The sequence below is a fragment of the Lepisma saccharinum genome, chromosome 28, assembly GCF_977018435.1.
Source record: "Lepisma saccharinum chromosome 28, izLepSacc3.1, whole genome shotgun sequence".
In the NCBI taxonomy this organism is placed as follows: domain Eukaryota; kingdom Metazoa; phylum Arthropoda; class Insecta; order Zygentoma; family Lepismatidae; genus Lepisma; species Lepisma saccharinum.
In genome coordinates, this window is record NC_139256.1 from 15603242 (window position 1) to 16756674 (window position 1153433).

Genomic DNA, 1153433 nt, shown 5'->3' on the forward strand with positions numbered 1-1153433 from the left:
ATATAAAATGCAAATGTATACACACTTACTACTGAGTACTGATAATGTAGAACTAAATTCGAACATTTTTAGAATGTTTAGTGATGTTTATATTTGCTTTTTTGCAACAGGCAGCTACAAGTTGGCAGTGGCAAGAGATTGTAGAATTTCCATTTCCTAGGCCAGAGTCAGGAATTGCATCAAGCAAGACTTTCTCCCAAGAAGAATACAGTGGAGAGGGTGAGTGTCTTTTTAAACACATTTATTCATGATTTCCAAAATTTAAGAAATGTTATTTTTGAAAAAGAAATGTAGAAAAAAATTATTTACCACACATATGTAGGCATTCTATTTTTCATTGATATGTGGTAAAATTTACATTTAGAGGTGTTCCACTAATTTATAACCATTGGTCCAATACTGACAATTTCAGAGGCCAACAAAATTAAAAATTAATATATACACATCAGTAATGTAAGTACTAATATAATCTGCATTTTTAAAAATATGTAGCAAACAAAACATTGGAACGTCAACTTATTCCTCTGTGTCTGACACATATACCTTGTATTAACAAAACCTTCCATGTCATCATCACTAAAACCCATAGCAGCCTCCCCGATGGCATAGCGGTAATGCAGTCACCTTGTAATGAAAGCATCCCAGGCTCGATACCTGGTTGGAGGCATATAGTGTTCCAGATTCCACTTTAAACTGTAGGTCCAGTCCCAATTAGTCTATCTGTGCATAAAAGTGGACTTAAAACAAAACTCAATCTCAAACTAAAGACCTCTAACAGTTACAATTGAATGTATTACATAAATCATGACACCAGTATTCACTAGACTTTAAAAACTGAAACAAAATAAACAAGAGATAAGGTAACGTCAATGTCTGAACTTATTCTAAGCAGTTAAGAACATGGTTGACTGGAAGATAATGAGAATCCTCTCTTCTATGACTATGAGACTGAAGTAACTAGTGTTGCCCGCGGGACAGGCTTTTAAAAATTCGAGACGAGACGAGATTGATCATGTGTCCCGAGACAAATGAATATTTTTGAGACGAGACAGGCCAAAGTCTCGTCTCGTGGGCAACACTAGAACTAACATGAAAGTTGGATGGTTAATGTAGCTACATAGCAAGTTAGTGAATAACCACTGATTGAGATTTTCTGTGTTTATAACTGACAATACTCACAATACTTTGCTGCTAAAAAAAAAATCTGCTTCTAAATAACAAATTTCTTGCTGATTTACAATATCGGAGATGAAATGCATGACATTATTTTAGAAAGTATTTAGAAAATGGCTCTGTGGAAGTAACTTCCCTTTTGAGGTCCTTAAGTTATATTCGATCTTAAGATTTTATGTTCATATGAACTTGATGCACACATAAATTCCCCTTGCCTTAACAATATCATCCAATTTGTAGTTACTGCGCATGTAACCACAGTTAATATATATTTTATAATGTCAAGTTTCATGGATTTAGAAGGCCACAATTCTTGTTCTAGTACATAATGACACACTTATGCCATAAATGATTCCAGTAAATGTTTGAAAAAATCAATTTTTTAACACGGTTGTGGGGATTACGGTAGTGATCCACTCGTTTATTTTCACATGCTTCTGTAGTTTGGCAACACTAATCACTTTGACTCCCAGTGTACAGTGGGATCCATGAGTATTACCGTCAAAATTGTCCATGACTATTTTAATGAATTTTTCTTACATCCTACGTGTTTTTAAGCGATGGATTTTTATGTATGCTGGTGCAGAAGTTGTCAACAGCTTGTTTTGACTTTTCTTTTAATTCTTGAAGCTCTCATTGGGTCAAAGAAAGTGAACGAACATGGCGATGGACAATTTGCACAGTAATACTCATGGATCCCACTGTACCTTCGTGGAAGAGTGCAGAAAGTCTGTTCATCCATTATGTGAAATATATCCATTGTTGACTTGTTATAAAGCTCACATTTCAGTGGAGCACAATAGGGATCCATGCAACCATTAACGGGAGTGTTTTCAGACACAGTATTTCTACATATACTAGTAATAGTTTCTAATATCCGTTATAAATGTATGAAATCCAAACTACGAAAACCATGTATGAATTTTGTAGGGAAAAGTAACAATAAATGTAACAAACTAAGTTGTTATTTTCATCATATTGAAATGTAATTCATTAGATTTAGAATTTCCTTACCTCTGTTGAGTGAAATGACTTTTTTGCTAATGAAACCAGAATACTACTCATAGGACATTATTGCTGTAAAACCATGCTGCTGTTATCAAGCTATAACCGATTATTGTAATACTCTTCCTCCGGAACGAATGAGGAGAAAGAACACTTCACTCCTCTCTTAAGTAATAGACTGTTCTGGACTTTTGGCGCACAAAGAGGGCAGTCGGCGAAAGAGAGTTACAGCGTCTGGTCTTTGTGGTTGAAGTCCGCGCGTGCGTTGCTGGAAAAACGCGAAAAAAGTTTGCAGTCGTTCGAGCTGTAGACATTTTTTAGTTTTCATCACCGCGAGACCCAAAAGTGCTTAGATAGTTCGAGCCCAAAGGAGAACACGAATGGTGAACTTGTAGTTTGAAAGACGAAAAGACTTGTAGTGTGATGAATCGGCGAGAGGTGACTTCTACCGGACTTTTTAAGGATACAGACAGGAGGAATGAAGTGGAAGTGCTAACCAGAAGTTGAAGAATACTAGTGCTCAGTGATTTGATAGTGAATATTCTTTAAGTGTTGAGAGCTCTCAAATATATGGCCTTTTTAGCGTCGATCGTTACAAAGTTAAAAGTACAGCGCTGAACTATACAACCGTGAGTAATAATTTTCAATGCGTTATATTAGCTTCTATCTTGTGTTAGTTTTTAAGTATGGTTACATTTTTGAATCTTCGCCGATACAATCGGGGCATTCTCTGTATATCCCTGTATCTGGATTTTCAGTATAAATCAGGTGAAGGAGACTTACCAAGGACCTCCTCATAATTGTTTAATGTTAATTAGAACTTCAGAAATAAAAGTTTGTAAAAGGTTATTTTCTTTTCTGCTTTATACAGCAAGTCAGGTTTTGTAAAAAACTGAAAACCCTATTTAGCTTGAACGAAAGCAGTAAGCTCATTCTTAAGCTAAATACAACTTTTAATGTTATATGGTGTCCGAAACTTCCGGGAGTTGCCTTAGATTGTCTTGGTGAAAGAAAAAAAAATGAAAGAGGTAACAGGCATTGTGTTGTGTCGTTGTCGGCGATGTTTATGTAAACATTGAGTGTTGCGACCTTCATTCGTGTTTGTCGGCAGCATGGCTCGTACAATACGGAAAGCTCCTTGTTGCGGCAGATTGTTGATTTCAGACGCTGCTGTACAATGTTCAGACTGTAAACAATGGGTGCATAAAGACTGCGTTGAGAAAGATTTTTCCTGCAAGCAGTGCAAGAACGGAGCTGAAAATGAAGTTCATGATAATGAAAAAATAACTGAAAAAGAACAGGGTGTTTCTAAAGAAAGTGACAAAAATGTATCTCACGTTGATGTTGGTCAGGAAAAGAAAAATGAAATTTTAAATAAAGTTTTGTCGCTTATGGAACAGAGTAGGCTAGCGCAGGAGAACTTTTGCCTAAAATGGGAAGAAAATAAGGAACAAGATAAGCTAAAATGGGAGAGATTATACGAGAAAATGGAACAAGATAGGTTAGAACGAAGACAGGAAGAGGAAAAAGATAGGCTCCTGCAGGAAGACTTATACAGAAAATTGGGGCAGAAAGAGAAACAGAATAAATTGGAACTCAAGGAAATAATAAATGCTTCCATGCAAAAAATAAATGACAAGATGGAGGGAAGACTAGGCGTTTTGAAAGCGGAAGACACTAGGATAAAAAAAATGGAGGACGTTATTCAGGATAATAATGCATCATGTCATTCCGTGATAGATGAAGTGAAATATGATTGTAATGAGGTCCGTGAGAAAAGCGAAATGATAGAAGATAATTCTGATCAAGTACAAGTGGCTATAGAAAATAAACAAAGAGAGACAGATTGGAAAGTGCAGGTTCTAGAGAAACGAGTGCGCGTGTTGGAAATGAAAAAGCAACAAGTTGAAGATGAGTCACTCGGAATACAGCAATCTCAGGAAGTTATAAGTAATGAAGGAAGTTTTCACGAAAAACCTGAGAAAAATGATATGTTTCCTGAACTGAAAGAATGTGTAACTTTAGACGTGACCGTACCAGAAATGACTCTGATCAGTAAAAGGAAGAAAATTAGAATGAGACCTAGATATAGTTCAGTAAAGAAATTGAAGAAAATGAAGAGAAAGAAATTGAAAGCTGCAAAGAAAGTTGAGAAAGCGTCAGTGAAAGTGAAGAAGAAAATTCGTAAAGGATCGAAGAATGTCAGCGCAGAAAGATCAGACCCAAGTATGAAAAGGATGAAACAAGAAAAGAGAGCAATGCATTCATCTGATGAGGGTGAAAGAAAGTCCCAAAAGAAACGAGACAGGATAGAATGGAAGAAAGTTGCTAGTGATGATTCTCATAGTGAGGAAAATATACTAACGGACAACCGAAAACGAAAAGAAAAGACTTTGGAAATAAGAGAAAATACAAATAGTTTTGGCAAACTAATAGTTTCCCTACTTGAAGAAAGTTGGAAGAAGAGGAAGAAAAATGAAAAGCAGAGAAAAAGGAAAAATAAGAAGAAAAGGAAGAAGAGGCATGATCGTGACGACGAATAGGAATCTTTAGAAATGGAAGTAATAACCAAGACGGATAATTCAAGAAGAAGATATATTTTGAGTTGTCGATTGATAATGATGTGTTTCTAAAGTTGCTATATTTTAGTAAATATCACAAAGTTTCCATTTAGCTTGATAGAAATGTTGATACTGATTTGTGTATTTTTTATGTAAAAGAGTGGAAATTGTTAAATGTATGTAAGCATTTTTAGTTTTGTATACTACGAAATGCTGAGTATATTGTAATCAGAGTATTTGAAAAAAAAAATTAATGTCAGTTGTTTTATGTACAGGGTATGTGAAACTTGTTATGCTTCAATTTAAAAGGTTTAATGATGGTTTTGATAAAAGAGCTGGTAACTATTATTGTCAATGAGCAGGTAGATAATGAAAATTTGAATTTGAAAATAACTTTGAAGTAATAGAAAAATGCCAAAGAGTAAGAGAAAAATGGAAATAATAAGATAGAAAATATGGAAGTAAGCCTCAAAATCGTTAAGAATAATGAAGAACAAATGAGAAAGAAGGTAGAACAGTCATGCTCAGAAGAAAGTTATTTGAGGAAATTCTTTGGAAAGCAAGGTTAAATAGCATTAATAGAATGATGAAGTGATGAGAGTTCTTGGACATAGCTATATGAGGTAAAAGTCAGTATGTATTAAGATATAGTGCGAGAGAGGCACATAAAGATAAGGTCGAAGGCGGACCGGAAATGTTGAAAAATATAAGGTCGAAGGCGGACCAAAAAATGAAAAATAGTAGGTCGAAGGCGAACCGAAAATCATTGTTGTTATGTAATAAAGAACATGCTGATATTTAAGTGAAAGATTATGTCCAGAATTCTGTTGAAAGTTAAGAAATAGTTTGTTAAAGAGATAAGCGACGTATTGTACGATGTAATTTCCTGAAATTAGTAATTTGAGCATGCTGGTACGCTAAAGAAGAAAGAAGAAATGACAGGTAAAGATCATTGCAAGAAAAAGGAGGTTTACTGTTAGATTAATTTCATGAGTATGATGATATTTTGTAAAGATAGAAATCAAAATATTTTTATAATGTTCTACACTTACCCGCCTGTACCGGCTCTAGTAAATAATTGAATCACAACATGAAGAAAATTTAAAATTATGGAATTGCAGAAACAGTAAGAGGAGAATTTATGTAAGTCAGTTGAAACAATTTAAAAACCTGCAAGACAATATGTAAATGATTGAAGATACTTGTAGTATATTGATAAATTATGTAGTAAAGATTCGAAGTTGATTTTATGTAATCTATGAAGGTATATATGTAATTAAAGAAATTGAGTAATGTGTTTATTATGCCTCAATGTTTACAAATTGTAATTTTATGGAGATTATTCTTACTATGTGGTTGTAAGAAACGATTGAACAGAATTAATATGTGAAATTGAAGGAAAATCTATGTGTGTTTACTTTGTTATAAGATATTTTAAATTGTAACCTAATTTTTTTTTAAATGTATGTACGAGGGCTGGTCAAATATTTAAGGAGATAAAGAGACTTGGAAAGACATTAGCTCTCCTTGATCAGTCCATCTAATGCCTTTTTTGGGGAAGGGGCATCTATAACCGATTATTGTAATACTCTTCCTCCGGAACGAATGAGGAGAAAGAACACTTCACTCCTCTCTTAAGTAATAGACTGTTCTGGACTTTTGGCGCACAAAGAGGGCAGTCGGCGAAAGAGAGTTACAGCGTCTGGTCTTTGTGGTTGAAGTCCGCGCGTGCGTTGCTGGAAAAACGCGAAAAAAGTTTGCAGTCGTTCGAGCTGTAGACATTTTTTAGTTTTCATCACCGCGAGACCCAAAAGTGCTTAGATAGTTCGAGCCCAAAGGAGAACACGAATGGTGAACTTGTAGTTTGAAAGACGAAAAGACTTGTAGTGTGATGAATCGGCGAGAGGTGACTTCTACCGGACTTTTTAAGGATACAGACAGGAGGAATGAAGTGGAAGTGCTAACCAGAAGTTGAAGAATACTAGTGCTCAGTGATTTGATAGTGAATATTCTTTAAGTGTTGAGAGCTCTCAAATATATGGCCTTTTTAGCGTCGATCGTTACAAAGTTAAAAGTACAGCGCTGAACTATACAACCGTGAGTAATAATTTTCAATGCGTTATATTAGCTTCTATCTTGTGTTAGTTTTTAAGTATGGTTACATTTTTGAATCTTCGCCGATACAATCGGGGCATTCTCTGTATATCCCTGTATCTGGATTTTCAGTATAAATCAGGTGAAGGAGACTTACCAAGGACCTCCTCATAATTGTTTAATGTTAATTAGAACTTCAGAAATAAAAGTTTGTAAAAGGTTATTTTCTTTTCTGCTTTATACAGCAAGTCAGGTTTTGTAAAAAACTGAAAACCCTATTTAGCTTGAACGAAAGCAGTAAGCTCATTCTTAAGCTAAATACAACTTTTAATGTTATAAAGCTGGTGTGTGTGTTTCTTTTTTTTAATAATCCTGTGTAAACAAAAATGAAAAATCCAGAGATAAGTGGGAAAGTTTCTTTTTCCCATGGCATGACTGGTCGTGACGAACCCCTGATCATTGTCGTGGGTTTCCATGACCAGGTTACGCTACTCTTTCTTAGCTCCCCAATTTCCTCACGATGGCTGGTGGCCATGGGTTCCATACACAGGCTGAAATCTTGGGAAAATTTGTTATGCTTCCCCCAGGAGACCCAAACCTATGCATATCCCATTGTCAGAGCCAAATGCATGACACAGTGCAGATTAAACTTTTTTCCATTTATGTGTACGATATATATTTTTATAATCACAGTTTGTTATGAATGGGACAGCCCTAATGGTTAAGCATTAGCAGCAGCCAACGTGAGCATATCACATTGGTCCACCCCAACCATATATATTTTTTTCCATTTTTCTCTTTGTGATACATGTACTATTTATACTCTTTTATTTTTTAGGATTTGAATATACTGCATGGCAGACAGACATGACCCTGGAACATATTGACACTGTGATGTCAGATTACAGGAACTTGCGAAGTATTTCAAGTGTCAAAAAGCAAATTTTACTGAAGACTTTCAATGAGAGTGCAGTTTTATAGTGGTCCCAGCAAGTTAACCATTTTAATGGTGGTTTCCCTGTGTTGAGTGTACATGGGAGTTGTTCAGCATCCTGAATAGTAGACAAGTGGTCAAATGTCGTGTATATACGACTTTCTATCTGCAATACACTAGGAAACTGGCAAATTTCAGAAAACAAGTCGAACAGGTGATTGGATATGTTTGTTTGATTACAGAAAATATAGTATCCTGATATCAACAATACCTGCCCAATTTGTCAGTGCTAAACCAGGTGATGTAACACAAACAAAATTTTTCAAGTGTGTTGTGCTTTAACAATTTTTTGTTTGTCAATGAATAGCTACGAATGTTGTTTTGACAACAGTGGAATTGCTAAACCCATGCAATAAATTCAAACTAATCTATTCTCTAAATATACTATTGTGTATGGTGCAGTTTGGTTATTCACAGATCAACCCATATGCATAAATATTTCTAATAATTGTAATTTTTTTTTCTCTGAAAAGTGTGTATGTCTCTCCATATGAAATATTTGTGGATACAAATAAAGTACTATTATAGAAAAGTAGGATTTATTAATTTATATAAAAATAATAATCCTGTGCATAACAGCCCATGAAGGGCCTTGGCTTACCTACCGGCCTCCCTCATATGCTTTCCTTCATCACCACTAAGTGTGGAGATCTTCAACCAGGATTGGAATAGTCGGGGGGGTCAGCATGACGTATCTCCAACCGTTGTAGTAGGTCTTCGTGACCAGATTACGCTTACTCATTCGGAGCTCCCCAATTTCCTCATGATGGTGGATTGCCACCGGCCGAAAATTCCTGGAGACTGAACTTGGGATCGAACCCATACCGTCCCGCAGCTGCCATCCAAAGCAAGGTGCCTTAGAAGGCACGGGCACAGAGGACTTAATTTATATAGGTTCACAAAATTAATATAATTGCAGTAAATTACAGACTATTTAGAGAAATATTGGATTGGTAAAAATATCTAATTTTACTTGAGAGTATAACTGCTCTAATGAAAGTTGAGGTTGGCAGTGTGATTGGTATCTTCTGCACACTAATGTAAATTATTTTTTTCTGTAAAATATATTTAAATATGTCCCCAGCATGGCAGTCAATGTCAAGGTTTAGTTGTGTGTGACCAAGAGCGGCTCTGCTGTAGTGCTTGTTAAAATATTGACCAAAGTGCTGCCTACAATGAAAAAAAGGTACAGCAGGTTTAGCTTAATTGCTTGTCAGTTTTGATTTGGTGAATCCTGCAATAACTGAACCGGTTACACGAATGCTCCCTTCATCAGACATTTATTTTTGAATAAATGTAAATAAAACTAAAAATAACTGTCTGATTAAGGGAGCATATGATCTGCTGAAACGTCACAATGAAAAACTGTGTTTTTATGCTTGTAATGACTGTAGACTACAAGAGAAATAATTCTACAATGCAAGCAATGCGTACATACAAGAAAAAATATTTTCCAGAATATAGTAGTGGCACATTTTATGAACAGATGGAAAGTTTTCGGAACCATGGAACTTCCTGTTTGAGGTAAAATGTATAACATAAAACAACATGGGTGATAATTGGTTTTCTTGGGATATCAACATGGGTGATTGTTGTGCTGTTTCTGTGGCATTGGGTTTTTGCTGAATACAGCATTCATTGTGTGACCAATTCACCTCATGCAATTAAATTTCAAGTACATATACTCAAGAACCTTCATTTCCTCTCAGCAGACAAAATGAATATGTTACGTTTAGTTGTTCACAACCAAATAAGAGCCCTTCAGCTTCTATGGTGCTTTCCACAACCATTAAGACTGAAGGGTGGCTGTGTAAACAACGCTAACTGATAAAGTATCAGGGGGGGGGAATGGTGACAGAATTAACTTTTGCTAGCAAAGTTAGGATGAAATTTCATTTCACATAGACGATGGTTCACCAAGTAAAATTTTAAGCAAAAAATACAGGCACGACCAGGACTCGATCAGAGCTACCGAAAGAAAGGTTCACCATGTATGTCAACCTCATCTATGATAAATGTCAGCACCTTAATTGTAAAGTACATTTCCTTCCTTTTGATGCACACAACAATCACCACCAGAGATCTTTCAGAAAAGCCATTCACGAATGTCTCGCTTCTCATGCCAGCAGCACAAAGACATCCAAGCAGATTTTCATCCGCACCCATAGGATGTCAGCCAAAGGGTTGCAGGAAGCTTTGAAATATATTTTGCTTGTGAATTATTGTATGTTTGAAAAGAAATTGAGAACACTTTCAAGCACAAATAGAAACATTTCTTATAATTGAAAGGAACAGTCCACGTAATTTTTCCTTTCAAGTTCCAACAAATGAATGAAGGTAGCTTTGTTACAGAAACCACTGTCACCAGAAAATAAGAAGAAATGTACTTTTAACCATTGTACCCCTTCGAGAGTTAATGTTTTCCTTTTTAATCAACCAATTTTGATGCTTTACGAAATATATAATTGATTATTGCATGCAGAAAACACAAATAACAGATATTTTAACGCAAATTATGGCCAGCACAAGTAGAAACCTGCCATCTCCGAATACATTTGCTGCTTTTTATTAGTAAAAAAATGCTTGTATGCACACTAAAATAATGAAAAACATGGAACTTTCTATAAGCTCCAAACCTAAGGCCCCCAACATAGTTGTGGAATGTCTTGTTGGGTGCTATATTCACTGCCGGGAAGTCTTTGGGCTGTGCTCCTTCACAGTAAAGTAACCGTTAAGGTATCAAATGTACTTTACTTCACAAAAACATGTTTCCGAGAGCTAAAAACAACTGAAAATGTTCACAGCAAAACATTTCACAGGTACAGAGGGTTAAGGGTACCAAACATGCTTCAAATGAAGGATGAAAATACCCAAACAAAATTTCTACTTTAGCAAACACTTTTATTGTACGTAATAAACTAAGTAGAAAAGAAATTTTTTTGAAAAATTTACTGTATTAGTTATGCAAGTTTCTGCACTTTAGTTTATTTTTGTGGGTAGACAGGTATCAATTGTATTTATTTTATTTTGTTTCAATGAATGTGATGGTCACATAAAAAACCTTATGTATCAATAGCACTGTTGAAAATTTGATTGAATGGTTGCAGCAACAAACTTAATTTTAAAACCAGTTTTCATTTTTAAAACATCATCAGCTAAAGTGAACATGTTAACAGCTCAAGAACATTCTTGTGATAAACAAAGCAACTGAATAAATTCACATCATTCCACTTGAAATCCCAGAACAAAACTGGTGCACATGCTGCATTAAGTAGATGCTCTAATTTTCTACATTACCGAAAACTATGTAAATTCACATGTATAACAGCCAGTCTCAGTGGCGGAGTGGTTAGCACACCAAGCTACAATGCTAGGGTTGTCGGGTTTGAATCCCAGTCAAGGCATTGGTGCTCTTTTTTGAAAGTCCCTTCATCAATTTTATCTCATTACCATTCATCCTCACCTTTGCAATTAGCCAAAAGTGACAGAAAAGCGAAGTAATATAAACCAAACCAATCAATCACATATATAACGAAAACGAGCACTATACTTATTAATGGTAGTGTCACAGCACCCTTGCTGACAAGACAATATCTATGCATGTTTGATTTGGAATGCCTGGTCTTTTAGTACAGTACACATTTCAACATCCCCCAGAATCCTACATATGAACATTTTCTTCTCTGTAAATTTGTCTTTGTACCTGAAAGTAATAGGGATAATCTAGTTTCAACTTCATGAGATCATTGTCTTTAGTTCAGCAAGATGATTTCACAGAGCAAATCTCATTCACAGTAAAGTTTCTCAAACTATGGGCACTTTATTCCATATACTCCCTTCCCACAGTATCAGCAAATACTATTAACCATTCCATCTAGTATTGCGCCCATGCAAGGACAATTTTTGTTTAGGAATAACAGACATGTAGACATTAGTAGTAAGACCTTTGACTGTGTTCATACTCTCTCATGGGTTATACCTTAGTTACAAACTTCAGGAGAAAGGAAGAACTTGGTCTCAGTAGCTTAAAAAAATAGCGAAACAGATGGTGAAACTACCAGTTGTTTGATACAGTGTTCATCCCTGATTTGTACTGAAATCACTTTGAACTTCCTGCTTGACCACAAAATATAACTACATTTATTTTCCAACTCTGAGCACAAATACAGGTAGTTTGAGTGCAACCTGGCATATTAAAGCACTTTTGATCACTAAATTTTGGCCAGGTGGCTAAATTGAATAACATAATTTTGAAGAAATACATCTCACTAGTCTTTTGTAGGTTTCGGAATGTTTACAAGAGACTGATATTTCATCGGTGATTTCGGTATCACTTGTCATGTCCAACCTTCTTTTCTTCTGCACGGAAGCAACGAAGTCCATGATACTTATTGAAATGGTTAGTAGTGTTTACATATGAGGAAGCAGCCATGCATTTTCTTTTTCAATGCATGATAAATTATCCCTTTATTGTACACCAGGTTCAAGCATGAAGATGATTGCAGCAAGATGAGACCTCTCCAATACCAGCCATACACAAACGCAAGCCATATGTTACTTCCCCATCCTCTTTCAATTGGAGTTCTGGGAATGCTTAATCTGAAACGCTGAAAGAAAAATGAAACGAATTAGAATGAAAAATATATACATAACTATCTGAAGTAATACACTAGCCAACATGGTAATGAAATTTGCAAGTTCTACAGAAAGATAAGAAATACATTTAGAATACTGAAAGTAAATTTAGAGAAACTGGTAACAGTTTAGTATATCGGAGACACATTTCTTCAATTTTACAGAAGAAACTACTTACGGAAATGAGTTTTTCCAAGGTTTACAATGTTCGTCAAGGTATTTTCTTTCATCGTGGAATATATTTGAGCAAGAAATCATGTATTTTTAAGAGAGATATCTCACCGACGCACAATTGCCATTGCTTTCATTTGCTTGCCCTACGACAACCGGATGCTGCGTACGTTTGATAACGTAAGCCCCTGTCAGTGTTTCCAATCCCCTTTTTTTTAAATATGCTTGCCAAACCTAACCTTATAGGAAATGGTTCGTGTGCCTATCCGTCAGCTACCCGTGCATAATGTACAATTTGCACAAGTGACAAACATGACAGTAGGTATTTTTGGTGAAGAAGGTTGGAAACACTGTATACCCACTACGGTAGTCAACCTCACCCTGCCATATTGTGTGTTACGAAAGCGAAGAAATGAATCAAAAGAAGTACTCTGTATGTGAAAATATATTTTTTTTCTTTTCGTGTAAAAAGCATAATGGCACCTTGAACTATGTTCCGCAATACACAATTGGTAAGTACGAACCATATGTCTCCGATATACTAAACTCTTACCGAGAAACTAATTTGTACATTTTAAATATGAAGAATGCATTAATTCATGAGGAATTGTTGTGAAAAGTAGGTTGTGCAGGCTACTCTGCCACAAATCACTGATGTATGAAAAATGTTATATATTTGTGTAGCACATCAAGGAACATGTGGAAATGTTAAAGTATCCAAACCCACTTAAAATGTAAAATTACCTGTATGTGTATGCACATAGGAGTATAATTATAACGCTAAGGGCACCAACCCTAACCTACTGATGTAAGCCTACAGAAACATGTTGAAAAATCGATCTGCACATAAAAACGAGTTAAATAATAATGAAACATGTTCAACATGTGCTTATAGTGATGTACGGAATTCGATTCAAGTAGAAAATAATGTGTATCATTATAACAATGGAATTGGAAAATTGGTAAAACACAGTAACAATAATGAAAATCATTCTTAAATACAGGTGGAGATTCAAAGTACGTAATACAAGTTTTCACAGTAGAATAACAAAATTAGGCTAAAAATGAAGAAAAGTGGCTTAAAATAGAAAAGAAGCAAAATACAGACACACATAAGCACAAGTTGTATTTTTTTGTGGTTACTTTCTACTTGGAGTATTTTTGTGTCGAGCAATAATAGAAATGAGGTCTGTGAGTAACACAACATCCAGACCTGATTAACTTTTGTGTACCAAACTAAACTTTTTCACCACTAGGCACCGTTTTATTAGATTGTGCGTCTTCGCACAATTTCGCATGTTCGCAACAATTTAAATTAGATTAGATCGAAGACATCCTTGCTTATGAATGGTGCATACGGTTTTAATAAACTCATAACTGTGATTTCCATTCAACAAATACAATAATTATTTTTATATTAAAATAGAATGGATACTTGCCTTTACGCAGCAACAGAACTTCACTTATTCTTCATATCTTTGTCAACCGTGGAAGAGTTTTACTGCTATTTCCAGATAGCACAGCACGGTCATTAATTGTAAGCGATGTCACCCACATTTTACACTTAACACATCCGTGCATTAAGATCATACGTGAAAAATAGTATCGATACATTTCATTCTGTATTTCATTGCAGACGAAACAAAATTGTCCGCGATCAGCTGTGCATGACCGAGATGGAAAAAGTCGCAACGCCATTGGCTGATGGTACAGTAGCCTCTCTTGCCAGCCAACATTTCACTCCCATGCAACTCGAGACCCCGAATCCGTTAGCTGCTCAACTCGTTTACTTTCAATAATTCGCTTTTCGGCTGGCGACCGACTTGGCTACCGAACGAGAAAACTCACTCGTGAGCTAGGTGTTGACTTTCAATAATAAGCTCCCATCCGGTTTTTGAACCCAATCGCCGCCATCGAGTCTCTCTTATCGCACAACGCTAGAATAAACTGGCATCTCTGATCAGTGGCGTGCCCAAGGTGGTTGGTGGGGTTTTTATCCACCCCTTTGCCCCAGGATTCCTAAGAAAGAAAATGTTGAAGGCAACCCTTTTGAAAATCATGGGCACGCCACTGTCTCTGATGTCCCCGCGGAATGCTGTCATTGTTACGCTAAATGCCTAAGTTGTTGGGTTAAGCTTGTTAGGTTTAGTTCTCGTAGCAAAATAATATGTTTTATGTGTATTTATGCTATGGGAACCAGACCTAACCTAACAACGTAAGCACATATCGATATCATATGACGTCAAAACACGAATTTGGTCTAGCGTAGTGCAATAAAAGAGACCCCCCCTTCTTTTGTTTGCTGGGATCCTTGATGCATAAGTATTACGAAGCAAATTGTCAATCACTGTGTTCATTCTCCTTGTTTTATAATGACACTTCCAAGCGGCGCTGGCGTCGTATAAAGAGCGTACTTGGAAGAAACTCTGGGGTGTTAAGGCGGCCAGGGGCGTGGTACAGATCACATAACACCACCTTCGCCCATGCTTCGGCCGTGCCCGTGATCAAGAAAGTTCATGGCGTGGTGCAAAGCACAGTGGGGGAGCACTTTTCCTTTACTTTTACACTTCCAAGAATTGATATTGCAGACAGCTTCTGCAGCATCACACGTAAAATATATATTCCTTATGCAAAAAGAATAAGAATAAGCGTCAAATTTGCTCCTGCCACGTAATTAGTCTGCTAAAAGGATGTTACAAATCTTAAGAACAGATTGAGACGAGAGAAATGCAAGTTTATGATTAGTGGGAATGAATGTACAGGTAATTTAGAACCTTTTTCTTTAGAAAGCATTTAGCGATATTATTTTAATGCTAACAGAACCTAACCTAACTACGAGAGCATTTAGGTTTATTATTAGAAATTGCTAAGGGGGACATAATCTTAAAACATTTTTGTTTAAGTAATCGCAACAACTTCACAGTATGTGTTACAGACGTAATTGCATACATAGCAGATGAAATCACGATAAGACAAAGACCGAGTCTGCTGCCACGCGCATCTTTTTTGAGGTTCCAGCAGAAAAATAACGTGGCAGTAGACACTATACCAAAAAATAAACCTAGTGAAAAACACTCATGGACAATTTGCCGAGTAATACTTAGCAATGGACTTCTTGTTCCGAAACGATCCAATTTGTAATCTGTGGATCGGAGACGAAGAAATGGGAGATTGGGGTGGTGCAGCTGTACGTGGAATTCTTGTATTTGTACTTGGTGTTTTGGTTGGATATAAAGCAAAAGAATTAAGGATAGAATGGGCGAAGAGAAGAAGAGATCGTCTAGCGAGGAAATTGGTAGAAGCACAAAAACAATTGGACGTACTTTCGAATCAACCTTAAGTACAGCTAGAAGCCGATATTCTGCAAGTAGTATGGACAGTTAATTAAAAACGTGAAAGAGGAGTTGTGAATAGTAGTTGACATGTAAGTACTAATGTTATTAGTCCAAGTTGGTGTATTCTCTTCTCTCTTTTTTAGCTTCTAGCCTGCCATTCATTCCCATTTCAAATATTTATTAAATTTTAATAATATTAGTAAGAAGAAAGCAATGGTACACTAAATTCCATAATTTACATTCCTTTTGGTAGACCAGCCAGATAATGGTAAAAGTCAGTGTTAGTGCACGATGCAAGGTGTGCAGGATATGGTAGGTAAAAATTTCGGTAAAATTTCAGCACATTTTTCAGGAAGTCGTTAACAACTCCCTACAGTGATATAATTATGGTAGTGAAACTATGTTTTAAGAGCAAATTTGAGTACCCTCGACCCTCTGTACCCCCTGGAGAAAGTGAAATATTTTGCATGGTTTATGAAGATTTTGTTGTTTATGAACGTTTTCAGTTGTTTTTAGGGTACTAATTTACGATTCCACAAACAGATTTCTTCATTTTTACACAAAAAAACTACTTACGGTAATAAGTTCCTGTAGCATTGTCTAACATCTGGAAGGTGTTTTCTGGGCCCAAGTTCCTTTTGTTTTATTGAGATTTCATCATGCTATGAATGCAATTTTTATATGGTTCGATTTTGATGTACGTCTGTTAACACATACTGCGGAGTTTTAGCGATTACTTAAGGTTTTGTTAAATATATGCTTTCGTGGTAAGGTTTGGTTCCCTTAGCATTAAAATAAAGTCCCTAAATGCATTCTACTAAGGTTCCGATTTACTTCTACATTCATTCCCATGCTTCTACTATATTTACTGTGGCTTGTCGACGGAGAATATCTTGTCCATGAGAAAACAATGTGTGTAAGGTAATTTTGGTAAGAGTTTACTATCCTTCGGACATCTATAACTTCTTAGTTTTGTCAATTTTTGACATTCGTACTTACCTATCTGCTTCGAGGAACATTCCGTGAATGGGTTTTGAGGCTATCCATCCCAGAATTGGTGGGAAACACCTTCCCGATGTTAGACAATACTACAGGAACTTATTATGCGAAGTAGTTTCTTCGGTACTAGTTTATTATCCTTCGGACAGATTTCTTCATTTCTACAGAAGAAACTACTTACCGTAATAAGTTCCTGTAGTATTGTCTAACATCGGGAAAGTGTTTTTTGTGAAATTCAGGTAAGTTTTCCGTATCCTGGAAACGGATTTCTTCAAATTTAAAAGTTTGGGGCTTAATTGGGGGCAGGTGACCAATTTCTAACATGCCTTTAACAGGGAGTCTATAGAAAAAGCCGGGGAGCCGGAGCGGAGTGGAGGCGGGGCCACGTTAGTGGTTGGGGGCAGTAGGTCAATTACCCCAGGGGCGGAGCCTGGAATCGGTGGGAAATTTGAGTCAAGAATTTCAAACGAAAATATTTTTTTTTGTTTAAATTTCGTACCGATTCCGGATGGATAGTCCCAAAAACCATTCACGGAATGTTCCTTGAAGCAGATAGGTAAGTACGAATGTCAAAAATTGACGAAACTCCGAAGTTGTAGGTGTCCGAAGGATAGTAAACAATTACCGATAGTTAAAATTTTGTTCGTAAAATAATGTGAAGAAGCTTATTTTTTTGGGGCTACGAAGCTTGGAAACACTGCATCAACAAAACACAAGCATGATGTGCAATGATCTACGAAGATGTACGTGCCATACTGTTTTTTATGCAAACGAAACAATGCAAATAAAGAAGTACTCGTATGTGAAAAATTGAAATTACTTTGATCAAAAAAACATGAATACACCTTCAAGAATGTTTCGCGAAGCAGATACATAAGTACGAATGTTAAAAGTGATGAAACTAAGAAGTGACATGTGTTTGTGAAATAGTACATTTTTACCGCAGAATATCCCGGAGGCTTCGTGCAAGTGAATATAGCACCCAAAACGACTTTCCACAACAGCAGCTATAATTTTACGTAGTTAGGTTAGAGTTGGTACTGATAGTTATTTTCGATGTGTTCTTTCGCTATTTTAGTGTGCATATAAACAGTATTTACATAGAAAAAGCTGCGAAAATACTCTGAAACTGCAGGTTTTAATTTATGAGGGACATTCTTTGGGATCAAATATCTCCGCAGCTGGACCCATTTTTACATTACGTAAAACATTGAAATCTGTCGAGTAAAAAAAAACTGGTGTAATTCTCGAGGGGGTACAGTGGGTAAACTGCCCCCAAATTTGCATGAACTTAAAAAAAAAAAGGAATTTGTTAAGATAAGAGTTTTCCTTTTTATCCTATTATTTACAAATGACTTTAGAAATGGATCCTGTAATAATTGTACATGGAGGTGCTTGGGCAATTCCTGATGAAGTGAGGGATGAAACACTACGTGGAGTTAAATTTGCTGCTCAGTTGGGGTTCCATGTGCTACAGAATGGAAAGAGTGCTCTGGATGCTGTAGAAAAGGCAGTTGTTGCTCTGGAGGACAATCCTGTTTTTGATGCTGGTTAGTTATGTTAGTTTGTTTTTCGTATTTGATCTTTTAACTGCCGTACGTGGCTTTTCGGTGCAAGTGCATCCATCCATTTCATGTACCATTCCCGAAGCTCCAAACATACTTGTTATCTCATTGTTATTATTATTATATTTCAACACATTTCCAGGCTGGTGAACACGCTTGTCCTTGCTTGATGGCTATGTTCAATGAACAGCTGAATGTTTAAAAAGAATAGGATTTCAGATTCAAGACCTGCTTTGAATATAGATATATGATCCTGTGTGAGTTTCTCTGCATAAGTTTAATGAAGCTGCCATATCACCTGCATTGTTGTGATATCCAGAATTGGAAGAAAAACTATGAAAACTACAAAAATGCAGCGAATGAACACGGAGGTATAAAATTGCAAATATGTGTGTGTATTTGCAATCACACGGCAGTTAATGTTATCATATTTTGGCAGAGCATGACAGAAATTAACTCAGTTTCTAAAATTAATTTGAAACACTGAGATGAGAATGGTAATGTGAATTCAGGTTGTTTCTCTGTGAAAGTTATGTAGCCTATATGTAAACAGTACATGATTGTATATTTTTACAGGTACAGGCTCAGTGCTAAATTCAGCTGGAGAAATTGAAATGGATGCTATGATTATGGATGGTTCTCTGAAAACAGGTACTAGCATTTTTCCTGTTTTAGAAAACATTTTTTTCAAAATTGCCTTTTACCAAGTTGTCTAATTTTTTTAATTTGAAAATTAAGATGTGTGTTGAACTACTCCAAGAAACGCCAAGGAATTTTTTTTGTGCACTTTATGTAATATTGTCATGGACGTCTGGAATGTTTGTGGGGGTAATGAGTGATCCTTGCTCCCCCCTCCCCAAAGGAAAGTCAACCAAGAATTATATATCTCACACATATGCATAATGAAAGGTCCTGGGTTCGATACCTGGTTGAGGCACATAGTAGTTCAGATCCCACTTTAAGCTGTAGATCCAGTCCTAATTAGCCTTACTGTGCATAAAGTTGACTTAAATCACCAAGTCAATCAATATGCCTATGGCAAATTTTCAGAATTTTAATAATTATCCAGTTTTTTTTTTAAAAAAAATGTCTCTCTCTTCCGCATGGCTTGTCTGGAAATCCTAACAAATTTCTGGAAATGTCACAAAAATTTAATCTTCATCTGGAAACTTCAACATGTTTGTAGGTGCCGAAATAAAAGTTGATTTTTGAATAAAAGTAAAATAAGACAAAGAAGAAATTTTAAATTTGTTGTAGACAAACTATAAGTACTTCAGTTTGATGTGCTGGGATAAATAGATTAGAAATCTAAATACTTAAGGAAAAGAGGCCATGTTTTGAAATCTTCTACCACCAGCAGTTTTTAATATATAGTTATCTGGATAATTCTTGATGTTATGTTTCAGGAGAACACATACTCCCTTCATCAAACATTAACATAATATAACTAAAAAATATCTGATGAAGGAAGTGTGTTCTCCAAAAATGTAACATCAAAAAAATTGTTTTTATATACTTATAAGAACCATAAAGTACAAAATAAATAATTCTGCAATGCATGCAATATGTACATCCAAGGAAAAAAAACTGGAATATTAGTAAATATGACTATAAATATCTATTATTTATCCTACAATTTCTATTAATCAATGCATTTCAAGTATTACATACAGGGAGGTTATTTCAGTCGTTCACCGCCAGCGTGTCGGCCGTTCGGCGGACTCTTCATGCAACAGGTCCCGGCAAATTGCGTTCAGGAAATCCGTAACAGAAACCGCTTGTTTTGTAATGTTTCCACTTTTCACAATTACAGTTACAATTACAATTGAAATAAGCACGTACCTTGTCGCAAGGATGCTGGAAAAGGTGTCCTCCCAAATACAAATATTTCTGGCACCTTATTTCTGACAGAAAATCTTAGATTAGACATCGTTACTTTATCGTCATTTGTCAGAAAGGGAAGACAGCATCCCGGCGCATAAAGCAAACCGAAAGCGTAAAATGATATTTAAAAGTAATAATAATGATGATCACTAACCTCCTGTGTTATAAGAGATGTTGAAAATGACCTCCTTTAACAGCAATACAACACGTTTCTTAGGTTCAAGAGATCCTGTCTATCGTAATTCCCTGACCACTTCTCTGCAAGAATTCGTTTTCACGTAATTATCGTACATAAAAACTCTCTGTTCAAGACTATATTTGTTTAACGACATAACTAATGAATGAATAACAATTAACACACAATAAAGCACTGGCCATGAGTAGCACATTACAATAACACAGTATAAGCAACACGTGTACTGATAAACGCAAACAGAAGTGAACATGAACGTACACTGACTTCTGGTAGCCGACAGTGTTGCTAACCATTTTTCGGCAATGTCCCTACAGACGTAGTCAAAAATGTCCCTACAACTGACCAAATGTCCCTACGCCAAGTAAAGCGACTAAAAAAATTATCACCACATGAGCAATGCAAAACAGAAGATAAAATATACACGTTTACTTACCAAATCTTTCTGCTCGGTGCTTCCACAATTAATGAAGGAGCGAATTTACATTTGCCTATCCTAACTTAACCTAACCGTACCTGGAAGCGGCCCCGGCGCCTACCCAGCGTCGAATAACATGGGTACCTGGGGGAAACCCTGGGGGGTAAAGGTGGTCAGGGGCATGATGCTGATCACATCACCCCCACTCACGACTGGATCAAGAAAGTGTGGGGCGTTACCCTCACACCCCCTATACGCCTTCATGGCGTGGTGCTAGGCACAGGGGAACACTTTACCTTTTTTGTACCTGAATAATTCGTGGGGCTATCCGTCAATGGTTTGTTGGGCTACCCGTTTTTCGAGCCCAAATTTTAACTATGTTTGCCTTGCCTAACCTAACTTAACTTAACCTAACCTTACCGAGAATGCTCAGTGGGGCTATTCCTGAATGGTTTTGCGGTAATTGTGATTACGAACCGATAAAAAATATTTTTTTCGTAGCACTTTAACATCATCGAAGACGCCATTTTAGTATCCTGCAATTTTATGATTGATGTAATGTTGCCAAATTTACCTGTAATCAAATCAGTTCTTCTACATCGTGATTGTCGCTGTCACATGTAAGCACGTTCTTTGGGCAATATACTGAAATGAATAAGTTTATTAATTAGCCCTCCTGCACACTCCACCTAACTAATTGTAATTTGTTCATATCAACAAATATGGCTACCATACTTGTATACGGAGAATCATTGCGAGAATTGAAATGCTTATTTTACAACTTCTACACGTTAATTAACATTTTTTCCCCCTCACCCCAACATGTTAACTTGAGATAAATCATCACGAATAATTATTTCGTGAGTATAAGACGTAGCATAGAAATTACAGAAGGGTCCGGTATTGTAAATTCTTGCCTTAATGAATAATAGGGGTGTGCGGGACTGAATTTTTTGGGTCGGGATGGGATCGTGACGGTAATATTTTTAAATCCCGACATTCGGGACTGAAAAATTTGCAATTTCCCGACCAAGTCGGAAAATTTTCGGGACGGGAAATGTTCGAAATTTCCCGAAGCACTGGAAATCTCGAATTTTACAAGTCATTTTCACTTTAAGTGATTGTTTTTGCATTTCTAGAATAAAAACTTGCAATTTTCGATAAGTTCCAGAAACTTACAAGGCAGAAAACGTCGAGAATTAACGACTTTTTAAAGTAAAGGATCCCGCACACCCCTAATGAATAACGTTGAGTCGTTTACTGTTGATTATGTTATTTGAAGTCATACATGCTGCTGCTGTGCAGAGATAGATGTTGGTTGGTGATGCTGTATTTCCTGCAGTCTTGAACAATTCTGGTCCCATTTTATTTCCCTTTTTTGTTTTTGTATCACTTAACATTGAAAATATTCTTTCCGTTTCCGCTTTAGAATGTGGCAATGTTAGCACTATTTTCGCGAGAGTGGAAATGTTTTCAAAAAGGAACTTGCCTTGAAAGTTTTTGGTAACCGATAACATGTTCCAAAATTCTGATGGAGATTTGTTAGTTACTTCTTTTTTCTCCTCTTCGCTAAAGTATCCAGATAAACTAATTCATAAAATGTCATTTACCAAGATTGAAAAAAGTACCTACGTTTTCCCTCATTTGGCAAAATCTGTCCCTACGTTCCTACGCGGGCGAAATTTAGTGAAAAGTCCCTATGCTTAGGGACATGTCCCTACGGTTGGCATCACTGCCGACACGTGCAGTATGAAGCGCCCTCTCGCGGCTGACAACTCACCCAACCCCCGATAAGCTGCCGGCGCTGTCGCGACAACTGAGGATAAAGTAGCGATGACTAATCTAAGATTAGATGTCAGAAATAAGGTGCCAGAAATATTTGTATTTGGGACAAGGTACGTGCTTATTTCAATTGTAATTGTAACTGTAATTGTGAAAAGTGGAAACATTAGAAAACAAGCGGTTTCTGTTACGATAATTACGTGAAAACGAATTCTTGCAGAAAAGTGGTCAGGGAATTACGATAGACAGGATCTCTTGAACCTAAGAAACGTGTTGTATTGCTGTTAAAGGAGGTCATTTTCAACATCTCTTATAACACAGGAGGTTAGTGATCATCATTATTATTACTTTCAAATATCATTTTACGCTTTCGGTTTGCTTTATGCGCCGGGATGCTGTCTTCCCTTTCTGACAAATGACGATAAAGTAACGATGTCTAATCTAAGATTTTCTGTCAGAAATAAGGTGCCAGAAATATTTGTATTTGGGAGGACACCTTTTCCAGCATCCTTGCGACAAGGTACGTGCTTATTTCAATTGTAATTGTAACTGTAATTGTGAAAAGTGGAAACATTACAAAACAAGCGGTTTCTGTTACGGACTTCCTGAACGCAATTTGCCGGGACCTGTTGCATGAAGAGTCCGCCGAACGGCCGACACGCTGGCGGTGAACGACTGAAATAACCTCCCTGTAGAAACTCACCCCTAATACTGACTTCCTTCCCTCTCCTACCCAATAATCAATTATGTTTCAGTGTTGCTAATTTCTGTGTATATTTAAAAGTAATCTCTTGTAAAACTTATCAAAATTTAAATTACATATGTCACAGAATTTTGTACAAAAGGTATTAACTATAAAAGCCACTGAAATTTGATTTTTTTTAATGTGTTTCGTTTGGCAGTGTGAATAAAATTGGGAAAGATGCATGAATTTGCAATTTGCTGAATCATCAGTCATGTTTATTTATTTACATTTTTCTGGTGGTAAGGGGGGGGTTAAGTTTTACAGAATGATGTGTAACATTCATTTCTGTGTATTTGCATAGGTGTGAAAAGGTGTTGTGGGTCATATATAGGAGACGTAAAATACTAATCTTAGGGCAAACACTCTGTGTAATAACAAAAGCTGCATTACTATGTGAATTTTTAGCTGTCGTTGTGTGACAAACTTGATTTTCATGGATTTAAATTATTTCAGGAGGTGTATCGTGCATAAGGAATCTGAGAAATCCTATAAAAGTTGCACGGGCGGTGATGGAGAAGTCTGACCACTGCCTGCTCACTAGCTCCGGAGCCAACGAATTTGCCAGAGAAAATGGATTTTGTGAGGAAGACCCCAGGACACTAGTCACCGATCAAGCTAGGAGAGAATGGGAGACATTCTGTAAATACAGCACCACTGTGAAAACAGTTTTCAACAATAGGTGATTAACATATTATTTATTCCGGGATTGCTAATTTTGCTTTTTTTTTAAATATCAGCCAGCTGGGCTTCTTCAGTTTTTTTGAAAGATAAAATGCAAAAATTGGGTTTCATTAGATTGTTTCACAAAATCCAAGTATAAAATTATTTTAACAAAATAACATCTTTCTGCTTTACCATAACCTATCAGTACATTGCACTGGCGTACCCACTTTTTTGAACGGACGTTTGTGCAACTGCTGCTTATGTCTAGCTGTGAATTCCACGTTGAAAGTTGTATTTTAAATTTAGATATGAGTGTCTTTTACAATAGAGGGAAATGAAAGCTGTGGAACAAGGAAAATGCGATAAAGTAATGTATTTCCAAAAGATTTGAAACACTTTGGTTTAAAAAGCTGAGGAAAAAACTTTTCTTTTCGACCACTTCCAACTCTAGTCAGCCCTCATTTTGTCATATTTTCCTGCCTTTGACGTTCCTTTTTTTTAGGAGTAGTGTGACAAAAAAGGGGGGGGGGGTTGTGATTTATTTTTTTCTTGAAATATTTCACCTTTTAATGCTGTTTTTCACAATTGTGGCTTACAAATATATGGACTTGTACTTTGTGTTATTCGGTTGAAATGAAATTAGGCTTTTCTTGGGAACTTAACAAAAATTGCCACTGCCCAAAGAGTCAGCGTTTCACTTGTTCGCTTTTTTCAGTACAATTCAAAATATAACCATAACATTTCCTGGCCTAACTTTACTGCATCTGTTCCAGAGAATTCCTCATCAAATTGAGAACTGAAGAAATAAACAAACATAATCACATGACACAGTTTTCAAAAGCAGTCTTTCTTTCCATCACTACCCAGATTTGCAGTAAGCATTGCCATTCTGAGGTTCCACACATAATGAAAATGACAGGTTAAAAGAAAAAGGGAGGTAGATGTATTTTTAAGGAGGCTGGAGGCACATTCATTATACCCCTAAATAACCTCAAAAAATGTTATTTTTTTACCTTGCTGCTAATGTTTTTAAACTAAAACTGCATGCAAGAGCACAAGGCCTGTAAAGCAGAGGACAAGATTATTCAGGGTGTCGACCAGTCAAGAAAAAGTCAAATGGTCAAGAATTTTTTTATATTTTTTTACAGTATAGTGAATTTACATTGTTATATTCCTTTACTGGGATTTGATAACATTGAATATTGGGAAGTCTAAAATTGTATTAAGTTCTGTTGGAGATTTCTTCACTTTTTTTCTTAAGAAAATACATTCTTCTGTGCAGGAAGTTTTGTAAAAATATTAAATTAAGTAATGTGCTCATTCCCACTCAGGATAAAATCTGAAATTTTTACATAAAGCAAGTCTAAATCTCTTGTTAAAGTACATCTTCAGTTGTAATTTTAACCGGCCTTGCATTTCTCATTGAATAAAAATATGTATTTTCTTAATTTCCAACTAGGTAGGGGACGATTAAATAAATGTTAAGGAAAAGGAAAAAGAGGTCAAGAAAAAGTCAATTTTGGATTTGTTATTTTGGTAGTAAAGTAAAAAAAAAGTAAAGTGCTCCCCTGTCCCTTGCACCATGTCATGAATGCATATAGGGGGTGTGGGGTTGGGGCCCCACACTTTCTTCATCTTGGCCAAGCTGGGGGTGATGTGATCAGCACCATGCCCCTGGCCACCTTAACCCCCTAGAGTTTCCTCCAGGGGGTGTAAAGGGTGCTCCTTCCACGTATTGCACCCAATAGTCAACCTCACTTCCACATAGTACACCCTGGACTGCAGACTAACAAGGCTCTGGCAACTGGCCCCGTGGCCAGTATAATTTTGTTTGTGTTGTCCTTATTTGTGCTGAGTGCTCCATTACAGCCTCAGCTTTTAACGAAAGTCAGAAGATTTTAATATTTTATGATTTTAGTTATGCAACGTTAGAGTTATTATGTGTAACGATAAGGGGCTGGACCCCGTATAATGTGACGGGTGCAAAATAGCCTTAGTGCTGATGCACCCAAAATTTTAAATTCAAATTAAAAAGTTTCCTCCAGGTACCCACTTTATACGACGCTCGGTGTGTGCCGGAGCCACTTGAACAGCTGGAAAAAGTCCCGGTTTTGCTCCGTCGGGGATCGAACCCAGGTCTCTCGCATGGTCGCATGGTAGTCAGATGCCCTAACGACTGAGCTGCTGCGGTTATTTTGGTAGACACCCTGTTATTCTAAAACATATAAAGAAATTGAGACTTGTACCAGGAACATAAATAAAACACATGTAAGTCTTCAGATATTTATTTTATTGCATTAAATGATCACTGATTGTGTGTAATTTGTTTGTACAGCAGATACCAGTAATTGTAACTGAGACACCTTTTAAAGGAGTAACTAACGAAGTTACTGTAACTGTTACTTCTAACAAGTAACTTTCCAAACATGAATTTATGTATACTTGTTTTCCTTATTTTTTACTGTGTGTTTGCCCCTTCTTGTACAGGATCCCATGTGGTAATGAAACTGTGGGTGCAGTTGCCCTTGACTCCATGGGAAACGTTGCATGTGCCACGTCTACTGGAGGGATCACAGCGAAGAGGGTTGGACGAGTGGGTGACAGCCCCATAGTAGGTAAGGTTGGTTGATTAAGTGTTTTAAGTCCTCTTTATGCACAGTAAGGCTAATTGGGACTGGACCTACAGTTTAAAGTGGAATCCGAACCACTACGTGCCTCCACCGGGTATCGAACCCGGGACCCCTTGATTACAAGGCGACGACGCTACCACTGTGCCATCGGGGAAGCCCATAGTAGGTAAAAAATTCAGTTAGCATGCTTACTGAAAAGTTGGTGAAAACGTGTTGACCTTGCTTTGTAATAAGTGCGCATAACATGAAGTTATACCTGCCTCAGTCTTCTGTGAAATATTTCTAAATTTTCTAAAACCTTTTAGCACTAATAATGTCTTAAAAGGTTCACATAACCACAGCTTGTAAATATTAAACAAAGCTTAAGTCACTACTTACATGTGGTTTATAAGTCCTTACTAATACCGATGTTTCCGACCTGTTGCCAGATTCTTCCTCAGGATATCCCAAAATCACATGGATATAAAACTTGAGATTTTAAAAAAATGTACCTTCATTGTTGATGAGAGAGCCATAGTGGTCTCTAGTCGGTAGGGTGTGCAACTTCCACGTGAGAGACCCAGGTTTGATTCCCGGAATGGCTGATCTAAGGTTGGAATTTTTCTGGCCTTGTCCCTGCTGAAAGTGGTTCTGGTGCTACCCAGCCTCAATTCAATAAATACTTGGGGGGTAAATATGTGATGCTGATCACATCACCTCCAATATGGGCGACGGCCCTATCCCCACATCCTCTAAATGTGCCTTCATGGTACGGGAAACTTGACTTTTTTACCTTGTTGACGTGAGCTGTCTCGCATAAAAGACACCAGTCTTTTATCGTCATTTCAAAAATGGAAGTTTTAGGCAAATGTGCAATCTTGAAATGTGTAGTTGCAAATTCAATTAAATTGTAAAAAGCTGTTTATACTTGAATTTGAACTCCAATTAAATATTAACCAGTAGACCTTAGAACCTAGAATCCGATTCTAAGAAATATATGGGGCATACAGGGTGATTGGGGAAGGAAGCTGCTTTGATTTCATGGGGAAACCAAATTTCTATGAAGTTTGTTTCTGTTTTTGGAATAAGCTTCCAAAGTTGTAATGATTTGATTCCTTTTTGCTAAGTCTTGAGAAATTTAATATCAAAAAATGTTCATTTACTTGTAATTTCCTGAACAAAAATATGTTTTTATGCTTATAAGAAAATATTAATTAATGTGTATTAACACAAAAAATGGAAATATTTATAATAAAATCTGTATTTAGGCTCCAATTACAAATGATCAAAATAATTTGAGAGCTCACTTATTCAAAAATAATTGACACGACAAGCCACACATGTTGCTTTTTGCCTGTGTGTGTGTAAGAATGAGCAGTTCTCAATATCGTGCAATTTTGTCTTTGTCTGTTCGTTGTACATGCACAGTAGATGAGTTTTTACAAATTGAATGTTGGAGTGAAACCCACATGACTTTGTTCTGAGAATCCCTGAGAGCATTAGTATTGATAAAGTGATATTGATAAAAAAAGAAAGTTAGGTTAGTTTTTGTATGATAAATGTCAAATACTTTCTTTCATCTGGGTATTGATTGAATAACATAACCAGATGTCGGGCACACCTGGTACTGCCCTCCGACACAACCAATGTTGCCAGTTAAATTTGAAAAACACGTTTTTATGAATATGCCGTAATTAATCTTGAAAATTGTATGCAATGTGTAAACATTTATCGTTCTTTTATCAATTTGGTAAATACATACACAGAGGCATGCATTATTTCGTTTTTGACAAAAACATGAAATGTGAATAGCACATTGTAATGTTAATTTTCGTGTTTCTGATAGGTGTGAGGTGCATGCATTTTCCAACCCTGTTTTGTCATGAAATGATGCGAAATGAACTTGAAAATGCAAAATAGACTGTTAAACACGAAATTTATAGTTTATTTACTGAAGTTTGAATGATCCTGTGAGTTTTTTATTTACCAAAAATATATGCCTCTATCGATACACATAAATTTGTTGCAAGCGACTGTTTTTTTTGTTTGTTTTTACTTCGTACAAACACTTTTTTTACACTTTGGCCTCCCCGATGGTGCATGGTAGCATCGTCGCCTTGTAATCAAAGGGTCCCGGGTTCGATTCCCGGTGGAGGCATATAGTGGTTCGGATCCCACTTGAAACTGTAGGTCCAATCCCGATTAGCCTTAGTGTGCATAAAGTGGACTTAAACCCCAACTCAATCAATAATCGTTTTTTACATCTTCGTAACTTTGTCTGCACATTTAACATTCATGTAGAGCATGATTTACTTGTTAAATGTTTAAAAAGATATTCACATAGATAAAGTTAACACCCAGTGTAAGTTTCATGTCCCTATACCTTTTTGTACAAAAGTTACGTACGTTCGAAGTCTCGGTTGCGTGACTTTTTGGACATCCTGTAGAAATACTCTATTTTCACTTTCAATTCAACCAGACTTTACTTAAGTTATTGCAAGGATTAATCTCTAAGGATGAGTTGAAATGCCAACATTATGCATAAAATAATCACCAAGTTACCTGATGTACTGCTCCTTGCAGGGTGTGGAGGGTATGCTGACAATGAAGTTGGAGCTGTCTCTTGCACAGGGCATGGAGAGTCCATCACTCGCGTCTGTTTAGCTCATAAAATCACAAGATTAATGTCTGAAGGTAAGTTTTTTCCATGCCAAAAGAACTAGGTTTTTTTACCTTGTCGTCTCAGGTTTAAATGATTTTTGGTTAATGAACTGTTGCCATAGACACTATGAAAAGTGCAGTTTTTCAGAATTTGAACGAGCTGTTTCCCTGGAATTTATTTTTGAACTTTAAAAAAAAGAAACTTATTTTTTACGCAGTCCTGATTCACATTAATGCAAATATCCAGTACCTATTTCAGCTAGAAGTTCATCTTGGTTCATTTTAAAGCTCTTTTAAAGGGCTTTCATATGATACGCAATACCAACATTTCAATTTTTGAAAACCTCAAAGACACCATTCATGATGGGATAATCATGGGATCATAGTTTTTCACAGAATATGAGTAAAATATGGCAAAATTTACAAGAAATCCCAAAAATTAGGTATAATCAGTGGTGGCAATTTAGGGGGGGGGGGTAGTTTCCCCCCCCCCAGTTTTGGGACCCAATCGCCGCTACTGGGTATTATATTAATTTTCAGGATGTCTACCAGTCTGGAAAACATGGAAAAATCAGGTAATTAATTTTTTCTGGAAAAGTCAATATTTTTGCAGTAGTGCACTAAGAGTAGGGTTTTGAACAAAGAAAGAAAGAACAATTCATGAAATTTAAAACTTCAGTTTGATGTACTGAGTATTACCAATAGTTACAGTAAAATTTGAACTATTGTCATGTTGTACCCAATAGACCATACTGATATAAAATTTTCCTATATTTTAAGGTTTTCTAGCTTGGCTCCCTGAAAAATATAAAATCGAGGTTTCACTGTACGTATTTGTTTTGTCATTCCTGCTTTCTACAGAGCATTCCCTGACATTCGCTACGAGACTTGGCGGCAAGCGGCCCGACATCAGCACTTGTCTTTCCGGCGAACGGGTCCGAAACAGTCGGTAGAGTCGGCTATTAAAATTACAGTTTTCATATTGTGTACTAACCTTGACTACAGAAGGTGTTGAAAATGATGTCCCTCTGCTGCAACACATTCCTGGCATCTCCGAAGGAAATTGGCATTTACATGTGCAAGTTCGTCTACTGTAATTCTCCAGATTTCTCGTACAATACTCTTTTAACTCACGGATGGTTGCGGATTTTCTTTGTATAATTTATTTTTTAGATTTCCCCATAAATAAAATTGCAGGCTGACAAATCGGGGGACCTAGAGGGTATTTGAAACACCCGTTTCTTGTGAGAGGCAGCGGATAGATTTCCAAGGAGACTGTTCTAACCTTTGTCCTATTGAGTTTTTCTCAGTAAGTACACGTGTGTTTTTCTTTCCACTTTTATTCAGAACTGACCCTGTTACTCTAAACGTTTTTACGAGGTTTAATATTAGTGGTCCTATGTCGAACGGGAACTCCAGGAAATTTCATTGCAGGACGTCGTTGCACTTCTCCACAATTCCTCTTTCCGAAGTAACACTCGACAAGATAAATCCTTTGTTGTAATGTAAACTTTTGTGGTGCCATATTAAGCCACAATCTTCAACGCACGACACAACACACCTTCCGAGGGAGGATTATACTGGCATCAGTCTGCAACATCAACAGAAAGGGAAAGAGAGCGATAAAAAACAGACTGTAGCGTGCGACTATCGCAGACACCGTTCACCGGGAAAGACAAGTGCTGACGCCGGGCTGCTTGCCACCAAGTCTCGCAACGAATGTGAGGGAATGCTCTGTACATAGTACCAGCTGGTATTTGGTGGTGATCACATACCCAGCTGGACTTGCCCAAGGGTTTTGACTAGTCCTGTTACAATATCCGAAGCTTGACGTCAGTGCCTTTTGCTTTCTCTTCTCTAAAGTGCAGATTTGAACTGACAAATCACCAAAAATGACATTGATCGTCATTCAAAGTGGGATCACGTTCTGCAGTTTTGGTCACACATAGAGAGAGAGAGAGAGAGAGAGAGAAAGAAAGAAGTCACAAATTAAAGTCATCGAAAGGAAGATATTTTTGGAGAGATTATACAAATTAGCCATTTAAGGGAACTGTGAAAATTCATTACAAAGCTCTAAACAACATTAAACTAATTTAAAATATTACAGCCTGTGCTTTACTAGAAAGGAATAAAAGGAAGTTAAAAAGAAGACGAATGGCCAATTTTTAATACCCATGCTATTAAGAATATTCGGTCATTTTCCGTACTGTTCCATGTATGTGGAGTTGCAATAATTTCCCTCTTTTCCTTTTTTGCAGGAAAAACTGCACAAGAGGCAACTGAATTGTCACTCAAATACATGGGCAGCAGGGTTGGAGGGGCTGGTGGTGCAATTGCTATTTCTACCGGGGGTGATTTTGGATGCAGTTTCACTACAAACAGAATGGCTTGGGCTGCTGTGAAGGATGACACTGTATTCTTCGGCATGGATCCCAGTTAGTTCAGTAAAAAAGTTTTCAGATGATACACACAGTGACTCCTTGTGCAATCTTTTGTGATTAAACTGTTATTATTTTAGAAACATATTGCATTGTTGTTATCAAGATTGGCCTATTTTTTATATATTTATAATGTTAGCGCTGGAATTTTTATGCAGTAATGCGAAAAGTATGTATTTTCCAGGTGTCCAAAAATATTTTAAAAACCTAAAGTGGAAGAATTTATGTACTAGTCTTATTAATACAATGAGCTTAACGAAGAAATATCAGCTGTGATATAGAGTGATACAGACTTTGGTTTAAACTGTAGGTCCAGTCAAAGTACAAAAAGTGAACCTAAGTGAAAAATGTAAAACGTCCTTCTCCAGACATTTTTAAATGTTTTGGTGAATGCACTTTTTAAGTTGTTTGGCCAAAATGGTACAACTTGGGAGGACACATTGACTATTGGAGCTTGTGTATCACAACTATGAACCATCAGGCCATCTATTCTCATGTGAATTGTTGCTCAAGTCTGAACAATATTTGAATTAAACAGTAGATTTTGATTTGTCAACACATTATTATGAGTTGATGTCAGTAAGTTTGTAATATCCGTAGCATAATTATAATATGGTTGTCCCATGCTGTAGTAAACCTCAGTCAAGAATGTAGTTCAAAGAATGATTATGATGTATCTAGTAGAACATAAGTGAATTCAATTTCTTGAGTTTCTTTCCTTATATTTTGTTCATGTCTTTTGTTGAAATTAGAGTTGATGCGTATGAATTTGCCAAGAAAAAGTGTTTTAACTTCTTCAAGACAGCTGGGACTACTACCACCACTTTGCAGGGCATCATTTAACGTCTCATTTCTGAAAAACCAGAGATGATATTTCTGCTAAAAGTTATTTATATGGTGACTAATTTGCATCTAAAGTGAAACGTATTCAGAGACAGGTAAATGTGTCATTGTTAGTAGACTAACAAGTACAAGTTAATAAAAAGAAGATATAATTTGGGCATTGTTAACTTAATAGATAGGGATGTGCCGAAGCCGATTACAGATGTATGAAAATCGGCAGAAATTGACATATCGGCATCGGCAAAAATCCGATATTTAAACCGGTACAGATTATACTAGAGTTTTACCTTCTAATAAGTTTTGTATTTTAGTTTTGTAAGATTTATTGAAAATTAGGTTATGATTCATCATTATTGTAGAGTTTTTGTAATAAAATTATTGCAAACTCTCATTCAGAGGATCAACCTAACTCAAAATCGAAAATAAAACAGTACATTGCTGAACCAGGATCTGCTGTTCTATTGGAAATTCAAAAGTGAGTATTCAAACCTGAAGCAAGTGCTGAGAAAATACTTGGGCATACCTGCTGCATCAGTATTCAGTGGTTGAGTGTTCAGTGTTGCTGAACAGGTTTGTGATAAGAGAAGAAGTAGGTTACTTCCTGAAGTGCTTCCACAACTCGTGTTTCTGAAGTTGAATCTGGCAGCAGTAAATTTCCAACATTAAGGAATTCATTTTGCATTTCAAAGAGCTGCTTTTGTACTAATGTTAAATCTCTTGAGAATCCATGTTCTTCTTAAAGTTTCACATAATGACCCTTTGTAGATGCAAATGTACTTTCGCATCTCTTGAGAATATATATGTATATACATATGATATGCAATAGAAATGTACATAGCAACTTTATTTTTGTCATGCTGAAAATAACATCCCATTTCTGTTTAATAATCTTATGTATCGGAATCGGTTAAATATCGGCATCGGTATCGGTCCCAAAAATTATCGGTGAGTACATCGGCATCGGTGAATTTTCAGCTTTGTCACATCCCTATTAATAGATTAGAATTATCATAAGCGGACTTTACAACACCCCCCATAGTGGCCTACAAGTCTCTCTTAGTTGACACGACACACATTCTCCCAGCTCCGAAAAAACATCATCCAGGAGTTCACGATTTTGGAGATTATGTTTGGTAACCATAGTATATACACTCACTCACAGATAGATACTGTATGTATGCATTGCTTGCTTTGTAGAATTATTTCTCTTGGAGTCTACGATCATTACAAGCATAAAAATACAGTTTTTGTTGTGATGTTTCAGGAGAACACACGCTCCCTTCATCAGACATTTATTTTTAGTTTGAATAAAGTCACAGTTGTGATAATGATTAAAATTTTTGAGGTGGAAAGTTAGAACTCTTAATACTTACACTAGTGATTTTATTGTACCATTGACAAAATCCATTGTATAACTGATTCTATTTTGTTAAAACAATTTAATCATTGTTATAACTGTGTATTTAATCAAACTAAAAATAAATGTCTCGTGAAGGGAGTGTGTGTTCTGAAACGTCACAACAAAAACAGTATTTTTATGCGTGTAACAACCGTAGGTTAGAAGAGAAATACGACTGATAGAAGATGGGTGTCTACATATTGACACTTCTAAACAAAGTTGTTTATTTCTAAATAGACCATGCATTGACTGATTAGATATTACAAATCTTTATTTGGAAAGAACATATGGGTACCAGAAACTTTAATCAACAACCATGCTTTAAAAGCTCTACAGGTGTAAATGTTACTAAAATACCAAATATCACTCCCTAACAAGATAGATATTGCAGGTTTGTGTAGAACACTTGGATGCCAAAATTTGATACTACTTACTGAGAGAACAGTGCTACAGATGTGTTTCAAATGGGAATTGCAATTTATACAAGTAGCTAATATTGCTCCTTCCCCTTATCCAGTGTATTTTTATGAAAAATAAAGAAGTGAATATTTCACCTATGTACAAGTGTATTCAGAGAACAAGGTAAAGAACATTAAGATGGCAACACTGAAAACTAAGCTTTGTAGCATTAGAGTATCTACATTGAACTATAAAGAGTAGTACAAAATATTATGCATCATGTAAAATGTACTCCTGTACAAATCTGCAATGATACTTAGTGATAACGTTCTATATTTGGTGACAACATTTAGACAGCTGTAACTTCTGAAATACGAGTATATCTAACAGACTTATATTTCTGGCATCATGTGGTTTTGTTTGAAATGTAGATTTGAAATGTGGAATGAAACTATTGATATTAGTTTTGCAAAAAAAAAGATCACTTTTGGAAGTGAGAACACTGTTGGTCGTGTATCCAGATTATGTGTTTTGTTTTGTTTATCCTTCATGTGGCTACATTCTTATCACAACGGAATGAAATATGTTCCTTGGTTTTCAATATATATCAGGTCAAAACGTACTGTAAAGGAACTGAACAAATCGTTACAAGAGAATCGCGCAATTTATTAAAGTCCTTAGGTATTCAAGTGAATAAGTGAAACATTGCACCTTGATAGTCACAGGGGTAACTGTGGATATGCCACTACAGAGATACAAAGTGGTATAAAATATAAACAAGATGGCAGATTGTACTCTGAGCATGTTTCTGCTCTCCACAAACGGTGTCATTTTTCAATTGGTCTTATGTTATATTTGTGTACTTCAATGTCTTATTTGTGGAGAACAGCTTCCTAGTGTGTCAGTGCTAAGTATTGACTCTAAGTTTGATGGATGGAACCTCGGAAATAGGAGTTTTTTATTTCCTGCAGCTGGATGTGTACCTGGACTCTCCGCAGCCATGCCGCGGTCACCGACCTGAGGGGAGGAATCACGAGGTAAGCAAACTGTTGCCCGGCGCTCATGTGCAGCGACATCCATGTGAAACATGGTCCCTCAAATCAAAATGCTTTCTCGTATATTATCACAAAATACAAAGTATAAAACACAAGTTCTCTGAATGTGCTATAAACCTCAGTGAATTAATACAATATGACTGTTTAGTTTTTACCGAGGCCTGGCTGAATGATACTGTGAGTGACCCTGAACTTTCATTCGCCAAGCACTTTAATATTTTTAGAAATGACCATCTAAATCAACGTGGGGGTGGTACGAAATGGAACTGTAAACTACATGGTGATCTGAGTCGAGCCTCAAATAATTTGGGTGGAACTTAATATTCAGAAAGGTAATAAACTTCTTCTTTGTGCCTACTACCGCCTCCACAAAAACTCTCCACTACATATCCTTGAAGCTTGCAGGGATTCGGTGTTGGCAGCCATGAAGTGTGGGAATGTCCTGTTATGTGGTGACTTCAACCTTTCAATTGACTGGGAAAATCCAACCACCGGAAGTGCAAATTGCTCAAGTGACAAATGGTTTATCGACACCGACAGTGTCGTTTTGTACCTTTTCATTTGATCAACCCTTGTATTATGTGAATGTGTGTATTTATCCTGTTTAATGGAGCTTTGAGATGGAAGCAACACGTCACTCTTGGAAACAAGTCCTTAGAAGTAAATGCAACCTTTCAAACTGAAGCAACATAAGTTACAAGTGTCACTTGGAAGCAGACCCTCAGTAATCCAGTCAACCTTTTGAACTGAAGCGTGACGAGCTAAACATGTTGCTCAGACTAGACTGTTTTCTCAATGGCATGCATAGTGCGCAGCTTCTATTCAGTCTGTTCAAATTCAAATTTTCTTTCTTGAAGGTCGAGGTTCTTCCACCTTGCATGCAGTGAATGTTTTGCCTTATATTGAAGGAGACTGTGTCGCTTGTCATCCGAGACTTCAGTTCGAAAGCTCCTTCAATGGTGCGAATCATGTCTCCTTGGTCTTTGTTTGTGTATGCGTACTGAATGCTTGCTTGTAAACTGAAGGGGTCCATGTCACTTGTGTCACTGAAGGGGTCCATGTGACACCCCCTCCCCTCCTGTCATATGTTGCTTCAGTCTGAATGTTCCCTATGCTTAACACGATTGTTAGCTACTTCGTCAGAGACTTGTAATAAGAAGAAGGGGTCTGAGGTTCAATTCTCAGTGGAGGCAGAGTGCTTCGGATATCACTTCAAACTGTAGGATCAATCCATATTTCTTAGATTTTTCTTTCCTTTGCCATTTGCAGCCAGTCTTATTTGCTTCTGCCTCAGTTTTAGTGCCAGTGTTCCTCAACCACTGTGCCGTAAAAGGTCCGTTGCATCAGGGGTTGATGACTAATTTGAATCTAATTTTATATTTGACAGCAAGTCTATACATAATTGAACTATTTATTACCCTTCATGATTATGCAATAGTTGATATATTAATATTAATTTGATTTGATTTTAAAATTTTGGGTGCGTCAGTACTTAGGTCATTTTGCACCCGTCACACTATACGGGGTCCAGATCCTTATCGTTACAAATAACAACTCTAGCGTTGCATAAATAAAATCGTAAAATATTCTGACTTCTGTTAAAAACTGAGGCTGTAAACAGGCACTCAGCACACACAAGGACAAAAACCAGGACAACACACACAAAATTATACTGGCCATAGTACCAGTCGCCAGATCCTCGTTAGTCTTCAGTCCAGGGTGCACTACGTGGAAGTGAGGTTGACTTTTGGGTGCCTACGTGGGTCACCCCTTACACCCCATATTAATATTAATTAAGGGTGCATATCTATTTCCATATAAACTTAAAAGACCAGAAATGTATTTATGAGTGAAGTTGTTGGGATCAGGGCATTGACTTGTAAGAAATAAATTTACTGAGCTGTGGTCTCACAAAGATCGGGAACCACTGCAACAAGCAGCCAAAATACCTCTATAGTTGCTCCGTGCCCAGGTTTAGCAGCCATTGAACCAAATTATACATGATGTACTGGAAAGCCAGAATACAAATATATTTTACTGAACACAAAATTTAATGTAGGGAGATTTGATACTAGATTTTCAAAAGGTAGAGCAGCATTTTCTTTTTTTGCTTCATGTACAGTCACGGATACTGCCGGGTTTTAATGAATACATTGACTTTCAATGGAATCATTACAACCCGGCAGTGTCCGTGACTGTACATCAGGGCATGAAATTTAAGTTTGAAATCAGTCGCCAGACTAAAATCTTTGGTCCCCACTATTTTATATTGATAAATAATAAAAATATGAGCAATTATTAAAAAGTTAGGAATTAATGTTTGTGTAGCACTGTTGTTCTGCACTGAAGCACCACGTATCAATCGCAGCTGCTGGGTCAAACTCTGACGGAGGGGGGGGGGGGGGGTCCGTTTACGGAAACTCTGAGCAAATCATCCAGTGGCTCAGTCTTCAGAGAGTTCCTGTAAGTAGTCTTGAGTCTGTTGTGACAGCTGAAACCTCTCTCACATGAAGCTGTGCTCACTGGTAGAACAGCACAAAATGTCAAAAACTGGAGCAAATTGGGGAATCTTGCTGAACACTCCACAGTGTGGATCTTCTCCAGCATCTGATTCAAAGCTGGAGAAGGAAACAAAAGTTTGTATTATGTCCACTCTGCTGACAGAACATCAATTTTCTCATTATAAAGACCCGGGTTCAAGTATATGTAGAGCTTCTTTATTTCTTCTATCCCAAACTGAAGAATATTTTCTTTGGGAGGCCGACCCAAGGTGTCGAAAACATGCAGAGATGCAATCGCATCTGTTGACATAGACTGCAATGTTTCTGTGATGTACATCTTCGCATTGTTAATTAAGTTTCCTCTAACAGTCTGAAACTCTTGCTCTCCATTTTGAATGTTTGTGAGCTGCACATCCCTGATCTTCCCTCAAATGGATACATGGTCCAAGAAATCTTGTTCGCTTGGTCCAACATTAGATTCCAGGTCAGCCAAAACTGAAATACAGTGTTCAATTCTTATTTTCAGAGATGAAATCAAAAGATTCTTATTTTGTAGTGCCACGCTTAAAGGGTTCAATTTCCCGTAGAAATCCAAAAGGAAGTACAGAAGCTTAACAAATTTAAATTGCTTCAAACTTTTCAGCAAATCCTTAGCTTTAGCGCCATCATTGTCTTTTCTATGGGCCACCTGTTCCAAGATGGGTTACAACAGTGAAGTCTTAAGGCGTGTTTCACACACATTTGAAACAATGAAATTTTAGTCGCCAGCCCAAAACTTTTGGTCGCCAATGCCAACCTGGCGACCGGAAATTTTGCACCCTGCTGTACATGTTCGTATAACAAACTCAAATGTTGAAAATCATATCATATTACGTTGTATTAAAAACACATACAAAACTACTCTAGTTATGTGAATATGTTTATACTACATATATTTAATGAGCCTACTGAAATATAAAGATACCACTCGGAACCGCCCATTCAAAAAAGCCATTTTTTTAAAAAAACAACTGTTAAACTGTAGTTTATATTTAGAACTGAGTGTCTATTTTACAGTAGGGAGATAAACGAAAACCATGGAACAGGAAAAATATTGCAAACTCCTGTATTTTCATTGATTTGAGACACTTTTGTGAAAAAAGCTGGAAAAAAACAACAAAAAAACTTTTCCCCCCAAAAAAGCCAGTTTCTTCCTGACCACTTTCAACTCTACTTACAACAGATAAAATTTTCATATGCCTGTTTAAGGGCTAATGAAAACACTCACGGAAGTAGAGCCTCCCAGTTCACATAGTGGCAACGCTACTGCCATGTAATAAAAGGGTTCTACGTTCAAATCCCAATTAACTTACCTGTGCACAATATGGACCAAAAATGGTAACATTTAATGAACAATTGGTGTTTGAAAATATCAGATAAAATAATTAATTTGCTAAAATTACACTTTCTTTTATTTGTACAAAAATATGATACAAAATAATAAGAGATTCACAAACAATATCACAAGCATATTTTAACAAAATAAACAATGGGCAAATTATTTTGGGGTTAATGCATGTGATATATGAGTATTTTCTAACCGCCACTATGTTATGAATTTTTAAACTGCAGCAAAATAAATTACTTTCCATATACTTGAAAAATATTATAAATTGTAATTAATATATATAGACAAACAAGAAAATATATATCTATTCATATACTCATTTATAAGTATGGTCCTCTTTCTATATACTGAACAAAATTTGTTCAGTATAACATACAGGGTGTACATATTGTATCTACCAAAGCCAGTTTATGACCCTGCACGAATGCATGTGCACAGGCAACTGCAAAGTTCACATTCATCTCCCATGGAACGTTTGGTGGTTCAGAAATGAATCATGTCAGTCGAGGCATTCATCCGAACAGGTTTCATTCAGGAGATGCAATGAGCAACATGGATTCACTCTGTATTCCTGATGCTTTTCCTCCAAACTGGGAAGTTCTGAGTTAGTACACTACCATTGTCTGATTGTCATGCTGTGTCGCAGTGCCCGATGTCTCCGGAATAGAACCTGTTCGGATGAATGCCTCCACTGACATGATTTGTGTATGAACCAGACAACGATCCAAGGAAGACTGATTGCGAGCCTTACAGATGCCCAAGCATGGGAGATTCCAGTGCAAGTACATATACACGGACAGGGTTACAAACTGACAATGGTAGATACAAAATGCACCACCTCATATATTGCACAGATAACAGTATAACAAATATCACTGGGATTCATTGAATCCAACATATTTTGCAAATATAAAATTCTATTCACTGATATGCTTCTTTAGGGATCTTTTGTTGTTCATGAAGTTCTTTGAACACCTTTACAGCTCTCAGTACATTCCAATTGTTGTCTTGTAAACACCTAGAATAGTAAATTCACACACATAAGAAAATCTAGTAAAAAATCATAACTGACAGTGTAAATTTTTCACTTTGATACTTCTGGTCCCAATGCAAAAAAAAAATAAATATTAGAATGTTTCACTACGCTATACATTTTATGGTATTTTAAGTTTTTTAACCTCAACTTATCAAGATACGAGGGCATGCTGAAAAGTAATGCCTCCTATTTTTTGTGACTGTTAAGACATTTTGTCACACACATTGAGAGTTCCTTGGCAGGGGTTTTCATTGTGAGCGTGAACAGACCAACATCATCCAGTACTGACGTTACACATTTTCTTCAGTTAGAAACTGTCACCACACACAATTTCTATTTCTGGTGCACCGACATAACATGGTTACATGCTGCCATTTTCCTTGCTCTAGTTCAGTAACCCCTGGTGAGAGAAGTTCGAAACTTGGAATGGAGAGTACAATGCATGTCTTTACACCGTCACAAAAAAATAGGAGGCATTACTTTTCAGCATGCCCTCGTATAATCAAGGTTCCACTGAGCGTGACATACTTATACACCCAGGAAGAACTGATATGATGAACATTTGATGAAGAATAAAAAGTCTCTCCACAGGTTATTGAAGATGGCTGATGTAGTTGAAATACAGTGTGTTTCATAATAGAGTAAACAAACTTATTAGGTTTATTGTTAAAAATTAGGGATGGGCCGATATGAAATTTTGGCCGATACCGATAAAGTAACGATATAAAATTTACAGATACCGATAACCGATATTCTACTGATCCGATATAAAATTAGAAATGTCCTTGAAGAACCTGAAAGATTCACTGACCTCCTTAATAAATGTGTGTTTTGAGGTGACTCCAGTGAAAAAGAAATTGCATATTTAGACATTTACTTTTTAGAAATTAGGGCATGGAGATTATCCATAAAAATTACAACAAAATGGCAGAATTTTACACTAAATTATCAGATATTTATCGATATATCAGATCGGTAAAATAATCGGTAATTTTACCGATAGACCAATATGCCTATATCGGCCGATACCGATAGAGTACCGATTAATCGGTCCCATCCCTATTAAAAATATAAATGAAACACAACATTGAGGTTTGTTGTATAACAATGAGAAAATCTTCACATTTTGTTTTCATGCGCAAGACTTGTAAACACGGTCATTGTGGTGCTGGTATAGTTTTAAGGAAAATGGCGACTTTCACAGGTCCCCTACACCTCCAGACTTCTGCATTTGGGGCTTTGAGATAAACAAAATCTATGTGCCTCCTATGCTGCAGAATTTGCAACAGTTAACGGAGAGAATAAGAAACACCCTTGCTTTGGTGGATGTCGAGTTCTTGGCAAGAACTCGAATTTTGATAGAATGTGTGGAAGCCACATTGAACACTTGTAGCCATTCGTAGAAACTTGAAGTGTTGCTGAATGATACCAGAGAGCTGCAGATCAGGCAGATTAGCTTACTAGGCCTGCCTGGCTAGCGAGCTGGCGAGTAAAACTGTAGACCTGGGTTTTGATCCGTCAAGCACCGAAAGCCCATGGATGCCTGGAAGGCATTGCAAGTCGATGCTTATCTTCAGCGAATGCTCATTCCGGTTTTCCACCGTCTCCAGATACGTGAATTACGCAGTCACCGTTGCCAACTTTTAGATTCTAAACTGGTCAAGGAGCACTTAAAATGTTCATCTTGTTTTTATCAATTTGAAATTGCAGACATTTATTCCATCGTAGAAAACATTTGTATCACTCAAACCCAGTGGCAGTGATTGGGTCCCAAAACTAGGGGGCCAAGGTGCAAGAGTTGGGTGGGGGGGGGGGGGGGGGGGCAAGGACAGTTTAGTTTCCCGTGGTATGTAAGGTTAGCGTGGTGCAAAAGTGGCAAAAAGTAGGGGCAACTACCCCCTCTTGGCCCTGCCCCTAATCGCCGCCACTGCTGACCCCTGTAAAGGAGTACGAACCAACTTTCGCAAAAAGTGCCTTCGCAAATATTTTGGATCTTTGCGAGACTGGTGGTTTTCTACATTAAACATTTTTAGGGGGCGCTCCCTTATGGTGCAGTGTTTGTGTCGCCTTGCAATCAAGGGGTCCCGGGTTCAATACCTGGTCGAGGCATATGGTGGTTCGGATCCCACTTTAAACTGTAGGTCCAGTCCCAATGTGCCTTATTGTGTATAAAGTGACCAAATAATGAATCAATCAATTACACAGATTTTCTCTCTGGTGTAATTTTGTCAATTCAATATCTGAACACTAAGGTACAATGGTCCATAAAATGGAACAAGAAATCAAAATTTGCATTATACAAGCTTTTTGAATATTGTCATCTCTTTCAACAAATCGTCGTTTGCTCATGTTGTTGCTAGTTATCTAGTTCTACAGACCACATTGATACTAATACGATGCAAAATATAATTGTTAGCTTGTATCTTCATACGGGTGCAAATAGCAGGCAATGTTATTTACACATTTCAACAAACAAACGGCGTAAAAATGAAACCGAGAGAAGATTTACGAATTCAAGACCAGAAAAGTGATATAAAATGAACAAGACACACAAACCTATTTCAAGACCTTCAAAACAAATTTGGAAAATGTGTGGTAGTTGGTTAGACATAACAATGAAGTTAATTTGAGAAGTTACAAAATCTTAGGTACAGTGGCGTAGCAACATATCGCGAGACCCTGGGCGAGATTAGAATGCAAGGCCCCATCCGTTCTTTAAGTTTGAAATATCAATGTGAATCGATACACAGTCATGAAGAAAACATCAGCAAATTATCATATATACATAATAGCCCAATAATAATAATAATAAATTTTTGACAAAAATTATATTTAATAGTACGCGACAAAGAAATTGGCTCAGGTACAGTAACACGCAGCTGGAATCTTCATTAACCAAAGCAATAGTAATAGCACATTTTATTAAAGATGTTCTTTAGGCAGTAAGACAACTGAAATATCCTTAAATATGCTAAACGTTTTTTTAAAAAACTCAGAAATACAAACTAAGAATCTTTAAACATAAGCTATATACTATTTAATGAGTCCTTCTTTGTTTCTTCATTTCAAAGTTTGTAGGATGAAAATGTCACAAACCATGGGTTAAGTAGAAAATACCGAAGGACGCACATAAAATGTCGGTGCCTGATAGATCGGGGGGAAGGGGGTGCGCTAAACCACAATCCTGTCTAGGGGCCCAAAATATCTACCTACAAGCTCTTCCACACAATCGGTTTCAACATCAACAAATCTTAAAACGATAGTCACTTGCCCCGTAAGGGCAAAAAAATATTTAGCAGTACCCTGGTTGGGAATCACTGATATAGATATACCCAAGTTATCGTTCTTGTTACTTATCTGATGAAGACTGCTTCTAGCAGTCTAAATACTGTGGCAAAAATAAGCGCTATATGCAGTAAAAACAATAAAAGAAAATGCTGTTATCCTCCATATTATGTAGTAACTACTTAAGAGTAATTATAAATATGTGAAATTTGTTTTTTCATATATTGTTATCTGCAACAAAGTCCTGTCTAATTTGTAATAAAATATGAAAATGGAAAGAATTCTTATTGACTTACTTCAAGGCCCATACTGGTATTAATCCTGTAATCTGGACTAAAGTCTCTATCATTAGGTATTTTGTAAAGCTGTCTGCATCCTCTTCTGACATGATATCTCCTATTGACAAAATGCTATCTTTTTCAGTCTTTGTGTGTGATATTGCCTGGAACAAAAACACAGTATTTAATGAATACAGTAAATATACTGGTAATAAAACCGTTCACATCAACAAGTTTTTCTTCTTATTCTTTAAATGTGGCATTTTATCCTAATCAAAAACATTATATATGTATTCACATGGCTAGTTGACATAACAAGGCATATGATACATTTTGGATGAAATTGTGTGTTGATTCAAAAAGTTAAAACATGTAGATATACAGCGTGAGCACAAAAACACTCCCTGGTTTCAAGATGTCATAAAATTAATAGTTACTTGAATATTTTGATAAAATTGATATCCAAAGCTCAGTTAACTCAAAATATTTTAATATCTTTCTTTTCAGAATCCCTAGTTGTGAATTCGGTAGCTAGAGGGCAGTAACATCGAAAAGGGCGTTCACTCCGCAGCAAAGAAGCTGGTGCATGTTAGAATTTGCCAAAACAAGCAGTGTTGTGAGAGTGCAGCGTGTATTTAAATGGCTAAACGGAAGTTTAATGTTGATCCACCTACACACAAATCCATTCTGCAGGGGCACAAAACATTTGTGATCAAAGAAAATAACATTCTGGCTGACCATCCATCTCTGAGGAAATTGTGGAGCATGTGCGAGAAGCCTTTGTACGCAGTCCCAGAAAATCAACACGTCAAGTCAGCAGGCAGTTGCAGGTGTCACAAACTACCGTAAGCAAGATTTTATGGAAGCGTTTGCGTTTTCACCTGTACCGGCTGCAATTGGTTCAAAAGTTATATCCACACGACAAGGTAAAGTGACGTGAGTTTTGCGAGACTATCCACACTTTAATGGAGGACGATGAAACCTTTCTGACAAAGATCATTTTTAGTGATGAGGTGACCTTCCACTTGAGTGGAAAAGTGAACAGGCATAATGTTAGGATCTGGGGAAGCGAGCATCCGCATGTCACTCTTGATGCAGCTTTCTGAATGACAACCTCCCACACCGTTGGATAGGACGAGCTGGACCCAATGATCAAAATCTATGCAAGTGGCCCCCACGATCACCGGACATGACAGTTTGTGACTTTTTCCTTTTGGGGTACGTGATGGACCAGGTCTATGTACCTCCACAACCTTGAATCATCTTCAGGAACGCATCAGTACAGCTGTCAACTTCATCGCACCGGATACGCTTGAGAAGGTGTGGTTGGAGCTGGATTATCATCTCGATGTTTCCCACCTAACAGGTGGCGCGCACATTGAGCATTTGTAATTCCAATGAACACCACTAAAACTTTATGAGTTTTCACAACTACTGTGAACATTTCTGTAGAATACTACTTTTGGTATTAAAGTTATACCCTTTCAAAACCAGGGAGTGTTTTTTGTGCTCACGCTGTATATATATATATATATATCTTGACTTTTAGCTTTGACCTCTAAATTGTTAAAATATGCAATACTTAAGGATTCTCACGTTTAGCAATAACTAACAACTTTACATAACACAAATAGATGCTCCATCTTTTACCTCAAATTGTTCCTTGGTTGCATTAGATACATATAATTCCTCATTCACAATCCTCCAGCCTTCATCACCTGGCATAATCACAAATACTCTATTGAATGACCTGGTTAGCACATTTGTCTTCTGGAGTTCATTGAAAGTGCCACTGACACAAAGTACTATTAGAGTATGCTGAAAATAGAAAAGACCATGAAATTTATAGCACTTGTACATTATGTAAAACATTTATATGTAATGCAGTTATAAGAAATTGACATTTATTACAGTATGCGAGGGGCGTTTAAAGTCAAACCGGGACTCTTAATTTTACAGACGTTACGTATCCCTCATTTTCATTTTCGAGTTACGTTTAGCTAGGCAGCCTGGCAGGAAGTATAGGAAAGTGTTAACTTCAGCACCAGCTCAGCGAAAAGCATTCGCCAATATTTGCAAAGGAAAATTGATGAGAGAGAAAAAGGGGAGGAGTTTTGATTAGGAGGAATGCAAGTTGGATCTGGCTCGACAAGGACAAGGGGAGTTGGTCTTGGGGTTTAAAGAGAACAGGAGAGTGGTTTGGGAGTAAGAAAAGGGGGTTTTGAGTTTTGGAGAGAGGAGGGTGAGTTTGATTTTGAAGGAGATTCAGGCTGGATGCAGACTTTGAGAAACTTGTTTGGAAGTGGAGTGCAGCGAAGCTGAGTGACAATTTAAGAGGCGAACTTCAGCAAGCGAGTGAGAGTTACTTTAGAAACCCTTTGGTCCACGCTTCTAAAGAGACACAGGTAATATACTTTTCTAATGCCATCCTTTGCCAATGCAGACTTAAGGTCATAGTAACCCAAATCTAGAGAGTTGCCATTTTATAAAGGATTCTGTAAATTTAAGTTTATTCAGGTACCTCCTGCAGTTAGCAGATGCAGCCAAGCGAGAGCTTACGGGCTACCGCTAACCCCCGATTGAAGAATAATTACTTTCATCTAAAGGGCTCCAGGTTCGATCCCCGAACCTTTCGAGGTTCACACGCTTAGTAAAAGTGTGTCTCAAGATGCAGATATACAAGGGTTGTTCAAGGTTGACCAAGACTTTCGTGCATAAAATATTAATGAATCAATGTAGCGCTGCATTACTTTGGCAGGACAGATCATGGTTCCTTGCGAGTAACCACGATCCTTTGCGATGCATTCGGCGCATGCACAGTAGTGTAAACAAAGATGACTGGCAAGTAGGGTATCTGTTGCTGTGGAACAGCAGTGTATAATGAAATTTCTCGTGAAGGAGGCGATACCTGCTGAAATTTGGCGTAGACTCCAAGCACAGTATGGTGACCAAACTCTGTCACGAGCAAGATTGTAGGAATGGTGTCAACAGTTCAGTGAAGGGTGGGATTTGATAGCAAATGAACCACATGGACACGTTCACCCAACTGCTGTCACTCCGGTGAATATCGCACGTGTTGAGCAAGTTATCCTTGGATAAGGGTACAAATGTAGCAGGGGAGTATATTGAAAAATAAATGCAGTTTGCACTCCTTGATATTTGTTCTTTTATTTCATAAACTCAAAAGCCCTGGTATGACTTGAACGCCGGTCGTATAATGGATGGGACACAACAAAGGAAGTTATGCTATTCCTTTTAGCCTATTCCTTTCTTAAAATCCATTATGTTTTAGGGCAACACTTCATATGCAATATAGCAATTTGTACTTTTCCTTCCTTCTTATCTTAACGACAAGGATGAGAAAAGTTGTCACCATTTTTTTGTGTTGATGTGTGTGTGTTTATCCAGACTTTTGATACACAAAAGCACTCAAAAAGTCAAAGCTTAAGCACAAATATGTCTGTCTAAAGATATAATTTTAAAATACTTACTGTGCAATTTATTAGATCGATATTGAAAGATTCTATCTTATGCATTGTTTTTGAAAAAGTTTTGAGACATGTGATAATTTTTGAATTTCCTTTGCACAAAAGATTTTCACGTTCATCAGGGTTTCTTCTAAGCAAAATATTTCGTATTTTGCTTGAATAATTCATCAGTCTGAAATTAAAGATTAAAATAAAACATAGCTCCCAATAACAAATTATCATTACTATGTCCCAGATAATTATGTACTAAAACCAGTGTGTATCTATGTATATATATATATATATATAAAAATCAAATAAGGTAAAAGGAAACACTCACAGGACAGTAGGAAAATTCAAAATTTTCGCTAATTTATAGCATCATCGGTGTGAGAAGAAACAGAAGACGGAACCGGAAGTTGGGGTCCTGCAGAGTTGCCAGGTCCCCATTGAAGAAGAAGCGGTGCGTAGAACGAAAAAAAACAAAAAAAACACTGTTTCGTCACCAGGCTCGTCGTAAACTGTGAGTGTGTAGGATGAGTTGGGCGGGAGGGTGGGTGAGGGTTGGGCATTACTGGGTGGCCTTGTTCAGGCCAGGTGGAGTGGTTTCACTCATGGCCGATATATAGGCCCTCTCCCATCTTTTGCGAACAGAGGTGTTGGCTGGTTGGGTTAGGAGATGGATGATCGCTACCCGGAAGCAGTCGTTAAAACTGATGTTGTGGTGGTTGGTGTGGACGGCGACAGTGAAGTCCAGGTTGTGGGTGGAGGAGCGGTGGTTATTGATGCGGAGGTTGAGGGCCGTTGATGAGGTTTGAGGCATGGCAGGTCCCTTTGGGATGGAGGGTAAATTTGCCAGTGGCCGTGTGCACCTGGAGGGTGTGAGAAGTGATGAGGATGGGGCAGGTCTTGCACCTGGGGCTGTTGCATTTATGGGCAGGGAGGTGTTGGATGTGTGGTGAAGGAGTGTTGTGGACCAGGATGTTTTGGAGGTTGGGGGGGACGTTTGAAAACCACTCTGGGTTTGTCGGGAAATATGTTCTTGGTTTCAGGATCACTGTGAAGAATTGGGAGAAGAGTGTGCAGTGTGTGCCTGATTTTGTTGAGGTGGGGATGATATTGGGTGATGAGTGCAGGTGGGTTGGTGGCAGCAGGTTTCTTGGTGGTAGTGGTATGTGAGGCAGCTCGCGATATTTGCTTGGTGACCAGGATGGAGGGATATCCATGGTTAACCAGGGCCTGGTGTAGGCGGAGGTTATAATTCTGGCGGGAGGTGGGTGAAGTGTTCAGGCGCTGTCCCCTGAGGGCCAGAGAGAATGGAATGGCTTTTTTGGTGTGGAACAGGTGGGAGCTGGAGAAGTGTAGGTGTTGCATGTGGTTGGTGGGTTTTATATGGATGGATGTAGTCAGGTGTCCTCCCTCGATGTGCATGTCCACATCCAGGAAGGTGATCTGGTTGGGGGAGTGCGTCCAGGTGAATTTGAGGGAACGGAAGTGGTTAAGTTGGTCCAGGAAAGCTGACAAGGATGGTTCTCCATGTGTCCAGAGCATGAAGATGTCGTCGATGAAGCGGAGCCAGAGGAAGGGTTGGGTAGCCAAAAACTCTTGCTCAAGTTTGCCCATGAAGAGGTTTGCATAGGATGGGGCCATTCTGGTACCCATGGCTGTACCTCGGATCTGTAGGAAATTTTGGTTTTCAAAGGTGAATTTGTTACAAGTGAGGACAAGGTGGGCTAGGTGGGTCAGGAAGTTGGTGCTGGGGTTGTGAGGTTTGGGTCTGCTATTGAGATAGAATTCTAAGGAGCGGAGGCCATGGGAGTGAGGTATGTTGGTGTAGAGGGAAGTGACATCGATGGTGGCAAGGATGGTATTTGGGGGCAATGGTGGGAGGGTGCTGATTTTCTGGAGAAAGTGGTTGGTGTCACGGAGGTAGGAGGGCAGAGCTTTCACAAGAGGCTGGAGATGGGAGTCAACAAAGGCTGAGATTCGTTCTGTGGGTGAGTTATAGCTGGACACAATGGGTCTACCAGGGTTGCCAGGTTTGTGGATTTTGGGCAATAGATAGAAGGTGGGGGTGCGGGGATTGTCGGGTATTAACATGGCAGTGGTACGAGCTGTTAGGCCTTCAGGGGGGATGAAGTCCCGGATTTTGTTGAGGTGTTCGGCAGATAGGTCAACTGTGGTGGGTTTGTAGGTGGAGGGGTCAGCCAGCTGGCGGTTGGCTTCCGCCAGGTAGTCTTGAGAGTTCAAGACCACCTTGTCAGCTGGGAGGATTTTGATGTTGTGGTTGTTGCGGAGGTCTCTGAGAGCTTTCTGTTGGGGGGGGGGGGGTTTGAGGTTAGGTTGGTTGTGAAAGTTATTTAAGAATGAGCTGTCAGAGGTGGTGGAAATGACGGCAGTGATGTATCTTTCCAAGGGGTGGTTGGTGGGCAGGGGGGGTGGATCTTGGGAGGAGGGGGGGCTAAATTGAAGGAGGTTTGGGTGGGTTTCACTGGTAGTAGTTTGGAGTGAGGGATGTTTGGCCCAGAAATATTGCCATCGGAGGTTGCGAGCAAACGTGTGTATGTCAAAAAGTAGGCGGAATTGGTTGGGGGGAGTTGTGGGGGAGAAGGTGAGGCCTTTGGATAAAACAGCTATTTCATCAGTGCTCAGTTTATGGCTGGATAAATTGAGTACAGTCTGGTTGTTTTTGAGTGGGTTAGGGTCATTGGTGGTCATGGATCTGGTAGGGGTGGGTTTGTCCGTGGACTGGTTGTTTCCCAAGGTGCGATGTGTGGGAGTGCAGTTTTGGTTTTCAGGGGGGTCTGGGGTGGTGTGGGAGGGGTGGGCAATGGTAGAGGGGGGTCGGTTAATAGCGGGCATGTTGGTGTGGGACTGAAATTGGGCGGCAGTGGAAGGGGAAGGGTGCAGCCAGTCTGAAAAGCTTGACGGCAGAGATTGGAGAGTTTTTGGAGGTGTTTAGTGTTATCTTCTATCTATTGCCCAACATCCACAAACCTGGCAACCCTGGTAGACCCATTGTGTCCAGCTATAACTCACCCACAGAACGAATCTCAGCCTTTGTTGACTCCCATCTCCAGCCTCTTGTGAAAGCTCTGCCCTCCTACCTCCGTGACACCAACCACTTTCTCCAGAAAATCAGCACCCTCCCACCATTGCCCCCAAATACCATCCTTGCCACCATCGATGTCACTTCCCTCTACACCAACATACCTCACTCCCATGGCCTCCGCTCCATAGAATTCTATCTCAATAGCAGACCCAAACCTCACAACCCCAGCACCAACTTCCTGACCCACCTAGCCCACCTTGTCCTCACTTGTAACAACTTCACCTTTGAAAACCAAAATTTCCTACAGATCCGAGGTACAGCCATGGGTACCAGAATGGCCCCATCCTATGCAAACCTCTTCATGGGCAAACTTGAGCAAGAGTTTTTGGCTACCCAACCCTTCCTCTGGCTCCGCTTCATCGACGACATCTTCATGCTCTGGACACATGGAGAACCATCCTTGTCAGCTTTCCTGGACCAACTTAACCACTTCCGTTCCCTCAAATTCACCTGGACACACTCCCCCAACCAGATCACCTTCCTGGATGTGGACGTGCACATCGAGGGAGGACACCTGACTACCTCCATCCATATAAAACTCACCAACCACATGCAATACCTACACTTCTCCAGCTCCCACCCGTTCCACACCAAAAAAGCCATTCCATTCTCTCTGGCCCTCAGGGGACAGCGCCTGAACACTTCACCCACCTCCCGCCAGAATTATAACCTCCGCCTACACCAGGCCCTGGTTAACCATGGATATCCCTCCATCCTGGTCACCAAGCAAATATCGCGAGCTGCCTCACATACCACTACCACCAAGAAACCTGCTGCCACCAACCCACCTGCACTCATCACCCAATATCATCCCCACCTCAACAAAATCAGGCACACACTGCACTCTCTTCTCCCAGTTCTTCACAGTGATCCTGAAACCAAGAACATATTTCCCGACAAACCCAGAGTGGTTTTCAAACGTCCCCCCCAACCTCCAAAACATCCTGGTCCACAACACTCCTTCACCACACATCCAACACCTCCCTGCCCATAAATGCAACCGCCCCAGGTGCAAGACCTGCCCCATCCTCATCACTTCTCACACCCTCCAGGTGCACACGGCCACTGGCAAATTTACCCTCCATCCCAAAGGGACCTGCCATGCCTCAAACCTGATCTACATCCTCACCTGCAACATCTGTGGCAATTTTTACCTGGGGGAAACATCAACGGCCCTCAACCCCCGCATAAATAACCACCGCTCCTCCACCCACAACCTGGACTTCACTGTCGCTGTCCACACCAACCACCACAACATCAGTTTTAACGACTGCTTCCGGGTAGCGATCATCCATCTCCTAACCCAACCAGCCAACACCTCTGTTCGCAAAAGATGGGAGAGGGCCTATATATCGGCCATGAGTGCAACCACTCCACCTGGCCTGAACAAGGCCACCCAGTAATGCTAAACCCTCACCCACCCTCCCGCGTCATCCTACACACTCACAGCTTACGACGAGCCTGGTGACGAAACTGTGTTTTTTTCGTTCTACGCACCGCTTCTTCTTCGATGGGGACCTGGCAACTCTGCAGTGCCCCAACTTCCGGTTCCGTCTATTTCTTCTCACACCGATGATGCTATGAAATTAGCGAAAATTTTGAATTTTTCTACTGTCCGGTGAGTGTTTCCTTTTACCTTCTTTGATTTATATATATATATATATATATATATATATATATACACACACACACAGGGTGGCACACATTGCATCTACCAATATCAGCTGAAACCTGTTGGTACAGGTTTTTCATGCTTAGGCAGATGAAGTCTTGCAATAAGTCTGCCATGGAACGTTGGCCAGTTCAGACACGAATCATGACAGTGAAGGCGTTGATCTGAACGGGTTTCATTCAGGAGATGCAGCGAGCATCACAACATGATACGATGGGTCAGACAATAGAAAGCAATTACAGAATGCAGAAACTGAAGTCTCCAAGTCGGAGGAGGTATATTCTCTGGCATCCTGATGTTTCTCAGTGCAGTGTCTCCTGAAAAGAATCTGTTCAGATGAACGCATCAAACTGACACGATTCGTAAGAGGAAACACTCACCACACTAGAAAAACACAAATTTCCGTGACCGCGAGCTGTATCATGAGTGGTAGAAGAAAAGGCGAAAACAAAAACACATGTAAAAATTTATAGAAATGTCAAGTAATGCTCCTGGTGTATTACATCATAATTCCACTGAGAAAACATTAGGCAACAGATGAACAAGTGGCTGCTGCATTCTGTTGGCAATTGCTGCTGTATTTATGGTGCAGGGATTTTGAAGTGTATGACATTTTCATGCTGTTGCTGTGTATGTTGCATGCTGCTTATAATCATGCCTGGATCATGTTAAATGATTCCCATCATAGCAAGTAAAAGGGTTTCAAATGTACTCAAAAATCTAACGAGCTAGATGTAATGTTTGGAAATTTCTTCCTGAAAACAGGTTTCCTATCAAATACTTCAAACTACAGAGAACTGAAGTTTACACTGTTGCTGGAGATTTATCTCTTTATGCAGCAAATACTTTTGAATCATTCTGTAGTACAGATGAAAATAGCTCTGCAGAGTTTGGTATCTGATGCATATGGAACAATAACACAACAAGTATAGAGAAAATGGCTGCAATAATGAAAAAGAGAACTGTGTGTGAGAAGAAAATTGTTCAAGCATGAGTATTTTGACACATACCCACTGGCCTTCATGACGGACATCATTATTCAACAAGCAGAACATTATCAAAAGATAGGTCTTATTCAAGAAACAAGACTCAATATACAGAGTTATCGATTTGGGTATGGATAAAATAAAACATTACTACAGTAGTTCCGGCCAAAGAATGAACCTGGATATTCTAGTTTTATCTTTTCTGTCGAAGCCACGGAGGGTCACATGAACCGCTAACCAATCGGCTTTGTTCAGTTGCCGTGGTAAGCGGAAATTCTCGTGGTATTCTGCATTGCCAAATTTTTCATTTCCAGTTGTTTTCGAAACAGCTGGCACCTTGAAGGTCAAGCACTGCGGTTGCTGCAGCACAGTACGTGAATGGGTCTCCGATTCCCTGCTTCTCCCTGAAATGCGAACGAAGGGGGCATTTTTACAGCAAAAGGTGGTGTTGTGTACAACGGGACAAAAATCAGGCATGTATCAATCAGTAGCAACACTGCTTCCCCACCCCCCTTGAACTGGAGGCGGCAAGTCTGGGTTTCCTCAAGTCCATTCTTTGGCCGGGCGGACTTTAGAAATGTAAATGTGATAGTAGGAAAACTTTCGTGTAGGTGTTTTCATACTTGAAACATGGGAGTTTTTCTGTAGTGTGTTGGCAACAATGAAGTTTGAATTGATTTGTTATTGTGGTTCGCGAGTTTCTTGACCAACATTTCAATTGTCATTGGTGTGGCCATGGGGGATCAATTGCTTGACCTCTCAACTCCCCAGATTTAACCCCTGGGGTTTCGTTAAAGACACTGTCTATTCACAGAAACCCACAGACATTGATGATTTGAAACTCAACCAGAGATGTTACACCAGACGTGGAATGAATTGAATCACCGTTATGAGTTGTGCAGAGTTCGCAATGGAGGCCATGTAGAAAAATGAAAACTGTACCAAACTGTTAGTAATCTATAAAAATAAAAACTCCCCCCTTTCAGTCTTTTATATACAATATTTCAGGTAATTACATTTGACCAAAAAAATTTCACATCCATTTTATTTTATCCATACCCAAACAGATCACGCTGTACAGTGTCACATGCCTACATCAGTTGGAAGATATCTGACGCACTCCATCACCATTGTATACTGTACATGGTGAGTCATAAATATGGCTACACGTTTGAAGTAAATGTAGTGTGTTACTGTACAATGTAGAGGGAAATGGTGAATGGTGTATTAAACTTGAAACTTCATTTTATCATTTCAGATAAGAATCAGATAAGATCCACGCTTACATCTTTAGCAAAGATGGCACTGAACATGCATCAGTAAGTTAAAGTTGCAGCGGGGAAATCGCATACCAGAATGATCATGAGAGCTGTGAACAGAGCAATGGACTTAAACTAAACAACAATTTCATATACGCAGTAGTTTTCTCCATTCTCCCACAGTCGATGGCAAAAATGTTAAGTTAGAATTACGTTTCACATGTCTCATGATCATTCTGGTATGCAATCGCCCACGCAGCAACTGTCAGCACATGTTCAGTGCCATCTTAGCTAATGGCGTAAGCTCGAGCACGTGACTCTTATCCGAAACTATAAAATTAAGTTTCAAGTTTAATATACCATTCACCAGTTCCCTCTACACTGTACAGTAACTCTACATTTACTTCAAACGTGTACCTAATTGCTACTTCAGTGAAACTGCACCTTTAGCACAACCAAAATTACCTAATCAAGTTGCAATAGCACAAATCATTAAAAACAAGCATGCTTTAGTTTCTCATTGCAATTGGAGTAAAAATTATCTTACTTACCTAGAACCACTTAATGAAAATAAGGCATTTTCATGGTATAAGTCCAACAGCAGGGACCTATCTGGCGAATCAAATATACAAAAGTAGTGCTCCAGAAAACTGTGGATAAATAGTAGAGCTTCTTCACTACTTGCACCACAAAATATCTTTTTGGAAACTGGAGTAACTTTCAATTTTGCAACAGTGCTTGTTGGCGCAGAGCTGAGAGAAGCTCCACTCTCGTCATTGTTCAATTTCTTTTGTTTGTCACTCCCACATAGTTCATTTTGAATGTCTGTCCTTTTAACTATGGTTGAACCAACCATACTTTCTGCGGAGGATTCACTTTTTACTTCACTAGTGCATTCTCTAGTTTCATTCTGGGTACCAATTTTCTCCTCCACTTCCTTTTTAATTGAATTGTCTTTAGTTTCCTTATGAGATTCTTTAGTTTTATTCTGGGTACCAGTTTTCTTCCCCACTTCTTTAGTTTCATTCTGGGTACCAGTTTTCTCCTCCACTTCCTTTTTAATTGAATTGTCTTTAGTTTCCTTATGAGTTTCTTTAGTTTTATTCTGGGTACCAGTTTTCTTCCTCACTTCTTTAGTTTCATTCTGGGTACCAGTTTTCTCCTCCACTTCCTTTTTAATTGAATTGTCTTTAGTTTCCTTATGAGTTTCTTTAGTTTTATTCTGTGTACCAGTTTTCTTCCCCACTTCTTTAGTTTCATTCTGGGTACCAGTTTTCTCCTCCACTTCCTTTGTAATTGAATTGTCTTTAGTTTCCTTATGAGTTCCTTGAGTTTTATTCTGGGTACCAGTTTTCATTCCCACTTCTTTAGTTTCATTCTGGGTACCAGCTTTCTTCCCCACTTCTTTAGTTTCATTCTGGGTACCAGTTTTCTCCTCCACTTCCTTTTTAATTGAATTGTCTTTAGTTTCCTTATGAGTTTCTTTAGTTTTATTCTGGGTACCAGTTTTCTTCCTCACTTCTTTAGTTTCATTCTGGGTACCAGTTTTCTCCTCCACTTCCTTTTTAATTGAATTGTCTTTAGTTTCCTTAGTTTCATTCTGGGTACCAGCTTTCTTCCCCACTTCCTTTATAATTGAATTGTCTTTATTTTCCTTATGAGTTTCTTTCATTTCATTCTGGGTACCAGTTTTCTTCCCCACTTCTTTAGTTTCATTCTGGGTACCAGTTTTCTTCTCCACTTCCTTTTTCATTGAATTGTCTTTAGTTTCCTTATGAGTTTCTTTAGTTTTATTCTGGGTACCAGTTTTCTTCCTCACTTCTTTAGTTTTATTCTGGGTACCAGTTTTCTTCTCCACTTCCTTTTTAATTGAATTGTCTTTAGTTTCCTTATGAGTTTCTTTAGTTTTATTCTGGGTACCAGTTTTCTTTCCCACTTCTTTAATTTTATTCTGGGTACCAGTTTTCTCCTCCACTTCCTTTTTAATTGAATTGTCTTTAGTTTCCTTATTAGTTTTTTTAGTTTTATTCTGGGTACCAGTTTTCTTCCTCACTTCTTTAGTTTCATTCTGGGTACCAGTTTTCTCCTCCACTTCCTTTTTAATTGAATTGTCTTTAGTTTCCTTAGTTTCATTCTGGGTACCAGCTTTCTTCCCCTCTTCCTTTATAATTGAATTGTCTTTATTTTCCTTATGAGTTCCTTTCGTTTCATTCTGGGTACCAGTTTTCTTCCCCACTTCTTTAGTTTCATTCTGGGTACCAGTTTTCTTCTCCACTTCCTTTTTCATTGAATTGTCTTTAGTTTCCTTATGAGTTTCTTTAGTTTCATTCTGGGTACCAGTTTTCTTCCCCACTTCTTTAGTTTCATTCTGGGTACAAGCTTTCTTCTCCACTTCCTTTTTCATTGAATTGTCTTTAGTTTCCTTATGAGTTTCTTTAGTTTCATTCTGGGTACCAGTTTTCTTCCCCACTTCCTCTTTAACTGAATTGTCTTTATTTTCCTTAGGAGTTTTAATTTTTTCAGGTGACTGACTTTGCACTTTAGCATCACTCTGCTCACTAGCCTTGTTTTGTACACCATCTCTAGACACAACCAACTTTTGTACTACTTTTGTTATCGATTGAGATATTTGAGCATCAGTTTCAAATGTTACAGATTTATCTACATTAGCCTTAGTTATAGCACACATCTTCACATCATCTTCAGATATGGTAGTTTCTTGCACATCAGTCTTGGAAGTAGTCAAATTTTGTATATCAGTCTTAGACATATCACATTTTTGCACATCAGTCTTGAATATATTTGTATTCTGTACATCGTTCCTCAGTATGGTACCACCTTGTACTTCAGTCTCATCAGATAGGGCAGAGCTTTTATCATCATTATCAGATACAGCAGACATTTGTCCATTGGTCACAGATGTACCAGATCTTTGTATATCTGTCTTCAACGAAGTTCTCTTATCAAATGGATTCTCTTGCCTCTCAACTTTAGTAACATTGACTGTAGTTTTAGTACAGTTAATTGGAATGTTCTTTGGTTCAAAACAAGCTTTCATGTTGGCACAATCCTGGAAAGAAATAATGAGAAAATTCATAATTGTAATATAAAAAATAAGTTCTAGTAACATTGATAGCAAACAGTGGTTATATTTTGCAGATATTTATTTACTGAGAATATTTATATTGGTCAAGGCACTTTATGTTCACCTTAAATTGCTCAAGAAGGATATATACAAGTTTTTCCTAAATACATATATAACAATAGAAACATAAAATGCATTCAAAATTAAATCTAATTCTCAAGATACGAGGCATGTCCAGAAAGAAAAGTTACCACGGCTAGTATTCATTTTAAAAAAAATGTATTTGACAACACGTCCACTACAGATTATTTAGTGTTATGAGTTATTTTTCCACATAATTTCCAGCATAGTCCAAACACTTGTTAAGTCTAGGTAGTAGCTTCTGTATTCCACACAGTCATAGAATTCTGCCGCCTGCTGCTGGAACCACATTTCAACTTCGTTCTTGATCTCCATCATCCAGAAAATGCTGACCTGCAAGGTCCGGGCTGTATGGCAGATGGTCCAAAACTTCCCACTTGAATACTTTGAGAAGCACCTTGGTGACATTCACTGTTTGAGCCTGAGCGTTGTCATGAAGGAGGCAGACACCTCGTCAACATTCCCCTGCATTTGTTCTGAATGGCCCATCGAAGGCATTGCAAGGTTTGGCAATATGCAGCAGCATTAACCCTTAGAGCCCCACCGTTGCACATGTGCAACGAAAAAAGTATGTCCCTTGTACCCGGTTGCACATATGCAACAAACAGCTTTAGATACAATTATCGAGGGTTTGCCACACTTATATTTGTATATTGGGGTTGAAACACTGGCAGTTCGGTCGGGAACAGGTTCTGCAATCGTGTTTATGAAAATTCCAAATCCCCCCTCCTTTCTCGGAATATGTCACATGTTTGGGCTCACCCAAACACGTGTTCGCTCTTCAGTTGACAGACACAATAAATGCTTGGTATTTACGATGCTGTTTTCCTCCAAGCTTCCAATGCATTCTTCTTTGTGTTTAGACCTGGTGATCCAGCTGAAGTAGCGGCCAGGGGGGGGGGGGGGCAAGGAGAGAGGCGATTGGATGAGGTTTGGCGGTGTCAGCTTTCTGTCGCCTCTATGTTAGAAATGCAATGAAGCTTGACGATAGCCAGAGGTGCCAGAAGCGTGAGTCTATCCAGAAGTGGTTGCATGCACTGATGTTCTAGCTGCAAAACAAAAGTTATCCGAAGTAGAATGGTCCCATAGTGTCAGTTATATAACAATTTTATGAATAATATGCAAATTGGCTAAAATTCGCTGTTCTGAGGACAAAAACAGAGTTTTACGTTTTGCCTTATTATTCAAATTGTATTGCACCCACAAACATGAATCAAGTTTCATTCTGTTGCGGAAGGTCCATTCTTTGAAAAAAAAGCAAAAGTTCCGGTTTTCTCCCCAAAGTAGCTGGAGAAGAGGGGGCAAACTCCACATTTTCATGCTTTTTTCATTGAAATTCGGGGGATGCAGCCCCCGCCCATAACCCCCCCCCCCCACGGTTCGGGCATCCAAATTTTACATGGTTGCATGCACCGATGTATTACCTGCAAAACAAAAGTTATCCGAACTAGATTGGTCCCATAGTGCAAGAGTTATTACGATTTTTCTCCATTATGTATATGAATTCAAATTTCGCGCTCAAAGCCTCGGCGACACTGGGCTTACTTTCGTCAGACCGCACGGCGTACTAAGGGTTGATTATGGTGCTGGGTGCGGTTATCAAGTTTCCAAATCTACTCAAGCACTCGCCTTTTGCATGGAGAAAACGTATGACGGAGCGCACTTCAAGTTTGGCAGGATTCTCAACCGGCAGCCATTGCCAGTACGTGTTAGTCGAACTAGACTCCAGGTAACAATGACAAACGGCCGCGAGACGAAAGTGGAAGAATGAAGGTCAAAGCCAGTGTTGCCAACGTATGCACTAAAACATCACCTTTCGGCCTATACGGGCTGGAACCTTTCTTTCTGGATATGCCTCGTACAATATATCATAGGCGTTCACAGATTTTTCCACGAAGGGACAAGCAAGGTATTTTTCTATGAGGCATATTACCCCTATAATAGTGTTGCCCCCCCCCAAAAAAAAACACCACTTGAATTTGAAATTATCTCATTCCTGCATCCCTATTACATAATAAATAATGTAAATTACTGTGACTGAAATCAAATTATACATGTGAAATATATACTTTTAGGTTGAAATTAGTTTTCGAAGGGGGAGGTGTGGCCATCCTTGCCCCCTTCCAGACATTCAATGCCCCTGTATACTTAAACCTAGAATTTTAGTGTAGAGGAATCTTATCGCTGTTATTAAACGATATTAGCTATACTTTTAAAGAAAATGAAGTATTTTCAAGCCGATGAAAGTTCAACGCAAATGGGGAAAGGAGGTGCAGTGGTGCAACCATAGGGGGATATTGCCACCTCCCCCCAACCTTGGATGGAAATTAGTTCTAGGGAGACAAACATTGAAGTAAAAGAAAGCCAGACTAGCAGGACAAAAGGTACTCAAGATGGAATTAGTTTTCACGTCTTTCTTGCATTATACCTTCCAGATGGCCAGAAGCACCTGTAGAGGGACAATTGTCCCCTCAACTTCAAATATTATACAAATAAAAATTCATTTCGTAAAATTTTCTTGCTCGCAATATTTCCTTTTCTCACACACTTGCCACGTTCAGAGCCGTAGCTAGGGGGCAGCGGGAGTTGTCGCTGGGTGCCGAACAATCTGAATGAGATAATTCTAAAAGAGAATGGCATGGCGTCCCATGAATTTTTTTGGGCCCTATTAAATCAATACTGTTTTCAATTTGCAAAAAATTTGGATCGAAAAATGTTCTTGCTTGGTTCGCTCGCAATTTGTTTTCTGGAATGCATTGTAAATTACCAGAGAGAAGTAAAAACAACTAAGTACTTCAGGCAGTTGCTGTTATAACACTTTGGTTTGGAGGAAAAGGAGCGTGCACATTTCAGAGACAATTTATATCATTTTTGCTGTTGGCTTGTTATGGGGAGGATGAATTAATTATGTAATGTGTTTTAATAATATATACACACATGTACCCATCAATGCAATAAAACTAAAACAGTAAGAAAAAATGAGGTTATTCTTTCCCCACTGAACTTTCAAGGCTTTTGCCCCCCCTAATCAGAGGGGCTGCACACGCCTATGCAATATATTACACAAATACCATATTTGTGTGTGTATAATGTGCATGTGTGTAAAATATGCATCCTGGTTTTTGATGGGGAAAAGCAACAAACAATTATACATTGTATATAATGCGCAGTACAATTCAGGTTCAAGAAATGGCTGTCTTAGTTGTAGGTCGTAAAGCTATTGCTATGCGGATCAAGAGCGAGTGAAAGCATATCTATTCAATACCTGTTGCTATGCGGACCAAGGGAAGAATATCATCATGTGTATGCAATGAGTAGGGACATTGAATTTTCCCGATGCGCGAAATCGCGAAATGTGAAAAAAAGATGCAATTTTGAACATTCTGCACGTAACTACAACCCCAATCACGAAATATGCATGAGTTTTATTCACGAAGTAATGCGAAATGTGTGCTTTTCCACGAAATGAACGCTTTTTCGCGAAATAACTGTGAAATATCATCAAATTAAGTAGAAAACATGCAAAAACCGGCAATCGAGGTTGTGCGCGCAAACTGTCGATTTGTAACAATATGTTTGCCTAAAGTTTCCTACCACTTGCAGCTGAAGAACGTTTTATCTTCGATCACATCAGGAAGATGCTGCAAATTGGGATTTCCCATGCACATAATCTCAGTTCGAAAACTTCGGTCCCTGTCAAGCCGCATTCTTTTCTTCCCCCGAATGTCTACTCAACTTTCAGTTTCATTGAACTTGCTAGCTGTAGCTGCGATAAGATTAGTCTGTTCCCGCACATCAAGGGAAACAATGGTGTCATTGGTGTTCAATCATGAATGAATTTTGTTTATCATCATGTGATTTTCAACATGTTTGTGTATGTGCAGTAGTGATTATTTTATTTGTTGGACAGCAAGGATATCCTTTAAATACATACAATGAATAAATCACTTGAGATATGCAATTTAGAAATGAAGTGATTTTGTGTTTTCTTTTTGGTTGGACAGCTAAGTACTTGTGTATGTTTACAGTATATAAAAATGAACTAGTTTATCAATTTATAGCTGTTTTGTATGTTGTTTCCTCTCATAATGAAAAAGTGTGTGCCAATTTTTTTTTCCACCGCTGGTATATACCGCTGATCTAAAATTTTATTTACCGCTCTCCTTAGTTTTTATTTACCGCAAATTTGTCTCCCTAGCAATGAGTCTTCAACCCAGGCCACCTCTAGTCTCTCCCTCTACTTTGTTTAGCATCCCAAGCCTTTCACTTTTGCCCACCATCTTGTTTATTCTTTAGCAGAAGAAAGCAAGATCAAAATTACATTATGGATTTACAGCGCTTACAAAGTTATTTTCTATTATTTCTCACCCAACAAATACTGCTGATATGCATCCCATGCGACGGAACATGCATGCTTGAATTTTGCGTTAGCTTTTCTTGGTGTCGCAAAAATTTCCGTTACAAAGTGAAAAATAATGGGAAATGGCCATTTCATTTTTATAGTTTGTTTTTTTAATTATTACTAAAGAAATCTAACCTGGTAATTTGTGCCTGTTGATATATGTATTACATGCAGTGATATACTAAAAACATGCATGGTTTTAATGTTGGCATCCAAATTATTCCATGCATAATATGCACCATAGATTTTGGAGACAAAAATATTGGAAAAAGTGTGCATTATACATGAGTAAATATGGTAATGAAAAAAATCAGATACGTAAAGTACATACGTAGCTTGATCTTGTCTTTGTGGATGAATGTGTTCCTTACACTTAAGTTAGTGCATGACATTATTGGTAAAATATGGGGTGTCTTGTCTAGCCTAAAAGCATACCATGGCATTCAAGTTGAAAAATTTGATTCTATGTATCTTTCAAGTTACAGAAAGTGCTGAAATTGTCCTCCATTCTGTTAAGCATACATTTGGATACATCTCTGGCAATGTTTTGAAACTTTTCACCACTTACATTCAGGATTGCAGCTGTGATGTTCATATTGGGTTTGTATGTTGTGGAGATTACGTATCTATTCAGATAAATACACAGGAAGAAGTGTGGTCATACTACACCAAGTTTCTTAATTTTCCACTTACTTCATAATTTGCTTTACCCACAAATGCACACATATATTAAATATCATTTGCTTGGTGGCAAAGAACATTAAGTGGTCAACTTTCAATCTTAGTATCAAAGTTTTTAGGTTTGAGTCCCAGCTGTTCTTTGCGATTCTCCCTTCATAAATTTCATAAAAGTGATGTTAAATGACAAAAATACAATACAACTTATTATTATAATGCATTAATAGTTTACCTCACGTTGATCCTTCATGGTACGGAACAGCATCAGTGAATCGTTCACGATTGTGTAGGGATCTTTAGAAGGAAGAAGGCAAAACACCCTATTAAAAAATCTCAAAGGTATTCCTTTCGCTGTAACATTCTCTTCCATTTCCTTAAAAACTCCACTGATGCAAATTACTACTAGCGAAGTCTAGGGAAGAAAAAATGCACATGTTAGTTGGACATGCTATTGTATGTGTGGTTCTCTAAACTGATGTCAGTCTTTGAAAAGTTACTTTTTAAAAGTAAAAGAAAGTGAGTTATAGTTTCACTTAACAAACAAGTAACAGTTACAAGGTTATCCACTTTGAAATGCAACTTAGTTAGAATTACTCTTACTTTAAAAAAACAAAACAACAACTACGTAATTTTATTCAAGATTAGCTATAACATGCATGAATTTAATGTGAAAATCAAAATACAGGGTGCATATCAAAATGCATTGCAATTTTCTCAGGAATTCATTTCCGTAAAGACATTGGACATCTGATGTGGTACAAATTAATTACTGAGAAAATTTCAATGCATTTTGATATGCCGCAAGACCCTCTTTCCATTTGAAAATTATGACTTGGATCCAAGATGACGGCCACATTCCTGACCTATCTCAAAAGGTAAGCCCCCAGCCCCATTCTTTGCTTGCGACCTCAGATCTTTCATTTTTCCTTCCGTTTTCTACTTATTAGGGTGTTCTGGGCCTTTTGACTCACTGTGTAGAACAGAAGGATGTGGTCTTTCTCCATTATTATTTATTCTCTACCTTGATAAAATAATTCAAAACGGAAATCTTTAAAGGCCTCAGGAATATATATTGATGGAAATACAATGTTACAAACAGTAATATTTGCAGACTACCAGATAACAGCAAGTGAAGATAACCTACAAAGCTCTGTTTTCAAACTAAAATCAATTCTTACAAATCATAACATGAAGATTTCAGAGAATAAAACAAAGTCAATGGCAACAAACGGTAAAAAACTTTCTAGAATGAAAATAGTAATAAACAATAAATAATTTACCAGGTAACATACTTTCACACCCTGAACACCAAAAAAGTTGAGAAAAATTTAATAAAATATAATAGATTAAATGGGAATTTTGAAAAGAAATTTTAGAAAACAAATGAAACAAGAAACTCACATTAGATACCACAACATACAGGGGATGGACAAAAATATGGAAACACCACGACATCGGAACGGGTGATATCGACGCAATTTTTGCACTTGAAATCGGACGACGTGCGGCATTCTTTTGTTTTGCACCTTGAGATAGGACCCTATTGGACTAGTAGGAGTCGACAGTTGTGCTATAGATAACCTGCAGTGCAGTTGATACTGAATCATGTCCGACTTGACAATGTGGGTGCCTCTGTTACCACAGTAGCTATGTTTAGAGGCACATATTTTTGGTAAATAAAAAAGCAAAATTTCGGTACAAAAACAGTCTATTTCGGGTTCAAAAGTGGTAAATAGAATAAAATTTCGGTGTTATAGCGGTGAATAATCACATCAAAAGTGCTATATAAAATGACATTTTGGTTTTAAATTGGGAATATAATCCTAAATTTGATTTAAAAACTGCACATATTGCACAAAATAAACTTATTCCTTCTAATAGCACATTTATTTAGTTACCAGAGTATTAAGTTTATTCCTGTGTAAAGGGGTCCATTTTCGCTTCTCAAATATTTGCAGCAGAATTAAGCCATTTTCCGTGAATTGCATAACTCACAGGATACTTCAGACTTCAGAAAGTGTTGTGTCTGTATGTAAACGGTAAATTTCGTGTTTAGGAGCATATTTCGCATTATCTCGTGACAAAACAGGGTAGAAAATGCACCTCACACCTTTCAGAAACATGAAAAATGAATATTACAACATGTTATTTCATATTTCGTTTTTTTTTTTGTCAAAAACGAAATTTGCATGCCTCTAGCTATATTATTTGGCGTATCAAGAGGGACTCTATCCAAGATCATGAGGACACAATAGTGTGTCCGGAAAGACATCAGCAGATAAACACGAAAATGTACACTGAGTGACAGAGACAGAAGGACACTGAGGAGGATTGTGACCACGTTTTGCACGAAGAATGGTGCAAGACCCCATTATCCACCATCCAGGACTTGTATTTGTCCATTCCTCGGAGACTGCAGGCCGTTTTGGAAGCTAAAGATGGTCCTGCACCTTATTAGCTACAGCATTCCGGCTTTTCTTCGCAGGTGTTTCCATATTTTTGTCCATTCCCTGTAATTGGTAATGTTGGGACTCTTCATCAACATAATAAAAAGAGAATAAACTGTTCACAAATTAGATTCTTATGGTCTTTAAGTTGAGTACCCTTACGAGACAAAATGAGAAGTGAAGAAATCCGAAATAACTGGAAGGTCGAAGCAATTGTGGAAGAAATTCAGAAATATTGGTTAAAGTGGAATCAATCAACACGAGGACTCCAAATAGCCAATTGCCTAAAAAACAATTAAATTACAGGCCAAAAGGAAAAATAAATTTAAGAAGACTAAATTGCCGATGGAATGATTAATGTTTGTAGTAGCAGAACGGGCTTTGGTTACCCATACCTGCAAGAGGAAGAAGACGACTATTTTTTTGATAATTTTTATGATAAAAGTTAATATGTTTAAATATGAAAGTAAGAGTTTAGAAAATTCCAAGTAAACCCTTTTTCTTCAAATAAAATGATGTAGAACATTTGCTTATAACCAGGAAACGGATTTATATGTAGCAAAAATGTGCGACATATGCAGGCACGTCACCTGATAATGTTTGCACGAGCACGTGAACACTCATGTATGCATCTTAAATTACGTAGCCTACATATTAAATGCACACACACACACATACGTATATTTATTCGAAAAAATACTATGTTTGATGTACGAGTATATACACACAATTTACTGTGACACGACTTCTTTCACGTCTGATAACTTTTCTAGATAGTTGGTAACACTGACTCCTACGGTGTTCCACGGAGGGTGTTGAACACAATTGCTGTGCGTGTTGCATAGAGCTGACAGCTAAGGGGCTGTTGGCCACTATACCCCGAAGATGTTCACTTCGCTGTGCGAACACTGATGCAAGCGCCAATACTTCTTACATTCAGCACCAGAGTGCAGCATATACAAGGCATGTCTAGGGAGGACTCCAATGAAAAGGTCTGTGCTACATAGTTGCAAACTTTAGCGAGAATTCGCTAAACCTGGCAGATTTTAAGGGGAAGAGGGACAATTTCCCCTAGGTCCTTCTTGTATTACTTCAAATAAATCGTGATTTTGGGGGAAATAGTTGAAAATAAATTGAACTGTTATTCTCACTTTTTCAATTGAAGATGAAGTTAAAAGGGAGAGGAGTAAATCTGCATTAAGTACAAAACATTATTGTGAACACTCGTATGCGAGCCGCACATGACACCACTGGACATATGTATTAAATACATATTTAGTTACTTTCATCAAAATATGGACTTACAATTGTAGAAATTTACCCTTTTAATAATAAGACACTACTGAGCTACATAAAATACAGTCTCTCCATAACTATTAACGTGACTGTCTTCAAGAGAAACCAGAAGGGAATCCCAGAAAATTGTTGCTTCTGGTGCTGCTGTTGGGTGTGCAACGCTGCTAAAATAACATTTGTAATAACCAGGAGCCGATGCGACAGCCCTCATTTCACTATTGTTGACAGCAATTGTTAATAAAAAAATTCAAGTGTTTTACAATAGGAAAAGCAAACAGTTGTGAGGTGTAAAATTGAAACATTATTGTTCGGATGACAGAAAACTTGTAAATTAATGCAATTGGAGGGTATAAAAAGGTAATTCAACTTTCGTTGGTGTAATGTGGCTTTGGACTCAGTTATTCGCAAGAATTAACCCAACTCTTTCAGTCATACGGGGACATGTAGTTATTATGCAGATTTGGAGTACATGGTGAAAAATTTTGTGAAATATGGAAATAATATGTAAAAATAACTAAAATATGTAAAATATGAATCAAAACCTAACATATGTACAAATATGGAAAATAAAAACTGAATTTTTCGAAGTCTACATGCCATGATGCACAAAATATAACTGATTTCAGCTTCATACAGAAATATGTATTTACATACAAATCCGTTCCCTGCTTATAACACACACACACATGTATCAAAATTATGACTAACAACCCAAAGTTATTCTATTAAACATCAATGCAAAGCTAATGTAGAAAAATACACACTGCAACACTTACCGTGAAATTCATTACATCTACACTGAATGAATCCTTCAGATGGATTGTCTTTGGGAAAAATTTAAGGTACTTTATAATCTCTGAATTTCCCTTGCATAGTGGCATCTCCCAGGCTGATCTCAGCCTATATTCCAGTGCCTTCCAATTTTTTGGTGCATAATACTTCATTCTGCAAAATGGAATGTAGAAATTTCCAGTTCTCAAAAATACATTTGCATATCACAAAGAAGAGTATATGGATCAAAGATCAAAACAAATTTTACCGTAAAAAAGTCACATTTGGATCAAGATATACATTTCTTGGCCATACGTGATAATGGTGTGGTGATCATCAATCTCCAGTGCCCTCTGGAGAAAAGGCTGAGTGGAACTGCAAAGGTGTCTCCCTAATGATCTTGAATATAACAGCACCAGAGCAGATGGCGTAATGATGGGCAAGTTTCACTCTCCTAAAATAAGTACATAATTTACACAAAAATATGTGTTCTAGTAACTCTGCTTGAGCTGAAAGCCTTAGTCACAGAGTTTTAGTTTCGGAAGTTTATTCAGCAGGACAGCTATTCTTTTGGAAAAAGTGAAATGCATTAAATACGTACATTAATTCTCATCCGAATTAAATAATAAAAGTACTTACAGAGAAAACACTTTTCTCTAACTTTTCCAGTGACCTGTCTCCACTTGAATCCCTTACCCCCATATAAGGGGGAAAAAAATACATCTCAACATTAGGTCTTTTTTGAAGACTCAACTTGTCAGGCCTTCTTGGATTTGCTGGTCCCAAGTGTGGATGAGAAAGGAGGGGAAGGAGTAACACCTCTTTCAAAAACATGATTCAGCTGGCTCCCGCTGATAGTACCAGGGTTACGGTGAAGTCCTCAACAGAAGATGCGGCAGAAAAGGAGTCATTTGGTATGGCGCAGATGGTGGAAGAGGCAACTCACTATCTTCGGGGCAATGAAGAGAGAACCACTGCCTTGTGGAGAAGACAGATCTTCAAAGGCTAAAGGAAGCAACCCTGGCTCCAGAAGCTCACAAAACTCCTTGTCACTGGGCTAATCACCCACATGGGGTTATTAACTGATTCACAGAAATTCAACATGTCTCGAAGTGCCAGACAGAATCATTACAATCCTTACATTATAATTTTAATTTTGGTCCACCTTTGTATAAAATAACCTTCCATATTTACTTGTAAATCCTTCAGTACTTATCCCAAGTAAATGTGGGTGTCAAATTCTGGTCAAATATTTTTATCTCAAGTTATCTCTTGCTTGGGATAGAAGTGTTGTATTTATAACTGTGTGACTTTGAAAATGGAGTTTTTGAGTGAATCTGTTGACAATATACTAGATCCTGGTCACTAACTGTGTCAACAGATTCACTCAAAAATTCCATTTTCAAAATTACACAGTTATAAATACAACACTTCTATCCCAAGCAAGATCTAGTATATTTACTAGATCCTGGTCACTAACTGTGTTAACAGATTCACTCAAAATCTCCATTTTCAAAGTTACACAATTATAAATACAACACTTCTATCCCAAGCAAGAGATAACTACAGGAATCGGACAGTGATTATGCTCTGGCAAGAACTTTTCCGAGTCTGACATGATCATGTTCAAAATTCAGTGCAAATTTTCCTAGTTGCAATGGCAAGCCTACCCAATAAACATAACGAAAAATAGAACAGTGTAGCATATACAAAACACAATTTATTACATATTTTTCATCAAACTCATACAATGCATAATGGTAAATCTGATTATGCTCTGGCAAGAACTTTTCCGAGTCTGACATGATCATGTTCAAAATTCAGTGCAAATTTTCCTAGTTGCAATGGCAAGCCTACCCAATAAACATAACGAAAAATAGAATAGTGTAGCATATACAAAACACAATTTATTACATATTTTTCATCAAACTCATACAATGCATAATGGTAAATCTGATTGCTAAGATTTGTGTTTTGATTAGCATTAGTAATTTGCATACAGCTTGAGATAACTCTAGACAAAATTTAGCACTTTTTTTTTTTTGGATATCTGTATATTTGATAAATTTATGAAGACACAATTGGTTTTGTTTTTGATAATTTTTGTTATTTAGCACCACTTTTCAGGCGCTTGTGGCTAACTGCAACACTGAGGATGAGTGATGATATGAAATTGATGAAGGGACACTCACAAAGAATTCCTATGCAAAGGGTGGGATTCGATCCAGGACTCCTGACATCATAGAATGCTGTGATAACCACTTCATCACAGAGGATGGCAAGAGATAATTGGAATACATTTTATTGTGCATTAAAAAAGTAAAATCAATGCTAAAAAATATGACTTTTACCCCCCGAGGACAATTAAACTTTATTTAGTTCTTGTAGGGATAATTGAACACAATAGTTCAGTCCATAGAGCAACTGACTGCCATGTGGAAGACTGAGTTTCGAGTTCTGAGGTGAGTGATCTCAGAAGGGAATTCACCCACATAATAGCTCAGGAGCTCACTCAGCCTCACATCAATGGGCACCTGGAGGGTAAATCACATCACCAAGATTGAGAATCTGAGGTCTCTCTCCCTCCCTTACCTCTTACAGCAGTGCAAAGGGGAGACTTTACCTTTACAATTAAATTAAAGATGATTTTGCAGTTAATTTGAAGGTTCAACGACCTGTGAAGTTTTAAATTATACACATACAATTACCACACAACCACCATCGATGTTGCTTGCCTATACACCAACATCCATACATGTCCATAGTCTTTGTTCACTTGACTCGTATCTCAAAACGAAACCAAACTACACTCACAGCATTTGTTTCCTGGCCCAATCAGTTCATCCTATACCCGCCTGCAACAACTTCTGCTTTGAAGACCAATAATTCCTCCAAATGCATAGCACAATCACTGGCACTGGCAATAGCCTTGTACTATTCCTATTTCAGTCTGTTCAAGGAGAGGCTTCAGCAAGAGATTCTTATATTTCCACGTGTTATTTTCCTTGTTGGGACATGGATCAGGTCTTCCCTTTACACTTTCCTGCAGCAACTGAAACAGTTCAGCATCCTCCAGCCAACTCACTTTTCTACATGCGCCCACTTACATTCCGGAAGGTCATGTATGTACCTACCTATCTACCTACCTACCAGTGGTGTGGCGTAACTTTTTCAAAAGTGTTACCGGTCATCAGACGTTTTCATCTCCACCCTACAACCCCCCCCCCCAAAAAAAAACGCCTTTGATCTGGATGATTATTATTATTATTATTATTTTTTCAATCCGCTCAATGATTTATTTAGCCACAATCACTCCTAGAATGAACTACCACTCATGAGAGAGTTACTGTGAAAATCCAGTGAATAGTAGTCGAGCCTTGTCAATCATATCTGTTTCTTTGCAAAGAGGTGGAAAGGGGAAGAACAACCACACATTCGGGTCAGTTTGATGTTTCTGTGTTGAGCAGACGACAGAATTCCCCTCCTCCAGTGATGGGAGGAAGTCCAGATGTACGTACTACTGTTGCCAAATTAGTTTTTTGGAGCAAGGTTTGTCCAATTCACGAATCGCATCAAGTCCTTATCTTTTCATCTATTACTAAACGGTCTCAGTTGTAGTTAAATCCAGCTTTGGCTTTGCAGTCTAGCTCTTGTTGCTTCAGAGAAATAGTATCCCCGTTTTAGGTGGGATTTAGCTCTTTTCTGGAAATCTAATGTGACAACACTTGCTGATCCGGTAGGCCGCAGCGGCAACAGGGCCCTTAAACAGCCCCCTAGCACACTTGCCTCAAAGTCTTTCCCCGCTGTTCCCTTGCATTGGCGGGCACCCTTTCCTCTTGTTGAATCTTGAGTGTAGCGGAACGGCCTGTCTCTTCGCTTTTGTCGGCTGCAGAAAAAATGTCCTCTGCAATATACACTCAACTGCAATGCTGTCGGTTAATTTATTTAACAATGTTGTTATTTTATTGAGAAAAAACTTCTTAATTTCTTTACATTTTGCTGTTACCTGCGGTAACACCAGTTACATGCATGCCACACCTCTGCTACCTACCTACATATATATATATATATAGAGAGAGAGAGAGACACACATACACACATAGTGGATATGCAGAGGAATAAATGATCTGCAGAGAACTCTACAATGAGGCTATCTTCATTCAGATATATAGAAACTGAAAATAGATACGAAAGAGATCGAAAACAGCTTTCTTTCAGGATTCAAAAAATTCTTCAAATAAGTTTATGCCACCACATGTACCTACTGTGAGGTCATGTTCCCTTGGAAATATTATTTTTAACCCTGGTGAGGTATTATCCTCCTTTTCAGGAAAAAAAAACCCATAAAATCAGAAACACTTCAATTCAGTACAGACTTGTATTGAGATTGTACTGAGACAAAGGCCACGGTGGCTCAGTCGGTAACGCGACTGACTACCATGCTAAAGGTCTCAGGTTCGATCCCCGGCCGGTTCAAATCCGGGAACTTTTCTAACGATGGAAGCGGCCCCGGTGCCCACCCAGCGTCGAATAACATGGGTACCTGGGAGAAACCCTGGGGGGTAAAGGTGGTCAGGGGCATGATGCTGATCACATCACCCCCACTCACGACCGGATTAAGAAAGTGTGGGGCGTTACCTCCACACCCCCTATACGCCTTCATGGTGTGGTCCTATGCACAGGGGAGCACTTTACTTTACTTTTACTGAGACAAATGCATACATGAATGAATGAATGAATTACAATTTTTTGGGTGTGTCAGCCCTTCAGGCCTTTCTGCACTCACAATATATTTGGGGAAATATCCCCTTACCTAAAATCTGACTTAAGGGGAGAAGGTTCAGTTATACACCAATTGTGTATTTATTTCAATATTGCCCAAATGGGCACTGCTACTAAAAAAAACCCTGGCTGTATCAAGAGTATGAATTTCTCTCCATGTTAGGACACGATATTTGAAAAATATGAAAAATAAGAATTTTTGAAATCCCATGTATTCCTTATGGGGAATCAACTTCAACATCAAGTTACAGCTAATCAAATGGGAGTTTCGACTTTTCTGTTTGGCAATCACTTCTTCAAACTGCCCTCTTCCCGTTGATATCAATTTCTATTCCATTGGAAGTTTGATATTCCCAAGATAACAAATCAAATAATACTTCCATATGCTCAATGCATTTCTCCTCGCCTCCTGGCAGTGTTGTCAAACCTGGTGTGCATAAAAGAGCTAAATTTCACCTTAAATGGAGTTAAAACTGACTTTCAAGGAGCTAGATTTACGAAGTGCTTCCTCGAGTAATATTAGTTGTCAAAGGTGTGGGGTGCTGCTATTTCCGTTAATTCTAAATGGATGATAATTTATTCTTAGTTTTCACCATCTACATCCTGCAGCATCACCCATCTCATGGTCGTATGAAATCAAAAATAAAGGATTATCTGATAACAATATTATGCCAATTTCACGTCAACACAGCGCTATAAAAAAAAGTAGCTGGAGATATAAGAGGGGGTGGGGCGACACAGCCAATATAACAATATCACGTCATGTGCAAAATGTATAATCATGGCAAAAGTTGGTCGGAACCATTGATGGCATCATAGTTAGACACGGGGGCGGGCGCCCCAGTTCACAGCCAAACAAGTGCACGTAAGAGCCAGATCTGGCTCCAAGAGAGCTAAGTTGGCAACACTGACTCGGGGAAAAAAGCCGGGTGGAGACTGTCCCCCATGCTCTTAAGAGATTAAAACAAGAGGTGTTAAAAGCCCCTTAGGAAAAATTAAAAGTGCAAGGTTGTAAAGGACCTACACAAGATGAAAATAACACATTAAAAAGTCAGAAGAAAATAAAAGCTTCCTCACAGACGATAGAAGAGACCAGATCTTCGCAAAAACCTAAAAACATTTGATAAAATACTGCTGTCATCACCCAAGAGGGATGACAAACAGCCGGAAAGGTTAAAAGTCTGCCGGAGGTAAGCAAGATCGAAAACATTCACCGAGAATGTGCCGAATACTTAAAATAACATTACAAACACGACAAATGCATACATGTTAAACTAACTAACTAACTCTAAGTCTTCTTAAACCTGGAGGTTTATGGCTGAGCAACACAAGCCTTCCATCTGTCCCTATCTTGGGCAAGAACAATCCAATGTTTTCCATCCTTACTGATTTCCTACATGTCCGTCAAATCGCTATTCCCCTTCTTCGTCAACAAGAATCCTGTAAACTCTTAAAGGATTTTATTTTCAAATTCTCTTAATTTATGTTCTTCTTTGAATGTAATGAACCAAGTTTCACATCCATATAATACTGCAGGCAAAATTACGGTTTTGTATATTTTAGTATTTAGTTTGTTAGAAAAGAAGAGACATTTAAACCCACGATTGGTAAAGAAAGTCTTCATGAATTAAGTAATGATAATGGTATAAGATTGATTACTTTTGCAACCTCAAAGAATTTAATTGTGAAAAGTACCACTTTTCAACATAAAGATATCCATAAATATACCTGGTCTTCTCCAGATGGTAAAACTCATAATCAGATAGATCATATTCTCATTGATAAGAGAAGGCATACTAGTATAATTGACGTTCGTACACATAGAGGTGCTGACTGTGCCAGTGACCATTATTTAGTAATTGCTAAATTAAGAGAAAGACTCTCAGTGATAAATCATAAGCAACAAAATCTAAAAGTTCTAAAATTTGATACAGGAAAGTTTACTGATGAAAGAATTAAGAAAGATTACCAAATTAAACTGTCAAATAGATTTGATGTTTTGCAGGATTTAAATGATGATGGAAATATAAATGAAACAGACGTAAATAAGAATTGGGAGCACATACGTAATGCAATAGAATCAGCAGCTAAAGAAAGTATCGGATACCATAAACCGAGAAAAAGTAAGCCATGGTTTGATAATGAATGTCATAATCTAATAGAAATAAGAAATCAGGCTAGACTTAGGTGTTTAAATAACTCTGATGATACAAATCTAAACAATTATAATACAATAAAGCGAGAAGTTAACAGCACGTTTAGAAGTAAAAAAGAGATTACTTGAAAAGCAAAATTAACGAAATTGAAACAAACAGCAAAAATAAAAATATCAGAGATTTATATAAAGGTGTAAATGAGTTTAGAAAGGGGTGGCAACCTAAAGTAAACTTGATAAAAGATAAAGATGGTGATTTTCTAGCTGATCCAAGCGATATTCTAAATAGATGGAAGAACTACTTTAATGACCTTTTAAATGTTCATGTAGGAGATAAATCAGAGGTAAATGAAGTCCACACAGCAGAACCTTTAGTTCCAGAACCTAACGTGACTGAAGTGAAAGATGCTATTAAAAGGCTAAAGAATAACAAAGCACCTGGCATTGATTTAATACCAGCTGAGTTAATTAAATATGGTGGAAATTCATTAACATTCATAAATTAATTTGTTTAATATGGAATAAAGAAGAAATCCCTCAACAGTGGAAAGAATCCATAATTGTTCCTGTGTTTAAAAAAGGTGATAAAATGAACTGCAATAATTACCGTGGAATTTCTCTACTCTCAACAACATATAAAATATTAACAAGACTAACCCCATATGCTAATGAAATTATAGGTGATTATCAATGTGGATTTAAACGTAACAGATCAACTACAGATCAAATTTTCACATCAGACAGACACTTGAAAAAAAGTGGGAATATAATCAAAATGTCCATCAGCTATTCATTGATTTCAAAAAAGCATATGATTCGGTCAAAAGAGATAAATTATATAATATATTAGTAGAGTTTGGAATACCTAAGAAGCTTGTTAGTATGATAAAAATATGCACCAGTGAAACAGAAAGTAAAATTTGTGTGGGTATTAATATGTCTGACAAATTTACAATTCATGATGGGTTAAAACAAGGAGATGCATTATCTCCATTGCTCTTTAATTTTGACTTAGAATATGCTGTAAGGAAGGTAAAAGAAACTAAAGAATAGGGATGTGCCGAAGCCGATTACAGATGTATGAAAATCGGCCGAAATTGACATATCGGTATCGGTATCGGAATCGGCAAAAATCCGATATTTAAACCGGTACAGATTATACTAAAGTTTTTATCTTCTAATAAGTTTTATATTCTAGTTTTGTAAGATTTATTGAAAATTTGGTTATGATTCGTCATTATTGTAGAGTTTTTGTAATACAATTATTGCAAACTCATTCAGAGGATCAACCTAACTATAAATCGGAAATAAAACAGTACATTGCTGAACCAGGATCTGCTGTTGTATTGGAAATTCAAAAATGAGTATTCAAACCTGAAGCAAGTGCTGAGAAAATACTTGAGCATACCTGCTGCATCAGTATTCAGTGATTGAGTGTTCAGTGTTGCTGAACAGATTTGCGATAAGAGAAGTATGTTACTTCCTGAAGTGCTTCCAAATCTCGTATTTCTGAAGTTGAATCTGGCAGAACAGGAATGCATTTTGCATTTTAAAGAACTGCTTGTGTACTAATGTTAAATCTCTAGGTTCACATAATCTTTTGTAGATGCAAATGTACATTCGCATCTCTTGAGAATATATATGTATATACCTAGGTACATATGATATGCAATAGAAATGTACATACCAAATTTATTCTTGTCATGCAGAAAATAACATCCCATTTCTGTTTAATAATCTTATGTATCGGAATCGGTTAAATATCGGCATCGGAATCGGTTCCAAAAATTATCGGTGAGTACATCGGCATCGGTCAATTTTCAGCTTCGTCACATCCCTACTAAAGAAGGACTAAAATTAAATGGTGTGACTCAGTTGTTAGCATATGCAGATGATGTAGACTTACTGGGGGATGATATGAATACAATTAAGAATAATGCTAAAATATTTTTCAAAACTGCTAAAGAGATAGGTTTGGAAGTTAACAAAGAGAAAACTAAATATATGCTTACAGGCCGAAAACAAGTGTTAGGTAATAATCAAAATCTAATTATTGATAACAACTCGTTTGAAACAGTTTCCAAATTCAAATACTTAGGAGTAATATTAACAAATGAAAATTATATTAAAGAGGAAATAAAAAGTAGGCTTAATTCAGGGAATGCATGTTACTTCTCTCTTCATAAAATTTTGTCTTCTTGTTTAATATCTAAGAAACTAAAAGTTAAAATATACAAAACAGTAATTTTGCCTGTAGTATTATATGGATGTGAAACTTGGTCCCTTACATTGAAAGAGGAACATAAATTGAGAGTATTTGAAAATAAGATCCTTAGGAAAATATTTGGACCTAAAAGTGATGAGGAGACAGTTGAGTGGAGAAGGTTACATAATTTAGAACTACATAATTTGTATTCATGTCCAGATATTATTAGAATAATTAAATCAAGAAGACTTAGGTGGGCAGGCCATGTGGCACGAATCTGAGAGGAAAGAGAAGTTTACAGGATTCTTGTTGGGAAACCTGATGGTAAGAGACCTGTAGGAAGGCCAAGACGAAGATGGAGGGACAACGTTGAGATGGACCTAAGGGAAATCGGTAGGGATGGAAAAGAGTATATAGAACTTGCTCAAGATAGGGAAAGATGGAAGGCCTGTGTTGCTGCAGCCATGAAGCTTCGGGTTTAAGAAGGCTAGGGAGTTAGTTAGTTTAGTTAGTTAGATATATTGTACGAGCATACATGTTACTCAATATGAATTAAAATAAATGCCAGTGCATGTAATGTGAAAAAACAATGCAATGCACATGAACAATGCTGTAATAAAATGTTAACATACCTATCAGCATTTAAGGAGAATATGGCACATTCATGGTAAAACCTCAACAAAGCAGATCTATCTTCTGAATCAAATAGAGAGAAGTAGTTCTCCATAAAGTTGAAAACGAACAGCTGAGCCTTCTCCACTTCTTTCCCAAAGAATGTCTTCTTAGATGATGGGATATAATTGAATCTTTTACCGCCAAATGATACCGAGTTTTCTTCCATAGTTTTGCTCAAAGGTGTCTTTGTAACAATCTTGCTTTCTTCGGTGCTCGTAACCTCGTCCACTCTACTCTTGTTAACGACTCCTTTGGGCTTGTCAGGAGAACCGTTCTTTGTAGGAAGGTGGTTGACTGTCTCTGTTCTACCTTGGCCACCAGCCTTACTTCCAAGTTGATCCTTGTTCCCAGCCATAGCACTCTTCAGATCTTCAATCTCGATAACGTCACTCACGGACTGAGCTCTCAATACAGCACAATCCTAGAATATACAGATCATTATTGACAAATGCATACTATATACAAATCCATTTCATTTAACCTTACTGCTTTCTTATGAATATCCTTTTATTACTAGCAACTAAGGACTGATTCTAAGCAACAGAACATCTACCATTCCTGATTTGAAACACTACACTGACATTAGTTATAGCAATATAATGAAAAGTGAGTGTATACTATGTACTAATAATTACATAGCTTAAACAGAGAAATCTTGTTAATTAGCTAATCTTTCATGGATAAATTACATATTACTCAACAAAATAAAGTACAGCGGAACATCAATTTTCTGTTTTTCAAGGAACCAGGGTGAAAACACTATGGCTGATCCGATACATTTTCACACAACATTTTCGCATGCTGCACAACATTTTCACAGAGTCTAATTATCCAGGAAATTATGCAAAATTCAAAGTATCATTTTATTCTGTACCAATTTTGAGATAAAAAAATACAGTTTGTGATTACATGACATGTATTTTAATATTCTGATGTAATTCTTGAATATTTTAAATCAAAATTCTTGGTAAATTTTTGCATATAATTGGAGTAGACACTTAAGCACTAATATTGATCAATATTTTGAACAGGTTTAAATTATTACAATTTTTAAGTATCGGTATTGGTGGGAATCTGTGAGAGGCATCGGCATCGCCTCAAAGTGTTATCAGCTCAGCCCTAAAAAAACTTAAAAGAGCAAAAAACATAAAATCTGGGAAAATTTTATAGTTTTTTGCTCTATTGGGACTATGATGATTGAATGCATAAGGCAGGAAAAATGTAAAATCCCAGAGCATAAAACACAGGTTCCACTGCACACATAAAACTTACTCTGCCAGCAAAGAAGAATAAATAAAACAGTAATTATAACTTTACACTTACACTTACAATAATACAGTATGCGCCAAAATATACAGTACTGAAATTAAAAGACGAACATTACATTGCTGTCATCTGTGAGTTTATTTATCCTGAAAGAAACACTAACATATACACTATTAGCGAGTTTACAACTTCATTTTCACTACTGAGAACACAAGCGACTGGAGCTATGCCCCATCGACAAACGCACACGCGTGTTCGAGGTGCGCGAGTTTCAGTACTGTATATTTTGGCGCATACCATAATTACAAGTTTACAGTATTGTTATAAACAGACATTAACAATGGTTTTCTATAATTGCATTGTAATAAGTTAACCTATATATATATAAATTATCAAGATTTAAGTGTCAACAAAAGTTCTCATTTTGCATGCACAAAACTAGGAACTAAAAATGTCATTAAAATATACAACTACAAACACAAATGCAAAAAAAATAAAAAAAAATAACTGCATCTTTAAATATTTTACCACATGGTAGTACGGCATCTTTAAAATAGGCTTTCAAAAACCTTCAAATTGGCAGTATAAACTTTTACCACAAAATCTAAAATTTTTCCAGAGAGTAAATTTCAATTTGAGCAAAGTCCCACTGAATGGCTACACACAATTATCTTTTATCAACATGATTTGTAATGTCTGCAAGCATGTACCGTATTTATGCATATATAATGCGTGTGCAAGTATAATGATTTTTGATGGGGACAATTGCCAAAAAATTATATGTCATGTATAATCCAGGTTCAAGAAATGGCTTTCTTAGTTGTAGGTCGTAAAACTGTTGCTATGCAGATCAAAAGTGAATGACCTATTCATTAAGTCAACTTGCTATGTGGACCAAGAGGAGAAGGGTCCTTCATTTTGTGATGAGCTTATTTCAATTGCATTGCACATTAGTGTCGCCATCTTGAAGAATACTGTTGGCATATTCAGAAGCTGCAGAATTTAAGCTTTACAATGATATACGAGGGTGGTTCAGCATGCTCTGCCCCTGACCCATTTCCAGTGATAGTAGGGACCTGTAATTTTATATGTAACATTGTTCATTCTTTAGACTAATATCCACAAAGTTTCAAGAATTTACAACAATTTCTCTTTTTGTTAAAGGTTGATGATCAGTAAGAAGTGTAGCGACATGTGAAAAAATGGAAAAATCTGAGGTCCGAGCAGTGATAAAATATTTACTCAAAAAAAATTTAACACCGAAAGACATCCATGCAGATATGGTGGGAACTCTTGGAGACTCTAGCCCCTCATATGACCTAGTGAAGAGATGGTGCCGTGAATTTAAATGTGGTCAGCAGACCTGTGAACATGAGCATGGTGGTGGCCAATCTGCAACGGTGGCCACACCAGAAATGATTACAAAAGTGCATGACATGATTTTGGCAGACCGGCGAGTGACTGTCCGCCAGATAGCAGACACGTGTGGCATCTCAACTGGCAGTGTGCATTCAATTATTCATAATCATTTGTTAATGAAAAAGATCTCTGCACGTTGCTCGACCGTCTCGAGAATGCTGACGGTCAACCAAAAGAGGACACATTGTGTGACAAGTCAGAACCTGTTACGGACAATAAAGGCTGACAAGCCAAAGTTTCTGAAGAGATTTGTTACAATGAATGAAACGTGGGTTCACCACTTCGATCCCGAAAGTAAACACCAACGCATGCAATGGAAACACCCGCATTCTCCACCCCCAAAGAAATTCAAGGTTCAACCATCAAAGGCCAAAGTGATGGCATCTGTGTTCTGGGATGCAGAAGGAATTCTTATGATAGATTATCTCCAACACGGAAAGACAATCACAGGTGTTTATTTTGCAACCCTAATTGAAGAATTACGTACTGCCATCAAGGAGAAATGCCGCTGAATGTTGGCCCGTGGTGTGTTGTTCCATTATGACAATGCTCCTGCCCACACCTCCAAAGTTGCGGTGCCTGCAATTCATGCAGCAGGGTTCGAAATTGTCCCTCATGCTCCTTATTCTCCAGATCTGGCCTCCAGTGACTTCCACCTGTTCCCGAACATGAAGAAACACCTTCGTGGAAAACATTTTTCCAGTGATTCCGAGGTTATGGATGTTGTGAATGTTTGGTTGCAGGACCAACCAAAATATTTTTTTTTCTGCTGGGATAGAAGCACTTGAAGGCCGATTGGAAAAGTGTGGTAATGTTGCAGGGGACTATGTTGAAAAGTAACAGTGGATTGGTTTTCCTACGAGGGTTCCTTCTATGTCAGGGGCGGAGCATGCTGAACCACCCTCATATAACATGATAGGGTTCCGTAAACATGAAAAATCAATGCAAGTGTCACAAATTCATGGAATGACCCTGTACAGTTTCATGTTGGCTATCCAAATTATTCTGTGCATAGTACGCACCACAGTGTCTGGGGGCAACAATTTTGGAAAAAGTGTGCATTATACATGAGTAAATACGGCACAGGGGCGCCGACTTGTCAGAATTATTGGGGGGGCTCTGATCACTGAAATAAATTAATGAATGACTCACTGTCCCCCTTTTTTAAGTTTTGGCCTCAGTGTTCGGAATCTCATAAAAGGCCATGAATTCCTCAAAAATATCAAAATTTTTATTCACAGTTCGAATGCAGAATATTAATTGTCCACGGATGGATATGTCACAAGTTTCATCAACCATAACAGCAAAATATTCCCGACTTTTAATATCTGCTACCACGGAGTGCAAAACAGATCTCCCTAATATATCAATGATCTCGTTCTGAATGTCATGTTAGAGCCATTTGTAGCCCAAACGTCCCATCCACTACCCTAGTTTTTGCACATCGTCTTTTGGAACTCTTTTTAGTAAAAATTTTAACAATACTCATAATTACATACTTAGTATATAGTAATAAGTCATGTGTTTTGCTGTCTCTGGTCAGAGCCCCCCCCCCCCCCCGAATTTGATGGTTCAGCAGTCCCAGCCCCCCAAATTGATGGTGTAGAACATTTCAAATGTGTATTTAAAGTTAAGTTCATGTGGCACATTTCGGAGTAAACTTTACAAGAGAAGCAAAATAATACATTAGATCCTCTTAAGCAAAATTATTAGGGGGCTCTGTCCCACATCGTTAACATTGGGGGGACTCGAGCCCCCGAAGCCCCATGGAGTCGGCGCCTATGATACGGTATATATGTATACAAACACACACAAATGTACTTTTACTTTATTCAGTCTCCCCTTCTTTATCCTAGATAACATTTAATACATTCGGCTATTCCTGCCACAACACTCCCTCTACTTATATTACCACAGTCTCCCTCTGCTACAATATTCTCAAATAAACCACTTCCAATACAGTTGCTAGCTTCCGTTTGACCAAAAAATTACCCGAAACAGTCAGATTCAGTGCTGAGAGTGGAGAAGATGCTACTCCTGTAACAAGAAATAAGCTTCAAGTCTTACTTCAAGAAATATGTAACCAAATTGTCTTCTTCACCTAACAACTTCCACTTTAAGCACTAACCAGACTGGATCTTGCTAACCATTTTTTTATTTCTACTTGTCAGCAACCATATTTACTACAACTCACTTTTAAGAACATTCATTTTCCATAATTTCTCTTGAAATCTACACCTCTGCCACAACTCTATAGTTCCTTCCTAAATGTAAATTAAATGAGCACACTGTTGAAAATGACACACCCAGTAGTCTCCCCTATCAGTCTATTGCTTGATCAACCCACGTTGGTATAATCAAGAAGAATTAATTCAACAAGATGCAAGTGACCCTACCACACAGATCTACTGTGGTGTCAGTCCCTTCCCCCCCACAAAAAAAAAAAAAATATTGTCATCTTTTGCTTCAGTCATGAAAAACAACTCGGCCATCTCAAGATGTTTACTCTACATCAACAGCACATAGCCCTTTATATTGACAGCTATATTAACCCTCGCATAACCAAGCGGGGTATTCTGACTACCCCAGGTTGATTTTTCCCTATAATAATTTTATCTGAAGAGCTACATACTTGTGGTTTCGACTTTGTCCTAAAATGATTGAAATTGTATTTACACTAGTGACTGACCCAATTTTTTTGTTTTTATAGTTATTATTGACGGGATATATTGATGGGGTTGTGAGACTAGCCCGCGTGGTATGAAATGTCTTATCTTCTTATTTGTCAAAAATGAAGGTCTTACGAAATATGTCTCTCATTCACCTTAGTTATTTAATTTTTCCATTGTTGAGTTTTACCATAATTTTTCCATTGTTTAGCTCAAATAACATATATTGTTCTCTATTGTTTCAGGTTACTATTGTTGAGTTGAATTAGAGTGCACATACATGGCAACGCTGCACTAGTGTCACCATACGGTGTTTACGCTCAGTTTAAATACTTTTATTAATTTGAAAAACTGTATTTCAATACTAAATAAAGCTATTAATTGAAAATAACAGAATCTAAAAACAAATATTATACTAAATCACAAAATTGTATTGGGGTAGTCAAAATACCCCGCTTGGTAAATAAAATAAAGGTGTCGAAAAGCTTGGAAACAGGAGGGTTAAAAAAATCAATGACCCAAACACCTCATGACCACAAACACTATTTTGCGCAAACCATTCAATTTCTTGTGAAACTGTTTACACAGTTCACTCTATGTTCACTAGGCACATAGCATAATTTTAGAGAAAAGATTTTTTCCTGAACATTTACAAAACCCACATTCATGAATTTAAGATCCTCACATCCACCATTATCTGGACCAATACAGTTTATATTGAGATGAACCTTTGAAAGAAGAGCCGAATTGAGCCCACAAAGATTTCCTGTTATTCAAATCTTCAATCCTAATGTATCAGTTTCTTTTCCTGTACTTTGAATATTATAGCTTCCTTTAAAATTTACAACCAATACCTATAGCTAGTTCTGCCTATTCTAAAAAAATTACATTGTAAGTAAAACAGCAAATTACCTATATTTTTATACTTCATTTTCCATACTTACATGTGGTACACGGACACTGCCGGCTTTGTACATGCTACCACTCAATATACCACGAGAGTTCCAGCGTTGCTGCCACTCTTCATAGCAGCGCAAACAGCTGCTTCGACATTTTTATTTGCCAAAAATGGTGTCTTTTCAGGCAGAATTTGAGTCTTGGGAACAAAAAGAAGTCATCCAAGGCCAAGTCCGGGATGTACGGTGGGTGGGGAAGTGTTGCCACTTTTTTCTTGGTCAGAAATTCCCTCACTTGCAGTGATGAATGAGATGGCGAGTTGTCGTAGTGGAGAAACCAGGTGTTTGCATGTTCAAATCTTCCAAAATGTACGATGCACAACAGATTTCAGCAGTTCCACCTTATCTACGATTAACCTCACACACAAACATCGAGCAGAGTCCAAAACAGAGTCACACGGTCGGCACTTCTGGACATTGATGGGTGCCCTGAGCGTTGTTCATCCTCCACATCTTCTCTTCCTTCTTTGAACACCTGTACACTTGTGCTTTCGACGAAGTCTGGTCCCCACAGGGTTGTCTTCAAGATTTCAAGTGTGTCAGAAACGAGTTTGATGCAAACTTTTATAACATTGCATTTTTGACTGTGACGCAACACTAAAACAGCTTCTCACTTTGCTAGCAATCCGAAAGCTGGAACAACTTGGAGACAACTGAGTTGTGTCAGACTGTATATCTGCATCCCCCCAAAACCCACGAAATAGATCCATCCCCCGACCCTTCTTGCTGCACTAAAAAAATTGTTACTTTTGGGACACACCTTGTATGTGGATGATGCACAAAAAATATACCTCTTTCAGCTTGGGTTTCACCAGCAATATACTAGCAGTTATAACCAACCAAAGGTTGGGTATACATCCCCAATACATACAGGCAGCACTCCACTCCAACCAAAGTACAAGGCCAATTCAATTCAGGTAGAATTAATAGGAATAGACATTCCCAGATATGTTAAGATTAACAGAAATTAGGCCTAATTAGTAAAAGTATGATATAACATCAAAATATTAAGTAATTAATAAGCCCCAGACCAAAATTCATTGGTTATCAAAAAAACTACCTTTTGTTGATAGGTAGAATTCAGAGAGCACATGTTACTTTTCATGCAAATTTTTTATTAATACAGATATTTTCAGGATAACATTTGTGCAAGCACAAATTAACTTGCTTTCCCTGAAAATAACTCCAAGTCACAATTATATGTGCAAACAAACCACAAAAACATCAAAAAATCGATGTTTTTGGACAAAAGACAATCGGTCTCACAGCACCAGAGCCATCTGGTGAGAGTCAGTGGAACTAGCCCTGACTAGACTGCCATCTATTGGGCTTCTCAAGGTACTTGATGAAGGCAAGTAACCCAAGGTGCTGTGAACCAATCAGATGGCCTCATGGGCGTGGCTACCAGACAATGAGTCTGAGATAGCTTTTAACATGAGAGGAAGCCATCTTGATTCCACTTTGTGTTGAGATTTAGTACAGTTCACATCGCTCCAAGTTGTTGGGCCTGAGTAGGCCAGTGGAGAGAGGACAATGGAGTAGCCATTGGACTCCAACATGTGAAATATCTACTAAGTGCTTGGAAATAGTCCAGTAGTGTATAATATGAACGAATTACAGCACTTAAAGTGCCTTAAAGTGCATGGAACTAATATCCATGAAAATTCTGAAATCTTCAAAACCACATGGTGAGGACAATGAGCCTTCAGGAAACCATGATGTTTTGTATCCAAAGACATCCATGGTTATTCGACCCATCCTTTGTCTTACAGCTCCCTGAAACAGTTCATGTGCAAGCCAATACCCATATGCATTAAGATAACGCTATATTTTTAGTGCAAATTCATTGAAACCCCCCATTTATAGTTGGAGTGACAAGTGTGTGTGTGTGGCAAGGCCCAGGTGTGATGAGGTGAATGCAGAATATGTAAGTACCATGTTTTTGTTACCCATTTGTTGGTTCCATAAGTAAAATCAAACCTATAAGTTTGTGCAGTGCTTGTATATAGTTAAATGTAATAATACCCCGAATATTAAATGTGTCTTTCCAACATCTTGATTTATCAATTCATATTTGGGCGGGTAAGTCCGGGAAGCGTACCTCTCGCTCCGGAATAACTAGGCTGAAAGTCCCTATGATAAACCAGCAATAATTCCTCGGAATGAATGCTGGTCTACTGGGGACATCCTCCATGTTAATGGTCACTGGAGGACAGCGTAGAGCTGCACGGGGATGGGTGCGTCCAGGTTGCATAGCAGGGTAGTTTCGTAGGTTCAATCAAGCCCAAAGTGGGTGAGTAGGTTAGGTTCACCTATCCTATTGCTCGGCAACGTAACCTGGAGGCACGTATCCCTGGACCAGCCGCGTAGACGAAGCCATTCAACTCCCGAATCTATCGTCTGTCTTTTGTCTCTCGCGGATCGCAAGATTATGAGACTCAATACCGGCACTCCCCAAATATGAATACCAGATCAAGGTCGCTGGAACGGCCAGCAGGTCGTGGGTTCCCACCCAACAGTAGTGCAAGTACCAGCAATAACCCCCAACTTGACCTCATTGTAGCAATGCTCCAAGAGCAATCGAAAGTCTCTGAAAGTGTTAATCAGAAACTTGAGGCACAGGGTCAGAAACTTGATGCACAGGATCAGAAACTTGATGCGCAGGGTCAGAAACTTGATGCGCAGGGTCAGAAAATTGATGCTCAGGGTAGGGAATTTGCCAAGGCATCGGCCGAAGTAAATAGGAAACTTGAAGCCGTAAGGACGGAATTCCAGGCCAGACTGGACTCCATCCACAATGCCACCACGAAGACCTCAGAATTGTTAACTAAGCAAGTAGCGACCAACACCAATAGAATTAACCAAATAGAGATCCAATGTAATGACTTAGAGTCAAGGTTAGAAAGGGATTTTACACAAGTGTCAGGCCAGATTTCGCAACTGAGGGAACTCGTTGGCGAAGTGCAAGGCGGTGACAATCAGACCACCACAGCTCAGATTCTAGGGAGGTTAGATGCCCTAGAAAATATATGCAGAGAGCTCACTTGCAGTGACCACATGGTCACGATCGAGAACAGGGTTCTCGAGCAAGTGAGGAAGGAAATGCCGAACTGTCAGGCGGAAGGCCGCAGCTAGCATGTATGCATTTCTGAGGGCCAAGTCACTGAGCAGCGCACCTCCTCACAACAAAGGGTTGGTGAGGAGCAGCTGCCAGCAGAACAAAGGTCTGACGATGCAAGCCTGATGAGGATTCTTGCTTGCCTGGAGGGGATGGAGAGACGAATTACTCAGTCCGCCCTTCCGCTGATGTCAGCTACCAAGCCCGTCTCACCTGCACGGAATGTGTCTGTCCACCAGGCCTTGTACCAAGCCAAATGACGACCTAAGGGTTACGAAAGTTCTGACCAGAGTAGTGGCTATGTGTCTCCCCCTAACAAGTACCACCCACTTGGTAACTCCCCGGAATCCAATTCCGAAAGCTCGGAAGCCGAAGTCCGCAGCCAGAGGAAGAGGAAGAACTGGAGGAGGAACAAGAGCAAACCTAGGGTTAGGTTTGCTGATCTCAAACAGCTCCCAACCTTTAACGGGCAGGGGAACAGGCTGGCCTCAGATTTTGTGCAGGAGTTTGAGAGAGATCTCACTCTCCTGGAGGTAGATTTAGCGGATGCCCTCCAAATAATCTCGTTCTGTCTACGGGACGAGGCAGGGCAGTGGTACGAGAGGAACGAACGAAAGTTCAAGTCCTACTCGGATTTCAAAAGGCAGTTCCTCTCATATTTCCAAGGAGATGGGTGGAGAGCTTCTTCCCTTGCGAAGGCTCTCAACGAAAGATACAACCCATCCCAGCATAGATCAGTGCACAAATATTTCTGGCGCCAAGTCAAAATGATTAGGCTTGCGTTGCCAGAAATCGCCGACAACCAGGTTTTCACCCACGTTGTGCAACAGTTGCCGCGCAGCTTGAAGGACCAGTTAATCCTGGCTCCCTTCGTCTCTCTTCAGGAGGTGGCCAACTCCATACTTCGGTATGAGAGTGTGCAAGTGCCACAATATCCTGAGAGGGAAGTTGCAAGGCCAGCACGACCCAATTATGGGAAAACCACGACTCGCATTAACCGGACCTATGTGAGTCGTGGCCAGGGTGAAGCGAGCGGTTCGTCCAAAAAGGAGGACGCTCACATGTGCAAATCTGCGAGGGGCTCCCGGCCTAAGGAGTACCCAAACAGAAAGGTAGACCGGAGAAAGGGTGGAACGTCCCAGCGTAAAAGTTCCGCCAGCTCACACGGGTCTTCCGAGCATCTCGCTGAGGTGCATCCAAATGTGCACAACCAGGGAAACTAGGTAGGCAACGTCCTGACGTGGGGAAGGGCGATGCCAAACCTAAACCTATCCCACAATGTTCAGATTCATGCAAGCACACTCCACTGATAAATCAATATCAGGCAGTAGGTGACTCAATGTTGTCACGTCTTGCGCAAAGAAAATTCGGGTATCCTGTCCAAAGAGACAGTGATGGTAATTACCACATCGGACTTTGCATATCTGGACAAACCTCAGCGCAGTTGCTCAGTGCTTTGAGAAGGGAAAAGTGTGTTCATAAAAATGTGTTATTAATGGTATCCACGAATGATATGCTCCGAGGGAAGGACACCAACCAGGTGTTCCGGAACCTCCAGGATATCATTTACACCCTAAAGAGGAAAGGTGCTCAGAAGGTCATTGTTCTGACTCCTCCACCAGTTCCCAGGTTAGCCAATGAGAACCGACACAGGTTCTGGGCCATGTATGACTCACTAATTGCAAAAATATTATCCCTTGATGATAATAGCAATGTAAGGGTTCTGGATTCCTCATCGAAATTTGTGCACAAGGGCCAAGAAATGAACATGTCGCTGTTCGAAGAAACCATGGGTTACGGTCAAAACATGAGACCCGACCTGGTTCACTTCAGCCCACGAGGTATGGATACCATACTCAACGCACTCGATGAGGTAAAATGGTTCACCAAACCAGGTCACACACCCAAGGGTAGACAAATGGAATCTCAACAGAGCGAGATGAATGCCATCCTGCCCTATGAGCAACCCTCGGGAAACTAGCCTGTGCTATTCTCGCTGGGGGTGATGGTGGCCAGGGTGTAACAATTCCTACTCGGTTAGTAAGCATGGAATTTAATAGTGAGGAAACTCATTGATATATGTTTTGTACATTTTTCACTTCCCCAAAGAATCATAGTAGACAATGGTCCCCAGTTAGGGCCAAACAATTCACTCAGGAACTCCGTTATGGAACACTTTCATATTCCTACAGGTGAACAAACCAAATGGGATCAGCAATTGTTCATGGCTGTATCCCGGACGGCCGAAAGGCGAAACAAAGCCAACAATAAGGTAAATGAATCACAGAAAAACAGGACTGTGATCAAAGTGTATGATTTAGTTTTTCTTAAATCCCATCTCCAAAGCAAAGCTCTAGAGGGACAGACCCACAAATTGTTCCACACCTTCTTCGGTCCATTAGTTTGTAGTGATCAGGTGACGGATAACATATTTAATCTTGTTCATTGTGTTAGCGGTAAGAGCCTACCCAACCAACATGTCAATAACATGAAGTTGTGGAGGTGTAGCTATAAGGTGTATAGTCATTACATTGAGAAGCTCAGACTACTACATCCGGTGTTAGCATCGAGAGTACCTCAAAGAAGTTAATTCAAGCCAAGGGGCCTCTGAATTCAACGAGGACTCAACCTCAATCCCGACGGGGTGCAGCCGTTTCCCTACGACTTGCTTAGTCTGTTGGTAAGACGAGTAACTGCGCACAAATGGCTCCACCCTCGTACCCTTGTGATACTTCCCCATGGAAACTGTAGATGTCTGCTCGTCAGCTCTACGTTTCTTCCTAAACCCGATTTCAGTAGGACCTAGGAGAGAAGTACGCGACGGTATGGCTCCTGCGCTATAGTATTAGTCGCATAAGAGGTATTGGTATCCCTCTAGCGCATCCAGGGTAAGACGCACGGATAGGAGTGTACAACAGGTACAAGATGAGGAGAAAATGCTACACATTTTTTGAACACTAGTATTAATATATGTTAAAGGTCAGAGGTTTTGTGGATGAGGTTCTGTCTGGTCTGTGACATTCGCCCATTTGTACATAGGGTAGAAAAATTTATGTCAAGATCGTGTAAGGGATTATTTTATCATTGTATGCAAAAGTCAATTTCATTGTTGTATACAAAAGCCTATTTCATTGTTGTGTACAAAAGTATTATTTCATTGTTGTATACAAAAGCCTATTTCATTGTTGTATACAAAAGTATTATTTCAGTATTATATGCCAAGGCAATTTCATTGTGGTATAAAGGGTAATTTCATTATTGTCGACCAGGGCCATTTCTTTGTTGGACACAAAAGTGAGTCCAACCATCATATAGAGATTTATTTCCCTATGAGTGCAAATCTATGCTAGATCACTCACTACCAATCAAGCAAAATATTGTTTAGCAATCATTGGGTATTTGCACTGCCGATGGGTTGGGTTCGACCAAACCAGGGTTAGCAGTAATAGAAATATGGGAGCACCCCCAAACATATAGGGTTGTTTATGAGGAACAACCCAAAAACCAACAAGGGTAAGGTCAAAGCCTGCGTGTGAAGTGGGGCCAGTGAGTACATCACTCCAACTCCCCCTCAGTGTCACCACGAAACCCCGGAGCAAACACACAAAAGTGCATGGCATCATAGGCAGCAGCAGACCCCCAAGCATATTATACCAGGAACTAGAGACAATCTTTTCAGCGTTCCAGCAATATGGGGAAGCAGGGAGTGTGTCAGGGGTTCGTAATCGAACATTGACATCCAGAAACGAACCACCATGACAATCCTACAGACTTCACAAAATGAGTGCATTCCACAGATTGTACACAATCCCAATGGGCAGCCAGGTCGAAGCATTGCTCGGCCAATCGAGCAACAAAAACATTTGATGGCAACGCAAAGTGCACAAAGCCAGGTGACAGCGATCTCCACCTAAGGAGATATTGAAGAACAATTGTGAGGTGATCAAATGTGGACAACATACCAAGGTGTATGGTGAACATTTTTTGAAGGTACTGCACCCTCAATTGAATGAGGGGCAGAGACATTAGATACGTACCTAAAAACTACTAAGCAGTTCAGTTCGAATACAAAAACTGTATTCAGTGCGACAAAAAGTAGACATAACATGAATAACTAAAATCATTTATTGAAAACTTTTAAGTGTGTGTTATATTATCCATGTATATACCGTCTAGGAAATCATTCGATATATCAAACAGAACAGTATCTCAAACATATATCCAAGTGACGGGCAAGAATAATTGCAAATTTATTTTCTTTCATGTATATGTTCTTTTCGGACCAGCGTGGTCATAACAATTCAGTGTGTATATAAATATTTTGTGTATGTATTTGGGTATAGTGTAGTAAAGGGTAAAGAAAAATGATCCGCTTCACGTATCCTTTTTCTTTTCCCGAGGGCCCGGGATATGTATAACCAACCAAAGGTTGGGTATACATCCCCAATACATACAGGCAGCACTCCACTCCAACCAAAGTACAAGGCCAATTCAATTCAGGTAGAATTAATAGGAATAGACATTCCCAGATATGTTAAGATTAACAGAAATTAGGCCTAATTAGTACAAGTATGATATAACATCAAAATATTAAGTAATTAATAAGCCCCAGACCAAAATTCATTGGTTATCAAAAAAAACTACCTTTTGTTGATAGGTAGAATTCAGAGAGCACATGTTACTTTTCATGCAAATTTTTTATTAATACAGATATTTTCAGGATAACATTTGTGCAAGCACAAATTAACTTGCTTTCCCTGAAAATAACTCCAAGTCACAATTATATGTGCAAACAAACCACAAAAACATCAAAAAATCGATGTTTTTGGACAAAAGACAATCGGTCTCACAGCACCAGAGCCATCTGGTGAGAGTCAGTGGAACTAGCCCTGACTAGACTGCCATCTATTGGGCTTCTCAAGGTACTTGATGAAGGCAAGTAACCCAAGGTGCTGTGAACCAATCAGATGGCCTCATGGGCGTGGCTACCAGACAATGAGTCTGAGATAGCTTTTAACATGAGAGGAAGCCATCTTGATTCCACTTTGTGTTGAGATTTAGTACAGTTCACATCGCTCCAAGTTGTTGGGCCTGAGTAGGCCAGTGGAGAGAGGACAATGGAGTAGCCATTGGACTCCAACATGTGAAATATCTACTAAGTGCTTGGAAATAGTCCAGTAGTGTATAATATGAACGAATTACAGCACTTAAAGTGCCTTAAAGTGCATGGAACTAATATCCATGAAAATTCTGAAATCTTCAAAACCACATGGTGAGGACAATGAGCCTTCAGGAAACCATGATGTTTTGTATCCAAAGACATCCATGGTTATTCGACCCATCCTTTGTCTTACAGCTCCCTGAAACAGTTCATGTGCAAGCCAATACCCATATGCATTAAGATAACGCTATATTTTTAGTGCAAATTCATTGAAACCCCCCATTTATAGTTGGAGTGACAAGTGTGTGTGTGTGGCAAGGCCCAGGTGTGATGAGGTGAATGCAGAATATGTAAGTACCATGTTTTTGTTACCCATTTGTTGGTTCCATATGTAAAATCAAACCTATAAGTTTGTGCAGTGCTTGTATATAGTTAAATGTAATAATACCCCGAATATTAAATGTGTCTTTCCAACATCTTGATTTATCAATTCATATTTGGGCGGGTAAGTCCGGGAAGCGTACCTCTCGCTCCGGAATAACTAGGCTGAAAGTCCCTATGATAAACCAGCAATCATTCCTCGGAATGAATGCTGGTCTACTGGGGACATCCTCCATGTTAATGGTCACTGGAGGACAGCGTAGAGCTGCACGGGGATGGGTGCGTCCAGGTTGCATAGCAGGGTAGTTTCGTAGGTTCAATCAAGCCCAAAGTGGGTGAGTAGGTTAGGTTCACCTATCCTATTGCTCCGCAACGTAACCTGGAGGCACGTATCCCTGGACCAGCCGCGTAGACGAAGCCATTCAACTCCCGAATCTATCGTCTGTCTTTTGTCTCTCGCGGATCGCACAGTGAATATACGTTATGAAATTAACCGATTAAATTAGCTCTTGTACTTGTAAATTTTGAAATCTTAGAGGTTTTCCGCCTTTCTAGTACTATTAATGAATGCTCATGAACTACTAAAAAAAAAAAAAAAAAAAACTAAACTAAACTAAATTGTGTGATGCAGAACTTGTTTTCTGACTTTCAAGACTGGAGTTTGTTGCTATTGCTTTCAAGTAGCGCCAACCAATTTGGAGCTCACATCAGGAATCAAACTCAGGATCACTCACACCAATGCACAGTGATCTAGATTGCCAAAAAAGTTGGCGAAAATTACAATTTTGGCTTTTTAGTAAGGGAATAAAAGATGAACAGTTCTCTAAACAACTAAATGGGACATAAAAGTGCCAAGGAAATTTCTCTCTAAATTGATTATTCGTTCTTGTTTTCGATCAGCAAAATGGTGGTTCGTGAGCACGGAATTTTGACACTACATTTTGTACTTATTTTTAAAACTTCTTGTAACAATAATTTTTTCACTGGACAATAAAATTAAATAAAAATAAAAACTCACAACTTCTCACTAATGTACAGATAAAATAACATAAATTTGAAATAAAATAAAATATAATGTTTAAATTCTTGACTTGAAAATATAAAAGTTATCTTGAGTAAACATAGCTTTCGCCACTATTTCCCACTATGATTTCTAATGTTTTCCTACAACGATACTTTAGAGTATTGTGAAACCAACATGGAAAAAAAGTTCTGCTACTTTTGGTTAATCTAGTTTATTTGTGAAAATGTGCTCCGCCGTTATGAATCATCTGGCAACCCCTGTATCACACGTGAACACATGTGTGGGTGCTGTGAAGTGAGAGTTACCCAATTTAGCTATCAGCTGATGATCATGTAGCAGCAGTGGAGTAGAACAGTGATTTATCCACACTTCACCCAATTTATGGTAATTTTAGCTCTAATTGGACCCTTACACCCTCCTAAATACAAACTATAGATGAAGTATATCAAGACCTATTCCCCAACAGGGATGACAAACATTTCGGAAAATTAAAAGTCTGCCTGAGGAAAGCAAACTCTGTACATTCAACAGAATATGTCGAATTCTAGGGATGTGCCGAAGCCGATTACAGATGTATGAAAATTGGCAGAAATTGACACATTGGCACATTTAAACCGGTACAGATTATACTAGAGTTTTTATCTTCTAATAAGTTTTATATTCTAGTTTTGTAAGATATTTTATAAATTAGGTTATGATTCTTCATCATTGTAGAGTTTTTGTAATAAAATTATTGCAAACTCTCATTCAGAGGATCAACCTAACTATAAATCGCAAATAAAACAGTACATTGCTGAACCAGGAATTGCTGTTGTATTGGAAATTCAAAAATGAATATTCAAACCTGAAGCAAGTGCTGAGAAAATACTTGTGCATACCTGCTGCATCAGTATTCAGTGATTGAGTGTTCAGTGTTGCTGAACAGATTTGAGGTAAGAGAAGAAGTAGGTTACTTCCTGAAGTGCTTCCAAACCTCATGTTTCTGAAGTTGAATCTGGCAGAACAGGAATTCATTTTGCATTTCAAAGAACTGCTTGTGTACTAATGTTAAATCTCTTGAGAATCCATGTTCTTCTTAAAGGTTCACATAACATTTTGTAGATGCAAATGTACATTTGCATCTCTTGAGAATATATATGTATAAATGTACATAGCAAATTTATTTTTGACATCCCATTTCTGTTTAATAATCTTATGTATCGGAATCGGTTAAATATTAGCATCGGTATCGGTTCCAAAAATTATTGGTGAGTACATCGGCATCGGTAAATTTTCAGCTTCGTCACATCCCTACCGAATACTTAAAATAATAACACAATGGAGGGTTCAGCCCCATGCAGCAAGTGACCATACGTTGGATGGCTGTCTACACAGTTGAGTGAGGAGAACCTCTTCTCGACGAGAGGGACGGGATGGGGAACACCATGCACCTATGGTGGGCTTAATAGCATGGAGCTTGTTCCTCGTTACCATATCCCACTCTTCCTGCCAAGTGTCAAGAAGGCAACAACGAAAAACATTCTGCAAGTCCCTAGTTGGCAGAAGGTGGACGAGAATGTCATAGTCAATTGTGTTCTGTCCATCAACAGAAATTTGATCATAAAAGAATACAGCACACATCACTGATCCATCAGCATATTTCTAGCACTAGTGTCGCTAGTTTAAAGGCAAGGAGAACAGTTTGTATCCAGCCACACACGAGGACCCTAAACTGCTCCTCCCCCACTGATCTTTCGTCGTGGCAAGCTGGGGTGAGAGAGGCCTGTCCGCTGGATGATTGTAGAAGATGGAGAAATCTTAGCATTACGCTCATGCAAGTATTATTTTAAACACGCTTCCAAAAGTTAAGCACGCGATGGTAAAATCAACAAAAATTGAAAAGTAAACCTTTGATTAACATAAAATTGTACATGAAGGTAGCAAATGTGTTTACGCATTAACAAAAACAAGAACTGTGTACAAAGATGAAAAAATATTTACTTTTCGTAAGTTACATGATGACGTCACATTTGGGTCATTGACATAATGATGTTTAAAGGCAAACAAACCAAACAAAACTTACAGTTATACGGTATGTGACCATCCCAGACATTCACACAAACTTTACAACGATTTTCCATGCTTTCAATGAGGTGATCAACCATCGCAGATGCGAGCAATGGCCATTCCTCCATTAGGGCAGTTTCCAACTCTCCGAGACTGGCTGGAGGAGGTAAACGTGTAGAGACAGCATGCCTGAGGGCATCCCAAAGGTTTTCAATGGGATTAAGGTCGGGGGAGTATACCGGCCACTCCATATGAGAAATGACCTCACTTTCCAGGTACTCGTCAACGATGTTGGCTCGATGGGGTCTGGCATTATCGTCGATCCATAAGGAGGAGATCAGGACCAACTGTTGCAGCGTAGAGTCTCACAATGGGGTCTAGGACTTCATCCCGATACCGCACATCCGTCACAGAACCACCTTTAAAGATTTGCAGCTTGGTGTGATATCCCATTGAAATTCCAGCCCACACCATGACACTGCCACCTCTGAATGCATGATGTTCGATGATGTTCTTGGCCTGATTGCATGCACCTCGTTCTCTCCACACCCTTACACGCTTATCATCTGATTCTAGGGCAAATCGGGACTCGTCCGTGAACAGGACATTGTAGTGCACTAATCTGAGACAGTCCGATTGGCATGTTGACGACACCACTTTAATCTTGCCCCTCTGTTTTGACGGTTAGTGCAACACAAACACGTGGTACTTGGGCATACAATCCCTTCATGTGGAGCTTTCGGCTCACAGTACTGGCAGATATTGTCTTACCAAGTGCCGCTGCAACCATGGATGTTAACAGTTGTGGAGGTTGCTCATCGATTTCGCTTGGCTACTATAGCAATATATCGATCATTAGAGAGGGCGGTAACCCTTGGACGACCAGGCACAAGTCTCTGGACAACTGTTCAACTTGTTTGGAATTGTTTCCATAATCCAGAAATTACCGAATGATAAATGCCAAAGAAAATAGCAACATCTTTGATTGACTGTCCTGTTTGAATGTGTCCGACAGCACACCAGCGCTCACTATCTGTTATTCGTCTTCCTTCAACCATAGAAACACAAATATTATCAAATATAATGCTACAAAAGTTATCAACACTTCGTATCAGCTTTTAAATGCACCTCAAACCCTTCAGACTGCTGGCATCTTCAACGAAAGTGTGATAATTCTTGCACGAAATCACCTAGATGATTCACTCTCTACTTACAAAAAGGAAGCTACACATAAAATCTGACATCTACATCCGCAGCGATTTTCAGCCACACAAATTCAAATACGTTTTCGAAAATTTGCATTGCGTGCTAACTTTTTGAAGGCAGTGTACTTGTTTTCTTGGGAATATAAAACTTCTGATGGCATAGACAAACATATGACTGGAAAAAGAACAGGCTCAAGATTTCATTTGCAGTTGGAAAAGTCAAAATATCCATTTGATTAGACATAACTTGAAGTTGCCTCTCCACAGGGAATATATGGGATTCTGAAAATACTTATTCATCATCTTTTTCACAGATCGTATCTGGCTTAATCAACTTGAAAACTGCTTCCACTTCCAACATGGGGCATTGTTTCTTTCAATAGCAGTTCAATTTCAATGTTACTGAAATAAATGCCCACCTGGTGCGAAACTATCCCTTGTACCCTAAAGTCACAGGGTGGTAAGGCTGTTGTTTAACAGCAGCAGGTTGAACAACGACAGGTGAGTAAGAGTTCATTCCATACTTTCTGAGGTATCAGATATTTTTATGCTATTATCATAAAAAGACAATAAGAATACAGTCATCAGGATCAAGTTTATACCATTACCATATAAACATTTTGAAATGCATGAAAAAAAAGGGAATATTTAATTTATTAACTTACCATAACTTGCCCATTTGTAGCATTTGATACAAACAGCTCTTCATTAACAATTTTGTAAGTATTTTCACAGGGAAGGATGACAAAGACCCTGGTGAAAGATCTCAAGGGTGTGGCTGTTACCAGAGAATTCCTTGTTGGCTCTTCAAAAACTCCGTTCATGAAGAGAACGATCAAAGAAGGCTGAAAAAAAATGTAATATTATTAATTTCAACACAGCAACGTAAACTTTTTTATAGACTCAACTTTGCCTTTCTAAAATTTGATATCAAATACAATATTCATCAGTGGTACAGTCACTGACACTTTTAAGTTGTACCTAGGGATGGACGATATTGGAAATTTGATATCGCGATATATCATCAAGAAAATATCATCAGACGATACATTATCTTTCTCTGTATCATGATATCGGTGATATATTGTCTCCATGATATATATCGCCAAATATCGTGACGATATATTGCTGACATGATATACATTGCTAATATATCGTGACAATATATTGCCAAAACATTGTGATGATATATCACTGACACTATATATATATATTGCCAAAATATCATGACAGTATATTGCCAACACAATATATATATCACCAAATCTTCATGACGATATATCACCTACTTGATATCACTTGGACGTTGTAACGATTCTGTTGAAAGTAATTTGTATCCTTACAACCCAGAAGTGTACATGACTACATACTTGGTGAAAGTTCACCGAATGAGAATATTGATCAGATGTTTGGTTAAGTAAACCCGTATGTAAACCAAGGTATTTTAAGTTTGTTAATGAATATCCCTTTTCTAAATCTCTACGTAAATCACTGATTGATTTGGTTTATTTTACTTCACACTTCTGCCACTTTTGGCTAATCGCAAAGATGAGTGAGGATGTGCTGAAGACACATACAAGGAACACTCATGCCCACGCTGGGATTCATACCCAGGACCTCGGGCATCATAGCATGCTGTGCTAACCACTCTACCATGGAGGGTGACTCTACTAAGTCATGACAATGAGATGACTGATGATTATTGCATGAAACAATAAAAGAACAAACATAAGGTAACACACACCCTCAGGCTAAACTTCAACTCTGAATCTTGTTCACTGGCAATCATTCTTTTGGGAAGTACAGTGGGATTTATTTAAACTGCCGGAAGGCGGGGAGTGAAGCTTCTTCTCCTTCTCCTTCTCCAGACAGCTGTGTGGATGTCGCTAAGGACGAGCCTGGTCAGGTGGTTCTACCTGCCTGTTACGTCATATCGCACAGGCAGCTCAAGCTCCTGGCTATGGTTGCCAGGAGAGAAAGTAAGCAATGATTCACATGAACGGCCCGTGACGCCTGCACATTTTGGTAAAAAACATATACTTGAGAGCCCATAATCGAATACAGATACTACATTTAGAGCACTTTCGATTTCCTTTCTGATTAAAAATTTAGAAGTGACTGCGAAATAGTGAGTGTCGTAGCACAACTGGCCAGGTTTCGCGAGTTTTGAAACTCATAGACGCTTGAAGTTTTTTATAACGCATTTTTGGTATTTAGCGCCGCTCTCTGTCATTTTTAATCAATCACGGTGATTAGGGTGAGTAATTGTTTGAAAATGCGTCAACCAATGAACACACTAGATCACCTATCCGTATGGCATATATGTGTATATTTATAAAACTGGCTGGCGTGTAAAAAAATCATGAAAATGATACATTTACTTGTATTTTAGTTTTCCCCTTAATTTTCGTCCACATACGAATTAGACAATAGTGAGTTTCTCAATTTCAAATCTTCGCCCCCCCAACTCCCAACCAATCTATTAATTTTTGAGAAATTAGAATTACACTAACACAGAATATTTACCTAGTATTCTTGATATATGCCCACCTGAAAATATTTCTTTATTCGAAAGATTTATTTCGATTTGAGCAGTGTTTTGAGGAGAAGGATCGAGAAATTATTCAAACTGGTAAAACAATTTGAAATTATAACTTCACTCTTAAGTAATTGTGTTTCCAAAAGGACTACAAAAGTAGTGATTGCTGCAAAACACACACACACAAACGAAAAGGGGATACGATCGATTTACTAAAATAATGAAACAAGTCTGTGTTAGGTGATTGGATATGAATTTGTTGATTTGCATTATTTCATAAGTCAAAACAATGAACTGAAAACGTAGCTAAGATAATGGTAGTGAATTTTTATTCATGAAGATCTAAGCTACAGTTTTGTTAATATTTTCGATATTATTAACAATGCTATTCTCCCGGGGAAGAATATAAACATCTCAATATCATCAGACTATATTTCCACCCCCTTATCTGAAATTGATCTCCTGGGGAGGGAACCACTGTAGTAGGCAACTTTTCTGTGCTCTTACATTACGTAAGACACCGTGTCACAGAGTAAATGTGCCCTAAACTAACATGCCGAGTCATAAATTAGTTTACAGTGGTGGGTGAAAAATAATGAATATGAATGTTTTAAACACTTCTATACTTCGCAAGTATTTATATATTGTAAATTGCGTTAACTTCTATATATTTAGCTAATGTATTCGTGCTCTTTAGCTATCTTTATATAAATCGTTGGTTCAAATGTAGCAGTCGACATACAGTGGCGCCACTATCGGAGAAAAGTAAAACTAGACAATCCCAGGGGAAAGTATGAAGGGTCAGAATATCCTCAACCTATTGGAACCAACCTCTCTTTTGACGTGAACTTGTTATTAATATAAAATTGTAGCCTTACGTAAGTCGGTGACTCATACAAAATACTGTACTTTGCCCCTATCTATTAGGACGGATTGTATGAATGAAAAATTACATTAATATTAATAATAATAATACACCAATATTGAAGAGATCTTTGTTACTTCTAAGTGATGCCGTATACAAGTGAGGTGACAAGGGGTCGAATGATCGGAATGTGGCCGGTCAGTAGAAGATATCGCTATGGCTGTTGGCAGAGACCCATCTTGTGTTAAATATTGGATTAAAAGATATGAAGAGGAGGGTGAAGATGGTTTAAAAACTCACAGAAAATCAGGCCCGAAACGAAAAACCACCATGGAACAAGATGCGGAAATATTAAATATGAATAGAATGAACCCATTTCTACCAGCATCAAAAATTTGTCAAGATCTGAACCTGCCATGCGCAGCATCAACTGTCCGGAGGCGTCTTCATTCGGCAGGTATTCACAGCCGAAAGCCAGCAAGGAAAGAAATGTTGACAACCTATCACAGAAATGAAAGAATTGGATTTGCTCTGGAATATATGAGTAAACCTGCAGAATTCTGGGACACAGTTATATGGAGTGACGAAAAGGTGTTCAGTTCAGATCAACTTGGTCAACTTACGGTGTGGCGACCAAAAAATACTCGTTACGTTCAACAACATGTTTTGGCGCAGAAAAGAAGTGGAAGGGTGAGTGCTGCATTTTGGGCCTGGATGAGCAGTGCAACTATGGGTGAATTGATAGAAATTTCTCCCAGAATGAATTCACAGGAGTACGTTTCAGTGTTAGAAGAATGTATGCTTCCTACTGTCCGTACAGTATACCCAGTTGAGGAGATGCCCATCATTAATTTTGTACACGACAATAGCAGTGTCCACACATCTCATGTAACCAAGCATTGGCTTTTAAGTCACCAGGAAATTTCAACTTTACAATGGCCACCAAAATCACCTGACCTAAATCCTATCGAGCACATCTGGTCGATGGTTGTAAGGGAGTGGGAACCACGGCAAGAACAGAGAAGAGAAGAGTTGGTTGCCCATGTTCAGGACGTGTGGAAGACCGTTCAAAACCGACCACGAATTTGTCAGAGACTAGTTCAGTCTGTTCCTAAGAGACTTAATGAGGTTATAGATTGTGACGGATGGTGGACACATTATTAAATAATGCACAATATTAGTGTAGAAAGCAAAGAAAAGTTCCTGTTGCAATTGTAATTTTCTATGTAAAGGGTGTGACTTAACTGAAATAGTAGTTTGTAGAATAATCTGTAATAATTATTTGGTGAATACGGGAAAAAATAGGAACAATACAAAAAAAAAGAAACTTGATGACAAAAACATGTTTCACTCTATTTGTACTGTGTTGATTTTGTATTTGCTTTATAATATTATGTTCGTAATTTTACTCATGAGTGAAACAGGAAAGACAGAGTGAGAAGCATTTGTGAATAGAATAAATAGGTTATAGTGCTAATAAATAAGATTGTAATTTATGGACTAAATTACAGACTACAGAAAAGTGTTCATTCTATATTTAAATACACTAACAAATATAAACCTACATTATCGTCTTATAATAAACACTTCCACTCCCGGTCTCTTGTAAAACATGGCAAAGGGTCCATTGGAAAAGATATCTTGGGTGCATCTAACACATGGGCATCTGGAGAGGGGGTGGGGAGCAAACCGGTTTCTGCAACTACCTTGGAAAATGACATTTTAAATCAAAATAAAAGCTAGTTAATATTGTAACCGATAAACGAAATAAATATGCCACCAGAGTAATGAAAGTATAAAATACATGAACCAGATCAAAACTTCATGTTTTCATATTCTACTACTTAATGCAAGTTCTACATGGATCCACGAGTTTTAAAAAATTGAATTATGAAGATTTTGATGTAACAAGTTACAAAGCACAAATATATGATTAAAATTTTGCTTTTAGTTTCAAAGATTTTTGTTAAACTAGCTGCGTAAAAGTTAATTACAAAATAAAATAACTACGCATTTCAGTGTATTAAATATAACGGATTTTCATTCGTGTAGTGGCTCGAATAGAAGTTTGTCCGAAGGCAATAATAATAATAGCTCAGTCATTAGGGCGTCTAACTACCATGCGAGAGACCCGGGTATGATCCCGGCGGTGGTGAACCGGGATTTATTCCACCTGTTCAATCGGCTCCGGCACTTACCTAGCGTCGTATAAAGTGGACACCTGGAGGAAACTCTGTGAGGTAAAGGCAGCCAGCGGCGTGGTGCTGTTCACATCACCCACACCTTAGGCCGGGATCAAGAAAGTGTGGGGCCCTAACTCCACACTCCCTGTGCGCCTTTATCATGGCGTGATGCAAAGCAAATGGAGCATTTTACTTTTTAAAAGTTTTAAATAATATTAATAAATATAATAAAATGATAGTTTATTAGTTATAATGATATTTATTATTATTATAAATTACATCATTACATTTTATGTCATGGACTCACCACCTCTAATAAAATTCATGACGACTCCCATGCACGCCAAACGTATGAGCTAACATTTTGTTGCAGTAGGTTTAAATTCTGGCGTCGTGAAACACTGCAACTGATTTCTCTCATTCACAATACGCAACCGACCATTTGAAGTATCTAGCAGCTATGACAATTTCCGCTCAGTCTTAGTGTTATCGTGTTCGCAAAATTAATGTTCCTCGCCAAAATTTCTTAATTGGAGCATTAAACAAAATCAACACATTATTACTTTTTTTAATGTAGCTCTACGATGGCGAAGATACGTTGCTCGAGAAAGCTGTTTCCATATTAGTTCTCAGCAATAAACTTACTGTCAAGTGTAGATAAACAGTTGCCTACATTACAATTTCAAAATGGAAATATTGTCCACGTAGACTTGCGCAATGTAATAAACTATTTTTTGTATTTCGCCTCCAACAAAGTTGCTGTGGCTGTTGGATTATCTTATTGTAGATGGGTTTTGATTTGATTTGATTTAGTTTAGTTTATTTTACTTCGCGTTTTGTGCCTCTTGGCTAATTTGCGAAGATGGGGATGAGTGATGAAATGATGAAATTGATGAATGGACATTCACAAACAACCAAGCCCGACCGGGATTCGAACCCGGGACCCTTGGCGTTGATGGGTTTTGATTATACACACGTTTAATGTATATTTTCCCAACTGTTTTAACTATTTATAATAAAATATACGCGGTAAATAATGGAAGTTGACATGCGGTTCACATGTTGCAGCTAGGTCCTCCCCAGTGTAACAAAACAAAGGGGCTCCGACGTCTAGCCTCGATTAGCCTATTTGTGCACAAAGTTGACTTGAAACTAGGCTTGTCAACCCTCTCGGAATGACCGAGAGTCTCCTGGGACCGAACTCACTCTCCCGGTCTCCAGGACAAATTTTGTTTTCTCCCGGCATGACAAGATTGAGTATTATTACATTTTCATTATTATCATTTTTCTTTTTTCAATTGGTATTCACTAACAGAGTTAAGAGACTTGTTATTGCAAAAGAAACAATTAAACTTCAAAATATTATTTCGAAGGTTCATGAAAAATTAGTCCATATTTATCTGAGTGAGATGAAGGAGAGATAGAAAATTTAAACATATTGTTGCCCCAAAGCGTTTACACCACAGGTGCAGAAAACGAAGATTTGATTTGATTTAGTTTGTTTTACTTCGCGTTTTGTGCCTCTTGGCTAATTTGCGAAGATGGGGATGAGTGATGAAATGATGAAATTGATGAATGGACATTCACAAACAACCAAACCCGACCGGAATTCGAACCGGGACCCTTGGCGTCGCAGCGCGATGTGCTAACCACTTTTTTTTTTTTTTTTTTTTTTTTTTTTAAAGGAAATACCCCCTACACGGAGGTATCCCCCACCATTCACTCTTTTTCTCACTTTTACACTTTTCACCACTCGGCCACAGGGTCGGGCAGAAAACGAAGAGAAAGGCATTGTCTCGAGACTTCCTTATTTCCCTGCACCCAATTTTGGTTCTTTATTCAGATTTAGTTCGTTATTGCACAGTGTGGTTATCAGTTCTTGTCATTACCAGTTTCAGATCGTGAGAAAAGAAAAGAAAGTATTACTACAATGCAATTCAATAATGCGTGGAATAGTTATTTCGATTGGTTAAAAGAGTCAGTTTGAAAAGGAATGTAGAGGCCCTATACGTGTAAGACTGTAGAGTATATTAATTTTGATCTGTTTAGTTACAAATTGTGGTTGCTCTGTTGCTTTGATAAAATTTTGTATTCCCAATAAAACAGGTTTCAAAATCCTGGGGGACGGGGTATTTCCCCCACCAAACATTTTCGGGGGCGGGGAGAGTTTTTGTTACAACAAACAAGAGATAAGCAATTACTTTTAATTTGAACTATACTGTGCTAAGAATAATATCGAATACATACACAAATTAGTGTAGTTGTGAGTGTTCAATGTTTTTTCTCTCTCAAGAGATCATTAACAATTCTACTTCAATACACACAATAAAAGTAAAACAAGAATGCAAAACAATAATAACTATGAAATCTAATTGATTTATATGAACATAAAGCAAAAACTTAATAAAAACTTACACATAATAAAACCACTTCAACTATTTCATAATTTATTAACATCTTTAACCAATTAGTAAAGGACGTAGTTTGCTACTTTATAATATCTGATATTTAACAATAACAAATTTATTTATTTATGGATAATTAATAATACATTTTTAAGTTAGTAATTTATTTTTACTTTTAATAACATTATGAATATGTATATCGTATAAATTATATGTATGTTTGTGGGGAGGGGCGTTTGTAGATTAAGATCTTTCTCCCCCACCCCCAACAGTCTTATATGATTTCGCACCCTGCAATAGAAAGTCCACAGCTAACATTCAGGGCATTAATCTTCCATAACATTTTAATCTAAAGCGTTCAAAAGCTGCAAAGAAATCTCCCGGAATTTTATTTTTTTGAAGTTGGCAAGTCTACTGGAGGGTCAAATTCCTGTTACAGCTTCCTTCCTCTTCTCTTAGCAAATACTTGTAATAATAACTGGATTGAGCAGTCATTAAAGATTCCTTTCTCAACACGAAATATTTTGATTTTCCTTTGTGCTATACCAATGAACTATCAAGGCATATAAGCTGACATAGCATCAAAATGTGTTTTTCAGAGGATTCAAACTCACGATCTAAAGCCTTCCTGCTCTTCAAATATACATGTGCATTTTTCAGTGCTGCCATTAAAAGTAACAAACACGCAGGTGTTTATTTCGCTGTATACCTCCATCTATCTCTCCCCCTCCCCCCATTCAGCACGAGAAACCGGTTCTGCAAATGTAGTTCGCCTGCTATTTCACGAGCGTCAGGTGGATGAAACCTTTCAACACAGACGTTACTTGGCTCGTACCCAGCGAACAACGTCCTACCTGTCTGGAAGGAGAGTTTCCCTCCCCTACGTCCGGAAATACAAAAGGATAGCACTGTACCTACCACTCAAACTGAAAAGATGGCAGAATCTCTCTAGATGCTGGTGTTAACAACAGAGTGCTATTTTAGTGATCAATGGTCAAATCCAACTATACATTATCAAAATCTGAATAACCTGAATTCAAATCAAGAATTTGTTGGCCAAATCTTGAACCTTGGAATCACTACCAAATTCCTGAATTCCACAATTCCTATTACCGGAATCGATTTGCATTCGTTGCTGAATGTTCAAATCCCCATCTCTTTTCTGCATTAAGGTCTTGGGTCAGATTCCCAGTGAAACCACATGGTGAAGTGGTTTGAAACCTACTTTGAACTGTAGCTCAAGTCCTGATTAGTCTGAGCATAAAGTGGACTTTAACCCCTTCCCTGTGTTCGACGTAATATTACACCCTTGGTCACTATAGCTTATTCTATGTTGGGCATAATATTACGTCTGCGAACATCTGAAGTAAGAATAATACATTTTTTGTTGGTGAAACATATGTTTTGCTATTGAAGAAACAACCTTTTATTTAGTCACGATTTTCAGTTGCAACAAAGAAGAAGAAGAAAAGGAAGAAGTAGTAGTTCAGATGAAAGTAAACTGTTTTTGTGTTATGCTGACAAAGTGCAAACGTGAGTTTGTTTGTGTGCCGCGTTTAGTCAGTTGCTTTATGTACATTTTTTTGATGTTGCGTTATTTGAACTGTTGGTGATTTATTGTTGGTTTTTGAGTTTGTAAGTTGCTAATAGTATTGTCAAACAGGATTGCGAAATATTTTTTCCCTCATACCTATTGAAGATATTGCAATGAAACTTGGCAGACACATTACACATAGACCATAGTATTTTTCAAGGTAGATTATAATTGGGTACCTATAACCAGGGCCGGTCCAGAGGGCCCCAAAGTTACAAAAAGGAATTTTTCAGAGGGAAATTTCCCGAATTATCCCCGATACACAGAAGGGAAAGCATTTTGCCAGAAAATTACACAGAGAAGGGGTTAAACAAACTTTGGCAAACAATTCTACTCTTAAGTTTCCTCATATATCCGAGACTAAATGCAGAATTGCGGCATTTTTTTTCTTTAAATTATTAAATTTTTACAGTAGTTAATTTTTTTAAAAAAAAATCATTACATCTAGTTAAAAAAACATGAACCATAAAAGAACTCAAACTTCTTTTACAATACAAATTAATAATTTCCTTTGTGATTATTCCACACATCCTTGTCTTATATGATGAATAGTAATGCTCACATGGAAGTGTGAAACAATGGCAAATGCTCAATACAAGATGTTGTATTGGGCAAAATTTAGATAAAGATGAATACATTTCAACACGTTAAGGTACCATTACATTAAATTGAGTCTGAACCATTACCACTTTGAACCAAAATCAAAACCACTAACATTACACTTAGCAATTCCCATTGATACCAAAAACCAATATTTCAACACTGTAACAATTTAAAGTTGTCCAGAATATTTATAAACATTAATGTATAAGCATTCCATGTATATCCTACTAAAACACTTTTGTTTTAACGTATTCAATATTTATTAAAGTAGCTATCATTCAATCACAACATACCCCCCCCCTTTTTACACAATTGTGGTGCATAATTGATAAGTAGGGGCATGCATATTTCGTTTTTGACGAAAAAACGAAATGTGAAAAAACACATTGTAGTGTTAATTTTTAATGTTTTCGAAAGGTGTGAGATGCATTTTGTGACCATGTTTTGTCACGAAATAATGCAAAATGAACTGCAAAAAGCGAAATTAACTCTTAAACATGAAATTTAGGGTTTATTCACCGATGCGACACCTTCTGAGGTCTGAATTATCCTGTGAGTTATGCAATTCCCGGAAAATTGATTAATTCTGCTGTTAATATCAGAAGCAAAAATGGACACCTTTCCACAGAACTAAACTTAATACTCTGATAACTACATAAATGTGCTATTAGAAGTGAAATGTTAATTCAGTGAAATAAGTGTAGTTTTTAAATCAAATTTAGTATATTCACAATTTTAAAACCAAAATGTATTTTTATATATCACTTTTCATCCAATTTTTCAACGCTATAACACCGAAATTTTATTTTATTTACCGCTTTTGAACCTGAAATTGACTCGGTTTTTGTACCGAAATTTTGCTTTTTTATTTACCAAAAATATGTGTCTCTATTGATAAGTTGTGCATGATATAATCCATATTTTTATGTGACATCACCACTTGAAAATATGTGACTGGTATACCCTTTTGGTGTGAGAAAGTGTAATTTTTGTGTTATTGTATGTAAATTGTGCCTTATTTTTCATGTGTACCTCTAGTTTAATATTTATTGTATTGTACAAGTCTATTTTTGTATAATTCTGTGTATATATATCAATATTGTGAAATGCTTTGTGTGGATTTTCGATGGAAACTTATGTAGGTGTCACTTTCCTTTGTATCATGTTTTCGAAATTAGAAAGTGATTAATCTGTGTTTGATCTTTGATCTTGAAAAAATATATAAAAGTGAGGATTTCACAGGAGAAATGCCATGCACCGCAGGTCAACAGAATTCAAACACACAAGAACTGCTCGGTGTTGTACATCATCTTGGTGTGGTTGCTCGGGGTTGAAGCTAGGCCTATACGACCAAAGGTACGCCGATAGTCACACATAGAGGTTGTGTGTTATAGTTGAGACAAGACACCGATAAGTCAAAATCCTTACATTCGTTTGATTTGTATATGTATCTGCATCCCAGCTGTAATAAATGAATAATAAACTCTTTCGCTTTTCATCTACGCTAGTTGTGTGTTTTATTTCTCTGTGCTGTGAAATATTGTCCTTGCCTAACACTATCCCTGTACCCGAGAGGAGTACTTCAGTGAGTTCACTGCAGAGCATTATTGTTATTATTATTAAATATAATACAACCACTGAATACCCTGCCTAATAGCGAAACGTATCATGCGTTTGTGGCATTTGCAGACTCTGCGAGATCTCTGGGTACAGGCTGTTACTGGATAATTAAATTTGAATCAACACTCTCTCATACCAACACAACTACAGGGTGACTCATAAATATGGCTACACATTTGAAGTAATGTAGTGTGTTACTGTACATTGTAGAGGGACATGGGAAATGGTATATTAAACTTAAAACTTCATGTTTTCATTTCAGATAAAAGTCATGCATCCAAGCTTATGTCATTAGTCAAAATGGTGCTGAACATTCAGCAGCAAGTTACAGTTGCAGCGTGGGCAATTGCACACCAGAATGATCGTGAGGGCTGTATGCACAGCAATGAACTTAAACTAAACAAGAATTTGATATAAGCAGTCGGTTTCTCCACTTTCCCACAGTCGACGGCAACAATGTTATGTTAAAATCACGTCTCATGATCATTCTGGCATGGAATTGTCCACGCTGCAAATGTAACTTGTTGCTGCATGTTTAGCGCCATCTTGGCTAATGATGTATGCTCGGGTGCGTGAGTCTTATCTGAAATGTTTTATATACCATTCACAACTTCCCTCTAAATTATACAGTAACACACTACATTTACTTCAAATGTGTAGCCATACTTATGACTCACCCTGTAGTACTGATACATCAATATCAGTACTGACTTGGGACTGACTCAGCCCTACCATGAATATGTGAATGCTTCAAGTTACAGAGTTGATGCCAAATTGTGTCAAAATTTGTTACTCAGGTGTCAAATTATAATTAACCATAAAACACACAGTTGGAGTTATACTTAATACTCACTGTAAAGTTCATCAGGTCCACATTGAATGATCTCCTTTCATGCTCAGTTCTAGGAAGACATTTCAGGTACTTAACTATCTCCAAATTTCCCCTGCACAGCAGCTCACTACGGATATTTGAGTTTATTTGAAGTAAAATGTTCCGGTTTTTTAGAGCAAATTTACTAAGCCTAGCACCACTCACAGAAAAGAAAGCTTCCTCATGATACAAATCAACCAGTTCGGACCTGTCTGGTGAATCAAATATGGAGAAGTAGTGATCCACAAAGGATTCCACAAAGAGTCGAACTCTGTCTTCGGCGATTCCGAAGAAATTCTTTTTGGATGATGGCACGGTGACAGTCCCAGACTTAGGCTGTTTAATTCCTTCTACAGTTTTATCAGCAGATGGGAATTTGATTTCAGTCTTCACTATGCCTGTTATGGATTCTTCACCCTTTGTAGATTTGGATGTAGGAACTTCTGTCTTATTGGCACGTTGGAAACAATACTCAATCTGTTCCGCTGTTGCATCTGTTACGAACAGCATTTCATTTACAATTCTATACGAATCATCCTTAGGGAGGATTACAATGGCTCTATTGAACGACCTTGTTGTAGCGTTCAAATCTTCTGCTACTTCTTGGAAAATACCACTGAAAGACAAGACTATTAAGGATGGAGTAAAATTCAATACATCAATACTGAATGCTTTTCTCTCATGTTCAGTTTCAGGGAGATTTTTTAGGTATGTAACAATTTCTGAAGCCTTTTTCAAAAGCATCCTCTCCACATTCATTGAACCTTTTTCAACTAAAATATTTCGGTTCTTGTCAGAATATATTTTTATCCTTGTACTACTCATAGAAAAAAGGGCATCTTCATGGTACAAGTCTTTCAGTTTAGATCTATCTGACAAGTCAAATATAGAAAAGTAACGATCCAGAAATTTGTTCACAAATTCTTCAGTGTTGTGTGAGCCTTTCCCTAAAAACCTCTGCTTGGAAGGTTGCAAAGTATATGTCTTCGTTTCACCATTCAACATTTTTCTCATGCTATTATCACTAGACACATCCTGGGTCTTCAATGCTGATTCGGCTTTAACCTGCTTCATTGCTTCTTCAGTTTTCACAGTTTCAGCAGAAGAGCCGATAGTTTTCATGTTACTTGGCAGAGTGGACGACATTAATTTTTTACACGTGTTAAGCTGTTGCTCTGTTGCAGCACTTACAAACAACTGTTCGTTTACAATCTTGAATGAGTCCTTGTTTGGCACCATCACAAACACCCTACTAAATGACCTGATTGGTGCTACCTTCAAGTTCTTTGTTGGTTCCCGATAAACACCACTAATGGACATCACTACTAGAGAGGATGTAAAATTCATTAAGTCAACACTGAATGATTTTCTCTCATGTTCTGTTCTTGGAAAAGACTTGAAGAATAAATCTAGTTCTGAATTTTCCTTGCTGAGATCATTCTTTTTGCTGGAATCATTTAGAACCAAAATGTTCGGAGTCTTTTCTGGATAGTTGTTTAGCCCGACACTACGTAGAGAGAAAAGAGCTTTCTGATGGTACAGCCTGTTCAAAGCTGATCGATCAGCTGAGTCAAACAAGGTGAAGTACTGTTGCAGAAAACGTTTCACAAATTTCCGGACTTTCTTTTCATTTACACCAAGGAACGACTGCTTGGAGGATGGGAGTGTGTTTTCCTTTGTTTCGCCTTGAGTCATATGAGCGTCGCTTGACACACATTTGATTTTCACATCAGCTTTGTTTGCTGAACCACTTCCCCCCAATGGTTCATTCTTTGTAGCTCCTGCTGATGAAAGATTTGGATCAGTTGTACTGACCGTGGCAAGGCCCTTAAGAACCTTATAATGTTTACATTGCTCCTCCGTTGTAGTGCCCAGAAACAGTTCTTCATTTACAATCTGGTATGAATCTTTACTTGGAAGGATAACAAGCACCTTATTGAATGATCTAAGATTCATCTTATTATCAGTTTTTTCGTGAAAAATACCACTGACGGTCAGGACGACCAGTGAACGTGTGAAATTCATTACGTCAACATTGAAAGATCTCCTGTCATGCTGGGTTTCAGGGAAACCTTTTAGATAACAAACAATTTCTGTATCTCCCTTAAAGAGCAGCTTTTTCTTTTTCTTACTATTTATGTGACCTAAGACACTCTGGGTCCTTTCTGGGCATCCCTCTTCCCTTTGAACATTGAGAGAAAATAAAGCATCTTGATGGTACAGACTCTTCAATACAGATCTATCAGCAGAATCATATAATGAAAAATAATGTTTCAGAAATTTGTTAGTGAACAACATGACTTTGTTCTCTTTCGTGCCAAGGAAGTTCTGCTTTGAAGTTGGTGTAGCGTAGATCTTTACTGCAGGATCTGAGGTAACATTGTTTGATGAGGATTTTTTTGTTCTTTCATCTGTTTGAATCATTGCTTTGTCTGGGTTGCGTGCTTCACTAGTTTCAATCTGGATGCCATCCTAGAAAACAAAGAAAAGATATGGATGAACCAACATGAAATAAATTTGGTACTGACATAAAATTTTCCAACAACAGATAATCTACTGATTTGATATAAAATTGCAAATGTTCCTCAAAGATCATGAATGGTTAATTAATCTCCTTAATGAAGCCATGTAATTAGGTAGCGTCAATTAGTTTTGATCTGCAAAAGAACGGCAAATTTGGACATTTTCTTTACAAATTTATGGGATGTGAATTATATCTTTACATTCATAAAAATTATAAAATTAAAAATTTTGCACTAATAACATGCTATTTACACATAGTGTAACACCAATTTTATGTTTTTCAGGAGTCCATGCAGTGAAAAATCAATATCCTTCACTCCTTGATAGGGGCATAGAATGACAGTCAATTTCTCAAGTGTATTTTTATGGGGAAGGGGAAAGGCGAAAGCCGAACAAATACAACCACTTTCCCAGATTGTGTTTAAATCCTAGGAAAAGCAGTATTTAGCAACAGTACCCTTGTATTCTGAGAACTCCATATTCCAGGATTATACCACATACCCTGTGATGTGGAATACCATATATAATACAAATAGGAGATGAAATGAACATCAAACCTACATTAGACTGTTTGAGCCTGAAAAATCAGGACTAGAAGAATACTGTATTTCCAAGGGTCACAGGATTTTTATTTCCAGGCACCAAAACCACCAAACACCAGGATCCAGATCATCTAAACTCTGTCCACATATTTAGACTTATATTGGTGTTCAATTCTAAAATCCCTGATGATTTGAGTAACGTGCTTGAAAAGTTGGCTGCTAACGTCGATTTAAACTGGCTGGTATCCAGAGAACACTTGTTCAAATCACGTCACCAGGTAAGTGTACTGTCTCACAATACACTTGTTCACTGATCATAAACAGAAGGCTCGATTGCTTCAACTTGAAAGGGATCTAAGAAACTCCTTCATTTACTCAATATCATCGGGGGAGATGTGACAAATTCAACCCCCCCCCCCCCCTGCCTTTTGGCCCATCCATGTCTCTTAGCCCTCCTCACTTGAGAAGCCTGCCTGCTGAATTACTTGATGAATGAAACTGCTGCAAATGCAAAGAGGAGGAAAGAGTGGGAGAAGTCTGTGGCCAACAGAACAGCCTATGATATCCACATAGCTTGGGAGAACATATGAAGTGGAAAACAGGAGTTCTGGCAAACAAAAGATCGGTAATGTTGTATTATTTAACACTGTCCCTTGCTGTAACCTGGATCATTGAATGTATTAAGCAGGAACACACAAAATGCAAGAATGTAAAATTAAGGTTGCACTGCATATTAGATTGTAAAATTTTAACTAACTTCTCAGTAAATTAATATTAATCCTCTGTATGCCAGTAAACTATTCTAATAGCTAGGGATGTGACGAAGCTGAAAATTTGCCAATGCCGATGTACTCACCGATAATTTTTGGAACCGATGCCGATATTTAACCGATTCCGATACATAAGATTATTAAACAGAAATAGGATGTTATTTTCTGCATGACAAAAATAAATTTGGTATGTACATTTCTATTGCATATCATATGTATATACATATATATTATCTACAAAAGGTTATGTGAACCTAGAGATTTAACATTAGTACACAAGCATTTCTTTGAAATGCAAAATGAATTCCTGTTCTGCCAGATTCAACTTCAGAAATACAAGAGTTGGAAGCACTTCAGGAAGTAACCTACTTCTTCTTATCGCAAATCTGTTCAGCAGCACTGAACACTCAATCACTGAATACTGATGCAGCAGGTATGCTCAGGTATTTTCTCAGCACTTGCTTCAGGTTTGAATACTCATTTTTGAATTTCCAATACAACAGCAGATCCTGGTTCAGCAATGTACTGTTTTATTTCCGATTTATAGTTAGGTTCATCCTCTGAATGAGTGTTTGTAAAAATGTTATTACAAAGACTCTACAATAATGATGAATCATAACCAAATTTTCAATCAATCTAACAAAACTAGAATATAAAACTTACTAGAAGGTAAAACTCTAGTATAATCTGTACTGGTTTAAATATTGGATTTTTGTTGATTCCGATACCGATGCCGATATGTCAATTTCTGCCGATTTTCATACATCTCATAATCGGCTTCGGCACATCCCTACTAATAGCTAATTTAGTTTGAAATAATACATTTGTACACTTAATGAGCTTGTTAAAATAAGTCAAGTTTTTCTAATAAACCAATATGAAATTCGGTAGTGTCTTGAATTGGAATGAGAGGCCAAAAACTGAGGTAACAGAGATGAGATGTCTCTGAAAGAATGACAGACTTTATTGTCTTATTGCTTGCGAATTTACCCTATATTTTCACCCCTTTAGTTTTATGTAATTTCCAACTTAATACCTAAGACACAATTCCATGAACTGTTTACTCACCACAGACTCCACAGGAGGTACACAGTACTGGACCAACCTAAGATTGAAAAAAAAAAGAATATCACACACAAAAGTTAGTATTTTAACTGAATGTTAAAACAGATATCATTTAATCTCAAAATTCAGTTTGATAGTTTCACAACCATCATATCCACTATGCACCACTATGCAAAGTCTCTTCAAAACACCCCTTCCCAACTGAACAACTTTTATTTGACTTGGATGTAAATTATAGATCTTTCAGAGTGAATCCTTCCATCAACAAATGCCACCATTGTGGTTCTTGCTGTCTGCATGAGAGTTTCGTCATGCTTATGCAGGGTGCATCATGGGAAATGGACGGTTTTCAAATGGAGAATTCGAAGCAGGGAAAGGAGTAGGATGAAGTACGATGGCACGGAACTTGATCGGCCATGCCATTTTCTGTTCATCTACGCTCAGCTCAGCATGGCAGTACGTGCAATGTCAGTTGCAGTCATGGCACCGTAGACAGTACAGCATTGTGTGTTCGTATGCGACAGCTTCGTGAAAGGTGGTGAGTCGATTATTGAAACACAGCAGATCTTTCAGAATTAGATGAACTTAAGGATGCCATTCATCAGCAAGCAGGACTGTTGGAGAAAGTAGAAGAGCAGTTCAAGTATCAACTCAACACTTGCATTCGCCAAAACGGTCTTTACTCAAATGACATTATTTTCCATGCATAATCTGCCTCAAATGGCATGTGATACTGTATCATTTCATTGTGGTATATAAAATGTTCACTACATATTACTGGTGTTCTATATATTTTGAAACCGTTCGCTTCCCATGATGCACCCTGTAATGATGCTGTTACTGATCGATCGGCATAGGTATTAGCTTAACTCCTAAGTGTACCTTACAATCTTTCTTAAAGTGGAAAAGAGCAATGGCAATGCAGTATTCTTACCTATAGTAAAAGCTAAGTGTCTTCATCCTCACAACAATTTCTTTTACTGGGTTCTTGTCCAGATTTATCTCTTTTAGCAATGGGAAAGCTCCTAAGCAGTGTAGCTGGGCAACATCTCTTATCTACAAACATATTTTAAGAGAAGCAGTAGTCAGTAAAAGCTTTCTTTGATAGAGACGAAAAAAAAGACTTATCAAGCACTTTTTAGCTTCCACATTACTTATTTTGTCTCATCAAAAATTACAGAAAGTTTTAGAAGTGTTAGAACTGCAAGGTAAAGTCATGTTACTGAAACAAAGAAGTGTACGAATGTAAGAACATTAGTTCACTGATAGTCATTGTAGCCAGTAACTGTTATTTCTATAAATAGCTTCAAGTTACAAACACAATTCTATCACTTCATTACTGAACATGTGAACTTAGAAGTAAAATTCATTAACATTGTAATTAACCAGAACCATCTGGTTAGAGAGAAAATATTTTTGCAAATTTTTATTGGATTATTGAAGCATTTTTATTGATTCTGTGAGCACATTACATGTTGAATTGTATTGGTATTGATAAAATATTTATGCTTGACCACTAAGGTCAAGGGCGACCTTGACCTTGCAACCCTAGGTACTGGGTTCAAGCCCTACGATGGGTGTCCCTTCATCAATTTCATCATAGATCCACTCATCTCAACTGAGCGTAAAACCAACATAAAATAGCAAAAGTACAACAACAAAAAGACTTAATGCATTGCAAACAAGTACTCATTTTTCTATGAAACTGATTTTTTTTGTGTTCTATTAATTTTGGTGCCTACTACCACACTGTACATTACCTCTCCCCCCTCACCCAAAAGAGAAGTGAGTACAGTAAAATCTCGTTAATCGAAATTAATGGAGGGATAAGTTGACCGGTTTAACGAAAGTCCAGATTCACTGAAATAACTTAAAAGAACAGTAGAAAGTGCATTAAAACTCAGTTTACAGCAACAAATCATGTTTATTATGGTGTATTTAAAGGGCATAGGCCTAAATACACTATACAGTACAGTACAAAGTCTGCGGGAAACAGAATTTCATCAGTGGTTGACTGCCTTTTCTTTGGGAAGTTCTCTTCTTGACTTCTAGCCACATTAAAAACCTTGCATTCTTTTTTTGCCTTTGCCTGTCTGCATTAACGAGGTTATACTGTACTTCCATTCAGTATATTAATTTGCTACCACACTTCTCCATTACTCGACATGTTAAGAAAGACTTGGTACTATTGCTGAGCACTTATAATTTCAATATAAATCTGGTTGAATTAAGACGGCGAGGTTTAGAACCTTTTAATATATATACAGAGTGTAACATAAATATATGTCAATACTTGGGGGACATATTTTCCTTACATGGAGACGATGAAACAATGTTATATGAACATGGGTCCGGAAATGCGTCATTGACGTGTTAGAGCACATTTTCGAAAACGCTGCACACTGTGTATGAGGCAAAAGTGCTGTAGTGTGGTATGTCGAAAAAGCTGTCAGATGCCACACACCCCACAACTGAACTGGCAGGAAACATGGTGGGAGACATTGGCATTGACCCCAGGTGTAATTAAGGGGGCGGGGGGTTTGAGAAACACATGTTTCGTAGTCAGGAAACACTTTATTGACACGTTACAGTTTGTATGCCATTACATTACACAGGTAAGGTGTCCCGTAAGAACGCTTTGTATGTCCGTCTGTTAAGCCTAAAGGGGGGGAGCACATAGGGCCCCACCAAGCAATCACCCACAATGCCAGCCCACACATTGACGGCACAACGGTATTGATGACGTAATTGCACAATCGTGTGCAAATTTGCATCTGCCCATACACGCCGATTGTGGAAATTCACAATCTGGTCACGTTGGAAGGAGGCCTCATTGGAAAACAGCACAGTTGCACTAAAGTCAGGGTTTGCACATTGCTGGCGAAACCATTCACAGAACACTATTTGTGCTGAGAAACCGGCTGAAGACGGGTTGTAAATGGTACAGGTACAACCTGTTGTCACGCAACTCTCTCCAGATAGTCATGTGGTCCACATTTCGTCTGGCTGCTAATTGTCTTGTGCTGACACTCTGTTCGCCTTCAATGGCATGCAGGATCGCCTCCACTGGTTGTGGTGTCCTCATCCTTCTCGGCCTCCCCCTGTCACGTGTGGTAGGCGTGAATGTTCCTTGTTACCTCAGACGACGATGTATTGCCTGAAGCATTCTCCTGTCTGGGCACTGTTGTTCTGGATATCTCTCGCGGTACAAACGCTGAGCGCGACTACTATTGCCACCTGCTAACCCATACATGAAATGGGCATCTGCCAATTTTGCATTTGAATGTCTGTACATTTGACTGTACCTGCACCCACGTCCTTGATGAACACACAACAACTGACATTACTTCCTCGATGCTGGTCCGGCAAGCATCGACGTAATTCGCATGGCAAGCTCACTACGTCTTCCTGTGTGCACGGGATGCCACTTGTGGTAAACCGCAGAAATGACACTTGTACCTTTCCCTCCTCCGTACGTTCATCCGGGGGGTTCACCAGAACGTCTACTACATTACATGCGGACTGCGTGTTCTGGTATGGGGTGTTGTGTGATGTAGCAGCATACGAACTGTAACGTGTCAATAAAGCATTTCCCGACTACGATGTGTTTCTCGAACACACCCCCCCCATTTCACCCAGGGTCAACGCCAATGTCTCCCATCATGTTTCCTGCCAGTTCAGATGTGGGTTATGTAGCATCTGACAGCTTTTTTGACATTCCACACTACACCGCTTTCGCCTCATACACAGTGTGCAGCGTTTTCGAAAATGAGCTCTAACACGTCAATGACACATTTCCAACATTATTTCATCATCTCCATGTGAGGAATATGTTCTCCAAGTATTGACATATATTTATGTTACACCCTGTATATAGGGCTGCTGAAGAATATCTCGGAAAGTATATTTACTGAAAAAACAATATTATTAGTAGATAATTAGGGCTGAGCAGATACTGATGTATAACCAATAAATAACCAATAAAATGCCATACGTCTTGATTGTTTCATATTACTGATTAATCTGTTTCATAATATATTACTAAATGCAGAGTACACTTACTTCATTTTGTGATATGTCTATTCTTCTGAGTTGCTGTAGAGGTAACAAGCCTACAGTTAAAAATTCCAAATTTCTGATGCTGTTCTTATGTAAGTCTAGAACCTCCACTTTGAGTGAACTCTTTTCAATTGCCTCAACTATAATTTTAAATACAGTCCTTTCGTAAACAAGACAAAAGTCGTAGTCACTCAACTCTGTAAAACAAAATAAGTAAAAACATCAAATAGTTACATTTGTTGGGAAAAAACAACAGATCTTCAACTGCCCAACAACATATTAAATGCACAATTAGTAAGAGCAATAATAAAAAGTCGAAGATGGCAAGATGTGATGTAAGAATATTTAATAGTAGTTGTGCATAAAATTGACATTATCACAAATAAAGAATATGATATTTGGTCTAGGAATTAATTCATGTGGTTGTTACGCACACATTGAAGCTGTAGTTCAAACACAAAATACAAAAATACCTTAAGAAAAATATTGTCCATCGCGAGCCACCACTTTCGCCCATCTGTCAGGCAAGTTACGGATTCCGTGGCAAAAGAAGTCCTCATCCTTTGAAGCGATCCAGTCAGAGACCCATTTTTCGATATCTTCTGAAGAAGTGAACCGCTGTCCAATCAAATCGTTATTCATGCAATCGAACAAGTAGTAGTCCGAAGGAGCAACGTCTGGTGAATACGGCGGGTGGGGTAAAACTTCCCTTCCGACATTTTCTAAATAGGTTTTGACCGGTTTTGCGACATGTGGGCGAGCGTTATCATGTTGAAAAATAAGTTTATCATGTCTGTTCTCCCATTCTGGTCATTTCCTGGCCAGAGCTTGCTTCAAACGCATTAATTGTTGTCGATAACATTCTCCATTAATAGTTTCACCCGGTTGAAGCAGCTCATAGTACACCACACCTTTCATATCCCACCATATGCACAGCATAACCTTTGCACAGTGAATATCTCGTTTCGGTTGTGATGGACCTGGTTCACCTGGCTTCACCCAGGCCTTTTTTCGTTTCGGGTTCTCGTAATGGATCCACTTCTCATCGCCAGTAACAATGCGATGCAAAAACCCCTTTCTTTTCTGTCTTTGAAGCAGCAATTCACAAATGGGTTTTCATCTTTCAACGTCTCTGTCTTTCAATTCATGTGGAACGCAATGTGACATCTTTTGAATCATTCCCATGGCTTTGAGGCGTTTGGAAACTGTTGTTTGATCAACGCCTAATGCTTCTGCAAGTTCTTCCTGCGTTTGACACGAATCCTGATCGAGCAATGCTCTCAATTCTTCGTCTTCAAATTTTTTTGGCTGTCCAGGTCGCTCTTGGTCTTCCAGCCCGAAATCACCACTTCTAAACCGTGCAAACCACTTCTGACACGTTCGCTCAGCTAGCGCATACACTTCCACCAAAATACGATGACTTTCGGTAGCACTTTTCTGCATGTTAAAGTAATGAAGCAGAACACCCCGCAAAAACACTTTAACTATCTGGCACGAACTGCGCCATGTTCAGTTGACTACAAAATGCTGTTGTTGACGCGTCAATCAACTGCCCTATACTATGAACGATGTGCGCTGACAGGAGTTTTCAATGCATGTGTGGCTACACGGAACTGTGGGACGATATGCTCGTTACGCCATCTCTTGTCCAGGCGCACGAATTAATTCCTAGACCAAATATGATTAGAACGAAGGATAAAAGAAATATGTATACAAAATAAAAAGACAGTCTTTATACACTGTGTATAAGAGTTCTTGTTTTAATCTAAATTTGTCAGTTTAACAAATATAGCTTCCACATAGCAAAAACTTTATGTTCTTTCCTTTGGTGAAAGTGGTGCTGGGTTCAATTCCGTTGGGAGTCCAGAAAGTTCTGTGTTGTCAAGCATCACGATGACAACTGGGGAACTACTTTAAAACAAGAAGTAGAAGGCTGCAGTCTTCGATCCAGTTATGGGATTCAACCAATGAAACAGCAGGTAGGCAGGCTCTGGGTTTCAGATGCTGTTGCATGATGGCGTTCAAAGCTTTAGGTTAACAGTTATTACATCAGATCAGTGGAATATCAGCAAAATTCTCATACTGCTCCGCTCCTGGTGTATAGAAGGCAGCAGATTGCTTATATGTGACGAAACATAATATTTTATAGTTGCCAATTATTTTATTTGAAATCATATTTTTATATTGTTACTAGACGGTATAAAAATAGTAACAAAATTGAGGAAAGATACAAATAATGATTAAAACTGAACCAATAGTCTTTGATACCATTGGTTTCACTTTGGATGAGCTTTGATTTAATAACTGATACTGGCTGATATTTTTCCTTAGTCTCGGTTTGTGGAGTCACAGGGTGGTTCGACACTTTCACAAAGTAAAAATATCATAAATATGCAAAAAGTTGCAATTTACTTTGCACCAGCATTGTCTGCAAAATGTAATATATGATAAACTGACAGCTATGAAATATATTTTGATTATTGTATATCTAAACTTATGAATATTTTAAAGCATAAACCCTGGTAGATTCATATGCTACAGACTTAGCGGAACACTTGCATATTAACTTGTATAAATATTCTGGACAACCTAAAATTGTTAGTGTTCAATTATGAATCTCAATCGGAATCAAGAGGAAGAGTATCAGCTTCAGTTCAAATGGTATCGGCTCAGTTCTACAGAGCGTTTGAGAAGTCCCCACACTCATACTTTAAAAAAAAAAAGCTACTAAGGTATTCATCCAGATAAGTTGGCAAGCCTGTTAGTAGGGATTGGTATGACCTTGAAGAACGAGTTTGTTATGTTTAGAGCAGTGCTACTGTTACGTCCTCCGTATGAGACGTACAATTACAGTTTGTCAACAATACTTTTTAAATATGGAGAAACTATACTCATTTTATCCGCAAAACTGTTTTTCTTCTTTGATCTATTAATTTCAGTGGCCACTGCCACCATCCTCCTTGGAACTTCTTGTACTGTTACTTGGCGTGCTTCTATTGTTCGTCCGTGTCATCTGCTACTTCCCGGCACTAACTGTTGTAGTAGGGGAATCCATGTGTGGTGTGCCTGTCCGCTATCCATGTTTAGCTCATGTGGGAAGTGAATTATGGCATGTGTTTCCTTGACTTTGGTGTCTACGAGTGTGTGGACTGTGCGCTTGAATTGTACCTTTTGTATTTTATGACTATTGTATTTGACGGATCCAGTGAATACACCATATTTATCTACTACCGCATCTCTCTTCTCCCAATTATGAATACCTTTTACGGGTGCACAGAGAATTGCTTTGTTGGAAGCATATTTTTAGTTTAAGTAACATGAAAGATGTGTGGAGAAACAGAGAAGTCTATTTCTACAATATCCAGCACCAGGTAAAAGCCCAGTGTATGATCTTGTACACTGATTTCGTGATACGGGCTCTGTGCATCATAGACAACGAAGTGGAAGACACAGGAATTCCTTCATGACGTTCAGCAGTGAATGGTTACATCTCCACGCAAACATTGAGAAAAGTGGCATGGAACATGTGTGTGGAGTTGTGTTTACGAGAAATTGGTGGCCATTTTCAGCACCTACTGTGAACTGGAACTCCGCAAAAACAACATGCAGAAAGTGGTTTGTGTCTTGTCAGTGTGTTATTGACTTCAGAAATTGCAGTATCACTCACATTTAGTTTACAAAATATTTTTTGTGTGCTTCAAGATATAGTTAACAAATCTATGCATTCATTACACTGACAAGTTCAATAAATTACAAGCATAAAATTCTCAAACTTTGAGTGCAGGGACTTCTCGAATGCTCTGTATAAGTAGTGTGTCGATACTGGTCACAAATTAAGAGGTGGAAATACTATGAGATATTATCAGATTTTTAGAATTGTGACAAGACTATTGAAGTTGATGTGAAGTACCAGCAATGGAGTCAAGAAGCAGAAACCTACCTTCAGAACTATAAAATTCACTTAGGTTGAGTGTTCCACTTGAGGCATCCCATCGTCCTTTCACGGCAATCCTAATCTGCTTCTTTAATTCTTGTGACACTTGTGGTACCCATGAATAAATTGGAGTCACTTCAATGCTCTGAAGGAAAAGAATGAGACAAAAATTGAAGAAATCAATTTACCGCATCTACCTTTCTTATTTATCAAATTTTGTAGTAAAAATCCTACATCAATGTTGGGAGGAAAAATCATTACGCCAGAACTCTGAGGGGAAGGGGAGCTCAAGAGGCCCATGCTCTTTTCATTAAAATTCAAGAAATCATCTTGTTATTGAATAAATGCTTCATTTGTTGATTATATATGTGCAGTTATTTATTAACGAAATAATTACTAGAATTACCATAATTAATTAGAAATAACCAATTATTGCAAGCCTGTCACACACATATTTTAATTATTCACTAGGGATGGGACCGATTAATCCATACTCTATCGGTATCGGCTGATAAGGGCATATCATTGTATCGGTAAAATTACCGATTATTTTACCGATCCAATATATCGATAAATATCTGATAATTTAGTGGAAAATTCTGCCATTTTGTTGTAATTTTTATGGATAATCTCCATACCCTACTTTCTAAAAAAGTAAATGTCTAAATATGCAATTTCTTTTTCACTGCAGTCACCTCGAAACACACAATCATTAAGGATGTCAATGAACCTTTCTGGTTCTTCAAGGACCATTTCTAATTTTATATCGGATCGGTAGAATATCGGTTATCGGTATCTGTAAATTTTATATCGTTACTTTATCGGTATTGGCCAAAATTTCATATTATTCACTAAAATTCACAAAAAAAAATCAAAAAAAATTTCATGAATACTTTTTGTTTATAGAGGTACAGTTGTTTATTAATTATAATAATTTCAAAACTTACCATCATTACCAACTAATGGCACAAAAACGTATAACAGATTATTTTGAGGACTGATTATTTCTTCAGAGAAGAAGGAGGATAGAGAGATTAACACCCCTCGGGGAAAATGAACTGTCCTTACTATGCAAAGACAAAGGGACAAAGAAAAACGCAGTGAAGTTTTTCGAGCAGTGTTTGTAGAGCCTTTGAGTGAAAGGCCGCGTTGCTTCGCGCGTTGGCTGCAGAAGTTTACATGCAGCAGTTGGCGTAGAGATCTCTGGGTATGGAGAATTCGCGAATTTGATAGTGCTATCGGCAGCATGTTGCAGTTAGATATTCGTGGACTGTTTTTGTAGATGTCGTTTGCCTAGTGGACAGTTCACAGTGACCTGTGTTCCGGACATTTGAAAGTTCGCGTGATTGGGAAAAGAGCGCGCGGAATTTTATTTAAATACAGACTGTTTTCTCGTGGCAACTTTTATAGCGCGAGAAATGAAAAGAACAATGCAAGTGTGTAGTTGTGAACTGAGAATTGCTAATCGAGGTAACGACGTTGATACCGAGTTCGACCTTTGAACTATGAATGCGGCGGTGAATTACTTCGAGGGATAGACGTCGAAGATCTTCGAGGGAAAGAAGACATCAAGGAGCTTCTGCCAATCGTTTTTCCCCCCTAGTGTCGAGAGCTCTCGAGATGTTTATATCAGAAGTGTTGATTACAGTAAAAGTGAAAGCGCAGCGCTGAGTAAATTTCGTAAGTAGGTCGACCTTATTCTTTAAATAGAGGTTAAAGTGTTTATTTTCTGTTTATTAATCCATGTTACTAACCTAAGATTAATCTAAGGCAACTGGAGGTAATTTTTGTATTAGTTTTAACTATGTAAAACAAAGCCCTCCAGCTTTCCAGGGCAAATTAAAAATTTATTAACAGCTAGTTTATTTTAGAAGTTTGTAATAAAGAACAGTAAAGAATCCTTGGGGTTTTCTTAAGCAGTTTTAAAGTGTAAATTAGAAATGTAAAACCAAAAATATGTTCTAGCGTAAACGAAACTGCGACACAAAAAGTCAAAAAACAACTTTTACCGTTATAAACGTGCATTCAAAGATGGCACCTGATAGGCCCACCTAGTGTGTTTTGCCTCCAATTTCCATTACATTTATGTTCTTATAAACAAAAGTAACACAAATATATTGGGAACACAATGTAATTTATTTTAATTTATTTATAAATATCTTCAGTTGAAAAATCGAACAGAGATGTTGGGCCTCACAAGCCCCCCCCCCCCCCCCTGGTAGGCTAGGGTTAACATTGGAAGGGTAACATTCACTGCACTTGCAAATTCTGCCTCCCCCTTTCTCTGCAAAGACAAGACTGATAAAAGTTATTTCTGTCAACTTTTCCTTTAGGACCAAATCATTTTACCTAGTTTTGTGGAACTGCAAAATACAGTCAACTCTCGATTCTACAACCCGAGATATAACAATCCTCTCGAAGTAATGACCCTTTTCCTGGGAACTGTGAACAATTTGGAAAAAAGTTGAAAAATTGAAGGAAATCGGCCGAAAAATACGTTTCTTGCACTCGTTTTATTCCCACCCATTCCCTTCACAAGCGCTCTACCGCTCACAAGTGGGTGATCTAAAATTAGACACCACCACACCAAGCTTGAGTGATATCCAATAGCACTTGACCTCTACCTTCCCCTCCCCCAAGCGTGCCAATGTTAGCCTGCACCCGATGGCCGCTACCCAATACGCTAGGCTTGTTTTGCCATTCTGATTTCGCTTGCTCTTGGATACGCAAGAAAAGTAGATCGAATGTGCTTGGATGTTATTTTAAATCGACCTTGACAGATGTGTGGTGCCTGGAAGTCTGGACTGCCTGTCCAGCTCTGACCTAGATTTCAGCAGGTCCCCGTGAGTGAGCAACTCTTGGCCTTGTAGCCGACAACTTCCAGTAACCTCTTTCATTCAAAATGCGTTCTTTCTAATGCTTCATAAAAAGCGTAACTGTTAGAGATAATCAAAGCCACATAGGCCAACTAAAGATCGTCAACCCGCTTAATGATTTGTCATCCAAGCTTCCGCAAAAGTTTACTTCGATCTTAGGTGCAACATAACTACAGTGTCCCACTTAATACGTTTTCGTAACTGTGCCGATGTCATAATATTTGCCAAAAAAGTGTTCCGTTGGCTGAGTGACTTCTCTCTTTCTTCATCACAGCAAACATGTAGGGGGATGGGGTCAGTGATGACTATTGTTTCAGCCACGATTTTCTTGCTCGTGTGTGCACACGGAGTGAGAGTGGAAGTGGACCGCTCTTCCTTTCCTTTGACGTCTAAAATGGGGCAACCAGTTCTGGACACATTCTTGGGGGGGGAGCACTCCCTTCCCCTTCCCAGCTCATTCTCCGCCAGTGGTGTGCACGGCAATGTCAGAGAGGCAATGTGATAATTGTCGAATTCAGTTCCTATTCTTTCTTTTAATGCTATTTACTGCATAGGAAATACTGTCCGTAAATGCTGTTGCATAGTAAAACGTAAAGCAAGGGTCATTTCTTTCTTCTTCACACTGCTGATAAAAGTTCCGTTTTCGACAGTTGCGTTATCTTAAAATGCTGAGGATTTTCTCTTCGACCACCTGTTGCTCGAACTTCCAGCTGGTCTCCTTGTTTTTATGCTGCAGCTGGCGCCATTGTATTGTCTAGCATCAGAAAGCTGTCCCTTGCCGATAACAGCAATGACTCATCCAGCGGTGAGCAAAAAGCCATTGTTTTTAATCTCGCAAAGATAAGGAAATTCGATCTCCAGAAAGAAAAACAACTTCATATTCTGCGCCTTCTAATAAGCAAAACTGTAAATTTTATTTTGCATCTGACAAGAATAAACTTCCTCAACACTCGGAGCACGTTGGAAGGGAATGCACACAATATAATCGCTGCTTTTCTTCAGAACCATTCACGTGGGAGCAAAAAAAAGTGCTCAATGTAGAAATGGACGCTGAGTCCAATTTAATGAAACATTATTCAAGGGGAAAACGTTTGGAGGAGAGGATGTTTGACATCGAGAATACTCCTAAATCCAACATTAAATCCTCGCTTAACATGAGAGTAAATAACGATCTCCCATTTTGATATCTAAAAATGCGGAGATTTCATAAACTTGTTTTGAGTTCATTTTATGCTGATGAGCTAATCGAGACTAAATAAACAGTTTAAAGTGAAATTCAATTCCAAACCTGAATGATTATAGACTGCGACAATGTTTAATGACGTGTCTTAGAATACGCATTGGGTGAAAACAGATCGCAAGTTGAATGTTTCCTTTTTCATGCTGGATTACAATGCAAGTCGAGGAAGGAGTTTGGACTGCTCCTTTGAATGGGGAGGGCAGGTGACTATGAAGTTGGTTGAAGCAAAGAAAACATGACTTTTTTTTTCTTACGATGTATTTTAAACAGCCGAACCAGAACGAAATTTACAGCTCCGCCTTTTTTTTTGTCTGGTGCCTAGAAAGGTTGTGTTGTTTTTCTGGAGAGATCTAATCTTACCAGTTAATCTTGCAACAGACAATGCTCCAGTAGACCTGTATAAAATCCAACATTCATTCTGCCCGATTATCTCCCAACTTTTGCTGGCGCCAGTGTGACTGGTGTCAAGATTCTTCGAGTTTCGCTTGCAATAAGCGAGAGATTGTTTTCCTTTCCATAGGTCTCAGTATAAACGGGTTTCTCATGAACTAGAATTGTAAGAATTTCCTGGAAGAGCAACGACTACACAGTTAAAAGAAAGTAACATTATTTTAAATAATTTTTTGTGGAAACGTTTTCATGTTCTATTTTCCTTCTCACAACACGCATCATGTGCATAACAGGTTATATAACTACTAGGATAAATGGTGTTATCGTCTCCTAGGCCCCTTTGTGTTCGATTGAGCTTCGTTTAAGCTGAAAATTGGTGCAAATTCCAATAATGACCCCTTTGAAATAACGACCCTTTTCCTGGGAACTGTGAAAGGTCGTTGTATCGAGAGTTGACTGTACAGTGTTTTTTATCTGTCCTAATGTAACATAAACTTGCCCTATATTCTCTACATAAAGTGTGAAAGGAGTTTAGCAGAGAAAAATGTAGCACCTGATATTGGTTCATAGAAGTAAATTATGAAGCTCAAAAATTTCCTTTATATCAATGCACAAATTTGTTGAAATTATAACCTTTCATATTATTACAATGGGCTTGTCAATTACAAAGTAAGATTTGGTTTAGGATAATAATTTTTTGAATGAGGCACAGTCCTTTTCTAAACTCTGTATTTATAGTCTATATATTTTATGTCACTTTTCTTACACTTTTGGATAATTATGACAACGAGCAAAAAAAATTGATAGAGTGACACTTAAAAACATACAGGTTGGGCTCAATCTTGGAATCTTTGGAGGAGAGAATATGACACATTTAAAGCAATTTCCCTTCCAAAACTGGAATCTCAAATTAATCCGGAAAAAACTGTTGTCATGAGGTTTACTCTAAAACCCAATAGCACAGCACCATCCTACAAATTATGCAACCAGGTTATTCTATTTGTACGACAGCACAAGGATCTTGGTGTAATTTTTGATAGCAAACTGACTTTCAACCATCACATAGACTACATAACTTCGGGGCTTCCCTGAGAGCGTAGTGGTAGCATTGTTGCCTTGTAATCAAGGGGTCCCAGGTTCGATACCCGGTGGAGGCACAAGTGGTTCGGATCCCACTTTAAACTGTAGGTCCAGTCCCAATTAGCCTTACTGTGCATAAAGTGGACTTAAAACAACAAATCAATCAATCAAATCAACATAACTTCGAAAGCGATGAAAACACTTGGACTAATCTACAGATTTACAGACATAACACACGTTTCTGCCCTCAAAACCTACTTTACAATGTGTGTTGTTCCTATTCTTAAATATGGTTCCTGTATTTGGTCAATGGCATGTGAAAGCAATATAAAAAAAAAAAAGTAGTAGGTTTTTTCGTCAGAATAGTCAAACACAGATGTCCAACCCTTGCAAACTTCTCCAAACACAAAATTCTATCGACTCTACAAATTCATGACCTTTCTCTTCACCGAGAACTTTCAGACTTAGAATTTCTTTTCAAAATCATGAATGGACAACTTTTCACCAGCGAACTCTTGCCACTTCTCAATATCAGAATCCCACGTCCCAACAGCAAATGCAACAACTTCTTTTACATTAAATCTTCAAGGCTATCTTTAGAACAAAGATCATCTCTCTACAGGCTACAAACCATTTACAACTCATTAAAAGATGCTCTGGGCTTCTATTTATCAAAACAGACTTACAGAACGGCGTGCATAAATCAGCTGAAGAGAAAATAATGTTATTTTTACCCTAGTTGTTATTATTCTTGTTATATATGTATATGTGTGTGTATGTGTCCAATGTAAAATTGATTTTTCCGTATTCAGGATTTTTCAAATAAATAAAATAAAATAAAATATGCCATAACAAGTTTAACATGTGAATGATTCATTACTTCAAAGTTACCATCTGAAAAGTTTGCAAACAAACTTAATATTTCAATTTATTAACTTCCAAGCAATATTTAAAACCTCACTAGTAAATAAATTAATTTAATACAGCTGTTTTAAATATAAATAAAAAATATTTACATGCCTTTATTGCATTATTAACAACAAAATACATGTTCCTTGTCCTGTTAAAAAGTATAAAAATTCCAAAGGACTGGTTTGTAAAGAATACTACATTGTCTTCAAATGCTTTATACTGAAAAAGATGGAAAGAGAAGAAATTAGTGCAAATCACGAAAATGAATAATATGAAAGAAATCAATATTATATAAAGTGTTAAACCTTCGTCTCTAATGAAATGAAGGATTCTATGTGCTTCAACTCATGTTTCACTTCTCTCTCTCTTTCAATGAAGTTTCACAAAACCTTAACTTATCTTATTTTCAATTCATATAGATCAACCAGATATCAAACCTGGGTCCTTGGCATTCTGCATTAGGTGTATCAAGTTATAAAGCCAACAACAGGAGCACCAAAATTTCCACAAACCAATGGTTGGTTTGCAGACCATATGCTTCTGCTTTATATCATCATTATTATTTATGGTTGTTATTATACAGGGTGGCCAAACTAAAAGAGGCCCCATGTCTTATAAACAACATACAGACAATTCACTAATTTATTGTATATACAGAATACAGAGTAGGAAAGTATTATTATGAAAAACAACGTATTGAACATTCAATAAGTCAATAGTTCACAGGAGGTGCTGAAAATGTTCACCATGAACCTCGATACACAACTCAGCACGTCTCAACATGTTTCTGAAAACTTTTGCCAATTCATTTGGTGTGATTTCCGCAATCCCATTGCGAATGTTTGTTTTCAATTCTTCAACTGTATGCAGGTTGTTACTGTAGACCTTACCCTTTAAAATACCCCACAAATAAAAATCACAGGTCGACAGATCGGGCAATCTGGGAGGCCATAAACCTGCGGAAACTGTATGTTCTTCTCCGAAAGCTTCATGGACGTAACTGCTGCAACATGTTCTGGCATGACGTTCGTTTGATGTTTAGTTGGGAGGAGAGACGTCTAGTTGATTTCCATAGACTCCTTACCATAGGCTCATGAACACGTTCAGTATTGTCCGGCGAACAAACTGTCTTTACACGGTTACATTTGGCGTTAGCGACTGAACCTGTTGCTCTAAATTTCGTGATCAATTTCTGCACAACACTTTTCGCAGGAGCAGCTGTCTCTGCATATTTTATCGTGAACCTTTCATTTACAGTTTTAAACGATTTACATCCAAAGTACGTTTCAACAATGAACACTCTTTGTTCGATTGACAAAGGCATTCTGTAGCACTTCACAACATGCTTCAAACTGACTACTGACAACGCAGCACTGATCACTCAATCGCTGCTCGACATTACGTGACCCCACTCGAGTGCCGCCCTAGCGGTAAGAAATAACAACACGTCATCATACAACGTGCAGAAAAAATTCTTGTAACATAAATGCAGCTCTCATTTGCTTAATGTTCTTTTTATATCACGTATCTTTTATCTTGGTCACTCTGTATAACAAACTCTGTATAACAAATAAAATAAATAAACTACTCACTTCATTAAAAAAGGTTAAAACACAGGGCAGGGAGATGGTAGACTGTCAATAATTTGATGAACCAACAAAATTTGCAATGCAGAAATATGGAGCATCACCTATACAAAAAAAGAAAAAAAGCAAATAACAGATTTATTTTACTCACATAAGCAAAATTCAGAACATCCGGTTCTGAATGTTTCCTAATGAGCTCAAACACACTGGTACTGGGTACGATCTGGTCCACTGGAACCTACAAGACAAGGGAGACAATAATAGTTAACAATTCAGAAATTTGCAGACTTGCAGCACATATTAATTCTCATTTCCAGCTGAAAATTGAGAGTTGGAATCACGGTACGGGCATGTTTTTTCGTGGAATGATGTTGACCACCATGATGTGGTACCTGGAACCCTGAATGCCGATGCCTATCGCACAATATAAGACAACTCCGTGCTCCCCACCTTGTGGCAACAGTTCAGAAGTGAGCCTTATCATTTCCAGCGTGACCATAAAGCAAGGACCATAACTCAGTGGTTTGACGACATGGGAGTGAATGAATTTGACTGGCCACCTCAGAGTCCTGATCTCAACCCTGCTGAACATCTGTGGGATGAGAAAGAGTGCCGGTTGCAATCAGCCAAACACCAACACTGAGCTGCTTGCCATTTTACAGGAGAAATGGAAGCAACTCCAGACCAACATTTACTGGAACCTGGTGGAAAGTCTTCCTCGAAGGGTATAGGCTGTGATACCAGCAAATTGCAGACCTACTCCACACTGACACCAGATCAGCTACAGATAAGCACATTCCCATGGGTGTCTGGTCATTATTGGCATTACAGGGGATGGACAAAAATATGGAAAAACCGCGACATCGGAACGGGTGATATCGATGCAATTCTTCCACTTGAAATTGGACGAGGTGCGACATTCTCTTGTTTTGCGTCGTGAGATAGGACACTGTTGAACTGGTAGGAGTCGACAGTTGCGCTGTAGATAGCGTGCAGTGCAGTTGATACTGAATCATGTCCAAGCTGACAGTGTTTTAAATAGGGCAAATTGTTGGCGCCCAACTTGCAGGTGCCTCTGTTACCACAGTAGCCATGTTATTTGGCGTATAGAGAGGGACTCTATCTAAGATCATGATGACACAACAGTGTGTCCGGAAAGACATCATCAGATAAACACCTGCGTGACAGAGACAAAAGGACACTGAGGAGTATTGTGACCATGTTTCGCATGGTGCAAGATCCCATTATCCACCATCCGGGACTTGTATTTGTCCATTCCTCGAAGACTGCAGGCCATTTTGGAAGCTAAAGGTGGTCCTGCATCTTATTAGCTACAGCATTTCGGCTTTTCTTCGCAGGTGTTTCCATATTTTTGTCCATCCCCTGTATATAAAACTTTAATTTATTTCAAAATTCTGTTATTTTGCTATTACTTTCATGAATATAAATTTGTAATTTTCATGCTTGGTTTTGTAAAGTCTATACATACAATTTATTTTTCAAAGCAAAAACCCATTGCACCTAGGTTACGAACATTAGTTAAGGTGGTTACTGAAGCATTCATGGTATGGAACATTTGAATGGCTGTAGAATAAAACATGGTAACTGATATTTTGATTATTATTGAGTTTCTTAAACAGAGTGGTTAATAGAAACTGAACTGAACATAAATTGTTTTCATGCTGTGTTTACCAATTTCAAAAGGGTTCAATGAGTCCAATTCAAATTGCAAGACATGGCATTTAATTTACACACGAAAATTGAAGGATGGGTCTTCTTACTTAGTAACTTAATAATGACCAAAATCTCACCCGAGGCCTACATTTGTAATTTTACATTGGTTCATCTCTCACAATTACCTAATGAAAGTTTCCGGTTTGTAACTGTCTATTTAACTGAGAACTTTAGAATTTACAAAACAAGCAAGCTAGTGTCTTAAATAGGAAATAATTATGAACTTTGGCTTTACGACATGCTTGTCATTACATATTGCAAGACATTGGTAATCTATAAATATGCTAATCATTTCTGTTCAAGTTTTACTGTAGTTTATTTCTTTGCACATAGTATTATTACTCACCGTTACTCTGTACCATGGTGGAAGCTCCACCCAAGACAGTGAAGGTCTTTCAGTGGCAGGTGCACGAGGTCCAAATACATTGTGTTCAATCACACACACCTCATTATAATGGATCTTGAAGTTGGGAAAACTGGAAAAATAGAAAACAGTGATATGTTAATAGAGGCATGCATTTCGTTTCTGACAAAGAACACTAAATGTGAAATAACATAGTGCAATGTTCATTTTTCACATTTCTGAAAGGTGTGAGGCACTACTACCCTGTTTTGTCACGAAATGATGCAAAATGAACTACAAAATAGATTCAAACACAAAATGTAGAATTTATTTACAGATGCGGCACTTTCTGAAGTGTGAATTATCCTGAGTGTTATGCAATTTACGGAAAATTGATTAATTCTACTGTAAATATTTTAGAAGCAAAAATGGACCCCTTTATTTAGATATAAACTTAATACTCTGGTACCCACATAAATGTACTATTAGAAGGGATATGTTTCTTTTGTGTAATAAGTGCAGTTTTCAAATCAAATTTAGGATTATATTCACAATTTTAAAATCAGAATGTCATTTTATATACCGCTTTTTATCCGATTTTTCAGTGCTATAACATAAGTTATTTACAGCTTTTGAAACCAAAATTGCCTCTCCTTTTGTACAGAATTTTTGCTTTTTTATTTACCAGAAACACGTGCCTCTATTAATAGTTCTAAACTGCAGTGTTGCATCGTTCCACAATAAAATCAAGAAAAATATTGCACTGTTTTCCCTCTCGACCCAGTTTCTCAATTGGTGGCCAAGTCGAGAGACTCACCCTCACTAGAGAGCCAAGATTTATGACTTGACCTCAATACACATAACACATGCAGTAAGTCCTTACCCTACACTACTTCCGTAATAACAATATGGCCACAGATATGCATGATTTACATCAAATTTGGCTGAGTATTACTGTAGCACAGGCCTCTGACCACATATGTATTTGATTGGATCATATACTTTACTTAAATTCCTGAAATATCTGCCTACAACGGCAGCTTGTTTCAACTTACAATCTTCTCGACAAACAGAATTGAAACCTTTTACATAAATAAAACATGAGGCAACCACTTGCAAATGAAAGGTCAGGGGAAAAAACTAGGCAAGTCAATTTTCTGTCCTAAGCAAGGTAGTGCTGTCGGTTCCAACCACGTGTGGATGCTGTGCTGGACCTAACAACATCCTCTCTTTCGGTTCTTACATTTGACACTTCCATTCAACAAAGCGTATGTTTCTTGAACCTTTTCATTTACATGTTGAGTAACGTTTACAATTAAAACTCATTTTCTGGAGTTTGATGAGCACTGACTTAGCTGTTTTCCCCCCCTGATCATTCAAGCATTACCGAAAATATATATTTGACATATGAGCCAAGTTTGTAAAAATTGTTTGAAACTTCTTTCTAAAATGCTTGACAATTGCTTGCAGCATTTCAAATACAGTACATGCAAGAAGAACAATATTATGCCAAAAAGGTTACTTACAAATAAAAGTGTTCCAATGTGCTGTTATAATATGATTTCCAAAACCATTTGGGATCTGAAAGACATTAATAACAAGAGGAAAGAATAGTTACTGAAATTGTCGGATTACACAGAATAATTTGCAGATAAACTCAATGAGATCTACACATCATTGTCTCTTTTACAAAAACATGTATATCAGGTGCAATTATTTTAACTAAAAAATCTGTATTTGCTTCCCAAACTTACAATCTATCACAAAAAAAGAAAAAAGTGTAGGTACTTAGTATGTTTGAACTCTACACATGACAAATTCAACCCTTGAAACCATGATAAATGCAGAAACAAACAGAAAAAAAATTAATGAGATAACTATGAAATTAAATGTACTTTACTTACCTATAAATCTGGAATACTGAAACTTGGCGATTTGCTTGGATTCTGCTTCTGAGGTACAAGTGTTCACATTACTGACACTCACAGCATCCTCCTCCTCCTTTGCAGAATCACTAACTTTCTCCTTCTTCCGTTTCCCCTTTCTCTTGCTACATTTCCTTTTTATTGATCTTGAATCGTCACTGGACGAGACGGAACATGCACGGTCATCATCACCAGCTAGAGGTGATTCATCACATGGAGAAATAATTGACTGATTATCTTCTAAATTTGTTGATTTATTTTCTGGCATGGTACCTAAGAAAGAATGCAATGAAGAAACGGTGTTCATGGATATTGTCTCTCAACCACAGACTTAAACATCTGCAATTTAATCAAACCTTAACCCCTTAGCAATGAGTAGGTACTTGCTAAAGTAGATTTATTATATTTCAACATCAGCCCAAATTGAATACTGAACTGCTTGTCCACTGCCAACTAATCCTCCCAAACTTGCACCATTTCAGAGTTAATTGGGGTTGACACTTAATATAGTCGTTTAATATGTCTAAAATCTATGCATGACAAATTTAAAAACCATTAGGCACATGATAAATGTTGGCCTCCCCAATGGCGCAGCGGTAGCGTCATTGCCTTGAAATCAAGGGGTCCCAGGTTTGATTCCCGGTGGTGACACATAGTGGTTTGAATCCCACTTTAAACTGCCGATTAGCCTTACTGCACATAAAGTGGACTTAAAACAACAAATTAACCCAACATTATAAATGTTTTTCTTGTATGTACGCATTGCTTGCATTGTAGAATTATTTTCCTGTAGTTTACAGTTATTACTTACGGTTATTACAAGAGAAATGAAGAAAAAACTCATTGTCAAAAGTTCAACCCTGCCGATTGCATTAGGACTACCAAAACTCACAAACCGAGGACTCCAATACAACCCATCATTGCAACTTTCACACATCCTGCATACAAACTATCCAAATATGTAGTTGAAAGGCTTGCTATAATTAAACAACAAACACCATTCAGTGTTAAAAATGCATATGAAGTGAAACAGAAACTAAAAAATATGGTTTGGAATAATGAGTATTGTATTGCAAGTTTTGATGTTGAAAATTTATATCCTAGTGTCCCAATAGAAGCTGCCACAGATGGATTACACAGATGGCTTATTGAGATAAAGGTTAACCCAGTAGAATCATGGGAAATGGTTCGATGGTTTACTGTATGTGCAAATTACAATTACTTTATATTTGATGGCACAATCTATCAGCAAAGTAATGGTCTATCATTGGGAAACCCAGTATCCGGAATCATCTCCAGCATTTTCCTTCATTACATAGAATCTCCAATTGTTAATGAGATAGGTGCAGATATCGTACTCTACATCAGATATGTAGATGATGTGCTAACTATTGCTAAAAATGAGAACACCATCATGGACGTATTTAAATTGTAAATGAATCACATTGTCGCATAAAATTCACTTGCGAACCCATGAACAACAATGTAATTTCTTTCCTTGATCTGAAAATTAAGACAACTGACACAACAATTCAAACATCAGTCCATAAGAAAAAAATAGCAGGGGAAAAATACATCCATTTCAATTCAGAACATTCACGTACAACAATGGATAATATATTTTTAATTTTTTTCCTGAGAGCACAAAGACTATGATCTAATAATAAGGATATCAAAAATGAAGAAGAAAGGCTTTTTAATATAGCAAAAGAAAATGGCTTTCACACTAACAGAATAAACCAAATCAAAAAACAAGTCGCAAGAAAACTGAAGGAAAAGAGAAATACAGACAAAGATGAAAAATCTGTTGAAAAGAAATTTGTGTGCATGAAATTCCATTCCACAAGGGATTCTCACATAAAATTGCCAAAATTTTTAGAAGATTTAATTTCACAATTGTTTTTAGATCACCAAGAAGTTTGGAATGTACATTTAATGAATTCAAAATGAGAAACTCTCTACCAGATGAGGAAACCACAGGAACATATAATATAAGTTGTTCATGTTCAAAGGATTATGTAGGACAAACAGCAAGGAAAATGGCAATAAGATGGCATGAACATGATTTGGACATTATAAATCTAAACCCAAGAACAGATTTCTCAGCTCACATCATCAAAGAGAAGCATTTGATTAAAAAGAGAAGGGTTTTAAAAAGATTGACGGGAAACTTAGAGTTGAATGTCTGGGAAGCTTCGTTCATTGCAGAAGAACACTGGAATAAATAAAATAATGAAAATGGTAACATAGATCCAGAATGGAGTTCTCTCTATCACAAATGGAGTAAGCCACCATCGTTAAAATTTAATGTAGCAGAAAACATCAAGAGACTTTGTGAAAACAATGATGACTTTGAATTACCTGATGATATTTGGGATTCATAATTTTAAATAAAAAATTATGTGATCAAAAATATTTTTTTATCTGAAATAAAAATAACAGATTGCTTCTTTTCGCAGTTAAGTTGCTATATTACAACAATGTAACATTGACAACATCCATTATATAAGGGATTCTTTTTGTTTAAAAAATTGCTAACCATTGTTATAACTGTAAAAGAAAAGAAAAAAGGTAAAAGGTAAAAGAAACTAACGAAGGACTAAAATTAAATGGTGTGACTCAGTTGTTAGCATATGCAGATGATGTAGACTTACTGGGGGATGATGTGAATACAATTAAGAATAATGCTAAAATATTTTTCAAAACTGCTAAAGAGATAGGTTTGGAAGTTAACAAAGAGAAAACTAAATATATGCTTACAGGCCGAAACCAAGTGTTAGGTAATAATCAAAATCTAATTATTGATAACAACTCGTTTGAAACAGTTTCCAAATTCAAATACTTAGGAGTAATATTAACAAATGAAAATTATATTAAAGAGGAAATAAAAAGTAGGCTTAATTCAGGAAATGCATGTTACTTCTCTCTTCATAAACTTTTGTCTTCTCCTTTCATATCTAAGAAACTAAAAGTTAAAATATACAAAACCGTAATTTTGCCTATAGTATTATATGGGTGTGAAACTTGGTCCCTTACATTGAAAGAGGAACATAAATTGAGAGTATTTGAAAATAAGATCCTTAGGAAAATATTTGGACCTAAAAGGGATGAGGAGACTGGTGAGTGGAGAAGGTTACATAATTTAGAACTACATAATTTGTATTCATGTCCAGATATTATTAGAATAATTAAATCAAGAAGACTTAGGTGGGCAGGCCATGTGGCACGAATCGGAGAGGAAAGAGGAGTTTACAGGATTCTTGTTGGGAAACCTGATGGTAAGAGACCTGTAGGAAGGCCAAGACGAAGATGGAGGGATAACGTTGAGATGGACCTAAGGGAAATCGGTAGGGATGGAAAAGAGTATATAGGTCTTGCTCAAGATAGGGACAGATGGAAGGCCTGTGTTGCTGCAGCCATGAACCTTCGGGTTTAAGAAGGCTAGAGAGTTAGTTAGTTAGTTGTTATAACTGTATCTTTAGTCAAAATGAAAATAAATGTCTGATGAAGGGAGTGTGTGTTCTCCTGAAACATCACAACAAAAACTGTTTTCTTATGCTTGTAATAAGCGTAAACTATAGGAAAATAACATGATAAATGGTAGAACAGAAAAGAAAACAAGCTTCACGAAAGAATACAAGTGTGGTTGGAGAGCAATACCTGCATGTGACCACATAGCACAAGACACTGCCCTGAAGATGGACAGACAGACCTTGATTCAAACTGGCAGGGTGCATGGGGGAGACTGGTCCGAATGCCAATATATATGACCTAAGGAACCCGATCTGGAAACGTGTCATTACAAAGTTATAAGTCAATAAATACTACAGCGCATTTGGTTTAGCCTGAGCTCTGGCATGCGCAAATGTTTGCCGTCTGCAGAAGACGTCACATGACTCATAGGAGCAGTGTTGCAATTCGCTGAAGTTAGAATTCCACTTGACCTGGCATAGGTTATATGCTGTTGTCTCATTAAAAAAAAAATATTTACGAATCTAAGGTAAGATGCTGTCCTTCATGATGGTGAAATTTATCAATTCTTTTACAAAAAACACACTTGTCAAATTCGTCCACATCACTTTAAATTTCTTTCTTCTGCATGGTTTAGGCATTACTAAACCCTTCCCAGTTACTTTGTTGCGATCATTTTCGTTGAAGGTGCGTTTCAAAGTACTTACTAACACATCAGTAGCTGCGGAAAACATGCTTTTGCAGTTGTTTAAAATTCAACGCAAGACCACTGTCAGCTTCTTTCTTCATAAACTTATGCACGTTGAGCTAATTTCTCTACTCTGACTGTGAATCACTGGTGGTACTGGCATATTATTTGGTGGTACTACTCTACTGATGGTACTGGTACATGAATATTTCCAATATTCAATTTTCACTGATCTAATATAAATCTTCAAGGATTAATGTAGATAGCTTCAACAAATTAAGTGTCATACATACCTACATATTTAGTATCCTGAGATTTGTAGACTAGAAGTATATTCTCTGATTCATTAACAGCAGAGTTAGCTTTCTTCTCACTCAGAGAACACTTTTCTCCTTTCAAAGGAGCCTTTCTCTCATCCTGTACTGTCTCTGCTGTTATTGTGAGAGTAGGTTCCTGGGTATTTTTTCCCTTCTTTCCTTTCCTCTTTCTCATTTCAATTGAATTTGGATCAGCAGGTGACGAGACTGACCCAGCACAGTCCTCGTCACTGGATGACGACAGCTCATTATGTGAAATAAGAAACAATTGATTTACATCTGATTTTGTTGACTTGTTATCTGCTGGTGTTATAGAACAACCTAGAAAGAAAGAAAAATAACAAAATTTGAAGTGCAGAACAAGGAATTAAAATGACATGAAAAATTTAGAGTAACTTCAATATCAACACCAAACATTGACATGTAATTACAAACCTACATTCCTGCATGTGTGTTGTATCCAATACTTTGTCATGATGTTTGCAGATGGCCCTCGGGCGAAAAACCAGCAGTGGTCCATGTTCAAGACAACAACAAAGAACTGCTACATTAAAATTTGGGTAACAATACGATCTCAGCAGAACAGATTTTTTTAAAAGCTGTATCGCATTGTTTTACTAACAAAATTTTAACTATGCTTGCCTAACCTAACCAAACCCAACCTAACCTTGCCGGAAATGGTTTTTGGGGCTATCCGTCAATGGTTTTTGTGGTTATCCGTCAACGGTTTGTGGAGCTATTCAGGTATTTTTCGGTTACGAAGGTTGGAAACACTGCATACCCAAATGATCCACCTCGCTACTCAAGCTGCGCCTGCCATATTGTGTGTTATGCAAGCGAAAAAAGGAAGAACAATTATTACTCATAATGTAAAAAATTGAAGTTATTTTCGTGAAAAAAGCAAAATTACACCTTAAAGAATCTTTCGCAATGCCGAATAGTTAAGTACGAATGCAAAACATTACTAAATAAACGAGTGAGAGGTGTTCTGCCAAGATCGAATAGTTACCAAAATTTGGCACACACAGGAGACATACTATGTAGAAATATCAGCAAAAAATGAAGGCTCGACCAGGACTTGGACCCAGATCATTGGCATACCAAGCCATTGCACATTGAGCCACCTTGGCTTTGCCAGACTTTTCACTGCGCTGATTTATCATTTATATAGACTCTGTAGCTCCGTGGTTGAGCAATGGCACAGTATGCCAGAGATCTGGGGTTGAGTCCTAGTCGAGCCTGCATCTTTTGCTGTAATGTGCTCATTACTTCTCAAAACTATAACCCATTAATGGATGGGTGCACCACTGACTGGCAGCAATTAGCGTGTCAACTCTACAAAACTAAACATGATATTTCAATTCTGTCTCTCTCGTCCATTTGTGTACATATATGGGAACACCACCTTCAATTCATAAAACATAATGGTTACTATTTTGTTTTAAATACAGTAGAGCGTCGATTATCCGAACGTCGGTCAACCGAAAGACCGCTTAACCGAACTGTGTACTCGCTCACTTTCAGATATCTGTAATGAAAAAAGTACGTGACTTAGCTGCTCGTAAGCGTGTAGGCTTGCTTAGACAGACCAAAATAAAGGATTTTTTTAAACGTTAATTTTGTGTACTGTGTGTATTGTTCATGCAAAATGCGTATGTAATATGTACATATTTTTGTTTAATAAACTGTACCACATACTATATATTCCTACTAAAGTTGCCTTTGTACGTTACTTTGTAATACATACTTAAAGAGATGCCTGTTTTTATGAATAAATTTACTGTACAGTACTTCTTTTTGGCAAATAAACATGTACAGTTCGATTATCCGAACAAACCAGTTTTCCGAACACCCATGTCCCCCAATTACTTCGGATAATCGACGCTCTACTGTACATGCTTTTGAAATATATTTTTTTAAAAATGTGCTTTGTTATTGAAAATGTGGCATATTATTTGGTTCTTACGTTTCAATCACCATTTCTTGTCGATATGTTTTACTTATAGCAGTGATGATGAAAATAAGAAAATCTCACAATGTACTTATTACGTTTTACAGTGGGAGATGCAAGTTACATTAGTTTTATTGAGATTACATCATGATACGAATCCAACTTTTACATGGTTCGATTTAGATTTACTTCTGAGTTAAAAATTTACTATCCGTCGGACACCTATAACTTCTTCGTTTCGTCAATTTTTGACATTCGAACTTACCTATCTGCTTCATGGAACTTTCCTTAAGGTGTATTGACTATTTTTGATCAAAGTAATTGCATTTTTTCACATTAGAGTACTTCTTTCTCTTAGTCTTTTCGCTTGCCTCAGACACAATATGGCGCGTACACCTTCCCACATAATCGCACGTTGTGCTTGTGTTTTGTCGATTTTCATTCGTTATGCAGTTTCAACCTTCGGAACCCAAGAAAAAAGCTCATCTGATCCAATTAATTTTTTAAAAATTTTTCGCATTGTTTTGCAAAGAAAATTGTAATGTTTCGTGGCACTATACATGAATGGTTTTTGGGGCTATCCGTCCCAGAATCGGTGGGAAATTTAAACTAAAAAATTATTTTCGTTTGAAATTTTTGAGTCCAAATTTCCCACCGATTCCGGGCTCTGCCACTGGGGTAATTGACCTACCGCCCTCTACCGCTACCGTGGTACCGCCTCCGCTCCGGCTTTCTCTATAGAGTACCCGTTAAAGGCATCCCCAAATTTTTAAATTTGAAGAAATCAGTTTTAAGGATACAGAAAACTTACCTGAATTTCACCACACATCCACGACACGTCATATTAGGCATATACCCACAGCCCATTCCAGAGGCGAAGATATAGTACAAGCAATGCAAGCACTGCTTGCATAATTCGAATATCATTTAATGTACTTAATGTTCTAACCGTATTTAGTTTCCATTCCACTCGATTTCGCGAAAAAATGTGGCCGCAAACTCCCCCAGCAGCTTTGTAGCAAGCACCAGCCTCAATGCTTGCAGCCGTTCTGCGGAAAAATAAGACCTCCGAAGGAGTCACATGGCGAAGCGTGAAATTCTGGTGGAACCCGTCCACAAAGCTTCTACAAAAAGCTGTGCTTTCCGAGCTTGCGTGATTCCCGAAAATAGCCAAGTTCAACCGAAAGCAGAAGGATTCATCTATGGGTACGTTGCCAGCAAAAACTAGTAACGAATATTTGTCTTCATGAACACGTATATATAATAATAATTGTTAGTCATAAAATAACTAAAAGAAGTTATCATCACTGTTCTAAATTCCATATATATCATATTATATTACAAATTATTTTAGATTTCGCGAAATGTAAAACGCGTAAAAAAAGTTGGCATTGGGAGTTGGGGCAGTGGAATTTCTGCACCCCCGTGAAGAGTTTTCTCAGGGAGGGAGGGAAGATTGGACGGACCTTGGTCCTGCACCCTGCTTCCTGGTCGGTCCAGCTCAAATTACGCCAGAAGTGTTGACCGCTACCAGTGTTTGCAACTGCCAAATTATTTACGCAGTAATTCAAGTGAGCTCTTTCACAAATTTTACAATCAATAAATTGACTGCTTTTGAATAAAACTTGGGGTGAAAATAAAGCTATCTGAGAAAGAACTATCTACTGATATTTGTACATGGCATAGAAGTAAATCGTATACATTCTGCATATTATGAGCACAAGAATATGTTTGAATGATTGATTGATTGATTTGTTGTTTTAAGTCCACTTTATGCAGAGTAAGGCTAATCGGGACTGGACCTACAGTTTAAAATGGGATCTGAAACACTTGTGCCTCCACCGGGTATCGAACCCGGAACCCCTTGATTACAAGGCGACGACACTACCACTGCGCCATCGGGGAGGCCCGAATATGTTTTAAGTTCTATTATTATGACGCAAGTGGTGTTCCCAGGGCCTTTTTACGGTCGCCATTTTGTCATCTTTTCCTTCCTTTGACGTTTTTTCTTAGATATACTGGGCCAAAAGGGGGTTATGTCTACCATCCACCCCACCTCCTTCGCCATTGAATGACACTTTATTACTTAAATATTAATGTACATACTCGTTCTGCTGAAATGATTCTGATTCCTCCGCGTAATTTTTATCTCCAAACTGATATATCTTTCCTTTGTGACGGATAAAATTAAGGAAATAGGTTGGTATCACTTTCTGTTGTTTCAGAGATTTTCAAAGTGATCTTGTGTGGATGCTTGCATTTGCAGTTGTGGAAAGCGCGTGGGATAGTGTGAGTGTTTGTTGCTTCGTGTTTTGTGCTGTGAATTTATCGGAATGAACGCGTATTTAGGAACGGTTGATGTGAAGTGCGGGTGTATTATTGAGCAATTGAAAATTGCTTCGTTTAGCTCGAGAGAGAGATAAGTGTTAAAATGAAAATCGTGGAAGGGGGTCGACCAACACCAAGAGTTTGAAATTTATTGTGGTGAGTACATCGTCTATGCATGTGTTTCTTTGCTTTGAAATGAATTTTTTATTGTTTGTGTTTAACTTTTTATTTAGTGTTTAAGTTACTCCAATGCGGTTTTTAGGGTGCCCAAAAATACTAAATTACATCATGCAGCGTAAAATAAATAAATGATTCCCATTTTTTTTATCTAAATCGGTTTGGTCACCGTTTGACCATATTAAATAATAATGAACAAATAAAGGTACTAATAAGTAAGTAAGAAATTCCGTCTCCCTTTAGTCGTATGCGGAAAGTTCGCATATGCAAAACGTTTAATATCATATGAGTAACGTTACCTGGATTTTTTTAAAAAAGTAAATGTGACGTTTGCGGATCATATGGTTTATTTTTAGTACAGTCACTTTATTACGATATTTTGACAAATCCAGCGACTGGGTAAATGAGGCTATAAACCTTGAATCTTTCCCCTCGGCATGTCGTTGTACTACATGTTTTGTTGTACTGAAACATTGCTTGCCTCCTTCGTAAGACTACGCTTCGCTACTGGCCCATTCCTTGTAATGAGTAGCTTACATTCACTGACACATTTTCAACATTCATTTCCTTTCTACACGATCCCGGGTTCAATTAAATTAAAAAATCCACTGGTTCTTCCACACCCGGTACGAATTTCACCATGCATCCAGGACAAGTCATATTTCTAACTTTTGTTGCAAACACAGACAGTTCGAAACACTGGATACTCAATGAACATGAACAAAATGCAATCACGATGCGTGATGATGTATGAAGATGTACGTGCCAAAGGCTATTGTCCGTCGAAGTTTTACGAAATCCAAACAGTGCTGAAGGTTCAAATTTCGTGTGACAATGATTGCAAAAATTCTACGATAATTAGTCATCCTGCTACGAGAATATGAAAAATATCATAAAACAATCAGAACAGTTACCCAGAATGTTTTCTAGATGTAATTCTTATTATGCACTTACCGTTACAGGTGTCTCTATATTCCACTGTATATTCATCTTCCATGAATTCATCTTGTTCTGATGTACTGTTTGCTTTTGACAAAACTGGTTTGCTGCACGTTTTTGTGCTAGCATCGTTATTTATGTCAGTAATTATTTTCCTTTTTTTATTCTGATGCATCTGTGAATCAATTCTACGAAATTCTTGAATTGAACAAAGATATCTCTCACTGCTCTCACCACCTTCTGTACTAATTCCTTTTTTATTCTCTATTGTCATTTCCCCAGGCACTGATTTTAAAGTTCCAATAATCATAGTTTGTTTACCGGACGTCGTTGACGAGTCTCTAAAATCATCTTTCCAATCATCCACTCCCGGTATTGGAGGATTACAAAAATTTTCCCATTTGCCTTTCCTTGAATGCAACGTCAACGTTTGTACAGTGGATTCTTTGCTCATAACTGGTTCTTCCCGTACAGATTCGCTCAGAATACTGCCCGTCAATTCGTTCTTGGTCGTAGATTTATTTTTCCTAGGCAATTCGAAAATATGGTTGGTTACATCATCAACCCATGGAATGGGAGGATTGTGAATACTGTGAATGATTTTTGTTTCTTTACTTTCACTTTTATTGTCTCTTATCGTTTCGTGTGTGGCCATTTCAGAATTTAGTGTAAAACTTAATTTCTACGAATCTATGAAGAGCAAACTTCGAACACACTGAATGGAACTGTCACAGCTGGTGCACTTTCTGGATGTCACGTCGTTTAAATACATTTTCGCAATTGTAGCTTTTCTTTTTCTTATGAAGAAGATTTTTTGTCGAAAATTAAAACATCCTAACATTAAAAATCAACTTAAACTGAACTGATATAAACTAAAACAACTCCACGCATTGCATACAATGTTACAAAACACACATGACAATAGATTGATATGTTATATTGTACTGGATCGGAGAGAGAGCAAATATAATAAGTGTAAATATTGGTCCAATCAACTTAATCTCACTTAATATACAACTTAACGCATTTTAATGCAAACAATAAGATCACAATTACTTCATTATTATATCGTCTCTCCTTATCGCTTGCAAGAATATGAGAAACTGCAATTAGGGACAAAATACCAAACCATTTTCATATCAGTTTGCAAGAAATTTGTGAATCTGTGATGGGGAACCGAAGGTACGCAGGTCTGCTAGTCTGTGGTCGTTTATGATGGAGGGACAAAAGGGGCACTGTCCCCATTCCCGTGCATGGACGATTTCAATAAGAGGAGGAAATATTTACAGTACAATTTTAACGCTTTAGATTCTCAAGGAAAATTATATGAAAATCGAAAGGAACGGGCTTTACGCTGATCATACTTAATAGTAACATAAAATGCATTGACCTGTGTGAAATATATTGCAAATTTTCAATTTTCTTTCGTGTAAATTTTACAATGACGCGCATGTGCGCCATCTGCATTTATTCCATTTTTTTGTTACTCTGTGCTGCTTGACGCAGAGTATTACATTACTAAGTAATCATATTATGTAACAAAGTATAAAATAATGACTATATCGATATACAATTTGTTCAATAGTTTGTTAGTTATTAATGTATAATAAAACAATTAAATGCTGACAAAGGCAAAATTTATTGTAGAAAAAATTATACACTAAAACCATGCTAAAACGTAATGTTTCCACCCTCTAACAGGGTCTTCTTCAAACAAAGATTCACAATTATCTTATTAACATGGAAACAAGGCTTAACAGTGTTACTAATGTATAATGATAAAATCACATTTTAAGAAGAATTAATTCTACATGTATAGGTAGAATTTATAGTTCAATGGAAAAGCTTGGAATCATTTTGGAAGTTCCCACAGATTCACTTAACTTGTGGTAAAAAGTGAAACATTTGTTTTTTCTGCACGTTCTGATCAACAAAAAATAGTGTCTTTTCTCCTTCCCTTCTCATAGCACACTTTGCATCTTTTCTTCAGGCATTTCCCTGTTGTTTTGATTACAACACCATTCAGCCTTGTTTCCATGATATGAAAAACTCAATATGCTGACCAAGGAAGAAATTTATTTTATTTTAAAACATAAATAGGAAAAGACAGGTGGTTTGGAATAAGGAGTATGGGGAAGACCACAGAAAAGATATGCAAAGTGCTTAGGAAAGCAGGCATTAAAACTTACAGGAAGGGAGGAAGAAGCATCTTAAGAATAGCGAAGAATGCAAACAAGAGAAAGGGAAACAGAGAAGAGGAACGGATTATCTACGAAGTGAAGTGTAAAGAATGTCAGTGTGTGTACATAGGAGAAATGAAAAAGAGGCTGAAAGACAGGTTGAAACAACATAGGGATGATGTACGACATAAGAGAGAGAGAAATGCGATATTTAAACACATGAGAGAAACAGGACATGACATAGAGTGGGATGAGGCTAAGCAGATAGGAAGGGAGAAGAGAGTAATAGTGACAAAATGGAAGGAGACCAAGGAAATAGAGAAGACACAATGAACTGGAATGGGGGACTCAAGATAAACAAAGAATGGAAGAAGGTGTTAGGAAGATTGGAAAGGACATGAGCGAAAGAGGAGAGAAGGAAGAGGAATAAAGAAAGAAAGGAAAAAGAGTGTGAGATAAAGAATCCAACCACTTTCCAGATGATAGGAAATGTTTAGCTAAATCGCCTGTCAGGTGAAAGTACAGTTGACATGGGAAGGCCACCTGCTGGAATGTTCCAGAAAAAACAACATTCTAATAATCTTGTGTCTGAAGGGGAGTGATTTTTGTGCATATATATTTTCCTGTTTTGTACCTTGTTTCATTTGTACTTGGTACAGAGTCTGCAGAAGACCTTGCTAGAAGGTTGAAATGTTACGTTTAGTTTATGTTTTAAAATAAAATTAATTTCTGCCTTGGTCAGCATATTGAGTTTTTCATGTTGTTTTGATGGAAGATGGTCCTTTTTTTTGTTCGTTGCTCATTTGCAGAGGTTCTGTTCTCGAATAGCGTCTATTTATTTTGTCTATTTTTATTTCAGCTTGGGTAACCAACAGGCATTTAATTACCCAATTATAGGTCTCTGCTAATTACATTCAACTAATAACAAACAAAACAGCAGCTCGGGAGTAGAACTTCATAACCCACAAACGTATGAAACTGAGAAAAATGTAAGTGAAAGTTTGTCCATTACATTGTGGCTTACATTACATTGTGGCTTATGGGTTACCCAGATGTTCCCGTGTGTTTATGACTGTCACAAGCACGGGCTACTGAAGGAACTTCATTCACTATCGTGCAGCAACTGCATTAAATGTTATTTTGAACGGAGTGTAAGCTATCAAGTTTTACTCCAAAGCCGCTCATATGCCACACACATGGTGGTTGATTTCACTACAGGTATTTGACATATTGAGCTAGAATATTTTAGTAAAGAAAATCAAGTTATATTTAAAAATAATAAAGCTGGGAATTTGTAGATATATACACATAGAAAAGGAAAAGATGAATAACGTCAATAAAGTATTGCATGTAGCCAAAAATCATAGAGGCTCCTTCCACCTGAAAACCTGCTGTAGAGTGGGACAGGGTGCAAAATCAAGGGGGGACGGGGGGATTTTACCCCCACCAAAATTTTCGGGGGGATAGTTTTTGTTACAACAAAAAAAAGATAAACAATTACTTTTAATTTCAAATATACTGTTCTAAGAATAATATCGAATACATATACTTACAAATTAGTGTAGTTGTTGAGTGTTCAATGCTTTTTCTCTCTCAAGAGATCATTAACAAATCTACATCAATACGCACAATAAAAGTAAAACAAGAATACAAGACAATAATAACTATGAAATGTAATTGACTTATATTAACATAATGCAAAAACTTAATAAAAACTTACACATAATAGAACCACTTCAACTATTTCATAATTTATTAACATTTTTAACCAGTTACTAAAGGATGTAGGTTGCTACTTTATAATATTAATATCTGATGTATTTTAACAAATTTATTTATTTTTGGGTAATTAATAATAATAATATATTTTTAATTTAGTAATTTATTTTTACTTTTAATAACATTATAAATATGTATATTGTATAATTTATATGTATGTTTGTGGAGAGGGGGTTTGTAGATTAAAATATTTCCCCCCCCCCCATCAGTCTTAAATGATTTTGCACCCTGAAGTGTGATGCATAAGTATTACTAAGCATATTGTTTATCCTCCCTTAGAAAGCAGCTATGTAATATATATACACCTTTATAATTCCCTCCCTTCTGAAAAAAATCTTGTATACGCTTATGTTGAGCATTGTGAGCCATAATGTGGAAAATTTGGACTTTTTTGCATCATTTTATTGTTTTTGGCCCTTCTATCATTTGTTCCAGAAATTACATGGAAATGGAAATCTCTCCACTTTCCAATTGCTACACCATCACCATTTGAGACAATCTAACCATATCAAGGATGTATTTAGGGAGGGGTCCAGGGGGTCCGGACCCCCCACCCCGAAGATTTACTAAGTGCACAAATTAAATAATGGATTAATGAAATAACTAAAATGAAATAATGAAAATATATTTTTTCTTTAATCGAGGGTTATTTATTTCCTCCAAACTTATTGGAAGGAAAGAATTATATTCTGATCATACGACTTTGAATGGTAGTAGATTATGATACTACTTGCAACGTAACATTCATAAAATAACACCAGGAACTTTACTTTTTGTCAACTGTATCAATCATCCTTTTCTTATATTCAATAAATATTCAATTCTATATCTATTTGACATTAATTCCCTTGCCAGGCCAGTTTTTATTTACAAATTTTGCTGTCCTTAACTAGACGTAAGCTAGATAATGAATGTGTGCTGTTATATCACTATTCTTATATTGTCCTTTTACCTATTCATGTAATAAAAATATATTAATTAATTTGAATATTTTAATTAATGCTACTTTAGTTAATTTAATATAATAATTATTTTTGATTAAACATTATTATTATTATTATTATTTGAGACACCTGGTTCGGACCCCCCTCGAATTTGCTGTGGAAGTTGATCGAATTGTTCCATACAGTATGTACACTTCTGTTCACAAAAAGTGGCACACTCGTTTGAGTTGAAGTCCAGCTTCCTGGCCGAAAGTACAGCCGAAGTAAGTGTTCGGAAAGCAGCAGTGTTGCTCACTATCAATCAATTTAACTATATGCAGGGAATTTTGTGTCTCTCAGACTCAAAGAAAAGGGCTAACGGAAAGAGTGCAGTGTAAATATTAATTACCTGGAATTTCCAATTCTACAATCAAAGTAACGTAAATTGAAGTATTCCTGAAATTTATGTTAAAAAGAAACGCGTTTTTGACGTTCGTGACGAAGTAGTGTATTTTAATCTCGTCACACCAATTGCAGCCTGAAACTTCATTATTGTTTGTGTGCCAATAAGAAAATATGTATTGAAGCTATTACTCGTTCAGAGAACGTAACCGTTACTCGAGACTACTTGAAATTCAGATTTTTTAGTTGCTGCTAAGCCTCAATATTTACAAGTGCTAAAATTGAAAACTGTTGTGTGATAAAACACACCATTAATATTCTCAAGAAGAATACCACTGAAATTAAATGAGTAAGTTGTGAGGAACATCAGCAGATATATTTTAAGATGTTCCGTCATTCACATGTCACTCTCCTCGTTTTATACATAAGATAGATATTTACAAGTGACCCACTCGATGAATGCTCGCACCTTAAGAGTCATTTTCAGATGGGAAAGAAAAATCCTGGTCCAAATTGTAAAGTCAAGACGTGCGCAGATTGTAGATGTTATTATCAGAAACAAACAGAATTAATTAGTAACTACAATTATTTACCTAAACATCATTCATATGGCACTTAGAATAGAGCTGTAAAATGTGTCTTTTGGATGATTAGCTGTTTGAGTTATTTCATAGTGCACAAGTAAGTGTTTGGATCAACCCTCTCTTCTAAATCTGTAATTTTGTAAACGTCAAGGAATATCATTTGAAGGGCCAGGGGGAAAAACGATGAATGTTCATTCGAGACGATTTGCCAGGAAATGAAAAACAAGATTTTTCTATCCATAAATACGTCAATATATGCCAAAATAATAATGCGTTTTTCAGGCACTTCTCACCGTTTCCCAACCAAGGCAGTTCTCATTCTTATAGTACAGCTTCTGAGCTATCAGATGGCGCTGCGATCTCAAAATGGGCAAAAAATCGACATTCATCGTTTTCCCCCCTGGGCCTTCATTTGATTCGGTTGCAGGAGTTATTACTAAGAAATTAAAAAAAGTACTTTTAACTGAAATTATCGACCAACATTGCTTTGTAGTAGTGTTTGTATATAAAGAAAGCACTATGTTCGGCAACTATATAATTCATAAACATGATGGAAAGTTTGCCTGTCTCTTTTTTATCTAGGAATTTGGATTTTTTTATTTTTATGTTGTTGGAAAATGATTAATTTAATTTATTTTTGTTTGGACAGTTAATTTTATAGTTCTCCAGCTTAATCGTGAGCTAAATTAGAAATTGATAAATTTCATGACATAAGAGAGAGACTTTCGTATGTTGTGTTGTAAATTAGTCCCCTTGCAATAGAGTGGCTCTGGGTTCGATAGCAGATGGCAGGCACGTAGTGGTTCAGATCTCACTTGGAGCTGTAAGTCCCGTCCCTAGCATAATTGAAGTGTGAGTGTAACGTATCCACAGACTTTTGATACATTTTGAAAAAAAAAAAAAAAACACTTTTGCACACGTCTTGACTACAATTTGGACCAGGATTTTTTCATTCCCATCTGAAAATTACTCTTAAGGTGCGAGCACTCATCAAGTGGGTCACTTGTAAATATCTATCTATGTATAAAACGAGGAGAGTGACATGTGAATGACGGAACATCTTAATTTTAACATCTGCTGATGTTCTTCACAACTTACTCATTTAATTTCAGTGGTTTTCTTCTTGAGAATATTAATGGTGTGTTTTATCACACAACAATGTTCAATTTTAGCACTTGTTGTAAATATTGAGGCTTAGCAGCAACTAAAAAAATCTCAAAAAAAAGTCTCGAGTAACGGTTACAATCTCTGAACGAGTAATAGCTTCAATACATATTTTTTTATTGGCACACAAACAATAATGAAGTTTCAGGCTGCAATTGGTGTGACGAGAATAAAATACATTATGTAGACCCATTTGGTAAGAAAAAATATTTTGGAAACATGGGGATTCAAACCTAGGATTTCAGCTTACAAAGCTGGCCTTTAACCGACATGGCCACAAGCCACAGTGAAGAAACCAAGCTATTCGAGTAATTTATCCATAAGATAGCATCTTTTCCTGTCCAGCTCGAAACTTTTCATGTCGCTTCTCGCTAATTACATTAATTTGAAAGCAACACACTTCATCAGATAGGGTTCATATGCTGTACACATTGCTGACAAAATACAAGTGAAGCTTGTGCATGAAAATTAATGACGACGTTGGGAAGTCCTGCATTTGTGGAAGGTTACTGTTTCCAACCCTGAATGATTACCGTTCTCTAGTTCCCGTTAATTTCACGCATTAACCAATGGCACATAAATTATATTATTTTAAACTATTTATTTCAAAATGAAAAGTCATTATTCTGGAATCTACGAGAGTCACAATTCTATTTTTGTGCTCCATTAAGAAACCAACGTGCATGTGTAAAAAAAAGTAAAGCCCGACAATTTTTATTTTACAAAAATTCCATTTACTGTTAAAGTTAAATGAGAGGACAACCACTGACTTACTATTAATAACCTGGATGACTGATGTGTGTGGGGGGGGGGGGTATACCTCCTCTCATGTGGCCCCTGGCTGTGACATAAACTCTTCTTCCTTTAGCAATTCTATTACTTTTCCCATCGCATATTCAGTGCCAACTTTGTGACTGTTTGCCAAAAAGTATGGGGAAAGAGTTTATTTATTCTTCAAGCCTTCTCCTGCACTAGGAATACACTATTTCCGAAAGATTTTTTCTTGCATCATTTTCAGGAATTGCAACAGCATTATTTCTGTCCCGCTTGTTCTTATTGAGTTTTTTTTCCTTTTCATTATTTAGTGTTGCTTTTCTTCTATTTTCGGCTACTCGCGATGATGAAGAGAGAGACAAAAAGAACACCCATGCTCAGGGCAAATTTTAACCCGGGGCCCTCACATTCTAACGAATTGTGATAACTATTTCGTCACGAACGTCAAAAATGAGTTTCTTTTTAACATAAATTTCAGGAATATTTCACATTACATTACTTTGATTGTAGACGTGGAAATTCCAGTTAATTAATATTTACATTGCAATATTTCCGTTAGCCCTTTTCTTTGAGTCTGAGAGACACAAAATTCCCTGCATATGGTTAAATTGATTGATAGTAAGCAACGCTACTGCTTTCCGAACACTTACTTCGGCTGTACTTCCAGCCACGAAGCTGGACTTCAACTTAAACAAGTGTGCCACTTTTTGTGAACAGAAGTGTACCTTCCTCAAAAAGCTTTTTTGCCAGATCATAACTATTGTAAAAGTTATTCATGAAGAGGAAGTGTCCAACATTTAAATTTCCTTGCACTGATTTTAAAAATTACTGCATTAGTCATCTTGATGTAGATCACAATGTTAAGGACAATTCTGTCAGCATACAGATTTTTATTCCATATTTATGTATTTTTCCGTTGATCTATACTGGCAGAGAACAAGATGACAATGAATTCCTTTCGTGGGTAGTATATATTGTTCATTAATTAGTTGAACACATCAACAAGACGTCAGACTTTATATAGATGGTAAGAAGTATTGGCAGTCTGATTGCTTGCGAAGTGAAGACAACTCAAAATAATCTACTCATCTGAGACTAAAGAAAGGCAGTGATCTTGTAGTTGTGACGCTATCAGTTTCCCTGTACAGCAGAAGCCCTGTAAAATTTTCATCTCAGGAATAGTCACAGGTTTCTCACCTAAGATGTGTGATTGTGCACCCTCAAAAGTTTCTACATAAGAATTTGTTTCTTCTAACAATATAATGTAGAAGTTACCATTAGCAAAAAGAGAGAAGAAATCAATAGACTTCCTTGAGATGTAGATCAGTTTCCAGTGAATGGAATTATCATATTGGGAGGACCATTCCTCCATAGTACAAGGTGTATATTTTAAGTAAGGCCCATTTGCCAATAACTTGTTATATCCTGGGCATGAGCATGGGACTCCGGTATCCCTTGCTCAGAAGCAGACACTATTTGGAGAGCACGAGTGCTTCATATTGTGTGATTGCAATGTTTAAGACGATTGAGCAGCCTAGCAACTGTGAGATACGGTCAGTGATCTGATTCTTGGCAGCAAGAAACATGGCAGCAGCAGGAATTCATCATCAGATTTTTGAAGTGTACGGCCCCAATACAATGAGTGATAGCAAAGTGCGGAAATGGGTGAGAATGTTCAAGGACGGGCAGGAGAATATCTTGATGAGCCACAGTCAGGTCAGTCATCTGTAATCAGCGACGATTTGATGCATGTGCAATGGCGTATTCAGGGGATTTTGTGGATTCTGAAAATAACATCCACTATTTTTTTTTTTTTCACACTGAGTAGTGATACAGTGCATTAGCTGAAAATCTGACTTCAGTGAGAAACTGTTTTGGTACAGTAAGTAAAGTTGATTAAATTTCTTCAACCTTGTCAGTTAAGTGGAGCTGTCCCGAGTGAACAATCGCCTGATCTTCTAGCTGCAGTTGAAAAAGTGGACTTTCTGAATTGTACCCTTTATCTGAGAAAAGGTTTTCAATTTTACTGTACAGTTGTCAAAGTATTTAGAGCCCTCATCACAATTTAACCTCTGCTCTTTCTTAGCTAAGAGACGTCACAGAATTGATTCAGAGACTTCATGAAATTTCAAATGAAGAGTTCAGTGAAATATTTCATACTGCTTCTGACAAACATATATTCAATTCTAAAATTAGCATTCGAAGAATAACGAAACATAATAACTATCTCATTCACTCACTCATAGCTGCAGCAACACAGGCCTTCCATCTGTCCCTATCCTGAACAAGATCTATATACTCTTTTCCATCCCTACTGATTCCCCTTAGGTCCATCTCAACGTTGTCCCTCCATCTTCGTCTTGGCCTTCCTACAGGTCTCTTACCATCAGGTTTCCCAACAAGAATCCTGTAAACTCTTCTTTCCTCTCCCATTCGTGCCACATGGCCTGTCCACCGAATGATTTAATCATTCTAATAATATCTGGACATGAATACAAATCATGTACTTCTAAATTATGTAACCTTCTCCACTCACTTGTCTCCTCATCCCTTTTAGGCCCAAATATTTTCCTAAGGTTCTTATTTTCAAATACTCTCAATTTATGTTCCTCTTTCAATGTAAGGGACCAACTTTCGCATCCATAACGAAACATAACAATAATAATAATAGAGATAACTATCATACTATTACAGAGGGGACAAGCCATTGGCCTTGGAGGATGGGCACCCCTGGCTGACCCCCACCCACCCAAATATTCATTCTGGATACGCCCCTGTGCATGCGGTGTATGTAATCATGTAATACACAATTATGTTAACACCAGGTATAAGTCATGCATTACTTATTGAAAAGTCAGTGAAAATTGTGGCTCAACCATTTTTAATTGTGCATGCTCTTTTTAGCATTCATTCATTTCTATGTGAACCAGGACATTTATCCTGAAGAATAATTTCAGAACATCAAGAAGAAAAATCTCCATTTCAAGGGGTTGAGGAGAAATGGTGGCAGGCACGACGAGTCACAAATGTCCTTTTTATTATTATTATTATTTAGTTGACAGGTTGAAGTCATGTGCAAATAATACACAAGTTTAAGATTTTTCCAGGTTTTATTTACAAATTACACCACATACAAATAAATATAAATAAACACACACGCATTTACACTCCACTCTGGCCCACTCTCTCTCTCTAAAAATACTTCTTAGCAATATGCCTCCTCTGGTATTTTCTTTTCTTCATGAAGTGTTTTGAATACTTTCACTGCTTCCACCAGGTTCCACTCATTATCTTGTAAGCACCTGAAGAATAAATACAAAATAATTATAATAATACTGTAATGGAAACAAGTTGCAGCTTTAAATTCCACATGGGTGAAACAGGCTAAGTACATTATATACAGTGGTGAAGTTGCACTTCGTTGTTTTTATACCAACTAATTTGTCTCCCGTCTGCATTGCTCTACAAATGTGGTTATACTTAGTATCTTAGAGCAAAAATAATATGAGGGCAACACATTATAATACAAGGAGTTGTAAGGTGGTAACTGATAAGATACTGCATCAGGTGTTATAATAATAATAATAATAATAATAATAATAATAATAATATTTTTTCTTTATTAAGCGAGCGAGGTTGAGCCAAGGGTTGCCCTGCCACCTAACCCTTGTCAATATGATGATACATATAAGATAAGATAAACTGAGTAAGATAAATGTAAAGTAATACAGATACAAAAAATACACACAAATTAGATGCATACTAAAAAAAAAAGTGTAACTACAAATACAAAAGGCAATAGTAATAATACAATAACACAATTCCATATATAAGACGTAAGTGAGTTACTGAAGATATATTCGTGAAACTTACTTGGAAATGTTCTATTAATTTCTGTGGCTTCTGCCACCATCCACTTGGGAACTCGAGTTGGGAACCGAAATTAATAGAACATTTACAAGTAAGTTTTGCGGATATATCTTTAGTAACTCGCTTACGTCTTATATTATCAACCGCGTTTTTTATTCCCCTCAACATGAATTCCATATAGTTAGTGGCTTGATACCTTCAGTGTGTGCCCCACCCTGACTCTGAAATTGTTCCATTAACAGCAGATCTTTTGCTTTTCCTTTGAAATTGAAGGGGTTGTTTATACTTGCGATGTTCGCAGGCAATGCATTCCATGCTTTGGGAGCCGAAAAGGAGAAATATGATTTGTAGGCCTGGTAGAATGTTAAATTGAAGTTGTTCCACTTTCGGGTACCATATTGATGGAATTCCCTATGGGAATGTATTTTATCGAACAGGTATTGAAGTAGTCAGAATATTTTTTGGTTTGAGAATATTTTGAAGGAGTCCAAATATAATCCCACTTGAATATGGTACATATTACTACATGAGAACTCTGATTTAGTTACTAATACAATAATATTCACAATGAAAATGAAAACATGCTATTTCGGATGACAGTTTCTACAAATTGCAAAGACAAGAATATTCAATGGCAATTTTGTGGAACAATAATTTTCAGTGTTAAGCAAACACCCACACTAAAGTATCATGATATCACATTTTTTTGTTTATACCAGAAGTGCAAAATGTGACATTACTCCTGCAATGTTTATTATAGGCAACTTCATAGGGTGAGAGATGTATTTTCTTACACCATTTTGTCGCAACAAGATGACAAATTCTAAGTACGTGGGTTGAAAATAAAGTAGTGGCAACACTGTCAGGAATAGGTAATGACAACGTGCATGTGCTATCAGGCAGTGAGCAATGTCAGTTTGGGCCCATGTCAATGTGCGGAGTACCAAAAGTGGTCGGTACAGTGCGTGCTGTGGTGTATGTAGGAGGATGAAATGAACACCATTTTCTGTACTGCTCTAAAACATGTTTACAAAGATAGAACATTGATTGTGGATCAAAATCCAGGTTGCCTGTGGAAAAAATGCACGACAATGACAGCAAGACATGCATGAAGCCTGTAGCAACAATACCTAGCCGTATCTGATGGTTGCATAATGGGTAAGTGCATTTCTTTAGGAGGTTGCGATGCTTCCGTGAGAACAACCTCAACATAAGAAAAATTGCATCATGCTGGGTTCCCGATATTGTCACCATTCTGCAACCATCAGATAAGGCTAGTTATTGTTGATTCAGGCTTCATGCAAGTTTTGATCACATTCTTGTTCATTTTTGCCATGATCAAACCTGGATTTTGATCCACAATCACTGTTCTACCTTTGTAAACATATTTTAGAGCAGTACAGAAAATTGTGTTCATTTCGACCTCCTACATACGCAACAGCACTTGCTGCACCGACAACTTTTGGCACTCCACACATCAGCTTGGCTCCAAACTGACATTGCTCACTGCCTGATAGCACATGCACTGTGCCATTACCTTTTCCTGACAGCGTTACCACTACTTTATTTACAACCCACGTAAAATGCAACATAAATGCTTAAACATGAAATGTGTAGTTTATTTTCCAAAACAACACTTTTCTTGAAAGTTTGCCTAACGACTGCTGAAAATGTTTTATCTATCTATTGCACATTATTTGGCAACTTAGTATTAATGAAAAATATATCTAGTATATTTAATCTGCTAAAAGCCCTTATTATTTTTGATGTTATTGTGATTTGAAAAAAATTAAGCTATTGTAAATTCAATTTCAAAATGCAGACTTACTTCAGAGCCCAAACTGGATCCAAGTTTGTAATCTGAACTAAGGTCTCGATCATTAAATGTTTTGAAAAACCTTCTAGTTTATCTTCGGGAATGGAATGTCCCACAGAAAGTATCTCTTCATCTTCACCTTTAGACTTGCAACAAATCTGTAAAAAATTAGGAATAAATTATATGATATATCCTTCAAATTCTGTTCAAGTGCATAACATTACAAATCAGTTGATGACTGATAATCCAATCATGTTACGGAAAATATTGGCCTTCCCTGGAAGAAGCTATCTTAAGGAGGAGACTTTGCCTGTGAATATAACTAGTGCCCAAGTAACATCCCAAACATCAACACTTGTGCATGCTGTCATCGCCGCCATCTAAGAAACTGGCGGCCATCTTTTGTTGTTGTGTTTCAATCGTATCACACAAATCTTTGAAAATATCAAAAAATGTTTCAAGCGAAAGTCGAAGAGAACTAAAAATGCACATATTTGGTTCTTTGATTCATTTTATTTTACTTTGCCATTCAGCCACTTTTGTCTAATCGCGAATATGAAGACGAGTAATGAAATTGATGGACGGCACTCACAAGCAACAACATATACCCATGTGCAGGCTAGGATTCAAACCACGGACCCCTGGTGTTTTTGTGTGTGTGCTAAACACTCCACCATGGAGGTCGGGACATATTTGATTTGGTTATTTCCATTTCTTTATGTATCTAATGGTTATAGGGCAGGCAAATTAGGAAAATTTGCAAGTCAGTCGACTGGGAGCGCGGACGTCGGAGAAACGCCACCTGATTGCCCCGCCACCTACACCAGACCCCTCCCACACCAAATACATATAACGTCACCCTGACTTATCTCTGCACTTCATCCCCTGAAGATGAGAGTGACGTTAGCTCTCGGAAGCCTTTCCGGAAATCACCTGGCTGATTGCCCGAGAAAATCTCTTCAATATTCGCCGCCAGGAAAGCTTCAAGAATTATTTGCAAGTCAGATATTCGTCAAGCTATGGAGAAGTCCAAGTTTTTAAGATAAGATGTATAATTTTGACTTGGGAGTTTTTCCAGATCATAGGTGCACACAGGGGTCATCAACTTTAGTAAGCATGGGTGACACAGCACACATCAATATGACATTCCAGTCATGTCACACCTACACAAACAAAAGCATATTCAAGTGTAATACATCTTCGTAATCCTGAAGAATACAGTGGAATGCTGATTTTACATTTTCTGCATTATGCATTCAATCTTGATGATCCCAACACAGCAAAATGTTATAAAATTTTCCCCGATTTTACATTTTCCCACGTTTTAGGTTTTTTCAGCTTGGTCCCCTTAAAAACAATGATCCACTGTATTATGAACTACCCTATATTCTCATTTATAACTAATGTGAACAACTCTAAATTGTTCAACTATCAGTAATGGAAGAGTATTATAAATAGTAACAATTCAATGTTGCACTGGCTCAAACCTAAGTATAGAATAAAAATGATATTGACAGATGGAACTTGAAAAAAAAATGGACTGGATCTTCCATTTCACATCTTATATTCATATACAGGGTGATCAGTTTGAGATGTCAGAAAAATAAACAGTTATCTACAAGAGGTTAATGTAGATATCTGTGAGCAGCTTGTAATATAAGCAGAACAGATGTACGTTTCGAGTGAGTGGAGGTTTAGTCTTCAGCTGCGTGGTGGCAGTAGCATGCATGTAATACTTGAAAGTTTCACATACCATACAACATACTGTGTGCACTGTTGTGACGTGTGACCACCACCATTGTTACCATGCACATTAGTGCCACCATATGGCTGAAGTCTGTAAACCTCCACTCATTCGAAACTTACATCCTTTCCGCTTATATTACAACAAGCTGCTCGGAGATATGTACATGAACCTCTTGTATATAACGGTTTACTTTTCTGACATCTCAAATGGATCACCCTGTATATTTACATAAATTCGTAGATGAAGTGGAAATTATTTCAGAATATAGCACACATGTGTTGTGTAATTTATTTGCAAAACTAATGATCAGGTTGAGGTGCCATATTTTTTATCCATACCTTGTACTGTTCTGTTGTGGCATTTGTCACAAAAAGTTCTTCGTTCACAATATAATATGTCTCTTCATGGGGTGCCAAGATAAATAATCTCTTGAAAGACCTCACTGGCTTATATGCTTTGGTAGGCTCTCGGAAAATACCACAGACAGAGATTATTAGGTTCGGCTGAAAGAGTAAATTGAATGTGTTAATAAATGCATAACAGTCTTCAATTAATTGTATTTTTTATGCATGATACACATAGTAAATTATTTATTATTACAACAGGCGACATTTCACAAAGTTTTGCTTGTATCATCAGATACAATGGAGATGAAAGAAGAAATTGGTATAATAAAGTGCATATTGTGATCCAAATATCTGATTCAACAAAACATGTGGTTCACTGTAGTAGTTCAATCTGATGTTACAAGTGAGACATTTATATAGCAAATAAAACAAGTCTGTTACTGCTATTCCCACCAATACTGATGCTTGAAAACTGTAACAATAGAAGTAGTATAGTGCATTACTTAATATTAATAGGTGAGTATTCTATTCCAATTGTAAACATCAATTAAACACAGTTCTGCTTCAAAATATTCAAGAATTAGATCAGAATATTAAAATATCTTTGAATTTTCAATAATTTTCAGTCACGTGGCAATTTTGTGGACCTCAAAATGCCTCAGAAGTATCAGCCAGTATGAATAAATAAAATGAAACATACTTTCTGATTTGATACATCGGCACTGATACCAGCTGTCTTTATGTATATACAGAGTGTATCCGTGACCATGTTACAAACTTTCAGCAATGACTGAGGGAGACAAAAGCATCAATATGAGATAAGCAACCCCTGTCTAGAAAAGCCTTGTTCAGAAATTACAAGCCAAAACCATAGTGATGAGAAGGGTATGCCAGCAGGTACACCTGGTCTGTTCCCACTTGATTTATTTTGTGGGGTCACGTAAGAAGTGTTGTGTACAAGACACCTGTGGATAATGAAGAAGAACTCCTGGCAAGAACCCTTGCTGCCTGTGACATCTCCAGAACGACACCAGGGATGTTAGAGTGTATGCAACAAAGCTTCTTGCAATGCTGTCATGCCTGCATTGATGCTGGAGGATGAACAACTGCTACAAATGCATTAATCTTGGCTAGTTATGTATGATGTAGTAATGGTAGGAGATAGTACGAGGGATTATCAAAAAGTTTTGCCTGTTGAGGTATACTTTGCTTACTAATGGAAAGATTGAAACAATGAACATACATATAGTTTGCCTGTAGTGTCCTAGAGTTACCCTTACACACAGTTGCCATCACATGCGATGCATTTGTGCCAGCATTTTATCCAGCCGTCAAAACCAGTTTGGAAAAATTCCACAGAACACTCCCTGCCCCATTGTTCAGAGCTGTTTTAACCTCCTGTAGGTCATCGAATCTCATGCCATGAAGCACAGACTTAGCTCAGACTTAAGTAGTTACGTTCAAAGTGGGAGAAACTTAAAGTGTGGCAGGCCATCAACATCGTTGACCGACGACAACCGCCACAGGGATGATGAGCTCATTCGAGAGGATAGACGCATCACCATCCAGGAAATTTCTAATGCAGTGCACATGTCCTATGGGTCAGCACATGCAATGATTGAGAGTTTAGGATACCATAAAGTCTGTGCTTCGTGGCATGAGATTCGATGACCTACAGGAGGTTAAAACAGCTCTGTACAGTGTGGCAGGGAGTGTTGTGTGGAATTTTTCCAAACTGGTTTTGAGGGCTGGATAAAACGCTGTCACAAATGCATCGAACGTGATGGCAACTGTGTGGAAGGGTAACTCTGAGTAGAGGACTCTACAGGCAAACTATATGTATGTTCATTGTTTCAATCTTTCCATTATTAAACAAATTATACCTCAACAGGCAAACTTTTTGATACCTCCTTATAATTTACTTATTAAAGCTACAAACCTCTTTTCTTTTCCATAATCATCCCAAATCTTGGTTAAACTTTGGTTTTGTTGAGACTATTTTATGCTCAGATGGGCTAATCGGGACTGGGCCTACAGGTAAGTGGGACCAGACCCACTGTGGTAGTTCCACATCCTGTAAAAAGGGACTGCATAGAACCTTCTACCTTCCAAGAATAGTTTTGATTTATAACTCTTGACTGGGGCATTTTCGGACTGAGATTCCTTATCTCTTATGTCCATAAACAAACAACGTATCTGCTAGTTTCTCAAGATCACATCCTCTTTTATTTTGTGGGGTGCATACCTTTCATGTTAGAATGGTTTTGGAACCCTTGTAATTTCTGACTGAGGGGTTTCTGGACAGGGGTTTGTAATCTCAAATTGATACTTTTGTCCCCTTCCATCATTCCTGAAAGTTTGTAACATGATTATGGAAACAACCTGTATAATGGAAGGGAATGGTAAACACAAGACTTACCACACAAAATGAACACTTCTGTATCTCACAGACTGCATGCTATCATAGCTCGCAGACTCAATCTAGCTACTCAGTAATCAGATCTACTTATATTCATCTCTCTTAACCCAGTCAACTATTTCTGACATTTTCCATCCCACCCCCATCCAGCACTCAATGGTGGAAGTGCCTTATTTTTCTAATGCCTGGTGCTAGTAGGTCGAGTGTCTGACTGCCACACAGGAGACCCAGGTTTGATTACCCGGATGGGTGATATCAAGGTCGGAATTTTTCCAGCCTTATCTCAACATAAAGTGGCTCTGGGGTTCACCCACCCTTAAATCAAAGGGTAGGGGGGGGGGGGGCAAAGGCGACCAGAGCATGATGCAAAAATGGCTGAGATAGAGAAATTTTCATATTTTTATTTTCTGCAAATTACTCACTTATGACAAATATTAAAAAATAATTTTTATTATAGAAATGAATAAAAATATAAGGTAAAAGTCAATTACTTATGCCGCGAGTCTCCTTCGTCGATATATGCTATGTTTCGGGAGTTTAACCACCCCCTTCTTCAGGCACTATCTAGGCATGAATCACCACCATGCCGTGTCAAGTTTATCAATCAAGGAAAAGGTTTTGGGTATGAAATGGTGAAAGATAATTAGATAAAACTTGCCCCGTTTGAAAATAAAATCCATACCCCTTATCATTGTTCACTAAAATCCAAGTATACAAATTAAAAATGGTTAAAACTATAAAATCCCAATTCCCCTGACTTCCTTGTAGTTATGAGCTCTTGCTTCCTTATGAAATGCAGGAAACTGGTACAGGCTACTTCCCTCCCACCTAACTGCTTCCCCTCTCCACCTACGTCACTTCCGGGTCGAACTCTCGTATTTCCCGAACCGCACGGATTACCTAAGGAGTAACCTGGAAACATATTTTGTTTCTCTTTTTGTCATTTTCCCACCTTTTGAACATATTAATCCAAATTTCATCGAGGTTTCCATCCTCTCTATTTAGTTTTCTATTTCTATCTTTGCAAATGTTGGCTGCCTCATATACATTCCTATTAATGGTTTTACTTTCCCTTTTGATAACACCTCTTTTCTTAATTTTGTGTGAATTTTCTATGATGTGCTCGGATAGGCCCGTTGGATGTATTGCTTCGCTAATGTCTTTATCATGCTCTTTCCATCTCACTTTCATACTTCTTCCCGTTTGCCCAATGTACGAGGCGTATTCGGAAAGTAAGTACCGAAAGGGTGTAAGAAATAAATTAAAATAGTTTTGTACCTTTTTTTTATTTGAATTGCATTCTACAGACCTTAAACTACTTTTCTACGTTGTTTCCACCATTTTGCAAGCATTTGCCAAAGAATGTTTCCGCCTGTGATGAAAGCCATCCATGCACTCGTGCTTCGACACCATCATCCTCATCGAAACGCTGACCACAATTTTCGATTTCAGACGATCTGTCACAATTTCGTAGAGGACTGTTTTCTTCAAATTTGTGGAAATTCCATGGAAAGCGACGATATTGTGAAGCGTCTGTTTTCACGAATTTCCGCGTCGACCGCATGCACCAAATCCTTGGTCACAACAGATGGCCGACCGCTTCTTGGCTCATCGTGAACTGTCTCACGACCTTATTTAAACATAAAAAAAAGACCTCTCATAGTTGACAGTGGATGTCTACCGGTTTCACGTTTCTTGCATTGAGAAAACGAATCACAGACCGGACTTCACAGTCGGCGGGCCGATTGTTTTTCTTGAACATTTCAAACCTTCATAAACCTATGAAGAAAAAGCATAACCTGCTCCCACGACTGCCTGTGGCTTACTAAGGGATGAAGGATGTCAGTGAGAACTCATAGTCGCGACTGCAGCGCTACAGTGGCAATATTTGCAAACAGTACTTACTTTACAAATACGCCTCGTATTCTTTATTGCAACTACACCTAATGCTATACACTCCCTTCTCTTCTTCTTCCTTAACTCTTTCTATTTCTGCCCTTTTATACTCCGTAAAGTGTTTCTCAATGTCACTAGGGGCTTTCATCCCACATTAATATTATATTCTTTTAATGTTTTTTCGATTTTTTCTGAGACACTCTTAAAGTATGGGATTCCCATGAATTTGTATTTCCTTTTTTCTTCTTCAACTTCATTATTAGTTTTCATCAAAGATCGAGAAATGTATCCCCTAAATGTGCCTTTATGGCATGGTGCTATGTGCATCAGGGGAAACTTTACCTCTACCTGGTGCTATCCTCTTCCATTGTCTTGCCATACATGTACAATGACATCTTTTCTTCACCAGTACACATGTGGCCAGGCTGCGAAATACAGAAATGTCTTTTTTGTGTGTGTGTATAATCGACAAGAGTAACAATGTAAGTACTATTTACACAGAAATTTTCGCTAAATCTTCAATAATAAGTACTGTTTGTTTGAATGATTGTTTTTTAAGTACACTTTATGCACAGTTAAGCTAATCAGGACTGGACTGAAGCACTGTGTAATGTGCCTGCACTCGGTATCGAACCCAGGAACCCTTGATTACAAGGCAACAACATAACTACTACACCATTAACATAAGTACTGGTTCAAAGTGGTTATCAGCTTGACCTTAATATCAATATAAACTTTAAATCTTGCATTTTGCCTTCAAAGCTTTAAAAATGATTAAAAAAAACTTGTGCTTCATAATTAGTTAGCCCACAACTGCTAGGAAACAAGATAGCTTACTTACTGTGTATTGAATGAGGTCAACAGAAAATGATTCTATTTCGTGCTCTGTGATGGGAATTATTTCGAGGCAGTTAATAACATTTTCACGACCCCGATGAAGTCTCTTCTCCCGTTCTATATCACATGTCAACTGCAAGTGGTTTCTATTCATAACAGTGTATGTCACAAGTCTAAGAAAATAAAGGGAAAATATATATGTATAAACAATTAATTCAATAAAGGGCATTATCATTATTTTCTATTAATAACATTACTTTCACAAGAGGCATGGATGTACCAGTCTGTCAATATTTATGTTAATTACAATTACCGAAGGAAAATAAAAAATTAAGTCAGAACTTGACGTTTTGATATTCCATGACTTAATTCAAACAACAAACAAATAAAGATGTACGTGGAGCGTGGCATCACCGCACATAGCGATGTCCGTTGAATCGTCGAAACTGTGGGCTGTCGGTGCAAGTCAGTGTGTGCGGTGTTGCCAATTTTCACATACATTTTACCCCCTTGAATAAAAATGTGTATAAAATCGGTTTCGTAATGTAAATTTACAATGACAATGGATTTTAAAAACAGGTGCAAAGAGCCTCAAAACAATACCAATATTTTATTTGTAGGAATACCCAATACTAAGAAAAAGTTGTTTGACAAAGTTATAAGAATGGTTCTTTGAGCAATTTTACAAATCTTAAAATTAAGTATTGTGTTTAAAACATTTCTGCCTGCACTGCATTGCAATTTCATCATGATTGGATTGTTCGTTTTTATTTATAGAATATCAAAGAGAGCGATCATTTGCAAAACTAAAAAAAACAGGCACTTTATTGTTGCCACGGTGATAAAAAATCGAAGGCATACGATAAAAAAAATGGTTACCATAGATTAACACAGAATTGAATAAGGTAAATTTTGATGTAACTCGTTTCTATGTAGGTCTACTAGTTAATATCTAATTAATCCACAATTTTTAATCCAATAGTAGTGTTCTAATCTGATAATTCGCACTGTACATTGGCTATTTTTGACACGATACCACTTAAAAGGCTAAACTAATAACAACAAAATGATAATTTTACCTGGCACCACTTGATGTTATCTGTCCTGGTAGAAACACAGTTGATATACTAAACAGGGCATTCTCATGGTACAGATCAGCCAGCAATGATCTGTCTTTTGAGTCAAACACGGAAAAGTAAAGATTAACAAAATTTTCCATGAACTCTTTAACCATGGGATTATCAGCGATGAAAAATCTTGACTTTGAAGAAGGCAGCTTGTACCTGCTCTTGGAATCATCTGGCTTTGCAGTATCAGATTTCAGTCCTGTTTCGATTTCACTTTTGTTATTAAGTTTATTCAATTCTCTATTACTCTCGCTCACAGCATTCTCTTCAGCATCTACATTTGTGATACATGTTTTTTCAGTCTCTTCACTGTGTGCAATTACTTCCTGGTCTATTTTAGCTGGTGGATGGGTTTCTTGGACCACTGCTACAGTGTGTGAGCTACCAAACGAAGGGGTGTCAGAAATGGGCACACTACTTACTTCTTTGGTTTCTTTTGACTGAAGGATATTTTTTGGTATATTGGATAGGGGACTAGCAGTCTGATCAATGTTGTAGTCTATAATGTTAATGTCATTTGAAGCTTGTTCCTTGCTGTGAACATTTTGTTCCTTAACACTAACTTCGGAAACATGAGAGGGTATTTTGCCAGTATTGACAATTTCTGATGGTTGGGACATAATGTTAACCATGGTGGAGCCATCCTGAAATTGAAAACAAATACATCATCTCATGATTAAAGGTTAATCAGGTTGGCCACTCTAAGACATGTGATAAAATTCAAGTATAATTCCCATCTCTCAAGGCAAACTTTCCAAAAATTCAAGGGTAAAAGCAGATGTTCTCTCTATTTCAACCTTATGTATTACTGCCACTAACCACATACACACACAAATATATTAACAACATAAGTGGCCTGCGTGATTTCAATGTATCCAAAAAATCGAATTCAATTCAATTAAATGGTCTATACATTTAAAATATTTAATTTAAGGTGTGGAATTTACATACTCTTGACTCAAAATACATCTGCAAACACAAGTCACAAATGTTACGGGATACACTAATGTACGAAAAAATGTTCATTGTACAAGAATTTCAAACTCAGATTTACCTATTCAACTCCAAGATATCTTGCAATATACTTCCGTCTGTTAGATAGATTGTTCTGCAGAGGAGGACACTAATAAAATAAACGGATTGAGAGAATTCTGTTTTATTTTCCATTAAGCTTTCTTTTCATTGCTCGATAAAAATAAAAGATAAACTGTGAAAAAACTTGCCTCAGGGCAATGTGATTTGGATAAATAAAAGTTGCAATTTTTCATGTCTATGGACACATATTCACACAGAATATACGCATAATTCCCAGAGTCAATAATTAACGCATAATTCACAGAATTCAAGAAATTTCCAGTGAGTAGCCACCCTGTTAATTCAAGTGATAGTTTACACAAATTTTTATTCAAATACTTTAACAGATTTCTGTTAATAATGATACCAATATTTGGATATTATGAGTTACCGTTAGACAGTCAATTTACTGCTGATCGCTGCAGTCAGCAACTTTGTGATGTGACTTAATTAGTGCCTCAATTGAAGAAAGAGGAGTGTGAACCATTTCTCATATGCTGAAGCTTGATGGGTACCTTTGGGAGTTATAAAGCAGTTCTCCCCAATGTTGTAGGGGCAGAGGATTTATCAAGAACCGTGAGATGCCAGACTAAGAGCTTCCCATTTCAAATCAGTGACAGCAATGGTTCTACATCTCTCTTGATAAATATGATGTCAATCATGAATTGACTGTATGATGATGGCCACGGAAAATCAGCAAATTCTAACTTTTCTGCAAAGTGGGTAGGTATCCTGTTGGTTATACAAAATGCCGAATGGCATATTTAAAGGTAAAATTCCCATGTACTTTGCACCATGCCATGAAGGCACATATGGGGGAGATGTGGGGTACGCCCCTACATATTCATGATCTTGGTCATTATTGGAAGTGATGCAATAAGCACCATGCTTTCGTCACCTTTATCCTGCCCCCCCCCCCCCTTTCAACCCATTTATTTGAGGCTGGATGACCCCCAGGCCACTTTATGCAGGGAAAAGGATGGAAAAATTCCTATCTTAGATCACCCTCTGCAGGAACTGAACCCGGGTTTCCAGTGTGGCAGTCATATGTGCAGACTCCATGGGGCTTGGGGGGGCTTGAGGCCCCCAATGTTAATGATGTTGGGGCAGAGCCCCTCAAATAATTTTGCTTAAGAGAATCTAATGTATTATTTTGCTTCTCTTGTAAAGTTTACTCTGTATTGTGCCACATGAACTTCACTTTAAATACACATTTGAAATGTTCTAGACCATCAACTTTGGGGGGAGGGGGGGCTATGACCGGAGACAGCAAAACACATGACCAGGGCTCCAAAAATCCTGGCCGCCAGGTAGCCATGGCGACTAAAAATTTCAGCCTGGCAACTGTGATCTTTTGCTGTAATATGTACGAAATTTTGATGATTCTAAGTTCAAATTGCAGTACATCGTTTAGCATATTATTATATTTAAATCGACGTTGTGAACATTCCATAGAGTCAGTAACGATTTCTTACCCTTTGTCCTCCAACACCCCATTTCCTGCTTTCTCAAATAATTTAGCGATGTTCTGAATACCGAGATGCTCAGCATCTTATACAGAGGGTTTCAAAAATCACACAACCCAGATTTTGGAAATGTATATCATGAAAACCGTAAGAGATATTTACACCGAGTTTTCTGCATTATAAAGCCTCATCCATTGAGATATTTTTCAATACTTAAAATTATCAGTTCACTCCGTACAGAAAATTATATAAATTAATAACTGACGGAAAGCAACATTCAAATTTTTCCAGAAATGAACTTCTGAGTAAGAAAAATGTGTAAGAAATTATCGAAGGGTCATAATTAGACATTTGATGACCAACATATGATCCCACAAATTGTTTAAGAGTTGGTATTTTTTTATGAAAATCAGTCTGTCATTTGCGTATTGGTCACGGGCAACATTTGATGAAATTTTTAATGGCGATTTTATAGGTAAGAGAAAAGTGCCATTTTTGGGACATATCTCCGTATATGGCAACACTAGCAGGTCGAAATATTGCCAACAGTCACATGCAACATGTGTCTAAGTACTGGCTATACATTTACGTTAAAAATCGTAAATCAAGATTTTGTGCCGAAATTGGACTCTTCAGAGAACCCTAGGCTGCTCCTGGTTACATTGAATTCTCTTCACTCACTTTCGCCGCTACCGTGCCTGTGTTATTAATTGATTCAGCATGGCGTATTCTTTGGAGCTGCGCATGTGCATTGCTGAAAAGTATTTTACTACTCATTCTTACACTCATGTGCAAGAGGTTTTCCAATAAAAATGCCCTGTTTCTGCTGTACCTCACAAAGCAACTGTTTTAAAACCAGCCAAACACCAACATATGATCCCACAAATTGTTTAAGAGTTGGTATTTTTTGTTGAAAATCAGTTCTCAGATGTTTTCAGCAAATTAACAATGTTTTTTAAAATAATGTAATTGCTTTTATTTAGTTAAAGGCTAACATAAATTTATGAACCCAGTGACAGCCTACAAAATTAGTTTAGTGCAGAAAACGCTGTGTAAATATCTCTTACGATTTTCATGATATAAATTTTCAAAGTTTGGATTGCGCGACTTTTGAAACATACTGTAGTGTACACAATTGCTAATAGGTGGTTTCCTGGTGCCTGATTTTCAGAGCTAGCACCTAGCTTTGAAGAAAATTTTTCGAGCACTGCACATGACTCATTACTATGTACTAAGTATATAATTATGAGTATTGTTAACATTTTTACTAAAAAGAGTTTCAAAATAACGAGGTGATATGACAATTATACCATTATGTTGTTTAATGAATTCTGAACAATTTGAGGTCGTAAACACGACTTTCAGGCAATATTGATATGTACGATATTTAGTTATCCTCGAAATCTCTTCCTCTAGTCCAAAGAATAAGGGGAAAATAATTCTAAAGTCTTTACAGTTTGTTTAACACTGGCTTGCAGTAAAGTACGCAAGGAAAGCTTATGAAAGGTCTGTATTGCGAAAGCGGGAACAACTATGATAAAATGCATTATTGCTAAAGCACAGTGTGCTATGTGTTTTTTTTTATTATTGCAAAATTCAATTTAAGAAGTAAAATATTGTAGCAAGAACAAAAAAGTAAAACTATTTTCCTGCGATTTGTGTTAGCATTTATGTAAATAATTAAGTAAAACTGTTCAATATTGTAAATAATCATTATTTTTATGGATACGTCAACACCTGTCACATGTCCTTTCTTTACAAGTCTGTGCCGACATTAACCCTCCGTAACATGCGCGGCGGCACTGACTGCCACCTATTCTAAAATTTTGAATTATTATCCTTATCAGTGCAAGAATGGTCTGGAAAGCACTAGGAAACTTATCTACACTATTCCCACGAAAACATAGAGACGTTCGAACCTTTTCAGCTGTTTACATGCCTCAAAAGTGACCGGTCCACCTTAAGTGGCACTCAGTACCGTGCGAGGGAAAGTTTCCTATCTTAAATCATAGCACTCCAGCGATGAATTTGGCGGATATAAGAAAAATGAAACGACGGTACGTTGTTCGGAATGCAAATTAATTGTATGCAGAAACCAGTGCAGTACCCATACGTTGTCAAAATGTATTGAAAAGTGACAATATTGGTTCCGTTTTATTTGAGTTTGTATATATCTTTTCACGTATATTTTGTAAAACAAGAAGAAACATATTGATATTTGAAAATTGTAATATTTTGTAAGTATCTTCGAGTTGTATTTTACTCATTTGATTGCTTTTTCAGCGAGTCAGCAAGATTTTGACTGAGAATTCTGGAACAAATTGTTCCTTTCTAAGCCCATATAAGTTGTATGATTTCCATTCGTTCTGAAAAATATGTTGAACGTTTATGAAAACTACGTTGAAAATTTTGTGAATGATGAGTTCATTTTTAATTCCTTTATTATATGACAAAATTTTAATTATGCGTATTTTGGTGCATTTGCTTCAAGAGTCTAAACGTGTACTTCTGTATCATTTCCTCCAATGTTTTTAGTTTATATAGTTTAGCTAATAAAAATGTCCCCGTGCGGGACATTTGTGCTCCTATGAGGGCAAGGATGACGGAGGGTTAAAACACACCCATGACCTCGCCGGGACTCGAACCCGAGACCTCCGGATCAAAGTGAGTTGAGTTGACCACCCAACATGCTCGGCTACCGAGGCCGGCATAAAACTGTTAGGTTGGCCTCTTAATGTAAATACATAAGTCTCCATTTCAATAAAAATGTTAATTGTTATCTAAAAAAACAATTAAGCAGACACAAAAGACATAAAAAGACTTTGAAACATTTTCTAAACGTTTTTCATGTTACATTTCATTTGCATGAGGAATATAATAACTGTTTAAAAACTGCTATAAGAAGACGTAATTTTTATTTTTAAAAAAGGGAGGGAGTGAGTCATTCATTCATTTATTTCAGTGATCAGAGCCCCCCAATAATTTTGACAAGTCGGCGCCCCTGGTGGCAGTCAGATGTCCTACTGACAAGACTGCCACGGCTCCAAATGACATATTTGTAGAATCCAAATATCAAGGAAATTATGCAATATGTAGTTTTTCATTGATTATACAGCAACCAAAATGGATTTGTGATTAAAAGACTGTTATTTTAATATTCCATTTATCTCGTAAATAAATCTACAGCCTGGGTAAACTTTAAAGATTTTTTTTCTGGGAAAGATCTGAAACTCAACACTCCCCTACTTCTCCCACAACATGGGTAAGGGGATCTAGCTCATGGCTAGGCTTATGGCAAAACTACATTTTGCTTTTTTTCTTCTCCCCCTTCCCCTTCCATTTCGATTTCACGTTTGTTAAAGCTTTTTCTTGAATGAGCCGTGTCAAAGTTAATAACAAAATAGAATAATTTTATACAGGGTTTTCCAAAAGTCCTTCCCACATTTAAATTCACTATAACTTTGTAATGAACAGATATATTTCAGGGAAATAAAATTTGTACTTCACAGAAATCTTTGATCTGGGAATATAATTACTATTATTAACTTTTATCATTTGCCTGACCCCCCTCCCCCTCTACATACATTTCTGGCGATGACAATGGGTATCAGGTACTTACACCCTCCCCCCACACAAAAAATTGTGGTTAGGCCTCTGTGCAATGGTATATCAGCAGGACTAGCTGACTTTCCCCTCCCCTACAGTACAAAAAAATACACAACACCAATAAGTACAATGGTTTATTAAAAGCTAATATTTAGAAAAACACTGGATGACAATGATGTTCTGAATGAAATAAATTTTTTAAATCTTGCAATGACTGTAAATGCCTGTGTAACACAATACAAAATAATAAAAAAAAATAATGAAGATTGTTCTGTATGACATTCTTCACATAAAATTTTTATCTAAAGTAAAAATTGTGGAGTTAATTTGGTATTTCTTGTATGACATGTTGATTTCTTTACAAAATTGTACTTCGTAAACTTCATGGTGTAACACTACTTTGAAGACCAAGGAATACCAAATGGCTTTTCATTGGATGATGTCACATTAGTTTGCTGTTCCTTTTTTTCTTTCAAGAAGCTCCCAAGTTGTCCTCATGATGCTAGAACAACACTGAAATTCTGTAGCCGCTGAGAATCGAACCTGGGACTGCTGGAACCAAAGATTACAGTGGTAACCATTCAGCTACAAATCTATGTATCTTTACTAACAACACATAATGGAACAGTTGACTTACCAAGACTTCCAAATAAGGTACATATTTTTTCATGTACCTAGAATAAAGAAAAACACACAGCAATTAGAACAATACGACACTTTTCTATTGCTATGTGGATGGATACATGTGTCAGAGAAAAAAACTCAATATACCTAATACAATACAATCAACATAACTTACTATTTTGACAAAATACTTATTAACACTTTCACTACTTACATAGGAGATGCAATACTGCAGAAACTGAACAACATATGTATGTTTGAACAGTTAAGCCTGGATCTCTGTTATATAGAGATACTCAGACAGCCCTGATTTTTTGTTTACACTGTTTTACTTGTGTGGAAATCGTTCCAATCAATGATACTGCAATGAGATCTGTTGAACTTACATATTTTATCAACAGTGACGAGTAACTCCCAGGACAGAGACCCAGATTTGAGTTCTGGTGAAGGATACATCTTTACTGCTTACATGCATCGGCATCGTATGTATACAGTGGAAAATCAATTTTGCATTTTTCAGGGGACCAAGATAAAAAAAACATAAAATGCAGGAAATTTAAAATATGAGGAAAGTTTTGTAACATCATGCTCCATTGGGAACATGAGGATTGAGTGTATGAGGAAGGAATACAAAATCGGGGTTCCATTGTTTTTACATTTCCAGTATATTTCCACAATATTTTGGCTGCATCAAATTGTTGCTCTTAGGTGGATTGAAGAAGAATTCCAATTGAAAATCAATTCCAAAAACTTCATTCAAACTACATATAGCAGAGAAAAGATATGCAAATGCTCATTAAAAAAAACAAAAAGTTGTTTTTCTGCATCAATGGCTTATATTGATACATTTACAGAAATCCAAGGAGCATGTTTACAAATTAAAATGCTAAATGTAGCATAAACTAAACATATCCATTCCATCATCACATAAAGAACATTGTAAATATCAATTAACTTTGTTGGTACACCCAGTCTTACCGAAAATATTCAGACGATAAAGCCTCGGTCCCTCCTTTGATGGGATTGAAATTTAAAGACAAATCCGTAATGCGAAAAATTTTCAGAGGCTTCAACTGAGACAGGTATCTTATCTGGAAATATGAAGTAACATTCATTTAGAATTCAGCAAGGTATTGCTTCAAAAAAATATGTAATTAGAGCTTTAACTTTAATTGCCATTTATTCTTAATTGAGTACACATATTCAACAATAAATAAAACAAACAAATTCAATACATTTGTACAATTTAGGGGTACTGGTACACATTGAACAATTGTTTAATATAAAACAGAATGCTTACCCTGTTGTTACAGAGGTTTATTTGCTTGAGATTCTGCAAACATTTTTCCCCCAATGTTAAGAATTCCAAATCCATGATTCCGTTGAATTTCAAATTCAGGATCTCAACTTGCAGGCAGTTCCTTTCAATTATTTTGAGAATACACCTAAACACTTCCTTATCATCCACAGGGCAGAAATCGAGATTAACCAAATCTGAAATAGAAAAATATATATACAAGAGTTGGATTGATAGTAATAAGAATGTGGAATTTTATGCTTTCAATATGTATCCCATTGGTTGTTCACTTTTTGTTAGCTTGGACACTTAGCACTGATCACTCACTATGTAGTTTCTGTATTATAGCTTCCTTATATTCACCACTGTTCATCAACTTCGGTAGATATCCAAATAAAGAACACAGGGTCAATTTTAATGGCAAACTGTTCTATAATTGCTATTGCAGCATATACCAAGTGCAAACTCCTACTGCTCCATGTCACAATCCAATAATGTGTCAGCTACATAAGTTTAGAAGGAAATACAGTCCGTTACCATTTACTTACTGTACTGTAGAATCAAACAATATTTATATATTTGGTGATGAGTTTCAAATCTGCATTAACATAAAATAGATGCAATAATAATTCAATCATCTTGATCCTTTCAATGCTTATTGTAAACATGCTTCCTTCAAAATTATTTGGATTTTATGAATGGACATTATCACTGAATCCTCTAATGAAAACAACTGTTGATGTTTAAGTGTCACATGCCAACTACTGTGTAGAATATAGGAACTAAGGCTGATAATGTCACCTAATGTGATTCAATAGCAAACAGGCAGCTGCCAGAACCAGTGTATTGGGCTGGCTACTCTGCGAGCCAGTTAAAATTCAAGTATAACTCCAAGTTTTCAGGAAGGTCAGGGCAAAAAAATAATGTAATAAACTAACATCTTAGAATATATTTACAAATAATCCCTTGTTCATATTACAAATTACATAAATAACACATGACATGAAAAATTACAAACAATGAATGTCATGGGAAGTTCAAGAAATAATTATTTCTATTGATTTATTTATTACAAGCACAGAAAATGCATTTTTGCAATACATTTACATTTGAAAGCTTCAAAATTCAGTTGGTGTCATGGCATTCCTTGTTGTGTCTACTAAATACTGTCAAGTTACAGGTCTTCAAGAAACCATAACAAAACAAAGATTCTTTCGTATTATGTTGTTTTTTTTCACTAGAAATAAAAATAAAGCAAAATAACTGTGATAAATGTACATTACATACTGATAGATCCATATTCTGCTGATCTAATATAAGATTGCCAGGTTGTCTACCAGTCAAGAATGTCAAGAAAGTCAAGAAATCAACATGTAGGTCAAGAAATTATGCTTGTGATCAAGAATTTTTGCAATTTTAGTTAAAGTATATTGAATTTACATTATTTTATACCTGCACTGGGATTTGATAAAATTGAATATTTGGAAATCGAAATATTGAGTTGTGGCTAAAATTTATTCATTTTGTATCTTACGACTTACATTGAAGTTTTGTAAAAATATGAAATAGAGTAATGTGGCGATTTCCCATGTAGAATGAAGTCTGAAGAATTAATTTTTGCATGCATTAATTAAAGCAGGTCTAAATCTCTTGTTAAACTACAGCTTCAGTTTTCATCTTATCCGTCCTTGTAGTAGGGTTTATTTATTGAATAAAAATATCTTTTTTCTTAATTTTGCAACTATATCTAAGTAGGGGTCGATTAAATAAATGTTAAGAAAAAAGTTGGGAAGGTCAAGAAAAAGTCAAGAATTTTGGATTTGTTCTTTTGGTAAACACCCTGCAATGAAGAATATGAATGGTTAATTAAACATCTTAATTAAATTCTTAATCTGATTACTGTAACTGGTTTTGCCACTGAAAAAGTAACTGTGTATTATAAAAATAATAACCAAATGACAGAATTGATCACGTTAGAGATCAGTAATTTTACTGACAAACCAATACACCAGTATGCCTATGTCAGTGTTAATCTGTTCCATACACAATTCTTACTAAAACTAATAACAAAGTATGGCACGTTTTGATAACAGTAAATATCAAAAGTAAAGGTTTGGACAATAACAGGATCCAAGTACACCAAAAAGGTATGCAAAATGCTGACTGACATTTTCATGAAATTAAAATAAAGTTGGAATTATACTAAATTAATAATATGTGCCACTGGCCGATTTTGTAATAATCAAAGAGTCTCATATGAAAATCTAGGAATACTGTAGAGAAAACTCTGGATGACTGACATGGCACAGTTGTAATGTAATATTTGTATCAGTACTGGTATCAGTACAAATTAGTATCGGATGAAACTTCAGCTGAAAGGCATATTTGAAAGATAAAAAAATCAGTTGTACAGGGTGTCATTTCCACGGACCACAGAAACGTATAGAGGACATCAAAACAAACAAATTTTCTCAGTAACATTTTTCTCGGAGCGTCGTTTCTGCACTACAGTCGTTCAAAAAAGTCAGTTTTGCCGCCTGGATGCTGGCAACCCAACACGACATTTGATAGCATTTGTAACGTCATATCCGGCCGTGAAGCGATGAGTTACAGGATTGCCAGGAACACACATATTCTGTGAAAAATGACATAGCCAAAATCAGCCACATTATGTACCGTAAAACAAAACGAGAAAACACGTTCTGTAACTTAACAGGAAGTAAACAAACAATACGAAAAATGGTAGAAAGAAAATATAATTCAAGTGGAAGTGGTCATATCGAATTTTGTCTCAGCTTGCTTGTCAAATACAAGTATTTGCAAATCTAGTTACCAAGTTGGCATCTACAATTTAGTCCATCCACTTCGTCCTTCTGATACTAGTTGTCTGTGACACAGTGAACAGATGACAAAATAGAAATGAAAGAACTCAAAATTCAAAAGGTAAGCAACACATAATATAATGTATATTCAGGGCATTATGAGGCAAGTGGCAAAAATGGTTGAAAATACAGGGATATAAGTAGTAGTAATACAAGCTCTTCGACGACTATGTTTTTTATCTATGCACCGGATAGCCTACTCATGTAATAGTTTGCAACTGTGAACAAGGCAGTATATTCGTTACTGATTCATCATTACGGTGTTACTGTGGATGTCCATGTTTTAACTGTAATGTAACACCGTGAACCTCGGATACTTCCGTTATCAGCACAAAAGTACCACAAGGCATCTGGACACAAACATGTAGATATCAACCTTGCAACGAGATTTGCAAAAATTTGAAATGTAGCTGGGCGTAAACAGCCACATGTAAGCTGCAAGTCCAATAAAATTTATTGTTGTTGATATTTGACATGTAGGCTGAGACAAAATCCGATATTGACACTTCATTCTGAATACGTTTTTTTACCATTTCTCATATCGTTGGTTCACTTCCCCCTTCTCCTGAGATGACTGCTGATCTTCTGGCTGGTAGACTATGATGCTCGGTCTACTGGATGCGTTTCTCGTTTCATTTCACAGCTAATAATGTGGTTGGTAGTTTGTCATTTTTCACAAAATTTGTGTGTTCCTTGCAACCCTGCCGTGCACTGTTTCGCCGCAGGAAATGACGTCACAGATACGATCAAATGTTGTGTTGGGTTGCCAGCATCCAGGCGGCAAAACGGTCTCTTTTGAACAGCTGTAGCATCGAATCGATGCACCAACGAGAAAAATGTTACTGAGAAAAGTTGTTTGTTTTGATGTGCTCTATACGAATCTGTGGTCCGTGGGCGCCATTAAAATGACACCCTGTATATTTTGTATCAATAAAACTTCCTGAATGGCTAACATTTCTCCAATAAATTATGATCCGAGGCTAGCCTGTACATTAGAATACTGCAATGAGGGCTTTTAGCTCGAGCGCTCGATAGTTCACATGGGCAATACTAGATGGCTTACAGAATTGATAGGTCTTCTGCTCAAGCAAAAAATGCTTGAATGAGCAGGATACACTCAAACTCTTCAAGCCTATTAGTACATGTATTTCCATCATTTTTCTATGGTAGTGGGCCCTCCAATGTGGATCGTGAAGTAAAAGACGCAGTGGAATTGAAAATTAAGTGAACATAGTTATCATCTCCATGTTAAAATGCAGTTTTGTATATCTTACAGAGGTATGTGAAAATGAAATAGATGATTATGGGCTGAAACTGCCTAGGCTGACATTTTATGTTTCTACAATTATTGTCACATTAAAATGATGCTCGATTGAATGTTATAACTGTATTTTATTATTTCACAGAATATGATTATCCTTTTTGGTAAATGGACAATGATTAACACATACTTGTTGCACTGTGATACAATATTTGTAATTGCTTAGACAGGTCTGTCAGCATGTGTATCCATTTTTACGTTTCGGTTTGTACGAGGGGCATTCAAGTCAATCGGGGACTTATTTTTTTTCCAGGTTTAAATAGATGCCTAGGCTGGAGGTTTTGTGTGCAGTAGGAACTGGCAACTGTGTGCTGTTACTGGTAGGCGGCGCTTATTTCCCGCGCTTCTGCATAGACCGTTATTCAAGATGGAAGACAACAGTGTGGACGTCTACATGGAACAGCGTGTTGTGATGAAGTTTTTTAGTGAACGAGGACAGAAAACCTGCTGAAATTTACAGAAGACTTCAGGCTCAGTACGGTGATGAGACACTCTGTCGCAGTAAGACATTTGAATGGTGTAAGCGCTTCAAAGATGGCCGTACCTTTATTACTGACGATCCCGGTCGTGGTGGATCACAGCCCACGCCAGTCATTCCTGGGAACATTCAGCACGTGGAGCAGCTGATCCTGGACAATTGTTGCATAACCTGTTGTGAAATTGCAAGTATCAATACTATACTATCAACAGTGAGTATTACTGCAGTGTTCTGTGTGATGTGCATAAGAGTTTATGGAAGAAACGTCCGGGTTTCATCACAAAGGGTGTTCTCTTTTTGCAAGACAATGCACGACAGCATACCGCTCAACGCACATTCCAAACATTCCAGGAAATCGGCTGGGAGATATTACCACACCCCCCTATAGTCCTGACTTAGCGCCAAGTGATTTTCACCTGTTTGGAACCCTGAAGGAATTCCTTAGAGGAAAACATTTCAACACTGGTGATGAAGTGAAGAATGCTGTCCTACAATGGTTCCGCCGTAATGATAAATCTTTCTATGCCGAAGCATTCCAGTCGTTAGTTAAATGCTGGGATAAGTGTATAACAATAGCAAGAGGTTATGTGGAAAAATAAATCCAGTTACCACACTTTGAAATTTGTTCTTCTATTTGTTTTAAAAAAAAGTCTCCGATTGACTTGAACGACCCTCGTAGATATTGCACACTTTCATTATAATGCATGGAATTATTATTTAGAATTGTAATTGCATAAATGTAATTCATTTATAAGAATGAAATGTGTGTGTGTGTGTGTGTTTGTGTGTGTGTGTGTATGTGTGTTTGTTTGTTTGTGTGTTTGTTTGTTTGTTTGTTTTTTGTGTACGTCTTGTGTATTAGGTGTGCTGTCTAATGTGTTTGTGTTTGTCTTGTGTAGTAGTTCCTCCATTCATATTGGGGGTTAGCGTAGAGCTGACAACTCTGCACTGTAAAAAGCCATGTCAAGAATCAGCAATATAAGGCCATGGATGTTCCCAAGGTAAAATATTCCGGAGGTAAAATAGTCCCCCGTTCGGATCTCCGGGTGGGGACTACTTTGGGAGGTCCCTGGACTAAGGATAAGATCTACGTTAGGAATAAGGATATTAAATTAGGCACCTGGAATGTTCTGAGCCTTTACCGGCCTGGGGCATTTCAGTGTACAGTTAATGAGATAGTGAAGTATAAATTAGATGTAGTAGCTGTCCAGGAAGTTAGGTGGCCAGGAGAAGGGAATTGTAAAACTAAAAATTATACTTTTTTCTATGGTGGTACTGAAAATCATAATTTTGGAACAGGCTTTTTCATAAATAATAGAATTATCTCGGCTCTTAAAACAGTAGAATTTATTAATGACAGGATATCATATGCAGTTTTACAGGGTAGGTGGTGTAAAATTATTTTAATAAACATACATGCACCAACGGAAGATAAAGATGATAATACTAAAGATGATTTTTATACAGAGTTAGAACAGTCTTTGATAAATTTTCTCAGTATGATATGAAAATTCTGTTAGGTGACTGTAATGCACAGATTGGCAAAGAAGATACATTTAAACCCACGATTGGTAAAGAAAGTCTTCATCATTTAAGTAATGATAATGGTATAAGATTGATTACTTTTGCAACCTCAAAGAATTTAATTGTGAAAAGTACCACTTTTAAACATAAAGATATCCATAAATATACCTGGTCTTCTCCAGATGGTAAAACTCATAATCAGATAGATCATATTCTCATTGATAAGAGAAGGCATACTAGTATAATTGACGTTCGTACACATAGAGGTGCTGACTGTGCCAGTGACCATTATTTAGTAATTGCTAAATTAAGAGAAAGACTCTCAGTGATAAATCATAAGCAACAAAATCTAAAAGTTCTAAAATTTGATACAGAAAAGTTTACTGATGAAAGAATTAAGAAAGATTACCAAATTAAACTGTCAAATAGATTTGATGTTTTGCAGGATTTAAATGATGATGAAAATATAAATGAAACAGACGTAAATAAGAATTGGGAGCACATACGTAATGCAATAGAATCAGCAGCTAAAGAAAGTATAGGATACCATAAACCGAGAAAAAGTAAGCCATGGTTTGATAATGAATGTCATAATCTAATAGAAATAAGAAATCAGGCTAGACTTAGGTGGTTAAATAACTTTGATGATACAAATCTAAACAATTATAATAGAATAAAGCGAGAAGTTAACCGCACGTTTAGAAGTAAAAAAAGAGATTACTTGAAAAGCAAAATTAACAAAATTGAAACAAACAGCAAAAATAAAAATATCAGAGATTTATATAAAGGTGTAAATGAGTTTAGAAAGGGGTGGCAACCTAAAGTAAACTTGATAAAAGATAAAGACGGTGATTTTCTAGCTGACCCAAGCGATATTCTAAATAGATGGAAGAACTACTTTAATGACCTTTTAAATGTCCATGTAGGAGATAAATCAGAAGTAAATGAAGTCCACACAGCAGAACCTTTAGTTCCAGAACCTAACTTGACTGAAGTTAAAGATGCTATTAAAAGGCTAAAGAACAACAAAGCACCTGGCATTGATTTAATACCAGCTGAGTTAATTAAATATGGTGGAAATTCATTAATATGTCAAATTCATAAATTAATTTGTTTAATATGGAATAAAGAAGAAATCCCTCAACAGTGGAAAGAATCCATAATTGTTCCTGTGTTTAAAAAAGGTGATAAAATGAACTGCAATAATTACCGTGGCATTTCTCTACTCTCAACAACATATAAAATATTATCTAACATTCTTTTAACAAGACTAACCCCATATGCTAATGAAATTATAGGTGATTATCAATGTGGATTTAAACGCAACAGATCAACTACAGATCAAATTTTTCACATCAGACAGACACTTGAAAAAAAGTGGGAATATAATCAAAATGTCCATCAGCTATTCATTGATTTCAAAAAAGCATATGATTCGGTCAAGAGAGATAAATTATATAATATATTAGTAGAGTTTGGAATACCTAAGAAGCTTGTTAGTATGATAAAAATATGCACCAGTGAAACAGAAAGTAAAATTCGTGTGGGTATTAATACGTCTGACAAATTTACAATTCATGATGGGTTAAAACAAGGAGATGCATTATCTCCATTGCTCTTTAATTTTGCCTTAGAATATGCTGTAAGGAAGGTAAAAGAAACTAAAGAAGGACTAAAATTAAATGGTGTGACTGAGTTGTTAGCATATGCAGATGATGTAGACTTACTGGGGGATGATGTGAATACAATTAAGAATAATGCTAAAATATTTTTCAAAACTGCTAAAGAGATAGGTTTGGAAGTTAACAAAGAGAAAACTAAATATATGCTTACAGGCCGAAACCAAGTGTTAGGTAATAATCAAAATCTAATTATTGATAACAACTCGTTTGAACCAGTTTCCAAATTCAAATACTTAGGAGTAATATTAACAAATGAAAATTATATTAAAGAGGAAATAAAAAGTAGGCTTAATTCAGATTGCCAACTCCTAAGAATTCAGGTTGCCAACTCCTAAGAATCCAGGTTGCCAACTCCTAAGAATTCAGGTTGCCAACTTCAGAATCGCCATTATCTTCTGTGGTGGCGTCGTCGCCTTGTAATCAAGGGGTCCCGGGTTCGATACCCGCTGGAGGCACATAGTGGTTCGGATCTCACTTTAATCTGTAGGTCCAGTCCCGATTAGCCTTACTGTGCATAAAGTGAACTTAAAACACCAACTCAAACCAAAATCCATTATCTTCTTTTTGAAATCAGCTTAATTCACACAGTTTCTAATTGATTTTTCTTCAGTATTTTACTTTCTAGGCTTCAGGCTTCGCAGATAGCCTAGATCAGTGGCGTATACTGAGTCCTAGATCTGGGCTATCTCACAATGTCACGTGGTCCTAGGCTATGAATAGAAATAAATTTACCAACTCCTAAGAAATCAGGTTTGCCAACTCATAAGAAATCAGGTTGCCAACTCATAAGAAATCAGGTTGCCAACTCATAAGAAATCAGGTTGCCAACTCATAGAAAATCAGGTTGCTAACTCATAGGAAATCAGGTTGCCAAGTCATAATAAATAAGGTTGCCAACTCCAGAATCAGCATCATCTCACTGAAATAAATAATATTATTTACAATTTCTTTTCGATTTTTCTCCTGTATTTTATTCTCTACGCTTCAGGCTTCGTATATAGCCTAGCTAGCCCAGAATATACGCTCCTGATGTAGTTATCATACTTCTTTTTCATTATTCGTTTCCGACGACACCCAAATGTCAACCTGCTTCATACACGGGGCGGTGGAATAACCGCGAAAGGAACTAAGCGCGAAATGGATTAAGCGCGAACGGAATAAAAACGAATTAATAACCGCGAAAGGAACAATTTCAATTTCGCGCTTAATCTCTTTGGCGGTTGTTATGGCGACCCACGTACACCCTGGACTGAACTTTTCAGACTAGCAAGACTCTGCCGTCTGGACTCAATTCTCCGTGGGACTCGTTGTTGTGTCGTTCCTGTATGTTTCTGATTGTCGCTTCATTCAAATTTTCACCATTCATCCTCATATTCGCGATTAGCGAAAAGTAACAGAAAACCGAGGTAAAGTATGGAGGCACATTGCATGGTGCTTCAGACCCCACCTTAAACCAAGGTCGTTGAAGGTCCAAGGAATATCAAATCAATTCAATTCCGGTCCAGGAGAGAAAATCAGCAAGCGTGAATGGGTTCTGGACCGAAAAGAACCTTTTTTATTCGTAAAGTATTTTAAATCAGTCCAGGAACCTTTTTATCACATCAATTTAAATTCGGTCCATAGACCTTTTTTCAGGCTGAATTTAATAACGGGCAAGGAACCTTTCTTTTCTTGGATCAATTTAAATGCTGTCCAGGAACCATTTTTCAATTAAACAATTCGTAACTTGAACCGAATTTATACTGTGCGAAGTAAAACAACCTAATTCAATCAATCAATCAATTATTCGTCAATAATTTTCACTATCAGTAATTTATGGTGTTAATTGTTAATTGTTGTACTAACAAATGAAGATTATATTAAAGAGGAAATAAAAAGTAGGCTTAATTCAGGAAATGCATGTTACTTCTCTCTTCATAAACTTTTGTCTTCTCGTTTAATATCTAAGAAACTAAAAGTTAAAATATACAAAACAGTAATTTTGCCTGTAGTATTATATGGATGTGAAACTTGGTCCCTTACATTGAAAGAGGAACATAAATTGAGAGTATTTGAAAATAAGATCCTTAGGAAAATCTTTGGACCTAAAAGGGATGAGGAGACAGGTGAGTGGAGAAGGTTACATAATTTAGAACTACATAATTTGTATTCATGTCCAGATATTATTAGAATAATTAAATCAAGAAGACTTAGGTGGGCAGGCCATGTGGCACGAATGGGAGAGGAAAGAGGAGTTTACAGGATTCTTGTTGGGAAACCTGATGGTAAGAGACCTGTCGGAAGGCCAAGACGAAGATGGAGGGACAACGTTGAGATGGACCTAAGGGAAATCGGTAGGGATGGAAAAGAGTATATAGAACTTGCTCAAGATAGGGAAAGATGGAAGGCCTGTGTTGCTGCAGCCATGAACCTTCGGGTTTAAGAAGGCTAGAGAGTTAGTTAGTTAGTTTTTTTTAATTGCATAGAGTGGTTTCCTTCCATGTATGTGTTTTAGGTTGACAGTGTTGCTTATTAGGCTCTGAAATATGGGACGTTGCCAATTATTCCACTACGAGTGCGGTACGCTCGAGTGTAGCCCATGCAAGCGTGAGAGACTCAAACGAGTTTGAGCGAGTGAAAGTCGTTCCATGAAGTACTCTACTGTACACACTCCGCATTGTTATTCATGGCGATGAAGATGATTGAAAAAAAAAATAATAATTAACATAAATACCAGGTGTATAAGCTTAAATCTGCTGTTTGCTCATAGATGGCGTTAGTGAGCGTATGAAGCTACCATGAGCACGCCATACCTGGTGTTTTTATGAGTTGGACATCTGCCAACACAAATCAGTGCACATCGTTAGCAGGTGCAGACAACAACAGACAGTGTTCCTGTGGTAAGCATGTCTAGTTTTGTGCCAGAAAAAGAGCATATGCGGGAAGCTCTGCTTTTCTGCTTCCATTTGAAGAAATCGGCTGCTGAATCGCATCAAATGCTTGTGGAGGCCTATGGTGACAGTGCTGTATCGGAAACAACGTGCAGGGATTGGTTTCGTCGGTTCAAAGACGGCAATTTTGACCTGAGCGACAAGAAGCGTGAAAATCGGCCCAGGAAGGTTGAGGACCATCAATTGCAGGCTCTTTTGGACGAGGACGATACCCAAACGCAAAAGATGCTTGCCGAGCAATTGGGTGTTACTCAAGCAGCCATTTCCATGCGTCTACGTGCCATGGGAAAGGTTCAAAAGATCGGAAAATGGGTGCCGCATGAATTGATCGATCGGCAGCTGGAGAGACGCCAAAACACATGCGAAATCTTGCTTGCCAGACAAAAAAGAAAGTCTTTCCTGCATCGGATTGTGACTGGTGATGAAAAGTGGATATATTTCGAGAATCCTAAACGCAAGAAATCGTGGGTTGATCCCGGCCAACCATCAACATCTTCCTCGAGACCAAATCGCTTCGGCCGGAAGACGATGCTGTGTGTTTGGTGGGATCAACAGGGCATCATCTACTTTGAGCTGTTGAAACCTGGTGAAACTGTCACTGCCCACCGCTACCACCAACAACTGATCAAATTGCACCGTGCTCTGTGTGACAAAAGACCGGATTATCAAGAAAGACATGACAAGCTGATTTTCCTCCACGACAACGCCCCATCACACACGTCAAGACTGGTCCAAAACTACTTGGAGACACGCAACTGGGAGGTGCTACCCCATCCCGCCTATTCACCAGACCTGGCCCCTTCCGACTACCATCTGTTTTCGTCGATGGGCCACGCCCTCGCTGAGCAGCACTTCGATTCGTATGCAGACGTCCGAAAATGGCTTGATGAGTGGTTTGTCTCGAAAGAGAAGGACTTTTTTTGGCGTGGTATCCACAAATTGCCCGAGAGATGGGCAAAATGTGTAGCTCGCGAGGGCAAGTACTTTGAATAAATTTCTTGTTGCTTTCTATGAACAAACCATGTGTTTTTCTGACTACAAAACAGCAGATTTAAGCTTATACACCTGGTATATATATATATTTTAACACCAGAATAAACACAATCCACAAGTTCAATGCAGATAAAATTAATCAAATTAGTACAACAGATTATAAATTTCAATCTTTAGCAACTTGCAAATCTTTCAGATCTGTTTTTTGTTCAAGTTGGACTTGATCAATGCCAACTTGAATTAATGATGCCTTAAATAGCTGTACCTCATTCTATACATACAAAAGTTCCAGTTTCACAATAAAGGAGCTACTCTAAACTCTATGTATAGCATTACAATCCTCTATCACTTCTCTTGCACATTATCAGTGTTGCCATATCCCTTAACTGGTTGTTGTTAGCCATCTCTAGCATACTTGTACCAACACTGAAGATCTGGAAGAGAGAAAAACCTAAATGTCAGATTGTAAGAATTCAAATATTATAATAACTGCAAAAACTGATCTAAAAATTATTTACAGCTGTATATTATTATTATTGTACAGATTATGTATGTTTGACTACGTTGATTTGAGGTTATGATTAGACCTCAGATTTTAGGTTCCTTTTCTTAACCTATTTTTTCCTTTGTAGGTAAAAATCAGTTTCATTAAAAAATGCAACTGGTGAAGTTTTACAGTGCCTAAAATAACCTACTTTGCTTGTTAGAACCTATTTTACGTTTATGTGCCTAAATAAAACCTTTTTTTAGGTCTTGCACGATTTTTATAACACACAGAGGCATTTGCTCCATTTAGTGATGAAAAAATTCAATAACTAACGTGTCTGACACATACTCTCTGTCAAATTCCCTCCCTCCAATTCTGGAATTCAAGGAATTCCGCTTGAGTAGCCATCCTGGTATTGTGCAGCAAATTACATACGTAATTCATTCCTCATATTAACAAGTAATGAGTTTGAACAAGGATGGTGGCAGTGGCCACTGAAATTAATAGAACAAAAAGAAGAAAAAACAGTTTCACGGATAAAATGAGCACTAGTTTCTCCATATTTATATACTACCTTGTCTCTATTCCCAATTATAAAAGTAATTTTTGCTAACAGCAGAAGTATAGTATTACCATAATTTATGGATAGTTTTGAAAATGGTGTAAACAAATGTAAATTTGGCTAGAAAATTAATATTTTTTTGCTATATGTAATTTTGTGTTTAACGATTGTACCTAATCAGTATTTTTCAGGAATTTTCAACCATTGTAAGTTTTTGGAACCTACTTCAGGTTTTCTCGAGCCTAATTTAAGATTTTTAGAACCTATTTTAGTATTTTTGGAATGTAATTTAAGATGTTTAGAACCTATTTAAGTATTTTAGAACCTAATTTAAGATTTTTAGAACCTATTTTAGTATTTTTAGAACATAATTTAAGTTAGAACCTGTTTTAGTATTTTTAGAACCTATTTTAGTATTTTTAGAACCTATGTTAGTATTTTTAGAACTTAATTTAAGATTTTTAGATCCTATTTTAGTAATTTAGAACATAATTTAAGATTTTAGAACTTACTTTAGTATTTTTAGAACCTAATTTAAGATTTTTAGAACCTATTTTAGTATTTTAGAACATAATTTAAGATTTTTAGAACCTATTTTAGTATTTTAGAACATAATTTAAGATTTTAGAACCTATTTTAGTAATTTAGAACATAATTTAAGGTTTTAGAACTTACTTTAGTATTTTTAGAACCTAATTTAAGATTTTTAGAACCTTTTTTAGTATTTTAGAACATAATTTAAGATTTTTAGAACCTATTTTAGTATTTTAGAACATAATTTAAGATTTTTAGAACCTATTTTAGTATTTTTAGAACATAATTTAAGATTTTTAGAATCAATTTTAGTATTTTAGAACATAATTTAAGATTTTTAGAACCTATTTTAGTATTTTAAAACCTCATTTAAGATTTTTAGAACCTATTTTAGTATTTTTAGAACATAATTTAAGATTTTTAGAACCTATTTTAGTATTTTTAGAACCTCATTTAAGATTTTTAGAACCTATTTTAGTATTTTTAGAACATAATTTAAGACTTTTAGAACCTATTTTAGTATTTTTAGAACCTCATTTAAGATTTTTAGAACCTATTTTAGTATTTTTAGAATGTAATTTAAGATGTTTAGAACCTATTTTAGTATTTTTGGAACCTAATTTAAGATTTTTTAGAACCTAATTGAAGATTTTTGGAACCTATTTTAGAATTTTTAGAGGCTATTTTAGGAACATAAAAATCCGAGGTCTAGTTATGATATTGTAATGAGGCAACATAACTTTGTTTTATTCTTGCAGGTAAAGCTGAATCCCAATCAAGAATCTGTGCTTGTGTGTGTTTGTGCTGCAGTTCATCGAAATCTGTGCGACTGCAGGAAAAGGTGTAACGTGTCTTAAAAAGATAAAGTTTGTTTTAAGTCCATTTTATGTTCTGGGAGGATAATCAGGACTAGTATTATGGTTTAAATTGGGATATGAACCACTGTGGAATGTGTGTCCACCAGAGACTGAATCCAAGATGTCTTGTTTGCAAAGGAGATGGTCATCAGGTAAGTGGAATGTGTTCTGTGGCTTGCAGTAACAAGGTCTCAAGTCAGCATGCTATGGATATTTAGGATGGCATATGGAAAGAATTCACCAGATGTGAAGCTATTAAGGAAAAGTTTACAAACAAACTCGGATGAAGTGTGTTTTCATGTGTATTAATAAAAAACCTATACTTTCAATAAAATGTGTGTCTATGTTTAATAAAAAGTAACAGACCTTTTACACTTTATAATTGGGTTAATAATTTATAGACACCCTACGTACTGGGCCCACTTGACCTCCCAAAATTTTTAGTTTTATTAAAATTTACATTGTAATGGTACTTTTGTTAACCTCCTGGAAACCAAGGAGGAAAGTAACAGGCATTTTTTATGACTTTGCAAATGTAACAGTTATTTATCATCAAAATAGTCCTGGATGATATTTTTTTCAGGACTGAAAAGTTTTTGATTCTGCCTCACCCCTACCCACAAGTTAGGTTCCAAGTTATGCCTATGCTAATATGATATACTTGAAAGTTACTATTTGCAGTAGATGGTGTAATAAAAAAAAAAAAGTTTGAACTTCATGCCACATGTCATCAGGATCATAAACGTTTTTCTCTAATTATTATTGTTGAAACAGGTATCTTCAACTCCGATTACTGTGCTTTCTCGCTGGCAGAGGAAGAGGATACGGCTAGCCACAACTTCCTGTTGTCGGTTTTTAAGATTTTAACTGTTATTTTTATATCACTTACTCAATTTAACACACACATAAAACTTACTACTTCACTGCCCCAACCAAAGAGCCCAGGTGGTTTGAAAATTCGGATATAAAAATATACCTGCGGTTACTCCTTCTCAAGTACCATATTTGCCGGTGTATAATATGCACTTTTTTGCTTTAAAGATAGATCTGAAAAACAGGTTGCGTCTTATACTCCGATACTCAGTTTTTTATTACCTTCATTTCTGGAAATGTTATCTGTTGTAAGTTATACAATTTCTATATTGCTTCCTTGCAGTGTGTGACGAAGAAGATTCAAATGTATTCTTTCCTAGTTAGATTAGGTACGTTATTTATTGAAAGTAGACCCACATATTAGTATACCGCATGAGGCACCTAAAAGTACCACCTAAATAGCGAAGAAATCAGAAACAGTAGTGATGTGAGGTTTGCGGGAAACAATAATATCAAATGGGGCTCGTAAATCGGAGGTATGGGGTGGGTCGAAAAATATCGACAAATGGGGCATCTGGAGCAAAGTCATATTTTTTTAAATGGAACGATATACAATAACATGCATAATATAAAAGAGCACATGCAGAGAAACACAACGCTGTTGGTCTCATGCATCTACTGCACATAGGAACGAAGATATGGCCATGTGAAAATATGTAAACAAACTAACAAGTGGCCCACTTGACCGTCAGTACCACGGCATGTAAGACTTCTCAGGTGCCTGACAGAACTGCCTTTACGCAGAGCAAGTTTTGATAGCAGGTCCACGAGATCGTGTTAGTTCATGGCAAGCAGTCGTAGTGGTAAGAGCGAAGATTATGGTGTTCACAAACATAGAAAAAGCGGACATGATCCTGATTTATGGGGAATGCCGAAATAATGCCTCAGAAGCCTACCGTGTGTACGCAGAGAGATATCCGGACAGACGACAGCCATCTCGACGTCTGTTTGGTAAGTTATTTATTAAATTAAGAGACACCGGACGTGTAACACCACAAGCACATGTGTGGAACAAGCCAACTACAGGTGAGGCAGGTGCAACAAATGTTCTCGCCGCTGTTGCTGTGAATCCGCACGTTAGCTCCCATGAAATTGCCAGGGATGCTGGGATGAGTCAGCGAAGTGTATTGCGCATTCTGCACACACACACAAGTTTCACCCATATCATATCTCCCTCCATCAGGAACTTCACGGGAATGATTTTGTGGACCGTGTTCAGTTTTGCACATGGATGTTACGACACGACACACCCGATTTGTCACGTATCCTCTTCACTGACGAGGCAACTTTTACCAATCATGGAAATGTCAACCTAAGGAACATGCACTATTGGTCGGTGACAAATCCACATTGGCTTCGCCAAGTGGAATGCCAGTGCCCATGGAGTGTGAACGTGTGGTGTGGTATAGTGGGTGAACATCTCATTGGCCCTTTTTTTATACAAGGGACACTGAATGCCGACCGATACATACAGTTTTTACAACATGAACTGCCTGTACTATTGGAGGACATACCACTTTAGACAAGGAGGGAAATGTGGTACCAACATGACGGGTGCCCAGCTCACAGTGCAAGACGCGCTACAGCATATGTGGAAAATACATTTCCAAATCGTTGGATTGGACGTGGAGGGCCTGTCAAATGGCCGGCTCGTTCCCCAGATTTGACACCGTTAGACTTTTTCCTGTGGGGAAAGCTGAAGGACATTGTCTACCGGGATGTGCCAACAACTCCAGAGGATATGCAACACCGCATTACTGCGGCCTGTAGGGACATTACCTACGAGATGCTACATTCTGTGCAACGATCTTTGCGTGGGCACCTCGTTGCCTGTATCGCAGCTGAAGGCCACCACTTTGAACACACTCTTTGACAGGTTTTCGCTTCTTACGCAGTGGTTCTTCGACATACTGTCATGGTCATTTTCATTATGCTGCAACACTGTCAAATACATGGTGCTGACGATGTCTACTGTATTTTTTCTTCCTTTAACACGTTCTGTCTTCATCTTGTCCAATGGCTTCCGACATCTCATACTTGTACATGCCGTGGTACTGACGGTCAAGTGGGCCACTTGTTAGTTTGTTTACATATTTTCACATGGCCATATCTTCGTTCCTATGTGTAGTAGATGCATGAGACCAACGGCGTTGTGTTTCTCTGTGTGTGCTCTTTTATATTATGCATGTTATTGTATATCGTTCCATTAAAAAAAAAATATGACTTTGCTCCAGATGCCCCATTTGTCGATATTTTTCGACCCACCCCATACCTCCGATTTACGAGCCCCATTTGATATTATTGTTTCCCGCAAACCTCACATCGCTACTGTTTCTGGTTTCTTCGCTATTTCAGGTGGTACTTTTAGGTGCCTCACACGGTATATTTGAAATTCTGTAAATTAATTATAAATTCAGTGATAAAGATTTTTCTCAAAAACATGTATGAAAAACGGGGGTGCATCTTATCCGCTGTCAAATACAGTAGTTCCTCAATTGTGCTGCATCAACACTAAAGGTTTGGGATTCCAACTAGGAATAAAACCTAGTACTGCTTGCATCAGTCGGAAGTTGCTAACCACTCAGAAATAAGGGAATCTGAATTTTGCATGAATTCAATATTTAATTCAGAACTAGAGTGACATTTCTTCTGCTTGATATTCATGACTCAGGTAAAATTTGCCTCACAAAAAAGGAAAAAAAAAATCTTCCTTCTTTAGTCTAATCAGGATGATGCAAATGAGTGATGAAATGAAATTAATGAAGGGACACTGACAAAGAACCTTCAGTGGCAAGATCATGAGTCTACTCAGGCACTCAGGAAGTTCATAAAAAGGAAATAAATCATGCATTCAGAATATTTAAAAAGTAATGTACATTAATAAGAAAATGAAATAATTGTGGAAGCAAGTTACAACTGCACACATCAATGGCTCATCGTGACCATTAATGAATAACTGATAATTATTACATTTTTGATTTGATGTAATTAAAGGGTGTTCCGTATACGATGCCGAATTTGAATCAAGTGCTATTGTTTTGTTTCGAGGTTGGCAGATCTGTGCTTACCAATGTTGGTATCTGTTGTCATGCAGATTAATGTAGCCTCAATTATTTTGACTCATTTGTTGTGGTTATGATATGGAACAGTTTACAATTGAGCAACGTGTTCTCATTGTGAAGACATTTTACCAAAGTGACAAGGAATGGCCAGCAAGGTCATGTGATTACACCCTGTGATTTCTTCTTATGGGATTTATGAAATCACAGGTGTATGCTTACATATATGTGAAATATAACTATTTTCATGATATTTTCCCTATTTTTATTTAATTTTATAATTTGGCATCCTATACGGAACACCCTATATTTACAGTAATTTTAAATTGCTAAAATTTTCAAGTGAGGCCCACACCATGTCTTAATAGGGGCTACGACAATGAACTATCAGTTCAAATGTAATCAACAATACTAGCTTATATTTTTCATTTGTCTTTAAGGGTACACAAAATGTTGACCAACTCCTTCACAGAGCCCAAATGATTAATGAAAAGAAGCATTTGATATCATGTGAGTTCTGCTAATTTGATTGGTAGCAGAGAAAAATTATGCACTATTAGTACGTAAATAAGTATAAATTAAGTCAGAGCAAGAAGCATTTTGTAAATATGTATATATATTTCTTACATATATAACACATATACATATGAAACTTTGCAATCAATTTCTATCTGAAAAATGAATACAGAATATCAGTGCCAGTTTAAAAGTACAGAATTAAAAAATTCTTATATTTTTACAACAAATACTCAGGTAGGTATTCACACATAGTTCTGGTTGGCATATTTGCATTTACATTATAATAATAATTCTTCTCTTATTGACAATTAAGTATAGGCAATGGCATCCCCGAGGGGGAGGGAGTCATAGCCTTTCCCCCCTTTGGCAAAGCATCCCTACAAAAATAGCAAAAAAGGAATGTTACATGCCAGGGGAAATTGCATAATATAGGACTAACTATTTTAAAAAAAAGAAGACGCTCTCCGTTATCACTTGTAGGTATACCACTGAATATAGATAATTACATGTCAAAGTTTGACAAACTTTGTGAGTTGACAGGAATTCACTATGATTTCATTATCACACATCCACATCCATGCATACATGCATATGCATACTTACATTACATGTGAAACAAACTTTGGAAAAAAAATATGGAATTTACCCCAGTTGAAGACCTCGACTATTGCTGAATTCTTGAGACATTGGCTGTTTTCAGGTTGAACGGCATCTCAAAGATTATCTAGGGAGAACTAGAAAAGCTGCAACTGATTGAGAAACTATGTGAAATGACAGCAAATATTGCTTGCACACAAATATGTATTCATACACACACAAAATGATTCAAAATTACTAAAAAAATAATATACATTTCGTAATGCCAGTGGCGTATTCTGAGAATTTGACCTGGTTTGCACAACAATTCTTATTCATGGTACATATTTATTATTTATTAATTAGATTTAATAGAAATAAAATACCAATGCGGCCATGCAAGTAAAACAAATACAGATGTCCGACAACTTCAATTTTCCAGCAAATTTCTATGTATTAGGGATGGGCAAATATGAAATTTTAGCTGATACCGGTAAAATACTGATATAAAATTTATTGATACCAATAACCTATATTTTACCAATCTGACATAAATTTCCAAATGGGCCTTGAAGAACCTGAATGGTTCATTGACCTCTTTAACAAACGTGTTACCAGGTGACTGCAATTAAAAAAATCTGCATATTTAGAAATTTACTTTTTTTAAAGGAAAATGGTAGAGCATGAAGATTTATGTTTATATTCATATCATAACAAAATGGCACAATATTGTACTAAATAAGTAGATATTTATAGATATATCGGTTCAGTAAAATTAATCAGTAATACAGGGTGTTCATAAAGTCCTGGTACCATTACAAATGTAATACACAGATATGGCTATATTGACCAATCCTGATAGAATACCAATTAATCAGTCCCATCCCTACTATATACACATGAAAAAAGTTGTTTACCGGCGGTAAACCAGATAAAATGGGAAAATATGCCACTGCATAATGCAACTATTCATGAACATAATGAATAGGTTCCAATTAGGGGGAGAAAAATGCAACACCAAGCAAGGAATTGCATCTGACTCAGTATATTAATTTGTATTTTCATTAACCCTAATTTCCTTTGATAAATCTTTCTTGCACACTTCAATTCTAGGGTGTTTTCATTGCAACAGATGCTAACACTATGCAAAACATCTACATATCAGTGTTTGAAGTACGAGGGATGCAGGTGGTATCCATTTCCTCAGCTAGGAATATTTCCATAAATGAGATCTTCCCCACATATTGAAAGACTCAAGCACACATATATTACCAACCCAACAATTTTAACTTCAATTGTTCCACAACACACAGAAGAGGATTTCTAAAGCAATAGGGAAATTGAAAGCTACTAATGGAAGAACTTACCTTGCATGTTCATTACCTGGTAACAATCAGACGACTCTTGAGCAGAAGTAAGTCTTCACCAAGAACCGATGACGGTAACAGGACACAATCCTCTTCATAGTACATACACGATTCTCTCAAACAAACTGAATTTTTTATAAGATGAGCAGCTGTCTAGATGTCTACTGAGGATAGTATTTGGGGTAGAGAGGGACAGGGGAGGGCTGAGCTACGGTCATGAAGTTTTGTTGAGGCGGGTCAATATACCTAGGTAAGCACACCGGTGTTCTTGTTTATCGTAAAAGTGTTGATAATTTTACTGGTCTAATAAAATTACAGGTTCACAGCCTGTAACTTACAAGGGACATATGTGACTTCTCAAGTGCAGTGTCTAAGTAGGACCATTCAAAAGTGTCAGCACGAAACATGGTGACAACAAAATCGTAGCTGTTCATGACTCACCATGTGCATAGGAGAACGATGGGAAGTAATTGTACTGGAGGTGCAGACATCATCAACTTTCATAAAATATTCAAAACACACCTTTAACTTGCACCATGAGCAACGGATGTAAAATGCGCCAGCAAAATCAAAGGTGAACTCCTTGTGAGTTGTAAAGTTTGTTGTAAAGTTTCAGGATGATCAGCTAGGTACCCAGTCGTATGTTTGCTTTCTTTAGGACCGCCATTGCTTTGTTTTGATGTCAACACTACTAGCACAATAGCACTGTTGTGCTGTATGCTCCGACTTTGCCATTCGACTAAGTCCCATAGCCGCACGTCCAGCTCACATTCGTATACCTCTTGTACCGCCCCCTGTTGCCATTAGCAGCCAATATCGTGCATGCGCAGTACACGTTGTGTGGGGCTTTGGACACTGTCAACACCATTGCGCGATCGTGACCTCGAAGTCAAATAGGTCCCTTGTTATTGCAAAATTCTACCATCTGATTTCTTTTCTTATGAATGCTAATGAATTTGTGTACAATCAAGGAAGAATATACTTGGGTCACGTTAACTGGATTTTGTAACATTTTAAAGCTTGTTGTGCATGCAACCCAAATAACAAAATTGTTCTTGAAGCTTTCCTGGCGGCGAATGATGAAGTTCTCTCGGGATATGAGCCAGCCAGGCCCGCCACCTGCACCGTACCCCTCCCACATCAAACATATATAACCATACCCTAACCTTTCTCTGAACTTCGATCCCTGAAGATGAGAATGACATTAGCTCTCGAAAGCTTGGAAGCCTATCCAGAAATCACCCGGCTGATATCCCGAGAGAACTTCTTCAATAAAACTGTTGCTTAAGATTGCCTGGTGGATCTGGGTTCTGGGAACAACTGAGCATTGATTGCATGAGTCATGACCACAGGTACAATAGACAAAAGCTGGGTACAATGAGGCCTCCACGAGAAAATTTCAGGAATTGGTTCCTTAATGAGGGCTACAGGTAACATGTTTTCTTGACTATTATTAAAGTTGTTGTCAAGATTTTTACTGTAATGATGGTGTACATTATTCATCATCACAGACTATCAATCTCAAAACTACTTGAAAAGAGGTAACTTAGAAATCCTACATGACAAATCATAATTCGAATTGATGTTCAGTAGTTCCAGTTTCAATCCTTGTGTAAGGCATGGATGTATTACTGTGACTGTCCTATCATCAATTTCTTAAGTTCATCATTCATCCTCATTCCACCTGTTGTCACAAGAGGTAGAAAAGCTAAGTGATAAAAGAAAAAAAGAAAAACAATACTTTATCATGATTTATCAGTGTCACATGCATGGGGAGGTTAACGAAAATAAATGGCATAAACTTCCACTTCATTGTCCCCTCCCCTCTTTTGTAATCGCGCCGGTCCCTGTGGCGGAGTGGTTAGCACATCACACTACAACGCTAGGGGTCCCAGGTTCGAATCCCGGCATGGTCGTGGATGTTTGTGAGTGTCCATTCATCAATTTCATCATGTCATCACTCATCTCCATCTTCGCAAATTAGCCAAAAGTGGCACAAAAAGCAAAGTAAAATAAAGCAAATCAAAACAATTGTTTGTACTCACATTTTCCCGGTGCAATTAACCTGATGTTAATTAATGTAACGTTCATCAAAATAACCAACCAATGAAACAATCGCGAAAACATGAACCACAAAGCTTCGCCAAGCTGTAATGTCCTTCGTTTCCCCAATCCGAGAGAAAACCACAGTCATAAATCTAGGGATGTAGTGCACACCGACAAAGCACGGCTAATTCGGAGTTGCCAAGCGCTTGCCATCCCACCCCTCTCCTTCCCCCCAAAAAAGGACATGAAAAGGGTGGTGCAGGTGGACATTCTTCCCTTGCTCCTTTGAGAAATGCGAAAGATATGGTTCAGTCCCTTTCTTTTATTTTTTTTTATTTACTTTATTTTACTTTGCGTTTTGTGCCTCTTGGGTAATTTGCGAAGATGGGGATGAATCGTAACGATCCGTAGTATCTTTTAATTATTATGGACAACGAACTCCAACTTCCAGTCATTCAACCATCGTTTTCCAATCAGGAAATATTCAGAAACATCACAGGAATGCAGTGTCAGACAGCACTGAAGCTCTTCCTGGTCATCAGCGGTATAAACATGTAAACGGACAAAATCCAGGAAGAGGCTACAGTCCTGACTGTGCATTTGTGTAGTAAATTGAATTGCAATAAATGTCTGGGGGCAGAGAGTTCGGGGCCAGTTCGAATTCAGTGATTGAGGAGCAAGTTACGACTGAATAGAGAGAGAGAGGAGGAGGTTCTAGGGAGAGCGTGTTAACGCTAGTTGCAAGTCAGACTCTATGTACAGTCACAAGCATATCCTCTCACAGCAGATCTTCAGTTGGAGTGCAGAGACAGGTATATCCTTACATTACCCATGCTGATCCAGTCTTTAGGGGTGTGAAACTCAAGTGTCATGTGTTGCCATTCAAGTGTGTAAATTTAGTACCTCTAGCACCTTACCACCCAGCTCACCACGAGCAGAGAGTGATTTACCATCAAGGATGAATGATGATTAGTGAGCTACATTCCCAAAAGATCCCCCCATACCTAAGGGTATGAGACGGAATGATGACATGATGAAACTGATGAATGGACATTCACAAACAACAATGCCCGAGCAGGATTCGAACTCGGGACCCCTGGCATCACAGCGCAATGTGCTAACCACTCAGCCACAGGGTCCGGCAGTCCCTTTCTATTCTAACGATTGTATTTTCATTCCTCCTCAATATACATGCTGCTGGGTGATGCAGTGACCATACCCAGAGGTGGTTGACTGCTGACACCCGAGAAGAGGGATGTTATTTCAGCTGTCAGTGTAGGTGTGCATTGCAGTTTCGGCAGGAAGAGGGGTGAGGTAAGAACACGAAGCCACTGCGAACTCCATATTACACTGATTTATGGATTGTAATCAAGTTAAATGGGTGCATTAATGAGCAGCATGAATCATGTAATCGCAACATGCTCACTTGTCCCGTACTTGCATCCTCTGACTACAGGATGCGTGCAGGTTCCAGTCACCTGAGAGGAAGCGTTACAACTTTTATCTGGGTTCATAGGATATTGTGGCCATGGAGCCTGGCCACTTCACGCCCTTCTTAGTTCATTTCAAACCACATACTATAAATAACAATATGTTTATTTTGATGTTAACTTGCAGTTTCGATCTCAATAGAACATCCCCAAAAAATAATTATTATTTCCATGCATCTTCTTTATTTAAATTTGTACCTTGTGACCATGCATGTTGGGTTCTCCCTGCCCCCATCTTGCATGTTCTTGAGCAAATGGAACAAAAGCTGTTTGTTAACAATCTGACATACCGATTAGAATATGCAGACTAAATTCCAGAATGAAGTGGCATTCCCAGTGAAGTTTGGAGCAAGTCTCAGTAACTGCACAGAAAATATATTTTGTTTTTGTTGTCTTCTTCTTATTTTATATATATCTGTTAGATTTCCATTGTTATTAAAGGGGATACAGTAGCTTGCCTAAGGGGAGAGAGGGGATTGGCAGGGGTCATAACCCTTCCTTTTGGTCAAGCATTACAAAAATGAACGTCAAAGGCAGGAAAAGATTGTAAAATGAGGGCCGACTACTAAAAAAAATATTCATGCCCTCCCCCATTTCGAAAATCCTGGGGACAGAACTGTGGATAAATCATCCTTAGAGCCAAAACACGAAATGTTAAATAACACATTCTAATGTTCATTTTTAATGTTTTTGAAAGGTGTAAGGTGCATTTTCCTACCCTGTTTTGTCACGAAATGATGCAAAATAAACTGTAAAATGCGAAATAGACTCTCAACCCTAGAACACTACCATACATAAAATTTACGTATGTTTTGTGCTCAAATCCCTTGCACCCACTCACCCCTCTGCCTAGCAGTGCCTTGGGCATTCTGTCAGACGCGAGGCAGCACTGTGGTAAGGAGGGTGCAAGCATTGAATGTCTAGTTTGTTCGTTACGTTCGTCAATAATACGTAGCGCTAGTAATAGAAGAAAAATCATGCACATAATTTTGACATTCGTAAATGCGATTATCATAGTTAGATTTTAGAAAACGTAAGTTTAGAAGCATGCACTACTTCTTGTAAAACTTTAAAATTACATTCATTCCTTATTTACAGTGTCATAAATATTATTATTGTTTGTTTTTCATTGTTTGAACTTTTTGCCTTCATTCTTAATATATGTACAGGCTTGTCAATCAAAACATTCTTTTAATATATTCTATGTTTAACAAGACCATGTTTATACATTTTTAAATGAAGAATAAAACATAAATATAACGAAAATAGACAAATTTTGTTCTCACGATGTACAGGTTCTGTTGAAAATCAATTTCTTCATGTACGTAAAATTTCCGTAGCGCTAGTTACAATGTAATATGGGGACACGGTAGTGTTATAGGGTTAAACATGAAATTTAGAGTTTATTTACCGAAGCGAGACTTTCTGACGTTTGAATTATCCTGCGAGTTATGCAATTCACGGAAAATTAATTCTGCTGTAAATATTTGAGAAACAAGAATGAACACCTTTATACAGGAATGAACTTAATACTCTGGTAACTATATAAATGTGCTATTACAAGGGTTATGTTTATTTTGTAATAAGTGCAAGTTTTTAAATCAAATTTTGGATTATGATTTGGTGTTCTAAGACCACTTTATGCACAGGAAGGCTAATCGAGACTGGACCTACAGTTTAAAGTGGAATCTGAACCACTATGTGCCTCCACCAGGTATCGAACCCGGGACCCCTTGATTACAGGGTGGGCAACAGCAAAAGAGTTAAAGTGTTCAGAATACTATTTATAAATTCTAATATACAGCGGAACCCCGATTTTACGTTCCAGGATTTTACATTTTCCCGCATTATACATTCAATCTTGATGGTCTCAACATAGCAAGATGTTATAAAAGTTTCCTCGATTTTACATTTTTTCACATGTTAAGGTTTTTTCAGTTTGGTTCCATAAAAAACGTAAAATCGAGGTTCCACTGTATTCCATTGAAACTATACCACATAATTTTACTATAAATTTAACTCATAGATTCAGTTATGTGTTGTTCTGAATATTAAAATAGCTTTATTTTCAGGGTTGACACTCATTATGTTAAAATGAATTCCTGGAATTATCTGGGTTTTCCAGGAATTTTCAAATAACTTTCCAGACATTTGGTACTGTTTTAAGCTACATTCATTTAGTGTACAGTACATTTTTAAGTAGAAATATGAAAGAAATTGTTCCAGTTACATGAACCATGGTGTTTTAAGTATTTAATTTTTACTTATGACAACCTGTTGCATCAAATCATAGTTTAAAAATGAAGAACATCATATTTACAGCAAACTGAGCAGCTATATTTAATATTCCGTGACTTTTCCAGAATTTTCAGGTCTGTCGGAACCCTGAACTTAATCACAAAATTTGCTTGTGGTGCACAATATTAGCACATCAATGCAAATGCATATTTTGCAGACCCTATGAGATACCAACTCCAGAAAAATATCAGTAGGAATCGTTCATTAACCCCCAGCCTCAAATCAATGTGTACTTGGGTGCAACCCTGGAGGGAGAAGGAAGCTGGAGCATGGTGCTGATCACGTCTCCTCTAAAATGGCCAAGATCGAGAATATGTAGTGGGGTGTGGGGCCCTACCCCCCCTCCCCCCACATCCCCTAAATGTGCCTTCAAGGCATGGTGCTGCATGCAGGGGAACCTTACCTTTGACCTTACCTAACATGGAATGTTTATTTGCGGCAAAGTCTATATACAGCGTGCCCAGCTTATACGTATAATAAAAGAAAAAATCACAACTTTTTTATTTACCAATATATTTTGTCCAAACTTTGTACAAACATGTAACAACTCAGAATTTTTTTTTACAAATCAAGAAAACTAGCTCAATTCCACATGTGAACTGTTAGCAGTACGGCAAATGTCAAACCGGTTGTCAGCCTCAAGCCACACACGTTTTGAAGCATGTGCGGGGTAATGTTGCTTACTGCAACAACAATTCTTTCACGCAAGTTTTTGAAATCTCTAACCGGTGTACAGTAAACTTTGTCCATAACACACACCCACAACAAAAAATCACACATAGTGAGGTCTGGTGACCGTGGGGGCCATTCAATAAAATCCGAACATCTTCCTATCTATTTTCCATTGAAAGGCTCGTCCAGGAAGTCTCTAACGAGATTTGAGAAATGAACCGGTTTCGCGTAACTGTTTTTCCCATTTCTTTATTGAAATGTACGATGGAACTACTTCTTTAGCACCTAAACCATAACGTGCATGAAATCGTCTCTCCACAAGTGTCACAGACTTCACTTCAGACAACGTTAAAACACAAAACACCTTTTCTTGTGGTGACCACATGACGAATGGCTACTGAGAATCTGATAATATCAGTTTTCAAGACATTCTGGCTACTACGCATGCGCAACTACCACTGACAGTGCTGCTAAAAAAATGTCTGAGTCATTCTTTAAAATGAAACAACAATCACATCATCCTGACAGTTTGTTTAGAAGTTATGAATTTTTCTTTTATTATACGTATAAGCGGGACACGCTGTATATAGATTGTTTTCCTTAGCTTCATTTTGTGGCAAGACCTTTTTTATAGTTAGTTTTTGCATTATTTACAATGATACAAATTTGCAGTTGCATCTATATGTAGATGATTTTTTTGGCCATACTTCTCTTCAACATTGATGCACACAAGGGGTTAAATTCAAACCAATACACTCCTATATCAATACCAATAGATTGGTATTGGCTTGGCTCTAACATTACTATATAAAGCAATTCAAGGCAAATGGTTGTTCACAACTAAGAATCTACAACATGCATGCAATATTCTAAAGCATCTGAAAATCCAAATTCATGCATACCTGCAGATTTGTGGAAGTTTTCAAGATCAAGACAGCGCCTTGGAGCATCCCACCTATTCTTCACTGCCACCTCAATATTCCTTTTCAAACTAATTGTGAAGCTTGGAGAATATGAAAAAAGTGGTACTATATGAATGCTCTGAAAAAAGAGGGCAAAACATCTTATTGTATAATATAACAAAAAATGCATAAGTTACAAGATGTACAATTTCAAACAACTGATTTTAGCAACAATGATAAACAGTGCCAACACAAAAATAGTAGGGCTGAGCCGATACCAGTGGTATTGGCATCAGTAAGTATCTGTTGAATTTTTTCTACCGATACCACAGATTTTCAGTGGCTACAAGAGTGGACAAAAGCAACAGCTCATATCAACATTTGTCAATTTTAAAAGTTTGTTCACCCTTCCTTGTGACAGATTGGCCAGCACATGAAGTTCTATAGATATTCCTAGAAACACTAGAGAAACCCCACCCTCCTGGGAAGCAGATGGCAAGATCAAAGCCATGGGTTAAGTGAACGCTGAACCAAAACATGACTATGGAGGCATGTAACTGCTTAGTTAACGCTGTGGAAATATATGAACCATTCATTGCCAATTCTTGCTCGAAAGCTTCTAAGAGTAAGATAGAAGGATGTTTATAGATTACACGCCATGCTAATGCTGGGGTCAGGTAGTTGTGGAGTTCTTGGAAAAGAGGGATGAAGTCGTCGTTAAATTATATTTGTTATCTACATTCAAGCAGGAAGCAAATTCATGTACATCTTCCCTTGTATGCTAGTCTTTTGATGTGACTGCTGGTATCAGCCAATGAAGGGTTATTTATTTCGGCCGAGATTAGATTGGAACCATACGGCTTTGAATGACGGTACCAAAGAAGATGGAGTTTGATTTTTTAAGTCCACTTTATGCACAGATAGGCTAATCGGGACTGGACCTACAGTTTACAGTGTTATCCGAACCATTATATACCTCCACCGGGTATCAAGCCCAAGACACAACTTCCTGATTACAAGACGACGATACCACTATGCCATCAGGGAGGCCCCTCTAAAGGTTTATGTACAGCACTACTTACAATAATGAACATGAAATACCTAGGTATTAATCAGGAACTTTACTTTCATGAACTGGACGTAACATCATTTTTTTTCTGTTATTCAATAAATATTCAATTTTTTACTTTTTTGACATTAATACAGAGGTTGTTCACTTTATATCCGACCATTGTCGATTCGGTGCTGCCACCTGGCGTATCATGCTGGAACTATGGGTCTGCTGGCGGGAGCAGTGTTGTGTCTGACCTTGTAGGTGCGTGAGTGTTGGTAATGAATGTTATCAAATGGCACCAAAAATAAACCGGTATTGGGAGGGTTACGTAATGGCACTTTTCCATGCTAAGTTTTCATACGTACGCATTGTGAAACACTCGGTGTGACTACTGCGAAAGCTATTGTGGCCCGTTACACATAACAGGCTCTCCTTGCGAAACATTCACCCACGAAAACCACCAGGAGAAGGGCTGCAAGCAAAGTGTCACATACCGTGACATTGACGGCAAGGGGCGCAGCAACTTCGTTCGTCAGTGCAGGGAAAGTTTCCCTCGTGGCTTTATGGTTGTGACGGGATTCGGATACGAGGGTAAGTTGATGATACGCAAGGTGGACAAAAACGTGAAGGTGAATGCCAGATACTTCCAAGACTCCATTCTGACAACTATCTATCGGAGAGACATCCCACAATTGTATGGAATGGACGCGAACCAGGTGATGATCCATATGGACAAGGCTTCGAGTCATACTGCCAGAACATCACTACGTTTTTATCAGGAAATGGCAGAGGAATTAGGAATTCGTGTCATTCCGTTTGAAGACATTCCTGTGAAAAGCCCAGATGCCAGTCCAATGGATTTTTGCGAATATGGACTGTTAAAACGGTGTCTTCAACATCACCGCCCGCGCACCCTGGATGGTCTATGGAAAGCTTGCAGGGAGGAGTGGGACAGAATTCCCATGCCTGTCCTGCGCTGGAGCTTGTTGCAATGGAAACTGCGATGCCGGGCGATAGTCCACAATGCTGGGGGTCCAATAGAACATGATCGGTGGTGCCAGCGCGGTATCTTTTAAGGTGAGTACCCATCAAAAATGGTCGGATATAAAGCGAACAACCTTCTGTATCCTCGCCAGGACGTTGCTTTTACACAAATATTAGCAGTCTTAACTACACATAAGCTATTATATCTCTATTCTTAAGCATCTTCATGTAATAATACCAATAACAATCAAAGAAACAAAGAACAAAATAAGTATTAACATTGTCTTTCCTCTATTTCTTAGTCTGTGGTTACATACAACATTGTTCCGTACACATCACAGTAATTAAGTACCAATTAATTAATTTACATATTATTATGAATAGATCAAAATAGTATATTAACGTATTAAATAGAAACACTTTTATTATTATATTTCTGTGGTGCTTGGCTCAGACCGCCTACCCAAATTATATTTCTAGATACGTGACTGGTGATGTGACGAGTTAGTATGACTCATTAACTAGCCTTTGTTATTTTATACTGAAAATATACAAGTATCGGTATCAGTCATGGTATCAACAAATGGTGGTACCGGCAAATGGTGGTACCGGCTCAGCTCTAAAAAATAGTGAAATAGAGTTGCATGAATAATTGGGTTTTTTACATTTTTATCAGCTCTAAAAAATAGTAAAATAAGCTGATATAAAAATATAAGAAACCCAATTATTCATGCAACTCTTTATTTGGAAAATTAACTACATATTTTTAAAAACTACTATCAAAAAAAATACATAAATTATGCCTCTATAGTCATGGGAATAATGCAACATTTGCATTAAATTAAAATATTTACACAAATATTAAATTAGCAAAATTATGAGTAATTTTGCTGACAAACTGACACATCATTATCATCCAAAACCAATTGGAACCATTCAATCAGTTTTTCGAGCACAGGGTGGTCCAGAAGTCACACTATGGGTTTTATATTTTAGTGATGGATGAGAAGCACATAATTCTAGTTATGGAAGTCTCGAGATTGACAATTGGTACAGAACCCCAAAAACCTACTTCCTACTTCCACAATTTTAATAAACATTTCAATACATTATTATATATCTTCTATGTGACATTAAGTTATTTCTAATAGATATTAGAGTTTGTTTCAAATGTGCTGATTTCTAATGATTGAACCTATAATATTAGGTAAAATTCACCGTTCATATAGGACCGTGCCGTGAAGGCACATTTAGGGTGTGTGGGGCCGGCCCCACACATTCTCGATCATGGCCATTTAGGAGGTGATGTGATCAGCACCATGCTCCAGTCACCTTTACCTTGAGGCTGGGTGAGCCCCAGAGTCATTTCTATGTGGGACAAGGCCGGAAAAATTCCAACCTTAGATCATCCACCTGGGCCTCCCATGTGGCAGTCAGATGTCCTACTCACTAGACGACCGTAGCTCGATTCTAATATTATACAGACATTAAATCAGTTATATATATTTCACATCTATGGTGATAATGCACCTAGGTCACAGAATATCAACCACTATTTTTGTATTAAAGCTTGGCTCACACCATGTGCCAGCAACATGATATATATCCACACACACACACACACACACACACACAAATACAGTGTCACTGAATGACAATACTAACCTTTATTTCATTATTTGAAATAAAGTAGTGGTTCCTGGTAGAGGTGTGTAGCAAATGAACTTGATCTGCATCATCTGTAAACAGTTCAACCCTATCCTCGTAAGACTTATACTGAAAGAAAAGGCATGAAAATCGTGTTAGCAAAAGCTAAAAATATCTTGCATAAAAAAAAGTTGATCAAAGATATATGTGCATGGGTTTGTATGTGTTAGGACTAAGATTATGTTATTCACTCATGCATAGAGACACACATTTATGGTGAATAAAAGATTAGGATGTCCGTACAAAAACTAGGCACATTTCAGAATCAAAAACTATATATAAAATGGTGAATAATATCCTAAATTTGATTAAAACCTACACTTAATACACAAAATAAAATTTGCCTTCTAATAGCACATTTATCTAGTTAGGGTAGTAAGTTTATCCCTGTATTAAGGAATCCATTCTTGCTTCTCAAATATTTGCAGCAGAATTAATCAGTTTTCCATGATTTGCATAACTCACAGGATAAATTTCATGTTTAAAAGTAAAAAAAGTAAAGTGCTCCCCTGTGCTTTGCACCACACCATGAAGGCATATAGGGGCGGTGTGGAGTTAGGGTCCCACACTTTCTTGATCACTGCCGGAGCACCACGCCCCTGGTCGCCTTTACCCCTCTGAGTTTCCTCCAGGTACCCACTTTATATGATGCTGGGTGGGTGCAGGAGCTCATTTTGCAATATTTCATAACAAAACATGCTAGGAAAATGCACATCACACCATCCAACAACATGAAAAATGAAAATTGCAGTGTGTTATTTCGCATTTCGTGTTTTGGCCATAAAGGAAATATGCATGCCTTTACTCAAGTGTTACTGGCAACCTCAGTGCCCAGGCATGTTGCTTAGCTGACTCAAGATTTCACCCCTGATGTATATGGCTTCAAGTTTCAACATGGAGATGACTTCATGTGTCCTCATCCAATTATTTCTTTATCCTCGTCATAACAATTACACTAGAGAGGCAGAAAAGTGACACAAAATAGTAAAAATTCGAATACAAAATCCTTATGCAGTCTCTTTGAATTTACAAATGTTTATTTTTTCTTCCTTCCTTTATTTTCTTTTCACTCACACAATGATACATACGTTGTCATTCTTACATAATATATTTCTCTTTGAGTGTATTATATTGAGTATTTTCTTTTTCAACACGGATGATGGAATAAATAACAACAGTGTTGATAATTATCTTCCACCAACGAGATTACATGGTTTTGATTTCCCTTTTTCTTACTTTTTTTAAACATTTTCCTTTCTGGTCTCTTTATTGACTAGTTTTTCAGTGTACATTCCCTTTTAAAAAAAAACTTCGTTGGTCCCTTTATTGGCAAGATATCAAATATTTTGTGTGACTGTTTTTTCCCTGTAGTTTAGAGGAAAGAAAGAACAAGCACCCTCTACCTTACCTTATCCCTGCGAGTGTAGGGGAGACCATTGCAGTGATTCTTGAAACAATGCGATCTAGACTTACGCAGCAACAAACGCATTGTAAGAGGCATGCCTGTTCGGTTGAAAGTGTACTTATCTGGTAGATTTAGACTTTTATTGTGATTTTTTAAGAATGGTTTTAACATTTTAGTCCCTTCCCCCCTTTTTTTTGCCCTTTTTAGAGAAAAACCTTTCCCTTTAAAATCCGGTCTCTAGTTATTACATTTAATTTATTTTTCCTTTTGTTTTCGCTTATACATAATAAGGTTCTTACATATTTTAATTTCTCTCTTTGAGTTTATAATGTTTATAAATGTTCATTTTTTGTTTCTTTTCACTCATACAGTAACAAGTTGCTCTTCATTAAATATAAATCAAACTTCACTGCTATAAAACTAATAATAGATACAAAAGTAAGCAATAATAATAATTAATGGTTTACTTGAATGAGAAGGTGCATGGGAGTAACTAAGTACACAAAGTACACAAATATTATGGGAAGTTTTAATTGCTCGAGAAGGTATGCAGGGAAACTAAGTTACCCCAAGAATGTAAACAAATGGGATGGCAAAGGAAGACAGAGAAACGGCAAGGCACCTTCCATCATCGGCAGCAGAACCTCCAATAGAAAAATAGCATAGTGGTACAGTGGAACCACTCATATCTAGCGCCGCAAATAAACATGGTTGTGAGGTAACAAAGTCCCCCAGCTGAAGGATTAATTCACTATTGCTAGAGGCACATATTTTTGGTAAATAAAAAAGCAAAATTTCGGTACAAAAACAGAGTCGATTTCGGGTTCAAAAGCGGTAAATAAAATATAGCGTTATAGGTGTTATAGAGGTGAATAATCACATCAAAAGTGCTATATAAAATGACATTTTGGTTTTAAAATTGTGAATATAATCCTAAATTTGATTTAAAAACTGCACTTATTACACAAAATAAACTTATCCCTTCTAATAACACATTTATGTAGTTACCAGAGTATTAAGTTTATTCCTTTGTAAAGGGGTCCATTTTTGCTTCTCAAATATTTATAGCAGAATTAATCAATTTTCCATGAATTGCATAACTCACAGGATACTTCAGACTTCAGAAAGTGTCGCGTCGGTATATAAACGGTAAATTTCATGTTTAAGAGTCAATTTCGCATTTTGCAGTTCTTTTCGCATTATTTCGTGACAAAACAGGGTAGAAAAATGCACCTCAAACCTTTGAGAAACATGAAAAATGAACATTACAGCATGTTATTTCATATTTCGTGTTTTCGTAAAAAACGAAATTTGCATGCCTCTAACTATTGCCATAAAATGTTGATGAAAATTAATGAAAAAATTGTTCATTTTATGTGCTCTGCAGGATAGCCTTACATGGATAACTTGTGGGTTATTCAATTTGTGAATAAATTGAAACCAATATTCTGCAATACTCTAAAAATTATTCATTTAGGAAAGTAATCATACTTACGAAAGAAAGACTTAAGGCAGTACAAATCTCCATAATATATAAATTGATCCATTTCTCATAATTCATCAAGTTTGATCCAGCAGGAAACTGAAAATATAAATAATATTACATAAATATAAACAAAAAAATAATATAATTTAATACTAACAGCATTACCAGAAGTATATGGTGGCAAATAAATTAGTTCATGGAGTACTCTGTTTCTTGATTGATTTTCAATTAAAATCTTTTATTTATAACCATTACAGACACACACATACCATTAAGACACAGATTTTTATGTAGCCAAAATATATAATCATATGCAATGACCCGCTAAGTTGACACAAGAACTCATTACTCACTGTTTATTTGTGTTAATTATCATCAGTTAATTTATGTTCATACCTTATTACGAGGGTCACTATTTATATTTTGAGCCTAACAATGATAATACAGGAATTTGGCATTGAAAACTGCTTTATTGTTTTTCAAAGTATTCTCCTTTATGGTCAATACACTTTTGCATTCGTTCGAACCATTTGTCAAAGTGGTTTTTCAATCTTCTTGAGACACCTCCATAATAAAAGGGTTTTTGAACGCATCAACGGCGTCTTCTGCCGACGAAAATCATTGTCCACACAATTTATTCTTGACATTCGGAAACAAGAAGAAGTCATTGGGTGCCAAATCAAAACTGTACGGCGGATGACCCATCAATTCGATTTTTTGACTGTTCATAAAGTCGGTTGTTAGACGAGATGTGTGACAGCTGGCATTGTCTTGATGAAGAATGATCTGACGGCGTAAGTTTTTCCGTATTTGACCGAAGACCTCTGGCAAACAAATTGTTGTGTACCATTCAGAGTTGACCGTTCTACGTTCCTCTAAAGGCACAGTTGCCACATGACCAGTTTTCCAGAAAAAAAACAGGCGACCATTTGTTTCGATGTGCTTCGAGTGCGAACAACTTTTGTTGGATTAAGTACATCTTGAAACACCCATACAGTCGACTGCTGTTTACGTTCCGGCTCATATGCATATATCCATGATTCGTCACCTGTTACAATCTTATATACGTCTTTTGAAGCACCACGATTGTATTTATTGAGCATTTGTTTGCACCAATTGATGTGAGCGTCTTTTTTGAGTTTTTGTCAAATTGCGTGGGATCCAACGAGAACATACCTTTCACACAGCTAAATGATCATGTAATATTTTATATATGCTGGTGGAACTAATGCCTATGGATGCCTCAATCTCACAGTATGTCACATGACGATCTTGCAGTATTAGGTTTTGCACAGCATCAATGTTTCTTGAACAACAACTGATTTTGGACGACCTTCGCGAATCTCGTCGGTGAGCGAATGGCGGCCACGATTAAATTCGTTATACCAGCGTTTCACAGTGGCAAAGGATGGGGCTTCATCGCCAAATGTGGAAGTAAGTTGATCGATGCACTCTTGTCTTGATAATCCATATGGAAACTCGTAAAAAATCATCACACGAAAATGTTCACGAGTTAATTCCATTTTATTGTTGTCGCGCAATCTCCAAGGCAACATAAACAACACAAATCAAGCTATTGACAAAACATTTGAAGTCCATTATGGTCAATAATGCCAGACGATTCCGTGCAAACGTCAAATCGCACCTAACTTCAATCAGTGTTGCCAAGGCTCAAAATATAAATAATGGCCCTCGTAGTAGAAACCTTAACCATTCGTACCCACTGAACCGATACCAGTGTTATCAGCATCGGAAAGTATTGGTTAAAATTTATTTACCGATACCGGCCAATACTCTTCTTGGTCTTTCATGGGTTCTCCAAGAATGTCACAGGACACTTTTACAATGTCCAATTATCCTGGAAATTATACAAAATTTGAAGATTTTTTTTTATTTTTTCACCAGTTTTGTGTTAAAAAGCTGAATTTGTGATAACATGTAATTTAATATTTTGACGTAATTCTCGAATATTTTAAAGTAAAAAGCTTGGTAAATTCATGTTATGACGATGGAACGTGATGAAAAGAGAAGAAAGTGTGACTAAATATCGAGAAGACAATTCAGTCTAATCTATCTCACTAATCGATCACTTTGATAAATGTCCTCGGTTAAATATGAAGTCTTCATTGGCACATCATTTTATGTATATACCTGTCAAAAATTCAAATCAATGTTATAGCTCAGTAGGAAGCTACGGATATATGTTGAAAAGGAATACCAGCTTACATATGCTGATGAATAGTGTTTATGTTCAAACAATAATAAATATTTTTATAATTATTACGTATATTGTTAAAAAACTGGAAATAACAAATGTTACAAGAGCATCAAATTATGCATTTGTCTACAAGAACATTTATAACATATAAATGTTATTTATATGAAGAAAATATTTCTTTATTATCTCCTTGTGGGGTAGAGTAAGTGTTTATCTTAATATTTAGGCATGCGTCAGTTCTACATCTGAGTATACTCAATATGTCAATTTCTTCAACCAGGTTTACAAGATGGCTAATTTTTAAAACTCCACATATGGTTAATTCACATCCAAAATACAGAAGATATTTCTCTCACTTTGTCTTATTTCTCAAAACATTCATTTGAGGTAATGCATTATTCATCTCCTAGCTTGATAATGCAAATGCAAGCAGATAATAATTTCCTGCTTCCAATTTTTAAACTTGGCACTTTTAACAAGTTCCAAACCTTTTTTAAAGATTATGCCATTATAAAAGCATTTTCAAGATTCTGTTATGAACATAATGTCTCTATATAGTTTAAACAAACTATTAAAGATTAACTTGCAAAGTATAATCTTTCAAAATATCAAGATTTATACAAATATCAATCCTTCACCAATAGCCACATTTTTACTTATCTTCCATCCATCATGAGATTCCTCAAAAGTCACAGACAACTAGTATCAGAGTAACTAGTTCAAGCCCGATTTTTTAGTATGTGTGATCTTCAATTGTTTTTGTTTTATATTTTTGTCAATAAGTGCTTAACAGCTTGAATGTTTGTGTAGTAAATGTACATATTTGTTCTGTTACAGCTATTTTACAATGTATATCACAATATGCTTATCTAATGATTACAATTACCATTTTTTGAATGTTGATACAAAATACCAAGAATGACATCATATTATACATTGAACAATTTTAAAGAGTTGACCTTTGTATATAAACCTTGATGCCAATACAAATGTACACAATTTCAATAAATATAATTATAAATTTGAATGTATCCTATCTTTCTTATCTGAAAGAACACATATGATTGAAAATATTTGTTTTTCATTTTGTCAGTCAAAAATAACTGTTATGAATATGAATTCAAAATATTGCACAATTTGTGGAACTTTGAACTTAGCCTAACCATTTTCAAATGTTGTTATGACAATGTATTATTTTTATTGTCATAATGTAACGAGAATGGAATACTCGCACACTAATATTATTAATCAATACTTTGAACAACTTAAAAATTATTTTAATTTTAAAGCATCAATATTAGCAAGACTATTGGTGTCAGTTCAAAGCGGTATCGTCTCAGCCATACCATACATTTAAAAAGCGTGTGCTTCAAAACCTCCCATCCCAAGAGGCTTACATGCACAAGATACACTAAAAGTTAATCAATCAAAAACCAACACTGACAATACTTACAATAATCTGAAACCATGGTGGAAGTTCAATCCAAAATGGCTGCTGAATTTCAACTCCAGGTGCAAGGGGTTCTTCACGGTTGTCTTCAATCACTAGAACATGATAATCGACAACTTCAAATTTTGGATAGCTGTAAATGCAGAGAGGTTGGGTTTCAATGATTATTGAAATTTTAATATTAATAATTAATTTAATTTAAGGTTTGGTGGGTCTGTCTGAGCAACAAATTTTTCAAAATGTTTTGAACTTTGAAGAATTATGCTGACATTCTAAACTCTGAAGTTTTACATCTCTTCGATTTTCAGTTGGAGCAGATTGCAATAATATTGCTGAAATATCTGTAACGGTTTTGAGGCAATATAAATGAACGATGAGCATTTGATTCCAAATTTAAATTATGTGAATTCTGCATATAATACCAGAATCTCAAATCTTGGATTCAATATCCAAATTTCAAATCCTGGATCCAATATATGAATTTTCAAGATTCTGACCTGCCATCTCCATTATAAACATATTTAAAAGTGCAGTTATCAAGACCTACTCGAAAATCTCCCTTGAATATATGCAATGTTGTAATGTACAAAAAACACTAAATATGCAATGGTATGAAGAAAACTGCATTTATCATTTATGTGAAATATACAAAGGCTGTCGCAGAGAAGGTGAGACAGATTTTTTCCTGGCTTGGCAACACTGCCTATGGTTTCGGCACTAGTCACGAGGTGTAGAATGACTCATTCTGTTTCCATAGCAAGTTGTCACATGTTTCGAAACCACGTTAGTGAGCAGCTGTGTTGATTTACGTGGAATGTGTTTCGTTTACTCCTCCAGGTTTTTGTGTATAAGATTGCTTTTTGCGATGAGTATTCAAGATGAACAGCGACAGGCCATAAAATTTTGTTGGCGTTTAGGGAAAAGTGCTGTGGAAACATATGCAATGTTTCAACAGGCATATGCTGATCAAGACAGACTGAGTAGAGCCACAGTATTACCAAGGAGTCATTGAGACTCTGCGCCAGCACGTAGCAAAAAAGAGGCCGAATTTGAAGAACTCCTTCATATTGCACCACGATAACGCACGCCCGCATACTGCGTGGGCTTTTCAGGATTACGTGACGAAGAGAAAAATAGAAATTTTCCCGCATCCAGCTCGGACCTTGCACCCTGCGACTTTTGGCTATTTCCACTTTTAAAGGCCGCTTTACGTGGTCGTCATTTGATGTGATCACCGCAGCGTAAGTTTTCTTCAGTTCGCTACCTGACGACGAATTTTCAAAGACATTCACAAAGTGGCAGGAGCGTATGGATGCTTGCTTAGCTGTCAATGGTGCCTATTTTGAAAAAGATGTACGTCTACTCAATATGGCTGATTCTGAATAAAAATTTTGTGGTTTGTAATTTTCTTCTTTCATTTTAATGATTCTTGGAGGGGTCCATGTACATGCTTGTCTTTTAACTGCTACGCAGTCACGACTTTTTGACCTATTGAACTCATTTTGGTCTCAATCGCCAGCTGATGAACCAAATTTTCACCCTAGTACATTTGCTAGCCAATGGAGGTCGATGTTTTCCTATACAGGAATTAGCCTCACCTTCTCTGCGACAGCCTTTGTATGTTAGCTGTAAATAAATATGCAATTGTATGAAGAAAACTACATTTATATCAAAGCTATGTTAGTGGTAAATAAACATGCAATTGCATGAAGAGAACTACATTTATATGAAATCTATTTTAGTGATAAAAAAGTATGCAATTGCATGAAGAAAACTACATATATATGAAATCTATGTTAGCAGTAAATAAATATGAACCATAAACTTACAACACAAAATTTTCAAGTGTCTTGTTAAAATATGAGTGCCAAAACTTTTTTGTATCTGCAATAAAAGAAATACAAATTATGACTGCACTTAATATTTGTACAAACTTACAACAGACAATGCATGGACACACAACAGATACGTTAATTTGCATATGAAGATGTGTTATACTTCTAAATCATATAAAATACGAGGGCCATTTTTTTTTCAACCTCCGATGGCGCCACCAGGTGGCCCGTGAAGCGCTAGGAAGCAAAGCCTCACACAGGGTGGTTGGCGTCTCCCCTGCCACTACCACCACCACTGCCATGACCAATGATTCAGTTGAAGCTGAGCGACTGGCACGTAGAGATGTCTGCTACAATCGACTCTCCCGCCAAGTGCGAGATGTGTTACTGGTTGACTTTATGCAGCCAGGGATCACAATCAATTCGGCTGCATACTGTAAGACATTGTGCAGACTACGCAGAGCCACCCAGAAGAAACGGTGAAGCAAGCAGTCTACAGGCATTGTCTTGCTTCATGACAATGCCCGACCACATGTTGTTGCATCAAACTCAAGACCTTCTTCAAGGATTCCACTGGGAAGTGTTTAATCACCGTCCCTACCACCCAGACCTGGCACCGAATGACTTCCACCTTTTCCAGGCGATGAAGACGTGGTTGGTTGGTTGGTTGAATTGATGTTTTAAGTCCACTTTATGCACAGTAAAGTTAATTGGGACTGGACCTACAGTTTAAAGTGGGATCCGAACCACTTGTGCCTCCACCAGGTATTGAACCCGGGAAGAAGTGGTTGGGAGGACCGCACTTCCACACCAATGAGGAGCTTCGGGATAACGTGCAGACCTGACTCAGCAAACAGGCAGCACCTTTTTTTGCAGAGGGTATTGGAAAGCTGATGCATCTGTTTGATAAATGGCTGAATCTTCTTTGTGATTACATTGAAAAGTAAATTATACGTGTACGTAACTTTTGTCAATAAACCCATTTTGCTATAACTGTGGTTTTGATTTTATGCCATGTTGGAGGTTGAAAAAAAAACAACTCGTAGATATTCCTTTAGAGGCAGTTATACTGTAACGTAATAGGTAAGAAATGATTGATCGATCGATTTGTTTTATTTTACTTCACTTTTGGCACATCACAAAGAAGACGAAGAGTGATAATGTGATGAACGAAACACTCACAAAAACACCCATGCCCAGGCTGTCATCCTAGCATGCTGTGCTAACCACTCTGCCATGGAGGTCAGCTAATGGATAACAAATAACTTACAGAATTACTGGCTAAAATCTTTCAAATGCTACCATACTAACAAGACAGTTACTTCAGCGCCTTGAATAACATAGTGTGGAAAACAACCCAAGAAACTGGTTCCCGAGACAGATGACAACATAGATGGCAGTGCGATCAGCACAGCTGCTAATTTTCTTATGCAAGTAATGCGGCTTAGTTAGTTTTTGGAATATATTGTGTAGATTTGTTTGTCTTGAAAGGCGGTACGTGATTTGACAATTATATTTGTGGAGTGATTTGCAGTCACGAAATGGCATTAATTGAAAAGAAAAGTAAAATAAAATTAATAAATAAATAGCATGCGTAACACAAGAAGAAACATCGCAATGTGATTCCGGACGTCAGGTGTTGGACTGTGTACTAGAGTTTATTTTTCTATGTTAGTAGATTATAAATAGTATCCTGAGAGATATTTCATACCGAGGCGACAAAACACAAGTGTCGCTTGGAAGCGAGCAATTGGTAATCAATGCAGCCTTTCGAACCATAGGCACACAAGCTCCGACTGCTTCGTTTCCTCAAGGAGATTTTAGATCAAAGCGACAAGCGACAAACGATATGGGGATTTCACACCAAAGCGACACGGGCTCTTCTGTCCAAGGCAACTTTCATACCGAAGTGACACTCGACACATGTCACTTGGAAACGAGCCAATCAAGAGTAACATTCCACATCATAGCGGCATGACGGGCAGCACAGGCCAGCATTCAGTTGGTGAAATCCTCAAACGATAAGTGTCGCGTGCTGCTTGTTGCTCTGGTGCGCAATCTCCCGAAAGCAACACTCTCATTGCATCACGCATGCGCGAACAACAAACAACGGTAACACGTTGCAAGCTATCGAGGAAAAGGGCCCAGTATGAGCGACAAAGCAACACGTGTGGCTTATCGTGTTGCCTAGATCTGTTGTTGTAACATGAGGTTTATCGTGTCACCTAGATCTGCTGTTCACATAATTATCAGAAAACGCTTGCTAATAGACCATGTTGCTTGTCACTTAGTTGAGAACTCACCCTGTAGCACGTCGCTTTGGTCTGAGCACCCTTCCTTTAAGGAGCTTTCAGACCGAAGTAACATGTAGCACGCGAATATGGCATATGAAAGTGTCATTTGCAGTTTGGATCCTGATGCGCAATGAATGATATTTTACAGTCTGGAAATGTCTGTGTCACTAGTCACATCAGTGTGAACATACCGTGTTGCTTGTCCCATTGGTCTGAAAGTTTCCTTACACTCATGTCTATGGCACTAAGGAAGTTTTGTGGGTTTCCCCTTGTCGTTTCATGCAATCATCATTATCATCATTGCCGCAATTAGTTTAAAGCGGAAGCAAAGAGACCAAAAATACAAATGCTTCAGGGTGTATATCTTAAAAGAAATGATGATGATAATAATAATAATGAACCAAATTCATACACAAAAATTTAGTTACTAAGAACATTTCATGCGTATATTTTGTCCCGTATTATTAATGAAAGTAACGATAACAGGGCATGGTCAACTATCTAAAATGTTCGTTAATATATTCACAACCGCTGTACCAAATATCATAACAATTATCACATTCATGGAAATGCTTCATGTAAAAGAATCAGACGTTTGAAAACCTCTAGTTCACATTGGTTATGCATTATTGTTTGACCAGCGATCCGAGAGCTCTAGAGTTTTCTGCGCATGACCGAAGTAGCCGAGTCCAGTCGTAAATTGGGGGAGTTTGCGGAGGCGCATCTCTGAAACGCAAGCAGCACGAATGTCACGTGGGGAAAGAAAGCAATGTTGCCAACCGGAGAATATTGACACAAGATATTGGAAGTGCTCTGGCCGTGGAGAGGCGTCTTTGCAAATGATGAAGTCTTGAACGTAGAACAAGTTCGGCATCTTTGACCCAACCTCAGAGGAAACCGACCGGACCCGTATCTGGTTTCGGGCCACCACCATGGGGGTCTGGAAGGGGGGGAAGGGGGGGGGGCATGAAAAATGAAAGTCAACCAAAAATTATGTATTTCACACACATAATTTCATTTTAGCCACAATAATATGGGTTAATTATTGCATGATCACCATAAATTCAAATTTAAGCAATGTTTTTTTATGGAACTGCACTATTTTTGGAGAAAATGTGCCTTGTTTGCCCCCTGGAAAAAAATACCTTGTATAAGTGAAACTGCAATTCTTTACCTTACTATACTTCTATTTTAAACTGTAAGGACAAATGGCATGGTTGTGATACAAAACAAGTCCTTGTCACAATCCTTTACTTCTGTGCATGTCCCTCAGTTTTCGATACTTATGTTCTGGTGGATAAGCATCCTCGCAGATTGGTAACACTGTTCAACTTGCAACCACGAACTGCATTCTCCCACCTGCCTTCCCCTTTTTCTTGGCACTTTGCCAACTGGAGCTCTCGGATCGCTGGTCAAACAGTATGTAGATTATCATTGCACAATGCACTACATTGACTACTATACAAAAAGGTCACCTCAGGAATGTAAAGATAACAAAGTAGTACCAATTATTAAAAAAATACATACCTAATACACTTTCACTTTCATTTGCAACTTTCATGACTCCATCTGATTCATCACCAGAAAGAGTGAGGTACTCTATCTCCTCCCTGATGTCATGGGCTTCTTGTTTCTCAAAGCCTTCATGACAATCTGGCTGGCCTGCATGCTGATCTTTACGAACACATTCTTCAATGGCACAAGGCACTGACATTGTACTTGGTCTTGCAGCACTTTCAACACTTACGATTGTCTCACCACTACCATGACTATGTTTTTCCATTTTTCTATTCACATCTGTGCTGTTTTTATTGTCTGATTGTGTTTCACTTTCTGAAGTGGCACTATAACCAACAGCTGTGTTTCCCTGTGAGCCTCTCGTATCTACTGATGTGGCAGGCACTGTTAATTCTACATCAATAGCACCCATATCATTTTCCTTACTCACTTTTTTTACCTTAGCTTCAGTCCTCTTTCTTTTTCTTTTCCTTTTCCGTTTCACCTTAGAGGAACCAACATTCTCACCCTTGGGGGATGATTTCAAGATGGTTAAATCATCACCATTGGAATGTGTGTTCACTTCTGGACCCTCGTGCACTTTAGGTGCTATTTTAAGTGCAATTTCCAAATTTTTGGCAATCCTTTCTTCTTCCACTAATTTCTCAATACTTCCCCTCTGAGAATAACTTTCACTGGCATCTAATTTTGAATCAGCACTTTCAGAACAAGTAACTGTCATCATGTGTGTATCAACACTGTTACCACTTTCAACTGATTTATCAGCATTACCTAGTTCTGCATCAGTACTTATTACACTATTACTTTTCACACTTCTCATGTCCTCATTTAACATTATACTGTTGTCTGTTTCACAACCATAATCCTGCTCACGATCCGTGGAAACAACCCCAATATTTGTATTAGTTTCCTTTTGTGATGTTAAATTGACATTTTCACTATGACTATGAATGGCAGTACTATCAACATTCTCTGTTGTCCCTTCTTTATCCACACTCCCGGCTGATTCTTTACCTATGTTATAAAGAGTGTTTGGATCTGTTGTTAACACACAATCAATCTCTGATTTCTCAGCATCCACTATATCGCTACTTACAGTTTCTAACACTGCATTTCCCTTCAGGTCAGTTTCACAAGATTCATTATGGTCTTGGTTTCTCAGTACTCTTTCCCTGTTGCCTTCTACAATCACACTAGCTTCATCTTGTAAAGTCTGAACCACATCAAAATGTTTTTCAACTTCTGTCTTTAATTTATCAACAATTCTTGCACTAATATGCTCTTCTTTCTCCTCTATGTCATTTACATCAACTCTTCCCTCAGCACTAAGGTCTCTCATTTCATCCATGCATGCAACCTCCTCCTTAATTTCTGTTAACACTTCACATATTTTGTTGCTTTCCTTGCTGGAACTACAATTTTTCATTTCATGATTTGAATTCATATCAGTTAAAAGTACTGAACTATTGCAGAAGGCGTTATCACCTTGTTTATCATTTAAATTTGTTTCCATTTTTTCCATGGTATCATCCACATCATTCTGTCCTTCTAAGTGTACACTTGCTGCATGCTTAATTTCTATGCTGTCTGATGATGACACTTCGTCCTTTATAATACCTGCACTTGGAGGAATATTATTTAAATCATGAACAATTGTACTAGCATTACTATTATTCTCACGTCGATCTTTCGAGGTGGTTCCACTGCTTTCTTCTTCATCCATCTTAATGTTCTTTCTTTAATTTGCCCTATCATGAAAGTAAGATGTACACATCTATCACCACTTCTGTCCATAAAATTTTAAGGACCAAGTTCTAACTCGAAAGCTTTTGCCTTTGCAGTTGTTTAACAAAACAACAGTTATAAATTCAAGTAAATCGTCAATAACAGAGTTACAAATTGCTACCTTCATTTTAAAAGCCAATTTCAACTTTGTTTGTATTGTACTTATAACTAAACTATAAAAGTCTTGCACTGAAAACTTGAGAATTTTTACATTTCGAAAATATAACAATTGATCACAGTGCATTTAACTTTGCGATACTGTGATAGGATATTTCGAAAGTTAATAAAATGTCAAGTGCTTGTATGTAAAGATAATGGTAGGCAAATTGTCCACAACTGCTTTCATTACTTTCTTATTCTACATCCTGTGTTGTTTTAAGGAATGAAACTATGTTGGTTCGAAGCAGGCATTTTTCTCTGCTTATTTCCGTCATTATTTTAATTCATTATCATCACATTGTGTAATACAGGCCGAATGAAAATGGGGGTGGACAATTCGTCTACTGTTTCTTTCGCCGTTGGGGGTACACAATAATAGAGCAGTAGAAAAATACCCACAACCGAGAATTACTCATTTAAATATATACTCTCTGATCATGGTTAAATATGAACCCCCAAACAAATGGTAGTAGGACTTTTTCTACAGCGTATTTATGAAGAGTGCTCTAAGGGAATCGCTGTCCATAACCGATTCGCATCAACTGATAAACCGGGCTTTGAAACAAAGAGAATGGCATTCTTCATTCTCTTTGGTTTGAGCTTTGAGAAATTTACCGAGATTTTTTATCACACTTTTATGATCTCCCTTATCGCACAACACTGGAGCAACGTTGCGTTCTGGTTCTGACGACACCACATAATATTATCATTTTTACACTAAATGCCTGATTTGTTATGTTTTGATCATTAGGTTTACTTCTTTTCGCACAAAGAATACATTGTCCGTGTGCTTATGTTAAAGAAACCCAACCGAACAGACCAGGCACGTATCCAGGAATTCCTTTCGGGGGGGCTCAACACCATTTTTAAGGGGTATAGTAAGAACCTCACAATTGTATGTTTAATACCAGTGGTGGAAATTGGGTTCCAAAAAGGGGGGGAGGGAAGGGGACGGAGGGCGGTGCAAGGAAAGTTTACTTTCTCTTGGTAGACAAGGCTTAACATTAAGAGGCCTTAATGTTGAGGCAAAAAAATGGGGAGCAACTATCCCTTAAATCATCGACACTGTAAGGCTGTCATTTAACGTGAAATCGGAACATTTTTTACCACTCGACTCCTCTGTTTCCATGCGTTAACATTGTGTGCCGGAACCATCTCAGTATGTGTGTTTGTCCATTTCTTCTCATCAGGCATAAAAACATCTATGGTGTCTTTGAGTGTTTTTACGAAGCTGTTACACATGCACGGGATGGACAATTCACTCGACAACGCGAGATTCAAATTGTGGGCTGCGAACTGGACGCAAACAGCTCTTGGATATTTCTCTCTGATTCAAGCCTGAATTGTTCAGATTCAGGCCTTAGCACTCACAAGTGTTCAAAAATGCCTGTCACAGGTTCCGCTGTCTTGTCATATATCGGCACGAAACAAAGGAAGTCTTCTCGAATACAGCTGGATCACGAAACAATTAATGCACAGTGAAAACCCTTCCGTTCCCAACACATCTAAAGTTTCGTCTCCCATTATGATCAAATGATTTATGAAAAAATGGCAAAATCATGACTGACCTCCAAAAATAGTATGCTAACCCCTCTCCTCCGAAAGTCCTGGGCACGCCACTCTTTATCTCGGACACATTTTTTAAAATCAACTCACCAGAAGTTTTTATCATTCCGTAGTAAGATGCGTTCTTCCTACCGGTTTGGATATGATCCTTTAGAGTGCTGTCGTCTGCCTGCCTTCGCACCTAACCTTAACAAGGCCCTAATTTTCCATTCTTGTGACTTGGATTTTCAAGACTTAGGAAGGATTCATACCGAAGAGACAGGCGATACATGTCGATCGGAATGGGCCAATCAACAGCAATGTTTCACACCGTAGCGACACAAAAGGCCGCACAAACCTAATTTCGACTTGTGAAATCCTCAGGCAACACGGTGTGAAATCTCCCTTATTAGGCCACTGTCATTGTCACCTCGATGTAGTAGCTTTTGCTGATCACAGAAGAAAAAAAAATCTCCTCAACCGGTGGGAATGCTCCTCTGTTTTCTTCTCTCTCCTATATTTTCTGTGCTTGTTCACTATACAGGCAACACCTTACGATTTGATATACACAGGACATCTACTATGTAGACATTTTAACGACAAATCGGTTGAAGTCAAGTATGGCTAGGTGGCTCAGTTGGTAGAGCTCTGATTCGGGTCCTGGTAGAGCCTGCAATTTACGCCTAAAATGTCTACATATGCAACTAGGCTTAAACAAAATTATTTTTTATACTATGAAATTCTCGGACTGCATATACGAAATTTAGTTCTGGCAAAACTAAATCATCACTCGAAACTTTGATTTTCAGTTCACCTATGCAGCTTATTTCTGTTTTAATAACCCACTCCAATATCCGGTACTGCTGAAATATTCACTTTAGAGAGAGAGAGAGATAGAGAGAGGCAGAGAGGCGCCTTGATCTCTTCGGCCCTCGACCCGAACTAGCACTACACTGAGGCCCCGGAAGTTCTGCTGTCGTCAATGTCTTCATTTTCGAATCACTAGATCTTATGAAGCAACCAGAGGACGCTGACTGATCACTAATCGACTGTATGAATTGTCACACTTACCTCTGAAATCTCATTAACCGATTCTTTGTAAGATCAACCGAAAAATTGAATCCGCGTATTTATATCCTCATTATATTCTAGAACGTTCCGCAGATAAAACGATTCGTTAATATTGCCAGTAGTTGACTCCTTCTCTCATTCAAAAACGTACCCTCTCCCGCCTTCCTATCTCCTTAAATCACCGTCACATTATTCAAAAAGCCAAAAACCTAATTTTATCTAGTGAAAAATAAAAAAATTCCTGGGGGACCTCGAGTCACCTCAACCCCACCTTGGATACGTGCTATTAACAATAACAGGGTTATAGAACATTCTCCGTCTTGCTCGATAATTATTTCTCCCAAATTATCATCACATTATTCACGAAGCCAAAATCCTAATTTTATCTAGTGTAAACAGAAAAATTTCCTAAAGGGGAACTCGAGACTACTGATCACCACCTTGGATACGTGCTATTGACAATAATAGGGTTACAGTCTCCGTCTTTTCTCGATAATTATTTCTCTGATTTTTAAATGTATTATCTTCACATTATTCAAGACGCCAAAAATCTAATTTTATCTAGTGTAAATTGAAAAATTTCCTAAAGGGGGGGGCTCGAGCCACCTCATCCCCATCTTCTTGGATACGTGCTATTAACAATAACAGGGTATAAACATTCTCCGTCTTGCCTCGATAATTATTTCTCTCCTTAAATTATTTTCACGTTATTCAAGAAGCCAAAAACCTAATTTTATCTAACGTAAACTGAAAAATTTCCTGGGGCGAGGGTCGAGCCCCCTGTGCCCCATCTTGGATACGTGCTGTTATTAATAACAGGGTTACGGAACATTCTCCGTCTTGCCTCGAAAATTATTTGTCTCCTTAAATTATTGTCACATTATTTTATTTCACGCCACAAGAAACCAAAACCCTCATTTTATCTAGTGTAAACATAAAACTTTCGGGGGGGCTCGAGCCCCTAAGCCCCCCCTCTGGATACGTGCCTGGAACAGACCTAACCTAACAATGTAGGCAGGGGCGCCGACTTGTCAAAATTATTGGGAGGGCTCTGATCACTGAAATAAATTAATGAATGACTCACCCTCTCCCTTTTTAAAGTTTTGGCCTCAGTGTTCGGAATCTCATAAAAACCCATGAATTCCTCAAAAATATCAAAATTTTTATTCACAGTTCTAATGCAGAATATTAATTGTCCACGGATGGGCATGTTTCGTCAACCATAATAGCAAAATATTCCCGACTTATAATATCTGCTACCACGGAGCACAAAACAGATCTCCCTAATACAGTATGTAACATTCTTATTCGTACATATGAATTTTCAAAGAAAAAGCTTTAATATCTGAAAGGAAATAAACTCTTTTGAAAGTGTTTCTTTACAATTCAATAACTAATATCATTAGGAACATAAAACATGCCATTTTTTGTACAACTTTTCTATTCGTACACTTAATAATATAAAAGAAAAAGTATATTCATAGCAAATTGACTGACAGTTCTAATACTTTGATGCGTATCCTTTGGCTTTAATTACTGCTTGACACCTGTTCTTCATAGAATTAACCAGTTTCCGACATGTTTCAGAGCTTATTTTATTCCACTCGGCTTGCACAACAGTTTTCAACTCTTGTTTGGACTTGACGCTTGCTTTACGGACTCACCTCTTCAAAACTGCCCATAAATGCTCAATGGGATTTAAGTCTGGACTTTGAGCTGGTGTTTGTAGAAGTTTGGGCACATTCCATATTAGCCAATTCATGTTAACTCGGGCCTTATGCTTACTGTCATTGTCTTGTTGGAATCTGTAGATAGGTGGCATATCCATTTTTTTGGGCACTCTGCTTTACATTGTTCTTCAATATATCCAAATAGACATATGCATCCATGATACCATCAATAAACTGGATGGTACCAACACTTTTGGACTACATACACCACCATTAATGACCCACCACCGTGTTTAACTGTTGGAACTGCGTTAATGCGATCATTGTCTTTATTTGATTTTCTTTACACCCTATTTATCCCATCTGACCCGTATATATTAATCTTGGATTCGTCTGACCATATGACACTATCCCAAAATTCCTGGTCCTTGTGGATGTGCTCTTTCGCGAATGAAAGTCTATTCCTGCGATTCACCTTATTTACATACGGCCTCTTTCGTGGTATTCTGCCTGATATCCATGCTTCCACAAGGCACGTCGGACAGTTTGATCGGACATCATCTTGCCAGCAACATTTTCTACTAACGGTCGTAACTGAGGAACACTTAGTCGGGGGTTTTCTCGCACTCTTTTTAAAATAAAGCGTTCATCACGTTTATTCAACCGTCTCTCTTTAGGTTTTCTCTGCACATTCTGTGTTGAACCTTCCTTTCTAAATTTGTTCACTATGCATTGAACTGTGGAGTGTGATTTATTGACTGTTTGTCCAATTTTTCTTAACGAATAACCTCTAAGGGCCAAATTTATAATAACATCCTTCAGATCGGAACTAAGTTCCTTCACCTTGCCCATTTCGAACACACTGGTAGATAGACGATAGGCCTACAACAATACCTGCGCCAGCATTCCGCTTGACGGGGAGCGCGCCTGCATGTTCAAGTTGTTGCGAAGTTGCAAACTGCACGAAATCGCCCGAATAGCGGTGGCGCTGTATGCGAGGAAGATTGAAACTCTTGCCTGTACGAATAACAATGTTGCATGAAACAGCGTGTTTTTCTCTTTTCACACAAATTATATGCTCTGTTTATACACTTTGAACATACATTTTTATTGACATTTTTGGTGAAACCTTCATTAACATTAATTTCCAGGTACATATAAAAATGATTATATTTACTAGTAGATATGACATTTTTCCTCGGAAATTCTATGTGTACGAATAACAATGTTGCATACTGTATATCAATGATCTCGTTCTGAATGTCATGTTAGAGCCATTTGTAGCCCAAACGTCCCATCCACTATCCTAGTTCATGCACATCGTTTTTTGAAACTCTTTTTAGTAAAATTTTTAACAATAGGCTATTCATAATTACATACTTAGTATATAGTAATAAATCATGTGTTTTTCTGTCTCTGGTCATGCCCCCCCCCAAAGTTGATGGTTTAGCGGTCTCAGCCCCCCAAATTGATGGTCTAGAACATTTCGAATGTGTATTTAAAGTTAAGTTCATGTGGCACAATTCAGAGTAAACTTTACAAGAAAAGCAAAATAATATATTAGATCCTCTTAAGCAAAAATATTAACATTGGGGAGGCTCAAGCCCCCCAAGCCCCATGGAGTCGGCGCCTATGAATGTAGGTATTCCTCACGTGGAGAGTTTCCCGACCAGGGCAAGAGAGGGACATTTTCTTTCTGTAGAAATTGTTTTATTGATTTTGTGGTATGGCATGACGATCCATCCTGCATGAATACGAACGGTTTTCCATTTGTGAACCACTCTGTTACTTGAGGCAGCAACTTTCTTCTAATCACTTCCCTATACTGTTCTCATTGTTCCTTGAACCAAATAGAGACGTCCTGCCACTAATGACTGACTGACTGACCAAATCAAAACTTTTATGGGATGTTTGACAGTCTGTACTGTCTTCTCACAAACTGAGATTTATTCGTGAAGATATCAAACATGCACTCGTCACTAGAGCAAACAAGAGAAATTGTGGGTTTTGGGGGTATCCTGGATCTGTGTGCAGCAGGGAGAAAAAGTGCAGTTTCAATAGGTCTCAGACTTCCCTGACCGGGGCGGACCACAAAACCATTAACTGCATCCCTCCCAATACATCTGTTTGTGTTCAACAAGCAAGAGACAGGGAAATAAGGAAGAAATGCCTTGCTTGGGTTCGTGCTATTGAAAAATTGAAGAAGTGTTTCAAACTCTAAGCAAAATTTACTGAAGAATTATTTTGCAATATTTGTCATCAAAGTAAAATTTCCAGCAAATACAGAAGAGTTTCCCGTGACACGTAGACGTTTGCCGGGGCCAGTGCCCCCATGTGCCCCCCTAACGACGTCCCTGATTCTGATACTACCACAAATGCCACATATACATTTTTCCAAAAATTCTGCAGATCAGTGTCAGCGATTGGGGGCAAGCGGGGCGGTTGCCCCTCACTTTTTCCTCCTGCAGATTGCATCTTGCAACCCTTGTCTACTAGAAAGTAAACTTTTCTTGCCCCTCAAGTTTTGGCATCCAATCGCCGCCACAATGGACTTCCGGAAGGGGATGAGCAACGATGGCCATGTCCCCACTGGAAAATAAAGGTCCACTTAGAATTATATATTTCACACATAATTAATTCCATTTTAAACACAGTAATTTATGTTAATTATTATGAGGGCATTGAAGGAACATGATAATTTCAGACTGAAGCAAAGCCTCTCCTGCCTCCCTGGAAAAAAAATACCTTGCTTGCACCCCCCCCCCCACCCCTTTCCACGCATACTTGCTTGCATACCAACGTTTCGTAAGAAATAAAGTTAGAGATAAATGACAAGATACATTGTGGAAGAAGGAAGTGATACGCTTCTTATTTTCAAAGAAGACGTTATTTTTGAGGCAAATGGATATTTTATAATTATAGAAGAGTGCTTTTTTGTCTTTGGATTTAGCAACTCTTGTAGTAATGGCGAAAGGCGAAAGTCTGTAATGGAATGAATTTCGTGTAAATAGTTTTCAAAATGACCAAGCAATCCAAGTTTTCTTATTTAAATAGTGTCTGTAAAATGCTTGTGGTGTAACATCTATTGGAGGTATTTATAATTTTAATAGCTATGGTATTTCTTCCTAAAAGAAAAAAAAATCGATTTCGAAATGTTTATTCCTTTTTTCTTGTCGACTGCAAATTCTGTTTAAGACAACAGACCCATTTAAATATATCATTGGTGTATAAATGAAAAATTCCGTCTCATACATCGCATTACAAGACGCGATTTATACAAAGTAACAAGAGGTAAGCACCAAATGAATTACCGTGATCTGATGTCTTACGGTCCACCTGCCGTATACATATACTGGGAAAGAAATTTCTTCAACAGTAAACATCTTCATCTTCGGATTGCCACTGTACCTTCTTCGATAGGTTGGTCAGTGTAAGATGTATAATGATACTGTAACTAGAAGGACCTATTCTACGTCGTATAGGAAATTAATTACAAAACAATCAATGCTAAAACATTGACTGCGATTGGGTTCCAAATCGGGGAGGGCGGGAGCAAGGATAGTTTACTTTCCCTTGGGAGGTAAGGTTTGTTTATCATAGTGCGGGAACAAAAGTTGGCTTTACAAATCGCCGCCACTGAATCGAAATAATGTACAGAAGAAAAATACTCATTCCGTCGTTGGTAACACTTTACTATACCGGAGATGGATTTCTTCAAATTTACAGGACAAAGTACTTACGCAAATCATTTTCTGTAGCGTTGTTGATGTTCGGGAATGTAGTTTCGATCCATTTTAATGCGAATGCATGTGGTTTTCTAGGAAAATCTATTTCCGACGCGCTATTGCTGCTGCCGCCATTTGCTTTCTGCACGAGAGCACAATACGAGCTATTGCTGCTGCTACAACATGACGTGTCGAGGATGCGTCGTGAAGTTGTTGCCGGGTGTGGAAGATGCCGTGGAATTTGTAATTCCGATGTTGTCCGTATATGCTAAATTGAACGAAAGGAGTGCTAATGGAACCTAACCTAATAGGCCTAACCTAACCTAGAAGGCATACCTCGTCCCCGTGATGGTTCGTGGGGCTATCGTATGTAAGAAATAGACATTATTTTCGTTAGAAATCCATTATTTCACCTAAAGAAATGTTTTGCACCCCAGAATAGTACGTTAGCAATGTAAAAAATTGCTAAATAGATCATTGATAGGTGTCTCCGGTATAGTAAAGTAGTACCTTTCTTTTTATTACATAACGCTTCCCACCAATTTTTTTTACACTAATTTTTTTCAACAAGAATTAATGTTTAGAAATGTTCGAGCATACAAATACACATTAATGGAGGTACAGTAAGTTGGACGGAAAGGAGATGGAACATACCTTGTTTGTTTTTCACACAATTACTTGCCTATTTCACATTATAGTACAATATTGAAACTTAGACTCAAAGTGAATAGAAAATACACTGTGCTGGACCACCTCTAGGAGTTGTGTCATTTTGTCACTTCTGAAACAGTTGCCAGACCTTTAAATTAGTTGCCACATATACGTTGTCTGTATTTCACCAGCAGGTCTGTCTACTCCCTCGAGAAAGAAATATTTTGCATGGTGTATGAAGATTATAGGTACCAGTTTCGTAGATCAGAGACACATTAAAATCGGATATTTTGTGTTTCACATGATTCGTACTTACCAATTGTGTATTGCGGAACATAGTTCAAGGTGCCATTATGCTTTTTACATGAAAACAAACACTTTTTATACTAAAATAACGCATTTTTCTAAGTGCTACCGAACACACGTAACGATGTGATATTCCTTACTTTGCGAATGATATAGCTTCTTTTGTTTTCGAATATAAGTGTTTCCAACCTTCTTCACCGAAAAATACCTAACATCGTATTCGTTACGTGTGCAAATATTACATTATGCACGGGTAGCTGACGGATAGCCACACGAACCATTTAAGGTTAGGTTAGGCAAGCATGGGGTTGGAAACACTGACATGATTTCCAGGTCAAATAGATACCAGAATAAAAGAAAATACCTCGACTATCGGAAACCTTAGAGCAACTCATTTCCGTAAGTAGTTTCGGTAACATTATAGTATAGGGGTGACGGATTTCTTCAAATTTACAGGAGAAAGTACTTACGGAAATTATTTTCTGTAGCATTGTGGAAGTTTGTGAAAGTAGTTTTGATCCATTTTAATGCGAATACATGTTGTTTTCTGCAAAAATCTCTGTCCGACCCGCTGTTTCTGCTGCCGCCATTTGCTTTCTGCACGAGAGCACAATAGATGACGTAATCCCGTAGTCAGTGTTTCAAACTCGCCGTGTTTTCACTAGAACATGACGTGTCGAGTATTTTTTTTTTTTTTTATTTTTTTTTTTAACTATGCTTGCCTAACCTAACTTAACCTAAGCTAACCTTACGGAAAATGGTTTTTGGGGCTAACGTCAATGGTTTTTGAAGCTAACATCAATGGTTTGTAGGGCTAATGTCTGGTTTGCGAGGTATTAGCATAATTTCAAATCCGGGCACGAAAGTAGGTATTTTCCGGTGAACGAAGTTGCAACACTGCATAAATCGACAAAACACTTTCACAACGCACGATGAACCAGTACACTGTCGCCATAATGTTTGTTACAGAATCGAAATAACAAGTAACAGTAAGTACTCGTAAATGTAAGAAATAGACATTATCTTACTTAGAAATGCATTATTTCACCTTAAGAAATGTTCCGCATTCCAAAATTGTACGTTAGAAATGTAAAAAAGTGCGAAATGTATGATTTATAGGTGTCACCCCCATACTATAATAGTACCGTAGTTTCTTCTGTAAAAATGAAGAAATGTGTCTTCGATGTATGAAACTGTTACCAGATTATGTTGTTTATGAATGCTTGCAGTTTATTTTTAGCTTCCAGAAATGTGTTATTGTGAAGTAAAGTACATATGTTACCTTAGTGTGAAGTAGAACAGCCTGAAGGCTTCGCACAAATGAATATTGCACGCAACATGACATTCCATGTCATCAGCAGATGGGACATTGCGTACCAATTCATAAATGGGTAAAACTTCGACAGCATCCCAACGGATTTCTTCATTTTTACACAAGAAACTACTTACCGAAATGAGTTTCTGTAGCATTTGGAAGTTCTTGTTGGTATTTTCTTTCATTGAGAAAAAAACGATGTTGTCCGTATGTGCTAAATTGAACGAAATGAGTGCTAATGGAACCTAACCTAACATGCCTAACCTAACCTCGTAGGCATACCTCATCCTCGTGATTGTTTGTGGGTCTAACGTCAATGGTTTTTGGGGCTAACATCAATGGTTTAATAATTACTCTTTCTGTCAAAAATTGAACTTTTTTTTCGTGAAAAAATCAAAATAGCACCTTGAAAAATCTTTCGCAATGCAGAATAGGTAAGTATGAATGTTAAAAATGACGAAATAAACGAGTGAGAAGTGTTGGGACGCTATCGATGTTTTACCCATAAATGTATTATAAAATAAAGTAAATCAAACATGGAAGTCTGAAGACTTATGGAACCAAAATAGAAGTGAAATTATCATTAGGAGTGTTGGATTTATTGGTGATTATACAGAGTGTTTGAAAAGTCCCCGCACTCAAGTTTGAGATTTTTTACTTATAATGAATTGAACTTGTCAACGTAATGAATCCATACATTTGTTAACTATATCTTGAGATATACAAAAAATAATTTGTAAACTAAATGTGAGTAATACTGCAATCTCTGAGGTCGGTAACACACTGACAAGATGGCAAACCATTTTCCGCACGTTGAAATACACATAAAGAATATTGAAACTAAATTCGAAACAACCATCCAATGTGGTTTTAGCTCATGCCGGATCATCGGGAAATAAGACTTCTCCATGTCTCCACACATCTTTCATATGACAGACTCAAAATATGCTTCCAACATAGCGATTCACTGTGTGCCGGAGAAACGTGGCAACAGAACGCAACTGACTCATTTCTGGCATCTCAGTGGGTGATAACCTTTAAGATAATCTGCAGACTTCTGGCACGAAATTCCACGCGTTATCCTGTTGTGTACACAATTTGATTTCAATAGAAGCAGACAACAAAAGTTCTTTTGCTGCATTTCTGCGTATTTCCCTACATCCCAGTTGGTGATGTGCTTAAAAGGCATTGTCGACAAACTGTAATTGTTCGTCTGACACTGAGGACCGTAACAGCGGCATTGCTCTAAATATAGGATAAAATCTTTCTTCAAGATCATAACACACTCTACTGACAGGCTTGCCAACTCATCCAGATGAAAGCCTTGCTACCTTTTTTTTTTATTTAAAGTATGATTACAGGGACTTTTCAAACACACTGTAATTTTATGTCATTAGTTTTGGTGCTCATAGCAATTTTCAACGTTTTTGTTTATTTAGGGAGTGCTAAGTTTGTTGGTGTGATCTTTTGCAAATGTTATTTAGCTATATGCGTGTGCATACAACAGGTTTTTACTAATAAAAATGAAAGAAAGTATTCCTAGATGGCAGGTTTTTACTTATGCGGACCATACTTTGGGATCAAATATCTATTTTATTTGTGTTTTTTGTGAGCTGGAACCAATTTTATGTTATGTAAAACATCGAAATCTGTTAATTTAAAGAAAATTTCAACATAATTCTTGAGAGGGTACAGTAGGTTAACAGTCTCTTTCTTTTTTATTTATTTATTTATTTTATTATTATTCCTGTGGTCAACCCAAGTGTTCTTGCAAGCTGTCTTGCACGCAACTGACATTGTGGTCATAGATGCAAACAAGAGCAATGTATAAGTTCCGAACTTGCCACAGAGTTTTTTGGAATGTTTTCGCCACTCAGTACATTAATAAAAGAAACAAAGTCTGCAGTATTTTCGGGCTGCATTAGTATCATGTTTTATCTTCTACCTCACCAAAACTTTTAATCTTCTCAAATCACAGATCAAATCTGTGTAAAAGTCCTCAGTAATTTTATCACCAGAGTGACTATACATGAAGAGCAAGTCGTGGGCCACATATGACAGATATTGTTTTTCATACTTTACTGGCAACATGTATCCTTTCTAATGATGTAGAAATATATGCCATTTTATGAAAATAAAATTTTTTTTCATGCTATTAAATCCAGCATTTTTTGGAACACCCTTTGTTTCCAGAGTACAATCCTTGTTTGGAAGATGTAAAGGCAAGGAAGGGGGGGTTTGGAAATAGAAGTGCCGCCTAGTATAAAAAAAATTGCAAAACAGAGACATGAGCAGCAAGGAGCATTAAATAAGATATGCACACGCAAACTATAACATTAATGTTGTTCAAACCTACATAGATTTTATGAAAAACAACATTAAACATTATACAACAATAATCAGATTGCTCCTAAATTCATTTCAGCATGTTGGAGTCAATTTTTCTGATGGCTGCTGCATTGTGTATGTACTGGTGAACCAGTATCATTGCAAATGGTGGTCATTCTGGTTGAAAACCCCACAAATTGTGCTTATCTATGTTCATGAATGCAACCAGAAAGTTTTTAGGGGTAAGATTGATCTGCAGGAAATCATTTTGAATGCCTTAATAGATTAAAATAGAGCCAAATAATTATTTTAACCTATTTTTTTAAAAATAAAATTATTAATGTTCAACCGAGGAGAGTCTGAGCCCTATACCTGCCCCCGTTTTTTTCAGTGTGCTTATCCTAGTGTTGCATATAATTTGAATGAAAAATGGTGATTGAAATTAGGAACATTATTTAATGGTGATTGAAATTAGGAACATTATTTTGACTTGCCTTGTATAATAACAAATTTTTCAGACAAATTAACATTGTTTTTAATTTGAAATTAATTTGATCATGTCATGTGCTCTCTTATTGAGGTAGTCCCACACAAATCTCCAGTATACATATTGAAATCTTATTTTAGTTCATTCATTATTATTCATCGAAGGAAATAGTGAAATGCCAAAGAAAAACATTATTATCTGTGCTACAGTTTTTAAGATGAACAGGTGCATAACGTAAGTATTCCAATTTTCTATGCAATCAAAGTAAACCTTTCTCATTTCTACACAGAATATCAAATGTTATCCATTTACAGTAGATACTAACTTTACAAATTCTCACATTACAGCATTGTCAGGAAGAATATATAGTTCCAAGATGTCTACTCGATCTCGCGATTCTTCTCCAGAAAGTTATCATATAGGAACACTCGAGACTAAAGTAAGGAAACCAGTTCATCCACATAAGTTGATACCACGATTTCGACCAAGGGGTAGAAGTGAAGCTGAAAAGTTTCGCCAAAATATTTCCAAGGCAAAGGGAGTGTCCCACCATAAGTCTGAGCATAGCACACATAGGCATAGATCTAACTACAGTGAGGCAAGTAGTTCACGGCACCGAACAGATAATTATGAAAGAGGTGAGAATTACAGCAGCAACTATGGATATTATGCAGCTGATAGTTATCAGCAAGCAGTAGCCCCAAATACAGGAGATACTTATTCTTCAGTATATCCAGGGTACTCAGATCCTCAGTATTCTCAGTACCAACCTGCTATGTATGGAGATAACTCTTATTATACGTCGTGGCAATCTCCTTACGGCACACAGCAATATAACTTCAATGCACCTTCAAACAGCACAGTGGTTTCGGACACTGCAAGTAGTGCTATGGTGGAAGGTAAGCAAGATTTCTACTCCGTTGAAGAAAATGCTGGCACTACCGCAGATTATACTGCTGTTGAAGATACCACTACTGGTCAAGACAGTACCAGCTGGTATTCATCTAATGTAGTACTGACAAGAAGTGATGATACAAACACTGATACGACAAACAGGACGACTGCGTTGCCTAATCAGGAAGAAAGGTTAGTTGTCTATTTGAAATATTTTTCTAGCATTTATTGTCGTACCAGGTGTATAAGCTTAAATCTGCTGTTTTGTAGTCAGAAAAACACATGGTTTGTTCATAGAAAGCAACAAGAAATTTATTCAAAGTACTTGCCCTCGCGAGCTACACATTTTGCCCATCTCTCGGGCAATTTGTGGATACCACGCCAAAAAAAGTCCTTCTCTTTCGAGACAAACCACCCATCAAGCCATTTTCGGACGTCTGCATACGAATCGAAGTGCTGCTCAGCGAGGGCGTGGCCCATCGACGAAAACAGATGGTAGTCGGAAGGGGCCAGGTCTGGTGAATAGGCGGGATGGGGTAGCACCTCCCAGTTGCGTGTCTCCAAGTAGTTTTGGACCAGTCTTGACGTGTGTGATGGGGCGTTGTCGTGGAGGAAAATCAGCTTGTCATGTCTTTCTTGATAATCCGGTCTTTTGTCACACAGAGCACGGTGCAATTTGATCAGTTGTTGGTGGTAGCGGTGGGCAGTGACAGTTTCACCAGGTTTCAACAGCTCAAAGTAGACGATGCCCTGTTGATCCCACCAAACACACAGCATCGTCTTCCGGCCGAAGCGATTTGGTCTCGAGGAAGATGTTGATGGTTGGCCGGGATCAACCCACGATTTCTTGCGTTTAGGATTCTCGAAATATATCCACTTTTCATCACCAGTCACAATCCGATGCAGGAAAGACTTTCTTTTTTGTCTGGCAAGCAAGATTTCGCATGTGTTTTGGCGTCTCTCCAGCTGCCGATCGGTCAATTCATGCGGCACCCATTTTCCGATCTTTTGAACCTTTCCCATGGCACGTAGACGCATGGAAATGGCTGCTTGAGTAACACCCAATTGCTCGGCAAGCATCTTTTGCGTTTGGGTATCGTCCTCGTCCAAAAGAGCCTGCAATTGATGGTCCTCAACCTTCCTGGGCCGATTTTCACGCTTCTTGTCGCTCAGGTCAAAATTGCCGTCTTTGAACCGACGAAACCAATCCCTGCACGTTGTTTCCGATACAGCACTGTCACCATAGGCCTCCACAAGCATTTGATGCGATTCAGCAGCCGATTTCTTCAAATGGAAGCAGAAAAGCAGAGCTTCCCGCATATGCTCTTTTTCTGGCACAAAACTAGACATGCTTACCACAGGAACACTGTCTGTTGTTGTCTGCACCTGCTAACGATGTGCACTGATTTGTGTTGGCAGATGTCCAACTCATAAAAACACCAGGTATGGCGTGCTCATGGTAGCTTCATACGCTCACTAACGCCATCTATGAGCAAACAGCAGATTTAAGCTTATACACCTGGTATATTAATATCTATCGTTATTTAAACAAAATAAGCTATTCTCTTCTATGAGCAATGTATTATGACATATGTTTTATGTGCATATTGCTAGATAAGTATAATAAATACTTATGAATAGATAACTTGATTTTCATTTAAAAGACCAAACTTTCTCTGAGAGCGTCATGTATAATTACAAGTGTAACTGAAATCTGACGTTTTTGATGTAACATTTCCATAAACCCTTGAGGAAGAGGGTTGTGCTTTAGCTTGTACAAAAAAATATGAACCTGAAATGCAAATATATGTAAATTATATTTCTAGGTCATTTGTAGTTTTCTTATCCCTCATAAACATTCCCATGTTAATTACGTAAAAAAGAAAATCATTATTAATGCTTGTAATGTATTTTATTGTTTTGTCATTTACGAGACATATATTGTTACCAATACCTTTGTTCCTTTCATGTAAGGTATTGGCAGAATAGTAGTTAATTTTTATGTGCATTATGAATTGTTAAACATATTCTGTAAAAATATAATATGCAGTACAAGTTGATTTGATTAATGATCAAGCATATTTAATATAAGTGTACTTACCAAAAGCAGAAGCACACAGGAAACAATATATATGCTGTCGCCAGGAAATTCAGTTTATTCTGCACAACCAGTCTGACGTAGCCAATCATTATCCCAAGAACATTCATGTACTATAAACCTCCTTTTCTGATTGTCCATGATTGAGACACTTTTTTTCCCCTCAAGAAATATTGTTTGTACGGAAATTGCAAAGTTTTGATGCAAGTGGGAAATAATGGTGTAAAAAAATCTAAAAATTAGGGAATGTAGCATTCTTAGGAACACTATTCGACATGAAGAGATAACATATTTAGCTTTCACATCACTGTTCATTGAATTGGAAATTGCATTCTTATATATTACATAATATCAGACGTCCTCAATAAGTAGGGTGTCAGACAGGAAAAATGATATGTTTCCCATGTATTAATTAACTTCAGTCACAGTAAATTATGTTCATTATTAGAAGTTAATTGCAGGAATGTGATAACTTCAAACTGAGTGTTTTTTTGAGGGAGCGGTATTACTATGATAGAAAAATGCCTCATACCTTCCCCCCTTTGGAATAAGTAGGGCCTATCTTGCTTACCCCTCCCTGTACAACATCCTGTGCACGTCTATGTGTAATATAGTCTGTTCACAGTGGAAACTTCTTTGTTTGTAAGGGTGCAGACTGGAAATGTTTACTTTTGTTGAATCAGAACTTTTAATGCTGACTCTTCATTTAACTGTTTTCTACTACATTATTTGATTATATTTTCCATGTGATGTTTATGTAAAAAGGTTGTTCAAATATTATTATTGTACTGCTTGAAGGGAAATAATATTTTGAAGGCCAAAAAATAAAAGAAAGTAAGTGAACATTGATATTAGTAGTGCTTTTTTTCTGGGATGAAAAGTACCATGCAAGTTGGTTTGCTATTATTATAATGTTGATGTGTTATTTTTTCATCATAAGAACTACTCAAAATATTGTGTTGTATTCATAAATGATAGTACATACATGTAGTTCCACACATATTTTTTTTTTATTGTTAAAATATTATTAGTTTTATTCTCACCTATAAAAAGGTGCCAGTTTTGCATACTGTTGTGTGCCACCAGCAACAAAGTACTGCTGCTAAGTCGTCCCCAGGCTTGTAATGTTTCTTTTGTATGAGAAATGAAAAATAAAATAAAAGTTTATTTACTGTAAGTTCGGTGTTTTTGTATTGTTTCACGTTTGTGACGAAAGACATAGAACAAAGACCTTAATGAAATTAACTTTTTATGGTACATTCTCTGACATGAGCATTCTGAACTTCTAACTTCAGAAATACCTCAAATTCACCCATATGCTTTTTATTCACTGTACCACCGAAAACAAACACTTAAGAAGGTAGTCTCATTTTCACCACTTCATCTAACACAAAATTGTTCAGAAGAAAATAACATTTAATCATAAATCTCATGTTTTTAATGTTTCGAAACTTCTGTTTTCATTGGCAATTTAAACATGAACATATTACATATTGAAATAAAACAGAAGTTGAAATTTTAACATTGCTATTTTATAGTTTAATTAATGCTGTATGCATTCAGTTGGAAATTCCTGAAAAATTCGCTTTTTTGAAAGTGATTTGAATCTAATTATGACACTCTACAGCAACAGCTTTAGATCATTGAATATAGTTTTTTAAATGCGTGTGTGTGAATCAAGGTTCAATCAGACAAGTACCAAAGTTTGTGCATTCATGGAGATTTTGAATGATGCATCTAGTACCACCCATTGCAACACTGATGTGAATCCGCTGGTATATGCATATTGAATCAGTGCTCTACTGCTACTTGGAATTGTGATTTTTTACTTGTGATGTTCTGTGGAAAGAAGAAATATAAACAGTCTCCCATATGACTGTTATATCTGTTTTAGACAATAAAGACATACGTGATACCTAATGCGTAGTATGTTGAAAAGAGTTACATCTGTGAAAGGATTTGAGTGCATAAGCAAGATTTTGATTTATTCCAGAGGAAAATCACGAAGTTTCATATATGCAATTGCTCTTTAATAAATGTGTTTCTGATGTTGATAATTACAATAAGTGAGGATGTGACTGATTTGTGATGTATGGATACTGGGTGAAATTGGGATGTCAAACTTGATTCAATAGAAATCCCAAGTCAAAAGTTTGTTTGTAAAGGATGCATTGTTATAATCTTGTCAGGTTTGGTATCTTGGGTTTTTATGTTGCTTTTCTGCACTTTTTGGCAAATTGCAAAGATGAAGATGAGTGGTGATTAGGTGAAAATGATGAAAGGACACTTATATAGAACACCCACTCACAATCTGGTGTTTGAACCCATGTGGTTGGGCACTGAGCCACCTTGTTAGGTTAAATACAGCATTGTATTCTACTGTTCTGCCATGAAGAAAACATACAAGAAACCTGATGTGTTTTATTATAATGTTGTTCCCTCCTTATAAACTCCTCACAAAAAGTTTGGAATATAAGACGAAAGTGAAGAAATGGGAACAGAGACATTTATTGTAGCAAAAATGATACACCCTGTGATAGGACAAGTGCAAAAGTAGAGGACAAGTGACGATGCCAGCTTGCCAAGTTCACCAAAGCAACCAAATATAGTGAACGAAAAACAACCAAAATCAAGGGAAGGAAAAAAGGTCTTCCCTATGAACTGTGCAAAATGGCCACAGTGTGTGACACTCAATAAAGTGAGTCCCTCAATAATGTGTATGGCCTCCTCTTGCACTGTGCAGTTCCCGCACACGTTGTGGCATCCCAGAGATGAGTGCATCGATGGCATCCTGTGGGAGACGGTCCCATTCAACCTGGGCAGCCAGGATGAGGTCTGGCAGTGATTGCGGAGGCTGTGGATGACGTGAAATGGCTTGCTTCAACATCGCCCACACATGCTCAATGCAATTCATGTCCGGGGAGAGTGCTGGCCAATCCATACGACGAACGTCAGCATCCTGCAGGAAATTGGTCACTGGTGCTCCACGATGTAGACGTGCGTTATCGTCCACAAAGACAAAGTTGGCACCATACTGGTAGCGAAATGGAAGCACGAAAAGCCGTAGCACTTCATCCACATAGCGTCGAGACGTCAACCGCCCTTGCAGTGGAATGAGAGGTGTCCGTCGCCCGTACATGATACCTGCCCAAAACAAGATTCCACCACCACCAAAGGGATGGACTTCTTGCACATGCTGCTGCCTCCTGTGGCATTGGCGACGTCGCCAAACACATTGTTGTCACGTATCAGGCCGCAAACAGATCCTTGTTTCATCGGAAAATATCACATTCCGCCATTGTTGCACATCCCACCTACGATGTTCATCAGCCCATATTCGTCTGTTCCGCCGATGTTGAGGTCGCAGTGGCACACGTCTCAGCGGCCTATATGACCTTAGTTCGACACTATGCAAACGATTACGCACAGTCTGGGTCGCGATACGAACGTCGGATGCTTGCAACAAGTCCTTTTGCAACTCCCGGGCAGTCGCTGTTGGCCTTCGGCGTGCAGTCACAGTAATGTATGCATCCTGAAGGCGTGTTGTCACTCTTGGACGACGACTTCTCGGCGTGTCTGATACACTGTTCGTGTTCCTGAATCGTTTCCATGTTTTGGATACTGCTCCGTGAGTGACCCCAACCACACGTGCAACCTCCGCCTGTGTACGCCCTTGTTGCAACAATGTCACAATCCTGGTGTGATCAAACTGCGTTATCACCATCGTTAACGCCAGATATCCATTTAACGCTTGCACTGCTTCGAAGACACTGGATTTGACATGCTGCGTGACGGCCAGGTAAACTCGGCCGGTACTGATAGGTTGTACCACATTGTAGATGGCGCTAGCTGTTGCCCGGATATGCACGTACATCACATGGTGTTCTGCCTACATTCTTTTCTCATGTTTCCAACTACATTCCACCCGCACTGCGCCCTGCCCATGTCCTGTCTCCCCGACAAATGGAATATTCCAGACTTTTTGTGAGGAGTTTATATATGAATAACCGCCTCTCTGCCAGTACGAAATATCCAAGTATATTTATAACATACAAATATAATAAATTTTTATAACATTATTATTGGCATGTTGAAAACTATATTACATTCCTGTTAAATACAAGGTGCATTCAATAAATAACCGGAAATGTAGTATAAAAAATCTAAAATACAACTGTGATTGTTATATGTTTGTTATTTTGTGAAGGCATCTGTAAGCTATTCATAGTTGGGGTTGGCACACCTGGTTCGTGCACAGAATGCTGGGAACCAGTTACACAAGATGTCGGCACCCTAACAGGAGTCCTCCAAGCGGGAGCAGCAAAATGTCGTGAAATTTTTATTGAGTGAAGGCATGAAACTGATAGAAATTCATTGCTGCATGACAGTTCAGTACGGTGACAACTGTATGAGTCGATCACAAGTGTATGAGTGGACCGAGAAGTTCAAACCAGTGTTATTCTCCACGTCCAGGTTGCTCTGTCACTGCAGTCATGGAAAGCAACATTCCTCAAGTGGAGGACTTGATACGGGAGATGATTTGCCTCTCTTTCCCCACCATTACTTCATACATACAATGCCCAAGGTCATAATGTAAACAGTACCACCTTCTCCAACCTTTTGCGTGAATAACTGAAACCAGCAATTCTTCAGAGACGATGTGTCTAGTGTCCACTGGTGTGCTTTTGCTCCATGACAATGTGAGACCACACACTCCCAATGTCAAATTGTCTACCATCGAGGACCTAAAGTTTGAGTGCTTACCCCCACCCTCCATATTCACCCAATCTTGCACCTTCCGATTTCCACCCCTTTGTCCCACTGAAAGATGCACCAAGTGGATCGATGTTCCAGAATGACGACGAAGTCCAGTCACAGATGCATGATTGGTTACGCATGCGTCCAAAATATTATTTTTCCTGTGGAATCAGTGCCCTTATCAAGCTCTGGCGTAGGTGCATTGAACTAGGAGGGGGGACTATATTGAAACATAGTACTGTAGTTCTTTTGGCGCTTGTAATAAATATAATGCTACCACATATTTCCAGTTATATATTGAATGAGCCTTGTATATTGGAATCAGTGAAATATCAGCATTTTGCAATATGCAAATGTCTTGTTTCCCACATCGCTAGTGTGAGGTATTTTCTGCAAGTTTTTATTTGTTAATAGCTTTGAAATTCACTTCCCTCAATTAATATTAGAGCAAATTTGAAGTTGTTTGTATATTTTTGAAAATATGAAAGCTGTTGAACCTAGTGTGCATGTGAATAATTTTGGTGTTATTACAGCTGAAAAAATTTGGATTAATTTAGTAATTTCTTGAAAATATATGGTTTAAAATCATTGACAATGTAGATTATTGTAAAATATATTTGTTTTCATTGAAGTTACATACACAAATTTAAAATTTAATTAAGTGCATGTGTATATATTGAATTCCACAACTGTTATTCATATTGCAAAAGAGAAGTGGGAAATCACAACAACAGTAGTAATATTATCAGGTTTTATTAAATCTGAGGTATCTGGACTTGTGTGTGTGTGTGATATTTCTTTTTTGGTGGGGGAGGGGTAAGTCGCATTCTCTCCGTTGAAAATTCAGATAATTTACATATATGTGGCATTCCATTGTCATGGGTGGGACACGCAAACTACATTTTTGATATTAAAGTAACCATTCTACTGATAGTTAAACAACATTTTTCTTAGTTTCTGTGGAATGAAATATGAAACAACACTGTTGATGAAACATAACTATCCTTAAAATACTTCCCCAGATTCGTAGCTATAAGTTAACAATTTTGTGTCGGGTGGGACAAACGAAACACTGCCTCTTCACTTAGTAAGACATTCATTTTCATATGAATTACATGATGAAAAATGAGTTATTTTAGACAGAGAGAGAAGCTAATTGACCTTTTAATATTCTAGTGGAGTTGAGGGGGAAATGTAACGGATAATGGAGAAATTAATTCTTTTTTGGCATCGTGAATGGGACACAATACAGACACAAGTAAATCAAAAAAGTTAAATTAAACTAACATGTAAAATACGTTGTACCTTCTAACTTAATTATGTGTATATATAAATGTACATTAACCTTTTAAAATTGAACTACTTTAAATTGTTGCAATATCAATGGGAATGTTCAAGTGTGTTGGTATTGGTTGAAAGTGGCACTAGCCCAGTCCTACTACATACATAATTTAAGCTACTGTCTATTTGAATTTGACAAACAAGTCTGCATTTGTATCACCCACGCAAGAGTATATTTCTAACTGGGTATTATGCTTAAGAAATACAGTGCGGAAATTCATTTCCATATTGAACTTTTGTGAATTAATATTTCTAGTAAATTGAATGGCACAAATGTATTTATAGCAAATCCATGTTTTTGTTAATTTTGGTTAGGAGTGAATTATGATTCATGTGTTTAAAAAATACAACAAATAAGCTTGTCACGTATTTTATTCTTAACTCTACCTTTATTAGTCATTTCAATACTTTTGGCTTTCCTTCCACATTATTATGGGAAGTTTAAAAAAGAAGTTCGTAGAGAGTTGTGTGAAACTGTTATTATGTTTTGTTACTATCCTTTCCTTTTATTATAAGGAAAGTGAAGAATGTTTTTTTATCCTAATTACCTGATTTATTTATGTTAAGACTAATATACTGTGTGTCCCAAAATTATTATCGGGGTTTCATAGTCGTTTAATTTCCCTTATGTGTGGGGTACAAGACAAAGCTTATATGAGAGTAAACAACAACTCAACAAGTTTACAATAGTATAAACGTTCAATGTGAGTACAATGCTTCTCGACACTTTCGTTCGACACACTTGGACATCCAGAACTCTTGCCTTTGCAGACATATCCAGTTGTTGGAAGCTTATTAAACCATCGACGAATGTTGTTATCAGATGAACTGAAACAGCAGAACCACACACCGCAAATTCAATGACACAAAAGAACTTCTGCACGGGAGTTGCCATCTTGTAACACACCTATGCTGCTGTAACTGATGGCAAATAAATGATAAGCTCTCAAGGTAACAAATTTCCACGGCTGTTCCTATCGTACATGTATGATATAAACATTAAACTTCGTTCGTTGCAATATACTAACTACTTGAAACCCCGATAATCATTGAGGGATATGCTGCATATTTGTGTGCAGAAAGTTACCACAAGTATCAAACATAGTCAGGTTCTTAACATCAAAGTGGTCACATTGTTTCTTTTAAACCAACAGTCAAAGTTAGAAGCAAAACTCGTTAATTTACTGGTTTGTTAAACAAGTTGAAAGAATTATGCTATCTGAAGAATGTTTGTTTCTGGCATCATTTCAACTCTTATGCTAGCTGAAGAATGTTTGTTTCTGGCATCATTTCAACCCTTATGCTATCTGAAGAATTTTGTATCTGGCATCATTTCAACCCTTATATGGAGCTTCTCTCAGGCCAAATGAAATTAATAATGGTTACAATGTAAATAAACAGTGGTTTTTATGAAACAATGAGTACAGCAAAGTGCTACATAAAAATCACACATTCATTTTTAAAGTGTTTTTATTCTAGTACCCAGAACTTTTCTTCATGGCCCTCAATCAATATTTCCAACATTTTCAGTCGGCATTTCACTTCATTCTCTACAACAATAAAGAGATTACAAAACGTAACTTGTATGTGTATATATATTATGACTGAGTTGAAACTTTCCGAATTCACAGTCTGCCAAAATGCACTTTTGCAGATTATAAATGTTTTGTGCATAATTTTGCAACAACATTCTTTCAGGGTGAAATTTATATGGTCATTAAATGATTATCTCACATGAAATTATGAATATTTTATAAGGAAACACTGTTAGATTGATATGGTATAGTTCCAATTGAAAACTTTCATATTAAAATTTATAAATAAAAGAATTGTTAAAATTTTCCAAGTATTATCATCAGTACAAAATATTATCTGCTCTTTAATATATATATTGTTATTAACCAAAATCAAATCAAATATATGTATTTATTAGGGATTAGGTGAACTTAATCAGCACACTATCTGCATTGTTGTATAAAGTGGGTAAAATATGGATGAGTAAATTGCTGTTTTACTAATTTTTCCGCAAGAGTATGCAAAATTCTGTATTTTTAAAATTAAAATTATTTTTACAAAGCTAAAATTATAATTCATGCTCCCTAATTTTGTAAAGTAAATTTCTAAATACTCATACTCAATTCATCTCATTTTTCTGAGGCTATACCTATTTTGCTTATTTTCTTACATACATTAATTAAGGAGGTGATTATGGTAAATCGTTTAGATGCTTCTTGCAACATTTCCTTTTTTTTTATATCAGATTGACAGAATATGAGCAAATTTTATGAGTCCCTAATATAATGGGAAAATTTTTAACTCTCATTCAAAAGTAATAAATATAAGCCCTTCATGTCATTTACCAAGGATCCAGTAAGTACAAGCTTCATGATGTTTTTGACCAAAGCTTCAGTGGTAATATCCCTATCATAATTTGAACTGAATTAAGGTGGCTATTAGCAAATCGGTCAATATTAAAGTTTCACTCCTCTTTGAATTTTGTTGTTATTATGCACATTAATTTGTGTGTTTGTGTGTATTAGTATGTTTGCAAGCGTCTGCATGCAAGAGAGAGAAATTCTGTTTTTCCATACTTATATATATTTTTTCTATTTAGCTCCCTGGGAAAGCTAGAACAAAGTTCTGCAGTGCAGGATGACCCAAAATGGTATCAAATTACGGTATGTAGATTTTACATTTTACATATAAATATACAAGGGGGAAGATTTAAAATGAGAGATGATACAATACATGCTAAACACACTTAGATATATCTCTCTCTCTCAGAGAGAGACAGACAGACAGGGAGAGAGAAAGACCCCCCTGCAAAATCACTTCGGACCTCGTAACAAAAGCCAAAATATACAGAAAATTCATGTGAAAAGCTACTATTAAGCTATTAGATACAGCAAAAAATGCATACATTAGTACGGTGTCATGTTGCGTTTACTTTTGAGAACCATTTGGATGCGCTTGGGCATGGAATCGTGAAGACTTCCGAAGTAATTTAAATCTATGTCAATGCACCACGTTTTCTTCAGTTCTGTTTGGAGGGTCTGTAGGTTCTGAATCATCTTCTTTCTCAGGAATTGCTTCATAAGATGCCAACAATTTTCAATTGGGTTGAGATTGGGGCTATTCCCAGGCCACTCTAACATCTTTCTCTGTTGTTCCTCAAGCCATTTCCTTACCTTCTTAACCATGTGACAAGGAGCATTATCATGCATGAAAAGATCACACTCGTGGTTCTGAAGCATATCCACTAAATGGTCCTTAAGAACGTTGATATATCGGTCTGTGTTTATCGTCACATTTTGTGGTAAGAAATATAAACCTGCCCTACCCTTCTCACCTGAAAAACACCCCCACACCGTTACAGATTGGGAGTGCCTAACGGTAGGAACCATATACTTTGGGTCATATTGATCTGAAGATGATGGATGTCGAACCTTAGCAGCTCCCATTCGGAACAGTTGGAATGAGCTTTCATCAGAAAACACGACTTTCCTCCACTGTGCTGGTGTCCATGTGCATATTTCTTTGCAAAAGCAAGGTGGTCTTTCTTCGTGCGGGCAGTGAGTAGTGGCTTCTTAGCAGTAGTATGACACAGCAAATCTAAGTCTTTCTGTAAATGGTGCTGGATCGTGCGAACACTAACGTTTTCCAGCACACTTGGGTGCATTTCCTTTAAGTTCTGACGCTGTCAGTCGAGGTTTTTCTTTATTTCTCTCATTAGGAGAGCATCTGTAGATTTGGTTGTTTTTCTTTGCCTCCCACCATGGAATTTGTGCTTTGGAATGACAGTTGGAGGCAGTCCTATGGCGGCTGCCAGTACCTTCATTATGGTTGATTTTGCACAACCTGTTTGTTTACATATCGTCTTTATCGGGACGTTTTCACTTCACCATGCAATAATGCTGGCTTTTTCCACACTACTACAGTACTTTCCCGGCATATCACAAATACACCTGTATAGTAGTCAAATATCCAACACAAATACAGTAGGAAAATACTCTTTAATTTCATATATGGTTCATATTTGTAATGTGTATAGCATAGAAAATATACAAGTTTAAAACTCCGATATTCATTTGTGTACACTCTGTATATAAGGCATAGAATGAGAAAGAATGCCAGAAGGGCGGATAAACAAAAATGGCGTAGGAGACAGTAAACACTTACCACGATTGAAGAAAAGTTTGATATTTTACTGTTCACTGTCTCCTATGCCATTTATATATATATATATTTTTTCAGAAAATAAGGGAACTGGCTTTGTTGAAAATATTACACTTCAAATTTTAAAATTCAGTTACATTCTGTGTAGTTCAAATTCTCATCATACACTATGTAGTTGATAGGCAATAATTATCAGATAATAAGCAAGTGTGCCAGATTATCATAAAATTGCCAACAATGTTATTAATCTGTATTTATATAAATAATCTGAATGCACAATTCTGCCATTTTGTAATAGTTGTTACGAATATGAAAGCAGAATATGTGTTCCTGTTGTTTATAAAATACATTTCTTAATTACATATTTTTGTGTTGAAACCTGTCTTAATTTTAAAATGATAACTTACTAGAAGTTCATTTTAGAAAATGTAAGATACTTAAGTTTTTGTGTGTGTATGTGTGAAGTTGGAATAATTGAGAATGTGAATATCATTCCAGATACAGAATGGACTGTATGCAAACAAAGAAGAAATATTGTCTTCATTGCAAGAAGCTATATCCCCAACAGTCTTCAAACCAGTTGCAGTAAGTAATTATTTCCATTTTATTTATCCGGGGCTCACCCAGCCTCAAATCAATGTGTACCTGGGGAATCTCTGGGTGGCTGGAATGTGGTGTTGATCACATCACCTCCAAAATAGCGGAGATTGAGAATGTGCAGGGTCCTACCCTCACATCCGCTAAATGTGCATTCATGGCATGGTGCTACATCCACAGAGAACTTCATCTTAATTATCTCTAGGAGCTCAAGAACAAAATTATATTTTTATCTAGTACAGGAATAGTTTCTTACATTTTTTTTTGCAAGCAACTTCAAATGAGATAACATCTGCATGTGTGGTTATGTTTTTAGGGATGCTAATCAACTGATAAATCATTTTATCTTTGCCCTTGTAATGTATCCAATATTTCTAAACAAAATCTGTAACTTACTTTTAGAATTTTCTCATTTCATTTTTATTATGAATATACAATAATAAATTGATTTTGATTAATTTCTACATACTTTTTATGAGGCCCTATTACAGTCATTGGGGCACATTTATTTAATGAGAAAAATATATAGTAGTAGTTCTTGTGCTACCTGAAATGTTTAAAATTTTTTGATGGATATTTAAACTGTCAATTATTACCTGTAAGTTTTGTATTGACGAAACACATGCAAACTTTGGCCAAAAGTGCAGGGTCTCGAAGAAGCTCATTTATTTTAATCTGAAGCTGTTGATTTCCATTATGTTTTAGCGGATAATGGGAAAAGGAATGACATGTGATGAAAATGTGAGAAAAACATTGCATAGAAGGCAAGATTCTTAATGAAAAATGAAAGAATAAAGGTGGGAAATTGGGTCAAAACTAGCGCAACAATTGCAGACGATGCTCAATTAGTGTTGGCACTGGCATATGCAGCAGGAAGCTGATAGGACTACAGTCCATCTCGAACTGTTGAGAAAATATTTTTTTTCTTCCAAATGAAAGCAGTAAAATAAAAAAACTGGGTAGGAACTGAAGTGGTAAATGCAAACTCCCCTCGATTTTTAAACAACTTTTAAAAATAAGGTTAAGAATATGAATTGTAGCTCAGCTGGCAATGTGATTCAAACTAGGGATGGCCAGATCCGGATCCTGGCGGATCCGAAATCCGGATCCGGTTGGTTCCGGATCCTAGGGATCCGGATCCCAAAATTTTTCGGATCCGGAATTTTCAGATCCGGATCCGTGGATCTGGAATTTTCAGATCCGGATCCGGATCCAGAACTTTCGGATCCGGATCCAAAACTTTCGGATCCGGATCCGGTACTTTCAGATCCGGATCCGGTACTTTCAGATCCGGATCCGGTACTTTTGGATCCTGATCCGGAATTTTCGGATCCGGATCCGTTTTGCCATCCCACATGCACTTCTTTGGAAAGTAAGAATGTGCTTATAACATATTGTTACCTGCTAATATACATATATATATATAATATACATACACACACATATATATATATATAGTGTGTGTGCGCGCGTGCGCGATTTGTAATTAATTAATACACTTACAAGGGAGGTCTAAGTCTCCCCCTCCGATTTCCATGAAACTTGCAGGGCCCAAATGAAGAAATACGTATTTTCTTGTTTCGGCAAAAAAATTGTTCTAGGGGGCAACCATCTCTCAAATGTCAAGATGAGGACAAATTGAAGTGGGGATCTGACCCCTGTGTTCCCCTCCGATTTCCATGAAACTTGCAGGGCCCAAATGAAGAAATACGTGTCTTCTTGTTTCGGCAAAAAAATTGTTCAAGGGGGCAACCACCTCTCAAATGTCAAGATGAGGACAAATTGAAGTGGGGATCTGACCCCTGTGTTCCCCTCCGATTTCCATGAAACTTGCAGGGCCCAAATGAAGAAATACGTGTTTTCTTGTTTCGGCAAAAAAATTGTTCAAGGGGGCAACCACCTCTCAAATGTCAAGATGAGGACAAATTGAAGTGGGGATCTGACCCCTGTGTTCCCCTCCGATTTCCATGAAACTTGCAGGGCCCAAATGAAGAAATACGTGTTTTCTTGTTTCGGCAAAAAATTGTTCTAGGGGGCAACCTCCTCTCAAATGTCAAGATGAGGACAAATTGAAGTGGGGATCTGACCCCTGTGTTCCCCTCCGATTTCCATGAAACTTGCAGGGCCCAAATGAAGAAATACGTGTTTTCTTGTTTCGGCAAAAAAATTGTTCTATGGGGCAACCTCCTCTCAAATGTCAAGATGAGGACAAATTGAAGTGGGGATCTGACCCCTGTGTTCCCCTCCGATTTCCATGAAACTTGCAGGGCCCAAATGAAGAAATACGTATTTTCTTGTTTCGGCAAAAAAATTGTTCTGGGGGGCAACCTCCTCTCAAATGTGTATAGAAGGGCCCAAATGAAGAATTACCTTTTTTTTTGTTTCAGCTAAAAACTGTTTTAGGGGGCAAAATCCCCTCAAATGTCAAGATGAGGACAAATTGAAGTAAGGATCTGACCCCTGTGTCCCCCTCCGATTTTCATGAAACTTGGCAGGTGTATAGAGGGGCCCAAAGGAATAAATACGTGTTTTTTTTGTTTCGGCAAAAAAACTGTTTTAGGGGGCAAAACCCGCCTCAAATGTCACGATGAGGACAAATTGACGTGAGCATCATCTGACCCCTGTGTCCCCCTCCGATTCTCATGAAATTTGATAGGTGTATAGAGAGGCCGTATGCCCCTTGTTTCTTCCTATGCCATATTTACGTGGTTTCGGGGTCAGATCCCCACTTCAATTTCTCCTCATCTTGACATTTGAGGGGGGGTGATGAAAACACATAAATGTGAGACATTCCATTCCAGGATGAAACCTTTAACACACATAACAAGATAGAAATGTTATACAAAAATTATACAATTGTTCTACAGTTACAGTTCTACAAATTAAAATAAAAAAGTTCTGGATCTGGATTTCGGATCCGCTAGGATCCGGATCTGGCCATCCCTACTATACACCTGCCACGTTTCATGGAAATCGGAGGGGAACACAGGGGTCAGATCCCCACTTCAATTTGTCCTCATCTTGACATTTGAGAGGAGGTTGCCCCCTAGAACAACTTTTTGCCGAAACAAAAAAACACGTATTTCTTCATTTGGGCCCGTTTATACACACACCTGCCAAGTTTCATGGAAATCGGAGGGGGACACAGGGGTCAGATCCCCACTTCAATTTGTTCTCATCTTGACAATTGAGTGGGTTTCACCCTGTAAAACAGTTTTTTTTAGCTGAAACAAAAAAAAACACGTATTTCTTCCTTTGGTCCCCACTGTACACCTGCCAAGTTTCATGGAAATCGGAGGGGGACACATAAGTCAAATGCCCACTTAAATTTGTCCTCATATTGACATTTGAGGGGGAGGGTTGCCCCCTAAAACAGTTTTTAGCCGAAACAAAAAAAACACGCATTTCTTCATTTGGGCCCGTTTATACACACACCTGCCAAGTATCATGGAAATCGGAGGGGGACACAGGGGTCCGATCCTCACTTCAATTTCTCCTCATCTTGACATTTGAGGGGGTTTTGCCCCCTAAAACCGTTTTTTAGCTGAAACAAAAAAACACGTATTTCTTCCATTGGGCCCCACTATACACCTGCCAAGTTTTATGGAAATCGGAGGGACACAGGGGTCAGATCCTTACTTCAATTTGTCCTCATCTTGACATTTGAGGGGGTTTTGCCCCCTAAAACAGTTTTTTAACTGAAACAAAAAAACACGTATTTCTTCATTTGGGCCCGTTCGTGGACTTCCTTGTGGTAACATAACACCTACAGTAGAATTGAATGCCCTTGCAATGAAACGAGGAGAACCAGCCGTATACACTTTCATGGATCCCCCTTATCCTAATCCCTACATAACACCAAATTTCAATTTCAGAGGAATGTATAACCAGCGTTACCATTATGGGAAGCAGCCAGGTTATGCCCCGATGTTCTTCGTATCTCTCCGTGTTGGGGTGAGGGAGTACTTTGGAGAAGGGCCTACAGCGCAGGCTGCTCGTCACGATGCAGCAGCTAAAGCATTGAGTGAGCTGAAAGTCCTTCCCGTTCCAGAGGATAACATACATGTGCAAGAAAATGGCAATGCTGAACTTGATCCCAATGCAGAACTGAAATCACCCATCTCGCTGGTGCATGAAATAGCCCTAAAGAGAAATTTGCATGTTAATTTTGAAGTGATCAGCGAAAAAGGCCCACCACATATGAGAACATTTGTGACCCGTTGTTCCGTTGGAGAAATAATGACTGAAGGGGAAGGGAACGGTAAAAAGGTTTCCAAGAAGAGAGCAGCTGAAAAGATGTTAGATGAATTAAAGAAGCTACCGCCACCATCTCCGACTGCCATGATAGCTCGTATAAAGAGAAAGCCAAATGCCACAAAGAAAAAAACCAGGATCTGGGAGCAGACCGACATGGCCGCATGTTAGTCTCATATTTTCTTTACTGTTTGCCAACGTTGTGAAGGGTCTATAATCCCACTTGGAACCATCTTTTTCATCTCAACCAAGAAGGAAATTCTCCGAGAACCGGTTGAAGTGAAATAGAAGGGTTACAGAATGGCCCAAGTTCCACTCCGTATGCCTCAACCTGGAATGGCTCCTCCTCAACAAAGACCTCCACATGGAACACTCATGATGGGGATGCAGCCACCTCAGGCTAGCGTGCCTGGTGTGATGGTGTCAATGCCAGCTCCAGTCATGGCCACTGCCCCCCCCCCCCCCCCCCCCGTGTCTAGCCGACCTCGCCGCCTCGCTCCAGATCGCCTACAAATAGCCAAGGTCGAATTCGACTCCATGTTGTGCGAAGGCACCGCACGTCGCTCCGACAGCCCTTGGTCTTCGCCGCTGCACATGGTACCCAAGAAAACGGAGGGCTGGAGACCATGCGGGGACTACTGTGGCCTCAATGCCCGGACGATTCCGGACAGCTATCCAGTGAGGCACATCCACGATTTCAGCAACCACCTCCACGGATGCACCGTCTTCTCGGTCATCGACTTGGTCAAGGCGTACACACAAATTCCTGTCAACCCAGACGACATCCCGAAGACAGCGATCACCACGCCATTCGGGTTGTTCGAGTTCCCATACATGACCTTCGGACTACGCAACGCCGGGCAGACGTTCCAGCGTTTCATCGACGAAGTGCTCTCAGGACTGGATTTCTGCTTTCCATTCATCGACGATATACTCGTCTCATCACGCAACCACGAGGAACACCGCGAACACCTACGCGCCCTCTTCGGACGTCTCTCGGACCACGGCATCCTGATTAACACCCAGAAGTGTGTGATTGGGACCCCCTCCGTCACGTTCCTTGGGTACGAAGTCTCCGCTGCCGGCACACGACCGCTTCCCGACCGCATCGCAGACCTACAGGACTTCAAACGACCAGCCACGGCTCGCGGCGTGCGTCGCTTCCTCGGCATGATCAACTTCTACCGTCGTTTCCTACCATCCTCTGCCAAACACCAAGCTCCTCTGCATGCTGCCGTCACCACCCTCCGAGGATCCCAGCCATTCCCATGGACGCCGGACCTAGAACAAGCTTTCGAGGCCTGCAAGACCAGCCTTGCCAACGCCACGCTCCTGGCCCATCCGCATCCCGAGGCCCCGCTGGGACTTTTCACCGATGCCTCCGCCACCTCCGTCGGTGCATGCCTGCAACAGTTCGCCAACGGCTCATGGCAACCCCTCGCCTTTTTCTCCCGGAAACTCACCACCAAGCAGTCCGAGTGGCCACCGTACTACCGCGAACTTCTCGCAGTCTACGCAGCCGTTCAGCACTTCCGTCACATCCTGGAAGCGCAATACTGCACCATATACGTGGATCACAAGCCCATCACCTACGCCTTCCAGCAGCGGCGTGACAAACTACCTCCAGTGCAACTCAACCAACTTTCCTTCATCGCTCAGTTCACCACGGACATCCGCTACATTGAAGGCACCTCTAACGTGGTGGCGGACGCGCTATCGCGGGTGGATGCAGTTCGCGGGAACACCCCCTCCCCCGATCTGCGCTCCCTCGCCTCCGCCCAAGAAGAGGACGATGAGCTCCGTGAGCTCCTGAACGGCGATTGTGACCTCCACCTCCAGCTCATGGACATACCTGGCACCGAAGTCAAGCTCTACTGCGACACCTCCACCGCGAAACCCCGGCCGTATGTACCCGCCGCGCACCGCCGACGCATATTTGATGCCTTGCACGGCCTCAGTCATCCCGGTACCCGAGCATCCGCGCGCCTTATCGCGTCGCGTTTTGTCTGGCCCAGAGTCCAGCAAGACTGTCGCGCTTGGGCCCGATCGTGCCAAGACTGCCAGCGCACCAAAGTTTCCCGACACGTGCACGCTCCATTGGGCAATTTTGTTCCTCCGTCTGCAAGGTTTCAGCACGTGCACATCGATCTGATCGGGCCTCTCCCATCAGCGGGACCCTATAAGTACTGCCTGACAGCCGTGGACCGTTTCACCCGTTGGCCCGAAGCCTTCCCCTTGGAACGCATCACTGCGGCGGACATCGCGACGGCCTTCACATCGTGTTGGATCTCGCGATTCGGTTCCCCCGCCCGCATCACAACAGATCAAGGGCGGCAATTTGAATCAGAACTCTTCCGCGAACTAGGACGGACCATCGGCTCCGAGCGCCATCGCACCACCAGCTACCACCCGTGCGCCAACGGCATGGTCGAGCGCTTTCACCGCCACCTCAAGGCAGCACTCATGTGCCACCCTGGCTCCACCTGGATAGAAGCCCTGCCCCTCGTGCTCCTTGGGATTCGCGCAGCCATCAAAGATGACCTCGCAGCATCGCCTGCCGAACTGGTGTACGGCGAACCGCTCCGACTCCCAGGAGAGCTCATCGTGCCACCAACAGCCACCCGGATAGAAGACCCTTCCGACCTGATTTCCAGACTTCGGCAACACATGGCTCGCTTGCGACCACAATCCGGTTCCCGTCACAATCAACCCAGCACCTTCGTATTCAAGGACCTGTCAACCTGCACCCACGTCTTTCTCCGTGACGACTCCGTACGAGGCAGCCTCCAACCACCGTATTCCGGACCACACCAAGTCCTAAGCAAAGACGGCAAGACCTTCACCCTGCGTCTCAACGGTCGTGAGACCTGCGTCAGCATTGACCGGGTCAAACCTGCCTACACCTGGACGGAGGACGTCCCACACACCAAGGATTCCTCAGAGACACCAACGCACCCCCCCACCAACCAACCACCATCGGCGCAACGTCAAGAGAGTCCGTCACCAAGAGGTGACTACGTCACCTGTTCTGGTCGACGCGTAACATTTCGCCTCCCACACAAGGTGTAACCCTTTTTCTCCGTGGGGGGCTGGTGTAGCGACAGCCACCGAAAGCCGCTGACTTTTGCTGCCACCTAACGGGGGGAGAAGGAACCGCCTTACCATACGCGAGGTGATTTGACCCCTGGAAGCAGGGGTGAAAGACTGGGGACGAAAAACAGAGAGAGGGAGATTTCCAGGCATCGCGAGGACAACGACTGGAGCGGTCTCCTTCGTTATTACTCAGTGTTTTCCTTCGGTATTACTCAGTGTTTGTAGTGTAGCTGTAGTGTTCGTCTAGAATAAACAAGAAGGTAAGCCAACATCCTTTGATTTGGTGATTATTTCCCAAACCCCTAAAACTGATTTTTAGCTGAAACAAAAAAAAACGTATTTCTTCCATTGGGCCCCACTATACACCTGCCAAGTATCATGGAAATCGGAGGGGGACACAGGGGTCAGATCCTCACTTCAATTTGTCTTCATCTTGACATTTGAGGGGGTTTTTGCCCCCTAAAACCGTTTTTTAGCTGAAACAAAAAAAAACACGTAATTCTTCCTTTGGGCACCACTATACTGCCAAGTTTCATGGAAATCGGAGGGGGACACTTAGATAACCTCCCTTGTTAGTCTTACACTTTGTAATTATTTAACACTGCATATATTATAATGTTTTATTTTAATTTGTAGAACTGTAACTGTAGAACAATTGTATAATTTTTGTATAACATTTCTATCTTGTTATATGTGTTAAAGGTTTCATCCTGGAATGGAATGTCTCACATTTATGTGTGTTTTCATTTCCAATACATTCGAATGAATACATATTCGTTTCAATGGCATTTACAAAATCACCTCTGACATGTGTGCACGAGTGTGTTAGCCGATGCGTAGCAAAGTATTGTAGGAACAACACTTGAAGAAAAAAATTCTTGTAGAACTAACGAAAAATGTCTTTGTAATCGAAGATCATAATACCCTTTAAGGTGTGGTAATATTATAATGGGATTGAGATACGAAACTCTCGGATCCGGATCCGGATTTTCGGATCCGGAACTCGCGGATCCGGATCCAGATCCGGAACTTTCGGATCCGGATCCGTTTGGCCATCCCTAAGTCAAACTTGGGTTCTCTGGTTATCAGCCAAGTTAATTCTGTGTTAGCTAATTATTTCCTGATGATGGTGAGAGCAATGTATGAGCTCGAAACGTTGGATGCTAACATTGGCTGATAACCCAAGAACACTTGTTCAAAGTTTAAAAAATGGTAATTACGAAATATTTGATATTCTACCCCACCCATCTTCTCACCCTTATCTTTACAAGCTCCCTCTGAAAAATAATCCTGCTTATGCTCATTTCGACATCTCCTCATTCCTTATTCTATTTCTTCTAGTCTTCCCCAATATACTCCTTAAAAATTTCATCTCCACTACCTGCATATTTTTTTCTCTCTCTCTGTCATTGTCCAAGTCTCTGCTCCATACACAATTATTGGCACATAGTCTGTGTTGTATATTACCTTCTTGCATTCCATAGGTACATCCCTGTTCCATATTAATCTTCGAACACTTTGATGTAGTTCACCACCCATTTGTCCTCTTCTGTTTACCTCCTCATCTATTCTTCCACTGCTCTCAATTATGCTTCCTAGATATTTTAAGCTCTCCACTACCCTCAACTCTTTCGTGTCCATCTTTATTCTTGGTTCATTTCTGGTTCTGTTTCTTGTTATTAGCACCTCGCTCTTTTCTGCACTGAATTTCATTCCCGCTCTTCTGATTTCCTCATTCCAACTATCAAGTTGTCTCTGTACTACTTCTTCCCTGTTCCCCCATATTATTAAGTCATCAGCAAACAACAATGCCTTCATCTCTTCCTCTTCTTCCCTACCTCTTCGTTAATTCCACCCATTGAATTAAAAGAGTTGGTAGATAAAGTTTTTTTCCTCTTGTATACAATACTACAGTGTGGTACCAATTCATGCAATTATTATGTTTGTTTCTTGTAATTGAATTATGGGTTAATCCAAATTCCTCAGAATATCGAATCTGCATTTAGTAATTGTTAAGTAAGAACTAGTAGTAATCTACAGCATCATTATCAACAATTTTGATACTTACTATCAAACTAACATAATACTTTCTCTTTTGTTTTCAGTTTCACAAGCAGTATGTAAATGCCACATTCTACATCCAAGAGGAGAATGCTGCAAAGGAACTTAGCAATAAGAAGTGGCAATTAGTTGTCCCATGGCCTAGAAATGTAAGCATAGCATATGCATAGTTTCTGTCTTTTCTGAAGGCAATCTACAGGTACCTTATTGCATTATCCAGCAACAACTTTATTTACTAAATCATTAATTTAATAGTAATAATAACCCTTGATGTAGCAGCCTGTGAGGTCCAGGGCCTACTCAGCAACTGCCAGCCTCCATCCAGTTATGGGGTGACGTGTGGCCAACACGATGAACCCCCAGTCGATGTAGGTTTCCATCACCAGGTGACACTACTCATTCATCGTAGCTCCCCAATTTCCCACGAAAGTGGATGCCCAGAGCCACAGTGTGGGGCCCTTAGATTTGGATACATGTTTGAAAATACATGGATGGATCAGAAAAGCAGGTGACAACAACAAATGAAAAAGACACAGTATGACCTGATATGAATTGATGATGTATTCTAAGAAGGCTACACACACATCACTATTCCATGTAATCACCAAGGTGATTTAGACATTTATCAGACCGCTGGACCAACTTGTTAATGCCGACTTGGTAGAAATCATGTCCCTGCTCATTGAACCACTTTGTGACAGCTGCCTGGATATCATCGTCGGACGGGAACCATATTCCTGACAAGTGTGCTTTTAGTCCGGGGGAAATGTTAAAAGTCACTGGGGCCAAGTCCGGTGGTGGTTCCTCACGTCCCATCTGAAACATTGCAGCAACTGTTGAGTCTGGCAGGCTGTGTGGGCTCTTGCATTGTGTTACGCACCCAAATGTAGCGCCGAGTCATATAAAGCGGACAAAAGATGGCAGCACGCGACAAAAGTATTAGGATCGTGGATTAAAGGAACAACAAGTGCGGGAACTAAATAAAAGTGATTGTAAATACTGAAACTAATTGTGTTCGTCTTAATCTATGAACTCAGAATAATGGTGAAGTGGAATCAAAGAGAATAGATAAAATGATCGCCACATATAACATATATGATTACACGAAGAAATGAAAGAAGTCGAAATGTGATTATGATTTTGTGTCTTCTGTCTTTTGTATCTACGGTTCCAACAAGAACGAGATTTCTTGTTAGGCTTTGGTTGTTTTTGCCAGTGTGGTGCCAAATCTTCGGCAGCCCCCAAGCACTTCGTGTAGGCACATTTATTGCAGCCCCGATCAAGGTGAGCGTGGGACTGGTGGCACCCTTTGATTACCCCTTTTTCCATTTGGTTAGTAGGTGGTGCAGCGAGCTAGGCTGCGACCCTAGGGAAGGCATACGGATAAATTGTTGTAATCCAAGAAGAATTAATGTATGCAGATAAATGATTGTAATCCAAGAAGAATTAATGTATGCAGATAAATGATTGTAATCCAACAAGAATTAATGTATGCAGATAAATGGGTGTAATCCAAGAAGAATACATGTATGCAGATAAATGGTTGTAATACAAGAAGAATACATGTATGCAGATAAATGGTTGTAATACAAGAAGAATACATGTATGCAGATAAATGGTTGTAATACAAGAAGAATACATGTATGCAGATAAATGGTTGTAATACAAGAAGAATACATGTATGCAGATAAATGGTTGCAATCCAAGAAGAATACATGTATGCATATAAATGGTTGTAATCCAAGAAGAATACATGTATGCAGATAAATGGTTGTAATCCGAGAAGAATTAATGCATGCATATAAATGGTTGTAATCCAAGAAGAATACATGTATGCAGATCAATGGTTGTAATCCAAGAAGAATTAAGATATGCAGATAGATGGTTGTACCTTAAGAAGAATCCACATATGCATATGTAAGCAGAAATCTTTAGAAGAAGAAGCCCAAAGTCTATAGAAGAGCCAGAATGAAGAAGGAAATAACAAAATACATAACCATTAACTGAAATGGTAGAAAGAAAAATCTAACACAGTGTGGAAATTGGATTATGCAAATGCTTTTCAGAATAGTTTTCGGTTTATTCCTTCTGTATTAGGTAAACCTTGTGTTTCTTTGACCAACATACAATGTTAGCTCCTCAAATCTTTGTCCTAGGTATCTTTTACTCTACCCCTGTGCTAAGCTGGCTTATGCTAAGTTATGTCTCGGCGGTACGTGGCAATTGTCACGAATGAAGATGACACCCTTACTCAAAATGCCTGGCCATTTGCATCTGATAGCTTCACGTAACCGCATTAACGTGGCATAATACTGAACAGCATTAATGGTGTGTCTGTATGCTCCATGTAGTCTACCAGGATGACACCCGTGCAATCCCAGAAGAAGGTGGCCGTCACTTTTCAAGCCGACGGTGTCACCTTGCACTCCTTTTTGGTTGTGTTTGCTCTCCATGTTGTCCCTTCTGGTTGTTGGAACAAAATAGTGCAACCACATTTCATCCCCGGTCACAATGCAGTGAAGGAAATGCTGTCCGTCAACAGCATAACGTTGAAGAAATAACAGACTAGCCATCATTCGTTCGACTTTCTGATCATCGGATAAAGCCCGTGGAACCAAGTGAGTACAAACCTTTGAGTACCGCAAAGCATTCATGACAATATGGTGCACAGTACCGTAGCTTAATCCCAGTGTGCCTGCAATTTCAGACAGAGTTACCCGTCGGTCATTCTGAATCATTTCATCCACTTGCGCCGTATTCACGTCTGTTGTTGTCAAACTTGGATGTCCACTGTGTGCAGTATGGCAGCTTGCCGCATCCTTCCCCAGGTAAGTAACCTACACCATATCGCAACATGTTGTCTACTGATAACACTCTCACCATACACTTCCATGAGTTGACGATGAATATCCGCTGCCAGAACATTCCTTGCCCACAAGAATCATATGACACTTCGCACTTTCACGGCGACCAATTCTGCAAGCATCTCGCCATTGCATCGGCTCCTACGCCACTGACAGTAAACATAAAGTTGTCGAAACTCGCCACATGTATATGATGCCATCTGTTGCACCTCCGGGTAAACCAATTACTTACCTCCTATTTCGTGCATTCACAGAATGCTTATTGTAACATTTTTTCTGATCCATGCAGGTATCATTGTGTCCAATTAGTATAGATTTTTTAAAAGAATTGCTGTAAGCGTAGGGTAGTGGACTCTATCAAAGCTTTTAAAGATTAATATGGAACAGGGATGTACCTATGAAATGCAAGAAGGTAATATATAATACATACTATGTACCAATAATTATGTATGGAGCAAAAGAAAGATGCAGGCAGTGGAGATGAAAATTTTAAGAAGTTTTTGATTTGATTTGATTTAGTTTATTTTACTTCGCGTTTTGTGCCTCTTGGCTAATTTGCGAAGATGGGGATGAGTGATGAAATGATGAAATTGATGAATGGACATTCACAAACAACCAAGCCCGACCGGGATTCGAACCCGGGACCCTTGGCATCACAGCACGATGTGCTAACCACTCGGCCACAGGGTCGGGCAAAATTTTAAGAAGTATATTGGGGAAGACTACAAGGGGTAGAGTAAGTAATGAGGAGATCTGACACACAGTGGGGGTGGTGAAGCTCCAGGATAGAGTAGATCAGGCACAGATGAGATGGTTTGGACACACGAAGAGGATGGATGCAGAAAGACTACCAGTAAGAACTTACCATGGCACAAAGAGTGGGAATAAGGCCAAACGGGAGTCCAAGATCTCGGTGGAAAGAGCAAATAGCGGAGAGTGTTAGGAGAAGAGTACAAGATTGGAACACCATGGAAAGAGAGGAGTGGTGGAAGATCAGAAGAAAATGGAGAGGCTTGACTTTTATGCCGACCCAGCCAGATGCAGGAAACGGCAAAGGATGATGATGATGTAAGCACAGGATGTATCATAATAGAGTAAGCAAATCTAAGAATTTATTTCGACTAAACTATATGGAATACAACAATGATATTTGTTGTGTATCAATCAGGAACACCTCAAGTTTCTATGAATGTCTAAAAATGTTCATTGTGGCTTCCACCAGTTATGCGACACACATCCCATTGAAATCGAGTTTTTGCCACACTTTTTCCAAGAACTCCTCATCCACAAGAGCATTTCTTATTCTCTCCTGTAGCTGTTGCACATTCTGCAGCATAGGTGACACATAGAGTTTGTTCTTCACAAAGCCCCAAATGCAGAGTCTGGGGGTGTAACGTCTGAGAAGTATAAGAGACAGCCTGCTTTTTCTGCGCCTGTGAAAGTTCCCATTTGATTTTACACTACGCCGGCACCACAGTGACCATGTTTACAAGAGTCTTGGGCATGAAAATAAAACTTGAAGATTTTCTCATTGTTACACAACAAACCTCATTGTTGTGTTTCTGATAATTTTTTTTAATAATTAACCTGATAAATTGTTTACTCTATTATGATACATTCTGTATTATTGTTTGAAGTGGAGTGTCTGTTTTTGGTATTTCATAGGCACATGGTACCTCAGTTGGGTGTTAAGTTGTTTGTCCTTTTTTTTAAAAAAAAAAAGTGTAGAGTTTTGTATTTCTTAGCATGTGGCTGTACTATTTTAGTTCCACATAGCCTTCAGTGGTGACCGTTTGAATTTTGTCTAGGGCTGAGCCGATACCGATACATCGGCAGATATCAGCAGTATCGGTTGGAATGCTACCGATATCAGCAGATACTTTTCTGACATTGATCTTTCACGGGGGCTGCTTGACTCTTTAGAGGTATTTAATTATCCTGGAAATGATGCAAAATTCAAACTTTCTTTTTAGTTTTGCACCAATTTTGCATGAGAAACTATATATTGTAATTACATAATATCTATTTTTTATATTCTGATGAATTTCTTGAATATGCTAAAGCAAATTTCTTGGTAAATTGATGCATATAATTGGAGAAGGATATTTACGCACCAATGTTGATAGATGTTTTGAACACATTTTAGTTATTGCAATTTTCAAGTATTGGTATCGGTGGGAATCGGTTACAGTATCGGCATCAGTTCAAAGTGGTATCGGCTCACCTCTAATTTTGTCACAGTATTTGCATTTCTTCATTATCATGAATTTGATTGCATTCACCACAACTTCTTATGCTATTCACTATTTTTGTTTCACTCTTTTCAGTTGCAGGATGGGTATATCCAGATAGCCAGAGATGAGCAGAAAGTAACAAAGAAAGACCTATGTGTGTTTCTTACAGAGATGGGTCAAATTGAGACTATACGAACCAGCAGAGATACCATAAGTAACAGGTAATACACATATAATATAATTAATGTTTGAAAGGTTGTGGTTTCGTAACGTTTTCATTAAAATCTTTAGATTCAAAAGAAATTTCAGTTAAAGAACAGGGAAAACCTCATTAAGCTGATATTGGATAAAACTAAATCCATTTGAATTCAAAGCTGTTTACATAGCTTTAGCATACTTCAGTATGGTAATTTTTAATGTATTTACGCATGTATAACATGCACTTTTTTCCAAAATTTTTGACCCAAGAAACTGTGGTGCAAGTTATACGTAATATAATTATGATGCTAATGTTAAACCACATATGTTTTCTTGCTGCATATAACACATATATGCAGTACAGTTCAATAAGTTTGTGGACTGGCCGTATGGTGTGGCACACTACAGTGGATAGGTTGCACCACAGGATGGTGCCGTGTCAGTTCTCTTGTCCTAGCACGAGGCAGTTGCGTGCATACAGTGTAAGCAGAAGTACGGTCTCTCGTGTGAAAGGTGGTTAAATGTGAGTGGCGGATCTCAAGAATGTTGCTTTTTGAGCAACCGACAAATGTGAAGTTCTGCCAAAAATTAGGCAAATCCTCTAGCGAAACATTTCAGATGATGAGGCAAGTGTATGGCAAAGACGCCTTGGGTTGCAGTGCTGTGTTTAAGTGGCACCAACTCTTTGGTCAGCAATGATCGAGCCGAACTGAAAACATGATCGAAGAAGCTGCAACGTTGGTGTGTGCCAACTGCACCCAAACAGTAGAAAATTCTTGAAAGCACAGCTATATGGGCATAAATTTCATTCGGTCGAGGATATAATCACTACCACAAGAAAAGCCGTACAGAATCATCCTTCCAATATCTTTCAGCAGTGTTTCTGCCAGTTATACCAATGTTGGCAAATGAGCATAGCGGTCAACAGTGACTATTTTGAGGGACGATGTGGATCTGTGTAAGTGTATACCATGTTGCCTGGCTGCCTACACTAGAGGCACCAGTCCACAATCTTATTGACTGTGGTAGTATATCGACAGACATAAATTACTTCCATGAGTTTGTCAACGTTCACCGGAAAATATCACATACAACTTCATAAAAAATTGCTTCCGCTGTGTTTTTTCACCTTCTATCGGAATGTTTTGTGTCACCAAGTGAAGCGGCACCATTTTTGTGGCAATCAAGTTCACACCATCCGTAACATGGGAGTCAGATCATTGTTACATTTTTACACAAAAAATTAATGGGCGGGCAATAACTTCGTCAAAAATGCATGTTAAAAACTTGTCACAAACAGATGCTAGTGACTCCTGAGCACTCCATATATACATACCGAGGTGCAAAATAAATATGTACACACTTTAAGAAATTTTATACATTCCGAAGTTGAATTGATATATGGTAGCAACGTTAGTATGATGTTCGCTCAAAAGATGACATTAATGAAATGAATGCCAGTGTCACCATACGACAGGCAGGACAGTCAAAGCAAATGTCGGAAGCATGGTCATCATTCGAGGAGCGCAAGATCATTTTGACGGTGTTATTTGCAATTCAAGAACGTTGTGGACGTACAGCAACAATGGAGGGGTGAGTATGCACCAAAACCTTCAACATGCATGCATTCGTGACAAGTTTGAGATTCTTGGGTACTGTATGTTACCCGCACAAGGAAATATCCGAGAGGCCTCACACAGCAACATGTCCTGTTTCTTCTTCTATGGTGTAGGAACAGTTTACATGGTTGCCACAGAAGTCTACCGAACAATGTGCACGTGAGATAGAAGTTAGCAGAATAAGCATATGGATACCTTCTAAAAACATGGAAAGTATTCATCCCAAGATTATTAGATGCACTGAATGAAGACAAGTCCACGCCAGACGCCGAGGCCTGGTAAATTGCCTTCTTTTCCATATGAGCATGTGGATTTTCCGGTCGTGAGTGGGGGTGATGTGGTCAGCATCACGTGTCTGACCACCTTTACCCCCCAGGGTTTCCCCCAGGTACCCATGTTATTCGATGCTGGGTGTGCGCTGGGGCTGCTTCTATTGTTAGAAAAGTTCCCGGATTTGAACCGGCCGGGGATCGAACCCGGGACCTTTAGCATGGTAGTCAGATGCGTTACCGACTGAGCCACCGCAGCCACATTCATTTAATTAGTCATCTTTTGAGAGAACATCAGACTAACATTGCAACCATATATCAATTCAACTTCGAAAAGTAATACATATCTCTTAAAGTGTGTATACATTTTTTTTAGCACAGAATGCTGGTAGAAAACAACAACTATCGCAGTAAGGCGTGGACAATTTTTCATCTGATATACGAGGGTCAGTTTTCTTGTAGTGACAGCATGTATAAAGAGACATGAAAGTAGATACATACATGGAATCATTTACATTTTTCAATGTAATCTCCTGCTGCTGCATGAAAACGTTTCCAAACATCTGGCAGTCATTTGATGCCATTGGCTGAAATGATGCTCAGAACATCTGGAAAACGTTTCCCCCTCAGCAGTTCCTTCATCTTGGGAAACAAATCAAAGTCACAGGGACTAGTGTCAGGAGAATAAAGTGGGTGCTCCAACACCTCCCAACCCCATTGTTGCAGTACATTCTGCACCACTTGTGCTGTATGACATCTTGCGTTATCATGATTGGTCCTAATTGCAGGACATGTGGTCTTTTGCAACTAAGAGCAGGGTGCAAATGGCCACAAAGTTAACTGACGTAATAGTCCGCATTCACTGAAACACCTTGTCGAACATTGTGTGCAAGGATAACCCCTTCATGGTCATATGCCACAATCATCATCACCTTCAAATTTGCCGGTTCCTGTGAATTTTTTTTGGACATGGTGAATCCGGATGACACCATGTTATTTTGCTGCTCATTTACTACCACTTTTAAATTCCTTGGCTCATCTGGCAACGATACAATACGGTAAAGCATGGTCCCCACTTGCCTTGCGTAAGCCCTTGTAAATTTGCCATGTATTCCTTCCACGTGTAACCTGAAATATGATAAATATTCTCTGTTCTTCATGCATGAACATTGTTCAGGGTGGTATTATACACACGCTTCACTTAACGTCTTCTAACTACTACACAACAATACCAAATATTCAGCACCAAACACCTACACACAATCCATAGTATAAGACTAAACAAGACCCGATTGTCTTTTGTCCCAGCGACAACTGATAAGCATATACAAACAGTGTTGCCACTACAAGAAAAATGGCCCTTATAATATTCCTGAGAAAACAAATAAAATAATGCTCCCTTAATTCTCCTTTCCTCCTATGGCCATCCTCCTCTCCGCAGCAGTGTTGCCAAACCTGATGTGCATAAAAGAGATCAATTTCACATTAGTGTTTACAGCAATAACTGACAATTTGTAAGTGTTTTGTAGTCTTTGCTGATTGACTCAAATATTAAATGTTGATTTGTTCTGGCAGATTATGCACTCTGGTGAAGATGTCATCCACAGAAGTTGCTGGAAAATTGATCAAGAAACGTTTTCATAAAGTTAATGAATCACCTGTAATAATCTCACAGCCCACAACCTCAGATATTCTGTCTCATCCATCAGGTATTCCAGGATCTAATTCATTTATAAAGGTAAGAACATTTAGCTCACAAAAGGCACTATTTCGTACCGCATATATGAATTACATATCACTATACAGGGGTGCTGAAAAGTTCATGGCCTGATCATGTTTCTAAACGATGTGATGTGTTATGTGTTGAAAGTTCATATCCTTGCATGTTCAAGCACGATGTGCGACAATGAAAATTGCCGCAGAACAAAAACATGTGATTCCTATGGAGTTCAGTGCCCTGAAACAGTTTTTTTCCATCACCTAAACTTTTCTCTGGAAACACAATTTTATCAGCGCACGACTGCATGTTATTGTTGTCGCACCATCCATCTATGCCATTTGCCGTACCACAGCTGTGGAGGGAATCTAGAGACCACATAACAGATTGCTACTTTTCCTTAAGAAAGTAACTGGAATCTGAAGTAAATCAAAACACACAAAGACTGGTTACACAAAATATTGCTGTTTCTTGTGCCACTGAGACAGTAGGGCAAGGAATGACCATTATGTAGTGAAACACTGGCCTTCGAGAGAAAGCTTCATTCCGGGTAAAAGAAATGTGTCGCATGAACCCCTTGTTGAAACAATGGACAAAGATGGCAGGGGTTTTCAATTTTTACTGTCCAAATTTCCTGCGATTAGTACTGCAAAAATTAAAGAAGGTATTTTCATTTGGCCTCAGATTTGTGACTTGATGAAAGACAACCTGTGAAGAGTTGCTGACAGATACTGAGAAGGAAGCTTGGCTTGCCTCCAAAGATGTTTGCAACATTTTTTTGGGTAACGTCAGGTCTGACAATTACAGGGACCTGACGGAACATATGCTGGACTGTTACAAGGCTATGGTGTGCAACAGGTCTTTGAAAGTACATTGCCTGCATTCTCATTTCGATTTTTCCCCGCCTAATCTCGGAGATGTGAGTGATGAACATGGTGAGCGATTTCACCAAGATATCGCTGCCATGAATAGACGATATAAAGGAAGATGGTCACCAAACCTTTTGGCAGATTACTGCTGGACACTCCTATAAGAAGTTTCACAATCCACCCAAAACCGGAAAGTTTCCAGGACACGTTTCTAACTTGTAAGCACATTTCAAGCTTTTTGCAGCTTTCTCATAACTTTTTTTATGTTTTGTAATACAAACAATTAATTTTGTTCCATGATCTGTATTTTATCCAGCTACAGATTCCTTCTGTACTGTAATGGAGTCGTTTCCAAGTGTTGCGAAAGTTGCTACTTTGTTTTTCATGAATTACAATATATTGCTAACTATATGAAATATAGGCTAAGTGGTACATGTGGCGTATCTTTTCCAGAAAAAATTGGTACGTGATGGAACATTTCTGATGTTATTTTCGTAATCAGCATATTTGATTTAGTAAAGAACATCTTCTTTCATCTCGCGGCAAGACACAAAGTTCAATTTTGTTGCACTGTGAATCGGAGCATTAATTGAGACCTTTCCTTTTTTTTTAAGTCACATGAAGTGAGCCTGTCTGCCCAGCAGACAAGATTTACAAACACAGAAAGAGAGGACTATGAGGAAGTTTTTGTTCCTCCAGGGCAAATCCCCGAAGGAGATCCATGGGGAAATGAGTAACACCCTGCAGGACTCTGCTCCTTCATATGGAGCTGTGAACAAGTGGGTGACACAGTTTATGGTGAATTTCCAACACTTGATACCCCCTATGCAGAAAGATTCACAAATTTTGGTACATGGAGCCTCTTCAATAAACAGAACCATACTGAAGCTATTACTACAAAATTGAAAACAAAATTTAGCAGTAGATATCACTTTGATGTGTACACGAAATTTGGTGTATTTTTTTTAACTTCATAATACAGTACATAGAAAATCTGAAAAGAAAGAAAAAATGTTTTTCACTTGTCTTTTGGCTATCTTAGTGGTAATTATCTGCTTGATATGTGCATGCTTATAGTAATGATTACAGAAATTCATTGTGAAATAACATTTATGTATATGTGCCACACTTTTCTACACTCCTAGTACAGTTATACTCAGATTCCTGTCTTAAACTATCTGAAATATTTATTGAAAATCCTTCTGGTTTACGTACGAGTTTTACTGTTATTTAAAAAAAAGATTTTGCCTTTTGAAACAAACATTTTTAGAGTATATAATGCAGAAATGCTAAACATTATTTGTAGGGTTTGAGTGCCATTTAAGCTGCTTTCATATTCTATAACAGCCAGAACTAGCCAATTTGAGTCAATATATTACCTTTAAGTGCAGTAGCATATTCACTTTGAATTATTTATATTACTCAATTGCTGATTGTGCTATTAGCCGTATCACCTCGCATGCTACGACCAACCCACTCCCCGACATGCAGTTGGTCTGTTCACACTCTCCACTATCAGAACCTCTTCTCAAGAAGTTAAACCTCTCCTTGCCTCATTACCCATACACCGCTCTTTAGGACCAGTTGATATTCCCACAATTTTCCTCCGAAATACTGCTGACTTTTTGGCTCATCCTCTTTCTCTCTTGCTAAATACTAGGTGCTTCTCTGAGGCATGTTTCCTCAGATGTTCAAGAAAACCAACGTTGTACCCATTCACAAATCTGGAGATAAAAATTGTACTACATCATACAGACCAATATCACTCCTATCACCTCTGTCTATAATCTGTGAAGAAATCTTTAAGGACAGATTATTCAGATTTACATCTCCGCATATCAGTACTGCCCAACATGGTTTTCTATCAGGTAGCTCTTGCTTGACTACTCTTTCAGTTCTCTTTTCACATGCCACTAGGGCTATTTCCAAAAATTTCTAGCTAGATGTGATATACGTGGATATTTCAAAGGCCTTTGACAAAGTAAACCATGCTCTTCTTATTCACAAATTAAATTATGAACTAGATTTAACATACATGGCAAATTTCTCCCTTTAGTCCAAGATTATCTACACTCACGGACACAGCATGCCACCCTTTCAGGCACCTCTACTGATTTTCTTCCTGTCTTGTCTGGGGCGCCACAAGGGAGCATCTTGGGCCCTCTCTTGTTCATCCTGTACATGGACGATCTCCCTCAAAGGCTTTCCTCACTTCCTGTCAATATACTCATGTTTGCTGAATACTGTAAACTTTTCAAAGAAATCTCAGCCACACAAGATGCTGTGATTCTCCAGAATGCTCTTTCCGAACTAGTCACATGGTGTAAGCAGTGGAATCTACAACTTAACCTGCAGAGTCCCTCCCTCACAGTCTCTTTAAAAAGAACAAAATACATTCTCACTATCTTCTTGAAAACAATTATATTACTATGACCCAAAAAGCTCTAGGTGTTATCATAGATGAAAAACTGAAATTTAAGGAAAACATTGCAGGTACAACCAAAAGGACAATGTGCCTCTTTGGCCTCCTCTACAGATTCACTGAAATTGATTCTCCAACTTCTCTTAGCCTATTTTTCAAGTCAATTCATTTCTCCGATTCTTGAATACTGCTCTCCAGTCTGGGCCATGGCTTCCAATACGAATCTTTCTAGCATGGATTCCGTCCTCAGCTTTTTACCACCATTGTTCGTCATAGAATTCCTTCTCTGCGGCATATTCAGAAACTTGACATCCTGACTACTTTGAACATTCTGTTACTGCAGACCCGACGAGATATGGTGGATATTAAATTTTTCTATAAAATCATCAATGGGTGAACTAAGATCTAAATTTCTACTTACAGAATTCAATTTCAGAGTTCCCTCTCGATCGGCCCGAAACACTCATTTGTTCCACAACTCTACCGCTAGGCTTTCCAATATACAGCATGCTCTGTTCCACAGGCTGCCCCACTTCTATAATAAACTACCTGCAAACATATACATTTTTGCCCCTGAAAGTATTTTCGGATCTTCTCTAAGAATGAATATTTAAATATTTTGTTTGTTTCCTTGTTTATGTCTTTAATGTTTATATTTAACCTTTTTTTGTTTTTACCTAAAACCATCTTGACTTGTTCTTGTTGATTTATTATAGTTTTCAGTGTAAAATGGCCTTACAAGTGCTGTATCTGAAACTTGGAATATATAAATAAATAACTAAATTTATATAGGTCTTTTCTCTCTTTACAGGTTTTAACCCACAGTGTGGCTGAATACAGTCCTCAATTTTCACCCAAAATCCTACATGACTTGCTTTTCAGGGCGTTGGAAAGTAATTGGGAATCTGAAAGCAAGCAGATAAGTTTGAGACAGTTTCATCTTCGAGAAGGTATATATGGAACTTCCATATACAGGGTGTTTCCATGACCTTGATTCAAACTGGCAGGGTGGATGGAGACCTATCCAAGTACCAATATGAGATACGGAACCCCTGTCCGGAAACGAGTCATTAAAACATTACAAACCAAAACTAGTTGGGGCTGCCTATGACAGCAAATAAGACAACTGGAAAATGTAGCTTGTACATTTAATATGGACATTACTACAATGTATCATAGCATTCTACGATGAAAACATTACAGTAGTTGTTCAAAATGACATCCTCCATCGTCGATGCAGGCATGACAGCATCATAAGAAGCTGTTGCATCCGCTCTAACATCATCGAAGTCATTCTGACGATATCACAGGCAGCAAGGATTCTTTTCAGCAGGTCCTACCAGTGTCTCGTGAAGAACACTTTTGTCATGACTCCACAAGAAAAAATCGAGCGGATTCAGATGAGGTGAAAAACTCCAGGGACGTTGAAGCTGATGCAACATGAACTGAATCTTTCAGTTATCTTATTCCACTGTCATTAGCTGTCCCAACTAGTTTTAGCTTATAACTTTTTAATGATGAGTTTCCAAATTGGAGTTCCTTATCTCATATTGGTACTTGGATCGGTCTTCATCCACCCGGCCAGTTTGAATGAAGGTCACAGAAACACCCTGTTTTCTCAAGTAATATAGATAAACTGTTTTAAAGATTCATAATAATTAAAATTTCAGATTGAATTGAATATATAGTGCAGAAATTGTGCCCATTTAGGCTGGTCCACTTTGATTTGAAAGTATTTTGTTGGTCAATTTTTGCCAACGCTTGAAATGGAAGATTTTAGCTGGGCGAGCCTTGAGGTTAGCTTAGGGGATATTCATATGGTTTAACATAGTGACAATGAAACAACTGGGGGGATGCTTTGCGATCATCCCCCCACATCTCCCCATACTTCGAGCACTGATTTATTCATTGAACTATCTGTACTTGAAATATTTTCCAATATGCAGTGTGAAATTTTATCTGCTTTAAATTGCCATTATTTTTTCCCTCTCAGTGTTGCGTTGTGCTTTTTGGCAAAACTGATTCAGTAGTGATGTAAGTATATAATATAAAATGTCAGAACTTCGAATTAATTTTACAGCAAAATGTGTTCCTTCTAGTAAGTACAATACTGTAAATGTCTTGCAGGTGAATCTTAAGCTTCAAAAGTCCAGGTTGGTTTTCCAAGTACAGTAGAGCGTCGATTATCCGAAGTAATTGGGGGACATGGGTGTTCGGAAAACTGGTTTGTTCGGATAATCGAACTGTACATGTTTATTTGCCAAAAAGAAGTACTGTACAGTAAATTTATTCATAAAATCAGGCATCTCTTTAAGTATGTATTACAAAGTAACGTACAAAGGCAACTTTAGTAGGAATATATAGTATGTGGTACAGTTTATTAAACAAAAATATGTACATATTACATACGCATTTTGCATGAACAATACACACAGTACACAAAATTAACGTTTAAAAAAATCCTTTATTTTGGTCTGTCTAAGCAAGCCTACACGCTTACGAACAGCTAAGTCACGTACTTTTTTCATTACAGATATCTGAAAGTGAGCGAGTACACAGTTCGGTTAAATGGTCGTTCGGTTGACCGACGTTCGGATAATCGACGCTCTACTGTATTTGCACAAATGCCTAACACATTTTCTGTGGAAAATTTAAAATTCCATACTGTTGTAAATAAAAAGTAACATCTCGGAAACTATGAATGGTAGATTTACAAATCGTACCTCATTATGTTCAATACAGATTAGCCTATAAGCTTATGGTTGAAGAAACATTTTCTCTTTATCAAGTAGAAGAAGAAGAATAAAATAAGAAACAACTTCTTTTTTTTTAATTTTTGCTGTGTCCCACCTAGGTTTTGCAGTGATGTGAGGGTTCAAAATAGTACCTGCATGTTGTCTGATATGTGTGTTAACATTGTACAGTGTCTCTCAAAAGTTTTAGGACAACGACATTTTAAACTAGGCAACCCAATTTACACAAGGCGTTGGTGGGTTGCATGTAGAGTTATGCTCAATTTCAGGGTTGCCACATGCACAATAGATATTTATAAAATACGCGAAAGGAATAAAAACAAGTAATATTGTATAAAATTATTAAAAATATCACTATTATATCGCAACTGACAAAATTCTTTCTGAAAGAAAAAAAGTATGTTTTCTATTATTTCATCGCTGATGAGTCTACAGAAAGGAAAATAGGTGAGAGAAGACAAAAGGTGACAAAGGAGAGGAGCAAGAGAAAGCAAAAGGAGAAGAGGAAAAGTAGAGGATAGACGAGGAGAGGAGATGTAGTGAAGAGAATGGAAAAAGATTCTAGGAGAGATGAGGAAAATGGAGCAAAGAAGATAGAAGAGGAGAATAGGGGAGTGGAGTGTAAAGTAAATGAGAGAAAATGAGAAGAACGAAAAGAATAGGAGAAGAGTGCAGTGGAGTCGGAAATCTGACACGAGAGGAGATACAAGGAGTGGAGATGGAAATAAGATGCGAGAAAAGTAGGGAAGGTGATATGAGATAAAAGCAGAGCGAGCAGAAGGAGGGGAGAAGAGAAGAACAGAAGGGACTGAAGAGAAGAGGTAGTTGCAGAAAATATCATCTCAGCGTCAAGAATTGATGCATTGGTCAAATTATCGACATGAAACATTCAATAACATTTTGAAATTTATTGGAGAATGTATTAGATCGGTTCAAATGCCTTTTGGCTTAGTTCAGAGCAAGGTAAAATCTTCCATGTAAGATCTTTGATTTTACCTGAGATTATACCACTAAAAACATGAATGTAAGAATTATCCCATTTTTGTCCACTTCTCGGTTCGTTGAAATGGAGATTTTGTAATTTAATATTTCCCCTCCCCCCATCGTTAATTCCAAACTGAATCATTCCGTTTCACACGGCGTGGACAATGAACACAATGGGATAGGTCTAAAGCTTACGAAAATTTCTGCCACTGGAAGGGTTTGAACCTACGACCATCAGATTGACAGTCCTGAGTGGTAAACACTACCCTACAATCTTTCGCTCCTGAAAGTAAGTAGAAGGAGCTGACCAATGTGAAATGTAGATGCAACTCTCCTCCTACATATAATGTGCAAAGAATACTTGTTTGTAACAAAGAAAACAAAGGTAGTACGACTCGGCGAAAACATTTAATGGAGAATTGCACATGATGAAAACTTTTCATTCGATATTTGCGGAGGTATCCTTGCATTGAACTCGAGTGGGAAAAGGGGTAAAATTAGTATGTCCTGAATTGCCACAAATATAAATAGCTTTTTCATTAATATTTGTCAATGTCTTTGAAGCAGTACACAATTATCGTTAGAGTATCATAATTCACAAACTTATACATGAAAATATCCCTTTGAATGTGTGTCAATTCATTTATTTGTTTATTATTTTTATAAATTCCATATGCAGAACAATGTAGCCACTATACACTGCTATTACAAATAATGTTACCATGCTCTCCACACCTAGTATGGAGGATCGAACCTGGGACCGCTAGCAGCCCAATCGAGAACTCTAACCACTACACCACACCCTTACCTTCGATTGAAACTACAATTTTTAATTATTCTGTCCCTCCAATATTGTAAATGTCGTTGGGTACATGTAGTTGAACTTTTACTTTAATTTTGAAATGCTTTCTTGTAGTATAGCAGATATCTTCGAGAAATAATTTTCGAAGTGATGAAGAAAAACGAGAATATTGGTAGTTGCGAAAATGCGAGTTATTTCTTCTAACTTATTATTGTGATTAGACATTATTAATGGAAAATATCTAGAGGCTTGAACATTGCAGGACGATATTCTTTTCCTGTGATACTGCAACAGACGAAATGCTTGTTTACTGATGCAAGTGTCGTGTTCAGAACAGTCTTATGAAATGTAGTTGCTGTTGCGTAAGTTAACACAAAATAATTACACCGTTTGCGAACTACCAAATCTGCGCAATGTTGGACGTAAACAGGCGGAAAATTTTATTCATAAAATCACTTCACATTTGACAGTATTAGTCAAGAGAGACTCGTTTGACAGTGCTGAAGTAAATACTTCTTATTTTTCTTCCTCGAAGAACAACAATTTTTAAAGTAGAGTAACAGTCGTTCTGCTCCTTCTTATTTCTTTTAAATTCTTCCACATTCCTTTAATTGGGTTAAAAATAAATAATAATATTGCTTGCATTTCTGTCATTGACGTAGACCAAGCCCATACGTAGGATGTCTTTGAGGGACAAATATAAATATATATATATATATATATATATATATATATATATATATAAGAGAGGGCTGTTGCGCAAAGGATATTATATTAGTATATAAGAGAGAGAGAGCCATTGAAAAGTCATGATAATTATATGTTTAGAAAATAATATATTTATAAATTAAATGTTGCGTACTAGGAATTATTATTACAATAAAGAACATGTCTAATTGTGAGTTAAGAGAAAGCAATAATAAAGAGACATTCTCCCATCACGATTGCAATGTGAAAAAGTCAGGACAGGGATTGAAAGTAATGCACTGTCCTGGCTGAATCGGACGTCTGGTAGCCTTGCATCAATGATTATAAAACTAAAACTACCCAATATTGCAGCCTGAAGACTTTTGCGCAAGAAACAGATTCATTTATGTAAGAACAAAATTGAAATTTTTACACATTTCTAAAATCGACGATGTTATTTTTGTAGTTACTGATAGGTTCACATTTAAATATTTTTTCAGGGTTCGAGGGGGGCATGGTGCCCATGCCCCTCCCCCCCCATTGGGTACTGGCCTGACGTAGACAGTGGGAGAGAAATTTTGGAGAATCTTTCTATTAAATTTATTATTTACATCCACCTTATGCTCAGATAGGGTTATTGACAATCGTGAACTTTTCGTTTAATAGATAATATTTGGTTTTAAACGATGGGAGAACATTGGTCGAATTTCCTTTCTTGCTCTTTTGAGAGAATATATACTTCTACAATAGCAATCGCGTTCGGAAACGGTGAAAAAAAAAAATGACTTGGTTTTCAAAGGCAGACAAGCTTGGTAGCGTAGATTTGCTTGAGTTCAAAGTGACTCACTCATGCTATTCAAGGCTGTCTCTTATCGCAAAACACCGAGCGTCGATGCACAATGTCTGCACCCAGCAAGTTACAAGTGACCAGAGTCGAATTTGAAAGAGAATCTGAAGAATGATAGATTTCATCAGAGGCGGCTAGGTGGGCACTAGCTCAACATGCAATAGTATAAGTCATAATTTCTGACAAACAAGAAATCTTATTGAATAAGTATTAGGATAGTAATACGTGTATCCGCTCCTTTTTAACAATGTAAGCTCGAAGACAATCTGTAATCCATTTGAGCATGGTAACATTATTTGTAATAGCACTGTATAGTGGCGACATTGTTCTGCATATGGAATTTATGTAAATAATAAACAAATAAATGAATTGAAACACATTCAAAGGGATATTTTCATGTATAAGATCATGAATTATGATACTCTAACGATAATTGTGTACTGCTTCAAAGACATTGACAAATATTAATGAAATAACTATTTATATTTGTGTCAATTCAGGACATACTAATTTTACCCCTTTTCCCACTCGAGTTCAATGCGGGGTGTAAGGGGTACCTTCCACGTAGGCACCCAAAAGTCAAACTCACTTCTACATAGTGCACCCAGGACTAAAGACTAACGAGGCTCTGGCGACTGGCACTGTGGCCAGTATAATTTTGTGTGTGTTGTCCTGTTTTTTGTCCTTGTGTGTGCTGAGTGCCCGTTTACAGCCTCAGCTTTTAACAGAAGTCGGGGGATTTTAAGATTTTTAGTTATGCAACGTTAGAGTTGTTATTTGTAATGATAAGGGGCTGCCCCCATATAATGTGACGGGAGCAAAATAGCCTAAGTGCTGACGCTCCCACAATTTTAAATTCAAATCAAATCAAAATCGAGTTCAATGCAAGTATACCTCCGCAAATATAGAATGAAAAGTTTTCATCATGTGCAATTCTCCATTAAATATTTTCGCCGAGTCGTACTACCTTCGTTTTCTTTGTTACAAACAAGTATTCTTTGCACATTATATGTAAGAGGAGAGTTGCATCTACATTTCACATTGGTCAGCTCCTTCTACTTACTTTCAGGAGCGAAAGCTTGTAGGGTAGTGTTTACCGCTCAGGACTGTCAATCTGATGGTCGTAGGTTCAAACCCTTCCAGTGGCAGAAAATTTTCGTAAGTTTTAGACCTATCCCATTGTGTTCATTGTCCACGCCATGTGAAACGGAATGATTCAGTTTGGAATTAACGATGGGGGGAGGGGAAATATTAAATTACAAAATCTCCATTTCAACGAACCGAGAAATGGACAAAAATGGGATAATTCTTATAAATATTCAAATTACATTCATGTTTTTAGTGGTATAATCTCAGGTAAAATCAAAGATCTTACATGGAAGATTTTACCTTGCTCTGAACTAAGCCAAAAGGCATTTCAAACCGATCTAATACATTCTCCAATACATTTCAAAATGTTATTGAATGTTTCATGTCGATAATTTGACCAATGCATCAATTCTTGACGCTGAGATGATATTTTCTGCAACTACCTCTTCTCTTCAGTCCCTTCTGTTCTTCTCTTCTCCCCTCCTTCTGCTCGCTCTGCTTTTATCTCATATCACCTTCCCTACTTTTCTCGCATCTTATTTCCATCCCACTCATCTCCACTCCTTGTATCTCCTCTCGTGTCAGATTTCCGACTCCACTGCACTCTTCTCCTATTCTTTTCGTTCTCATTTTCTCTCCTTTACTTTACACTCCACTCCCCTCTTCTCGTCTCCTCTTCTCCTCTCCTATCTTCTTTGCTCCATTTTCCTCATCTCTCCTAGAATCTTTTTCCATTCTCTTCACTACATCTCCTCTCCTCGTCTATCCTCTACTTTTCCTCTTCTCCTTTTGCTTTCTCTTCCTCCTCCCCTTTGTCACCTTTCGTTTTCTCTCACCTCTTTTCCTTTCTGTAGACTCATCAGCGATGAAATAATAGAAAACAATTTTTTTTCTTTCAGAAAGAATTTTGTCAGTTGCGATATAATAGTGATATTTTTAATAATTTTATACAATATTACTTGCTTTTATTCCTTTCGCGTATTTTATAAATATCTATTGTGCATGTGGCAACCCTGAAATTGAGCCTAACTCTACACGCAACCCACCAACACCTTGTGTAAATTGGGTTGCCTAGTTTAAAATGTCGTTGTCCTAAAACTTTTGAGACACACTGTGCACTTGTTGTTGATACTTTTAGAGAAAAAATTGAGAGACTTTTATTTTCATATTAATAATGCTTTGGGAAACGTAAACAAATCTCGTGCAACTGTATGAGTGATATTTTTTAAGTAGGTCCGTTTTGCCAAAAAAGAAAAACTGCACTGCCGAATTTTTTAGTGAAAATTTATTTTGTATCACATTCTACATGCCTAAATCTATTTTTCCACAAGTTTCTGTAGTTTTTTAAACATTTGTCATAACGTACAATGAGCTTTTGTAGACCTGCCTCATAGAAGTCAGCTCCGTGCGAGGCAAGTCATTCCCAACTCCCCATTTTCACCCCGTTGTAGAAATGCTTGCTGCTGAGGAATTTCTTTGGATGCCGGAAGAGGTGATAGTCACTGGGTGCAAGGTCTGGCATCACCTAATCGTCACTGATTACAGATGGCCGACTGAGCGTGGCTCATCATGCATGTTATCCTTCCCGCCTTTGAACATTCTCACCCATTTCCACATTTTGCTTTCACTTCTTGCATTGGCTCCGTCCACTTCACAGATCTGGCGATGACTGACCGTATCAGTGTGCGTGTCGTTCGATCATCTTAAACATTGCAATCACACAGTACGAAGCGCACACACTGGCAACATGGCTCCAAATGGTGTGCAAAGGATGCTTGGATTCCGTGCTCATGTGCAGTACTACACGTGCATGGGATATTCAGTGAAACCTCGATTTTACGTTTTTCACGGGACGAAGCAGAATAAACTTAAAATATGGGAAATTGTAAAATCGAGGAAAATTTTATAGCATTTTGCTATGTTGGGACCATCAAGATGGAATGCATAATGTGGGAAAATGTAATATCCGGGAACGTAAAATCGGGGTTTCACTAACAAGTTATTGGCAAATGGACCTTACTTAATAGATATGCTTCGCACATTGTATTATCTTACCTTCAATGAACGACGAGTTTGCACATTCATTTACATGAATCTTTGGGGGGAAAAAATCATATTTTCAATCTAACTTTTATTGAGTCTAACATATTTTTTCCATTGATCCCACCAAAACCTTCAGATCGTGTGCTTCATCAAGGAAACATCGTTAAGAATACCTAGATGAAAACAAGGTTTATAAATACAGGGTGTCCACGCTAGAGGGATCGAGAAATAAGTGATAATTTCTAGTGAACAGAATGTATTGATAACATAAACTTTTACTTTTACTTGATACAAAACACGCCGAGTTTCAGATGATGTTCAATGCAACTCGATATGTGCACCTTTGGTGGCTCTGCACACATCTAAACGGTATTCAACTTCCCGCCAAGTGTTCTCTAGCATTTGGGGAGTCACAAGTGCTACTGCATTTGTGATGCGGCCCCTCAGTTCCTGCAAATTTCTTGGTCTGTCTCCTTGATAAATAACGTCCTTAACATATCCCCAGCTAGCCATAACACGCACTGAACTTTCTGTTGCGGTGTCCACATGTTTTCCACTGCGCGATCGACTGCTGAATGGCACCTGGCTTCCTTTCGAGACAAAAGCTATTGACGCGCATGCGTGACCGTGTAGCTGTCTGAAAACAGTGTTGCACAATCTCGGAGATTTTCCCTTTCCTGTCATATGAAAAATACAGCAATATCCTTATCTGGTTTTAAATGGCGAGCATTTATTTCTCGATCCCTCTAGCGTGGACACGCTGTATAATAAAGTAGTTGCTAATGTGTATGTATATCATTTGCAACTATTTAGAATAATTTTAAATTTGCTGTTACCGTTAAAGTGGTATTAATCGAAACTGAGGTACCAGTCTGATCTTGATAGTAATATTTCTATTCTCTTTACAGAGCTTCATGATGTCGCATTTTGTCCTTTAAACTATGAAAAAGTGATGCGTAAGCTGTGTTCTCAATTCCTAACATATGGAAAGGCATGTGTTATTCTGGACTTGTCTGAAAATCTTATAACTTCTTTGGAACCCTTCGAGTGCCTTATTTCTGGATTTACTTTGAAGCTGAAAACATTGATTCTTGAAAACAACAAGGTATGTATATTAGGAGAAGTGAAAGATTGAACAGACTAATTCAGAAAAATTACTAATAATTTTATCAATATGAACTTTCTATAACTATGCCATTTTGTTGTAATTTTTAAAAATGTAAAAGTGTAATTCATATACTGTTCCCATGTTTGTTTTTCTTTTTCTGAGACAAAACTTATAACTATGGGCATGCATATTTCGTTTTTGACGAAAGAACAAAATGTGAAATAACACATTGTAATGTTCATTTTTAATGTTTCTGAAAGGTGCGAGATGCATTTTCCTACCCTCTTTTGTCACGAAATGAACTGAAATAGACTCTTAAATGCGAAATGTAGAGTATTTTTATCGATATAACATTTTCTGAATTTTGAATTATCCTGTGAGTTATGCAATGCACGAAAATTGATTAATTCTGCTATAAATATTTGAGAAGCAAGAATGAACCCCTTTATACAGGAATAAACTTAATACTCTGGTGACTACATAATGTGTTATTGGAAGGGTTATATTTATTTTGTGACAAATGCATTTTTAAAATTTTCGATTATGTTCACAATTTTAAAACCTGAGGTTTTGATCCGTTTTTTCACTGCTGCAACACTGAAATTTTATTTTATTTACTGCTTTTGGACCCAAAATTTACTGTTTTTGTACCGAAATTTTGCTTTTTTTATTTACCAAAAATATGTGCCTCTACTGTCACGTATGATTATGGAGGTGAACGAACTGTTCAGGTTTTTCATGTAACATTTTGCAGTTTTATATTAGATGAGTAAAAAATTGGTTATTGAAATTAGAAATTTTATATCCATAATTCCATGTTCATTTGTTCCTAGTGCAGTGATCTAACTATAATGGAACAAATTAATCCCCCTACACCCAGTTCTTCATTGGAATGCCAGATGGTTGGACATAGGCCCCACATGGTGGGTGCCATTAAACTCTTGCCGCATCCAACACAACACCAGGTAAAGCAGCAAAATGCTCACCCATGAATGCTAGTAAATCAGCCATAGGCATGAAACTAAGAAGTATTTCTGGGCTTGCTGGGTAAAATTGATTGATTGATTGATTTGCTTTATTTTGCTTTTCCTTATGTACCACTTCTGGTTAATTTGCGAAGATGCGGATGAGTGATATGATGAAATTGATGAATGGACACTCACAAACATTCGTACCCTGGCATCATTGCGCAATGTACTAACCACTGCGCCATGGGGCCCCGGCTTCTTTTTGACAGTATGTAGTTTCTGTACCATAATTTTTTTGCACATATCATTTATTGTTTATGTTTTACACCAAAACTTTCATTTCTTTTGGATAACCCTCGAATTTATTACACTCAGAACGAGTAATTCCACGTGTTCTACAGCTTTCTACTCATACATACTTCCACCCTTGGGGGGGGGGGGGGAACTACCTCTACACAGTCTGACGTGTAGCGATCAGCTATTGTAACTACCAGCACTTGTCTACCATGTCACAGCGACGCTCCTACGTCAACGCCTTTTTCTTTACGAACAACTTCATACACTTGATTCAGGGTGGCTACTCACTGGGAATTCCAGGAATTATGCATGAATTATTGGCTTCAGGAATTATGTGTGAATTCTACGTGAATTTTTCTCCGTAGACGTGAAAAATTACAACTTTATTAATTCAAATCCCATTGAATTTATATGAATGTCCCGAGGCAAGTTTTCACAGATTAACTTTGATTCTTATTGATAAAGGAGAAGAAAGCTGCATGGAAAATAAAACAGTCCGTTTACTTTTTTAGTGTCCTTTGCAGAACAATCTATCTAACAAATGAATGATTATTACAAGATAAGATATCTTGAAGTTGAATCAGGTAGAAAGTTTGAAATTCTTGTACAATTAACAATTTTTCATAGATTGGTATATCCTGAAACATTTGTGACTTATGTTTGTAGATGTATTTCGCAGTAGCGGCTCGTGCCTAAAATAACAGGTGAAGAAGTACATTTATAGGCAACGAAAAACAAATAGTAAGTGTCAGTGGGCCCCCCACAATTTAAAACGTATTTTTTGTCTTCATCCGTCCATCTGGAAAATGGTGTCTGCAACAAATTACACACTAAGTCATTTACAGGGTTCATTGTACAAACCACAGATCAGCACATGAACACAACACACGATAGGAAACACGAAACACACACGCGGAACAAGATCTCGCGAGAACGTAACGCTTTTGCCTCAACCCCTGGATGCAATGTTTTCTGTCGACAAGAGAACTGCTGCACCAAGATGACGACAGCCATTCAATTCCAACGCTAGATGACGTCACTGTTGCCATGACAACAGGCTAAAGTCTTCCGCACCCTGGCGGCGTCTGCTCTTGGTTTGTTTATGCTACGACGAACTCTTCACGTGCGTAGCGCCTAGCAGCGTATTATTTGAGTATTGTCGTGTGTGTTCTGCTGGGAAATAGTTTAATTTAACAAGCAAATGAAAAATGTCAATATTAATTTGAAAATTAGGTGAAAACATCTGCACTTGTTGCACTTGGCCAGCCGCCACTGGTATTTCGAGTCTGAGTATGTGAAATGGCAAGTGTAAACTCTGCACTTTAAATGAAATATCTTAAATATATATACCATTTAATTGAATTGAATTGGAATTTTTGGATACACTAGATTATCACAGACCTTTTATAATGTTACTATATTTGTGTGTGAGTGTGGATGGTGAGAGACTGTAATAATAGGTAAGGTTGAAATAGAGAAAACATCTGCTTGTAGCCTTGAATTTTTGGAATGTTTGCCTTGAAAACCGGGAATTATACTTGAATTTTATCATATTCCTAGAGTGGTCACCCTGTGATTACAAAAAATATACAACTGGCATAACTAAAATTTACAATTGTAGCTTCACAACTGAGTTGGGTGCTTATATAGGGGTAGGTATGGTGCTGTTCTATTGTGGCTGAAATAAAAGATACGTCTATACAATACAAAAGAAAGAAAGCCACTTTGTGTGGTTGTCAAGAATGAGAATTCGAACTCTATTGTGTGCAACCAGAAAATTTAGTTGAGATTTGCCACTGTAGCTCAGTCGTTAGGGCATCTGACTACCATGCGAGACACCCGGCTTTGATCCCCAGCAGGGGAGAACCGGGATTTTTTCCACCTGTTCAAGCAGCTCCGGCATCCATCCAGTGTCGCATAAAGTGGGTACCTGAATGAAAGTCTGGGGGCTAAAGGTGGCCAGGGGCATGTTGCTGAACACATTGAGAATGAACCTAAAAGAAAATAATTAACTCGAGTTGAGTCAGCAAAAGAATAGTTATAATAATAATAACAATAATAACCCTGAGAGAAAGTGTTTACTAACTTTGAACACAGAATATCTAATATCATACCCGTCAAGTGACCTTAAATCTTACAACCTGGAGAAGAAAAAAGACCAAATTCCGGGTACTTAACCCCGAAGTAAAATACTGTCAATGGAGGGCACAATTACGTTATACATATCGTAAGTATTACAAGTAAGTTTATTAACCGCTGGACTCCAGTGGAATCTCAAGGGGTTAAAGTTCCATTAAGATACTTTTGTGCGTAATTGAAAATCTCAACCAAATCTTACTCTGTTCTGTATGTATATAACTGTAATGTTAATATTTGAAAACTTAAGAAGCTTTGATTAGATCTCCACCGGAGTTGATATACATATTAACCCATGTAATCATTACTTTTTACTTATCATCTTGCTACTTATTAATTAATCTATGTAATATTAAGGGAATTTTATCACCTCATTTGGGTTGCAATGCAGAACTTAATATTATTAAGATTTCCATACATTATATCTTTCATTACTCTATCTATTCTCAAAACTTGCCAACTAATATTAAGTTAATATTGGTATTGATATTTTTATTTTGTCTATATTTTGTTCATTCATGTTTGTAATCCCGATGCACTTACTACTCCGCTAATAACTAGCACTATATTAACCCACAGAACTAACACAACCACATAATATACATTTTAGTTAATGGTCATTAAATTTAATTAGGAGCACAGTATGTATATGCAACGGCGTCTCAATAAAATAAACAGAAGGACGGAAAACACTCTTCCATCTCTGCAAGGATACGAAAGCCTCAACGACAATGTACTTTGCGCAGGTGATTCACTTTACACGGTGCTGTTCCAAGAAAAATGCCAGTCAAGCTATCTTGTAGGCACGTGCAAGATAAGCGGATTACATGTCTCGCGGTGAAGGCCAAAGGAATGCTATGTTTTCTTTTCCGCACCTAAGGTAACCACGAGGAACGATACATCACGATCACCAAGTACCTCCCTGCATGATATAAGAAGCACTAAGGTCTGATTGCGACAGAGTCCAGGGGCCACGTTCTGGCATCCCGGAAGGGACGTTGGGGAATGACACAATTGATGTAATTCCAATTCCTAAAGAATCTAAGTAACACAATTTCTACACCCTGCTCGTTGTGGTTTCCAAAATTAAAACTAATCGGATTCGGTTTTTCAGCTCTAAATTGAAGTCATATCAAAATACGCTGTCGCTGATAAAATGACTAGGAAGTTAATAACGCTGTTTTGGTCCCCAGAATAGCAAGATCAATGTAAGAAACTAACAATACTTGTATCGTCTTTATATCTTGTTTACTATGTATCATATTATATTATGTTATTTTCTGCATTGTAAAATTGAACCAATAAATAAGAAATGTAAAGGTGGGGGAGGGGGCAGGGCATAAAAAAATCACGCAACGGAAGTCCTGGTATATTTTAAGGAACCAGGACAATAAGCACATACCCTTGAATGTATGCAGGATGAGGCAGGCTTACTTCAGGGGTTCCCCCTTTATGTTCATCACCCCACCTTCGCCCGTGATCAAGAAAGTGTGGGGCCCTAACTCCACACCCCCTATACACCTTCATGGCGTGGTGCAAAGCACAGGGGAGCACTTTACCTTTTTTTACTTATTGTTTTTGAAAAAATATAAATATGCTGACCAAGGCAGTAATTTATTTTATTAAAAACATAAACTAAACGTAACGTTTCAACCTTCTAGCAAGGTCTTCATCAGACTCTGTATCAAGTACAAAAGTAACAAGATACACAAAAAGGGGCATTATATATACACACAAACATTACTCCCTCCAGACTATTAGAAAGTTGTTAGGAACTTTCTAGCAGGTGGCTTTCACTTTCCAACTGTACTTTCACCTAAAAGGCTAAAATAATTACTTTCATATAGAATGTGAAGAGATATTCATATAGAATATCTCACGCTCTTTTTCCTTCATTTTTCTCCCTTCTCCTCTCCTCTTTTTCTCTTGTCCTTTCCACTCTTTCTAACACCTTCTTCCATTCTTTGTTTAACTTCAGTCCCCCATTCCAGTTCATTGTGTCTTCTTCACCTTTCTTCTCTATTTCCTTGGCTTCCTTCCATTTTCTCACTAGCATTCTCTTCTCCCTTCCTATCTGCTTAGCCTCATCCCACTCTATGTCATGTCCTGTTTCTCTCGTGTGTTTAAATATCGCATTTCTCTCTCTCTTAAGTCATACATCATCCCTATGTTGTTTCAACCTATCTTTCAGTCTCTTTTTCGTTTCTCCTATGTACACACTCTGACATTCTTTACATTTTACTTTGTAGATAATCCCTTCCTCTTCCTCTTCTCTGTTTTCCTTTTTCTTGTTTGCATTCTTCGCTATTCCTAAGATGCTTCTCCCTCCCTTCCTGTAAGTTTTAATGCCCGCTTTCCTAAGCACTTTGCATATCTTTTCTGTGGTCTCCCCCATACTCCTTATTCCAAACCACCTCTCTTTTTCTTTCTCTTCATCTTTTTCTTTCTCTTCCAATTCTCCCCTTCCTCCTTTCTTCCTTCTTCTGTTTATGTCCAGTCTATCCTGCTTCTCATAGCCATTCTTTTCCAGCTGTTTCCATAGGCTATTTATTTTGCCTTCTTTTTCACATTCCTTCGTGCATATTTTCGTTTTTCTGTCCTCCATATTCTTTATGAAATTTCTTTTTGTCACCTCACTTACATCACTTCTTTTGTGGCACACTGCACACTTCTTCTGATGCCAAGCGGTTTCAATTTCTTCTCCTCTCTTCCTTTTCATCAATATATCAAGGTACCTTAACTTGCGTTCTTCTTCTATTTCAAGTTCCAATAAAATCCCTCTTTCTTCATCTTGTATTTCTTTGGCAAAAATGTCAAGCTGCCTCTTTGTTCCCTTCCATATGCCAAAACAATCGTCCACATATCGGCAAAACAAAATTATTTTGTCACCTCCTTTTTCTATCACTTTCTTTTCCCATTCATTCATAACCAATTCAGCCAATGCTGGGCTTAGGCTAGAACCTATATTCAGTCCTTCACTCATTAACATTATTTTATCTCCCATTATACTGTAACCGTTATTCCAAATGGTTTCCAGCGCCTTCACTACCCTTTCACTATCCCATTCTCCTATAATTTCCTTTCCCATTCTCTTTTTAATAATGTCCAAAACGTGTCCCCTCTTGATGCTTGGGAACATACTTTTTACATCTAAGCTAAACATTGTCGTCTTCATCTCATTTAACTTAAGTCCTTTTATGAGGTCTACTACTTGCTCACTGTTCTTAATTGCTCTGCTTTCTTGCTGTGTTACTAACACTTCAATAACTTTCTTTAATTTCTTTTCCAAGGGTTCCAAAATATTGTTTCTGCAATTCATTACTGGTCTTAACTTTATCTCCTCTTTGTGTATCTTTGGAAAGCCCTTCAAACTTGGTAGTCTTCCTGTCTCCTTTATGCATTTCTTGAATCCACTCCTCCTACAGTCTTGTGTGACCTTTTCTTTTATAGTTTGTTCTTCTTCTGTTCCACAAATCTCCTCATATCCATTTTCTTTTAGGTCTTCAAACTTCCTCTCGTACCATTCTCTTTCCATCACCACAATTGCTCCTCCTTTATCTGCCTGCTCTATCACCACATCATTTCTTTTCTTGATTTTCTTCATCCCTTCCCTTTCTTTCTGACTCAAATTATCTACTTTTCTTTGTTTTCCCATTTCTTTCTTCAGTATTGCTGCTGTTCTTCTTCTAATCTTGTCTCTAGCTGGTTCTTCTTTTATATGAAGTACTGCTTCTTCAATGTCATATATAACTTCCTCATAATCTACATTTCTTTCTTTAACTTTAAAACCTCTTCCTAGTTTTAAAAAAGCTTCCTCTTCTTTTGATAGGTCTACGTTCCCTATTACAACTGTGGAAAGTTGGAAAGTGAAAGCCACCTGCTAGAAAGTTCCTAACAACTTTCTAATAGTCTGGAGGGAGTAATGTTTGTGTGTATATATAATGCCCCTTTTTGTGTATCTTGTTACTTTTGTACTTGATACAGAGTCTGATGAAGACCTTGCTAGAAGGTTGAAACATTACGTTTAGTTTATGTTTTTAATAAAATAAATTACTGCCTTGGTCAGCATATTTATATTTTTTCATAATAATGGAAACAAGGCTTAATGGTGTTATTATTGTTTTTGAAGGATATAACATAAATTCAACAAATTTTCTGTCTGAGTACTTTGATATATATACAGGGGACACTCAGTTGTACATTTTTCAGGGAACCAAACTGACAGAACTTAAAATGCAGGAAAATGTAAAATTGAGGACAGTTTTTTAATATTTTGCTATGTTGAGACCATCAAGAGTGAATGTATAATGCAGGAAAATGTAAAATCTGGGGACATAAACATAATTTTTAGCTTGTATACCAGCATGAAATTCGTAGCATGACCGTATTTGTTTTCACCCTTAGATTTCTGACCCAAACCAGCTAGACTACCTGAGAGGACTGGCATTGAAGGAAATAGTCCTCAAAGGAAACCCTTTGATTGATTTGTATGCAGATGAATCACAGTACAGAAGGTGAGAACTAAAATACTACACGCGTTCACATGATAAATAGGTGTCGTTTTCCTAGCACTAGTAATGAAATAGGAATTTCAGCTGTTTTCATTTCAAATGACCTGCCACTTTCTGGGGTAGTATTGGTAGTTTCAAATGAAGTAAATTCCTTTGAAAGAGTATTTTTCTCCCAATTCCCAGAGATGGAATGTAAATAATGATATTAAGTGGTATATATACAGTATTTCATTTTTGGTGGTAAAACAGAAGTGTGAGATCATATACTATGGTGTTAATTAGATGATTCTAAACAGATGAAAGTGCATCTATCTCCATATTATTTGTCGAAATGATCTGATATTGTAATACAAATGCAAAATCAACTCTTAAATGTGACATTTGCAGTTTATTTGGCAACAATATTTCCTTAGCCCAGTGGTTTCCAAAGTGTGCACCTCGGCACCCTGGGGCACCATGGCTGGCTTACAGGTGCACCACGAAATGTTCCAATATTTTCACTGAAATGATATGATTGTTCCAAATATGTGCTTATTTATTACTTTTTACACATTCAATGTTTCTGAATTTGAAATTTGTTTATTTTTTAACCTAAGGCAAGCAACCTGACCACACTAACTGAGCGTTGCAAGTGTTAGGCCTACATTCTATTTGGGCACCGCAGAAAAATCTTGAAACACTAAGGATCAGGGGTGCCCACAGGGGGCTTTCATGACGTGCCTGTGTCATGGGAATTGTTGGGGGGGGGGGACAATTTTATACGAATTCTATATATATTCACATAAAAATGGGGAAATCATATCGTTTGATTGACTTGTTATTGATTTTTAGTTTTGGTTATTATGTATAGTTTCCACCTACCTGTGGGGATCACGTCGATAGGGTTGAATTGAAACACCATCTCTTATGCCTTTAGAATTGGTTTGGATGGGGAAGGGAGCATGGTATTCGCATTAATACAAGGTTAGTCAAGCAGACAAATTGTGCAGAATAAGATACACTAACAATGGCAATGAGCCTAAAGCATCTAAAGTAAACATATATTGCTTAAAAATGTCTGTATTATACAGTGATGCAACCACAAGGGGGGCAGGGGGTTATTCCCCCCCAACCTTTGACGGAAGTCAATTCTGGGGTAGCAAGGGGGGACAAGCATTGATAGCCAAGGGTGCCTGCAAAAGGGGGGGGGCACAAAGGAGCAATTACCCCTTCGCTTGCTTCGCTCGCATTATCTGCTTTTCTCGTTTTTGTCAAGTTCAGAGCTGTAGCTATGGGCGGCGGGAGTCGGCCATGGGCGCCGAATGATCTAAAAAGAATTGTAAAAGAGAGAATGCCATGGCATCCAGTGAAATTACTTGCACCCTATTAAATCAATATTGTTTTCAATTGCAAAAATTGGATCTGAAATTTCTTTTGCTCGCTTTGCTCGCATTTTACTTGTTTTCTGTAATGTAATGTATTTAAATAATATGTGTTGTATATTTGTATTGAATAAGCTTTGAATACATACACAATTTAGTGTTAGCTTGTTGCATATGTATTTTCTATTTTATGTCACTTCATGTTGCATATGTGTAAAACATGTTCTACATGGAAGTTACACATGTATCTTCGGAATGCATTTATCATTCAGTTTCTGCCATTCAAAAATAGTTTGTGTGCTTGATTATTATTAGCTAATGTGAAATTGACGGTGTTGAAAAAATATTTTAAATTGTTTGTTCCAAACAAATGTTTTAACACAGACTTCTACCCCATTTTTGCGTAATTTATGAGGATAATAACGTCTTTGATATTAGTACTACTGGTAGTAGTAGTAGTAGTAATAATAATAATAAAGCCATTATTAATGTTATTATTGGTACGTTTATCCTGGTACTTGCTCCCCCCAGACAAGAATTTGTGGTTGCACCTCTGGTATTATATTTTTTCACAAATTTTGTCTGACAAAAATTGTTTGAGTAATCAATTCGGCATAAATTCGGGGGGGGGGGGGAGATGTTCTACCTTTTTGAGGGGAATGCATCATGGGCCTTGGGGGTAATGGGCATCCCTTCTAAGGGTGCCATGAAACGAAAAAGTTTGGGAACCCCTGCCTTATTGGTTATATAAAATCCTGGAATTTGATTAGTTCTGTGGCAAAATTTTGGAATGAAAAAAAAGTTGTTGTTTTTTTTAAAGATTGAGTAAATTTTGTAATATTCCATAAGATTACGACTAAATTTTCTGTATTTCAATATAAATTTTCCAAATCGAATTTGTGATTTTATTCACCATAATAACACTGTATTTGAACCCAAAATTCAGACCATTTTTTTATAACAAAAATTTGATCTTTTAATTACCACAAATATTTATATCTGTATTTTATATTATACATAACATGTGTTTGTTTGTCATATTTTAAGTGCCATGCTACTTAGAAGTTCACAAATTTAAAATGTGCTAAATGCATTCTCAAATACTTAATAATATTTCTTTTGTAGGGATATATTTCATCGAATGCCTTGCTTGAAAAAAGTGGTGAGTAATTTTGCCTTTAAATTTTGTGCATGTTGTGTGTGTTTTGCATACATGTGCATAGTCCACCCACCTTGAATCCTTAGTATGAGGGGCTGTAAAGGGTGAACTTCCATGTAGGTCACCCAATTGTCAACCTCACTTCCACGTAGTACACCCAATTGTCAACCTCACTTCCACTTAACTAACTAACTAACTCTCTAGCCTTCTTAAACCCGGAGGTTCATGGCTGCAGCAACACAGGCTTTCCATCTGTCCCTATCTTGAGCAAGAGCTATATACACTTTTCCATTCCTACCGATTTCCTTTAGGGCCATCTCAACGTTGTCCCTCCATCTTCATCTTGGCCACTTCCACTTAGTACACCCAATTGTCAACCTCACTTCCACATAGTACACCCAATTATCAACCTCACTTCCATGTAGTACACCCAATTGTCAACCTCACTTCCACATAGTACACCCAATTATCAACCTCACTTCCATGTAGTACACCCAATTATCAACCTCACTTCCACGTAGTACACACACTTTTGAACTTCACTTCCACATAGTACAAAATAGCTGATGCACCCAAAAAATTTAAATTCAAATTCAAATTAAGGAAAAGAAAAAACGTAGTATGACATGTAGTGTATTCTAAACAAATGTACAGATATCAGTATTGCATGCATGTTCATAGACACACATGTAATTAAGGTTCATCCTAAGATGAAAGTCATTGTAAGGACTGCTTTACATAGATTGAACATGTTTTTATTTTAACCCTTAAATGCAAAGCCAGAACAGATATATCCCATCAGGTATTTTTTTAATACAGGGTCAGGATCTATATACAATGGAGAGTCAAATGAAACCTTAATTTGTCTTTGTTTTTTTTTATCTAAGCCCCGCGACAGGTTAAGTCTGCAGCAGATTTTATGTATTAAACCACACGAGAATGGCGCTCAACTTCTCCCATGCAAGTCTTGCCTCAACTGCCGAGCTGTTCATATCGCAGACAGTGAGAAAATCGGCAGTATTGCATCAGGACTACATTGTGTGTGCACGTTTGGGTCTATTATATGCAAGAAGTTGCTGCAAACTTAACCTGTCACGGGGCTTAGTTGATTTCTTCATGTAGGGTTGCACTAGTGTAGTGCATTTTAGCATAGACTCACTCCTCATCTACATATAATTTCAAGTTTGAGTTAGTGTCAAAAGCAATAATCTTCACAATGTACACGTAGTCACTTTTGAACCACTCTGAAGGAGTTTCCATACATCTGCCTGCGAATCGAGGACATTATCGAACTTCCTCTTTTGTTTGTGAACTTGCTGGTGTAGTAAGCATTTACGGGAGAATTTCGGTAAGTTTGAGGCTTCCAGAGTGCAAGAGACCACCGCTCCTCACTGGTGCAAGTATGTGGAGGAGGCACCATCTTAAAATGACAAAATGGCATTTTGAAGTTCACGTGATCAGTGTTGCATCATTGAGTTTGTTTTGTAAATAGTAGTTCCCTCATATAAATTTGAACTATATACAGTCTATTGTACACTTTTTGTCAGACTTTTACAGGTTTAATTTCCCTCTCCCTCGTATATCTCTCAGACAGTGTCTTTACGTTGCATATGACTTGGGGACTGTTGGGAGATACATGTTTCGAACGCTGCGTGAGCCTTAAAGTATGTTATTACTAGTTACTGAAGTGTAATTTAATTGCACGGCTATATCTGGGAAGCGCTTTAAGAAAACTCACACTCTTTGGTAATTTTTTCTTCAGGGTTCTTAGAACATTGATTCTGAAACCTAGTAGTAATCCTTTCCTGTTTGCAGACACAAGCTGGGTCTTTCCACTTCTGGAAAAGAGGGGGGTTTGTTTTAAATCATCCTGATTGAAATGAAACAAACTTTTGCCCTAATATAACTTTTCTGAATAATTTTAAATTGATACAATATTTGAGTACAGATATAGATATCAACTAATATTTATATATTTACAGGATTATCTTGACCCATTTTTTCTGCCTACATCAGTGCAGCGCTTCATGTGTGCAGATGATGGAGAAACTTTTGTTGAAAAATTCCTAGAGAGCTATTTTACGCTGTATGATTCTGATGACAGAACACCACTTATGGAGTTGTACCATGAGAATGCCCTGTTTTCCCTAACAGCATTGTATGCTCCAGGATATATCACATCACCAAATGCCAGGTTTGTCAGTTTTTACAACTTTGATGAAGTATAAGTCTAAACTAAGGATGATATATCAACCAATGTAGGTGTGTGATATTTCTATAAATAGCTTATAAATATATTTTCGTGAATAGGAAGGTATAATTTATGTACAGGGTCTGGCAAAATGTTTTTTTCGTTCGCTGGTGCTAATGCTGGAAGGGAGATGGCTTTGTCAGACTGGTAGCCCTGTATGCTATACTATTGCCATTTCAGTTATATGGAACATTGGAGTGTCATGCATCTGATGTTTGCCGTGGAGACATTTTTTAAAAGTAACAAATCTGTAGTGAATACTTGGTGAAGGTTCAGATGACAGTTTAATGTTAGTCGACATGGTCGGGTCCTAACCACAACCAACCCAATCCAACTAACAGACGACAGTTGCATGAACGAGTGACGGTGTGTGTAAATTCGGAGTCATTGGTCTGCTTTTGTTTTAGGGAGACTGTCATACTGATAGCATCAATTCAGATTACTACAACTCGATGTTGCACAATTTCCCATCACCAGAACTCGCATTTCCATATGCTGAGGGTGGTTCCAACAAGATGAGCCACCATCCCATACAGCAAGCTCTTCATTGGCAGTTGTCACCTGCATATTTCCAGGACATGGCATTTCCCGCAGTTGCAACATTTTTGTGGCCAATGCGATCACCAGATCTCTCAGTCTGAGACTTCTTCCTTTGGAGGTACCTCAAAATTAAGGATTACATTGAGAAGCCATGACCAGTTGCTATCTGAAAGAAGCTATTCGTCGCAAATGCAAAAACTTATTTTACGCTAAGTCTCCAAGGTTTTCCCTAGAACTAAGATCACTTCTGAATAGGGTACAACCCATCTACAATTCATTAAATTATCCTCCAGGCTTCCATCTATCCAAGCAGACTGTCAGAACAGCATGTATCAAGCAGCTGAAGAGTAATTAATATTGGTTTCACCCTAATAGGATCTTGGGAGGAGGAGGAGGGACAAAATTGGAAGTGATGGATTTTTTGATTTTTTTAAAATTTGCCATCCTAGGTAAAGATGTGAACAGCAAGGAGGAGATGAGGCCTTTGTTTAAGACATATATATTTCGGATTGCTAGACACATCTATAGTTAAGGTTTCCTACACATTTCTGTGACAAGTGCAACAACAAGATTGAATAATCTAACCTGTAAAAGTAAAAAATTCAGTACAACAAAGGCACTGAAGATAAAAGTAAGAAGGGGTCAGAAATCAAGGCACCATGGGTTGAATTCCCATTATGAGCACATTTCACTGGCATATTTCTGCATATTCCTTATAGAATATTGTACTGGCAATACTTGTAACCAAGGAGCAAGAATGGTTTCTTTATATTCATAGGAATAATAATAAAATTGTGCATTTAGTTCCATACTGTTTATATCAGATGTGCAAAATTATTAGTTTATTGTCTATATATAGCCTGTAAGATTTTATGTAAATAAAATTTGTTAAAAGAGGTTTCTTCTTTTGTGCATGAGAGCATTCCATTTTGTAAATTCTAGAATGTTGCTCATGCTGTATATGTTATTGCAGGTTGATAAAATATATGTTGGCCAGTAGGAATTTTCTAGATAAGGAATGGATGCAAAAGAATGAAACGTTACGTGTTGGCAGATACCAGATCAATGAGTGCATATCAAAATTACCAAAAACTAACCATTGCAGATCATTGTTCACAGTTGATTTAGTTCAGTTTTCAGTAAGTATAACTTATTTTTGAAATTGATAATGGTGTTAAAGAAATGATTGTACCAAAATAAGTAATATTTGTCATTTACAGTGGTCAGAAGTAGCGAGCTACTTGTAGCGTCGCTACTGTAGCTAGCTACAAAATCTGTAGCTGTAGCTGTAGCGACGCTACATTTTGAAAATTGTAGTTGTAGCGGTAGCGAAGCTACAAAATTCCTGTAGTTGTAGCGAAAATTTCGCTACAGCTACATGTTTCCTCAGTATTTTGAGGTGAATTTTGAATGTGGCAACAGCGTCATAAAAAAACTCCAATAACCCTTAATTTTGCAGGAGGTTCATAAAGACAGTCTATTACATGGAGGTACAGATTATCTAGATTGTAGGTTATAGATATCTGCGTAATTTATTTAATTAGTAGCTGAATAAATCAGATATCCAGATAACTAACTGACATATATGAATATATTCCTGCTAACAGCTACGTCTTTTTAGCGGCATCGCTATTTTGGGGAGAAACATGCCACGTTTGCTGCATCACTGGAAGAAACTGCCTCGTTTGTGTCACCCCCGGAACAAATTCTGTGGATATTCATGGTGTAAGAGACACCAAAATGTCATTAATTGCTGTGTAAGACACAACTTGCAGCAAAAACGAGCGATGGATTTTCCACTGCACTGACAAGGGAATGGCTCAGTACGGTAGCATTGATCATCGTCAGTATATAGGATCTCACCAGCAGGAAATTATTGTTACAGGAATGATAGAGTTTCTGGAATTACAATTATTTTCGCGATAGTATTTGTTCACAAATTTTAAAATTACAATACGTTTAGAACAGTCAGGTTTACACGACAGTTTCCTCAATATTTTTATCATATTGCAAAAAGTATGTACGAGTTATTGACTTTCCTACAGAAACAACAATTTTCTTTAGTTAATACGTATACATAGTTTTCAAATTTATGTATTTCTCCTACTTTTGAGTCACTTTTCTGTAACTTTTGCTAATCATGACATCATCATCCTTCGCTGTTTCCTGCCTCTGGCTGGGTCGGCATACAAGTCAAGCCTCTCCATTTTTTCCTGGTCTTCTACCACTACTTTCTTTCCACGGTGTTCCAATCTTGTCCTCTTCTCTTAACACTCACCGCTATCTGCTCTTTCGACCGACATCTTGGTCTCCCCCTTGGCCTTATTCTCACTCCTTGTGCATTGTAAGCTCTTACTGGTAGTCTTTCTGCATCCATCCTCTTCATGTGTCCGAACCACCTCATCTGTGCCTTATCTATTCTGTCCTGAAGCTTCACCACACCCACTGTCTGTCGGATCTCCTCATTCCTTATTCTATCCCTTCTAGTCTTCCCCAATATACTCCTTAAGGATTTCATCTCCACTGCCTGCATCTTTCTTTTGTCTCTCTCTGTCATTGTCCAAATCTCTGCTCCTTACGTAATTATTGGCACATAGTATGTGTTTCATAGGTATATCCCTGTTCCATATTAATCTTCGAACGCTTTGATATAGTCCACCACCCATTTGTCCTCTTCTGTTTACCTCCTAATCTATTCTTCCACTTCTCTCAATCATGACAATGAGGATGAATGGTTTATTTAAATATTCTATTATCTATAGTCGCTTCCTACCACTTTCGGCAAATTGTGAGAACGAGGAAGAATGATGAATGATGAGCAGTGTGGGGAATGGAGGAGCAGGAGGATCTCATCCTTCCAACTTGGCGTCTTTACTAGTTTTTGTTTTGAGTCAATTTTATGCATAGATAAGCTGATCGAGACTGAATCCGAATCACTATGTGCCTCCGCTGGGAATCGAACCTGGGGCCCTTTGGTAGTCAAAGGGCTTCAGGTACTTTTCATTCAAAATGCTGTCTTCATATCAGTCTATAAAAAATGAAATATTTATTCTCAAGAAAAATATGTTGATGTGAACATAAATACGTAATCCTACCAAATTTGATTTGTGTATAGTTGTAATCATTAATTTGGTTAACACCCTAATTGCAATATTCATATATCAAATTTGAATTGATATGCCACTTGCATAGGTATGGTATTCTCAAAAACTATAGTAAAAATAAGTAACTGAAGTAACACTGCTATGAAAATTATTGAATGACTGGAATCATGATAATAAATAACAGAATCTATTTACCAGTAGTAGGAGATTTTTTAATACCCATATGGTTGTTTTTATTTTTTTTATGCAGAAGTAGCGCAAAAATAGCGAAGTAGCGAGTAGCGAACAGGAGTAGCGTAGCGAGCTACTTTTTGGTAAATGTAGCTGTAGCTGTAGCGAAGCTACATTTTGGAAGAGTAGCTGTAGCTGTAGCGAAGCTACTTTTAAAATGTAGCGTTCTGATCACTGGTCATTTATTGATTTTATATTTTGCATACATACTTCCATCTCGATTAGCCTTTCCGTGCATGAGGATTGAAAGTCAATTTTTTTTAACTTCCTGCTTTTGAAGTTGAGCTGGTCAGCACCAGAGTAGCTTTTTTTAAAAATTTCTCTCTCCTTTTGAAAAACTGATATGATATTCGCAAATCTTCACGTGGTTTGTTTTCGCTGTTGCCTAGACATTCTCAATAGTTTCATGGCTACGTAAGTCTATTAAACTATTGATAATATATAGACAAACAATGCAAACCTCACAAAAAGATTCATGTGAATATTCTAAGGTTACGTAATTTTCCAGATTTTGGAATGTCATAGCAGGGTTTTGCAAGTAGGAGAAAATTCTAAATAAGCTGCCCTGGTGTTGGCCGTAGGGCCAGCGAGCTTTAAGGTGAAGAGTGACAGTTTCGCACCAGTTTCTCATTTATTTCAATATCATCCAATTGGACACTGCTACTAAAAATAATAAAACTGTATACAAGAGAGAGTATAAATTTCTCCCCATTTATTAAAGTTGATTATTAAGCTTGGCACGATGTTTGAAAAATATGATGAATATGAATTTTCAGAATTCCATTTGTTTCTTATGGAGAAAGAAGTTACAGCTAATCAAATTGAAGTTTCGACTTTTTCATTTGCCAATCAAATCCTCAATCTGCCCTCTTGTCATTGATATGTTGTTCTGTGCCATCGTGAGTTTGATATTCCCGTGAGAATAAATAAAATAATGCTCCCATAAGCGTAATGCATTTCTCCTTGCATCCTACGGCCATCCTGGCAGTGAACCTGATGCGTATAAAGGAGCTAAATTTCACCTTAAATGGAGCTAAAAGTGTATTTCAAGGAGTTAGATTTATGAAAGCTGGTTAAATGCCTCTTAGGGTAATTTTAGGTACCAAAGGTGGGGGTGGAGCACTGCCATTACTGTTAACTTTAGAGTGACAACAATGTATTCTTAGTTTTCACCTTCCAGATCTGGCAGCATCACTCATCTCAATAATGCAGCAATGGGTGTATGAAATGGTAAATTAATGATTCCCGGATATTATGTGATCTTCACGTCAGCCACTGCACTTTAAACAAAGTAGCTGGCGAGGTAAGAGGGGGGTGCCCCAGTTCACAGTCATAGAAATGCACGAAGAGCCAGATCTGGCTCCAACAGAGCTAAGTTGGCAACAGTGCTCCGCAATTACCATGAAGGGAAGAACCTTGCAAAAACCCTTCCTCATGCCCTTGATGTAATGTTCTGGGGGTTGCGAACATGGATTGCGTAGCTTAATTTACAAGGATTCCCAAGCTCAAGAATCAAAGACACTCACTTCATAATTCAACATTTTATTTGTAAATTGGATACACTGATTAGTGTGGGTATTAATATGTCTGACAAATTTACAATTCATGATGGGTTAAAACAGGAGATGCATTATCTCCATTGCTCTTTAATTTTGCCTTAGAATATGCTGTTAGGAAGGTAAAAGAAACTAAAGAAGGACTAAAATTAAATGGTGTGACTCAGTTGTTAGCATATGCAGATGATGTAGACTTACTGGGGGATGATGTGAATACAATTAAGAATAATGCTAAAATATTTTTCAAAACTGCTAAAGAGATAGGTTTGGAAGTTAACAAAGAGAAAACTAAATATATGCTTACAGGCCGAAACCAAGTGTTAGGTAATAATCAAAATCTAATTATTGATAACAACTCGTTTGAACCAGTTTCCAAATTCAAATACTTAGGAGTAATATTAACAAATGAAAATTATATTAAAGAGGAAATAAAAAGTAGGCTTAATTCAGGAAATGCATGTTACTTCTCTCTTCATAAACTTTTGTCTTCTCGTTTAATATCTAAGAAACTAAAAGTTAAAATATACAAAACAGTAATTTTGCCTGTAGTATTATATGGGTGTGAAACTTGGTCCCTTACATTGAAAGAGGAACATAAATTGAGAGTATTTGAAAATAAGATCCTTAGGAAAATATTTGGACCTAAAAGGGATGAGGAGACAGGTGAGTGGAGAAGGTTACATAATTTAGAAGTACATAATTTGTATTCATGTCCAGATATTATTAGAATAATTAAATCAAGAAGACTTAGGTGGGCAGGCCATGTGGCACGAATGGGAGAGGAAATAGGAGTTTACAGGATTCTTGTTGGGAAACCTGATGGTAAGAGACCTGTAGGAAGGCCAAGACGAAGATGGAGGGACAACGTTGAGATGGACCTAAGGGAAATCGGTAGGGATGGAAATGAGTATATAGAACTTGCTCAAGATAGGGAAAGATGGAAGGCCTGTGTTGCTGCAGCCATGAACCTTCGGGTTTAAGAAGGCTAGGGAGTGAGTTAGTTAGTTGGATACACTGATGATTCCCACAAAGAAAACCCATGCCCACACCATGACACAAACCTAGAATTTTTGGTGAATTGATCATGAGTCAACCGATCAACATGCACTGCCAGTGAGCCATCTATTTGGCTATGCTAGGTAAATTGTTGAAGTTGACTACCATCCTAGTCACTGGTTTTACTCATGTCACATCAGTTTTCATAATTTAACGTAACAATTGTCAATAAAAAGCAGCATACTAGTAATTTCTCTCTCTTCTTTTATAGAAATACATTTTTACCAATAAGAATACAAGTGTCAGTATACTTTGATGTGGGAACCAGCTATGAATAGTGTACTAACTATTTTGTTCTAGATTTTCAGTGATATTTACCCAATACATATTCCTAGTTGCAGATCATAGTCATATGTGTGACAGGAATTTGTCAAGAAAAATGTGATAGACGTCTCATCAGATCATTCAACAGAGTTTTCGTGTTGGTTCCAATGCCAGACAGGGTGTGCATAATAAATGAAAAACTGTACATTACAAATGCTACAACTGAACAAGCTGAGGTAAAGTTCTTTAGTACTTTTATTTGCTAAATGTATTGTATTGGTGTGTACATTATTAATATTTGTATTGTTACAGTTTGTACTACAGAATATTACTTAAATTGTTAAAAGTAGAGGTATCATAATTGTAATTATTAAGTTTACTTTAAAATTTTGTATATAACAGTTGGGCTGAAAAGTTCGTAGGCTGACTCATAGATGGCGTTACTAGAATTAAATCCATGTGATTTCTACTTAGTACTAACCTTCAAAAGATACGTGTATAAATTTCACAGCTGCCGGATAATTAGTTCGTGAGATATAGCATTGTGAGTGAAGCAGCTTTTGTTATTGTGAAAAAATGGATAAAAAAGAATTTCGTGTGTTAATAAAGCATTGCTTTTTGGCGGAAAAAAATACTGTTGAAGCCAAGGCTTGGCTTGATAAACATTATTCGGACTCTGCACCAGGAAAATCAACCGTTGAGAAGTGGTTTGCTAAATTTAAACGAGGCGAAATGAGCATCGAAGACGATGCACGCAGTGGATGCCCCAAAGAGGCTGTTACCGACGAAAACATCAAAAAAGTCCACAAAATAATTTTAAATGATCGTAAAGTGAAGTTGATCGAGATAGCTGAGACTTTAAAAATATCAAAGGAACAAAGGAACGTGTTGGACATATTGTGCATGAATATTTGAACATGCGAAAGCTGTGCAAAAAAGTGCTGTTTCATCAAGACAATGCACCGTGTCACAAATCAATGAAAACGATGGCAAAATTATATGAATTAGACTATGAATTGCTTCCCCATCCACCATATTCTCCAGATCTGGCCCCCAGTGACTTTTTCCTGTTTGCAGACCTTAAAAGATTGCTCGCTGGAAAGAAATTTAGCACTGATGAAGAGGTAATCGCCGAAACTGAGGCCTATTTTGAGGCTAAAGAGAAATCGTACTATAAAAATGGCATCGAAAAATTGTATGACCGCTATAATCGTTGTATCGCCCTCGAAGGCAACTATATTGAATAATAAAACCAAATTTTGTCAAAAAAATATTTTTTACTATGTTAGCCCGCGAACTTTTCAGCCCAACTGTTAATTGAAAGTGTGTTTTAAACTATATCCATAATTTGAGGTTAGTGCTTCTATACTCTTTTTCATTATCATCTTGTAAGAAAAACAAGGAACAAGTAGTAGAATGCTCTTGTGCAAGAAATTAAATGCACTATTAAAGCAAGTGGTAATTGTAATTACTTGCACTGAAGTAGCACCACTTTGAACCAAAACTGATGTAAGAAGATTCCCAACTTCGGAAAAGTACTGAAGGATATTGATAAAATATGAACCATTTGTTTTCAAATTCTTATTGAATAAGTTCTAGGCATATAGAGTTATTCCTTGAATTCCAGGAATTATGCTTGAATTATTGGCTCCGGGAATTATGCTTGAATTCTACGTGAAAAATTGCAACTTTTATTAATCCAAATGAATTCAAACATTTACAAATGCCCCGAGGCAAGTTTTTCACAATTTAGCATTTATTTGTATCGAGGAAAGCAAAGGTAAGAAAGCTGCGTGGAAAATAAAACAGGATTCTCTCAGTCAGTTTACTTTGTTAGTGTCCTTTGCAGAACAATCTGTCTCAGACAGAAGTTATTGCAATATATCATGAAGTTGATTAGTGAAATTTTAGTTTGAAATTCTTATACAATTAACAATGTTTCATAGATTAGTATGTTCCATAACATTTGAAACTTATTAGTAGATTATAACACCATTAAGCCTACATAAACTAAACGTAATGTTTCAACCTTGTAGCAAGGTCTTCTTCAGACTGTACCAAGTACAAATTAAACAAAGTACAAAACAGGAAGATATATATATACACAAAAATCACTCCCCTCCGGACACAAGATTATTAGAAAGTTGTTTTTTCTGGAACATTCCAGCAGGTGGCCTTCCCTTGTCAACTGTACTTTCACCTGACAGGCGATTTAGCTAAACATTTCCTTTCATCTGGAAAGTTTTTGGACTCTCTATCTCACGCTCTTTTTCCTTTCTTTCTTTATTCCTCTTCCTTCTTCTTCTCCTGTTTTGCTCTTGTTCTTTCCACTCTTTCTAACACCCTTTTCCATTCTTTGTTTCTCTTGAGTCCCCCATTCCAGTTCATTGTGTCTTCTCTATTTCCTTGGCCTCCTTCCATTTTCTCACTATTACTCTCTTCTCCCTTCCTATCTGCTTAACCTCATCCCACTCTATGGCATGTCCTGTTTCTCTCGTGTGTTTAAATATCGCATTTCTCTCTCTCTTAAGTCGTACATCATCCCTATGTTGTTTTAACCTGTCTTTCAGCCTCTTTTTCGTTTCTCCTATGTACACACACTGACATTCTATACATTCCACTTCGTAGATAATCTCTTCCTCTTCTCTTTTTACTTTTTCTTGTTTGCATTCTTTGCTTTTCTTAAGATGCTTACGTTAAGTTTAGTTTGTTTTAAAATAAAATAAATTTTTGCCTTGGTCAACATATCAAGTTTTTCTTATTAGTAGATGTATTTCGAGTCCCTGAGTCTGTGAAATGGCAAATGTAAGCTCCACACCTTAAATTGAATATTTTGAATATACATATAGTTTAAATGAATTGAATTATAATTTTTGGATACATTGGAATCACACAGACCCTTTATATTGTTAATATATTCATGTGTGTGGGGTGCTGAGAGGTGATAATACTTAAGGACGAAATAGAGAAAACATTAGCTTGGACCCTTGAATTCTTGGAAAGTTCGGCTTGAAAGCCAGGAATTGTTCTTTAATTTTATCAAGGTCCTAGAGTGGCAACCCTGTAATTGCAGCAGTAAAAAAGGGGGGAGTTTCTTCTTCCCCCCTCTCTCTCTCTCCCTCCCTCCCTCCCCCCCCATTGGATTATGCTATTTGTGACTGTACTGTTACATTCCACGTGCAAGGACGATGCACAGTATTGATCTGTCTATGCATTTCCTACAATAGCAGATTTCAGAATGCAATTTGTAGACCACATAATGAGAGTTACAGTCTTTCTGAGATTCCTTTCTTAATATTCCCACAGCAATTATGGGAAGGATAACTGGAACATTGTCATAGTTTAATTAAAACACTAAATTGTGTACAGTTTATTGGTTAAAAAACCAATGGCCAGTATACAATGCAAGGTTAGTTTCAGCAAATAAAGTTCAGGAATTATAATGTTTAATAATCCCATAAAAACACTAGATTTTTAGTGACTTGGGTAGCTTGCTAGTTGTTTACTGATACAAGTGTTGATATTTTGTATTTTGTGTAACTTTATGTGCATACTGAAGTCAGCGATGTCTCTTTTACAGAAATTTGCAAAAGAAGATGAAAAAATTAAAGAAAAGTTGGTAGAAGAAGTGTCTGAGCGGACAAACATGAACAGAATATGGTCTATTCAGTAAGTGCAAATTATATGTTTGGCATTGAATTAGTTGTAGCTTTCATTTTGTGCCTTTTTTTTTTTTTTGCATGGTATATGCAGTTTAGACTGCTTTATACTTAACTAAGTTCTGTCTTGAAAGATGAACATAAATTGAGAGTATTTGAAAATAAAATCCTTAATATTTGGGCCTAAAAGGGATGATGAGACAGGTGAGTGGAGAAGGTTACGTAATTTAGAACTTCATAATTTGTATTCATGTCCAGATATTATTAGAATGATTAAATCAAGAAGACTTAGGTGGGCAGGTCGTGTGGCACGAATGGGAGAGGAAAGAAGAGTTTACAGGATTCTTGTTGTGAAACCTGATGTTGAGAGACCAGTAGGTAGGGCAAGATGAAAACGTTGAGATGGAAATCGGCAGGGAAAGAAAGAGTGGATAGATCTTGCTCAGGATAGGTGCAATGGAAGGCCTGTGTTGCTGTAGCCATAAACCTTTGGGTTTATGAAGGCTAGATTGATTGAGTTGGTGTTTTAAGTCCACTTTATGCACAGTAAGGCTAATCGGTACTGGACCTACAGTTTAAAGTGGGATTCAAACCACTATGTACCTCCACCGGGTTATCTTGATTGCAAGCTGGTGTCATTGTTCCATTGGAGAGACCCGGGAAGGCTACAGAGAGAGAGAGAGAAGTTCTGCCTTGCAACAAAAAATACCCCAGTATTGCTACTGTTGTGAAAGCAGGGTCAGATTTTCCCCAGTATATAGATGTACTGATCAAGTCATGTTAGCTCAGTCGTTAGGGCATCTGACTACCATGCGAGAGACCCGTGTTCGATCCCGGCGGAGGAGAACCGGATATTTTTCCACCTGTTCAAGCGGCTCCGGCGCCCACCCAGCATCGTATAAAGTGGGAACCTGGAGGAAACTCTTGGGAGCCCCGGGCATGGTGTTGATCACATCACCCCGACTTTCGGCCGTGATCAATAATGTGTGGGGCCCTAACCCCACACCCCCTATAGGCCCTCATGGCATGGTGCATAGCACAGAGGAGCACTTTCCCTTTCTTTATATAGATGTACTGAAACTGATGAGTGACCGCACTGACTTACGGCATGTGTGCTGGTCAGAGGTGTCATGTTGAACCATAATTAGCGCTTTGTGGTCACAATATCCATAGGATATTAAAATATCTCAAAGCATCTTCTGTTATTTCATTTAAAACCTTGTGATAGCAATTATAGTAAAACTGTGGGTATATATATAAAATACCCAATGTTCTTGAAAATGTTCATGAAATTGCATTTTTGTATATTTTTAGATACCTTCTACAAACTGAATGGAATTTTGAAGAGAGTCTCCATAAATTCACTGAAGATTTCAACCAAAATAAAGTTCCTTCAGAAGCATTTGTATTGAAATGAATTTCAGTATATTCAGACCACATCATTTGTTGAATGATTAATTATGAAAAAATAATTATTTTCTTAAAGTTGAGTTTGTGCATTTTTTGTACAATCTGGCAATAGATTTTATGCAAGAAGTAAATTTCGTAGCTCAGTGCATATTTTGTAGATTTTTTTACAACAAAAAAAGAGATTTATTGAAGATAAAATAAACATATTCATTCCAGCACTTGAAATTATAGTGCATCTTAAAAATGAAGGATATTTGCTTTTGACCCTGAAATATATTTTTCAAAGGGCAATGTTAAAACACTCAAGGATGACAAGAGAAGATTTCTCATGGAATTTTGAACTTGTTATTTATGACCGCTTTTGTTTTTGACTTCAAAGCATTTATAATGATAATGATGGTTATTAAAATCAGGGAATGAATTTTTGTTGAGATTGAGGGGAAACAGACAGGAAATTTGTCTGAATGACTTAAAAGCTCTCTTAAATTCTAGTGCATTGTATTTTGTAAAGTGCCAGAAAATTTAGCTTTTTCACTCTAATATTTAAATAAATTTTGTTTCTCCATGTATGACACAATGTATTATTTTTTGTACAGAACACACTTTGTGTACATAAGTTGTAATAAACTTTTGATTTAAATGTATATATTTATTATGTATTCTCTTCCATCACAATATGCTTATGTGTTTTTTTTTAGATGAAACCAACATGATTTTGAAATATTGTGCTTGTATGTTGGTGGTCAACCCCAATACCCACTGACATTGACAAGTAGGGAATATTACATATATTCAGTGATGTGCGGTGACGTCGACACTTGAGGTAGCAGTCAGGGGCATGCTCAAGGGGGGGGGGGTGCCCCCCCTTTAGGGCCCAGTATTCCTAAAAAAGAATGTCAATAACAGGAAAAGATTGCAGAATGATGAGTGAGTATTAAAAAAAAGTACACGTAAACCCACCCACATTAGAAAATAAAAAACGATTTGATTTGACTACTAAGCCAGAGATCCTGGGTTCGAATCTCAGCTTGACCATGGGTATTCTTTGTGTGTATCCCTTCATCAATTTTATCGTATCATCTTCGCGATTAGCCAAAAGTGGCGGAAAAGCGAATTAAAATAAACCAAATGAAGCAACCAATCAATGATTTGATTTCATTTTTGTTACTTAGCGTCGCTTTTTTGTCACATTTGATTAATTGTGAAGATTATACGATAAAATTAATGAAGGGACAAACACAAAGAACAGCCATGCCCAGGACGGGGTTCAAACCCAGAACTCCTGGTGTCGTAGCACGCTGTGATAACCACTCCCCCGTGGTGGGTCGATTTGGTGTTTTAAGCACACTTTATGCACAGAAACAAAATGGGTGACAAAACACACTTTTTTGTAGTTTCTTCAATAATATTCATTTGGCTTTTTGAGTTCTGAGATACATTTTCATTCCCAATTATTTCATTATTCACTGCAGAATACAACACATAGGACAATAATGCACACTCATCACGGGTTCGAATCCTGGCCTGGATTGTTCATATGAGGTCCCGTCATCAATTTCATCATATCATCACTCATCCTTATTTTCGTGATAACCAAATGTGGCAGAAAAGTGAAGTGAAATAAACCAAACCAACAACAATATGAACAAGCATTCTCTTGCCCAAATAAATACGTCCGTATTTATGACTGTTAGAGGCCAAGAGTAGTATATTTAAATAAAACACTACTAAAACGAGAGAGAGAGACCGAGCACATATTTGTAATTTAATAATTATATATTCCATACTTAAAAAAAGAAAAGAAAAAGCATAACATTATTGTCTGAACATAACATGTTTTCGTTTCATAAATTATAAAACTACATCCCATATTATACATACATATTGCACAATGTGTAAAATGTTATGTAAATACAGAGAATTTTACCCTGAGTTCTTTAGAGGATTTACAAAAAAATCTATGAGAAACCAATCCCCTATCTGTCCTATAGGAGATAGAGGGGGGGACCTGAAAGCCTGGGCTTTTAACCATTGCAGTGGGGGCCAAGGGAGGTAGAGGCAGAAATCTTCCTTTTTCCTTCGGCTGGCCGTTTCTACCTGGAAACTGGTTAGGCGGAGGAAGAGCGAGTTAGGGTATCCAGCCAGCTTTGCCCGCGGATCACACTGAGGAATGAGAAGCGCGTGGAAAAGAAAGTGTTGCATATGAACTGTTGTGGCTTTAACAAGACAATAAATATTGTGATTTGAATATAATTCGAAATATGAGATTGATTGATCTATCTCTGCTAGACTAGCTACTCCTCAGTGCACGTCACTGCATATATTTGTTGTACGTGCAGTGGATATGAAATTTGATTGTCAGATTGTAGTGTATGTACGGCTTCTTTATTGTTGATGAAAAAGCATATGTGTGTACAATGCTCCTCTGGTTCATCTAGCAAACAGAAGTCTGCCTCTTGGAACGTGCAGATTACAAATAGAGATTAGTTTGCAATGATATTCTGAAAGCACCATTGAAAGAAATGATATACTAATCGCTTTCCATTTGACTGAGTTGCTCCACAGAATGCACAGAGCCTTACTTTCAAAATCCTACATGTGCCTTCATGGCAGTGATGTATGGAAGGGATGTAGCAGGTTTATATCCCCCCATTCGAGCTTTTGAAATAATATGGAAAATGCTGTGGATTTTTTTTTAAAATGGCCAATTTATGCCAGTCAAAGATCTACAACAATAATAATAAATATTTGAATTATTATTCCCATGCAGCATGGAAAAAAAGCACAGGTTTCCAAACAGATGCGTGTTTTAAGAGTGAATGCCTTGAAAATAAAATATGAGGGCATTTATGATTTATGTTCTCATGGATTTTCTTCACACTTCACACTTAAAATGCCTTACCTATCATATACAAATAACAGTTGAGACAATTATTTCATAAGGAAGTTGACAGAATTTGTTAAAAATTGAATGACTAAAAAGTAATTACCCTGTGCCATGAGGCACTCGGGAGATGTTATGACTATAATAGCACCACTGTTGAGCGACTTTTACCCTGAGCGGTTTCCCCCATTTATGAAAGCCTGAGAGTGTGTCCCAGATCGACTTATGTAGGGATATAGACGGGAAAATTCCCACCTAAGATTAACGACCCTAGAGTCGAACCCGGGCTCCTGTCTTGTGGTCACAGGCTCTTATAGAACACAAAATGTTGACAAATTACACAAAAATTGAAAAATATAATGAATAGTAGAAGAAGAAAATTGATGATAAATAGTATAGAAAAATCCTACCTTGTTTTCAATAGAATTAGGTTAGTTTTCATTCTCATGTGCTTTCAATAAAACCTTTGGGTGGAGATATTTTTTTTGGACCAAACTGTATTATAACAGCAAACTAATTCCCTTACTAACTGGTTAAAGCTGTTAATAAATTATGAAATATTAGTTGAAGTTGTTTTAGTAGTCTATGTTAAGTTCTTATTTAGCTTTTGCTTTATGTTAATATAACTCAATTAGATTTCATAGTTATTATTGTTTTACTTTTATTGTGCGTAGTGATGTAGATTTGTTAATGATCTCTTGAGGGAGAAATGACATTGAACACTCACAACTACACTAATTTGTGTGTGTTTTCGATATTATTCTTGGTCTCCCCGATGGCGCAGTTGTAGCGTTGCCGCCTTGTAATCAAGGGGTCCTGGGTTCGATTCCCAGTGGAGGCACATAGTGGTTCGGATCCCACTTCAAACTGTAGGTCCAGTCCCGATTAGCCTTACTGTACATAAAGTGAACTTAAAACACCTACTCGATAACAATAACAATCGAAATTATTCTTAGTAAATTATACTTGAAATTAAAAGTAATTGCTTATCTTTTGTTTGTTGGAACAAAAAACTCCCCCCCCCAGAATTTTTTTGTGGGGAAGAATTTCTGAGGCCAAGATTGTTGGTGGGGGAAATCCCCCCCAGTATTTCGCACCCTGGTATGGTGACCGAGTTTCTAACTAGAAAATATGCCCCCCCCCCCCCCCCCCGAATTGACATTCATCAGAGAATGAAGGATTTTTATGGGAATGAATGTGTAACGTAAGTACTGTATGATGTTGGGCTGTTCATGCTCACAATGAAACCCCCTGCCATGGAACTCTCAATGTATATGACAAAGAACTTTAAAAAATAATTTCCATATGAACCCATTGCCATCCCATTATGAAATTTTGCACACAAATAGTCAATTGATGTCTTCAAAACATATATTCTTTTCAAAAATATTTAAAATGGTGTTTTTGAGATTTTCAAGAAAACATTTTTTCGAGTTTTTAAAAAAAATACGAAATTCAAATTCCAGTCATTGTATTACAAATTAAAGCTGATTAAAAACAGAAGAGAATGACACCAATTTAAGATATATATGTCAAATAGTTTTTGATCTACAGTTGTTTAAAGATTTCAAAATGTCAAATTTTGGAATTTTTGCTAATTTGAAAGTCAATAACTCATAAACTAAGAGCCAAAAAATCTGACATTTGGCAGTTTTTGCCCTCTTGATAGGTACAATGTATAAACTAAAAAATCTGAATCCTAAAGGTTCAAAAATATTTTTTATCAGTTGATTTGACATGGAATAACCCTACTACACAATAAACAATCAAACTTGGTAATTCATGACCTTTTACCACTAATATTAGTTTTACATGTGATATTTAAAATGTAACTTCCCATTAATTTTTTTCAAGAAGGTCCCAAGCCTCTTCATATTGAAATAAGAGCTGAAATGAATTTCCCACTTTGTCCACACCTGTTACCTTTTACTTCAAAGAGGCCAAAAAACTCGGTAGGAGGTGGAGCCCAGGGGCAATTATTACTTTGCCCTAAGTGACATTATTCTCTCCTCTGTCACACAGGGTATACAGTGTATTAGTTAAATGTCACCATAATTTTGGAGGATTTTGTGAAGTTACATATTGAAATTTTATGGACATTTCTGTAGTTCTTCTTCCAATGTGTTACGATTTTGTGATCTGCAGTGTTTGAAGTGAAAATTCCTTGCTGCGAATTTCCTTGTGAGTTTGGGAATTGAATGGAGGATACTTGTGTTGATCAACTTGAAGAGTACGCAGTATGTGGAGGAGGATGCTTATGCAAATTCAAGCACTGATAATGTATTAATAAAACAGTTCTTGAATCATGAAAATGTCGTTAAGAAATACATGATCAGTTGTCTTTCAAAAGGAAATGACATCGTTAAAATTATGAATAATAATATGGAGGTCCACTAACACCAAAACTAAACACCGTGTGTGTGGCAACAACCTTTTCTTTAGAAGAGGGGGGGGGGGGTTCAGTCCATCCAAGCGGTATTTAATTGAGTGAAGTTTTCAGTGAATAGAGTCCCATCGCAGCTTTACTATCTATCTCTCAAGCATAGGCGTAGCTAGAACTTTATATTTGGGTGTGCACAAAGAAAAAAATTAGGTCTTTTACCTTTTTTAATAGCATTTTTTTTAACACAATCACTTGGCTCTTTAACTGCACTGTTGTTTGTAAAGGAATATAAATTCACTAAATGGCAGTGTTGAAAATTTCTGAATATATGTAGTAGAAAAAATCAAATTGCATAGAAATTACACACACACAAAATGTTCATAAATGTTACAAACAGATACATCAAAATACGCGTCATCTATAACGAGAGACGTCTGTCAAAAGGTACAACGTTCTTAAACTCATCAATAACTTCATTTACATCAATAGACAAAGCTCTTTCCTGTTCCACAAATAGCAAGAGCAGGGCTTCCAATCTATCCTGCTTCTGAGTTGCTCTTAATTTAGTTTTAACTTGGGAAAGCTTGGAGAAAGCTCTCTCACACGTGCAGCTTGTAACAGGCATAGAAGAAGGGCGCTGCAGTACAGAGTAGAATGCAGTAAATATCTTCTTTCTCCAATGACATCAAAAAATCGAAAATCTATAGACACCCGATTCATCTGCGATAATGCACACGTTTGTACCAAGTAATGACATTTTCAACTTCTTACAAACTGCCGTTTATTTTCTCTCTCATTGAAATATCTGTCTTTAATTCTCTTTGATAAAGCAGCCCATTAGGGTGTGCCTAGGCACACCCGGCACACCCCGTAGCTACGCCTATGCTCTCAAGACTGGAGTCTGCTGCTATTTCTTCGTAGCAGATTGCAATTGACCCTGTGATGTTAGGTCATCACCAACAATCTAGAGCTACGGTTCAACCCCCACAACTGAAGTGATAAGATTGCTTGAGCATATTACTCTTTATTAGTATCAGAAGCCTAATGTGTGCAGCTCTTGCGTTGAATATTAGAGGCTGAAGGCGCATGCACCTCAAAGTCCAAAAGAGGAGTGTTTACTATCCTTTAAACAATTCCCCCAAAACAGTATTATTTTTAATAACTGTGTAACCTTACTAAAAAAAAGTGTTCCAAGCAAAACATACAAAGGATCACGATTCACAAAAAATATTTGGCAACGTGAAACTTTCCCCCTCCTCCAAAGAAGATTTCTGGCTGTGCAGCTGCTAGTGGCGTGCCCAGGATTTTTGAAAGGGAGGGGAAATGTATACTTTTTTTTGGTAGTCAGCCCTCATTTTGTCATATTTTTCTACCTTTGACGTCCTTTTTTTTAAGGAATACTGGGCCAAAGGGGGGTTATAACCCCCACCAACTCCTCCTTCCTTGGGCACGCCGCTGGCAGCTGCGTTGAAGTAAGAGAAAATATTTGCAGATTATTATTCCCGTTATTTGTAGAGATTCAGATCATCCTGATTTAGGATAGATTCAAGAAGGTATTGCACTGATATACATAGTATAAGTCGATAACAAATAATGGGGATGTAGAGTATTAGAGGTAAAAGTTAATTTCTTGTGCAAAGGGGGGGGACTAGCTAGCTATTGTACAGTGGGATCCATGAGTATTACCATGCAAATTGTCCATCACCAGGTTCGTACACTTAACTTGACCCAATAAGAGCTTCAAGAATTAAAAGAAAACTTAAAACATGCTGTTGACAACTTCTGCACCAGCATACATAAAAATCCATCGTTTAAAAACACACAGGATGTAAGAGAAAAATTAATGAAAATGGTCATGGACAATTTGCCATATAATACTAGTGGATCCCACTGTACGTCTGTCCCACTCCGGTATTTTGTTTCGTCGCTAAGGGGGGGGGGGGGCACGAAGCCAGGGGGAGGGCTAATGGGCTGAAGCTCCCCGAAATACTCCAAATATCTAATTTATATGTTATTTTAATTGTTAACAACAGAAATACAGTTGTAACCACAGTAAAACTGCATTTTATCGAAAAATGTTTAGTGTATGATAGGCGAACGAGGTTATATTTTTATACTCGACCATTTAATCCAAAGGATAAACTAATGGTTTTCTTTCTGAGAGGGCACAGAATATAAACTTTAGGAGTAAAATTTAATACTAACTGTTAAAAACCTTTTTTGAACGATTGTGTAAAAGTCAGTAGCGAAGCGTAGTCTTACGAAGGAGGCAAGCAATGTTTCAGAACAACAAAACATGTAGTACAATGGCACGCCAAGAGGGGGATTAAAGGTTTATAGCCTCATTGGCCCAGTCGCTGGATTTGTCAAAATATCATAATAAAATGACGGTTCTAAAAATAAACCATATGATCCTCAAACGTCACATTTACTTTCGAAATTCCAGATAACGTTATTCGTATGGTAGTAAACGTCTTACATATGCGAACTTTCCGCATACGACTAAAGGGGTACGTAATTTCTTATATATTTATTAGTACTTTTATTTGTTCATTATTTTTTAATGTGGGCAAACGGTGACCAAACGGATTTAGGTAAAATAACTCATTTATTTAATTTACACTGCGTGATTGTAATTTAGGATTTGTGGGCACCCTAAAAATCGCATTCGGAGTCAAACATTAAAATAAAAAGTTAAACACAAACTTTAAAAATTTCATTTCAAACCAAAGAAACACATGCATAGACGATGTACTCACCACAATAAATTCCAAACTCCTTTGCATATATAGGAAATTTCCCGCTATCGAACAATTCAACAAATCTTAGGGACTCAAGGTTCTCAAAACGTGAAGACACTCCCATGCTCTTTCCACAACTGGATAGCATCCACGCAAGATCACTTTGGAAATCTCTGAAACGACCGAAAGTGATACCAACCTATTTGCTTAATTTCTTCTTAATTTCGAATCTTCCCTCCCTCCCTGGGGAAACTCTTAAGGGGGTGCAGACATTTCACTTCCTGAAACACAAACCCCCGCCCTTTACCATCTCGCCCGAACTCCCAATATCCATTTTTTTACGCGTTTTACAATTCGCGAAATCTAAAATAAATTGTAATATAAAATGATATATATATGTGGAATTTAGAACAATGATAATAACTTATTTTGGTTATTTTATGACTAAGAATTATTTTTATATTCGCGATGTTGTTTACGTGTTCATGAAGACACAAATTCTTTACTCGTAGTTTTTGGTGGTAATATATCCTTCTGCTTTCGGTTGAGCTCGGCTATTTTCGGGAATCACGCAATCTCAGCAAGCAGAGCTTTTGGTATAAGCGTTGTGGACGGGTTCCACTCGAATTTCACGCTTCGCCATGTGACTCCTTCGGGTGCGTTATTTTCCCGCAGAGCAGCCGCAAGCATTGAGGCTGGTGCTTGCTACAGAGCTGCTGAGGGAGTTTGCGGCCGTAATTTTTCGCGAAATCGAGTGCGATGGAAACGAAATAAGGCTAAAACATTAAGTACATTAAATGATATTCGAATAATGCAAGCAGTGCTTACATTGCTTGTACTATATCTTCGCCTCTGGTAAAAGTTAATAACAACATACATTAACTATGATTTTCAGTATACTAACTACAAAAAGAAAAATAAATAATGGACAACACGGTGGATTGAGTAGCAAAGTCTCTCCATTTATGCAATAACAACAATAAACTTGGATTGAAATTGGTTTATTTTTAATAAAGTATAATAGTTATTATTGTAAAAGAACAATAATTATTATTATCATTATTTTTTGTACTAATCACGTTTTATCTATTGCCTTGACACCCTGTACAAGTATTTCTAGTGACGCCCGTTCTGTTAGGGATGAGCCCCCCCGAAATAAAATTCTGGCTACGTGCCTGGTGGGGAGCAGAGAAGTGCGCTACGCCATGCATGTCTTCAATGGACGGTGATACGTATAGTCTTTGTGGTTAACTAATTTTCTTAAGGTTCTACCGTAAGTTTTAAAATTTAAACACGCAACTGAGTACAGAGCAGTTCCATCGTCACACAAAGTAATGCAGGTTGCAGCTTATCTAGGAACTTTTTTCTTTTTTGCCCGTTCGTTTAGCAAAAATGTGTCAAGTTTACGACAGTTCTAACAACATGAAGTTCAACATTCTGCCGTAAGGTGGCGAACCGGAGAATTACTTCCGAACAGCCGCTAGATGTCAGCGTGGTCGCGTAACAGTGCTCGAAATTCTCGGTGCAACAGTTGAAGTCGGAGGTTGTAAAACGGTAGATTTAAGATGCAAAGTTGAGAAGATAATACACAGCTGATGTGTAACAAGAGTTTTAGTAGCGCGAGTATAACGAGTGTTTTAAAGATCTGATGTTGTCATTGTCTATGTCGCTTTGCGAGACCAGCAGATGTATTGTCAGTGTGGTTGAGTGCTCTTGTGATGTACACCCGGTCAAGTGCAAGTTTGTTTTCAGTGAAACAGTGGTGAATATTCACGCTTTCTCCTGTCATCCATGTAGAAGGAAATCCATCCATCATGATGATTAAGTACCATTCGTATTGAAGCTGCTGCAAGAAAACCAGTCAGGTAAGTTATTTGTTTTTACGTACTTGTGTATTCTTAAAGGAGATTGACACTTCATCTAATGCAATCAAATTCCCTTCCTCTGAAGTACATAAATTATTGCAAGTATTGTCATTCGAAAAAAAATCCAAAGAACACCTGATGTGATACGTACAAGACTATTTCTGATCACACCATAACCTTTCTCAACGTGGTTAATGTTCTGAATCTTCCTTTCCCACCGACAAAACCTTCGTGTAAGGTTGTTCTCTGACGTACACACGAAATGTTGCTATCTTATTTTGAATCTGTGAGTCCTCGAACAATAAGTCCACTTTCTTTTGTCCTTTACTTCTAGTAAAACTTGTGTCTAACATTTATCGAAAGTTTCAAGCGCGAATTCAGTTGTGCAAAATGGTTTATGTGGTCGAATGTAACCACGCACAGTGCAATGACACAGAGACATGCCAACGCTGTACTGATACTCGTTTTATGATCAAAATTTGATCTTTATCAAGATGATTCCTAATAATATGCTTAGAATTGAACCACGAAATGTCAAAACGCGAAAGATTATTGGTTTTGAACTTTTTCTGGAAGAGAGGAGTGGAAGGGGTAACGTCACCGTGTACTAAATTATTGTTACCTTCCCTCCCGGCTTCTCATTATTATTTTAATGCCGGATATTATTTTGCACCGTGTCAAATGAATATATATTGAAAAAAGCTGCATATTTCCAGGTCAAAATAAACATATCCTAAAAATGAAACAACGTTTTTTTTCCCAGATGTTGAGTTTCAGACATAAACGAGACCTGGAAGGAGGCTATTTACGAATCCAACGTAGGCAAACTTTCATTTCGTGATTTTATATCCTTCTAAAGAAATTAACTTTTTAAGTGTGATTTCAGTTATAAGAAATTTTGTGTGCAATTATATTTGTGCATAAAGTTCGCAATTTGGCCAGTGAAATACAGGTGTCTTTTGGCGCTTATTACGTTTTGGCGCAAAAATTGTCTGTCAAGTTTTCCTTCCAATGAATCAAATTGTAACTTGTTGTACTGGCACTGGTGCGTAAGTTGTCTTCTGATTGGTTGGCGTTATCTGGAAGCTGTCATTTCGTAAATAGAGAATTGATCTAATGACAGAGTGATAATTTACGTGGTACCATTTCAACCAACTATACAGACAGCAAGAAACATTTATTACTATTTTCATTCACTTTTCTTCAACATACTGATTTCATTGATTGATTTGTTGTTTTAAGTCCACTTTATGCACAGTAAGACTAATCGGGACTGGACCTACAGTTTAAAGTGGGATCCGAACTACTTGTGCCTCCACCGGGTATCGAACCCGGGACCTCTTGATTACAAGGCGACGACGCTACCACTGCGCCATCCGGCAGGCCCTCAACATACTGATGCTAGAGATGCCCTGCCCTGTGTTTTGCTGTAGCTTCCCATTCAACTCTGGAACACCGCATTATATAGATCAAAAGCAACATGAAGATGGGCAATTTGCCGCAAGCTGTACGTAACACCAACCACATAGAAATAATTTAACAGTTTAATACAGATATTTTTACGCTTTTTAAAGCTGATTAGATTTCGAATTGCACAGAATAATTTAAAGTTTCATCTTTGGCACATAATGTTGTGTAAAAAAACTTACTGTTTTTTCTCGATTGGTTTCACACGAAGTTTTTTCCAAATGTAGGATTGTTCTTTCTTCCCTATTGAAAAAAAATGTTCAACGTTTCTACAATCTAACACCCCATTGACAATGCAAATTATCTTCTGCATAAATTAATTGTAAATGAATCTACTAAGCTGCTAGTCATATGAAAACAAGATGCCGCGTCGGTGGACGAGCAATTTGCCTACTTCCGACCTCTCCATCTTATTTACGTCGTTTTATTACCTGTTTAGACCAGGACTCGAAACCTGAACTTTCGATGGAGATATCTCATGTGAGGGAACGGTTGCATTTTTTTCGTTATCATGTAGTAATTCGAATTACTTGGAGCATGATACTTTCGGCCCTTGTTGTTGTCTGCCGTGTCTAATGACAATCTGTGGTGTGCCCAGGACTTTCGAAAGGAGGGTACGTATCCTTTTTGTAGTAGTCAGCCCTTATTGTGCCACCTTTTCCTGCTTTGAACATTCTTTTTTAAAAAAGAATAGTGGGCTAAGAGGATGTTATGACCCCCAACCTACCACTTTTGGGCACACCACTGATGCCAATGTCCATTTCTTGGAAAGGGTCACCTGGGATATTGAACTATTCATGGTCGGATTAAGCGACAGGCGATGAGTCCTGGATATATTTGTATTTTCGTTATATAGCGTCACTGTTCTGCATTTTTGGCTAATCGCAAAAATGAGGATGGTTGATGTGATGAAATTGATCGACATTCACAAAGAACAGGCCGAGGCCTGAGTTCGAATCCTGGAACTTCGGTAGCGACTTAACGTATTCGGCCCTAAAGACCCCCCCCCCCTCCTCATTTATACAGGATTCGGCAGAATAAAAGTCCTATTACAGTTGTTCGTAATCTTTACGAAAGATAAAATACTGTGGAGCAACAGCCCTTTGACAGCTAAGGCCTGCCAAGCGGTTTTCGTTGGGTGTCGCGTGGTTAGTGATTCGAGTCCCATCGTCGCTATTTCTGGCTCTCGAGACCGGAGCCCGCTGCTGCTTCTTTCACCGGGGACCGAATCCGGTACTGCTCACACCAAAGGCAAGAGCGTTAACCATTTTGCTACGGGGGAGAGACTCTTGAATCAGTAGCGACGTAGGTACTGGGTGCGTAGATCATCCGACTTGATTATTATTTTTTTCAAATACAGTGTCATTAATGTTTAAGTTTTAACTTTTTTGTGTGTATTTAATTTCATAGAGGCGAATTTTATGTGCTCTTTATATTATGGAACAAAGGTTCGTTAATTACGAAAACAACCGCTTAAAAGGTCCCCATTTACATGTCAGCCTGCAGAAGCACCGAAACATCAGCTTTTTTTCGAACTAATGTCGATTCTGCCAGTCACGTGATGTAGGAGTACCACTTAACAACAGATGGGTTGGAATTTTTTGCTAAAAAAAAATAGATTGCAATAACACACAGGAGGTTTGTTATCCTTCTGCTTTTTCCACAGCACGTCATTGATGAATTCAACTGAGTCGAGGTGACGTCATTAATTAATGATATCTCTTGAGACATTTCGCCAATTTACGAGACGACCAAAAGACGGTTTGCGTCACAGCTCTGCATTTTTGTTCAAAAGCTGTTGGAGGGTAATTGGTTGTTGTGTACTTTTTAGAGACCAGCGGGCGGCTCACGAAAAACCAGCAAATAAATTTGTTTGCGTGCAGTTTATCGTTGACTGTAGTGGTAACCGAGTATCGTGAGCGAATTAACGAAAATGGTTGTCTGTGAGCCCTGAAGCAACTCTGTTCGTAATTGGTTTAGGTTTATGATGAATGCTCCCTTAGGCGTTCGGTTCGTTCCTTTTCGTTCGATGTACAGTGGGGTCCATGAGTATTACCGTGCAAATTGTCCATGACTATTTTAATTATTTTTTCTGAACGATACAGATATCTGTATATCTCTTTTTTTGTGCATAACATATTAGTTAAAAGTTACAAGAAAAGACCAATAGTCGCGAGACCCGTTATCTTTTGACAAGTGTGCCACAAGCTTGGGTTTTCTGAACTTTATCAGCTTCATAAACTTTCTACAATGCATTGAGCCTTTCTTTCCGTAAAAAAACAGCAATAGAACGATCCCAGCTTCACTACTGACATCTGGCGAGATTTATCATACTTTAATTTCAGGTTCCTTTACCTTATAGATATTATACACCGTGATGCAGATAAAGAGTTTGTCCAACGATCATGTTCGGCCTATACTGTTTGACAAATGAGTTCAAGATAAGACACACACCGGTTTTGTGACGTAAGTTATCGCCGGTAACAACAGGTTAATGATAATGTATTACGGTTTATTACAAAAACAAAGCTTATTCGCACTACATTTTGGAAGTATGAAATGTGTTGCTGAGCATGTTGTCTTCTCTATCAATGAGTTTGTCCCCAGTGCTCTGATACACAGCCCTTTCTGGCCGTACTCGACGACTTATTTTGAACACAAGAATAAAATAACTTGAAGTGTACCGGATCCTTTCTTCCCAGAAATGAAGCACTGATTATACACACACACACACATGCCTTCTCATGGCCTTTGCCATAAATGGGTGACGTCGGGCTAACATCAATCAGCCAATAACGTTTGATAAACTTATGTTTAACCTCCAAAAGAGTACGAAATGATTAATATAATTGGAAAAGTAAACTATCCTCCAAAAGAGTGTGAAATGATTAATATACCGTATTTCCCGGCGTATAAGACGCACATTTTACCTTTAAGAATAGGTCTGAAAAACAGGGTGCGTCTTATTCGCCGATACTCAGTTTTTGATTACCGCTACTTTCAATTCTGATTTAGATGAGGTTTCACGCGATTCTTCATTTAGCTCTGAATGTGAATGTCTGGGTTTTCACGAAGAAGATTAAAAGGCATTCTTTCCTAGTTAGATTACGTAAGTTATTTGTTGAAAGTAGACGAACATATTTCTTTCTATTTGAAATACTGTAAATTAATTATAATATTTAGTGATAAAGCTTTTCCCTCAAAAATGTGTAAAAAATGGTGGTCCGTTTTGTACGCTGGCAAATACAGTAATTGGAAATGTAAACTATGCAATTTAATACAAACTACTAGATTTTAATACGATATTGACATGTTCTTCCTAGGACCCCATGAAATTGTCCGTCTTTTCCACTACAAACTTGTGAACAGTGTTCTTTTTAGTTGGGGAAGTTTGCCCTTGCACATTGTGATTGTGCCGAATCGCTGTGTGGGTACCAACATTTAGGTGTAACTAATATTATGGATACGTTAACTTAATATAGCTACGCGATTTTCACGTCAGAAGTTTTTGTGACGTGTTTGGTCTTTCACCGTGGAATCGTGTGCATGTTGACAAATCCGGTAAGCATTTGTAAGCACACGAAAATCTTTATTAATGTTTCTGCATAATTTATGTTCTGTTTATGCTATATATTACAGTTTATTTATATGTTATATTTATTGCAATACATCGTCGACTGTTACGTAAAAAATTTGATTGTAATGTCTATGGTGGTCAAACGTCGAGGACTTATACTTTAATGCTTTCTTCAGCAGAATATTTACCACATGTAACTGTCCGAGACGGAAGGTTCGCAAATGCATACAGTGACAAATACAACATTTCTGTCAGAGGAGTTATGTCTGCTAAGCAAGCTGTTTCAACATGCACCATACTTTCACATCCGTCAAAATGAAACCATGGAGGAAAATATGCAGCGAGTGTTGCAAAGGAATTTGTTATGTGGAAAAATTGCTACGCAGTTGTCGTGGTTTGCTGAAGCTTGATTGGAATTAACTTTCGCTCTATAATTAGCATGGGCGGATCGAAATATTTACTGAGAAGGGTACAGAACATTCTCTCTTTGATTTTTGATTTGATGTTGTAAGTCCACTTTATGCACAGTAAGGCTAATCGGGACTGGACCTACAGTTTAAAGTGGGATCTCCGAACCACTATTTACAGCCGTTCTCACAATACCCAGGGTGGGGACACCCTGTATATTCAAATGAATTCCCAGGATTCTTTGATTACACAATGATGGCATTAGTAGATTTTGTTATTTAGCGTCGCTTTTCTGCCAGTTTTTGGTTAATCGCGAAGGTAAGAATGAATTATATTATGAAATTTCGAACCTGGGACGCATGGTGTCGTAGCGCGCTGTGATAACCACTCCCATCACGGAAGTCGGCTAGGTTTTTTGTGAATATTTTATTCTTTTAGCATCCGGAAAAAGAATTGCTCGAACATCTTTTGTTCCTCGTAATATGCAGGGTATTTAAAAAAGGTAACTGAAACTCAGCACCCAAACCGTTTTCAGTTACCTTTTTTTGGAATACCCTATATCACAATGCTTGTTGCAGTACTTAATCATCCCTTTGGGATGCCCCTCCCGCTAAATCAGCCAATGAGAATGAACTGAACAATATGTGCTGATGACCATGAAATTGTATAAATAAGCCACAAACAATTTGTTAGAGTTGGTAGTGGTCGAAATGAAACCGGAGTTTTTTCCGCGGCTTTTTTGGGCTTTTATCACAAAAGTGTCTCAAATCAATGACAATACAGGAGCTGGCAGTATTTTTCCTGTTCCTTGATTTTCGTTTATCTCCCTACTGTAAAATAGACACTCATTTCTAAATATAAAATACAATTTACAATATGAAATTCATAGCTAGACATAGACAGTGTTTTCAAAGAAGCTCCCTTTTTTGAATGGGCGGTTCTTTTCGAGAGATATTTTCATATATCGGTAGGCTTATTAGATATATCTATGTAGTATAAAATATTCACATCACTAGAGTAGTTTTGTATGTGTTTTTAATAGAACCTAATAGTGTGATATGATTATTTATGTTTTGAATTTATTATACGTACATGAAGCAAAAAAGAAAATACTGCTTTACCTTTTGAAAATATAGTATCAAATCTCCCTACATTAAATTTTGTGTTCAGTAAAATATATTTGTCTTCTGGCTTTCCAGTACATCATGTATAATTTTGTTAAATGTCTGCTGAACCTGGTGAGACCACAGCCCAGTAAATTTCTTACAAGTCGATGCCCTGAACCCAAAAAATTCACTCATAAATACTTTTCTGATCCTTAAAGTTTATATGGAAATTAATATGCACCCTTAATGAATATTAATATATCAACTGTGGTATAATCATAGTTCAATTATGTATAGACTTGCTGTCAAATATAAAATTATAGTTAAATTAGTCGTCAACCCTTGGGTGCAACGGACCTTTTATCACGCCCGGCTGTTGAAAAACGCTGGCACTAAAACTGAAGCAGAAGCAAATAAGACTGCGGGGAAAAAAAATAAGAAATCTGGCCAAGACCTTCTGTTTCAAATGAGATCCGAAGCACTCTGTCTCCACTGAGGATTGAACCTCAGACCCCTTCTTATTACAAGGCAACAGCATTACTTTATGCTACCGTACTCCAGAGGCCCATACATTATTATGAAATGAACCTTCTATTAAAGAACTGGCCTTTTACAAATTGCAGTACTTGTAATTTGTTCTCTGTGATTTACAGGCTAAATTAAATCTTAATCTCTGATGAAGTAGCAAACATTCAGACCGAAGCAACACATGACAATGGGGGTGTCACATTGAAGTGAAAAGTGACATGGACCCCTTCAGTCTATAAGCAAGCGTTCACCACGCGTGCACGAACTTATCCTTTCTTCCCCCTTGAACAAACAAGGAAGGAGCTTCCAGACTGAAGTCAAAGATGATAAGCGACACAGTTTCCTTCAGTAAAAAGCTAAACATTCACCTTGCATGCAAGAACAACAGACCGAAGCAGCATGATGCATGGCATTGAGAAAACAGTATAGACCAATCAACATGCAAGTGATTTTAGCTCGTTGTCGCACTTCCGGTTCAAAAGGTTGAATGGATTGCTGAGGGTCTGCTTCCAAGTGACACGTGTCATTTGTTGCTTCGGTCTGAAAGTTCCCTGAGAAAACTGTACATGCCAAGTGACAAGAGACACTTGCAGCTTATGTTGCTTCGGTTCGAAAGGTTGCATTTTCTTCTAAGGGTTGGTTTTCAAGAACCATGTGTCGCTTCCTTCTCAAATATATACAAACATTCTCGTAATACGTATACTTCTGCATATGTGTTGTGAACAGTAAAGATTATTAATTGTCTCGAAAATTGAATATTTTGATGTTAACATTTGTTTCACATTTTATGACATCATCATTTAAACTGAGACACAAACATGTAAGAGCTTGTTTTAAGTCCATTTCATGGTCAGACGTGCTCTCAGAACTACACGTTGAGTTTTAAACCTAGCTTACCGTGCCGTATGAGAAACTTACATACCGGGGGCGGCTCACAGGCCCACACTTTTTTTTAATCATTAAAATTCAAGAACCCGTTTTATTATTGAACCACTGCTTTCTTTTCTGATTATATATGTGCAGTTATTTATTAATTATAATAATTACAAAAATTACTATCACTAACAAAAAATAATAACCAATTATTGCATGAGTATCTCACATATATTTTATCATTCACTGAAACTCACAAAATCCATAATAATTTTTTAATGCTTTTTTGTAGAGGTTCAGTTGCTTATTAAATATAATAATTATAATAATTACCATCATTACCAACCAATTCTACACTGTCACTGGCATTTAAAACTTTAATTTAAATTATGAAAAGGGGTACATATTATTACATAAGATGAATTATATTAAATCATAATTAGGAATGATATCTCGAAAATTTCCCCCCTATTAATCTTTCTCACTCTCCCATATTATATAGAACACAATTTGAGATGCATTCAAAGATGGCGGTGCCTGATATGCCCACCAAGTGCATGTAGCCTCCTAATTACATTACATTTATGTTTTTATGAACAAAAGTAATACAGAAATATTGGGAACACCCTAGGGAATAATGTAATTTATTTCGAGGCAGGTGAAAAATCTAAAAAATAAATCTGGTGGGCCTGCGAGCCTCCCCCCCACCTCGGTAAGCTAGGGTTAAAATTGTATCTGAACCATTATGCAATATGTGTCGTCCACTGGGATTGGCCAATATGTCTCTTGGCTGCTACATCATATTTTTTTTACCTAGTTGTAAAATATGTCACTATAAACCTGTGAACTCATAACCGTAACTTCAAGTGAAATAGGTTAGCTGTAATTGGTAAAAAGCCAAAATTTTATCGTCAAAAAAACCGTCCATTCAAAAAAGTTGGCTTTTTTGCAACTCTACAATTTGTTGATCTAACACCATTTCTTAAATAATAATATTTATAGTCAAATAGAGCCGATTTGTTAGAATGACCAAGTACGCGTACTTAAAATTACCAAGTTTAGTAAAGCCTATCATTCATTTTTCTTATGGTTCTCAATAAACGTCAGTGCACAATTCAAAAATTCTAGTTATAAGTTTTTGATCACGTGTAATTGCTGTAAAATTAAGAGCTGTCATGTAGTTAGATACACTGGAAATCGGTCAAAGATCTTCAAGAAGACGGGCTTTATACCTGCAAAACGTACGAAGATACACAGTACGAGGTTTAATTCGTTCTCCTGAGTACTGAGGAATTGTGTTCCCATTACCTAACTGCATCCGTTGACTGTATTTCTCCACTTATGATGGTCTTCTTGCATCTCTTAAGGAAAGATGTGATCTCTTGGTGAAATGTTTAATTTGATTCAGCCATCGAATTGGTAACCTACAGCTGAATCGTTTGCTTGATAATTAATAAGGGGATATTAAGATATACCTAGATTAACCCTTCCTTACAGAATATAGTAGAGCTATTATTTTTTTCTTTTTGAAGCATCTATCACGGTCTACTTAGAAGCAGAGCTTCTTGGTGGCTGGTTACAAAGTTTCAAAATTCACCGCGCCGGCCCCGTGACGGAGGGATTAGCACATCGCGCTACAACGCCAGGGGTCCCGGGTTCGAATCCTCGCCTGGGCATGGATGTTTGTGAGTGTCTATTCATGATATCATCACTCTTCCCCATCTTCGCAAATTTGCCAAAAGTGGCACAAAAGGCGAAGTAAAATAAATCAAATCAAAATTCACCGCGTGATAATTCATTGTCTTAACTACATTAGCTTGAAGCTGATCAACAAGTGAGTGATGGGCTTCCCCGATGGTGTAGTGGTAACGTCGTAATCAAGGGGTCCCGGGTTCGATACCCGGTGGAGGAACATGGTACGGTGGTTCGGATACCACTTTAAACTGTAGGTCCAGTCCCGGTTAGCCTTTCTGTGCATAAAGTGGACTTAAAACAACAATTCATTCAATCATTCAACAATTGAGTGACATTTTTCGGTCTGCCACTACACTGTTAGATGTTACCGCAAATTTTACAATATTCAACTGTTAAAAATGTAACAGCCTGCTTGTTAATTTATAAATATATTGCTTAAAACTGTATGATTCAAGTTATATTAAATAGGGCAACAATACCAGTGGCGTGCGGTGACATTTAAACTAGGGTACGCAACATGGGCCAACCGAAATGAATTATGGGCCAGAAACCCCCCCCCCCCTCCTTGGCCATCATGTTATTCAGAAAATAACTTTTTTCTACAATTTTATAATGGGAAATTTCTCATCCTTGAATCAATATCCAAATGTAACGAGGTAAAATATATGTATGATATTTTATATTCGCAAATATATTCTGATAGTAGCTACGTAGAGCCCAACAATTCAACTTTGATTATTTCCTTCACGCAGTGCGATGAACATTGAACGGGAAGGAAATGGCTCAATCATTTTCCGTTCTTTCAAATTTCATGTAATAAATTTGATAAATCTCAGTATCGTCTATTTCACAACACCTTTCGCAGAGGAAACCAACGGATAAGGCCAACAATAAAGTTTCACTGTTTTTCTACTCAGTCAATCACTCTGTAGAGATATTTTTTCTTCTTCTCAAAAATCAAAATGCCTAATATACTGCTACCATCCTTCACAACTCCTGCCTGAAACAATTTTTCCAAATCAGGAACAGACCTTCCATTTCGGGTTGTTTACACTTTTTTCGTAAATTCCGAAATTCCCTTCTCCAGTATGTCATCAGTAACTCCCGGTCCCCCTATTTTATCACTTCACAGCACCGACAAACAATAGAGATCCTGTAATGTAAATAATATGAACGAAACACTCGCTGCAAATTTCAAACGACAGAAGAAAGCAAAAGTCAACCTCCTACGGTACGTTATGTCCGGTCCCGCTATGCCCGAAAACCAAGCGTTCTTGTGGACGAATGAATCGGAGTTGCCAGTCGACAAAGTATTTTGTAGAAGGGAGATAATTAAGGACAAGTAGAAAATACGTCAGCATACATCATCCCAGAACACTTCAAAAGCTAAAACTACCGTACATCACTTTGCAATGTCTGGCGGGAGGGAGGGGGGCTCATTCGAATCCCATTGTAAGCATTGTGTTTTATTATGTATGTTTTTCATTTATCATTCATTCATATCGTCGGGTCAACAATCAACACCCATGCTATGGAACTCAAAGGAAATGTTGATCCCGAAAGGAGATAAACAGATACTTTCATACTCTGAGAATTGTGCGAAACTTGCAAATTGTTCACATATTTTACTCTCGACACAGTGGCAGTCCATTCTGGTCCTCACCTCCCTATACGAAAAAAAAACTTGCTAGCGTAACTTTAACCTCACATAAATGTTTTATATGTGATAGTTTACGCTTATATTAAATATGATCTTCCACCACTACATATTCTTGCCCTCCTGTCTGATTCCTGCATCGCTTTTTATAATGTATTTTTATTGCAACCCAACAGTGATCTATCTACGCGTGGCTGCTAAATGCTAGTAAGCTAAGCATTCCAGAAAAAAATATGTTGACTACTGTCAACACTGCATACGCTGTCAAAATCTTGGGTACCCTAGAAGCTTAGAACCGGGAAAGAAGTGAGAGAGAGGGAAGCGCGGGCAGACCCAAACACGTGGCCGGGGCTGATATGAGCCAATGGGGTTACCTTCCGAATTTCTAGGGTACCAAGCAGAAGAAACAGCGTCTTTCTGCGGAAATCGGCAGGAACGCGGATCGGGTGGGTGCCGAAGTCACAATCGGGATCATTCGGGACTGCCTTCAGGAAGGCAGCAGCGTGTTCGTGCGGAAATCGGAATTTCTTGCAGTGGAACTGCTTTCGGAGCGATAATTGTTGAATTTTCATGTTCGGGGAAGACGAAAAAATGTTTATTTTTTCTTACTGTGTTCTGGGTACGCAGTGCGTACCTTGCGTATCCTGAATGCACGCCGCTGAAATACCATGGCCGTTACTATATTAAAAGCGGTCACGATAATTTTTTAACAGTAGTTGGATGGCAGCGAAAATTGACGGTCTTAGACAGTCATTTCTTCTTTTTACAGTGTAGATGTTTGTGCTTGAGTTTCTTAGGGAAAGAAAGCGTACATGAAACATGGTCTGGTGAGGGGCACAAACACCACAACAAAATTCTTAGAGTTCTAAACCTGGCACTCCTTCCTGACCTACAATTCCGCTTATTAGGTCCAATAATTCATATGTGGTTAAGTTAGGATGGACAGGTTTAGAGTTCTTAGCATTTAGTGTTTTGGTGTTTGTTGCAAGCTGAATGTGTCCTGCACCAGACCCATATGAACGTACTTTATTTTTTCATCAGAGTGTTAACGTCTTTTCAGCTATTTTAACCTGTGTAACGACATCGGAGTCAATTTTTATACAGTTGTGTACTACATGCATTGATAATGCGTTAGGCGAAGAGCAAACATATTGTGAATGTTTCATTGTTGGTTCGTATTGTATTGCATCAAGATTTATAGGTGTTGCAAATCAAGAAATGCACACTTGATTTCGGAGTATAGACCTACGTTAGATAAGGCTTGATGGTAATTTAATTCAGCATGGTTGAATTCATGATTGTGGCGTGTGTGCTGTTAAGCTATGGTTCTGGACACGTTAACCAGTGCTCTTATCTGTAAATACCTGAGACTATGTTGTCTAGCTCTTTACTCAGTTCTAAGGGGGAGGGGGAGAATCCCTATAATATATTGGTCTTTAAACGTTCGTTTCGGTTGACCGAAAGAAGGGAATCTGAAAAGGAAAGTTTTGTGTCTTGGGCAGGCCCGATCGTGAATGGTTGAGTACGCATGTCTAATTTTACGTCGCAGCATCAGTGCTATTTCTTATTATACTCTATCCCGGGAGTCTCTGGGGCAAGGTCGCACATAAGGGTAGAGAAGAGGAGAAAGCGAGTGAGAGGAGCGAAGCAGTACAGAAGTCTGCAATCTCGCCTGCTGCGCCCCATGGGTTTACTTGGGCTTTCGAACTACACTAGATGACGTCACTTCCGACAAGACCACAGTTCAGGACTGCTCTTTGGACCTTTCGGACAGTGCCGATGCTACTCGACTGACAGATTAATCTTCGGGTACACTCACAGTTAACCAAATTGTCAAACGTAATAGTTGCATTCATGAAAATAATTTTAATTTTATAAACGTCTTGCTCAATTGAATTCGCACGCACGCAAAATTTGGAAATTACCGCATGGGTGCTCAGAACTTATAATTTTTGTGTCGTGTATGCCATCTACGTACATCAACATTTAAACATCGTTCCGAAGGGGGGGGGGGGTGGATGGGGGACGGCCCCTATGGAAAATGAATGCCAACCTACAATTATACCAGGTGGTTATAATTAAAGTGACGGTGTTCAGAGTGGTACAGCACGGGCTGTAATGAGAGTAGCAGTCTGAAACTTCGTAGATATGCTAATGAAGCAATGCGCTCGCGAATTATGCACAAAAAAAATAGTTCCAATTCTCGCCACCAGGGTAAAAAATGGCGCTGTAAGCAGTCAAAACTTGGTATAGTTACAGGAAAAACACTATAAATCGCAGAAAACAATACTCTTTGTAATAAAATATCGCTTCAATTTCACTATTCGAATTACATGAACATTACTAAAGGAAAAAGCAACAAGCGTCACCAACCACAACCAGGGAGCTCACACAATGGTTAGGCAATGTCACCGACTTTGACGTCAGAGTTACGGAAAATTCCACGTTTTGACTGCTTACAGCGCCATTTTTTACCCTGGTGGTGAGAATTGGAACTTTTTTTTTCATAATTCGCGAGCGCATTGCTTCATTAGCATATCTACGAAGTTTCAGACTGCTACTCTCATTACAGCCCGGGCTGTACCACTCTGAACACCGTCACTTTAATTATAACCACCTGGTATATTTCACACATATAAATTCAATTATTGTAAGGACGTTGCAGGAACTCATGATAACTTCAGACTGAATGAGTGCCTTTTGAGAGGGCAACACTGTTATTTATTTATTTATTTATTTATTCAAAGTTTCAGATACAGCACTTGTTTGGTTTGGTTTGATTTGGCGTTTTAAGTCCACTTTGTGCACAGTAAAGCTAATCGGGACTGGACCTACAGTTTAAAGTGGGATCCGAACCACTATGTGCCTCCACCGGGTATCGAATCCGGGACCCCTTGATTACAAGGCAACGACGCTACCACTGCGCCATCGGGGAGGCCCCCTTGTAATGGCCATTTTACACTGAAAACTGTAATAAATTAAAAAAAAACAAGTAAAGATGGTTTTAGGTGAAAACAAGAAAGGTAAAAATAAACATAACAAGACATAAACACGGAAACAAACAAAAGGCCTACAGATTTATTGTTAGTTACGATCGGAATGTTCTTTCTGGGGAGAAAATATCAATGTTTGCGGGTAGTTTATTATTGAACTGGGGCAGCCGGTGGAACAGAGAGCGCTGTATAAGAGAAAGCCTAGTGGTAGGGTTGTGGAACGGTTGAGTGTTTCGGGTCGATCGAAAGGGCACTCTGAAATTGAATGCCGTAAGTAGAAATTCGGATCTTAATTTTCCATTCATGATTTTATAGAAACATTTCATGTTGGCCAGATCGCGTCGAGTCTGCAGTAACTGAATGTTCAAAATAGTCAGGTTTCTGAAGATGCCGTAAAGAAGGAATTCTATGACGAACATTTGGGGAAAGTATGCTTCGTTTGGCCCACTCTGGAAAACAAAAATTACCTTGATTACCTGAAAAAAATCCTACGGACATCCATGCATTCAATTGATTGAATAATACAATATAAGAATAACGGCTGCCATCTTATTAATTGGAAACTTAATACAATTACTATTATTACTGTTCAAATTTATACCTTACCATGAAACAAATTATGCGTAAATGAAATGGCAGAGCACTAATTGGTTAAACTCGAAATTCTAAATTCTCATATATTTAATTAGCGACATCTACGTCACAGCTAATTTTATTTAACCACCCTGTATATTCATCTTGCAGTGCGCTAGAGAACCAGACGTATGACAAGCTTAAGAACATGTTGCATGTTAGAATGATGTCGTGTATGTGCGATACGTGAAGAAAACGAGCTGATAATTGTAGGTTGTGGGACATGGCTGACGTTGTAATAATCCTTGAATTATTTCCCTGGAAATTAACGTCATTCTTTTTTTTTCTTGTTTATTTTTTCTTGAGTGAAAGTGCAATGCTCTGGAAAATTTCGTGGCTGGCAGCTCACGCGATTTGAAATAGCAATAAGAGATTCTTATGAGATAAGTATATCCGTTGAAGCAGGACTGTGAATGAGTTTTTTTAACACGTGGAAAAGCATGTTAAAAAAATTGCTGTCCAGTCAGACCAACGGAGGGCTTACAAATTTAATTTTACTGATAGTCATCGCTAATGTTAAATGTAGAAGAAAATGTACGCGGATTGTTCAAATATAAACGTAAATTTATTTCGCACTAATGTAGAAAACAATGTATGGAAAGACTCATGATGTTTTATTTTCATAAACGTATCCGGATAAGTAAAATTCGGGCTTTTGTCAAATTTTAACTTCCATTGAAATAGTTAAATCATTTTTGAATGCTTCAAGAACACTGCACTTTATTTGTATGGCTAGGGGGGAGTGCAGAATGTGCTTCAAAGTTTTTTACCCATCAGTTGCCACCCCAAGTGCTGAGACCACTGAACGCCACTGAATAAACGGCACGTTTCAAAGGACCGCCTCTTCTCAACCGCAAGGCCAGCGCCGGGGAGAGGAAGGGGAGGTTATGATTAGATACAGGTAATGGTCTGACCCAGGGGTAGAAAAAAAAAAGTAATTCAGGCGCCAGCATTTTTTTTTTAATACGGTCCCAGAAAGCCATCCAACTATCATAAAACTACACATCTTGAAGTATGATCTTAAAACATTTAATTTATTAATTAATACAAGATTGGATTAAAAGTAATTCATTCTTACGCCGGCCTTCCTAAAGAATGCTGTACCGGTAACAGCATAAACAACTAACACCATATCGCAGCAGATTTTAATAATGGCATGTTTATTATTCTGATTTAATGACACACATACTGTACTCGATATTTTAAAACAAAGGTAATGTAAATTTCCATAAGCGAACTCGAAGTATTAAAAAAAATATAGTTTAGAACTTAATTTCAAAATTCAGACGTCAGGTGTACATTTTCAGGCGCCCTATATATTTCTACCCCTGGTCCGACCAGTGATGGTAGTGCGCACAGTCTTACAGAAATGCCGGAAAGAAAGACAAAACACGGAGACCCTTCTAAAAATCTGGAGATAACCTTGCCTATACTGTGTTCCGGATATCTCTGGAGCTAATGAACGAAAACAAGTCTGCGCAAGGGAATGAGATTGCGTGGAGGGGGAGCGACTGCAGTTACCAGCCTTCGCAGCAGCATGTACTGCTTCGCTCTGCCCACTCGATTTCTCCCCTTCTCTGCCGCTATGCGCGGCCTTGCTCCAGAGATAACGGATACAGGGTATAGAGGCTGGTTGGCTGGAAGATACTTGACTGTACAAGGTAATACATAATGTGGGCTCTTTCTTATTACTAATTACTAGTTACTTATTACTAATGTTTATTATATAATCCCAGGGTGCGAAATCCTGGGGGGGACGGGACTTCCCCCCACCAACGATCTTCTCCTGAAATCCCCCCCACCAAACTTTTCCGGGGGGAGAGAGTTTTGGTTGTAACAACAAACATAAAGAATTAGTTTGGGAGTCGAATATACTGTACTGGAATAATAACACATAAACAAAGAGCCTCATTTCTAAGGGCACTTCTGAACCCAGCAATTCCTGGAACACAGAAATTAGTCCGACTTGTTATTTTTTCTCCATTTCTCATCGCCTTTCGTCAGCCACCACAAAGTATTGTATATAAATATATTAATAAAACACGTAATAGAATTTAGATGTGAATTTTATACAGGAAACAATTATCTTCTTGATGTCTCTTAATTTTTGACCCTTAGTCACGCAAAGCATTGTTCATTGCATTGGTAGTATATTACCTAGGTATAATCTAAAATTTGCAATCGAATTTTAAATAGACAGTCGATATAATATATTGCATGTTTTATAAAATAATTTGATTATTTAATAATTGACACATATTTAATGACGATATATATATAGAGTGTGTGTGTGTGTTTGTCTCTCTGCTTCTTCCCCCCCCCCCCGTCAATCTGCACCGATTTCGCACCCTGCCCCCTCCCCCGCTTTACCCACACATTTGGTCGCTTTTAGTGTCCAGAAACCTGCGCTCAAATTATGACCTACAGAGTAAAAGCCAATGAAAATGGTTTCATTATTATAATAACGATTAACGTTTAGTATCTGACGTATATTTATAAACAGTTATCCATTTAAAAAATTGCAGTTGTGTTTCCGACGCTATCGTGATCTTCGTTGTGTGAATGAAAGAATCCTATCGTATAGGCTTCGGGTATCATTCAGATATTTATGCTAGCCAACACTAAATGTACGCACACCAGAGCTCCACTCAGCGTCACGAACTAGTTTACCGACTTTCCTTAAAAGCGCATAGGCACAAAGTTGTGATTATTTGCATACTCGAACAAGGCCGAGAGTAGCCGATGTTGCTGTTAGGGCATCGTCGCTCGTATAACATTTTCCAGCGTTGAAGATATTAGTACCGACACTGAAGTGATTGCGAGAATAAAAATACCGGCACATGAAATGCCTAACCAAGCCCTTATCGCAACCTTGTGACGTCATTACGGCAACCCTCCCGCCCCGTTCGCGTTATCCCAATACTCTCTACAGTGCATAAATCTCGAAGCTAGAGTTCGTGGCTTTCGCAATCGAATGGTAGTCTTCTGTTTTGGCGATGGTAGCTCCATCTATGAAGCGGCGTGAGTTTCGCGATCTTGAAAAAGGAAAGAAGATTAGGTGACATTCATTTCAACAGAACCATTGTTTATTTTGAAAGAAAGGAAGTTTTAGTTTGCTGGGCCATTGCCAAACGTATCAAAGTTCAGATTCAGAAGTTATTTAACTTGAAAATGTTACCCGTGTGCGAAATGATAGCTTGCAGCCGTAAACAGTGACGGCTACATATGCATGGTGCGTATGCCACAGATTACGTTCACGTTTCGTTTCTGACTTGTATTACGTCATCTAGCAGTTTAAGGTCAAATAACGTTACGGTAAACCATACAGCTAACTTGAGTTTCTCGGAGATAATGATAATTACAGAACGCATGTTAACTATTCCATTTCTTACTTCCACGTTTTTTTACTCGTACCATCTTACGTAATAATAATAATTAATTTACTTTATTCCTTTTTGCTGTTGTGCCAGCACGAATCATGAGTTCTGTTGTAAAAGCGCGAAGATGGTTGTTCACCCAAGATGATGAGTCAAGGACATAGACAAGAATGTATTTTGTCAAGAATGATTCAGCCAGAAAGGCCATGCATTTCCAAGGAATAGTAACAATAATATCAACAGCAATAATAAACACAGGAGGCTGAATTATGTTTCTACTGTCACTTCTGTGAGTTTGTGTACTGAAAACAGAATTCTAACATTATACTGCAGAGGGTTCAAGGGGGTTAGTAAAAAAATAGAGAAATTATTTATGGTTGAAGTAGCTATTAGCAAGTCAGACTCGAAAATTAACATGTATAAAATCCAACTTGACAAACTTTAAACTATCCAAAGTAACTGAAATATTCAAGCAAAGTACTACACGAAAAATATGTACAGAATGATTTCAACATCAATAAAAATATTTTATATGCGCTGTTCAATGAAAGTATCGATTGGAATTCATCTACCGATGTCAGCCGATATTTTTCCTTTCCGGCATATTGGTCTTTCACGGGGTCCGCAAAAATGTCGCGTGACATTTTCTTGACAAACTCTCTTTTATTTTGCACGAAAAATTGTATTTTTAATTACATAACATTTATTTTAATATTGTGATGTAATTTTTGAATATTCTGAAGAAAATTTCTTGGTAAATTGATGCATATAATTGGAGAAGAATATTTACACACCAATATTGATCAATATTTTGAACAAATTTTAATTATTGAAATTTTCAAGTATCGGTATCGGTTTGTGAAAGTTCGGCTCCGCTATCCCTCGTTTCTATCCGGCCCTCTGGATTACTTCCTGCTTTAATCCTTCAATCTCTCCTTTCACTTCACCCTGGGTGCCAAGCGAGCAGATTATATTTCCGCCGGAATTACGAAAGGGGGGTTTCACATAATAATTTATATTTTTATGTCCCTGGTTCGTTTACACATGTACAGAAAGTGAATATACAACTTGTTAAATGGACAGTACCGTAGTTCTTTAAATCATAACATTCTAGTAGGATATATTGGTTTATTAAACGTAGTTATATATATACATATTTTACATAGCGTTTCCATGAGTGTCTGCATATACTAAATTACCAAATCTCTAAACCAATATAATTGCGCGCCTATGGCATAACCATCGGCACTTCCTTTACCGCAGAGTTAGCATAACTATCTCTGCGGGCCTATCCTCAGCTTAAATGATATTCCGTTCATTACAAATGCGTTTCTTTACGCCTTCACTCCTTCTTTTGGGCATCAATTAATCAATACGGAAATATCCACATAATCAAAGCTTTTTTCTAAAAGGGGACTTGGGACAGCAACAGGGACTGGCTTAACCAGATGCTACATTATTATATCCAGTTTAGCCACCATAAGTGGACTAAACTTGAGGAGACGTTCCTCTTTCGTCGATCAATGGGGAAACACTGTTTTTTCGCTAAAGCCCACTGGCCTTTTTTATAGTCGGGGTAAACGTCCGTGGACGTGGACCCCGTTGCGTTGGAAAAATTCCATTGCCAACGGTCTTTTGAAAGACAGCTAGCTCCCCCAACCGGGGAGGTAAAAAACAGGGGAATCTAACATCCAGCAAAGCACAATCCAATAAGCACATACACTTACATGCAATAATAACATAAAAGTACACTCATGGAAACATATTACTTAACCCTACACCTTGTAGCTGGCCAGCAATTAATTAACATATTACCAAAACCAGTAATGGTCAATCCGACCGTTACAGGTTGGAATCTGTAACAGTATCGGCATTTGTTCGAAGTGGTATCGGCTCAGTCCTAGTTTATATGCAACATCGAAATTCACTTGAAAGTAAATAAAAGCGAATTATTTTGGAAATATTTACTGGATATATTTTAAAAGTGCTGCTTTCATGGATGAAAATAACAATTTGGGATATTAAAACTTCTGTTTTTTGTTGTTGTTTTACTCCAGATTCAAAACGTTTCGGAATTGTCATAGCCTTTTCACTTCTCATAATTTTGGTTTCAGGGTATTTCTAGTAAATTCAGCACTTTCTCAGCTTATTGCGCTACGCAGCAACACTTTAGAACATTAATTTTCAATTCTTGTGATTTCATGTTTAAAAATTGTGGTTTACAGCTTCGCATCCACGTCTAGAGTGCAGAGAAGTCAAGGCGCGGAGGTTATTTTCTTGATGTCGCCATTTAATAATTATTATTTTACAAATTAGATTGCTCTTGCTCAGAGATTCCTAACAAAGGTTGGGATTTTCCTGAAAGACTGTGTGGAAAACCCCTTTATTCAAGGAATTTTTCATTTCCTGTGGTTATTCATATGCCTAAAGCTGTTTTTCCACCGGATGACTATGAGGAAGAGATCCTTTACGAAAATCTTGCCGAGGGCGTTTGCAGTACCGCATAGCTACTTAGCTATGTTAGTTAGTGCGCGTTAGAGTGTGAATACACAGTAACGCCAATTTATTTTGTGTCCCTCCATATATACATATAATATGGAAATAGGGGACATGTGTGGTGCGTGTTACTATGGATTCAGTACGTATACGCCGTATACAGTCTGGTTAACTTTACGCAGCGTATCCCTATGCTTTATTTTGTATTATTTGAAAAGGAAATAACATTTATTTTGTTTTCAACGTAAAAAACACAATGAACGCAGTGCCCCCCTGCTTCCGTTGATTACGCCCCTGTCGACCCCTGCGCTATTCTATTCAATATTTTGCATGAGCAACTTTACTGGCGTTACTAAACTAAACAAATACGCGTAGGTTATTTAGAAAAAAAAAATAACAATGCTTTTGGAAATAAAGTACGACGAGTACTATCGCATTTTCTTTTGTTTCCCAAGTCTGACGTTTTCTACACATGGAAATTTACGCAACAATAGCAAGTTTGCATTATGGCACATGGTCACGCTTTGGTCCACTCACCACTTCCTTCCACCAAATCCATAAACCAAGATGTCTGAATATTTTTCTTCATAACTCCCTTGTATTCAGATTTCTCACGATTGTTTCAGGAAATAAAATATAATAAAAAAAAGCTCTTGAACAATTCATTGCGTCATAAGCGTTAAGCAGTGTATTATAGACAAGGGTCAAGTATTTAATGTCGCTTTCCTCTTAGCGTGCAAGGGCAACGCTGACGTTGAAATAGTCTTGAGGAAATGCTTTTGAAGTAAGTATCCTTTCAATTCTGCTCAATCATGTTTTAAGCCTACAAATTTCACGCTGTTGTGGGTCCAATCTGAACTTCATGAGCAGGCCCAAACCTATACAACTTTAGCAGTGGAGGGTCGCAATGAAAGATTCAAAATGTTACAAATTGTTTGAAAAGAAGGCCCTTGTAAATTATTTAATAATATTAATTTCACAGTATTATTGTTTACAAATACAGTGCTTTCATTTTGGCTCTGGGCCGAGATAGCACCTGACTGCAGACTGTGCGCCATAGCGCGGATGCCGGCATTTTCGATCCGTGACGCCCTGCTTATTTTTACGCACATATCTTTAGCATGCAGACAATGATATTTATATTGCATAACGAGTACTAACCTGTGTTCTAACTATAGACCTCGGATATTAGGTTTTTAACCTATTTTTTCCTTTGCAGGTAAGTAAGATATAACAAATTATGTCAACGTTTCATTAAAAAACGCAACAATCGACGAAATTTTATTGTGCCTAAAATAACCTATTTTGCTTGTTAGGACCTATTTTAGCTTTATGTGCCTAAATTAAACCTTTTTTTAAGGTTTTTATATACAGAGTGATTATAAAGTCTCGACCCATTTTTGAGAAAGAGATGCTTGATATTAGAACAAATGTTTGATGAACTCCCGAGTACATGATAACACACAATAAATATTGATAGTGTCACCTCAGCGTACTTCAACATGAGCACCCTGCACGTCTACATATGAATCCCAATATCTCACTGTTTCACCAAACACCTTTGAGACCATTGCCGGTGTGATGTTGAGCACAGCGTACTGGATACGTTGAAGTGCGTTAATCTTCACCTTTACACCTGTGACTTGACGTAACCCCATGCAATAAAGTCAAGAGGTGTGAGATCCGGAGATTGTGGTGCCCATTTGCGTAGTGATTCCCTAACAATCCACATACGTAGAAACGTAGCATCCAAGTACGCACGAACAGTCTATACGAAGTGAGGTGGGGCTTCATTCTGTTGGAAAATCAAGGTTTCCAAGATGCCATCCTGCTCGAATTGTGGTTGAAGAAACAATTGCTGCATATAGAGATACGCATTGCCTGTTACTATGTGTTTTGCGAACAAAAACGGGGTGTATTCCTTGGACTTTGTGATACCCAACCACACATTGACTTTGGGGTGTTTCGTTTCCATTGGAGAACCACACACCACAGCTATTATCTCTTCAGTAGTCAGTATCTTTCACATAACCAACAAGAAAAAGAAGTGATTGATTGATTGAGTTGGTGTTTTAAGTCCACTTTATGCACAGTAAGGCTAATTGGCACTGGACCTACAGCTTAAAGTGTGATCCGAACAAATATGCGCCTCCAAAGAAAAAGAAGAAATAAGCCGTTTTCACAAAAATGGATCGAAACTTTATAATCACCCTGTATTTTTTAGGTTTTACAGGATTTTTATATCTCAGAGGTATTTATTCGGTTTGATAACGAAGGCGTGTTTGCAACATGTTTTGTGTCGATCCCCCACCCCCTCCCAAGTCTATGATGTTTTTCAAAACTCTAAACAAAACAAAATGCCTGACGCCACTGTTACCTGCACCCAGTGGCGGCGGTTACAGGGGGCAGCCCCCCTTGTTTTTACCCCACACTATGGACCCTTAATGATAAGCCTTGTATACTAAGAGAAAGTAAACTTTCCTTGTGTCCATTTCCCCCCCTTTTCAGTTTTGGCACCCAATCGCGTCTACTGCGTGCACAGTTCAAAGTGCAAGCTTCTGACCTGTCTTGTTCACTTTCGCGTCAGTTCGGGCCTTTTGCGGAATTCACGCCTTATGAAGTAACGTTTCAGCATTCAAGGTATTCCAAGTGAGTTGCAACCCTGATATTGTGCAGCATATTACATACGTCATTAATTTTTCATACCAACAAGTAAGTAACTTTTGCTATCGGCACAAGTATAGTAATGCAATAATTTGTGGATAATTTTGAAAATGATGCATACAAATGAAAATTTGGTTAGAAAATTAAAATTTGGTTGTTGTAAATACCTACTAAAACTTCTTACGGTTCTTGTGATTTTTTTTAACGTTCTATCTAATCAGTAATTCTCAGAAATTTTGTACCGTTTAAGTTTTTTGGAACCTACTTCAGGATTTTTTCGAGCCTAATTTAATATTTTAGAACCTATTTTAGGATTTTTAGAGCCTATTTTAGGAACCGAAAAGCACACTTTTTAGAACCTAAAAATTCGTGGTCTAGCTTATATAAGAGTTGTTTAAAGTGGTGGCCAACTACATTCTCGGCATCTTTTGATGAAATTTTGGTTGACATTTGTTGTTTGCAAGTTTTCTTGAGGACTCGAGCTGGGTAAAAAAAATACCCAGAAGAAAATTGCTTTTTAAGTCCGATTTTTAATTGTTTCAAAGCATATAGATAATATCTTCAATGAATTTTATTAAGTTTGAACATTTTTATTTCATTACGCAAATATAAAGTTGAGAAAAAATATATACAGACGTGTTGCGCTACTCAGCTTCTAAGTTGAGGCTTTCTTTGCTTGTTGAGAGTTTAGTGAATGAAAACGAAGGAGGTGCAGATGTTCAACACGCTGCACGAAATTTACGTCGCGAAGGCTAAAGACAAGATCTAAAACGAACTAGAGGTTCGTATCTATGCCAGGGACAATTTGCACGGACTCGACGTTCCGCATTGCCTTTGGAATCGAGGATTTCAACTTCGTTCGGCACTCAAGAGTTTTTTTTTATTCGATGACGTCATCTGTTTGTGGTTCGCTCCGAAACATAGGTCGCGCTGCGCGCGGAATTCACACCCTGCAGTTGTTTGAATGAGCTCATTGACCTGCCCACACACATCGCCCGTTAACATATCCTACTAACGGCTAGCAATAAGAACTGTTCACACTCTATTATTGCAGTACATGATGAGAATACGTTGGGTGCCAAATCAAATGAGCAACGGCGTGAGCTGCCTAGAAAATGAATTAAGTGGTTTTTCATTTTCAGTTAGTGACCATCCTTGTACAGTCAACGGCAAACATAATGGTAGGCAAATTGTCCATTACTATTTTCATTGTTTTTAAATCCGCATCCTGTGTTTTAAGGAATGGGATTCTGTTAATGCAAAGCATATGTTGTCCTCTGCCTATTGACGTTTTTTATTTCAAATCATGATCATCACATTGTGGAAAACAGATTGAATGAAAATGGTGGTGTTCAATTCGCCTACTATTTATTTTGCCGTTGGGTACACAGTGGGATCCATGAGTATTACTGTGCAAATTGTCCATGACTATTTTCATTAATTTTTCTCATATTTTTTAAGCGATGTATTTTTATGTATGCTGGTGCAGAAGTTGTTAACAGCTTGTATTGTTTTTTTCTTTTAATTCTTGAAGCTCTTATTGGGTCAACTAAAGTGCACGAACATGGTGATTGACAATTTGCACGGATCCCACAGTACGTGTCTCTCGTCGTGAATAAATTACAATAATCGCCCTTCAAGATACATTTTAGATGTTGATGAGATTTGGGGTGGTGTTATCGGGGGTAAATCACAGATATTGGTACAATTCTCCAAGATCGGTTTTAATCTTCTTTCGTGTCGTCATAATGTCACCCATAAACTGATGAGTTACCCGGTAGGGGTAACATAATATGTGGTTTTGAACTGTTCTCGACAGTTAATAAGAGACGGTGATTTTTTAAAGTCCCTTTTCGTAAGTTCCAAATTCATACACCTCACCTTTCATCGAAAATTTTGAGATGGACTGTTATCTTTTTTTTTTTAAGTGAATATTCAGGACCAGAGAAAAACGAAGTTATGTGCGAGTTTTGTAACCATTTCTTGTTAAAACCGTTGAGAATCAAGTTTCACAATTTTATTTAAATAATATTCTGTGGCAAAACCTAAGTTTGTTTTAGTTTTCTCTGCAAAATAAATTACATTTACGAGTGAATTTGGTGACGAAAAGTGGGATTCTACTTTAGTGTAGGCTACATTTTAAAAACCATCATTTTTTATTCTGACACTTATTGCTAAATTAGATTGTTCTTTACTATGCTTTTTACGGTGTTTATTTACAGTAAATATATTCTGACATAGGGACTCATGTTTCGCTTCCATGCGAGAAAGTAAAGTAATTGTAAAAGTAACTCTTAATTTAGTTACTACGTTACAACTCCTTACTTCCAACCCCGGGTGTTTTGGACGTGTGAAGATGATGAAGTTACGTCACCGCTTGGTCCAAGTTATTTGGGAGTGAAATGCGGCTCGTTGCATGAGCAACCAACTGAAGAACATAGCATTTGTTTGGATGTGAAGGAAGAGGAGTTGATATATCGTAACATGGTTGAAGACGGGCAGATCTCTAGGCATAGCCACCCACGCCAGATAAGAAATGAGCTGCCGATTGCTATCGCAGTCGATGAAAACTTGCCAGACTAAACCAGACATTTGCTCCCGGAGTGTGAGGTGACCTTGCTTCGCGGCAATCGCTGACCTATATACATATTCTATGCATTGAGCTCGCATCACGGTCGGCGTAGCTTATCACCCACCTTCTGAGAGATTATTAGAAATGCTCTTGCCCGAGGATGAACTACGAAATGATCAACGGCTGGAAACCCCGAATGTCGGGTTTACGAGATTATGGAAGATGTTTATTATTTGGTGATATTTTCAATAATGAAAAATCTAGTTGGGACATTCCACGAAAAGTGGTCCTACTCCTACATAATATGCAAATTATTGTTGTTTTTAATTGCATGAAGGTTTAGCTGTTTGCGCATGCATAAAATTTGCGCATTTCACCAATAAAAGTCACTAGCATCTGCAATCTATGTGTTTAACAGACAAATGAAGTCAAAATTTGCAACATTTTTAAAGTGTCACACACGTAACGCAATTTTGTTAAAGCTTTTCATGCGTTCAGCCTATGACATGATACTCAAGTTTTATTATTATTATTATTTGTTAGCAGACACCATGAAGTACTTCATACTTTTATGAAATCAGTTCATTATGAATGCTTTAATCCATTCTCGTGTCTAGAACGTTAAATTTTGTGTGTAAAATGTCACACGTAACGCTGGAATGTCCCAGTTACTGTTTTGCAATTCCCTTGTAATTTTAGGTCACTTTTTCCTGCCTCCCGATTGTTATAGTTCGTGATTCATGTGCAGTGGCGTTTCGTGCAGTTCACATTCGGGTGTTCACAACTTTTGGTACTGAATTCAGATGCACTCCTCTCCTTTGTTGAAAAAGCGAGAATAGTACTTCAATTCATTTTCAACCATTTTCACACAAAAAAAATCACGCTATATTTGAAATAATACAAGATTTTTGATACAATGAATACACTTTCAATTGCGTTATTTAAAATTATTAACGGCTATTCCAAAACAAATAAGGAAAGTAATTAGTGTAGCATGAAATCTCAGATATGTACAACGCAAGACTACTACAATACTTTGCAATCTACTTTTTATTACTTGGACCCCACGTTAAAGCATTGAAAGTATGTACGTTGTTCCCTACCATCTCAAGAAATAAAGTATAAAGAGCACATGGCAACACTTCTGGCGAATTCGGATGAAAAGTATAAAATGATTTGGGTAGAATGGGTAGTCGATATCGCCGCCAGTGTGGCAACCCACACTTATTAACATGGTGTTGTTCGTTCTTCAGTTTTCTTCCGTGTAAACGTTCGCCCGAAACCGGATGCGATTATACCCTTAGCCTATGGTTACATTTGGTTTACATTTACCGAGGCTGCACCAAGTCTCGTCTCGGTTCGATATCAACCTCAACGAGATCATTGTTCAACCCGTGGCTACATCCCTCTTTAGCTTGTGCGCACTATCCTTTACAAGGAAATGCAATCACTGCATACATACTTAACATGTCACCGCGGTTGAAGATTTTCTCAAGGGTACTCAGAGTGTTGTCGCCAGAGAGGACGGAAAGGTATGTGAGAGAAAGCTTTCCGTCGTCACACAAAAGCAATGTTTCCGATTCAAATACACGCGACACGTCTTAAGTATTTTCTTTGGTATGTTAAATAGATGTCCTGTTCAAAGACATGTTAATCGGCTGAGTAGGCTGGAGTCTAAGGTTCAGAGGTTCCTAGGGGTAAGAGGGTGGCTGAAAATCACACAGGCCAATAAATATAGATTTATTTATTTGTTTTGTTGTTCATAAAAATTTGCGTAATAATTACTATATGATAGAACCCTGAAATTGTTTGCAAAAGAAATACGTAGAATGGGATGCGTAAGTATGACCAAGCAAATTGTCAATCACCATATTCATTCACTGGTTTTAACGAAAAGAGAGCTTAAAAATGTATATAAAACGTTAAACAAGCTGTTGACAACCTCTGCATCATCGTACGTAAAAATTCATTCCTCAACAACACGTAGGATGCAAGTGAAAGGTTAATGAATAGAGTCATGGACAATTTGCATAGCAATACACTGTACATGGTTATTACTTCTTCAGTCATGCACGATAACACTTGTATGTTTAAAGTAACTTTACGAACACAATATTCTGTAACAATATAGTTTAAGCATTTGATACATTGTCGATGTTTGAAATCACATGTAAGAGAAAAACAACCTTTGTGAGAATTAGAGACCTGCCACGTACTTAATGATCTCTTGGAAAATTACTCGTCATTAAATATATCATTATTTCTCTCCTTTTTTCCCCCTAAAATTTAATTTTCTGTGTGTGTGTTTTCCGTAAGTTCCTCGCATTACCCGAAGCACTAAACCCTTCGCCTACCCGGAGCCTAAACTGTGCGTTCACATGGCGTTCTCTGTTCTACAGAAGAATACGTTAACTCACTTTTCCATATGTAATTTTATTTTGTGATGTATTTTTTTTTTTTTTTTTTGAAAGGGCAGAGTGGTATCTCAACCCCTTTTCCCGCCACCACTAAAAGCAAATGTTTGATTTACACATCGGAATAGTTTAGACCCAATCAGGCACTCAGTCTGTTTTTTTGTTCCACGCACCGGCGTCTAAACACCTTCTTTCATTCTTGGATCTACTAGTCTATTCGTTCTGCCAATTGAGTTGTAAAGTTGCAAAAACGCCGCGGAGGAATTACTGGTCGCCATCTTTCATTGGGCGCAAGACGTCGACCTTGTCAACCATAATTCCATATGATTCCGATGCCCTCCTTTCACCCGAGGAAGACAGGAGTGAAGTAATGAAAGCCAAAGAAGATAATCGAGAACAATCTCATGCATGATGTATATCCAGACTCATCCCCCATTCCAGTTTGATTGTGAGGCCATATACAATGAAAGCTGTCGTGCACGCATTAGTAAGTGATCCTGTGGCTCTGTTATTACCTGGAGATTGATCCATCAACTCGGAACTTATCCAAATTGCATCCTTGATTGTCGTCTTCGTCAAGGTGAGAGTGATCAGAGATTGGCTCAAGAAAGTTGGGAGTGCTCAAGTGTCACCATTGCTCCAAATAGGACACATTTATCTCAGTGATAAAGTAAACACAGGATCGTCCACAGATCTGTAATGAACGACATTTGGAGGCCTCGGGTGTAAAACATGGTAAGTGAAATTTTGGTCATTTTTGACCTGGAAAGTAAAATGTGACATCCTTCAATTTTCGAGTGAAATTGCCATGTCATACAATTTGCATTGGACTCAGTCAAGCTTTCATAAACACAACACGAAAACAATCTACAGTAGGAGCTTCAAATAAACTTATTTTTAATGAACTCAGAAATGATCAAAATGTCACATGTTTTACACCCGAGACCTTCATCTAGCTTGATGTCATCACGCAGTGCACTTTGGGGAGAAATAGTTGAATACGCAAGGTGAACTCCGGCAAAGAGAATAAAAAAAACCAATTCTACATTCGCAAGTGCATTCTAACTAGTAAAACTATACAAGCAGTAACAGTTCACCGTTATACTAAATCTATAGATGTATATTTGGGGCATCAGGCATGCGTAATCATTATAATATCATAGAATAGTTAGGTTAGGTACATAGCTGCTTATCATTTTCCTGCATTCGCGAGACAAATAGGCACCGAGACCTAAAACAATACTCCGAATGTTAAAATATTATAAGAGTAAAGTTAAATAACACTACCTAAAACGAATAAATCACTTCGGCAAGCAAAATTCATACGCACAGTGCTTACGAGGGACATGTTTTCAACGCAAAGTATGACCTGTTTGTTGAAATGTGGTGGCGGGTATAATTTCGCGCAATGAATCCATTACAAGCGAACGAAAGTCTTGAGTGAACTAAAGTGTAACAGAGTAAAGTCACCGTTTAACATTTTACACGAATCACAAATTTTAAACCATAACTATGTGCGAAAGATGGGTTCAGTTTTAAACCAGTCCTGAATCTAGTTTCGTACTAAAGTGAAAACACCAACCCTGAGACCTTCGGTAAACAAACCGTCTCGCCGATTCGATGTATCACTGAACACGGAGACCTTCCCGCACGCAAAGAACTCGCCATGTTGAAAGTGGCACTACTTCCTTGCTGTTCACATGATTATTTTTTAGAAAATAACCAATGTTATAAAATATCATTATGTACACAAATCTCTAAGCTCATTGAAAGTTACAATGCATATTCCTACAAAATGTTCACACTTATCTTGCCTTGCCATGTCACCAAGTTATTTTACGAAGTGCACTATATTTGGCTGGAACAAAAATCGTTATTAGGATGCTTGTCAAAGTTTCCAACCGCAATAAATTTACGAACTTTTTTTTATAAATGTATATTTGGTTGTACTACATGTAGCTTTTCAGCTATGCACCAGTTATATTTGTTTTAAATTTCATAATTTTATAATACAATATTTTCTCTCACAATATAGTTGGTAAGTACATATATTATTTTCTTAATTGGGTTCCTCAAAAGTGTTGACCAGGCGTATGTGCCATTATATCCTGCTTCTTTCTTTGTCATGTTTTGATCATCATCATCAATATATTTATTGGACTTACAGCATTGCATATGGCTGTTTATGCCCATTATATATTTTATTTACATAAGATACAATTTACATAAAATCTACAAAAAATTTCAAATACACTCCTATCTATATCAAACATTAGAAATATACATTACCACGTTATAACAGGTGCGGCAGTGAAACGGGCGATTTGGCAACCCTGGAAATAGCAAGTTACGTAAGGAATTAGATAACGGGAGTGGTGCCATCTGGACAACAAACCTTTGCCATTGACACTGATATCGTTGTTCAGTCGAGATGGCGTCGTGGACCGGTGAACAACGAGCTTTTGCCGTAAAGGCGTTTTACAAAAACGCTGCGCGGCCACGTAGCTCACGGAGACCCACTATAACGGCTGGGGATACGTCGGGCTGACCCCCCGACTATTCCAATACTGGTTGCAGATCTCCACGGTTAGAGGTGACGAAGGAAAGCGTGGGAGGGAGATAGGCAGTCGGTAGGTATGCCTAGGCCCGTCATGGGCTGTTGCGCGACGGATTATTATTATTTAATGCAGAGGCGTGGCGTGCATGTAGCCGCTGTTACCGCAGGTAACACCAAAATATAAAGAATTGAAGAACCTGTCTTAAAATATTATTACATACATAAACTGGTAATATTGTCGTAAAGTAAATATTGCAGACTGACATTTTTTCTGACACCGGCAAAAGCGAAGAGGAGGACTGATTCGGTACCCTCCTCAGGCAACATGAGGAAAGGGCCCTGAGCCCACCCAAGGAAGACTTTCCGTTGCGGCAAAGACTGTTACGGCGGGAGGAGGAGGCGGGTTATTGGCATGACTGTTTAGCCGTCGCAGTTGCCGGTGATCCTTACCGGAAACAGACCAGTGTTGCCATATTCAATTGACAGAAAAGAGGTAAGTCGCCTAATCGGGTCTATCTTACTCTGAAGGTGTCCAGTCACACTGGGGAACGATGGCGCAGTGGTAGCGTCGCCGCTTTATAATCAAGGGATCCCGGGTTCGATACCCGGTGGAGGCACAAGTGGTTCGGCTCCAACTTTAAACTGTCCCGATTAGCATTACTGTGCATGAAGTGGACTTAAATCGCCAAATCAAAATTTTAAAAAACCAAATCACACTGGGGGAAAAGCAAACTACCAAGTGATATTTTGTATTTACTCTAAATATCAGCGATTACGAAAGCCCTCTTTGTCCTTCTTCGACATCATGAGCGAGAAGGAGAGGAGAGGGATAAGTATGATCAAGGGGTCCGCTGTCCTTCTAAAAATGTCAACCTAAAATTCTATATTTCACACATATAATATTATTTCGGTTACAGGAATTTATGATAATGGTTGAAAGGGCCGATTGAGATTGACATACGTTGTCGCAGGAATGCAATAATTTCGGATTGAAGCAATGTTTTTGAGGTGGTAGAACTGTTTTTGGGTGAAAACATTACTTACAAGCCTTAGCACGCTCTGAAATGTCATGTGTCGCAGGTTCGAATCCTCAGCAAGAAATGGTTATTTCAATTTTCGTTGTTATTATTTTACTTACATAATTATAAAAAATAATAATTACATACACAAAGAAATAATAATTTTATTTCAATAATTCACCATGCATCGTCGTCATCACGATTATCCTATAAAGCGATAGCCTTAAAGGTAGCAAAGGACGTAAAATATACGAAATAGTAGTGGTGTCAGAAATGAGATTTCAGTGGATTTACCGAAACATGGGAGTGGGAGTAGTTAGGAAACAGATGAAGACTACATCTACTCTACAATTTTATTTGAAACGAAAAGTTTCGCGATTTGGGCAAATCTGGTTTCAAAAGAACTAAGATGGCAACAGTAGTAGAACTGGACTTCTTGCAGGTTCCGAAGGAAATATTGGGGAAGCGCTGATGCTGAGAGGGGAGGGGGCAAGGAGGGTGCTGCACGTGTTACAAAAGTAAACAACGGTTTGTGGGAGGGACAGTGGCGTGCGGTGATAAATCAGACAGGGGAACAGGTCACCTGCACTTGCTCCCCATCGCATGGGTGTCTTAATATAATACAATAGATCAAGTAAAATTCAACCCTTATTGAAATGTCAGAAGTGACAAACATGAGGCACTTTAAAATTATATGACAATAATAATTTTAAAGCAAATGTGATATAATATAAAGAAAACATTAAAAATAAAATTGTTGATGCGCAACAAAGAAAAATTTGATATAAATTTGTGAGTCATCAGAGAAAGAAAATAATATTTTGTCGTGACCTGTTTCATCTCTTTATTCGTAGATTAAGTTGACGTTTTTTCATAGAGTTGAGTATTCTTGTAATTCAAACTTTCTCAATCCAATAATGGCACACAGATGGTTGAGTTTTTCATGACGTTCGCTAGATTAGTCAGGGTGGCTACTGTAGGACCATAATAAAATTCAAGTATAATTCCCGGTTTTCAAAGCGAACTTTACAAAAATTCAAGCAGATGTTTTCTCTATTTCAAACTAAGGTTTTACAGTCTCTCACCACCCACACAGATACACACAAACAAATACTTATATTAACAATATATGGTTTGTGCGATTCCAATGAATCCAATAATTCTAATTCACTTGGACGGTACATATATATAATTTTAGGCGCGGATTTTACATTTGTCATTTCACATAGCTACTCGGCAGTGGCGTGCCCAAGGGGGGGTTGGTAGGGGTTATACCCCCCTTTGGCCCAATATTCCTAAAAAAGGAACGTCAATGGTAGGAAAATATGACAAAATGAGAACGGACTACCGAGAAAAAGTATAGGTAACCCCTCCCTTACAAAAATCCTGGGAACGCCACTGCTACTCGGGACTATAAATACATCTACAAACACAAGTCACATATGTTACGGGAAATAGTAATCTACGAAAAATTGTTAATTCTATAAGAATTTTAAATTTACCTAATCAACTTCAAGATATTTTATCTTGCAATAATCTTCAGTCTATCAGATGGATTGTTCTTCAAAGAACACTAACAAAGCAAATGGATTGAGAGAATTCTGTTTTATTTTCCACGCAGCTTTATTTACCTTCCTCAATAAAAATAAAACCTAAACTGTGAAAAACTTGTTTCAGGTCATTAATAAATATGTATAAATTCAATGGAATTGGGATTTTAAAAAGTTGCAATTTTTCATGTCTACAGAGAAAATTTCAAGCAGAATTCACGCACAATTCCCGGAGCCAATAATTCACGCATAATTCCCGGAATTCAAGAAATTCCCGGTGAGTAGCCACCCTGTTAGTAGAAGTTGTTAATGTGACAAAACCCGACCTATTCCATACTCCCTTCTCAGGATTAAACAAGGACAACAATATAATTTGCCACTGGTAGAATATCCAGTTAATAATTTACAGAGTTGTAGTAACTCGTTTGAAAATGCTCTGTGTATGATTTCGTTTTAGTTTTTAATTCAGTTAGAATATGTGTTGGTTTGTTGTATTTTCTGCAAAGTTGAATGAACTAAAGGCTTTCGTCCTCAGCCGGTCGATCATACAACACTCGCAACATTCGCTTCTTGTCCTGCCACTGCGTGCCTTGAAACTTTGGTCTTGAGGTTGGTGGAACAGGTGGATGTGAGCTGTTCCCTCGGAAGCTATTTCCCAGCGTTTAGCCAAGGCATTTAGCAGACGCTTAGACTGTAGAAGATTTTTCCAGTTCGTTATGAATGTCAGACGCAAGTTCTCAACGAGATTAGGAAGTTATAGACTTTCTACACTCAAATGTATCACTTGTGACGCGATTAAACTTCAGCACATAGCAAAAAGTGGAAGAAAAAGGAATCCGCAATATCTCTCTGAGGGAACAGCTAGTGTGTTCAGCTTCCGTGGTGCCGTGGGGATCGTTTACCTTCGCGCGTGGTCGGAAATACTCGGCTTCAGACAGTAGAGGGCATGATACTAAGAGACCATGGTAGAGCATGGGGTGAGAACCATGATGCGTTGGGGGTAGATGACGTCAACAAACGTCCAGCCACGGTGAAAGATTTTCTTCAGTGTTACTTTCGGAAACGTTGATTTCGAGAGAAAAGTGTTCTTATTATGTTAATATAAATAATTTAAATAGCCCAAAAGCGCAGTAAGTAGGAGGGAACAGCCTGTTCCCTCTGTTCCATGGAGGGACCGCCACTGGGGAGGGACTGTGCAGTGCGAGTTTTGTGAGTGGTGTCTTTCGTCTTTATGTTGTTTTCGGGCATTGTCAATTAATTAACAAGCGGAATGGAGCTTGCTCCGAGTTCCGAGGTGGCGGGTTCATCCTACCTGAACAGTGTGTGTAATTGTGCGATAGAAGATATTTTGAAGCAATCTTTCGGTTCGTTCTTTTGCAGAAAAAAGCGAAATTGTGGCGAAAGGGGAGGCCAAAGCCTATTTTGAACGATTTAAAAACCAAGTCGTCTGCTGGATATGACCGACTTTATCCGTGGTTATGTGGATGTGCGCAGTTGTCGAAACTCTTTTGTTGGCCACGTACTCTATTTTCGGGTGAAAAAAATGTGTGGAATTCAAATGTGGATAACATGGACCATGACCATGACGCACCCAAAAATTCAAATTCAAATTAAAAACTTCACTTTATGACAGCATCATAGAACATTTTTGATTTGATTTGATTGATTTTTCTTCGCTTGTGCCACTTTTGGCTAATTTGCGAAGATGAGGATGAGTGATGATATGATGAAATTCATGAATAGACATCACAAACGTCCATGCCCAAACCAGGATTCGAACCCGGGACCCCAGCATCATTTAACTATTTTCAAAGAACAGTCGTCGGATTGATCTGCTCTATAAGTAGCCTTCGATGTTTCTGTAAGTATCAAATTACGTATTATTGTGTCAACAACCAATGTTTGCGATTTCACTTCAGTCCTTATGTCAACATTTTTTTCCTGATTAATAACTTTACCAAAATCTAGTATTGAATTGCAGACGTACCAGATTAATATTATATGAACTACTTGGGAGACATTGGGGGGGGGGGGGTGCATGAGGTGGGGAGGCGCCCAAGTCTCCCTTAAATGTCCTATTGATAACCGGTAACACTTTTAAAAATCCCACGCCACGCCACTGATTTAATGAATCCTGTAACAACGCTGGATTTTCGTGTGTATTATTTTACTTCTATGAGTTTGCAATGCTTTCTGCATGCAGGTGGTTTTGTTTGGTCTCAGGGTTGGTTGGTGATATGAACATTAGAAGATGGCTTGGTCAGTTGATACTGACCTCGTTCATTATGGATTGTAAACTGTTTGTCTACAAAGTTATGTATATTTCTAAGATAAGTTCAAGCAAGAACATCTCTCAAAATCAATCACATGCTTGCTTACAATGGCTGATATTCAACTTGACGTCATCACGCAGTGCACTTTTGGAAATAAACAGCTTGAAGTCCAGGCGGGTGTTAAGGACATTGTATGAGAAGTCTTCTTACAGCGAGAAAATTTGCGATATTTTATACGTACACATTCCTCATCATACCTTGAATCACTTCTGCAAAGACCTCACGCACAATGCTTACCCAGCACGTTTTCAACACATCATCTGACCTTTTTGCCGGAAATATGGCGGCGGGTGGGATTTCGCGCAATGAATTGTGGGGACGTTGTTCCCTACCCACTTATCTGTAAACCCGATTATGGCATAATTTTCTGGTTATTTTACCCAAGTTATCCCCGACTTCTGAGCAATATAGCTATTAGTTATATTGAGTGAGAAGAGAAAATCATAGTAACATGTTTGCTGAACTTGATAAACATGCAATTGATTTGATTTGATTTATTTTACTTCGCGTTTTGTGCCTCTTGGCTAATTTGCGAAGATGGGGATGAGTGATGAAATGATGAAATTGATGAATGGACATTTACAAACAACCAAGCCCGACCGGGATTCGAACCCGGGACCCTTGACGTCGCAGCGCGATGTGCTAACCACTCGGCCACAGAGTCGGGCTATAAACATGCAATATGACATGTTTGTCCAATGTCCGCTTCAGAATTCCACTGTAAATAATTTCTGAATGTACAATTCTTGTTAAATAGGCAATCTGATCAACTTACGCAATTGCCTTTTAGCTTTGACGATCAAAATTAACTGTCATGGCTGCCATTACACAATGCAATGTACACTTTCTCGCGTCACATATCTTTTGATCACCTCTTTGAATCGAAACAGAAAACCTTCACTGCGCAGTTGATAAACTAGTCTGTAATGTTTTGTTGTTCTTCGACATTCTGCTTGAAGTCATTACTGGTGAACACAATGAACATTGATTACTCGTACATCGTGCAGTTATGGAGTTGGGTATTGTCATCTATACTTCATCGATTATTATAGTTGTGCTTTATCACGAAGTCTTATAATTAGCTGGATTTGTTTCGCTTAAGTTAACTGCTTCGATTGTTCTGTTGATGACTTTAACGTCAGTGGTTAAGATTCTCGGGAAAGTGTTCAACGTGGCCAAGGATTGAGAATACTACCTTGATTAGCTATGCATCGGTTCATGGTCTAAGTATCTAAGTACAATTGCTCATTTTTCTCACGTTGAATTAATTTATCTCCGTTCAGTTTTCTGTGAAAGGCGTTGTCGATTGAGTGTAGTACGTACCATCTATTACGGAAATGATCTGTAATTGAGGATTTTTCTTACGAAATTCTACTTTATCATTATGCACGAAAAAATATTATAATTTAAATGTAGTAAAACGGCTGTGTCCTGTTTTTGTAAACTAGCGGGCACACTGTTAAATTCTAACGGGAAAATATTGTAAATTTTATGATAGCTTCATGAATAATGCTTGAGAAAGAGAGGGATTTGCCACTAGGCTTTCCTAGGCTATTTAGCCAAGGGGCCGCAAGTCAAAGGGATCCGCACAAGGATGAGACGCTGAAAGGACAGAAGTGAAAAATTCCTTAATATTGTGATAATCGTAGCAAAATAAGACAACACGTCAAGTCCTTTTACTTGCTTATTTCATGAGAGAAGGTTGTTTTTAAACAAACTTGACATTTCTCTGAGAAATTTTGTGGGTATTTTATCGTCAAATGCCAGTGGAGAGCGGTCGTTGAGTGTTCTAAAAAGAATTAAAACTGCCTTCAGAAATTCAGTGTCGGATAGCAGACTTTCTATAGTATGTAGTAAGACGTTATTGAGTCATACTGAGTCTAATACATGTATTTAACACGACGACTACATCAGGTTTAACCTCATAGAACGTAATCTTTGGTATAACCTCTGATAAAGCAGCGGATAACAATTTTACCACCCTATTGGATGTAGACTACATCCCAAATTGGTTACATGGAATAATACCTGGGTAAAATAAAATTGCAGCACTATGTCTACTTATAATGGATGCTATTATGTGTAAATAATTTATAGATAGAGCTGTGCTCACTTTTCAATATTCAATTGTGACAATATATAACCTAAATTCATGTATCACTTTAACAGTATGATGTTCTTCGAGGAAATTTAAATAATATTCCACATGTAACAAACTCAATCCAGATTTGTATTACGTGCATTTATACATTAAGAATTTAACAAACATGTTAATACCTTAACATGTCAAGAGATATTATCGTACTTTGTACAATATTTTAAATGTTTACAAAATCTTATGTTTAATTCTGCTTTACAATATTTCCGAGAAGGTTTAATGTATTCATAAAATTCACATTGTTAAGATGGTAAATCTTTCTTTCCTCAAACATAAATAATATAAATAATAAACACAATAAATAATATTCAATGTGTCACGATGAGTATGATACGCATTTGGTTTCAAAGTTCACTGATTATGCGAAATATTGATAATTTAAACTTTCAATTGGTTAGTGAACCCTATTTACTAAGTTATTATACTTTCTGGAAGTCCAATTTTCAACATAAGATGGATGCCAAGTTCATGTCCTCTTCATGTCACGAATTTCACATTTTTCAATTTCCCGACTTACCAAATGCGGGTTTATTGTCGATACAAATTAATCATCGACATTACAATATTAGCGTGACAACATATTTTGTCAAATTATATCTTGTTTTAAACAAGATGCAGAATGATTTTTCAGCGTAAAAAATTAACGACTTGTCTATCCAAAGTCTTTCATCATAAAAATGACAGTGTATCCTAATACCCACTCTTTACACCATACGCACAGAATATAAACTTCTAAACATTTTTTAAGCGAGAAATATAATTTTGTACATTCTTATTACTTGAACATAGTTGTAAAATACTGTTTGCACAATAAATCACATTATTTGTTACTCAGTTGTTTGTTTTTATTTATTTTAAGTTATTAAATGTTGGGCAAAGCTTTCTTAACTTTAGCAGGAAAAACTGATGAATCTCTCATTCATCAGTTTGCTGCCATGAAAGCCAGACGGGAACAGTTTAGAGCGAGCATTGAGTATTCTTTTGTTAAATGAAAGTTCATTGTTTTATCGAAATTTTTAATCAGATGTGTCTATATTTTAAAGTTTACAAGTGTTATTTATACAGAGCATGCAATCAGTGGAAGTGAATATAATGATAACAAAACTATAAATAATATAATAGTAATAATGTTGGCAGGGTCCACAACAAAGGATAGCCTAGGGGCCCAAATTTTATAACCCCCCCATCCCTGCGTGTGATACACGTGTTCTAATTGATATATTCCTTATTATTTCTTTCCGGGAACATCATTATTAACGGTAATAATGCCTTAGTTCTTTTTTCCAGTGTCAAACCATAACTGAACCCTGAGCGCCTCTCAATTGTCATAATTAAGTGAAGTGTTAATGTACGATATGTTCATTTCGCTCGTCGAGCAGGTGTTATCAAGGCCAAATCTAGGGCAATTGCCCCCTCTTCCCCCGACCGACACTGCGGTAACGAACCGGCATTTCTTCTGACCTCCCGCTGTGAGTGATGACGTCAGTGCAACCATGCGATCGGCAATAAACCTTCATTTTGTACATTAGCTTAGTGTTCTTTATTTTTGTTGCCCGCTCTTCGTGTGGGATCTGTTGCATATTCAGTCCAGCTAGACTGTTTCCTGAAAGGGATGTAGGGGGATGCATGCTCCTAAACTCGTAGATATATAATAATAATAACGCACCCCCACTCGACACCAATGCCGATACAATACATATTATTGGTTTATGCTAATGTATAAAAGCTAATTTTTGCATTTCCGTGCAATGCGTGCTCTGTACTGGCCACTGGCGTACGCAGTTTTTTTCGGGAGGGGCTGGAATTGTAAAGGTAGATACTACATAGCTGCTTTCTAGGGGGACGGTATGTACATAATAAGATATTTCCCATATTTAGAACTTTCTACTCTGAAAAGTGACAATAAGGGTTCATTTTGAGGGAGGGTTTGCATTTACCACTCTGCCCCCCCGAGATCTTCACAGCTTTCATTTAGAAATGTAGATTTTCTCAAAATTTCGGAGGATTCTGTAGCCTCATCAGCCCCCTCTCTGCTTCCGCCAGCGGTACTGGCAAATGAGGTTTGACTCGATTTAATATTTGTTATTTAGCGTCGCTTTTCTGTCACTTTTGGCTAATTGCGAGGGTGAAGGCGAGTAATGATGATGAAGGGACACTCACAAAGATTAGCCATGCCCAGACCGGGATTCGAACCCGGGACACATGCTAACCACTCCGATCAAATGAGATATATGGCAACTTGTAATCAAGGAGTCCCGGGGTCGATACCTGGTGGAGGCACATGGCACAGTGGTTCGGATCCCACTTTAAACCGTAGGTCCAGTCCCGATTAGCCTTACTGTGCATAAGCTGGACTTAAAACACGAACTCAAACCAAACCGAAGATATATGGCAACGAACGATAACCAAGACTCATTTACTTTAAAGTAACTGTTCTAAGACAGTAACCGGAACTGCATGACTGAGAAAAGTGGCGTACTGGTATCGTAGGCACCTTGTAGTCAATACACGGTGTAGGCACATAGTACTTCGGATCCCAGTTTAAACTGTAGGTCCACTTCCGATAAGCATTGCGCATAAAGTGGGCTTAAAAAAATACTGAGAAAGTAACTCATATTTGTATCACCCAAGGCAAGATCTTGCATTGATGAGGTTGAATAATGAGTGTAGGAGTGGAATCGGTTTCGTGCGTGAAAGTGGATTGGCGACTTTGGGAAAGGCAGAATCACTCGTAGGAAATGATCATAAGCCACACCTGCGAAGGATATTCATCGGGGGGAGTGGACGAGAGGACATGAAAACGCCTCATGCGAGGCCTCTTATTTAGGTCAAGAAAGTGCAGTGCCTTCTCGCTCGCACGGGAAAGAACTGAATGGCTTCGCATGGGAAGTGGGTGCAGCTTAGAGATGGCATCCACCAGACGAGAATGTTGTGAAAAAATCGAGACAAACACGCCTGAAAAATCGGAATGAGATTTTCGTATCTTCCCATACTGCATTCGAAGAATTCTGGCTTTTCTGGCGACGTCGTTCAAGCAAGTGTTCTCGGTTTACCAGTTGGTGTTGACTTTCAATATTTCATTCGCTGATGTGAGCAATGTATGCGCTCGAAATGTCAGAAGGTGGGTGGACTTAACCTCGCTTCCAAAGCCAAGAACACTTGTGTGAAAGTTCTCTTTTATTGAGCCTCGTCTAGTTTCCGATTTTTAGAAACCTTTCTTGGTCTCGGTACCATCCTTGTGTGTGTGTGCGAGAGAGACAGAGAGACATGCAGGCAGGGAGCAACAGTGAGAAAGGGACAGACAGAGAGAGAGAGAGAAGCAGACAGCAAGAGTGAGAAAGGGACGGACAGACAGACAGACAGAGAGAGAGAGAGAGAGAAGCAGAGAGCAAGAGTGAGAAAGGGACAGACAGAGAGAGAGAGAGAGAGAGAGAGAGAGAGAGAAGCAGAGAGCAAGAGTGAGAAAGGGACAGACAGAGAGAGAAGAGAGCAAGAGTGAGAAAGGGACAGACAGAGAGAGAGAGAAGCAGAGAGCAAGAGTGAGAAAGGGACAGACACAGAGAGAGAGAGAGAGAGAGAAGCAGAGAGCAAGAGTGAGAAAGGGACAGACAGAGAGTGACAGTGAGAAATGGGCTCTCATAGAGATCGGGAGAGAGAGAAGCAGAGGACAAGTGTGAAAAAGGGACACATAGAGCGGTATAGACAGACAGAGAGAGGGAGAGAGATGGACAGGCTAGGCAATAAGAGATTGAAAGGGAGAGAGACAGAAACAGACAGAGAGAGAGAGAGAGCATAAAATTGGCAGAGGTACTGAGAGGGACAGACAGAGACAGGCGAACAGAAATAGAAATAATAGGACGAAAGAAGGGGAAATAGAAGAAAAGAAATATAGAGGGTGCAAATAAAAAGCAGGAAAGAATAAGTAGTCAATTTTACCATGACCATATACTGCTTCTTGGCAATTTCATCGTGTGATCTTACCATGTAGCCAGCGGACCATTTCCGACACTTTCGTCCACGAGGCAGGTAGCGGAAACGCTCGGAATGATTTATGAGAAAAACTTTTGCTGAGAGGAAAACAATAAAAAAAACAAAAGAAAAGAGTACCTTTCTTATTCCACGTGATAAAACGCCCATCAAAATGTTTGACGTCAAGGTTACCTTTCTTTTATTCTTAATTTTTCCCATTTGTTCTCTTTATCACTCCACGCGAGGGTGTTGCCTCATTTGCGATGACGCACGGTGCTTCTTTTTCTTTTTTTCATTTTGAGATGCTCGTTATTGCCTGTGACCGTGTGTAATATACATCACATGAGAGAACTTGGATTAAAATTACAAGTGTTGTCACGGTCCAGCACAAATGACATGTATCAGAATTCAAGAAATAAAACCATTCGACAAGCGAGTTCAGAGGATATATGTACATATATTTTTTTTCTGTTCTTGAAGTCACATGGGAAATACACTTTTCCTTTCTGAGAGATGCTAAAAGGGTAACAGTTTCATACATCGGAGACACATTTCTTCAATTTTACACAAGAAACTACTTACGGAAATGAGTTTCTCCAAGGTTTACAACGTTCGTCGAGGTATTTTCTTTCATCGTGGAATATATTTGACCAGGAAATCATGTATTTTTCAAGAGAAATATCTCACCGACGCACAATTGCCATTGCTTTCATTTGCTTGCCCTATGACAACCGTATGCTGCGTACGTTTGATGACGTAAGCCCCTGTCAGTGTTTCAACCCCCCCCTTTTTTTTACGATGCTTGCCTAACGTAACCAAACCTAACCTAACCTTATCGGAAATGGTTCGTGGGGCTATCGGTCAGCTACCGTGCATAATGGTTCGTGGGGCTATCCGTGAATGGTTTGTGGGGCTATCCGTGTCTGGTTCGTGGGGCTATCAGCCAGCTACCCGTGCATAATGTATAATTTCCACCGGTGACGAACACAATAGTAGGTATTTTTCGGTGAAGAAGGATGAAACACTGCATACCCACAACGTGAGTCAAGATGTGCCCGCCATAGTGTGTATTCCGGAAGCGAAGAATGTAATAAAAAAAAGCACTCAGCATATGAAAAATTGAGTTTGTTTTCATATAAAAAGCATAATGGCACCTTGAACTATGTTCCGCAATACACAATTGGTAAGTACGAACCATGTGAAACACAAAATATGCGATTTTAATGTGTCTCCGATCTATGAAACTGGTACCGCTAAAAGTTCCACTTACTTTTCGGGGCAGATAAATGGGTATCATTATTTTAATTGTTTCTAAGAATGATTAGAGGATACTAGAGCAATGGTCATACCCGTTCGAGTCTCTCACCCTTGAATATGTAAAATTTACGGCTTGGTAGTTTCAGCCCACAATCATCTGTTTCATTTTCATATATCATCGTGTATTGGTAAGATAGACAAAACTACACTTTAACATGGAGATGATGACTATGTTCACTTAAGTTTCAATTTCACTGCTTTTTTTCACTTCACGATCCATATTTGAGGGCCCACTACCACAGACAAATTACGGTTATACCACACCCTTATATTTTTCGAGCGTATACCACTCGTTTGACCTGTTCGAGCGTTATTCACTTGAGCGAAGAAGCTTCCAATTCCGTACGCTATCTAGCGTCGTCCGTGCGAACTATTTGTCGCTCGAGCGAAATCATCTCACTACAGCACGCTAGAGGCATGGGCGTCTTTAAGGGGGGGACGCCCCCCTTGAAAATGAATTCCACCTAAAAATTATATATTTCACACATCATTTCATTTCAGTCACAGTAACATATGTTAATTATTATAAATACATTGAAGCGACATGATAATTTTAGACTGAAATAGTGTTTTTTTTAGGGGATATCACTATTATGGGAAAAAATATGTCTCCTTTGCCCCCCTGAAAAAAATCCTGTGGACGTCCTTGGCTAGAGGATACCAATTAAAAACTTCTTAATCAATCGTTCATTTTTTCACACTAGTATTTTTTCCAAGTATTTTTTTGTTTTAAATCAAATGTTGCATTTTAAAAAACTAATTAGTATAGAAGTCTCATTAGTATATGAGAAAGCTATTGTATGTACGTAATATTTAAATTCGTTGAATATTTAGGACTAAACCGATTCCAATACGAATACTCTTACGATTCCAGCGATACCGATGCTTAAAAATTGTAATATTAAAAGTTTTCAAAATGTTATGCTTTAAAATGTTCAAGAATTACATCAGAATATTGAATACATGTTATTGTTGTGTTATCACAAAATTCAGTTTTCAAACAAAACCGTACCAGACAGAAAGAAAAATGAGAGCTTATGATACAATAAAAAAAATACAAGATAAATAACCAAACCTGGACACTAAGGAGATTAGAATTTTGCATAATATGAGTAATAATAGACTCGGTGAAAATGTCGTGTGACATTGTTGTCGACCCCTTGAGACTGAAAGATCAAAACGTCGGGAAAGTATCGGCCGATATCGGCAAATAATTTCCAACCGACACCACCGAATTGAATTGCAAATTTGATTTGTAGTTGACTTTCTAATGCTTGGTACAGTAGCATCGATGAGCATTGCCGTGCAAATTGTCCATGACTAGTTTCATTAATTCTTCTCTTACATCTTATGTGATTTTAAGCGATGGATTTTTATGTATGCTGGTGCAGAAGTTGTCAACAGCTTGTTTTGAGTTTTCATTTAAATCTTGAAGCTCTTATTGGGTCAAATAAAGTGCACGAACATGCTGATGGACAATTTACACGGTAATACTCATGGATCCCATTACAGGGTAGTAATGCTTAATTTTAGAACTATTTTTAATTTAAGTATGATAGTTATGTAATTGAGTCTTTATTATTTTTCTGTAATAATACATACAACTTTTTTATATATTCAGGTGAGTTCATCATGGCGTAAGCAGCCCTAATGGTAACTGAGAATATAGTATATTTGTAGTAAGTACTTTAATTCAAATGAACGTTGATGAAATTTAGTAAATCACTTTATGAGTTTCACATCGGCTGCGGACTAATCGTAATAGTCTAATACTGTTCATGGTTTTGTGATTCAAAGTTTCCATCCAACCGTTTGGTGGCGCTAGTGACTTCCACATTCGCTTTTTCATAGGTTGTGGTAAACATTCTTGCCTAGAGTTTGTTCTTGTACAGATGTTTTAATATCTGCATATTGGGACACTGTCGTTTCATCATTTCACATTGTAGTGATACATTAACTTTGCCACCAGCACGTCATTGCGAACAACGAACTTAAAAGTGTCACCTTGGAAATAGACCGGGCTTGCCGTAGACCACAAGTCTACACGCGTTGCCTACATGCAATCATAGAGTTTACATAATTTTTATGAACACAATGTAAAATACACTAAAATTAATTTAAAACACTGTTTTGATGGAAAGATACGTGTTTTCCCACCGCGTTGGTTCGCATCCAAGGTATACTATGACGATTCAAATTAAAAAGAAAAAAAAACGTATGTAGTCAACGTTATAAATAAAATCTTACAGTTGATTATTGTGTGGCTACGTTCTTCCTCTGGATTTACATACGATTAATTTTCATTGTAACTCCTCAGTACAATGTTTCTTCTGTGGTAAATGTACTGCGTTACAGGTAGTTTGTTATTTTAGTGCAAGCGGAAGATATTTCGGTCCTATTATTGTTATTCTCATTGATTATCACGTGGATTGCAATAATGAAACTTCAATATAAATAAAAATGCAGAAGTCAATTACAATATTGAAATGTTTAAGTAAGATTTTTAGTGTAAGAATTAAAAATTTGTTTCTTGTCTTGAATTTTACGAAAACCAGTACATGAGCAAATGTCATATTTTCTAGGTATTTTCTTTGAACAAACCAAGACAAGGCGGAACAATTATAATTATTGATTCTTTTATTTGTTGTTATTACATTCCAATGAAAAAAATAGATTCGCTTTTTAAGTATATGAGCATCGATTGTATCGATGTGTATTAATCGATAGTTCCTCGTTGTTCGAGTACGTTGTCTTCCCCCACCAGATGGTTCTACTTGTACTGAGTATAGTGTAGTCAGTGGTTTATAAGACCTTAGAAAGGTGTTCGCACAAGTCAATAGAGAATATGCTCGCTGTCCCATCCTGTAATAGGTAATCCTTGTACGCCACTGATCGTTCTCCAACGCACCCTTCTGACGACCGGATTTCCTCCCCAATTTACGCGGGGAGAGTGACAGCGTTGGCGGAAGAAAACTGCTTGTTCCTTTCTGTTTCTGTGCCGCGCTTGGCAGATGTAGTATTGCTACGTGAAGACAAATCCAGGTCCAATTTTCGGCGAGAAGGAAATTTTTATGAAAATATCGAAATTGCAGGAAAATGTTTGGCTGCAGCAACACGAGCCTTTCATCCGTCGCTATCCTGGGCAAGATCAATCCAATCTTTTCCATCCTTACAGATTTCCTTTAGGCCCATCTCAACGTCATCCCTCCATCTTCGTCTTGGCCTTCCTATAGGTCTCTTACCATAAGGTTTCCCAACAAGAATCCTGAAAACTCTTTTTTCCTCTCCCATTCGTGCCACATGGCCTGCCAATCTAAGTCTTCTTGATTTAATTATTCTAATAATATCTGGTCAAAATGTTGTCGGACTCTGTGGTTGTTTTTCTTTCATACCTGCATTGGTGTGTTATTTCTAATATATCTAGATATGAGGGCTGTAAAACACATACATAAAATAATAATTGTTTGGATAATCCAGGTCAAATTTTCAGGATACGCCACCACTATCTGTGCATAAAGCGAGCTTAAAAACTGCAACTCAACTCATTGAGTTTCTGTTAAGTTCTGGGAGTAATCTTTGAGCCAACTTCATGCTTACATCCGTAAGTAAAACATGAAGATTACAGCAATTGAAGGCTTGGTTGCCCATGGTTGCACGCGAGATCAGATGCTGGTAGTACTACAAGAATAAGAACGGGACCTTCAGTGAATAATATACAGCGAAATGTAAATGAGATTTCAGAGAAGCCACAAATCAGAGGTGAAGTTATGCTTAAGGGTCAGCTTATGATAATCATGTGGAGGTGTGGCTTGGGTAGCAACCGAATTCAACTGTCAACGAAGGTAAATGATTTTCCGTTTTATACTCTGGAAAAGCAGCTAGCCTTCGTTGCCCGAGTGAGATCTGCCTCTGTGGGTCAGACTTTCTACCGACTGTAACGACATTTTTATTTGAGGCGATAGGTCGTTTGTATTGGATGTTCACATACACAGGAGGAAATTATTGAAATTAGACAAGCAAAGGAAGATTGTCACGTGATTGCAAATGCATGTCCAAGGCGAGTACATGACAGGTTAGTCAATCAGGAGCTTCTGAAGTTATGGCCTGTGCTTATATGTTGAATCCAGAGTGTCGTTTTAATTGTCATAGGCAATTAACTCGTTGGGGAGATATTAATATTTTATTTTGGAAAGAGGCTTGAGAAGGGTGTTAAAGTACTTTCATCCCCCCCATAACTGAGTAGAATACCATTTTTACACCTCCTCCCCAATATCCAGTCTCTTTTAGCACTGTATATTTAAATACATAGAGAAATATATTTTAAAACTTATCCATCTCCTTAAAAGAGATATTGCTACACTTCCAGAATTGCAAGAGGTTAATTCGAGTACAATTCTACAAAACACGGACGATTTCATATCAAGAAATCGAACATTCTCACACAGAATTATACACATATTTAACGTAAGGTTTATAGTTACACTTAACTTGGTACAGGTCACCGGTCGTTGTTTCAGAATTCACAGGGCTGTGTTTTGCCCTTATATGTGCTGAATGTCCCTTTGCAGCCTCAGCTTTTGGCTATACGCATAGGCGTAGTATAACAGATTTGGAGGTTTAGTAACGGTCCGTTCCAGGATTCGGCCAGGGAAGCTAGGGGAATTTACGAGCCAAGAGCTCGACCTAACGTTACCTGGTCTTGTTTACCCGTTGCAGTTACCAATGATCAGATATTAATTTCTAAACCCTGCAGATAAGGGAAACAAACATAGATTTTAACATGTTTAATTAATAAAGACATAAACCTAACATACTTACACAAGAAAAAGGATACACTTGTTACACATGATTGGCACTTATCGCCACACACGATTGTACACTTATAACACAATACTGTCCCGGGTTCGAACTCTTATGCACACAATCTACCGTGTAAGTTACTCTATTCCAAGTCTCGTCACGCACTTTGGAGGATAATGTTCCTTTTCGAGCCTAGCCGCACACTGTTGGCGGGTACTCTCTATTTCCAGTCTCGTCACACACTGTCCTTTCTTCCAAACTATATCCCAAAACTGTATGTTTTGGTGGATCACGTGTCCCCCTGGCCCAATGAGATTGTCCGGCGTTGTTTTACCAAACCGTGGGAATAGCATCTCCTGGTCTTTCTCTGGATCCTCCAGTTTCTGCCACATGTTCCCTAAATTAGTTCAGCGACGATGGGCAGTGTCCAGTCGAAGGGATACAGGGCTCATTTGTCCTTCTTGCATTCCTTCGTCCTGGTCCCTCCCCGGCTGGGAAGAGAAGAGCCCACACAGGAAGAAACTTGGTTCCCAACTTTCCGAAGGAAAGTATTCTCAACTTTGAGCAACATAGAATTGCTATATATTCCCGTTCCCCCGGGGAAAAATTTCTGAACTTGTGAAGAGATTTTTCATCATTTGTCCTTCACTAGTGGAACACCCTGTATATGATGAGATGAAACTGTCTTTCACTAGTCGAACACCCTGTATATAATCACACTAAACTTTGTTCATTCACTTGGTGGACACCCTGTATATAGTTCAGCTGGACTTTTGTCCATTAAGTTCTGTCACACCATGACATCTTCTTCTTTCTTCATAAGGTTGGGTAAATTTACTTAATAAGGTTGAAGGGTATATTTGTCTTCTCGGTTAACAAGGATTAATAACTGCCGATGTCTTCGCAAGTCGTTGGGATGGGAAGGAAAGAAGGATGGGTTATTCTCTCTTCTTTCTATCTGGAATGCCAAACGTCACTGGGTTTGGACTTCATAAAGTTTTGGTGTTCTCAGGTGTCTACAGAGGAAACAACTCTTTTGTCACTTTGAGTCTATGGGGAACTTCTGGAAGCTTTTCACAAATTACACCACGGCATGTCGATTAACTGGATGTGTGGGTAAGGGACACGTGATTTCTTCCGCACCACTGATGAGAGTTCATCTCCTTGGTGAAATGTTCAGATTGTCTCCGATTAAATGTTCTATCACCATCACTTCACGTAATGTTTGTTTAGCGTTTAATCACATTGTTATTTAATGTCAATAATTGTATATCCTAAATACTTCATCACCATGCATTACGAATATACTCGTTTTCATTTACTTCATTTTTCCAAAAATTGCAGGATATATTATACACATACATTTTACTTCTACCATTCACACATAGAGAGATAATGTTATTACACGAATCATGATTACACTTAGTAGAGAATTATTCACTCGAATATATTTATTGAAAATCAAAATATGAATGATATGACCATATCAAGTATATTAATAATATGATAATGGTGAACTCTATTAGCAATATATTAAATTTTCTTACTTTCTAATGGTCATTTTGGAACCTGAAAAGTACATGAATAAATGCTGAATAAAAGAAGTAACATGAACACGAATTGTATACAGATAATTGTCTTTCTCTTTAGTAATTATCTGACCATCATGATGATAAATTAGACAGATTTTTATAACCCATTTTTAAAATACCTCATACACGTAAACATAAAGAAAAAGATCAATAAAATACACTAATAAGCAAATGAAATTTCAACCTTTATCTAATATCAGTAAATTCTAAGCATAACATATGGGACATTTGAATATACTAAAATGAAATTAAAACATTTTGAACTCAATTACCTCATGAACATAAGAACACAGGTGTCGATTCTCATATACATCCACCTATAATTGAAAATAAACTTCTACTTAGGTTTCACTTTTGAAACTACCAGATAACATATTTATTTTGAAATTGATTAGAATTATGATATTGAACATAATAAACAGACAAGAGTTCAAGATGTCATTTTTCCTTGAGTTAAAAGTTGACATAATACTCATATTTTCAAGACATAATCTATCAGTAAAATACTTATTTTTTTTTTTTATCTGTTAATTAGATTTTTATATGATTCTTCATAGAAACTTAAGAACAAAATGCCAAAACATGACAATATGTAAATACTTTTTGCCCTAGAATATCATCAGTAAAAAATAGATTTACAAAGTATAAATACGTCAATAGTATGATCTCGTATTGGCCTATCAACATGTTAATGTGATTAGTTCATTTTTATTACATAAGTTTGCGATCGTCACTTTTATATGTATAGTTTTTCATTTATAATAAGTAAACAAAATACGTAAAAAGACAAGTTTGCAAATTTACCGTGACCATCATTAATAAATTTTCTATCTAATTAAATTTATTTCAGCACATACTTAACTCTTTACCTTCACTGTCATTTCAAAGTTATTAAACTACTACTGAAAAACATAAAAGGTGCTAATGGTAGAATAAAATACATATTACCACATATATAAAATATCTCAGATATCATAATTGTTGCTTGTTATTCGTACTGTAACAATTGTAATCTTTCTCCGGAAATAACCCAAAATCACACCTTAATATTATGTTGTTCACAAGTTTATCAAAAGTACTGGAAAAAAGTATACATAACTTATAACTAAAAACCTCTTTCTACCATCTATTACTTCAAGAAAATACCTATTTTATTTATAAATTGACACACAACAAAATTTTCATAGATACGAGTACAATAGTATCTGTTAGAAAAATATGTGTACACATCCTTAGAATCCGTTCTTAACTAGTTTGCAAATAATAACGTATATGTGCATTTATTAATCAATAAAAGTTACGTAAATCATCTTACGGACTAAATTTCATAACATCCTCACACAAATTAAGTGTTATAAATATCAAGTGTAAACACACATCAACTCATTTTCTTATATATAAGAAATGGTACTTTGAAATGAATATGGAAACTAATATGCTAACTTCATTGTCATAAAACTCTATAAAATTCTCTTCATCATTTGATCATTCTATCATTCGACCTAAGAATAAATTTATCTTTCTTACTTCACCTTCTCTCTCACCAATTAGTAATTAATCACGTGCAGCTCATGCTTTAAGAAACGTGTTAGAAAGTGGATGCTCACTTGCAGCATAGGCAAAGTTAGTTTGAATACAAATGTCTAACATAATCTTATGATCAATTCCTATAACTACTTATACTTAATAACTTGTAGCAAATGCAATGAATACAATATACATTCCTATAAAGATCTAAACAAGCAATAATAATACGCTAAGCAATCCCAATCGGAACTTGTTTATAAAGTAATAACTATAGCACTACTGAAATACATTCTTCTAGCTACTACTAACTATTTTCTAGAATAACCCTTATTATTTATTTCCAAATCAAAATACTAAATTAATATGATTACCTACAAAATTAAATTACCTTCTATCTGGAATCTCCTCTCTCTCTTTTACTGAACGACTTACGGATTACCTTCTTTCCTATTTTTCAAAATTTATAGAATAAAATAGCCTGGTCGCCAGTGAAAAACCTGTTCCTTTAACAAATCCTAGAAAATCAGTCTGAATCAAAACAAAAACAAATGACACTTGTTGTAACACTAAGTGTAGTTATCTAGATTAGAAGAGATGTTCTCACATAATTCCTTAAAATTAAAAATCTAAATATGAATATCCTTATGTTGAAAAATTAAAATAATATGACACTTAAAATATACTTTGATTATATTTAACTATGACACTTGGCGCAAGCATGCTATCCTTCGAGCCAGATGTTCTTGAAAGAAACTGTGTCACTAGGGTAGACATCCCCCCCTTTTTTTTTTGTCGCTGTGACCTTCACTCCGGCCACCTCAGCTGACTGACCATTCCTACCCTTCAGGGGGAGGGGTAGTTACGAAACGGAAAGTTCTCCTCTTTTGCCTGAAAAGCCATAAACCTGGCCTTCTAGGACCGTGATATTCCTTTACACACACAATAATAATAAAAATCACAAAATATAAAAGAAAGTAACTAATTATATGATAACTTCAAATATTTACAAACATTTACTAGCGATATAGTACGTACCAACTGCGTTATATATATTTTTAACAACTAATAATCATTTCCTTTTCATGTGCTGTGAGTACGAGTGCGTTGTGAGAGAAAGAAAACATTGACCTGCGAGGGATGGTTGCTAAAAGACCCTCTCTTCTTCCTTGCCTTTTTCTTACCAATGTATCCAACACCTTTCTTCTTCCGAATCTTTAAATTGATATAACCTTTGTAACGACTGACAAATTTATTGGTGGACCCTAGACCTTCTTAATCTAATTTTAAAAAGTAAATTTGCATTAATTGACGCTGCATATAAGTAACTATAAAATAATTCCAACTTTTAAATTTCACTGCCGAGCATATCTCAAGCAAAGTAAAACAAATTACATTTATCTTTATAACCGATTATTGTTAAGACTTTTCCTCCGGAACGAATGAGGAGAAAGAACACTTCACTCCCCTCTTAAGTAATAGACTGTTCTGGACTTTTGGCGCACAAAGAGGGCAGTCGGCGAAAGAGAGTTACAACGTCTGGTCTTTGTGGTTGAAGTCCGCGCGTGCGTTGCTGGAAAAACGCGAAAAAGTTTGCAGTCGTTCGAGCTGTTGATATTTTTTAGTTTTCATCACCGCGAGACCCAAAAGTGCTTAGATAGTTCGAGCCCAAAGGAGAACACGAATGGTGAACTTGTAGTTTGAAAGACGAAAAGACTTGTAGTGTGATGAATCGGCGAGAGGTGACTTCTACCGGACTTTTTAAGGATACAGACAGGAGGAATGAAGTGGAAGTGCTAACCAGAAGTTGAAGAATACTAGTGCTCAGTGATTTGATAGTGAATATTCTTTAAGTGTTGAGAGCTCTCAAATATATGGCCTTTTTAGCGTCGATCGTTACTAGTTAAAAGTACAGCGCTGAACTATACAACCGTGAGTAATAATTTTCAATGTGTTATATTAGCTTCTATCTTGTGTTAGTTTTTAAGTATGGTTACATTTTTGGAATCTTCGCCGATACAATCGGGGCACTCTCCGTAAATTCCTGTATCTGAACCTTTCAGTATAAATCAGGTGAAGGAGACTTACCAAGGACCTCCTCATAATTGTTTAATGTTAATTAGAACTTCAGAAATAAAAGTTTGTAAAAGGTTATTTTCTTTTCTGCTTTATACAGCAAGTCAGGTTTTGTAAAAAGCTGAAAATCCTATTTAGCTTGAACGAAAGCAAGTAAGCTCATTCTTAAGCTAAAAACAACTTTTAATGTTATATGGTGTCCGAAACTCCCGGGAGGTGCCTTAGATTGTCTTGGTGAAAGAAGAAGTATAAGGGGTAACAGGCATTGTGTTGCGTCGTTGTCGGCAATGTTTATGTAAACATTCATCGTTGTGTTGTAACTCTGGTCAGTGTGTGTCGGCAACATGGTTCGCACAAAAGGAAAGACTCCGTCGGAAAAGGACTTTGCACCCGAAGTGGGGTGGGAGGAAATATTGGATTGTTGTGGAAGATTGTTGAAAGTAGATGGAGCCATAGAATGTTTGGGTTGCAAACAATGGCTGCATAAACACTTGTATCCTACGCCTTAGAACGGGACACGTGACCACAAACGATCATCTGGCAAGAATTCACCAAACTCCCTCTCCCAATTACCTGTGGAGAACATAAACAAACCCCCACCCATTTATTTTTTCAATGCCCGCTATGGAATACACAACGTCAGGCACTCTTTCACAGACTCCTTCGAAAAAAGGTTCCATTTCCTCTCTCCTTGCCCTCTTTACTTTCATCACCTTCCCCCTCTATTATGTGGATTCTCTATGGATTTGCTCGACAGTGTGAACTTCGCTTTTGATATCATCCCTCATCATTGCAGTGTTATAGTGACAGTGAAGTGAAGTGGAACAAAATATTGTGCTGTTTATACTAGTGCGCGAATTTCCAGCCCTCAATGTTTTCAGACCGTTGCCCAAGACTGCTACCATACAAGCGGTAAGGGGCATGAAGAAGAAGAAGAAGAAGAAGCATAAAGACTGTATAGGAATGAGTGAGGAAGAGTATAAAGAACATGAAACTGATATTGATAAAGATTTTTTCTGTGAGCGATGCAAGAATCGAGTTGAGAAAGAACCTGCCGTTGAAGTAAAAATAACGGAAAAAGAACAGGGTGTTTCGAAAGAAAGTGACAAAAATGTATCTCACGTTGACGTTGGACGGGGAAAGGAAAATGATGTCTTGAATTCAATCTTGTCGTTTATGGAACAGAGTAGGCTAGCGCAGGAGAGCTTTTGCCTAAAATTGGAAGAAAATAAGGAACAAGATAATCTAAAATGGGAGAGATTATACGAACAAATGGAACAAAATAGGTTAGAACGGAGACAGGAAGAGGAAAAAGATAGGCTCCTGCAGGAAGACTTATACAGAAAATTGGAGCAGAAAGAGGAACAGAATAAATTGGAACTCAAGGAAATAATAAATGCTTCCATGCAAAAAATAAATGACAAGATGGAGGAAAAACTAGGCGTTTTGGAGGTGCAAGTCACTAGGATAGAAAAAATGGAGGACGTTATGAAGGAAGATAAAGTATCATGTCAATTTCAGACCGGAATTAATGAAGTAAAATATGATTGTAATAAGGTCCGTGACAACAGTGAGAAGATAGAAGATAGTTCTGATCAATTACTAGTGGCTATAGAAAGTAAACAAAGGGAGAAAGATTGGAAAGTGCAGGTTCTAGAGGAACGAGTGCGCGTGTTGGAAATGAAGAAACAACAAGTTGAAGATGAGTCACTCGGAATACAGCAATCTCAGGAAGTTATAAGTAATGAAGGAAGTTTTCACGAAAAACATGAGAAAAATGGTATGTTTTCTAAACTGAAAGAATGTGTAACTTTAGACATGAAGATACCAGAAATGACTCTGATCAGTAAAAGGAAGAAAATTAGAATGAGACCTAGATATAGTTCAGTAAAGAAATTGAAGAAAATGAAGAGAAAGAAATTGAAAGCTGCAAAGAAAGTTGAGAAAGCGTCAGTGAAAGTGAAGAAGAAAATTCGTAAAGGATCGAAGAATGTCAGCGCAGAAAGATCAGACCCAAGTATGAAAAGGATGAAACAAGAAAAGAGAGGAATGCATTCATCTGATGAGCGTGAAAGAAAGTCCCAAAAGAAACAAGACAGGAAAGAATGGAAGAAAGTTAAGAAGAAAGTTACTAGTGATGATTCTCATAGTGAGGAAAATATACTAACGGACAACCGGATACGAAAAGAAAAGACTTTGGAAATAAGAGAAGATACAAATAGTTTTGGCAAACTAATAGTTTCCCTACTTGAAGAAAGTTGGAAGAAGAGGAAGAAAAATGAAAAGCAGAGAAAAAGGAAAAATAAGAAGAAAAGGAAGAAGAGGAATGATCGTGACGACGAATAGGGATCTTTAGAAATGGAAGTAATAACCAAGACGGATAATTCAAGACGAAGATATATTTTGAGTTGTCGATTGGTAATGATGTGTTTCTAAAGTTGGTATATTTTAGTAAATATCACAAAGTTTCCATTTAGCTTGATAGAAATGTTGATACTGATTTGTGTATTTTTTATGTAAAAGAGTGGAAATTGTTAAATGTATGTAAGCATTTTTAGCTTTGTATACTACGAAATGCTGAGTATATTGTAATCAGAGTATTTGAAAAAAAAAAAAAAATAATGTCAGTTGTTTTATGTACAGGGTATGTGAAACTTGTTATGCTTCAATTTAAAAGGTTTAATGATGGTTTTGATAAAAGAGCTGGTAACTATTATTGTCAATGAGCAGGTAGATAATGAAAATTTGAATTTGAAAATAACTTTGAAGTAATAGAAAAATGCCAAAGAGTAAGAGAAAAATGGAAATAATAAGATAGAAAATATGGAAGTAAGCCTCAAAATCGTTAAGAATAATGAAGAACAAATGAGAAAGAAGGTAGAACAGTCATGCTCAGAAGAAAGTTATTTGAGGAAATTCTTTGGAAAGCAAGGTTAAATAGCATTAATAGAATGATGAAGTGATGAGAGTTCTTGGACATAGCTATATGAGGTAAAAGTCAGTATGTATTAAGATATAGTGCGAGAGAGGCACATAAAGATAAGGTCGAAGGCGGACCGGAAATGTTGAAAAATATAAGGTCGAAGGCGGACCAAAAAATGAAAAATAGTAGGTCGAAGGCAAACCGAAAATCATTGTTGTTATGTAATAAAGAACATGCTGATATTTAAGTGAAAGATTATGTCCAGAATTCTGTTGAAAGTTAAGAAATAGTTTGTTAAAGAGATAAGCGACGTATTGTACGATGTAATTTCCTGAAATTAGTAATTTGAGCATGCTGATACGCTAAAGAAGAAAGAAGAAATGACAGGTAAAGATCATTGCAAGAGAAAGGAGGTTTACTGTTAGATTAATTTCATGAGTATGATGATATTTTGTAAAGATAGAAATCAAAATATTTTTATAATGTTCTACACTTACCCGCCTGTACCCGCTCTAGTAAATAATTGAATCACAACATGAAGAAAATTTAAAATTATGGAATTGCAGAAACAGTAAGAGGAGAATTTATGTAAATCAGTTAAAACAATTAGAAAACCTGCAAGACAATATGTAAAAGATTGAAGATACTTGTAGTATATTGATAAATTATGTAGTAAAGATTCGAAGTTGATTTTATGTAATCTATGAAGGTATATATGTAATTAAAGAAATTGAGTAATGTGTTTATTATGCCTCAATGTTTACAAATTGTAATTTTATGGAGATTATTCTTACTATGTGGTTGTAAGAAACGATTGAACAGAATTAATATGTGAAATTGAAGGAAAATCTATGTGTGTTTACTTTGTTATAAGATATTTTAAATTGTAACCTAATTTTTTTAAAATGTATGTACGAGGGCTGGTCAAATATTTAAGGAGATAAAGAGACTTGGAAAGACATTAGCTCTCCTTGATCAGTCCATCTAATGCCTTTTTTGGGGGAAGGGGCATCTATAACCGATTATTGTTAAGACTTTTCCTCCGGAACGAATGAGGAGAAAGAACACTTCACTCCCCTCTTAAGTAATAGACTGTTCTGGACTTTTGGCGCACAAAGAGGGCAGTCGGCGAAAGAGAGTTACAACGTCTGGTCTTTGTGGTTGAAGTCCGCGCGTGCGTTGCTGGAAAAACGCGAAAAAGTTTGCAGTCGTTCGAGCTGTTGATATTTTTTAGTTTTCATCACCGCGAGACCCAAAAGTGCTTAGATAGTTCGAGCCCAAAGGAGAACACGAATGGTGAACTTGTAGTTTGAAAGACGAAAAGACTTGTAGTGTGATGAATCGGCGAGAGGTGACTTCTACCGGACTTTTTAAGGATACAGACAGGAGGAATGAAGTGGAAGTGCTAACCAGAAGTTGAAGAATACTAGTGCTCAGTGATTTGATAGTGAATATTCTTTAAGTGTTGAGAGCTCTCAAATATATGGCCTTTTTAGCGTCGATCGTTACTAGTTAAAAGTACAGCGCTGAACTATACAACCGTGAGTAATAATTTTCAATGTGTTATATTAGCTTCTATCTTGTGTTAGTTTTTAAGTATGGTTACATTTTTTGAATCTTCGCCGATACAATCGGGGCACTCTCCGTAAATTCCTGTATCTGAACCTTTCAGTATAAATCAGGTGAAGGAGACTTACCAAGGACCTCCTCATAATTGTTTAATGTTAATTAGAACTTCAGAAATAAAAGTTTGTAAAAGGTTATTTTCTTTTCTGCTTTATACAGCAAGTCAGGTTTTGTAAAAAGCTGAAAATCCTATTTAGCTTGAACGAAAGCAAGTAAGCTCATTCTTAAGCTAAAAACAACTTTTAATGTTATATCTTATAACATTGTGCACTATCCAATTGACTAATAATATAATTTTCCATTTGTGACATTATAATTGAAGCACATTTCAGCATGTAACTTATTCATCCTGAAATAAAAATCGTCGTATATTCCCCATACTCTAGTAAAATATCCCTACTTAGCATCGTTCCTACCAGCGGACTCGCACACAAAATAAACCCTTCGCTCTCTGGCGGACACAATAATAATAATTCTTCGCACTCTGGCGGTACTAATAAAACCAACTTCATCGCTCATTGGCGGACTTAATACAATAACCTCATCGCTCATTGGCGGACACAATATAAAAACTTCATCGCCCATTGGCGGACACAATAAAATAAACTTCTTGCTTCTCAACTATGTCACATCACGTCGTCTTACTTTAAACTTAAATTTCACTTGAATGTCACAGCATAAAATTTTTCACCTTACTTCAGCTTTCAAAAATAAAATTATGCACACATTTCTTAACTCTTAATCGAAGTTCACTTATGCATGTACTGAATATTTCCTTTTATCACAGCGTTTAATTATCAGACTGTTTGATTACGGGTCACCACTTAATAGGTTAAATCTTCATTCATCGTATAAACTCACGTATTTTAGATAATGTTTACTCATTAAACGCATTGCGACACTCGCACAAACACTTACTATCAATTAAACAAAACACACTAATCACTCGCTTAATACAGTATCACTTTAGCGGACGCAGTAAGCACTTAATTAATTTCGCTTGATAAAATAACGCAATTGGCACAGAAAGAAAATTTACACTAAGCTTAACTATCATTTTATGACATATTTACATCTCAATTGTTGGCTCCGCCATTATGACTGAAATAGGCGGGTCCTTTGGTAGTTTAATAAAGGGCTATTTCTGGCGGGTTCATGGTCATGGAGTGGCCCACCAGATGCGTTTTCAGATATGGGCGGTTTCTTAGGTGCAGTCACTGTTGCTTGCCTATGGTTATAGCCACCACCGCGACCAGCCTCAAAATTTCTTTGTGGGGAAATAGGGCGGCGCTCTCTTGTCTGCTGCAAATTGTCATATCTCCTTGGCGAAGTCCACCTATTCTGTCCATCGGTTCCTCTGAAATTCCGATCAGACTGCCTGTCTCCGAAGTTTCTCCCCCATTGTCTACCATTATTCTGTTCTCTTGCCCCCTCTCTGCTGACCATGTTATACGGTGGAAAGCGTGAATTAACCCTAGGGGAGCTTGGAGGGCTACCTGCCACCGGGCCAGCGCCCCTTTGCGCTTTTGACGTTCTTATGTTTATTTGCCTGGTTCCCATCTCTTCATTGTCCATCAAGTTTCTGCCCCTATCGTTTTCTTTGTAATAAACCATTTCATTAGTAACCGCTCCTAACTGGGGAACATCCCTGTTATTAATGGTATAATATTTACTTTCAATAGGACTTCTGCATCCACATGCTGACTTCTGAGCAGTGTTGTTATCCAATTCATACACATTTACTTGTGTGTTCATTAGCGGAGAATTTTCTGGCTCCTTTTGAGTTTCAATTTCGTTAATTAATTGAAAACATTCGCAGATCGACCCATCTATATGTTCAATTTCACTGGCAAGTTCCAATAAATGTTCACTTTGTTTGCTTTGGCATTCTTCCAATGTGGTTACTTTTGTTTGAATTTCCTCGTTGGTGTCCCCCTGCTTTGTTAATCCTAATTTTAATTCCTTCACCGAATCATCAATGACATCTAATTTCCGATTCAAGCGTGGATTATCATCCTTCCCTGTAATGTTCTCATGTATTTCATTTAGTTTAATTTCAATCTCTTTGATTTTTGTTTCCTGATTGTCAACTTGTTTTTGTAGCCTATTTTCTAATTCCCCAATTTTTTCATTTTGTTGCTTAATTTCTTCACTTTGTTGCTTAATTTCTTCACTTTGTTGCTTAATTTCTTCACTTTGTTGCTGAATAATTTCCTTAAGTGGGGAGACGGCTGCTTCGATTTGTTCCCTAATAAAAGTAGCAAGTTCGGCGTCCATGGCGCGAGTTCTGGGCATAACTAATGAATCATTAAAAAATGAGTTTTCCTTAAGCGGAACATTAAAAATTCCGTTTTAGTTAAACTTAAAAATTTACCACATCTCGCGAATTATTAATATTTAGAAATTTAGAAATTCCAATTGATATTGGGTCACTCCCTACTCTCATTTATTATTTATCTATCGCCTGTTTTATTCCTCCACATGCTGCGAGGATGACGCGCATGCAACACTCCCGAACAGACGGCAAATTAAGACCTGATCATGATGAATGCAACGGTCGAATTTTGATTAATTTAGGTCCCTGTTCAAGGGCATGGCCATATATAACAGATTTGGAGGTTTAGTAACGGTCCGTTCCAGGATTCGGCCAGGGAAGCTAGGGGAATTTACGAGCCAAGAGCTCGACCTAACGTTACCTGGTCTTGTTTACCCGTTGCAGTTACCAATGATCAGATATTAATTTCTAAACCCTGCAGATAAGGGAAACAAACATAGATTTTAACATGTTTAATTAATAAAGACATAAACCTAACATACTTACACAAGAAAAAGGATACACTTGTTACACATGATTGGCACTTATCGCCACACACGATTGTACACTTATAACACAATACTGTCCCGGGTTCGAACTCTTATGCACACAATCTACCGTGTAAGTTACTCTATTCCAAGTCTCGTCACGCACTTTGGAGGATAATGTTCCTTTTCGAGCCTAGCCGCACACTGTTGGCGGGTACTCTCTATTTCCAGTCTCGTCACACACTAGAGATGTGTCGTTCGTGAACGACCCGTTCGAAATGAACGAATCAGTCGCGTGAACGAAAAGATCCGGTTCAGTGTTTTCAAGCGAAGTCGTTCACGGATCCCAAGCGGGTCACTCCAAACACAAAGCCACAACCCTGCCTCCACTACTCTGGCGTTGAACATTGGTCGAAGTAGCCTTGGGCGAAATTAAAGAAAGCAGACGGGAGCGTTTTTGGAGGGAAGTTGAAAGCCAGCAGAAGGTCGGAAAGGGGGGGGGGGGTGAAAGGCTAAATATCACAAGACCACTCTCTCGAGTCTGGACCTCGACCTTTAATTCCGCGCATCAACCAAACTCATTCACTGCGCAGTGCAGATCTTCATTCACGGATCCCAGATGTCTGGCAGACCCGTTTTCTTTCACGGCTAACTCGTTCAAAGCGACCGGGAGAAAATCTCGGAATCCGGATCGTTGGGTCTCGGCGTCGGCTCGCCCACCCTCCTTGTGGCATGCAGAAATCGGACAAAATAGCATGCAGCCAAAGGAAAGGAAGTTGACCACTAGCACGTAGTGACAGGCTGCCTGGCGTTGGGATGGTGGCGGTGCATTATGTGGAGACGCCCCGCTAGGCTAGCCTCAACTATCTCACAGATTTATTTTTGTTTCATTGAAGTCCACTTTATGCACATTAAGACTAATCGGGATTGGACCTACAGTTAAACGTGGGATCCGAACCACTATATGCGTCCACCGGGTATCGAACCCGGGACTCCTTTATTACCAGGCGACGACGCTACCCCTGACATTTATTTATTTTATTCTTGCTGCAGATATATATGTAATATATATATTCACTTTGGAATTCTAATTTTGGAACGAAAATATTGATAGGTACATATCACAGGAATACATTAAATCTGAGCAAAATGAAGTTTTACTTAATTTACGTCAGTTTCCTGCCTGTTTAAGCAGCATTATTAACTGGACACAACATTAAAAACTGTAGTGCAAATATATATGTTGATTCTCGCTGGTTGAATAAACTATTTCAAGACAATATATGAATCTGTGTCGGGAAATGTAGTAGCGAACCGTCTATGTTGGAATAAAGCGCAAGCAAGACAAGGGAACAGGTGGGGAGGGGGGATTTGGGGAAAGGACGAGGGAGGTAGGGAAAAAAATGGAAAACAAAAAAAGGGGGACAGAGAGAGAGAGAGAAGGGGGGGAAAGAGGGGGGAACGAATTTGATTGTTGTAAAATATATATTATTATTATTATTCCTGACAGGTTGAAATCGCATATCACTTTAAAATATACATTAATTACTATAAATTGTGCTTATAGTATCTAAACAAAGTTTATGTAATATCTATATCAGATTATCCGTGACGGAAAAAGGCGAAAGCAGCTTTATTATATACCACACAGTAGCGTGCCCAGGATTTTGAAAAGAAAGATGGAAACTTATTTTCAAAATACAGACTACCGTTTAATGCAGAATAATGAGTGTCATTCATAATTAACCAACACCAACGAAAGCACGTAAACTAACAAGCTGGTGTTTTCTCGTGCTACGGAATCCTCTCTCTCTCTCTTTCTCCCCCTCCCTCCCTCTACCCCTCTCCCAGTCTCAGCCCCATATACAAATAACCTCACCACGCGAATCAGCCAAACTGTGCGCAGTGAACGATGCGCGAGCGATATTTCGTTCACGATGACCGACTCGTTCACGGGTCCGAGATGACTGACAGATCCGTTTTGTTCCACGGGTCACTCGTTCAAAGCGACCGGCAGAATATCTTGGAGTCCGGATCTTTAAGATTCGGATCACTGCGCGCGCACCCTCCTCTCTGTGGAATGGAACGGGTCGACATAGCCCGCAGCCAAAAGGAAAGGAAGTTGTAGCGTAGCGACGAGAAGCTGAAACCAATTACAGGGGTGGGGGTGGGACTAACAGGCTGCCTGGCATTCAGAGGCAAAAAGAAAAGGGGATGGAAAAAGCAAACTATGACCTGACGGAGAACCAAGGCAACAAAAAAACTAATGTTTATGCTTGTCCGTGTTATTTGTTTTGGAAGAAAAGTTTTATTTTGTGCATGCCATTGGAATAAATTAAATTCGCGTAAAATAATGTTTTACCTACTTTACATCGGTTTTCTTGGCAATTGTGTTAATCATGACGTATATAGAATTTCAAACAATATGTGATTTTGATTGTTGGTAGATTGTTGTGCACCACCAATTTCTACATTTCTCGCTTTTGCATAAACTGTGTATTGTTGGTTACCGGTGCTTCTTTAAATTCGTTTCAAAAAAGCCATTATTTTTCCATTAAAATTGTAAAAGTTTTCAGTTTATAAATTACTCTTAGATTGTACTGTACTCGTAGTCATTACAGAAAGGAAACAGAGTTCAGAAACTTTTAAGATGACGTTCAGCTGCTTTAAAACATTGTGAATCTTGAAGAAAATTAAGCCAAAAGGTGGATCTTGACTCGTTTTTTAAATCTCTATTATTATTTGTTTAGAATTTCAAGAACCTTGTTAATTACCAAAGAGCGAGAGAGGTTGTCAAACATATCATTAAGATGTGGGCAAGATATTTTGTTCTTTCCCATCTACAAAAAAGGACAACTTGCCGACCGAAAGTTTTAAAAATACATTCACAAATAATAGCTCTTTATTGTAAACTATGAACGCACCGAAACACTGTCCCTTCTGCCCTTGAAAACAGCCAGCAGCTCATATTTACATTTAGTTTATAACAGTTCGTACCTTTTTGTGTTGGGATTACGAAAACCGAAGGTATAATATGACACGCGGGAGAGCCGGGCTCGATTCTCGGGAAAGGTGATATAACGGCTTAGATTTTTTCCCCGGCCACGTCCCTGCATAAAGTAGGGGCTCACCTAACCTCTGATATGCCTTGGGATAAGCGTGGAGCATAATGCTGATCACTTCACCTCACCGAGATCGAGAATGTGTGTGTGTGTGGGGGGGGGACCTCCACACCCTCTATATGAGTTCGTGGCACGGGACTAGGTTCACGTTTTTATTTATAACAGAGGCCAAAAAATATTATTAACATGTTATAACTCTCGATTAAAGGCAAAAGGATGAATGTATTTCCATTGTAGTCACATCCACCAAAGCTATTCCTTCATGTACTACTGCCTCGCCTCTTCTTTCCGAGAAACAAGCGAAGTGCGCGTGAAAGGTTTCTTAACAGCTGAGAGCCTCTTTCGTTCGTTTTGCATTGCGGATCCTTCGTTCACGCTGACCGAGAGATCCGCTAAGCTCCAAAAACACACTCGTTCACGGATCTCTATGGCTCAGTCGTTCACAAGGGAACCGTGGGTCATTGAGACCCGTGAACGAGATGAACGAAATGAACGAGTCGAATGAACGAATCAGTTTGGTGACCCGCTCTGCGTGATCCGGATCAACTTACTGAACGATTCTGCCCATCACTATCACACACTGTCCTTTCTTCCAAACTATATCCCAAAACTGTATGTTTTGGTGGATCACGTGTCCCCCTGGCCCAATGAGATTGTCCGGCGTTGTTTTACCAAACCGTGGGAATAGCATCTCCTGGTCTTTCTCTGGATCCTCCAGTTTCTGCCACATGTTCCCTAAATTAGTTCAGCGACGATGGGCAGTGTCCAGTCGAAGGGATACAGGGCTCATTTGTCCTTCTTGCATTTTAAAGACAGATATTTCAATAAAAGAGAAAATAAGCGGCAGTTTGTAAGAAGTTGAAAATGTCATTACTTGGTACAAACGTGTGCATTATCGCTGATGAAAAGAGTGTCTGTACTTTTTAGATTTTTTTATGTCATTGGAGAAATAAGATATTTACTGCATTCTACTCTGTACTGCAGCGCATTTCTTCTATAGCTACCTGTCACAAGCTGCACGTGTGAGAGAGAGCTTTCTGCAAGCAAGCTTACCCAAGTTAAAACTAAATTAAGAGCAACTCGGAAGCAGGATAGATTGGAAGCCCTGCTCTTGCTATTTGTGGAACAGGAAAAGCTTAGTCTATTGATGTAAATGAAGTTATTGATGAGTTTAAGAACATTGTACCTTTTGACAGACGTCTCTTGTTATAGATGACGTATATTTTGATGTATTTGTTTGTAACATTTATGAACATTTTGTGTGTGTGTAATTTCTATGCAATTTTACTTGGGTCTACTACATATATTCAGAAATTTTCAAGACTGTCATTTAGTGAATTTATATTCCTTTACAAACATCAGTGCAGTTAAAGAGCCAAGTGATTGTATTGCAAAATATGCTATTAAAAAGGTACAAGACCTCATTTTTTTCTTTGTGCACACCCAAATATAAAGTTCTAGCTACGCCTATGGCTATACGTAAGGAAATTTTAGACCTCAGAGACGATTTTGCTACGGTGAGGGGCTCTGCCCAATGTGGCGGGTGCAAGCTGCAAAGGGGCACTCGGCATATATAAGGACAAAACACAGGACTAGGACCTCGTTGGACTGCAACATTGCATTTACCGCGGTGTTACGTGAAAGTGATTGAAACGAATTTGGAGATGTTGTTTATTTGATTATAAGGTACCTTCACCAAAGGTGGCCATAGTTAATATAATTATAATTTTGTGGTGAGAGATACGTTCCTAATAATTTGTATGTGAAACATTGGAAGCATTGGTAACATGCAAAACATGGAACCGTTTTACAAAATGTAATAATAACTACGTCATAATTTTGGTAAAAAAAAATGGCTGCAAGTGGGCCACCTTGGGCACAGGGGTATTAAAAATATGTTTGCTAGTCATGTAGATGGGTTTCGAAAACAAGAAACGCTGTGTTAAACGATAGGATATGTATTATTAGAAAGAAAATACACCTGTTGCTAATGGTTATACAACATATGAAATGATTGTAACGTTTGGGAAAAAAATATGAAGTTTAGTCCGATCCCTGACAGAAGCTGCACACGAATGCAAGTTGAGTCAGAGTCCTGACAGAAGCTGCACACGAATGCGGGTATTTTGTCTTGAACGGTGAGTCCTTCACACTCCTCATGTACGTATCGGCGGCATTGCGTACATTCGCCACCTTCGGGCCAGTTGCATGACATGACATTATTGCATAACAGTGACTATAAATACTGGGATACGTTTAACTGAGTATCATCGTCTAAAAGACATGTTCATACACTGACAAACAATGTGCAATGTGTGTACTATGTCTTGAATTTAATGTGTTTAAATTTCAATTTTCTACTCACCTCCGTCTTACACCAGCCACAAAAAACGTGTCACTCAAAACAATAACGTCTGCAAAATGGCTCCTGTGCACGGTAACAGCTTGGTTTTTGGTAGTGTGCACCAGAGTGGGACTGCATTCAATAAACTGCTGCCATCTTCGGACTAAATGTTGTACGAACGCAGATATCGTGGGGTGGGCCACCTTTGGCACATGGGCCACCTTTGGTGAAGGTACCTTACAATTAGTGCATAATGTTTACTAAATCGATGGGAGGTGTTTGAACTAAGGATGGTCACTGAATCCGAATAACGGATACCCTGATTTCAAATTATCCGATATCCGTCTCTGAGCGTAAAGCATATGGTGGAGTCCATAACCAGTATTAATCTAAGGGGGTAAGATACATTAGACTAAATTACTTGGTAATGATAAGGCAACGGATAATTGGGATATCCGTATAGAACAGATTTGATGATGGGTTTGTAGAAAATACATACAATGAAATACGAAAATGACGAATAAAGGAATATGTGGACTGCCCGTAAAACGGATAAATGATAAATAGGGAACGGAACTTTATGTGCTAAAAAACTCAGAAATATTTATTTTCTTATGTGTCATAAATGTTGAAAATATGTGATAAAAACAGGAAAATATGTGACAAAAATGAAAAACATTTGGTAACAAAAACAAAATATTACATGCATTTTAACAGCTGAAATCAGTTTCTAAATGCTTACCTCCTAGCGAGCTATTTTTTGGAAGAATTTCATTGAATCACCATAGTTTTTCCAAATTCTCCGCTGTAAATCTGTGACGATTATCTCTAAAAAGCATCTTATATTGTGAGAAAGACCGCTCCACGTCACAAGAAACAATTCTTGCATATTTGAAGCACAAAATGCCACTAACGCTGAAGTTTTCCAAAGCTTCCTCTTCCTCTACTTCAGCTTCCAAAACACGTGCAATTTGGCACAAAGTTTGAAAACCTTGTTTCTTCCCAAAAAAATTCTGTATATTTTGACAATAGCACTTGTGCGTTAGATCCAGTGGTGGGGGTAATATTTCCCCCCAATAGGATCGTAGGAGAGACGCCAGAAGTCTGCCAGCGAGCGTGTTCAAAGACAAAACAAACCTAGAAATCTCGATATGAAAGAGGTGCGGAGAATAAACATTTTTCCTTCGAGGATTTCGAGGTAGATGAAGCCAATAAGTGATTTTATGTATTTAAAATAAAAATTCGAAAAATATGTATTTACATACGGAAAACTGGAAAATATGTGTTTTTATGTAAGATAAAATTTGCTGTGTTGACATATAAGGCTATGATCAGAATTTTGGCAAAAACGAGGGTCTCTATCTTATCGCAGAAAAAACATTTAATTACCTAAAGTTCCGTTCCCTAATGATAAAGCTGTCCTAATGATGCACACATTCGGATATGTGGATATTTCGGATAATTCGAATATTAATATAGCTAATTAGGATAATTCGGGATCCGATATCCGGATAAAATTTTATCCGGATTTTGGCATCCCTACTTTGGACCCGTTTAACCCTCTCGCCCATGCAGCAGGGTTATTAAAAGTCCAGGAACCGTAAATTCTAATTGGGTCAATTTGGTTCAACTGCAGAACGGATCCTTCTTTCTCGCACACTTTAAATTCGGTTCAAGTTGTGCATTGTTTCATTGAAGAAAGGTTCCTAGAACAAATGTAAGTTGATCCCGAAGAAAGGTTCCTGGACCTTATTTAAATTCAGCCGGAAAACAATTCCTGGACCGTATTAAAATTCAGCCGGAAAACAATTCCTGGACCTTATTTAAATTCAGACGGAAAAGATATTCCTGGATCTTATTTAAATTCAGACGGAAAAAATATTCCTGGATCTTATTTAGATTCAGCCGGAAGACAATTCCTGGACTGTATTTAAATTCAGCGGGAAAACAATTCCTGGACCTTATTTAAATTCAGACGGAAAAAATATTCTTGGATCTTATTTAAATTCAGCCGGAAGACAATTCCTGGACTGTATTTAAATTCAGCGGGAAAACAATTCCTGGACCTTATTTAAATTCAGACGGAAAAAATATTCCTCGATCTTATTTAAATTCAGCCGGAAGACAATTCCTGGACTGTATTTAAATTCAGCGGGAAAACAATTCCTGGACCTTATTTAAATTCAGACGGAAAAAATATTCCTGGATCTTATTTAAATTCAGCCGGAAAAAGTTCCTGGACCGTATTAAAATTCAGCCGGAAAACAATTCCTGGACCTTATTTAAATTCAGACGGAAAAGATATTCCTGGATCTTATTTAAATTCAGACGGAAAAAATATTCCTGGGTCTTATTTAAATTCAGCCGGAAGACAATTCCTGGACTGTATTTAAATTCAGCGGGAAAACAATTCCTGGACCTTATTTAAATTCAGACGGAAAAAATATTCCTGGATCTTATTTAAATTCAGCCGGAAGACAATTCCTGGACTGTATTTAAATTCAGCGGGAAAACAATTCCTGGACCTTATTTAAATTCAGACGGAAAAAATATTCCTGGATCTTATTTAAATTCAGCCGGAAGACAATTCCTGGACTGTATTTAAATTCAGCGGGAAAACAATTCCTGGACCTTATTTAAATTCAGACGGAAAAAATATTCCTGGATCTTATTTAAATTCAGCCTGAAGACAATTCCTGGACTGTATTTAAATTCAGCGGGAAAACAATTCCTGGACCTTATTTAAATTCAGACGGAAAAAATATTCCTGGATCTTATTTAAATTCAGCCGGAAGACAATTCCTGGACTGTATTTAAATTCAGCGGGAAAACAATTCCTGGACCTTATTTAAATTCAGACGGAAAAAATATTCCTGGATCTTATTTAAATTCAGCCGGAAGACAATTCCTGGACTGTATTTAAATTCAGCGGGAAAACAATTCCTGGACCTTATTTAAATTCAGACGGAAAAAATATTCCTGGATCTTATTTAAATTCAGCCTGAAGACAATTCCTGGACTGTATTTAAATTCAGCGGGAAAACAATTCCTGGACCTTATTTAAATTCAGACGGAAAAAATATTCCTGGATCTTATTTAAATTGATCCGGAAAAAAGGTTCCTGGACCGAATTTAAATTCAGACGGAAAAGATATTCCTGGACCGAATTTAAATTCAGCCGGAAAACAATTCCTGGACCTTATTTAAATTCAGACGGAAAAAATATTCCTGGATCTTATTTAAATTCAGCCGGAAAAAGTTCCTGGACCGTATTAAAATTCAGCCGGAAAACAATTCCTGGATCGTATTTAAATTGATCCGGAAAAAAGGTTCCTGGACCGAATTTAAATTCAGCCGGAAAACAATTCCTGGACCTTATTTAAATTCAGACGGAAAAAATATTCCTGGATCTTATTTAAATTCAGCCGGAAAAAGTTCCTGGACCGTATTAAAATTCAGCCGGAAAACAATTCCTGGATCGTATTTAAATTGATCCGGAAAAAAGGTTCCTGGACCGAATTTAAATTCAGCCGGAAAACAATTCCTGGACCTTATTTAAATTCAGACGGAAAAAATATTCCTGGATCTTATTTAAATTCAGCCGGAAAAAGTTCCTGGACCGTATTAAAATTCAGCCGGAAAACAATTCCTGGATCGTATTTAAATTGATCCGGAAAAAAGGTTCCTGGACCGAATTTAAATTCAGCCGGAAAACAATTCCTGGACCTTATTTAAATTCAGACGGAAAAAATATTCCTGGATCTTATTTAAATTCAGCCGGAAAAAGTTCCTGGACCGTATTAAAATTCAGCCGGAAAACAATTCCTGGATCGTATTTAAATTGATCCGGAAAAAAGGTTCCTGGACCGAATTTAAATTCAGCCGGAAAACAATTCCTGGACCTTATTTAAATTCAGACGGAAAAAATATTCCTGGATCTTATTTAAATTCAGCCGGAAAAAGTTCCTGGACCGTATTAAAATTCAGCCGGAAAACAATTCCTGGATCGTATTTAAATTGATCCGGAAAAAAGGTTCCTGGACCGAATTTAAATTCAGCCGGAAAACAATTCCTGGACCTTATTTAAATTCAGACGGAAAAAATATTCCTGGATCTTATTTAAATTCAGCCGGAAAAAGTTCCTGGACCGTATTAAAATTCAGCCGGAAAACAATTCCTGGATCGTATTTAAATTGATCCGGAAAAAAGGTTCCTGGACCGAATTTAAATTCAGCCGGAAAACAATTCCTGGACCTTATTTAAATTCAGACGGAAAAAATATTCCTGGATCTTATTTAAATTCAGCCGGAAAAAGTTCCTGGACCGTATTAAAATTCAGCCGGAAAACAATTCCTGGATCGTATTTAAATTGATCCGGAAAAAAAGGTTCCTGGACCGAATTTAAATTCAGCCGGAAAACAATTCCTGGACCTTATTTAAATTCAGACGGAAAAAATATTCCTGGATCTTATTTAAATTCAGCCGGAAAAAGTTCCTGGACCGTATTAAAATTCAGCCGGAAAACAATTCCTGGATCGTATTTAAATTGATCCGGAAAAAAGGTTCCTGGACCGAATTTAAATTCAGCCGGAAAACAATTCCTGGACCTTATTTAAATTCAGACGGAAAAAATATTCCTGGATCTTATTTAAATTCAGCCGGAAAAAGTTCCTGGACCGTATTAAAATTCAGCCGGAAAACAATTCCTGGATCGTATTTAAATTGATTCGGAAAAAAGTTCCTGGACCGTAGTTAAATTGATCCGGGAGAAAGTTTCTGGACCGAATTTAAATTGATCTGATAAAAAGGTTCTTTGGACCGAATTTAAATACTTTACAGATAAAAAAAGGTTCTTTACAGTCAAGAACCCATTAACGCTTGCTGATTTTCTCTCCTGGACCGGAATTGAATTTATTTGAAATTCCTGGAACTTTAACAACCCTGCCAGACAGTCTTCATTTTGGAGCTACCACAGTCTGTTGGCTGAAAAGATCCTAATCTCATGTAACTGCGAAGAATTAATTGGCCAACGACTTCAACATAAGATCACATGTAACTTTCATCACCCCTGGAGAGTATGGGATTTGCAATCGGCAGAGTCTGTTTATATCGTTCTCACGATTGTGGGAAAGTCATCCGCTGGTAGAATTCCGTGCGAGCTGAGTACGTGACGTCACCGTTCGATGTCAAGGAGAGAAAATTGCACGAAGCTGCAAAATTTACGTCACTGCCGGGAAGTGAATTGGTGTCGCGGCTGGGAGGACATTTGGAAGATGGATTAACTTTCGCGGGTGTATGTGTTTTACATTACAGCCATGCCTCGTTGCATGTGGAGCATCTGTTTTGTAGCAGAGGAGCAGTGGAGTCACGCACTATTGTGTATGCTCTTGAAACTTCATATAATAATGTCGGTCTCTTATACAGGGTGATTCAAAAGTCTCATGACATTTTAAATGTAATCAAAAAGCATTTTATTGAGAAATTTGACAGTACTTCTGAAAAGTACTCTAGAATTGAAGATAAATTCAGTACATTTCAATGTGGTGGCCCTGTAAGTCTAGGCATAGCACCCACATCTCTTGCGTAGATCGAAACATACATTCCAACATGGCGTGATCCCCCAAAATTGCTGCAGCTAATTTCTGTGTCAATGGCTCTATGGTGTTGATCTTTACTCGGTACACCCTAGACTTAATGAAACACCAGGCAAAAGAGTCTAGGTGATTCAGGTCTGAGAGCGAGCCGCCAAAAGTGTTGATGAGCCACGGCCAATCCACCTATCGGGGAAGGTGTCAGCGATGTAGTCCCGAACAACAATTTTGGCGAAATGGGGTGGTGCACTATCTTGCTGCAAAACAACAGTGTCCTTTATCCCATTCCGAACACCATTCTTTAGGTTTCTTCCATCCATCAATCAATATAGCTCCCTAAAAAGTGCCTCCTTCCCATAGCTTAGTGATGACGTCGTCGCCTTGTAATCAAGGGGTCCCGATTACGATACCCGGTGGAGGCACATAGTGGTTCGGATCCCACTTTAAACTGTAGGTCCAATCCCGATTAGCCTTATTGTGCATAAAGTGGACGGTTCTATAAGAGACTCGCATATTTTATGGGGGACAAAGAAAGCGCGCTACGGCACCACAGAGGAGAAAATTTTCTTGTCCGCCGCAATTCCTTGTTTTACACTGTTGCCAACCTCCACAGAGCGAACCTTATTTTCTGCTGACTAATGAGGGCAAAAAAATAACGCAATAAGTCAAAATGCCACACTTCATATTTTACAACACATCGTTTTTTTTTTGTTTTTTTTTTTTTAATACAACAACAATCAAGTTCTCGTCTAATAATGAGTCAACAACGTGGTAAACAATCAGAACAGACTGCATCACACAGAACGATATTTCTTTCGAGCAAAGAATAAAGTGCTGGTGATTATGCATTTCTTAAAAAAAAATATGCGCACTTCATTCGAATTAACAACATTTTAGTCAAAAGCAGTGAATTTAGTAAATGACGTAGTGACTGCAGCTCTTATCCGGTCTTACGACGGGCGGCCTACTTGCTGACAAAGGAAGTGGGGTGCGGGGAATAAGCCTCAGACCAACCAGACAACAGCGGTGGCGCCGTGAGTTACGATCGCGGGAGGAGATGCTGCACGCATCCCGTTCTACTGGCTGCTGTGTTTCTCATCGCGCTTGATTGGTCTCTTCCCCGTTCCCTTGCCAGCATGTAGGTCGCCCGCCGTAAGAACAGACAAGAGCTGTTGCGTTGTCGGGCGCCCGACTACCACAAGGCCTACTTCTGGTAATATCCTTGCATAGAGCAGCTCGGGTTTACAATCGGTATGGCCAAAATACCCAGCTCCGGGTACTCGGATATTTCAGGATCCCGATCTGCCCATCCCTAGTGTACAAGGCCTGTAAGGAAGGTTTTTGTTTGATGTCCACTTTATGCATAGATAGGCTAATTGGGACTGGACCTACAGTTTAAAGTGGTATCCGAACCACTTTCCAATGTGCATCCACCGGGAATCGAACCCGGGACCTCTTGATTACAAGGCGACGACGTTACCACTGCGCCATCGGGGAGGCCTCTTTAAGGGTAAGCCTGGAGGTAAATGCAACCAAAGCCGATCACATCACCTTCATAACTGCCCGAGATTGTGAATTTATGTAACAGTTGGGCTGTAAAGTTCGTAGGCTAACATAGTAAAAAATATTTTTTTGACAAAATTCGATTTTATTATTCAATATAGTTGCCTTTGAGGGCGATACAACGATTATAGCGGTCATACAATTTTTCGATGCCATTTTTATAGTACGATTTCTCTTTAGCCTCGAAATAGGCCTCAGTTTCGGCGATTACCTCTTCATCAGTGCTAAATTTCTTTCCAGCGAGCATTCTTTTAAGGTCTGCAAACAGGAAAAAGTCACTGGGGGCCAGATCTGGAGAATATGGTGGATGGGGAAGCAATTCGTAGTCTAATTCATATAATTTAGCCATCGTTTTCATTGATTTGTGACACGGTGCATTGTCTTGATGAAACAGCAGTTTCTTCTTCTTCAAATGGGGCCGTTTTTTCGTGATTTCATCCTTTAAACGCTCCAACAACGCTATGTAATAATCTCAGCTATCTCGATCAACTTCACTTTACGATCATTTAAAATTATTTTGTGGACTTTTTTGATGTTTTCGTCGGTAACAGCCTCTTTGGGGCGTCCACTGCGTACATCGTCTTCGATGCTCATTTCGCCTCGTTTAAATTTAGCAAACCACTTCTCAACGGTTGATTTTCCTGGTGCAGAGTCCGAATAATGTTTATCAAGCCAAGCCTTGGCTTCAACAGTATTTTTCTTCGCCAAAAAGCAATGCTTTATTAACACACGAAATTCTTTTTTATCCATTTTTTCACAATAACAAAAGCTGCTTCACTCACAATTCTATATCTCACGAACTAATTATCCGGCAGCTGTGAAATTTATACACGTATCTTTTGAAGGTTAGTACTAAGTAAAAATCACATGGATTTAATTCTAGTAACGCCATCTATGAGTCAGCCTACGAACTTTTCAGCCCAACTGTTATTAGCGTTTATCATGTCGCCTCGACTTCTTGTAGCGCATTCTTAATGAATGCTTTTCTGCAGACTGCATGAGGCACGTGTCTCTTCTTACTTCGATGTGAAATCCCCATTGCCCCTTCGGTCTGATATCTTCCTTACAAGCCAATTTGAAGAGTACCGGGACTCGAGTACTGCATTGGACCTGAGGGACTACTTTTCTTCCCTGGTACTTGTTTCCCACCCTCGAGCGTGCTACACTCGAGCGTCAAAAATGGAATGTCATTTTAATGTGGCAATAATCGTAGACACACATGTAAAACATCCGTCCTGGCAGTTTCAGCCCGCAATCATCTATTTCATTTTCATATATCACTGTGTCCTATCGGTAAGATAAGAATAAACTACATTTTTACATGGAGATAGTATGTTTACTTAAGTTTCAATTTCACTGCAACTTTTACTTCACGATCCATATTTGAGACCTACTACCACAAGCAAATTACGGTTATGCGTGTACCACAGCGCTTCGACCGTGTACCACTCGTTTTGCCTGTTCGAGCGTTATTCGCTCGAGCGAAGAAGCTCTCAATGGATGATATTCAGCGAACAACTTCCCCCACAATTCATTGCGCGAAAACACGCCGCCATGATTCCGGCAAACGTTTCGGAGCGTGATGAAAACACTATTGATAAGCATTGCACTCACAGCTTTTGTGGCAGTGATTCAAGGTACACATATAACGATTACATGCCAAATGTAGTCATTCACATTTTGCTAAGACTCGTAACATTGACCAGAGTATCTAAAAAGAGGCTGTTTGCCACAAAACAACGTTGTATAAAGCTTCGTAACATACGAAAAATATACAGGACTGTGGAGCCTGTTTCTCATGGAATCAATCGGGCCTATCCGATAGTGCAGAAGCTAATGCTATTCCCTCGTAATCGAAGGATCCAACATTCGATTTCCGGTGGAGGTAATTTTTTTAAATATATATATATATGATTTTTTAACGTGAATTAAAGCAAACTTTGGCTCGTGAAAATTATAGAAATGTTCCGAAGTACAAACTGGCCGTATGTGTATTGAGACAGCCATAGAAGATATGCTGAAAGGTATATAAAAATATACGCATACTGCGAACGCATCCACTGATTGATAAGCAGTATTTCAAATTTTCTGTGAACATTATTAGAGATGGTACAGCAACCACATGCGTTGCAATGCACCAGGATGTAAAAAGTAACATAAAAGTCATATAACGCTAGCCATAAACAGTGTACTTGCCTTTCAAATACGATTCATAAATTCACCCCGCATTGGTAAAATCACGCCATCTTAACACCGAAGAAACTGTATGAAGGTATGTTCTCTCACAATTAGTACATAGACATATGTACCTTCATTTGAAAATATACAATAATACAATTAAACATGTTGAACATCGGGTTATTTTCATGCACGTAGCATTTGCTTCGCTTCACGCTTGCTATGGCCTGCCGGACCATGCGGTTTTGGCCAGATTTCCCATCATGTTCTGCGCCGCTGACGTCACATTGAATATCATCCATTCCGCACGCTATCTAGCGTCGTCCGTGCGAACTATTTGGCGCTCGAGCGAAATCCTCTCGCTGCAGCACTCGGGGACTTTTCTCACCCTGGGCGTAGATCTTCGAGCTGTAGACCCAAGCGTCAGCAAGAAGCCTATCTCGTCCATCGCCGACGACGTCGCAACCCCGAGGAAGGTTTTTGCCCACCGAAGTGTGTCAGTCGGTTCCACTGGCAAGATCGTTCGCTTCTCTTTGTATCAGCCGCAGCGATGATAAGTAACTTGACCTTCCAGAGCCCAGCGGGCTCCTTGGACGTAAATAAAACTCATTCATTCTGTCAAGCCAGTTGCTCGCTCGAGCAAGTTTAAAAACAGGCTCACAGAGGAGGAAGGCAACGAGAGTTCTGGACGGACGATCACGCTACGAGTTCTCGCTGGTAGGTCGAGCTAGATATCCGAGGAAACATTTAACCAGAGTGGAGAGGAAGGGGGCATGGGCGTAACTTGGGACCTAACTTTGGGGAGAAAGGGCAAAATCGAACTTGGGAGTTAACTTTGAGGGGGTACAATCAAACTTGAAAATTATCTTTGACGGTGGGCAGAATCAAACCTCTGACTTTGGGGGGACAGAATCAGACTTGGGACTTGGGGGGGGGGGGGGCAGAATCAAACTTCGGACTTAACTTCGGGGCACAGAATCATTAAGTTTTCGATGCCATAAAAATAGCATTCAGGACTTTTTCTAAATAACTTACATTTGTGCAATCATAAAAAATACTCCAATACTTTACTCCTCAAGTGCCAGGAGGTTAACAAAATTATTCTTCGCCTTTAATTTTAGTAACCTGATTTGGGTGGGGGTGCAAGTGCCCCCCTTACCCTCGCTAAGTTACGCCTATGGAAAGGGTATTCAAATCGGAAATTCCCGTACTTTTTGTCAAGAACCAATAAAAGTGTGTGAAAAAAACAACTTGTGGATATAACCCGCTCTTCAGGGGCGGCTCAAAATAAAATTTTCACCCGGGCGATGTGGATTTTTGGCGTCCCCCATCTTTCTAGCCTGGTCCTCTTTCTTTTCACAATTCTAAATATATATATATATATATATATATATATATATATATATATATATATATATAACATGACCATTTTACGGTTTTAATTAGGAAATCTTATTTTAAAAATACTTTAAGTGTTACTCTTAAAGAACACGTTGTAGGTATCTGTTGTATTTAATACACAATGACATCAAAAAAACAGTAGTAGCAATACACTCATTATGTTATGCAGTAGTAACTTCAATTAAGTCTTGTCAGCCATAAATCCAACTCCTTTAAAAACAAACAGCCACACACCTGGTGGAGGCACATAGGGTTCGGATCCCACTTTAGTCACAGTTCTTGTTATATATTTTATTATTGTCGAAAGGTCTAATTTTACTGCACTAAATACACAGTAAACAATTATGTACATAATTCATGAGCTTGGTACGGAAGAAACATACCTAAAGTGCAAACATTAGAAATCATTTTAAACAATGGTGCTCTCACATCAATAAAATTATTGTACCCCTACTCTTGTTTATAATAACTATGTACAGTGGGATCTATGAGTATTACCGTGCAGATTGTCCATCACCGTGTTCGTGCCCTTTATTTGACCAAATAAGAGCGTCAAGAATTAAAAGAAAACTCAAAACAAGCTGTTGACAACTTCAGCACAGCATACATAAAAATCCATGGCTTAAAAACACAGTATGTAAGAGAAAAATTAATTAAAATAGTCCTGGACAATTTGCCGAGCAATACTAGTGGATCCCACTGTACTATAATTTTTTTATGAACATTTCCAACAAACTATTCTTTGGTGTGGAATGTTTACCAAAATAGCAATTATAACCTAATAGAAATATAATCTTTACATTGATCATTTCATATTGTTTATACAGTTCAATAAGCTAAAAGTACTCGCTGTGCATATTGATATAACAAATTGTTATGTTACCAATGTTTTAAAATCGTAACGTTAAAGTGATTAAAGCAAACAACAAATGCAACGAGAATGATTCACACAACCCATGTCGCATGAACTCAACTAATAAATGTTATTTAACTCGCGAAGATCCAATCCTATTATACTGTACTGACTGTACTGGTAAGCGTGCGTCCTTCAAGATTATTTATAAATTTTCACACGAATAATTACACGTGCGCTTCGTATGACTTCTTTCAAGCCAATTAGAGGATGTTTTTTTGAGTCACTCGCGAAACAAATAAAAGGAAATGTGGAATTTCGTGGCTAGTTTATAACATGTTTCCGTCTTCCTGGACAGGGCTTTTCCGTGAAATAACTAGCAACTTGAAGGTACATGTAGTAAGAAGGAGGAAAACATCAACCATCTGAGGTGACCTGTGAATCAAGTTCACCCTTGCAATTGACCGAAGACATGCTACTGGCGATTTCCCGTGTGAAATCAGATTGCAAAGAATTCTCAATTTTTATGAAAAGAAAGAAATCTCTACCGCCCGTGAAGTACAGTAAAGGTATTTTCTAGGGCTGCGACGAAAACGCTTTGAATACATCGGCATCGGTCCAGTCCTAGTATTTTCCAATGCTTTGTAGAGGTATGCATTTTTAATTGATGGGTATAATCATTGCCCTAATAAAGTCCTACTATGCTTATGGCGACCTCCGTGCCTCAGTGGTTAGCACAGCACGCCGGGGGTCCAGGGATCGAATCCCCGTCTGGTAATGGGTGTTCTTTGTGAGTGTCCCTTCATCAATGTCATCACTCATCCTCATCGTTGCCAAATGTTGAAGAAAAGCGACGCTAAATAACAAAAATAAAATCAATTCCTACTATCACATATTTTTCTAATATAACGAGATATATTTTGTGTAGAATTTTAATGCGAAAAATGCATGTTGAAGCTGGACTGGAGAAGGTTACATAATTTAGAACTACATAATTTGTATTCATGTCCAGATATTATTAGAATAATTAAATCAAGAAGACTTATGTGGGCAGGCCATGTGGCACGAATGGGAGAGGAGAGAGGAGTTCACAGGATTCTTGTTGGGAAACCTGATGGTAAGAGACCTGTAGGAAGGCCAAGACGAAGATGGAGGGACAACGTTGAGATGGACCTAAGGGAAATCGGTAGGGATGGAAAAGAGTATATAGATCTTGCTCAAGATAGGGACAGATGGAAGGTCTGTGTTGCTGCAGCCATGAACCTTCGGGTTTAAGAAGGCTAGAGAGTTAGAGTTAGAAGCTGGACTCGAAACCGTGTTTCTGGCATTTGTGCCATTGCTATATCGAGGGAGTTACTTACCGAGACGTAAGTATTGTGTCCCCCCCCCCAACTTATTCATTACCTCACTTCCCTTTAGATTAACGAGCCCATTTTGCCATATAAGCACATCGGGAGCGGGCCAATTTTTAGCAAAATGCAGAGTTTCGTTTAGATGACTGTAGATCGGAGGCTAATTGCCCTACACAGACGAATGAAGTACCATTGAGTGTGTATATGGATGCGGGGGGAGGGGAGGAACCGGAAAATTCCAAAATTTCTGAAAAAAATGCTTCTCTCTCTCCCTGGACAACAAAGTACAGGACATTGTCAAGATACACATGGAAATGATCGCAGGCGTGTTTGGAAGAAGAAAATAATTGCACTATTATCATTTGAGCAATAGAACACGACTTGTATACCCCAAAGGACATGTCTGTGCGCCACTGACTGAGTTTCAAAGGAAGCCGCCATTTTCCCGCCTTTTTATGGAAGAACAAGACGTGTAAGTGTCTTTACGGTGCAGTATATGTGTTAACAATAATATAAAAGAAGAAAGTCGCAATTCCAGCCAATAATAGCGACATTATGACGTAAAAACTACGAACATGTTAACGAGCTTAATCATGTCCGTGCATATTATGAATGTATTTCAGCAGAACCTTAGATACCAAAGGTATGGTCAGTCATACATCCTTGCAAACTTTTACAACTTGTAGAGGACATAAAGACAAACAACTTTCCTGATCAATGTTTTGCATATTGATGCCTCATTTAAAAGCTATCCCACCTCCGTGGCGGAGTTATTAGCATTGTGGGTTTCAGGTTGCAGAAAAACAAAGTACAATAAACGAAATCGAATTGTCTGGACGCTATGAGCCCTCGAAATAGTAATCTAAAATAATTTTTGTTCACAGTGATCATTGTATCACTTAATAACCATTTTCGTTTCTAAACTTGCAGATTGATTGTTTGTGAGTGCGACGCTTTCAAAATTCCTCTATCTCCAAAACGTTATTAACCTTACGGTAGTAGATATACATCTTTACTGTTGTAATCAAGGGGTCCCGGGTTCGATACCCGGTGGAGGTACATAGTGGTTCGGATCCCACGTCCAGTCCCGATTACCCTTAATGTGCATAAAGTGGACTTAAAACACCAAATCAACAACATATTTACTGAAATCCAAATGCTCTAATCTAACTGACCTAAGGGTTATTCCAATGGAATAACATTAATAACGATAATATGCTACGGAAGCAGCATCATGCATCGCCTTCCATACGCCTCTGCGTATACCCAAATGGATGGCGCTCTCGCCTCTGGTGCGACTGGTCCTGGATCCGATTTCCGGTGGGAGCCCCTAGATGCTGACCAATCATTGTGATGACAATTTGGAAGCTACTTTAGAAGGAGCAGTAGCGATAGCCAGAAAACAGCAACGATGGGACTCGATGCGCTGAACATGCGTCACCCTATTAAAAGCGTCTTGGTAAGCCCTCAGAGGCCTATTGCGCTGAGAAGAATTTAAAGAGAAGAAAAAATGCATCACCTTCTATGCATTATGTTGCTTCTTCTATTTTATGCCTTTACATTAGGTAAGAGTTTCGTATGTTTTGTCTAAAAGTATTCACACTCCATAGGTCGCCCATTGCCTTGGTCGACCAGTTTCTCAGTAACGTACTACAACGTTTTGTTGTTTTACGATAAAAAATAACTGCCATTGGCAACCCTGAGTATATATTCATGGCTGCATACACACAGAATAGAAAATCCCTTTTCTTTTTTTAAGTTTCGTAGCATCGAAACGAGCAAACCGTTAATAAGAACTGTTGTACGTCTTGATTTCCTCTACACAGTGTGGAAGTTTGTCCATTTGTCAGTGTGTGCCAACTGAAAATATTTTTAAAGCTGGTTTATTATAGGTTTTTGACATAAGTGCTACTTATAAGAATAAATTATAAGAAAATCCAAGTTATTTATTATGTCTTCTGTACACACAATGTAATTTCGTGGTTCATTTGTTACTGTTATGCACTTTGTTGTTACACATAGCTTGAACCTCATCCATGCTGTGCTAGGGCACAGAAAATCCGAACAATCCTTAGATCTGGCAACAGTTGCTTTGTTTGTCTTGTCCGTCAGTCAAATCATCCTTGCGTTGAATGTCAGGGGTGAAACGTGACCACGACAGCTTTTTGGAATTCATTCGTGCATACCGAGGCGTTTCTCGATTGCATACCAGCATATACAAGAGTTATTTACACTTTAAGGTCAGTCTGTGCTTAAGGCAGAGGCGTCGCCAGAAATTTTTGTAGGGGCATCAGCCTTTGATACAAAATTGAATATTAAAATAATAATAAAAATTAAATAAAATATTATTATATACACTAGCGTGCAAAAGTCTTTGCCCAAAGTCATTATCTGTGATTTATGTTATGAAACTCAAATAAATATCAGTTTTGACTCTATTCTGGAATGTCTTGGATGTATATCAACAAGTTAGAACAGCCTACATTTTAATTCGGAGCATACACAATCGTATTTTATACGAAAACATAAACAGACGTTGTGACGACGACGAGTTGAACCTTTATGTGTATACTGAATGTTGCACTTGTTCCTTGTTTCATTTCAAATTTCGGTGTGCGTATTGACGAATATGTTCTATTAATTTTTTTTAAATATATACTTAACATTAATTTACATTTAATGTGCATTTTGTAATGATAATAGATGATTTGTAATTATATCTTTCTTATTGAAGGTCAAATAATATAATAGTCACGAAATGAAGAAAATACACGAATATTCAACTGAATTGCGTGGTAAAATACAAATTTTATCAGAAGAGGGTTATACTCATGCGTAAATTGCATGAAGTGTTACATATACGTTAGCTCGTCTGAAAGCAACAGGGACAAATATGACGAAGAAACGTTCTCGACAGCCCAAAAGCACAACAACAATGGAAGATAAACATATTATCGTCATGAGCAAGCGAAATCGAAGACTTCCAGCAATTGCAATTGTAGAAGACAGAATCAGAATTTGAAAAACTCCGATTTCGGTTGATACGGTTAAGAGGCGACTGCGTAGCGTAGGTTTAAATGGTCGAATATCCTGTCAAAAACCTTGTAGCCTCAAAATAAAGTGAAACGTCTGAAGTGAGCTAAGACACATCCAAACATGGACATTAAGACAGTGGAACAAAGTGTTATGGACTGATGAATCGAAGTTTGATTTGTTTGCAACAAAAAGACGATTATACGTTCGAAGAAAGGTCGGAGAACGAATGCTTGACAGTTCTTTGAGTCACAATACTAAACATGGAGAAGGTAATGTCACGGTCTAGGGTGGTTTTGGAGCAGGAAAAGTTGGAGATTTGGTGCAAATAAAGTCAACTATGGACAAAAACATGTACCATAATATCTTAGTACGTCATGCAGTGCCATCTGGAACGAAGACTATTGGAAAGGGATTTATATTTCAACAGGACAATGACCCAAAACACGCCTCCAAACTGTGTACGAACTATTTAAAAACAAAGGAGAGGCAAAAAATTCTCAAAGTGATGTTGTGGCCTCCACAATCACCCGATGTCAACCCTATTGAAAAGCTGTGGGACGAGTTGGACAGAAAGGTTCGTATGATGGCAGTAGTGGTATTTGTGGTATAACCAGGACGAGAAAGGAAGAGCTCTCCTCAAGCAGATTTGCTACACTTAAAACAAGCTCAACATGAGCATATGAGCTTTTTGCTCAAGTGTGGAACCCTGTCTAATCCAAGATTTTTGTAAAAAATGCCCTCGGGAATTTTTCAGAAAGGAAGAGAATTTTTCAGAAAAGAAGAGCCCCCTCAGATTGATTTGTCTATACTTACAAAAGGCACTTCTGTGAGATTGTTGTCCATAAATTTGTTAAAAATATTACCCCTCTTGGCCACACTTAAAACTAGGCCACCCACACCCATACCCACCCACACCCACCCACACCCACCCACACATATCCACTTCCGGTCCACTTCCGGTCCACTTCCGGTCCACTTCCGGTTTAAGTTCAATTGGACACCAGGCTCATCTTGCATATCTAGTACTAAGACAATGCAATATGCAGAGACCTTCTAGAATTGCTCCGTGACTCTCTCATTTCTTACATCATAAACATATGATTTTTCCCCTATGAGAATAACACTACATATGGTGTCATCAGGTAATGCCTCGTGGAATTCACAGATAATTTTAATGTTTGTCCTGTCATTCACCACAACTTGTTTCCTTTTTGAAGCATTGATGACAAACATGGGTCTCCGTGTTTTGAATTCATCTGGTGTGTAATACATGTCAGTATTGCCTGTAGTGACTCTTTTGAAAGCCGAAAATGCCTCATATAATTTGAGGAAATCATCCTTGGAAATGTCTAAATTGTAATTTTCTCTAGGAAAAACCTCATTTCTGCCATTTTTAAGATATATGTTCTTGATGTTGCAGTTATCAAATTTACTTGAATTTTTTTCCTGATTGTTGTGTCTTCCAGTCTGAAACAATACTACCACAAAATCCGGCATGTCGTATTGTATGCTGGAGAATGAATTTGTAGCATCAAACTCATAATAAGAACCAGCGGCAGGCTTCTGTACGCATTGATATGTATAAAATTGCAGAGGAACCTGTGGATTTTTTAGGATATCAGCTTTGTATTTAAGAGCATAGCTGGCCTCATATTCAACAACCGGGATTCTTAACTCCATAGTCTGAATAATGCACTTGCCCTCATCAGGTAGGGTATTGGGCAGAGCTTCTCCTGTAGAGTTTATTGCACTGTACCTCATCAAAGCATTATTATCATTGGCAGCTCTTCTAAATGTAATTCTTAACCCACCCTTCCACATGATATCTTTGTAATCTGAGAAGAATCCTGGCAACAGGCGCATGGGGAACAGCACTGTGTGGCTCTTGGATAATATCTTATCACCAGCTTCAAATCCACCTATTTGATAGTATGAAGCCTCTGTTTTGGATAATTTTAATGTAGCCAAAGCTGTGGAGGTAATGCCGGGATAATCCACTCTGTTTATAACAACACCATGCTTTCTGATCTCAATTTCAGAGAACAGATGCGGCACAAAATTATCCACCAATCTTATATTTGAATTTGCCGGATAATCTGTTCCATCGAGCTTTACAACATCAAATTTGATGTATAGATCTGCTCTGTGGGGGTGTATAAAGCCATCCCCTACATCAAGATCAACCTCAATCTCTGTGTTGGGTTGATTTAAATTTGCAAATGTCCTCCTGTTTGGGGGGAATGATTGTAGCTCATAACTCTCAATATTTTCCATTGTATGTATTTTTATTTAAATATTAATCTCTACGATTGCAGTTGTTGTGGCTCCAGCAAAATCAACTAATTCTTCTTTTTCATTAGTGACCATCAATTCAATGTAATCTATTCTGTTATGGCACACAGGAAAATATAATGTTGGGGATGGATTGTAGATGATTGGCTCCATGAATTCGGAATTAGGTTTGAATGTTGCAATGATGCCGGTTTGTTTGTGAGTGCCTATGCCATTTGATTTGGTGATCATACCCTCGGCCACATTACAGTGAATATTTAGAGTCTCTATGGCTAAGAATTTAGGTATATTAATAGCAGTGTGTTTGATGGCCGCTTCAAGTTTTGTGTTGTTCTCAAAGCCTAACAGCTCTCCTATAGTACCCAGATCCACTGTTTCTGTAGCAGATACAATCTCTACTCTGTGAGTGACAGAATTTTGACTTAACACTACACCTCTGGGTAATTGAGCATTTAGAGTGGACAGATTATACTGCCCTGGAGTGATGACAATTTTTTGATCCCCTACTGCAATTTTGTTGTTGTGGTGTGTAATATTAGGTATCAAGTACATGCCGTAAAATGCTCTGAGAGCTATTGTTTTGGGATACACTATATCATCATGCAATTTGAGTTTCAATATTGAATTTTGGCTCGTGAGATGGAAAACCCCCATGATGTTTCAGATACCACAAGGCTTTTTGAAAATTTTCAATTGTTGGTTTATTTATTTGAGACATGTATCTGAGAACAGATAAACACAAATGTCCGCAATTAACATCTTTGAAATTTTGAACACGGGCATTATTGTAATAAAGATTAGCTGATTTTAGATATTTTATTAAATTTTCAGGTGGAACACCTCCAAATGAATCAAACACAAATGCCTCATTGTTTAAATATTTAAGATAACAGATCCAGTGAGTGCCCTGATTTTTGTACTCATCCAAATTAACAATGCCACACTCTTTGTTGAGTGGTTGTTCTGGTAAAGAATCAGACATGTACACACCCCTAAAATTTTTGATGCCCAGTGGCTTGATTAAAGCTTCAATATCTTGGTTTGTAAGCGGCTCTTGTTTTTTTTAAACTTATTCATGGCTCTCTTAACACCTTTGCCTTTTTTCTCCATGGCCAGGTTATGGCGCCTCTGCTCATCTAATTCTGCCCTATTCTTCTTGGCATCTATTACTGTTTTTGCTATGGCAGCTGAACCCCCGGCCAAGCTCCCCACAGCCCCGAGTGCAGCTAAGATGGCAGGGATGGTAAATATGAATCCCCCCACATGTGATTTTTTCCTGGATTGCTGTAATTTTTTTAATTGGGGGGTACTAAGCAACAATTTCATACCATGTCCCTTGGCAATACAAGAGCTTTTTTTCTTGCGCTGCTTTTTGGTCAAAAGGCTATCAATAGGCCCAAGAGATTTGAGACCTGCATAAGGTATTTGATACATAACACCCTTGGCCTTCATTGTTGGTTTATTATATATATTCACAACCCCCACCCCAGATTTTGTTTGGTGTTCATAGCTATGGTGGTTCCCAATGCTGCTATTCTTTCACTCAAAGAAGCATCTTTGCTTACAAATCTACCAAATGCAGCCTCTTCTAATTTCTTGTCTGCAACATGTCTCTTGTCAAGATCAGAATGCGTGTTGTATGCTATGTCATGGTCTCTACAAGCAGCATCTAAAGGATTAACACCAGGGTCACCTCTGTTTAATCTATGATCCAATTTTGTGCCTGGACCACAATACTGATAGCCTGGAATGTGTAGTTCAAATGGCAGCTTGTTTATAATGTCATTAACCAACCCCCGACCCTCAGAAATATTCCAAAATTTAGGTGGTAGAGTATTAATAATTTTTATAAGATATCCAATGCCCTTAGTGTCATTCACTATAAAATTAGACAATTTGGTGCTTATCATGTCCATAATTCCAACCTTTTCATTGTAAAAATTGTGGTTCCCAGCATTTTCCTCCCCAGCTATCACCAATAACCTATCTATAAGTTTCCTGACATCATCAACCCACACAAATTCTTTAGGCAGGGTGTTGTATTGTTTGATCCCACTGCCTGTCTTGATCTGTGACCATATGGGCTTGATTAAATTGTTATATTTTGCCCCACTGCTAGACTTGACTCTTTTTTGTGTGGGATCATTGTTCTGGTATAGAGCATCTGATTTTATTAATATTTCTTTGTAATGTTCATAATCTTGATCTGTATAGCTGCCAGGCCTTTTCCTAGTCATCAGTTCCCACAATCCAGGTGTTCCGGGGTACTTAACAAAAGCACCTTTTTCTCCGAGACGAGATTCTGAATAAACAATTATATCATCTCCCATAAATGTTACTCTGAAATTGCCAATTCTATGTATGATGCTACCATCAAGCTCTGTGTCAGCATATAAGCCAAAAACCTCATCTTTATTATCTTTAGGTGTGGTTAAATATTTTTGAGCAAGAAGACCCAATTCAATAGGATCCTGAGTAGCTTCAATTCTTCGAGGAGCAACAGGACTAGGTGTATGAATACTGGAAAGTGGGGTGATTGGATAATCTAATATGTTCCTTGCAGCTACAGGTACAAGCTCTGTGATCAAATTTTGATTTTGCTCTGTAACAGTTTTGATATTCTTACCTAAATTATTAATAGCATCAATTACAGGCTGTTCTGTTTGTTTGTGTTTTTCATAAATTCCTCGGTTCTCTGATTTCCATCCCTTAAATCTTTTTACAAGATAATCTCTTAACTTAAGATCATCAATGATTGGTCGTTTCATGGTTGTTTATATACGTCTCAACGTCTAGAAAATCGTTGATTTTACTTCTATATTTACCACTATTGGGTGTTCTTGTCATATCAATAGTGACAAACCCATAACTGTCCTGGTTCCAGCACGTGCTGCAAAACTTGGAAAAATCATTGTAGCTCAAGTCCCCACCTACATATTCATCATGTATGTGTTTGAGGTTGGTATGATCTTGATGAAACACACATATAAAATTGCTGTTGTCTCGGATCAGCTGCTTCGGTATTTTTGAAAAAGTCTGTGCCAGGTAGAAGCAATCTATGTTTTTGTGTCGGCCCTGTGTAAAGAACTTTCTAACCTTGTTTTGATTATCCAGTATAATGTCATCAAACACAACAACAGAATTATCGAGACATTCATGAAGTGGCTTAACATCTGGTTCAAAAGTGGCTATATCCAGTCCATCATATAGCTTCATCAGCTGCTGATATTTTAATTGTTCCAAGCTCTTAGAGAAAACATACAAGTGCCTGTTTTTCCAGTCTAACCAGTTGGGTGCCAATAAAAAATTATCAATCATTAGTGTAGTTTTACCACAAGCCGAGGGCCCAACAATAAGACATCTAATATTATCAGGCAGCAACTTGCCATTTCTCTTAATCTGCTGTTCAGGTTCTGGCAGCCTTTTTATAACATCCCAGGTGCTCATATTATTATTTTGTTTGCATCGATCCAGCTGTTTTCCGGATGACCCAGCCATTTGACAAATAACTTGTTGCCTTTTCTGCGGATGATTTTTTCTATGAGATATGTGTCAGGCTGTTTAGTTTTGCTGAGTTCTTCTTCATAGAACCTGCCTTTGAGAATTTCTCCTCGATGATCTTTTATTATATATGTGTTAAGGGTCCCGGGTTTAACTTGAACCACTGTAAATAATTCAGTGCTCCAGTTTCTTGTAAAGCCTCTCTTGAATAAGTGCTTATATTTGCTGATTCTTACTTGATCGCCCACTCTGTATTTGGCCTTTCTTGTTGTTGGCTGGTATCTAGGATAATAAACAGTGCTGATCAATTTTTGCTCATCAGATGAAGTTACTTCAGAGGGTTTCATGTTGATTGTGGAATGGACCGAGTTGTTATATTTATGTAGAAGTTCTGGAAGAATATTAATCCATTTATAATTACCTTGAAGTGTAAATTGTTTATACATAAGATTTTTTAGGGTTCTGTTGAATCTCTCTACAATTGAGGCCTTGAGGTCACTGTAACTCGAGTAATGTTTTATTGCCTGGCTTTTAATAAATTGTTGAAACACAGAATTATAAAACTCTTTGCCATTATCTGTTTGCAAATAGCGCGGGGATCTTCCACTCTGATTGATGATTGTCCTGAGGGCTTCTGTAACACATTTTCCAGTCTTGGATTTGAGTGGCACAGCCCAGGCAAATTTTGAAAATGTATCTATTACAGTGAGTAGATACTTGTAGCCCTTGTTGATTTTGTCTAAGTTTTTCAACTGTCCACTTGCCATTTCAATCAAGTCGCTCTGCCATAAATCATCTATGCCTTTTGTGACTACTGGGAGTCTCTTATAATTATGTCTGGCTTGTCTGTGTAATTCATCAACAATAATTTGTCTAGACATAATATGAAAACAAGAATATTGCAACTATGGGGTGTTCAGCAGCTGATACTACAGGATTTTCTAAATATAATTTGTCCCCTATTTGTATTTTAAATTCCAGAGAGCCATCATCTTCAGCATAAGATGTTTCTAATGTATTGGGATCTGTAAAATCTTCTAACTCTACACTGGTGATTTTTGGTTTGTTGTCAGCATTTGTTATTGATAAGGTGGGGTAGTGGTGTGCCTGTGGCTGATGCCAATATTTGATCTTGATTGGTCTCAGTGTGCCTCCAACAAAAAACTGGTAATAAAATTGTGCAGGGGACAGCATATATATTTTGCCACCTGGTGTAAATGGTGAATCATATTCTTTGTTGGGGATGCTGTACAATTCAAGAATTACTGTATGTTTTGGATTCTCGATTATGCCAGTTATTTCTTTTTCTGCTGTAAGCAATCTGCCTGTTACAGATTCAAGGTGCTCATTGATGGTCCTAACAACATCATCATGGCCTGGCTTTATTTTTATGTCCACAACAAGTTTCTTGTATTGTTGCACAATCTCTTGAAGCTGGGTGGCAAAAACAGACAGAGCATTTGCTTGATTGGATTCCATGGTCCCTAGCTGTTGCTTGATATTAGCTACAATTTGTTGCAAATTTTCAATAACTGCCAATTTTGAATTTTGAGCAGTGAGATCATGGACCTGTCTTCTGATATCCTCAAACAAGGCATGCAGTTCATTAATATGTTGATTGGTTGGTAGAATAGCCACTGTCTGAGTGAGTTGTTTGATCTCTGTCTGGATATTCTTGATATCTTCTGATTTCAATATGCGATTCACCGCCCTCTTAATATTTTTAAGTTCCTGTGATGTGGGAAGATTTGATACTGTATTTTGCAAAGATTCAAGTGCCAATTTCACATTATTTAATTCAGATGCATCAGCCACATTTTGCATAGCATTTTGGAGCAGGGCTATATCTGCCTGAGTGGGTGTTGATTGTTGTAAAATTTCAAGCTTTGTTTGGATATCATCAATCAAGTGATGAAAATGAGATAGCTCAGATTCAGTATTGAGGTTTTCAAGCTTTGTGATTTGTTGCTGGACACTGACAAGGGTATCTACAATTCCAGGCAGGCGGGATTCTAGTACATTTGCCAAATCACTTTGCACTGCTGCTATTGTACCTTCAAGATGGGTTATGGAACTTTGAGTTTTTCCAAAATCTTCATATGTTTCAAGTTGCAGCTTAATATTTGCTACACTCCGAGTTATTGCACTCAAAGCATCAGAAGATGGCAAATTGTTCATAAAATTTTCAAGTGTCTCAATTTTTTCTTTAACCTCGGCTATGGCATTGTTCAGAGGATCCAGGTTAGGTATTTGGAGTGATTGAATCTGTTCTTTTAGAGTGGAAATCACTAGATCAAAATCTTCTTGTGATTTTATGCTTTTGACAATTGTTTGGAGCTGTGTCTGGACATTATTTATTTGCTCTTCCAATTGCTGTTTCAATTGCTCGGAGTTGGTGGCCTGGGTCTTAAATTTGGCTTGAAGAGTGCTACAGCTTCTTCCAAACTTTGAAAATTATCTAATGTGGCCAAGTCAGTATATTTCTGAAGCAGCAATTTGAGTTCAGAATCAATTTTAAGAAGAGGGTCCATGCATTGTGATTGTAAATTTGTAATTTCTAATTGAAGACTGGCATTGAGTGTGGTTTGTAAAGCTTGTAAATCACTTCTTAATTTCTTGACTCTGACATCAAGCATCAAAATCTCATCACTGTGATCTTCATGTCTTGTATGGCCAAATATATCATTAGGCATTTTTGTTTTAGTGGTTATTTATTATAGAGTATCTGATTCTTAATTCTATAAAAAAGGGTATAAGCTTGTCATAGGATCCAGGGACCTCAATATATAAGCAGTCACCAGCAGAAACAGTATAAACAGTGCCAGAAATCATGTTTGAGTGCTTAATTCTATAAATATTTCTCCCTACTGAAATTTTAACATCACCCTCAGGGGTTGTAATAAATTGCAATTGCCCACCTACAGGTAATTGGTAATGATTTAAATTATTGTTAAATATGTACAATGTTTTGCCTGTTTCATCATCAACATCTGTAAGTATGCTGTTCAGATGAATAATTAACAAGCCACTCAGTTTAGACAGCATATCAGGAGAGGCTTGTGGTGTTGGCAGATCCATAATAGCCTGTTTTTTGAACCCAAATAAGTTCATAGGCATGTTTATTTATTTCAAATCATGCTCTGTAATTGGGCATTGATCCCCATTTTTCAAATCACAATAACCCCAAGGTAAAGTATGTATGCCACATGATAAAATACATCTCTTATCATCATGTGGGTCCAGGGCCACTTTTCTTACAATATTTGAAGTCAGCAAGTGATCCACACTCTGGATTCTGGATTCTGATGTTTTGATTGAATTCTGGGATTTGATGCAATTTTCATAATCTTCAAATTGGAGATCTTTTTCAACAGTTACTTTGCCAATGCCCTTGGCCTTTTTGGCAACAGCGCCACTACATGTTTCAAAAGTGTACATCTTGGCACTTAACCCAGCAAATTTCACAATAACATCACCACATGTCTCATCTTTTAACTTCCCAGGCACCTTTTTGTTGTGGGGTTGAATTCTTGTATGTTCACTGGTATCAAAGTATTGAAACAATTCAGGCTGTGACATATCTTGATAAACATCTTCTGTTTGAATATCAAGAATAAAACTATCCGTGTCGATGTACAATAATTTTACACGATCACCATAAAAAGGTTTCAACACATCATAATACAATGTTAACATATGTAATTTGGACGATTCCAATATTGCAGCCCCTTCATAAATAGGTTTATCAAACTTGATCTTTGTTTTCTTCATGTTGAAAAGTGCCATGTGTTCATCATAAATTCTTCTGTAATTGAAATTAGGCTTTGCAACCAATTTTTTACTCAGGCTGGGGTCAGTAATTATTTTAACATCGGTATGTTTTCTAACATTTTCAATTGTTTTGCCATACACGGAATTGACCATCAATTTAAACAAAGCCTTATCAAATTGGCTCTTTGCAGATGTTCGAAGCTCCGTGTTTGTATCAATGTATGGTTTCAACCATTCTGAGTGCCTGAACCTCAAAACTTTTCCAACTTTGGTCACTTGAACACCATGTTTCATCAGGAACTGGAGGTTTTTGTAATATATGACATAACCCTGTTTTGGCTCCAGAGTCATCATGAGCTTCTTCTGTTTAGAGCCAGGTGAGCACTGAACCTCGGGAATTGGGGGCAGATCAGAAAATTTATTGTGCAAATCATCAGGAATTGTCAGATCAACCTCTAAGAATAGGCCATATTCACTGTCATCAAAGTCCTGAAGATCTTCAATATTGAAATTTTCAACCCACTCAAGCCCTGCATATGGCAGTTTATCCATCATGGCATGACCATAGAGGCTGTTTGCATCTACATACAGTATATAATTTGATGGCCGTGCTGGATCATAATCAGGCATATATTTGTTATTTGCTCTGGCATATCTCTGAGAACATTGCACCATCCCTCCTCTTATACATTTCTCCATAAACAGATACATATCTTGATCGTGGATCAGATCCAATTGCATTTTAGTGTTCAAAAACGTTGCGGCCCATGCTAGGCCCGGGGCACTGTAAAAATATACTGGGTCCAGTCTATAATTTTGCATGGAAGATTTTCTGAATGCCTGAAATATATCAGCTAAGAGGGTGACATCAAGTTTTAAATATGCCATGTGATAATCACCAAATGTCTTGCATTTTAAATTGTTCCACATCAAGTGGGCATGGTGATAATCTTCATCACTGATTCCAGATCCTCTGATTCTGCTGTAAAACTCTTCTTGTGGTGGCAGGGAACACTCATCAAATTTAGAAAAATCTGTAACATAGTCATATGGATATACATCCTTCCGCCTAATTAATTTCAGCTCCTGATTTGGAAACAAAGCACGTGTGATTTTGAATTGATCATCAGGTAATTGAGTGGCCAGTGTAGCCAGGCTAGCAGGTAAAAATCTGTAAGAATCAAGAAATCTTATGTGAATAGGAACACCATTAACTTTAATTATCTTGCTAATAGATATATATTTCTCATCATTTTCAGCTAAAATATTTAAATTCTGTTTCTCAAACCCCTCGTATCTGATCATATGATGGAAATCATAATTGGATGCTCCGTGGCAAAATATGGGGATAAATTTTGGTCTCTTGATCTGAATATTACAGCTATTACACAGGGCCTGTTTATATCGACCATCTGTATGAGAATGGTGTTTCACCTTGATATTTGTATCTGAAAATTTAGAATCACATACCGGGCATTTTTCTGCATTGTTGAAATCTTCAATCTGTTCCTCTGTTAAAGGCAACATAGGTTTTGATTTTAATAAGATGTTAGATGCTATGTCATGGCACTCATTTTCTATTCTATGTTTAAATATTTTGATGGCATCTGGTCCCATGTATAAGTATGGCTCACTAGCTACACCATCCCGTATAACCACAGAACAAAAGCTAGAAGGTTCATGTACCTGATATGGTGTAATTGAAGATTCTTCAGGATCTGGATTGCAGGATGCAAGAGGTTTGAGGTTCGATTCAAAATCACAGACAATATATGCTGGGTGTTCCAACAAGGCTTCAAACTTTTTGAATTTGCAATTTTCACTTGGATTAGGCATTACCATATGAACAGGTTTATAATTGCCACAGTATTTCAGATGCTCAATTAACTTGTTTTTGGCAATTTCTGCATTCTCTTCCCGAACCCCCTTCACCATTTTTCTACCATCAAATTCAGTTAAGCATCTTCTGCACAACTTGAATATTGTATTGGATTTGTCTAGTTGTGTTCTCACTAAAGCTTCAAGATTATGTATCAGAGTGTAATGATTTGTGCCATCCCCTTCAATTAAGAGGAGATCAATCGGAACAGCAGATTCATCATCAAGTGTACTGATTCTGAGAGGTGCTATCGGGCAATTGCCAGTGGAACAAATAAATACATTAATAGATAATTGTTTGCCGTTGATATGCCTGGCCCTTTTTTCAAATTTATCAATATTCTGAACAGACATTGGATATTCTAAACCCTCTATTGCCTCATCGAAATTGTGTTCGTGTTGTTTGTAATAAGTTATTCTCTCAGGATGGCTTGAAACTGGATACAGAGCAGCTAATATACACCACAAAAAGCATTTCTGGTCATTATTTTTTATATTAACCACGGCTTGTTTGTTTTTGATATTGGCAGGTAATGGCAAATATGTAGATCCTCGCAATGGGCTGAATTCAGAAATATTAACATATAACTTGTGGGGAGAGCCGCATAGGCTCCATCCTGACTCTTTTGCCGCAAATTCAGAGTGTTTAGTGTTCAATTGATTTATCAAGCTGCTTATTATTTTGTCTGAATTTGAATTTGAATATACTGGTACAGTTTCTGTTATGTGGGGCTGTGTAAATTTTGTGCCATTTGGTTTCTTATATTGTGTAAACAATTTGAGGGAGAGCTTATAAGAGCCATTTTGTGCATTAAGAATTGCCTGCAGATCAGAATTTTTACTGTTCAAAAAATTCTTAATGCCACATCTTGGCTCTGATACAAACCGGTGATCTCTTAATTGGCCATTAAAACTGCTATGGATGGGTGCATAGCGTGGCTGCTTTGCTGCTCTGGCATTAACAGGTACTTCATGCTTTCTTTTCAGACCAGATGTAGATGGTTGTGTTGATGACTGTACAGAGCAAGTATCTTTATGTTTATAAGTGAAATATTCCATGTTATATTTTTTATTGCATTTGGGGCATATTTTTGTGGGAGTTCTGTATTTGTCCGGGTTACAAATCTTTTGGTGTCTGGCCCAATTAGAGCTAAATATATTTTTATTGCACTGATTACAATATTTTTGATTTGGCATTTTTGTTGTTGTTTATTATATACAATTTCTTGGGATTCAATTCAAAACTTTATGCTGGATAAAAAATATCAGTTGGGTTCAACACTGTGCTGTGTGTGTGTGTGTATGTGTGTATGTGTGTATACACTTAATATTTTTGGCTTTGGTATTTATATACAATTTCTTGGGATTCAGATCAAAACTTTATGCTGGATAAAAAATATCAGTTGGGTTCAACACTATGGTGTGTGTGTGTGTGTACGTGTGTATACACTTAATATTTTTGGCTTTGGTATTTATATACAATTTCTTGGGATTCAGATCAAAACTTTATGCTGGATAAAAAATATCAGTTGGGTTCAACACTATGCTGTGTGTGTGTGTGTACGTGTGTATGTGTGTATACACTTAATATTTTTGGCTTTGGTATTTATATACAATTTCTTGGGATTCAGATCAAAACTTTATGCTGGATAAAAAATATCAGTTGGGTTCAACACTATGCTGTGTGTGTGTGTGTACGTGTGTATGTGTGTATACACTTAATATTTTTGGCTTTGGTATTTATATACAATTTCTTGGGATTCAGATCAAAACTTTATGCTGGATAAAAAATATCAGTTGGGTTCAACACTATGCTGTGTGTGTGTGTGTACGTGTGTATGTGTGTATACACTTAATATTTTTGGCTTTGGTATTTATATACAATTTCTTGGGATTCAGATCAAAACTTTATGCTGGATAAAAAATATCAGTTGGGTTCAACACTGTGCTGTGTGTGTGTATGTGTGTATACACTTAATATTTTTGGCTTTGTTATTTATATACAATTTCTTGGGATTCAGATCAAAACTTTATGCTGGATAAAAAATATCAGTTGGGTTCAACACTGTGCTGTGTGTATGTGTGTATGTGTGTATACACTTAATATTTTTGGCTTTGGTATTTATATACAATTTCTTGGGATTCAGATCAAAACTTTATGCTGGATAAAAAATATCAGTTGGGTTCAACACTATGCTGTGTGTGTGTGTGTACGTGTGTATGTGTGTATACACTTAATATTTTTGGCTTTGGTATTTATATACAATTTCTTGGGATTCAGATCAAAACTTTATGCTGGATAAAAAATATCAGTTTCGTTCAACACTATGCTGTGTGTGTGTGTGTACGTGTGTATGTGTGTATACACTTGATATTTTTGGCTTTGGTATTTATATACAATTTCTTGGGATTCAATTCAAAACTTTATGCTGGATAAAAATATCAGATGGGTTCAACACTATGCTGTGTGTGTGTGTGTATGTGTGTATGTGTGTATACACTTGATATTTTTGGCTTTGGTATTTATATACAATTTCTTGGGATTCAATTCAAAACTTTATGCTGGATAAAAATATCAGATGGGTTCAACACTATGCTGTGTGTGTGTGTGTACGTGTGTATGTGTGTATACACTTAATATTTTTGGCTTTGGTATTTATATACAATTTCTTGGGATTCAGATCAAAACTTTATGCTGGATAAAAAATATCAGTTTCGTTCAACACTATGCTGTGTGTGTGTGTGTACGTGTGTATGTGTGTATACACTTGATATTTTTGGCTTTGGTATTTATATACAATTTCTTGGGATTCAATTCAAAACTTTATGCTGGATAAAAATATCAGATGGGTTCAACACTATGCTGTGTGTGTGTGTGTATGTGTGTATGTGTGTATACACTTGATATTTTTGGCTTTGGTATTTATATACAATTTCTTGGGATTCAATTCAAAACTTTATGCTGGATAAAAATATCAGATGGGTTCAACACTATGCTGTGTGTGTGTGTGTATGTGTGTATGTGTGTATACACTTGATATTTTTGGCTTTGGTATTTATATACAATTTCTTGGGGTTCAAATCAAAACTCTATGCTGGATAAAAAAAGCAGAAATAGGCCACAACTTGGCCACAAGTGGACCGGAAGTAGGCAAACCGGAAGTGGACCGGAAGTAAACCGGAAGTAAACCGGAAGTAAACCGGAAGTAAACCGGAAGTGGACCGGAAGTAAACCGGAAGTGGACCGGAAGTGGACCGGAAGTGAATATGTGTGGGTGGGTGTGGGTGGGTGTAGGTGTGTATGGGTGTGGGTGGCCTAGTTTTAAGTGTGGCCAAGAGGGGTAATATTTTTAACAAATTTATGGACAACAATCTCACAGAAGTGCCTTTTGTAAGTATAGACAAATCAATCTGAGGGGGCTCTTCTTTTCTGAAAAATTCTCTTCCTTTCTGAAAAATTCCCGAGGGCATTTTTTACAAAAATCTTGGATTAGACAGGGTTCCACACTTGAGCAAAAAGCTCATATGCTCATGTTGAGCTTGTTTTAAGTACAGCAAATCTGCTTGAGGAGAGCTCTTCCTTTCTCGTCCTGGTTATACCACAAATACCACTACTGATGGCTCCAACGAATCTTCAAAATTTGTGGCAGTGTTTAGAAGATGCCTTGAAAAATATTGGACACGAAACACTGCAAAATTTAGTGTCTCGAATGCCGAAGTTATGTCAAGCTGTGATACGTGCTAAAGGGGGTCATATCGATGAGAGCAAAATATAAGTTTATTTACGTTGTTTATATTAACTAATGAACCTCTACGTTTCTATTTTGTTCAAATGTGATATAATATAACATTTCAAATAAAGTTTATCTCATTTTTCCATATATTTGGTTCATTTTTGACAATTATTATCTTTGGGCAAAGACTTTTGCACGCTAGTGTATAAATAATAAAAATAAACTTATTTTAAGGCCAATTTATTACCATTATCATTATTTTATTCTTGGAGACACTCTTCACCTGATTCTTGGATTTTGCACTAACTTTTTCGAGTTCATTTTCTCGTGAAGTGCAACATAAATGTTTCAATCAATAAACTGTGTCGCAATAATTAAGGCACTGTGCCACCCAGTATATGTTAATAACCTGTGACGCAACAGCCCATTGAGGGCCCGGGTCTCACTCCCACCTGATTCTTCTCACTCACTCACCCGAGGTGGGAGATCATCCAACCAGTTACGGGTGACGTGTGGTCAGCACGACGAACCTCCAGTCGTTGTAGGTTTCCATGACCGGGTTACGCTACTCGGTCGTTGCTCCCCAATTTCCTCACGATGGCCACCGATCCCATACACAGCCCGAAAACTCAGGGAAAATGTTACGCTTCCCTCAGGAGACTCGAACCTGCGCGCGTCCCTGTATGTCTAGCTCATGCTAGGACTTCGATATGAGTCCAAGAGCTGCCCTTGAAGGCCGAACTGGGAATTAGATGTTTATAAATTGAGACGACACGTGAACGAGGCAGATGGACTTAAAACTAGATAGACTTCCTCACACGCAAGACGAGACTAGACTTCTAAGTCTCAGCTGCTCTCGATACCACCCTCACGATTATACACTCCGTCCCAGAATTCTGTGGAGGAAGGCAGCGCATAACAGTATAGAAGGGGAGAAAGCGAGTAGGCGGAGGAAAGCAGTGGTAGCTGCAGCTGAAATTTCTCCTCCATACTATCCCTCTCACACGTTCATTGGTCGAGCCCTCTTGAGCAGTGTTGTTGAAGGTCAATGAACCCATAAATTCTGAAGCGTTCTATTGGATTCCGCAACAGGATCGGAACATTTTCTTCTCGCACAATTTAAATTCGGTGCAAGTTGCGTATTGTTTCATTTCAACATGGAACTTGGACCTTATTTAAACTGATCATGAAAGAAGGTTCTAGACCGTATTTCAATTCATCCGGGAAAAAGGTTCCTGGACCGAATTGAAATACTTTGCAGATTAAAAGGTTCTTTACGGTCCAGAACCCATTTTGTAACCGGGTTTGACCACTCGTCCGGAAGACCGAAGTCCCCAGTTCGAGGTGCCAAACAACTCTACCGCTAGTCCGTAGGTTCAGGGTTCCGCGGCCGCCCGATTGGACGGTCGTCGGTCCTTGGTTCGCGTCTCCGGTTAAGGAAACACGATTCCTACCACCAGCTAACGGTTTAATTCCAGGTTCATGTCACCGGGTCGGTTATTTACACCTCCGGCGGTAAGCCACGTCGTGCATAAAGTGGTGCTGTTATTCATTTATACCAATAATAATAATAATAATTGTAATAATAGAAAACTATAACCCTTCTGGTCAATGGAGACAAGCTATGCAGCTTCAAACTCAGGACTAAAACCAAAAATATCGACCATACGAGGATATACATCTATACATACATATAAATGAATCAAAGACACCTGTAGGATAACGAATATATACGTGTATTCGGCAAAAATAAACACAACAATGATAATGTAACCATTACATATCCCCTCACTCTCATTCTATCATGCACTCACACACACACGCTGCAGGGGTGAACACAATATACCATTACATGATAAAATATCTAACCGCCTCTTTGGTTTATTTTCCGTGTACCTTCGAATTTGAGATTTCTATTAGCCCCTTAGGCTTGCTTTCAATGTAAATAAGCGCGGCCAGCACTCTGTCACGAATGAGACGCGATTAGCTAGGCGTCATAGTTACAAAAGTAAATAATAATTGACATTACACATTGTTGAGGCACTATAATGCAAATAAGCATACATTAAATGAATGACAAGAGGAAATTAAGTTGATTACAAGTACACGAGTGCTGATAATACAAACGACTGTAATATAAACTAGGATATATTAAAAATGATTAAGTTGGCTATATTATTTAGTACCTAGTTTTCTAATACCTATATATATCAAAGAGTACGGTAAAAGTCAAATAATTAATTATATAAATACTCGGCGCGAGAATAGGAAAACAATAACAAATAGTAGGTCTTTTACATTTATAGAATTTCGAAGGGTGAGCGAAATAGGTTCTTAATTTATGAAGATTTACAGTACTTTCGATTTGATTGGCCTAAATAATTAGTAGTTGCAGGCAACATTGTTCGATTTCATCTCGCTTTGTGTTATGACGAACCAGTAGCGACGTAGGTGGACAAATGTTCACTCTCACACATAAAGAGAAAACTGGAGGATACTATACCGACTCAATGGCGGCGTGGTCCTCGCTGATGTCAACTGTCCTCGTTGCGGCGTCCCGACGATACTCGTGGCTATGACAGTCTGTCCTCCTGGCGGGCAAAAACTGTCTCTTCGACTTAGACGTAACATTCATTTTTCTTCCTATTTTCCATCGCGGCGACGAAGATGGGCGGAAAAAGCACCTCGCTTCCATCTGTCTGCTCGGGGCGTTGCATCCGATCGTGGCTTCAATGGCCGTTCGGGGATACGCAGGGCGTCGGGTCGTCTAAGGGCGGACGTCGTTTCATCTCTCTCTTTTCTCTATCTCTTCTTCTTTTCTCGGCGTAACATCCGTCTCACCGTTGTGGTACTTTCGTCTCTCATCTGGGTTGGCAATGCGAGTTGTCGCTGCGGCGTGGCTTTCATCTCAGACGCCGTTATGCAAGCGTCGTGGTGCGGTTCTCTTGACTTAAGGCGTCGTATACTTAAGCAGGCGTCGTGGCTTCTTCTCTTGGCTTCATGGCAGCAGTAATCGGAAACCCGAAGGTCCCGTCCCTCTCGTAGCTTTCAACCGCCCATGGTTATTCAATGTCCCTCCTTACAAAAAGGGGAAAAAACACACATGGAGCACGTGAAACACGTAATTAACACGGCCTCAATTCCTGGCACTGTCACTGTGATCACACACTCACGACAATTAACACGACGCGGTCGAAAGGTTAAAACAAAGCAAAGTTCCGTAACTCGCGCAAAGTGACGCGGAGATGGTGTTCGGTCTGAATATGGCGCTAAACTGTGTCGGTCGTCTGGAGTCCAGGGGTATTTAAGGAAAACTTGAAACTTCAAAAATCAACCGCCTCGCAGTTCGTTAGCTTAGAAAAAATGCTGGACGGTGGTCTTTCTTCCAGGCTCGTTGTCCACTTGGGAGGTTTGGGGGTGAAGAAAAAAAACAGAGCAGTCCTCACACGTGTTGCGACAGAACTCCCCCTCGGTCAGCAACTTGGACGTTGTTCCATTCGTTGAGCATGTAAAAGTCACCCTTAGTGTCAAAAATTCCACAAGTCGGTATTGTTTTCCTACCCTCGCCGTCTAGAACCGAAAATCCAAGAAAAGCCAAAAAGCACAACTGGCTACAGAAAGTTGTTAAAGAGTATTTACGAAATTCTAAAATACACTCACATAAACTACAAAAAAGACTGGTGACAAAAGTAATTGTCACATCTCGCCCCCCCTAACTTCAAAAAAGATTGTAGGCTTTAAAATCGCTCTCGGCTGGGGAGATTTTTGAAGGTTACATATTTTTTTAAAACACCCTGTATATGAACACTTTTTTGAAACACCCTGTATATGAATCGAATCTATACTTGAAAAATGCTTTTATGAGTAAATACACAATAAAACAATCCTTAAAGGACGTAAAAAGATAATACATTGGAATATACGCATATAAAAATTAATAATGACACAAGAGAAAAATATAAAAATATAACTAGTCCATTAACATAAACTTGAAATCTCTAAGAGCGGTCTCCCGAACGCTGAAGTCCGGAAACGCCAGGTGTCGGAGAATTACTTCTTGTTTGCACCTGATTTCCATCCCTTCGCGGTTCATTCATCCACGAAGGTCGCTGTTCTGTCCTTCGGTCCGACTGCGGGCTACTTGATCGACCGTGGGGTCGGTAGTAACCATCACGTACGTGACCTCGTTGAAAGGTACCGTCCCGGTTACCCTGTTCTGTGCCGCGCGGCGGTCGACGCATATTTTCTCCTCCACGTCTGCCTCTCTGGTACTGCCGCCGTTCTCTCTGTGGCGAAGGTGGTAAGGGACGAAAGTTCTGATCATTGGCGCGTGGATCGTGGTGCTGTCCTCGCCGAACCATCTGAACTCGCTGTCGTCGGTCCCGGCCGTGACGATCATCTTCTCTTCTGGGACGCTTACTCCAGCGCTCTGACCTGTCGCGTTCTTCTTCTTCTGAGCACTGGTACAAGTTCTCCAGCGTCAGCGACATCGAGTCGGGGTCGAAGACACAACTGCCATTAAGGTGACGCCGGACATTTTGAGGAAAATGATATATCAGCGCCGCGATTATTTCTGGAGTCGTCATTTGAGGCTGCAGTGCCTTGAATTCATTATATTTTTTCCAGAAATATTGGGCGTACGTAACTCCCGCGTTTCGGCTGTACCTTTCGTTGCGTAGTTCCATTAGCATCCGTTCTACTTGGATCGGCCGCTGAAAGTGTCCTAGGAACATCTCCCGGAAAGCTTCATAAGATGTGAAGTGCCCTTCATTCGTTTCAAACCAATTTTTGGCCCGATCTTCCATTAAACCTCGCAAAACCAGGATCTTTTCATTATTCCTCAAGGTCAGCTCCTCGGAGGTAGTTTCGAACCGTTCTAAAAATGCAGACGGTAAAACTCGATCAGCCCCGTTGAATCTTTTGAAATGGGTTTTATATTCAAGAGGGAAAATAGATCGCCTCGCAATTGTGGGTGGCGAATAATGACCTTCGCAGCTGGTGGTCGCTGGTCGAGTGGGTAAACCGGGGAAACTCTCATTTACAGCTGGCTCATTGACACTCGTCAGTCCAGAGGAAGGGCCCTCATTATTGCTGGTGGCCGAAGTACCTGGGTTTGTCCTCGTAGCCGTGGGCGTTTCTCGTCGCTGAGGGTGAGAAAGGTCCAAACTGTCCATTCTTTTTTCCAAGGCCTGTATCCTTTGCGAATGGTCATCAATCTCGCCTATTGTTCTTGTCACGCGCTCTCTCAAACCTTCAGAGTTTTGGTGACAGCTCGCCTCAAGCTGGGCCGAAGATCTTCTCATAAGTGTCAGTTCCTCTTCCGTGTGGTCTGTCCGTCGCGACAGTGTTGCCAACTGCTGGTCCTGGTCATCAACACGGGAATCCAAGCGAGCGATTTCCGCGGTGAGTTTCTGCTCACTGTCTTGCAAGCGCGTGGAAAAACGTTCAGTCATTTGTTCCACCGAAACACGCACCACTTCCTGGAATCGGGTCTCAAGCTGTTCGATTCGCTTTTGTGTGTCTGCATGCTCCGCCCGGATCAGCTGTCTTATCATCTCGAACATCCTGTCGTTGGTGCCGGCGCCATTCTTCAATGCATCATCTGTTTTTTCCATCGGAGCGACATCTTCCGGGGGGGAAACGGTCAGCTGATTCGGATCTTCAGAAGGTGGCGTGGATTCAGTATTTACAACTAAGCCCCCGTGTCCTGGAGTTCCTGACGAAATAACACAAGTACTACAGCGCGGCTGCGCTTCGTTCGACGGGTCCATTTCACCTAATGGGATTTCAATCCCGCAAACTACACAATTCCGTGCTTCGCTCATCTTTCGATAAATAATTTTCTCACTTCTCAATTTCATTAGATATTTAAAACACTCACTATGACCTGAGGTCGTCAGAAAATAAATCTGCACTTCAAAAATATATAACGCACTACAGAAAAACAATACAAACAATTACCTATCAAAAATGCAGAGAGGAGGACACGACGGGTCCTTTCCTGCTACCTTGTAGAAGCCTAATGAAAATAAAAACGACGCGCACACACAAAAATTGCCACTAAATCTGTATAACATACTTCCTTGAAATATCGCCCTTGCCGATGTTTGCCTACATAATTGCCCTTTACGTTAATCAAATTCGCGCCGAGATAACATAAACACCGAATACTAAATATGGATATCAATAAACATAGCAAAATACGTATAAAAACATTTCAACGCTTACTGAAAAAATATTATGCACTTGTAAAACTACTACCATTACACTCCCGACGAAGGCGAAAAAGAAGACCGGTCCCTGTTCGGGATGCCAAATTGTAACCGGGTTTGACCACTCGTCTGGAAGACCGAAGTCCCCAGTTCGAGGTGCCAAACAACTCTACCGCTAGTCCGTAGGTTCAGGGTTCCGCGGCCGCCCGATTGGATGGTCGTCGGTCCTTGGTTCGCGTCTCCGGTTAAGGAAACACGATTCCTACCACCAGCTAACGGTTTAATTCCAGGTTCATGTCACCGGGTCGGTTATTTACACCTCCGGCGGTAAGCCACGTCGTGCATAAAGTGGTGCTGTTCTTCATTTATACCAATAATAATAATAATAATTGTAATAATAGAAAACTATAACCCTTCTGGTCAATGGAGACAAGCTATGCAGCTTCAAACTCAGGACTAAAACCAAAAATATCGACCATACGAGGATATACATCTATACATACATATAAATGAATCAAAGACACCTGTAGGATAACGAATATATACGTGTATTCGGCAAAAATAAACACAACAATGATAATGTAACCATTACATATCCCCTCACTCTCATTCTATCATGCACTCACACACACACGCTGCAGGGGTGAACACAATATACCATTACATGATAAAATATCTAACCGCCTCTTTGGTTTATTTTCCGTGTACCTTCGAATTTGAGATTTCTATTAGCCCCTTAGGCTTGCTTTCAATGTAAATAAGCGCGGCCAGCACTCTGTCACGAATGAGACGCGATTAGCTAGGCGTCATAGTTACAAAAGTAAATAATAATTGACATTACACATTGTTGAGGCACTACAATGCAAATAAGCATACATTAAATGAATGACAAGAGGAAATTAAGTTGATTACAAGTACACGAGTGCTGATAATACAAACGACTGTAATATAAACTAGGATATATTAAAAATGATTAAGTTGGCTATATTATTTAGTACCTAGTTTTCTAATACCTATATATATCAAAGAGTACGGTAAAAGTCAAATAATTAATTATATAAATACTCGGCGCGAGAATAGGAAAACAATAACAAATAGTAGGTCTTTTACATTTATAGAATTTCGAAGGGTGAGCGAAATAGGTTCTTAATTTATGAAGATTTACAGTACTTTCGATTTGATTGGCCTAAATAATTAGTAGTTGCAGGCAACATTGTTCGATTTCATCTCGCTTTGTGTTATGACGAACCAGTAGCGACGTAGGTGGACAAATGTTCACTCTCACACATAAAGAGAAAACTGGAGGATACTATACCGACTCAATGGCGGCGTGGTCCTCGCTGATGTCAACTGTCCTCGTTGCGGCGTCCCGACGATACTCGTGGCTATGACAGTCTGTCCTCCTGGCGGGCAAAAACTGTCTCTTCGACTTAGACGTAACATTCATTTTTCTTCCTATTTTCCATCGCGGCGACGAAGATGGGCGGAAAAAGCACCTCGCTTCCATCTGTCTGCTCGGGGCGTTGCATCCGATCGTGGCTTCAATGGCCGTTCGGGGATACGCAGGGCGTCGGGTCGTCTAAGGGCGGACGTCGTTTCATCTCTCTCTTTTCTCTATCTCTTCTTCTTTTCTCGGCGTAACATCCGTCTCACCGTTGTGGTACTTTCGTCTCTCATCTGGGTTGGCAATGCGAGTTGTCGCTGCGGCGTGGCTTTCATCTCAGACGCCGTTATGCAAGCGTCGTGGTGCGGTTCTCTTGACTTAAGGCGTCGTATACTTAAGCAGGCGTCGTGGCTTCTTCTCTTGGCTTCATGGCAGCAGTAATCGGAAACCCGAAGGTCCCGTCCCTCTCGTAGCTTTCAACCGCCCATGGTTATTCAATGTCCCTCCTTACAAAAAGGGGAAAAAACACACATGGAGCACGTGAAACACGTAATTAACACGGCCTCAATTCCTGGCACTGTCACTGTGATCACACACTCACGACAATTAACACGACGCGGTCGAAAGGTTAAAACAAAGCAAAGTTCCGTAACTCGCGCAAAGTGACGCGGAGATGGTGTTCGGTCTGAATATGGCGCTAAACTGTGTCGGTCCTCTGGAGTCCAGGGGTATTTAAGGAAAACTTGAAACTTCAAAAATCAACCGCCTCGCAGTTCGTTAGCTTAGAAAAAATGCTGGACGGTGGTCTTTCTTCCAGGCTCGTTGTCCACTTGGGAGGTTTGGGGGTGAAGAAAAAAAAACAGAGCAGTCCTCACACGTGTTGCGACAGAACTCCCCCTCGGTCAGCAACTTGGACGTTGTTCCATTCGTTGAGCATGTAAAAGTCACCCTTAGTGTCAAAAATTCCACAAGTCGGTATTGTTTTCCTACCCTCGCCGTCTAGAACCGAAAATCCAAGAAAAGCCAAAAAGCACAACTGGCTACAGAAAGTTGTTAAAGAGTATTTACGAAATTCTAAAATACACTCACATAAACTACAAAAAAGACTGGTGACAAAAGTAATTGTCACAATTTACTCTTGCTTATTTTCTCTCCTGGACCGGAATTGAATTTATTAAAAATCCCCGGACTTTAACAAATCTGCTCTCGAGGACTTGTTTTCCTTTGCTTGTTCCACTGAGCCCTGGGACAGACTGCAACATTGCCATTTTCAATAGCTGATCATGCTATTGGCCCTTTCCCCTAGTACACTCGATACTGTATTTAATCTGAACCGACCTCCGTGCCAAAGTGGTTATCACAGCGCGCTACACAACGCCAGGGGTCCCGGCCTGGACATGAGTGTCCCTTCATCAATTAAGAACCTCCCCGTGATAACGTCGTAGCCTTGTAATCAAGGTATCCCGGGTTCACCCGGCACAATGGTTCGGATCCCACTTTAAACTGTAAGCCCAGTCCCGATTAGCCTAAAGTGGAACAAAGCCTTCATCAATCACATCCTATCGTTGCTCATCTTTGCGATTAGCCAGAAAGTGGCGGAACAGCAAAGTAAAATAAACCAAGTCAATCAGCGTATTTAATCTGAGGACACAGATCAACCATTAATCAATTGCGATCTACTGAGTTGAAGACCATGGGATTGCTAATAGAAAGACCAGCCTCAGATGCTAGAGATCCCGGGTTCGAAACCCGACCTGGGCATGGGTGTTATTTGTAGAGTATACTTAGCTTAGTGCGTACGAGTCCAAAATGCCACTTGTTTATTTAAATGCACAATGCTCTACTGTTTTCGTTCATACGAACCGGACACTTACTTATCTATTAGTTCTGTGTTGTGAGGATGTGATTTTATGTCCCTTCATCAATTTCATCACTCATCTTCATCTTTGCGATTGGCTAAAAGTGGCATAAATGCGAAGTAAAATAAACGAACTTAACATTTGGCAATGCAGTGCACTGAAGACTGATATCTTTAGGAAGTCGTTTGGAAACGAACAGACCAGGCATACAGAATGCATAGCATTGTCATCATCACCCTCCACTGTCCTTGTGTGGCCATTGCACCGTGTATATGTTGATGCAGTTGTGGCCATTATTTCCTGAAGCCGTTTGCAGTGCCACGTCTGTACCATAGAATGGCCCATCGTCACATCACGTGAGGTCGTTGGTGGTAATGCAGTCGTAAAGATTCCATGGCATGTTCGATAGTCTGCTTTGTACTAGGGACTTTTTTTTCTCCCCTTCCTGTGAACGTGTCGAATACCAAGTTTGAATTCTAAAAATAACTTCGCTCCTAATTGCATTGTATGGGTGCTTTAGTTGTGCATGCGCTCTGAAATTTAAAATATCTAATTTGAAGGCACATGAGCGTCACAAATAATAATAATAATAATAATAATAATAATAAATAAATAAAAATAAATATTGGTGTTCAGACCTTAAAAATGAATATACATATATTTTTATTGTGTTAGTTTCGACTGAAACTTTTTATTACATTTCTACAAATTGTTAGCTTATGTTAGTTCGACAAACTTGACAAAAAAAGTTAAATTATTCGCTCCTCTATCGCCCTAATGGTGCTTCCTAGAAGAAAAATACACAGAACCTTTTTTGTAGAGACTTTTATGTAGATTAATTTTGTCATAACCTTATTTGCTGTAAAATGCTTTCCAACCGAGATATTTGCAAAAAACTGAATTTGGGCGCCATTTTTCAAAGATGGCGGCCTAATCCGTGGTAGTAGGCTAGAGGGAAGCAAAATTAATATGTTGTTAATAACCCTTTTAGGGAGATAATAAAATTTGTTCCAGCTTTCCCTGACTTTTTTCCTTATTGGACCCCAAAATCATCATCGTCATGAACGATTTACTTGAACTGCACAATGAAATCCAAACTGATCTTTAAGAAAGTTGAAGTAAGTTGGAAGAAAGTTTGCTGCAAGTAAGGATTTCAAATATTACTTCGTTTGTAATGAGCATATAATTTCCATCTCCTTTCTCTTTTTTAAATAAGGGGTGCAATAATACAATTTTATAAACTATTGTTTTATTTCCAATTTGTAATAATAAACTTGCCACTACACAAATGAAAATTAAACACAACCGTTTTCCTTACCTTTTTTTACATATCTTCCATTTAACATACTGAAATGCATGATTATTTTATTTTGTTATTAACTTTTACACACCTCATTCAAGAAAAATCTTTGAAAGCAGATAGGTAATTTTAGTCATAAAATTAAGCTACTTATTGTAACCTCTCACATTAAAACCTTATATTTGAAATTTTGAAAACCCATGGACCCATTTAGTACTTGGATTCACTGGTAAAGTATGAAAATATGAATTTCTGATCTGGTTAATATATTTTTCAATTAATTTTTCCGTCCAAAGAATTTTTCACTTTTATTATTCTGGTGCCGTACTAATTAACACAAGTTTACTTTGGTTGTCGCTTAATAATAATAACAGTAACATTTTCCTGCTTCTAATGTAAAGCAAACAATGTCAATTTCGAAGAGGTCAACGTATTTGTGCAACCTCCCTCCCGACGCCTATGTTTGAAGGCTATTATTTCTTCGTCTGTAATGCAAATTGTAAAGGAAAGGGTAATTCATTTCGTAACGTTGAAAATTTCTCTTTCGCTTGTGTCGATTCTAAGTGTCATGGTAATTCATTGATTGATTATCATTAGGCTATTTTTGCGCGTCAGGCAATACGGGGAAAAGCAAGATTGAGGAGAGGCACCTAACAGAGGCGTCGCCAGAAATTCTTGTTGGGGCATCAGCCTTTGATATAAAATTGAATAATAAAATAATCAAAATAAAATAAAATGTTATTATAAATTAATAATAGTAAACTCTTATTTTATCTTATCATTATTTTATTATTGTAGATACTCTTGTATTGATATGCCAGATGAGCGAATATTCGTAATATTTGTTGTTTCTAATCGGTATAATATGAAAATATGAAGTTTTCACCTGATTCTTACATTTTGCACTAGATTTTTCGAGTCCATTTTTGAAAATTGATCCGGAAAAAAGGTTCCTGGACCTATTTAAATAGATCCGAAAAAAGTGGTTCCTGGACCGAATTGAAATACTTTTACAGATTAAAAGGTTCTTTAACGTCCAGAACCTATTTACGCTTGCTGATTTCCCTCCTGGTCCGGAGAGACTCAATTTTTGAAACGAATTTATTCTTTCATTACTTAACAAGAACTGAAACTATACTATTTCCGAGAATAAAATCTCCTTTCCTATTAAAAGCTGAGGCTGTAAAGGGTCACTCAGCACACACAAGGACAGACGCAGGACAACATAACCCCACATATGATTAACCTGGACGTGGGTGCGGGCGCCAGTTACCTGAACGTATTATTTATTTATCGGCTTTGTACACATGGCGAAGTTAAGTCTTTAATTAATGCCTTTTCTTCCACTTAACCATCTGCTTGCATCTGTTCGCAAATGAAGTATAGAAAAAAGAAAGAAAGATAGAATACAACAAAAAATATAACCGTTTAGAAACGCAAATACAAGTACATCCTCAATCTTTCACTCACGTAAACAATAAGGAAGTTCAGTTTATATACACGCACCATTACACACAGTGGCGCAGGAGCGTTTTTCATTTGGGGGGTTACAAAATTCAGCCTCCCATATATATATATATATATGTGTGTGTGTGTGTGTGTGTGTGTGTGTGTGTGTGTGTGTGTGTGTGTGTGTGTCCAATCAAGTGTAGCAATAATAATAATTAGGATAATTATATTTAATTAAATTAATATATTAATTAATTAAATATGTACCTTAATTAATATTGTATTGTTATTATTACATGAATAGGTAAAAGATAGTAAAAGAATAGAAATATAACAGCAAGTATTCATTATCTAGCGTACGTGTAGTTAAGATCGCCAAGACAACTGTCCTGGCAAGGAATTTAATGTCAGATAGAAGAATTGAATATTTATTGAATAACAAAAAAGGAGTTAGATCCAATTAACGAAAAGTAAAGTTCCTGATTAATATTTTATGGATATTATCATTAGTAGTGTGTATAAATCTTTGGAATCCTTCAAAGCCGTATGAGGCAAATTCCTTGCCTTCCAATAAGTTCAGTGGAGAAAACCATCGAGTATACAGGGTGAAGCAGAAATAACTCCCGGATTTCATTCGTGAATAACAAAGCAACGATCAATGTTATGCAAAATTTTATTTCACAGTTGGAAAGAACAAGGATTACCATTTTGTTTCCCATATGTACCGAGACAACTTTTTTGAGGAAGACGGCACGCAGTTAATGTAACGTCTGACCGTTATGTATGGATGTTACGCAATTTCCTGCAGCCGCAATCGAACGAACGTGGCAAATTGGCTGTGTGGTTCCAACAGGATGGTGCCACAGCACGCGTATCGATGAATGTGCTACGTGAAATATTTCCAGGGCGTCTGATCTCACTTCGAAGTCACTTTCCATGGCCAACTCGTTCCCCCGAGCTCGCACCCTGCGACTTCTTTCTGTGGGAGAACCTGAAGGCTAAAGTTTACCAAGGAAGGCCGAGGACAGCCAATGATCTGAAAGATAGTACCAGACAGGAAAGAGCGGCAATACCGACCAGACATGACTAGGAGGGTAATGCAGAACTTCAGGGCGAGACTTCAGAAATGTGTACACTGTGCAGATCGGCATTTGGACGATATCATTTTAAAACAAAGTCAACTATGTCACACAAAATGGTGACTTGTGGCAATTTTGACAAAAAATAATTGGAACATTTTGTTCTTTGTAAATGTGCAATAAAATGGTAAACCTTGTTCTTTCCAACTGTGCAATAAATTTTTGCATAACATCTATCGTTGCTTTGTTATTCACAAATGAAATCCGGGAGATATTTCTGCCGCACCCTAACTTTTAATTGTTACGCTGTTCAAGCATGGTATTGGCATTGATGGAAATTGAGTATAACAAATGCTAAACAATTATATTTTGATAAATTACTTTCACTACTTGGTAAGTCTTTCGGGGGGAAGGGGTCCGGACCCCCTGGACCCCCACAAAAACGTCCTTGATACCTAGGTATAATGTGAAGCCATGAGAAATATTCTCTTTTAGAACAGCACACACGAATGTCCTGTTATTTAATGCAAAATATGCATAAATATTTTTCATTTTTTTTGTTAGAATTTAAGTTAAAAAAAAAAACAAACAGATTTTAAAATCAGATAACAATTCTGAAACATATAAGGCTAAGCTCTGGACCTCATTCTGGGCTTATTTGGATTTCACGGAACGGAAAATCAGGAGTGAGGGGGATCTTGAGCCACCCCAACCAGCAATAATCATCTCCCACCCACTGGATATAGAAACTACATTATATAGAGTTCCACTTCAGTTCCGTTCATTCTAATTTTAAAAGTCCCATAGCTACGCATAAAAATATCTTTAAACAATTTATGGCAGATGTGTACCACATCCAATGCCTTTTAGAAGCCATGTATTTGGTATTTTCTCAGACATCTATAGGGTGTTGTATTAAAAAAGAAAAAAATGAGTTCAGATGGTTCCCAATCAATTCGTAAGAAGTCTAACTTTGAAATATTTGTGAAAAATATAACAAATCATTTATTTGTAATATAATTAGCTGTACCTAATGACGCTCTTCAAGTACTGAAAGTAATATCATTCGGTACATTTACAAAACCGAAATCCTTAAGCTCTCAGAAGTAGCAAGGAAAGACGTACGCTCAAAAGTTTATTCTTTCTTTTCAGTTTTTGGTGGACAATGTGAAGAGCCGGCCAAGGTTTATTTTCGTATGTAGTGGTATTAAATGCAGATACATGCGTGTGTTTTAGGATGACATGTTAATTTATCGTTTATGTGAAAAGGTTAACTTTAATGTAAGCAGAAGCATATGCGCGTCACAGTTACATTCCCACCTCGCCGGACTCCGTGGCGGAGGGGTTAGCAGATCGCGCTGCAACGCCAGGGGTTCCGGGTTCGAGTACCGGGTAAGGCATGGGTATTTGTGTTTGTCCAAAACGTGAAAAACTGATAATACTGTAAAAATTGAAAAGTGTAAAAGTTGAAAAAGTGTGAATGACGGGGGATACCACCGCGTAGGGGTATTCCTTTAAAAAAAAAAAAGAGGGGTTAGCATAGCGTGCTATGACGCCTGAGGTCCCAGGTTCGAATCCTGGCCTGCCCATGGGTGTTATTTTTGAGTGTCCATCAATTTCATCATATCATCATCACTCATCCTCATCTTCGCGATTAGCCAAAAGTGGCAGAAATGCGAAGTAAAATAAACCTAATCAATCAATCAAATATTCCCATCTTACTCCCAGAGACCTTGTGAATCCAATCCAAAATCTACCAATAGAACCTGCAGTGAGTCTCATTTATCTCGTGCATTCATCTGACTAATGTAATTTTCTTACAATTTGACTTTAGAGTTTAACATAAAATGGCGTTGTGTTTGTGTTGCATTCGATATCACAATTAGTTTTTAAGCAATTAATGTCCAATTATAAGTATACTTAATACATAGGTAAAAAATATTCCTCCTCTGATAAAATCGCAAATTGCACCCTGTTTAAATGTCTAGGAAAGATTTCATTTCACCTAGGAATGATATCGCGATGCGATGAGTCGAGAATTGTCACAGCCTCATCTCGTCTCCTGTGTGGTGAGGTCCTTCTCGTTCTTATTTGTGCTTATTTTTCTTTCGGTTTCCACTCTGAAGTTATGAAAACTTATTCCAAATTCACCTCATTTTCAGATAGGCTAATCGGCACTACTTTTTTTAAAAAAAATATATATATATTAATATATAGGTTTAAGTATAGTTTTCCCAACACCCTCTTACAAATTTATGAAAAATATGGGTCTGTCGTGTCTCGTCTCGTTCGTGTAAGTGTTCCGTTTCGGAAAATTCCATTATAAATATTCAAAAGAAAATGGGGTCAGTCATATACACTTCTGATGAAGATTTGTATCTTATCTTCGAATCGACGCGACCACTGCTTTAGAAATGTGTAACCCCCCCTTACGCAAAGCAGCAATCGTCTGCAGCGTAATTCTCTGAGAGTCAATCTGATTCCATCGTTCCACACACATTTTAAACAATTTTCATCTCCTTAAAGAGGTTTCCAAGAACTTAGGTCAATGTAGTATAATAAGTTTAGAATTAAATGTTTTGAATTTCTGTGGTAAGGACTATAATGCTTAAAATTTATAAACAATAATACATTTTTTTATTGGGCGAATTGATAATAGGTAATTTTAACAGTAGCACCTTCCGTCTGCTGTCAAATTACCAAAGGGGGGTACAGGGGCTACAACTCTATTTACGGATTTAGGGGGGTACAGTACCCCCTTCAAAAATTTGCGGGGGTACAATGTACCCCTGTACCCCCCCCCCCGTTCCTGCGCCACTGATTACACACACACACACATTCTCGTTCTTACACACACGCTTATACAAGCAAATGCATAACGTTACGCTTAAACGTAGTCCAAAACAGTAAATTAATCATAATTCATCTGAAATGTTAGATATTTTCATTTTTGTTCCTGTGCCTTACTTTTCTCTGTCATTCTGCACCTGCAACTTAGTTTGGGAAGTCAAATTTCAAATGTTCATTATTTAATAGATGTAATTTTAACATTTTTTCGAATGTTACAATTGAGGAAGAGGAAGTATCATGGTAATATTTTATATGACCATATAAGAAGTCTCGGCCAACTTTCCAACCAATCCAAACATTATGTATACAGCTCTTTTAATAACCTTTTACCAAGTATTGAATATTTTTTGGTTAATGCTAGCCATTTTCCTTCAAAATTCCTTTCAAGCACACCAACACCCATGGTCACTTGCTGGACCCTCCAATGTCTCATGTCTGTGATGACCTTTTAAGTGTTCGGCTTTCCTCAGGCACTTTTCATCTTCCCAACTGTTTGTGATCCCTGACGCGGGGTTTAGCAAATGTTTTTAGCATTTTACGAAGAGCTGGTCTCTTCCACTGCCTCTCAGGGAGTTAGTTTTTAATGTGTTCTTGCTTTTTAATGTGTTGTGTTTTCAACCTTGCACGTTTAACCTTTCTCAAGGCGCTTCTTACACCCCCTTGTTTTAATCTTTGAAGTAGGAAGAATAGATGAGGGTATATTTCCCCGTACACATTGAAGGGTGCAAAATGGCCATATGTGCCGACGCACCTAACAATTTCAATTCAATCAATCAACCAACACCCATACTTGAACCCGGGATTTTCGTCGGCGAGATCGATCATACGACATCGTACAGTGGGATCCATGAGAATTACCGTGCAAATTGTCCATCACCATGTTCGTGCACTTTATTTGACCCAATAAGAGCTTCAAGAATTAAAACAAAACTCACAACAAGCTGTTGACAACTTCTGCACTTAAAAATCCATCACTTAATAACACAAGTAATTTTGGAGATAAATTAATGAAAATAGTCATGGACAATTTGCACGATAATACTCATAGATCCCACTGTACATTATTTTCAAAGTCAAATGTGCTCCAAGGCAATCCTATATTTTAGTCTCTTTTCTCTTAGTTCAAGATCCTACTGCGCCGTAATGTCAAGCCAAATGGTCAAAATAACCCTGCGATGGTGGACAAGTTTTTGTACCTGATTTCGGTTTGGCCTTGGCCATTGAAATTTACGGCGCCGATCGAGACGTGTTTGCATTCTCTTCCCATGCTAGGTGACTCGAACGTGACAAACGTCACATTGACATTTAAATTGAAATTTCATGAACGCTTAACGTATCTGTAATTTCAGCTGAATTGTTCTACCTCAAAACGCCATGTCTAACTCGTAGTATTCGTAAATTTACATGGCCTCACTGTGGGATCCATGAGTATTACCGTGCAAATTGTCCATCACCATGTTCGCGCACTTTATTTGAGCCAGTAAGAGCTTCAAGAATTAAAAGAAAACTTGACAACTTCTGCACCAGCATACATAAAAATCCATCACTTAAAAACACATAGGATGTAAGAGAAAAATTAATGAAAGTAGTAATGGACAATTTGCACGGTAATACTCATGGATACCACTGTACAAGGATGGTGTTTTGATGCAATGTAAAAACAGTAACAGAAACGCTGACCAAAGTTAGCAGGATATTGTTGACAGGGCCATATAAAAGAAGAAGAAGAAATTTGACGCAAGGTGGTATATATACAGGCTGGTCCACCAGACACTAATGAAGCGTCATTGGTTTACTAGAACTTAACGTCACGAGTTCATGAGAAACTGGAAACAACAAATTGACCTTACGTTCGCTTCAGAACATCATTGTTGGTTAAAATGGCAATATAAAACAACAATAAAATGCATTAACATGTAAAATATGTAACATAAATCAAGAGAGAGGTAGATCTGGTAGTCCATTCAATTTACATAAGACAGGGGCTGAGAAAAGAAAGTATTTTTTTTTACTTATTTTACGATGCTTGCTTTCTTCTTTGGGCTATTTGCGGGGTGTAAGGGGTGACCTTCCAAGTAGGCGCCCAAAAGTCAACCTCACTTCCACGTAGTGCACCCTGGACTAAAGACTAACGAGGCTCTGGCGACTGGCACTATGGCCAGTATAATTTTGTGTGTGTTGTCCTGTTTGTTGTCCTTGTGTGTGCTGAGTGACCGTTTACGGCCTCAGCTTTTAACAGAAGTCAGAACATTTTAACATTTTTAATTATGCAACGCTAGAGTTGTTATTTGTAATGATAAGGGGCTGGCCCCCGTATAATGTGACGGGAGCAAAATAGCCTAAGTGCTGACGCTCCCAAAATTTTAAATTCAAAATCAAAAATCAATCTTTGGGCTAGTTGCGATGATGAGGATGAGTAGTGATTTGATGAACGTGATGAAGCATGGATGTCCGCAGGATTTTTTCCAGGGAGGGGCAAGAAAGGTATTTTTTTTCAGGGGGACAAACGAGGCACATTTCCCCCCAAAATAGTGTTGTTCCCTAAAAAAACATTGCTTACATTTGAATTTATGGTGTTCATGCAATATTTAACACATATTATTGTGGCTAAAATGAAATTATATGTGTGAAGTATATAATTTTTGGTTGACTTTCGTTTTCCAGGGTGGGGGCCACGCCCCCCCTTGCCCCCCTTCCAGACACCCATGTGATGAAGGGATTCTCTGAACACTCATGTCAGACCAGGACTCGAAACCGAAACCTTCGGAGATCCTGAATCGACTATCAAAAATCGTTATGTATTCAAAATGTATGTATGTATGTGTGTTACATATATACATACATATGTATAATGACGGCGATAGCGCCACTATTATTCTGATTTTAGTATTATAATAATCATAATAAACAAGGCTGCCCGCAGGATTTTTCTCAAGGGGGGGGGCAGTGTTTAAAGTGGGCGAAAGGTGAGGTGATGCTTTCCGCCAGTTAAGAGAATTCTCACAACTCATTCCCAGCACTAGGATAATTTCCATTGGTACTTATTCTGTTGTCTTTCAGAGACCCCTAGTCCAATGTGTTCACACTACACTTTCAACATTTAAATTCCATTAAGTCTTTCCAGATATCTCAGAAGGGGAAAGTGTCCCCCTGCCCCCCCCCCTTATGAGCGCCCTTGATAATAGGAAATGTTGATTGTAAGAAATAATTTTTGGTCCGAAAGTAGAATCGATGAACAAATTGGACATTAATGTTTTCGGAAGCATTACGCATCCACTTATGCCACAGCGAAAAATCCAACTATTATTCACTTCCCATATTTCCTAATATTCACATTTGGCTAAAATAAAATTATTGAAAAGTAGATAAGTGCCACACGCACACTGTGTACGTGTATATAAAGAGCTAATCATGAAAACAATCGTGGATATGAGTTATTTATTCCCTTATTGCACAAGACGAGCTCATAAAATCAACTTTCATCTGTTTTCATGTTACATGAATAATTTGAAACGAAACAACTATTCGTGTTACCCAATACAAAGTCGTGCCTGCCAGACGCGTTTCTTCCTTCTACGCGTGTATCTGCACAATTACACCATCTTATCCATGTCCTTGTAATCAAATTTACTTTTTATTCATAGACAATGACAGGGAAGGGTCATACGATCGTCAATTGTTTGTTCGGCCTTCGGGATTTACAACAGTACACGAGTCTTTTTCCTACCGAGGTATTTGAGGTAGAGTGAAGAAATTTCGATTAGTTTCATCATGTACCCCGAAAGTACATATAGTTATATGGAGGATATCAGTGGCGTGCGGTGACTTTCATCCTTGAGGAAGCAGGCCCAGAAAAATTAAGAAAGTCAGAAATCCTTCTTTCAAAATTATATTTAATTAATTAGTGATTATTGGAAGTTGAAAAGTGGTCTATCTCTGCGTTTGCAAACTCGTTAGTTCTATCTTGATAAAAATGCTCTTTTTCTTCAATGTTTGCAAAAGCTCTTTTCCAATCGATCACCTTCATGTGTAGTTTGTTATTCTGTGAAAAATCATAGTTTTGTTTACTGTTTTCCACAGCTTGTAATTATAATTTTAAAAAAATGATTTGCTGATCTGTCTCAACGCTGGTTGTTGCATTATATGGTACAAAATCACGTAGATATTTGACCGTACAGTTTGCAACAATACCGTAGATACTATTGCTGATATACTGAGAGTGCGCGGTAAAGGCAGCAGAGAAGCTGGTCTGTTATTGGATGGTTCAAGGTCACCTAGTCCCATTTCCATCTCCTGCTTCCCTTTGCCCGGGGTGTTGGGAGAAATATACAGAGTGTTTTGTCAAATTGTCACAAGATGGTGCTAAGGGTTTCCATCTTAAAAACGAATGGACTGCGACTAGAAAGACTACAAGATCATTCATTCATTCTTTTGAGATGGTAGAAAATAGAAAAATTCAATGTATTTGGCATTTGTAATGCTGTGGGCCAACACTGCTGGCCTTGATGTGCTGGAATGCACGCGCATTAAGAATATGCATGCGATCACCACTTAATGTCATCCCCCTACAATTTTTGAGTTCTGGACAATTACTCGATTCTCTCATTTCTACCATCTCTCGAACTGCAATCGTGAGATCATTCTGGCGCTGTAAAAAAACGTGATGGGACATTTTTTCCCCAACGAAAGGAATGAGGTTAACCGAAATGGGGACATTGGTTAAACGATTTTGCTATGGGCATATAGTCGAGACCGAAAACAACAGAAGTCTGTAAAATCGAGACGAGACTTTCTGTCTGAGAGTCTATTGGTCGGGAGTTCAGGAAATTAAGAAGGTAATGGCACGTGAAGCTGTATTACACAACAATTACTTTACTCTGCGATTATATACTTTACTCTGATTATGTGTTATGTACGTTGTTTATCACATATGTTTGTTTTAATCAAAAAATTAAAATATTTTTGTATCTAAATTGAATATTTATTGAATAACATAAAAGATATTAGACCCAATTGACGAAATGTAAAGTTCCTGATTAATATTTTATGAATATTATTATAAGTAGTAGTGTATGTACTGTTGATTCAAAACCGTATGACGATTCCAATATAATTGCCTCCCAGTAAGTTCGACGCAAATAAATAACTCTCAATTATGCAACAAATGTTAATGCTGTATTTATATTATTTAATTTTAGTATTTTGTAAGTCTTTCGGGGAGAGGGGTCCGGACCTCGTGGCCTTAAATACGACCTTGCTTCCTTTCGATGTCATTTGCAACTTTAGATTAGACCGGACATAAGACATGTTACGTCATTCCTGAGACTCATTTAAAGCTCTCGCCACGAAAACAGTCCAGTCAAGGTCACGCCACCCACCTGCAGTGTTGCCAATAAGCAACAATTTCAACCGACGAATTCAACCGCATACGTACAACGCGCGAAGTGTCGACTGAGCAACTTAGAAGAAGTGTGGCAACCTTGCAGGGCAAGGGGAAACTCCGGCCTTGACTGGACTGTTTTCGTGGCGAGAGCTGTAGTCTTGTTACCATCTCTAAATTGTTAACCATTAACGCATTTGCTCAAAATCGCATTTGAAAGTCTGAAAATGACCAAGAAAGGAGTGTGATTCAAGTATTGGAGCCTAATGTCGCTTTAGAACTTTAAAGCAGAACTAGGTTAATCTTGTAGATACCACAAGTGATCATAATCCACCTGTTCTCTGACGTCAGCGAGGGACTGCTATCGCCAAAGCAGTGTCAGCTGGGTTAAGATTAACTTATCTTCAAATAACGGTTACCCTATCTTGTTTGCAGTGTGCCCGACAGTTCTAATCGAGAAAACGGAACATGGTATTATTATCATAGTTTTAACTAAAAGAGTGAATGTGATATACTGCAATGAACGAAGATAGAGTTGAAAGAAAGCTGGGAAAAGGTAGAGTAGTGTTCACATTGCAAATATTTAAGGGGGGTTCAAATATTGTTTCATTAAAGCTAATAATCTTGAAAATTATAATAAAATAATGTTTAGTAATATTTATACAAGTCGCGGTCCATATATGTTTAATAACTATAGTTGGTGGGAGTATGAAAAATAACTGGGGAAAACTCTCTAACTCATCGTGGATGGGTTGAGATGTGGCTTGGGCACAATTGTGAGTACCCCTTCATCATTTTTTTCTAATCATCATTCATCCTCATCGTCGCCATTAATCTAAAGAGCACGAAAGCGACGTATAATTAAAAAATGTACTTTGTACTATTTTAATATTAACATGACATTTTAAGAAAACTTGTCGATTTTGTTGCTGGTCTGGTATTATATTGTATAAATCGATCGATTAATTTATTTTATTTAATTAAGTTATTTTACGTAGCTTTTCTTCCAGTTTTGGTTAATCGCGACGATGTGGATGAGATTGGTGAAGGGTAACGTCACCGCCTTGTAATCAAGGGGTCCGGGTTCGATACCCAGTGGAGATACAAGTGGTTCGGATCCTACTTTAGACTGTAAGTCCAGTTCTGTAAGTAGCCTTTCTGTGCATAAAGTGCACTTAAAGCCAAAACTCAAACTAACTAAGACATACACATGCTCTGCGCACTATTCCTATAGAGAATTGATCATCCTGGTTGCAGGTCCAGACACCAGAGCCTCGTTAGTCTACAAAAGCAGTCCAGGGTGTACTAAGTGGAAGTGATGTTGACATTTGGGTGCCTTAAGAAATGGTCACCCCTTATATCCAAGGACGTATTTAGGAGGGGTTCCGGGGGTACCGGATCTCCAGAAAAACTTACCAAGTACAAAATTAACTAATGAAAATAATGAAATAATAAAATGACTAAAATTAAATAATGAAAATATATTTGTTTAATCGAGGGTTATTTCTTTCAGCCAAACTTATTGGAAGAAAAGGGTTATATTGGGATCATACTACTTTGAATGACAGTACCAAAGAAGATTTATGCAAGATTTATTATTACTTATAACGTAACATTCATAAAATGTCACCAGGAACTTTCTTTTCGTCATCTGGATCTAACATCCTTTTTTATATTCAGTAAATATTCAATTATTTATCAATTTCACATTAATTTCCTTGCCAGGGCAGTTGCTTTTCTTACAAATGTTGCCGACCTTAACTACACGTAAGCTAGATAATGAATACGTGCTGTTATGTCGCTATTCTTACACCGCCCTTTAACCTATTCATGTAATAAAAATCTAATAATTTGAATATTTTAATTAATATTATTTTAATGAATTTAATATATTTATAATTATATTAGTTTAAATATTATTATTATTTTGAAACACTTGGTTCGGACCCCCCCCCCGCGAAATATATTTCTAGATAGGTGCCTGCTTATTGCTATTGAACAAATAGAAATTGAAAACAATAAACAGGGGCCCATCCCCAAAATTATTTTCTAAAACCGCTTCTGCCACAGCCAGAGGGAAAAAACACAATTGTATAAAAGCAGAGTTCTAAATTATGCAAGTGAAGGAAGAATCTTAAAACATTCGAATGAAAAGAATATCCCATCCTCTTGGCTTTGTAACCCATGGCATAAGTAACTAATTACAGCCGTAATGATAATTGTACATCCAGTGCCGGATGTACAAATCTTGCACTCCCGCAAAATATTACCAAAGGCAATATTACACACATTATATACATATATATCATGTATATATGTGTGTGTAATTCTTGATCTCATGTTGACCAAGTCTCATACAAGGGTCTACAGGGTGATTCAAAAGTCCCTTAACACCCCTATAAAAAGTAAAGGAGTTAGGCTGGGTACAATTGGTCATGATGGAAACAGGTTAAGCATTGGTGTGTTCTAAGCGGACGTCCGCCATATTGAATTCAACTCAAAATTTTTAAATGGGAAGGGGGTGATGTGCATAAGCGCCGATTCCTTCAGCGATTTGGGGGGGGGGGGCAAAGCTAAGTAAGGCATAAATATTGATTTCTTTGTGTTTGCGGGGAGGGGCAATGTTTTTTTTTTTTTTTTTTTTTGTTTAAGTTGGGACCAATACACTTGAGTTGACCTTTGAAATTGTAATCACACTATCTAGCTTTGACAACAAAACATGTAGCTTATAGCTATCAGGGTACATAGAACTTCACTAGCTGGACAAAAAATTAACTGTACTACTGTGATTATGTAATTCCTACAACATGATACTTTACATGTAACTTTTGACTGAGAATTTGATTATCATATTCGGTTTATAATACTTACTCCTACAATCCTTTATGGGAAGGCCCAAGATAAAATGTTCAACCAGGCGAGGTCGAATTTTGACACCCCAACTGTCCACCCTGTCACCCCCGCCTCAACTTTCTTCCCCGACCCGATTTCAGTACTTTCCACTTTCGGCCAATAAAAACAATGACCGTTTTGTATATTTACGGTTTTAGGGACGATAAATAATAGCCTAGTTTTTTCAATGCCTTAATGTCAAAGAACGCGCATATTGTAGGTTGATATCAAAATAACAGTAGGGTAGATGGGGCGAATAGGGCCACTTTCAAGAAAATTACCTAGAACTACTGTATTCAATGTTTTAATGTAGGATTTTTTACAGAAATATAACTAACCATATGTCTACTACAGAGTCCACATCAAATTTTTCATTTTAAAAAAATTATAATGTTATATAATATAAAAAAATAAATACATGCATTGGCCCTATTCACCCTAACATGTCCGGCTGAATAGGGCCACTTGTAAGATGAATAGGGCCACATACATTTTATGCATATAAACTGCGCCAACCATACAAAATCATACATAATTTGGAAAACACACAAAAGTACAATTTTTCAGAAAATAAAATTATAAAATGGCAAGATTTGCATGCTCATGAGTGCTAATTTTTGGAACATTCCTTTTCTTATGTTCCTGGATTGTTGAGACAACGTCCGCAAGTAAACATCTTTCTTCTTTCTGCTTTCCTTACGTCATCTTCACTCCATTTCTGCTGTGTTTTACGATTATATTTCCTCATCTGAAATAAAAAAGAACGTTACTTTTATTTATCAACGTCAGGCCAATTACATACATTTCACATTTTAATCAGAAAAGTGGCCCTATTCACCCTGATTGGTAATATATAGGAAAATGAGTTGGGAACCCTGCTTTGGTTCATTTCCGATGAAGAAGGAATTTATGAAAAGTTGTCTCGGTCTTTGTTGAAGCTAAGACAATTAAAGTTCTAAACTTTCAACAAAACAACAACGCCTAACAAGAATGAATTCATGACAGAAATATTAACAATAGGCCATATTTCATAACACTTAACCTTCTATTGTTGATGAAAACTGCTGCCCAACAGAATCAGCATCCAACGTTTACGGAATCCAACTGCACAATAAACTTCAAGGTACATAGAGATTAGGTAAAGCCATCCGAAGATTGCCGATCTTGCACGAACGCGTGACGTCACCGGAGCAGTGAGCTCGGTTGAAGCAGACGGCCCTTAGCATTTATATGGCAGATTCAGAGAACGGAAATATATTATTACATTTAGGAGGGGGAAAAATAATAATTGTCATCCTCCAAGATGGTATTGAGTCATCCTTTTTATGATTAGTAACATAATTGAAAACGCCCTACTTTTAAAAGGGGGCAAAGTACATGTGAAAAAATTTATTTTGAAAATCCATATTCCTGAAACTTTCTGACCGATGCGCTACAAAGAAAGTTACGTGTTCTCCTTTAGAATTTCGTCATTTTACAAATCGTAATATAAATTTAACAAAAACGTGGCATGCTAAAGAAGAATTAAAGAGTTTAAAAAATAATTGATTAATATACTTCGTTTATTTTACTTCGCTTATCTGTCAAATATGGCTAATCGCAAAGATGAGGATGCGTGATGATATGATGAAATTGAAGAAAGGAAAGTAGACCCATGCCCGGGCGGGGATTCGAACCTGGGGGCCCTTGGCATTGTAAAGCGTTGTACTAACCACTTCGCCACGAAGTTCAGCATTACAAGGAAATAAACAGAAAATGGCGTCTATGTTTTAATATGCGTGAAACATTTGCGAGGAGGTTATTGAAGTAACAAATAATTATTACAAGACGTTGTGATGAAAATTATTAATATATCTGAAATATCGAGAGTTGACCTTGCAGTCTCTAAATGTACGTTTAGGGTTACGCAAAACCTTTACTCAAAATTGCTAGTGTAAATTTATAAGCTATTAAAATTTAAAACTCATTCCTGTTCGAAGAAAGAAACTGCCAAGTCTAATTAATATTTCGTAGAAATACATATATATATATTTTTCTTTCATGAGGCCAAGACAAGAGAGTATTTGGAGGGGACGGTGGCTTGGGAAGGCTATAGCCCCGGATCTCGATCTGCAAAGGGGCTTCCAGTGGGAAAACATTGCTATGAAATAGTCCAGAAGAAGGGGCGAAATGATTTGTTTTAAAATGTATCAAGAATACAAAGATATAAGTGGACATTTGACAAGCTTAGTCTAAAACTTACAACTGAAATCGTACGTGTGGCTACGTGAGGTAACACAGTGGAATATGATTCACAATACTAAAATTAAAATAAATATGTGGGAACAATAGAAATCAAAATATGTTGTAGCTAGTGACGGCGCAATAGTAATGATGGAGGGGTAAATCATATTTTCCCGGGGCAATCATGTTTATTATTCCGTTACATACGACACAAAAATGCAAATTTTGGCTAAAAGAGCATTCATTCATTTATTTATTTTTGTCGTTTTACTGGGGGCAGATAAGAGAGAGAGAGAGAGAAATTGTCGAACGAGAATAGGGGGCATTCCTGCCCCCTCCCCCCACTGTAGTGTGGTCACTGCCTATAGCTATGCTGGTGAAGAATGCACCAATTAATACGCTATTAAATAAAACAGATACTTTTAAAACTTTTAATTAAATTATTTGTGAACTGTGATTTAAATTTAGAGGATTTAATTTGGATGAGTTAACTTCTGAAGCCTGCCATTTTCGAGCCTTCTTCCGGTGTAACTGCACTGCCCTTTGAGCCCTAGCTGCTGCGTTCAGGTGGCGGAACGAGCAGAATACTAATTAAAACAAATATGTGACATATATATATATATATATATATATATATATATATATATACACACACACATATATATATATATATATATATATAAAACAACGTGTTGAAGCTATTGACGGCGCCAAAGAAAAGACAAGAGAAACGTGGAGAGTGCAGTGATATTTTACGGGAAGCAGTCACGTTTATTACACCCTTACATTTACTTCCAATATTAAAAAGTTCTGCTTTTAGATCTCGCATAATGCCTTTTTCACAAAAATGGGAAATTCCGCATTTTTTATATCAATCAAGCTGTGATATTTTAGATTTCTTCCGTTAGTTTTCTGATAATTTTCACAGCTTTCCATTGCATTTAGGCATCATTTCAGTTGACAAGAACAAAATAATCTTATTTCATAGAGCAAAAAGAAATCCAACGCGCTCAAGTTAAAACTCCCTTACATTGGAAGCCTGGAGAGAACAAAACAGGGGTTCCTTCGTAACACGATTTCTTGAAAACCATTTTACACATTTGAATCATCTTTGTGATAAATTGATTGATTAGAAAGGATGAATCTTAACAGTAAAAGTTGTAACTGTTCCCCTTCTAGTATATTATAGAAGATATTCGTTGTCAAATATCTCAATATTTGCACAAGGAACCAGCCTTTTCCGTGCCGAGCGTTTCGACGATGACGTCATGCATCCACGGACAACTGCGCATACGATCTGCGCCGCCGAACGAGCACCCCTTGAATAAACTTGTATAGATTCACAGTCGACACACGGTGTGCCGCCGGGTTCGCCTCCTCACTTCTATAAAATGTTAGATTGATTTATGTTGTGAGTGGCCCTATTCATCTCATGGCCCTATTCGCCCCAATCTACCCTAGTCTTAAATTGCTACATAATTTTGCAATATATATTTCTCATTGAGAAGTAACTTCAATTAATTTTTCTCTACACAAATCCAACTCTTTATAAAACAAATATCGCATTTATGTAATCAGAAATAAGGATTTTGCTGTAGTAAATCGAGACGCCCCGGTCTGGTGCCGTCGAGGGCGGTGCCCAGGGCAATCGCTTGGGTCGCCCGCCCGCACACACACATACACGTATTGTTTTGAACGTTCGTTAAGCATTGTTATAAATATGTAAAACTGCAACTTTAAGCCACATCAATGCAGTATGAAGTAGCACACACATGTTTACAGGAACATGTAAAAAAAATATACTAGAATTGATTATATAAAACAGTGGCATATTGCAAACAGAATATTTTCAACATCTGCTTGACTTTTCCGAAGGGAAACAAATATCCCTACTTTGCAATGAACTGACTCATTTAAGAACATGAAGACTACAGTATTCCCATGCTTCTTCCTCTATTCTCACACATATGCATTCATAATATACCATGCGTTTTCCTTAATTCATTGTCCGTTTGAAAAAGGAAACACTGAAATAGTAAACGCACAAGCACAAAAGCACAAGAAAGACACTGAAACTGAGTGATAGTCCCACTTTATTGATTCTGCCCATTTCGGAGCAGAATCCGGAGTAATTTCCCACCTCTTGTGTGCGAAGTTTCTGTGTGCAAAGTTATGTAATATATTGATACATTGGGTCCCATATAGGAGGGGGCCAAACGAAAACTGGAGGGGCCCAGGTCCCCCTGCCCCGATTATGCAGTCGTAAGTTTTTCCTCAGTAAAGACAGGCTGAAGAAACCTTCACCACTCCATTTCTCGTGAAATTCTAGCCTGGTTTGATTCTAGCCACGCGGGAGACCCGGGGTGGGAGATCTAAAGTCTGAATTATTCCGGCTTTGTCCCAGCATAAAGCGTCTCCAGGGGCCACCCAGCCTCAAATCAAATGGTACCCGATAGGGGGAGGAGGGTAAAAGCGGCCGGAGCGCGGTGCTGATCACATCACCTCGAAGATGGCCGGCATCGAAAGTATGTGGGGCTCTATCCGCACATACCCTAAATGTGCCTCATGGCACGGTGCTATATGCACAGGAAATTTTTAACTTTACCTTTACCTGTATATATTGTATTCGTTTCTGTACCCCGGAGTAGAGTGAGATTATTTCCGTAACAGCTCTGGCCGTTCTGCGCTTGCACCTTGGGAGCGAGTCATAACTCCTGACGCCTCCAATCAAGAAGTGAACCGCTGACGTCATCTCTACTCTGCGCCTATAGCTAACTCTATTGCTCACGCTGTACATTAGCCGTAGGCTCGCTGGCTAGACTCGCGCAGTCAGCTGGAGATGTTCCGAATGCACGCGGACTCTACCTACTTTTATTTTTTACATTCGCGAACCCTCTCCTATGTCAATGGCTGAGTGCCCCCTAAAGGCTTACTTGTCCCGGGCCCTCCCGCACTGCGGGGTTTTGGGGCTTGTACGTAGATCCGGCACTGTGCACATCAGAGTTGGCGCTATGCTCGTTGTTCTCACAGTGCTACATGTGCCATAATTCAACGCAGATAGTGACGTAGCGCATGAAAAAGTAGCAATTATTTTAAATGCGGTTTTCCTGTTATTCTAAACAGTGCGGAGGAAAGGTGTGATTATGCTTATGGGAATACCATTGCTCAATACTATTGAATGTCTTTCGCTCTTTTTGCAAAGCAACAAGTCGTATGTTTCAGGGTGTTCCAGTTTTCCCATCTTTTGTTTGGGATCACATGTTGAGTCGTGGCTACTGAGGCCAGAATAGAATCCCCCCTCCCTCTGCTTGTGAGGAGTATTATTTTACTCACGGGCGTAACTTGGAGGGGGAAGGGGGTCACTTTGCCTTCAAAATTGATCTTCGTCGCCTTGGAATCAAGGGGTCCCGGGTTCGATACCCGGTGAAGGCACATAGTGGTTCGGATCCCACTTTAAACTAAACTGTAGGTCCAGTCCCAATTAGCCTTACTGTGCACAAAGTGGACTTAAAAAACCAACTCAATCAGAATCAATCAATCCTTCAAAATTTACAGGTTGATCGAGGGATTGGATTTATTTTACGTCATATTTGTGCCACTTTGGGCTAATCGCGAGGATGAGTGATGATATGATGAAATTGATGAAGGGAGACACAACGAACACCCATTCCCAGGCCGAGATTCGAACCCGGGACTCCCTTGCGTCATAACGCGGTGTGCTAACCACTCCGCAAAATTTACAAGTTAATGGTACATTTGAGAGCCGCGGTATGGCGTCTGTCTGCCACGCGGGAGACCCAGGTTCGCTTCCCGGAGTGGGTGATCTAAGTTCGGAATTTTTCCGGCCTTGTCCCCGTATAAGGCGGCTCTGGGGCTCTCCTAGGCTGAAATCAATGTGCTCCTGAGGGCAGTTCTGGGATGTAAAGGCGGCCGGAGCGTGTTGCTGATTACATCACCTCCAGAATAACCCTTCCTGACACGGTGCTATATGAACTGGGAACTTTACCTCACCTAAGGGTACATTTGAAAACCTCCTACGATATAAGCAGCAAAGTAATAAAGAGTAGCCGGCCTCGATGGCGGAGTGGTTAACACAGCGCGCGTCCCAGGTTCGAATTCCGGCCTGGGAGTGGGTGTTCTTTGTGAGCGTGCCTTGATCAGTTTCATCCTCGCGATTAGCCAAAAGTGGCAGAAAAGCGCTTAAAATAGACCAACTCAATCATTAAATCAATCAACTTCGTGTGCTCTGTAATGTTTAACCGGTTTCGTTTACAAATTGGATTGGAGGTACGGGCGTACCAGCATGGGCGTACCCCAACGTTTTTCGGGAGAGGGGGCAAACTACCCTAAGAATGACACTTTTTTGATATTTACGAATTTTAGAATGTCTATTTTTAATTTCCAGCCAGAAGCACAATTACGATTTTAATGTTTGACCGAAAATTAGCATTCAGATGAGCAGTAAAAATCATTGAAGCGGCATTAAACCTTTTGCCATTACACACACTTTAGGGCAACTGATTTTCCAGGCGGTAGGGCAAACTCGCTCCAATTTTTTGCCATTGTACATTACGTGTGTGTGATAGAACAGCTGTTTCTAATATATTTTGGCCGGTTAATATCATCTGCATATAGCAACGAAGTTGGGTCACTACTCGTTGATAAGTTCACACGCTCTTGTGACGTCATGTGCAGAGCGAAGCGAAAATGTCGCTTCTGCTCTTAGTGATCGACCGGTCGCGATTGGCGGAGCTTTCATGTGTTCCCGATGTTCTCCGCATCCGTATGTTTTGCAAGAGGAGTGGGCGATGACACTTTTGCTGGAGTGACTTGTGATAACAGTTTGAGAAAACATGAGCAACGCTGAATAGTCAATTGTGCGGTTCGTCTGGGCGCAGAAGGCGCGAGAGTCGGTGAGCAGTTTGTTTATTTTTCTTATTTTTGTTCTGTTTGCATTTTAGAGTTTCCTTTCTTGAGTGTTCAGCATGCGAGAACAGGACCCACAATAAACACTGCAAACCATTTCCTTTCTGGCAAATCTTTAAACGGAAACGAAAGGCGAAGCAGAATCTTCTGTGGTTTGATTGTCTATGGCAGTGTTTTTCAATCGCCAGGTCGCGAATAGGTACTGTGTCCAGGCATCAATTTGATTTGATTTATTTTACTTCACATTTCTACAACCATGGACGTTCTGAAATTTGTCATTTTAGTTCGTGCAGCAATTCTCATTGCCGGTCTCGTGGCGGAGTGGTTAGCACATCGTGCCACGACGGCAGGGGTCCTGGGTTTGAATCCAGACTCCGGCATGGCTGTTCTTTACTAGTGTCCCTTCATCAATGTCATCATATCACTACTCATTCCCATCTTCGCGATTAGCCAAAAGTGGCAGAAAAGCGAAGTAAAATAAACCCAATCAATCAATCGATGCACGAGAATGTAAAAAATTATGCATGGGGTAAAAGTTCCGTTTGCAGTTCAAGACAAGCCTCGCAGCCTGACTGCACTGAGTCTGACAGTTTTTACTGATCTGAGATCTCGCAGCTCTGAAAAGAAACATGTTTGGTAAATCACGGTTGGGTGAGTTTTTGTAGTGTCAAGAGACAGTCCCTATGTTTAGTACATAAAGCGGTGAGAACACTCACTCCCTGTTTCTGTGCGAAACTGGTTCGCCTAAGTACATAGGCGTAACTTGGCGGGGGCACTTTCCACCCCCACCCCCAAATTTTCAGGTTCCTAAATTTTAAAATTAAGGATACCTTTCTTAACCTCCTAGGACATGAGTAGCAAAGTATTAAAGAGTATATTTTATGATTTGAACTTTTTACGGTATGGAAAACTTGCATATCCTGCCTCCCAAAGTCTCAAGTTTGATTCTGCACGCGATAGGTAAGTCTCAAGTTTGAATCTGCCGCTGAAAGTTAAGTCCCAAGTTTGGTTCTGCCCCCGAAAGTCAAGTCCCAAGTTTGGTTCTGCCCCCGAAAGTCAAGTACCAAGTTTGGTTCTGCCCCCGAAAGTCAAGTCCCAAGTTTGATTCTGCCCCCGAAAGTCAAGTCCCAAGTTTGGTTCTGCCCCCGAAAGTCAAGTCCCAAGTTTGATTCTGCCCCCGAAAGTCAAGTCCCAAGTTTGATTCTGCCCCCGAAAGTCAAGTCCCAAGTTTGATTCTGCCCCCGAAAGTCATTCCCAAGTTTGATTCTGCCCCCGAAAGTCAAGTCCCAAGTTTGATTCTGCCCCCGAAAGTCAAGTCCCAAGTTTGGTTCTGCCCCCGAAAGTCAAGTCCCTAGTTTGGTTCTGCCCCCGAAAGTCAAGTCCCTAGTTTGGTTCTGCCCCCGAAAGTCAAGTCCCTAGTTTGGTTCTGCCCCCGAAAGTCAAGTCCCAAGTTTGGTTCTGCCCCCGAAAGTCAAGTCCCAAGTTTGGTTCTGCCCCCGAAAGTCAAGTCCCAAGTTTGTTTCTGCCCCCGAAAGTCAAATCCCAAGTTTGGTTCTGCGCCCGAAAGTCAAGTCCCAAGTTTGGTTCTGCGCCCGAAAGTCAAGTCCCAAGTTTGGTTCTGCGCCCGAAAGTCAAGTCCCAAGTTTGGTTCTGCCCCCGAAAGTCAAGTCCCAAGTTTGGTTCTGCCCCCGAAAGTCAAGTCCCAAGTTTGGTTCTGCCCCCGAAAGTCAAGTCCCAAGTTTGGTTCTGCCCCCGAAAGTCAAGTCCCAAGTTTGGGTCTGCCACCGAAAGTCAAGTCGCAAGTTTGGTTCTGTCCCCGAAAGTCAAGTCCCAAGTTTGGTTCTGCCCCCGAAAGTCAAGTCCAAAGTTTGATTCCCCCCAAGTTAAGTTCAAAGTTCGATTTTGCCCCCTCCCAAAGTTAGGCCCCAAGTTAAGCGTATGTCAAAGTATATACCTTTCCACAAAAAGTATCGCAACCGACGGACACAGAGTCTGCAACTCTCCTCTTGAGAGCCGGATGTGTAAGGAGAAGAAAAAAGCGCACTCATCACAAATTGAGGCCAGTAACACATTTTTTTCTTACGAATACTTACCATGCAATTCTAAGAGCATATTCTGTGATACCATATTATGAAATGATTATTTTTTACTAGACGCCAAAACGTCAATAACGTTGAAGTGTTAGCTAAAACCAATACTTGTCAGAAAAATTATTTCCAGAATTGTCACTGGCTGAAAACACAATTTTGCTCTGAAGGGCATCTTTGGGTGAAAAGGCCTCCGTGAAAAGTTTCAGAATCGGTGAGCCAGATTTCGTATTGCCGGCGTATAAGACGCACTTTCTTCCTTTAAAAATATATCTGAAAAACAGGGTGCGACTGATACACCGGTGCTCAGCTTTTGAATACCTCAGTTTCCAGAATTTTTTTCTGTTCTGAGTCAGACGATTTATTTCTTGATTCCTTGCAGTATGTGACGAAGATGATTTAAATGTAGGTAGATTAGTGACGTGTTGAAAGTGGACTTATATATTACTTTATATTTAAAATACTGTAAATTAATTATAAATTCTAAAGCTTTTTTCTGAAAAATGTGTACAAAAAAGTGTCGCATCTTATACACCGGCAAATACGGTAATATGTAACCTGTTCATGTAATAATAACAGTTATTAACTGATCTAATAGTTATAGTGTAAAATCTCGTTAATCCGGACCCTGATAAGCCGGACTTTGCTTAATCCGGACAGGTAAAAGGCAAAAGAAGAAAAGCAGAATGCAAGGTTTTTAATGTGGCTAGAAGTCAACAAGAGAACTTGCCAAAGAAATGGCAGTCAACCACTGATGAAATTCTGTTTCCCGCAGACTTTGTACTGAACTGTATAGTGTATTTAGGCCTATCCCCTTTATATACACCATAATAAACGTGTTTTGTTGCTATAAGCGGAGTTGTAATGCACTTTTTGCTGTTCTTTTAGGTTATTTCAGTTAATCCGGACTTTCTTTAAACCGGTCAACTTATCCCCCCCAATTAGTCCATATTAACGAGGTTTTACTGTAATAATAGACATTTTTTTTTATTAATTATGAAGTTTATTATTATTGAGTTTTGGTTTTAAGTCCATTTCATAGACAGGAAGGCTAATCGGGACTGGACTTACAGTTTAAAGTGGAATCCGAACCACTTGTGCCTCCACCGGGTATCGAACCCGGGGCCCCTTGATTGAATAGGGGAGACCCTATTGTTGTTGTTATTATTATTATCAATGAAACACTTTGTTCGGATTCCCCTTCGAAATAGAGTGAAGCCTGCGCGGACCCTCGTTTCCTGTGCATCGTACTCCTGCGCGGAGGGAAGGGGCAGAGTGGAGCATGCTTCCTTATGGCCCGAGTTGGAGGGAAGAATGGGGAGCTGCGTGGAGACTTTTCGCCGAAGGTTCTTTTGATTGTGGTCGCTCAATAGATACTTACCTGTGTGTCATACAAGGTCGTGTGAAGATTCTTTTTCATTTCATACGCTTGACACGGAGTTCGATCTGTATTGTCTTAGGTGTCATTTGTTTTTACCTTCTCACCCTCTTTTATTTTTTGATCTCCAAAGGACAAATGATGTTGCGTTGCAGCAAGCATATACACGCTTCGGTAGCCAGCAATGTGGAAGCCAGTCATTTTATGTGCTCTTGCAGGAAGAGGAGAATATTTTATTAGCCAATAGGGGAGTCCCTGTGGGTAATGGGCATTTCCTGGCGAAATAAACCTCTTTGTTGAATCTTTCGCAAACAATAAGGGAATACAAGGCTTTACTAATCTGCGGCTTTACTTTGCAGGTTAAAAACTGTTAAGTCCAGAATAAAAAGATAAATGAATGAATTACTTAGCAGGGCGTTCTGTCAAGATTATTAGCAGATGTTTGTCCATGTTTTGTCCTTATGACGTAATTGTAATTTAAAATGGATTGATACTCATGTAATACGTATAGAATCTGTCCGCTACAGTGTCACTATGCAGATTTAGGAATAATATCTTAGAACTAAGCCATATGTAAAACCTGTTCTCTTACAATAAAAGAGGAACATAAATTAAGAGAATTTGAAAATAAAATCCTTAGAAAAATATTTGAACTTAAAGGGGACGAGGAGACATGTGAGCGGAGAAGGTTACATAATTTAGAACTGCACAATTTGTATTCATGTCCAGGTATTATTAGAATAATTAAATAAAGAAGACTTAGATGGGCAGGACATGTGGCACGAATGGGAGAGGAAAGAAGAGTTTACAGGATTCTTGTTGAGTAACCTGATGGTAAGACACCAGTAGGAAGGCCAAGACGAAGATGAAAGAATAACGTTGAGATGGACCTAAAGGAAATCGGTAAGGATGAAAAAGATTGGATTGATCTTGCCCAGGATAGGGACAGATGGAAGGCATGTGTTGCTGCAGTCATAAACCTTCGGGTTTAAGAAGGCTAGAGTGTTTTTTTAGTTAGTTGAAACTAAACGCTTGAAATCGAATACCCACATGCACATTTCTGATGTCAGTTTGTTTCTTCCTTATGAATAATAAAAGAGTTTAGATTTTCTCACTTCAGGTAAATTGAAAATACTGATTTCGAAACGGGGAAGCATTATACGTAGCACATCACTGGCATACGCACGGATAGCCGGTGGGGCTACAGATCCTTTAAAATTTTTGAGAAAAATCAAAATTTCCAAATTAAAGCAGCAAAGAACGTAGCTTATTTACAATTCCAGCTCTCTCCGAGAAATCAGTAAAGAGTTCGTGAAAAACCGAAGTGAAACTGCAACTTCCCGATTATAACACTGGGCAACATTGATTTCATTGCATGGGAGGTTGTAACGGTTCCAATATGAAATCTACCCACTGAAACCAGATATGAGTTCAGAAAACCCCATCACATCAGGTTTTCTCAGAAATTACATGTTTCGTATTGTTAATATATGCCGTGTTATCCAAGACACAAGACAGCCAGCTTGTATTTTACAACATCCATGAAGTGATGCGTAGATTAGGACTACCTAAGTACGACCCTAGTGAATGGAGACTTTTATTGATGCGTCAAAACGCAGTTTGAAAAGTGTCCTCAACAATGGCAACACGTATGCTTCCGTTCCCATTAGTTACTCCGTACTTCGGAAAGAATCTTATGAAAATTTGGAACTGCTGTTGACAAAGATTAAGTATGATGAACATAAATGGAAAGTGTGTGCCGATTTTAAAGTGATAGCACTATTACTGGGTCTAAACCTAGGTAATACAAAATCTCCGTGTTTCATTTGCGAGTGGAATATCATCGGCCTCGGAAAGAATGGCCCCGAAAACAATGGATCAAAAAATATCAAGCAGAAGTTTCTTATTGAAGCATCCAACGTTCTCTTACCGCCCCTACACATAAAATTAGGGCTGATGTAGGAATTCGTCAGCCATTGAATAAAGATGGGGCAGTGCTTTTCTTGAAATATTGAACATCTTCCAGTTTGTGTTATGTGTGTTGTGTACATTTCCATGTAGCAACTGCATGTAAATCAGTTACTCATGTGTCATGACAAGGTTCATTTGTTTAAGTTTTACAAGCGCTGTAACTTGGAATACATATGTTGAATGACGATACTGATGCATTCAGTTTTTTGTTTCTAATAATATATTGATTTATTTTTGTACATTCCAATGCCTTGTATGATATAGTACATTAAATTTTTCATAATGTATGACTGTTACTTTGGATTTCCGCACCTCAATATATAACTAAACATGCATAAAAAGACCACATCATTTACGTACTACCATGTACCTTCACATCAACTTTGCAAAGAATTGTGACGTGATCAAGAAAAACTGATTACAGATTTGGATTCAGCACACCCGAAATATATGGAATCACTTATCAGAGTTTATGCAATGATCGGAAAGTCAAAATTAGTTGCCCAGTGTAATTTTTGTGAGTGAAAATTTATAAATATACGAAATATTATATTGTTTACCCCCACCCCCAAATTGGAGTTCCAAACTACGTAGGTAACATGACTATATCGAACCCTTTTCGAGTAAAAAAAATATATATAAACGAGAGAATTGGCAACACTGATAATAAGCCTACATGACTATAACTGTATGGTGCTGCCACCTTTTGATTCAAAAAGATGCATACGGTTTATGAACCGTAAATTTATTGTCAGGATACCGAACAAGCTAGACCAGCCATGTCAAAATCGCGGCCCGCAGCTTTCCTTCCGACTTGACCCTACGTACGTACATTTATTTTTCCTTTTCTAGTGAAACAAGCCTCGACTCATCCGAAGTGAACCAGATTAGCCTATTTTCCCTGCACGGCACATTCTGGATAATAAAGAAAACTGATTGATAGGTTAGTTCTGAAGTAGTCTTGCTTGCTGGAGACGGTTCAAGTGATGGGTTTGCCTTGAAGAGAAGTCAGTTTCTGAAAAAAGTTTCAGACAACCATGTCACCTTACTGTTTGACACACACAAATAACACCACTGCCAAAACCTTGTGGGAATAAGAAAATAACTATAAATGTTTAAGTGAAATGGGAGATTGCCTGTTTATGTTGCGAAGTGAATAGTGAATACCATGAAAATTGTGTGTCCTGATAGTTAATTCATTCAGAAACATTTCTTTGTCACGAGACACGGTTGCCGACTTTCGTGAAGGAGTGTGTAGCACAGCGCACTACAACGTCATGTGTCCTGGGTTTGAATCCCGTCTTGGCATGGCTGTTCTTCGTGTGATTAAATTGGGTACAGCCGGATTGCGCACAAAAAATGAGGCGATGTTGTCAGATGTAAAATGTTCTCAAGCCTTTCTCACTTCTGTTGTGTCTGTTTGTGTGTGTGTGTGGACTTACACGTGTTTTTGTAACCTAACCTAACCTAACCTATCTTGACTTGCTACATTTACTGGTCAAATTATATTATTTATTAAATCCTTAAGAGATTTACTATTTTATTTCTAATTTCTATCTCTCTTCTTGTCTAAAGGAAAAAACAGTTTTGCGCACAGACTTTAAAGCTATCAAAGTCGCAACGTTGATCAAAATCTGTGCGCAAAACAGGAGTGAGATTTGTGCGCAATCCTGGATCTAAAGTGTGAGCAATTCGGTTGCGGCGATTAAATTGATCATATCATCACTCATCCTCAGCGTCACGATTAGCCAAAAGTGGCAGAAGTGCAACGGTAAATAACAAAAATCAAAACAAAAAATAAATCAGAAATACAGTTGTGAAAATGACTGATGACTTAGCAGGTGATATCAACGAAGAATTGAAAGCGAAAATTACTGATTTTGTTGTATTTTCGCTCGGAAGAGACGTCTGTGGGGTAGCTCAGTTAGCTGTCTGCATTCTTGAAAAAAAAAAAAAAAAAAAAACATGAGCAATGCATATTTGAAACAAGCATGAAAAATTGTATTACTGACTACAAAAAAATCTGTTTTATTTTATTAAATATAAAAGGATTATACTCAAAATGTTCATTAAAATTACACACACGTAATCGTGCAATCATTCCGTTCTAAGGAGGCTGGTATGTGAAGATGAAATTTCCCCAATGTTTTTGTTTTCCCTTCCGGTTGCTAATTTTGGCACTTGGGGGAAACTCTCCATTTAATTTTTATAATATATCGATGCTGCAAGAGTAATCACTGGATTCCCCCTACCCTCGGGGGTGAACCCCTTACTTTTGGACTTCCTGGGGTTGGGGTTCGAGATGTGCGGCCCGGAGAGTTTGACATTATCGTTATGCGGCCCTACTCACGAATTCAGTTTGACATGTCTGAGCTAGACGATGGCGGATTCGTATTCGGGAACTCGCAGATTCAAACCCCACTGCATATCCAGGCTAAATGCTGAGATTCTTCATTTAGCAACGACTACGGACGCTTAATTCCATTTCCTTGACAATTTCCTTTGCGATTATCGTAGCAGTACACATGTAGATGAAAAAGCTGACCTGAAATTAACAAGAGTACAGTAATTTTAACAATACTTTTTGTGCGAAAAATAAACTTAGAATTGATTACTCAGAGATCATGACATCCCAATGTATCACTGCGAGCGAGATAAATCATGAAACAAAAAAAACAAACAATAGAAATCTTATCTTTCGCATCTTTATTGTTGCCTTCGATTCTACTTGTGTATTCACACGTTCATGTTCCAATTACGCACGCGTATACCAGATAGCAATTGATCAAATGGCAGTTTAAAATAATGTTATCTGATATCTCTTCACGTGGAATCCTGTGATGAACAGTTCTTCCCTACATCGCTGATATGTTGTTCATGCTCAATGATTCTCAATAGTGTGTCCTGATTTATATTAATAAAAGAGGAAACATTAAAACTTGCAATAATAAAATCATGTCAATGTATTGCAATTTTTTAACGATTATATACGGTATATACTGTATATATATAGCTCTCTCTCTCTCTCCCTTTTTTTATATATATATATAGTGTGTGTGTGTGTACGAAATGTATGTATGTGTGTGTGTAGATGACTTTTTATATGTACACTAGTGTCCAAAATTAAAGCAACAAACATAAATCCTTTCCTCGTGTGATTTTTTTGTTGATAAATTTGCCAAGTATAACCTGTTGCTATCGTGATTTTTTTGTTGATAAATCCTGGCAGGGGTGCCCACAGGGGGGTTTTATGGCGTAGGTTGCGCCATCGAGATTTTTTGGGGGGATTTTTTCCTTTCAAATAATATAAAATTCAACATTTATATCTTTTCCAAAATATATGTAAAAATTTTACACCTTAAATGCACCATATTTAATCAATTAGATGAAGAAATGAAAGTGTTTAGGGCATTATCGAACGGGGCGTATCGAATTCCTATATATTACGCCTTAAATGACACGTGGGTTCTCAGTGGGATTCTGAATTAAACTTGGGGGGGGGGGGACAGTATCCAACTCTAGGTCTTAGATTATGGCGATTACTTTAGTTAGAGGGGAATTGAGCATTAAATTGAAGGGGATTCCAATTCTTGTGTATTGCTATTGTCTTAGACTGTTGCGGAAATTCTGGTGTGGTGACTGAGAATTAATTTTTTGGAGGAGGCAATATATACTCTTCAATATTAACGGTAAGTCTAAAATTGGCATAGAAATTTTGGTGGTAGGATTGAGTATGAAATTTAAAGGGGGACATAGAAAGCTCTTGATAAAGTGTTAAATCTTAGATTGTCAAGGCATTTCTGTAGTGGAGAGAGAGTTCGAACATTACATTTTGGAGACTGTATTTAGCGATAAGGCATCCACACGTTTTCGACCCCGAATGTGCCAAAGGAAAAGCTGGAAAAGGAAAAGACTAAATATCTCGGGATCTTAAGAAAGTATTGACACCTCATTAAATTAATATTTTTCAAAGCCTGCAAAGAAATGGATGTAAAAATTTTCTTGTTCGCTTCGCTCGCAATAATTTGTTGCTACGATGTGTATTTGGCGCTTTAATGAGATGAATATGAAGTTTTTATACTAAAGCCGCATTACAAGACAAACGATATTCTCGATTGATTGATTTGGTTTTTTAAGTCCACTTTATGCACTCTAAGGCTAATCGGGACTAAACCTACAGTTTAAAGTGGGATCCACGCGATATTCTCGACTATGATGAACGATTTTAGAGGTGGTTGTGAGTGATGGCACCTCTGTTTAGGGAGGAGGGGCAGATCAATTATAAGGTTCAGTAAAGCTAAGGAAAAAGTTACTTCCGGTAGACACGCTGTCGTAATTAAATATTTTGTGGGGATTCCGATATGGTTTAAGGGCGCGAATGATATGATTTTGGGGAAACGAATGACATGATTTTTGGGTGGATACGCCATTGGCCTTGGGGGGGATGGGCACCCCTGAATCCTGGCACATTAAGGTTAGTTTATTTTCTATCTTAAACCAGTTGTCTATGACATCATAAATATTACTATCACCTGATCGTATTACGTGGTCAAATGGACGCACGGGAAAGAATTTCAGTTTGTTGCTTTAATTTTGGACATTAGTATATATTACGTAATGTGTGATTTAAAATCTTCCTCTCCCTTGTCTTCGATGATTTCGCAGTCTGGAAATAGATACGAGCGAGTACTGTTGTAGACTTGAAAGACACTTGATATAATTTTTCATGTATATCCTTTAGGTAGCTTTCAGAGCGAAGTGGCACGCGACACATGTCGCTTCGAAACGAGCCTGTCAGCAGCAATGTTTCACACCGTAACGGCATAACGGGCCGTACAAGCCTGCGTTCGATTGGCGAAATCCTCAAGCGACATAGGTCGCTTGTCGCTTCCGTGTGAAATCTCATTTACGACATCCAGCCGTTTCTCTTTGTGATTGAAAATCCTGAACTGGTGTAAATCCGAATAACAATATTTGCCTCTGGCGACGAGGGAGGGTGCCAAATTCTGTTCTCTCTCCCGGCTACGAAACTTCTGACTAGCCCCCTTCCCCCTTTTCACGGAATCGCCCAGTCGCATGTGCGTCCCACCAGAAACTTCCTTCATCCGAAAAGGAACAACCACGAACACGTGTGTTCCGCACCCATAATATACGTTGGCGATGACGTCAATTGTTCAGACGGTTGAAGAGGGTCATGAAACAGAGATTACTAATCGTCATCTGTGACAAGATAAGGGAGCAGCAAGAAGTTAAAATGCATGTTTGTAAAGCAACAGTTCTCCATAATCATGATCTATTATATTTTGTTTACATTACTGATAAAAAATATAGCAGAGGGAAAAGACAGATATGATATCTTGCTCACTCAATGTTATATCTTGTCACTTAATGCAAAGGTCTTGTAATTAAACACCAACTCAACAGACTGTGCTGGTGCTCCGTAAGTAGCTTTCGTAGTCAGCACCAGCCTCCACATGTCATATTTTCGGTCCGTGCGACTCTTCTGTATCCAGCATTTAAAGGCCTCCCCGATGGCTCAGTGGTAACGTCGTCGCCTTGTAATCAAGGGGTCGCTGGCAGGGTTGTTAACGGTACAGGAATTTTATTCAATTCCGGTCCAGGAGAGAAAATCAGCAAGCGTTAATGGGTTCTTGACCGTAAAGAACCTTTTTATCTGTAAAGTATTTAAATATAGTCCAGGAACCTTTTTTCCGGATCAATTTAAATTCGGTCCAAGTTCTGTATTGAAATGAAACAATATGCATTGGTAAAAAAGGTAAAGTGTTCCCCTGTGCATAGCACCACGCCATGAAGGCGTATAGGGGGTGTGGGGGTAACGCCCCACACTTTCTTGATCCGGTCGTGAGTGGGGGTGATGTGATCAGCATCACGCCCCTGACCGCCTTTACCCCCCAGGGTTTCCCCCAGGTACCCATGTTATTCGACGCTGGGTAGGCGCCGGAGCCGCTTCCACCGTTAGAAAAGTTCCCGGATTTGAACCGGCCGGGGATCGAACCCGGGACCTTTAGCATGGTAGTCAGACGCGTTACCGACTGAGCTACCGCGGCCACTACAATATGCATTGGACCGAATTTAAATTGTGAGAGAAAAATGTTCCGGTCCTGTTATCTCGGTGGAGTCACATAGTGGTTCGGATTCCACTTTAAACTGTCGGTCCAGTCCCAACTATCCTATCTGTGCATAAAAGTGGACTTGAAACAAAAAGCTGAACAAAAAAATAACTTCAGCATTTTAAGAAACACCCAGTTTCGATTTTGGTAGAATTTCTTAAATAATAACATAGTCGAAGATTATGCACACACAGGAGATGTAGTACGTAGAAATTTTCAGCGAAAAATGCACGCAGGTAAAACAGCGATATCGAAAAACCAGGCGAGGCCAGGCCGGCTCGGTAGCAGTGGTTAGAGCAATGGCACGGTATGCCTGCCAGAGACCTGGGTTCGAGTCCTAATCGAGCCTGCATTTTTCGCTGAAAATTTCTACGTAATAACATAGTCATTTTCAACACAGCTTTCTATCGTTTCAAGTTTTAAAATACAAAATCAGAATAAAGTGGATGATATTCAGTGAACAACTTCTCCCACAATTCATTGCAACATATTCCGGGGAAACCGATGAGATCCTGCATTGAAAACATGCCGAGTAAGCATTTTGCTTATATGGTCTTTGCCGAAGCGATTGAAGGTACAATTATCGTGATCATATGAGAAATGTGTATTTTTTACATTTTCGAAAGTCTTACAGACTTTGGAAAGTGTGTGAAGTGGTGAAATTCAAATTTTCTCGGTGCAAGAACGCTTCTCGAACGTTTGCAGAATTTCTTCTCATTACGCGATTCTGTTTGCAGAATTTTTTTTTCCCAAAGCAAACTGCGCGAGGACGTCAAGTTGAATACATCCATTACAGAACTGTATAAGAAAATAATTGATATGAGGTAGGGAGGGCTTTCTCACCCAAATGGTGAGGCCCAGGCAGCGTGTACTGCTTCGCTCTGCCCACTCGATTTCCTCCTCTTCTCTGACGTTATGCGCGGCCTTGCTCCAGAGATAATTGGGACAGGGTATAGTCTAAAATTATCTTTTAGTTAAGTTCCTGGTTGTGAGCAGAAATAATTTGACAAGACTCCACATTCAGTCTTTACAGAAACAAAAGGCGATTGACAGTGGCGTCGCTAGGCCATCTGCTTTGGGGGGGCTGCAACCAGATACATGACTTACTATAACTCCATTAAGCCTTGTTTCCATGATTATGAGAAACTAAATATGCTGACCAAGGCAGTAATTTATTTTATTAAAAAAACATAAACTAACGTAACGTTTCAACCTTCTAGCAAGGTCTTCTTCAGACTCTGTATCAAGTACAAGTTGTATCTGGTTACTTTTGTACTTGATACAGAGTCTGAAGAAGACCTTGCTAGAAGGTTGAAACGTTACGTTAGTTTATGTTTTTTTAATAAAATAAATTACTGCCTTGGTCAGCATATTTAGTTTCTCATAATGACTTACTAGTATTGTAAATATTTTTAATGTTTGAAAATAGCAAAGTGATTAATAAGACAATAATATATAACAAGCATAAGGAATTAAAACTAACATAGACTTAGTGCATTAATTTTTATGAAAACAGATGGATATTCTTGTCCTGTTTTTCTAATGCTGGTGAACTATGTCTTTATGTATCAGCTGTACTCTGCAGTTCGAATTTCTTGCAAAATTATCAATAACACAATCCACACACAATTCATGACACTCTTCCTTTTCTATGGCCAGTATTGCAAGTGAGGAAAGTCTGTCTTGGCCCATACTATTACGCAAAAATGTATTGATTCTCTTCAAACAGCAAAACTCCTCTCACACGATGCTGATGTCACAGGAATTGTCACTGCAATTTGCAACATTCTGCATAAGTTCGGAAACATGTCTTTGGGAATGGCGTTCATTAAATGTACTATGGATGTGATGGTGTATGTCAAGTTCTTCAGGTAATTTTTTGTATCTATAGGTATGTTCCTGCATTAACAATTGTTCAAATATGTTTTCTCGAAATACTGTATGTAATAATAGCTAAAAGTTGGGGGGGCTTATCGAGGGATTGAGGGGGCTGAAGCCCCCCCAAAAAGGGCCTAGCGACGCCACTGGCGATTGATCTTAGGTGTTCATCCACTCTCAGCTTTAGACCTGATTCACCGTAGTACCATTTCTCACACAGACTTCCTGCGAAAGATCTATCTTTACAGCCTGTGCCTGCCGCCATATTTTCAGAGAAGCTTCTGCCGATACACAACCTTGAACGTGGCACCACGTGGGTGCTCAGGCGTGATTTATCGAAGATTGTTTGCATTTAATTGCCGTTGTGTCCTCATGGCGCTGGATTCTATTTATAGACCGCGCTCAGGCATAAATCCTTTCTGAAGAATCCGACATGCCCGAACTACCGGTATCGCGGCTCATTTTCCTTGCATTTTCTGCGCTTACTGGTAGATATATAAAAATAATGTAGATTTAAAGAGATAATTGCTGTGCAAAGGGTGGTGAAGGTTCAGATACCCATAACCCCCTTCCGTGCACCATTGCTAATAGCGGGCCCGTGATGGAGTGGTTAGCACAGCGCTACCATGCCACTGGTTCCGGGTTCGAATCCCTGTCTTGGCATGGGTCTTCTTTGTGAGAGTCCTCCATTCATGAATTTCATCATATTCTCACTCATCCCCATCGTCGCGATTAGCGAAAAGTTACGCAGCAATGCGACGCCAAATAACAAGAATCAAATCAAATCAATGCTAATAATGTTGAAGATACAGAGTGTTTCAAAAGTCACGAAACCCAAACTTTGATCGCCTGTAACACGAATACCATAAGCCGGCCTCCGTGGAGGAGTGGTTAGCCCACCGCGCTACGACGCTAGAGGTCCCGGGTTCGAATCCCGACCTGGATTCTCTCATCATATCATCACTCAATCTTAATCTTCGCGATTTCCCAAAAATGGCAGAAGTGCGAAGTGAAATAAACCAAATCTATCAATAAATCAACGAAAACCGTAAGAGATATTTTATTTTTTTTAACATTTTTAGTACAGAAATTCTATTAATTAATACATGGCGGATGTCAGTGTTAATTTTTCCCCCAAGAAATAGACTCTAGTAAGAAGAAATACAGAAGAAATTGTGGAAGGGTCCTATAATTAGATGTCTGACAACTGATGCCATGTCAATCTGTCATTTGCCACTGATATAGGTCATGTACAGCATTTTATGGGTTTGGGACTGCCGATTATGTGGGTTACGTGAAGAAGTGTAATTTTAGTATCATATCACCTTAGCTGGCAACACTAGCAGGTCGACATTTTGTGCAGTTTTGTACTTCCATTAGGATGTTTATCTGCAGTAAAACCACAGACAAAGCTGTGATAAAAGTACATACAATTCGAGTTTCTACTGGATTAGAATATTCTTTCCGATTAAATGCTGCATTTATCTCACTGGTGCCACAGTAGCTTTGCCGCTTTTCTTCTTTATCTTATAAAAATGCGAAAATTATATCTCTTTATCTATAATGCTTTGATTGATTGTACAGACACTGCCGTTTATATTTTTCTGTTTCGAATTCAGCTCATTGTCTTTCTTTGGCGTAACCGAGAAGTTTAAACATACAGGCAGATGAAATTTTAATCCCGTAATCTGTTATTGGCAAAATGATATATTTTTATAAGAAACCTTAGTTTTCACACTTCTACTTCCCAGTTTCAGAGAAAGTGTTGAACTTTGTGCCATCGTATATGTTACATCGTTTCATCATCATTATTAGGGAAAGAATTATGGTCGGGAATGGGAAAAAAATGTTCTGAAAATGTTTTGAAAAAGATGCAAAAAAAGGTGTTGATAAAAGCCTTTATTCAATGCTCTCTTTTTCTGCGCCTTCTGTATATAATGCGCGCGGACCGCAGAGAGAACTGTGTATATAATGCGCGCGGACCGCAGAGAGAACTGTGGTTCTGCGGAATAGGTTATGTTCAAGTTTGGGTTTTCTCTCGCCGGGTTTGCTACATTATCTTGGAAACTATTAGGGCTGCAATGATTATATTGTACCACTTTATAGCTCTGGTTCTGCTCTACAAAATGAGACTATAAGATTTTATGTAGCTGTTCAAGAAGAGTGAAAATCATTAATTTTCTGTTCAATTTTTTTGACAAAACATGAAAGAAAAGGAAGGGAAAAAGTGCTGAAGCATCAAACAGGGTGTAAAAATGTGCTAATCTCGCGAAAGGGTGGAAAAAAGGTGCAACAAAGTGTGTTCATTTTACTTGATTTCACGTCCTAAAATTTTTAAGTCCACTTTATGCACATAAGGGCCGATCGGGACATGACGTAAAGTTTAAAGTGGGATCCGAACCACTATGCGCCTCCATTGGGTAACGAACCCAAGACCCTATGATTACAAGGCGACGACGTTACCACGGGGAGGCTCAAGAAATAATTTCCGTAACATCTCTGCTTGCATGTATTTGGAGGTTGGAGGCGAGTCTCACCTCCCGAAACCAACAAACAATAATCGAGCCACTGAGTCATCTCAGCCTAGCACCAATCGCTAACCCTCTTACTCACCTGTACGCTGTTTGTGGGCTCGCTAACTAGATGGTCCGAAAATAACTCTACTTTTTTATGTGTATTTTTCTGTATTTGTATTGATTGATTAATTTGCTTTATTTTACTTCGCTTTTTGTGCCACTTTTGGCTAATTTGCGAAGATGGGGATGAGTGATACGATGAAATTGATTAATGGACACTCAAAAACATCCATGCCCAGGCGGGGATTCGAAACCCGGACCCCTGGCGTCGTAGCGCGATGTGCTAACCACTCCGCCACGGGGGTCGGCTGTATTTGTATTGATTAGAAATTGCTGCATCTCGAGTAAAGGTGATCATTCAGATTGGTGCTTGCCTCCCTTAAGTTTAGATTCGGGGCAACCACTAATTTGACAAGGTAATGATCTTCAATTCGCTTTTGGCTTTGAATTGGAGCCATTTTTCTGGAGGACGCCTTGTCACATAGTACAATACCACTTACTGCGCATGCGCAGAGACCTGTCTGGTCACAGCGTCGTTTCATTCAATGATAATGTTGAGTCTACCAAACAACTTTTCGTCATTGGCACACAGCAGGGTTGCCAGATTATGTTAAAATTACCTAGAGTTTTTCCCCCGGGGGAGATTATTGAATATCTTTATTAATACAGGTACGCTTGAAGCTACTTGGTCCAATACGTTTCCAATTCTTTAGTAACTATTTCTGTCGTTTTATTACATTTTTAAAAATAATACAAATGTTTTTAGTTGCATCATCTTTTGAGGTTAATCAGAACTAGGAATGATATCGTGTCTCGAAATGTATAGTATCAGCAACATATGCAGCGTATAGACAGGGCTTAAAGTAATCCGGCACTGGTACTGTTCCGGCAAATCAGTTTGGTGCCGGAACTTATGGTTAAGATATCGCCCAAAGCTCAACCTCACTTCCACTACCACTCCGTTAACGAGGCTTTGGCGTCTGGACCTACGGCCTGTATTATCGTCTGTAGGACTATGAGTGCCCCTTATCTTTAGCTTTTAACTAGGTAATGAAATTTCATCCCAAGTGTTGATTTTTAGTTACGATAAAGGCCTGCTCCCTGTTTAATATGACGGGTGAAAACAGCCTAAGTGCTGAAGCACTTCAAATTTTTATTTCAACGAATCAATCAACTTAGTTCCGGCTGAGAAATTGGACACCTACACATATGTCCATCCTTTGATACATTAATCCCACAGCTTGTTACAATCAGCTTTATTCTTGCATTTAATAAAACAAGCGGAAAACGTGGAACTTCTCTAAAAGTCTCTAAAGACTTTCCTCTTAATTATACGTATGAAACGTATAAAGTTTAAATAATCTAATTGTTTGTACGGGATTTGTCTTAATTCATGATAGAATTCGTATATTTACGAGTTTATTCAGTTTTTCCTGAAATTTTGAAGAAGTTGAGATGTTGATTGATTGATGCTTTAAGTCCACTTTATGCACAGTAAGGCTAATCGGGACTGGACCTACAGTTTAAAGTGGGATCCGAACCACTATGTGCCTCCACCGGGAATCGAACCCGGGACCCCCTTGATTACAAGGCAACGACAGAAGTTGAGATGTAAATGAGAACCTAATTTCCTGAAATGACAGACATGGCACATCTTGTGTTTATAGTATATTTACTTTGGATTCAATATTATTATTGTTATTAATATTTATAATACTATTGTTATTTTAATATGGATTTATTATTAATAGTAGTACTAGATGTCATTGAGACACAACGTTTCTCAATATATCCCTTCATCAGTTTTATCCTATCATCATTCATCCTCACGATTAGCCAAAAGTTGCAGAGAAGCGAAGAAAAATAAGGCAAATCAATCAATCGTAACGAGATGAGAGTGCAATCGAAGAAAACGGGGAGAGGAAAAGACCTTCTTTGAGTTTACCATCCCAGTATTCGCGTGGAGTGACTACGAGAACCGCGGGAAGAAAATCGTAGTTCGCCTGCCGGGCAAGAAAAATATAATGAATGGTGCTGGCAACCCTGCCTCGCCACCACAACTCTGCTTCGCCATGTGTGTGTACTGTATGTGTGTTGCGCCGACCTTGACACAGATCGTGGCAGGCAAGGAATTATGTCACACACACACACACACACACACACACACACACACACGAACATGCTCCAGGCACACGGCGGCATATGGAGAGGAATCGTTTTCGCCGTCTCTGATCGTCTAAGGGCGGAGGAGGAGGTGGGGAGATACCTGGAGAGCCGTTTGAAATCTTATAACCCGCTCTAATTAAGAATCAGTGCTGAAACGTATGAGTCATAATGTCTCTGGTAGGATTTGTCATTGCCATTTACGGGACTGATTTTATATGCTAGTAATGTTTGTTCGTTCCGTCCGATAGATGGCTCCGGTGTGCAAAAAACTGCAACATAGGTTTTCCATGGTTTCTTTAGCAATGGCTGCTAACGTGTGCGCGCACAGTGGAGGGAGACAGAACTACAGCCCTTCCCGAAATTTGGAGAAAATTCAAAAATTCAAATAAAAACAGTAAAAAACTCGGTAAATTCATTCTTGTCTGAACAACTAGTAAATACTAAATATTATCATTTCTGGAAAAGTCCTTGTAATGACAGGGAAATTTACTGTGTTTCTGGAAAAATCGATTTTTTGTAGTAGTACACGAAAAGTTACAAACAAAGAAGCAAGACGTTTGATATACCGAGCATTACTTTTATTTAGAGTAACTGTATATATTAAATACTTTGGGAAAAGGTCATGTTTTGAACTATTTTCATGTGGAAATCTACTACAGTAAGTGGCTATTGGAATTCCGACTTTCTTGTTGCAATTTTTGGGTTGTGTTTGGTAGATATTAGAATTAATAGAATTTTATTATTAATTTCAAATTCAAATTCTTTATTTGCGTGGGCGAGGTTCAGCCTGAGGCTGTTCTGCCACTTAACCCGTGTCATCGATTACATTTAAATTTACATTTCTTATACATATGTTATTACAGCATTAATACAGTGTACAACAAACTGTATGATTTAGTTACAAAATCTATTGATAAAGTAATTGTAATAAATGTATGAATAAAATGATACAAAAATTGTGAAAAGACAACATAAAAATAAAATAAAATGAATAAAAAATAAATTTAAAAAAAAGATGTAGACAAAATACATAACATAAACATACAAGTTTCATCATAGTATATGATGATTAAAAAGAAAAGAAGAATTCCTTGTTAACCAAAAGTCAATCCTGCCATTATCATTTTCACATGTGAATTGGATATTCTAGATACTTGGTTAAGTGTGGTGTTAGCTAAAATGTAGTGTCCTTCTTACACACACATCTTTAAATATCTGAATTACCCTAATGGCTCTGGTCTGGAAAAGCCAGGGAATTTTGTTTTTACGGAAATGTAGATACCCTGTCTTATGTATCTCCCTCCCATGGACGTCCGCAGGATTTTTTCCAGGGAGGGGCAAGGAAGGTATTTTTTTCCAGGGGGGGGGGGCAAACGAAGACAATTTTTTCCCCAAAATAGTGTTGTTCCCTAAAAAACATTGCTTAAATTTGAATTTATGGTGTTCATGCAATAATTAACACATATTATTGTGGCTAAAATGAATTTATATGTGTGAAATACATATTTTTTGGTTGACTTTCATTTTCCAGGGGAGGGCCACGGCCCCCCCTTGCCCCCCCTTCCGGACGCCCATGCTCCCTCCCCCCCCCCCCCCAGAACGCAACCATGTAAGGCTTTCCCCGAGGGTTGGCATGTTTAAAACAACTTGTTTTAAACGTTTAGAACACATGACTTTGTTTCTTTACAAAATGTTTTAAACTTGTAAAAGAAAGTGTTTTAAGAATGTTTTTTTCAGACTTGTTTCAAACACATTTTGATACTTGACTTGATGTTTGATAATCTGTGGTTATTTGCGGGTTTTGTAACTTTATCTTTTCATTCTTCCGTGTCATTTTTTTTATTGTGCACAGAAATCTGTTCAGTGGCTGAAAATATATATTCAAATAACAAAGAGACCTGTGGTTCGTTTTAAGACACCTGGCTATGTTGTTTTACAAGTGTTTCAAACATTATAAAATTGAATATTATATGGATGAAACAGTTTTGTTCCTCACTTAATACACTGCAGATAGTTGTTAATGTCAATATTTTGTTGCATTCACGAAAAAAGTATTTCGAAGAACATAGTAACCTTGTGAGAGTAGCTACCACATAGATAGAATGGGACCTGGCAACTGTGCATTACTTGAAGATTCTTGAATAGACTCAAATGTCAAGATGAGGAGAAATTGAAGAGGGGATCTGACCCCGAAACCACGTAAATATGGCATAGGAAGAAACAGGGGGCATAGGGCCTTTCTATACACCTGCGAAATTTCATGGAAATCGGAGGGGGACACTGGGGTCACTTCAATTTGTCCTCATCTTGACATTTGAGGGGATTTTGCCCCCTAAAACAGTTTTTAGCTGAAACAAAAAAAAAACACGTATTTCTTCCTTTGGGCCCCTCTATAAATCTGCCAAGTTTCATGGAAATCGGAGGGGGACATAGGGGTCAAATGCCCACTTCAATTTGTCCTCATCTTGACATTTGAGTGGGTTTTGCCGCGTAAAACCGTTTTTTAGCTGAAACAAAAAAAACACGTATTTCTTCCTTTGGGCCCCATTATACACCTGCCAAGTTACATGGAAATCGGAGGGGGACACAGAGGTCAAATGTCCACTTAAATTTGTCCTCATCTTGACATTTGAGGGGGTTTTGCCCCCTAAAATCGTTTTTTAGCTGAAACAAAAAAACACGTATTTCTTCCATTGGGCCCCACTATACACCTGCCAAGTTTCATGGAAATCGGAGGGGGACACAGGGGTCAGATGATTCCCACGTCAATTTGTCCTCATCTTGACATTTGAGGGGGGTTTTGCCCCCTAAAACCGTTTTTTAGCTGAAACAAAAAGACACGTATTTCTTCCATTGGGCCCCACTATACACCTGCCAAGTTTCATGGAAATCGGAGGGGGACACTTAGATAACCTCCCTTGCTATTGTAATTATATAACACTGCATATATTATAATGTTTTATTTTAATTTGTAAAACTGTAACTGTAGAAAAATTGTATAATTTTTGTATAACATTTCTATCTTGTTATATGTGTTAAAGGTTTCATCCTGGAATGAAATGTCTCACATTTATGTGTGTTTCCATTTCCAATACATTCGAATGAATACATATTCGTTTCAATGGCATTTACAAAATCCCCGCTGACATTTTATGTTAAACAAGTAAGATTATTTTTGTGCACGAGTGTGTTAGCCGATGCGTAGCAAAGTATTTTAGGAACAACACTTGAAAAAAATTATTGTAGAACTAACTAATGAAAAATGTCTTTGTAATCGAAGATCATAATACCTTTTAAGGTGTGGTAATATTATAATGGGATTGAGATACGAAACTCTCGGATCCGGATCCAGATCCGTAAGTTTTGGATCCGGATCCGGATCCGAATGGATCCGTTGGCCATCCCTAGCTCCGACTGCATAGGAAATATGCCAAAGAAAGAGCGTAATATTTGAAAAATCCCTTACCTGAACTTAATTTCACGCTTATATTTCGTCGCCCTAATCCTTTATTTCTCCTATCTTTCGTCAACTCATCTTTCTGTCACCCTTATATTTCGTCTGCCCATATCATAGGTGTCCTTATCTTTCGTCGTCCCACCTTATTTTATATAGTCTCCTTATCCTTTGCAATTCGTCGTCTCCTGTCTTTCGTCTCTTTCTTATATTTGGTCGGAGCTTATCTTTCATCGCCTCTACCACCCCTTCAAAAGTCCTCGAGATGTGGACTGCCCCCCTCAGCCCCCTTCAGTCCGCATGTTTCTTAAAATGCCACCATGTGTGTTAGATATCATTCCAAGTGCATAAATTATTTATAAATACGTGAAAAAAATTAAATAAGTTGGCGGAAGTTGTCCCCTCCGCCTCCCTTCGTCAGAAACAAATCGCCAAAGCACGAAGTTTTGTTTAATTTTGTTTTTCAAACGTTCCAGAATAATGGTCACTCAGTTTTATGCATTATATGGACAAAATTTATATTAGTGTAGGATTTATTGTTATTTTCCTACACCTGGGTAATGGGTAGGGAGATCATTCCCTACGCTCTGATTTAACCTGGCTATGTTAGTGCAAGTATTGTATAGTAATGAAAGATATCAGATTATAAATTTCATTACTTTCCATTTTTGTTCACATACTCCCGATTTTTTTAAAAGTACGTTTTCTGATGTTTAATTATTTGTACGTAAGCATTATCATCTTATTTCAGAATTTTAGAGTACATATATCCAATATCCAATGTATTAGTTGAAGAGATGGCAATAATATTAATAATGACACATACAAACCGATCTCGATTTTGCTTCTTCACAAAACGAAAAAAAAAAGAACAATGAGAAGCTTAGTTCACATTTCAAATATCTTATTCTACTTAAGTTACAGAGATTTTCGTTTGTTGAAATGCAACGTATATGTTTTAGAATGTAAACTTCACTCATTTTGTAACTGTTATATTTCTTATTTCTTACAGTGCCATTGGGGTGTGTCGACCCATGGAGGCCGGACGAGTGTTGCCGAACCTAACGCCTCCAGTAGTGGAAACAGCAACACGCTTGAATTTCAAAGGCTGTACGGAACAGACGTCAAATTCAACAGCAACGGCGTCTAAACCGACATTATCGATAAGCCAGCGGGCTTCGTACAGAAATTACGTACGCCACCTTCAGGTATTCTCTCAAAAACTGAAGCAGCGTCTTCCAAGAAAGTCCAGGACAGACAACAACGTTCCTCGTGGCAGCGGCTCGAACCACAATCAGAATCGTGATGACGTCAGGAGAAGACGTAAAGAGGCCGTGACCATCGCTCCCAACCTCCCGGCTTCTGAGGCCGATAATCCGCCTGCTAGCGCCACGAGCGGCGGCCGGACAAATCACTTAGGTCCCGTAGACGAAGCAAATAGCGTCGTGACGTCACGACCAAAACAATGGGTCATGCCTTTTTCTCAGACAGCACCAACGGTAGATATGCGTGAGGATACTGTTAGTTGCGTGGTGCAAAAGCAGTGCAAGGGTGCGTTGTGGTGCTCGCGTGACGATGATCCATGCACCACTTCTAGTCTTTTTGAGTTCCAAGATTCCTTGGTGAGGGCAAAAAGTGAGGATAATGTGAACGCGGCGTGTGAGGAAAACAATAAGCGGCCGTTTTATTTATCAGTGAAGCGAGGCATACCGGAAGCGGAGGTGACGTCAAAGATTGTAAGGTTTCCGTCGGTCGAGCGGCTGATCCAGAAGTACAGTGCCATGATTGAGAGAGAACGTAAGTTTTTGGAGGACGAGACATCGCTTGACGGAGCTGGGAAAGAGTATTGCGAGGGTTCAGTAGAGCCTAACCACGAGGAATGCAGGTCTGTTTTGGAAAGAATGGAGAGCGCCGCTTCGGATGAAGGTTGCGTACGCGACAAGGCACCGTCTCCGGAGTCCGAGTCGTTCAGCGAACAGCCGTCGGCGTCGCTGATGCCGCCACATTCGGGGACGGGGTCGTCAACGTGCTCCGCGTCGCCTTCCTCGAACAGGAGCGGAAGTCCCAGCGGAAGCGAGGACGGCACCGCCAGCTCGCGAACACGAAGTCAGTGGTTCGAGAACGGGAGTGAGAATTCCGAATCTAGTGCGCTGAGACGCGCGTGGCGTTCGCACCGTTGCGGGAGCTCCGATTCGGCGGTCGTCATCACAAGCGACGACGAGAGGACTTGCGGTAGCTTCGACACCGACTGCGATCCGTGCTTGTCCGTCGACGATCTGCAATCAGGCTGGGAACAGAAGACTGTCGAGACGCTACCGGAGGACGACGAGTACCCTGTCGAGTTTCGAAGACATTCCTCCGTACCCTCCACGACAGACGAATCTTTAGCCAACTGCAGATATCTCAGAACGCCTTCCGTTGTGGTAAGCGACCATTCCGACGATGCCGTGGGTATCCTAACCGAACTGAACCTTGAAGAAATCGAGACAATAGGCAGTCTGGGCGTCACTTTAGAGGAGATTGAGACGTACAAGTACCACAGGAAGGCCTCCGATTGCAGTTCGTTGTCTGACTGCAGCAGTTTGAGTGTTTTGGACGCGGAGTACGCCCTCAGGACTTCCGACAGGAAGATTTCCGACTGTAGCACGTGCAGCACACTCAGCGGGGACGAGGACACTTTGGAACCGAATTTGGAAGCCGTCAGGACTAGACCTAAGGTAGGTGAGGACTTTTATCTAATGATAAACAATTTATAGAGGCACATATTTTTGGTAAATAAAAAAGCAAAATTTCGGTACAAAAACAGAGTCAATTTCGGGTTCAAAAGCGGTAAATAAAATAAAATTTCGGTGTTATAGCGGTGAATAATCACATCAAAAGTGCTATATAAAATGACATTTTGGTTTTAAAATTGTGAATATAATCCTAAATTTGATTTAAAAACTGCACTTATTACAGAAAATAAACTTACCCCTTCTAATAGCACATGTATGAAGTTACCAGAGTATTAAGTTTATTCCTGTGTAAAGCAGTCCATTTTTGCTTCTCAAATATTTACAGCAGAATTAATCAATTTTCCGTGAATTGCATAACTCACAGGATACTTCAGACTTCAGAAAGTGTCGCATCGGTATATAAACGGTAAATTTCGTGTTTAAGAGTATATTTCGCATTTTGAAGTTCATTTCACATTATTTCGTGACAAAACAGGGTAGAAAAATGCACCTCACACCTTTCAGAAACATGAAAAATGAATATTACAACATGTTATTTCATATTTCGTTTTTTAGTCAAAAATGAAATTTGCATGCCTCTAACAATTTAACATTGCCATAGCAACAGGTAGACGTCTCCATTTAACTGATAACGCAACAGTTAGGATTAGGGTGCGAATCATTGAAGATTTGTTGCGGGGGGAGGAAGATCTTAATCTACACACACACACACACACACACATACGATACGATAAATAAATATTTATGCATATAATACATATTTATAATAATAAATATACAAGTAAATTAATATTTATAAAGTAGAAAACTAATTGATGTCGATATATTAAAAAAATAGTTGAAATATTTTTATCATGTTTTAAGTTTTTGTTTAATTTTTGCTTTCTGTTAGTATAAATTAATTAGATTTCATAGTTATATTTGTCTTGCATTGTTATTTTACCTTTATTATGCATATATTATATCAATATAACATTTGTTATTGGTGTTATGGTGTCGGGAATGAGACAGAAGATATGCAACACTCACAAACACATTTTGTTGTTATAACAAACCCTTTTTGGGGGGGATCCCCCCCAGGATTTTGCACCCTGGTTAGGATGAATACACAAGATTTCGCCGTGCATCGAACGTGGTGGGCATCAATGCGAACAACTGTTCCTAGCAACAGTTCGCTCTGCGAAGTTTTGTTTCGACGCTACGAACAATGGAAAAGTAGCTTCGTCTATCCTGTAAGGGCATGGCCGGGAAAATGTCACTCGGATCTCAAACTTTGTGTGGGGTGTAAGGTCAAATCGACCAACTGGGATGTGACTTGCTTCACTCTAAAAAAAGAAAGATTTTTTTTTTTTTTTTCAAAATTTGCCCCCTATGGAAATTGAATCTCACGCGACTTAATTTCCATTAAAACACATCTCGTGCTTCGGTTAGACATTCACCTACTGGCGTTGAAAATAGACCCACATAAAGTATGATTCGTGAGAATGTCTGAATTTCAAATTTTACAAGGAAGAACTTTAAGAGGAAACTGTGTGAGTCAACTATATCCAAATCCGTCATATTTTTTCCCCCTCAGAGTCCATAGACGTCAGAGGGCGTTTTGACCAGGCTTGTTCCTAGAATATCCTTCCGCGAAATTTCAGAATTTGAATGTAGCCAGTTCATTCCTTGATCAAGATGAGTGCCACTAACAAACACTCCCCTCTTTGTACTGCTCGGTCGCCCCCCCCCCCTTATCGTGGAATGTAAAAACGGCGGCAGAGATTTCTAGACACGCAAGAAATGTCCACAGTCAATAACTATAGGGTTAACTAGGAATTTATTTCCAAGGAGTGGAGCAAATTAGTTGAGAAATTTCGAAAGCTGTAAATCGAAAACGTCCCCTTCCCTCAGGTGATATGTTGTTAAGGAGAATGCCCCTGCCTTCCCTCCGCTAGTTACGCCTACGCTTCTGGTAATAGTTTTTTTTTTCGGTGATTTCTCTTGTAAATTCTTCGATCAACAGACAAGCATCTAGATTCTATCCTTTAATTGCACAATCACGGACCCTTTTGCAACCTAGAAATGTCCGTGACTGTACGGTCGGAAGGCTGAAATAACTATCTTTGATTTAAATTTTGTTATTTAGCGTCGCTTTTTGCCACTTTTGGCTAATCGCGACGATGAGGATGAGTGATGATAGGATAATTGATTGATTGATTTATTTTATTTCGCGTTTTGTGCCTCTTGGCTAATTTGCTAAGATGGGGATGAGTGATGAAATGATGAAACAAACAACCATGCCCGAGCGGGATTCGAACCCGTGATCCCTAGCGTCGGAGCGCTCTGTTCTAACCATTCCACCACGGAGGTTGACTGCAATAATTAGAGAATAACCATCTACTTGTGCTTCTTTTCATAGGAGGTAAAAATACGTCATTTTCAGGCTTAGAAATTTCCTTCGTTGGTACGTTTGCACCAGTGAATAGGATTTTAGGTGAGGAAAATATCAAAATTGTCAAAATGTATAAGCACAATCAGAAGGTTTTAAGGGGGTGGGTTTGAACTGAAGAAGAAGCACTTCGAATCCTGTTACGGGAACGAAAATATCTTATGCTCGCTCGTACTTGTTTGAGTCTCCCACCCTCGAGTGTTTACAGTGGAATCTCATTTTAATGTGACATAATAATCGTAGGAACATAAATGCAAGATATCCACCTTGGTAGTTTCAGCCCACAATCATCTGTTTCATTATCATGCATCACTGTGTATTGGTAATATAGACTAAAATACATTTTAGCATGGAGACGATGACTATGTTTACTTAAGTTCACATTTTACAACGTCTTTCACTTCACGACTCATATTTGAGGGTCCACTACTACAGACAAATTACGGTTACACTTGAACTATTGGTCTTCGAGTGTACGGCGCTCGTTTCGACTGTTCGAGTGTTATTCATTCAAGCGAAGCAGCTCTCAATTCCGTACGCTATCTAGCGTCGTCAGTGCGAACTATTTGGCGCTCGTGCGAAATCCTCTCACTTGAGCACTCGGTTATACACACTAGTTCTGTGTACCTATCAGGAGCGTATATTCTAGGCTAGCTAGGCTATCTGCGAAGCCTGAAGTTTAGAGAATACAAATCAGGAGAAAAATCGATCAGAAATTGTAAATATTATTATTCATATCAGTGAGATGATAATGTTGATTCTAGAGTTGGCAACCTGATTTCTTATGAGTTGGCAACCTGATTTCTTATGAGTTGGCAACCTGATTTCCTATGGGTTGGCATCCTGATTTCCTATGGGTTGGCAACCTGATTTCCTATGGGTTGGCAACCTGATTTCCTATGGGTTGGCAACCTGATTTCGTATGGGTTGGCAACCTGATTTCTTATGGGTTGGCAACCTGATTTCTTTACGCCACTGGTACCTATGTTAGGTATGTTAGGGGTATACTTTGATAAAAACAACTTTCAGCGCTACAGATCATTGTGAGTAACTGTAACGCTGAGTTATTTTTTTTTCTATTTGTATTTTTGTTGTTTAGCCTCGCTTTTCTGTCACTATTTGCTCTTGCGACGATGAAGGTGAGCGATGATTAGATGAAATTGACAAAAGAACACTGAGGACGGGACTCGAACCGATGATATTCGGCGGAGGTACTTTTTGAGCATAGTAACTGAACTTCAGTTTGAAAAATATCCCTGATTGACAGTGGCGCCCCAAAAAAGGGGGGAGGGTGCGGGGTATAACGTCCTCTCCTTTGACCCGGTATTCTTGAAAAGAAAAAACCTCCCAAGTCAGGGAACGATAACAAAATATACAGTGTGTTTCAAAAAGAATGACCCGAATTTAAAACCTTATATCTGTGCAACCACGCACCGCCAGTGAATGAAACTTGCACTACTTGAAGTGCCGTGGCATGGACTTTAAATGACATCCGCTAGATACCACTAGTAGTGCCCAAATAGACGCTAACCTTATTTGTTCACAATATGGCGTCTGAGCAACAGAAGGCGTTTTTTATTCTCCAGTTCAGCAAGACATTACTCCCTGTGACTTTTTCTTTTGGGGGATACGTAAAACAACATGTTTTTGTTCCACCATTATCCATTGACTTGGATGAAGGACAGAATCACGGCTGCAGAAAATTATGTAGAATTCAGACGCGTTTGGAACGAATTCAGCTGTCGTCCGTGATTGAGGGTGGAGGGCACGTAGAGCATTTATAATACAGTGAGTGAAACTCGAGGGTTTGGGTACATGGGCGGAGTTTGAGCTTTTGCTTTGGGGGGACCAGACTCTGGGAGAAGCATATGATGTACCTGAGGGTTATTGAATATCACCTAGTTTATAAGGTGTCCGGAGGCCTTCCCCTGGAAATTTAAAAAACAACAACTTAAAAACACTGAGTTTTAGGCCATTTAGATTTGAAAATGTTAAATTTCCTCGCTTAAGTAAACAAATATTAATTAGTACATTGGTTGTCAGTTTTAAAAGAAGCAAAACAGTACGATTATTGCATTTCATTATTTTTTTATTGATACAATACTCGTATTACTTTAAAACAGTTACGGTACAATAGAAAGCTTCAGAAATTTTAGAAAAATTAAATTCAAATGTTCTTTTGATGCCGCAACAGTAACTGTTGAGTCAACACAAAGTCATTTTACGTTTTTCTTTCTTCAGACTGTGCACATCAATCAAATCGTCTAAGTTAATTGTTTTAACAACATCTGATTCAGAGTATAAGATCATTAAATTCTTCAATTTCTCTTCACCCATTGTGCAACGCAACCAGATGTGGATTCGCCTCATAGCAGAAAATGTCCTCTCACAAGTGCCCACTTGTAAGAACTACCCGCTATTGCGGCTCAATTACCGCACATGCCATCATGCCAAACGTCAAGATTTGCGGTATGGCTTCATAACAAAAATTAAGTAACTAAACTTAATAGTGTGTAATTTTTTTATATTTTTTAAGTTGGGGGTCAGCCCCTCCGGAATTCCGCCCATGCTTGGGTACCAGTAACACATTCTCATTATTAAATATAATTATTTGAAATCGGGTCATTCTCTTTGAAACACACTGTACAACATATTGCAAATAAAGAAGGCCCTCTTTTCCTTAGAAAATGCTGGGCAAGAAAGCCGTTGGGGATTATAGAGATTATGAAAACTCAACCCTCTTATAGACAGATAACGCTCTCATTTGACCCTGCTGCTATGTTGCACCCACTGTGTGGCGCCCTCCGCAACCACGTGGCCACATTCCGTGTGGGAAGCTGTGACGTCAATGTGTAAACCAATCCGGATGGAAGGATTAGGGGGGAGTATCACCATGAGGGAGTGGTGCAAAGGGCAAGGACGCTTTTTTAACAGACGCGTGTGTTGTATTAATAGCTGCTCTCAAGCTCATGGTCGTCTGCTGGATTTTTCCAGGAAGGGGGCAGCACAGTAGCTACCAGTAAGGAAAGTCATCTAATACATTTTATACTGAAGTGATGTGCACTGATTTTAAGTAGGGGGCTCTATGTCCAAACTGTAGGTACAGCCACGGACACTTCTGGGTTGTAGTGAGTCCATTGAAAGTCAAAGTGGTTGTTACAATCCAGAAGTGTCCGTGACTGTACAAACCAAACTTAGCCGATGGATTAGTTACTAAATTGGGGTGGCACTCTCTGCTGACACCCAAATGTCAATCTCTCTTCCACGTAGCCATGGACGTAATTTCAACCTATACCCGGTCCAGGCTAAGGATCGACCCCCCCCCCCCCATTAACAGCACAGAACTGTTATTTTTACAAAATTCTGTTTCACTGATTCGGGGAGGAGGACTTGTAAAGTTTCTTCTTATTGCCCAAACAGCGGTAGGTCTAGTTGGCTATTTGACCGCGAGTTCCTTCATAAGTAAACGCGGCAACAGAGGGTCACTGCCATAAAGGCGGGTCCCGCGCCGGGAGTTACGTCGGTCTCACAATAAATTTGGAGGAGCAGAATCGAGCTTGGGGCTTAACTTTGGAGAGGGAGGGGACAGAATCATTGACTGATTGTTATTTATCGTTGCGTTTCTCCACTTTTCGCTAATCGCCCATGCCGGGACTCTGGACCCCTGGCGTTCTAGCGCCCTGTGCTAACCATTCCGCCACAAAAGATAGCCTGGGCAGAATCAAAAAGTTTTCTATCCAATCAGTGTAAAATCCAAGACTATTTTGCTAAATATCTGTTAAATTTGAGAAATCGTAAAAAAAAACAATACTTCTAACATTGATCTTCAGGTCAAAAGGAGTATAACAAAAGTACAATTTAATTGTAAATCAAAATGTCCATCAGCTATTCATTGATTTCAAAAAAGCATATGATTCTGTCAAAAGAGATAAATTATATAATATATTAGTAGAGTTTGAAATACCTAAGAAGCTTGTTAGTATGATAAAAGTATACACCAGTGAAACAGAAAGTAAAATTCGTGTGGGTATTAATGTGTCTGACAAATTTACAATTCATGATGGGTTAAAACAAGGAGATGCATTATCTCCATTGCTCTTTAATTTTGCCTTAGAATATGCTGTTAGGAAGGTAAAAGAATCTAACGAAGGACTAAAATTAAATGGGTGACTCAGTTGTTAGCATATGCAGATGATGTAGACTTATTAGGGGATGGTATAAATACAATTAAGAATAATGCTAAAATATTTTTCAAAACTGCTAAAGAGATAGGTTTTGAAGTTAACAAAGAGAAAACTAAATATATGCTTACAGGCCGAAACCAAGTGTTAGGTAATAACCAAAATCTAATTATTGTTAACAACTCGTTTGAACCAGTTTCCAAATTCAAATACTTAGGAGTAATATTAACAAGTGAAAATTATATTAAAGAGGAAATAAAAAGTATGCTTAATTCAGGAAATGCATGTTACTTCTCTCTTCATAAACTTTGGTCTTCTCGTTTAATATCTAAGAAACTAAAAGTTAAAATATACAAAACAGTAATTTTGCCTGTAGTATTATACGGGTGTGAAACTTGGTCCCTTACATTGAAAGAGGAACATAAATTGAGAGTATTTGAAAATAAGATCCTTAGGAAAATCTTTGGACCTAAAAGAGATGAGGAGACAGGTGAGTGGAGAAGGTTACATAATTTAGAACTACATAATTTGTATTCATGTCCAGATATTATTATAATAATTAAATCAAGAAGACTTAGGTGGGCAGGCCATGTGGCACGAATGGGAGAGGAAAGAGGAGTTCACAGGATTCTTGTAGGGAAACCTGATGGTAAGAGACCTGTAGTAAGGCCAAGACGAAGATGGAGGGACAACGTTGAGATGGACCTAAAGGAAATCGGTAGGGATGGAAAAGAGTATATAGATCTTGCTCAAGATAGGGACAGATGGAAGGCCTGTGTTGCTGCAGCCATGAACCTTCGGGTTTAAGAAGGCTAGAGAGTTAGTTAGTTAGTTACTTGTAAATTTTAGTGAACCTAAAAATGTGGAGATGTGGCTTCCCCCCCCCCCCGCCAAGTTACGCCAATGCACGTAGTACACACTGGACCGTAGATAAATGTATCATTTTAATGATTAACTTTAATTTTTAAAAATATATTTATGGTGTACTGAACTGCAATTCATAATCATTATCTACCTTTATGCTAGGTGGCCGCGGTGGCTCAGTCGGTAACGCGTCTGACTACCATGCTAAAGGTCCCGGGTTCGATCCCCGGCCGGTTCAAATCCGGGAACTTTTCTAACGGTGGAAGCGGCCCCGGCGCACACCCAGCGTCGAATAACATGGGTACCTGGGGGAAACCCTGGGGGGTAAAGGCGGTCAGGAGCGTGATGCTGATCACATCACCCCCACTCACGACCGGATCAAGAAAGTGTGGGGCGTTACCCCCACACCCCCTATACGCCTTCATGGCGTGGTGCTATGCACAGGGGAACACTTTTACCTTTATGCTGATGAAACATTCATAGTTAAATACAAAATTGCTGCGGCAGGCAGAGTTTTAACGGAAGAACATCGCAAATTTCACGGTTCTTTCTGACAGTTGCAGATATTTTTCTTGTGGATAGCTCCATTGAGCATTTTGAGATTTTTAAGAGCTATGGGAGTTCAAAAGAGCCAGATCTGGCTCCAAAAGAGCCAAGTTGGCAACAGTGGAGGCAAGTGCATCTCACTTGTCCAGTGTGCTGCGTGTTCTAGCGCTAGGAAAAAAAGTTGCGTACATGAAATTTGAACTGATTATTAGCCTCTGTCAACACGACGTCATCCTACAATAATCCAAAACCCGCGACGCTCATAGCGATTTTGAGGCATAAGCGAATCTGTTGTCATTCCAGGTGTGAGAACATACTTGCTGTTCGAGACGCGAATGTCGTCAGCAATTGAAGATAATTGCGTCACTCTGACGTCCCTCTGCGTTATACCATTACATTACCCGTATCGCTTTGTATATCTATGCTGTACCGAACGATTCAAGGAAAAGCAATATCGCTTAGCAGTAGAACCCGGATTTTTATGTAATATCAGTGTACAAAATATGTAACAATAATTGATAAAATATGTACCTAAATATGTATTATCAAATGGATATGTAGCATCAAAGAATATGTAATATTATTCGAGTATCCAAGCAATTTCAAGAAGTCTGCTAGATATTTATTTTATTTCAACATATTCAACATAAGTTTAAGAACATAAATTTTTCAAATTAAAATTTGTATGAAAATTATGAACTCAAAAAAGCACAGCAACATGTACATATTTAAGAAACCAATTTTGTCAACTATTACTTTTCACATTGCAAATTAGTGTAGAATATGTAAATATGTAAGAGTGCTCTTTGTAAATTTCGGAACAAATTGTAAAAGAAAGCGTCTACAGAAAGAACAATCGAATGAAAATATGTAGCTAATTTTGTACTTTTTGTACAAGGGAACATATTGTGTATCTCGCTACGTACGAGACAGGAAAGTAGCTTTCTTGTCCAACGATGCTTTTTTTCTAGGTGCTTTGCCTAAACCTAAAAGTGAAACGAGAATATGTAACCAGAAGGGAGAGGGATGGGGGGGGGAGAAACTTTATCTTCTTTCGATAAATTCAATAAATAACAGTTCCCGTATCTTCAGCCTGTCTTTCGACTTGGCAGTCAATCACAGGTGACCGTAAGCACTATGCATCTCATTGATTCGAAAATATGACATCACATGAGCTACAAATTTTCTTAATTGTTTCAGAGATCTAAAATAAATGGAAAAGGATCAAGATAGGAAAAATACAGAAATATGTTGTTTTATGTAAAAGTAAATTAGCAAATATGTAAAATATGTAATATCCTGGCAAATATATAACATAAAACTTATGCAAAATCATGTCAGTTATATAATTCGTTGTCATGTTCCTGTTCAAGGCATGTATCTAGAAAGGAATAGAATATGTAATTATATACAAATCCGGGTTCTACTTATCAGTGCTGAAATAAAGACTGCCATGTGAGAAGAATGAAGTAAGATTGTTGGTTGTGTCAGTACACATGACCATTTTGTACCCTTCAATGTATACGGGGAAATATTCCCTTATCTAAAATCCCTACTTAATGATTGGCTGGACCTTTGTCCAACGACAGGGCAGCTGTATTGGAAGTTTCTTCTCCTTTTGAAAAAAAAACAAAAAAAAACACTATGATATTCCAAAATCTGAAAAAGTACATGTGCTTAGAATTCCTTAGCATTCATGTGAATCTTCATCTGGTTTACTTTTGCAATAGCCCAGATATTCTCAATAGTTCGTGGCTTCGTAAAAGGAAGTAAGTTAGGAAATAACTCATTAAACACATCAGCCAAACAATGGTCTAATCCTCCGTTTCAAAAATACTAGAAGAGCTAAGGGTTTCTGACTTCACAACACAAGTCATTTTTTTTTTATGTTCGCACTTTAACATGTCTATGGTGAATCACTTTGATAAGTTCTTCCCAAAGTTAATTGGCTTTTAATAGTATTTTGGGTTAGACCGTTGTTATGCTCAAGTGTTGTGTCCCAATGTACAAATTGCATTGTACAAATATTCAAAATATCATTCTCTATTTTCTTAATAATGAACTGGGTAAGTAATATACGTTTCAAAATAGTTAGATGTTTCATACAAACGAATTCAATAGCGACACTAAATTGGAAAAAACAATATTCACTTCTTTTATCACTTTCACATTTATAAACATAATTGAAAAATAATTGTTTTCTGTCATTCCCCACAAATTCCTACCTTGCCTCGGTAATAAATTCTGACGCTCATATTTTGAAATAGGAAAATTCAAGCACTTACCGGGGGGTTTCGGGGTGTAAATAACCTTTCTTTAAGTTCCCCATCAACGTCCGTTTCCATGGTCAACAACAAACATTACAAACTTGAAATAATTGTTATACCTCTATACAGTTTATATAAACAGTCACCATGTAGAAATTTTAGTATTGAGTACCAATATCTGTATCTGGACTGAATCTTCTTGTGTAGATGTCACTCTTGTTTGTTGAAGCACGTTTTCCAACGAGGAATTTATTCATTTGTGTGTTATTGATGTGTGAGAAACAACATAGGATTTTTTTTTTTTTTTTTGCTCCTGGAAACTAACGTTGCTAGGGACGTAGTAAAGGGGCATTTTTACCCTTAAAAAGGGATACGTCTGTGATTTTTAAAATTTTCTCTGTGTTTTGAGACAATTTCATGGGGGTCGTAACGGAGCATTTTTTTTGTCTTCGGGGCTTCTTTCGTGGAGAACATTTTAAGTCAGTGAGCGAGTGGTGGGATTGGGACTTTATATACGTATGTTGGGTTGCGAATAAAGAAGGCCCCCTTTCCTTTAGAAAATGCTGGGCAAGAATTACAGTTTTTCTGAGAACTCAACCCTCCAGGACAAATAAAGCTCTCATTTGACGCTGCTACTATTGAATTTTCGTGGACATAGTTGAGACAATTCTCCATTCCATTTCTCTGTTAGTCGTTGTCATGGAAACAGATCTTTCAATAAAAGTTGAGCTTCCTGAATGTTATGTGCACAAATATACCTTTGCTGAAACAGCAACCATGAATCAGCAAAGGGATATTTGTTCACTACCCAAAAAAGGAATGACTACAATAATCGGAGCTTACGAAGTATGTACCTACTCTAATTGAACAAGTACGTAATGAATTAGTTAATGAAAAGATTGCCTTTAATTTTTGACTCATGAAATGCGTTAATGTTATTAATATTATGGTGAAATTCCACAAGTCCTTGAGAGATAAGTTATTTATAAATTAAGACGCACAATTTATTATTATAACAGGGCACAAATTTAAGCGAATTAAATATATATATATATTTGGAATAGATTTAGTAGGGGTGATATTTTCCCATTTATTTATTGAACAGTGTGAGTGGTTTCATGTAGAAGCGCAATGTAATGCAAGAAAGTCTCACAAACTCAAAGTTTATCTCGAGATGAGTTAGACCGTTTTTACGCTGAACCACTCAAGTGAAAGAATTGTACTATATATAAAAAACACCAATAATACTAAGTTAAAGTGTAATATATTATTTTATTCTTTACTAGCTGATTACCCGGCGTTGCCCGGGTATTTATTTATCCCAATCTTGTATTAGACAATAAAATAATGAATTCTAACTATAGTGTAAAATGTAACTAATTTTATTTACAGGCATTTAAAAGTATAAGCACAGTATACAAATTATAAAATAAAATCTTTTACAAATTCACTATAATATTAATTTAACTCAAAACTTGATTATAAACAATATTTTTAGTTTCACCTCCAGGAGCAAGAATAAATAAATTGAACGGCATTGGGAGTGTCACTCACTATTCATTCAACACCGAAAGCTATGGATTCCACACTAATATCGTTTTTTTTTTTCATTATTTTACATGTCACCCCCTTCCCACCCCCACAGTATTTCTTTCCAGATTGTAAGTGATATGTGTACCAAGTTTGGTTGAAATTGCTCCAGGCGTTCGAGAGTTATGACGGAACAAACATATGTATATATTCTTCCACCGCCGTAGAGTTAGGCAACACACATAACGCCTTGCAGGGTAGCGAGTATTTCAGGATAAAGGTTTCTTATTTTTATTGCCGGTGAGTGTACAGTCATGGAAAAAAGTTCTTCCCCATAAGGCTTTAATAGGAGCAAGTAATGCAGGAGGGTAGGCAACACATATTGCACCCTTCGATGATCGGGTGATTTTGCCTGTCTTAACACCGAGAAATGTGTTCCACGCGAAGGTCAACATGACAGGAAAGCAAAGAGGGTCACGTGACTATTGGTTACGTGGAGTGTTGTGCTTCTCCACGTCCCCAGTTCTTGATCCACATTGCAGAAAAAGTAGAGCTGCATGCAATATATGAAAATAGGTTGTTTTCAACTACACGCTTAATTATGATTTTCCCAATTGTAAATCTATCAGACGTGTCTCCCGATTTAGTCGGGACAGTCTTTTACTTTGAATTCCTGTTTTTTCATAGGCGTAACTTGACGGGAGCAGAAAGGGCATTTGTAACCCCCCCCAAAAATCAGGTTTCTTAAAGCTGCTAAGGGGTGTGGGGGTAACGCCCCACACTTTCTTGATCCGGTCGTGAGTGGGGGTGATGTGATCAGCATCACGCCCCTGACCGCCTTTACCCCCCAGGGTTTCCCCCAGGTACCCATGTTATTCGACGCTGGGTAGACGCCGGGACCGCTTCCACCGTTAACAAGGTCATTGGTAAACAATAAAAAAATGTGTTAGACCCAATTCTTTAATACCTTATCATAATCTTTATCGCAATTTTAAATTTTGTTGTAAGTCCACTTTATGCAAAAAAAGGTAAAGTTCTCACCTGTGCTTAGCGCTACGCCATGAAGGCGTATAGGGGGTGTGGGGGTAACGCCCCACACTTTCTTGATTCGTTCGTGAGTGGGGGTGATGTGATCAGCATCACGCCGCCCCATACTTTCTTGATTCGTTCGTGAGTGGGGGGTGATGTGATCAGCATCACGCCCCTGACCGCCTTTACCCCCAGGGTTTCCCCCAGGTATCCATGTCATTCGACGCTGGGTGGGCGCCGGGGCCGCTTCCAACGTTAGAAAAGTTCCCTGGCTTGAACCGGCCGGGGATCGAACCCGGGGCCTATAGCATGGTAGTCAGACGCGTTACCGACTGAGTCACCGGCACAGATAGACTAATCTGAAGTGCATACAGTTTAAAGTGGGATCCGAACCACTATGTGCGATCACCTGGTATCGTACCCGAGACCCCTTGATTACAAGGCCTTACCACTACGCCATCAGTGAGGCGCACACAATCTTTGTATTTCGACCTTTTTAAACCTATATGTATCATATAAGAGGTTGTTTAACGTTGCTATGCCTCTATGGATTATATATAGCCAGTATTCGAGCACATAGCGTCAGGTTTCATAGAATATAAGCTTCTCTTGCATGTTTATGGTTTCCTGTCTGCAGTAGAAAAACTGGCAGGTTCCCGTAGCTTTTCTTTCAATAGTCTTCCAATGGTTGCATATCATATCACTCAAATTTGATTCATTCGTTGCGAACACAATCCCCGATGGCGGAGTGGGATCGTGGGCGCCTTGTAATTAAGGGATCCCGGGTTCGATACTCGGTGGAGGAACATAGTGGTTCGGATCCCCCTTTAAACTGTAGGTCCATTCACGATTAGCCTAACAGGACATAAAGTGAACTTAAGACATCAAATCAAGCAACCAACACAATCCCGTTATTGTCCAGATTATCGAATCCAGAGCCTTCGTCGCGAATAACATAAGCAGGAAGACAACGTGAAATAACCGAACAGAAACAGAACCTAAAACCTACATCGGATAGGGTTCTGAAATGAAACAGAATACGAAAGTTGAGGGACCTCTATACGCACCCACTTTTCCTCCAGCCGGTGGAATGACTTCAGGGAATCTCACCCTGACGTCATTCCTCCCGCTTTCCTTACAACCCTTGGCGAGGAGGGAGGACAAAGGAAAGAGGGGGAGGAAAGACTGTTTTTCAGGCGCGGTGATTCCGTGCCCAGGGTAAGCTCCTTCTTGTGAGAGTCCACCGGTCGCCCTCTCAACCTTGAGAGCCTTTCCCGTTCCCTCCGCTCAACTAGGGAAAACGTACCCGGTAGAGTGCGAAGAACAGGAAAACTGAATAACATGGGCAAACCAATTCTACGCTAATTTTCACTTTACATTTGCTTCTGTCTTGCTGATTTCTGTTACTTGAACATAAATTTATCAAAAGGGAAAAGCTTAAATATTGAAGATGAAGCAAACTGAATTAAAATTCAAGGCTTAAGCAATTAAAGCACCTATTTGCTGACTCCCCCCGTCCTTGTATTTACAAAAATAGTGATTGTTTCTCCTCTCTAATCTTCAAAAGCAGCGAGAATACTTCTCTCACGGAACTGAATATTTTTTTAAAGGGAAACCCCCCTCCCCGAAATCCTACAAATATCTAATTTAAAAAGTGTATAGTGGTAATTCATTTTACTTCATTAGCAGGATTAAACACTTTGCTTAATACGTTGTAATAATCTGAGATTCATCTTCAGGACTTCTAACCCCACTGTTTCAAATTTATGTGGCGGCTGCTAATAAGGGATGATCCCCATCCCGAAATAAAATTCTGACTCTGACCTGCAATGATTCGAACTTTTAAAAACCTGTCATTTCGAGCTCGGAAAGGGATTTTTTTTATTATTCATAGGGAATTTCATTCTGAGCCAGGAACACAACAACAGAAGTTTGGCGCGTGAAACTGAATGCGTGTAGTCGTTGGCTTCGTGCTGTGCTTCGTGTTTATTATTTATTTAGGTGTTAGTGTTTGTCGTGATAGTGCTGTGTTAAAGGGTAATGGATGTGATACAAGATTTGCTGGTGAAACCTTTTGGAACAAGATCTTTTCAGGAGAAGTTGCAAATTGTTAATACAGGTAGGCCAGTGTCATCGCTTGAACTTATTTCTACACACAAAGACAAAATCGGGAATATGTGAGGCATTTTCGCAAGCAAATTATGACAAAACACCATGGTTGACAGGAAGTATAAGTGTTAATAAGCTTTGCTTTTTTGTTGGCCGTGCTTACTTTTCGGGGCTGAAAAGAATGTATGGACGCGTGACTGTAATCTTTGCAACACTTGTGCCAAACATGAAAAATCCAAAAGTCACATAACTTCCTTTGTTAAGCTGCAATCTTTCGCCCAGACACGTATTGACGTGCAACTGGACAAACAGCGTGCTTTGGATGTAGTACGGCACAAGTAATCGGGTCCTGGAGTAAGTTGAATTTTGCACTTAAATTAATATTGCGGGTTTTTATTTCACTAGTGCACGTCTTTCATTTTTATATTTCACAGGCTGTTTTTTTATAGCTTTATAATAATAATATATAATAATTATAATAATATAATAATAATAAGCTTTATAATACTGTCTTGTTTTATTATTTGAAATTCTACGCGTATAGTAAACTGCAATAACGAGAATTAATTGATTGTGATCGTAGCAATAAGACAATTATTTTTTCCATCTCATTCCTGTTAATAATGGGGTGTGTGTGTGTGTGTGTGTTTGTTTGTTTGTGTTTGTTTGTTTGTGTTTGTTTGTTTGTTTGTGTTTGTTTGTTTGTGTTTGTTTATATTGCGTAGTAGTTGTGGTGTGTGTATGTTTATATTGTGTTATAGTTGTGATGTGTTTGTGTGTGTCTTGTGTAGTAGTTATGCTGTCTGATGTGTTTGTGTTCGTCTTGTGTAGTAATTGTGCTGTCTAATATGTTTATGTTTGTCTTGTGTAGTAGTTCCTCCATTCATATTGGGGGTTAGGCGTAGAGCTGACAACTCTGCACTGTAAAAAGACATGTCAAGAAACAGAAATATAAGGCCATGGATGTTCCCAAGGTAAAATATTCCGGAGGTAAAATAGTCCCCCGTTCGGATCTCCGGGTGGGGACTACTTTGGGAGGTCCCTGGACTAAGGATAAGATCTTCATTAGGAATAAGGATATTAAATTAGGCACCTGGAATGTTCTGAGCCTTTACCGGCCTGGGGCATTTCAGTGTACAGTTAATGAGATAGTGAAGTATAAATTAGATGTAGTAGCTGTCCAGGAAGTTAGGTGGCCAGGAGAAGGGAATTGTAAAACTAAAAATTATACTTTTTTCTATGGTGGTACTGAAAATCATAATTTTGGAACAGGCTTTTTCATAAATAATAGAATTATCTCGGCTCTTAAAACAGTAGAATTTATTAATGATAGGATATCATATGCAGTTTTACAGGGTAGGTGGTGTAAAATTATTTTAATAAACATACATGCACCAACGGAAGATAAAGATGATAATAATAAAGATGATTTTTATACAGAATTAGAACAGGTCTTTGATAAATTTTCTCAGTATGATATGAAAATTCTGTTAGGTGACTGTAATGCACAGATTGGCAAAGAAGAGACATTTAAACCCACGATTGGTAAAGAAAGTCTTCATGAATTAAGTAATGATAATGGTATAAGATTGATTACTTTTGCAACCTCAAAGAATTTAATTGTGAAAAGTACCACTTTTAAACATAAAGATATCCATAAATATACCTGGTCTTCTCCAGATGGTAAAACTCATAATCAGATAGATCATATTCTCATTGATAAGAGAAGGCATACTAGTATAATTGACGTTCGTACACATAGAGGTGCTGACTGTGCCAGTGACCATTATTTAGTAATTGCTAAATTAAGAGAAAGACTCTCAGTGATAAATCATAAGCAACAAAATCTAAAAGTTATAAAATTTGATACAGGAAAGTTTGTTGATGAAAGAATTAAGAAAGATTACCAAATTAAACTGTCAAATAGATTTGATGTTTTGCAGGATTTAAATGATGATGAAAATATAAATGAAACAGACGTAAATAAGAATTGGGAGCACATACGTAATGCAATAGAATCAGCAGCTAAAGAAAGTATAGGATACCATAAACCAAGAAAAAGTAAGCCGTGGTTTGATAATGAATGTCATAATCTAATAGAAATAAGAAATCAGGCTAGACTTAGATGGTTAAATAACTCGGATGATACAAATCTAATCAATTATAATAGAATAAAGCGAGAAGTTAACCGCACGTTTAGAAGTAAAAAAAGAGATTACTTGAAAAGCAAAATTGATGAAATTGAAACAAACAGCAAAAATAAAAATATCAGAGATTTATATAAAGGTGTAAATGAATTTAGAAAGGGGTGGCAACCTAAAGTAAACTTGATAAAAGATAAAGACGGTGATTTTCTAGCTGACCCATGCGATATTCTAAATAGATGGAAGAACTACTTTAATGACCTTTTAAATGTCCATGTAGGAGATAAATCAGAAGTAAATGAAGTACACACAGCAGAACCTTTAGTGCCAGAACCTAACTTGACGGAAGTTAAAGATGCTATTAAAAGGCTAAAGAATAACAAAGCACCTGGCATTGATTTAATACCAGCTGAGTTAATTAAATATGGTGGAAATTCATTAATATGTCAAATTCATAAATTAATTTGTTTAATATGGAATAAAAAAGAAATCCCTCAACAGTGGAAAGAATCCATAATTGTTCCTGTGTTTAAAAAAGGTGATAAAATGAACTGCAATAATTACCGTGGAATTTCTCTACTCTCAACAACATACAAAATCTTGTCTAACATTATTTTAACAAGACTAACCCCATATGCTAATGAAATTATAGGTGATTATCAATGTGGATTTAAACGTAACAGATCAACTACAGATCAAATTTTTCACATCAGACAGACACTTGAAAAAAAGTGGGAATATAATCAAAATGTCCATCAGCTATTCATTGATTTCAAAAAAGCATATGATTCGGTCAAAAGAGATAAATTATATAATATATTAGTAGAGTTTGGAATACCTAAGAAGCTTGTTAGTATGATAAAAATATGCACCAGTGAAACAGAAAGTAAAATTCGTGTGGGTAATAATATGTCTGACAAATTTACAATTCATGATGGGTTAAAACAAGGAGATGCATTATCTCCATTGCTCTTTAATTTTGCCTTAGAATATGCTGTAAGGAAGGTAAAAGAAACTAAAGAAGGACTAAAATTAAATGGTGTGACTCAGTTGTTAGCATATGCAGATGATGTAGACTTACTGGGGGATGATGTGAATACAATTAAGAATAATGCTAAAATATTTTTCAAAACTGCTAAAGAGATAGGTTTGGAAGTTAACAAAGAGAAAACTAAATATATGCTTACAGGCCGAAACCAAGTGTTAGGTAATAATCAAAATCTAATTATTGATAACAACTCGTTTGAACCAGTTTCCAAATTCAAATACTTAGGAGTAATATTAACAAATGAAAATTATATTAAAGAGGAAATAAAAAGTAGGCTTAATTCAGGAAATGCATGTTACTTCTCTCTTCATAAACTTTTGTCTTCTCGTTTAATATCTAAGAAACTAAAAGTTAAAATATACAAAACAGTAATTTTGCCTGTAGTATTATATGGGTGTGAAACTTGGTCCCTTACATTGAAAGAGGAACATAAATTGAGAGTATTTGAAAATAAAATCCTTAGGAAAATCTTTGGACCTGAAAGGGATGAGGAGACAGGTGAGTGGAGAAGGTTACATAATTTAGAACTACATAATTTGTACTCATGTCCAGATATTATTAGAATAATTAAATCAAGAAGACTTAGGTGGGCAGGACATGTGGCACGAATGGGAGAGGAAAGAGGAGTTTACAGGATTCTTGTTGGGAAACCAGATGGTAAGAGACCTGTAGGAAGGCCAAGACGAAGATGGAGGGACAACGTTGAGATGGACCTAAAGGAAATCGGTAGGGATGGAAAAGAGTATATAGAACTTGCTCAAGATAGGAACAGATGGAAGGCCTGTGTTGCTGCAGCCATGAACCTTCGGGTTTAAGAAGGCTAGAGAGTTAGTTAGTTAGTTTAGCAATAAGACAAACATTCCGACACAATATTCCTAAATCCAATATGGAGCGTGACATAAATTGCACGGAAACTTTTGGAGTTTGAGGATCAAAAGGTCGGAGATTACCCACTCGTTAGAACCAGCATACGCCACTGTCTACGTGCAATGACGGGACCAAAACATACGTCAGATAGCTGTGTTCCTCCTTATTTCGTACGCCATTGATAACTGGAACACGTGACCTCGTCTTTGGTAGAACAGAAGCCTGCTTGCTTGCCACCACCCTTTAGTTCAGTGACCTTCGCCCGTAGTCAGCAAGAGTGAATGACTCACCAGATACTTGTCTGTGAGGCTACACAAGAATAGATATTTCGTTAGTGGCTGTAAGTATTGTTTCATCTGCAGTTATATCAGTTAACATTTCAATAGTTTCCTTCCTAATGGTTACGTTAGTGATAAACATGTAAATTAGTTCTCGAGAGTGAACGTTTTATCTATTTGAACGGGGGATTTTTATACAGCCTGCATGTATTATTTTTTCCTGAAACAAGAAGAAATTCGAAGACGCAAAAAGAGTTGTATAAGAGTAGTTAACTAAAGGAAAAAAGAAGAAGAAAACGAAAATGTAAATGCTGAAATAAATTATGGTAGAGATCGAGTGAATAACATTTTGTCATGGGGCCTCCTCGATGGAGTAGTGATAACGTCGTCGCCTTGTAATCAGTGGATCCCGGGTTTGATACACGATGGATGCACATAGTGGTTAGTATCCCACTTTAAACTGAAGGTCGAGTCCAGATTAGTATATCTGTGCACCAAACCAAAACTAAGAAAGAAATTGTCACAGTGTAAGAAAATTTCATGTTCAACCAGATACGAAACAAAAGGGAATAATATATTGCAGGTTGGAGTTCACATCTGTAGCATCTAACCAGCACAATTATGAATCGCAACATATCGTATCAGATCCATTTTTATTATACATGTATGATAATATAAGAGAAGTAGAGGAAAGAGAAAACCAAGCGAAACACGGACGCCTTCTCCAGAATTTCAAATCTCGTTACATAAGGTTCTGGGTTGGAGTCCCGAACAGGCATGACTTTCTTGTTCTTGCCCTTTTATCTGCTTCATTTCATCATAATTCATCGTTATGGTTTACCTGCAGGGGAAGAATAATGACAATAATTGCCAATACAAAGCCAATGACAAACAGAACAACTCGATTACGGAGGTGCCAAGAAGAAACGAGACTTGACAGTTTCTCCGCCTCTCGGTTTGTCGAATTGAAAATTGCTCTCCCGTTAAATATAGAAATCGAAAATGTATGTGAATGAATATACATGTATTTTATATATTCCGGTTTTGTAGGAGATTTCGTGAGAGATGAAATAAGTACTCTTCCATCGTATTTATTTTTATAATTTTTATTCCCTGTTCGATGATCGCGACGATAAGGACGAGTGACCATTACATGAAATTGATGACGAAATACTCAAACACCCCCGACAAGGACGGTACTCAAACCCGATAACTTTGGCGACGATATCGAATGTCAATCACTTAATGAGCTTGACCACCGAGCCTGCTTAATGTTGTTTCTCTCAGGAAATTCGTAATAACTGTCAATATCCCACATTCACTATCATTTTCTTCATAATTTATCTTATTGTTGTGATTAACCTGAATTCAAAGAATTAGTTGAAAGGCAAAAATGCAAGATTGAATGTCTCTGATGTTACTTCGTGCCGAATAATATGACGTGGTATTATGATATGAATTTATTAATCATATAATATGCCTATTCATTCCATTGATTGATCCCAATTGAGCACACAAAATATGCTATAATGTCCACTCCATGGAGGAGTGGTTAGCACAGCGCCCTACGATGCCATGGGTCCCTGGTTAGAATCTCGACTTGGGCGTGGGTGTCCTTGGTAAGTGTCCCTTCATCAATTTCATCATAGCATCACTCATCTTCATCGTCGCTATTTGCCAAAAGTGAAAGAATAGCAAATCTAAATAACAAACATCCAATCAAATCGAACATCTCTACCGATTTAATTCTATACGGTACCGAATTCCCACTTTATTACTGCATCTTAAGTCATTTTACAGCATCTCAATTGTTTTCCGATTCGAAAACATTTGGAATGATGTTTTGTGCAGTTGATTGTGCATTGTTTCGTTGTTTGGATTGTTTAATTAACGTCGCATTAATTAGTTTTAGACCAATCGTGACGGGGGAAGCAAGAGCACAAAGAAAGCGAAAAAGACAAGGAAGAGACCACGGCTTTCTTTAAAGATAGCATCCCGTGAATACAACTCAAGTGACTGCAGAATATTATGAATAAAATTTATTTCGCTTTTTCCTTTTATTTCTGTTTCAGTTATTTTACTTCGCTTTTCTTCTACCACTCGCGTTACTCGTGTCGGTGAGGAAGAATTATAAACTCGTGAAATGGACGATGGTACAAAAAAATATATGCCTCTCCCACGGTTCGAAACTGTCAGTACAAAATATTGTCTTATATTTAAAATTTACGGGCAAATATGGTTTGTCACGTAGCAATTTTCGCTTATCTCTTTCTCAAGGGGTTCCATTGCCTCTCTGATGTCGTAGTAGTAACGTCTTCGCCATGTAATGAAAGGCTTCCGAATTCAATACCAAGTAGAGAGGCATTTGGTTCGAATCCCATTTTAATCTGTAGGTCCAGTGCATGAACTAGACTTAAACAATTAACGTGTGGCATGTGGTCTGTGATGAGAACCATCATTTCAACGAACCTTCTTGACAATGACTCTAATATCACTTGATAGAATAGTATTTCCTTACGAGTAGCTCTTGTCAAGAAACCAGTTCCTGAAATTTTCTTCTGGAGGCATCGTAGCACCCAGCTGTTTGTTGTGGTTGGGGCACGAGTCATGTGACTCATGCTATCAAAGCTCAATCCTTCCCGAGAAGTCAGAATCACCAGGCAAACTTAAGCGAATATTTTGTTATTTGGGTTGCATAAACAACAGGCTTTAAGACGTTACGAAATTCTACGTCCCGTGGCCCAGGTATTTTTTTCTAAGACTGTACATATTATGTAAAAAATCATTCATATTTATTACATAGCTTTGATACTAAGAAGAACGAAGTCTTAAAAAAATTTGCAATGGAATCGTAAGATAGTACGCTAAGTGTACTTTACATATGTGTTCCGATTTCTAGTAGCTTATTTACTTGGGGTCGAGTTAATGTATTCTTATGTACTTATATGCGATATGAGATTTTCAGTGCCCCTTCCCTGTGATTCGTTACCAGAAACAGCAAGTATACTAATGTTTTTACAGAGTCTGCATTCATAACCTTTTCTTTTCCACGGTCCTTTTAAACCAATCGTTTCTCTTACCGTGTCGTAGGAAGCGCGTATGGCGAGAACAAGTAATGGGCATCACATCCAGAGGTATGTATCATGATGTGTGGAGGTATCTATTGGCAGAAATGACCTTGAACTAATGGCATTTATGTACAATATGGAGATGCATACCTTTTCTTTGCGTAGAGAAAGGTTTCGTATTTCTACTAAAAATAGAAAGATATATACGAGTAAATTGTTGGAATCGGGACATAGGATGCGACCTAGTGTACAAGCGACAAAACGTACCTACCACCTGACCGGCTACCTGCGAAGGGTCTTCTGAGTCTAAAAATACTTGCGATGCGACGAAACCTACCACTTGATAGTTTTGCTGATTTCCATCACACTTTATCCACGCTTTGGACTGGCAAAATTACTATATAATGCATATATAGCTATTTTGGCGTGTTTAAAATCAGCTGTGGTTAAGCTGTCGTCCACATTTTTTCTTTTGTTTTATCTTTTCGTCTTTTTTTTCGATTTTCGTTTTAGTTATGTCAGTTCTAACCTAACCTAACCTTTCTCGTGTAGGTTGCCTAGAGTATCGTTCTAAATCTAGGTAATTGGCGTGTCTTCCTCTCGAACCATTTTCTTCGCCTCTTGCATACGCTTCTTCACATCTAACTGAGCATCATTCGGGACTCCACAAACGTGATCACTCGAGGGACCACTAACCACTTTATTCTCTTTTGATTTTAAGTTCAAGCGTTTTCCTTGAAGTGGTACGTTATGTCGCGGAGTAAATATCTTGAAGGTAGGTGTTTATCTGAGTGGTATGTTTCGACGTCGTTTTGTCGCTGGTACGTTCTGTCGGGACACCGGGGCATAGAGTCCCGGGTTCGATTCCGAAGGTGGGCGCTTTCAGGTGCAATGTTTCCAAAAATGTATGAATGTTTCCTTAGGGTTCACTCAGTCTCTAATAAATCGGTATCTGGGGCAACCCTGGAGGGTAAAGGCTTGGTGCTGATCACATCACCTCCAAAAATGACCGAGGTTGTGATTGTCCGAACGCGTGGCGTTTTCGAATCACGATCCCACCACAGAAGGTTCCCGGTTCGAGTCTTTGCGTGGTCATTCGGGTTGGGTGAGTGCTCGCCGTACATTAGTAAAACCAATTTTGACACCTTGAAGTTTCGAAACCGTACAAAGAAAATATAAAAAAAACCCAGAGATAACGTTAATACACCTTGTCGAAATCAAACCAAGCTTTGCCACTTCAAAATAGAGCAAATTCTTCTTGTCCCACGTAGATAAATCCGAATGAAGCATACCTACAACATAACCGTCTGTGCAATTAGCTCTGAAACAAACAACACATGGTGCTGACATCTAGTCATGAGAGGTGCAAACGAATCATGTTTCTCGAGACCATTCGAATATCCCATCTGCGACATAATCCAGAGCTGTAGATAAGCTTTATCTGCATGTAAACATTATTGCTTTGTGGTGTAAGGAGGAATATCCCAGTAGAACAAAAATCCCCTGAAAAATAAAGCTGTTGTGAAGGTAAATTGCCCATGGCTGTTTTCATTGTCTTTAATTTTATGTACAATTAACAGCTATAGGACAATAGGTAAATTGTACATCGATATTTAGGTTCATTTTTCTGATTCATTCTGCGTATTTTAAGGGATACATTGGAACAGAGGAGATTTTGTTTCAATTTTTGAACCTCGCATTGCTCAAAACAAGACTAATGATAATGAACAAGCTGATGAACAATTTGCCTTCATCTGTCTTTTGCTGTTCGTTGCACAGTGAGACACAAGCATTGCTCGGCAAATTGTCCATGACTACTTTCATTAATTTCTCACTTGTATCCTGTTAGTTTTTAAGGAACGAATTTTTACTTGTGCTGATGCAGAGGTTGCCAGCAGCCTATTTGGCGTTTTGGTCGAATTCTTAAAGCTCTCATTGCGTAAAATAATGAGAGTAAACTTGGTGATGGACAATTTGCTTGGTGATACTCATGGATCACACTGTACTTCTTGTGTATACAGAAAAATCAATTGAATTTTGAGTTTCGACCTTCCATGGTTGGTGCTTTGTTATTATTAATCCCACATTACATGCTTTGAAGTTTGAGCAAAAGTTCAACAATCGTAACTCAGTTAATCAATAAAAAAATTATTCTCAGCAGCTGCTACACAACTTAAACACAGAAAGCGGAAATGCTTTGTTTGTGCAGTTTTCCTGACCTTACTTCAAGCGGAAGGAAGCCAAGGAAATGCGCATGAGAAATAGTTACACCAGAGCCGTCTGGTGGCGGGATCGAATTCAGGACGGCAAAAGAAAAACCCTCAGCAAAAAAATAGAGTGCAAGATCTGACTGCTTCTGATTTGAGCTGACGTTCGTTATTTTGGTCGGAAGTAGAAAAAACATTTAATCCAGAATTAAACGTAGTCCGAACATTGATATATTTTTCAGCAGAAAATGTGTATCATTTGAAAATAAACAACGTATATACCAAGGCAAATACAATAGATTAAATTTGAAACTTTTGTTCTAATGTTTTTATCCTATTACGTAACAGTAAAATTACTTTTGGAGTATTATGCTGCTGATTATTAATCCCCTGTCTACAATCTCTCAGTACCTGATTTTATTTTAAACACTTGTAAGTTATTTGTAACTGAATGTTTGCTAAAAAACAGAATGAATATGTTTTCTTTTGACATTTTGAAAAGTTTCAGCTGTCCAGTGAGAGTAAACCGTAAGTTAGCGATGTACTCCTGCGACATCTGTTGATTCAAGTGGTAACTTCATAATTCGACTTTCGCCCAATAGATGGCTGTCGTGTTCTAACGAGTGAACGTTATGTCATGATTTCTGCACGTTCTGCATGTATTTGTGCGTACAGAGAACAAACAATACCACCGTGTGTGTGTCCCAGCCCAGCCATCATTAAACTACTAGAGCATGTCCCAGCAGGTGCAAGGGCGGGAAATTTTGGGAGCCAAAAATGACAGAAAGGGAAAATTGTATAAATATTGTGTCAGAAATGAGGAAATCTACACCATTGATTATTTCTCATAAACATTTGCTTACGGGGCCACCGTTAGGGGTTTGCGACGCGTGCCACCGCACAGGGCCTTCGTTGACTCTTCTATTCACATTCATCTCTCGTGAAAAATTGATCACATTAGAATAGATAAAATAAAAGAAAAGAAGCATACATTAGCAATACATCTTTATTTGCAATCGGCATACATACTATAGAGAAGGAAATTGAAATTGAAAACGGGGACAGCGAGCCTGTTGTGAAAAGAAAATTTAAGCACCAACATGGTCCCAACCTTCTAACGATTCCGCCATAAACTCTTGTTCGATAGAGTGCAGGCAGGCATCGTTGTAATTCTTTGCAGCTATACCCAGTTCGGTATAACTTACCGTAGATAAATTCCATAAACAAAATAGTTATTTACTTTGATGCTGCTTATAATATATAAGCTTAGCTCACTGTGAGCTGCTCACACCTTAAAGAAATAATAAAATTTAGGTATTGAAGCACACACATTTTCAAAATATCATTATATTGTATAGACGCCTAAACAGAAAAAGTTAAAAATAAGTGACTAAATCTCATCATATTAACGTATAATAAATATTTCCCTATGTTTTAAAGATCAAATACAAATGGAATTGAAGTTTCATACACAATGGCCTAATTGTCAGAACAAACGACAAATAGTTAAAAATAGTTATTTTTAAAAAATAACCAAAGTTTTCTGAATAATTAAATATTCAAAGAAATTTCATAGGAAACATTATAAAAACTTATGATTACGTTATGTTAAAATTAACATTATTTTGTACCAATGAAATATGGTTAATAAACCAAAATGTTCAATGAGTGAAATGTTTACAAAGGAGTTTAACATCACTACCAACACCAATTTCCAATCTTGTAAAAAATGTGAATAAAGAAATCTACTGAAGATAATTCAGATGAAATAAATAAGAATCAGTTATATGGCTTTATATGCAGATTGTCCCTTGCACAAGAATTGTTTCTGTTCTTATACTAAACAATAGAACTAGAAGAAAAGATTGGTGTTATTTTCATAATTCGGCATTTTAAACAACAAAATCTAGCATTTCTCCAAAAAGGAGACGATTGGACTTAGGATATATATCTTTAAAAGTTGCTAAAATGTTCTTCTCTTTCGAAGACAGTTCATGTATTTTTTTTGGATTCATTATAAGAGTGTCTTCGAATGCTTGGAAACCTCCTATTTTCATGTGAACATGTAGTGTTTATAAAGGCAATAATGAAAGTTTTTAGCACGCGGGAACTGATAAGGTCGTTAGAACCCGTTCCAAAACATTATGGAAGGTTAATTTTCGATTTTTTGCACGTATCGCGTTATTTAATGTGTCACTGATTTGTAAAGGCAAACTACTAGCAGGGAACCTTAAAGCCTGAGACAGTGGAAAGTTCCCACCCAATTGCTTGTAAGGAGAACCACTAACTTCACTGCACACTGTGCAAAAGAAAAGAAATAAACATGTCTTACGAGATAACGTTAACAAATCTACACACATTGATCCGTCAATATCATCATCAACCAAGAATTGCTATACAAAAGTAAAGATATTAGGTAACTGTCTGTATCGGCATTAGTATCTAAGCATAAGGTTGCTTGCTTAGTTTGCTGTGAATGAGTAAATGTCGAGTTTGTGCATGTCTGTATCTGTGCAAGAAAGTTGTGCAACTAATATTTAGAACTGTATGATGACAGCAACGTTTCTAGTCTTCAAAACCAATAATGCCTAAAGAGCTTTTATATTCATAGATAATTTGTGTAAGTTAATGTTATATCTAATCATTCATGGAAAACCATTATCGAATGTTAGGTTAGGTTATACCTAATTGTCTGTATTTTGTTTCTACCAGCTAAACTTGTTCGTAAATAACAAAACTTAATAACTGACAACCCTATGCGTTCCACGAAATATACTCTAACGTTGTTTGTTCATTTCAGAGTTAATTTTATGCCTAAATTATAATTCCGAGAAAATAGCACACGATATCTTGAAACAGAGAACTAGAAAAATGTAATAATTCAAAATTCTGTAACTTCAAAGCTTCATGCAAGCACAAACCAAGTTTATACTATTTCTGATGTGTTAGGTTGAAAGTAATTTCCACATAATGTTGGTAGATTTAGTGCATAGTACAGTCATGGAAAAAAGTTCTTCCCCATAAGGCTTTAATAGGAGCAAGTAATGCAGGAGGGTAGGCAACACATATTGCACCCTTCGATGATCGGGTGATTTTGCCTGTCTTAACACCGAGAAATGTGTTCCACGCGAAGGTCAACATGACAGGAAAGCAAAGAGGGTCACGTGACTATTGGTTACGTGGAGTGTTGTGCTTCTCCACGTCCCCAGTTCTGGATCCACATTGCAGAAAAAGTAGAGCTGCATGCAATATATGAAAATAGGTTGTTTTCAACTACACGCTTAATTATGATTTTCCCAATTGTAAATCTATCAGACGTGTCTCCCGATTTAGTCGGGACAGTCTTTTACTTTGAATTCCTGTTTGTCATAGGCGTAACTTGACGGGAGCAGAAAGGGCATTTGTAACCCCCCCCCAAAAAAAAATCAGGTTTCTTAAAGCTGCTAAAACAGGAATTAAATACTATGATTTGACGCGTCCAAAAAAGTATTATATTGAGAGATTTTTCCCAAATACGTAGATAGAAATTTAATACTTTGAAAGTGTCTCAGATTTGTTTATTGTCACAACTTAGTGTGGCACAGGTCTACTACAAAAGTGGAATTTCGTAACAGAAATATGAACCCACTCCTTTTATTTCGTAGCCGATTTCATCTTGAAACTGAAATTAAGAATATTAGTTAATAATGTCATTGGTAAACAATAAAAAAATGTGTTAGACCCAATTCTTTAATACCTTATCATAATCTTTATCGCAAGTTGAAATTTTGTTGTAAGTCCACTGTATGAAAAAAAAAAAGGTAAAGTTCTCACCTGTGCTTGGCGCTACGCCATGAAGGCGTATAGGGGGTGTGGGGGTAACGCCCCACACTTTCTTGATTCGTTCGTGAGTGGGGGTGATGTGATCAGCATCACGCCGCCCCACACTTTCTTGATTCGTTCGTGAGTGGGGGTGATGTGATCAGCATCACGCCCCTGACCGTCTTTACCACCAGGGTTTCCCCCAGGTACCCATGTCATTCGACGCTGGGTGGGCGCTGGGGCCGCTTCCAACGTTAGAAAAGTTCCCGGGCTTGAACCGGCCGGGAATCGAACCCGGGACCTATAGGATGGTAGTCAGACGCGTTACCGACTGAGTCACCGGCACAGATAGACTAATCTGAAGTGCATACAGTTTAAAGTGGGATCCGAACCACTATGTGCGATCACCTGGTATCGTACCCCAGACCCCTTGATTACAAGGCCTTACCACTACGCCATCAGTGAGGCGCACACAATCTTTGTATTTTGACCTTTTTAAACCTATATGTATCATATAAGAGGTTGTTTAACGTTGCTATGCCTCTATGGATTATATTTAGCCAATATTCGAGCACATAGCGTCAGGTTTCATAGAATATAAGCTTCTCTTCCATGTTTATGGTTTCCTGTCTGCAGTAGAAAAACTGGCTTTCTTTCAATAGTCTTCCAATGGTTGCATATCATATCACTCAAATTTGATTCATTCGTTTCGAACACAATCCCCGATGGCGCAGTGGGATCGTGGGCGCCTTGTAATTAAGGGATCCCGGGTTCGATACTCGGTGGAGGAACATAGTGGTTCGGATCCCCCTTTAAATTATAGGTCCATTCACGATTAGCCTAACAGGACATAAAGTGGACTTAAGACACCAAATCAAGCAACTAACACAATCCCGTTATTGTCCAGATTATCGAATCCAGAACCTTCGTCGCGAATAACATAAGCAGGAAGACAACGTGAAATAACCGAACAGAAACAGAACCTAAAACCTACATCGGATAGATTGGATTAAGTCGACGATACAGCACGGGTTCTGAAATGAAAAAGAATACGAAAGTTGAAGGACCTCTATACGCACCCACTTCTCCTCCACTCAATGGGGAAGATATCCTTCTAGCTGAGAAGCCTTTACGTAGGAGTGCCCTGAGGGAACTTCAAGGCCACGACGATAAAGTGCAATGACGGAACCAAAACATACGACAGATAGCTGTGTTCCTCCTTATTTCGTACGCCATTGATAACTGGAACACGTGACCTCGTCTTTGGTAGAGCAGAAGCCTGCTTGCTTGCCACCATCCTTTAGTCCAGTGACCTTCGCCCGTAGTCAGCAAGAGTGAATGACTCACCATATACTTGTCTGTGAGGCTACACAAGAATAGATATTTCGTTAGTGGCTGTAAGTATTGTTTCATCTGCAGTTACATCAGTTACCATTTCAATAGTTTCCTTCCTAATGGTTACTTTAGTGATAAACATGTAAATTAGTTCTCGAGAGTGAACGTTTTATCTATTTGAACGGGGGATTTTTATACAGCCTGCATGTATTATTTTTTCCTGAAACAAGAAGAAATTCGAAGACGCAAAAAGAGTTGTATAAGAGTAGTTAACAAAAGGAAAAAAGAAGAAGAAATCGAAAATGTAAATGCTGAAATAAATTATGGTAGAGATCGAGTGAATAACATTTTGTCATGGGGCCTCCTCGATGGCGTAGTGATAACGTCGTCGCCTTGTAATCAGTGGATCCCGGGTTTGATACACGGTGGATGCACATAGTGGTTAGTATCCCACTTTAAACTGAAGGTCGAGTCCAGATTAGCATATCTGTGCACCAAACCAAAACTAAGAAAGAAATTGTCACAGTGTAAGAAAATTTCATGTTCAACCACATACGAAACACAAGGGAATAATATATTGCAGTTTGGAGTTCACATCTGTAGCATCTAACCAGCACAATTATGAATCGCAACATATCGTATCAGATCCATTTTTATTATACATGTATGATAATATAAGAGAAGTAGAGGAAAGAGAAAACCAAGCGAAACACGGACGCCTTCTCCAGAATTTCAAATCTCGTTACATAAGGTTCTGGGTTGGAGTCCCGAACAGGCATGACTTTCTTGTTCTTGCCCTTTTATCTGCTTCATTTCATCATAATTCATCGTTATGGTTTACCTGCAGGGGAAGAATACTGGCAATAATTGCCAATACAAAGCCAATGACAAACAGAACAACTCGATTACGGAGGTGCCAAGAAGAAACGAGACTTGACAGTTTCTCCGTCTCTCGGTTTGTCGAATTGAAAATTGCTCTCCCGTTCTCGGTCTCGATTAGTTAAATATAGAAATCGAAAATGTATGTGAATGAATATACATGTATTTTATATATTCCGGTTTTGTAGGAGATTTCGTGAGAGATGAAATAAGTACTCTTCCATCGTATTTATTTTTATAATGTTTATTCCCTGTTCGATGATCGCGACGATAAGGACGAGTGACCATTACATGAAATTGATGACGAAATAGTCAAACACCCCCGACAAGGACGGTACTCAAACCCGGGAACTTTGGCGACGATATCGAATGTCAATCACTTAATGAGCTTGACCACCGAGCCTGCTTAATGTTGTTTCTGTCAGGTAAAATCGTAATAATATCCCACATTCACTATCATTTGCTTCATAATTTATCTTATTGTTGTGATTAACCTGAATTCAAAGAATTAGTTGAAAGGCAAAAATGCAAGATTGAATGTCTCTGATGTTACTTCGTGCCGAATAATATGACGTGGTATTATGATATGAATTTATTAATCATATAATATGCCTATTCATTCCATTGATTGATCCCAATTGAGCACACAAAATATGCTATAATGTCCACTCCATGGAGGAGTGGTTAGCACAGCGCGCTACGATGCCATGGGTCCCTGGTTAGAATCTCGACTTGGGCGTGGGTGTCCTTGGTAAGTGTCCCTTCATCAATTTCATCATAGCATCACTCATCTTCATCGTCGCTATTTGCCAAAAGTGAAAGAATAGCAAATCTAAATAACAAACATCCAATCAAATCGAACATCTCTACCGATTTAATTCTATACGGTACCGAATTCCCACTTTATTACTGCATCTTAAGTCATTTTACAGCATCTCAATTGTTTTCCGATTCGAAAACATTTGGAATGTTGTTTTGTGCAGTTGATTGTGCATTGTTTCGTTGTTTGGATTGTTTAATTAACGTCGCATTAATTAGTTTTAGACCAATCGTGACGGGGGAAGCAAGAGCACAAAGAAAGCAAAAAAGATAAGGAAGAGACCACGGCTTTCTTTAAAGATAGCATCCCGTGAATACAACTCAAGTGACTGCAGAATATTATGAATAAAATGTATTTCGCTTTTTCCTTTTATTTCTGTTTCAGTTATTTTACTTCGCTTTTCTTCTACCACTCGCGTTACTCGTGTCGGTGAGGAAGAATTATAAACTCGTGAAATGGACGATGGTACAAAAAAATATATGCCTCTCCCACGGTTCGAAACTGTCAGTACAAAATATTGTCTTATTTTTAAAATTTACGGGCAAATATGGTTTGTCACGTAGCAATTTTCGCTTATCTCTTTCTCAAGGGGTTCCATTGCCTCTCTGATGTCGTAGTGGAAAACGTCTTCGCCATGTAATGAAAGGCTTCCGAATTCAATACCAAATAGAGAGGCATTTGGTTCGGATCCCATTTTAATCTGTAGGTCCAGTGCATGAACTGGACTTAAACAATTAACGTGTGGCATGTGGTCTGTGATGAGAACCATCATTTCAGCGAACCTCTTGACAATGACTCTAATATCACTTGAAAGAATAGTATTTCTTTACGAGTAGGTCTTGTCAAGAAACCAGTTCCTGAAATTTGCTTCTGGAGGCATCGTAGCACCCAGCTGTTTGTTGTGGCTGGGGCACGAGTCATGTGACTCATGACTCATGCTATCAAAGCTCAATCCTTCCCGAGAACTCAGAATCACCAGGCAAACTTAAGCGAATATTTTGTTATTTGGGTTGCATAAACAACAGGCTTTAAGACGTTACGAAATTCTACGTCCCGTGGCCCAGGTATTTTTTTCTAAGACTGTACATAATGTTTGCATAGTTTAGTCTTTTTCCCTTAAAACTATTTTCTAAATATTCTCAACCTTCAAACTTCAATTATAAAACTAACCTTCTTGTTTCCATCTGGTTTTTAGTTTGTAAGCTAAAATGGAATGACGTTTAATATCTAGAAATTCGTAATTTTTTTTAGATGAGCGAGATTTCAATATTACACATTATTAATTCAGACATGATGAATATTAAGTAACTGATATTAATTTTGCTTTCAATATAACCCAACTGGATACTTTAAAGACATTTTGTGATATAAAATGTTTATTTGCACTAAGGAAATATAAGTATACAAAAAAGAGTGTCATGTTTAGAGTGAATTTGGTTTTGTTTAGTAGCTTTAAAATTTATACTTCGTTAGTAACAACTTGAAATATTGATTGCCCTAGGATAAATCTTTAAAAAAAAAATCTGTCAGTATAAAAATCCAGTTGCTCATTAGTCAAGACAAAAATATTTTTGTTTAATTTAAAACAACTTATTCACATATAATACATCGTACAGTGGCGTATACTGAGTCCAAGACCTGGGCTATCTCACCATGTCACGTGGTCCTAGGCTAAGAAATCAGGTTGCCAACTCATAGGAAATCAGGTTGCCAACTCCAGAATCACCATCACCATCTCACTGATATAAATATTTACAATTTTTGATTGTCTGTTCTCCTGTATTTTATGCTATAGACTTCAGGCTTCGCAGATAGCCTAGCTAGCCTAGAATATACGCCCCTGACATCGTATGAATCATTAATATGAGAAGTTGCCTACCATGTATTTTACCAAATTTTCTATTCATTTAGCATTATTTTTGTAGCTCTCAGGTGGTCCTTTCCGAATGTTGTGCATGACATTAGACATACAAATCAACCTACTATACATTATAACGATAAAATCTTGCTAATTATCAGGTAAATCAATTAATCATCGTAATAAGCAATAATATGCATTGGATTGTTGCTGTTCACCGGGACTTGGACGGCAGAGAGCGAAGAGAAGAGAGAAGAGGCCGAGCCTCGGGTAAAGAAATATAAAAATACAACTTTGTTACCAGTGGTCAGATTCAACTGAAATTAAAGACAGCCCAGCAGCAGATTATCATCGACGAAATCCCCAAAGCAGAATTTGATAGGAGATAAATTAAGCCCGATATTAAAGGTTAAACAGCTAGACTGGATAACAATAGCTACAGACTCCCTGGCACTGTCTTCGGAACGAACGTGCAGGTTACAATAGGCCCGATCTTTGGCTAACCTCTACTCGAGGTGCTGCTCGAGAAGGGTCAAAGAACTCCAAATATACGGGCGAAGATAGCAGGACAAGAGGCTACGACTTGATGACAATTTAGCAACGCTTGGACAGAGAGGGTAGCGTAACAGACCTTTTGAATAGCAAATAAATAGACGCGCAGAGAAGGGAAACCACCAGTTTTACTCAGATTTTTTTCGGCGTGTTATCCTACACAATCTTCCGCGAACCACCCGCTTAAAGTATCCGCTTTGTGTGTCGCACCGTTCCGTGTTGTGTTATTTCGCACGTGTCTGTGTACTATCAGTATGGAGTAGAGACAGAGAAAGGCCCTGCTGGGGGGCGTCCGACCCAGTTGCCAATCCTTGAAGATGCGGAGATCCTATCTTATCGCCCGGAAGCCATCTATTGACCACGCCGCAAACATCCACGACTTCACCACGAGGACTTCAGTCAGAGCCGACAAAGGTAAGCCGGAATGGACGTGAAAATGGATAAGCTTCGTTCGCCCCGTCGTGACATCCAATGAACTCGCTTAATTACATTAAAAAATCTCGAACAGACATTGCTTATTACGGTGATTAAATTGCATCAACTATCATTTTAACATGTAAAACCGTACAGCGTTCAATTATCCATTCATCCAAAGTATTTAACATTCAGATTGTACGACGCTATAAATTGTCAATATAATTATATATCAGTGATCCTTGTTAACCTCAAAATTAACAATATATAGATTAACATTCATTCAACAACAACTTAAAAGGAGTAGTGTTTTGTCGTACAGGTAAAGCTCCGACCGGAACATGTTTTTCCGTAAATGCAAAAGTAAAATGTCAAATTAAGAACAGTTTAAATTAATGTAGCTAACTTTAAACATGCCGCCGAACTATTATTGTATTAATTACTCATGTCTATTGGATTGCCGAGAAATGAATGCGAGTGTGACTGTGAGAATGAAAGGGGCAATGATGTAATGTTTATGCATGTGCTCTTTTATAGAAATTACAGTATATATATAGAACTAACCCTGTGGTGTGATTTGTTCTACCCTATGTAATCTCTTGGGCTCCAACTGATGGCACTTACCCTGGGACAAAAGGTAAATAGGTTCTTAATGATTGCCTTTTGTTTATTTGTTTAATTGTTTTTGTGGGTTTGACATTACCATTGTAATGTAGAACCAGAATGACGTCAGGCACGTTAAATAAATTTTCGACGTCGAGCTAATTAAAACATTTGATGTAGAATTAAAATATATTTTTCATTCTAAAAGGTACATAAAAATGCTTCATTAATAACATCTGTTTGAGACGTTAAGTTTTGAATATCTGACCAATAAACTATTTTTTGTGTTAAAATGCATACCAAATAGCAAATATGATATCACAGATAAAAGAAAAGTTGGCAAGAAAGTGTAAGAAGCTGCTACAAAAATCTAGTCCAGAACAAACATCCACACAGATGATGTCTTCCTGTAATGATGCTTGTAATGTAACGTTCCCAAATTTTGAAGGACTCACTCGACATCACCACTCTTCATCACGTACTTATGGTTGCGGTGGACCAGCTGGCCTTCCACCATCATGGTGTTGACGTTAGGTGCAAATGCGTCTTTGTTGAACGCCTTGCCGATTTTATCCTCCAGGCACTCCTTGATTTCCGACCTAGACCATTCCTTCTTTTTCGAGTCACGCATAATACCCAGGATGATCTGGTCCCATGCTCCGCTATCGTTTATTTATTTATTTACATTTTACTTGGGCCCGACCCTGTGGCCGAGTGGTTAGCACATCGCGCTGCGACGCCAAGGGTCCCGGGTTCGAATCCCGGTCGGGCTTGGTTGTTTGTGAATGTTCATTCATCAATTTCATCATTTCATCACTCATCTCCATCTTCGCAAATTAGCCAAGAGGCACAAAACGCGAAGTAAAATAAACTAAATCAATCAAACCAATCAATCAATCACATTTTACTTGGGATTTCCGCTAAGCAGTTATTCCCATATCTATATATGTACTGTACATAAACTTACATTTTTTAGTACATTATTATTAAAAGATACTATGAACATTTTTTTTCTACTAAATAGTTAAGCCACATTTTCTAAAAAAAGATAACAATATATATCCAACTGTAAGGTTAGGTTCACAAATCAAAGATTCCAAACACTGAGGAAAAGGAATTTCACAGTTTATAAGAGTTTTATAGAATGTCTCTCTTTCTTGTGTGTATCTATTACACTCAAATATGATATGGTGTATATCTTCCTTGTTACCACATGTACAGTTTAGGTTTTGTACAATCCGGATCTTTTGTAAATGACTTTTAGTAGTTGTATGTCCTGACCTAATACGATTTAGTGTTTAGGTGGTTCTTCGTCGTCATCCACCAAAGCGAACCTTCGTTCCTTCTTCTTCCAATTTCGTCCCTTTCAAACCATTCCTTTAGCTCATTCAGGGTACGGTCTTTGTTCTTGGATATCTCGCGAACAGTGCCCAAGATTTGTTCCGGGGTGCACCATCCTCGGCTAAGTTCCACCACAGCTTTGTAGACCTGTGCCTGATCTTTACTCATTTTGGGCTTGTTTACCATTTCTGATGGCTATGGAGCTGCGAAACAATTGAATTTTGATTTAGTAATTAGATAAGCCGAACTGTCACTTGGTCAGAACTGGCGATGGTGAATGCTTGTTGATTTTGTTCTTGCCAGGTAACCGCGAATTTATCAGGGTATTCTTATAACGGTTGAACACTTCATAGACAATTGATTGGGACTGAGACTGTGATCTGCCGTGTAACAAACATAAACATTTTGTTTTCGCGTGTATCAGAGTGTATTTCTAATTTATTTCATTCCATTCTTTATTGGACCTGACAATTTATGCATAGTATACATTTTCCAGACTTTTGCAATTATGATTTCCTTTATTACTATACTTATTTTATTGTTCTACTTCAACCGGTGGAGGCACATAGTTCAGTCTCAATTGGCCTTGCTGTGCACAATGTGGACTTAAAACACCAACTCAATCAATCAATCTATTTCTTCATTTATCTGAAGTACTCATTTGATACATGCACACAGTGGAATACACAAATATTTCTTGGCAAATTGCCCACGACAATATTCACTAATTTTTCTCTTCCATTCTACGTGTTTTTAAGGAATTAATTTTTACTTATCCTGGTGTAGAATTTATCCACAGCTTATGTGGCGTTTTGCTTCAATTTTTGAAATTGTTTTTGCGTAGAAAACAGAGAGTAAACGCGGTGATGGATAATTTGCTTGGTAATGCCATGAAGGCACATTTAGGAGATGTAGCGGTAGGGCCCTATCTATTCCAGATCTAGGCCATTTTGGAGGTGATGTGATCAGCACCATGCTCCGTCTGCCTTTACCCCCAGGTGCCCATTTATTTCAGGCAGGCTGGGCCCCAGAGCGGCTTTATGCGGGGACGAGGCCAGAATAATTCCAACCTTAGATCATCCACCCCGAGAATCGAAACCTGGTCTCTCGCGTGGCAGTCGGACGCTCTACCCACTTGACTACCGCGGCTCTTTGCAACGATGAATCTGTAGTACATGGCTACATACATACAGGATACAATATGTTTTTCGAGGACTGATAGAAGGCCGAAAGAGGTCATAAAGTAGCGAAATTTCGTTGGTAGCTCAAGGGAAATTCTTGTGTTGAAGGTGGGGTAATCATTATGCAATATTAATGACCAGTTGGGTTTAGTGTAGAATTTTAATAGGAATTGAAAGTGTAATACACATTTCCATTTTTCAAAATATAAGGGCCTCGCGCTTCCTAACGGCGGCCCTGCTTAGGCTCTTTTACTCGTATTACTCTAATTACGTATGAAGATATAATAAATTAGGTAAATTTCATTGCAAATGTTAAGGAAATCATTTATCAATGACTATTCTTTTTTTTGTATTTCTTACTTTCAAAAAGTTTGCATGCTTAATTCTTTCGTCCATAAACTTAGGAAACTGTGCACTTCTCTGATTGTAGAGGTACATAAGACAGAGAATTTTTGGCACCAGGTGGGGAAATTTGATTGATTGATTGATTGATTTGGTGATTTAAGTCCACTTTATGCACAGTAAGGCTAATCGGGACTGGACCTACAGTTTAAAGTGGAATCCGAACCACTATGTGCCTCCACCGAGTATCGAACCCGGGACCCCTTGATTACAAGGCGACGACGCTACCACTGCGCCATCGGGGAGGCCCTAGGGGGGAAATTTGAGTCTGAACCATGAACATCAGGCGGCACACCTGTAACAGATCTCATTTGCATGTAGACTGCAAGATTTCGAGCTAACGAGGCTTTGGCGCTTGAACCCACAGTCATTTAGGGCTTGAAGTTTAAATTTTCACAAAACTGAACGCTTTATTTTCGTTAACATGGTGTTGTCTTTTTTGTCTGGTTACTAGAGCGACGAGATAAGGACCAGTTAAATGATCCGCTGTATTACAATTAATAATAATTAATACTAAAATATTTATATAAACATAAAATAGTGTCAAATACATTTGATAGGAGTCCTCTGGAATCTTCTTCCCATCTAAGGAAACTGAAATCGTAGATGGCAGTCAGCTCTTCCAACCTAGTGTTAACAATTTAGTTCACACTGAAAAGGAAAATGTAGTGAAATATCTAAAATAATAATAATAAACCTAACCGGAATGGTCTGTTGCTATTTCTGACGAGACGGAGCGGGAAAGATCCAGGTATTCACGAACCGGAACGCCGTTCCGGTCCGCTCCGGTCCATTTCGAGCCCAGGGTTATAATTCTCTGTGTTTCTGATGTTCTTTATGCTATTACGAGTGTCACTATTTATATTTTGAGCCTTGGCAACACTGATTGAAGTTAGGCGCGATTTGACGTTTGCATGGAATCGTCTGGCATTATTGACCATAACGTACTTCAAATGTTTTGTCAATAGCTTGATTTGTGTTGTTTATGTTGCCTTGGAGATTGCGCGACAACAATAAAATGGAATTAACTCGTGAACATTTTCGTGCGATGATTTTTTACGATTTTCGACGTGGTATCAAGACAAGAGTGCATCGATCAACTTACTTCCACATTTGGCGATGAAGCCCCATCCTTTGCCACTGTTAAACGCTGGTATAACGAATTTAATCGTGGCCGCCATTCGCTCACCGACGAGATTGGCGAAGGTCGTCCAAAATCAGTTGTTGTTCAAGAAAACATTGATGCTGTGCAAAACCTAATACTGCAAGATCGTCATGTGACATACTGTGAGATTGAGGCAACCATAGGCATTAGTTCCACCAGCATATATAAAATATTACATGATCATTTAGCTTTGAAAAAGGTATGTTCTCGTTGGATCCCACACAATTTGACAAAAACTTAAAAAGACACTCGCGTCAATTGGTGCAAACAAATGCTCAATAAATACAATCGTGGTGCTTGAAAAGACGTATATAAGATTGTAACAGGTGACGAATCATGGATATATGCATATGAGACGGAACGTAATCAGCAGTCGACTGTATGGATGTTTCAAGATGAACCCAATCCAACAAAAGTTGTTCGCGCTCGAAGCACATCGAAACAAATGGTCGCCTGTTTTTTCGGGAAAACTGGTCATGTGGCAACTGTGCCTTTAGAGGAACGTAGAACGGTCAACTCTGAATGGTACACAACAATTTGTTTGCCAGAGGTCTTCGGTCAAATACAGAAAACAAACAAACGCCATCGGATCATTCTTCATCAAGACAATGCCAGCTGTCACACATCTCGTCTAACAACCGACTTTATGAACAGTCAAAGAATCGAATTGATGGGTCATCCGCCGTACAGTCCTGATTTGGCACCCAATGACTTCTTCTTGTTCCCGAATGTCAAGAATAAATTGCGTGGACAACGATTTTCGTCGGCGGAAGACGCCGTTGATGCGTTCAAAAACCATATTATGGAGGTGTCTCAAGAAGATTGGAAAAACTGCTTTGACAAATGGTTCGAACGAATGCAAAAGTGTATTGACCATAAAGGAGAATACTTCGAAAAACAATAAAGCAGTTTTCAATGTCAAATTCCTGTTTTTTTCATTGTTAGGCTCAAAATATAAATAGTGACCCTCGTATCTAATAGTGCAAAAAAAGCGACAAATAAAAAGTAACAGTTGGGCTGAAAAGTTCATAGGCTGACTCATAGATGGCGTTACTAGAATTAAATCCATGTGATTTTTACTTAGTACTAACCTTCAAAAGATACGTGTATAAATTTCACAGCTGCCGGATAATTAGTTCATGAGATATAGCATTGTGAGTGAAGCAGCTTTTGTTATTGTGAAAAAATGGATAAAAAAGAATTTCGTGTGTTAATAAAGCATTGCTTTTTGGCGAAAAAAAATACTGTTGAAGCCAAGGCTTGGCTTGATAAACATTATTCGGACTCTGCACCAGGAAAATCAACCATTGAGAAGTGGTTTGCTAAATTTAAACGAGGCGAAATGAGCATCGAAGACGATGCACGCAGTGGACGCCCCAAAGAGGCTGTTACCGACGAAAACATCAAAAAAGTCCACAAAATAATTTTAAATGATCGTAACGTGAAGTTGATAGAGATAGCTGAGACTTTAAAAATATCAAAGGAACGTGTTGGACATATTGTGCATGAATATTTGAACATGCGAAAGCTGTGTGCAAAATGGGTGCCGCGCGTGCTCACAATCGATCAAAAGCAACAACGTTTTGATGATTCGGAGCAATGTTTAGCGATATTCAACCGTAATAAACACGAATTTTTCCGTCGATATATTACAATGGATGAAACATGGCTCCATAACTACACTCCAGAGTCCAATTGACAGTCAGCCGAGTGGACTGCACGTGATGAACCGAATCCAAAGCGTGGAAAGACGCAACAGTCGGCTGGCAAGGTTATGGCATCAGTATTCTGGGATGCGCATGGTATTATATTCATCGATTACCTCAAAAAGGGCCAGACCATCAACAGCGATTATTACATAGCGTTGTTGGAGCGTTTAAAGGATGAAATCACGAAAAAACGGCCCCATTTGAAGAAGAAAAAAGTGCTGTTTCATCAAGACAATGCACCGTGTCACAAATCAATGAAAACGATGGCAAAATTATATGAATTAGACTACGAATTGCTTCCCCATCCACCATATTCTCCAGATCTGGCCCCCAGTGACTTTCTCCTGTTTGCACACCTTAAAAGAATGCTCGTTGGAAAGAAATTTAGCACTGATGAAGAGGTAATCGCCGAAACTGAGGCCTATTTTGAGGCTAAAGAGAAATCGTACTATAAAAATGGCATCGAAAAATTGTATGACCACTATAATCGTTGTATCGCCCTCGAAGGCAACTATATTGAATAATAAAATCGAATTTTGTCAAAAAAATATTTTTTACTATGTTAGCCTACGAACTTTTCAGCCCAACTGTTACTTGAAGGCTCCCTTAAAATTCCTGATCAAGTGCTACATTGTTATGTAATAAGAGATGGAATATTTCCTTGTCGTCCTTCCTCTGTTAATCCACCATTCCTCTCTTTCTACTATTCTCCGAACGGAAGCAAGTGGCCATCAGTTTCACCTGTATGTATCCACCTTGGGATAGATAATGTCAATACAGAGTTCCTTTAGAAATTGCATATGACATATTGATCGTGGCACATGTGATTGCCAGCATTTGCGTCTCCATACGGACCCTGTGATTTTATGGGTCTGAGTTTGATACTGGCCTATTAAGCCAACGTATGGTTTATGATCACGGGGCCTTGTTCTGGTCTGGCCGGTTTCGCTCATAGTGACATAATATATACCATGCATTCGCAATTCATGCGTGTGTGGCTACGCGACGGGTGGTCTCCAATGGTGGGTTGCACTCTCTAGTGTGTGCTCTGGGGCACCAATCAAGAAAGCTGGGTGAAGGTGCTTATTTGCTTGCCATCCGTGTGTCAGGAACTTTCTAACTAACTCTCTGGTCTTCCTAAACCCGAAGGTTTATGGCTGCAGCAACACAAGCCTCTGTCTATCCTGGGCTAATCAATCCAATCTTTTCCATCTTTACCGATTTGCTTTAGGTCCATCTCAACATTATCCCTCCATCTTCGTCTTGGTCTTCCTACTGGTCTCTTACCATCAGGTTTCCCAACAAGAATCCTGTAAACTCTTCCACATGGCCTGCCCACCTAAGACGACTTGATTTAATCATTCTAATGATATCTGAACATGAATACATATTATGCAGTTCTACATTACGTAACCTTCTCCACTCACCTGTCTCCTCATCCCTTTTAGGTCCAAATAATTTGCTAAGAATTGCATTTTCAAATACTCTTAATTTATGTTCCTCTAATAACAGGTGTGTCAATTTTTTTTAAAATATAAGAAGTAAAATAGCTCAAGTATTACCGTGCTTATACAAGGAGGTAGAGCCTCACATATTATCGATCTCAGACATTCTGGAGATGATATCAGCTTTACCTCCTAGAGTTGCTCTCCGGGACTCATTGACAGGAGGCTGGGTGATCCCCAGAGACTGTTTATGCCACCCGAGACCACCCACCCCTGTCTCCCACTTTCAGTCAGCTACTCTACCGACTGAACCACCACAGTGGGTCACTAAATATACAATATGTCGAAACATGTTTATTCTTTTTAAACTGTATCATCTGTGCCAGAGGTCCCGGGTTCGAATCCCGGCCGGGGTGTAGATGTTTTTTGTGATTGTCCTCAATTTCATCGTATCATCACTCATCTTCATCTTCGCGATTAGCCAACAGTGACAGAAAAGCAAAATAAAATCAACTGTATCACCCAGAAGCAAGGGCACCCGCAGAGAGGGGCCAGGGGGGACACTTGCCCCCAACTGAGATTCCTGGAAAGAGTTAATGTAATTCGATATGTGAAATTGTAGCGATATATTGTAACAAAAAATATTGTTTTCTGTAAGTTACAGCTACTTTTATTATTGTTATTATTATTATTATCATCATTATTATTCTTATTATTTTACAGTACCCTTCGGCACGTAAAAACATGGAGCAGAGGTACGATGAAGGACAGTAGACTAAGTGGTCTCTGACACTGATTGATATCTGTGCATTGTGAAAAAGTCCAAAAAGAAAAAAGAACTGTTCATCAACAAAGTGATAGATGTTTATTGAAAGGAAGAAAGGCGAATCCACTTTCTATCTAAATAATAGACTCGAGTCTGAACTTGTATACAACGCCAAAGTATTTTCAATTCAATTTGAATTTTATGATTTGTAAATTAGTAGTAGTAGTAACTATTAATTATTATTATTATTATAACAATAGCAATAATAATAATAAAACGTTTCTATGACTCTGCCCCCCCCTGAGAAAAATTCCTGCGGCTGCCCTTGCGTGGAAGAGGTTTCAAACGAGAAATGGCAAGAAATATGTATTAAAGATGAGTAGTAAATTGAGTGCGAATAATATTTTTATGAGATGATCAAATATCGTTCCGAAGCCTTAACTATAATGCCAAAGTTACTGGTTCAACAGTAGCCAAGTTCCTACACACCTAGAAAACGTGGAGAACATGGGAATCTCAGGGAATTTTAAAAACAAAATAAGAATCTCATGGAAGATCACCTAATTGATCAATGAGTCCAAATGAGGTACATCTGAAGGACTAGAATATGTTCTTCGTGTTGATAATGAGAATTACAACTAATAAATACAACTTCATTCCCCTGCTTCACACAAGCATCTTTGAAGATATTATACCATTACTGATTAATAGACATTGTGTCCATTTGTAAACTTTTATTTGTCAAAATAGTGAATATACTTGTTCCGCATATGAAATGATTGAATTTTTTTATGCACTGTAATACAGTTTCAAAAACAAACCTTTAACTCCCACCACAAGACTTGTAATCTTAGTCTTTCATTATATTCACACATATATCATTTTATTTTTGAATTAGTGTTGTTATTAGTATCAGAAATTGATCTGATACACTACTCTTATGAAAATTATTGATACCGATAACCGATATTCTACACATCCAATCCTTGCATTCATCTCCTTAATTAATGTATGTGAATGAAGTGATTGCAGTGTGCTTTGCCTTTTGAAAAAAAATATGCATTTAAACATTCTTTAATTCATGACACACATGTATGAATTATAGCTATGCTTTTAATTATTAAAGAAAAAGGGACTATTACAGTAAACTGCAAGCTATTTATAAATACATCAGATTGGTCAAATTGTCGGTAATATTATCCATGCACTGATATACATATACAGTCAAAACCCTCTCTAATAATAATATTAATAACGATGAGGGTGCCATGGCTGTGAGTAGAAACGGTGGAGGTCATTAACATAGTAAGGTATTGTGTATTTAGTACTTTGGAAAAGATTTTAGAGTAGGAAATCTCAAGGAAGGTACACTTAAGAGTTCATGTGGGAACCCAGAAGCCCAAGCACCTGGCGAACTGTTGTGGAGAAGGGAGTCTGCTTAAACCTTCCTTCTCATGTAGAATTATGTAAATAGCCAAGATAGCTATTTGAACTGTAAGTGAAAGAACAAGATTTCCTATTATTTGACCCACATTTTTTTTAAAGCCACCATCTCTCACTGCAAATAGATGAACAACCACTGAAATCTTCTCCAATACAACTGTCTGCATGAGAACATTCATTTTGTAGGAGTTTCCATTCTAAAGACTATAGTTTTAGGGTTCATGGTAGTCAATCCGACCAATTCCTCACAAACTTAGAACATTTTATTTTTTAAAAAAACGAACACTAAGTGTGCACACGCGTCTGACCTAGCTTCTTCTAAATTCACAAATTTTTAAAGATGATTGACAATACTTTTTCATTGCTCTTTACAGAGTGTGGATTGTCGTATTAGTTACAATGCTTTTTAGATTTTGTAAATACATTATTATCCTTTCCAAATTTGCAGGAGCAAGGTCCCTCCATGCTTGCGCCAATGTTTTTTATAGGTTGTTATGGTTTCCTTATGACTGTTACTTGAAGGACGGTCTCAATAAACAGCGTGAACAATTCACCGGAAGAATGGTTTCCTTGCAACAAGGCATGTAACACGTTGGGAATCCATATGTGGGAAGCGATCTAAAAATAGTGAATGATACTAAACTACGTTCGTGATCGAGTGGATCAAGTTACATGATGACTCCCAGAAGTCATTGTTTTCACTTAAGGCTGCAGCAATTAATATTCTCCAATCGCAACACTTGTTTACGTTAATAGGTCACGCGCCAAATGATTCTCGTAATGCAAGCTAAGCAAGTTCAAGAGGAATATTTTATCCCATTTGCACCCTTTCGAATGCAACATTTGTGCAGGACTTGGTATAGATGGAACTTCGGTGTGACCTCATCAGTTAACGCATGCGTTTTCCTGGCCTAGATTGATGATAGCAAAGACCATGATTTCTTGATCACACTTGTTTTAAAATGTGATTTTTATACGAATCTTAGCCCAGGTTTAACATCGCTGTTAGGGTGGCTTTGGACGAAATCATATTTCTTGGCATTTTTCTTAAAATTTCTGCTCGATCCAAATTCTAACGAATTCTTATAGCACTTTGATGCCACAGTATATTCCATGGCATATTTCACAGAATCAGTTCTAATTTTCTTTTACGTCACAATTGTAGAAGTAATAATGTCCGAGTGAAATGTAAACAATGTATCACTTCATATTTTTAAAATCCAATAACTATTCAACGTTTCCTACGAAACGGTTTTAGGTACTAATCAATGGCGCTGCTTAAATAGATTTATAATTATAACGCATGCAGCACGCGTATGGAAGGATAGTTGGACAGAAATTTTGTGCTGTATACAGGGTGTTTCTGTGACCGTGTTACAGACTTGCATGGATGATGGAAGGGAACAAATGCAACTAAATGAGATAGGAAACCCTGGTCCGGAAATGCTCCAGTCAAAAGTTAGAAGCCAAAATCTGCGAAGGGCAGGTAACCACGCACAACGCGGAGGGGAACCATAAAAGAGGTCTGGGGAAGTGGAAAACAAATACAGAAGAATCACTGTAGTGACTTTAACGAGTGCAGCCATCATTACAGCAGTTGTTCAAAGTGACGCCCCCCGCCTCGATACAGGCATGACAGCGTCGCAATAAGCTCTGTCGCATCCGCTCTAATATCTCTGGAGTCGTTCGGATCAGATCACAGGTTGCAAGGATTCTTGTCAAGAGTTCCTCTACATTACTCACAGGTGTCTCGTAGACAACACTTTTGACATGACCCTAAAAAAAAAAGTGGGTCAGATCAGGTGAACGGTCAGGCCAAGCAACAAGTCCGCCTCTCCTTATCTGTGAGAAGGTCTGCGTCAGAATACCACGAGCACCAGCTACGAAATGGACTGAAACCACATTCGTTGACGAACGAGAAGTGGGACATGTTCCAATAACTCGGGGAGGATGTCTCTCAGGAACACAGTGTACACTGGTCCAGTTAATCGTGGCGGTAAAAGATACGGACCTATTAAATGTTCACCGACAATTCCCGCCCACATGTATACAGCAAATCTGTCTTGATTGCCCTTCACGATTGTGGCACGGGGACTTCCATCGGCCCATACATGGCTATTGCAACTATTCAGCATCCCATCTCTCATGAAACAGTCCTCGTCAGTGAAAAGCACACAGCGCTGCAGATCCATTCACTAAACACGACGCAAGGGTGCGAAATCAGCTGGACCTAAGGCATGGATACGCTGTGTATGGGTGTATGGTAAGGGTGCAGCTACTGCTCCGTCAGAACTTTCCAAACAGTAGTATGGCCCACACCAATTTTACGTGCCACAGCCCGTGTACAAATGGATGGTCGTCCTTTCACCCGGTCCAGCACTGCTTCTTCAAGGCCGGGTGTCCTTGCTGTTCTTCGTCATCCTTGCTCGAGGAATTGAGGTCGCACTTGCCCCGTTTCCCGTAATCGTTGGAAAAGTCTGGGAAACATGGGGTGCGCTGGATACATGGTTCGATACAACCTTTCTGCTTCCCTACAGTTCCCATTTGCTTGTCCATAACAGCCAATTGCTCTACCGTATACTCCATTGCACTGATTGCAGCCGAAACACCCGTCCTTATACACTCCACACGTCGAGTTTGACGTTACATCTTCTCCAGAGCATGCGCGGTGGATTCTTTTCCCTTTCATTTATGATTCCCCTCCGCGTTGTGCGTGGTTGCCTGCCCTTCGAAGGTTTTGGCTTGTAACTTTTGACTGCGGCATTTCCGGACCAGGATTCCCTATCTCATTTTGTTGCGTTTGTTCCCTTCCATCATCCCTGCAAGTCTGTAACACGGTCACAGAAACACCCTGTATATTATCTAATGTTGCCTCTACACTTTTCATCTCAACGGGAATGTTAGCTGTTAAAATACCATACGATTTTATGAAGTATTTTCGTAGCATTTGTGTGAAAAAAATGCTTCCGACTAAAGCAGTGATGAGGCATTCCACGAAAAGTGTGCCTGCTCCATGTAAATAACAAAATGAATTAATATGGAAATTATTTTTGTCTTTAATTGCATTAAGGTTTAGATGTTTGTGTATGCATATAATTTACACATTTAACCAATAAAAGTTACTAACATTGCAGCCTAGATTCTTCACAGACAAATGAAATAAAAATTTGCCACATTTGTAAAGCGTCACACACGTAACGCACTTTTGTTAATGCTTTTCATGCATTCAGCCTATGCCATCATACTCAAGTTTTTTTCATTTGTTAGCAGACACTATAATTCCATGAAATCAGTTCATTATGACTATTTAAATCCAATTTCATGTCTAGAATGTTAAATTTTGCGTCTAAAATGTCACACACGTAACGCTGGAATGCCCCTGATAACTTTTAGTCAAGCTATATTTTAAAAGTTTGCTAAACTTAAAATACCTTATTTCTTTCAATTTATGACCTTTCCAAAGGATTTTCTGCCATTGGAAACCCCTTTGCGGATGGAAACCCTAGTCTATCGCCTCCCAAGCGCCCCCAAATCCAGACCTGAATCACCCAAGACCGTGGCTAATGTGCAGTCTTATAGATCTTTAATGAACGATTTTGAAGATCAATATAGGCGAACATGGTGAACTCAATTTTCTATATTTGTTTTTCAATTGTAATGGTTGTTGTTGAAAAAGTGTAATGTGTAATTGTGTACACACAATTCTTGATTGATGGAGAATTTATTATGAAAGGCTTTCACATGCTTATACAACAAATCTACGATTTGTAAGTTAACGGAATGCTGTCAGTAATCATTTCAAGTTCTTCTCTGTTTGACATAAGTTGCCTTGTTCTTGTAATGAGCCTCAAAGCTGCTGCACATCGCATGGAATTTCTGAAGAGTATTACGTCCACGCCTGCTGAAATTACATTATTCACCGTTTGAAGAGCATCGTCTGTTGTTTCGGCAACTTGACGACCCATCGTATGTTCAACGACTAAAACAGTATTGTCAATCAGAGCTTGGGCTAAGATTGCTGCACTCCTTGCCAGTCCATCGAGTATTACGGCAACACCTTCAACTCCTGCTTCCATCACTTCCCAAGCTTCCTCCAACGTTTGGCTATCGTCTGGGGTGAAGTTCAAAGTACCCGTCAGCATTTGCTGGCTATGGGCGGCAATGCGACACTTTGTGAGTCTGACCAAGAACATTACTGCTTGTCCTATCTTTTTGAGTATCAAATCCTGAACTCCAAGTACTTGTAAACTGATTTCCCTCGCTTTTCGAAAGTTTTCTTTCACGCTAGGACTCACGGAAGCAGTTTTTGATGCTGGACGAATGTGTTCCAGCAAATGCGGCATTTTGCTGTAGACCAGGTTGCTGAGTGTCATCGCGCCTTCTACGATTCCTGCAGAAATAGCTGTACTGGTTGTTTCTATATGTCGTTTTGCTCTCTGTGAAATGCTGGGTCCTCGATTTCTAGCAACGGTTGATGTTCCTGGACTGTGGATATCATTCTGAGGATCTCGTTTAAGCGTAGCAACGTCAAGCCCAGAGACCACGGGACAATTTCGATCTTGTAACTTAATGATAGGTTTCCCATTTTCATCAACCGAACGTCGATAAACAACTCCGTTTGCGACACCGTCCAGTGCCACTTTGAAGTCCTCGTCTGCATCTTTTGGTACGATAACTGCTACTGCAACCCCTTCTTCTTCAGATTCCACATCTGGCATTACGTATGACCCATACGAACTTCGTAAAACCGTCGACAGACCAGGAATAAGAGGATAGATCAAGTTTCCAACTTCTAAAATGGCAGGCACATCGTTTCCGTGTACGTTGATTTTCTCCTTTAAGAGTAGAAGCCGCAATGTCTGCGTTTCGGATGGTGTCGTGACGTGTCCTGCTGGTGAAATAAGATACACTTTCACATCATTCTGAAATAGGAGTGTTTCAGCACCTCGCGATCCTGGCTGTGGTTCGTTTTCCTCCATACTGTCCACTTCCTCACATGGCGACATTTGAACACAGAGTATGGCAACTTGAATATAAACCTCTAACGTACAGTCACCACGATTACGACGTTGAATTTTGGCATCTTTCCTCGCCATGTCCATTTATCCTGGTTCTGTTTCTTCCTGGATCATCTTCACCATCAGCAATTGTCATGTGACTTAGTCCGAACAGAAAAACAACAAAGCAGCAATAAGTTATCTTGCCCTACGGTTAATTTCCAATGAGTTTAAGAATGCCATTGTGTCTCCCTACCTTTAGATTGTAGCTAAATTATAATTTCTTTAAAAAGTTAGCTTGAAATGTTTGTAGCACTTAAACAAATTTTGAAGATCACATTGTAAATCCAGTGGTGGCCACCACAACATCTATGAGTGTCAAAAGATGTTAATTTGTAGACAAAGTTACTGTGTACAGAAGACTGTAAATAATATTTGAACATGAGATTGATGGATCTCCCAATAGCGTCGCCTCTGTCTCCATCGCGAGTCACAGATGTAGCAAAGGTATCGTTTACCGTTGACAACTTGAAAAAACAAAATATCAGGTAAGATGATGTAACAGCGAGATGTGAGACCATTTTATTCTGTTATAATTATTTCTAAGTATGTACAGTGGGATCCATGAGTAATACCGTGCAAATTGTCCATGACTATTTTCATTAATTTTTCTCTTGCATCCTGTGTGTTTTTAAGCGACGGATTTTTATGTATGCTGGTGCAGAAGTTGTCAACAGTTTGTTTTCAGTTTTCTTTAAATTCTTGAAGCTCTTATTGGGTCAAATAAAGAGTGCGAACATGGTGATGGACAATTTGCAGGGTAATACTCATGGATCCCACTTTACGATATGTATTTACGATACTAGAGCTTAAAGTATGCATTCATCATTACCGGTCTGATACTAAATGTCTGTGGCGGCCGTAAACAGCATATATTTTTCATTGTGAATTTAACCACGATTTTATTTCTATCTAGTAATGTATTATGTTCTGAACTTATGTCAAGGGGCAATTGGATATAAAACTGGTAAGAAATTACTATATCTTAATTTAAATTTGGCTCATTTCACCATTATGTTTTGTTTTCTTACTTTTTCCTGTTGAATATTAGTTAGAAACAGAGTTTGTGCAATACGCCCGGAACTATGTAGGCCTTCTATTGAAGTTTGCTTTTTAATAATGAGTATCAGGTCAGTCGGTCTGAGGAACACGAACCTTCAGCTTCAGTATCTTGTAATGTGCGCATTTGCTTTCACCTTGAAAAACGATGATTTACTATGTGGAAAGTAATCCTGACATTCAGTCCGCAGTTCATGAATTTGAAGACTGCAATAGTCAATTGCAAAGATTTAAAGATTAAATACACGTAGTTGTTGTTTCGTTGATTAAGTAATGGATAATATTTATCTTTCTCTTCGATGTTTTGTATTGAATTGGTAGGCTATTGGAAGCTATCGACGCGTTTTAACAGCTACATTACGTATATGTTTATAATCGTTATGTAACAATATCGGTGCGTCGGAATCAGTGTGGGTTCATAACCCTACTTCCCCCTTCATCAGACACAACAACGGCAGCGATGAAGAGGAGGTATGTATTAATACAGTGGGCATCTTTTCCGTCGACCTGCCTGCCCCCTAGTGTCTGGCGCTACTTACCATATTTGGCTTTATGACGTCAATGGTTATGATCCGCATGGAGGGAAGTGGCGTGATAGCTGTGTTTCTCGCATCCTACTTTCCATGACAATGGAACCAGCTTCGTGCTCGTAGCTCTGCGAAGAAACATGTTTTTTACAGCCTCACAGAGTTCTGAAGAGGATCTAGTTTAAAGCTTTTGTACGTGTAAACATCAGTAGACTACATCTCTACCGGCAGGCAATGAAGGTTTTCTCAACACAGGAAGGGTTTCCAGAAGGCATTCATGCATCAATCTCTTTTCGACATAAGTAAAAGAAACTACATTATCCAGGCTAACGATACTCTGGCGCCTGGAGATAATCTTTTGCGGTCCTGAGAGATGTCATTTGAATTAGGAGTACCTCACATTTTATCGTAGGTATGTAGATTTTAACCATCAGATAAATACAATCTTCATAATATTCGAATTAGGCAAGATAATTGTTATTTTCTTTACATTACTGACCTGCCGCATGCTCTTGTTGGTTATTAAGCGGCTTGTCCCTGTTTTTTTATTAGTGGTGAAATTCCAAATTGCTGACACACCGTAATAATTTTCGATGAACCAGAATTAGTATCCAAGCAGTTATTTAAAACGAAACAATCATTTAAATCATCCATAGTTACATGATATAGGAATTCTAAAAAAATAGAGGTGTACCTAAAATTTTTAAATGACCAACATTTTTCTTCTTTATTGTTGTAATCTGTAACGATTTCCGTCGATTCCAAAGTTTCTATGTTCTGTATCACAGGAAATAAGACGGCAGGTGTAGTTTTCTGGTCATCACATTTGAATCCAAAATGGCGACCGTTGCCCAAGAATGCCAGAGTGGCATCGGTTGGATTTGTCTTCAGGTCAAGTTATTTATTCTACAATGACAAGGACACTCCAAAAATTCTAGGTTCAGTACATGTGACATAGATTTCATTTTGTCAGACCAAAATAAATACAGCAGTCGAGAAATAATGGGAATCAACAGATAATACAATACCAGGGTTGTCACGTGCCAGTTCCGACGACACAATGAGAAACACAAGGAAGAAAAGTTTTCCGAGAGCGACGATAGATGGCAGCATGCCATATAAAGAAGAGCAGAGTACATTGTAGAAACTAGGAGCGGAGAAGAGCGATTATATATATTATAGTAAATGAAAAATATATAAAGGAAGAGTATAAAAATTATAGAAGGAGTGAATAAAATGTTGTATATAGTCAATTAAGATAATTAGGAACATGCTCATATATGAAACAATTAGGAAAGTTAATAAGTGAGCAAATGAATTCAGAAATGTATCTCTCTCTCCTTTTTGATCCTCTGACGAGGAGAACATCGTCAGCTTTTGTATTTGTCCGTCCCTCGGTGGCGCTGTGTCAAATTAGACGCCCCGAAGCACTTAAGGTTGCGCTTCTTATTAGACGCACTGGACCATAGGCAGCGCTTGTTGTTAGCGATCCTGGGCTATTCCCATTTTGGTCGTTACATAGGAGGTGGCGCTACTGTCAGTTTAGTCGACCCTACTCTTTCTATAAGTATAGCTTGTATCGTTTGCCAAAGAAACGGAAAGCGAGCGCATATAAGTGATAAATAAGATTACGCTTTAGAGAAGAAAAAGAAGAATAAGCCTTCTTCAAAAAAATAGAAAGAAGAAGAAGTCTTTTCCAAAAGTAGAAAGAAGTCTTTTCCAAAAGTAGAAAGAAGAGAAGAAGAAGAAGTCTTTTGCAAAAGTAGAAAGAAGAGAAGAAGAAGAAGAAGTATTTTCCAAAAGTAGAAAGAAGAGAAGAAGAAGAAGAAGACTTTTCCAAAAGTAGAAAGAAGAAAAGAAGAAGTCTTTTCCAAAAGTAGAAGGAAGAAAAGAAGAAGTAGCCTTTTCCCAAATCAACGATATAAAAGAAGAAGAAGCCTTTCCATAATCAAAGATCGAAAAGAAGAAGAAGACTTTTCCCAGATCAAAGATAGGAAGAAATAAGAAGCCTTTTCCCAGAAATTACGAGAAGAAAGAAGAAGAAGATTTCCTTTCAATTATTCATATATGTATAAGAAGAATATAACCGACGTAAATTTGGAATCAGCATATATATATATATATTTCAATGTATATACAAGCTTCGCTATATATTTTCTCTGTGTTGTGTATAGTTTCCAGAATATAGATCCGCATTTAACTATATCCTCTTGGCTATAAAACGCTTTCTTATTTGGAATTCTCGAATAAAGAACCTATCCCCCTGAGATTAAGATATATCTATAGCCGTGGTAAATAACATTTAAGTACGTACCCCACAAGGGCGAAGCAGGGTACAACATCAGAAGGTAAACTTTTTTGGTCCCTGGGTCATTCCATACCAGGCCATATAACCTTCAATTTGGATTAAATATGGCATGATGGTCCAACCATGCCTGAGAGGTTTGTATTCCGAATATTAAGCCATTGAAAATCAAGTCGAATATGAGCGCAATCCACGTAAAAATGACGATGTGGTAAGCAGAATGTGTGCTTCAATTCGGGAATTTGGTTTTCGTATTCCAATATTTGAAAAAAGCGATGGTAGTTGTCCGAGAAATAGTTTTAGTGTTACAGCCTGTGGAAGAAGGCGGTGCGCAACAGAAAATGTGACTCAAATCTGAGCAATGAGCAATGAGCTTCGGAGCTAACTCCAGGATTCAGTAAATTTGAACTGTTGATCACAGCCCGGTCATGTTTACACACCCAACAAACCTCCACCCAAGGAAAAGGAACACATTCACATTGTATCAAAATACCCACAGCGTGTTTACATTAGCAAATAGAAAAATCCAAAATGTACCTTAAAAAATATTTCATGTCAAAAGATGCATATTTTGTATGCCTCAATTTACATCAGGGAATCTACCGCCCCTGCCCCCCGGACAAAATTGTACAACACAACCAAAGTATAAAACTTTTAGGCTACCCTTGTTTCCCTAACATCGGACCGCATTACTTTGTGGCGCGAATATTTTTGCCTTTATATTTTCCTCCGTAAATAACAACGCCACACTTGTCCAATCTTACAGAAGAAGCAGAATAAAACTGGCAACCGCACTAGCCTTATCTCCTCTCTCCCATCTCGAATGACAGTGACATTATTACTTGCAATGTGATGAATGAAATCCTCAGTGCATTTTCTATCCTCAGCAACGCATTGCAAAAGAAGCATTTGAGTCTGTCTAAAGTCATCCCTCTAATTACTTCAACCAAATTGCATTTCAGGACATTGCAAATCAGTGTGAAAACATCAACAGTGATCTGCAAATAATATTCGGACCGAACTGAAGAATATCGGATCTGAAGCGCACCTGGTTCCTGATGAAGATGCTAGGAAAACTTTCTGTGGGATGAAGGAATGCGCGGAAAGTGTAATTGAAGAAATGGAAAACAGGTTCAACGATCAATCTGTTGATACCATGAGATTCGCAAGTCAATTTGAAACCTTTCAGTCAGTAGTAGACTTGCAAGACACCGAAGTCAAAAGGTTTTGTGCTAATTTTCCCATGTTTAAGATGCAAGGCGTTCTTGCTGATCTCAAGTCCTACAATTTTTTTGTCAAGTCGATGCATGATAATGGCATATATACAGAAGCTGACAATCCATTGTTGAAAATCTTAGAAGCTGACGTGGGATATTGCGAGTTGAAAAAACCCTGTGAAGTCCTTCTAACCATTCCCTTAACGACAGCCGGCGTAGAAATGTCTCTCAGTGCTAATGAATAGGGTACTAACTAGGACAAGAAGTAGAATGCTACCAGGAACTTAATGCATTGCATGATAATAATCATTGAGGGACCTAAGATTCCAACTGATGATTTTCTGAGAAAACAGATTTATATGCCACGAAGAAAGCTCGCAGGATAAGATTGCTGTAAATTCTTCATGCCATCTTAAGCTTTGCATGATGTGTTCTATTGAGTTTAATAATTGTAATATTTTTCCTGGTTCACCATTGTAGAATTTGTTCTGGTGATCATTTACTATTTACTATTGTAATGCTAATTGACAACATAATATTTATAACTGTTAGGCAACAGACTATTAAAAAAGAAACAGAGAGAAATAAAAAGAAATATCTATGTCTTTCCACATTGAATTACTAAGTATTCTTAGGTCACCGCATCCTACTTAATTTTTGTTACTGTACGTCATTTCCCGCCTGTAACGTTCAGCGTCAAATTCATTGACGAACCACGAACGACCACTGGCAATTCTTCGCAGATGAGATTCACAACCCCCTCCCGGAGCAAATTTTCTGAAAGAAACACTGGCTGTAATCCACCCACCTAGTGAATATAGACGAAGTTGGTAAAAATATTATATTATTATCATTACCTCTTGAAAACGGGCAATTAAATGTGGCACGTCCTTCAGGATTATAGGATTTGATTTTTGTTGTGGGTTAGAATCCCGGCCTGAGCATTGGTGTTCCTTGTGAGTGTCCCTTCATCATTTTCACCATATCATCCTCATCGTCGCGAGGATCACCCATAACTTGTTCTCACAAATTAATAATCATCCAATCCATACTAGCAAGTGTGTTAGATCATTTCATGTGACGTCGTTATTGTAAAGAAATATTCTCTAACAAAATCCACTCGGGAATGCAACAAACCTGTCAGTCAGTAATGCGTATTTAGTAAGATTGACGTTCCGGCTTGGAAAGAATGGAGTCTTTATCGTGTTCGAGTCGATTTTTATGATTATGACCCACGAGAATGTAGCGAATGCAACTTCATGCTTGAGATTTAGTGATTGCATTCTCAAGAGTAACTTTCCTTCGATCCGCAACCTGGCGTTTCGTTAATAGTATAGTCTCTTGACCACGCCCATATCCTGACTTGATTTCCAGGAACATGCCAATTACAGAGACCACAGCCGTTTTGTTCCAGTGGAGGTCGTAAGAATGCACCGCTAATTTCAATTTCGCTCGAAACTGGGAAGATCGTGCGCGATAGGCAAGGTGATTTATATTGAAGTAACTGGCAACGCTGGGGAAGGTATTCTTTTGTCACTTGAAATGATCAAGGGTGTTTTGAATCAGAGATCTTGTAAGTAAACACTAGACAACTTGGAAATGTTAATCACTTGAACAACTTCACCAAAGATGACTACTTTCACTGCATCTCGATTCTCGAGGTGTCTTTGTCAACTCAGCAGAAAACTTATCAACATGCATTTACTTCTTTCATTTAAACGTATGAAACTTCATTATAAACAATGGTTCGTTCTATTATTATACTGTACAGCAGTAGCGTACGCATTAAAACTCCCGCGCGCCTACTGAAGGGTTAAAATCAAAGGTGCCATCATATTGTATTTTCAAGAATTCGTGTTTAATTTCAAGGCATTCACTCTTAAAGACGGGTGTTTTTGGAATGCTGTGCTTTTCTCCGTCCTGCATGGGAATAATAATTCAAATATTTATTATTATTGTCGCAGATCTTTGACTGTGCTAAATTGACCATTTTAAATCTTTTTCCCCACAGTATTTCCCATAATATTTCAAAAGCTGAAGGATGGGGGGGGGGTTAAACCCGGTAATCCCCCCTTGCGTACGCCACTGCTGTACATTAATGCGTTCTCAACTCACGTGTATGTTTAGATCTGATTTTTTTTTTTTTTTTTTTTTTTTTCGAAAACAGAACGATATTGAATTAGCGACCCTCTATGACGGATATTAGTCCTCCTCCGTGGCTGTGCGGTCTAAGGCGCTGTGCTTTGGGCTCCCGACTGCGAGACGGCATGGGTTCCAGTCCGCCTGGGTTCAGTCTCTAGGTTCTCGAACTATGTATAGGGCCGGTGGCAACCCACCATCGTGAGGAAATTGGGGAGCTACGAGTGAGCTACGAGCTTCTACAACGGCTAGGGTTTCGACGTGCTAACCCCCACGTCACCCCATTACTGGTTGAAGATCTCCACACCTCTAGGTAGGATTATGGGAGGGAGACTGGCAGCCGAGAGATAGGCCCAGGCCCTTTCGAGGGCTGTCGAGCCATGGGTTATTTATTATTTTTATGACTGATATTAACATATTAAAGAATAGTTTTACTTTAGAAAACTGTTGATACTTCCTTACGCCAAACAATCGAAAATTAAACATTTACTCAACGAAGATTTGCTCACACAGAATACTATCGCAGAAAAGCAACTGCATCAGTTGAAACTGAAATGCATAAATCCTGCAGCTCAGACCACACCATTGAGAAATATGCAGGAAAATACATCAGGAAAACTTATCAATTGATGCATTAAAGTATCACAGTTCGACATAGAAAAAAAATACTCACATGCATCATATGATGTACTTTGGCGTTACCTTTGCAAACAATGTAGAAAATTCATCACACTGTAAACCTGATTCTTGGCAAACGCCAAAAAACTCACTTTAGTTCATCAATTTGATGCATTTAGCTTTCTGTGAGCAGTTCAGTTTATCGAAAATAGGTCACGCGTTACCGAAGAAGCCTGTGGCGTAATACGTATATAATTTATATTGCAAACTAGCTTAATAACGAAGAAAAACAAATAATAGGCTACAGTATACGAGAGTCCCTCCTACATTGGCTAGAATGATTGTTTCTCTCACTTATCGTTTTCTAGGGCAGAAGCGGAAAGTCATTCGATTCATAATAATGCATAAGTATTCATTCTTCCCGAGTTTTTCGGAAATTTGTTTAATTAACATTTTTCTTTGTAGCCATTGCTGGCTCGAGATGATATTGACTATAGGCTAGGTGTCATGATTGTCCATTGTGCGCACACACACACGCATTACATTGTAGGACAGTTCTCTTTTACACCCGATTTTATGTTACAGATCTAGATGCAGCGACTATCTACAAATAATCGCTGAGAATTTAGTGTTTTTTGAGTTTTGAGTTGGTGTATTAAGTCCACTTTATGCACAGTACGGCTAATCGGGACTAGACCTACGGTTTAAAGTGGGATCCGAACCACTGTGTCATGTATCGAACCCGGGACCCCTTGATTACAAGGCAACGACGCTATCACAGCGCCATCGGGGAGGCCCTTGAGATATTAGTGTGGTGAGTAGGTTAGGCAGTTATGTTTAATGGTTCCTTCTAACTAACTCACTCTCGTGGCTGCAGCAAGACAAGCCTTCCATCTGTCCCTGTCCTGGGCAAGATCAATCCACTCTTTCCATCCTTACCGATTTCCTTTAGGTTCATCTCAACGTTATCCCTCCATCTTCGTCTTGACCTAATAATAATAATAATAATATTTTTCCGTTGGCTTACACTTTTCAGTCTTGTGCTAGTCATTTTATTTGTGAGTGGCAAAGGAAGAAATAAAGCAAAAATTGCGGGAAAAAATGTAAATACCATACTGCGCTAAATATACCGTTTTGGAGTACATTCTAATCCTTGCAGCCAGCTTCTAAAAGTTGTGCTATCGCCAACACTAGCTGTTTACAAGTAGATAAGAATTTTCAAGAGAGGATTCTTGTATACTGGCCCCAAACGATATGCTGGCCTTACATTTATTTATTATCCATCTCTTCGTCGATCTCGAGAGAATCAAATCGAAACACTACCCAAGCCTTATGTAGTTTTCTTTCCAGAAACTTTCCCCAATACATCAGGAAAGCTGTTACGTATCTCTTGAGCTCTTCGTGCACTTTTCAAGTAGCAGAGGTAACTTTTTGCGAGGAATTCCAACTCGTCTGCAGTTTGGTCTAACCCTTGTACCACTTGATTCCTTCGATACTGGCCCATTATAAATTTTACCCACGTGATGTTTTTGATTTTATTTTCGGAACTCATAGTCCGGATCTCGGACAATAGCTGGCGAAGAATTTGTAGAGCTTGTCGATTTGCCATTGTGCTGATTAAACAAAATAAAATACTCTGGTGAGGAGAGTGGAGTCACCGCAAGTCTCTAAATAGTGTTTCTTGACACCACGCATAGTGCGAAAGTGATTGTTTCACGTTTGATTTAGTGAGGACTACTTGTTTCCAGAACGTTTTTGTCACTTCCACTTCCGAGTTTGTCCACTTCGAACAGTGTTCTAACATAGTGAACACAGAACCTATATGTGGCTTAATTTCCACATCTTACCATAAATGTTCCAAGATTTGCACTGAACACTGGTTGATGGTAGACTTGAATTTGGACATGTCCGAAACCAGCAGTTGATAGTCAGGTAATTTTGGCACCATAATGTTTTGTTGGTTAACTACATCCGAGAACTGTTAACAAATACAGTTTTTGTTTCTTCCATGCATTGCCTGCCATCGTATTCTGTGGTTAATAGTACGCTACTATCGACTGATGTCTTATCGTTCTATCTGCGTACGAAGTTTTTATATCTGTCACATTGTTTATACCTAGGTAATAGAAAAACACGTTATTCAGTTACAGGCAAATGTTTTCCGCCAGCTTCATACTAAATTACAAGACGAATGCATGCAGTAAGGCTAGTCTTACACTGCAGAAATGCGTTCATTGGCTTTCTTCACGTGTCTAACTGATGTCACCAATAACTTATGTTTCACATGAACCCAATACTGCATATTTACGGCCAAGATCTTATCGAATTCAGTAATAGTGTTTAAATCATATTAGAATTTCTAATAAGAAATATTATTAGAGAAAAGGCAGCTGCGGTGAGTGATTTATTAATTCTTCGCGCTTCCGAAAATTTGGCAGATATTTACATTTTTCGATTTTGAACTATTACTATATGTAACTCTAAACTCTATATAGGACTATATATAGTGCCCGAAGACAGTAAAGATGGTGCACACCGTCATTACCGCATTGAGATCCGAAGGAGTGTTCAGTTACACCTCACTTTTAAAATGTTTTCATTTAGAGCGCTGTAAATTTAAAGTTTCGTTGGAACTTGGACGTGCATCAGTCACCATTACTTTTATTCGAAAGTGTCCATTGTTTCGAAGAACATCATTGATATTCTAAATCTAAATTCAGAAAAATGCGATCCGTTTAGAATTCCTCTTAGAGCATTAACGCTGGGATATCATGGGTAGTGCTTTGAATTTCAACCGTAAGATGGCATTACTTCTGTCGCATGTTCTTGAAGAGTGTATGTAGATAATTGGGATTGTTTCGGGGCACTGTAAAAGCATGTTAGTAGTTAGTGTAACCCCTTGGAGTCGATAAATCAATTGATTGGAAAAGATCGATCAAAGATCAATTGATGATGTAGTTGTGTGGGCAAGCAAGTGTTATTGTTGTTCGCGATGACGTCATAAAATGGGCGTGGCTTAATTGTGAGGTTGATTCTGATTGGTGGGGTGTTTTAAAATGGGCGGGGCTTAATTTTGTGAGGAGCGTTTTGATTGGTTGTTGGGGAGGAGGAAAAGTATTCGGGTTTTTCCCGCGGCGTCTGAAAACAGATGGCGTTGATGATTCTGAAATTCTGGGAATTGGGGTTGGGGGGAAGGAGGAAAAGTATCGACGATTATCCGGTGACGGTTGGTTTTCTCGGAATTTCCGGCGTCTGAAAACAGATGGCGTTGATGAGGCTTTTAAGGCGTGCGGTGAAGGTTAAGTGCCTGTTCTTGGAAAATGTGGTTTGTTGAGTGTTGGTTCGAGGAAATGTTGTGAGAATTAATGGATGTGGTTTGTGTAATGGGTCTGGAATGGTAATTGCTTTTGCAGTTTTGAGTCAAGTGTTTTAAGGTCTGTTTTTCAAGGAATTTTGTCTGGGAGATTATTTCAGGGTCTGGTGAATGTTCGAGCAGATGGTGTTGAAGTGTTGAGTGTTCGAGTTCTAGGAATTGTGTGGGATGAGAGTAGGGTTTCGGGGGAATGAGTAATGTTTGATGTCTGGTGTTAATTGGTTTGGTGTTGCGAGAAAGATTATCGTTAAGTGGTTCTAGGAATTGGTGAGCGATATGTGTGTGTGTGGACGGTTGAGGGTGATATGCATGGACAGGATGAATGATGTGCGGAATGGCTGAATGCTGTGGCATGTGGGATAGCACGTGATGGAGAAAGAGCATAAGGAGAAAAAAGTGCCGGAGAAGACGGATGTAGATAAATTATACAGAATAAAAAAAGTACGATTCTCGGAAGAGTTGAGTGTGTACAGTGTACCAGGACAGGAAGAAGATAGGAGAGGCACGTGGGCGTTGGATGCTCTGCGCGAGAGATTACGTATCGAATATGACTGTGTTGATCGTCGGGAGGAAGGTATATAAAATGGAACGAGCCAGATATGCATCATAAGAGGTACAACTGTCCGCCAGATAACTGTCCACAGCTCAGCCAGCACAATCGGCTGTCAGGTTGCAGATACTGTAGTGAGAAAAGTGATCAGTTTCAACGGATCAATCCTACCTGGTATATATATATAATATATAGTGGGTTATCTTGAGGTGAGTAGAAGTGTAAAATGGGTATAGGGAGCTGGATATTGCAATTTGTCGGCGGTGTAATGGGGATGAAACCTGCTGCTCCAGATTTGTCGCCAGCGACGACGACATCACGAAGTAGCCGTCTACTGCCGTCTCCTCCACGGACACCACGGTCGTCGGTACAGCCTGAAATGTTTAAGGATGAAAGCCCGTACGTGAGCGTTCCTAAGTATTTTACGGAACAGCAATTTCGTAGATCGTGGGAAGCAAAGAATGCTGCACAACACAAATATGAGAAGTTGAGACGCTGTGGTAGGGGTGAAACGTTGAGGAAAAGAAAACATGATGCTGATAAAAATATGCAGTATAATCCTTTGTACGGTTACATAGAACGTTCTCCGAGAAAGGCGATGTGTTTTGCATACCCTGTAACAGTCTCCGATTCGAAAAGACTGCATGGTGTTAAATCGAAAATATTTGAGAGTAATAGTCCCAAAGTGTTGGTGTTTGATAGTCCGGTAAGGTACAGGGAATCTCTTTTAATAACATTTTACAATAGAGATCTAGTGAATGAGAATTTTATGGAACTTGAAAGTAATGGTTTTCCGATCAGCATGCAGTACATCAAGAGTCGTAGAACAGGATTATGCGAGACACATTACCTTTTCGAGAGAGCACCTGTATACGGTCATTTGCCGTACCATGTGTGGAGCAATCGTGTAGCCGGTGAGATAGCATCTCACGGATATAATGCAGGACCTTTTACTGTAGTATCGGGAATTTCCTCAAAAGATTGCATCTGTATGGAGACAGAATCTGAACTAAATTCGGAACATGTAGATATATCCGATCTGCATGTTCCTCCACGTTGTCTGGTTACAAAATATATCATGATGACGGATGAGAGTTTAAATTGTGGGCGTGCCGCTGTCGAATTGACACGGTACGAAAATTTGGAACATTTACTGAATGAGGAGATTCCCCTGCTGTACCGAGTGGGGTGTCACAAAAAATACATGATAGTGGATTACAGTGATGTTGCAACCCTGATGCAGATATTTAGAAAACAATATCGTGAGTCTATGTTATCACTGGGTGAAATATTTCAGTGGTTTAACAGTAGTGTACCCCTACAGGAGTCGGTAAGCGATACATTAGGAGTAAAAGGTACTGCATTAGATTTAGAAGAGTTAGCCGACTATTGTTACAACCCGTTACGGCGTAACGATCTAAGATCAAAATATGCTTTTATTTCCAGTGTCCATAAAGTTGAAGAGCAGTTTTCAAGAGGTACAGGCCCACATCGTGAGTTCCCCGAAATAATAGAGGAGACTGACACGTCGGAAGCAGAAAACGATACAGCTTGAAAGGTGAGAAAATAAAAATCATTACCTGTGGCAGCAGAGGTTTATTTGGAAGATGTACATACAGCCTATGGTGGGGGGGTTAGGTGTTCCCGGTCCTCGGGTGGTGGTAATGGAGGCGTACGATGTCCGTCCTCCTCCTCCCGCTGCACCAAATCAATGAGGGGTGGATCTTCCTCCTCTTCCGGAGCAGGAGAAGGAGGACGAACGTAGCCTCTGAGGACCGCAGGAGGTATCAGGTGAAGCAGGTTATCGGCTCTACGAGCATTGCGTCGACCCATTCTGAAAAACAAGATATAATAATTAAAGAAATATATTCGGTTCCATGTAGATATTGGCTGTAAAAGAAAAAGTGGTATGTGACATATATAATCAGAAAATGGTGAACATGCATGTGAAACCAGGCCACAACTGAGGACATTTTGAAACGTGAGGTCTGGGAGAAACAGGACCGTGACTGAGGGTCTTTTATTTCAATTTTGTTCAAAAACGTTTTAAACTTGTTTAAAACATTTTAAACTTTTACGATTTTTCGATTTTAAATTTTCGATTTTATTTTTCAGATTTAAATTTCCATCTGTCCATAATTGAGCTACAAGGATAGTCGATAGGTTGTCGGACCATGTCAAAATATACAATGTTATAAGAAATAAATTAAAATAATTACCTTTGACGATAATAACGGAAAGTGTCGGCCATTCTTTCCCGATTGAGTCGACGCCGAAGTGCTGTTACTGCCAACGTCTGCTCGTAGACCCGTTCGATGTCAGCCTGCTCCTCCAGGCACCTCCTAACATCCCTGGTGAGCTCTGCGAAGTGCTCTTGTTCGTCTACACCTATTTGATATTGATCAAAAGCATTCCGCAGAGCCTCCCCCTGCTGCATGTTACGTTCCTGAAAATATGTGTGAATTAATATATAACAGTGATTACAGTTTGTGAAAAAAAAAAAAAAAAAAAAAAAAAAAAAAAAAAAAAAAAGAAAGAAAAAAAAGAAAAATAAAATAAAATAAAAAATATATATATATATATTGATTGATTAGTTGTTTGAAGTCCACTTTATGCACGGTAGATTGATTGATTAGTTGTTTGAAGTCCACTTTATGCACGGTAAGGCTAATTGGGACTGGACCTACAGTTTAAAGTAGGATCCGAACCACTTGTGCCTCCACAGGGTATCGAACCCGGGACCCCTTGATTACAAGGCGACGACGCTACCACTGCGCCATCGGGGAGGCCGAAATATATATATATATATATATATATAACTAATATATTTTCTGTCTATTTCAGATGACTACACTTCCACTAGGGTTCAGTCTGCTGTATGGAGACGTAAAAGAGGAGACGGGGACTACAACAGAAGAGAGAAGAAATTTGTGGAGCAAAGTTCACGCACGACAAGTAGAAAAGCATGTAGCCAGCTACGTCAATTTCTGCGAAGAAAACGGGTTGTCCGAAGATTTATTGCACCGACTAGAAGAAACGTGTAAAGATTTTGAAGTGAAGGTGGACACATTGGTGAAAATATTCAGCTTCATTATTGAAAAAAAAAGAAACGCGGCAGTGTTTGGTGATTTTGTAGAAAACATACAGAGGGTCCAATATGTACCCTCGCATTTATCGTTAAGAATCTGTTTCGAGTTAATGGAACTATTTAAAAGTGTAAGGAATGAAAGAGCAGAAAATAAAAAAACAGGGGGAACGGGGAAAGAGCTAGAGGAACGGATGGTGGAGATGTTGAAAAAGAGAAAACTGAACGAATAAACATTACTAATCTTACTAATACACTAACACGTTTCGTTCAGTTGTGGGATAATTAAACAATCTATCTGATTTTAAATTTATGCACAGAACCATAGGTTTCCATCGGGAATCGAACCCGAGATTGTACATATAATGTCTACATTGAGAGGTGTTGCATTTAATGGGTATAATGAAATATGTATAATAGTTTTTTGTAATAAAAATATATGGTGTATACAGAAAATATGTTATTTTTAATATGAATATGAAATAGGTACTTACCAAATTTCTATCCGCCATCGCACGTTCTTCTTGATCCAGCACGAAGTAACAGAATGAGTGGAGGAAAATCTGTTTCAGAAGTTCTGCAGACTTCCTTACATGCTTAAGTCATTAGCAAGCGTGTTACGCGGAAATCTGTAGAAGAGATTAAACTGCGGTGGCTGGAGTTCTTTATCACATCATGACAGATTTACAAGGAGGAAATTGCTGGACTGAGGCCTGCAGTTCTGAGATGAGTTTCACAGTAGTTCCTTGTTGCATCCGGTTGACTCTGATAACGTTATGTACATAGTACTTCCTTGTTTCATCCAGACAGATAATAAAAGTATGGAGATATAATTGCAAAACCAACTTCCTTGTTGGGTCTTCACAGAACGTCTGAGAAAGAGCATCGTGAAATAGATGATGTTGAAAATGCAGTGTTATTGTAATAGCGTCTGTTTCTTAAATAAACAGAATCAGAGTCGACCTACACATAGGGTAAATTCTATGGCAAATCAATTTTATGTTAAATCACACAGGGCCGGACAATAGGGCCCCCATGTTGACGGCAATGTAGGGTTTCTGTATTCCAGATCGTAGACCCCTTCCATATACTTTTGACATACAGATTCCGAATCTACAATTGCCTTCACTCTAGTCCAGTTAGGGGCCTGCTGAACGGCCCTTCGAAATTTTCCGGACATGTTTTTCGAGTTTGAGTTTTTCAATTTACCTACAACAGATAGGTGGCAGTAAACATCACCTACGGTTACTACGTAATATTATACAATTAATTGTCATCTCACCTCGTCATGCCAATGGGGGCCGCCATCTTGGCCGCCATATTGGTTTTTGTTATTTTGACCGTAGATCTCCGTCCATATACTCTATTTAAAGGTGTTGACGTACAGATTCCGAATCTACAAGTGCTTTCACTCTAGTCCAATTAGGGACGGCTGGACGGCCCTTCGAAACTTTCCGGACATGTTTTTCGGGTTTTTCAATTTACCTACAACAGATAGGTGCCAGTAAACTTCACCGACGGTTACTACGTAATATTATACAATTAATTGTCATATCACTTCGTCATGACAATGGGGGTCGCCATCTTGGCCGCCATCTTGGTTTTTGTTATTTTGACCGTAGACCTCCGTCCATATACTCTGTTTAAAGGTGTTGACGTACAGATTCCGAATCTGCAATTGCTTTCACTCTAGTCCAATTAGAGACGGCTGGACGGTCCTTCGAAACTTTCCGGACATGTTTTTCGAGTTTTTCAATTTACCTACAACAGATAGGTGCCAGTAAACTTCACCGACGGTTACTACGTAATATTATACAATTAATTGTCATATCACCTCGTCATGACAATGGGGGTCGCCATCTTGGCAGCCATCTTGGTTTTTGTTATTTTGACCGTAGACCTCCGTCCATATACTCTGTTTAAAGGTGTTGACGTACAGATTCCGGATCTGCAATTGCTTTCACTCTAGTCCAATTAGGGACGGCTGGACGGCCCTTCGAAACTTTCCGGACATGTTTTTCGAGTTTTTCAATTTACCTACAACAGATAGGTGACAATATCTATCACCGACGGATACTACGTAATATTATAGAATTGGTAGTCATGTCAGGTTCTGATGCTGGTGTGACAATGGGGTCGCCACCTTTGCTTGGAGGATGAGTGATAGTGTGTTGGACTCGGAATAAAGTAGAACAGTTAGGGATGGTTCGGGGATTTATTGGAAAAGAGTGTTAAGTAGTTCCGAGAATTTTACATGGTTTCATAGCAATCAGGAAAACATCTGGTGAGGACAGTTAGCTATTTCCGAGAATTTTACTTGGGTTTGATATCAGAAAGGACAACATCTGGTGAAGACAGTTAGCTTTTCCGAGAATTTTTCATGAGCATTCATATCAGCCAGAAAGGGCGAAGACGGTTACCAGAGGACTGTTACATATTTCCGGAGAGTTTGCAGAGCAGACAGCAAAACCGTTAGGAACGGAAATAACTGGTTTGGTATGCTTGCGTATATAAAGTACGGTGTTCTCTCCACATGACAGTCTTCGTGACACAGACATCGCACGATCATGGACGTACAGTTATCCGCTGACGATCTGTTATTGCTATATCGTGAAGGATATTTCACAACACCTAGACAGTTACGGGAAGTGTTGGTGCAAATTGCGCAAAAAATCATAGCAGGAGAAACAATCTCCTTGATCGAGGAGTATGACCGGTTACTACAAACAGTGACAACACCCGTACCCGATCTTTATGGAGCAGGTATTTCCGAAGAATCACCAGGTCCTTCATCAACACCCGATCCTGTATCCCCAGCTACCGAGGAGAAGCAGACAACCGCATTTGAGCCTGTTACATCACCAGGACCTTCAAAGAACGTCGCACCTGGATTAGGCTTGGAACCTGTGCCAGGACCGTCATGGAGACCGGATCCCTTGCCCCCAGCAGAACCGTCATCCCAGAGTGTTTCTGTAGCAGATAGAAGAGGTAAGAAAAGAAAACGTGCTTCAGTGTCTCGTGAACAGATAGGGAATATAATATTACACAACATTCAAGAACGTGAATATCCTAAATTCCGTTCCAAAGGACGACGTGTGGAATTCAGTTTCTCGCACCCTCCAGAAAATGTCGATCCTCACACATGGATCCGCGAAGGTGTCGAAAATCTTCTCACCTACGTTAAAAAAAACACCAAAGATGAAGACAAGATAGGTTTAACTCTGTCTAACATATCTGACCCCACTGTGAAAGATATTTATGTCGGGTGGCACAGATGTGACCAGTTACACAGTGATATGGTGTGGAATATCATGTATAAAATATTGCAGAGTGCGAAAACATTCACTGCTACAGATCGCTTAATTTTGCGCGCCGACCATGTCGACATACCTGTCGGAGGTGGAGGTAAAAAAACATATTGTTTACCTAATTACATGCTAAGCACGCAAAAAAGAAGTGTCGTCGGTGTGCCGAATAGAAGGAAACCACTCTGTTTAGCTGAAGCTTTGATCATAGGAAAATCCCATGCTGATAATGATCCGTCCTATTCACAGTATCGAAGAAATAGAAATCTTCTCAAACCTGTTTTCGAACTTATGCGTAAAGCAGATGTAGATCTCACAGACAATGCGTGTGCAGGAAGCGGAATTCCTGAACTGAGAAAATTTCAGCAAGTTCTTACAGAATATAAAATTGTTGTATACAACAATCTTCGTGATGTGAAAGATGTTTTGTTTGAAGGACAGGTTGAAAATGCTTCCAAATATATATACCTTCTCTATGATAACACTCGCCAGCATTATGATGTGATAGTGAACCGTGTTGGAGCATTTGCGGCAAAACAAGAATGTCGCGGGTGTAACGAACTCATATTTCATAGACCGCATAATCATCTGTGTAAACAATTGTGTTCTATGTGTCGTTCAACTCCGCCGTGTGTGCCTGAACAGGGTGTTCGCAGAATATGTCAAACATGTCACAGAATTTTCAAAAATGAAAACTGCTTCACGAATCACGTTTCTACACCATTCCGAAACGGTACAGTCTGTAGTGAAATCCAACAGTGCCTCAGATGTTTCAGAATTATTCTAACAAGCAATACATATGAAAAAGTGCATAAATGTAATATGAAGTTCTGTACTGTATGTAACTGCGTGAAACCTATAAATCATTTCTGTCACATGGCTGTACCGAAAAGTAAAGTGAATTCGAAATTTCTATATATATTCTACGATTTTGAATGTTATACAGACATTCCTTACTCTGAGAAAGAAAAAACGTTTCTTCATGTTCCGAATCTTATTGTAGTACAGACAGCCTGTCACTCGTGTTACAAGAAGGAGGATTTAACAGTTCCCTGTTCTGTTTGTGGAACCAGAGAGTTTATATTCTGGGATGATCCTGTAGACACATTTCTATCCTATCTCGAATTGCAGCACAAGTTTTCCAACATAACCATCTGTGCACACAATGCTCGAGGCTACGATAGCACATTTCTGCTACGGAGAATGTTGGAAAGAGAAATGAAACCTCATGTGATCTTAGACGGTACCAAAATCATCAGTATGTCATACCAAAATCTTCATTTTGTGGACAGTCTCAACTACGTTCAGACAAATCTTGCAGGATTTTCAAAACTTTTCGGTTTGCCGGTGCAGAAAGGCTATTATCCGCATCTGTGGAACACCTACAAGAACAGAAATTACATAGGACCGATGCCTCCTCCTTCTGCATACGGCTATGAATATATGAAAACAGTCGAAGATCAGCACCGTTTTATGTCTTGGTATGACATTGAATGCAGCAAAAATGTACCTTTCAACAACAAAAACCAACTTCTTCAATACTGCATCAAGGATGTTACCCTGTTGAGACAAGGATGTTTGAAGCTGAGACAGAATTTCCTAGACATATGCAAGATCGACATTTTCAAGGATTGTCTCACAATAGCATCTGCCTGTTCACTAATTTACAGGCAGAAATTTATGCCGGCTGACACTATAGGAATAATACCTAAAGGAGGTTACCATCATGCAGATCAGATGTCCAAGTTCGCATTGAAATGGTTAACCTACGTGGAAGAACAAAATGATGTAATACTTCTTCACGGTGGACGTACTCGTGAAAAATATGTCATAGGAGGGCGTTACAGAGTGGACGGCTATCACGAGGAGACGCAGACGGTGTATGAGGCGCTTGGGTGCTACTGGCATGGTTGTCAACGCTGCATATCAATTAACAGGGATATGTATCCGAAAGGTGACGAAGAAGATGAAACCGATCAGGATAGTAACAGTGATAAACATAGTGACTTGTTGAACACTGCAGCCTTCAGATACGAGACAACGTGTCGTAAACTTGCGGCTCTACGTTCTGAAGGATACCTTGTTGTCACAATGTGGGAATGCGATTTCAAAAAAATATTGCAAGCAGATCCTGAACTCGACAGACATCTATCGACACATCCTATCGTTTGCTGCATTCCTTTAAATCCACGAGACGCCTTATATGGAGGAAGAGTTGAAACAGTCAGGACGTATTACAAAATCAAGGAAAATGAAAAATTACAGTACTATGATTTTACAAGTTTGTACCCTTATGTGAACAAATACTGTGCCTATCCTGTCGGACATCCTACCATATTTCTAGGAACTTCTATTCCATCGGTAAATGAGGTTTTGAACATGGAGGGGCTCATAAAATGTACTGTTCTGCCACCAAAAGCCCTTTTACATCCTGTTCTACCTACAAAAATGCATGGAAAACTGATGTTTGTCTTGTGTAACGAATGTGCTATCAGATTAAAATGTGAAGGTACATGCAGCCATTCCGATGAACAACGCACACTTTCGGGGACTTGGGTCATCGCCGAGGTGCGTAAAGCTTACAGTTTAGGCTACAGAGTACTGTCAGTGTCGGAAGTGTGGAAGTATGAAACATCGATGTACAACCCTGTCACAAAAACTGGAGGACTTTTTGCTGGTTATGTCAACACCTTCTTGAAAATAAAACAGGAAGCGAGCGGCTGGCCTTCATGGTGTCAGAACGACGAGGATAAGAAGAAGTACATACAGAAATATTTCGATAAGGAGGGTATTCTATTGGAAGAAAACAGTATCGAAGTCAATCCTGGTAAACGTACTCTGGCTAAACTTTGCCTTAATTCTTTATGGGGCAAGTTCTGTCAACGGGACAACCTTTCCCAGACGACCATCATCAAGGAATCGAAAGATTTTCTCGATAAAATGACTGATCCAAATATAATGATTGGAGGAGTCGTATTCATCAATCAGGACACCGTTTTAGTGAACTGGAAATATGTTGAAGAGGCTGTCAGTCTGAACAGGAAAGTAAATGTTCCTATCGGAGCCTTCACAACATGCCATGCTCGTCTGAAACTGTACGAACTTCTCGAAAAATTGGGTGACAGGATATGTTATTGTGATACAGATTCTGTAATTTACGTAGATAGTCCTGAAATGGAATATCATCCCCAGACAGGTGACGCACTAGGAGAACTTACCGATGAATTGGCAGATTTCGGACCCGGTGCAGTTTGTGAACAGTTTGTTTCAACGGGACCGAAAAGTTACAGCATGAAAATAACAAAACCGTTCTCCGAACCGCAGTATATCTGTAAAGTGAAAGGAATCACATTGAATACCTCCACATCGGAATTGGTCAATTTTGATACCATGTGCGACATGATAAACAGTGAGCAACCTGAGGTTATGGTCGAAAATATTTTCAGGATCAGAAGAACAAAACAGTTCCAAGTAATCAGTACATATGAAAAAAAGCTGTTTCAGCCGGTACTGTTGAAACGACGTTTCGACGATGAACATTTATCGTATCCTTTCGGATACTGTGCTGACTAAAATATGTCTGTAGAGGTCAAGAGTTTGAACCCTTCTTCGGACAGCCAGTGTATAAAATGTGTTTACAATGTGCCAGATCTTCATTTTTCTTCAAATCTCCAGTATAAAACATGTTTCCTAAACTTTCCCATCCTTTCACCATGATGGTCTGCGGAGCATCAGGAAGTGGAAAAACTACTTTTGTGACAAATATGGTCGACTCCATCGTTCATCTTGTCGAAGGATCCGTCAAGAAAATCGTATGGTGTTACGATCAGGAAAACAGTATTCCGCAAAATCTTCGAGATGTGCAATATCATAAAGGGATCGTCGATTGGCAGTCGTGGAACGGAAAAACCCCTACTCTCATAATCCTGGATGATCTTATGATGGTTGCTCAAGGAGAAAAAGTCGCCGACCTTTTCACAAAAGGCAGTCATCACAAAAACATTTCGGTGGTGTTCATAACACAGAATCTTTTTCATCAAGGGAAAAATTGCAGAGACATTTCGCTGAACGTGAAGCATTTCGTTATTTTTAAAAACCCTCGAGATATGAACCAATTCACTGTGTTTGCACGACAACTTCATCCTCACCGCATGAAGGAACTCGAAAAAGTATATATAGATGCTACCGCTCAACCTTTCAGTTATTTGTATATTGATCTTTCACAGTCAACACCGGATCCTTTACGTTATCAGACAGACATTTTTAACCAGAATTACTCAACTGCATATCTTCCTCAGGAATGTTTAAAACATCGAGATGAGGAGAACGAGGAAGACACGTACCAAATCACGTTCTAACAGGAATAGACATTCGTCTTCTTTCAAGAAACATTCACCTTTCTTGCACGTGTTGAAAAATTCACCGACCAAAATCCGTAAATCATTATTGAAAAGTGCTCCGAAAAAGACAATTCGTTTCATCAGCGAATGCTGCCTGAACGTTTTAAAAGGAAACGTGAAAATTAAACCGTCCACAAAACGTCGTCTGACACCTTACAAGTCGGTCTTACGCAATCTCGTGAAACCGAAAGTGAACATCGAAAAACGAAGAAAACTACTTGTGCAAAAAGGTGGATTTCTACCCTTACTTCTAGGTTCTTTGTTATCGGGTCTTCTCGGTACTCTCATTCCTCATTGAGAAATGACATCTTCCTACAAAAAGATGATCGTCCTTTCACCGGAACAGTTAGCACGTATTCGCGGTTCCGACTCGTCTGTAACTCAGAAATTATCCGTTCTGGATAAAAAAATGAATGATATTCTAAAAATGAAAAATATATCAGACGATCAGAAATGGCGTCTTTACAGAAAGGAACTGGACGAGTATTTATGGCTGAGTCGAAAATCCAAAGAACCATTACAAATTCCTATTGTTCAAGATAACGACGGTTCTTCTACTATTTCGCCAGGATCGACGTTCTTTCCTCCGAACCTGGCTGAGACGTTACCCCGTAATACACGTCATCAGTTACAAAATATCATCGACGAGTACCAATCTACGGCTCAACATTTGATAGACGAACGTCAGGAAAAAACACTTCCTGATCCGAAGACGTTGAACTTCTCAGCGTCGTCAACGGAAAGCCCTGGACCGTCTCATCGACAGAAACAGAAAAAGAAGAAGAAAGCGGCTGTCCGTGTTTCCAGAAAAACTACACCGTTTCTGAGAACACCTGACGCATACAAGCTGGTTCCTCTGAGAAAAAGCCGTAGACAGAGAGATCAGTCATGGGAGTCCCTAAGTTAAAACACGATAAAATCCTCACCAAAATATATTACGATCCCCGACACCGTGCTTCATTCTCATCTGTAGATCGTTTATGGAACGCGGTACGGGATAAAAATATATCCCGCAATACGGTGAAAAAATGGTTGATGCACCAGGAAACGTACACTCTCCACAAACCTGCAAGGAAAAGGTTCCCCCGAAATCATTACAATGTGTGGAACATAGACATGCTTTGGGAAGCCGATCTCAACGACATGACATCGATACAAAAACATAACGATGGATACAGATATCTTCTGACAGTGATCGATGTTTTCTCAAAATATGCCTTTGCATTACCGCTAAGAAATAAAACAAGCAATTCGGTAACCGAATCTTTCAAAATTATTTTCGGACAAAGCAGACGAAAACCTGTCACACTACAGACCGACCAAGGAACGGAGTTCACAAATTCTACATTCCAGAAGTTTTTAAAAAATGAGAATGTAAATTTCTCGATCGCTTCAAATTATCCTGTGAAAGCAAGTGTAGTGGAACGCTTCAACAGAACATTGAAAGAACGAATGTGGAAATATTTCACATCGAAACAAACAAGACGTTACGTAGACATTTTACCGCAACTTCTCGAAGGTTACAATACAACTATCCACAGTTCCATAGGGATGGCACCTCGAGATGTGAACGAGTCTAACGTTTACATCGTGTGGAAACGTCTCAACAAACCTGACAGACATATTTCACAACCGTCTTCAGATCTGAATGTTGGTGATTTCGTACGAATCTCTGTCGTCAAAGGACATTTTGAGAAGGGATACGAACAATCGTGGTCACGAGAACTTTTCAAAATCCACTCCCTTGTTCAGCGATCACCTGTACCTGTATACATATTAGACGATTTAAACGAAGAACCTGTAAAAGGCACATTTTACAAACATGAACTGCAAAAAGTTTATTCGGATCCTGACGAAGAGTATAAAATTGATAAGATTTTGAACAGCCGGGGAAAAGGTAAAAATTTGGAATACCTGGTTCGCTGGCTCGGATATCCACCTAGTTTCGATTCGTGGATCAAGGCATCTTCCGTAAAACAGTTATCAGAAAAATAATTTCCAAAACATATTTATATCAAAATATATCGTCACCACGATCCAGTGAGTTCTTTGTGTTCGGCGAGAATGGACGATAATTTCTATGTTTACCTACCGTCATCTGCATCGGAGAAGTATTTTCCGAACAACACGCTGACCCATTTCAACGTAAAACTTGCAAAACGGATTGATCTGTCTCCAGAATTGTGGGAAGTCGGATTAGCAGAACTGCATTATTCAACTCTATACGACAATGTTTTGGAAACAGATTACGGAACGGTGACCTTTCCTGTTCGGACGTATGCAAATGCCGAGGACCTGATCTCTACCATCGAAGAATCCCTCCCCAACGACCTGGAAATACGGAGAAACGTTCTTAAGCAATTCTGGCATTCTCTGTTGGAAGCGCAATGGGACGCGTCGGGATCTTCTGTTTCTACGGATAATACACTCTATATTAACGAGCAGCCATTTTATTTTCCTGCAGCAACATATACAATAGAGGAGTTCATTCAGTTCCTGAAAACAAACCCTGCTAACGCCGTTGTTCCTACTCATCTCAGATTTTTCTTTAAAGAGGCTGTGAACAAACATCTGTCCGTGATAGGGGTTCCCGATCCTGAATCGGAAGGTGTTCCAACAAATACTGTTACACCCATAGACGAAACTGATGACTACGCTAAATTTCGATATGACGTATTGAAATCTATTTATTCTACGCACGCAGTGTCCAATAACGTCGTGGATAAAAACCCTTACATATTCATTTATTCCGATCTCGTGAAACAGCAATTGGTCGGAGGAGAAATGCTACGTCTTTTACGTCTTGCCCGAAAACAGTATTCGGAAACAGAATCATCTTGCACAGTACCCGTAGCCCATCATACATTTAATCCGATTCATTACGTTTCTCTGGATAAAGGTTCTTTCGAAACAATAGAAATTGCGATGTATGATAGACAAGGATATTTCCTGCCTTTGAGAAACGGCTCCGTACCTACAATAGCTGTTTTACATTTTCGTAGGAAAGCAAAGTCCTTTTAAAAAACAGTAAGGAATCATTTTGCTCAGTCTATGTCGAAAAGCTGATGAATCACCATGAATTCGCAGACCGAATATTACAGTAATCAGATCCGTGGGGGAATTGGACCCATCTATCGTTCAACTAGAATTCAAAAAGGGAGAGGATTGGGGTCTCTCTTTGCAGGACTCTTTAGAATGGTGAAACCTCTACTCTGGAGTGGTGCAAAAGCGATCGGGAAAGAAGCTTTGAAAACAGGCGCTAACATTATCACCGACATTGCAACAAGCCAGCAAACTCCGAGAACTATCGTTCGTCAACGTGTACGTGAAGCGGGTCAAAATCTTCAGAGTAAAGCACAACGCAAAATCGACTCTCTGGTAGGTTCCGGTATAAGAACAAAACCTGCAACAAAAATTGCTCAGTCGATGTTAAAACGTTCAGCCACCCGTATTAGAACATCTACGATCCGTAAAAAAAGCGCATCCAAAAAGCGGAGAAAAACATCCACAAAATCTAGGACGACACGCAAAAGGAAAATTAAACAGAAGGCGGCAGGAAAAGATATTTTTGGATAATAATGGAGAATAACACTTGCATGATCTCGCAGTTCGATCTTTTCAGTAAAAAACCTATTCAGCAAAATGTCGAAAAAACTTACACGGTCGCCTACAAGCCTATCGCTTCCATCGATAATCAGAACATACTTCAGTTTGCCGTTCCGCCGGCAGGAACAGATTTTCTAGATCTTTCATCTGCCTATCTTCGTCTGCTAACGCAGATGGTCAATCAAGATGGGTCTCCCATGAGTGCTTCCGAACCTTCCAACGCTCTCACAAAAAACTGCGGGGTCGTAAATTATCCTCTCCATTCACTTTTTTCACAAGTTACAGTGGCTCTCAACGGTATCGCTGTAACCGTTGCCGATAACAATTACGCATATAAATCAATCTTCGAAGCAGAAATCAATTACGGCAGCGATGCTGCGAACACGCATCTCACAAATGCCTTGTGGTACTTGGACACACCTGGACATCAACATGAAATCACCGCCGACAACAAAGGTTTTACCACCAGAAAAGACTTTTTCCAGCACGTTCCGACAACCGGAAATCCTACGGAAGTGTCTGCCGTAGTCGAACTTATGGGAAAACTGCACATTGATTTTTTCCACCAGCCTAAATACCTGGTCAACGGCGTTGAAGTACGTATCGATCTAGCCAGGTCACGTGATGCTTTTTACATCTGGGGAGATCAGACTTCACCAACCACCAGAATAAAAATTTTAAAGGCTGTTCTCGAAATAAATCACATCATTCCTACTCCTACCACCAGTTTAGCCATAGACAGAGCACTCTCTTACGCTCCTGCCCATTATCCGTTCACCAGAAGCGTCATCAAAGCTTATTCTTACGTTGCCGGAACGCAGCAGATTTCGATCGATAATGCTTTTCAAGGTCCTTTTCCGAATGTTGTTCTTTTTGCTATGGTATCCACCGCCAGCTTTCTCGGAGACAGTAAGAAAAATCCGTTCGACTTTAGAAGTTTCAATCTATCTTCTTTCCATCTTGTGAAAAATGGAGAACTCGTACCTTACGAACCCTTGCGGGTCACCACAGGAGGGAACGGCGGATTGATAACACGTGCCTATCAAACTCTATTTTCCGGTACAGGCATTCACCACGCCAATTACGGACACCAGATCACAAGGAAAATGTTCGAGAACGGATCCTTTTTCCTGATTTTCGACATAACGCCTGACTCTTCAGGAAACGACACGCACACCAGTCTCCAGGAACAAGGTATCATCGGAGCCGAGATTCAATTTTCCCCCCAGCTGTCGGAAAATATAACATGCCTTCTGTATGCTGAATTCGAATGTGCAGTAGATATAACAAAAGACAGAAGTGTTATCCTCCATCAGTGAGACCGACTTGTCTATAAATATGTGTGCTCGTGTTTCTGGCTCGCAGTGTTATCGAGACCGTTCTGATGTAGACATTATACTACCTGTGATGGAAAAACCTACCAAAGTGATAACCCGTACTATTAAGCATAGTAGTGTTTCTTCGAAAGTGACAACTTCAAAACCTGTGACCATACAATCGTTTCCCGAACTACTTGACAGCAGCCCTGGGAGCATAGAAATGACCAAAGACAGGAATATTATTATAAACATATGAAAACATATGTAACGTGAGATGGGAAAACTCATCGAACTGATAACCTGTGATGATATATATAATAGTGATTCTTTGGAAGTACTGTCTGCCAAACCTGTTGACACGCAACCGTCCCCCCAAATATTAGAAGAATATCATCTTGAGAGTATAGAAATAACAGAACGCTGTACTCTTATTTTCCGTTTTCGAAAACATAGGCAGCATGAACACGTCGCAGATCAGGGAGATTCTATCTCGAAACTGTTCCACCAAGAACATTTTCTACGGTGTTTACTCGAGAGATCTTTTACCTCGGACGTTTCCTACCCCTGCCTTGATAATCGCAAACACCGATACTTCCAACTTCCAGGGTACACACTGGGTGGCCTTCTATTTTGGCAAAAACAATATGGCTGAATATTTCGATTCATACGGATTTCATCCTTTCTATCCAGAATTCGTAACTTTCCTGAACCGTCATTCCTCGGTCTGGACTTACAACAACATTCCCTTACAGGGAGTGTTGGCCACGACGTGCGGACATTACTGTTGCGTGTATGCTTATTACAAAGCACGCCATGTTGCGACCAAGGATTTCATTCAAGCATTTCCGCCCGGTGTCAGTAAAGATGGATATATCCTACACCGTTTTCGTCAGATCTTCAAATGTTTGCCCCACTGCAAGTGCCCGAGAGGAGATCAATCGTGTTGCTCTATCCACGCGATCCGGTGTCGTGTTATGCAAAAAGCTATATAAATGTGTGCTGCTGCATCTTTCTCTCAGTGCCGTCGAGACAGCTCCAGTGAAAACATCATGGAGGCTGTTAGGGATTCTACAATGGAAAAACACGACAAACTAGTGAAACGCATGACCCGTCAGGATGATGCTTCCAAACGTAAAACTCGCAAACGTGTGCAACCCCTCAAAATCGAAACTGTCCCTATCAAGAACGAACCGATGGACGAGGGAATAGATGTGACTACAGACTGTGATTTCATAAAACGGCGTAGGGAGATCGGCTTTTCTCCAGATACAATCGAATGTCCTGGACTACACAACGTAGAGGCATGTTTAGATCTCTATCTTGCTAACACATATTTTCTGAACAAGGAAAAAAACAAGTTCGTAGCAATAGGATTCGAAAAGCGATCCCCTTTCAATTTGGTGTGGGAGTTTTCGCAACAGGGGAGATCACCCGTACGCATCGATTCTAAGCAGATTAGAGAACTGTGGGCTTTGAAATCTGACTTACTGAATTACGTCGAAACAGGTCGTCGATTCAATTACTTGGTTACGGGAAATATCACCGTCAGTGGTGTAAATTTTTTCGGGAAACGTTGTATCTCGATGTATCAGCATCATTCATCCGATGCTTTTATTTTCACAGCCTCTGAACTACACTTATTTTTGTGTAACCTTTTTTGGCCTCTGCAGAAATTAAAGAACGAACGTTATCATAAATTGCAACCAGAAATGGAGGCTTTTGTATATTGTATCAAGAACAATATGGTTTCAGAAAAAAAAGAAGTGCCCAATTTAGTGAACTATTTTTATATTCTTTGGTACAACGAACTGATGATTGAAATATATCTTGAGAACAATCATGGACAGACATTGACATTGTAAATAAGTTCTGTTACTTTCATGTATCTGATGTTGTAAATGAACCATTGTTCTTTCTGTGTATTGTTATTTTATGTATTGTAATATAACCCTTCAGGTATTGTAAACCTTTCATATTCAATTGTAAATACAACATTTGTGTTATTCTATGTATTGTAAACCTATATCCATATTGTAAATAAAACATTTGTATATTTTAAAAAACTCTTTTATTTCTTGTACTTATTACAATAGAAACTGTACATCTTCCAGACATTTTCAACTGCACAGGTTTTTTTTACATTTTTACATTTGCTATGTTCTTTGCATCTTCCTGAAGTGTTGTTTTTCACACTATTCAATTTTGGACATTCAAGTTCTTCGATGTTACGTACGGATATTTTACCCATACCTTTTTCTCCAAGTAATTTTTCAAACCATTTCACTTTCTCCGTACCTTTGACGTACACTGTTTGATTCACAAGCACGACATATAACAGATCTCCTAATTTCTCATACGGCAGCCATCCATCTCCCCAGTTGAGGCCGTGTTTGTTGGCACAGAGCCAGTAATTCACTCGGTGATACTTTTCACTCAAAAAGCGTAAACCATATGGAGATTTCACTAAACAGTCAAATGCATTGTCAAAAGGAAATTTTAAAATTCCGACTTCTTTCCACACAAATTCTCCTCCTGCTCCTCGAAGACCTTGAACGTCCAAAAAACAGACATCCATTTTGGGCTTCAGGTGAAAACTGTCAACGTATCTTCAATGCTACCCCGGCATACGGCGCACTTGTCCAATTGGGAAGCACAGGATCCGCAGGAAACAAAATGTCGACACGGGAGAATTACAACACTGCTAGGATTCTGAAAACATATTTTGCACACAGAATCCACACTAGGTTTATCGGACGTTTTCTCAGGAGTCTCTATACTGTCGCAATACTTGCAGCTCTTGGAGTTACGATGTAACGCCGCAACACTCTGTATAAAAGGACACTGGGGTACCAACATGTAATGTCCTAGAATCGGACAATCTTTGGATGTCCAATCGCAAAGTCCGTACGAACAATGAAAACATAATACTCTGTCGCTAAAACCTGAATAGTAAAATCCTGCAGTCACTAATTCTTCCGGAGTCTGACGTAATCCTATAGGCCACTTTCTGTATGTTCTGTATCTAGAATTCACTGATACGTAATTGATAACATACGGCTCGGCGTGAGTCCAGCAGACGTGGTGAGTAAACACTCTCATACGTCATAAAAGGTAAAGTAATCGGATACTGTAGGTGACGGCGTCCCAGGTATCGGTGATAAAGGAACAACCTGAAGATCGTCGGGGAACAGACGTCTGCGGACGCCGAAACCTTCTGCAGGAACCACAGGGAAACAGGGATGTCCTTCTAATTTACGTAACAAAGGACGATCACAGCCAGAACACCACAAGGAATTTCTGTCTGCCAGCAATGAAAGCCACTCTTTCACTCTCTGCTTCAAAGCTTCACCGATCTTGTCCTCTTCCTTCCTGCGACGTAGTTCGCACATACACCCGTGACCTGGAAATCCTGTTCTCTCGTCCGCTCTTCTTTTCCTCTCTTCTATCTCCTTCAACGTCTCGCAGTGATGATGGACTCCTTTTCCTAATCCGTTGAACAGGTAACATCCACACCAGGGAGCTTCAGGTAGCGCTACATACATAAACGGGAAATAACTCAGCACCCGATGCAGGGCCGTTGGATCGTTGTCCAGGTCGCCGCAAGATCGAACAAGTTCCCAGAACTCCTCGTAGCTAACCTCGTAGAAATTCACACCATTATCAGACAGTCTTGTACCGCACACATCCATCCTCACATGATACTATTATCCTGTATCCCTTCTATTTATACCTTCTTTTTTCTACTTCACGATTTCCGTTAAACATACTTCAAACAGTCGCCCTGGAAGGTTAAACCTAAAACATGCTAGGACATGTTTTTCAGACCACACCCAATTCCAGGAATTTCAAACTCGTCAACGGCCGCCCGAGAAAAACACCACCTTCCCCGGAATGACTCATCAACGCCATCTCTCTTCAAACAACAGAAACACGTACCCAATTTCCCAGAATTTCAGAATCATCAACGCCATCTGTCTTCAGAAAACAAAAACACGTACCCAAATTCTCAGAATTTCAGGAATGCAAAAGCAATTACCATTCCAGACCCTTTACACAAACCACATCCATTAATTCTCACAACATTTCCTCGAAACAACACTCGGCAAACCCCATTTTCCAAGAAAAGGCACTTAACATTCACCGCACCACTTAAAAGCCTCATCAACGCCATCTGTTTTCAGACACCGGAAATTCCGAGAATCCCCCCAACCCCAATTCCCAGAATTTCAGAATCATCAACGCCATCTGTTTTCAGACGCCGCGGGAAAAACCCGAATACTTTTCCTCCTCCCCAACAACCAATCAAAACGCTCCTCACAAAATTAAGCCCCGCCCATTTTAAAACACCCCACCAATCAGAATCAACCTCACAATTAAGCCACGCCCATTTTATGACGTCATCGCGAACAACAATAACACTTGCTTGCCCACACAACTACATCATCAATTGATCTTTGATCGATCTTTTCCAATCAATTGATTTATCGACTCCAAGGGGTTACACTAACTACTATGTTCTATCACAAATGTATAAACAACAGCTAATGAAATCATACGCTTCTCTCAGAAATTATATACATCAAAATTTTCAGATTTTCCATTTAGAATACCATCGTGATGTTTTGAATCGATGATTATTTTTAGCAAAATTTTGCAGAAGCAAGCTCAAACTCCAGGCTAGATTTACCAAGCAGTGTTTGATTGCAGTTTAAACATCCTCTACTATATTATAGGATTTTCTAATAAATTGTATTGGATTTTTTTAAAAGTCTTTATTGCGTGAACTGCAAGGGATCAATGTTGATTTTGCATATTCGTTCAGTTTATAAAATTGCGTATTTTTATACTCGCGTAAAATATTATAAAATAACGTGTCTTTTTCTCTCTTTCAGGTAAGTGTTGCCACTTCGTATTAAAATTCATTCAGGTGTCGCCAGGTTCGAAATACGTAAGTACTTCTACATACGCATTACATACTACTGTTGTTTTTTATGTACACAAAGAAGGTTTGAAAATTTAGTATACTTGTTTCAGCTATTTAACGAGACTTGTAAGTGAAATACATCAGTAGCCTTCTCGTTGTTGAAGTAATATTAGGCCATCATTCACTGCTTATCATTATTATTACAATAAAAATGTGTGTGTTGCAATGAATTGCATTATGCGCAACTTTAAATATTTTGATGCACTTTACGACTTAAAATATTGAGTTTAGTCTTGAAGGTCCAGAACAATATAATATACGTATAGGGGCTCATGGTAAATTCAACGTTAAACACGCTGATCCGTAGTTTATTAACGAGAGTTTTGATTATAATTACATATATACTGTAACTTTCTTGTGGTTTGAGGAATATGCCTGTTTCTTTAGTGGATGATGCGAGACAAGTCTGCCAACACTGCTCCTGATGATGACAACTGACGATCGGCACGCGAGACAGTCGGCACTTGTGTAGATTTCATGCAGCAACCTTGGGAGTACTAGTTGTGACGGCCCATTTAACACAAGACGAAAGTTGTAACCGCCCAGATTTTCACCTTCCATTCTTCGGTTTTTTTCCTCGCATGGAGCACAGAATTTTTCACAGAACACACACATCGTTTAGTTTGACATAAATTACCAAGGCTTTTTAATGATTCCGACAATGTACTGCGTGGGAATGTTGAGGTCTGTCATATAAATTATTACCGGCATGAAATCTTAACGTCATCGCTCTGTTCTTTTTTTAAAAAATTAAACCACCTAAAGAACTTTTAGAATAGGTGCCGCAGTTCATGAACATGCTTCCAAAGCAATTGATTTACTACACTATTAAATTGATGTGCACCTGGGACGGGATTTTCCGTTTCTCGAATGCACTTGGAGCAATCTTCAGGCGTTTATGTGAACTTCTTAATTTTCTAGATTGTCAGAACTCTTGAGTGAAACATTGCCTCTGGTAATATGATCTGTGATATTTTCGATGGCATTCCATACATGATGTAATAATCACGAAGTCGATATTCAAACGATATTGAAATATCGATATCGAACAGCCCTACTAACGCGCGGACATTGGGAGTTGGTCTTTATTCAATAGTTTCCTATCCTCACTTCAAATGTGGGATGTCCAGTGGGATTTATGTAGGAAACATGCCTCATAAAAGCATTCCTTTTGAATACATATCCTGGAATCGGTGGCAAGTTAATGTAACCAAATACACAACGTCACTCTAAATATGTTTACATGTATGTATAGTGGCCATGAGGATTACAGTGCAAATTGTCCATGAGTATTTTCATTAACTTTTCTCTTACATCCTAAGTGTTTTTGAGCGATGACTTTTTATTATGCTGGTGCAGAAGTAGTCAACAGCTTATTTTGAGTTTTCTTTTAATTCTTGGAGCTTTTATTGGGTTAAATAAAGTGCACGAACATGGTGATGGACAATTTGCACGGTAATACCATTACATTTGTCTGTAGTAATACTCATGGATCCCACTGTACAGCGGAAGTATTACTCGGCAAATTATCCATGACTATTTTCATTAATTTTTCTCTTGCAGTCTACGTGTTCTTAACGACTGGATTTTTACATATGCTGGTGCACACATATTGTCAGCAACTTTTTTGACTTTTGTTTTAATTCTTCAAGTTCTTATTGCCTAATAAAAAGAGAATAAATATGGTGATGGGTAATTTGGTTGGTAACACTCTACGCCAATGTGTGCAACGAATAAACCTCGATCGTAAACTCAATTTCTAGTATTTGTAATCAGTGCGCATGAGATTTTGACTAGAGCCACCTACCGGATGGTTCTAAACTATTCTGTCGTTACACGGGATTCGTATGGGAGATCACCAACCTATAGCGTTTAACCTCGTTAGTAATTCATCTAGTATAATAAGAATAGCTTCAATACATTTCTACTTGGATATAGACACTAATCTTACAAATTCAAATTCATTACTGATTATTAGAATTGGTCGATTGCGAATCGTTTAATCCACTGCAACGGTCTTTTGAAAGACAGTTAGCTCCCCCAACTGGGGAGATAAAAAACAGGGGAATCTAATATCCAGTAAAGCACAATCCAATAAGCACATACACTTACATCCAGTAATAACATAAAAGTACACTCATGGAAACATATTACTTAACCCTACACCTTGTAGCTAGCCAGCAATTAATTAATGCAATAATAAAAAACCAGTAATGGTCAATCCGACCATTACATGTAGTATCAACTTCTGGAACGAAAATAACACCTGAGCTTACAGTACTGGTGTGACTTCTTGCCCAGGGTAGACTAATGTCTTTCTTCTTCCAGCACAGTTATGGTGGACACGTGTTCAAGAGGAAGGGGGAAGATGTAAATAATTGTAAGGAATCTGTATACGCCACGTATATTTGAAAAGTTCATGGAAATAGAGACAGCGATGTATTGTACCGTGGCGCTCTCTATGCTAACTGAAACGCTTCGCAAGAATCCTTCACCTAGAAATTGCCACCGTGAGGAACTTTCGTTGCGTGACCCTATTTCCCCCCACCACTCTCACTTGTCCGAAGGAATGATTTATAAGTTGTGTTATGCGAATAGCATTGGCCATTGGATCGAGCCACAAATTGCTTCAAGGTCTCGTGCATTGTTGCTTTCCTGCAGTGAAAACTATCAACTGAGAAACAATTGACGATTTTTTAAAGGAAATAATGCTACCAACCACGAAGACGTCGCTCTATAAATGTGATATGTTCACATATTTACATAATATTGTTAGCTCTCGAGACAGGTTTTTAGTTATTTACGGAATATAATTTTGAGTAAAAGAAAGCATAGATGAATGAATCTATAGAAACCTACCAAAATATTTTCTCTAAATGGTACTAATATCGGATTACAATTTTTTAAATTCATGTATTAAACCACTGAAGAATACTCGATATCAAAATTAAAACTGAAAACAATATTATAAAATCCAAATAACATAAAATGTACAGTGGGATCCATGAGTATTACCTTGCAAATTGTCCATCACCATGTTCGTGCACTTTATTTGACCCAATAAGAGCTTCAAGAATTAAAAGAAAAATCAAAACAAGCTGTTGACAACTTCTGCACCAGCACACATAAAAATCCATCGCTTGAAATCACATAGGATGTAAAAGAAAAATTAATGAAAATGGTCATGGACAATTTGCACGGTACAACCCACGATGAAGTTACACAATATATAATTTATTCGAATTGTACTTATTAACATGATATCTTAAGAAAGTACGCACTTTAGTTATATACAGTAGTTTAGAATTTTCCTTCCACAAATTTTATTACTTCGAAATGCACATTGACACCATCGTAATATCATCTTCTAACTATGCGCGCAAGATTGGAGTTTTGGCGCATGAACCCATCTTTTTCGGTCTGGTATTTCAAGTCATATGCCTAGACACAATTACACGATGAGTTAGCTCTTGAACAAGAAAGATAAGACCAGCCTAACTTGACGATCATCCCGTTGTGGCGCTGATGAACGCCCGAAATGTCAGGACCAAACGAACAACGTGACGTAACATCTGAGGCAATGGGAAGAGGCTTGGAATACATTTCTACCCATCAGCTGAAAGTGACGGCCGACAACGTTCATTAGGGACATCTGGTGGAGGGAACGAGGTCAACCAGTGCACCGGGGCCTACATCACTAGGATGCGTACAAAGGGAAGCTGTAATTTTTGCGGTCAAACTGACGAATGAATTACATTTTCCTCCTGAAGGGTGTGCTACTGAAAGACTGATGAGAGCGAGTTGAAAAGGAAATGTAAAACTACGGATATTACAACAACGGGGTTTTGAAAAAAGCGCTGGTAAATTGTTCGAGACAGTTCTGTGTTACCGCGAAAGGCACAATTGATTACTCTAAGACAGTTTTTTTGAAGGTAGGCCAATTACTGCTATGTTGCTTTATGGGGATAACTTATTGATCGGTATTTGTACATAAGCGTACAACGATTAGTCAGTACCTCTCTGCCGATTTATAAGAAGTTACTTCAAGAATATCTCTCGCTTTTAAGAATCATTCCTGTTTCTTTTTTCAAATTATGAATAATATAGCGCTTTAAATACTCCCAAGAATTTTGTGCACATTATGTGTCCATTTACATCCACCGTATGTAATAGTTCGACTACACATTTTCGATTTGTATTAGTTAATTGTGTTTCACAAACTCCGGACCTGAGTCTTTTCTACTCACGCACAGAAAGATATATGGCCGCAGTTGATTGGATTATCTTGGACTTCCAATCAATAGTTTGCAATTATTGTTTTCGAGAAAGAGATGTCGCTGACGCTGATTTAGTTAGATCTACTAATTGAGGTAGGACACCGAGAATTAGTAATTAAGCCTTGGTGTGAAGCAATCCTTTCTTGCGTTTAATTATTTGTATTGTACAGAATTTGCGTAACGTAAAATATTGCTCACATTGCAGGTAAAGTCATTTTCTCGATATTAAAATCATTGAACGAAACAGATTAATCGTAAAGAAAGCGTAAAGTCTTGCTTCCGTCGTGAAGTTATTTCCTGTAATACCTACGTTGTCGACTGTATCATTACAATTGCAATGTGAGTGTACATGTTTTGCTCCATTGTATTTAAGTTAACTCAGGTGTGTTTCTGATTATGATAGAGTACGAAACAAAATATTTTAATCTATCTTTGTCCTGCACACATTCTGTCTTTGACCCATTGCGTAAGGAGGCGACTATAGTGCCTCTTTCGGACATCTATGAAAGTTGTCTCCTTGACCCAGTCCCTTGCATAGCTATTTTTTTTTTTATTTATAAAATATTTATTGGTTGTGGACAAAATCCATGCACCAGTTAACAATTTATCAATTGGTATTATATACATGTATGCACATAATATTTACTCACAATTATTCCTTTCATAATAAATAGTTTCCAAATTTCATTACACTTTTACAGAATTATATTAGACTTATTAAGATATTTTGTAAGAATATAGATTACCGAGGATGAAGGTGAAGTCAGTAAACAAGGCAGTGTCAGTGGCGCTTGATGTCCACTCCTGTACAATTCCTGTAAAAATGATTCTCTGTAAGTTTCATAAAGTTTGCATTGAAATATAATGTGGTTTGGAGTTGCAGTATATTCATTGCACAAACAAACTGGTGAAGTCACTAAATTCTTCTTGTACAGGCGAGCTGCGGCGATAGTGTGATTTAACCTGCAGCGCATTATAGTTGTGAGGGAACTCCGGGAGAGTTGAATCTGTTTAAACCAACATTCCTTTGGAATTCTTTCTTGTATAGAATAGTAGGCCTTACCGCATTGAGTGCCAGTATTTGTCCACAAGTTTTGCCAGTCAGTAAATAGTATTTTTCTAGCGTGTGATTCCAAAACTACGGACGGAATCTTTATTGAAAGCGGCCGTTGGATTGTTTGATTCGCTGCATATTTTGCCAAAGTATCTGCTATATTATTCCCTTCTATTAAAGAATGTCCAGGTGTCCAAATAAAGTTGATATCATATCCCAATCTCGTTAATTTCAGTGTGAGTATTCTTATGTTAACAATGTACCATTCCGTATGACATGACCATGATGCAAACTGTAAAGAATTTAGCACAGAGGCTGAATCGGTTGCAATTAGAACTGAATTTAACTTCTTCTTTTGTACATAAAGCAATGCCTGTCGTATTGCAAAAGCTTCTGCAGTGTATATTGACAGATACGATGGCAAAGGAAAAATTTTGAATTCTGCAGAATTATCACAGTAAAATGCTGCTCCTGTTTTTCCAGACGTTGATTTTGAAGCATCTGTATATATGTGATATTCACATTGTAATTTTGAATGTATGTAGTCTTGATATATATTATTTGAAATTGTAGGGATTGTCTTCCTGAAAACTCTACTTGGGTAGGCAGGAAAATGAATCCTCATGGGAGATATCATATTAAAGTAGTCTGTCATGAAGCATGGTGCATTAGGTAAACGAATAATATTAGCTTGAAATTTATTAATGTCCTTATAAGCATAATATAGTATAGGTAATCTGGATTTATATTTTGCTGTACGTCTGTTGAGCATCAAAGAGTCTAACAATTGAAGTTTTGGTATGATCGGAGATGTCGTGTTGGCAATTTTCTTAAGTAAAAATTTGCTCGCAAGATATTTAACTCTAAGTTTGTATGGTGGATCTCCCACTTCTACGAAAGTTGCTTGTTTTGGAGTTCCTTTCCAAAGGCCATAAATCCTGGATAAACTGCTATATTGGATAGAAGATAGCGTGTTAAAAGCCCAACTTAAATTATCATTGTACATAAAGGAACCATACTCTAGTCTTGAGTTTAGCATCTGTTTATGGATCTGATGTAATAATTTAGGACCAGCACCCCACTTTTTCTTAACTGTCAACATTTTTATTATGTTAAACACTTGAGATCCCTTACATTGTGCCAGTTCTACTTGTGATTTCCATTTAAGTTTTTCATCTAATATAAGTCCCAAAAATTTATGACTTCTTTGTTGACTAATAGTTTTTCCGTTTATATTTATTGATATGCATGAATGAGATCTCTTCTTATTAAAAACTACCGTGCGTCCATTTCGATCTGCAGCCGAGAGATCGGGAGAAGCGTGGCGGGCGGCGCTGGCGGAGATGCCGACATTTGCGGCCTGAAATGCCCGCTTATTTTTATGGACATATGCAGGCATTTATAGAAATATTGCAAAACGAGCACTAACCTGTGTTATAAAGAGTATGGTTTTAATTTTAGTAGCTTAGTGGCTGTATGTGCTGATGATTTTGACACTCCCATCTCCTGTGAAACACGGCGTAGAGGTTTGTTTGGATAACTTTCTAACGCTGCCCCAATTTCATCGAGTTCATCGAGGAAGCTCACGAAAACCATTGACTTTTAATGGTTTCGTCGGCAGCGTAATCTTGATACAGTGTTGCACATTCGAAACCTCCAAACGATCCCCATCGACACAAAACTCTTTCAAGGATATAAACTTAAGCAGGACGTTGCTGGTCAAAACTATGATTAAAATGTTTTATTATCTGTGACTCTTATCGTCACTTCTAAAGCGTATTTTTTTGTGTATATAATTGCAGAACTTGCATGAATTACAGATGATGAATTATAACCCAGGTTAGTGCTCGTTTTGCAATATTTATATAAATGTCTGGATATGTCCGTAAAAATAAGCGAGCATTACAGGCCGCAAATGTCGGCATCTCCGCCAGCGCCGCCCGCCACGCTTCTCCCGATCTCTCGGCTGCAGATCGAAATGGACGCACGGTACCACCGAAGACTTATCTGGATTTACTTCAATTCCATTGATATCACACCATGATGATAATTCATCCAGAGATTTTTGAATTTTTTGAGCCCCTTCTTGAATATTTTTACTACTAGTGTATATAACAATATCATCTGCATATTGTAATAGACGAGTGTGTTGAAGAATTTTTGAGCCTAAATCTGCCGTGTACATATTAAATACTTGCATAGCTAGACTATTTGCAAGATTCCGCATTTCACACCGAGCCTAACTTCAAGAATACCAAGATGCTAGAAAAACTTGGATGAAGTATCTCCCACCTATCGCCACAAATATCTAGCAGGCCTATATTTGCTTTGGCTGAAGGACTAGTTTAACTCTTATGTATTCATTATAAGTCGATAAGCTGATAAAAAAAGAAGATGGAGGATAAAGCTCTATTTAGTGACATTCCATTGTCATGGTTGTCGGTCTCAGATTTTATTCTTGAAGCTCCTTACGTGACAGTTTGTAAGCAGTTAATTATGCATTCGGAACAACACGTTTTTCTAATAAATCTATTAATTTGAAATTACAGATACAAACCTTTATTCTAATGGTTACAGTGTCAAATACCGTCCTTAGATCTTTCTGTAACATGAGCTTCCACTGACAGTTTTCAAGTTTATTTTTTATGCTTGTCTACGGTAGCGTTTTTACGGTTCCATTCTGGAGGGGGGGTATATTTTTCCCTTCTTGTTTTGAGCACTTTACAAAACTAGAATTTTTAGGTCAACATACGTTTATGTGGGAATTGGGTATTATTTGGAAGGGTTGTTCAACAATACTCCTTAAATAGACCACTGACACTCTTAACCAGCCATGATAATTCTGTGTTCAGAGCATAATATATTTATAAATAAAATGATACGTATTAGCAATTGTTATTATAATGAAGAACGTGTCTGAACGTGAGTTAACAAAGAAAAGATTGAAATGTTGTTTTAATTCAGCTTTATACAGTATGTACAGATAGGGTAATTGGGACTGTCCCTACAGTTTACAATGGGATCCGAACCACTGTGCAATGTGCCTCCACCGGGTATCGAACGAACAGAAAAAAATACATTTCCCCATCATGAAAAAAGTCGGGACAGGAATTAAAAAGAATAGCCTGTCCGGACTATATCAGGAAGTCTGGTCAACCTTGCATCAATGGTTATAAAACTAAAATTACCAAATATTGCAGACTTCTGGAGACTCTTCACAAACAACCCATTCAGGACAAAGCATGAAAAATCTGAAAAATCGTCAATGTTAGGTTTTCATGGGTTCACATTAAAATATTTTATAGTTCGTTTAGCCATGGCCCCTTTACCCCCGTTGGGTACGGGCCTGCCGCCGAACCATTAAGCTTAAATTAGCGATTAGTCACATAAGTAACTCGTGTATCACTAAAATGAAACGGCAGGGCAGGGTGTATCTATAGCCGGGAGTATTAACTTTGAGGTCAATGTTTGACGTACTAAATTTACTTTTATGATTCTCGATTTGTTCTGAATGTCCAACGCAGAACGTTATTTGTTTATTTGTTGAAACGCGCAAAAGCTGAACTCTGTGCCAATATAAACTTTTTGAGAAAATGCCGAAAGTGCCGCCATCTGCCTGCCGAGAATATTTATTTATAGACATAAGTGTTGGGCTACACTCCATTCATTGTTTTGGTTTGTGGTAGAAACAAATGAACATGCTATTTCGTCGAGTGTGAAAATATTAATCGAATGGCAAGGTGTAATTTATACAGGTGCACCCGTCCATGATAGTTTAGTCCATTGAACTATAGTCAATGAGTACGATTATGTGACGTCAAATGAAACATCTGAAAAATAATAGTACTATAATTTTAAGTTGTATGCAGTTAATTTACCAGGTATGTGTTAACTTACGTTGAAGTGTATCATGTCCTATTTTGATGTTTCCTTTCCCACGTTATTTTTCAGTGTCTCATGCAAACAACAAAGTGACCTCACAGGTTTTATCTTTCTGATCAAATATATGAGCTTGTAATGACCATTGGCCAGTGTGTCCTTTTTAATTCTTATGCTATTCTGAACTTGACAGCGTACGACGTGTGGTAAAATACAGTGTCAGAGTTTCGGAATGTAACATATATCACATTTTTGCAAGAATATTTTTCAGAAAGAAGTAGTTATAGTTTACAGTGCCGATACGAGGCTGTTCAGGAAGAATTACAAGGTCTTGCCACGTATGACGAGTCTGGAAACATATAAATTGTAATATATTCTGGCAAGCTTGGAGTTAAAGTACATGTATTTTGGTTATTTTGCTTGTCATTTCTGCCTCTTTTGACAAGTCGCGACGATGAGAATTGGTGATGATAAAGACTAAATTGACGAAGGGGGACTCGCAGAGGACAGGCCGAGACTTGAACCCGAGACCGAAAGTCGACCAAATAACGTGTTTGGCGACCGAGTTAGCCGTTGGAATTACACAAACTTGGTTGCTAAAACGCACGGCCATGAAAATAGGCGGCTGGATAGAATTGGGAAAAGCAAAGCGAGAAGGGGGGGGGGGGGGGGTACAAAAGAAAGTCGCAGGTTTGCGCGCACTGTGTGGCAACGTCAACCAGGCTGCGTTGCCTAAGTTCGAGCGTCTGACCGACCTCTCTCCAGGGCATTTCTGTGTCATCCCTGACCTTTCGAGCAAATGCTGCCCGTTTGTATCACATGGATTGCAAAGACCAACTCTACAACGAAATATTTCGTTCTCTCAAAGCTCCGAACACGTTTTTTTTTTCGCCAGTGGCGTCGCCAGAAATTTTTCTTCGGGTGGGCTCAAGGGTGGATAAAATGTTTTTAGGTTCTTTACTTTTTAACTGAAACTGATTTATGTTAGTCAGCAGTTGAGGCCGCTTTGCGTGCTTCATACTACAATTATTTATTAGCTTGTTACTTGGCGTTATCTAAATAATATATTTATGTATTCATTCTATTTGGGTGGGCTGAGGCTGTTTTAAGGTTAGCTAGAGCCCACCCAGTGGCGACGCCCCTGGGTTTTGCTGTAACGTGGCAACAGCGCCAAGTTCTGCCACCCACCTAATTTCATGGCCGTTCGTTTGGAGTAGCTTCACAATATACGTAGTTATTCCGTACATAATTTTCGTTGTGCTCTTACAGTGAGGTGCACAAGTATTGCTCGGCAAATTTACCATGACTTGTTTCATTAAGTTTTTTTTTGCTTCGTATGTATCTTTAAGAAATAGATTTTTAAGTATGTTGGTGCAGAGGCTGTCAGCAGCTTATTTTGAGTTTTGTTTCAATTCTTAAATCTCTCATTGGATAAAACAAAGAGTATGAACGTGGTGATGGACAATTTGCTTGGTAATACTTATGCATCCCACGGTACATTGCTGGAACTTCACCAAAAATGTAATTAATTTTGTAATTGTAGTAGGAGTTACGTTGTTTCGTGTTTATAAATCCTTAAAGAGTAGCCTCAGGCTACACATATCGGTTGAACCTTTGCCCAAGCGTTCCGTGGAAAAATCTTGAAGCAGTCGCTAAGTAACTTAGACGTAGCATTACAATAGCTGTCAGGAAGTCTCGTTATCGTCTCTCGCTGCCTGTAACCTTAAAGCTGAAGAAATTCGTCTCGCAAGTCTTTCTGACTGACTGGTAACGTGCCCTTTTTTGACTAGGTGAGCGGCTTGAGGTTCATTGCGCTGACACTGTGGTTCGGATACGTGGAACATTATCACGCTTGTCAGCTTAACTTTCACAGTTCGTCTGCCTCTGGGTCACGACTGTTTGTTCCATGATGCGGGTAAGGCATATGACGTTTTAAGGGAGAATTTACGAGTTTCCATTGATCTTGTCCAGACTTGATCTCGTCAGAAAGTTTAACTTTTCTTCTACCGTAGCATAACTTGCTGGATTTTGGCGCCAAACCTCTGTAGCTGTAATTCCACATGTCTGCGTCGAGTAAATATGATAGATGGACAATGACGTCCTGTAAACTACACTTGCTGTCACATATATTGTGATCTAACAATTACTACAAACTTGAGAACTAACTGCAATCGAAAGAGAAACCTTTATAGAAAGTAACGATAACAAAGAAATTGTCGTTTCTTCCATAGGCGTGCGCAGAGACTGTGATTAGGGGTGAGGGGGCAAAAGCCTTGACTGAAAGTTCAGAGAAATAAAGAAAAACTCATTTCAATCTGTTTTATTGTTTTGACGGATACGAAACACTGGCGTTTACATAGTGTGCTCGGACCCGCCGAAAATCATTGTATTAAAAGAATTCAAACTTCCGTGGCACTTAATATGTTCCGTGGCACTTAATATGTTCTTTGGTCCCGTCCTTTATTTCCTCTCTCTGTGGTTCAGGGACTAAAGCAGATTTAAAACAACTACACATTCATTTCCAACAGTGACGGTTGTTAGGGGAACAAAGGGAGCTGTTTTTTACCCCTGCACTATGGCCTCTTAATGCTAAGCCTTTTGTACCAAGAAAAGAAAATTGCCCTTGCCCCTCCCCCTCGGTTTTGGCACCCAATCGCAGCTACTGAATTCCAATACACTTTATTCTGCAAACACATAGAGGTAACACAACAAACGAATAAAGTGTGTGGGGGTGTTATAACAAGAAACATGCTAAGAACAAAGTTCAAGTACATAGGGAATAATTCAACCCATCCATAGTTGCTTGCAACTTTCGTCGGCTTGAAATTACTTAACTTTTTTAAAGAGCATAATATTGTTTAATAATGGTCATAAGATTCATCTGCACTAAATTTCTAAGTGAGGGTATTAGGAGGACAACTGCCTCCTCTTGCCCTCTTGCCCCCCGTGCGGACGACTATGATTTCTGCACTACTTTCATCGTAGAAGTAGCAATGGTATCTCGTAAAATTGATTTTTAAACACCAGTATCGTATTTTGTAAAATTAAGCAATAACCATGCACACTATCAAATACAAAGTTATAGTAACAACAAATGCAGTTATCCTGATAATTTTAGAGGCATTTCAAGGATAATTCAACACAAGTTAACGCACACGTCGTAATTTAACTTGCATCAACATTATATTTCCGAAAATTGAGGTCCACCATGTGACGTCACTGTACTGTGCTCATTGAATATCCTGGACGGATACATCTTGGAGGATAATGTGTCCACAATTGCCAAAAGAAAACAAAAGTAGAGCAGCAATGGAACTCCAATTTGGCTTCCCAGATGGCACTAGTAGCAGTCCTTGGCGAATGCTAAATGGGACATAATTAGCCCTCGAATTCGCATGTTTCGGCAGCGGTTGCGATAGTTAGAAAGGATAGGCAAAGGTGAATTCCGTGCGCCAAGACTCCACACAAGTCACAATTCCGCACCGCACGCTGAGTTCGAGATAGCAATCTCGTGAAAGTTGTTATTGTTTCTCGGTGTTTGTTTTGCTCTTTGCACCTACAGCGTTTCGGTAAAACAGTGTTGCCGGGTGCATGTAAATTTCTTGGTATCTTAATTTTATTTCTTATTCAAATTATGCTGAATGCGTCAACACTGGTGAATTAGCTGGAACTGAGACTATTATTTCATAAAATATACGTCTCGTCTCGTAGAATTTAAGTTAAATAAATATTTTAAATTTCGCCAAAATGAAAATTACTTTTGCTTTGTTTATAATAAATAATTATTTCTTTAGAGTTCTATGTATTTCTTAATATGCAGACACTTGTGATTTCAATTTGTTTTAATATATGCTATATAAAATATACCTTATAACAAAGGTTCCGGGTTCGAGTCTTGTGATGAGTGCCCCTTAATCAATTTTATCTAACCATCATTCATCGTAGCGATTACCCAAAAATGGAGTAAATGGAATGTAAAAATAACAAAATACAAGCACATTATGCTGTGGACGCTTTTTAATTCGAACTCGAAGGCAACACGAACATATTCGAATTATCGAAAATTTGAATTAACAAAAACATGTCCAAGTTCGAATTAAAGAGAGTCCACAGTATATTTTTTTACATTTTGCATATTATTTCGAGCGTGGCCGAAACTTTCCCTTCGAGACGAGGTCAAGACTGTATTTTAGACATCGAGACGAGACCGATAACGAGACAGGCTACCTAACGAGAATGAGTGGATGAGCTTGTACATCTGTTGGTGCTGGTGCCTTGAGAAGACATTCATAGATCCACTGGTATGGGCCTAATTCTAGGTTCGATATGATGTTAAAGAGTTAATATTAAACGTGTCGAACGTAAATATAAATACGTGCCAAGTATTTGTTTGGGAATTTTGTTAACGTAAGGTGATGTCGCCCACGTACGTTTTTGAACCTAAATCTGAACATTGTTGACCTCATGTGGCACATCAAAACCTCAAATATTTTCGCGACATGCTCCGTGAATCACTAATCAACGATCAGAAAACGAATAATCAACTTATGAGTAATGAAAAATACTAGTTGCCAGAAATTATTTTTACATCACTTTTAACTTTCTTGAACTTAATTACTTTTACAGTCTAATTCACTGTTGAAATTGAACTATTGTCTATCGTTTTATTCGTATTGTATTTTATTGAACTTTCTTGTTTAATTTATTTGTGATCTTGAATTTAATTTTTATTTTAATCTGTATTTTTTGGGGTTAGGGGGTTGACCAGCAATAGCTAAACCTTACCCAGTCGATTCAATTGAACTTGTATGTAGACATATAGTCTTTAGAGCAGGGAATGATGCAGCAGTCGAGGACAATATTTCTGTTCAAGATGCGGCAACACTGCGAGACAAGATGGCCGACTGAATAACTGGGGAACTCACTCTGTGCCTCATCATTCTCCTTGTTGCTGCAGATCATGGTTTTCTTAGTTGAAATCTGATAGCGCATAAATTAATCGTACAGCAACACTTTACATCGTCCCTGAAGCGTGACGTGGGAACAAAACAGACGGCATAAACAAAGAGGCCCCTCGCCATGTGTGCGAGGTCGGAGGAGTTCAATGATTGTCCACGAGAAAAGGACGACAACGATCGCAGAAGGTCGATAGGCTCAGCTTTACCAGTTCTTTTTATTTTTCTTATTTTTTTATTACTTAATCCAAGTTGAGTGTCATAATGTTTGGGATGGCAAGACTGGCAAAAGGTCTTTTCTCTCCCCGCACGCACGCCTACCCACACACTTTCAGGGCTGAAGACGACATCAAGATGAACAACTTGTCTCAACGTGTTGTTCGTTAAGATTTCGTTTCGACGACGAGCCCACGAAAAACGGCACTTTCTATCCCGAGTGTATGCAGCCATGTGGCACAGATTCAAGGTTGCCACTTTCACTTATTTTTCCTGTCGGAAAACGACAGAGTAGTGTGAAGTCTTCCAGACAAAACGCATGAAACCTGTACGAGTGGTATAAAACCAGCTACACCTCACCCTGCTGTCACTTTGAGTATGTTACAAACATGACATAAAATTTTGTGACAGTGGCAACCACACGAATCTGTCCCCCAATGGCTGCATACACATAGGATAGAAGATGCCGTTTATAGAGGACTCGTAGCTTTGAAACGGGCCTCTTAGTACACTCTTTACGAGAAATTTGCCAGTATAGTTTTGTTTTGTTTCGGATTTCCGTCATGCTGATGTGACATGATAATATGTCTGAACAACGAAAGCAACGAATTCACCGCCTTACTTCTGTAATTTATTTTAAAGATCCAATGTACTTTATTGTGACTATTAACATCTGTTGGTACACTTGGCCTGTAATGTCAGATCGCCAAATATAAGAAATCAGAAGATATGTATTCGAATGGTCAGCAAAAACTTATTTCAGATGTTATTGATTTGCTTCATTCTACTTCGCTTTTTTGTGCCACTTTTGGCTGAGTTATGTCATGAAATTTATGAATGGACACTCACGAACATCCATGCCCAGGAGGGTATTAGAACCCGGGACCTTTGACGTCTTCAGATGTTATTGTGAGACTTAGTGTACATGAGAAATTTCAGCTGTAATGTGCAACTTTAATATAGGCCTACACATTTTTATTCGTTGTTTTATTGGTTGTTCTGTACTAGATCACTTGCAGAGGAAGCACGTGCAAGATATCTAAGAATTATCACATTGTTTAAACCAGGTTGCAGTTGAATGTTTTATGTTGGCAATATCTAAACTAAGCGTAATGTCTTCAACTTCGATTTTATCCAAAACATTCAATCCTTAAATCGATCTGAAATGTAGAACTTATTTTTTTTTCTTTCCTCTGCAAGCCTTGATTCTGCGGCATTTTTCACGTAGCTTCCACATTGAAACAGGAGGATGATGCAAATAGTTGCCAGATCTGGCGTCCCAATTAAACATCTGGTCCGTACAATGGCACCATAATCTGGCAACACTTGTGCAGATGCGGCACCAGCATTGGCACAAGCCGAGCAACGCACAGAAAAGGAGGACGTACTTGTCACGATTTTTTGAGTGGAAACAGGCTTAAGCTTCAGCGCCTTGCAGAAAGAGAGCGCAGATGTTGAAGCTGCGATGTTCTTTTGTTTATAGATACTCGGCTGATGGTATTGTTTGATTGTGCGCCATAAAATAATGAAAGTCTTCCTTCTGCCAGTGCGTGGCACTGAAAAATGCCTCATGATGTAACTCGTGTGCTATACGAGCAGGGACGGCTCACGATAAAATGTTCACCCGGGCGAGGTGGATTTTTGGAGTCCCTTGTCACCCTGCAACCCTACACTGCCCCACCTAACGGCTTTAATGAAAAATAATAGGCTTATTTTTTAAATACTTCAGTGTTAGTTAAAGAGCACGTTTATTGTAGGTATACATAATTTTAATGACATTAAAGTAACAGTAATAGCTTAAATTCCTATGTGATTTTGCAATGTACTTATTATGTTATGCAGCAGAAGAATTCAATTAATTCTTGTCTATACATATCCAACTCTTTTTAAAACAAATAGCCACACTTATGTAATCAGAAATAATGTTTTGACCCTATTGTAGAAGGGACGCTTCGGTTTATCTATGTTTTGCACGGAAGTATGTGCTAGAAGACAGCACCCAAGAACATTTCTAATTTTACTTACAAAAATAAACAGAAGATGAATGTTGTTTTTGTATTATGCGAAAGTTCTCTTCGCTGTGCCTTACAATAATTTACTAAAATGAACATTTCTAATTCGATAAATTGTTGCAATGGGTTTAGATCTCAGGCCCATAGATTATAATAATACGTGGCTACTATCACAGCTACACGTGCCTCGTTGGGTTCAGCAGATTTGCGATAAAGATGAAACAACGATATGGTTTAATTTTGCCCTCAATTTTAGCTCATCTACGTCATTGGCACTCATTGCGCTATCGAAATGCTACGTAGACACTGAACCAGAAGTGTTGCCAAGTTTGTTCTTGTGGAACCAGGTCTGGTTCTCTTACACAATTGCTCGCAAAATTAGGAACTTTCTAGCTTCACGAAAAATAATCTCTCAATTAGCCTTTTTAATATACACTGTCTTTTCCCATCACCAATTGGTCCTCTTTCGGCTAATTGATGCTAATATTGTAACATAACTATATATATGAGGCTAGTAGGAAGCTACAACGCCAGAGGTCCCGGGTTCGAATCCCGGCCTTAGCTATTTGTGAGTGTCCATTCATCAATTTCATCATATCATCCTCATTGTCGCGATTAGTTAAGTGACAAAAAAACGAAAGTAAAATAATCAAATCAATTAATCAAGGCTCGGCGACAGACTTAAGTGATCGACTTTCAAAGTTCCTGGGTTCGAGTCCCGGCCTGGGAAAGAGTGTACGTTATGAGTTCTTTCATCATTGTCGCGATTAGCCAAAAGTGGAAGAAAAGCGACGTAACGTAACAAAAGCACAAGTACTAGCAGAGTGACGTTGAAGTTATGATCATTTTGCTTTCGACATTTATGATATTCGTCTGTTAGGAAGGTACAGTTACGCATGTGCCCCCTCTCCCCCAAATATTGTCAGTAAAGAATGCCTCTTATTGGGAGAATAAAAGTCTCTCTCTCCCGTTAATGCCAGGATCACTATTTTTAAAACATGCTGCCATCATTTTAAGGGCACAAATCGCTCTTTTTTGCTATACTGACCTGGCACCACTGCCACAGATTAGTAGAGCAGCACTTTACTGTAAGCGTCTCCGATAACCATTCGTGACGATACGCACTTGCACTTGATTTCTGGTGTCTGGCTTCCTCCATGATTACAGCCCACTGGCGCCATCTGCGGTATAGTTCCAAAAATAGAATTCGGACAAAAGGTTACATTGTCAAGGTCGCAGTCCTTATAGGGTTAATCAAGGGCTATCGCGAAATCTGAATCTATTCGACCTTATTAAGAATGCATACGCGATAACTGGTACTCGCTCTAGACACAACTGTTACGCAATGAATAATTGTCAAGTTGTTCGTTCTGTCTCATTGCTAAGTGCAGCTGTGCAATTTAGCACAACTTTCCAAGTGCTGGCAACCCTGTAAAATGTTTTTCTGCTTATTGGGTTCCGTCATGATCTCGAATAACAAGTCTCGGTCTCGCCTTTTGTCTTGACGCTACGAACCCTCGAAATACGAACCTTTATTTATCTTGAATGTATGCAGTCACGTTACATAACTTCACAATTACCACTAACGAATTAACTTTATAATTACGATGAACAATATAGGTGACATGTCTCTCAATAATCACATAGATTATCTCTGTATATCTGATTTGATTTTTGTCATGTAGCGTCTCTTTTCTGCCACTATCACGACGATGAGGATGAGAGATGATATGACGAAATTGATGAAGGGATACTAACAAAGATCATCCATGCCCAGTCTGGAATTCGAATCCGGCGCCCCTATGCTATTCACTTCGCCACGGAGGTGCTTTTTGGTGTATATGAATCAGTGGCTAAGTAAATTAATGGTTTTTGAATTCCAAAGTCTAGAACCAGTCGGTGAGTCTTTCAGACATAAAATGTTGTCTTGAATTTACAAAGATCTGTCTTGTTATTGGTCTCTACCGTAATTTTGAGATGAGACTGATATGTGTTGCTGACTTCCCCAGAATTCGAACGTAGAACCCTTGATTGTGTAATATTATCCCTAGGGAACGGATTTTAATGTGCAAAATTATGGTCGGGAAAGAAAAAAAAGGGTTCTGAAAATGTATTAAAAAAGATGCTGATAAAAATGCCTTTATTCAATTATCTTTTTCTGCAGCTTCTGTATAAAATGCGCGCGGACCGCAGAGAGAACGGTGGATATGCCGGATAGGTTCTGTTGAAGTTTGTGTTTTCGCTTGCGGGTTTTGCTACATTATCTTGGAGACTATTGGGCTGCAGTTATACCATTTTACAGCTCTCGTTCTGCTCTACACAGTGGCGGCGATTGGCTTCCAAAAAACTGGGGGGGGGGGGGGCAAGGCGCCAAAACTTGGTTGGCTAGAACAGTTTGCTTTCCGTTGATACATAAGGTTTAGCATAGTGCGGAGGCAAAAGTGGGAAAAAAGTGTGGGGGCAATTGCCGCCACTGGTTCTACCAAGTGAGACTGTAGGATTTTATGTAGCTGCTTAAGAAGAGTGAAAATCTTTTATTTTTCTGCCCAATGTTTTAACAAAACATGAAAGAAAAGGAGGGAAAAGGGTGCTGAAGCATCAAGGGGGGGGGGGGCATCTCCTCCATGTGCTAATCTCACGAAAAGGTGCAACAAAGTGTTTTCATTTGACTTTTTTTCATATCTCAAACGGTCAGTATGGAAACAGTTATATTTTTGGAGAGGTGCTGCACCTTGACACCATTCCCTAATTATCACCGTTTCTAAACGCAAAATACATGTGTCCTGAATCATGCATACGTGGTATAAGTTCAGTGCTTGGTCGAAATGTTTGTGAGTAATGAATAATTTGATAGATTACATTACAATAATAATTGGGTACGACATGGATGCTGCCTGTCGCCTACTTTGTTTAATATCTGTTTAGAAGATATAGTGAAAAATTGTTTCCAGGGCACAGGAGGTGTCAAATTGGGAGGAAGAAGAATAAACTGCATAAGATTTGCTGATGACATGGCATTATTCGCCATGAAAGAACCATAAATAGTATGATAGAAGAGTTAAACAGCAGCTGTGAGCAGAATGGGATGAAGATTAATGTAAACAAGACAGAGGCAATGGTTATAGGATGGAAACCAAGGAATATTAATGTGAGAGCAAACAGTGAAAGAATCCAGCAAGTGGATAGCTTCAAGTACCTCGGATGCACTATAAGCAGTGACATGAGCTGCAACCAAGAAGTGAAAATGAGAATCTCAATAGCAAAAGAAGCTTTCAATAGAAGAAAAAATGTTTTTTGTGGACCCATGGACATAGGTCTAAGGAAGAGATTAGTGAAATGTTTTGTGTGGAGTGTAGCACTATATGGTGCAGAAACCTGGACGTTGAGAAGAAATGAAGAGAAACGAAGCTTTTGAAATGTGGACATGGCGAAAAATGGAGCGTGTAAAATGGACGGACAAGATAAACGAAGCCGTACTGAAAAGAATTGGTGAAAAAAGATCTATACTGGAGACCATCAAGAAGAGGAAAAGAAACTGGTTAGGACACTGTCTAAGAAGGAACTGCCTGCTAAGGGATGCCTTGGAGGGAATGGTTGAAGGAGGAAAAGTCCGTGGAAGAAAGAGATATCAGCTTATGGATGATATTAAATTAACTGGGTCGTATGCTATTACGAAGCGTAAGGCAGAGAGTAGGGAAAGCTGGAGATTGCAGTGAAAAACCTGTCAATTAGGCAGAAACAATGAATGAAAAAATGAATATGTTCGTAAGAAATGAATTTCAGTATTATTATGGGATATTTAAGAAATGTTAATGTCTCTTGTTGTTGAAATATTATTTCCTGCTCCCTGTCTTAAAGTTAAGTGTAGAAATCGTCTGGTAAACGTAATTAGAATTCATAATAAAGGTTTCAGCTATACAACGGGACTTGTAAATTAAATGCGGCACCAGTAAGAAATATTGTTGTTATTATTATTATTATTATTGCTATAAAATACAGTTTATTACAGTATGACAATTGTAGAAAATTGTATTGGGCAGGAAGATAAGAAAGACCACTTTGAGTATCAGCTAGAGCCCACATTTGCCCACCTGTTGACAGTTGTTTTTGTAGTTTCATATTTTCATCGCAAGAGCAAAAATATTTAGGTTCCTGGCAACCCTTGGTGATCTTTTAATTCTGCACGTGACACGTGAATCATGAATAGGCGGGAAGTGTTGATTAGCGAACATTCTTTCAATGGAAGATCAATTGAGCTTTAGAAATTAACATGTAACTGCGTCCAGATGGTCATTGTTTCTTTACTTTACGTAACAATACGCTAGGATACTTGTGTAGAGCAAAGTTTTGAGATGTGCAAGGTCGCAGGTGGGAATTTTCCGCAGCGCAAAGGTAGAAGTATTTTTTTCGCTGCCTCTCCATGTGTTATTGCCTGTCTTTGTTCTGCGCCTGCGCTGTTGGATAAAAAAGGACAACAGTCGTGGCCTTTTTTTTAGCTTGTGCATGCTCACGAATGTATGCTGACGGTCTACGAAACAAACGAATCACGCTGCGCGATGTTCCAGTTCGAAGGGAAGGCAAGCGAAACGGGTGTTCCGTCTCCTCTGTGCGTAAAATTGTGTACGAGTTGGAGGTGATAAGGTGCGTGTTTGCGTTGCTGGTGTTTACAAGGACAGTGTTTTTTTTTTCCTCAGCACGAAGGATCTGACAATAGTGATTGATTTGTGCTGAAGAAGAAAGTTCGATTGCACCGAATCTTGTGAACTCTGGTTTTCGTTATTTTGACAACGTATTTGAAGTGTTTTGTGTGAGGTAAATATCCTTTTGCAAGGTAGTGTGTGCAAGCTGAATGTCTATGTGTGAAGTGTTTCGTTGTTTTTGAGCTTCGTGCGACGTAAAGTGTGCTGGCAGCCTCGAAATTTCATGTTAGTTTGGAGATTTTGCTGAATACAATGTTGGTAAGATTAGATTTAAGAAATTGAAGTGGTATGTCAACGTTTAGGTTTTGAAAACAAGCAACAAATAGTTTAACATTTTGTAACCGCATTGTTTTTACAATGTTGCGCATGTGTGTATGTATTTTTCGTTGTTTTACGTCGTTCTAATACGATTATGAATTGACAAAATGAACAATCGGAAAAAGAACACTAGGTTATGCTAACCTCTACATCACGGTAGGGCCGTCATTATGTACGAAATTATGTTGACATGTAAGTTATAGCAATACTTAGGGGTCAATTGTGTGTTTGTTTTGTATCCCAATGAAGCTATGTCTAGCAGCACTACAAACCATGCTTGGCTGACGGTTAGGTTGACGTAAGTTGTTCGTTTGCAAGAATAAGATAAACCCCTACCCCAGCTTCATAGTTTGCACGACATACACTTACGCATTTTATTTATTTTTTTACTTCTGTATCTAACGACCAGTTGTTCTCTTCTTAAGGAACAAAATGTGTAACTTTTGTACCCAAATAGTTTATCAGTTAAGGGATCACGGGTTCGATACAACACATTTGTTCGGATCCCACTTTAAGCTGTAGGTCCTAAGTGCATAAAGTGGACTTAAAACAAGTACTTCCCACAGGAGGGGTGGGGGTTATTTCAAAGCTCGGTTGCGAAGATGTATGTCGCTTTAGATATGGAAAAACAAACCCATGTCATTTCCAAGATGTATGACAGTGACCTTCAATTCACAGGCCCTCTACTATGAGTAACATTTTCTCCCCAAATGCTTCTCTTAGGGGAAGGGGGGTGTTGATGATTGTATTGGTTATTTGAAAGCACATAAATTAGATGTGAACAAATTTATTTTTGCCTTTGGTGGGGATCGAACCTACGATGAACCTGTGATTTTACTATAAATCTGGTGTGGTGACAAACTGTTCCTTGGACTTCTGTACTAGTATTTTGCTGCATGCAAGTTCCTATTTATCTTTCCTGATTGATTAATTTGGTTTATTTTACTTCGCATTTCTGCCACTTCTGGCTAATCGCGACGACGAGGATATGATGAAGGGACACTCACAAGGAACACCCATGGCCAGGCCGGGATTCGAACCCGGGATCCCTGGCGTCGTAGCGCGCTGTGATAACACGCCACAGAGGCCTCCGGCTTCTCTTTGAGAAGAATGAACTCTATACTGGTGGGCTGGCTTACTGAGTGTTGGGCCAGTGCTATTTGTAATTTTCCATTTCTATAGTATTAAATCTGGATTTATTACTAAAGTAATACCTTCATTTCGTGTTCCGGTAAGATAGAGATGTTATTTTGTGCGCATCTACCACCGACCCTAGATCTTAGAAAATTTTAACTTTTTAAAATTGAATCTACAGATGTTTTACAAAGCCCGAAATTTACTTCAAGATGAGTAAACCACAAATAAACGAGATATTTAGCTCAGCGTACGTCCAATCCCGAACCACTGTCACCACTTTTTAAAATGCAAATTTCGTTTTTTGTGCACAAAAATACGTGCGTAAAGAATAGAGTATAGCTATCATGAGCATGAAACCTAACATTTCTAACCTAACAAATACGTAAGGGCACCAGACTCCCAATTAGTTGATTTGAAAAAGACTGGAACAGTCTGACACTTTCATCCTTCCAAGCTTCTGTACGATCAACGCAACAGCAGAAGGTAACGAACCACAGCTGTCTCTGACGTCACACCAAATTTCAAGTACCTGATATTCATAGGGTGACCAGATATTTGTTGACCAAAAAGAGTATCAAAAAGAGTATAGTCTATAGGTTGAAGGTGCGCATGCACAAAACATAAAAAGAAAACGAAAATAAGGGTGGCTATTTGTTATTGCTTCTATTATAGCCCCTATAAAATAGGCCTACACTTTACATTCAAATTACTTATGGGTCTAATGTAATTAGCTAATTACAAATACTTACTCATCAATGGCACCATCATTCATACTTCTGGGATGATTTTGCTTTCTTGAGTATGTTTAAGTCGTCCTTTATTGCCAGTCCAAACTCTTCACAGGTCATGTCCACATTGAATTTCACTTTCATTACTTGTTCGAGCGTTGATACCAGGAGTGTACTTTTTCCCTCTCGCCAATAAGTTTTAATAACACACAATCAACATTTGTACCAGGCAAAGTAAACAAGAATTTTATAAGAGGCACAATCATTTTTAAAATTGACTCAGCCTGTACTAAATCTTTGTACACTGACCTCCACTTACCCATCATTGTTTCTTTTCTTTCGGTGGATTTTAACGCATTTTTACGCGTAAAATAACGAACGAAATTAAATTCCAAGGAAAAGAGTATATTTGGGGATTTTTGCAAATTGAAAAGAGTATAGAGTATATGAATCTCTAAAAGAGTATAATACTCTTAAAAAGAGTATGTCTGGTCACCCTATATTCATGATAATCTGAACCCACCAATATGATATCTTTACTATATACATTGAAACAATATAATCACATGCAACTTATTTTACAGTACATTTTCTATTTACGTACTACGTCATAACATTCAAAAGTAGTTACATTTTAAACCCAATAGAAAGAAACACGTAACGATTCAGGGGGTGCTCGTTCGGCGGCGCAGATCGTATGCGCAGTTGTCCGTGGATACATGACGTCATCATCGAGAAGCTCGGCGCGGAAAAGGCTGGTTCCTTATGCAAATATTGAGATATTTGACAACGAATATCTTCTAAAATTTAGTAACAGGGGAAAAGTTACAACTTTTACTGTTAAGATTCATCCTTTCTAATCAATTTATCACAAAGTTGATTCAAATGTGTAAAATGGTTTTCAAGAAATCGTGTTACGAAGGAACCCCTGTTTTGTTCTCTCCAGGCTTCCAATATAAGGGAGATTTAACTTAAGCGCGTTGGATTTCTTTTTGCTCTATGTTTTAAAATAAGATTATTTTGTTCTTGTCAACTGAATTCATGCCTAAATGCTATGGAAAGTTGTGAAAACTATTATCAGAAAACTAACGGAAGAAATCTAAAATATCACAGCCTTTCCAGTCGGTAATTGCGTAAGTAAACGAAAAGACAAGATTGTTATAAAAAATGCGGGATTGCCCATTTTTGTGAAAAAGGCATTGTGCGAGATCTAAAAGCAGAACATTTTAATATTGTATGTAAATGTAAGGGTGTAATAAACGTGACTACTTCCCTTCCCGTAAAATATCACTGCACTCTCCACGTTTCTCTTCTGTCTTTTCTTTGGCGCCGTCAATAGCTTCAACACGTTGTTTTTTATATATTTGTCACATATTTGTTTTAATTAGTATTCTGCTCGTTCCGCCACCTGAACGCAGCAGCTAGGGCTCAAAGGGCAGTGCAGTTACACCGGAAGAAGGCTCGGAAATGGCAGGCTTCAGAAGTTAACTCATCCAAATTAAATTAAATAGGTATGTGCTCTCTCTAAATTTAAACATAGTTCACAAATAATTTGATTAAAAGTTTTAAAAGTATCTGTTTTATTTAATAAGGTATTAATTGGTGCAATCTTCTCCAGCATAGCTATAGACAGTGACCACACTACAGGGGGGGGGGGCAGGAGAATTTCTCTCTCTCTCTCTCTCTCTCTCTTATCTGCCCCCAGTATAACGACAAAAATAAATAAATGAATGAATGCTCTTTTAGCCAAAATATGCATTTTTGTGTCGTATGTAACGGAATAATAAACATGATTGCCCCGGGAAAATATGATTTACCCCTCCATCTTTTCTATTGCGCAGTCACTAGCTACAACATATTTTGATTTCTATTGTTCCCACATATTTATTTTAATTTTAGTATTGTGAATCATATTCCACTGTGTTACCTCACGTAGCCACCCCCCCCCCACACACACACACGCGCGTATGTACGATTTCAGTTGTAAGTTTTAGACTAAGCTTGTCAAATGTCCACTTATATCTTTGTATTCTTGAGCCATTTAAAAAGAATCATTTCGCCCCTTCTTCTGGACGATGTTTTCCCACTGGAAGCCCCTTTGCAGTTCGAGATCCGGGGCTATAGCCTTCCCAAGCCACAGTCTCCTCCAAATACTGTCCTGGCCTCATGAAAGAAAAATATATGTATTGATACGAAATATTAATTTGACTTGGCAGTTTCTTTTTTCGAACAGGAATAAGTTTTAAATTTTAATAGCTTATAAATTTACACTAGCAATTTTGAGTAAAGGTTTTACGTAACCCTAAAAGTACATTTAGAGACTGCAAGGTCAACTCTCGATATATTAGATATATTAATAATTTTCATCACAACGTCTAGTAATAATTATTTGTTACTTCAATAACCTCCTCGCAAATGTTTCTCGCATATTAAAACGTAGATGCCATATGATTATCATTTTCTGTTTATTTCCTTGTAATGCTGACCTCCGTGGCGAAGTGGTTAGCACAACACTTTACGATGCCAAGGGCCCCCAGGTTCGAATCCCCGCCCGGGCATGGGTCTACTTTCCTTTCTTCAATTTCATCATATCATCACGCATCCTCATCTTTGCGATTAGCCATATGTGACAGATAAGCGAAGTAAAATAAACTAAGTCAATTAATCAATTATTTTTTAAAACTCTTTCATTCTTCTTTAGCATGTCACGTTTTTGTTAAAATTATATTACGATTTGTAAAATGAAAATTCTAAAGGAGAACACGCTACTTTCTTTGTAGCGCATCGGTCAGAAAGTTTCAGGAATATGGATTTTCAAAATACATTTTTTCATATGTAATTTGTCCCCTTTTAAAAGTAGCGCGTTTTCAATTATGTTACTAATCATTAAAAGGATGCCTCAATACCATCTTGGAGGATGACAATTAATAATTTTCCCCTCCTAAAAGTAATAATATACTTTCGCTCTCTGAATCTCCCATATAAATGCTAGGGGCCGTCTGCTTGAGCCGAGCTCACTCCCTCTCTGGTGACGTCACGCGTTCGTGCAAGATCGGCAATCTTCGGATGGCTTTACCTAATCTCTATCTACCTTGGTAACGATTATCTCTCCATGTGCAGTTCACTTGAATTTGGCAACGTCATGACGTCACAAATGATACCACTTAAAATCATTAACTTACTCGATTATAATGCATCTTCGCGAGGTAAAAACAACTGCAGGCATTCATATGAAACACAGTCTTAATAACCACGCAAAATATTCCAACGGAGGGTTATAAATATTACAATGTTCGGTTGGTTATGGGGTCATTCCACGTCAATTCATCCAGGCCATGTCACCCACCATCCCCGATTTTGATGAAATTCGGTATGCTTATAGAACTTTTGATGCTGATTACAAAAATGACAACTTTTTTAAAATTGGTCAAAGGGTTCAGAAGTTACGCGCTTTTTAAGATCTCCGTGTACGCCACATGCGGCTCTACTTTGAATGACACGCATTAGGTTATAAACGATTGTATCTTCCCTCGGGTTTGCCGTAGAAACTTCAAGTTTGTTTTCTTTTGTTCAGAATAGTATAAGCTTTCATTTAAATAACGTTTCAGATGAATGCATCAATAAACATGTATTTTTATATATAGTTTTATGTATTTTTTTACAAAAATAAATGACTAACTTCAAGAGCGAATTTCGTGCAATGCCCCCCCTTGAATTTCCCCCCAATTTTATATGTAGGTAGCTCAGAGTGTGTACTAATGCCTGATGAAATAATTGGGATGGGCGGTTCAGAGACAGGGTGATTAAAAATCATTTGCATAAAATGACATTAAAAGTAAATCATCTTAAAAATTAGCACAAAACCTGAAGTACAATATGTTTCAAGCTACAATATTCAAAATTTATGTTCACTATGTGTGAATGTAAGCATAGGCGTAACCTGGCGGGGCCAAAGGGAAGTTCTTGCCCTCTCCCAAATTTATAGATTAATTTAAAATTTGCAAGTAATAATTACAATGGAACTCATTTTGAAGTTCCTCGATTTTACATTTTCCTTCATTTGCATTCAATCTTGGTGGTCCCAACATAGTAAATTGTTTAGAAATTTCTAAGATTTTACATTTTCCCGCGTATTAAGTTTTTTCAGCTTGGTCTCCTGGATAACATAAAATCGAGGTTCCACTGTATCTAAGTTAGTTTCAACAGTCTTCATTTTTTTAAAAAAATTATATATTAGATATATATATAATCATTATTAACATTCTCAAGTTTAGCAAATTTATATTCGATAACATTCTTTTTGTGCAATTTATCTCAATAGGGAAGTTCTTTTTTTGGCTACTCTTCATGGGGATACGTAATTTGACGTAAGAATTAATACTACACATTTGTGCTGATTGAAGTTTTTTTTTTCAAATTGAGCTTTTTCGCCACATACCACAGAAAATATCCTTGTGACGGGATGGTTGGAACAGAAAAAAAATACTTGTATAGACTTCTATAGTATAAAGCAACAAGTACGGCAATTATGTAGAAATAGTATTCAAGGCATGAATTTCTTAGTAATCATCTAGGGTGAAATGACAACCCACAGTACAATGTGTCAGCGATTGAAAAGTACTACAACAGTACCAAGAAGTATGCACTATTTTGAACTTACAGGTTCCGTAAGTTACTTTTTACAAGTAACTGGGTTTCTTTTACATTTACTGTAACAGTAACGTACTGTTAATGATCATTGATTTGTGCAAAAGTTACACAAAATCAATGATCATGAAGACTTCCGAGTTTCTAGTACATAACATGTATTCATATATTTACATTATTACTGCTAATAAATGATGGAAAACACAGTCAGCTTTGCTTGAACGATTATAATTAAAAAATCATTTGTATGCTGACCATGGTGTTTTGAATATGGCGTCATTGATTCCACTTGCACCTATTTCTTTCTCCCCCATTCCAAGTTCAACAAGATCCAAAGATCCACTCCCTCGACAATGACTTTTTCCTAGCTGGACAACAACATTCCAAACGAACGCAGCAGTCTACCAAAAACAATGGAGTTTTTACATGCAATTAGAAATTAATTACAGTAAAGCATGGATGTTCTAAATTTAGCATGCAACAAAGCATAGCTTCCTTGCCAGCAATTCCAAGAAAATCCTTTCACGTAGCATCCGGAGAAGGTACATATTTTATTTTTATAGTCTTGAACAGAATTGTCCAATTTAGCTATTTCCCTACTGCAAAAATTAACTCTGTTACCGTTGTTAACGTTACAGGTACTTACTTTTAAAAGTAGCTAGTTACAGTTAGAATTCCTAAATAAAAAGTAACTGTACTTCTAACTTTGTAACTATTTACTTCGAAACACTAGTTGTTTAACAGTCAGAGCAAAATAGTATGTGCTAATGTAATATGGTTTGACTTTTTTGAAGAAGTGGCTTTCCGAAATCCAACTGCAAACAGTTATGTAGTAGCATGTGTGTGCGTGACTCAAACTTGTTTGTAGGATTGCTTCAAAAGTCCACGTGAAAATGGAGATGCAGCTATTAAATTCTCGCATCCACTTGATCCATCAACTTCCTACTACTGGCCACAAAATATTCTGTGTCCAGTGGACATTAACAATACAAATGTATGGACATATGTACTTAGATAAGTCAAATACTTTAGTGTGTTTGGAATGGTCAAAATATCCATGTAAAATGTGAACGGCACAATTTATAGTACATGAAATTTGGCAATGCATAGAGTACAATTTTTAGGTACTATCTTAATGGGTGTCACTTGGAAACTATCTTCGGGTTGAGATAATCACAAAGTTTTCCATCGCATAAAAATAGTGTCCAGGATTATTTGATAAATACATTTGAAAAACCACACTTATTACTCTCTATTTGTTTGTTCCTCAAGTGCCAGGAGGATCACAAAATATATTTAACTTGTAAATTTTAATTAATCTATAAATTTGGGAGAGGGCAAAAGCTTCCCTTTGCCCCCGCCAGGTTACGCCTATGCTTACATTCACACACAGTGAACATAAATTTTGAATATTGTAGCTTGAAACATATTGTACTTCAGGTTTTGTGCTAATTTTTAAGATGATTTACTTTTAATGTCAATTTATGCAAATGATTTTTTAATCACCCTGTCTCTGAACCGCCCATCCCAATTATTTCATAAGGCATTAGTACACACTCTGAGCTACCTACATATAAAATTGGGGGAAAATTCAGGGGGGGGGGGCATTGCATGAAATTCGCTCTTGAAGTTAGTCATTTATTTTTGTAAAAAAATACATAAAACTATATATAAAAATACATGTTTATTGATGCATTCATCTGAAACGTTATTTAAATGAAAGCTTATACTATTCTGAACAAAAGAAAACAAACTTGAAGTTTCTATGGCAAACCCGAGGGAAGATACAATCGTTTATAACCTAATGCGTGTCATTCAAAGTAGAGCCGCATGTGGCGTACACGGAGATCTTAAAAAGCGCGTAACTTCTGAACACTTTGACCAATTTAAAAAAGTTGTCATTTTTGTAATCAGCATCAAAAGTTCTATAAGCATACCGAATTTCATCAAAATCGGGGATGGTGGGTGACATTTTCACAAAATTCTGGATGATTTGACATGGAATGACTTTATGTTTATTTAATTTCAGGTGAATAGGTACATTGGGATCTATGAGTATTACCGTGCAAATTGTCCATGACTATTTTCATTAATTTTTCTGTTACATCCTGTGTATTTATAAGCGATGGACTTTTACGTGTGCTGGTGCAGAAATTGTCTGCAGCTTGTTTTGAGTTTTCTTTTAATTCTTGAAGCTCTTATTAGGTCAAATAAAGTGCAAGAACATGGTGGACAATTTGCACGGTGAAACTCATGGATCCCACTGTTCCTGATTGTTTTGTTTTTGGAAAAACTATCGTGAATTAAGTAAGAATTCATGAATGATCAATAAGAAAACGATACAAAGTGAGAATGCAGCCCATTTTTTTAAATCACTTTATCTTTCGACTTAAGAATAGACGTGCAATTATCTGTTAATGTGTTATGTCAATTTTATAATATGTTACATAAGGTTACATAGGTCCCTCTTCACCTTATTTACTAGATTAATGCGCGGGGGAATCGTGAACAAATACTTCCAAAGATAAACAATATCATTTGAACTAGGAAATGATGTTAATGGACACAAGAAGGCAAGCACGGAAATATAACACTCAAAATTAACAATTTGTGACTGTTAATATCTTTCTTAGGCCCCGGAATGTGAACGTTACACTACACCCGGGCCCGTAGCCAGGAATTCTTGGTGGGGGGGGGGGGGCAAAGTCAATCGTAGAGGGGGAAATATTTAATATTTTGTTTAATATATTGTGTCGCGTTAGCAGATATAGCTGGGTACACGGGAGCACGTGCCCCCTCCCTGAAAGCAATAAATAACCGGAAAGGGGTTGAATGACTTGTGTGTGGCCACTGATGAACCAAAATGTACTTGCCTGTTGGTCTGAGATGGGTCTGCCTAATTTGTACGATGCACGCCAAGGAAAATGATAGTACTTACTGCGTGTCGCTTTATCACAAACCCATGTCTCTGGAGTGAGGACCATATTCTATTCCATAAGGTGATTCGACTCGGATGATTGCAAATGACACTCACTGATAATAACGAAGATATATTGACTAAAACAAATATTACATGTATGCATTGGCGTAGCTACGGAGTGTGCCGGCTGCTTTATCAAAGAGAATTAAATACAGATATTTCAATAAGAGAGAAAATAAGCGGCAGTTTGTAAGAAGTTGAAAATGTAATTACTTGGTACAAACGTGTGCATTATCGCTGATGAAACAGGTGTCTATAGATTTTCGATTTTTTGATGTCATTGGAGAAAGAAGATATTTACTGCATTCTACTCTGTACTGCAGCGCCATTCTTCTATACCTGTCACAAGCTGCACGTGTGAGAGAGCTTTCTCCAAGCTTACTCAAGTTAAAACTAAATTAAGAGCAACTCAGAAGCAGAATAGATTGGAAACCCTGCTCTTGCTATTTGTGGAACAAGACAAAGCTTAGTCTATTGATGTAAATGAAGTTATTGATGAGTTTAAGAACATTGTACCTTTTGACAGACGTCTCTTGTTATAGATGACGTGTATTGGGATGTATTTGTTTGTAACATTTATGAACATTTTGTGTGTGTGTAATTTCTATGCAATTTGATTTTTTTCTACTAAATATATTCAGAAATTTTCAACACTGTCATTTAGTGAATTTATATTCCTTTACAAACATCAGTGCAGTTAAAGAGCCAAGTGATTGTGTTGCAAAATATGCTATTAAAAAGGTACAACACCTCATTTTTTTTCTTTTTGCACATCCAAATATAAAGTTCTAGCTACGCCTATGCATGTATGTACAAACTTGCTGCAATGCAACGCGATGGACGGAAGGAAATCACCGCGCACACTCGGCCATATTTTCTCACGAACTGACTGAGCATCACTCTCTCTTTGTTCGAGAGTAAACATGAAACAAAACTGAAAGCCCCTGACATCTATTGATAAAAATATCAAACATATCAATTATGACTTGAGACATATTCCTCCCTTGACCAACTAAATTCACTTCTCTCCGTCCTTCTTGCACTGAGGGAGTCGAACTAATCTGTGAATCGATCTCTTGAAGATCCCTGAAGCTGTATGCACTGTGGCCACTCGCACTAAGCCGTCTCTTCCCGGTTGGACGCTGGCGACATTTCCCAATTCCCACGATAGGGGAGGTAAATGGTCGTCTTTGATGACAACTATCAAACCTGGTATGAAGTTTTCTTGGACGCTGGTCCACTTGGAACGTTGCTGAAGACCGTTTAAATACTCCTTGGACCATCGATGCCAAATGTTTTGATGAAAGCTTTGGAGTCTGTGCCACCTGGACAGTCGATTTCCTGGGAGGTCAGCGAGGTGTGGCTCGGGTAAGGAAGTAAGGGCTGAACCAATGAGAAAATGTCCAGGAGTGAGAGCACTTATATCTTCTGGATCGTCGGATAAAACTGTCAAAGGCCTTGAATTTAGGCATGCTTCTATTTGGGTGAGCAAAGTTGCAAATTCCTCAAAATTCAGTGTTGAATTTCCTACTATAACTAAATGATACTTCATGCAGCGTATTCCAATCTCCCATATTCTTCCGCAGGTGGAATGAAATTCCACTGGAAGAATTCAGAACTCGCGTACTCATGAATATTTTGTGTGAATTCCTGTGACGAAAATAAGTTACGTAGCTCTTTAAGTTCGTTCCTTGCCCCGATGCAATTCTTGCCATTGCCATTGTACGAATTGGCACATTTACCTCTACGAGATGTAAATCTTCGCAGGGCTGCGATAAATGCGTCTGTGGTGAGATCGGAGACGAGCTCTAAATGTATGGCTTTGGTGGTTAGACAAATGAATAAAGCCACGTATGATTTGCGATGAACCTTTCTGCGTGGCGAATGCGATTTCAATAGAAAAGATCCGCAATAGTCTACACCAGAGTTGAGAAATGGTCTAGACGGTGTGACTCTAGGTGACGGAAGTTGACCCATGAGTTGCTTGGCCGTGGTTGCCTTCAACTTGTAACATGCGAGGCAATTGTGAATTACCTGCTTCATTGTACGCCTTGCTCGTACAATCCAGTATTGTTGCCTGAGGGATGACAACAATAACTGTGGTCCTGCATAAAGCTGTCTCAAATGTTCCGCTTCTATTATGAGCTGTGTCAGGTGACCTTTCGAAGTTGATGTTTTGTTCCATAAGTCAAATTGCTATTCTTGAGTCTTCCTCCAACGCGAAGAAGGTTGTTGCTGTCCAAAAATGGATGCAGGCTCTTCAATGTGCTGTTGACTTGTAGCTTGATAGCTGAACAGTCTTGATGCATGTATGCAATGCTGATTGCATTTTCTTTGTTGAAAGACTTCATTTAACTATGTTGTTGAACTTTCTGCAGTTATGTATGAATCGCTGACAGAAAGCTATCACTCGAGTTAATTTCGATAATTTGGAGAACGATTCGATTGTTCGCTCAGTATCTGTTAACCAACGTGGCCCATGTCACCATAAATGGTTATGTTGTATTGAAGTGGGTTCAATACCTCTTGAGATTATATGTGCCGGATTATTTGCTGAAGGAACGTGTTTCCAATCGCTGCTTTGCGTAATGTCTTGAATCTCTGCTACCCGGTTGGCTACAAATGTTTTCCATCTGTTGGATGGCGCTGCTAACCATGCCAATACAACCAGAGATGTATCTCACCTACCTTCAGACGTAAAACTGGTAATACCTTGTGAACTAATCTTGCTAGGAGTAATGCTGTACATAATTCAAGACGAGGTAATGTCATCTTCTTGACTGGCGCTACTCGTGATTTAGCACAAAGTAGATTTACTGCTGTTTCACCTTCGTGGTTAGTTGAATGCACATACAAACATGCACCGAACGCTAATTGAGTTACATCAGATAATCCATGGGTCTGGATATTTCTAACTGTTCAATGAATTAGAACGAAACGATTGACTTCAATATGCTTAATTGCTGGTAGTTGACTGTTCAACTGTTGCCATTTCTGATTCAAGTCTTGTGGAAGTTCTTCATCCCACTGAACATTGCATGTCCACAATTGTTGAAGAAATAATTTGTATGTAATAACAATTGGAGTGATGAGACTTAAAGGGTCAAATATTGACGTAACGACTGATGCTACCTGTCGTTTGGTAATTGATGTTTCGAAGTTATTTGCTACTTCAGAAACTTAGCTGTTGATCAGTAATTTATCTGCAATAGGATCCCAAGACAAGCCTAAAGACTTCACTTCTGAATCGTGAAATTCGACTGGAAGCTTCATTTCACGCATGGCTGGTGGAACTGCTTCTAGCACTGTCGTGCTGTTCGAACACCATTTCCGTAACGTAAATCCTCCACGGTGCATAATGTCAATTAATTCTGCTTGAATCTGTAATGCTTCAGCTACGTCTTGTGCTCCGCTCACTACGTCATCAACTAACATGTTACACAACGCACTACGACGACAGGAGTTCCTGTTCGAACCCCAGCCTGAGCAAGGGTGTTGCTTGTGAGTGCCCCTTTATCAATTTCATAACATCACTCATTCTCATTGTCGCAATTAACTAGAAGTTCCAGAAAAGCAATGTTAAGAAACAAAAATCAAATATTCACTCTCTCTTCCACATGCAACACTATTACCAACAGGCAGACGTGGGAAACAAAAAATTGATCAGTTCAAATTCCAAATTACATAGAAATACATTCAAGAAAACATATCCAAACACATTACGCACCTTTAATAATACAAGACTCAGAATGTTTACATAGTGAATATCTGGAAATCATTTTCCGAAATCTGGATCTGGAAAGGAATTTTTTCCCCAGTTCTGGTACGACATTATGGAATCCTACATACCTTCCTTAATAAATCACCAAATCCATAAGTGTATTTGAGTTCGTAAAGCAATATAGGATATAATTGTAAAGAATAGTGAGAATTCCAGATAGGAATGTGTTCTATATTTTTCACAGTGGGGCAAAGCATAGTCTCAGGGGGTCAGTTTTTCCGAAATATGCGAGTAACAGTATTTTGACGAAGTATTGTACTCATTCGTTCCAATGATGTGTAATAGAAAGTATTTTTTTGCTTTTGTACACCTAAGGTGAAAACTTCGCACAGTTGCAGAACGGAAAAAGACCCTTTAGTAAGGATGAACGGTGTTTCTTTTGGATGTATTTATTAATCATACCAGGCATACTAAATTACTTATGCTATTTTCGAGGAGGTGGGTCGACGTTGATCAATTCTTACATATTTCAGTCTAGATTCCAAAACCTATGAATTGAACAATCAAGAAGTCAATATTTAAAAAGTACAGAATAGGAAGTCTAGCATGAATGACAACATTTCACTAAATTTTTCCACTTAATATTTATTAGTTTGGAATGCACTTGTTAATTTTGGTTGACTCTTGGTTTTATTGCGAGTAGTTTCGGCTTGGATCATCCACAAAAGTTTGATGCATCGTGAGGACAATGGTGAAACTAGATGTAATGAAGCAGCTTAACAAACACGGTATCAGTTTTGATGCAATGACGCTTCACCTAGCCCACCGAGCTGAGTTAGGCTATTTTTCTTTCAAAATCAAAACTTTCATACAAGTCGCAACCATTCTTCCTTTATGTTGGGAGGTGGTGTTCATTGATTGATTGATTTTACTTCGCGTTTCTGCCACTAGGCTAATTGTGAAATTGAGGATGAATGGTGATAGGATGAAATCGACGAAGGAACCATCGCATTTCCTGCTATGGTCCTCGTTAGTCTGCAAAATGCAGTCCAGGGTGTTCTACGTGTCATTTGGGTGTCTACACCCCGGGAGGTGTTGTTCATCCAAATACGTAACGTGGAATATTGTAGATAGCATGATAACACCTGTGATACCCAGCTAAATGCTGTCTTGACAACATCAATAATTCAAAGACAGCCGTTATCGTATATTTTTCATATCTCTAAGCCACCGAGTAATAACATTAATATGAATGAACTAATGAAATAGGTGAGAGAATATGGAAAAGGAATGATTGAACCACGGATTTTGCTCCAAGAGAGCAACAGAAGAATTGACACAACCGTACCGTAGTGGACCTCTCATTCATGAGTTTCACTTACCAGTGGCGTATACTGGGTACAAGATCTGGGCTATCTCATTATGTCACGTGGTCCTAGGCTATGAATAGAAATAAATTTACCAACTCCTAAGAAATCATGTTGCCAACTCATATGAAATCAGGTTGCAAACCTATAGGAAATCAGGTTGCCAACCCATAGGAAATCAGGTTGCCAACTCATAGGAAACCAGGTTGCCAACTCCAGAATCAGCATCATCATCATCTCACTGATATGAATAATAATATTTACAATTTCTGATCGATTTTTTGAATTTTATTCTCTAGACTTCAGGCTTCGCAGATAGCCTAACTAGCCTAGAATATACGCTCCTGACACTTACCTTTGTATAAGGCAGGAAATACGAAAGAATACGTTTACTTCAGCAGAATGCATTTCCAGCTACAGTAGGGGTAAAACTGAGGGAGGAGAAGAGAGTAGGAGGAATCTGGTTTTGGGAAATACAAGTTCGGTCTTGGACTAGACAGTCTGACTTTGGCTTGAAAGGTTAACGTTTGTTTCGGGAAGGAGTACTGGGCGAGAAGTTCAGAGACAGTGTGCGAGTGTGCCTGTGTGTGAAACTCAACTTCGGAACAGTTATCGATCATCTCTTCGAACACGAAACAGGTAATTCCTTTTCTCTCTAATGATAACCTTGCGATGCAGTCTTAAGGCCATTTAACGTAAATTTGTGTGTTACCATTCATTTAAGAGTTGTATAGATTAACATTTATCTAGGTACCTCTCCAGATGAAGCTAAAGCATAAGCGAGTAGCTATGAGTTAACATCACCCCCTATCGTCAAACCTTACACCTATAAGGGTGTTGTAGATCAGAAAGAATTGTGTTCAATGGTCTCTAAACACAAGACAATATCAAAATCTTTTATCAGGAAACATTTCGTGAAAGATGAGACGCGGAAAGACACATAGGGAGAACAAAGATTAGATAACATTCTGCCGTCACAGTCTTTTTGCTGACGCAGTAGACTGATAGTGTATGATATGGAATGTCAAACGTTGCAGATTTTAAATGTCAAGGATATTAACTAACCTCATGTTCAAGTGTTTCTTCATTCGTTATTAAGGCTCGGATGTTGATGATGTCAAAACCTAAAGAATTATCATAAAATTATTGAACAATGACCTTAAAATTATTGAACAATGACCTTAAAATTATTGAACAATGACCTAAAATGGGAAACAAATGAACCAAAAATAATTTTCGCTCTGAAAAGTTTGATTTTTCATAAATCACATTAAATGTGCACAAGAAGTGTTTGGAAGTGCTTCAACAGTGTAAAGGAAGTGTACAAAAAGTGCAGCAAAAGAAGTGTTGTAGAAGTGTGCAAGAAGTGCTTCCAATACAAACGTGTCCCAACAGTGTGTAAGAAGTGTACTCCAGATATTACTTTTGATCACTTCTGGTACACTTTACACATTTGGAACACTTCCTGAACACTTGTGAAAATACTTGAGCGAAACTTTCAGAACACATTGAAAACACTTCTTGCACAAAATGAGATATATTGCAATTCAGTACTTTCTAGCATAAAAATACTACAATACAAATTATAAAGATTATACGCCGCTTTAGTGGTCGAGTCAGTTGAATGCGTCACGCACACACTCAAAATGTGTCAATTGACACCAGAGAATGTATATTTATTTTGATTTGAATAACACGTTAAAGTGCATCAAATCAAAGTGTTAAATGACACGTTTACATGTATTATTTTAATCCATTGCGAAACATTTCGGTTATGAATAATCCTTTGCTTTTCCTTTGATGGCGAATTTGCTAAAAGGACCATGTGAGGAAATTTAAATATGTAAATTTTGCTAGTAAATGCATTTAAATTTCACGAAGCAACAGGGGAGGAGAAGAACAAAGCTCAGAAATGAAGAAAAATGCAACAAAAACGACAAAAATACTGAATAATGACTAAAGTCAAGAAAGCCCGAAAATTCACAAAAACAACAATGTTTTCTGGTTGTAACTGAAGGGAAACTGACTGATGTAAGGTTTAGCATTGCTTTTAAGGCTCAGAAAAAAAGATGATTTTTTCATCAACTTTCGAGCCCTAGTTGAGGAGGGTCAATAGGTGTTACTTGCCTCATCCTACCCGCCTTCACAATGCAAATATTACAGTTTCTTCCCTTGGCATTGTCTGCATTTTGCTTTCATCTACTTTATTTAGTAAGTATATTGTTCCCTTTATTTCTTTCATTCTTTCTTTATCTTTCTTCCGAGACTTATCGAGACGAGACCAAGAACGAGACAGAACTGTGTAAAATCGAGACGAGACCGAGCTTACTTTCGTCTCGTTCGAGATTGTGTTTAAAGAAGTTCGAAAATTTCACACAAACTAAGATCGATTTATTATGCCACTTTTTCGGACGTAATAATGGGATGGTTTTCTGATTTATTTATGTAAAGGTAATATTATACTTTATTTATGGTAATTTCAAAGTTAATCCATTAATAGAGACTGTATAGCATGGGTGCATACATTCAGGATAACATGCAGTTTCAAGCGCCGAAACGAGAATGAAACAACACAATTAGTTGAAGTAAGTCTCGAAGCTTTCCTGGTGACGTATGATGAAAAGATTCTCTCAGGCTATCGACGAGGTGAGCTGTGGAAAAGATTAGCCCTCGAAAGCTTGGAATCTTTTCCACAACTCACCTGGTCGATATAGCACGAGAGAATGTTTTCAACAATAGTTGTTAGCAAAAGTTTGCCATGAATGTCCTCTAGACTTGGGATGAGAACCAAGACTGGCAAGGGAGCTTTCAGCCCGAAGCGACACGTGTCGTTTGCAAACGAACCCTTAGAAATACATGCAACCTTTCGCATTGAGGCGACCATAAAAGCTGCACACTGGACTGGCCGATTTTACTGAACACCGTGAACCGTGTCGTCTCGATATATTGGTCGCGTATGCGCGGTGAATCCTTGCTTTAGTTTGAAGGGGCCCCTGTAGCTTGTCGCTTCGGTCTAAAAGCTTTCCCTTCAGCTTCTCTCTTTTTTCCACTTGTCCCAGTATTTCAGTATTTCCCATTCTTTTGTTCACAATCTTATTTCTTTTAGAGGCTCTTGATGTGTCCAAAGTTACTGAAGAAAAATTCAACTTGGTTCACATGAATAGTCTATTCTTGAAAATCAAATAAACATTATTTTATATATACAGAGTGTACGAAAAGTCACGCAACCCGGTGTTTACGACCGTATAACGGAATAGCGAAACGGAATGAGAAGAAACACTTTCTGCCAAGAGAATGCCCTGTATATTGGGAAAATTTAGAGAGACAAACATATGTAAGAACATGCATGTTTTAATAACAAATAAGCAAAGTGTTGCCAAAAGCGGAAAAAAAATATTTGCAAATCGTGTGTATTGATGCACAGAACTCATTGAGGTAAATTATTGCAACATTTCACAATACCAACGAACAATTTGGATGACCATCTAATGAATTTGACAGAAAAAGAACTTTGACGAAGTTTCAAAAACATTGCAGAACGGAATAAATGGGCTGTTCCAAAAATCGATGTTTTCACAATATTACGAGGGACACTGGCAACACTGTTGGTGTCACGTGTCACTAACAGACGTGTTTCACCTCAGGCTATCACACTAAGGCACTTTTAACGACAAAGGAGAAAGTTTGTTATTCTCGAACATATGCAATAAATTACATACACCTTGCAACCCTGAAATGTGGTTTCAATTGGATAGGTGTGTCAACAGCGAAAATTCCAGGAATTGGACGACAGAAAATTCACATCAGTTGCATGAACTACCCTTGCACTCTCCGAAAATCGGTGTATGGTGTGGAATATCGCGACGTCGTATTGTGGGACCGTTATTCTTTGAGACAACAGTGGATACTGCTGTGTACGGGGATCTCATAATGCAATTCGTTGCTCTCCTGGAAGAAGACGAACGTGATGTTTGGGTACAACAAGATGGAGCAACTTGCCATACATCTGATGAATCTCTTCGTATGCTGAGAGAATTTTTTGGTGATCGTCTAATATCTAATAGGATTTATGGCCCAGTCGCTCGCCCGATTTAACATCTGGAGATTTTTTTCTGTGGGGTTACTTAAAGGGGAAAGTATACCAAACGGGACCCAGAATATTGGAGGAGCTGAAACGAAACATTACACAGGAAATTAATAATATCGGTGCTGCAACCCTCAGGAAGGTATCTGAGAACATGATCAAGCGAACCAACTTATGTATCCAAGAAAATGGTGGACACTTCAAACATTTGCTTTAATTTGTAGTGATACCCACATTTCAGGGTTGCAAGGTGTATGTAATTTATTTCATATATTCGAGAACAACCAACTTTCTCCTTTGTCGTTAAAGGTGCCTCAGTGTGATAGCCTGAGGTGAAACACGTCTGTTAGTGACACGTGACACCAACAGTGTTGCCAGTGTCCCTCGTAATATTGTGAAAACATCGATTTTTGGAACAGCCCATATATTCCCTTCTGCAATATTTTTGAAACTTCGTCAAAGTTATTTTTCTGTCAAATTCATTAGATGGTCATCCAAATTGTTCGTTGGTATTGTGAAATGTTGCAATAATTTACCTCAGTGAGTTCTGTGCATCAATATACACGATTTGCAAATATTTTTTTTCTGCCTTTGGCAACACTTTGCTTATTTGTTATTAAAACATGCATGTTCTTACATATGTTTGTGTCTCTAAATTTTCCCAATATACAGGGCATTCTCTTGGCAGAAAGTGTTTCTTCTCATTCCGTTTCGCTATTCCGTTATACGGTCGTAAACACCGGGTTGCGTGACTTTTCGGACACTCTGTATATATATATATATATATATATATATATATATATATATATATATATATACACACACACACACACACACACACACACACACACACACTTTATTTTCTCTGCAATCTTCGGGGCTTTCCAATATGGCATCTTAGGCTTCATGTCTGTCAGCGGAAATTAAATGATGTGGTTGACAAACCTTAAATGTGTAACAGAAAATAGTAATTGGAATCTTTTATATCTGACCAAAAAAATAACAAAATGACTCCATTGCTCATGATATCATAGGTTAATTTCAGATAACCTTCGTGTCGAACTGGTTGCATAACTGATAGGGGTCGTAGGTTCGATTCATGGGCATAAGTGTTCCACTCGGTTTGCCCCCTTATTTATGTCATTAACTCATTATTCGTTCCATCGTAGAAAAGCGACACAAAATAACGTAACAATAAAAGAGGACAAATTCATTTCCAGAAATTTTTGTGTATGATTACATTGAAAACATTCGCCATTTAAAGAAAATATTGTTCCAAACGTTCTTGGCTTGCACTAATTTTCATGTCAAATAGTACATAAACATACAAATCCTTACAATATCTGGCACATTAATTCAGAAATATCTAAAGTAGTAATGTAACATTCCAAAATGTAGTAAAATCACTACCACAAATATGTAGAATTCATTGAAATATGTGAAGATATGTAACATATTAGGTACTTACGCAAAATACGCTGGATTCCTGCGACGATATCTCCATGTTGGATCTTAACCAAGATTTTGCTTTAAGGGGAGGAGATACAGTTACGCACCAATTGTGCATTTATTTCAATATCGCACAAATGGGCAGTGCTACTAAACAAACTCTGGGGGTATCCAAGAGTATGAATTTCTCTCCATGTTGCAACTGGAAGCTTTTTTTATGTTGATTATTAAGCTGGACACGATGTTTGAAAAATATGATGAACAAGAATTTTCGGAATCCCATGTATTCCTTATGGGGAATCAACTTAAACATCAAGTTACGGCTAATCAAATGGAAGTTTTGACTTTTCCGCTGGTGAAATGAGTTTTCAAACTGCCCTCTTCCCGTTGACATCTTTTTCTATTTCATCGGAAGTTTTATATTCCCAAGATAACGAATTACATCATACTCCCGTATGATCAATGCTTTTCTCCTTGCCTCCTGGCAGTGTTGCCAAACCTGATGCGCATAAAAGAACTAAATTTCACCTTAAATTCAGTTAAAACTGACTTTCATGGAGCAAGATTCACGAAGGCTAGATGAAGTGCCTTCTAGGCAATGTTAGTTGTCAAAGGGGTAGGGGCACTGCCAATATCGTTAACTCTAAGTTGATGACAATTTATTCTTAGTTTTCAACATCTAGATCCGGCGGCATCGCCCATCTCAGTAATCCACCGATGGTAGTATGAAATCGAAAATAAAGAATTCCCTGATAACAATATTATGTCAATTTCACGTCAAACACGGTGCTATAAAGAAGTAGCTGGGGATATAAGAGGGGGTGGGGCGACGCAGCCAATATAACAATATCACGTCACGTGCAAAATGTATAATTGTCAAATGTTGCTCTATGTAGGCCGGAACCAGTGATGCCATCATAGTGGGGCACGGGTGCAGGCGTCCCAGTTCTCAGCCGAACGAGTGCACGAAAGAGCTAGACCTGGCTCCAAGAGAGCCAAGTTGGCATACTGCCACGGACGGAAGAGCTTGGGAAGACTCCCGTGGAGCCTGTATCGCATACCCTTAAAGGTTTCTGTTATGCAGTACGGATATATAACATTTAAGAAATTTCAGTATTTCTATGGTGGTCCGAACCCCACGAACCCCCGCTTGTTAAGACCGTTCTATTATGTAAACAAAAAGTAGATTAGATAGGAATTTGTGCACACGCGATGCAAAAAAGAACATAAAAGCATCTTATCTGTGTATGTCAACATACCTCAGCAAACAACGCGAGTATGATCCAACAATTCTCGCGTGACATTCATGCTTTGGATGAAGAAATCTTCGATAGTGTTTATCAGTTTTCTACTAGAGTTTCCAGCAGATATAATTTCAGTTTATTGCGCTTAAAAAGCTTTCCGTGACAAAGAACAAGACGATAACGATGCCGCGACTCAGGTTTGGAGGATGTCTCCACTTTCATGATTTCGGCAAACTTAATTTTCAGACATGTATACGAGTAAGTTTCAGACATGTATAAATCGGAACTACCTTAGTATGGCAATCATACCAAGAGGATACCTGTCTGAATGCATGTGCTGTTTATTTTTCATGGCATTTCCTCTAAATTTGCACAGATAACCCCGTTAGCCATATTTGGCGACCATATTGAATGTATAAAGCTGTGTGTGTTTCACGGCCGTTGATTGCAGGACCCACAGATACACGATATATGTCTATCTTTGCCCATTTGATGGATTATTTTTCGTTAGTATACATTTTTTAGGGGATTTCTAAAAATATATAAACTTTAAATTTATGACTTCTTTACTGCTTCCGGTGTCCTCCAAAATAGAGGAAACGACACGCCAATCTTTTAAATTATAATCCTCCATCTTGAAAATGGCCGCCATCTTGATTCCTAGTGGCTATTTTGTAGGGATCCCCCTGAAATGATAATGCTGCATCTTTTCTTCACCATTTTTCAGTATACTGAGGCATAGGCGTCGCTAGAAATTTTTGTAAGGTAAGAGGGATTAGACCGTTGACAATCAACAGAAATAATAATACAGAATAATCAAAATAATTATTTTTATATCCTACTGGATACATTAGATGAGTGACTGATTACTTGGTGCTGAAATGTATAGTGATTCTGTTATTGACTTTTATATACTTTGTTGAGGACAAATGTGTGAAAGTCAGTGTGACATCTCACTTAAAACTCTTATTTTTGGAACTTTGAAAATTCATGTAACCATTGATTACATAATTGATTGATTTGGTTTCTTTGACTTCGGTTTTCTGCCACATTTTAAATTGATGAAGGTACACTCACAAAGAACATCCATGTCCAGGGCGGGATTCGAACAATAACGCAATCTACCAAAGATACAACCTGACGTTCAGAAATATCTAAAAGAAACTGACTTGGCAACATCTCATTTACTCCACGTGGACTTGACAAGTACAAGCAGTACGTAAAACGGACGCTATTGGTGGGAAAGGTTTGAGGGGAGCATGTACTGGGCTCCACGTGGACTTGACATATGGTTGTCAGAGAAAACTGATCTTTCGGAATCTTCTTTGAAGTAAAGTGGCGTTCGAATCAGGACTCGAACTTTACCAAATTATTAACCTAACCCTCTATTTTCAAATATTCGGAATACCCTTCCTTACAGAATTGCTAAACATGTACTGTTCAAGCAGTATAAGAAGGCAAATGAAATATGCGTGACTCGTTATGCGTGTTGCTTGAGTGCATTCTTCCAGCAGCCCCTCCTTTTCCCCCCTTAAACCAAATTTAAGCTGACATGTAAGCACAGATATTGTAATACAGTGTATCTGTATCTTATATAAGTGTGCGGTTTTAATGTTGTGATTCCAGGACCTGGGAAGAGGAAAAATGATACTAAAGAACAAAAAGACGTGTTTCTTTGGCTGGAAAATATAGAAGCGGTTAACCTTGCACACAGTCAGCTTAGGTCTAGAGGAAAGCTTAATGTCATTACAAGAGGCTGAAGGTGAGAAGTTGAATTTGCGTGAAGAGCAAATCTCACTTTTTGTGGGTGATTAATAATTCAGAGGTTACTTGAAGATCGCAGGATCCGGAGCCTGATTTGCATGTGCTCGAGAAATGTTAAAAAACGCCTTGGAAATACAGAGGCTGGAAAAGCAGGTTTCATGCATAGATCTCAAGGCATAAAACTCAAATTTGACGTTTTCAAAAATCTTGTGTAGGCTTCACTTTGTTTATTAGGGGCAAAACGGGCCAAGTCACCGATCTGGTGACCACGATGGCCGGTGTTCAGTTGAATTTGTTATGGCAGCTGGATTTCTCTGAGGACTGTTCTGGTATTGATTTTGAGCGAAATTGTTGTAGGCTTTTCAATATAGTGGACTTCAAACCGTAACAGAACTGGAAATTACACTTGACGTGGGTCATGAGCGGAAGAAGTATGTTTATGCCTCTCTTCTTAATCGCCCTGGCAGTGATTCGCTGTGCTAACCACTCCGCCACGAAGGTCGGCTTCTCCATATACATTTCCAAATAAATACATCCCTATTTATGACTGTTAGAGGCCAAGAGATTAGTATATTTAAATAAAACACTACTAAAATGAGAGTGAGAGAGAGCCTGAGCACGTATTTGTAATTTAGTTATTATAGCTATATTCCATAATTGAAAAGAAGAAAATGAAGAAAGCATAACATTATTGTCTGCACATAACACGTTCCCATTTCATAAATAATAAAAGTACATCCCATATCACACATACATATTGTACAACGTGTAAAAAGTTGTGTAAAAACATAAGTCTGCAGAAAATTTTACCCTGAGTTCTTTAGAGGCTTTACAAATGAATCGAAGGGAAACCAATCTGTCCTATAGGAGATAGACTGGGGGACCTGAAAGCACGGGCTTTCAACCATTGCAGCGGGGGGCGATGGGGCAAGGGAGATTGAGGCAGAAATATTTCCTTTTCCTTCGGGCGGCCGTCTCTACCTGGAACTGGTGAGGCGGAGGAAGATCGAGCTAGGCCAGCTTTGCCCGCGGATCGCACCGATTGCCGAGAAACGCGTGGGAAAAAGAAAGTGTTGCATATGAACTGTGGTTTTAACAAGACAATAAATATTATGATTTGAAAATAATTAGAGATGTGAGATTGATTATCTATCTCCGCTAGACTAGCTACTCCTCAGTGCACGTCACTGCTGCTCCCCATCTTCGCAATTAGCCAAAAGTGGCAGAAAAGCGAAGTAAAATAATCCAAATCAATGTTTTCTGATCTGCGTTGATCTAAATTCTGAAAGATTAGGTTTGTCTAGAGACCCAAGATCCAGAAGAACTTTATCATCTAAATTTATTCTAATCAAAAATTATCGACATTATCACCTTCATCCAGTTAGTGATGTGTCTGTGACCAAAAATTTCCACGACGACCTCCGTGGCGTAGTGATTAACACGAGGCAGGCGTCCTGGGTTCGGACCCGACCTTAGCATAGATGTTTGTGAGTGTCCATTCATCAATTTCGTCAGTCATCCTCATCTTCGCGATTAGCCAAAGTGGCAGATAAGCGAAGTAAAATAAACCGAATCAATCAATTTATTCATTCCTTCATTCTTAACATCTTCCACAAAATTGCCCCGCCTAGTTCGCTGCACTTTTTGACTCTGTCTGCACTCTCGCGTATAGTTGGTTACACTGTGCAATACCGATTCGTCTACTTCGTTGATTTGGTGTCTGCGCTGTGTTTGCACTACGTTCTGGAGCGGTGTGGTGTATGATCACGTGGTGTTGTGTTAATTAATCAAATAAACGTTTAAAGCAGCAGACAGGCATTTGTTGAATCTTCTCAACTTGAACACCAGGTATTCGTCTATTTGGATGAACGTCATTTCCTTTCACCAGCCTGACACCGGGATACCTCTGCACTGCACCTAGTGTCAAAAAGTGCAACAAACTAGACAGGGCTAATATCTAGGCTTACCATACGTCCGGGATTAGCCTGGACAGTCCTGTTTTTTTTTTTTTTTTAGAGCTGTCCGGGGTGATGTCCGGGATTGCAAAATGTCCGGCGTTTTGAGAATCTGAACATGAAAATAGCTACCGGTATAAATTTATGACCGGCAAGGATCGATTATACCTTTTCTGATTTACAAGAGAGTGCACAAGTTATTAATGCAATTGTAAAAGATGCCGTAAATATTGATGATCTATTTGATGAACAAGGTAATTCAAAACCAAAAGGTAGGTTGTGGTTCAAGCTCTGAAAAAGTACCAGATACTGTTAAAGAGAAGTGGCAAGCAATTTTTAAGATGTTTCAAAGGACTGATATTTCACGTAACAACATTTTTAAAACGATTGAGTTTGCTATGTTTTTGCCTGGAACATCTGCTCCAGTTGAAAGAGTATTTTCAATTATGGCGAATATTTGGTCTGCAGACAGAGGTAGACTTCTAGTATCCACTGTTAAACATCTGCTGAAAGTTAAAATTAATTCAGAACTTTCATGTTGTGAATTTTATGATGTTATTAAAACAAACTAGCCATTTCTGAGAAAAGTCATGTCTAGTGAAAAGTTCAACTGAGTCAACTAAGAGATAATGCTACCTAGAAAGGAGAGGCTTCCTAAACATCAGAAAACGTATTATTCAATTAAACATTTGAAAATTAATTGATTGATTTTAGAAAATAATGTTAATATTTTTTTGTACAATTTATAGTTTAATGTTCCAATAAAAAGTTAAGGCTTTTAAGTGATTTCAATTTATTTTTGTAAAAAGACCCTTAAATTTAGTAGTAACGAGTTGATCGCGAATATGTCCTGCGTTGGACCAAAAAGTATATGGTAAGCCTACTAATATCAAAACCAATTGCGTACGAGCCTGAAGTTCCCCACGTGGGTTCAGCTATTACACGTGCTGCTTCCTCGTTAAAGCTACAGAAATGTTGCCAGGTCAGTATTTCGGTCCATTAGACCGAGCCTGTGCATACTCGCTCTCTTTATCTCTTGATTGTTGGTCCCAATCCCACGTGCCTTTCCCAACGATACAAGAACATACAGCAACCAGTCTCGGAATAATTGCACAGAGATCAGACGTGTGAGAACTCTGGGAATGCAGATCGCAATTTGCCCCATTCTACTTCTCCCGCGGTCCGTCATGTTGGGCGTTCGCGATTTCTATTCAGGAGTACGTTATTGTGTTGTTCGAAGCGATTCCTTCTGCAATGACAAGGCTTCGATAACTCGCCTGTTGTGTATCTGGCCGCTGACACACTTTCTACTACGCCAGCCAAGTTCTGAGGTTTGATGGGGCTATAAAAAGGAGGGACTGATAACGTGGTTTGCAGACGGAGGCGACAGTTCGACACACAGTGCATGAGCAGGTGGTGCGCGATTGGCAGGGTTTGCAAAGTTACTTTTTAGAAGTAACAGAGTTACTTCGCCCAACAACGTGACCCAATCGAGTTAGTTATTTACGAAAGTAACTAAACGCACGTTCATGAAAATAGGCGGCTGTGCAGAATTGCGCTGTTGCCACATATGGGAAAAGCAAAGCGAGAGCGCGCACTGTGTGGCAACGTCAACCGAGCTGCGTTGCCTAGTTCGAGCTTGAGACCGATCTCTCTCCGGGGCACTTTTGTGTCATACCCAGGGCCGTATCAAAGTTTGTGGAGGCCCTTGGGCAAAATGTTTTGTGCCCCCCATTTTTTATTATTTTATACTAGGAGCTTTATTAGCTCAATATGTTAACCACCAATTTTCAGCAGTTGAAATGGTACACCTGATTTTAGAATCAGTAGTCATTCACAATAGAACATATCGCAGATAGGTTTGCAGGGAGAATAGCGCAGTAAAATAAAGTTACAGGACGAAAATTGTACCGCTATAGCAGCAGTAAAATTCTGCATCTAAATGTCTAGTTACGAACACGTCAGTACTCAAGAATAACACGTAAGGAAACAATCAACTCATTCCGCCGTCCGTTAGCTTATGTTAGCGCGGTTCACAAAAGCGCTGCTTAAAGTTAGGTGACCCGTAGTTCACTGATGCACAGAGAGAGAGAGCGCTAGTATCTCCACAGTTTTCTTCCCTACTACAGTTCTAATAGGATGTTATTAATGAAATAAAGTTATGTACTTCGTAGGATTATTTATTATCTTAATCGTATCTGAGAATTGGTTGTTTGAATAAGTGTGCCTTATTTCCATACCACAGCCAAATCAATATATGATATAAAGTATACTGAGCTTCAGATATCTACAAACAGATCGACTGAGAGCTGTGCTACAGTTGGATCCAGTAGAGTGTAGACATACGACAATATATTGAAGGTTTTTTTTATTTTTAAAATACAACTTCTTATGTAATTTTTCACAAGCATATCCAGCTAGCTGGTTATTTTTTTTTTGGTTGTTGTTGGAGGCCCTTCACAGTATCCTTTTGGTGGGGTCCCCGGGATAATTGCCCCAGTTGCCCATAGGTTAATCCGGCCCTGGTCATACCTGACCTTTCGAGCAAATACTGCTAGTTTGTATCACATGGATTACAAAGACAAACTCTACTACTAGATCTTTCAATCTCTTAAACCTCCGAACACACGGGATCGTTCTCCGACGTGGCAACAGCGCGAACTTCTGCCACCCGCCTAATTTCATGGCCATTCGTTTAATTGACTAGCCCCGTATAGTTCACTGTCACCAGGTGTATCACGGTGTCAGGCTGGTGCAAGTAAATTACATTCAACCAAGAGACGAATACCGCCGACGTTCAAGTTCAGAAGATTCAACAAATGCCTGTCTGCTGCTTTAAACGTTCATTTATTTAGTTAGCACCACGTGATCATACACCTCCCACTACACCGCTCCACAACGTAATGCAAACGGTGCAGACACCAAATGCACCACTTGACACCAAATCAACGAAGTAGACAAGTCGGCGTTGCACCGTGTAACAAACTAGACGTGTCAGTGCAGAGTCAAAAAGTGCATGGAACCAGCATCAAGGTTACCTTGAGATTTGGCCATGTTGTTTTGATTTAAATCAGGTTTATTTAAATCGTGTGAATTTAAAAAAAATCAAGTTTGATTGATTGATGTGGTTTAGTTTGCTTCACTTTTCTACCACTTTTGGCTAATCGTGAAGATGAGGGATGATATGATGATATTGATGAAGGGACACTCACATACCCAGTCTGGAATTCGAACCTTGGAACCCTGACGAAAAATTAAAATAATTTTGAGATTAAAGATGTTATTTATGTGTACAAAAGTAATTTATGAATCTCTGAATTACTTTTGCTGATAGTGCATTAATCTTGTGATCATTCAATGATGTTTATTATGTACCCTTAGACACTGTAATATTTTGAAAGGGAAAGCACAGGAACAAAATATATAAATCAAAGGTTAAGATCATGCCTGATTCAAAAATAAAATGTAGCGTGATTTTTGAGTTTTGTTTTTAAGCCCACTTGATGCATAGAAAGGCTTAAGGAAACTGGACCTACAGTTTAAGGTGGGATCCGAACCGCTATGTGCCTCCACCAGGTACGGTACTCGGGAGTGCCTTGATTACAAGGCTACGAAAACATCGGAGAGGCAATATCATAGTTGCTAACTCCTCCTGTAAATCAAATACGCGTAGTTCCTGTTAAGTAGTAGTTCCGCTCCCGCTTTTAAACTGTACGCCCAGTCCCAACTAGACTGGCTGGACATAAAGTGCACTTGGCAAGTAATAGCGTAAGATGGCAAAAAATATTGCCACTTTCCTTTAGATACACGTGCGTATGCAAATTCTTGCACACAGCATCCTGAGACCAGCGGGTTCCCTCGGCCATTCTTGAAGTATGTGATAATTCAATTTGAGGGAAAATAGCGTGTTACGTTGACGTGGAACACGTTGTGCAAGGTCAGTTAGAAGTAAGGAGTAAAAATATCGTTCAAAGATCCGGTTTCATGAACATCACTGGCCGTCAGAACGGTAATATTAATGGCCATGGATTTTCAGGTACTGTTAGTAAAGAACGACGTGACCTGCAAAGTACCTGAACTGGCGATTTGAGTCGAATACTCAAAATTCAACTGTAAAAAAGTAAAGTAAAGTGTTCCCCTGTGCTTAGCACCACGCTATGAAGGCGTATAGGGGGTGCGGGGGTAACGCCTCACACTTTCAACGCCCTCAACTATTTGTCCGATATCCCAAACTCGGAACCAGGATTCCGTTCCATATCTGAAAGTGGGGTGTAAGGGGTGACCTTCCACATAGTACAACACGTAGTATAACCTGGACTGCATTTTGCAGACAAACGAGGCTCTGGCGACTGGCCCTATGTCCAGTATAATTCTGTGTGTTGTCATGTTTTTGTCCTTATGTGTGCTGAGTGCCCGTTTACAGCCTCAGCTTTTAACGGAAGTGAGAATATTTTAAGATTTTAGTTATGCAACGTTAGAGTTGTTAACGATAAGGGGCTGGACCCCGTATAATGTGAAACGTGCAAAATAGCCTAAGTGCTGACGCACCCAAAATTTTAAAATCAAATCAAATAATAAAAAATAATATTTTAGTGACACGACATAACAATTATGTTTTTTTTTTTTTAGTTCTGGTAAGGGGCTGGATCCCGTTTAATGTGACGGGTGCAAATTAGCTTCAGTGCTGACGCACAAAAAAAATTAACTTCTAATTCAAATTCATATCTGAAACTGGGATCCAGGATTCCGTTCCATATCTGAAACTGGGATCCAGGATTCCGTTCCATATCTGAAACTGGGATCCAGGATTCCGTTTCATATCTGAAACTCGGATCCAAGATTTCGTCCGATATCTGGAACTCGGATCCGAGATTTCGCCCGATATCCGGAACTCTGATCCGAGATTTCGCCCGATATCCGGAACTCGGATCCAAGATTCCGTCCGATACCAATGAGTATTCAGCATTTCATCTGACAATGGAAACTGCGTCCTAGATTCCGTTCTGTATTCGATTTCTTCATTCGATAATTTTGTGCATTATTCTGTCTGTTGAGTTTCCGAATGTTTAAGGATTACGTTTCTATCATTCTTAGCAATTTATCGAGGTGAAAAAGCTAATCAGATAGTGAACGGAAATATAGAAAAACACAAAATTCAAACTTAAAAAAACAAACGAGAAAGAAGTTGGAAATAGATTGCTACAATTTACAATTGCGTGTTTATGTCTGTATGACTGTTTTCCTTCCATTAAGCCGTAAATAAATGTCTTTTCAAGTCGTGGCTTGGCGCAAACGAAACTGCGTTTAAATTGACTCGGCGAGTCTCTGTACAAGCTTTAACAATTTATTAGCAGCAACTTACGAAGAGTTTTTTGTACGTTTTCTTTTTTCGCGCGAAACGCGCCTTTTTTTTGCGACAGGAGCCGAAATGCCACAGGGCAAGGACAAGTTAACACGTGCAGGAGGGGGCTGCTTAAAACAATGTGCCCCCCTGAGGCGAATTAATGTTCCTTCCATTGTTGCCACCTGTGTGAATTTTGAGCAAGACGTTTTGCTGCTTCATTATTGGCCTAACATTTTTTAAAAAACATTCTGCAATACATACCTTTGCGAGGGAAGTGAAAGTTCGGTTAAGGAGAGACGGTAGGGAACACGCAGTGTTGCACACTGGTTTTCTTGGTTCAGGGTTTCCAACTTGAGGTTGTTTATATCTCTTGATCAGGCACGGCGGAAGCATGTGCTAGAAACTCGTGTGTCCGAATTTGATGAGGCCGCTTATCAATACGTTAAAACACCACAAGGTTTGGAAAATTATTTTAAAAATCCCTGGGAAAGTCGGAGAATTTTGTTTTCCGAAAATCATAAGGAACGAACCCTAAGTGGTACAGTCAACGGCAAAGGTAATAGTAGACAAATTGACTATCGCTAGTTGCTTTCCTTTTTCTGATTGGCGCTATGTGTTTTTAGTGAATAGACTTGAACCTATTCTAATACAGGATGTTCTCTGCTTATTTGTGCTTCCGTTTCAATTATTGAACCCGACATTGCTAAAAATGAAAGTGATTGAACACGATGATGGGCAATTTGCCAACATTATTTTTGTCGTTGCCTGTATTATTATTAGCAAATAAATTGTCTACCACCACCTCTACGTTGTTTTCTGCAATGAGAGTTTTAGGAGTCGAAACAAAACGTCAGAAAAACTGGTGATACTGTTTTCACCAGCATACGTAAAAAATCAGTGCATAAAAACAAGTAGGATGCTAGAGCAATACTTGTGCTTCCCACTGTACATACAGTATAGCTATATTGCGTGGATTCGCCTGCGTACGCTACATCATTTTGATTTGTAGAAACTGAAAAATGATAAGATTGACTAAAAATGAGATTTTCGGATAAACAAGCTTTTAGTGTAATTATAGAATTGAAAGCAAACCATATGTGGGAGAACCATAATCACAGATGCCTACTTGAGTGTTGTTTAAAAATAACCGCATGCAAAACCCCCCATAATCATTTAATAGGTTGGCGTTGATGTCGTGAACGTGTGGAAAGCGAATTTTGTTGGTTGCTGTCGATAAAACCATGATGGAAGAGTTTATTTTAGAAGCGCCCATTGGAAACTCATGGCATGATTTCTACCCAGAGTTTTCGCATCGAAAAAAAAAAAGATCCCATTTCCGCCGGAAGTTGTTAAGTGCTTTTCGACAACAGTTTGACGTCAATTCAATCTGATGTTTTTTTTTGGAACTTTCCCTTTCTCTACTCGGAGCTTCCATACTTCCTAGTCTAGTTATTGACATCCTAGAGCAGTAGCTGAGTTACAACTGAATATATGAGCAGTTCCAGAAAATATCAACGTAGAAGGTCAAAAGTGTGAATCAGTAAAGAACAATGAACATCTTTAGATTGCAAATATACAATACATATTTTTCTAAACTGAATTTGTTCGTAAAATATTACCTCATCAAGTATAGTATTCTACTAACTTTGCTAAGAGAATCCAGTCTGTTACCTTCATATTTATTTTTACACAGTGTTGGCAGAAAACATTTGAAGAAAGACTACCAGTCGTAGTAAATTTCCTTTGATAGATTTTTTCATTACATGTATGAATAGTACCGGGTGGCCAGAACTAAAGTTACCCAACTCAGAGCCTGTTTGAGGCATCGTAGAACTCTGAAATTTGGTGAATCCACTATGCAGACCATGGGGAAGAAAATGGCGATAAAAAGGTTCAATTTTCCGCCACCAGGTTGAAATATGGTGCTGTACTTCCATGATGGGTTGTAATAATGACGTAAACTGCTCCAATTGGTTATGGATTTGCCTTTACCTTGCAATCTTGCAATAAACGAGAGAGATTATTTTCTCGCAACTTCCAGCCACTAACAAATGTCTTTCTAATTAATAACTCAGTTAAATCACTTAACGTGATTATTTGTACAACCCATCATGGAAGTACAGCGCCACATTTCAACCTAGTGGCGGAAAATTAAACTATTATTTTATCGCCAATCTCTTCCCCATGGTCTGCATAGTGCATTCACCAAATTTCAGAGTTCTACGATGCCCCAAACAGGCTACAGAGGGCTCGGAGTTCGATAACTTTAATTCTGGCCACCCAGTACACAAGGAAATAATATATAAAGAAAACTGCTTCTAAAGTGCCAGTCTGTTACCGCTGGAAATGTTTATATACCGGGTGATCCGTATGAGATGTCAGAAAAGTAAACCTTTATACACAAGAGGTTAATGTACGTAACTGTGAGCAGCTTGTTGTAATATATGCAGAAAGGATGCAGTTTCGAATGAGTGGAGGTTTACTGACTTCAGTTGCGTGGCGGCAGTAGCATGCATGTAATACTCGTAAATTTCGCATACCGTACGACATATTGTGTGCGCTGTTGTGACGTGATCACCACCTTTGTTACCATGCACATTACTTTGCATTGGATGAAGGGGGGTTACATTGCATGTGGGGGAGGGGTGGCATGTTCCTGAACTATATACGACACACGCATACATTATACATATATATGTATTGTATGTATAATCATAATGTATGTGTGTGTGTGTCGTAAAAATTCACGCCCGACCCTGTGGCCGAGTGGTTAGCACATCGCGCTGCTACGCCAAGGGTCCCGGGTTCGAATCCCGGTCGGGCTTGGTTGTTTGTGAATGTCCATTCATCAATTTCATCATTTCATCACTCATCCCCATCTTCGCAAATTAGCCAAGAGGCACAAAACGCGAAGTAAAATAAACTAAATCAAATAAAAAAAAAAAAATCGTAAAAATTCATGTTTTGAAAGAAAACTAATTCAATTACGCTGGTTCGTTAGCCATATTTCTCATGATGACAGCCTATTGTCAGTCAACCTAAAAAAGCTTCTTTCTACTTCCAGTGTCGGAAATGCCAAGGTATAAAAGGAGGTTCCGTATACTTTGAGGAAAAAAGCTAAAATATTCTGGCTAGACTAAAAAATGGCTAAAATGTGGACCAGCAAGTAGAAGTCGTAAAAAATCACCAAAATAATAATAAAAAATATATTTATTGGAGCGATCGGATTGTGGCTGCGAGGTCCGCTTTTACAATGTTTTGCTTCGCTTTTCTGCGTCTTTAGTTTAATCGCTACGATGAGAAGATGAAGGGACATCAAACCTGGATCGTAAATCGACCAATCACCGTTCTCGGTCCTCAAGGCATCGCTGGCTTGATACAATGTGTCATGTTTTTGTTATATCCCTTTTAAAATATGTATGTGTCGCCATCGAGTCCTGGTGTGTGAATGTCTGCCCCTTCATCAGTCATCATCTATCCTCCTCATCGGTATTAGCCATACTTTCATTTTTCATACCTTAATACTTCCATTGTAATGTAATCTGAAATTGAAACTGCACAAAAGCAAACAATTTTCGCGTGTTAGTTGGCAACACTGGTGCATCACCTTTTGTCCGCCTTTCATTGTGTAATTAGCTGGAATGTTGTGAAATGAGCATGTGCGTTATTACCGCATGCTTTTGAAAACTTGAAAAATAGAAAAAGAGGAAGCAACGGACCAATCAGAGTCCAGTTTAAGGGTTGTAATTGCGATATAGCCATCACTTGCGAGTCTTTTTTTTCTTGTTCCTTTTTTTTTTTATTCGATCAGTAAGTTCGATAGAATCAAGCACGTTCCCCCCCTCCGAGCTTAGGTAAGAAGCCAGATACTTATCTTCCTAAATGAGGTCTTAGGATGAGGAACGGATAATTTTAAGAAGGTATTATGCCTGGCGCAAATTGAAGGCCACGTACTCGATAGATTTTGGTGCCGTTCGTAGCACGTGCGGGCTCTTCCACGATGTTCTCCTTGCACTGAGACATTCATGAAAATATTTCTTACATCAGTAAGGTGATCAGATTTTTTAAAACAATAAAACGGTACATTTTTCTTATTTTCCCGAAAGAAAAACTGGTACATTTTAATAAAACTGTTTCGTCATAACTTAAAAACTAATTATATCATTAAATACTTTTTAATAAGTATCATAACATGGTGATATTCACAATATTCACTGATCTCCAACCAAGCAGTCCTTTCGAATTAGTCACTCATTGATATTTTGCCTATAAATGGATCTTCTTCAGCACGTTCTTTTTTTCAAATAACTTTTTGTAAAAGTTTACACACGTGTGATTAAAGTTCACGTTATTATTCAATATAGCTTTCAAGGTTTGTTCTGAAAGAGCGTTCTTGATACTTGTCCACAAACCATTCATGTATGAAAACACTCCAATATTTTAAGAAAATTGGAATATGGAATATTGTTGACATTGAAATATGAAATAACGTCTACCCAACAATTTCATAGTTCGCATTAATAGTAGATATGCCGATAAGCCATTGACACAAAAATGGGACATTTTGGCTTCCAGTTTTACGTTAAAAGAAATCGACGAATCTTAAAGATGCACAATATCGTTGTTAGGAAACGCAAATTTTGTGCGGTTATTATTACTTTTTTTCAGGATACCAAAACAAAATATTTTAGAACAGGCAATTCAAGGTAAATAACAAAACCAAAGAGCTCAGCAAAACTTTATCGTTATGCCAAACATTTTTTCTGTAAAACAAAGAAACGATAGACCTTGAATATCTGGTAATATATGTCGACGGAGGAAATAATAATTTGTTAAAGCGTATAAATAATGTTTCTTCCTCTTTCGGTCCGTCAGGACATCGTCGTCCTTGTTATTTTATTGGCTCACACCGCGTATTTTTGCGATTTCTAGCCATAGTTGCTGAGTTGAGGTACTATTATATTTGTTCCAACACGTTGATTAATAGTGTTTCTTCCTCTTTCGCTGCTATTTGAATTTAAATTGACAGATTCGTGACAAAACACTCGCGTATAATATCCATTCATATCAAGGGTGTACAGTTTACATCGAGCGCGGAAAGTTGTGTGTCCTTGCAGGTGGAAATTCCTTTATCAAAAAGGGGTTCACAAACTGTTGGCAAGCCTCGAGGGGAATTTTAATTGGTCTGGCTGACTTTCATATCGGGATTTACGACTCGAATTGTGTTTCCAGGAATTTTCCTTTTCCTGCCGGTTTCAATGAAATCGAAGGGCTTGGACTCGAAACAAAAGATACGAGCCAATGACACGCACAGATAAGCTTGACGGTTCTTTGTTTGCGTAACGATAATTACGGAAATTCCTGTTTTTACTTACTAACCAACAAACAACGTTGAGTTTGTAAACGATAATCGACAAAACGTAGAACATTATCAAGAACCAAGGTACAAGATACAGGTAGGTCCATTACGTGCTTCGTTTGTATGCGCACATTTTCGGCAGTGTTCTTTCCTCGACATAACAGTCGAATGCCATATTATTTCAAGGAAATTTTATGATTAAAACACTGTACACATTTAAAAGCAATTATGAATATTTTTTAGAACATTTCCTACATACTTTAGCTCAAAATGTTGCGTAAACATGCGAAAATTATTCCATATTTAATATACGCGATTAATGACTTTAAATTAAATTAATCCAATTGAAATTGTTGATTGATTGAATTGGTTTTAAGTTCATTTTATGCATAGTAAGGCTAATTGGGACTGAACCCTACAGTTTAAAGTGAGATTCGGACCACTATGTGCCTCACCGGGAATCGAACCCAGGACCCCTTGCAATTGAAATTAGGAAGAAATTAGGAGTATGTCAACGTAGGAGTTCCGTGCTATGACTATTAATGATTTAAAAATGAATGTTTACTGAGAAACTACAGACATGTAGTTTGGTAGTTGAAGAATAACAACTTATTGTGTGTTTGCTTATGACGTTTATACTCACATATGCCAATCGGGACAGTGTAATAAAATGGGATTCCAACTAGTATGTTTCTGTGTCCGACAGTTTTCAGTACTGAATACACAATCTAGCCACCTACAATCCAAGGCTTCAGTCCTTGTAATGGCTGTTCCTCTGGGAGTGTCCAACCATCAAATTTCATGTAACCATCATTCACTGCCATCTTCGCGATTATCATCAATAGGAAGAAAACCGACGCGAAACAAGAAAAATACAATATGAGCCACATGTGACTTCGTTGGAAATTGAACTTTCTACATAAGTAATAACTTTTACTTATACCACATTATTGTACTTACTAACGTTTCCTTGAGCAATAACACTATTGACTTGACACTTTGCTAGAAAAATAATCTTAAATCTCCACAAACTGATCAACCTAGCTATGTCCCTGCTTCTCATATGTTGTCGTTTTTGGAGTGTCAAGATCAAGACAAAACGACTGGAATCCAAGAGATAACTTTTACGAAATCTCCTTTTGTAAACCATGGCCAGGAAGCTATTCTGCGACCACTTAGTACACAGCCAAAACAGACAATATTGTGGTTCCACGGTACATATTCAAAGCAGACCGTTCACACATTTAAAGTAATTTATATGCACGCACGCATAAAAGAGATTTCGCAACCAAGAATTTGTTTTTCTACAGCTTAGATACATGTTTTCAAGGTTATTTTTATGCAGAAGTTTTGCGTAGTTAAGTTCGCGACCCTCCCCCACTCTTTTCTTACCCGCAACGTGTCTGTTATGCAACTCAGTGTCCTCAACCTGCAAGGCAGGCGCGTAGTGCGGGCGGCGCCATGTTTTAAGTTTGTGACGTCACGGACGGTAGGCTTAGGTCAGTTCTTTGCGGTATTCGTTCACCTCCCACTCCACGGAATGTCGTTGGCCTTCTGCGGAGAGTGAATCAGATCACTGATCACGGACTCACTGTAATCAATTTTCCCGACGGACGTTGCCAGTTCTCTCTCTCTCTCTCTCTCTCTCTCTCTCTCTCTCTCTCTCTCTCTCTCTCTCTCTCTCTCTCTCTCTCTCTCTCTCTCTCTCTCTCTCTCTCTCTCCACTTGTTCCGCTCGGAGAACAAGACGAACTTGCTCCTTTGTTCTGTCAAGCACAGAAAACTTGTGAATAAGCTCGAGGCCAACAGATGGCTCTGATTGTCCTGATCGACTGACAAGAGAGGTTATCTAAGTGTCCCCCTCCGATTTCCATGAAACTTGGCAGGTGTATAGAGGGTCCCAAAGGAAGAAATACGTCTTTTTTTGTTTCGGCTAAAAAACAGTTTTAGGGGGCAAAACCCGCCTCAAATGTCAAGATGAGGACAAATTGACGTGGGGATCTGACCCCTGTGTTCCCTCCGATTTCCATGAAATTTGGCAGAAGTATAAAGGGGCCCTATGCCCCCTGTTTCTTCCTATGCCATATTAACGTGGTTTCGGGGTCAGATCCCCACTTCAATTTCTCCTTATTTTGACATTTGAAGGGAGGGAGGGTTGCTCCCTAAAACATTTTTTTAGCTGAAACACAAAAAACACATATTTCTTCCTTTGGGCTCCTCTATACACCTGCCAAGTTTCATGGAAATCGGAGTGGGACACAGGGGTCAGATCCCCGCGTCAATTTGTCTTCATCTTGATATTTGAGGGGGGGGGGTTGCCCCTGAAAGTTTTTTTTTTTTTTTTAGCTGAAACACAAAAACACGTATTTCATCCTTTGGGTTCCTCTATACACCTGCCAAGTTTCATGGAAATCAGAGGGGAACACTTAGATAACCTGCCTTGTGAGTACTGTATGAAAGATTGTTGGGAGGGGACGATGGATAATTTGAACAATCTTCTGTCCGTGCTTGGAAAACAACAATGTAGTCACTCGAGTGTGAAGGAAGAGTGAACACCGTTGAGTATGCGGAAGAAAATTAAACTTTTTCTCTTGTCGCACGAGGAAAATACCTGATCCCAATAGAACTTTTCACACTGAATTCAAATGTGTTTTTCCCTATTACACGCTTTTTTTTCACTCAGGTTGAGTATGAAAGAACATAACCCATCCTCCATATCTTGAAATGGCTGTAAGTCTTTGCTCTCTTTCTAGTTCTGGGCAGTGGGCGGAGCTTATATTCTAGGCTACCTAAGTTATCTGCGAAGCCTGAAGTCTAGATAGTAGAGAACAAAAAAATCATTAGAAATTGTGAATAAAAATGTTCATTTCAATAAAAAAAATGATGGTGATTCTGGAATTAGAAACTGATTTCTGAGGAGTTCGCAACCTGGGTATCGTTGCCATGGCAACGTGGTTTCCTTGAAGACGCCGAGAACGAACAAAATGGATGTGTTTAACCACTTGTACACGGTATTTACGCGAGCCTACATAGCCAGGACCATATGTCGTATTGAGAGTGTCCAGATCTTTAACTCAGCATACGGCACTGATATATGTAAAATCTTATTTAGGTCGGTAAAATATTGATTTTAGCATCGCTAATACGAGAATATGTTTCCTTCCAATACGGAAATCTAGCAACAATGAGAATTCCTAACTTTATGTAAAGTGGAGCAGGAAGAATCACAGAGTTGACTAGGGATGCATGCAGCCTTTTTCTTTTTTGGTCCAGGAGTGATTCATGCTTTGGCCATTCCTGCCTGATGTACCGATCTCCCTTATCCCTGATGTCGGATCTGAAGAAGAAACAACAAAATTTATTGTAACCTAGCTTCAACAAATGACTTTTAAGTTGAAATATGTGGTTTAATTGTACAGTGGGATCCATAAGTATTACTCAGCAAATTGTCCATGACTATTTTCGTTGATTTTTATCTTCTTCCTACGTATTTGTAAGGACTGTATTTTTACGTCTTCTGATTCATAGGTTGTAAACAGATTGTTTGGTGTTTTGTGTCAGTTCTTGAAGCTCTCATTGCCTAAAACAAAGGGAGTAATTGTGCTGATGGACAATTTGCTTCATAATACTTATGGATCCCACTGTACTTGCTTTGTTGATTCTCTTTCAACAGCTTTTTCATATAATTTCTTTATATTGCACAAAATATCGGCAAGGAATTTTTCTCCATTATGCAACACTACAGCCCAACTTATAGGGGATTGTGGGGCTCGAGCCCACCCAATAGTTTGCCTGTTATTATATTTTCTTTTAGAAATAAAGTCCCCACTTAAGAAGAACTCTTACAACTTAATTACTGACTGAGTATCAAAGTATGTCATAATGATTTGTTACGTCTCTAATAAGATACTTTTCAGTGTTCTATATGATTTACACTATCCGTGGTCGCATAGCTATTAGGAAAGTAACGGAGAAAGGGGCTTATAACCAGGATGAGGATTGAGACACAAAAAACTCGCAATATAGGCAGGCAATAAAGCACCGCAAAATACAAAATAGGCATTAAAAGTGATGAACATCGACATATTTTTTTCATTTTCCTGGATTAGGCACTACAAAAACAGTTACCTTCGAAATAAGCACTTATGACTAGGGAAGGGATTTTTAGGTGCTAAAAAAAGCTGTATTTAGGACTTTATATACTCCATTTTAGAACTTTTAGGTGCTTATAATTAATAATAATTTTATGAAATATCTGGTTTTAAATGGAATTTGTACATAAAAGTTACTATTTTTAGTGCAATGAATACTATACTTTGATTATAAAAAAAATACAATTTGTCTAATGTAAGAACTTTATCATATTTGAAACACCTCACCACCATATGCTTTTCAATGTTCTCCGTGGTAAAGTTCTTCCAGTCGTCAGCGAATAGGCACTCTCCACAGTCAGGGATATTTCTGTAACAATCCCATTAACTTTCAGTGCGATCGTTACAACCAACAAGTGTCCATGGCAGGAGCGTATATTCTGGGCTATAGGCTATCTGCGAAGCCTGAAGTCTAGAGAATAAAATACAGGAGAAAAATCGATCAGAAATTGTAAATAATATTATTCATATCAGTGAGATGATGATTCTGATTCTGGAGTTGGCAACCTGATTTCTTATGGGTTGGTAACCTGATTTCCTATGAGTTGGCAACCTGATTTGTTATGGGTTGGTAACCTGATTTTCTATGAGTTGGCAACCTCATTTCTTATGGGTAGAGCCCGGAAGTTTGGCAAAATGCCTCTTTTTATCTACTGCATATATTGATAAAATTTTTCCGGATATACGTTTCTTATGTTGTTTCGAATGTTTTGGAAGCCTTTTCATTTGGCCTATTTTGCCTGTTTGGGACCCCACTGCCTATTTTTAATTATAATGTCTTTTTTGCCTTTTTCAATGAAATTTGACATTTTTTTAAAAAAAAATGTGTATATAAATTATTTTTCTCCCAAAAAACGTTGTTGGCATTTATTTTTCTTCCGTTTATTACGTGAATAATTTTCGCCTTATTTAAGTAATATTGAACTCACGCATGTTTCAACATTGCTGAAGGAGAAAAGTGTGAGAAAAAAGTATTTCATGCTGAGTCAGGATATTGCCTTTCGGTTAACATTTCTTGTGCATGATTGACTGCTGAAGTGGACAGGTTGATTTCGAACACAAAGAAAATATTTCTGAAATCTCCCTCTCGAACACGAAAATTTCAGGAAGTTGCGATTGAGCTTAGTTTACCTTAGCAACCAGTCTTGACGAGATAGGGAACGTGGATATCAGCAGCTATATATTATGCTAACAACCTTCAAAAAATCAGTGAGGTGATCGATGCTCTTCCAGAAAATGAAGCGGCTTCCATTCGTTAAGTGAAAAAAAAAAAAACTGTGCTATTCAAATTTATTTTTGCACATTATGGTGCATTGCCAGAGACAATTACAATTATAGCATCCATGAAAATCTTCGAGGAATCTATGCAGCAGATGATGGAAGTGCTAGGAGAAAAGGGGTGAGCTGTTGCGGAAAAGTGCAAACGGGTAATGAGTGCAAATGAGGACTTGAAACAATTGAAAACAATTTGTGATATTCTAAAAGGTGAAAATGCTGTTACCAAAATGAGTCCAGCTACATTAGCTTGTTTTATGTATGCTCCAATAACGTCTGGGGAAGTAGAAAGATCATTTTCTATTACGAAAAACATTCTCTCTGACAGACGACTATCAATGAACGTTGAGAACTTAAAAAGCACCTTGTAGTTATGTGCAATCAAGACTGAGAAAATTGAAATGCTCTTCCCAATTTAGATTTTAACATTTTGCCAGAAATTATAGATAAAAGTAAGCGACTTCTAAATGTGCCTTTTTTCGGTTTATTTTGGCTTTTTTCATTTTTAGTGCCTATTTACCACATTATAAATGCCTTTTTGCCTGCCTATTTTAACGAAAATAAATGCCTGAACTTCCGGGCTCTACTTATGGGTTAGCAACCTGATTTCTTAGGAGTTGGTAAATGTATTTCTATTCATAGCCTAGGATCACGTGACATAGTGAGAAAGCCCAGATCTTGGACTCAGTATACGACCCTGGTCCATGGAGAACCTTCTCTCCACGCTGCAGGAAGTTATTGGTGCAAACCTCAAATCCAACTGCTGGCGATTCACAAAGCAGGTTTGAGGGTCGCCAAGGCATTGTGGTAACGGCGTCGCCTTGTAAGGAAGAGGTCGTAGGTTCGATGTCCGTCGGATCCCACTTTAAACTGTAGCTAGGCTTCCATCCCAAAAACAGCCCGCATTTTTATTTGGTATGCTACGCCTACGGTCCCTGGGAAATCCAGGATTTAACAACGGAGAACACCTCATCCAGTCGGTTCGCTCCAAATGTTTCCAATTTCGTGATGCAGGCTGGAAGATGGCGGAAATTTACACAGACGTTGACACCCTTGCTGTTGCATCGCTTCCTTTGCCGCTCGGATTCGCTCAAGGTTCAAGCGTTTTAAACTTTGGTGGTGGAAATTAAGGGTCATTCTTAATAAAAGTTCTTTTTTAAAAGCCGATTTTCTAGTCAAAATTGGGCCTTTAGGCATTTATAGGAATTTATAGTTCTTTTAGGCATTTTTAGGTCCTATAGAGTATAGAATATAGTAGAGGGGTGTTGTGTATACATGAAACGCAAATATCTGTGAATAGCATATGTCTAGGACGTAGCATAAAAAAATAGGTATGAACCTAGAAATCCGTTCCCTCATGACAAAATAGGCAACAACAGCCACTACAAAATTAATGTATTCTTCTCAGAAATTGCCTGAAACGGCTTTTTAAACGTACCTTTTCTGGCCAAGGAACAAAAACGGTACAAATAATCAGCCTACTTACATCTGCTGTTGAGAGATGGCGACAGTGTTTTATCATGTTTTTTAGCTTTTTGCAAAGAACCATCCTCTACCACTGTCTGTGAGGAAACTATTAGTAGATTCTTACCTTTTTAATGTGTAGTGTTTGCCTCTTGCAGATCCATTTCTAACCTTCCACTTTAAATTTTTGCCAAAGGTTTTTTTACACCCAATAATTTCAATTCAATCAATCAATCAACTGTTGCATAAATGTAGTTCAGCCTACCCAATGTTTTTCAGAGGGGGAGGGTTAGTGTTTAACCCCCCGAAACTTCTGGCATGTTGGATTAATAGGAGTTCAGAAACTAAAAGTTGTAGAACATTTTCAAAAGAAAAAATTCGCAATTTCACAATACAACAGAAAGACAATTCTGAAATGATCGAGCTAGAATTTTCAAACATTTTAAATACTGAAATTTGAGCGAAACTGGTTTAATTCTCAGAATTACAGCCCACCCGCGACCCCTTCATTTTCACTTCTGCTGTCCTCTTTCCAGTGCTGTAATGATTCATGAATCAAACTGAAAATTCCCCTGTTCGATAAGGGTTTAAATCCCCCCTTTATAAAAGTTCAAACCTAGGATATCCAGCTTTGTGGCCCATTACATTCACTACCCTTCACCCAGCGGTCGATATAGTACATACATTTAACCTATGTGCGGTCCTATAAAGCACATACTTGTATAGTGCATAGTGGTTGTATATAATGCTGCTGTTTGATAAGTATAGGAACAATATGAGGCACGGAAAGTGGGATCGAACTGGTCTGCAGAAACCCCCCCCCCACACACACACCCGAATTGATATCGTTTATTGCAAGTTACAAAATAGCAGAACGTTTGTTAGTATTGTTTTATTGTTAATAACAGAAACAAAGTCCAGTTAGTTAGTATTCGAACAGAATAACTAAGGAAAAACCAGATTACGTTTTACCATTTAATCCAAAGAAAAACTGGTTTCCACAGTTTTGAAAAGGTTTATTTTACTTCGCTTTTCTGCCACTTTTGGCTAATTGCGATGAGGATGAGTGATGAAATTGATGAATGACATTCACAAACATCCATGCCCAGGCCGAGATTCGAACCCGGGACCTCTGGCGTTGTAGCGCGATGTGCTAAGCACTCTGCCACAGAGGCGGGCATTACGTGAATGGTCAAACAACATAAATTTTATGACTAAAATTTATCTCTTACTTTTAAAGCTTTTTCTTGTGCATTTCAGTACACAATGCATGAAATGTAAAAAAAAAAAAGGTTTTGCTGCATATTCACGCTTCTGATGGATAGAGTAGAAAAGTTCCCTCAAAGATATAAGGACAGCAATAATAATAACAATACGTTTGGAATCAATTACTTATTTATTATGAAATTTAAATTATTATTATTATTTCTATTATTCAAATTTCTTCCGACGCCGATGGGAACAATTATGAGTGACCCCCCCGCCCCGAAAATTTTTCCTGCCTACGGCCATGTTGCCGCCATAGCTTCAGCCTTGAAATTTGTTTCATAAGTTTCAATGACTAGCACTCACTAGATTGTTTTTATGTTCATGATCATTTATGTCAGTGCAAATACTATTGCAATGTTTTCTTGAGAATGTAAGTCTCGAAACTCTTCCTTGTTTTTACCCTTGGAATTGTAAGGACTTGTAAACCTGATGAACCAATGAAAATGCAAGAAGCGTCGTTGACGTGACAATCGCCACGGTGCTTCGGGGCTGCCAGCAACACAACGACTCGCACGTGCTCGCTATATACATGTAGGTGTGTGCATGTGCGATTTGGTGCGTCTGTGTGACATGTGTACAACTGTGCATGATCAGTTCGTTATTGTTACCTGCGACGGTGAACACCTGTGCTTTTCTCTTCCAGCTTGCGGAACCATCTGGACGCCATTTTCGTGTGGGTTTTGGAAATGCGCGAGTCGAAGTGCAAGGGCAGAGGCGAGGGAAATCTACCGCCCTTGCACTTTGCGAAGGTGCGACTTTGAAAGTGTGGTGGAAAAAAAACAACAATAAGTAGTGTGCGACGGTCTGTTCTGTGCCGCTTCGAAATGACGTCACGTGTTCGTAGTGCAGTCCCTCCGACGTCGCTGTCGGCGCATTCCCTGATGGAGAACCTCCTGGTGGCGAAAATGGAAACCGCCCCCCTTATCAGGACAGATTCCACTGACTCCACCAGCTCGTTCTCTTCCACCTCGAGCGACATCTGCCGGTGCGACGACTGCCTGCTTGGGATCTCCGACCTACACATTAGCCTGGGCAACGAGAATGGGCAGATTAGGATGCGGAGAAAGGTAAAGGAAGCTTTTTAGATTATCACTCTAACTTGTCTATTTGTGTAATTAGGATGTGGTCTGGATCTTTTGTATTTCTAGGCCTTTCCGTTTCCATGATTATGTCCAGGGGTTGAGGCGCCAGCCCCTTTTTTTCAGGAGCCATTTATAAAAATACATTACGGACCCAACTAACATAAACGTGATCTTAAAACATTAAATTTATTAGTTAATACAAGCTTGGATTAAAAATAATTAACCCTTGCACCTGAGTGGACTTCCTAAAGAAGGCTCAGCTTGATTAGGTACACCCAACGGCAAAAGAAACAGTAGGCGAATTGTCCATCACCATTTTCATTCGGTCTGTATTGCATAATATGATAATAATAAATTGGTCAGTAAGCAGAGGGCAATGTCTTTTTCGCACGAACATAATTTCATCCTTAAAAAACAAAACAGGATGTAGAATAGAAAGTAATCAAAATAACGATGGACAATTTGCCTATCACTATCTTTGCCGTTGGCTGTACAATCGTTAAAAAGCAAAATTTCAAAAGAACCGTAAGGAATTTTAATAGGTATATATAAAAACCAAATATTGATTTTTCTAACCAAATTTTCATTTGTATACAACATTTTCAAAATTAGTCACAAATTTATTGTAATACAATACTTTTGCTGTTAGCAAAAGTTATTTGTTGATATGAAGAATGAATTACGTATGTATGTACCCCATGCGCGTGCATATATAATTCACGTAAAATGGGGGTGGGGGTTCAACTTTTGGTATGATTAGGGTTGCTATATTTCATAAGTGAAAATCCGAGACACTGCTGGCCGGAAGCTTGTTGGGGTGTGTGTGTGTGTGTGGGAAGGGGGGGGGGCTGGATCCGACAAAGTTGTGTGTATGTACTGTGGGATCAGGAAATTCTGGTGTGTGGAATTACATAATTTCCTTCCCATCCGTATCCCGTCCTATACGTCTCTAATTTAGGAGAATAAAATAGGTGGTAAGAAATTTTTATGAACAAGCTGATAGAACAGGTAATGTGGTAATTTTATTGGGGGGGGGGGGTTGGACCCGTTGAACCCCCCTTTAAATACGCTCATGTACGTATGTATAAGTTGCTGCCCAAATAAGCTTTTTCATGTTATCCACAGTCAAACTCCGCCTTTTGTCTGTGAGGATCGTCTTATATGCTGAAAATGATCTTTAAACAGAACCATAGTCAGTGGTGCAAGTTTGAATGCTAAGACGTTACTTCGCAAGGCGTGAATGGATTAAAGACACGAACTGAAGCGAAAGTGAGCAAGACCACACGAATTAGAAGTTTGCACTTGGACCGCGCAGGTAACAGTGGTGCCAGACATTTTGCTTTGTTTGAAAAAAAACAAAAAAACATCATGGACTTGGAAGGAGGGAAATCCACAGAGAGTATGTTTATAACACGTTAGTCGTTGAATTTTTTCGTCACAAAACAGAGCAAATACCTCTGTGTGATATAGACATCCTGTAAAACCTTAAAAGAATACATAAAGACCTTAAGAACAGGTTTGATTTAGGCGCATAAGCCTCTAACAAGCAAAATAGGTTATTTTAGGCACTCTAAAAGTTCATGAGTCGTTGCGTTTTTTAATGAAACGCTGACGTAACTTATTTAGTTGCAAAGGAAAAATAGGTTAAAGACCTAACTCCAATGTCTACTTATGAATAATACACAGGTTTAGGTCATCCTTCGAAGTTGTAAGACTTGGGCAAACACCCGAAGGAGGGGACAGGAAAAAGATTGACAAGTTGAAACTGGACTAAAGCATGATACAGAATCAATACCTTTGAGGATAATGACACATTGTGGTTTATAAAAAGCAAAATGGGCTGCAATTTCGTATGCTAATGCCGAAGAGATTTGAATCCCATGTCAGTTTTCATAAACGCGGAACGTGATAAAAAGCCTGGGACTTCCATTGCCTACCCGAGGTGAGTCTTCAGGCCAGAAGTATCGTGGGTATCAAAAGTAGGTGTTGATGTAATTGATCACGTGCTGTTCATTTCGCACGCAACCGAGCCCGCCGGAAGGTTTGTAGTCTGTGCTCCATGATGGTTCGCCACTTCTTCGTGTCCCTGTGAGCATGTCCTTTGGCGTGACGTTTTCGTGCACGAAATCTTGGATTCGGCCATTTTCCTGACCTTCCCGAACCAGTGTATCCGTATGATATACTGATGCCATGTGCATTCCCACTCAGTGGCGTATTTGAGATTTCATTTTGGGAAGTAGGTTTTATGGGTATGCAAATTTTTATACATGTTACTAGTCAGTAAACTAAATTATTGCCTTCGGGTTCTAAATACATTAGAACCTTCCCGATGGCGCAGTTGTAGCGTCGTCGCCTTGTAATCAAAGGGTCCCGGGTTCGATACCCGGTAGAAGCACATAGCGGTTCGGATCCCCCTTTAAATTTTGGTCCAGTTCCATTAGCTACCGTGCATAAAGTGGACTTAAAACACCAAATCAACCAACTAATGTATTTAGAAACTTAGGTCATTGATCTTATGATAACATTTACACCTAATTTAGAAACTTTACTATACTTACACTCTTAAGAAAACCCAAACACATACACAAACTGAGCTATCGAACTAGTAACATCGAAAACTTGACCAGATTTCTATTGTCAGGTTCAAACTTAATTTCCATTTAAGATCACAAGTGTCTTGTGAACACTTTAATACATGTTCGTTGAGGTTGATTAATCGGAGAATGGTGACACCCTTTAATCCACAAGGCTGCATACTTTTCAGCATGTAAATGACTTCACCATAACGAACAAGAATGATTTTTCAATTGTGTTTGTTACATAGTAAACAAATGGTATACTGTATGCTTTATATTCCATTATATTTGAGATGATAAAAACATCCCTGACAAGGATAAAAATAATTTCATTTTGCGAGGGATAAAATATTTTGTGGGGGTAAAATCCCCGGCATCGCCCCCGTTAATTCGCACACTGACCAGGTGTTAAAATTAGTTACCCTACTCAGAGCCCTGTGGAGTCCGTTCTGAAGAATTATTGCAGTGACACTTGGTGTAGAGGCTATATCATATTCAGCCCATAAGGAAGCGAATGCCGACGGGAAGAAAATGGTTCGGCACCAAACAGGCACTCAAGTTCAAAATATGCAGATGGAAGGGGACTGTTTATGGAATGTTGGAGAGCATGAAGAATGCAGATTATGTGTACCAGGTGTGGGATAGGGAAGCGTGCTACATGTGTTTGTGTTTATTAGTCAGAAGCATACAGTGAAGTAACAAAAAGGTGCACATATATCCGCCCTATAAACCTTCATAGTAGATCTCTAGAGCGTCCTCCCGCGATTTGGGAGGCGCAGAATACCATCGGCCTCGCTATGTGTCCTTACACACACTCACGGGTCGTTGGTTGCTTCGCGTCCTCGCTGAAATGCTGCTGCCCACCTTGCGACAGTTCGGCACGGTAGAGGGCATTATTCACCACAGCCTTCAACAGCTCCCAGTAACATTCTCACGCATTTCTTCCTCGAAAAACGTCTATTTTGATACACGAACGTTGTTTTGCCGGATCACGTTCATTCTGCACCACGACGACTCACCACTGAATTACGACCGTCCTCTCTGAGATAATCGTACATCACACAAACTACTACGGGTGTCACGTTCTCCGTGACATATTGTGGTCCCATCATTTATACCCGAGAAAAAATATAGTTTCCATGACTTATTGCCCAACCCCCGTATATGATTTACCTCGTAATTGTCAGGTACATACATATCCGCATGGTATGTCTGAAGAAGTTGCATGGTAAAGTATATTTGGTTGAGGTAAATTTTCTGAAATAGGGTATCAGAGTCTCGAATGAAGCCGAGTTAAGGCTCGGCAGGATTTTCGCCGCTGGCAGGGCATATTTTTTCAAAATTTCCTCTCCTTTCTAAAAACTGCTGCGATATTCCAAAATCTGAAAAATTGCACCAGCTTAGAATTCCTTCTAGAGCAGCGGTTCTCAATCCCCCCCTCATTGTACCCTTTAGTCGTAGCTAAACGTCTAATGTACCCCCAACCCACCATATGTTTTTCTCTCAATAGTGGGTTTTTGAGTTGTTTTTTTTGGTTACCTGATTGGTGGAGCGTTTTTGATATGTTGGTGGTGTGTTTTTGATATGTTGGTGGTGTGTATCTGCAATAGAGCAAAATGGCATGTTGAAAGATGGTAAACAAATAGAGACTAGAATCGTACGTTTATTATTTTATTGCGTGTTCCTACGTTTACAATCTTTATGATTAGTTACAAAGAAAATATAAAACACGTGAACGATAAGAAGTATATAAAAAACTTTAATTTTCACATATGTTTCCAGCAGGAGCGTACATTCTAGGCTAGCTACGCTATCTGCGAAGCTTGAAGTCTAGATAATAAAATACAGGAGGAAAATCTATCAGCAATTGTAAATATAATTATTCATATCAGTGAGATGATGATGATCGTGATTCTGGAGTTGGCAACCTGATTTCCTATGAGTTGACAACCAGATTTCATATGAGTTGGCAACCTGATTTTCTATGAGTTGGCAACCTCATTTCCTATGAGTTGGCAACCTCATTTCCTATGAGTTGGTAAACTAATTTCTATTCATAGCCTAGGACCACGTGACGTAGTGAGATAGCCCAGATCTTGGACTCGGTATACGCCACTGGTTTCCAGAGTTATTGAAAAAAAGTATAGAATAAAAATAAGTTTGTAAACAAAGTGTCCAGCATGTTGTAAATCCTCAAGAGTTTCTAGTGAGAAGGATGTGCCTGCATAGCCTGACAGTTTCTTGATGTCTGGTTTTGCACTTGAAACTTTCGGGCAGAGATTCGGCTCCAAATTTAGTCTATTTTAGATTCCGAACGAGTATTTTATTTCAAAACATATGAAACAAAGAAAGGTGTCAGTGACAAAATCAGCCTTATTTTCCTGTTCAGTGTTAAAGCTATGAAGTCCGCTCTACACACCTGCAGCAGAAAAAATGTTGTGTGGGTACTCTCGATATTTCTCTTCAGAGCTGATCGCGTACCCCCCTTCAAGTCGTTCATGTACCCTTGGAGGTACGAGTACCACAGTTTGAGAACCACTGTTCGAGGACATTGACGTTAATTTTCATGTGATTTTCTTTTCCCGTTATCTAGATATTATCAATAGTTTAATAGACTTACGTAATCGCGAAAGTATTGAAAATATATAGATAATAGAGAAAGCAAACCACACAATGTAATTCTTCATATTTTGGAATCTCATCGGTTTTTCGAACGGAGAGGAACATTGTAAGACATCTGCGGCGGCGATCAGAGATTCAACCAAGCAAGGGTCGCGTCTACATGCCCCAGGTCTCTTTTCTTTTTAAACTCTTTGTGGTAGTGTTCTACTAGATAGATATGAGTATGGCAATACGGTTCGGTGTGCCAAGATTGCCTTATGGCCGCAGCTTTCACTTCTTCTTCCCTCCACCTCGGACCATAATGAAGCATGGTCCACTCTCCCCCCTCCCCTACTCGCGAGGGTACGGTGCACAGGAGTCGCGGATCTGCGCAGGTTGTTTTGCTCGTAGTTCCACTATTCGCGATTAAAATTAACCGATATGCCATCTGGTGGCATTTCCAGGAAGTACTCTAAGTAGGATACGTTGTGTTGAAGTCGTTTAAAGCATGGGGAATATACGAGAGAGTAAGGTCTACTGTTCAGGTTTTTTTTTGCTCTAAATCGTTTTATGGGTCAGAACAAATTAAAAGTTTTCATGCGTTTCCACCCCATGGAATCAAGAAAATGAAATTTGTTATGGAATCAAGAAAATGAAATTTGTTAATAAATCAGCGAAAACGTAATTGACAGAAGATTGGTATGGGGGATATAACACTGTAATCCGGCAAGGAAATTACGAAGAATGCACGAGTCTGTTTACTTTATTTTTCGAGAGATAAATATATATTACCATGAAAGTAAAGTTTTAAATTGTACTTTATAAATAAAGCTTTTTGTTTCGAAAAATCATGAAGCGTCTTACCCAATGCGTCCATGTATTACCGGCATTACGTATGTGCGAAATTTGGAACAGGTGCAAGTCTTTGAGTTGGTGTTTTTAAGTCCACTTTATGCACAGTAAGGCTAATCGGGACTGGACCTAAAGTTTAAAGTGGGATCCGAACCACTTGTGCCTCCACCGGGAATCGAACCCGGGACTCCTTGATTACAAGGCAATGACTCTACCACTGCGCCATGGGGGAGGCCCGGAACAGGTGCAAGTCGATTAAGAGAGAAGATGAAAATAGTTTGAGAATGAATTAATGTCAAATGTAACCAGAAAGAAAAGTGGACCTGCTAATGTTACTATTTCATTCAGTACGATGTCCTTTTTCAGTGAGTATAGCCTGGTCATGAAATCGTGAATATTATTATTAAACCAGTCTTTCTCTTTCGAGAAAGAACTGCAACGATATGTTCGCAATTTTCTCCTGTTCCAGCTTTTCAAGTACAGGCTAATTTCAATTCCTTTATTTTCAAATAATTTCCGAGAACCCCAAATTCAACATGACGTGCAGATGATACAGCACTGCTTTGGACAACCAGTGCGTATACATAGTTTCGTCTGCATTTTCGGTGTTATTTTGCCAATCATAATTAAATGCTTCGTTCTCAGTACAGCTTCACGTTTGTTAGAGTACCTGGAATTCACATCGCATTCGCAATAATTAAAATTAATGCGTAATTTAAACGTTTTCTACCATACCAGTCATGACAACACGCTGCTACTTTGTACTACTGATGAATGTAAACAAAGATTTATCCTACTTAGAGCTGCCATATTGGAAGCGATACTAGCGCTTAGGTGGTAATTTTAATCGCGAATACCCGCTCCTCCAGTTCATTCATCCATCCATGGACATGCCCGTTAAAGGTAGCAGAGGAAGCAGCCTCGAGGGGTGAACCGTTGTCTAAGGTAATAAATAATAACGGATCATTGGAGTTGTAAATTGCCAGGGCGTTCCCTTACAGCTGTCATTCACGCTAAAACACCATTTACAGTGTTTGCCCCGAGGCTCTGCCAAAGTGACGTTGCGAGCTTGTTATCTTCGGTGCGTCCCGATTTCGATATAGGAATTGAAAGATATTAGAGACAAGCGCTGTTTTTTTCTTTCTTTTCATTTTTTAAAGTCATTGTCAAGACGTGCGTTGAAAGCAAAGTGAAAGAGGGACTTGGAATCCAACTTCTGGGTTCGAATCGCGGCCTAGACATCGATGTCCCTTCACAAAGTCGGAATGGTTTTTGTTGTGCGAATTCCATTGTGACTGGGGTGACATACATTATTTAATTATTTTCTTAACCTCTTGAAATGTGTAACTCTTATCAATGAATGCAGTGTCATGTCCCTTGATGAAAGTTATTTAATTTCAAAATATTCCTTCCCCTTCTCAATTTTCAGTTCCAGAAAATACATTTTCCGTAATTGTGACAGGTGTGACACTTCTGAGACATGAATTTAGGATCTTCCTCAGTCTTTCAAAAAACTCTGGGGAATATATGGGCTTGCTGAAACAATTTTATTTTCACAAAGCATATTTTATTTGATATTTTAATGCTTTTTGGTTTCTAAAAGAAAATATTACATACTTTTTATGTAAACAAGTTTTGCCTGTGATGGGTGTGACACAATGCACATTATTTAATTTGTAGGATAATGGAACAATGCCAAGGCTATAAATGGATTCTTCAAACTACAGTTTGTTTCAGAAATGAAGGAGGATACTTCAGAGCTTAATATGTAGAAATGAGATATTTAGAATGAAATTAGAATGAATTTACTTTTCTTATGGTATAATACTATATCATAATGAAACTAAATTAAGTGTAAACACCTCACATAAATTCTCACGTCTACTATAAATTATATTAATGAATCATATGCTGTTCATTTTTAACACTAGCTATGTTATTTAAAAGCCACGAAACGAATGTTTTATTAATAATTCCAAGTTCTGCATAGATTCCCCTTTAATTTTACACAATAAGTGATACTTTCAATAAAAATGTAATTTACCTTCTTTGACCACTTTCATGTGGAATGGCTTAAAGATGGGTTTTCACCGATGGCTAAAAAAGGAAAACTCTGTGGCACTACAGCCCTTTAAGTGTCAGCGCGTTTTCATTGTGTAACGCATGGTCAGTGTCTAATCCCATTGCCGCTATTTTCTGGCTTTCGAGGTCGTTGTCCGCGACTATTGCCTTCAAGCAACTCACCAATTGTCCTCACGAAGCCGGGTCGACACCGAAATGTTGGATCGCCAACCAGAGATCGCACCCAGGACCGTTCGCACCAAAGGCGAGAGCGCTAACCGTACAGCTAATTGGGAGCAAGTTTTAAATTTTGAGGAACGTTGCTGGAAGCCCAGTCCCGGAATTTTTGCCTGTGCCAGCAAAGACAATTTCTCTCCTTTCGTAAAACCACAATGATTTTCCAAATTCTGAACTTGAATATAGTAACACGATCATGCTCCCTGCTGTAGTTCAAAGCTTTTGATATGAATATTCAGGGTGTCGACCATTCAGGAAAACCTGGAAAAGTCAGGAAACTTACTTTTTTTCTGGAAAAGTAAGGGAATTTACTTGTGTAGTAGTGCTCTAAAAGTAGGTTTTTGAATCTAAAAAAACGGAAAAGGAAGAAATTTTAAATTTGTTGTGGACAAACTATACTTTAGTTTGGTATGTTGAGTATTACGGATAGTTATAGTACAAATTACAAATTAAATACTCCAGGAAAAGTTCATGTTTTGAAACTATTTTCAAGTAGAGGTCTACTACTGTAAGTGGCTATTGGCATTTATCACTTTCTCTTTGGAATTTTTAGATTGTGTTTGGTTGAGATTAGGAGTAATGAACATGCTACTAAATTCTACTCTAATTATGTGTTAATTAGTTGTATATTGTTATGGTTTTTTTATGTAAACAAGAATTCTTTGTTTGCCATTAGTCAATATGTGGTAAATAATATTATATCTAACCGCTGATGCTCCTATTCAACAGTTAATTTTTGTTCAGTTTTCAGTCTTGTTCTTTCTTTAAACATGTGAAGTGAATATTCTGAAAACTTGGTTAAGTGGGATTCTAAATCTGTTGTTTAGCTAAAATGTACTGACCTTCTTACAGACATTTAAATACATGAATTACCCTAATCACTTGGTCTGGATACATTTGGTTCTTGGTCTGGAAAACCTATGAGAGTCAGGGATTTTTTTTACACAATTGTAGACGCTCTGATATTTAATAACAGTTGAATATTGTGGATCGGATTGCATTCGACCGAAGTCGGTATATTTTGAAGACAAAAATAGCTGCAATATTGAATCCACTTTGAGTATTTGACGATCTTTGCGCACCAATGACTGTAGTCGAATGTAGATAGCGACATGAAGCTCTTTGATGAAACATCTCTGCAAGTGCAAAATATCTTCTTCACCTTTTTACGAGAAGCCCAGCTGTAGGTTTTGGTAGCCGACGCACAGACAACTTCTAACGTGCTAATGAGCTTAGAACCATCCGCTAGATGGTGTTGCTTGTGGGTGATGTCATGGACGTTCTTAATTATGACTAGTGCGTATGCCATGCATGGGAGTGAGAGGAAAATTTGTAAATTAAGGCGTGATCTGTACGCAGCTATACATGCATAGAATACCTTAGCTCATCTCGTACGAAAATGGAATGACGTGTACTACAGGTGCATGTTAGTTACGTGTCTATAAACGCATTGCAACAAGAAGCTTGACGAAGTATAACCCTACACCACTTTAACCCTATCTATTGCCCAGGTAGCCCCAAATTTAATATATTTCGTTCGTCTATTTTATGTACGTGTGTGAAACCGAAAGCGAAGCAAGCCTTTTTTTCTCATTTTGTTTTACGTCACTTGGGACTTGATACCACTCTATACATATCGAATCGTCGAGGCGGCTGCAACAAGCATTTGTATTGCAAATACATTTTGAATTTTGAAGTCCATTTAAGCACAGAAGACTGATCTGGACTGAACCTACAGTTTAAAGTTGGATCCGAACCACTGTGCAATGTGCCTCCGCCTGGTATCATAACCCGGAACCTTTTGATTACAAGTAAATTAGTTTATAAACGCTTATGAACGAGTGCAATTACTGTTTCAATTGCACGATGAAGTATGCATATATATATGAAACACATCCTATTTATATCCAGAATTGGATGAGTTTTAGATATCCAGTTCTGGATATCCCATGGACGTCCAATGGATGTTCCTAACTGGATATATAATGGATATCCATAATATCCATGGATCTCATCTGGACATTGTGAATATCCAGCGAATATCCATTGGATATTTGTGCTGTATGGGAAGGCGACGCGACGTTATAACGGTTCCACCAAGGAGGGCATTTTTATTACAAGAATGAAAGGCTTCCAAATTCACGAGACTTAACTACTCCATGTTATATAATGCCAGGATCCCGGGTTCGAATCCCGGCCTGGGCGTGTTTGTGAGTGTCTTAATCCATACTTCCATAACGAAGTCAATGTTTGACTACAAATGTACCGGATTACGTACCGGTTTGAGGACCTAGGTTCAAATAATCAAACTGTGCCAGTCCAGTAACTGCATTTTCCACACGGAGCGCGCACGGTCGACATGAAGTGAGGTTCATGCCAACTTCTGCTGTCTGCTCTGAGCAAGCGGGTGGAGGGATTTCAATCGGTTTGGAGTGGCTATTGACGCTAGAATCGACCTTGGTAAAGCCACTTGGTTATTTTTGACTACGATGACATAATTCCATCCTCTACCCCACAATTTCCACGCTACGGTGATAGTTAAATGGTGTGCTTATCGCAGTTGTAACTGTCGTAACGGTTGTTGAATGTTTTGGCGCTTGTCATCGTCACGTTTTTGTTATAGAGAAGCTCACCATCTGTTTATCTGTGTTCTCACTAACGAAGTGTATTGTGAAGTTTCGATTGGCAGCGAAATATCGCACACGTAATTTTAATAATTACTTTATAGAGAATCGATAGCAGAAAGAAAATGTTTAGTGTATTTTTATGAGGTTCAGTGCTACAAGAAAATAGTAGTTCTCTTCTCAGATATTCAATATGATGATCAACAATATGCTTCTTCTTCTTTTTGGCTCACACCGCGTTTACGATTTTTAGCCAAAGTTGCTGAATTCAGGTAATTGCTATTATATATGTTCCAAAAATGATGTTGAATATTTTCACTTATACACTTTAATCTCTTATATACTCTGTCCCAGGAATCTCTCCAGCGAGCGAACGAAAGCAAAGTGACTCGAGAGGTCTCGACCAATGAACGCGTGAGAAGGGAAGTGCTTGTATGGAAGGGGCAACGCGTCTGCAGTTACCAACCGTTTGCAGCAGCGCGTACTGCTTCGCTCCGCCCACTTGCTTTCTTCCCTTCTCTCCCGTTATGCGCGGCGTTCCTCCATAGACTCCTCGGAGTAGAGGTCATGTTCATTACTCACCCAGGGAGGACCCTAATTTCGAATACTCTTTCGTCACGTTGGTTTTTTCCCAATCTGGCAGATAATAAATATGAGAAGCTACTTTATTTTCTCTTACGCGAGAAACTGACACATGTCTCGGATTTTAAAACTGTTCACAACATTTTATTAGTTACGTAACTTATAAACACATACATGTTGTTTGTTTGTTTCTCGCCAGTGGCGGCGATTGGGTTCGAAAACTGGGGGTGAGGCAAGGACAGTATAATTTCCCTTAATAATTTAATATGTTGATAAGGTTTAGACCCCCAATCGCCGCCACTGTTTCTCGCATTAGTGTTAAAACATACGAAAATTAATTCATTCATTGTTTTCTGCCCAGGGGCAGGTCTCTATGCTGTTCGATCATACGAAAATGCCATTATGTAATACATTTGATATACAGTTGAATTCGGCATTGCTTCTTTGAACTTTTCGCCCAGCTGAATATTGTAGAAAACTGTTTTGTGTGAATTAACAAAAGAAAAATGGCAGACCGAATAGTAAGAAATTATCCTGGTGAACAATTATGAGTTCGTAGTTTTGTTCAAACAAATATTTGGTGATCGGCGCCTACTACAAACAAAATATCTCTCCGTGTAACCGTTTTAGAGATACGGGCATTGATCAACAGTGTCTGGCAGCCATCTTTGTGAGCCATAATAGAACTCTCTTCGACGAAAGTGTATGCAAGTTTTAATATAGCCGAAGTAGCAAATGCACCTTCTGCTGTAAGTTTTCCTAAAGATAGTGCGCGGCAAGCTGTTCTGCAGTATTGGAAAAACGCTGCAAAATGCTTCTAGAATACTGCTGTCGTGTAGTTACTGCAGAACCTGTATTTTAATTGCACTAATTGGTGGAGATTATGATATGTGTATATAGTATGGGCGTGGCACCAGTTAGACTGGGCTAGTTTCATTGGTAATTTATATCTGTAGCCTCGCAGCCAGGCCAATCTTGTTATTATGTTATACTATCAAAATACGAACCCTGCCTCCATTTGGTGGAAGAAAATATGATGTGCCGAAACAGCTTGATGTAAACAACAATATGGCGATTGTGGATATACCTAGGTAAATAGCTAGACCACGGCATTGTCCAAATTTTTCACATATTCTGGACAGTTTTTTTCAGCTTTTCTAAATCTCGTAATGCCGTAATTCCTTTAAGACCTCCTTTGTAGAGATAGTGGTTAACACTGTAATCAAGGGCTACGTTTCCCTTCCAGTTATGTGGCGCATTCACTGGTTCGAATCCCCTTTTCAACTGTAGGTCAAGTTTCCATTAGGCGATATGTATACTAAAACTAAAACTAACTCCCTAGCCTTCTTAAACCCGAAGATTCATGGCTGCAGCAACACAGGCCTTCCATCTTTCCCTATCTTGAGCAAGATCTCTATACTCTTCCATCCCTACCGATTTCCCTTAGGTCCATCTCAACGTTGTCCCTCCATCTTCGTCTTGGCCTTCCTACAGGTCTCTTACCATCAGGTTTCCCAACAAGAATCCTGTAAACTCCTCTTTCCTCTCCCATTCGTGCCACATGGCCTGCCCACCTAAGTCTTCTTGATTTAATTATTCTAATAATATCTGGACATGAATACAAATTATGTAGTTCTAAATTATGTAACCTTCTCCACTCACCTGTCTCCTCGCCCCTTTTAGGTCCAAATATTTTCCTAAGGATCTTATTTTCAAATACTCTCAATTTATGTTCCTCTTTCAATGTAAGGGACCAAGTTTCACATCCATATAATACTACAGGCAAAATTACTGTTTTGTATATTTTAACTTTTAGTTTCTTAGATATTAAACGAGAAGACAAAAGTTTATGAAGAGAGAAGTAACATGCATTTCCTGAATTAAGCCTACTTTTTATTTCCTCTTTAATATAATTTTCATTTGTTAATATTACTCCTAAGTATTTGAATTTGTAAACTGGTTCAAACGAGTTGTTATCAATAATTAGATTTTGATTATTACCTAACACTTGGTTTCGGCCTGTAAGCATATATTTAGTTTTCTCTTTGTTAACTTCCAAACCTATCTCTTTAGCAGTTTTGAAAAATATTTTAGCATTATTCTTAATTGTATTCACATCATCCCCCAGTAAGTCTACATCATCTGCATATGCTAACAACTGAGTCACACCATTTAATTTTAGTCCTTCGTTAGTTTCTTTTACCTTCCTAACAGCATATTCTAAGGCAAAATTAAAGAGCAATGGAGATAATGCATCTCCTTGTTTTAACCCATCATGAATTGTAAATTTGTCAGACATATTAATACCCACACGAATTTTACTTTCTGTTTCACTGGTGCATATTTTTATCATACTAACAAGCTTCTTAGGTATTCCAAACTCTACTAATATATTATATAATTTATTTCTTTTGACCGAATCATATGCTTTTTTGAAATCAATGAATAGCTGATGGACATTTTGATTATATTCCCACTTTTTTTCAAGTGTCTGTCTGATGTGAAAAATTTGATCTGTAGTTGGTCTGTTATGTTTAAATCCACATTGATAATCACCTATAATTTCATTAGCATATGGGGTTAGTCTTGTTAAAAGAATGTAAGATAATATTTTATATGTTGTTGAGAGTAGAGAAATTCCACGGTAATTATTGCAGTTCATTTTATCACCTTTTTTAAACACAGGAACAATTATGGATTCTTTCCACTGTTGAGGGATTTCTTGTTTATTCCATATTAAACAAATTAATTTATGAATTTGACATATTAATGAATTTCCACCATATTTAATTAATTCAGCTGGTATTAAATCAATGTCAGGTGCTTTGTTATTCTTTAGCCTTTTAATAGCATCTTTAACTTCAGTCAAGTTAGGTTCTGGAACTAAAGGTTCTGCTGTGTGGACTTCATTTACTTCTGATTTATCTCCTACATGAACATTTAAAAGGTCATTAAAGTAGTTCTTCCATCTATTTAGAATATCGCTTGGGTCAGCTAGAAAATCACCGTCTTTATCTTTTATCAAGTTTACTTTAGGTTGCCACCCCTTTCTAAACTCATTTACACCTTTATATAAATCTCTGATATTTTTATTTTTGCTGTTTGTTTCAATTTCGTTAATTTTGCTTTTCAAGTAATCTCTTTTTTTACTTCTAAACGTGCGGTTAACTTCTCGCTTTATTCTATTATAATTGTTTAGATTTGTATCATCAGTTATATTTAACCACCTAAGTCTAGCCTGATTTCTTATTTCTGTTAGATTATGACATTCATTATCAAACCATGGCTTACTTTTTCTCGGTTTATGGTATCCTATACTTTCTTTAGCTGCTGATTCTATTGCATTACGTATGTGCTCCCAATTCTTATTTACGTCTGTTTCATTTATATTTCCATCATCATTTAAATCCTGCAAAACATCAAATCTATTTGACAGTTTAATTTGGTGATATTTCTTAATTCTTTCATCAGTAAACTTTCCTGTATCAAATTTTATAACTTTTAGATTTTGTTGCTTATGATTTATCACTGAGAGTCTTTCTCTTAATTTAGCAATTACTAAATAATGGTCACTGGCACAGTCAGCACCTCTATGTGTACGAACGTCAATTATACTAGTACGTATGCCTTCTCTTATCAATGAGAATATGATCTATCTGATTATGAGTTTTACCATCTGGAGAAGACCAGGTATATTTATGGATATCTTTATGTTTAAAAGTGGTACTTTTCACAATTAAATTCTTTGAGGTTGCAAAAGTAATCAATCTTATACCATTATCATTACTTAATTCATGAAGACTTTCTTTACCAATCGTGGGTTTAAATGTCTCTTCTTTGCCAATCTGTGCATTACAGTCACCTAACAGAATTTTCATATCATACTGAAAAAATTTATCAAAGACCTGTTCTAACTCTGTATAAAAATCATCTTTAGTATTATCATCTTTATCTTCCGTTGGTGCATGTATGTTTATTAAAATAATTTTACACCACCTACCCTGTAAAACTGCATATGATATCCTATCATTAATAAATTCTACTGTTTTAAGAGCCGAGATAATTCTATTATTTATGAAAAAGCCTGTTCCAAAATTATGATTTTCAGTACCACCATAAAAAAAAGTATAATTTTTAGTTTTACAATTCCCGTCTCCTTGCCACCTAACTTCCTGGACAGCAACTACATCTAATTTATACTTCACTATCTCATTAACTGTACACTGAAATGCCCCAGGCCGGTAAAGGCTCAGAACATTCCAGGTGCCTAATTTAATATCCTTATTCCTAATGTAGATCTTATCCTTAGTCCAGGGACCTCCCAAAGTAGTCCCCACCCGGAGATCCGAACGGGGGACTATTTTACCTCCGGAATATTTTACCTTGGTAACATCCATGGCCTTATATTGCTGTTTCTTGACATGTATTTTTACAGTGCAGAGTTGTCAGCTCTACGCCTAACCACCAATATGAATGGAGGAACTACTACACAAGACAAACACAAACACATTAGACAGCACATTTACTACACAAGACACACACGAAACACATCACAACTATAACACAATATAAACACAAACACACCACAACTACTACACAATATAAACATAAACAAACTACACACCACAACTACTACACAAGACAAACACAAACAAATTAGACAGCACAACTACTACGCAAGACAAAACAAACATACTAGACAGCACAACTAATCACCAACATTATCGAAAAATTAAACAGCATCTTTCTTGTAGCCCATCTAATGAGGATTAAGATTAAAAAAGATTACCTGCCTACGACCATTGGTTACGGAGGTATGGGTCAATAACTGAGAGTCTGCGAAATTGATGTTTGGCGGGGGGGGGGGGGCGCTGGGGGGAAGCACCGCGAGGAGGTGCGGGGACTTTTGGGATTTTGCACTACTAGTAGTGTTCTAACAACTAACCAAAATTCAGCTTTTACGGAATTATTCCCGACATTGGCCTTTTTCTGTTCTTCATTGACTGGGCTACCACACTGCTATCAATTGTCGTTTGTGAAGTCTATTCATCAATTTTATCATATCATCACTCATCCCCATCTTCGCAAATTAGCCATAAGTAGCACAAGAAGGGAAGTAAAATAAATCATATCAAAGCATCAAAGCAAAGCCTAATCATGATGATTAGATGAATGGCCATGACTTTATTGGACTGGAACAAGAAAACCTTGGTGAGGATTACTTGTAAATTGAGGTGGTTCAGCATTGAATAAACCCAAACACAATTATTTCACTGTGAATGAAGTCACTGCTGCCAAAGTAAATTGATAACACTGATAAACAAGCTGTAGATATCCGACATGATGTTTACATTTTCTAATGCAGTTTTTCATGCTGATTTCAAATCTGAAAACAGTTTTGCTCTATCACGTCAGGTTTTGAAGATATCGACAAAATTTTATTTTTCATGGAATACTGTTCCTCAAAAAAAAAATCGTCGTTTTTCGTTATTTTTCGTGCAACACCGAATTTTTTTTCGTCGTTTGTGAAAACAGTTATACTTAATGTAATGCGTCGAAATATTTTCAAGATCGCATTACTATACATTCATTTATTTCTTTTTTATTTTGAGTGACAGTGGATTATGGCGTCCAGAAGTTGCATAAATTCACCACATCTGTTTTGCTACGTGTGCGGCTATCTAACAGAAATCCATCCCATCGGAAGACTTTTACACCGTTTCTGAAGAAAGCATATGAACTATACGATTCGAAGGTAGATAGTAGTAAGTCGTGGGCACCACAGTTCATATGTTTGACATGTGCACGCAACTTGCGCCGTTGATAAGGAAGGCGAAGAAGTACTGCTGCTTCATCTGCGAGTAGTATAGCAGAGATAAGAAGCACCACTACATAAAGAATGATTGGCCGATCAGAGATAGAATGCAGTCATGAAGTAAAAACGTCCTTCGTGTGCCGTTGGTTGAACGTGAAAAAGTTATCATGCAACCACTTCATTTGAAGCTGGGACTCGAAGAATTTCGTGAAGGCACTAGACAACGACTCAGATGCTTTTCTGTACCTGTGCAACAAGTTTCCGAAGATGAGTTATGCGAAAGTGAAAGAAGGTGTGTTCATAGGTCCACAAATAAGGAAGATCATTGCTGACAGCCACTTCCAGGACTTACTGGGTGACACTGAAAGAGATGATTGGGTGGCATTCATGTCAGTCGTAGCCAATTTCCTTGGAAATTATAAATCTGCTGACTATGTGAATGTTGTGCAGAAGTGCATTAGTGTGTACAGAAGACAGCTGGGTTGCAACATGTCCCTCAAAATTCATATCCTCGACTCACATCTTGACTTCTTACCCGAGAACCTAGATTCAGTCAGCGACGAACATGGTGAACCTTTTCATCAGGACATCTCGGTGATGGAATCACGCTATCAGTGTCGATGGAGTGCAGCAATGTAGGCAGACTACTGTTGGACGCTTCAGCGTGAGATGCCAAATGCTCAGCACAAACGCAACTCTATAGCCAAGAAATTCAAACCAAACGCACCTTAAATTAAGGAAGTATTTTCTATACGTATGTATTTTATATGTGTATTATACCTTCAACTAGATGTTACTATATAGTATATGTGTCATGTGATGCATTTGCACAATTTTCTTAGCTAAACCCATGTTCAATAGTACTCCATGTAGCAAAACGTGTTCTAGTGAAACCTATGTCTGTGAATTGTTTGCCTTGATACAATGTTAAACATATATAAATGGTTGATGTATATCTCAAGATTGGTGGGTGTTACAGACAAATGGTTTGCATATTTTGAATCAGCATGTTTCAATTGTCTTAGAACGCGTGTTGGATACCAAGATATCCGCCGAAATTATTTTTTTGTTAATCAGTGTAATGATCTTCAATTTCGGCTTACAAATACTAAGAGAGAATCTCTACTTTATTATTAGTCCTTTATTGTCATTCTCTACATAATTTTGTCATACAATTTATGTGAATTCTTAAGTGTATAATGTTTATCAATACGCGTACGGTACCATCACTGGTAATTTCTCCTACTAATGAGGAACACGTCCAACAAATATAAAAATCTTCCTACTTGTACTTTCTGTTCCAACACTTGATAAAATTATGTATTATCGCATGTTGATACTACTATATGAATGTAATAAGTGGTCAAAATTATAAGTTGTAGACTCAGTGGGGTAATGAGTTAAGACAGGTAGAAATCTGGGAAAACTAATAACTGAATTTTTAAAAATACTGGATATAAAATAAATATTACTTCAAAATATAACATTTTAATTAATAATAATGCAAGTTAAATATTTTATTGTTAATATAAGCTAATATAAATGCACTATCAACGACATAATAATAATGAAATAAATTAAAATAAGCAGTTATATTTTTAACACCTTTCTTACCACTGGACAGTTCAAGAGAGATTTACCTGACTGCAAAACTACTTATAAAAGGGAGGGGGGGAGGAGGGAGAGATTGGAAGAAAAGTGGTTACCACTATTTCAAAATAATGTGTGGTATGGCAATAAATTCACACTTAATGATATGTTTCTCTGAGCATGGAAAACAGTCCCAAGGGAATATTTTGGTCAATCCCATTAGCATACTGATCTTTGCACTCATCAGCTTCGTCTTCATTACAGATACAGATCTACAGGGGAAGGGGTAATCCCAGCTCTCACCTGTTTGTTTGATTTGATTTGCTTTATGTTACTTTGCTTTTGTGTCACTTTTTTCTAATTTGCGAAGATGGGGATGATATGATGAACTTGATGAATGGACACTTACAAACATCCATGCCCAGGCCGGGATTTGAACCTGGGACTGTTGGCGTCGTAGCGCGATGTGCTAACTACTCCACCATGGGGGCCGGCTCACCTCTTTGTTAACATGTCATCTTATACGTATATTGTGATATATAGTGGAATCCAGGATTTTACATTTATTTGCATCATACATCCAACCTTGATGGTCTCAACATAGCAAAATGTTACAAAATTTTCCTAGATTTCACATTTTCCTGCCTTTTCAAGTTTTTCCAGCTTGATCCCCTTAAATACGTAAAATCGAGGTTCCACTGTATACTCCTTACTTTAATGGCAAGCTCTGTTGAGGAGTGGTTAGCACAATGTGCCACGATGCTCGAGGTCCCGGATTTGAATCCCTACCTGGGCATGGGTATACCTTGTGCGTGCCTCCTCATCAATTTCATCATATCACCCACTCATCCTCCTGTTATTAGCCAAAAGTGGCAGAAAAGTGAACCAAATCAATCCTTACTATCAAATATAGATGCCAATGAAATTGATTGATTGATTTGGTTTGTTTTACTTCGCTTTTCTGCCACTTTTGGCTAACCACAAAGATGACGATGAGAGATAGGATGAAACAGATGAAGGGACACTCACAAAGAACACCCATACTCATGCTGGGATTCAAACCCACAACCTCTGGCATCGTGGTGAACCCTGCAAACCACTCTCTCTGCCATGGATGTAAACATTCAATTATGTAGTGAAACCTTATATGTAATGACATATGTTAACATCTGGTAATAATCAATTAACTTTTGAACTTACATTACTGGAAATACTTTAGGAAATACCACAGAAGATTCAGCTAGATACTCATACAATATCCTGGTCTCGTTTTCATCCGTTGTGTATTTAACCAGAGTTGCCAGCACGGTTAGCACCAGAGCTTGTATGGAAGTATCCGTAAGAACTTCGGGATCCAAAAGAATATTATTTTCGTTGGACACCGACACTCGCGTGCTACGATTCTGGAACAGAAATAAAAACACACTTAGAAATGACTTCGAGATGAATCGACGAGAAGGAAACTTGGGAATGAATATTAATGCAAGAAAGACACACATTGTGTATATTGAAACTTTATTCTTGTTTTTCTTCCTTTTTTCTCACACCTTTATTCTCCCTTCCGTTATACGATACAAACACACAACGTTTTTTTTAATCCATGCAAGTGTGAGTGTGTGGTGGGGGATTCACATATGTAATTTCTTAGTGTGATCAAATATGTATTTAATATTACCTTATTTAAATTTCAGTCCGCATTATCCATAATTTCCTCTCATTGTATTACCCTTTCATCACTTCGGGTTCGAGTCTCGGCGTGGACATGGATGTTCCTTTGTGAGCGTATCTCCATCAGTTTAATTTAAACATCATCCATGTTCATCGTCACGATTAGTCATAAGAGGCAGAAAAGCAACGCAGAAAACACATGCGAGAAGGACGCCTTGGCACTTGTTTTATTATATCTTGGAAACACCAAAGCTTTTCCTCACTTTTACTACAACTAAAAGCGATGCGCCTTTTAGACCTCCTTTACAGATTCACTGAAACGGATACTTCATCTTTCGTTAGCCTATTTTTCAAATCATTCATTTCTCCGATTTTTTAATACTGCTCTCCAGTCTGGGCCATGGCTTCCAATACAAATCTTTCTAGCATGGTTTCCGTCCTCAGCTTCTTTACCACCATTGTTCCTCATAGAATTCCTTCTCTGCGGCATCTTCAGAAACCTGACATCCTGTCAACTTTGAACATTCAGTTACTTCAGACCTGACGCGACCTGGCAGACATGAAATTATTCTACAATGGAAAATTAAAATCAGAATTTCTACTCACAGAATTCAACTTCAGAGTGCCCTTTCGATCGACCCGAAACACTCAATTGTTCTATAACTCTACCACTAGGCTTTCTCTTATATAGCGTTCTCTGTTCCACAGGCTGTCCCAGTTCTACAATAAACTGTCTGCAAATATTGACGTTTTCTTTCCAGAAAATACTTTACGTTCGTCACTTACAATTCATCTGTGTTTGCTTGTTTTTATCGTTTGTTTATATCTTGACATGTTTTTTTTTATTTTATTTTTACCTAAAACCATCTTGTCTTGTTCTTGTTTATCTATTACAGTTTCAGTGTAAAATGGTTGTATCTGAAACTTGGAATAAATCAATAAATAAATAAGTTTCTGCTTACCTATTTTTCTACTTTTAGTGCGCATAGTTGTTTAAAATTTCGAAAACATAAAAACTTCAATTTTGTTGTTGTTATAATGAAACCAATTTGACGTGTGTGCGGTGAGCTGTGGAAAAGGTGCAAATAATCAAATGGCTATGTTTTAAAATCAGTATTGAAATATCATAATAAGGATTATATCACTTTAAGTAGCTATATTGGTCTTAGTATATTAGAACAATAGGGGGGGCAATGACATAATATATTAACGAAAATTAGTACTGCATGACTGCTTCTGTTCAGGACCGTAACACCTTTTAGAGCAAGGGATAGAACACATTTTTACACATCATTATCCACAGTGGCGTGCCCCTGGGGAGGTCATACCCCCCTTTTTGGCCCAATATTCCTAAAAAAAAGAACGTCAAAGCAGGAATAGGGACACACAACCCCTCCCTTTGAAAAATCCTTGTCACGCCACTGATTTTAATCAGGATCCAGATTGAATGAACACAAAAAACTGCCCAATTATAAGAATTCAAGAATGTTTCAATGAACTTTCAGTATTATATGATTTGGACTTTTTTTTAATACACACGTTGTTCTTAGGGGCAAAATTTTGTACAATTGTCATTCAATCAGACTAAACTGTTTGAAGTGTATTTATAATATTGTAATTACTATTTTTTATTATTTTTTTTAACTTTGTATTTTTAATGAAAGAAAATTATAGTTGAATGATCTTATATTACAGAAAATTTGAGTAGAGTGAATTTTGTAGTAAAAATAACCCTATCCTTGTCAGTATATAGATAGAACAATGGCAGACCGAGATTATTTTTTACATGGACTCCGGTGAAAATATTTCCAAGTTCTTGTGAGCTCTCTGTGTACACGTGAAAAACAAATAATTATACCTGTAGTTTCAGATTTATTTATGTTAATCCCTAGCATGGGCAGAGATTTGCTGTAATTCGTATTCTTTCTTCCCACAGTTCAGTGTGCGATGACGTTAAACACACCCACCTAATTCGCGATCTGCCCGAGAATCATTGCATGTGGTGGTCGTATGGAGTTGTTTCCGGCACTGGCTTGTTAACATCTTCTCTTGTGGGGGGCCCACCAGATGACCCATTTTTAGCTGTCGCCTGTTGGGTTCATTGAAGTATGTTTCAGAAGCCAATGCTAAATGTCAGAGACAGGGTTGTTGACCCATAAATTGTAATGGCTTCTATTGGGTTCCTCATCAGGGCACCCACTGCCGGACCCTGTGGCTGAGTGGTGTCGACCTCCGTGGCGAAGTGGTTAGCAGAGCGCGCTACAACGCCAGGGGTTCTGGGTTCGAGTCCCGGGTAAGGCATGGGTATTTGTGTTCGTCCAGTTGATAAGAAACAAAGAAAATGTAAGAATTGAAAAGTGTAAAAGTGAAAAAAGAGTGAATGGTGGGGGATACCTCCGTGTAGGGGGTATTTCCTTTATATATATAAAAAAAAAGTGGTTAGCGCATCGCGCTGCGACGCCAGGGGTCCCGGGTTCGAATCCCGCTCGGGCATGGTTGTTTGTGAATGTCCATTCATCAATTTCATCACTCATCCCCATCTTCGCAAAATAGCCAAGAGGCACAAAACGCGAAGTAAAATAAAAATCAATCAATAAATCATCAGGGCCCGAACCTTTTTTGTCGCACAATTTAAATTCGGTCCAATTTGCTATTTTTATTTTATTTCAATACTAAATTTTGACCCTATTTAAACATCCAGGAAACTGGTTCCTGGGCAGATTTTAAATTGATCCGGAAAAATGTTCCTGGACCGAATTGGAATGCTTTACAGATATAAATGTTCTGTACGGTTCAGAATCCATTTATGCTTGCTGATTTTCTCTCCTAGACCGGAATTTGAATTTATTTCAAATTCTTGGACCTTTTAACAACCCTGGCCAGAGGACACCATGTAATTCTTCTTGATTAACTCGCGATTTGCTGAATTATTTTAATTTACTACTGCCCCTAATATGTCTACGCAAACACGTCTTGGTTTCTATTCGCTCCCATCCATTACACTCTGTCCCGGGAAGCTATGGAGCAAGCGAACGAAAACGAAGTCCTCAGCGCACGTAGGACTCGACCAATGAACGCGCGAGAGTTGAAGTGAGTGCATGGAGGGGAAACGCAGCTGCACCTACCAGCCGTTTGCCCTCGTAGGTATGTATACTTTATTGCAGATCCATTTCAGGATTATAATATTGTTCATTTGCATTCCAAATTACAGTTTGTTTGCAGAAATTTTAACACAAAATATGTTAATAAGAAATGAACTTAGGCATACCTTATTTAATGCGAATTATTTAATTTTTCATCAGTTTTGCATCTCCGCATCTCTTTAGCCAATTGAATCTCAAACTCAAAATTTTAACTGAGTTACTTATTATAGAGTTCTGTATTGTGTACAAATTTCAGATTTTTTAACAACTGCCCACCAGAGATATTTAACCCTGAACTTGGATTTTTTAAATAAAAAAAACGCCTTTACGGGAAAACCGCGTTGTTCACGGGTCCACGACGCCATTTCGACTGAACACCGATATCAGTGTCAATGGCAAAGGTTTGTTGTCCAGATGGCACCACTCCCGTTTTCTGATTCCTAACGTAACTTACTATTTCCAGGGTTGCCAAATCGCCCGTTTCACTGCCGCACCTGTTATTTATGACACTTTAGAAAAAGAAATATTAAAGTCTCAAGCTTCAAATAATTTTGTACCTAAAAAATATCGGAAAATTGAGCGATTAAAATACACAATTTTGACCTTAAAATTTATCATGAAGGAATAATATTTAGAACAGTATACAGAAATTAAATTGTAGCCTATAATGTGCTTAACATCACAGATCTTGTCTCATTGTCCTAGGACTTAACAGAGCTGAGATAAAGAAGTTACAGCTGATGCTTACGAATGGAGGAAATGACGCGCGACATGATAAAAATAGGGTCCGCCTTCTTGAAGTCAGTGATAGTAAAAATAAAATAAAAGTGGTTCTGAGCTGTTAACATATTAGGCTCACACCACACAAAATATATAATTTTTTAAAAAATGGTCAAGCAACCAATATATATCTGTCCCGCTTCATATGGATTGACCCAGTTGTGATGCATCGATTAGACTAACGCACTTTGTTTGTAATGTATATATATTTTGTTTTTTGTTTATTGTATTTTATGCTACATTATGAGTAGTTTAATGTATCTTCATTTTTGCGAGAGTGCACTATACGAATTTGTATTTCTAAACATGTATCGATGTCAGTTTTGTTGGTAGCATCTTTTTGTAAATAGTGAGTGATTCATCTGTACTTGAATCTGTGTTCTCGAAATAGTATAAAAGCGAGGATATCGCGTAGAAATATCACACTTTCGCCACGGATCGACGAAGCTTTTAAACCTAAAAAGAACTCAATGTTGTGCATACATCTTGGTATGGTAGTTTGGGGCGCAAGCAAGGCCTATGCGATCATAGGTATGCCTATGGCCATGCATTGATGCTATGCACAATACTGCAACCATTATTCGTTAAGAAATAAAGCTAGCCTAATGATTAATTTGGACTAAAAGGCTGAAAAGCAAATATTGGCTCGGTTATTATTGCATATCTCTTGGTGTGGTAGTTCGGGGCGCAAGCTTGGTCTATGTATTATAGGTATGCCGATAGCCACACATTGAGTTTATGCGTTTTAGTTGAGTCAATTCATCGACAAAGCGAAATCCTCGCCTTCGTCTCAAGTATATTCGCATTATAATTGCCATAAATAAATAATAAAACCTTTTAGTTTATCTACTGCAGCAATGTGGTTTTATTTCTCTGTGCTGTGAATATTGTCTTTGCCTAACACTATCCCTGTACCTGACAGGAGTCTGTGTACTTCAGAGTCTCATCGTTGACCGCTGAGTATTATTAAGTCATTATTAATAAATATAATAATACGTTTAATAGATAAATAATACTTGAAATAAATCCAATGAACGTATCAAACTTTGAACATTTTTTTTTGTGTTCCAGTTGTGAAAAACCAATGCTTTTAATATGATTCTTTCCCATTAAAGTTTTTGGGGTCATCTTTTGAAATCAAGAATTTATGAGTTTGTTTTGGATGATCCCTGAATTACTTTCTTTCAATATTAACATTATTGTGGAGTTGCAAGTATGCACGGAACGAAAAATGAAGCAAACTCTTCAGATTCGTTCGTAGAACTCAGTAAATTAATGACGTACAAAGGAAAGGAGCATTGCTCCATTTCAAGAATACGAGACATTACGAGCACGCAGTGTTCGTCTCGTATTACTCTATGTCGTCATTGTTCCGCCACGGCTCCAGACGTCCCAGGTTCGAATCACAGCCTGAGCTTGGGTGTTCTTTCTGTGTCCCTTCATCAATTTCATCATACCATCATTCATCCTCATCTGCGCGATTAGCGCAAAGTGGTAGAAAAGGGAAGTAAAACAAACCAAATCAATGTTCCGTCTACTAAGAATTATATCCTGGAATGATATATAGTGTGTTTAAAAAATGGTGACCCGATTTTAAACCCTTATATCTGTGCAAATACGCACCGCCAGTGAATGAAACACACTATACTTGAACCGGGCCTAGAGTTTTAAATGACTGCCGCTAGATACCACTAGTAGCGCCCAAATAGAGCTTACCTTAGTCGTTCACAAGATGGCGTCTATGCAACAGAAGACTTGCGCACTGCACTCATGGCCCCCAATACCTCCCGACATTACACCTGTTTAATGTACAGTATGTTTCAAAAAGAATGACCCGATTTTAAAACCTTATATCTGTGCGACCATACACCGCCAGTGAATGAAACTTGCACTACCTGAACTGCTGTGGCCTAGAGTTTTAAATGACGGCTGCTAGATACCACTAGTAGTGCCCAAATAGACGCTAACCTTAGTCGTTCACAAGATGGCGTCTGAGCAACAGAAGGCGTTTTTTGTTCTCCAATACAGCAAGACATTATACCCTGCGACTTTTTCTTGTTGGGATACGTATAACAGCGTGTTTTTGTTCCACCATGACCCATTGAATTGGACAGAATCACGGCTGCAGAAAACACACTCCGGCGCGTTTGGAACTAATTCAGCTGTCGTCGTTATCCGTGCAGCAGGTGGAGGGCAGAAAGAGCATGTATAATACGGTGAATGAAACTCAATGACTTACTTATTCCTTTGTAATTCGTTGGGTACCTGTAACTCATTTTCATTATTAAATATAATTATTTGAAATTGGGTCATTCTTTTTTAAACACACTGTACGAACTGGAGAATTGTGTATGCGAGATGTTGACGTTCAGACATCGAGAGCTTACTTCATTGCCCGTTCTTTCCTGGATACTTGAAAGATGAATAATGTAGTTTTAAGAAACGCTAGAACGTGAACCTAAATTCGTCGTTACATTCTAGAGAAAATTCTAATGTTATTATGATTGAGTTGCTTTATTTTACTTCGCTTTTTGTGCCACTTTTGGCTAATTTGCGAAAATGGGGATGAGTGATATGATGAAATTGATGAATGGAAACTCACGAACATCCATGCCCAGTCAGGGATTCGAACCCGGGATCCCTAGCGTCGTGGCGCGATGTGCTAACCACTCCGCCACGGGGGCCGGCAAAATTCTAATGTCAATGAAATGACTTCAACATGACGTCACCAATAGAAACGACCGTTACATAATCCGCCCCTTTCAACTGTACGCGACTTTGTAACCTGAGATACTATCGCGCACAGGGCTACACCGTAGCCGGAAATTTTAGCATAATTCTCTCACGATAAAAGCACGTTGCAAGCGCGGCCATTCAATTAGATGTGCGTGTAGCGATAGTGGGAGATATGTATCGCTGAAAGCTCCAAGTGGACAATTATAGGCCTCGCCGTGCAATCTACGGGACGTAATGATTGCCGCCTAACAAGATGGCGACCATATTATGTCGTGATAAGGCTGTGGCGCCTCCAGGTGGCTCTGACGCGTTGCCAGCTTGGCTCTTTTGGCGCCAGTTCTGGCCCAGTTTTCTGCAACTATTTGGGGCTCCTGTTGTCACACAATGTTCCACACAGCTAGAGGCGTAACCAGAACCTTCTTTCGGGTGGAGCCAAACTTTACATAAACAGCCTGCACGTTGGAAAATAATACTGAAGTACACTGTGCGAAATAAGCATTTTGTTGTGAGAGGAGGATGTCCAATCAGTGGCGTATGTGTGATTTCATTCTGGGGTTAGGTATTTTTGATATGCAAATTTGTATTTGTTACGAGTCAGTAAACTATATTGAGTTCCGGTTCTGAGTAGGTGTGTGCGGAACAGAATATTTTTGCCCTAGACAGGATTTTTTTTTTATTTCGACGAACGGGAAATTGTTCGAAATTTCCCGACACTGTGGAAATCTCGAATTCTACAAACCAATTTCTCTGGTGTTTTTTTTTCTGGAATAGAAACTAACAATTTCCGAGAACTATCAGACACTAACAAATGAAGTTGCCCCCCCCCTCCACACTTTTCGCCACTTTTGCCCCCGCACTATGCTAAACCTTATCTACAGGGTGGCGCACGAAATGATCCACCATTTTGTTGTTGATAAAAAATATATTATAAAGAATCTCTCAATGAAACATAAATGACACAAAGATTACACTTTGGAAAAACGTACTACTGAAATACACGCTCAATATGGCCACCGTTTTGACTTTTAACCTCAGTCAAGCGAACACTAATATTTCCAATTACCCTACGGCACATGGGTTCCGTAATTTAACTGCAAGCCTGAACAATAAGTCTTCGCAATTCCATCAAATCTTGAGGGTTTTTTCCCCGAAAATGTTGTCCTTCAAAAAGCCCCAAAGAAAATAATCACAGGGGTTGAGACCTGGACTATATGCGGGCCAGGATTGTCCACCAGCGAAACGATCAGGAAATCTGTTTGAAATTACACGAAGATTGAAAATGTCGTGCAAAAAATTTGCTGTGTGTGGCCTTGCACCGTCTTGCATAAACCACTGTGTATTGAACAGTAAAGCTGTGGCAAGAAGCTGTGGAATAAAACTATTGCAGAGCATGGTCAAGTAACGTTCAATGTTTTCTGTCTCCTCAAAGAAAAAGGGTCCGATCAGACCATGACTGGAGAAAGCGGCCCAGACCGTAACCTTCGGTGCATGGCTAACTTTTTCATGAAGCACTCGTGGATTCTCAGCTGCCCAAAAGCGCACATTTTGTTTGTTAACCGCGTCAGAAAACCACACGTTGTACAGTGTTGCATTGTTACCCTCGGTCCAATTAGCGAAGGTCAGTCTCTTGTGTTTCTGTTCATTTGTGAGTTTTTGCACCACGGTAATCTTGTACGGATACATGTGGAGATCACTTTTAAAAATCCTTTGAGTAGAACGTCTTGATATCCCAAGTTGTGTTGCTGCTTTTCTGGTCGATTTGCCAGGACTTCGCTACACAGCGACGCGGACGGCTTCAATATTCTCAGGCGAACGCACAGGTTTTCGACGATCACGCTTTGATTCCAGTACTGTTCCTCCCACTAGAAACTTTTCATGCAGTTTGTGAATCGTTTTACTCGAGGGGGGCCACCGAGTTTGGAAATATGCACGAAAGCGCCTCTGAGTCCCCACAATGCTCTTCGTTTCGCCGAAAAATAGCACAGTTGCTGATCGCTGTTCCGTCGTAAGTCTTCCTTTGTCCGCCATGTTGTATACTCTAGCCCCCTGGGGACAGGTGGGTGCACTACGCTTCAGTTTTCATCACACGATATTTCCAATGACTACTGCAACTGCTGGTGGCACACATGACGTCATTCCTCATCTCAGATCTGAAAAAAAAAACAAAAAACAAATGGTGGATCATATCGTGCGCCACCCTGTACAAGGGAAAGTAAACTGTCTCTGCCCTCCCAGTTTTGACACCTTGACCCCTTAGTTTTTTAACCCGCTCGCCGCCACTGGTGCTGTCTACCGTGACGGAGTTGACAGCGCGGTGCGAAACCAACAGCCCCAGATTCGAAGCCTAGGTGAGGCACTGTATTTGTCCCAATATCAATTTCGTCAGCTCTGATATTCGTAGTCGCGATTAACCACGCACGTAGCCAGAGGGCGGGGCCAAGTGGGCAAAGGCCCCCCGAAATCCTTGAAATATCTCATTTAAATATTGTATAGTGGTAATCCTTAGCAGGATTAAGCATTAGATCAAAAAAAGTTTAGTGTATAAATAGACGAACCAGGTTATATTTGTATATATTTTTATATTCTACCATTTAATCCAAAGAATTAATGGATCCACAGCCTCCAAAATCGATAGTTTTCTTGAACGGAATGTGTAAAGTTAATAACTAAATACAATAACTATGAATTACAGTACACTAACTGTACAAGCCGGCCCCTGTGACGGAGTGGTTAGCACATCGCTCTACGGCGCCAGGGGTACCGGGTTCGAATTCTGGCCTGGGCATGGATGTTTGTGAGTGTCCATTCATCAATTTAATCATATCATCACTCATCCCCATCTTCACATATTAGCCAAAAGTGGCACAAAAGGCGAAGTAAAATAAAGCAAATCAAATCGAAGTACACTAACTGTACAAAATGTAAGAAAGATAATGGACAATAGTTGTGTTATTCACTCATACGAGTAGCGGTCTCTCCAGTCCATTTATATAATAATAATAAATATAAATTTGGATTAAAATTGGTTTATTTTTAATAACTTATAATAGTTATTATTGTGAAATGACAATTACAACCTTGGTAATAATTATTATTGGCTGATAATTGTTGAGCAGCCCCCCCCCCCCCCCCGAAATAAAATCCTGGCTACGGGCCTGCAAAAAGGTAGAAGAGCAACCCAAAATAACAGAAACTGAAAGAAGGAAATTGCATTATTGTTGTTATCGTGCATCCTGTTATGTAGTTGGACACTTTTCCGACAGATGTCAGGCAACGTTGGTGATGCAGCAAGCAAACAGTTAACATTTAGGACTGCAGATGGTTCTGCGGTAGTTGAAGGATGTTAGTGTGCAAGATAATAATAAAAAAAATCCTTATCTTCTCGTTCTCCAAAGCTTTTTGCACGAGGAGGAGGATAGCTGTGTACTTCCACGGCCAGTGGCGTGTCCAGGATTTTTGAAATGGGGTGGGGAACGTTATGTACAGTTTTTTAGTTGTCAGCCCGCAGGATTTTTTTTATTCAGGGAGGAGCAAGCAATGCATTTTTTCCAGGGGGGGCAAAGGAGGCATATTTACCCCCGTAATAGTGATGCCCCCTCAAAAACACCATTTCAGTCTGAAATTATCATGTTCCTTCAACGTAATTATAATATTAATATAAATTACTGTGGCTGAAATGAAATTGTGTGAAATATATAACTTTCAGCTGGACATTATTTTCCGGGGTGCTGCGGCCCCCCCTTGTCCCCCTTTACGGACGTCCATAAGTCAGCCCTCATTTTGCCACTTCCAAAGGGGGAAGGGTATGGCACCCCCCCCCCCCTTTTGGCACACCACTCTCCACGGCAGTTAGCATGGTCAACTTTTGGTAACCTCTTTCACCCCCCGCCACAAACTTTCCGTAAAATCCAATTTGTGGTTATTTTTAGTGGCGTGCCCAGGATTTTCGAGGGGGGATACCTATACTTTTCTCTTCCTGCATTTGACGTTTTTTTTTTAAGAGATACTGGCGAATAAATATTTGGTACTCATTCTGTATAAGTTAATAAGTAAATTGCTGTACTTTGTTTATGTACTTTTTTATTGCACAGATTACTTATGACCATTTCTCTTTCTTGCAGGTAATGGATTGCATCTTCTCTTCCCTTGTTTTTGGTGTCATCCTGCGACAGGGAGGTAAGGCTATTGAGCGGATTATGTTACCTCTGTGCTATTGACTCTGCCGTGAACGTATTTACAAACCCTATAGCACTGCAGAACCTCCAGCGATATTTGGCTACTGATTGGCTGCCATTCCGGAAGTTGATGCAGCGTTCCTTCAAGTTATAACGCTAGATGGCAGGGTTCAAATTAACAGTGTAGATTTCAGATATTCATCCCAACAAGATAAGAAACCCATTTACACTAAGGTTCATTTTTTTAGCAAAATTATTTAAATTAATGTTTTAGAAGACAGAAATCGGAACTCTTCTTGAAGTGAATGATTTTTCTATTTAAAGTCACATCAGTACAAACATTGTAACTACCAATGAATATTGAGAAAATTATGTATATCCAACGTATAGCATTTTAAACATTATATTTTATTATATAAACGTATATTTCTTAACATAATTTCGACAATCTGATTACAAACTTTATTACTATATAATCACAAGGCTTATTTTTCCATACTTTTGCTGTAAATAAAGAAGCAAGGAACAATGGACACTGAACATAAACACTTCCGGTGCACACAGCAAATAAGAAAGCGTTATATACCTCTGGTTCTGCAGCACTGTAGAGTTTGTAAATACGCCTCCCGTGAAGCAGAGCCGACCCATTTTCTTTCCCCCACCAGCAAATATATTCAAATTGCGAGTTTTGGCAAGAATCACGTTTGTTTCACAAATGTCTGCAAAGTATTCACGAAATAAATGGGACTGGTCAGCTTCAGACCCATCGATATCGTGATTGTTGGGCCATGTTTAGAAGGCTAACGAAACTTCATCAAAACTAACGAATGTCATTCTATTTTTAATCCACAATAACTGTTTCATAGGATTATTCTTTTCGTCTGCCCTGCGTATGTACAGTCACTGCCACTTCTGGGTTGTGAGGATACAAGTGACTTTCAATACAATCGCTACAACCCAGAAGTGTCCGTGACTGTACATAGGGCATATGCACGTAAAGTGTGGTAATGTCACAAAATTAGAAAACCCGTAATAACTTTCACATATTTATTACAGAAAGTACACGTTTGATTACCGTGACGCCATTATACATTTATCTCCTGTAATAAATAATACAGGATTACAGTGTTTCTCGCTGTCGTTATTCTCTTCCGAACCTTATTTTCGTTAGTTTTTTCTGCGATCATCACCGCTCACTCTAGCTCAAGAAGTTCACGCGAGCTCCGAAAGATGTCGTCGTAAGGCTTCGTGAGCTTCCGCCACCTGTTGGGAGATTCCAAAACTAACAAACTAACTAGTAGTTGTGTAGAATTGCCACCAGCTCCACTGGAGAAAAATTGCTTTGAAAATCACCATAAAATTAAAATAAATGAGATTTTAAATGTGTGTAAAATATAAAAAAGCACCATAACTAACCACCTGATAGAATTTGGACTAATAGTTATGACTAGGCTGAGTATTTATGTGCAAATGCACGTTTTTGTTGAAAAGGCATATTATGATTTTCTTATGCGTTTTGACAAGAATTTTAAGAAATAAGCTCACATTTCTGTTGCCTATGTTGGCAATAAATGCATATTCTGATATATTTTGCAAATGCACATTTGACATAAATTGCCAGGATTGTTACTTATTTTGACCAAACTATAGATCAGTTTGTGTAACAATTATTGAAAGACGTGCCTCCTCAACGCCCGCTCTACGCTTAAACAACGATAGTCTACATTCTACACGTAGACTATTTTATACACGTACATTAGGTAATCTATGTAAACAACATGGCGAAAGGTAATAACTTAGTAAAGGGCGCCGTGGAATTAAAATAAAATTATACTGCGTTTTATTTGCTGATGTGTGAGAACTTTTCATACTCTTTCTTCCAAATTAGAACAATTTCTCACCTAGGAAAACCATATATTGGAAATATTCTAGTGTTTTATGGGTGAAAGACCACTCTTGCCTCACGACTGCCATCTGTTTGCATAGTTGATAATAGAAAAGAAGATAAAATGTTGTAAATAGGATTCTTTTTATTTCGTTAGAAACCAATATAGTTGCAAATTATTTTTAAATGCACTTTAGATTGTCTACGTATTCTATGTAAGCTACAACCCAATGTAATATACGCGTAGATTACGTGTAGACAACGCATGTAGACGTAAACTTATAGTCTAGTGCACATCACTGGCCCCCCTTCGTCGTCGCCTTGTAATCAAGGGGTCCCGGGTTCAATACCCGGTGGAGGCACAAGTGGTTCGGATCCCACTTTAAACTGTAGATCCAGTCCCGATTAGCCGTACTGTGCATAAAGTGGACTTAAAACACCAAATCAACATCACTGGTCCCAAGTCGAGCAGCCCATTGCTATCCCCAACCTTGCTATATTGGTTGCGCGTCCGACAGCAGCGCCAGAAGCAACGATTTTGTGGCACACGTAGGGGATTCGCTTCCATTTTCTCTTCAAGACAGTCACGGTAATAGTTACAATGCCAAGACTGTATTTTATATTGCTTATGTAGTGTCTTATATTATTAAAAGTTTTTTTTTTAATTTTAAGTCCATATTTAACTCCATATTTTGGTGAAAATAACTAAATATGTAATTAGACGCACATATTTCCGTTCCCTGATAATAAATATGTACACTAAATAGGAATTGTTCCGGTTATTAAAGAGAATTCCTCTCCTGAATTTTTTGCAAGAATTTGGTTTGACCTAAGATTTGCTCGTCAAAAAGAGAATAATCCTATTTATTATTTCAGAAGTATTCTTCGTATATTTTTTTGAGCATTTTTCGACCTGTAAACCAGGTCAAAATTTTCAGAGCACGCATCTGCCATAGACCCAGTAGGGACATTCCACGATATGTGGTCCTCCTTCATGTTAATAACAATATGAATTAATATGAAAATTAAGGTTTAGATATTTGTGAATGCTTATAATTTACACATTTCATCAATAAAAGTTACTAACATCGGCGGCCTACATACTTTACAATTTGCCACATTTTTAATGCGTCACACAAACGTAACGCACATTGAGCCTATACGCTCCAGCCTATACGTGCATAGAGTGGACTTAAAAACTCAAACGCCCGTCAGTATAAAAGTTGGGCCTAAACTGGATCCAACATGGCCGTAAGGTTAATATGCAGCTGAACCTTTGGGGTAAGATTGTTCCAGCGTCTGTTCACTTCGTTAGTCCTTGGATTAATTTGCCCACAGCCGTGTGCGTTGGCGTTTTTCTACGGCAGTGCGCAACAATTGAGTTGCCCATCCGGTCCTGCTTGTCCAAACAAGGGAAAGGCCTTGTGGTTCAACAATGGATGATATTCAATTAGTCTCGGAAATTACATGCTCTGCATTTGGTCATCTTAGCTCGTCGTTGCCCAGTGCGAGCGTGTCTTGGTTGCTGTTGGTTTATCATTACCACAGACAAATGCAAAGCTTCACGTTCAATAAGTAATAATGAGTCAAGGTATAATTTATACAGATGGACCAATCGGGTAATTTTTGTGTTCAAGAAATTTCGGGTGATATGGGTTGCGGGCCCTCAAAAACACGAGCGGCTAGAGCTTGGAGTTATATGCTAACAACAGCAAACCTGACCTACCTAACCTACTCATGAGTGTATCTAACAGCAGAAATAAACATGTGAGTAGGTTATGCAGGTTTTTGTTTATTTCTACTATTAGATGCACTAGGCGGGTCCAGATTCAAATATTTAGGAGTAATATTAACAAATGAAAATTATATTAAAGAGGAAATAAAAAGTAGGCTTAATTCAGGAAATGCATGTTACTTCTCTCTTCATAAACTTTTGTCTTCTCGTTTAATATCTAAGAAACTAAAAGTTAAAATATACAAAACAGTAATTTTGCCTGTAGTATTATATGGGTGTGAAACTTGGTTCCTTACATTGAAAGAGGAACATAAATTGAGAGTATTTGAAAATAAGATCCTTATGAAAATCTTTGGACCTAAAAGGGATGAGGAGACAGGTGAGTGGAGAAGGTTACATAATTTAGAACTACATAATTTGTATTCATGTCCAGATATTATTAGAATAATTAAATCAAGAAGACTTAGGTGGGCAGGCCATGTGGCACGAATGGGAGAGGAAAGAGGAGTTTACAGGATTCTTGTTGGGAAACCTGATGGTAAGAGACCTGTAGGAAGGCCAAGACGAAGATGGAGGGACAACGTTGAGATGGACCTAAGGGAAATCGGTAGGGATGGAAAAGAGTATATAGAACTTGCTCAAGATAGGGAAAGATGGAAGGCCTGTGTTGCTGCAGCCATGAACCTTCGGGTTTAAGAAGGCTAGGGAGTTAGTTAGTTAGTTAGAGTTGCAACCACGAATTTTTGTCTGGGGGGGGGGCAAGAACCAGGATAAACGTACCAATAATAATAATAATAATAATGGCTTTATTATTATTATTATTATTATTAGTATCAAAGACGTTATTATCCTAGCAAAAAGAGCGTTGAAGTCTGTGCTAAAGCATTTTGTTGGAACAAACGATTTGAAATATTTTTTCAACACCGTCAATTTCACATTAGCTAATAATGGAAATCAAGCACACACAAACTGTATTTTTGAATGGCAGAAAATGAATGATAAATGCATTCCGAAGATGTGTAACTTTCATGTACAACATATGTTTTATACATATGCAACATGAAGCGACATAAAATAAGAAAATACATATGCAACAAGCTAACACTAAATTGTGTACGTATTCAAAGCTTAATCAATACAAATATACAACACATATTATTTAAATACATTACGTTACAGAAAACAAGTAGATTGCGAGCGAAGCGAGAAAGAAAATTTTTAGATCCAATTTTGGAATTGAAAACAATATTGATTTAATAGGGTGCAAGTAATTTCACTGGACGCCATGGCATTCTCTCTTTTATAACTTTTTTTTTAGATCATTCGGCGCCCATGGCCGACTCCCGCCGCCACTAGCTACAGCTCTGAACTTGACGAAAACGAGAAAAGTAGATAATGCTAGCGTAGCAAGAAAGAAAATTTTACAAAATGCATTTTTATTGCATAAAATTTGAAATCGAAGGGGTTAATTGCTCCTCTGTGCCCCCCTGGAGGTGCCCTTGGCCGTTAATGTTTGTCCCCCCTTGCCCCCTTAGAATTGACTTCCGTCGAAGGTTGGGGGGGGGGGGGGGGCAATGACCCCCTGCGCCCTTGTGGTTGCGTCCCTGTATAATACAGACATATTTAAGCAATATATGTTTACTTAAATACTTTAGGCTCACTGCCATTGTTAGTCAACCTTATTCTGCACAGTTTGTCTGCTCGACTAACCTTGTATTAATGCGAATACCACGCCCCCTCCATCCAAACCGATTTGTATCATTTCAATCCTATCGCTGCGATCACCCACAGGTAGGTAGAAAAACTATACATAATAACCAAAACTAAAAATCAATAACAAGTCAATCAAACGATACGATCCCCCCATTTTTGTGTGAAGGTATATAGAATTGGTATAAAATTTTGTCCCCCCCAAAAAATTCCCTTTACGCAGGCGCGTCATGAAACCCTCCTGTGGGCATCCCTGGGCAGGTCAGGTTTGCTGCTGTTAGTATAGAACTCCGAGTCGCTGCACAAAACGGGTGTTCAGTATTGTTGTTTTTTCCAATTACAGTTTACAGAGTACTATTATTTAAATGCTACTTAACGGATATGTTGGCAATTGTTAAATATAGTACTATTATCCTTCAGGATGTCAACTATCTTCACGTGACGTGTTCAAATTCATGCTTGTTGAATATTCAGGACGAGCCCCCGGTGTGGATATCGCACTGTGCGATTTCTTCCATTAATTCTAATAATCTTGAATTTCTCGACTTTATAGGAAAGAATGATGGGGAAAGTGTGGGCTCTTTCCATATAGTCAACCGTAGTAACTGCAATTTCGCAGGCGCTTGGACTTAGTCATTATATGTTCGTGATTGTCCCTTTCATCTTACCACCGTTCGTCTCCATCGTCGCGATTAGCTAAAAGTGACAGAAATTCGACTAAATCAAATTAAAGATAGGGAAATAGAGCCAAATTTACACTTCCTTAAGCAACGTAGCCAGCAGTGTCGTATCCTGGATTTTCATAAAGGGCATGCTGTACATACATTTTTTTAAATATATATATTATGGAATGGGGGATAGCATTATACGTATTCAATAGTTGACGATTTGCACATTAACATTACTAAATATTGCATAACGAATAAAGTAATGAAATATGGATAATGAAGTTCAAAACTCACCAGGTTTGATGTCTGATGTGGAAGTCTTCATAAAATTATAAAATCACTTGATATTTATAAACAGTTTATATTTACATTGGAGATTCAGAATTTAGTTTTGTTTGGCTTATGCAAATAACATTATAGTAGAGGCCTAAATTACAATCAGAGATTCAAGAACAAAAGACCAGACTTAATTCAAATAATTTAAATGTAAATTCTGCTCTTCTGTTTTATAACACCTTTGTAAATTTTCTGCTTTAATTTTCAGAAGCAGCTCTTTCAATGGATAATATACCAAGCGCACTTGATCTTTCTTGCGATTGGGTTGCTCTAATATAATTATTAATTCTTCTTAATGCTTAAAAAGATCGTTTCACTGATGCAGTTGAAGCTGGTATTGACACAACGAGTGTAGCCAACTTGTAACTTTGATGGTAAATTTCTCGTAAGGGACAGACGGCTGAAATTTGCTAGTTAATTTAATTTGAATATTCGTACTTACGTATTCTGCATTGAGAGACATTGCTGAACGTGGCATTTCGCTTATTTCACGGAAATAAGCTATATTTGCGACATATCGAATAAGTTTTCTTCGTTTCTTTTTGCCTTCGGTAACACACAAAATGGCGGTCACAGTTTCCCTACCGTACTCGGCATGCAGTGTTTCCACCCCACTGCACCCAAAAATACCTACGTAGCCCCACAAACCATTGACGCATAGCCCCACGAACCATTTCCGGTAAGGTTAGGTTAGGTAGGGTCACGTATAGGTTACAATAGTTAAAAATTGGTTTCGAAAAAAATATGCGTAGCCACACACACCATTCTCGCATAGCCCCACGAACCATTGACACATAGCCCCACGAACCATTTGCGGAAACGTACCTTCTGTAGTTACAAAAACACATGGTTGGAAACACTGACCGGGATTACGTCATCACACACAGGCTACATCCACCTGGAAGTAAATGGATGCAAGAGCTTTCGTGCATCGGTCACACATTTATATCGAAAAATAGATGATTTACCGGAAAAATTCAATGAACGATGCGAGAAAACACTTCCCCGAACTTCCACAAGTATAAAGAAACTGCATTCGGTAAGTAATTTATCCTGTAAATTTGATGAAATCCGTCTGTCCCTTACGAGAAATTTACCAGTTTCACTCATAATGTTATGAATATTGTTCGTGTTCTTATATGGTACTTGTTCATGTAGAGGTTTATTTTCAAACTCGGGGGAAGAATAGAGAGCAATCAACTCATTCTTTAGCTTTACAAAGTCAAATAATAATAATAATCCTGCATCACAACCTCTGTTTCATTTTCCTTCATTTTTTAAAAACATTACGGAAAAATACTGCACTAAGCCATGTGGAACTTTGAAAGAGGCCCAGAAATAAAAATAAACCAAACTTTAAACTAAATGTGCATTGCACTGTACCTCCAAGGCAAAAATCAATCGCTGCCACCTCTTTGTTCAACGAAACAACAAGCTTACTCTCCTCTGTAGCTGTCACCTCACAGCATGCAGCCAATGCGATATTCACGCATTGTGAAGGGGAAGAAGCGGAAAGGGGAAGGAAGAAACACGGGAGCAGCGCTTGCCCACGTTAAAATCTTCCTTCGCTGATGCGGTAATTTACATCGGACAGCTTGCTCTGCGACGACATTAATGAGCATTTCTACATTCTAATTTTTTCATATAGGAGAAGTATTTATTTTACACGAGAGCGCTCAACTAAGCTTATATTACATTTCTTGGATCTGAAGTGAAAGAAAGTAATAATTCTTTTCCCACAATTGACGCATGCGCCGCAAGCATCGCATGCGCCCAGAATACGCCTCTGGTTGCCAGTTATATCGAAGTAAGCGAGGCAACATCGAAGATTAAGATTTTCCGGGAAGTGACTCTTTTGGTCATATTTCCGGTGGATAAACCAGAATGATACAGCCACAGCCACATGTTGATAAAGTGTGCAAATAATAGACTGCCATATGTTTTGAATCTGTTTTCCACGTGGCTCAGTGGCGCAAGTGGTAAAATTCGTCACACTTGATACGTCACATCCGGGAACAACAGAAGAATCCATTGCATGCTGACTGAACGAACAATTGAACATCTGAGCGTAAAAACACAGACTAAGCCGCGCGTCAGGCTAAGTTTGCAGCAGGTTTTATGTATCAATCCGCGCGAGAACTGAGCTCAGAATCTTCCGTGCCAGTCCTTCCTCAACCGCCGAGCTGCTTACATCGTAGACACTGAGAAAATTCACAGTATTGCCAACCCGCCAACACATCAAAACCCTCATGCATGTCAAGCAGAATGTATTTTTTCTTCTTTTTGTCTACTGAAACATACAATTTTAGAAGTACTCTGCGTATATGCGTATAGATTATTTAATAAATGTGTTATTACTTAATAAATGCGAAATAACTTCTAAACATGAGAGCATGTGTGTATATTTCGAGCACGCAAAACGAAAAATAAACGGAGATAAAAGTAAACAACAATGGGCCCCTCTTGAATTTAATGACAAATTATTGTTTTTGGTTTAGAAAGAAATACATTTATGAAAAACGTGGTTGCTTCGTCCGCAATACATCCGTCCCTGTAAGACACACGCAATTTAAGTCATACCACCAAAAAAGCATGATTTGTTATTGGTGATATATACAATCAGGTGCATTGTCTGCTGCTATTACTCTGGTTTCAATTTATGAATCACTTCACTAAACCAGGATTCAAATCTTGGTCTGTCCATTTCTTGCTGATAATCACCCTTTCTTTGCGCGGAACAGTAAATATGCGCCTTCAACAAAGCTTTCATTGCCGCCAGTGGGTGAAACAATAAGCCTCCCCCTTCCCCTCATCGTCGGTTTCTTCAGCCCTGGCGGTGGTTTTGCATGGTGGTATCCTTCCATGTTTTATTCCCCCTTCCCCCACCCACCGAGTTGAAGGACGTCTCGTCCAAATAATAAACATGTTTCTTCTCACGCAATATCTTTTAATACCGCGGAGATTCTTTTGTCGTCAAACAACAAACAATCGTTTCCTCTTGCTAAACTCAAACCGCAAATCATTCAAGACCCGTGATACAATTCGTGCGCACATTCACCTCACGCCCTGTTTTACTTTGATCTTGTTGCCGCAAGGAGGATTATGCATTTAAAACAACTTGCTTGACTTTGAAGAGCATTTCCCTTCGGATGAAGCCCAAAATAACATTCGGATAAAACCGCGCGCTGAACAGGAGATTCAGCCATTCTCACCGCTCTACAATAAACATAGAGTTAAAATAGTGGGATGTGCAACACTGGTATGACAGATTCCACGCGTTCTGCAACGCATTCAGTCTCGCTCGACTCGCTCTAAAGTTTCAGTGTCTCTTCAACGCAATACACATTGCAGTTGGCGAATCTGCGGTTCTAAGTTCGTCTGCAAAGTGATTGCAACCAATTAAGTCAATACCTGCTAATGGATGTATTATTTTGTCTGTATATTACAAATTAAATAACTGTTTTCTTGAAAGTATGCAGTTGTGTCGGAATAGAACCCGTCTCAGTGGAACTATATTCTTGCGCGCACGTTTGGATCTACATATGCGAAAACCTGCTGCAAGGTTGACCTGACGCTTGGCTTAGAAACTTTGTGAAATTTTGGACTGCGGTTATAATCTGTGAACGTACAGGAATGATAGTCGTAAGATTATAGAAGTTGGGTTGATGGATTCTTTTGTTGTGATGACGTAATGACAGTAGAAGGTGAATTTATCCATGAAACTAATCTAATACGGACGTCCGTGATCCAGTCTATGCAGGTAGAAAAGAAATGGGCAACAAACGACACACGAAACCGAGTTTATAGATGTGCATTTCAGATGCTTTGTTCTTCTTGGACAACAAACCCATTTACATTTTCTGACTTCAGGTATATTAAAAAATACAGGTGGATATGTTGTTATTGAGCTATATGATATTATGTATAATCATTATATAATCAAGCTACGAGGAAGAACAACAAATATGTTCAATAGTCTGTTGTGGCAGTGTAACAGCAAAATATAAAGAATTAAGAAGTTGCTTCAATAAAATGACAACATTGTTAAGTACGTTAACCAATAACGTTGCCGTCGAGTAGATATTGCAGAGGGACATTTTTTTGTAGCCTACAGAAGAGAAGAGGTAGGCCATGCCTGTTTAGAGGTCCAGTTACCGGCGAGGCCTCCGGACACAGGCCAGTGTTGTCACATTGGATTGGCAGAAAAGAGCTAAATCCCGCCTAAAATGGAGATAAGCAACTAGAGGTAAACTGCAAAGCCAAGGCTGTATTTAACTACAAATGAGATCAGTTAGGTATTAGACGAAAATATAGTTCCTTGGTGCGATTCGTGATTTGGACAATACTAAGTTCGCAACAATAGTACGTACAGCTGGGCTTCCCTTCCACATTGATTGTCTTTGGAGGAGCGGAGTTGTCGTCTGCTCACCACACAAACGTCAAACTGACCCGAGAAAACTGTAGTTCTTCTTCTTCCCCTTTGCACCTCATTGCGAAAAAGACAGAGGCAGATGAAGAATTGACAAGGGTCCACCACTATTCATTGGATTCTCGCGGTAACTGTTTCATGAGTGGTTGTTCTTTCTAGGAGTGTTTGTGGCTAAATCGCTGTGCAGATTGCAAAAGAACGAGATGAACAAAAATCTAGATCGAAGACGTTTTCTTTTTTCTAGGCGGGGGGGGGGGGGTTGATAACGTCTAGCAGGCATAATTGTCGTACTGATGGCCTGCAACACATTTGAAAAAGTCACGCCACGCTACTGGACGATAGAATTAGTTTTAGGATTCCTCATGCGCCATGTAAATATTGAAAGATTATTAAACCTCGTTTGTGTTTTATGTACAGAATGTATTCTATTCCGTCTATCCGTGTTTAACTTGCACCTAAGCATTCTAATCACGCGGAACGTTTCAGGATACGTATTATACATGACGTGAAATGGAAACTATGGCGCGATTTTTAAAACATGCAATGGATTATGTTGAACTTGACGTCATCACGCATTGTACTTTGGGAAAAAACAGTTGAAGTTTGCGATATTTTATGCGTGCACATTCCCCATATGATAATCATGCCTAGATTCACAATCACCTCGGCAAAGACCACACGCACAATGTTTATCCGGCATGTTTTCAACCAGGATGTGACCTCGTACAGGAAATATGGCGGCGAGCGTGATTTCGCGCAATGAATTGTGGGGGAAGTTGTTCGCTGAATATCATCAATTTGAGTATTCTTGTTTCATTATTTTAAAAAATAAATACAAACTATACGAATTATTGTTACAATCCTCACAGTACAAGTAATGAACTCTACAATGTTTGATGAAACTTACAACTTACAACTTTTGTAGTCAATCATTTCATTCATGAATTGCTTGTCGAACGCTGACTGATCGCAAAGGATCTTTTCCATCCAACCGTTTGATGGCGCTAGTGACTACCGCACCTTCTTTTCCATATGGTACTTCCAACTGGGAGGTGTGGGTTCGTTTTTGGGACTGTATGGGTTTAGAGCCAAAAATGACCATAAATTGGGAGAAAAAAAATATAGGGTGTTGAGGAAATTTTGTGGGTGTATAGACAAACAACTGTTCCCTGCTTATCCTTACTTAGACATATTTCTTGTTCTGGCGTTTAATATGTGTATTTTGCAACACTGCCTTTTTATCGCTTTACATTCTAGTGTACATTAACTTACCACCACGCCATATAACGTCATTGCACACTAGGAACTAAAAGTAGTCTGTATGAACTAAGAATAGTTGGGTTTCTAAATTTCGTTTGAAATTGTAAGCTGATAATCAATACAGCGTGTAGTATAAGAAACTTCATTTTTAACGTCCCTGAAAACACTCCGAGATAGACTGAGGGACGCAGGAAGCAGCCACGCTTATTGCAGTGATTTAAATGATTATGTCTCTGGACAATACATGCATATGTGTGTGGTAGGCCTTTTGTCACATCACAGAAACAAAGGGCTATTTTGCGTGAAATATTACTTCCTGTTACTTCTGTATGATAACGTGTGTTAGGTAGGTCAGGTTCCGTGGAACCCCACAGCCGACACATCTTTGTTGTAAGATGTGATTCATTATGTAAAGCTACTAAATGTTCAGACTGTATAATCGGAAGTTTGTTTCTATGTCTTGTTTTTCTAAAACACCAACTAATACATTATACGTACAAAAACGAAAAGTTTCACAGAAGATGAGCTACTTTATTACCCTTTTGTAATGTATTTAATTTGTTCTTTTGTCCTTCACTGTTGTAAATAATTCACGAACTGTGAAACCATGAGGCTTTGGATAAGGCAAACGGCATAACCGATCCGCTTTCCCGCCAAAAGAGCAGACGACAGTAGGAGGGTGCCCCGTGGCAGTGAAAACCAACCGCGTCGACGAACCGGCCACCACCCTTGCCAAACTTCGCCGCACCCCTGTTGAAAGGGTTCCCTCCATGTTATGGCTTTCTCCCTGTTCGGGATTTGTGTGGCTCAAAATAGAACGTGTGTGGTGGCATGGATGGTTCGTAGCTATGTTTGTTCTGGTACTGATAGCAGGCCGGGGATGTGTGGCTCGATGAGTGTCAACAACCTCAGTTGCGAAGTAAAAGCTGTAGAGGTAACATCGCTCTCCCGTTACAACGTTGCCAAGCGTACGTCTATTTTTGTTAGTTGTTTTTATTAGCTTATTTGTACAGTCTTATGTGTACTAATTTTCCATGCTTTGTGTAATATTGTAGTACAAGTTTTATCCAGTAACGGCGCTTCTCAACTTTTCCCCGTTTTACAGTACGTTTGGCAATATGCTGCGTATCCGACGCTCATTTGTTTTGTCTCGCCAGCAACTTTCGGTGCCTTGTGACACGAAAATGTCCGATGTCAGCCGAAAGGAATTCAACTGATTCGTTGTTTCCCAGCCAGCTGGAAATGCCACCAGTATAGTATTTTACGTTCAGATAAGATGATCACATTTCTCCGCTGAAATATACTTTCAAATGCCTCGATAAAGGAAGTTTTAGTTAGAAACAACCAGAGAATGCAAATAATTCTGTCAAAACGAAAATTTATTGGGCATTTTGCTCGCAGGTTAGAAATTATTGAAATTAATGACCCGCGTAACCATAAAGTACATGCCTGAAAGTGCGCTATTAAAAAATTCTGGATATTTTTACATCCCGACTGCAGCCAGAAAAAGAAACTGGGATAGCGATAAAAAGAAATGCTCTGACTGGTGGCTTTATGTCACACAAAATCTGATCTCATTCCCACGAGCTGAGAGTTTTCCCAGCCGTGATAACACTGAAAACCGCGTTGATTGTTGCCATGAAATTGTTATAAGTGTATAAAATGATATGATAAACACTTTTGTTATGCATAGTAAGTTTTGAAAGAACCCGAATTTGGTCTTTTACGCAATTTTTTGTGTTTGTCGCGAATGTTGTAACTTTTTACGCGTGTGTAGCGAAAATTATAACGAAATTTGAGTTTTTTTCAACGCATCCCTGTAATCTGGTCTATTTTTTTGTGTGTTAGACATATTTTTGTACGTTACTATTACATCAGTGTTTGAAAATACATTCAAATTAGTATATCGTGCGTAAGTTTTATTTTCTTATTTTGTCAATTCTCAGGTTTGCAATAATGAAATTGTAAACCGTAAGTTAAAAATTAACAGTCAGCTGACATTTTTAAAATAACTGTACATGTTTCTCTCTGAATTTTATGCGAGTAATACATAAGGCATGTATTAAGTAGAACCAGGCTTCCATTGCTTAATTTTTGTAATTACCTGTGCTCTAAAGTTTATATGGTGATTAATGTGGGATTTTTTCACTCGAACTGTGTAGTTAGTACAAAAAGTTAGCAATAAATACATTGCATTCATTTTGACTCCGGGCCGAGATAGCGCGTGACTGCAGACGACGCTGCATGGCGAGGAGACGTCCCGCTTATTTTTGCGCACATATCTTTAGCATGCAGACAATTATATTCATATTGCATAACGAGTACTAACCTGTGTTCAAAGTCAGAAGCGTATATTCTAGGCAAGCTAGGCTATCTGCGAAGCCTGAAGCCTAGAGAATAAGATACAGAAGAAAAATTGATCAGAAATTGTAAATAAGATGATTATTCATTTCAATGAGATGGTGGTGATTCTGGAGTTGGCAACCTGTTTTTTTTACGAGTTGGCAACCTGATTTCCAGTGGCGTAGCGTTATAGTACGCCCGTACGCCCGGCGTTCCCAGATTTAAAATTTCAAAAATGCCATATATGTTTGACCTTCATGGCATTATAATAGCTATTTTTCGCGATCCGCTTGCAACGCTCGACTCTCAACACTCGTTCTAGCATCTCTTTTCAATGCCTTTCCCGGCCGGACGCCGAGCAGGTTCGGCGTACAGGACTCTATATTCCTTGCTGCCTTTCTGGAGGGAAAGCTTCGATTTCTACAGCACGTGCGTAAATGGTCTCTCTTACGCCAGCTTACGAGAGGTCTACCGTGATTGGTTCATGTGACCCTTCCTGCCTTCTGAAGCAGACGACAGCGGCTGAATTCCTACCCGGTTCTTCGCTCTTCGCGCTCATGCAACTCGTGCTGTGTGATGCTACAATACGCAATATTGACTGACGTAACTTTACCAATCTCAAATATACTGCTTCTTAATGGCCACTGCATTGTATAATTTATCGCACGAACAGCGATGTGTATTAGAAACTAAAAGATCAACACAGTTTTGGTCAAATAAGTTGGTGAAGTCCTCGTGGTAGAAATTCAGCCTGTGGCTGCTCTACCACCTAACCCGCAAAACTATTATTTTTTATTGTATTTTTTCGTTATTATCAAACTACTTAATAATGTGTGAATGGAAATGTTTAGCATTCATTTGAAAACTCTTAACATCGAATGGTCTCTGGAGAAAATTATTTTAAAATGTTTATCAGCATTCTCAAGATGTAATAAACAGTGGTCTGAATTACTAATCGGCACTGTTACTTCAGTAGAGTGTACGATATTTGGATCATCCACTCTGCTTTTCACAGTGCGCCAAGACAACAGAGGTCCCTGGTTCGAATCCCGGCGTGAGCACGGTGTTCTTTGTCAGTGTCCCTTCATCAATATCATCACTCATATTCATATTCGCAATTAACCAAAAGTGGTAGAAAAGCGAAATAAAATAAACCAAATCAATCAGTAGTTGGATCGCCCACAACAATGACGTCTACTGTTGTGCAGAGGCGCTTGTGATTCAGGTAGGTTTTTAATGACTTGCGTCATGCAGAAAGATATAAAAAAGGTATAGAACACCAAAGTTCAAAACATTTGTGGCATAGTGAGGCATCTACTTTTCTAGCTAAAACATGCAATGATGATGTTTTATTGAAAACCCAGCTTACTTCAGGCAAATAATACCTGTGGCGACTAATACCATAAGTAAATTATTAAGCAAGAAAGGGCCGACCCTTCCTTCGGACTTGGCGTTCCCACCCGAAATGTCCATGCTACGCCACTGCTGATTTCTTACGAGTTGGCAACCTGGCTGCCACTTGCATGGCAAAGTGACTTCTTGAAGACGCTGAAAGCGATTTAATGGGTGTGTCTAACCACTTACACACAGAGTTTACGCTAGCCTACTCTTCTCCCTTCCTCCATAGCCTAGGACCACGTGACATAGTGACATAGCCCAGATCCTAGACTCACCATACGCCACTGTTCAAAGTGGTGACCAACTGCATTCAAATGAACTCACTCGCTGTATAACTCAAATTATGGTCACTCCTAATTCAAGGTACCAGCTTTTTAAAACAACAAAACGGGACAATTTTCATAATTTCCTGAAGGAAAAACTGGACTGCAAAATGTTGCAGGTGAGAGAAAGCTAAGGTTTGCACCGCCAACCGATGCATTCAAGCAAATAACTCGTAGGAGCCTGCTTGCATGCTGAAATCGTAAAACGATTTAAAAGTGCAAACTCTTTGCCTGTAGTGCACATAAACAGATGAGAATCGACAGTTTGAAAAAGAGCAGGACGAATGCCAAACCACAGAGCGGCTTCGTCCAAATTACATGTTGCATGCGCTTTGAGAATGTATTCCGGGTGTTTGGTGAAAGGGAACAAAGGATTTTTACCACCCGAGTCGAATCTTCAACCAGGACTTCAACGCAACGAAATTTTAAGGAAGCAATTTCTAGATTTTATTGTCTACCAAAACATCTCTGTAGGTGATTTCCCAAATGCTGCAATACACGAGTGTGAACTCTCTCTTTCTCTGCCTGGTATCTCGAAGCCAGAGGTCCCGGGTTCGAATCCCAGCCTTGACATAGGTGTTCTTTGTGAGTGTCCCTTCATCAATGCCATTATATCATCACTTATCCTCATCGTCGCGATTAGCCAAACGTGGCTGAAAAAAATTAAGTAATCAATCGAAGCTTACTTTTAATTCTCAGCATGGCCATAATAGATAACTAGGGAGACAAATTTATGGTAAATAAAAACTGAGAGCGGTAAATAAAATGTTAGATCAGCGGTATATACCAGCGGTGGAAAAAGAAAAAACAGACTAATCTTATCGCTGCTACAGCTAGCAAGTTCAATGAAACTGGAAGTTGAGTCGACATTCGGGGGAAGAAAGTAATGCAGCTTGACAGGGAGCGAAGTTTTCGAACTAAGATTATGTGCATGGGAAATCCCAATTGCAGCGTCTTCCTGATGTGATCGAAGATAAAACGTTTTCAGCTGCAAGTGGTAGGAAACTTTACGCAAACGTTTCGTTACGAAACGACAGTTTGCGCGCAACCTCGATTGCCGGGTTTTGCGTGTTTTCTACTTAATTATGATGATATTTCGCGAAAAAGCGTTCATTTCGTGGAAAAGCACACATTTCGCATTACTTCGAGAATAAAACTCATGCATATTTCATCATTGGGGGTGTAGTTACGTGCAGAATGTTCAAAATTGCATCTTTTTTTCACATTTCGCGATTTCGCGCATCGCAAAAATTCAATGTCCCTATATAGATAACCAATGAGATGGGTTCAAATTTCAGTACTCAGGTTTACTCGCATTTCAGCTATTATTATTTCGCCAGGGTGCAATTAGACATTAACTTAGCACTTTCTACACACTTCAAAGTAAACACTGACTTGATGTGCGCTTATTCTGTTGTTATTGGACAAAATCTTTTTACATTCAAATTTATATTAAAGTTTTTTCTTTTTATTTATTCAAATTGTCTATGAAAATATTAGTGTTTTTCAGTGGCCACAATGTTCAGTGTTTATGTATTCAGTATTCCAATTTAGCTCACATCCGTGGCGGAGTACTTAGTATAGCGCCTTACGACACCAGGGGTCGCGGGTTCGAATCCCGGGTGTCCATCATATCATCACTCCTTCCTCATCGTTAAAAGCGATGCTAAATAACAAAACTTGATAACATAGGGAATTTATTAGTGTCAATAGTGAGCATGTGCTGCGAGGTTGCATATATTCAGAATACATTTCCGTTTTTCGATAGTTCGTAGTTTCGTAACGGGGTATGAAAAAAGCAATAACGTTATTAATAGGGACATTGAATTTTCGCGATGTAAAAAAAAAAAGATGCAATTTTGAACATTCTGCACGTAACTACTCCCCCAATGATGGAATATGCATGAGTTTTATTCGGAAAGTAATGCGAAATGTGTGCTTTTCCACGAAATGAACGCTGTTTCGCGAAATAACCGTGAAATATCATCAAATTAAGTAGAAAACACGCAAAAACCGGCAATCGAGGTTGTGCGCGCACACTGTCGATTTGTAACGAAACGTTTGCGTAAAGTTTCCTACCACTTGCAGCTGAAGAACGTTTTATCTTCGATCACATCAGGAAGACGCTGCAAATTGGGATTTCCCATGCACATAATCTCAGTTCGAAAACTTCGCTCCCTGTCAAGCTGCATTCCTTTCTTCCCCCGAATGTCTATTCAACTTCCAGTTTCATTGAACTTGCTAGCTGTAGCAGCGATAAGATTAGTCTGTTCCCGCACATGAAGGGAAACAATGGTGTCATTTGTTTTCAGTCATGAATGAATTTGTTTATCATCATGTGATTTTCAACATGTGTTTGTGTATGTGCAGTAGTGATTATTTTATTTGTTGGGAGCAAGGATATCCTTTAAATACATACAATGAATAAATCACTCGATATATGTTATTTAGAAATGAAGTGATTTTGTGTTGATGTTTTCTTTTTGGTTGGACAGCTAAGTACTTGTGTATGTGTACAGTATATAAAAGTGAAGTAGTTTATCAATTTATAGCTCTTTTGTATGTTGTTTCCTTTCATAATGAAAAAGTGTGTGCCATTTCTTTCCACCGCTGGTATATACCGCTGAACTAACATTTTATTTACCGCTCTCCTCAGTTTTTATTTACCATAAATTTGTCTCCCTAGTTATTAAGAATAGTCATTTGCCTTCATGACCTCTATACGTTGTGACACACTGTATACGCACATGTTGTTTATAGTGCAGGGTGTCAAAAGTCCCCGACCACCCCTTATAAAATGAAAGGGAGTGTAGATTCCAGCAATTGGCCATGGTAGTAATATGTTAGGCCTAGGGGGAAACTTTTTGGTGCATGTAATGACAACATCCGCCATCTTGGATCCCACTTCATTTCTTTAAATGGGTAGGGGGCATGTGGGGTATCGTTTTGAGCTTGAATTTCACCAGAAATTCAGTGGTGAAGTCAGATTTATGAAAACTTTATTATTATTTATTATTTCAAGACGAGAATGATATACTGCCGAGTCTAGTCTCATCTCTATGTTACAATTAAAAGATGAAGTAAAATACAGTGCTCTCTGTCGCTCGCTATACTCACGCGAAAATAAAACCTCGCCGAAAGTATAGTGCCTAAACGATTCCCGACGTGAGGAAGCCCTTCACGTTCTCGTCTCGGTATCCAAGCTCCAACCTCGGTCTCGTCTCTTAATTCCTAATAGCCACACTTCTTCAGTGATTCGAATTCCGCCCTAAATTGTACTTCCGTAATCCGCTGTGTTGTCTGCCCAGAAGTTGGTCTTTTAAAGGAAACCTCTACGAGTTTCATGAGGGAAACTGATTTGATCCACGAAGTGGAGGTTTCAATGTAAGAGATGGCACTATTTTCCCACGAGACCTGGCAACGTAGGTCGAAACTCAAGGTCGATTATTCATGTCGTATGGTTTGTCCCCTAAGACACGTTATCAAATGAACGATTTCTTAGTATCGTTTGCAGGAAGTACTGAAAGCATCGCGTTTCATCCATCTACGCTGAAAAGCTACCAGAAAAGTAGAACTATTTCTCGTTAACATTTGCTGGAAAGTTTCGAAAACTACATAGTTCTATCATGAATGGCAACACTGTCGTGGAAAATATCGAAAAGTTGGGAAATGGTTTGATTTGATTTTTGTTATTTAGAGTAGCTTTTCTTCAACTTTTGGTTAATCGCGACGATGGGAATGGGTGATGATGATATGATGAAATTAACAAAGGTCAACTCCCATTATTATGCTGGGATTCGAATCGAACCCGCGACCTGTGGCGTCGTAGCACGCTGTTTTGGAAAATTTGTTGAGGAGTTGCAAAGTAATGGGAAAAGTCGGACTAATTTGCAAGGAAAAAAAGTTTTAAAATGGCAAATGTCAAATATTGTTACTGGGCTTACTTTACAATGAATGTGAATTGTCCACATATTTGTAAACATTTGCCACAACAAGTGCTTCTTGTTACTCTTGAAAGAGGTGGATGTCTTGCAAATGGTGCCGGTGATTTCACGTTTCTACTTGTGATACCAAGTGTTCCGCAACACACACCCCTTACCGGGTTGCTTGTGGCAGGAGAAAACCCAGATAAATAACTAAATTGGCTCGTTAGTCCTGGGTTCCCATCCCATTCCTCACCAGAGCGCTCGGAACCAAAGAATAGATTGGCAGGCAAGAACTTACTGAATTTACGATGCAGGATGATTGCTGAAACTCGCAGAAATGGGCTTTATACATTTATTTACAAAACAAAGAAGACTCGAATTCTTCCATTAGGTTCCTTAATTGACATTATGTACGTATTTTCTCTAATGCGAGCCCCACGGTGGAACCGCCACGATGATGCTTTGTAACTGATGGAAAGCTGCTGAAGTCTGTAATATCATCCTCCCTCCGACTATCAGTTTCACACGCACCCTCTCTCCGTTTCACTGTTCCTGTCTTATGTCAGAGAGGCCATATTTATACCAAGTCCCTCGTCCAATGGGGGAGGGCTAAAGTTCTATTGGCTCCTTTGAACTCTTGAGAACCATGGAAGAAATCCAAGAATACAGAACTCTTTCCAGTTTTATAATAACCAACCCTATTATAATTCTGGCCAGATCACACACACTCATTCACACACAAATATGGATCAATAATAATACACTTAACTAATTACCCATCGTAAAGGGTGACACTAGGAAAGTCTACTCACATAATCAATAATTTCCAACTTTTATTAAGTATTTTGTTAGTCTTCCTTAATTATCTTTGAGGTTCTAGATATTTTCTACATACAAAAATATTTTAGATTATTTGTTGACATATTTTTCACCAACGTTTAATAAACTTCAGCGATTGGAATAATCTGTAATATGAGGATTTTATATCTGTTTAATTCTAAGTTAAGACATTAGAGAGTAGATTGGGAATTTTTTATTTTAAAGTACAACATGCAGCTGTGTACAAAACGATTGTGTTGTAAAGATAGCAACTGCTCATTTTGGACATTTAGTTTGCTTTGTCCGAACTAATAAAATATACACAAATAGATAAATATGCTCTGTGCTCTGTTCTATTTCTATTTTTTGTTCTAAGCATGTCGTAAGGAACAATCAAAAGAAGTTTTCCAAGAAGTTGGAAATCTGGAATTCCTGTGTTACACACTTCTTATATATGGTAATGTATGGTCTAAAATAAATTATGAATTCCACTTGCAAGTACAAAAGGTTTTCCCACTGTTTGTGTAGATTTAGTAGCTTTTGTAAAAATTGCTTTTAGGTCCAGATATTTTTCTCAGAATTGTATTTTCAAAAATCTCGTGAATTAACAAATGCATTATTAATTAATTAAATCTCTTCCCTCTCTCGCTATAAAACGAACTTCTAGAATTAGAAATCCTCACGAACTGTCAGTATGTATGGATTAAAATAGACACATGATTTATAAAGGGCAGGGGTTAAAGTGTGGGGATTCTCCCCGCCTGCATTATATTTCCACACCTTGTTGTACATTTAATGTTTCCCGACAGAAGAAATTAATGACAGTGGCAACCATGAATCTGTACTGCGTGTCTGTATGCATACAGGATATAAAAATTCCGTCGAAACAAGGCCTCGAGGAACAAAACACTATCCAGAATAGTTGTCTTACTTGATGTCCTCTACAACCTGTGATAGTCTATCGGCGACATCCCATAGACAGTTCGTCAATCTTGCCTCTTCCCCTTCAAACAATTCTCGTATTTTCTTTCAAGCATTAACTGCTGAAATGGTAATATGTAAAGAGAAAATACGCGATTCAATCAAGAGAATATTTATGTATTGAATATTTTACTCAGCGGGAAATTGTAATTGCAAATATGAGTGAAAGCCATTTTTCACACTACTTCAACAATTTGAAACTGAGGATAATCAATTTCATGACCATTATTTTCGTATGCGTAGACACACACTATTGATTTGAGTTGAAATGAGAAGCGAATCCAGAACTTGCATTTATCTATCAATAGCACAAAATTTTGATGGCAGAGGTTCCGGGTTCCAATCCTGTCCTGGGTATGGATATTCTTTGTGAGTGTCCTTTCATTAATTTCGTCATATCGCGTCGGGATTAGCCAAAGTTGAAAAAAGCGACGTAAAATAACCTTGATTCAATCAATCAATCAAACGGTATCATTGCATTTGACGTCAGCGATAACCTGTGCCAATATATATCTTGTTGATAACATCATATGATAAAGGCTTCAAACACGTGGGAACTTTTAGAACTGGTGCAGTTGTTGCTTCTTGCAAGTTTGAAATATCGTGTTCAGTTGCAGATTATCGCCGGCCTCCGTGGTGGAGTGGTTAGCGTAGCTCGCTACGTTATAACTCAACGTTATATCTTGTCACTTTTATGCAAAGGTCTTGTAAATAAAGATCAAATCAACAGACGTCAGGGGTCACTGGTTCGAATCCAGGCCTGAAAATGATTGTTCTTTGTAAGTGTCTCTTCATCAATTTCATCATATCATATCCTCATTTTCGCGATTAGCCAATAGTGGTAGAAATGCGAAGTGATATAAAACCAAAGCGGCATAAATCAAGGAATGTACCAAGAAGTGCTTGCATTTGCCGAACGAAAATGTTTACCTTTTTTGGCGTATATTGGTTAGTTGATTTGTTGTTTCAAGTCCACTTTATGCAGAGATAGGCTAATCGGGACTTGACTTACAGTTTAAAGTGGGATCCGAACCACTATGGGCCTCCACCGGGTATCGAAACCAGGTGCTTATTGGCGCAGCTATATATTGTTGGTTTTGGACGCTAATGTAAATAGACTGGATTTGTAATGTGGACAAAGTTGCCATCTATTCTTCCATCTCCATAGTATGAAAAATGAGGTAAATAATCTACTGCACTCACTGCATTTTTAGTAAGTTGTATTTCAGAATTGAATTACTAAGAAATGATACCTAGGTGTGGTATCCAGAAGGGAGGGGTCTGTACCATAATATTAATGATAATGACAATGTTTACAATTAACGGGTTGATGAGATCAATAGGTACATTATTAGAATAAAAATAACTCAGTTTATTATTTATTATTATTATTATTACCCTATATATGAATAGAAATATATCTATATGTATCTAGGTTATGTCTACTTAAAATTACAAAAAATGCATAAAAACAACTGTCCTGCTAAAGAAATTAATGTTAAGAAACTAAAGAATAGTGCATTTATTGAATAATAAAAAGGTGTTTGGTTCATCTCACGAAGAGTACGTCCTTGATCTGCATCATTTTAAATTCATTTTAAAAACGAATAGTTCGTGTGTGATAAAAGATTCGCATATGGCTACGTAACAGAAGAGGAAATAGCTGTCATCTGTTTGAGTTAGTTATATAATATAAATGTAGGATATGTACCGAAGTGTTGTTGCACTCCTTTTCATTCGATTTCGAGCCTTATTCATGAGCATTTTTCATTCATTGTCGTTAAAAATCTGATCATTTCTGCACTTTGCGTCGAATAAGTTTCACCTTTTGCCTTGCTGAAGTTCTGGTAATGCTTTCCGCCATATAAATAATTCTTATTATGTAACAAATTCTGCGCGGCACAGAGAAACCCGCGTTGCACTGAACATTCGCGTAAACGTGGAAAAGGCGATCCTGTTCTTCGTTTAATAAATTCATCCATAATTTTCTTTCAAAGTTCTCCAGTCCTTTATGTGCCTCATATACAGAGGTCACGGCATGGTTAAGTAGGAGCGTCCTGAATGTTTAACGATTGTCTTCTTTTTTTGCCTACATTGAATATCATACAACTCACAAGTTACGAGGATGTGGCAACATTGTTATGCCGAAGGGGGAGTTTTTTCCTCTCTCTAAAGCAGCAAAGTCACTCGATGCTGGTTTACATCCACAACACACTCGCGAAGAGATACGCGGACCGGCACGCACAAAAATATACATACAAGTTAACACGCCCTTGCAGGTTGGGTTTAGGAACAAAAGTTTAACTGGTTTTGCTTTCAGTTCACGTTCATTCATTTTCTTTTTTTCTTTATCTTCTCGTTCTACGAGCCTTTGCGCAGTTCGTTTCTCTACATGCTTGTCTGCAAGATAACAGTGGTCGCTGGCGTCCTTGTGATGTAGTAATTGCTAATTACGTAGGGAACGGAATGGCTTTGAGACTGAATTCAGTGTTCGTCCCACGTTTTAGTGCAGTCTCGAAGCTGTTTTCCGGCAAGACGTGGATTTCATGAAGTGTTGCCCTTGCACACGAAACTGAAGTGGCAGTGTTGTGCGCTTTCCTGAAACAGATTTGTGGTTCTGCAGGAAATGTATTCTTGACGAAAACCTGGAAATTTTGTTAGTGTTTAATCTGTGACAGTTTTCGTGTGTGTCAGTGTGAGTTCAGTGTTGGCTAAAAAGATCCCTGGTTTAACGTTGTTATTTGTGTCGTGATTTACGAAAAGGAGAACGGCAGAATTGCACAGGCTACTCAGGGCACGATTTGTTTTGACAAAATGTGTACGCTAAGATTGATTCTGTTTTAATGTCGATGTAAAGGCGTGACGTGGACTGAATTTGTGGGGCGTTTTAGTGTTGTGCAGAATTCTGTTTCACGTTAAGTGTTGAGCTTATATCAGTACGAGAATTAATTGTAAACTTCCAATTCGGCGCGTGCCCTTAATGAGGGAGTACCAAAATGCACCAGAGTGGATTTTCCCCCCACGAGCTGTCGCACTGAGACTCAAAACATCCGTAGCATGCCCGAATTGTCCTGCGTCACACTACCGCGACTGGAGGTGACCCTTGTATCAGAAGTCAGAGGTCATGCGACTAGAAGGCGCCGAATGGCTCACCGCAGTCGTTACATTTGCAACCTGAACACCCTCTCCCCGGGATACGAGCAGTATCAGAAGTCCTTTTTGGATGTCCCGTGGCCCGCCGAGTATGGGGAGGCTTCAAGCGACGACCTCAGCTCGGAGTGGGACTCCGATGTCCCGGATGCCCCGCAGACTCCTGTCAAGGTAGGATAATCGAAAACATGTTCTAACCAGGGAAGGATTTATAATATTTGGGCCTCTAGGCTATTCTTTGAGCCCTTCCGACATTATTATTATTATTATTATTATTATTATGAGTTTAGTTATGGTACTTCACTTCCACTAATAGCACGCTCTGTATTAATGACACTTGTAAACTTTAAAATATAGACATATCTGATTAAAAATTATTAATTAAACTTCGTTTCGGTTTATAAGCGCCACTGCACTATGCATTTCGCCATACAGCACTCGTACCGCACACGCACCAAAAGAAACGTTGATTTCAACCGTGAATATCCCTCCACTTGACTGTCAATTATTGACATTCAAAATGTTTCTTCGAGGAACAATTGTTTATATTGCAACCTCTGAAAATAGGGTTATGATTAGACTCGGATTTTTAGGTAAAAGGTAAAAGTGTACTTTTAGGTTCCTAAAAATAGGCTTTAAAATCCTAAAATAGGTAAAAGTGTACTTTTAGGTTCCTAAAAATAGGCTTTAAAATCCTAAAATAGGTAAAAGTGTACTTTTAGGTTCCTAAAAATAGGCTTTAAAATCCTAAAATAGGTAAAAGTGTACTTTTAGGTTCCTAAAAATAGGCTTTAAAATCCTAAAATAGGTTCGAAATAACCTAAAATAGGTTCTAAAAAATATGTCCTAAAAATCTTAAGTTATGCTCGAGAAATCTTGAAGTAGGTTCAAAATAACTAAAATAATTCAAAATTCCTGAAAAATGCTGATTAGGTATAGTCTCCGGTAATGAAAATGGGACACACATATCCTGAAATATGCACCATCTTGCACAACGTTATGTGTGTTGCCTAACTCTACGGCGATGGCAGAACTTACCATTGGAAATTTGCTATTAAAATCTACTCTTCGCCGTATAATTAGGCAACAATCTGTTTTCATGTTATCCACATTCAAACTCCGCAATTTTATCTGTGAGAATCTTTCAACAAAAACATGGTCAGCGGTGCAAACATGAATACTGAAATGTTAGTTTGCAATGCGTGAATTCCACAAAGCACCGAAGTGACGCGAAGGTGAGCAAGACCACACAGATCAGACCACTTTGGATTGTCCAGGTAACAGAGGCACCAGACATTTTGCTTTGTTTAGAGCTTTGAAAAATCACCGTGGGCTTGAAGGAAGGGAAATCAACAGAGAGTATGTTTCAAACACGTCCGTCATTGAATTTTTTGTGACCAAACAAAGCAAATGCCTCTGTGTGACATAAAAATCATGTAAAACTTCTAAAAGTATATAAAATGGCTTGATTTAGGTGCATAAACTTAAAATAGGTTCTAACAAGCAAAATAGTTTTTTTTAGGCATTATAAAACTTCATCAGTTGTTGCGTTTTTTAACGAAACGCTGACATACTTATTATTTCTTACATACCTGTAAAGGAAAAAAAATAGATTAAAAACCTAAAATCCTAGGTCTAGTTATGATGCAAGATATTATTTAAACGCTACTTTCTTTAACGAAATAAGCAAAAAAGGACTTCACATTTTTTATTTTCCTATTATCCCATTATTAAGAAATGTTGATAGTCGATGGTCTTTGTCACTTCTGCCCATTCAACATCTTGTGTACCCCCCCCCCCCCTGGACTTGCGACCCCTAGCCTAGGATCCCGTTATACCATGGTACGTGTAAAGATATTCTTACAAGTGCAAGGCGGGTACATACAGGTGAGTCAACTAAGTAAAGTGAACCATCATTGGTTGACAAAATGACCTTCTTCGAGGATACGGGGGGAATCTATGCACAATGTACATACGAGTAACCGAAAGGTCTTAATGTAAAGTATGCATTTCCGAGTTGCAGTCACACGGTTCACTACTGATTTAAACCTACCCGTTTATGCATCGCTAGCGAGTTGTGGTAATAATCCCTCAACAGTGTTGTAGAAACGACCTTTTGTATCTAGAAGGCTTCACAAACGTTTCATTCAGTGGCGTCGCTAGAAGAGCACTCTAGTTTAATACAGAGTGTATCATAATAGAGTAAGCAACTTTAATAATTTATTTCGACTAAACTATATGGAATACAACAATGATATTTGTTATGTATAAATCAGTAACACTTGAAGTCTCTATGAATGGCTACAAATGTTCAATGTGGCTTCCACCAATTATGCGACACACATCCCATCGAAATTCGAGTTCTTGCCACACTTTTTCCCAAGAACTCCTCGTCCACCAAAGCAAGGGCGTTTCTTATTCTCTTCTTTAGCTGTTGCACATTGTTAGGCATAGGTGGCACGTAGACTTGTCTTTCACAAAGCTCCAAATGCAGAAGTCTTGGGGTGAAAGTCGCCATTTTCTTTAACACTACACCAGCGCCACAATGACCGTGTTTACAAAAGTCTTGCGCATGAAAACAAAACTTGATGATTTTCTCATTGTTGTACAATGTTGTGTTTTAGATAATTTTTTAATCATTTTTGGCAGAGAGGAAAACAACCGTCTGTTAGCAAACTTGAATTTATAATCCCTATCTTTAGGGAAACTTCCCGAAGTTTGGCAACATTGGTGCTGAACTCTACTAGAAATTCGTTCCAGTTCAGTTCACACTGTAGTAACGGTAGCTTCCTTTGCAGCCAGTCCAGGGAAAGGAATACTCATATATCAGTGGAATATGAAAGTACAAAGCATCAATAAGCTTAAAATTAAGCTCTCTCGTCTTTTTCTCCTGATTTTCACGATCCTGCCTTCTTCTCCCTGTTATTGCTGCGTCATTATTTGCCATTAATCATACATAACAGATACGGCGTGTTCTTTGATTCTGACAGTGGATTTCGTAACCTCTTATCTGCTATCTTTAATTTTTAAATAACTGTATTACCGAAGAGAAAATTAAACTGAATCCTGCAGATATCAGTGAAATGAGGGATGGGTTTGTTGCCAACTCAGGTTTTAAACACACAAGTAATGCCTGAAAGAACTACACTAAGAAAAATGAACAACTTTTGTTTGTTGCATTCCGTCGTTCACTTTGATTTGTACGTGTTCGGGGTCGTTAAATATTATTTTTCCCTTTGTGTGTTCATACAGGTCATACACCAGTACCAAATTGTATAACTATGTACGTTTTGTGGCCGAGTGCGTTAAGTGGTTTCCATCTTGCCATTAAAGTTCCTAGGTTCGAGTCCTGGCAACGTGTGTTCTTTGTGAGTACCCCTTAATGAATTTGATCTAGTCATCCTCAGCGTCACGATTAGCCAAAGTGGCCAAAAAATCGACCCTTAATAACAAAAATATAAATTACTTAGATAAATATGCTTAAAGTTGAGTCTGTATTTTAGAAAAAAATAAAGCAAGCATCCCTAATTGCGACTATGGCAGTTGGACTTGATTGGACGCTGCAAGCCATGTCTGAAAACTACAGGGTGGGTGAGAAGTAACTAGGCATTGAAAATTTGCTGTAGTTTTTGTAATAGTTAAGCAATCTCAATTAAAATTTCTGTACATGTACATTATGGAATAGGATTACATATGTGCCAGCTCAGAATTCAATGTAACCACCGGCGGCATCCACCAGCTTCCTCCAACGAACGGGGATGGAATCCTCGATCTTCTGTAGGAATTCCATCCTTGTGATAACATCCAGAATCTGTCCCTCCGATTGGTCCACGGTGTACACTTCATCCTTTGCCCAGCCCAACAGGAAAATGTCACAGAGCATGAGGTCTGGACTTCTGGCAGGCCATTCGTGAGGTCCTCGTTGTCCCAGCCAATGTCTTCGAAAATTGTGGTCCAACCAGGCCCATACGGTAAGTACAAAGTGTGGCGTCGCTCCATCTTGCAAGCTCATCAATGTTTCTCCAGCGAGATACGATGCAACATAGGGACCCACGACCCTATCGGCTATCATATTGTGAGATTCGTATGGACGTATGTAATCCTATTCCATAATGCATGTGTACTGTTTCATTGAGATTGCTTACAAAAACTACAGCGTCAAATTTTCAGTGTCTAGTTACTTCTTATCCACCTGTAGATTCTGTGGCTTGTCTGGGCCTCATTTGTGCCTAACCTACTCACATGCTTATGTTGCGTGAAATCCGAATTCCTGCTATAGGAAGGTTAGGGCTGCTGGTTCTAGTGTCTCATTTTCGTCACATGCTGCATCGACACGGCAAGCAGAACTGACTTTTCATGACCTTCGCTACAGTATTTATTGATTTATTTATATTCGGCTTTGTATACATGGCGAAGTTAAGGCTTTAATTAATGCCTTTTTTTCACTTAACCATGAATATAGATGGACAGATTCGAGGAACGATTAAGGAGAATGCTAAAATGTAACAAATTCTGTATTCACTAGAATTTCGCAGAGCCTTACGACGGAGACAATCTTTGTTTATAAACACGAGACCATGGAAAAGTACAAAGCGCGTGGGTTCTCGTGGGTGTATTCGGTTGCCGCCCACTTTGCTCATCTGCTTGTCTGGCAAGTTTCTGCTACGCCTGAACCTTGATGCCAGTCCCGAAGTTTAATAACGGTCACAAGACATATATTGTGTCTGTCGCGTGGAAACTACAATGACTGAGTAAGTCGTAAATATGTATTTACTCTTATGCAGAATAGATTATGTCCTAATAAAAGGCCAATTTGTTTTGTCATATTTTCAGTTGGCATTGTCGTCCTATCACTCTGTCAGAGCCATTTTTAGGCTGCCTTCACAGGAAACACAAAATGTTGTAATGATAGAATCACTACATGATCCTTTTTTTAACTTGTTTTGTGTATGTCCAATGTTAAGTTTTGTTTAATGACAGTAATACTTTTTTAATGCAGTTTCCAATCTGTCTACATATGATTTTAATCAACGACGCCCCCAGTGAGATCCAGTGTTGCATGTGACAATTGCACAATTACTCCAAAAGTTGATTAAAATCATTTACAATGGCACGTGAACTTCTCTCCCCAGACAGCAGTACAATCTCGATGCGTTCCTCACGCGTTAGGAGCATTCTTGCACTGTTTTCTCACACCTGCAAAATGAGACATTTGTTACAATTATGCAACGTCGAAGAAACCTTCACCATTGCATTTCTCGTGAAATTCTAGCCTGATTTGATATATCACATCACCCCCTTCCCATTTAAAAAAAAGAGTTAAATTCAATATGGCGGACGTCCGCTTGGAACACACCAATACGGCTCCCCCTAGGCCTAACCTGTTTCTATTGTACCCAGCCTAACTCCTTTACATTTTATAGGGGGTGTTAAGGGACTTTTGACTCACCGTGTAGTGTTTCATGCCCTAGATTCTATAATAGAAGTCGTCACTTCCATTACTAGTGCCGCCAAGCGGATGGATTGAAGGCAGTCGTGAAACCAACAACTCTCAAAATGGGGTATCATTTCAATTAATATACGTTCTATTGCTGTTTGGTTACAGTACAGTATGAGCGCTTTCTTTCTTGCATTTTCACCACTTATCTCTAAAGTGAATCCACCAATAATCCTTCACAACCTTTAATTGACTAACCCGTATCCACCCATCTTGCATCTGTAAGAATCTCCACCAAGTGGATGAGAGAATTAGGGTAAGGAGAAAAGTCAGGCCTCAACTTTTGTCAGAAATGAACATAACATCCACCAAAAGTCTTCGCCGATGGAAAGACAATGTCGCCATGTTGGAAAATGGCCGCCTACACTTACCACATAAGCACAAGTTGAACTTTGAGAAATGAAAGGAAGTGACATTGCACTGTGTTGTGGTCACGTTGTATCTTTCATGACCGTGTCTGTCCACAGTTCAGCACGGAACATATGCGTTAGCGTCAAAGTCCTGTTTGGCAATGACGATTTGTATCGGATAGAGGATTGCTTCAGTCTCCCGCCTGTGACGCATGACTGGGCTTTTGTCTTGCCTTATTGTTGCACAGGGGAAAGCCACAGTTAGGCGATGTCGTGCGTCATTGCTGTAAAAATAGTATGCTAACAGAAAAAAAAAACACATCGCTACTATTTGTGATTGAGGAATGCGTCATTCGGTCCTGTTTGTTACAAACACGACCATAGCAATCTACATGGAATGTTCTTGTTCGATAAGAAAATCTTTAAGATGCTTGTCCATTCACTAATGCGATATCTACTTATCGATTTACCAGTGTGGTATTTGGAAAACATTTAATCAAAACCAACATTTCAAAACTCGCACAAATGTAAGAAAAAGCTAACAAAAGCAGAGCTTGTCCAAGATACCCACAAGTTGTTTGGACGGTTGCAAGAAGAGCGTACAGTAATATCTGAAGAGAGAACTACTTCTCGAATGATTCATTTAGCTTATTTTACTTCACTTTTCCGCCACTTTTGACTAATCGCAAAGATGAGAATGAGTGATTGATTTGGTATTTTAAGTCCACTTTATGCACAGTAAGGCTAATCGGGACTGGACCTACAGCTTAAAGTGGGATCCGAACCACTATGTGCCTCCACCGGAGTGATGATATGATGAAATTCACTAAGTGGACGCTTACAAGTAATACCCATATCCAGGCCACGATTCGAACCCAGGACCTCTGGCGTCGTAGCGCGGTGTGATAACCACTTCGCCATGGAGGTCGGCGAAAGCAACTTCTGAGAAGGAGTCTTTCATAGTTTATCCCTCTAGAGCAGTAGTTCTCAATCTTTCTCAGTCCGGGAACCATCTTGAAGGATATCACATAAGCATGGGCATCAGCAGAATTACTTGTAGCGCTGTGCACCCAGTTTATAATCATATTGTTGCTAACATCAAGTACTGTAAGAAACCCTCTTTTACACTTGCTTAAACAATTTACACATACTTTATTCTAGAAAGTAAATATTTAATTTGAAAGACAAAATTACTCTAGTCTAACGTCTAACTAAACACACATGCTGAAATAATAAAAAAACAAAAACAAAAACAAAAAAAAAACAACAACACCGAACTCGTGTGTTTTCTGCATAGGAGAATCACCCTGTAGTGTTTCATGCCCCTAAATTCTATAATAGAAGTCGTCACTTCCATTACTAGCGCCGACAAGCGGCGGTGGAGATTCTTACAGATGCAAGATGGGTGCATACGGGTTAGTCAATTAAAGGTTGTGAAGGATTATTGGTGGATTCACTTTAGAGATAAGTGGTGAAAATGCAAGAAAGAAAGCGCTCATACTATTCTGTAACTGAACGTTGGGTTCAATAGTGGTTAACTTAAGTCGTAGATCTGAGTGCGCGTCAAGTGTATTTCTGTACTTGCTTTTCACTTGAATCGGAGATGAAAATCCCTTTTCACACAAATATGAAATGGAGAACAGCATGGGCAACTTGCATGCCTCATCCGAATGGCGATCGGAAATATCAAGCAACACCACAAGTCGACATGCATGTGACACACAGAACTCATTGCTGAGACCAAAACGAAAACAATAGGTATCCGATTCCCTTCAGTCAAACATCAGAGAGATGCCCGTAAAAAGCAATGGTAGACCGCGAAGAACAGAAATGTAGAGTCTAGAATATGTAAATGGTGGCCGCGGTGGCTCAGTCGGTAACGCGTCTGACTACCATGCTAAAGGTCCCGGGTTCGATCCCCGGCCGGTTCAAATCCGGGAACTTTTCTAACGTTGGAAGCGGCCCCGGCGCCCACCCAGTGTCGCATAACATGGGTACCTGGGGGAAACCCTGGGGGGTAAAGGCGGTCAGGGGCGTGATGCTGATCACATCACCTCCACTCACGACCGGATCATGAAAGTGTGGGGCGTTACCCCCACACCCCCTATACGCCTTCATGGCGTGGTGCTATGCACAGGGGAGCACTTTACCTTTTTTTTTTTACCTTTAGACTATGTAAACACGGGTTGAATTTAAGTTGTCAAAACAATATCTTACTAATTTAAATGTAATAGGTTTTAAAGACACTTTAAATTAATTTTCTAGCCCGTCTTCGCGACCCATCAAAAGCCCCGTCAGGACCCAATAGGTTGAGAAACGTTGCTCTAGACTCTAGATACAAAGTTTAATACAAAGAAGGGGAAATTCCCCATTATTCCTCCACTTCTATACTACTCTGCTATTGGCGTAATCACCGAAACACTTGCATTCAGTTAGAAGTTGTAATCTGAACATGGTAATAGAAACCTTTAACTTCGAAATGACCAACAACTTATCATACCTAGGTACAAACCTGGATGATAAAAATGAAGAAATAGCAGAAATACAAGCACGTATTCAAACAACAAAGAAGACCTACTTCTCGATATTACCTTTAATCAGATGTAGAGATGCCAATTGGAGAGCTCGAGTGATGCTATACAAAACACTCTATCGTAGTATTGTAGTTTATGGATGTGAGGCATGGACTCTTATGGAACAAGCTGCTAACATCGAGCGTAAAATCCTCCAAAGGATCTTTGGCCCTATTCAGTCACAAGAAGTGTGGAGAATTAGATATAATGACGAAATTGACAAACTTTATAAGGAAGTACCTCTCTCCATATACATAAGAATAAAAAGACTAAACTTTGTTAGCCATGGAGCTAGAATGGATGAGCACCGGATCCCAAAGAAGATGCTAGGAGGAAATATGGGAAGAAGAAGAACTGCAGGAAGACCAAGGATAAGATGGGAGGATAGTATCCAGAAGGACGCAGACTCCATCTATCATATGAGAAACTCGAGAAGAGCAGCCCAAGACAGGGCGTTCTGGAGGAAGAAAGTTGGTGAGGCCATGGCCCGAAAACGAGCCGAATCGCCATAGGTAACAGGTAACAGATGTTGTAATCTAACATTACATGTCAATAGCAATCTTCTTTCGTCTAAAGGAGAATGTACCTAGGTATTTACTGCATATCTTCTGGTTTACCCATATAAGGATTTGAAACTGGAAACTTTCGGACTCTTAATCGACATGACTCCCAGAATTCCACCGTACTTCTTGGTCCGCATTAGTAGCTCTTTTACTCCTTCAGAAACGTTTTGCCATTAGCTATATTTGCATGCATTCTACGAGGGTGGATCATTAAGTTTTGCACAATATTTTCTTTAAAAAAAAAAGAAGGTTAATAGGTAAGACAACATAAGTTATACACAATGAAACCACATCTTCTAGCTACTTCTCGACATAGGAGCCAAGTCTTTCAACACATTTTCCCCATCGTGGCACTAGTTTAAAATATACCCTGTTCATAGAACTCCGTCTTTGGAAATACAAGCATCTGCGCACAACCTTTTTTGGTCATATGTGAGGTTCTTCGGCACCCAGCGAACACTAGCTTTGCGAAAATTCAGTTTGTCATGCACGATATCGCATACCGCACCGTAAGAAATTTCGAACCGCTCTGACAAGGTTCTCAGATGGATCCTCCGGTCGTTGAGAATTGACTGCTGATGCTGAATGGCTGTACTGGTCGCCCGGAACGTGACGAGTCAACAAGGTTCACACGGCCTCCTTGAAAGTATGTGCACCACCTGGAGATGTTGCTACGGTCCAAACAGTCTTCCCCATACATGCCCAACATTTCCCTGTGAATTTCACCAGGGTTTCGTCCTTTCGCCCACAAAAAACGTACTACAGCTCTTTGCTCTTCACACGTCGACGACAATAACATGCGCGCCGCCATCTTAGCTAAGTAGTTCACGCTTCTGCCGCAAGAGTTATACCTGATCGAACGAATGCCGTCTCTAGCGCGAACTTCAAACTATACGTCTGTAAAATTTCAACGTCCCAGCCACAAGAACATCGTGGAAATTGTGCGATACTTAATGATCCACCCTCGTACTTCAGGATGACTTGGTAGGGTTTGGATCACTGCTATGAACGTTGCTGCTTCTGTCTTCCAATTCTTTCCAATTTTATTCGTTCTGTAGGGCTGTTGTATTTCTCCTCAGTTTTGAACCTTTGTGTAGTGTTTCTATATTGCTCCAGTATAGCCCTGATTCTTTGTGTAAATTTTTAAATTGTCCATTGTACTCTTTGTTCTTTGTGTAGAGTTGTCATGTTGCGCCTCACTACTCTTAATTTGGGTGTACCTAATGGGTTAGTGGTAAAGTCGTCATGTAATCAAGAGATCCTGGTTCGATGCCCGGTGGTTCGAAACCCACTTTAAAGGCTTAAAAACAAGGACTTACAGAAACAAACCAACTACTGTTAATTATTTGTGTATGGCAGCTACATAGCACTTCTGTACTTTTAATATATGTGTAGGACCCTTTCCGGTTCACTTCATGCGTGTTCATCGACCTTTCTGCTTCCTCTTTTCGTCGGCACTTTTTGTGCTTCCCCATCCTCTTTTTTTCCAGAGGCCGTCTCGATTTTTGTAGGTAAGCTGGCTCGCACGAGTTTGTTGGGGGCATAATTAAGGATATTGCGGGCAACCAGACTTGTCATTTCCAGAAACTGTAGATAGCGTGAACACTTTAGGGGGAAACAAGCACTAATTGGACCGTTTGTATCAGTTCCCGGAATTGCCGTCTGTCACCAACGGCTCTACTATCGCCCGGTCACCTGGAAGTCGAACGGCTAGATTCGTGGGACCACGGGCCGACCTCCGTGGTGGGTGGTTAGCACAACGCGCTGCGACGCTAGGGGTCACGGGATCCAATCCCGGTCTGGGCATGGATGTTATTTGTGAGTGCCCCTTCATCAATTTCATCCTGATCGTCGTGATTAGCCAAACGTGGCAGAAAAGAGAAGGAAATATACCATATCGTATCAATAAAACCCAAAAAGAGGACGAGCTTTTAAAAAGTCATCCTGCCTGCCAATCGCACTTTCGTAGAGTACTAACATCATCAGTGGCACACTCAATATGTGGTGCATGACTGCATACAAACAGGATACAATTTGTTTTCGAGCTCTCATAGCGCGAAAGAAATGCCTACAACAATAATAGCCATGCAATGTAAGTGTACCATTTTACGATAAATGGAAATTGTATGTATTATAATTCGCACACATCCTCGCGTTCAATTGTTTGTACAATAAGAATCCACTGGATTTAGAAAAAGTCAGCACTAGGGAAAGCATTTCGCTCGAGCGAATAACCCTCGAACAGGCAAAACGAGCGGTATACGCTTGAAGCCAAATAGTACACGCCTAATTTGTCTGTGGTGGTGGACCTTCTAATATGGATAGTGAAGTGAAAGACGCAGTAACATTTAAACGGAAGAGAACGTAGTCATCATCCCCATGTTAAAATGTAGTTTAAACGCATGGCCATGAAATTAGGCGGGTAGCAGAACTTCGCGCTGTTGCCACGTCGGCGCACAACCGCGTGTGTGCGGAGGTTTAAGTGAATGAAATATCTCGTTGTAGAGTTGGTCTTTGTAATCCATGTGATACAAACTGACAGTATTTGCTCTATCAGGGATGACACAAAAGTACCCCGGAGAGAGGTCGGGACTGACTCTCGAACTAGGCAACGCAGCCCGGTTGACGTTGCCACACAATGCGCGAGAACCAGCGCAATTCTGCCCAGTCTCCTATTTTCATGGACGTGCGTTTATTCTAACTAGGCTTACTATACGTCCGGGATTAGCCCGGACAGTCCTGTTTTTTTAGAGCTGTCCGGGGTGATGTCCGGGATTGCAAAATGTCCGGGGTTTTGAGAATCTGAACATGAAAATAGCTACCGGTATAAATTTATGACCGGCAAGGATCGATTATACCTTTTCTGATTTACAAGAGAGTGCACAAGTTATTAATGCAATTGTAAAAGATGCCGTTAATATTGATGACCTATTTGATGAACAAGGTAATTCAAAACCAAAAGGTAGGCTGTGGTTCAAGCTCTGAAAAAGTACCAGATACTATTGAAGAGAAGTGGCAAGCAATTATTAAGGTGTTTCAAAGGACTGATATTTCACGTAACAACATTTCTAAAATGATTGAGTTTGCTATGTCTGTGCCTGAAACATCTGCTCCAGTTGAAAGAGTATTTTCAATTATGGCGAATATTTGGTCTGCAGACAGAGGTAGACTTCTAGTATCCACTGTTAAACATCTGCTGAAAGTTAAAATTAATTCAGAACTTTCATGTTGTGAATTTTATGATGTTATTAAAACAAACAAGCCATTTCTGAAAAAAAGTCATGTCTAGTGAAAAGTACAACTGACTGAGTCAACTAACAGATAATGCTACCTAGCACAAAGAGGTTTCCTAAACATCAGAAAACGTATTATTCAATTAAACATTTGAAAATTAATTAATCGATTTTAGAAAATAATGTTAATATTCTTTTGTACAATTTATAGTTTAATGTTCCAATAAAAAGTTAAGGATTTTTAGTCATTTCATTTTATTTTTGTAAAGAAAACTGAAATTCAGCAGTAACCAGTTGATCGCGAATATGTCCTGGGTTGGACCAAAAAATATATGGTAAGCCTAATTCTAACTTATTAATACTGTGATAGCCTATATGAAATTGAAATGGGCTGAAACAGCCAGGATGGATATTTTATACATGATTATCGTTACATTAAAATGATATTCACTTGTATACGATCGAGCTTGGGATAGACGAACGAGTTGTGGTCCCATGCACTACTGTAATGAGCAGCTTTTGATGAAGTATTATTTATTTTACAAGAACTTTGTGTTAAAGACATGCTACACGACCTCAGTTGTTCTAAAACCAAAATAAATACTGGAGTTGAGCTACGCTGACGTCACGCTCCGATATGGTTCGATGCGCACTAGATCTGATGGAAGCGTGAAAAGAGGAAGTTTAATGTCGAATGGAGAAGAGGTTACGGCCTTGGCATTCAAAGAATTTCCAGGAGAAGATTAGCCGCAGCCGGCATTTCAGATACATACAAACTGTTAATTGCTATGTTCCTGCGTCCTTCGCTCGCATGCATGCGGGTGCTGTGGGAGATAACTCGCTTTTCTCTGGAGACTTAAGTTTATTAAAAAATGAAGGTTGTTTTTGCATTCACGTTCCTCTCTTTCCAGAGCAAAGCGTTCATTCGTTTTCTTGCGAATGGAAGTATTCACGGATTCCCTTGGCTTTTGGAAATAAACACTCGATCGACTAATTCATTAACTAACTCTCTAGCCTTCTTAAACCCGAAGGTTTGTGGCTGCAGCAGCCTTCCGTCTGTCCCTATCCTGTGCCAGATCAGATCAATCCATACTTTTTCATCCTTACCGATTTCCTTTAGGACCATCTCAACGTTATCCTTCCATCTTCGTCTTGGCCTTCCTGCAGGTCTTTTACTATGAGGTTCCCCAACAAGAATCCTGTGAACTCCTCTTTCGTATCCCATTCGTGCCATATGGCCTGCTCACCTAAGTCTTCTTAATTTAATTATTCTAATAATATCACATGAATACCAATCATGCAGTTCTAAATTATGTAACATTCTCTACTCACCTGTCTCCTCATCCTTTTTAGGCCCAAATATTTTTCTAATGATTTTCAAATACTCTCAATTCATGTTCCTCTTTTAATGTAATGGATTAAGTTTCACATCCATATAATACCACAGGCAAAATTATTGTTTTGTATATTTTAACTTTTAGTTTCTTAAATATTATTCGAGAAGATAAAAGTTTATGAAGAGAAAAGTAACATGCATTTCCTGAATTAAGACTGCTCTTTATTTCCTCTTTAATATCATTTTCATTTGTTAGTATTACTCCTAAGTACTTTAATTTGGAAACTGGTTCAAACGATTTGTTGTTAGTTGGTGCCAACTTTTGAACTGGACTGAACTTTTGGACTGAAATCTTGAGACTTGTTTTACAATTTTATGCAATAATATATGTCATAAATATGTTGAAGATTGACCCTCAAAATGCCCTTTTTGTTCAATTGCCATAAAATGTAGGATATTATGTTTAAAAACTGTTTCAGGCCAGGAACATATAATTTTATAGTGGGTGTTTTTGCCTCTTTCGCAAATAGGCCCTGTTGCTATAGCCGAATATTATAATCTGCGGGGATATGGTAGAGTCGGCATATATTACAATGTGTTGCATAGTTATCCACGTTGTTAGTTGAGTCTTCTTCAGGAAGGCCACTCTGGCACAAGAATTAATTACTTGCATTCCAATCTTGTATTGACTAGAAATTATGTAAAGGTAACATTTCAAAATTTGTAGCTCTATCTTAGTTGGATTCATGTATTTCTTACACCAAAGAAAAAAAAGACTGCACCTGAATTAGTTTTTTCAACCCCTGCTGATAATTTTACAATACTTTTGAGTATCTAATCCTGGAAAAGATTAAAAATCGTTTTCATTTTTACCACATTTCAAAATATCTCAATTGTTAAAATTATGTGGCCCCTTTGGAAGCTTGAAGCCGTACACTCGCTCCCCCCTTTAAATCTTGGCCTGTAGGCTGGCCTATATGTGGAAGCTCGAGTGCTAAGAACGAATTTGCCAGCTGTACTTAGCCTATTTTTTATAGTGTTTTTTTCGACAGTTTGTTGAGTGTATGGTTATACTCTTTTTGTGTGGCATTATTTCGACACATGTCTTACAGTATTCCGTAAACACGGATATAGTATCTGTATTTTTATTTTCCAAGAGTGGTATTGCAGACAAGAATTCTGCCAAAGTCCTTATCTGTGTTTAGTTAAAGACTATTTACAGGATCTTTTGATTTCCGTACTTTTTGTAGGGGTTCAAGTGATTGTGCTACATAGTTCCCACTTACGAACGTGGTAGCTCCTCCACGTGAAACTGTTGCCAGATCTGGTCGTTTTGAATTTTTGCGTAGAAATCGCCAAATTTTCGAGAAGTTGTGTAACTCACAAGGGGAACGATCTACCCCTGATATTTAGCTACGAAGGGCAATGCCATTAGTTTATCTTTATGGTCTGCTAACAAAGAACGCATGTTCTTAAAAATAACGACATTAAGGTACTCGCTAATGTTTGAACAGACTTAAACTCTGCAAGCCTCTACAGTACGCAGTGTGTTTATAAAAGGTTCTCAAATAAATTGTGCAAGCGAGTGAAGAAGATCTGCTGATCTAGCCAAAGGAAACTTTCACGGTTAAATAGTTTCGCGAATAATATTTTATTGTTTAAAAATTTCTGTTTCACTTTCCTGTGTGCTAATATTGCTTTAGTGAGTTGCATCTTTCCCCGAGGATCACTACGGGTAGTTGATATGTAACTTTTCGTGTCAATATGTGTTGGGAAGTCAGATACGAATCATGCATGTGTCCTTGTGTTTGTTCCTCCTCCTATTCGTTAGGTTAACTTTTGAGGAAAGCATTTACTTTAACATTTTTGCTAGCATAAATGCTATGTAAATTCTCCCAAAAATCTTGTAGCAGACAGTATTTACACGGAAGCATTTCATGTAATATTCCGGTTAGCTTTTGCGATTGTGTGTAATATATACAGCACGTAACGCACAACGAGTTACACCATCTTTTATTAGTGCACTGAGCTTACAATTGAAACAAGTAAAATATTCTTCCTTACGTGTACTGTATATACGCTGTAAAGTATTATTTAAGCCGTGCCGTTGATCTGTAACTAACACATTTCTTTTAGGAAACGTTATTCCTCTCGGTTGAATAGTTATCGGCTTTTAAACATGTGAAGTGATGCATTGTTTAAATCTCGGCCGCCATTACACTTGGACTCGTGACCTAGAGGTCGCTTCTGATTGGTTATCCTATGGAAATAGGACGAAAATGCCAGTGTTGAATAGTATCTGATTGTGCTGAATTAAACTATCGTAGAACGGGTTGAACTTTGTTCTTATTCGTTTGTGGTAAGGTACGGTCACCGGCAATAAAAAATAGGACACCTAGATCCTGAAATACTTACTCGCTTCCCTCCAGAACCTTATGCCTGTTGCCTAACACTACGGCGGTGGTCGAAGTTCCCATTGAAAATTTGTTATTGAAATCCACAACACCCAAAACTTTAGTTTGATTGATTTATTGAGTTTGTGTTTTATGTCCACTTTATGCACAGTATGGCTAATCGGGATTGGACCTACAGTTTAAAGTGGGATCCACCAGGAATCGAACCCGGGACCCCTTGCTTACAAGGCGACGACGCCATGGGGGACTGTGTAACTTTGAGAACATTCCATTGTCACGATTGGGGGACACAGAGGACATTTTTGACATTAAAGTAACTATTCTACTGATAGATAAAGCAACATTTTTCTTTCAGTTTCTCTGCAGTGTTATTATGAAACTATACACGGTTTATTAAACATAACTACTCTTTCAAATACTTTCCCAGATTTGTAGATATTTAGTGTCACGGGTGGGGCAGAAGCCTGCCTCTTTACTTAATAAGAAATGTATTTTAATTTCTGTTAATTTTCAAATTATGAGAAATAAATTATTTAAGACATAGGGAGAAGGTAATTGTCCTTTGAATATTCAAGTAAAGTTGAAGGGGAAGTGTAGCAGTTAAAGGAGAAATGGATTTTTTTGGGGTGTCACTGGTGGGACATAAAGCAAAACAAAAGCAAATCATCAAGTTAAAATAAACGAGCAATATGTAAAATATCTACTACCTTCTGACTTAATTATGAATAATACTTGAATTTTTATCCAAATGACAAGTGTAGGTTGTTCACTCAAGATAGAATAAAGTTACAGCATTTCATTTAATTTTAAAAAATTATATTCGGGGCCACTTGACATGGAATGCCCCTTTAATTTTTACAGACGCAGTTTTCTTAAAATAAATAAGTGGAGACTAAAGTTGTTTTCTATAACTTGTTAAATGATTAGTGTAATAGTAGCATTCCAGTATTGAAGCGTAAAGCACATACATATGATTTGCTTCGCCCACCTTTGATGACATCACAACCTACCGCGGAGGCCTTCCTATGCCTAAGAAGGCATTGGCAGTGCTCGCCCGCATTCTTCTGGGTGATTGACATTTTCCAGAATTTACCCAGAGTGCCAAGGGGGAAAGAGAGGGAAAAAAAAGCATACAGGTCGAGACTGCCCAAATCTTTTACGATCTTTTCGTGTCCCCATTCATTGGAAGTTACTTAACATATTTTGCCTGTGGACTGGAATAGCTTTTCGCAGGCATTGCACGACAAAACGAACTATTTGCTGATTTTTTTTTCATTCCTTTCTCGAGGCACTATTCTAGTCACGAGAAACATGTGGGTTTCCGGGTGCAGCAAGGGTTGGAAATGTCAAACAAGTGGCATGGGTGCGTCAGTATAGTTCAAGTCCTGATTCGAACGCCAGTTCGGTATCTTGGACGTAGCCCGAGAGGATGCCGATCGGACGCGTATCTGGTATCGAGCCAGCACCTGTTTTTCTGAGAAGCGCTGTTGCCACTTTTACAGTGTTTAGACATGCAACACGAAAACACAGTAAGATAACAGGAACCTGACGTTATGAAATCTCTTAAAGAAACTGAATTGGCAACATCTCTTTTTACTCCACGTGGACTTGCCAAGTAGTGTCAGTTCCTAAAACGGATGCTATTGGTGGGAAAGGTTTGAGGGGAGGATCTACTGGGCTCCACGTGGACTTGACGCATGGTTGTCAGAGGAGAACTGGTCTATCGAAACTTCCTTTGAAGTAAAGTGACGTTCGAATCAGGACATCAACTTTACCTTCAACGGCGTTGGGTGGCACTGGCCCACTTTTCGGTAATCTCTTTGGCATTTTCGATACAAGCGCGCCCCGTTTCACTGGTTAATGTCTTGCCAAGAACGTTTTAGGGGTTGCAGGGAGACCGAAACCCCACTGAAAGAATTACCAACTTTTACTCTGATTGCATAACCGCAGTTTTGCCACTTTGCGCGATATTTATGAAATTACCCTCGTATAAGGCCAGACCGGTTCTCAGGGGTATCTAGCTGCTGTAAAATGTTCTTCTCAAAGATTGTGAAATTACAGCAGTTATCGTGGTCATAAAGCTGATGATTTGTCACCCTTCGAACAACGCACTGAGGACATTTTAAACGACAATATACTACTGTTCTGTAACTTGTGGTCGTCGGGTGAAATATTTTCCACCAATAGGAAAAGCGCACTAAAAGTTGACTTTAATAAAGAAATAAACAGACATAATATACTAATTTTGGTCATCCTCCGCACGTAAAATTCTTAGCGTCCAATTTTCTTGAAGCCTGCAACAAATTTTCTTCGGCTGTTTTTTCCCAGGTAATGTGTTTTCCTCTGCATTAATGCAAGTGCGCTCACAAACGCAGCCCCCTTTTTTATTTATAGACTAATATGACAGTTAATATGCAATACATTTTATTTTATTATTAACAGTATAGAAACGGTATTACAAAAACAAATTTATTTCATGTCTAGCTTCTTTTGAAGTTGTTATAATTTCCAAAATTAATAAAGGGTGAAGAAATTGCAAGCACTTGAGTTTTTGTTTAAAGATCACTTTATGCACAGATAGGGTAATCGGGATTGGACCTAGAGTATAAAGTGAGAATCGAACCTGTATGTCTCTCCATGGTATCGAACCCGATATCCCTTGATTACAAGGCGACGACAATACCACAACGACATCGTTGAGGAACTTGTAGGTAGTTGCATGTCCAGTATTTTCGAGAAAATGGGGAAGGTTGTGTATATTTTTTTTAGTGGTCAATCATAATTTTGTCATCTTTTCCTGCCTATGATGTTCTTTTTTTAGGAATACTTGACCAAAAGGGGGCGCTGCCTCTTAGGCACGCCAATGCTTCTAGGGCAATTTCGCTACTGCAAAGATTTTTTATATATATACTTATACCCAGTAGGCAACTTGCTTAAAGCGAGAAGAAAACCACAAAAAAGTCCACAAAACATTCTGTACGTGACGTCAGAATTATTAGCGAACGTTTCTCCATCTTCCTTTTCGTGTTCCATTGTTAAAAGTGGACCTCGGACGCCCGGTGGAAGAAGCAGGCGACGCCTTCTGTGCCTAGTAGGCGCTAATTAAGTCCTAAAGAGTCGCCTTTTCAGGCCCGCCATTTTGAAACGCAATTTAGCAGCTTTTGTTATGGCGGCACAAGGACGAATTAGACGATGGTGTGCGGAAGACCTTAATGAGCTCGTTAATCTATCTTTTCTTCCACAAGTCCCTGGAATTTCCTTCGTTATACGTAACATACCTCCTACCAGACAGTGGCGTATTTAGGGAGGGACTAATGGGTTTCAGCTCCACCCCCCGAAATGTGTATTAACTTTGACTTACCCGTGCCGTGTTATTGAATCGCTGTTTTCTTTGTTGTTCATGTAAGTGCAGTTATATAGTAAAGATAAAAAAAATATAAGTTCCCCTTGCATATAGCATAGCACCGTACCATTCATCACTTTAGGCGATAAGGAGTAGAGCCCCACACATTCTCGATATCCGCCATTTTGGAGGTGATGTGATCAGCACCACGTTCCTGCTGTCTTTGCCCTCCATGGTTGACCCCCTCCGTATCCATTGATGTGAGGCTGGGTGAATCCCGGAGCCTATGCGGGGACAAGGCCGGAAGAATTCCGACCTTAGATCAACCACCCCGGGAATCGAACCCGAGTCTCCTGCGTGGCAGTCAGACGCCCTATCGACTAGTCACTGCGTCTCCTGCAGTTATATAGTATTTATAATAATTACAAGAATAACCATCATTAATAAAGAACAAGAATCAATTGTTCACTGTCGCTTACATGAGTGTCATATCGGAACACACATCCCGGGGATTGGGGATAGGCCTATGTACAGTCACGAACAGTACTGGCTTGCAACATCACTAATGACTTTCAATGGGACCGTTACAACCCAGAAGTATCCGTGACTTTACGTTCCCTCATGATTTTATGAGCAAGATAAATACAGAAATATTGGCCCTGCGGACATTCTTATTAACAGTTTTGTTATCACGGTACTTCACCTTCACTAATTACATGCACTGCAATAATAACACGTGTAAACTTTAGAATATAGACACATCTGATTAAAAATTATTTACTAAACCTCGTTTTCCTTTATAACTGCCACATGTATTGTGCATTTCGCCATACAATACTAACAGTGCAAACGCACGAGAGGAAAAGAAACCGACACTACATTACGGTAGCCACACTGGCCGGGAACTGAGAAACAAGGATGTTGATTTCAACAGTCCCTATCCCTCCACTTGACTTTCAATTGTTGGCATTCAAAATCTTTACATTCGTTTCTTCGAGGAACAATTGTTTATATTCTAGCACTGTTACGTGACATCTGAAAATAGGGTGTAAGAATTTATTTAAAACACTAGAAACTCCTTCCTTCTATCGTCTTCCATCAAGTAAGCAAGTAAAAGGGCATGTTTTAATTTGGAATTATCGCAATATTAATGAATTATAATAGTCAATGATCCTTTGTCACTTCCGTCCTTTCAGCGTCTCATATTTGTGCCTAGTGGTAAATCCTCTCCTGTTCGTTATTGTCTTTTCTCATCACCCTTGAATGGTATGCAACCTTCCAATTTATACAGGGTTTATCATAATAGAGTAAACAACTTTAAGAATTTATTTCGACTAAACTATATGGAACACAACAATGATATTTGTTATGTATCATTCAGCAACACTTCCAAGTGTCTATGAATGGCTACAAATGGCTTCCACCAGTTACGCGACACATCCCATCAAAAGTTGAGTTCTTGCCACACTTTTCCCAACAACTCCTCGTCCACCAAAGCAAGGGCGTTTCTTATTCTCCCCTTTAGCTGTTGCACACTCTGTGGCATAGGTGACACGTGGACTTTGTCTTCCACAAAGCCCAAAATGCAGAAGTCTAGTGGTGTAAGATCTGGGGACCTGTGAAAGTCGCCATTTTCTTTAACCCTCGGATGCATGTCACTTTTTTTTACAACTTTACATATGTGGGGTCAATTTGACCCCAATGCAATTATGCATTGAAATAAGTACGACAGAGTAAATAGTTCAGCTAATATGGTTTATTGGTCAATAAATATAACTCTGAATATAACATAGGAAACAATTACCCTTTTGTTATTATCATTTAAGGCCCCCCCCCGAAAAAATAACAATGTATTGACAATTCACTGTTCTACATATTAGTGGTAGTTACACTTCGCTTGCAATTATCAGAACTTCAGTTGACCTGAGAAACAGTATTTTAGAGATAACACAATACAGCACTAAATATTATTTTATCTAGAACAAATAAATTTAAAAAAAAATAAAAATAAAAAAGAAATAAAAAGAAGAATGTGCCGGCCTGTCATGGCAATTAAATACACCTCACTCGCATTCTGAGCACACCACAATCACACTGCTGTGGACCTTGCACACAGGTTTCCCACACCTTCTGCAACGTTCCGTCGTCTTCCTGTCCTCTTTCCTTCTGCAGACCTGGCATCTTACTCTTTTCTTTGAAGATCTATCCTCCAGTCTCTGTGCCTGCCTTACTACGCCGCAAAGTTTCATTGCCTCGGTTACTGGTTTCTTCATGTTCAAGCTTTGGCACCTGCCCCGTATGTGAGGAAGAATCAACTCATTCTCCAACTCGATAAGGAACATACGGCGTCTGTGACTGACGCCGGAATAGTAATTAGAATGCTGTGACAAGTAGCATTTGTATGCATTGAGAACGCCTACATTGATTACTTTATAGAAGAGGGCCATTGGCCATCAAGGTGTCTGTCTTCAGCAGGTGTATGTTTGAACTAGTTTGTCCATGGCGTCCACTCCATTGTAAAGCTTTATGATTTTTGGCTTCTTCTTAGAATCATCATCATCATCAATGTGTATGTCATGATGCATGGTATTGAGTAGAATGACATTCTTGCTTTTCTTCGGCACGTAGCTTACCAGGATCTCATTTTCATGGAAGGCGAATTGTGATGTGCAAGGCTGTCTTGTCTTCATATTAGTAAGTGCAGGTGGGATTTCACGTCTGTTTTTCTTTACTGTTCAAACAATGGTTACATTTTGTAAAAGGAGAGCTTTAGCTCAGTCATGACTTGTGAAGAATTGGTCAGTTGTGATATTTCTTCCAGAGTTCCGCAGTGTGTAGCACAGTTTCTTCACGACGTTGCTGACGAGGTTCTTTTGAACTGGCTCTCCTGGCTGTCATCCCAAGTAGATTAGACCGTCTTTGGCGTAAATGTTATCAGCATCGAACAACCAGAAGATCTTGATGCCGTATTTGGCCAGCTTACTTTGCATGTATTGCACGAACTTGCATCTCCCACGGAAAGGCAGTAACTCTTCATCAGTCGTAAGAAAGGCGCCGGGTACCATGATTCTGCGACAGGTTTTGGTAAAAAGTGTCCAGATATATCGAAATGCAGCCATGTGATCAGTCTCCAAACGTGCAGCGCCAGAATGTTTGTCATCAGATCAGAGCAGTCTTCTGATGTCTTCGAAACGATTTACTCCAAAGGTTGCTTTGTATTGTTACTTCGGTAGCGGCTCGTGTCTAAAATAACAGGTGAAGAAGTATATTTATAGGCAATGAAAACAAATAGTAAGTGCCAGTGCCCCCAATTTAAAACGTCTTTTTTGTCTTCATCCGTCCATCTGGAAAATGGTGTCTGCAACAAATTACACACTAAGTCATTTACTGGGTTCATTGTAGAAACCACAGCTCAACACATGAACACAACACACGATAGGAAACGCGAAACACACACGCGGAACAAGATCTCGCGAGAACGCGAAGATTTTGCCACAAGCACTGGATGCGATGTTTTCTCCGACGAGAGAACTGCTTCATCTAGAAGGCGACACCCGTTCAAGGCCAACGCTAGGTGACGTCACCGTTGCCATGACAACCGGCTAAGTTTTCCGTAACCTAGCGGTGTTTGCTCTTGGGTTGGGACGAACTCAATACGTGCGTAGCGCCGAGCGGCGTGTTATTTGAGTATTATCGTGTGCGTTCTGCTGGGAAATAGTTTAATTTAACAAGCAAATGAAAAATGTCAATATTAATTTGAAAATTAGGTGAAAACATCTGCACTTGTTGCACTTGGCCAGCCGCCACTGCTTCGGGTTGAAAATTTGTTGAGATAAAGCTCATGAACAGGAACATCCCAACTTCTCTCAGTTGGCCTCTAACCGCGCCAAATACATCTGCGCATGCGCACTTTGCAGTGAGTCATGGCAGGGTGGGTGGTTGACCTTAAGATGATTTAGTTTATTTTTTCCGTAATTGATCATAATATGTAGGATCAATTTCCCTTTATGAATGTTTTCCTGTTGTTTTCAGGCTGGGGTCAAAATGACCCCACACATGGAAAGGAGGGGTATTGTTAAAAAACGTTAAAAATATAATTTAAAATAAATTGTAAGAAATTTATTTATACATGTTCCTATAGCTGAAGTAGCATGGTAAGATGTCACAGAAAATCAGAATTATGTATTTAGATTTTATTATAATACCAGGAAATAAACAGACAGTGGGGTCAAAATGACCCCACACATGCATCCGAGGGTTAACATGACACCAGCGCCACAGTGACCGTGTTTACAAAAGTCTTGCGCATGAAAACCAAACTTGAAGATTTTCTCATTGGTATATACCACAAACCTCATTGTTCTGTTTCAGATATTCTTTTTAAGTAATAAACCTGATAAGTTGTTTAGCAGGCGCGTGCCCAGGATTTTCATAAGGGGGGGGTTATGAATCCAATACATTTTCCAGTTCACAGGTCAAATTTCTTGTAATAAATTAGATAATTAATATACTTGGATTTTACCCCAATGAACGCAATCAATGTATTTGCTATGGATGCTTCATGTTTTTATTGCATCATATAAAAGCACCTGCTTGAATATTTCCAAATTATTAATATTTTATATTTAATTGCTCAAATATAATTTTTAAACAAAAAATATGTACACTCAACATTGTAACAACATTAAAGAGATTAAGACTACTTGATGTCTTAAAGACAGTAATAAATAAGGTACCATAGTTCAACAATTTAAATTCTGAAATTTAGGCATCGAGGTATCTGTGCGAGTTCTGACAATATGTCATCACAAGTAACTTTTATATCCCGGTGAATGTTCAGAGCAGCTAACCCATTTAATCTTTCTTCGCAAATGGTATTTCGAAGATAGGTCTTCAACGTCTCAAAGTTGAGAATGATTTATCATTTGATGTTGTTGTTACCGGGATTGTACATAATATGCGCAAACGTGTGTTTACCCAGGGAAATATTACTTCACTGCATATATCAATTGCTTCAAGAGCATTTACTGGACGTGTTTGCATTGCTGCAAGATGACGATACCACAGTTTCATTTCAGTGTTAGCGTCGTCGCCTTGTAATCAAGGTGTTCCAGGTTCAATACCCACCCGGTGGAGGCTAATAGTGGTTCGGATCTCACTTTAAACTTTAGGCCCAGTCCCTATTAGCCTTACTGTGCATAAAGTGGATTTAAAACATCAATTCAATCAACATTGTACTTGTTGTGGAGATGGATTTGCTAAATATTGTGTACATTTTTGGCATTGTATTATTATATTATTGGTCAAAACATTTGTTTGACAGTCGATAAACAAATACGAACCCCTTCAGTAATTAACATTTTCTACTACAGTGTCATTAATGTGTCATATTCATTTTCATATTAGGTCTATGAAGAGGAATTGTGTATAATGTTAACGTTATGGAACTGCGAAACCAACTGTTGAAGGGGCCACTCCCCCCTTCCCCTCCGAAGCCCAGTACCGCACCACAGGATCTGTCACTGAGCCCGACAAAATCTTGCCAGACAGTGCTCGAAATAGAAATTCGTAGCCGAAAAGGGAGGGGATATTTGATCGATTTTGAAAATACGATGGGGTACATCCTTGTATGGATCAACATGGAGACAATACAGTAGGTGGAGGATGCTCAATATGAAAATTATTCTAATTGGGGGTATGATTTGTGAAACTTTCTTAACTGGAGGCAGCATCACCTACTTCGACCACTGATGCCAGAAAAGATGCTTTCAGAAAATGAATTTATTACTGCACACGTATATTACTTATTGTATTTGTTGCGTTTGTATAAGAGAAATATTCAGAAGATTTGTAAGGAATATTTACAGTTAATAGGATGCCTATCTAGTCTATCCCGTGTCGTAATACAAATTTTATCCCTTTCCTACAAAATAATAAAACTGATTTTATAATGTGGTTGCATACATATACACTGTATAGTAGCACCAAGCTTTCTGGGACCTCGGAAAATACGTGCCACTGCTCAGGGTTTCAAATGCCTTGGTGGATCTATAAGATAGGTAATATCGTTTTTGGAGGGTTCGTGAACAAAACAAAAAGTAAATGATTGTAAAGTCCATTTTATATTCAGATACGTTAATCGGGACTGGACTTAAAGTTTAAATCGGGATACGTACCACTGTGCAATGCACCTTCACAGGGGATCAAACCCAGGACCTCTTTGATTACACCACCATCGGTGGGGCCCCTGAAATCATTGAGGGAACTTGTTCATCTTCATGTTCTCTCGCCCTGCGAAAGTTTATTGGTGATATAGGGTGACATCCTACACACGTCTTCCAGACATACACACGCGGGCACCCCCTCCCCTGCACACACACGATTGTATGCTTACAGCACATGCTGTGCCCTCCCAGAAAAACAATTCTAAATCCGTCTATGGATATATCTGCTATCAAATAATGAACGTCACTTACCTCGACAGATCCTTGACATAAAGCTGCAACAAGGTTTGCAATATTTTCTGTTATGCCTTCTTGTTGAATATCAAGAGTCTGAAAGTTCGCACGTTTCACTCTCGCAATTCGGATGGAATTCCTCTGAACTTAAATCGACCTTTTCTGACGTTCTATTTGTGGAAGGTGAAGCTTCAACTTCCATTTTTTGTTTCTTTTGGAAATAATCTAATACGTATTTGTCCTCTTTTCTCTATCCATCTTTAGTTCCACGTCAAAAATCTATTACACACGCAGAAACGTAACACACAACACAACCACTTCAACTTGCTACCTTGCAGACTGCAACTCGCTACAACCCCAGAGAACACCAGGACTTGGGACAAAGATACCGGGCGGTCGAATGTCTGAAACATGCATCCAACTTGGTCCAGCTCAAATTACGTCACCAGTGTTGACAGCAACCAGTAGTGTCAGTAGTGTTGGCAACTGCTAAATTATTTACGCACAAATTCAAGTGAGATCTTTCACACATGTTACACGAAAATTCAATAAACTGAAGGCTGGAAATTGGTTGAGAAAAAAATATCTAATTTGTAAAGAGCACAAGAGTAAAACGTATAATATTTTGGCATATTAATTGCTTTTATTTTGTTTATGAAACTGACTGGGCCAGTTGCGCTATATAACGCATCCCTCCCTCCCTCCCGGCATGCTATTGTACAAAACATCGCTTGCCTCCTTCATAAAACCATGCCTCGCTACTGCCTGCAACAATTATTATTATTATTATTATAATTATTGATATTTTGAAATAAATATGCATCCAGGTGCGAAATAAGATTTTGACTTACTTTGCCTACTAATTGTAGTGATTCAAATCTCACAGAACTTTGCTCTGCTGGCATAAATGGTATAAGAAGGGGAAAGAAAGAAAAGGGAAGTTAGCAGCACTGTCGTAACAGGAAAGGGAGGGTCATTCTCCTAAGAGGGTCTTCGTGAGTGAAAGAAAGGGGAGGAGGGATTCCTTCAGTTCGCATTCCAAAGGTTGCGGCTCTTTTCTTTACCATACTGAGAAGGAAATTCTACTTCCTTTTCAGTGACTAAGGAATGAATGAATGCTTGTGCATTGCTGTAACTCAACTCCAATATTATCAAAAGTAATTGAAGAAGCAAATACATTTCTCATTGCCAAATGTAAACATTTTACAATATTGGCGATTTATGAAATAAAATGTATGTCTGCTTTGAATTTTTTTAAATGACGAAACCAATGGGGGGGGTTTTAACCCCCACCAACCCCCCCCTGGGCACGCTACTGTTGTTTAGTGTAGGCTATTATACGAATTCTCTAACCTTAAGGATAAAATTGATAGATAGAATTGACAGTGTTGCGAGGCATCATGGTAATTTTACCAAAATAATATTTTTAAAGCATTCAGAATCTTACAATTATTTTTTTTTTCTTTTAGGTAAACCATCAACAGACAACATGTTTTAATACGCAGAATGGTGGTGGTGGTGCAGAGTGGTGAGTTACTGTATTACTGTGATAACTTTGTCATTGCCCACACCGGAGAGTCGACGAGGCACTAGAGAACGTGTGAGTGTAAAGGCATTGCTGCAATCCGGGTTTCGTCACTGTTTTTCTTCAGCTATCAGCTGTTGCCCCTATCTTATCAGCGACATACAGTAAGGCAGAGATTTTTTTTTTTTTTGTATTTATACAACTTGGGATGTCTCAAGCGTGTGCGCTTTGGTACACGTTGGGAAACCGTGAAAATAAGACGAAGAAAACGTACTTGCGTCAGTGTTGGCCTGAAACTCCATATTTGTGTTGGAAAATTCACTATGGTGGAAACCCTCGTGATGCAAATTCATCTTCGGACCATGGAGAAAACAGACAGACCCGCACCGAGCGAACGAAAGACGGATGCTGATTTTTTTTTTATTTGGCGTCGCTTTTGTGCCGCTCTTGGCTAATCGCGACGACGAGGATGAGTGACGATGAAATTGATACACCTATGGTTAAGCCGGGATTCGAACCCGGCACCTCTCCCTCCTCGATGGTGCAGTGGTAGCGTCGTCGCCTTGTAATCAAGGGGTCCCAGGTTCGATACCCGGTGGAGGCACAAGTGGTTCGGATCCCACTTTAAACTGTAGGTCCAGTCCCGATTAGCCTTACTGTGCATAAAGTGGACTTAAAACAACATATCAATCAATCAACCCGGCACCTCTGTGCTAACCATTCCTCTACGGTGGAGAGATGCATCGATTTTGATGTCTAGACTGAATTCTTAATGCTTTAGAATCAACGTTGCACGTCACAAGCTCTACGATGACAGTTGAAAACTTGAATTGAGATGGTATCGAGACGGGACGAGAGATGACAACTCTGGTGACACCCTGCTATAGGTTTTCACCACCAAAATCTCGAAGCAGACCAGAGTAAGCCTCCGTCTGGTCTCATTTTTGTCTCGATTCTTACAAAGTAGTCTCTGTTCCATCGCCATTCTTAAATGCCAAGCAGTTTAAGAGGGGCGAGGAAGCTTAAAGTGGTCACATCCCAAAAACGTCTTTATATTGCGTTTGAGACCTGGCCCTGTGTGGCTTTTGAGTGTAATCTGCCAAACACATTTCAAGGTGGTCGATGAGAAACCTATTGTTCCTCTATTTAGCGCATACCCAGTCCTGCAAATTGAGAGGTACTGATGAAGGTGGTAACAGCACGTTTCGATATGACTGACAACAGAACTTTGGGAAATACACTTGCCGTAATTGACGAATGGAAGATATATTCCGTGCGGTTTTGGAATTTTAGCATGGGAAATATTCTCACTAATCGTAACAGTCGGGTCGTGAAAAAGTAGGAGGGTAGCGAGAGAAGAGGATGGAGGTTGTCTCAAGTTTAGACGAAATATTTTCAATTGAACCTGCTTCATTTCTCACGGTTACTAACATTTCTCTCGCCTTTCCTCTTTTTCCCTTTATTTGCTTCTCTTTCTTTATCTCTGTTTATATCTTTCTATTTTTTTCTTTCCCTTTTTTTTGCTATCTTTCCCCCCGTCTGTCGTTGTATATTTTTCCTTTATCTCCTACTCTCCCCTTTTCTCTCTGTTTATATCTTCTCACCCTTTTTTGATATCTTTCCCGTTTCTTTCTTTATCTAGTTTATACCTTTCTAGCTTCTCTCCCTTTTTTGATACCTTTCTATTTTTTCTACCTTTTCCTCTTTCGTTCTTTATTTCTTTTTATTTATCGCTTCTCTTTCTTTTTCTCTGTTTATATATTTCTATCTTCTCTCACTTTTTGCTACCTTTTCTCCCTCCTGTCTTTCTCTTCCATGTTTATCTTCCTTTCTTTTTCTTGTTTTTCTTTTGTATCTGTATCTTTCTTTCTCGGTTTCTCTACCTCATTTTCATTTTTTTGTCATCTTCCCCCCTCTCTCTGTGTTTGTGTTTGTGTGTGTGTGAGAGAGATTTGCTCTGCTATGAGCAACCACAAACAAGTAAATCTTCCCCTCCATCCGTTCGACTCGGGCCATGAGGATGCCTGCTCCACTCTACCCCTCCCCTCCATGCGCGAGTACGATTCACAGGACACGCGAGTCTGCGCAGGTTCTTTTGCCTGTGGTTCGTCTTTATAAACGAGTCTACATACGTCTCATGTAGACTGTGTAGTAACTGTGTAAATTTCGTCTCCCTCTCGCTGCACTGAAGTCGTTCGACGCAACAGTATCTGTTTTGATACATTTACGTAAAAATGCCTACAGTCTCTCTCGAGAACGCGCTCTAGAGCCTATAAATTACCTCTCTTGTACCAACTTGCGACAGACTGCGTAAGTTGCGGACTTATATCAAATGACGTCAATGGGGGACGTCACGGGGAGGATATCACTCCACAAAAACTGCTTCGCTGTTTGAATCCAGGCTTCTCTAGAAGGTCACCGCTGGCGAAAGACTTTTAAGTGCCTTTTGCTGTCAGCTCGTGATGAAAGGGCCGCGTTTCTTTCAAGCAGCGCTTCGGAAAATCGGGGACTCAATAGTCGGGACTGTTGGCTGCATCTGGCTACATACATGTCCGCAGCACCCAGGAATGCATCTTGATTTCTTTGAGGTTAGACTTTGTGATCAGCCGCCATCATGGGCGTCTCCAGAATATTTTTTGGAAGGGTTAAGTCGTTGATGTGAAACTTAAATGCAGAAATAATAATAATTATTAGTATTATTATAACCAATTATACGTTTTATTATCAGTTTTTATTATGCCATTCGGAAGGACTTTTCTGAGTGAAAATTCGGAATTTCCAACTTTCGACATTACACACAGTTAATGCACCGAAATGCATAGTCATACTCAGGCACGTAGCCAGGAAAAGGGTAGGTGGGCTCCCCCAAATCCTACAAAAAATCTAAATTGTATATAATGGCAATAAATTTTATTTCCTTAGCAGGATTAAACATATTGAATGATGTAATATACTGACAAATTCATCTTCAGGGTTTCTATCCCCCACTTTTTCGCCTTTAGATGGTGGCTGCTGGAAAGGAATTAGCTCCCTCCCCCGAAATAAAATTCTGGCTACGGCCCTACTATCATGTTATTAACTTTCCCTCTCACATAAACATTCACATTTTGGAACTTTAAAAATTTATGGAGTCATCTATATTTTGCGATAAGAGACAGGGTATGAAAAGATCAACTTCTACTTTTTGAGCTATTTCTATTTTTCCCCCTTCGGCAATTCTGCTGGAATAGTGTTTAACCGAGTATGAAAATTTATTTTGGCCTTTTTGAAATTTGGAATGAATGATGCCCACGCGGAGGCTGTGGCCACCATCTTGCTCTAACGCTAATTCGTCGGTGCTAATTTACCTAAGGGACTCAAAAGAAATCCACTGGCGTCCGGCGGGAGGGAGAATAAGGATTGCCACTGTTTATCCTTCCTCTGTGTTGGGTAGCATCTCTTGTGAAATGGAATTTTGGAACGTAGATGCTGACGGAAAACCTCGTATCTTATGTTAGTATTGGCGCTTGCACTTGAGGTCACGCTTGGGACACGCATAGGAAATCATGCCGAAATCACATTTTCATTCATACCGCTTCTTGGCATTGCGAAATTAACACCACAGCGTAAACATTGCGCACAATACAAAACTTCTGCTGCTTGGTATTTTGTTCCCATGTGAAACAAGAGCGCCGCACCGCGAAGGAAAGCAGAACTACGAATCCTTTACGTAAGCAATGATGTCATGAGAAACAATGCCTCCCTGTTGCATGCGTTAAACAATGATGACGCCTTAAGTTACGTGACACTCTTCGCCATTTGAAGGTCATCAATTCATAACATCTCTCACGCAGAACCTGTTGGGTGCATATGAATGTGTTGTGGTTTCAAGTTGCCCCTCTGTTTCTTCTTCTAAAGTTGTTCACGCACACACTTGTTGCACGTAAGAAAACGTGCATAACTTTACATCGTATTATTTGCATTTCGTGTACACAGTTTTATTGTTTAATGTTTACTACATAATTTTCCGTTTTCTCTGAATACAAGGCTTCTTTGGTAACGTAGTTGCTTCGTAACCAAGGAGTCCTGGGTTCGATCCCCACATAGTGGTTTTGATTCCACTATGCGGGACAAAAAAGTTTTGGTCGGGACGGGAAATTTTTAAAATTCCGACATTCGGGACGGAATGATTTCGCAATTTCCCGACCAAGGCGGGGGATTTTCTGGACGGGAAGTGTTTAAAATTTCCTGACACTGTGGAAATGTCCAATTCTACACGTTATTTTATCTCAAGTGATTGTTTTTTTTTGCATTTCTGGAATAAAAACTAACAATTTCCGAGAAGTGTCAAGATACTTACAATGCAGAAAACATCGAAAATTAACCACTTATAAAAATTACAATTTGTAATTTCCCGACTATTCGGGATCCAGATCAGGACGGGGATTTTTCCCGATCAAAGTACAGACTTTTCTTCAGGACCTCGCACACCCCTAGATACCAGTTTAAACTGTAGGTCTAGTCCCACCCGATTAGCTTATCTGTGAATAAAGTGGACTTATACCCTTAAAAACGAAACAGTTCATCTAATAGAAGTTGATGCTTTATTGAGACAATGTGCTTTAGCATCCCTAAATCCGGGAATGTCCAAAGAGTATCTAAGTAACAAAAGACAAATATTGTAATCTGACACTCTACCATCGTTTCAAAAAAGTAAGGTTATCCGAAATTTTAAACTTCAAATCTTGAACGTTCTATTTTGGGCATCACGTCGGGAAAAATCCCACAGGATGATACTCTAAGACAGTGGCGTAGCGCAGTTCTCTGCCCCCCCTGCAAGTAAAATATTTGAGGCCCCCTTAGTGACAAAAAAAATAATGATGCCAGAGTGGGACGAACGTGCAATAGTTAGCTAGTCACCCCTACCCCCCGTCAGTTGTAATAAAATTAACTTTTACCTCAAATACTATGCATTCTCATTTTTTGTTATCGACTTATATAGATAGTACCTTCCTTCAACCCCAAAAGCCATCCCAAGATTCAACGTAAGAGTCGCTCACATTAGCCTTCTAATACTAATAGTGGATAATATACTCAAGCAAATTTATCACTCCAGTTATGGGGGTTGAACTGGATCTTGATACTCTCAGCGGTGACCTAACATCACCAGGTCAATTGCAATCTGCTACGAAGAAATAACAGCGGACTCCAGTGTTTAGAGAGAGATAATAAAGCGGCGATGGGACTGTATTCACTAATGAAATGCCGATTGGAAGGACTGGAGCTCCCAAAATGTTGTTGCCACCCGGACACTGTGTTTAATTTTGGTGTTGGTGGACCTTAATATGATTATTAATAATTTTAACGCTGTCATTTCTTTTCGATAGACCATTGATCATGTTTTTCATGAAACAAGAACAGTTTTATTAATAGATCATCAGTGCTCGAATTTACGTAAGCATCCTGCTCCACCTACTGCATCGTCTTCCAGTTGATCCACAGAAGGATCCTTCCTTCCATCCTCAAACTCGAACAAGGAAATTCGCAGCTAGAAATTTTCACTTCAAATACTGCAGATCACAAAATCGTAACACATTGGAAAAGAAGAACTAGTTCGACAGAAATGTCCACAACATTTCAATATGTAAGAAAAATGGTCACATTTAACTCATACGCTCTTTACCCTGCGTGGCAGAGGAGGGAATAATGGCCCTTAGGTCAAAGGGATAATTGCCCCTGGACTCCACCTTCAACTGACTTTTGAGACCTATTTGAAGAAACGTAGACAACGTGGGAAATTCATTTCAGCTCTTATTTCAATATGAAAAGTCTTGGGGCTCCCTTGAAAATATTTAGTGTAAAGTTACATTTTAAATATCACGTGTAAAACTAATATTAGCGACAAAAGGTCATGAATTACCGAGTTTGATGTTTACTGTTAAGCAATAAGGCATCGACTGGTTGAGCAACTGAATATTTCTACTGGATTCCTAACTATAGACAATTGACACACTGAGGGTACAAGGACAGTTCTCTTGGTAGACGAGGCTTAGCATTAGAGGCCATAGTTCTGGGCAAAAAGTGAAGGACAACTGCCGCCCTTGCACCCCTAATCACCGCCACTGGTGCTTCCGTTACCTCAACTTAAATTTACTATCGACGGAATGAAGAAAATTACCGGGATTTACCACGGTATGAGAAGAACCACTTTGTGTTCTCTGTAACATCGTGTACGGTGTTATCGGTGCATTTCTTCGTAAGGTACTGGCACCATTGCTTCTGCCTCGAAGGAACTGCAAATGTACAATCGCTGCAAGATAAGTAAAAATCCACGTAGCCCTTGTACATGCGTGAGAAACGACGACCTTCGACGGTTAATGGTCTGTGTGTGTGTTTTCTGTGTGTGATATCCTGCATGTTACATAACGCCGAGAAACTGTAGGCAGGCAAACAGTAAAAAGCAAAGCACCTTTAGCTTTGAACATCGCACAACACTTATTCATTATTGTATCACTTTGGACACCCGTTGGTCAGCATTTATTATTCCAAACATACATTTCTTTGCCGTATTTATGTAGTATAAATACTTCCTTGGTCAGTTTTGTTATTTTAGGATGAACTGCGTTATATTTTGTCCTGACTTGCGGAGTTTCGACTCTATCATTTTGCTCATATCTCCGCGTGACATAATTGCTCGTCAGCCAATACCCGTTCACCACCCGCATTTGACTCGCCTGTTATTCACCCACCTTTTTTTTTTTTTTTTTTTTTTTTTTTTTTTTTTTTTTTTGCTGATGTAGGTTTCCCACTGACCTGGGAAAGTTACGGAAATCAACCTATGAGTAAAAAGTCATAGAAAGATCAGGGGATTGTCAAAATATATCCAGCATTCTCGAAAAGTGTGGATACATCAGATACCCTTGTATATTTACATGATTTGGGATGAAAACAAATTGCACTTTTTCACGAACCATTTTCTTGATGGGAAATATTCTATGTAAGAATTAAATTTATTTTTGTTAAATTATTTTCAATATTGAATCAACTGTTCTCTTCAATCATACTTAAAATTTGGTAAAACACCCCAGAATGGTATTTAATTTTATTTTAAATTGACTGCAAAACCTGAAAAAATAAGTTTTGTCAAAATGAGTGTAATCTCGGTTATACGATTTTTTTTTATCTATGCTTAATACAGTGACTGTTTCAATTCTAGTGTACAGTGGGATCCATGAGTATTACCTTGCAAATTGTCCATCACCATGTTCGTGCACTTTATTTGACCCAATAACAGCTTCAAGAATTAAAAGAAAACTCAAAACAAGCTGTTGACAACTTCTGCACCAGCATTCATAAAAATCCATCGCTTAAAAACACATAGGATGTAAGAGAAAAATTAATGAAAATAGTCATGGACAATTTGCACGGTAATACTCATGGATCCCACTGTACCATCTGTCGTGTTGAAAAAGTGAATGGAATAACAGCAAATAGAGAAATTGAGAAATTGCCTCGCGTCATCTTTTGTTAGTAGCTATTATTTGCTGCTTGTGTGCACTAAATGGTCTAAATATAAAGTGTTAAACATTGTCTCGTTATCGTTTCGATGTGATAACTAGTTCTACACTGGGGGAGACATGTTAATTATCGCAGTCATCGAAAATTCAACAGTATCTCGGCGTGTGTGACTGGTTCAAGACAATTTGGGGCGAAACCATAGCTGACCGGGGCCTTCGTTATAACAGGCCTCACTTCAGCGCGTGACGTCCGGTATCGTTCGTTTCCAGCATTTATCAAGTAGCTAGTGACTATGCACATTTAATATTTTTTTTAAAAAATTTCTTATAATTGAGTATATTCCATATTGAAGACTTCACGATTATATCAGAAAATATTTCTAAAATATGGATACATTTAAAATCCACTCTCAAATGTCATTCTTGTGACTTGATGAATACAGACATTTTTGCACTGACATCTCGCTGGGTTTTGGATTTCATAAAACGCACAAATTTAAGTGTGTGTGTTAAGCATTGGGTGGTCTATTTGCCCGAGCAGAGAAGTTGTTAATTTTGAAAAGTGGTTTACATTCTAAATTATTATTATTATCATCAAATCAGTCAGACCATGCATATTTCTCACGCTTTATGTAGAGTAATAGTCAGCTTCATGAAGGCACCTAAATGTTGACCTTTCTTCCAACTCTCTCAAGAGTCTGTAGAGAAAGCGTACGGAAATGAGTCATCTGCGCAAATAGTGACTTCAGAGAGCTCGGCCAATGATCGCGTGAGTAGGAAAGAGATTGAATGCTGGAGCTGCTGCAGCTACCATTTGTAGCAACGGTCACTGCTTTGCTCCGCCAGTAGTAGGGATAACACTTAGTGGATGTTGCTATTTAATATTCGCAATTCATTTGCACGGGTGTTAATTAATTTGCACGTACTTATAACTAATTTGCATGTACTTAGAATTCATTTGCATGTACTTAGAATACTTTACATTTATGTATTTGCTTATTTATAACTTTTATGAATATATAATTATTTATTTTATGAAAAATATGTATATAAAAGGTAATTAGAGGTACTAAACGGTATGCATATGGTTTTATATTCATTACTGCAAAGTATGTAATGTATAAAATGATAATAATCAATGTTTATAATATTGAAAATAAGAGTTTACGGTTTATGAACCGCTATGATCGGTGGTAATGGGTGTAGGTACAGGTCCAATTACGATTGGGGACGGTCCCGGTACTCGAACCCGCGATATGTAATATTATTAATTAGTACTATGTAATAATGTATGTTATTATTGTATGAAAGACGATGGTTTCACACGCTAGACAGAATACTGTCTCAGAATCTGAACTCCGCGCAGGTAGAGGAGAAAGGAATTTGGGGGAAGCGCGTTCAAGGTCAAATGAAGTCAGAACGTCAGAACAAAGGAAGAACCCGATTGACCAATCAGAACCGGTTTTTTCAAGGTTAACCAGTACGCAAGAACAGGGGAAAGCTATGCAATACTGTAGGGCAGGGGAGGGATTCAACCAGACAACAAAGGATGTCTGGAAATGCGCAGCAAGGGTCAAATCTCTGAAGCTATGCGTCGCTTGTAGAACCGGTTTCCGCCGCCAATTAATATTCCGCTCAGGTTTGCCTTCAAGGCACAGGACGCTTTAGCGCAGGTTTTTTTTATCTGTGCTATGAAGAAGGGAGAGCTATTAGGGACGGGGCCTACAGTTTTCACCATTTGCTTTTATCACGGGGTAACGAACCTAGGACCCTTTGATTATTGATTTAGGTAGTAAATGTATGTTACTGTGTGCTATTTAACTTAATTTTGAGTTTATTTTTTACCAAACTTTGACTTTATGTCAAACATTTTCACAGCTTATCCTTATTTTTACAAAAATAACACTATTTGTACTATTCAGGCAACATTTTTTATTAAATTTTGGACTCGCAAAGATATTTTTACAACTTTTTAACTTATTATTTTACAATTTTATGTTAATTTTTTACCAAAATAACACTATTTGTACTATTCAGGCAACATTTTTTATTAAATTTTGTATTTACAAAGAGATTTTTTCAACTTTTAATTTATTATTTACAAGTTTATGCCTATTTTTTACTCAAATAACACAATTCTATCTGTTCAGGAAAGACTTTTAGTTACATTTTCGACACACAAAGTGTGTGTTCTCAACTTCTATCTGTTTATTTCACAAGTTTAGGCTTATTATTACCAAAATAACACAATTCAATCTGTTCAGGAAAGACTTTTAGTTATATTTTCGACACACAGAGTGTGTGATCTCAATTTCTATCTGTTTATTTCACATGTTTAGGCTTATTATTACCAAAATAATACAATTCAATCTGTTCAGGCAAGACTTTTAGTCGCATTTTCGACACACAGAGTGTGTGATCTCAATTTCTATCTGTTTATTTCACAAGTTTAGGCTTATTATTACCAAAATAATACAATTCAATCTGTTCAGGAAAGACTTTTAGTCGCATTTTCGACACACAAAGTGTGTGATCTCAACTTCTATCTGTTTATTTCACAAGTTTAGGCTTATTATTACTCAAATAACACAATTCTATCTGTTCAGGAAAGACTTTAGTTACATTTTCGACACACAAAATGTGTGTTCTCAACTTCTATCTGTTTATTTCACAAGTTTAGGCTTATTATTACTCAAATAACACAATTCAATCTGTTCAGGAAAGACTTTTAGTTATATTTTCGACACACAGAGTGTGTGATCTCAATTTTTATCTGTTTATTTCACAAGTTTAGGCTTATTATTACCAAAATAATACAATTCAATCTGTTCAGGAAAGACTTTTAGTCGCATTTTCGACACACAAAGTGTGTGTTCTCAACTTCTATCTGTTTATTTCACAAGTTTAGGCTTATTATTACTCAAATAACACAATTCTATCTGTTCAGGAAAGATTTTTAGTTACATTTTCGACACACAGAGTGTGTGATCTCAACTTCTATCTGTTTATTTCACAAGTTTAGGCTTATTATTACCAAAATAATACAATTCAATCTGTTCAGGAAAGACTTTTAGTCGCATTTTCGACACACAAAGTGTGTGTTCTCAACTTCTATCTGTTTATTTCACAAGTTTAGGCTTATTATTACTCAAATAACACAATTCTATCTGTTCAGGAAAGATTTTTAGTTACATTTTCGACACACAAAGTGTGTGTTCTCAACTTTTATTTGTTTATTTTACAAGCTTAGCCTAATATTTGCTCAAATGACACTATTTATATTATTCAGGCACCATTTTTATTGCATTTTGGACTCTCTACACACACACACACACACACACACACACACACACACAGAGAGAGAATGAGAGAGAGAGAGAGAGAGAGAGAGATTTTTTTCCAAGTTTACAGGATTATTCTCTAGTTTACTCAAATAACACAATTTAGATGTGTTTTGAATTATATTTTGGATGCAAAAGTATGTTTTGACAAGTTCTACCCTTTTATTTTACAAGTTTAGGCTTATTATTACTCAAATAACACAATTTAATCCAGTCAGGAAGGATTTGTTATTATATTTTGGATGCACAAAGAGAGGTTTTCAACTTTTTTATTGATTTTTTGCAGGGTATGTATTAATTTTTATTTATTTTGTTTTGTATCATATATACATTTACAAATTTTTAACTTAGAGTTTAGTATTTATTTAATTTTTTCAAAAACACTAAAAAAAAAGTACTTTTAGCTAAAATGTAAGCCACAGAATATATTATTATTATTATTATTATTAGGGTTTACTGATTTCCACTATGCTATTTTTGGTTCTGTATTTCTATATGTATTTATTTAGGGCAGGTTACGCCTGCCACGTAGGAAAGTTTGTTTATTTTAGAGTTTGCTGAGTATTTTGTTACTGCTATACTAGGTAAAAGTTTTCTAAATATACCAGATAGAGCTCTATATACTTTTGTTTTTGCTATTTTGGAGATGATGCCGTCTGTTAACTTCGTATTGTAATTATATTGTTAAATTGTTATATGTAAGGGGAAAAAACAATATTGGTAAGCGTCCAAATATGGACCCTCGGTAAAGGGGTTTCAGACCTCATAGACACATCATAATTTTCGTTACACTAAAAAATTGCCCTCGTATAAAAGCAAATAGTTGAAATGTTAAACATTTCGTGTACTTTATCCAGTAAGCCTTAGCTAGAAATACAATAAATGCGTTACAGACATAAAAATTAAGCAAGCTTTGATATTCTAGTGGCACATAATAAGTATAAAATATCCTTTAAAATACTCTGACAAATAGTTGTGGGTTGTCTGAGATCAAAATTTTCAAGTCCTCGCTCCTCTCTCCTGCATAAATAGGCTCTAGAATTCACTAAGCCTCAAAATAATATTGGGTACATAAAATAAAAAGCAGACGGAGAGTGGTGCTGATCGCATCATCTCCAAAATAGCAAAAACAAAAGTATATAGAGTTCTATCTGGTATATTTAGAAAACTTTTACCTAGTATAGCAGTAACAAAATACTCAGCAAACTCTAAAATAAACAAACTTTCCTACGTGGCAGGCGTAACCTGCCCTAAATAAATACATATAGAAATACAGAACCAAAAATAGCATAGTGGAAATCAGTAAACCTTAATAATAATAATAATATATTCTGTGGCTTACATTTTAGCTAAAAGTACTTTTTTTTAGTGTTTTTGAAAAAATTAAATAAATACTAAACTCTAAGTTAAAAATTTGTAAATGTATATATGATACAAAACAAAATAAATAAAAATTAATACATACCCTGCAAAAAATCAATAAAAAAGTTGAAAACCTCTCTTTGTGCATCCAAAATATAATAACAAATCCTTCCTGACTGGATTAAATTGTGTTATTTGAGTAATAATAAGCCTAAACTTGTAAAATAAAAGGGTAGAACTTGTCAAAACATACTTTTGCATCCAAAATATAATTCAAAACACATGTAAATTGTGTTATTTGAGTAAACTAGAGAATAATCCTGTAAACTTGGAAAAAAATATCTCTCTCTCTCTCTCTCTCTCTCTCATTCTCTCTCTCTCTCTCTCTCTGTGTGTGTGTGTGTGTGTGTGTGTGTGTGTGTGTGTGTGTGTGTGTCTTTGAGAGTCCAAAATGTAATAAAAATGGTGCCTGAATAATATAAATAGTGTCATTTGAGCAAATATTAGGCTAAACTTGTAAAATAAACAAATAAAAGTTGAGAACACACACTTTGTGTGTCGAAAATGTAACTAAAAATCTTTCCTGAACAGATAGAATTGTGTTATTTGAGTAATAAAAAGCCTAAACTTGTGAAATAAACAGATAGAAGTTGAGAACACACACTTTGTGTGTCGAAAATGCGACTAAAAGTCTTTCCTGAACAGATTGAATTGTATTATTTTGGTAATAATAAGCCTAAACTTGTGAAATAAACAGATAGAAGTTGAGATCACACACTCTGTGTGTCGAAAATGTAACTAAAAATCTTTCCTGAGCAGATAGAATTGTGTTATTTGAGTAATAATAAGCCTAAACTTGTGAAATAAACAGATAGAAGTTGAGAACACACACTTTGTGTGTCGAAAATGCGACTAAAAGTCTTTCCTGAACAGATTGAATTGTATTATTTTGGTAATAATAAGCCTAAACTTGTGAAATAAACAGATAGAAGTTGAGATCACACACCCTGTGTGTCGAAAATGCGACTAAAAGTCTTTCCTGAACAGATTGAATTGTATTATTTTGGTAATAATAAGCCTAAACTTGTGAAATAAACAGATAAAAATTGAGATCACACACTCTGTGTGTCGAAAATATAACTAAAAGTCTTTCCTGAACAGATTGAATTGTGTTATTTGAGTAATAATAAGCCTAAACTTGTGAAATAAACAGATAGAAGTTGAGAACACACACTTTGTGTGTCGAAAATGTAACTAAAGTCTTTCCTGAACAGATAGAATTGTGTTATTTGAGTAATAATAAGCCTAAACTTGTGAAATAAACAGATAGAAGTTGAGATAACACACTTTGTGTGTCGAAAATGCGACTAAAAGTCTTTCCTGAACAGATTGAATTGTATTATTTTGGTAATAATAAGCCTAAACTTGTGAAATAAACAGATAGAAATTGAGATCACACACTCTGTGTGTTGAAAATGCGACTAAAAGTCTTTCCTGAACAGATTGAATTGTATTATTTTGGTAATAATAAGCCTAAACTTGTGAAATAAACAGATAGAAATTGAGATCACACACTCTGTGTGTCGAAAATATAACTAAAAGTCTTTCCTGAACAGATTGAATTGTGTTATTTTGGTAATAATAAGACTAAACTTGTGAAATAAACAGATAGAAGTTGAGAACACACACTTTGTGTGTCGAAAATGTAACTAAAAGTCTTTCCTGAACAGATAGAATTGTGTTATTTGAGTAAAAAAATAGGCATAAACTTGTAAATAATAAATTAAAAGTTGAAAAAATCTCTTTGTAAATACAAAATTTAATAAAAAATGTTGCCTGAATAGTACAAATAGTGTTATTTTGGTAAAAAATTAACATAAAATTGTAAAATAATAAGTTAAAAAGTTGTAAAAATATCTTTGCGAGTCCAAAATTTAATAAAAAATGTTGCCTGAATAGTACAAATAGTGTTATTTTTGTAAAAATAAGGATAAGCTGTGAAAATGTTTGACATAAAGTCAAAGTTTGGTAAAAAATAAACTCAAAATTAAGTTAAATAGCACACAGTAACATACATTTACTACCTAAATCAATAATCAAAGGGTCCTAGGTTCGTTACCCCGTGATAAAAGCAAATGGTGAAAACTGTAGGCCCCGTCCCTAATAGCTCTCCCTTCTTCATAGCACAGATAAAAAAAACCTGCGCTAAAGCGTCCTGTGCCTTGAAGGCAAACCTGAGCGGAATATTAATTGGCGGCGGAAACCGGTTCTACAAGCGACGCATAGCTTCAGAGATTTGACCCTTGCTGCGCATTTCCAGACATCCTTTGTTGTCTGGTTGAATCCCTCCCCTGCCCTACAGTATTGCATAGCTTTCCCCTGTTCTTGCGTACTGGTTAACCTTGAAAAAACCGGTTCTGATTGGTCAATCGGGTTCTTCCTTTGTTCTGACGTTCTGACTTCATTTGACCTTGAACGCGCTTCCCCCAAATTCCTTTCTCCTCTACCTGCGCGGAGTTCAGATTCTGAGACAGTATTCTGTCTAGCGTGTGAAACCATCGTCTTTCATACAATAATAACATACATTATTACATAGTACTAATTAATAATATTACATATCGCGGGTTCGAGTACCGGGACCGTCCCCAATCGTAATTGGACCTGTACCTACACCCATTACCACCGATCATAGCGGTTCATAAACCGTAAACTCTTATTTTCAATATTATAAACATTGATTATTATCATTTTATACATTACATACTTTGCAGTAATGAATATAAAACCATATGCATACCGTTTAGTACCTCTAATTACCTTTTATATACATATTTTTCATAAAATAAATAATTATATATTCATAAAAGTTATAAATAAGCAAATACATAAATGTAAAGTATTCTAAGTACATGCAAATGAATTCTAAGTACATGCAAATTAGTTATAAGTACGTGCAAATTAATTAACACCCGTGCAAATGAATTGCGAATATTAAATAGCAACATCCACTAAGTGTTATCCCTACTACTTCCGCCTACTCACTCTCTTCCATTCTCCGCCCTTACGCGCCGTTGCTCCAAAGATTCCTAGAATAGACTGTAGTAACTGTACTGCATTTTTGCATACTAACAAGGCTATGGTATCTGGACTCGCAACTCGTGTTGCGTCCTGCCTACCAGGCACGTGTTTAGAAATATCTTTCGGGGGTTCCGAACAACCAAGTGTCTCAGGAATAATAATAATAGTAATAATAATAATAATGTTTAAATTAAAATAATTATATTATATCAAATTAATACTAATTACAATACATAAATTAATATTATATTATTATTACATGAATAGTTCAAAAGACTGTATAAGAATAGAGATATAACAGCGCATATTCATTACGTAGCTTACCTTTAGTTAAGATCGGAATAATTTATGTAGGAACAAGTGCCCTGGCAATTAAATTAATGTCAAATAGATGATTAATTTAATATTTATCCAATAACAAAAATGATGTTACATGTACGAGTTGGAGAAGTTTCTTGATTAATTTTATGCATTATTTCGAGTAGTAGTGTACATAAATCTTCTTTGTAATGTCAATCAAAATTTAATCCTTGCCTTCTACAAACTTCAGAGGAAATTAATAACCATCGATTATGCAACAGATGCTAATATTTTCATTACTTAATTTTAGTACTTGGTAAGTCTTTAGGGGGAGAGGTGGTCCTGGTTGCCTACGTATGGGCTTGTCCTTTTATCTTATCTTTCATCGTCATCTTCTCGATTAGCCAAAACTGGCAGTAAAGCGAAGTAAAATAAAATAATAATATAGTTTTTCCTGACTTTTGTAACCAATAAGAAATAAGTGATCTTGTGCTGACAGCTAACCGCTATGACGATCTCTATATTTAATTTTCAATCAAGATACAAAAAATGGATATTTATATACAAGTTAATTGAGAGAATAGCATGAGTTGGGCTGTTCTTATGGCAAGGGTGTAAAGTATGTGCACATAATTCAACAGCATAAGGAGGTGGGGCGCACCAGAGTTGACGGTAACAAATCCTACTATAACATAAGTGAATGACGATTTAAAAACTCGATGGGTTTGTCAAAATTCTCGATCACTAGCAGCATGCACGTAGAAGCGCCACGCACTGTGCCTGCAATAACAACTGATTGAAATAACATTCCAAAATATTCAATTTCCTGTCATGAAACGAGCACGCCACGATAGATGTTGTACCAGGTGATCCGTTTGAGATGTCAGAGAAGTAAACCTTTATACACAAGAGGTTAATGTACGTAATCTCCGAGCAGCTTGCAGCAGACTGCAGCCACATGGCGGCGCTACTGTGCATGGTAACAAAGGTGGTGATCACGTCACAACAGCGCCCACAGTATGTCGTATGGTATGCGAAATTTTCGAGTTTTCATGCATGCTACTGCGACCACGCAGTTGAAGTCGGTAAACCTCCACTCATTCGAAACTTACATCCTTTCTGCATATGTTACAACAAGCTGCTCACAGATACGTACATCAACCTCTTGTGTATAAAGGTTTACTTTTCTGACATGATCACCCGGTATATTGTAAAAGTCAACCCCGACCTTCGGACGCAGCATGCATGACAAATTTGCCAACTCTGACAAGAAGTGGCTAAATATATCCAGAAGCAAATTCTACAAAAGTTTTGAAAAAAGTTGCTGACTTATCCTGCAAATCGTGGAATTATTTAAAGCAAAATTCATTTCCCACTGTCACGCAGCCATTTCTTACATAGATGCGAGTTCATCAGGCGTAGGTAACTATCATTGGTTTACAAGAAATGACGTCACGTTTCCATCGTCATGAATTTTGATACACCGAATCTTAGAAGCGAAAGATGAAATGTAGACTAGTAAAGTGCGAACTATTTTGCTACCTCCGAGTTAAGAATAAAGACATAACATATGCTAACTTAACGAAGAACTTCAAGTATCAGAACTAAGTTACAGCATTGTTAATTTTATGCTTTAGATAAATTCTAATATTAATCCTCGCTTACTCGAGGGCTGGGGGGCCAGGCCTACAGCCTCTTGTATTTAGATTTTTCAAGTGTGAACATTTTTATAAAAGATTGAAAATAATACATTGTTCCCTAGGGTGTTACCGTATTACTATTGTTCATAAAATCATAAAGGTAACGACATGGGAGGCAAAATTCACGCAGTGGGCCCATCAGCCCTTACGGACTTATGGCCCTTTTACCAGCTTATTTCTGTTGGGCAGAGGTTCAATTTGCGTCACGCGGGAACCAGCTTCGGTCCTTCATCCACGTGCTGGCAACAGTGCTTTGAAAGGATATGTAAGCTAGACTTCATAAGTTTTCTCTGCATGTTAACTGTCATTGGAAATAAGAATTGTTATTCTTTATCCTTAAAGCAATGCTACCAACGGATCTGATTGAGTTTACACCCTGCCGCTTTCCCCTCCGGACACGCATAAGTCTCGTGTTGCCACGCAAGATCCTTTGAGATGAAACTAGTTGCTGTCCTTGTGGTACCGTATCTGTACCTACAAATGGCGTTGGCTGACGGATTGACCTTGCTATCAATCGTGACGTGCACAAAGACAAAATAGCTACGTCTACACTGAATTTAGTGACACAAATCACGAGGACAGTGGACGAAGAATGACAATTTGATACAGCCTGGACATAATACTCGGAAAATGTACATACAGTTATAATGAAATGTGCCCTACTAGGGCCCTCTGGAACCTGTTCGAAGCAACAGATTGCTCTGAAACTTGGTATAGAGGCTATGAAAGACAACGGGGAAGCGAATGCTGAAGAAAAAAATAGTTCATATTTGCCTCGTTCCGTATGGAAACAACGGCGTTACCTACACGAAGATAAAAAAGGTTAGGCGTTCCGAAGGTGGCCCACGTTAAAGTCCACGGGTTTAGTTCGTTAACGTCCAAGAACTGAAGCAAGCCGCCGCCACGAACGTGGGTGGGGTTAAACAGCGTCCAATCACACTGAACCTTCAGCCAGTGGGCGCAGCTGTCATTCTGCTCGTCTACTCCACGTGGAGTCTGTCACATGACTGCGGATACGCTGTTGCCGTACTTTGCAACTTCAATGTGGAGACCGTGGGAAGGTGCTAGTGCGGGGAAGGGACAAGGTGGCGTAGAGTAGATGTGTGGCAACACTGTGCGTTGAATGTGATTGTTGCAGCTGGTGGGCGTGCTCCGTGGACTCCAAAGCCAGCCGGTCGTTAACGAAGCTAGCGCGTCGACTATACGGAAATCATATTAGTATTGAACACAGCTAACAAATGGCACTATATTAATATACCGTTCCCCTCAGGTGCACCATGCAGAAAACGAACTGTCTCGGGTTGCCAGCAGCCATGTTGTGTAAGTTATTGTGGAACCCCTGGTGTCGTAGGGACTGTGCAGACCAGTCCTCCACGGAGGTGGCCTATTCGTCGTTACTGTATATAATGCTTGTCAACAATCAAAAGTTTGACACCAACAATTTTCTCTAATAAGATGCAGGAACGTGAATAAACATGAATACATATACCGTATTGGCCCGAAATTAAGCCGCACCCTAAAATTTGAAGGAGCGAAAAGAAAAAAAAAGATGATACCCAAATATAAACCGAGGGAAGAAAAGAAAATTAGTTCCCTGATAGATCTTCTCGTTGAAAGTGAATTTTTCAGTTTCGGCTCAGCAGCAACCCAACGTCGCACATTAGATTCGTCAAGTCCATATTTCCTTCCGGCCTCTCTGTTGCTTGTGGCTTTAGCGTCACGAACAACTGCAAGTTTGAAACTTGCATCGCAACTGCGCCTTATTCCCAGCCTTGATGATGCATTCTTCTCCACACGATCGTTCATATTCGCGACAAACCTGTAGATCCACTTTAGTAGAAATGAATACCTGTATAAGCTTAGAGAAGAACGAACACAATCTAAATAAAATCAAAGAGTACATTATCAAGAATGCCGACAGTTTTTACAATGCCCAGGTATTGTTGGATAACATTATGGTATCTACAATGCGCCCAGTTTCTACAATGATATTGTTGCATTACCGTTATTTCAAATGAGAAATCAGCATATTTTTAACAGCATATGATTTGACGAATTGTCATAATTGTTTTAAGCTGGCGAATATAAGACGCACCCTAATTTTTTCACAATTGAAATTTGGATAAAATGTGTGGCTTATACGTAGCCTATTCGGGCCAATACGGTATTTTCTTGAGCACAAACATCATTTTCTAAGCCAACTATAAGCCGTGGGCCACTTCAGGGACCTACGTATGTAGGGGGAACAGATGTAACGGTTTTGTAATTCCTTTATATATGGAGACATACTACACTTATTGTCTTTCTTCTTCTTCTAATGTGGAGAAATACTACACCTATACCTGGTTCATGTAAGTCATGCAGATATTGCATCTATCTCACCACTGGCGTGCGCAATGCACATTTCGTAGCCCTTGTACAGATTTACATTTTCATTTTTTAAAAAAGCTACGCAATGAAAAATATATATTGATGTATGTATAAAACGTTACAAGCAATATTGCAAAATATCCATTTGGTACACGTTGTTAATTAGAAATAGGAGTTATTTCTTTTCATTTCAGAAATTTAACTCTCATTAGAGATTTGTAAATTGCATAGAAGCGTAACTAGGGCCACCTTTAGTTCACCTACCTTACTAAGTGCACTCCTACATGTGAATTGAATATTCTAAAAACTTGGGTAAGTGGGATTATGAGTGTGGTGTTAGCTAAAATATAGTGACCTTCTTACACACGTTTAAATACATAAATTACCCTGATGGTCTTGTCTGGAAAATTTTTGTTCTTGATCCGAAAAACCTGCTAGACACCCTGGTTGTATTAGATATGCCACTTCGACTGTATCATGAGAGCTAATCGTGTGTTTCTTTATCTATATTAATCTATATTTTTGAAGAACACCATTATTTAAGCGTTAGCAAGACAAAGATGTCTGTATTTATTCGTGCATTGTAAAGCAGCACTATTTTATGCATGATACTGGCGGTTTGCAGTGTTTTAACCGCGTGTTTTTCATTGCGTAGCTTTTTTAAAAAATGAAAATGTAAATCTGTACAAGGGCTACGAAATGTGCATTGCGCACGCCAGTGGTGAGATAGATGCAATATCTGCATGACTTACATGCAGGTATAGGTGTAGTATTTCTCCACATTGGAAGAAGAAGAAAGACAATAAGTGTAGTATGTCTCCATATTTGAATAGATAAGAAGTTCTTCATTTTTGTATGTTTTCTTTATTTTACTTTCACGTAGGTTAGGTTAGGTTAGGAGTGTTCAGTGAACACTGCAAATCAGAAAACTGACTCAATCAGGACTTTTAGAAGAATGATGACTTAGAAAAGTTATCACCAGTGAACACTCCTAACCTAACCTAACCTACCGATTTTCGTATGTCGAGAATGTGGATACATACTGCCGTGATCAAATGTGGAGACATACTACACCTATACCAATTAAACATAGTATAGTGGTTCTAAGTTACATTTCTTTCTCACACTTTTGTGTTCATTTATGCGTGCAATCGCGTACATTTCTTGCATAATTGTGCCGTACCATATGAACTGTTACTGTTATTTCTCACGACCTGCTCCAGGCACTCGTTTTTTTGCATGAATGAACGGAAGGCCATCTCTCAAATCGGTTAGGTTATCAGTTATCACTGATAACAATGAGCTTCTGACGTTTTGCCAAAAAGAACGCAACTTTTGTGGAACTACTGACCTAATCTGCATCTGCTTTGTTTTTCTACTTGGGATCGTTGAACTTGGGATCTGTCAGATCCTCTCGAGTAATACCGTCAAACGGCAAGGTCAGGGGTAACTTCGTCTTTGAGAGTAACTTCGTCATGAGACAGATAGGAGTCGCATGCTGGTGAATAAAGGGAGCGTGAAGCCACACACTTGCAGTTGTGCAGTTGTGCATCATGGGAGTAAGTGTGTTGTGTGCAATTGCATTGTGCTTTGGCGCTGTTTGCAGCATTTTCTGGTGGACGATGCCATGGACATATAAGAAGGTAGTCGGTGGTCATCGGAAATATCAGAACTATACCTCCGGTCAGGTGCAGGAGGCTTTACGACTTATCGGAAAGGGAAAAACTGTCGCTGAAGCGTGACGATCTTACCTCTTCATGGGGGTAATTTTGACCTGCAAAGAACGTAAGCAGAGATGACGAAGTTACCCAATTTTTGGGGTAACTTCTTCACGAAGACGTATTCCCCCTCCCCCATTAATATTTTGGAATTTCTTTGGTATTCGTTCAGTACATTTATAAAAGACAAAGTGTTCCTCGCGTATAATTTTCGTATTGTCACTCGCCATGGATTTTGCAGGGCACATTAGAATATGCCGAAATCTGTACGAAATTACCCCGTTTGACGGTAGTCGTGTACTTTACCGTAGGCTGGCATGTGTTTCATGGAATCTGTGTACGTTGTCATCAAAATAGTGTTGGGGGCGTGGCTGTCCAGGAAAAGGGAAGTGAGGTGTAGAGGTTTAAGAGAATGAAAGATCTCGTTGTGGAGTTGGTCTTTGTAATCCATGTGATACAAACTGACAGTATTTGCTCGAAAGGTCAGTGATGACTCGACCTCGGATTTTTATGTTCTAAAAAGTATGCTTTTTGGTTCCTAAAATAGGGTCTAAAAATCCTAAAATAGGTTCTTAAAATCCTAAAATAGGTCCTAAAAATCCTAAAATAGGCTCTAAAAATCCTAAGCAGGTTCTAAAAATCCTAAAATAGGTCCTAAAAATCCTAAAATAGGTTCTAAAAATCCTAAAATAGGCTCTAAAAATCCTAAGTAGGTTCTAAAAATCCTAAAATAGGTCCTAAAAATCCTAAAATAGGCTCTAAAAATCCTAAAATAGGTTCTTAAAATCCTAAAATAGGTCCTAAAAATCCTAAAATAGGCTCTAAAAATCCTAAGTAGGTTCTAAAAATCCTAAGTAGGTCCTAAAATGCTAAAATAGGTTCTAAAAATCCTAAAATAGGTTCTAAAAATCCTAAAAAAAGGTTCGAAAAATCCTAAAAAAAAGGTTCTAAAAATCCTAAAATAGGTTCTAAAAATCCTAAAATAGGTCCTAAAATCCTAAAATAGGTTCAGGGCCTCCCCGATGGCGCAGTGGTAGCGTCGTCGCCTTGTAGTCCAGGGGTCCCGGGTTCGATACCCGGTGGAGGCACATGGCACAGTGGTTCGGATCCCACTTTAAACCGTAGGTCCAGTCCCGATTAGCCTTACTGTGCATAAAGTGGACTTAAAACACCAACTCAAAACCTAAAATAGGTTCTAAAAATCCTAAAATAGGCTCTAAAAATCCTAAAATAGGTTCGAAAAACCCTAAAATAGGTCCTAAAAATCTTAAGCTAGGCTCGAAAATTTCTGAAGTAGGTTAAAAAAAACTTAAAATAGTTCAAAATTCTGATTAAGTATAGTTACCGGCAATGAAAATGGAACACCTATATCCTGAAATACGCACTATCTTGCACAACGTTATGTGTGTTGCTTAACCCTACGGCGATGGCAGAACTTACCATTGGAAATTAGCTGCTACTAAATAGTTTAAAATCCACTCTTCGCCGTATAGTTAGGCAACAATCTTTTCTCATGTTATCCACAGTGAAACTCCTCAATTTTGTCTATCGGGATCATCTTATATACAGTATCAGAAACAGAAAAATGTATATTTACATATTGTTATATGCTATAATCAAACTGTCCAAGTGTTTTATGGGGCAGTTTACCAGAAAAAGCCTTTTCTCTAAAAATAAACTTATCTATTATGTACGGTGCCAAAAACCATACGAGCAATTTTAAGCGTGTTTTTTCTTAATTGATTCAAGTAAGAAAATCCGATTTAAATAAAATATTTTTAAAATAAAATTCGTGATATTTACCCACCCTGCTTTAAACCATGTAACGATCTATTTTCATGTAACATGAAAGAGAAATTGAAAAAAGACATTCAGTTGTCTATTATAATATATTGGTTGTTGTGTTGGTGCGTAATCCATGTGTGGTAACTGCTTAGGTGACAATCGAAATGTTTGTAGGTCTGACATATCCACATATCGAAGAATGCTTAACAAGATAGTAAGTTGTTGATTGAGCCCTGCGGTAGGTACACTGTTTAGCACAATCCGTGGGCATATATTCATGTCTGCTGCCATAATCTAGAAGTAGGAAACTGGTTTAAAATGATCGAGAGAAACACTATAGAGGTAAAAGAAAAATGTCAAATCTGAATATTGTGTACAAAATAGATTTTGATTCTCAGATGGGTGGTTGTTTAGGAATTCCAGTGTTTTCTTTTAACGGTATGAAATCCAGCGTGTTTTCTGAAGAGTAATGAAAAGACTAGTGCAAGGCATGTGTACAGCCATGAGCGAAAACTTGCAACTTGTAGCTCGATCACCTGTGCAACGTGAGTTTCGTTGTTAATACGGTACTGCACCCCTACTGCTCACAGTATTCGACCTTGCACACACAGCTTTAAGGAACTCACATTTGTTGAAGCAGAGCACGCAGAATGCTATTAGTTGCTTGGTTGCTATCTTGACGCGGAGTAAGGAGTGAGCTGCACCAGGAAGCCACCTACCCTCAACAAAGTAAAACCTATTGTAAGTAAAACTTTATATTCCAGCATGTATTTTACAACTTACTGCAAGGTTCTATGTTCATTGGTTTCCTAAGTATAGCCCTTTTAAATCGGATGATTCTTATTGAAACACCCTGTATTTATATGAAGTTGGCGCCTCTGAACTTGAGTGATATTCCTGAACCAGGAACTGAAATCTAAGCAGAGACCTTTGAAGGAAGCTGGTATAAAAACGAACACTGGAAACTGAATATTAAAGAACATTTGATATGTCAGTACAGTTCCGTAATTCCGAGTCTGCACACAGGTTCTGAATTGTTTGCAACGCTTGTAACTTTTATAATTTGCGTAAAACAGGCGATTCATTTAAGAAGAGGTGAATGAGAAAATTTTAGCCGTTGCTTATATCACAAGAGCTTCAATATTAAGGACACACCGTTGCACACATTTGAAAAAGTAGTCCAAGTACACGAAAGCTACGAATGGATTTGAATATAAGGGGTGTCTCAGAAATATTTTCGTTTTTAAAAGTATTAATATAAATACTTACATTTTTTGTATAAAGATAAATTTATGACCAAAGGAAAGCTTAAATATTAAATTTTTGTTTGTGGAAAAGAGTATTGGACAAATGGTGACCGTTCATGTTTCACATTCAATTATTCTTGAACTAAAGTTTTCGATCACACTCCTCACTAACAGACTGGCGCACACGGTCAACGTTTCTGTTCCATCTTAATGACCTTGGACGTCCCTGCGGTTTACTTGTCATAGTGCTTCCAGTGTTTTCAAACTTTCTCACCCAATATTTAATTAAATTTGCGCTTGGGACGTCTCTCATTCAGGGACGGCGTTACAGCGGGCGTTGAAGCTCCCTCCCCCAAAACCGGCCTCAGCCCCCCCTGTAGCCCCCCCAAGATTTTTGCAGTACGGTAGACTCATTTTGACCGAAAACTTGAAAAGTTTTAAATTTAAGTTTCCATTATTAAAATTCCATTGAGGCAAGTGCAATGTTCAAGTACATTTTCTAGTTCAGTTAGATCGCAAAGTTACTTTTAATACGATGTGTTCTAAAATCAAGGGGAGGGGGCTATATGTATAAATGCCTGGATAGCAGTGGCTACCATTTGATACTACGTAATGGGCCAATCATGAGTGCCAGCCAAACTTGCTACGAAATATGTTACCTGCCTCGTAGGTGGACGACGTATTCAGTGGCTGTGAGATTGTTCTTTAATTGTTGGCATATGCAGCTAAACGTGTACATTATTAGGCTCCATAAATCGTATTGCTATATTTCTGAATAAATCTAACAGATGTGTAAAATGATGGTTTTTTTAAGTAGGACAACGTTCAACATCTAAAGAGCCATCAACGTTCCTCGTTCCTCATTCGAGTTCCGACAATGGTATGAGTGTTATCGATGTTCTCTCATTGTTTTCATCGTTATATCTATCCTTATAGTTGCAAATATTCAAGAGGGAGAAATAGGACGTTAAGAAATCAAAGACTACACAAAGTAACTAATTCTTAAATGTTAAGAATTGGAAATATTAAAATTGGACCTCCCCGCCCTGGTTATCTGGCACATAGAAATAGTGTTACGTGTAGTATTTATACGAATATCCAGCGAGTTGATAATGTAATGACTGTATTTTCTATGGTGTATTTTGTACTCTTCACATGAATACTAAGACTCTGATATTATTGCACTCAATAATGGCTTAGAAAAAGGAACAATATAACTAAAGTACTTTTGTATATGATGGAACAAAATGCAACATCTCATTGATTTATCTTGAGTTCTAATTGTAAAATATGCAAGTGCACATCAACATAAGAACCATTATTTTTATAAAACGCACGAACCTAAAAAGCACGTTACTGTCCCGTAAAGCGCTCCATGGCAACTAAATATTAACAATGTTGCCAATCGTTTGCGATCTATCTCATTTCTCCGTAATGTGCGAATTGCCCCAGAGGGCGGATTCAAAAACGAAAATATTTCTGAGGAAACCCTTTACTTGGAAATGTTTTGTTTTAAATCCCTGCTGTTCCTTTTTCGTGAATGAGGTTTGCTACACTGCCCGACAATTTTCGAGGGTGGTTGTTTTTATGTGTACACGATTATCGAGCCTTCTACTGAATGATAGTCTTCGATGAACATCGTTTGGATGCTTGAGGCGTGTAACTTCGCCGTGTAGATAAAACTACAATTCTTCACGTCCGATCAATGATCCTGCCTAATTGCACATAGGTGCAATCCAAAAATAGCTCTTGCATTGCGAGAGCATCAGTTTATCGGAAAGCCAAACAAATAAGCCTTTTGATGTTGGCGATAACCGCGGATGAGACGAAGTGCCTTTTGAAGCACTTACAACCTGATAGAGGCAGTGAAGAACGTTCTTGAAAGCTTTTGAAGAGGGTCTTTTAGCATATCGAACAAGAGATAATTTGTCAATTGTATTTCCAACATTCTCGAGTAATGATAAGGGGCAAGGAGCTTGATTATATTAAAAAGCCAAAGAAATTATAAACGGGGTTTTCTTCTGTTGTGATAGACCTGAATTTTATAGCATTTAGCACTCACTGTTCCAGAGCTGCTGAGCAAGATACGTTGGCATGGTTCGATATGGCAGACTTACTGCAGACAGACTTTCATAAATGCACTGTCGCTGTTAATGTGCGACATATATTGATGATTTCATTGTGTAATCTTGCTCTCAAACAGATAAGAGGTATAACTATAGCAAACACCGTTCCATCCACAAACCCTTCTCATTCCTATCTGGAAAGCCTGTAGCAAAACAAATAGATATTGCGTCTGCCGTACTAGAACTGATAGGGGGGGGGGGGGGAGAATGTTACTGAAATAACTTGCAATGTATGTGGTCGTAAAATACTGCTTTGGAACTTAACCTTAGTACAAGGTGGCGCAAAAGTCATCACCTGATTTCCTTAGCCTATAGCTTGGGTTTTAAATTAAACAAAGTAGTTTTTTTTGTGTTAAACTTTTTATTGATACTTGTAAGTTTTATGTCCTCAATTTTTAAAGATAACATCCAATAAATGACCACCATTCGAATTGATGCAAATCTGGGCTCTTTTTATTGCGTTGGATGGTGTTGGTAAGAATCTGCGGGGAAATGTTTTCAATTTCATGCTGAATATTGTCCTTTAGATGCTGTAACGTCTCTGGCTTATTCACATAAACTAATGACTTCAAATATCCCCAAATGAAAAAAATCTAGCGGCTAAATCGGGGTACCTGGCCGGCCATGGCAAATCACCAAAACGGGATATTACTCTGTGATAATTTTGCGTGACACTTTTCCGGGAATCCACGTTCTTGGGATGTATACTTATTCATTTTCGCACAATGTAAATTTCGTGAGTATCTTCTATTTAACGGACAAAACACTACTGATATAAACAACAAGATGTCAAAATAAAGTTCAGTTCAAATAGGATGATGACTTTTGCCCCACCCTTTATAATTACGTATTATTTTAATTGGAGCTTTTTTTATTGTTCTATATTATGTCTCACAATGGTGTCTGTTTTCTTGCAAACATTGACTCATGTGTGATCTGTAAGTACCTGTTCACGTTTATCGTCGCCAGTGGCGCAAGAACGTTTTTCATTTGGGGGGGTACAAAATTCAGCCTCCCATACATACATACATATATATATATATATATATATATATATATAATAATTATATTTAATTAAATTAATATATTAATTAATTAAATATGTACATTAATTAATATTGTATTATTATTACATGAATAGGTAAAAGATAGTAAAATAATTGAAATATAACAGCAAGTATACATTATCTAGCGTACGTGTAGTTAAGATCGCCAAGATTTGCAAAAAACAACTGCCCTGGCAAGGTATTTAATGTCAGATAGAAAAAGAATTGAATATTTATTGAATAACAAAAAACAAAAAAAGAAGGTAGATCCAATTAACGAAAAGTAAAGTTCCTGATTAATATTTTATGGATATTATCATTAGTAGTGTGCATAAATCTTTAGAATCCTTCAAAGCCGTATGAGCCAAATTCCTTGCCTTCCAATAAGTTCAGCGGAGAAAACCATCGAGTATACAGGGTGCAGCAGAAATAACTCCCGGATTTCATTCGTGAATAACAAAGCAACGATAGATGTTATGCAAAATTTTATTTCACAGTTGGAAAGAACAAGGATTACCATTTTGTTTCCCATATGTACCGAGACAAGTACACGAACGCCCCTACTTTTTTGAGGAAGACGGCACGCAGTTAATGTAACGTCTGGCAGTTATGTATGGATGTTACGCAACTTCCTGCAGCCGCAATCTAACGAACGTAGCAAATTGGCTGTGTGGTTCCAACAGGATGGTGCCACAGCACGCGTATCGATGAACGTGCTACGTGAAATGTTTCCAGGGCGTCTGATCCCACTTCGAAGTGACCTTCCATGGCCAACTCGTTCCCCCGAGCTCGCACCCTGCGACTTCTATCTGTGGGAGTACCTGAAGGCTAAAGTTTACCAAGGAAGGCCGAGGACAGACAATGATCTGAAAGATGGTATCAGACAGGAAAGAGCGGCAATACAGACCAGACATGACTAGGAGGGTAATGCAGAACTTCAGGGCGAGACTTCAAAAATGCGTACACTGTGCAGATCGGCATTTGGACGATATCATTTTAAAACAAAGTCAACTATGTCACACAAAATGGTGACTTGTGGCAATTTTGACAAAAAATAATTGGAACATTTTGTTCTTTGCAAATGTGCAATTAAATGGTAAACCTTGTTCTTTCCAAATGTGCAATAAAGTTTTGCATAACATCTATCGTTGCTTTGTTATTCACAAATAAATCCGGGAGATATTTCTGCCGCACCCTAACTTTTAATTGTTACGCTGTTCAAGCATTATGTTGGCATTGATGGAAATTGAGTATAACAAATGCTAAACAATTATATTTTGATAAATTACTTTTACTACTTGGTAAGTCTTTCGGGGGGAAGGGGTCCGGACCCCCTAGACCCCCACAAAAACGTCCTTCATACCTAGGTATAATGTGAAGCCATGAGAAATATTCTCTTTTAGAACAGCACACACGAATGTCCTGTTATTTAATGCAAAATATGCATAAATATTTTTCATTGTTTTTGTTAGAATTTAAGTAAAAGAAAAACAGATGTTAAAATCAGATAGCAATTCTGAAACATATAAGGCTAAGCTCTGGACCTCATTCTGAGCTTATTTGGATTTCACGGAACGGAAAATCAGGAGTGAGGGCGATCTTGAGCCACCCCAACCAGGAATAATCATCTCCCACCCACTGGATATAGAAACTACATTATATAGAGTTCCACTTCAGTTCCGTTCATTCTAATTTTAAAAGTCCCATAGCTACGCATAAAAATATCTTTAAACAACTTATGGCAGATGTGTACCACATCCAATGCCTTTTAGAAGCCATGTATTTGGTATTTTCTCAGACATCTATAGGGTGTTGTATTAAGAAAGAAAATAATGAGTTCAGATGGTTCCCAATCAACTCGTAAGAAGTCTAACTTTGAAATATTTGTGAAAAATTTGACAAATCATTTATTTGTAATATAATTAGCTGTACCTAATGACGCTCTTCAAGTACTGAAAGTAATATCATTCGGTACATTTACAAAACCGAAATCCTTCAGCTCTCAGAAGTAGCAAGGAAAGCCATACGCTCAAAAGTTTATTCTTTCTTTTCAATTTTTGGTGGACAATGTGAAGAGCAGGCCAAGGTTTATTTTCGTATGTAGTGGTATTAAATGCAGATACATGCGTGTGTTTTAGGATGACATGTCAATTTCTCGTTTATGTGAAAAGGTAAACTTTAATGTAAGCAGAAGCATGTGCGCGTCACAGTTAAAGATTTTCGCATCTACAAAGAAAATCAAAAAACACATTCCCACCTAGCCGGACTTCGTAGCGGAGGGGTTAGCATAGCACGCTATGACGCCTGAGGTCCCAGGTTCGAATCCTGGCCTGCCCATGGGTGTTATTTTTGAATTTCCATCAATTTCATCATATCATCATCACTCATCCTCATCTTCGCGATTAGCCAAAAGTGGCAGAAAGGCGAAGTAAAATAAACCAAATCAATCAATCAAATATTCCCATCTTACTCCCAGAGACCTTGGGAATCCAATCCAAAATCTACCAATAGAACCTGTGTTTGTGTTGCATTCGATATTACAATTAGATTTTAAGCAATTAATGTCCAATTATAAGTATACCTAATACATAGGTAAAAAATAGTCCCCCCTCTGATAAAATCGCAAATTGCACCCTGTTTAAATGTCTAGGAAAGATTTCATTTCACCTAGGAATGATACCGCGGTGCGATGAGTCGAGAATTGTCACAGCCTCATCTCGTCTCCTGTGTGGTGAGGTCCTTCTCGTTCTTGTTTGTGCTTATTTTTCTTTCGGTTTCCACTCTGAAGTTATGAAAACTTATTCCAAATTCACCTCATTCTCAGATAGGCTATTTTTAAAAAAATATATATCTTAATATATAGGTTTAAGTATAGTTTTCCCAACACCCTCTTACAAATTTATGAAAACTATGGGTGAGGTACAGGAGTGCATTGTAACCCGCCCCCCCCCCCCCAAGTTGGTCTGTCGTGTCTCGTATCGTTCGTGTAAGTGTTCCGTTTCGGAAAATTCCATTATAAATATCCAAAAGAAAATGGCGTCAGTCATATACTCTTCTGATGAAGATTTGTATCTTATCTTCAAATCGATGCGACCACTGTTTTAGAAATGTGTACCCCCCTTACGCAAAGCAGCAATCGTCTGCAGCGTAATTGTCTGAGAGTCAATCTGATTCCATCGTTCCACACACATTTTAAACAATTTTCATCTCCTTAAAGAGGTTTCAAAGAACTTAGGTCAATGAACTAACTAGTAGCAAGCACAATGTAGTAGAATAAGTTTACAATCAAATCTTTTGAATTTCTGTGGTAAGGACTATAATGCTTAAAATGTATAAACAATAATACTTTTTTTACTGGGTGAATTGATAATAGGTAATTTTAACAGTAGCACCTTCCGTCTGCTGTCAAATTACCAAGGGGGGGTACAGGGGGTGCAACTCGATTTACGGATTTAGGGGGGTACAGTACCCCCCGTCAAAAATTTGCGGGGGTACAATGTACCCCTGTACCCCCCCCGTTCCTGCGCCACTGATCGTCGCTATCCTATTAAGGTGTTCTTCACCGCAGGAACATCTTACGTCTTCAATCAAGAACGATTTTTTTATGTAGCATTGGAGATGAAAAAGTTACAAGCAGCCCGCAGGCTTTTCGTAAAAATTGCTCGTTGCAGCAAAAAAGATCTTCCATCACATTAATGATGTGATACATTTGATTGCGTACATCAACATCCATTCAACTGTTCATCATTCATCCTCATCGCCGCGATTAACACAAGTGACAGGAAAGATACACGGAAAGCCGAAATATATGTATAACGTTAGGGGGAGGGATCCAGTTTGTGCCGGCCCCCGTGGCCGCGCTACGACGCCAGAAGTCCCAGGTTCGAATCCCGGCCTAGGCATGAATATGAGTGTCCATTCATCAATTTCATCATATCATCACTCATCCCCATCTTCGCAAATTAGCCCAAAAATGGCACAAAAAGCGAACTAAAGTAAAGCAAATCAATCAATCAATCAATTTGTGTGTTGCAGGTAAATCGATGTTCTTTTCCCTTCTCAAAGCACTGTAAACAAAAAGTAACATGGTGTTATCTTCACTCTTTTGGAACCAGATGTGATTTAAAAGTAGTCGAGTTCTTAATTCAGCCTCTTCATTACAAATATGATTTCTCTCTCTCTCTTTTGCTCGTGTGACTTGGCAACACTGCCAGAGGCTCAGAGATATTCGTCGTTCAAGTAACAACAACGCTCAATAGATGGCACTGCGGTGCAGAACGTACACCGTCGTGGAGTTCAGTAGATTACGTAAGAGGCACATTGAGCGAGCGTGAACATGTTCGTAATCGTAATACTGGGTGTCCCAGAAGTCTTTCCCTGATTACAAACTTTATTCATATCCGCTATATGCAATGTAGAGATGTGAAAGTGGTACCAAAATGTTGGAAAACTAACCAAGTTTATTTGTTGCACGTTTTAGTAATGTGGCTGTAGTGTAGCAGTGTCAGTGCCAAGGAATCCGGAATTAATGCTCTTGACATCGGCTGGCATCAGTGGCGTAGCAGCCGCTCCCGCAACCCCGCAGTGCAGGGGGGCGGGGGCGCTGTATTTTCTCTCTGTGATCCTAAAATTTTATATAATCCCAGAAATTCAGCAGTTACTGTGGCTTATTTAAAAACAAGGATTTACGAAACAGAAAGTTGGTTCCTAGTAACATATATCAGGACGTCTGCGACAGTCAGCCAGAGAGGCCCGCGCAACTTGACATTATGGATCTCCTCCGAAATTCAGAATTAAGTTTCTTGCTCATAGATGGCAATCGATAGGAAGCTTCTCTCATCTCATACCTTTATAGCTACGTGGTTTTTGTAATAGTAGTGTAGTGTGCCAATCGTCTACAGTTACGAAGAAAGGTTCAGTTGCTCTACCAGTCGATGCCTTATTGTTACACAATACCAAACAAACTTGATAATTTATGATCTTCTTTATTACCAGTAATATTACGTGATATTTAAAATGTAACTTCCCACTAAATATTTTCAAGGGGGCCCCCAAGCCTCAGTATGAGATTGAAATAAGATCTGAGATGAATTGCCCACATTGTCCACACCTATTACGTTTTACTTCAAAGGGGCTCAAAAACTCAGGATATTGAGCCCAGAGGCAATTTTCCCTTTGCCCTTAGGTCACGTAGCCCCAATTCCTCCACGCAGGGTATACAAAGTATACAGTGCTCGAAGTGCTCCAATCCCTCCAATAGACATTTCATTGAGTGACAAATTTTCAGTAAATAAAGTTCAGTCGCTACTTAATTTTCTATCTCTCAAAACTTGAGTCCGCCTCTATTTCTTAGCAGCAGATTGCAATTGACCCTTTGATATTAGGTCACCATCGGCAATGTAGAGGTCCAGTTCAACCCCCGTAACTGAAATGATAAGTTTGCTTGAGTATATAACTCAGTATTAGTATTAGAAGCGTAATGTGAGCGGGTCTTACGTTAAATTACTTACTTAAATTGTAACAACCTAATTACTAACAGACAATTCGCTTTTAGGAAAAATCACTCAACAGAATTACTCCTGCATGAACTGTTACATAACTGGCGGCATGTATTAGATCGTAAAGGAAAGCAATACATCGGCATAATTTCGCTAGATATCAGTAAAGCATTCGACAGTGTTCAACCAAAGTTATTAATACAGAAATTATATCAGCAATTCAATTTTTCTGCTACTGCGTGCAACTGGATCGAAAGCTATTTGCACAATAGGAGTATCGATACAAAAGTTGGCAACTCGATTTCGTACGGTCTGAATGTATCTCTCGGTGTACCTCAGGGATCAATTCTGGGCCCAAAACTTTTTAACATGTTTGTAAATGATATCGCAAGCAAGAAATTTGGCTTTGATTTGTATCTATACGCAGACGACTGTCTCCTGTACTGCGCATCTAACAAATTAGAAAAAGTAATTGCAAATATTGAAAAAAGCATGCCAGAAGTTCTTGAGTGGTATCAATCTAACATGTTGAAAGTGAACGAGTCTAAGACTCAAGTATTAATATTATCCACGGAAAACAATAACATCACGCAAGTTGACAATATTAAAATATGTAATTCGAATATAAAACCAAGTGAGAGTCTAAAATATCTTGGTGTTTACCTAGATAAGAATTTATCCTTTTCACAACATGTGAAGATTATGTGTGCACGTGCAGCACCTAGAATCAAACAGTTTCAATATGTCTGCAAATATGTGCACCTTGCTCACAAATTAGCGTTGTACAAAGCATTTATTAGGCCATTACTTGAGTATTGTTCCTCTGTACTCTATGGGATTAACATAAATAACACCAACAAATTAGAAAAAATGCAAAATTGGGCAATTCGAAGTATACAAAATACACCACCACACATGACTTCACGATCGAGCAGAGAAGAACTGCAACTACCCACGCTTGAATCCAGACGAAAATATGCGTTCCTACTCAAAATTCATCAGGCAATTCACACACACAACCACTTACTAAGCGGCAAGGTAATTATATGTAGTAACATGCATTATCCCAATCTGCGATCGATAACACCAATAGTATCCGAGTACCAAAATGTAACAAGGCAAGATACGGATCAAAATCCCTGTCATCTCTGGCAAGTAAGGCGTGGAATCAACTGCCTGTAGCCTGGAAAAAGGAGAGAAATTTGGCCAAATTTAAACAACAAATTAAGATGTTAATCTACGAATACTGACACCGTGCCTCATTTGCCTCATTGCCTCCTTCACATATACTTACTTAATTTCTATTTCTTGTGTGTTTTTATTAATTGTGTATTTTTATTCCTTGTGTATTATTCCTTGTGTATTTTTATTCCTTGTGTGTCTCAATTATATAGGCACACTTATATTTTTCCATATTTTATACATCTATAAACATTTAGCAGAATTGTATAGCTTAACAAATTAATCCATGTAGGGCAAGAAGCTGTTTCTATAGTAAGATAATTCGTGTAAAAATACTGTAAGCTTAAGTGTAACCCTACTTCAAATAATAAATAATAATAATAATCTTGACCTGGCATAGCCAGAGGATGGGTTTTGGAGCTGAATGTGCATCCACATCTAAGTCCAAAAAAGGTGTGTTTACTATCCTTTAAACAATTTCCATTAAAAAAAACGCTTCGAACAAAAAATACAAAGGATTACGAACAAAATAGTTGGCTGTGTGAAGCCTCCACCCTCCTTAAAAAATAATCCAGGATATGCCACCGCGTTGAGTAAGATAAAATATTTCTAATTTCTTCATCCAGTTATTTACCAGAGATTCAGACCACACAGATTTAGTTTCGACAAACTACTAAACTGATATCTAGCTTAAGTCGATGACAAAAAATGGTGGGGGGAGTGGTTGCTAACTATTGTGTGTCCGTTCCACTCTGGCATCATCTCGATGTTTCTTTTTTCCACTGAGGGGGCCCTAATATTTTACTTGCACGGGGCGCCCAGAGAAATGCGCTACGCCACTGGGTGGCATCTTTCCATACAATGTTTCTTGGACTTGATAGGATTTTGGAATGAAGATAAATTCCATTTTTTAAAATACCAACTTATTGATGGCAGATATTCTAGACGAAAGAATTCTGTACATTTGAAAGATCCTCTGCACTGTTATTGGTGACCGGGTCTCGTGATACCAGAGGACATGCTGAGCTTTTTCCTGATTTGCGAACATTTCCGGTTTTCAGGGCACTGACACTGCTACACTACAGCCACGTTACTCAAACCTGCAACAAAAAAACTTGGTTAGTTTTCCAACATTTTGGCACCACTTTCACATCTCTGCCTTGCATATAGCGGATATGAATAAAGTTTGTAATCAGGGAAAGACTTCTGGGACACCCATATTTCTGTAGTCATTCCTTGTGGACGAACCTGTAGCTTTAAGCGTTTCATGATGGGAAGTTGTTGAACGACCTTAGAAAGTCTCAGAATATGAAAAATGAAGCTATTCAGGAGGCAGACTCTTTTAACATTTTAAGTGAAGTAATCCTCAAAAGTGAGATCCAAACTACAGTGTATCGAACCCGGGATCCCTTGATTACGAGGCAACGGTGAGCATGTATTGTGTTCGTTCTTTCATCAATTTGACGTAATTACTGTTCTTCGAATTGTGCACAAATTAAACGCGTAGTCGCCATGAATTTTGGTAAGGTTTCAGGTCTTCATATATCAGTGACGTAGCGTTATAGTACGCCCGGCGTACCCCGATTTAAAATTTCAAGAATTCGTAAATGCTGTAAATATAAAGTAAAACTTGACTAATTTCATATATGTTTGACCTTCATGGCATTATAATAGCTATTTTTCGCGATCCGCTTGCAACGCTCCACTAAAATGCGAAGTAAAATAAACCGAATCAATCAGTAGTTGGATCATCCACAACAGTGACGTCTACTGTTGTGCAGAGGCGCTTGTGATTCAGGTAGGTTTTTTAATGACTTGCGACATGCCGAAAAGTATAAAACACCAGAGTTCAAAACATTTGTGGCATAGTGAGGCATCTCATTTTCTAGCTAAAACATGCATTGATGATGTTTTATTGAAAACCCGCTGACTTCAGGCAAATAAACAATACCTGTGGCGACTAATACCATAAGTAAATTATTAAGCAAAAAAGGGCCGACCCTTCCTTCGGGCTTGGCGTTCCCACCCGAAATGCCCATGCTACGCCACTGTCATATATAAGGGTAGGCAGTAATAGTAGTTGTGTAGCCAGTAAAGAACAAATTATTATTATTATTATTATTATTTCAGAGTAGCTATATTAGACGAACGAATGTCTGGCACAACTGTTTTTCTTTCAATGGACCAAGAAAGTTGGTGTCAAATGTTCCTCTCGTCTCAAAAGACCGATATACAGTGGCGTGTCCAAGGGCGGTTGAGGGGGATTATAACCCCGCCTTTGGCCCAGTATTCCTAAAAAAAAAACACGTTAAAAGCATAGAAGATGACAAAATGAGGGTTGACTATTGAAGAAAGCATACATAACCCTTCCCTTTCAAAAATCCTGGGCACGCCAATGCCGGTATAATTTTCCAAATTTGATCAATTGCATCTTCGGAATTCTTTCTGGGGTGACCGCCAACCGAAGCCAACCTTGACTGAATTTTGCAGACTGACGAGGGCCTGGCGTCTGGACTCGCAGCCAGAATAATCGTCTGTGGGGCTCGTGTTGTGTCGTCCATATAAGTTTCGTCCGTCTCATCTTATCACCCAGCATTCATCCTCATCTTCGCGACTAGCCAAAATTGGTGGGAAAGCGAAGTAAAATAAACTAAATCAACGACAGAATTTCTTCTACAGCATTCAAAGCGAGTCCTCGTGTTGTTTGTTTTCGTTTTTATCTCTCTCTAGTGTTGCTGTACTAGGAAACTCGCTAATACCTCGAAAGGAACGAAAGCAAACCACATGGAGATTCATTTGAGGCTTCCTTCATCAATTTCACTATATATAGTTTAAGTCCTGATTGGAACTCCACTTTACTTCGAAGAAAGTTCCGATAGACCAGTTTCCCTCTGACAAGCATGCGTCAAGTCCACGTGGAGCCCAGTATATCCTCCCCTCAAACCTTTCCCACCAATAGCGTCCGTTTTAGCAACTGACAGTACGTGTCAGGTCCACATGGAGTAAATGAGATGTTGCCAATTCAGTTTCCGTAGAGATTTCTGAACGTAAGGTTGTGGTTATCTTTTTGCTAGGTTCTGTTATTGTGTTGTGCTATTTATTTTATACAATGTGGAGACCTTGGGAGGATAACGTCGCAGTGAATGTAAAGATGTTTAAACACGGTGGGTCAAAGTGAACAACAGCGCTTCTCAGGAAAAAAAAGGGGAGGGGAACCGGCTGCTGGCTCGAAACCAGATCGGCTTCGTGATGCCGAACTAACGTTCGAATGAAGACTTCAACATATATCCATCCGCATGGTCGCGATGATCCAAAAGTGGAAGAAAAGTGACGCTAAATAATAAAGAAAATGTTCACTCCGAAGGGAAAATGAAACGGAGAAAATCATCCTGGCAGTATTTATTTTCGCAGCGGCTGGTTTACCACACAGTACACTGACTTAGAAATTAGTGTCTTGCGTCAAAGTGCCCCTCTGCCCATCGCTACGCCACAGCAGTCGAGGGTCAACTGCCAGGAATATTATATAGAGGTCGTGGGTGGAGGCGCATGGCGCATAATAATATCCGCAGGGAGCGTTGCATAATATACAATTGGAATGCAACCGCGAGCTGCCTTGTGGTCGTCTGTCTGGGAGATAAATTCCTCAATGGACAATGGCCGTCGCTCAGATCCTAAATGTCAGATGTCAGCCGGTTCGTTTGAATAGGATGGCATGCCGACGGTGCAGGCACGTCAAGTTAAGTCACGTCACGTTGTCCGAGGGACTTTTAGGGTGCGATAGTATGGGCTCTTTACGAACATGCTACTATAGGGTGACCATAAAGTCTGGAACCAATGGCTGGATTGGTAGAAGGTGCCCTGTGGAGTGGGCACCAGGGTTACCTGACATAACCCAATTGACTTGGAGTTTTGTATGTTGTGGCAATCTTGATCTGAATCAGGATAGCCAATGCCACGGCTACCCTGGAACCCCGCATTTGGAAAAGAATTGAAGGAAACACGTTGAAACGTTTGAATTGCTTTATGTGCAGATAGGCTTATCGGGAGTTGACCTATTCGAACCACTGTGCACGCTGCACATATCTTCCGGGTATCGATCGAACCCGGGATCCCTTCATTACAAGGGTCCATGTTCCTATTACGTCGTCGGGGAGGCCCATTAAGACGTTTGAGGAAGCGTTGTGTGGTGGACTTGGTGCACGTTTTGCATTAAGGAAACATGGTGTTCATCCAGGCACGCAGCCAGGGGGAGAGCTCAGGGGCTGAAGCCACCCCCTCAAAATCCTACAAATATCTAGTTTAAATAGTGTACAATGGTAATTAATTTTAATTCATTAGCAGGATTAAACATCTTGTATTCTATGTTCTAATATACTGGGCTCCCACCACCCCTCCCTCCGCTTTCGTGCCTTTAGACGGTGGCTGCCGGATACCTCCTCGAAATACAATTCTGGTTACGGGCCTGTGTTCATCAGTATCTATCTTTAGTTACGGTCTTTATGGCCACCCTGTAGAAAAGAGAAAGAAACCAGGAAGCGAGTGTCATTATGTCAGTGCAGTGGTTCACAGACTTTTCGATTTTGGTTCAGGATATTGCATTTATGTTAATCCGATGTTCTTTTCTTGACTCGTCAGATATTCTATTCCTGTCTATTCATCGAATATTATCAAATAGGAGAAATAGATATTGTTTTGTAATTCATAACATTCTTAAACGCTTATGCTAACCGTTAAACCAATAATATAAATAATACAATTACTACAATACTTAACAAGGTTTAAAAAGATACATTGTTTAATTGCTATAATATATTTTTCCTATCATATGTATTCAAGATCCAAGGTAGAATAGAAATTTTCAATTTTCTCTGTTTTCGACAAGCCTCCAACAATAGTGATTGCAACAATCATTTAAGCGCACCTGAAGTGATTAGGAAAACAAGAATATATTGTTATCTTGATAGAATACTTCGGGAGGATTACCTACCCGATGTACTGATTCTGAAACTAATGTCGACTGAAACTTAATGGACTGATCCGTAATGCAATGGTTTATCCTAAATTATAATAATATATTTAACTTTTCTTACATACAAATTTCGGCTTCATTCACGGCCAATATGCAAGAACAATTTAACGTTTGTGCTGTATAAACTACGCAACAACCATAACTTTTTAAACCTTGTTAAGTATTGTAGAAATTGTATTATTTATGTTATTGGTTTAATGGTTAGCACAAGCGTTTAAGAATGTTATGAATTACAAAACAATATTTATTACTCCTATTTGATAATATTCAATGTCAATATATTTTCGTTCGATACAGTCCAGTAACACACTTAGCTATTGACAGTCGATGGTAGCAATAAAAGCAATGAGACGTTGCGTCTCGCTATTATATACTCGGAGGTGCATGACCACCGAGTTGACGCAACGCTCCTGCCAAGTTGGAGTACACGTATATTAATTATCCTGAGCAAGGCTCTTGCATACGTCACTCTTGCCCTACCGTCTACAATAGCTTTCATCTTAAATATTCCATGTCCTTTCTTCTAGACGCAGACACACGGGGAGAGCGATCGGCCCTCTTAACAGTCTAGACCAAGTTTTGTAGCGATTAGAATGTCCCCTCTCCCTTTAACATACATTTCCGTGCTTAACTTGGGCGAAGTGATTAAAGAGACAAAAATGCTGTTTCCTTGATTTTCATTTTCCGTCACACATTTACACCGTTTTGTTTATTGGATCAGTTGTGGTAATTGCAAGTTAACATGTAATAAATTTCCCGGGATTCGATCTCTCGACCCCCATGGTCATCGATTCTAGCTGATAGTAGTACAAAACAAGGCTAATATAGATTGAAGTGTACTCTCTGCTTTGCTGAGGTGCCGAACTAAAATTCACCTCTCCAGAATGGAGCATATGAAGCATAACTTATGATGCAAATTACTAATTCTACAAAGAAATGGCGTCATTGTTATTTCTGAATCCGCCACTGCTTTCTTTCCATTCGAAGGCCCAAGGGTATTGTTCTCTTCCTTTTCTTTCCTTCTGTCTACATGTCAGTTCACTTCATTGTCCTTCTTTCTGTCACCTCTGCTTTAATTTTTTCGGGCACCTGTGCATTGCTTACCAAGGGCTCCCACAGGATTTTTTCTCAGGAGGAACAGAGTAAGTTTACATATCTTGTCCTTCAGTCATAGAAACTTTTATCATCACAGTCACAAAATTAAATGAAAGCTCAAAGTGTTTAACTACAAATACAAAAGACAAAATAAGTAATAATAAAAATACAACTTCGTATAGTGACTTGATACCTTCAGTATGCACCGCGACTCTGCCATTGTTCCATTAACAGTAAATCTTTTACTTTACCTCTGAAACTTACGGGATTGTTTATCCATGCGATGTTCACAGGCAATGCATTCCCTGAGTAGCTTTGGCAACAACTAACTCTCTCTCTCTCTAGCCTTCTTAAACCCGAAGGTTTATGGCTGCAGCAACACAAGTTTTCCATCTGTCCCTATCCTGGGCAGATCAATCCAATCTTTTCCATCCTTAGCAATTTCCTTTAGGTCCATCTCAACGTTATCCCTCCATCTTCGTCTTGGCCTTCCTACAGGTCTCTTACCATCAGGTTTCCCAACAAGAATCCCGTAAACTCTTCTTTCCTCTCCCATTCGTGCCACATGGCCTGCCCACCTAAGTCTTCTTGATTTATTTATTCTAATAATATCTGGACATGAATACAAATTGTGCAGTTCTAAATTTATGTATTGGCAACAAAGTAACTAGAAAACTTTACCCCCCAGGACTAACACAGAGCAGGTCCCACTTTGAACTAACCTTACACCAAAGTTACTATTATACAAGGCACACTGCGCAGTTTTACTATGCACTGCTCATTATCATGACCCTAATTAAGTTGTACAAATTGTACAACTCGTGTAAAGTACACGTTCGGAACCAGGGTCGGCCAAACCCGTCCGATTGGATATGCGCTCTGTAGAAGGAGCGCAGTGCGTCATCCTACTTGCAGCAGCCTTACGGCACAAAAACAATTGACGTCATGATTCCACTTATGGCACCAGGAGTACAGATCGCAGACGAGATACAACCGATTGCTTGTCTTGCTTATGAAGGTACAGGCTCATTGTTCGCTGACGGTCGAGGTTAATCTCGAAGTAAAGCTTCTGTGTGCGTTGCGGTCTACACTCCCTTACACGCAAACCTCGGTAATCGTGGTTTGTTTATTGATAGCTTGGTGGTGTATATTTCTACTTTAGCAGCTAAGTAACTAACACTCTAGCCTTTATGGCTGCAACAACACATCTGTCCCTATCCTGGGCAAGATCAATCCAATCTTTTCCATCCTTAGCAATTTCCTTTAGGTCTATCTCAACGTTATCCCTCCATCTTTGTCTTGGCCTTCCTACTGGTCTCTTACCATCATAGGCGCATTCTCCATGTGGGGGCAGAGCCCCCAAATAATTTTGCTTAAGCTTAAGAGGATCTAATGTATTATTTTGCTTCGCTTGTAAAATTTACTCTGAATTATGCCATATGAACTTGACTTTGAAAACACATTTGAAATGTTCTAGACCATCAACTTGGGGGGGGGGGGGCTATGACCAGATACAGCAAAATACATGACTTATTACTTACTATATAGTAAGTATATAATTGTGAGTATTGTTAACATTTTTTCTAAAAAGAGTTTCAAAATAAGATGTGCATGAACTGGGAGAGTGGATTGGACGTTCGGGCTACAAATGGCTCTTAGCTACATGACATTCAGAACGAGATCATTGATATATAAGGGAGATCTGTTTTGCGTTCCATGAAAAGTCTGGAATATTTTGCTATTATGGTTGACAATCCTTGTCCATTCGTGAACAATTGACATTCTGATTCGAACTGTAAATGAAATGTTTAATATTTTTAAGGAATCATGGGCTTTTACGAGATTCCGAACACTGAGGCAAAAACTTAAAAAAGGGAGGGAGTGAGTCATTCATCAATTTATTTCAGTGATCAGACTCCCCAATAATTTTGACAAGTGGGCGCCCCTGCTTACCATCAGGTTTCCCTGTAAACTCTTCTTTATTCTCCCATTCGTGCGACATGGCCTGCCCATCAAAGTCTTTTTGATTTAATTATTCTAATAATATCTGATCATGAATACAAATTATGCAGTTCTAAATTATGTAACCTTCTGTCTCCTCACCCCTTTTAGGTCCAAATAATTTCCTAAGGATTTTATTTTCAAATACTCTTAATTAATGTTCCTCTTTTAATGCAAGGGGCCAAGTTTCACATCCATAAAATACTACAGGCAAAATTACTGTTTTGCATATTTTAACTTTTAGGTTCTTAGATATTATACGAAAATATAAGTTTATGAAGTGAAACGCAACTCGCATTTCCTGCATTAAGTCTGCTTCTTATTTCCGCTTTAATATAATTTTCATTTCGTACTGTTTCTCCTACGTACTTGAACTTTGAAACTGATTCAAACGAGTTATCAATAATTAAATTTTGATTATTACCTAACATTTGGTTTCGGCCTGTAAGCATATATTTAGTTTTCTCTTTGATAATTTCTAAACCTATCTCCTTAGACGTTTTTACAAAAATATTTTAACATTACTCTTAATTGTATTTAGCAGCTACAATGTGCATTTGAATTTTCTGTCGCTTCATAAATTTCATCTTCTCATTATTCATCCTCATCGGCTCGATTAGCCAAGAGTGCTATTTTGCAACCAATAGAATAGGTTCCTTTGTTAGCCGATACCGACGGTGTGAATTATGGAATGGATGAAAAGGAATACCCATGCTCAGGTCGGGATCTGAACCCGGAATCCTAGATGGTGAGGTAGTAAATTTGACAGCTTCAAAAACTTTGTTTAGGGACTGCTCCAACAGTTTTAAAGTGGGTTCCGAACCACTGGAAACGAAATCTGGACCCTTTGATTGCAAAGAATATAAATGGTTTTAATCATTTATTTGTAATTTCGGCATTGTGTTTACGTATTATTTGAAAATGCAGCTTGTTTTTCAATACGGGTTACATATTTATTTATATTAATTACTTTTTCGGAAACATATTTTCGGGGGATATTTTAACCAATTTTTTTTTTGGAATGTATGCGAGACGTTGCGGATACGAAGGGCGAACTCAACAAAATTACATTTAGAGGAAAATGTGTTTCAAGTTGTGAGACACGGGGCAAACTCAACAAAAACCTTTGGAAATCAAGCAGGAAACTTTCCGATCTACTCTTACCACGTTTTAGTGGAGTTCGCACTGTGCCTGACAACTTGAAACGCATTTCCCTCACAATGTACGTTTGTTGAGTTCTCCCTTTGTATCCGCAACGCCCAGTGGCGTGCCCAGGATTTTCGAAAGGGTGGGGTTTTGTACACCATTTCTGGTAGTCCTCTCTCATTTTGCCATATTTTCCTAGCTTTGACGTTCTTTGTTTTGACCCCCACCAACCCCCCCTTGGGCACGCCACTGGCAACGCCTCATATCTACTACTAGGTATTCGAACCATTGAGTCTTGACTTATCCTTTTTTTATTTCGGTTATTTTAGGTGACTTTTCTATCTCGTGGGTTAATGCATGATGGGATAAATGCAACGATCCATCTGTGCCTTGACCAGGGTTCGAACATGGGACCTCTGTCTTCGAAACACGTGACCACTCAGCCATTCCTGGCTTGTCAGGATGTAACGCTAACCATGAGAGGAATTAAACTACTTTTCAATGCTGATACGGAAGGTATGTAACGGCAGACTTCTTTCCCCCCCACTACTGAACAAAGGAAGAAATCACAGTGTCATAAAAAAAATCTCATTTGTTGTTCTGTATTATCAGCTTAAGAGCGAGCTTCGCTGGCTTGATCTGCCAAGCATTACGCGCTCTTTCCAGTAAGCTGCTGACGTCATCTCAGCTGTGCGCCTATGCCTTGGGCTCTTGTCCGCGTTCTGTATCGATATAGGCTCTCTGGTCAGCACATCGCTGTCGGCCAGACACATTATCAAAATAATCTCGCTGCTTCTACTCTGACTTATTAGTCAATTGTTACGGCAGCACTGTGTTCATTGTTGATCAGCTACAAGGAAGATAGAACATTCAAAATGCTGGCCAAGGCAAAATGTATTGTAAAATAAGACACTTACAAACGTAACGTTTCCACCCTCTGACAGGGTCTTCTTCAGAAAAAGATTCACAATAAAATTTTTGCAAAGAAATAAACCCATAAACAAAGAGTTTATTTTGAATCTTTGTCTGAAGGTGACCATGTCAGAGGGTGGAAACGTTATGTTTGTGTCTTATTTTACAATACATTTTGCCTTGGCCAGCATGTTGTTTAAACATGGAAACAAGACTTAATAGTGTTACCAAAGGAAGATAGATGTCAGTGTTTCGCCCATATTTCTAAATATATTGGCATTTTCCATTGTTTTGCCCCGAGAACTCCCACGCGTGTTCCTTCTATGGTAATGATGAAATCGGGCCTCCAGTAGTACATAAAGATGGATCAAAATAAACTAAATTTCGCACATTTTCCAAGGTCTTCAGTTTCGCAACGTCCGCCGGAGGTCGTCCCTTGAAAAGAAACGCTTGTAGAAGTTGCCAAAGCAGGTCCACCACTCCCTCGAGTACCGTGTAACCATCATCGTTAATAATATTTGACCGGATGCTCCATTGACGTCAGAGGGTCTTGATTTTCTAGAAGAAAAAATGCATCTCCCGAAGCAGTGAAGAAAGTGCTTGTTCCTGGTGTGGCAAGCGCGGTAAAACCTTGCTCCTACCACCTCCAAGACAGTTTGGGTTAGATAGAGTCCATATCAGCGGAGCGAGCTGACCACCCAGTAGGTCTTTGTAGACTCTTTTTTTTTATTTTTTATCAGCACTGTTTGTGTCCCTTTTGCCCTTATGTGCCAACCTTCCCAACTAATCGCGATTAAAATTATCCGATATGCCATCTGGTGAGATTTTCAGGAACCACTCCATGAGGACATTTTGATGCGTTGAAGTCGTTCAAAGCATGGGGAACGTGCGATAAAGTAACGTCTTGTCTTCTGTTCACTTTTTGGCTTTAAATCGTTTTATGGATCAGAACAAGTGAAACGTTTTCACGTGTTTCCACCCCGTGCAATCAACAAAATTAAATTTGTAAACAAATAAGGGAAAACAGAATTGATTTGCAGAAGACTGACTGAAATGCGGTAAGGAAATTACGAAGAATGCACGTTTGCTCAATTTATTTTTGGAAACATGATTATATAGTAACCATGAAAATAAAGTTTTAAATTTTACTTTATAAATAAAACTTTATTTTTTCGAAAAGCCATGAAGTGTCTTGCCCAATGCATCCAGATAAGCAATGTATTATTATGTGTGAAATTTGTAACAGGCGCAAGTATTAAGTGCGAAGATGAAAATAGTTTGAGCATGAATTAGTACCTTAAATGTAAGCAGAAAAAGTAAATGAACATGTGCTAATATTGCTGTTTCATTCAGTGAGATGTCATTCTTCATTGAAGGTAGCCTGTAAGCCTGTGAATTTGTATATTCTATTATCATTATTATTATTAAACCAGCCTGCCTTTTTTAAGGAAGAACTGCAACGATATGTTCGCAATTGTCTCCTGCCCCACCTTTTCAAGTACAGGTCAATTCCTTTATTTTCAAATCATTTTCGAGAGCCCCAGTTACAACATGAGGTGTAGATGATACAGGACCAGTGCTTGTATATTAGTGTCGTCTGTTTCTGTGTTATTTTTGCCTGTCATAATTAAATGCTTCGTTTATAACGATAAAATCTTGCTAATTATCAGGTAAATCAATTAATCATCGTAATAAGCAATAATATGCATTGGATTGTGGCTGTTCACCGGGACTTGGACGGCGGAGAGCGAAGGACTAGCCTGTTTCCCGAGAGAAGAGGCCGAGCCTCGGGTAAAGAAATATAAAAATACAACTTTGTTACCAATGGTCAGATTCAACTGAAATTAAAGACAGCCCAGCAGCAGATTATCATCGACGAAATCCCCAAAGCAGAATTTGATAGGAGATAAATTAAGCCCGATATTAAAGGTTAAACAGCTAGACTGGATAACAATAGCTACAGACTCCCTGGCACTGTCTTCGGAACGAACGTGCAGGCTACAATAGGCCCGATCTTTGGCTAACCTCTACTCGAGGTGCTGCTCGAGAAGGGTCAAAGAACTCCAAATATACGGGCGAAGATAGCAGGACAAGAGACTACGACTTGATGACAATTTAGCAACGCTTGGACAGAGAGGGTACCGTAACAGACCTTTTGAATAGCAAATAAATAGACGCGCAGAGAAGGGAAACGACCAGTTTTTACTCAGATTTTCTTCGGCGTGTTATCCTACACAATCTTCCGCGAACCACCCGCTTAAAGTATCCGCTTTGTGTGTCGCACCGTTCCGTGTTGTGTTATTTCGCACGTGTCTGTGTACTATCAATATGGAGTAGAGACAGAGAAAGGCCCTGCTGGGGGGCGTCCGACCCAGTTGCCAATCCTTGAAGATGCGGAGATCCTATCTTATCGCCCGGAAGCCATCTATTGACCACGCCGCAAACATCCACGACTTCACCACGAGGACTTTAGCCTGAGCCGACAAAGGTAAGCCGGAATGGACGTGAAAATGGATAAGCTTCGTTTGCCCCGTCGTGACATCCAATGAACTCGCTTAATTACATTAAAAATCTCGAACAGACATTGCTTATTACGGTGATTAAATTGCATCAACTATCATTTTAACATGTAAAACCGTACAGCGTTCAATTATCCATTCATCCAAAGTATTTAACATTCAGATTGTACGACGCTATAAATTGTCAATATAATTATATATCAGTGATCCTTGTTAACCTCAAAATTAACAATATATAGATTAACATTCATTCAACAACAACAACTTAAAAGGAGTAGTGTTTTGTTGTACAGGTAAAGCTCCGACCGGAACATGTTTTTCCGTAAATGCAAAAGTAAAATGTCAAATTAAGAACAGTTTAAATTAATGTAGCTAACTTTAAACATGCCGCCGAACTATTATTGTATTAATTACTCATGTCTATTGGATTGCCGAGAAATGAATGCGAGTGTGACTGTGAGAATGAAAGGGGCAATGATGTAATGTTTATGCATGTGCTCTTTTATAGAAATTACAGTGTATATATATAGAACTAACCCTGTGATGTGATTTGTTCTACCCTATGTAATCTCTTGGGCTCCAACTGATGGCACTTACCCTGGGACAAAAGGTAAATAGGTTCTTAATGATTGCCTTTTGTTTATTTGTTTAATTGTTTTTGTGGGTTTGACATTACCATTGTAATGTAGAACCAGAATGACGTCAGGCACGTTAAATATTCGACGTCGAGCTCAGTTAAAAGATGGCGCCCGAACAAGCGACATGTAGGTTCGACGAGTAAGCCCGAACATGTGACATGTAGGTTCGATGAGTAATTCCGAACATGTGATATGTAGGTTCGATGAGTAATTCCGAACATGGTGACATGTAGGTTCGATGAGTAATTCCGAACATGTGACATGTAGGTTCGATGAGTAAGCCCGAACAAGCGACATGTAGGTTCGATGAGTAATTCCGAACATTCGACGTGTAGGTCCGAGTAGGCCCGAATATGCGATAATTAGGCCCGAGTAGGCCCGAAGTTTAAATAAGTGTCGATAGTTGGAAGGAAGTTATTAATAGTCGCAAAAATGAGTTTATTGTGCCATAATTATTCAGTTATAGAGCTATGTGCCTACATGCCTTCGACAGGAACCAAGAGATTGATAGAGGTAGAAAATCAAATATTAATCACTTATTGCAGTTAAAAAAAAAAAAAAAAATACCACGCAGGACGCCTAGAGTATGAAGCGTTTAGTTCTTTGTGTTGCTATAATCAGTAATTTTCTAGTTTAGAGTATTTAAGTGTATTTACGCATAGTTAGCATGTGAATTGAGTATTTAATTGTTTGTGCAATATATATAGTGGGCGTGAAGTAACAATGGTTAAAGTAATTTACATAGCGAGAGATTTTGGATTTTTATGCGGCGATAAGGATAAAGCATCGATCAAGGATGGTAAGGGGGGAGACGTAAAACCCCGTAGGGTCTATTTATGAAAAGGAAAAGAGAAATTTATATCTCGCTGCGAGAACGCATCGAATCCAAGGAAGAAGAGAGAGAGAATAACGACCGAGGAGAAGGGTGATGGAGAGAATAACTCGACAAAGGAAGAAGATTGAAGAAATGGACAATCCAAAGGAAGGAGAGGAAGTGACGTTACTGGAAGGCGACCAGGGAGGAGAAAGCAACCGTGCTCCGGAGAATACCGTTATCCCTGAAAGTGAGCAACCAACGGCAGTGTTACCAACCCAAGGCACCATGGATGTTCAAGCGATAATGGCGCTCTTCACTACGATGATGAAGCAACATGAAGAAGGGAAAGAACGTCGAAAAGAGGAGAAAGAAAAGAAGAGAAAATTGGAAGAAGAAGAGAAGGAGAAGAAGAGAAAATTGGAAGAAGAAGAGAAGGAGAAGAAGAAAAAAATGGAAGAAGAAGAGAAGGGGAAGAAGAGAAAATTGGAAGAAGAAGAGAAGGAGAAGAAGAGAAAATTGGAAGAAGAAGAGAAGGAGAAGAAGAGAAAATTGGAAGAGGAAGAGAAGGAAAGACAAAAAGAATTGCGAAGAAGAGAGAAAGAACGACAACACCGAGAGATGATGGATCAGTTTCTACAAGCATTAAAAAAGAATGATGAGAAAATAGAAAAAGCCCAAGAAGAGTGTGTTGAAATACATCGTGATAACTCGAAAGACATTGAGAACCTGGAAAAAACAGTGGAAACTGAAGTCAGGCAGATCCATGAACACCTGGCACACCTGGGAGAGAAGATAGAAGAAAAGAAGAATGACGTGGAAAAGAGAATGGAAGAGGAATTCCGAATGGTTGATCGTCGACTTGCAGCGGATTCCAGAATGGTGGAAGAAAGATTTGGACAAATCGAAACAAAGATGACCTCAGAAGAACAGCAATGGAGGAAGATAAAAAACATGACGCAAGACTTACGCCAAGACGTCACACGAATCAAAGAAACGATGCAGAGAGAGACTTCTTCAATCGTTATTACGTCACCACGAACAAGGAACGAGGAAGACCAGCGAGAAACAACGCCCCTGGCGACATTAGCGCAGCAACCATCTCGATCGGGGAGTCAAGCCACAGGCGATGACGTCATGGAGCAGGATAGCAGTTGCTCGCGAGTCCACTCCGTGGTACAGACCAGTGTAGCCACCTCGGAAATAGGCAGGCGTGCCATCTTCTCGAAGTTTTCACTGGACAACTTTATGATTTTCGACCAAGAGAAGACAGAAACTTTGCCATCTACGTTTCTTCAAGAATTCAAAAGAGATTGCATTTTATATGGGATTCACGAAGAGGATCACCTGAAGCTCATCCAGAAACTTCTTCGCGGTTCCGCACGCATTTGGTTAGACCACCAGGTACCAGCGTTCAAGACCTTTAGCACCTTCGAAAAAGCTTTCATTGAACAATTTCAGTGCAGATCATTGTTAGAGAGGAAGGTTACCCAGTTAAGAAACAAGCGGTACGACGTCAACGGAAGGCTCACATACAAACAGTTTTTCTGGCAGAGGGTGAATGAATTCCGTTCGCTTAAGCCCGGAACCGAAGTGATAGAAATCCTCACGGCCATCAGAGCTATGTACCCGAGCTACGTACAGAGACAGCTTACAGGAGATGTGTTAGAAAATTTTGACCGAATGTCGCTTATCCTTGAAGACATGGATTTGCTGAAGGAGAACGAAAAACATCGATGGGAAGATCAATCAAGCAGAAGAGGGAATAATAATTTTGATAGGAAGAGAGTAGAAAATTTTCCACGAGTGCAAATGGCGACTACACGTAATACATACAATGGACGTCGACAACAATTCAATCGACAAGAACAATCGCAGTACAGTCCTCCAAGAAAGCGAGACAGGGATACCAAACGCTCGAATCGAGGAAACTACCGTGGAGGCGGACAGAACACAAACGCAGGTTACCGAGGGCGTGGCGACATACGATTTTCACGCGGGGAGGAAGACAATTGTATGGAAGAAGGCAGAACACAAGCTATTCATTTAGTAAGAACCGCCTACACCAATGAGAAGCAAGAGACTGACGAACAATGGCCTCAACCATCAACGAGTAGGGGACTCAATCCCAACGCGCCAGATTACCAGTCGAGCCTTTAAACTTGTAAATTATTCCGCATACTAGTGTAAATAATTTAACACAATTATTATATTATTATTATTATTAATATTCAAAAAACTGAGAACTTATATATATATATATATCTATATACATATCAATATCTGAGTATATATCATGTTATGTTTATGCCAACATTAATAACGTATTATTTATATTCTTATTACCCAGAATAGATATTATTTAGTAAAGAAACATGTATTTTAAAAGGTTTGAATTGATGATAAGAAATATTTTATGTATTAACTCAATAATTCTGAACTATATCTCAAAGAGTGAATTTTCATCATAACTTAGAGTGTGAATGTAGTAAGTTTACATATGTATATGCATACATAATAGGATAATTCTCATAAGTGTTAGCAAGGTGTTTGTTTAAATGAGCAATGTTACAGAGTCAAGAACTGCAAATGAATGTTGAGTAATCCTGCAATTTTATGTTTGGTTAATATTAAAGGTAATGATGTAAAATTAATTGAAAAGTGCAATTTAGTCTATAGAGAAAGACAACTATATATTCCAGGGTTCGAGTCCCTATTCGAGCGCCTATGTGTAACAATTAGGCAAGATTTAGCGTTAATTATTAATTGTGTTTTGATGAATTTCTCCTTCGCATATAATCTTAAGCTCAGAAAAAATTCATGTGTAAGGAGAGGGGAATGTTATAACGATAAAATCTTGCTAATTATCAGGTAAATCAATTAATCATCGTAATAAGCAATAATATGCATTGGATTGTGGCTGTTCACCGGGACTTGGACGGCGGAGAGCGAAGGACTAGCCTGTTTCCCGAGAGAAGAGGCCGAGCCTCGGGTAAAGAAATATAAAAATACAACTTTGTTACCAATGGTCAGATTCAACTGAAATTAAAGACAGCCCAGCAGCAGATTATCATCGACGAAATCCCCAAAGCAGAATTTGATAGGAGATAAATTAAGCCCGATATTAAAGGTTAAACAGCTAGACTGGATAACAATAGCTACAGACTCCCTGGCACTGTCTTCGGAACGAACGTGCAGGCTACAATAGGCCCGATCTTTGGCTAACCTCTACTCGAGGTGCTGCTCGAGAAGGGTCAAAGAACTCCAAATATACGGGCGAAGATAGCAGGACAAGAGACTACGACTTGATGACAATTTAGCAACGCTTGGACAGAGAGGGTACCGTAACAGACCTTTTGAATAGCAAATAAATAGACGCGCAGAGAAGGGAAACGACCAGTTTTTACTCAGATTTTCTTCGGCGTGTTATCCTACACAATCTTCCGCGAACCACCCGCTTAAAGTATCCGCTTTGTGTGTCGCACCGTTCCGTGTTGTGTTATTTCGCACGTGTCTGTGTACTATCAATATGGAGTAGAGACAGAGAAAGGCCCTGCTGGGGGGCGTCCGACCCAGTTGCCAATCCTTGAAGATGCGGAGATCCTATCTTATCGCCCGGAAGCCATCTATTGACCACGCCGCAAACATCCACGACTTCACCACGAGGACTTTAGCCTGAGCCGACAAAGGTAAGCCGGAATGGACGTGAAAATGGATAAGCTTCGTTCGCCCCGTCGTGACATCCAATGAACTCGCTTAATTACATTAAAAATCTCGAACAGACATTGCTTATTACGGTGATTAAATTGCATCAACTATCATTTTAACATGTAAAACCGTACAGCGTTCAATTATCCATTCATCCAAAGTATTTAACATTCAGATTGTACGACGCTATAAATTGTCAATATAATTATATATCAGTGATCCTTGTTAACCTCAAAATTAACAATATATAGATTAACATTCATTCAACAACAACAACTTAAAAGGAGTAGTGTTTTGTTGTACAGGTAAAGCTCCGACCGGAACATGTTTTTCCGTAAATGCAAAAGTAAAATGTCAAATTAAGAACAGTTTAAATTAATGTAGCTAACTTTAAACATGCCGCCGAACTATTATTGTATTAATTACTCATGTCTATTGGATTGCCGAGAAATGAATGCGAGTGTGACTGTGAGAATGAAAGGGGCAATGATGTAATGTTTATGCATGTGCTCTTTTATAGAAATTACAGTGTATATATATAGAACTAACCCTGTGATGTGATTTGTTCTACCCTATGTAATCTCTTGGGCTCCAACTGATGGCACTTACCCTGGGACAAAAGGTAAATAGGTTCTTAATGATTGCCTTTTGTTTATTTGTTTAATTGTTTTTGTGGGTTTGACATTACCATTGTAATGTAGAACCAGAATGACGTCAGGCACGTTAAATATTCGACGTCGAGCTCAGTTAAACGTTCTCAGTACAGCTTCACCATTGTTATAGTTCCTTTCCACAACATTTAAAAATATCGCGTAGCTTCAACTTTTTTTTAATTTTTTTTTTATACATAGCCATGACCATGAGTTTATTACTAACTGAACGTAAACAAGGACGTGTATATCCTATATAGAGCGGCCATATTGGAAGCGACACTAGCGCTCTGATGGTAATTTTAATCGCGAATAATTAGTTCATCAATTATTACAGTTATATTCCTTTTCCGGAATGTCTGGAGTAAGAGAACGCGAACGCGCCCTTAGCGCACGTTGCGGCTGTGTGCCTTGTCCAATGAACGTGCTGAGGGGAGGGGACCGCGCGGGAGGGGGCGACTCGACTGGTCCAGTAGTTCTGTAGTAAACCTGACAGCTCGCAAGCCTACTAGGGGAATTCTGCATTATGCACCCTTTCCCACCTAGTGTGGCCCCGCCCACAAGCTTTCCCCTCTGCGCGTCGCTACTCCACACATTCCGGAAAAGAGTTGTACAGTCTCGTCCGGTCTCGGGTCTCGTTCTCGGAGTAGTCCCGAGTTTCGAAATTACTACGAAAACTACTATCAGATTAAACATGCTAGATACCAGAGTTCGGACTCCAATTAAAAATTAACCAGTAGACCTAAAAAAACGGGTTGCATCAAAATTAACCTTTTTAAAACCCATCATCATTGTCAATTCACATTGTGAAACCGATTTTATGCTGATTTTTATTGACCGGAGAAAAGATGTTCGTTGAACCTGGCAACCACTCGTTCTGCACTACAAAATGTCTGTTAAAAACAGTGGAAAGTGCGGTGTAGCCACGTTCAACGAATATATTTACTCCGTTGAATAAAAATCTGTGAATTGCCAATGATGATGGGTTTTGAAAACAGCTGCAAAAATCTTCAAAACAAAACCAACATCGTATTTGTAGGACTACCCAATACGAAGAAAAAGTTGTTTCACAAAATTCACAATAGCATTTTGTTTGGCTGGTTGGAAAAAATCTGAAAATTAAGAATTGTATTTAAAACCTTTGTACCTGTACGAGATTTGAATATCATCACAATCGGACCACAACTTTTTTATTTGTAGAAGTTCAAATAAAGTGGTCGTTTGGAAAATAAACAAAAGGCAGTTTTTTTTTTGTTCTCACTACGATAAAAAATCGAAAGCATACTCGAAAAGAAAATTGGTTACTTGTGTAGGTCTACTGGTTAATTTTTAATTGAATTCCAAACTCGATTATCCATGATTTTTAATTATATAGTAACTGTACTGCGTTAAAAATTTACACTTACTCTTTTTGAAAATGTAACTCTGTTACAGTTACCGTCACTTAAGAAAGCGACTTTTACAGTTACTGTATTTTCGATTATCTATAACTCGTAGACCATAAGATTAACATTAATTTCCATCAAGTTACAATAAACCACATACGTTTATGTGAAAATATAATGGTAAGAAAAATTCAACCCATAATATTTGTTCACTACTTTTGAAACGTTCAGAAAAGTAAATATTGACTTCGTTACTCGTTACCTGACAAGTGACTTGAGTAGTGGTCACCGTTACTAAGAAGTCAAGTTTTTCTTGTGCAAATATTATTAGAATAATTAAATCAAGAAGGCATAGGTGGGCAGCCTATGTGGCACGAATGGAAGAGGAAAGAAGAGTTTACAGGATTCTTGCTGGGCAGGGACGGCGACAGGGGTGGGCACGGGTGGGCAAGCGAACACCCAAAAATGCCTGTGCCCACCCGATTGCCCACCCAATCAAATTCAATAAGTACTTTATGTGATCAAAAGTATCCGGACACACCGCGAAACGTATGTTTATCATAGAGAGCGACACAGTACTGCCATCTACCGCATAGAACACATAGTCAGCGAACTCAGTAGCCTGCAGACAGTGTGAGACAGCAGTATGGGATGGTCTGAGAAACTCACAGACTTTCAACGTGGTCAGTTGGTTGGGTGGCACTTGTGTAGGAAGTCTGTGTGTGAGATTTCTACCCTCCTAAACATCCCTCTGTCCACTGTTTCCGATGTTATAGTGAAGGGATGTGTACAACTCAAAAACGTGCAGGCCAACCTCCCGTGTTGACCTCCGGAGACCATCGAGTGTTGAAGGGGGTCATACAGCATAATCGTCAATCATCCATCGTCGCCATCTCGCAGGAATTCCGAACTGCATCAGGATCTACTCCAAGCACCATTACTGTTTGGCGCAAGGTGCGGCGACTTGGTTTCCATGGCCGAGCAGCTGCCCATAAGTCAAACATCACACAGACAAATGACAAACGCCGCCTCGTGTGGTGCAAGGAGCATCGAAACTGGACCATAGAACAGTGGAAAACCGTTGCGTGGAGTGATGATTCACAGTACGCAATGTGGCGATCCGATGGTAGGGTGTGGGTGTGGCGAATGCCTGGTGAACGACATCTACCAGCCTGTATAGTGCCGAAAGTGAAATTCGGACATGGCGGGGTTACAGTGTGGTCATGTTTCTCCTGGAGGGGGCTTGGCCCCCTTGTTGCTTTACATGGCAATGTCACGGCACAATCTTAGGTTGACATTTTAAAAGCTTTCATGCTGCCTTCCGTCGAAGACCAGTTCGGGGATGACCATTGTGTCTTTCAACACGACCGAGCACCCGTCCATACTGCAGGGCTTGTGGGGGAGTGGTTTGACGACAACAACGTCCCACGAATGGACTGCCCTGCGCAGTGTCCTGATTTGAATCCCATAGAACATCTCTGGGATGTTTTGGAATGCAGACTTCGTGCTAGTCCACACCGATCCACATCAATACCTCTTCTCATTTTGGCGCTTTGCGAGGAATGGGCTACCATTCCTCAAGAAACCTTCCGGCACCTGATTGAAAGTATGCCTGTGAGAGTGAACACTGTCATCAAGGCTAAGGGTGGGCCCACACTGTACTGACTGCCAGTGTTCCCGATGGAGGGTTGCCCAAACTTGTACTTTATTTTCAGGTGGGTGTCCGGATACTTCTGATCACATAGAGTATATATACTTGGAGATAGCTATATGAATGATTCGATAATTAAGTGTATATGAATGATTCGATAATTAAGTGTATTCTGGTGTTCATAACATGTATATTTTACTTGTGAATATTATCTATGGTAGAAATGTTCACATATTATCAACCCATAAAAAGCCAATTTCGCCATTAGAAAGTGAAAGTAATTATTAAAGCTCTTGAAACAAAAACTGTGATCAAATGAATACTTCCATGATTAAAAGCAGCTATAGGCTTAGGAGGCTCAAAATTATGCAGGGTATGATCAAGATTAGATCAGAATTTAGGGTAAACTTGAGGACTGCAGCTCCTGGCCTCCACATACGTATATAAATCCCAGCCTGTGTATGGTTAAAATAATCTCCAAGTAGACAAATAAAAACATCATCTTAGCGTTACTTCCTCCGACAACTATTGTATATTTCGACTTTTTAATTATTAGAATAATTTATTCAAGAAGACTTAGATGGGCAGGCCTTGTGACACGAATGGCAGAGGAAAGAATAGTTTGCAGGATTCTTGTTGGGAAACCTGATGGTAGGAGACCAGTAGGAAGGCCAAGACGAGGATGGACGGATAACGTTGAGATGGACCTAAAAGAAATCGGCAAGGATGGGAAAGATTGGATTGATCTTGCCCCGAATAGGGGCAGATTGAAGGCTTGTGTTGCTGCAGCCATAAACCTTCGGGTTTAAGTATGCTACTTTTAATTAGCTCTGCATTTCAATTCCAAAAGTGTCTCTTTTTTTATTCATTACAATTTTTATATACGTGTTATCTTCAAATATCAATATGGTATGCGAAATATCAACTTTATATTCATTCTACTAATAATAAGGAATCACAATAATCACTACAATACTCAAGTGAATAAATTGTAGTAAACCAGTTATGTATGGAAAAATCTACAGAATTATTCAATTACTAATGAGTGGCTTATCCTATTTAGAAATCCTCGTCCCACACATAAATTTTGCCACATTAATCAACCGGAAATATCAACAGAATCTGTAGATGGAGCTGAAGTAAAGAAAAAGTTATGTCACGAAGTATCCAGAAGACGATTTTGTTAGTTTGTTTATAAGCCCACTTTTATGCTCAGATAGGCTAATCGGGACTGAACCTACAGTTTAACGTGTGGCCCGAACCAGTGTGCATTTTCCTTCCACCAGAAGACGGGGGAGTCGAACACGGGACCTCTTCATTTTTAATGTGACAGCGTGATGCCATTGGGGAAGAATATACAGAAAGAACTCGCACCAAACGTGTAATTTTATCACCACAGATGATGCGACCATTTTAAGAGGGTGATTGCCTGAGACAATTATTTGAGACTTTCGGAAAACAACGTCATTGTTCACGGAATTAGCTGCCTTGATCCACTAATGAAACGCTGTGCAATTGAAACTACCATCTCACTTTCTAAGAGCTATGGACTAATGAAACTCGATTTTTGGAAGAGTAAGTTGTGGTTGATTTATTTTATTTTAAGTCATTTTTCTGCTAATTTTGATAATGACGACGATAAGGTCCAATGGTGATTAGATGAAAGTAACGAAGGGGCGAAAACAAATACATGCTGACACTCAAAATACAAACCCTCATAAATTACTTTGACAGTGGTTCCAAGCGCCAGGGACTCGTTGCCCTGAAAGAATAAAGTTTCCAGGGTATGCTGCACAGGGTAGAGGTTGACATTCTAGTGTGTTCGAAATGGTCACATCATACAACCCAAGTCATCTATGAAAAATATTACTGGCACGGTGATCAAGTTCAATGAATTCCTTGTATCCTAAATAATTTTGTTACCTCAAAAAATATGTTTATGTAACCATACGTGTATTGCTTCTCCCGCATTAGTAACATGACAGTTCAGAAAACGAATAGCAACTTAGCTGATAATCTCTTCAATTCTGAACAGATTTTTCAATCTTACTTGTTTATTACTTATGAGTGATATTTTCCGTGTGTGTTTTAAATCATTCCTAATAAGACGTTCATTTTAATCCAAACGTTCAGTGGCGGCGATTAGGAAGACCGGGAAGTGTGGGGGATGCAGTTTCCCCGCCACATTTTGCCACTTTTTGCCCCCGCACTATGGCCTCATTATGCTAAGCCTTTTCTACCAAGAAAAAGTATATTGTCCTTGCCCCTGAAATGTTGGCACCCAATCGCCGCTACTGCAAACATTCAGATAGATTTCTCAGTTGTACAAACCTTGTAAGCTAAGAAAAGTGAACCCCAAGGAGTAAGAAAAAAACTTTCAGTCAAAAACTCATACGATGAAAATACTATGCTCAGGAACATGCATTTAAATTACGAGAAACTTCACGATTGTCTACCATCGCACTTTCTATCATTGTCGCCGAATACATAAGATCAAGTACGAGTATGTGCCTTGTATTTGCAACACAAGCTTCAACCTAATTCACATTTATTGCACTGCATTAACATGCATGAAAGAATGTAAGGATTGGGTATGGCTGCTCATGGGTAAACACTTCCTTGAAATAATTGTGTCCATCAGAGGCAAAGCGAAAGGAAATGGAACAAGATGCGACAATAGATTAGAAGAGATAAAGAGGAAAACAGGAAAAGGAAAAGAAGCAAGAGGAAAATCTGGAGTATAAGAGAGAGAGAGAGGGATACATGCGTCTTACATACACATATATACTATATATGGTCTTACATTTATACTGCCCACCCTAATCTATCAATAAGAAGCTTCTGCCCACCCGGTCGAAAATTTCTGGCGCCGCCCCTGTTGCTGGGAAACCTGATGGTAAGAGACCTGTAGGAAGGCCAAGACGAAGATGGAGGGATAACGTTGAGATGGACCTAAAGGAAATCGGTAAGGATGGAAAAGATTGTATTGATCTTGCCCAGGATAAGGGGAGAGGGCTTGTGTTGCTGCAGCCATAAACCTTCGGGTTTAAGAAAGCTAGAGAGTTAATTAGTTAGTTACTGGAACAAGTAACAGTTACCCGAAACTCGTTACTTACAAACAGGGACTTTTAAGCTATTGATATCTCGAACTACACACGGTATAAATGTGAAATTTGCTACACTGAGAGTACATTGGTGATCGAAATGTTGTATGCTGAACTCACTATGTCGCCACTGACTCTCCCGTGTTCGAGTCCTTGCATGAGCTTTTATTTGCGAGTGTCCCCTTTCATGAATTTCATACAATCACCATTCATCAACATTGTTGGATTCAGAAAAAGTGGCGCTAAATAATACAAAATACAAATATGAGTCAATACTGACATGTCTTCTTGACTCAGCATAAATTCATCCACATAGTCTCACAGAAAGTGACGCTAAATAATGCAAAATATAAATATGAGTCAATACTGACATGTCTTCTTGACTCAGCATAAATTCATCCACATAGTCTCACAAAAAGTGACGCTAAATAATACAAAATACAAATATGAGTCAATACTGACATGTCTTCTTGACTCAGCATAAATCCATCCACATAGTCTCACAGAAAGTGACGCTACATAATACAAAATACAAATATGAGTCACTGACATTTCTTCTTGACTCAGCATAAATTCATCCACATAGTCTCACAGAGAGAGACGCTACATAATACAAATATGAGTCAATACTGACATGTCTTCTTGACTCAGAATAACTTCCTCCATTGACCCATTACTATCTCTAATCGTGCTAATGATTGGTTTTATTTTATTTGTGTTACTTACCGTCGCTTTTTTGCCACTTTTGGCTAATCACCAGAAGTATGAGTGATGATATAATGAAATCGTTGTACACTCACAAAGAACATCCATGCAGGGTTGTTAAAGGTCCAGGAATTTTAATTAAATTCAATTCCGGTCCAGGAGATAAAATCAGAAAGCGTAAATGGGTTCTGGACCGTAAAGAACCTTTTTGTCTATCAAGTATTCAGTTCGATCCAGGAACCTTTTTTTCCGCATCAGTTTAAATAGGGTGCAAGTTCCGCGCTGAAATGAAACAATACGCAACTTCCACCGAATTTAAATTGTGCGAGATAGAAGGTCCCGGTCCTTTTACGGAACCCAATAGAACCGAATTTATGGATTCCTATACCTTTAACAACTCTGCATCCATGCCCAGGCCGGGATTGGAACCCGGGAACCCCTGGCGCCGTAGGCTTTACGCTAATCGTTATAATGATTGGAACCAATCAGTACCTGTCGATTATTCTCTTAACTATCCACTGGAAGCAGGCTGCTGCGATTGTGACGCATATCCTCCGTGAACCTGCTGTTGCGACTGCCTGTTGTAACTCGCAGAGGAACCTTGTGTGGAATAGAAATAGCTGTTCTCGTATGGCCCATACAGGGGCGCCGACTTGACAAAAAAAAAATTTGGGGGGGCTCTGATCACTGAAATAAATTAATGAATGACTCGCCCCTCCCGTTTTTAAGTTTTGGCCTCAGTGTTCGGAATCTCGTAAAAGCCCATGAATTCCTAAAAAATATTAAAATTTTCATTTACAGTTTGAATGCAAAATGTCAATTGTTCACGAATGGATATGTCACAAGTTTCGTCAACCATAATAGCAAAATATTCCCGACTTTTAATATCTGCTACTACGAAGCGCAAAACAGATCTCTCTAATAATGATCTCCTAATAATGATCTCGTTCTCAATGTCATGTGAGAGCCATTTGTAACCCGAACGTCCCATCCACTCTCCTAGTTCATGCACATAATCTTTTGAAACTCTTTTTAGTAAAAATGTTAACAATATTCATAATTATATACTTAGTATATAGTAATAAGTCATGTGTTTTGCTGTCTCTGGTCATAGCCCCCCAAAGTTGATGGTCTAGAACATTTCAAATGTGTATTTAAAGTTAAGTTCATGTGGCACAATTCAGAGTAAACTTTACAAGAGAAGCAACAGAATATATTAGATCCTCTTAAGCAAAATTATTTGGGGGGGTGGCTCTGCCCCCACATCGTTAACATTGGGGGGGCTCGAGCCCCCCAAAGCCCCATGGAGCCGGCGCCTATGGGCCCGTATGTCAAGTGGCTCATGTATTTCCCTTCATCCTGAGCTCTTGGTGGCAATGCGTGCGTTGCCAGATTGCTACCTGGGTCACTCCCGCCAACAGTACTATACTGGTCGCATTTCCAGCTGGCGGCTGGGAAACAGAGAATCAGCGATAAGTTGAATTCTCTTCGACTGATATCGGGCATTTACGTGTCACAAGGTACCGAACGCTCTTAGCGGGACGAAACTAAAGAGCATCGGATACACAGAATGTCGCCAAACGTGCCGTACTGTTAAACGGGGGGAGTTGATTAGCACTGTTACTGGATAACAGTTGTACAATAGTGCACAAAGCAATGACAATTAGTACACAAAACACCCTAACGCTGTACAAAGAAGATAATAAAAACAACTGACAAAAGCAGACGTACGTATGGTAACGTTGTAACAGGAGAGCGATATTACCCTACAACTTTTACTTCGTAACTGAGGTTGTTGACACTCATCGAGGCACACACCCCCAAAGACGATTGGTGGGCAGATGGAGTTAAGTTGGTCAGCCGCCATTTGAGCATGCGATCAGTATAGAGTAACCGTTGCAAATGTTAAGTTCACCATCAAAGTCAACATGAAATTTTTCAGCTAGAAATCATATGGTTGTAATTTGAAACCCCTTAATTAAGTAACCAACTTACCCCGATTCCTAAGCTGCACAGGACAACAGTTCTGGATACTGCACCAACATAAGAACCACAAACGCCGACGAACAAAGTTAATAATAAGGCCATTAATTTCACTGCCACCGAAGGAAGGAGCTTTTCCTGCGTACGATCTGCGTCGTGACTCCCGACTTCAAAACCCAAAGTGTGCAGAACCACTTGCAGAGTCGTTAGCTCTTTGGCGCGCGGTGCTTGGCCAATCTGTTAGTGACAATTTGCGACCTTTTCATCGCGTTGTCTCTTCTCCGTTCCATTTGTCGGTTGGTGCTGATCGGGAAACAATCATGGCAGGAAAGCACTGGAAGAAGGTCTGAGAGATCGTAGCCATGGTGTTATCTGCAAGGAGGCTGCTGAAATTATTGGTAAGGCAATGTTATTCACGTTTTCCTATGTTATCAGTTACTCCTTTCTACCGTGCAAACAGTGGCAGGATTTTCTTCGAGTTTTCGGATAGGCTGTACTTCTTGGTCATGACTAGAGCCCGGAAGTTTGGCAAAATGCCTCTTTTTATCTACTGGATATATTGATAAAAATTTTCCGGATATAAGTTTTTTATGTTGTTTCGAATGTTTTAGAAGCCTTTTCATTTTGCCTATTTTGCCTATTTGGGACCCCACTGCCTATTTTTAATTATAATGCCTTTTTTTGCCTTTTTCAATGAAATTGGACCATTTTTTTAAAAAAAAGTGTGTATATAAATTATTTTTCTCCCAAAAAACGTTGTTGGCATTTATTTTTCTTCCGTTTATTATGTGAATAATTTTCGCTTTATTTAAGTAATATTGAACTCACTCATGTTTCAACATTGCTGAAGGAGAAAAGTGTGAGAAAAAGTATTTCATGCTGAGTTAGGATATTGCCTTTCCCTTAACATTTCCTTGTGCATGATTGACTGATGAATACCTTGTTGCAGAACACCTGCACAATTACGTCATCACGTCCAGCGTCCATGTCAGTAGGTTATTGACAAGAAACAGCACTAATGCCGAAGGGCCTTTGCATGGATTCCAAAATCAAGCTCTCTATCTTTAGTTTAGTTCTGCACTTTGGAGGGAAATGATCGTGTATTTGTCATCATGCCGAAATTTAGTGTGCCATTAAGTGGTAAGTTACATGGTTACGTGCGTGAATTTGGTGAAAATTGAAATGCTCTTCCCAATGTAGATTTTAACATTTTGCCAGAAATTATAGATAAAAGTAAGCGACTTCCAAATGTGCCTTTTTTTTGTTTATTTTGCCTTTTTTCATTTTTAGTGCCTATTTTCCACATTATAAATGCCTTTTTGCCTGCCTATTTTAACAAAAATAAATGCCTGAACTTCCGGGCTCTAGTCATGATTACTGAGATGCCCTCGTTCAGGCCCGTAGCGAGGAGACTGAAGCCTACTGTCGGATTAAAATTTATGGATACTCGAAATTCGACTCCCAATTAAAAGTTAACCAGTGGACCTACATAAAAACGAGTTACATCAAAATTTAGCTTATTCAATTCTGCGTTCATCTGTGGTAACCATTTTTTTCCGAGTTAAAAAAGTGTATTTTTTTACTTTTGCAATCGATCGCTCTCTTCGAGATTTTATACATAAATTAGCGCATGGTTCGATCTTGATGGAATTTTAGTACGTTGCAGGCAGAAGAATTTGTCAAAAAACCGTTCTTATCAATTTTGCGAGACAACTTTTTCTTAGTATTGGGTAGTTCTACAAGTACAATGTTGGTCTTGTTTCGAAACTCTTTGCAGCTTCTTACAATAGAGAACCTCTGCTTGGCAATGTACGTACAATGTTGGTCTTGTTTCGAAACTCTTTGCATCTGCTTACAATAGAGAACCTCACAAGACCCGTCTCACAGACAGTGTTCTACGTAGCTGAGGAAAAGTGGCCGACTACTATGTGAGGTTGAAAGTGTAAGAACCTTCAAGAAATTCGCTTGCGAGTTGTTTTGGCGGGAAAGATTGTGCGAACAAAGAGATATTTGTTGTTTCTCTTGGTTTTACAGCACCGGCTTCCTTGGATGTGTTTATGACTTTCTTCCAGCCCTTGACTCCAATGTAAGCAGCAAGGCTGTTATCTACCCTTCGTAGAGCATGTTTGATGCCGGATGTGCAGTTCAAGTGAATTAGTATTGTTTTCCCTGCCTGACCCAGTTTCCTCCCAAAAGCTCCTCTTTAACGTTCTCTGGAGAAAAATAATAAAAAGCGGGAGAAGGCCTTGCAGGTGTGGGTATCGAACACAGGGTACTTTTACCTGTACAGAGTATTGTTTTATTTACCTGCATATGTAGGTGGATAAAGGTAGAGATGCGTGTGCACACATGCCGTGCAGACATATGGGGTGAGAGCTCCACATATTCTTGATCTCGGCCATAGTTGGGATGATGTGAGCAGCATCACGTCCGGCCGCCTTTACCTCCCAGGGTTGCCCCCAGGTACCCATTTATACGAGGCTGGGTGGGTCTCAGAGCCGCGCAGAAACAGCGAAATGACTGGAAAAAATATTAGTCCAGATGACCTGCCCCGGGATTCGAATCCGTGTGTTCCGCGTGGTAGCCAGACGCTCTACCAACTTTTTTTTTTATTTATTTATTATTTTTTTAAATTTTATTTTAAAGGAAGATCCCTAAACGGCAGCCTTCCCCACACTTCGAACTCATATAATTTGATCTCTATTCTCTTTTTCATTCAAGACGCGAACATAAACATCCATGTCCGAACCGGGATTCGAACCCGGGACCTCGGCCGTGACTACTCCACCACGGAGGCCGACACACGAAATGAGCTGAATCTCTGGATCCAAATTCTGGTTCGTTTGCTAGGCTCTGCAAATCCTAAGATCGTTTCTTTTACCAGAATCGCAGCCTCCCCGATGGCGCAGTGGTAGCGTAGTAATCAAAGGGTCCCGGGTTCGATACCCGGTGGAGACATAGCGTTTCGGATCCCACTTTATACTGTAGGACCAGTCCCGATAAACCTTACTGTGCATAAAGTGGACTTAAAACACGAACTCGGTCAATAAATCAAATCGACATGTAATCAAAACGATGTCCGTTATTAGCTTCCATGAATTTATTCCCCCTTCATATTTAGACTTCGAATTTGGAACATAGCATCCGTGTTTTTTACCCCACTGCCTACATATCTACCATAGTTTGCAACCATTTCTTTTCTCACGAAATTATTTAATTTCCTTCTCCTTTACATCCATTGTTTTCAGCTGTGTGAAATGCTTAGTTTCTATTAAAGTTGAAGTCCTGATTCGAGCGGCACTTTACTTCAAAGAAAGTTCCGAAGGATCTACACCCTGTATTGCAGCAGAAAACAACCATCCGCCACGTCCGCGTGGAGCCCAGTATATCCTCCCCTCAAACTTTTCCCACCAATAGCGTCCGTTTTTGGAACTAACAGTGCTTGTCAAGTCCACTTGGAGCAAATGATTTTGATTTCTTTTTATTTGATTTAGTTTATTTTACTTCGCGTTTTGTGCCTCTTGGCTAATTTGCGAAGATGGGGATGAGTGATGAAATTGATGAATGGACATTCACAAACAACCAAGCCCGACCGGGATTCGAACTCGGGACCCTTGGCGTCGCAGCGCGATGTGCTAACCACTCGGCCACAAGGTCGGGCTTGGAGCAAATGAGATGTTGCCAATTCAGTTTCTTTGAGATTTCATATCGTTAGATTGCGGTTATCTTTGCTAGGTTCTGTTATTCTGTTGTTCTATTTTTTATATGCAATGTGGAGCCCTTAGGAGTGTAACGTCGTCACAGTTCGTGTGGGATGTCTAAACACTGCAGGTAAGAGTGACAACAGCACTTCTCAGAAAACAGTTGCTGCGTCGAAACCAGATGCGCGTCCGGTCAGCTTCCTCTCGAACTGTGTCGACCATACTAAAGATTAACACTACTTTCTTATGTAAAGGAAAGTAGAAAAAGTTTTTACAGAGCGCCTGGTTAGGAAAAGACGGAAGTTGGCCATCACAGGAAACTCGCAAACAGGGTGCGAAATCCTGGGGAGGACGGGGGATCCCCCCCCCACCAACAATCTTGGCCTCAAAAATTTCCGGGGGGGAGAGTTTTTGTTATAACAAACAAAACATAAGCAATTACTTTTAATTTCAAATATACTTTACTAAGAATAATACCGAAAAACACACAAATTACTGTAATTGTGAGTGTTCAATGCATTCTCTCTCAAGAGATCATTAACAAATCTACATCAATACGCACGATAAAAGTAAAAGAAAAATACAAAACAATAACAACTATGAACTCTAATTGATTTATATTAACATAGAGCACAAACTAAACAAAAACTTACACATAATAAAACCACTTCAACTATTTCGTAATTTATTAACATCTTTACCAGTTAGTAAAGGAATTAATTAGCTGCTTTGCAATATCTGATATGTATAAAAGTAACAAATTAATTTCCTTTATGTAAATAATAGTAATAATAATAATATACTTTTAATTGAGTAATTTATTATCACTTTTAATAACATTACAAATATGTATCGTATAATTTACACATGTTTGTGGGGTAGGGGGTTTGTAGATTAAGAACTTTCTCCCCCACCAGTTTTCAATGATTTCGCACCCTGCGCAAATGCTACCATGTCAACACATAGCGATCGCAGGCACGTGCGTTTTGAATTTTGAAAAAATCTTCTAGTTACGTGGTCGTGATTCGTGTGCAGATCTCTTGTTCCCGTCATCACACACGTTGTGACGCATGTGCTGGTGGTCGCCTTCGTCCTAATGGCTCATCTCGCAGCCTTGACCTAGCACGCACTGTAATGCGCCAACGCGTATTAATCCAAAAGAATGCTACGCACTGTTTTCAGTGCTCTTGTGTATTTTCTCACGTTTGCTTCTGCGTTCTTGGTTATTTTACGTTGTAACCTTTTTGGGTTGCGGCGTCAGAGGGACGCGAAACGCGGCCCGTAGTTTTATTTTGCACCCCCTCCCGTACCCGTTTTTCAAAACCCGTGTTCAACCGAAAACTGTGACTCTTACGCCATGTCGTCACATTGAGCGTCGAATGTTAGGCATTGAAGTGAGACCGCAACGGAGCATTTTCGGAAAAGTGAAGCAGTCCAAGAGTGACTTGATAGTTACGAGAAAGTAACTACATGATTTCGTATTTATTGTGTTACGTTCCTTTGCAAATAGCACATCTTCAGGTTACATGAAGTTTATTATTATATTTCCGGGCTTTCATATGTGATTAGAGCCTGTCACGCAGAATCGGCGGTTCAAGGCCAATCTTCTGCCATCGCCTCTCCCCTTGCATGGTTGCCAGTGGCGTGGCAATGATCGCATTGGATCCACTTGTCCGCATTCTGACCAAATTTTGTCACCAAATCAAGGATTAAAATCATACTCTTCCGAAATATACAATATTTATTTGTGCACAGGCACATAGCCAGGGGGCTTAAGCTCCCCCGAAATCCTACAAATATCTAATTAAAATAGTGTATAGTGGTAACTAATTTTACTTCTTTAGCAGGATTAAACATTAGATCGAAAAAAGTTTAGTGTATAATAGAGGAACCAGGTTATAATATTATATTCTACTATTTAATCCGAAGGATTAATCGATCCACAGCTTCTAAAATTTATAGTTTTCTTTGTGAGAGGTCACAGAATACAAATTTTCAAAGCCTTTTTTTTAACGGAATGTGTTGAAGTTAATAACAAAATACACTAACTATGAATTTCAGTACACTAACTGTACAAACTGTAAAAAAATAATGAACAACAGTTGTGCTGTACATTCACTGATACGGTGAATCGAGTAGCACAGTGTCTTCATTCCATATAAATAATAATGAATTTGGATTAAAATTGGTTTATATTTAATAACTTATAGTTATTGTTGTAAAATGACAATTATATAATTATTATTGTCATTATTTCTACTAATCGTTTTATTGTGGCCTGCACCCTCTACAAATATTTCTGGCGACGCCTGTGCTGATAAGGGATGAGTCTCCCCCCGAAATAAAATCCTTGCTACTGGCCTGTTTGTACATGCGTCCATCCAGACGAGAATTTTGCAGAATTCCATGGCTGTAGACGGTTGGTTCTCCACTGTGTTATGTTCACTTTGCAACTTATGTTGGAAAAGGAACGAACCAAGAAATACTCCCCATGGTCTACTATTTGATATTAGTAACGTCACGTGGTAAACTTAGTCCACGTGTACAAGCATTATCTGAACTTAATCTGCGTGGAGATTGCATTGGTTCACAGTTTATATAGTCTCTGTACACGATATAAATTACACTGCAATCTAATATACATTGTTTTGATGGAAGAGTATTATTTTCCAATCACAATCCGTTTTGCATAAATCTCATTATCTTTCAAATATCAACCTTGGGGAAAATGCAAAATGTAGACCAAAGAAACACGTGGAAATCGTGAAGCAAAGTAGTGTATTTTCCATCCATCATGAGAATATTGCAAAATTCTGATATATGATTTCTCACGTAAATGTATGGCCAATATTGAGGCACATGTTTCTTGCGTCTGGTAACTAAATTTCGACCTGGTAGTGTTGCTAGCTAAGGCGTTATGTCCCTAAAATGGAACGTTTTCACTTAACCCATGTAATCGCAAGTCATAAATCCATCAAATGATGCCCATGACCAATATTGGTCGCAAATGACAGATTGCTATGGAATCAGACGTCTAATTATGACCTTTCGATAATTTCTTACATATTTTCCTCATCGAAAAGTGGTATTCTGGAAAAATGTTAATGCTCCTTCCGCCAGTTATTAATATATATAATTTTCTGTATGGAGTGAGCATTCAGAAATATTTCAATGGATGAGGCTTCATAATGCAGAAAACCAGGTGTAAATGTCTCTTACGATTTTCGTTAAATAAATTTTCAAAATTCGGGTTTGCTCGACTTTTGAAGCACTCTGTAGTACTCCTGTGTGTACGAGTGTGTCAAACCCTTGGTTTATCCACCTTCACGGGGAACGGTTAGCTTGATTCACTAATTCATGCCTCAGGCGTTTCGTCACAATTGCATCTGCTTGCACAGGCGCCATGACGCAACACCCGTGTCTGTTGCAGAGGGTTTCTTTTGAAGAAGAAAGGGCTCATGGCGAAACCTTCTGAGTAACCAAATGGCGAAGCAGTTGAGCAAACCGATGCGCTGTCAGACTCCTTGTTCGCTGTTGTGACGTTTCCCGTGAAACCATCTGAGCAAACGGCCCAGTTATCAGCTTGCCGTTGTGGCACGGAATTTACCCGGAACAAACATCGAGGAAATTGCTGGCGTTTTTGAAGAATACCACACCGTGCACGTTTCCCCCTTTCGAAAATGCACTCTTTCTTACATATACATTTTTCTTTAAATTGTTGAAGATAAAATGAAACAGAACCGTTGGTAACCATTCATTCTGTAAGCATCTATTCGCTTACTGAACAAGGTTTCACCTCCGGAGTTAGAAAAGGCCGGTTGTAATCGAATACAGCAGGAAGCAAACAATTTCTTCTCTAGAAAGAGGTAAATAAAACGGATATTTCGTCACACAACTTTTAAAGCAAGTTTGGCCCAAGTTTATTTTGTTTTATCAGAGCGTATAGAAGGAATAGTGTGTGCACTCCCTGAGTTGCCGTGGTCCACCGCCTAGATGGCAGTGGTGACGTTTGAGACTGCGCGGAAGATGCTCGCGTTGCTTACATAGCTAACTACATAAGAAACAAAAATGCATGTTACTTACGTTTGGAGAAGAGCTCAGCAGCTGGATAGTTTGAAGAATTTCGGAGATGATTTTGCTGTCTTCGAGGCACTAATTCCTTTCTTATCTCCTTGGTGCGGAAGAAAAATCGACATTTCAGATAGTGAAATACGAGTTTAGGTAGCGTACGCAGCACATGATCTTCACAGCATCCTAATTGCGAAGTTTTTACAGCAATTATATTTAAATTCTCCAAACACTCAAAAAATATATCCCCCCATAAACTATTAGCACATGATAATTTCTCTGCAACAACATCTTCCACTCGTAACAGCACATCATAAACACTTTTCGATGCATAGGTAAGGTATTTACAGCCGTCACCCGAACCATAGTCTTGGACAGGGTAGCCGACTTGTCAAAATTATTGGGGGGGGGGGGCTCTGATCACTGAAATAAATTAATGAATGAATCACTCTCCCTTTTTTAAGTTTTGGCCTCAGTGTTCGGAATCTCATAAAAGCCCATGAATTCCTCAAAAATATCAATTTTAACAATACTCATAATTACATACTTAGTATATAATAATAAGTCATGTGTTTTGCTGTCTCTGGTCATAGCCCCCCCCCCCCCAAAGTTGATGGTTTAGCGGTCTCAGACCCCCCCCCCCAAGTTGATGGTCTAGAACATTTCAAATGTGAATTTAAAGTTAAGTTCATGGGGCACAATTCAGCCCCATGGAGTCGGCGCCTATGGTCTTGGATTAGCGTAAGTGAGGCAGGTACGTTAGTTGGTTCCCCGTGCAGAAAAGTTGTACACAGTTTACAATGCGTCACTTTTGAAATATACCGCACTGTGTATCCTGCCAAATGATACACCAAGTATTCTTTACCAACACTTTGTTCATTTAAGTACGGTATGTTGCTTTCCCAGTCCGGTATTTGAATTTCATCTTCAACAATGGAAATTTTTTCCCTTATTTTATTTTCAGGTTGCTTCTTCACCGAAAGATTTTATTTTCGGTTGCTCTTGCCAGAGTTCGCATTTCATTAACAAAAGACGTCAGAGGACACTGTATTCACAGTTTCCGCCCGAAAATAAAGCAAGTTTTGCTGGTACGTAAATTGATTGCACATATGTAAGTGCAGAAAATCCACAGTGCAGTGGAGGGATGATCATCACAAGTGAACGACCGCAATATACCAAAATGGCGTTCTAGAGGATCTTGATTAAATTTTCCTGTCAAAACGTACTTGTAATTGTTCTTCCACAAATATTCGGACACTTCTAAAGTCACTCTTAAGGACTCTAGCGTTTTTTTTTCTGAAGTGAAGGAATTTCGATTATCTCTAAGGACAGCATTCCATTTTATTAAAGTTGTATGTGCTTCTGATCCTTTATATATTGCCTGTGCAGGAGTCATATCCAGATCTACAGCCGGGTACGAAACACGTAGGCATCTTGTAGTTTTCGCTCGCTGCTGTCTCAAACACAATAATAATGCGTTGAACACAACACAAACTAGTCACAACGGATCAATCACAAATCTAACGACACTAAACTGAATAACGTAACAACGTTGTCATTAATAAAAGTACACAATGTTATTCTAGCACAACAAAACACTACGCTCTACATAATGCGCGGCCGCACTGCAAGCAGAAGACGCTCGTCGCAAGCGAAGGTGCTGCCAGTGTTTCGGTGGGGCACCGCTCTATTCACTTGGCTTACGGGAAGAAACCGAAGTGAGCACACATCCTCTTCTATACGCTCTGGTTTTATTGCGATTTACGTCTGTTAACACACTGCAGAGTTTTAGCGATTACAAAAAAACGTTTGAAGATTTTGTCCAATACATGCTTTCGTAGTTAGGTTAGGCGGGTCAGTTTTAGTTCTGTTAGCATTAAATAATATCACTAAATGCTTCCTAAAAAAAGGTTCTAAATAACTTCTACATTCATTCCCACTACTCTACCATACTTACTGTCGCTTCTTTCAACGGATAATGCCTCGTCCATGGGAAGAGCGCATGCTTGCGTAAGGTAATTTTTAAGTTCTTTTTTCAACATAAACATATTTTTTTAGAAATCTGAATAGTGCTCATTACTTTAAGGAAGGTTCAAATTCCTTGTGACAATGATCGCAGAATTAGTATTTCTGCTAGGATAATTTGAAAAAATCATAAATCAAACGGAACCATTATCGCATGTTTAATTATATAATGCAATTTACACACATGGACGTCGCCTAAGAGGGGGGTGTTAGACAATTGATTAAACTGGAATAATATAATAATAAATTACAGTGGCGGCGATTTGGTTCCAAAACTGGAGGGGGGGGGCAAGGTGCCAAAATGGGGAAGCAAAGACAGTACCTTTGTAGATAAGGATAGTGTGGATGCAAAAGTTGCGAAAAGTGGGGGGCAACTGCCCCCCTCGCCCCCCTAATCACTGCTACTGATAAATTATCATGGCTATGGACTTATGATATACTATTAACTATCATAAACCTTAAAAAATAAACCAATTTTATTCCAAATGTATTGTTATTATATCATTGAAGAGACTTACTCTTCTCAATCCACCATACGAGTGAATATCTAGCAGCAATATTTTTTTCATTTCATACAGTTAATGTACGGAAATGCGTGGTTATTCTTTCTTGTTTCTTTTGCACTCAAAAAAGTTATGTCATTTAGTCATAAAGTTTATGTTGTGTGACTTCTCACATAAAACTATTTTTTGGAATTTTGAAAAATCGCCGTATGATTTATATTTTAACTAAATGATAGAATATGATAACATAATCTGGTTCCTGTATTTTACTCTTAATTTTTTCGATCTTATACAGATTTTACTTTGGTTATTTCTGTTGGAATACAAACTAAGTGAACTTTATTCCTTGTATAACAAGAAAAATAACAATGTTTCTGCTTTTTAGTAACTTGAAGTGAACGATGTCAATTTCAAGGTGTGCGAACCGATTCTACCCCCTCCCCACACTACCGACTCCCATGTTCACATAGTAACATGATAATTGAATTATTTTCCGTTGATATGGGCGCCATACGTTTTTTTTTCGCAATCGTGCCTTCCTCCTCGAACTTTATTTGAAATCTAATGGAATCCTCCAGTAATATTAATCAATTACTTTGTCTGCACTGAAAGATTATTATTAATTGAGATAACTAACTACAAGTTTTCAGAAAAGGTGAAATTTAGCAAGTGAGTAGCAGTTGCTTTTCAATGAACAGTAGATTTTATGTATTAGTTGTATGGTGGGATCCACTAGTATTGCTCGGCAAATTGTCCACGACTATTTTCATGAATTTTTCTCTTGCATCATATGTGTTTTAAGCTATGGATTTTTATGTATACTGATGGCAGAAGTTGTCAACAGCTTGTTTTGAGTTTCCTTTTAATTCTTGACGCTCTTATTGGGAAAAATAAAGTGCACTAACATGGTGATGGACAATTTGCACGGTAATACTCATGGATCCCACTGTACGTAAGATATCCTTTACATTTTTGTAAATTGGAAAAAGAATCCCGGAAACTCGGGAATTGTTGTTGCATTTTCGCTTGCAGTTAGGACAGCATTTTTTTAAATTTACATTTTAAACATTCCACCTGCTCGTTTTATTTCGCTACTTTTTAGTTGATTTTACGGGAGATCCAGGTTTTTAGGTTCAGATTGTTGACAACACTAACAAATTGAAAATATTTGCTTTCCAAGAAGCAAAACAACTGAGTGTGCATCAGTGCATGGACGTCAGAATTTTTTTCCAAAGTGAGGCAAAGGAGGCATATTTTCCCCCATAATATTGCCCCCTCAAAAAAACACTCAAAGCAGCAGAAATAGAAAGAAAACATTACCAGTTAGCTTGCCATGTACGTTCATTATGCCTTGTTTTGTGCAACCTGAGGCTCAAGTCAAGAATTGGAACAAAATACCAACGAACCAGTGATGAACGTCCACTGGATTTTTTTTCCAGGAAGGGACAAGCAAGGTATTTTTTTTCCAGGGAGGACAAACGAGCCATATTTTCCCCTATAATAGCGATACCCCTTCACAAAACAGTCCTTCAGTTTCAAGTTATAATATTCCTGCAACGTCCTGACAATAATTAACATACATTACTGCGATTGAAATGCAATTTTATGTGCGAAATATATAATTTTGGTCGATATCATGCCCCTCTTGCCCCCCTTCCGGACGTCTATGGAAGCAGTTGACAATCTGCACAAGCACCAGTACAATTACTTTCCTTACAAACACGTCATCTGTAGGAGGGAACGGGAGATATAAGGGCCGATATTCTTGATGCGGTCACATGCCATCACATGTAAATTTCACAATGTACATTCTCGAGATCATATACTGATCTCGGGCCCAACTGACGCCTGACCTACTAAGCTCCGTCTGTCCACCAATCGTCTTCGGGGTGTGTGGCTCGATGAGTGTCAACAACCTCAGTTGCGAAGTAAAAGCTGTAGGGGTAACATCGCTCTCCGGTTACAACGTTGCCAAGCGTGCGTCTATTTTTGTCAGGTTTTTTATTAGCTCGTTTGTAGTTTTTGGGTGTTTTGTGTTCTAATTTTCCACGCTTTGTGTCCTATTGAATAACTTTTATCCAGTAACGCTGATCAACTCTCTCTCTCTCCCCCCGTTTTACAGTACATTTGGCAACATGCTGTGTATCCGACGCTCATTTGTTTCGTCCCGCCAGCAACTTTCGGTGCCTTGTGACACGAAAAGGCCCGATGTCAATCGAAGAGAATTCAACTGATCGCTGATTCGTTGTTTCCCAGCCGCCAACTGGAAATGCGAGCAGTTTAATTGCCCTGAAACTTTCAAAACCTGCAAAGTAGTAGTGGATGTCAGTTGAATCGAAAAAAAAAATCCACTTTTCGTCTCAGTTCGGTGAACTTACAAAGTTGCGTGGAGCCTGCTTAACACTTTTAACTTTCCAGTTCTATTTTTATATTCTAGACGTAATCACATGTACAGATAGAAGAAATGCACTTTGCACGTGCACAATAATTTTTTTTATACATATACTGTTATTGTACATGTCGCAGTTAGTATGCGTGTTTAATTAATTACGTGCCCTACATCATGTTGGAATGATAGTCGAACTGCGTTGAGAACTGGATGGGCTTCTTGCATTCACTTAAAAAAGATGAAAAAACTAGCAGGAAAAAGAGTATAGCCTGTGTGCGTCAGAACCATTAGCGCATTCTTTCGCTTGATCATGGCAGGTTATAATTGCTTAATGAGATTGACGCATTTTTTACAGTGAAAGTGGAACCTTCAACTTTCTTCATGCTTAGAAAGTAGTTGATTGTGTTTTGTTCTAAGTTCAGGAAGAAGGCTTTTTTTTTCTTTTTTCTTTTTCACTTTCCCAAGAGTTCTTCGGGAAGATAAGTCCGCATGCAATCTCACCGGATAAGACCATTTCAATTTTAATTTTGAGGAACTTTTTATTGTCAAGGCATAATACTTATAAATGAGCATATTACAAATATGTTACCTGCACATATGCCGATAGCAGATCACTTATGTCAGCTTTTGTGTACATGGCCACATATCAGATCTGGACCAACAGTTTAAAGTGGGATCCGCCGAGTTTTGAGTTTTTAAGACCACTTTTATGCACAGATAGGCTAATCGGGACTGGACCTCAGTTCAAAGTGGAATCCACCGATTATGTGCCTCCACCGGGTATCGAATTCGGGACCTCTTGATTACAAGGCGATGACATTAACCGTATAAGTACACCTATTTGTTCCTTGCTTTTCGAGACCCAAAATCCAAGGCTGGACATGGGTGTTCTTTGCGAGTGTCCTTCATCAATTTCATCGTCGTATCATCATCCTCATCTTCGGGATTATACAAAAGTAGCAGAAAAGCAAAGTAAAACAAACGAAATCAATCAATGAATAACCAAAATATGTTCTTGTATTTTCGCCTGTGTCGATTTTCCACCTCTTCAGGTCATCATGACGATGAGGATGAATCATGATTGACATTGATGGTCATCACGAAGGAACGCATATTCTTTACATCGTGTTAAATCTTTTATTCTACCCTGGGGGAGGATAGATGATAAAGGCACATCCGCAATTGCATTGTTGAATTCAATTGAATACATTATTCACGGCATGGCAGTGTTCGATAAATAACAATATAGTATTCATTTACACACACACATAACCCTGATTAAGGAAATTAAATCATAGATTGCAGGCAACTTACGCAATTGATACGGAAAATAAATTATTAGTCTGAAACCGAACGTGGTAAGTACATACAATTCACCATATACACGTCTAATAAGAGGATTAAAGTGGAAACAATATTGTAAACACGTTTCATGTGTGTCACTTCAGAAGAATTTCGATCATTTTTTTGTATTTTGTAAACAATAGTATTTTCCCTTCGTGTATCTTCCGCGTTACGGCGAAATTACATATCTAAGTTCGAGGGAACTCTCTCGTTGACCTTCAATCATAAATAAAAGCAAACTCGGCCCAACCTTTGACCGCTGAAGGATTTCCAACTCGTGTGCTTTGGGCTCAAGCGGCTCGTGTTGATCCTTGTTTCATTATCGGGAGCGAATGAACTTGCGAATCGCGGTGTTCTCAGGTACCTCCGAGGGATGGCAGCACCTGCTGTTTGACGTCAGCATTGACGTAATATGTCCTTGCATGCGTACTGAAGTAACCGGCAGGTGATTTAAGAGGGAGGAAGGAAAGTGTACTTCGTATGGAAAAATAATGGGAGGGGGAGAAGTTTGTAGGTAGTGGTCGTGTTAGCCCTTGCACGCCGCGGGTATTTGAGATGCAAGTTTTTACGATAGGTGTTTATTACGTCGAGTGGTGCTCGGCATAGGGCACGAACAGGTCGCGTCTGGTGACCGTGTGCGTTGAACAATTTCGGACATGTGCAAGCGAATGATGTGTCGTGTGGAGAAGAATCGTCGCCTCAGTATGGGAGGATTGGACAGGTCCTATCATGACGTTCGTATCATCAAGTTCCATCTGAAGGTAAATAAAACACGTTTTTTTCATTGACCTTGGGGTTTGTAGCAGAATTTGTCGTTATCCTGTGATTTGCAAATAGGTTGATCCACCACCACGCCCCCTCGTTATCTTGAATCAAACAATAACCAAATGACAAACGTTAAAAGTGTTACTATTGGTGTTAATTCCGGAGGTTAAATTGAGTTTCGTCGATGAGTAGAATTATTGTTAAATGTAATGTTTTTGCACATTTAATACTTAATAGTTATTTGGCCTTTTTAATACTTTAATTATAAACTACAAAAAACTTAGAGAATCATTGTAACAGGAAAAGAATAATCCTTGTATCGAATCTTTTCTAAACACTTGAATTTTAAAATAAGCCATTAGAATCGGAACACCGTCTGAAATTTGTTTGAAAAGTCCTCGATTTTATATCGGGATTGAAATGAAAACTAGTTGAACACACACACACAATAATAATAATAATAGTAAAACCAATATTATCGACTCGTGAGCTGATACACTTCATTTTGAAAGTCTGGATAGATGAAAGTTGAATTATAATTACTTTTGTGTATGGTTCAAACAGTAAAACATAACAATAGTGTTCTTTCTCTACACACGCGTAAAGGTTTTATTGCTTACTGTATTTTAGTTTTCCAAGAGTTGCGATAATACTATATTTGCTCGGATAATTGTTGGGATGTGAGACAAATAAGTAAATGGTACTCTTTAAAGGTTAAAATAGTGTATAATTGATTGCACTTGTTGTTGTTTTTTTTTTTTTTTAATGAGCCAGTATTGTAAAATAAATTGCCAATAGGCAGCTTGTTTTTAGAGACCAAGTATTTAAGGTATAAATTTATAAGTCAAATTTTTCATGAAATGATTATTATTTTGTCGGAGCATTGCAATATTCTACGTAGAACGGTACCGATGGAAATTTCATATTGGGTCCATCGTGTATTTTGCTCAAAATACCTGTACTCAATATGCCCAACCTATTGCATGGGTGGTTTAGCGTGTTAAATGCTGGACTTAAAATCTCACGAACGACGTCCCAGGTTCGATTGGTTGGTCGATTTGTTTTATTTTACTCCGCTTTTCTGCCACTTTTGGCTAATCGCAAATATGGGGATGAGATGAGATGGAAGAATGGACGATCTAACCAGAGTTCCACAGAGGATTATAACGGCTGAGAGTCCAGAAGCCAGAGCCTAGCTACAGTCGAGGGTGTACTGTATGGAAGGGAGGTTGACAGTTCGAAAGGGTGAACCGTACCCCCTCCCCCTTCGAGGTTCGAGTCTGGCTTGGGTATATATATATTGCTTGGTCAGTGTCAATCATTATCATCCAATCATTCATCCATACTCGTAGTTGGATTCAGCCTAAATAGGCAGACAAGATACATAAAATAAGAGTAGGTATATTCAACAAGGCAGTCTATCCTCCGTACGCATGTATCTCTGAACTTGAGCGTGTCCATGTTTTAAACATTTCACAAACTTTATAGCCTTCTTAAACCCGGATTCGAATCCTAACCTGGGCACGGGTGTTCTTTGTGAGTGCCCCCTCATCAATTTCATCACATTACTCATTCTCGCCGCCGCGATTTGCCAAAGTGGCAGAAAGGCGACCACGCATAACAAAAATTAAATCAAATGAACTTTCCACGTAAAACGCACAATTGACCAAACTGAAATTGTTCACCATTCGTTTGACGGGGGAAAGTACCCCATAAGACCCCTCTATGTACGCCGTTAGTTTGTACTGTATATTTTGGGAGAACAAGACTGTGAAGGGTTTTGTACACTCCTGTTCACATAAAATGGCACATTTTACAAGGTTGGACAGTTGAAGTGTGTGCTAATTTATCTGAACAGGAGTGTACAAAACGCATTACTGTTGCTGGTTTTAAAAGAATAAAATACGGTGAAAGAAAAAAATGTTTGTTAGCATACACTTCCGTATGTTGCCAGAACTCTTATTTGATGACTAATTACAAGCCGAAATGTTTATTAGGAGCGATACATTGCATTGCGGCGTGTTATACGTTGTTTGTTTGATCATCACGGTAGTAAATATGAAAATACTGATAAAGAATAGGAGTCACGCGCTTAGGGTTAATGTCCCCACGAGAAATAGAGCCAGGTATTTCCGAGATTCCATAACAGTAACAACTTTGAAGTGTCGAGAATAATGATTTCATAGTTCAGTAAACGTTCATATACCGATACTCTCTTGATGCTGTTCCCATAGGCGTAGCTACGGGGTGTGCCGGGTGTGCCTAGGAACACCCTAATGGGCTGCTTTATCAAAGAGAATTAAAGACAGATATTTCAATAAGAGAGAAAATAAGCGGCAGTTTGTAAGAAGTTGAAAATGTAATTATTTTGTACAAACGTGTGCATTATCGCTGATGAAACGAGTGTCTATAGTTTTTCGATTTTTTGATGTCATTGGAGAAAAGATATTCACTGCATTCTACTCTGTACTGCAGCGACTTTCTTCTATACCTGTCACAAGCTGCACGTGTGAGAGAGAGCTTTCTCCAAGCTTACCCAAGTGAAAACTAAATTAAGAGCAACTCAGAAGCAGGATAGATTGGAAGCCCTGCTCTTGCTATTTGTGGAACAGGAAAAAGCTTTGTCTATTGATGTAAATGAAGTTATTGATGAGTTTAAGAACATTGTACCTTTTGACAGACGTCTCTTGTTATAGATGAAGTGTATTTTGATGTATTTGTTTGTAACATTTATGAACATTTTGTGTGTGTGTGTGTAATTTCTATGCAATTTGATTTTTTTTACTACATATATTCAGAAATTTCCAACACTGTCATTTAGTGAATTTATATTCCTTTACAAACATCAGTGCAGTTAAAGAGCCAAGTGATTGTGTTGCAAAATATGCTATTAAAAAGGTACAAGACCTCATTTTGTTTCTTTGTGCACACCCAAATATAAAGTTCTAGCTACGCCTATGGCTGTTCCACTTATCTGAAGGTAATAGTGTTTCGTATTGGAAGGTTCATCTCAAAATGGACCATATTATTAGTGACGTCGCAGCAGACAACTGAGCACGATTTGTGTCCAAACAAAGTAGTCATGTGGTTTTAGACTATTCAAAAGCATTGAATTTTCCAACGGAAGGGGTAGCTTTAAGTATTGTGACACCAGTTATGAAACAAAATTATGATATGTATCCTACATCCATGTAAAGATGAGATTTTAGAGATTACGCTTTCTTCTACACCAAAAGTAACGCGAGATAATACACACTGTGCCGTGAATCTCTACAGCAAGCGAGCGAAAAAAGGTCAGTTACCAGTCGTTTGCAGCAGTGCGCACTTCTTTGTCCACCTACTCGCTTTCTCCCCTTCTGTGCCTTTGTGTGCGGTTTGCTCCACAGACAAGAGTGCAGAGTCGAGCCAAGCTTTCTTTCTTTCGACGCCGGATCCTCCTTTCTGGCAGTGACGCGCTGTTGCTGCGTATACTTACGAAGAAAGTTGCAATCAATTAATGAGGCCTACCACTGACCGCCTGTTTGAGAAACAAACGGCAACCTTAGAATTCCTCCTTCACGAAGCGGCCAGCAGGGAAACAGGTTGCCATTCTGTGCTGCGAATGGGCGCCGGAAGTTGGCCTGGCCCGGGCATACATACATACGCGCACAACGTTGCTTGTTTTCTGCGCATGATGTCAGCCAATCAAACAGACGTGTCTGGATTGTACCCGGTGACGTCAACGTAAAGACAACCTGGCCTATCCCAAAGTTATAACAACAGATAAGAAAATACATAACAGAGGAGTGAAATGTCGCGCCACCTACATTGCAAGAAGCCGAAACAATAGCTCGTCCTATAACTTTCTGTACTGTCCTGCTTTCGAAGCTCGTGATGAATCAATTTTCTTAGTGGGGTTTGCCGCTTCTACCTGACCGTGATCTCATGTGTCAAAGGTGCTAAATGGTGATTATCTCTCCACGTCACTGTTGCCAGTTCGGTACTTTTGCAACCAGTTTTGCACTAAAATCACAAAATACCCCAGGGATCTTTCTAACTCCAAATTTAGCTCTTTAGTGGAGACATCTTTGATCCTGTTACCGATTCATGCAAAGCAGAGGTCCAAACGATATTTTTGCACCATTTGGCGCCAAATGCATAACATTTAAAAGCCAAAACTGACAACCTAGTTACCATAATGAGATTCGCTTGTCCACGTGCAGTTTCCTTTCTAGCTAACAAGACTGATTGAACTTGTATGAGTCTACTTTGCAGGATGTATCATACACAACGCGTGTAGAGCGAATGTCTAGAGTAATGCAGGACTCGAAGTAAACGATAAGTAGATGTGTCATTGGTACATCTATTTATAGGTAATAACTGCGGTGAGTCATTTCTTGCTCTCGAAGCCACAACAAGCAGAAAGCTAGTGCTGGAATTTCCTGCGTCGTAAGATTACTTGAAAACTGCTTTTGTCTGTCGTTGTGCAAGACTATTGCTCGAAACCTGTAAATAGTCGAGATTGAGGCTTAAATAGCAAGCAAGATAGGTTTGACGTTCCGATTGACGCTATTCGCTATTGCTGTGTACATACGTCATTAACTTCAGTGTTTTCCCTTTTGTTTATGGATTCATGCCCAGTGACGATCCTGCAACACTTGTATAGCTGATAAAATATATCTACTTTCCAGCAAGGCGGATATAGACCTACAACACAGGTGGTACTTAAAATATTCCTTCGTTTTCACGTTGTTACGTGTCCTGAAAAGTGACTTTTTCGCCAACGTGAAGTTTAAAAATATCTACCCATACAGCACAGATTGATTGGCGACGCCAAATAATGAGAATACACCATAAACCAAGTTGATTGCACAAAGAAATGTAAATAGTTTTCCGTTCTCCAAGTGATTTCAGAAATCATCAGATATTCCATGTTCCTGCTTTTAAAGGTTTCTAGATGAAATGCAAACTTGCCTTCACGTTTATGTCCATAAAGAATTACTTATTCGTCAAACATGATCATTGGCGTATTAACGACCTTTTCTTGTCGGTGGACTTGAGGCAGATAACTTTCTTTTAGTTGGCACATACTGCTTTGACTGTTCGTTACTATTTCGTTTTAGACGTCAGTTCAGAGGAGTTCTCTTTATTCTAAATGTCAAAGGGGAACAACGATTTTTACACTGTCTTATGTTATTCGACGATTTATTAGTTTTAGACTTGCGGGTGGAGTGATGGGTTCATTTTACATGTCAAGAGAATTTAGACTCAAGGTTTCACTCACTAGCGTACGCAGGAGCCGAGTTGATGGGGCTGCAGTCCCTCCCGAAATGCTTGAGATGCAAGGAGGAAATAACTTGGGAGAAACAAATTGGTAAATGCAAATTTCCCTACATTTTTGTATTTCAACAACTTTTAAAACTAAGGTTAAAAATTGTAATTACGAAATATTTTATAGTGTAACCCCCTGTAGAGCACAACCAGGGTGCGAAAATTTCCGGGGGGGAGAGGTTTTGTTATAACAAACAAAATATAAGCAATTACTTTTAATTTCAAATATACTTTAGTAAGAATAATATCGAAAACACACACAAATTAGTGTAGTTGTATTGAATGCATTATCTTTCAAGAAATCGTTAACAAATCTACATCAATACGCACAAAAAAAGTAAAATAAGAATGCAAAACAATAATAACTATGAAATCTAATTGATTTATATTAACAAAGCACAAACTAAACCAAAACTTACACAAAACAAAACCAGTTGAACTATTTCATAATTTATTTAATATATTTAACCAGTTAATAAAGTAATTAACTTCTTTGCAATATCTGATATGTATAAAAGTAACAAATTAATTTCCTTTATGTAAATAATAATAGTATATTTTAATTGAGTAATTTATTTTTACTTTTAATAACATTACAAATATGTATATCGTAATATAGACCTACACATATGTTTGTGGGGGAGGGGGTTTGAAGATGAAGAACTTTCTCCCCCACCAGTTTTTAATGATTTCGCACCCTGAGCACAACAATGTAATAGACCTATCCATCTTTACAATTCCCTCCAAAAAAAAATGTAGGCTAGTGGTGCCACTATCCATAGAAACTCCTGTCGGCAGTCCGCTTGACCCCCGGCCAGACAACTCCCGTTCGAAATGACTTCAAGTTCTCATAATTACAGTTACAATTACATTCAAAATAAGTACGTACCTTGTCACAGGGGATGTTGGAAATGTTGTCCCCATGCATCCACAGATTTCTGGCATGTTTTTAGGAAATTTCCATTTACAAGCAACAGTTCAGCTTCCGATATTGCTTCAGTTTCTCTCCTGATATTCTCCTTCATTTCTTCTAATGTGTGAGGGTTTGTTGCATAGATTGTATTTTGTTGTAATGTGTACGTATGTGCCATTATTAAAACTAACAGTTGGGCTGAAAAGTTCGTAGGCTAACATAGTAAAAAATATTTTTTTGACAAAATTCGATTTTATTATTCAATATAGTTGCCTTTGAGGACGATACAACGATTATAGCGGTCATACAATTTTTCGATGCCATTTTTATAGTACGATTTCTCTTTAGCCTCAAAATAGGCCTCAGTTTCGGCGATTACCTCTTCATCAGCGCTAAATTTCTTTCCAGCGAGCATTCTTTTAAGGTCTGCAAACAGGAAAAAGTCACTGGGGGCCAGATCTGGAGAATATGGTGGATGGGGAAGCAATTCGTAGTTTAATTCATATAATTTTGTCATCGTTTTCATTGTTTGTGACACGGTGCATTGTGTTGATGAAACAGCACTTTTTTCTTCTTCAAATGGGGCCGTTTCTTCGTGATTTCATCCTTTAAACGCTCCAACAACGCTATGTAATAATCTCAGCTATCTCGATCAACTTCACTTTACGATCATTTAAAATTATTTTGTGAACTTTTTTGATGTTTTCGTCGGTAACAGCATCTTTGGGGCGTCCACTGCGTGCATCGTCTTCGATGCTCATTTCGCCTCGTTTAAATTTAGCAAACCACTTCTCAACGGTTGATTTTCCTGGTGCAGAGTCCGAATAATGTTTATCAAGCGAATCCTTGGCTTCAACAGTATTTTTTTTCGCCAAAAAGCAATGCTTTATTAACACACGAAATTCTTTTTTATCCATTTTTCACAATAACAAAAGCTGCTTCACTCACAATGCTATATCTCACGAACTAATTATCCGGCAGCTGTGAAATTTGTACACGTATCTTTTGAAGGTTAGTACTAAGTAAAAATCACATGGATTTAATTATAGTAACGCCATCTATGAGTCAGCCTACGAACTTTTCAGCCCAACTGTTATATTAAATGTTCTGTTTTATTTTTTTTTGCAAGGTTGGAAACAAAACACATTTACCTCGAGACTGATTTCTTTTTTAAGGAATATTTAGTGTAATAATGTTTTTTTTGTCATTTACTTTCATCATTGTTAAATAAACTTTATTTATTTGATTAACATGCAAAGTTTGAGATTACCCTTGTTTATTAGTTTGTTAAATCATTATAAAGTTATTTATAAAAGTACTTGGAAATTTGTTTTTCAAAATGATAGGGAGCGAGACATCAAATGGTGAAGGGTGATAGGCATAATTGGTGACTTGTTAATTTTAGATGTTTTTTTCCTCGGGGGGGGGGGGGGGGGGAGGGGGCTCGGCTCTATTAATCCGGCTGAAAGTGACGACTTAATCGAGATAGGCGCCACGTGGCAATTTGCGACCGCTAGTTTCAATCCGAGACGTTTCTAGCTTTCATTCTCTCCATAAGGGAGAAACGTGCGTCTATTTTTAGCCTGATGGGGGAAGTCGTTTGCCAGCGAGAACAGTGGGCACATACAAATGGGGTCCCTTGAGAAGATTATGGCTGCCATGAGGAAAAGTATTGTCTTCAGTAATGTCCCATGTAGTGCATCATCCATCATATGATACAACCGGACGTGTTCCGTAGTGTGTGTGTGTGCATTCCAACGCGCGCTGGAGTAAGAGTTGGATGTAGTGGCCCATTAGAGTTCATGAATCGCATGTTAAAATTTGCAATTTTTTTCCTTGTGCTGCTTTCCCGGTTAAACAACCTCGTAACCTTCTGGCACTTCTGATCGGTGTGTATCCTTGAACCAAATTCGAGCGTAACTTATTTCGTAAAGGTGGGAATTGGGAAGTTAGTTTCGAACCCAAAAGCATCTTCGCCTATTCCACTAGGCCAGTGGCTTCCAAAGTGTGCGCCGCGGTTGGCGCCAATGAAATGACAGTGATATGATTGTTCAAAATATGTGCTTATTTAGTACTTTTTACACAGAAAATTTGAAATATGTTTATTTTTTAACTGAAACCAAGCAACCTATCCACACTAACTGAACGTTGCAAGTGTTAGATAGGCCTACATTCTCACCGCGGAAAATTTTCCAACACTAGCCTAAGTGCGCCGTGAAACGAAAAAGTCTGGGAACCCCTGCAGTAGACGTAAAGGCCTTCTTTTTAGTCAACAATAAATGTGAAGTGCAATTTTAAAAATATTATAATTATTTTATGTAGTTTCGACTGTTAGGTCAGATGGTTCAGAACCATTGGTTCTATTATTTTTGGTCGAACTATTTTATTTATTTTTATTTTGTGCCCCTTTGATGCAAATTTCTCTTTCCCACTGCAGACCCGAGGGCGAAACCTCTCTTCATTGGCGCACCCAGACTTTTCCAGAGGGGGCAAAATAACTTTCCAGGGGGGCAAATCTTGCTCCGGAGGCAAGGAAAATATGCAGTAAAACCTCGTTAATCCGGACTGATGGAGGGGGATAAGTTGACCGGTTTAACGAAAGTCGATTAACTGAAATATCCTAAAAGAACAGTAGAAAGTGCATTAAAACTTCGTTTATAGCAACAAAACACGTTTATTAGGGCATAGGCCTAAATACAGTATAAAGTCTGCGGGAAACAGAATTTCATCAGTGGTTGACTGCCTTTTCTTTGGGAAGTTTTCTTGTTGGCTTCTTGCATTCCCCCCCCCCCTTTTTTGCCTCTCCGGATTAAGCTAAGTCCGGCTTATCGGGGTCCGGAATAACGAGGTTTTACTGTACTTCGAAATTGTGGCAGTGCTTGTTGAATTATTGGAAAAGGCGATATATTTAATATCCAACGTAAAAGCGCTCAATGAACCAAATTAAAATTTTCAACACACTTTTGCAGAAGGGCAAGTGCCCTCTTGCCCCTTCCCCCCGAAATTTAGGGCTGAAATTATGTGTCAGTACACGGAAACTTGTTGCAATTTCAGGGTTTCTCTAGGTACGAGATCCGGGAAAAATCAATGTATTATGGTTTCTTGTTAATGTATAGTAGGTATTCACAGTATTCATCGTTCATCATATTTTCATTTCCAAATTGAATATGGATTGTTTTTAAACCAAACTCAGGTCGTTTATGTGGTGAGGGTTAACTGGGAAATTGAAGCAAATATCGCTGGCTGTTCAATTTTGAAATGCCTACAGTGTAGAAATAAATGTTAGATCAGGGTGCGAAATCCTGGGAGAGGGAGGCAGGGGGGTTCCCCCCACCAACAGTCCTGTCTTAGCCCCCCCCCCCCCACCAAACATTTCCTGGGGGCAGGGGAAAGAGTTTTTGTTACAAGAACGAAGAGCAATTGGTTTTGACTTCAAATATACGTTACTAAGAAATTTTCAAAAACACAAATATACGTTACTATGAAATTTTCAAAAAAACAGACAGAACCTGTGTGTGTGGGTTTATGAGTGTTTCATGCGCGCTCGCTCTCTTTCTTTCGAGAGACGAGTAACAGATCTATGCCAATAACAAAATATGCACAATAAAACATTAAAGAAAACTTTAAAACATAATAAAACAATTTCAACTATTTGGCAATTTCTTGACATTTTGAACCAGTTGGAAAAGGAATTAGTTTGCCTATTTATAAATACCTTATGTATGTAAAAGTAACGAAGGAATTTATTTACATATATTTAATAATATATATTTAAATATTTAGTAATTTGCTTTTTTATGCAACGACAATAAATACGTGTGTCAGCAGTGTATGTAAATAAAGATCTTCCTCCCTCGCCAGTCTTCAACGCCCTGTGTTCGAGTGTTGTAGAAACTTTACTTTTACGAACTTCTTTGCCGGCAAATTTTGAAAACTCTTGAAGTATCTTTTTCTGTCTTGTTCATTAGAGTTTGATCAATTCTAGTAACAAGCTGGCTCCTGACTTCACCTGCTGCTAATTAAATTGCGCCTGTGTATGCAGTTGCTATCCCATATGCACGAAGCAGGAAGACCAAGTGTTAATGATCGTATGTGAAGGGCAGGTGAAGCTAGACAATGGGGCGTTAAGCATATGAGGGTAATCGAACAGCACACGTACGCCCATAAAACGTGCAAGAGTCGTATGCTAAATATACGTCTCAATGTGCAGATAAGCTAACTTCGTAGCCAACTATGATCAGGAAGATAAACATCTTGCATGCACAAGACTTAGGCAAGATAATTGTAAATTCGCGTTGAAAGTTTTCTTTTGAAAAGGTGCAAGACCATACTTGAGGCGAACATCCTCGGAGAATAGTCTCTCAATTTGCTCTTGCAGTTGTGGACTGGAAGTGAGTCTTTCGAGTTGCACTTCGACTGCAACGCCAAATACGATCAGTAGATAAAATTGAGGACGTGTTGTTTCTCCAGCGTTATAAACATTTGTTTTTCATCATAGAAATCACATAGCATTTTCAAATGTTCTTATACATACATTTCTACACATTAGAAGAACTTCTTGAAAAAGTGTTGGGTACATATTTTTTTTTACAAAAATAATTTGTACTAGAGTTTATATCTGATCTCACAATACACACTATCTACCAAAAAGTAATTGGGCACCTATGATGGTGGTTAATTTAATATCTAATTTGAATCATTTAGTATCATTTAGTGGGACCACTGGTGGTTGTTCGTGGCACAATGAACTCACAGGCATACTGTACAATACTAGACAATGAAATGCTCCCAACCTTGTGGCATTTTTACGGAATGGACCCCTGTTACTTCCAGGATGACAATGCTAGGTGCCATGTTTCGGAGGCTACTATGCAGTGGTATGCCGACAACAATGGTCACTGATTGGTCTGGCTTGCACAGAGTCCTCATCTCAATCCCATAGAACACCTTTGGGAGGCATTGGACTGGCGGGTGAGGTCTCGGGAGATGCGGTCAAATTGCATTGTCCAACTGAGTGAGATCTTGCAAGAGGAATGGCGACGCATTCCAATGGACGTCCTTCACAAACTAGTCGAGAGCATGCCTGACAGAGTGGTTCCTGTTATAGCAGCAAGAGGTGTCTCCACGAGGTTCTAACAGGGTTCGCACCACCAGACAACCATTTTGTACACGTGCCCAGTTACTTTTGGTAGTTATATCAGAACACAAACCTACCTATGTTGAGCCAACCATTTTTGGCTCATATTGTTCATAAATTATACAATTACATTATTATTATGCATGTTTACAAGAAGATTTAACTGCCAATGTAGGTAAACTATCTGGATATCATTATTTGTTTCTATTTGTAGTTTGTAACTAGATCATTATTTTCTTTCTAGCCTTCTGGTTGGCGGAAGTTGCGGAACATCGTACAGTGGACACCATTCTTCCAGACCTACAAAAAGCAGCGATATCCATGGGTCCAGCTAGCTGGTCACCAAGGTAATGAACTAACACAACATCCCACTTTAAATCACACGACTATGTCTGCTGGACAAAATGGAGAATTTTCTAATTTTAACAATATTTAAAGCATTTTAGTAAATCAGTTTATTTCACTATTATGTGATTTCCTATTTGGAAGATATTCTTTATTTTATTTTCCCTTTAATTTTTGAACGTATATTGTTTCACAAGGGAATTCCTTTACTTTTGCTGCTGGAAGTGTGTTGCGTGTAAGACTCCCACAAGGCGAGACAATACTGCCTAGTTATGCCTGAGCATAAAATACTGCATGCCACTGAATTTACCTTCCACAAGATGTTTAGAAAACTTGCTCTCCCTTAGAATAGTCTTGTTGTTTGTGCATTATATTTGGGACAAAGGAATGGCACTCACATTATGCACAGGCACACATGTGCACGTGATTTTCTATTTGACCCCCCCCCCATCTTATCACAACCTAACAAAGATCCATTTAGTGCATCATGTCAAAAACCCGATCTAAAAACTAATGTGAACTGAGCGATGATGAAACCTAATTGTGTTGTTTTCTTGATTTGCAGGAAATTTTAAAGCTGGGCCTGACCAAGGGACCATTTTGAAGAAGCTTTGCCCAAAAGAAGAACTCTGCTTCCAAATCCTCATGAAGGATGTTCTCAGGCCGTACGTTCCGGAGTATAAGGGGCATGTAACGGGAGAAGACGGTGATGGTATCCTTTTCTAAAGAGAAATAATGCAATGGTTGATTTTGAAACCTCGATAGGAACTTTTGCTATTGCACAGCATGTGCACGTCACAAAGTTTCCCTGACTACACCCCTGATCTGGCTGTGGTGCAGTCCTAGATGCGTTTACGTAAATGTCATCTCTTGTCACAACTTATTTTACTTTATCTGTATTAAAAATAATAAAGTAGAAATGAAACCACAAGTTGGTCATGTAAGGTCAGACTCGCACCGGATCTGACACAACAGGAGTCATTCCATAGTTCCTTATGGTCGGCCACACATTGAACAAAGCATTTGAGTCTAGTCACCGTGCAACAGGTTGCAACAAAACAATGAAGGTCCATTGTATTTTGTCTCGCATGGAGCAGCTTACGACAATACGATCTGTGCATATGCGAATCCATTCACTTCTGCCACAGACCCCTGGAAACGGATAACTGAAAACCAGCAATTAACTGTAATCATTGAATCTTGTACATTAAATGGTTAACATCGTATTTTCTAATCAATTATTTGCTAGAAATATGTTCAAATTGATACATTAATTCAGAACATTGATTCTGCTTTAAATTGTTATATGTACTTACAATGCATTGTTGTATGCTGCCCAAATTATTAGACGGACCTAGACCTACTGCTTACATTGACAGAATCTGCTATCAGATTTTAGCCAAATTGACTCATCCTGCCATGTTGCTTTGTGTTCATTCATGTAATTTCATCACATCATGTCACGTTGTGTTAAGTTCGTTGTGTCGGTTCTGGTGTGTGGCTGGCCTCATTAGAAAATATCACAGAAATATCCTCTTGACATGTACCAAATTACACGGTATTGAGAAATTTTGTACACTTAATTATGTGTACCAGACAGGTTTACACAGGATATCAACTCTGGAGCTCCTAATTTTAAAGCATTGTACTTGCAGCTATAGATAACTTTCTAATAACATAACACAATTTTACAATGCCATGTAAAAAGTGTCCAAAATACAAGATACACAAATTCGAACAAGTATTCTTGGGTAATCAGCCAGGTTAAATCTGCATTAGCTTCCAACGTTTTGAGTGCATGCATTGCTCTCATCATCAGGGAATGTAAAAAATGGAGGCCAGTTTGGGTTAAATACATGCCTATGATGGGGCGGAGCTTGGATGCTGTCTTCCTATTGGCTCACTCTGGATCCTGGTGCTCTTATTGGCTGGTGTAGTGTTTTTACAGAGGAGTGGGTTCCAGGCATGACTGACCTGGAGTCCCATGTTCCTGTTGAGATTCGTGCTTTCCTGTGGAATGTCTATGGCTTCCTTTAGTTGTGGGTCCCAGTAATCGGCACATTTGGCTATTATTTTGGTGTCTGCAAATAAAATCCTGTGTCCTTCGGTGCTGCTGGGTTCTGCAAGTCCTGACTTTTCTGGTTGGAATAATCTGATCTTACGCTGATGTTCACTAAATCGCTGTTCAACGGTGCATCCTGTTTGACCTAGATATGGTTTACCACACTCGCAGGGTGTACTCCTGGAATGTGGAGTTCCAGGTCATCCTTGACTGAACCGAGTAGGGCCTTTTTTGTCAGTGGTGGTCTGTGAATGGTCTTCTCTCCATGCCTGGCTAGACTGCTCAACTTCCCTGAAGTGTGTCCGTCAAATGATAAAACTGTTGTGGTGGGGCATTCCTGTTCTGTGTTGCTACTGGTAGTGCCAGTTCCTGGAGAAATTCAGTGGAGTTCTTGACATGATGTTCACATTGTCCGACTAGAGGTTGAAGGAGGGATGTTATGTACTTGGCACTTGCCCCAAAAATTTCCAGATTTATTAAAATTTACACGTTAGGGGTATTTTTTTTAAAACCTGGAACCTGAGGTTCGTGTCCCCCAACCCCCTAGTATAAGTCCTGTAATTTCAAAGTAACTGTCTTAAATAAACACCATAACACTTACGAAGGCTGTTGATGAGAAATCCAAAGGAGTTAACGATATTAATTTACATTTCTGACATTTTGTGTGTTCTGTATATTTAATTATTCTCCTTGTTACTCAAAATTTATCATCCCATAAATATTTGGTAAATCTGTCTGTGTAGAAAATGTACGTATTTTCCTTAAGATTAAAATAAGAATACCTGCAACTGCAGGACCTCTTGGGAGACTTCGTATCGCCATGCGTCATGGACTGCAAGATCGGAGTTCGTACCTACTTGGAGGAGGAGCTGGCCAAAGCGAAGGAGAAACCCAAGCTGCGAAAGGTAAGCAAGAAGGCCTTTACTCTATTTTCATTGGATTTAAAAGGTTTTTGAAATTGGTGTATTCTGAACATTCTCTCTTGAGGGCAGAGACTAAACAAATGTATAGAATTTCCAGAAAGAGTCCCTTTCGGTTGAATTTTATATTTGTTACAAGATTTTGCATAATTCACACAGTCTTATAAAATATTCAAATATTATTAAATTTAATAGTAACACTACATGTCTAAATTGCCACAGTTATAGTAAAACTATCAATACTAAAAAAATTCAATAGATTTTGTGTTTTCGCCGAGTTCAGCTAATTTTGGTCTACACCAAAATTGATTCTAAGTCTTGAAGAAACCCTGGCAACAAATGATAACCAGGTTATCAGGTGAGTTCTGGAAAGGTTTCGAAGCTCTGAAACATTTCCAGAACCAACCACATGATCTACAGCCCAAGATAATTTATTCATTATGCTTTACACACACAGTATAATATACTTTTAAATTATAATTCTGGAGAAGGTTCAATGAACAGTCATTATTATTTAGTCAGAGCTTAATTATTGAGCTTTGCCTTTTTCAGTTCTAAAACAGTTATTTTTGCAGAGATGCTGTTCTCAAAGATACATGGTGTAAGATTGCACTGTCGAAGGCTACTTTTAGCAAACCTCGATCTGATGGTTTATAGTTGTCCATATTGTGAAGTTTCCTGCATGCTGAATGCAGTGCTTCATATAGGACATTTCTCAGTCCTCTCATGTTCAGGCAGAACTCGCTCATCCATCAATCATAGTAGCAATGGTTTTTCTTTGCTACAAACTGTCATTCAGAACATTGTAATGTTGATAACACTCATATAAATTATTATTCCATGTATGTTCCATAAGTTGATGAAGCTCCACACCTTTCAACATTTCTACCCGTTTCTCTCTTTATTCTCTTCATAATATTTCATTGTGTACCATACTCTTCCTTCTGTAGCATTTCACCTTGTGCAAGTCTTTCTAGAATTTTTATTTTTCTCAACATATTTCTATCCATATTTGATGGACATTTTTAATTTTTATCATTGCTTCATTGCTAGTTTTTGAGAAAAGCACCCATGTAAAATTGAAATATTAAGATTCTTTTGTAATTGTGTCATTTGATCCACTTATGTATGTGTAGGGTGACCAGACGTCCTCTTTTATCAGTTGAGTTCTGGAAAGGTTTCAAAGCTCTGTAACATTTCCAGAACCAACCACATGATCTACAGCCCATTTTTAGGTGTCTGTCCGGTGTCCGGGCAGATTTTTATGGAAATCCGTAAATGTCTTCCTTTTTTGGAAAGAGTATACAGCATCGGCCATAGCGAATGTGCTGCACAGAGAATGTATAAGGATCATCATTTGTCATTTTACATCTAAAGCATATTACTTGGAGCACATTAAATATTTGAGCAATGCTCACTGAACATCTGGGATCTGATCTACCATCACTTTATTAAAACATATCATCAGTATTATAAGAGAGTATACTATCATACAGTCTCTGCTATCCTGTTACGAGTCATATGTACGCGGTACAGAAACTCGTAGTGAGAATTTTATTTATTGAGTAAAATTTACTTTTATGAAATACCGAAGCGAAAGTGTAAATTCAACAATGAAAGCATGAAAATGTTAAGGTAAGGATGGAGAAACGAATATGAGGCAGGGTGTAAAGTAGTCAGTCACTCTCCCCTGTTGATGAAAGAGTGCCAGAAATGTTCACGGCAATAAAATTATATTTCTTGTCCCAACCTAAACTATATAAAATATTAATTCAGTTTTGGAAAAGGTTAAACGAAAAAAAAATCCCATCCCGATCCCGAACAGTCAGGATTTTGAAGTGATAAATTCTTGGTGTTTTCTGCATTGTAAGTGTCTGAAACTTCTCGGAATTTATTTTCTTATTTCAGAAATATATAAAAAAAAGCGATCATTCAATTTTGAACATTTTCTGTCCCGAAATTGCAATTTTTTCCCATCCCGAACGCAGGGTTTAAAAACATTTCCCGTGCCTGTCCCGTCCCAACCAAAAAAATTCTGACTGGCACAGCCTAGGGTTCAAAATGGAAATTTGCTCAAAACAGAACGCTTTACTTTCGTTATCATGCTGTTGTCTGTTTTTTATCTCTGATTATGACAGTGAGGAGACTGAAAGGTAAAGGTTCCAGATATTCATGAAACCAGAACACAGTTTCGGTCAGCTCAGGTCCATTTTGGGACCTGACAGCCCCCCTGCCCCTTTCCACCTCTGTCGGGTAAACTAGGGTTAAGAGTAATAATTGCAAATTAATTATGATGCGATTTATTTTTTCGGTGTCCTCTTTTTTTGGGCTTTGTCCTCCTTTTTTGCCATGCACTGTCCTCTTTTTTGAATGTATCACCCTATGTATGTGTATGTATCTGGTCACCCTATGTATGTGTGTGTGTGCATAATATAGTAATGATACTGTATAGTGTTTAAGAAATGTACTCTTGCAAGAATATGTTGAATTTAGTATTTGTGCAATTTTAATTATGTGAAAATGATATGTATTGCTTGCAAAAATGTTAAAAATCATGTAATGTTGACGAGACCATGAATTATTGTAATCCCTAAAGGTGAATCAACCAGTGGCGAAGCTAAGGCATAAATACTGGGTAGGCTGAAAAATCTGCTTATATTTTTTTATACAGCAGGTCCATGCGTCGATTCTTGTTGGTCGCAAAAATATCAATTACTCTTTCCTTGAAGCCTTTATCAATAGAAAGTTCTTTAACCAGTTTTATTTCAATGGCTATTGTACTGAGAGAACTTTATATTTCATTTTTCATTGAATTGCGGAGATAATTTTTTACTCTGTTGAGGGTGCTCATACTTCTTTCGGAGGAAACTGTTGTAACAGGGAATGTCAGAACCAACTTGATAAGTTGTGTTACTTCTTTGTAGATTGTTTGAAGATCATTGCTAACTATGAATTTTAGAAGGTCTGCAGGAGGTAAATGCTTTTCTTCATCAGCATAGATATTCTTTAAATCATTTTCTAATGGATATGTGGACAGAAGGTTATTTAATTTCATCACAGGAAAATGTAGTTTATATCCCCCAAAGCAGTGTGTCCAAGATTTCGTAGGTTAAGCATCTGAGAGCCACGAAGTCTTGTTCACTTACATTTATTTCACTGCAAATCCTCTTTGAGTTTTCAACATATAATTTCACAGTATTATATTTTTATAACATAAATACACTATGTGACACACACACAAACACACTCGCACATGCACTTGAAGTAAATTATCATTCAACAATGCAGCACGTGAACGACGCACTTTGCACAAGAACACTAGAAGCACAACAGGTCGGTTCTGAGGCTAGCCGCTTTCACCCAACGAATCGGCAGTCCCCTCCCCTTACACTCCCCTTCCACCTACGCAGAACTCACGCTGTAGCTGCCTTTTAACGCGAGACTTTTCGTCAAAAGCCTCACAGTTCGGACCGAACGCGCTCTTCTCTTTCTGGCCTGACGGACGAGATATCTGGAAGGATCGGCGGAACCAAACGTTCGGATTACATAGTTTAATTCGTTTTAACAAACTTTGATTGTTACAGGGTACAAGAACATTTTAATTTCAACATTTTTTTGGGTAGGCTAAGCCTCAAAAGCCTCATAGGAGCTTCGCCACTGGAATCAACCCACCTACGTAGCAGCTTGAAGCGGACTCTTGCTGTCAAAATTGGATGTAATAGCCTCTCATCTCAAGTGTATACAAGCAAAATGATCGTGTACTTTTGTTACTGAAGATGTTGGAAATGTCCATGTACTGCCACACTTTACAGATCTTAAGAAAAGTTTGCATTGAGATAAATACGTTAAATAGTATTGATTAATTTAACTACTTACGTGAGTGAGTATGGAGTCTTATTAGGACAACGTTTCGGAGGTCAAACTGCCTCCTTCATCAGGTTCGTGGATGCTTTCTAGGCACAGAGCATAGTGTCGCATAAAAGAAGTGTTGAATGAGGATTTGGTTAAGGGTTAAGGTTAAAAAACACTTACATAAACTCTGCCATATTCCAACTTAAAAAATCTCAGCAAGTTAAAAACTTCGTAAAAAATACTCCACACTTATATTAAAATAACTAAAAAGGGACCCCAAGTGGCTGTTACGAGCCAGGCTGGTTGTGAGGCTTACTCAGGTGAGCTGTCCCCACCTCAACCGGAAGGAAAAAGCTACCTCCCCTCCTATAAACCATCCCCTCCCTTTACCCCTTACGTCACCAATCCAAAGTGAATTCACGTTCTTCTTCTGCTGCTTTGATGACCTCAGAAGTAACATGGAAACCTATTTTAGCATCAGTTTTCACTACCTTATCCCATTTTTAAAGAAAACTGATCCATGCGAATGCGGCAAAGAATACATGGGACAGACCGGAAGAAGCATGCGCATAAGATGGGGCAAGCATATCGGGGAGGGAGTACCCAAAACTGGTATCTCTGAACATATTATTGAAAGTAGGCATAAGATTGTAAAAAGAGAAGTCAGTAGGAAAGATAATAATAAATTAAATAGGAATGTTTATGAAGCTGCATATATTTGCACGGGAAATAGGAATAAACTCAACAGAGAGGATGGTAATTTAGAGGATGGATGGATCAGATTTCTTTAAAAATTGGATTTTTTAACTTGCTGAGAGTTTTTAAGTTGGAATATGGCAGAGTTTATATAAGTGTTTTTTAACCTTAACCCTTAACCAAATCCTCATTCAACACTTCTTTTATGCGACACTATGCTCTGTGCCTAGAAAGCATCCACGAACCTGATGAAGGAGGCAGTCTGACCTCCCGAAACGTTGTCCTAATAAGACTCCATACTCACTCACGTAAGTAGTTAAATTAATCAATACTATTTAACGTATTTATCTCCTTGAATAGTGAGTAACACGCACAAACCTACAATATGTTATTAAGTTAGCATTGACATGCATTCGTTCTCCTGCAAGAGTTTGTTTTCACATAAGAATCCTACATCAAATTTCTTCGTTCTAAAGTGTACTTATGTTGTTGGCATTATAACAACACTAATGGCACATACTAACACTCAACACTTATTGGTTTATCACACATTCCCTTAGAAATCTACACACAAGTGAATATAAATCCTGCTTCAAGAGGACGCATCTGCACGGATGAGAGCAAATGCTGATATTACAGCAGAGATGTGCCATGCTCTGGCGGCAACCTTCTGTTCTCGATAACTTGATGTTGATCAGAGTTATTATCTTTGTTGCAGTATTCTGCAGCAAAACTGCTTTAAAAGCTATCACATGTTCTATCCGCTTGAGTTGAGTTTATATGTGTATCCAATTTTGTTGGCAAACTGCCACCTTCTAGCTGCTACACAGGATACCTTCCAGCAACACAATAACCAATTGAATGTATAATATTCAATTTTTGAGGTATAAAGAAATTTCAATATGTATTAAGCTAAAGAATTTGCCGTTTTAATCAAGTATATTTTGGAATTTTCTAAAAAGTCTGTATAAATTCATAAAACATAGTTGTAAACTAATGAAGTTCTTAATGATAGAATAGGCTGTGTTTTAGGTATTAGTAAGAAATGCTAAGTTTGAGTTTTGTTTTAGTCGACTTTATGCTCAGATAGGCTAATTGGTACTGGACCTACAGTTTAAAGTGGGATCTGAACCACTATGTGCCTCCACCGGGTATCGAACCCCAAGACCTCTTGATTACAAGGCAAAGGCATTATAACTACGCCACTGGAGAGGCCCTGTGCGTTCTTTGTGTTTCTTCGTCAATTTCATCATATCATCCCTCATCCTCATCTTCGCGATTAGCCAGAAGTGGCAGAAAGGCAAAGTAAAATAAACCAAATCAATCAATCAAAGAAAAAATGGCAAGTGATTGAAATACAAATAAGAATGTATATTTTTCCCCTTAATACAGACTAATAGATAATTTACTCCACAGGATATGTATGACAAGATGATACAGATCGATTCATCTGCACCAACGGATGAAGAGCATAAGCTGAAGGGTGTCACTAAACCAAGGTAATGTATTGTTAGGCTACATTTATACTGATTTAGGATTACGATATTGTGTGTTTAATCACTCAAACAATAGCAGTGTACCAGAAAATGGGTTTTGGTTCAAATTTGCTAACTACACGTATATCATCAGCAGGGAAAGTATAAACATGTAATCTTTGTTAAATATAGAGAAGTTTTTTTGTGTTGATATCTAAAATGTAGAGTAATTGATGTAAACACCACAGCAATAAATGTGACTTTGTGGGTCATGAACACAGTTGTTGGCAGCATGCGTATTGATCTTGCTTGCTAGTATTTGTAATTGTTAAATTGAGATCATTGTGCATTAACAATCCATTAAAAGACAGGCTCAATGTAGAATTAGATTTGCAAGTTAAGGACACCTTCACATCAAAGGTGCTGTGTGAAGGGATCCTAAGCATTCTTGTTTTGAGGGGGAAGGGGAATTCTGTGTAGCAAGCTAATGCACATGATAAATACTTTTTTTTTTTGTAATACCGGGGCATCCTTCCTGTTGTTTTTTTTAATACCCATGCCATTACATGTTGTATCTCATCCTCAGTAATGTAAGAAGAAATTGTAAAAATCAATGATTTTTTTCAATGTTTTTTGTATCCATATACTTTCTGTTAAATTGTTCGGTGATATGAATATGAGAGAGAGACTATAACTATGGATTGCTATTTTTTAATGGGGCAAAATGGCCCATTTATAGAGTAAAAGCAGATTTTAAGTTCAAATTATTCTGTTACTTTTGTAACAAACTATTATATTATTATTAATTATTTTGCATGTGACTGTACTGTTAATCGGTTTTTAGGCTATAAAAATATAAATTAATTTGCATCCAGCTCCAATTCTTGAATTTTAATCCAAATTTATCTAATATTTTTTTACACACTTATATTATGAAGGAACATTCTGGCACTTGAAAAGTGTATTCTAACCTAAAAATCGTAAAGAAAACTAGGTGGCAAACAAAATATTATATTAGTTTCTTATGGAAAGATCTATGCCTCACCAATTTCATTCAAAACCTTAGTACCTATAATTCTATTTTAAAAAAATATGGACATTTATGCCACGATCATATTAAAAACGGAGACAAGTCACAACACGTACCTTGTATTGTCCTGCAAAGAAGAAACTGCTGATTGCTCCAGTGGCATGATCTGGAGGTCAAGGTTTTATACTTTTAAACCCATTTTAAACTGATTTAATTATGTTTATTACTTATGTTTATTACTTTTCCACATTTCATTATATTCTGCCATGCATGAAGAAGGATCAAAGCTGATCTAGAAATTATTTGACTTGCGATCGTGTCAGCAAAGGTCCTCAGTTGTAGTCTTGGCCTGGATATGGGTATTTTTTGTGCATGCCCCTTCATCAGTTACATGTAGTTACTATTCATCCTCATCATTATGATTTGTCAGAAGTGACAAAAAAGCAATGTTAAATAAGAAAATTCGCAGATAGGTTATTCCATAGAGAGAGAAATGCACAATAGTTGATTTCAATTTTGAAAATGTTCTGGAGTTTATTAACTATGAAACTTTATTGTGATCTCCAGGTACATGGTTTGGAGGGAGACCATTTCTTCCACTGCCACTCTGGGATTCCGGATAGAGGGCATCAAGAAAGCAGACGGGAAGTCGAGCAAGGACTTCAAAACTACCAAAACCAAAAGCCAAATCTTCGAAGCTTTTCGAGACTTCACCAACGGATACCCACATGCAGTAGTAAGCAGTGATAATCATATGATTGTAACCATCCTTTTGTTCTATGCCTGGATGTGTGTAAGCAAGTGGATGAAGTGCTGTGCTCTACTTTGTTGAATTTTTTCTTTTAATATGAGGAATGGTCAGAAAAAAGAATACAAAGCCATAAATTCCAGTAGGTATTTATAGTCACATATTTGTGGTGAATGAAAGATCAAGATTTTGGTACAAAAACTTGGTATATTTCGAGATCAAAAGCGGTATATAAAATGGAATTTCGGTGTTGAAAAGAATAAAGACCTAAATTTGATGTAAAAACTATACATATTACACAAAATTAATATTTCACTTCTAATAGCTCATTTGTAATTTGACTGAAGAGGTAAACAAATCGGAAGTCTTGCATATGATAATATCAGAGTATTACGTTTATTTCTGTGTAAAGGATTCCATTTTTGCTTCTCAAATATTTGCAGCAGAATTAATCCATTTTCCATGATTTGCGAAATTCACGTATAATTTGAACCTCAGAAGGTGTCTTCTAGGTAAATAAACCCAAAATTTCGTGTTTGAGTTAATTTCGCATTTTGCACTACATTTTGCATCGTTTCATGACAAGACATGGTAGCAAAATACACCTCACATGTATCAAAAACATGAAAACTTAACACTACAATGTGTTTTCACATTTTGTGTTTTCGTCATGCATGCTCATAGGTATTAGGTGAATACAAAATGACTGGCTTCAGAGGATACATTATGCACTACTTCTCTGCATAGTCTACCACTCTGGTTCAGGCAGTCCTATTGTCAAAGCCAAGCCCTTACTTCAAGCTGCACAAAATCATATAAGTGAAACTGGAGTCATCAAGATGTTTCTTCAGAGAACCAAGGAGATGGCAATCGGTCAGAGTGAGGTAGGATGTCTGGAATGGAAGTAACTGCAGTGATGAGGTTGTGCAGCTTGAAGGGCTTGGCTTTGACAGCAGGACTCAGTTTCTGAGACAGGCATCATGAACCTCATGAAGGTACTGGAATACAGAAGGCTGTTCAGTGTATGTTTGACCAAACGAGATTCCTTCTCCCCATGTGCAGGATGAACTCACCCGACCTTGGTCGGGGACGATTTTCCATGTAGTGTGTGAGCTGTGAGAGAGTGGTTGTGTTTTCTTGCTGGGCCAAAAATCCTGCCCAAACTGAGCCGCTTTTTGGAGGAGTACGTTGTAAAACTTTTCCAAGTGTTGAGTTTTCTCGCTTGACTGAAAAAGGTCACCAAAACAGTCGCTTTTGGAAGGGTTATGTTGTAGCGCTTTACGATGCAAAGTTCAGTGTGTCAATGATCAGGAAGCAGAGTAAGAGCAAGGGTTGTGACGTTAGTTTGACTTTAATCAAGAATGTGATTGTGATCGGTAAGTATAAGGATTCCATGACCCCAGCATTCGGTTCTCCAACAAAGGGGATGAGAACATGACCGTGTACACAAGCCACCACCAGTATGCAGGCGAAACTTCACAGAATGGCCATGCAAGAGAATCCCCAGACCCAAAGACAGGTGGCGAATCGTCTAAATGTGTCTTTGGAAACTGTTAACCACATCTTGCCCCAACAACTGAATCTTGAAAAGATGTTCAAGGCTAACGGTCATCACCTTATTGATGCCCACCGACGGGAACACAAGTGTAATGCTCGGAAGCTGTACGAGCGGCATGTGGCAAACCAAAGGTGGCAGTACGTCGCTACATTGGATGAGGCATGGGTGTACCTTTCCAACTGCTGCAAACCAAGAGCCATCATGCACAGAGGCAAAGGTGCGATGCTTCACAAAATGGGTTTGAGCATGCAAAGAGGCTTTACCGAAAGGGTTCATGGTGGTTGCCGGCTACTGTCACCGAGGCAAACTGAAGATTCGCAGGGTGAAGAAGAACTGCAAAATCAACTCTCAGTACTACCAGGAGGAGATCCTGAGGCCGATCTACGAGCATGAGCTACCAGAAATGTACAGAAACGAGATCAACATGGTCTGCATCCATCAAGACAAAGCTTCATCACACACCTCAAGATCGTCCCTCGCATTCTACCAGGATATGAAGGAGGCTGCTGGAATACAGGCCATACCTTTCAACGATATACCTGTGAAGTCTCCAGATGCAAGTCCAATGGACTTTTGTGGATTTGGACTGCTTAAAAGGGGGTTGGGCAAGAGACGTGTGACAGCTGTGAATGGACTCTGGAAAGCTGTGCAAGAGGAAAAGAACAAGATCCCCCTCATGGTTCTCCAATGGAGTCTTCTGCAATGGAAACTACGTTGCCGGGCCATTGTTCGGAATCAGGGGAGACACATCGAGCATTGTCACACCTGGCGCCACAGATTTTCGTAACTATTTGGAAAGTACAATTTGGTCACATATACGCTGAACAGCCTCTGCATGTGCCTGAACTGGAGGGTATATAATATGCTAAGCAGTACAGCATGGAGTATTTGCATTCACATAATAAATATCTACTGCAATTTACAGGTTTTGTGTTGTTCTTTTTTCTGATCATTCGTTGTATAAATGAACATTATCATTATCATTCATTTCCACATAACTCTGAAAAGTTAGTGCGTTTGTGATGCTAAAGTTGAAACTCTGTAATTCTTTATCCACTCATCCACAGCTACGATTGAATCTCAATCTTCTGCTCTTTCGTATATCTTACCATATCCACTTCTTTTGTACTTTTTCCTCCTATAGAAGCATCTTTTTTTTTTCTTTTGTTAAGTGGTATCTCCAGACTTGTATCATTCATCATTTCACTTTTCAAAATTTGTTAATCTTCTTTCATACATTTGCCACTTCATTGTCTTACTTCTGAGAAATTCTGTTTCAAAATGAAATGTATTTTTTGTTATGACTGCAGATTGCTTTCAGCCATTACGCAGAAAGTGAACCTAGATATCCTGACTATAAGTGCTTTCAAGGATTCTCTGTTGGTTGTCACTTCAAAGTGAAATTGCTAGAAACACATTCTAGACTGCTGACCGTTAGTACAACATGATATGCTTCATTACTTTTTATCATGCTATATGTATGAAGAGATAATTGTAAACACTCTTAAGCCTTCTTTCAATGTAAATACAACATTAAAATGCTGATCAAAGCAAAATCTATTCTATATACACTAAAACGTAAAGTTTCCACCCTCTAACAGGGTCTTCTTCAGACGAAGAAATGTTAAGTTTTTATTCTATATTTTTTTATACAATAAATTTTGCTTTGGTCAGCATTTTAATGTTTTAAATGAGAATTGTGTTATATGCACTGTTGTGGTCTGGATATCTAAGCTCACTTTCTGTGGAATGGTCCCTTTCTTCTTAATTATGTGTGTTAATTCAATTCATAGTATTTATTAATGTCGATTATTGATTTAAATTAACATGAACATAAATGAGAATACAGAAAATAGTTAATAGCTAATATGAATGTGAATATTTTCAGTTTATCTGTTTTTGTGGAGATTTCTTGCAATTGTTGTTAGACAACAGTTACTGTTATATTGTTGTTGTTTTAAGAACACTTTATGCACAAATAGGCTAATCAGGACTGGACTTACAGTTTAAAGTGTGATCCAAACCACTATAGGCCTCTACCGGATATCGAACCTGGGACCCCTTGATTACAAGGTGATGAAGTTACCTCTATGCCACCAAGGAGGCCTTGTGTGTTGGTCATTTTAGATGACACCTGACCTGGAGATTGATTGATTGATTTGCTTTATTTAATTCACTTTTTGTGCCATTTTTGGGCTAATTTGCAAAGATGGGGATGAGTGATGATATGATGAATGGACACTCATAAACATCCATGCCCAGGTTCAAATTCAAATTTTCTTTATTAAAGGGCGAGGTTCAGCCTGTGGCTGTTCTCCCAGTGGGAGCCCTGGTGTACTTGACCTGGAAAGAACAAATCTGTACAGAATTAATACATATTGTGGACATGTGTTGTAATGGTTGAATTTGTTTTAAGAGAAGAACCAATTAGCAGATTTTCTGTTGATTATTAGGGCTCATTCATTACACCTGCCTGTTAGTGTGGTTAAATTCAGTTCAGATTTGCTCTTTCCAGGTTTGATAGAAGTAAAAACTTTGTTTTGCTAGTTATTTATGTATGTACTTAACTGTATTTGGTGTAGAGGCTGCACCATTGTATATGGACACTTGTTTGAGACACTTCCTTTTAGAGTTTTTTTTTTAAACTTTGGAATCTGAAGTCTGATAAATATAGCAATGTCACACATTTCCTTGAGTCAATTGGACACTGGTTAGCCAATCACGGATGGAGTATGAACAAATATACTCTGAAATTTAAGTTACAAGTGATGTATTATGTGCATTAGTTATTGTTAGTCATATTATATTGTTGAGAACAATTGTTTAAAAATTAAATACGACTTTTAGTTAGCTTGAATAAATACCTCATTTTTCAGTAGATTTGAATATAAAAAATGTAGTCAATCCATGCATAAAACAATGGCTGCCTTAGAATATACAGGTACTCTCATACTGAAGCGATATATGGCATATTGCATTGGCTTCCATGAGACATGCCACGTGAAAACAAATTTTAAGAAATAAATGGAACTTTTCATATTGGGATGGTGCGATATGCCACTTTGGACATTTTATTACTGTAGTATGTGACACTTTTATGTGGTTGTTGCACATGTGTGGATAAAGCATCCAACATATTGGTGTGGTAAAGAACCGGGATTTTTTCCACCGGTTCAAGTGGCTCCAGCACCGAACCCAGCATGTATAAAGTGGGTACCTGGAGGAAACTGGTGGGAGGTGGCCAGGGGAGTGGTGCTGATCACATCACCCCCATCTTCAGCCGTGATCAAGAAAGTGTGGGTCGCTAACTCCACGCACCCTATACACCTTCATGGCATGGTGCAAAGCACAGGGGAGTACTTTAGGTTTTTTTTTTTTAACTTCACATATTGGAAGGGAAAGTGGTGAAAACTGCAACTGTATGTCCATAGTTTACATTCAAGAAAAGAAAGGTGCTCTTGGCAGTGCCTTGAGTTTGAGTTGGTGTTTTAAGTCCACTTTATGCACAGTAAGGCTAATCTGGACTGGACCTACAGTTTAAAGTGGGATCCGAACCACTTGTGCCTCCACCGGGTATCGAACCCGGGACCCCTTGATTACAAGGCAATGACGCTACCACTGCGCCATGGGGCAGGCCCTTCTTGGCAGTGTCGTTTGCAGTCTACCACTTCAGTGTGACACCTCCCAAAGTTTTTTAATGTAAATGCCAATTGCAGTGAATGTATTAAATCTTGTAAATGTGAGATGCATAATTCTTATTCTATTATTTGCAGCCAAAATATATACAGAGGTTGAAAGCCATTAAAGCTACTTTGGAAGTGTCTGATTTCTTCACTACACATGAGGTGAGTAATCTGTGCTGTTGAAGGAAAGGGAACCAGTGAATTTCCCTTCCTCTAGATTCCTCCAAGGATACATTTATATTTCTTAAACAGTAAACACTGTTCCTCAATGATAATGGCACAATTTGAATTCAATTTTATTAGATAGGTCATAAAATTTTATATAAATATAAATGTGGATACAGAAATGTCAGCATTTTGTTACGTTCAAGCCAGTAGACTGCATGCTGTGTTCAAGACTGTTATTTTAAGAGGAACCCGAGACCACAGAAAAAGAAAAGGAATGTAAGTAAACAGGGGTGACAACTTTTCAAAAACCTTGCGTGTGAGGGGTTTATCTAGAATATTCAATCGGGAGGGTATAACACAAATTAACCAACCTTGATGTAGTCATTTTTGGTGTAAGTGTAGTTCTGTCTTCTCGTTTAGAGATAATTATGCTACTGAGTTCGCGATTCTGTACCTTCAAGCTCGTCTAACACCTTCCTGAAATGTAAAACATTATCACATGCAAACAAAGCATTCCCAGCTTAAACAGCCTGCCAGCTGTGGGTGGATTAAGGGGAAAGTGTGAGTAATAACTCGCCAATTAACATAACAGTAAAAGGCGGTTGGTCTAGATGTCTAAAATTAAGCAATCACTCCCTATTCCCAGAGTCATAGAAACCTAGCAATATAATTGTCAATTAACCCTTTGTGGGTCGCGTGAGAAACATTACGTGGATTGTTTCAAATGGTGCCAAGTCTAAAACGTGAAACCCTTATTACGATTAAATCTTTTTTCCAAACAATTGAGATTCTATAAAACTATGAAATGTACATTTTAGTTAATAAACTAAATTCACAGGACAAAATGAGTAATATTCCACAAAATGAAAATTTCAAGGTTACACAGCCAACCATAAAATTGGAAAAAAAAATAGTTTTTCAAGTTTTTGTTTTAAATCCACTTTATGCATGGAAAAGCTAATCCAGACTGGACTTACTGTTTATAGCGAGTAGAAACATTGTGCCTCCACCAGATACCAAAGCTAAGATCTTTTGATTACAGTGTGTTATCGTTATGACTGCGACATTGGGAGGCAACTGAAAAAATAAGTTTCATTTGAAAGTAAAATAACTGGTGATTGAAAATCTTTATTTTTCACGGTACTCTTACAAATTACACTAACTGTTCAGTTATTGCACAAGTATCACAGTTTAATAGAAATCACACACACACACACACAAAAGGCACTGTTTTGTTAGTCTGGCATTGAACAGCAGACCGGATTTTCAGTAAAAACAAGGTCCACCAGAGGCATGGTGTGCATGTAACCGGTGTTACCGCAGGTAACAGCAAAATGTAAAGAAATTGAATTTTTTTTCAATAAAATAACAACATTTTTAAATACGTTAACCGACAGAATTGCAGTTGAGTGTATATTGCAGAGGACATTTTTCTGCAGCCAACAAAAGCAAAGAGGCAGGCTGTTCTGCTACCCTCAAGAGGTAACAAGAGGAAAGGGCGCTAATGGAACAGCGGGGAAAGACTTAGAGGCAAGTGTGCTGGGGGTAATTCATATGCCTGTTTAGGGGCCCATTTGCCGGTCCGGCCTACCAGATCAGCAAGTGTTGTCACAATGGATTTCCAGATGAGAGCTAAATCCCACCTAAAATGGGGATGCTATTTCTCTGAAGCAACAAGAACTAGACTGCAAAGCCAAAGCTGGATTTAACTGCAACTACAACTGAGACCGTTTTTGTAAGAGACTAAAAGATAAGTACTTGATGCGATTTGTGATTTGGACAAACCTTGTTCAAAAAACTAACTTGGCAACAGTAGTACGTACATCTGGACTTCTTCCGCTGCTGGAGGAGGGGAATTCTGTCGTCTGCTCACCGCACAGATTATCCACTCTGCTCACTATTTCAATGTAAACTAAAATATTTTGAACATCTTTTGCCAGAGATGCCCAAACTTTTTCATTTGAACATTTAGTCATGGGCCATATTCCATTACACTTATATTAACAATAATATTCGTACTAACAATAATGCCTTAAAGATAAGACATTTTATACACACTAACATAAAGCATGTGCAAGTCCATGGCAGGCCAAATGTGGGTGTACAACCCTGGCTCAAACAGTGCTTGGATCCTAGAAAAATACCAGGCAATCATTTTGGTGGAGCAGTGCTGGTCTAGTTGATAGGGCATCTGACTACTATGTAGGAGATCTGGGTTTGATTCCCTTGGTGGTTATTTAAGTCGGAATTTTTCCGGCCTTATCTCCAAATAAAGCAGCTCCAGGGCTCACCCAGCCTCGAACAATGGGTACCTGGAGGCAACTGTGAGGGGTAAATGCAGCCGGAGCATGATGCAGATCACATCACCTCCAATATGGCAGAGATCGAGAATGTGGGAAAGTGGGGGGGCTCTACCCAGGGCTGCCATTAGGAAGCACGGGGCCCTGTGCGAACTATACCCGCAAGGCTTATATTTTGAAAAATGGAAATGTATAGCCTACATCCTCGTCAAATTATACACTAAAACCAACACAGTTATTAATATAGAATAATTAGAATAACTTTTTGCTACTTTAGGAACTGTTTCGGCCTTCTATCAGTCCCCCCCCAAACATATTTTATCCTGTGTGTATGTAGCCATGCACTACAGATTCATCGTTGAAAACATACATAAGAGCCACGGTAGTCAGTAGGACGTCTGATGTGGGAGACCCGGTTCCCTATTCTTGGGGTGGGTGATTGGAATTATTCTGGCCTTGTCCCCACATAACGCCGCTCTGGGGCTCAACCAGTTTGAAATAAATTATCACCGGGGGCACCTGGGGCAACCTCGGGGGTAAAGGCAGCAGGTGCATGGTGCTGATAACATCACCTCCAAAATGCTGAGATCGAGAATGTGTAGGGCCCTACCCCCACATCTTCTAAATGTGCCTTCATGGCACGGTGCTTTATGCACGGGGAACTTTACCTTTACCAACATAGTAAAGACCTTAGTACTCTATGGAAGCAGGATTGTGCTAGCAGAGAGACGTTCCCGATTTTAACTTTCGCTTAATTCACGTAATGTTTCTTATCGTGCTTTAGTGACTTGGTAAGTTATAATAATATACTGAGGGCAATCCTTTCCTATCTATCCGTACCATACTATTGATTTCGTAGTTTTCTGGTACAAAAGGTGATTCGTAGCTTCAAACATACAGGATAAAAATGCCGATTTTTGAGGAATCGTAAAAGTCGTAAAGTCGAACAAAACGTTTATCAAGGAAAGTTGTTTACATTGATGTCATCTTCATGCTGTGAAATGTTGTCGGTGGTTCAAAGCAACAGCATGTGTATGTATGTATATATCCATAAACTAATATCAATATTTGTGTATTACTTAAAAATCCTTAACAATGCTCTAAGGTGTGTGTGTGGGTGGGGGGGGGGAGGGTGGAGAGAATGGTATTCCCTAGCTAAGTCCCTTTGCTTATGCAAAGACTCACCTCAGCTACCCCCAAGACTCGAACAACATTCTCCACCTAACACTTTCCACAACGAATGCTATTCTATACACGTGTTGTGAAAGTTGCAACAAACAACTGGTCGAGCCCCACGTTGGGCGCCACTTGCAACAAACGTGGCCGTCAGCCCATTGCCAAGGCACACGGCACACCGGCTCGGTCCCCTCGAAAGACCAAGACCGGGCCTTGCTGCCTACCATTTCTCTTTCTGTTATAATATATGCCACGACTAATTCTCAGTTCCTGCGGGGCATGAGAGCCTGCATCCCAAAGTTCGGGTAAGGGTCTGCTTCTGAATAATAAAATTAAAATTAAATTTATGCTTACTTATCTAAGAACTCCAAAATAAGGTAACCATTCTCATGCTTGAACTTCCATCGTGATCGCACCCGCATCCCACTGACCAGTGTGGATACGCATGCGAGTCGCGAGCGAAATCAGCATAATAGAAACTGACGTCTTATGGATTGATAAAGCCTCCGCCTCACTGACCAGTGACGGCGGGACACCTCATCAAACCAAAAGGAGGCCAGTTAATTTGTACTTTTTACTATAAGGAAATACCCATTAACAATTACAAATTTATTTACAAATCCAAACATAGTAAAGTTAAAAGAAAAATATACAAACTTCTGATCATAAGAAAACTACAATGCCAAAATAAAATTTAGATCAATAACGACTCCGTAACATAGACTGAAACTTGCTTTAGAGTAAACATAAAACCCAGAGAACTCTCTCTTATATATATATATATATATATATATATATATATATATATATATATTGCCCATATCCCATCATAGAACTAACACAGCTTTAACTTGGTTTCAATTAACGGTGACTAATTATTCAGTAATGGTCGACAAAATTTCTTGGAACAAAACAAAATAAAAATTTGCATAACTTCTATCCGTAAATTCCTATTCGTGCTTTTGTCATATTTTCACATCTACATTATGTTCTCTAGAACTCGAGGTGTACCACCTTCAGGGTCAACCTCTAAAAACATTCAGAACAAAATATAAGGGGAGCCTTTCTCTACCCAATATCAAAGCCATATCTCGGTCACAAATTACAAATGTCCACGTGGAATTCCTTAACATAATAGGGGACTCTATGTCTACCCTTTTTGGCGACTCACATTGCAAAAGCAAAACAATAGACTTTTACATTAAATGAATTTCTAGAAAAAACTTATATTTGACCGGTAACCTATTATAACTGTTTCAAAATTACATCTAAATAAAACCTAAATAAGTGAAACCAATAAACTTTCCTCAACGTTCCGGATACTCAGACTTTAAAACGGACATGAAACTATGTAAGCTATCAGATTTAAAAGACACCCTCTGACCAGAGGTATGCTCTCGGTTTAAAGTAATAAAGAATCAAATTTATTTAAATAAACCTCCTGACCAGGAGAATTCAGAATGATTTAGAATAAAAATTAACTTGACGAGAAGGATGTATATCTTGAATTTATATCGGAGTCACACTGACCAGTGACAACTCCGACAGAATTTAAAATGTATGAATAATTTCAAAGTTTAATTTATTAAGATTAAATATATGAATTAAATATTTATAAGCTTGCCAAAATCCCCTTTAAGGATCATGCTGATCAGCACAAATCCCGAAAGGTGGCTTACAGAAAACCTCGGACATTGTGGAAGGGAGAGCTAACCAGCCACTCCCCACACAACGCCCGTATTCTCCCAGCCCTGGACCTCGACAAGCGATTTAATCACCTAAAGATTCCTGAATATAATGATCAACTGATTATTTTGCCAGCGAAACGGCTGGTATTTATACTAGCGGGATTGCGCAATCCTATTCCCTGAACAAAAGATTTAAACATATGGAAAGTTATTTTTAGCCTAAACAATTACCCCTTCCAAAAAGGCATATCGAGAAACACAATGAAAGCTAAACTTACTTACAAAACCGCTTAGCGCCAAACTAAAAAGAACCCGTTGTTGATAAGAAAGAAAAAGAATGCAAGCTTCAACTTGCTTTGCGTTCTTTTTCGCTGGGCAGAAAATGCGTTAAAATTTTAACAAGGATAAAATATACATTCAAAAAGATTAGACTACAAAAGAATTTAACGAGGGCTATCGAAAAGTAATTTGAATAATAAAGAATTTACCAAAATTTATAAATCGTTACAAAGTTATGAATATTTGGTATGGTATAGTTGAGGGAAATTCTTTTAGAGAGCACAATGTAGCTTACCTCTCACATAAAATGTGTCCCTCACCTTTTGTGTAGCAGTCGTCAATCCCAAGGGTGGCCGTCCCCTCCAACAATGGGGTTAACCCACATCATGTCATACTCCTCATAAAGCATTTATGTAAGACAGCATACACTTTCATTGATCTGCCTTCCCCCCGAAATTCTTCATTCTCTTAACGGACTAAATAGTAGTAAAAGTGACTTCAAACCAGCTAAAGTTAATGGATTACTAAGGATATACATTCTGGTTTCCCCCTCCCTCCACCTCATTGTACATATTGCAGCATCGTGCCAATGTGTAAACTTTTTCCTACATATTACAATATTACATATGTTTACGAGAATTGTATACATGTTGAATTTTCTATTATTTCAAGAAAAAATCACTTGCAAATATTTTGATGATGCAGTCCGTGCCATTATCAGCCCCTCTGTGTGCACCCTGGTCAATCTCATAATCAAAGTCAAATTTTGACGCCACATAAGTTTCTGTCAATAATCTGGCGAGGGAGGAGAGCCCATTGTGCTATTTGAAAATTTTGCAATGTGAGTAATTTCAGTTAACTGCTCCTGAAGCATCGGGACATAATAAAAATAGGAGCAAAACAATAGCAACCACTGGACAAGGTTCTTCAACCTCTACTTTCTCCCGAAGTAGGCTGAAATCAGGTCAACTTTGACCACAGGGGAGTGGATAAACCAAAGGGGCAATTCACCCTAATTCGCTCTTCAAATACCACCCAGGGTTAGCATTTTTTTATTACTAGTAGCTACAGATCAGTTGCACACAAAAGGCAACATGCAGACCAGAACAGGTTTCCCTGCCACGGTCTATCCTCTTCTTGACATCTGTTCTCAATTTTCCTACATTGTAAATTCCCCCTCCTCAAATTTGGGACCTGGGCGTTCATTTCAACGCGAAAAATCACAACGAACAATCTACCGAACAATAGAGTTTATGATAGGGAATCGGTAGAAGGTCGGGACCACAAACAAGAAACTGAACTGTGTTAGTGCTGAAATTTTTCATTTTCACAGCAGGCTTGCTGTCCCAGTTTTCGATATCGGTTTCCTTTTCTATAGTTAGTATGTATGCTTATTGCAAATTAAGCTGTATTGCTAATGTAAGCTTCTTTTATTTTATTTTATCTATTCTAATGTGATCAATTTTGAATGTGAATAAAAAGAGTCAATAATGTTAAATATCTCGAAGCGTGAGGCCCTGTGCGGTGGCATGCATCGCACACCCCTAACAGTGGCCCTGGCTCTACTCCCCACCCCCTAAATGTACCTTCATGGTGCGGTGCTGTATGCACAGGAAACTTGACATTTACGTATATTTTGGTTTCAATACCAACTGGATCCTTAATGAAACAACCCACATGAATATCCACAACACAATGAACTCAGATCTATCTGCAAAAGTTTTTAATGTTCACAGTTAATTAGATGTTGTCAAATGTAATATTAAATAATGCAAGACTAGTCTTGTTCAGTACTATTACATTGTGTTACTGTAGAAACTAACTTAAGAAACACACAGGAACCACTCATCCCAGAGGTATGTATGTATATTTGGTACTGGGGCCGCCGATTTTCTGTTCCTGGATTATACAGGGTGTTTCTAAAGGTCGTTTACAACGCTTGGGAGGTGATTCCCCTCACGAAAACAAGCAAAAAGTGTGAGTTCCATTTTTACGACTGAGGCTTCGTTTCCGAGATAGGAGCCTCGCAAAAGGTGACAAAGTGAACTTCACACCTAACTGTGATGAATACTATTACAGATAGAGAGGCGGTTCCATTGGAATCATAAAGGAATCGTATGTGCTCAGTCCGGAAGTCACTATAAAAAGTTCACTGCACGCATGCGCAATGGAGTCCTCAAAGGAATTTGGAATTTCTAGCAAGAACAATGCATGGAAAGTGTATGTAACGCAGCAAGAGGGACCGTGACAATTAGAAATGCGTTAAAGACAACACATCCCGACCTCAAACATCAAAACATGAGCACGGAACACAAAATCCGAAAAGTTGAGCACGGTTGCATACCCCAGTTACACGCGAGGAATAAACGGATCATGTCATGTGGCATACGAGAGACACATTACTCCACCAGGAGTAGGAAAAGAAAAACACATTATCAGATGATTGCGACAACGTGTATTTTTACACGTGACAACTACGTAATATCTCCTCCCCCCCACAAACACACAACACACAACAAACAACAAATGCTACAATGTCTTACGCACAGACAGTCCGTGTCACTGTACACCAACTGAAGATGTCACTTTCATCACACAAAGGGGGTGGGGAGCAATACCAAGAGTGTTCTCACTGGGATTTGCCGAGGGCGATAATCACAGACGGTTTTGAAAATGTCTGCCGTTCACTTCTGCGCAAGGATGACAGCGACGAATCAAGGATTGTCGAGTACGAGAAAACAAGCCAGGTGTATCTGCTACCGTCGCGGCGGCGACGTTGATGCGAGCAACGAGGTCCTAAGCTGATGTGACAGGTGTGTCGTATACGAGGGTTTTCATTACTCTCCAGAAGAAAAAAATGAGATGGTTGAGATCTGGCGACCTCGGTGGCCAAGGCACTGGCTCATCCCTACCAATGAACCTATTACGATACACGTCATGCACTAAATGTCGTACATTACGATCGAAATGAGCTGGTGCCCAATCGTGTTGGTACCACATTTCTTGCCGCAGTGCCAAAGGTACGGTCTCCATCAGTTCAGACAGAACCTCACTAAGAAATGCATGATACGTGCGACCATTCAGGCGAACAGGGAGAATGTATGGTCCAATTAAATGATCATGTACAATCCCGCACCACATATTCACTGAAAACCTGTGCTGGTGATGGGCCACAAAAAGTGCATGTGGGTTGTTAAAGTCCAAGACATGACTGTTTCTATTATTGAAGACATCCATCCTAGTGAAAATGGCTTCATCTGTCCACAATACGTTTGCCCCGAAGTGAGGGTTTATATCCAACTGATGCAACAACCATTGGCAAAACTCTATACAAGGGCGAAAGTCACGAGGTAACAGTTCTTGTACTTTCTGCAGTTTAAAAGGGTGCATTCCTTCCTCTGACAACACTCGCCAAACAATCACATGAGACGTGTTTCGTGTCCGAGCGAGCACTCGCGTACTGGTGCCAGGATGTTCTGCGACCGCTGTTAACACATCTTCTGCAAACTGATGTGTGCGTACACTTCGGGGTCTTCCAACTTCTTGCCGCGGTGGTAACACTGACCCTGTTTCACGCAGTCGACTGTCCACTACCTGAAAGAAGGTGTGAGACGGTAAACGTCTATGTGGAAAGCGTTCTCCATAAAGACGCCTTGCCTCTTGGCTATTACCACGTGCCTCCCCATACATGAGATGCATGTCTGCTAGCTGCTGGGTAGTATACGCAGCCATCTGTGTAATAGGGAGCTGGAACTGCAAAGTATTGTTTTTGTTTAACACTGGCACACTGCACAAATTGGCCGTATCACCGTACGAACACCACATACCAATTGTTGCGATACTTGACTTGCCCACTCCACCACGTCAACTTCTTTCAATACAACATTCTAGTACTCTTCAATGCGTATGACAACCTAGAGCGAACTGCTGATCATATCCCAGCACCTGCAACACGACTGGAACGACTGCCGGAGAGAACCAACTCTTCGAGCTCCTCTCGCGGGAACAGCAGTCATGAAGGTCAAACGTAGACTACGAGAGCCAGACTTGCCTGTGCAACGCTTTCGAAACTGGTCTCTTTTACGTCAGAGTGATCGCGTGCGAACACTCTTGGTATTGCTCCCCACCCCCTTTGTGTGGTGGAAGTGACATCTTCAGTTGGTGTACAGTGACACGCACTGTCTGTGCATAAGACATTGTAGCATTTGTTGTTTTTTGTGTGTGTTGGGGGGGGGGAGGAGATATTACGTAGTTGTCGCGTGTAAAAATACACGTTGTCGCAATCATCTGATAATGTGTTTTTCTTTTCCTACTCCTGGTGGAGTAATGTGCCTCTCGTATGCCACATGACATGATTCGTTCATTCCTCGCGTGTAACTGGGGTATGCAACCGTGCTCAACTTTTCGGATTTTGTGTTCCGTGCTCATGTTTTGATGTTTGAGGTCGGGATGTGTTGTCTTTAACGCATTTCTAATTGTCACGGTCCCTCTTGCTGCGTTACATACCCTTTCCATGCATTGTTCTTGCTGGAAATCCCAAATTCCTTTGAGGACTCCATTGCGCATGCGTGCAGTGAACTTTTCATAGTGACTTCCGGACTGAGCACATACGATTCCTTTATGATTCCCTTTGAACCGCCTCTCTATGTGTGATAGTATTCGTCCCAGTTAGGTGTGACGTTCACTTTGTCACCTTTTGCGAGGCTCCTATCTCGGAAACGAAGCCTCAGTCGTAAAAATGGAACTCACACTTTTTGCTTGTTTTCGTGAGAGGAATCACCTCCCAAGCGTTGTAAACGACCTTTAGAAACACCCTGTATATTTTCCTGCATTGTAAGTTATTTAGCCAGGTTCCGTTCAGAAACACTTTGTCAAGGTTTGACTTCATGAACGCTTACATATATGTGCCAGAAATACTATATGCTATAATGCAACTATGTTCATCAGATGTAACAACGATATGGTCATCTACTCCAGTTGACATTTCATCTTAAAATGACTGTTTAAAACTTTTCTGCTGAAAATAATTACGTGCTAGGAAGTTTTGACCACTGTAAATTTTAAATTACAAAGAAGTAAAAACCTTGATTGTGTGTATGCGCCAAATATTGCTGTCAACCTTGAATTTAATTCCATCACTTTTTTTTTTCCAGGTGATTGGAAGCTCGCTACTATTTGTACATGACAAAACTAATGCCAACGTATGGTTGATAGATTTTGCCAAGACATTGAAACTTCCAAATGAAACCAATATCGACCATTCGTCAAAGTGGGTGGTAGGAAACCATGAAGATGGATACTTGATTGGAATGAAAAATCTCATCGAGATATTCGAAGAAATGGCAGTTACGTTGCAAAGTGACACGACGAGTCTAACATTGACAACTGCCGCAGACAGCTCATCAAGTGCAAGTGTGTCGGACAGGGAACAGTTGACAAGATCTGTGGAAACTTCTCAAGGAAATGGAAGAAGTAGTTGCCAACAGTGATTTATCAACACCACCGTCTAGTAACAAACCTCCTTTTTTTTTTCATCGGCCTGCTAAATACAGATTAATACAATACACAAGTTCAGTTTATGTTTTGGTGATACGTGTATCTTCGTATTCCCCAAAAACGGCCTTACACCCCCCTCACCCCCACCAGCACCATCCTCCTATCCTAGAATCATTTTTACAGCATGATTGAGTTGGAATTTGAATGAAGCGATTAAAATATAATGTATCCTTTTCTTCGTGTAAGGACTGCAATCAAGAAATAAGCAGCATAGCCCCAGAGATGTTATGCAAATGTTACATGAAGACTGGTACATTATGTTTTAATAATTGCATTAACCTGGTGTGTGTAAGCATATATATGTGAGTTTAGTTATTTCATTTATTTCATCACATAGTATTCTGCTATCACTAAACTGTTAGATAGAATCATGCATTCTTCACTGAAAAATAAAATTGTGTATCTGTAGTTGACAAAGCTGTGGGCAGATTAAGGGGGATATTGCCCCACCCAGTTTAAAATTAAAAACTTTCATAAATAAAAAAGCAGGTCATCCACCCCCTCAAGAGGTCGTTATTCTGCCCCTGGAAGAAAGTCTCCAGCTGTTTGATCTGAAGGGCCAGTACAAACTTTTTACGTTCCCCACCCCTTAACAATTGTACCAAGAACGAAAAGACAGTGATAAGTGAAACGTTTCATGATAATATTTTTTCTTTATTTATTCACGGAAGTGCTTGTGTAAGATGTGTTGAAGAAATTCTCAAAATATGTCTCAGGTACAAAGAACAATGAAGCAAGGATATCTCTTCTCTTCTTGCTACATATCTGAAACACAATATTTGATATATACATTAAAAAAGAACTTTTTTCATATGCTTATTTATGCAGTAGGATAAGTGACTATTAAACCTAATTTTGTGCATACCAAAGTAAAAGCTATGTAAAGTGTGCTGAGGATTGACAAACAGTATTTAATCCATTACAAGCTGCAGTAGATAGTACTCACGAGGAAGCTATGATACCAGTATTGTGAAGGTGCGGACTAAACACTGTGTGTGCGTGCACTGTACATAGAGACTTATTGACTCAGAGGTCAGCAAATAGTGACAAGAATGGGTTAATACCGTAGGACACTCGGTGCAACATTCAAAAAATCAGTTAATGCAAACTTAAAAATGTAAATGAATATTCATTATAATGTGCATTGCCTGTTAGTGTCGCAAATATTCAATTCAGTACAAATAAAACAAGGAGTAGTAATGCTTCAGCTTACTGAAATCTAATATTGTTGGCAGTTGCCCAAATCATTTATTCACGCGAAAGATTGTTGTACTTGTATTGAATTCAATATTTGTTAAAATCTTCATTTACATGCTATATGAAGTAAATCTTCTCTACGTGCTGTAGATTGGATACTGTATTTTTCCATTATTAAATGTTTGTCAAATGCGTACAATAATTGTTTATTTCTGTATTTGTATTATTGTTATTTCTAATGGGTTTTCAACCCCTTTAGATTAATTGCTGTGGTAAGAATGCATAGTGAATTATGTTACAAGCTCACAAAGCAAGACACTATTTGATAGAAAAGATTACGCAAGGAAAATAATGTAATTTTCAAACCACTATAAATCATAAACAAAAAAAAAAAATGGTAGAGACTTAAAGTTTCCTTTGTTACAAAACTTATTCCAAGTACTTCTATAAACTTAAGGAACATTAAGTATTTAGGAAACCCCTCCTATGCTATAAAAATATTTTAAAAAGTTACAAATATGAAATAAGGCAAATTACAAAAAATTTAAAATTCCAGAATTATTATTCTTTTCTTAATGTATTTAAGGTTTTATCACTTGTTAATGTTAATTGACTGTCCTTTCTGTCTGCTCAGGTAATTTGCCAGCTGACTGCAATGGAGGTTACTATAGAGCAGGTGTTCCCAAACTTTTTCGTTTCACGGCACCCTTAATGCTTTAAGAGTTTTCTGCACTTCGCAAGTCAGAATTTAGATCTATCTTGCACTTGTATCGTTCAGTTAGTCTGGTTATGTTGCTTGCCCAAAGTTAGAACACACATTTCAAATTCAGAAACATTTTATGTGTAAAAGTACTAAGTATTGGGAACAATCATATCAATATCCAATAAATATTGGAATATTTTGCAGCCCCCCCTGTAAGCCAGCAATGGCACCTCAAGGTGCACCTTCTAGGAACCACTGCTATAGAGGATACTTCCTGTTATGCGTGGGTCTACACTTGGTAGTTATTGTATTTGATGTACACTAGACTCTCGCTAATCCTTCCATTCCTTGCACATATGGGTGCCGGATTCGCGGAAGTGCCGGATTATTGAGAGGGTCGGAAATTACGTACTACTATGTAGTTTAAACACATAGGGACTATACAGGTTGTACTTTATTAAATCCAAAGACACTGTACATTCATTTATATAGAAAATTTAGTCGTTCAGTGTGTACATATACAGTAGTATCACTCACTATGAAACATGTCACGAATTTTTATTTGTCGCAATGATGATACGCGACGGCGGCATGCTTTATCACGCAAACGCTTTACAAGCATTACATCGGTAGTGCATGTATCTGGTTGTTGCATAATGTACTCCAGGAAGATGTCTGCAACTTCTGCACCAGCAGTGTGAGAAATCTTCATGCTCTCCCCTCCTGTGTCCTCTTCATCACTTTCACCATTAGTACTTTCCTGCATGCTTTTGATTATTTCTTCATCTGTTCTCACAGTTCCTCATTCAGCCTCTTAGCACCATCCTCTTCATCAATTTCTCCTCCTCCCGGAAGCTTGTGTAACATGTCAATGTACATATTGTCAGCAATTGATGATTCCGAATTGACTGGCTCATCGCTGTCACTCAGTACTGGCTCCAACTCTGCATCAATGCATGGCCACACTTTTCTTCTCCAGCTCTTCATTATGGTTGCGTTCTCCACTTTATCCCATGCTTCTGCTGTTGGGAAAACAACGTAACGTAAGTTGATTGCTTTCCACACCTTCAACATAACTTCGGTAGAGTCGTTTTCACATTCGTTCACAAGGAAACAAGAAGTGCTTGTCGATAATGACGTTTAATTGATTCCAAAATCCCTTGGTACATGGGCTGTATCAGGGCTGTCACATTTGGTGGAAGAAAGAGTTCTTCTATACCAGCGGACTTAAGAGTCACATCAGAAGGATGACTGGGAGCATTGTCAATTATAAGGATGGCTTTCAGTGGAAGTTTTTTCTTCTTCAGTTCTTTTCTCACAGCTGGTACAAATGTTTGGTGGAACCACCGAGGGAATATTTCTCTGTCCATCCACGCTGGATTTTGGGATTTCCAAATCACCATGAGCGGTAGTTTATGACTCCCATTTGCTTTACAACATGCCATTATGGTTACTCGCTGTTTCTGTTGTTTGTACCCACGAGCTTCCTTCTCGTTCTTGGCAGCTAATGTTTTTGAAGGAAGCATCTTGTAAATGAGGCCGGTTTCGTCAGCGTTGTACAAGGCATCTGCAGTTAAATGTTCTTCCTCTACTATCTTCCGTATCTTCTTTACAAACTCTTCTGCATATTTTTCGTTAGCTGAGCGACTTTCCCCGGTGACTGTCAGCTGCCGCATGCCATGTCGTTTTTTCCAATTTGATAGCTAACCCTCGTTTGCTGCGAACAAGTTACTGCCACCAAGTTGTTTGTTAAATGCAACCGCTTTTTCCTTTATTATCGGACCACTGACTGGAATTCCTTTACTTCGTTGCTGTATGAACCATCTATAAACAGCTATGTCCAGTTCTTCATTGTCACTCTTTTGCATAACCTTCCGTTTCCCCAACTCGCTATCCATTTGGGATGTGTACTGTCGAATAACTTCTTCTTTCTTCTTGATGTCATAAATAGTTGCTCGTCCAACACCGTACTCAATAGCAATGACTTTCTGTGAAGAGCCTCGGTTCAACGTATCTAAAATTTTGAGTTTCTGCTTGAGGTCAAGCATAACGTGTTTCCTTTTAGAAGCCATAGTATGTGCTGAACTTTACTGTAAGAAAGTCGCAATTTCAAATACTGTACGTATGTATAGCATTGTTTAACATTTTTAACTAACAACATTGTTTGGTTTGGTTTGAGTTGCTGTTTTAAGTCCACTTTATGCACAGTAAGGCTAATCGGGACTGGACCTACAGTTTAAAGTGGGATCCGAACCACTTGTGCCTCCACCGGGTATCGAACCCGGGACCCCTTGATTACAAGGCAATGACGCTACCACTGCGCCATGGGGGAGGCCCCTAACAACATTGTTGAACAGAATAATTAATTGTTGTGCGCGTCATTTCTGCTTGAGTGACTACAGGCCGGATGTGGGCGGGATTACTGAGAGGGCAGACTAATGAGGGCCGGATTAGCGAGAGTCTAGTGTATTTGGAAAGTCTGGTGGTGGGATGGGTTTATTTTTTTGCATTCGTTTGATGTTACTCTGTGTCATATACAGGTATGTTATCAATAGGGGAGACAAAGCATTTGCCAGTCGGTTTGTGAATTTCATTAACTTTGTTAGGTGATTAGATGTTTTGTAGTATGATAGGGAAAGGCAAACTTTTTGCTGATTCTGGAAGTTGGCTGTGGCTGGCTGGCCTGCAGTTGAGTCTTGCTACTGTGTAGCCATATTCTGAAGCAGGGGTCTTCTCTCCCCTTGGATCACTCGAGCAGTAAGAGAAGGCTCTTCAGAAGAAGTGAGCCACACATTCATCTTCTGTTTGAGTGGATGGTGGGAGATGGCATGAAGATATTGGTTGCTTGTGTTCGGTTTTCTGTTCACTGGTCATGAATTTATCTGTCTGGTGGCTAGGTCTGGGAAGTGGCATTTGTCTGGCTTTTCTAGTTGAATTGTGAATTTGAGGTCGCAACACCAGCAGTACACCTAGTGGCATTGTAACGGGCTCAAGGAATCTGTCCTATCTTAATGATGGGATCACTAACCTAAACACAAACCCCAATGCAATCCATTATATCAGTAACGCTGGTAGTGATGACAGGTAGACTGCAAGGACAAATTTCCTAAATATACTACCTACAATACCCCAAAATTACTGTTCCAGGAACCTAAGACACGCCCTTATATATACACAATACTTTACATAAGACACCCACTCTTAATAGACAGGGACAAACCATATGCTATATCAACTCATCCACCAAGCCTCTTCCCTCTGAGCCCCTTTTTCATTCCAAGTGAATCGAAAGACAGACCCTCGTAAATTCCTTAGTTTTACGGTATTCCCCTATTTATTTCCACAAGCACAAAGATTACCCATAGTGACCAGTGAGATGAACATTCCCCCGTTTCTGGAAAAGAATGTTGACATTAATACACATATAACTAATCAACTACACACTGCATGATCTTTTTGGGCTGAAACGCAAAATCATAGATTTAAACTATGTATTTTTCTTCAGCATCAAGAACGTGTGTATATATTAATTACAAGTCTACAGCCGTCGCTTAATGTTACTCATCTAGGTCAATTGCGACATTATCCAATCAGTACCATTACATTTACCTACACGATGAGCAATAGCTTACAGAAATTATAAATCAAAGCACGTTGTGCTGTGTGAGTATAGAACTCATAATAAAGTGTCATACATACAAACATAAAACTACATACATGTATTGGTTATCAATGGAGCATGACACCAAGAAGAACCTAGTAGGATTTCAATTTTGACACACTTAAGAAATTTGCGTAACACAAATATTAGGCAAGTAAAAACTTAATTTAGCAGGTGAGGAATTTTATCCCCTTTACAAAGCTCACATTTTCATACAAAATAATTGGGCCTCCCCGATGGCGCAGTGGTAGCGTCGTCGCCTTGTAATCAAGGGATCCCGGGTTCGATACCCGGAGGAGGTACATTGTGGTTCGGATCCCACTTTAAACTGTAGGTCCAGTCCCGATTAGCCTATCTGTGCATAAAGTGGACTTAAAACACCAAATCAAATCAAATCAAATCATACAAAATATTCCACGTTAACTTGGCTTCATTTTGTACTGATGAATGCAAATGCACCGTGCATTAATACTTGAAGTAAATTGCAATTACTGTCTTTTTACGTTAATTTTTGACTAGTCAACAAATTTTCCCCAAGATGGCTTCACGACGCGTTATATTCCCGCCATGTTTTTAGGTTAGGCGAATTCGCGAATCATGGCCATGATTAATGTCGCACAGATGCTAGCATATTAATTGAAGTGTTGATATATCAATTAATCCAGATTTCAGGTGCAATCTCACGATTGTCACTCGGATGGAAGATAATAAAGTGTACTTACATATCACAACTGTTTCCCACCAAAGTCCGTAACGACAGTTTTGAGCTCAATTATCCATTGTCACACGAACGTTCACATGAATGTTCATTGGATATCACACTTTGCAATCTTTAGTGTACATAACGAGCTAATCTGATTAACTTATAATCCAGGAATAACTGCGATTTCCATGGATTCTTCCGGCTCACTAAATTTCAACGCCCATTCTCCATGCTTCCTCTTGACCTGCTCCTGAATCCCTTCCATCTACCCGATTCCTGGGACATGATTCCATTCTCCCAACCTCCATTGTTTTCCTGATACACCCATGAGTTCCTCGATCCGTTCTTTTCAACATTCAATTCTCCCAACCTTCAATGTTTTCCTTCGCTCTTGTCCAGATACATGTCAAAATTCTAATTAAGTTCGTATTTTTCAGATGCGTTATTTTATTTAGACATTAATAATCCTTGAATTAAAATAACATTTATAAGCAGTTCAACAAACACAAATTAATTATGCTAATACGATGTCAACCATGAACTGATGACGTCTATTGAGTATTCTTGGTACCAAAGAGCAACTCAGTCAGCTGTACCATATACAATTGCCACCTGTGACCAAACAAAGTACTCGATAGGCTTTAATGTCTAAGATCAATCCTTTTGACAAATATATAGTTTTAGCCCACAAACAAAATCAAAATATAGACACATAAAGACACTTATGACAAAGATCGTCATAGCATGCTGCAAAACTAAACACAACAGAAGCACGAGCAGCTAGGTGCAGCCTTAGCACCTTGGGAAATATATGGTAACAGCACCAAACCTGAGCTGCCTAACCTATTTACGTATGCATATAATAGCTTAAATAGAATTTTAAACCGCGGTGGCTCAGTCGGTAACGCGTCTGACTACCATGCTCAAGGTCCCGGGTTCGATCCCCGGCCGGTTCAAATCCGGGAACTTTTCTAACGATGGAAGCGGCCCCGGCGCCCACCCAGCGTCGAATAACATGGGTACCTGGGGGAAACCCTGGGGGGTAAAGGCGGTCAGGGGCGTGATGCTGATCACATCACCCCCACTCACGACCGGATCAAGAAAGTGTGGGGCGTTACCCCCACACCCCCTATACGCCTTCATGGCGTGGTGCTAAGCACAGGGGAGCACTTTACTTTTTTTTTACTTTACTCACCTATTTACATGGTTATTTATGCTATTATATGCATACATGGATAGCTTAGGCAGGTTTGGTTTGGTGCTGTTTGCATATATTTCCCAAGGTGCTAAAGCTTTTTCCTCGCCACTCGTAACAGTAGCTCCCCAACAACAAGTTCCTAAGTGGCAAAAAAAATTAATAGACATCATAAAAAACACTTTCACAGATAAGTGAGTTTATTTCAGTATTAATAATTTGCTACTACATATATTTTTCACTGATACATTAATTGTGGGTTGATATTCATAAGCAGAATAATGAGTGAAGTGATGGGGGGAGTTAAGGCTGGTTTACATTGGTCGAGTAGACAGGAGAGTAGCTGGAGCGAGTAGAGTAAAGCGAGCTACTCTCCCCGTGTAAACAACTGGGGAGAGCACTGGAGCCAGTAGTCAGGACAGTCGAGTGGCTGTCCATGGAGGACAGCGACTCAGCCAAGTAGCTTCTCCCATCGATTTTTTCACTCGCGCGTAAACTCGACAAACCACTCGGTCAATGTAAACAAATGCTTTCTGAGGACAGTATAGAGGTTGTGTTGTGTTGTGTGAGTGTCCATGGAACTTGAGTCGATTATAGGAACAAACAAAATAAACTACAGGCGTATGAAGAGATGAGACTTGATGAATTTCACGTAGGAGAATTAAAATTAAAAATAAGGAATTTACGTTCTATGTTCAACCAAGAACGATTGAAAATAGAAAAATCAAAGAAATTAGTTTTCTTTCCAGACATGTCCATGTGCATTATTGTATTCATTTTTTGTGAAAAGAAGTGTGTAAACCATTTCAGAACTTTTTTTTTTTTAAATCGCCAACAACATCGATGGGTTCATTCTGTCGAAAGAGCACCAAACAGCTGCACCTACTATCCCACTGTGCTGGAGTCGAGTAGAAAGTGTGTAAGCAGCTACTTGCCATAGAAGGGTCAAGTCGAGCAGACAGGCCAGTAACTTGTCCCAATAACTCTCCCGCTCACTCGAACAATGTAAACCAGCCTAGGCGGCCACAGCATGGTGATGATCACATCACCTCCAAGATGGCTGACATCAAAAATATGTGGGGCTACATACCCTTAATGTGCCTGCATGGCATGGTGCTAAATGCATGGGGAACTTTAACTTTACCTGTATATATTGTATTCGTTTCTGTACCCCTGAGTACCTACGTTTATTATTTTTACATATATACGCATATACGAACCCTCCTCTACTATACCAATGGCTGAGAGCCCCCTAAAGGCTTACTTGTCTCTGCCCCCCCCACGTTATTGTCAAATGCACCCCTGATGAGTCGTCAAATGCACTCTGGGATATTGGATCACAGATTGCCTACAGCGATCACCGGAGATTCCTGCAAAATCTGTGAACTGTTCTGGATCTCACACATCCAATTACAAGGGACGTCCCATGTATCAACGTCTACAAGCTTCCAATGCTACAGGTCCAACGAAGTCAACTCGGAGCGCCAACAAGGAGAAGAAACCACCGCCCTCACCCAAGTAACCAAAAGTGGTTGAAAACGGTTGGCGCAACGTAAAAACATACCGTTGGGCAATGGTAATTTTGGCCGTGGTTCCAATGTTGGCCCAACGTACGGAAAACTAAAGGATGGACAGGTTTATGTTCTGATATATACATAATTTATTGTGAGGCCAAATGTAAACAATATCTACAAATCATTTATGAAAATAAAAGAATACACAGCACTTTCTCAGTCACATGGTATCATTGTTTTCAAGGCACTGTACCTTCAAGTGGTAGCACAAAAACCTTCTTGAGTTTACTTAGCTCTCCACCTTTCATGAAATTTAGTCTGTATATAACATTGCTTAACCACCTTCACAAGAATACCTGTAGGAATGTTCTTGTTCTGTACTACAGCTAAAAAGACAAACAATAAGCAATTCCCAACACATCTTCCATCCATGGTGGCTTACAAATGATTATTGAGTGACTGCAAGTTAAAAAGAGCTTCTACTTTCATTAAAAATATATTTCCAGTATGTGCTGTGACTGATATATTGTAATGACTGCCTACCGGTAGAAATAGGAAGCCACCACATCATGGAGGCAACAGTGCCTCCGGAAACCAGTTGGGCAACAAAAAAAAGAAGAGAAAAAGAATTAAATCCACAGCTAGCTATACATACAACCTCAACTGGATCCTTGTAACGCACACATATGTAAGTGAAACTTAATATGAGTAGATAAATCAAGATTCAAACACACTGATTATCTTCATAATTTAAATTTATGTTAGTTTGGCTAACTTATGCATGAAACAACCTGACATAAGAATAATGAATTATAAACATATTTATACATTTACACACACGATCATAATCAAAATTAGACTGGCGAATTAAAATATTTGGCCAATTGTATAGGTGCATGCAGTACGCGTACTACACTACAGTACCACAAGATTAAGAATTAGCATAATATATGTGAATAACTTTATAAATAAGAACAAAGCAAATTGGAAAGATGAAAAATAATAGAATATATTATAAGAAGACAAACAATAAATATAAAAGAAATAAATTAATGTATATACTTGATAAATCAAACTAGTGATCATATGTAAATTGATCAGAAAACTAAAGAAGTCAAAGCACTGCTACAAATTTGGGTCTTTGAACAGATCTTGAATCTGTCTGACTTGATTTACCTCTCCAATAGTGGAAATTTTGTTTACCCCAGTGGGGGCATGTTCCAGTCGACACCCCACAGCACTTTTGGTTGCGAGTTTCAGCTGCGGCACCTACTTGGACGTGGCTGTCAGTCGTTTGGCACCAAGTACACCCTAGGTTGGACATATTTAGTGTTGGCACATTCCAATCGCAGCCAAAGGGGAGGAAATTAGCATAGTTCCCAAAGCCTAGGGGAAAAAGCTGTAAGAAGGATAAAGAAATCCCCAAATCGTAGAAAAAGCGGAAATAGAAGGAAGTCCAGATCCAGATCGTCCATTAAGAAGGAAGTCCATATAGAAGAATATTTAAATCGAGAAAAGAAATAATAAAAAAACATATTGAGATGAAAATTGACTGTGAATGAAAATTACAGAAGAATGTAGCTTATCATGTAAATATTCTTATTCCACGTATCCTGTGTGCAAATAATATATACCTTGAAACATCTCCATTGGAAGGCATCCTGTCTGGCAGGCACGTATGCAGAGGGGGGGCTTAGGGGGCTCTAGCCCCCCCCGAAAGTTTTAGGTTTACACTAGATAAAATGAGGTTTTTGATTTCTTGTGGTGTGAAATAAAATAATGTGACAATAATTTAAGGAGATAAATAATTATCGAGGCAAGACGGAGAATGTTCCGTAACCCTGTTATTGATAATAGCACGTATCCAAGATGGGGTACAGGGGGCTCGACCCTCTCCCCAGGAAATTTTTTCAGTTTACGTTTGATAAAATTAGGTTTTTGGCTTCTTAAATAATGTGAAAATAATGTAAGAAGAGAAATAATTATCGAGGCAAGACGGAGCATGTTTTATACCCCTGTTATTGTTAATGGCTCGAGCCTCCCCCCCCTCTCCCTCAGGAAATGTTTCAATTTACACTAGATAAAATTAGATTTTTTGCGTCTTGAATAATGTGATGATAATTTGGGAGAAATAATTATCGAGACAAGATTGAGAATGTTCTATAACCCTGTCATTGTTAATAGCACGTATCCAAGCTGGGGTTGAGGTGGCTCGAGCCCCCCCCATGATTTTTTTTATTTTACACTAGATAAAATAAGGTTTTTGGCTTTTTGAATAATGCGACGATGATTTAAGGAGATAGACAATTATCGAGGCAAGACGGAGAATGTTCTATAAAACTGTTGTTGATAATATTGCACGTACACTTTTCTTGAGCTTTCGGTGTTGTCGCAGCGCACTTGAGCACTATGTAGAAACTTGTCAGCATTTGGAACCTGCACAACAAAGGTAGCGCCACACGTAGGGCGATTCGTTGTAATTTCTAATCTCTGGAAGGTGAGAGATGGTACGTTCTTGAATGATAGAAGGAGTCAACTACTGGCGATATTAACGAATCGTTTTATCTGCGGAACGTTCTAGAATATAATGAGGATGTAAATACGCGGAATCAATTTTTCGGTTGATCTGTACAAAGAATCGGTTAATGATATTTCAAAGGTAAGTGTGACAATTCACACAGTCGATTGATGATCAGATCAGTCAGCATCCTCTGATTGCTTTATAAAATATAGTGATTCGAAAATGAAGGCATTGACAACAGCAGAACTTCCGGGTCTCAGTGTAGCGCTATTTCGGGTCGAGGGTCGAAGAGATCAAGCCCCCCCCCCCTCTCTCTCTCTCTAAAGTGAATATTTCAGCAGTACCAGATATTTTAGTGGTTTATTAAAACAGAAATAAGCTGCATAGATCATCTGAAAATCAAAGTTTTGAGTGATGATTTAGTTTTGCCAGAACTAAATTTCGTATATGCATTCCGAGAATACTTTTGTTTAAGCCTACTGGGTTCAAAATATATTCAAACACTTAACTGCTATAAAAAGACATCCGAAAATTTTATGAATGTCGAGAAGAGAAAGCAAGATGATGTTGCATATGTAGACATTTCAGGCGGTAATTGCAGGCTCTGCCAGGACCCAAATCAGGGCTCTACCAACTGAGCCACCTAGCCATCCTTGACTTCAACCTATTTTTCGTTAAAATGTCTACATAGTACATGTCCTGTGTATATCAAATTGTAAGGTGTTGCCTGTATAGTGAACAAGCACAGAAAATATAGGAAAGAGAAGAAAACAGGAGCATTCCCACCGGTTGAGGAGAATTTTTTCTGTGGTCAACAAGAGCTACTACTTCGCTTCGAGGTGACAATGACAGTGGCCTAATAAGGGAGATTTCACACCGTGTCGCCTGAAGATTAGGTTTGTGCGGCCTTTTGTGTCGCTACGGTGTGAAACGTTGCTGTTGATTGGCCCATTCCAATCGACATGTATCGCGTGTCCCTTCGGTCTGAAACCTTCCTAAGTCTTGAAAATCCAAGTCACAAGGATGGAAAATTAGGGCCTTGTTAGGTTAGGTGTGAAGGCAGACAGACGACAGCACCCTTAAGCAGTGGCGTAAGCAAGGGGGGGGGGTTACCGGGTTTAAACCCCCCCCTTGAACTCTTGAAATATTATGGAAAATGCTGTAGAAAAAAATAAAAATGGCTAATTTATCACAGTCAAAGATCTGCGACAGTAATAATAATAATAATAATAATAATAATTTGGATTATTATTCCCATGCAGCATGAAGAAAAACACAACATTCCAAACACAATCTAAGCGGCCGCAAAGTTCAATTTTGCAATTTTCTTTTGCAAAAAGTCGCGCAGTGACTCTTGCGAGAATTGTGAAAATTCCTTGCTTCGTCCTTATTGCAAACGTTCTTCCCGGTACTGATTTCACATCCCCTTGTGAACTCTCAAGTGATGCTGAGTCTACATCCACATCATTAAATAATGTCGAAGAAGTCTTTTGTGAATCACCTAGAAGGGTTAAATGTGTTGGAATGTCTATAAACTTACTTTACAACGAAAACATAGACTCAGTGGAATTTAGCAACATGTATTCTGGCGCTTCATCATCACCCTGGGTGAGTTCCATAGGTAAAGGTAATGTAAATTCCCCCGTGTATATAGCACCGTGCCATGAAGTTACACATAGTGGTGTGGTGGGCCCCAAAGATTCTTGATCTCGAACTATTTTGCAGGTGATGTGATCAGCACCATGCTCCGGCAGCCTTCATCCCCCAAGGTTGCTCTCAGATACCCATAGGCTGGGTGCGGAGACAAGGCTGGATAAATTCCAACCAATTCCGGGAATCGAACCCGGATATCCCACAAAGTTGTCAGACTAGACCAGCGCGGCTCCTTGAATGAGTTTCATATTTCGATTATTTCAATAAATTTAATATATTTGCTTGTTTTTATGGATTTTCTTCACACTTAAAATGTCTCACTTATCATATACAAATAACCGTTGACTAGACAATTATTTTGAAACAAAAGAATTGTAATTTTGTTCTATTTATTTCATAAATAGCAGCTGCATTAGTAGTAATTAAACTATTTAATTAATTATAAGAATTATTAATTAATTATTATTATTATTAATTAATTAAAGTATAATAAAACAATGGTAATGTGAATTTGTAGAAAGTTTTCGAGATAACACCCCCCTTGATGAAATCCTGCGTACGCTACTGCCCTTAAGGATCATATCCAAACCTGCAGGAAGAACACATCTTACTTCAATCTCCAATACGATGATAAAAACTTCTGGTGAGTTGATTTTAAAAAAATTGTCCGAGATAAAGAGAGGCGTGCCCAGGATTTTTGGAAGGGAGAGAGGTTACGCATACTATTGTTGGTGGTCAGTCCTGATTTTGCCATTTTTTCCCTGTCTTTGACGTTCCTTTTTTTTTTTAAGAATACTGGGTCAAATGGAGTTGTTACCTCACCAAACCTCCCTTGGGCACGTCGCTAGAGATAAATGAGTAAGCAAGCATTTCATCATACTGGGAGACGAAACATTAGATGTGTTCGGAACGGAAGGGTTTTCACTGTGCATTAATTGTTTCGTGATCCACCTGTATTCGAGGAGACTTCCTTTGTTTCGTGCCGATATATGAAAAGACAGCGGAAGCTGTGACAGGCATTTTTGAACACTTGTGAGTGCTAAGGCCTGAATCTGAACAATTTGTTGGGTTTCGGCTTTTATAAGAGCTGAAAAAATGGGAGGACAAGACACGTTAGTGGTGTTCAGGCTCAAATCAGAGAGAAATATTCGAGAGCTGTCTGCATCCAGTTCACAGTCCACAATTTGAATCTCGCGTTGTCGAGTGGATTGTCCATCCCGTGCATGTGTAACAGCTTCGTAAAAACACTCAAAGACACCATAGATGATTTTATGCCAGATGAGAAGAAATGGACAAACACACATACCGAGATGGTTCCGGCACAGAGGAGTCGAGTGGTAAAAAATGTTCCGATTTCACGTTCTGATTAAAATGATATCCTTACAGTGGCAACGATTTAAGGGATAGTTGCTCCCCATTTTTAATTTTTTTGCCTGAACATTATGACCTCTTAATATTAAGCCTTGGTTTGTTTGATTGATTGATTTAGTTTATTTTACTTCGCGTTTTGTGCCTCTTGGCTAATTTGCGAAGATGGGGATGAGTGATGAAATGATGAAATTGATGAATGGACATTCACAAACAACCAAACAACCAAGCCCAACCGGGATTCGAACCCTGGACCCTTGGCGTCGCAGCGGTTAAGCTTTGGCTACCAAGAGAAAGTAAACTTTCCTTGCAACGCCCTCCGTACCCCCCCCTCCCCCGTTTTGGAACCCAATGGTCTTTAACACACAATTGTGAGGTTCTTACTATACCCCTTAAAAAACGGTGTTGAGCCTCCCCCGAAAGGAATTCCTGGATACGTGCCTGCTGTCTGGTTTCGTTGTCTACAAAGAACCCTACCCTGTAGATATTGTAGCTGAGGTTTAAAATTAAGATTTATGTACCTTGCACCAAATGGAGATAACATTGATAAATGGCGACAAACTTTTGGGGCTAGGGAATTAGGAACCAGACAGCGAAGAGAGAAAGAATAATTGAAAATGGTGGAAAAGGATAAAGATGGAAATGAGAATGTAGAAGCTACAATGAAGGGAGATGGAGAGAAAAGGGAAACTTTCAGTTGTTGTGGAGAGGAAGGAATCAAGGAAGAAATTATTGTATGTACCACATCTAAGGAAGTGAGACATTGGATGTGTGAAGGAATAAGAAAGGAAAAATATATATCAATAAGTGAAAGGGAAGAAGGCTACATATGTAAGAACTGCAAGAAAGAAAGGTTGAAAGAAAAACGAAAGAAGACAGATGAAATTAATGTAATATAATTGTTTCAAAGAATGTCAATGCAGTTGGAAGCCAAAGCCCAAAGAGTGGAAGAGAATAACAGAATTAAAGGAGAAGTTTGATGAGGGTAATAGGAAGATAGAAGAAAAGTCTGAAGAAATAAGAAACTAAAAGATATGATAGAAGAAGGAAGAAGAGAAAGTAGAGAGATGTACATAAGAATAGCTAATGCCTGTGAAGAAAACAAAAACGTTTTGGTGATGAGAATTAATTAAACAAACCTGATGATCGAAGATGAAGTGGAAAAACTCAGAAAGGAAAGTAAACATCATTTCGAAGTCCATGAAAAAATGGATGTAACCAGTTTGGAAAGGAAAACCATGGAAAATAAATGCCAGATAGAAGTGTTAACTTTCAAATTTGATGAAGTAGAAAACAAGATAGGGAATTATACTGGTGTTCCGTATTTGGTATCTCCTCCTTTCTTCAGCCTGGAGGTGTCGGTAGGAATCTCTGACAATTTGGATTCATTCCATTCCAGTCTGTCTGTTTCTGAGTGTAGTTACATAGTATCTTCTTCTATTTATGGAAGTAGGTCCATCCTCATAGAACTTTATATTACCATCAGGATCCTCCTCTTCTGAGTCCAAAGATTCAGGGTCAGTCCTCTCATGTCTTCTTGTAGATCTTCTTAGTTCAGCTGTGACTCTTCTCTCTGTCACTGGTTTCCCAGGATTTAGTTGGTCATTTCCGGGCACCCTTCTTGAGGTTCTGTATTCAAGCTCTTCATTGCTTGAAATTATTTCAGCCAACTTATTTACTATACAAAATATTGTTCGATCAGTCATTGTTAGATGTAATACATCCTGTCGAAGATTAGCCCTCAATTTCCTGATCCGGTTATCCTGGAATTTTGTGCAATGAATCAAGGCATGTTCAGGTGTACCTAATGTTTTGCATGTTGAACACTGGTCGTCCGTGCCTAGGCCACATCTCTTTAAATAAGTTCTGTAAGGACTGTGTCCCGTAATGTAGTGTGTTAGTCCCTTTGTGGGTTTTATATAAGATTTGGATGATCTGACTTTAGCTTCTGGTATGTATTCCTTGGTGTGTTGAGATCCTTGATGTTCTCTCCACTCCGTATACCAGGCACTTTGGAGGTGTTGATCAATGTCTTGCAGGGAATGTATGTTGATTCCTAGAAGTTGCTCTATCTTTCGATACTCCCTTTTCCTCCACCAATAACTGGCTGCAATTCTTTGGATTTCAATATCAAGGGGTAAAACTCCAGCTATGACTATGACTGCTAAGGTGGCTGTTGTTCTGAAAGCTCCCAAGATACGCAAAAGTACATTCCGTTGAGCAGCCCGAAGTTGTTATCTTATTTGCTTGATAGTGAGCATTGCCCATGCCGACGTGGCATAACTTACAGTAGGTACGAATACGGATTTGTAATAATTCATCGCAGTTGCAAATGGGATTTTATATGCGTAATTTCCCAATATGGTATGCACTTTAAACTGTAGCACCAGTCCAGATTAGTCTGATTCTGTGAATCAAGTGGACTTAAACCAAGTACATGTCTTCTTGAGCAGCCTGGAAAAATGCTTTGGGTGTTTGCAAGATAAGGATTACCGAACAATGTCCAGCATATATTTTTTGAGTAAATATAATGTAAATGAACAATAGTCTCATTGTCACCTACATTCTTCCAGCAGCAATTCAAAATTTCAGTGTCTCCAGCTGTAGCCAAGATAGGGTCTTGTATTAACCAACTTATTTGTATCACTATTCCATTTGTCGATTTCTGAGGGTATAAATAGCTGAATTTGGTGTGGCCCTGCTTATTTATTTTTGTTTGATAAAATTTGTACATAATTTACTGTGATGTTATTCAAATTGGTGTCTTGGCATTTCAACTAATTCTCAGGAGTGCATTGGTTGATTTGTGATCAAAAGGTTATATGGGTATAGTTGCTTCAGATAATTGTTTTAACACTTTTAACTGCCAGGCCGAAACATGCATTTTCTTGTGGGAGGCCAGAGCTATTGTGATATAATTATTATCCACTCCAGGTATAAATAGCTGAATTTGGTGTGGCCCTGCTTATTTATTTTTGTTTGATAAAATTTGTATATAATTTACTGTGATGTTATTCAAATTGGTGTCTTGGCATTTCAACTAATTCTCAGGAGTGCATTGGTTGATTTGTGATCAAAAGGTTATATGGGTATAGTTGCTTCAGATAATTGTTTTAACACTTTCAACTGCCAGGCCGAAATATGCATTTTCTTGTGGGAGGCCAGAGCTATTTTGATATAATTATTATGCACTGCTATCTCAATTTGGTGCAAGGTACATAAATCTTAATTTTAAACCTCAGCTACAATATATACTGGGTAGGGTTCTTTGTAGACAACGTAACCAGACAGGATGCCTTCCAATGAAGACGTTTAAACGTATGTATTATTTGAACACAGGATACGTGGAATAAGAATATTTACATGGTAAGCTACATTCTTCTGTAATTTTTATCTCAATATGTTTTTTATTATTTCTTTTCTCGATTTAAATATTCTTCTACATGGACTTCCTTCTTAATGGATGATCTGGATCTGGACTTCCTTCTTAATGGACAATCTGGATCTGGACTTCCTTCTTAATTTTCTTCTATTTCCGCTTTTTCGACGATTTTGGGGATTTCTTTATCCTTCTTACAGCTCTTTCCCTTAGGCTTTGGGAACTATGCTATTTTCCTCCCCTTTGGCTGCGATTGGAATGTGCCAACACTAAATATGTCCAACCTAGGGTGTATTTGGTGCCAAACGACTGACATGCACATCCAAGTAGGTGCCACAGCTGAAACGCGGAACCAAAAGTGCTGTGGGGTGTCGACTGGAACGTGCCGCCACTGGGGTAAACAAAATTTCCAATGTTGGAAAGGTAAATCAAATCAGACAGATTCAATATCTGTTTAAAGACCCAAATTTGTAGCAGTGCTTTGACTTCTTTAGTTTTCTGATCAATTTACATATGATCACTAGTTTGATTTATCAAGTATATACATTAATTTATTTCTTTTATATTTATTGTTTGTCTTCTTATAATATATTCTTTTATTTTTCATCTTTCCAATTTGCTTTGTTCTTATTTATAAAGTTATTCACATATATTATGCTAATTCATAATCTTGCACGCCTGGTGGTGCCATCTGTATTCCTCTTTAGCAAACTATTTACATTACTTGGTCCTATTGGGTACGTAACACAATATTCCCCTGTTTGCCATAAAAAAAATTGTTGTAATGTATATATGTAGATACATTTCTTCTTGATGCGTTCTTTCTTCTCTTCCATACAATTATATCTTCTAATGTTGTCTAAATTCTCTCTTCTTTCTACATCTGTTTTGATGTGCTTTAGAGGAACTGTATTTCTAAAAGTACTTATCACTTCATATATGAAAAATAGCTTTTTAATAGCTTTCTCTGAAACTTTGCTCACTGGGTGGGTTTTACAAAACATCAAATCTCCTTTCTTGATATCTATTTTCTTAACCTTCTTCTTGTCCATTGTCTATTTTCTATTTCTCTTTTTATACAGCTCTGATATAACTTCTTCCTAAATTTCTAAGATCTAATGTTTAGTCCGAATATCCCGTTTAAGGCAGTAATAAACGCGGAAACTGATTAGTTTAATCCGTATGGTAATCTTCTGAATTGAAACAATCTTGAGCCGTGTCTGAAAGCTGATACTTTCTTGACTTCTTCTCGATCTCAACTTGAAAGTATCCCAGGGTCAAATTAAAAGAAGTAAAGTATCTGCTTCCTGCAAATGAGTGTAGCTTCTCATCTATTCTATCCACCTGGTTTCTTGGAAGTAATACATGTTTGTTTAGTTCTCTCAAGTATAAGACTGGTCTAACTTCTCCGTTGGGTTTGTCGACTACATGCATAGGGCTTACATGTATGATATTTGAATCTTCTCAGTGACGTGCACTGAGGAGTAGCTAGTCTAGCAGAGATAGATCAATCAATCTCACGTCTCTAATTATTTTCAAATCACAATATTTATTATCTTGAAGCCTCACTTCATATACAACATTTCTTTCCACGCGCTTCTCGCCCCTCGATGTGATCAGCTGGCAAGGCTGAATACCCTAGCTGGCTTTTCTTCCGCCTTACCAGATCCAGTATCGACAACCGCCCGAAGGCAAAGGGAAGATTTCTGCCTGCCACGTCCTCTCACGTGAGCATCTGCCAGCTTAGCACAGGGTAGAAACAATGAGATACCTCTGGGCACAGATCAGGGTGACTAACACTACGAATATATGGAAAGAAACAATAGATTTAACCCACTACGGAGGGTACAATTCGTAATATATTCTTGAATAATCATGTACAAATATTAAATAACTTTGGAGATCTTTCATACAATATTTTTCTTCTATTTTTATTTCTTATTAATTGTAGCCAATCTTCTTCTTTGGGCTTCTTCTTCTTGTAATCGCTGAGGCTTCTTCTTCTTGTAATTATTAAGGCTTCTTCTTCTTGTAATTGCTAAGGCTTCTTCTTCTTATATATAATAAGGCTTCTTCTTCTTATAATTGCTAAGGCTTCTTCTTCTTGTAATTAATGAAGCTTCTTCTTCTTATAATTGCCAAGGCTTTTTCTTCTTGTAATTAATAAGGCTTCTTCTTCTTATAATTGCTAAGGCTTCTTCTTCTTGCAATTATTACATATTGTGTACTTTTTCTTCTTTCTTTTCTTTATCAATCTTATCCAAATAAAAACGATCTCCCAGACAAACAAAGAGAAAAGGGGTTAGTTAAAGATTGCCGCCTGGCCGGCGCTAACCTTAACTTGGAGCTGCAATAGATGCGCCTACCAAAAGTGCTTGGGTGCCTGCCGTGAAATGGCGCTACACCTGGGAAAAAAACCACCCAAAAGCCGCACGATACACTCAGTTCCTGGGAACCGAAATAGACCCAGAATCGTAATTACAATTCGACTTCTTTACTTTTGTATAATGATCACTTATGCTATTACTGAATATTAATTACCCTTTCCACCTTATTTATATCCTGTTATTGTATTAAGTTCATTTATTTCTTTCATTATAATTAGTATTAATATCTACAATAATTTTTTCACCACATCAGCGCTTTCCTTTTTCTCTATTTACAATTGTATAAGTTTTCTTGGGTGCTGCCATCTCTGGCCCACTTTCTAAACTGCTTTATGCATCATCAAATATAAACGTCGTTCTTTTTGCATGCTGCCATCTATGATCCTCTACCCCAAAGAACAACAATGCAGTTTGTGTACGTGACACAAAATTCCCATCCTTTGGGTAAAATTTTCCTTCGTAGAAATTTCGTATGGAAGGAAAAATTTTCTGCAACATCCATTCTTACTATTCACTTCTCATGTGTTCCTTTCAACATTTGTTTAACGTCTTCCGTACAATTATATCTTTTTACATTATCTAGATTTTCTCTTTTTACTTCATTTGTCACCATGTCTTGTATAACTATAGTGTTCCTAAACGTATCTAATACAATATACGGAACTTCATACTTGAAAAACAGTTTTTTAATTGTGCGGTCAATGGCCATACTGATTACAATAAACTATATCACCCATTTTTACTTCTATCTTCTTTCCTTTCACTTCCTCCTTTGACGTCCTCTTCTTTCTTTTGTTATACAAATCATTAAACAATTCTTTCCTCGTTTCCCTTTCCATAACCTTCTTTGGCCATTCTAAATCATCGAAAATCATCGGCTCTGCTTCATATCCCAAGAAAATCTCTATCGGGCTCTTATTTGCCTCAGCTGATATAGAGTTATTTAATAATCTAACTATCCTGTTAATTATTGGGTTGGTGCAAATGAAATGTCCGCTTTGACGTCTGTAGAGAAACTCACCTCAACAACACAACACAGGGACTGACTGAGGTCACGGGTCTAACGTCATAAACTCTGTATACGTCCAGCAAACAGAGTAGTATAATTGATGCTATAGCTGGGACAACAAATGATGAGCCCCCCTCAGGCAGAATTGGCCACACTTAAAACAAGCTCAACATGCCCATATGAGCTTTTTGCTCAAGTGTATCACCCCGTCTAATCCAAGATTTTTGTAAAAATGCCCTCGGGAATTTCCCGAAGCTACAGTGTACAAATGATGAGCCCCCTCAGATTGATTTGCCCATACTTACAAAAGTTGCATCAGCCAGATTGTTGTCCATAAGCTTGTTAAAAATAAGCTCTTCTTGATATTGTTTTGGATACACTTGAAATTAAGCCAAAATCCTCATAAAACACACACCCACACATATACACATACACGCACACACCTACCCACACACACCCACACACACACACACACATATTTACTTCTGGTTTATTTCCATTGCATCATGCTGTGCAACAAATTATTATCCAATATTATGCAACAAATTATGATGCAAGAGCTATTACATCATGCTGTGCAACAAATTATTATCCAATATTATGCATGTGTTGTTTTCTGATTGGTTAATTATGACATAATGTGATGATGTGTTATATTCTGATTGCTTTGTTGTTTCAGATGTTTTAATCCATGCTTAGGGTATATAAAGAGATTTTGCATTACTCCTCAGCCAGTATTGTGAGAGTGGCTGAGGAGAACAGATGTGTTGTTACAGTGCTTCTCATACTTACAGGCCTGTTTGGTTTAATATATAATATTTCTTATTATTCATATTAAATATATTTCTGGTATATTGAACAAAAAGGGCTTATATTTTGTATAAAAAATCTGATATTTGTTGCATCCAGCTTGTTTGTTGTAATCCACTCTTATTTAGAGTCAGGCTTATATCTGTCCCAGCCTGTTATACAAAAATCAATACATAACACAGTGCTAGGTCATTGCCTTTCTAGGACATGCATGTCTGTGCAGGCATTTGCGGAAGGTCAGTGTAGATCAATATTTATTCTCTTTTTCCACTTGTAGGCTATTGGCTTTACAACCTGTCATAATAAGCATAGAGTTTTGGTTTAAAACCCAAAAAATTTTATATAATAAACTGAGGATAAAAATTAACAATATTAACATATTAAATATACACAAGAAATATACAAAGCACACAGCTGAACAAAATATATATATATATTAAGTACAAAATTTTGAATTGAACCCCAGGAAATCTTATATAATAAACCAACAACAAAAATGCCAAATCAAAAATATTGCAATCAGTGTAATAAGAATATATCCAGCCCCAATTGGGCCAGACACCAAAAGAATTGTGACCCAGGCAAATATAGAACTCCCACTAAAATATGTCCTAAATGCCATAAAATATTTAGCAAGGCATATTTCAATAGACATGTAGGCTCTTGTTCTGCACAGTCATCAACATTGCCCCCACAACCATCTACATCTGGTCTGAAAAGAAAGCATGAAGCACCTGTTAATGCTAGAGCAGCAAAGCAGCCACGCTATGAACCCATCCATAGCATTTAACGGCCAATTAAGGGATCACCGGTTTGTATCAGAGCCAAGATGTGACATTAAGAATTTTTTGAACAGTATAAAACCAGATGTGCAGGCAATTCTAAATGCACAAAATGGCTCTTATAAGCTGTCCCTCAAATTGTTTACACAATATAAGAAGCCAAATGGCACAAAATTTACACAGCCCCACATAACAGAAACTGTACCTGTATATTCAAATACAAATTCAGACAAAATAATAAGCAGTTTGATAGATCAATTGAATATTAAACACTCTGAATTTGCTGGAAAAGAGTCTGGATGGAGCCTATGCGGTTCTCCACACAAGTTATATATTAATATTTCTGAATTCAGCCCATTACAAGGATCTACATATCTGCCATTACCTGCCAATATTAAAAACAAAAGAGCCGTGGTTAACATAGAAAATACCGACCAGAAATGCTCTTTGTGGTGTATTTTAGCTGCTTTGTTTCCAGTTTTAGATCATCCTGAGAGAATAAGTTATTATAAACAATATGAACACAATTTTGATGAGGCAATGGAGGGTTTAGAATATCCAATGTCTGTTCAGAATATTGATAAATTTGAAAAAAAGGCCAGGCATATCAATGGCAAACAATTATCTATTAATGTATTTACTTGTTCTACTGGCCGTGGCAATTGCTTGATAGAACCTCTCAGAATCAGTACACTTGATGATGAATCTGCTATTCCGATTGATCTGCTCTTAATTGAAGAGGATGGCACTTATCATTACACTTTGATACATAATCTTGAAGCTTTAGTCAGAACACAACTAGACAAAACTCATAAAATATTCAAGTTGTGCAGAAGATGTTTGACTGTATTTGATAGTAGAAAAATGGTGAATGGTGTTCGGGAAGAGAATGCAGAAATTGCTAAAAACAAGTTAATTGAGCATCTGAAATACTGTGGCAACCATAAACCTGTTCATATGGTGATGCCCAATCCAAGTGAAAATGCCAAATTCAAAAAGTTTGAAGCCCTGTTGGAACACCCAGCATATATAGTCTGTGATTTTGAATCAAATCTCAAACCTCTTGCATTCTGTAGCCCAGATCCTGATGAACCTTCAATTACACCATACCAGTTACATGAACCTTCTAGTTTTTATTATGTTGTTGTACAGGATGGTGTTGTTAGTAAAGAAGATTTATACATGGGAGCAGATGCCATCAAAGAATTTGCACATAGAATAGAAAATGAGTGCCATGACATAGCATCTAATATCTTATTAAAATCAAAACCCATGTTGCCTTTAACAGAGGATCAGATTGAAGATTTCAACAATGCAGAAAAATGCCCGGTATGTGATTCTAAATTTTCAGATACAAATATCAAGGTGAAACACCATTCTCATACAGATGGTAAATTCTTAATGGCCCTGTGTAATAGCTGTAATATTAAGATCCAGAGACCAAAATTTATCCCTATATTTTGCCAGGGTGCATCCAATTATGATTTTCATCATTTGATCAGGTACGAGGGGTTTGACAAGCAGAATTTAAATATTTTAGCTGAAAATAATGAAAAATATATTGCTATTAGCAAAATAATTAAAGTTAATGGTGTTCCTATTCACTTAAGATTTCTTGATTCATACAGAATTTTATCGGCTAGCCTGGCTACACTGGCCACTCAATTATCTGATGATCAATTCAAAATCACATGTGCTTTGTTTCCAAATCAGGACCTGAAATTAATTAGGCGGAAGGGTGTATATCCATATGACTATGTTACAGATTTTTCTAAATTTGATGAGTGTTCTCTGCCACCACAACAAGAGTTTTACAGCAAAATCAGAGGATCTGGAATCACTGATGATGATTATCACCATGCCCAATTGATGTGGAACAATTTAAAATGCCAGACATTTGGTGATTATCACAAGGCATATTTAAAACTTGATGTGACCCTCTTAGCTGATATACTTCAGGCATTCAGAAAATCTTCCATGCAAAATTATAAGCTGGATCCAATGTATTTTTACAGTGCTCCGGGCCTAGCATGGTCTGCAATGTTTTTGAACACTAAAATGCAATTGGATCTGATCCAGGATCAGGACATGTATCTGTTTATGGAGCAATGTATAAGAGGAGGCGTAGTGCAATGTTCTCAGAGATATGCCAGAGCAAATAACAAATATATTCCTGATTATGTTCCAGCATTGCCATCAAATTATATACTGTATGTAGATGCAAACAGCCTCTATGGTTATGCTATGATGGATAAATTGCCATATGCAGGGCTTGAGTGGGTTGAAGATTTCAATATTGAAGATCTTAAGGATTTTGATGACAGTCACTATGGCCTGTTCTTAGAGGTTGATCTGACAATTCCTGATAATTTACACAACACATTTTCTGATCTGCCCCCAATTCCTGAGGTTCAGTGCTCACCTGGTTCTAAACACAAGAAACTGAAACAGGGTTATGTCATATATTACAAAAACCTCCAGTTCCTGATGAATCATGGTGTTCAAGTGACCAAAGTTGGAAAAGTTTTGAGGTTCAGGCACTCAAGATGGTTGAAGCCATATATTGATACAAACACAGAGCTTCGAACATCTGCAATGAGCCAATTTGATAAGACCTTGTTTAAATTGATGGTAAATTCAGTGTATGGCAAAACAATTGAAAATGTCAGAAAACATATTGATGTTAAAATAATTACTGACCCCAGCCGGAGCAAAAAATTGAAAGCAAAGCCCAACTTCAATTACAGAAGAATTTATGATGAGAATATGGCACTTTTCAACATGAAAAAAACAAAGATTAAGTTTGATAAGCCTATTTATGTAGGGGCTGTGATATTGGAATTGGCCAAATTACACATGTTAAAATTGTATTATAATGTGTTGAAACCTTTTTATGGTGATTGTGTAAAATTGATGTACATGGACACAGATAGTTTTATTCTTGATATTCAAACAGAAGATGTTAATAAAGATATGTCACAGCCTGCATTGCTTGAATATTTTGATACCAGTGAACATACAAGGATTCAACCCCACAACAAAAAGGTGCCTGGCAAGTTAAAAGATGAGACACTTGGTGATGTTATTGTGGCATTTGCTGGGTTAAGGGCCAAGATGTACAGTTTTGAAACATGTACTGGTGCTGTTGCCAAAAAGGCCAAGGGCATTGGCAGAGTAACTGTGGACAAAGAGCTTGAATTTGAGGATTACAAAAATTGTCTCAAATCATGTAGCACAATCAGAACATCAGAAAATAGAATTCAGAGTGTGGATCACTTGTTGACTAGCAATATTGTAAGAAAAGTGGCTCTGGACCCACATGATGATAAGAGATGCATTTTGTCATGTGGCATACATACTTTACCATGGGGGCATTGTGATTTGAGAAGTAGCAATCAATGCCCAAACACAGAGCATGATTTGAAATAAATAAACATGCCTATGAACTTATTTGGGTTCAAAAAACAGGCTATTATGGACCTGCCATCACCACAACCCTCTTCTGATATGATATCTAAACTAAGTGCTTTGTTAATTATTCATCTGAACAGCATACTTACAGATGTTGATGATGAAACAGGTAAAACATTGTACATATTTAACAATAATTTAAATCATTACCAATTACCTGTAGGTGGTCAATTGCAATTTATTACAACCCCTGAGGGTGATGTCAAAATTTCAGTAGGGAGAAATATTTATAGAATTAAGCACTCAAACATGATTTCTGGCACTGTTTATACTGTTTCTGCTGGTGACTGCTTATATATTGAGGTCCCTGGATCCTATGACAAGCTTATACCTTTTTTTATAGAATTAAGAATTAGATATTCAATAATAAATAACCACTAAAACAAAAATGCCTAATGATATATTTGGCCATACAAGACATGAAGATCACAGTGATGAGATTCTGATGCTTGATGTCAGAGTCAAGAAATTAAGAAGTGATTTACAAGCTTTACAAACCACACTCAATGCCAGTCTTCAATTAGAAATTACAAATTTACAATCACAATGCATGGACCCTCTTCTTAAAATTGATTCTGAACTCAAATTGCTGCTTCAGAAATATACTGACCTGGCCACATTGGATAATTTTCAAAGTTTAGAAGAAGCTGTAGCAGCTCTTCAAGCCAAATTTAAGATCCAGGCTAACAACTCTGAGCAATTGAAACAACAATTAGAAGAGCAGATAAATAATGTCCAGACACAGCTCCAAACAATTGTCAAAAGCATAAAATCACAAGAAGATTTTGATCTAGTGATTTCCACTCTAAAAGAACAGATTCAGTCACTCCAGATACCTAATCTGGACCCTCTGAACAATGCCATAGCCGAGGTTAAAGAAAAAATTGAGACACTTGAAAATTTTATGAACAACTTGCCATCTTCTGATGCTTTGGGTGCAATAACTCGGAGTGTTGCCAACATCAAGCTGCAACTTGAAACATATGAAGATTTTGGAAAAATTCAAAGTACCATAACCCATCTTGAGGGTACAATAGCAGCAGTGCAAAGTAATTTGACAAATGTACAAGAATCCCGCCTGCCCGGTATTGTAGATACCCTTGTTAGTGTCCAGCAACAGATCACAAAACTTGAAAACCTCAACACTGAATCTGAGCTATCTCATTTTCATCACTTGATTGATGATATCCAAACAAAGCTTGAAATTTTACAACAATCAACACCCTCTCAGGCAGATATAGCCCTGCTCCAAAATGCTATGCAAAATGTGGCTGATGCTTCTGAATTAAACAATGTAAAATTGGCACTTGAATCTTTGCAGAATACTGTATCAAATCTGCCTACATCACAGGAACTTAAAAATATTAAGAGAGCTGTGAATAGGATATTGAAATCAGAAGATATCAAGAATATCCAGACAGAGATCAAACAACTTACTCAGACAGTGGCCACTCTACCAACTAATCAACATATTAATGAACTGCATGCCCTGTTTGAGGATATCAGAAGACAGGTCCATGATCTTACTGCTCAAAATTCAAAATTGTCAGTTATTGAAAATTTGCAACAAATTGTAGCTAATATCAAGCAACAGCTAGGGACCATGGAATCCAATCAAGCAAATGCTCTGTCTGTTTTTGCCACCCAGCTACAAGAAATTGTGCAACAATACAAAAACCTTGTTGTGGATATAAAAATCAAGCCAGGCCATGATGATGTTGTTAGGTTATCAATGAGCATCTTGAATCTGTAACAAGCAGATTGCTTACAGCAGAAAAAGAAATAACAGGCATAATTGAGAATCCAAAACATACAGTAATTCTTGAATTGTATAGCATCCCCAACAAAGAATATGATTCACCATTTACACCAGGTGGCAAAATATATATGCTGTCCCCTGCACAATTTTATTACCAGTTTTTTGTTGGGGGCACACTTCAAGATCAAATATTGGCTTCAACCACAGGCACACCACTACCCTACCTTATCAATAACAAATGCTGATAACAAAGCAAAAATCACCAGTGTAGAGTTAGAGGATTTTACAGACCCCAATACATTAGAAACAGCCTATGCTGAAGATGATGGCTCTCTGGAATTTAAAATACAAATAGGGGACAAATTATATTTAGAAAATCCTGTAGTATCAGCTGCTGAACACCCCATAGTTGCAATATTCTTGTTTTCATATTATGTCTAGAGAAATTATTGTTGATGAATTACACAGACAAGCCAGACATAATTATAAGAGACTGCCAGTAGTTACAAAAGGCATAGATGATTTATGGCAAGGGGACTTGATTGAGATGGCAAGTGGACAGCTGAAAAACTTAGACAAAATCAACAAGGGCTACAAGTATCTACTCATTGTAATAGACACATTTTCAAAATTTGCCTGGGCTGTACCACTCAAATCCAAGACTGGAAAATGTGTTACAGAAGCCATCAGGACAATCATCAATCAGAGTGGAAGATCACCGCGCTATTTGCAAACAGATAATGGCAAAGAATTTTATAATTCTGTGTTCCAACAATTTATTAAAAGCCAGGCAATACAACATTACTCGAGTTAAGTGATCTCAAGGCCTCAATTGTAGAGAGATTCAACAAAACCCTAAAAAATCTTATGTATAAACAATTTACACTGCAAGGTAATTATAAATGGATTAATATTATTCCAGAACTTCTACATAAATATAACAACTCGGTCCATTCCACAATCAACATGAAACCTTCTGAAGTAACTTCATCTGATGAGCAAAAATTGATCAGGACTGTTTATTATCCTAGATACCAGCCAACAACAAGAAAGGCCAAATACAAGGTGGGTGATCAAGTAAGAATCAGCAAATATAAGCACTTATTCAAAAGAGGCTTTACAAGAAACTGGAGCACTGAATTATTTACAGTGGTTCAAGTTAAACCTGGGACCCTTAACACATATATAATAAAAGACCACCGAGGAGAAATTCTCAAAGGCCGGTTCTATGAAGAAGAACTCAGCAAAACTAAACAGCCTGACACATATCTCTTAGAAAAAATCATCCGCAGAAAAGGCAACAAGTTATTTGTCAAATGGTTAGGACTTCCAGAACACAGCTGGATCGATGCAGACAAAGTGATAATATGAGCACCTGGGATGTTATAAAAAGGCTGCCAGAACCTGAACAGCAGATTAAGAGAAATGGCAAGTTGCTGCCTGAAAATATTAGATGTCTTATTGTTGGGCCATCGGCTTGTGGTAAAACTACACTAATGATTGATAATTTTTTATTGGCACCCAACTGGTTAGACTGGAAAAACAGGCACTTGTATGTTTTCTCTAAGAGCTTGGAACAATTAAAATATCAGCAGCTGATGAAACTATATGATGGATTGGATATTGCCACTTTTGAACCAGATGTTAAGCCACTCCATGAATGTCTCGATAATTCTGTTGTTGTGTTTGATGACATTATACTGGATAATCAAAACAAGGTTAGAAACTTCTTTACACAGGGCCGACACAAAAAAATAGATTGTTTCTACCTGGCACAGACTTTTTCAAAAATACCCAAGCAGCTGATCCGAGACAACAGCAATTTTATATGTGTGTTTCATCAAGACCATACCAACCTCAAACATATACATGACGAATATGTAGGTGGGGACTTGAGCTACAATGATTTTTCCAAGTTTTGCAGTAGGTGCTGGAACCAGGACAGTTATGTGTTTGTCACAATTGATATGACAAGAAAACCCAATAGTGGCAAATACAGAAATAAAATCAACAATTTCTAGACATTGAAACATATATAAATAACCATGAAAAGGCTATGATAAAAGTATGCACCAGTGAAACAGAAAGTAAAATTCGTGTGGGTATTAATATGTCTGACAAATTTACAATTCATGATGGGTTAAATCAAGGAGATGCATTATCTCCATTGCTCTTTAATTTTGCCTTAGAATATGCTGTTAGGAAAGTAAAAGAAACTAAAGAAGGACTAAAATTAAATGGTGTGACTCCGTTGTTAGCATATGCAGATGATGTAGACTTACTGGGGGATGAAGTGAATACAATTAAGAATAATGCTAAAATATTTTTCAAAACTGCTAAAGAGATAGGTTTGGAAGTTAACAAAGAGAAAACTAAATATATGCTTACAGGCCGAAACCAAGTGTTAGCTAATAATCAAAATCTAATTATTGATAACAACTCGTTTGAACCAGTTTCCAAATTCAAATACTTAGGAGTAATATTAACAAATGAAAATTATATTAAAGAGGAAATAAAAAGTAGGCTTAATTCAGGAAATGCATGTTACTTCTCTCTTCATAAACTTTTGTTTTCTCGTTTAATATCTAAGAAACTAAAAGTTAAAATATGCAAAACAGTAATTTTGCCTGTAGTATTATATGGATGTGAAACTTGGTCCCTTACATTGAAATAGGAACATAACTTGAGAGTATTTGAAAATAAGATCCTTAGGAAAATATTTGGACCTAAAAGGGATGAGGAGACAGGTGAGTGGAGAAGGTTACATAATTTAGAAATACATAATTTGTATTCAAGTCCAGATATTATTAGAATGATTAAATCAAGAAGACTTAGGTGGGCAGGCCATGTGGCACGAATGGGAGAGGAAAGAGGAGTTTACAGGATTCTTGTTGGGAAACCTGATGGTAAGAGACCTGTAGGAAGGCCAAGACGAAGATGGAGGGATAACGTTGAGATGGACCTAAGGGAAATCGGTAGGGATGGAAAAGAGTATATAGATCTTGCTCAAGATAGGGAAACATGGAAGTCCTGTGTTGCTGCAGCCATGAACCTTCGGGTTTAAGAAGGCTAGAGAGTTAGTTAGTTATGAAAAGGCCAATCATTGATGATCTTAAATTAAGAGATTATCTTGTAAAAAGATTTAAGGGATGGAAATCACAGAACCGAGGAATTTATGAACAACACAAACAAACAGAACAGCCTATTATTGATGCTATTAGTGAATTAGGTAAAAATATCAAAACTGTTACAGAGCAAAATCAAAATTTGATCACAGAGCTTGTACCTGTAGCTGCTAGGAACATATTAGATTATCCAATCACCCCACTTTCCAGTATTCATACACCTAGTCCTGTTGCTCCTCGAAGAATTGAAGCTACTCTGGATCCTATTGAATTGGGTCTTCTTGCTCAAAAATATTTAAGCACACCTAAAGACAACAAAGATGAGGTCTTTGGCTTATATGCTGACACAGAGCGTGATGGTAGCATCATACATAGAATTGGCAATTTCAGAGTAACATTTATGGGAGATGATATAATTGTATATTCAGAATCTCATCTCGGAGAAAAGGGTGGTTTTGTTAAGTATCTCGGAACACCTGGATTGTGGGAACTGATGACTAGGAAAAGGCCTGGCAGCTATACAGATCAAGATTATGAGCACTACAAAGAAATATTAATAAAATCAGATGCTCTATACCAGAACAATGATCCCACACAAAAAAGAGTCAAGTCTAGCAGTGGAGCAAAATACAACAATTTAATCAAGCCCATATGGACACAGATCAAGACTGGTAGTGGAATCAAACAATACAACACCCTGCCTAAAGAATTTGTGTGGGTTGATGATGTCAGGAAACTTGTAGATAGGTTATTGGTGATAGCTGGGGAGGAAAATGCTGGCAACCACAATTTTTACAATGAAAAGGTTGGAATTATGGACATGATAAGCACAAAATTGTCTAATTTTATAGTGAATGACACTAAGGGGATTGGATATCTTATAAAAATTATTAATACTCTACCACCTAAATTTTGGAATATTTCTGAGGGTCGGGGGCTTGTTAATGACATTATAAACAAGCTGCCATTTGAACTACATATTCCAGGCTATCAGTATTGTGGTCCAGGCACAAAATTGGACCATAGATTAAACAGAGGTGATCCTGGTGTTAATCCCCTAGATGCTGCTTGTAGAGATCATGACATAGCATACAACACACATTCTGATCTTGACAAGAGACATGTTGCAGACAATAAATTAGAAGAGGCTGCATTTGGTAGATTTGTAAGCAAAGATGCTTCTTTAAGTGAAAAAATAGCAGCATTGGGGACCACCATAGCTATGAACACCAAACAAAAACTGGGGTGGGGGCTGTGAATATGTATATATAATAAACCTAGAATGAAGGCCAAGGGTGTTATGTATCAAATACCTTATGCAGGTCTTAAATCTCTTAAAACTATTGATAGTATTTTAACCAAAAAGCAGCGCAAGAAAAAAAAGCTCTTGTCTTGCAAAGGGTCATGGTATGAAATTGTTGCTTAGCACCCCCCAATTAAAAAAATTACAACAATCTAGGAAAAAATTACATGTGGGGGGTTTCATATTTACTATCCCGGCCATCTTAGCAGCACTTGGGGCTGTTGGGAGCTTGGCTGGGGGATCAGCTGCCATAGCAAAAACAGTAATAGATGCCAAAAAAAATAAGGCAGAATTAGATGAATTGAAGCGCCATAACCTGGCCATGGAGAAACAAGGCAAAGGTGTTAAGAGAGCCATGAATAAGTTTAAAAAAAACAAGAGCCGCTTACAAACCAAGATATTGAAGCTTTAATCAAGCCACTGGACATCAAAAATTTTAGAGGTGTGTACATGTCTGATTCTTTACCAGAACAACCACTCAACAAAGAGTGTGGCATTGTTAATTTGGATAAGTACAAAAATCAGGGCACTCACTGGATCTGTTATCTTAAATATTTAAACAATGAGGCATTTGTGTTTGATTCATTTGGAGGTGTTCCACCTGAAAATTTAGTAAAATATCTAAAATCAGCTAATCTTTATTACAATAATGCCCGTGTTCAAAATTTCAAAGATGTTAATTGTGGACATTTGTGTTTATCTGTTCTTAGATATATGTCTCAAATAAATAAACCATCAATTGAAAATTTTCAAAAGGCCTTGTGGTATCTGAAACATCATGGGGGTATTCCATCTCACCAGCCAAAATTCAATATTGAAACTCAAATTACATGATGACATAGTGTATCCCAAAACAATAGCTCTCAGAGCATTTTATGGCATGTACTTGATCCCTAATATTACACACCACAACAACAAAATTGCAGTAGGGGAAAAAAAAATTGTCATCACTCCAGGGCAGTATAATCTGTCCACTCTAAATGCTCAATTACCCAGAGGTATAGTATTAACTCAAAATTCTGTCACTCACAGAGTAGAGATTGTATCTGCTACAGAAACAGTGGATCTGGGTACTATAGGAGAGCTGTTAGGCTTTGAGAACAACACAAAACTTGAACCGGCCATCAAACACACTGCTATTAATATACCTAAATTCTTAGCCATAGAGACTCTAAATATTCACTGTAATGTGGCCGAGGGTATGATCACCAAATCAAATGGCATAGGCACTCACAAACAAACTGGCATCATTGCAACATTCAAACCTAATTCTGAATTTATGGAGCCCATCATCTACACTCCATCCCCAACATTATATTTTCCTGTGTGCCATAATAGAATAGATAACATTGAATTGATGGTCACTAATGAAAAAGAAGAATTAGTTGATTTTGCTGGAGCTACAACAACTGCAATCATAGAGATTAATATTTAAATAAAAATACATACAAAAAAAATGGAAAATATTGAGAGTTATGAGCTACAATCATTCCCCCCAAACAGGAGGACATTTGCAAATTTAAATCAACCCAACACAGAGATTGAGGTTGATCTTGATGTAGGGGATGGCTTGATACACCCCCACAGAGCAGATCTATACATCAAATTTGATGTTGTAAAGCTCGATGGTGCAGATTATCCGGCAAATTCAAATATAAGATTGGTGGACAATTTTGTGCCGCATCTGTTCTCTGAAATTGAGATCAGAAAGCATGGTGTTGTTATAAACAGAGTGGATTATCCCGGCATTACCTCCACAGCTTTGGCCACACTAAAATTATCCAAAACCGAGGCTTCTTACTACAAAATAGGTGGATTTGAGGCTGGTGATAAAATTATATCTAAGAGCCACACAGTGCTGTTCCCAATGCGCCTGTTGCCAGGATTCTTCATTACAAAGATATTATGTGGAAGGGTGGTTTAAGAATTACATTTAGAAGAGCTGCCAATGATAATAATGCTTTGATGAGGTACAGTGCGATAAACTCTACCGGGGAAGCTCTGCCCAATACCCTACCTGATGAGGGCAAGTGCATTATTCAGACTATGGAGCTAAGAATCCCAGTTGTTGAATATGAAGCCAGTTATGCTCTTAAATACAAAGCAGATATAATAAAAAATCCACAGGTTCCTTTAGAATTTTATACATATCAATGTGTACAGAAGCCCGCAACTGGTACTTATTATGAGTTTGATGCTACAAATTCATTCTCCAGTATACAATATGACATGCCGGATTTTGTGGTGGTATTGTTTCAGACTGGAAGACACAATAATCAGGAAAAAAATTCAAGTAAATTTGATAGCTGCAACATCAAGAACATATATCTTAAAAATGGCAGAAATGAGGTATTCCCTAGAGAAAATTATAATTTAGACATGTCCAAGGATGATTTCCTTAAATTATATGAAGCATTTACAGCATACAAAAGGGTCACTACTGGCAATACTGACATGTATTACACACCAGATGAATTCAAAGCACAGAGACCCATGTTTGTCATCAACACTTCAAAAAGGAAACAAGTTGTGCTTAATGACAGGACAAACATTAAAATTATCTGTGAATTCCACGATACACTCCCTGATGACACTATATGTAGTGTTATTCTCATAGGTGAAAAATCATATGTTTATGATGTAAGAAATGAGAGAGTCACAGAACAATTCTAGAAAATCTCTGCATATTACATTGTTTTAATATTAGATAAACAAATTGAACCTGGTATCCAATTGAACTTAAACCGGAAGTAAATATGTGTGGGTGGGTGTGGGTTTTATGAGGATTTTGGCTTAATTTCAAGTGTATCCAAAACAAAATCAAAAAAGGCATATTTTTAACAAGCTTATGGACAAAAATCTGGCTGATGCAACTTTTGTAAGTATGGGCAAATCAATCTGAGGGGGCTCATCATTTGTACACTGTAGCTTCGGGAAATTCCCGAGGGCATTTTTACAAAAATCTTGGATTAGACGGGGTGCTACACTTGAGCAAAAAGCTCATATGGGCATGTTGAGCTTGTTTTAAGTGTAGCCAAATCTGCCTGAGAGGGGCTCATCATTTGTTGTCCCAGCTATAGCGTCAATTATACTACTAAACAGGCTGGAGCACCCAGACAGTCAGGAGGCAGTGTGTTGTTGAACAGGGTTGTCTGAAAGTGCACTATGGAGAACACCCAATTGCGAGTGATTTTTCTTTACGAATTCAAACTGGGACATTCTGCTCAGCAAGCCACCAAAAATATTAACAGTGCATTTGGGCCAGGAATGGCAAATGAATACACCATTCGCCGCTGGTTGTCAAATTTTGTTCCGGTGACAGCACTGCAATATGAGCCCCGTGGCCATCGACCAACATCATGTTCGGATGAGCTCCTCAGGAACGCCGTGGAAGAGGATCCTTGGAAAAGTGTTCGTGTCATTGCAGACGAGTTAGGCATACACCATACCACTGTCGGTCGGCAGCTCCGTGTGATCGGTAAAGTGAAAAAGTTGGTCTCATGGGTACCACATGATTTGACACCGGCCAACTGGAGGTGTGCAGTTCTCCGAGTGTAAGGAATAACCGGGATGGTTTTCTGCATCGGATTGTCACTTCAGATGAAAAATAGATCTCCTATGACAATTGTAAATAATCAGGACAATGGTTGGATCATGATCAACGTCCAGGGCGGTTTCCGAAACCACCTCTCCACCCACGGAAGGTGTTGTTGCTGGTATGGTGGTCTATGTTGGGTGTGATCCATCATGTCTTTCTCAGGCGAGGTAAACCATCAATGCAGATCGTTACAGTACTGAAGTCCATGAAATGTACCGCAAACTTCTCCGCAAGCATCCAGCAATGGTCCACAGACATGGTGTCCTCATGTTGAACGACAATGCTCGCTCACATGTCGTGCAAAGGACGGTGCAGGCTCTCGACGAGTTGCAATATGAAACCGTTCCTCATCCAGCATATTCCCCGACCTCTCTCCCACTGACTACCATCTCTTCTGGCATCTCGATCACTTCCTGACAGGGAAGACCTTCGCTGATGATCAGGCGGTGCAACATGCCGTTGAGGAGTTCTTTGCGTCGCAGACTCCAGACTTCTTTCGCCATGGAATCCAATTGTTGGCTGAGCGATGGCAAAAGTGTGTGGCTGCAGACGGCGACTATTTAGATTACCCAGGTATTGCAGTTTTGATTTTTTTGGCCTTTGGCAATGACGCACCTGGGGCGGACATTTCATTCGCACCAACCCAATACTTCACACCACCTTGTATGATGATCAAGACAGTACATTCTAAGTAATCTTACAATCTCTCCATTGTAACGCTCAATTGGATTGGAACTTGGATGATATCTTGTAACATTAATCAATCTTATCCCTTTGAAATATAGATACTCCTAGAAATATTCTGACGTAAATTGAGTCCCGTTGTCTGGCAGCATTTTCTTTGGGCTACCATAATGTTTGATAAATCCTTCATCCAACTTCTTGACTATTTCTTTGGCTGTAGCTTTCTTTAAAGGATAGCACATGATAAACTTGTTACATACGTCCACACACGTCAATATACATGGTGGCTCAATAAGTCACTTAACAGCCTCAGTACAAGGCCACTGCGGCATGGAATGTGAAAATGGCGATGACCAATCATTGCCTGGCCAAGGGGGAACCACATTGACGCCACCCACACGGTCGGCGGCCATCTTGATGTCCGCCATCTTGATGTCCGCCATCTTGAATTCAACTTCAGAATTTTAAATGGGAAGGGGGTCGTGCGAAATATCAAAATGGGCTAGAATTTCACGAGAAATGCAATGGTGAAGGTTTTTTCGACGTATCTTTAACCAGTAAAAAGTTATGACTGAATTCTCACACCTGGGAGTTGCTGCGATAATATCTACCTTCCTTTTCCTTATCCCATGACCTTTGAGTCTTTTTCAGCATGTCATCTGTTCTGAGGTATTCTATCAAGTCTTCCACCTTCCTTATCTTTACTACAGCCACCGATCTTTGTGTTCATATTGGTAGCGTTTGTATCACTTGTCTAACCAACTCTTCCTCATTCCATTTTTCATTCAAATTTCGGAAGCTCCTTAATGTTTCCCATGTGTGTGCTTCCAAACTCTCAACCTTGGACCAATCTATATATTTTCTTTTCAATGTCTTCAGTTGCCTTTCCTTAATTTCCCCACTTCAATAATATTCCAAAAATCTTTTACTAAACTCTTCGAATGTTCCAAACTTGTGCTGATTTAACTAATACCAGCCTGCCGCAGACTTTTCAAAACATCCTTCGATAAGGTCCAGTATCATATTTCCTGGTATTCTCATTAGCTTCACGTTAGTTGTTAGTTCCTTCAAGAATTTTCGTGGACACTTATCAGATATATTTCCATTAAACTTGGGCAAGTGTTGTAATTCATTAGGATTAGGGATTCTTGTATTATATTTTCCCACTTCCAAATTACTTCCGTTTACTTTATCAAACCATCTTCCATTGTCGCTCCCTTCTTCACTACTTTTCCATTTCCTTTTCTTCTGATGATGATTCCTTTTATGCTTTATTTCCTCCTCTGTAGTCGATTCGTCGCTACTACTTTCCTTTTTTATTCTGATCTTTTCGTACTCTTCTTTTCCATCATTTCCTTCTCGATTGAAACCTATTGGCTTATCTTGTATTCTCATATCCTCTATTTTAGGGATCTCTATTGTACTTTATTCTCTTTCTTTCCTTTGTCGATCTTACTTTCGAGGGTTTGCATCTTCTTATTACTTTCCTCTAATTCTTCCCTAACTTCTTGTCGCTCTCTAATTATCATTTCTCTAAATTTCAAAGTTTCTTTTACTATTGTTTCTTCTGTCACAATTTTTATTTCTTCTACTCTGTTTTCTACTTCATCTATTTTAGAGATGGTAATATCTATCTGCTTCTTATTTGCCAAAATTTTGTTTTCTAAACTTGTACTCCTCTGCTGGCATTCTTCATTCACTCTTGAAGCTTCCTTTTCGATCTTTCTATTGGTTTCTTCACGTCTTTCATCTGATATCCTAATCATTTCTTCTATCTTTCTCTCAAATGCTTTCCTCTTTTCTTCGCATACTTCTGCCATCTCTTCTATTTTCTCTTCCAACCTTTCTTTAACTTCTTTGCTTTTTTCTTCTATTTTCTCTTCCAACCTTTCTTTAACTTCTTTGCTGTTTTCTTCTATTTTCTCTTCCAACCTTCTGCTGTTGTGATCTTAATTTTCTTTTCTTTCCATCATCATTTTCATCAACAACTCCATCGTGTTTTGTTCTTCTTTCTTTCCTTCCTTTTCCTTTAACTTTACTTCCTGCATTCCTTGCATTCGTATCCTTCTCCCCTTTCACATATCTTCTCATATTTTTCTCTCCGGATTCCTTCACATAACCAGTGTTTCATTTCTTCACATATCTTATACTGTATTATTTCTTCCTTATTTCCTTCTTCGCCACAACATATATATTTTCCTTCTTCCATTCTTGCTTTACTTATCTTTCCAAATTCTTATTCTTCGCGTTATTTCAAACTCTGGTCTGTATCGTGCCCCACACGTTGGTCGCCATTAATCAATGCCAAGTCCTCTCACGTGAGCATCTGCCAGCTTAGCAAAGGGTAGAAACAATGAGATACCTCTGGGCACAGATCAGGGTGACTAACACTACGAATATATGGAAAGAAACAATAGATTTAACCCACTACGGAGGGTACAATTCGTAATATATTCTTGAATAATCATGTACAAATATTAAATAACTTTGGAGATCTTTCATACAATATTTTTCTTCTATTTTTATTTCTTATTAATTGTAGCCAATCTTCTTCTTTGGGCTTCTTCTTCTTGTAATCGCTGAGGCTTCTTCTTCTTGTAATTATTAAGGCTTCTTCTTCTTGTAATTGCTAAGGCTTCTTCTTCTTATAAATAATAAGGCTTCTTCTTCTTATAATTGCTAAGGCTTCTTCTTCTTGTAATTAATGAAGCTTCTTGTTCTTATAATTGCCAAGGCTTTTTTATTACATATTGTGTACTTTTTTCTTCTTTCTTTTCTTTATCAATCTTATCCAAATAAAAACGATCTCCCAGACAAACAAAGAGAAAAGGGGTTAGTTAAAGATTGCCGCCTGGCCGGCGCTAACCTTAACTTGGAGCTGCAATAGATGCGCCTACCAAAAGTGCTTGGGTGCCTGCCGTGAAATGGCGCTACACCTGGGAAAAAACAACCCAAAAGCCGCACGAAACTCTCAGTTCGTGGGAACCGAAATAGACCCAGAATCGTAATTACAATTCGACTTCTTTACTTTTGTATAATGATCACTTATGCTATTACTGAATATTAATTACCCTTTCCACCTTATTTATATCCTGTTATTGTATTAAGTTCATTTATTTCTTTCATTATAATTAGTATTAATATCTACAATCATTTTTTCACCACATCAGCGCTTTCCTTTTTCTCTATTTACAATTGTATAAGTTTTCTTGGGTGCTGCCATCTCTGGCCCACTTTCTAAACTGCTTTATGCATCATCAAATATAAACGTCGTTCTTTTTGCATGCTGCCATCTATGATCCTCTACCTCAAAGAACAACAATGCAGTTTGTGTACGTGACATGCCTGTACCTCCCTTGCTTCCTCGCCCCCCGCTCCCATGGTTGAAAGCCGGTGGTTTCAGGTCCTCCAGTCTATCTCCTATAGGACAGATAGGGGATAGGTTTCCCTTCGATTCCTTTGTAACTCCTCTAAAGAACTCGGGGGAAAATTTTCTGCAGTACTTATGTTCTCTGTATTTACACAACCTTTTAAACGTTGTACAATATGTATGTATAATATTTGATGTAGTTTTATTTGTATATAAATGGGAACGTACTTGTATTATGTGCAGACAAAAATGTTATAGTTTCTTTTCTTTTTTTCAAATATGGAATTTATAATGATTAAATAACAAATATTTGCTCACGCTCTCTCTCGCTCTCGTTTTAGTAGTCTTTTATTTAAATATACTAATAATTTGGCCTCCAATAAAAAAAAATGGGTAAGCTAAACAGTCATAAATACGGATGTATTAATTTGGGCAAGAAAACGCGCGTTCTAATTGTTGTTGTTGGTTTGGTTTATTTTACTTCACCTTTCTGCCACATTTGGTTATCGCGAAAATGAGGATGAGTGATGATATAATGAAATTGATGAAGGGACCTTACAAGGAACAATTCAGGCCGGGATTCGAACCCGTGACGAGCGCTTATTCTTGTTCCTATGTGTTGTACTCTGCGGTGAATAATGAAATATTTGGAATGTAAAATGTATCCCAGAACTAAAAAAGCCAAATGAATATTGTTGAAGAACTACAAAAAAGTGTGTTTTGTTACCTGTTCATCCCCTCTAATATATTTAATTTTTGCCACCTTCCAGCGATAAGTAGCTAATGAGCTTATGGAAGTCACGAGGGACAATCATAAACATAGAACTCTGGACTCCTGATTTCACAGTGCCCTGCAGATGCAATGGGAGGAAATTATTTGTATCCCCCCCGCCCCTTTCTTTAGCGTTGCTTTTTCATCACTTTACCTAAATTCTGCCATGACGATAAACGTTGATTAAATTAAACGGATGAAAAGTGGTTACAAAGGAACACTCATGCACAGGCCAGGGCTCGAGCCCGGATCCTTCAGTAACGAGATCGTGAGATGAAGAAATTAGGGAAATCAAGCAATGCAATTTTTTTGGAAAAACCTTAATCATATGCAAATATGGTGTTTCAAAAATCCAATTGAAATTTACGTACCACTGAGTAAATACGCAGTTTGCTTTACCGATACCCAAGCATCCGAATAGTTAGAGCTTTCCACTCATCCGTGTTGTCGTCCGACCTCCGTGGGTTAGTGCAAGTGGCCCCGGATCGGTACCAGGTGGACGCACATAGTGGTTTGGATCCAACTTTAAACTGTGGGTCCAGTCCCGATTAGCTTTTATGTACATAAAGTGGACTTAAACACCAAATCAACCAACCGCGGGGTAGTGGTTATCACTGCACGCTATGACACCAGGAGTTCCGGGTTCGAACCCCGACTTCGGCATTGGTGTTTTTTGTGTTTGTCTCTTCATTAATTGTATTGTACCATCTTCGCGATTAACCAAATATGACAGCGACGCTAAGTAGCATAAATCAAATCATTGATTGATTGTTTCATTTGGTTTGTTTTACTTCGCTTTTCCTACACTTTTGGCTAATCGTCAAGATGGTACGATAAAATTGATGAACGGACAAACACAAATAACACTCATGCCCATCTCTGTCTTAATAGTCAAATCAACATGTTTTGGATTTTCGAAAGAGGGTGGGATTAACACGTGCTTCTTTTCAGTAGTCCTTCCTCATTTTGCAATCCTTTCCTTTTTTTGACGTTCTATTTGTAGGAATACTGGGCCCTAAAGGGGGGAAGGGGTATGACCCACACCAACCTCCCTTGGGCACGCCACTGATTGCTACCCCAAGTGTCGACATCACCGCACGTCACTGAATTTTCTATAATTTCCCATCTTAACCATTTCTGAAGTTCTTCTTCTACAGCTTTTCTTTTCGCAAAAGGTGTCAGATACTGTTTACAAACTATAGGTCTTTCTGTATCTACTTCTATTTCGTAGGAATACCCTCTTGTGAGTCCTGGCTTTTGGCTGAACAAATTCCTATGCTCTAACAAAACTTCTTGCAGCTCCTTCCTCTCTTCTTTGGAGATGTCTTCGCATTCATCAACCTTATTCTTTATTTCTTCAACAGATGCAGTGTATTTATTGTCGTCTTTATTCGTTTCACTTTCACTTTCTTCACATATATCATTTGACACTGCCTTCATCTGTCCGTACATTAAATTGAGGTTGCCAATTCCATTCTTCTCTCTCCATTTCGCTGTTCACAGTTTCCATAGGAACATCTAGTCTTTCTTCTTCCACCGACTCTACATTCAATCTTCTATCCTTGATATAAATATGACCGTTATATTTTCCAAAAATGGTATTCCTAATATTATATCACTTCTTTGACCTTTCACTACGAGGAATCTGACAGAAAAATTTAACCCTTGAAGGTTCATCATTACGCCAACGGTTCCTTGTATTTTATATTCTTCTTTCCCTGCTGCTATGACCAATCTTATTTTGTCCCTTTCAGATGCATCTAGACGAGCTTGCGGATATCTTCCTTTTATCCTTTTCCAACAATCGTAACTCATTACTTCTACCACACTACCACAGTCTATTAGGCACTTTACTTCTAATTCTATAATTTTTGCCTTTACATAAAAAGTTCTCCTTGGCTTTAAATCATTGAATTTGGGCTCTTCTATTAAATATAATTCCAGACTTTCTCTTTTACTATGTACATTTCTATTCACAATTTCTCCTTGCCTTACACTTCTCTCTGTTTTTGCTCTCACACCTGGGAGATACTGTAAGAGCATTACATGTTTGACCCTGTATTCTCTTCTACATTCCTTGGGTCTTCATCTGCTCTAATTCGCCACTAATCGAAAATACAGTCAATGGAAAAGTACAATATTATTTTTACTGAAATGCATTAAATAATTTATTGTGTTAATTTTTTTTCCACCAACAAGATTCTTTGGTGTGAAGCCTACTTTCAGATACCCTTACTGGCCTCTATTATCGCTTTAATATGTGGTTTTAAAGTAAAATTATCATATATATTTAAAGAATGTAATCTTATATACGCCAAATACAAACGTATTTTCAGATGCTGGCCTACTACTGCAACGTGGAAGGTTCACTCTGAGAGAACATGAATGACTTACGCAGGAAAACCTTGCGGTGTGTTTTATGTAAACTTGAAATAAAAATAAAGAAAATCACATAATTGCTTTTATCCCCTTGTTTCAGTAGTTCAAACCACCAAAGAACGAGTTTTGTCGATTTATTCAACTCCTCTCTTGTAATTTATGAAAAAAAAGTTTTCATTATCAAAGCGAAAATTATTTTTAGGTCATCACTTCGGAGCCCTACTAATATATACTTACATACGGCACAGAGTCGACATCATTCTTAGCTACTAGATGCTTACAGCAACTGGCACACAACGAAATCGGCAAAAGTCCTCGCCTCAGTAGTATCATCAAGGAAAACATGTTAGTTGATGATGTAGTGACCGAAGCACAAGACGCAGCTGAAGCATTACAGATTCAGGCAGAATTAATTGACATTATGCAGCATGCAGGATTTACGTTTTGTAAATGGTGTTCGAACAGCACGACAGTGCTAGAAGCAGTTCCACCAACCATGCGTGAAATGAATCTTCCACTCGAATTTCACGATTCAGAAGTGAAGAGTTTAGGCTTATCTTGGGATCCTATTTCAGATAAATTACTGATCAACAGCAAATCTTCTGAAGTAGCAAATAGCATCGAAACATCAATTACCAAACGACAGGTAGCATCAGTCGTTACGTCAATATTTGACCCTTTAGGTCTCATCACTCCAATTGTTATTACATACAAATCATTTCTTCAACAATTGTGGACATGCAATGTTCAGTGGGATGAAGAGCTTCAACAAGACTTGAATCAGAAATGGCAACAGTTGCGCAGACAACTCCCTGCAATTAAGCATATTGAAGTCAATCGTTTCGTTCTAATTCATGGAACAGTTAGAAATATCCAGATACATGGATTCTCAGATGCATCTCAATATGCTTATGGTGCATGTGCATTCAACTAACCACAAAGGTGAAACAGCAGTAAATTTACTTTGTGCTAAATCACTAGTAGCGCCAGTCAAGAAGATGACATTACCTCGTCTTGAATTATGTGCAGCATTACTCCTAGCAAGATTAGTTCACAAGGCACTACCAGTTTTACATCTGAAAGTAGATGAGATACGTCTCTGGTTGTATTGGCATGGTTAGCAGCGCCATCCAACAGATGGAAAACATTTGTAGCCAACCGGGTAGCAGAGATTCAAGACATTACGCAAAGCAGCGATTGGAAACACGTTCCTTCATCAGATAACCCTGCAGATATAATTTCAAGAGGGATTGAACCCACCTTGTTACAGCATAACCATTTATAGTGGCATGGGTCACATTGGTTAACAGATACAGAAGAACATTGGCTACTTATGCAGCAGCCAAGGAAAGTACAAATTCTGGAGGGAATAAGCATAACAACAGTATCAATTTGCCAGAATTCACTTGAGCAAACAATCGAACGGTTCTCCAAATTATCGAAATTAACTCGAGTGATAGCTTTCTGTTAACGATTCATACATAACTGCAGAGAGGTCAACAACAAAGTAAAGGGAAGTCTCTCAACAAATGGGATGCAATCAGCATTGCATACATGCATCAAGACTGTTCAGCTATCAAGTTACAAGTCTGAAATTCAAGATCTTCAACGGCACCAACAATTGCATTCAGCAGCACATTGAAGAGCCTGCATCCATTTTTGGACAGCAACAACCTTCTTCGTGTTGGAGGTACACTCAAGAATAGCAATTTGACTTATGAAACAAAACATCAAATGTTTCTACCTTCGAAAGGTCACGTGACACAGTTCATAATAGAAGCGGAACACTTTGGACAGCTTCATGCAGGACCACAGTTATTGTTGTCGTTACTTCGGCAACAGTACTGGATTGTACGAGCAAGACATTGATACACTCAAGCAAGTAATTCACAAGTAATTGCCTCGCATGTTACAAGTGAAAGTCAACCACAGCCAAGCAACTCATGGGTCAACTTCCGTCACCTAGAGTCACACAGTCTAGGCCATTTTTCAACTCTGGCGTAGACTATTGTGGACCTTCTCTCTTGAAATCAGATTCGCCATGCAGCAAGTTTCATCGCAAATCATGTGTGGCTTTATTAATTTGTCTAGCCACCAAAGCCATACATATAGAGCTCGTCTCTGATCTCAGCACAGAAGCATTTATAGCAGCGCTACGAAGATTTACAGCTCATAAGAAGTAAATGTGCCAATCTGTACAGTGACAATGGCAAGAATTTCATCGGAGCAAGGAATGAACTGAAAGGGATACATAGCTTATTTCACAGGACTTCACACAAAATATTCATGAGTACGCGAGTGTTGAATCCTTCCAGTGGCATTTCATTCCACCTAATTCACCACATTTCGGAGGAATATGGGAGAGTAGAATACACTGCATGAAGTATTATAACTTGACAAGTTTAAAAACAAGACGCTGCAAATAGCTGTTGCGCAGCTCACACCACATTTCCCCACTCCACTTTTCGGAGTGACGTTGGTTCGCAGTGTTGCAACCTGGAGGGAGCGGAATGGTCTGAGGAGTTTCAACGAAATTTGTATTAGCTTTTTCCTGGGCTGTTTTCTACCTGTCGGAGTACAGAACTTCAGCTCACCTTTCGCCAACGACTCTTTTCCTTCTTTTATAACTTGAACTCCCCGATGGCGCAGTGGTAGCGTCGTCGCCTTATAATCAAGGGATTCCGGCTTCGAATCCCGGTGGAGGCACATAGTGGTTCGGATCCCACTTTAAACTGTACGTCCAGTATCGATTAGCCTTACTGTGCATAAAGTGGACTTAGAACAACAAATCAATCCAATCCAATTCTTTTAAAACTTGAGAAACCATCCATTTAGATACTCGCGTGGCGGCGCTTGTGGACTCTACAACATTATACTTAAGTTTATGTAATATATCATCGTTTCATATCAGTGAGTGGCATTCCACTAAACATCCAAGTTGAATCAACCCAATGGAATACAATATTATGGTCCTCCACCCCAGAGGCAAAAGGTTTGTATGCTACAATTTGTGTGCGTGTGTTTTGTGTATAATTCTGTATGCTTGGGTTTCTTCCATGGTTCAGTGGAGTTTAAAAGAGCCAATAAGATTTGAACTTTGAGCCCTCGCCCATGCGACGAGGGACGAAGTACAAATATGGCCTCTCTGACAGAGTGAGGGACAGTGTGTGTAAAACTGATAGTAGAAGGGAGAGTGATCTTTCGGTCTTCAGCGGCATCCCATAAGAAAAAGCATCCCGAGGCAGTTCCGCCGATGCTAGCTTCAACGCCGCGGTTCCGCTGTGGGGCTCAAATGAGAGAAATGTAAATAATGTCAATTAGAGAATTAATACAAGAATCCGAGCCTTGTTTGTTGAATTGTAAATGAATGTATGAAGCCCATTATGCAAGTTTTCAGCAATCACCCTCTAACATTAATTCAGTAAGTTCTTGCCTGTGAATTGATTCTTTGGTTCCGAGCGCTCTGGTGTGGAACAGGATGGGAACCCAGGACTACGAGCCAAATTAGTTTTTTGTTTTTTTTCCTGCCAGAAGCAACCCGGTAAGATGGAGTGTTGCGGAACATGTACTACAATGAGACGCGCAGTAAGTAAGCTCATTTTCTTTTGCGTGCATCGTGCAAAATTAGACAAACTCAGCTCAGTCCAGCAGACATACACATCTTGGTCCACAAGAGCCGCATACAAAAACACCTTCCACGTGTTGGAAATATATATTAAAAAAAAAAAAACACAACGTAAACGTTTGATGTGCAAAGGAAACTTTTCATTTGCTATTACTGCATGAGCTTTATTTTATTTTATTTATTCTCGATCCTCTCTAATGAATTTCTTTCAAATCATAAAAACGATAGAGTACTTAGCCGAAATACTTTTTCTTGGATGGCATTATGGTAAACTTATTAGTGTAGAAATTCGTTAGATTCCAGATGAAGTGCAAGGATTCTGTTTTCTTTCTTCCCGCGTACGATTGTGGAATTCCAAGCTGCATTGTAGTGTTCTCGATGCATGATCAGACGGGGATGGTCTCCTTCAACTTTCAGCTCCTTTATTGGTCTGGTTGTAATAGTTTTCATGGAATCCACTCCAGTCTCTGATCATCCAATCATCCACTTCTACAACTATGAAGGGTTCTGGTTTATCTCGAGCACTTTATACACTGCAACCCAGTCCTTAGGAACTTCAGTTACAGTTTTTGTTTTTATTAATCCCATATCTTTGTCTCATTCCCTGTATGAATGTCCTCGTATTGGAAATGTGACAATAACTGACTGAAGACGTTTCTTCTCGTGAACAACATAGTGTAAATATCGGAGAACAGTGTACATTTTATTTTGGCCTCCTGAAGAGTCACAGAAAATATGTAAATGCTGAACGTCTGAGCTTAGAATGTTTGTAATGTACTCATTCAAAAACGATGTTACCTCATTTGGCCCTTTTCTGCCAATAGTTTCAGGATAAACGTAGAAAATTGCATTGTTGTCACACAATTGGTGGATGTTGAAAGAAAAACACTTCATTGTCGTTTGTAGTAAACGATGTTGGTAGTAATGTTTGGACAAAGGAGATTCTTTTGAAAATCCATGGAAATTGATTTCATCCGATGATCCTTTCTTCTTGTTATTCTTGCCTGTCTTTTGCGCTCGTAGAAAGTTCCTGCTTTCCTAATGCTGAGTTTCCATTCTTTGATTCTCTTCTCAAAGTCATGCTTCAACCCTTCGACTGCAGAAACTAATTGGACCGTGAGTGATTTCTTATGTGCAGAAAATTCATCACAGGTACTACATGATTCGCTTCTTGGGTAACCTAAGGAAATGTTAATCTTGGTATTAAAGATGGTACGGTATGTTTCATATGACACCATGTTGTGAGGATTCTTTTCTGCGTACTTATTAAACATTTTAGAAATATTTAGCTCTTCTGGTAAATATATCTTCTCTGTTCTCTTTCAACTGTAATGGCTTTCACGGCCTTTAAATGATACTTGATCCATAACAAGCTTTTCCGTTTCTGAGGACAATTTATTGTGCCTATTACTATGCTTGCCTCGCATGTCGTTACCTATTTCTTTATTACATTGTATGGCTCTTTGGATATTTTCAAGTCTTTTTTTAGAATAGCCGTGGAGTGAACGGAAAGCTTTTTGACATACTTGCATTACTTTTACACTTGCATTAGTCTCGCCTGGAAGTCTTACCTTGTACATAAAACTTTTATCTCGTAGTTTTGTATCTTTTTTAATGTTTTCTTGGTCTCCTTTGCTTGATATCACGTGATGTAATCAAACCACTCAAATGTAAACTTTGTTTCTCTCAACACTGCAAATTATTACAGTCACTGATAAGTTTATTTCTCTGTTTCACAAAACAATGATATCCCTAACAAAACAAAACACAGCATGCAAAATTTAAATCTGACAGTGTTGCCACATGCAGCGCGATCACGACAGTGGTGAAGTAAATTACTTGCCTTCTTTTTCCCCTGTATTCAACTGACTTACCTCCTTCTTCCCATTTAGGCGAAATCTTCAAGATTACATTTCTCAGTGACTAACCTCCCTGTTGCTCTGACATCGAGTCCATATAAACTACATCATTCAAGCTACATGAAACTGCTGTTAACTCATTTTCGACCATTTATTGACTTGCCTCCTTTTTCCCCTGTAGTCCTCATGGGTGCGATTCACGAATTGTTATGTAATTGTAAATGAATTGACCTGTTCAACATCATGTGCTTGCTTGCTTGGTTTCTTTAATGGCCTTCACCTGAATTGGTGACTTTTGGCCAGTTTGTTTTTCTCACTTTTCTTCCCTCTTCTATTTTATTTCCTTTTTCCTGATCTATCAACATCATGTACATTATGATCTAATGAACGGAAAATAAATGAATGAATCACAGTTGCCAGGTAGACGGCTTCAAAAATACCCAGTTTCTAAAATAAGATTTCTCACTTGTAAAAAATATCCACCCAACTTCAAGAGCAAAATAATTTCAATAAAACTAGGGAAATAAGATACATAGCTTATGCAGTTGTTCAGACACACATTAATGGCGCCCACAAAGAGTCGTCAGAAAGGGGGTACTGCACAGAGACGTAACCACGGTTTTTTCTCTCGGGTTAGGGGGGATTGTACCAGGATAAACATGCCAATAATAATAATAATAATAATAATAATAATAATAATAATAATAATAATAATATATTATAAGTGGTAGGAGGAGGAGGACACTACTACTAGTAGTTGTAGTAATAAATAGCAAAAGCAGAAATAAGCATGTAACTACGTTTTGGCACGTTAAATTTTGTTTATTTAAGCTGTTACATGCATATTTTGATATGTTAGGTAATAGCATGTATTTCCAAGTTGCTAAGGATGTCCCTAGCCGCTCATCAGATTCCCGCGTTTTAAACACCTGCAGTTCAGATTACAAATCAATAGGGATGTGCGGGATCCCGACTTCGGGAAATGACTTCACGACTTTTCGGGATCCAAAGCGGTCGGGAAGTACCGAATGGTCATTTCAAAAAGTCGTTAATTCTCGACGTTTTCTGCATTGTAAGTGTCTGGAACTTATCGGAAATTATTTGTTTTTATTGGAGAAATGCAAAAACAATCACTTAAGGTTAAAATGACGTGAAGAATTCAAGATATCCAGAGCTTCGGGAAATTTCGTACATTTCCCTTCCCGAACATTTTCTGAGTTAGTCGGGTAATTGCGAATTTTTCCCGTCCCGAATTTAGAGATTTAAAAAAATTCCCGTCCCGACCAAAGAAATTCTGTCCCGTATACTTCTAGAGATCACATAACAGTTTAAAAATTTTATACTTATATTTACACACAGAAGAACTACAATGGTTGACTTTCGACTTCTAGGATTTCAAACAAATGATCAAGACTACAATCTCACGTGCGCGTAACGGTGTCCTTTCGAAGTACACTAGATGACGTCACTTCCGATAAGACCACGACTTTTTGGACCTTTCTGACCAAAAACTTTGTGATAGAGAAATTATTTTAGACAGAAGAAAAAAATTAACATTGAGCACGTGTGAAGCAAGGTCTGATACATCCAGTACCACTACGTTCCGTTCATTTACAAAGCAAATAAGGAAGTAAATCTTATTTGAGAAGCCGCGGTCTTTTTCGTTGGCTACGTATCTAACCTCCCCGTTGTGCGTGGTTGCCTGCTCTTCGTACGTTTTGGCTTGTAACTTTTGACTTAAGCATTTCCAGACCAGGGTTACTATCTCATTTTGTTGCGTTTGTTCCTTTCCATCATCCCTGCAAGTCTGTAACACGGTCACAGAAACACCCTGTATATGAATGGTATATTGTGTTCTCATTTAAAATAATATTTTGAATGGAGTGCAAATCTTCCTTGAAACAACTTACTGCATTTACTGCCACACAGTAATGTTAACACTATTTTTTTAAAAAAAACTTCTCGAGTCAACAGGCGTGCCGCTTACAATGTGTTTGTTACTGCGTAAGCACAGATCGCATTGTTGCAACAATCGCTGTAAATGTCATCCGAACACTCATGAAGTAGCGTAGGTTCTTTCTATTCTCTAAGCTGTACGAAATAGACAATTGTCGAATGTTTTGTTTCTGGAAAATACAATCGTACAAAGTTTTTGATATGTTGTCAATAAAGGGACCAAGGGAATGTTTTTTAAAAAAGGAAAAAAGGAAATGTGGGTTGAAAAACTTGTCAATAAAGGCACCAGAACGAAAAATGTATTTAAGAAAGGGAAAAAAGGGAATGTGGGCTGAAAAAGTGGGGGAGAAAGGGAAGTCAGAACCATGTAATCTTGTTGGTGGAAGATAATTGTCAACGCTGTTGTTATTTATTCCATGATCCGTGTTGAAAAATAAGAAAAGGACTTCTCTTTAAAATCCCGTCTCTATTTATAACCATTGATGTAAGACTCCCAGATGCTCCCAATTTAGTCGGGACAGTCCAGTCTTTTTAATCCCTGTCCCGAATCTATTCCAACTGCAGTGGCGATGCGCAAATGTCATTACAAATGTTCATTACAAGAATCATTGCTAATACATGCCATCTCTCCCTTTTAAAAATCCTTAGTACAACCCTGTGCCTCCTAGACTAATATTAATTAGGTAAAACATGCGAAGCGGCTATTACCATTAACTTGCAAATGAGAGCAATATATTTACAAGGCAATGGAAATTGGAATAAATCATATTTACACATTACAATGTACTAGCCATGGGCGTCCGGAAGGGGGGGCAAGGGGGGGCCGTGCCCCCCCCCTGGAAAATGAAAGTCAACCAAAAATGATGTATTTCACACATATAATTTCATTTTAGCCACAATAATATGTGTTAATTATTGCATGAACATCATAAATTCAAATTTAAGCAATGTTTTTTTTTAGAGAACAACACTTTTTGGAGAAAATGTGCCTTGTTTGGCCCCCCCCTGGAAAAAAATACCTTCCTTGCCCCTCCCTGGAAAAAATCCTGCGGACGTCCATGTGTACTACATTACATTACGTGACGCATTGATCAATAGAATTAAGCTTTAAACAAAGTAGACATTTCGTTGTATACATCTATAACAATAGGTTGATTGATAAATTCACCTTCAGGGATTTGATGTGAGAAAAGAGGCAGTCGACCTGTTAAAAAAAATCATGACTATGAGATGGAAATAATCCAGTAAAACGACTTTATTAAAAGTAAACAAGAAATCATAATTGAAATATTTTATTTTTGGAAAATCATAAATATCTACCACACTTTAAATGCCTTTCCAAAACAAACAGTTCCTGCGAGGGAAGATCAAGTATTTATGCTGTTTAGGGTGACCAGATATTTGATGACCAAAAAGAGTATAGTCTATAGGTTGAAGGTGCGAATGCACAAAACAAAAAGAAAACGAAAATAAGGGTGGCTATTTGTTATTGCTTCTATTATAGCCCCTATAAAATAGGCCTACACTCTACAGATTCAAATTACTTATGGGTCTAATGTAATTAGCTAATTACAAATACTTACTCACCAATGGCACCATCGTTCATACTTCTGGGATGATTTTGCTTTCTTGAGTATGTTTAAATCGTACTTTATTGCCAGTCCAAACTCTTCACAGGTCATGTCCACATTGAATTTCACTTTCATTACTTGTTTGAGTGTTGACACCAGGAGTATACTTTTTTCCTCTCGCCAATAAGTTTTAGTAACACTGAAGAGCCTTTCACAACCAACATTTGTACCAGGTAGAGTAAACAAGAATTTTATAAGAGGCACAATCACTTTTAAATTTGACCCAGCCTGTACTAAATCTTTGCATACTGACCTCCACTTACACATCATAGATTCTTTACTTTCCCCCAATCTTCAAGATGTTTTTCAACGGCTTTTGAAATTGCACAGTAAGTTTCAAAAATATCATTATTAGGGCTGAGCCGATGCTGATGTATCGGTACCGGCCGATACCAGTGGTATCAGAAAGTATCGGTTGGAAATCAGCTACCGATACCAGTCGATACTTTCCGGCATTTTGGTCTTTCACGGGGTCCGCAAAAATCTCGCGCTACTTCTTGACAGTCTAATTATCCTGGAAATTATGCAAAATTAAAACTACCTTTTTATTTTACACTAATTTTGCACGAAAAACTATATTTTGTGACTACATAATATCTATTTTAATATTCTGAGGCAGTTCTTGAATATTCTAAAGCAATTTTCTTGGTGTGTTGATGCATATAATTGGAGGAGAATATTTACATACCAATATTGATCAATATTTTGAAATTGGTATCGGTGGGAATCGGTAAGAGTATCGGCATCGGTTCAAAGTGGTATCGGCTCAGCCCTAATCATTATCATTAAATTCCAATGAATTTGAAATATTATGATTTTCTTGTTGATGGAATATGAAAATGACTCTTGAAATTGTTCATAGGAAATTCTTGAGTCAAGGAGTAAATACTTCAGTTTGTTGACATCTTGACGTTTTCCGTTCTGTGGATTTTAAGGCATTTTTACGCGTAAAATAATGAATGAAATTAAATAGCAAGGAAAAGAGTATATTTGGGGATTTTTGCAAATTGAAAAGAGTATAGAGTATATGAACCTCTAAAAGAGTATAATACTCTTAAAAAGAGTATGTCTGGTCACCCTAATGCTGTTTCTTTGTTGCTTCTACCGAGACGTCAGTTACCCGGAGAACACAAGGACTCTTTTCCAACAAGGCACGCTGAACTACTTCCCAGCAATTAATACGATCGTATTGCAGAAGAATTGTCAATGAAATTCAGAATATAGAAATATCACCTGTCAAAACTTGCAAACCTTTAAGCACAGCAATTCTCTGTTCCTTTAAGAGAGCACTATATGCTGCGGGAGAATTTCGGTATTTAGCTTTTGCTAATTTTCTTACATTTAGATTTGATTTTTTGTTATTTAGATTCGTTTTCTTGCCACTTTTGTCTAATTGTGACGACGATGAGTTGTCATAATGATGAAATTGATGAACGGACACTCACAAAGCACACACATGTCCAGGTCGAGAATGAACCCAGAACCTTGCCTCTGTGATGACCACTCCGGTATAGGTGTAGTATGTCTCCACATTTGATCACGGCAGTATGTCTCCACATTTTTTCTCGATACGTCATTGTGAACCACGGTAGGTTAGGTTAGGTTAGGTAAATAAAACATACACATCTTTTTTTGTTTCCCTTACCTAACCTAACCTAACCTAACCTAACCTTACCTTACCTTACCTAACTTAACCTAACCTTACCTAACGTGTTTAACAAGAAAGTAAAGTGGAGAAAATATACACAAATAAAGAACTTGAAACATACATACATATCACACCTACATTCTTCCAATGTGGAGACATACTACACCTATACCGACCACTCCGCCATGGAAGTCGGCTCTTGTTACTTTTAAGTCCCCCCAGACAGTGTATTGGTTAACACTAAAAAAGGTACTGATTGCTGCCACAACTGTTTGAAGCATTCCCATTGGCTGGTAGGTTTTGGGATGGTAAATAATAATCTGTGGTGATTAGGTTAGGCCATTGGGTTAGGCTTCTTGAGTTTGGTTCTCTTAAAGAAGACGACGAAAAAGGGTTGTAGCAGCAATACCGACCCACTAAAGAACTCCATGGCCCTCTGAAGAACAGGGCCTGCCAGAGCGGCTTTTCCATTGGTTGACGCGTGGTCAGCGCATCGAGTTCCATCACCGCCATTTTCTGGCTTTCTCGAGACAGTATTGGTTAACACTGTCGCCATGTAAACAAGGGGTACTGGGTTCGATTTCTAGTGGTACACATGGTGATTCGAGACCCACTTTTCAGATTAGCATGTAAAATAAACTTAAACCTAACTTGGCAAAACTTTTGGCACTACTTTCATGCTAAACCGGTGGAGGAACAAGGCTAATGGACATTTCCGCTATGGCATGAAATAAGGTTTAAAATACATTCATTTTACAATATGCTGCAGAAGTGAAGCATCCTCTGGTGTGACGTCACAGAACTACTTTCTGCTTACCCCGTCAACTTAGCATGGGCCGTGAAAGCGACAACTAAATGGGTAATTAATTATTGTGGAAGACAAGATTATCTTATAACTTGCAATCTATTTCTTGTAGATGCATTCCGTTAATGGCAGACTCAGCATGTAGGCCTACTGTAATTCAGCCACTCGGCAAAGGGTTTTCCACTACACCGACAAAGAACATTGGCAGCAATAAATGGATGAACACGGGAAGAGAACTGTTCATCATCAAACTATAGATTCTGACCGTGTTACAGGACCAATATAGATACACACTTTCTGGAATTACATCAACCTTTTTGGTCAAGCCTTAAAATTGCGGAGAGCAAACCTACCAACGAAGTCATTCCGTACTTACGTCAGACGAAGGACGGAGTTTGACCAAAAACTTGTTTGAGTTTCACGTGATCTTTGGCGCTGATGTCTACTGATTTGATCGAGTTTTGATTAAATTCTCAAGCCTCCCAATGGGCAATTTGCGTGCTAATAGTTATGCATCTCACTGAAATCACTCTGCGCGTATTATTTTGAAGTCATGTTGTGGCAGAAGGTAGGTGAGGATTTCCTGTAATCTGGTAGCAGCATGCCGTAAAGTTTCACAGTTTCACCACAACCACATCACTCAAGTTATCAGACTCGTCGCCACTCCTGTAACTCCCGCTGTCGTGCCTCGAGTGACTCGGAGATCTCGGCCAAAGACGTTGCCTGACATGAGGCGACATGCTGGACGGCCGCCTTTGGGCGAACAGAGTCCTTCGGCGTCTCAGACCACCTTGCGGACTATCGGCGACTCTTGCTCGCCGACGCAGCACGACGGACCCTTCCGGCGAAGTCTGAACCTCGGTGTTGCTCATCGAGGAGGAGTCGTCGGAAGTAGCCAAGCTCTCGTTGCTGACTTTGTAATGCAGCGCACCGAGTGCCTTCAAGAAATCGGCCAGGCTGGTGTCCTCCAGCGCATGTTGCACGTCGACCGCTGACCGTTTTCTGCAACGCGTCGCTCCCGCATACGTGGAACTCTCCAAAGACAACCGCTTCCGGAGTTCCTTCGGGAACATCCAATGCTTGCTCTTGATTTCCGGCAACGTCTGGTCATCCTTGAAAGACACTCCGGAATGCTTCCGTGATGCACAAACAGACTTGCTCCTCATTTTCCGCGCAATGAACTTGGGACTTCCTTTCCTGGAGCTCGCAACGCTAGCTGGTCCTTTGGGGGAATGCAGGGGCGTGCTTCTGGAGCTCTCCTGGCGACGAAATAGATTGCCACTTGCGCGTCTCAGCTGCCGGTACAGGTTCCCAGCCTCTTGACCAAGTCGTGTCAACGCTGGGGACGATTTTCTCCTGGAACGTACATAAAAGTAAAATTAGGCAAATAAGAACCCAACCAAACAGGCCTGGAGCCAGAATTTAATTTCGGTGGAGGGGGCTCATCCCTTATCAGCAGCCGCCATCTAATGGCGAAAAGGGGGGTAGCATCTGACAACATGAATTTATCAGTACATTACAAGTTATTATTCTAGATGTTCAATGGAAGTAAAATTAGTTACCACTATTCTCTATTTAAATTATATATTTGCAGGATTTCGGGTGGGGTTTTAAACCCCGAGCCCTCCCCTGGTTACGTGCCTGCAATCACATTGAACACAGTTCCAAAAAATAAATCACCATGTTCCAATTGGTCTGCTATGGCGAATATAGTTCATGGCAAATTGTACAGTGGGATGCGTGAGATACCGGTTACCTATGGCGCTTCGCCTCGTTTTCGGTCCATGGCCTTCCCAACTTTCATCCTCCAGAACGTCCTCTCTTGGGCTGCTCTTCTTCAGTTTCTCATATGATGGATGGAGTCTGCGTCCTTCTGGATACTGTCATCCCATCTAATCCTTGTTCTTTCTGCAGATCTTCTTCCTCCCATATTCCCTCCTAGCATTTTCTTTGGGATCCAGTGCTCATCCATTCTAGCTACATGGCTAATCCAGTCTAGTCTTTTTATTCTTATGTATATGGAGAGAGGCACTTCGTTATAAAGTTTGTAAATGTCGTCATTATACCTAATTCTCCACACTTCTTGTGACTGATTAGGGCCAAAGATCCTTTGGAGTATTTTACGCTCGATGTTAGCAGCTTGTGCCATAAGAGTCCATGCCTCACATCCATAAACTACAATACTACGAATGAGTGTTTTGTATAGCATCACTCGAGCTCTCCAATTGGCATCTCTACATCTGATTAAAGGTAATATCGAGAAGTAGGTCTTCTTTGTTGTTTGAATACGTGCTTGTATGTCTGCTATTTCTTCATTTTTATCATCCAGGTTTGTACCTAGGTATGAGAAGTTGTTGGTCATTTCTATGTCAAGGTTTTCTATAACCATGTTCTGTTCACAGTTTATTCTTTTCCTTGACTGGATTAGTATCTTTGTCTTATTCTCGTTTATTATTAGTTCAACTTTTTTGCTTTCCTCATTCAGGTCCTTAAACACTTCCTTTACTCTTCTTAGTAATCTACCCATAATGTTAATGTCGTCTGCATACAAGGACGTATTTGGGGTGTCCGGGGAGTCCAGGGGGTCCGGACCCTCACCCCTGAACGACTTACTAAGTACAAAAAGTAAATAATGAAAATAATGAAATAATAAAATAACTAAAATGAAATAATGAAAATATACTTGTTGTTATTTCCGGAAAACTTATCGGAAGGCAAGGACTATATATATATTGTGATCATACGACTTTGAACGACAGTACCACAGAAGATTTACGCAATATTTATTACTACTTACAACGTAGCATTCATGAAAAATCACCAAGAACTTTACTTTTTTTTCAACTGGATGTAACATTCTTTTTTATAGTCGACAAATATTCAATTCTTTGACATTAATTTCCTTGCCAGAGTCTTTTTTTTGTCGACTTTAACTATAAGTAAGCTACATAATGAATATGCGCTGTTATATCACTGTTCTGATACCGGCATTTCAACTATTCATGTAATAAAAATACAATATTAATTAATTTGAATATTTACAATTTAATTAATTTAATATAATTATTTTAATTTAAACATTATTATTATTTTGAGACACTTGGTTCGGACTCCCCATTTCGAAACATATTTCTAGATATGTGCCTGTCCGCATATCCAACTATTTGTGTAGCTTTGTACTGTAGAGTGCCTCTGGTATCAATTCGAAGCTGCGTATTCCAAGACCAAGTTGAAGATGAGCGGGGCCAATCCATCTCCTTGCTTCAGCCCTTGCTTTACTTCAAAGAAGTACATAAGCAAAGGTACTCTTCATTGTCAGTTCTACCAATCTGACTAACTTCTCTGGTATTCAGAATTCTCTCATGATATGGCCTATCATATCACTGTCTATGGAGTCATAAACTTGATTTACCAAGCAAACTGTGCATCGCCATGTTCATGCACTTTATTTTACCCAATAAGAGCTTCAAGGATTGAAACAAAACACCAAACAAGATGCTGACAACCTCTGCACCAGCATACGTAAGAATCTCGTACTTCAAACACATAGGATGCAAGAGAAAAATTAATGAAAATAGTCATGGAAAATTTGCCGAGCAATACTTGTGCATCCCACTGTACATGCATTTGATCAAAATTATAACCGCAAAAATCCCTCACAAACTTTTCTTGGCACCCCCTGTCTAAAATACATTTCAGTTTAGTTCATCAAATCAACGGCGGCTGGTGGCTCTGAATTAGATGAAGGCGTAGTAGAAAAAATGTGGTAATAGAGAAAATTCAATCAATACTTACGCTTACTTATTAAAAACCCCATTTTCTAATAAAGAAGTTTGAGTTTTGGTTTTTGAGTCCACTTTATGCACAGGAAGGCTAATCTGGAGTGGACCTAAAGTTTAAAGTGGGATCCGAACCACTTGTGCCTCCATTTTCTAATAAGTATGTGCAATTATTGATCTATTTTTTCCATTTCCCCATATTTTCTACTAGTCCTTCACCTAATTCAGAACCACCAGCCGTTGCTGCAGCAAACTCCAAATAAAGAATGTAGTCAGGGCTTTAAAGGTATCAAATATTCAAGTACAGATTGCTACGTGAAGAGTCTCAGTTTTTAGTCCGCCATCTTGAAATGCGGTGCCCGATTGCGAATTTTCTTTTTCCAGTCAACTTGTGAATGCGGTTTCATTTCTTGCTCTCTGATTGGCTGTTGGAAAGTTACGCTGCTGTGATTGTGAGAATGTCTTATTTCCTATTTTTAGCGCAAATTTGCTGCTTTCTAATTTAATATAACCTTACCTAACCTAACCTAACGTACAGCGCAAACTAGATATTCTCACAATCACAGCACCGTAACTTTCCAACAGCCAATCAGAGAGCAAGAAATGAAACCGCATTCACAAGTTGACTGGAAAAAGAAAATGCGCTGCCCGATTTCCCCAGATCAGTCCTCGGCGTCTTGCAAGACACGCTAATAACTAAAAGGCTTACCTATTTAGAAGTTCTTCGGTGCTCTGAAATTTGTCCGACTCCGTCGACGCTTTGTCTCTTCTAACCTTCGACCTCTTGCGCTTTCTTCGCCGTCGACGATCGTGGTCCTCGTCGTCTTCCTCGACGTCGCTGCTGAAGAGCTTCGCGACGTCCCTGAACACCTCCTCGTCCTCTTCGTCTTCCGTGAGGAACGAGGCGGCGACCTCGTCGAACAGGTTCTTGGTTGAGGCGCCGCTCAGCACGCCGACGAAGTGCGCCAGCAGCTCGGTCGGGTCGACGGCCACGGCGGCGAAGGTGGCGCGACGGTCGATGCGGCGAAGGTCCGAATCCGACTTCACCCTCGCCAGCGGTCTCTCGAGGAACTTGGCGGAGTGCGACCTCGGCCTTTGCACCGCTTCCATGGGATCGGCGGACTCCAGCTCGTCCTCGTCTTCCGAAGACAGACAAGGCAGGCTTCCCGTCCGCGCGAGCGGCAACTTGGTACCGTAGACAGGCTGGAAGGAAAGGTAAGAAACCTTGTTTATTTATTTATTTAAAGACATGACACTACAAGCAAATGCCCACTTACAGTGTTTTGTATTATAACTCTGTTTGGTACACAAAATATGCAATCAGAAGAATTCATAAGGTACAATACTATGATAATATGTGTTACAGTAATATAAAAATTGATATAAGATTAGATATGAAAAAGAATTATAAAGTAGTAACCTGACAATTGGGGTTAGAACTTACGCATTATAACCAAGGAAAAACATATGAGCTTCACCTTACATATAAACGATGATATATAGATGTAATGATACTAATTAGTTAGTAGTAAATAACCCAAAAAGAAAAAAATAGGATGGACTCTTTCGCCTGTACATAAAGAGACTGAACTACTAAACAAAGTTAAGTCTGGTGTTGGAAGGAAGTTTCAGTTTCCCTTTTGAACCTTCGAAAACTTTGGAAGTTGTCTATCTTATCATATGTCTTTGCAATTTCGTTATATAACCTATACATTCTCCGAGTGGGTGCCGCATTGGCTGACTTTGTTTGAGCTCTCGGTACTTGAAACGGCTCTTTCCGTGGTCTTACCTTATTATATGGTACATAAAAAGGGATTTCTGAGAGCTCTGAGAGGAGCCTAATGAGTTGTTTAAAAGTTTATGGAAGAATAGTAACTGATGTATGTTTCTTCTATCGCCTAGGGATTGTACATTGAAGTATTTTTTAGGGTATGATAAGGAGAATTTTTGGGGTAAACGCCGTCTCTTTTCAGTCCTAGGAATCGAAGGAACTTGCTTTGTACATTCTCTATTCTGCTGGTTTCATTTAGGTTTTGTGGGGACCAGACGATAGACGCGTATTCCAATTTCGACCTTACGTAGGTATTGTATAGCATTTGGAATGTTTCTAACTTCTTAAAGTCGTTTCCCATTCTCATTATAAACCCTAGGTTTCGGTACCCTTCTGCTACAATGCGGTCGATGTGTTTTCGGAAACTGTTATTTTGTTCAAACTGAACACTCTGTCTAACGTGTGGCCACTGATTGTGTAAGTGTGCGTGTAGGGTTGTTTCTTTCGAGTGAAAGTCATAATTTTGCATTTGTTAAAATTGAGTTTTAGTTTGATTTTAGCGCACCATTCTACAAGATTTTCAATGTCTTTTTGCAGTTCCAAGGTATCATTATCGTTCGTTATAGACTTAAATATTTTCAGGTCATCTGCGTACAAGAGTTTTGTGCCGTACAGGCTAGCTCTTTCCCCCCTGGGCTGCTTGGTTGAAGTCGAACAATAGGCGGTTGGGGACCAAGCCGTCCAGGGTTCGATGACCGACTGTACCTGCACGGTGCACATAAACAAATAGAAAATATTATTGAGATGGGGGAAAAGGATGGGGTTGCATATGAAAGTATAGCGATTTGAATGATGGACTGTGATATGTGAATATGTATTATGTTAAGAAGCTCTACATGATATGAGAATTACAAGTCCACACCTTAATTTCAATTCCGGTCACACTTACACCGATGTCCTGGCGCTGTGTATTGATGTCTCCATTGTCTGCCGTTAGGGAACCTGGTTGTCCCAACTGTCCGTGGTGTCAATCACACTGCCCTCCGGTGACGATTCCTACATATATATCAGGCCGCGGATGCACACGTCACAGTTCACATCTATCTTCTGTACACTGACCAGTTACATACATTATATGTAAAAAAATATATAGTTTATCTTGTGACGAAAACTATCCCGTTCATCGTAAATCAAGGGTTAAATGCTATGCTCTCAGCATTGACGGACACTGACTTTTAGACACAGGATGTTCAGTATAACCATTTTTACACGGACTCTCAGCGCAACCTCTCGACAAATACTTGTCAAAGCAAATCCTCAACACTTCTATCGCAGCTTCTCGACAACAGACTCTCCGGCACAAGTTCTAGACACACACTTGTCACTTGAATTCTCGACACCGACTCGTCGCTTGAATTCTCAACATCGACTCTTCTGCAGTGTTGCCAATCTCCGAATGCAGGATTTCCCTTTTACCAGTGTAAAATTTCCCTTTTTCGACCTAAATTTCCCTCGATTTTCAAAACACATCCGAAGCTGTATCTTTGTATTACTATAAGTGTTAATCAGGACCGTATATAAGGGGGTTTAGTGGGTTCAAACCCCCCTAGAAACTGATCATAGTTTCATAATATAATTATCCTAAAATGAACATTTGAATTTTTAAATAAAATACTAATGTATTGAAAAAATTCCCAAACCAAAAAATTTTTCGTCTGCCGCGCAATGATTGTCGGACTTTGAAACCCACCCATTGTCAAAGCTTAGCTAGGGGCCTGCTGTTAATTTTTTTCTTTTGACGCCTCTTTTGCCTGAGGAAAAAACTTTATTATTATTATTATTAGTAGTAGTAGTAGTAGTATTATTAAATATATATGAAAATCATAAAAGTGTGAAGTAATGGGAAGCCACTCAATACGAAATTTTTTCACATGTTTCCCAGATATCTTTTTATCTTCAGATAAATCCCCACGACGTTTTCTAACCTTTTTGGGAGTTGCAGATAGCTTCCTATCAGTCACCTCTTCCATTCCCCTTGCATCGACACAGGACACGCAAAGTCATACACGAAGAGAATAGGATTACAAGTGTATACTTTTTGGTCACACACACAGCCACTAAGACACGTTCTGAAACGATGGATGGAACAAAGATTGAAGTTGAAAATCGCGTCCCAAATTCTTTCCAGGTGCAGCGCAGCTCGTGCCTTGAGGCCTTTCTAGGAAACGTGACAAATATAAGACTGACCGGTCAAGGTCATCTATAACAGGGAGAAAGAAAGCTTACTGAAAAGTGTCACTGTTGCTAACTATTTATTTGGAAAAAGTACACGCTGAAAAAAATGATGAACTTTTTAAAAGAATGAAACGAAAATGTGAGCTTAAATTTCCCTGTTTTTTAGCTATTTTTCATTAAATTTCCCTTTTCACCCTCAAATTTCCCTGTGCCGAGGGAAATTTCCCTTCTTTTGGCATCACTGCTCTTCTGTCTAGCTTATTGACGCACACTGCACCGCCAAACTTCACCGTTAGGTTAGGGTTTTTTGTCCATGCCCACTTTCTATTGGCTGACGTGGAGGAGGGGGTTGGTTGCAGGGAAGAATGGAAATATTTCACGTTAGGGAGACAAAGGAGCTTCTGGAAGAGAAAGCGTAAATATAGCCGTCGCCATTTGTGGGCAAGGCAAATGACCTTTGCTTGGCTTCTTTGAAACTGACGAGGATTTGGAGACGTGCTGAATGTTCGATAATAATAATTAATGTAGAAGAAAAATGATATATGTAAATATTGATAATAGTGTGCACGTATGGAAATACGGGTACAGTTTCTTGGAATGTAGCAGGCATTCTGGGAGATCGTTAAAAATCACAAGAAATAGCAGTGATCCAAGGTTCGATCCTTGCGAGACACCCGAGGAGGTCTGAAGTACAGTAGACATGCTATTATCATATCTAACATACTGGTTTCGGTGTTTCAGGTAGGAGGAGATAAGTTTTAAAACACGGGCTGAGAGGTTAAGATGGTGAAGCTTTTGGAGAAGTGTATCTTGGTCAACAAGATCGAACGCCTTTGAAAAATCAGTATAAATTACATCAACTTGCCCTTTCCCGTCCAGCATCAAGGTTATAGAGTCGGAGATTTCCAATAAATTTGTTACAATGGACCGTTTAGGTATGAATCCATGCTGGTGAGGGGACAGTATCGGATGAAGGAGTCTGGAAATGTATTTGCATAAGTTTGTTCGAAGTGTTTTGCAGAAGTTTTAATAAGAGCGACTGGCCTATAGTTGTTCATATCAGCTTTGTCGGAGGTCTTTGGCACGGGACACACCTCAGAAAGCTTCCATATTTCCGGGAAAACGCAGGTGGAGAGTGAAAGGTTGAATAAGATGTGTAGCGGGTACTTAAGGCTTTCCGAGCATCCCTTTATCACGTACGGGGGGATCATATCGGGACCAACAGATCTTTTCGGTTTTAGTGATTTTATTGCATCTTCCACGTCATTTAGGGAAATTTCACCAATATGGAGCATGTCCAATAGCTCGTTAGTGTTATCCAGGGGGAATGTTGTTTTGTAGCTTGATTTGTCATCGCTATAGACTGACTTGAAATGACGAGCAAATGCATCTGCAATCTCTTTTCCGCTTCGTAGAGATTTATTTTGGTAGGTGGTGGGGTGGGTAGGTGTTTTCTTTCTTTTGTTTTTTACAAAGGACCAAAATCTTTTGGGATCGTATTGTATACCTAATTCACAGTTTAGCAGATATTCATCGTACGCCTTGGAGATGCGTTTTTTAACGTTCTTCCGCAATTCTTTAAATTTAGCTTCATGAAAGGCAGCATCCCCGAACTGTCTTTTCCATTTCCGATGATGCATAGCTTTAAGAGCTATATCCTTTTTTTTATTTCCCAGGTGAACCATCATGGATATAGTTGCGACTTGAGGTTGGTATAGGGGACGCATTTATCAAATACCGAGTTTAAAATGCCATAGCATGTACGGACCGCGTCATTTATATCTTCATAATTTCTTAATACATCCCAGTTTACAACTTGAAATTCTTTTAATAGTTTTAATAAATCAGCCTTTTGAAAATTATATCGTTTTTGTCTTGCCTCGGGTTTGATTTTGCGTGGTTGTGGGTGAGAAGCACACAGCATTAGTGCAGGATGGTGCTATCGGAAGCTCATTCATTTCAACAGATACGTAGTTCAAATTGGTTATGATTAAGTCTAACGTTTCGCCATAAGTGTTTAACGCATCGTTACAGTTTTTTAATGAATGGAATTCGAGGAAATTTTGCAACTGTAGACACGTGTTTCCTGAATTTAGTAAATCTGAATGTGAGCCGACGATTTCTGGAATATTAAAGTCGCCTGTCAGAAGTAATCGACAGCCAGTCGGCCATTGCGAGGTTATGTGATCAAACAGTGTATCGTATGTTTTAGATGGGGAATCAGGCGGGACATACACTACACACATATTCAAGTTAGTTTCGTCATCCATTTTAACTTTAACAATTAAACATTCAACGGTAGGATCCTCAAGATTGCAGTCTATTTTGCAGGCTTGGAATTTCCGTCGAACACCCAGTAGGACACCTCCGCCTTTGGTTTTCCCCGAGACGATCGGGTCACGGTCTGTCCTGAATACGACGTATCTGTCGTCAAACAGTTCCTCGTTAGCATGCGCAGACATTAACCAAGTCTCGGAACATGCCACCGCATCGTAATCATTGGATAATACACTTAGGTAAAACTGTTTTGTTTTCGTTCTTTGCCCTCGTACGTTCTGATATGCAATATTAAAGTGTTTGCTATTGTAATTGTTATTGTGAAAGTTTAACTTTGCAAAGGTGTTTCGTTTTGGATTGCAATTTACTGAGTCACAGGCAAGAGGGTCGCTTTTCTTGCATTCCTGAATCAAGGGGGATCTCGCGGCCTCATTGCTTTCCGAGACAGACACACTCGGCGTCAGCTTACCTGATGTTCCAGACGATGGCCGTGGCTACGTGAGGGTCCTCAAGGAAGTTTGCGGTCCCTCGGTCCTACTCTTTCTTGTCCTCTGGGATCCCTGGGGTGAGGGAGGGGGTTCTGACGTTGACCAGCCGCAGGATGACCTTGGGTGTTGTCATCAGCATTCTGGGCGCCCGGAAAATCCTGCAGGTCTCGTAGCGTATATTTGTGACCGTCAATAAGGAGATGTCGGAAACTCAGGTGGGATCGATGACCTTTCCTTCGGGCGTCGTTCATGAACGGGAGCAGCAGTTGGCGATCCTTGCTCACACTGAGCGAGAAACCTTCATCCACGAACACTCTAGAACCTTTCAATCTGTGTCTATTTCTTAGAACTTCATCCTTCTTCTTGTAGCGAAGAAATCTGCAGACAATCGGGGAGGGTCCCTGCTCTGAACGTGTTTTTATTTTATGACAACGTTGAATGTCATCCTCAGCTAAACGCACTTGCAATTTCGTTTCGATGAGGCCCTTCACTTTCCCCTCCGTCGTCTCCCAATCTTCCTTGTCATCCTCCTGGGTGATGCCAAAAAACACCAGGTTCTCGCTCCTACTCCTGTTCTCTTGGTCATCCAGACGATTCTCTAGCCAGTTGCAGTAACCTTGTAACTTACCGACTTCGTGCACGAGTTTGTTTACATCACTCTCCATGACCGAAACCCTATCCAACAAATGCGTAACTCTGTCGTTCAGTAGCTTCACTTCCTTAACGATCGATTCATTGGAGCACTGCAATTGATTCAACAGTTCACGAATTTCACTCATTTCCACTTGTTCTAACACCGGGGGACCAGTTTTTTTCCACACCACCGATAACTAAGTTAATAACGTAAACACTATTACTCCATATGCGTAGACACTTTTCGAGGTTGTCAGCCCTTCACTTGAGGCTACACCGGAGTTCTTGGAATAGCCCGGACAAAAGAGCCCGATTCTCGCCCGGTAGATGGCTAGGCACACTCCCATTCTGGCGACACTCGGCTTAGCACCCCGCGGGCCACGAGCTACGCGAAAGCACGTCCGTTCTCTTCAACTACTCGACTAAAGTCCCAGTCCTCATTGGAACGCCACTTTACTTAAAATGAAGTTCCAAAAGATCAGTATCCCTCTGACAACCACATTTGGCGAATTAAGCTTTTTGCTTTGGGGTGGCTACTCACTCATGCCCGTTTGCACCAACGTCGATTTATTCGCGAGTAAGAGTAAGCCCAGAGTTAACCCACGAATCGGCTGAATTATCTGTTGGACACAGGTGCCTGCAGTCTCGTACCACACCTTGCTTTAATTTTGAAGCCAGTGGGCAGAATTTAAATTTGTCTGCGTAAGGTGGCCGCATCTACTTCAACCAATCACTTCAACAGACAGAAGAATATCGCATCGGCTACTGCAAGCGCACGCGGCTGGAAGGAGCATGGAAGTAGGCTCCAACTACAAACGCAAACTCTAGGTTTACTTTACACTTAAATACTACAAAACAAACCATAACTAGCGTTATTTGCTTATGGAATATTATTCCTTCAGGTTTCCTGCCACTTCTGTTAGTACAGCCGTTTGTTGAGCAGGCACCATCTGATTCAAAAGTACACAAAATTACAAGCTTTCTTACGGCGTCTTCGAATGTTTTGGTCTGACTTCTCCGCTTCTGTCACGTGACCCGCCTTCATAAAAAGTGCGCAGGGCTTACTCCTCCCTTTCTTACCGTAAAAGGAGGGTTAACTTTACTCTTCGAGATCGGCGGGTAAAAGCGAAGTTAACCCACGCGCAGTGTAGTAATGGCTGCCATCTGCAGCCGGCAATGTATCACTTCAGAATTTCAAAACTAAATAAATGTTAAATAGGAAGTAATAGATTCAAACTGTGCATCCCAAAAGCGAGAAATATATAGTATATTACTATGTTTATACTTCGGGAGATGTTTACTGTACATATTCTGCAGTACATAGTTTGCAAAATTGAACGTGCAATACAAGCATACACATACACGCAGAAACCCGTAGGAATGCAAACATTAGCAATAAAAAACGATCGTGAATGCTACGTTGAGATAGATGCACATATATAAAAATCTACTACAAATATAACTGTAACACTACTTACTACGATTGCAAGCTGCACTAATATATCAAAATTTATACACTTAAATATGTTTTTCTCCATCTTTGTTCCGTGCTTGAAATTTTCTCATGACCGTTGTTTGTCACTGCTCAGGATACCAACGTCCAGATACCGTTACTTGTTTCCTACGACACCACGTGTAGAATCCCGCCAACCACGCCTTCTCGAAAGTAGTAGCCAATCACGCACTTCCATTTGTATGACGTTTAGGCACTTGCTATGAGGCTAGCTACCCTCCTAGGGATAATCCAGAGCTCCGTGGCTCGCTATGTTGCACCTTAAGCCCCTATCACACGGAACTGGATTTCTAGTAGGCATGCCCAAGTTGGCGCTGAACTAGCCTTCTAGGTAGCAATAATGGCCGCCTGGCTGACTGCTTGACTGGTTTGGACGAATAGGACATGTTCTAATTGCTACTTGCTTTCCTCGACTGGATTCTGTGGAACAGCCAATCAGAACAAAGTTTCGCCATGTGAAGATAATCTGTGAGTGTGCAAAGGAGCGCTTCTGTCTGTGGTTTCCGAGTGTTACTCCAGCAATGTATAACGTATACAGCATGAAAGGCGCGTTGAGTTACACCGTGTGCACGGTGTTTACATTTGAAACAACTAAAATATTCTTCCATACCTGTACAGTAAACGTTGTAATGTATGTATTTAAGCAGCGCCATTGTTTTGTACCTAATAACGTTTTATACGAAACGTTATTCCTCTCGGTTGAATAGTTATCGGCTTTTAAAAATGTGAAGTGATACATTGTTTACTTCTCACGCGGCCGCCATTACAACGTCCCTCGTATGGGAACAAAAGTCTATCGACAAGTACGCTGATAAGTATCGTGTGAGGCGAAAACTAGCAAATTGGTAGCTAGTCCAGCGCCAACTAGGGCATACCTACTGGAAATCCAGTTCCAGTGATGCGGGCTTTACACACAAAAGAGCTATCGAACTAGTTAAATTCAATCCGAACATCTTAAGGCACAATGAATAATAGTGCTAACATCAACCATAATACTGAAAACATTTCAATTTGTAAAACCTCTGCACCAACGACAATGTAAAAAAGTAAAGAATTGGCTCTTATAATAGAATTTCAGACGTGAAGTAGGAAACAAATGGTTTAAAAGTTAACTGTTTCCAAAATGATTTTTCAGATGTGTTTCTTCCATAGTTAAGAAATCACATAGTAGATGCTTTCAATTCAATTTTCTTTGAGGGGAAAAAATATTTTTCTTTTGCCGGGGATAAAAATGTTTGTGCTAGGGAAATCTTCCATCCACCGGTAATTCGCACACTGGACAACCATGTGGCGTGTCCACGTAGACCCCAGTAAATCCTCCCCTCAAACCATTCGCACCAATAGAGTCGGTTTTAGGAACTGACAATATATGTCAAGTCCACGTGGAGTAAATCAGAGTCAATTCAGTTTCTTTGGAGATTTCATTTACAAATGTTAAAACATTAGAGACATTTATCTGGGTTATTTTAGGGCGGTTTAGATTAAACGTTGATCAAAGTGCACTGTAGACTTCCTGGAACTATTATGTCGCTTTAACACCAGATAAAATGTGGACGCCTTCGACTTCTCTGAACGGGTCCTGCGACTATATCTGTTTACGAATATTGGGCGAGCAAGAAGGAAAATGAGTGCAAGTAAATGTCTTCCCTGGAATTCGTGCCACGGAAAATTCAAGAACAGTGTTTCAAACTGCAAGCTAAATTTACTGAAGATATGCAATATGTATCATCAACGTAAAATTTCCAGTGAAATACAGAACAATTGAACGGGTCCATGTGGACGTTTGGGATGGCCTTTTAAGGACGTTCCTGTGTGAGATTTTACTCGGTGTCACAGTGGATCGATGTGGTACAGATTGAAATGGGGATGGCTGAAGATTTACCTGCTGCACTTGAATCAAATGACCCTGTTCGTCACACAGAAAGGGACTCACCTTGATCTTGTTGAGATACATCTCGTTGACGAGGCGCCGCATGTACCCGGCCTCTTTGGCGAAGTTCCTCAGGAGCTTCGTCTGGGTCTCCTTCAGATGACGCGCCATCACTTTCTCGATCATGAGGATGTGTTTGGACCGCATGGCGCTCGTGATGAAGCTCAAGATCATGACGAGGTAGCCGAGGCCGAACATGATCCACAGCAAGATGAAGATCTTGTAGAACCACGTCCACATGCCGTAATCGTTCACGTTCTGCCCTGGAAGTGAAGTGGGAACACTAAGACACCATTATAAATGCTTCCAAATATCTTACAGTATTTTTTTATGGGCGCTATTTACCGGATGTTTACATTTCTGTGCTTCCTTGGCGCAGGCGGGGACTGCACTTCCGGTTTTGAAAATAAAAACATGGAATTCAAAGGTGTAAAGGCATTGTCTTCGAAAAATGAGACAAACTTTGTGTGGCTTTTGGTTTAAACATGAGATAGGTAACAAATAATTGTTCTCAGATATGTATGCATCGTTTTCAGACAGACCCGATACGAAAAAATCAGTGGATTTAAGCAGTAGAGCAAAAAGATTGGACACAAACATGAGGGAGTAGGCTCTGCAGTCGTCGCTTCATCAAATAAAAAAAAATATTTTACTTATTTCGAATATTAATAATATATATATATAATAACCCATAGCGCTACAGCCCTTGGCTTACCTACCGACTGCTGGTCTCCCTCCCACACTGTTCCTCCGTCACTTGTTATAGCGTGGAGATCTTAGACCAGTATTGGGGTGACGGGTGGTCAGCCCGACGAACCCCCAGCCGTTGTAGATCTTCTCGACCGGGTTACCGCTCACTCATTCGGAGCTCCCCAATTTCCTCACGATGGTGGGTTGCCACCGGCCCTATACGTAGGCCGAATAAATTCCGACCAGAGCCGGATTCGAACCTACGCCGTCCCGCAGCGAACGATCTCAAGACGAGTGAACGCCTTAACCCGCTCGGCTACGGAGGAGGACTTATTTCGAATATTACAATTGTCTAAAGCACATGTGTTGACTAAATTTAAAAGTTGGAACTACGTAGAGGAAGGAAGGGTAAAGTGGCCAGTGCGGGCAAAGTGGCCATGTGAGTTTTCTTTGCTGTAAAGTGCTGCCGCCACGCGGAAGCCGGGCGAAACAGTCGCCACGGATGCTGTCACAGTGTTGTCTGTGACTTTGAAGCGGGAGGCTGCACTTTTCTAGATGTGAACTCATTTTATTGTTTTCTCGCAAGTCTGATTTTAGCTAAGTGGTACAAATTGTTGATTATAGCTAAAAAATAGTAAGTGTTATAGTTATATGCTCTTATGCTGTTTTGATCAGCGTGAAATACCTTGTAAATTATGTGTGTTTGAAAACGCTAAGTCATGTAGGTTAGACAGGATGGCGTCATTCCGGGCAAAGTGGCCACGAAACAGGCAGACTCGAAAGGCAATGAAGGATGGATTAGATGTTTAAAATGTAAGAAGTGGGCACATGAAGAATGCGCCGGTTGTTACCAAGGAGATGAGGAGTTTGAGTGCGAATTTTGCAAATAGGCCTACACCTAATCCTTTATTGATAAATTTTGTTTGTTTGATTTGGTGTTTTAAGTCCACTTTGTGCACAGTAAGGCTAATCGGGACTGGACCTACAGTTTAAAGTGGAATCCGAACCAGTATGTGCCTCCACCGAGTATCGAACCCGGGACCCCTTGATTACAAGGCGAGGACGCTACCACTGCGCCATCGGGGAGGCCTTTTATTGATAGACTATTGATTACGAATTACTATTTACTTTATCTTGTAAAGATTTCATACTTAAGATAATACTTAAAAAAACATAATACTTATTCTTAATGTGTATTACTTCAGCTTGTGTTCATTAAATACACACTCTGAATCAATGCGATTTGTTCATTTACCTGTACTGGTAAAATGGGAAGGGGCTGTCACCTTACACAACCTAGGCGGGCAAATTGCACACTTCGTATGTTTTTTTTAGAAAAAGTATCGTGTACATTTCTAAACAACAAGGATTTAAAAAAATAGAAATTGGAAGTAAAGTTATTATACTTACTATTGGTCTATGTTTCTATAACTTTGCTGATTAAAAAGATATGATAAGAATTCATCAAACCTTAGAGTGGCCACTTTACCGTTCCTTCCCCTACTTATAATAATCATATTATAACGCATCTGCCTTTTGGTTGTTGATAAGCGCTCTCTCCACGGGCGTCGGGAGGGGTGTCGAACGGCTCAATCGCCACCCCCCCTCCTCCTGGATATTGGCATCGTTCATTTCAAATTGCAAAAAAGGAGAAAGTTTGTTGTTTTTATTGTTAATAACAGAAATAAAGTTCACTTGATTAGTATTCGAACAGAGTAATTAATGTAAAATATGCATTAGATCGAAAAAATGAGAGAAAAATACAGGGACCAGGTTATAGTTTCATATTGAACCATTTAATCCAAAGAATAAATGGTTCCACAGCTTTCAGATTTTGAAAAATTATAATTCTAGATGAGGTCACACAATATAAACTTTGTGAGTATTTTTTTCTTACTTCTAAAGTCCTTCTTGAACGCCACTTCCTAAAGTTAATAACAAAATTCAATAACTGTGCATTTCAGTATAGTAACTATGAAATGTAAAATAATTAATGGAAAATAGTTGTGCTGGATATTCACTCGACTTGTGGATCGAATAACATGATAATAATAAACAATAATAATAATAATAAATTTCGCATAAAATTTATTTAATTAGGTTATATTATTAGGGTATAATAATTATAACCGTATTAATTATTATTATTTCTTTTACTGTTGTAATCGAATTATTTCAATGTAAGCTTCATTTCAACCTGCAGGAGTCTTTTCAAAAATGAAACTGTTGTTAGAAGATCAACATTGCCTTATATTGTCCCTTATATCTGCATCCAAAAGATCCGGTAACTTCCCAATTTTTTCTTCGTAGTTTTGATTCTCTATATCACTTTAAGATGTTAAGTGATTCAATTTGTATCAGATCTTTTATAACAAAATAAACTCGAAGACAATCTGTATTCCACTTGTTTACATTGGGAACTAGGCCAAACCGAAAATTCTATCCCCGCCTTCGGCAATCGAATTGTCAGATCGATTTTTTTTTTGTTTACTCAGGAATATCCCCCATTTTTACACGGAAGCATTTCCTGCAACATTCCGGTTAGCATTTGCGATTGCGATGTGAAGTGTACAGAGAACGTTAGATAATAATACAGCACGAAAGGTATACGAGATGAGCCAGTGGCCGGTGTTTACAGTTGAAACGTATACGTGTATTGTATACGCTATAATGTATTTTCTATAAATACTTTACTTTACCTTTACCACTTTTCTATGCGACGAACACATTTTCGCTGCAAATTGCGAGAATTGTTAATTTTCGCTCATTGCACAGTACTTTGCAAGGTGGTGTTATATTTTATTTGTATAAACTATTCGTAATTACGCTCTTTATCTCCTGTGTTCAAACTTGACCGCGATTTCCTCCAGGTGCACCACGAGCGAGTGCAGTATTTCCAACTTCACAACAGTGTCACGTACAAAAATTGCATTGTTGTTGCTTGAGGTAGTGGATCATAGATGGCAGCATGCAAAAAGAACGACGCATATACGTATTTGATGATGCATAAAGTAGTTTAGAAAGTGGGCCAGAGATGCCAGCACTCAAGAAGACGTCTGAATTTGTAAAAGGAGAAGGAGGAAAGCGATGATGTGGTGAAATAATGATTGTAGATATTAATACTAATTATAATGAAAGAAATAAATGAACTTAGCACAATAATAGGATATAAATAAGGTGGAAAGGGTAATTAATATTCTGTAATAGCATAAGTGATAATTATATAAAAGTAAGGAAGTCTAATAGTAATTAGGATTCTGAGTCTATTTCGGTTCCCACGAACTGAGAGTTTCGTGTGGCTTTTGGGTTGTTTTTTCCCAGGTGTAGCGCCATTTCACGGCAGGCACCCAAGCACTTTTGGTAGGCGCATCTATTGCAGCTCCAAGTTAAGGTTAGCGCCGGCCAGGCGGCGATCTTTAACTAACCCCTTTCTCTTTGTTTGTCTGGAAGATCGATTTTCTTAATATTTCCGTCAATTTGGATCGACAAAGAAAAGAAAGAAGGAAAAATACACAATATGTAATAATTACAAGAAGAAGAAGCATTAGTAATTACAAGAAGAAGATGGCTTAGTAATTACAAGAAGAAGAGACCTTAGTAATTATAAGAAGAAGATGCCTTAATTATTACAAGAAGAAGAAGCCTTAGTAATTACAAGAATAAAACGACTTAGTAATTTTAAGAAGAAGAAGCCTTAGCGATTACAAGAAGAAGAAGCCCAAAGAAGAAGATTGGCTACAATTAATAAGAAATAAAAATATAAGAAGAATATTGTATGAAAAGATTTCCAAAGTTATCTAATATTTGTACATGATTATTCAAGAATAATAAGAATAAGTGGGTTAAATCTATTGTTTCTTTCCATATATTCGTAGTGTTAGTCACCCTGATCTGTACCCATTGTTTCTACCCTGTGCTAAGCTGGCAGATGCTCACGTGAGAGGACGTGGCAACAGTTTCTCTGATTCCAATTTTAACACGCCGAACCGCAAGTATTCTCTTAAATTATTCCTCATACTTGAGTTTTTCGGTTTCTTTTTTATTAATATGTTGGGTGAATATAGTTTCTGACTTCACGTTATAAACAATAATGTAAATCTTTCACCATAGGGTTTTTCGCCATGTAGAGGGACCTGTAGCAAAGTTGGCTACTCTCTGCTGGTTCTCAAGAGCAATGTTTCCAAATCAACTATTTCTGTACTTAGAAATATTTTAGGGCGTTCAGGTAACATTTGGAGAAGTGCACAAAGAGCAAATTTGAAGTATTTTCTTGTCGGATGTGACGTCACCTAATGCATTCGAAGGCCCCAATTAAACGAGCAATGGAGACCATAGCGCGGAGCACGCATCGTTGCAGGCTTGAGTACTTGACTCCTGCACTCGTTGTTCATTTGTTTGAAATCACGGAGTTAGAAAACCAGCAAGTTGTTGGTCGAAGTTCTTCTAATGTGTGGAAATTTATGTATAAGAACATTTGAAAGTGTTATGTGCTTTCTATGGTGAGAAACATGTTTAAAACGCTGGAAAACAACGTGTCCTCAGTTTTATCTACTGGTCGTATTTAGTGCTGCTGTCGAAGTGCAATTGGAAAGATTTTCACGTCAAGTCCACGACTGCAAGATCGAAATGGAAGATCATTCTCGGAGGAGGATGCTCGCTTCAAGGATGATCTTGTACCTCCAATATTTCTTATTGGCACCTTACCTGCTACGTAATCTCCAAATCCTATGGTGGCGAGAGTGACAAAGGAGTAGTACACAGCCTCATCGAACGCCCATCCCTCGAAGAAGACGAAGACTCCCGCAGGAAGAAAGATGAAGACGCAGAATCCAGGGACAAGGTACATCAGGATTTGGCCAAATAGGGCGGTTCTACTTTCGTAGACGTGTTCCTTGTATTGGTGATGAACACGGATCAACTGAAAAGATCAAAGTTGCCAATCAACGATTGTCTCGCAATCAAGTCATCGATCATTTTACTTTGAGCTTTACACTTGGATGTTTATACGCTCAGCATACATTTTGAATACATGAACATATAGAATATATAAAATTCGACACAATATTAAAATGCACTGATAAATAGCATATTCGCATATTGTGCATATTCATCACAAATATACATCCACTAGCGGATTTAGCGGGAGGGGCACGAAACCCCGCACCCCTCCAAAAAGCGATTACTGTATTTTAAAAAGTATAAACAGGATTATATTGCAAAGAACACAATATGTACTAGGAATTATATTCCAAGTAGTAAAAGAATAAAACAGAGTCCAGCACAAATGCATTAATTTGGACTACATTGCTAGACACTTAAATGATTCGACACTGGAAATTGTCAACTGGTTAACTGAAGACGGAAAGCGAGAGCATTCTAAGTCAAATATTTCCGATGTATGGAACAATTTCTTCTGAGGAAAGGAATTCTCAAGCTTATATCTTTCTTTATTGGACACAAATAAGGTATGGTAAGGTAAAGTTCCCTGATACACCGTGCCATGAAGGCACATTTAGGGAATGTGGTGGTAGGGCCCCACACATTCTCGATCTCGGTCCCAGAGCTGCTTTATGCGGGGACAAAAATCCGAGCTTAGATCACCCACTCCGGGAATCGAACCAGGGTCTCCCACGTAGCAGCCAGACGCCCTACGGACTAGGCCACCGCTGCTCTACATATACATATTCATATACATACTCTATGTGATCAAAAATATCCGGACACCAGTCAAAATGTGTGTTGCGCATAGTAGGCCACTCTATGGTGCAATCTACAGCGAGGTGAGGCAAGCAGGGGATCACTACAGGCAACATAGTGCACAAGACAGCAGAATGGGTCGGTCGAAGGAACTTACAGACTTCGAACGTGGTGAAGTGATTGGGTGCCACAGGAGTAACATGTCAGTGCGCGAGATATCCACCCTCCTAAACATCCCGAAGTTCACTGTCGGCGATGTGATAGTAAAGTGGAAACGTAATGGGACGTGTACAACCGCAAAACGTTCTGGCCGAGCGTCCATGTTGACAGACAGAGACCGCCGAGTGTTGAATAGGGTAGTACGAGAGAACCGGCAATCAAAGATCGCCACCATCACACAGGAATTCCAAACCAGGGCTGGATGTAATCCTAGCAGCATGACTGTGCGACGTGAGGTATACGACTCGGTTACCATGGACGAGCGACTGCCCATAAGCCCCACATCACCCAACGAAACGCAAAGCACCGCCTCGCATAGTGTAAGGAGAGGCGCAACTGGTCGTTAGAACAGTGGAAATCCGTGATGTGGAGTGACGAATCGCGTTATACCATGTGGCGATCCGATGGTCGTATGTGCGTGTGGCGAATGCCTCATGAACGACATTTATCATCCTGTGTTGTGTCGACACTGAAATTCGGTGGAGGTGGGTTGACGTGTGGGCATGTTTTTTTTCTGGAAGGGGCTTGGCCCCCTCGTTGCTTTGCACGGTACTGTCACGGCACATCATTACGTTGACATTTTACAAACGTTCGTGCTGCTTAACATCGAAGAACAGTTCGCGGATGATGATTGCGTGTTTCAAACGACAATGCGCCCGTCCACACTGCGGGCCGTGTGGGACAGTGGTTTCAAGAGAACAACGTCCCACTTATGACCTGGCCTGCGCAAAGCCCCGATTTGAATCCCATTGAACATCTCTGGGATGTTTTGGAACGCCGACATCGAACCAGACCATGCCGACCAACATCCACTGCTCTTTTTCATCTCGGCACTCCGCGAAGAATGGGCCACCATTCTCCAAGATACCTTTCGCCACCTGATTGCCAGTATGCCTGCGAGAGTGGAGGCTGTCATCAAGGCCAAGGGTGGCCCCACACGGTATTGATTGCCAGTGCATCCTATGGAGGATGCTTCGAACTTCACTCCCTAATTCCAGTGAGTGTCCGGATATTTTTGATCACATAGAGTATATAAAACATTGTTTATGCGTTTATTGCAACTAAATCCCCCCCTTAAATTTATTTCAATAAAAGCAAGCATCGCTTGTTTACCGTTTTAGGTTAGTCGCGGCAATGATGACGAACGATGTACTACTGCAATAGAAAAGAACAACCTAACGGCTTACCCGGTATTCAAGACCAGGATTAGTAACTGAGCAACACTAAGTTACACTCCGAAAGGCGGTGTACCTCAAGCTGTCAAGAAAGTGGAACAAAATAATAACATATTTATATCTGCAAGGACTATTACATTTATCAAATATTGCTAGTAAATAAAATAATAAACGGTGGCATACTTTCTTACCTTGCTGCTGTAGACATCTGCTAAGTTTGCCAGTATGATTCCCTTCAGTGGGATTCCGATGAGAGCAAAGAGAATGCAGAAAATCCTCCCGAACGTGTCGGTGGGGATCAGATCCCCGTACCCTGCAGAAATCAACAAAATATTAGCACTGCGATTGGAAAATAATCAAACGTTGTAATTGCTACTACATTACAATAAGTGCTGCTGATTTTTTTTTTTGTACGAAATCAGGTATATGATCCATCTACAACCTTGGTGACAATGAAGTTCGACCAGAAAGGAATACGTGATTAAATGCACAGAGGCATAGGCGGTGGAATGGGTGACCCGCAGAAGTGACGCACGTGTGTAAGAGGAGGCGTGTGAGCAGGCAAGAATCGTGATCCCAGCATGTTGCACCCAAGGTCACGTAAAGAACGAAAACGGGGAACATACGCGTGACATTGAACTTCGACCAGGCACCAGACCCATACGGAAATTACAGATAGTGGCGCATTCCACGGAAGCATGACGTCACGGACACGATAAGGGAGTCCGCCGTATATAAGCGCGTGCTGTGCACCGAGGAACCGCAGTGCATCATCACCATGGCCAGGGGCAAACCTATTGACAACACCGTGAGGAGAAGAGCGGTGGAGTTGCAAAGGGATGGCCTCAGTGAACGGGAAATAGGGCGCCAACTGAACTTACCCAAGTCAACCGTCCATTGCATCATCAAACACCACAAAATACGGGTACTACAGAGCCAGGTAAGGCTCCCGGTCGAAAACGCCTGCTGAGCGTGCGTGACCTACGGATATTTAGGCGCTATATCCAGACCAACAATCATGTTTCTGTGGCCGAATTACGACTGTGGACTCGAGAACGCTTTCACATTGAAGTGTCAACCAGAACCATTCGCCGTTACCTACAGCGATGTGGTTACCGAGTGTACAAGGCGAAACGTAAACACTTCCTTTCCATGTTGAACAAAGACAATCGACTACGGTGGGCACGAATGTACCGGGGATGGACATTTCAGCAGTGGAACAGGGTTTTGTGGACGGACGAATCCATTTTCAATGTTGTGTACGGGAAAATACGGAAAACAGTCATTTGTCGGAAGGAGGAACGGAATGAAGCAAAATGTTATGCACGTCTGGTACAGAAACCTGCGTCAGTGATGGTATGGGGATGCATGACGGCATCTGGGGTTGGCCCACTACACGTCTGTGAGGGCATTGTGAATGCACACGCCTATACACGCATACTGGAGCGGCATCTTCCCACAGTGCGAAGGCACCTGTTCCACAGGCGGCGTCTCATCTTTCAACACGACAATGCCAGGCCTCATACAGCGCGGCTGACAAGAGAATGGTTGACTCGCCATTACGTGCGAACTCTGCCATGGCTACCATCGAGTCCCGACCTCTCGCCCATTGAGAATGTGTGGCGTGTTCTTAAGCGACGTGTGCAACAGAGGGGACCCACGACAGTGGCTGCTCTTATCGCCTGCCTGCAGGAGGAATGGCACCGCAAGGATGTGGAATACCTTGAACGACTCGTCCGCAGCATGCCCCGACGCATTGCCACAGTTATTCGCCGACGGAGCGGCGTCACACCATGGCAAACAGGATCCCCTCTAACAGTGGTCGAACTTCAATGTCACGTGTAGATGGACGAAAATGTTTTATTTTGTGTGGACACCATACATTGCTGCGTTGCAGCGGAAATTTATGTTTTCCTTTGTTCCATGTAGCCTGCTGAATAAAATATGTTCAGCATATGCATGTGTTCTTCTTTCACAACCCACTCCTATATTTGTGACTGGTCGAACTTCATTGTCACTAAGGTTGTAAGTATTATCATGATAATTTTTACTTTGAAATAACGATTTCCGAAGATTACTTTCTGAAAGTAACTGTTCACTTTTGAAAAGTAACTCAGTTACACTTACTTTAAAAAGTAAATGTGAGTTACTTTATCCTAGATAAGATACGTATATGGCTCGTGTATTATGTTTCATGCATAAACCCACTGGCAACTAACTAATCGCCATCTCACTGATGACCATCTAAACGTAATATTGATTTTACGAGGGCTGCTGGAAAAGTTTCTGCAAACTGCCACCAATAGTGGCGCTAGTGTTCCGCTATTATAAAAATCGGAAGAATAGACCCTTTTTATGTTTAAATTATCTTTGATTGTTTGTTTAAGACTATTCGTTTATTTTTCACAGCAGTTAGAAGATGTAGTTTCGTGTGAGAAATGGAAATTTCTCGTGAACACTTTCGGGCATTGATTTTTTATGATTTCAAATGTAGTTTAATACCGAAACAATGCATCGAGCGACTTCATTTTGTTATTTGGGAAGAAGCACTATCCTAGGACTGTGATCCGAATTTCAGCGTGGTCGCACATTTCTCAGCGATGCATTTCGTGAAGGTCGTCCATCCACGTCTGCTGTTGCCAGTAATGTTGATGTTGTGCGTGAAATGAGAGAGATCGGCATGTGACATACCGTGAGATTCAGGCATCCTTGAACATTGACATGAAAGTAATACATACGATTTTTCATGGTCATCTGAACGTACGGAAACTTTCAAGCCGTTGGATCCCACACAACTTGACCGAAGCTCAAAAACAGGCTCGTGTAAATTGGTGTAAAGAAATGCTCAAAACTTAAACCGAGGCAAGTCAAATTTGGTGTACCGCATCGTTACAGGGGACGAAACTTGGATCTATTCATACGAACCCGAAACTAAACAGCAATCCACTCTTTGGGTGTTTCAAAGTGAGCCGAAACCAACAAAAGTTGTTCGTTCGAGGAGTGCTGCCAAGCATATGATTGCTTGTTTCTTCGGTTATACCGGACATGTGGCAACAATAGCTTTAGAAGATCGAAGGACTGTATAAATGCTGACTGCTATATAACAATTTGTTTGCCAGAGGTCATCAATGAATTGCGTAAATCAAACGCAAATCGTCGCATTATTCTTTACCACGACAACGCCAGTTCCCACTCAGCACAACAAGCTGTTGATTTCTTGTTCAGTAAAAATGTCGAATTAATGACTCATTGTCCGTAATGACCTGACTTATCACCTAATGACTTCTTTTGGTTCCCACACATGAAAAATAACATGCGTGGTGAGCGATCTGTATCGCCTGAAGCAGCTGTTGACGCATTCCGAACAGCGGTTTCTGAGGTAACAGCTTCAGAATGGAAAAAATGATTTCAAAATTGGAGTAAAAAAGTATATAGATCTTAAGGGTGAATACTTTGAAAATCAATGAAGCCATTCCCAGAATTTCACGTGTCTTTTTTCATATTGATTGCAGAAACTTTTCCAGCAGGCCTCGTATTAATAAAAAAAATGAAATTAACCTCATAAATTTAAGCATGGTTGATTTGGTGTTTTAAGTCCACTTTATGCACAGTAAGGCTAATCGGGACTGGATCTATAGTTTAAAGTGGGATCCGAACCACTATGTGCCTCCACCGGGTATCGAACCCGGGACCCATTGATCACAAGGCGACGACGCTACCAGTGTGCCACCGGGGATGCCCATAAATTTAAACATGAAAATACAAAGCTAATATGATACAAAATTCTCTTCCATGCTAAAACATGCACAAAAGTAAGTCTAAAAGTAATTAATTATTAATTTCGCTACTTATTACTTAGTAAAACTGAGTTACAGTTTCAGTTAGGTAAGTTACACTTTCGGTTACTACTTAATTCGTTATTTTAAGACTGGCAATGGATTTCAAATTAGCTATAAATATATTTTGTATAATGGATATGAATATTTTTATTTCCAAGTTCTCTTAATGACCAAATATTCATGCTCTGACATGCTATTTATTTCTATTTTTGCACAAACAAGATCTACAAGTAAATTAGACATATTTCTCAGCCAACATCAATCCTGCATTTTTTTGAATTAGGAATCTGACATCTTGCCGTGTGCTAATAGAAGTGGCTGCGATTCTTGGGAACGTAGGGAGCAGTTGCTTCCCACAATTTTTACCCCCGCACTATGAACATTATCTACCACGGGAGACCAAACTGTCCTTTTGGCACCTTGTACCACCAGTTTTGGAACACAATCGCCGCCACTGGCTAATAGAACAGCTTCCTGTGTGTGGCGGAAACCTTTCACGTCGTTATCTGTTCGCTAACCTAATTGTTGAACTTGTTTGTGGAACAAACAATCTCATGTGTGGGTTGTCTTGTCTTAAATGCCAATATATAATTATATGAGATAAAATTAACATGCCGTTGGCTCGTTACAATAACATTGAAAGTAACTTGATAGCTTTATAATTATTTGAAGAATAATGAGTAACTTTTTTTTAGTTACTAATGCTTGTGTTACTTCATGTCAGAGGCGTCTCGTGAACGCATGCGGTTCATGCTGCACATACGTCAATTGTGGGAAAAATGACAGCTTGCTCTGCGACGACATTCATGAGCATTTCTACATTCTAATTTCTTCATATTGTAAGCCTGGTCTGGTCGAGCGAGAAGTTTAGCGTGGAAGATCCTTGCCGACTACGAGAGACTTCTGACGTACTGGACACTGGCTGGACAGGCTGAGTATATTGCATTACAGTCTATCGCCCTTTATAGGCCCTCATGGCCGGGTGTAATTTACCTAAAGTCTATTTATTTATTTTGAGTTCTTAAAAGTGCAAGAATAGGAAATTGTTTTAGTTTAGATTTTTTGGTGGATTGCTCCGGGTCATGTTGGCTGTGGGGGGTTTTGGGCTGGGTTGCGATTTGCTCTGACTCGTGTAGCCTTTACTTACTGACTGCTGACTATCAAATGGGACAAATTAAACTAGGTTAACTGGGAGATAATCCATAGACATTTCTGTTGAATTAATTGTATTTGGAAAGTATAAGTACTAATATGTTTTGTAATAAATATTGGGTTAACGAATATTAAGTTCCAATTGTATACTTTAAGTACCTAATATATGATCATCCACTGCGCCGATAAGACAATCCTCGTCTCACTTCTTTGGTATTAAAGGGGAAACAAGAGACGTAGAGGATTATAATATATGAGAAGTATTTATTTTACACGAGAGCGCTGAACTAAGCTTATATTACATTTCTTGGATCTGAAGTGACGCATGCATCAATTGTGGGAAAATAATACTTTCTTTCACTTCAGATCCAAGAAATGTAATATAAGCTTAGTTCAGAGCTCTCGTGTAAAATAAGTACTCCTCCTATATGAAGAAATTAGAATGTAGAAATGCTCATGAATGTCGTCGCAGAGAAAGCTGCCCTTTTTCCCACACGAGACGCCTCTGCTTCATGTTCATTTTATGAATTAGGAGGTGAAGGCACGCTAATGGTCCTTATCCTACTTCAAGTCGCGCCACTTGGCGGTGTTGTTAGCACAGCGCGCTAAGACGCCAGGGGTACCGGGTTCAAATCCCGGCCTGGGCGTTTTTTGTGAGTGTGCCTTCAGTAATTTCATCACTCATTCTCATCTTCGCGACTACAGGCCTTCTCCCATTAGCTTGGAAGTCTTGAGGATTTACAGCACCACTATATCCTGTCCCATATATCTCTAGAGCAAGGCCGCGCATATCGTCAGAGAAGGGGAGAAAATGGAGTGGGTATGGCGAAGCAGTACACGCTGCTGCGAAGGCTCATAACTCCATGCAATCCCGTTCCCTCTCACGTGTTCATTAGCGGAGCCTTGCGCAGAGACTTGTTCGCCTGGTCCAGAGATAGATGAGACAGGGTATAGCAACAACACTTGTCAAACTGTAACGTAAGTGACCCATTCTAGTTTGCTCAAGGACTGTGCAATTTTGGAACTTTTCCGGTGGATTCGTCTGAAGTCGCACCGGTAGGTCATTGATACTAAGAATAATCTAATGTGAATGTTCTGCTCACCTATGGTGGAGACGGTGGTGAAAGCGAAGAAGAAGGCGGTGTAGTAGTCCCATTCGAACGTTTCCCTGAAGTCGGTCAAATTCATGTCGACGGGCTTTCCGCAGAAGTTAGACAGCTGGACGAACAACTCCTGTCGGCCTTGGCTGTCAATTCCGCGGGGCACAAGATGAGCGTGGAACAGTTCTGCAAGCAAACACACAATCTTCGATTAGTTCGTTACACTTTTTGACACAACATGTAGGCTCAACCATGTAGAAAATCGGCGTTAAAGTCCAAAAGATTCAACGAATGCCTGTCTGCTGCTTTAAATATTAATTTGATTAGTTAACAATCACCACGTGATCGTATACCACACACCACACCGCTCCAGAAAAAAGTGCAAACGGTGCATACATCAGTAACCAACTAGACGCGTGAGTGCAGAGAGAGTCAAAAAGTGAGGAGAACTAGACGGAGCTATAAAAATACACATGAAGCAAAATATCTAAATGTAATTTTATTCACTGTGTATATACTGTATATAATCTGGCCAATTTCATATACAAATATCCATTCGCTGCCTTGGTGACAGACGCGTTGAAAAGATGTCCGATTGGACAGACCGATGGCACTAGTTGAACAGACGGGTTTGAATGGCGACCTAGGCATGAATGCTTTATTATCACACTTTCATCAGTTATATCTCGCTGTCATTCATCCTCATTGTAGAGATTAAGCAAGAGGGCAGATGGACGATGCCCCCTAGAAAGAAAAAAAAATGTAGAGCTACTGACAGGTATGGAATGTTAAGTTACATACAATTTTTTACAAATGAATGTAATCATTGACATCTCGTTAAAAGCTGGGCAATAAACCTAGGAACATCTATCTTAGCAGCAATACAATTTCTGTCGCTTGAATTTAATTACCTATGCTTCTCGTCATTTTTTCATTTTACTTATTTTTTATTTTGCTTTATTTTACTTTGCTCTTCTGACACTTTTGGCTCATCGCAAAGATGACAATTAATAAGTTAGAATAATAAGATAACGCCGATCTTTTTAATAAACCGCGAAAAATAACACCGAACTGCGGAACAAAATAATATAGATTCCCAGTGCCAAATAAAAGGTGAAGTTCATGTTGATAAGGGGCAATGCAAATGCGCTGAATAAAGAAAACATATAATAGAACTAACGATGCAGTGCATAGGAATGAATTGATATTGAGTTCGAAAGTAAGTAATGAAACAAACCGACAATAGTTCCTCTTCTGTTTCATGAGAAACATTCCTCAAGGATGACATTAACAAATGAGGATTTCATAAAACTACATTACTGGAAAGTACACAAAATTACTTACTAGTTGTATCAAAAAGTAAGGTGAATTTGTCTGTAAAACCCAGAGTAGCTAATCAATTTTTTTGTATGTGTCAGGTACCAAGGTGATGCAAGTCTGACGGCAATTACAGTCTTCTACGTCAACCCGTCTGGTACCTAGAGCAATTCAAAGATGGCGCAACGACTTGAACATTGCTCCAAGGAGGAGGTGCGCAGTGTTATTAGTTTTTCATGGGTCAAAGGAAAGAAACCATCTGAAATTCATCGAGAATTGTTGGAGGTCTATGGAGAGAGTGTTATGTCGCAGAAACAAGTGTGTGTGGTGTAACTCATTTGCAAGTGGTAGGAGTAGTGTGACAGATGATGACAGAAATGGCAGACCAGCAACGTCCATCACCGACAGCAACGTGTGAGACGTGTGATGCGATGATTCGTGAAGACAGAAGAGTCAGGTTGCATGACATTGCTGATGCATTGAACATCTCATGGTTCAGTGAGGAGTATCGTCCATGACCAACTTGGCTTCAGGAAAGTGTGCGCGCTGAGTGCCCAAAAATATGAGTGAGGACCAAAAACACCACGGAATGGGCATTTCCCTGACCCACCTCACACGATATGCCCACGAAGGCAGTGGTTCCTATGTCGAATGTAGTGTTATACCATGTGTCAAACATACTACAGTTTCATATTTTTTCTATGCACGTTTTTCAATAATCGAAAATTCACCTTACTTTACTAGTACATCATATAATTTAGCACATTTTGTCCTAGGACTATATTCGAGAAACTCTACTTATAAAACGTCATCTCCATGTGTATACATCTCTCTTGATCTTCTCCCTCTGTCGTTGTATTTTGCTGTTTATACCTCTCCTTTTCCCAATCCGTTTCTCTTCTTTCATCGTGTCTCCTTTACTTAGTTCTTTCTCCTTCTCTCCCCCTCATTTCTAATTCATTTTTCCCTTTATTCTTCCCTCTTTCACACTCACTTACTTTCTCTTTCTCTCTCTCGGTTCTCTGCCACTGTCTCTTTCACCGTTTCTCTGTGTTCTTGTGTTGTATTATCGTTTCCCCTTTGACTGTGTCTCTTCCCTTTTTTTCTCTCTTCTTATCTCCGATCTTTCTTAACCCTAGCTAACCACCACTTTTTTTTCGATTTTCAACTGTTAATATTTTTATAAAGAAATTGAAAATAAATTACATTGTTCCCTAGAGTGTTCCCATTATTTCTTTATTACTTTTCTCCAAAAAAATGGAGGCAAAATTCACGTGGTGGGCCCCCTTCGGGTTGAGTGTTGCGACATGACAATTATGTCTGAAATAGTGTACAATTGGTTGGTAATGATGGTAATTTTTGTAATTATTACTAAAAAACTGAATGTATATAAACAAAAAGCACTGATAATACTTTAATATGTTTTCCTAGGTTTAGTGTGACACTCCTGGTTCTTATTTTTTATAAATTATGGTAATTTTTGTAACTAATATAATTAATGCACCTAAGTAGAGTTGAAAATACTTGGCGGACATTAATTTATTCATAACGACGCTCGGCTATTGTTATTCTGTCATTTTTAATTATGATTAATGTTTTTTTAATTCAGTATCGAGGGTGACGCTATTGTTATTTAATCAAGTGCCACGTGTCGGGGGTGGAGGAGGAGATGAGTCATCGATGACTCATGCACACGTGTGAGTTTGAAATTAATGGTTTTCCATTAGTGCACAAAAGATACTATTATGTATTCCGTTTTTGACCTAAGCTAACCTTTTGTTGTATATTATATATGCGTTTCTGCCGGATATGAGTCACAGATGATTTATACAGACGTTGGAGTTTGGAATTAATGGTTTTTCCATTAAGGTACAAAAGACACTATTGTGGAGTTCGTTTTCGGACTATTCTAACACTATTGTTGTATATTATATATGCGTTTCTGCCGGATATGAGTCAGGGGTGCTTTATGCACACGTGGGAACTTGGAATTAATGGTTTTTCCATTAATGTACAAAATACATTTTCGACCTATTCTAAGGCGTCACGTCCGGCCATTTTGGCGTCGGTGGTGAGTCATATTTGGTATAATTAAGGATCCGGATTTACCCGTATTCAACCGGTGCCGACGCGTTCGATCGGAGGTAGAAGATATTATAACACATGTTCGCTTTAAAGGCGAAGAAATTGAACGATGTATTCTATATGCAAACGAAGTATGCGAGCGGAATCCATGTTATTAATATTAACCTGTTACGGAAGAACCTGTTATGTGGTTGCATTCATCGGCACCCCCAAACCGCGCGCGTTCATGGACACGCGTGGGGGAAGAAAGGGTCGCCATTGTTACGGCCCCCTTCGCTTGGTCTTCTTCCGAAGTTGAATGGAAGTCAAGTGTCGCCAAATTTTTACACACGAGTATTGATTTTCTTTGAGGTTCCAATTTTATTTGGCAGAAGTAATCTACGCGTTATTTCTGCCGCCTTTCGTAACATTGCAAAGACTATTTGACCAAAACCGTAAGGAATTTGGCTGAACTAAGAACATTCAGTTCCAGTATCTACAAGTTAAAGTGGATGGCAGCCACTATTTGCCCTTATTTCGGGGTTGTGAACCACGGACCATTTGATTATTGCCTTATATACATCAGGATTCACGTAAAATTGACCAGATGTTTTTTACTGTTAGGGACAATATTTCGCATTTTTTTGTGTGTTTTTACTCAGAAAACGCTATTTGAACGATTCAAGCAAGAGTTCGCATGCCAATTTAGACACACAAACTGTGTTTCTTCAACTTTAGCTGAAATTTAGGTTTATTTTTTACTCTAATATCACAATTTCTTCTATTCAGACAACATTTTTTATTAAATTTTGGACTCACAAAGATATTTTTCAACTTTTAACTTGTTATTTTAAAAGTTTATTTCCATTTTTTACTCTAATATCACAATTTCTTCTATTCAGGCAACATTTTTTATTAAATTTTGGACTCACAAAGACATTTTTCAACTTTTAACTTGCTATTTTAAAAGTTTATTTCCATTTTTACTCTAATATCACAATTTCATCTATTCTGGCAGGAGTGTTTATTCCAGTTTAGACTTGCAAAGATAATTTTTTCAACTTCTTTTATTAATTTTTCTATTTATTGCCTTTTGTATCTTATATTTATTAATTCTTAACTTTGAGTTTTGTTCTTTATTTAAAGAATTTCTCTAATCACTAAGGAAGAAGTACTTTTAAGTAAAACTGTACCCACAAACTTTATTATTACTATTATTATAATTATTATTATTATTATTGTTGTTTTTTGTTTTGATGTAGTTGTTGAATCTTGTTGTTGTTGTTAGGGTTTATTGACTTCCACTACGGTATTTTTGGTTTGCTTCGTAGGAAAGTTTGTTTATTTTAGAGTTTCCTCGGTATTTTCTTACTGTTAGGGTAGGTAAAGTTTCCTAAATATATGAGTAGGGTTCCATATATTCTTGTTCTTGCATGTTTTTCATATGATGTGATCACCACAACTCTCCAAGTGATTTTACTGCATGTTTCCATTTTTATTGAGGCTTAGTGATTCATAGAGCCACTTTATGCATGAGAGAAAGCTTGAAAATTTCGATCTCAGATAGCCGTCAACCTTATGTCAGAGTATTTTCGAGTATATTTTAGTCTTATTATGGGGCAGTAGAATATCATGGCTTGCTTATTTTTTAAGTATGTTGCGCAGTTATTGTATTTTTGCTTTTGCTTTCTAGATAAACTGTATGAAATGTTTAATATTTGTACTTTTTGCACTTATAAGAGGCCAAACTTTTACTGTAACTAAAATTATTATCTCTCTAAGCACTGAAACCCCTTTACCAAGAGTACTATAACTGAATGTTTATTAATATTGTTTCTTTCATCCCTTAAATATAACTACTTAACAATATAATGACAAATCACAGGACAAGACGATGTTAGCAGATGACTACGTGGCTCTTAAGTCCACCTGCCAAACTTTTCTTACCATGTTATTTACCCTTATAGTCTTTTATTCGGGGTACGTTTCAAGTACTACTTGACTTTTTGAGTGTTTGATTAACACCAGGGGTTATTTGTATCTGTTATGCTGTATTATTTGAGGCTTCTTTTTTTATTCTACAATCACTATATGTCCCTGAGAACTAAATTTCCACTGACTGAAGCTTAAAGCTTAGGCTCTACAGCATGTTGAATGGTTAAGCACTGGTCAATATGAATTTTACAGAGGCTAGTAGGAGGCATAGGAACACACGCCAGAGCCTTATTAGCGTGCAAGAAGCATTTTCAGGGAGTACTACGAGGAAACGAAGTTGATTTTTTTGAGGGCTTTACCAGTTACACAGCCAATATTTGCTATTTCAAGTAACTACATGTACCAAAACATTTTACAGCCCAACACTAACTAGACTTCAATTTATATTTTATTAGGTGCTAAATGTAGCAAGAACACTGATTGTACATACTTTTGAGAATCCAACTATTTCAGGATTTTTTCTATGTACGCATATTTTTATTGATTACTAACTTTAACAGACCAATCAGGAAGACGCCAAAATTCACTAAACTTAGTACTATAGTGTATGTGATTGCATGAAAAGTAGAAATTATAACAACCACAAGATTTCGCTTTTTTTGCTTTTGGGACTAATCGTGACGCTGAGGATGAATGGATGGCCTAAAATCTTAAGGACTGGATGTATTTTACCATTACAGACGCCTATGTAGAAACACTAGAGTACTGTTAGCTTTCAAAATTGAGGTTATACTGTACTGTTTTTTAAATATTTCGTATTTGGCACGCTTAACAAGTTACATTTATATCCATTTCAGGACAAATATTGCTAAAACTCTCAAATTAATGTGTACAACTTTATATTTCTGCTATCAAAGGAATTAACAATCCTATTTTACAAACAAAGGGTATTGTTTACACTTTATTTACTTCAATCTGAGACTAATATTTTACAGTAATTGAATCATTCAGCCCTAGTCAATATTTTACTGCATCAGAAAGTTTGTTATTAATCTAATAAGTATCCTATTTTGTGCTATTCTAACGCAAACGTTGTTTAATTCACTGGTTATAATGCAAACTTTTGCACAAATTCGATATATTCACTACCTTCAAACCAAACAATTGTACTTATTTAGCGCATTTCATTTATATTTCTTGTAATTAACTTATGTTTCTTATAATTAACAAACTAAACTAATTACTTTGGCATGTTAAAAACCTTATTTTTTACTATTTCCTATTCTATCAGGTTCTATATTGCTGTTTTTATCAATTATGTAAGACCACACTCTGGTAAATGCACATATATTCTCTTTTATACACACGCACGTCACACACACACACACACACACACACATTTACACACTTATACGAACATACATCTGACGTTTTTCAATATTTTGCTATGAAGTTTGCATCCACGCTATTCAAACAAGGGCAGGCAATGTAGTATTTATGAGTATTAGTAATCCCAAAGTGGTGTTTTTGGTGTCCAAGTTCAGATGAGAGGCTGCTATGTGCCTTTTGCAGGGGATTGCATGTGAAGTGTATGCATATTGAGCATTATTGAGTGTGTAGGCTTCCAAGTTTTGCTGTTATTTTCCTATAATTCTGTGAGACTGTAGAGAGTTCTCCCTTTTCAACCAGTTTTCTTTCATTGATTGGATACTTTTTGGGAACTTAGCAGTTTTTTATGTTATGAAGCAGATTGTTGTAGAATATTTTGCATGGTCTTTTGTGATATTGAGTGCCTGCTGTAACGGAAGTAAGTATCTTTCCTTCTTGTGTTGATGTTCTCGTGTAGGTTTCCTATTTTCGGTCAAGTTGCAGTAGGGAACTTAGCAGTTTTTATGTTATGAAGCAGATTGTTGTAGAATATTTTGCATGGTCTTTTGTGATATTGAGTGGGTGCTGTAATGGTAGTAAGTATCTTTCCTTTTTGTGTTGATGTTCTTGTGTAGGTTTCCTATTTTCTGTCAAGTTGCAGTACTTAGAATAATCGCTACTGTCTTATTGATCTACGAAGCTCCTTTGAATAATCATTTGCATGTGACCCTATACTCCACGTTGTACTTTGTTCTGGGAGCTATCTTTTGAAGCCTTGGCATTCTGCTAGTACAGTATTATTATCGTAGAGGTAAATTAGTTCGTGAAAATATGTATTTTTCTGATTAACTATAGTCGCTTAGTTGTTCTAGCAGGTATAAGTAGTTACTGCTGATGTTGTTAATTTTCTATTCGCAGGGGCTATGTATGATGTAGCGTATTTGTGTTGGCTGTCCCTTTTATTCCTATGTTGTTGAGTTTCTCCATAAGCATGTCCTGTTTTACTCTATTCTATGCCTTGTTGCTGCTAGATATCTGAGGTATGTTGCTGGTTCATATCTGAGTTAGCTTGTTTGACTATCTATTATTTTTGCTATGGCTGTGGCTATTGATGTCCCTTTCTGAATTCCATGTTGGTTTCTGTTTATCCTTGTTGCTGCTTGTTATCTGAGTTAGGTTGTTTGACTTCAGGACTATCCTTTTTTAACTTTATTGTTGATTGCTGTTTTGTTTATTTCCTTATTTGTTTTTATTTGTCTACTGAATCTATTTGTTTTGTGTCTTGTAATATTATTTACTATAGTAACAAAATTATTTTCCTTCCATCCCACATTTATTATTCTGAGCAACAGAACTTCTCCTTCTTTCCTATATATTTGATTATTTCTGGTGTAAAGTACATTTTTTTCAAAGTGAATGTTTTAAAAGTACAATTTTTACAAAGTTAATGTTTTAAAAGTACAATTTTTACAAAGTTGATGTTTTAAAAGTACAATTTTTACAAAGTTAATGTTTTAAAAGTACATTTTTTCAAAGTTAATGTTTTAAAAATACTATTCTTTCAAAGTTAATAATTTAAGAGTACAATTCTTCTGCTATTTGAACTTTTGTACAATTTTGTTATTTTTGTTAAAATAAATATGTTAGTTGATATAAAATTACAGTAAATTTTCAGGAATTTATATATTAAATTTCAAAATAGTGTTACTTGCTAAAGATAGCGGACAAAATAAATTAAACTTTGACAAATACTGAACAAGAAATATACAAGTATGGTGATAAATATCAATTTTTAAAAATAATTTTGTTACTATAGTAAATAATATTACAAGACACAAAACAAATAGATTCAGTAGACAAATAAAAACAAATAAGGAAATAAACAAAACAGCAATCAACAATAAAGTTAAAAAAGGATAGTCCTGAAGTCAAACAACCTAACTCAGATAACAAGCAGCAACAAGGATAAACAGAAACCAACATGGAATTCAGAAAGGGACATCAATAGCCACAGCCATAGCAAAAATAATAGATAGTCAAACAAGCTAACTCAGATATGAACCAGCAACATACCTCAGATATCTAGCAGCAACAAGGCATAGAATAGAGTAAAACAGGACATGCTTATGGAGAAACTCAACAACATAGGAATAAAAGGGACAGCCAACACAAATACGCTACATCATACATAGCCCCTGCGAATAGAAAATTAACAACATCAGCAGTAACTACTTATACCTGCTAGAACAACTAAGCGACTATAGTTAATCAGAAAAATACATATTTTCACGAACTAATTTACCTCTACGATAATAATACTGTACTAGCAGAATGCCAAGGCTTCAAAAGATAGCTCCCAGAACAAAGTACAACGTGGAGTATAGGGTCACATGCAAATGATTATTCAAAGGAGCTTCGTAGATCAATAAGACAGTAGCGATTATTCTAAGTACTGCAACTTGACAGAAAATAGGAAACCTACACAAGAACATCAACACAAAAAGGAAAGATACTTACTACCATTACAGCACCCACTCAATATCACAAAAGACCATGCAAAATATTCTACAACAATCTGCTTCATAACATAAAAACTGCTAAGTTCCCTACTGCAACTTGACCGAAAATAGGAAACCTACACGAGAACATCAACACAAGAAGGAAAGATACTTACTTCCGTTACAGCAGGCACTCAATATCACAAAAGACCATGCAAAATATTCTACAACAATCTGCTTCATAACATAAAAAACTGCTAAGTTCCCAAAAAGTATCCAATCAATGAAAGAAAACTGGTTGAAAAGGGAGAACTCTCTACAGTCTCACAGAATTATAGGAAAATAACAGCAAAACTTGGAAGCCTACACACTCAATAATGCTCAATATGCATACACTTCACATGCAATCCCCTGCAAAAGGCACATAGCAGCCTCTCATCTGAACTTGGACACCAAAAACACCACTTTGGGATTACTAATACTCATAAATACTACATTGCCTGCCCTTGTTTGAATAGCGTGGATGCAAACTTCATAGCAAAATATTGAAAAACGTCAGATGTATGTTCGTATAAGTGTGTAAATGTGTGTGTGTGTGTGTGTGTGTGTGTGACGTGCGTGTGTATAAAAGAGAATATATGTGCATTTACCAGAGTGTGGTCTTACATAATTGATAAAAACAGCAATATAGAACCTGATAGAATAGGAAATAGTAAAAAATAAGGTTTTTAACATGCCAAAGTAATTAGTTTAGTTTGTTAATTATAAGAAACATAAGTTAATTACAAGAAATATAAATGAAATGCGCTAAATAAGTACAATTGTTTGGTTTGAAGGTAGTGAATATATCGAATTTGTGCAAAAGTTTGCATTATAACCAGTGAATTAAACAACGTTTGCGTTAGAATAGCACAAAATAGGATACTTATTAGATTAATAACAAACTTTCTGATGCAGTAAAATATTGACTAGGGCTGAATGATTCAATTACTGTAAAATATTAGTCTCAGATTGAAGTAAATAAAGTGTAAACAATACCCTTTGTTTGTAAAATAGGATTGTTAATTCCTTTGATAGCAGAAATATAAAGTTGTACACATTAATTTGAGAGTTTTAGCAATATTTGTCCTGAAATGGATATAAATGTAACTTGTTAAGCGTGCCAAATACGAAATATTTAAAAAACAGTACAGTATAACCTCAATTTTGAAAGCTAACAGTACTCTAGTGTTTCTACATAGGCGTCTGTAATGGTAAAATACATCCAGTCCTTAAGATTTTAGGCCATCCATTCATCCTCAGCGTCACGATTAGTCCCAAAAGCAAAAAAAGCGAAATCTTGTGGTTGTTATAATTTCTACTTTTCATGCAATCACATACACTATAGTACTAAGTTTAGTGAATTTTGGCGTCTTCCTGATTGGTCTGTTAAAGTTAGTAATCAATAAAAATATGCGTACATAGAAAAAATCCTGAAATAGTTGGATTCTCAAAAGTATGTACAATCAGTGTTCTTGCTACATTTAGCACCTAATAAAATATAAATTGAAGTCTAGTTAGTGTTGGGCTGTAAAATGTTTTGGTACATGTAGTTACTTGAAATAGCAAATATTGGCTGTGTAACTGGTAAAGCCCTCAAAAAAATCAACTTCGTTTCCTCGTAGTACTCCCTGAAAATGCTTCTTGCACGCTAATAAGGCTCTGGCGTGTGTTCCTATGCCTCCTACTAGCCTCTGTAAAATTCATATTGACCAGTGCTTAACCATTCAACATGCTGTAGAGCCTAAGCTTTAAGCTTCAGTCAGTGGAAATTTAGTTCTCAGGGACATATAGTGATTGTAGAATAAAAAAAGAAGCCTCAAATAATACAGCATAACAGATACAAATAACCCCTGGTGTTAATCAAACACTCAAAAAGTCAAGTAGTACTTGAAACGTACCCCGAATAAAAGACTATAAGGGTAAATAACATGGTAAGAAAAGTTTGGCAGGTGGACTTAAGAGCCACGTAGTCATCTGCTAACATCGTCTTGTCCTGTGATTTGTCATTATATTGTTAAGTAGTTATATTTAAGGGATGAAAGAAACAATATTAATAAACATTCAGTTATAGTACTCTTGGTAAAGGGGTTTCAGTGCTTAGAGAGATAATAATTTTAGTTACAGTAAAAGTTTGGCCTCTTATAAGTGCAAAAAGTACAAATATTAAACATTTCATACAGTTTATCTAGAAAGCAAAAGCAAAAATACAATAACTGCGCAACATACTTAAAAAATAAGCAAGCCATGATATTCTACTGCCCCATAATAAGACTAAAATATACTCGAAAATACTCTGACATAAGGTTGACGGCTATCTGAGATCGAAATTTTCAAGCTTTCTCTCATGCATAAAGTGGCTCTATGAATCACTAAGCCTCAATAAAAATGGAAACATGCAGTAAAATCACTTGGAGAGTTGTGGTGATCACATCATATGAAAAACATGCAAGAACAAGAATATATGGAACCCTACTCATATATTTAGGAAACTTTACCTACCCTAACAGTAAGAAAATACCGAGGAAACTCTAAAATAAACAAACTTTCCTACGAAGCAAACCAAAAATACCGTAGTGGAAGTCAATAAACCCTAACAACAACAACAAGATTCAACAACTACATCAAAACAAAAAACAACAATAATAATAATAATAATTATAATAATAGTAATAATAAAGTTTGTGGGTACAGTTTTACTTAAAAGTACTTCTTCCTTAGTGATTAGAGAAATTCTTTAAATAAAGAACAAAACTCAAAGTTAAGAATTAATAAATATAAGATACAAAAGGCAATAAATAGAAAAATTAATAAAAGAAGTTGAAAAAATTATCTTTGCAAGTCTAAACTGGAATAAACACTCCTGCCAGAATAGATGAAATTGTGATATTAGAGTAAAAATGGAAATAAACTTTTAAAATAGCAAGTTAAAAGTTGAAAAATGTCTTTGTGAGTCCAAAATTTAATAAAAAATGTTGCCTGAATAGAAGAAATTGTGATATTAGAGTAAAAAATGGAAATAAACTTTTAAAATAACAAGTTAAAAGTTGAAAAATATCTTTGTGAGTCCAAAATTTAATAAAAAATGTTGTCTGAATAGAAGAAATTGTGATATTAGAGTAAAAAATAAACCTAAATTTCAGCTAAAGTTGAAGAAACACAGTTTGTGTGTCTAAATTGGCATGCGAACTCTTGCTTGAATCGTTCAAATAGCGTTTTCTGAGTAAAAACACACAAAAAAATGCGAAATATTGTCCCTAACAGTAAAAAACATCTGGTCAATTTTACGTGAATCCTGATGTATATAAGGCAATAATCAAATGGTCCGTGGTTCACAACCCCGAAATAAGGGCAAATAGTGGCTGCCATCCACTTTAACTTGTAGATACTGGAACTGAATGTTCTTAGTTCAGCCAAATTCCTTACGGTTTTGGTCAAATAGTCTTTGCAATGTTACGAAAGGCGGCAGAAATAACGCGTAGATTACTTCTGCCAAATAAAATTGGAACCTCAAAGAAAATCAATACTCGTGTGTAAAAATTTGGCGACACTTGACTTCCATTCAACTTCGGAAGAAGACCAAGCGAAGGGGGCCGTAACAATGGCGACCCTTTCTTCCCCCACGCGTGTCCATGAACGCGCGCGGTTTGGGGGTGCCGATGAATGCAACCACATAACAGGTTCTTCCGTAACAGGTTAATATTAATAACATGGATTCCGCTCGCATACTTCGTTTGCATATAGAATACATCGTTCAATTTCTTCGCCTTTAAAGCGAACATGTGTTATAATATCTTCTACCTCCGATCGAACGCGTCGGCACCGGTTGAATACGGGTAAATCCGGATCCTTAATTATACCAAATATGACTCACCACCGACGCCAAAATGGCCGGACGTGACGCCTTAGAATAGGTCGAAAATGTATTTTGTACATTAATGGAAAAACCATTAATTCCAAGTTCCCACGTGTGCATAAAGCACCCCTGACTCATATCCGGCAGAAATGCATATATAATATACAACAATAGTGTTAGAATAGTCCGAAAACGAACTCCACAATAGTGTCTTTTGTACCTTAATGGAAAAACCATTAATTCCAAACTCCAACGTCTGTATAAATCATCTGTGACTCATATCCGGCAGAAACGCATATATAATATACAACAAAAGGTTAGCTTAGGTCAAAAACGGAATACATAATAGTATCTTTTGTGCACTAATGGAAAACCATTAATTTCAAACTCACACGTGTGCATGAGTCATCGATGACTCATCTCCTCCTCCACCCCCGACACGTGGCACTTGATTAAATAACAATAGCGTCACCCTCGATACTGAATTAAAAAAACATTAATCATAATTAAAAATGACAGAATAACAATAGCCGAGCGTCGTTATGAATAAATTAATGTCCGCCAAGTATTTTCAACTCTACTCACCTATATAAATAACAAAGGAAGCGGTGATTCAATAACAAAATGGTTCCCTGAATTTTAGTGATACAATGAAGTGTGGGCCTGTGATCCCTCCCTTGAGGTACGTAAGCTAGGGTTAAAACTAAATTGAGGCTGAAAACGTGACCACAAGATTAAAACCAACAGTGGAAGATTACTGTCGTGACAAAATATTTCGTGAAAGCATAATTACTAACACTGTAGTTCCGGCTTCGTGCATTAACACTGTGCTACAAATGCAAGAAGTTACAAATATCTATTTGAGTTATCAATTTCCGTCTTTGAATAGTCAGTGCTTTGGCCAAAAGAGACACATCTACACTATGTACTATGTTCGTATTTATCACAATAACATAAGATGATATGTTTTATAATTCCATCATGTTTGTATGTGCTTCTGAACTATGGAGAATAAATCACTTCTAAGGAAAGGCTAATCCTCATTTCACATTTTGTTTTTCGAAGATCTCAATTTTGGTGGCGTTAGCGTGGATTTGATGCAAATTAATTAAAGAAATGTACATAAACTAGCTCCCATTTCGTGCTTAGTTTTTAGGAAGAGGATAGGAAATTTTAAGAACGTGTTAGTTGTAGAAGTTAGACCAACATTGTCTAAGCCATACAAATAATAACGTGAACCAGTGGCGGCGATTGGGTTCCAAAACTAGGGGGGGGGGGGCAAGGACATCTATTTTCCCTTGTTAGATAGCATTTAGCATAGTGCGGGGGCAAAAGTGGCTAGAAATGGGGAAAACTGCCCCTCACCACCCTAAACACCGCCACTGACATGAACTAATCATTGATTTAATTGTACAATATATTCACAATAAAAGCCATATAAATATATTTTGAAGTTTCATGATTTTTCGGGTATCTGACTGCACGCAGGAGAATTGGCTTCGATTTTCATTATTTAATTTTCGGTTCTATTGAATGCGATGCTGGGGTGATTAGTACGGCTTGCTACGATGGCAGGGGTCCCAGGTTCGAATCCCGGCCTGGACATGGGTGTTCCTTGTGAGTATCCCTTCATCAATGTCATCATATATCATCACTCATTTCATCTTCGCGATTAGACAAGATTGGCAGAAAAGCGAAGTAAAATGAACACAATCAATCAATCATTCGCTACATTTCTACATATTTACACAGAAAATAACTTTAAACATTCATGAAACATTAAAATTCTTCTATTAACTCTTTAATAACTATTTAAACAAAAGTGCAAGATCGAGATTTCTAAATCGAATAAGTAATTCTGGCGTAGACATCCAATGATATATATTTAATCTTATTTTATTGCTTCTTCGTATATGACGTCATTAAAACAAATACATTCATATATTCCAGACAAATAAACTTGTTTACTTACCCGAAAATTCATGTAGTTCTTTTTCTGCTGCACGTTTTCTCATAGCTTCATTTGTCCCTTCAATATACAGGAATATTACAGCGCCGAGAGAAAGATAAGTAAGAAAAATTGTCATCACTGCACACCACTGCTTTAGTGACATCATTTTGAAACAGATACCCCCTGAATAAGGCACAAAATTTACGCAGATGAGATAAAATTTAGAGCCACGTTTGTCTTGGTAGAATCCTCACATTTTGTCAATATACTCAACGACACAGAATGAAAGTGAACTTTTACGTCGGCAATACGTAACCCAGGCAGGCCTGCGGGTAAAGTGGAGTTTCATCCGTTTTTAACTCGTACCATACGTCACGGTTGTCAACAAATCAAAACGCACTGAGCATTCCATAAAGGTTATGTTAATGTCTTGTAAATATTCAAAAACACTCCATGGGCCTTATTGTTTATCTAATGTTTCTGAAGTAGCGGTAATTTTCTTACAAAAGGGCCCCTTCAAAAGCAGTTTGACGAAAACAGAAATAGAAGCACCAACAAGTAACACACTAGCAAACTCTTATCTATCTTGAGCCTTCGGCACATGTTATTTACAGCTTACGTATCTTCAAGAGTTTTTAGATGGATAAGCTTTGTCGAATCCTTACTCAACTGGACAGACAAGAAAAGTGTTCAAGGTAAACATTACCTTCGTACTATTCTCGTCAGTTCCACAGCTACGTGCAGTTTTAATTGGTTTGTTAACGCTCAAGCACGTGATCTGAACAGCTTATGCAAATTAATGTTTCGTTTGCAGCTCTTTAGAGTTAATGTTAGTGAGTCATACGTTTCCTTTCCATTAAATAATGTCCAAAGTCCAAATTCAGTTGATATTGTGTCCGAATGCCATTAGTTTCTGAGACAATCTTCTTACCATTCTGTGTGACAGGAAGCATAGGCGTGCGCAGACCCTCTGATTGGGGGGGGGGGGGGGTGGGGCAAAAGACTTGATGAAAGTTCAGTCGGGAAAGCAAAACATCATTTTATCTCACTGTTTTAGTATCATTGCATTAATTTTTATTGGGTATATATATATATATTTAATGCAGCAACATAGAGGCACCATAACAAATAAATAAATTGTCTCTGAAATGTGCCGCGCTCCTTTTCCTCCAAATAATTGTGTTCATACATTTAAAACAAAACTGTTTAGCGACAAGAGTCTAAAGTACTTAGTAGGTATAAGTTCTCTCTCTGGCAATTTACAAAGTATTACAGAAAACAAGAAATTTGCGATCGAAGCGAGCAAGAAAAAAAATAGATCCAAATTTTTGCAAACTGGAAATAATATTGATTTAATATGGCACAAAAAATTCCATGGGGCACCATGGCATTCTCTTTTACAATTTTCTTTATTTTAGATCGTTCGGTGCCCAGGGCCAACTCCCGCCACCCCCTAGCTACGGCTCTGAACGTGACAAGACTGTAAGAAAGGCAGATATTGCGAGCAAAGTGTGGTCTCCCCGATGGCGCAGTGGTATTTGTTTAAAATTTTATATCGAGGGTGGCAATCAGTGGCGCAGGAACGGGGGGGTACAGGGGTACATTGTACCTCCCCAAATTTTTGAAGGGGGGTACTGTACCCCCCTAATCCCATAAATCGAGTTGTACCCCCTGTACCCCTCTTTGGTAATTTGACAGCAGACGCAAGGTGCTACTGTTAAAAGAACCTATTTTAAATTCGCCCAATAAAAAAGTGAATATTTTTTATAACTTATAAGCATTATCTTTACCACAGAAATTCAAACCATTGTAAACTGATTCTACTACATTGTGCTTGCTACTAGTTAGTTCATTGACCTATGTTCTTGGATACCTCTTTAAGGAGATGAAAATTGTTTAAAATGTGTGTGGAACGATGGAATGCATACGAATTCTCCTTTGCGTATGGTGGGTACACTTTTCTAAAGAAGTGGTCACGTCGATTCGAAGATGAAATACAAATCATCATCAGAAGAGTGTGTGACTGACCCCATTTTCTTTTGAATATTTAAAATGGAATTTTCTAAACGAAATACTTACACGAACGAGACGAGGCACGACAGACCAACTTGGGGGGGTACAATACACTCCTGTACCTCACATATTTTTCATAACTTTGTAAGAGGGTGTTCGGAAAACTATACTTAAACTTATATATTAGGAGATTTTTTTGTAAAATAGAGTCCAGACTAGCGTACCTGAGCATGAAGTGAATCTAGAATATGTTCTAACAACTTCAGAGTGGAATCCGAAACAAAAATAAGCACAATCAAGAACGAGAAGGACCTCACCACACAGGAGACGATATGAAGCTGTGACAATTTTCGACTCATCGCATTGCGATATCATTCGTAGGTGAAATGAAATTTTTCCTAGACATTTAAACAGGTTGCAATCTGCGATTTTATCAGAGAGGGGACTTATTTTACCTATGTATTAGGTATACTTATAATTGGACATTAATTGCTTAAAATCTGATTTTGATATCGAATGCAACACAAACACAACGCCAATTTAAGTTAAACACTAAAGTCAAACTGTAAGAAAATTTCATTAGTCATATGAATGCACGAGATAAATGAGACTCACTGCAGGTTCTATTGATAGATTTTGGATTGGATTCGCTAGGTCTTTAGAGTGAGAGAGATATTAATGTTTGATTGATTTATTTGGTGTATTTTACTTCGCATTTCTGCCATGAGTGATGATATGATGGAATTGATGGACACTCACAAATAACACCCATGCCCAGGCCGGGTTTCGAACGTGGGACCTCTGGCGCCATAGCGCACTATGCTATAATCCTTCCGCCATGGAGGCCGGCGAGGCGGGAATGTGTTTTGGATTTTCTTTGTAGATTCAAAAATCTTTAACTATGACGCGCATGCTTTTGCTTACATTAAAGTTTACCTTTTCACATAAACAAGAAATTGACATGTCACCCTAAAACACTGCATTTAATACCACTCGATGTTAAATAAACCTTGGCCGGCTCTTCATGTTGTCCACAAAAGATTGAAAACAAAACAAAAAAAAAACTTTTGAGCGTATGGCTTGCCTTGCTTCCTCTGAGATCTGAAGCATTTAGGTTTTGTATATGTAATGATAGTACTTTCAGTGCTAGAAGAGTGTCATTAGGTACAGCTAAATATATAACAAATAAATGTTTTGTCAAATGTTTCACAAATATTTCAAAGTTAGATTTCTTACGAGTTGATCGGGAACCATCTCAACTGTTATTTCTTTCTTTTATAATACAACGCCTATAGATTCTAAAAGGCATTGGATGTGGTACACATCTGCCATAAATTGTTTAAATATATTTTTATGCTTAGCTATGTGTCTTTAAAATTAGAATGAACTGATCTGAAGTAGAACTCTATGAGTATGATATACGGATCCAGTGGGTGGAAGATGATTATTCTTGGTTGGGGTGGCTCAAGATCCTCCTCACCACCTATAATCTCAACCTGTATTAAAATGAATAGATTTATCTTCGTTCACAATTTTCACATTTCAAACTCCTGATTTTCCTTTCCGTTAAATCCAAATAAGCCCAGAACGACGTCCAGAGCTTTATATGTTTCACAATTATTATCAGGTTTTAAAAGCTATTACAAAATCTAAGAAAAACAAAGAAAAATATATTTATGCAAATTTTGCATTAAAGAACAGGACATTCGTGTGTGCTGTTCTAAAATAGAATGTTTCTCATGGCTTCAGATTATACCTAGGTATCAAGGACATATTTGGAGGGGGTCCAAGAGATCCGGACCCACCCCCTAAAAACTTACCATGTAGTAAAAGTAAATAATCAAAATATAATTGTGTAGCATTAAATATATAATCGATGGCTATTTCCGCTCAACTTATTGGAAGGCAATACATTTCGCTGATACGGCTTTGAAGGGTTCCAAATATTTATGCACAGTACTAATAATGATATCCATAAAATATTGATCAGCAACTTTACTTTTCGTTAATTGGATCTAACTCCTTTTTTGTTATTCAATAAATATTCAATTCTTTTTCTATTTGACATTAAATGCTTACCAAGGCAGTTGTTTTTATTCAAATCTTGGCGATCTTAACTACACGAAAGCTAGATAATGAGTACGTGCTGTTATACATCTATTCTTTTACTATCTTTTACCTATTCATGTAATAAAAATTAACCTTAATTAATTTACATATTTAATTAATATTTTAATTTAATTATTATTATGTATTATTATTGCGACACTTGGTTGGACCCCCCAAAATGTATTTTTACATACGTGTAGAAGTGTGTGTGTGTGTGTATATATATATATATATATATATATATATATATATGAGAGACTGAATTTTGTACCCCCCTAAATGAAAAACGTTCCTGCGCCACTGGTGGCAATTACCCTTTGTGCCCCGTACAGGTGCTTTTGGCCGTCTGGAAGCAAGAGAGACGTGAAAACTAATTCTATCTTGAGTATCCTTTTGTCCTGCAATTCTTAGATTCTACTTGTTTTGCTTTCTATTACGTCCATGTTTGCCGTCCTTGCACCCCCTAGAATTGATTTCTGTCCAAGTTTGGGGATAGGCAATGCCCATTGCCCCCCTGTGGTTGCGCTACTGCACCCCCTTCCGCTGTAGTTGCTTTGAACTTAAATTAGCTTGGAAATACTTGATTTCTTTAAGAGTATAATATCTTTTAATAACTGCGATAAGATTCCTCTTCACTAAATTTCTAGGTAAAAGTATAATAATGCAGGAACATTGACCTGTGGAAATCAAATGTCAACCTAAAAGTGTATATTTCACACGTATAATTTGATTTCATTCATAGTCATTTACATTAATGAGTTAATTTCAAATTCAAGTAGTGTTTTTTGAGGGGGCAACACGATTATAGGCGTAATATACCCCATGTCAAAATGTGGGAAAAATCTGCGGACGTCCATGATTAGGGGGGGCAATTGCCCCCCTTGCCCCCCGCCTATGCTAGGAAGTAAACTGTATTGAATTAGGCAAGGGGAAAATTTTGAGTTCAACAGAAGTATCACAGTAAGACCCTCGTTTGTCATACTCTCTTTGATGGATCAAAAGTATCCAAATTATTCTGAGATAGTATTGGATTCGAAAGAAAATCATTTGCTGTTTCCTGTCGTAAGTGTTGCCAAGATTATTTCTTTTAAGCCCATTATATTTTCTTTGGCCTATTTTTAGAATGAGCAATTGTCCAATGTTTCCTTTTTCCTTTTCCACCTAAGATACCCTGACAACTGGATTTCACAAATATTTCATAATGATATGTAAATTAATATTACTTGTGTACTTTAATATTGACTAATCAACCGATCTAAAATTTGATTCTCTCATTTATTGAAAACTATCTATAATCTCCAACTCATAACTCAAGTTTTTAACTATTTCTTTAGAAGTTATAATTTCTACATTATTGGAACATTTCATGACACTAATAACTGTGTACAGGTTGTTTTCAGCTGGGTTTTTTACCAGCAATTATGGCGTTACCGTCTTCAGATTTTCTCACAAACGAATATCCACATATTCCCGATTAACCAAAAGTGAAAGAAAAGGAAGTAAAATAAACTAAATCAATCAATCACTCATGAATATCCACATCACCACACAGATATTTAGAAAGTAGTTTTCTTTACGCAGCAACTTTAAATTCTTAAATTTCAACTCACAGCACAAAAAAATGTCTTGCCGACAGAAACCACTTGTACATACAATGACAATCACATCTGTAAACACTGTTTACTCCTTTACACGAAAGATCACAAGAATCACTTTGAGTCAATTGGCGGTATGAGAAATTGTGAAGGACATTCCTTGTCGACATTCTTGCAGCTGTATTAAAAATGTCCTAATTTGTTATAAATACACCTCGAGTTAATTCGAGGTCTGTGCACGGGTTATGACAAAAAAGGGCTAAATTACGTCTTGTGCGATTTTTTTTTTCGTTAGGATTCGGTTTAATAACTTTGCATCATAGGCGTGCTCACCGGGAAGCAAGAAGGCAGTTGCCCCCCGTAATATTTTCATTTAGGAATTTGGTGTAAAAGGATCTCATCGTCGTTATTAAACTTTATTATATTCTTTGAAAAAAAAAATATATATATAAAGCATGTTGAAGCCGATCAAAGTACCAAGTAACAGGGAGGAAGAAGCAATATTTATTATGTAATTGGACTATAGCGCTTTGCTATCTAGTAAATTCCTTGTTGTTAACACCCTCACATACTCTCTTAAAAGGGGATAGTCTTGGCAACACTTACGACAGGAAACACTAACTAACTAACTCCCTAGCCTTCTTAAACCCGAAGGTTCATGGCTGCAGCAACACAGGCCTTCCATCTTTCCCTATCTTGAGCAAGTTCTATATACTCTTTTCCATCCCTCAACGTCTAGACCCGAAGGTACGGGCCCGACCCTGTGGCCGAGTGGTTAGCACATCGCGCTACGACGTCAAGGGTCCCGGGTTTGAATCCCGGTCGGGCTTGGTTGTTTGTGAATGTCCATTCATCAATTTCATCATTTCATCACTCATCCCCATCTTCGCAAATTAGCCAAGAGGCACAAAACGCGAAGTAAAATAAACTGAATCAATCAATCAATCAAACCGAAGGTATGGCTGCAGCAACACAAACCTTCCATCTTTCCCTATCCTGGGCAAGATCAATCCAATCTTTTCCATCCTTACCTGGATCCCACTTTAAACTGTAGGTCCAGTCCCGATTAGCCTTAGTGTGCATAGAGTGGACTAAAAACATCAAATCAATCAACCATCCTTACCTATTTCCTTTAGGTTCATCTCAACGTTATCCCTACATCTTCGTTTTGACCTTTCCACAGATCTCTTACCATTAGGTGTCCCAACAAAAATCTTGTAAACTCTTCTCTCCTCTCCTATTTGTGCCTACCCCTCTAAGTCTTCTGGATTTAATTATTCAAATTTCTTCATTAATTGTGTTACCTTCTGGCTTCAGAATAAATTGCTCAATTATTATGAATCTGATCTGATGTATGTTTACTCGAATATATGTAAATTATTATTAGCTGTGAAATACAGGGTGTGCGCCTGCATATGCTTCCCATTCAATACTTACTCTTTTCCGCTGAATCCGATGAAAAGAAAACTTAGCATTCAAGAAATGTGGCTAATAAAAGGACAGCCGGTTGTGCATCCCACAACTTCTTTATTGAATCAGTGTGTTATTGTTCACATCTGCAAAATCGATTGCAAATTAAATATAACTAGGTGGAGGAACAAAAAATGAGAAACTTTAAGAAGACATTCGTTTCCTATTAAATTAACATGTAAATGCTATGATTTATTCCCAACGAAAGGAGGTGAGAAATGGAGGAGAATAAACAGGGCGGTCTAATTTCTATGTACCAGGGGCCTAAGGTACCAGGGGCCTAAGGTACCAGGACCTTCGCAGCTCCATTTCTTACTAGTCCAATTTGATATAATTTTAAAATCTTATCTATGACTGTAGAAGTACGTGTGTGCTCCATGCTGTTACCAGCACTAAAAAAGAGAGAGAGAGAGAGAGAGAACAAGAGATGTATACAACATTCACACACAGGCTGACATCATTCTTTGTTATTCCTTCTTTGTATGTGTTTATGATGTTATTCTTAGTAAAGTATGTTTGAAGTCCAAACTAATTGCTTATCTTTGTTGTTATAACACAAACCATTACCCTCGGAAAATTTTAATGGGGGAAAAATTTTAATATAACAAGATCGTTGGTGGGAAGGTGAGAGATCCCCCTTCCGCCATGGGAATTCGTACCATGAATGTGACCACCAACGCTATGGAATTATCCTTATAATAAAGAACATGTCTGAATGTGAATTAACCACAAGAAGAGGACATTTTCTCATCAAGACTACAGTTCGAAGAAAGTCAAAACAGGGAGTAAATATGGTGAACTGTCCCGACCAAATTGGAACATTTAATAGCTTCGTATAAATGGTTATAAAACTAAAATTACTAAATATTGTAGACTGCAGACTTCTTGCAAAATCTTAAAAAAATATCCATGTTATTTTTGTAGGTTTGCATCAAAATATTTCATGGCTCGAGGGGGGAGGGGCATGAATCCCTTGGCTTCCCCCCTTGGGTACGGGCCTGATATCTTGTATTTCAGAGGTTGTTTCATGTGCAATACATACATGAACATATAGAATACAATGCAATTCATTGCACTGAAATTAAACACATTATGACAACTTTTTCAATTATTATATTTGCTGTTATAGTTTTTCATTGTCATATAGTTAGATTTAAACAACAATAAATCATATTTTTGTCAGTAACATTATAGTCAGAAAAATATTTCTGTTTGTGGAAGACTAGTGATATTTGAAAAATACCGTTACAGAAACTCACGGAATCAGTACTCCATCCATGTCCATGTTTACTTACTTATGCTTTATATTATGCACTGAACTAATGTTTACATTTTATTTACAAGTTTCTAAATGTACCTTATTCTGGCAATACTTGCGTTCGTAGTGAAATTCGAGAGAAAGAATGAATACTACACTTCACATTTAAGTTACATTTAGTAAAGTTGAATTTTAAAAGGAGAGATGTCGTAATAATAGTACCGAATGCAATCAACTCTCCGTAAAGAAAAGCTGCGGAAGGTTCGATTTTTGTAGGGAAAAGACACCTTACAACTACTAACAAATAATAAATAAATAAAAACGCTGTTTTTCTGGCTAAAATTATGAATATATTTCGACCAACTTCACAAGACAACATGGATATATGCGGAAAGTTGGCCTCTTCGTATTATGTTTTTTTTTTTTAGTTTTAAGTCCACTTTATGCACAGAAAGGCTAATCGGACTGGACCTACAGTTTAACATGGTATTATGGAATGAAACAGTATATTATGTCAGTTTAACAGGTACATGAAGTTAGAGAAATGGCAAATATGGTATCGTATTTTCGTGAAAGCCTGCCTCCGAGACGCATCTACTTTTTGTCGGTTGCTCGTTTGTTGTTCATTATTCTTCCCCATTAACGATTAACTCCAGCTCGTGGTAGAAAATTTACGTACAATAACAAATATATTAAAATCCAGTACGAAACTCAACGGGTCTTTAGCTTTTGCAAATGTCAACGTGGGCACTTGAATACATAAATAATAGAAGTTTTCAAGATAACGGGAATTTACGAAGAAGTACACAACATAACAAATCCGGGTAACTTGAATGTAAAGAATCAAACTATCAGTTAATCGTCGAGCAGAATCCAAAATGCACAACAAGAACTTCTCTACTTATATTTAAACTCCGTATCCCACTGAACTAGATTTCCTACTAGATCGCCATTCTGAAAGCTAGACTAGTTACCGAGATAGATATTCCTGCTTTCCGACCGTACACATCGTCCCCGTGGCAGAGTGGTTAGCACATCGCGCTACGACGCCAGCGGTCCCGGGTTCGAATCCCGTCTGGCCATTGGTGTTTGCCCATTCATCAATTTCATCATATCATCACTATCACTCATCCCTATCTTCGCAATTAGCCACAAGTGGCAGAAAAGAGAAGTAAAATAAATTAAATCAGTTAATCAATGTACACATCGTAATTGATAACTGCATAAACAAAATGTATAACTTGAGAATTTTAGCTGCAAATAACTTTTGAAGAGAGGGAAAAATTAGTTTAAAAAGATTATGGAAAAAATTCCACCATTGACAAATTTGAAAAATCGTAGCAGTGTATGTACAGTCACCAGATATAAAATTGGGATACCTTGATCCTTGAAATACTCTGTTTCCTGCAAGGTGTTATGTGTGTTACCTAACTCTACGGCTGTGGTAGAAGTTGCCATTCAATTTTGCTATTAAAATCCCATATCGACATAAAGTTAGGCAACACACATAAGGCCTTGCATACAAACGAGAATTTCAGGATCTAGGTGTCCTATTTTTATTGTCTGTGACTGTACATATAGATTTTTTTTCCTCAAGCAGATTAATTACCACGGACAAACCAGTCTGTGACATTGAAATATTGCTAGTATTACGATAACAGAAGACCTGTTTTGGTATTAAATGTCTAACAGAAATGTTTTTCTTTCTACGTGCGGTATTAGGAAAACAGAGATAAAAATTATTCCATAATACGAACTAGTTAAATAAACTTGATTGAATGAAAATACCAATATGCCCATCACATTTACTTCACATTAACTCTCGATGATCACTTATTGTACGTTTTATTTTAAAAATCATGATTACACTGTTCACATTGGATGATATTCAATTTGATGTTCCCGGCCCCTGTGGCGGAGTGGTTAGCACATCGCGCTGCGACGCTAGGGGTCCCGGGTTCGAATCCTGGCCTGGGCATGGATGTTTGTGAGTGTCCATTCATCAATTTCATCATATCATCCCTCATTCCCATCTTCGTAAATTAGCCAAAAGTGGCACAAAAAGCGAAGTAAAATTAAGCAAATCAAATCAAATTTGATGTCAGCGGCGCAGGGCAGTATGGGAAATCTGGGCGAGACAACACAAGGTTCGGCAAACAACAGTAAGTGTGTGCATGCATGCAAATGGATCCTGTGTTTTACATTTTTGGTGGTCTTAGTGAAGTGGAGATTTAAAAATGAAGTTTCCTTTTCGATAATTAATGTGTTGTGTGTGTGTGTGTGTGTGTGTGTGTGTGTGTGTGTGTGTGCATTTAATATGAATCATATTTTTATGTAATAATTGTGATATCTTCATACAGTTTTGCAGGTGATGAAAAGATTCTCTTGGGCTATCGAACATGTGAGTTTAGGATGACGTGATATTTCCAAGCTGGAATGAAATATGAATCCTATTTGAAAGGGAAGTACTGTTTCATGGCTCACGTTGTACGAATTTTATGCTACTCTTTATATCCTGATAATTTGTAACGCGCGTGATTACTGTACGATCTCAAAACATGTTCATGTTTGATGTTTATCGGTTTTGAGTTTGGATTTTATGTCCACCTATGCACAGATAGGCCAATCGGGACTGGACCTACATCTTAAAGTGGGATCCGAACCACTATGTGCTTCCACCAGGTATCCACCTTTTTATGTTTATCAATCATCATATGCATTCGCATACATACATTCGTATCCAGTTTTTAGCATATCTTCTATGCCTATCTTAATAAATATGCAAAAGGTGAGAATGATAAAGTACTTAATTTTGCTCTTCCGGAACATATCCCGGATCATTTTCACAAGACAAAAATTTGCTTCAAATTCACTTGATGCTCAGATGGACTAACTGGTACGAGACCTACAGTTAAAAATGTACCTCAACCGGATATCGAATGTTGGACCCCTCAATTATAAAGCGGCAGCATTAGCCACTACGCTGTTGGAGATACCCCATTTCAAATATTGGAGGAAGTTGCAAATTGAATATCATCCATTTAAAGGAATCGTCGTCGGAAATTTGAGATGAATTGAATATTTTGCAAATGTGCTGTATTATAAACGAATTACACGCTCACAAACTAGTGCTGTAACAAGTACCGTAACTATTAGCTGGGTTACAATTTGGTGTCTAGTCCAGCTACCAGAAGGCCTTCCTAGTAGGCACTTGATAGTTAATTTTAAGTTAGATTAATTTGCTTATAACATAACTTGTACTAATCTCTCATATTGTCTTACATCTAATCAACGTTCTCTCAAACACATATAGCGAGAAATATCAATTTCTACGCATTGGTCAATCCAACAATTCTCTTTCAGCGTCACCTCACACGAGTCTTGAACAAATGTTACTTCATCTTGACACAGAACAAATGTTCCCAACTCCATCACTACACAGCTAACTCAACACACATTAAATACACGAACGCTCACTCTTCGAAGGCACAGTCTTTGAACATATTACTTTAAGTTTGTAAACACACTTAAAAACTCCACTGGAGAAAGACTATGTTTACGTATGATATCACAGCCAAAATTTTCAAAACCTAGTGTTGATGAACACTTTGGTATACATAGTGACGAAATCCTTCGCTCCTTAATATGTTAAACAGTTGAATGTTCTAGCGTTAAACTTCCAAAGGTATGTCTTTATAGTGCTTATACGTATTATAGTTAGTTCTTGGATTCTTCCATCTTGAATGTGTGTTGAAAAACAGTAGAAAATACAAGATCAAACAAGGAAACTGTTTGCAAAATGTATTGTCATCGTTCTTGCAATTTGGAAAGAGTACGGAATGAAGTGTACATACGATTGAATCGTTCTTAGTAGCGAATTTAAAACATAAAAAAATTTTCTACTGGGTTGCACTTGTACAAATCTTATACTTACCTACCATCAGAAAACATTTCCATTAAACTTATTAACATAAGCCAACAAGTAGCTGCTATTCCGTCCACAAACAAATAAGGACTTTCATCTACAATGACCACATTGAGAGGTGAGCAACAAGTAGATACTGTCGCAAGCTTGATTCGTTGATGGGTTCCAACCATCGAATTGGATTTGTGGTAATACTTGCAGTGTGCGCATTAGAGCTTTTAGGAACGACTAGCGTTGAAAGTTTTCACAGTGCAGTTTAAGCGAAAGTATATTCACACAGTCAAGCACTGTGGTTATCATTTTGTAGTGAACTGCTGTCACTGGACTTTGCAATGTTTCCTTCTCTGGATGTACTTTAAATTAATTACTAGTATATTCTTGTAAGTTTGTAATCAATAACGTTTTTATTGATGATGGGTTCTTTCCTATGATGAATGTCACGTTCCATGACAAATGAGGAGGAAAATTAAAATTTCACGATAACAATGTCACTCAAACTATCAGAATCATTCCTGTGTCTGGAGCTCATGCTGCTCGCCCCAGAAGAAACTGACCTAGAGGATCCGTAGAGTCTTCTTTTAATGAGTGTCTGTGACCCTCCAAGAGAACCTCTATGTCCTGCTAAGGAAGACCTCGTATTAGACAGTTCCTGCCTTAATTGAAGCAGCGACAGTTCTGGCGGGTTCATTCCGGCAATGCCATACTTCCTCTGAGGTCCGTGGTAGGTCATCTGACCAACCTTTGAGTGTAGAGAGTTCAACGCGCGGAGGAAATCACCCAGCGACGTCTCTTCCAAGGTCACAGAGTGAGGCGTGGATATCTTCCTCGCGTGAAGAGTCTGCGAACCGAGTCTTCCGGATGTTGTCCTCTGTATCGGACGGCTGCTTTCGTCCAGGGAGAGCCGTTGGCGTAGTTTCTTCGGGAACATCCAGTGCTTGGTCGTCAGGATTTCTTCGGGAATCTCTTCAGGATACGTGTTGGCGGTTTTGTTGCTGAATTCTGGCATCGGGCTGTTCATTCTTATCTTCCTGACTATGTTGTCTATGCTATTCCGCTTCGGCCATTGTCCTGCGGAGGAATCCATCCTTGGTCTGGAACCTATGATTCGTTCGTCCTCTGCGCTGTTCGCGCGTCGGAAGGGGAACATACTTGCTCTCCTGATTTGCCGATAGAGATTGCTGGCTCCTTGGCCAATCCTCGTAAGAGCAGGCGACGACACTCTCCTGAAAGAACGTGAGAAAATACTTCAAACACTATAAATAGACATACATTTTCTGTGTTACGATTATCGAACTTGCATTAGTATCATGCATATATGAAGACATTTGATAAAATATATGGCCTGTTAACTTCTTATATTCCGGACACGATCATTTTTAGAATCAATTCTCAAAGGTGGACATTCCCTACGTACGTACATTGTGCTTTGCAAGACTTGAATCTTGGACAAGAATTCAAATATTATTTTCTGAAATAGCTTTCTATCTGTCAATCTAGAAGAATATCTAACTACAACGGTAGATTTGAGCAATTATATCAAGATATATGTAATATAGTTTGCAAATGATAGTTTTGATATAACATAAAAAAAGCAGGCATGGTTCAATATTTGTTTTGCGAAGATAGTTTCGGTTTGAAGAAGAAGTAATACAAATTAGATTTTCTCGTATGATTACTAGGAACGTAATACGGATGTTACAAAGTTATGTGTGAACTACTATCTTTCGTAGAAGGTTGCAATGGAAATTATATTTACAACACATTAAAATTGTATATTAAATATTACGTCACTGATGTGCAAATCTACAAAGAAACCATTTACAGAATAAAAATCAAGTTCATAATGTTCTGAACATTACTGTTACTCAGAGAAGATAGTTAATCGTAATGAAAGTAAAATGATGTTCAAAAAAAGTAGAGCTACCTGAGAAAACCCATCCACAGTATAATAATCACATTACTCTGGAAACTATTATTCATGTTAGAATATATATACTACTTGAACGATAACATGCCATGAAAACCATTCGAAAGAATCCAGAAGAAAAGAAAGAAACAAGATAGTCGACAATTATAAAACACTATATAAGAAGTGTTTTATGTTGCTACTCTATGCTATAGGTAAGTGCAATGGAAATAATGGTGACAAGACCCAACTATTTTAGAGTATACACCAGATGAACACCTTCTAAACCCAACTACCGTTTACTTTCAAACGAGGAATCAACAGTTCAAGTTTTTATGATACTCATGCACAGAAATACCATCTCCACCGATTACAAACGAATACCATTCTCTTGGATGAAGCTATCATACCTAGCACCTGAATTCGTTGTGCATTATGATAAGGCAGTGAACACTGATGATTCTTCAAAGATGAGTGATGCTGTATATACTCGAAGGTATGGTCATACTGAAAGGATAAATTGTAGTAACATATTCGAGTTTATAAGAAAGACGTAAAATAATATATTTTCTGGGCCTTGGACCCGGGTTAAACACAATTTGTTATAAACATTCCATTTTCCTTTTAAAAATTCACGCCAATGACTGAAAAATTACATGTATTGAAAGTAGGCACTATTCAGATTGAGATAAAATGGCACGGAATCCTACATATTGTCTTGAATATTCTAAGAAATTTCAATTTTTTCTTTTTTTTTTAAAGAAAGAAAGTGTATTTAGGAATTTCTAACCAAGCTCCTAGGCCCATCCGATTCTTTTTACTGACTTCTTTGGATCGGCATATACAGCAAAGAATAACAATTAAAACAATGAAGTATGTAAATATTTTAAGTAATGAATACTATTTAGATCTTGTGCGAAGGTAAATTTTACATGAACATGACCATAAGTAAGGTTATTGTGAAATCTTTTGGGATGTTTTGTGTGTGGAAAATAATAGAAGCTCCATAGGGATGATTTACTTTTTTATAAGTAATTATGTAATTATTCATTAGTAAGGAATACTTAATTTTCAGTTACTTTAAAGGGTTCATGAATTTTCTCTTGCTCATAATTAAATATAATTTTGTGTTTTATCATTTTAAGTTCACAATTATAATCAAGTGTATATTTATGTGCGTATAAGTTGCAATGTTAAAAGCTGTTACCTGGACTTCGTGATGTGCTCATTCGTATGCATTCCCAAGAAACCATTCCTTCTACCATCCGCTGCTCCTAATGAAGTCTTATGCCTTGGTAGGTTACCGTTCCTTAACATTTCCATTTCGTTGAGTGAGGTCGGACTTGAAGGTCTGTAGAACTCGGTGGCCAATATCTCTTTCTCGTTGAACAAGTTCACCCCTTGCAAAATGTCTTCCTGCTCCTCCGTTCGGTCGTCTTCGCCGGCTATGGAGGCAGCAATCTCTTCGATGAGGTCCTCCGACGTGGCACCACTGAGAGCCCCGACCATCTGGGCCAGAAGCTCCGTCGGTTCCATAATGGATATGGACGCGAACGTCTTCCTGCGGTTTATTCGGCGGAGGTCGGTGTCGGATTTCACCCTCTTCAGCTTGTGCTTGGTGTCCAAGCGGTCGGAGTACGAACGTGGCCTCGGGTAGTCTCCCAGGGTGTTTCCGATCTCGGCCATGCCGTCAACATTGAGGCAAGGTAGGCTTCCAGTGCGTGAGAACCTGGGTTCACCAATCGAAGGTTCATCGTCATATACTGGCTGCAAGATGAAAGACACTCTGATTAACCGAAACATTTAATTGCCAAAGCTAGAAAGTTATCAGTTTTTACCAGGGTGCGAAGCCCTTAGAAAATGATCGGTGAACTCCTTTTCACACCCTACATGTTGACTAAAATGTTCAACCCACCTCCTAGACAGGGGTAATCAGGGGGAGATTTGCCACTAGGCTACCCTAGGCTATAGCCCAGGGGGCCGCACATAAATGAGATGCTGAAATGACAGAAGTGACAAATACCATACCATACTATCAAAAGTCCTTAATATTGCGATAATAGCAAAATAAAACAACATGCCAGGCAAGTTTTTTTACTTGCTTAAATCATGAAAGAATTTACGTACAAGGAAGGAGTTTCTAGTGTATAAATAACTTCTTACATCCAGGGTGCGAAATCATTGAAGTCTGGTGGAGGGGGAGAAAGATCTGAATCTATACCCCCCCACAAACATATATATAAATTATACGATATACATATTTATAATGTGATTAAAAGTAAAAATATTTCACTAAATTTAAAATATTAATACATTATTATTATTATTATTAATTACATATAAAGAAATTAATTTGTTACTTTTATATATATCAGATAGGCTATTATAAACTAGCAAAGTAATTCCTTTACTAATTGGTTAAAGATGTTAATAAATTATGAAATAGTTGAAGTAGTTTTATTATGAATAAGTTTCTATTTAGTTTGTGCTTTATATTAATATAAATCAATTAGATTCCATGGTTATTTTTTTCTTGCATTCTTATTTGATTTTTGTTGTGCGTATTGATGTAGATTTGTTAATGATCTCTTGAGAGAGAGAAATCATTAAACACTCGCAACCACAGTAATTTTTGTGAGTTGTCGATATTATTCTTAGTGAAGTACATTTGAAATTAGAAGTACTTGCTTATCTTTTGTTTGTTGTTACAAAAAATCTCCACTCCGAACATTTTTGATGGGGCGGTTGAGGCCAAGTTTGTTGATGGGGGGAAATGCCCCCGTCCCCTACAGGATTTCACACCCTGCTTACATCATAACCCTACTTTCAGTACTGTATTTTAACCAAAGTGTAAGCTGAATAATATTTAATAATTTTTTGAAACTTACAAGTGTTATTAATACAGAGCACATGGACGTCCGCAGGATTTTTTCCAGGGAGGGGCAAGCAAGGCAATTTTTTTCCAGGGGGGGCAAAGGACACATATTTCCCTCCAAAGTAGTGATGCCCCCTCAAAAAACACTGTTTCAGTCTGAAATTATCATGTTTCTTCAACGAATTTATAATAATTAACATAAATTACTGTGATTGAAATGAAATTATGTGTGAATTATATAATTTTAAGGTACACATTCATTTTCCAGGGGGGGCGTGGCCCCCCCTTCCGGACGCCCATGAGTATGCAATTAGTGGGAGTGAAGTACCATAATAACAAAACTGTTAGTAATAATCAGCAGCGAAAGGACAGCCTGAGGGCCCAAATTGTATAACTCCCCCGGCATCTGCATTTATAAAAACACACGAAGGATATAAGAGTCAAGAGATAAAATGAATGAAAATAGTCGTGGACAATTTCCGAGCAATACTTGTGCATCACACCATGCATGAATTCCAAGGAAGTGCTACTTCAAATGCATAAGTTTTAAATTCTTTAGCAGCCTAACTAAAGGCCACTGCCTGTGAACTGTTCATGACGGTTGGCCCAACACAGAACGCTGTGTTCTGAATTTATCAAATCAACGCAAGTAATCAAAGTTAGGAACATTTACTTTTATAATTTCGGTAACACCTCACTACTACAAGTACCGAATTGCCTTACATTACTCCCCCAAATCTGGGTCAGTGAAGGTACGTATATGAAAGGTTAATTTACTCGGAAACGTTTTCGTGAAGCAGCGCTAGATGGGGCAAAGCTTTAGGGAACAATGCTACCCTCTATCGGCAGAATGGTGAAGCATTCGTAGATATCTTCAACTTCCTTCGTAATCGTGCGATAGGTTCCGAGTAGCAGAGAAATATCGAGCTAATGAACACGTAATTTATTGGAAATCTAATAATTACAAGGAAGTGAAAGTTCGATGAGAATTACTCTTTAAACCTTTAATTTATTAATAAACATATTGCAAATAAACAATTATTTTCCACGAAGTGAAATAATTCACAAGTTGAGGTTATTTTGTCGCATAAAAACAAAATGCTTACAAATATATAGCATGTTTTTCGTCTGAAGCACATGAATATAATATGATATAATAAAGTACCCCACTAAAGAATGTATTAAAGTATTACAAACATTTCACATGATCCATTCATTTCTCGCATCAATCTCTTTCCTGAGAAATTTAATTTTTAACCATTGTTATTCTAATCCGCAAAACTTGAATTTATTTATTAACATAGAGTTGTTACAAATTATTTGCTCTGTTTCAGTGACTAATGGTATAAGATTCAAAGAACGCGTAATTTGTCGGAAATCTAATATTACTAAATAACAAGATAGTGACTGTTCGAGGAGAATGACTCTTGCAACTTTTAGTTTATTAGTACACATGCAGGAAAACTAACAATTATTTTTCACAAAGTAAAAATAATCCACAAGATGAATCAGAAAGTTGTATACTATGTAGTGGCTTTAACGAGGGAAAAATCAGTATTAATTAGGCAAATTATTATATAACCTTACTGTATATATTTAAAAAACATACATCTTTTTCGTAATTTCATTCTGTAAAATTACTATTGTGTTAACGGCTGTGTTACTGTTGTGTTAATGACAATTGAACACATTATACACTATACGAAAGTTGTATATCTTCAAATGTATCCAACTGGATTGAAATAAAATCGTAAAGCAATTCTGTTTTTTTGGGAATGTGCACAAACTTTCTTTTAAAATTAAAATTTATAAGGATTCATTGTTTAAGTTCAACACTGCCACACACTTTAGTTGCATCAACATGGTTATGCAGAGGTTCACTTTCTAATATTTTGTGAGAAATGCCTTCAATTTTTCGTCTTGCTACACTATATTGTATTTTCAGTGAAATGCATCTTTTTTACCTTGATGAACCAAAAACATTCGAGGTAAAAGAGCATATGGGTAACTAAACGTTTCGACCTTGCATTGTAACTTCTAGGGTCACAGTTCAACGAAGACAGACATAGAGAAGTACTGTGCAATATTTCTCCCCGTAAATAATTGATGATTTTTTATGGTAAGACCGCCAGGTGTCGAAACCTGTTACGTAAAGTAGACATTACATGACTCAAGCTATACTCTGTGAGTGCGATCAGAAGAGATGAATGGAGGAGATAATCATGCAGCAGAACGTGTGTCAGAATGTAATTGCAACATGCAAGGTTACCTCTGTGTTCTTATTAAATCGAGAGTGATTACACCTTCTTAGAACAAGTTAGTGCGCGCAGAAGGAGATGGATAAACATTCTGCGAAATGAACTTCATGCTTTGGAGGATGAGTGTGTGTGTAACATTCATTGCTATTCTCTGTCCCGGGAAATTCTGGAGCGAGCAAACGAAGGCAAGTGTCTGCGCAAGTAGTGACTCCAGAGGATTATACTAAGGGTTGGGCCGATGTGAAATTTTGGCCGATACCGATAAAGTACCGATATAAAATTTACCGATACCGATAACCGATATTCTACTGATCCGATATAATATTAGAAATGGTCTTTGAAGAACCTGAATGGTTCATTGACCTTCTTAATAAGTGTGTTTCAAGGTGACTGCAGTGCAAGAGAAATTGCATATTTAGACATTTACTTCTTTAGAAAGTAGGGCATGCAGATTATCCATAAAAAATACAACAAAATGGTATAATTTTGCACTAAATTATCAGATGTTTATCGATATATCGGATCGATAAAATAATCGGTAATTTTACCGATAAACCGATACACCGATACCGATAGAGTACCGATTAATCGGTCCCATCCCTAAGCGAGGAATCGGGATTGCGTGGAGGGAGAAGAGCCTTTGCAGCAGCGTGTAGGCCTACTGCTTCGCTCCGCCCACTCTCTTTCTTCCCTACTCTGCCTTTATGCGCGGTTTTGCTCCATCGATTACCGGGATAGAGTATAGGTTCAATTGTTAACAGAAAGCAATGTAATCTATCTCTTTTTGGTAAGAGATAAACCAACAAATCAAAATTATTATCAGTGCTCGGAAAGTTACTTTTTAAAAGCATCTGAGTTGCAGTTACAATTACTTATTTAAAACGTAACTCGGTTAAAGTTAAGCCAAGCGTCAGGTTAACCTTGCAGCAGGTTTTCGCATATGTAGATCCAAACGTGCGCGCAAGAATATAGTTCCACTCAGACGGGTTCTATTCCGACACAACTGCATACTTGTAAGAAAACAGTTATTTAATTTGTAAAATACAGACAAAATAATACATCCATTAGCAGGTGTGGACTTGATCGGTTGCAATCACTGTGCAGACGAACTTGGATCCGCAGATTCGCCAACTGGAGTTTGTATTGAGCTGAGGAATCCCTGAAGCCCAAGTGCGAGTCGAGCAAGACTGAACACGTTGCAGAGCGCGTGGAGTCCGCGATACCAGTGTTGCACATCCCACTATTTTAACCCTATGTTTATTGTGATTAATAATCGTGCTATACAGCGGCGAGAATGGCTGAATCAAGCAAGGTCTCCTGTTCAGCGAGTGATATTGCGGGCTTCATCCGAAGGGAAAAGCTCTTCAAATCAAGCAAGTTGTTTAAAATGCATAATCCTCCTTACGGAAACAAGATCAAAGTAAAACAGGGCGTGAGGTGATTTGCCGTCAATGGGCGCACGAACTGTATCCCGGGTGTTGAATGATTTGCGGTTTGAGTTTAGGAAGAGGAAACGATTGTTTGTTGTTTGACTACAAAAGAATGTCCCCGGTATTAAAAGATATCCCCGTGAGAAGAAACATGTTTATTATTTGGAGCAGACGTGCTTTAACTCTGGGAGGGGCGTGGGCGTTATATTGATTTTTTTTTATATATATATCACCATGCAAAACCACCGCCAGGGCTGAAGAAACCGACGAGAAAGGGAGAGGGGAAGGGGGAGGCTTATTGTTTCACCCACTGACGGCAATGACGTCTTTGTTGAAGGCGCATATATTTACTGTTCCGTGCAAGGAAAGGGATGGATGATTAGCAAGAAATGGACAGACCAAGATTTGAATCCTGGTTTAGTGAAGTGATTCATAAATTGTAACCAGAATAATAGCAGCAGACAATGCACCTGATTGTATATATCCACAATAACAAATCATACTTTTTTTTTGCTGGTATAACTTGAAGTGCGTGTGTCTTACAGTAACAAAGGTTTTCATAAACGTATTTTTTTATAAACCAAAAACAATAATTTGTCATTAAATTCAAGAGGGCCTGTCGTTGTTTACTTATATCTTTGTTTATTTTTATTTTTGCGTGCTCGAAATATACACACATGCTCATGGGCGTCCGGAAGGAGGGGCAAGGGGGCCGTTCCCTCCCTGGAAAATGAAAGTCAACCAAAAATTATGTATTTCACACATATAATTTCATTTTAGCCACAATAATATGGTAATTATTGCATTAACACAATAAATTCAAATTTAAGCAATGTTATTAGGGAACTACACTCTTTAGGGGGAAATGTGACTTGTTTGCCCCCCTGGGAAAAATACTCTCATGTTTCGAAGATATTTCGCATTTATATTAAGTAATGACACATTTTTTAAAATAATTTATGCGCCGAAAGTACTTCTAAAATGTTATGTTTCAGGAGACAAAAAGAAACACAAATATATTCCGCTTGACATGCATGCGGGTTTTGATGTGTTGTGCGGTTGGCAATACTGTAGATTTTCTCAGTGTCTGCGATGTAAGCAGCTCGGCGGTTGAGGCAAGACTGGCACGGAAGATTCTGTGCTCAGTTCCCGCGCGGATTGATACATAAAACCTGCTGCAAGGTTAACCTGACGCTTGGCTTAGTGGTAGGTGAAAAGTATAATAAGTTACTTTTACCATTACTTTCTGCTGGGAATTTTCTTGCAAACTAATTACAATCAATCAATAATAATTCTTCTAAAATAAATATATGAAGACTTACATGTGTTTTATTTATGTTTCTGGTGCATAATATGTCTTCATATATTTATATTATTACAGCAAATAAAGAAAAATGAAGGATCAAGAAGACAGCTTTGCTTGAATGACTTTAATTCGAATAATTGTTTATATGTAAGCTGCTTTGCGTGGGATGGCAAGAATTATACTTGCATCTGCTCCTCTTTCTTCAATTTTAAGCTCAAGATCAACTCTCTCGACAATAACTTCTATATAGCTCGACCATCTCGATCCAAATCAATGCAGCAATCCATCCAAAACACTGAAGTCTTTCAGTGCAATTAGAAATTACGAATTGCAATTAAACGTGCATGTTTTAAATTTAGCAAACAACAAAACTATGCCTTAGGCATTTCATGCAGACTCATAGCCAGAATTTTAATTTGTCCTGGGGGTGGGGGGTCCTCATCCCTTATCGCCAGCCGCCATCTAAAGGCGAAAAAGTAAGGGGTAGATGTTTCTGAATTGAATGTTTAGAACCGTTACAAGAAAATAATAAAAATGCTATGCGAACGCAGAATTTAATTTCAGAGGACGTTCAAAGAGGCAGGCATATAAACCAACGAAACATTTGTAGGATTTTTGGTTAAGCTTCAGCCCCTATACCCTAGAACCTTAGCATCCAGAAGACTGGAAACAGAGTTGTCAAATTTAGCTCTTCCCTGACGAAACATATTTTCAGTTTTATACTAACTGTAAAAGTAACTGTTGATAACATTACGTCTAGAAGTCTCCTATTGCATAAAAGTAACTCTGTTACAGTTAGCGTCACTTACTTTCAAAAGTAGTGAGTTTTACAGTTAGAATTCCTAATGGTACAATCAACTAAAGTTATTTCCAAACATTGATGTATACAGTGGCGGATTACCAAATAGGCCCACTAGGCACGTGCCTAGGGGCGGCAACTCTTGGGGGCGGCAAATCTTTTTTCCAGAATACCAAGAATAATAAAAAGTGTCTTACGAACACAGTGACAATTTAGACCTATGAAACCAATGTTTCAAATCAACGGTTTGAAACACTTTCGCTTCATACGAAAGAAACCTTGATGTATCGGATTTATGTGTTATCAAGAAATGTTTCGTCTGCTCTGCCTCCTTCAGGCGCCAATCAATTTGTTTTTAACCCTTGCTGTGGCTTTTATCGCTTACAATACAATGCAAGCCGCCCAGCCTTTGTTGGTTTGTTTTTGTAAATACATATTTTAATGGCCAGGCAGGAAAGAAGACTGATTGCTTGAAACTCGCACCTGTAACAATGCCAGTCTTAAAAGAAATAAACCCATAAACACTGCTGAAAAGTGAGTGAGTGAATGCAGCTTTCGCGTGGATAGCAACTAGTTTTTGTCTTACTGTATTCTCTGGCTGGTGCATTCAGTTTGTTGCTAGTGCGTTTGCGATTTGGTGTTTTTTTTTTATGCAGCAGGCAGCATGAAGCGAACAAAATTAAGTGGGGCGGCTTATCGTAAACTTCCAAACGAAAAGCGTGAAAGAGGAGCAACCTCACACAAAAAACTTGGTACAGTGGACACGTTTTTTAGGCGAAAGGAACAAGTGATTTCCGAAAGCAGTTCAAAAATTGAAGTGGAAGTGACTACATCGAGTGAACTCTGTGAAACGCAAAATGTCGAAAATATTGTGGGTTTAGTGGAGGAAGAAAGTGCACCTTAGGTAGTGTCCCCTCAGTTCGTAGGAGTTCCTGATTGTGACAGTGAGAGTGCAAATTTCGTTAGTGACGATCCTGCCGAGTGGTGTCTGAATGAGTCTACAATTGACGTTCTTCTAAGCATGGGCGTCCGGAAGAGGGGGTAAGGGGGGGGGGCGTGCCCCCCCTGGAAAATGAAAGTCAACCAAAAATTATATATTTGTCACATATAATTTCATTTCAGCCACAATTATATGTCTTAATTATTGCATGAATATGATAAATTCAAATTTAAGCAATGTTTTTTGAGGGAACAACACTATTATTGGGGAATATTTACCTTGTTTGCCCCCCACCCTGGAAAAAATACCTTCCTTGCCCCTCCCTGGAAAAAATCCTGCGGACGTCCATGCTTCTAAGACGTGGAATTAATCAGAATGCTGAAAACGATTTTTCTAAATCGCAAAGACTCATAGCAGGTAAGACAAGATTTTTAAATAATAGTGTTTTTTTTTCGTAAACTTGTAAATGGCGAATCAATTCTGCGGAATGATTTGGTATATTCGTGCAGCACTGGTGCCGTTTATTGTGCATCATGCAGGTTGTTCAAGGGCAAGACAAACATCGCAACTCACGGCATTTCAGACTGGGAAAGCATTTCAAATATTCTAGCATCACACGAAAAGTGGTGAGTGGTGAATTTAATTTCTCAATACATTACATAATTTTAGGTATAGCACATACAGAAAATGAATTGTTTGTTATTGATTTTTATCCTTTGTTTTTTATTTCAGTATGTTCACTAATTTTTATATTAGCCTAGTGTAATTGATGCTACAACCATTTCGATAAATGATGAACCCCCCTCAGGCAGATTTGGCTACACTTAAAACTTGCTCAACATGCCCATATGAGCTTTTTGCTCAAGTGTGGTACTCCGTCTAATCCAAGATTTTTGTAAAAATGCCCTCGGGAAGTTCCTGTGAAATGATGAGCCCCCTCAGATTGATTTGTCCACACTTACAAAAGGCACTTCTGTCAGATTGTTGTCCATAAGCTTGTTAAAAATATGCCCCCTCTTGATATTTTTTTTGGATACACTTAAAACTAAGCCAAGATACACACACACACCTACACACCTACACACACACACACACACACACACACACACACACAAAGCACATTGTTGAACCCAACTGATATTTTTTATTAAGTATAGAGTTTTGATTTGAACCCCAAGAAATTTTATATAAATACCAAAGCCAAAAATATTCACACACATACACACACACACACACTAAATATACAAAACACACTGCTGAACCCAACTGATATTTTTTTATTAAGCATAGAATTTTGATTTGAACCCCAAGAAATTTTATATAATAAACCAAGAAAATTCTAATATTTATTTTTGTTTAACAGGTACAACAAGTTCTGAGCACATAAGCAGTTTCTGAGGAATACAAGGCAGCAGCAGCAGCAAGCAAATAACTTATAGAAGGCAGTGTGTATCCTATCTAATTGCATGGATAATCTTGACACAGGATTTTTTGAGAGAAGATGTATTTCAAAATACATAAAATCTAAGTCACTTGTTGATGATTTAAAGCTTAGATTCTTTGGCCTGTCCGAGTATGACCTGTTTACAGTGCAAAATGAAACTGAAATGCAGTGGGTGCTTGCCAGTGACAGGCCATTCCAATGCCTCTATCTCAATTTTATCACCAAGTTTGAAAGGCTTGTATACAACAAGTACAAGAGAATTGTTGGATTGTTTGTTAATTTTTATACAGACAGGTGCCATTATTATTTAAGGTTGAAATTGTTTGACAATTATTGGTTCAACAATTGCTATGAGCATTGTTTTGAGTATAGGATGCCCATGATTGCATCTCAGAGTTTAAATTGGAGACATTATAAATATTCAAATAAAATTATTAACAAGATATCTAAAAATAAGAAGATTGAATTTGTTACAACTGATAATGGGAATTTGTACAGTGGTGAAGATTTCAATCCAGAGTTTGTATCTTATTCCAACTATATATATTTGAATGAGCTTGTCATGTATTTTATAAGGCAAAAATTTAGAGATTGCACTTATGATTGTATTGTTGAGGCACTGGGGCAGAATAATTTGCATGACATATGCAACTGTGGGAGAGTTTTGTCCAGCCTCTCAGTGTGATTTCAGGCACAGGAATCTGGCAGTTGGGAATCAACTCGCAGCAGGCAGCCCTGATTATTTCAGCAGAGACAGCAATCAAGGTAAATAAATATTTGCTGCAAGTGTAAATCCCTGCCCATCATAGCCAGGCTCGGGTCTGTATGCAGGAAGAGGCAAGATATTTGTTTGAAATCTGCTTGGGTATAATTTTCTGAATCCTGTACCTAATAATAGCATCACAGCATAACTCTGATAGAGATAAGGACATTGAGTATCAATATTCAGAACAAACCTCTATAAGATATGACAACCTGCAACAATCTGGATGTATGAGATGTTTTATTGATTCTCTATTTTTCAGGCTCCAGGGTCACTGTCTTGCCTGTCAATGTTTTCACAAATATCTGCATTAATGGCTGCTTCTTTATCAGAGTTATGCTGTGATGTTATTATTAGGTACAGGCTTCAGAAAATTATACCCAAGCAGATTTCAACTATGCCTCTTCCTACATACAGACCCGAGCCTGGCTGATATTTCTACAGCACTGATGAGCAGGGATTTGGAACTACATGCAAAACAAGACAGGAGAAGAGCCTATTAAAAATTAAACTTGTTAGAATTGATTACTGTTATTGATTACAGATATGTTTTCAGGTTTAGATTATGAAGTTGTTAGCATAAAACATGTGGCAGATATTATTATAGTGGTGGCAATGTTGCAGAGAGAAACAAGATTGTAACAAGAGAGCCTGAAAAATACAGAAACATAAAATCAATAAAACATCTCATACATCCAGATTATTGCATGCAAATTTCAACTACAAATATCTTGCCTGTTCCTACACACAGACCCGAGCCTGGCTGATATTTCTACAGCACTGATGGGCAGGGATGGAACTGCATGTAAAACAAGACAGGAAATTTGTTACACTGATGAGGAGAAGAGCCTATTAAGAATTAAACTTGTTAGAATTGATTACTGACAAGAATAATTATTATTGTTTACAAATATGTTTTCATTGAAGTTGTTAGAGCATATAATCATAGAACATGTGGCAGATATTATTATAGTGATGCAGAGAGAAACAAGATTGTAACAAGAGAGCCTGAAAAATATGTCCCTATCTCTGACAGAGCTATGCTGTGATGCTATTATTAGGTACAGGCTTCAGAAAATTATACCCAAGCAGATTTCAAACAAATATCTTGCCTCTTCCCACACATAAACCCGAGCCTGGCTGATATTTCTACAGCACTGATGAGCAGGGATTTGGAACTGCATGTAAAACAAGACAGGAAGAGCCTATTAAAAATTAAACTTGTTAGAATTGATTACTGACAAGTTATTGATTACAAATATGTTTTCAGGTTTATGTTGTTAGAGCATATGATCATAGAACATGTGGCAGATATTGTTATAGTGATGGCAATATTGCAGAGAGAAACAAGATTGTAACAAGAGAGCCTGAAAAATACAGAATCAATAAAACATCTCATACATCCAGATTGTTGCAGGTTGTGATATCTTATAGAGGTTTGTTCTGAATATTGATACTCAATGTCCCTATCTCTATCAGAGTTATGCTGTGATGCTATTATTAGGTACAGGCTTCAGAAAATTATACCCAAGCAGATTTCAAACAAATATCTTGCCTCTTCCTGCATACAGATCCGAGCCTGGCTGTGATGGGCAGGGATTTGGAACTGCATGTGAAACAAGACAGGAAATTTATTACACTGATGAGAAGATCCTATACAGCATATAATCATAGAACATGTGGCAGATATTATTATAGTGATGGCAATAGAGAGAAACAAGATTGTAACAAGAGAGCCTGAAAAATAGAGAATCAATAAAACATCTCATACATCCAGATTGTTGCAGGTTGTCATATCTTATAGAGGTTTGTTCTGAATATTGATACTCAATGTCCTTATCTCTATCAGAGTTATGCTGTGATGCTATTATTAGGTACAGGATTCAGAAAATTATACCCAAGCAGATTTCAAACAAATATCTTGCCTCTTCCTGCATACAGACCCGAGCCTGGCTATGATGGGCAGGGATTTACACTTGCAGCAAATATTTATTTACCTTGATTGCTGTCTCTGCTGAAATAATCAGGGCTGCCTGCTGCGAGTTGATTCCCAACTGCCAGATTCCTGTGCCTGAAATCACACTGAGAGGCTGGACAAAACTCTCCCACAGTTGCATATGTCATGCAAATTATTCTGCCCCAGTGCCTCAACAATACAATCATAAGTGCAATCTCTAAATTTTTGCCTTATAAAATACATGACAAGCTCATTCAAATATATATAGTTGGAATAAGATACAAACTCTGGATTGAAATCTTCACCACTGTACAAATTCCCATTATCAGTTGTAACAAATTCAATCTTCTTATTTTTAGATATCTTGTTAATAATTTTATTTGAATATTTATAATGTCTCCAATTTAAACTCTGAGATGCAATCATGGGCATCCTATACTCAAAACAATGCTCATAGCAATTGTTGAACCAATAATTGTCAAACAATTTCAACCTTAAATAATAATGGCACCTGTCTGTATAAAAATTAACAAACAATCCAACAATTCTCTTGTACTTGTTGTATACAAGCCTTTCAAACTTGGTGATAAAATTGAGATAGAGGCATTGGAATGGCCTGTCACTGGCAAGCACCCACTGCATTTCAGTTTCATTTTGCACTGTAAACAGGTCATACTCGGACAGGCCAAAGAATCTAAGCTTTAAATCATCAACAAGTGACTTAGATTTTATGTATTTTGAAATACATCTTCTCTCAAAAAATCCTGTGTCAAGATTATCCATGCAATTAGATAGGATACACACTGCCTTCTATAAGTTATTTGCTTGCTGCTGCTGCTGCCTTGTATTCCTCAGAAACTGCTTATGTGCTCAGAACTTGTTGTACCTGTTAAACAAAAATAAATATTAGAATTTTCTTGGTTTATTATATAAAATTTCTTGGGGTTCAAATCAAAATTCTATGCTTAATAAAAAAATATCAGTTGGGTTCAGCAGTGTGTTTTGTATATTTAGTGTGTGTGTGTGTGTATGTGTGTGAATATTTTTGGCTTTGGTATTTATATAAAATTTCTTGGGGTTCAAATCAAAACTCTATACTTAATAAAAAATATCAGTTGGGTTCAACAATGTGCTTTGTGTGTGTGTGTGTGTGTGTGTGTGTGTGTGTAGGTGTGTAGGTGTGTGTGTGTATCTTGGCTTAGTTTTAAGTGTATCCAAAAAAAATATCAAGAGGGGGCATATTTTTAACAAGCTTATGGACAACAATCTGACAGAAGTGCCTTTTGTAAGTGTGGACAAATCAATCTGAGGGGGCTCATCATTTCACAGGAACTTCCCGAGGGCATTTTTACAAAAATCTTGGATTAGACGGAGTACCACACTTGAGCAAAAAGCTCATATGGGCATGTTGAGCAAGTTTTAAGTGTAGCCAAATCTGCCTGAGGGGGGTTCATCATTTATCGAAATGGTTGTAGCACAAATCATACTTAGCCTGTAAAAATACTGCAAATAAGTTACTATTTTTCTTTTGAGAAGGGCGTACATTAAGTTTGTGCCTAGGGGCGGCGAGGAAGCTTAATCCGCCACTGGATGTATACGTAACCTAACCTAATCCAAAAAAGTAAGCGTCACTTACTTCTAAAAGTAGTTAGATTTACAGTTAGAATTTCTAATGGTACAATTCCTGTGGTACAATTAACTATAGTTACTTGTGTACCTAACCTAACCTAACCCAAAAAGGTAAGCGTCACTTACTTTTGAAAGTAGTTGGTTTAGAGTTAGAATTCCTAATGGTACAATCAACTATAGTTACTTCCAAACATTTATGTATACCTAACCCAAAAAAGTAAGCGTCACTTACTTTTTAAAGTAGTTAGTTTTATAGTTAGAATTCCTAATGGTACAATCAACTATAGTAGTTACTTCCAAAAATTGATGTATACGTAACCTAACTAACCCAAAAAAGTAAGCGTCACTTACTTCTAAAAGAAGTTAGTTTACAGTTAGAATTTCTAATGATACAATTCCTGTGGTACATACAATTAACTATAGTTACTTCCAAACATTGATGTATACGTAACGTAACCTAACCCAAAAAAGTAAGCGTCACTTACCTCTAAAAGTAGTTAGTTTTACAGTTAGAATTTCTAATGGTACAATTCTTGTGGTACAATTAACTATAGTTACTTCCAAACACTGATGTTTACTTAAAGTAACCTAACACAAAAAGATAAGCGTAACTTACTTTTCAAAGTTTTACAGTTAGAATTCCTAATTGTATAATCAACTATAGTTACTTCCAAACATTGATGTGTACCTAACCTAACCTAACACAAAAAGGTAAGCGTCACTTACTTTTAAAAGTAGTTAGTTTTACAGTTAGAATTCCTAATGGTACAATCAACTATAGTTACTTCCAAACATTGATGTGTACCTAACCTAACCTAACCCAAAAAAGTAAGCGTCACTTACTTTTAAAAGTAGTTAGTTTTACAGTTAGAATTCCTAATGGTACAATTAACTATAGTTACTTCCAAACATTGATGTATACCTAACCTAACCTAACCTAACCTAACCTAACCTAACCCAACTCAACCTATAATCCTTGAGGGTTTTGACGCTTCGGGGACAACAGAGACTGGTATGTCTACATGCTCGCTCGCCCAAGGTAACTCCCTGCTGTTACGCGTTCGCTAACCCCAAGAAAGGGTCGTGTTCGCTAACCCCACGCCACACAAAATATCATGGCAGAGGACGTACCTTGACTTTGTTCAGATAGAGCTCGTTGATGATCCTCCTCATGTAGCCGACATCTTTGACGAACTCGTTGAGCAGCTTTGCCTGCGTGAGTTTCAAGCCGTACGCCATCTTCTTCTCCAGCTGCAACAGGTGCTTGGAGCGCATCGCGCGGGTGATGAACCCCAGGATCATCACCAAGTAACCCAGGCCGAAGACGATCCATGCCACGATGAAGATCTTGTAGAACCATGACCAGAAGCCGTACTGAGCGGATTTCTGGGCTGTAGGAAAGGTGGGAAAACATCTTTAGAACTCCAATAACCTTTCTCTATATTTCTGCATGGTTTCTCAACATGAACATGAAAAAAGGGGGATGGTGTACGTACAGTCACCGCCAATAAAAATGGGACACACAGATACTCAAATACTATAGCTTCCCAGAAAAACGTATTGTATGTTGCCTAAATCTACAGCGATAAAAAGATTTTAGTAGTAAATTTTCAATGACAACTTCTACCACCGCCGTGAAGTTAGGCAACACAATGAACCCCTTTCATGGTTGGAGGAGACAGGTCAGTGTAGAAGGTTACATAATGTAGAACTCCATAGTATGTATTCATATCTAGATATTATTAGAATAAAGACTTAGATAGGCAGGCCACGTGGCACGAATGGGAGAGGAAAGAAGAGTTTACAGGATTCTTGTTTGGAAACCTGATTGTAAGAGACCTGTAGGAAGGCCAAGACGAAGATGGAGGAATAACGTTGAGATGGGCCTAAAGGAAATCTGTAAAGATGGAAAAGATTGAATTGATCTTGCCCAGGATAGGGACAGATGGAAGGCGTGTGTTGCTGCAACCATAAACCTTCGGGTTTAAGAAGGCTAGAGAGCTAGTTAGTTATTATGATTATTAAATGTGAGACACTTGTTTTAACGAGAGAGAAACTCTCCCGAAATATATTTCTGGATACGTGCTTGACCACACACCACATCAATACTTAACTCTTATCTTTATGCGTTACCATCTACCATCACTTAACATCTTGGACATCAGCTGCCAGATTGAACAACTCTTCTCGCACACACTCCAGTTGTCCTGGAAACTACGAACAAGCGTTTGACAGGGTCACTTGGAGACCTGACATCCCGTCAAGCATCGCCTATGGCAACCCTCGCTCGCCGATTGCCTAATATGCGACATCTGATGGACAGGGGAAATGCAAGGGGCAGTAACCTAGCGTGAGTGCTGAAGAAACTGCTGCTCTCTTGTGAAAGCCTAGTGGGAAAGGTTAAGTGCATTTTGTCCCAATCAAGTTTCAAATTTGGACATGCTAAAGTTTCTCAAGATGTCAACACTCGAGTTCTACGTCCTCTGCGTTTAGTAAACATTTCTGAATTTTGTTGGGAGCATGGATTACAAGTCGACGTCTACATGCATTGTCTGCACGAAATTTACGCATAACTTACACTGACGTATATTCTACGTAGAATACGTGGGGTGTGCCCTAGTGGCAACGTCGCCGCTTGGTTATCAAGGGGTCCCGGGTTCGATACCCGGTCGAGGCACATAGTTGTTCGGATCCCAATTTAACTGTAGGTCCAGTCCCGATTAGCCTATTGTGAATGAAATGAACTTAAAACAAGAACTCAAACCTAGAATAAGTAACCTACACAAAAAGTAATCTTAAAGGAATATTGTCATTTTCGATAACATCGTACGGTATCAATAATGCCGTATACAGGTGAAAATATTTCTAACAGTCTCTGTCAAGCATAAGCTATTTGGAAAAGAAAAAAATGTAGAGAAAAACATGTCACTAGAACATTCAATAATTTGGTTTGTTACTTGGTGAAAAGTATTCCTAATCACCGTATTTTCCGGCACATAAGACGCGCCCTCCTTTTTCGTACACATTTTTCAAGAAAAAATATTTATGACTGAATTTATTATTAATTTGCAGTATTTCAAATAGGTCTACATTCAACAAATAAGTTACCTGATCAAACTAGAAAAGAATACATTTTAATCTTCTCGTCACACACCGCAAGGACATCGTCTAACTCAGAACAGAGGAAATTTCCAGAAATAAATGTAATGAAAAACTGAGCATCGGCGTATAAGACGCACCCTGTTTTTCAGACCTATTTTTAAATGAAAAAATGCGTCTTATACGGCGGTAAATAGTGGAACGCAGGATAATTCTATTCCACTTTTCTATTAATTATACGGCGTACGCTTTTAGAAGGAACATGAGTTCGGCCAATACCCAGCCAGTGCTACTGCGCTGTTGCCACACTAACTGCTACCGCAAGGGAAGGACAGAAAATTCGCGATGTGTCCATTATTTTGATAATGCATGCACAGTATATATGAGTACAGTGAAATAATATAGTGAATATTTCTACACAGGATTATAATATCATATCACTGTAGCATATACGGATATATATGTGATATTTCTCCCTTGTCAATGTATTATTTTACCCTTGGTGCCTGTACTACTGGTGCTAGGTTTCGAGAGTGACATTATTTAAAATAAAAAGAACACACGGAACACACACTACGAGGCACGAAAGGGCTGTATTAAATTTCTTCACAAACTGTTCTTTGTAGTTAACAATAAGCGAATAATTTTACACCGGCCTTGCTACGAAAACGCTGAACTCAAACTGACCCAGAGTTTCAATGTTCGAGAATGTCCAGAACAATGAAGGGTCATTGTTTATATCGAGACGAATTTAACACCCACAGTTTTCCCTAGACACAACAACTCAGCTACGTCAATACGGTGGCAACGAAAAAAACAGGCGGAAGGAAATGAAAGGTGATGTTTCCCTTGTTTCTTCAAGGAACGATAACTCCCGCTGTAGGCGACGGAAATTCATGGGACTTGGACAGTCAGGTTCAAAATCTCTTTCCCCATCTTATGATGAACCTTAAAGTGGCGAGTTTTATGAAAACTTCTTGCGCGCAAGAAAAATACAGAACACGGCTTTTAACTTCCGCGCCGCAGTATCCTAACTGTACAACGTTGCACTCCTGCCATTGGCTGATCGCCACGCACACCCTCTGCGTGGCCCCGCCCGATATCGCTGCTGAGAGAATCGGAAAAAAATAAAAGCACGAGAGAGAGGAGGGTGACAAACGTAATGCGAAAGAAAGAGAAAGGATCAGAAATAAAACGATAGACGGACAAAGAGATATAGGGAGTTTAAAAAGAGAGATAGAGAGAGAGAAAATAAATAAACTAAAAAGGAAAATGAAAGACAGAAGAAGTAGAGAAGAGAAGGAAAAAGGCACAGAATAAGAAATCAAATAATCCTGAAAGAAGGGAGAGGAAGAAGAAAGGTGAAGCGAAGGATAAAAAGAAAATGAAATAACAAGAGATGGAATAAGCCATAAGAATTACATTCTAGGATTCACAAAGGAAGATGGAAGGAGAGGAAAGAACAAAAAAAGGAGAAAATGGATACAAAGAAAAGAAAGAAGAAAATAATAAGTCTGCGAAAGTTCAATGAACCCATCACGAGAGAAAGTGCCAGGGTATGGAAGCAGCATTATTAAAGGAAGCGACCCTCACAATAGAAACCTTAAATGTTGAATGGGCCATTAAGAATCCTTATACAACCATGATTGAGCCACTCAGTTCTCATTTCTACACTCTAATAGAGCAGTAGCTAGCCCCACCAACAAGAGTAGAGGGATATAAAATGGAAAGTGTAACACGTCCCTGCCTCAATCTTATTACTGCAGAGATTCCTGCAGAGACCACAGGATGTGCCACAATCAAAGATCTTGCAAATAAACAATTGACTGCGAGAACAACCTTGCGTTCTGACGTCACCGCGGAATGATTTCACTGTTACAGTAATTGCCTAAGTTGTTAGGTTAGGCTTGTTAGGTTTAGTTCACTTAGCATAAATAATACATTTGCAGTGTATTTATGCTTAGGGAACCAAACCCAACAGACCTAACCTAACAACGTAGGCATTCGTTTCTGACGTAAGAGCACGAAGTTGATCTCGCGTTGTGCGATAAAGGAGATCCACAATGGACATCTGAAAGTATTGCCACATCTACATTTATAGTATCAAGGGACACTTCCCACTTTGCAGTTCAATTCGGAGCAAATTTTAAGTGGATAGGGAAAAGAGGAAATTCGATTTATAATACCAAAATATCAATGGCTCGGTATCGAGAAGGCTGGTTATCATGTATATTATTATTTTTAACCTTTTCATATATGTGAAACATGGGTAAACGAAAATACTACTACTATTATTGCTAGAAGTACATATTATTATGAATATTATTATTAATAATATTAGTAGTGGTGGTGGTGATGGTGGTAGTCGTAGTAGTAGAGGAAAAGGTCTAAATATGGGCCCCTCTTTTTATGTTGTTATTTTCGGAGGAAATAAATTAATATCAAGCACCTGCCTCTAAAATACATATCTATGAAATATGTACTTAAATGTAATAGCATGCTAAAGTATAGGTCTCCATTTTAAAAAAAAGCTATTTCCAAAAAAATGGTAAAATGATGTATTTCAAAATTGTGGTCTAAATATGGGCTACTAGTGACAATATCACAAAAAGCAATTAAAATTTTAAAAAACAGTCCTTTATTGCTAAAACATTATAACATTCATATTTATGAATAACCTGTTGCTTTGAAAATCACGCGGAATGGAAAAAATCGAAATTAAGAAAAACATCCAAATATTTCTTGAAAATGTGATCTCAACATTAGACCTCATGTCATAGCCCATATTTAGACCATCACGCTATTTTCCTTCTTCAATTTATTTTCGCTCTCTGTGGTACTTATTTCACAAACAAATCATGGCATTATAAAAACCCACATTTGTTTTATGTACCGCTAATATCATAACCTATACAAAGCAGATGAGAATTCAGAAAACGACGAGTTAAAACATACCTGCAAAGAGTTTTCGGAGGTCGCAATTCTATAACAGCGTCCAAGGCCGAAACTAACCACCACTTTCTCTTGCGATTTGGCGCCGGAACCTTTATCCTTGACAGATAACCAGTTCCCATAGCCTCTGCCAGGCTACAGCACTCGGGAGCGTTGATAACTCCAAAACCCATATTAAAACCTTCGCCCATATTTAAACCTTCTCCTCTAGTAGTAGTAGAAACAATAGTAGTAGTAGTAGTAGTAGTAGTAGTAGTAGTAGTAGTAGTAGTAGTAGTAGTAGTGGTGGTGGTGGTGGTGGTAGTAGTAGTAGTACTGTACGATTTTTTTGGATGGTGGAAACATTTGGCGAAAAGGGAAAATTGTAGCCTCTTTCAAAGGGAAATTTCTGTTCTTAGGTTGTGGCAACACAGTTTTAGCTGTCATAGGCGTAACTTAGAGAGGGCAAGTGGGGGCAATTGCTTACAAAAAATTTGAGTTTTATTAAAATTTACAAGTTAAGGGTATTTTTATTAACCTTTTGGGACCTGGGATACGCAAATATAGAGTATTTTTTTATAATTTTTCAAATGTAACAGTTACATTTAGCAAAATAATCCTTGACGCTATTTTTATGGGATAGCGAACTTTTCGATTCTGCGCCCCCAAGTTACGCCCATGGTGGCTGTGGTTTTCGATGGGTGAAGACGCAGGACAGAGATCAGATTAGATACCTGCCACATAGTCCCCGAAGCCGACGGTGGTGAGAGTGACGAATGAGTAGTAGACAGCCTCGTCGAAGGACCAGCCCTCGAACACCACAAAGAGGCCTGCTGGGAGGAAGATGAAGACCAGGAAGCCAGGGATGAGGTAGACGATGATGTCAGCGATCAGCGCCGTCTTGCTCTCGTAGTGCGTCTTGTACCGGTGGTGGGCTCGTAAGATCTTGGAAGAAAACAAAACATAAACTTAATATACAGGTATTGGACAAAATAATGGAAACACCTGTGGAAGTCGGAACATCATGTATTAATACGGTGTTGGGCTACCTTTAGCATGCAATACAGCTTGAATTCGGGACGGAATAGACCGATACAAGTCCTGAATGGTTGTGAGTGGAATTTAAAGCCATTCTTCATGCAGCACAGCCTCCAGCTTAGGTAGAGACGAAGGAGGTGGAAATCGACGCCGAACCCTGGTTTCCAAAACAGACCACAGAGGCTCGATGATATTAAGGTCTGGAGACTGGGCGGGCCAGGCAAGATGTTGAACCTCATCAGCATGCTGCTCTGGAAACCACTCTTGAACACTGCCAGCGGTATGGATGGGGGCATTGTCATCCTGGAAGATGGCATTCCCGTCTGGAAATAAGGTTTGCACCATTGGGTGGACTTGGTTACCCAAGAGTTCTCTATATACTGCTGCTGTGACCCGACCATGTAATGTGACAAGGGGGGTTGCCGAATACCATGATATAGCACCCCAGACCATAATAGAGCCGCCACCATGTTTGACAGTCGGGCGAAGACAGTCCACATCGTATGCTGCCGAGGGTGTTCTCCATACAAACACACGTCCAGTAGTGGGGAAGAGGGTAAAGGTAGACTCGTCTGACCAAATGACACGTTTCCTATCCTCCAACATCCAAGTTTTGTGGTCATTGTACCATGCAATTCGCCTTCGAGCATTCGTGTCAGTTATTAGGGGCTTGGCAATAGCAACACGTCCATGGATACCCATTTGATGCAGTTCCCGCATCACTGTTTTGCATGACACTGGGGTGTTTAGGTGCTGATTAAGTTCTGTAGTCACTTTGGCGGCCGTTGTTTTCTTCTGCGACGTCACAATACGCTTCAAAGCCCGGCGGTCCCTCTCCTGCAGCTTCGGCTTTCGACCACTATTGTGCTTAGCAGACCCTGGTTTGCCGTGCACTGTGTATGCGGTCATGACTTTCGAGACCGTGCCTCGTGTTACACCGCATAACGTCGCTGTCTTGCTCACAAATGCTTCAGCGAGACGGGCACCAACAATTCGACCTCTTTTAAACTCCGTCAGGTCGGACATGCTGGTCACTCACCACACCTGCACAACGTCCACTACCACACTGCCTCACTCTACTGCAAGGAATATAGAAGTATTTTAGGAAGAGCATTCCGAGACACGGAGCTCTCCCATTGGCCAGAAGCCGCAACGAGCTCTGACGTGACCAAGGGGATCTGTCAAGTGGCGAGGCTCATTTAGCAATGGAAGCTTACGGGAAATATTTTCATTTTTAATTGTCCATATCTTGGTTCTATTAACCATTTGCAGCAGAATAATAAGCAAAACGCAAGGAATAAGACCTAGGTAATAATATGAAGAAGTTTACAGCACGAAATTACAATAAATGGCGTTATACAAATCAAACAAAAAGTAATCACGACTATCCTCTTATATTGCCCTACATTGAAATCTGAAGTTGCGTATGGGTAAATAAATACAATTTTACGTATTAAATATTTCGCTACCACACCAATACTCATTATCCTTCATACCTTCAAATTTTCACAGCTGTTTGTTATTAATAATTTGGTCATTATAATTTATATATCTAGTATACATACTATGTCGCTGTCGATGTTGTTATATGACGTCGCTTTTCTACGTATTTAGGGTAACCGCAACAATAAAAATGAATGATGAAATGATAAATTTGATGGGAGCGTAGGGTAGATGAGTGTGGCAAGGACTGGTGTACGCAGGGGGGGCTTAAGGGGCTGCAGCCCGCCGAAATTCTTAGAAAATAAAAAAAATCAAATGAAGACAGTAATGAAGTAAAAAAAACAACTTTAAAATGACCCCCGATAACTATTTTTGTGTTTGAATAACTTTTAAAACGAAGGATTAAAATGGTAATTGGAGCTCGTATCTAATGAAAATAGAACAGCGACAACGGGATATCAGCGACATTGATTTTCGGCGATACATTCTATGAACCAATCTCATTCTGTTCAGTAAAGGTTAGATTCATGGCACTGAACCCGCGTACAATTTGAATTGAATTAACATAATCCTTGAGTGAGGTGAAAATGGGTTTTGGATATTTTTTTTTGTAGATGTGAAAATCTTTAACTAGTGATGCACACATGCTTTCGCTTACATTAAGGTTTACACTATGGTAAAATTGCAGAAATATTATACCTAAACTGATTTGTGTTTAAAATACCGTAACATCAAAATATGTTTTTTAGAAATTAATAAATAAATAATAAATGGATAAAATGCAGTATCGTGGGAAAGCATAATCCCTTAATAAATTCAAAGAAACTCGTGCCAGCTCGATGGCGAATCTGGTCAACCGCGTGTTCGACTTTGAATCCCATCACTGAAGTTCCCGACTTGGAGTCACGTCGTGGGCATTGATGTTCTTTGTGCCTGCCCTTTCATCAATTTTATGTGATCAACACTCATCGCCGCGATTAACCAAAAGTGGTAAAAAAAGCGACGTCAAATAACAAATACATGAACAATAGGCCTGGCCTCTGTCTTGGTTTAGCAATGTGATTTGTTAATCACTATACGGTGGAGGCCGAGGCGGAAATAAATATCAGTAAGAATAAAAATTCATTACAACTTACCCTTCCTGAAGACTTATGATTTTGAAGACGATGCTACCCACTGTCGTATTTTTCTCGCTGCACTTGCTTCCATGGACTTGAGTTTCATTAGTTTATTCAAATGTCGAATTCTAATAAAAGTTCTTGTTCTGACATACAGGGAAATAATCTTTTCGTTAACTTCAGGAAATTTTGACTGAAGTACTGTCTTTAGAGTGTCCATAACTTTATGTTGCTTGGAAACAGTTGACCCATGGAAGGATGCAAACACAATCTCAAATTGAATAACTTTTTCCATATCCGAACCACTACTTGCCTCCACCGGGTACCGAACCGGAATCCCTCGATTATAAGGCGTTGACGCCACCACTACGCCATCGGGGAGGCCCTCAAAATAGAGTTTGTTTGAGTTGCTGTTTTAAGTCCACTTTATGCACAGTAAGGCTAATCGGGACTGGACCTACAGTTTAAAGTGGGATCCGAACCACTTGTGCCTCCACCGGGTATCGAACCCGGGACCCCTTGATTACAAGGCAAAGACGCTACCACTGCGCCATGGGGGAGGCCCCCTCAAAATAGAAATAGATGTGGTGCCAGATTCCTTAAAGCCCCAATTGGTACACTCTGCGACAGCACAAGAATGTTTACCTTTGGCACGCTTATTCATGGTACAGACACCGAATACACGTAATACGACCTAAAATTACTCGCTTTAATATTCAAGACAAACAGCACAAGCACTTCTGTAAACGAATACCTGATCGCTACTACTGGACCTGCAGATTTTTCTGACATCTGGGAGAAATCTGTGCCTCGAAGTTGGCTTATACCGAACAATGAAAGCGGAAACTGGAAGCAATTACTTTCCATTTGAATGTTCCTAACTGCAGGTATGAACCCCCTCGGTGTAGCCTACGTCAAATCGTCTGTCGTATATTCCTTACCTGGAGGAATGGCTAGCGTAACGCTCTATGGACTCAGAAGCGAACCCTGGTTGAGGCATGGGTGTGTATCATTGTGTGTCTTATCTATTTCATCTTTCATTTTCATTTCATTGCCCTAGTTTGCTCTATATGTTAAAAAGCGACGTGAAATAATAAGACAGATTGATTGAATTGGCGTTTCAAGTCCAGTTTATGCACATTGAGGCTAATTGGGACTGGACCTACAGTTCAAAGTGGGATCCGAGCCACTATGTGCCTCCACCGGGTATCGAACCCGGGATCCATTGATTATAAGGCGATGACGCCACCACTACGCCATCGGGAGGCCCTCGAAATAGAAATAGATGAGAACGTTAATTGGTTCAGTAACGATCTCGCTACCCAGCCTGGACATTGTGTCCCTTTGCGGGTGTCCATCTATTTCATCTATTCATTACTCATCCTCGCCTTCCAATTAGATAAAAGTTACAGGAAAGCAACCCAAAAATAAGAAGAAAAAAATTGCCTCGTAATGACGCAATTTGACAAGGACGCCCGCAAGATTTTTTCACAGGAGAGGCTCAAAGAGGGAAAGGTTTTGGAATGCTATCACTCTAGTTAAGAAAATCCTCTTAAAGAAAATTCCCCCAATAGGATAAATTGCATAGACATCCTCCACCCACTGCATTTTTTCTATGATTTTGCAATATTCTCGTACTTATTATGTTATGCAGCAGTAACTTCAATTAATTCTTGTCAACAATAAGTCGCCACTGCTAAGAAGTTGCTGAAATTCTACTGCTGGAAATTTTTAAAATACAACACTACCTGAATATATGTACAATATATTGACATAATTTGATGCATGTTTCTTCCGTATCAAAAAAAAAAAACACTACCTGTTAAATAAAAATTAAATAAGAAGGATACTGTTACAGACATTCGTATTATTGAAACTGATGGCAATATTTGCATTCATACGGCTTAGACGTTTATTATTGCGTAACTGTAACTTCATAATAATAATAATAATAGTCTTATTCACGCGCACACAACACCGAAATTTTGGAGCTTCCCGTGGATGCAATTCGACAGGACTCATACCACTGCATTTTACATACTAGTGACTAGCGAGGCTCTGGCGTCTGGACTCGTGGCCATTATAATCCTTGGTGGGGCTCGTATTGTGTTGTCCTTACATGTTTATGATTGTCCCTTCATCCGCCTCATCTTATCACCATTCATCTTCATCTTCGCGATTAGCCAGAAGTAGCAGAAAAACGAAATAATAATAAATCAATATGTATGTATGTGTCGTTCATTTAAATACGAATTTCTACTGGGTTGATCGCTACTATGAGGATGAATGATGAACTAATGAGTGGAGAATGAGACAAGCATTGCTATATGCCTTACTAAGGTTCAAACTGGGGCATCTGGCTTCCTAAAGCGTTATGCTGTCATGGAGACCCGTTATATACATGTAGAGGGACTTACTTAATCCTTTCCGTTCAATCTTACTCTCTCGATCCTGTTGCAGTTATGTCCACGCTATAATCAATTAAGTTAGTAAACTATTTGCATGAAAATATGCGCACGAGACTCTACCCCCCCCCCCCCCAGCACACATAGGCATTTAAAATTGTTTCACTTTACGATTTATCGGGTGTTCTATCTATTGTGCTCGTCTCAAGACATCTAACTTCATTGGTGTGTCTCGTAATCAAGGGGTCCCGGGGTCGATACCCGGTGAAGGCACATGCTGGTTCGGATTCCATTTTAACCTATAGGTACAGTCCCGATTAGCCTTACTGTGCATAAAGTGGACTTAAAACACTAAATCAACCAATAAACCAACCAACCAACTTTATTGCTGCGTGTAGAAGTGTAGACAAATAGTGTTAAAGAACCAAATACATTGATTCCCTTTTTGCTGAATTCAGCATGAATTTGTTCGTTTGCCATGTTCAGTTAACTTGAGAAGGTACGGGAAAGCAGTGAAGAAGAACTACATGTTATAAACATTGCTTCCCAAGAGTTATAATCGCCTCTATGAGGCGATAAACTTGTATGATTTTACATGTTATTAAGCGGCCCGCAGCTGAGGGGTCCCCTTTTTGACGTCACTCTAGCAGAAGACCTTCACGTGCCGCCGTAGCGCGGGAAGCCGGAATAGCACCCCCTGCTCTACTGTCAGTGCACAGTCCATACTACCTGCAACAAACAAGGGAAGGTTGATTTCCGCCGTGCTCAGTGTTACCAGGCACATTGAAAATATGTCCCCCTTCTGACTGGTGTTTCCATTATTTTGTCCAATACCTATATATATATACTACAGGGTGTTCCGTAACTCTGGACCCATAGGAGTTCTCAGCAATACTTTAAACACGGTTCCCCACAAATTAGACTGTAATTTGCCTGTATCACAATACCTAGCCAATGGGTAAGTGCATTTCTTGAGGAGGTTGGGATGTGTCAGTGAGAACAACCTCAACATGAGGAAATTGCCTCATGCTGGGGTCCCGATATTGTCACCATTGTGCAACCGTCAGGTATGGCTAGGTATTGTTGCTACAGGCTTCATGCAAGTCTTGATGACATTCTTGTGTATTTTTGCCACGGGCCACCTGTATTTTGACCCACAAACGCTGTTCTATCTTTGTAAACATGTTTTAGGGCAGTACACAAAATGGTGTTCATTTCAATCTCGCACATACACAACACCGCACCGACAACTTTTGGTACTCCGCACATCGACATGGACCTCAACTAACAATGCTCAATGTCTGATAGCACATGCACGGCGTCATCACCTCTTCCTGACAGAGTTGCCACTTTGAAATTTACAGCCCACGTACAGTATACAGGGTGTTTCCGGGCTGATGAAACAAACTTTCAGGGATGATGGAGAAGGGCACATGTATCAATTTGAGATAAGGAACCCTGGTCCGGAAACAACTTAGTCGAAAGTTATAAGCGAGAATCGCAAATCCGAAATGATGTGTTGGTGAAAAGTGGTATAAAATATGTGTATGGAGATGTAATACTTTTATTACCTGCACAAGTTTCACAAGCTGCTACATTTATAACAGTTGTTTAAAGTGGCGTCCCCAGCTTCGCTGCAGGCATTTCATCGTCGCACAAAGTTCTGGCGTACACCTGTATTAGACTGAAGAATATCTCCTGGCGAGAATTCTCGCTGCCTGTGACATTGTTCGAACGACCCCGGGATTGTTCCAACGGGTACGCCAGAACTTTGTGCGACGATGTCATGCCTGCAGCGAAGCTGGGGGACGCCACTTTGAACAACTGTTGTGAATGTAGCAGCTTGTGAAACTTATGCAGGTAATAAAAGCATTACATCTTCATACACCGATTTTCGCTTATAACTTTCGACTAAGTCGTTCCCGGACCAGGGTTCCTGAAAGTTTGTATCATCAGCCCGGAAACACCCTGCATATGAACCATCGAGGATCGAAACCCGAACTTCTTGATTACAAGGTGACAGCGTTCCACGTCGCCATCGGGGAAGATTTGAATCACGTGATTTCTTTGAAAAAAATCACTAATTTAAATCACTTTAAATAAATAATTTATACAATGGTGTAAATAAGGGTTTTGTAGATACGTATCAGAATCACTTTTAGTTAAAGTACGTTAATCTCGTAATCATTTAATAATGTTTATTAGGCTCTAAGAAAGGAAACAAAATATATGTAGTGATGGGGTGAAGCTCATGCGAAAGGAAATGTGATATGTAAACTATAAACACACTTAAATTTCTCTTGATTGAAAATTGAAGGCAAAATTATATGCAAACATAGAAAACATTTTGTAGAATAATATACAAAATACTAATCATGTTAAACCGTGATAGTGATCTTATCATCAAACTGTGAATAAACATTGCAGCTGATATCTTGCAAAGTATCATTTTTTAAAAATGCCAAAATTCAGCTACAGAGACTTTATAAAATATTTTAGGTTACAATTGTAGAGTATATCCATATTGTTTTGTTTTTTTTTACTGGAAGAAAAGTTACTGAAATTATATATTGTAGTTTCATTAACACACTCAACAAACATTTCGATAATAGGTTTATACACAGTATCAGGAAGCGAAAAATGTACATTTAGATATATTTTTCTATTTGCTTTAATCAAACTGTTCAAATATTGTGCAGGACCTTTACTAGAAAAAGCGTTTCTGTAAAAAGAAAAACACATATGGATGGAGCCAAAAATATTTTCTTAATAAAAATTACGATTTTTATCCACCAACCTTGCTACTGAAGAATTCAGCCAAAGAAGCCAGCAGGATTCCATTTATCGGTATACCAATGAGAGCGTAGAAGATACACAATATTCTACCCGTCATGCTCGATGGTGACAAGTTACCATAACCTGAAAGAATAAATTGTTGGTGGTCATTGATGATAACATACGAAACAAATTCAATACTATTTCTATTTCGAATAGATACAGAGATCAAGACGAGATACGATGGTCTATATATCGTCTTGAAAGTCAACACTTCGAGACTTGTGGTTATCACAGCGAGGCCCGACGCAGAGGTCCCGAGTTCCAATCCCGGCCTGGGCATGTGGATGTCTCTTCATCAATTTCATAATTCATCCTCATCTTCGCGATTACCAAAAGTGGCAGTAAAGCGACGCTGAATAATACAAGAAACTACTCGAGATGAAATCAAACACGAGACAAATTTCGAGACAAAATAATATGAAGAATAATATATTTATTTTATATAAAATGCGCACGGTTTTGAAATTATATGAAATAATAGAATTATTGATCTTATTTATTCACTTATTATTACCTTATTTGAAATGGCGGAGTTAAGGTCTTATAAAGCCTTTCTATCACTCAACCACATGCAAAAACATTAACATATTAAGAGAAATATAAATATGCTGACCAAGGCAGTAATTTATTTTATTAAAAACATAAACTAAACGCAACGTTTCAACCTTCTAGCAAGATCTTCATCAGACTCTGTATCAAGTACAAAAGTCTTTTGTACTTGATACAGAGTCTGATAAAGACCTTGCTAGAAGGTTGAAACGTTACGTTTAGTTTATGTTTTTAATAAAATAAATTACTGCCTTGGTCAGCATATTTATATTTCTCATAATAATGGAAACAAGGCTTAATGGTGTTATAACATATTAAACACAAAGTACAAATATTCATTTCACATATGCTTAGACACACACACAAACACACACTACACTCATATAGTAGTATAGTATATAACACATAGAATACAAAATCTACAACAGTGGACAACTGACTACAAGCATTTTAAAATATTACATTCACGCTGCTGGTACGGATTTACATTCAGTCTGCAGGAATACTCTGAAGAGGGTGGGGAACCCGACCGAGTACAGAATTATATTGTAAAAATATTATTATTGTTCAATATGAGTAAACATTAAAAAATTCTAAATATGATAAATGCCATGAAAATTGCTACGTCATGAAAGTGCACTTTATTTCCATATAGTAGGATCGAGTTATGAAACCTGCACACCTATTGTGTTTCTCACAAAAGTAATGAGACTTCTTCGGAAACGAATTATGATCAGGAAATACTACCCGTCCTGCAAACGAGCTTTTCCTGTCACGAAACAAAGTTCAAGAGCAAAAGATCCGGGAGATATTCACGCCTTGATATGCAAATTTACATTCCACAGCGAGTTTCTTTCAGGCGAGAGAAATTACAACACGTCAAATTATGCCGTTTCTTCAGGCTTTTGCACTCTTTTACAGATCTGCAGATACGAAGAAGGAAACACGTGTTATTGTAATTTGAAAGTTGAATAATCAGATAGCAGAACTACTTCTATTAATTTTAAACGGTTAAGGAATTGTGTGAGAAATTCTTTGTGTAACGCTAATTCATTTCATGAATCAGTTATTCGAATCCCGGCCTGAGCATGGGTGTTCTTTGCGAGTATCCCTCCATGAAATTCATCATATCATCACTCATCCTCATCTTCGCGATTAGCCAAAAGTGGTAGAAAAGAGCCCGACCCTGTGGCCGAGTGGTTAGCACATCGCGCTGCGACGCCAAGGGTCCCGGGTTCGAATCCTGGTCGGGCTTGGTTGTTTGTGACTGTCCATTCATCAATTTCATCATTTCATCACTCATCTCCATCTTCGCAAATTAGCCAAGAGGCACAAAACGCGAAGTAAAATAAACTAAATCAATCAATCAATCAATGGTAGAAAAGCGAAGTAAACTAAATCAAAACCGAGATGAATCATGGGACAAACCAAGTAGAACCGTTCACATCTCGAGCTGGCTGTAGCACCAGGAATGCATTGTAACGTTTCCTTCGTTCGAAAAATGATACCAAGCTGCAAATGTTCTTCATCCATAGACCACGACGAATGTAGCAATAAAGATATTCAACTTTCCCTTTCATAACATGGAATAAAACCCAGCAAGCGTCACGACTTATTTGTAAGCAATTTTCATATCGCGTGCCTTGTTTCAGCGTTTTTCGAGGTAATTTTCTTCAAAATGTTTCCAAGAAGACCACTCGAATGGGTGTATCTACCGGCATGCTTTGCGATTGCTGTTCGGATCATTTCATCAGTTTAAGAACATGCATTACTCCTGTGTGTACCACAGATCTACCACCTGTTTTAATTTTTTCATGCACATGCACAGCAAACCCACCTTTGTTGTAGAATGGGATGTATAAGTATTACCAAGCAAATTATCAACCACTATGTTCATGCACTTTACTTTACCCCATTGGGAGCTTCAAGAGTTGAAATTACTTCCAAACAAGCTACTGATAACTTCTACAATAGCGTACGTAAACATCTATTCTTTAAAAAACACATAAGGTGCAAGAGTAACACTAATAAAAACACTCATGAACAATTTGCCGAGCAATACTTATGCTTGAGTTTGAGTTGGTGTTTTAAGTCCACTTTATGCACAGTAAGGCTAATCGGGACTAGACCTACAGTTTAAAGTGGGATCCGAACCACTTGTGCCTCCACTGGGTATCGAACCCGGGACCCCTTGATTACAAGGCAATGGCGCTACCACTGCGCCATGGGTGAGGCCCCAGCAATACTTATGCATCCCACTGTACAGTTAGGAGAATATTTCCATTAGTATGGGATCATTAAACACACTACAAAATTCCTTTCATTTACATTTCTGTTTGACATAAAAGTCTGGTAATGATAAAAATCAAGAGGGTATCCGCTATGAAGGATGTTTTTGAGGACAGGATGTAAATTGTAAAAATTATTCAGCGTGTTTTTCAATACCACGTCCAATTTCCAATAGAGTCGAATTAGAAAAAAAAGTGCAACACACATATCTTTGCCGTTGCGCACATACCAATTTTCGTTTCGTCTCCCTCTCTCTCTTAGCATCACGTGTTTTACGCTGCTCGCCAACCTTCGCCATTGTTGCCATATTGTCATTCCATTCCTGGACACACTCGCGCAAACATCATTGAAAACAATTGAATAGCGCTCCAGCTCGCGGTTCACACCGTTCGGCAGGGACGGTAATGTGGCAATATAGCAAGCATGCCGAAGTGGTTGCTTCTTTTATGCAGTACATGTTCATTGGCAGCTAGTAACTAGTGTTGCCAACTGTAATAATGAGCACTATTTTTGTCACGGAAGGAGAAAGGCAGTTAAAGTGACGGTGAGTTTTGTTGGATTGGGAGCACCATATTTTTATTTTATAATAAGTATTTGACCGGTTTGACGTTGTGTGCGTGTATTGAGTGTGTGTATGTGAAAGTGTGTGTTTGTTAATGAACGTTAAATTCCATAATGCCTCCAGTTCTGTCAAAGTTGAAATCAAAAACCTTGCATAGCCAAGCTCGGGAAATTCGCAAATTGTTCATATTTCATAATTTTGGAATTGTTCAAAAGAAATAAATTATGTGGCTCCATGAGCATTTCAACTCTTGGCTCCGGCACGTGTTCTTGTAGAAATTGCATAGAGGAGGCTGTTATTTTTGCTGCTTCATGAGATGTACATATATTGTTTTCTGTGTTAAAATTGCCATGCTTTGATGGGTGACAAGTTCATAGAAAAAAAAAGCCGAGCAGCTTATCGTCTAGTGGCAGTATATGATATATACGTACTTTTTATTGTTGTGGAAGCTGGCATCGTTTGTAAATGTACAACAAAGGCAACCGACTGTCGCCGATCACAGAGAGGCAATAATACTGCTTGAGGAGGAGTGTTGTGGTCCAATTGTCGCGGTTTAACACGTTCGCATGTTATTAGTTCTCAAAGCAGTGGTAGTGTCGGTCGTGTATTATCTGTTGTTGCAGTTCCGTATCAGTGTAGACGGGTTTTGGGAGTGAACAGTTAGAACGCCACCAGTGCATTAATGCAACGGAAATTAATAAAGTGTTTATTTTGTTTGAAATCACTCAAATAAGGAATCACTATGAAGAAGTCTTCTTTGCAGCATTTTTGTAATTTTACGTATGTGTTAGTCCATATTGTGCGAATTTTTAGTCCATATGTATGTAGCTACATACAAAACCACTTGTTAGTACATATTAATCCTAGTCCTGGTATAATGCATGACGTTTTAAACTCGACGTTAGGTAGACCTGAATTCTCTAATTTTCTTGTTGTACGTAACAGCTGTACATCGGCGCACTGCAGCGATTTTTCTATCTGCTCCATTAGCAACACTGCTTCTTGAGTTGTGTCGCGCATCGCGCGGCAGAAATATATGGGTTTGGCTCTACTTTCAGAACATCTCCAGCGGACTACGCGAGTCTGTCTAGCGAGCCTAATGGGCGTGTAGAGCCTGAGCATGGGGCTTAGCGATAGGTTCTGGGTTGAGATGACGTCAGCGGCTCGCTTCGTTGATTGGCTGCTTCGCGAGTTGTGACTCGTTCCGAAGCTTCAAATGCATAACAGCCAAATATGTTATGGAAATAATCTCCCTAAGTATGTTTATAGAGATATAAATGTAAATTTGGCATAAAAATAATCATAAACCAGGCCTTTATGAATAATGATATTAGAGTTGGGATTGATGGCACAGTGAGAGTTTCATCTTGGCCAAATGGTTAGCCCTCTCGCCTTTGAAGCTAATGGTATCAGGTTCGAGACCTAGAGAGAGCTAAATAAATTCCGGTCTTAAGTCAGCATTTGTAAGGACAGTTGGGGAGATGTTTGAAAGCAATAACAGGGGACTCTGGTTTCTAAAGTGAGAAAACGATGGGTCTCGATGCGCTGACCACGCGCCACTTAATGAAAAGCTGCCTGATAGGCCCATAGGTCCGTTGCGACACGGAGTATCGTTTACTTTAGCTTTTAGGACCACCGTGAACCGTGCTCATACGTTTCTTGTTTTACGTCGATTTTCTGCCACTTCTAGCTAATCGCGACGATGAGAATGGAATGGAACATCAATACCCAGGCCAGGACTGGAACCCCTAGAATCTCATGTATAGAGATCGTGAGTCAACCCACTCGTACAATGAGGAAGTTTTGTGTTTAGATATTTCAGTATCAAAGTGATTTTCCTAAAAAAAATTGCTTTGAATATCCTGTGATTAAATATACTAGGTATAATATGTGGCTTTCCATCATAAATATATGATATTTCTCTATTTGGATTTTCATGTGTCATTTCTTCAGCTTTAGCTTAATCTCAGTGATGAGGAACATTGATTAATGCGAAACGTTTGGGACTACAAACAAGAATGGAATGGAACTCAACGTTCCACGCCTACCGAGGCGGCGTTGGGCCTTTGATCAAAGAAACAAAAAAAGACCAAACAACATTATATCTGCCTCAGATTCGATTAGCGTTAATCCAAGTTCAAATACATGTCAAGGCCAATCTTTACTTGGAAGAGACAGCTGACAATTCCGCCATTAGCTCTGGCGTGTTCCTGTATCGTCTACTTCCTACTGAGCACTGGCGTACGCATTGGGTACAACCCCCTAAGGTCTATGACGCACTCCCCCCAAAAGGTAAAACATTCGCCCCCTTCCTTTATGCCGAATTATTGACTCAAATTATTTTGGTCAGATAAAATTTACGGAACAATATAATACAGACATAAATTTATTTAAGCAATATATGTTTATTTAAGGTACTTTAGGCTCACTTTCATGTTTTCTAACATGAAACGTTCAAAACTCCTCAGGCTCACTGCCATTGTTAGTGTACTGAACCTTATTCTTAACAGTTTGTCTGCTTGACTAAGCTTGTATTAAAGGCCAAGAACCCCCCTCCCCCCAACAAAACCGATTCTACAAGCATAAGTGACATAGGCGTACGCAGACCCTCTGATTAGAAGGGGCAAAAGCCTTCATGAAAGTTATGTCGGGAAAGAAAAATCTCATTTTATCTCACTCTTTTAGTTTTATTGTGTATATGTATATATGTGTGTGTGTGTATGTATAAAACATGTTATTTAAATACATTACATAATCCATTCATCCACCCCATATCAAACCAAATGCAAAAGTGATATAAATTGTCTTTGAAATGTGCGCGCTGCTTTTCCTCCAAACCAAACTGTTATAGCAACAGTTGTCTGAAGTACTTAGTTGTTCTTACTTCTCTCTGGTAAATTAGAATGCATTACAGAAAAGAATCAAATTGCGAGCGAAGCGATCAAGACCATTGTTCGATCCAAATTCATATAAATTGAAAACAATATTGATTTAATAGCACGCAAAATATTTCATGGGATACCATGGCATTCTCGTTTACAATTTTTCTCATTCAAATCGTTCGCCGTAGAGGGACATCTCTCGCAGACCCGTAGCTACTACTGCTGTGAACTTGGCAAGACTGTAAGAAAAGCAGATATTGCGAGCGAAGCTAGCAAGAAATTTTTACGAAATGACTTTCTATTTCTATAAAATTTGAAGTCGAGAGGTCAATTGCCCCTCTGTGCCCCCTGCAGGTGCTCCTGGCCGTCTGGAAGAAATAATGCAAGAAGGAAGTGAAAACTAATTCAATTTTCAGTATATTCCTTTGTCCTGCTACTCTTCGATTCTGCTAGTCTTGCATTCTTTTACTTCAATGTTTGCCCCCTAGAATTGATTTCCGTCCAAGGTTAGGAAAAGGAAATGCCCCCCTGCTCCTTTGTGGTTGTGCCACTGAACCCCCTTCCCCCGTAGTTGCTTTGAACTTTCATTGGCTTGATAATACTTCATTTTCATTAAGAGTATAATATCGTTTAATAACAGCAATAGGAAGGGGGCAAGGATGGCCACATCTCTCCCTTCGAAAAGGAATGTTATCCTAAAAATAGATATTTTACACGTATAATTTGATTTCAGTCATAGTAATTTATTTATACATGAATTATTATGCGACAATTTCAAATTCAAGTAGTTTATTTTGAGGAGGCAACATTATTATCGGGGTAATATGCCCCATGGAAAAATACCATGTTTGTTCCTTCGTGAAAAAAATTTGCGAACGTCCGTGATTAGGGGAGGCAACTGCCACCCCCCTTGCCCCCCTTGCGCACGCCTATGATAAGTGGTTGTGTTTCATTTCAACATCATGGCCGCGATCACCCACAGGTATGTAGAAAAACTGTACATAATAACTTTAACTAAAAATCAATAACAAGTCAATCAAACGAAACGATCCCCCCCCCCCCCCAATTTTTGTGACAAGATATATAGAATTGGAATAAAATTTTGTCCCCAAAAAAATCCCATGACGCAGCGCGTCATAAATCCCCTGTGGGCATCCCTGGGCGTACGCAAGAAAGAGCTGATGGGGCCACAACCTCCTCCCGAAATTTTGAGAAAATTTAAATTATCAAATGAAAACAGCAAGGAACTCGGGTAAAATCGAAGCAAATGCAGAACCCCTTAAAGTGACTCACCATTTTTCTCTTTCAACAACTTTTAAAACGTAGGTTAAAAATTGTAATTACTAAAATATTTTATTGTGTATACCTTCCTCCAGAACATAGCAATATAATATCCACCTTTCCAATTCCAAGGCCATCCGAAATAAAATCCTGCGTACGCTATACTGTTGTGTTAAGCCCCTATCACACGGAACTGGATTTCTAGTAGGAATGCCCTAGTTGGCGCTGAACTTACTTTCTAGGTAGCAATCATGGCCGCCTGGCTGACTGCTTGACTTGTTTGGAGGAATAGGACATGTTCTAATTGCTACTTGCTTTCCTCGACTGGATTCTGTGGAACAGACAATCAGAGCAAAGTTTCGCCATGTGAAGATAATCTGTGAGTGTGCAAATGAGCACTTTTGTCTCTGGTTTCCGAGTGTTACTCCAGCAATGCATAAGGTATACAGCATGAAAGGCGCGTTGAGTTACACCATCTATGCTGAGTGCACGGTGTTTACATTTGAAACAACTAAAATATTCTTTCATACGTGTACAGTAAACGTTGTAAAGTATGTATTTAAGGCGAGGAGGGACAATTTCCCCTAGGTCTTTCTCGCTGGGACAGCTGTCGATCACTGTTGCCAACTTCGCTCTTTTGGAGCCAGATCTGGCTCTTTCGTGCACTCGTTACTGTGAACTGTGGCACTCGCCATCTACCCCACTATGATGCCACCACTGGCTCCGGCCAATAAGGACCAACCTTTGCCATGAGTGTACATTTTTTCACGTGACGTGATATTCATATATAGGCTGCGTCACCCACATCCCTCTTTCCTCCCCAGGTATTTTTATATATAGAGCTGTGGCTTAAGGTGAAGATGTCAATATTATTATCCGGGAATCCTTTATTTTCGATTTCATATGAACATCATCAAATTATTGAGATGGGTAATGCCGCCAAATCTAGGCGGTGAAAACTAAGAATACATTTCCATCACTTTAAAGATAACGGTAATAGCAGCGTCCCCACCCCTCTGACACCTAAATTACCCTACAAGACACTTTATGCAGCCTTCGTTAATCTAGATCCTTGAAAGTCATATTTAGCTCTTGGTGAAATGTGGCTCTTTTATGCACATCAGGTTTGCCAACACTGCCAGGATGGCTGTAGGAGGCAAGGAGAAATACATTACGCTTATAGAAGAATTATTTTACTCGTTTTCTTGGAGATATCAAACTTCCGATGGCGGAAAAAAATACCTAGGTATATGATCGGGTAAAGGATCCATTGAAGATGATATTTGCGCTAGAAATTGTCGAAACTCCCATTTGTTTAGCCGTAACTTCAATTTGAAGTTGTCTCTCCATAAGGAATACATGGGATTCTGTAAGTACGTATTCATCACATTTTTCAAACATGGTATCTAGCTTAATAATCAAATTTAAAAACCGCTTCCACTTGCAACATGGGGAGAAATTCATACTCTCAAATTATGCGTGGATTTTCTTTAGTAGCAGTGCCAATTCCGACGATATTTAAATAAATGCATGCCTGGTGCGAAATTGTCCCTCCTCACCTTAAGCAGCGCCATTGTTTTGTACCTGACAACGTTTTATACGAAACGTTATTCCTCTCGGTTGAATAGTTATCGGCTTTTAAAAATGTGAAGTGATACATTGTTTACATCTCACGCGGCCGCCATTACAACTTCTCTCGTATGGGAACAAAAGTCTATCGACAAGTACACTGTTAAGTATCGTGTGAGGCGAAAACTAGCAAATTGGTAGCCAGTCCAGCGCCAACTAGGGCATACCTACTGGAAATCCAGTTCCGTGTGATGCGGGCTTTAGTCAGTTCCTACAAGTAAACTGAGGCGTGTCCGAGAATTTCAAAGAGCATGGAGTTTTGATTTCTTTCTTTTGCAGTTAGTCCTTAATTTTAAAACATTCTTACATTTGGTGCCAGGAAGACGTGGGGCCAATTGCCCTCCACCTTTTCCCCCCGCACTATGGTACGAAGAGAAAGTAAACTCTCCTGCCCCCTCCTCTTTCACCTTCAGTTATGGCACCCAAATCGCCGACACTGTTTTGCGCTTCTAAAGGAGAATCTGTGCCAAAGTTTGTAATTCTCACCACCCAGCACATCACCAAGAGTAGGCTACGTATCGTGGAGTAGCCTAGGAACGGAGATCGATTCTGGAATGGCGTAGCTTAATACTACTCGCTTGTCTATTGAGGCCCAATACGAGAGGTACACAAATAATGGAATGGCAACACCAATACATGGATTTTACACTCAAGACTGACTTGGCATGATAAGGTAAAAGGTAAATATGTGAGGAGTGAATGACTTGGAGTCAGGAAATGTGAGTGGACTGAACAAAAAGGAAATAGAAAGTAAACGAGGAGCCTTTTTGGTGATTGGAATGATCAGGAGAAGGGAGACGAATTGGTGCTCTTAAAGGGATCGGGGTTTGAGTCGAATACAGAGCAGATTCTTTCGCCTACCACAAAGACAGGTATTTACATTTTACCTTATCATACCAAGTCAGTCTTGAAGAGTGTAAAATCCATGTATTGGTGTTGCCATTCCATTATTTGTGAACCTCTCGTATTGGGTCAGTTGTGCCCTCAATAGCCAAGCGAGTAGTATTAAGCTACGCCATTCCAGAATCGAGCCCTTTTCCTAGGGAACGTTACGGTATGCAAACAGGAATAGTAGCAGTACTAGTATTACTAATGGTAGTAATCCCTTTTACTTAGCGACAGGCTTCAGTCATAAACTGGTCTGAACTAACTCTAGTCATTACCTACATCAAGGGTTATATGAACAGTAAATAATGGTTCAAATTGTCAATATGGGCACATTTTGTTGAAGAACTGGCTGTTATATAGGCTAGGTGAGAGGATGTTTGAACTGGTGGGGACTAAGGGGTGACCGTTTCCCAAAATATGACCCCCTGGAAAAATAATGCCTTACTTGCCCCTACTTGTTTAATAATAATGACCAATACTAATTATAATTTCAATGTATGTACGTTGATTGATTGATTTGTTGTTTTAAGTCCACTTTATGCACAGTAAGGCTAATTGGGACTGGACCTACAGTTTAAAGTGGGATCCGAACCACTTGTGCCTCCACCGGGTATCGAACCCGGGACCCCTTGATTACAAGGCGACGACGCTACCACTGCGCCATCGGGGAGGCCAAATGTATGTACGTATATAGCTAAAGAGATAGAGAACGAATTTTAATGTAGGTAACAATAGATCTCTGGATAGAACAGTAGGAAAGTAAGCAAATTTCAACGTTATTACAAATATTGCAATTCCATTCTTTAAAACCACCAACAACATAGAGAAGGTACATTTAAAACTGGCGAAGCGGGATAATTTGCCTTTGGCGCCCCTTCCAAGTGTCACTTTTGGATCCGCCCCTGTCTCTGAATGCTACAAAGACACAACATGACAATATACAATTAAAAGCTGCAAACAGCAGAAACAAACATGTCATTTGGAATTACTGCTGACATCTGCTCATTGCCGTTCCGTCTAACCTTTGTAACACTGTATGGGAAGCATTGCTAATTCCTTTACTGCGCAATGGACTCTGCAAACCGCACGTCACATGTTTGTGTTGCTATATGTCTCAGTAGAGTGAGAGTGTGCTCTGTCAGTTATCGCAGGTGGCTTCCATTCAGGGCATTGTGACTGGCTGTCAACTCTCGAGGTGTGCTATAATACCTTACTTCTGGCGCAGTCATTGAATAACGTCGGTAAATTCATGTACATCCGGTATCAAAATGGCCGTTCTTCCTACAAGGAGCAGTGTTGCTGAGTGCAGTAATCCGCAGATTTCATTCCTGCTTCTTCAATGGTCCCCCGATGACAGCGCCAGACAAAAATGAGTTGGAAGCAATTGAGGGGGTTGTAAAATTTGGACCCCTAGGCTATGCTCTCTTAAATATTTTGTTATTATGGTACTTCACTTTCACTAATTGCATGTTCTGTACTAATACTACTTGTCGTACTTTAAGATGTAGACACATCTCATTAAAAATTATGCCTACATTACAGTAGTCATACTGGCCGCGAACTGAGAACAATTTCGTTTTAAACCGTCAATATATGTACTTACATGACCTCGCGCGGCTTCCTTTGCAATCTACCATACCGACCTGCACTCCGGTTAAAACACAGTACTGGAAATAGGGTTATGCTGTAAGAAGTCATGAAAGCGGTAGAAAGCTCATAAGCGAGTAAATTGACTTGACATGTTTTGTTTTGCTATTATCACAATATTAAGGAATTTCAACAGTCGATAGTCTTCGTCATTTCTACCCCTTCAGCGTCTCATCTTTCTGCGGCCTCCCTGGACTTGCGACCCCTAGGCTATAGCTATAAAGCCTAGGATAGCCTAGTGGCAAATCTCTCCCTGGTGGGAAGGCAAAGGAGGGGTGGAAATATATTATTTGTGGCAATCTCATTTGGTTTGTTGGCACATTTAAGTTAAAGGAGTATTTACTTATCATTTCCTTCTTGTTTGCTTGAAGGAAAAGGGGGTGTCTGCCCCATTGACCCTTCAGTTGCGTCACCCTACCAGTACTAGTGGCATTGGTTTCAATTTTTGTTGACCAAGATTGGACCCCACACATATAATAGCCATTGTGTAAGACTTGTAGTACCACACACATTCTGGGTCATATTGCAGGTGCTGTAATCTGCACCATGCTCCGACCACCCTTACCACCAAGTAATCTTTGAGTAGAGGCTGGGTGAGCCCCATAGCCGTTTTGTGTATGCAGATTGTAGTCAAAATTCTGGGAGGGTGTCCGTCGTCAGACAGATTTTCATTTTCTGATTTTCAATTTTATTCTTCACTATTCAACAGGACACAAACATCCACGTCTTACAAAATACTCGAATTCGGGACCTTCGATGTCATGGCCGCAGGGCTAACCACTCCCCCCACAAAGGTCAATACCGACTATAATGACTATGATAATCGAAGAACTATCAGATGTATCATAAATATCTCAAATAAAAGTCTGAAAATGTTTAACACAGAATGACCTTAAGCTTCTTTCAGTTCGAATACTAACCACAAACCGATTTCCCCATCGAAAACCAGAAAGAATCAAGTTGACGCAATCTCGTTGGCGACGGTCCCTCCAAAAAACGCAATACAGCACAAAATTACATCTTGCACAATGGATAATTCTGCCTTGTGGCCAACACGAGACTCGCTTCGAAACCAGCCATTAGTGTGTTTCTGGATCTCCGCAGAATCACGACACTTCTTGCACTGAAACCGCCGTCCTCCGGGCAGTGCTACGCTAGCTGTTTATTTATTCCTTGACAAGACATGCACCAGTTCTCACGTACGAGTGAACGTAACCTTTTCCAGCGTAAGAACCACGTGATGCTGACCTCAGAAGCATTTTGCGAAATGTGCATGTGAACGTGATCGATCTCCGATGGAACTACTGCACAGTGCCTCTCGCCCTCTAAACTGAAGGTTCACTACCGATTATTATAGTCGAGCATAAAGTGGGCTTTAAAACCAATTTGATCATTCATCCTCATTGTCGCGACCAGCATCAGTGCCACAAAAGCGACACACAATAATCAAAATACCAAATCGATGTTTTCCTTTTTTGAAAACTCCTAACGCGTAACAATTCTTAGCAGTAGCGGCGATGGTATGCCAAAACTCGGGGGTGGAAGCAAGGATAATATACAGTATGCGCCAAAATATACAGTACTGAAATTAAAAGACGAACATTACATTGCTGTCATCTGTGAGTTTATTTATCCTGAAAGAAACACTACATACACGTTATTAGCGAGATATAACTTCCTTTTCACTACTGAGAACACGAGCGGCTGGAGCTATGCCCCATCGACAAACGCACATGCGCGTTCGAGGTGCGCGAGTTTCAGTACTGTATATTTTGGCGCATACCGTACTTGGTAGACACTATCACGCTATTATAAGTGCTTGAATGCGTATCGCGAATATGTGAAAAATAAAGTAAGGTATGTAGTTCCTGTACCATAAATGTTTTGCACGCATCATTTGTCGTTCGTGTTTTACACCAAAACCTTTTTTTTCTTGATGACCCTCGTATACAGGGTTTGTCCGGAAAGTAACGAGCCTCATTTTTTGAACACAATTTATTGATCGTACACATACAAAAACTTAATATTCCTCAAAGTACATTCCTTGTGCATCAATACACTTTGCCAGCGCGATGTCCATGCTCTATACCCTTTTGAAACTCCTCGGGGGGGGGGGGGGGTGTCCTTGAGAAGAGCCGTCGTGGTTGCTTGGACGTTCTCCACAGTGCCCAGATGATGTCCTTTAAGCACCCGTTTCAATCGAGGGAACAAAAAGAAGTCAGCCGGGGCTAGGTCGGGACTGTAGGGTGGGTGGGAAACCTTTGGTACGCCGTTCCGGGTCAGGTAGGACGTCACAACAAAGGCGGAGTGAGAGGGCGCATTGTCATGATGCAGTTTCCATGACCCTTGGAACTCCTTTCGGACTCGGGTGACCCTGGCGTTCAGTCTTTGAAGAACTCCCTTGTAATACTGAGCATTGACAGTCTGGCCAGCGGGAACGAACTCGTGGTGCATCATTCCTTTTGCATCAAAGAAAACAATGACCATGGATTTGCACATGCGAGCTTTCTTCTGGCGCGGCGACGATGTTGTGTGCCACTCGGAGCTCTGCCTCTTGGATTCCGGATCGTATTAAAAAATCCATGATTCATCACCAGTGATAATGTTGTCCAGGAAACTGGGATCATCCTCACAAAGTTGTTTCAGTTCCTGACACGTTTCCCCGCGATTCTCTTTTTGCGCGTCGGTCAACACTTTCGGCACAAGTTTAGCACAAATTTTCCGCATGCTCAATTTTTCCGATACAATCTCATGGACAACGGTTTTCGGCAGGTTTAACTGTTCAGCCATCATACGAACACTCATTCGACGATCTGTGTTGAGCAATTCGCGCACACGAGTGACATTTTCCTTCGTTAGCGATGTGGAGGGGCGTCCGGAACGGGCCCCGTCGTTGACGTCTTCCCGACCTTCTCGGAACGCTTTGTGCCACTTCTTTGCCTGCGAATAGGACATGCAGTCATCCCCAAAGGCTTCCTTCAGCATGTCGTACGATTCCTTTGGCGTCTTGTTCAGCCTGACACAAAATTTCAACGCGTAACGTTGCTCTAACGTTTTCTCCATCGTAAGTACGACGAGGTCACTGCACAGTGCACAGAGGTTCACACCGCAGCACGTCTTGACTCGCCGAGAGCACTGAGGGGACTCACCCCGGTACCGCTGGAAAGCTTCAGGTCCCTCCCACTCGTTTTCACCGGTGCACCGCTCGGCGCTGTACAGTCGCTTCACAGACAAATGGGGCTCGTTTCTTTCCGGACAAACCCTGTATATGGGCCATTTAAGTTGATAACTCGAAATATCTTACAAACGAAGCGTTTTCGAAAGAAATGTTTCAAATAAAAGTTAATCGACTTTAAGTGGGGATAGCGATTCGTAAAACGTAACAAATTAATAGATAATTACCTATTGTTGTAACGATCGTAAAGGCAAAGAAGAAGGAGTTGTAGAGGTCCCACACGAATGGCTCCTGCATCTTAGTGACATTCAAGCTGATTGGTCGTCTGCAGAACACAGAGAGCTTCGACAAGAACTCTGTTCCCTCGTCCTCGTCTATGGAATTCATCTTGAAATGCCTCTGCAGCAAATCTGCAACACAAACATAGAATAGAAATTAAGCACAAATGTCGGTCCACATTTAAGCAACAGCATATGCATAAGATGCAAAGGCTGTAACACGGCAGGATATTTAATTCGGGAAGGCACAAGGGTTAAAAATAAGCATAGCAAGTCACAACATATTCGCTAGATGTCATGATAGTTAGAGTGTGAATACGATGATCATCATCATCGCTAAAATCGATACTTAAAACACCACCATCGTATCTACCCTCACTCCAACATGGCATCGTCTAGCGTCCAGATGAGTCAGCGTGCTTTGTTACCGTGTTTTTAAAGTTGCCTTAGAAATGCCGAAACAAAAATATACATTTACAGATGGACTTAGAAACAAGGAAAGTTATGAAACACATAACATGGCCTCCTTTTCTCTTCACAACATATGGTAACCTTCTCTTCCCTTCTTCCATTGTTTTTCTATCTCTGTCATTCTTTCCTTCTCAAGTCTCTTTCCGTACTTTGTCTCAATTTATATCCCATTCTTTCTACTTCAACTTCTTTCTCTGTTTTTCTCCCTCTGTACTGAGAGATTCTTGCTATTTGTGAGGGCTGGAGGACAATTGACGTCCGGAGGGGGAGGCTTGATTGATTGATTGACGCTTTATTTTACTTCGCTTTTTGTGCCACTTTTGGATAATTTGCGAAGATGGGGATGAGTGATGATATGATTAAATTGATGAATGGACACTCACAAACAACCATGCTCAGGCCAGGATTCGAACCCGGGACCCCTGGCGTCGCAGCGCGATGTGCTAACCACTCCGCCACGGGGGTGGCAGAGGGTGAAAGGGAACGAAGCTCCCCTGGAAAGTAAATGTTAACCTAAAATAATTTAAAAGGGGGGACAAAAACTTTATTCCATCTCAATGTATTATTGTATTGAATGGTACGAAAGAGTGGCATGTGACCCACCGGAAATTCCATTAGAGTAATTTTAGGAGTAATTCTGCAATTGGTGTAATTCTACCTCTATATATTCTATTAACGTTGGCGAGAGAACGGCCCACACTCTTGGCGCCTTCTCTAATATTTTATAATCCTCTATGTTACTTGTTATCGCCATACGCCACCGAAGATGATGACGTCAGCTGTCATGAGCTAGATCTTTCACAAAAGCCACCTCCCATGAGGCAATCTCTTCATTATTCGTCGCCAGAAAGCTTCAAGTGTAAGTGTTAAATGAGGTACCTAAAGACTTGTCCCTGACCAAATACACCACAACAGAGGCATGTGATTTGAATGCCAAGCTTTGATATCTGCGAGGCGGATAATTATACGTGCCTGGAAGCCTCCTTGTCACAATGAGAAACTTTCCCCTCGTGCCATTGTCGATTTACCAATACTTAAGCATTATATGAGGGCAATGCGGCTCTGTGGACACGGGCGGCGTCTTAATTATTTGGTTAGCTTCCCTTGATCATGTCACTTTCTTCTTGTGCGTTATTTCTATTTGATGCCCAACAGTCACGGCAAACCTCCGTCGGTTGATCCTCAAGCGAACAAGAACAATAGATAAGTAAATGCCTTTATAAAGCCTGGTCCACACATAATGTTTTGTAGTCAGTCTTGCGCGATAACGTAAGTTTGACAGATAAGACTGACGCAAAACACACGGCTACGCTATTCATGCTTCATCTTAGTCTTTTCTTCAGTCTTACCAAAAACACCATTCGTTATTCGACACTGGGTGGGCGTCGGGGCCGCTTCCAACGTTAGAAAAGTTCCCGGATTTGAACCGGCCGGGGATCGAACCCGGGACCTTTAGCATGGTAGTCAGACGCGTTACCGACTTTTTTTTTTTTTAAGAAAAGGAAATACCCCCTACACGGAGGTATCCTCCACCATTTACACTTTTTCTCACTTTTACACTTTTCAATTGTTACAGTTTCTCAGTTTCGTATCATCTGGACAAACACAAATACCCATGCCTTACCCGGGACTCGAACCCGGAACCCCTGGCGTTGTAGCGCGCTCTGCTAACCACTTGCAATACTTGACTATCAGTAATGTCTTTTGAAACAATAATTGAATCGGCCACACTGCTGCAGCATGTTATTTGGTTTCCCCAGGTTGAATTTTCTATCATAAGTTGTGTAACAATTTGTGTTAAATACTCAAATTGTATGGTTTTATAAATCTTATTCTCCAATCACAAACACTGTGTAAATGCATGTTTACATAATTAAAAATTATGACATTTGATATTAATTTAAGTATCCAATCAATGTGCTAGCTTTCCGTTATGTCGAAAATTTGAACAATTTAAAAACTATGACAGTTCAACATGGTACTGTATTAAAATAAACATCAATTATTACGTACTCATCCAAACTATTTTGGTGGATTATCACGCTGGCGTAATTAAATACTTTATGGGGATCATGACATGATTTGGGGAGACGCATGACTTGATTTAGGGGGATGCTCCGTTGGCCTTGGGGGGTATGGGCACCCCTGCATGAATGAAGCTTTATTGACAAATATCATTTCAGTTTGTGAGGTGAGATTGAAAAACACATTGCGCATCGCTCACTGTGGTCTCGAGAGTAGTTACTTAAGAGGCGTAAATTCTCACATGTCAATTTACTCTGAATTACGGCAGTAACATGAGAATTGATATAATTATTTACGTATGGATATGGATACCTACTGTACATTATTAACGCTAGTAACCCAAGAAATTGAAAAACAAAGCATACTCCTTCAACATCAACGAGAGACGGTTCAAAATTATGCAAAGTTTGATCGTTTTGCTTGAAGTAAACATCCGTCTTTCGAGCGGTCGTCAAACCTCATTCAGTTTATGCAACACGTCAAACTTGCCGTCACACGTAATGTTTTGTATGATCCGTCTGGAATTATCATGCAAGACTGACGACAAAACATTACGTGTGAACCAAGCTTAAGGCAAATATACATTTTTGATGGCCTGCATAAAATGCGACTGAATCCCCAAAAAATCTCATTCTTTACTGACACCGTCACTGATGCCGAAGCATACAACGGCGCCCGCAAGGGGGGCACTTGCATCTCCCCTCCCCCCCGAGATAACTGTAAAGATCATGTAATTATAATCGTGAATTGTAGCGATATTTTATTACAATTAATATTGTCTTCTGATTACTGCTAGAATACTGACTGCATCTACTTTGGATGAGACTAGTTGAACAGACTCAGCGGCGGCGCCAGGATTAACCATCTAAGGGTGCTGAGCAGAACCGGAATGAAATTTAGGGGGTGCGATGTTGAAAATAATGGAAAAATAAAACATGCATGTATGCTTTAGCCACTACATCAAATAGATATCAAATTTTAGTGGGTTTCAATGAAATGATGCCAATGACTAGATTCATATTTGCTTGCTTGCTTTGACCATAAAATGTAGAAAGAGGTAAATGTGGCTTCCCTTTCAGATTAGTATCAATGGTTTGCCTGTAGTATACAATAATAATGGTCTCTCTTCAATATTTAATATTATACTGTCATGCAAGGGCACCCACAGGATTTTTTGTCAGGGGAAGCAGGGTCAAAGAAACTTTTAGAAATTTAATATTATCATTATTATTATTATTGCTATTATTACTGCTTTTATTGTTGCTACTATTTTTGTTAATATTACTACTACTACTACTACTACTACTACTACTTGTTTCTTTTAAAAATTGCATTCATTTCTAGTTTCCATATTCTGTATATCTATATACGTGGGTTGTAAATAAAGTAAAGGAAAATGTAATGACAACGTGCATGTGCTATCAGGCATTGAGCAATGTCAGTTTGGGCCCATGTCGATGTGTGGAGTGCCAAAAGTAGTCGGTACAGCGAGTGCTGTGGTGTATGCAGGAGGTTGAAATGAACACCATTTTCTGTACTGCTCTAAACATATTTACAAAGGTAGAGCATTGATTGTGGATCAAAATCCAGGTTGCCTGTGGAAGAAATGCACGACAATGTCAGCAAGACTTGCATGAAACCTTTAGAAACAATACCTAACTTACGACCAGTAAGTCACAGAAAACAACATTTTTATTATAAAATATTGCTATAATTTTGCCATTCGAATTACATTAACTCTTTCCAGAAATCTCAGGGGGGCATGTTCCCCCCTTGCCTCTCCCTGAGGACGTCCTTGCTGTCATGACGGCATGGTCATAACGTAAATGCCATTGCAATACAGAAAAAAAACTGATTTGGTTGAATTAACAAAATATGTTTGGTTAAGTTGTTTTGTAACTGTAAACAATAAACATAGTACCATTTACTTAAGTTGGTAATTTTAAACAAATTCTTTGGTAACTATAAGGACATGTGCTCGATTACTAAAGAGCAATTAGTACTGGTAAATAATCATTTGTTTATCGCTTGTTAGAGCAAGTGTTTCTTTGCCAGAAACTATTTTTGGTTTTTCCAAACTTTTTCTTCTGTGAAGAGTTAACAATATTTTCGGTTGAAAATTGGTTTTGAAAATGGGGTGCTGAAGGGGGCGCGGAAGAAAATCAAGGAGAAGAGGTGCGCAAGCAGACTCGTGAATCTTTTCTAGTCGTAATATTGCCATTCAAATGAACATGCAGAGGCCTCTCGTGGAGGATCTTCAATCCGCGATCATTTGTTTGCCCTTTTTATGCTCTTGTTATTCTACTTTTCCTCGCTTCTTTCCTGCTTGAACAAACATCGTGCAGCGTGAGCTACCGTGTATGCACAGTTTATGATGCAGTAACGAGTGTCTGTGGATCATTCGACTGCCAGCAAGCGGAAACCTGGAACGACGGTGACGTTGAACTTCACCTTGGATGCACAGACAATTATCGAAAACTATTAGAAAAAGTTAAAGATTTTGATGGTAAAAACACAAAATGATATTTCTGACACTATGTAATGTTTGGCAATGCTATAAATCGTAATACTCGCAATGGAGGGGGGGGCGCAAGTGCCCCTGCCCCCCGAGATATCTTGAAGATGTTCATGTAATTGAAATGATGAAATTGTAGCGCTATTTTATTACAAAAAATAGTGTTTTCTGAGCTTTAGAGGCTGTCAGTTACAGCAACTAACTGCCATGTCCAACAATATAACGGAACATTTTCACAAGAAACATTAGATTGATTGATTGAGTTTGTGTTTTTAGTTGACTTTATGCACAGTAAAGCTAATCGGGACTGATTCGTTGATTGATTGATTTAGTGTTCAAAGTCCACTTTATGCACAGTAACGCTAATCGGGACTGCTCCTACAGTTTAAAGTGGGATCCGAACCACTGTGTGCTCCACCGGGTATCGAACCCGGGACTCCTTGATTACAAGACGACGACGTTACCACTGCGCCATGGGGTAGGCCCTAAGAAACATTGGAATCATGTTGTCTGCCGTTACAAGAGGTGTACGGGACGGAAAAAATTTAGTCGGGACGGGATTGGGAAGGAAATATTAATCAAGAGACACTTATAGTGCAGAAAATATCAAGAATTAACCTCTTTAAATAAGATATTTTTGAATTTCTCGGCTTTTCGAGATTACGAAAAGTCGGGAAATCATTTCCCGAAGTCGGGATCTGACCTTCAGTCTCACCCTTCATTATGAATTATTACTTTTCTTTTTTACAGTACCCTACGGCATGTAAAAACATGGATCAGAGGCACCATGAAGGACAGTAGATTAAGGCGTCTTTGTGTGATATCTGTGCCTTGTGCGTGAAAAAAATACATAGAACTGTTCATCAACGAAGTGATATATGTTTTTGGAAAAGAAGCAAGGCGATTCCAATTTCTTTTTAAATAGTTGACTCGAGTCTGAACTTGTATACAACGCCAAGTATTTTCAATTCAATTTAAATTTTATGATTTGTAAATAATAATAATAATAATAATAAAAGTGAATGAAGGGCAATATATGAAATCTTACTCTGGTCCCTCCCCCGAGAAAAATTCCTGGTGACACCCTTGAATACTCGTGCTTCAGGGTGAAGCAAGTTAAAGCTTGTCTTAAGTTAAACTTGAAATATCAATATTTATGATATTTTATATATATATATACACAATATGGCAAAAGATAGGGAGTGACAAAGAGATAAGTATACACAAGAAGGTAAAAGCACAAGGCCAAAAAGCCGATCACCGTGGCTACGACGACAGAGGTCTTTCGAATCCCAGCCTGCGCAATGGTGACCTTTGTTAGTGCCCCTTCATCAATTTCATCATGTCATCACATCACTCATCCTCATCTTCGCGATTAGCCCAAAGATGGCAGAAAAGCGAAGTGAAATAAACCAAATGAATCAACAAGGCCAAAGTAACTGATGAACTGATTTAAAGAAGCATGGTTATACGACCACAGATAAAGGTATATAAGGTATATATACTTATCTGTGGTTATACAAAGCTAGAGATAGAAGGACAGAAGGTATAGAAAGGCAGTAATATATTCAGAAATGAGAAAGATACGAAGACAGGTTTTTGAGGTAATTTTGTTCATTGTACGTTGCTCGTTTGTACAAGATGGTTGGGGAATAGTCAAGTAACACAGATTTCGGTCCCCAACGAGAACATTCTGTTTCGCCGAACAGTATAGCAAGATCAAAACATTGCTAACTTTGCTATTGTTGCAGTTTTCAGAAAGACACTTCAGCAATTAGTGATTGCATAACCTCTATTAACCTACATAAATCTTCTCTTCATTTTAATGGACATTTATTTATACACGACAGAATCACAACGCACTTAATGGCCTCACGTTTTCTTCATTTATCTAACTCGCTTTATAGATAAGTCTTTTGTGATTGGTGCTTAAGTGAATAATTGAAACTTCCGGTAGTAAATTGGAGGCTATCTTTCTGATACTTTTCAATGCAATGGCTGCTGTTGAAATACACTGTTGTGGTAATTGAAAGCTGAGCTATAAATCAGGATAACGTGCAATGTTCTTTCTTGTGTTCTAGTAGTACTATTTGAAATACTTCAGTTTTATAACCTGGTAGCTTTCAACACCATAGTATTAGCTCTTATCGTGTTAAGTCTGAATCACACGGAACTGGATTTCCAGTAGGAATGCCCTAGTTGGCGCTGGTCTGGCTACCCATTTGCTTGTTTTCGCCTCACACGATAGTTGTTTCCCATGTTAGCGTACTTGTCGATTGACTTTTGTTGCCATAAGACATTGCGCAGAACAGACAATCTGTAAAGATGGACGAGCAATTTGAAGATTGTTGTAGGACAATTATTGCTTTTATTAAAAATTAAAAATGAAAAGTATATGAACTAGAAATTGGTTCGAAAACAATATGGCAATCAATGCGTATGGTATGCATATTCGTACACGAGATTCACAGGATTCATTCACAAAAAAATAAAACAAAAAAATAAAACATTTAATACACTTGTAATAATAAGGATTTTCATTTTCTGCTAATCATATTTGTCACGTACACATCTCATCGCTTTGCATAAATACCTAAATATTAATGAACTGAACACGAATGAATGTACTACACGTCATCTCTTTACTTGTCTTTTTTTTTATCGAGAAACGAAATCAGCCAATACTCGGAAACCACAGACAAAAAACTCTCCTTTCTAAACTCACAGATTATCTTCACATGGCCAAACTTTGCTCTTATTGGCTGTTCCACAGAATCCAGTCGAGGAAAGCCAGTAGCAATTAGAACATGGCCTATTCCTCAAAACCATTCAAGCAGCCAGCCAGGCAGACACTTCCGGTCAGTCAGTTAAGCGCCAACTAACTGGAAATCCAGGTCCGTGTGATTCGACCTTTATCTATACTGTTCGCATTTCCATCTGGTGACTGGGAAACAACGAATCAGCCATCAGTCGAATTCTCTTCGACTGACATCGGGCATTTTCGTGTCACAAGGCGACGAAACAAATAAGCGTCGGATACACAGCGTGTTGCCAAACGTACTGTAAAACGGTAGAGAGAGAGATGGTCAGCGCCGTTACTGGATAAAAGTTGTAAAATAGTACACAAAACATGGAAAATTAGTGCACAAAACACTGTATGTACAAACAAATAATAAAACCAACTGACGAAAACAGACGCAAGCTTGGTAACGGAGAGCGACAACTTTTACTTCGCAACTGAAGTTGTTGACACTCATCGAACCACACCTCCCCGAAGACGATTGTTGGGCAGATGGAGCTATGCAGGTCAGCCGCGTTGGCTTGCGATCAGAATAACAAGAAATTAAGATGCCAGGCTAGCGGAAGCGGAAGCCACATTTAGTGGGTTTAATAATTTACACGAAAGAACTCCCCTACTATAGGTATGCCATACTTGTTAAATTACTAGTTTTCGTGCACGTGCTACTTAATGTCGTATTAGGTAGTAGCAAAATAAGACTGTAACGAGAAGAGCCTGTGTTTGTACGTACTATGAAAAGAATCGAGTTGCTGTGAGTTATTACAATTTGTTTTATCACTGTGTGACGTCATGCAGTATAACGCAATCAGATTGCTTACATTTATCAAATAATAACTCGAAAACTTGTAACGTTAGCTAAAATCTGATTGCATAATTTGAAAAGCCTCTGTCAATTTAAGTATTTTATGCGAAACAGGTATGTATAGAGTTATCTATTACAAGAGTCAAATGAAAAATTTAAAGTCCAATAAAAATTGTAAGGCAGACTGTATACAGCTCAAATTTACATGAGGTATCAACTGCTATTATTACAAAACGACCTCAAGGCTGCAACACTAATCAAGTGAGCTTTAAATCGCAATTTTTGTTATTTTTAAAAATGGCGCCTCCTATACACATCTGCACTAGTGAAGAGGGGTGGATTCTTGCCCTTTGTCAACCCAAAACGTACAGAAATTTCTCGGCAAATGAGAATTCAATATCTCTATGCATGCTTACCACATCAGCAAGTTTACTAATGGAGGAAAAAGTTCGACAATGGCCTCAGTTCGCAGGCAGATGGGTGGAAAGGACTTCGCAGTGGCTCATAAGTGATTGCACGTGGACCTCTAACTCAAAGTTGAAAATATATGTAGCTCAGAAATAGGTCTGTGCCTAAAACCCAGCAAGCTTGTTGCAACCCTACATACAGAAATCTACTAGATGAGAAACAAAAACAAATTGAGGTTATCATTTGACTCACTCTATCCTTGTATCTTGGAAAGCGGATAAAGATGTATAATTTGAGGAAATTGTTGCATGTTTGTGTTAAATTTGTAACAACATAAACTCAATGGAATGCCAGATAAGTTTGTTTGAATGTACGAAATATTTTCCGACAAGCTTTGCTTTTGTGTGACAGGACGCTACGACGGTTCTAATCCCGGCTGAGGCATGGGTGCTCTTTGTGAGTGTTCCTTCATCAGATTCATCTAATCATCATTGATTCTCATACTCATCGTCGCGATTAGCCAAAAGTGGCACAAAAGCGACGATAAATAACAAGAACAAATCAAATCAAATCGGTGGACAGAAAATATTCTCTTTCATTCCTTTTTACTCTTTCCTCTTTCTACTTCTTTCCATTCAAATTCTTCTCTTTCCGTCTTTGTCCTCCCCCTTCTCTCTCACGCTATCTTTCGTTTTCTCTCTTTTCTTTCTCGTAAACTCTTTCTCTCATTAACTTCCCACTTTACTCTTTTCTGTTCAATTTCTTGCGGTCTTTTAGTTTCTCCTTCTCTCTCACTCTCTCTCTCTCTCTCTCTCTCTCTCTCTTTCTCGCTCTGTATTGCTCCTTCCCTCATTTTATTTCCTTCTGTCTTTCTTTCAGCCTCTTTTATTTGTCTTTCTACATTCTCCTGTTTCTTTTTTTTCCTTTTTTCTTTCTTTCTCTATATTTCTCTTGTTACCTTTCTTTATCTCTGTATTCTCGTCAATTATTTTTCTCCTATTCTCTTAATACTTTACTCTTTCACTCTCTGATTCTCCATTTCCTACTCTTCTCTCTATGTATATATACGAGGGGCGATCAGGTTGCTCCGACCCTAACATAGAAGGAATTACGTTGTGATTGATTTTTTATTTTGATATTCTTTAGTGATCCTTTATATGCTTTCATTCTGAATTGCAAGTCTGAGTAGCGTACAGTTTTCTTTTTACAAGGGTTTAACTGAGTGAAGTTGTGTCAATGTGCCAGAATGGAGAAAACTGAGGTGAGAGCGGTGATCAAATATTTTGTGAAGAAGAAGTGGACGGTATCCAAAATTCATGAGGACTTGGTGGATACACTAGCGGACACTGCTTCTTCATACAGTATGGTGAAGAGATGGTGTCGTGAGTTTAATTGTGGGAGAGAGTCGTGTGAGGATGAACATGCAGGTGGAGCACCAAAAACTGTCATGACGACCGAAAACATTAACAAAGTCCACGATATCGTGCTGAAGGATCATCGAGTCACTATCCGTCATGTTGCTGAGATGTGTGGCCTGTCATATGGCACTGTGCAAGACATAATTACCCAGGAATTGCAAATGAAAAAAATTGCTGCAAGATGGGCCCCTCGAAACCTCACCCCAGATCAGAAGCGCACCCGAGTGCTCATCAGTCAAGAACTTCTTGGCAAGTTTCGTGCTGATATAGAAGATTTCCTTGCCCGATTTGTAACTATGGATGAAACATGGGTCCATCACTTCGACCCAGAAACAAAATCACAAAGCATGGAGTTTAAACACCACATTCTCCACCAACGAAGAAGTTCAAGGTGCAAACGTCAGACAAGATGGTGATGGCCTCAATTTTCTGGGACTGCAAGGGTGTCCTTCTTGTGGACTATCTACAAAGAGGCCAAACTATCACTGGCACATACTACAGTGACCTAATCAAGAAATTACGTGATTCCATCAAGAAGAAGAGGCGTGGGATGTTGACCCGTGGTGCGCTCGTTCACCAGGACAATGCACCTGTCCACACCTCACGCATTGCGAGGGCTGCTATCGCAGATGCATCGTACGGATTGCTGCCCCACCCACCATATTCTCCAGATTTTGCCCCCAGTGATTTCCATTTGTTCAAAAATTTGAAGAATGACATTCGTGGGCAAAAATTTTCTGATGATTCTGAGGTGATAAGGGCTGTGGACTCATGGTTGGAGGACCAGTCGGAAGATTTTTTTTGCAAGGTATCCAGGCGTTGGAGCACCGATGGGAGAAGTGCATTGGAGTTGCAGGGGAGTATGTTGAAAATAAAAAATATATTGAAACCCTATTTCCGCTCTTTCTATTTTAGGGTCAGAGCAACCTGATCACCCCTCGTATATATATATATATATATATATATATATATGTGTGTGTGTGTGTGTGTGTGTGTGTGTGTGAATATATATTCTCTCTTCTCCCCCATTTTCTTTACTACTTCCTTTCTCGCTCTGGGTCAGTGTTGCCACAATATGAGTTCACAATTTCCCTTTCCAAGGGGCAAAATTTCCCTTTTTGAACCAATTTTTCCCTTCACCTAAGCAAATCATACAATAATAATAATATTAGTAGTGGTAGTAGCAGTAGCTGTAATTATTATTATTATTATTATTATTATTATTAGTGGTGGTGGTGTTGGAAGCAGTAGTAGTAGTAGTATTTCCGTTGGTAGATACATGTCCGTGTGAATAAAAAATGTTAAATTTTTCACATACATGTCACTTTCATCGCTTCCTGATCAGATGTCCCAGGTTTGTATCCTGGTAAGGAATCCACTTAATCGTTAATCCTCATCGTTACTATTATCCGAAGGTGCAGAAAAGCGATGTTCTTAACAGAAATATAAATAGATACAGGCTATATTCAAGGGAGCAGATAAAAGAACAGAAAAAATGAAAATGTGAATATGAAACTGGAACGTAACATATATTGTAATAATGTAGTCAGATGTCTTAAAATTTCCCTGAAATTGTGGTATTTTTCGTAGAAATTCCCTTTTCCCTTTTAGCTTAAATTTCGGTCCAAATTTCCCTGCAAAAGGGAAATTTCCCTTCATGTGGCAACACTGCTCTGGGTGTGGGGGCTCACTAGATTTCTCATTTGGGTGAGTAGAACAGTGGGCTGAGACAGTTTCGAGGTGATCAAGCCCCACATCACCCATCAGGTTTGTATATCGTACCCAAAAGTGGAAGAAAAATGACTTAAAATTTCCAATTCAATCATTGAAAACGTTAACGCTAATTTTATTCTGGTGTATTCCTCGCAAATAGAACTTCCCCACGTCAAAATGCAGAGCCAAATTTAGATAAAGTTTTTACATCCCCATAATGCAGCTGATTTCTTACTTTCAAGTGAATATGACCTTTCTTTCATACTTTCAGATTTGCCCCTGAATCAAACAAGACAACACAGGCTTATCTTGTATGGTTCAGAAGATCCAAGTTCACACGTAAAGTCCATTTTGCATACAAAAAGATTGCGTCGTTATCTCAGAGGTGTTATATCAAAAGTAGCTTGTCGACGTTTGTTTTCAGAAGTGTTTAGTTGTTTGAATAAGGCAACAAAGAAGCCAGCTTATGTAATGATTGTTCGCCATTTCGTGACGTCAGAGCACGATGCAGGCGGATGGACTGGATGTGTGGTTTAGATTCATAACGGCTGATTACGATTGCTGAATATTTGCATGAAATCTGTGGATAACTGTGTGGTGCTGGTTAGCGGAAATTAAAGGTCTTGTAAATGCAATCAAGGTCAAACGATGGCGCTAGTTGTTCTGATCGTCTGTACCTTTTATTTATTTTTATTAAAAATAGCTGCATATTTGAATAAAATGTGGAAAGTTTTATTTAGGAACACGCTCTCTCTTAAGTAGCGTAGGCCGTTGTTATCAGACAATGTGAAATACCATTCACATAGTTCATATTTAATAATAGTTAATGTTCATACTATTGTTAAAATTGGAGTTGGGCAAATGCACATGATAACATTTTATTGTTATCCGATTATCTGATTGGAGGTTCAACTACTTCGAAACACATTTTGTGAACATGTGAATACGAATATGAAACAAAACAACTTCAAATCAAACTAGTTCAGAGACAATACAGTTATTCATGTGTCACAAGAAAATTTAAACATAATTAAATTAGTATAAGATAATGATGTTATCATTATCTTGGGAAATATACGAAAGGGAGGGAAAATGCAGAGGAATTAGAATGGCTGATGAAAATAGACAGTGAAAAGAATAGTATACAAGAAAAGAAAAGTCAACTTGAGAAGCCGAGACAAGAACAGAATGTTGCTACACTGACCGTATTTCCACTTGGCGGCTGGGAAACAACGAATCAGCGATCAGTTCAATTATCTGCGACCGACATCGGGCATGTTCGTATCACAAGGCATCGAAAGTTGCAGACGGGACGATACAAATGAGCGTTGGATACACAGCATGTTGCCAAGTGTATTGTAAAACGGGAGAGAGAGAGAGAGAGAGAGAGAGAGAGAGAGAGAGAGTTGATCAGCGTTACTGGATAAAAGTTGTACAATAGTACACAAAGCACGCACAATTAGTACACAAAATACCCAAGCAATGTACAAACAAGCTAATAGGAACAACTGACAAATACGGTTGGCAACGTTGTAACGGGAGACGGATGTTATACAACCTGCGCAGACCCGCGACTCCTGTGCAGCGTACTCCCGCGAGGAGGGAAGGGGGAGAGTGGACCATGCTTCCTTATGGCCCGAGCTGAACGGAAGAAGGGAAAGCTGCGCGTGGACTTTTCGTCCATGGTTTTTTCCCTTGTGGTCGCTCTATACCCCTCATCGACCCCCCCCCCCCCCCGAAGACGATTGGTGGACAGATGGAGCTATGTTAGTTAGGCCCAGTGTTGCCACATGAAGGGAAATTTCCCTTTTGCAGGGAAATTCGGACCGAAATTTTAGCCAAAAGGGAAAAGGGAATTTCGATTAGAAATACCACAATTGCAGGGAAATTTTAAGGCCAGTTTATGTTTACTTCGAATTTCATATCCACATTTTTATGTTATTTATTTATTTTGCTATTCCTACTTGTTTCTGCTCCTTTAAGTTTACGTTGCTTTTATGCATCTTTGGATAAACAATAACGATGAGGATTAACAATTAAATGGATTCCTGACCAGGATTCAAACCTGGGACATCTGGCCAGGAAGTGATGAAACTGAAATGTGAAATTTTAATTCAAACGAATAACGAATTCAACGGAATACTTAACCACGTACTACTACTGCTTCCATCACCACCAGTAATAATGCTGCTACTACCACTACTACTAATTATTATTATTATATTTTTTGCTTAGGTGAAGTATTGGTCCAAAAAGGGAAATTTGCCCCTTGGAAAGGGAAATTGAGCACTCACATTGTGGCAACACTGGGTCAGCCGCCAGTTGGCCCGCAATCAGTATAGAAGAAACGCTGCTGAGGAAGAAGACATCGGAAGACATGGTAGGATCCAACATGCCACAGCATGCTGAGAGTGGAGAAAGCAATGGAAGAAGATAAAAAGATAGGAATGCATGCTGGTAAAGTGTGGAAAACTATAGATAAACCCAAGAGTTTATTTATTTATTCATTTTTTCAGAACAGAAATGTATCTGGTGTTCATTTGATTCTCCCAATGACCTTTGCATTGTGAAATATGAAGTATCATGTCATGTGCCACTTGCTAACGAATTATGTAACAAATAGTTACTCTTATACATATTCAAAGCACCTGGAACGGAGTTATGACTGCAGTGGAAGAAAACAAGTAAGCAGGCAGCTAATATGCAAACTCTGTCACACATGAACAGAACATGCTTAGAAATAAAGTCTTCATTGATAAACAAGGAACGAGGCAGAGGGCAAGGATGGTTTTCAATATGTCCATCCATAATCATATTATAGAATATGGTATGGTTTGGTTTGAGTTTGAAGTCCACTTTATGCACAGAAGGCTAATCGGAACTGGACCTGCAGTTTAAAGTGGAATCCGAACCACTGTGTGCCTCCACCGGGTATCGAACCCGGGACCCCTTGATTACAAGGCGAAGACGTTGGTTGTAGAACATGGTCTTCCCTTAAATTTTATAACACTCACAGTCATACTCTATGCTGACAGTCCTCGTTATGTTCAGAGGATGATGGGACCTGTTCTAGAATTGTTACAGAATCACCACAGTGAGACCAGGAACTTCGCAAATTGTATTTCCCTAATTTGACTTCCCACGAGCATGAATGGTGATTTGAATTGATATTTGTTATTCAGCGTCGCTTTTCTTCCACTTTGGCTAATCGCTACGATGAGGATGAGCTACGATATCGTAAAAGTGATGGAGGGGCACTCACAAAGAATACCTTTGTCCAGGCGGAGATTCGAACCATGGACCCCCTGACGTCGTAGCGAGAATGAATGATGAATGGATGAAATTGATGAAAAGACCTTCGCAAAATAACACTTTGGGCTGTAAGTCGATCCCGGAACTTTGAAGGACTCTTGCAAGGTTAGTAATCTAAATAAACAAAAGTCAATTTCAATGACGCATTATATTGACACTAAACGTGGCTTTCACAGGCTTACACATTATAGCGTTATTTGTATACCGTACATCAACTCGATACGCTGACCACGCATTACCAATGCATCGCATTCTGTTTCTGCATCGCTATTTCATTAGTAAGTAGATGAAATGAAAAGCCGCTTGGCAGGCCTTAGCTCTTCAAGGGTTGTTATTCCACGGAGTTTAGTTCAGCTTTCATATTATACATGTATGATCCCTCTCTTTTAAAGATTATGTAGTATGAGCCGATTTGAATTTTGTTTTTAACACACTTGAATTTCCTAAGACAAATCGGAAGAATTCATGTGTAGTTTCCGTGACCTTGATTCAAACTGGCAGGGTGGATGGAGACTGACCCAAGTATCAATATGAGATAAGAAACCCTATTCCGGAAACGCGCCATTAAAAGGTTATAACTTATAAGCCAAAACTAGTCTGGGTCTCCGATGTCTGGAATAAGACGACTGAAAGATGCGGCTTGTCGATTTAATCTCTACATTACAACAGACACCCCTTGCATCTCCTCCTGGCAAGAATCCTTGCTGCCTGTGATATCGTCAGAACGACTCCAAAGATGTTCAAGCGGATCCGACAGAGCTTCTTGCGAAGCTGGGGACCGCCATTTTGAACAACTACTGTAACGATTTCGTCGTAGAGTGCTATAATACGCTATAGTAATGTTCGTATTAAATTTACAAGCCGCAACTTTCAGTTGTCTTACTCCACTGTCATAGGAAACCTCGACTAGTTTTGGCTTCCAACTTTTTAATGACGAATTTCGGGACCAGGGCTGGTACTTGGGTCAGTCTCCATCCATCCTGCCAGTTTGAATCAAGGTTACGGAAACACCCTATAAATATGTATATATATATATATATATATATATATATATATATATATATATATATATATATACATACATACATACATACATATACGTATATATACATACATATATATACCTTGTATATATATATATATATATACATATATGTGTGTGTGTGGGGGGGGTGTATATAACTCCATAGCTCAACAGCCCTTTGCGAACCAAGACCTACACAAGGATACATTTCGCCAGTTAAATTATTACCCTTTCACCTGTATGATACCCATATTTCATAGGCTTTCGCCATTGCTAGTACAATAGCAAATTTTCTATGGGCACGCAAGCCTCCCGGATGGCATAGTGGTATCGTTCTCGGCTTGTAATCAAGGTGTCCCGAGTTTATATGCCCGGTGGAGGCACATACTGGTTCGTATTCCACTTTTAAACTGTTGGTCCCGTCCTGATTAGCCTATCTGTGCATAAATTAAAAGAAAAACTCAAACTCGGGCACACAAGTATATGATATTAATGTCTTGCACTATCCCTGAATAAGTTCACTTCACTTTGAGCTGCAATGTAAAATTGCACCAAAAATGGATGGAATTGAACCCAGAACCCTTTGCTTACAATGTATATTCTGTTTAAAGAAGGTCACGATAATAAGACTCAAATCATTCTATGGAGATTCCATACAATTTTAACAGAGTAGTTGTAGAAATCAATAAGCTGTTGTCGAATGATTAAGGAATGACGAAGCACGTAGACTTACTACGCAAGTGGAGCGACTCATTTAATACGATGCAGTAAGGTGAACCCGTTTGTTGTTCGCCAGACATTACAATGCTTTGTTCTCTACACTTTCACCTCCCACCGGAGACAAAACAAGACAAGTTAGCGTGTATGGCTGCCTAGACGTACGATAGTGTTATTTTTCAATTATATACGAGGCCTGTCCTCCAAAAACAGAACTTCTTGGAAATCTCTATTAACATCTCAAACAACTTAATCAGATTTAACCCTTTCAAAGCAGTTTCCTACCCCATGAATACACCGCTTCCAGCGTTTCTTCCACCGCTCGAATGCATTCTGGTATGTCTTCTGTGGAATAGCCTTTAATTAAGTCTCGTAACGAATTTTCCTTAATGTCTTCGGTGTGGACAACGAATTCCTTAAGACTGTCTTATTGTTTCCACGTCATAACCGCACACCCACCTCTCATCACCTGCTATAACATTCTTCAAGAAGCCATCGCCCAGGGGCGGCTCAAGTTAAATTAGACCCCTAACTTTCTACCCTGCCCCCTTCCCCCACTTTGCATCTTTCTACAATAAAAAATGACCATGCTATAACATTTAAAGTTTTAATTACGAAAAATTATAGGCAATTTTTTAAAAACACGTTCTTTATATAATACTAGCTGATTACCTGGCGTTGCCCGGGTATTTTTTTATCCCAATCTTCTATTAGACAGGAAAATAATGAATTCTAACTATAGTGTAAAATGAACTTGGAGTTGAACGGCATTGGGAGTGTCACTATTCTGCGACCCGAAAACTATGGCAATTTCGCACCTTCGTTGTAGGCAACCAAATTCGCCGTGCTGTGTGGGAAGCATAACTTGCAGGATATGACACGAAAATGCCAAGCAACAGAATACTGTTTTATGTCCCCTTCCCACCCCCGCCCCTAGGGGTGCCATAGGTGTCTTACCCCCACAGTATTTCTTTCCAGATTGTAAGTGATATGTGTACCAAGTTTGGTTGAAATTGCTCCAGGCGTTCGAGAGTAATGCCGGAACAAACATATACCGCGTGAGGCACCTAAAAGTACCACCTGAAATAGCGAAGAAACCAGAAACAGTAGCGATGTGAGGTTTGTGGGAAACAATAATATCAAATGGGGCTAGTAAATCGGAGGTATGGGGTGGGTCGAAAAATATCGACAAATGGGGCATCTGGAGCAAAGTCATATTTTTTTAAATGGAACGATATACAATAACATGCATAATATAAAAGAGCACACGCAGAGAAACACAACGCCGTTGGTCTCATGCATCTACTGCACATAGGAACGAAGATATAGCCATGTGAAAATATGTAAACAAACTAACAAGTGGCCCACTTGACCGTCAGTACCACGGCATGTACAAGTATGAGATGTCGGAAGCCATTGGACAAGATGAAGACAGAACGTGTTAAAGGAAGAAAAAATACAGTAGACATCGTCAGCACCATGTATTTGACAGTGTTACAGCATAATGAAAATGACCATGACAGTATGTCGAAGAACCACTGCGTAAGAAGCGAAAACCTGTCCAAGTGTGTGTTCAAAGTGGTGGCCGTCAGCTGCGATACAGGCAACGAGGCGCCCACGCAAAGATCGTTACACAGATTGTAGCATCTCGTAGGGAATGTCTCTACAGGCCGCAGTAATGCGGTGTTGCATATCCTCTGGAGTTGTTGGCACATCCCGGTAGACAATGTCCTTGAGCTTTCCCCACAGGAAAAAGTATAACGGTGACAAATCTGGGGAACGAGCCGGCCATTTGACAGGCCCTCCACGTCCAATCCAACGATTTGGAAATGTATTTTCCACACATGCTGTAGCGCGTCTTGCACTGTGAGCTGGGCACCCGTCATGTTGGTACCACATGTCCCTCCTTGTCTGAAGTGGTATGTCCTCCAATAGTACAGGCAGTTCATGTTGTAACAACTGTATGTATCGGTCAGCATTCAGTGTCTCTTGTATAAAAAAAGGGCCAATGAGATGTTCACCCGCTATACCACACCACACGTTCACACTCCATGGGCGCTGGCGTTCCACTTGGCGAAGCCAATGTGGATTTGTCACCGACCAATAGTGCATGTTCCTTAGGTTGACATTTCCACGATTGGTAAAAGTTGTCTCGTCAGTGAAGAGGATACGTGACATATCGGGTGTGTCGTGTCGTAACAACCATGTGCAAAACCGAACACGGTCCACAAAATCATTCCCGTGAAGTTCCTGATGGAGGGAGATATGATATGGGTGAAACTTGTGTGTGTGCAGAATGCGCAATACACTTCGCCGACTCATCCCAGCATCCCTGGCAATTTCACGGGAGCTAACGTGCGGATTCACAGCAACAGCGGCGAGAACATTTGTTGCACCTGCCTCACCTGTAGTTGGCTTGTTCCGCACACGTGCTCGTGGTGTTACACTTCCGGTGTCTTTTAATTTAATAAATAACTTACCAAACAGACGTCGAGATGGCTGTCGTCTGTCCGGATATCTCTCTGCGTACACACGGTAGGCTTCTGAGGCATTCTTTCGGCATTCCCCATAAGATCTCGTGGACCTGCTATCAAAACTTGCTCTGCGTAAAGGCAGTTCTGTCAGGCACCTGAGAAGTCTTAAATGCCGTGGTACTGACGGTCAAGTGGGCCACTTGTTAGTTTGTTTACATATTTTCACATGGCTATATCATCGTTCCTATGTGCAGTAGATGCATGAGACCAACGCCGTTGTGTTTCTCTGCATGTGCTCTTTTATATTATGCATGTTATTGTATATCGTTCCATTTAAAAAAATATGACTTTGCTCCAGATGCCCCATTTGTCGATATTTTTCGACCCACCCCATACCTCCGATTTACGAGCCCCATTTGATATTATTGTTTCCCGCAAACCTCACATCGCTACTGTTTCTGGTTTCTTCGCTATTTCAGGTGGTACTTTTAGGTGCCTCACGCGGTATATGTTTGTTCCGGCATTACTCTCGAACGCCTGGAGCAATTTCAACCAAACTTGGTACACATATCACTTACAATCTGGAAAGAAATACTGTGGGGGTAAGACAGACCTGGCACCCCTAGGAGTGGGGTGAGAAGGTGGTGACATTGAAAAATAATCGAAAACGACCGATATTAGTGTGGAATCCATATCTTTCGGGGTCGCTAAGATGAATAGTGAAACTCCCAATGCCGTACAATTTATTTATTCGTGCTCCTGAAGGTGAAACTAAAAATGTTGTTTATAATCAAGTTCTCAGTTAAATTAATATTATAGTGAATTTGTAAAGATTTTACTTTATAATTTGTCTACTATACTTATACTTTTAAATACCTGTAAATAAAATTAGTTACATTTTACACTATAGTTAGAATTCATTATTTTTCTGTCTAATAGAAAATTGGGATAAATAAATATCCGGGCAACACCGGGTAGTCAGTAATAAAGTTTTAACACTACTAAAGTTTGGCGGGCCGGGCAGTAATGCTCGGCTGGACCCTTCGCAGCCGTAAGGGGCGAATTTTTTTCAAATTTTCCTCTTCATTCGAGAAACCGCTGTGATATTCCAAAATATGAAAAATTACATAGTCTAGATTTCCTTCTAGAGCATTGACGTGAATTTTCGTGTAGTTTGCTTTCACTGTTAACTAGATATTCTCAAACGTTTCGCGATTACGTAAGTCTATTAAATTATAATAACTAGATAACAGTGAAAGAAAACTACACGAAAATTGACGTCAATGCTCTAGAAGGAATCGTAGGCATATGTAATTTTTCATATTTTGGAATATCATAGCGGTTTTTCGAATGAAGAGGAAAATTTGCCAGGTCCGCTCCTGCTATCGTCCTCATTTGCCTGATTCAAGAGATCTTCAATGATCTCAACACATTTCCACATCTGTCAGTAACCGTGTGGCGACATGATGCATGCTGAGTTTTTCTGTTAAAAAAAAAAACAGATGACAAGAACTTTTACCGATTCCCACTTCTTCTGCTAATTCACGGACGGCCAATCGACGTTTTATTGTGCTTTTGCATTGACTGTATTTTGGATTATTGGTGAACTTGCTGAAAAAGACCATGTCAGGAAATTTAAATATGTAAGTTATACTAGCAAATATATGTAAATTCACGAAAAGACAAGGAAAGAAGCAAAAAGAGACCTCAAAAATGAAGAAAATGCAACAAAGACGGTAAGAAAATACTGAAAAATGACCTTAAAAGCCGGAAAAGGCGGAAAACTGAAAATGAAATGCAAAATAAAATGTTTCTGGTTCTAACTGAAGGGAAACGGACTGCTGTCAGGTTTAGCATTGTTTTCAAGGCTTAGGAAAAATATGATTTTTCATCAACTTCCGAGCCCATCATTGTATTTCAGACATGTAGTTTCACTGCAATGTTTTCAAGCTGAGTGACGTCGCATTACCGGGGTCCCGGGTTCGAATCCCGGCCTGGGCGTAGATGTTTGTGAGTGTCCATTCATCAATTTCATCATGTCATCGCTCATCTCCATCTTCGCAAATTAGCTAAAAGTGGCACAAAAAGCGAAGTGAAATCAAGCAAATAAAAATTAAAATTAAAAAACGTCGCATTACCATAACACATTAAAGCAGTGATTCTCAACCTGTTTCAGTACGGGACCCACCTTGAAGGAAGGATATTACACCTCATTGGACCCGTAAGCATGGTACCCGGCAGAATTACTTGTAGCGCTGTGCACACAGTTTGTAATCATATTTTTGCTAACATCGAGTGCTCTAAGAAGCCCTCTTTTACGATTGCTTAAACAAATTACACATACTTCATTCTAGGAAAGTAAATATGTAATTTGAAAGACTAATTTACTCTAGTCTAACATCTAATTAAACACACTTGCTAAAATTGAAAAATAAAATGTTTTACTCCCCGAACAGGTACGTATTTAGAAATTTATTTCGGGGGTGCGAACCTAGTGTCTCAGAAATAATAATAATAATGTTGACGTTTAAATTACAATAATTGTTATAATTGTATTCAATTAAAATAATATTAATTAAAATATATAAATTAATATTGTATTCCTATTATTTATATGAATAGGTAAAAATACAGTATAAGAATATAGATTTAAAAGCATGCATTCATTATCTAGCGTACCTGTAGTTAAGATCGCTTAAATTTTGCATGAACGCAACTGTCCTCACAAGCAAATCAGTGCCAAATAGATAAAAAAATTATAATATTTATTAAATAACAAAACCGAATGTTACATCCAGTTGATAACTAATAATGAATAATTAATCAACAAAGGAGTCATTGTACTACGTTAGCTTTTGTTTAGACAGACACACATCAAATTAATGTTATATAAAGCAATTATAAAAACTAAATATTTACTGCCTTCAAATAAGTTCAGTGGAAATAAATATCAGTCGATTGTACAAAAAATGTCAAACAACGTATATTTTCAATATTTAATTTTTGTAATTGGTAAGCTTTTCGGGGCGGGTCCTGACCCCGCTGGACCCCCCTAAATACGTCCTGTCCCCGAACTTATGTGGCTAATGTGCGGAACGGTAGAGCGTGAATAACAGAAATGAAGAGTTGAGACTACGTACAACATGGGTTGAATTTAAATTGTTAAAACAATATATCTTAGTAATTTAAATGTAATAGGTTTTTAAGACAAAGAAAATAAATTTTCGAGCCCGACTAACGACCCACCAAACACCTCTTCGGGGCCCAACAGTTGGTCGCGCCCCATACGTTGAGAAATGATGGATTAGATTGTTTAAATATGAGACTTTATGCCAGGTGGACACGTTGAGAGTGCAGGTCATAAATATCGAGCACAAAGTACGTAGATGTAAAGTAATAAGCATAACAAAACCCTTAAGGAATGGGCGAAAGGCCTTTCTGAGAAGAGGACAAATTGACCGGAAGATGTGCGTGGTCCACAGTGGCAATGTTTGAAGTAAAGCGGCGATGAACACACGCCAAAGAACAATTAGGCATAGAACACTGTCAACTAGCCAGTGCAAATTAAATTTGCACAATTTGCGCCACAGACAATATTTGTAAACTCATTTCGGAGTGGTTGTGACTCATGTAGAAACTGTATCTTGCCTTAGTATGACAACTTAGCATGCAAGGTTGGACGCCAAGGGGATTTTTTTGCCTTTGTGCAATAATGTAACTTTCCCTTTATTTCTTTTGACTGGGTGACTAAAAGCCTTGGGTTTGAAGAGCAGTGATCCATTCGTCATTAGCTCAAAGGCTCTTAAACTTATTTGGTGCACTGTATCCTTAATGCATCGGAATGATTTTCTCAGGCTCAGATAGGATATTGTATTTATGTTAGTTCGACAAAAAATTGTAAATTTTGTTCCGCGTGCATTGGAGTTAAATATTACACTGTGCCTTCACAATGAGTCGAACCTGGAATCCCTTTATTACACCATTAGATTAGATTATATAAAATATAATGAAACATACGTTCACCATTAATGCAATTTATGTTCATTGTTTCCATTTGCAATTTGTTGTTTTTCAAATACTGAAACATCCGTTGGTTCGTTTCACTATATTTGTATTCCTTTGAAATGATTTCCAGTGTTTTTGCTATGCCTCTGCATAAAGGAGAAAGAACTGTAGTTAAGTATGATAAACGTCATTTCAAGATTTGTGCAGTTCACTGTTCTCGCAGAGAAATAATAAATTTATTCGCACGTAGCCTCATTCTGTCTCGCGCTCTAAGGACAAAAGGTAAGTTTTCTTTAAGTTTGATTCTTCTGCACTATTTAAGATTTTGGCTGGTTAATTTGAATAAGGAAATAAAAGAATGCAAAGTACAGACAACGAAACTAGTCTTTGCTGTTGGGTGCGTGTTTGTGGAAATAGTGCATAATAGTCTATGACAAATTCTCAGACTAACTTCATATCAATTACTACAAAAATGAAACAAAAATAACACTCTACTAAGGCGGACATAAGTAAAAAAAAATCTTCGGCACAGTTCTAGATCGGTCTGACTGACATGTAAAAATAAGATGAAGCTGTTATAGTGCACATCAAAATGTGTGCTTCACTGTATCCGGTGCCTGAATCAGAAGTAGAAACGGAATTTCTGCTCATCATGGAAAGTTCTCCACGCGATCAAAAAATCGTGGAACACTGGTTGATTAGAGAACCTGTTCCAATATCTCTGGCATACCGTGCCATTGCTCTAACCACATTTTTATTATTATTATTATTATTTTTAAGAAAGTCCCTAAGCGGAAGCTTCCCCCATCACACTTCATTTACTCATATAATTTTATTCAAATCTTAATTTCAGGACTTTTCAGGACAGACAATCACAAACATCCATGTCCGAGCCGGGATACGAACCCGGGACCCCTGGCGTCAAAGTGCGATGTGCTAACCACTCCGCCACGGCGGCCGACAACAACTGAGCTACCGAGACGGCCTGGCCTCGCTATCGCAGATAACGATAAGATAAGATAGCGAGAAATCAGGCGAGGCCAGGCCGACTCGGTAGCTCAGTGGTTAGAGCAATGGCACGGTATGCCAGAGACCCGGGTTCGAGTCTTGGTCGAGCCTGCATTTTTCGCTGAAAATATTTCTACGTAGTACATCTCCTGTGAGTGCCTTATCTACAATAAAACCCTTGAATCTTGACTTTCAAAGCTAAGCAAAGTCATAGGGAGGCAACCTAATATTTACGTGCTTTGACACCTTGAAAGTGGAAATATGGCTCTCGTCTGCATTTGAGATGGCAGAATTTTGTCTATTCCTGCACGCGGCGGGTTTAACACTCTGGATTGAAGGTAACATTTCAGTTTCAGTCAGTAAAACCAGTGAAGTAAACCCTGTCACCGATAAGGCGTCAAGACAGGATTGACACGGCAGGAATAACACGGACTCGGGGGGGGGGGGGGGGGATATATAGAGGAAAACAAGATAAAGAACGAGAGAAACAACGGAGAAGAAACAGAGAAGAAGGAAGGGAAAAATAGAGGGTGAGAAAAATGAAAGAGAGAGAAAAACAGGAAGCTTTAGAGAAGATAAAAAAGATTTAAGAAAGAGAGAGAAGGAATAAAGGAAGAAAATAAAGTGAGGGAAATGAGATAGAGGAAATATGTGGAAGGGAAAGAAAGGAAGAGAAGGAAATAGACAGAAAGGAAGAGTGAAAGGAATAGGAGAGAAAAGTGAGAAAGAAAGAAGTAGATAGCGAATCAGAAAGAAGAGGGAGAGAGTGTTAGATCGAAACAGAGGATATATCGGACGCAAGCAAAACCCCCTGAAAACATTTCCTCTACCCTTGAACACATTCGAAAACAGTTCATCTGAAAACGATACTGTTTACGAGAAACAGTGTCAGGAAAAAAAGCTTTACTTGGACACCCAGGCACCTGAGAGAGACGTGATGACAATAGTGATGAAAATTAATATACTCAGAATATTCACCCTCCACGTTATCCATTCTGGATCTGACACTGAATCGAACCGAGAACCACTCAATAACAAGACCATAACCGCCGATGAATTTGCCATCGATATTTTAGTCACAAAATCAATTGTGTTCGACCTTGTAATGCTTGCTCTAAGCAATATACCCCTGCGAGGTATTTATAACCTCGAGAATCTTCCATCATACATATTTCCGTCACAGTCTCTGTACCACGTGGTCCCTCTGACCACATATTAGCGTCTAGAACAGTTACTTAAACTAGTTTCCACTTTTATGGCCATTCGGTGTATCATGTTACGCTAATGAAATCTGCAAGCAAAGCCAGAAAACTGCGAACAACAAAGCACATCACAGCTGTGTAATGGAGTTGTCGTTGGAAAACCATTTCACTGCAGGCTCTCATGCAAGCCATAATTCAACATTAAGAATAATCAAGACGCTCGCGGTGTAGTGTCTGAACAATTGAGAAAAGATACGAGTGTCGGGATAGCCTTTAAACGCCATGTACTTTCGTGAACTTGTGCTCGAAGCCATAACGATTCCGTGCTCATTTGTGGTCGAAAGCTAGACCTTGCTCATAACGGCTTTCGACGGTGATAAAAATTAAGTGCCCCTGCACATTATAGTTTTGAAAAGGTAGCATTATTCGGCGTCAAAAGTGAGAAAGGAAAGCAGTTCATGTTTTATGCAGCAATAAACTAATGTCTGTGAACTTGTTTAGAAAATAGTCAGAAGTCAATCCCTTATCAAGAACTATAAAGCCAAAACTTGCACCTGATGATTAAATCTCCATACCTATGATAATAGCTGGGATTGTGAAAGTTTTTAAATCTATTTTATGCACAGAGGCGCTAATAGGTACTGGATCTACAGTTTAATGTGGAATCCGACGTGGCTTCACCAGGTATCGGACCCGAGACGCCTTGATTCAAGGCGCCGACATTATCACTATGTCATCGGGAAGACCCAACACCATATGCAGAACGAAGTTAGTTAAAAATGTTCTGCTCCTTAGTCGGGACTGAAATCGTCTAATGACTGACATCCTGGCGAACAGAGACGATTTGCATGACCCTGCTGACTCTCATCAAGAATATTCCACAAAAAAGTTTGGACGGAGACTCACGACAATATTCAAAAACTGAAACAAATGGGGAAATAATTAATGCTAGGGTAAAGGATTACGCATGCACTTTCATAGAGTTACAGTTCACAGTTCAAGTGCCAAGTAATGACACTTTCACGTGCACTCTGCAATTAATGTTAATTGTCTTTTTTCGGATCTCTACGTCTGGTGTTACCACATTTCAACCGTCACCTGAAGGTCATCTGCAATTATCATGCGTGACTAATGCCCCCTTTCTTTTAAAAACCCTCATACTATCAGAACATCGGTAGTAATTTGTAAGGACAATTTGCAATTGACAGACCATCTAATTTTTTTGCAATTAAGGGTACACAGCTTGTATTTATTACTTAAAGGTACCTATGATCAAGGGTTAGTTCAAACAAAAAAATGTTAAGAACTCTTTTAAACGCTTAAAACGAACACCTCTGATTTTTCATGAAGATGTCAAGTGATTTGAAAGATGTTATTTAAACATTTTTAAAAATATATTTGTTTAGAACACTTTTTAATAAAACATTTCTCATTATTAGAATAACTAAATGAAGCAGACTTAGATGGGCAGGTCATGTGGCACGAACAGGAGAGAAAAGAAGAGTTTACAGGATTCTTGTTGGGAAACCTGATGGTAAGAGACCTGTAGGAAGGCCAAGACGAATATGGAAGGATAACGTTGAGATGAACCTAAAGGAAATCGGTAAGGATGGAAAATATTGGATTGATCTTGTCCAGGATAGGACAGATGGAAGGCTTGTGTTGCTGCAGCCGTAAACCTTTGGGTTTAACAAGACTAGAGAGTTAGTATAAAACAATTGTCTCCTGTATTTAATATTGATTTTTTCTGTTATTGATGTGTTTTATTTACAAAAAATATAGTTTTCCGAGCCTGGATTGTTTGTAATACCTTTGTTTGATACCTTTTTATGTAATCTCAAAACGATCGCAAATGTTTGTATTTTGAAAGAAAGAATAATAATAATAAATATTCATTCATTCCTTATTTTCTATATTTCTCATTTTCAACTCGGACAGCGATTGAATCTGTTCTGCATATCTGATAACCTTGATATTTAAGTTACCGTCAAATTGTTAAAAAAATCTCTTCTTTCACAGAAGTTAAATGTTCTGCTTACAAGTCAAGTTCAATAACGAAATATGTCATAAACACCAACCATACGATAAGATAAACATCCATTTGATCGATGAAATTTACGTCACATATTGTTACACAACTAATTTGTAGGTAGCCATTTAAGATATATTTTTCACGAGAAGTTGATAAGGCAGTTGTCGTTCATAAATTTTGACATATGAAGTGTTGGCAAAATTTATGAAATGCAAAAAAAAAAACATAAATCTGGTGTAAAAATCTATGATAATTATTCTTGTACTACGAGTTCTGGAGATTGGTTATCTATTCTTCTCATTTCTCAAACGGAAAGGGTTAAAAAATATGTATTACAACAATATAACATGATAAATCTTGATTATTAAGCGCAATAAAAAAAAGATAACTCGAGATATCTTCTTGAACACTTTGAATTATCGTACAGTCTTTGTTGGATCACGTAGCAACGAACTTAGGTTAATATTTTTTTCTTTGTTGGACTAGCAGTGAAAGGTCGTGATTCGAACTTGTTGTCTTACAAATCTAGCAGACACTTATTTGTTTATTCTTTTAATAGCAAACATTATAGACATGAGATACATGTTGGATTAACACTGCTTAGAATGTTTACACATGCTCAATATAAAATTATACTTATAATATTTTCTTTAATTGACTCAGTGTAACGTAAAAGAAAGCAAGAGAAATTCGTAGTTTGTGACTCATATGCTTTTTCCTGAACACCCTAGAAATAATATGATACAATATTTTACACTCACGAGAACAGATTGTAAGTCTAATGACATTCCTGAATGTATCTCCAGTGTTTAATTTCAGAAGCGGGATAGGATAATAGGACTAAAGTCTGCTAACTATAACAAATTATGTATTTGTGTATTTCTTTATCTCTGTGTTAAATTGTATACATCTCTTTTAAAATGCTCTAGGTTGACCCCCCCCCCCCAGAAAAACAGTGTTTTCTTCAGCTATTACAGATTCTTCTGAAAAACACACTGAAACATTTGTCTTCCGGCTAAGACTCGACTTCCAATTCTATACAAGAACGGTGTGTGTTGTGTATCTGCATTTATTTCTTATGTTGTTTTTCCCCGACGAAGACGATAAGTGACGATTAGGGACTGTCACACATAGACAGGACACAGAACACGAAACTCACAGAGGATATTATTGACTTTGGGTTTAGGCGCCAGAACCTCGTTACCCCCAATAAATAGTTTCAGGTGGACTACGTGGAAAAGAGGTTGATAATTCAGTGCCTCTTCCGAAAAAGACACCGATGCTGTTTTGAATAGTGAGGTCATAACAGACCTGAATTTATTATTTCATTTTACAAGTTGAATAAACTACGATGCACATCCCTAACGGCTAATATAGTATAAATTCACAGTAATTATTTACTTAACGATAAAATATCACATTTTAGATTTGCAATACTTTGGCAGAGGCTGTGCTAACTATCTACTGAGTGACAGTTCACCTTGTCCGTCGTCAAGTTGAAATCTGCTGTTCCTCTTTACAACAACATAAACAAAGGAGTCGATATTGTTTTCTTCAGAACTCATAAAACTGATTTCACGGAAAGCTTGTCTAGCATTTCGCTTTCTTTCTCGCACGTAAAGTTATTCTAAACGTGCGAATGTTCTTTTTTCTCTGACAATAAATACAAGATACGATAAAGAACGGGACGCCGCTCTCGAAGTCTTGTTTCTCTTTCAAGCTCAAGTCTGACTTCTTCTTCTTCTTTCTATTTCGGTTTTTCTACTTCGTTTTGTACCTCTTGGGTTAATCGTGACGATGAGGATGAATGATAGGACAAATACAACGATACATACACCAGGGTTCAAACCTAGAACGTCGAATTGTACTCGCAAATTTTCTACGATCAGCAGTCTTGATCGTAGTTCAGCTGTTGTACAGTTGGATCCACTAGTAATTCTCGGCAAATTGTCCATGACTATTTTCATTAATTTTTCTCTTACATCCTGTGTGTTTTTAAAGCGATGGATTTTTATGTATGCTGGTGCAGAAGTTGCCAACAGCTTGTTTTGAGTTTTCTTTTAATTCTTGAAGCTCTTATTGGATCAAATAAAGTGCACGAACATGGTGATGGACAATTTGCACTGTAATACTCATGGATCCCACTGTACCATGGTTGTACTAACGAATATTTAGTAAAGAAAAATGAACATATGTAACAAGAATCAAACTGGAGGAAATCAATTCATAAATCCTGTTTCCATAATAATAATAATAATAATAATAATAATAATAATAATAATAATAATAAAGAAGAAGAAGAAGAACCAAACATGCACAACGAGGTCAACAATGATAAATATTTCTCTCCATTATTGAAATGAGCAAAGAGTTTTATCGTGTGTCATTGTTATTTACTGTTTAAAATATCATGTTTCTTGAAATTTACCTTAAATGAGAGCTTAAAGGTCGACAAATCGACAGTTAGCTTTACACAACATGATAGAAGCTTGAACTTTTTGCCACTTTTCCTATCAAGGGAAAGTAAACTGTGCTTGCCTCTCCCCCAGTTTTAGAACCGAATCGCCGCCACTGTTCTTTACTGATTCTTTAGGTAGATACTAGAATAAAAAATCGTTTCTGAGAAAATCTCTTATTGTTTGTTATGGATTTTATCCTTGCTTGAGGAAACGGAAATTATCTTCGTTTAACGTTCCGTTAACCAAGGTCGGTGAAAAGTTGTAATTGGAGACGATAGCTTTGCAGAGAAAGTCTGTACGTCTGTTGACTTTAGTTTTTCCCGTTCTCTTAATCCCCTCGCCATTCTGTTTCTTTTCTTGCCTTGTTTTCTGTACGTTCTATTCTCCTCTCGACACCCATATCGGTCTTGTTATTGTATTCGTAGTTCTGTTATTTTACGTTGCATTCCTTCCACTTTTGTGTAATCTCGACGATGAGGATGAATGATGATTACATAACATTGATGAAGAGATAATCCCAAAGAACACCCATGCCCAAACCGGAACTCGAACCCAGGAACTTCAGAGGGTACTAAGTGGACAGTAAATTTAGGGCAATTATTGTACAGTCACGGATACTTCTGGGTTGTAGAGATCTCATTTATTCTCAATAGGATCTTTACAACTCAGAAGTATCCATGACTGTACCACAATTTGCAACTTCTTAAATTATATACATTATACATATATATTATACAAGGCACATAATTTATGGGAGAAGTGAGTTCGAAGTCGCATGTAATGTAACTGCGATAAGTGCTGAAAAATTTGAGGATTTTGAGATTTTTTTTTAAAACTATTAGATTGCTCTCCTATTTCATTTCAGTGCATTTGAAGATTGTGGTCAAAAAAGATATTCTATTTGTTTTCCGTTCATGTGACAGCTTTAAATTCTGTTCACATTAGTCTAGATTACATTTTCGTAGATTAACCCAGCACGGTTTAGGATGGAAGTGACAAGATTAACTGACGTAACATTGTAGATCTTGAGCTGAAACTTTTGTATACCTATGTTAGATACTTTGACGTATTGCGCTGGTGTTGGGTTTAAGATAAATCGGTCAACGCGTTTCAATATGGCGGATGAAGATTGTTTCCGCTATTTTGCAAAAACGCTCCTGATGACCTAATTCTGTTTGTATTTTCAGATCTCTCTAGTGACTACATTTCAGGAGCTTAGCAAAACAAAACTCTGCAACTGTAGGCTTAACTTGCAATATAATTCAGTAATTATTTAATCTAGTACCTGGTGAGCGAAGTTGAGCACACTTGAATCACACCACAGACCTCTAATTTCCGGCTTCAAGTTAACCCTATAAAGGTTTACGTTTCCACTCTATTAATTCGATGTCTGTGAAGCGTTCTAAAACAAGTTAGCGAATTTGACGAAAAGTATACGGTAAGGTTATCGACTGGGCAGCTCTGCAAGAGTAAGAGATGTATCTAAAATGGACTTTATGCCTTGTCTAGGGCCTCACTCTTGCCTAACCTACTTACATGCTTATTGTTTCTGTTACAGAACTACTTCTCGCTATTATGTGGGGAGTTCAAAGCACAAGTGGTGTAACTCCACTTTTCGTGGAAATTGAGTTACATATATAACTCAGAATTGTGACGTATCAACATTTCAGTGCTAGAAGTATCTCTTAAGTTTTAAATTCTTGCTTATAGAGGCACATGTTTGTGCTCCAACAGCTAAACATAATAATAAGTTATTTAAATGTGCCATTTTCTCAAAACTGTCTTGAATGAAGTAACCCAATTGTGCTCTGAACTCCTCATTTGATTACTTGAAAAGAAGGCAGGTCAGATTAGTGATTTTAGCGCTTCGTTTTTGTCACGTAGTGAATCGAACACAGGGACTTGTCTCTCCACCAAGGCCCCAGACGAGGCATATAATTAAGTTTTCTAACAGACTATGCAGTCGATAATTTTACCTCGCGGTATTGCTAACAAGTTGTGAAGCGCAAGGGGAAACCATAGGCTGAGCTGGATAGCGAGAATTTTTATTATCTCGCAATCAGGAAGGAAAGCTCAATGAGAGTTTCCCATCTTGCTGTAAAAGAATGTATTAGGCATGCATCAGTTTTGATATTAATCACATTCAATGTTAATTAGACAACCTCCCGTGTACATTCTTCTTCTCTAATAAAATAACAGGAAGAGCTGTCAGTTCTAGTGATGGGCAAAGTAGAAACTGAAAAGATTTGTATCTTGTCTGTCTTATAGAGCGTCCGAAGGATTGCTCAACATTGCAACACCAAGCATAAAATAGGAGTATCTTAAAAGACAAATTCCTTTGGTGTTTCCAATCCTCCATTATAAACAGGGGATATTTGCCACTAGGCTATCCTAGGGAGCGCACAAAAATGAGACGTTAAAATGACAGAAGTGTCAAAGACCATAGACTATTAAAATTCCTTAATATTGTGATAATAGCAAAATAAAACACCCTAAAATTTCTAATTAACTCGTTCCTTTCAATAATTGACTTGGAATAAAGCACTGAGCACGGCTTCAAGAATCATCCCCAAAGTAAACAATGATTTGTCTCTAATTTTCTACCAGTAATCTATCCAACACGCAGCTTTCACAGTCAGTGGCGATGATTGGGTTCCAAAACTGGGAAGGGGGGGAGGGTATTATAGTGCGGACGGAAGAGTGGCAATCCCACGCCCCCGCTAATCGCCGCCACTGTTCACAGTCATTAATTATTGTGACTGGTTCACAAATGCTATGAAAACAACCCTTTGTTTCATAAAGATCATATACAGGAAGTGGTGACACGTGTCGAGATCATTTAATAAACTTTGAATTGTAATATTTCATTACTAACAATCTCACCCCGCACGTGTACGCGCATACGCGTACAGACATTGATATGAATATTTATGAAATGGACCAGGGAAAATGTACAAACGGTACAACCCTAGCAGAGGCATTCGGTGGCGGCGAATATACAGGGTGTCTACACGGAAACGTGTAGAGGACATCAAAACAAACAACTTTTCTCAGTAACATTTTTCTCGTTGGTGCGTCGTTTCGGCGCTAAAGTCGTTCAAAAGAGCCCGTTTTGCCGCCTGAATGCTGGCAACCACACACAACATTTGATTGCATTTGTGACGTCATATCCCGTCGTGAAGCGATGCGTTCCAGGGTTGCCAGGAACACACATATTCTGTGAAAAATGACATAGCTACAATCAGCCACATTATGTACCGTAAAATTAAACGAGAAAACACGTTCTGTAACCTACCAGGAAGTAAATAAACGATACTAAAAATGGTAGAATGAAAATCGAATTCAAGTAAAAGTGGTCATATCGAATTTTGTCTCAGCTTACATGTTAGATATTTGCAAATGTAGTTACCAAGTTGGCCTCTACGATTTAGTGTTATACACTTCGTCCTTCTGATACTTCTGTCTGTGACACACTGAACAGATGACAAAATAGAAATGATAGAACTCAAAATTCCAAAGGTAAGCAATACATAGGTAAATATAAGGTATATTCAGGGCATTATGAGGCAAGTGGCAAAAATGGTTGAAAATACAGGGATATAAGTAGTAGTAATACAAGCTCTCCGACGACTGTGTTTATCTATGCACCGGATACACATGTAATAGTTTGCAACTGTGAACAGGACAGTATATTCGATACTGATTCATCATTAGATTGTTAATGTGGTTGTACATGTTTTAGCCGAAATATAACAACGTGAACCTCGGATACTTCCCTTATCAGCACAAAAGTACCACATGGCATCTGGACACAAACCTGTAGATATCAACCTTGCAACGAGATTTGCAAATATTTGACATGTAACTGGGCGTAAACAGCCACATCTAAACAGCCACATGTAAGCTGTAAGTTCAATGAAATTTATTGTTGTTGATATTTGATATGTAGGCTGAGACAAAATCCGATTTTGACACTTCATTTTGAATACGTTTTTTTACCTTTCTCATATCGTTGGTTCACTTCTCCCTCCCCGGAGATGACTGCTGATCTTCTGGCTGGTAGGCTATGATGTTCGGTCTTCTGGACGCGTTTCTAGCTTCGTTTTACAGCTAATAATGTGGTTGGTAGTTTGTCATTTTTCACAAAATTTGCGTGTTCCTTGCAACCCTGCCGTGTGCTGTTTCGCCGCAGGAAATGACGTCACAGATACGATCAAATGTTGTGTTGGGTTGCCAGCATCCAGGCGGCAAAACGGTCTTTTTTGAACGGCTGTAGCGTCGAATCGACGCACCAACGAGAAAAATGTTACTGAGAAAAGTTGTTTGTTTTGATGAACCTGTATAATTTTTATTGGGTCTCGTTACCAGATTTATCACGCATCAAGCTTTCTTCTAGGAAAGTAGCGCCATGATTAGGGGGTAGTGGTAGGGGATAATCATGCATAAGCGTTCCTGAGATCAGAACCATAAGCAAAATAGATTTTGGCGCCCATTTAATCGAAATCATGGTGGAGCAGATAATGATGTCCAAAGTCGAATTAAAAAAGCAAATGGAAAATAAGAATATCTCCAGAAATACAAAAAACTGCATTTTCAATACAAATGTTAAGTCAGTCCTGCTTTATTCTTGCGAGACATGAAGAGTGACCCAGCAGATTATACATAGGCTGCAAACTTTTGTTAATAGATGCCTGCGGCGTATAATAAATATAAAATGGCCTGATATAAAAACGAATGAAGACCTATGGGAAGTCACCAACCAACAACCAATTGATATCCAGATAAAAAAAAGGAAGTGGAAATGGATTGGACACACACTTCAGAAACCTGCTGGACCCAGAGAAATCTGCATTAGATTGGAATCCTCAGGGAAACCGAAGACGTGGCCGACCTTGGAAGACCTGGAAAAAATCAATTGAAGAAGAAAAGAAGCCTTGACAATGGGAAAATCGTGGAATGAAATTAAGAAGTTGACTGTCAACAGGACCAAATGGAGAAGTTTCACAGATGCCCTATGCTCCAAAAGGTGCAACAGGAATTAAGTCAAGTAAGTCAAGTTTCACCGAAATCTCCGCCCCTCCCTCCCCTGTTCGGGACAAACGTTCCTCTCCTAATACTTACACTTTAAAAAAATATTCATAAGCTAAAGAGACTGCACGACCCCGTAAAGCATCCATAGCAAGAATTATATTAATTTTCTCTCGAATGAGCATTCTCCTCTGCAACAAAAAACTTTAGCTTCTTACCTGCAACGAAGCTCACTAAGAGCTTTGTGGTTCTTTGACAAAAGGTTCGAAATGTACAGTCACCGGCATTAAAAATGGGACAACTATATAGATTCTGAAACACTCGCTTCTCTGCAAGACTTTGTGTGTGTTGCCTAAATCTACGGCGGCGGTATTAGTTGCCATTGAAAATTTGCTATTCAAATCCACTTATCGCCGTAGGGTTAGGCAACACACACACACATAACACCTTGCAGAGAAGCGAATATTTCAGGATCTAGGTGTCCCAGTTTTATTGCCGTTGACTGTACAGTTGACATTGTTTATTTCTCTGCTCTATAGGGTAACTTACATTGCGTTATACTGTTCGAACGCAGTGTACTGACTGCATTATTACATAATCGTTAGTACATTAGTACTTCTATCTAATTGGCTTAAGTGGTTTAAATACAATAAAAAGCCTCGACGAAGTAGTATTTTTATAACTCACATTCATCAATACTGATAATATTTTTGTATCTCCTGCCTCTAGTATATACTTTCATAATAAATTCATCAAAAAGCCGCTGCACATGCTTTGAGTCATAATTCGGTACCTTGCACATGACCGGAGAACAAAGCAAATAAGAAAATGTTTAGATTTATGTGTTTGTAAATACAATAATTTTAATTTACTAGAGCGCCAATACTTTTTCAGGGTGCCGTGATGTTTAATCTCTTATAACTTTCTTGCTCTTTCTGCCTTTTCGACACCATATTTGGCTTGGCGCTGGGGGCGACAGCCTCCATGAACCCCCCTTCCTTCCCCCGCATCTAGTATTATTCTGGCTGTATTCAGGTTAGCAACACAATTTCATGCGGAAGGCAAGAAGTTAGAATGAAGAGAGGGCATACGATCGAATTTTACTGTCAATATATCTTTGTAAGTCAGGTACAGTGGGATCCATGAGTATTACCGTGCAAATTGCCCATCACCATGTTCGTGCACTTTATTTACCCAATAAGAGCTTCAAGAATTAAATGAAAACTTAAAACAAACTGTTTACAACTTCTTCACCAGCATACATAAAAATCCATGCTTAAAAACACATAGGATGTCAGAGAAAAATTAATGAAAATAGTCATGGACAATTTGCACGGTATTACTCATGGGTTCCACTGTACATAGCTTCCGCATAACATTGTAAGGCAGTCTTTAGTTGTCACTGATTATTGAAGTGCTGACACAGAGGAAAAAATAGATCTCCTAAGTGCCATATCATTGAAATCGTTACGTCTAAACAATGCCTATTCAAACAATATAGATAACAGAAAGTTAATGCTTGTTATCCCGGATCTGCAATATCGATATAAAAAACATGCACAATTCAATGTGGATTCTTTCTTTGCAAATGTCTTGACTGCAGGCATGGGCGTCCGCAGGATTTTTTCCAGGGAGGGGCAAGGAAGGTAATTTTTTCCAGGGGGGGCCAACATGGCATATTTTCCCCAATAATAGTGTTCATCCTTCAAAAAACATTGCTTAAATTTGAATTTATCATGTTCGTGCAATAATTAACACACATTATTGTGACTGAAATTAAATTATATGTGTGAAATATGTAATTTTTGGTTGACCTTCGTTTTCCAGGGGGGGGCACGGCCCCCCCCTTGCCCCCCTTCCGGACGCCCATGACTGCAGGCAAAGGGTGTTGATAAGGCGAGTGGTTGATGCCATTCCTTTCGTTCTATTTGTAAGCCAGTTATGGCCGCCATGTAGGAGCTGATTTATCAACCAATAATAATCATTCCTCCGCGATATCATTTTATTTTCATAAGAAAAGGGCAGAATCATAGCTGGGGAGAGGGTGAGGATCTGTCGCTACACGCTGCAAACAGTAAAAGTTGACACGTCCTTTCCCATTGCACAAATATTTATTGTTATTAATTATCTTTTCTCTTGTGCAAATGTTTATTGTTCTTTAATATTAATTTCTGTAATTTACCTATCACTGATAATGTCAGGATAGTGACTAACCTGTATATACTTATCTTGTTAAGAGCTGTTGCCATGGCAATTACAAGTGTCTTTTGTCTTGACTTGGAAGTTCGGGCTCGGTTTTTGAAATAGAGTGATCAAGTTGAATTATAAGAAGTTTAATTTATTTGAGTGACATGGATTATATGTTAGAAATATAAGTATTTAGTTTGCAAAGAAATAAAATAGACTTCCTTTTTCTTAGTGCAAACTTAACCTTGATTTTTATTTGGTTTGAACAACGAAGATAGATATTACCCCATACCCTGAGAGGCATCACGTGTATGCTTTCGAGTCTTTCATGTGAACTTATTATTTGCTCTGATAGTTAAATCATGTTCTTTTGACTAAAGAACGTGTCAAAGTTTTGGTCCTCTATTAAATTATCATCGACAGTTTGCAAAGAAATAGGCCTAAAACTTTTCTTGCTCGCAGTGCAATGAAGAGATATCAAATCCGTACTACGAATTTCTTAAAAGCATTCATTGTGCATGATTCGTTCATGATCAGTAGCGGCGACTGGGTGCCAAAATTGGGGGGAGGACAATTTACTTGCTCTTGGTACACAAGCCTTAGTATTAAGGTGCTATAGTGCAGTGGCAAGAACTGACAAAAAGTGGCGAGGGAACTGCCCCCCTCGCCCCCTAATCGCCGCCACTGTTCATGATGATGTTGAAAGTGGAGAATTGTCAAAATGTGTGTTTCTGGTGTTGGTAAAGGTATTGATTAATTGATTGAATTATGTCATTTTATGTGGCTTTACTTCCACGGATGAGTGATGATATGATGATTGAGTGATTGACTTGCTTTATTTTATTTCGCTTCTTATGCCACTTTTGGCTAATTTGCGAAGTTGGGGATGAGTGACGATATGATGAAATTGATGATTGAACACTCACAAACATTCATGCCCAGGCCAGGATTCGAACCCACGACCTCTGGCACCGTAGCACTCTGTGCTAATCACTCCGCCACGGAGGTCAGCTGGTCAAGTTATTATACGGTAATAACTGCCTTACGAGACACCTAGAAATATTCCCAGATTTGATTAAATTGTTAGAAAATAATACTTCGTCAAGTGTTACATTACACATATAACAACACAGGCATATATTTTTTACCATGTTACTCTATTGTAGAACAGGTTGAAACCTCGCCTATCAGTAAATAATTTCTGATTATGCCGTAATAATCGTACTCAATATATTACACGTTAACGCATTGTATATTACCTACAGAATAGAGAAATAAGTAATGTTAAGAGTACATTTCGAACATTTTGTAAACTTTACTTCAGTTAAGATACAAAAGAGAGTATATTGGTTTTTTTGTGAATTTCTGTTACCACGTTTTACTTGTCAAATATCTGAAACTACGGGATGAACGGAAAAATTGTTTTAACAAAAGTTATTTATTTTTGTAATAGGTATAAAAATATTTTTTTTAAAAAAATAAGTGACCTTCAAATTACCTTCAAAATGGCAGCCTACTAAAACATACACAATTGCATTCTCTTTCCCCCTTCAAGTCGATTAACTTTCATTTGAAACATTTCTTTCGAAAACACTTCATTTTAAAGATATTTCGAGTCATCAACTTTCCTGTGTATGGAGGTTGAATTTTGTACCCCCAAATGAAAAACTTTCCTGCGTCACTGAAAACAGCTATATGCACCATCCAATTCTACAAGTCCAGCGCCCCCTCCCCCCGAAAGAAAATCCTGTGTACGTCAGTGCACGGGGAGATAAATTTTAGTCTCGCCCCCGAAGTATCTAAGGGGAGAAGCGCAGAAATGAAAAATAACGAAGAAAAGGGAATACAAGTAGCGAAAAGAGAAGAGAAGAAAAACAGAGAATGGGTGGAAGGTTGAAATAGAATAATGGAAAGGAATGTAAGTTAACAAACAGAAGTCAACGGAAGAGGATAGTAGAGATGAAAGAAAAGGTAAAAGAGATTAGAATGAAATTATGGAAGAGACAAGAAAAGAAAACAAGAGAGAGTGGAAAAGAGATAGAAGTTAACAAAAGATAAGACGAACAGGAAAGAAGGGGAAAAAAGAAGTGAGAGAAGAAACAAGAAAAAGGAGTGAAAAGAATAGACGAAGGAGAAATAAGAGGAAAGAGAAGCTGAAAAAAGAGAGAAGAGAATTGCCACACACTATCTCCAGGGTCTTAGGTAAGTGAAAATGGTTGTCTCCTGACAGTCAAGATTTTGTCCAGAAATAATTATCGTGCTGAGCTTGAAACCGTTATATCTGATATCCCATCTTCTGATTACTTCAGGATATTGACCTCTGGGGAGCTCTTGTGAAACACACGGCCCAGGAATGCATTTCATACAACTTCCCCCAAAATATAAAGCAGGAATGTGTTTTCTCAAGAGGATGTTTGTACAGAACTCCCCAAAATACCATTCTAAGGTCCGCTTTAGACGGACGCATTTCCCTTAGCATTTTTTGCTAGCATCATTGTTTCCAAAAATCTTATACAATTTTTAAATAGCAGGAAATACTTTGCGCTGAAGCGATTGCGATGCGAAGCGTGCAGACAACGTTAGATAATATATACAGCACGAATGGCATACCAGAATCGCCAGTGCCCGATCTTTACAATTGAAACAAGTAATTTATTCTTCTATACGTGTACTGTGTACGCTACAAAGTATGTTTTTAAGCAGCGGCATTGATAAACGTTTAATGTTTTTGTATTTTTGCGTTAGCTGTGGGAAGGATAAATTCTTCACATGTTCGATATCATACTTAAAGTCACACGGTATTTCGTGAGTGAAAAATATTTTTGCTAACGGAAGTAGAGTAGCCGGTATGTTGATGTTTCAAAGTACAATGGACTTAAAATGTCAACACCTTACAACTTTTGCTGCGTAACTGTCACTCATGAGACAAGCACTTTAAGGCACTGGTAAGCAGGGTGTGAATTATTGGGGTAGGAATTTCACTTCTCCCTATAACAATAGAATGCATAATGGTACCACTAGGCGAATTCAGTTTTTTTGCTTTTGGGGGGGGGGGCTCAGTGGCGTATTTGTGGTTTCATTTTGGGAGGTAGGTGTTTTGGATATGCAAATTTGCAATTGTGTTACCAGTCAGTAAATTAACTATTGCCTTGCGGTGCAAAGCACCTTAGTCCATAACCCACCTACAAGTTTCTTGTGAACACTTTAATACAGGTCAAATATCAGAACTTGGCCATAAATTTTTTTTGTGGAAAACAGCCTGCTGTTATCTCGGCTCAGTGAGATTACTCAGTTTCGAAATGGTATCCTTCTTTAATAGACAAGGGTGCATACTTATCGGCAGGGAAATCTTTGATGACTGGGCCATTAATAAACACGAATGATTTTTTTAAATTGTTTTGGTTACATAGTAAAGAAATTGTATACTATACTCGTATGTCTTCAATTCCATTCTATTTGAGGGGGATAAAAATAATTTTCATTTGCCAGGGATGATTTTTGGGGGGATATCTTTGGCACCTCGCCCCGCACGATGAATGGTACAATGTTTTCTTTTAGACAATTGCAATTATATAAGTAATAATTCCTTTAAAATGCAAACGGATATTGAGAAACGAACAGCATGTATCAAGCCTATTATGGTTTACTGCAGTTGGCGATTCAATTAGAAAAAATCGCACATTCTTTCATATAGTTTGTAATTTTTTAGCGTGGAGAAATATTATGTAATGCTCAAAGTTGATTTTTTTGCGCACATGTACAAAGAACATTAAATGACATAGCACAGTCTTAATTTGCATACTCCTTATAAGATATTAATATTTATTTTCAAGTAAATTATCTGCACTTGCCTGCTATCTCTGCTCTCTCCTGCTTAGATGCGTTCCTTCGTTCCCGTTCATTTGCCGATTCTATGTGCAAAAATATCCCGCCGCCAATTAGAAGGTAAGCAATGAATATTACGAGAAGGGCGAACCATTCCTTTTTAGACATCATGATAGACACTGATCACCTTTTATTTCACTTCCTGAACAAATCAAATTAATTGGTCGAATCGAGATTTCGAGCAACGAAGCGACAATTCGTCCCCATGTCACTCGCACATTTTGTCGCACCTCGCGAGTACTATACATGCTACCACCTCGCATGAGCAGACACTCGCGCACACGCTACACATTCGGGCACACTGAAGGCACGATGGTATATGACGTCATGTATGCAGAAAGCGATGTCTTAGCTGCCGCCCCCCATCAAGGTTCCAGCGTTCTTATTCACTCTTTTCTATTCTCTTCACTGTGGTCGCTGAACCAATCATGAGGCTAGAAGGCGCCACAGTCGCTCGCTCTCTGTCCGTGGACAATAAAAATTTCTATGTGTACAATTTACACTTTCACACGCCTTGCATGGGAGATTTCCACAGTTCTGCTTTGGTTATGTAGAGAAAAATTGTGTTCCAAACGTTGGGGTTGAAATATCACTTTCCAACGATGTACAATGGCGAGCAAATTTTCTGTTACTTTTATAAATAGTTGAGATAATTGTCGCACTTTGGTTTAACAGTTTCGAAATATGGAGTTAAAGACATTTTGTCAAGAAATAAATGAAGTCCATGGTTGTTGCTTTACTTCCCATATGAGAACTTGATCCGTATAGAAGACGTGGAGATTTTCTGAAGTCGTAGTTATAGGGCGTGAAGATTCATAGAAATGATCCATTTGAGAGGCCATCCTGCAAAAGAATACGAGATGTTTAACATATATCAGCAAATACTATTTCTCTTACTGTATTACTGCTGTAAAATTAACCACGACGGAGTGAAAAGAAGAAAAATATGATTGATTGATTTCACTGCGTCACTTATGTACTATTACGTTAACCGCGACGAATCGTGGAATGAAGTGTGAAATAATGAACTTAATTAAAATGTACATTCGCTTTGATTTAACCAATGCAAGTTCAAGAATTGAAACAAAAGAACAACGAAATGAAGGGCAGCTTCTCATCCAACAACAGTACATTGGGGTTAAGTATTCCTCGGCAAATTATCCATGACTATTTTCATTATTTTTTTCTTGCATCTTACGTGTTTTAAGGACTATTTTGATATTTTGTTTCAATTTCGGAATAAACATGGTGGTGAGCAATTTGCTTCGTAATACTTATGCATCCCACTGTACAATTCAGTCCCTTACAGAGAGGCAGAATTTGAAAGAAATTGGAATGAAAAATAACAATGGACAATTTGCCTATTATCTTCAGCGCCAGCTATACCGTCCCTTCCAGCATTCTCTGGAGCGACTGAGGAAAAAACGCGGAAAGTACTGAAAATATACCTGGTATTAGAAGTTCCAACGTTCTAGGTCGTAACAAAACAGGTTACAACTAGGTTGTATGCAAAATTATTTCTTTATTATATTTTGGGATATGGCGGCATCGAAGGTGGGAGTATGGGGGCAAACCTTTCTCCCCCATTTGAGCTTATTTTGCACCATATTCCTATTGATTGATTGATTTGCTTTATTTTACTTCGCTTTTTGTGCCACTTTTGGCTAATTTGCGAAGATGGGGATGAGTGGTGATATGATTAAATTGATGAATGGACACTCACAAACATCCACACCCAGGCTGGAACTCGAACCCGGGACCCCTGGCGAGATGCCAACCACTCCGCCACGGGGGCCAGCCCTATTCCAATTCTGTACTTTTTTTTTTCAGCAGAGTGCGTCTATGTCTACGATTAGTGGGTAAAGGGTACCTGATGAAATTTGAGCTTGGTTCAAATAGATGTGAGGAGATCAAATTCTCATAACAGGGATCAGAGCAAGAAAATATACTCTGGTCATTTGCTATAATACAATGGAAGTCATCCTTCAGCAAACGGTCCAATACACGCTCTAAGGGCAGCAACGGCTATCCGAGTGAAATTACGATTCGTAGACCGGAACACCGAACTTATATTTCAGTATAAAGCCTTAATTGCACAATATACACTTACAACAATGCCGGTGTTTACAGCTTTCACTACATTGCTTCATGCTCCAGTATACGTCAGCCAAGGAACTAGATTTAAGTTAAGTATCCCTTGAAATAAAGGAAGTGATTTTCCAACACGTTTTTGTTATGGTCACGGGATTGCGTATGCACAGGGTGTTCCACGAATATATGACGTGTATTTGACCAGTGGCGCAGAAACAAGGGAGGGGAGAAAGATTTATTGAATTTAAAGGGATAACAAATGTGCCGTTACATTACGCGCATTATATTTAATAGTAATTTACTCTCACAAACTTCTTAATTTTCACACCAAATATACTTTTACACCCTCTAAAGAACGTCTTTACTTTCCGTACAAATATTGATATTTCTGTATAAACCCCATAGTATAGTGAGATCGTGTAAATATTGCCGCGCAAATTATCTATCGTCGTGTTCACTCACTTTATTTTACTCAATGCAAGGTTCAATGATTGAAACCAAAACTCTTCTGCAGCAGCATCAGCACAATTTTATTCTTAAAAAAACAGGTGGGATATAGGAGAAAAGTGAATGAAAGAAAGTGATAGACAAGGTGCCTGGCAATATTTGTTTTGTTTTCTTAAGTTGTGAGTGTTATATTGTGCTATAATATAGTTTGGTTGTACGTACAGTGGAATCCATGAGTATTACCATGCAAATTGTCCATGACTATTTTCAATAGTTTTTTTTCGTACATCCTATGAGTTTTTAAGCAATTGATTTTTATGTACGTTGGTGCAGAAGTTGTCAACAGCTTGTTTTGAGTTTTCTTTTAATTCTTGAAGCTTTCATTAGGTCAAATAAAGTGCACGAATATAGTGATGGACAATTTGCACGGTAATACTCATGGATCCCACTGTACGTGCATATGTAAATTAATGCTTACACTTGAGTCTAGCAATATATGACTCCGCAATACCGTTTAATGGGATTTGATGGAATTAGATCCGGGATTCTTTCTCTTTGGAGATAGAAAATCTATCCCCACATTCTTGGTAGGATGACCACTAGTACATTAATGAATTCCACAGCTCACACCACACCAGTATTCGTATCTGTAAACATCTTGTTACTAGCACCCAGAGCAAGAAGCCGCTTTTCGTACGTGACAATGCAAATGCATAAGAGCATTCCTCAAATATATAAACATGCGCGCATATAATCAATCACTGTGCCATGCGTGCTGTCACACATCACGTTCTACAGATAACCAACGGCCAATTTCAAAGTGTAAAATTTTCAATTATGTAACACACAAAACGACAAGCTTATGTGACTCAGTAGTGAAACGAAATATACCTTTCTCACTGAAGATAATACCACGACAATCTTGGTAAATGAGAGTTTGTAAAGATCTATTCAATTTTGCTTCGTAATGACTTCCTGTAATGAGAATCTTTCTTTACGATAGGTCGAGGAAGGAAAGCGATTCATCTGTAGTAAGGATGCGAGGTTACAATTCAATCTATTAGAGCCGAACGCGTAACACACCAGCGCCGCCAAACAGGAGGAAGACAAAACATTTCCGTGGGTTCACGGGTTCACGTATATGTAACAAATTTAAAATTTTGTCAACGAATTACAAACGATTTTTAAGCTATGAGATTAACATAATATTGTTGTTTAAAGTTGCAGTGGAGTTTGAAAAGGTTGTAAATGATCGCATATTTTATCCACAATTCGTGATAAGTAATAGTCTGATACCAGAACAAATGTCATCTCTTTACCTCGAAATCCTGAATTTGCAACACATAAAGTTCTTTCCTGCAGGCAGTCACAGATTTAGTATGCCCTTGAGTTCTGACCTGATTAGGTGTTGAGATTAGTCATACTGCACAACTTGCAAAGCAATTTAATAAATTGCTAGTATTTTACATCTTATGTTACTTCGTTTTCACTTATTTTCACTTTTAAACCTGAAATGAGATTTTCCAACTTCACATTTAAGTGAAAAACGCCATCGCTTGCACAAATGAAATAGACAATATAAAATATCATAACACTCTTGACTCTATTTTGTCAGGTTTTCAATCTTCTTCTTCTTTTAAATGTCCCTATCAGCATTATCTTGTCGACTTTGGACATGGTTACTGTTTTGTATTTGTTTTAATGTTTTTCTTCTAAAATTGATAGTCTCTCAAATTCATCAGAATCACAAACATAAAACGATTATTATGAATAATTCACTTTTTATCCTTTTGCTGTTTCTTTTTTTAATATATATATATATATATATATATATATATATATATATATATAAATCACTTTATATTTCGAACCTACATTTTCGAGCATATGCGTACAGAATCCATATTAGTGAAGGGACTAAATCAGTTAGAATGGATGAGAGTGATGTGGGAAATGAAATTTTCAAACGTTGTGTACCTTTGTAGAGTGTGATTTGTTGATTTGAAAAAATTGGACATTCTAGAAATAAATGTTGTGCATCAGGATTATTATTGCCATATTTACAATTTCCTTGAGTTTTGATATATATTTTTGCTAAATGTGCTGGTGTACGCACATGTCCTGTTCTAAAGGTTTTCAAACTGGTATGTACAGTAAGATCCATGAGAATTATCTTGCAAATTATTCATCACTAAGAGGGATCCATGAGAATTACTGTGCAAATTGTCCATGACTATTTTCATTAATTTTTTCCATCCTATGTGTTTTTGAGCGATGGATATTTATTTATGCTGGTGCAGAAGTTGTCAACTGTTTATTTTGAGTTTTCTTTCAATTCTTGAAGCTCTTACTGGGTCAAATAAAGTGCATGAACATGGTGATGGACAATTTGTACGGTAATACTCATGGATCCCACTGTACTTACAGTGAGATGCATAAGCATTTCCAGGAAAATTGTCCATTGCTGTTTTCATCCACTTTTTTCTCTTAAGTCGTAGTATTTTTAAGGAATGAAGTTGTTCTGATCGTGGCGTATAGGGCTGTCACTGCTTTGTTGGCGTTTTGTTTAAGTTGTTGAACAACGCATTACTTGAAACAAAGTAAATGCCCATGATGATGGACAATTTACTTGGTTTACGCGCCCCCTATTCTAGTCCTTGCCAAATTGCGTCAAATTAAATACCAAATCTTAGAGAGCAATGGCAATCATAGAAGTTGAATATTTTGATACCAATACTGTTTTTCGTATAAATCTACTCTAGTAAGAAATGTTAATCCAACTTTGTTCTCCAGAATAACACCCTCCTACTACTTATTTGACTTAAGGCTAACCAGAACAATCTTGAAATTTTACTTTCAAGACTGCAATCTGATGCAGCGAACAGGTTGTTGATACAGAATGCTCTCTTTTCCACATGCAGTCACATATCTTCACTGATTATAGCCTTCGTCAAGCATGACAGGTTTTCCTTTTCACTTGACCATGCACCGCAATCAATTTGATCAGGTTGTTAGCGGTCAAGTCTACCTTTTTGCTTACTCAACCATTTTCCTGCAAGACCAAGAAAAGTTATTTGTATTCTGCAATGATATGGCTTGAAGGTTTTCAATTGTTCCAAGGTGTCCGGTAACAGGATTATGGCGATATGTGTAAAACCTGTTCTCCGTACAAGAGGAAGCAATTTATAACACGACGTGCTATGACACTAATACATATGTCGAAGTTTATTGGTATGTGCAAGTTATTTAACCCAAAATTTCCAGATGGACTAAAGAGACCAGAAAGATTTGTTTCTCACTCTGAAACAAGGATCACAAAAATAAAAAAATAATTTATGACAATAATTTCGTAAAAGATTTCGTATTTACTGCAATGCATTGCAATGATTTGATGCTCCGTAGAGGGAATTTACATTTTATAAAAATATGAACTTGGCTTTTTCATATCATGGTATCATTTTATAAATAAATGAATAGTAAAATCGTATGTATACATTACCAGGCAAATAGTCCAGCGTTTTTAATTCATTTTTCCTTCAGTTCTGAATCTCAAAATGCAGCGTTAGAATTGATTGATTTATTGATTTAGGTAATTTTACGTCGCTCTTCTTCCACTTTTAGATAATCACGACAATGAGGATGAGTGATCATATTAAATTGATGAAGGGACAGAGACTCACAGAGTAACCCATGACCAGGCCGGGATTCGAACGGGGCCTCCGAGATACGTATACGAGAAGGCCTCACACCAGCTTCCATGACGTCACAGGACTAGTCAACTATAGTCAATTTATAGCATTTAACAAAGTGCATTATAAGAGTATAATATTTATTTTTCTCACTGAATCGTCCTTTCTTATTCATTCAGAACGTTACTTTCACATCAAGAACATTTCAAATGTTATACAGCATTACAAAATACGTGAATGATGTTGATAAAAGTAAAATCGAATCTTTATCGTTCTGCATAATGTACCTTCATTTTTCAAGTTACCAAGGGCAAAAAATGCGATAGATAAAATTTGATCCTACATTTGATACTTACTCTAAATTCCGACGAAAATCGTTGTCCACGCAATTTATTCTTGACATTCGGGAACAAGAAGAAGTCATTGGGTGCCAAATCAGGACTGTACGGCGGATGACCCATCAATTCGATTTTTTTACTGTTCATAAAGTCGGTTGTTAGACGAGATGTGTGACAGCTGGCATTGTCTTGATGAAGAATGATCCGACGGCGTTTATTTGTTTTCCGTATTTGACCGAAGACCTCTGGCAAACAAATTGTTGTGTACCATTCAGAGTTGACCGTTCTACGTTCCTCTAAAGGCACAGTTGCCACATGACCAGTTTTCCCGAAAAAACAGGCGACCATTTGTTTCGATGTGCTTCGAGCGCGAACAACTTTTGTTGGATTGGGTTCATCTTGAAACAACCATACAGTCGACTGCTGTTTACGTTCCGGCTCATATGCATATATCCATCATTCGTCACCTGTTACAATCTTATATACGTCTTTTGAAGCACCACGATTGTATGTATTGAGCATTTGTTTCCACCAATTGACGCGAGCGTCTTTTTGAGTTTTTGTCAAATTGTGTGGGATCCAACGAGAACATACCTTTCTCACAGCTAAATGATCATGTAATATTTTATATGCTGGTGGAACTAATGCCTATGGTTGCCTCAATCTCACAGTATGTCACATGACGATCTTGCAGTATTAGGTTTTGCACAGCATCAATGTTTTCTTGAACAACAACTGATTTTGGACGACCTTCGCGAATCTCGTCGGTGAGCGAATGGCGGCCACGATTAAATTCGTTATACCAGTGTTTCACAGTGGCAAAGGATGGGGCTTCATCGCCAAATGTGGAAGTAAGTTGATCGATGCACTCTTGTCTTGATAATCCTCGACGAAAATCGTAAAAAATCATCGCACGAAAATGTTCACGAGTTAATTCCATTTTATTGTTGTCGTGCAATCTCCAAGGCAACATAAACAACACAAATGAAGCTATTGACAAAACATTTGAAGTACGTTATGGTCAATAATGCCAGACGATTCCGTGCAAACGTCAAATCGCGCCTAACTTCAATCAGTGTTGCCAAGGCTCAAAATATAAATAGTGACCCTCGTAGTCAATATTTATGTTAAATATTTCGTTTTTTCATAGTAAAACGAGAGTTTGAAATAATAATATTTTACTCTCTTTTTCAGCATGTATAAAAATATTCATAAAGTAATGTAGTCTCGATGTTTAAGTTATAACAAAGATAATTCTTGTAAAATACTTGTATTAGTCGGCAACTGTACGTGACAATGACAATCCCATCGTAGTCGTTGCTTATTGTCAGAGACGCGGAAAGGTCGTCATGCTTTTGAAGAGAGTATTCATTAATGCTTTTGTTCTAATTACAGTCGCGCCTAATGAGTGAGAAGTCTCTGTGACTATCGCTTTCTTATCTGTGCCCCTGCTGTAAGTTAGATATTTTTTGTGCTCGTTACGAATTCAAAATCTTGAACGTTAATAAAAAAAAATATTAAATAAAAGAGCAATTAATTTGTCATTTACTTTTACATAACTTTTCTTCCACTCAGAAAGATCCAAAACAACCACCTGCTTGTTACTCACAATTTGCAATTATTTCTAGTTTTAGACATAACACGCACACACAATAATTCACGGAAATTTAATTGCGGGGAATCTTCACACTTAGAGCACTGTTAAAAATGTTCCTACAGAAACATGTAGCATACTTTAATATGTGTACATAGCAGAATGTACAAGCCTACGTATATAAAATCAACATGTAAAACTTCTGGGGACAAGAAAAGTCTACTATGGTAAAAGCAAAGTCCTTGAATGGGAATTCAGTAAAAAAAACGACAACACTGAAGAAATCAAGAACAACACAAAACTGCTTGTAAATCAGATGCCATTGCTAGCCTTAATTGTGACTGGTATGAGTCCGGACGAAAAGGAGAAATTACCATAGTGTATCATGACTCGTATTTATTTTACCCGTTACTGATATATTCTACTGTGGTACAGTTTCGCAGTTTAGGGTAAGCTATCTCTTAACAATATTATACAAATGAAGAAGCATTCGGTAAACAATGCGCATTGTATCCATTCCGTGTACTGGGGTCTTTGTGCATTAAATACAAAATCTCATTAGTGTTGTTTTGCTTCTTGTTCATAAATTACGTCCGAATCATAGCCTCGAAACCAACTTGTTCAAAAATGAAATATGATTCAATTCCTTGTTCTTCGCTCTAGTTTTAATTAGATTAAGTCAGTGATAACCGACTGGAAGGATATATATTCTAGATTCCTTGAAAATATTCCCAAGAAGCCTAGATTTAATTTGAAAATATTGTAACGTATTGAATCTACGAGATAAATTGCTTTGAATAAAACTATTAAAATCACTTATTAATATATTCACGTATTATTTTCTCTGCCACAATGACTCGTTTTCGTAACAATTAACTATTTCGGCATTCTTAGAATTAAGTGAATAAGTATTCACCATTTCCATTACAATGTCGCATATAATTTTGTGAAATGTGTATGTACAATTAATTACATGTAGACTCATCTAAAGGATATACAGGTGGGCACAAAGTCGCTTTCCCCAATAAATGAAGAAATCATTGTTTTGGGGAAAGCGACTTTGTGCCCACCCTGTATATTATATTTTATGTAACGAGCAATCAGTTAGGTGGTATATCTTATTATTGCGCAGTAACGGCATGGTAATAATAGCGGAAACGTAATAAACGAACTTAATTGCCATAGATGAATGCTGTCACTATTTGAGTACTTGCTTTAAACGAAGACAATACTTCACTATTTCTTAAAAAGATATAAAATACAGTTCTTATTCTAGGTGGAAGAATACTCTGGTAATCTACCTAGTAATAGTAGCATACCCAGAAGTTTCAGGTCGAAAGGGACATGTAATATTGCACACCTCTGCCTTCTTATCATGCTCGACCTTTATTATTAGGAAATCAAAGACAACAACCCATTATCCCTCTTCTCTATTGTCTAGGATTTACAATAGAATGTTAGGATAAAGACAGATTTAGAGGTCAAGAAAACTGCAGACAGGTTAAGCTGCTTTAGAGTGAAATTTGAAAATTATCTTGGCTAATCCCCCTTAAACAAAAGGTCAAAGAAAATTGGCAACACCGTAGTCACTTTATGGAAATGTATTTTTGAAAGCATGAAATCTCGAATTTCGAGATATTTCTTTCTTTGCACTTTTACTATTTAACAGACATCTGCGCAAGTCTGCCATAATCTATAGCCAACTGTGTAGCCCATATTGTTACACTGTTTCACTATGTGAGAACACTAGTGGATTACATAAGCTACTGACATCCAATTCACCAAACTGGAAAAAGTACAAATAAACAATTCTTAATGTGGATGTTCTATTCCACGGATACCTATTAACGTAGCTGAAGATGTAAAAATATTATACGACTTGTTGTTGCTATATTGTGTAAGGAGAAATCATATCCATCTTACTAAAAGACTCTCGAAGGCTAAGCTAACAGGAAAATAGATGAAAGGGGAGAGCGATAATGAAGAAAAAGAGAAGGAAGAGAAACAAGGAACGAAAATATCAAAGAGAAAGACGAAGAGATGGAAAAAATAAGAAGAAATACAAATGAGAAAATAGATGGAAAAGGCCAATTTTTGTGGGCAATAAAACTACAACATTCTGTTTTCACCCGGCTATAAATTAAACGTTACAATTTGACTGAATACGTCAAATATTTAGTATTTTAAACAAACCTGGCGGTAGTTGTCTGATTTTACAAGCCTCGCCGCTATAAACAAGCTATGAATAAAAGAATATCTTATTCTATTGGATCAGTGATCGTTTTTCGTATTATGCGTTTTAATGAAACTCGGAACTACCTTGCACTAGGCAACAATGCACACTGAACGAAGAGTAATGAAGGAAGCTTTGTCATGTTGAAGTTATACGTAATAACTACCTCGGAACGAACAAGAATGATTGTCAGGACTTGCAATATTATCCATGGAGAACGTTGGCTCACCTATGGACTATTCAGAAGTCGTGAGAGAATTCATCTCCAAGGAAAAGAATGAATGAAATTATTAAATTCCATTTTAATCAGTAATTATTATTATTACTTACAATACTTTTGCTGATGTATGCTTGAAGATTTTGTATGGATGCACATTGAGATTTCAGATTTAGGGAACGGATGGGGGGCCTCGCATTCTAATCTCGTCCAGGGTCTCGCGATATGTTGCTGCGCCAATAGTGATCTGTCAGTTCTCCAATAATACTCGTTTTGAAAAATAAACAAAAAAACTGGCTAAAATAGTTGTTGAAACATCTTCCAATGGCGTGCCCAAGGGAACTGATACGGATTCTACTCCCTCTGAACCAGCATTCTTGAACATGACTACTAAAAAGGAAAACATAATCCCCCATTACAATCACCTTCCTACCCTACGAAAATTCTGCTTTCCTTTCAACCCTCAAAGTCCAGTCCATCCAGAGATCAAATACCACACTTGTTTAGGATTAAGATGCACATACTTACGCGTAAAATATGCAACATGTCACTTTCTATATGCAACAAGAAATAAGATAGTTCCACAGACAGGATGTGATAACTAGAGTGAGTAGAAGTTCAAGCGCGAGTCTTATTTATCTCGATCACGGAGTGTTGTCCTGCTCACTGTGACAAGGTGTCACTCATACAATTAACATCTGGATTGTGGTTGGCTATCTTGGAGACAGTCCCAACGTCTCAAGTCAAGATAAGCTCATCATTTTAATCACGGTTTTCCTTTTTTCGACCGAAACATTTTTCTTTGTAAGAACAATATATGCAATACTGTTACAGAAAGAAGTTACTCAATTACTCTTATTATATCTGAAAAACTGACGTAGTTTTCTGTTTCAGATTAAATTTGAGAAATATAGAGAATTAAATAAATTGGTTTCTCTTTTGGGCAGTGTTGGTGGGGGGGGGGCAGTTGCTCCCATTTTTTGCCACTTTTGCCCCCGCACTATGCTAAACCTTATCTCCAAGGGAGAGTAAACTGTCCTTGCCCCCCAGTTTTGGAACCTACTCGCCGCCACTGCTTTTGGGAATTATGTTTAGGTACTGGATGGGATTGTACATAACAGGCCTGTATTTATATATGCGGAAGCCCCTCCCCCCGCCCTACATACAATTCCAGTCATAACTTTTAGGCTAAGTTATATCGTATATTTATTATGATTTTACATTTTTACCACATATCAAATATCTCATTGTTTCATTGTGCGGCTCTTTTCAAAGCACAGTGCAGATGGAGGCCCACGACTCCCTAAACGTGACTTTGATATTGTTAATAATAATCAACGCTAAAATTTCCACAATATGACTCAAGTGTTTAATGTTCGTTAAACGACCGCCGTGCAATTAAGGAGTCCCGGGTTTAATCCCAGTAGGGAAAACATTTCAATGATTTGTATTTCACTTTTTAAGCTATAGATTAACCTATCTGAGATAAAATTTGTCAAACTTTTTTGTTTGGCAAGAGTGATTAGGCGAATCCCCGTAACTTGGCGGAGTGGTTAGCGTAACATGCTACAAAGCCAAACGTCAAAGGTTTGAATCCTGGATAAGGCACAGGCCTTTCATTGTATATGTCCGATTATTTATTTCATCAGTACATTATTTTCATCCTTATCAAAACGATTAGCCAAGTGGTAAGAGGGTGACCCAAGGTCAGAATGCTTCAAAACAAGCTTTTGCTAGATCGTCAACTTCACACAAGTTTAGACGTTCACATTTGTTAGTTTTCGAAGTAGAGACATTCAAATTTAGATTCATTGTTGCACCTCACACTAACCTATTAAGTTAATTTATGTTGAAAAGAATTGCATGGTAGACCTATTAGTCCATCAAAGTTCACCTTTGAAACTTATGTAGTTTTGTTTCTCAAGTAACCCAAACAAAATCACTTACCTAGGGAGACCCCGGAAAATGAATAAAATATATAGCTTTCTATCATCCTGGGAATATCTGTCAAGTCACTATCTTTGACAGACATCCAATGAGGAAGGTTACAACAACCCATTCACCTGAGACTGTTCCTTTATCAAGATAATTGATTCTACCGCAACGTAAGACAAACAATTCATCAAAATGAAACAATAACTTGACATCTTTATAATCGCCAATACTGTAATTACATTAATTTGGGTATTATCTTTCACTGTTATTAAGGAATATAATTTAACCAAGGAATGCAGCATAAGCATTTCTTCTTTAAAACACACTCTCTAGACCAGTGTAATTCGCTGCACTTTTGGACACTAAGGCTGTGTCCGAAAGATGCAAGACCGTACTTGAAGCGAGCATACGTCGAGAGCACAATCGCAGTGCGGTCTTGAAGCCAGGAAGCGGAAAACTTTCGAACTGCACTTCGACTGCAGCACTGTTACATAAATTAGCTTGTTACCAAATATTTCCAACTATGCGAAATAATGTATCGTGGTTCCGTATATTTATATTCCAGTCTTTGGTAAAGATGTAGAAATGATAATATTTAATCATTTCTTAAAAACATTAGCGATGAATTTTTTGCATGCGATGATGTGAAAAAAAGACACCAACTTGCTCGCCACCTATTGTTTTCCGTGAACAACACACGAGACTCGGCGTGAAGTTTGTATAACACAACACGTTATTAATTATAGAAATATGAAAGAACTTTGCTCTTCCAAGTTAATTTTCACACATTCCCAACATGGTTTACGATTGCGGAAAAAAGAAAAAAATGTTTTCTCACTTTTAAACACTTCTCACTACAGAAAAAAACATGCATATATGAATAAAACCAATAAAAAAATTACATAGTATTTTAAAAACTTATACGTACTTACATTTCCACACAATGGAAGAACTACAACAACTAGCAGCTGGCTGACTTCCGACGTCCATTTTTTTTTATAACAAGCGAAAAGCAAGCACAGGAGCACAGATCGCAAGTGTGCACCGCTTGTGTACTGCGTGCTCTGGTCTTGTACACTCGTTTGCTTGGCGCTTTCGAACTGAACTAGGTGACGTCCTTCCGTCAAGACTGTTTTTCAAGTCTGTACTTTTTACCTTTCGGACACAGCCTTAGTATAATGCAGGTGTATCCCGATGTTAAGCTGGTTGAAGGAAATATTCAACCAAGTAAACTAGAAGCTGTGTTCAAGTTCAGAAGATTCAACAAATGCCTGGCTTCTGCTTTAAACGTTTATTTGATTACACCGTTCCAGAACATAGTGCAAACGGTACAGACACCAAATAAAATATATTACCTGACATCAAATCACCGAAGTAGACGAGTCGGTTTGGCACCGTGTAACCAGTACTAGACACTCGAGTGCAGAGAGAGTCAAAAAGTGCAGCGAAGTACTGTTTCAATGGGGCTGTTCATTGCCAAACTTTTCCGGTGGCGGCGCCATTTGGTTGCCCTAAGCTTTACATTGGAGATCGATGAGATGGCTATTCAAACGTTATTTTCAATGAAGGTAAGAATTTCTCGTGTAAATCGATAATAAAAATGGATTTAGCAAAGCCAGTCATAAGTTTCTGAAAATTACATTCTCCTGAACCTTGGAATTAATATATTAAAGCGCAACGGAATGGTTGCGAAAACGAACTAAATATAGTACGTTTATGCACAAACAACACTAAACCTGACGTCATTTGGGTCGTCTCTAGCTGCCATGGGTCGATAATACAAAAAAAAAAATAGATTTTTACACTATGCTTTGCTTTTTTATCTGGTTGCGAGCATGTGTAATTCAACGGCGGGTAGGAATCGAAGAAACTCCCAACATTATAAAGAAAAAAATATATTAAGTGCGGTAATGCATGATATACTGTATATTACAATATGACTGACATTATGGCCTATCCGATAATTTAATATTAACGTATGTTTTCATTGTATTAAGCAGATATTCTCCCCTCATATTTTTGAGTTCTTCTTTTTCTTGGTAACAACGATTTTAAAAATATAATTCCTGTAAATAAGATAGCCCTAGAGATTGCGAGACATGAAACAGAAGGAAAAATATTTTATGTAATAACTATTCTTGACGATAAATGTGTGTATAGGTACCGCGTGAGGCACCTAAAAGTACCACCTGAAATAACGAAGAAACCAGAAACAGTAGCGATGTGAGGTTTGCGGGAAACAATAATATCAAATGGGGCTCGTAAATCGGAGGTATGGGGTGGGTCGAAAAATATCGACAAATGGGGCATCTGGAGCAAAGTCATATTTTTTTTAATGGAACGATATACAATAACATGCATAATATAAAAGAGCACACGCAGAGAAACACAACGCCGTTGGTCTCATGTATCTACTGCACACAGAAACGAAGATATGGCCATGTGAAAATATGTAAACAAACTAACAAGTGGCCCACTTGACCGTCAGTACCACGGCATGTATGACTTCTCAGGTGCCTGACAGAACTGCCTTTACGCAGAGCAAGTTTTGATAGCAGGTCCACGAGATCGTGTTAGTTCATAGCAAGCAGTCGTAGTGGTAAGAGCGAAGATTATGGTGTTCACAAACATAGAAAAACCGGACATGGTCCTGATTTATGGGGAATGCCATAAATTGCCAGAAATTGCCAGGCATCAGCGAAGTGTATTGCGCTTTCTGCACACACACAAGTTTCACCCATATCATATCTCCCTCCATCAGGAACTTCACGGGAATGATTTTGTGGACCGTGTTCGGTTTTGCACATGGATGTTACGACACGACACACCCGATTTGTCACGTATCCTCTTCACGGACGAGGCAACTTTTACCAATCATGGAAATGTCAACCTAAGGAACATGCACTATTGGTCGGTGACAAATCCACATTGGCTTCGCCAAGTGGAACGCCAGCGCCCATGGAGTGTGACCGTGTGGTGTGGTATAGTGGATGAACATCTCATTGGCCCTTTTTTTATACAAGGGACACTGAATGCTGACCGATACATACAGTTTTTACAACATGAACTGCCTGTACTATTGGAGGACATACCACTTCAGACAAGGAGAGAAGTGTGGTACCAACATGACGGGTGCCCAGCTCACAGTGCAAGACGCGCTACAGCATGTGTGGAAAATACATTTCCAAATCGTTGGATTGGACGTGGAGGGCCTGTCAAATGGCCGGCTCGTTCCCCAGATTTGAACCGTTAGACTTTTTCCTGTGGGGAAAGCTGAAGGACATTGTCTACCGGGATGTGCCAACAACTCCAGAGGATATATATGCAACACCGCATTACTGCGGCCTGTAGGGACATTCCCTACGAGATGCTACATTCTGTGCAACGATCTTTGCGTGGGCGCCTCGTTGCCTGTATCGCAGCTGACGGCCACCACTTTGAACACACACTTTGACAGGTTTTCACTTCTTACGCAGTGGTTCTTCGACATACTGTCATGGTCATTTTCATTATGCTGTAACACTGTCAAATACATGGTGCTGACGATGTCTACTGTATTTTTTCTTCCTTTAACACGTTCTGTCTTCATCTTGTCCAATGGCTTCCGACATCTCATACTTGTACATGCCGTGGTACTGACGGTCAAGTGTGCCACTTGTTACTTTGTTTACATATTTTCACATGGCCATATCTTCGTTCCTATGTGCAGTAGATGCATGAGACCAACGGCGTTGTGTTTCTCTGCGTGTGCTCTTTTATATTATGCATGTTATTGGATATCGTTCCATTTAAAAAAATGACTTTGCTCCAGATGCCCCATTTGTCGATATTTTTCGACCCACCCCATACCTCCGATTTACGATCCCCATTTGATATTATTGTTTCCCGCAAACCTCACATCGCTACTGTTTCTGGTTTCTTCGCTATTTCAGGAGGTACTTTTAGGTGCCTCACGCGGTATAAAACAAAGGACCATATTTACTAGCTATGTGAAAAAGTATTATATCACGTGAAAAAAGGTCAGTTATTTAAAACAACTATAAAAATAAAAGTACAGCCGCGCGGAATTATTATGCATTATTCTTGACCGGATTCTCAACAATAGATCATTTAAATTGTGAAAATTGCAAGTGACGTAAAAACGTGCTGTGCAAATTTTAAGGCTTTTTTGAGTTCCGATATCTTTTCTGTTGTTGACGATCGTCTTTTCAAAAGTCTTACTTTTACAGCACTGATTATTCAACTATCATCATCAAACATCATTTCTGAGGTTAAGATGATATTAAACTTGCAATTTAATGCAGCACGTTCGGCATCAAATTCTCCATGTATTTAAATGGGAGAACAATTGCCGATCAAAATCGTGGGGACGCAACAGGGGTGCTGCCACCTACAATAGTTTGCTTTTACCAGGCCCATTTTCCTCTCACCCAAGCCATGCAGAGCAGTTATCCAGTTATCCAGTTATGTGACTTTCTTTCCTCTTTATGTTTTGTTCTAATAGTCTCTCTCTCTCTCTCTCTCTCCTTTTTTGGCCATACTTACTCGTGACAATGAGAATGAGTGGATATTATCTATCTTCTCTCGTAGGTGGCGTATGACAGTAGCGTGAGAAGAGGCGGGGCTACCTCCGCCTGCGTAGTTTTCTCCAAAGCTTTCATAGAATACTTTCATGTACAGGGTGAGTCAGAAATGTGTACATGTTTAAAGTAAATATAGTGTGCTACCGCACAATGTAGAGGGAAATGATGGCTGGTATATTAAACTTGAAACTTCATTTTTTTTTTCATTTCAGGTAAAAGGAGTCAAGCTTCAGAGTTTACGGAGTTTACGTCATTAGCCAAGATGGCGCTGAACATGCAGCGGCAAGTTACATTTGCGTTCAGCCTAATTTAGAATGGTATTTGCGCTTCCCTTACGACTAGGCTAGTTCTCCGTGTATGGTCTCATACTAACCTCCCATTTTCTCATTTTTTTTCAGTAATCATGAAAATATCAAACGAAACCAATTTTGTTACGAATGAAAGAATTAATGAGCAAGTGAATATATCAGTTTCCTTTATACTTTTTCTTGGGAGGGAAAATTAATTTAGAGCGCTCAAATTATGTAAACTGAAGTATTGTTCCATAATGTAACTTTTTTAAAATTCGGAAAAAGAATGGACACACCTTAAAGCACAGTGAAAATCGATGCAGTGGCTGTTTTTGAAGGAGTATTTTCTAGAATATCCTTAATGGAAGACTACATACACCGAACTCTACAAATGTACAAAAATGAAAGTCGATATGTATTTTTTTAAACAAATGTTCAAAATTTATAAGATTTTGAGAGTTTCTCAATATAAAAATCACATTCATGTTCCAGTAACCTAAGAGAACAAATACTACAGATTTGGTTAAAATGAAGGGTATGATACCAGGTGAAGGCACATAGTGGTTCGGAAATTAGCGTATCTGTGCATAAAAGTGGACTTAAAACAAGCAAACAAACAAACAAGAGGAACCTCAAACTTTAAGATGATGAAAATTTTGACCATTTTCACGTTGATTTGACATGGATAGTTAACAATGTTTTATGATATGGTTGGAGGAAAAATAGTATTAACGAACCAGGCCAACTCTTGAGTATAACTCTGATATAATCCAATATAAAGAAAAGTGGATTTATTTTGTGGGGTTCAGAATCAGGCCCGTAGCCAGAATTCTATTTCGGGAGGGGCTCATCTCTTACCAGCAGCTGCCATCTCAAGGTGAAAAAGTGGGGGTAGAAGCCCTGAAGATGAATTTCTCAGTACATTACAACTTATTATACACAAGATGTTTAATCCTGCAGAGGAAGTAAAATTAATTAACACCATACACTATTTAAATTAGATATTTGAAAGTTTTCGGGTGGGGCTTCAGACCCCCAAGTCCTCCTCCCCCTAGCTACGTGCCTGTTCAAAATCCTACAAGTGAACTGCAAATCCACAGATCACTTTACGACTTCACCTGTGTCTACTTAAGAGACTCTCCACGTGTATTGGTTAACATGTGTGAGCAGGCACGTATCCAGAGGGGGGGCTTAGGGGGCTCGAGCCCCCCCCCGAAAGTTTTAGATTTACACTAGATAAAATGAGGTTTTTGGTTTCTTGTGGTGTGAAATAATATAATGAGACAATAATTTAAGGAGAGAAATAATTATCGAGGCAAGACGGAGGATGTTCTATAACCCTGTTGTTGATAATATTGCACGTAAACTTTTCTCTTGCTTTCGGTGTTGTCGCAGCGCACTTGAGAACTATGTAGAGACTTGTCAGCATTTGGAAGCTGCACAAAAAGGTAGTGCCACATGTAGGGCGATTCGTTGTAATTTCTAATCTCTGGAAGGCGGGAGAGGGTACGTTCTTGAATGAGAGAATGAGTCAACTACTGGCAATATTAACAAATCGTTTTATCTGCGGAACGTTCTAGCATATAATGAGGATATAAATACGCAGATTCAATTTTTCGGTTGATCTGTACCAAGAATCGGTTAATGAGATTTCAGAGGTAAGTGTGACAATTCATACAGTCGATTGGTGATCAGATCAGTCAGAATCCTCTTGTTTCTTTATAAGATATAGTGACATTCGAAATTGAAGACATTGACGACAACAGAACTTCCGGAGCCTCAGTGTAGTGCTAGTTCGGTTCGAGGGCTGACGAGATCAAGGCCTGCCTCTCTCTCTCTCTCTCTCTCTCTCTCTAAAGTGAATATTTCAGCAGTACCGGATATTGGAGTGGTTTCTTAAAACAGAAATAAGCTGCATAGATCAACTGAAAATCAAAGTTTTGAGTGATGATTTAGTTTTGCCAAAACTAAATTTCGTATATGCAGTCCAAGAATTTCATGGTATAAAAAAATACTTTTGTTTAAGCCTACTCGGTTCGAAACACATTCAAACACTTAACTACCATAAAGAGACAGCCGAAAATTTTATGAATGTCGAGAAGAGAAAGCAAGAAGATGTTGCATATGTAGACTTTTAGGCGGAAATTGCAGGCTCTACCAGAACCCGAATCAGGGCTCTACCAACTGAGCCACCTAGCCATCCTTGACTTCAACCGATTTTTCGTTAAAATTTCTATACATAGTACATGTCCTGTGTATGTATATCAAATCGTAAGGTGTTGCCTGTATAGTGAACAAGCACAGAAAATATAGGAGAGAGAAGAAAACTGAGGAGCATTCCCACCGGTTGAGGATAATTTTTTTGCTGTGGTCAACAAGAGCTACTACTTTGAGGTGACAATGACAGTGACCTAATAAGGGAGATTTCACACCGTGTCGCCTGAAGATTAGGTTTGTGCGGCCTTTTGTGTCGCTACGGTGTGAAACGTTGCTGTTGATTGGCCCATTCCAATCCACTTGTATCGCGTGTCCCTTCGGTCTGAAACCTTCCTAAGTCTTGAAAATCCAAGTCACAAGGATGGAAAATTAGGGCCTTGTTAAGGTTAGGTGTGAAGGCAGGCAGACGACAGCACCCAAAAGGATCATATCCAAACCTGCAGGAAGAACGCATCTTACTTCAATCTCCAATACGGAATGATAAAAACTTCTAGTGAGTTGATTTTAAAAAATGTGTCCGAGATAAAGAGAGGCGTGCCCAGGATTTTCGGAAGCGAGAGGGGTTACGCATACAATTTTTGGTGGTCAGTCCTGATTTTGCCATTTTTTTCCTGTCTTTGACGTTCTTCTTTTTTTTAAAAAAAATAGGAATACTGGGTCAAATGGGGTTATGACCTCACCAACCTTCCCTTGGGCACGTCACTGGAGATAAATGAGTAAGCATTTGATCATACTGGGAGACGAAACATTAGATGTGTTGGGAACGGAAGGGTTTTCACTGTGCATTAATTGTTTCGTTATTCACCTATATTCGAGAAGACTTCCTTTGTTTCGTGTCGATATATGACAAGACATCGGAAGCTGTGTCAAGCATTTTTGAACACTTGTGAGAGCTAAGGCCTGAATCTGAACAATTTGGTGGGTTTCGGCTTTTATAAGATTGCCCATTTCGTGCATGTGTAACAGCTTCGTAAAAACACTCAAAGACACCATAGATGTTTTTATGCCTGATGAGAAGAAATGGACAAACACATATACTGAGATGGTTCCGGCACACAATGTTAATGCATGGAAACAGAGGAGTCGAGTGGTAAAAAATGTTCCTATTTCACGTTCTGATTAAAATGACAGCCTTACAGTGGCGACGATTTAAGGGATAGTTTTTTGCCTCAACATTATGGCCTCTTAATGTTAAGCCTTGTCTACCAAGAGAAAGTAAACTTTCCTTGCAACACCCTCCGCACCCCCCCCCCCTCGTTTTGGAACCCAATTGCCACCACTGGTCTTGAACATACAATTGTGAGGTTCTTTCTATACACCTTAAAAAATGGTGTTGAGCCCCCCCCGAAAGGAATTCCTGGATACGTGCCTGTGTGTGAGCATTACATATGATAAACATGATTTTTCAACTTCGCACTATTGCATCTGTGATGAGCAGGTCTGGTGGTACTTCGACTTCAAGTGTCAAACATGTCGACATTGAAAGCTTGAGTTCACTGATAACGTTTAAAAGTGCTTCGCTGATATCTTCGATTCGATCCCCCATTGACTGGGCACGTTCCGGAAGTCACATTAGTGAGTGAGTGAGTTAAAATTCATTGTTGTATTGGCACATACAGCACTTTTACATCCTTCTAACTGTACAGGGAGAGAACTTCTTACTGAAAGCCTCACTATATGCGTTAAATGAGATGTGGCACCTGGTCGTTCTTTAAGTCTGCGCTTGAAGATAGTAGCCCTGTTCGGCGGGCCAGACAACTTCAAGTCGGCTTGAAGATCTTGCACGTTCAGCGTTTGGCGGACAGAAGTTGACGTCACGTCTTACTGACATGAGTGAAACCGTCCCGCCATTCAGACGGCTTACAGCCATCTTGCAGCCGGAGCAAGTTAAGGAAAAGTTGACTCGTTTCATCTGCACAAAATCTTGGAAGATGGCGGCGTCCGTGGAGATATATGCGGTTTGGGATAATGTTATTGCGGGGATGATTATAGTTATACAGTACTTGGCGATGTCTGACAACATTCTTTGTATTCCAGATAAGTAAATGATAATTTGAAAATGTTTAAATATTGGTTTGAAGTGTAAGAGGAGAGAAGTTGATTGTTTTATATGAAGACCACATTCACCAGTGGCGTCTCGTGGCCTCAAATTTGGCCGGGCTTATTTTTCAAAGAATTTAAAATATAATGACAATTCACATGAATTACAAAAAATACGTATTTTTTCTTCTAGACTACAAAACTGGACTTACTTTTTTGAAAGAATTTAAAATGTAATGACAAATTACATGAATTACAAAAAAACGGGTATTTATCTTCTAAACTACAAAACTGGACTTATTTTTTTAAAGAATTTAAAATATAATGGCAATTCACATGATTACAAAAGAAACAGGTATTGTTGTGAGACATTCCTTTCTACGAACGTTGACTCCTGTTCTTCTGCTCAGCAAATTTTGTTATTACTTTTTCATAGAAGCCTTCTATGTTTGAAATGTATTCTATCTCTATTGTAAGCAAGTGCCAAGGCATTTGGTCTGTCTTGTCCCATTGCATTTCTTAAGCAGGTTTTAATACGCTTCAATGTGCTGAAACATCGTTCAGATTCCGCTGTTGCCACTGGAGTTATTAAAACTATGTTGTCATTTTTACTTTTTTGAAAAGGTACCCTCTAAATAATTTTAAATAAAAAATGAATGCAATCTACTGATAGAGTTTATGTTTTTCAACTCTTCACTACAATAAAGAACACGAAATTACCTCTTCTATGAAGGGATAATAAATCTGGGAAGATGCCTCGGTTTAAAGATTGTTCTCTTTCATTATGTCCTCGTAGAGCAAGTTCATGTCGACCACAGAATTTTAAGCAATCGACAATTCTATTTAATATAGGCCTATTTTTCCTGACAAATTCATTGTGTCTTGTAATTGAGAGCCTATGTCCTTCATCAATTTGTGTTCGAACATCAACCCTGCCAAACTCACTCAAACATAGCGAATGAAAGCCACCAAAACACTACAGAACAACACGCGAGATCGAACGCGAAGCAACGGAAGTAGCCCCAAATCAGCACTCAAATCCATTGCACTCTCCCCTCCTCTCTCTCTGCTAGCATGTGACCTTCACTGTAGCGTAGGTGGGCGTAGGCCACGCCTTCCTTTGCGACGTGCCCCGGAAAGCGATAATTGACATCAATGCCGCTAGGAGCGCTGTCGTATCCATTGCAACAGACGATGAATTTCCGTGGGTAAAAATCGCCTTTTAAAAGACTGTGTGATAGTTATGCGTTATGGTGATTGATAATTACGTGAATACGTCCGTTTTTCTTTAGGGGCTAAGCCCCGGAAGCCCCAAGGGACGAGACGCCACTGACATTCACTGAACGTCTCGTCTGCTTCAGAGAACGAAGAGCGTGACTTCGACGCAAGATTTGAACAATATAACCTACTTTAACTAATGTCAAGTATATCTCCATAATGAGACCTAACGTTGTGACATTTTTTCTATTCAGAATAAATATTTTGATTAATCTCGGAATATTATGAAGCTGAATGTGAAAATGAACTCAAAATTGATTTTAATTATTTAAATTCAATTAAACGTATGATCAAAGAAGATATACCATATTTATCCACTTCCCGAGAATAATTGCTACTTTTTTCATTCTTTCCTTAATATATTTTTTTCCGTAATTTTCCCCCTTACAACTTGTATGCTAGTTGTTGCATTGACTAGTTTCACCCACAGACCGCGTACGACCGTCCGGCGATTCAGCTAAGATGATTTTAAGCAGGAAGTTGGTAATCACGTGTTGCCTCTCAGATGTATCTTGCAGTTGTCTGGCACGCCGAATGGGGCTAGTGAAGTTTGTTGTGGTGATTATTCGCGATTAAAATTACCACCTGAGCGCTAGTGTCGCTTCCAATATTGCCACTCTATGTAGGATAAATCCTTGTTTACTTTCCTTGTGATGAGTTAGGCTCGTTCTTGCACGAAACGTGCGAGCTGGGAGATAGTTTGTTCTGTGAAGATCGTCTGCCAGCTGCAGACAATATGCATGCATGGTTGCTACAAATTAAGAATCCCGCCCTCCCCTACAGAGGCATTTAGGGCCGGTTTTTCAGTGTGGTTTATGGCAAATAACTAGGGATTTCTGCAATTTTAGATTTTTCCACCTTCGGCTAGCTACTCAACTGGAGGTTTAGTGCCAATGAACCTGATCTGTCCTTTAACCGGTAGTCAGCGAGATGCTCATCGGAAGATCGATCTTCACCAGACAATTTCTCAGTTACATTGAACGAGAAATAATTTCAATAAAAAGTTACATTGGAGTAAAAATAAACTTGTTATGCTTGGCAGAGTTCAAATGAAGTGTCCAGTAACAGGTAAAACGAAGGTAATGGCGGACAGGCTCTGCTTGATGTATACACGCATTCCTTTTGTGAAGCAAGATCCGAAGCGGAAAGTTGGTGTAGTGGATGAGGGCGGTAGCTTGGAGTATGTGTTCTGTTTTATGTCGTCAGTTCGAGCACAGAGAAATGTATTCTAATACTCTCTGTCTCTGGTTCGAGTCCTGCTGCTGACTTCTTGTCATCGTTCATTTACCACGACTTTGACATTGATTCTATGTTTTATTTTGCGCGATCCTAAAATATGCACTAAAACTTGTTGCCTTTTATATCATCGGGTATACTGTGTAAAGGTTCCCTACAAGTGTACAAAGTATGAATGTTCAATGAAAATATGTAATTTCTCTGTGATCTTACGTTCTCCTGAGGAAAAAAAACGTGTACAAACTTGTAGTCAAGAGATACTTGCAAAATGTCAAAATTTACTTCCTAATTACGTAGCTAGATAGGAGTTATTATATTTGATGTCTCTTTTGTTCTGTGGCCGCGGTGGCTCAGTCCAGTCTGGCGCGAACCGCGGAAAGAGGAAGTTGGCTCAGTGCTCTCTCCCGTAGCGTGTAGTTGAGACAGCGCGCGTGTATTTGAGACTGTCCTATTCTCAAATTGTCATGTTCAAAGTTAATATTATTTATGTTATTGATGTTGTTTTAACTTATGCATGTTTGTTTTATATATATATATTGTTATAATCATCTTATCACGCTGTATAAAATACAAGAAATCAAGTTGCTGTAACCATAGTAACGAGAAATAATAAGTACTAAAATGGTGATGGAAGTAGTGAGATTTTCTGCGCCTGTATTGTATTTATTTTAATTATAACGGTTATCGTTAATTACGCAATTTTATTTGCATTGATAATTGTTCTGCAAGATTAAGCGCAGCGACGGTTATCAAGAGTGGCGACCCAGAAGCCAGGATTGTTCAAAAAGTGTTCAATCTTCTGACAGTGGCAAGAATGTCTGTTGTAATGGAACAGAATTTTTGTCATATGTTGAAGTAAGACTTACGTCACAATCTTCAGTGTGTATAACGTAACTTCTTAAGTGAATCGTCATATGTGTGAAGATCACAATGGCTGATAAGTTAAAACAAAGTAAATCTAAATCGTCGCGTAAAGAAACAAACATTCAGGCTAATACAATGACTACTTACTTTGATGCTGGTAATCCCGTAGTCGCTTCCAGTAATGCGAATACTACAGAACATGATGTTTGTTCTACAAAACCTGATAAATTATCTTGTTGTAATGATCCTGACAATGATTTGAGATATGTTCAGTGTACACAGTGCTCGTCATGGCATCATATATCTTGTCTCAAACTTACAGTCACTCACTGGACAATTTATTCGACTACACTAGAAAATTATTATTGTAAAGATTGCAAACCAGATTATGATCCTTTTTGTTTGCCAGCTTATCTAGAAACTCTTAACCCGAATTTTGGTGATTTGTTAAGTACTCTTAAGAGTATTCAATTGCTTATGGTCACTTCTAATGAAGACCTCAAGATGAAACTAGAACAGTCTAATGCTGAAATGAAATCTCAGTTAGAACAGTCTAATGCTGAAATGAAATCTCAGTTAGAAAATTCTATGAAGACACAGTTAGAACAGTCTAATGCTGAAATGAAATCTCAGTTAGAAAATTCTATGAAATCACAGTTAGAACAGTCTAATGAAGAACTAAAAACACGAATGGATCTTGCTAACCAAGATATGAAATTACAGTTACAGCAATGTAATCAAGAATTTGCAGAGCTTAAAGAGAATATTAAGTCTCAGTTTGAACAATTGGAATTGGATATTTATAGTAACCTAACTTCAAAATTTGAATTGGTTCATCAAGAAATTAATACTGTTAATCAAAGATTAGACAACTTGACTTCCGATGTTAAAACACAACTTGATTCAGTAGCTTCTGAATGTATCAAGAAAAATGAACATTTGGGAAGTATTTTAAATAGCAATATTTCTCAAATCCGAACAGAACAAGACGTTCAAGGACAACAAATTTTAATAAATAAAGATTTGATTAGTGAATACGATAAATCTATTACAGTATGTTCATCCAAAATAACTGATATTAATACTACATTATCATCGTTGGAAGTTGCTGGTAAGGAAAATGTACATTTTGGAACGTATCTTATTGATTGTAATAACAGGTTTCAACATATAGAATCTCGTATTGATGTTTTGCAAACTAATTATGCAAATTCTCAACGCAACACAAAAGGAAATTTGAAACCTCCCCTTGCACAAAATAGTTCTCAAACTAAGACATCACGTGAAAGGGCTAGAAATGCAGTTGACTCGGGGGTGACTAATTCATCAACTTATTCATCTGATGAATCTTTAACAACCCATGTGAAAACAACGTTCGATGAACCGCATGTTCGAAATCGTGTTCGCTGGAAGCGAAACAAAAGATTTATTCCAACCTGCAATGAGGAACATTATCGAAATAATATGTCACCTAATACTGTACAGTTTAAGGATACAAGTAATTATGCGATTAACAATATGCAGACAACTTCTAGATTGAATTCTACCGTTACAAATAGTATTGAACATTCCAATGTTCAACAATGTTGTTCTACTGATGGTGAAAATAGTTACATAAATCAAATGTTTACATACTCACAAGAACCTAACCTCCCTGTCGTTCATCATAGTAATGTCCCTGGTAAAACATGTGGGTTTCGTCATATTTCTTCCTTGCAGAATGGAGCTTGCAGACCATGGTTTCAAGGTGAAAGGCGTAATGCAAATTTAATGACTGGCACAAGTTGTCCAAATGCTGAAATTGGTGTTAATGAGTCAAATACAAATAACAATTACTGTGATAATCCACAAAGTCAGTTTGATCGTTGTATTTCTCCAACGTCTTTACCTGTAATTACTGTTGGGGATAGAGGAAACAGATATGTAAAGATAAATGAACTGTCTCATTTACCCAAATTTTCTGGGAAAATAGAAGACCAATCGGCTCGAGAATATCTAGAACATCTTAATTCTATGCTTGATCTTATGGGCATTCCAATTAACAAAAGGCTACAGAGTATTCAACAGTGTTTCACCAACAGAGCTGCGTACTGGTATAGAACTCACAAACGTATGTTTTCTTCATATGATCATTTTCAAAGAGAATTCATGAAGCAATTTGCAAGTCCGGAAATAATGCAGTCTCAGTTATCAGTATTAAGGAACAGGAAGTATGATCCTACAGTACATGGTGATTTAGAAAGCTTTGCGTTGAAAACATATTCAAATTATTGCAATTTAGTTGAGAACCCAAACGAATTGGATGTTATTCAATTAGTTATTAGCCAGTTACCAAATAATATAGCTAATAACATAACTTGTCATGAGATACGTTCTATGGACCAGTTAACAACTATGTTAAGGAAATTAGATGTTGTCCGAACTAGTAGAAGAGGACTTATTTTCCTACCGGAAGAAACCGATAATAGTAGTAAGGTTAAACCCAACAAGAATCCTGACAGTATGAAATCAAAATTTAGTGTCAAGCAAATTAATGTTAAACACACCAAAAACACTTGCTCATCTTCTACTCAGACTTCGTCGATGGATGCTCAAGTACCTTTTACTAATGAATTTGGCAATGCTAATTCAAGATATGGACAGTTTAGAGGTAGCAATGGTAGTTTTAGAGGACGTAGAAATAATCGAGGCTATTCAGGATTTACATATAATAACAGAAATAATTTCAGATTCCAAAGAAATAATGCATACTCTGGTATTTCCGGTGACATTACAAATAGGAATTATAATCAGGATGCTATAACTTCTCAGTTACCTAACAGTAGTCAGAATGGAAGAATTTTCTACAATAGGCAAGCGCAGTATTCAAGTGAGCCTGCTCTCGCTCCTACTTACAGTCAACCTGTTAATGTGACTTCATTACAACCACAAAATGCATCTACAACTTCTGGAACATCAAATTCAACTTCTGGAAATGTATCAAGGACCTTTACACAACAATCTGGTATTGGAACATCTTACCAATCAACAACAAATTTAAATTAAAGGAGCGGATGGAAGTGCCTCGTTCACTCTGCTTTCTTTCAGAGAGGCCAAATTTGAACAAACGAAATTCACTTCAAACACAGGAAATTGTGAATGTACGTGATGATAAAGACTTGATATCGGAAACACTACAAGTGAATTTTTTATTGGAATGGTTTGAAGAAGAACCTGAGTGGACTGTTAGTGATTATGATATTCCGGTTCCATTAACTGAAGTTCCAGTTATTCATGGAATTATTTGTCAAATACCTGTAGTTTGTATTATAGATTCTGGAAGTCAGGCAAATGTTCTAAATTTTGACGTTTGGTGTAAACTATCGTCTTTGATTGGCAACATTAAACTGGATAACGTGGAAGATGTAAAACTCACCGGTTTCGCTGGAGCCAAGAAATGTAAAGTTGTTGGCAGTAAAATTATTAATCTGCAGATAAAGCACGAATACTTTTCTATGGAATTTTTTGTTCTTAAAGAGTTTAATGCCGATGTCATTTTAGGAGTTCCATTTTTGAGGAAATATAAAGCTGTAATTGATTTTAAAGAAGGGAATGTAAGTTTGCTAAATGATAAAGGAAAGGAAATATCCTCTGTTTTAACTCGGCAATGTTCTTCTACAGAAGATTCGAAGTATTGTACAAAGTCTAACTTTTGTTCCCAAGATACATTAAATGATAATGAAAGTTATTCATGTAGATTGTTACGTGATGCGTCAACTTTGAATGATGATGTAGAATATATGCCAGCAAAGAAGTCCATTTGTGAGTCTGTTTTTAGAAATGATAATTTAGACAATTTGCAGAAAGCTGATTTATTCAAACTTCTGTCGTATTATCACGTACAATTTTCAGATAAACCTAGAAAATCAACTGTTGAACCTTACAAGATTCAATTAGATACTGTAACACCTATTACAAGCACACTTTATCCCATACCAATATCAAGGAGACAACCTTTAGAAGAAGAGCTTTCCAAGTGGGAGAAATGGGGAATTATTTACCAGGATTCTTCACCATATCTTAACCCTCTACATATAGTGCCAAAGCAAGGAGGTCTTTGGAGACCTGTGATCGATTTTAGGAAACTAAATCAACATGTTATCTCTCCACAAGTGAGAGTAGAAGCAATCAACGAACTGTTACAGAGGTTCCTAGGATGTATTTATTTTTCTTCAATTGATTTATCATGCGGTTATTTTCAAATACCGTTGACTGAAGATTCATATCCTTAAACAGCTTTTTCTTATAGAGGCAGACAATATCTTTTCCGCTATCTTCCGTTTGGGATTCGATCAGCAGTCTCAGTGTTCCAGGACAGGATGAATAAAATATTCTCCACCGATTGCAGAAATTTTGTTGTTTGTTATTTGGATGATATTCTAATTTTCAGCAAAGATTGGTCTCAACATATGCAACATGTAGAACTAGTTTTACAAAAGATAAAGGGTGTCAATATGTCTATTAAATTTTCCAATGGTAAGTTTGCTTACAAAGAAATCTGCTTCCTTGGACACATAGTGTCCGGTGATAAAATTATGATTGATCCTGCAAAGAATTCAGCAACTATTAATTTTCCAATTCCAACAAACAAACGCTCCTTGAGAAGGTTCTTAGGATTGGCTAATTGGAGGCGAAAGTTTATTGAAGGATTTGCTGAAGTGGCACAGCCTTTGTATGATCTGTTGAAAAAGGAATCAAAATGGCAATGGAATGATGTTCATGCTTCAGTTTTTGAAAACCTCCGCAAGTTACTGATATCTCCAAAGGCTTTGTATCAACCAGATTTCACGAAGCCTTTCAATGTCAACACAGACGGTTCGAAGAAAGGAATAGGAGCTATTCTATGGCAAGACACAACTGAAAATTCTGAAGAAGGACCACGTATAATTCAATACGTTAGCAGATCTCTTAAAGGCAATGAGTTATCATACAATACTCACGAGATTGAATGCTTAGCGATATTATTTGCTTTTGAAAAATTCTACATTTACATAGCTGGAACTAAAGTGAAATTGTTTACCGATCACCAATATTTGTCTTGGCTAGAATCTACTAAAACTTTGAATCCACGATTAAATCGTTGGAGTTTGAAATTACAAATGTTTGATTATAATGTATATCACGTGCCGGGAAAATCTAATGAAGCTGCAGATGCTTTAAGCAGATATCCTGATTTAAGTACAGGTTTTCCAACTCTATCGAAACTATATGTAAGTAACATAAGTCTTGATTTTCTTGACGAAGATAGTGTAACATTTTGGCAAGAAAGTCAAAATTAGGATTCTTATTGCAGCGCCATTCTACAAAAGTTACAAAATGGGAATTTGTCACAGAATATAAAAAGGCAATATTCGATTCAAGATAATATATTATTCCTGAAACATTTGAAAGAAGAAAAGTGGAAACTTGTAGTACCTATTATTGTTGTACCCAAAATTCTTCATAAATTACATGACTTACAAGGTCATTTTGGATACTATAAACTATTTAATAAGTGCAGAAGTTTATATTATTGGCCTAAAATGAAAGTTAGTATCAAGCAGTATTTGAACGACTGTCTAACATGCGCAAAAACTAAACAAGCTCACACAAAAATTAGTAAGGATGAATTGCATGTATATTCTACTACTCCACATGATATGTTATCAATAGATCTTGTTGGACCGTTACCCAAATCACAAGGATATAGTTACATATTAACAATAGTTGACACGATGTCCAAATTTCTAATGGCTTATCCGTTAAGGAAGGCAACGTCACGTGAAATAATTAACAAATTCAAGCTCCAGTATTTTTACCACTATCCAGCATGTAAGGTAATATTATCAGATAACGGTTCCCAATTTAAATCACAAGAGTGGAAGTTATATATGGATGACTGTAACATAAAACATATCGCCACGTCAGTTTATTCGCCTTTCGCAAATCCTGTGGAAAGGTACAACAAAGAGTTAATACGATTGTTACGATTATATACTTCGCAAAATCATCAGGACTGGGTAAAATATTTGAATCATGTAACAGGACTTCTAAATAATTCAGTTTCGGAAATAACAGGTTTCACACCTAGTGAACTTTTCCTTCATCACGAATTAAAAGATTCAATTCTCAATCAAGTTAACTGGCCAGATGATTTAAAGTTTGTGCCCTGGAAACACAAGTGTTTTATCGCCAAAGCACGTATTAAGGAAAGATATAAGTCCAAACCTATTGAGTGTGATGCAAATAAATTGAAGATAGTCCCAGGTGATATTGTTTTAGTGAAAAATCATGAACATAGTAGTGCAATTAACAAGAAAATTCACATGTTTATGGAATTATGGCTTGGACCCTATGTAGTTGATGCTGTGAAAAACAGTTATACAATTTCGATGCCTATGGACGGAAAGAAGATAACAGCAAGGCAGAACTTGTCAAATATCAAGAAATTTAAGTGTTCTGATGAAAAAAAGGAAGAATTGCTTAAACTAATGTAATTGTCATGAAGTGATGCATAAGTAGCTGTAAATTCGAAAACTAAGATGACATTTTCAGAACTTTAGTAAAAAGAGTATTGTAAATTTGTGAATTGGTTCATTATGTCAAGTGAACTCTTTCATTATCCTGACGAGTGTATATTAAAAGCAGGACCCAAATCTTATATATTATTTATATAAAAAAAAATATGTTATCTTCATTTTTTTACCAGGAGAAGGGGAGAGATTGAGACTGTCCTATTCTCAAATTGTCATGTTCAAAGTTAATATTATTTATGTTATTGATGTTGTTTTAACTTATGCATGTTTGTTTTATATATATATTGTTATAATCATCTTATCACGCTGTATAAAATACAAGAAATCAAGTTGCTGTAACCATAGTAACGAGAAATAATAAGTACTAAAATGGTGATGGAAGTAGTGAGATTTTCTGCGCCTGTATTGTATATATTTTAATTATAACGGTTATCGTTAATTACGCAATTTTATTTGTATTGATAATTGTTCTGCAAGATTAAAGCCCCTATCACACGGAACTAGATTTCTAGTTGGAATGCCCTAGTTGGCGATGAACTGACTTTCTGGGTAGTAATCATGGCCGCCTGGCTGACTGCTTGACTGGTTTTGAGGAATAGGACATGTTCTAATTGCTACTAACTTCTTCGACTAGATTCTGTGGAACAGCCAATCAGAGCAAAGTTTGCTCGTGAAGATATTCTGTGAGTTTGTAAAGTAGCCTTTTTTTGTCTGTGGCTTCCGAGTGCATACAACACGAAAGGCATGTGTACAATTGAAAAAGCTAAAATATTCTTCCATACGGGTATAGTAAACGTTGTAAAGTATGTATTTTATCAGCGCCGTTCTTCTCTACCTAAAACCATTTAATGCGATGCGATATTCCTCTCGGTTGGATAGTTATAGTATTTTAAAAGTGTGAAGTGATACGTTGTTTACATCTCGCGCGGCCGCCATTATGGGAACGAAAGACTATCGACAAGTACGGTATAACAAGTACCGTGTGAGGCGAAAACTAGCAAATGGGTAGCCAGTCCAGCGTCAACTAGAGCATTCCAACTAGAAATCCAGTTCCGTGTGATAGGGGCTTTAGCGCAGCGACGGTTGTCATATTACGTAATCGTCCAGTCGAACAAAACTGAAGTCTTGAAAATGGCCATCAAGCGAGTGAACACGTTGAAATTGAACTTTAGAGAAGTGAGATATAAGCCAACGTCAAATGAACTACATCGCTGGATAAGTTCGAAATTGAAACTGAAACCAGAACAGGTTGTAAGTATAGAAGTAGACTATTATAGAAAATGTGTTTTTGTGAAATTATTGTCTAAAGTAACGGGTGAACAGTTATTACGCGAGTCGAAAGGAGTGTATATGTATAATGACGATGACGGCGAACATGAAGTGATAATGACGTGAGCAGATGAAAATCATGTGATAGTACGGCTGGACGTCGTGCTGAGTGAAATGTCAGATGAAGCAATATATTCTGTACTAACTAACTACAGACAGGTGATATTCCTTGATGACGAAACGTATTCGAAAGACCACATATACCCAGTGAGAACCGGAAGAAAATTAGTAAAGATGAACTTGTCCCGTGCGATACCTTCATATGTTACGATCAGTGGCGGCCGATATTGGGTCACGTACAATGGTCAAGAGCGTACGTGTTCCTACTGTGATGCGGTCGATCATTTCTTTAACCAATGCCCTAGTCGCCAGAGGCCAACAGCACGCACAAGTGATAACTCGTACGCAGGGAGAGTGCGACCCGCCCCATTCAACCTCAACAGCGCTGAAGAAGTGATACACAATGATCGGACAGTACTTCCAGCTACAATAACCAAGACGCAAACTGAATCAACTGTAGACGCCAGTTCCGATACAATACAGGATGTCCCTTTAACTTTTGTACTTGATACAGAGTCTGAAGAAGACCTTGCTAGAAGGTTGAAACGTTACGTTTAGTTTATGTTTTTAATAAAATAAATTACTGCCTTGGTCAGCATATTTAGTATTTCATTGTCATTTTCACCTTAAGTGATTGTTTCTGCATTTCTGGAATAAAAACTAACAGTTCCCGATAAGTTCCAGAAACTTACAATGCAGAAAACGTCGAGAATTAACGACTTTTTAAAATGACCATTCGGTATTTCCCGACTGCTCGGGATCCCGAAAAGTCGGGAAGTAATTTCCCGAAGTCGGGATCGGGACGGGAATTTTTTTTTTTCGATCCCGGTCCCGAGTTTTCGGGATCCCGCACACCCCTAGTTTTCAGTTCGAATATGGGTCGCAAAAGTGTGAAGTTGGCCCGACTCATTTATTTCCTTAATAGTGTGGAACTAACGAAAATATTATGAGAACTAACGAAGAACTAACGGTCTGACTACTAGTAGGTTTGAAGTGGGAAACAAACTTCGAGTCAACTTCACAGGGATATTTTAGGCAGTGCCTGCTGCCACGTTCTTTTTCTGCTGGGACCTCAAAAAAGATGCGCGTGGCAGTAGACTCGGTCTTTGTTTTATCGTGATTTCATCATGCTATGTATGCAATTACGTCTGTAACACATACTGTGAAGTTGTAGCGATTACTTTCACAAAAATGTTTTAAGATTAGGTCCCTCAGCATTCTTCTAATAATAAACCTAAATGCTCTCGTAGTTAGGTTAAGTTCTGTTAGAATTAAATTAATATCGCTAAATGCTTTCTAAAAAAAAAGGTTCTAAATTACCTGTACATTCATTCCCACTAATCATAAACTTGCATTTCTCTCGTCTTAATCTGTTCTTAAGATTTGTAACATCCTCTTAGCAGACGAATTACGTGGCAGCAGCAAATTTGAAGCTTATTCTTACTGCTGACACGTGCGTGGCAGCAGACTCGGCCGATCTTTTATCCAACGTTGAGGGTTTATGTATTCAATCTTACATATTTTACCTGACGTCAGAAGGCGAAGGGCGGTGAAGTTGTTGGAGGCTTGTGTAATGAGTGATACCCCAACAAATGTGTAATGAAAAAGAGACCAGTGCCAAAGAAACATGAACATTTATCTTCAGAGAGATTTAAACGCAACGAATTAATATGATAACTATTGCCCATAATCGTACTTATTATGGAACTAAATTTAAGTGAAAGTATTTATTTCAATAACATTATTATTATTGTTATTATTTCTTTAGTACGGTTGTGGACAAATTGAAAATTCAATATTGTAATTCTGCATATCTGTATGCTTGTGAACTTTCTTCTGCAAGAATGGGGAAGATATTTCATATATATTGGCGTATAAGTCAGGATGATTTTTGTAATATGTATAATGCCGACAGAAGTACAACGGAAATAGTGGAATTTATTTGCTTTCATTCTTCCGTATGAGTGCAATGTTATTTTTATAGGGTATACGAATTTCGATATGCAGAACTTTTTCGCGAGTTAATGTTTTGATATTTGTACAAAGAGAAAACACTAGGAATGTCCGATGAAGTTGTAGCTGAATTCGCAAATTCATTGCGAGACCTAACCACATGTAGCAAGCCTCACATTAGCATGCTAACCATGCTTGCCGAGGACAATATTGCCCTTGCACCAGCAATAGCACATACAATAGAAAAACACATCCAAGAAGTCAGTTCAAAATTGCCTGCTTTATATCTGATAGATTCTATTATAAAAAATGTCGGCAAGGAATACATAAATATTTTTTCTGCAAAAATTGGATCTATATACCCGGCTACATTTCAGAATGCAAATACAACATCAAAGAGTCAGATGTACAAATTACGCCAAACCTGGAAAGAAATATTTCCAGAGAGAGTGTTATATGCTATAGATATCATGATTCATTTATTTGATCAAGCATGGCCCATTACAGCTCCAGTGCCTCCACTGGATGTGTCAAATATATTACTTACAGATTTAGGAATAGATCAAAATCCGCAGACAATCAGTACTGATAAGAAACGGAAGAAGCTATACAGAAGGCAAATTCAAGTGATGGCCTTCCATCAGAAAATGTGTTTATTACGTGATTCAAGAACACCAGATAGTGGACAGAGCACTGCTGAACTTCCTTCTAAGGAAACTGAGGGAATAAATGAAAGTGTTGAGTGCAGTAGCAAATGTGGTCAAAGTGTTATGGATAATGTGGAATCTAATTTGAGTGAAAATAACGGTGCAAATAATAAAGGTGTAGCAGAAGCTACACATTGTAGTTCATACAAAGGTACCAGTGAATATATTTCAATTCCTTTTATTGGTAATGATGAGAGTGATCACATTCCAACTGCAAGCAAGCCGGAAATAGTTTCGAGAACTTCAATAGACTCAAGTAAGGATGAATTTGATGATGAAGATATTGCTTTATATGGCACTAGAAATTTCTGTATGCAAGACTTAGGAAAAAATATTGAAAGTGAAGATGATAAAGAACAAAATGATGATTCTGTACCAGAATTAGATGATACATTATTACCATCATCGGGAGTTTTTTCTAATTTCCAGGCTTTACCGATACCTGCAAATAGTAATCCACCTGAATCTGGGCAGGCCAGTTTGTCAAAAAAATTGATTTTGAAGCAAAATATGGTTATAGGTATACCTATAGACTCTATATGTGATATTGGGACAGTAACAGATGTAAAATTATCTGATACTGAAAAATGTGATAGTAGTGCTGTGCAAAATAAGGAATTATCAAGTTCTGTAGTGTCAAAAGTGCCAGAAACTTCAATAGAAGAATCTCTATCAGTGCCTTGGAAAATTAAAAGTGTACTTGATTCTCCAATAATAAAAAGTGGTCTGGGTTCACCTGCTTCAGACTCCCCAAGCCGTGGACAGGCAATTCCTACCCTGTCACATAAACCTGTCAATCCTTCCTCTGCTTCACAATTCTCTTCAATGCAGAGCACTTCATCAAACCATAAAATGCCAGTAGTTAGGGATTTTGCCCCATCTCAAGTATTTCCTCCTCAACCAGTACCTCCTCCTGTCATATTGGGTCACTCCAAAGCACCCCAGCCTTCCATGGTACCCACTACCTTTACCACATCATTTCATTCACCTTCCTCTGTGCCTTGTATGGTACCTCCACCCTCCATTGTACCCCATCCTTCTGCAAGTTTCTATCCATCAATGGTACCTGCTCCACATCCAGCACCATCAATGGTACCTTCTCCACATCCAGCACCATCAATGGTACCTTCTCCACATCCAACACCATCAATGGTACCTTCTCCACATCCAGCACCATCAATGGTACCTTCTCCACATTCAGCACCATCAATGGTACCTTCTCCACATCCAGCACCATCAATGGTACCTCCTCCATATACAGCACCATCCATGGTACCTTCTCCACATTTAGCACCATCCATGGTACCACCTCCACGTTTAGCACCATCCATGGTACCTCCTCCACATTCAACACCATGCATGGTACCTGCACCTAGTGTGGTACCTTGGCCTCTTATGGCACCTCGACAAGTGACTCCTGGTACAGTTAACAGGCCAATTAGGCATCATTTTCGTCATGGGCCTCCCCCACCTGTGGTACCACCTCAAATGTTACCAGTTCATGCACATCGGATGCCAAATGTTAGAATAGGAACAGTGGGAAACCTGACTGTTATCAATACAGCTATGGTAGATCTGAGGCAACATAACTATAGACAGAATAGTGAAAACATGCAAGAAAGAAACATCAATACAGCAACTGCTACAAGTTCAATAGTGCCTGTTAGGAATCTTGAGCAGTGTGACACCTCTTGTGAAGAAGTATCATCTGAATACTCTGTAGTGGAGAATATTGGACCATCTGTAACTGGTAAGTTCACGAATCATAGTTTTGAGTATGTGGAGTGTTCAGTTCCAGTTGACTGTTAAGAAAAGGACATAAATTTATGATGGTTAGAATCAGGGGTAGATGCCTGGTTGCCGTGGTACGTCAACAGATTTCAATGTTTTGCATAATATAAAAGTGGTTCCAGCATTAGGAAAGCACAAATAACGGAGATATTTGATCCCAAAGTATGGCACATCTAAGTTAAAACCTGCATTAAATGTTCAATCTAGCACAAACACATTTCTTCATTTTTACAGAAGAAACTACTTACGGAAATTAATTTCTATAGCATTGCGGGACATTGTGGAAGTGTGTAACGGTTTCTTTTTTCTGTTTAGGGAATGTAACCACACTGACCATTCATGATAGCCCCAAAACCATTCACCCCACAAACCATTCACATACTGTTAGGTTAGGCAAACATAGTAAAAAAAAAAAAAAATGTTGTTACTTCTTTATGTTAGGGTATGTAGCCACACTGATCATTCATAATAACCCCACAAACCGTTCACATAGTGTTAGGTTAGGCAAACATAGTAAAAAAAATCCTCTAAAATAGCTTCTTGATGAAAGAAAATACCTTCAAGAACTTGTACAATGCTATAGAAAGTAATTTCCGTAAGTAGTTTCTTCTGTAAAAATAAGGAAATGTGTTTGTGCTAGATCGAACATTTACCAGACTTCGCTGCTTTTTTTAGTGAAAACTGTTTGTATGCACACTAAAATAGCAAAAGAATATGCCGAAAATAACTGTCAATACCAAACCTAGCAATCCTAATCTAATTACGTAAAACCATAGCTGCTGTTGTGTAAAGTCGTTTTGGGTGCTACATTCACTTGCATGAAGCCTAAGGGCTGTTCTGCTATACGGTAAAGTAATACGCTAAGGTAACAGATGTAGCCTACTTCACAATAACACTTTTCAGCAAAAATCAACTGAAAATATTCACAAACAACAAGATCTCCATGAACAATGCAAAATATTTCACTTTCTCCAGGGGGTAGAGAGGGTCATGAGTACCAATTTTTACCTGGTGCCAGAATTTTCAAATCCATTTCCAAAAATATTTTTTTGTAATAATTCAAGTTAACTTACGGAAATTTCCATTACGTTCAATTTTTAAAACTAAATAATACAGTGTTTTTATTTTATGTTTGTGTATTTTCAGTATCACATGTATCATTAAATCAGAATAATAAACATTCCATTATAATTTTTTTCCACTGTTGCTGTCTGAATTTTAAAATTGCAGTGATATGGTAGGCGTCTGCCATATATTAGAATCTATTGCATAATTATTAAGGCTGAACTGATACTGATGCTGATATTCTTACTGATTCCCACCAATTCTGATACTTAAAAATTGCAATAATTAAAATTTGTTCAAAATATTGACCATAATTCGTGTGTAAGTAATCTTCTCAGATTATATGCATGAATTTACCAATAAATTTGCATTAGAACATTCAAGGAATACATCAGAATAAAAAAAATAGGTTATTGAAGATTAGGCACACACAGGGGATGTACTACTGGTCGAACCTGCATTTTTCGCTGAAAATTTCTATGTATTAAAATAATGTTATGTAATCACAAAATATAGTTTTTCCTGCAAAATTGGTGCAAAATAAAATAAATTTTGAATTTTGCATAATATCCAGGATAATTAGACTCCACAAAATTATCGCATGCCACTTTTGCAGACCCTGTGAAAGAACAAAATGTTGCAGAAGTAGTGGATGATATCGGTAGATAAATTGCAACCAATACTTTCCGATACTGATATCGGCTCAGCCCTGATAATTATTTATGCTGTTACCGGTAGAGCCTTCTTTAGGAAGGGCACTCTGGCACAAAAATGAACTACTTTTAACCCAGTGTTGTATTAATTGAAGGTGTTGGGGTAAAACATGGTAAGTGACATTTTGGTCATTATTGAGTTTATTACGCAGAAAGGTTTTTAGAAGCTATACTGCAGATAAATTGTTTTCGTGTTGTGTTTTCCCGTGTTCAATGAGTCCATTGCAAATTGCATGCCAAAATGCGAAAATTTAAAGATGACTCTTTTTACTTTGATATTTCAGTAATGACCAAAATATCACTTAGGCTACTATGTTTTACCCCTGAGCCCTTTAATCAATAAATAAAATGTTTTAAGGTCACATTTCAAAATGTATAGCTTTATCTTGGTTAAATAGGCTTTCTTAGCCCATATTTGAAAATAAATTCTGGCGCCTGAAGTATTTTTAGTTTTGTCTTTCCCTGGTCACCATCATTGTAAGAGAACTTTGTCCCACTGGAACCTTCATCATAGAAATTGGCCACCAGCATGCACAAGCATTTCCATACTTCATTTTACAGTTTACCAATATACAGAAGAAAAAAAAGGTAAAGTGCTCACCATGAAAGTGTATAGGGGTGTGGAGTTAGGGCTCCACACTTTCTTGATCACAGCCGAAGGTGGGGGTGATGTGATCAGCACCATGCCCCTCGGCCACCTTTACCCCCAGAGTTTCCTCCAGGTACCCACTTTATACGACACTGGGTGGGCGCTGGAGCCGCTTGAACAGGTGGAAAAAGGCCCAGTTCTCCCCCACCGGGGATCGAACCTGGGTCTCTCACTTTGATACGCACCCACTTATTGTATCATTTTAAGTGTTTAATATGTTTAATATGTTAATTGTCTATGGTGATGTAATTTGTTTTGTTCAATTGGGTAGTCTGTTATGGTTATGGACTAACCTAAAACATTTGATTGTGGGGTTGTGAGGTGAGAGATATTATAAATGCTGCTGGATAATGGAAGTGGTTTTGGAAATGTGAATCTGTTAATTTGTGTAGCCAAGAACTATTATGATCTTAATACAATTTTGTTTGTAATAAGGAGTTTAATTGCGAGTGCAAGTCTAATATATTAACTTTAACTGACATCTAAATATATTTTTGGTGTGCGAGAGTTAGCAAGGTTTAAGTTAACATATCCTTATCTGATTTCCCACTACCTGAGGGCTTCAAAGTAGGCTGATAAGTCTCATGCTCGCCGTCGAGGAATAAAAGTAAGTTGATCCATTCAGAATAAACCGGGGAACGTAACAACTTGGTAGTCAGATGCCCTAACGACTACCAATATACAGGGTGTCCAAAATATCATGCAACCAAGATTTTGAATGTTCGTAACTTTTGTACAAAAAGCAAGAGAGACAAGAAGCTTTCACTGGTAATAACTCTGTCTGTGTGGATATTTTTTTAAACATTAAACAAGAAGACCATGACCTACATGAACATTTAGTATGCGGAAGAATTACTAAGGTGTAAAAAAGTTTGTTTAAAGTGTTTATGTGGAACAATGTTGACAGTCTGTTGATTAACTATTCACACACTCCACCTGATACCAGCACCAGAATCTTAATGTTTAAACGTGGCTACTTTTTATGTGAATTTCAATTATTGTTTCAGATATTCAACTGTTTTGGACAAAGTTGTATGAAGGAGAACTTCCTGATATTAACTTGTAAGTATTTTTGGTAATTGCTGCATTCGTTTTGTAGCTAGACTACCTATATTATTTTTAAAATGCAAAAATATTTTGTTATAGTGAGTAATATTATTTTTTGTACTGTAATTAGAGTTTCAAAAAAGCCACCTTTTTGGAAAAAAACAGATTTTTTGGCTTTTCACCAATTACAGCTAACCTATTTCACTTGAAGTTACTGCTATGAGTTTACAGGTTTGTAGTGACATATTTTACAACTAGCTAAAAAAAATTGACATGATGTAGCAGCCAAGAGACAGATATTGGCCAATCCCAGGAGACCCATATTGCATAATGTTTCAGGTAGATTACTGAGGGGGAGAGGGGCTTGCAGGCCAACCACATCTATTGTTTAGATATTTCAACTGTTTGAAAATAAAATTACATTGTTTCCTAGGTTGTTCCTAATATTTCTTTATTACTTTTGTTCATAGAAGCAAATGTAATGTAATTAGGAGGCAAAATGCACTTGGTGGGCATATCAGGTGCCATCTTTGAATGTGTCTCATTTGAGACACTCATGCCAGTGACAGTGTACAATTGGTTGGTAATGATGGTAATTATTGTAATTAATATACAGTAGAGCGTCGATTATCCGAACGTCGGTCAACCGAACGACCACTTAACCGAACTGTGTACTCGCTCACTTTCAGATATCTGTAATGAAAAAAGTACGTGACTTAGCTGCTCATAAGCGTGTAGGCTTGCTTAGACAGACCAAAATAAAGGATTTTTTTAAACGTTAATTTTGTGTACTGTGTGTATTGTTCATGCAAAATGCGTATGTAATATGTACATATTTTTGTTTAATAAACTGTACCACATACTATATATTCCTACTAAAGTTGCCTTTGTACGTTACTTTGTAATACATACTTAAAGAGATGCCTGTTTTTATGAATAAATTTACTGTACAGTACTTCTTTTTGTCAAATAAACATGTACAGTTCGATTATCCGAACAAACCAGTTTTCCGAACACCCATGTCCCCCAATTACTTCGGATAATCGATGCTCTACTGTATTTAATAAGCAACCGCACTTCTGCAAACTAAAAAGCATTAATAAAAAATATGGATTTTGTGAGTTTTAGTAAATGATAAAATATATGTGACACTCATGCAATAATTGGTTATTATTTTTTATTAATGATAGTAATTTTTGTATTATAATTAATAAATAACTGCACATATATAATCAGGAAAGGAAGCAGTGATTCAATAATAAAATGTTTTCTTGAATTTTAGTGATAAAAAAAAAGTGTGGATCTATCAGGCGCCCCCTGGTATGTAACTTTTTTATATGGTAAGCTAGGGTTAGAACTAAACATCTAGTCCTGATGATCACATCCGACCATGAAGTGAACTTAAAACAAGCTTTTACATGTTTGGGTCTCAATATAAATGTTTGTCATAAAATATGAAACAAATGTTAATATCAAAATATTCAATGTTTGGTACAATTAAAAATCTTTACTGTTCAGAACACTATGCAGAAGCATACACATTACGTGAATTTGTGTATATATCCTGTTTAACAGAGCTTTGAGATGGAAGCGACACGTGGCTCTTGGAAACCAACCCTTAGAAGTACATGCAATCTTTCGAACCAAAGCAACATAAGCTGCAAGTGTCACTTGGCCTGTACCATTTTCTCAGGGAACTTTCAGACCGAAGCAACAAGTGACATTTGTCACTTGGAAGCAGACCCTCAGTAATCCATTCAATCTTTTGAACTGAAGCACGACAACAAGCTAAACATGTCACTTGTATGTTGCTCGGACTACCCTGTTTTCTTAGTGCCGTGCATCGTGCCGCTTCGGTCTGTTATTGTTGCATGCACGGTGAATGTTTTGCTTTATACTGAAGGAGACTGTGTTGCTTGTCATCTGTGACTTCAGTCTGAAAGCTCCTCCATTGTCACGCAACATGTAACCTCAGTCTTGTTTGTGCATGCATGGTGGATGTTTGCTTAGACTGAAGGGACCCTTGTCTCTTCAATGTGACACCCTCCACTGTCATGTGTTGCTTCTTTCTGAATGTTCTCTAAACTTAACAAGATTGTTAGCTCCTTCATCAGAGATTAAGATCTAATTTAGCCTGTAAATCACAAGAGAACAAATTGCAAGTACTGTTGATGGAAAAAGGCCGGCATTTTGATAGAAGGTTCCTTTTATAATCATGAATGACCCCCTGGAGTTGAATAAAGTAATGCTGTTGCCTTGTAATAAGTCTGAGTTTGAATTCTCTGTGGAGGCAGAGTGCTTTGGATCCCATTTCAAACTTTGGGTCCAGTCCACATATCTTTAATAGGTTATTTTTCGCCATCTTATTTGCTTCTACTTCAGTTTTAGTGCACTATGATTATGCCATACTTGATATATTAATATTAATTAAGGTTGCATATTAATTTTCATATGAACTTTAAAGATCAGAAATGTATGAGTGAAATTGTTGGGATCAAGGTATCAACATGTAAGAAATAAATTTACTGGGCTGTGGTCACACAAAGGTTGAGAACCACTGCAGCAAGCAGCCAAAATACACCACTAGTTGCTCCGTCACTAGGTTTAGCCGCCATTTAACCAAATTATACATGCTATACTGGAAAGCCAGAACACAAATATATATTTTACTGAACACAAAATTTAGTATAAAGAGATTTGATACTAGTTTTTCAAAAGGTAGAGCAGTATTTCCTTTTTTCCTTCATGTACGTGTTCGTATAACAAAATTCAATCAATGAAAATCATACTATCAGGTTCTATTAAAAACACACATACAAAACTACTCTAGTTATGTGAATCTGTTTATATTACATAGATATATTTATATATTACATAGATATATTTAATAAGCCTACCAAAATATGAAGATAACATTCGGAAAGAACCGCCCATTCAAAAGAGCCAGCTTTCTTGAAAACACTGTTTATGTCTAGCTACAAATTTCATATTGTAAATTGTATTTTATATTTAGAAATGAGTGTCTATTTTACGGTAGGGAGATAAACGAAAACCATGGAACAGGAAAAATACTGGCAACTCCTGTCCTGTATTTTCATTCATTTGAGACACTTTTGTGAAAAAAGCTGAAAAAAGCCCAACCAAAAATGCTGCGGAAAAAAACTGTTTTTTTTTTTCCCCCATTTTCCAAAAAAGCCAGTTTTTTCCGACCTCTTAAAACTCTAACTGTAGTGCTGAAGTTAGTCGATTGGCACTGTTAGGATTTTCAGTATTTAGTCTTCTGTTTGTGCAGGTACCCAAATTATTAATCTGTAAATATTTATTCAATAAACTTGTTTCTATCAGCCTTGCTTTGCATGAACCTTGTCTATATGTTGTTTGCCTCAAATTTTCCATTACAATGTGGCATCCATGACTCAATATAAAGGGTGTCCCAACAAGAACACTGGATTTGAATTCCGCCAGTGTCTTGTTGTCGTTGGGTTGGCGGCGCTGTTCATATATATTAAATACCGTTGTCTTATTTGAACAGTGTGGATATTGTACATTTGTGGTTGCAGCAAGATGGCGATACCTGCTACATCTCCCATGAGACGATTGCCTTGCTGCATGACAAATTTCCGGGCTGAGTCCTTTCGCGCAAAGGTGATTAGAACTGGCCAGCGAGGTCATGTGACCTGACACCCTGCGACTTCTTTCTTTAGGGTATGTGAAATCGCATGTTGATTAAACCTATCCCCAAACCTTACCAGAACTCGAGGAGGAAATTCGTCATGTGATTGGCCAAATCGAGGATCAAGTCTGTGTAAAAGTCATCAGTAATTTCTTCACTACATTCAGAGCAAGTCATATGACAGATATTGTTTTTCATAAACTGGCAACACGTACCCTTTGTAATGATGTAGCAATACATACCATGTCATGCAAATTAAAGATTCTTTTCATGTTATTAAATCTGTCATTCTTGTTGGGACACCCTTTATATTGTCAAGTTTTGGCCTCCCCGATGGCACAGCGGTAGCATCGCTGTCTTGTAATCAAGGGGTCCTGGGTTCGATACCCGGTGGAGGCACATAGTGGTTCCGATCACACTTTAAACTGTAGGTCCAGTTCCGATTAGCCTTACTGCACATTAAGTGAACTTAAAACACCAACTCAATCGATCGATCAATATTGTCAAGTTTAAATTACTTTCCTTTGTATGTGTCTTAGGTGAGCATACATTTTTTTAGAATGTTATGTTTTATTTTTGTTTTCAGTGTTCCCACATTCCGAATATATGAAGGAGGAGTGAACATAATCTCTAAGGATGGAGGGCCAATAACTTCACCATTGTGGGTAGAATTGCCACCATTTTATAGAATTACGGTGAGACATGCACAAATGTGATTTGGCAGATATATACCTAATGTGTTCAATACAGTTGAGACTGCTGTATCAGGGTGTCTACTCACCAGGAATTCCTTGAATTCCAAGAGTTCTGCGGGAATTATTGGTTCTGGGAATTATGTGTAAATTCTACGTAAACTTTTCTTCGTAGACATGAGAAATTGCATTTTTCATTAATCCAAATCCCTTTGAATTTATACATATTTGTTAATGCTCCGAGGCAACTTTTTCACAGTTTAGATCTTATTTTTATCGAGGTAGGAAAATAAAACAGAATTCTCTCAATCCGTTTGCTTTGTTAGTGTTCTTACAATCTATCTGACAGTTGGAAGGTTATTGCAAGATTTGTGACTTGTGTTTCTGAAATGGCAAATGTAAATTCCGCAATTTAAATTAAATATTATTTACATACACTATTTAATTGAATTGAATTAGATATTTTGGGTAATACGTAAGGCTGAAATAGAGTAAACGTCTGCTTGTACCTTGGAATTTTTTGATATTTTGCATTGAAAACTGGGAATTATACTTGAATTTTATCAAGGTCCTAGACTGGCCACCCTGTTTATACGTAACTCAGTTCTGCGTAATTCTGTTTTATACGTAAGTTATTGTCCATGCAAAATGTAATTTAAGAACGTGTTAATTAAACCTTATTTGTACGTAATTTGGTGTTTTTACATACTAATTTTCATAAAATACAGTTGATTTGTATGTAATCAAGCTACAAAAATGTCATTAGTAAAAGAAATGCTATTTTAGACCTTTTTTTTAATATTAGATAGTGTCTACTGTGTTATTTCAGTACCAAAGGGTTCACTAATAAAGTTGCAAATGTAATGTATTTAACAATCAAACTTTTAGAATCGTTAATTTACCACTTTGACAGAAATAACTGCATTACATATACATTGTTCCTCAAAATAGATACAATTACAGTATTTTAATAATATGACATGGTATCTAAATCTGGTTTGTAAGTAATTCTCAGTTACCTGTATATAATTTAATATTATTTTAATAGGTAACATTATTTGAAGGGAGAACATGTATTTGTCTTTTGTGTAGCAAGCTGAAAACATGCATAGTTTTATGCTAGAATCAAAATTCTCCAGTACAATACTAGTCTGGAGTGATAGCAAAAATTATATTGCACTTATCATGATCATGATTTGCGAGGGAATATATGATTTGTTCTTATTTCTGTTTACGTGATCACTTCGGCAAAGCTTTAACATATTATATGTTTGATGTACATACTGTATTTTGCAGTAAACTTTTGCAATTTTGTGTTGTTTACATTTCTTCTAGTGCTCCGTTCCTGTCTGTACTAAGAAGCCGGCATTGTTTAATACGATGAGAAAACATGTGGGGATCTTTACTCCTATAGGGGTAAGTTGTCAGATGTTTTGTGATTTGTGTTGCTATTCACTATTATGTACACCTCACTACATAAGTGCATTACCTCTTCCCATTGCCTATGCCAATTAACTATACTATGTGAGCATAAATGATGTTCATGATTTGAAACATATATTTATTTATGCTTCATGGAATCCAGGTGCACAAAATTTTATGAATGTAAAGATAAACAAAGACGAAAAGAAGCTGTTGGTCTGCTTTGCAGCCACGAAATATGCACTATTCGCCACCAAGAGTGGTATTATGGAAAATGGCTTTCATCAAAGACAGGAGAACTTTCCCAAGTTCACAGCTGCAATGACATTTCTGTACCAAGTTTGCTGAATATCCATTCAGTGGGCATGCAGTTTTTAAGTGGTACTCCGAATTTAAGGGAAAGGGTGCATCTCTACCAAAGAGGAAAAAAAAAGTCAATCGACCAACCACAAGGTGGAAACAGTGGAGTGGCTCCATGCAAGCTTCAGCTTGAGTATCTCTGGGGTTTACCTACAGGGCGTCAACCTGTCTGGAAAACCTGGAAATTTTGGAAAAGTCATGAAAATATCGGGGAAATTTATTGTGTTTCCGGAAAAATCAATATTTTTGTAGTAGTGCAATCAAAGTAGGTTTATAAACAAAGTAAAAATGAATTTTTTTGCAGACAAACTACACTTCAGTTTGGTATACTGAGTATTACCGGTAGTTAAGTAGGAATTGAATATTAAATACTTCAGAAAAGGGGGTCATATTTTGAACTATTTTCAAGTGGGTCATATTTTGAACTATTTTCAAGTAGATATCTACTACAGTAAGTTGCTATTGCCATTTACCATTTACTTTTTGGAATTGTGGTTGCTTTATATTAGGATTAATACATACGTATATACTAAATTTTACTATAATTATGTGTTATAATTGTTATGATTCTTTTAAAAAAAGAATCTCTCTTAACCATTAGGCAATACATAAAGCTCACGCCCTGATGTACCTTTCCAACAGTCAATTTCTGTTCATCCCTTCTTATTATTACTTTTAACATGTGAAATAAATATTCTAAAAAATTGGTTAAGTGGAATTCTAAGTCTGGTGTTGAGTTAAAATGTAGTGACCTCCTTGTGCACATGTTTAAATACATGAGTTACCTCAATGAGATGGTCTGGAAAATTTTGGTTCTTGTTCTGGAAAATCTGGATAAGTCCGGGAATTTTGTTTTTACAAAATTGCAGATACCCTGTACCTAGCCAGTGAAATTCGACCTCACCACAGACCATGTCTGATATGTATGTATATCAGAGCAACTATTACGATATGTTGGAATGTGCAACATGTCTGGGAGAAATTCAGCTATGAGCTGAATGTGAGCCGAGTTAACAAGCTCTGTGTCTACGGTGGAAATAATTTTATTCTTGCTCCTGGTGGCGAACAGTGCATACTACATGTCTGGAAAGTAGACCAGCAAAAACGTATTGAGCCGACCCCCATGGCAGAGTGGTTAACACATCACGTGACGAGTTCGAAAGCCCAGTCTGGGCATGGGTGTTTGCGAGTGTTCATTCATCAATTTCATTGTATCATCACTCATCCCCATCTTTGCAAAATTAGCCAAAAGTGGAACAAAAAGTGAAGTAAAATGAAGCAAATCAATCGATAATCAAAAAACTTATTGAGTTTATCTGTCCATCCGTTCTAATTTTATGGTACAATCACCACTGTATGCACTTACGATTAACCAAAAACATTTTATGTCACATGCCAGCAACATACTAGTTAAAAATATTGCAAGAGATCTATCAAAGACGGATTTGCAGACAACATAGGATACATATGCAAGAAAGAAAGTTCCTCCGGGTTGGTCAAACACGTCATAGAAACCAACCACCAATTACCACAGGATTGTGTTTCCTTTTTGGTGCATGCTAGAGGAAAATAGAATGGGAGGTTAAGGATTGTGTACATATGATTAAAAACACAAATAAGCTGAATGACAATTTATGTGGAAATCTTGAGTCAAACTTAAAAACTAATCTCCCTCAGCCATCAATCTCAACAACCAAGAACTTACTAGAACTGCAAGACTGCAGCAACATCTTTCAGCAGACGCAGCTAGTAGCATCAGTGGAATCACAACCGTGTTGTCTTCGCTGTCTCTAGACCAGCCTTGATGATGACTCCGAGATGGAGTCAAAAGCTTGGACAAACTTTTTTAAAGTGTTTCTTATCTTGCTCTTTGTGTGTTTTGTGTTGATTGTAACTAGTATGAATCTGTAAGTTTCAAATAGGGAGCCTCATTTATACTAACCCTGCATTTTTAGTGTCTATTAAAGTGTTTTGTCATTTATTAGTTGGTTGAACAGAACTCATGTACTTGTCACCACAAGATTCCAGGTTTGAGGTTAGCACATCGTGCTACAACACCAGGTGTCCCGGGTTCTAATCCTGGCTTAGCCTTGGATGTTTGTGAGTGTCCATTCATCAATTTCATCATATCATCACTCACCCCCATCTTTGCAAATTAGCCAAGTATGGCATGAGAAGCAAAGGAAATCAATCAATCAATCCTCTCTTGAGTATTGGTGTTTGCTTGTGTGTGTGTCCATTTATCAGTTTCATCCAGTCTTCATTCTACCATCATCATGATTAACATAATAAAAAAGCAGAAAACTGACCTAAAACAAAGAGTATATTAAGGATGAATTGATACACACAATACATTGACATAAAATTATGTGATAACTAGAGCCCGGAAGTTCAGGCATTTATTTTCGTTAAAATAGGCAGGCAAAAAGGCATTTATAATGTGGAAAATAGGCACTAAAAATGGGAAAAAAGGCACATTTGAAAGTCACTTACTTTTATCTATAATTTCTGGCAAAATTTTAATGAAGCATACATAAAACAAGCAAATGTAGCTGGACTCATTTCGATAACAGCATTTTCACCTTTTAGAATATCACAAATTGTTTTCAATTGTTTCAAGTCATCATTTGCACTCACTACCCATTTGCACTTTTCCACAACAGCTGACCCCTTTTCTCCCGACACTTCCATCATCTGCTGCATAGATTCCTCGAAGATTTTCATGGATGCTACAAGAGTCTCACCTCTTTTTTCTAGCTTTGTAATTGTCTCTGGCAATGCACCATAATGTGCAAAAATAAACGACAGTTTATTCTTCAGTTCTGAATAGCACAGGAGTTTTTTCACTTCACGAATTGAAGCCGCTTCATTTTCTGGAAGAGCATCGATCACCTCACTGATTTTTTCAAGGTGGTTAGCATAATATATAGCTGCTGATATCAAGGTTCCCCATCTCGTCAAGACTGGTTGCTGAGGTAAACTAAGCTCAGGTGCAAATTACTGAAATTTTCGGGTTCGAGAGGGAGATTTCAGAAATATCTTCTTTGTGTTCGAAATCAACCTGTCCACTTCTGGGTGCAACACTCTAACTTTTTCGGCGATTCTGTGCATTGCGTGAACTACACATGTGATATGAAGCATGTTCGGGAAGAGAATTTTCAATGCTATGGCAGCCTTCTTTATATAGGGAGCTGCATCACTGATAAAAAGTAGCATGTCATCATGATGTACACCATCTGGCCAGAGCAGAAGTAGGGAATTTGAGAATAACTGAGCTATTGGCGAACCATTGTCTCTCTCTAGTTGTTCTGACGTGAGAAGAAATGACGAGGATTCTCCGCATGTTGGTTCCATAGTTCCTATGATGACGTTGGCTATTCAGCGTCCCATAACGTCAGTACTTTCATCTGTTTAAATCCAAACCTTCTTTCCACCAACTTCAGCACGAATTCTTTTCAGAGCTTCTTCGTAGCAGATGCTTAAATATGTTTTCCGCAGCGTAGATTCCGACGGCACCGTTTCTTTAGTGTATTTCTCCAGGAATTTCCTCAGTGACTTGTTTTCCACTTTCCAGAAAGGTATCCCTGCTTCCATGAAAGCTTTGCACAGTTCAAGAAAAAACTGAGATTGCCTGTTGGATGAAGTGCCCACTGTTGAAATTAGGGATATCTTCTTCTGTCCAACCTTTTTGGCAACTGCAGATTTATGTTTTGCTGTTGACACATGCTGAGATATAAAGTATTTTTTCTCATGGTTGAATGTTTTTTCACATATCTTGCAGAGAAGAATAGTACCATCTGTCAAAAATGTGCTTTCACCAAATTCATGCACGTAACCATGTAACTTAACACTTAATAGCACACTAAATTTCGGCATGATGACAACTACACGATCCTTTCCTTCCAAAGTGCAGAACTAAACTAAAGATAGAGAACTTGATTTTGGAATCCATGCAAAGGCCCTTGGGCATTAGTGCTGTTTCTTGTCAATATCCTCCTGACACGGATGCTGGACGTGATGATGTAATTGTGCAGGTGTTCTGCATCAGGTTTTCAGCAGTCAATCATTCACAAGGACATGTTAATGGAAAGGCAATATCTTAACTCAGCATGAAATATTATTTTTTTTAAACACACTTTTCTCCTTCAGCAATGTTGAAACATATGTGAGTTCAATATTACTTAAATGAGGCGAAAATTATTCACATAATAAACGGAAGAAAAATAAATGCCAACAACATATTTTGGGAGAAAAATAATTTATTTACACATTTTTTTTAAAAAAATGTTCAAATTTCATTGAAAAAGGCAAAAAAAGGCATTATAATTAAAAATAGGCAGTGGGGTCCCAAATAGGCAAAATAGGCAAAATGAAAAGACTTCTAAAACATTCGAAACAACATAAAAAATGTATATCTGGAAAAAATTTATCAATATATGGAGTAGATGAAAAGAGGCATTTTGCCAAACTTCCGGGCTCTAGTGATAACCAATATTCTTCTGGCCCAATATAAAATTGTTGCTTGAAGAATGTGAATATTTCATTATCTCCCTTAATTAATGCATAATGGAGGAAAATATATAATTGAGAACATGTTAATAAAACATTAGAATACTGACCAAGGCAAAATTTTTATAGTATAAGAAATATATACTAGGGGGTATCGAAAAAAGCAAATTTTTTATGATGCTTTTGGGGTAGAGCGGAAAAGTTCCCTCTATACATAAGTAACTTCTGTTCAAAATTTCACCACCCTAGGATAATGTCTTCTGTTCTGGCAAGGGACGTAAAATTTCAAAAATTTAGTAAAATCTGCAATTTTTTTTTTTTTCTTTCAAATTTCACAGCACTTTGCGGTAGTGTGCAAAAGTTGCACCTATGTATGGTTAATTACAGTGCAAAATTTGGCGCCCCACGGACAATATGTCCTGTTCTGGCAAGGAGCCTGAAATTACCCAAAAATCGACAAATACACTGTTTTTTCATTATTTAACTAACATTTATTAAACATAAACCAGAATTGTCATACACTCGCATACTATTAGATATAAGAATTAAGAAATAAGTATTCAAAATTAAAAGTACGAAAATGTGTGTTTTGTAGGTAATAATAATGTAAAATATGTGTCTTTAGGTTTTGTACTGTCTCTTGCACCTAAATTCAGGCATGGCCTTTCTCGATTTCAGAGTGCAGCGAATAAATCCATCCCGTTTTTTATGACCACACACTTTCTTTGAGGCCTCCGTAACCAATTTTACTGTTCTTTCCACAGCTTGTGTGTGGCATGGGAACTTTGTAAAAGTCCAGTCAATTGGTATTGGTTCTTTCAGCATACTTTTCAAATCTTCTGTAGTCACATCATTCAGTATTGGTGGTGGAGTTACTTCGCTGGACGACCAGTCAATTAGTTCGATATAGTCGTTTGCTTCGAAGTTTATTTTTGGAATATCGAACTTTCTAATCCCAACGTGTCCAACCGTCTCACACGATTCTCGTGCTTTTATGACTCTTCGAATGCCAAGGGCTCTGATATGTGTTCTCTTATCAGTCAGCATCGCGAGCAGAATGTTTTCTGGAGATGCGAAGTAAGCATTCCGAGAAATCACTGGGTCGATGACGTTGCGGTTAACTTGATCCAAGTATCTGGATGACTGAATGAAATGGTAAAGATCCCGAGCTCCATCCTTAATTGAATGATGGATTTTGATGCGGAACCAAGATGGCACATACACCCTGATAACGAACTCTACTATGGTACGTAAGTTGTCTGATGGTTCCGTGGTGGAAACATACAGTCTTAATATCCTGTTGGCTGTTGTCAACCAGCGGGACATGTTTAGGAGACCTGGATCGCGCTTAGCAAGACCTGGAGGACACATGCCTGAGCTAACGGCGAGAGCAATATCCCTCAGATACTTCTGGTCCTTACTCAAAGTGGATATATCATCTGATGCCAAGGTGCAGTTAACTGGCTCAAATGTTACCACTGGAAGCAGCTCACACGCCTTCAAAGATTTTCCAATGCAACCAGTGTAGAAATTCGGTCCGGAGGTGGGACCATCAAGGGACTCGAGCAAGTGGCGGAGAGGCAATTCGTTGAAATGTAGTGGACAAACAGCCCATTGCACAGCTCTCCCGATCTTCAGTTCAAGACGACGCAGTACCCCATTGTGAACTCCAGTATTTACGACCGTTCCATCACACCCTAGAACAAGAATATGGTTTAAACCTCCGGGCACTTCTGCTGTGATATAGTCGTAAATACTTTCAGCAATGGCCAGACTTGATCCTGAAGCTGGTGTAACATGACCAACGTAGCTAGATCCTGGTTGTTTCACCAAGGAATAGTGTTCCTCTACAATTGTTCTTTGGTAGTATTTATCATCCTCCTTTTCTGTTGACAATGTTTTGTCACGTCGGCCATCGAAGTAAAGACCTGTTAAATGATCATTGTCAATGTCCGAACTCTCACTTTTAAGCTCTTGCATGGTTCGATACCTTTCTCTAGCAATTTTGTTCTTATCAATCACTAAAGATGTATCCGATTCAGAGACTAGGCCTACGTCGTGCAGAACGCTAGAAGCTATGGCAGCCGTGGCTTGAAGCGATACCCCCAAATCTTTGGCTTATTAAGGCGGTATTTGAAAGTTTCTTTCGCATTTGCGAAGAGGATGAAGTTGACGGTCCGGGATTGTAGTCGTAGTCATCAGGTTCAGGTTCCTTATCCTCATCCATTGCCTCATCATCTTCTAATAACGTTGATGTTGATGAGAGCTCATCACCATCAGGCTGCGATGAGCAGGACGCAGTAGATTTAGAACTACGAAGGAATTTTTTTGTCTTCATTTCAGCACGTGCTTGGAGCTTTTTGGTTTCTTGCAAATCGAGCGATCCAATGCACATTAGGCACTTTGTTCTCTGATCAGCAAGAAATGTCTGTTCCTTAAAGGGGATCTTGGATTCCTTCGGGCAATTGCAGTCTGTAAACGTGGAGCACTTACAAGCTGCTATATCAAAAAGAAAGCATGATTCTTCTTTAAACTTCTCCACCCTTGCTTTAGTTGCCATGCTTTTCTCTATTCTTTTATAAACAGCCTTGATATCGATATATTTCTTGTGATATGCATGAATCATATCAAGGACATGTTTCTTTGAAACTGTCGGAATGGAAGCATCAGAATACAGCATTTGCAGCTTTACACAAACTTGCTCTGCGATGTAAGAAAATGCGGGTTCCTTGTTACCAGTTGTTTCAGATCCAAGATGCCACCTTTCGTAAATGCAGCATTTAATAACATCCTCTTTTGTTGGAAGCATCCCAGCAAAATCTGTCGGTGATCCGAAAATTGGGCAGTCTAATGCTCCTCGCTTTGAAAATTTTGAAGATTTTGCCATGTTTTGTTGCTCACTGCTAGCTCAGTTCACGACCTGTAACAAAAAAAGATTAATAATTAATAATCATTAATTAGTGGTTAATGATAATCTGGAAAATCTGCTGCTAACATAATTGTTAATAAATCATATTTATATCTAAAAGTATAATGAAAAAACAGTGTATTTGTCGATTTTTGGGTAATTTCAGGCTCCTTGCCAGAACAGAACATATTGTCCGTGGGGCGCCAAATTTTGCACTGTAATTAACCATACATAGGTGCAACTTTTGCACACTACCGCAAAGTGCTGTGAAATTTGAAAAAAGTTTCAAAAAAAAAAAAATTGCCGATTTTACTAAATTTTTGAAATTTCACGTCCCTTGCCAGAACAGAAGACATTATCCTAGGGTGGTGAAATTTTGAACAGAAGTTACTTATGTATAGAGGCAACTTTTCCGCTCTACCCCAAGAGCATCATAAAAAATTTGTTTTTTTTCGATCCCCCCTAATATATACACTCAAAACATAACGTTTCCACCCTGTAACGGTCTTCTTCATGCGAAACTTAGGGTGGAAACATTATGTTTCTCCTGTATATATTTTTTATGCTATAAAAATTTTCCCTTGGTCAGTATTCTATTGTTTTAATAAAATTGAGGTTCAACTCTCAATATTTTTATTTGTTTTAAATTTTGGTTTTGAAAGGTTATTCCAGTTGAAGTCAATGATGTGTGAACAGAAGTAATATATGATTGATTTACAATACTAGAAGCTAAAAGTAGTCATGCTTTTATCCTGCGATCTTGCATTAGTGATATGTTGTATTGTATCAACCTAATACTTTCTGTTAAATGTTGTTAACGATTACAATTTCAGTGAACTATGATCACACCCTCAAATTCATTGATATGAATACAGACTCCCACTTAGCCGAATGGTTAGTGCTCTTGCCTTTAGTGTAAGAAGTCCCGGGTTTGATTCTCATTGGGAGTCTGCAAAATTTTAGTGTTGACTCAGCATTGTGATGACAATTGGGGAAAGAAGTGGCAGGCTTCAGTCTCAAAAGCCAGAAAACTGTTGTGATGGAAATGAATGAGCATCACCGCTTCACAAGCCCTTAGAGAACTGTTGCACCATTGACATTAGTTTTTAGTAATAAAATATGAGTGGTCATCTAAGTGGCCAAGAGGGTTGTGTGTTTCAGTAATGATCTTGACACCGAAGTTCCTGAACTTGAGTCAGGGCATAACGTTACATTGCGTTGATTCCTTTGTTTCATCATTCATCCTCATTGTTTCACTTAACACAATGTAAAATACAGTACACAATTTGGATGTTGTGCATCATCCAGAATAAGGAAATGCAAGGTGTTAAAATTAATATTCTTGTATTTCCTTTCAGTATTCTACAACCAGAGAACTAACGGTTTTTCATCTCGACGCTAGCAATGAGGCACACCTGATTCATTGCAAGAAGAAAGATTTGGAAAAGGACCAGATTGAGGTTTGTGTTGGACTATATATATATCACAGCTTTACACTTTCTTTGTGGAGTGTAAGGGTGACCCTTCCATGTAGTACACCCAAGTGTCAACCTCACTTCCACATAGTACACCATGGACTGCATTTTGCAGACTAACGAGGCTCTGCCATCTGGACCTACGGCCAGTATAATCCTCGTAGGACTGTCTGTGTGTTGTCCTGTGTTTTGTTCTTATGTGTGCTGACTGCCCCTTTACAGCCTCAGCTCTTAATCCAAGTAAGAATATTTTAGTCCCTCGACATTACAGTTATGTTATATTAGTTATATTTTAATTATGGTAAGGGGCTGGACCCTGTACAATGTGATGGGTTGTAACATGTGTACACCCTACAGGTCTTCCCACTTAGCATTAAGGCTTGCCTAATTAATTAAGTGTATTCTCTTACTGCTCAAACCCCAGCCATCTGAGTTTATGTTTCCCTAACAATATATTCGGGGACGTGAACCCCCGTATCATTACAGGATGCAAGATAGCCTAAGCGCTGATGCACCCCAAAATTTCAAATTCAATCGATCAATTACATCTGACTACCATGCGAGAGAACCAGGTTTGATCCCCGGGAGGGAAGAACTGGGATTTTTTCCACCTGTTCAAGCTGCTCCGGCACCCACCCAGCATCATATAAAGTGGGTACCTGGAGGACCTACTCTGGGGGATAAAGGCAGCCAGGGCCATGGTGCTGATCACATCACCTCCACCTTCGGCCGTGATCAAGAAAGTGTGGGGCCCTTACTCCACACCCCCTATACACCTTCATGGCATGGTGCAAAGCATAGGGGAGCACTATACTTTTTTATTTTACTTTATCTATCAATTAAACTTATTTTGCCGGCCCCTTTGGCGGAGTGGTTAGCACACCGTGCTACAACGCCAGGGGTCCTGGGTTCAAATCCTGGCCTGGGCATGGATATTTGTGAGTGTCCATTCATCAATTTCATCATATCATCACTCATTCCCATCTTCGCAAATTAGCCAAAAGTGGCACAAGAAGCAAAGCAAAATAAAGCAAATCAGATCAGAATTACACTTATTTTGCCAATACCCAAGTACCTCCTCACATACAGTTTCAGAATCTCTGTTGGAAATTACCTGTTACAAATCTCAAAACAGACACTTTTGGTTTGGTGCCCAATTGAATTTATCAGGTCACCATTTTTGAGAACTGCTGGATTTTCCCGTACAAGAATGCTGGAAATGTATGGAACAAAACTCTTATTAGTACTGGGCTGATGGCAATATATTGATATCAGAATGTACAGGTTTGAAGTTAATCAATGATGCAGGATGATATTTTCTCGTGTCAGGATATCTCACAGGGTCTGCAAAAATGTGCCACAACATATTAATTAGATTAATTATGCAAATGTTAATAATTTCTCATGTAGTTTACAGTTCTTATAAGCACATAAACCCAACACAACAAAAATACAAGCTGATTCAGAAGTATATATAATATTATTCATTCCGATGTGAAATGACACACTGCAACCATATTGACATGAAATGAAAATACAATTATCCAAGTTTCTTACCTCATCATTACAAGTGCTCGATGTGGGCACCATTGGTGACATGGCAGACATCAGAACGGTACTCAAGTTCTGCCCAGATACATTCCAGTATATCCTCAGAAATTGACTCCACTGCTTCAGAGATGCACTTTAGTTTGTCAAGGTTTTATGTCATGCGGTTTCTGTGCAGTGCACACTTACTGAATTTCATTTGAAAGTGTCGCTGGACTGTCACAATAGACCCTGTACGGGCAAATTTTAATACACAAAATGCTTTCTTTTGCTTCCATGTCATCTTGAGAGACTGTGCCACTAGCTCTTGTAATGGCATTTAGCTACACTACCTCACACAAACAAAAACTTATGACCGTGCACCTTCATTTCCTTTAGTGATTGGTAGTGGCACATAATTTTGGTAAATATAAAAGCAAAATTTCGGTACAAAAACAGAGTCAATTTTGGGTTCAAAAGCGGCAAATAAAATAAAATTTCGGTGTTATAGCGGTGAAACATCGAATGAAAAGTGGTATATAAAAAGACATTTTGATTTTAAAATTGTGAATATAATCCTAAATTTGATGAAAAAACTATACCTCTTACACAAAATTAACATTTCACTTCTAGTAGCACATTTATGTAGTTACCAGAGTATTAAGTTTATTTCTGTGTAAAGGAGTCCATTTTTGCTTCTCCCAATATTATCAGTAGATTTAATCATTTTTCCATGATAATTCAGACCTCAGAATGTGTCGCGTCGATGAATAAACACTAAATTTCGTGTTTAAGAGTTTATTTCGCATTTTGCAGTTCATTTCGCATTATTACGTGACAAAACATGGTAGCAAAAGCCATCTCACACCTTTCAAAACCATGAAAAATTAACACTACAATGTGTTTTTTGATATTTCTTTTTTCATCAAAAATGAAATATGCATGCCCCTAGTGATTGGCCATTTACAGTTTTCAGTACTCTTACATGGTATACTTATAGTCATATTTATAAATATTCTGAATAATTTTTTATTGTCAGTGTTGAAGCATCAGTATCAGTAAGAACACCAGTTTCTATCCATGCTACTTTTATTTAGGCACCTATTCGAAAGACCTAGTACCTTTTTTGTCTCGAGGTGGTGGTATTTTCAATTCTAATCGAAGATTCCATAATCTGAACATGCAGACAGTAGACCAATCAAAATTATAGGTTCCTATATAATGGAAGCATAAAAATAGCATATCGTTTCCATCCTCATGTAAAATTACAGTCCTTGGAAACACGTCTGGAATGAGGTGATTTTGAAAAATGTTATGGGTAATGTGTAGTTAAATGTTATAGAAGAAGACCTAGAAATCCCCCTCTTCATGTTTGTTTTTGAATCCCAGAAAGCCTAATTGGGCCTGGAGCTACTGTTTAAAATGGGATCCGAGCCACTATGTGCCTCCACTGATTAGTTTTTTTGTAATCACCATTTCATCAACATCACAATTAGGCAAAACCCAATATAAAATAAAAATATAAATGCTTAGGTATATAAGTCATGTTTGTGCATCCTGTAATGTCTTAATTTCTCTCTGTTACAGGTGAGGTGTATTGAGCCCTTATTTTCCATAGTTCCATTGCTATCAGAAGATTTGAAGAATAAACTTGCAAGAGTAATTTTATCAAGATGGAAGCCTAATGAAAGAATACTTGATTTAGGACAGTTTCATCGAAATGCTGGTATTAATTAATTACAATTTTTTGATGTTCTAGATAAACATATAGCTGTCTCAATGGTTAGGTACATTAAACGATTGTCTCATGTCTAGAGCCTGGATTTGTATGTTATTACATGCAGGGTTTGTTCAATAAGTATCGGGATTGATTTTGTCCGGCCAATGGGAAGGGGTGAAAGGTGGCTGTGTTGTGGGATGTCATGTGAGCTAGGAGACCCAGCTCAGTTGCGTCCGAGCCTTTGGAGTGTGTAGGTCACGCCTGAAGTGAAATTTTGTTTAGTGCTCACGTCAAGAGTCAAGATGCAGCGAAACATCGAGCAGCGTTGTGCCATCAAATGTTGCGTTAAACTGAACAAATCTGCTATAGAGACTTTTGATATGATCCATGAGGCTTACAAGGACGAAGCCATGTCCAGAACACATGTTTTTGAGTGGCATAAAAATTTCAAAGATGGCTGGGAAGACGTCTAAGACAAACAACGCGCTGGACGTCCGAAATCGATACGAAATGCTGAAAATGTGGCCAAAGTGCGAGAACTTCTGAACAGTGATCGCCGGTTAAGTGTTCGTTTGATAGCACAGGAGTTAAATTTACTGAAATCCACTGTGCATTCAATTGTGACCGATGATTTGTGTCCGAAGGGAGATCGCCGGTTCCTGGCTGCTGCATCACGACAATGTGCCCAGTCACATGTTGCTAATTGTGAAGGAGGCATGGGCCAAACATTGTGCACAATACCCTACAGTGCAGATATGGCTCTCTCCGACTTCTTTTTGTTCCCTTGGATCAAAAGGAGCCTGAAAGGACATCATTTTGGGACGACTGTGGCGGTCGAAGGGGCTTTGACGGGGTGCCTGCATAAGTTTTATGTTACATATTTGCTTGGATATTACATACTTTTAATTTACATTACATAAAACAACATATTTCAGTATTTTTTACCTATATCCTTTTTCATGCATTTTCGATCTCTGAATCATGATGATGAAAATTTGTAGGTCATGTGGTGTCATATTTTCTAATCAATTAAATGTATAGTGCGTACGGTCACCTAAAATTGACTGAAAAAAAATACGGGAATTGTTATTTATCGAAAGATGCAAAAGTTTCCCCCCCCCCCCTTTTTTTCTGGTTGCATATTTTCGTTTTGCTTTTAGGTTTAGGCAAAGCACCTAGAAACTTGGCATCTGTGGACAAGAAAGCTACTTTCCTATATGTAGTGAGTTACACAATATGTTCTCTTGTACAAAAAGTATGAAAATAGCTATAGTGGAACCAGAAACAAAAAAGCCTGCACAGATCCGTGACTCCTCTGCACCGTACTCCCGCATGGAGGGGAGGGGCAGAGTGCAGCATGTGTTCTTATTGCACAAGTTGAATGGAAGAAGGGGAAAGTGCACGGAGACTTTTCGTCGAAGTTCTTTTGTTTTTACATTGGATTGTTATTTCTGTAGACGCTTCTTTTCACAATTTGTTTCGAAAGTTACAAAGAGTTCTCTACAATAATTTGTGATGTCAAAAATAATTAATAGTTTACAAAATTGGTTCCTTAAATATCTGTACACGTTGCTGTTCTTTTTGAGTTTATAAATTTGATGCAAATTTTAATTTGAACAACTTATGTCCTTAAAATTATGTTGCAGAATTCTTGAAATTTTCTTGGATACTCTATTATTATTATTTCATATTCTTTGATGCTACATATCCTTTTGATAATACATATTTAGGTACATATTTTATCAATTGAGGGGCTCTGGTGTAAAACATGGTAAGTGACATTTTGGTAATTTTTGAGTTACAAAGTAAAATGTGCCATCCTTCAATTTTCAAGTGAAGTTACCGTGTGATACAGTATGGACTCAGTGAAGTGAGCTTCGCATAACCTTTTTTCTTAATGAACTCAGAAAAGACTAAAATGTCACTTACCATGTTTTACACCAGAACCCTTCAATTTTTGTTACATATTTATGTATATATTTTGTACTTTGATATTGCATAAAAAATCTAGTGTCTACTTATGACCCGAGAGGTTGAGATTCTGGCCTATGCATTAGTGTTTCCTTATCATTATGATTAACTATGTAGGAAAGTGTCATTAAATAACAAAATATACAAAAAATAGTGAGACTATTACACAGCAGAAATAACAAATAATATTTCTGTCAAATATTCGTTTTGCTGTAACATGCTATTACTTGCATAAAACGCTATGTAATACTTTTCTTGTTAAATAGTTGGTAGAATAAGCTCTAAATTTTAATTAGAGAGTAAATTTCATTATTTTTTCCTTCACGCCGCAGTTTGTGCTTCATATTATTTTGAAGGGCCTCCCCGATGGCGCAGTGGTAGCGTCGTTGCCTTGTAATCAATGGGTCCCGGGTTCGATTCCCGGTGGAGGCACATAGTGGTTCGGATCCCACTTTAAACTGTAGGTCCAGTCCCAATTAGCCTTACTGTGCATAAAGTGGACTTAAAACACCAAATCAATCCAATCCAATCCATATTATTTTGAATCAAATTTGTGTTTTGAATTGAAATTTTGTTTTACATCATGTCAGCGATATATCTTCATGATATTTTGGCAATATATATTATGTTCACAATATATGGCCACAATAGTTTGGTATTGAGTATCCTTGAGAGAATTTATTGACCCAGCACTTCTTACCTTAACTGAAAGCATGTCTTTCTGAATAACATTTGCAAAAAATCCTTTAGCCAACAGAGAACAATCTCTTGAGTTGTACCCTCGTCAAATATGATTGATTGATTGAATTGAAAATTATGGGTGCATCAGCACTTAGGATATTTTGCACTCTTCATTATACAAGACCCAGCCCCTTATCGTAACTAAAATAAACATGTGTGTCTGAGGACTAAAATATTCTTACCTGGATTAAAAGCTGAGGCTGTAAAGCGGCACTCAACATATATAAGGACAAAACACAGACACACAGCCCTACAGAAGAGTATACTGGCCGTAGGTCCAGACATCAGAGCCTCGTTATTCTGCGAAATGCAGTCCAGGGTGGAAGTGATGTGGACATTTGGGTGTAGTACGTGGAAGTTCCACCCCTTACACCCCCTTCTCAAACATGATTGGTATTTTTGATACTATGTCGTGCATGTGCAGGCATTATCTAGAATCTGCTACTTAACTTGTGGTTTAGTGAACTGCATTGCCTTCTACTGCAACCTTGCAAAACTAACAATTACCATTATCAGCAACCGGCCTCTGTGGCATAGTGGTTATCACAGTATGCTTCGATGCCAGGGGTCCCGGGTTCGAATCCCGGCCTTTGCATGGGTGATCTTTGTGATTGTCCCTTCATCAATTTCATCAATCATCCTCATCTTCACGATTATGCAAAGTTGCAGAAAAGCAAAGTAAAATAAGTCAAATGACTCAATCAATCAATTAAAACTAGGGATGTGCCGTAGCCGATTACAGATGTATGAAAATTGGCCAAAATTGACACATTGGTATTGGAATCGGCAAAAATCCGATATTTAAACTGGTACAGATTATACTAGAGTTTTCACCTTCTAATAAGTTTTATATTCTAGTTTTGTAAGATTTATTGAAAATTTGGTTATGATCCGTCACTATTGTAGAGTTTTTGTAATAAAATTATTGCAAACTCTCATTTAGAGGATCAACCTAAGAGAAGAAGTAGGTTACTTCCTGAAGTGCTTCCAAATCTCGTGTTTCTGAAGTTGAATCTGGCAGAACGAATTCATTTTGCATTTCAAATAACTGCTTGTGTACTAATGTTTAATCTCTTGAGTATCCATGTTCTTCTTAAAGGTTCACATAACATCTTGTAGATGCATATGTACATTCGCATCTCTTGAGAATATATATGTATATACATATGATATGCAATAGAAATGTACATAGCAAATTTATTTTTATCATGCTGAAAATAACATCCCATTTCTGTTTAATAATCTTATGTATCGGAATCGGTTAAATATCGGCATCGGTTCCAAAAATTATCGGTGAGTACATCGGCATCGGTAAATTTTCAACTTTGTCACATCCCTAATTAAAACCATTATCAGCTATGTTTGTGACTTGACTATTCCTCACAATTCCTCATTGATAAATATTATGTTAGTATACAATCGTTATTTTAAAACATTGTGACATTTCTAATGTGTAATAACGTTGGCCATTTCAGAGTTGATAGCTACTCATTGCTGCCTGATTTATGAGATGGTGGTGTTTCAATTTGTCGTTCAGTACGTCAATGAACATTGTCAAAATGTGATAAAACTGAAGTTAAACGGGAATAAAATTAGGTCTTTGGAATTCCTCAAGTTGGCGGCAGAAACTCCCCTGAAATCTGTTGTCCAGTTAGATCTCTCAATGAATGATGTAAGTATGTAATATTCAGTGTAATATTGGTGTATTTATGGATTTGTGTGTGTGTAACAGCAGCTGTCAATTACAATCTCTTTTTGTTCTTGTTACAGTGGAAATGGACCAATATGAAATGTTTGCCAATATAGATAAAGTTTGCACATAAAATTGCTACAATTCCACAAAGAAGCTGAATGGTTCATTCACCACATTAATTAATTAATGTTCTTGGAAAAAGAAACAATGTATTTAAAGTAGGGCTGAGCCGATGCCGATGTATCAGTATCTGCCGATACCAGTGTAATTACCCTGGAAATTTTGCAAAATTCAAACTTTAATTTTATTTTTAAAACATTTTGCAGGACAAACTTAATTATTTTATTACAAAAGATCTATTTTGATATTCTCATTTAATTCTTAAATATTCTAAGGTACGTTGATAGGTAAATTTGTGCATGAATTGGAGAAGAATATTTACACACAAATATTGATCAATATTTTGAATAAATTTATTTCAATTTTCAAGCAAATTTAATTTATTTCAATTTTCAAGAATCGGTTTCACTATTGGTAAGAGTATTGATCGGCTCAGTCCTAATTTAAACGTTATAAATACGGAGAAATTAGTACTCACTTTTATCCGCGAAGCTGTTTTTTCTTCTTTTTCGATTAATTTCAGTGGCCACTGCCACCATCCTCGTTGGAACTTGCTGCGCAGCAAGTTCCAACGAGGATGGTGGCAGTGGCCACTGAAATTAATCGAAAAAGAAGAAAAAACAGCTTCGCGGATAAAAGTGAGTACTAATTTCTCCGTATTTATATACTACCGCGTCTCTCTTTTCCCAATCATGAATTAAACGTTATGTTTACAATTATGATAGAATTTGCACAAACGTTTAGGCTAATTGTAGAAATACAATTTCTTTAAAATTTTGAGCAGTTTTACAGGTACATTGATGATATGTCAATGTCAGTTGATACCAGTAAAGTTCAGATTAATCAGTCTGATCCCTAAAATATAGTGAAATATTCATATCTCATTGTTTCATCTTATGGCGACTACTAGCCATGTGAAATGGTGGGAAATAAAAATCATGGAAGGAAGTCTATTCACTTGATATTTTGTCTACTCCAGTCTTGTTATTTTTATGCAATATCTCTAGACCAGAAAACCAACAGTTAGTATGCATATGTGATTTGTGGGTAGTGTGTAGTTTGTCTGATGTACATATGTTTTTCAGATAAGAGAAGTCTCAGAGCTGCGCCATCTGAAACCATTTTCTCTACAAGGATTATTCTTGCAATTCAATAAGTTATCTTGGGTCCATTTCAACGAATATGCAAGGTAATTATACATATAGTAATTTTTCTTGAATGTTCGTATTGCTTGAATTGTTGAATTATTTATCTAACTAAAAATAAATGTCTGATGAAGGAAATATATGTTCTGAAATGTTGTATCAAAAATTGTGTTTATATGCTGTTAAGCTCAAGAGAATTAATGCATATAAGGACCATATTAAGCATTATGACATTTACCTCAAGCTTATGTTTGCCATAAATGACTCTCGTTTCTCGCTTTATACATTTTCCAAGCTTGCCACTCCCTCTCTCTTTCCAAACAGAGTGGCAGGGAGGGGGGCTTTTTTGAAAACTTTTCCTTTTTTGTTGTTTGCCTCCTTGCCTATGGGTCTAACAGTGGCGTATACTGGGTTAGAAACCTGAGCTATCACACCATATCATAGTGTTAGAATGGACAAAAATTTGCTGGTGGGGATTTTTTTTATCTAACATATTTGGGGGGAGGGGGGGTTGAATTGATGTGATATTGTGATTAAAATATATACCTCATAAATAAAATATGGAAATGTACACTATGTCAGTAAGGAAAGAATTTCATTCTCATTTCCATAAATAAGAGGCCCATATGTGAAATATTTATGTAGTCCTATATATGAGAATAAATATGAATCTTCTACTTACCTATTTTCATGATTTGAAGTTCGGGGCCTCCTTGTTGCTGCAGTAGGGGTTCCGGGTTTGACACATGGTGGTTCGGATACCACTTTAACTGTAGGTCCGATCCCCATTAGCTTATCTGTACATAAAGTGGACATAAAAGAAAAATCCACAATGATTTCGAGCTTATCTTCATACGTAAACCGAATAGACAGCTTGTTAATTATGTCCGTCATTTAGTTCACTACACAACACAGCATTTATCATTCACAAAAATACAATCCACTCACTACTGTATTCACATGCTGCCTCTAAATAAATTCAACGCACCAAGGAACCCTTCAAGACCACTCGACCCGATCTAGATTAGAACTGGTCCTTGTCATTTCAGTAATTTTTAGATGCGCTCATAAACCATTCCCGGTCAGCCAACAATTTTCTCCTCCCTACTTTAAAACTCTAGTTGTTTGAGGGTCAATAACCTTTATTTCAGCTCGTGTGCAAGCGTTCAATTATGTTCTTGCTCCTGCCATATGCCACACTTTCCCCTTGCCTGCGATGTTTTGGCTTCAAAATTCCCCATTCCTGGGAAAAATTGGTTTGCAACATCGACCCAGACTGTGCAACATTGATCGGGTAATCCTTAAGATAGCTTTGTCACGTTCGCCTGTCACACTGTGGAGTTGCTGGTCAGCTGACTCGCGAATTCAAAGAAAGCGGGCAATGTTTCCAACTCCTTAGAAATCAGGATCATATTCTTATTGCAATGAACAATTTCAAGCACATTTCTGATAGATATTTTTTTCTGTATTTTATTCGCTGAGTCTGGGCTTTGCATGTAGCCTAGATAGCTCTGGGGGCTAAAAGTTAAGGAAAATGTACCAATCCTAGTTATCCGATATTGGTTTAGGAATGAATGAAAAAAGTCACCGGTGTATGGCTATGCATTCCTTACTTGAAGCAGCCTCTTTAATTTAATGACAATTATTTGTTATCTGTTCCTTGATTACTATAAATCTTCTCTTTTTCAGTTCTGTTCGGAGCTATTTACCACAATTACATGCTTTGGTAAGTACATCTTGTTATGTCTATAATATTAGATTTTTTAAAAAGAATAATAAAAACTATTCTGAATAGGAAATTCATAGACACTCCTCACATTTTATGAACTTGTTCCTATTTTAACTGATTTCTTCCTGAAAGAAATTAAAACTTGGATCTGTATATCTTAATTACACTTGCAGAGCTCATTTTTAATGCCATTTTGTCACTTGATAATATTTTCGACAATCAGATTTTTTAATTTATATTTTTCGTATTTTATGTTGCTTTTCTGCCTCTAAGCTAACCATAATGATGAGGATGAATGATGATTTTTGATAAAATTGATGAACAATGGAATCAGTATTGGCTCAGCCTTATTTTATAAAAATGGCCAAACTATGCTAATTGTTAATGCTTTATTAATTTTTTTGCTCTTCACCTCCATCCTGCTATTCTCTGTGTTTACTGTTTAATTCTCTTTTCCTCTCTTTTTTACAACAGGATTCAGTTGTAATAGTCGACAATATGGTAGCCGGAGTAAAAAGTGAAGAAATTACTGACAAAGCTAAGAAAAAGATAAGGGAACAGAAAAGAGCTTGCAGGTTAATTAAAGAGGTGTTAAAACCCTTCGTACCAGTGGATGAACGAAATGAGAATCAATCCGAAGAGATGGACACCGAAATAATTGCGCTGGAAGACGAAAAGCATTGTGGAGATTCGGAAGTTGTCTTGGTGGAACACTACAACGTGCTCAACCCCAAAGTCAAGGCTCCTCTGGTTGATCTTACGGAGGAAGTTGAACTAGACAACGAAATTGAAATAGTTGGGGAAGAAAGCACTTCCAAGAAGAAGAGTTTCATTGTACCAAGTTCACAGAAATTCTTCCTTGGCACAGACGATCCAGAAGTTGTACAATTTGTGGAAAATTTTATTCAACAGTATTTCAATATATACGATTCTGACAGGAGGGACATTCTCCTGGATTGGTATACAGAGTCGGCCCTTTTCTCATTGGTAGCAGAACCTGCTAATAATATGTAAGTTATATTTTTTTCACTATTAACGTAATTCTTGACTGTTTGTTTTATTACTATTATTATTTTTATCTTGTAAGGTCATTTCTATAACCTTCAAAACTGAAAATGGAACCTAAAAAATATTGCTTAAGATTACAATCAAAATTCTAAGTGACCTAACAAACAAAGAAAAAAATTAAAAAAATCAATAAAAGTATTTTTGTTTGGAGAAGTCAGGAAATATTAAAAATCAGTTGTATCTGTAGTGCTTGTGAATTTTTCATACACTTTAAACTCTAATTTATTAAGTAAAAAATGAATACTTTAGAATGCTCCTTACTTTTTAAAACTTATTTGAAAATGTCTGGTAAAATGAGTGAAAACTCTGACATACTTTTGAGATGGTGTGCCGACGGTGAGGACTGCCTACAATCAGCAGTACCACAAAAGGTCCCAACTGAAACGCCTATCTTTTCCCAAAATGTTTACCAAGATTTACAGCAGACTTATTTGGCCCTTTGAGCATCTCGCCTGCAACGCTAGGAGCAGGATTAGAGGCTCACCGATATCAAAATTAAAAAATTATGTTCCTGCACAATCAGTCCCTTGAAGAAATGTCGTAACATGACAATACTGTAGTTTTATTTACTTCAATAATATATTACACCATTGTTATATGTCACAGTGCAAGTAACCCAACTAAGTGAATCAATACTTCAAAGCTTCCACACTTGGAGTGTTCCTCGTATTACAAGTTATATGCCAACTACACATATACTCACTTTATTGATTTGGGGTAGAAAATCGTGAATCACTCTACACCCCTCCCAAAATATCAAGAGTGTGCACAGATATTAATATAACAAACTGGAATATGGCCATCTTACTCGAAAGATACATGTAAACAATGATGTAACAGAGGATAAACCCTATATCCAAGGAATGACTCAATCATAAATTTTCTTTAAGTTAACAACGAGTAATTATATAAGCAAGTAATGCAGTTTATTTTCCCTTTACTTTATTTCCTCCTTTATAGCTAGACAGTTAGTCAATGTTTTACTTTTCACTCTCCCAGGCAACCAGTATGAGAACGAAACCCTCCCTCTGTAAAAGAATTTCACATATTAGCACATGCACACAACTCAAATACATGCTCAAGCAAAATAATTAAGTAAGTTTTCTTATATCCACTGACTTTGTTGTTTATGTTAAAACCAAAATATAACGTATAAATACTTTAGAACTTGAGTGTATCAATGACACTACATTTCTGACAATTACATGAAGTTAACATGAACTTTTGTTAACATGAAAGCTGCATAATTAATCACCTGTTGAGGTGTTTCGTACAACTAATGTTTATCCAACAAACTTTCTATCTTCTCAAAAATGGACAAACAGATGATGTAAGCATATAGTTCTACAAAACTGAATAAGGGCCGTGACTTAGCTCTGTCGACATACAAAATGTCAAAAATTAATAGGAATGTGAATTCCGGGTGTCATGGTGTCTCTCGCCATTTTGTAATCCACACGTTTGAGGTGGAAAAATTCCATATTCTTGCACCTTTTATCACACGCAAAAGCTAGCTTATCATAATGATGATTGGAAACAGTAGTACTACTGATGATGTTTAGTCTGTTGCGTTGTGGGATCCCTTAGAAGTAAAACTTCCTATTTACATGCATCAGCATGGTAGACCTGGGGTTACCTTCAGCCCGAGAAGTAATCGAACAATTCCAGCTGTCTACTATATAACTCCAAGCGAAGCTTGCATCCAATTCACGCTAAGACATTCATTAACGTACATATCCAAGTTTCATCCATTCTAATTCCAACTGCAGAACAAACGTTAATTCTGCAGAAGCCAAACGTGTGTCACCCCACTGTTCTTTCCTGCCTCCATCCATTCCTGCCGTCCCTCGCTCAACCATTCACCTTTTACAAACATCCTGTGTTCCATCAACTTTGAACTCGATATTTCATACATAAACAATACTTTTCCTTATTTTTAAGGTGTATTAAGGATCTTATGATTAGGTTTGGTGACTGTACCATAATCTTCCCACATCTACAGTTAATTATTAAAGTGTAAACAAAATGTAATGTTCCTAAAGTCTTAACATTCTCATGTGAATTTTTGAACTCCTGCTGCCCCCAATGCGAATATTCTCTTTATCCTTGACCCAGAGAATGATTAAGAAACACTAGTATTCTGCTTATAATACTAGATTAAATAAGATAAAAGTGCTAATTTTGATCATGCTAATTATCAATAAAAAATGTAGAATTAGACAAATAACACTGGGGAACAGTGAAATTGCGGCACAGTGTTTGAGAGCTAATTTAGGGCAATTTCATGCTGCTGAATAATGATATAATAATATATTTCCTGAATTGGCTCTAATTTATGAAATAAATGCAACTAAACCAAAATGGCGGAAACATAAGATATACATATAAATGAACTTCCAACAACAATTTAATATTTCTTTTTGTGATTACTATCATTATTATAAAAATAAATGTATATAGGCCTATGATCAAAATAATTAAGAAAATATGTACACAATGAAGTCACAAACTATGTGAAACGTTTTCTATACGATTTCCTGCTGTATTGCTTTTTAGGACAATCCATCTGTAAGCTCCAACAGTGGTCGGCTATCATGTGGCGATCCCACCGTCCCTGGTACCTTTCTTCCATTATCCTTATATCCTGATGGAACCTTTCTCCCTGTTCTTCACTAAAATCACCAACGTTCTCAGGGAATCTGTCAATGTGGCTATGTAGAAAATGTATCTTCACACTCCTATTAGCTCCCAATTTCTCAAAAATTTTCAACATATTTCCAACTATATCGAGGTACTTTTCTACTCTGTGATTCCCCAAAAAGTTTTTGACGACGGACACAAAGCTCAGCCAGGCCTCAGATTCGATGTAAGACATGTAAGTTGTAAAATTGGCATAATTTATAAGTGTACGAATTTGTGGTCGTCCGTCAAAGATTCCTGCCTTCAATTTTTCAATACTTAGTCCTGGAAAAGTGTGGCATATATATTTGAAACAATCACCACTTGTATCTAAGGCCTTGACAAACTGTTTTATCAACCCAAGTTTAATATGCAGTGGCGGAAGGATGATTTTGCCCCTATCTATCAGCGGTTCATGAATGATATTAGCTTTTTCCACTAATATTTTCCCTTGGGGGCCAAACTTTTATCGTCCAATGCTTTTCTCTAGCACGACTATCCCACAAACATAGGAAACAGGGATACTTTGTGTACCCACTTTGCTGTCCTAGTAAAATATTCACCATCTTCAAATCCACACACACGAGCCACTTATGTTCAGCATATTCATTTTTTTTCTAAAACCATTTTTATGTTTTGGTATTCTTCCTTAAGGTTTATTGAGTGTCCGATATATTGCCTAGCAATGCTTCATAAGTTGCCTAGCAACAATTTAAAAATAAATAAATAAGTTTCTTATGGGAATTTCAGCCCATTTTCAAATTTTGATATTACCGAGAAAAGCGTAGAGTAATTTTACCTATTATTATTTATTTTTATAACTGGAGTCAATTCAACTGAACCAATCATACAATTGGCAATCACAGCTGTTTTCTGTGCTGAAACTGTTATTAAACTTTATGCCGCAAAATAAAATCTTTTTTTTGTTCCCCAGTGTAATTATTAATCTTGTAAAAAATATTTAACAAAGAAATTACGTATCTTGGAATTAAGAAAACAATTAGTGAGGCATCTGGTGAGGATTTCTCAAATCTATGCTAGAGAATGCACCAATCTGTAATCGTATGCCACCTAACGTGAATTTCTGCAAATAAATGGACCCTTCTCTTCCACCACGTAAGTATACAATATGAAATGTAAATTTAAAGACAAAAATTGTATTAACAAATACCAACATTGACCAATATTTATCTACTTATGACTATACACGTCATACTTTATCAAGCAGAATTCCTTTGCATTACAATCACCAAACAGGATTTTATGAATAATATCTGGTGAAATGTTAAAATACCCTAGATATGACCAAAAATATGTTTTTATCCCAAAATATGACCTAAAGCTAAATTATGGAAAACATATGCAGTTATGTACCCAAAACAGCTTTGTTGTGTTTATAAAAACCAGGAACATGTTTGACTTACAGAAGTGTATTCCTCTCGATGCCAGGTAGTACTACATATTATCATCATTTGTCATTTCCTTCCATTCAAGGTGGGTTGATTTTAATTGCAATTTAAATCAAGATTTAAATAAATAATTTATAGAATAATGTGCATAAGTATTTTGTAGATATCACAATCACTTTTGGTGAAAATACATTAATCTCATAATCATTTAATCGTGTTTATTAGGTTCTAAGATAGGAAAATAAAGGATAGAAAATACATTTACTGATGGTGTAAAGCTCATACAAAGGAAAATGTAAACACACATTTCTGTTGATTTAAAATTCAATAATTTTTGCAGGCAAGAATAGCGAACATTTTCTAGAAAATTCTTCAAAATACTAATCATGTTAAACAATAAATAGTATCATTAAACTGTAAATAAACATACCTGCTGATATAAAAAAACATATATCTATATGTATGGTGGCAAAAAACATACAAGCAATTTTAATAATTTTTTTTAAATAAAAAAATCGATTTAAATTAAAAAAATCAACAAAAATGATTTTTAGGCTCTGTAACATGGGACGACCTCTGACATGGTGATAACACCAGCCAATCATTCCACTACAAGTGCAGTATGCTTCAGCATAGCATGCTCGTGAGTGGGGGTCTCGAACAATTAAGAGCGGGTAAAAGTGGTCCCATGCAGGACTCTGATGTCTGTCACCATGATAAAAGAATTGAAGAGAGAAGTTGTTGATTTTAGTATGGGTTATTGTCAGGGTGGATAAAAATTGTGATTTTATTTTGTTTTAAATAATTTTTGTAGAGCTTTTATATAAATTGTTTTTTTTTTATTTAAATCGATTTTTGATTATTTTAAAAACACACATATACATAATTGATTGTATGTTTTTAGCACCATCGTATATATATATATATATACATAGATACATACATATCTGTGTGTGTGTGTGTATGTGTGTGTGTTCTGTGTGTGTGTGTATGTGTGTCTTTTTTATAGAAAGACTTTTCCTGTCCCTGTAAAATATTTGAACAGTTCGATTAAAGCAAATAAAAAAAAATATTTGTAAATATACATTTTTTTTTGTTTCTGATACTGTATATATGAACGTACTATGGAAATGTTTGTTGACTGTGTTAATGAAACTATTTTATACTTACGCGAATTACTCACTCGGTAAAACAATAAGTATTTAATAAAATACCAAATGCAGTTTACTTACATTTTGTGAGTATATACCGTTTACAAAAACAACATTTTGGGAGTAAACTGCTCCCTTCTTCAGGTTCTTCCTTGGCTCGCGTTATCGCTTCTTGCCACTTCACGGCAAGTTTTTAGAAACCCTTTTTTATCATAGTGAAACGTATCGCCTGACTCCCGAAACGTTGTTTTTGTAAACGGTATATACTCATAAAACATAAGTAAACTGCATTTGGTATTTTTATTAAATCTCATTGTAATGAAACTATAATAATTTCAGTAACTTATCTTTCAGTGAAAATAAAACACCCTGAATGTACTATATATTATATAATCCTAACTTTAAATATATTTTATAGTCCTTGTAACTGAGTTTTGGCGATTTTTTAATGATAGTTTGCAAAATTTCAGCTGCCATGTTTATTTACAGCTTAATGATAATGGCACTATTTACAGTTTGACATGATTAGTATTTTGATTATTGTTGTACACAAAATGTTTGCTATTTTTAACATAAAAATATTGAATTTTAAATCAAGAGAAATTAATGTGTCTTTACAGCTTGCATATTACATTTCTTTTCGTACGAGCTTCACTCCATCAGTACATATATTTTGTTTCCTTTCTTTTTCTTTATTAGAACCTTATAGACACCATTCATTGATTACAAGAATTATGTACTTTTGCCAAAAGTGATTCTGATATCTAGATTCCTTATGTACATTATTCTATAAATTATTTCATTAAAGTCGTTTAAATCTGTGATTTTTATTTTTAAAAAAATCACCTGATTTACATCTCTATTTAAATCAACTTGCAGGTAATGATTTAAAATAAGGATAGAGTCTATTAAGTATCCTGTACATAGTGTACAAGATGTACCTTAATCTTGCAAGACAGATGTTAGCACCATATGTTATGAAACTATGTTCCAAGGCTTGAATTGTATGCAATTCCCTTATCCATTTAATCAGTTTGTCTTCCTTTCATCCTCATCACCATCATTAACCAAGTTTATTTGTAAAGATTTTCAGTGATTGTCTTTCAATCGGCAGGATGCCTGTTCCATACCTCAACAAGAACAGAAACTTGAAGAAGTTGCGCAAGCTAAAATTTCGAGTCAAGAGGCTTCACGTAGGGAATGTGGATATTGTAACTTCTCTTCATAGCTTGCCTTTCACTAGTCATGTATTCAATTCTTTTTCAATTGATCTCCTAAGCTTTACGGTGAGTATTGCAATTTTTGTAATGCAGAGATAATATTTAAATCTTTCCATATTGCCCACCTAGCCACAGGGCTTGTAGAATTAATAAAATTGAATATAATATTTCTTCGAATTCAAGATGCCATCAAATATAAGTTGCACCTTAATTTTTGCTTCAGATTTTGAGAACAAAAATACTTCCAATTTAAGAGGCACAGACGTACATATCGGTAATACTGCATTATTAAATTTACATTGTTGTTACATTAATACATTTACTGTTAACAATACTACCATAAGAATTTGTATTGAATTTTTATTTTAAGTCCACTTTATGCACAGATAGGAAAATAGGGTTTAAAGTTGTGTCCGAACCACTTGTTCAATGGGCCTCCACTGGATATTGAACCCAGGACCCCTTGATTACAAGGCAACAGTGTTAGCACTGCCAATCCTACCAAGAAAATTTGTGAATGGTGATTTTTATCAGTACTATATTTCTGTAAAATGTTGAGGAAAAAAACTTGATTATTGACATTGCCAAATACTCCATTCTGTATTGTACAAACACCATGTCATATTTTAAAATATATGTATACTCGGGCCTTAGACGAATCCAAGGTCCACCCAAATTTTCAACATCCAAAAAGTTGCACCTAGATTCGAAGAAATATGGTAGTAATGCACTTTTAGTTTACATAACTTTAGTTCTGTTAAGAGGTAGAAGCATTGAAATAGATTTTAACTTCCACAGTAGTGTGACCACGACTTTGATTTGCCCAATTTATGAGAATGTAGTGTCTCTTATGTACAGGGTGTCCAGACTAGATGTATACAAAATACACACATATATTAGAGCACCTGTAAAGCACCCCTGTTTTGTACAAAGTAACTCAGAAAGTTCTTATGTGCGCTGGTACACCTTAATGTGGCATCATTTGTAGCTTGACATATATCCAAACGGTACTCAAGCTCGTGCCAAGTGTTGACCAGCATGTGAAGTGCTATTAGCACAACCGTTTCAATGATATGCTGTGTCAAATCACCCAAATCATGAACTTTTCTCTTGTTGACAACATCTTTAATGAAATGTTTTAGAAACATGTTCATGCATGACTCAACATCAAGTGAACTACTGAAATCTGGGATCGATGGTCGATCAACTGAGCTTTAGTATGGGACAATATAAGGAGTAGTTTTCGCATTATAAGTAGTTATTTTTGTTTACCTCTAGATCAGACACCCTGTATATCAAAATGTGAGTGCATGCATGCTATCTAGTGGAGCAGCTACTCAGTGGAGTCAATATCAGTTGTGTGTGAGAGAGAGAGATAGAGAACTGAACTTGTATTATAAGTGGATGTGAACTAAGCAGTATTTTCGTACTCTGTATGCCTCAGTCAAAATCAACTATCTGCTTGGTTCATTTTTATGAGTACTTTTATAATATATGTCAGGCTCAATCAGATGCGAAATTTCTGAATTAGCACAGCAGGTAACCTGGCCAATATGCTGAAAAAAGATACGTGCTCAGTCTTTACTAAACAGTTGAACTGTTGTATTGAAAGATAATTTACTGTATTTTATAGTTCAAAACAAAATGTAAAAACACTGTGATAATGCAACATGTGACTAATTAAAAATGGCCTTCAGATCTAAACAAAAAAAAAAAAATGTTGATTTTCAACACTTTGAGGATATTGAAGTAGGAATTAAATTATTAATATTTTTAGAAACAGTGATCCAAGACGGTTTGGTTGAAATGGTATGGAATGATCCATATACAGGGTGCCCCATAAGTCACAATGGGGTTTCATCAAATGGTAACTTTTTTGTCTATTAAATATTTTTACCCATTTTTGGTTACAATAAAGTTGAAACCTGGGAAATTTGTTTACATTATGTATGATCCTTTAAATGATGCTCATTGCTCTTGCAAAGATGTACTCTTCCTATGGATGTTCCATGGCAGCTCTTTGCATCTCTCGCTGTAGTACTCTCATTTCTGTATGAATATTCTCCTTCAGTTGGTGGATGATCTGAGGTTTGTTAGCATATACCCTCTCTACAAATAACCCTACAAAAAGAAGGAGCTTCTCTTACCATAAAATGTTGAAATGTTGACAATATGTACGTTCCATGTAAATAATTGAATGCTGGTTTTCTAAATAAAACTCCACAGTTTTGATTTGCTGTGCAGTTGTGAATTTTCAGTGATAAATCTCCTCACTGTGGGCTACGATTTCTAAAAAAAAATAGAGAAGACACTACTATCAGTATTGGTGAACATGGAATAGCAGTAGGAATAGCACAAAAGGCGAAATAAAATAAAGCAAATCAATGAAGCATTATTAAAATACACCGAGGAAGACAAAAAATCTGTAGAAGAGATTTATGTCTTGTTAAAGTAGTGCTACAAAATAAATCTTGAATGGAAATGGCACAGTAGCATGTCTTTGCTGTATTTGATGTTTTGTTTAACAGCATGTTCATTATATGAAAGTATTTTTACCCACACAAATTAGCCAGCGTGGTGACCAAGAGCTTTAAATGGTCGACTTTCGAACTGACTACCAACGTTTCTCAGGGACAGGCTGTGTTCTTTGTGAGTGTTCATCCTCTTCGCCATGATTAGCCAAAAATGATAGGAAAGTGATACTAAAAATAACAAAAATATAAAATAAATACACAAATTAAGTTATACAGGGTGCTCGGAAATTCTCTTTACAAACTCCTAAGGCTAGTAGAGGGGACTGAGTAGAAAATATTTGGAATAGGAACCCATGTCCGGAAACATACAGTTTCCGTGCCCAACCATGAAAATGTGTCTGGATGTGCCTGTGTTGGTATGCCACCGGGTAGGCAGAACATGACGTCAGAAGATCACCTGATGACCTAAAGTGTAATCATTTATTACAGCCATGTCAAATGAGGTGTTACGTGAGGTACAGAAGTGAATGATGTTTGACTCGGTCCATAATACAATCAAATTTATTTGGTAACAATGCCAAGGAAACAAAAAAGAAACGTACTATTCATTGAACACAATAGCACCTGTGTCGACAGTGGAACGCAACAATTTGTTTCTGTCTTCTGCACTGCATGTGTCACATACGGCACTGCTCAACTACAACAGTGGCTTGATGTGACACCCACCAACGTCGTTGCACACATTGTACCAAAGAATCATGTTCTGGTACACTCGCTCCATCACACCTGGTGTCCCGTCAATCTCTTGTGCAGCGACCATAATTTGTACCAGCAGTTCGTCCTCTGTCTTTACATGAGTCTCGTACACCATACTCTTCATACGACCCCACAATAAACAGTCCAATGGTGTTAAATCTGGTGATCGTGGGGGGTCACACAGTTGGACCACCTCGGTCTATCCATCTTTGCCCGAATCTTCGGTTAAGATGTCCCCGAAACTCACGTGTAAAGTGAGGCAGTGTGCCATCGTTCTAAAACCACAGTTCCTGACGGATGTTCAATGGCACAGCATCCAAGAACAGGGCCAATACTTCCTGTAGGAAGATCAAGTACGCGGCATCCGTTAGCCGGCTGGAAGAAGGTATGGCCCGATCACATGACTGTCCAGAATACCTGCCCACACATTGATAGCAAATCTGTGCTGGAATCCCTGGACATGCGTCGCATGAGGGTTTTCGCCTGCCTAGACATGGCTGTTTCGAGAATTGAGAACACACTCCCTAGTGAATTTACATTCATCTGTGAACAAAACTCGATGTGGAAACTGGGGCTCGTCAATGCAGCAGTGCAGAAGTTAACATGCGGTACAAAATTGGCTGGTCTCAAAGTCTCTACCCTTTGGTGGTGGTAAGGAAGTAGTTTGTTGCTCATGCAGAACCTCCCACCCGATGCTGCGAGAAACACCCATTGCATGCGCAATTGTTCGCGTGCTTGTTGACGGGTCCTGTTCAACGTGGTGCAGTACAACCTCTTTCAATTCGGGCATGCGGTGCCTCTTTGGAGCACCACAGTCTTTCCTGTTGGCGGTGAAGGTACCTCGTTCTCGGAGCCATTGCGTAATGCTGGCAAAAAGGATATGCATTGGAGTCGCACATTGTGGATAACGCTCTTGATACAGCCAACAAGCTGATCTTTCATTCCCTTCCGCTGCGTCATACACAAGGATCATGTCCGTGTATTCTGCAAACGTGTACTCAACCATGTTCATTGGAGATGCAGAGGCACGTGAATGGGGCCCCAGGCAGGAAACCGCTGCAGGGTAGACGTCGCATGCCATCAGGTGATCTGATGACATGTACTGCCTACCAGGTTGCATATTAACACAGGCACATCCAACACATTGTCATTGTTGTAGCACGGAAACTGTACATTTCCGGACATGGGTTCCTATTCCAAATATTGTCTACTCCGTACCCTCTACTAGCCCTAGGAGTTTGTGAGGGGAATTCCCGAGCACCCTGTATGTATGTGTATTGATTGATTCTGCCAGTTTTTGTCTGATTGGGAAGATGAGGATGAAACATGTTCAGATGAAATTCATGAGAGAGGGAGGGGGAGAGAGAGAAAATTAATTGAAAACAGATATTTATGTTTTTTTTTTTTTGTTTTTTTTTGTTTTTTTTTCAGAATTTCTTTGTTCTGATCTCTGTCTGTGGAGTTTTTGAGGAGATGTGGAAAACAGTAATAAACCGTAAGTCATTCCGAAGGCTGTTCATGATTGTTCCCGTGGGAAATAGATACTGCATTTGCAATGATGAATTGTTCATAACAACAGAAACACCTAGACAGGTAAAGTTTAAGGTATGTCTCCACTGGTTGTGTTGGTAGTTATTCATACAAGAATATTATAAACATATCTCCTGTGACAGAAAAGAAAGATAACTGTATTTATTTTTGTGAAAAATATAGCATTATAACACCATTAAGCCTTGTTTCCATGATATGAAAAACTAAATATGCTGACCAAGGCAGTAATTTATTTTATTAAACACATAAACTAAACATAACGTTTCAACCTTCTAGCAAGGTCTTCTTCAGACTCCGTATCAAGTACAAATGTAACAAGATACAAAAACAGGGCATTATATATACACACAAACATTACTCCCCTCCAGACTAATAGAAAGTTGGTCTGGAACTTTCTAGCAGGTGGCTTTCCCTTGTCAACTGTACTTTCACCTAAAAGGCTAAACATATTTACTTCCATATAGAATGTTGGACTTTTTATCTCACGCTCTTTTTTCCTTCATTTTTCTTCCTTCTCCTCTTCTCTTTCTCTCTTGTACTTTCCACTCTTTCTAACACCTTCTTCCATTCTTTGTTTAACTTTATTCCCCCATTCCAGTTCATTGTGTCTTCTTCACCTTTCTTCTCTATTTCCTTGGCCTCCTTCCATTTTCTCACTAGCATTCTCTTCTCCCTTCCGATCTGCTTAGCCTCATCCCACTCTATGTCATGTCATGTTTCTCTCGTGTGTTTAAATATCGCATTTCTCTCCCTCTTAAGTTGTACATCATCCCTATGTTGTTTCAACCTGTTTTTCAGCCTCTTTTTCGTTTCTCCTATGTACACACTCTGACATTCTTTACATTTCACTTCGTAGATAATCCCTTCCTCTTCTCTGTTTTCCTTTTTCTTGTTTGCATTCTTTGCTATTCGTAAGATGCTTCTCCCTCCCTTCCTGTAAGTTTTAATGCCCGCTTTCCTAAGCATATCTTTTCTGTGATCTTCCCCATACTCCTTATCCCAAACCTGTTCAAGATGAAGCCGACATTGAATCATTTAATGATCTTTCATTCATCCAGTTTTGATAATCTTCCTTTGAAATTAAGTTAAAAAATGTTTGCATTATTTTTTTAATAAATGTAAGATTTTTTTTTAGAAATTTTGGATTGATTGATTTTTTGGTCATGGTCATTTTGTTACTATCGAGTTTGTACTGAAAAATGGATCCTTGTAGTGAAAAATATTATCTTATAAGAAAGAACGATTATGATTTGATCTTTGATTTGAAAGAAAAATCAGTGGAATTGAGTACTAAAAGCCTTTCAGGTGAAATTCACTGAAGCAGTATGCACACAGAATAACACTATTAACATTTTGAAATATCTTTTTTGTAGCTGCCAAGGATGTTCGTAGAAAAGAAGGTTGAGAAGAAAAAGAAAGCAAAGGTAGAAAGTCGGCAGGCTGTGAAGAATGTTGCAGGAAGGAAAGCAGACGCAGGCAGCCCACAACCTGCAAAGAAAGCAGATGTAGGAAACCCACAACCTGCAAAGAAAGCAGACATAGGAAACCAACAACCTGCAAAGAAAGTAGACATAGGAAACCAACAACCTGCAAAGAAAGTAGACATAGGAAACCAACAACCTGCAAAGAAAGTAGACAGAAACCCACAACCTGCAAAGAAAGCAGATGTAGGAAGCCAACAACTTACAAAGAAAGCAGATGTAGGAGGCCAACAACCTGCAAAGAAAGTAGGCGGAAACCCACAACCTGCAAAGAAAGCAGACGTAGGAAGCCAACAACCTGCAAAGAAAGCAGATGTAGGAAGCCAACAACCTGCAAAGAATGCAGATGTACGAAGCCAACAACCTGCAAATAATGTTGCAGGAAAGAAAGCAGCTACATCAAGTCAACAACCTGTGAAGAACATTACTGTCAGGAAGGAAATTGTAGAAGTACCAAGTAGCTTGGCAAATAAAACCCGTGAACAAAATAAAAGTTCTGTAGTAGCCAAAGCAACTATGAGGAAAGGAAATTCCATAGAAACCAGAGTCAGCACTACCACATATAAACGGACCATTCTTCCATTGTATAAGAAGATCTACTTTGGTACTGATGATGAGGATATAAAAAAATTTGTTCACAGATTTCTGGATCACTACTTTTGTATATTTGATTCATCAAATAGATCCTTACTGAGAGACTTCTACCATGAAAATGCTCTATTTTCATTAAGTGGTGTTAGGTAAGAAACATTTTAAATTTTATGGGGGCTTTGTATATGTTTATTGTCTTGTGCAATGATATATCGGGTGAGTTTTTTAGCTTGACACAACGAAATATCTATAAAAGTACGCATCTGATCAAAAAAAAGTTCTGAATGAAATTTGTTAGTCTCGAAGGGGCTCATCCAATGATGCCAAACTCCACCCCAACCCCACCTCCTGGGGGGTGGGGCAAGGGGCAACTTTAAAATCTCAAATGGGAACCCCCCATTTTTTATTGCAGATTCAGATTCTCCAGACAAGAATACGTAGGTTTTGTCTGAAACTTTTTGTTGGATTTGTGATAGATGGCGTTGTAATCGCAAAAAGTAAGATTTTGCACAATTCTCAAGAAATACACTGTCCTCGTCGTCAGGCTTCGTGGCAGATTATGCCGTGTCTGATTGACCTGGAAACAAGGTGTAATGGTTTGTAAGATAAAACATGCGGTCCTGAAACATGCTCGGCAATCTGTTGAAAACAAGGTTAACCAATTATAAAACTGTAAAACGTTGAAGAAATGGGAATGTAGAGGAAAGATGGGTAAAGATGTTAAACAAATGGAAGAAGATAAAAACAAATAGGCTTTAATGTAACGAATGAAATGACACGAGCGTTCATGATGATAAAGGAGTTCCAAGGACGTAATTATTCAGGAGTAGCAGGGAAAAGGAGGGGGAGGGAGGAAGCAAGTGGACGGGGCCAGTACCAGCCATCGGCAGCACATCAGCAGCACAACATTAGCTGTGAAGTCAACTAACTCGATCCATTCTGCGGAAGTGAGATTGTTTATTTTCACATGGTCAAAGGTTTTTACGGAGATTTGAAATCTTCAACGTTTTACAGTTTTATAAGTGGTTAACAACGTTTTGAACAGATTGCCGAGCATGTTTCAAGAACGCATGTTTTCTCCTAAAGACCATTTGATCTTATTTCCTAGTCAAACAGACATGGCATAATGTGCCACGAAGCCTGAAGAAGAGGACGGAAGTAGTGTTTTTCTTCCTTGACCCCATTAGTGGACAATGATGCAAGAGAAAATTGAAATGGTGTACATTTATGGAGAAAGTTGCAGGAATATCAATGATGCTGTAATACTTTATTCTCAACGTTTTCCAGACCGGGTGCAATTGCATGCTTCTTTTCACAGAGTTGTTCAACAGTTCTCCACCGAGGGAACTGTACAACCAAAAAAAAAAAAAAAAAAAAGGAATTGCCGAAGAACAATTGCTGGAGAAAATAATGAAATTGCGGTATTAGCTGCAGTGGCTCATAACCCCCACGTTAGTACTCGACAAATAAAGTCGTGAATCGGGAATTTCGCAGACTACTGTGTGCCAAATACTGAAGCGTAGAAAATATCCGTTTAAACCCGCATTGGTTATGCCAAGTTGAACATCAGCGCCCTTGGAATGTAAATGTTTGGTGCGGAATAATTTGCAATAAACTTATTGGTCCATATTTTATCGATGGGAACTTAAATGGTGAGAAATATCGAAACTTCTTGCAGAACAAACTTCCAGTATTGCTAGCAGACCTTCCCTTAGACGTGCGACAAACAATGTGGTTGCAACATGATGGTTGTCCAGCACATTATTCCGTTGCAGCACGAGAAATATTAGATCGCGTGTACAACCGTCGGTGGATCGGAAGATGTGGTCCAGTGTCTTGGTCTGCAAGATCGCCAGATCTTACTTTGCCTGACTTTTGTTTGTCGGGCTACGGGAAGTGTGAAGTTTATAATGAACTGCCAACAACGCGTGAGAACATGATTGAGCGAATCACCAATGCATGTTGAAAGATTACACTGGGCACGCTTCTCAGTTGTGTCCAATCATTCCAAGTGCGGATAAATCAGTGTATCGAAGTGGGTGGTGACATTTTCGAGCACTTATTGTAAAATGATTATTACAAACAAGCACCCCGATGGTGAGAGGTGAGGGGACTCACCTAAAACAAGCACTCCAATGGTGAGAGGCGAGGGGATTCACCTAAAACAAGCACCCCGATGGTGAGAGGCGATGGGACTCACCTTACAAAATCACCCCGATGGGAACAAAATACTGCTATGTCCACGTCGTTGTTCCTGGGTTATGCTAAATGCAGTTTCTTATAAAAATTCAACATGCCTCACGTCATTTTGCGATGAAAAGTGCATTTTTACCATTTCCGCAATATTTCATTTTTGCAATTACAGCGCCATCTATCACAAATCCAAAAAGAAGTTTCAGACAAAACCTACATATTTTTGTCTGGAGAATCCCAATCTGCAATAAAAAATGGGGGTTCCCATTTGAGTTTTGAAAGTTGTCTCTCGCCCCACCCCCAGGAGGTGGGGTAGAGGGTGGAGTTTGGCATCATTGGATGAGCCCCTTCGAGACGAACAAATTTCATTCAGAACTTTTTGTTGATCAGATGCATACTTTTCGAGATATTTTGTTGTGTCAAGCTAATATATATATATATATATATATATATATAAAAATTGGCACTCTGTCAGTGTGTCTGTTATCTAGTCAGTAGGGCATCTAACTTCCACGTAGGACACCCAGGTTCGATTTCCAGGATCTGTGATCTAAGGTTGGAATATTCCAGCCTTGTCCAAACATAAAGCAGCACTGGGGCTCACCCAGCCTCAAATCAATGGGAACTGGTGGCAACCCTGGGAGGAGGTTTAAAGGCAACCAGATCATGGTGCTGCTCACATCACCTCAAAAAGTGGCCGAGATCGAGAATGTGTGGTGCCCTACCTACACATCTCCTAAATGTGCCTTCATGTTACAGTGCTATATGAACGGGGAACTTTATACCTTTCAGTGTCTCTTGATGTAGGTATATTTTTTTATCCATAACATTGCTGATAGTTTTAGTGATCTAATAAGTAGTCTCTAACTTAGTGCAAATTTCTTCCATCTTATTATACAGTGGAACCCCAATTTTACGTTCCCAGATTTTACATTTTCCTGTATTACATTCAATCTTGATGAGTCCCAAAATAGCGAGAGGTTATTAAATATTGATATTATGAATGAAGGATTATTATCTGATAAGTAGAGCCCGGATTTGTATGTAATTACATATTCTGATCCTTTTTAGATACATACCTTGAACAGGAAAATATCAACAAATTATATAAATGACATGATTTTGCATAAGTTTCATGTTACATATTTTTACATATTTGCCAGGATATTATATTTGCTAATTTTGCATAAAACAACATATTTTGGTAATTTTTTCCTATCTTGATTCTTTTTCCTATATTTTCGATCTATGAAACATGACGAAAATTTGTAGCTGATGTGATGTCATATTTTGTAATCAATGAGATTCATAGTGCTTACAGTAACCCAAAATTGACTGCCAAGTCAAAAGACAGGCTAAAAGAAAAAGGGAACTTATTTATCGAAAAATGCTGGAATTTCTCCCCCCCCCTCATCCCTCTCCCTTCTGGTTACATATTTTCGTTTCACTTTTAGGTTTAGGCAATACACCTAGAAACTTGGCATCAGTGGACAAGAAAGCTACTTTCCAGTACATATCGAGTTACACAATATGTTCCCTTGTATAAAAAGTACGAAAGTAGCTATGCAATTTCATTTGATTGTTCTTTCTGTAGATGCTTTTTTTACAATTTGTTTCGAAAGTTACAAAGAACTCTCTCACATATATACATATTCTACAATAATTTGCAGTGCGAAAAGTAATTAACAGTTGACAAAATTGGTTCCTTAAATATGTACTCGTTGCTGTGCTTTTTGAGTGTATAAATTTGATACAAATTTAATTTAAACAACGTATGTCCTTAGAGTTATGTTAAATATGTTCAAATAAAATAAATACGATATGCACCAAAATATACAGTACTGAAACATCAGTGATACGTCCGATTTCCAATTGTTTCAGGAGAAATAAACTCACAGATGACAACAAGGTAATGTTCGTCTTTATATTTCAGTACTGTATATTTTGGCACATACTGTATTTAACAGAATTCTTGAAATTGCTATTACATATTTTTGATACTACATATTTAACTTCATATCCTTTTGATAATATATATTTAGGTACATATTTTATCAATTTATGTGCATATTTTGCACTTTGATATTACATAAAAATCTATTGATAAGTTTTATTTATTTACTTTTTCATTATTTATCTATTCTTTATTCCAGATTTGTGAACTTTGCAAGCAAAATTCGAAATATACTGAAATGCACAGATCCAAATGAACAAAACAAACTTCTGTACCAAAGAAATGTTGCTATAATTAATTGCCTCAGGACACTGCCCAGGACAAAGCACTTGATGGAAACGCTGAATATTGACTTATTGAAGTGTACAGTAAGTTATTCTCTAGTGAGTCTAGTGGAAGATCAAGGTTTTTTTGGCTTGCCAGGATTTGGGAATGAAAAGTTATATGAGTGGGAACTCTGAAAATTCTTGTTTGCGTAAGATGTGACCGTGGCGTAGTGGCAATCAAGGAGTCCTTGTTTTGATACCTAGCAGGGACACATAGTGATTCAGATCCCACTTCAAACTGTAGGTAAATTCCCAATTAGCCTTCCTGTGCATAAAGTGGACTTTAAAGAAACAAATTCAAACTCAGTTGCAAAAAGCTTATGTGCTGATGTTCCCAGAATTTTAGTATAAATCAATAAGGAAGTTCTACTCACTGAGAGTGCTTTTCTTTTAAATATTTCACTATTTAATATATAATGTACGTAGTTACATGGACAATATATGTTATGCCTATTGAGCAAGTACTATTGTTATTTTAATATTAGTTTTCTTTTTCTTTTTTTTTTCAGAGAACTCTTATATCACTATGTGTCAGTGGTATTTTCCGTGAACTGCAAATGAAGAATAAACCATACTACTCATTTAGTAGAGTATTTGTGATAATGCCAGTTGACGAAGACTACAGGATTGTGAATGAGGAATTGTTTGTGGGTGCCACACAAACGAGACAATTGCGGGTAAAATAATGATCATTCATTTTTGTTGATAACCATCAGTTCTCATAATTTTCATTCTAAGTCAAGATTCTCGGTTCAAGTCCAGATGCTTACATGGGTATTTCTTCTTCATCTATTTCATGTTATCACCATTGATCTACATCATATGAGGGCTGATCGATAAAGAGTGAGACTGATTTTTTTTGTACATGTGTTTATTACTCTACATGATCTTTTTTCAAAGTAGTCCTCCCCTGACTTGAATGCAATTATCAGGGCCACTGTTAGGGAATGCGAGGCCCTGTGCGAACTATATCGCATCACCCATTTTTCGTAAGAAAGCAAACATAGTTATTAGTATTATGTAATTATTATCTATTGTTATACCCGTGTGGGTGTTCGTCGTATCCCCTTTTACCACCAACGAAATCTAAAATTTGACACCCTGTAGAGGAATGTGTCATCAAGGTAAACAACTTTTCTTAATGACTTTTGCTGATTGAGACCTCATTTCTGTGCTATAAGCCCTAGAATAAATATCCTTTGTGTTTGCAGCCATGTACTGCAAATTTATTATTTAAAACCGACGGTCACTCAACTGAGTCTAGAAGCAGAACTAATCTATCATCTGGTGCAGAAGATGAAATACACTCTTCCTCGCAATTTGTTCCTACATTGCCACCTGGCTCGCAAAAGAGTTACATTTAAGATCACCAATGCCACTGGCACTCACGTCTGCGACTAAGCACCAACAATAACGCTAGCACTAAACCCCAGGATTTTGCCATTATTTCAGTTTATTCGTCGCTGCGGAATTTGAAGCAAACGGTATTTAGAGGTAGTAACATTTTTTTCGAAATTAACCCTTCTGACTTTTTAAAAATGCATCCCCCCTTCTTTCCTCTTTTATAGCCTTTTGGAATCCTGATTAAAATTTACGAAATTTGTCTCGTTCCCAAGACATTTCATTTTCCACATTCGCGATTCTAAACACCCACATGCACTATTTTCTGAAACAAGAATAACAAGGAAGTTAGAGAATGATTTCATTGACTTGAAACTTGTTGGGACTTAGGCATAGTTGTAAAATCTGGCAAAATCTTCAAACACCCTCCTTCTCTGGGAGGGTTTGTCAGGAAATAAAAATAAAATATCTCCAGATCTTTATTTCTATTCATCTGCGAGGGAACATGCCGACCCAAGGCCCGTTGACCTGCTCACCGCCGGCCTTTAAAGGTCTGTTTATAAGCCCCCTTTTGGAAATGGATAGAGCTGTAAAGTTTGACGTCAGAGACGCAGAAAACATAGAACGTGCCTGCTTAAAAAGTGAAACAGGGCTGTAGACAGGCAGGGGCCAGGGGTGCTCAGCCCCCTCTGAAATTTCGTAAAATTGCTTTATAAAATTTGTTTGCAGTGAAAATGTATACAGCAGATATTATTTTGCTCAAAACTTGATCAAGGTTAAATTCACATAACAAAAAGAAGAAATATCACTATCTTTCACCTGATTTACGACCTGAAGTCAAAGTAGTGGGAGTTAATTAGAATATTCTCTCGACTCCAGCTACGAGTGGGAGCATGGGGTGTGTGCAAGATATTGGGGGCGAACATAAAGGTACCGCTGATATCCCGTAACCCCCCCCCCCCTTTCTCCACCCTGGAGATAAATTCTGGCTACGTGCCTGAAGTGAAATATGCTTGTTTATTTTTTTATTATTACATTCGTTTGTTTCTTCTGAGAAATAAATCTGTCCGCAAGTATATGTTGAAACAACTATAGTGGAACCAGCAAAAAAAACCTGCGCAGAACCGCGACTTCTGTGCACCGTACTCCCGTGGGGGCAGGGGGGGGGGGGCAGGGTGGACCATGTTTCCTTATGGCCCAAGCTTATGGCCCAAGCTGAACGGATCGAGGGGAAGGTGCACGAAGGTTCTTTTGTTTGTGGTTGCTCTATAAAATATAATTTAGAAAACCTGATATTTCTTTTCCATGTTTCCTTCCGACAAAAAGTAGCGAAATCTTATTGAAAAGACAAATTTGAGGTAGGAAATTGTAAATTTGCCCTTTATTTTTTCACGAGAGTGCTACGAGCGCTGTTTAAAATCTGAAGTGCTTTGAATACCATAATATAAGGGAGTAAATAAAGATGAACGCCAATCCTGTCTTGCAAATTGCTCACCCCGAAAAGCCCAAATGAAAACATCATGAAAAAAAATTCTTGCAAACTGAGTGCTGTGCAGTCACAAGTAAGAGATTGTGCCAGCAATAGGACTGTTCTGAAATGTATGTTTATTCTAGCTTTTCTTATTTTGCGTCACTTTTCTGCCTCTTTAGGCACATTGTAAACATGAGCACAAATGATGGTTAGATGAAATTAAAGAAGGAACACTCGCAGAGAAACACCCATTCTGCCAGTCCACAGACTCATGATGTAAGCCATTCTTTGTGAGATCCTTGAGAATCGCCTCACATTTATTCAGCACTGCCTGAGAGAGTGCAAAACAATGGGCCCCGTAGCTTTGACTTGAGTGCAGGGAACATTAAAAAAGTCACAGGGGGCTATGTCTGGGATATAAGGTGGATGTGGTACACAGGCGATATTGACGTATACCATGATGGGATTTGCCATTTGAGGTCGTGCATTGTCATGATGAAGTTGTGATCGTTTCTTTGCAATGTGCCTCCAACACTGATGTGTAGTTTTCTGCTGTAACAGTAGTGTGCGAGGGAAATGCATGCTGGTACACATTCCTTTACAGTCAAAAGAAAGTGATCACCATCACCTTACCTGCAGATGGAACAACTTTAGCCTTTTTCGGTTTTGGAGAATCTGGCGATTTCCATACTGTGCTGGCTTGTTTTCCTCCTGGGTTGTAGTGTTGCACCCACGACTCGTCATCGGTGATAACTGATTCCAGAAAAACATTGCCTCCATCACCGAAGTGACGTAGCACCTCACAACATGTGTCCACTTGATTTCTGCATACTGCTTCTCATCTCCATTGTGTGTCATGTGAAATGCACACAGTGCCAACAAAGAGCGTTGCTGCCAAAGAAAGGATCCGATGGTGCTGCCATCTTTGGGTATTATGTATGAAACCCCACTCTTGTCCAATATGCACATTACGAACATGCAATGAAACAGGGTGCTGTGCAAAAAAAAAAAAAAAAAATTGTTTCACTTTTTGTTGATCAGCCCTCGTGGTACTTAACCTGAAAAAGTAGAAAAGCAACATAAAATAATGCTTTTCTCATTTACTTGTGGTTATTACAAGACCTCTCGACTGTCCTGAGTATGATACCTGATGGAAGCATAAAAATTCGGTGTTGAACCAGCATCATCATGAAGAAAAGAGGGGCGATACTTGAAAAGATGAAGTAAAGGATCTCGGTCTCAAATGTCAGAACACTGGGTGACCAGTGAAAAACTACATGGCTAGCCCAGCCCCTCAAAACATCTGTTGCATCATGGAATTTAGTGCAAGCACATCAACATATTTTTATTATTATGTTCCAAGAGATTTGTGCTCTTTTCGTCCAACGCGTCTACCAGTCAAAAAAGTGATGAAAGTCAAGAAAATAGTAAAGCAATCAACAAATAGGTCAAGAAGTCAATAAAAAGTCAATAGATTATACTTGTGGTCAATAATTTTTTCTAGCACAATGATTGATTGATTTAGTTTATTTTACTTCACTTTTCGGCCCCTTTTGGCGAATTGCGAAGATGAGGATGAATGGTGGTAAGATATGATGGATGAAGGGACAATCACAACTATACAGGGACAACAACACAAACCCAACTGGCTGTGAGTCCAGATGCTAGAGTCTTGATAGTCTGCCAAATGCAGTCCAGGATGCATTAATAGATAAAGTGAGCCTAGTTCTACTGTTAAATACAGCTTCAGTTTTCATCCTAACTGGCTTTTTGATAGGGGTTTTTCATGAAATAAATATTTAATTTTTCTTAATTGCTAATTTCCATTACCTAAGGGGAGATCGAATAAATAAAAGTTAAGAAATACGAGAAAAGAAGGTCAAGAAAATGTCAAGAATTTGTAGACACCATGTTGTCAGACATTTATTTGTAAATTAAAGGTGACCACAGTTAAGTATCAATTGTTACTGATTGTTTGCCATATTATATTGAATTGGCATTCTCTTCATTATGGATATCTATATTTTCCAGTAAAGCTCTATTAAATCTACATTTTTTTCTAACGCTTTCAGAAATTGCCAAAATTGCCCGAAGACCATACAGCATTTAAAGTAGGAGAAGGGATTGCAGAAAATAATCTGGATAGCTTTACAAAATACCTAATGATAGAGACTCTAGTACATATTACAGGATTAAGCCCAGTATGGGCTCTGAAGTAAGTGTTACTTCCATGAGGTTTTCTATATTTATATGTTAATTGGTTAAAAAAAAAGTATCGGGCAATTTGCACAATAGATCTTTTTTACACTTTTTGTTCTACTAAAATAGTGGCTACATACAAACATTCCATAGCAGTTTTCCCCACCGCTAATTTTCTTTTCATGCAAGATTGTGTCATGTATTATGTTGGAAAACACTTTTTTTTTCAATGGACTGTATTAGTGGTAACATCACAGCAGACAACAGAGCACAATTTTAGTCCAAACAAAGCAGCCACGTGGTTGTCTCCTAATCAGATCCATTGAATTTTCTATCGGAAGAAATAGGTTTAATGATTGTGACAGCAGTTATGAAACAAAATTGTGGTGTGTATTGTACATCAATGTAAGGATAAGATTTCAGAGAATACATCTCTATATCACACATACCTTACAGAGAATAAGGTAAAGATTAACCGGAATAAGAAAATCATGCATTTTTTTTAAAAAATTTAGATATTCCAGTTCAGAGCACAGCTGAAGATGGCCGAAGTTCAGCCGATCTCAAGTGCAGTCACGCTGCTGCCCATGCATCACAATTTTGTTTCATAACTGCTGTCACAATCATTAAAGCTACCCATTCTGATTGAAAATTCAATTGCTTTGAATAGGAGACAAACACGTGACCACTTCCTTTCGACTCAATCGTCCACCGTAACATCATACTAATATGGTCCATTGAATGTGTGTCGTCACTGCCGTCTCTTTTTGTTCTGTCTGTATTCTGCAATCACACCTCATTCATCCCAGCAGTGACCGGAGATTTACCTATGGAATTTCCTTCTCATCACCTTTGAATTGCGAGACTCATACCTGCACCAGTAGACATTCCACGAATATTGTAAATAGCACATTTTAACTTTTTACGTACAATGACATTTCAGAAACATCTCATTGGTATCATGAGATCAGTGTCAGCACAATACATAATTCATTGTACTGGTTTCTTCTTTCAATTCAAGTGGATCTGGTGATACAAGAAGTTTGTGCAAAGTCACAACACATGTAACAAGTAAGAATATGGTGTTTGTGATGTTAAATAATGAATAAAGTGTATTTTTCAGTTTCGATATACATTGATGATGGTATAAAAAATATCAATTCGAATTTAATTACAGATTCCAATAATCTATTTTTCTGCAGTAGTCACATTTGGAGCTGCCATTCTTCAGAGCCCAAATGTCTTGAAAGTCATGTCAAATTCATAATATTCACGTTTCAGGGAATGAAAGATGTAGCAAATTAAGGCACTGAAATCCGGTACTTTTCTGTGAAACCATTTATATATGGTTTTGGTTTTAAATTTTAAAGACCTACATTTCAGAGATGAATTCTGACTCCATCCTCAGGTTAGTGTGATGTATTTAGTCAATCATTTATTCAGTCCCTGGGCTCTAGATGTGTTTGAGATCGGCATCTATGTGCTAGAGTATAAAGTCTGTTTCCTGGGAGGATTATTTTTTGGTGACCGAAGCTCCACCTTGTCTAGTGGTCATCAAGACCTGTTTGTAGTGAGCGTTCCGGAGAGGATTATATTTGTGGTGGGCCAGGCTCTTCCTTGTCTGGTGGTCACGTCAAGACCTGTAGAGCCTCAGACACTGAAAAATAATCCTCCCAGGCAACAGACTTTATACTCCATCATATAGACGCCATCCCCAAACACATTATGTGTGTGGAATAGACGCCATCCCCAAACACATTATGTGTGTGGACTGAACAAATGATTGACTAAATACATCAGACTACCCTGAGGATGGAGACAGTATCAATCTCCAACGCAAAACTTGAGTACATTGACATTATATTTGCAGTGTCATTTTTACATTATGTAATTATTCTGAACCCTGTGAATTGCTGCATTGTATTTTTAGTATTAGGTGTGACTTTTTTGGTATTCATTTGGGCAGCCAAGTTTTCACTTTTGATAATGGTGTGCAATTCAACGTAAATAATATAAACTTTCATATTCCCCTTTTACCACCATACTAAGCCTTGTGGTTATTTTCGCTACTTTCTCACAAAATACATAAATAAGGTTTAACAATTATTTATTGGTTTGACAACTGAAGATTGCTGTAAAATAGAAGCCATTTGATTTTTTCATTATTATTCATTTTTGACACTAATCATTTTGTAGTACTTATTTTTAATATGTGAAAAATAAATTCCAGGTGTCTGCAAGACAACAAGTGGAATTTGATGAAAGCTGTTAAAATATTCAAGGAACTCGACAAGCAACAAAAGATCCCTAAGGAAGCATACCACTGAGAACACTTTCTTAGTATTATAAATTGTGACATGCATTTATTGGATTCCAATGAACAATTTTCTAATTGTGTTGTAAGTTTTGTATCATAAGTGAACGAATATCTGGATTGGTATTATACACAAATCTACTTGAAAGCATAATTGCTCATCAAATACGGACTCTAAAGTGAAAAGAATAATGTTTATAATAAAGTACTTTATAGTTTCACGTATCCAATGTGCACGTTGTGTTAGAAGCTAAATAAATATATTATTTATTATTGACAAAGATATGAAACTATAATTTATGTTAATATCATGTAATGTTACTGACACATTTCAGTATAAACTGGAAAACAGTTTTTCAAGTGGGTGTAGAAAAAATGACTTTATTTCTCCAAGTCATGGTTCAATCATTTCATGAAATTGTTTACGTGACATTGTTCATTGTAAAATTATTTTTCTGTTACTATTAATTCCTTTGTAAGATACATGATTTGTATAAAAAAACAAATATTTTGCTTCATTTTTTTCAAATTGTGCAATTGAATGTTATGCACAGTTAATATATCTACGTATGAGGTTATTGTATGCCACAATTTGTTTTCAAGGTTCATACTGATATGTAACAATTCTTCATATTGAATTGTTGCCTACAGTACAGTCACTGATGTGTCACCTAATCCTGGCCTATACTGGATACTTCAAATAAGTGTACCTTATGTGTATTTAAGATGAAACAACTGCATCCTAAATAGGCCACAGAAAAAAGAGTCACAATTTGTTTCTAATTTGGAGTTAGAACATTTGCATTCAGAGTGGACAATTTATTATTTTCCGTTTTTTCAGAACATTTGTATCCAGAGTGGACAATTTATTATTTTCCGTTTTTTGTCTGCAACTTGCCGATGTATGAGGGGCATCCGGAAAGCAGTACCTGTTTTTTAATTTAGAAAAAACTAACAAATATTTTTTGACATAACTTTGTAATTGTTAACAACAAACTTTAAACTATTTCTCTACATAGTCACCATGCACATTTAAGCATTTGTCATAACGTGTGACAAATGCAAAGTTTTTGTAACCCAGCTTCATATTCCTCTGCCCCCAGTCCATTGAGGAAAGTAGTCACCCCTTCTTTCAGTTCCTCATCACTGTGTAATGTCTTTCCTCCAAAAAGTCCTTTAGTTTTCTGAAGAGATGAAAATCTGAAGGAACCAGGTCTGGGTTGTAGGGTGAATGGTTGAAAATTCCCCACTTGAATTGTTGAAGAAGTTGCTGTGTTTTCCCAGCAGTATGATGAATTCGTCAACTGCACTCAGCAGTTCGTCCGTAATGACAGATGGGCACCCGGAGTGTTCGTCATCATGGACATTCTCTCTCCTCGAGTTGAAGTTTCGATACCAGCGCCGAACACACAACTCATCAATAACATTGTCTTCATAAACCTCTTTTAATTGACGGTGAATGTCACCACATGGTCGCACACTCCTGGCGTTGAAAAATCTGATCACAGTCCTAACTTCACAGGTGGCGGCGTTTTCAATTTTTTTGAACATTGTAAACACTGACAGAAACAATAACTAATTGTAAACACTCACAGAAACAATAACTACAATGGCAGTGCTACAAAATTTCGTACACACACACCAGACAGTCAACTTTAGTCATTTTACCTTGAGCGGCGGCTACTCCCGTCACTATACTGAACACAACTCCAACTGGTGCTTGACCTTGATGGTCATTTCTGGCACGTCCTGTCCCCCCAATCACTTTCAGGGGCATGTGGTCCGATGGACGTCAACAACCTCAGTTGCGAAGTAAAAGCTGAAGGGATCACATCGCTCTCCCGAAGCAACGTTGCCAAGCGTACTTCTGTTTTTGCCAGTTGCCTTTATATGACTGTGTGTCTGTCTGCATTCCGACCTGTGGGTGGTCCTTCCGGAAACTTCAACGTGCAGAACCACATGTGCAGTTGAACCCGCTGATTTCTGGTGTTGACCGAGAAAACTCTTTCTCCCTTTACAGTACGTTTGGCAAAATGTGGTGAACCCAACGCTCATTTGTTTCATCCCTCGAACAACGCTTGGTACCTTGTGACTCGAAAATACCAGATCTCAGTCGAAGAAAATTCAACTGATTGCTGATTTCCTGTTTCCCAGCTGCCAGTTGAAGTTGCGTTTAGTATAGCACTCCACACGGTGCAAACGGGTACTACTTTCCGGATGGCCCTCGTATAAAATAAATCGTACATGGATCCATCTTTCACTCTATGCAAGAGGAGATGGGATGTCAGTACTGCTAACATATGACTTCCCCACTGCTTAAGAGCTAATGTGACGTGCATAAATGAACTTACAAAATGCGACCACTTTTGTAGTCATGCCGTTGGGTTCAACAAACACGTACATGAAAGGCTACTAATCAGAATTATACCCCTTCTATGCCCTCAAATAACTTAACAGGCACAAGATGTTACTGTTCAAAGATTATTTGTTTTTGTTAAAAAAAAAAAGTTTTTAAACGAACAAGAAACTATATTATTATATTGTGGTACAAGTTAACTTACTGCACTTGATGTGTGGTCTCAGAAAACTTGATATGGTAGTAAAACTGTAAAAGGTTATGCAGGAACCCCCCCCCCCCCCACACACACACACACGCATGTGTGTGTCTGTGGAGTGTCACCCTATGTTACCAATAAACTTTCACAGGGCGTAGTTGACATGAAAACCAACAAACGTTTCTCAAGAATAATTTGCTATATTCAATGCTGTGAATCTTCGAGAAACAACTTTTGTATCTTACATGCATGCAACTACGTTACAAAGACATTTAATATTTTTGTCAAGAAGCAACAAAGTTTGTAGTACGATGTGGATACAACAGACTTTCTGTCCAGTGTAAAAATGTTGCAAATCTTAACAATCCTTTCGTTCAGTCAGACACATCCAAAATATGATAAGCAACATTATGTGTGTTTATGTGGGGGGACAAATGCACTATCTGAAAGAAAAGGACAAGTAACACCCTTGACAGCATCCCGTGTAGTATAGTATTTTATCTATAGCATGAATCTTATCAGGCCACAAAATAGACACCAGTGGCACCTTGAAGCTATTCCATGTAGGATCTGCAAACATACAGCTTACAGCATCGAAATTAGGCTTCAACGAGCAAACTGTTGCTAAGAAAAATTGGTTGCTTTGAGATCCTCTACACACTGTGATAGTAGCCATTATGTCACCATGTGTAAAAATGCAGTGTACAAGACAAGTACAAGTAACAAAACATTGCATTAAAATAAATTCCAATTGAAACTCATAAATTATATTCTATGCAGAATGTCATTAAGGGGAGTGGAGAGGCACTGGCCCCACACCTCCAATTTTTTCGTGGCTTACAATAAAATTTACTTTAAAGTTAAAAAAATCTTTCAAATTATTTATTCAGAAATCTTTTCATGTAGACCCAACTTGCACTTTTTAAATTTCGTAAAGATTCACTTGTGTCATGTTATATCTTGTTGAACCCTCTTGTTGCTCATACTGTATATAGAGGATGTCACCGTACAACAGCCACAAACTTTCACAGCGTATGGAGGACACATAGGCGTGCGCACGGGGGGTGGTGGGAGCAATTGTCCCCCCTAATCATGTACGTCCACAGATTTTTTTCACGGAGGGACAAGCAAGGTCTTTTTCCATGGGGCATATTACCCCGATAATAGTGTTACCCCCTCAAAAAACATCACTTGAATTTGAAATTATCACATTAATGTAAATTACAAGATTCATTCAATAAATAACCAGAAATATTTTTTTTTACACAATCTATTATTCGAATGGAATAAAACACATGATAATTATTCAGCGTAGTCCCCCTCAAGTTCAATGCACCTGAGCCAGCGCTCCACAAGCCTCCCAATTCCACATGCAAAGAATTCTTTTGGGCATGTGCGTAACCAGTCATGCACTGCTGCCTGGACTTCCTCCTCATCCTCAAACCTTGAGCCACCAAGAGCATCTTTAAGTGGGCCAAAAATGTGATAACCTGAAGGTGCCAGTTCCGGGGAATATGGGGGGTGGGGTAAGCAGATAAACTTTAGGTCAATGATGGTAGCTAATGTGACTAGCAGTGTGTGGTCTTGCGTTGTCATGCAGTAACAGGATGTCACTGGACACCAGACCACGTCGCATCTTCAAAATTGCTGGTTTAAAATTTTCACGCATAAGGTTTGCGTATGTCACACTGTTTACATTTTGACCTCTAGGCATGTAATGTTCAAGAATTGTTCCCTTATGATCCCGAAACAAAGTCAACATGACCTTACCAGCACTTCTTTCAACTCGCACCTTCTTGGGTCTTGGAGATGAAGAATGTTGCCACTCCATTGTATCCCGCTTTCGTTCAGGTTCGTAAAAATGTACCCAACTTTAATCTCCCGTGACTGTACGGTGAATAAATGCCTCCCCTTCAGCCTCGTACTGTCTCAAAAGCTTCCCGCACACATCCATTCGCCTGTCTTGTCATTTCTGGTGTCAAATGTTTTGAAACCCACCTCGCACACACTTTCTTGAACATCAGTACGTCATGAACAATATGGTGGGCTGATCCAACACTAACATTCATCTTTGATGCAATCTCACTCACCGTAATATGCCTGTCTTCCCGTATCAACTCGTCAACTCTCGCAATGTTGTTCTCCGTGACTGCAGAGACAGAGCGTCCTGGATGTGGCGAATCTTGAACACTTGTTACACCCTCTTTGAACTTCTCTGCCCACTCGTACAGTTGTGTTCGACTCAAACAGCTTTCACCATATTGCACTGCCATCCGACGGTGAATTTCGATTGGTTTCAACCCTTCAGCTAACAGAAATCTAATGACACTTTTCTGCTCCAAGTTGGTGCAAATCTGAAAGGGTGCATCAAAGATGAACGTTAGTGTTGGATCAGCCCACCATATTGTTTTGTGCTGATTCCCAGCACCCCGTTCGCAAGGCAGGCGTGCCAGGCTCATCTGTTAATAGTTCTAGAATGCCACCACAAAATAACAAAGGAACACCTAACATGGTCGTATTTTCGATTTTTTATACAACTTTTCCGGTTATATATTGAATGTACCTTGTACTATGACTGAAATCAAATTATGCATGTGAAATACATACTTTTAGGTTGACATTTCTGAGGAGGTGTGGCCATTCTTGCCCCCCCCCCTTCCTGCCAGACGTGTATGTGTCTACATTATTATACTTCCACCTAGAAATTTAATGTAGAGGAATCTTTTTGTTGTTATTAAACAATACTATACTATTATTGCCCCTCCCCAACCATGTATCTGCAGGTTGAAATAAAGCTTACATAAATTATAAACATTGAAATACTTCAATTTTACAACAGTAAAATGTATAATTTTCGACATTGTCTAATGAAATACAGCCCCTTTAATTTTAGATTAATTTTATCATATGGCTTAGCGTGTCGTTCAGAAATTTTTGTAGGGATTAAAGGCCATTAATAAAAGTACAATAGTAGAAATAATAATAATAATAAAAATTACAACTGTTATAAATGTTATACAATAAATAATTACGAAACTAATAAAATAAACATTTTTTAACTTTATTATTATTATTTATTTATTAATGCTATTCAAGTGCATATCCAGCACAACAGTTACTGAAATGCACAGTTATTGTGTTTCATTCTTAACTTTTGCAAGTGTCGTTCAAGAAAATACTAGAAGTTAATAAGAATTTTACTAATAAAGTTTACACTGATTACATTAAATTATAAAATTATAATTTTGGGAATTCTGGATGATTATAAACAGTTTCAATTTTTAAATATAGTCAACATATGTGCGTTAGACAATTATGATTTTTGAAATGCGTAAAATATTTTCATTTTAATTACTCTGGTGATGTACTTTCGACTATTGAGCCTATTCCCTCGTGTTTGTATCCAGTCTTTTCGCTATACTGCCTGAATTCACTGATTTTTCCATATCAGATCTGTCTGAAAACTATTTAGATACCCGAGAAAAAAATATTTGTTCCCACCCTTGTGTTGTAACCACAAGCCACACAATGATTGTCGCCTTTTCTTAAGACACTGCCTTTACACCTTTGAACTCCATGCTATTCTATTGACAACCGGAATTAAAGTTCCTGCCCGCACCAAGGAAGCACAGAAATGTAAACATCCGGTGAATTGCCCCCATTTAAGCAACGCCATTGTTTTGTACCTAATAATGTTTTACACGAAACGTTATTCCTCTTGGTTGAATAGTTATCGGCTTTTAAAAATGTGAAGTGATACATTGTTGATTGCATCTCACGCAGCCGCCATTACAACTACACTCGTGACCTAGAGGTCCCTTCTGATTGGCTATGTTTCCTACTTCAGCTGCCAGTGTGCTCCTCATTCTGATTGGTAGTTCTATGACCACCCTGCACGTCCACACGTCATTTTTGGAATAAGGCTCAGTGCAACCTGTGAGAGGTTATGTGTTACTCTGAGGTTGGGTTTACATTATCTGTACTAGTTTTGATAGATTATGGCAGGGCAGGGCTTCCTTGGGGCTCTACAGTGAAGTGTTCTTCGTGAAACAAAATATTTCAACTATAGACTCAATATAACTTCAAAACAGGCGGAATAACCATATAATGGTGTACCGAGCGGAGAGTGTGATGGGGTTGCCGCCCCCCAAATGCAAAAGCTAAAAAATTAAGGGAATAGTTAAGAATGTGGGGATCTTGCAAATATCAAATCCAATGTTGTTAACAAGTGTCGTTTAGTAATAAATACCTTGCTGGTCAGCATGAGCCTAGTGCATGACTTTCTTCTGTGTTTTCTATTAGTCTTACACACACAGGAACCTTTTGTGTCCAATCATGTTGACTGCCAGACTTAGCGAAGGCTTTGACATCCAGTCCAGACTTAGGCATGGATCATAATTAATTCTCGTCATCATGATAGTCTTACCTTCAATTCTTCTTCTCCTTCTGTTTTTGGAAAATGCACATTCAAATTTTAACCATACACTGTCACAATTCTGACTACCTCTCTTACATTTGAAAAGTAGTTTTGATTCTTTCATATTAGCGTATTGAATCCCATTACAGTTGTTATCTGATTTTCTCATTTCTGGAATCAAAACAAATTTTATCAAATATTTGCATTTCGTCGAAGGAGAAATGTGGCATACTGGCCGCTTTCATTTTCATTAACGCAAGAACAGATTTAAGTATTCCTGGGTCACACTTCATCTTATTTGCCCATCTAACCAGAGTACTGAAGTGGGGCAATGGGTATATAAGTTTATTCCTCAAATACCTGTATGCTTTGGGGCTTATACTTCTCAATGATATTGCCGCTGCAATATCCTCGGCGGACCACTTTTTCCTCTTACGCGGACACAGCATGGCCTTAATTTGGCCAGGTGTGAAATATTTCGACAGAACACTACACTTTTTCATCACTTTTCACTTTCAAACACTTCAGTTCGTTTAATAATTTCTTCTTTTCACCTTCTAATGCTTGATTTTTCAGTAGAAGTTCCTCTTCCACTTTCACTGCTTTATTATTTTCCTCTTCGAATTCTTTTATCCTGCAGTGCAATTCATGCAGAACATCTGCAGGAATTTCCACTGTCGCATTGTTCTCACAGGCTTCTAAATTTTGTCCACTATTTTGTTCACCTTCGGTACTGTAAGATTTGTTGTGTGTAGAATGCTTCAAAAGCAAATTCACAATGCTCTTTTGATCCCTTCTTGCTTTCCTCTGGTCTCTACGTCCAGTGTCTGGCATGTAGGTCGATTTTGACAAGAGTAACTTCTCGGTGGGGACAGCATCCAACTTCAGCTTTCTGCATTTTTGTGGCGAATAACCCAAAAGCCTCTGTCAGAGAATTCTCGAAGGCATCTTCCAAGAAATGTTCACAACACACAGTTGCTGAAATGAATGAAAGAAGAAATGTTTTAAGAAGAGAATAAACAAATTAGATAGCGAATATTAATTATTGTATAAACAAGGGAAGTGGTCATAATTGAGACACCTGGGCATACGGAAATTACTACCTTTTTCATAATAAAAGTATTTTATTGAAAAAATGTTTCCCTGTTGCCTGAAAATGTTTTGTGGTTTGTTTGTGAAAATGGTAAATAGATTAAAAAAAGCACAGTAAAATATCTTGTTTATCTTTAATGTGTTCATAAAGTTCCCCTTCTAAGCCACGCGTCAGGTCAACTTTGCAGCAACTTTTCGCACATGTAGATCCAAGCGTGTGCGCAGAATATAGTTCCGTTGAGACGGGTTCTATTCCTACATAACTGCATACTTGCAAGGAAACAGTTAATAAATTTGTAATATGTAGACAAAATAATATATACATTAGCAGATATGTACCTGTTCGGTTGCAATCACTGAGCAGACAAACTTGGAACCGCAGACCGCCAACTGGGCTGTTGGTAGCGGTGAATGAACACTTAAACTCAAGAGCGAGTCGAGGTGAACTTGAAGACGGTTGCAGTACGCGTGGAATCACCAATCCGTTTGACACCAGTGTTGCCGACCGTACTATTTTAACCCTACATTTATCGTGATTCATTGCTAATTGAGCTGCACAGCAACGAGAGTGGCTTAATCGAGGTCTTCTGTCGAGCGCGGTTTCGCCAGAATGTTATTTTAGGCAGCATTGAAGAGGGAAAGCTCTCCAAAGTCAAGCCAAACAAGTTGTTTTAAATGTATATTCATCCTTAAGGCAACAATATCCGGATAAGACAGGACGTGAGGTGATGAGGGTGATGTCTGTGTTGACAGGTGTCAGTGAACTTTCCATTTACGCGGCGAAGATTGTTTTTTTTTGAAAAGGGTGATATGGAAACACCAGGCAAGAAGCCCCCCCCCCCCCCCCTGCTAAAGGAAATCGTTCAAGAATGGTGTTGTTCGATGATTTATCCAAGCGACTTATTCGCAGTGGCTGGCATCGCGTGCGGTTCGCATACCAGTGTTCACAATAATATTTTCAACAATTTCCCCCCAAAATGTCACGCTATATTTGAAGTAATACAAGAATGACCTAGGGGAATTTGTCCTATCCCCCTTAAAATCCGCCAGATTTAGCGAATTCTCGCTAAAGTTTGCAACTATGTAGCACAGACATTTTCGAGTCCCCCTAGACATGCATTGTATATGCTGCAATCTGGTGCCGAATGTAAGAAATATTTCCGCTTGGATCTCTTCGCACAGCGAAGTGAACATATTCTGGGTATAGTGGCCAACAGCCCCTTAGCTGTCAGCTCTATGCAACACGCACAGCAGTTGTGTTCAACGCCCTCCGTGGAACACCGTGGGAGTCAGTGTTACCAACTATCTAGAAAAGTTATCAGACGTCAGAGAAGTCGTGTCAGAGTAAATTGTGTGTATATACTCGTACACCAAACACAGTATTTTTTTCGAATAAATAAACGTATTAGGCATATCAGGCGACATGCCTGCTTATTCGTCAGAAAGTACAAGAGTTTTACCTTCGCAATGAACTTCCAACCTAAAAAAACTGGCGCAGGCAATAAGAAGTGAGAGTGATTTACCGCCGATGAGCGCTCGAACTGTGTGTCGGGTGTTGTTGAATGATTTGGGTTTTGAGTTTAGTAGCAGGAAACGATCGTCTGTGTTGCTGGAGAGGGAAGATATTGTTGTTTGGCGACACAAGTATATCCGCGCTATAAAAAGGTACCGTCGCGAAAAAAAAATATTTATTATTTGGACGAGACATGGGTCAACGCGGGACACACTTTGAATAAAGCGTGGGAGCACTGGATTAAAGCAGCCGACTGGGAAGGGGGGAGGCTTGTTGTTACACACATTGGCAGCAACGAAGGCTTTGTCGAAGATGCTTGTTTACTCTTCTGTGAATGAATGAACCAACTTCGAAACAAAGATAATATTTTCCTTGAATGAGGCTCCTTTTACATGTGCTTTATTTTACTTCGCTTTTATGCCACTTTTTGGCTAATTACGAAGATGGGGATGAGTAACGATATGATGAAATTGATGAATGGACAATCACACACATTCATGGCCAGGCCGGGATTCGAATTCAGGACCTCTGGCGTCGTAGTGTGTTTGAAAATTGAGAATAAAATTGATTATTGACATTTTTATCAAAAGAAAAGTGTATGCGTGCGGGCGCGCGGATGTGTGTAGGATGCACGATCATTTATGAACATAACTCAATGTTTTCAGTAGTCCTTATGTCGAAAACGAAGAGACACACAAAAAATGGAGAATACCGGAACCTTTCTTCCTCGCAAAAAGTTATTTTTAACATTATTTTTATTTGATTTATTTTCCTTAGCTTTTTTGATACTTTTGGCTAATCCCGAAGATGAGGATGAGTGATGATATGAAAAATTGATGAACACCCGTGCTTGATGTATGAAATATCATTATCCTTGCTTAGCACCCCCCTTAATATTATCGCGCAAACAGTAACTTCTGGTATTGTAAGGAATCCGTAGCACAAATGGCATAGTTTTGTGCAGCGGCGGCTCAAGAGGGAGAGCCGCTTGCCATGGCACTACCCTCAGAAGAAATGCATACATAGCCCAAGTATTGTTAAATTAATACATTGATAGTTTACAGACAAGGAGATTCGAATCTTGCAATCGGTCAAACTGACGTGACGACCGCCCCAACCTCAGACAAGATATGAACAGCCCCAACCTCCTCACTGCATCGCCAGCTGTTTCGTACCCTCGGCGAGGCAGCGGTCCGCGCCACTCAAGAGCTGGCCTAACCAAGTTGAAACACGTGAGGAGTCTCAGCGAGTAACATTTCCACCATGAGCCGGAAAGAAGGTGGTGTAATAAGTGCACCCACGGTCCCCGGAATGACGTATCATTCATACCCCGGCACGGGGGCCGGACGTCATTATGGGTACGGGAAACCGGTCGTGACTTACTTACGGTCCAGGTTTTTTAGTTCGGTACTGAGACGGTCGTTTATTGTCATACTAATGCGAGGCAGAGTTAAATACCTTGAAATGTTACACTGTTTTGTTTACCTTAGATTTGTAGATTCGAACAATAATAGCACGCTAATAGCATTATACCAGATACCTGAAAAACATCCAATAATAACACTGACGAACGGTAAAAATGTGAATATATTGTATCAACAAAAAAATATTGGAATCAACCAACTGTTTACATCGCCTCCTCAATCACTCACTCATTCTCTCTCTCTCTCTCTCTCATTCGCACTTCTGAGGTATTTTACATGTGAATATACATACAACTCATGGATCTGATCAACATACCATTCCCTTTTTGTTTGAACCTTTACGTGAATATAGGTCATTAGTCTGCCAGTTCCCGTGCTCTTTTAAATGAAATATGCGCCAGCCCTCGGAAAGCAGTTATCTAAAACAATTGGGTCGGCGTGGTTAAACCTTTCGTTCGAATGAACGTACGCATCTAGTCGTAAGCACGACATGTTCCAAGTTTAACGGACGGGGGTAATACACACAAGCCTCTCTCGTCCATTGAGAACAACTACACCATTACATAGTGATGTACAACTTAATCGGCTCCAGCTGCCGGAATACACAAATCAATCGTCGGCGCGAGCAAAAATTACATCAAAAACAACTATGCAATAAATAATACTACACTCGCACGACCTTGCAATCTAAAATACGCTTTCCACAAATAAAAGGACTAATCGGTCAACTATTGACAAGCTAATTGACGCGACGGGGCGGTCGGTTACACAAAAATGGAGCACACTTTGACAATTTACACTAAAAATTAACGTAATGGAATGGAGCTTCTAACTCTGAATGGAGACAATCAAATTAGTACATACAGAAATATCAGACACTGAAGTTAGGTTATGGGTTCATGAGTCACTTTGCAAATAAGTGAGACTTCGGCGTTTACGGTACGGCGTTGATACAAACAATACCCGTTTACATGGACATAGACCATCTGAAGAATACTCTACCGGACTCTGCTACATCGTGTGATCGTTCATCTCTCCTGGGTGCGGGATTTGCACACGGTTCCTTTGCGGCGAAATTGTTCTTCGAGGTCGAACGCGGCGAAGGATGATTGCGGCGATATTGGGCACTTCACTCCCTTTGGACGTCGCGTATTCCTCTCCTCACAACCGTCGGGTGTACGTGGTCACGCGCCGTTCCGGAATCTCTCTAGTGTCGGGCATCAATCAAGCGTCGCCCTGGAATCATCTCTCTCTCTCTCTCTCAATCGGGCTCCTGTCGGGCGATGATTTGGAGTCATCCTTCTCTCTCTCTCTCTCTCTCTCTCTGGTAATGGGCTTCTGTCGGAACTGGAAACGTCCTTCTGGGCGTCGGGCAATGTTTGGCTTTGGTGTCGGCTTTGGCGCTGGCTTCACCGGATGGTGGCGGTGCATCGTTGCAGGCGTCGTCTCTGGCAACGATGATGACGTCATGCGCTGGAAGGGCGAGTTTTCAGGATCGGCTTGAATCCACGTAGTCTTTCCACTTCAAGGCGCTGTACTTTCCACCATGGACCCTACTGGACCGCAGCAGTGTTGCCACAATATGAGGGCACAATTTCCCTCTACTAGGGGCAAAATTTCCCTTTTTGGACCAATTTTTCCATTCACCTAAGCTAATCATACACTAATAATAATAAGTATTAGTAGTGGTAGTAGCAGTAGCTGTAATTATTATTATTAGTGGTGGTGATGCTGGTGAAAGCAGTAGTAGCAGTATTTCCGTCGGTCCGTGTCCGTGTGAATAGAAAATGTTAATTTTTCACATACATGTCACTTTCATCGCTTCCTGACCAGATGTCTCAGGTTTGGATCCTGGTGAGGAATGCATTTAATCGTTAATCCTCATCGTTACTGAACAATGTAACTTAGCGATGTACTTAACAGAGATATAAATAGATGCAGGTTATATTGAAGGGAGCAGAAAAATGAACAAAAAAATAAAAATGTGAATATGAAACCGGAACTTAACATAAACTGTAATAATGTAGTCAGATGTCTTAAAATTTCCCTGGAATTGTGATATTTTTAATGGAAATTCCCTTTTCCCTTTTGGCTAAAATTTCAGTCCGAATTTCCCTGCAAAAGGGAAATTTCTCTTCATGTGGCAACACTGGACCGCAGTGTCAGCCGGATTGGGCAGCAGATGCAGACGACAGAAATGCGTGGGAAACAAATTCTCGCATCTGATTGGATAATTCTCTAGATCTGGCATAGCTGTTTGTAAAAAAAATCTCGCCATACAGCGCTTTGAATAACGTCATGAAAACGTAGTGTGGAAAACACCCGAAGAAACTGGTTTCCGAGACGATGACAACACAGATGGCAGTGCGATCAGCACAGCTGCTAATTTTCTTGTGAAAATAATGCGGCTTAAGCCCGCATCACACGGAACTGGATTTCCAGTAGGTGTCGATAGACTTTTGTTCCCATACGAGGGAAGTTGTAATGGCGGCCGCGTGAGATGTAAACAATGTATCACTTCACATTTTTAAAAGACGATATCTATTCAACCGAGAGGAATAACGTTTCGTATAAAACGTTATTAGGTACAAAACAATGGCGCTGCTTAAATACATACATTACAACGTTTACTGTACAGGTATGGAAGAATATTTTAGTTGTTTCAAATGTAAACACCGTGCACACGGTGTAACTCAACGCGCCTTTCATGCTGTATACGTTATACATTGTTGGAGTAACAGTCGGAAACCACAGACAGCACTCATTTGCACATTCGCAGGTTATCTTCACATGGCGAAACTTTGCTCTGATTGGCTGTTCCACAGAATCCAGTCGAGGAAAGCAAGTAGCAATTAGAACATGTCCTATTCCTCCAAACCAGTCAGCCAGGCGGCCATGATTGCTACCTAGAAAGTTAGTTCAGCGCCAAGTAGGGCATTCCTACTAGAAATCCAGTTCCGTGTGATAGGGGCTTTAGTTAGTTTTTGGAATATATTGTGTAGATTTGTTTGTCTTGAAAGGCGGTACGTGAATTGATGGAAACAGTTATATTTGTGGAGTGATTTGCAGTCACGGAATGGCATTAATTTGAAGTTGGAAAGAAAAATAACATAAAATTAATAAATAAAAAGCATGCGTAACACAAGTAGAAACATCGCAAATGTGATTCCGGACGTCAGGTGTTGGATTGTGTACGAGAGTTTATTTTCTACGTATGTTATTAGAATATAAATAGTATCCTGAGAGATACTTCATACCGAGACGACAAACCACAAGTGTCGCTTGGAAGCGAGCCGTTGGTAATCAATGTAGCCTTTCGAACCTTAGGGACACAAGCTCTTTCCTTAAGGAGATTTTAGATCAAAGCGACACGCGACAAACAATACGGGGATTTCACACCAAAGCGACACGGGTCCTTCTGTCCAAGGCATCTTTCATACCGAAGCGACACTCGACACATGTCACTTGGAAACGAGCCAATCAAGAGCAACATTTCACATCGTAGTGGCATGACGGGAAGCGTTCTGTTGGTGAAATCCTCAAACGATAAGTGTCGCGTGCCGCTTGTCACTTTGGTGCACAATCTCTCTAAAGCAATACTCTCATTGCATCGTGCATGCGCGAACAACAAATCACGGTAACACGTTGCAAGCTATTGGGGAAAAGGGCCCAGTATGAGCGACACGTGTGGCTTATCGTGTCGCCTAGATTTGTTGTTGTAACATGCGGTTTATCGTGTTGCCTAGATCTGCTGTTCGCATAATTAGCAACAAACGCTTGCTAATAGATTGAAGGCACCATGTCGCTTGTCACTTAGTTGGGAACTCCCCCTGTGGCGCGTCGCTTCGGTCTGAGCACCCTTCCTTTAAGGAGTTTTCAGACCGAAGTAAAAGTCCGCGCGTTTATTATGTCCCCATCGGCAACCATGAAACTTAACACTGGCAACAATAGCTAACAATAACCAAACCGCTCCCGATAAGCGCGTGCACTCAGACGTTGTTGCCACATTTTCTTTACATTTCTTGTAGTTGCAAGGCGCCTCTCTTAATTTTTCACCATAACCACGTGCGGGGTGGATTTTTTTAACTAGTTGTGTTGTGTTATTTCTTTGATATGTTATGGTGCTGTTTCATTGCTTTGTTATAGTGCTGTGCTGTGCTTTTAGGCTTTTCCTTAGACTTTGCATAATGCAAGTTATCACTCACGGCTGCTAGTGAAAATCCTTAGTATGAAGACAAAACTGCAGGATATTATTTCTTTCACGGAGAGCAGAGGTGTCCATCCCCCCCCCCCAAGCCAATGGCACATTCCCCCAAAAAATCATGCCATGCATCCCCCCAAATCATATCATGTGTCCACCCCCAAAAAAACATCATTCGCGCCCTCAAACCATATCGTAATCCCCACAAAGTATTTAATTACGACAGTGTGTCTACCGAAAGTAACTTTTGTCTTAGCTTTACAGAACACTATACTTGATCTGCCCCTTCTTCCTTAAACAGGGGTGCCCATCACTCAAGACCACCCCTAAAATCGTGATGTCTATTTGAATGAAATACCATGTTACGTTGTCCATATTTTTTGATTGTTCGATTTTCGAAAAAACTTAAAGCTAGCACATTGATTGGTTAAATGTAGTAAATTAAAATATGTAAATATGTATATAAAACTCAATTTGAGTATTTAACACAAATTGTTACATAACTTAAGATAAAGATAGAATAATTCAACCTTGGCAAACCAAATAATATGCTCCAGCCGTATGACAGATTCAATTTGTTTCAACAGACATTACAGAACCCTAGCTAGAAATTCTTAACCTCAGGGCGATAATATAACAGGGTTCCTCTTTCAAAGAATTCACCCCCACCCCCCGTTTTCCTGGGGTAAATATAATTATTTTAGTAACAAACCATAATCCATAACAATAATTACTTGGATTCTATCTGCAGTGCAAATTTAAAATTTTTCTGTGACAAGTTAGAAAAGCGGATTCGATATATTTTTGTCCCAAATGATGCAACTGCTTTAAATTATGCAGTATACTAACACTAAGCAATATATTTTAAGAAGTGATATAATTAATGAATATCGAGAATATCGCTTATGTCTTGTAATGCAGCTATAGTATAAAACTTCACAACACGCATTCTCGCAACACATGATTGCGAGTGAAGCGAGTAAGAAAATGTTTACATCTATTTCTTTGCAGGCTTTCAAGAATATTAATTTAATGGGGTATCAATACTTTCTTAAGATCCCGAGATGTTTAGTCTTTTCCAGCTTCTCTTTTGGCACGTTTGGGGTCGAAAACATGTAGATACAATATCGCTAAATACAGACTCCAAAATTTAATGTTCGATCTCTCTCTCTACTACAGAAATCTCTCGACAATCTAAGATTTAACACTTTATCAAGAGCTTCCTATTTCCTCCTTTAAATTTAATACTCAATCCTACCACCAAAATTTCCATGCTAATTTTAGACAGCATTGCGTCCTACAAAATAATAATAATAATAATAATAATAATAATAATTCTCAGTCTCCACACCAGAATTTCCGCAACAGTCTAAGACAATAGTAATACACAAGAATTGGATACTTCCCTCAATTTAATGTTCAATCCCCCTCTAACTAAAATACCAGCCATAATGTAAGACCTAGAGTTGGATACTGCCCCCCCCCCCATGTTTAATTCAGAATCCCCCAGAACCTTCTTGTCAATTAAGGCCTAATATGTAAGAGTTGGATATTTCTCTCCCCCCCCTTCGATAATACCCTTAAGGGCATGCTATACAATTTCCACGGGAGTCTTCCCAAGCCCTTCCGTCCATGGCAGTGTGCCAACTTAGCTCTCTTGGAGCCAGATCTGGCTCTTTCGTGCACTCTAGCCGAACCCTGTGGCAGAGTGGTCAGCACATCGTGCTGCGACTCCAAGGGTCCCGGGTTCGAAACCAGCTCGGGCTTGGTTGTTTGCGAATGTCCATTCATCAATTTCATCACTCATCCCCATCTTCACAAATTAGCCAAGAGGCACAAAACGCGAAGTAAAATAAACTAAATCAATCAATCAATCTCTCGTGCACTCGTTCGGCTGTGAACTTGGACGCCCATCCCCCGTGCCCCACTATGATACCATCTCTGGTTCCGACCCACATAGACCACCTTTCGTCATAATTATACATTTTGCACATGACGTGATATTGTTATATTGGCTGCGTCGCCCCACTCTCTCCTATCTCCCCAGCGCAATATTAGACGTGAAAGTGACATAATATTGACGTCAGGGAATTCTTTACTTTCGATTTCATATCACCATCGGTGGATTATTGAGATGGGCGATGCCGCCGGATCTAGATATTGAAAACTAAGAATAAATTATCATCAATTTAGAGTTAACGATAATAGCAGTTCCCCACCCCTTTGACAACTAACATTACCCTAGAAGGCACTTTATCCACCCATCGTAAATCTAGCTCCATGAGAGTCAGTTTTAACTCCATTTAAGGTGAAATTTAGTTCTTTTATGCCCACCAGGTTTGGCAACACTGCCAGGAGGCAAGAAAAAAAGCATTGATCATATTGGAGTATGATTTGATTCATTCTCTTGTGAATATAAAACTTCCGATGGAATAGAAAGATATGTCAACGGGAAGAGAGCAGTTTGAAGATGAATTTCACCAGCGGAAAAGTCGAAACTTGCATTTGATTAGCCGTAACTTGATGTTGAAGTTGATTCCCCATAAGGAATACATGGGATTCCGAAAATTATTATTCATCATATTTTTCAAACATCGTGTCCAGCTTAATAATCAACATAATAAAATGTTTGCACTTGCAACATGGAGAGAAATTCATATTCTTGGATACACCCAGGGTTTGTTTTAGTAGCAGTGCCCATTGGGGCAATACTGAAATAAATGCACAATTGGTGCGTAATTGTATCTCCTCGCCTTAAACACTTCCTTTTTAATCTTTATCTGTATTTCTTTTCTCATTCCATATTCTTTAATTTTGTTTCTCTCTTTCTTTTTTCTTTATCATTTCCTTCTGCTTTTCCTCTTCATCTCTTCTTCAATTTGGCAACATCACTTTCCTACTCGAGTTTGTTTGCTTCTACTCCAGAAGAAAATGGCCAGCTTGGGTGTTTCTTTTAACAAAGAGTACCGCTCCCTTTGTTAACCGCTGGGGATATAATGAACGCGCGGACTTTAAGAAGTAGCACGCGAATACGGCATATGAACGTGTTGTTTGCTGTTTGGACCCTCATGCGCAATGAATGCTATTTTGCAGTCTGGAAGTGTCTGTGTCACTAGTTACATCAGTGTGAACATCCCGTGCCGCTTGTCTCATTGGTCTGAAAGTTTCCTTATACTCATGTCGATCGCACTAAGGACGTTTTGTGGGTTTCCCCTTGTCGTTTCGTGCAATCATCATTATTATCATCGCCGCGATTAGTTTAAAACGGAAGAAAAGACCAAAAATACAAATGCTTCAGTGTGTAACCTATATCTTTAAAACAAATGATGATGATAATAATAACGAACCTAATCCAATTGCTCCAATAATTGCTGATGTTCTGATTGTTAAAATTAGAATTATGTTTAAATTGTCGATTACATAACTAAGTAATGTTGATGGAGCAATTTTTTGAATAGTTGTTATTACTAGACAGTTAATTCATGTTATTCCTTCCATAACTTCTGGTATTCAAATATGAAATGGAGCAGCTCCTATTTTTATTAACACAAAAAATTAGTTACCAAGAGCATTTCACGCGTATATTTTGTCCCGTATTATTAAAGTAACGGTAACAGGACGTGGTCGACTGTCTAGAATGTTCGTTAATATATTCGCGACCACTGTACCAAATATCATAGCAATTATCACATTCATAAAAATTCTTCAAGTACAGTGGCGTCTCGTGGCCTCAAATTTGGCGGGGGCTTATTTTTTAAAGAATTTAAAATATAATGACAATTCACATGAATTACAAAAAATAGGTATTTTTCTTCTTCTAGACTACAAAACGACTTATTTTTTTTTAAAAAAAAGTATTTAAAAGGTAATAACAATTCATATGAATTACAAAAAAACAGGTATTTATCTTCCTCTAAACTACAAAATTGGACTTGTTTTTTAAAGAATTTAAAATATAATGACCATTCACATGAATTACAAAAGAAAGAGGTATTGCTGTGAAACGTACCTTTCTACGAACGTTGGTTCTCATTTAAACAAGAACTGTGCTCTCCTGTTCTTCTGCTCAGCAAATTTTGTAATTATTTTTTTTATTGAAGCTTTCTATGTTTGCAATGTATTCTTTCTCTATTGTAAGCACTGCCAAGGCATTGAGTCTGTCTTGTCCGATTGCATTTCTTAAGCAGGTTTTAATACGCTTCAATGTGCTGAAACATCGTTCAGATTCAGCTGCTGCCACTGGAGTTGTTAAAACTATGTTTGTCATTTTTACTGTTTCTGAAAAGTTATCCTCTAAATCATTTTCAATGAAAAACGAATGCAATGTACTGATAGAGTTTATGTTTTTAAACTCTTCACTACAATAAAGAACACGAAGTTCGCTCTTTAGTTTTCCCTTTTCTATGAAGGGATAATATTTGGCACAATTCTTACACGAATCATCGAGAAAATCAGACTTCCTCCAGTCATTGAATTTTGCAGGGTCAACTAAATTGAAACACTCCAAATGTTCAGTTGCCCCAAATCTCTCTTCGGCTTGATGAATAATTATATCGCAGCACTCAATAGCGCATGCTGTTTTGTTAACACTGCTATTTCTTTTCTTCGAGATGTTACACAGAACAGAACTATCATCTGAAGAGTTAGCCAGTTCATTCCTAATATCACTGATGTCAGCAATAAATTTGCGAAGATGTTCCTTTACGTGTACCATTGTTGTAATTTTCTTCTGCAAAATATTGTAAAATATTTCGACGAAGGGCATTATCCTGTTAAAGACACCCAAGAAAAAAAAATGAATTCCTTGTCTTCAAGGAAATGTATTAGTCCAGTTGCTTCCCTAATTAACACAGAATCCCATGAGCCATCTTGCTAAATAATTTCCAAACACTCTATCAGGGCTTCCTTGCACTGGAAAACAGACGACACTACCCTACTCTGGAAATTCCATCTTGTTTGGCATGTTCGCGGTAACCGTCGATGACATACCTTCTGCAGTAAATCTGTTCTCTTACTAGATGAAGAGAAGAACGAAGAAAATGCAGATAAATTGGCAAAGAAAATTCTGATAGCTGTGATGGTAGAGCATACATGTTGCATTATGAGATTGAGTTGGTGTGCATAACAATGCCGTACCCCTCGGAATGCAGATCCACCATCATACGTTTGAGAAACTAATTTATCTTTTAGTTTGTACTGCTCTAATGCATCTAATATACATTGGGATATCCCTGATGCAGATCTGTCAGTCAGTTGCACGAAACCATGAAAATGCTCTACTACTTGCGATCACTGAACAAAACGAATCACAATAACCAATTGTGCCTTATTGGAAATGTCGGTGGTTTCATCAGCTTGTACAGACACAAACATAGCTTTGTTTACATCCTCCTGGAGGGCCTCACTGTAAACCTGGTACATACAGTCTAACAACTCATTTTGTATCACGGCTGATGTGTATTTATTTACTTTGGATTCCTCTAAATATTCATGCAAACTGTTATCTAGCTTAGCAATCTCATTTACTAAATCTAGGAAGATACCTCTGTTTAAAGATTGTTTTCTGTCGTTATGTCCTAGTAGAGCAAGTTATTTATTTATTTACTCAGAGTTTCAGATACAGTCTTATTTGACCATCTTACACTGAAACAACATAAAGTAGAAACAAAAAATAACAAAAGATAAAAACAATAACAAGATGGGATAGATTTACATATTTTTGGTCAGTAATATACAAAAATTACTTTCTGGAAGGAAAATATCTACATTCAGGGGAAGTTTGTTGTAGATTTCTGGGAGCCTGTAAAACAAGGATCTTTGTATGATTGATTTGATTGATTTAAAGTGTAAATCACCAACCCTGAGACCTTCTGTAAACAAATGGTCTCACCCAAGGTTATTAGAAGTATAGGTTGGGCCAATCCGTTGTTTACTCGTGATGACGAAACGACGGTAAGAAGTGAATTTATCAATGAAATGAATTCCAAATCTATGCGCTAGTGTTGCACTATGCAGATAGGAAAACCATACCAGAAACTGAACACACGAAATCGAGTACACAAATGAGCATTTCCATCCATTTACATTTTGTGGCTTTAGACAAATTGAAAATAAATATCGATAGGTACTTATTGTTATGCGGGACAGAATATTATTGATCGGATTTTTTATTTAAATCCCGTCATTCGGGACGGGAAATATTCGCAATTTCTCGACTAGTCGGGAAATTTTCGGGACGGGAAATTTCCGAAATTTTCCGACGCTCTGTAAATTTCAAATTCTACACGTCATTTTCACCTTAAGTGATTGTCTTTGTATTTCTGGAATGAAAACTAACAATTTCCGATAAGTTCCAGGCACTTGCAATGTAGAAAAGAAAAGAATTAATACCGTTTTGAAATGACCATTCGGTATTTCCCGACTGCTCGGGATCCAGAAAAGTGGGGAAGTCATTTGCTGAAGTCGGGATCGGGACAGAATTTTTCTTTCCGATCCCGGTCCCGACTTTTCTAGATACCGCACACCACTTGTTATTATTATTTATTACAAGATACATCTTCCAAGTACGTTGAACATAATGTACTGTGTATACCAGAAAAGAAAAGTTCAAATGAGCATTTATGTACGCTATATTTACACTAGGCTATGCACTTGTATTTTTTTCTTCAGTGCACAACATGTTTCCGCGAATATATCAAAGTCTGCCTAACATGAAATGTAATATTGTACAACTTTGCTTTCACGCAAACTTGGCATAAAGTAATATTTCATTCTCACAGGCAGTGGCGTGCCCAAGGGTAAGTTGGTGGGGGTTATAACCCTTCCTGTTGGCCCAGTATTCCTAAAAAGAAAGAACGTCAAATGTAGGAAAAGATGGCAAAATGAGGGATGAGTACGATGAGTACTCATAGTACCCTTTCGAAAATCCTGGGAACGCCACTGCAGTCTCAGGTCAACATGCAAAGGCAGATTTTTTCCACCTTTCGATGTGTAGTCTTTAATTTCTGCAGTAGAAACCAAGTGTGGCTTCTTACCGATGTGTAAAATGATTAATACAACTTTCGTGTCGGTATTTTATAAGCACAACATATACACGAAGTTTTGTTCAAAGCTAAGTTGCGTTACTGCGAAGCCGTAATTAGATTTTGATCAGCTGTAGGAGTTTAGCTTAATGGTTTAATTTTTGCTTTGTAACTTGCCCATAAAGCAGAATTGAGTTGCAGAAGTATTGTATTTTTTAATATCGCTTATACGTTCTATGAAATAAATGGTAATGTGTCTGTAATGGTCTTACATAGTAGTATACATTTTTAAGAATACTTCAGTGAATTTAACACGTTGCCACAAATATTTAAAATACTATTACTAATTTGTATAATACATTTGAAACTTCTGCTCTATAGAATCCTTCAAAATGTCACCAGTATTTTTTTCATACAATCAAAAGAACATCACGTTATGAATCTCCTGCATGTGATTGCAGAGTAATCAAACAAACGCCAAATTATCTATTCTTCCATTGCACGTTAAGGAACAAACCCAGACACGCCCTTTTTTAACAGACTACACAGAGCCAAGATACCATTTCCTGTATCATACACTCCCTGTTATCGTCTCCCCACCCCCTCGTACAATGTGGATACTATATAGTTTTGCCCGCCAGATTGGTATTTAATTTTAAAATTTGTGTGTATATGCAAGTTTGTGATCAGTGTTACAGGTCAGTGAAGTGAAGTATAGTATTGCGATATCTATATGACCACAGCTACTACTACGAATTCAATTCTATGGTACTCCTCCACAATTCCCAGTGTTGTACACCTTCTTGACCAAGACTGCCACATACCCGGCGGTGAGGGTCACGAAGGAGAAGAATTACAAACGCTGTCTTGACTTTTTTATATTGTTTAATCAGCACTATATGCCTTAACGTTGTTGAGTTGTCAAATGGGAGAGGTCTATGATGCGCCCCTTCAAATAATTGGCGACAATAAAACTGTCCAAATGGTCGCACATGAGGCTCGGTGTATTGCAAACTAGTTGTGTGGCTTTACATGTCTTTGCTCACTAGTTATATGGTACGTATGACTTCTTATTCCACGTAATGTAATGAGCAAATGCCTTCAAAATATTAATCTACGATGTCTTTGATGATTTCTTGCAAGCATATCGGCGTTTTGAAAAAAGCCTTTACCTCCCAGGGTTGCCCCCATAGTACACCCATTCATTTGAGGCTGGGTGAACCCCAGAGCCGCTTTATGCTGGGAAAACGCAGGAAAGAATTAAGACCTTAGATCACCCACATTTTAAAAATCCAATCATGTATCACAGACCTACAACGTTAAACATATGAAGTCAAGCCTTCATTTCTTTCCTAATACTTGTTACATTTAAGATACATTTAAAAGAAAGAGAGAGTTTTCATAAAGTATAATAATAAGTCTAATATAAAATTAGTGTTTAACTGTGGTCGAGCGAGATATCCTTTTTTGGTTAATAGTATAATAAAATTATTTATTTTATTGTTTGATGTTTTACTTAGGAATATATTAATTTTCAATTTACCGTTGCTACGTAATGACGGGAGGAGGGGGGTCGAGAGGGAGCGGCATCTGCCGCTACCTCCCAGGGCGGCAAAATTACTAGCGCCGGCCCTGGTATACACTGTATATAACACACCTTATTACTGACTTCCTTGGCCCTGGATGTACAGGGTCAAGGAAAACAAAGAAATGAGCATAATTTTCTCTACGGAGAAGATATTGAACCTAAACCAAAAAGAACACAAATAATAAACTCGACAATGTAAATTGATGAGATTTAGTAAATCATTTAATGAAGCGACTAATCGCAAAGGACATAATCAATTCAGATCCTATTACTTCTTCATGGTATGTGACGTAAAGTTCCCGCCCAATCATTTGACGGCGTTAGTGGCTATCACATCTCCTTTTCCACAGCCTGTAGTACACATCCTCATCTAGACATTGTTCTTGGTGTTTAATATGTGCATACTGCAACACTGTCGTTTTGTCATTTCACGTGACTTTACATTGAAGTGATGGATTCACTTGGCCGGTCACACGTCATCGCAACCAAAAACTTCAACCGTTACCATGGTTTTGGGCCAGGGCTGGGTCTCACCGATTCGATGTATCACTCCGCGTCAGCTGATTCATGACCGCAATCATCTGCTGTTACACTCATAGTTCGCCGCACCTATTCATTTTATATAAGAGCCTCTGAATGTGAGAACCCGCTCTCAAAACATCAGACGAATATGCAGCCGCATACATTGTTACTCTCCCGGTCATTCTCTCTTTCATAACCCTTAAAACTGCAGACACTGACACACCACTGCACTGGGATACCAACTTAACCACTTCATTTACTGGTTTCTCAGGATACCACTGACAGAACGTTACATAAATATTGAGTAGAATCTGTTTCTAACCCCTTTTCAAAGGCTGTCCTTGCTGGTGTTTTGAAAACAAGCTCGGAGAACACGGAGACCTTCCCGCACGCATAGAACTCGGCATGTTATTTTTCTAAGGATAAGTCAGGCAATATTACTAAGTTGCACTACTTCCTTGCTGTTCACATGATTATTTTTAGAAAATAACCAATGTTATAAAATATCATTATGTACACAAATCTCTAAGCTCATTGAAAGTTACAATGCATTTTTCTACAAAATGTTCACACTTATCTTGCCTTGCCATGTCATCAAGTTATTTTACGAAGTGCACTATATTTGGCGGAACAAAAATCGTTATAAGGATGCTTGTCAAAGTTTCCAACCGCAATAAATTTACAAACTTTTTGTCTTGTTTTGATCATCATCATCAATATATTTATTGGACTTACAGCAATGCATATGGCTGTTTATGCCCATTATATATTTTATTTACATAAGATACAATATACATAAAATCTACAAACAAATTTCAAATACACTCCTATCTATATTATCCTTAGAAATATACATTACCATGTTATATCATTTTGTCTAAAAAAAATGCAAGTAAAATATATTCAATTCACATGCAAGAAAGAAGCCAAATTTATGGGAAATGATTACTGGTGCAAAGAGTTAACCATAAAGGTGAAGCAATAAGTAAAAAAAAGAAAGAGCATTGGGTTTAAAGTGAGACGTCATTTGCGGCAGCGTATCCCATACTACAAATTGGCCATTGTTTTACCTTACGTAATGAATCCTGTAACAACGCTGGATTTTCGTGTGGATTATTTTTCCTTCTATGAGTTTGCAATCAGGGGGTGCTCGTTGGGCGGCGCAGATCGTATGCGCAGTTGTCCGTGGATGCATGACGTCATCATCGAAACACTCGTCACGGAAAAGGTTGGTTCCTTATGCAAATATTGAGAAATTTGACAACGAATATTTTCTAAAATATAGTAGCAGGGGAAAAGTTACAACTTTTACTGTTAAGATTCATCCTTTCTAATCAATTTATCACAAAGTGATTCAAATGTGTAAAATAGTTTTCAAGAACTCGTGTTACGAAGGAACCCCTGTTTTGTTCTCTCCAGGCTTCGAATGTAAGGGAGTTTTAACTTAAGCGCGTTGGATTTATTTTTGCTCTATGTTTTGAATTAAGATTATTTTGTTCTTGTCAACTGAAATCATGCCTAAATGCTATGGAAAGTTGTGAAAACTATTATCAGAAAACTAACGGAATAAATCTAAAATATCACAGCTTGACTGATATAAAAAATGCGATATTGCCCATTTTTGTGAAAAAGGCATTGTGCGAGATCTAAAAGCAGAACTTTTTAATATTGTATATAAATGTAAGGGTGTAATAAACGTGACTGCTTCCCAGGCAAGTATCCAAGGGGAGGGCCTTAGGGGGCTCGAGCCCCCCAAAAGTTTTCGGTTTACACTAGATAAAATGAGATTTTTTGTTTCTTGTGGTGTCAAATAAAATAATGTGACGTTAATTTAAGGAGAGAAATAATTATCGAGGCAAGACGGAGAATATTCCATAACCCTGTTATTGGTAACAGCTCGTATCCAAGGTGGGAATCAGGGGGCTCACACCCCCTTTTAGAAAATTTTCAGTTTACGCTAGATAAAATTAGTTTTTGGCTTCTTGTATAATATAGTGATAATTTGAGAGATAATTATCTAGGCAAGACGGAGAATGTTCTATAAGCCTGTTATTATTAATAGCGCGTATCCAAGGTAGGGATCAGGTGGCTCGAGCCCCCCCCCCCGCTCCCCAAGGAAATTTTTCAGTTTACACTGATAAATTAGGTTTTTGACTTCTTGAATAATGTGACGATAATTTAAGGAGAGGAATAATTATTGAGACAAGACGGAGAATGTTCAATAACCCTATTATTGTTAATGGCACGTATCTAAGGTGGGGATCAGGGGTTCGAGCCCTCCCTCTCCTATAGGAAATTGTTTTGTTTACACTAGATAAAATTACGTAGGTTTTTGGCTTCTTGAATAATGTGATAATAATTTGAGATATATAATTATCGACGCGAGACGGAGAATGTTCTATAACCCTGTTATTGTTAATAGTGCGTATCCAAGGTGGGCATCAGGTGTCTCGAGCCCCCTCCCCCAAATTTTTCAGTTTACACGAGATAAAATTAGCTTTTTGTCTTCTTCAATAATGTGACGATAATTTTAGGAGAATGTTCTATAACCCTGTTATTGTTTATAGCGCGTATCCAGGGTGGGAATAGTAGTTATGTTCCCGGATATGGGTCGATAAATCAATTGATTGGAAAAGATCGATGAAAGATCAATTGATGATAAAGGGCAGTGGACAAGCAAGCATTGTTTGTATTTTGGAGTTCGGCCAGAAATGGGCGGGGTTTGAGATATGGGTCTGGGTTTTGATTGGTTGTTTGGATGAGGAGATGATGACGTCATAGGTGTTTTGAGTTTTGATTGGTTGAAGAGTTTTTTGACCCCGGAACGGGAAATTCCCGAGCTTGATTTCAACAGGAAATTACTGAGTCAGTTGAATGATGATTAAAATGTTGTCTGAGAAAGGTGAAAGGTTATAGATAAAAGGTTGAGGTTTAGAAATGTTGTGTGAATCACGTGAAAATCACGTGATAGGAAATTGTTGATTCGGGTCGATTCTGAGAATTTCCCGCCAAAATCACGTGAAAGTCACGTGACCGGAAATTCCCGGCTCGGGTTAATGTTCGAGTGAACAAGCAGACGATGTTATTATTTGGCAGGGTTCCAAAAATGTGTGGAGTTTGAGATAGAGGTTAAAAGGTTATAGATAATGGATGGGAATGTTTTACTGTTGTTTTTTTATTTTATTATGTTTGTTTTTCGGTACAGAGGTTGATTTAGGTTTTCGAATTTAATGACGCATTCAGTATAGAGGTCAACAACCTGTCTTTGAGAAGCCGGGAAAATGTTGCTGACTCATTTGATTCAAAGATCGTTGTATTAATTTAAGAATACAAAAAGTATTTATTTGGACATGTTTAAGGAAAATGACGTAATAGGAAGAAGGGTATATATATGTAGACGGTATAAAAAGAACGAGAGTGTGTCACAATGGCAGAGTATTACATAACGTTTCCGGAGAAAGCTCTGAATTTCTACGAGATAAGTTACGAAGAGTTTTGGGAAGTCATAGAATCCTGCGGCGATATCGATACCGATCGTGAGGCTGTACAGCGAGTGTTGAAACAGTTCCCGTTTATGTACGTAGCACTACGTGAAGCTCCATGGTGCGGATGTTACCTGTTCAATAGATCGGGAGAAGCAGTCCATCATTCCTGCGAGACGTTGAAGGAGATAGTGGAAAGAAAAAAGTTTACGGATGGGAGAACAGGATTTCCCAGTCACAAATGTTCGTGTGAACTCATTCAGAGGAAGGATGAAGATGAGATTGCTGAAGCTTTAAAACAAAGAGTGAAAGAGTGGCTTGCCGTGTTAGTGAACAAAACTATTTTGTGGTGTACTACCTGCAACCGTTCTCTACTACGTAAATTAGAAGGACATCCCTGTTTTCCAGCGGTATCTTCGAATCGTCTTTTTTATGGCTTTTGTGATTGGACACCGGAAGATTGTCCTGTTATAAGACATCTGGCAGCAGTGCCCCATTGTAGTTTTATACAAAGTGTTGCATTACTACATTATAAGGTCGAATGTAAATATTGTGCTAATAGAGAAAAGTCTGCAAAAAAAGTTATTGAAAAAAATGCAGATTCTGTAATGATTTGTAAAATCTGTTTTTTGAATGTTTGCGATATAGTGTTTCTCCCGTGCAGACATTTTGTCAGTTGTCGATCCTGTGCCTCACAACTCGATAAGTGTGCTATATGTCGTGGATCTATTAAAAATACATTGACAGTTTTTACCTGTTGAACAATGGATGTATGTTTTTTGGACGTTCAAGGTTTACGAGGAAAAGACGGTGAATTTGTGTGGAAAGAAGTCGGAATATTGAAGTCTCCTTTTGAATGTACATTTGATTATTTAGTAAAACCTCCATACGGTCTACATTTGTTAAGTGAAAAATATCGTCGTGTGAATTATTGGCTCCGTGCAAACAAACACGGACTCTCCTGGGAAAATGGTTGGGTACCGTATGAGAAGTTAGGAGATCTTTTATATTCTGTACTTGTAAATTAAAATGTGTATGTTAAAGGTACTGAAAAAACTAAATGGTTGGAAAAATGTATCGGAGAAAAACGTATGAGTACGTTAACCGTAGATAATATTGAAGAATTTGGGTGTCCAAAATTGGAGAGTGTGAAACTTTCGGTAGAGAAAAAGAAATGTAGAGAACATAGTGAATCAAAAAATGTGAACAAAACCTGTGCAGTTGAAAATGTTTGGAAAATGTACCATTTCTACTGTAATAGAGAAAAATAAAAAACTGTTTAACCTTTTTTCAAATGTTTTATTTACAATTTAATAATATACATATAAAGATATACATTTACAGTAAAAATACATAATGGATAATAAAGTTATTTATAATAACAATGAATGTCCAAGATTGTGTTGAAGATATATTTCAATCATCAATTCGTTGTACCAGAGAACGTGAAAATGGCTTATCAGGTTTTCCGGAACTTCTTTTCTTTCTGAAAACATATTCTTTTCGATAGAATGCACAAAAGTCTGTATATGTGGCTGTAATTTATGATAACGTTCGTTCGTTAATTTTCTTAAGGGTGTGAAAAGTTCACAAAAAAATAAATGTAGTTCGGGGGGTGTAAAAATAAAAGCATCCGGTGAGGAATGTTGATACATGGAAATACAACGTTTTCCGAAAAAATTTACAGCACTGACAGTAATATTCCCTGTGACGAGATAATTAAATCGTCGACCTGTTTCGATGTAATCAAGTACATCAGATTTCAAAACACACAATTCTCTAATCTGTGAAGAATTAATTCGTACGGGTAATCTTCCTTGTTGCGAAAACTCCCATACCAGATTGAAAGGTGTTTGTTTTTCGAATCCTACTGCTACATATTTGGTTTTTTCGGTGTTCAGAAAGTATATATTTGCAAGATAAAGATCCAAACAGACATCTATGTTGTGCAGTTCCGAACATTCGGTTTTATTTTGGGAAGAACTGTTTTCTTGACGTATTTTTATGAAATCACAATCCTTTGTCACATCCGGTTCACTCTCGATCGGTTCAGTTTTTATAACAGGAATCTCAATTTTGGTAGGGGGCAGACGTCTACGTTTTCTGCATCTAGAAACACCATCCTTATGAGTAATACGGTCTAGAAGCTGATCATGTTTTTCCATTGTAGAATTTTTGACCGGGTCCATGATGTTTTCACTAAAGGTGTCAAGATGATACTGAGAGTGAGCAGAATCATCATACATATTTTATATAGAAATCACCTTATACACTCCCGAACTGGTTTGATGGAACGACACACTTGTGCTCCTTTAGGACACTTTGAATGCGGTAAACATTTGAAGATCTGACGAAAACGGTGTAAAATATATTCATCTTTACTGACACCCGGTGGGAATATCCGGATGAAATCCCTGGTTGTGACGTGATGTGCTTTATAATAAGCATATACACAACAGTAATGTCCGCAAGTTGTAGCAAATATTCCTTGTAAGGGGGTATTATTGTGAGTCCAGATAGAGGAATGACGGTTCAAGAATGTTATGAATTCTGGGTAATAGGGGTGGAAACCGTATGAATCAAAATATTCTGCCTTATTGTTTTTGTCGAAATAGAAAGCAACCCAGTGTGTTCCTTCGGAATCGGAAGTATCCGTGTTTGCGATTATCAAAGCAGGGGTGGAGAACGTTCGAGGCAGAAGATCTCTCGGGTAAACACCACAAAAAATTGTTTTGGTGGAACAGTTGTGAGATAAAACATGTCTGATCTGTGATGTGTTCATGTCGGATACGTTTATAATAAAGTACACAAACACGGTAGTCTTTTTCTATTACGATACAGGTAGGTTTCTGTGGCAGAAAACAGGAACACACCAAATTTATAGAGTAAAATTGTTAGGTTTATTAGTGAAGGATAACACCTCTGTCTTTTGTCACATCCAAGGCCACTTCGAATTCAGCATAGAGAAGACAGGTAACATTTTCCGACAGTTGTGGAGAAAACTGCATTTCTACTCCTAAGGTACCTTGTTCCTGTAGACTGATGTGTGTATCGTTTCCTGAAAAATCTGGTGTAATGTCGTAAATTAGAAAAAATGATCCGTTTTCAAACATCTTCCTTGTTATCTGATGTCCATAATTATTGTGATGGATACCTGTGCCGGAAAAGAGAGTTTGGTAGGCACGTGTTACTAAACCACCATTTCCTCCTGTACTGATTCGTAAAGGTTCAGAAGGTGTGAGCTCTCCATTTTTTACAAGATGGAAAGAAGATAGGTTAAAACTTCTAAAGTCGAACGGATTTTTTTTACTGTCTCCGAGAAAGCTGGCGGTGGATACCATAGTAAAAAGAATAACATTCGGAAAAGGACCTTGAAAAGCATTGTCGATAGAAATCTGTTGCGTTCCTGCAACGTAAGAGTATGCCTTGATAATACTTCTTGTGAACGGATAATGTGCAGGAGCGTAAGAAAGTGCTCTGTCTATAGCCAAACTGGTGCTAGGAGTAGGAATGACGTGATTTATTTCGAGAGCAGCTTTTAAAATTTTTATTTGTACGCTAGGTGAATCTTGATCTCCCCAGATATAAAAAGCATCACGTGACTTGATAAGTTCGATACGTACTTCCACACCATTGAGTAGATATTTAGGCTGTTATCTATGTGGAGTTTTCCCATAAGTTCCATTTCGGCTGTTACTTCCATAGGATTTCCTGATGACGGAACGTACTGGAAAAATTTTTTTCGGGTGGTGAAACCTTCGTTATTGGTTGTGATTTTATCTTGGTTTCCAGGTGTGTCCAGGTACCATAAAGCATTAGTAAGATGTGTATTTGCAGCATCAGTACCGTAATTGAGAAGTACCTCAAAAATCGATTTGTATGCATAATTGTTGTCAGCATTTGTTACAGATATACCGTTGATAGCAACGTTACATTGTGAAAATAGAGTATTGAGGAGATAATTTACTACCCCACAATTTTTTGTGGTTGCATTATCGGTCGGCAAAGCACTCATACGACTCCCATCTTGTTTGACCATCTCCACCTGTAAACGAAGATAAACAGATGCAAGATCCAGAAAATCTGTTGCTGTTGCAGGTATGAGAAATGGTATCACGTTCTGGTTATCGATGGATGCAATAGGTTTGTAGGTAACAGTGTAGGTTTTTTCGACATTTTGTTGAATAGGTTTTTTCCGAAAAAGATCGAACTGTGAAATCATACACGTGTTGTCCTGCATCATTGTGTAAAAATATTTTTGACTTTGATAGTCTGTTTGATTTTTCTGATCCTCGAGGTTCTAACACGGGTACCTGAATGTTTTAACATCGAATGAGTATTTTTTCTTGTAATTCTTCTTCTTATACCCGAACCTGTCAGAGAATCGATTTTTTATCGGACGGTAGAGTTCTCATACGACTTCCATCTTGTTTAATCATCTTCAGCTGTAAGCGAAGATAGACAGGTTCGAGAAACGAAGTTACGTTCTGGTTATCGAAGGAAGCAATAGGTTTGTACGGAATAGTATGTTTTTTCTGAAAAAGGTCGAACTGTGAAATTACCCAGGTGCTGTTCTGTATCATGATGTAAAAATATCTCTGACTTTGATATTTTGTCTGATTTTTCTTTTACGTGTTTTCCTAGATTTCGATGATGTTTTTCGACGTTTTACGGATGTACGTTTTTTCTTGATTCTCGAGGTTCTAGCACGGGTACCTGAACGTTTTAACACCGAATGGGTATTTTTTTCTTGCAATTCTTCTTCTTATACCCGAACCTGTCAGAGAATCGATTTTTTGTTGTGCTCTAGTTTTAAGATTCTGACCAGCTTCACGTATTCGCTGACGAACAATAGTTTTCGGGGTTTGCTGACTTGTTGCAATATCTGTAACAATATTAGCACCAGTTTTTAAAGCTTCTTTTCCGATAGCTTTTGCACCACTCCAGAGAAGAGGTTTCACCATTCTGAAAAGTCCAGCAAAAAGAGAACCTAATCCTCTTCCTTTCTGAATTCTGTTAGAACGAAAAATGGGTCCGATTCCTCCATGTATTTGGGTTGTGTAATATTCTGCTTGCGAATTCATGATGACTCATTCGTTTACCAATATAGACTGAGAAAATAGTGTTATGTAGGTTTTTTAAAAGGATTTTGTTTTTTTACGAAAATGTAAAACAGCGATAGTAGGAACGGAACCGTTTCTTAAAGGTAAAAAGTTTCCTTTTTGATCGTTCAAAGTAATTTCTATTGTTTCAAAAGAACTTTTATCCAGAGAAACATAGTGAATCGGATTGAATGTGTGATGAGCTACAGGTATCGTACATGTGGTATCTACTTCTGAACATTGTTTTCGAGTAAGACGTAAAAGACGTATCATTTCTTCACCGACCAACTGTTGTTTTACAATATCTGAATATACAAATATGTAAGGATTTTTATCGACAACGTTATTAGATATTACGTGCGAAGAGTAGATAGATTTTAATATATCATATCGAAATTTAGCATAGTCGTCTGTTAAATCTATCGGTGTTATTGTATTGTCTACAGAGGCATCGGGTTCAGGGTCGAACATTCCTGTTTCGGACAAGTGTTTATATACGGCAGCTTTAAAATAGAATCGAAGATGAGTAGGAATAGCTACATTTGCAGGGTTGGTTTTCAGGAAAAAAATAAGATCATCTATTGTATAAGTAGTTGCAGGAAAATAAAACGGTTGATCGTTAATATATAGTGTGTTATCTGTAGAAACAGATGACTCGAATGAACTCCATTGCGGGTCAGCCAGAAGATGCCAGAATTTGTAAAGCACAGATTTTCGTATTTCTCGATTATCGGGAAGGGAAGTTACGATCGACGAAATCAAGTCGTCAACATTTGTATATGTTCGAACAGGAAATGTTAGTTGTCCTGAATCTGTTTCCAGAACGTTATCATAAAGAGTTGAATGACATAATTCTGCTAAACCGACTTCCCACAAATCTGGAGGCAGATCGATACGTTTTGCCAATTTTACAGTAAAATGAGTTAATGTGTTGTTTGAAAAATATTTTTCTGATGAAGACGATGGGAGGTAGATATAGAAATTATCATCCATTCTGACTGAACAAGAAGAACTCACTGATTCGAAATGGTGATATATTTCGATATATATTGAGGTTTAGTTGTTTGCTATCGGTTTTAGCGATGATGCCTTGATCCATGAATCAAAACTGGAGGGATAACCCAGCCAACGAACAAGGTATTCTAAATTTTTACCTTTACCTCGTGTTTTTAAAATTTTATCAATTTTATACTCTTCGTCAGGATTCGAATATACTTTCTGAACCTCCTGTTTGTAAAATGTTCCTTTTACAGGTTCACCATTTAAGTCGTCCAATATGTAAACAGGTACCGGCTGCCGTTGAACGACGGAATGAATCTTAAAAAGTTCTCGTGACCACGATTGTTCGTATCCTTTTTCGAAATGTCCTTTAACAACAGAAATTCGCACAATGTCCCCAACTTTCAAATCTGAAATTGTGTGTGAGATACGGTTGTTGTGTCTATTAAGATGTTTCCACACTGTGTAAACGTTAGTTTCGTTTACATCTTGAGGTGCCATTCCTATGGAACGATGGATCGCAGTATTGTAACCTTCAAGAAGTTGAGGTTGCTTTTACAGGGTGGTTAATTGCGATCGAAAAGTCTACTTGTTCATTTTTCAGAAAATTCTGGAACACAGAATTCGTAAATTCTGTTCCTTGATCTGTCTGTAATGTGGCAGGTTTTCTTTTGCTTTGTTCAAAAATGGTTCTGAAAGCTTCGGTTACAGAATTACTTGTTTTATTTTTTAGGGGTAATGCATAAGCATATTTTGAAAATACATCGATCACTGTTAGGAGATATTTAAATCCGTCGTTATGTTTTTGTATCGATGTCATATCGTTAAGATCGGCTTCCCAGAGCATATCTATGTTCCATACATTGTAATGGTTTCGAGGAAACCTTTTTCGTGCACTTTTGTGGAGAGGGTATGTTTCCTGGTGCATTAACCAATTTTTTACTGTATCACGAGATATATTCCTATCTCGTACAGCTTTCCATAAACGATCCACAGATGAAAATGAGGCTCTGTGTTGAGGATCGTAATATATTCTAGCAAGAATTTTATCATGTTTTACTTTAGGGATTCCCATGATTGGTCTCTCTGTCTACGACTTTTTCTTAAAGGAACGAGTTTGTATGCATCAGGTGTTCTCAAAAATGGTGAAGTTTTTCTGGAAACACGTAAGACAACATTTTTCTTCTTTTTTTTCGCAGGTTTTCGTTTACGAGACGGACCAGGAACCCCCGTTGGTGATGATGACGATGAAAAATTTAAAGATCTCGGTTCCGGAAGCGTTTTTTCCTGATCTTTTTCGATTAGACGTTGGGCTGTAGATTGATACTCATCAATAATATTTTCTAACTGCTGTCTTGTATTACGTGGTAATGTTTCTACCAGGTTTGGAGGAAAATATGTTGATCCTGGTGAAATACTAGAATCACCATTATCCTGGATAATAGGAATCTCTAATGGTTCTTTCGATTTTCGACTCAACCATAAATACTCATCCAATTCTTTTCTATAAAGACGCCATTTTTGGTCATCTGGTATATTTTTCATTTTAAAAATTTCGTTCATTTTTTTATCCAGAACAGATAATTTTTGATTTATAGACTGTTCGGAACCGCGAATACGTGTCAATTGTTCTGGTGAAAGAACAATCATTTTTTTGTAAACAGGTGTCATTATTAATGTGGAATGAGAGTTCCGAGAAGACCAGATAGTAGATATCCTAAAAGTAGGGGTAGAAACCCTCCTCTTTGAACAAGAATTTTTCTTCGTTTTTCGATATCTACTTTAGGTTTTACAAGTCTACGTAAAACAGTTTTGTAAGGTGTTAGACGATGTTTTACAGACGGTCGAAGTTTTATATTACCTTTTAAAACATTCAGACAACATTCACTGATAAAACGGATTGTTTTTTTTGGAGCACTTTTCAATAATGTTTTACGAACTTTTGTTGGGGAATTTTTCAATATGTGCAAAAAAGGTGAATGTGTTTTAAAAGAAATATTCTGTTTAGAACGTAAGTTGGTACGTCTCTTCCTCGTTTTCTTCATCTCGAGGTTTCAGGCATTCCTGAGGAAGATATATGGTTGAATGATCTGTATTAAAAATATCTGTTTGATAACGTAAAGGATCCGGTGTTGACTGGGAAAGATCAATATACAAATAACTGTGAGGTTCTATTGTTGCATCTATATATACTTTTTCAAGTTCCTTCATGCGATGAGGTTGAAGCTGTCGTGCAAAAACAGTAAATTGGTTCATATCTCGTGGATTTTTAAATATAACAAAATGTTTTACGTTCAAAGAAATATCTCTACAATTTTTTCCTTGGTGAAAAAGATTTTGTGTTATAAAAACAACTGAAATATTTTTGTGGTGACTACCTTTTGTAAAAAGGTCTGCAACTTTTTCTCCTTCAGCAACCATCATAAGATCATCTAGCACTATAAGTGTGGGAGTTTTTCCGTTCCATGATTGCCAATTAACAATTCCTTTATGATATTCCACATTACCGATATTTTTTGGGATACTATTTTCCTGATCGTAACACCATACTATTTTTTTAACAGGTGTTTCGACAAAAGAAAAAATGGAATTAACAAGTTTTGTTACAAAAGTGGTTTTTCCACTTCCTGATGCTCCACAAACCATCATCGTAAAAGGATGGATAAGTTTAGGAAACATTTTATGTTAAGCAAAAATTTTACAGATTTGTATCCAGGAACTTGAAAGAAAATGACAGTTTACCAGACTATTACTACATTTTATATTTATTTTGTACAAGATTATATAATACAAATATACAATGTTAAATACACTAAAACAAAAAACTTGAACTTTGGACCTATAGGTTAAAACCTATTACAATATCTATTACAAATTAGGATTACAGACATATTTATAACCTAGTCTGTACGGTATCCGAAAGGAAATGATAAATGTTGGTGGTCAAAAAAACGTTTCATTAATACTGGCTGAAACAATTTCTTTTCATTTGTACTAATAACTTGAAACTGTTTTGTTCTTCTAATTCTAAAGATATTTTCTACTGTAACGTCAGATTTTTCATTGTTCATCATATCACACATAGTATCAAAGTTGACCAATTTTGATGTGGAAGTGTTTAAAGTGATCCCTTTAACTTTACAGATATATTGGGGTTCAGAAAGAGGTTTTTTAATTTTCATACTGTAACTTTTTGGTCCTGTTGAGACAAACTCTTCACAAATTGCATCGGGACCGAAATCACTTAATTCATCGGTGAGATCCCCTAATTTATCACCTGTTCGGGGATGATATTCCATTTCAGGACTATCTATGTAAATCACCGAATCTGTGTCACAATAACATACCCTGTCATCCAATTTTTCAAGAAGTTCATACAGTTTCAAACGAGCATGACATGTCGTAAAAGCTGCAATAGGAACGTTTACTTTTCTGTTCAGGGTGATTGCCTCTTCAACATATTTCCAGTTTACTATAACAGTATCCTGATTGATAAATATAACTCCTCCGATAATTATATTAGGATCGGTCATTTTATCGAGGAAATCTTTCGATTCCTTGATAATAGATGTTTGGGAAAGGTTATCTCGTTGACAAAATTTGCCCCATAAAGAATTAAGACAAAGTTTAGCCAAAGTACGTTTTCCAGGATTGATCTCAATATTGTCTTCCTCCAATAGAATCCCCTCTTTATCAAAATAGTCCTGTAGGTATTTTTCTTTATCCATTCTGTTTTGACACCAAGTAGGCCACCCACTGGCTTCCTGTTTTATTTTCAAAAATGTGTTGACATACTCAGCAAACAGTCCTCCAGTTTGTGTAACAGGATTGTACATAGATGTTTCATATTTCCACACTTCCGACATCTCCAATATTCTGTAACCTAAACTGCAAGCTTTACGTACTTCTGCGATAACCCAAGTTCCTGAAAGTGCACGCTGTTTATCTGAATGTTCACAAATACCTTCACATTTTAGTGTGATAGCACATTCTTTACATAATACAAACATCAGTTTTCCATTTATTTTGGAGGGTAAAACAGGGTGGAGAAGGGTTGTAGGGGGTAGAATTGTACATTTAACAAGTCCTTCCATGTTTAAAACTTCATCGACTGGAGGAATAGAATTTCCTAAAAATATGGTAGGATGGCTTACAGGATAGGTACAATATTTGTTCACATAAGGGTACAAACTTGTAAAATCGTTGTATTGTAATTTCTCATTTTCCTTGATTCTGTAATAAGTTCTGACTGTTTCAACTCTTCCGCCATATAAGGCATCTCTCGGATTTAAAGGAATACAGCAGACAATAGGGTGTGTAGATAGATGTCTATCGAGTTCAGGATCAGTTTTTAATATTCTATCAAAATCGCATTCCCACATTGTGACAACATGGTAACCTTCAGAACGTAAAGCTGCAAGTTTACGACATGTTGTTTCGTATCTAAAAGCTGCAGTGTTTAGCATGTCACTATTGGTTTGACCGTCATTTTCCTGGGTGTTTTCATCTTCCGTGATATCTTTAGGATACATATCCCTGTTTGTTGATATGCATCGTCTGCAGCCGTGCCAGAAGCAACCAAGCGCTTCGTACACTGTATTTGTCTCCTCGTGATATCCATCTACTTTATAACGTCCTCCTAAAACATATTTTTCACGAGTACGTCCGCCGTGGAGAAGTATTATGTGATTTTGTTCTTCAACATAGGTCAACCATTTCAACGCAAATTTTGACATTTTATCTGCATGATGGTAACCTCCTTTAGGAATTATTCCTATAGTGTTAGCGGGCATAAATTTATGTCTGTAAATTAATGAACACGCTGATGCTATAGTGATACAATTCCTAAAAATATCTATTTTACATATATCCAGAAAATTCTGTCTCAGTTTCAGACATCCTTGTCTTAACAAAGTAACATCTTTAATACAATATTGGAGTAGTCCTGTTTTGTTGTTGAAAGGCATATTTTTTTTGCATTCAGTATCATACCAAGACATGAAATTTGTCTGATCTTCAATTGTTTTCATATATTCATATCCGTATGCAGAAGGAGGAGGTGTAGGTCCTATGTAATTTCGATTTTTGTATGTGTTCCACAAATGCGGATAATATCCTTTCTGCACTGGAAGACCGAACAGTTTTGAAAACCCTGCAAGATTCGTTTGAACATAATTAAGACTGTCGATAAAGTAGAGATCGGTCGTTACCCTATACGGTCGTTACCCTATACCGACCACACATACAATGACGCCACTATCGATAAACACGCAAAAACATCTCCCGGAAACATACAACGAACTTTATCTCCAACCTTTACACCGTCCACAATACCTCCTTTGTTCTACCCCACTTCCATATCACCCAACAGTCCCACACTCACATCCTGATTTCGTCATTCCAACCGCTCATCTGTAACCTTTCACCTTTCTCGGGCAACACTCTCACTCGTCATCCCACGCCACCATCTCCCCATAGCCCTAAAACCAATCAAAAGCCATCCCCATATCTCAAAAACCAACCAAAACCCATCTCCATATCTCAAACCCCGCCCATTTCTGGCCGAACTCCAAAATACAAACAATGCTTGCTTGTCCACTGCCCTTTATCATCAATTGATCTTTCATCGATCTTTTCCAATCAATTGATTTATCGACCCATATCCGGGAACATAACTACTGGAATCGTAACTCGTGCCCCCCTCCCCCACCAAGAAATTTTTCAGTTTACACTAGATAAAATTAGGTTGTTGTCTTCTTGAATAATGTGTCGATAATTTTAGGAGAGAAATACTTATTAAGGCTAGACGGAGAATGTTCTATAACCCTGTTGTTGATAATATTGCACGAAAACTTTTCTTACGCTTTCGGTGTTGTCGTAGCGAACTTGAACTCTATGTACAGACTTGTCAGCATTCGGAAGCTGCACAACAAAGGTAGCACCACACGTAGGGCGATTCGGATTCATTGTAATTTTTTAATCTGTATAAAGCGCGAGAGGGAACGTTCTTGAAAAAGAGAAGGAGTCGAACTACTGGCAATATTTACGAATCGTTTTATCTGCGGAACGTTCTAGAATATAATGAGGATATTAATACGCGGCTTCAATTTCCCGGTTGATCTGTACAACAGAATAGGTGGAGACTTCAGAGGTAAGTATGACAATTCATACAGTCGATTAGTGATCAGTCAGTGTCCATTGGTTTCTTTATAAGTTCTAGTGATTCGAAAATGAAATGGACTAAATACCGTAAAGTAACGAAGTCTACCACTAGTTCCAGTTCGGTCCCAAAGCTAAAGACATTGACGACAGCGGAACGTCGAGTAGTGCTACGAGTAGTTCGGGTGGAAAGACGAAGAGATCGAAGGTCTCTCTCTCTAAAGTGAATATTTCGGCAGTATCGGGCTGGGCATTGGAGCAATTTATTAAAAAAAGAAACAAGCTGCACAGATCAACTGAAAATCAAAGTTTTGAGTGATGATTTGGTTGTGCCAGGACCAAATTTTGTGTATGCAGTTCGAGAATTTCATGGCATAAAAAAATACTTTGTTTAAGGCTACTGGGTTCGACACACACTCAACAGACAATTTTGAACACTTGTGAGTGCTTAGGCCTGAATATGAACAATTTGGTGGGTTTCAGCTTTTATAAGAGATGCAAACATGGAAGGACAAGACACATCTCGAGTTGTCGAGTGGATTGTGCATTCCGTGCGTGTGTAACACCTTCGTAAAAATACTTCTGGCACATAGATGTTTTGATGCCTGATGAGAAGAAATGGACAAACACACACACTGAGATGGTTCCGGCACACAATGTTAATGCATGGAAACAGAGGAGTTGAGTGGTAGAAAATGTCCCGATTTCACGTTCTGATTAAAATGACAGCCTTAAACAGTGGCGACGATTTAGGAGATAGTTGCTCCCCATTCTTTTGCCTCCACACTACGGCCTCTTAATGCTTGTCCCCTTGTCCACCCCGCCCCCCCCTCCAAATTTTGGAACCCAATTGCCACCTCTGACCTTAAACATACAATTGTGATACACTACAGGGGGGAGGCAGGAACGCCCCCCCTATTCTCGTTCGACAATTTCTCTCTCTCTCTCTTATCTGCCCCCAGTAAAACGACAAAAATAAATAAATGAATGAATGCTCTTTTAGCCAAAATATGCATTTTTGTGTCGTATGTAACGGAATAATAAACATGATTGCCCCGGGAAAATATGATTTACCCCTCCATCTTTACTATTGCGCCGTCACTAGCTACAACATACTTTGATTTCTATTGTTCCCACATATTTATTTTAATTTTAGTATTGTGAATCATATTCCACTGTGTTACCTCACATAGCCACCCCCCCACACACACACAAACGTACGATATCAGTTGTAAGTTTTAGACTAAGCTTGCAAAATGTCCATTTATATCTTTGTATTCTTGAGCCATTTTTTTAAAAAAAAAATCATTTTGCCCTTTCTTCTGGACTATTTCATAGCAATGTTTTCCCACTGAAAGCGCCTTTGCAGATCGAGATCCGGGGCTATAGACTTCCCAAGCCACCGTCCCCTCCAAATACTCTCTCGGCTTCGTGAAAGAAAAATATATGTATTTCTACGAAATATTAATTTGACTTGACAGTTTCTTTTTTCGAACAGGAATGTTTTAAATTTTAATAGCTTATAAATTTACACTAGCAATTTTGAGTAAAGGTTTTGCGTAACCCTAAAAGTACATTTAGAGACTGCAAGGTCAATTCTCAACATTTCAGATATATTAATAAATTTCATCACAACGTCTTGTATAATTATTTGTTACTTCAATAACCTCCTCGCAAATGTTTCTCGCATATTAAAACATATATGCCATTTTCTGTTCATTTCCTTGTAATGCTGACCTCCGTGGCGAAGTGGTTAGCACAACGCTTTACGATGCCAAGGGCCCTCAGGTTCGAATCCCCGCCCGGCATGGGTCTACTTTCCTTTCTTCAATTTCATCATATCATCACGCATCCTCATCTTTGCGATTAGCCATATGTGACAGATAAGCGAAGTAAAATAAACTAAGTCTATTAATCAATTACTTTTTTAAACTCTTTTATTCTACTTTAGCATGCAACGTTTTTGTTAAAATTATATTACAATTTGTAAAATGACGAAATTCTAAAGGAGAACACGCAACTTTCTTTGTAGCGCATCGGTCAGAAAGTTTCAGGAATATGGATTTTCAGAATACATTTTTTCACATGTACTTTGCGCCCTTTTAAAAGTAGCGCGTTTTCAATTATGTTACTAATCATTAAAAAAATGCCTCAATACCATCTTGGAGGATGACAATTAATATTTCCCCCCTCCTAAAAGTAATAATATACTTTCGCTCTTTGAATCTCCCATATAAATGCTAGGGGCCGTCTGCTTCAGCCGAGCTCACTGCTTCTCCGGTGACGTCACGCGTTCGTGCAAGATCGGCAATCTTCGGATGGCTTTACCTAATCTCTATATTCCTTGGTTTGCAATGCTTTCTGCATGCAGGTGGTTTTGTTTACAGAAGGTCTCAGGGTTTGTGATTTGAACTTTAGTTTATTTTACTTCGAGTTTTGTGCCTCTTGGCTAATTTGCGAAGATGGGGATGAGTGATGAAATGATGAAATTGATGAATGGACATTCACAAACAACCAAGCCCGACCGGGATTCGAACCCGGGACCCTTAAGGATCTTTGTAGAAGGGATAGCCTAGTGGTTGGATTGTGGAAGAGTTGCAGGTTGCGCGTTTGCTTTTGGGGTACCCTAAGTGTGAATTCACTGATTAGGAGATCTGTTCTGATTTTGCCATTTATTATCTTGTATAAAAATTTCATGTCAGCTAGATCACGACGAAAGGATGGAGTGTGAATATTCAGAGCAGCCATGGTGTCTGATTTGGATACATGTCGAAAGGAAGGTATTCTATGGCGAAGAATTGCAAGAAAGAAACTGAGAACAGAATCTATTCTGGTGAGATTGGTTTTTGAGGCCATTGCCAAAATTGGGGAACAGTATTCAAGGATGGGCGAGATGAAAGATTTAAAGAATAAAGCAAGAGATGATGGGTTTTGAATTTTGCTAAATCTGTATAGAAGACCGAGTAGGCGCATGGCTTTTTTAGTGGTAGCTAAAATATGATAAGTAAAAGTAAGTTTTTCATCCATGATAATACCTAGGTCCTTTTGGGTGGAGACGTTTTGGATTGGATTGTTTTCAATAGAATAAGTAGACAGCACTTTGTTCTTTTTTAGGGAATAAGTAAGGAAAGAACATTTCTGAGGGTTTAGTTCTAAATTCCACTGACGACACCATTTAACAAGTTCTGTGAGAGCATTTTGAAGAATCATCATGTCATGATGCGATGAGATCTCCTTAAAGAGTTTGCAGTCATCCGCAAACAAAGGTATATTGATAGGGAGGGAGGACAGTTTTTCAGGGAGGTCATCCATGTACAGAAGGAATAGGAGCGGCCCTAAGACACTCCCCTGGGGAACTCCAGACAAAACGGGAAGAAAGTTAGAAGAGGTACCTGAAAGAACAAGACGTTGTTCACGCTCATGGAGGTAGTCCTGGAGTAAAGATAGAAATTTGCCATGGATGTTAAATCTGGATGATAATTTATAAAGAAGAAATTTATGATTAATTTTGTCAAAGGCTTTCGAAATGTCCAAATATATAGTGTCAAGTTGGGAGTTATTATCAATAGCTCTGGCAGCATGCGAAAGTAAGACAGAAATATTTGTTAGGCAAGAGCTGCCTGGAAGAAAACCATGTTGTGCTGTGTTAATATATGGTGACGTAAACTGAAGTAACCTGTTTTTGATGATTTTTTCACAAATAATTGATAGTGAGGATAGAAGTGAGATTGGTCTATAGGATTTTACACATTTTTTATCTCCAGTTTTGTGAATGGGCATACTGTTGGCCCGTTTGAAGTTTTTCGGAAACAACACACCCTTAGAAAAACATTTGTTGAGTAAGGCAGACAGAGGAAGAGCCAAGGAGTCGGCAGTTTTACGTAGGAATATTGTGGGGATTTTATCTGAACCTAAGGACCGGTGGAGGGGCAATGAAGCGAGAAGGTATTTTACTTCCTCGGGGGATGTTTTGATTGAAGATAGTGTGTGAGGACAGACAGCATTTAAGTGGGGGAGAGGGTCGGAAACTGAGGGAGGTGAGAAGTTCTGATGAAAAAAAACATTGAAAAGTTCGGCTCTTTCTTCTCCACTAGCAATATCAGTATTGTGAACAATTTCTTTAGGTATACGTGGGCTTTGTTTTCTTGAATTTAGTAATGTGAAGAATCTCTTAGGGTTTGTAGTACATTCGGTTGTTATGTTATTTATGTGTTCACTATATTTTTTTCTGAGTAGGTATTTTGAATGACGTCTGATGTCTCAATAGGTACCGTGAGTGTGAACATTAGGGTGCTTCTTCCATAGGTACCAAGCCTGTTTTCTTATTTTTTAACACAAAGAGAACTTCTCTGTCGAACCAGACGGGGTATTTCGTAGATCTCGGTCTCGCATTGGGCACGAAGTCTTTAATCGTGGCATGCAGAATTTCAACAAAGTTGTCAACGGCTTCATTCACTTCCTCTTCCATCAACAAAAACCAAGGGTAGGCGTTGAGCGCATGCTGGATGACATTCCATGGAGCTATTCGCCATAGGTGGTGGGGGGTTGGTTCTGCTTGACGGGTTCCTTGTCTTTCTTCATGGTAGGCAGGTGCATTGTGACGTCGAGTGAGTCATGGTCGAAGGTTAGGAGATTTTTTCCTTTAGTTACCTGCATATTAGTGAGGGTTGCCAGTACATAGTCAAGGTTGCTGTCAGCATGTGTTTTATGCAAATTGAACTGGTTTAACCCTATTCCGTAAATGAACGTATCAATAAACCACCGACCATTTTGGCAGTTTATAGTTCCCGTATTTGGGCTTTCCCAATTGATGGACAGGTTGAAATCACCAAATAACGTAATATCACCACTTGTCATTGCTGCTAATACCGAATCCCTGCAGGCTTCAAGGATAGAAATAGGAGAGTTCTTATGTGGGCGATAATACGATCCAATTAGTAGTTTTTTGTTTTTTTGAAAATTGAGTTCAATCCAAATAATTTCACAGTCCTTGATTAGGTCTCTTCGTATTTTACAATTCCATTTAACATTAACGCAGATCATCACTCCTCCACCACGACGACTTCCACGGTCATTTCTAATACCACAGAATTTTAAGCCATCGATAATTCTATTTAATATATGCCAAATATATATACCTAATATATATGCCTAATTCATTGTCTCTTGTAATTGACAGTCTATATCCTTCATCGATTTGTGTTCGAACATCAACCTTTCCAAACAAACTCAATTTTAACGAGTTTCCAATGTGCGAAGAACTAGTTTCATGTGACTATATTCTTTCAGAAAGATGTTTGAGATCACTTATACCATGAACTGTCCATGAAGCATCATCACCAAACAAAAGACAATTAAAACAAAAGAGAGTTTTCTTGATCTGGCTAGCTGTCAACCACGGTTTTCTGTTGTACCAGTCTGGATTGAAAGACCGTGATTGTGATTTGTGTTTTTGTACTAATGTAACACTCGGATGGTCAGGACCTAATTGTTTAACAACAAGTTTTTCTTGGTCACTCAATGTCTGAAATGGTTGCTAGTGTCGTAGAGGTTTGAGCATTTTACATTATACTCAGTAAATCACTGTTCTACCACACAGCAAATTATGAAATAACAGTAATGTATATAGTTCAAAATCACAACACTGTTCTCTGATGAGTATACTTATTATTTGCACTGAATAAATACATTAAATAATTCACAAATTACTATGATTCGAACTATATGCAAAAACGTTCTTGTTATCTCCTTCAATTGTTTTCAACAACTGGTTGCTACGCAACAAAACAGTATGCTATAACATTTCTTTCTTTTTCTTTTACACAAGAAGTGGTTATACATTTTACAATTTGAAAACAGTCACAACCCTCCCTCCTTCGGAGAAAAATTTTAGAACATCGGTTTTAAAATTTTTAGATAACATGAAAAAATACAAATAAAACAGACTTTCTCCTGACATACATATCGTCATTAATTAACACAGAAAATATTGAAAACATATCATAATTATTTAAAACATATTAACATTTCTTAATAAAAGGCTGTTGAAATCTTTTGAAATTACTTAAGTTTACATAATTCGTCCTTTCTTTCCTGACTGCAACTGAATTTCTTTAAATTGGATACATTATGTGTTTGTACAGTTCTCTTTCCATCCAGCGATAACAATTCACAACAGTTACCATTAATTTCTTTAACTAAATATGGACCAAGCCACAAGTCCATAAATTTGTGTATTCGTTTACACTCAGCACTGCTTTGTCCATGGTTTTTGACTAATACTATATCATTTGTCTCTATCCTTGTGTATCTATCACTAGTTTCCTTAGGCTTGATTTTATATTTTTCCTTCAAACGAGATTTGGCAATTAAACATTTATATTTCCAAGGAACTGCTTTCAATGTCTCAGGCCAATCAATTTGGTTTAAAACAGGATCTCTTATTTCATAATGCAAAAATAATTCATTTGGAGTGTATCCCGTTACTTCAGATACGGAATTATTTAAAAGTCCTAAAACAAAACTTAAATATTTTGACCAATGTTCATGATTTTTGCTTATGTACAGTCGTAATATTCTAATTAACTCCTTGTTGTATCGTTCAATAGGATTGGCAAACGGAGAATAAACTGAAGTTGTGATATGCCTTATTTTAAATTCTTCCACAAAAGTTTTCCATTCTCGTGACTTGAATTGCGAACCATTATCAGGCAGTAGACTATTACATACAGGATAATGATAAAAATATTGCAGTTTAAATTTATTAATTACTTCTCTAGATGTTGCTTTCCTTAAAGGATATGCCATAAGAAACTTAGACATTACATCTATTACAGTCAATATAAATGTGTAACCTTGAGATTTCGGAAGTGGTCCAATCAAATCAACTGAAATCAAATAATGTGGACTGGTAGAATAAACGTGTAAATCATCCTTTTCATTTTTCAAAACAGCTTGTTTAGTTCTGGCGCAAGTTAAACAATTATTCAAATACTGTTTAATACTGCAGTTCATCTTTGGCCAATAATATAATTTCTTACATTTACTGAAAACCTTTCTATTTCCAAAATGTCCTTGCATATCATGCAGTTTATGTAAGATTTTCGGTATTAATGAAACTGGCACAACTAATCTCCAATTATCTTCAGAAACACATTTTAAAAATAAAATGCTATCTTGGAAAGCATACTGAGTCTTACAAGACTTGGAAAGATTTCCGTTCTCAATCTTCTGAATTAAAGCACTACAATATGCGTCACGATGTTGAGACTCCTTCCAGAATTCCAAAGTATCTTCTTCAATAATATCCAATTTTAAGTTATTAATAAACAACTCG

The 1153433-nt window shown here is 38.3% G+C and overlaps 11 protein-coding genes across 17 annotated transcripts; 5 read left to right on the plus strand and 6 right to left on the minus strand.

The window, feature by feature from the left end:
• Positions 1 to 15793: 15793 nt before the first annotated feature.
• LOC145980741 (isoaspartyl peptidase/L-asparaginase-like) lies at positions 15794 to 33215 on the plus strand. The gene is made up of 7 exons (XM_083113804.1): positions 15794 to 16057; positions 18329 to 18517; positions 19109 to 19183; positions 24008 to 24233; positions 26705 to 26832; positions 29410 to 29520; positions 31746 to 33215. The coding sequence occupies exons 2-7, from the start codon at positions 18331 to 18333 to the stop codon at positions 31925 to 31927; spliced, it is 909 nt and encodes a 302-aa protein (XP_082969930.1). The 5' UTR covers positions 15794 to 16057; positions 18329 to 18330; the 3' UTR covers positions 31928 to 33215.
• A 6369-nt stretch (positions 33216 to 39584) lies between these two features.
• On the minus strand, positions 39585 to 144932 carry LOC145981023 (uncharacterized). Of its 3 annotated transcripts, XM_083114120.1 has the most exons (21): positions 144033 to 144932; positions 138599 to 138943; positions 134126 to 134419; positions 133748 to 133802; positions 132225 to 132354; positions 130296 to 130382; positions 128667 to 128777; positions 122067 to 122205; positions 118130 to 118323; positions 115002 to 115123; positions 114071 to 114107; positions 109150 to 111639; positions 97153 to 97332; positions 77200 to 77663; positions 67430 to 67598; positions 63143 to 63322; positions 55156 to 57674; positions 47600 to 47768; positions 45759 to 45926; positions 44127 to 44272; positions 39585 to 40527 (listed from the first exon to the last, which is right to left on the minus strand). In XM_083114120.1, the coding sequence occupies exons 1-21, from the start codon at positions 144670 to 144672 to the stop codon at positions 40431 to 40433; spliced, it is 8736 nt and encodes a 2911-aa protein (XP_082970246.1). In that variant the 5' UTR covers positions 144673 to 144932; the 3' UTR covers positions 39585 to 40430. The 3 variants fall into 3 exon arrangements, with proteins under 3 accessions (XP_082970246.1, XP_082970248.1, XP_082970247.1); XM_083114122.1 differs by lacking the exon at positions 138599 to 138943 and having other exon boundaries at positions 144339 to 144932; XM_083114121.1 differs by lacking the exon at positions 138599 to 138943.
• Positions 144933 to 154931: 9999 nt separating this feature from the next.
• LOC145980680 (uncharacterized) lies at positions 154932 to 219986 on the minus strand. The gene is made up of 14 exons (XM_083113738.1): positions 217962 to 219986; positions 214135 to 214189; positions 212309 to 212438; positions 208647 to 208733; positions 205705 to 205815; positions 202002 to 202140; positions 173953 to 174146; positions 173631 to 173743; positions 172666 to 172702; positions 165835 to 166526; positions 164760 to 164928; positions 159595 to 159759; positions 157522 to 157667; positions 154932 to 155125 (listed from the first exon to the last, which is right to left on the minus strand). The coding sequence occupies exons 1-14, from the start codon at positions 219673 to 219675 to the stop codon at positions 155029 to 155031; spliced, it is 3849 nt and encodes a 1282-aa protein (XP_082969864.1). The 5' UTR covers positions 219676 to 219986; the 3' UTR covers positions 154932 to 155028.
• A 7167-nt stretch (positions 219987 to 227153) lies between these two features.
• Positions 227154 to 303912, plus strand: LOC145980781 (nuclear RNA export factor 2-like). The gene is made up of 16 exons (XM_083113858.1): positions 227154 to 227273; positions 233342 to 234080; positions 244700 to 244763; positions 246760 to 246846; positions 256311 to 256415; positions 261458 to 261585; positions 265026 to 265188; positions 269270 to 269408; positions 278572 to 278768; positions 286577 to 286686; positions 289170 to 289206; positions 291186 to 291397; positions 292968 to 293133; positions 298277 to 298441; positions 301786 to 301874; positions 303179 to 303912. The coding sequence occupies exons 2-16, from the start codon at positions 233371 to 233373 to the stop codon at positions 303279 to 303281; spliced, it is 2475 nt and encodes an 824-aa protein (XP_082969984.1). The 5' UTR covers positions 227154 to 227273; positions 233342 to 233370; the 3' UTR covers positions 303282 to 303912.
• LOC145980568 (double-stranded RNA-binding protein Staufen homolog 2-like) lies at positions 250601 to 251283 on the plus strand. Its single transcript, XM_083113602.1, has one exon. The coding sequence runs from the start codon at positions 250651 to 250653 to the stop codon at positions 251281 to 251283; it is 633 nt and encodes a 210-aa protein (XP_082969728.1). The 5' UTR covers positions 250601 to 250650.
• Positions 303913 to 312808: 8896 nt separating the features above from the next.
• On the plus strand, positions 312809 to 815030 carry IP3K2 (Inositol 1,4,5-triphosphate kinase 2). 3 transcript variants are annotated; one of them, XM_083114108.1, is made up of 9 exons: positions 312809 to 313147; positions 464677 to 466381; positions 786340 to 786442; positions 787006 to 787152; positions 789277 to 789407; positions 795387 to 795469; positions 797043 to 797211; positions 802555 to 802626; positions 813229 to 815030. In XM_083114108.1, the coding sequence occupies exons 2-9, from the start codon at positions 464699 to 464701 to the stop codon at positions 813562 to 813564; spliced, it is 2724 nt and encodes a 907-aa protein (XP_082970234.1). In that variant the 5' UTR covers positions 312809 to 313147; positions 464677 to 464698; the 3' UTR covers positions 813565 to 815030. The 3 variants fall into 3 exon arrangements, with proteins under 3 accessions (XP_082970234.1, XP_082970236.1, XP_082970235.1); XM_083114110.1 differs by having other exon boundaries at positions 789280 to 789407; XM_083114109.1 differs by lacking the exon at positions 312809 to 313147 and adding an exon at positions 441901 to 442010.
• Positions 815031 to 868831: 53801 nt separating this feature from the next.
• Positions 868832 to 883375, minus strand: LOC145980777 (uncharacterized). Its single transcript, XM_083113851.1, has 3 exons — positions 883128 to 883375; positions 872987 to 873480; positions 868832 to 869854 (listed from the first exon to the last, which is right to left on the minus strand). The coding sequence occupies exons 1-3, from the start codon at positions 883362 to 883364 to the stop codon at positions 869113 to 869115; spliced, it is 1473 nt and encodes a 490-aa protein (XP_082969977.1). The 5' UTR covers positions 883365 to 883375; the 3' UTR covers positions 868832 to 869112.
• A 5000-nt stretch (positions 883376 to 888375) lies between these two features.
• Positions 888376 to 912141, minus strand: LOC145980826 (open rectifier potassium channel protein 1-like). The gene is made up of 4 exons (XM_083113915.1): positions 912046 to 912141; positions 897000 to 897182; positions 891097 to 891218; positions 888376 to 888732 (listed from the first exon to the last, which is right to left on the minus strand). The coding sequence occupies exons 1-4, from the start codon at positions 912086 to 912088 to the stop codon at positions 888376 to 888378; spliced, it is 705 nt and encodes a 234-aa protein (XP_082970041.1). The 5' UTR covers positions 912089 to 912141.
• An 11125-nt stretch (positions 912142 to 923266) lies between these two features.
• LOC145980643 (open rectifier potassium channel protein 1-like) lies at positions 923267 to 1024439 on the minus strand. 2 transcript variants are annotated; one of them, XR_014440866.1, is made up of 9 exons: positions 1024376 to 1024439; positions 1013205 to 1014081; positions 971703 to 971885; positions 956533 to 956654; positions 948466 to 948676; positions 942833 to 943092; positions 927508 to 928067; positions 926711 to 926807; positions 925501 to 925617 (listed from the first exon to the last, which is right to left on the minus strand). XR_014440866.1 is itself a non-coding variant. In XM_083113678.1 (8 exons), exons 2-8 carry the CDS (start codon positions 1013347 to 1013349, stop codon positions 924861 to 924863), a joined length of 2238 nt encoding a protein of 745 aa, XP_082969804.1. In that variant the 5' UTR covers positions 1013350 to 1014081; positions 1024376 to 1024439; the 3' UTR covers positions 923267 to 924860. The 2 variants fall into 2 exon arrangements, 1 of the variants encoding a protein (XP_082969804.1); XM_083113678.1 differs by lacking the exon at positions 926711 to 926807 and having other exon boundaries at positions 923267 to 925617.
• A 23603-nt stretch (positions 1024440 to 1048042) lies between these two features.
• On the plus strand, positions 1048043 to 1106517 carry LOC145980973 (uncharacterized). Of its 2 annotated transcripts, none has more exons than XM_083114061.1 (17): positions 1048043 to 1050643; positions 1054119 to 1054173; positions 1058418 to 1058526; positions 1059859 to 1059939; positions 1069081 to 1069182; positions 1072312 to 1072450; positions 1076632 to 1076828; positions 1078055 to 1078158; positions 1079804 to 1079840; positions 1080318 to 1080853; positions 1087265 to 1087436; positions 1092032 to 1092205; positions 1093525 to 1094372; positions 1098570 to 1098738; positions 1099206 to 1099373; positions 1103581 to 1103723; positions 1105938 to 1106517. In XM_083114061.1, the coding sequence occupies exons 1-17, from the start codon at positions 1048294 to 1048296 to the stop codon at positions 1106032 to 1106034; spliced, it is 5481 nt and encodes a 1826-aa protein (XP_082970187.1). In that variant the 5' UTR covers positions 1048043 to 1048293; the 3' UTR covers positions 1106035 to 1106517. The 2 variants fall into 2 exon arrangements, with proteins under 2 accessions (XP_082970187.1, XP_082970188.1); XM_083114062.1 differs by having other exon boundaries at positions 1092032 to 1092193.
• A 3972-nt stretch (positions 1106518 to 1110489) lies between these two features.
• On the minus strand, positions 1110490 to 1111035 carry LOC145980827 (protein GVQW3-like). The gene has a single exon (XM_083113916.1). It carries the CDS (start codon positions 1111033 to 1111035, stop codon positions 1110490 to 1110492), a length of 546 nt encoding a protein of 181 aa, XP_082970042.1.
• Between the last annotated feature and the right edge of the window lie 42398 nt (positions 1111036 to 1153433).

Bases quoted from the DNA above. Each gene is read 5' to 3' on its own strand.
- LOC145980781 (XM_083113858.1), top strand. From the start codon at position 233,371: ATGTCTACTCGATCTCGCGATTCTTCTCCAGAAAGTTATCATATAGGA. The intron at 234,081-244,699 runs GTTAGTTGTCTA...TTTTCTATTTAG, and splicing joins TTGCCTAATCAGGAAGAAAG to CTCCCTGGGAAAGCTAGAAC. The intron at 256,416-261,457 runs GTAAGCATAGCA...CACTCTTTTCAG, and splicing joins TTGTCCCATGGCCTAGAAAT to TTGCAGGATGGGTATATCCA.
- LOC145980568 (XM_083113602.1), top strand. From the start codon at position 250,651: ATGAAACGAGGAGAACCAGCCGTATACACTTTCATGGATCCCCCTTAT.
- LOC145980973 (XM_083114061.1), top strand. From the start codon at position 1,048,294: ATGTCCGATGAAGTTGTAGCTGAATTCGCAAATTCATTGCGAGACCTA. The intron at 1,072,451-1,076,631 runs GTATTAATTAAT...TGGCCATTTCAG, and splicing joins ACAGTTTCATCGAAATGCTG to AGTTGATAGCTACTCATTGC. The intron at 1,087,437-1,092,031 runs GTGAGTATTGCA...TTTTTTTTTCAG, and splicing joins TTGATCTCCTAAGCTTTACG to AATTTCTTTGTTCTGATCTC.
- LOC145980777 (XM_083113851.1), bottom strand. From the start codon at position 883,364: ATGTGGACGTGGTTCTACAAGATCTTCATCTTGCTGTGGATCATGTTC. The intron at 873,481-883,127 runs GTGAGTCCCTTT...CTTTCCTTCCAG, and splicing joins TGTATCTCAACAAGATCAAG to CCTGTCTACGGTACCAAGTT. The intron at 869,855-872,986 runs GTAAGCCTTTTA...TGTACGTTCCAG, and splicing joins ACCGAAGAACTTCTAAATAG to GAGAAAATCGTCCCCAGCGT.
- LOC145980827 (XM_083113916.1), bottom strand. From the start codon at position 1,111,035: ATGAGCCTGGCACGCCTGCCTTGCGAACGGGGTGCTGGGAATCAGCAC.
- LOC145980680 (XM_083113738.1), bottom strand. From the start codon at position 219,675: ATGGATGAAGAAGAAAGCAGTGGAACCACCTCGAAAGATCGACGTGAG. The intron at 205,816-208,646 runs GTAAGTATGATT...CTTTTCTTTCAG, and splicing joins CTGCCTTAAGTCTTTCTTTC to TATAAGTCTTACGAGGATAG. The intron at 172,703-173,630 runs GTAAGACTGGGT...TCTTTATTCTAG, and splicing joins TTATCGTCTGAATATTTTCG to GTACATGAAAAAATATGTAC.
- LOC145980826 (XM_083113915.1), bottom strand. From the start codon at position 912,088: ATGAGAAAACGTGCAGCAGAAAAAGAACTACATGAATTTTCGG. The intron at 897,183-912,045 runs GTAAGTAAACAA...GTTTGCTTGCAG, and splicing joins AGAACTACATGAATTTTCGG to AACTGTTCCACGCTCATCTT. The intron at 891,219-896,999 runs GTGAGCAGAACA...TGATTTCTGCAG, and splicing joins CACCACCGTCTCCACCATAG to GGTACGGGGATCTGATCCCC.
- LOC145980643 (XM_083113678.1), bottom strand. From the start codon at position 1,013,349: ATGATGTCTAAAAAGGAATGGTTCGCCCTTCTCGTAATATTCATTGCT. The intron at 971,886-1,013,204 runs GCAAGTGCAGAT...TTTGTGTTGCAG, and splicing joins GGAGAGAGCAGAGATAGCAG to ATTTGCTGCAGAGGCATTTC. The intron at 925,618-927,507 runs GTAACAGCTTTT...ACGTTCTTTCAG, and splicing joins GAGCACATCACGAAGTCCAG to GAGAGTGTCGTCGCCTGCTC.
- LOC145981023 (XM_083114120.1), bottom strand. From the start codon at position 144,672: ATGGCCACACACGAAACGATAAGAGACAATAAAAGTGAAAGTAAAGAA. The intron at 130,383-132,224 runs GTGAGTAATAAT...CTTGTCTTGTAG, and splicing joins CACCATGGTACAGAGTAACG to GTTCCAGTGGACCAGATCGT. The intron at 111,640-114,070 runs GTGAGTAAACAG...TTTGTTTTCTAG, and splicing joins TACCTCCTGTGGAGTCTGTG to GATGGCATCCAGATTGAAAC.
- IP3K2 (XM_083114108.1), top strand. From the start codon at position 464,699: ATGGAGGCCGGACGAGTGTTGCCGAACCTAACGCCTCCAGTAGTGGAA. The intron at 466,382-786,339 runs GTAGGTGAGGAC...TTTTCTTTCTAG, and splicing joins CCGTCAGGACTAGACCTAAG to CCTTCTGGTTGGCGGAAGTT. The intron at 789,408-795,386 runs GTAAGCAAGAAG...TTTACTCCACAG, and splicing joins AGAAACCCAAGCTGCGAAAG to GATATGTATGACAAGATGAT.
- LOC145980741 (XM_083113804.1), top strand. From the start codon at position 18,331: ATGGATCCTGTAATAATTGTACATGGAGGTGCTTGGGCAATTCCTGAT. The intron at 19,184-24,007 runs GTACTAGCATTT...AAATTATTTCAG, and splicing joins GGATGGTTCTCTGAAAACAG to GAGGTGTATCGTGCATAAGG. The intron at 26,833-29,409 runs GTAAGGTTGGTT...TGCTCCTTGCAG, and splicing joins GGGTGACAGCCCCATAGTAG to GGTGTGGAGGGTATGCTGAC.